We start from the raw sequence: 944,333 nt of genomic DNA, 5'->3' as shown, positions 1-944,333 counted from the left end.
TGAGTTACCTAATATTTTGCGCAAACAAATCATCCAGCCATCATCTGGGAATATTGTAATTTCTAAAAAAACTAGGCTTTATAATTGTCTATTCCCTCTACACTACCGCACGGGTTACCTAGACCCTCTCTGAGCCTCCACCGATCTTGACCCACAACGGAAATGCCCTTACTCGTAAAAGGAATATAAATAAATTGAAAAGATGGACATGGAAGTATTTAGCAAAGTCTATAGCAATTGGATTCTGTTGGATCATTTCTCGCAATGGTCTCCGTTGTAGTACAGAAAATTTGTACCAAGATGTTTAACATATTCTTTATAGACAATGAGGGAAATTAGCAGTTCTTTAATAACACTGAGGAAAATGAGCAGTCTTAGCATAAAGTTAAGTATCTGCGAATTCACTTTATGAATATCTTACGAGGTTGTGCAAAGAAAAGCTTATTTTATTGCAAATACATAGGTACTTGTAGGTACAGTGCACACCTATCGTTATAGCCCAATTTCCGTGCTTTCACCATTGTCGATAATGTTTATAAATAGAAAACTTTCGTATATTTGTTACTCTACCTATCTATATCTTTCATTATCTCCCATCTAAATAGTAATGAACTCTTATACAACTTGTCACAGCCTTTTTAATTTTGTTAGTTAAAAACTTGGGCTTTAAATTTTACCGAAATGAGAATGATACAAATCAGCTAAAAAGGAACCCCTAATGAAACCAAATTCTACATTATCTCTCGTGAAATTAACCCTGACAAAATTTCATTTGATCAGCATTTTTCAAAGCACCTATTGCCTAACAAACGCAAAAATGTCACAAAACTAGGGAAACGCATTAAGAGCAAACTGTCCAACTCCAAATTCATCTTCTAGGTACACTCTTGTATAGCAGATAATTTCAGCTTTCATTCGTTTTCGTCGTTGTCTTCATCTTCATTTTCGTCTTACTCTTCATCCTCGGTCTTGTTTTCGTCTTCGTCTTCGTCCTCGTCCTCGTCCTCGTCTTCATCTTCGTCCTCGTCTTGTCTCGTCTTCGTCTCGTCTTTGTCTTCATCTTCATCTCAATAGTTATCCTAGTCTTCAGCTTATCTTTTATTGTCCGTTTCTACTTTGTCCTTTTTTCGTTATTGCTTTCGTCTCTGTCTTCTTCCTCATCGTAATCGTCATTTTAGCTGCCAGTGGCGGCGCCAAGGTGTGGTATTGTGGGGGTAATTACCCCTCCCTACTTTTCTGAAAACATGGTCCATACATTTCTTCTAAGAACAGATTGAAAAGCGCTGGGTAGGGGTAGATCAATTTCACAAAGGAAAGTTAGCCTGGTACAAAGCACTGAAACGAGCCACGCCCATTACCTTCCCACTCTGTAATAGCTGGCGCCGCCACTGGTAGCTGCTAACACCACCACTGTCTTTTGACTTAACATCGACTTCAAAAACCAGCTATTTTGGCAGACTTTCTATGGGAGGAAATCTATGATAAAAACAATATCTATGATGCATCGCATCAAATGAAACTACAAAACTGCCGAAGTGAAAGCCCTATTAAATGTGGAGTTTATTTTCTCATTGCAGTCTTCAAAATTCTAGCTTTTGATTCGATGTTAAATGTCTCAACCGATTCTAGAGATTCTCTTTTGGCAAGTAATTTCTCTTTTTGCCTATTAATTGAAATAAACCTTATCCCAAATAGTAGATCGAGCTTTTTGTAGTTTTTGGCCCGAGTTCACAACACCGGAATGGTTTTCACAATGGGTTGTTTTCAAGGACCGAGATACAACTTTTTGTTTGGGGGGGCCAGCAGGGCCGGCATGAAAGGGGGCGCGAGGGGTGTGTTGAAAAGACCTTTGGCGACCTGCAATGTTCGCTCGTTCTCCTATTTCCGGAACGGAGAGAGTATCGTTATGTTTTAATTTTTCTTGCATGTAACCATCAACTCCAGTTTGATGTTTCTCATTTTTCTCTTTCACTAGGCCAAGGCCTAAGACGCTATTGCGTGTAGAAACTGCAATTATATTTCCATCTCCCGGATCCTTACTAGATTTGTTTAGTCCATTGTTATCTTGATTATTTGATAACTTGCTGGAAACAGCAGTTCTTTCTCGCTGCTTTACGAAAAAAATAGTTCAAAGTTCCTTTCCCTAACTTTGACGTGGTGGCCATTTAGGCAACGATTTGGAAAGGGAAGTGATTTTCCGCCAAAATACGGTAAATAGCAACAGCAAGAAAACTTTGGTTCATGCAGGGCCAAGTAATACATGTTGACAATTATCCTGCAGACTTAAAGTGTCAGAGACGCAGGTACACTAAAGGAGGACCTGCTTAGATAGGGTCAAGCTTGTGTAGAGGGTAAAAAATGAACTTGAATCTTAACTATTTCTCAAAGTACTAAATAGTAATACAAAAGTGTTTTACTTATGGCACTAAAATTTTTGGGGAGGCCAGGGCCCCCCCGGCCCCCCCCTATATCTCGGTCCTTGGTTGTTTTCATTTTTGACTGCTCATTCAAAATTCACCTACTTCAGTCACTACCTCACCCCTCCATGAATAAAGCCTGACTATGTTTTACCAACAGTATTTCAAGGTCACAATGTGCCTATAAGGCAATGGCCAATTTGCCACAAGGCTCAACAAGAAGAAATTATGGAATCCGCAAGGCAAGAAGGTACAATGTCAATGTTGCATAACGGGTTGAATTTTCCGAGAGAAGTGCCAATTTGCTAGAACTTCTTAAGGAAAAGCTTACGAACATTATTAGATATGCAGATTGTTTGGATAGCAACTGGCATGAACTGGGGCAAAAGACCATTATGCAGGTCAGAAGGTGCTTTTTTGACAAAAGTAAACTCTTGGGTAGTAAGGATGTGTCTCCACAGTAATGGCATTGACCATGCTGCACCACTGCAATACGGCCTTCCCTGTTACTTTTATTTAAATATAATTTTACCAGCACCATGAATCATGTCAGTTTTATGAGCATATCAAGTTTCTTTGTTGTCCTAACAGAAGGATTTACGTTTAAAACATCAAGCTTGTGTATAAAATGGTTATCAAACCATAAGACAATTATTTTTCTTATCATTCTTTATTTTTTGTTTCAAACAAATGCAAAATTAAGTTCAATGTAAATAATTTGATGTCTCGTTGATTTTGTTTTTGACGAATGGGGCCTGAAAGGCCCCCCTCCCCATAGCTCAACACTAACACAATTGCACTGCTCACACCCTAAACAATCCAGCCTCAAACTTTTTGAAAAAAATTAGATGAAATTAATCCATTTCAAAAATTTTATGAATAAATTTTTGTAATCCAGTATCAATTTTTTGCTGTTTTGCTTGCTTTGTAAGAAGACTACCTTTGAAATTTTAAGCTAATAGTACTCTTCGAACGGTCGCTATATTCTTTCGCAAGATTTGCAGTTAACTCGGATAAGATTTTTTTGCTAATGTAAATTAACTTCGAATTCGTGAGAAAAAATTTGCCTTGCGTGAAAAATTCCTCTCGTGTAAATAAGTTTTTATCGATTCCCAAATCTCGCTAACAAATAATGACATTTCTCGCTTTCCCGAAAAGCATATTGTTGAGTACCCTCTTGCTGCTTCATGTAGCTTCTATCAACTTGTAAGGTCGTTTACACGATAAAATTCTGTGATCACATGTAAAATGTAAAGTAAAATGATGGGAGTTTTCTTGAATATGATCTTGAATATGACCAATGAAGCTCTTTTGAATTGAAATTTTAAAATTGCCGCCATTCTAGAGCAATGACGCTTCTCTCCCCAGATCTTCTTTGAGGTGCGCAACATAAACATTCTTTGAGGGGCGACTTGAATTTTCAGGGTCGTTTCGATGAAACTTTGTGGTGAGTTTTGGAAATGAAATGAAATAAACTCCAAAGATGTCAAGACCTTCGTTATTTCATAAATCTTGTTGGAATTTGAAAATCTAGGCACACGAGAAAATATTTTGTTCGTTTGTGCAGTGGATGTATAAGTCAGCATTGACTCAGCCGAACTGCCTGCAGGCGTGTGCACCACATCGAACTTAGGCCGGTTGTTGCCGATTTGCTGGTTTGAAGAGGCATTTGGAACTTGCTCCGCATACAAGAGTTCCGCTTTAGAGGTTTCGCTCTCAAATCATATAATGCAAACTTTTGTTGCTTTCGTTTATGTGTGAATGTCTGTTTAAAAACTGTCGAGTTCTACGGTCTGCGTCTGCTGAAAATTATTTTGATTGTACTTGAAATGAAACAAATTTATTCCGATTGCTACTGAAGTCTTAAATTCCAGATTGAAATGATGTTTATCACTGTTTCTACGTAAAGCAAGTTTATTCGCTTCTTTTCAAAAGAGGATCTGGTTCTTTGCATTTACCCTGTAAATCAAAGGTAGTCAAACATGGATTCTCCCGAAGCAGTCCTGCAGGACTTGCACATGTTGCAAAGAATGATCGATATGAGGATTACATCACTTGAAGGTCTCCGGAGAGAAGAGTCTTCTGCTTCAAGTCTCATACAGCACGAAATAAGAACTGTTGAGGTGTGTTCCAATTTTGATTTGTTTTCATTCGGCAATTAGGCTACCCGCTCATAACGTGCAAATACCATTCGATGTGGTAGACGCTTATCCACAGCCTAATTGCCTGCTCACTCTTGATTTTATAAAAATGCAGCAAATGGTGGATGCTGTGGCAAAGTTCGTGTGCAGTTGTTTTTTTTTTTAAATTAAATTTCGTTTACAGCTACATCAAAACGCTCTGATCAGGGTTTTGAAATCGAGCACGAATAGTTTCATTGATGAACTAAATACAAAAGTCAGAATTGTCCCTATTCTATTGACTATGACTAAACACATGTATTAATTATTGGCCTTTGGGAAGCTTTTGTTCTCTTGAAGATTTGGATACATTTTGAATTTAATCTTCTGACATTTTGACTTTAACTTGAGTATAAATGACTCAAGAAATAACTCATTTTCGAAAATGAATTTTTGCAGAATTATAATCATTGGATACAGTATCTGTTATTCCAAGTTTTACATTAATTTCAGCTTACTAAATTGATTCAGATTTTCAATTTTAGTAAAAAAAATGGAGCCATGAACCTTATTTAGAAGCCCTTGAATTCTATTACAAGGCTAAAAGAGATAAGGAAACAAAGAACAAGCTTTCTACCCATAAACTCATTTTATATCACATCAAGCAAAAATTATTAACAGCTTTTAAGCTGGGCAGGTGCTGTAGAAGTTACCTGTAAACTATTAAAGAATTCTCAATATTCATAGGATTATTGTTAAAATCTTAACCCAGCAGACAAATATTATCTTTACCATTGCTCAAGGTAGCAGGTGCATGTAAATTCTAGAAGTATTTAAAATTTCAATAGGGCATGGTGTCTAGAGGGTTCAGTGGGAAAAGGCACCTGTCTCATTAGGACTTTGTGTTTTCCTTTGTAAAGCCTGGCAACAGAGTTATAGAAACAAAAATTAGCTTTGATATCACTTTATTTGCAATAAATGGCAATGTAAAGATATATCTGTGATGATGAATTGACAGGCAATAGAGTACCAAAGTGTGACATCATCAAAAATCTATTTTTAAAATTTCTTAAATTTGGCCACATAATCTGATAGAACGGCATAAAATACCTTTCATTATGCAAAATTAGTTAGATATGTTCCAAATTAGGTGAGATATGGCCAATGAAAGATTTCATGTTTGCTAAGGGATTACTGTTATTTTGGCCTGGTTCACAAAGTTTGAACCAAGACCAAAATTAGAGAGGTTTGATCAGGAAAGGGCCTGTGCTCAACTGGTCATATCTCAGCCAATTCGCAATGCCTTTAAATGATTTTTGCATATGTAATGGTATGTCTTGATGCTCTTTCAGGTTCTTGGATCAAAATTAAGAAATTCTAAAAATAGATTTTTATGATGTCATCACTTTGGTACTCTATTAAAAAGGACCAAGCAACTTTGTGCAACTTCAAGCAACTTGTAAGGCTGTGATTACAATAACATTTTGTGATCAAATGAAAAACGTGAAGTAAATATGATGGAAATTTTACCTGAATATGATCCTGTAAACTGACTTTTACAGCGGTTGCAAACAAAAGTCTTTTAACTTGAATTTTTAATATTGCTGCCACTGTAGAGCAATGATGTTAGAGGAATGCATACAGAAAGTGACAAGTAATTTAATGTTAGAACACCTCTATTTTCTTACTTAAAACATCTGCCTTAGTAATTTGTAATTTGATCATGATAAAATATATTCTTAAAACATTCCAGGGAAAATTGATGAAACTGTTTTCTAAGCAGTTGTCCACAATTTATAAGAATCATGATGCCTTGAGCTCATCCAAAGAAGATGTTTCAAAATATTCAAAATTGGACCAATTTCTACAAGTTGTTGATGTAGAGTGTGATGTTAAAGAGGTATGTATATACATATTTTGAATTATTCTGAAAAGGACATACTTTTTTAGAGTATTACATGACCCAGTCTTTGTAATATGCGATTGCATGCCTCCACACACGCCCAAATTGTCCAAGGCATGCAAATCATCACATACGCAAAACAAAGTATTTGCCATAAAACATTGCTTATGTTTGGAAGACTTTTAAAGCAGCAGTAAGTCAAAGCCACCAAATTCAAAGACATTCCCGTCGTTTTCCAAGGTGTTGTTAAAGCACTCCCATACCGGATTTAGCAATGGCATCACAAAGTAGTTACGACAAGGTCCTATAACATAACGGTTATTTAACCAAGGGGGTGCCAAGGGGAAGCAATCTGCAATCAACACCTGGTGCTTCATTAACACTCAAAACTCAGCGATTTATAGGTTTGATCCAAGAGTTGCCTTCACTGCTCACCTGATTAGTCTGTTCTTTGGTGATCATGGTGAAGGAAACGAAGTTGAGCTGGTGACATATATTGGTTGGGGAAAGAACGGAATTATCAGACAACTACGAATGCCATACAGTTTTATGGAGATGCGACTTCGTATTGCAATCAATGATAATATATGGACTGACAAAAAAGATAAAATATCTTGAAAAAGGCAACAGTGCTCGATCTTTCAAAGAGCAGAAAGCAAAAGCTTGATAATGTTATCAGTATATCGAAGAAACCTAAGCTAGAGAAAGAGGAGGGAACTAAAGAAAGCTCTGAGGAAGGAGAGGCGATGACTACTGTTTTTTAATTTTTTTAACCGTTATCGAACAATTTTTAAGATTAAGAGCTGTAAAATCATGTTTTTGCATTCAAAGAAAGTGTGTTTATTTCGACCTTTGTGCCACTCCTCTACCCATTCCTTCTCATTTGATTGTCCACTGAATTCCATATAATCGTGAAAGTTACACCAATCAAGTGGTAAAATATTTTTTGAGAATATCCGTTATGATATCCGCTACGTTAACGATGATACTGAAGTCTGTGATGTTGATGGTAATTTCTGGACAATGCATGATAATTTCTATGAGTAATTGAATTTTTTTTTCAACCTTCATACCACCAAAGGACTTTTTGCATATCTTTGAATGATTACAAAAATATTCTATGATTACTTTCTAGAAAACTTTTAAATAATTTAATTTAACATTTTTAAAGAAAAACAAGAACAATTTCTCCACCAATTTCTTTGGTTTCTGTTCTGTTTGCAACACAAATTGTCTCCTTGAAAGCAGCACCCTATAGTTCTTGACAACAGGAAAGAGAAACGATGGATAAAAAGCAGTCCACATCGCACGTCATGGCATGGGTAAAGTAGTCAAGACGTGCGGAACTCTGCATGCGACCTATTTCCATATTACAAAGACTGATGACCCTAGGCTTTTGCTTTGCATGTCATTTACTTGCACGATAAAATGCAAGCATATATTTTGTTTGTTGGCAAAAATGTCACTTGTTAGAGTATTGCACTTGAAAAGTTTTTTATTGGTTGGTTCTATGCACAAATAGCTTTAATTTAGCAGGTTATTTTTAGAATTATTTGTTTCTAAAAAACTCCAAGAGCAGTTGCTAAAAATGGCAACTCAAACAGCTAATTAAGACTTGTATGTTTTTTTTAGTTTTATTCAAAGAACATTCAGTATAGAGGGTCATGGTCATGACATTATGTTATCTAATTTGATTAACATTTTTCACGTTTCCATTAACTAGTAGCCAGACCTATCTTAAATTACCAGATTTTCTTGAAAATGGTTAGAAGCTACCCTTGAATAGAAGCCCAAAGGCGTTTAAAACTCCACATCTTCACACACTAATTTGGGCAGTATTTTTAAAAGGGTTAGAGCATTTTTAAGCAAGGTGCGAGGAAGACTCAGTTGTTAGAGATGCTGACTACAGATCCAAGGGTCTGTGGTTTGAGTCCCTGGCATGACCAAACTTTCACCCAGAGTGAGGAGAGTCGCCAGCTCTCTGTAATTCCAGGCGTAGGAATCACGAGGTGTGGTCACATCGAGAGGAAGGACCAGGACACTGCTTGATAAGCATAAGCTTCTCAGTGTCCTAAAAACTACCTTCGGATGCTAGGTAGAAACAAATACAAATTTTTAAGCATGTAGCCTGCAAAAAGTGTGCAAAAATATTGATATTTCATACAAATACAAACATTCCAATCAATCCTCATCTAAAGATTTTAAATAAGTATGTACAATGTTCTAGAACATTTTCTATTAATCATAGAGATCAAGGCCTCTCACTTATTTCAAGAAAAGCAGATCTCTTTGTCCCATACTTTAAATTCTCTTTTAAGTGCTCAGGGTTTTGTTTTTCAGCACTTTGAAGGGGGCTTATAAGAGAGAGGGGGCTTAATTGAGAGTGGGGCTTCAAAGAGAATTTTCAGTACATACATTAACCTATTTGACAAAATGTCGATGAGTAACCTATAATTACATAAAGGCAGTTTCAATATCTTAGAGTCACATCACAAAGAATACTTTGCTAAAATATTACCCCTACCCAATTCAAGTAAAATACAAACCAGTCCAATTCAAAATTGATAATAGGGGTGCTAGCTTGGGAGGTTGCTTATTGATTCTTTGACTGTTCAATTGGTGCTCATTTGGCATGATTATTCAATGAGAACGCTAATCCAAGGATTTCTTTGTTATCAAATGTTTCAACTAAGCCACAGTGTCATTACCATTTCTCTTATAGCGTTATTAAAAGGAAAAAGGGTGTTAGCCATTAAGGATGGTGCTTTTTAACCAATTTTTATTTGAAAAATGTTTAACAGCTTGAAAACTAATGTCCATTTTAATTAAAATAGCACCAATGTATCACAAATGTAATGTATTACAAAATATTAGTAGCACCAACGTGTCTGCCCCTGTAGCAAAAGGGCTGAGATGTTTGACTTTCTTCTCACCTTAGCGAATTTGTTATAGTGTTTTCATGAGATTTGCTTGTTTTTGCTAAAATGTATTATTGGTATGCAAAATTCTGCTTGCTGGATAGTCGCCTGTCTCAATTTCATAGACCAGTTGTTTCTAAGGGTATCCTTACACCTTTTGTTGTTAAGCTTGTCAAGTAAATGTGGATTTGTTCTTTTTATTTGATAATTGTGATATATTTTTCAATAGAAAATCCTTGAATCGTGTGACAGCCTTCCCGATTTGTGTGCCTTGCCAGATGAAAGAATCAGACGCTTCTTCAAGGGTCTGATTTTTGATGATGATTATGATGATGATAATGATGACGAAGATGAGGATGATGAGGAAGGTGAAATCTTGACAGAAAGTCAATACAGTGCTGCCAAACGGCTAACAGCTGCCTTGAAAATTCTAAGAACATATTCAGGTAATGTTCCGTGTGGTAAAATTTTGAGACAGATTTGATTTTATTGAACAGACTTAAGGCATATGAATAGTGAACAAAAAAATTGACCGTATGTTCTATCGGTTCTGTTTTTTTCCAGAAAAAAGCATGGATTTAATTCCTACATGATTTGCTAAAATATTGATTCCTAACTTTATGAAATTTGTTGATAAGGACTAAAAAAATTCTTTGCTCCATGACTAGTGGCATAACTGTGGCAGCTGGGGTGCCAATTATAAGCAGTTGTGAAGCTGTGTAAACATTACCTGAGATTCTAATCAGCAGACTTTCCATCCGTTTAGACTGAGATATCATGCAGGCTCAGGCCTCCTTAACTCGTTTATCACATACAGAATACCAGCTTCACAGTATAATACCAAAGAATACATTGTTGCTTGGGGCCCTTAAGGTTGGGGACACTTAGTTTACTTAACCAATGGTAACTTTGGTTCGTTAAGCCACTGTCCGTCACCCTTTTGCTGTTTCAGTATGGAGCCAATGTTGCTTTTATATAGCATTACATCAAGTCTGATTCATACAACTAAAGACTGTTTCAACCGCTATTGTAAAGTGTCACCTTTCACAAACTCTTACTATATTTGAAGATAGTTTTTGTCACAGCTTCTGTAGTATTGAAAGCAGAGGGAAATAATTATTTGGCTAGTTCATTTCTAATAGCAAGGAAAACCATTTCGACAACCTTTTAATGTTGTACAGTATTTTAAATGAAAAGATTAAATGGCTATTGAAGTATTTAAGCTGGTTTATTAGAAGATTTATAATGAAAGGTGTTTCCTAGTTTTTGTTTTTAGTCGTGCACCTGTAACAGTTGCTAAGCAAACATTTCCATAAGATTTAATGGCTTTTAAGCTACTCGCATATCCTAATGGATTTTTCAAGAATACTTTGAACTTGCAAGAACTGTATCCAAAGAAAGATGATAGCCCTTGTTTGAAATGTAAATCTTAAGAATTTTTATAATAGTCACGTTAGTGTTTGTAATCTTGAACAACCATGCTAGACCAAACGCTTTGAGTTCAACTCAGAAGAGTGTAACATTAAAATTGAAAAATTTCCAACACTATTTAACTTTTGCAGGTTGAATTTCTTCGATTTGGTTTTTTTTATAAAAAAGTGTTTATTAATTGACAATTGTAAATGGTGTCATTTGTGTATAGATCGTCTCAGAAATGGAGAAAAAGCCAACGATCTTGTTTGGGAATCGTGGGGCACAACTGCCTCAGAATCAGATGGCCTCGGTCGAGAAAGTGATATCTATGGAGGTGGTTATGATGATGAAGTGATACACAAAAACAAAGCCCTTAGTCTGCCAAGTAGCATGCGTTATGGAAGCCTATCGATTCCTCCAAGTCCAGTACTTTTTGCAACAAATGATGTGTCAATTACTAGAAGCAAATCTGATGAAGCAAATATAGGTAGGGTATTAATTTACTTAAGTTTTGTTAAAGTTTTCTAAGGATAACGTCAAGTTTTTAGAAAATTATTAAAAATTCATTGTACGACTTGTTTAGAACTCACATTATGATTTTCACCCATATTTTTAAGCTGGATAAAACTTTTTATGTTTTGTGCCTGTATTGCAAATGTTTTGACCATACAAGGTTTGAAAACTTTGGAAAGGATAAAAACTCAAACATTGTTCCCAGAAAAACATTTCTTTCCTCCCTTTCTTTGGGGAAGTTTTGAAAACGAAACTCTTATCCAATGAATTTTTTATGTTTGAAAGGAATTATCTTTCTTGCTAGATACTTTTGAAGATAACACAATAGTCTGATCGACCTCCGTTTTAATAGTTTGATTTTATTGGTGCAAGAAAATAAATGCATTATCAGAAATGATTCATCTGAGTTTTTTGGAATGTAAAAACAGTAATGGTAATGTTTAAGCGGTGACCTTCTGGAAAAAAGAAAATATACAGCCAAGACTCAAGCCGTTTTGTGATCCTAGTAATTTTGCCAGGCATTGCAGTATCTTTTGCCGCATAAACGATGAGAAATGGAAGCTTTATTTGCGACTTTTGGTTTTCCAATTGCACATGTATTCTGACATATGGTAGTTCTTGTTTGGGATCTATCTCATATTAATGATTCACAGCGCAGTTGTAGAAAAGCTTTTACTAGCATGAAATTAGCCAAATTAATGTTTGTCGGTTGATCGATTTCATTCATAGACTATGTTGTGCTACACGATTCTGCCGTCAGAGATGAGAATAAGACATACGGCAATAAAGTAACTGCCTGTCCGTAAAGATACCGCCCTGCAGCAGTTCTCGTTTACCGAAGTGGATGCATTGCTCAATATATCTTCTTTAAAGGAACCTTTTCCGTTTTGCCGCATAATCTTTGAGAAGTTTGAAAGTTTTCTCTGTTTCTGGTTATCTTTGTGTATTATGCTACACCGAAATCTTGCGAAAAATGTTGTTCGAAAGTAGAAAGATTAAATCTAGCAAATTAATGTTTTTTATTGTAGGATTTAGATATTGATAGCTGCAGGAAAACAACATTCTAGCTATGCATTTTCATAGTTTTTCATTCTTTCACTTGGCCAAATTTTTCATCTTAACATAAATCAAGGCCTTAGTAGAAGGGTTGTTAATGGGTCCTTACACCTATGAAGTCATAGTGACTCATTTAAAATTCAGAGTATCTATGACGTCACTTTGCTAGGCAAACGCATTTCCTTATACTAAAAGAAAGCTAAACAAAATTGTATCTTTACGCAACAGTCTTCATTCTCATCTTGTAACTTTGATCAAAATTGCTTGAAAATGTAGCAAATATTATAAAATTTTCTTCCAGGCTCATCCAGATTGAATTAGCTTTGAAGTTTGTTTTCGCCTAGGTTAAAACTTTCTACTTTGTAAGACTCCTTAATCGGTTTTTTGTCAAACTTACAGTACATGCGACAGGAAATTCGTTGCTTACCTTCAAAATAAACGGGTACGATGAATTTTTACAAATATTTCCACGAGGATTGTCTTTTATATTGTATTTCTTTTAGTAAAATCTCATACAGAGTCTCGTGTCAATCTCATATACGATTCGTTCCAGGTCAGAGGGTGCATTTGGATAGCTGCAGTAGTAGTGGTAGTGGTCATACGATTGGATCAACTGGCAAAGGACCAGGATCAAAGCCCAGACCATTGAATTTGACAGTGACAAATACGAATGGGTTCGAGTCTTCATCTAGGGATTATGACTGCCCATCGAGCTCTCGTAAGTAAACCCAAGCTTCATACTATCGTACATTTTTTGACAATTTGGTAGGCCCTTTATCGCGTGAAGAGGTTAAGTTCCCTATTCCAAAAAGCTGGGCATAAAAAGAGTCAAATCATTCAAGGTCACAATCAAATAGGCAATTTGATGTGGTAATATGCGTGTTTATTAGAGTGATGTTTCTGTCGACTCTTTTGGCATCTTGTTATCTTTGATGATAACCTTTCACAAAGAAAGAAAAAACCAGAAAGTTAGTTTCCATTTAGACAGTATGTATTTTTATAAAAAATCAGTAATTTTTTTCAAACTTATGGCGAGGTCATTAGCTAGCAAATTTATTTTGTTGATAGTTTTTTCCACCCACTGTATACCCTTTCCATGTCCTTTGCTTCATACATCACATGCATTTAAAGTCCTAATCCACCCCTACAATTGATCTGTGTTTAGTGAAACTTGGTTTTACATTAACTACATGAATTTGTAATGTTTGTAAGTAAAACAAGAGAATAAATAGTTTTAATCTCCCCTCCCCCCTCTTCAAGTATCAATTGCTTTGATCACCCCTCCCCCTTTTCGAGTATCAATCGCTTTGATCACCCCTCCCCCTCTTCAAGTATCAATTGCTTTTATCACCCCTCCCCCTTTTCCAGTATCAATCGCTTTAATCACCCCTCTCACCTTCTCCGCCATTTTTGTGGTGTCCACTAAAACAACGACCACTGAGCTTGGTTCCCAAAAGTGGCCACTGTTAGAGGTTCCACTTTGCATAAAAATACCCAAGGTCTTATTATCTTAATGGTAACCCTCAGCGTTTGTTATTCACGAACAGATGGCCAGCAGAGTTGTTGATGTCTTGCTTTGATATCTGAATTTCCACTTGCAAAAAATTTCATTCGGACTTATTTGATTTCTAGATTCTGTTTCTCAGTCACCACGAACACCTACACGACTACTTCCTCGCTATGGAATGGGGCATTCAATCAAGCATTTGTTTTCTGCAAAAACCTTCTTAATCTCACTGACATGCGAATACTGTCATCGTTTGATGTTCGTTGGTGTCAAATGCAAAGAATGCGGGTATGCTTTTCCAACCAGTTCGTAATTTTTTTACTATAGATGACTAATATTCCTTTAGAGCTAAGTCTTCAGGAATTTAAGTCTTTACAAGATTTTTTCGGGATTTTACAGGATTTGTGTGGTTTTTACAAGATATTACCGCTTTATAATGCAGTATGATTAGCCTCTCTATGTTTAAAAGATAAAAACCGGCTGTAGATTTCAGAGAAAATGTTTTAAGCTATGATGTTGTTAGCCAGCCAGCAAAGCAGCTTTTTGATCCAATGAGCATAAAAAGCCAAATGGGTCTCGTATCAAACATTTCTCTTATCAATTTTTAACTTGTGTGGTGTATTTTTAAGTTTTGTTTCTTAAACGTTTCATAACTATTAATTAACATAGTTTCAAATTTCCTTATAGATTTAAATGTCACAAGAAATGCTCTCGCAAAGCACCTCCGTCTTGTGGTCTCCCCCCTGCTTTAGAGAAAATCTTTATCGATGCATTGCGTGATTCTGGTGGTGATGGTGAGTCTAAAGCAGTGGCGATTGTCTATTATATTAAATGTTTAATTGTATTATTAAATTTATATAACCTTCCGTACTGCTATCGCTTATATGATCCAAGCAGCTGCAGTATTTTGCCGGAATCCGTAAGAAACAGCCAATGCACTACCCCAAAATAACGTGACGTGACTTGGCAGGACCGGATCTAAATTTGCCTAACAGCCGGGCCTTAAGGGACATGAAATGAATGCCATTCTGACATGACATGACGTGACGTGACATGACATGACATGACATGACATGACATGACATGACATGACATGACATGACATGACATGACATGACATGACATGACATGACATGACATGACATGACATGACATGACATGACATGACATGACATGACATGACATGACATGACATGACATGACATGACATGATGAAGTATGAATCGGGATAACAAAGTATGAAATAGCAAGACGAGACGAGACATAATTTGACATGACACAACGTGATAAAACCTAGGTAAACTGAAATCATTCTTATAGCACATTGCTTAAACTTAGCACCACATAACCAATGACCAAAATTTAAGTTTCGAAATAGCAAATTTCAAACAAGTTATAATCCTCGACGGAAAAGTTTGAGATTTGGCACACCGTCCCCCGGTTCACTATTGATATCTCTGGCATTGAAATGCATATTTTGATTGGGGATGGAGGAAAGAGATTGATTTTGGACAACTTATGCAAGAGTTTGGAGGTCTAAGTTATCAAGGTTGTAGGTACTTTTCAAGTTTCAAAACGTAAATCAAACTTGACGATGGGTCCTTTGTATCTTTTAGCATTCAAGTTTCACACCCTTCCTAACATGAAAAGGACAGTATCAGATCCATCCAGCATCCTTCTCCAGGTCGACAAGGATACCCCAAGACGCCTTACCCCCAATCGTAGTCATGGTGATTTGGCCACCCATGCAGTCGACCAGAGGAACAGGATCTACAGTGACAAATATTACACCACCAGTAATATGTCTCATTCTGGTGATTCATGCTCTACAACCTCGTCTGCATCGTCTGATCCATCGTCTCCCGCAGTGACCGACTCACCTAGTGACACAGCAAATATGCATAATGTCCCATATTACATGACACCTTCAGCGACCAATGAAAATTTCTTTTTTCCAGGTAATTACTTTTATTTGCAACTCATATTCCTTGATATGCAATGTTATTATCATTGTCATGATATTCATTGTTGGACTGATCTTATGTTCTTTAATCTTAATGTTATTGGACTGAATTTGATCCTATATTAAGCGGCAAACGAAACAGTCAGTTTTTGGAAAGAAATTAGTGGTGTAACAGAGCAGTTGTTGATTTTAGAGAAAGTTGACGTATGATCCCCTTAGCCTTTCAACAAGTAATTTCAGTCGTTTCAGTGACTGTATTACTTGAGTTTAGATTTTGTTGATCCTTGGTGTCAAATGACATTTTTACTCTCAGTTGTGTTTTGTGCCTGTTTGTAGCGATAATCGTTCTTCATTTTATGTTTGGAAGCTCGTTAGAGGCTCTAGGCGTTTGCGACAGTTATGGGTTGCTTAATTTATTTGCGTTGTTTTTGCCAGTAACCCAAGAAAGGATCTCCCCGTTTCTAAATCTGGAACAAAATGATTGCGATAGCTTATGTTATTTTTCGCTAAACTTTTGCTCATTTTGTCAAGCTGGATATCTGTTTTTTACCATCATGCAAATGTACCTACCTCAAAGTCCAGTTGAATTTTAATTATGTGCTGCATATATCGGGCAGATACATTGATCTAAATTTGACTATTTGTTTACATCCGAAGGTCCCTTTTCGAATCACACTGCAGTTAGTTAGTTTTATCAATCATGTATCAATCAGCATGAGGGCAAATTGTCATGGAATTAGAGCATTTTATTGAGGAGCTGAAAGCTACGGAAATACAACCCTGGCTCGATCTTTGTATGATTCAGATACTCACTTGCTGCCTTACTACAAATCCTCGTCTCAACGTCCATGGCATTTGTTGCCATTAACACGCACTTCCCCTACGTTGTCGTCCATATCGTCCATAGGACTCTACTTTATCAGTTTATCGTCTGTAAAATTGGTTATAATACCCATAAAAAGATGGTTTTCGTCCTTTTCATTTTTCATTTCGTCGATTCTTCCATATCAATCTAGCTTCTTTTTTACACAGGAGATGACACTCCAGAGATTGACTTGATCAACAGCACAACAGAAACTGAAACAAGCACACTAACAGGAACAATGAGAAGGTAGATATGATCTTTTCTAAGAATTCAGTAGAAATAACTCTTGTTTTCTCAACGGAAATCACATTGATGTCAATAGATATACCCTATGTCTTAATGGGCCTCTCCAGCAAAAAATTGTTTCCATTTTTACTTACTTAGAAGATATTCTGTTGCGTGTCATATAGTCAAATAATTTTTCTTGCTGAATTCTAGTTATCCGTTAAGTTATTAGGCCTTAAATTTGCTACTTCCCGAGAAAAAAACTTAACAAAGATTGGTCAATTTGATGACACTGCTATGTTGCCTTGAATTGCTTGCTCGAAATAACTTTGAGCTAGAGTGTCCTTGAAATAACTTCCGAAATCAACCACTTCGTCTTAAACCATAAAATAACCTTGTTAAGTTGAAAATAATTCAAATTAATTTCATGATTCACAGTCTCTTAGTTTTATTTGAACATTTGGATCGCAATTGTGTCTTGGTAAGCCGGACGCTATACATTGACTTTTGTCTAGGCCTTGCAGCTTTTCTTTAAAGTATTTTGGCTCAAACTGATTGACAGTTTTAATTGACCATCTTAAACTGCCATGCTTTGCCTTTCCGTGCCACTTTTTATTACGCTACAGTTGAATAATGTTTTTCTTTTACCTACTTAGCAACATGTCAATGGATACAATGGTACAAACAGAAGGCAGTTCATATTCCAAGTCTAGCAGTGGTACAAAGAGCACTGAATCGGTGAATACTTAGTTTATCTTCCTGCCCTTTATAGTCTATTTCACAAGGTTTTTATCCTTTGATGGTTTAAGTTTGGGGTCCAGATTCTCTCTCATCATATGTTATTCTACCCTGCCAAATAACCACAAACTTTACTTGTTGAAAATACTACTAGCCGAGCTTTAATTTACTTTGGTTCTTTGGTTTTAGCTTTCGATGTATATTCTTGTATTTTTTCAGTTCTGCTAGTGCAGTTTTCGTCTATAATCCTGTTTGCAAAACTGCCATATCACTAATGTGGAATATTATGAACCAGGATTTCTAATTATAAGAGAATAATACTTTCCCAGTTGCTATAGGAAAGATATTTTTTTCATGTTGTATTTTGTTGATATTTCTAAATGCTAAGCAATATTTACTAAAGAATATAGCACAAAGCAGGATGAGGCAGACACCTACAGAATGTAGCATCTTCCAATGCAAACTCATTCCTTTTTTATCTTCAGACAATATCCGAGACAGATGATTTTGCCATTGATAACTTAGATAGTCAGATATCGGATATAATTCCACATAGAATCAGACCACGAGGGGTATGTTTTATGCCACAATTTAATACTGGATCGTTATCATTGTTTTATCTTTAATTTGTTAATGTTTTATCTTTAATGGCTGCTGAAATCATAAAGAGATTTGCCGATTATTGTTATGATTCTTTAATCATACAACTTCTAAAGCAATTATTTTGTTATAATTTGTAACTTCAATGTTTTCTTGTTTTTCAATGTAAAATCAATCTTGGCTCTAAAGACCCTACCAAGTTGCGTATCATTATTAAAAGTTTCATTATTAATGGCCAGATTGAAAAGCTAAACCCTATTATAAATTGAAAACAATGTATGTATTGGATTCATACGAATTGATAAGATATCGCGTCTCATTATCAACACTGGATGGTCTTGATCAAAATATGTGTCCCCATAAAATCAGGTTTATTGAAAATAATCTGAATATCATTATTAACTGTTATGCTGTTAAATATATAAAAGTTTAATGAGAAATTTCAACTTTGTCGATAGAATTCAATGCTTTCAAAGTTATAAAGTGATTTTAGTTGACAGTTTAAAAAAGGAATGTAAAATTTATGCAATGTAAGCAATGCTTATAGATAAAATAGATAAGAGATAACAAAGTTAATAATGTGATCACTGTTTAGTGTTTGAACTACGCCGGAGATTAAGACTGAACAGTGAACCAAAAATACCTAGGCAGGTGTTAATCAAAAATTTGAGTGTTGAAAGAAATATAGCAGATTTTATCATCTGATTTTCAAGCAAAATTAGTTGTAAATATTGAAAACAAAACATTTGTTGCCCCGGGACATATCTACACTGTTTTTTAAAACGTCTTTTAAAATTCTCTGAGATAGTTTGTGATATTAAAAATATGATGCCCAAAAAATCCTCAGGTGTTTGAGGAATCTTTGATATTCTGAAAAGAGACTTTTGCTAAGGACCGCAAAGTATAATTGCAAGAGTGTTGCTGTTTTAACTTACACTGCATTAAAGCTAAGCCTCTTTTGCTTCAACGACAGATCCACGCAATAGAAATGCTATGAGGCCATATCATAAAAATAGTAAATGTTTATTAAATTATGTAAATGGAACTTAAATCTTTAAATGCGTAAACTAAAGCAAATTTGCAATCTGAATACCATTGACAGGATGAGCCTTTAACAAAGGAAGAAAAATTGGATATGCTTATGAATATGCACGTAAGTATTAAGAAAAGCAATATTCATTAAATGATGTGACAATTATTAAACAACATAATTCACCTTTTTACAAAAAATTATTAAATAACCTTGTCGAGTTCACACGAACTCTTGTCTCCAACTCATCCTTTCTTCTCAGATCTTATAGATTTTAGAACGCTCTTCCTGTTTCCAAGAATATAATAGACTGTCTTTTTTCAAAAATAAAATCAACAAGCTTAATCTTACATCCCCCTGTTGCTAAAACCCTATTTATCTCTTGTTGGGGTTTCGCTTTAGGCCCTAAGGCCCATCTCTAACATAACCACCTAGAAAAACCATCCAAATATTTTAAAAAGTGTTATGTTTTTCATCTGTATCTTAATTGGAAACCAAATAGATTCTAACTATAGTCGATATGTATGAAGATAAATTAATCATAGTCACTGCTAGCCTTCTTGGGAACGATGACAGCTATCTTGGATGTAAAAAGGCAACCCCCCCCCTCCCATTTTGCCAACGGAATGCCATTTTTGTGTTTAAATTCAACTCCGACTTTTTGCTTCTTGTGGTCTATGCAAAGTAAAATTTCTGTTTATTTTTGCTGTTTTTGTATTCAAGACTGTCATTGCTCCTTTGTGAAGTTAAAAGTTAATTAAGTTCCATTCGTTTTCAATCCTAAATAGCAATTTAATTTCAATCCGTCACGCTGATCAAATTTGACACCTCGATGTCCAAATATTCTTTCAACTTAGTTTCAAACCTAATTGGTATGATTTTATTCATGTTTAAACCAAAAATTCTTACAGTTAATATTAAACATGCTTTAGCTTTCAAAATAACAGTAATTTTGAAAGAAATAAAAGCAAATGACCTGCTGATAATTCTTTCACCAACGGTAAGTAGCTTTGTTATTTCTACAACTCAGGCTATTACAGTTTTTTACAATGGATCATTGATATGAGATCGTTTTTATGAGAAACCTAGCACGCTCTCGCACAACATGTTCCCTAACGGCAATACAGATTTCACCCTGTTATTTACAGGATCTGTTTCAATGCCCTGCCCTTTTCTGGCCTAGTGTGACATTATAGAGACCTTGTCTTGACTGTGTTGCACAGCGCGATGTAGCTATGCACCTCATCGCCTTAAGCACTGCTACGCTGCAGTTTATGACAATCCAATATGTCAATCGCAATTTCTTTCAATGTTGGTTATGCTTCTGCGTAACATCGTTGCATTTTATTAAATGAAACTTGTATTGCACTGTGTCATCGTTAATTTGTACTTTTTGCATTGCAAAAGGACTGATTCCCGAAAGGGGTATTCCCATCCAGGCCTGATAGGGGTACCCCCTAGACAGTTAGAAGTACCCCTTAAGGTAGTGACTACTTAAATTAGAGGAAGTGTTAAATGGCCTATCTAGATTAGGCCATTTGGTAGCAATTTGGTACGACCCTCAAACCTGCCGGACCCCCCCCCCGGGAGGGGACTGATTGCGCATTAAGTGAAATAGGTATATTAGTTACTTTGATTCATTTGTATATGGTTATCTATTCAAATAACGTTATAAAGCAATGTTGTGTAAAATAAGAAAGTGAACTTAAAGCATAGAAACCTTGGAACAATCTTTCTAGTGGTAGACATTCTTGTAGCTCTCTGTTTTTCACGAATGTGCGAGTTTCAAATCAACCTGAAACGTTTAGTGCACAAATTCCAGGTGAAAAAATTGCCGACGTGTTTCAAGGAGATCCCACTTTGATTTAAGTTAGATATAATTTTTGCTTATATTCACAAGTTGAAAAGGGTGCAACATTTCTTTGTACCATTTTTACTCGGCTTTTAAGCTCTTTATTCCAGGGGGGGGGGGGTGGGGGTGGGATTAGGGCTCAATCATCGCAAACATACCATCGCACTTTTTTGCGTACAATGTATTAGTTTATGTAATCTGTATTTTTTAGGAACGTGGTAGTCTTATGTCAGAATGGGTAATCCCCTTTTCTGATATCGAGCTTGAAGAACTTATCGGAAGAGGAAGGATGGGAGAAGTCTACAAGTAAGACAACTGAAGAAGCTCTTTCTGCCTTGTCATTTTTGCAGGATTTGGAAAGAAGCATCCGTTATTATCGCATTCCTTATCATAATTTTCTGAATCAATCCAAAACTTACTCAAATACACTACTCGCCTAAAAGAATTTTGCATGAATTCAATCAGAGCATATCATTTCACATGTTATCAAAAATCTTTCAGGAAGGAAATTTGAATCTTGTACTGGAAAGCATAATATGCTATGTCTTTTTGTTGTGTTTTTAAGAAGAAATTTTGCCTTATGTTGCAATGGTTAATTCAAATATCAAAAATGTCTTCCCAAGTGCCTAACCCATCGGCTTCTAGCCAACGGATATGTTTGATTTCGAGAATTTGCTATAAGTGTCATTGTTTTGAATACAAGATTAGACAAGGGCAGATAGAAAAAAAATGGTTCTTTTTGAGGATGAAAGGAAATATTGAAGTTTTAAAGATGCTTCGAAAAATTCAGCCTTCGATTATTTTAACCTATGGATTTGAATGCTTAGAGGAATTATAGGTGTTCTTGCTTTTATAACTGTATTTATACTCTTCTTGTATATTTATTTGTAGAGCGCGCTGGCATGGCGAAGTAGCTGTAAAAATCCTATATGTGGAAAACCCAAGCGAAAAAGAAAAATCAGCATTCAAGTACAAGGTAGACGCACTTTTAGCTATATTGCAGATGATGCATCACAGTTGTGCACCCCTCCTTCACTAATTGCGTAACGTCGAACCAAAGAAAATATGCATTGTTTTGGGCGTGAGCAAACGGAAATTTTCAGCAATGTATTTTCGAGACTCGATACTTCCAAAGGTTTTTTTATAAAGACATGACTTTGACCAAACGTTGCTCTGGCTTGTTTAGATGCCACGTCTTTGCTTTCAAAATGATGTTAACTTTTTCAGAAATTTGTCAAATGCTGTCTTTTCCCTAAATCGCAAATCGAACCCTCGAACGCTGGAGGAGAGGTTCTGTAATCATGCTGCTGTTTTGTCAAAAAAATTGATTTTAGGCAGTTCTTTTTGAAAAATTCTTTCTTTGTAATGATGCTTTGTCGTCTGATTTACTTGTTTACTGCTTTTAAGGACCTCAAAGTTCGTCGTTTCTTATAAATCATTTATATGAATAAGTCTTTGCATTACATTTTTGAATCAAAATGCGTCCAAATTTCTTATGTAGACTCAAACAGCTGGGAAAACTTTTTGGAAGAACCGAATTTATATGCATGTAGTAGTTTTTTCAGACTTGCTAGCTGGAAGAATGCTAGCAGGAGACCAGCAGTTTCTGCATGCTTTTTTTGGTAATGCAACGAGGTAGAAGTTATATCGGATTTCTCTTGTTTAACATAATTGGCTTAGTTACGTACAGGAGGTTTTAAGACAGTCTAATCGCTTTACAGCTGTGAATGGCATGATATAATACAATATTACTTGCAGTATTTACCCATAACAAGTATTACTGGAAAGCGACATTACCCTTGTAAGAAACTTCTGCTTGAATCAACCAAAATAAACGAATTAACGGCAATTGGGTCCGCAAAAGTTCGTGAAAAATTTCAGGCTTGAGCAATTTATTCAAATTATTCCAGAGAAATTAGAGGTTTGTTATTAAAGAATCGAACGTCAGTCTTTTTGGGTATGTTGTTGGTTGGTTTTAAGCTGTCAATGTGCCAAGGTTTTATCGCAATAAAAAGTCAATAAACGAACATCTCTTTCATCAGAACACGAGGTATCTCAGTTATATTTCCAAAAAGGCAAACAACTATTACAATTTCCATTGCTGTCCCTACATAATCCATTGATATCATTTATCCACATTTATTGGTGCCTTTTTGGTATAAATCTTTGTTGCTCTTATTTTTTTGCGAATAATGCTGTTTTGTTTCCTCTAGGTATTTTTTACTTGTTTTATTAATAATTTTTAATTAAAATATCGATTGTTTTATTAAAAAATTCATTCTTTATTATAAAATTCGTTTCCAGGTACAAACATTTAGAAAAACACGACATGAAAATCTAATTCTTTTTATGGGAGCTTGCATGGAGCCTCCTACATTGGCAATAGTTACAAGGTGTGTTGAAATAACACGAATGAGTAATAACAGTACTTATACACTTGATATTTTTGGCAAGCCTTTAAATTTATGACGACATCTCCAAATAATGAGTTGTGAGATACGATCCACTAACTTTTTTGATGACATTGTAGATGCGGTCTGTCTTTGTGGCACGGCTTAGAGTCTACGATACTTGTGTTAGAAAAAGAAGGTCTTTGTGCAGTAGATAATTCAAGAAAGTTTATTTTTTCTTATCGTTTGTCCAATAGTACAGCCATCCTTTTTGTGCCAAGGTGAATACCTATTTTTGCTTCGCGGCATCTGAGATACAAAATTTCTAAAATTTTATATGCAAAAGACTGTTTTTAATCTTTTCTCTTTGAATTTAAACCACAGATATTTCTATGAAGTTTTCACAAGATTTTATCAAGTTCTCGAAGTCATTTGGCCGCCAAAGAATTCTTTATAAATAGCAATGTGGTGTTTTCGATGACTGATCTGACGTCATTTTTTGTTGTAGCTTATGCAAGGGTTTAACTCTACACCAACATATACACGAGCAAAACAATACTTTTGACAATAACAGGATAATCACAATCATTACTCAAGTAGCACAGGTGGGATATACTGTTTGCTTTTAAATTTTTTTATCGTTTATCTGTAGCTGTATCAGAGAAAGCTTTGACTTTTGAAAGACCAATAAATGATCTCCTCTTTAATGCTTTCCTAAAAATTTTAAAGAAGGTTGGTAAAAAAATTAAAAAACAAACTCGGCTCTCTTGCCATTTAATGACTTTTATGTTAGAGCAGTAGAGGGGGAAAGACCTATAATCTGTAAAGGGGTACAATAATATCAAACTTATTTTATAATAAGCTCATTTAAATGTATCTGTGTATGAATTATACAAAGATTAAGATCACTGTTAGCGAAAGTACTGTATTTATTTGTAATGCTCATCGTGTTTTCTAAACATTGCTCTTCAGGGAATGGGCTACCTACACGCTCGAGGCATTGTACACAAAGACTTAAATTCAAAGAATATTTTCGTAGAGAAGCATCGTATCGTGATTACTGACTTTGGTCTTCTTAATGTAGCTGACACAAGATCCCCGCTTGAACGGTAGGTGTTCAATGTTTTCTTACTTTCTATAATGTAATCATAAGCCTGTATATCGATATCCATGTTTGCTGGCCTTCTCGAGTTTGAAAAGTGTATTTACTCATGAAAATTTATTGCCAAATATTCACAAGATTGCTAAGAAAGAATATTATGTGTTTTTTTAAACAGGCTCCATTTTCCGTATCTAAGCAGAATCTGATGTAGTTTTGTTGGGGGTGGGGCTGGGGGGTTCTAACTACGTCGTACGTCCCACGGATTTGTATTAGGTATTTGATATTTTCAACGAGTCGAAAAGATTTCAATGACAGTTAAATATCGGATTTGCAAACAACAAAGAGACTTTTAATAGCTGCTCGAAAAATTTGGAATTCATAAAACGAAGCACCTTCTGTTTTTGCAATCACTAACGTCAACGAAGAAATAAGAAAGTCGCAAATTCATTATTGAAAAAATTGTTTTAATCTCTCGAAAAATCGATCAATCAAGTCAAAACATTTCTGGTCCTGTTCGCTAACGATGTGTTCTTGTTGAAAACTCTATCAGTTAGAACAATTTTTTTTCTCTTTATTGGGAAATTCCACCTTTCATCAGAGTACGAAACATTGATTAGTGTCAAATATATGACGTAGCATTATCAATACTGTGTGTAATCTTGCCTATTGCTTCAATTTTGTCATGTTGTATTCTTGTTTTGTAAGGAATTTTATAAAGAAGCATTTTACTAGTCCTTGTTGACCTTCAGTTTTCGTAATAAATGAAGAGCGTAAGACATGATTAAATTCATCACTGGTGTTGCAAAGGTGTGAAAATGTTGCTCAAAATAGTGCTATATAGAATCAAAGGCCCAAAGCCTACAAATTTCTCAGGCAAAGCCTCTGGGCTAAGCGGCCTTGGTGACGAGACCCGTCGGCAAGAAAATATATGCCATTTCAATAGTTTGATGGAAGTAATTTGAAGGATTATTTTAGTGTTTTGAGAAAGAAATTCATGGAAACTATGCGCCAATGCTCCAGAAAAGTTCAGGAATCAATTATTGAAGGATTCATTGAAAATGTGATAAAATGAAGTTGATTTTCAAGAAGCATAAGACTCTTTAGAAAAACTTATTAAGTGATTTTTTGCTCTGATTATGAATATATGTACATTTATGTATTTTTGAGCAGATCCTTTGATCTGAGATCTCAGCAGTAGGTTATCAATAGCGGTACAAGGTGAACAAATTCAAAAACTTTTGTTTAGTGATCAAAATAATCTGTTGCTTATCTAAGTAGCCAGTTTTGGTTTAGATACTTCTATTAATTAATTGCAAAGGAATAGGGAAGATAAAACTAGTCAATTTTTTTAATTGTTACAAGTTTTTGTAATAAGAATATCATAATTTTAATGAACTTTACTGAAGTATTTATGGTCAAATGTCAAGCGCCTCACCTGGTGTCAATATTTAATGTGTTGATTTCTACAAAAAGGGTCTTCTCGGTAATTATTTTTTCACCAGAAAAATTTGTTTGCTTCAAATTTCAAGATAAAATTCATCACCCTACTTCATAAAAAGGGAAATTTTATTGTTATTGAATCCTTTAAAGATTTTGTTGAAACAGTGCTTTAAAGTTTCGCTGAGTATTGACTCAAAATGGCAAACTTATCAATTAATTACGTTTTTAACCGACCCCTAAAATGGCGAATGCATTTTCCCGCCATGTGTTATCGTTTCGAAGTAGCCTCGCATCGTTATTCTCTTTTGAAATTTGTTGGTTAAGGTCCTTGACGACTACAAACCGCCAGTTACGCCTATCTTTCCCATTCTTTTGCGACCTCTTTATACATTTGCCGCTTTAATGACCATGACTATATTAGTAGATATGGGTCGTCATTAACGGGGCATATTTTGATATTTAAGGTCTACTCTGTTTGTTTAGAGCCGATGCAGTGGTGTTTACGTGGTATAAGAGTGTGAGAAAATCCACGAAGAAGAGAAGCTAGATACTAATGCGCCCTAGAGAGCGTGCATGGTAGTTTTTATATGTACGTTGTTTTGCCTGTTTTAGACCGGAAACGTAACCCTGGTACGGTACTAAGGTACTACTAGTACCTTTTGTAAGTAATGGCACAACGTTATTTTGTAATTGCTGTCTGAAAGATTATCTTACTTGATGTATCATTTATTTTATTGTAGTCCTGGCTGGCTGTTGATAATGAGCAATTGGTTATGCTACCAAGCCCCGGAAATCGTCCGGGCTTTAGATCCTTTGCACCCGGGAACGGAGTTAGACTTGTACACAAAGGAAACGGATGTCTATGCCTTCGGGTAAGTTGTATAATTTCAAGTCAGTACCATTATTGAAAATAAGTGTAAAATTTGACGAAAATGACAACAACTGGTTACCGGGCTCAATCGACAGTCCAAAGATTCATTTCGAATTCAAGGCAGGCGCTGAGTTACCTTCTGGAAATTGTCCATTTTCCGTTTTCTATTGAATGTACTTCTGATTTTCATTTATAAATGCAACTGCCGTACGAGTTACTGGTGAAATCATTGTTAACAAAAGTTCTTGGTTGCTCCAACTTTTAACTTGAATGTTTTGGCTCGTAGCACAAATGGTTAAAGTCCCTCAATGCAGGCTATTGACTATCATAGATTCTTGAATAACAACGACAAATTTTCATTTGCCAAAAATTGTTAATAATATTAATAATAATAATAATAATAATAATAATAATAATAATAATAATAATAATAATAATAATAATAATAATAATAATAATAATAATAATAATAATAATAATAATAATAATAATAAATTCGTATTTGCCCTAGTGTCCGAGCTAAAAGCTCAGTTAACATAAAAGGTATGTCTACTAGGCTTGTGTTATCCACCACATACATAATCACTTCATATAAACTGTGAGACACAAGATTTAGAAGTCATTCAATGTGAAAATGTAATATAGAACTTATTGTATCTGATCATACGCAAGGGCCGAGAGAAAATAGATTCACATGAATAACTTCTTAACCCTGTGTCTCCATATATAGTTGGCCATTATCAAATTTGATACCGAGCACCACTGTAATGTGCTCTTTACAATCAACTTATCTACTGACAATGATCTCATAACAGTCCAAACATCCTTTTTGATGCAACCAAGTGAGCCAAAGCAAAGCACTTTCAAATCCACCTCCCAACCTAACGACTGCAGCAGACTGCACAGCGGCTGATACCGTTTCTCTTTGGTGTTCAGTGCTTGCTCAAAATACAGATCGTAGCAGACAGTCACCTCTAAGATAATGCATTTACGTGACTGATTGTCAATGATAATGATGTCAGGTTTACGATGCGTAATACGCTGTAATTCATCACCATATTCCGTTATTATTGATTCTGCAAGTTTGTTTGCATGAAACTGGAAACCACTTATACTTCCTGAGATCACCTCAAATATTTTGTCAGCAATTCGATTGTGACGTCGACTATAAAAGTTGTGAAACTCTCTACATCCATTCATCAGATGTGCGACACTTTCCGTGTGCTGATGGCAAAAGGGGCAAGAAGGGTCATTATCACGATTCCATACATGCTTTGTGAAGTTTGTTGGAAGTAGACTCAACCGTGCTTTTATTGCAAACTTCACCAGTAAATCACTTACTTTCCAGTTGTAAAAAATTGAATGGGAGGATTTCAACTGAACATCAGTCATGCAGAGAAAGGGGCCTTGAACTGACAATTGCTTTGCTTTTTGCAAATCTCGATTAACTGTCTGTTTGAATAGCAACTTCTGAAGTGGAGCACCTTCATCAAAAAATTCACCATTAATAATTACTCCAGCCTTTCCTTGCCTGAACTCAATGGAAACATCTAGCTTTCTAGCATATCTCAGAAGATCTGGCCAATCTGATTGACACCCAAATTTGGTACGACTATTCAGGTAGCCGTCTTCACTAATCTCAAACCCAAGGAAGTTCATATCATTATCTGTTGAAGCAACTTTCCGTTTTTCCATATCCAAATTAAGGGATTGACGTGCAATGTTCTTGAACTGTAATTGGGGATGATTCAACATCTTAATGAGAAATGCAACCCTTGTTGACCTATACACATCTGACACACGCTTAACTCCAATCCCTCCGTGCTCGCGTGGTAAGAAGATGATGAGCTGTGTTGTTGTTTCATACAAATCGTACATATTTCGAACTGCCTTCACCAAGGACTTTTCCATGAGTTCCAACTGCTCCTCTGTAAACCTTGTATTGTAAAAATGGTGGAGAATCTTCGCGAGAGCCAAGTTATTTAAAGCACTAGCCTTTAGAGCAAGGGGCAATTTGCAGCTTGTTATTTTTTCCAATAAATCTTTATAACTTTCTATAACTTCATACACTTGCACAGCATCTTCGCCGGAAAGTGAGAGAGACTTTCCAAGATACTTATAGGACTTGTCACGGGGATAAACTTCGATGACATTTCCTTGAATTGACACAGTTGGCTTTTTATCTGCCTTGCCTTTGTACCAGTTATTCCCAGACCTCCTTGCATACATAACTGCACATTTACTGGGTTTCACTTCTAAACCTGCTATCTTCATGGCAACTTGTCCGATATCAAACATCTCATTTATAATCGTTACGTCATAACTGACAACAACAACATCATCCGCAAAAGCTTGCAATGGACATGGATTAATCCTTCTTTCATCTTCGATACCCTGCCTGATAACAGCCTCTCTTACCATAGGCTTGCATACTCTGTCAATCACCAATATGAATAAAAGTGCACTCAAAGGGTCACCTGTCTTTGTTCCTCTGATTATATTGAACTCTTTACTCAATTCAAACCCACAAATCACAGAAAACGAAGAGTAACGGTATAGATCTTCGACCAAGCAACAATAAATCAAAGGAATGTCAAATTCCCGGAGAGTTTCAAAAAGGAAACTATGCTCAATGCTCCCAAACGCATCCGCAAAATCCACAAAAACTGCACAAAACTTTGTACTTAAGTGTCTGAAATCATCCATTGCGGCTTTCAAACTAAAAATCAATTCCTGTCTGTCACGATCGGGCAGGAAGGCACGCTGCCAAAAAGCAATCTCATTGGATATGTGTGGGGTGATTCGTTTACAGATTGCTTTCGAAAACACCTTGTAACAAGTGGGTAAAAGAGATACATCCCTAAGCGTTGTCAAATCATTGATACTAAAATTCTTCTTGGGGATTCGCTGAACAATTGACTTTTTCCATGATGTTGGTATTCGCAAATTTACAAGCACAACGTTCAAGATATTCACAAAAACATACCCATTTTCACTAAACATTTCCTTCATGTCCTCGTAAGTAACCCCATCGGCACCACAACTCTTCCCACTGGGGCAGCCTTTCACAGTAGATTCAATCTCATCATAGCTGAAAAAATGACCATAATTCACAGATGCCAATGCCTCCTCACGATCAAAGAATTGAGGTACAACACCTTCAAAGCCATTAGAATCAGCACATTTGCTCGACTGAGCGTAATAATCCTCATTCCGTTGCACTGAAATTATAGCATTCTCGATGTTAGGCCAATAGCCGTTGTTCCTTATTACAGCTATCGCCTTCTTCCTTCGCTGTAACCACAAACAGGTCAGCTTTTCCTTTGATACTTCGTCGCTATTGTTATTCCCTCTTCTTTTTGACGAAAAGAATGGTATGATTGTATTGTTAATGTATTTCAATTGTTTACTTATGTACTCAATTCTATCCACAGCGTTATTTATGCAATAATTGTCATCCCTTGGGAACAGTCGCAAACCACGGCAAACAAATTTCAAAAAGTTCACGCTCCACTGCGACCCATTCACCCTCTTGGCCAAGAACTTGTTGTTTTGGTAAAATATCCCCGATAATATCTTTGCAACTTTAATCCAGTCACCAATAATTCCACTACAAATAAAGTCTCCGTGGTTCGTCCTTTTCGAAGCAAAAAGCGCTCTGAATTTTCGTTCCCTGTCCTGAAAAGCTCCCCACTCGTCTCCATTCAATAACCTGATATCATCATAGATTTCCTCGCAATCAAAATTTGAGTCGAACTTGGTTCCAACAAAAAATATCTTTCCACCTCTTATGGCTGATTTAATTGCTCTTTTTAGCTTGACAATCATGAATATTAACTTGATGTAGTGAATAACAGCATTAACGACGGCAGTTACGACGGATTACGTGGAATTTTTAAACTTCAGACAGACGCACCATTAGGCCCGACTGCCCTCCAAATAATAATAATAATAATAATAATAATAATAATAATAATAATAATAATAATAATGGAAACATTTCATTTTCAATTCAACTTAAACTACAACTACAAATCTCACTATTACAAGGTAATTTGCAATTGGCTAGCCTGGTTTTACAAGAAAAAACTATAACAATCGTAAGGTAAAAGGAAAAACTGAGAAAAATGAAATAAAATAAAACAACTAAAGTTAAAAAGGATGTAATTCCGGATTTGTCCATGGCTTATTTTTGCAACAAAATATGTAGTACGTAGTACGGATGGCAATGTTGGAAAGTTTAGAAATGAGATACTGTTTTTGTTGCTGATCGATGGAGAGAGAGTCACACATTTTGAAGAATGAATTGCAGGAATTGCCGAAGATGCCAAGAGAGCTCATAGAAAGATTAACAAAGGAGACACATTTGAACTGCTGCTGTAAACCAGATAAGAGAGGAGCATACTTGCTGTGTTTTCTTGTAGCATTTGTCTCAAGATTGGATTCGAAGCCAACAGTTAGCTCTAAAATGTAGAGGTAATTGTTGTTAGTCCTCAAGAGAAGATCAGGGCGAAGGTTTTCTCCAGTTATGATTGATGGTGAAAGAAAGCCAGGTATATCAGCGTAGATGGTAGATTCATTGACAGCTTTTAGTGACGTAGCTAGAAAGTTTAGGATAGAGTTATGTCGCCAGGTGTATCGGCCTTGTTCCAGATATGTTTTGCAGCCAGCAACAACATGAAGGAGTGTTTCTGGCAGAAAACAGAAAGAACAGTCAGAGGTCTGGCTCAAGTTCCATTTTTTCAGGTTTTTCTGTGTGGCAAGGGTATTGTTCAGGTACCTTATGGTGAAATTGAAAATATTCTGAGGCATGCTACTTTGCACCTTTGACCAAAGTTTGTTTATTTGTGGAAGATTCTGGTTAAAGAGATGTGATAATAAAGATCCTTGGGAGGTTAGGATGTTTTGCAGACGATCTTTATGCTCATGCTGGACAGCCTTTAATGCTTCTTTGGTGTTCCTATATATATCATATTGTATATTTGTGCCACTGCTGGTATTTTTCCATAAAGAGCGAATGTTATCGTTTGGTGAAGATTTCAATGCGTTTCGTAAAACTGTTTGACACTGTAGGAATTTGGTGGATGGTAAAGTTAGGCTGAGTCCAAACTGGTTTTTAGAAAGAATAATGCTACTCAAGGTAGCACTTATTGGGAGGTCGAGCCACTGGCGGATGTATTTGGATACAAGGTTGTCAAGATTCTCGACAACCCACGTCTTTGAAAGATCTGCTACAGTAAGGTTCCAGGAAATTTTAGAAAGAACGAAGTTGTGATAAAGACGTAGCTTATTTTTTGCATGAAGAGGCTGGGAATCGATTTGTTTAAGCATGTTTGACAGTGATGATAAAAGGTCAGATTTATGTTCTTGGTTTGTCATTTCAAAGTCAAAATGACGACCGAGGTACTTGAAAGAGTTTCCATTCGAGACAGATGGGATAGGTTTGTTGTTTATGAAAAGCTTAGGTTGATACTGAAGAGAACGTGTGGAAAATTTCTTTATTCCAAAAGTGATGCATTTATCGACACGTATGATCATGTTAGCCCATTGGCACCAGCGAGTGAAACAATTCAGTAGAAGTTGGTTTTCTTTCTCATTGCTGGTGATAACGGCAGCATCGTCTGCGAATTGAAACCAATGGACATCTACCATATTTATACAGGATAGCCTTTTCAGTAAAGATAATACTGCTATCACTAAGGGTCCTGTTAAAATAAAAGTTTGTAAAGTAAAAGGTTCAAAATTATAAGAGATTGAAGTTAAAGCTTCAAAAAAATTTAAAAGGTTAAAAAAAATTACACTACAGAAGTTAAAAAAGTTACACTAAAAAGTTACAGTTAAGTTTTTTTCTCAAAATATCTTGAAACTAAGGTGATGATGTTCACGTTCAATAGCTGTGAGGAATCCAAGACATAAGGTTTTTGAAAACCAGATGTTTTGGGGGAGTTTGGCATTAGTTTGCATCTTTGTACAAAAAGTGTAGAAATTTTCTTTAAGTATCATCGTAATCCTGTTATCTGTTTCTTGTATGCAGATATCCTAGGAAATAATACTGCAAAAATGTTGTTGACACCTGAAATTTTTCATCATATTCTTTGGCTGTAGTTCCAAAAAAAACACTTTTCGTCTTTATCGTGCTGTGTTTGTAGAGAAAACTTTGAAAAATAGATCCTTGGTTGTCATGAAAAAGTCAAGAAAGATGACTTTTCTCGAAATGTTTTTTAATCCAATTAAACAAACGCTCTCTATAACAAACTTCTTGATACAACGAACGAGAGATATCATCGCTGCAATGCTGCTTATAAATTAGATTTGTTTAACGAATGCTCAGTTTAACAAACTTCTGATAAAAAGCTTTTTTGTGATTCCCTTTACCGTTTGTTATATCGGTATTCCTCTGCCCCGTTAAGCTAATAATAAGTTTTCAGTGAGAGCAGTCCATGGTAGTTGAAGATGCAAAAAGCATTGAAATCTTTCTGCGATCATTTTGGCTAGTAAGCGAGATCTTTTTATATGCTCCGAACTATGTATGTACCTAGAGATGCAGCCTGATTGATACGCACGAAAAACAGTCTGTCCTGAATGAAGCTGGTATAAGGTGGTGATTGAGACGTTCTCGGTATTTCTGCAGCGATTCAGTTATATATACTTTTCTCTATCTCCCTTACTTTCTTGCTGCTCAAGAACCTGATTTCAGCCATTACCCTAGATCCGATTTACTTTTGACGGTCTCGGGTTTCCCTAGACCCGAGAAGCTTTGCTTGTCGAACAGTGCTTATGGAACAGTGCCCTTTTTTGATGTGACCACAGCTCGTGATCCCTACGCCTTGAATTACAGAAAGCTGGCGACATTCATGAAAGTTAGTTCATGCCTGGGAAAGTTGCTTCATGCCTTTATGTTCAGCTCGCGACCAAATTTCAGAAATGCAGTCTCCAACAGATCAATGCAGTTTTCCGGATCCGTTGTCCGTATCCGGACTGCTGGCTTTGTTTTAGGCTTGAACTGCTTTTATGCTAGATTTTGTAAGGCCATCTTGGGAAAATCCCAATTTTAGGAAGTTTTAGACCACTTTTTCTCTAATACTTATTTTCACTTCTGTTGACCCAGTTGTGTTTGAACCAGCTGTTGCAAAGAAAGTTGACTCGGATCTAATTTAAAGTTGTATTCTCTCTAATCGCAGGCCAAATTTAGTTCTCTGTAAACATAAGTTGGGTCGTTTGGGTCAGTTGCCGACGTTGAATGATGAATATTCATATAAGCGCCATGCCACTTCAGTTTCAAACGCCATATATACATAAATATACTAAAATGCGTGCGGGGGAATATGATGAATAAATAACGATCAATGTAAGTAAATTGTACCAGGAAAATTTTTTAAAATAATTAACGACGTTTCGAGCATAGCCCGTTTAGACATATATACATACATACATACATACATACACACATACATACATACATACGTACATACAGACAGACATACATACCTCCTAGATGAGTTTGTTTCGAACGCCATTGCTGGAGGCGATTGTCATGTGGACGATTGGTAGGGAAAATGATAACTTATGACGTATGCCCTCTACGTCGCAGTGGCTAAATGCCGTTCGGAATGAATATACCTAAGCGATCTCTCTATGATCCAATGACCGCATTTACTTTTGCCTACTGACGCGACAGGAGGGTCAAGAAGGGGGAATGATTTGTGTATAAAAACCCCAAGACCCGATCCCAAATGGGCCCGTGAAAACACCAATCCCTATAGAGCATGATTCATATCTGGTATCTATCTCAGGTTTTACCCTGGGACCCTGTTTGGCTCCCGGTGCCCCCGGATACGAAATGAAACACCTCTATAAGCTTTATGACCTGGGCTCACCTGCCTCTTATTTTCTTCAGCTGCAAATGTTGAACAGCTCTAAAAACCTTTCCCCATAATTGAATGATTTTGCAAATTTACCATTAGGCCAGTTAGGTCATGATTGAAATTCTATTTGTGAACCTGCTTCAAGCAATCTAAACTCTTGTTTATTTTGTTATCTGACAAATTATGTCTGTCTGCAGGAATAAGGGTTTCATCAACTCAGCTGTTCAAGTCAGAAATTGATTACATTTGACCATGTGGAATCCTTGATTGTTCGTTGACGTGGCCTTTACAGGCGGCGTCATTCGTCATTAAGTTTTATTCATTCTGCTTGTGAAGAGAGCTTTCACGTTTCACTAACTACACTTCATAACACTTAAGATGCGACTCCCTTTATAGTAATAGAAAATTTTGTTTTGCAACATTTTTATCGGTATAAAATCTCTTTTATCAGCTGTTGTTTCTTTGAAGCCGAAAAACAGGCGCTTTGGTGACGAGAAGATAGATCAGTGGCGAATGAAAATGAGTGTCTTGAACTGCAGAACAGATCAATCCAATATTTATTCTTACATATGCATGTGCATCTTAAACTTATATTGCAAAGAATAATGTAGCTCCGGGATTTTATTATTCACCTTAATCTTTGGTTTGATCTACAGCCTTCTTAGACAAGGATTTCCTTGTTTGATATGCCGCACATCGATAGGCACTTGATTCTAATTCATCTCATTGAAAAGTTAATTTCTACTTTAATTAAAACGAAAATCCGTCTCTTGTTGTATCAAGGAATTCTTCTCTTTTATCCGAAACTGTCAGTATCCTCTCACTGGGAGTTGATTTCACCATTGCAGGATAGTGTTTGTTGGTCCTAATAAAAAGGGCGAATTTCATCGGCATACAATAGAAATTTGCATAAGAGAAACTTGATTTTTAAGAACCTAATTTTGAAGTTTTGAGTCTCGTACCGCACAGATAAGAACATTTTTGCTTTGAAGAAGTTAATATTCGTACTACCAAAGATAGTTTGCGGAGAAAAGAAACAATTATTTGAAAGTCATAAATCACGTTTCTTTTAGCTTTATCAATTCCTGGCGCCTCAATTTTTTTTAAATCACAGGCCTTAAAGGAAAATCAGACTTATAACTGCACTGAAATTCCAGTTATTTTTCCGATTTCACACTTAATGCACTTCAAGTTTGAATGCACCTGTTCAAGATATTGCCTGTTTCCAAATAATTTATAGTCAATGTGTTGAAAAGGCTAGGCGAAAATTTATAAAGACAGCTTTTTTTGCAAAACTGTTTGAAAACACTGGATGTCTGATGACATCAGATGGCATCGCTTGATTGCAAAATACAGCAACAAGGACTTAGAAACTATGAATTATGATGTGTGCTTTGTTGTGGTTTAAGTTACAGCTCCTCATCAGTTTCATATCAGTTTCATCAGTTGCATATAATTTTTTAAATTCTTAACATACAATTTATATATCATTAATACAAAGAAATTATTAAACTAAACTACATAATAGTATAAATACAAATACAGGACAAAATAAATTGTATGAAGGGAATTCTTAAAGGAGGAGATCTCTCAATAGGTAAACTAATCGAGGAGAGACCCCCCCCCCCCACCTACTATTCCAGGACAATAATGGAGCAGTTTTTGATGAGTTTCAATACAAAGTAATTGGCTAAAATGCACATACTCTTTTCACATAAAAATGGGGACTTTCCAACTATTTGAAATAAACTGGAAAAACTCAGAACGGGAATTTAGCAGTTATACTATCTTACTGGTTGATCTTGTTCAGGTCAACATTGATCTGGTTGATCTTGCTCTTAGTTTCATGCTTGGTGTATCAAGGAATTGTTGATCTAGCTCCATATGACAGCAGTAACATTCAGGAGTTATTTGTATGTGTATGAATATATTAGCCTAGCTTTATAAACCTATCAAAATTAAAACTCTGGGCTTAAGAACCACGCCTGCTGCAAAGAACGCGAAATTCTGACTTTACCGCCAAGAACATAAAAATCAAGACTTGGAAAAGCCATGTTTTTATATGCGGGTTTTATAGCTACTTGTGGAAACGTGAAATTTCAAAGAACGTTCATTTTTATCAATAGACCTCGGAGAACCTCTATCTTGACCCTATCTTGTGTTTTGTTTTCGTTTGCTGCGCATGCTACCGTACATTTCGAGCTCAGAATTATTCCAATAAGTGATTGCGAAAAACATCTTTCTCTTGAAAAGTTTCTTCTTTGTAATATCTTATTTGTGCTAAATTTAATGTTATCTGGGTTGTGGTATCTTCCATTTCTCTCTGCGGCATCATTCTTCTTTTGTTCCTGGTAAAAGGTTTTGCGAGCGATCAACTGCAACACGTTAAATCATTGTTGTGTTTTATTCCAATTTCCTCTTGACACTTCTTCTGATTTCCATTTAGAACTGTATGGTATGAGCTTCTTTCAAAAAGATGGCCGTTTGACGACCAACCAGTTGATGCAACAATCTGGCAGATTGGAAAAGGCTTCAAGCAGTCATTGAGCAAACTTGAAGTTTCAAGAGATGCCAAGGTATACTATATCGTCTTCTTTCTGGACTAAATTCGCCTTTTGTTCTACAAAATTTTAAGACATCACGAAAAAAGAAGAAATATGGCGAACAGTTCTGACGTACTTTTCGTCGTAGCAGCTTAGCATCATGTGTCGTTTACTGTTGTTTTGTTCCTTTGTGGACAATTTTCTTATTTGATGACGAAGATCTGGCATTTGATACTTCAAGAGCAGGGGCGAGAATAATATTTAGAGAACACAACATGCATTTTGGAAAAATGTGTCGACGTTCCGGAAAAGAGCACAGCAACAGTGTCGGCATTTTGTTTAACTTTTTGTCGGAACTGAGAATTAGAAAGAATTTTTGATAGGTTTTATAGGTCTTAATAAGAATAATGCTTGGAAATGCTACAGCATGTCAACTAGTCAAAAAACAGCGATTTTGTCTGAACAGATTGAGTCTAAAGTATATTCTGGGTTTCTTTAATAGTACGCCTTGAAATTTTGCATCATAAACCTGTGCTTATCGGAGATGTCTGTGTGTCTTTCCTATCCAAAGCAGGCCGTGTTCTTTCTTTAGTTTCTGCATTACAAAGTCATTTCGCTGTTGCACTGTCCATTGAGCTTTAGTTTTACGGCTGATGTCTGTGTTGATTCATACAAACCATCTGCTTTTCAGGACATTCTTTCCATGTGCTGGGCCTACAACTCCGAAAACAGGCCGCAATTTTTCATGCTCACCAAAGCCTTTGAGAGACTACCTAAGAAGAAATTGATTCGAAGCCCTTCGCAGCCTATGTACCCAATGTCTCGATCAGCTGATGCCCTTGTTTTATTCTGATGATGCAGATTTTCTTGTAGCAATTTCATGGCAAGGAAAACCCGGCAAGCAGTGCTGCATGGTTTGTCGCCTATACATAAACATTTTAGAAAAGTATGCAGCACATATGCGTTATGCGATATTAATTTTTTATGCCAATTCTGTCATAGCTTATTTTCATCAAATCGTTCCACCAAGGGTTTCCGAATAAGATAATGACCCTACCCTAAAATGGGGCTCATTGCATATTATATTGGTTTGTAAAAAGTATGTATGTCTTTATATAAAATTATATGTATGCATATTAGTAGCATTCGTCGAAAGTAAAGAATTGTTATTTTCCTGTATAATAATGACAATGACATGAAAGTATTTAGCGGAATTGGTGTGTTGCTTCTAGTGCAGCAATCCATTTCAACGTTGGTGTACTTCCCATAATCACGTTGTGTTGCAGCTTCGTGTTTCGTTGATGTAGCATGTTCAGTTACGATCATGTTGTCGAAACGATTCATCGAAATCATCATATACTTTTGTTTTCGGGTACATTTTCGTTTTCCGTGAGCTCCACATATTAATTCTACTACAAAGTTAATATCTTTTGGACTGGGAACCAATCGCACTGGAAAATGCTGATTTAGTTAAATCTAATTTGCTGTTATAAACTATTACACACAATTACTGCAAATTATTTTTCAATGATTATTTTTATTCTACATATGCGTAATCTAATACAGACTCGTTGTTTGGGTAGAACTAGGAATCGCAGAAATAATTGTATCAATATGAGTATAGTCCAAACAATTAAAACAGACATCGGAAACTTCCTTAGTAATGTTCAGAAGATTAACTTGCCTAATTATAGAATTGGACAAATTTTCCCTTCGTTTGCCTCTAAGTATTATGCAATTTTGGGCGGAGGGGTTAAAGTTTTTGAAACAGTCTATTGATACTTACTTTTCCATATGAGTGTAGGCTTTTGTGGAACCACTGTTACATAGCTTTTTCTATATAAGTCTGCTGTCTATTTAAAGAAAGTCAACAATTATTTTTTGTATTATCGGTTGTTTACACACATTTGATTGTAATAAAAGTAGAGGAATATAAACTGCATGAAGCTACCCTGTGCTACGTTCTAATGATAATCGTATCATATCTTTTAAATGATGCTCTACCCAAGAGTATAGGCTTGTTACCCCCCACCCCCCTCCCGCTTACTTTAACATGATTCTGTGCGAGTAGAACTCTCTTCTGTAACATTAATTTGCGTCCTCCTTTTACCCACTGATATGCTCACAAGACCCTCTATGTTTCTTCTAACCTTCTTTTGTTTCTCTATTCTGTTTTCATATAACTTTTGTTTTGTTTCCCTTTTTTGTTTTTGTGACACTTTGTTGTTTCTCTGTTCTCTGTTGACATCTGCCAATTTTGTTTCTCTATTCTGCGTGCACGTGACCTTTTTCTTCCTCTATTCTCTGTTCACATGATCTTAGTTTGTTGCCTTGTTCAGTTTTCACATGACTCTCTTGTTTACTATTTAGTGATAATGTGACTCTATCCTGTCCTTTTATTTCCACGTGACCCTTATTTGTTTCCCTGTTCTGCGTTCAATTTACACTTGTTTCATGATTCTGTGTTCACATGACCTTCTTTTGTTTCCTTACCCTTTTTTGCCTTGAATCTATTGTTTCAATGCCTTATTTCCATAATGTTTCCTCTTCATTTGACCATGTTGTCATGTGCAGTATCTTATTGTATACTAAGAACCTTTTACACAGTTCCTGGAAAGAAAATATTTATTAAATACCGTCATATGATGACTTTAGCTGAAGGTAATTGTATGAATTTCGTTAAAATTTATCTGTTTTGCTTAAATGCAAATAGGCATCTTTTGTTCCAGTAGACAGTTACGCTGCATGAGCATCAAATATAATTAATTCAGCTAATTGATCCGGACTAAAATTTGCTAAGTTAAGCCAGCTTTCTTTCAGTTTCTATGATGTTTTCTTCCCTATTAACAATTTTATAAAGTAAACATAATTATTCTGACAATATATATAACGTTAGGTTTTTAATTTTATTTTGTTAACTGGAAGGAATAGAGTCAAAAGCGCCTAGTTCCCCAACATGGCACAGCTGGTACTCAGGCTTGACGCAAATATATCCAACGTGCTAAAGTTGTGGTACAATAAGACAGTTATGGTACCCTTGTTAAGATCATGACCCCTTCATGACGTTAAGGTCACATCACTGCCTGTTAATCACTAAAATCGTAGGTTGGGAAGGAGTATTTGTAAAGATCAAAAGATTGATTACCCCTTTCCTACTTACCCCAAAATCCTTTTAAAATATCCTTCAAATGAACTAGCAATCGGGTCACTCTCCTCGTGATTGGGCGTTGCCTTTGAGTCTGCTTTCAATCATTCCCTGTAATTGCAACCCCCCTCCCCCCCCCGCAACAATTATCCCAGGGACATGTACCAACACAAGCCCTTCAAATAGTTATCGTGTAAGCTGCACAAGAGAACAGTTGATATGTCATTACAGGCAGCTTCATTAGAGCCAAGTCATATTGTTTTTGCCGAATGGTGTATTTCTAACTGACAAAATTTTGCTATAATGCGCCTAAGTAACGTAGAAGCGGAAATGTTTATGGTTTAGTTGTAATCACAATTACATGAATAATTTTGTAAGATAAGAGTGTATTGTCGGTCTTAACATCCAAATTTATTTTTAGTTTGGGAATGCATAACATTTTATGAGTTTTGAGTTTAATGCGTGAATTGAAAGTCCTGTAGTGATATCTGGTAGTTAGTAATAACTTTTTTGCGTGTATCTAATTAATCCATTCATTTTTGCAAGTAGGTGTTTAATTAATTGTGTAGATAACCAGGTGTTGGCATTATATCTAACCGAACCAAAGGTGCAAGCGAAGATATTGCAAATTAAAGATTGACACACTGTTAACAGGAGTTTTCAGCTTCCCGGAACATCCAACGCTTTAGGTTTCCGCTGATGATTTTGGAGGAAATGTAAATTCAAAACATGGATTTATCTGCTAAGAAAGACAGGTGCAACTCTTATTAAGATTAGTTTTTAATAAGCCTAGCGGAAAATACCAGTTGAAGTGTGATTTTCAGTTTCATTGACAACACCTTCTATTAAGCGGCATTTTATCAATCAACTTCGCTTTACCTTACAATAACTTGATCAGCGTAATTTAAAACTGATCATAGCCTGAAATAATAAACAGCGCGTATTTCCTTTTGTATTCTTCTCTTCTTATAAGAAAATACAATAAAATACGGCAGAAAAGGCCAAACGATTTCAAGCTCTGATGTTGACTGTCAGTTTTAAAAGAAGAGACAAGGGCACAAGAGAAATCAGCCGCATTCCTGTCATGAAGAAACCGAATTCTGTATTTTCTCGAATTTTGCCCTGAATTTGCAAGTCTACTGCACCGCAAAACAAATCTATTTTGTTTTTACTTCTGAGCCTGGCAGAAACAATTGCTATGCAACAGTTTTAGAGAATAGTATCGAAAGCCAAGTGGGAAAAGAAGAAGTTAGAACAAGCTTTAAGAAAAGAGTCGTGATGGGTTAAGGTTTTGTTGTTTTAAAGTTAGTGTCTTACTACCCTAAACCTGCACCTATCTGTTATGTTGAAATGGGTCTAGAAGGAGTAGATGTCGCATTGCTGATGACTCGTTGCGTCAGTCGGTCAACAAAAAGATCTTTATGGGCTCTTGCATTGAAGTTTTTAGTGCCTGTTGACCTGTACTTTGTGTAAATTTTGCCTCTTCCACTCGAAATCGTCCTCGTTACCAAATCGGTATTGATTCCTCGTTTATTGATCCCTAAGGTTTCAGGTAATAATAATTTTATCTTGAATATCAGGCTTACTGGGAAATTTACTTTGGGGACCCATTGAGAGGTGCAATAAATTTGAAGTTCACCTGGCTGATGACAAATGGAAAGTTAGAAAACATGATTGCTCTTTTGTTGCACCAATTTCGTCGTAAGGTTTTGAGAGTATCAGGGTTTCGGCCTGACAATGGGTTAACGAATTTCAAGACTCAACCCACTGATCTGATCTAAGTTTTGTTGAAATGATTGCTAAAAACTAAAATCACAGTTAATTAGGTTATGCATAAATTCTGATAAGTGGCTGGCTGCTCAAGTCTTTTAAATGTTTTATTTCTCATAGGATGTACGGAGTCAGCATACCATTTCTGCCAAAACACCAAATACGTTTGAAACACCTTGTTCATGGTCCTTTGTAGCAATTGCAAAAGTTCTTTGTTGTGTTTTATGTTGACGACAATTTACTCAGAGCAACTGTGGTAGCACAGATGAGGTGCAATAAGACAGGATAGGCGCCTGACATGGAATATTAATAGTTGGTATGTATCGGATTACCCCCTTCCTTTTCTCAAAAACTGCAACATGTTTGAACCACAGCTTATGACAATGTGTAAGTTGTTTGCTTTGTTGATATGTTGAAGAAATCTTAACAAGGGGGGCTGCAATTGCATAGAACAAATGAAAAACATAAACGAGAGTTCTTGTGTAGGGAATGATGTGATCAGCAAATCTCGTTCTGTCAAGTTTTAACTAAAGTTTTGGTCCTTATGTAATAATGAAGACACTGAAAAATTCTGTTTTGAAAACCTGTATTCTGTCAAGTGCAGCTGCAATAGCATGAATAAATGTAATTGATGAGCACACTATAGATGTCATTCATTATCACAAGAGAGAGTTCTTTTCTCGAGAAACGACGAAGCCAATTTATTTTAATCCTACTTCTATCAACCCTAGGTGAAAAGATTATTTTCACTTGCAAGATAAAAAGAATCTCGACAGATATTATCTGTTAAATACTTGCAACAGTGCTTGCTCAGAAAATCAATTCGATTTCGACAATTAGTTTGCAACTGAGAGTTAACCATTGCTATCCATAACCTGTAATGAATTATTTTGTAGTTGTTTTCAGAAGTCAAGCCGAAACAGTACCAAAATAAGATGATTTTGATAATGTGCTACACATTATGTTTCTAGTTTTCTTCTCAGTTTCCCCCTTAACTAATATAGAACGGTGATTATCCCAACAATGGCTCTGTTTCCAACTCGCGTAAGAAATCGATGCATTTTTCATGAGTACAGGGCATTTGCAGGTTTTGAGGCAGTCAATAAATAATGGGCCATCTACAAAAGCTATTTAAGTCGCTCTTGATATTTTCAATTCAAATGAACAAAGATCATTTTATGCTTTACGAATTATGTAACAAAATGAACGAGTATGTTCAGGTTTGAAACGAACTGAAACAAAATTGCTTTTCAGTCAATTAATTTGGCTGCGATGCGATGTGGGTTTTTCCCCACTTAAAGCATCAAGGTCTGTTTTTTATCTATATTCAACTATAGAATTGAGCTTGGCAAGAGAAATTGTGAGGTAAGATGAAGAAGTGCTGTTTTAGGAAGATTCAGTTAGATATTTTTTATTTTACAATGATAGTGTATTGTTTAACACAGCAAGCTCACCCGTGATAGCCTGGTTGCAAGGTAAATGACTAGCCTCCTAGTAATAAACGAAATTGAAAGAGATTATAAACGACCTTCCATAAATAACAATTTCGAAGATAACATAATTCTTATGGATACTTGCACGATCGCAAAATGTTACGTGCATTTATCGTTACAAGTAAAGCACTTTAATGAGCAGTTCCTAAAATGATGTACAGGCTTTTTTGAGCATCTATGCATGACGTTACACTCACTCTCTCGTGAATTATTAAGGCTTTTTCACAAGGGAATGGTCCATTTTTTCCACAAGTGAATGGTACAAGACGGGTTGGCCTGGTCCCAAAGTTTACGTTATTTAACATCCCTTTAATTACAGGAATAGGGTCTGCACGCAATCTTTGAAAACTGTTGTGAATTTAAATTCTGGTATTTCGCGTGCAATTAAGAGAATAGTAGCACGTGGTAAGTGCAAAGGTCATTTTGCCATATAAGGTTATAACGAAAACACACATATGGGCGTAGTAGGTACTGCAGCAAGAATTGTAGTCAGTTACGAGAAGGAGCTTCAGTAGAAAGGATATATATTAGAGACAGCCACTACCTGGCGTAGGCTAGTGGAGTGGTAAGGAGTAACTCACGTGGATTTGTCAAGTAATCATCAACCGGTTAGTCATAATTAGGCCTTAGTAAATATTGCATATAAATATAAAACGTCATCGTGGTGTCTTCATCATCTCTGCCCTGAGAATCCAGAAAGATACATAAAATCTTTACAACAAAAACGAAGAATGCATCTTTTCATTGAATTTCAATCTCTTTTATCTATTTATCTATCCGACATAATATTCACTATATTAAAGAGCAACTAAAGTTGTTGAGCAAGGGTTTAAAGACTAGAGCAATTGATTACAACCACCAATTAATTACAACATAACGTGATATGCAAAATCTGTTTCTTGTTTCATGTCTAGTTACCCTGGAAATGAAAAGTTCACACCAGCTAACATGGAAGTTTTGGACAAAATACGATAGAGTTTCCAGTCATTCCAAAGTATTTGACAACTCCTAAAAACACATAAGTAAACACAAATATTTGTTTGTGTCAAATCTCCCGTCATTATTTCCTTTTTCCTAGACAGCAGCAACGTTTGTTAAGACAACGGGCAAAGGCTCTAAATTGTATTCCCTTGAATTATTCCGTCGTAAAATGCTAGAGAAGAACTTTTCTCTGATACAGCCGGAACACAAAACAAGAGCCCCTGTTTTAGTTCCTACACCGAACACAAGCATAACCATCAGAATAATTTCACTAGCTATTGATGGTTCGCTAGTTAGGTCCAAAGCTTTCAGCAACTGGAACCATACCCAAGGCAAAGACGTCAGTATGAATATACAACTTGAGACGACAAGTCCTTCGTACGTCTGAAATTCTTCTATCAAGCTTTTATGGATATGTGGTGGCTCGTTCGTTGAATTCGCTTGATGGAAAGCTTTCTTTCTCATTTTAGCATCACGCACTGTTTTTATAAGAGAGATCGCTGTAATTAGCACGGGCATCATGTACAAAATAACAACTGCATGGGCGCAATATGTCATGTTCTTTTCGAAAGTAAATGTCATCGGCACAATAGCTGAAGCATTTCGCATCACTATATAAGGAAGAGCTGAGATTAGAGATAAGACCCATATGAAAGCAAGATTAACTGCGTTTCTTTTAAGATTCCCAAATGTCTCGGGGTACAGCCTTCTCTGGACAAGCAGGCAATGCCGATCCATACTATAAACAAATGTCGAGGCAGTTGCACTCCATAAAAGTGCTAGGAACAAACAGTCTAGAAACGTACACACAACTGTGTCGATGTTCCAGGATTGTTGAGTCATTAATATGCATAAAACTGGCCCGAAGACACAGGTGATAACAGTTTCTGAAATGCACGAGCTTAACAAGTACGGCGAAAGGTGTAGAAAAGCTCTCCCATCCTTTAGTCTTCTTGCTATAAGCCAAGCTAAACGAGTATTGAACAGCAGACAGCATAGTATCGAAAAACCGAGTGCAATCGTCAAGAACACAGATAGCTGGGTGCTTATAAATTGCTCTGAAGAATTCTTCATTTCAGCGTGGCTTTGTCTAATTATGATTTGCAGTAGAAATTTGCAGTATGATTTGAAGTTGAGTAGAAATTGAAGAGGATGCAATACAAGCAATGCAGTCCAAAATTGTTTGATTCAAAAACTTTTCACGGAGCTGATGACCATGCTTAGATAATTTCCAACCATTGCATGTTGCGTCCGTATCATCTGCATGACTGCACTGAGTCTTTGCTTGTGTGTAAAACAGCTGTCGTTATTATGCAACAGGCCACTTGCAATCACAGTCAGCTTTTAGCATAGTTTGATTGTTAACTGCGAAAAATTGTAGAACCGAGAGACAATGTGAAACCGCTTCTTGAAATGGGTCTGAAAAATAAAAAAAGTTAGGTGTGATTGGCAGCAGATTAGAGCCAAATTTTCAACTTTAATCGTCCACAGGGCAGGACAGATTAATTTGGTATTTTGTTAAACTTTCAAATTATTTAAATTTTTAGCACTGTGCAACAACAAACAAACTGTTTTCATCAATCTAGATAACTGATATTAAAAGTAGGTAATTCCCATCATTTCCTTGTGTTAACAGTATGCAATGTTTCATCATAACATTAATATATCTATGGCAAGAATCTTTCATGCATTATATAATTTATAACTAGCTAATAGTATAAGTGCACTATGTAATATCAGTTATTAGTAATAGCTACGACTAGTGCACTATATAATATTAAATCTAGTGACAAAGTGCGACTAGTGACAAATCAGTGCACTATATAATATTAATGAATAGCATTTACATTGATAGATATTGTCGGTTCACTTTATAATATCTATGATTAGCAATAACTTTGGCTTGAAATATCTATTTGCTATGTTAAATCTATGACTAACAATATTTACTATCAGTAATATCTTTACACTGTATAATATCAGTGATTAGTTATAGCTCTACCTAGAAATATTGGTCAACTGTATTATGTCTATGATTAACAATAACTATGAATAGTAATATTTTTTTACTGTGTACACTATCTATTGTTGGGAACACATTTGACAAGATAAGTAATTTCATCATTATATTTCATCATAACAATTCCTCATAACAGATCCAGAAATATTTTTGACTGTCGCACAAGAGGGCGTGGTCAGAAACCCTATGAACCACGTTATTATTTGTTTAGAAAAGAAAGTTCCAAAATTACGGATGTTTACAAAAATACAAGACAACAAGACTTTTTTACTGCAAATTTTCAAGACTGAGTAGAAAAACCAAACACGTAGCAGCATGGAGTTTAGATTTGAAATATCAGCGACTTGAAAGTTTAGTTACATACGTAGCTTCATTGTGATTGCAGCATTAAAACACAAAGCCATTGATGGGTTACTTTTCACAGAAAAGTACCTGCGAGTAGCACATTTGCTTGTAATGCTCAAAATAAGCCTTTAATATAGATATTTCATAACCCTCCCCTCCAATCTTTGAAATCTTTTAATTGCAATTAGTTGGAATTGTGAGTGTGGCCTAAAAGTCTAAGTCAAGATTCCAATGCTTATTTACGTCCTTGTGTATTGCAGAATGCAGCAGGTATTGATTGTATTCAATTTCTCTGTCGTTGAAATTAATGGAAGAGCTTCTTGCCTTCCTGTTTGCGCTTTAAACACAATTCAAGCACTGGAACCCAACCTTGTTCTACTGCCTGCGTAATCCCTGGTTTGGCAACTGAAGCTGTTGTAGTGTTTACTTTGCCGACCTGCTTAAGAACTCTGCTCTGTACCTTTTAACGTAATAAGCAAAGAACATTTAATTCTGACAAAATCAACAGTGCGAAAGGTGGTTGCAAAAGCTCCGAGCTTCAACAATATGCGAATGATCAAACAAAAGTCAGTTTGAACAAAGAGTTTCCCTTTAAAGAAACCCCATCATCATTAATCTTGGCTATAAATATTTCCACTCCTGTATTCTCGGCAAATTTGATAGCAAACAAAATCGGCTGTTATTTTTAGTGAAATGAATTAAATAATTTAGTGAAGACAAAAACATACTTGCAAAGGAAAACTTTGGTCATTTGGATGATTATGTAAATCACTGTTTACATAGAGAATACAAACATATATTTCATATTGGCCAATTCTGTTTGTTTTTTCAGTTTGGCTGGCTTGTGTGCATTTCTTATCGCCTTGCGTGTTAATACAATGCGCTCGCTTTAAAACACGCTGAACAGGACTCGAATAAAAGGGTAGAGGAAATGTTTATCAGCTGTCCTAACAGTCTCACTCTCTCCATCCTCGCTTATCTTAAAGTAATAGTTAATAAGTGTGTCAGAAGGTGTATCTAGTAATCAGAAAGTGTGTTTTGTCGAATTACTTCTATGATATTTTAAAAAGCGGCTTTTAGAAAGATAAAGAGCATATATATTTTGTTTCTTGAGAATGTCATTCTCGTTTCTTGCGAAGTATTCGTGGAAAAGCTGACAAATGTGTGCTTATTTTCACAGCTTGACTTGTCTGCATAGCAAACCATGCTCGACTTGCTTTTATACCCGACGCTATTTCAGTGCTTTGAGTCCGACGGAATAAGTGTGCTTGAATGATCTCCAGCTGGTAAAGCAAGCTGAACAAATGGCGTAAGTCATGAATTATTTTCATAGAAAGTTATCCTAATGTACTAAATTTCTGACGAAGGAGCAATGAAGGTAACATTTATTCCACACGTGCTCATTAAATATGAATTATTTCCGGCAAAAAAATTTGGAACAGCTGCATTGTTTCTTCCGAAAAGTTGTTATGTAATGAAGACGGCATTTGCTGTTCGTCTATTATGGATCAACTTTGTAGCAAAAAATGCCTTAAATGTTTTATATTTTGAAAAAAGTCGTAGCATTCATTCATGTAGCCATAAATATGCAGACAAAAGTGCAATTCTTGAGCAATTTCGATGTGTATAATACATCAAAAGACAAATTTCTTATACATCTAACTATTTTTAAATGTTTCTGGAAAAATTGCAGGACATTCCTGCTTAGAAAATGCCTAGTGTTCATTTAATAAAAACAAAAAGGAAAATTGAAAATTATTTAGTTTGTAATTACGCATTTGCCTTCATCAATGTATCTTATGCTTGTTTGTAGAAATTTTCAAGTTAAAGAAATACAAAATAAAACTTTGAAGAGCATAATTCCTTTCACGCTTGTTGATTTATAAATATAATTCAGGATAGGATCGGAAAAAGAGTTACCTTCGCTCGTGATAATACAACTAATTTGTCAAGAATTGAAAATCTATTGCCTTATCCGTTTTTTGATGGTGTTTTTAACAAACTCGAAGAAGTTTCCTGCCCTGCTGCTACATTTGCTTTCAATCCATCAGAAGAATTGAAGCACATTTCATAAGATGTCTTACTGCTCTAAGACAACCATATTTGAGATGTCTGACTGGCGTAGGAGCTTAATACATTTAATGTCTGACTATCGTAAGTGCACCAAAACATTAACTGTCTAACTGTCGTAGATGAAAAAAACATTGAATGTCTGACTGTCGTAGGTGCACAAAACATGAAAGTCTGACTGTCGTAACTGCACCCAAACATTAATTGTCTAACTGGCGTAGGAGCACAGAACATTAAATGTCTGACTGGCGTAAGCGCACAAAACATTATATGTCTGACTGTCGTAGGTGCACAAAACATGAAAGTCTGACTGTCGTAACTGCACCAAAACATCAATTGTCTAACTGGCGTAGGAGCACAGAACATTAAATGTCTGACTGGCGTAAGCGCACAAAACATTGAATGTCTGACTGTCGTAGGTGCACAAAACATGAAAGTCTGACTGTCGTAACTGCACCAAAACATCAATTGTCTAACTGGCGTAGGAGCACAGAACATTAAATGTCTGACTGGCGTAAGCGCACAAAACATTGAATGTCTGACTGTCGTAGGTGCACAAAACATGAAAGTCTGACTGTCGTAACTGCACCAAAACATCAATTGTCTAACTGGCGTAGGAGCACAGAACATTAAATGTCTGACTGGCGTAAGCGCACAAAACATTATATCTCTGACTGTCGTAGGTGCACAAAACATGAAAGTCTGACTGTCGTAACTGCACCAAAACATCAATTGTCTAACTGGCGTAGGAGCACAGAACATTAAATGTCTGACTGGCGTAAGCGCACAAAACATTATATCTCTGACTGTCGTAACTGCACAAAACATGAAAGTCTGACTGTCGTAACTGCACCAAAACATCAATTGTCTAACTGGCGTAGGAGCACAGAACATTAAATGTCTGACTGGCGTAAGCGCACAAAACATAATATCTCTGACTGTCGTAGGTGCACAAAACATGAAAGTCTGACTGTCGTAGAGGCACAAAACATTAGTCATTGTGTTAGTTAGTCATTGGAACGATTTAAAGAACCCATAAAACTGCCTTGTTACGCAATTCAAAGATTTTGCTTTGAGTTATAACTTCCAGGCATGAAAACTTTCTGCTCTGATTTTTATCGATTTGAAATTACCTACCCAAAATATGTAGCATACATTTTGCTTTATATCGTACCAGAAAGTGGTTGAAGACCCTTCTCATGCGATTAATGCTCTAAATGATTGATGGCTGGCAATAATACCTGTGAATAATTGGGTATCCAGCCTGTTTGATTTAATACATTCCCACCCCTGGCGCTTTGAAACCACAAGAAAGCATCGCAAGTGAACAGAGAAGTTTGCCTCTCAGAGATGTTGTTCTTCAAGACAATCAAATTGATGTGCGCAACATGCATTTGTATCAATCTGTTCAATTGATATCAAGAAAGGCGAAATATGCAAGTCAAAAATAGGTAATAAGAAATCCGAAATAGGTAATAAGTTTGAAAATAAGTGAGTTGCAGCTAAATCTTTATAAGTTGCACAAGTTAACCTCTTGTCTGTTTTTTAGGCGACATCCCCATCGCCCTATCAAATTGGCTCTTTTAAATATAGTTTTCTTCGTTGAGCTAAGATCAAGATTAATTGATCTTTTTTCAACGTGATCTTCCTAGGAGAAGAAATTTTATCGCAAGATCAAGCATTGATAGCCTACTAGCAGAAGAAAAATAGTGCGAATTCTGATCAATCGAGGCCATGTCGTTGGCCTCAATATAATAAAAATTAGCAGGCAACGCAAATTTTGAAGCTAAGAGATGAGCAAAGAGTCCAAGAAACCGGACGAGCAAATTCCTGTGCTCTGTTTTAGCACTGGGATTATTCCTATTCCTGCAGTAAATCTATTGCGCATGGTCAACATTAGAAAACCAAATCCACGTGGAACCTTAAGATAAGTAATCTCGAAAATTCTTAATCTAGAACATTTGATTAGTTCTACAGAATAAATGATTTTATAGTGATATGCTGCGATTTCAGTCTGACAAGCTAGCTGGAATCCTTTTTCTATAACAAAGTATTGGTTAAAGAGGATGTTCTCAGAAGATTTTGTCGAGTAGCTTATCTTTTTGCAAGAAAGAAGAGGGCATGATTCCCTACCCCCTTTTCGTTGAGGCCTTTCATTAAGGTCTTCGTTGGCAAGTTTGAAATAGCTCGTTGCTGTATCACTCCAAGATATTGATCTTCGGAGACTATTTGAAGTTGCTAATTCACGTAAAAGACACGGGCTTTGTATATGCACAATTTTTTGTAACAAAAACTCTTTAATTGTATCAAAAAAGTTATTTTGACTAGATATGCCGCTAAACAGGTACACGGTATAATAAGTCTTGATTGCTAATTGAGATTTGTTCGTTAGTTTCAAGACAGAAATCTTTTCAGTTGTTTACAAGGGCTTGTTTGAGCGTTTTCACAACTGAGTAATTCTTTTAGCATAACATAATTGAAAAGAACACCTAAATGGCTTGCAATTTCATTGCAAGATTCCTGGTGAGTTCTAACGGTCACCTGCAAATGACCAGCTTATAATTTGTATTGCTATGGAGAACATACTCTGTTTTGAAAGGGAGAAAGTTTGGTGTGAGAATTTAACACAGCAATGTTATTGCCAAGAAAGTGAGATTTTCTTAGCTTTCTAGCGATCTAAGCTGAGGAATTCAATAAAAATTGATTTTGGATTGTTTTGAAGATTCATCAGTTTTTGCCAGAAAGCAGATCTGATTTCAACTAGATCTTTTTCTTGATTCCTATTTGACAGAAGCATATTTCTGATGAACACCAGCGTTTGAATAAGTAAATTTCAGAGATCGAATTCATAAAGTAATAATACACAATTGCAGACGCTGAACTTCTATAAATGCTTACAACATAGGACGAACCCCTCGAATAGGCATGGTCCATCGTCTTTCGAACAGGGAACTACTTGCGGGCGAACATGGAACGAGTCCCATATTATCTCAAGTTTCCTTATTGCTACCTCTTAGCTACATATACTATCTAGCCATGGTTGGCTTGAGATGAAAATTAATTCGTTTCTACATGAAAGAAGTAAAGATTACTTCAAGATATACTATATAGATTATAAAAATCGCTTGAGATCTTGATATATGTTTCTGAATACCATAATGCAGAGCAATTGCTACTAGAATTGTGTATTTATCTATGATAGGAAGCATGTAGGAGGAGCGGGGGCGGGGCGGGGTGTGGTTAACCAAATAAAAAAGGATTGATGATGGTCCATGTATCAATCTTTTACGTTTTTGACAAAAAGTGGAGGCATGACCCAAAAGCCTCCATCAACACAATTGAAAGGATTTCTAGGTTCTATGCAAAACTGCAGGTTATCATGTTCTCTTATCAAAGCGAAAATAAATCTGTAACTTCACAAGAAGACGACAATTTCACAAATCTACTGTCTTTTCGTTGTTTCTATAGGTTACACACTTTTTCTATGATCAGAAAACAAGCTTCAACAAAGCAAAAAGTATTATTGCCACAAATAACAAAATAATAGAAATGCTGTAAAAAAAGTCTCGAAACAAAGCATTTTAAGAGGAGAGTTGTTTCAACTTGAGTAAGAACAACGTTGAATGTTTAACAAAGAGAATGAATGATTATACGAAAACAATATCAGCAAGAAAAAAGGCGGCCAGCGAGAAAGTCTAACGTTATTAGGACCGACTCTCGTGCAGTTTAGTTCTGATTCGGACGAAATGTTTCAATCTTTTTTGGGGCTTGCTAAAACTCAACCTCCTACTAATAATTTGTGGTAATGGTTGTAACAGCCTTCAGGAAAAGAATCAAAAACTAAATGCTAGTACTATGTACCGATGATCAAATGCAGATTGTGTGTGAGTTTTATCTTAGTAGCAACAGAATCCGTATCAAGTTTTCAATATAAAAAAATCACAACAAAGGCAGAAGAAAAAGAATTTAACTCTGATGATTTGCAAGAATACTAGCATTTTTTTACGAAAATTTGTTGTATGTCGATAACAATGCAAAATTGTTTTTTTCAAAGTGTTTGGAATCAGGGTTTGACAAAAGAACGCGTGCGTAGTTAACAGATCTTACCATCGAGTGATGTCATCATTTCATGTAGCTTTTCTTTGCTGTTCAAATAGCAACGCTGTATTTGTTGACATAGTATTTAGGAGGTCAGAACAACAACTCTAAAAAGTCGTGAATCTTCAGAAAAATCATTCAGACTAAAAGGTCTTAGCAGTAGCTTGCTGTAGAAAACATTTGTGATCTGACGTAGACATTTTGTGGCTGACGGGTTGGGAAAGCCCTCAACCTCCTTATGTGATTGTATATTTTGCAGGACTGGACAGTGCTCTAAGCTTCGTCAGTTTTGTAACTCAAAATATATGCAATTTCTAAGTTATGTAGGCAATCCACAGAAGCGCCTTAAGCTTTCAATGATAAGTTTTCTTTCAGTTTAACAATCCTTATGGTTATCTTTGGCCTTGGTGATAGTAAGAAAATTGCTAGCACATTTGCAAAACAATCATAAACATAACTTGTTATCAAGCAATTTAGTTGAATCTCCAAAGCATTCTCCATAGTTGATTCTCTGTGATGTCGAACTATCTCTTTCTGATTATGCAATAATTCTCAGTAACTTGTGCTGGATGTGGAGATAATGGTTGAATCAGAAACAATCCCAGATTTGTAAAAATTTATTAAGTGCTCTTACCTTTGACTTGATGACTCTTGCTCCGGATGGCGATACTACTGATCTAGAAAGGTAGATTATCGCGTCAACAACTAGATCTGTACAAATCTTGCTTTCATTATTTGCAACGCCGAACGTATTGTATGCTTCTGAAAACTGGTACTCTGTTATCTTCTTGTTTTGAATTAAAAGCCAGCTACCACGTGAAAACACAATGTCTTCCTTCGCAAATCGCGAAAAGGTCTACAGAAAGCCAACAGGTAGCGTTAAGCAAATAATTTCGATTTAGATTAAGCCATTGAAGTTTCTTCTTATCTGTCAAGTCTTTTATAGATTTTACTCACTTGAAATCAACCTTTCCAATAAACTGCCTGAAACCAATATCGTCTGGGTTTCATGGGCTGCATCTATTACTGTTGATCATATCCGTCGTATTCATCTCAACAGCACACATGCCAAGTTGACGGGGTCCACCAGCCGGTATCACGGGGGGACCTCAAAAATCTTTGGTTCATAAATGTTGTTTGATTCTCTCTCCAATTTTCCACTTGCATCGAATTTCCTGCCAACGAAGCAACGCCGACTTAAGTTCTGTATGTGGAATATATGTTCGGAGGAGGCAAAGTTCGGTCTGGTACTACATATAAAGCTTGATCACCATGCGATGAAGATTCTGAGAAGATATTTTGTAAACACATGCCAATCAGCATTCTCGTTTTTATTCTATTTCGTCTACTGGTCCCAATTTTCCAACAGTAGGATCTATAGCCTTGAAATCATCGATTTTGCATGCCATTTTTCAACTGCACAATAACAATGTCTGAATTTACCATGCTAAACGAATTTTTTGCAAGCTATTCATATTTCCGTAATAACGATCAATGTTAGAAAATTGTCCCAGGAAATTTTTTTTTAAAATAAATAAGAAGAATTTATATGGCATATATAAACATACACATAAATGCCGTATTTGTGTATATGTATGTATATATATATATTATTTTTAGCTCTTTCTATATGTTTCTTTTCTATGCTCTTATATTCGTCTTCCTATTTCATTTGTCGAATTCCATATTCCTTTAACGTTTTTTAGTTCTATCATCGCTTTTCAATTTTACTTGATAACGGGCTATGCTCGAAACCTCGTTATTTATTTAAAAAAAATTTCCCTGGTACAATTTACTTACATTGATCGCTATTATAGCATTATATTGTACCGCACGCAATCTAGTATATTCATATTTCCAATTGCTTGAAATTTCAAATAACTGTTTTTAGTAAAAGTTTCAAAAAATTTGCATATGACGTTAAGTAACTGAGTTATGAATAACCCATTTGATTTTTTAAAGAAGGGAGCAATCTTTTGGTGGTACAAAAATTACAAATCGCTCTGAAAAAACAAACATTTGAGTATACTGAAGCTTTTCGTCTGACACTCTTCAGAGTATAAAACACCAGAACATAGACCGAAAACTCCATGTTAGGAAATATAAATACCCAGATGTGGATCGAAATAGGCCAATCAGAAACGTGAGCACATGACTGTTGAGGTTGCCCAATCAGTTTAGCTTAAATTTTTGGTGCCAAAGTTTTAGATACTTGCAAAATTATCTTCATTCAATTTTCTAATTCTTTTGGGCATAAGATTCTTCTTGCACTCTCAGGAATCAAAACAATAACTTATATTTTTAAAAATATTTATCTAATACTTCTGACTGATTCAATTTAATAATAAACATTTTCAGAATGCACAGATATCAAACTTTTGTAGTTAGGTATCAAGCAACGGCCTGAGACATGTTTATCATAATATCAAAATTGAAATTGCGCGTGAAGTAGGCATGACTGTTTGGCTTGTAAGTTGACGCAAGTAGAACTTGTAGCATTGTAGCTAAGATTCTCTGATATAGAAAATCATAACTACTTACTTTTTACAAATGGATCGATTACATTTGTCGAAAAATCTATCAAATTTATGTGTTATAGAGTCTTCAAGGGATGGGAATATTTACAATTATGCAAAAAGAATTAACGCTAGATAGACATCAAGATTTCCATCCAAATAGCGTATTGTAAGTTGGAACTTCGCAAAAACTCGTATAATTATTTTTGTTTTTTTTTCAAAATGTTATCTAGAAAACATCTATCTAAGGTATGACAAAAACTCTGGATTATACAGCCAGAAAGAGTTCATTTTAACACTCGAATGTTTCAATCACATGAGGATTAAGCCACCTCTGATTGCTCAAACTAAAAGAGCTAATCAAATGCTGCTTTCCTCTCTGTCGTATTTTGCCATCCACAATTGGATATACCAGCAGGATCGGCGGACAAAATAGCTTTTTCGTTTCATCTTAAACTGTTTTTTTCTTTCTGAAGAATTTTGAATTCTGACACAAGTGGAGATAAACATTATCTTTCAAAATTCAGCTCACAAAACCATCCGAAAATTATGATACAAGGAAAACAGCGGATCCCATGAAAATTTAATTACACTCTAGTCTTTGATGCTTTACAGAAATAAATCTAATTAAGCAATTAATACCTTATACAGTGACGATTCTGCAAATAGATTTAACTCTACTTAAAAAAGAAAACTTTAAATCTCTATGTTTTGAAAGAGTTCTAAATCAACAAAAAATTAGAAGGCTGATCCCTTTTGTGCCTCACATGAAAGCATGGCTTTGTGAAGTGTATGTTTGAAAGCAACCTAAACTCTTGTTGACACCACTGCAATGAAACTTTAAAATAACGAAGAAATCGCTTGTCTTTTTCAATTGACTCATTGGGAAAAATCCTAATTATTCACCATTGGTATGTAGATTTTGAAAATGTAACATCGAAGGCATATTTCAAGTTTCCATAATTTGTTCAAAGTAATAATAGAAATACTAGGTTTAGTATTCCGTTACTTGTAAAAAAATAAAAATCACCTGTGTAGCATTGAAAAACATTGATCCTTTGAACATTCACAATTAGCGTTATAACTGTTTTAAGTTGTGTTCCGAGTATGCTAGAGTTACGGCTGAGCCAAGCAGCCATAAGGTAAATTGGAAACAGAGGCAACGAAATTTCCTATAATATCAATGCCTGCATCCTTTTCAGTGCTTCAAATTTTGTCTAAAGATGATTAACTTTTATGTTTCTTTTGGTGTGCTTTTTCCTTTTGGTGTGTGTTCTGTCTGTCAACATCAATCAAGAATAGCGTAGAAATTTCAACTTAGTTTCCTGATGGCTCTTTTGTCCAGCAGATGATGTCACGAATTGTGAGACATTTGCAGATTTGAGTAGGAGCGTTTTGCTTTCATCTCACAAATTTGCAGTTAAGAGAGCTTTGCAGTCAAAACAATAAACATTAATAAACAAGATATAGGGTTAAAAATAAGAAACTCACTTTATTTGCACTTTCAGAGGAATGGAATTTCTTGTTCATATTGAATAAAAGAACCATTTCTCAAAAGATACAAAGGAATCTCTAGAAGAAGGACAGAAATACAATAAATAAAATGTAATGAACGACAGCACTCTCAACAGAAGCAAGAAAGTCGATCGTATCAACATCAAGAATCGTTCCTTTAGATAATCAGAAGAAAATGTTTTGAACAAAGTATCAAATAGGGAAACGAGTATGTAATGCCTAGACAACTTGTGCCAAGTGGCAGTTTAGCGAAGTCTGACTCACCAGCGACGGAATTCATTTGGGTGAGTCCAAAATTGAACTTGATGTTTATTGATATCTTCAGAGATCTCTGTCAGCTTCTGCTGGCCCCTCTCCTATTTTATTGAACCAACATCCGAGGATGTCTTCAGGAAGTATGAGGCCAAAATCATTTGATCATTACTTTCAGAACTTCTTTTGGTTCCGGTTGTCATTGCCTGAAACTATGCATCATGTCCTGGGAAGCTCTTCTGTTCCTTTTATGAGATGCATTACGCATCTTGCTTTGACTTTCTGAAGGTAATTTTCTTGTAGCTGGAGGCTGTCTTTACTGTTCAAAAATGCAAATCAATAATCAATTCAAGCCAGCCGCATTACATTCTTTCAGTCTTAATAACTGAATAAAACATTTAGAGATTTCTTCTCGAGCTTCTTTTGACTTGCAATACGTTGTAGAAGTGAATGGTAAAACTGAGGACGATTTGCACCAAGTCAAACACCATCTGCATTAGAGAGCTCAAAGTGCTTCATCAATGCTTTCTCTTGAAATATCTTTTAGGATACCTCCTAGAAACGCCAACAAATTATTTTCTTCGATCTTGACACATTCCTGAAGGCTGTAAAGTAGTGTAATATTTCTCCTGGTAACTGTTTGGCTTTTACATCTTATCAATTTAATAGCGTTTCAGTTGCATGTGAAAGTCACCCGTTGTGTTAGTAAATACCCTTTCATGGCAAAGTGTTTGTCTGTCAACATGTAGTATGACGTTTTTGTTAGATAATTTCCCTTTTATTTACTTTGTTTGTTGACCACGGGTTTAGGTTATTCTTTCCGCTTTGATAACAGCAATAACATCAACAGAGGAGTTTTTCAATATGCTTTTTATCTGGGGCCTAGGTCCATTGGCTTAGGCCACCCGTTCACTGACTTATCGATATTCGCTGTCGTAAAAAAATACCAGGAATGCTAAACTTGACTACAACCTGCCAATTGACATCATATTTGGAGTGCATCATATTGATCTGTTATCCTTCTGATACATTCCTGTCGACTCATATATCTTGTTGCACTTAACTGGAAGAAATTAATTGGGCTTTCGTTGACGATGGTTTCATGAAGTTCCTTGTATTATGAGAGTCACTTATGGGCAAACCAGCTTTACAATTCACTCACCATGATGTTTATATATGCGTCAGCTGCATTGCTAGCTGCCAGTTGTAGGCTATAGCACACACATTTGAAAATCGTCATTTCTGTATTCAAGTCTTAAAAATACGTTAAAACGCTAAAGTGTATCAACAGCATTGCACTGGATCTGTCAACACCAATACCATTGCAATATTAAAACCACATTTTGCAAAGGCACATTTTATGGTAGAAGATCCAAGATTGATCATTTTAAGGAAAGTATTCATGTTTCACTAAGTTGGTGTGCTATACTAGGGAGACAAAAAACAAGCGTCTATCTCTGATTCACATTAGTAAACGTGACAATAATTAAATTAAAGAAATTATTACCGACTTTCTCTTTGAAATCTTCCAGCAGGCACGGGAAAATGTGGTTGAAGATGGGATCAGTACACTTTGCTCGATACATTCATTTGCTGCGATGATTGAATCAAGTAAGATTGATGGTAAAACAAGACTAAGGAAATCAATTGCAACAAGTTTTGTGTGCTTGGGAGCAAAGACAGTTGTATGTTTGATTAATCGGTCTGTAAAGGTCAGTAATGAACATTTATTTTTTTCTGTTGATTATTATTTCATCACCAGAAAACTCTGACTAACAGATTCTGATTATGTCTTTAATGACTTATTTGCCAATTCTAAACCAAAAATATTGTCAGGAATTTTGGACATCAAACAGTGTATACAAAATGTTGAATAATTACAACAGGATCTATAAATCTTGTCATTTGAACATATTTTTCATGAAACTGAAGCATGTTCTTAAATAAAAGGTGCAAAACTAAGAAAAATACTGGGTACTTATTTTAATAGGTTCGTATATGGGAGAATTGACTGTGTTGAATTTTTACAAAACTTAAAAGAATAATCGTACTGTTAACGTACATCAAGACAAAGATTTTTTGAAAAAAATCATCTGCTGTCTGCTTGCAGAAAGCCAAATTATAATCGTGGAAACAGAATTTGTGCACGGGCGAAACAACAGCTATACTCGTTGCTCTATTCCTAATCTAGATCTTAGCTTTTTTCAGAATTCAGGAAATACGTTATTTTCAAATTGGATGAAATTGTTGATACTAATACTTTTCAAAATTTGGTGGGAAAATAAGCATTACTTCCAAGTGTCCAATTATGGCCTGCGACACCGACAGTAAAAATCGTAGGTTACAGTCCGTTGAAACATGAAAAATGTCTTAACTTAGACAAGCACATGTTTGTTTTTGAGAATTTCTCTACCATCGACGCATGAAGGATGTGAAAGCCATTAATGGTAAGTGGGCGGTTTTTTAGTTTGCGCTCAAGACAGTTGCGTCGCCAGCTCGAGGTTGACGGCCACATCCTTCAGACTCTTGGAAAATATGAGATTTTTGGACAAGCAACTTTCTCAAGCAGCATTTTTGGTAACATTTTTGCCAGTATAAAAATCGATCTGAAAAGCCCAGCTCTCCCCCTCCCAAAGGTTTTCAGCGGATTTCGAGAAATGAGGAAATCGACTTTTGCGAAAACTGGGGTGGACGTGGACGTGGACAGGTGAAAGGCATGTGCCAAGAACGAGGCCACTGGCTCAAGAGCATGTGCCAGGGTGCAGCCACAGAACAGTGATCGTAACAACAGCTCTTGCTCAAGTGTGCCCACCTCAACAGCTACGTGAGTTGTGTCCAACCTGTGAACGAGGGACAAAAGACCAAGGAAAGTAAAATACCTTTCAAAGGTCCAGATTTTGGCACAAGTATACAGAAGAAGTACTTCCATGTTTGGCAATTCCAAGTCATATGAATTTCCTTAAGACATAGCATAATTAAGACACTGTTATAGAATCTAAGAGTAAAGTCACAAAATTTTTGTATCTGTTGCAATCTTTAATGGACTACTGTGAAGAAACAGGAACAAAATCTCGTACATTAAAAACTGCACCAGCTCATAAGGAGCAGTGAGATATAGTCGCAATAACGTAGAGAGGTAGCTTTGTGCCTGTGTAGGTTGCAAAGAGTGCCACCCGATGAACTGACTCAAATTAAAAGTTAACTTGATCAATACATTGTACAACACGAAACAACTTATCTGAATGTGAACTCTATCAAAGCTCCTCTTCAAAGCAAAAGGAAATTTATTATGTTGCCAGGTGTTTTTTCTGACTAGAAATATTCCTTTATTGATTATCTGATAGATAAGCTAAAAGGATGAATTGATTGAATTGAAAAGAAACTGAGAATCATGAGCTTCCAACTCTTTGGCTAAAATGTTGAGAATTTTTTCCTGGGAAACTTCTAAAGATCTGTAGATAATGGTAAATAAAAATCAGATTGATTCTTTACAAAAGATCTAATTGACAATTAAAAGTTCTTTGAATACTGTCGAGAGCCGATGCACTTGTCGCAATTGTAGCTACGATTGAATTAGCGTGGATGCAAAAAAAATGAGTTTTGGAGAATTACGTCATGATATAGTGCTTCATTGTCAGTTTGTAATTATAGGAGTGGCTGCATTGGATTAATTTTGTCCTCCCACCTTTGAAGAGATAGACCAATTCGACTTACGGCCTCATTTTGGAAATTTCTCCAAATTTAATTATTACGACTTTTTTAAGCTCAGATTTGGTTTTATCACAATAGATTCAGGCTGGATACAATTTTTCATTTTGTTTGTGCTTGTAATTTAGATTTTATAGAGAAATGAAGTTTGAAAACTTGCAAGGGATTTGACCACAAAAATCATTCTGGGTGAAACTTTACCCCCTTAGTCGCCAATCACAGCCAAATCTCTTATAAAATTTTTATCTTTATGTCGTCATAAAATCAATATCTTGAGTAATACCATAATGAAACTTTTCAAGTAGATTTAAAATCATTGCTTGAAAATGGCTTTGAAAAAAGCAAACATTTAGTAAACTAAAGCTTTTTGTCTGACACTCTTCAGAGTTTGAAACGTCAGAACATAGACCAAAACTCTACGCTAGGAAATATATATACCCAGTTGTAGATCGAAATAGGCCAATCAGAAACACGAACACATGACTGTTGAGGTTGACCAATCAGTGCCGCTTGCCTATTGAGAATGTTACCAAAAATCATTGCTCTTAATCCAAATCTGAGGTTAATAATTTTGTACAAAAGAATTTGAAGATTTTTTCAAAACGAGGCTGTTAGTCGAATTGATCTATGGCTTGCAGACTGAAATGTTTGTATCACTGGAACATACTGACCATATCCAACTGAAAACAAGACTTCCCTATGCTTGGGTGACTATTCATGTAGTTGTTAAAGCATTCTATATACAAGATTGCTTCTTTTTGGAGATCTTCTTTAACATGAGTGTGTATAGTTGTCCTCTTCTCTGTCGTTTTGTTATTCACAATCCCGCAGCTGCTACCTAGATCAAAATCAAATCCAAATCCTTGTCTTTGTAATGCAAGTGGATCTATTTTTTGATGATGCAAATTACTTATCTAGCTTATAAACATGAATTTTTGTATCTATGTTTATACTTTATATTCGTTTTATATGATCTCTTTCGCTACTTTTCAAGAGACGACAACGAATAAAATTCGTCACACCAAGAAGAAAAGATTCAAACAAAAATAACTGCAATTACATTTCTAGGAATGGTAATTTATAGCCAAATTAATGTAGCCTAATTGACAAAGTAAAATAATATTTTGAATATCATTACACTTTATTTATCAAATATAATTTTAAATACACTTTTTGAATAACAAACGTTTCTCAACTTCCATCCATAGCAGCTGGCTTCCGTTACTGGTCTATGCTCATACTTTCAATAGTTTGTGGGAATTTGCTATGTTGCTATTGAATCTTTAAAGGATGGACACACTAGAAATTTGAAATCTTTTTAAGAGTGAAAGTAAAACGAAATCCCACAACAGATAACCTATAAAGCAGACAGATATGAAGCGGACACTCGGTAAAGCAGATACGCCAACAATGTTGGACCTCATTTCTTTATGTACAGCATTAATTGAGAAATCTTTTACTGCTGAATGGTTAAACGCAGATTTTAGAATCTTTGCTTTAAAAGAATTTAAAGTAACAATGCATTTGAAGCAAAGCAATAAAAAATGGAAACAAATATTTCCAGCACAAATTTAGTCGCCTTTTTCATTGCTACTATCCTATCGCCAGAACACTGTAGATAGTCAAACATACTTATTACTTTCTTGGTATTTTGAATAAATGATGTCCACTTTATAGAGGTTCCATTGGACCTTATAACATGAATCAATAGATAGTAGTTCTTGTATAATAGTTTATTGCTACATGAAAAATTGAATTTTCAGCATCAGTATCCTTTACAACTTGATGTTGCACTTTAGCCAGACCCAATTATGTGCTGTTTGAGACATCAATAAATACTTTGCTATTGTTAATTATATTTGGACATTATAAACATCACCATTTGAGTCCGAATCATTCCTATTATGACTTGGTAAATGTTTCATGATGGTACCAGTTCATATTTGGGAAAATTACCCAGCACCTTACAATCAACACGCCATTATGTAAAGAAATTTGCTTTCTTTATTGAATTAGTCTCGGCTCGAAGAACTCATAAAAATATTGTATTCATACGGAGAATGCAACATATATTATGTATCCCCTTTTTGTTACATATTCAATTTATGGCGCCAGAATTTTGACTTTCGAGTTTGATTTAACTTTCCAGTGAATGTGGCTCCCAGAGAGGTCTACTTTATACACTGACTACCCGGGGATGTGCCTGCCAATAGCCTCTCACTTTTGGCTGAAAATTCCGGGACAGTATTGTGCTTTTTGTCACTTTTTTCAAGAACAGTTATGCTCATTGAAGATACTTTTTCCGGATAAAGTAAGACTTCTTAGAAAAATGAAAGTGTTGCCCTCTTCATAGAGACTTACCAAGCTAAATTACTTGTTAAAAACTTGCAAAATGAGGAATTTCATACGTAAAAATAGACTTACAGATCGTCAAGACAGAATGGTCTACAGACAGAATAGTCTCTCCCAAGAAAGACTTTTTTGGTCTACAAACAGACTCTCACCAGCCAAAGCAAAAGCTTGCGTCACACTTCTGTGCTCATTATTCCGTGCGGCCATGGTTTGGTTGCTCTCTTTTAGAAACTTCTTATAAAATAGCGGAATCCTATGACAAGTGCCGGGGCTCATTGCAAAGCAAACACTTGGAAACGATAAAAGACTGTTCGTCCCGTCATTTTATGTATTTTGCTGGAAACAGTATGTTAGTTAAGTCGAATTTGCTTCAGATCCCTTTTTGGTTTTTAATTGATAAGACCGCGCGAGATATCTCGCGGCATGCCTTTCGCGGGAGCTTCATTCAACGTTACCCTAAGGCACTGTGCAGATAACACGTTATCAGCGTTTCTTTTTTTGACAAACTTCCCGTTTTTGAGAAAGACTCAACTTTTCAAACAGAAGTAGCTGCTTACTGAGCAGCTGTGGGAAATGGCAAACAATTCACGAAATACACAAAAAAACGAAAGGCCAGCATTCACAGTTGCTCACTTTTAGTAGCTGTTGTTAGGTGTGGTTGTATCATGAACGTACTGTTGAGTTAAGTGCTGTTAAAGAAAGAGAAAAGTGACGACAATTTTGCTATCAATTGTCATCAATTGATAACATTTGATGACAATCAGCAACTCTTTCTACGCTAAGTGATATCATAAGATAAAATTTCGATTAGGCAAGGACCCAGGATTTTATTTCTAAAGCAAACTATAATGTTTTTCAAGCTTCTTAACAGAATTAAGCGAAGGCTAACCTATTGCAGGAAGCTGAGCTGATCTAGCTGTGAAAGTAACGAAATCTCTAGCTACGATACCAAGTTACCGAAATTAATACTGCCCGTTTTTGAATGACTCGTTTTTAGCATACCAGAAGCGGATTCACCACTGGTAGCTTGACGTTCAGCAAGAAGTGACAAAAGTATTCTTAAACCGAAGGGCAATGCTAGTCAGAACTTTATTGTTCCAAGACTGGGGCAAATTAATAGAAGGGAACGTTTCCATAACTTTTTTAATCATTTAAGACACTGAATCGTGATAAAAGAAGAGGGTATACCCAAATACGACGAGTCTTGGTTTTGGAGCTGCAATGCTATTGTTGAGCCTGACACTGATAGTATGAACTCAACTGGTACTTATTAACAAAACAGTTTCTGTCGATAGGAAATTTTAAAAAACGGATGCCGATATCACATGAAACCACTGTGATCACACCGAAAGTGAAATACCCACTTTAGAGAAAGCTTTATTACCTTCAGCATGGGCTCCGACAAAGGTTGAAAAGTGGGGGGGAGGCCAAGGGAAAATTCAACATCCACTGCAAAATATTTTGAAAAAAACTCTATTGTTTTGCAAAAATCAGGGGGGCCAAGTCGTCGGAGGTCGTTCTTCGGAGGCCCTGATTCAATTAATTCATTCAATTTTAAAATTCCATTGGAAGCAAAGTCATAAAAAAGTTAGCCAATCAGAAATTATGAAACATGTTGGTCTAAAAAGGAGTGATCCTACTAAGGGACGAATTTCTCCCTTAACGATAAAGAAATAACTTAGGAAAAAGGTAAGAAGAAGTAAAACTAAAAGGCGAATTTGTTGTGCTGAACTTTGAATTAGCATAAAACATGATATGTTTCTATGTCTCTACCATTTCGTAATTTGCTTCAGAAACATCACCTTCTCTAGCTAACGCAAAAAGATAAATTGAGCACAGAGTTTGAGCAGGCCCTTATTATGTGTTCGTCTCAAAACGATCTTGAATGGGCAGGATTTTCCTCAATAAGCACAAAATTCTGTTTTTGATTTGGCAAGAATAATCAAAGCCAGACTTTTTCGTCATAGAGTGCTAATTATTCTAACTTATAGAGGATTATAACGATTAATTTGATGTCTTTTCCAGGTGCATGCACAGTTCCAATATATTCGTAATGAAATTTTTTTACAGTCCGCTTTTTAGCGGCGTTTTTACGTAGGAATGCCAAAGCATTTCAGCACAACTGAATTTTTCAATGTTTTAATGTTAAAGATAACTGTCATAATCCTCATGTTGAGTAGTTTCGTTAATGATCATTAGCGTATTGAAAGAATTTCATGGTTAAAAGAAATTTTTAGCCTGATTGTTAACTCTCTGAGATGAGCATTTTTCTTAAGCTTATGTAGCCTTACTTTTTGAGCCAACATCAGACTGCTATCATAAACTTTTTTCAGCGTGCTAACTTGTTATATCATAACATCAAGATAAAATAAGGAACTTCCCTACCTATCTTTTCCTACTTTCCAACCATTCTTTTTTGCTGCGAAAATTTTCGCCTTGTAAAATAAACCAATCAGAACAGCATTTGAAGACACCTGACTTCTGTTTTGGTTTCAAATGGCCTACGTCTTTCCGCATTCTTTTTCTCAAATGCTCTAGCCTTTAAAACGTCAATAAAATAGGTTGGTAATTATTTATTTCCTGTTCCTCGTACACAATCCATCTAAGTTGATTTATATCAGACTATTATTCAATCAATTGAATTTCAAAATGACGAAAACTGGCTTGAAAGTTTCATTGCTCTACCAATAAGGCAGAAATAAAAAAAAATTGGCAAGAATTTCTTCAAATCGTTTAATTGCTGGCTGCTTATTGGCCTGCTCAACAGCAACAGTTTCAAGCAGATGCACTAACAGGATCTCGTATGCTTGTGCAAGCTTCGATAGCGACCTTTGAAAGTGTTTGAAGAAGTTATACTGGTCTTATAAATGTAAACGTAAACCTCTCTTACCGAAAGATGGAATTCTCCCTTCTGAAGAAGTCCTGAATTATTTTTTCTAATCCAGTATCGCTTTTTTGAAAAATTTGATACTCTACTTTACTTATGCGCATGGACTACCATGATATTCAACCGAAAATCAAATCAACCGAAAATCATTATAAATTTGATACCAACTTTAAAACAATTTGGACTCATTTTAAGGAGAATTCTAAAAGCAAGCTACAGAAAAGAGGCTAGCTAGGATGGGACAGGTTTTGTCTGAAAAATTGTCAAAAACCATTTAAAAATACAGCTCCAAGGTTGTAAAACACTTTGATTACACAAATCATCAGCATCTTCTTCTAAAATGAATTGTTGCTACCCTTTAAGTAAGCTTGATAGTAATGCTATACGCTCTTTGAAATGTGAGCTTTTGATCGATAACCTTTGCACTTCAAAAGTGGTCAAAAGAGACTTAACTTTGAAATATATGGTTTATGATCTCGTAAAAATGATTAGGAAGCACTTTTAGGTAATATTTTCAAAATTATGTCCGTTCTTTTCTTTGGTCAATAGGAAACATCCATATCCTAAAGGAAACTGTCAATTTTCGATAAAAATATTTTTGGCTAAAATGTCTTTAGCACTACTCCAAACACGTAGTAATATACTCAACAAAGTTTTAGAAACAATCTTCACATACTCGTTTAAATATTTTAAGAAAATTTTCTCATACTTTTTGATGAAAATTTAAAGTTACAAGCTTTGGAAAATTGTCAGTTATTGTTGAAACAATTATAAGCTATTAATGTCTGAAGACCATTCAAAGTATACAGTTACATACTTTATTAAGTTTTACAAACAATCCACTCAACTTCAAGGCAATCTTATCAAAAGTACTTTCCTGGAACTATTTGGAGAGAATTTTAAGGCTATAGGCTTAGGAAAACCCTTTCCTTTACTGAAAAATGATCTTTCTAAGTAGTAAGTACAAAACATTAATATATCAAGTTATATGGTTCATAATCATTTGAACTTTGATCTTCAGTTATACTTTATATTTATAAGCATTTTAACAGTATTTTAAAAAATCCTTACACTTTTTGGTAAAAAAAACTATGATATAGGAAACATTTCTATGATTTCAAAATTATTTTTAAGTTAAAAATTTATGAAAGCCTTTCAAAACATACAGAAATACTGTCTTCGAAATCAAACTGCAAACATATTAAACTGTATTTTAAAATATGTCATGGCATCTTTTCCACCAAAGGTAAGGTTATAGGCTTGCAAAAATGTCCCAATCGTTTTAAAAACTTTGAAAACCATATATTATAACAATAAATAAAGCGTAAGAAACCATATTCACACATCTTTCTGTTCTGTCAAAAACAAATTACTGACAATTTTTGGTCAAAATTTAAGGCTATAGGCTTTGTAGAAAATACATTTTTTTATGAAACTTTTTACGTTCAAAATGTGTTCTAAATACGTCATTATATGAAGCAATACACTTAGAAGTGGCATAGAATGATCTTTACACATTCAAGCTGCTAAAAAAGATTTTTTACATATTTTTTATTAGTTCTGTTAAAAATAGATTCCTCTGGAAAATTCTACTTTTGATGAAGTAATTTACGGTCAAAATATCTTTAAAATCCGTCAAAGTATAGAGCAATGCGCCTGCTAAAGGCCCAGAAGTTATCTTCATGCATTTTAAGCAGTATTTATAAAGAAATTTCCTTTCAATTTTTGCACATGAAGTAAGGCTATAGGCTTAGAAAAAGTGCCAATTTTTGACGAAAGTGTTTTTCCAAAAATTTTAAAGCATACATGGATACAAGTAGTAAAGTTGAAAAACCTTTTTTGTATATTTTTAGCAGAACTTTCAAGAAATAGTCATAAAGAAAAGCAATAGGATAAAAAATGCAAATTTTGAAGGAAAATTTTCTGCTAAAAATTTATTGAATACTTTTTAAAACGTACAGCGATGTAAACAATAAGTCTCAGAAAAATTTCCAAATATTTTTAGCAGTTCTTTTAAAAAAGTTTCTTACACGTTTTGATAAAAATGCTTTAGGCCTAGGAAACATTTATTTGATTTTAGCATCATTCTTAGGTCGAATATCTATTAAAAGCATTTCAAAGCAGACATTGATATAGTTTTGAAGGTCTTCGGGAAACCTTCGAACTGGTCAAACTGTACTTTACAAAATATTTTGACTTTTTTACCAAAGCTAAGGCTATAACCTTACAAAAATGTGAATTGTTTTTTACCTCTGTCTGCTTTGAAAAATGTGAATTATTAAATGTCTTCAAACAAATCTTCAGATATTTTATCAGGGTTTTTAAAAAATTCCCTGACAGATATTTAGACAACAAGACAGACTTTGCACAAAATATTTTTTGTTGAAACAATTTACGGTCAAAATGTCTTTAAAATCCGTAAAAATGTAGAGTTATACGGTCAATAAAGGATCAATTTGATCTTCACACATTTTAAGCAGTGTATTTATAGCAACTTTTGCACATTTTGTCAAAAAGTAAGGCTGTAGGCTTAGAAAAATGTCAAAATCCTTATGAAACAATTAATGGTCAAAAAACCTTTCAAACCATACAGCAATACACTTAAGTGTATTATACAGTAATAAAAGGTCTCAGATTTTCACACATTTTCATCAAAAGTAAAAGAAAATATTTACACAGATTTGGTAACAAATTAAGGCAGTAGGTTTGGAAATAGTAATTTTTGGTTGAAAGTGTTTTCTTTCAAAAGTTCCTTGAACGCTTTCCAGAACAAACAGTAACACAAATAAGTAGTTCTCAGAAACGATCGTCACACATTTTTAGCAGTGTTTTCAAATAAATTTATCTTACACTTATTGTTTAACAAGCAAGACTTTTTAGGTAATGTAAAAAAATTTAAAAAAATGTAAAGTTTTTATGAATCAATATAAACAATCAATATACTGTATATACAAGTAAAAATTTTCTTTAAAACCCTTCAATTCATACAATAACGCATTTTAAAAAGTCTCAGAAACAATTTTCAAATATTTTCGGCAATACTTTAAAACATATTTATTAGACGTATTGGATCAGAAGTAGAGCTGCTTGCTTAAGGAAGATTTTAAACCTGCCATAAAACAGTTTTTAGTCAAAACGGTTTCGGGAAGCCCTTCAAACATTACAGTTACACACTTATTGCAGTTTCAGAAACGATATTCACACATAATTGTCAGTACCATCGCAATAAACCCGTTTTTTAAGAAGAAAACAAGAAATTATAAATATTTTCAAAATTTGTCATGAAAGTTTTTAAAAGCATAGAATAAGACAGAAAAGGAAGTCATGAAAAAGAACTTTACATTATTTCATCATTACTGTCAAAGAGATTTCTGGCAATTTTTTGGTCCAAAAGTAAGGCAATAGGCTTAAGGAATCAGTAAGCATACAGAGATTTACCATAGAGAACAAAGTTCTATACACGTTTTTTTAAAATCTGATACGGATAAAAGCTTACATTTCAATTATTATTCTTGAAGCAGCATACATTAACATCCTAAAGAAGGATCTAGAAATTGTTTTCACATAATTTTTTCAGTTTTATCAATAAGATTTCCGACAATTTTAGGTCAAAAAGTATGGCTATAGACGTAAGAAAAATATAAGGTTTTGGTGAGACAGTCAACGGTCAAAATTTCTTGATAACCTTTTAAAACATACACTGATACACTCTAGAAATATTTAGGAACCATCTTCAAATATTTTCATCATTGTTTCAAAATAGTTTTCCTAAACATTTTTCATCAAAAAAGTTATAGGCTTGAAAAAACTCAATTTTTGATGAAGAAACCTTCGGTTTAAAATTTCTTGAAGCCCTCCCAACACAAACTTACACAGAATTAGGCCTCAAAACGATCTACCCAAATTTTTATCAGTATTGTCAAAACAATTCTTGGCAAAATTGTGAGACAAGAAGTAAGGGTATAGGATTGGGAAAAAATACAATTTTTGATGAAAGAAATTTCTGTCAAGATCAAGAATGCTTAAAAAACAGTCTAGAGCAGCCATTCTTAAAATCTGGCCCGCAGCAAAGTTTCATCCGGCCCGCCGAATGCTTTTGACCTCGAAAATATTTTTTGCCAACATTTCCAAAATTTGGAATTCGATTTATCTTTGGTTTTCTTTTGTCTCCTCTGATTTTTTTCTCTGTAGTAAATATTAAATGCGTTCTATTGACAGTTATTAGTCCAGAAGGGAGTACCGAAATAGGAAATGCTTTATTTAATCATTTTATCGTTTTAAAGCGTTTCCTTTTTGATTTCAACAGATGAAACTATGGAACCTAGTTATGAAAACTTTAAGAATATTGCCTTGAATTTTCTCTCGTTAAAATCTACTTGAGGTGTTGTTTCTGGCCATTCCTAGATTAATATAACCTAAAATGTTTCTTGCCGCCAACCATGGTGGTGGCCTTGACTAAAGACATCCACAAACATGAGATTTGGGCCTTTCTTTGAAATACGCTGTGCAGTCCCTCGACCTGACTTCAGGCGCTTCTAGCCTAAAAATAGCATAGAACGATCTTCTGACTCACTTCTGACTCACTTCTGACTCAGGTTACAAACCTTTGTGAAAACTATTTTTTGGGTTTATGCGAAGATAGGCATGCACGAAATAAAAGGCCTATCTATCTTAACACTAACTTAGCCTGGTAAAAATGAGATCTGAGTTTCATTTTGAGCAGCCTACACAAGGTATGTAAAAGTTGAAAACTAATTGGCCCTCGAAGAAAATCTATATGTTTTTCTGGCCCGGCATTTGAAATAATTAAGAACCCCTGGTCTAAAGTATACAGCAATACATTTACCAATCCTAAAAGTGATTTGAAAATGGTTTCACCAGATTTGAAAAAATTCTAACAATTCAAGGTCAGGAAGTAAAGGTTATTGGCTTAGGAAAAACGCCTTTTGGGTCAAAAAGGAAAAATAACTTTTGGGTCAAAAGTCTTAAGTCCACTGGACCTCAGATTTGGAATAGTTTACCTAGTGAACTAAAATCAGCAGAAAATCTGAAAAGTTTCAAGATTTTGATCAAAAAATGGGATGGTCGCAACTGCAAATGTAGTGCCTGTACCTGTCTAACAACTTTAACAATTAATTCAGAACTTAGAACTTGTAAATTTGGAAAACGTTGTTTATTTATTTTTTCTTTGCTTTGTATATTCGATTTTCATTAGTTGACTTGTATAGATTTAAATAATGTATATATTGTTAGCAGTTGTTGTATATTGAATGAAAATAAAGTAACACACACATACACTTACACACACACACACACACACCAATTTGTGAAGAAGCAATCTTCTCTCAATAGTGTCTTTAATTTTCTTTTAAGCATAGAGTAACACTATAACACTATAAGACCTTGAAACGGTATATTCAAATTTTTGGCAGTATATTCAAGAAATTTGACAATTTTGTCAAAAGGTATGGATACAGGTATAGGACAAATGTAAATATTTTATGGAAAAGTTCGTCGCCTTAAATAAAATTATTTTGTTGATAATATTCTAATGTGTTGATAAAATTATCTTTTTGCAAGTTACAACAATTCTAAGTTTGAATGAAATAAAAGGACACATTTTCCTTTGGAATCAGTCCTTTTATAAGGGAACATTGACAAGATGATGTTTAGTTTAGGAGCCTCAATTTTGACCAAGTAAATGCTCTATATGTTGACTGTTGACGTAACACTTGTTTTGCAAGAAATTTCTTTGAAACGACAGAAATATGACAATGCTGCTTCAGAATAATGGTACTTGTTTGTCAACAAAAAAATATTTTTAGCATCTGTGCCCGAGAATAATGCTTTATCTGGATAGGAGAGGTCCAGTATTACAACTTTCAATTCTCAATTAATTATTGCAACAACTAATTCTAAAAATTCATGACATCCCCCCATATCACAAAAGAGCAGTTCTGAAAACACTGGATTGCTTTTCAATATTCTAATTCTGTCCCTCTCTGTCAGGAATGCAAGGTCGTAATCAAATATTATGTTTTTTTTTTGAAAAATGCATTCAAACTGCTTTCCCACTATTTCAGTATTGCATTCAAAAATATAAAAATACAGATACATGAAAATTCATAATGATGAATCAATTTGATTGATGCCTTGCTTAAATAATAAATTTCTTTGCCACAAGGACATGTTGAGATATTATATCTAAGAGTGACATGGAAAACATGGAAAACAACACAGCAGCACTGCAGTCTGTAGAAAATTTAAAAAGGAATTCTAAATATGTTTAATCAAAATGTGTTGTTAACAACGATTGTAAAATTATGCAAGATTACACAATTAGGTAAGATATGATGTGCAATAGCAATTTGCAATACTATAATCAGTGCTTGTCAAAGTAGATTTAACAGAAATGATGATGCAAATTTGAGCAGCAAATGGTTCTCATATTTGTAAAATAGAGTCAAAAGTTAAATACAAAAATAGACTGTCCAATAAAAGTCAAGAAGAAGTTACAAGTAAAATGTTATTGAGTTCCAGCTGAACTTCCTCATCATTCTACCTCTAATCAAAATTGCCCTTTACAACCTAGTTTTTATAAGGACTTCCTTGCTATCTTTATTATTGCATAAAAAGCTCTACAACATTGATACTTCAACAAGCTGTTCAGAAAATAAATTTGCAAGTTCGAAAAAACAGAATAAGAAAACCTGAAAGGGCCTGGGAACACAGGCCACTGTAGTGAGTAAAGCAATAAAAAAACCTATTTACATGGATGCTACTGTTCAAGAATTAAAATTACTCAAAATTAACCCACTCTGTTTAATACTATATTTGTTTTTCAGGACATTAGGGAAAATGATTTGCAAACAAAAGTCAGCTTTCAATGGGATTCCATCTAAGAATGATTCAGTAGAACTCAAGTAACATTTAACTAGTAATAAAAATTAAGTTCATTTAGGGCTACAAACAAGATGACATGGTTTTGATGATGTTTTTTTCAAGAGTTCACCCAGCTAAATCATCCATTCCTTCGATGTCTGCAATTTCCTTTTCAATATTTTGCCTCTTTGTTATCCAGGCGCTTCTCTCATTTTCAGTTTCCATAATGACTCTTTCCAAGTTTTGCACTTGCCTATCAGCAGCCTCAAGACGAACTTCAGCTTCCTTCATTTGACCCTCTAAGAATGCAATCTTTTCTTCATTCAAAGCCTCTTTGTCAGAAGATTCAAGTTCCCGCTCCTCAAGGCTGCAAAGATACTCGGTAGTTGACTTGATAGTTTGCTCCAGCACATTCACCCTTTCCTCGTGACTTGAAGCCTTCTCTTGGACTCTCTCAATGTCGTGGTTCATAACTACAACCTTCCTATTGACTTCCACAAGTTTTACCTCATTCTCTTCAAGAAGGTGTCTAGCCTGAAATTGAATTTGATCATAGATTAATTCATACAAAAAGTATAGTCAAATTTCAAGCAGATTTACAAGCTTTTAACAATTGAATGCCTTTTCAACATCCAACAAGCACAATGCAAATTACAGTTTCATAGATCACCATTAAAAGCAAGTTAAATACAAAACTTAACAATCAATGATCATCCAATTTTTTACTGAAATTTGGTGAGGGTTTGACATTAAAAATAATAGCCAGCAAGACACAAGGAAAAGACTTTTTGACAAACAGGTTAATAACACTTCCACAGAAAAATTATAGTGAAGCAACAAAGTAGCAAAGTATATGTATATTTGAATCATTCTTCCAAACATTGGTTAACCTTTTTTGGTTCAAAGTAGGAGATCATTGAAAATATAAATGTAAAACAAGGCTCAGAAAAAAGTGTGGTTAGAGACCATACTTGAATCCAGATTTTCTATTTTTCAATGGCACAGGAAACTATATGTTCTTGATAATTTAAAGTTGCCCAAATAAAGAGGAATTGAGTTTTTAGGTGGCTTGTCATGACCAAAAAACTATAATTTGTTTTAGAACATAATTTGTTTTGAATTTGTTTTACATAGAAAAAACAAAAAACTAAAAGTTTTGGAATACACCATCTCTATTAAATATTTTTTTCAGAAAGTTAAATAACAATATGGGTTGAAATGTCAAATAAAGTGGTCAAAGTCAAGAAGTTTTTTGTTTGCAGTATGAATACCTTTGACAATAACTGGCTACCCTGACCTTGTAACATTGGATAAACAATGGTTATGAGCATGCTATCTGTACAGCTAGAGCATGCTATCTGTACAGTTAGATTGTCTCCCCTAACCAAGAAGCATGCCATTCAAAGACAGCCCTAAACCTTCAGCATTCTGAATCCCCTCAATACCTATGTTGTTAAACTGGCTAAAATCTTAAGATAATTTTATAAACACATCAGATATTTGTAATTTAAAAATAAATCTAGCTGGTGTAAATCTATTTTTTATTCAATTTAGGCCTTGTTGGTATAATTTAACATGCAGCATACTAGAAGGAAGGACATCAAAAAGTGAGCTAAAGTTTAACACCCAAGGTCTGTATTCGCGAATAAACTGAATTTTACATAAGAAAACTGCCAGCTTGACAGAAAAATAGTTTCATTTTTTCATTTAAAAAATATAGGTCAGAATTATACCTGCAAGTTTAGTATGTTAAAACAACATGATAACATGTTCAATCACCCACGGTAATAACAAGTGAAGAAAATAAAATTTTATTACTGGTGTTGTTCTTCACCTGTTCTGATGTTGTAATATATCAAGCAGATCCACTAAACCTGTGTCTTCGATGTTCTGCATTCAAATAGGCAATCATACTCGACAGAAAGCTGAATCCTTGAATAAAGGTAAGTTGAACGATTTTCAGGACGGGGAGCAAAACCCTTAGGCCCTGCAGATTTTTAAGACATTTTTTATAAAATCGATTACAAATTGCAAATATACAGTGAGTATCGAGCTTGTACGAGAAAGGCAGCGGAATATTTACTTACTTCTTTAACCTTTTCTTCTGTGTCTTGAAGACGCTCGTCCCCTTCCATCTCATTCTCTTCGAGTTCCCTGCGCTTGGTTTCTATTCCTTCGGAATCGGTCACAACCTTGTCAAGCTTTGAAGCAACATCTTCGTACCTTTCGGTAATGGCCTGCAATTCAGCTTCTAGCAGCTTGATTCGTCGTTGATGTGTGCCCAACTCTCCTTCAGTTTTCTCTAGCCTAGTCTGGGCTTCGCGGATTTCATGTTTGGCAGTGACGGTTCTGTTATCTGCTTCATCGATATCCTCTTGGAACTTAGCTAGACGAGATTTGACGTTTGCAAGAGCCATGCCGACTTTGTTTCTGTGTGTTTGTAAATCTTTTAAAAGCGTTGACTTTAACTTGAAGGCAGAAATCTAGCCAACTAAATGAAATCCGTGAGCACTCACTGGAATGTCTGTCACCCTCTCCAAGCTTCCGAGGTATGTTTTGCAAAGTAAATTGGGAAACCAATGGGGATCGTCAGGAGGGCGTGGATATCATTGTTTAATTACAATGCGATCAAAGGAAGCCATAACAAAGATCATTTAAACAATAGATTGAAACACTTTGAATTGAATGCTAAATAACAATATAAATTGTACTCTGTCCAATCAACATCATGGGGGTACAGAATACAATGCACAATAATAGACCAAGTGTCTATTGCTGACAATAGAGGATTCTTAACAAGCACAATTAGGACAAAGAATAGGCGAGCAATGGGTGTGAAACAATGCGGATTTGATAAACAGAACAAATTCTCTTATGGTCGACAGCTATTATTACCTACAACGAATCAAATCGTGAGTTGTGAATTGTGTTGGGTGTGTTGTTTGAGACAATGATGGGCGAACAATTGTCGGAGATCACACCAGTTCCACAGTCACTTCATTGAAAATATTGCCGCAAAGACTGGCCATATATGGTAAGATAATGTTGTGGCCTTGTGTTCAAGGCTGTTATTGCTCGTTCAGGAATTTTGTGCAAACCTCCGCGGGTTCTGTATTTGGTGGTAGCCATTTGTTTCCTGAATTTAATCCTGAACAGGGTTTTACCTCCAAAAAACTTTCCAACAGTACTTTGCAGATGTATTTGTGAACTAAGAAGCGATCAGTTATGAAATTTTTGCTTGAAAATATGAGATATAACAAAATCAAGTCATATTGCCTAGAAATGAGAAAATTTTCCCGGGGGCAGGCATCAAAAGTTTGACATGAAGCGGATCCTCTGATTTCTCACGATATTAACCGAGTGTCTATCCCAGTCTATACAGTGTTAATGTGTTACACTATACATGCTCTCGTAATTTGGAGGTTTTGCTCTCATGCTTTTATCTATATCCTTTTCCTAAAAAGTATAACTTTCATTGGTTCGGAATAAAGGATGTGATGAAATATTTAGGACGAGGAGAAGATGCCCATATATAAAGGGGGGTTATCAGGGTCCCATGGAAGAGGCGAAATGTGTCCAAGAGCAGGGTACGAGAAGGTAGCAAAATTCAATACACTCTTTTGTTCAGCATATTTAAGTTCAGGCTGACTGTTTTTATTTTTTTCAAAAATCTGAGGCTGGATTGTTCTTAAATTAACAGGGTGTGAGCAGTTCGATTGCTAGCTTTTTCGCTCTGGGAGACGTTTCAGGCCTCATTTGCCGACAAGTTTGAATATTCGCCTAAAAAGCACCTTGGCTAAAATCCCTCGTTTTTGAGATAAAATGTTTTGCATTTACAGTAGTGCAGACTCAGGTTTTCTTAATATTGAGGCTCGTGTTCTTGTAAAATTGTTCTCATAAAAAGTGTAAAAGGACAGAATTTCGTTAAGGAAACTTTTGCTTGTTTGCTGTTTGAATTTCATTTGCGTGCTTGACTTTTGTTAGCACCTTGGCCAATTTCCATGTAACAGCCTGTCTTGTGATCAGCTCCTTTGTTCTGTTTTGTATAACTGTCCTAATTATCTTAATTGCTGTTGAGTAAAATATTCGTTGGCTTTTGTGAGTAATTCAGTCGTTTAATTTAGTCGCTAAGGTTTAGACGTGATTTCAGATGTTCGGATAGCCGTTGTTATTTCGAGAAGTTTAAAGCATACCAGTTTTGCCGAAGTGACCCGTTTAGTTGTTGTTGAATAAGATGAAACTATAAGAACCGTCGAGCCAAGAAATCAGAACACGCTTATTGAATTTTGTACTTTCTTTTACTGCCGAATCTGCGAACACAAGCCTGTAAAACCCTCGTAAACTCAGTGGTTTTACATTGGTGACCACGACGTGACGGGAGAAATTGGTAAAAAAAGAAAGCTGGTATTTTAGAAGAAATATGTCGAATTTTAATCGTAGAAATGACTTGCTATATTTGCGTGCAACAGACGGTCGTCCTGTCTGCAACTACTGTAAAATGGTTGGACATGTTGTCAAGTACTGTCGCAGTCGCCCGTTTATTCATCCACCAAAAGCTTATCGCACGAATGGATTTCCTCGTTGGTTTTCTACAAAATTTAGCCGATATAACGACGCACAATTTGAGGAAGAATTCCAGCACATCTGCAAACTAATTGAAAACTTGAAATGTATTTTACGTCAAGTAGAAGAGATAATGCACAGAAAAAGGGAAAATGTTGCGAGACAAGATAGGGGACAAAAAAGGTTTGAATTTGAAAATAATGAAATCGCACCCAATGAACAGGAAGATTGTGTCATGCCAGAACAGTCAATTTATAAAGGAGATGCAAATAGGGGAGGCAGCTATTACCAAAGAGCAGGGGAAGCAAACAACATCGTCAGGAAACATAGCACGCCAAGCGGTACCAAACAATTTTGGAATGGAGTCACTTGAAGCAAGCGAGGACGCTTGTCCTTGAAGGGGAGAGTTATGTAAAAGGACAGAATTTCGTTAAGGAAACTTTTGCTTGTTTGCTGTTTGAATTTCATTTGCGTGCTTGACTTTTGTTAGCACCTTGGCCAATTTCCATGTAACAGCCTGTCTTGTGATCAGCTCCTTTGTTCTGTTTTGTATAACTGTCCTAATTATCTTAATTGCTGTTGAGTAAAATATTCGTTGGCTTTTGTGAGTAATTCAGTCGTTTAATTTAGTCGCTAAGGTTTAGACGTGATTTCAGATGTTCGGATAGCCGTTGTTATTTCGAGAAGTTTAAAGCATACCAGTTTTGCCGAAGTGACCCGTTTAGTTGTTGTTGAATAAGATGAAACTATAAGAACCGTCGAGCCAAGAAATCAGAACACGCTTATTGAATTTTGTACTTTCTTTTACTGCCGAATCTGCGAACACAAGCCTGTAAAACCCTCGTAAATTCAGTAGTTTTACATTGGTGCCCCCGAGAGAAGAACTCACGGCCTTCTGTTGGAGAGAGTTGGAGAACATGGTGTCGTTGGAACAATTTAAAGTGCTGGTGTTGGATATGGTGAGCACAATGTGTGCTGAAATGGCTGAAAGAGTACGGTTGGCCGAGGAAAAAGCCAGCAACCCCTTTGTCAACCGCACCAACGTGTACCGAGCAGAGGATGGGAGGCCAATCTGCTACTGTTGCCTGCGAGTTGGCCATGTTGCAAAATACTGTTGGGACAGAAAGTACACATGCGTCACTGATCAGACGGTAGAACCTCGCTATGACAGAATCGCTACGAAAGACGTCGCTCCGTCACCACAAGATTTTGAGGTGCTTGATGCGAAGATACAAGAATTGCAATCAATCGCCCAAGAACTGCAACAACGAGTAACGCCTCGACTGGTGCGGCCTGTAAATGTGATAGTAGATCATGTGGCAGATGGCTTGCCAAGTAAAATAATCGGCCCAAGAAATGTAATTGTTTCGCAACAGAAGACACAGAGCATGCTTGAGGAGAGCTTGCTACCACACAGAGCAGCAATTTTTCAAGAGCGGGAGAGAGATTCTTCAAGAAGCGTACGAGAACATTCTTATTGGAACTATTTCGAAGTAACCTAATATTTCCTAAATTTATTTTCTAGTTTCTCTTCCGTTTGAGAGTGCAAGCCAGGAGGCTTGTCTTTCAAAGGGGGGAGTTATGTTATGCAATAAGTTTTATGTTTTATTTAGTTTCGTGATATTCAGTTGCCGGTTCTTTTGATGTTCTTGATAGTTCCGTTGTTTGTCACCTTGCCATCAACATTCCGTGTTATTGCATCATTCCATCGCCACTATTGTTGTCATCAGTCCTTTGTTGTTTGAAGTAATTATTTTGTTATCCTAATTTAGGTGTGTTGTCATGTGATTTTTATGCAGTGCCCTTGTTTGTGAATTCAGTCGTTATGTGAAGCCGTGGAGTTGAGTCGAGTCGTATCGTTCAGTCGAAGTCGCTTATATTCGCATTTAAAGTTGCCGTTAAATGAAAGTCGATTAGTTATTGGAAGCTTGGTTGAAACCGCAGTCGTTTGATAATCAAAGAAAACTTTTGTATATATTTTGTTGTCCTTCTTTGTCTACGTTCATCTGTAAAACCTTATAGTTTTACAAAAGGTGTTTAACAAACAACAGAACCTCTGATGCCATCTAGGGATCAAGAAGAAATCTTTGCCACAATTGATACTTTGATCTCGTTAAGATTTTTTAATCGTAAAACGTCGTTTGGAAACTACATAAAACAGCAAAACGCTCCTCCCATCCCTAGAAAAAGGGTAATGCTTCGATTAGATGACAATTGAGCTCCTTGCTACCACTAAATGGCGTGGCAAGATAAACATAATAACCTTTCTGAACCCGATAGGATGTGTAGACAATTTTAATTGTTACTGACTGCGTTTTCTCTCTCTTTACCACTTGTGAAAAGGCGTGGTCCTTAATCGTTCAAGATCTGTTCATCTTCTGATTCTGTGATTACTCCCTGCGCTCTAGAACTGAAAACAAAAGATGAACCGTTTAATCCTTGAATGGAACCATGATAAATAATAATAGTATGTCATTACTTGCTATATTGCGAAAGTAGGGAAGACAAGTAACTTGTCAGAAAGTCCTGACTGGAGATATTTCATTTTTAGAACTTATGGATACAGGGGCGCCGTAAGCATTTCGGAATGGTGGGGGCAGCTGCTCAAAAAGGGTACATCTTCAATGAGTAGTATCTGTAAACAAAAATGAGGTTTTTTGTTAGGATTTTGAAGTGCTACACTTTGTGTACTTTTCCATTCTTTGTGAGGATTCATTTTAATTTGTAACTTATGTTGCTCTAAATCTTCACCCTTAAAAGACGATCAATTTTTCCTGTAGTTTATTTTTACGGTTGATAAGGCAAAGTTATTGTTTTTGGCAATTTTGGGTTCCTATTTTAAAGAAGTTACATAACACCTGTTTATAATTGGTTTTTCATGTCATGGGTAGATTTTGCACATTCTATATAAAGCAGTCGTGTAAGTTCTAAAAATAAGGGACCTGAAATCTTTGAACCAAACCAAATCAACAGTAATTCATAAGAAAACATCAAATGGATGTATGGCATATAATATGCAACAGATTTAACTGGTTTTGCACAGAGAGATATCTTAATGTATTCTTTCTGATCGTGCGTTCAAAATCAAAGATTTGAAAAAAATTTATGATGATGTCATCATTTTCTGACGCTATTGTTCGAGTCTTGTTCTATCTTCAAGAGAATCAAGTCACATAGCTTGTCTTGGCCAGTAGTAGAAGGAACAATGTTTGATACAATTAAATTTTGCGCACATTGCATATTTATGAATATATTTTCTGTGCACAATTCAAAGTTTTCAAACTGGTGCCAAAGATGCTACTTCTGCCTCCATTTCAGTGATGCCATCATTATGGCTCAAAAAATGTACCTTGTATAGCGCGGGGTCCTAAAACCGCAGGGCCCTGGCGATGGCCTCGTTGGCCTTTGGGTTAATCCGGCCCTGCGCGTACCCCCCAGCCTCTACACGATTCATTTGCTCTTTCATTCTACGTGTTTTCCACCAGACGTGAGAGTCATTTCATCAATAGATGGTAGACTGTGACGTGGGTCAAAGAAGAAGCCCTCACATATTTTCACAAATCCAATATCAAACATAAAGCTACATGTCATGTGATTAATATAATTGATGGCACATAAGCGATCACGCGAAACATGATTGCAAAGTCAACCCAGCATAAATTCCAATACATACAAATAAAGACATACAAATAACAGGATTCTTAAATCTATGGGTAAATGGTTGCACTAGAAGCATAAAGGAAACCAGAGGCTCAAAAATATCATGGAAAAATGACAGTGTGGAGATTGATAGTCATAATCATGTATGCACACAAAAAAGATTCTTCAGAGAAGCAAGAAGAAATAAAGTCGGCGTCAGCTCACATTTCCTAGCCTGTGATCCAGTCGCAAAAAGAGGGATATTCAGATTCAGTTATTTTTATAAGAAAATATCTAAATTCTTGTACTTGAGAATCCTTATTTTCACCGGATTTTGATACCTGATATATATTTTACAACAAAGATCTTAACAGTCGAAAATTGTTTTCGTAGGTTAGAGAGGAGTCATCTCTCGGACAGTTTCAAGAGACAACAGATCGTTTGGCTTTTCATGCGCAAGTATAGTCGAATCATCGGCATACTGAAAGCAGGGTAGTTTGATTTTGTCTTGGAGGTCGGTAACATACAAGTTGAGCAGGAGAGGACCTAGAATAGATCCTTGTGGCACTCCAAATTTCGTCAATTCAAGTTCTGATATTCTATCATTTACCTGAACAAACTGGTAACGATTGTCCAAGTAGCTTAGTAACCACTTAAGAAAACTGTTGAAGAAACAAAGTGCATGCATCTTTTGTATCAAAGTTTTAAAATTGATGGTATGAAATGCTTTCGAGAAGTCCGCAACCTTTTCCCATAGCTTGCATGATCATATCTTTTGTTCCAAGTAGTGCTGTAATTGTGGAATGTCCTTTTCTGTACCCACATACTTATTCATACATAAGTTGTTCTTTATTGATGAAGCTCACGATTTGTTTCATAATTACACGTTCAAAGATTTTTGACAAAACCGGTAAAATTGAAACAGGCCTATAGCCATCACTGCTTTTAGGGTTATTGATTTTAGGAATAGGAGAAATGCGAGCTGTCTTCCACAGTGACGGGAAGGTTGACTTTGTGATGCAGGAATTGATAATGTGACACATTGGGGAAGCGAGATATTCTGCGATTGGTCTGATGAATTTAACAGGGATTTGATCTGGTCCCGATGAGCAATCGCTTCGTATAGATTTCAGTTCAGCTAAAAGTTCCAGACCTCTTTTGATGGTCTCGATGACAAAGCTGATTCTAAAAACTTGTGTTTTGTCTATTTCATTGTTGTTTCAAGCTGGTTCCTGACTTTTCGGAAAGCTTCCCAGACTTCATTTGATTTTGTTCTGTGTGCTTTATACCTAAGCTGATCTCGTTGTTGTTGAAGAGATGATATATTTATATCCTTCAACCAAGGGGCTGGAGGACGCGTTGCTTTGGTTCTTTTTAAAGGAGCATGCTTGTCTATACACTCTTTGAGTAAATAAGGCTGAACGGCAAGCAGGAGAAATCACTGATGTATGATGCAATAGAAAACCTCTCTTCATTTCTTATATATTTGAACCTTGGCACATATCTGTTCACTCTTATATTAAGGCATTACTGCATGGAAGCACATCTGTAAAGGTGACCCGCGAAGGGCTGTTCGATATTATATGGTCGATTAGAGTGCTCGAGTTTCTAGTTGTTCTATCTAGTTGGCTTTATAACATGCTGTTCCAGGTTAAATGCCTTCAACATACCAGTATATTGCATTTGGAGTGATTCCTCCCTTTTTAGTAAGTCAATGTTCATGTCGCCTGTGACCACTAAAAGACCATTCCATTGGTTACGATTTTGCTCAGGACGCTTTCAGTCTTATCCATCCATTCATTTGCTTGTAATAATCTATTTGAGCGATAAACAACTCTGAATAGTAAATTACCATTTTTATTACGACCAGAAATTTTTAACGATATGGTCTCTAACTCTGGTTCAAGATCATCCAGGTCCTTTCTGCGCTTAAACTTTATTCTATCCTTTATGTAAACACCTACCCCTCCCTCTCTCTGTTTCTAAACTGGGGTGGGTAGCCTGGAATCCTTACATGTTCGAGTAACAATGGATTCTTAATTTCACCATGTTTCACTCATTGCGAGAACCTCAAAAGGATATCGATCTATGGTGTACAATAGCTGGTCGAACGTGGAAACCATGGATTGAGTTTTAATGTGCATAAATCTCAATTGCTTGGCACGGGCAGTTAGAGCCTGCAAATGGCTATCAGTGTGAACCTCTGCAGAATTGTTAGGTTCTTCGTCGATTTCAGATATATCGAGAATTTGATAGTCACCGCATGTTGAGAAGGGCAGTACATAATAAGCACAAAGGTTCTTTGGTTGTCTAAAACGTCGAAAATTCTGAAGCATTAAAATTGGAAGAGGATGAATAAAAGCATATAATCTAATTTTCAAAAACACATTAATGGCATTTGATGTTTCTCGCTTTTTCAGTCCATACACTCTATATATTTTTGTAAGAGCTGCCAGGTAATTTTTGCCGAGGCACGATATTTTATTTGGATAATTGAGATTTGAGAAACGAGTATTGTTCTAATTTCAAATTCATTTTTTAGAACTACATGTTTTAACTTGTTTGTAAGACCCCTAATTAACAGTTTGCATTGCAATTTTTGCAGGATAGCTCATGTGGTGACAAAACTTTTGAAATTCTCTTCCATCGAGAGTTATGACTTTCGAAACATTTACACTCTTTTTTTATAAGAAATATTTTTATAAGTACACGAGCCTCAAATGCTGATGCTAAGCTATTGTAAAATGCAATTTTGAACGTTCTATCTCAAAAAGAGGATTTTAGGCCATGTGTTGGTGCTTTTCCGGTGAATATTCCAAATGAAAAGCAAATGAATTTTGGCGGCAAATGAAAGCCGTCTCACTCACTTGGTTGGCAACTGAGGCCTGAACACCTCCCTAAAGCTAAAAAGTTAGTAATCACACTGCTTGCACCCTAAAAATTTAAGAGCTAATTAGGAACAATCCAGCCTCCGATTTTCGAAAAAATTAAGAACAGTCAGCCTGGAACTGAACTTACAGGTTCTTATAAAAGTGTGTTATCTTTTTGAAAAGCGTTTCAAAACATATTATTCTATACTAACTCTTAAAAATCAACAAGATACTTTCAGATCCCCTTTCTATTGGACAATAAATATTGTCAAGCGCAAAGAAAAAATAAGTTTTCAGTTCGTGGTGCGCTATAAAAGTTTTGATCTATCATTACAATTATAGCCCAAAAAAATTTCTGCTTTGTTCTTTAACATGCGAGTGAAATTTCATAAACATTATAGCATGTGTTTCAAGAAGTGCCCTTTTAATGTTTACCAGGTGATTGGCATTAAAGTGGCCTCCTTTTCCTTTGAAATGACCCTCTTTACTGACAAGATAGGAGCAAGTAAATATAAGTTGTTCTTTAGCATTTTCTTTAAGGCACCTGCATGTTAACTGCAAGAAACTTTTTCTCAAATTATCAAAATTTACCAAAATACCTCATCCTAATTTGCCTTTAAAGTTTAAAAGTTCAAGTCTAAAGTTTTATTTAAATAAATTTTAAAAACTGAATATGCCAGCAACTAAAAGATTTGACAAGAATGCAGACTTATCTCTATAATTTGATTTTCAAGTGCACTTTGAATGCTTTAACCCCTTTTGGTTCAGTACATTTTTGTGATACTCCTTTTCTCTGGATCCATTTAAATTTTTGAATGAAGAATTGTTTCTTAGCAGTAATTAAAGGGTTTAGGTGATCGAATAAGCACTGAAAACATTCAAATGAGTAATATCAAAATCAGTTGCCATGGCTGATAGGGCTACTAAAAGGATTAAAAGTCTCCTTTGATGAAGGGTCTTTCCTGCCTGTGTCAACTAATCATGCTATGTAACATGTCACTTAAAACTTAAGAAGCGTCTTTGATTTCATTCTACTACATGTAGCTTCTGTATTAAATCTTGTTTAAATAAATATATAGGCAAAGACAGAAAAAACAAAGAAAAGAGACATATCTTTTGTACAGTATTTTCATATAAAGAATTCCCTTGATTGACTTTTTATATGATACCAATCTGAAAAGGAAATCAAGAATGGACTTCACTGCTTTTGTAAGAAAATAAAACAAAATTGTGAAATTAAATGGAAAAAACTATAAAAAAACAGCTCATCAGTTGGAAGGCAGCATAGGTATTCAAATCATTATTATATCATTTGTAAATTCCTATGTGCTTCATCACTTGGGCTGTCAAAAAATACACTCAAATTAAAAAAAAAAAAAACCAATCAAAGAAACTTAAAATTTTAAACTATTTTTTCAAACCTATAAACAAGCTAAAAAATAATTGTTCCCAATAGAAGAAAATATTTATGTTCTCGCAAGAAAATTTTATTTTGCTGATCAGCATCAAGAAGTTCTGAAGAAACACTAGCAATAGTTGTTTGATAAATTACAGTTGCTTGCAGACACTTCATCCCATTTGTCTGTACAAACATCTTTTTATACTTTTGTCCCATATTTCATACCCCCAGCCAAAAATGCCTCTAAAAGGGTTTACCGTATTTCGTCTAAAGAATGCCACAGCCTTTATTACAAAATCCAAATTTTGGGTGTAGCATTCAATGGACAGTAGCGTTTATCAGAGAGCAGTGTTTAGTAGAAAATGAGGAGGTTTTTAAAAAAAAATGACAAGAAAAGTGCGTTGAAAAAAGATGAAAACAGACTTTAACAATGTTTTCTTTACCAAAAATGAAGATAGTGTGAAATATTTTTAAAGTTCACAAAAGATGTGTGTTCATTAGAGGAAATACGGTATACTTTGTTGAAGTGTTCTAACAAATTCGGTAAGCATTGTACCATATGCTATCCATATTGAGGTAGAGAGAAATTGCTATTCATAAAGCGCTATACATGAGATAAGAGCAATTGGGGGCCATTTGTAACAGAACAACAAATGTGTTAGATATAACACAAACATAAAGTGATGCTTACTTTGTTTGCTACATCAAGAGCATCATAATCTGATGCCAGTCGGACATATGCTTTCTTTTGCCCATCAGGTCTAGAAAAAAATAACTCATGATAATCTAAATCTACAAAATAGAATAAGTAAAACTGCAAAAACCCAATTCAATGCAAACTGAAGCTAGAAAATTCCCTTGGCCACTTCTATACATAACCTACGCAATTGCCTTGCATTTCAAGCAAACTTCCAAAACCACTTACAAGGACAAAATTTAACTAAAAACAAACATTAACTAAAAACAAACATTAATACCCACAACCAAATAATTAAGACAAACCAAAGGCATAAATAAATCAATTTGAACATTTTTGGCATTTTAAAAAGATTAACACATTATTTACAACTTCCAAAAAACCTTGAAATGATTAGCTCTCCCACCGAATGTTAGTGCTCCTTCCCAAAAACTTACAGGTAAGAAATACTATATATATAAATAGACAAAGCCTTTGCCTTTTGATTATATATCAATGGTTGACATGGCTCTGATGGGGGCATAAAGCCAAAACAGAATAAACAGCTGCCTTGGCTATGGTGTTGGCTTTGGAGATTCTTCCCTTGTTTCATTGAGTTGTTTGACTCAGTGAAATGAGCACTGGTCTTTTTGAAGCAGCAAACTAAAATTTGTTTCCAGCCAAATAATGTTTAATACCATTGGGCAAAACCTTGGCGGAAATAATTTTCCTCATGTAAGCCTTTGCCTTGCGAGTATATACACACACAAATATATAAATCAGGTCTTGAAAACATTTGAAAACATGGGAAAGTAAACTAACCAACTGGCCAATTTTACACATATATATATATATATATATATATATATATATATATAAATATTTGATGATGTCTATAATTATACATAATACAGTTTACAAGGAAGAGTCAGATTGCTACCGCAACTTTGCAAGTTCATCAGTTGGAAGGCAGCATAGATGCTATCAACAAATAGATAATTCAGATAAGTGAATTCTATGTGTTTCATCATCTGAACTTGCATGTCTGCAGTATAGTAACTTATTAAAGATATGACTGAAAAAGACGATAGTGAAAGACCAAAAGAATAACAGACGCAAAGCTGCAAAACGCCAAAGTTCAATACATATTATCTATACATAAAGGCTTGAAAACAGAAAATGCCAGTAAAATAATTTGACATCACTTACCTGACAAGAGTATTTACTTTTGCAACATCAATATCATACAATTTTTTCACAGCCAGCTTTATCTGTGGTTTATTTGCCCTAATATCAACAATGAACACCAATGTGTTGTTGTCTTCTATTTTTTTCATGGCAGATTCTGTTGTAAGGGGGTGCTTGATGATTGCAAACTGGTCCAATTTGTTAACCCTGGGAGCTGACCTTCTTGGGAACATAGGCTTTCTTCGAAGCCTTAGGGTTTTTGGTCGATGGAAGTGAACAGTTGTTCTGATCTTTTTTTTTGTTTTAGCATGAGGTCCTTTTAAGACAGTTTTTTTGGCCTTCAAGGCAGAGGCCTTGGCCTTGTCTTTGGCTTTGCTAGCTAGAATGCAATTATAAGTTTTGAGAAAAGGAGTTGCTCAAGTGGAAACTTTTTAAGCTATTTATATGATCACAAAAAATACAAATTAATTAATACCCAAAAGCTCATCAGTTGGAAGGCAGCATAGGTGATCTCAGCATCATAACTAAGCAACAAGTTCCTATGTGCTTCATCACATGAGCAAAATGTTTGACATTTTCAAAAAGTAACAAAACTAGAAAGATGTAAGCCGAATGCATTCATGGGTTGACATTAAGTACCCAAGTTCTTTGTACTGTTGAAAATTTCAGTGCTCATTCTTTTCAGTCTTGATTTCAGTGTCAACAATTTTAACATTGAAGTCCTGTATGAAGCTTCTCATGCTCGGAAAAGGTTTCAATTTCATTATCATAGAAACTATTTTTTTTGAAGTTGGTTTTTCAATTTTTCTCAAAAAACAGAACAAAAACAGTATAGTATATACCACTTATGAAGTACCACTGTTGCAAGAACAACTTGGTTTTCAAATGCTTGTGACATTTCTGTCATGAAAGCCCACTTGTGTTTTAAAATTGTATGTTGAAGTAAAAATCTCCACTGTGTATATCTGGAGCAAACCTGGGCAACTTATCGCCAATCCAGATTGGAAACTTTGAAAGATGCGCAGGGGACCTGTTTCATGTCCATGAAAATTGCACATTTACAAAATAGCACAGATACAAAATGTGTGCGGCTGAGACTAAATTACCATAAAAATACAATATGTAGCATTTGGTTATACATTTCAGAGAAAAACAGCTGGATGAATCATTGCGACTGGTGTATAATTTTAATAAAAATTGCATGGCTGCAACTGCGGCTGATAGTTGCAATGTGCAGGGGGTTTTATCCCCCGCACAAGGCAAAAATTCCGATCTGATCGCCCATGGTCGACACCAGGCCCTTCAGACGTTTTCTGTGCAGCCTGCGTCTGGCAAATCAGAACGTGAATGGAAAATATTATAGGATTCTTGTTTTGATGTTCATGCTATAAAATTCTGTTTATATATTTTGAAAATCATGCATTTTGTTCTTCATATTTACATCTAAACCTCTTGCCTTGTGACAAGACATTATTATTCATTACAATAAAATTTGGACCATGTAATATGAAGTATTAAATTTCGTAACATGTATAGCTGTCACTAGAACAATGATTGAGGTGGGGCCTACGTAAAGATAAATAACTTACAATCATACCAAAGAAGTTAAAACATCTAATTTAATTAGACGGGGGAAATAATAAATAAATGTAGCTCAGACTGTTAACTTCAATTTTCGACTGGAAAAACCGTATCATGATTGTTCTGACAATATTCTTCAGTTTTGCCAACTTGTAGTGATTCATGTAGCGAAGATCTTAACAAAGCTAAATTTAATGAAACCTTAAGAAAAGGGTTGCCAAAACTCCACTGGCCATGCCATGTTTTACGGAAAAGTAGGCCCTCGGCTCGGTGTCGGTGGAAGAGAGTCTTCAGTTTCATTATTAAAGTATTAAAAGCTTTTGTCAACCTTAACGTACAATCATCAGTCATCAAACTATGCTTTTTGTCATTTACTAGTTCTAAAATGCAGTAACGTTGCTAATAATAATGCCTAACCTTTCGCTGCGCCTTTAGGTGCCATGTTTAACTTTACAAAGTTGGAAAGGCACCTTTCAACGTGCAGGCCTGGTAAGTACTGCGCAGACGCAATAGATTGTGGGGTCCAGTCTCCAATACAAAGTGTACGTCACAAAAAACAGGCTTCAGTGTTCAGGCTCGGACTCCGCGCCGCGTCCGACCTCATGCTATGGCCCCTAGGCCAAACATATTTTGCGGGACTAAAAGAGTGGCAATATGTTGACGTCATAAAATTATATTTCAGAATTTTTGGATTTTGAACAAATGAAATGAAAGAGCATAATGAAAAAATTGCAAAGTCAGCTAGGGATGTTAAAGTTGGAAAGTTGGTTGTGCTTTGGCCACATGAGTATAGGCTTTCCGCTATCAAACCAAATTTCTTAGGCCCTGGTTCTAAAATTCATAAAATTTAAATTTCATTTATTCCATAATGGTAATTACAATGAAAACACTTACAAGAAATGCCAGAAGATGACATTTATATCATCTTTTCAACTAACAGTGATGTTGTAAAGGACACCGAGAATTGCCTAGAGGACACTGAAGTGTATAAGACTCTGCTCAGGTCCTTGGTGTTTTAGTCATGAGTGATCTGGGTCACTTTGCAATTTAAGATCTTACCGAATAAGTTATTTAAAAAGATACAAATAAATAAAAAGATTAAGCAAATAAGAATAAAGGATAAAGACGACACAATATGTTTGTTTTTATTGTATAGTAAGGTCGAAGAAGACAAGAAAGGACGTCTTACTAGAAGTTTGGAGTGCTTTTTGTAGTTATCCAATATATACCATTTACAGCAGTATATTCTTGTGCTAAGCAACACTTTTTCAAGAATGAAGGATTTTGAGGAATTGCCTGATAAATAACCTCTTTGATATTTTTCACTACCTGAAATTGTTTTGCTTTATAATTATCTTTCAGTCTTTGTATCTCATAAAATTTTTCTATTGCTGATTACTCTACTTTTGTCTGTATTTTGGAAAAATATTATTTTTCAAGGGCCCTGGACTTCGAACTTTTCCGATACGCCGCACGCCGCTGCAGTTACCAATGAATTAATGTATGTACTGGTACTGGTTCAGGGGATTGGTTTTGCTGTATGATCCGTCATCTAGACGTAATTTGGTGAATGAAGCAAGGAGGTTCCTTTTTACAAAAAAATCGAGGACAGTTGAGCCATGCCACCAACTGAAGATTCTTTGCATTAGCGGCATTTCGGTCGGAATTTCAAAGAGGGTAAGATAAGATACCAGTTTCTGAGCTCACTAGTGACCAATTGCTACGTGCGTGCTTAGAAAACGTATCAAGTTTTTGCATTGTATCAAAACTTTGCAAAAAGTAGGCCTATTTTTGGACGGCCACTTCTCCCAAAATTTTCATGTTATTTAGCACATCAAATTACGCCAATGAACTAAGGATTGTAGCTTAAATACTTTAAAGGTACGGGAGATGACCCAAAAGAGAATAGGTACCAAAAGTCTAATAATAGCTTTGGGGATGTTTTTTTATGATTTAGGCGGATCTGTATCCATTTAATTAAGCATGTCAAATTTGCCAGAAAACAGAGTTTCAGGTTAACGACTTGCATATTTCAAAGATATTGAGGAAGACCCAAGTAAGGACTGGGTACAGTGTTTTGTACCAAGTTTCATACTTGTTTCATCAGTTAACACTAAAACAAAACCATAGGATTCTGTTCCCACATGATTCGGTTCATGAGACTTCGTCTTCCGAGGTCGGTAAGTGAGTACCAGTGGAAATGATGGGGCTAGCGACTGCATGGGCTCCGACACAGGTTTGAAAGCGGAGGGGGGTAAGGGAAAATAGTAATTGTGGTACACAACAACAAGAAATGTTGTTGTTGTTGTGTAGCTTGAAAATTGGCGGTTAAACTGTTTCGGAAAAAAGTAATTATGGGGTTTTGATTTATTGTTTATCGCGAAATTCATCTCAGAACAGAGAGTTTTGCTATTTGGCAGAAATAGAAATGCCTACATCTAAAGGAAGAAAGCAGCGCCTAATTGCTAGACAACAGGAGAGGCAGAAAATTGCAATCGAGAAGAAGTCCAAAGTAGGCCTAAAAAGAAAAGATCGTCATCACCACTTTCAAACAGTTTCAAGTAATTCTGGAGCCTTATGGGCATTGCTAGGTCACACGAAATGCAACTTATCAAACGAAAAGAGTGAAAAGCCTGGAGATGCATATAAAGTACTCGAAAGTATGCACAAGACAGACCAAGAAGAAGATTCAAACAAAACGAAGGGCGAGATGGCTCTCGTTGTCAAAACAGCACTCCCTGGCACCGAAATGGAAGAGACGACAGCAGAAACTACTTCTAATAATCTACTTGAAATGAGTATTGATCGTTTCAACGCGGGTGTCGATACTGAATCTCATCATGGAGGTTCTAGAAAGTTTGAAAGAGGTCTTCATACACAACTGTCCGATATAATCTTCAGTGCTGGAGCAATGCCATTCAGGCTATGGAAAAAGTTAAAGCAGGTGCATGCAAGTTGAATATAGTATAGTAGCAGTGGCGGACACTTGGGGGGGCGAGGGGGGGCGATCGCCCCCCCAATACTTTAGAGATCAATGATCTTTTGTTCTAAAACAATGGGAAATGTGACGTCATCTTATTAAAACAATAGGCTTGCCCCCCCCAATATTTGACCAAGTGTCCGCCCCTGTATAGTAGGCTGCACATAGGCTCAACAATGAGTAAAAGCCCTTTGCGTCTGTGTGCAGAAAATAAGTGAATATTAAGATAATTTACAGCTGTACAGGCACAAGTGTGTTTAAGTTTTTTTATGTTGAAATACTTTGAATTCCAATTAAAGTCAGAGCATCAAGCTGGAAAACTTGCATATGCTTGCAGCAATGCTAGACTTCTTGCGCTTGCACCTCTAATGACCCAAGATATAATACTATAGTAACAGTATAGTAGTAATTTATATATGGGCATTGTTGCTAGCAACTCAAATTCTTCTGCTCACAAGTTGCAGCTGATAATTTGCTGTTGGTCACATTGATGCTTCCGCAACGTTTTCCAACCTGGTCAGAGTGAGTCAGAATTTTCAATTCAAGTGAGAGTGAGTTCTGAGTCCTAACCTACCAGACTGGATGCTTGCAGCTTACCTGACCCACAATAAAATTAGATTATGTATATATATGTGAATTTAATTGATTGCAGCTCAAATGCTTTCACTTGCAGGTCACAGCTGATAGTGTGCTGTTAGTCTCAGCTATGCATAGCCAAAATCTCATATGTTTTCCAACCTGGTGTTGAAATTTAAGAAGATCATAGTTGAAGAATATTAGACTCTCAAAAATTTTGGGTAGAATTTTGTTGCACACAAGTGCTTTAGTTTCATTTTCTTTTGTTTTTAAGCTATAATGTTGGCTAACCTCTCCTCTGCATCTCTACTTATTTTGCACTGTTTTTCTTCAGTCCTTCTTTAGCGAGTCACCAGGCTAAAAACTTTACTTTCTGTTCTGGAATGATTTGTTCTGCATTTTGTGCCCTGATTTCCAAACTGTCTGGCCTTTGCTTTAAACTACGAGTCAAGTATATTTCATGGGCAGTACAAAGTTTCCAGGATGTGAGTCAAGCCACATTTTCACATTCTTTGTTAAGTACCAACATCGGAAATATTAATGATGTCTTTCATAGTCTTGACAAGAGGTCAAAAACAGCCTTGAGGAGCCAAAATATAATGAAGCAATGGGCAATAATGTAATTTTAGCAGTAACCTAATGATATCTAGAAACTTTGATCTTTTTTGTCAAAAGCAACATCAATTGCCATATAAAACTAATGATTTTTCATTAAAACTATTGTGCCAGTTATTCATTGACAGTACTGTATGATTTATGCTTTAATTATATTGCAGGTCTTTTATATTATGGTGAAATGCTCATCATCAGATGACATTGAAGAGCTCAAAGCTAGAGTTTCATTGCTGGAACAGGAAGTGCAGAATCTTAGACAGTCATTCTTATTAAAGGTATTTATCAAAACTACTTTCTTGCTTTAACACATTTTCAAGCCAGCACAATAACATTCTAAAATACTATTAAGATTAAATGCACCAGTCTTTATTTTTTAACTGTTAGAAACTAAATTTGTTCTTCATTTTCAAGAGAAATGACGGTACTGTCAAAGACCATGGAGTACCTTCACAGATGATTCCAGTTCCATGCATGGAACCACCCATTCCAACAGCAGCATTTGCACCACCACCACCACCTCCTCCTCCTCCACCACCTCCTCCTCCACCACCTCCTCCACTGCCTCTTCCAGCAGCTTTGAAGAAAGTTCAGCTTATCAAACCCAATGTGGTATGTATGCCAACTCTTCCATGTTTTAACATTGTTTTATTTTTCTAAGTATCTGTGTAGGAATCATATTACGAATAAATAGATTTCCCATTTCTTCCTAAAAGTTTTTCTTCCTAACCCTTGCTCACATCTTTCAATTTTTTGTAAAAAGCCAGACCCTTTCTTTGTTACTACAGGTCATACTAGGTATGAATTTGCAGAAGTGCAGTGAATCGCATTCCTTGGAAAACCAAAGGATACATGGGGTGCTAATTCTATTTTTGCATAATGAAGTACAGTGGAATCCCAATTTAACGAAGTATTTTCTGGTTCCCTTAAGAGCTTGTTATCTCAGGATTTCGCTGTATTTATGAACATTTATTGAAATGTTGTGCATTTTCTGTTTCAAAGCTATTTTGCAAATAGAATTAAAAATTCTATTATAAAAAAAGCGACACAAAAACGGAGGTTTTCGGAATGCTATCAAAAGTTGATATCCACAAAAATAGAGGTTTTGCAAACTCACTGGTTCAATGTTTACGCAAAGAAACAGAGGTTTTTAAAAACGCTGCAAACAAATTTAGAAAAGTGTGAACGGTTAAAACCACAAAACGGGTATTTTTACTCCGTTTCTGTGAACATTGTAAACACACAAAAACAGGGATTTTTAAAAACACTCAAAACCAATTTAGAAAAAGGGAAACAGTATGAACAGTAACAACGACGAAAACGTACATTTTCACTTAAGAGATTGATTTATCGGTATTCCGCTGTATATAACAAATAAACGCAGTGCAAACGTGAAAACGGAGCAGTGAATGGGGCCCTGTTTGCACCATACTGTTTTCATTTTATATCAATTGGTTTCGTACTGGATTGGTCTTTATTTTACACAAAAACTATCTAATCTGATATGGTTCAAAATGTTTTTGCCCTTCAAAATGAAAACGCTGTTATGTGGGATGAAACCAATCCGATACATCTCTTTTCTCGTGTAAACTGTTGAATCCAATGCCAAATGAAAACGCTGCTGTGCAGATATCACAAACAAAGGCAAACCCCCCACAGTATAGCGTTCTGGGCACTTTAGCATTCTCATATCAACAGAGCCCAAAATCGAAGAAGAAATGAAAACGGTAACGGTAAATGAAAACAGGCAAAAAATTATGGTTGAATTGAGAAACTAAATACGATATGAAATGAAAACGTTGTTGCTTAAACAGGGCCTAAGATGTTTACTGTAAAGGTGGTAACTCATAGCCAGAGTAAGGCATGCAATAAACCGCATTTCTTGGGGAAACGAGGTGGGTGCCGCATTTCTGCGATCGCACGCCTCTCCGAGGATGGCCTGTTACTAGGTGCATTTTACTGGATGATGGTGTCAAGGTCTCTGTTTGAGCATTTTTAAAACTCTTATGGTATTTAAGATGATGAATGCATTTTTCATGAATGAAACCTACTTTAAGGGAAGAAACTTTCATGGGGCGCCTAAAATCGCGAAAGTCTGATCCGCGAAACGTCTTGAAATATGAAAGTCACAAAAATTGATTTCTTGCTTAGTTGGTAGTAAATGGTGTAAAAATAATGGGGAAATCTCAGTGGAATTAAATTCATGGTTGAAAGTTTAACATCGCCAAAGATCATATTTTTCTACTTTTGCGAAAGAAGATTAAAAAAATTTGCGCTTTTCTCAATTTACGAAGCTTTTTCCCTTAAAGTAACTGGAAGCTTCAGTGACGTGTCTGTTTCAAGGGTTTTAATAAAAGCAAAAATAGGGAAACGGAAATAGCATAACATGGCATCTTTTTATAGAAACAGCAGCAAACTTGTGCAAAAAATCAGCTAGGAAGCTCTGATGCTGGTGGAATGAAAATAACTAACGACCAACTTCGCAATGTAAAACTAAAAAAGGTGAGCTTCATGCCTAGTTCTGGAGCACAGACACCTGCGAAAGGACTTCAGCTGGTCACATTAAAAGACCTGAGTAGTGTAAAGCTTAGAAAAACTTCTTCTGTCTGCGATGGCAAGGAAAACACTTGCACATTTGATACCAACACACCGCTGAGAGAGCTGAGTAACTTGCTATCTGAAGAGAATATTGGAAAACGTGATTCAATTTCCACAAGAAGGTTTGTAGTAATTTTGTTGCTAATGGTTCAGTTACTCGTTGATTGTAAAAAACGATTTTAGATAAGCAAATTTACAGCTTGCATTGTAAAAAAGAGAATTTTTGAAAACGTTGTTGTCTTCCATGTATGGTATATCTTGCCTTTTCAATCTCCCTTAAACAATGATTATTAGCGAAGCTGTGAATGCGAGAATATATTTGTGACGTCACATTTTCCCTTCAGGACACCCTTCAACGGATATAACTTACGCAAAACTTTACGCAAAGTGAACCTCAAGCGTAGTCCTGGTGGGACACCTTTGGTTAAATCAAAGCAAGAAACTGGTGCCGGATTGACCCCTATGTTAACTGCTGCACTCAGGAGAAAATTCAAGGTAACAATTTGTGGATGTCATATGTCCCAAGCATTTACTCTTTACAATGAATCCCTCTTTCCAGCTAAAACCTGAATTATCAAAGATTCCAAAGGTGATTCAGTTTTTAAAGTAAATCTTCTTGCTAAAATAGAACAAGTAGATGGTTATTCGATCAAATTCAGTTCATTTACTTGATTTAAATAAATTGACAGGCAACTCATATGTCCTACTAATATCATTTAACATAGATAATTTACCAAAGTTCAATTTTAGCCAAACCCTTTCAATTCTGCTGTTTATTCAAAATCATATTTATTCTTTTTAAGACCTTGAAACTTCTTTCACCCATTACTTCTTTAAACATTTTTTCGGGATGCAAGGAGCTGTAAATGATACACTTTCTCCATAAACACCGGTAAATGAACTTTCTACATATTTTTTTGTATTTGTATTTGTATTCTCCACAAATCAGCTTTTTAACACATGATTTTCATTTTTAGAGTGTCAAACAGCCGTCGCTAGAGAGCAGTCCAGACTTTTTCAACAACGAAAATTAAATGAATAGAATTTGCTATTAATAATTGAAATATTGTAAACATTTAAAAGTTTAGTTAAAACTGGGTAGCAACAAAATCTACCGTATTTCTTCTAGTAATCATATATATTTCCGTACGTCTGGGAGAAAATCTGGGCCTTGAAGCTATGATATTTTTCTTGAACTTATGTTCAAATTCATCTTCAGGAGAAATTGTCAGGTGTACAAACATATAATTTAGTATTGAATATTTGTTTCAGTGGCAGGTTATCGACTGCCTGTAAAAGGAAATTGGATTTGTATTTGAAACTTTCCAATGTTATTGCAGAAGGAGAAATTCAATGTAAAAAGGTTGCACAAGCTAGCTCCAGATTCCTTTTCGTGAGGTCACTTCCCCAGCTATCGTCCTCGCTAGATTCATTGTTTCATTTTCGCCTGAGGAACCTCAACCCCGAATCTCATCCTATTTCAGATCTTATCGTATCAGATTTTCTCTCTAAATCGGACACTCAGTAAGAAGGCGTCCCTCTGACTTTTGATTAGAAAAAGACAATCATTATTGAAGGAAGGGTGTGGGGGAGGGGAGGGGGGGGTGTTATTTTTTTTAGACGAAAATAATTATTTATTAGAAGAAATACGGCACAAGCAAATTAAAAATGTATTAAGAAAAACACGAAATATATGTTACAATATACGTTACAATTTCATTTTTACCCATTAGCGTTTTAATACTTATGTACTTTCAGATGGTTTATTTGCTATATCATCTTCTTACTTTCAGAAAAGGTACCTTTGTTATAACGAATTACATTCAGTAACCTAAGTTGTTTTTTATAATATTTTTATACGCGGTTCCTAATTCTTTGAAAAACGTTTTATAGGATAGTTACGTTTTTATCCACCTATCTTATTATACACAATGAATCTGGCAAGTAGAAGTAACTAGAAATAGTCGATTAAAAAATTTAATCATTAGGTATTTCTGACGTATAAAGAATTTATTCGGCTTGTTGAAATACTTATCAAATTACGTCTTATATTTTTGGTGGCTTGCAGAGAAGGTTGGTAAATTGTACACAAAGAAAGGATATAAATGGCATTGAAGGCTAAAAATATTTTTGGTAAAACGTCTTCCATAACCTTTAGTGTAAAACTTATAAAAAGTAAAATAAACCCCGGGTAAAATTTAGGACATTCTTCGATTCATGTAAGAAATTAAATGATTGAATGTGAAGGCATACCTTGTTTTTAACCTATCAGTATCTTAACGTAACTAAATAATTTCTATTTAGTATTTGTTTTTGTATTCAATTGAAATTTTATTCAACGGATTGCTATTATCTACTTTGATTTGTTTTCATTGACTGACATCATCAATTTGGATTTTAGAATTTAGCAAGATCTGGTGAACACTTATTTTGACAACAAGCATGTCAAACATGTGTTTCAATATTAGTTTCTTGGCAGCAACAAGATTAGTTAAGTTACAATACTTTTTGGTAGATGAGGAGGGGCTGGTTTTTTTTGAAGGATTATTAAGGTTACTGATTGGATGGCAACATTGAATAACGAATTTGCTCTGACGCCTCGAGGCTGAAAATCGTCATCACCTTGACTCGTTTGTTTCTCTCATGGCAGTTGGTGACAAAGTCGTGTTTCTCTTTTTCAAACTTGGTCGTTTCATGTCACTGACAGATATTCGTCGCCCCAATCTACTCTCGTTCTCCATTCTCGGATCAGCAGTGAAAAAGTCGAAAGCAAGTCTCGCTGGCTGTGCTGGTAGGTAGGTCACACAATTTTGATGCGCTCTTAAAGCTAGCATCCAACGCAAATCCGAGTGCCAGGACCGTTTAGGATTACCCTTCAGATCAGGACATAGTTCAAACACGTCCTCGTAGGTTATCTTCGGCTTAGAGGGTTCCTCTGTAGCCAAAGGCTTTTGCATAAACTCGGCCTCAGTGTGAATTTGAAGCCCATGGTAGGCAGACCCAGGCCGGGATCTTGGCATTCGCACTGGATCGTTAAAGTAAACAGATAAATTTGATGTACTTCGTCTTGTGACACACGGTGTAGCGGGCTTTTCAAGCACCATTTTGCGAAGAAGGCCGCCTGAAATCGTCGATTCTCTGAAAAGCTCTGCATTTCTTGATTCACCTCGGTTTTCATCCCCTGATCCACTGTAGGCGTCTCTGAATTCGCCAAGCTGCAATTTCCGCTTCCAGCTCGGTGCTTTACTTGAAAGGCGACTTTGCCAAATGCTCTTAGATTTTGAAACCAAATCTTCGAAATTAACAATGTCATTGTTTTCTGAATCTCTTTCGTCTGAGACTGAAATCTGTGGCTTGGAATTAGAATAACTTTTTTCAGCATTGGTCTCGTTTGAGAAACCCACTGGTCTTTGCTCGTCATTTTGAACAGTATGTTTTATTTCTTTAAACGTACTTTTTGTCTCGTCTTCTTTCATCGCGTCAACAATTATCTTATTGCTCTTGAGTTCTCTAGGTTCATTTACCTTTGTTTCGTCATCATTCGTTATGTCTACTACAGCCTCAGCATTTTTTATGTTCACATGCAAAGCCCGATCGATAATTTTCTTTTCGCTACTTATATTTTCCCGTTTACTCTTCACTTCAAAGTTAGTTAAATCTCCTTCTTCTTTTGACAAGTTACATCGCGCTGCTTCACGAGTTTTGTGAAATTCTCCTTGTCGCTTATGCTCAAGTGCACTTTTCACGGGCCTGTTTCTTCTGATAGGTTTCTTGTTCTTTCTGTCAACGTGCAACACACTTTGTTCTCTGGTGCTTTTACTAGCGTGGCTTTTATTCCAAACATCGTTGTTTGCCTGTGTGCCTTCACTGTACTCATCAAATACTAATGGAAATATTTGGAGTGTCTGACAAGCACGCCCGAGACTCTTCAATACGTTGCAAATTTCTTCGTAGCCAAGTTTTTTTGCTTCCAGGTACGGTGTAATGTCATTGTTATTTCGTACATCAACGTCAATATTGAGTTTCTGCATAATGGTAACAAGAAGGCGAACCAGATTATGGTTGCTTGTTCGAACAGCGTGCATCAGGGGTGTATCTCCGTTTTGATCTTGAGTATTGAAGTTTATATCAAGAGATGCTCTGTTGACCAGCGTCTTAACAACCTGAAAGTTGTCTTCTTTACATGCGTTTGCCAGAACTGTCATTCCTCTGGGGTCACCAATGTTTGGATCTGCACCTGAAACATCAACCAAACATCTCTGTTTGTTGGATTCTGTACCAGACTTGCGGTGTGTGATATTTCAAGATATTTAGCTAAACTACTTATATTTTTAGAGGGAGAGTGGGAAGGATGAATATTCAGGTGGTGATACTTAGGAAAAGAAAAAAGGAATTTTATTTTTCGCAGCAGCTAGAGGCTGATCGTTAGCTAACAGCAAAATGCCCCAGCTTAATTTTTTTAACTTGATTATGGCATGGACAGAAAAGAATGAAGGAAAAATGGAAATTGTTTTATGCTTCCACCATTTTCTTTAATAATAAACTTCCCTCCACGTAAAAATAAGTGTCTACCGTCTCCATACTTTTAAGAGTATTACAATTTCTACTAATTAAAATCAGATCACCGTAAAGTGCCGAAAAGCTTTAATCAACTGGCAAGTAGCAGATTTAAGCTAGAGCAGGTTTCAGGGCCTGTTACTCCTGTGGGCTCCATGACAAGTAAATGCAACGAAGTGCATTCCAACCTCTACTCAATATCAAAGATACGTTATAGATGCGCAAATACCGATCAGGGAGCATATAAAGTCGCTTTTCCTTCCAAACTAACACTGCAAATTTTATAACATTAGTGTCAGAAATAATGTCTAACTGAATCAAACCCAAACCTTTTTTGAGAAGCACACGTATAATGTTTTCCCGTGTTTTTGCTTTTTCTTCGTCGAGGCAGCAGGCATGCATCAATGGTGTGAGTTGATTTTCGTCAAAGCAGTTCACATCCACTTCGCAGGCTTCGTCATCCAGCATCAAACGAAGCTTGTAAAGACGCCCTGTTGCTATACATTCAAACAAGCGTTGCTTCTGCAGCTCAGCTAGGCCTTTAGGAGATTGAGAATGCATCGCTCTTTAGACTTCCGGCTAGCTATTGCTAAAGTTATAACATCGCATATTAACTGTTAGTTCTTGCTGTTTACCATCGTTCAAAAATCCTGCAAACAAAAAAGCAGTTCACTTTAGCCATAGATAGACCGACCCTTCCTCTCTGTCGGCCATATTCATATCTGATTTTCCATTGCAGATTATGACATCTGGCTTAATCATATGCGACTGGCTGCGAAGTTATCGTATTAAAACCCACAATAATGATGTTCAGTTTCTGAAAAGTTATCCCATTGCATACACAAGACCATAGTTGAAATGCTAAACACTAAATGCTGCTGTTTAACCATTGTCTAAAGAACTGACTCCGAAATGTATCAAATTGCAGGGGAATACACTTTTTTATAAGAACCATTATATAAGAATACGAGCCACAAAATTGCTCAAAAATTAAGAACAAATTAAAAACAAGCTGAGGCTGAGCTACTGTAAAAGATGACTTTGAGCAATACTGTGAAAGCCCTTTAAAAAATTTCATCTCAAAACAAGGAGTTTCTGCCATCTAGAGGTACTTTTGGGTAAATTTTCAAACTTGTCGGCAAGTAAAGGATGTCTTACTCACTTTGTTGCAAACAAGCCCTGAACACCCCCTACATCGCAATAGCTAGCAATTACACTGCTTACGAACTAATCAATCAAGAACAAATCAAGAACAACCTGAACTTCAATTTAATGGTTGTTGTAAAAAGAGTGATTGACAGTGTAAACCTGTGATTGAAATCTTTTCCCTTTACAACGAAAAGGAAAGACTAGGGAGGGGGGAGTTTTCCATTCGAAACCCTGAAGCATAATAACATAACTTATCCTAGGTCTTACGTTTAACAAACTGTGGTTTGAGAGTAATGATTGAGAAAATTGGAAGGCTTGGACACTGTTGTTTATTTCTTTCCCTTCTATACTACTGTTTACGAAATACAGGTGATCACAGAAGCAAATAGCAATGAATGATACGAGGAGGGCGTAGTCGTTTGGGTCGTGGACTACAGATCCAATGGTCTCTGTGAGGTTCGTGTCACTGAGATGACCAGACTTCACTTCGAGGGGAAGGGCAACTGCTCGATAAGCATACACGTCTTTTTTCTTACAAGAAACTTATATCAGCACTAAGTTCTAAAAGTTTTACAAGTTGACATCCAAATTTTGACGTTTTAGTACTAAAAGTTTCTTAGTTGGTTTCTTATTTTCGGTACCTAAAATTGCCTTATTGTTTTTGGTTGAAAAATTTGGAAGAATATAAACGTAGATCATCGCGAAAACCCATGCAGATCAAAATCCAAAGTATGCTGCTATGTTCTCAAAAATAAAATCAACAAACTGAAACTGTTTGACTCTTTTTTTAAAAATGGAAATTTTACAATTTCTTAATTTTTCTTGAGCCTAGTTTCTTATAGGCCAACCTAGTACTAGTTTCCTATGAAGCAGTTTCTTATAAATAAAAAATGTTTTCAAACTCAATAACGACTTTGGTAACTGCAATGCCTGCCAAAAGTACTTGAACAGTTGTTGGAACACCCAGCAATTTACGCTGCATTTGATATCTTTCATTCGTTTCATGAAAAAAAAATTGCTCCTTCCGCCCCCTTCCCCCTAAAACAATGTTGATGATTTAGAGAAATATCATAAAAAGAAGCGCAAAAGAAAGTGCTTCCTAAAATCCTAACCCGTTGGATAGTAAACCAACATTGTTCTGTAGGGGAGAGGGGGATGAATGATTTTGACCTTGGAAATTGATGTCAGTGTTCCAAGACTTTTGGCAGGCACATTGTGGGTATCTGGTTTTGCTATGGAGTCACCTTATTTAGCTTTATCAAGTTTGTACAATCTCATCATGTGGTATTTTGTAGAGTAGTTTGTACAAAACCCATTTTGAGGGTGGACTGGAAGAAAAGCAATTGCCACTTCTCATACAGTACTTTGCTGTTAGGTTCATATCAAAAATTTCGGAAATTATTAAGAGGTACCACCCCTATCCCCTCCCGCTTCCGACGACCCTCTTATGCTACACTTGTTGTCATATAAGTGCATATTGGGTCGCTACGTTGTTTCACAAGGACATTGGACCAATTGATTCTCGTAACAACAGAGTTCCTCTACCAGTCGTGAGCATAAAAGTCAAAGGTTATCAATTAACCTCGAAGGCACACGGATATTTTGAATTCTTTCTCATGAATGTGTTGTGTTATCAGTTATGGGTTATAATCAAGTTACAGTTGTTTTAAAAACGAAAGCATTCATATTTACCTTGTCAATTAGTTACAAGTCAGTTAAGCATTGTTTCCTTGAGGCTTGCTATCAGAAAAACCAACCCACAGCATTGAGTAGCAGTCGAGTAATGGGTCTGTAGGCGCGCAGGAAAATCGAAGATGTAGATCCAGACTTTGGATACACCAACCTTTATTTCATCACTTTAATGCCGTCTGCTGAAAGATTCACCGAAATTCTAAATTTTCATAGTCAATGCGCAATCTTTGGTACCAAACTTTAAATCAAAGCAAAACATAATCAGGTGCCTTTGAAATGGCAACGCATTCCAGTAATCTGTGTACGTAATCTGTTTGCTGACTTTATTGTAAATTCAATACAAAATCTCTTGTATATGATCTAAACGCAAATACCTCATTTGCTTTGCGTATGAACAAACTAGTCCATTTGTTAGCGGAAGCGGTTCTGTTGCCATGGTTTTCCAGTGTTTCGAAACGATCAGCAACAAAGCATCCGCCATTGTATTTTCTATGGCAATTAGCAAATAAACGGTTGGAGCGTTTCTTTGTCTCATGATTCAAAACTTCAACAATCAGCACAAAGAAATTAACTTGAAAATATGTTCACATTGAAATTGATACCCACATATTGCGGTTGACAAAGTCCGGGCATAGTCCGGGGATGACTGTTTATTAGGAACTCGAAGCAAAAAAATTGAGAAACTATTAAAATGTGATAAAACTGAGAACAACGAAATTTTGTAAAATCCAAGTACAAGATTGCCCTGTTGGCCTAGAACTTAAGACACATAGGATAAAAATATACTTCCCACATTTAAATACAGCATCGGAACGGAAGCGAATCTCTTGACGGGATAAAGGTCACGAACATTTCATAACATCATTCATGACATCATAATTAAGAAACTCTTAAGAAACAATGAGTATTGAAATTTCCAGAACATTAAGAAACTGGAGTACTCAACATCGATTTTTGTTTCTTATAAAAAAAATGAGTGTAGTCTGATTCAGAACAGCTGAAGAAGTGAAGAAATCGTTATATTTAGCTTTTAAATCTTTCCTCTCAAAATGTAACACGTAGATAAAAACAGAAAATCATGCTTAATTTCCGAAAAAAATAGCAGTTTAGTATCACAAGGGGTATCCTCTTCGGTAAAAGGTCGTCAGTTATGTTGAGAAATTGGGATGGAAAATTTCTGCAGCAAAAGGTCTACACTCTTTTTTTATAAGAACCAGTAAATTTAAGTTCAGGCTTGTGAAATTTAAGTTCAGACTGTTCTTAATTTTTTCGAAAATCTGAGGCTGGATTGTTCTTAATTTGTTCTTAAATTAAGTGGGTGTAAGCAGTGCTTTTGCTAGCTTCCTCGCTCTAAGGAGGTGTTCGGGCCTCATTTGCCAACAAAGTGAGTGGGACAGCCTTAATTTGCTGACAAATTTGAATATTCAACGAAAAAGCACCCACACATCGCTAAAAATCCTCGATTTTGAGAAAAAACGTTGTTCAAAATTGCATTTTGCAGAAGCTCAGCCTCAGCTTGTTTTAATTTGTTCTTAACTTTTGACCTATTTTGAGGCTCGTGTTCTTATAAAATTGTTCTTATAAAAAAAGAGTGTATATCGGAAACTTGAAACAGAAAGTGATAATGAAAGAGTTGGGTGTAGAGTGCGGTGCTCGTAGTCGTAGCTGTCTCTATCCATTGTTTCCCTGTGATAAAAAAGCAACCACAACCAGTGATCCTGGACAAGATTCAAAATTTCTGAGATTAGAATGGCAACTCATGGTAAAAAGAGGACATTAACAATAGCAATTTTGTAAATTGACTTGTTTGTCGAAAGTTTGCACGCTTATTGCTACATCCTTGTTGGAATTTTCAGACCCAAGTATTTCTGGCAGAAGTGTTAGTGAATGAAGAATGGCTTCCTTGTTTAGGCCAAGGGGCAGGTCACAGCTTTCATACTGCATATCATTTCTTCGACATTACGCGCAAACTAAAATTAGGAAACCGAGTTTACCAAAACTTGTCAAGCTGGATGACAGGAGAGTTATTCGAATCAAAGGTCAAGACAGTGCTAAATTTTTGCAAGGAATGATAACAAACGATCTAGCACAACTGGAAAATGAAGACTGTAATATTATGTTTTCTATGTTCCTGAATTCTCAAGGAAGGGTGCTTTATGATGCCCTTCTTTACTCTGTTCCTAATGAAAATAGCGAATATTTTTTGGAAGTTGGCAGTGCGGCTGTTGAAGGCATTGTTAAGGTTTTGAAGATGTATAAATTGCGTGCGAAAGTAGAATTCGTTGATGCCAGCAGTGAAGTTGATGTTTGGGCAATGTTCTCTGAAAGTGGTTTGATTGAAACAGACATTCAAAGTGACCAAAAGGTTGTTGCTTACAAAGATCCAAGGCTTGATGCGTTGGGGATAAGGATGCTTGTACCCTGGAATCAGTCACCTGTTGACTTGTTAAATATTGGACCACATATTACAGTTGGCCCAGCTGTCTATGATGAGCATCGTTATAAGCTGGGTGTAGCAGAGGGTATTGATGAAATTCCACAAGGCAATGCACTTCCATTAGAATATAATCTTGCCTGGATCAACGGAGGTTTGCACAGATATATCGTAACTGCGCCAGTTTTTAAGCTTTTATCTGTGTATCCAAATTCATTTTATAGTTTTTGGTACACAAGTTTTGTGTACAAAAGTTTCCGGTCCATGCTCCCCATTGAGGCCCAGAACCCATTAATCATACCATATCAGCCTCTTTATGCTAGCAGCAGTATACCCTGGTAAAGTGATGCCAGTCTGCACCTGGCATTATATTTATCTATAAATATATCTGCAAATTTGCAATATTTATATCATACATTAACCTCAACTCAAGGCATGTTATTTCCATATGTTTTGATGTTTTCAGTTAGATTGTACAACATTGTACACTATGAGGTAATTACTAGCTTAATATATTCTTTCTTCTTGCAGTGAATTTTTCAAAAGGCTGCTACATTGGCCAAGAGCTGACAGCAAGGACACACCATGTTGGCCAAATACGCAAAAGAATAATGCCCATACAGTTGTTACCTCAGGAGAAGATTAAGGAATACCCACAGCTGGCTCCCCAAACTCCAGTTAAAACAGATACAGGAAAAGGGGCTGGCAAAATTTGTGTAATGACTGGACAATATGGACTGGGGCTTTTAAGAATAAAGGAAGTATCCGAATCAAAAAGCTTAGTAGTTTCTGATTTGAATGGCAATGAAGTTTATCTTACTGCCTCAGCACCTTATTGGTGGCCAAGCCAAAGATAATCACCAATTTGTATACTTGTAAATTTTTGTAGTCAATGCTAATTTTTGTCTTTTCTTAATTTATCTGTTAAAAATGTGAGAATGAATTTTATGAATGTTTTTTGTATGATGGTTCTTTTCCATTTGCACCTAGCTGTAACCAATAAGGCTAGATTTGTCCTAACAGAATAGGTAATGCAATGCAAAGCAAAACAATGCAGCAAAATATATCAAATAAATGCAAAACAGAGTAAGAGAGTAAAAGCAAAATAAACTTAAGCAATACAATCATTCTTAATTAACCCTGTCAAGCTTTTGTAAAAGTGATAAACTTTGAGAAGTTATTGCTTTAAGAGTAGATTTCTACCTAAATTAGAATATGAATTATAATTAATCAGAATTTGACTACATCAGGGCCTCTTCAACATACTAATATAGAGCAATGGCCTTTCCAGTCCCAGTGACTTTCCATTATCTTGAACAGTAGATTATTGTCTTCCACTTCATAAAAAAAGGCTTGCCCCACAGCTAACTTCCCATCAAATAGGCTATGGAATACAAAAGATTTAGCTCAGCACCTGAGCATATGAATATGAAGCAGGGAAATGCTTTGTTATTTTTGTCAAAAATTATCCACCTCATTCTCCTAACAGTCCATTTAAAATTTAAACAGGTGGGTTATAATTTGCAAAATTAGAAAAAGGCGATTTAAAAAAACATAATGTTTAAAACTCACTTGCAAAAAATTCCGTTCTGAAACAAGTTTTTTGCCAACTGGGGAACTTCGTCAAAAATTTTGAAACTTGTTGATAAAAAAGGGGTAGCCACCTCATCAGCAAAACCCCCTGGATGTAGTTTATGTCACTGTGTAAGAAATTTTCAGTGTCTTTAAGGTGTTTGGAAAATTTTCAACCAAACATTTTGCAAGTCAAAAGACCTACATTTTGACGCAAAGTAACAAGGCTTCAATCTACAATCTTGCTTGTATGTAACAATTCTTATCCCACGTAACATGTAAAAGCAGTTAAAAGCTATATTTTTCAAAACGGGATAGGCCTTTCAACTTTCCTTGTTTTTAGAATGTTAAACAAATCCACAATAAATAGGTTCACATCCCTTATGATGTTCAATAAAACCCTTTAAAATATGCTTTTGAATAAAGTTTCTACTTTTTATTTTGTTCTGGGCTTACCTTTGAACGAGAAGATTATTTTTTAGAACTTTTTTGATTTTTTTCAAACTCCCAGTTATGGCGAAACAAATCCTGGCTTCAAAAATTCAGCCTAAAATTGCAATTAGCACAAGTCATCATCATTATCGTTTTAAAATGATCATTATAATTAATTTTAAAAATGATAATTACAAAGTCTTGCAAAATTTACAAGATTAGGCTGAAAATTTGAAGCCATAATACGTATCGAAATATTCGAAAGAGCTAAAGTAACGTTTCTCTTCTCATTTTGATAAATAGATTTGACAGATTTTCAGCAGGTCAAACTTGTCATATTTCGCTGAGATGACAATAGCTTTTCATAACGCTTATCATTACTGACGCCCTTACAGACAATAGAAAGATTATGTTTTTTCTTAAAATTTCTAGGATAAACATAAAGCCAAAAATATACATGTGCAGTGGTTGCAAGAACATTGAGAGGAGGCAAAAACTTTTTCTCAAAGGGTAGTTTCTATGTTTTTTGGAAAGGGGGAAAGTAGACCTTTGCTTGCAAAAATTAGTGTTGCTCGGACGTAAATTAAATCGACGAAATGAAGAATAAAAAAAGAGAAGCAAAGCATGAAACAAAAGCCAGATCTTTCCCTAAGCAAAAGGGATCAATTGACAGAGATTCAATCAAACCAAACTGAAGGAATTCGCACAGAAAATTAAATATAATTACTCTCAAAACATTTTTTCGTAAAAAATATAAATACATTGATAAAATTTGTTTAAACTGCGTAAAAATTTGTACATGCGTGTTTCAACATTATTAGCAAAACAAAAATTCTTAAATACAAAGTCACACTTTTAAAATTGGTTAAATCTCTTATCTTTACTATCATGAAAGATTGAAAATGTTGTTGAAATATATCGGGTATGAGAAAGATAGTAGAGATAATGTTCCTCCATATAATGAAATTAATACTATTATAACTATGATACAATATTTGATGATATAAATACCATAAGAAATCTTACCAATCTTCCCAATGGCAAAAAATATCAAATTCAATACTTTTTATACTGTTGTGTACTGTAATGAAAAAAAACAAAGGCCCAAATTTTATGCAACGCGTAAAGACGTAATACTAACATATCTATAAATCGACAGATTGATGTGGGGCATCCTGCTTGAAAATTCAAAATTGAATGTTTTCGGTATTCAACAAAATCATGTTTTCGGTATTCAACTACACACGTTTCTTTTTATAAGGAAATTTCTATAAGAAACGAGTACAAGAAAGCCAAGAATCTTCAATACTCGAAGCAAAAAAACAAAGAACCAACTAAAGTTTCAACTAAAAAGGCATAACTCCAAAACTTTAGATCTTTGTGATTGGCTGGTTCGGATAAAACTTTAGATACCAGCAATACAAAGTTTTTGTGTCTCTAAAATTTCTCACAAAACCAACTTCATGGGCTTGTTATTCTGCGTAAAAGTTTCTAGTACTAAATAAAACTTTCTCAGCATGCAAAATTATAGTAGTGTTCAAGGAACACCGCAACGCGACGAGAATGAACAACAACAAACACACAAATAAGTGATGGCTAATATTTCGCACCGGCATATGGGGCTTCATCAGTTTCACTTTGCCTAGTACTTATCCTCAGAGAAAGTAGAAAAATGATATTGGGTCGACTAAAGGTACAGTTGAAACACAAGACAGTGCAAACGTAACCGAAAAGCCACTGACATTGCCAAGTCTATGGTGTTTGAAGATCTAAAAGTCACAGTTATCTGCTTTCTTTTTTAAATATATAGAAATCACGCTTGAAACATTTTTGGAAAAGTAAGAGGGGGATGGGAGGGAGATGTCAATATAAATTTGCAATCGATATTGGACAAGTATTCCAGCTCTATACCTAAAATAACAAACTTATGCATGGATGGACCTCTTAAAAATATGGCGATATTATAATCTGATTGGACATGATAACTGTGGACTTCTAAGATGAGCGACATTTTTTAAACAGATGACCGCAAAGGCGAAAGTGACTGACAATGGTTAGAGAGAGTTGGTGTCACTGCAACTTTTATGTTTCCCCAAAAGATTTCGAAAGTGCTGACGGCGGTGGTAGATTTGCCAACCTATTTTGAGCAGGTGCCGTCCGGTTCATTAGCTCATTTACGAGGACGGTCAACTCGTCCAGTTTTCGGTCCACTTGCCGCATCTTTCGCTCCTGCTTTTTAGATGCGTCACTAACCATCTCCTTCATTGCCTGGAACTCCGCTTCGACAGACCGCCTCAAGCCTCCGTCCTGAAATGCCGCTTTTATGTCGTCATCAATACCATCAACAACTTCTTTAATCTGAAACGTCATTTTCTCAAGCTCTCCTCCATCTTCTGTGTCATCGTCATCATAATAGTCTTGCTGCAATTAAAAGATACAATATTCGATATGGTATTTCATATCATTTACAGTACTAAGACAGGTAGTGATCTGATATACTATTAATGTATCATCGGCAAAAATTAACATACCAATGGACAGCAATGTGTGTGAATGAACCTTCTGAACCAATCCCTTTTCTTTTTGCTGAGTTGTTGCTCTACATCAAAAATTGCGGAGGCGCGTTCCATCACGGCATTGGCTTTGGCGTTGTCATAAACACGTTGAAACGTGTCAGACATCAAGGCAATGAATAAGTTTATCATAACGATACCAGAAAGGGCAATAAATGTCCCAACAAGCAACTGTGACGTCAGTCGATCAACTGCAGCAATCGAATCGAAAGCGAAATCCCCTAAAAAATGTATAAATCGGTCTAAACTTGAGAGTCTAATTCAACTTTCTACTTAAATTTCACTATATTGCCACTGTAATGTACGAGAGTTTTCAAAGTATACTGTAACGCATGCCACCATAAAGCCCCGCTCAAACGCATCCAACATTTCACCCAACATTTCACCCAACATTTGCGAACTCATGACGGATGAAGTTTGATCACGGTCAAAAACAAATTTTGGTTTTCAATGTTCGATGAAATGCTGGATGCTTTTGACCACTCCATATAAAACAATACTTTTAGTGACATCTGGTAGAATGCAATAAAATGCAAAAGTCCTTTTATATAAAAAAGGAATAAAGAAATCCGGAGCAAAGTATCTCGAGTGTGAAATTTAAAGTCACTCACCTACGACAGTTATTTGACTAACAGTATAGACAAGGTCATTAAATTTTTCCCAAGATGTCACTGGCTGAGAAGCTGCCTTCATAATAGCTGAGTTGCTTTTCCCACCAAATATTATCCAAAAAGCACAAACGTACGGAATGAACAAGAGGCAATAGACAAACAGAAACTTGAGTGTATCGTCCACAATATGACCGATCATAACAATGAAAGGACCTGGAAATCAAAGGAATTATTGTTCATTTCGTTCATTTCATACTGCCTAACAGAGTCGAATCAAGGGTATTTAGAAATGGAGAAGACAATATTCTCTGCAGGCTTGTTCATAAAGACAACGATCAATATATTCGTGGATGTAAATCTAAATGTCAGGTCATTGAATGTCAAACTTTAGTGACAAGAGAAACTTCATACCTAGAGCCTGAAATATCCGCAGCACTTTCATCAGCCTTAACCATATGAATATAAGGGCAATTGCCATGAACCTGGTATGGAGTGACTTGGCTTGACTCTCTGGCCAAGCAACAGCAACCACCCTCGACAATATCACGCTGAGAATCCAGCCATATGTCATCCAGTCAAAATAATTCCAAGCATCCTTGAAATAGGAAATTTTTGACCTTTCTACTTCATCAATTTCCTGTAATATATATTTTCGCTCCTCTGGCCATCTTGGATGGCAAAACTGCATGTCTTTTTCAAGTTCACCCTTTCTCCATTTCTTCCATTTGGCATTAGCAGCTGAAGACGCCCTGTATTCCCATAGTTCCTAATGCAACAAAAGAACTGGGTAAACACATTGTGTATAAGTATAAATATATATAACGCTATCAGCATTGCTAAAGGTGAGCGCAAATACCTATAAGCCTGCTTCTAAACTCTAAGCTTTATCAGTTCTAGTCAATCATTTTATCTCATAACCATACCCTATCTGAATTTTCTGTTGTAGCGTCCGTAAAGGGAGGAAGTAGCGAAAAACAGGCTCATGGAGTAAGTCTATACCAGACTCACAAAAAGGAGTCGAGTTAAAGAGTAAAATCAAACAGTTAAAGATCATAAAATGAAAGAAAGCGAGGAAAGAGGTTCCTCCCCTCCCATCTTACAGCTTTCCACTATTTGACTAAACTTACTGTCAAACCCAACTCTTTCACTGTGACTCTGGTAGCCCGGATAGAGGTTGAAATTAACAATTTATTCATTGTAGAAATCTGCCAACCTACCAAAAATATGAAATAAAACGTCCATAGCACTGCAATGCTTTCTAGAGTGACATTCCACCATCGCTCGGACATTGGCTTGTAGTAGCTATAATCTCTAGGTAATGACACACCAACGGTTGTCCATATGATAACAAACAACACTTGAAAGGCGACTTGCAACAAGCATCTGGTTTTAGCAAATTTTCGCCATTTCACTTCAATGAGTTTTAAAAAAACCGGGTGCATTATAAGGTCCAAGTGCTTGAATTCTAGAGTACACTAAAATAGAAAAAAAGGATTGGTATGCAAGAATATCAAGCAATGGGTACCGTACCAAAATCGTCGCAACCGTATCGTGCAAATATGATGTGATGTCAGGTTGAAGACTGTCTGTTCTGCCTATTACTTCAAGTGATGTAAACGACTTCTATACACTTAGAAGGAAAGATGTACTGAAACAGTATGGATAATGTTTATTGGTTAATCTTTTGGATTGGAAACATTTTTAACAGTGATAACGTCTTCAGTTTAAAAAGAGGCCAGTCCGACACAAGTACATGCTTTACTAGGGCATAACTGATGTTTATTTAAAGCCTCGCTAAACGCATTTTAAATCTGACTGTAGATTATTCAACATTTGTAGAGCGATGTTTAACCCCAGCGTTGGGGCTACAGCATTTACTAGAAAATCTAGATAGTGCAAAAAACCTATAATGGCGACATGTTTCGGATTGTTGGCAAAGCCCGATCGTCGTTCCATCTAGCAGTTTTAGAATCTATCTACATAAACATGAAAAAACCGCTTTTGTGTAGACAGAAAGGGTTCGTTTTCACCTTAGGACTTCATTGGTAAAATGTTCTATAGGCAAGCAGCACTGATTGGGAAACCTCAACAGTCATGTGCTCGCGTTTTCTGATTGGCTTATTTCGATCCGCAACTGGTTATAAACACTTACGTTCGGAAAGTATTGCACCACTTCGACGAACGAGTAATGGCGACGGCAAGTTTTTAAACAATATGACCGTCAAACTTCAAACCACTTTTGTGAAGCCATTAGATTGGCAACAGCCATTTCAAATTCAATTCAAACTAAATCATACCACAGTAAGAACTTATTTGAAGCTTGTACCAATGTTATCTACTAAAGTTGAAAAATACTATCAAAATATCATTGTCATCTAACAAAGTATCAAAATAAATACTATCAAAGTAGCATCGACGACAACTAATCCAGAAATAACAAAGGGCAGGTTATGATACCTCCATTGGTAATTTTGCGTAACTGGTGTCTTGTCTAGGTAACTTTGTCTCTAAATAATTCAGGTAGAAGCATTGTTTCCGGTTAGCTCGATCTGTTGAATGGAACTGGCCTATTGCTTTCTTTGCAACGAGAGGCATCTTCTGAATCATCAGTGTCATGGCTGGCAGTCCACTTGAATCACATACTCCTGCAGGGACACCTTGCTCTACCAAATACATTGCTGTTTCTGATCGATCTAGATAGTATATAAAAAAAGATTAAATCAATACAGTATTAATACAGTAACTGTTAACTGACATCACTCAGTCTAATCATAAATAAAAGTCTATATTTCTGCATGAATATTTATGCATAAACCCCTTCTGTTGAAACAAAAATCAATCACATTATCAAGAAGCATAAAAATATAATTATTAAGTTTAAAGAAACAAACGACTTTTGACTAAATATCTCCAAAAATCTAAAACAAAAAGCTATTTTAAGCTTCAGGGAAATCTGTTTAGAATCTACACTGATTACAAAAGAAAGATATATGAAAAAAATAACAACCCAAATAATATTGCTTCAAAAAAAGCTAGTACAAAGAAATATACCAAATATTCTTTCTTTAATGAAAAGCACTTGTTGGAATTGCTAGATCTTTTTAACTATCTACACAAATATATATGTAGGAAAGGTATTTGACATGGTGCACTTCCACAAATACCATCTCGTTAATTTTAAATTCCTCCACTCAGTGGAGCCTTCCTGTTACGCATTTCAAGATAGAAGCATCAAACTGCAAGTAGATTTTGCAACTCTGATTTCTGCAATTTATAATTTCTAAAAAAATCAGGAATTATATATTTACCTAACTCTGCAGCTAATTGGAGTGGTGTTCTGTTCTTGAAATCCCTATCACTCACATTTGCATTTAGTTTCAACAGCATTTTCAATGAGTTGACAGCATCATTTTTGGCAGCATAATGCACTGGTGTTTGGTTCTCATGAAGGGTTTTCGAAGTTAAATCACCTTGAAAAGACAATAAATGATTTATCAAATTGCAATGCAAATAAGTTTTTATCAACAAAAGGGCCTCATTTATGGTCAGTTTTGTATATTATTCATTTTCTTGCAATCGTTTCAAACAGCTTACAAATAAAACTTAGAAATCATCAGTTATAAATATTAGTTTTTCACTCATGATATACAATTGCTGCAAATCAAACCACCCTATTTCTTTTTCAAAATGCTCATCAGCTATATAGAGGGGAGAAAATACATCTTAAAAACATCGAAAGGGGCTAGATGAGAAACGAAGAAGCACATAAATATAGGTATTTTTGCACTTTGTCTCCTCTGTTGCAAGTATCTACAGGGTGGGCATAAAATTTAAACAAACAAGAAAGTCTTTTGGTTTTCTGCGAGCTGGGTAGATGATAGCCAAACAAAGGTGTTCTGCTTTCCAGTGCTGGCTAGACAGATATGATAATATATCATTTATAGATCATTTTAATATGCATCTAAACACAATAAATAAAAGGAATTAACTCACCACTTGACTGATCAATACAAGATGAGTGTTTTTTCATAAGGAACACCAACAAAGTATCTACTATTGCTCATTTTAATTTCTTACTTAAATCAACTGAATGTCCTGATCATAAAATCCAAAACTGTTACTTTATCAAAATTGAATTTGCAATTAGGAACAACGAACAGTACTGTCTTGATAGGTTGAAAAACTTGCTAGCCTGCGTGGACAATAAATGGAGCTGGAAATGCATATTTACAAAATTCTAAAGAATATCTTAGGCAGGGTACATAGGGAGAATAAAAAATGAGAGTTGTACAGAGTGAATACAGAGAAGGAAACTGATAAAAATTGGCAGAATGATATTAATAAGGCAGCACGTGACCTCAGTGTTAAAATAAAAATAGGTGAAAGGAAAGTTAGAGAGGCCATCAGCAAGTCAAGATGATGATGATGATGATGACAATGAAGAAAAATTATTCACCACATGTTTAATAATTCACTTCAAACCTACCTCCATTCTTACACAAAAATTCAACCATTTCTGGATAATTAACAGCGCTGGCAACATGGAGAGGAGTACGCCCAAATCTGTCAGCTTTATTAATATCAGCATTTTTATGAATAAGGAACTTTGCAACATCAACATGCCAAGCTCTTGCAACTTCATGGAACACAGTTTGCCCATGAGTGTCAGTGGCATTTACATCTGCGCCATTTTCTATCAATCCATCTACAAAGTCAAGATCTATCACATCTTCTGCACTACAGCTCCCTGCCAGTTTTGAAAAGTAGATAATAAGTGCCCGACTGTTAGCTGATGTGGCTTTTTTTCTAGAAGCTGGCCTCTCTCCAAGACTGCCTGTTAATTCTGTAGTGAATGAGCTTTTGAAATCATCAAAGTCTTCATCTTCACCAATATCAGAATCAATTCCTTTATGTGTAGAATTCAATGTCTCAAAAGTACCTTGCGTTTTAACAACACCTTTTGGTGCAGGACCTTCCCTATGTTCACCAATCATTTTGGCAAGTTTTTTACTATGTATTCTCCTTCTGGAAGATACATACTTTTGCCATTTTGATACAACATCGACTTGTGTTGTCAGTTGTTGCCATTGGGCAGTACTTTCTTTTTTCAGCTTTTTCATTTTTGGAGAAAAAGAGTCATTCAATTTAGCATAAGGAGTGTTGCTCTTTTCTTCCACTATCTAAGAGAAATAGGAACATGTGCTTGTAATTATTTGAATAGAAAGTTTCAGTTATAAATTGTCAACTTAAGAGAATTAGTTTACCAACTTACAAACCTACTTGAAGCAGTGCTTCTGCTCTAAACAAATTTTAATGTCAAAATAAAATACAACATTTCTCTCTTTCATCTGCTGCAATGCTCTGACTGTCATAGTTCTCTATGTACAATGACCTGGGGGATCGATACATTCCTGTCTGCAGAGTATGGCAGTTCTTGACGAGATCCCGCGCGTGCAGTACTCATTCACGCCATGTTTTCTGCGTGCAAACCTTTCTTTATTAATAATTTTGCGTGCAAATCTAAGTTTTTTTAATAGTCTTATAGTAAATTTGGTGTTCAATCAGAACATTTTGGCGTGCCTCGAGCGTGCGTCAGCCACACTCTGCAGACTGGGACACATTCTTTCATTGTTTTTCAAGAAACTGCTTTAAAAAGATAAAATCTGAACAGAGTGAAATTTACTTATAATTAAACAAAAATCTCCAATAAAGAGCTGCATGCATACCTGTTTCATATCGACGCTATCCTGGACTCGATTTTTACGAGGCATCGTGTGCACATTTTACGAGACTTTTCTAATATGCAGAACAGTAAGCAGATCCAAAGAAAATATTTGCTGTTTTACAGCTGCCTTGCATATTACATTTCAACCCTGTGCTTACGATGCCAGAGTAACTAATGACCCTAGTACTAAAACTCTGTTGTCATGGTGGGAGGCCGTCGCACTTCGCTAACGAAACGACACCTTCGCTCAGACACTAAATTAAACGTCAAGTGTAAAAATGCGACAACGAATTGACCAAGAATAAGCAGGACTCATTAGGTGCTTCCAAAACCTCAGCAACAACACGAGGACGTCCTTTTCAGCTTCTAGCTGGCTTCATGTGGTAACTCGATGTTCTTTTTTACAGCAGTCGGCAAATAAACTACTCCCAATGTATTTAGGCGGTTCAAAACTGTAGCATCAAATCCGTATTTTCATGCAAGTAAAGTAATTAATATTTTAATGAAAGTATATATGCTGTGCGGCTGACAAAGCCAAGAGAAGTACGTGATCCCTGATCTGCTGGAGAAGCATGAAGATCCAGCGATTGTTGCCTTGGCGACATAGAAACTGTTGTTGAAGTTGTGATCATGATTGCCATGATTCTTCCTCAGGATTCCTGGCATAAAAATTAGCGTGATGCTGGCAGTGAAGGAGGGATGGGGAGAGATGGGGGGGGGGGGGGGGGGCAGGGAAAGACTGGGAGAGAGGGGCGGGGAGGGAGGGACTGGCGATTCTTCTTTGTAGCTCTTATTTTTATCGCAGTGGAAAAGGCGAGTAAGCTTTAGGGATGCCGCAAACTAAAGAAAAATTAACTTTTTATGGTAGTCCCCAAATCAGTGGTGGCGCTAGGTTTCCTCCGACAAAGGGGCTAGCACTTCCGACGGAGGGGCTAATTTTTTTAGAGAACGATAGGGCTAGGGGGCGACAAGGAATTGTAAGGGTACTGGAGACCGAAGGCGAGCGTTGCGAGCCGAAAATTCGGGGGGTCCGGGGGTACTCCCCCGGGAAAATTTTGGTGGCTACACCCATTAGATTGGCTAAAAATGCTATCAAAATGGTGTAATCGTGTTTTTTACTACGTTTTTTGACATATTACTAAGGGCACGTTTGCCCCCTCCCTTGCCCCTCCTAGCAAAGGGCAGGAGGGGCGCTTGCCCCCCCGCGCCCCCCTTCTCCGGCGTCCCTGGAAATTTTTTTTGAAAGCTGCCTCTAGATAAGCTTAAAACTACTCTAAATCTTTACAACTCATCAAACGTTGCCAATTCAAGTAGGGCCTATCTTTGGAAAGTATGAATTTAAATAAAAAGCAACCAACTGAACTTAAGGAAAACTGGAACACAACGTAACTTTATAGGAACAGACCTAAGCGGTGGAATACGCACTTCTACATATCGAAAATTCAAGTCCAAGAATCAAAATTGTTTCACAGAGCAATTCTACTCTTCGGGAACTTAGCCTTAAATCTGTCTTTTTTCTAATTTCCGCCAAAACTTAAAAAATTCGCTCCGACAAAAAAAATTCAAGCATAATTTATCTTCCGACGGAGGGGCTAGCCTCCTCCGACGGGGGGGCTGTAGCCCCCCCTGCCCCCCCTCTGGCGCCACCACTGCCCCAAATACACTCTATTTATATAAGAACCAGTAACCTTAAGTTCAGGCTGACTGTTCTTAATTTCTTTGTTTAAAATCTGATGCTGGATAGTTCTTAATTTGTTCTTAAATTAATAGGGTGTAAGCAGTGCGATTGCTAGCTCTTTCGCTCTAGCGTGTTCAGGCCTCATTTGCCAACACAGTGAGTCAGGCAACCTTCATTTGCCGACAAGTTTGAATACTCACCGAAAAAACACCGACACATGGCTAAAAAACTTAGTTTTCGAGAAAAAACGTTGTTCAAAATTGTATTTTACAGTAGCTCAGCTTAAGCTTGTTCTTATTTTGTTCTTAACTTTTGACCAATTTTGAATCTCGCGTTCTTATAAATTGTTCTTATAAATAAAGAGTGCAATTCCTGACTGAAGACTTAAGAATATGTTAGGTTAGCAAAAGCATGAGGCTTTGTCACACTACCCACCCTCAGCAGCTGACTTTGTTTGAACAACGATGAAAACTGAAAAGGCATGCTAATGCTTTGCGTAGAATCGTCAGTGACTTGAAATAAAATGCAATTTTAGGGGGAAAAATTAAACGGTTTCACCGATTTCTAACTTTAAATTTTGCAAGAATTGAAGGCAGCCAGGCACTGTGTTTTCAACACTTTAACCCAAATTTGATATAGAACACAGAGGTTCAAGGGGAACAAAAATAATAGAAAATTTCCATTTCTAAGTACCAGGATATATTAAAATATCAAGTTTGTTCGTCATTGGACCAACTTTTGACATAATTCAGTTTAAAAACAAAAGTCCTGGAAACGTTCTACATCGTCAGGAAAGAACTAAAGAAACATTTGTTTTGACAATTTTTTTCCCGTTTTATACAATAAAAATACTCATCCCCACTGCAAGAACATGATTGACTACAAATCACTTATAATTGGTTTGAGAGATAGGTGACAACCCCACCCCGCCCCCCCACAGATTCAAACTCTGTAGGTAAATCTTTGAAAATGGAAGTTTTGTAGGCAAACTCTTGAAAGTTGTGAACCCATAGATGTAAGGAGAAGTTGTTTTCAGTTTATTGGGTTCCTTACAGTTCATGAGCTGCGTACCAGATAGATTGACAAGATGAAAAATCGTGCAAGTTGCGAGAAAAGCATAGAACGTGAAGAAAATGCACAATTTGACATGCGTAATATTTCAGTTCAGTTCAGTTTTATATTTTAAAATCCCTCTACATACAGCATCTTTTTATTCAACATTACAAATAATTACATACAATGTTAACACATTACTAATAACAATAAATAGCGATTACATAAGATGTTGTTTGTAGAGGAATTTCTTTAGGAGGAGCTCTCTCAGTAGATAAACTAATCAAGGAGAGAGCACCCCCTTTCCTAGGGTAGTTTTAAAGTAATTGATCATTTACATGAATGACAAAACTATAAATTTTGCTTTAAAATCAAATTTGATAGTTCTTGTTGAATAAAAAGGTTTTAAGCTTTTGAGAAAAACTGACAACAGACAATGATCTTTTTATATCCACTGGGATATTGTTCCAAGATTTAGCACCAAGGAAACGTACAGACTTGATACCATATTGTAGAGTATTTTTCCGTATTAAGAAAATGTCATTTTTTGTGGCTTACCGTGTAGCATATTGATGAGTATTTGACACAGATTCAAAGAAGTTGTGAAAGAAGGTTGAAATCGCCTAAAAGAAATATTTATTTGCTTGTGACAGCTGCATTAGAAAGAATTTCTAGCAAATAGGTAGTGAGGTTATCAGGGTTAGAGTTTGGATGGCGATACAAGCAGCAAAATAATAAGTGTTTTTCCTTTTCTATTTTCAACCTCAACCCAGACAGCTTCATAATCTGCAGTGGTATTGTTCAAGTCAATCTGTCAATTGGGGAAAGACCAGCTTTTACATAAATACAAACACCATCATTCTGATTGTGTGATTGGCCAGAGAAAAAGCTGTAACCAGGAATCTCAACATTGGTTTTCATTGGATTTTCAAAAGAATCCTAAGTTTCAGAAACTCCAAAAACATCAAATTTAATAGACAGACTCACAAAAGTAGAAACAAGCTCACCATAGTGACAAGACAGACTTCTGATATTCATATGTAGCAGAGAAAAATCATTTTGGGAATGCTCATGATTAGAAAGGTCCTGTAATGTGTGATAAGAGGAGTTAGTATTGACAGGTAAACGCTCAGCAACATCATAGTCTCCAAGGTTGGGCAAATTCATAAGATTTGAGGTGATCTGGAAAGATGGCGCTGATTTGAGAAAGGATGGGATATTCACTTCATACAAGTTTAATAATTCAACATCGTCAATTGTTCAAAAAGGAACAATTGATTCATTTTGTGCTATTGTGCATGTAAGGCAAAACCATGGAACTTTGTGAACTCTATTGATAATTGCTGTATACTCCGATAAAGAAATTTCCTTACATTTTATGTCGAAACAAGAATTGCAATAATGGCAGGAGAGAAAAGGCTTATCTGGTATGTTTTTGTGGCAAATGCCACACGGAGTTGTTATTTCAGGCATCTAAACTGATGAAAACATGATATTAATGAAGTAAAAACAACAATTCTGATCTTTCTTTAAAAGATCAACAAACACTGTAAGCAACACAACAGTTAGGTTCAGCAAATTAACCGAAGGATACTTCATGATCACTACTGTCATTTATAGAGCTTGCCCTATGAGAAACTGATAGGCCTAGGCTACTAGATTTTGATTTGGTCTACTTGATTTGGGTTACGATAGCTGTTGTTTCGCCGATTAACTCTATGACATCATCCCATGATTTCTCTGTGACCTTGTTTTCGCTAACACCGGTAATTCTGACATTGCTACGGCGGCTCTGATTATCCAGATACTCCAACTGATACTCAACTTGGTCAGCATGATCATTGATTTCATTCAGGTTCTCACTGTGCATGGCGATACTTTTTTCCACGAGTTGTATCTTCTAGTAGTCTAATAATGCTTAAGGAGTCTAATAAAATAGGAAATAGACCCCTTCTGACAAATGCCCTCTTGGGTTATTTTTAGACTAGGGAACATGTGCCGAGTCTACGGAACACATTGTTGTGCTATATTTCTTCTTGTTAGCTTTACAACCAACTTTGTAAACCTGCATTATTTGATAAACAGAAAAGCTCAAAGAGGTCCCTCAACTTGTAAATATGCTAATTTTAGACAAGGGGTACTTGTGCCCAGTCCTTGGAAGACATTATTGCTGTTAGTACCTTCCTGTTAGCTATAGTGGCACAAAATTTGGTAAAACTGTATAATTTGAGATGATAAAAAAGATAAAGTGGTTTCCTTACTCAGAAATACCCATAGCGCTATTAATAGACTAGAATACCTGTACCCAGTCCACGGAACACGTTATTGTAGCAACCTTCATACAGTTAGCTAAACACTCATGAAACTTGGTAAACCTTAACAGTTTGATATGCTGAAAAAGTTTAACATTATCCCGCAACCTAGAAATACCCTTTGCTTTTCTTAGACTAGGGTACTCTTGCCTAGTCCTCGGAAGACGTCATAAAAGTAACTTGCTTATAGTTAGCTTTATGATTATAATTTTTTAAACCTGAATAGTTTGATAGGCTGGAAAAAGAGATCTTCAAACTAAAATATCCCTTGTGCTGTTTTCAAAGCGAGGATTCTCATGTCTGGTATGCTAGTGCTTTCTAAAATTTCCTGTTAAAATAAGTAAAAACATACAGCGCAGTATCATGCTGTATTCTATCCATCTACGTTACACTCTGCAATACAGTTGCGAAGCTCTGTGCAAAGCGCTTGACTTTAGAGCACCCATGTTTGCTTTTGCAATGTTTCAGTTCACTAAGTGCTTTTGAAGCTTCATCTACCTTCGCCCAGGAAGGAGACAATTTCTTCAGCCGTTTTCCAACCCCAAAAAGAGACATCGGGAAGCGTTTGCCCCTTCTGGCAGCTTTGTCCCTAGACATACCTAGAAGTACAATGTTATAATGAATCACATAAAAAAGGTTCTTAAGATAAAGTAAGTCCTCTTTCTGAAAAAGGTCCTCTCTCTTTTGCACACTTTCGTATGCTAGTTACCGAGCAAAAGGCTGATACCATTTATTCAGGCATGCATAAATTTCACTAAGGAATCAGGCACGGAAATGATATGCCATCCTGTTTACCTTTCAAATATTAAAATGATCTGTCATATTGCAAACAATATTTAAAATGGGTTTTGCTTGATATGCAGTCCGTAGCGAGTGTTGGGGTAACGCGTCCATAGACGTTAGTGACACAAGATCAATTTCTCTAGACTTCTTGGTAAAAAGGAATCTTCTACATTCGTTGATATCTGTTAAGGAACTTGATCGGTAGTACATGAGGATTGCAAAGCGTTGTAAATGTGCAAGATCGTCGTCATTGATGCTGCCTGGTCTATTTAACAGTTGCTGAAAAACTTTAGCTTCATCAGAATATGCTTTCCAGCATTACCATGTAATTGCTTTTCCTTTCCCCGCAAAGGAGGCGGGCACCTTATCACAACAGGTAAACGCATAGCAAAATAACAGAGCAGAAGATTTGTCTTCTCCAGGTGAAGATACAATGGTATGGACAGGAAACAACCTTCTATTTTTCCCAGCTCTAAACTCTTTCCAAAGCTTGCCTAATACAAGGTGAATGAATCTTGAATTCGCGATTATGAAGACATCAGTATCGACCGTGTTTGTGAGGATTTATGAATATTCTCCTTGCAAACAATGCTTTGCATGCAAAAAAGCGATTTTATGATTGCTTCCTGGTGATTGTAAGGACCAAGCTCGTCAATCGGAACCAGTGGTTGGAACCTTTGCCATAGCTGTGCTCACGATAGTCTTCCCTGGTACGTTTAAGTTGACAATGACTTATCATAAGAAAGATCTCAAAGTCAGTTTTAAAAATTCTCTGACTTCGAATATGAAAAAATTGAAAATTGTCAATTTTTAAAAAATTGTATTGCTCGAGTCAACTCCAAAGCCTCAATTTACATTTCCAATATCATGTTAGGTGTTTTGGATAAAATTCAATCTCGAATTTGGAGAAGCGATCCAAGTCATTTTTTCAAAAATTCTCTGACTCTGAATATGCAAAAAAAATTAAAAAACCATCAAATTTGACAAAAAAAGTTTCCCTCGAAACAACCTCCAACGCCTTAGTTTACGTTTCCGACACCATTTTAGGTGTTTCGGATGTAATTCAAGATCAAATTTAGACAAAAAGGTTCTGAGTTATTTTTTCAAAAAATCTGACTCTGAATAAGAAAAAAAATATAAAAATCATCAATTTTAAAATTTTTTTTGCTCGAGACAATTTTAAATGCCTTAATTTACTACGTTCTCTACACCATTTAAGGCATTTCAGATAAAATTTAAAGCAATTTTTTGAGAAAATGATCCAAGTTATTTTTCAAAAAATCTCTGACTTCGGATATGCAAAAAATGTAAAAAATCAACTATCTTCGAAAAAATTCGCTCGAAACAACCTCAAATCCCTTAATAAACATTCCTGACACCATTCTAGTCGTTTCAAAAAAAATTTTGAATCGGATATGGAAAAAATTTAAAAAGACACTAATTTTTAAACAAATTTTATTTCGCTGATAAAATTGCAAATGCCTTAATTTACGTTCAAGACACCATTTGCGGTGTTTCAGATAGAATTCAAGCACCTATTTTGAAAAATACGACTTAAGTAATTTATTCAAAAAAATATCTGGAAACACAAAAAATTTAGAAACTTGTCAATCTTTATAAAGAATATTTTTTGTTAGAGACAATAATAACATTGAAAATATACCTTTTTAACAAAATTTCGAGACTTCTGTTTGAAATTCCAAATGGTATCTGAAAGAAACAGTTAATGCGACCTTTCAAAACTACACAATATCAAAAAGTTTAAATGCTTTAAATTATGTTCCGACCACATCAGGAGGGGTTTCGGTGAATTTCTCGGTCAGATTATGGAAAAATTACCATGTCATTATTGAAAAAATCTGTGACCCCTGAACTGTATAAAATTTTAAAAACAAAATATTTACAAAATTTATGAAATTTACAAAGTATGATACGTCAAAACAACCTGAAATGCTTGAAAAAACTTTTCGAACACAATAACAAGTGTTTTTAATGAATTTCTAGGCCATATTTGAAAAAGGAACTTAGTCATTTTTCACAAATTCTATGACCCCGAACCTGTGAAAAACTTCAAAAATCTGAAGATTTTGCAAAAATAGTTTTTCGCTGGAGACAACCTAAAATGCTTGAAAAAACGTTTGGAACACTATAAGAAGTGATTTCGATGAATTTCTAGATCATTTTTGAAAAAAGGAACTGAGTCATTTTTCACAAAATCTATGACCCCGGACCTGTGAAAAAACTTAATGAAATCTGAAAATTTTGCAAAAATAGTTTTTCACTGGAAATTACCTAAAATGCTTGAAAAAACGTTTGGAACACTATAAGAAGTGATTTCGATGAATTTCTAGATCATTTTTGAAACAAGGAACTAAGTCATTTTTCACAAAATCTATGACCCGGGACCTGTGAAAAAACTTCAAAAATCTGATAATTTTGCAAATATAGTTTTTCACTTCAAACAGCCTAAACTGCTTGGAAAAACGTTTGGAACACTTTAAGAAGTGATTTCGATGAATTTCTAGATCATTTTTGAAACAGGGAACTAAGTCTATTTTCACAAAATCTATGACTCCGGACCAGTGAAAAAACTTCAAAAATCTGAAAATTTTGCAAAAATAATTTTTCACTGGAAATAACCTAAAACACTTGAAAAAAGGTTTGGAACACTATAAGAAGTGATTTCGATGAATTTCTAGATCATTTTTGAAAAAAGGAACTAAGTCTATTTCACAAAATCTATGACCCCGGACCTGTGAAAAAACTTAATAAAATCTGAAAATTTTGCAAAAATAGTTTTTCACTGGAAATTACCTAAAATGCTTGAAAAAACGTTTGGAACACTATAAGAAGTGATTTCGATGAATTTCTAGATCATTTTTGAAACAAGGAACTAAGTCATTTTTCACAAAATTTATGACCCGGGACCTGTGAAAAAACTTCAAAAATCTGATAATTTTGCAAATATAGTTTTTCACTTCAAACAGCCTAAACTGCTTGGAAAAACGTTTGGAACACTTTAAGAAGTGATTTCGATGAATTTCTAGATCATTTTTGAAACAGGGAACTAAGTCTATTTTCACAAAATCTATGACCCCGGACCTGTGAAAAAAGTTCAAAAATCTTAAAATTTTGCAAAAATAGTTTTTCACTGGAAATGACCTAAAATGCTTAGAAAAACGTTAGGAACACTATAAGAAGTGATTTTGATGAATTTCTAGATCATTTTTGAAAAAAGGAACTAAGTCTATTTCACAAAATCTATGACCCCGGACCTGTGAAAAAACTTCAAAAATCTGAAAATTTTGCAAAAATAGTTTTTTCACTGGAAATTACCTAAACTGCTTGGAAAAACGTTTGGAACACTTTAAGAAGTGATTTCGATGAATTTCTAGATCATTTTTGAAACAGGGAACTAAGTCTATTTTCACAAAATCTATGACTCCGGACCAGTGAAAAAACTTCAAAAATCTGAAAATTTTGCAAAAATAATTTTTCACTGGAAATAACCTAAAACACTTGAAAAAAGGTTTGGAACACTATAAGAAGTGATTTCGATGAATTTCTAGATCATTTTTGAAAAAAGGAACTAAGTCTATTTCACAAAATCTATGACCCCGGACCTGTGAAAAAACTTAATAAAATCTGAAAATTTTGCAAAAATAGTTTTTCACTGGAAATTACCTAAAATGCTTGAAAAAACGTTTGGAACACTATAAGAAGTGATTTCGATGAATTTCTAGATCATTTTTGAAACAGGGAACTAAGTCTATTTTCACAAAATCTATGACCCCGGACCTGTGAAAAAAGTTCAAAAATCTTAAAATTTTGCAAAAATAGTTTTTCACTGGAAATGACCTAAAATGCTTAGAAAAACGTTAGGAACACTATAAGAAGTGATTTTGATGAATTTCTAGATCATTTTTGAAAAAAGGAACTAAGTCTATTTCACAAAATCTATGACCCCGGACCTGTGAAAAAACTTCAAAAATCTGAAAATTTTGCAAAAATAGTTTTTTCACTGGAAATTACCTAAACTGCTTGGAAAAACGTTTGGAACACTTTAAGAAGTGATTTCGATGAATTTCTAGATCATTTTTGAAACAGGGAACTAAGTCTATTTTCACAAAATCTATGACTCCGGACCAGTGAAAAAACTTCAAAAATCTTAAAATTTTGCAAAAATAATTTTTCACTGGAAATAACCTAAAACACTTGAAAAAAGGTTTGGAACACTATAAGAAGTGATTTCGATGAATTTCTAGATCATTTTTGAAAAAAGGAACTAAGTCTATTTCACAAAATCTATGACCCCAGACCTGTGAAAAAACTTAATAAAATCTGAAAATTTTGCAAAAATAGTTTTTCACTGGAAATTACCTAAAATGCTTGAAAAAACGTTTGGAACACTATAAGAAGTGATTTCGATGAATTTCTAGATCATTTTTGAAACAAGGAACTAAGTCATTTTTCACAAAATTTATGACCCGGGACCTGTGAAAAAACTTCAAAAATCTGATAATTTTGCAAATATAGTTTTTCACTTCAAACAGCCTAAACTGCTTGGAAAAACGTTTGGAACACTTTAAAAAGTGATTTCGATGAATTTCTAGATCATTTTTGAAACAGGGAACTAAGTCTATTTTCACAAAATCTATGACCCCGGACCTGTGAAAAAAGTTCAAAAATCTTAAAATTTTGCAAAAATAGTTTTTCACTGGAAATGACCTAAAATGCTTAGAAAAACGTTAGGAACACTATAAGAAGTGATTTTGATGAATTTCTAGATCATTTTTGAAAAAAGGAACTAAGTCTATTTCACAAAATCTATGACCCCGGACCTGTGAAAAAACTTCAAAAATCTGAAAATTTTGCAAAAATAGTTTTTTCACTGGAAATTACCTAAAATGCCTAGAAAAACGTTTGGAACACTATAAGAAGTGATTTCGATGAATTTCTAGATCATTTTTGAAAAAAGGAACTAAGTCCTTTTTCACAAAATCTATGACCCCGGACCTGTGAAAAAAGTTCAAAAATCTTAAAATTTTGCAAAAATAGTTTTTCACTGGAAATTACCTAAAATGCCTAGAAAAACGTTAGGAACACTATAAGAAGTGATTTCGATGAATTTCTAGATCATTTTTGAAACAAGGAACTAAGTCATTTTTCACAAAATCTATGACCCGGGACCTGTGAAAAAACTTCAAAAATCTGATAATTTTGCAAATATAGTTTTTCACTTGAATTGGCCTAAACTGCTTGGAAAAACGTTTGGAACACTTTAAGAAGTGATTTCGATGAATTTCTAGATCATTTTTGAAAAAAGTAACTAAGTCATTCTTGACAAAATCTATGACCCCGGACCTGTGAAAAAAGTTCAAAAATCTTAAAATTTTGCAAAAATAGTTTTTCACTGGACATTACCTAAAGTGCTTGGAAAAACGTTTGGAACACTATAAGAAGTGATTTCGATGAATTTCTAGATCATTTTTGAAAAAAGGAACTCAGTCATTTTTGACAAAATCTATGACCCCGGACCTGTGAAAAAAGTTCAAAAATCTTAAAATTTTGCAAAAATAGTTTTTCACTGGAAACAATCTAAAATGCTTGGAAAAACGTTTGGAACACTATAAGAAGTGATTTCGATGAATTTCTAGATCAATTTTGAAAAAAGGAACTCAGTCATTTTTGACAAAATCTATGACCCCGGACCTGTGAAAAAAGTTCAAAAATCTTAAAATTTTGCAAAAATAGTTTTTCACTGGAAACAATCTAAAATGCTTGGAAAAACGTTTGGAACACTATAAGAAGTGATTTCGATGAATTTCTAGATCATTTTTGAAAAAAGGAACTAAGTCATTTTTCACAAAATCTATGACCCCGGACCTGTGAAAAAAGTTCAAAAATCTTAAAATTTTGCAAAAATAGTTTTTCACTGGAAATTACCTAAAGTGCTTGGAAAAACGTTTGGAACACTATAAGAAGTGATTTCGATGAATTTCTAGATCATTTTTGAAAAAAGGAACTAAGTCATTTTTCACAAAATCTATGACCCCGGACCTGTGAAAAATATTCAAAAATCTTAAAGTTTTGCAAAAATAGTTTTTTCACTGGAAACATTCTAAAATGATTGGAAACACGTTTGGAACACTATAAGAAGTGATTTCGATGAATTTCTAGATCATTTTTGAAAAAAGGAACTCAGTCATTTTTGACAAAATCTATGACCCCGGACCTGTGAAAAAAGTTCAAAAATCTTAAAATTTTTCAAAAATAGTTTTTCACTGGAAATTACCTAAAATGCTTAGAAAAACGTTTGGAACACTATAAGAAGTGATTTCGATGAATTTCTAGATCATTTTTGAAAAAAGGAACTAAGTCATTTCTCACAAAATCTATGACCCCGGACCTGTGAAAAAACTTAAAAAATCTGAAAATTTTGCAAAAATAATTTTTCACTACCTATAACACTTGAAAAAAGGTTTGGAACACTATAAGAAGTGATTTCGATGAATTTCTAGATCATTTTTGAAAAAAGGAACTAAGTCATTTCTCACAAAATCTATGACCCTGGACCTTTGAAAAAACTTAAAAAATCTGAAAATTTTGCAAAAATAATTTTTCACTGGAAATAACCTATAACACTTGAAAAAAGGTTTGGAACACTATAAGAAGTGATTTCGATGAATTTCTAGATCATTTTTGAAAAAAGGAAGTAAGTCATTTTTCACAAAATCTATGACCCCGGACCTGTGAAAAAACTTAAAAAATCTTAAAATTTTGCAAAAATAGTTTTTCACTGGAAACAATCTAAAGTGCTTGGAAAATCGTTTGGAACACTATAAGAAGTGATTTCGATGAATTTCTAGATCATTTTTGAAAAAAGGAACTAAGTCATTCTTCACAAAATCTATGACCCCGGACCTGTGAAAAAAGTTCAAAAATCTTAAAATTTTGCAAAAATAGTTTTTCACTGGAAATTACCTAAAGTGCTTGGAAAAACGTTTGGAACACTATAAGAAGTGATTTCGATGAATTTTTAGATCAATTTTGAAAAAAGGAACTCAGTCATTTTTGACAAAATCTATGACCCCGGACCTGTGAAAAAAGTTCAAAAATCTTAAAATTTTGCAAAAATAGTTTTTCACTGGAAACAATCTAAAATGCTTGGAAAAACGTTTGGAACACTATAAGAAGTGATTTCGATGAATTTCTAGATCATTTTTGAAAAAAGGAACTAAGTCATTTTTCACAAAATCTATGACCCCGGACCTGTGAAAAAAGTTCAAAAATCTTAAAATTTTGCAAAAATAGTTTTTCACTGGAAATTACCTAAAGTGCTTGGAAAAACGTTTGGAACACTATAAGAAGTGATTTCGATGAATTTCTAGATCATTTTTGAAAAAAGGAACTAAGTCATTTTTCACAAAATCTATGACCCCGGACCTGTGAAAAATATTCAAAAATCTTAAAGTTTTGCAAAAATAGTTTTTTCACTGGAAACATTCTAAAATGATTGGAAACACGTTTGGAACACTATAAGAAGTGATTTCGATGAATTTCTAGATCATTTTTGAAAAAAGGAACTCAGTCATTTTTGACAAAATCTATGACCCCGGACCTGTGAAAAAAGTTCAAAAATCTTAAAATTTTTCAAAAATAGTTTTTCACTGGAAATTACCTAAAATGCTTAGAAAAACGTTTGGAACACTATAAGAAGTGATTTCGATGAATTTCTAGATCATTTTTGAAAAAAGGAACTAAGTCATTTCTCACAAAATCTATGACCCCGGACCTGTGAAAAAACTTAAAAAATCTGAAAATTTTGCAAAAATAATTTTTCACTACCTATAACACTTGAAAAAAGGTTTGGAACACTATAAGAAGTGATTTCGATGAATTTCTAGATCATTTTTGAAAAAAGGAACTAAGTCATTTCTCACAAAATCTATGACCCTGGACCTTTGAAAAAACTTAAAAAATCTGAAAATTTTGCAAAAATAATTTTTCACTGGAAATAACCTATAACACTTGAAAAAAGGTTTGGAACACTATAAGAAGTGATTTCGATGAATTTCTAGATCATTTTTGAAAAAAGGAAGTAAGTCATTTTTCACAAAATCTATGACCCCGGACCTGTGAAAAAACTTAAAAAATCTTAAAATTTTGCAAAAATAGTTTTTCACTGGAAACAATCTAAAGTGCTTGGAAAATCGTTTGGAACACTATAAGAAGTGATTTCGATGAATTTCTAGATCATTTTTGAAAAAAGGAACTAAGTCATTCTTCACAAAATCTATGACCCCGGACCTGTGAAAAAAGTTCAAAAATCTTAAAATTTTGCAAAAATAGTTTTTCACTGGAAATTACCTAAAGTGCTTGGAAAAACGTTTGGAACACTATAAGAAGTGATTTCGATGAATTTTTAGATCATTCTTGAAAAAAGGAACTCAGTCATTTTTGACAAAATCTATGACCCCGGACCTGTGAAAAAAGTTCAAAAATCTTAAAATTTTGCAAAAATAGTTTTTCACTGGAAACAATCTAAAGTGCTTGGAAAATCGTTTGGAACACTATAAGAAGTGATTTCGATGAATTTCTAGATCATTTTTGAAAAAAGGAACTAAGTCATTCTTCACAAAATCTATGACCCCGGACCTGTGAAAAAAGTTCAAAAATCTTAAAATTTTGCAAAAATAGTTTTTCACTGGAAATTACCTAAAGTGCTTGGAAAAACGTTTGGAACACTATAAGACGTGATTTCGATGAATTTTTAGATCATTCTTGAAAAAAGGAACTCAGTCATTTTTGACAAAATCTATGACCCCGGACCTGTGAAAAAAGTTCAAAAATCTTAAAATTTTGCAAAAATAGTTTTTCACTGGAAACAATCTAAAGTGCTTGGAAAAACGTTTGGAACACTATAAGAAGTGATTTCGATGAATTTCTAGATCATTTTTGAAAAAAGGAACTGAGTCATTTTTCACAAAATCTATGACCCCGGACCTGTGAAAAAAGTTCAAAAATCTTAAAATTTTGCAAAAATAGTTTTTCACTGGAAATTACCTAAAATGCTCGAAAAAACGTTTGGAACACTATAAGAAGTGATTTCGATGAATTTCTAGATCATTTTTGAAACAAGGAACTAAGTCATTTTTCACAAAATCTATGACCCAGGACCTGTGAAAAAACTTCAAAAATCTGATAATTTTGCAAATATAGTTTTTCACTTCAAACAGCCTAAACTGCTTGGAAAAACGTTTGGAACACTTTAAGAAGTGATTTCGATGAATTTCTAGATCATTTTTGAAACAGGGAACTAAGTCTATTTTCACAAAATCTATGACCCCGGACCTGTGAAAAAAGTTCAAAAATCTTAAAATTTTGCAAAAATAGTTTTTCACTGGAAATGACCTAAAATGCTTAGAAAAACGTTAGGAACACTATAAGAAGTGATTTTGATGAATTTCTAGATCATTTTTGAAAAAAGGAACTAAGTCTATTTCACAAAATCTATGACCCCGGACCTGTGAAAAAACTTCAAAAATCTGAAAATTTTGCAAAAATAGTTTTTTCACTGGAAATTACCTAAATTGCTTGGAAAAACGTTTGGAACACTTTAAGAAGTGATTTCGATGAATTTCTAGATCATTTTTGAAACAGGGAACTAAGTCTATTTTCACAAAATCTATGACTCCGGACCAGTGAAAAAACTTCAAAAATCTGAAAATTTTGCAAAAATAATTTTTCACTGGAAATAACCTAAAACACTTGAAAAAAGGTTTGGAACACTATAAGAAGTGATTTCGATGAATTTCTAGATCATTTTTGAAAAAAGGAACTAAGTCTATTTCACAAAATCTATGACCCCGGACCTGTGAAAAAACTTAATAAAATCTGAAAATTTTGCAAAAATAGTTTTTCACTGGAAATTACCTAAAATGCTTGAAAAAACGTTTGGAACACTATAAGAAGTGATTTCGATGAATTTCTAGATCATTTTTGAAACAGGGAACTAAGTCTATTTTCACAAAATCTATGACCCCGGACCTGTGAAAAAAGTTCAAAAATCTTAAAATTTTGCAAAAATAGTTTTTCACTGGAAATGACCTAAAATGCTTAGAAAAACGTTAGGAACACTATAAGAAGTGATTTTGATGAATTTCTAGATCATTTTTGAAAAAAGGAACTAAGTCTATTTCACAAAATCTATGACCCCGGACCTGTGAAAAAACTTCAAAAATCTGAAAATTTTGCAAAAATAGTTTTTTCACTGGAAATTACCTAAACTGCTTGGAAAAACGTTTGGAACACTTTAAGAAGTGATTTCGATGAATTTCTAGATCATTTTTGAAACAGGGAACTAAGTCTATTTTCACAAAATCTATGACTCCGGACCAGTGAAAAAACTTCAAAAATCTTAAAATTTTGCAAAAATAATTTTTCACTGGAAATAACCTAAAACACTTGAAAAAAGGTTTGGAACACTATAAGAAGTGATTTCGATGAATTTCTAGATCATTTTTGAAAAAAGGAACTAAGTCTATTTCACAAAATCTATGACCCCAGACCTGTGAAAAAACTTAATAAAATCTGAAAATTTTGCAAAAATAGTTTTTCACTGGAAATTACCTAAAATGCTTGAAAAAACGTTTGGAACACTATAAGAAGTGATTTCGATGAATTTCTAGATCATTTTTGAAACAAGGAACTAAGTCATTTTTCACAAAATTTATGACCCGGGACCTGTGAAAAAACTTCAAAAATCTGATAATTTTGCAAATATAGTTTTTCACTTCAAACAGCCTAAACTGCTTGGAAAAACGTTTGGAACACTTTAAAAAGTGATTTCGATGAATTTCTAGATCATTTTTGAAACAGGGAACTAAGTCTATTTTCACAAAATCTATGACCCCGGACCTGTGAAAAAAGTTCAAAAATCTTAAAATTTTGCAAAAATAGTTTTTCACTGGAAATGACCTAAAATGCTTAGAAAAACGTTAGGAACACTATAAGAAGTGATTTTGATGAATTTCTAGATCATTTTTGAAAAAAGGAACTAAGTCTATTTCACAAAATCTATGACCCCGGACCTGTGAAAAAACTTCAAGAATCTGAAAATTTTACAAAAATAGTTTTTTCACTGGAAATTACCTAAAATGCCTAGAAAAACGTTTGGAACACTATAAGAAGTGATTTCGATGAATTTCTAGATCATTTTTGAAAAAAGGAACTAAGTCCTTTTTCACAAAATCTATGACCCCGGACCTGTGAAAAAAGTTCAAAAATCTTAAAATTTTGCAAAAATAGTTTTTCACTGGAAATTACCTAAAATGCCTAGAAAAACGTTAGGAACACTATAAGAAGTGATTTCGATGAATTTCTAGATCATTTTTGAAACAAGGAACTAAGTCATTTTTCACAAAATCTATGACCCGGGACCTGTGAAAAAACTTCAAAAATCTGATAATTTTGCAAATATAGTTTTTCACTTGAATTGGCCTAAACTGCTTGGAAAAACGTTTGGAACACTTTAAGAAGTGATTTCGATGAATTTCTAGATCATTTTTGAAAAAAGTAACTAAGTCATTCTTGACAAAATCTATGACCCCGGACCTGTGAAAAAAGTTCAAAAATCTTAAAATTTTGCAAAAATAGTTTTTCACTGGAAATTACCTAAAGTGCTTGGAAAAACGTTTGGAACACTATAAGAAGTGATTTCGATGAATTTCTAGATCATTTTTGAAAAAAGGAACTCAGTCATTTTTGACAAAATCTATGACCCCGGACCTGTGAAAAAAGTTCAAAAATCTTAAAATTTTGCAAAAATAGTTTTTCACTGGAAACAATCTAAAATGCTTGGAAAAACGTTTGGAACACTATAAGAAGTGATTTCGATGAATTTCTAGATCAATTTTGAAAAAAGGAACTCAGTCATTTTTGACAAAATCTATGACCCCGGACCTGTGAAAAAACTTAAAAAATCTGAAAATTTTGCAAAAATAATTTTTCACTACCTATAACACTTGAAAAAAGGTTTGGAACACTATAAGAAGTGATTTCGATGAATTTCTAGATCATTTTTGAAAAAAGGAACTAAGTCATTTCTCACAAAATCTATGACCCTGGACCTTTGAAAAAACTTAAAAAATCTGAAAATTTTGCAAAAATAATTTTTCACTGGAAATAACCTATAACACTTGAAAAAAGGTTTGGAACACTATAAGAAGTGATTTCGATGAATTTCTAGATCATTTTTGAAAAAAGGAAGTAAGTCATTTTTCACAAAATCTATGACCCCGGACCTGTGAAAAAACTTAAAAAATCTTAAAATTTTGCAAAAATAGTTTTTCACTGGAAACAATCTAAAGTGCTTGGAAAATCGTTTGGAACACTATAAGAAGTGATTTCGATGAATTTCTAGATCATTTTTGAAAAAAGGAACTAAGTCATTCTTCACAAAATCTATGACCCCGGACCTGTGAAAAAAGTTCAAAAATCTTAAAATTTTGCAAAAATAGTTTTTCACTGGAAATTACCTAAAGTGCTTGGAAAAACGTTTGGAACACTATAAGAAGTGACTTCGATGAATTTTTAGATCATTCTTGAAAAAAGGAACTCAGTCATTTTTGACAAAATCTATGACCCCAGACCTGTGAAAAAAGTTCAAAAATCTTAAAATTTTGCAAAAATAGTTTTTCACTGGAAACAATCTAAAGTGCTTGGAAAATCGTTTGGAACACTATAAGAAGTGATTTCGATGAATTTCTAGATCATTCTTGAAAAAAGGAACTCAGTCATTTTTGACAAAATCTATGACCCCGGACCTGTGAAAAAAGTTCAAAAATCTTAAAATTTTGCAAAAATAGTTTTTCACTGGAAACAATCTAAAGTGCTTGGAAAAACGTTTGGAACACTATAAGAAGTGATTTCGATGAATTTCTAGATCATTTTTGAAAAAAGGAACTGAGTCATTTTTCACAAAATCTATGACCCCGGACCTGTGAAAAAAGTTCAAAAATCTTAAAATTTTGCAAAAATAGTTTTTCACTGGAAATTACCTAAAATGCTCGAAAAAACGTTTGGAACACTATAAGAAGTGATTTCGATGAATTTCTAGATCATTTTTGAAACAAGGAACTAAGTCATTTTTCACAAAATCTATGACCCAGGACCTGTGAAAAAACTTCAAAAATCTGATAATTTTGCAAATATAGTTTTTCACTTCAAACAGCCTAAACTGCTTGGAAAAACGTTTGGAACACTTTAAGAAGTGATTTCGATGAATTTCTAGATCATTTTTGTAACAGGGAACTAAGTCTATTTTCACAAAATTTATGACTCCGGACCAGTGAAAAAACTTCAAAAATCTGAAAATTTTGCAAAAATAATTTTTCACTGGAAATAACCTAAAACACTTGAAAAAAGGTTTGGAACACTATAAGAAGTGATTTCGATGAATTTCTAGATCATTTTTGAAAAAAGGAACTAAGTCTATTTCACAAAATCTATGACCCCGGCCGGACCTGTGAAAAAACTTCAAAAATCTGAAAATTTTGCAAAAATAGTTTTTTCACTGGAAATTACCTAAAATGCTTAGAAAAACGTTTGGAACACTATAAGAAGTGATTTCGATGAATTTCTAGATCATTTTTGAAAAAAGGAACTAAGTCCTTTTTCACAAAATCTATGACCCCGGACCTGTGAAAAAAGTTCAAAAATCTTAAAATTTTGCAAAAATAGTTTTTCACTGGAAATGACCCAAAATGCTTAGAAAAACGTTAGGAACACTATAAGAAGTGATTTCGATGAATTTCTAGATCATTTTTGAAAAATGGAACTGAGTCATTTTTCACAAAATCTATGACCCCGGACCTGTGAAAAAACTTAATAAAATCTGAAAATTTTGCAAAAATAGTTTTTCACTGGAAATTACCTAAAATGCTTGAAAAAACGTTTGGAACACTATAAGAAGTGATTTCGATGAATTTCTAGATCATTTTTGAAAAAAGGAACTAAGTCTATTTCACAAAATCTATGACCCCGGCCGGACCTGTGAAAAAACTTCAAAAATCTGAAAATTTTGCAAAAATAGTTTTTTCACTGGAAATTACCTAAAATGCTTAGAAAAACGTTTGGAACACTATAAGAAGTGATTTCGATGAATTTCTAGATCATTTTTGAAAAAAGGAACTAAGTCCTTTTTCACAAAATCTATGACCCCGGACCTGTGAAAAAAGTTCAAAAATCTTAAAATTTTGCAAAAATAGTTTTTCACTGGAAATGACCCAAAATGCTTAGAAAAACGTTAGGAACACTATAAGAAGTGATTTCGATGAATTTCTAGATCATTTTTGAAAAAAGGAACTAAGTCTATTTCACAAAATCTATGACCCCAGACCTGTGAAAAAACTTAATAAAATCTGAAAATTTTGCAAAAATAGTTTTTCACTGGAAATTACCTAAAATGCTTGAAAAAACGTTTGGAACACTATAAGAAGTGATTTCGATGAATTTCTAGATCATTTTTGAAACAAGGAACTAAGTCATTTTTCACAAAATTTATGACCCGGGACCTGTGAAAAAACTTCAAAAATCTGATAATTTTGCAAATATAGTTTTCCACTTCAAACAGCCTAAACTGCTTGGAAAAACGTTTGGAACACTTTAAGAAGTGATTTCGATGAATTTCTAGATCATTTTTGAAACAGGGAACTAAGTCTATTTTCACAAAATCTATGACCCCGGACCTGTGAAAAAAGTTCAAAAATCTTAAAATTTTGCAAAAATAGTTTTTCACTGGAAATGACCTAAAATGCTTAGAAAAACGTTAGGAACACTATAAGAAGTGATTTTGATGAATTTCTAGATCATTTTTGAAAAAGGGAACTAAGTCTATTTCACAAAATCTATGACCCCGGACCTGTGAAAAAACTTCAAAAATCTGAAAATTTTGCAAAAATAGTTTTTTCACTGGAAATTACCTAAAATGCCTAGAAAAACGTTTGGAACACTATAAGAAGTGATTTCGATGAATTTCTAGATCATTTTTGAAAAAAGGAACTAAGTCCTTTTTCACAAAATCTATGACCCCGGACCTGTGAAAAAAGTTCAAAAATCTTAAAATTTTGCAAAAATAGTTTTTCACTGGAAATTACCTAAAATGCCTAGAAAAACGTTAGGAACACTATAAGAAGTGATTTCGATGAATTTCTAGATCATTTTTGAAACAAGGAACTAAGTCATTTTTCACAAAATCTATGACCCGGGACCTGTGAAAAAACTTCAAAAATCTGATAATTTTGCAAATATAGTTTTTCACTTGAATTGGCCTAAACTGCTTGGAAAAACGTTTGGAACACTTTAAGAAGTGATTTCGATGAATTTCTAGATCATTTTTGAAAAAAGTAACTAAGTCATTCTTGACAAAATCTATGACCCCGGACCTGTGAAAAAAGTTCAAAAATCTTAAAATTTTGCAAAAATAGTTTTTCACTGGAAATTACCTAAAGTGCTTGGAAAAACGTTTGGAACACTATAAGAAGTGATTTCGATGAATTTCTAGATCATTTTTGAAAAAAGGAACTCAGTCATTTTTGACAAAATCTATGACCCCGGACCTGTGAAAAAAGTTCAAAAATCTTAAAATTTTGCAAAAATAGTTTTTCACTGGAAACAATCTAAAATGCTTGGAAAAACGTTTGGAACACTATAAGAAGTGATTTCGATGAATTTCTAGATCAATTTTGAAAAAAGGAACTCAGTCATTTTTGACAAAATCTATGACCCCGGACCTGTGAAAAAAGTTCAAAAATCTTAAAATTTTGCAAAAATAGTTTTTCACTGGAAACAATCTAAAATGCTTGGAAAAACGTTTGGAACACTATAAGAAGTGATTTCGATGAATTTCTAGATCATTTTTGAAAAAAGGAACTAAGTCATTTTTCACAAAATCTATGACCCCGGACCTGTGAAAAAAGTTCAAAAATCTTAAAATTTTGCAAAAATAGTTTTTCACTGGAAATTACCTAAAGTGCTTGGAAAAACGTTTGGAACACTATAAGAAGTGATTTCGATGAATTTCTAGATCATTTTTGAAAAAAGGAACTAAGTCATTTTTCACAAAATCTATGACCCCGGACCTGTGAAAAATATTCAAAAATCTTAAAGTTTTGCAAAAATAGTTTTTTCACTGGAAACATTCTAAAATGATTGGAAACACGTTTGGAACACTATAAGAAGTGATTTCGATGAATTTCTAGATCATTTTTGAAAAAAGGAACTCAGTCATTTTTGACAAAATCTATGACCCCGGACCTGTGAAAAAAGTTCAAAAATCTTAAAATTTTTCAAAAATAGTTTTTCACTGGAAATTACCTAAAATGCTTAGAAAAACGTTTGGAACACTATAAGAAGTGATTTCGATGAATTTCTAGATCATTTTTGAAAAAAGGAACTAAGTCATTTCTCACAAAATCTATGACCCCGGACCTGTGAAAAAACTTAAAAAATCTGAAAATTTTGCAAAAATAATTTTTCACTACCTATAACACTTGAAAAAAGGTTTGGAACACTATAAGAAGTGATTTCGATGAATTTCTAGATCATTTTTGAAAAAAGGAACTAAGTCATTTCTCACAAAATCTATGACCCTGGACCTTTGAAAAAACTTAAAAAATCTGAAAATTTTGCAAAAATAATTTTTCACTGGAAATAACCTATAACACTTGAAAAAAGGTTTGGAACACTATAAGAAGTGATTTCGATGAATTTCTAGATCAATTTTGAAAAAAGGAACTCAGTCATTTTTGACAAAATCTATGACCCCGGACCTGTGAAAAAAGTTCAAAAATCTTAAAATTTTGCAAAAATAGTTTTTCACTGGAAACAATCTAAAATGCTTGGAAAAACGTTTGGAACACTATAAGAAGTGATTTCGATGAATTTCTAGATCATTTTTGAAAAAAGGAACTAAGTCCTTTTTCACAAAATCTATGACCCCGGACCTGTGAAAAAAGTTCAAAAATCTTAAAATTTTGCAAAAATAGTTTTTCACTGGAAATTACCTAAAGTGCTTGGAAAAACGTTTGGAACACTATAAGAAGTGATTTCGATGAATTTCTAGATCATTTTTGAAAAAAGGAACTAAGTCATTTTTCACAAAATCTATGACCCCGGACCTGTGAAAAATATTCAAAAATCTTAAAGTTTTGCAAAAATAGTTTTTTCACTGGAAACATTCTAAAATGATTGGAAACACGTTTGGAACACTATAAGAAGTGATTTCGATGAATTTCTAGATCATTTTTGAAAAAAGGAACTCAGTCATTTTTCACAAAATCTATGACCCCGGACCTGTGAAAAATATTCAAAAATCTTAAAGTTTTGCAAAAATAGTTTTTTCACTGGAAACATTCTAAAATGATTGGAAACACGTTTGGAACACTATAAGAAGTGATTTCGATGAATTTCTAGATCATTTTTGAAAAAAGGAACTCAGTCATTTTTGACAAAATCTATGACCCCGGACCTGTGAAAAAAGTTCAAAAATCTTAAAATTTTTCAAAAATAGTTTTTCACTGGAAATTACCTAAAATGCTTAGAAAAACGTTTGGAACACTATAAGAAGTGATTTCGATGAATTTCTAGATCATTTTTGAAAAAAGGAACTAAGTCATTTCTCACAAAATCTATGACCCCGGACCTGTGAAAAAACTTAAAAAATCTGAAAATTTTGCAAAAATAATTTTTCACTACCTATAACACTTGAAAAAAGGTTTGGAACACTATAAGAAGTGATTTCGATGAATTTCTAGATCATTTTTGAAAAAAGGAACTAAGTCATTTCTCACAAAATCTATGACCCTGGACCTTTGAAAAAACTTAAAAAATCTGAAAATTTTGCAAAAATAATTTTTCACTGGAAATAACCTATAACACTTGAAAAAAGGTTTGGAACACTATAAGAAGTGATTTCGATGAATTTCTAGATCATTTTTGAAAAAAGGAAGTAAGTCATTTTTCACAAAATCTATGACCCCGGACCTGTGAAAAAACTTAAAAAATCTTAAAATTTTGCAAAAATAGTTTTTCACTGGAAACAATCTAAAGTGCTTGGAAAATCGTTTGGAACACTATAAGAAGTGATTTCGATGAATTTCTAGATCATTTTTGAAAAAAGGAACTAAGTCATTCTTCACAAAATCTATGACCCCGGACCTGTGAAAAAAGTTCAAAAATCTTAAAATTTTGCAAAAATAGTTTTTCACTGGAAATTACCTAAAGTGCTTGGAAAAACGTTTGGAACACTATAAGAAGTGATTTCGATGAATTTTTAGATCATTCTTGAAAAAAGGAACTCAGTCATTTTTGACAAAATCTATGACCCGGGACCTGTGAAAAAAGTTCAAAAATCTTAAAATTTTGCAAAAATAGTTTTTCACTGGAAACAATCTAAAGTGCTTGGAAAATCGTTTGGAACACTATAAGAAGTGATTTCGATGAATTTCTAGATCATTTTTGAAAAAAGGAACTAAGTCATTCTTCACAAAATCTATGACCCCGGACCTGTGAAAAAAGTTCAAAAATCTTAAAATTTTGCAAAAATAGTTTTTCACTGGAAATTACCTAAAGTGCTTGGAAAAACGTTTGGAACACTATCAGAAGTGATTTCGATGAATTTTTAGATCATTCTTGAAAAAAGGAACTCAGTCATTTTTGACAAAATCTATGACCCCGGACCTGTGAAAAAAGTTCAAAAATCTTAAAATTTTGCAAAAATAGTTTTTCACTGGAAACAATCTAAAGTGCTTGGAAAAACGTTTGGAACACTATAAGAAGTGATTTCGATGAATTTCTAGATCATTTTTGAAAAAAGGAACTGAGTCATTTTTCACAAAATCTATGACCCCGGACCTGTGAAAAAAGTTCAAAAATCTTAAAATTTTGCAAAAATAGTTTTTCACTGGAAATTACCTAAAATGCTCGAAAAAACGTTTGGAACACTATAAGAAGTGATTTCGATGAATTTCTAGATCATTTTTGAAACAAGGAACTAAGTCATTTTTCACAAAATCTATGACCCAGGACCTGTGAAAAAACTTCAAAAATCTGATAATTTTGCAAATATAGTTTTTCACTTCAAACAGCCTAAACTGCTTGGAAAAACGTTTGGAACACTTTAAGAAGTGATTTCGATGAATTTCTAGATCATTTTTGTAACAGGGAACTAAGTCTATTTTCACAAAATTTATGACTCCGGACCAGTGAAAAAACTTCAAAAATCTGAAAATTTTGCAAAAATAATTTTTCACTGGAAATAACCTAAAACACTTGAAAAAAGGTTTGGAACACTATAAGAAGTGATTTCGATGAATTTCTAGATCATTTTTGAAAAAAGGAACTAAGTCTATTTCACAAAATCTATGACCCCGGCCGGACCTGTGAAAAAACTTCAAAAATCTGAAAATTTTGCAAAAATAGTTTTTTCACTGGAAATTACCTAAAATGCTTAGAAAAACGTTTGGAACACTATAAGAAGTGATTTCGATGAATTTCTAGATCATTTTTGAAAAAAGGAACTAAGTCCTTTTTCACAAAATCTATGACCCCGGACCTGTGAAAAAAGTTCAAAAATCTTAAAATTTTGCAAAAATAGTTTTTCACTGGAAATGACCCAAAATGCTTAGAAAAACGTTAGGAACACTATAAGAAGTGATTTCGATGAATTTCTAGATCATTTTTGAAAAATGGAACTGAGTCATTTTTCACAAAATCTATGACCCCGGACCTGTGAAAAAACTTAATAAAATCTGAAAATTTTGCAAAAATAGTTTTTCACTGGAAATTACCTAAAATGCTTGAAAAAACGTTTGGAACACTATAAGAAGTGATTTCGATGAATTTCTAGATCATTTTTGAAAAAAGGAACTACGTCATTTTTCACAAAATCTATGACCCCGGACCTGTGAAAAAAGTTCAAAAATCTTAAAATTTTGCAAAAATAGCTTTTCACTGGAAATTACCTAAAATGCTTGGAAAAACGTTTGGAACACTATAAGAAGTGATTTCGATGAATTTCTAGATCATTTTTGAAAAAAGGAACTAAGTCATTTTTGACAAAATCTATGACCCCGGACCTGTGAAAAAAGTTCAAAAATCTTAAAATTTTGCAAAAAAAGTTTTTCACTGGAAACAATCTAAAGTGCTTGGAAAAACGTTTGGAAAACTATAAGAAGTGATTTCGATGAATTTCTAGATCATTTTTGAAAAAAGGAACTCAGTCATTTTTGACAAAATCTATGACCCTGGACCTGTGAAAAAAGTTCAAAAATCTTAAAATTTTGCAAAAATAGTTTTTCACTGGAAATTACCTAAAGTGCTTGGAAAAACGTTTGGAACACTATAAGAAGTGATTTCGATGAATTTCTAGATCATTTTTGAAAAAAGGAACTAAGTCATTTTTCACAAAATCTATGACCCCGGACCTGTGAAAAAACTTAAAAAATCTGAAAATTTTGCAAAAATAATTTTTCACTACCTATAACACTTGAAAAAAGGTTTGGAACACTATAAGAAGTGATTTCGATGAATTTCTAGATCATTTTTGAAAAAAGGAACTAAGTCATTTCTCACAAAATCTATGACCCTGGACCTTTGAAAAAACTTAAAAAATCTGAAAATTTTGCAAAAATAATTTTTCACTGGAAATAACCTATAACACTTGAAAAAAGGTTTGGAACACTATAAGAAGTGATTTCGATGAATTTCTAGATCATTTTTGAAAAAAGGAAGTAAGTCATTTTTCACAAAATCTATGACCCCGGACCTGTGAAAAAACTTAAAAAATCTTAAAATTTTGCAAAAATAGTTTTTCACTGGAAACAATCTAAAGTGCTTGGAAAATCGTTTGGAACACTATAAGAAGTGATTTCGATGAATTTCTAGATCATTTTTGAAAAAAGGAACTAAGTCATTCTTCACAAAATCTATGACCCCGGACCTGTGAAAAAAGTTCAAAAATCTTAAAATTTTGCAAAAATAGTTTTTCACTGGAAATTACCTAAAGTGCTTGGAAAAACGTTTGGAACACTATAAGAAGTGATTTCGATGAATTTTTAGATCATTCTTGAAAAAAGGAACTCAGTCATTTTTGACAAAATCTATGACCCGGGACCTGTGAAAAAAGTTCAAAAATCTTAAAATTTTGCAAAAATAGTTTTTCACTGGAAACAATCTAAAGTGCTTGGAAAATCGTTTGGAACACTATAAGAAGTGATTTCGATGAATTTCTAGATCATTTTTGAAAAAAGGAACTAAGTCATTCTTCACAAAATCTATGACCCCGGACCTGTGAAAAAAGTTCAAAAATCTTAAAATTTTGCAAAAATAGTTTTTCACTGGAAATTACCTAAAGTGCTTGGAAAAACGTTTGGAACACTATCAGAAGTGATTTCGATGAATTTTTAGATCATTCTTGAAAAAAGGAACTCAGTCATTTTTGACAAAATCTATGACCCCGGACCTGTGAAAAAAGTTCAAAAATCTTAAAATTTTGCAAAAATAGTTTTTCACTGGAAACAATCTAAAGTGCTTGGAAAAACGTTTGGAACACTATAAGAAGTGATTTCGATGAATTTCTAGATCATTTTTGAAAAAAGGAACTGAGTCATTTTTCACAAAATCTATGACCCCGGACCTGTGAAAAAAGTTCAAAAATCTTAAAATTTTGCAAAAATAGTTTTTCACTGGAAATTACCTAAAATGCTCGAAAAAACGTTTGGAACACTATAAGAAGTGATTTCGATGAATTTCTAGATCATTTTTGAAACAAGGAACTAAGTCATTTTTCACAAAATCTATGACCCAGGACCTGTGAAAAAACTTCAAAAATCTGATAATTTTGCAAATATAGTTTTTCACTTCAAACAGCCTAAACTGCTTGGAAAAACGTTTGGAACACTTTAAGAAGTGATTTCGATGAATTTCTAGATCATTTTTGTAACAGGGAACTAAGTCTATTTTCACAAAATTTATGACTCCGGACCAGTGAAAAAACTTCAAAAATCTGAAAATTTTGCAAAAATAATTTTTCACTGGAAATAACCTAAAACACTTGAAAAAAGGTTTGGAACACTATAAGAAGTGATTTCGATGAATTTCTAGATCATTTTTGAAAAAAGGAACTAAGTCTATTTCACAAAATCTATGACCCCGGCCGGACCTGTGAAAAAACTTCAAAAATCTGAAAATTTTGCAAAAATAGTTTTTTCACTGGAAATTACCTAAAATGCTTAGAAAAACGTTTGGAACACTATAAGAAGTGATTTCGATGAATTTCTAGATCATTTTTGAAAAAAGGAACTAAGTCCTTTTTCACAAAATCTATGACCCCGGACCTGTGAAAAAAGTTCAAAAATCTTAAAATTTTGCAAAAATAGTTTTTCACTGGAAATGACCCAAAATGCTTAGAAAAACGTTAGGAACACTATAAGAAGTGATTTCGATGAATTTCTAGATCATTTTTGAAAAATGGAACTGAGTCATTTTTCACAAAATCTATGACCCCGGACCTGTGAAAAAACTTAATAAAATCTGAAAATTTTGCAAAAATAGTTTTTCACTGGAAATTACCTAAAATGCTTGAAAAAACGTTTGGAACACTATAAGAAGTGATTTCGATGAATTTCTAGATCATTTTTGAAAAAAGGAACTACGTCATTTTTCACAAAATCTATGACCCCGGACCTGTGAAAAAAGTTCAAAAATCTTAAAATTTTGCAAAAATAGCTTTTCACTGGAAATTACCTAAAATGCTTGGAAAAACGTTTGGAACACTATAAGAAGTGATTTCGATGAATTTCTAGATCATTTTTGAAAAAAGGAACTAAGTCATTTTTGACAAAATCTATGACCCCGGACCTGTGAAAAAAGTTCAAAAATCTTAAAATTTTGCAAAAAAAGTTTTTCACTGGAAACAATCTAAAGTGCTTGGAAAAACGTTTGGAAAACTATAAGAAGTGATTTCGATGAATTTCTAGATCATTTTTGAAAAAAGGAACTCAGTCATTTTTGACAAAATCTATGACCCTGGACCTGTGAAAAAAGTTCAAAAATCTTAAAATTTTGCAAAAATAGTTTTTCACTGGAAATTACCTAAAGTGCTTGGAAAAACGTTTGGAACACTATAAGAAGTGATTTCGATGAATTTCTAGATCATTTTTGAAAAAAGGAACTAAGTCATTTTTCACAAAATCTATGACCAGGACCTGTGAAAAAGCTTCAAAAATCTGAAAATTTTGCAAAAATAGTTTTTTTACTAGAAACATTCTAAAATGATTGGAAACACGTTTGGAACACTATAAGAAGTGATTTCGATGAATTTCTAGATAATTTTTGAAAAAAGGAACTAAGTCTATTTCACAAAATCTATGACCCCAGACCTGTGAAAAAATTTCAAAAATCTGAAAATTTTGCAAAAATAGTTTTTTCACAGGAAACATTCTAAAATGATTGGAAACACGTTTGGAACACTATAAGAAGTGATTTCGATGAATTTCTAGATCATTTTTGAAAAAAGGAACTAAGTCATTTTTCACAAAATCTATGACCCCGGACCTGTGAAAAAAGTTCAAAAATCTTAAAATTTTGCAAAAATAGTTTTTCACTGGAAACAATCTAAAGTGCTTGGAAAATCGTTTGGAACACTATAAGAAGTGATTTCGATGAATTTCTAGATCATTTTTGAAAAAAGGAACTAAGTCATTCTTCACAAAATCTATGACCCCAGACCTGTGAAAAAAGTTCAATAATCTTAAAATTTTGCAAAAATAGTTTTTCACTGGAAATTACCTAAAGTGCTTGGAAAAACGTTTGGAACACTATAAGAAGTGATTTCGATGAATTTCTAGATCATTTTGAAAAAAGGAACTCAGTCATTTTTGACAAAATCTATGACCCCGGACCTGTGAAAAAGCTTCAAAAATCTGAAAATTTTGCAAAAATAGTTTTTTCACTGGAAACATTCTAAAATGATTGGAAACACGTTTGGAACACTATAAGAAGTGATTTCGATGAATTTCTAGATCATTTTTGAAAAAAGGAACTAAGTCATTTTTCACAAAATCTATGACCCCGGACCTGTGAAAAAAGTTCAATAATCTTAAAATTTTGCAAAAATAGTTTTTCACTGGAAATTACCTAAAGTGCTTGGAAAAACGTTTGGAACACTATAAGAAGTGATTTCGATGAATTTCTAAATCATTATTGAAAAAAGGAACTCAGTCTATTTTCACAAAATCTATGACCCCGGACCTGTGAAAAAAGTTCAAAAATCTTAAAATTTTGCAAAAATAATTTTTCACTGGAAACAATCTAAAGTGCTTGGAAAAACGTTTGGAACACTATAAGAAGTGATTTCGATGAATTTCTAGATCATTTTTGAAAAAAGGAACTAAGTCATTTTTCACAAAATCTATGACCCCGGACCTGTGAAAAAAGTTCAAAAATCTTAAAATTTTGCAAAAATAGTTTTTCACTGGAAACAATCTAAAGTGCTTGGAAAAACGTTTGGAACACTATAAGAAGTGATTTCGATGAATTTCTAGATCATTTTTGAAAAAAGGAACTCAGTCATTTTTGACAAAATCTATGACCCCGGACCTGTGAAAAAAGTTCAAAAATCTTAAAATTTTTCAAAGATAGTTTTTCACTGGAAACAATCTAAAGTGCTTGGAAAAACGTTTGGAACACTATAAGAAATGATTTCGATGAATTTCTAGATCATATTTGAAAAAAGGAACTAAGTCATTTTTCACAAAATCTATGACCCCGGACCTGTGAAAAAAGTTCAATAATCTTAAAATTTTGCAAAAATAGTTTTTCACTGGAAATTACCTAAAGTGCTTGGAAAAACGTTTGGAACACTATAAGAAGTGATTTCGATGAATTTCTAGATCATTTTTGAAAAAAGGAACTCAGTCTATTTTCACAAAATCTATGACCCCGGACCTGTGAAAAAAGTTCAAAAATCTTAAAATTTTGCAAAAATAATTTTTCACTGGAAACAATCTAAAGTGCTTGGAAAAACGTTTGGAACACTATAAGAAGTGATTTCGATGAATTTCTAGATCATTTTTGAAAAAAGGAACTAAGTCATTTTTCACAAAATCTATGACCCCGGACCTGTGAAAAAAGTTCAAAAATCTTAAAATTTTGCAAAAATAGTTTTTCACTGGAAACAATCTAAAGTGCTTGGAAAAACGTTTGTAACACTATAAGAAGTGATTTCGATGAATTTCTAGATCATTTTTGAAAAAAGGAACTAAGTCATTTTTCACAAAATCTATGACCCCGGACCTGTGAAAAAACTTCAAAAATCTTAAAATTTTGCAAAAATAGTTTTTCACTGGAAATTACCTAAAGTGCTTGGAAAAACGTTTGGAACACTATAAGAAGTGATTTCGATGAATTTCTAGATCATTTTGGAAAAAAGGAACTAAGTCATTCTTCACAAAATCTACTGTATGACCCCTGACCTATAAAAAAAGTTCAAAAATCTTAAAATTTTGCAAAAATAGTTTTTCACTGGAAACAATCTAAAGTGCTTGGAAAAACGTTTGGAACACTATAAGAAGTGATTTCGATGAATTTCTAGATCATTTTTGAAAAAAGGAACTAAGTCATTTTTGACAAAATCTATGACCCCGGACCTGTGAAAAAACTTCAAAAATCTGATAATTTTGCAAATATAGTTTTTCACTTCAAACAGCCTAAACTGCTTGGAAAAACGTTTGGAACACTTTAAGAAGTGATTTCGATGAATTTCTAGATCATTTTTGAAACAGGGAACTAAGTCTATTTTCACAAAATCTATGACCCCGGACCTGTGAAAAAAGTTCAAAAATCTTAAAATTTTGCAAAAATAGTTTTTCACTGGAAATGACCTAAAATGCTTAGAAAAACGTTAGGAACACTATAAGAAGTGATTTTGATGAATTTCTAGATCATTTTTGAAAAAAGGAACTAAGTCTATTTCACAAAATCTATGACCCCGGACCTGTGAAAAAACTTCAAAAATCTGAAAATTTTGCAAAAATAGTTTTTTCACTGGAAATTACCTAAAATGCCTAGAAAAACGTTTGGAACACTATAAGAAGTGATTTCGATGAATTTCTAGATCATTTTTGAAAAAAGGAACTAAGTCCTTTTTCACAAAATCTATGACCCCGGACCTGTGAAAAAAGTTCAAAAATCTTAAAATTTTGCAAAAATAGTTTTTCACTGGAAACAATCTAAAGTGCTTGGAAAAACGTTTGGAACACTATAAGAAGTGATTTCGATGAATTTCTAGATCATTTTTGAAAAAAGGAACTCAGTCATTTTTGACAAAATCTATGACCCCGGACCTGTGAAAAAAGTTCAAAAATCTTAAAATTTTTCAAAGATAGTTTTTCACTGGAAACAATCTAAAGTGCTTGGAAAAACGTTTGGAACACTATAAGAAATGATTTCGATGAATTTCTAGATCATATTTGAAAAAAGGAACTAAGTCATTTTTCACAAAATCTATGACCCCGGACCTGTGAAAAAAGTTCATTAATCTTAAAATTTTGCAAAAATAGTTTTTCACTGGAAATTACCTAAAGTGCTTGGAAAAACGTTTGTAACACTATAAGAAGTGATTTCGATGAATTTCTAGATCATTTTTGAAAAAAGGAACTCAGTCTATTTTCACAAAATCTATGACCCCGGACCTGTGAAAAAAGTTCAAAAATCTTAAAATTTTGCAAAAATAATTTTTCACTGGAAACAATCTAAAGTGCTTGGGAAAACGTTTTGAACACTATAAGAAGTGATTTCGATGAATTTCTAGATCATTTTTGAAAAAAGGAACTAAGTCATTTTTCACAAAATCTATGACCCCGGACCTGTGAAAAAAGTTCAAAAATCTTAAAATTTTGCAAAAATAGTTTTTCACTGGAAACAATCTAAAGTGCTTGGAAAAACGTTTGGAACACTATAAGAAGTGATTTCGATGAATTTCTAGATCATTTTTGAAAAAAGGAACTAAGTCATTTTTCACAAAATCTATGACCCCGGACCTGTGAAAAAAGTTCAAAAATCTTAAAATTTTGCAAAAATAGTTTTTCACTGGAAACAATCTAAAGTGCTTGGAAAAACGTTTGGAACACTATAAGAAGTGATTTCGATGAATTTCTAGATCATTTTTGAAAAAAGGAACTCAGTCATTTTTGACAAAATCTATGACCCCGGACCTGTGAAAAAAGTTCAAAAATCTTAAAATTTTTCAAAGATAGTTTTTCACTGGAAACAATCTAAAGTGCTTGGAAAAACGTTTGGAACACTATAAGAAATGATTTCGATGAATTTCTAGATCATATTTGAAAAAAGGAACTAAGTCATTTTTCACAAAATCTATGACCCCGGACCTGTGAAAAAAGTTCATTAATCTTAAAATTTTGCAAAAATAGTTTTTCACTGGAAATTACCTAAAGTGCTTGGAAAAACGTTTGGAACACTATAAGAAGTGATTTCGATGAATTTCTAGATCATTTTTGAAAAAAGGAACTCAGTCTATTTTCACAAAATCTATGACCCCGGACCTGTGAAAAAAGTTCAAAAATCTTAAAATTTTGCAAAAATAATTTTTCACTGGAAACAATCTAAAGTGCTTGGGAAAACGTTTTGAACACTATAAGAAGTGATTTCGATGAATTTCTAGATCATTTTTGAAAAAAGGAACTAAGTCATTTTTCACAAAATCTATGACCCCGGACCTGTGAAAAAAGTTCAAAAATCTTAAAATTTTGCAAAAATAGTTTTTCACTGGAAACAATCTAAAGTGCTTGGAAAAACGTTTGGAACACTATAAGAAGTGATTTCGATGAATTTCTAGATCATTTTTGAAAAAAGGAACTAAGTCATTTTTCACAAAATCTATGACCCCGGACCTGTGAAAAAAGTTCAAAAATCTTAAAATTTTGCAAAAATAGTTTTTCACTGGAAACAATCTAAAGTGCTTGGAAAAACGTTTGGAACACTATAAGAAGTGATTTCGATGAATTTCTAGATCATTTTTGAAAAAAGGAACTAAGTCATTTTTGACAAAATCTATGACACCGGACCTGTGAAAAAAGTTCAAAAATCTTAAAATTTTGCAAAAATTGTTTTTCACTGGAAATTACCTAAAATGCTTGGAAAAACGTTTGGAACACTATAAGAAGTGATTTCGATGAATTTCTAGATCATTTTTGAAAAAAGGAACTAAGTCATTTTTCACAAAATCTATGACCGGGACCTGTGAAAAAGCTTCAAAAATCTGAAAATTTTGCAAAAATAGTTTTTTCACTGGAAACATTCTAAAATGATTGGAAACACGTTTGGAACACTATAAGAAGTGATTTCGATGAATTTCTAGATCATTTTTGAAAAAATGAATTAAGTCATTTTTCACAAAATCTATGACCCCGGACCTGTGAAAAAAGTTCAAAAATCTTAAAATTTTGCAAAAATAGTTTTTCACTGGAAACAACCTAAAATGCTTCGAAAATGCTTGCAAATATGTTTGGAACACCATTAGCAGTTTTTTTGAATAAATTGGTGACCCGGGACCTTTAAATAATGCTAAAATATGAAAACTTTGCAAAAAAGCTACTTGGCATGAAATGAAGAAAAAAACTTTCAAATACCTTCCTTCAGTCGTTCTAACAGATTTTTGAGAGCTTGAAAGATTGATCTAAAAGACAAAAATGATGGACAATATAAGAACTTTGACAACAGATATTAAAACAAATTCAAAAATATAAAAATATTGCAAAGCTTAAATTCAGTCGAAACAAACTTTATTGCTTGACAATAGGTTCCAAACAGCATCAGCAATGTTTTCGATGAGTTTTTAGTTCATATTTTCGAGAAGAAGAAAAATCCAGACCCCAGACATGTTAAAAATTTCAAAAATACTCCTAGCAACCTTAGATGTTTGAAAATAAATTCAAAACATCATTAAAAGTGCTTTGGACCATTTTTTGGTTATGTTTTGGAAAAAAGAACTAAGTAATTTTTGAAAAAATTTGTGACCCTGGACCTGTAAAAAATTTCAGAAATATCAAAATTTTGCAAAAAATATTTTTCACTAAAATTATTCTTAAATACTAAAAAATATGCCATGAACACCATTAGCAGTGTTTTTGATGAATTTTAGATTATATTTCTGACAAAAGAACCAACTTTTTTTTGAAAAATTTTTTAACCCCGGAACAGAAAGAAATTCCAAAAATATGAAACTTCCAAAATAATTCGCATTTTTAAAATTTTTTTGCTTGAAATATTTTCTAAATGCCTTAGTTTATGTTACCGCACCATTTTTGGTATTTTGGATAAAATGTAAGCCACCTTTTTGACAAAAATATCTAAGTATTTTTTCAAAATACTCTGAGTCTGGATATGCAAAAAAATAAAAAAAACGGATCAATTTTTAAAAAATTGTTTTCGCTCAAAACAACCTAAAATGCGTTAATTTACATTGCCGACATCACTTTAGGTGTTTTGGATTAAATTCAAGAGCAAATATTTTGAAAAAGATTACAGTCATTTTTCATAAAAAAAATTTTTTAAATGATATTATTCTTACAGAGAACATAAAATTGAAAAGCAAACTGTGAAATTTAGACAAAAATTCACTCAAGGCAACCTTAGAGGCCTTTCCTGACATCATTTAATGTGCTTCAGATGAAATTTAAGCTCAGATTTTGAAAAAATCTGTGACTACAGATATGCAAAACATCTGAAGAAAATCATCAATTTTAAAAAAGAATCTTTTATGCTCAATACAACCTCAAATGCTTTAATTTGAGTTTAAGACACATTTTAGGTGTTTCGGATGAATTCAAGCTTACGTTTTGAGAAGAAGATCGATGCAAGTCATTTTTCAAAAAATCTCTGGCTGCAGATATGCAAAAATCTAATAACATCATGGATTTTATTAAACAAATTTTTTCCCCGGAATAGCCTCAAATGATTTGATTTACGTTCCAATACCATTTTATGACCCGAAACTACATTATATCAAGAATTTAAAAAACTGAGCACACTGTTGAAATAAGCCAAAAAAATTTTCGCTGGAAACAATATAAAATGCCTTAATTTACGTTTGGATTGCTTTAATGACATTACTTAATTTAGGAGTGCTTTAATGACATTTCTTTCTTCTTCCATCTTGTTTTCTCAGACAAAGAACTCAAGTGGTTATGCGCATGCGACACTACAGTTTGGCGCGACCAACTTTTTGTCTTTATAAAATGGAGGTGAATCACAGTCGAACCTCAGTCGAACCAAAAGGCTGCTAGTTCGGCGTGGCACGGCGCGGCACGGCGTGGTCCGCCCTTCACGGCGCGGCACGACTGGGGAAAAATGGAAGTCAAAAAAGACCCAGAGTATGGACATGGCGTGAATCAGAGTGTAATTGACATCATAAAGGAAAATGATCTTACACAAGTTGTAAAAGAACCAACAGGATTAGCAGAATTGCTTGATATTGTCTTTACTACTAACCCAGACCTTGTGAAAAGCATTGAAACACATGAAGGGATCAATGATCATAGAATATTTATCACAGAAATCAACATGAAAGTCTCACTTGCTAAGAAAAAGCCTCGAAATGTTTATAAAATAGGAGATATGGGCAGCAAAAAAGCAGACCTAAAGAGTATTCAGCAGGAAATTGAACTAGATTCAAGAACAAAGACAGTTGAAACTTTGTGGTCAACATTGACCTAAAAACTCTCCGATTCGATACGAAAACATATACCAATGAAGGCATTATCTGAACGATGGAATATACCATGGATGAACAATAGCATTAGGAGACAAATAAGAAAAAAGCAGAGAGCCTATCAAAAAGCAAAAAGAACACAAAAGGAGTCGGACTGGAAACATTTTAAAGACTTAACAAAGGAAATAAAAAAAATTAATAAATGCTCACAATGAATATGTCCTCAGCCTACTAGATTTCAAAGAACGAAAGGAAGAAATCCTTAGCACATTTTCTATTTCTAAAACGTTTTGGCGTTATGTAAGATCGATGAAAAAAGAAAACATTGGAGTTCCTGCTTTAAATGAAAATGGCAAAGATGTCACAAATGCAAAGGGAAAGGCAGAAATATTAAGCCAACATGATGAATCCATCTTCACTGAAGAATCAACAAGTGAAGCACCTGAAATTATATCATCAAATATTGAAAGCATCAAACAAATGGAGATAACATGCAAGGGAATAGAAAAGTTACTCTCCAATCTGGACTGAAAAAAGGCAAATGTCCCAGACAAACTGCCAACAAGAGTACTAAAAGAAACATGTGCAAAGATTGCTTAAGTGTTCAAGGTGACATTCGAAAGATCATTAGCCTCAGGAGAAATACCATCTATCTGAAAAACAGGTATTGTTGTACCAATATACAGGGGCAAAGGACCTAAGCACGAGGCAGTAAACTACCGGCCTGTTGCTCTAACTTCAGTACCATGGAAGATTCTTGAACACATCATTTTTAAACACCTCATGGTGCACTGTGAACACCATGGAATCCTAATAAACGAGGAACATGGCTTTCGTGAAAAAGATCGTGTGAAACACAGTTTCTTTTAACGATGGAAGATATCGCTCGTCGTAGAGACAAAGGGAAAGTCGTTGATATGCTTATCCTTGACTTCAGCAAAACCCTCGATACTGTTCCCCACCATAGATTGCTTATGAAGTTGGAAAACTATGGTATTGGAGTTGAAACGTCTGTTGGGAGATGGATAAGAGCGTGGCTGTTGGTTAGAACCCAAAAGGTGATTATAGAGGGGGAAAGCTCAGAAACCGTAAGAGTGAAGTCGGGCGTTCCACAAGGTACAGTGCTTGAACCACTATTGTTTTTTGCTGTTTGTGAATGATATAAGCAAGAACGTTGAGTCCTCAATTCGCTTATTTGCAGATGACTGTTTGTTGTATAATGAAATTAAAAACCAGGGTAATGAAGATCGACTGCAAAATGACTTATATAAACTGGAAAAATGGGCACAAACATGGAATATGACTTTCAATGTAACAAAATGCCACCAATTAAGAATCGTAGGGAAGAAATCCAATCAGACATACGTCTACCGGCTAAATGGTGAAGACCTAGAATATGTGGGCCATCATACATATTTAGGTGTTGAAATTGATAAGAATTTGAGGTGGAAAAACCAAGTTAGAAGAGTAACTACCAAGGCAAACAGATCGCTTGGCTTCATCAAACGTAACCTATATATGTGCTCTTCAAATGTGAAAAGTGCTACTTACTACACGTTGGTACGACCTCAGTTGGAGTATGCCTCGATCGTGTGGGACCCCTAATTGAAAAAACACAAGGATGAAATTGAAAAAATTCAACGACGAGCAGCTCGGTTTGTAAGCAAAAATTATTCAAGGGAGGAAGGATCAATGACTGGATTATTAAACGAGTTTGACTGGCCTACGTTAGAAACAAGAAGACAATATTTACGCCTTTCAATGTTCAGCAAGATTTTGAATAATACGGTTGAAGTCGTAATACTATCTTATGTGAAAGAACAGAGCCGTCAAACGAGAAGTACAACAATCAATGCAAATAAATTTATACCTCTTCCAGTATCAAAAGATTTCTACAAATTCTCGTTTCTTCCCAGGGCCATAACAGATGTGAATTCACTTCCAGGAAATGTAAGATTAGCAAACAATAGCAGTGTATTAAAAGATTTTCTACTTTAGATAATTTAGACTTTATGTTTAGTAGCAGTATGTTGTACTGGTATTAAAGGTGTTATTAAAATGTCACTGTCTTGTGCTGCATAGGGCCTTTCCATTGTCCGCAAGAGTCGCTCTTTCAATTTTGGTGACCGTCTCTTTCAAGTCCAAATTTTTTCACTTGCCTCATGTCCTTGCTTTGGCCATGACACATGACACATCAAATACAAAGCCCTTTCTATCCACAGTACATACCCATATTTACATACCCTAATGTATTCAATTCAGGACAACGGATGTATCATCTACAGAAGCAAATATATTGAAAGAATAGACCAAGAAAGATGAAATAATGACTGAACAGTTCTGTCCGAACTCATATAAAGTGACAATTGGTTCATCATCTGTGCCCTTAAACCGTTAGCCCTTACTGTTTGATTGTTTTTGTGATTCGATTTGTGAATAGTTTTGTGATTGTTTGAGTTGTAGTTGTAATGGTGTTATCGTTTTGAATTTGTTGGATGTTTTGTTGGGGAGTTACACACTTTCGTTGGTTTTATATCGAGTTGTTTGATTTTTGGAGTCTTTGGCTTGACATGTTATGCACTGCCAAGGATATTAGATCAATACAGGAGAACGGTTTCAATGTTCACACATTCCAGAAGATGTCAGGACATTGTTGAAGAGAAGAATGAACAACTTTGATGCTGATGTCATCAGATTATACATATTGTTCCTCAGAACCATCACGACTTAGGAAAACACTTTTCAAGAGGGGAAGAATGCTTGAGATTAAAAAATATTATAAATGCTTATTAATCTTATTGTATCATTCAATAAATTAAGCCCATTTTTGTCTTTTTACTGTATCTTTGATGTACCTTAAGTTTTTTTGTTGCTTTGCTTAAATTCTTATGATCCACATTCTAATAAACTTCAAAAAATATTTAACTGTTGACAGATACAAAAAACATTGGTGAAAAACGCAAACATTTCACAACATACTAACATAAATCCGTTTTCTTCTGACACTCCTCAGAGTATAAAATGTCAGAATTAGGGTCCAAAACAACAAGATGGAAAATATATACCCAGTTGTATATCGAAAAAGGCCAATGAGCTTTGCAATCAATCCCAAGGCTCCTGTTCTTAATGTCAAGGTATAACAAGTTTACTCATTCCTTGCTATGGTCTTAAACCAAAATGTAATCTGATTGGTAAATATGCCTCAGCAAAGTAATGTGATAGCAACCAATCAAGCACAGAAAAGTCAGTTCTGATCACTGTAAACAAACCATATTTGTGTATCTCAAGCAGGAATTTTCGTTTGACATGAGGGATCACTGGCCATCACAACAGCACTGGTGCAAACCCAACCACATGATCTTTGATCACTCTCACAAAACAGTAGATTGTAAGGAATAGATTTTTTTTCAATAAACATATCAAATCATCTTTTCTCATCCTCTGAAAGTAAGTTAAACAAAGGGTACAAAACCTGTATATCAAAACATAGAAAACATAAGCAAGGTGAATTACCCACATCTTGACAGAAAATGCAACTGAATATCAAATCCTCCATGAATGTTTGGGGATACCATAGGCAGTACTTGAACTACATTAGCCCTGGAAAATTTAAACGCTTGGTACAACAGGCTTATCGTAGGGGATCATCCTACAATAACCCTCTATGTGTTATTCACAAAAAACTTACAAGCAAAACTCATGCATATTGCATTTTTTCTTTGCATAATCATTCTTTGAATGCATCAAACATCACTTTTTAACAGTTTTTTTCCTTTGATGTTACCTTATACCAAGGTACCTAAAGGATACTTTAGGTTTTTTATAAAAATTAAAGTCGCTTTTAGCCTCATTGACTTTCATTATAAACACTGCTTTCCAAAGTTGGTTTATAAACAATTTTTTCTAAAATTATGGATCATCTGAAATCATTTATTAGGAAAACACATTTAGAAAGCGCATTTATTCATTTTGGAATGAAAATTGATTTAATGGCCTTCTTTACCTGTAGCCTTCGCTTGCACAAGAAAAAACAAGCCAGCACTGGGCCACTCATGTGGGATTTTCTTATTAAAAGCCTGGTCAAGTGCTGTTCTGCAAGGGCTTGTCAAGAGGGTTGCCTGTTGCTAACTAGATGTCAATTTGAAAATAAAGATTTTTTGGGAATCTACAGTTTCTGAGAAATGCCCAAGCATCACTGACAATGTTCTAGACCTGCTTCTGTGATTTTGGTTATTTTCTATGACAAGCAAGATTTTCATAAGGTGCAAGTAAAAAGATTGGGATAAGTCTTTTGAGACAGCTTATCATAATAGAATACTTAACATTTCACTCCAAAAGCTCATTTTGCAGACTGCATTGCATTAAACTCAGCCAAGTAATTGAAATCTTATGGGGGTTACATCCTCACATGTGCCTTGTTGCAATCTACTTAGAAATGCTGACAGTTGAAAATTGCTTCTGCAAGATATGAAAAAAGGAACTCTAAGTACAAGGTGTAAGGGGTCGAAACAGTCAATTTCAGGTATCCAAACAAAATGTGGCCCAAGCTAATCTATAACCTGAAGTCAAAATTTTGGGAAATGATTCAAAGTGATGTGGTAGAAACAGTGACAGATTTAAGGGGGCAACAAGGGGCAGTTGCCCATCCCTCACCGAGTTGAAGCAAATATCCGCCCCTGGGTAAAATAAATTCTTTGCACATATAGCCATATTGTGAGAGCCATCATCAGGCTGCAAATTGTCCATTAACAGCTTGCTGCACATATTTGACCAAAACTCCTGCGCACATGCACACTTTTATTTGCTCTTTCACGCACAATATAAAGAAAAACCATGCCCTGCAGTCAGGGGAAATTTGATGTTCCCAAACAACCTTGCAACCTTTGTGTTCTGGCGTGATGACAATAAAATAATTCAACCAAATTGGTTAAGTGTGCAAAACTCCAAAAACAAGAGTCGGACTGGTCCATGCCATACTTTCCATACTGGCATGGACCAGCCCCACACAAGTAACAAACTGTTAGATCAATGTTAAATTTGGTATCTATAATCGGAAAAGGAAAATTTGCAAAAGTTTTGCATAGAATTTGCACAAATTCTTACCATAAACAAGAAATCTCTCCACACAGGCATAGCATTCGCACCCTAATCGTCAATGGGACCAACCACTCCATTGGCTTCACGTTTGCCGCCATTCATCCCATCAAAGTCAACTCGAGGCAGGGCCCTCAGATTGCTTCATGTAAACATCCTTTGTCCCCTCATCAAATCAATCAAATCAAATTCTTTTCATCAGCAACAAATTTTAATAACACTTTCTGAAGTATATGAATGATAACTAACAATGATAAGTTTTATTTTAGGGTTGAAATTTTGCCAAGGAGATTGAGACAAGCCCAGAGGTTTTCTGGACCAGTGTCTTTTTATTGAATAGATGATACAATGAACACAGGAACACTAAAGTTAAAACGAATTGTGATGTATATTTGTAATTGAAAAATACCAAGATAACGAGCAAAATTTTACAAATCTTGATTTACAATGAACTCAAGGCAGGCACATAAATACTGGAGAGTGTGACACAGCGCAGTACATTTCCCATGACTTAAAGAACTTACAGCTCTTACTACTTCTATATCAGTAGCAAAGAATGAAAGAGCATTTAGTCGCTCGAAAATTGTCAAGAACTGATTCTTACTTCGAATAAACATTTTGGACAACGTAAGTTTAGATAAGATAGTGGAGCAATGGGAAAGTCGTAGAAGGAGAAAAATTACGATCTGATTTTTGGACTACGTATGTATTGATGCACTAATTAAACTAACAGTTTTTATGCTCGATCTTCCAAATTTACGAAATCTAGAAACTTTATCATACAGCTGAATAATTATTTACGACACAATTTATAAGGTTTTGTTGGTAAAAAACTATTAAAGTTTAGGCCCTCATACAAAATTAGAATTGACCTTTGTCAGTCGGAAATTTTGGGCCCTTCACTCCCCCTCCCCAAATATCTGCCAATTAACATCCTTGACTCAAGGTCCTTCGCATTAGTATGAGAAAAAAAGATGCCTGTGTCATCAGCAAAAAGATGAAAACTAAGAATTCTGGAGCAAGAGGGTAGCTCATTAATGTAAAGAAGAGGACTTTTGGGTAATCCGTGTGTTATAATTTGGGGTTTAGACAAAGTGCCGTTAATGTAAACTTGTTGAATTCGACTTTATAGGTATGACCTTAACCAATTTAAAGCAGGACCTTTCATACTATAGTGACCGAGTTTATATGTTAAAATTTTGTGGTCAACCGTGTCAAAAGCCTTAGCAAAGTATACAAATGTACAAGAAGGTGTTTCTTTACCAAGAGCGTTTGTTAGTTGATTGCAAAGGTCTAGAATTGCAGATTTTTTCAAACTAGGGTTGTAGAATTCAGCAGCCGGCAGCAAGTAAGGAGTTCTTAGTCAAATTGCACACTTTTGACGAGTATTGAAATAGTGTGTCTTAGTGTACAGTGCCTATTTTGAGCTTTTTTTCCAAGACCACCGCAGAAAAAACTGATAAAACGCTGTTAAACTTGTGTTAAACTTCCTAAAATTTTACGACTACACCACTACATGCAGCTGCAAGTTTACTTGCAAACACATCTGGAAATGAAATAGCAATGTACAGAGAGAAAATTTCACTGATCAATGAAGATCCGCATCAAGGCATCAAGGTTATCTATCAATATATAACTTTATAGCGAGGCGCTTTGCCTGCAAGAATTTCTACGGACGGTAAATGTGCCCAGGTACGCATTGGGCGTGGGTCTTACGATAATTTTAGTTTCCGATCCAGGTGAACGAGAAGCAAAGCTGAATTCATAGTGAAAACCTCATTCTTGCCGCTCAGCAAATAATTATTGTGTTTCGGGGAACAGCGACGCCGCGACGCCGCGACGCCGCGACGCCAACACATTTATTTTGTGTTTGGGCAGCATGTTTATTGTTCTTTACAAAATTACCGAGCTTGTCCATCTGAAACACCTGTACCTTCTGCTCAAATGAAGAAAGAAAGAATAGATGTAATTTAGTGGATTCTTGTAATGGCTCCTAGGGTGTTTAATTGGTCATTTTGAAAGTTACGCAGAAATGGTCGTTCTATCAAGAAAATTAGCAGAGGCAAAAGTAGCGACCTCCATCGATATAGAACCAATCCAAATAAAACTGTTTCTTGTCAACAGACATTCCATACAGTCATGTCCTTGGATAAAAGTGAATCCTTTGCAAAATTGGTGACATTTGAAGTTTATTTCAACGAACTAGAGCTTATACCAATTAATTCTTTTGAAAGGTATCTAATAAAATGTAGTTTCACAGCTGATATTTTTCAAGGACCGGTGTAAAATTCGTGTAATGATAGCTTCTAAGTAAATCAGCCCCGTTTGACTGGAGTTTCTTTAAGCAACTTTTACTTCAAGAGCGTCGAACTCATGGCCATTTAAGAATCAAATTCATTCTCAATAAATTCACTTTCTATGCATTCCATTGCAAGCAGTTAACTAAACGACCGGCCAAGCCGCTTTCAAAACAGTTTCAAAGACAATTTACATTCAGAATACCTAGATTTAGGAAGATACTTGACACGACATAAATTCTAACTGATTAAAAATGTAACTTCCACCTATCTAGCCCGTTTTAGGACTGCAAATTTGAATGAAAATCTGATTTATTTTTCAAGAATGCTTTGACTTTTTTGGTTTGGACGCAAAATCTGAATTTTGGAAAAGTCATCGTAAACGAAGAAGATGAGAGGTGAACTTCTAGGGATGAAATTCAAAGAAGATGTTTTGTCATCAAATTCTCTGTTTGAACAGCGTCCATGGCCACCCCTTGCAAAAAATGCTGGTGTTCGTGATCGTGAACAAAGTGCTGCTTTTTAGTGGTTCTGTACTGGATTGGGATTCAGAAAGTTCATAAAGATTTCCCTGTTCATCAATATTCCTTTGCAGCTTCCTCCTGAAATTTATTGCTTTAAATCACCTTGTATCACGACTTTCCAAAGCTGGAAAGAATCGATTTATATCCAGACCGGATACAATAAAAAGTTTCTTTGAAGTCTTGCTGGGGGTGTAAAAGTAAATGGTTTCATGGCAGGCTGATCCTTGCTGAGCTCTTTTTAGCGCAGAACGTGGACTTCCTGTAGATCTGATTGCACACCTGTCATTTCAAGCATATAAGAGAGGCAGAGACCATTCTGCAGGCACAGATCAGAGGACAGAACATACGCTGGACAGAGCGAACAAGGTGCGTTCAAATAAATATTTGCTTAAGCAAATTAAATACGATTTTCCTAGATGCTTTTTTTTATTTAGTCTCAGCAAAGTAAAAATGCTTTGTAAAAAGCCTACCTTACGCTATTATATTGCGATTTAAGTAGTTATCAAAGTATCAATCCATCTTTAATGTTATGTAAAGCATGAATCAGAATATGGCTGCTTGGCAATAGTGTTTTATCCAAGCGAGATAAGTGTAGCAAAATCATCGTTGAATTTAGATATAGTAACCTTGAGCTCATCTTTTACACGAACAAGGATTTTAACAACAACAAAATTAACCCTTTTTACTATATTCATTGAAATTAAATTCATTCAGCAGATGATCTATATTTTCAGATCTTTGACTGATATTTTCGCATAAGTTGATCCGCTTGTCTGTATTGCCATGAAAGCGTTTATCCGAAACAATAAACTGCTGCGATTAAAATGTACGTAACATTTATCCTCTTTCTAACTCGGCATTGTGAGCTTTTTTGCATCTGTGTGGTTCCCTACTAAACATGCCCATTTCACACGTTAATAAGCTACACGCTACAAAAATCTTTACTGGCAGTACTCACACTTGAAAAATAATAGCTTTAACGAGGATAATATCCTTTCTAAACACACCCAAGCGCGTTTGGCAAATGTAGGTTTCACATGTGGTTCGCGCAATTAGGTAATCATCTAATTTCTGACTCTAAAGCAATTATCCCTGCAGGCGATTCATTAGGTCATTGAAATCTTCCATTGGCGAGGTTCTTCTATACAGAGGTGTTGTGGCGGTAGAGCGCTGGGCTGGTTTGACAAACAAGGTTTCTCGGGGATCGTTTCCTAAAAAGTTGATTCCTATGTCAGTATTCATTAGATATAAGAAGGTATTAGCTTTCGCGAAAGGAACTCCTTGTCTAATTGCCAGTGCAGCTGAGCCGCAAATCCATTGTTGGTGTGTATTCCAATTTTCCTATATCATCCTTCTTATCTTCATAGTTCTTCCAACTTATCCTAATTGGTTTGCATTCGGCTTTAATACTGTACAATCTCTTTAGAAATTTGCAAATAAAATCTGAATTTAATTTTCTAGATTTTTCCTGTTGTCTGTTGCCAACTGAGCTGATTCGAAAAAGATGAATTCTTATCTGGTTGTCCTGTTATCGGTCATATTATATTCAGTCCATTCAATGCGCCAAATGGTATGAGTTTGAATTTTTAAATTAATTTCTATATATTTATATCAAAATATTATACGTTCGTTTGAGCATTGACCAGCATTTTAATACCAACAGTAAAGAGTATCTAACAAGGGCTTTATATTATCAAACAACGAAAATGAAATGAAATGACTTCGAGTGTAGTTACGAAAGTCCTTTTGTGAAACGTAGTTTCAATTTTGTTGCAACCCAAATAGCAGGCTCTCTCGAAAATGTTGAAAATGAAGAAATGGAGAAAATGTTGCTTTAAAGGAAAGAAGGATACAATTTTCTTTCCTAACCAGAAAAGAAGCAGGTTTTTGATATAGTTTCCTGCACTGACATTTATCTTCCGTCTAAATTCATACAGTCATATCTTCGTCTCAGTTTCACATCACCTTGAGAATCGAATTTAAAATTGTAAAAATCACCCCAAAGTTCACCCAATATCAAAGAGCAAATCGTTTAAATGTCTCAGCTAAGATAACAAATGGCCGTATAAAAAACTTTAAGATTCTTAAAGTGAATTATGAATGACGAGATTGTAGAATCAGTATGTCATAATCAACCTTTCATAACTTTATTTGTGCCGTTCTTCCATGATTGCCTATAAATAAACTATTTATATGAGAACTTAGATAATTCTTCGTCCCTCTTTTCTACCCCGACTACATGAAATTGGAAAGAATCGCCAGTTTTCAAGAGAATTCTCAGAAAGTCTGAGCCGTTAACATAAAATGCTTTAGGCAGGTTATTTTTTATATCTAAGCTCTATTAATGTTTCTTGTATGATTCAGGTGAAAAATTGCAGTATAACTAATAACATATGTACGAAATGTCTCAAGGTAACAATCATACCTTCCTAAACTATATACAGTAAATGTATAATGATTATTAAGAACGATCCTTTGTGCATTCTTGCAAATAAAAATTAAAAGTGCAACGTGAATGAAAAAACACGTATTGAAGCAAGATCTTAACATGCTTTGTGTTGCTTTATTCTACAGAATAATTTTCCAGTAGAAGCAAACTGCCCACAGTACCACAGACAATGCTCATCGCATAAAGATTGCGAAGGTTGCAAAAGTGCCAAATTGTTCTGCCGTAAGCAGGTGAAAAATCTTATGATGCCCAAGTTTATCTGCAAGTCAAAATCTGAAGATGATCCACACAAAAAACGCGAACCTGGCATAGAATCGTCACAGTTGTTTGAGAAGATTAGACGCCAGGATTTTGTGGAAGGAAGAAGAACCAGTTCTTTACGCAAATCGAATAACTATCATATTAATGCCCTTTTGTTGACGAAGATTTCATTCCGGCTCAGCCGAAATCTTGTATTGCCCGTCCGAAGCACTCGACAGGTTCGAAAATCAAAGGAGATGAAAGAGAAAAGAAGTCCAAGATATAAGAAACTTTTGGAAGCAAAAGATATATATATTATTCATAAATGATTTCAAGTTTGCTGTTTATAATAGAATAATGGGGCTCAACAATTCAGATTGACTGTAGTGAATTATCTTTTAAAAATGAAACAGGTACATGTTCAAACAGTTTACTAGCAATTAAACAAAATTAGATGGGAATAACGAATCAAACGATGATATTTACTTTTTGTTGTTTTGAATCGTTGGTTTCTAGTTGTTTGTTTTTCTCAAGGAAACAAGACAAAATTAAGGCATCATCATGAAAATAGAATATGGCGTAACACTGTCTATTCACATTATCTGCTTCTTTTAAAACACAGGGCTACACGGGGGTAAATAGTAAATGAAACCTTATCGTCAATGAAACTTTTGGTTGAGATTACTTTAAGAAATACAGTAGCAATATTTGCCAAACTTCATCAGATTCCAGAATGGAATCCAGAAATACAGCTGAGAAGTGGAAGCTTTCTTGAAAATTCCAAATTATGAAATTAGTAATAATGTATTGGTTGATAGCTGCAGCCTGGTTCAGGATCTTCCTATCCAGCTTTAGGAAGATCCAGCGTTCAGTTCATTTCATTTTAAACTCCACAACATATATGAAAACACTCTAATTTCAGCAACTCAAAACAATCCAACTAGCTACATGCAGAGGCGTAACTACCTCTTTTGCTTTGAGAGGGGGTGTCATAGCTTTTGTCCAACATTTTAAAAAAAGGCCCGACAAAAATCTTTTGAGCATGAATTCGGGGTAATCGGATGGATACTTGATGAAAATGCTCCTGCCAGTTTTCGGGATCTGTTATTGGCCTACATGCAAATACAAGCTGTTATTCATTTGAAAATCTTCCATTCCTGTTTTGTTTTATGCAAAATCGACTAAAATTTGGGGTCTGTGAAAGAGAGCAAGTTATCTTCTAGGTTGACAAGCATTTGAAGAGACAGAACAAAACTTAAGAGTCCTCTGTAGTGACATGAGATCAGAAATAATGGTTACGATTGGTGCCTTGTAAAAACAGTCATGAATCATAAAGTTAGCTAAACAATTAAAGATTTGAAGATGAAGTCAATTTAAGAAGAATCGCAAATACCCAGTACTGAAAATGATCAAGGTGTAGTATCAACAAACTGCCAGCTTTCTATTAATGAGTCTATTTTCATGATTGTTTCAAAATTTATTTAAGTAATTTTCCTCATATGCGTTTTTAAATACCTAGAATGCTGACTTTATTGGTCATTTCAGTCAAGTTTGGTTCACCGCTCTGCATTGACCAATGATAGATCGCTTATATATCACTGGCAAGGACCTTCTGGTTTCTCCATTCATTGCAACAATTGTATCGCAATGAGGTGAAAGGAATAGTGTCCCAGAGCCCCATTATTAGAGCAGTCTAAACAAATATTTTCCTCCATCTATCAAATCATCTTCCAGTATAAAAGGTAGCATGACCTTCCATTCTTCACAGAAAACGCAAATAATATATAAACGTTTTGTACATTCAGTCATGACAATTATAATCCATCTTCTGCAACAGGGGTGTAAAGTTGAGAATAATTTGGTTGAGAAAAAAGTTGAGAATAAAATGGCTTTGAAAAAAGCAAAAAATTCAAAAAACTTTCAAAATAGCTTTGTAAGACGAAAATGCTTTTAATATGGTGTTAAATGTTGGCTCTATCAAAGGCATTTTGAAGTTGAGTATGGTTTTTTATTGAGTATGGTTTGAGTAAAGGTTTTCATAGATAGTGATCTTTCATATTCATTCATAAAAAGGGCGATTAATCTGACAAGGGTATTAATCTTTTCACCTGCTTCTTTACAAAGGATTTTAATATGTTGTTCAAAGTTACGTTTGCTGTCTAGAGTTATTCCAAGTAGTTGGCTCTTCAATAGCGGCATTTTCTATTTTAATATTTGCTTTTCCGGTTCTATTTTTTTATATTCAAATATAATAAAGTTACATCTATCTTCATTTAGTAACAATGAATCATCCTTAAGCCATTTATTTACAGTTGCTACTTCTGTTTCACATTTATATATCATATCATCAACATTCATACCTACTGTTCATATTGTATCGTCATCGGCGCAGTTACAAAGATTTTCTGTAGTCACGAAATAGAAAATATTATTTAGAAATATGTTAAAAAATAGGGGGCCTAGAACTGATCCCTGTGGGACTCCTTGTGTAATATTTTTCCACATGCTTGTTTGAGAATTAATTTTCACTCTTTGTGTCCTCTCCTTTAGCCAATTTTTGTAATAGCATCATATATCGTTTGCTGAATACATACGCATGTAGCTTAGCAATTATGAGGTCGTATGGCAGGCAATCAAATGGTTTTGATAAATCCATCATTATTATATCTGTTTTTTTCTTATCGTCTAGATACATTATCGTCTAAAGCTTTCAACTACTCTATTAAGTTCTGTAAAAGCTCTATTAAGTCTCCCTTTCTTTAAAGCCCCCTCTCCATTAAGCCCCCCTCATCAAGCAAAAACTATTAAGCTCTCCTCTTAAGCTCCTGATGTGAAACCAAGAAAACATGTGCATTGAGTGGGTCTGTTGACGGGTGTGATGACGATAAGATTGTGTGCATTAATTACAGGCCATGTAAATATTTACTTATGAGCCTTAGAAGTCAGTCGAAATTTGTTTAGAAGATGTCCCAGGGGATATCAATTGATCTTGGTGACTCTGAGGAAGATAAGGCAGATATTTTATAATTGATTGATTTTTATAAAACTTTCGAAGCTGCTAGCAAAGTTTTTGAGAACATTTGTATAACATTTGCAAAATACAAAATAATTAATAAGGGCATTTTATAACATTTTAACATTAAATTATTGATAAGTCCCCTTCTCTAAAAAGTTCCCGCTCTTTTAAGCCCCCCTCTAGGACTGAAAAATATAAAAAGGCCCCCGGGGGCCTAATAGGGCTTTTACGGTAAGCGTATCAATGCATGCTGTGTACCATATTTTCTCGGAATCCACATAAAGAGGGCATAATTGTATTTTAATGAATGAAGATATCTGATTATACATTATTCTTTCATGTATCTTAGACAGTGAAAGAAGAACACTTACTGGCCTGTAGTTCCTTTTATCTTTGGGTTTTCTTTCTTCAACGCTGGTTATATATGCCTGTTTTATTGCATTCGGAAATTACTAGTTTTGACAAAGTTGTTAAATAAAATTTGTAATGATTCAGAAAGTTCTTCCACTGATGCTTCGATAACTATGGATGGTATACCAACAGGTCCAGTTGCCTTCTTCGAATCTTATTTTTTGACCTATTGTTTTATAAGCATTTAAACATTCGCTGGATAAAAAAACCAGCATTAAAAGCAAGCTGAACTTTGAATTGGTACACGAAAAGAACCAACAAGATATGTTGGAACTAGAGAAAACTGATGAATTTACGATTTTTACTTCTCTGTTTCAAATCTCACTGAAAAAACAATTAAGTCAAAAAGTTTCTGATCGCAGATAGTCGAAGGCAATTATCGGTTATTTTGATCTTATTAAATGTACTTTTATCCTTTCTAACGGTCATCGAGGCTTTATAAAGCAATTTCACCTGCCATGTATTCAGCTGCCTCTGCCCCAAAAAAATTCTCGTTTATTAAGTTTTGTATCTACTTTGACTTATTTTTTTGCTGATTTATGGTTTCTTCAATCTGAAAAGTTATCAAGAATTTCGCTTTGGGGAAAAACTCCGATAGCCCTGATGGGCTTTAACATGCATAACCAAGAAACAATTATTTATTGTAATGGAATAATGGCTAGTAGCCTATTTTTTAAATCTAATATCGTAATTATTTCCTGATTTCGCATGTATTTTCATTAATTTGTCGATACTGAAAAAATATTTGGGCTTGGTTTCCAGTTTCACAAGTTCCCTTTAGCCTTTTAACGCTTCAGAATAAGCGGAAAATCAACAGCTTGAGTCGCTTGAATCAATTGCTCATGAATAACGTGGGCATCGGGCAGGTATGAGAGATTGATGAAGGTCACGAGATAAAGTCAGTAAAAGGCAAAAAAGCGCGCACTTCATTGAGCAGAAGCTTTTAGCACAAGCGAGAAAACAGGAACATGATATAAATACTAGCCCATTGCTTTATTTTAAGCTACTGTTACCCAAAAACACACCGCAAATATCTAAGCCTCTGACTACACGCTAAATCAAAAATACAATTCATAACAAGTTAAATAAGGATACCATAAATATACTAGATTGCGTGCGGTACAGTATGATACTATAATAACGATTAATGTAAGTAAATTGTACCAGGAAAATTTTTTTTAAAATAAATAACGAAGTTTCGAGCATAACCCGTTATCAAGTGGTGATAACTAGCTATGCTCGAAACGTGATAACGGGCTATGCTCGAGACGTCGTTATTTATTTTAAAAAAAATTTTCCTGGTACAATTTACTTACATTGATCGTTATTATAAAATAAGGATACACGATATTGTAGGGGTTTTATGAAGAGGAATTCTTGTCGAAAACTCAGCAAGTCTAATCAACGACATAGCATCCTAGATAGTAATGTTAACAGTATTTTGCTGATATCAATAAAGAAATTACGGATGAATTGTGAACAAATCCAATACACTTTTAAAAGTTATTTTGAAAAGAAGTAGGTGTTTATTCTTTTGACATGCATAGTTCCAGCATTTGGCTCCATGCAAATGTACTGATCCGAGACAAAATTGACTGGGTTTTTTTTGAGTTAGAAAATATCGCCTTTGCGAGAAAAACTATAAGTAGAATGTGAAAGAAAGTTTCAAAATAAATTGTTCTTGTAAACCTTTTTTTGGAATAAGAACACTTGATTAATGTCAAATTCTATATTGCAGGAAGGGTAAAAGTAGAGGATTGAAAAGACAGTTTAAAATATCAAATGGTAGAAAGCAACTTACTTTGAAGAAACATGCCTCAACATACCTCATATTGTTTTCTATCCGAGAGAGGACATAGACGAATCAAAAAAAGACCCTTTAACTCCATGATGCTCGAATTTAATCAAAAGGAAATCAAGATTCACGGTGTCAATACATTCTGTAAATCAATAAATACCCCATGACCGAATTTCCTATTGTATAATGTGATGTTGATGGGTTTTGTTAAAATAACTAGGGTATGATTAATAGAATGAAAAAATCAAATAAAAAGTATATAGTATTTCATGACTTTCCAGAAAATTATAAAGGTGTTCTTATATGATCTTTCCAGTGACTTAATGACACATGATATTATAAACAACATTTGAAATGATGATAAAAATCATTGTGTGTTCAGCAGATAGACAACATAGACAAATCTTCCTATATAAACATAAAGATGACCCAAGCTCAAGAATCAACAAAACATCAAAGCGAAGTAGATTTTAATTTTACTCGCAAGAATGTCACGCGCTGAGATTTCTATAAGCATCCATGTCTTGATATACGATGGCTTAAATCGATAAGCTGCTTGAGCTCTACTTCTTTGAATTTCGACACGAGGGATGAGCCCCTGTGCACCCTCATTATTGCTTCTACCTAAGCAAATTTGAAGATTTGGAAATAAGAAATGACTGTCTAAATGTTCCGACTTTCTATCTCAAACAATGCATGTGGGATCAATTTAATTTCACAACAACCTTTACATCGTGTCCTTCTTTGTTAGTCGCATTATAGTTTATTGAATTTCACGTTCCATTTTGTTGCATGCCTGTTTATCCTGTCTAGAGAAACAAGTAAAAGATAACTTAATATCAAATTTGATCGAATCGCTTTGTGGAAATAGGATTTCTAATATAGGACGTAGTTTTTAAACTTTGAAATAAATTATGGTCTGGAACGGGTTGTGCGTTATGTTTGGCAGCCCTTAAAGTTATTTGGTCACAGCCATGAACGATTCTACAAACGCGAATAGTTGGAAATGCAGGATTACCATTAACATTTAAAAACAGAAAACAGTAATTAGACAAAAATTAGACAGAAAAATTCCAACCAGATACACATTTATTTGCGTTACTTTTCTTCAGTGAACTTTGAATATCTTCTGACACGCTGCAAACAATATTGAATCACTTTATTGCAGCCTGTTTTCATTAATGCTAGGCCAATTTTCAGTCAAAGTTATGCTGCTTCTCAAATTTGGTCAAAGTTAAATGCAAATAAGTGCAAAGTTCGAGTTTCTCATTGTCTACGTCATTTCAAAAAACAGTCTAGTCTGATTGCCAATCTGTTTGAAATGTCACTCCTTCTATTTTGCATGCTAGCAAAAAAGATTGCAGTTTAACAAATAATCATAAAAGCTTAATACTTTAAGACGCATATTTCCGTCAACTGAGCATCCTATATCGTCACAATAACATCAGAAATTTTTGTTGCACAAGTTGTGTGGATTGTTTAACACAGTCAAGGAAGGAAAGAACATGAATGGTTACGCCTTATGCAGAGCGTTCAAAGTATTTTGTTGGTTTCTAAATCTCCTAATTCAGGTCTTGAGACTACATCTCGGTTTAAAACGCAATTTTGTCTTTTAAGAAAGAACTTATTTTTCCTTTGATATGAGAACTTAATGGATTTCCTCACTGTTATTGAACTTATCTCTACCATTAACAGTGGCTTTCAAATTTGTCGGACATATGATAATTGAATGTACGTTCATAGTGTTTTCATAGTGTTGTATAGAATGCAAACTCGCCAGATTGGTGCTCTGTACCAGAATCCGCTTAAAGCCTGGTCAAACGAAGTGAACATTTAATTGAACAACATCCAATATGTCCGCTCAACGAGAAGGAGATTTACCTTAACATGTTTGAAGGGACGGGGTGTGCCATTATTTAGGATGACCTTTTTTCTGAAAATGCGGAAACATCGGTATCAGTTTTTGAAATATGTGCGGAACTTGAAGAAACATGCATAATTATAAATACCATTTTTCGAAAATATTGCAAGATTATTAGGGGGAAAATTTGGCATTAACAAATTGAATGACCAGTTAGAAAAGAAAATATGATATATGTGTTATATTGAGATTTAAAGGCAAAGAACAAGCAAAATTTGTATGATACATTTGTTGTGCTTTAAGATTTTTACTTGCTTTGCGGAACTATGGGTTTTAGTTTTCATCATGTTTGCGGAATTATGGGTCACTTTAAATCATTCAACCAAAAGGACACGTCCCCGTTCAAAACTAGGCTTAGTTACTCCCACCCCCCCCCCCCAACCGATTGATCATCTTTATCTGACATAGCTGCTTCTAATTTTAGCGGTAAATTACTAAAATATGCGCCGCCAACAGGTGATAAAAACCTTGGACTCAGAAGACATTTTGCTTCTTCGTCGCTTCGCAAAAAATAATTTCATGCTGTTATGTAACCTAGGAAGATGACGCATTCGAAGATGTATAATGTGGAAAAAGTATTCCACGTGCGCTTGGACATAATGGGCAAAGTCCCAATGTTAAGGAACGACTTTGCTGCTGTACTGTACTTGTTTTGCACAATTTTTATCACCCAGATCTTCTTTCGTCATAAACCATTTTTAGTGCAGTCGTTGAGGTGATGAAGCAAGAAAAAATTAGTAGAAAAACAAACGTACATCATTTCACGTATAATTTTTTCCTCTATTACATATCCAAAATTGCCTAAAATCCAATTTGGGGAAAAAGTTTTATGGAAATTCTAAAAACACGAGCTTTTTGACCATATGCACAATATTGTGCAAGTGGATGGACATTACCAACTGCCGAAAGATTCTGGTATTTAAGTGGACAATTGAGAAATAAGGTTTAGAAATAAAAAATAAGAACAATAGCAAAGTAAGTCTCGTTGCTAACCAGCTAAGATTATTGAAAATTCTTCATTATAAACGAGAGTAATAATTTTCAACAATTTCACTGATAGATAAATTCTGTTTTTTAAGGACCCCTGGTATTTGCAATCGTTTGCCTTATATGAAACGCGAAAAGCAGTTTTCGTGATATATAGCTCCTGTTGCTACAAGATCAATGCATCCTTGAAGGCGAGGTTATACATTTGCAGTCCACGAATCTGCTCTAATGGCGCATCCTTTCCAAGCTTATCTTGTATTGCTATCGTTGTTACAGTTTGGCTAACGCCGCTGCTAGGCGGGACGGACAGTTCACAACGCCATGACAAAATTCTTTCATTCGATCGCTAGTTTAAATCGTGGATAGAGGCTGTTCTTCCATTATCTTTTTGGTCAGAAAACCTCTTTAGAAAAGAAAAATTACTTTTAGAATGAAAACCCAACTCTCGTCGTTTAACAATTGACTTTGTTTGAGCTACAGAAGAATTTACAAATATCGATGATATAGGCCGCCTTTGTATATAAGAAAATAGCATTAAATCTGAACCAAACCTCTTTTAACATGTGCAAGGATATTTCCTTTGCCATTCCAAGTATTGTATTAACCAGTAAATCTTGTTGGAGAGACGAGTATGAATTCCCATTTTTTGATGTGCATCACATGGGCATGCGCATTAGGCCGAAGGAAAAATATACATTTCATGGTGTTTTACAGCATTTAATCAACCTCATTATATATCATAGTTGCATCATATAAACCAGAGTTTCATTTCACTCTTCGCTTGACTCTCTTTCGTCTTTTTATTCGAAACTGGCTTGTTTCCATAAGTGCCACGAATTTTCTTACTATATGATATATTATGCGGTGTGAAAACAATAAAATTGACTTTAACTGCGCTATGCAAATGGCGCAAAATTTTGAAAACCAACCGACCTTCAGGCAAATGCTGGTTCGTCTCCCCACCAAAATCCGACTTCAACTTGAAGTGTTTGTGACACGATTCTTGTATTGCCTCTAACATCTCAAATAATCTTTTGCAAGTGTGTGGATCAACGTAGATCACTATCACTGCCATCCAAGCTTCCCTCTTTACTAGCATTTAAATCGTCGAAAAAGTCGCTCATTTTGGTGTAACGATATCTCCTCAATCTAATCCTCTTGAATGATGGACTCGAGGATGGAAAAGCTTCATCCTGTGACGTCACGGATCTAACCTTAATGTGAGTTTATCTCAGTGTCCTAGGCAACACTCACGGACTTTCTTTCTATAATCTCTGAATTCTTCTTTATGCTTATGACAATAAGTAAATAGATCTTTAATATACACGCTTTAAGAAAGTTGCTTAATGAAATGAAATTTGACTTGGAATTGGACTAAAGTGGGAATAAATGTCAAGAAGTGCGTTTTTTACCAAAAAATGGAAAAAATAACGCCAGATTCGAAAATATCAAGTGTGGCTAGTATGAAGATCATGTCACAGGCATTTTAAATTGCTCACTATAGCAGACCCTCCAGCAAACAGTAGATTTATGGTCGCTATTATTCATGTCTTATACTCAGAGAGATCTAACCCTATACTATACATCAATCTGCAAAAAATATCTAACAGGGAAACAAAAAACAAGGGTTTGAGACAGATTACTTTCAAAATAGGTAAAAGACATTTTCTTTTGCACATCTTGCCGCAGAAGCCTGTAAAATCTGTTGATTAGAGATGCAGGCCTACAATGCCTGCCAAAAGTCTTGGAACACTGACGTCAATTTCCAAGGTCAAAATCAATTACCCCCCTCTCCCCTACAGAACAATGATGGCTTACTATAAAAAGGGTTAGGATTTTAGTAAGCACTTTCTTTTGCGCTTCTTTTATGATATTTCTCTAAATTATCAACATTGTTTTAGGGGGAAGGGGGCGGAAGTAGTAATTTGTTTTTCATGAAAGGAATGAAAGATATCAAATGCAGCGTAAGTAGCCGGGTGTTCCAAATATTGTAGGTCGGTATCGGACTGAATACTAACATCGAAAATGGAAGTAAAATTACGTCAGCCCTGAAGCAAAAGGGATATCGCCCGGATACCGGGAGAAGAAAATCACGAGGCGAAAAATGATCCTATCGCAAACCGCCAAGCCAAAAGATCGCTTAAAGGCATTGAGTCATGATAAAATGGATTGGGTATACCTTAAGTGCCAAAATCCGCTGAGTCGTGATTTTCATGTTGACCTTTACCTGATCACATGAATACACCTCGTACTGATTGACAAAACAACTTTCATCAATAGCAAATTTTCAACTACGGGTGCAAATACCATATGAAACAGCAGCGATCACGCCGAAACCAAATGACCCCCTAAAGAGAAGGCATATTTACCATGACTCAATGCCTTTAATAATTTGGTAAATGTAAAGGACTTGCTCAGTATTCAAGAGACAGGAAAGAGCGTCTCACAGCTAGTGCAGCCGTGTAGGGTTGAAATCAAGGTCAACCGGAAAAAAAATTGTTGGAAAGCAAAATTTCTACCACTCAGTGCAGAACTTTTTCCTCTATAACATACTCCAAATCACCTATTCAATGATGGCTAACTGAATGACTTAGCTGTGCTGAGGTATTGTCAATGACGTAGCTAAAAATATTGACTTTGTAATGTTATCGATGCTTCAGACTTAAGAAAGAGGACAGACGTGGCGCCAGAAATCTTCCGACAGAGGGGTTGGAGCTTCCGACAGGGGGGCTAAAATGACTAAAATAAGCAGTTTTCGTACGTTATTTTGTCAAATTTGCTCCGACAATAACCTAAAATTTCCTCCGATGGGGGGGGGCTAGATGCTTCTGACGGACGGGCTGTAGCCCCCCTAGCCCTCCCCTGGCACCACCACTGGAAGAGGGTACTGTAAAGGCTTTGAAAATTAATGGGCAACAATTTGAATAAAATATGTCGGAGAGATTCGCTTTTAATTGCCAGGTAGCTAATTTTTTGTCTGGATTTGTAGCACCGCACTCATACCTACTTTATATAAACAGCACCCCAGGCCAGAGGTTCGCGAAAAGATTTTAGAAAAGATAAAAATTTTACCCACCCTAAAAAGCAACATATAAAGGCCATTTTAGCCTTCAATTATTCAGAAAAAGTGACCAAATTTACTTTTTTGACCTACTATTTCTCCATAGAAAATTTATTAACAATGAAATGGTTTGTCATATACACACTTAATGAAAACAAAATAAGAGCAAATAATGGCATGAAAGTATAAGGAAATTAAGTTTGCAGAAACTAATATTTCTAGATTGCGCGTTTTTGGGTGAATCCATGAGCATTTTTTGCGAAAAACAAATTTAAGGTTAATCTGCAAAAATGAACTACAGCTTCTTTTAAGCTCCTCATAACAACAATTTCAGTTTATCAAATTCCCTCTTATCTACAAGAATTTTATATAAGGCTTTGCATGGCTAAATGGCTGGGGCCACGTAAAGGTTTCAATAATTTTCCCTAAAAATCATTTTCCTTATGGCAAATAATTGTTCTCAGTGTAGTGTTGTGACATATGTAATGTCCATCCGCTTGCCAATGGTCATATTGTGCATATGGTCGAAAAGCTCATTTTTTCAAAATTTCCATAAAATTTTTCCCCAAATTAGATTTTAGGCGATTTTGGATATATAATAGAGGAAAATGTTTTACGTAAAATGATGTACGTTATTCTTTTCCATTAGTTTTTTCCTGGTTCATCACCTCAACGACCGCACTAAGCTTAAGGGTAAAATTAAAAGTCACACAGGAAGAATTTCAACATGTTTGCTAGCAAATTAATAATCAATCAATTTTACGTCATCATTTCCAAATTTCAGGACTAACTAGCATCAGTTCATTATCAGTTATTGACATCTCATTCTTTCAATACCGTACTTTCTTGGGCGATGGGAATTCAACAACCTTTATCTACCGGAATTCCAAAACCTGAATTCTCCGAGGCAAAAACAGTTCAAAAATTCAGAAACAAGCCAAAACAAGTGAGAAAATACAGCAATACCTCCACACAAGCAGCTAAAAAGAAATCAACGTGTTACAGCTGTGGATTTGATTTCCCACACACAACTGGGCCATGCCCCGCTCGAGCAAAAACCTGCGGTTCATGCAAACGCAAGAATCACTTCACTCGATGTTGCAAGTCAAAAAATGCCAGGAAAACACATCAAAATCCTCAGACAGTGCGGAAAATCGAGGCTGATCAACACACCTCAGCATCGTAAGAATCAAGTGCAAATGACTACGTATTTTACATCGATGGACGCAACAAAAAATGAAAGCTTGAAGTTTCTGTTAAAAAAAATCAAGAGGTTATAAAATTTCTTCTCGACACCGGTGCAAGCATCAACATCATCGACGAAAATTCGTGGAAGCAAATAAATTCAAGAAAAAACATTCAACTCCAACCCACCGATGTCAAAGTATACGCTTACGGAGCATCGAAATCCTTAAAAATTCTGGGACAATTTCAAAACACCGTCGAAACCGATCAGTAAATCACATTAGCACACTTTCACGTAGCTAAGAATGTAACAGGAAACCTTATGACATGCAAAACCGCTGAAGAATTAAATTTCATCAAAGTGAATGCCTGACGCGAAGTTGGATGAGATGCTCTCCTTTTCCAAACAGTTTCTGGCGATAGGTGATAATCATGGTCATCGTCCCTTCACCGACATCTATTGGGGGACGGCTGGACAAACTAACAGCTGCCGTAGAGGAGCTAAAAATGAACAATAGTTCGTACGTAGCCACTGTTCAAAAAAAAGAACCGACCTCCCAATTTGCTGGACGTCAACAGCCAGTACGCCGTGTGACATGTTTCATTTTGCTCTAAAGAGGGTCACATAGCAAGAAATTGCCCCCAAAACTCACAAGCAGGGAACAAAGAACCCAGTGATGGTTCGTTCAAATGCCAGATGTGCAATGGCTCGGGACATATTGCTTCGCAATGTGCGAATAACTGGGTTGTTGACAATCCGAATATTAAAGTGTAATCGTGTTGCTAATGCAAATAATATCCATCTCTGTCACCAATTTGTTATGACCGGGCAGAAACGGACAACAGAAACAGACGTGTCTCTAGTGCATATTCTAATTCTCTAATCGTCGAACAATCACGGTTTTCCAATTTATTGATAAACATGACATGTCATCACATGACGAGCGCAAGCAATACGTCATTTATTAGCATTGCCTAATGACACCATTAGAAAACTCATGATTCTACAGATGTGCCTTCGAACATGACATCACATGCACACTGTCAGTTCTCTACGTTACAGACAAAATCGACAAAGAATCACTAGAATATGTCACACATTTAAAAGATAAATACAAAGATGTTTTCCAAGGTTTAGGTAACCTCAAAGATTGTGAAGTTGTGTTCATGAAGATCCTGAAGTCGAACCAGTTATTCAACCGACGAATTCCGTTTCATGTGAGAGAAAAGGTTGCAAAGGAATTAGAAAAGCTGGAAGTCGCTGGCATCATTGAACCAGTGAAGGGCCCCACAAACTGGGTGAGCCCTATTGTCATTGTTCCAAAAAAGGACACAGATGACATACGCATTTGTGTAGATATGCGCCAACCAAACACAGCCATTCTCAGAACAAGACACCCAATGCCAACAACTGATGATTTTAATAACAGAATTGAATGGAGCAGCGATATTCTCAAAGCTCGACCTGAAACAGGGATATCAACAGCTTACTCTTGCTCCAAATCCCATCTGACAACATTCTCCACACACAAAGGGTTGAGACAATACAAACATCTATGCTTTGGGGTCAGCAGTGCTGCTGAAATTTTTCAGAACACTATCACTCAGGCACTACAGGGTATTCAAAATCAGGGAAACATGTCTGATGACATCATCATTTGGGGGGAAACGCAAAAAAAACACAACATGGCCCTGGAAAATGTGTTACAGAGATTGAAAGACAAGAACATTACTCTGAATGAATCAAAGTGCAAATTTAACAAATCTAGATTAGCATTCTTTGGATTGATCTTCCAAAAAGAAAGAGTTAGCCCGGATCCAAGGCTGGTTGAAGATTTTAATAATTTCGAAACACCAAGGTCTGTTGGTGAAGTAAGAAGTCTGCTAGGAATGGCACAGTACTTATTCATTGCGAAATTTATTCAGGATTATTCAACAATCACTGAACCACTCCGTACTTTAACACACAAAAACACTACTTTCAAATGGGACACTCCACAACAAACTGCATTTGATACACTAAAGAAAGTCCTATGTACACATCCAGTGATGTCGTATTTTGATGTCAAGAAACACACAGAAATTCCAACAAACCGCCTGCTAGAATAGAACGCTGGCAGCTGAGACTGCAAAATTACAATTTTACAGTGAAATATCGTAAAGGCTCTGACAACCCATCCGACTATCTATCCAGACATCCAAATCAGAGTATTACAGCCAAAGATCATATAGCAGAAGACTACGTACGATTCATCAGTTCACATGCTGTACCCAACGCTATGACCATTAAGGAAATTGAGCTAGCAACATCATAGGACCCCACACTGCAAAAAGTTATCGAACTGCACAAAAATAATCAATGGCATACAATAAAAACAATTGCAGATCCAGAAATTAACAAAGATGAACTGAAAATCTTCTATTCCATAAAGCAAACTTTGACAGTGAAAGGAAACCTTTTATTGAAAAACAACCAAATCATTATTCCGGGAACATTGCGCAAGAAAGCCATAGAATTAGCACATCAAGGACACATGGGCATTACAAAAACAAAGATGTTAATTAGAGAGAAAATATGGTTCCCATTCATTGACAAATTCACTTAAGAGCAAATGGAACATTGCCTCCCATGTCAAGCAACAGGCAAAGCATCAAGTAACAAACCAATGACATCAAGTACACTGCCACCACGCCCATGACACACCTTAAAAACTGACTTTAAAGGACCTTTACCATTAGGAGGACATCTGCTTGTCGTCTATGACTGTTATTCACGTTTCCAAGAGGTGGAATGTGTAAAATCTACTTCTGCAGTTGCTGTCATTCCCAAATTTGATAGAATATTTTCTACTCATGGAATACATGAAAAGCTGATTAGCGACAATGAACAGATTAATGAACAGAACCAGGAAGAATAACAACCTCAATTTAGATATCCAGTACTAAACAGGATGATGACAAACTTTTACGGAACAGTTGTATCTCATTAAGTACTTATCATATTCAATATAATCACATAATATTTGTTTTTTTGCTTATATTTCATCCCGAGAAGAGACATTTCGAAGAAAGGGAGAGATGTTATATTGTGATATTGACATCCTATGACTGCTTATTAGCGACATGTTAGTTATGTAAATAATTAGTTGAATTTTGAGTATCGACTCGAGAACATGGCGTTTCTTTAAGCACTTATATAAACAGAGTGAAAAAAAACAAGGATTAGGAAGCTTTTTGAAAACAGTTAACAGTATTCAATGAACAGTTTGAAATGTTACTGCCCTACAAGCAATATAACAAATACCGATAAAATACAAGCATAAATTCTTAAATGAAGATGCCTTTGATCATCATTAAAGGTAGTGTCGTCTGTCAATCAAAAAGTGGCCAATCAATATGCGTGTTACCACTCAGGGACTTCTTGATTGGCTAATAGTTGACTGACAAGTGGCTTGAGCCACTTAAGTATCTGCTGATTGCCTTTACACTGTACCGGTCTTCAAAAAAGCTCTAGGAACATCGTTTGCAATAAATCGTAAACAAAGAAAGATTTGGAAAGATAATTTAACTGAACCTCGGTTATAAGCAGCGAAAGAGACCAGGATCACATGGGTATTCAGTAACGGGATCTTCGCATTTATCTTACGGTCCATTTTCGTCATCTGTATCTTCTGCAAGCACTGTTTCGTGAAGTTTGCGCTGCAAAGAAGGGCAACTAGCATTTAGAAACGACAGGAAAGAATGAACTTAGAGCAAAGAAGGACAATTAAAATTAAGAGAGGATGCGCATCACCTTTACCATCATTCAATTATTTACAGTAGGCTAAAAATATAGGTAATCTACAATTAAACAAGGCCTAACATCAAGACATTTTTCATATTAGAATCTGATTAGATATAGAAATATAAAATGGACATTTCAATTAACAAGATAAATTTTACACGATAAAAGTAAAGGTCGGTCCTGTTAAAACGTGACTATCTGAATTACATATTTAAAGAATAAAATTTTTTAAGTCTTAATAAATTTATTGACACACATTAATGTTTCCTCGTATATTTTATTCCTATTATTACATAAACGAAGCAAGCCTGTTTTCTACTTTCAATTATTTTGAATCAAAGCCTGGCCATCTGCCGACATGATCTAAAACGGTTCGTGGTATCTATGATTGACAAATTTTTCACATATGAAAGAACTAACCCATAAACATAGAACTAAAATTTTGTCCATAAAGCATTTGTTGTCCAAAACCTTCCTCCGAACCAGATTTACAGGTTTTTTGGGTTTTTGCATCTTTGTTTTGTCAGAGAAAGATAGTGGTATCGGTGCAGTGCTTGAGCTCCCCTTTCAATCTTCTTTTCCCCTTCAACTATTCCTATCTCCCTTAACTCTTCCTTTCCCCTTTCAATCTTCTTTTCCCCTTCAACTATTCCTATCTCCCTTAACTCTTCCTTTCCCCTTTCAATCTTCTTTTCCCCTTCAACTATTCCTATCTCCCTTAACTCTTCCTTTCCCCTTTCAATCTTCTTTTCCCCTTCAACTATTCCTATCTCCCTCAACTCTTCCTTTTCCCTTCCACACTCCTTTTTTCCCCTTCAACTCTTTCTTTCCCCTTCAACTATTCCTATCTCCCTTAACTCTTCCTTTCTCCTTCAACTCTTCTTTTCCCTTTCAACTATTCCTATCTCCCTCAACTCTTCCTTTCCCCTTCAACTCTTCTTTTCCCCTTCAACACTTCCTTTTCCCTTCAGCTCTTCTTATCTCCTTAAACTTTTCATGGCCCCGTCAACTCCTTCCAAGGAACTTAATAACTCTGAGATGTTTTAAACTAGTTATTTGGTGACAAAGCAGTTTCATGGCATTAAGAGCTCCGAACTTATAACTGAAGCCATACATTCTCAAAAGATAACTGGCTGGACGTATTTCAATTATCAGAAAATTTAAAAAATACCCTTTTTCGTATTTCCGCAGGAGAAGTCACTGTTCCAAAAAAGATCGACTTGAACTGGAAAGAAAGAATTAGATGACTCTGAATGCATTGTTGCCTAATAAAGTTTGTAGATTGATTTCCTATTGCTTAAATAACCTGCCTATATGCAAATTTACAAGCAACAGTTAATATCAAGATTGCATTCTGAGCATCATAATAATAACCAAATTGGAATAATATCTTAATTTACTTTTCGTTTTAACAAGCATCTACTAATGCGTTTAATTTGTAACAAGTATTTTACCTTCACATTTTCCTTTTTTTGAGCAATCAACTTTCTATAAACAAATAAAAGTGTAACGCACACCTCAGACAGCAGTTTCACAAAAGAGCGTTTTCAAGTCTTGAAAAGCCTTTCATTTTGGCATTTACCCTTCTCTAAAATGCTAAAATGAATAGATTACGACCAGAGTAACATGTATAGATTACGACCCTTGGTCTAATTTGGAATTTGACAAACCTTCTTGCTTGGTGGTGTAGAGGGCAACACATCATCGCAAACATCAAAATTCGTCTTCGGCATTTCATTTTGAGGAGTTACACTGTTACCAACGAAGGGCTAGAATAGTATCAAGTATTAAAACCATTAACGCTTAGTGAAGATAAGCGACTGAGAACCTGGTTTCATAAAACAGAACTCTTTCTCGATGTTTTTTATAACAGATGTGAAAATAAGTGAGTTGGTGAGAATTTTTCTTAAAATCATGGCTTTTGAAGAAACCTGAAAAGAAGCAAAAAAGGATATGCTAATATATGAAAATATTGTTATTTGGACACTTCTTGGCAGGTAAATGGATAGAGGTTTTTAGGAGCTTTATAGTTATTTGGTACCATTAACTCAAGACATTTGGTAGTTTGTTGATTGCAACGAGAACATGTTGTAAAGAGGGAATTAATTTTTGCGTCCACGTTGTATGAAAGATCGGATATTAACAAAAAGGTTGATAGAAGTTATAAGCTCCTTGTTTTGACCAATCAGCTAACATCGACACCTTCAAATTGTCTTAGTTTCCAAGTGTCAAAAACTCTTGTTTGCACAAGTACAAAACGCAAAAATGAAAAAGAAAACCTTTTATGCAAGCCAAATAATTTGGCATGTTAGCTGATTACCTAACTTGGTATGAAAGCTTGGTATGAAAAATAAAATTGAATTTTTGAATATTTTACCTATGATAAGTCCCTCTACAACCAAGTTTGTGCTGGGGAACGGGGGTGCTGTGTCGGTCTTTCTACTGGAAACAGTAATTTTTTCAAAAACAACACTTTAATATCTGGTTGTTCCGAGAACTTTTTGCAAGGATATTTTAAAATTGTTGTCACGGCATATCTTGATACATCCTGGATATTCGAGTCAAGAGCCCAGCTTTTTCCCAATGGTCGTTAAAACGCATTTTTCTATCATATCCACTAATCTCTCGAGCCTTATTGACGTCATCAGCAATAAAAATAAAAATCTACACAATGATACAGAATACGAGCATAAAATGTTGTACGTAGACCTACCAAAGAAACGTCTGCTGAAAGCACTGATTTATTCTGCGAGTCAACATAACCTTTTACTTGCAAAACAGGGTCTTCTCCATATCCAGATTGACTTTGTGGGTTAGGATTTATAATATAATTCTTGGAGCGAAAATGTTCACTACACTACAACAGCAAATGCGAATAAGAATGGAAAGGTCTCATTTTTACAAAAACCACTGCTTGTGAGAACTCTTTGCTCGAACAAGTACAATCGCTGCCAAAAGTCTTGGAACACTAACGTAGGTTTTCAAAGGCAAATTCAGCCATCCCCCTCTCCCCCTAGGAACAATGTTGATTTACTATAGAAAAAAGAAAAGGGTTATGGGGTACGCTTTCTCTTGTGGATTGTTTGATATTTTTCTATACTTTCAACATTGTTTGTGGGGGAAAGGGGGGCGGAAGTGGTAGTATTCCAGAAAACAAATGAAAAGTAGAAAAGCACAGCGCAAAATGTTAGGTGTTCCAAGTAATTTTGGCAGTGATTGTAGCTTCCGAATGGTGTTACCGTAAATTCTCGATTTAGCATCTTGATCCCTCTATTTATACTTCTTATTTTTAAATTCCTCTTTAATTCTATATTGCATACATTTTGCAGTTCGATATCAAAATTTTATACTTAAAGGGGGCGCTTCTTCAGAGAGAGAAGGGGGGCCTTCTTCATGTTATAACTTCAAAACTTAGCACTAATTCAAGGTGAAAGGGCGATTAATCAAGCGTTTACCGTAATTTGAACCCGTTTCCTTGTGTCCCTGCATCGAAGTTCCTGTCTTATCATTCATATTAAATATTGTTCTTATAATGTAAGAAAGTTATATTTTCGAAACTGTCCAAGATCAGTGATAAGGTCATTCTTAGGTAACTTCACATGATATTAATTACAATCGAAGGTTTCTTTATTCTACATCTAACTGTGATTGAGTCCGGTTGATGTCAAGTCGCTCAAACGAGAATATGGAAAACAGATGCTCTGGAACAGATTTGGCTTATAAAATAATTACTTAAAATTTTCAAAAATCAATTTTATAAAGATTAGCGGCGCTAACGAGCGATAAATGCAACCAGATCATTGGAGACATCTACCCTTTCCATACCAATTTTCAAGATATTTTTTCACGACATTTCACGACATCGCTGCAACTAGGAATTGTCAATTTTTAAAGGATACTGCTCAGAGGCTTCACTTGAATGTGCTTTGTTCTTTTTCAGCATGTCTACAGATAAAAGAAGAAGTTTGCTATAAAGGGTGTTAGTTAAATCACCGAATTATCATGCTGGATTGTCCTATAAACAGCGGGTTTTGTTCGACTTCGAGTTCAAACCTCACTTTAAAAACGTTTTCAAATACTTCTGTAAAAAATTTTTGACCTCAGTTTCGGATAGAGAGCAAGAAATTTGGTCTACTTGAAAGATTTTATCATGTTGTTGTTAATGATAATGATTTTATGACGACATAAAGATAAAATTCTAAATGTATTTAACCGTCATCAGCGACTAGGGGGGGGGGGGGTAAGGTTTCGATTTTTGTACCCTGGGTTCCAAAGCGTCAAGTGTAGCAAGTGGGGTCTATTTCCTCGACGCCCCACTTGTTACACTTGGCGCTCTGGAACCCAGAATACGATTTTTGCGGACAAATCCCTTACAAGTTTTCAAACTTCGTTTCTCCGTAAAATCTAAAATACAAGCACAAACAACATGGAAAAGTGCATCCGGCCTAAAATTATGGCGATAAAAGCAAATCTGACCGTAAAAGGTCGTACAATAAAGTTTGGAAAAATTTCAAAATAAGGCCGTAAATTGCATTGATGTATTCAATCCGACTGTTAAAATAATTTTCACCAACGATTAACGGGTCGCAAAGTTTCTGTATGTAATTTTCACACAAAATTGCGCAAATGGCACTGTAATGCACCTGATGCACGCAATGCATGCCGGTCAGTCTTTAAGTAAGGGCTTTTCTGTCTTGAGCTTTGAAGGGCCCTAATAATAATAATGATCACTTTGTTTACAGTTGGTTTGAGCTATAGTTAATATACAAAGATAATTATGGGAAACTAATTAATACCCACTATTTATATTTGTTAAATATAGGTATAATTCTACTGATTCAAACTGATGAAAGGCTATACCTTTATATGGAAAAGATTCACTAAAGAAATCATCTTCTTCGTTTCCATGTGATCTAGATTTCGAAAAAAAAGCTGATCAAACCTCCTTGTGACTACACAATTTATAAAATGTAATTTTACATTTTACAGATAGTTCGTCGCTTATGGCACACAGCAAATCGTTTTAAAAAAGTTATTATTTTTCTTGAAGTTTTTATTCATAAATAAACCGAAGAAGTCATTGCAAATAAAACTACACTGGTAGTTACGGGCATTTCTTCGGTGCCCGTAAAACAACCTTTGAAAATCTTGGTCAGCGGTAAGAAAAGGGCTGCACTTGATTAAAAGCTAAAAACCACCACAGACTATGACACAAACAACAAGCAGCTGACTCAGTGTAATTTCGACAATCATGAAACTAAGACACAAAATAAGATTAACTTATTCTGTGAATCAGTTGAAATTAAAGGCACACTGTCGAGCTGTTTATTGGTCTACAAAAACAACTGTATTGGTCTACCGAAACAAAATGTTAATCCTTCTGATGCAAGTTTTAAAACAGCACACAGAAAAATGACTCATAGATGGCTCACTCTGTATTGTGCTCTGACCCTTTCCTAGCTGTTTTATTGGCATTATATGGCGGCGTGGACAACGATCTTAGGTCAACTGCATTTAGAGCATCTTCATCGCAGGTAACTTCCACAGGAATATCGCTTTCTTCAAGAGCCTGAAAACGCATCAAGTAAATAAAAAAGCAGTTACTTGAAACGTTTCTTTGAAAACCAGCGAGTGTTCTCAACAAACAGGTTGAAATTGCACTGAAATATGGCTCATAGTGAGATCTTGCATCTGATTGGTATTATCTACAAGCTATAGATTTCTACTCTTAAACAGACTACCTCAATGCCTCGTATAAATAAAAGCCCTTCTTTTAGGTGTACTTCCACGAAGAAGCATGTAAAAGAAATATTACAACTAGGAAAATGGAAATCTTTAGTTTTTTGTAAGAGATAGGCTTTCTGTGAAAGTTGGGGTTTTCTGTTAGATATTGCTTATGTTAAATAAAATCTATCAGGTATATGTAATTCTTTCATGAATAAGTTAAAGTCCATATTTACTTGAATGGTAAATTATCGGTTTTAATAGGGTAGAAAGGCAAAGAAGGGTAAATATGAAAGCAATACATCAGGCAGAACAAATGAATGAAGCTCGTCATTTTTAACGCATCAGATTGACATCCTTTGAAAATCACAATAAGTTCTGGTTTCGTATCTGTGGTTAAAATTCGGTGTGGTTATAAAGCATTTCTATCAAGTATAGTCAAAGCTAAGAATAAAGAATTACTTTGAGGTAAAATAAAACAAAAAATAAAAATTATAAAGTATTACTAGAGGATATTTTTAAATCTAAGGATAATGATTATGTATAGATACCAAGAAACGTTCCAACTTAGAATAATTATGAAGTATTATAATAAGGAATTACTGAAACTAAGAGTTTTTCCAGGCTGGAAATAAGAAATGAGCATGAATAAAAAATTTTTTAGGGCTATGAGCTTGCGAGGTAATTACCTTCTTTGCATCTTTGCTGCTCTTGTGTGAACCGGCACCTTTCTTAATTTTTGTAGGCCTAAGAACAAGAAAATAGCTACAAAATTTGCAATAGAGTAAAAAACTCGAGTTTATTTATCACTAATATCACTATGCTCTCAGTTCATAGTAATATCCATTTAATTGATCGACATGGAAGTTTGAAACAAAAATAACAGTATCCACATACCCTTATGGAGAGAGGACTTATTTACCTACCGGAAATTATTTAGAAAAAATTGTAACCTTAAAAAGTCGGATAATCAACTAGCTGAATGAAAAGGGCCTCAATTAAACTATAATACACGTTTAATTAAGTTCATTTATTATGAACAAAAATATCAAAAATAGGGTCTAGCCAATAGAGTGCTTCTTGAGAATCTGACCGCACACAAGCATGGGAGATTTTCAAAAAGGTGTTTAATACCTAGTGAAAACATTACCGTGGTTTGATCGTATTTGCTGCCCGTTCCATGGTTGCCTCGGCAGGTTGGCTTCCCTGTGAGGATATGGAATGTTCCATTAATGTTGCCAGAACAAAGTCAGCCAAGTATAGGCTATCTCCATCCAATGAAAACACAACTGGCCTGTGAAAAACAAAAAGCAACATCAAAGAGATGAAATATGAAAGGATGTCCAGAAGGAATTTAAAGAAATACGTCACTAATTATCATGCAATGAGAAACACGATGATAGAAAGCAAAACAGAACAAAAATTCAAAGTTGTGTTTCTACTGAAACGTGTTGGCAACTGGCAGATGCATCAAGAAACATTAATGAGTGAGCATATAGTCAAATCTAACCAGTTAGCTCATGAAGCAGAAAGACCTCTCTTTAGAGTTATGGTGTTCTTAGATTAAAATCCGTTCAACGCAAATTCCATCACTGCTATTGAAGCATCTAGTAAGCATCGAATCGACGACAAGTTATATAGAGTCCGCGAATTTTAGTGTTAATTACATACGAAAGCTGATTTTTTTAAAATGAGCTCCTTGAATGCTTGTATTAGAGGCGTTGCAGATGTATCTTATATACATTGCGATTTTTGCTGCCTCAATTTGTACCTTAAAGCCTGCTAATGATAGATTTGCTGGGCAAACCCACATTGAGTAGTGATCTGGCCCAACAATGTCACTTAAATTTGGCCCAACAATGTCACTGTAGATGTTGCCATGCAATCAAAGCTGGCCTCAGTATCTTTTTGAGCATTTGATATGTCCAGCTACATAAAGTCAATAAACAGATACTAAAGTGGTTTTTGAACTCTGCCAATCATTCATTGGTCAATCAATAAGCGTGCCAATTGCATTACGTTTTTTGATTGGTCAATTCTGACTGACAGATAGCTTAAGCCACTTTTTTATTGCCCTTAGGTCCCAGATTTCTGTTACAACTGCTTGCCCTAATTAAGGCGAATATATATTTGAATCCCAACGATATTCAATATGATTAACGCCCTTAATCGGTAGATTTACCCATCATAAAAGTTGACTGGTCATTAGGAAAGTTTTCGATCTTGAGAAAATTTCGAAATGATTAATAACAAGAGCCTGTGTTCTAACAACATTTAGATTCCAGTTACAATATACCGGATTGCTAAGCTGCACCTTGATATACAACAACATGGCTGGCTTGATATAAAACAAATGGTATACTTTGAAAAAAGGAAAAGCTGTTCACAAGTCACTGCACAGTCAATTCCCTGATTATCTGTAAGGTCTGCTTACAAGGATCTCTGAGAGATACGACAGGAAATTACGGAACTCCAATTAGATTTGAACCTTACTCTGTTGAAAATACACTTGGGACAAAAAAGCTTTTCATTCAAGGGAGCCAAACTTTGGAACAAATTGGGCCAAAGCAACAAATAGCCCCGATTGGAAAAATCGTTAAAATTAGCACTTTCCCACTTTATATTGGTTGACAAGGTAAGCTGTAAAGCAGCATTTAATATTGACGTTTCTACCTTGTAATTCAGAATGAAAAGGGATGAAACCAATCAAGGACAAATCGCATATATTAACCGCGTGGAAATCATGAGCTGATACAAAAATCACTCAGTAGTGATTCCTTAACAGAGAAATTTAGTACAATGCACGGAGGGGCGGGGGTTGATGGTTCTTAGCTTGATCCGAGAGCACATCCAGAGTGGTAGACTGTTGGCTAGACTTTTTTTACAAAGTGGTTCCCTTGGATAGTCTGATTCCTACAAATATGATACCCTTGTTGGCGTAGTCAAATATTGAAAAAATGCTACTATTGGAAAGATTCACTTCCAAGCAGTTCGAGCAGTTAGCATATATCTTAACATTGTTGGTTTGAACTCACTAATGTAAAAGCGAAGAAACCTGGCTGAATTAAGGTGCCAGATTTCAAAAGCGCGCTGTAGTGCAGACCAGGAATGATGAAGAATAATGCCGTAGGAACACTTCGAAGTTTCAGTTACTTCGCTTCTACAGCAATCAGTGTAACTCTAGCCTAAAAGGACGTTTTCTGCCTAGTAGCAATTCTTTCTTCTTTGTTAGTTTATTGCTCAGGTTAATTTGCCAGCTCAATTGATTTTTTCGATTTAAGAGAAAAGCTAGCTTAATCTGCCTAGCATTGAGAAGACAACTTACGATTTATTGCTATTAATGTTATGACATGTCTCGAAAATTGAATATCCAATTGTTATTGCAGCAGATTCTTCGCATAATCCTAGCATGTAACATGGTAATCCCTCCCATTTTTCTAACATTGAAGCTTCTTTCATCTACCGTGGCATCTGGAAACAGAACAAAAATCACTCCACCTATTTCCTGACTCTTCTATCAATGATCAAAGATATCGGATTCGCTCTAGCTTAATCACAGTGGTGTATCGGAAACAACATAAATGGTCTTCGCTTGCAAAACAATTTTCTCATCACCTGTCCACATACGTCAGTCAAAAAAAATATACCCAGATATAACCTTCCAAGTGAAAAAGAAAAGTTGTGTTTCGCGTCTTGTATACGGCTTCAGATAAAAGAAAAAGACAGAAATAACTGCCTCATGTCATAATCATCACACAACGTCCACGTTCTTTGTACATAAAAATGCTCCTGACGTTGGTTTTTTTCAATTTAAGGATGATGTTATGAAATCGTGGCTGTATTGCCTCTGACATTGCAATGATTGTAATCGAAACTGCAATCGATTCTCATATCTTTTATGTCGACGATTCTCAAAATGAAAAAATATCAAATGCCAGAAGTAAAACACTTAAAGGTGTCGAGCGAAAGCAGATGAAAATAAAAATACCAAATATGTACGAAAGAATTAGTAGAAACCAGGAATAATTATTCATATGCGCTTTTCCCTAAAGCCTGCAAATGGCCGCTGTGCTGTTCTGGCGATCCTGGATATAATAACAGCCACCAAAATCATATTGTGGCCATGGGATGGTATTCGGTAGAAAACTGATAATGCGCCAAAGCGTAAATGACGTTATATATTTGATAATAAAATTGTTTCGAAAGAAAAAGTTTGATTTCTTAATACGAATTTGCAGGCAGGTAAGAGAGAGGAGACTAGAAGTGAGAGGAAACTGGTGACCAAGAAAAAGGTATCAGGGAGTGGGGGCGGATTTTTCCCTATTGGCTTAAGCCCTGTTTATAAAATATATTGAATTTGAAAGAAAGCTATTCTCTTTAAATCCGGTCTGAAACAACCCATCTAGGAAATAAGTTGAATCCGGGTTGAAGATGAAGCCAAGAGAGGCTTTTCAAAGTTATGTGTGAAGACGATAGAGGGACGAGCCAAGGCTCATTGACTATCACAAATTGAGCATTTTATCCTTTCTAGGTTTGAATCATGATATTAAGAAAAAAAAAGGAACCTCGATTCAAGCAACCCATTTTCATGTTTAGGTTGCTCCTTAGATTAATGTAAACACGCCCATGTTCCACCCGGGATAAGTATAGGTAAGTTCAGTAGTGCAGTAAGGGCTTAATTTTGATCAAACACAGAAAGAAAATCAAGGAGCATTCAAAATTTTATGGCCTGATGACTGATTCGCCATTGCGAATTTCCTTTTGGTTTTACTGCCCCAGGATTGACTGACAAAATACAGACCTTTTGAATACTTAACCTTTGAAACCAGTTATGTGAACTTTAATGAGCATTGTTATGAAAATAATCTGACTTACTTGCCAGGTGCAGCGAAGTGGATGTTTACTGGCTGCGCAGCAAAGTCAGAAAATGCAAGAATAGCCTAGAATAAGAATTGTCTCTAGAACTCTACTGTCTTGTGAAAGATAGACTGTTACTATGCCAATGCAATTAAGAATTTTAGCAAATTAAAGGCATTGAGTGATTTTAAATAGCGGTTCTCCGCGAGGGGGTCTGTCTGTTTTCATGTGATAAATTTGTTTTCATGTGATCAGACATCAATGGCACAAATACGAGGCTATTTGGCTTCTTTCCCTTGGATTTAGACTACAGCAGTTGGGAAAGATTCGATAAAGACAGATCCTTGTCTAAAATTAAACCTGCAAGAAAATTTTCATTACAAAACTCTTTGTAAATACGATAAAATTGGTTAGGCAGTGGTAGAATACAAACCCTGGCTTCCTTCAGACAGAAAGTAATGTCTGCATCCACACCAATTCGGTAATTTTCAAACTCTCCAGGATGAAGCCTCATTTCAGTGTGAACAATCTTACTGGGATCTGAAGTTAAATATTTTCAATAAAGATTAGATAAAAATATCTCCCAGGGACGGCAATTAAAATTTTACTATACAGGGGGGTTCATTTGATAATTATGAGTAAGAATTTTCCTTGTAATCTGATAGTTTTGGGTAACTGATTTAATAATACACCTTTTTAATACTTTTCGATCAACCTAACGCATAAAAATATCAAAAACAGCAACAAAAGAACAGACGTGTTTAAACTGATAATTATTGTAAACAGTTCAAATTACTATAACTAGTGGTATTTTTTTGCTCAACAACAAGATTTTGTATTTTGATATTTTTTGGTCTTATCAACACTTTTTAGCTGACAATTTTGGTTCTGTCAAATATGTTCTCGATATTTTAGGTGAATTTTCATTTTACTCATTTTAAAGGAGGGGGGGTTCACTTGTATTTAAAAAGGTTTAAGTGACTCTCTTGGGGAATATCTTTGCTTAAGCTTGGTTGTCATTAAATTGAAAAGTGATCGTAAAGGGGTCAGTTACAGTCAACGATCATCTGCTTTCTAACGATGATTTTGTCGGCAGTCGCTGATAGCGAGTACCAGGGCAGGTGAGCTGTGTTCAATTTTATCAACCCTCGTCAGGACTTTCCCGATATAACGGAAACACATATCGTAGCCAATCGGTAGTCATCACAGATACTGTTTTGTTTAGCTATAATCATGTGGGTTTGATCAGCCAATCGGTGATCAGCTTTTTCCAATCGGTCTATTGGTCTATTTGAAAAGGATTATGTTATCGACAATCGCAGACTGTCGCGGGTGTATCGAAACAGAAATCTATAATCCCGGAAAAATGGTTGAGACTGAAATTGTTTCAAGGAAAGCTGATATTTTCTCTTTCCTTTGAAAATAACTTCCCCCCTCCCCCACTTCAATGTTTAATGCATGATCTTGAAGGAGAAATGATAAATTTACGGGGCAACGTAAAGTAGAAAATTGCAAAAATTGCATTTTGTTTCAACAATTTTGTCCGAGATTGCAGAAATGGAAGGAGAATAAGGCGACGATCACAGATTAGTGCTGATCCGCTCCGACTGCGTTGCGTTGTAATGGAAACTGGACTTTAACTAAATAAAACTTCTGTATCAGACATTCTAGTAATGTTTTAGACTTTCTTTATTTTCAATAAAATGATGTGAAAAAATTTCGAAAAACGTTTGATGTTTTAAAATGAGTTGAGAAACCATGGCAAGTTAATTTTCACCAGTGACCAAATTCAATATAGGGAACCTTTATTATGAAAATCGACAGAAAACATGTTAAACTCAAAGTTCAGTTTAGTTCATAAAAACAGGAATCATTATTTCAATCTGAATTTTGAATAAAAATATAAGCAAACTTAGAGTCCTTTAAAAGTGAGTCTCTGATTAAGTTTCCTCCCCTCAGCTTATATAAACCGTACCAATTGGCAACATCATCTTCACGCCACTTTTGCATATAGAATTCATCATGTTATGCTTACAAATCAAGATTATTGATTTACTTTGTGATACCGTAGAACTATTTGCTAACAAAAAGGTACCTTGGCATATACTTGTAGGAAGATTAAGAAGAAAATCAGGACTTTTAAAAACTTTAAAATTTAGTTTAGTAATTCTTTTATAAGGTTTTCCCGTTTTCCTTGAACATCAATATGCTAAAAAACTTTTTCCTAAGCATAATGGCTTAATGTGTGAGAAGGAAGAACCGCAGGATAGGCTGTCCGCCGGTTTCTGTGGATCTTGCAATGAGTGTTGTTACGTTCGTTTCATTTACTCTGATGAAGCCCTGTATGCCGGGGCTAAATATTAGCATATTCTTTAAATTTAATTATTTTGAAAATTTTATCTCGTGACATTGGATTCTCGTCGTCGTATTGCTTTGTTCCTGTATATCTTTCATAATGGCTTAAGCCACTGAACTCTGGATATTCTTCAACCAATCACATATCTGCATTTCTAATAAATAACACATCTACTTTTCTTCCAGATACTCAGGTAGTGACATTGGTACTTGAAATCAAGGGAGAGTATAAAGTAAAAGAATACAAACATAACACCTGGCTCATCTTCAATGTAATTTTTAATTGTGAGTGACTCCGGTGTGCAGCAGAATGTCACCTCTTCGCAGCTATTTGGAAAATTTGCTGCTGTATCAATAAGTACCCTGAAATAAATAAAAGTAAACTTTTAAGAACATACTTCAGCTTTTCACCGGACACACTTCAGAGTATAAAATGTCAGAACATAGATCGAAAACTCTACACTAGGAAATATAAACACCCAGGTTTTGATTGACCTATTTTGATCCACAACTGGGTGTATATATATTTCCTAGCATGATTGTTTGATCTTTTTGACCATTGTATGAATATAGTGCTTGACATTTTAATATTAATTGTTTTCCTTATTATTGATCCACAACTGGGTATATATGTTTTCTAGCATAGCGTTTTTAATCTATGTTATGTATGTTCTAAAATGCTTCCTTTTCTCAAAGCCATTTGCAAATTTCGATTTTATAGGCAATTGCACAATTAAGAAATTACAAGGAGGGTTATACAAGACATAAGTATGGACAAGAAGCCTGTAAATTAGCAATTTTCTTGTTTAGAATTTGGAAAAATGTCTTGAACAAAATTTGGTAAAATTTAGGATTGTAGGGAAACTCAAAGTACTTTCTTGCAATTTGTAATTTTGGTAGAAAAAATTCTTCATATGTTAAAGTAAATTTTTGGGGTCATATAATTGCAGCTAGGTTTTCTAGAGAATATACTATACAAACTAGAGAAAATTGGAAAAGAAAATTTGGTTTATAGACTAAGATGAGAAACAGCAAGAGTCATAATTGGTATAAACAGTACGGAAAATATATATGGCATTAATATTTATGATAAAAAATACTTTTTTGGTTTAACACTTTGCAAACCACCTCAACCTGAATGCCCCTGACCTAAATACAACAGAACATCCCTTTGGCCTGATTCTTTGGTCAGGTAAGTGAGGTCAAAAATTAAGAACCTACTTTGCTGAAGTTATGATAAGATTTGGGCAAAGATCTTTTGAAAACACGGCCTGGAGACTTTCACTTTCTTGGAAAGTTAGATTATGAGTTTTCACTATTCCTATAAGAAAGAAATAATTCAAATTATAAAATCTGAATTGAACATTACTGGAAAAAACAAATCCAAAAAATTCTAATTAAGGAACTCAATCAAATATTTCTAGTATTTCCACTCCAGTATCTAATATTTTAAGCTACCTATTTATGGTATAACTATAGTCAAGGAAATCTGCACTATAAAACCCTGAAACTGAACTCAACAATAACACAATGACAACTATTGATAAAAGTATTTTTTGCAACAATAAAAGAGGATTAAAAAAATTTCTACAAAATTTGCTACTAATTAACAAAGTAAACAAATAACCAAATAGAAAATTTCAATTTGTGTTCAGAAAAGAAAAAGCTTAAAAATATAGTGCACAAGAAAGAGCCAATGAAAGGAATGGTACTGTACCATGTTTACAGAATAACTGGAAAACAATCCTAGAGTTTTTTTCATCATATTCCAGTCTGCAAGTATCCACATTTTTTTCTATTGTGTTCAATGATTTAAAGACTCCAAGGCAAGACTGAAATGACGAGATAAACAAAAATAAAAACTAACAATGAAACTTGTTGCTTCTTATGATTCCAACAATACTGTAATGCCTAGAATAAGCGCCCGGGGCTTATTTAATTTTTCTGGTTACAGGGTGGGCGCTTATAAAAGGGAGGCGCTTAATCGAGGGGGGCGCTTATTTAAAAAGTAGATTTGGGTGCAAATTGTATTCTTCATTAATCTTTCGTGTTGAATTGCTTTCCAATTATGTTTTCGTTGGAAATTCAAATAAGCGCCCATTTCTGAAGGTTGAAGGATGGGTGCTTATTTGAGGGGTGGGCGCTTATTTGAGGGGTGGGTGCTTATTTGAGGGGTGGGCACTTATTCGATGGGAGCACTTATTCAATAACTTTACCTCCAGGGTGGGCGCTTATTCGAGGGGGGCTCTTATTTGAGGGGGGCGCTTGTTCGAGGCATTACGGTATTACTTTTGTGTTTCATGCTAGCGTTACATATCTATTCTTAGATTACAGCGAGATTTGTGCTTTGGACAAATGATAAAATTTGACAAACAAGGGGAAAATTTTATAAGAAAGGTGTGAAAATAATTGACAGTCAAACTTGGATGTCGAACTGGCTTAAGTCAGATATTTCTTAACCCTGACAAAAATGCTTGGTCTCAGTCCATTTTGTATAAAAGCATTCAATTTTCATTGCATAATTCATATTTTTTAAGTCAGATATTTGCATACTTCAGACATTTTTTTGAAATCATTTCTGAAATTAACTTGCAAAAGTTGATTTTTGCAACAAAAACAGAATATTATCTGCAAACAAAATATGATTATGATTATGCATAGGGGCAGCACTCTGCGGCCATCTACCTGTGCAAGCAAACAGGTGGCAAATTTAATACGCCATAGCCAACCATGCATCTGCAGGTGAGATGATGGCATTGACTTTTTAGGCTTTCGCTGTCATTTTAAGCCAAGTCATTTTAGGCCAAATCATTTGCATCAGGAAAAAATCAGTGACTGTTTTAGATGCTGATAAGTATTGTACATGTGTAGTCATACTTATTATTTACTTCATACTTCAGCTGTGATGCTTCATACAGTTTATCGAGTTCAAATTTTTCAAAGTTCACACAAGCTGGAAAATATGACTTAATAAATGTAAACCAGACTTTGCATAAACTGGACTGTTATGTATTGTCCAAGGAGATCCGATTTATGCAAGTTTGGCTGTATCAACAAGGCAATCACAATTAGATCTTGTAAAATACTAAAAGAGTTTCGACCAAATTTCTTCTTGACTGAGAAAACTCTAAACAACAAGAAGCTAGGGATGCGGTCAAGCTAGAGGGGTGTCTAAAACAAATAGAGAATCAATACCTATGCATATGTCATAACAAGAGTGCTTTATAAACAACACACATAAAGGTGGGTAACATCACATGATTAAAAAATATCCTCAAAAGGAAAAAGTCAAAACCAATTCATAGACAAACCTTCATAGAAATTTTGAACCTTTCAACTTCTCCATCTTCTTTTGATCCATTGCTATTGCTGATTTTAATGTTGAACTCGTGAAAGAAACTTTCATTGAAGAGAAAACAACCAAATGCTGATCTTGAAGAGTTAACAGTTCGAAGTGCAAGCTAAAGCAAAATAATCAATTCAACTGTAAACAAGTTAAGACTTTGGTATAAAAGGGTCAAAGGACACAAGATAGACTGAAAATTTGATGATAGGATGAAGCAACTGTTTTCAACAGACAATTACAATCACAAACAAAACATTTGAAATTGACCTGAAAGTTTCATTATAAACATTTTGTATTTGTATATAATTTTTTCCCATTTTTCTGACTGCACAGAACTTACTTTTCATAACAAAATTTCTAAGCTATATTCTTACTGTTGTTGTTTAGACATGGCAAGCATAATCAAGTTTTTCGTCCTTCTATTGTCACAACATTGGTTTAAAAAAGAATTCTTCAAAGATGCTGTGGGTGAAGAACTAGGTCTGAAAACATAGGTAGTTTAGACAATTTTTCAAGGGTATTAATCTCACTAATTGTAAGAAAGAATTTTAAATAGCTTAATGAATCATCGAAAGTTCTTTGAACTGGAGGAAATACATGCAAAAGCTTGCAGCAACAAAGAAAAGAAGTTTAAGAGATACTTTTCTCACCCCATCTTCAGATGCTTCGAGGTACAATTCATCACCAATTTTCGAAAGACAGTGTATTGCTCTTCCAAATACTACAATTTGAATCAAACATCATAGTTATATTGATTACCAAAATTCTAGCTGTATTTGGTTTTGGGTTACATGGGATGTAAACAAAATTTGTTTTAGGTAAGTGTATCAAGCTGGCTTGGTCCATTTTGTTTCATATTTAACACCACTTATGGTATACATAGAAGTCATCCGAGATCTATGGTAACCTAAAGACTACAGTTTTGAGTTCAGTATGTAAATGAGATTATGTTACTTAGCAAATTATTACCAATTTGCATAAAGACATTTCTTAGAGTCTCTGGAAAGAAGGTCTGATACAAACAGACCTACATCTCTCCCAATTGTGATGGGACGCTCCAAGTTTTGGTCCAAGATGAGCATATCCAGATGTAATGCCACTGAACATTGTATTGATTTGACAATAAAATAAGGCAGTCTTTAAAATCTCCAGTTTTTTTATTGAATCTCTAACATTTTGAGGTCAGCCTCAGTAATGAGAACTCTGAAGCTTTGGCAGATCTGTACAGGGATAATTAATTTAATACAACTACATTCATCCTTTGTTAGGTGTAGAAAACTGACATTCTCTAAAAAGTGAAATGGAAAGTATGAAAAACTGCTTATCAACTCACATTTTACAAACCTTCCTGGTATTAGACACTTCATGGTCTGCGTTAAAGAGCTTGAAAAGAAAATAATTGTGTTATATTTGTCTGTCTCAGAAGATGCTTCGTGGTTAATGGAAGATTACATAGACTACATAGGTGCTAATGCATTAACAAACCTCTTGGGCACAAATCTAACCCAACATTTTTCAAAATGTATGGCATTATTGTACGAGTCGAATGTTCTGAGAGGTAGGTTAGTGCATGCCAACAAGATATACATGTTTTCTATTTCATAGTAAACCTGCATCAGCACTAAACACTACCAATTTTTTTGATTTGGCACCTTTTTTTATGTTGTAGAGTACCAAAAGTTTCTTAGCTGGTTTCCTATTGTGGGACCTAAAATTGCCTTATCATTTTGAAGTTGAGAATTTTTGGAAGAATATAAACGCATATTATCAAGAAAAAACACATACAGATCCAAATTGTATCTTTTAAAAATATCAACAGAATAAAAACTTTTGGATCAACAAAATAAATTCAATTGTTTAAAACGTTGTACAAATTTTAGGCAAAATTTTGTTATCTCTTAATGATTATTTTCCTAAGCTGTTTTTCTACCCCTCCCCCTCCCCTCTTCAACTATTACATGAATAGCTTATATTTGATTTAAATGAATCCAAGAAACTTGTCTCATAGAAAATTGCTCTTTTAGGTCTCCTCTAGAATTCATTGCCCACAACATCCTTGGAAATAAAGTATATTTAAACCCCATCAATTTTTCTCCTCTTTTGTAGCCTGTTTCGAAGTGAAAAAAGCTCTGTCACCAAAACAAGGCCTTCATGGAACAGTGCAGGCCTTTACAAGGCTTTACAATGTGTTTTGTATTATGGTTTCTTGCAGCTTTTCCTTGGCCAACTCAAGCCAATTTAGTGTTTTGGATACCTTTTTAAAAGGCACATTGTTCAATTACAGTCTTGCTTTGGACAAAAAAATTTCCACCGAGAAGCAGACAACAAAAGCGGAGGAAAATTGAGGGACTTTAGCAGGGCCGTTGTGAGGCAAGCCTTGTTGGGGGATGTGAACTACAAATTTACCTGATTACAAAATGTTTGCCTGAAATTCTTTAGTTCTTGTCACATACCTTTGCAATACATTTTGTCAATCTAAGGCAGTATATGGTTTGCAACTTTCATTTTTACATGATACTTGCGACTTTTCCTAATATTTTTTTCAAATCTCTATATTGGGATGGGCAAAGGAAATAGTTACTACCTGAAGGCAGCACTAAGGTTGCCGCCAAAGGAGCAGGAAATTTTCGAATTTTGATGCTTCTAGTTCCCTGGAAAACAGGGGCGGATACAGAATAAAAGTTGACGGTCGCACATTAATACTGCCTAGCAGGCGGCCCAGGGGGCCTCCCTCATGGTCAAGGACGGAGCCAGAACCAGAGCAATTAGGACTGGGGCCCTGAAACGTTCAAATTGTTCAGTCAAACATTTTTCCCTTTAAAAGGTTTTCCAAATTTTCCAGCAAATCCAACACACAGTTGAAACAAAATATCTTGAGATTCAGAAGTGTTCTCTTCCTGTGCACCTCTTCCGTATAGATAAAGAAAATTGGGACTCTTCCCTTTCACAACTTACAACCGCAGCCACTTTCTTCCCTTGCCAGCAGTTGTGCGGCACAGTAATCTAACATAGTGTTAACAGACTTTTCGTGCCGCACAAATATCTGAAAACTTGAATTTTGATTGGTGAGATTTGGTAAAATATTTGCATAACAAAGAGCCCTGCATATTTGTGCGGCACAGGCGACATGCTTAAAAATCATACTGTTTAAGGTCTAGGATGGTAATGGAATTTTTTCTATATTGAATTAAATCGTAGCATTGTGTGTGAGATCGACCAAGTTCGGTCCTATGTTTATTGTGTAAAGAGAGCAAAATGTATTATCTTTAAGGAGGAAAATAAAAGATTGTGGTAAACATGATTGCTATATTTCAATGACTGAAGAATAAAACTAAATTCTGAAAATCTGACGGTCTTCCATGCGACCTGTGCGACACCCTGAATCCGCCCCTGCTGGAAAATGCACTCTTTTAAGCACATTTCACTGAAGCAATCCTCCTAGTCCTGTTGAATTTTTTGCAAACAAATTGAAGAGCAGATAAAAACAGCTAGTACAATTACGCTGTGGTCTTGAAAAATACCATGTTTTCAGTTACTTAGCTAGGTAACAAGCAGCACAGGTTGTCAATTTAGATCCCTCTTTCCATCTTAGTATGCCTTTTGAATGTTATAAACAAATCTGGAGCTCATAGTGAATTGAATGAAGTTAACGCTTCTACCGAGAAACTTCAGGGGAAATTGACATAAGACACAATTTTACTTAAAGAGGGCCTGGATTTTTAGATTAAGTGCCAACAAGAAATCTTCAAATCTTCAAATCATCAGTTTGTTTACCTTCATCAATATCAAGGAATACCATAAACCAAGCAACTACTTCTGCTTGATCCTTTATTAATTTTATGACATGGATGTCTCTGAAATACCTAAAGCGTTTCTTCCACCGAGCAGATTTTGCCTGAAATTTACTATTGAGATACTATTGGGGAGGGGGGGGGGGGGTCGCGAAGCCCCTGGACTTTAGTTAGACTAACTCCGTACCTTAATTGTGGAGTTTGAAAGGCTTGGACTTTTCTCCGAAAGTCGGACAATCTCGAAGTCCAAAACAAAATAACGACATTATTAAACTTAAATTCTTCAATAAAACAATTTTCCAATTGCTTAAATATCGTAAACGAGCCCACCTGTTGCCTAAACATTCTAAAATGGAATTCTTTCAAGATGTATCCAACGCCATGACCGTCCCAAGATCCCCAGATTTTCTCCCGCCATTTCATAACCTCCTTTTATTTTATGGAAACGAGGCCCATTTTCAGGAAAATAAAACTCACATGGCCTAACAAAAGTAGATGTGGCTTTAGATCTTAGCTAATTTTTGTTCGAATTGACTTTTGGGTTGCAGCTTGTCAAACGAGTCGTTCGTATTCTTTGAATCAATTTCAAAATGAAAACTCTTAAAGGAAAACCAAAATCTGGAAGACTTTGGAAATCAGAGAAGAAAAGGTATTGAAAGGTTTAATATTGAAAGGTTTCCGATTCAATATTAAAGTTTATATCAAAGTTTTAGCTGTCTTTGTTATTTCTTGTCATGGTAATTCAAAGCTACATACTTGTTTTAGTGATCCAGGTTTGGTGATTTTAGCTAAGTCTTTAAAGGGATTTAAATTTAATCGAATATTGAACACTCTTTTTTCCAGGAAATGCGAAATGATAAACGTCAAGGCATTACATTCAACCTGGGCAAAACGACAAAAGAAACGCGCTGAAGAAAGCTCCATCAGGGCATTCGAAAAAGAACTTAAAGATGCAGCTATACAAGCAAAAGAGGAAAAAAGGAAAAAGATGGAAGAAAGAAAGAAAAGGCGAGAAGAAAATATTAAAAAAGCCGAAATAGTTCAAGAGGTAATTTAGGCAAATGTGGCCCTGACTGAGTTTACCTGGAAAGTTATGTCTACATTGCGTCAAATAATTTAAAAAAAATTGATAAGAACCTTGGGGAGAAAAGCTGATAACCGAAAAGCACAATATTGCTTTTTTATGTTATTTACTTAAAGTAATAAAATGTTGCATGTTACATGAAGATTCAACAAGTCAACATGTTTAGAATGACTCTCAGCCAAATATTTTACAGTTGACGGTCAAAGTTGGCCAGCCAAACAAAATATACTAAAAAGCTACATGTTGGCTGATTCCAAGTTTTCCAAACTATCATTGAAAGATTTTAGTTGAAGTCTTAAAATTCAATCCCAATACCCGACCTGTTAATCCAATCCTTATTCCTTTTTACCTTTGTGTAAAGTGACGTTTTAGCAAATTTACCAACTGTTTTTTGTAACTGTAAAGGGACAGTAACATAGCAACCGATTCAATTCATTAATGAGGCTTCCCACAATCCTGACAAAATCATGTTTTGGTCAAATGACTGGAACAGAAAAGGAGGTCAAGTTGAGCAATAGGACTACCTAACTATTATAGTTTTATTTTTAAAATTTACCAAAACTTGGCTAGATTTGATACTAAGCTAAGCTATATAGACTTTAGTCTTTTAACCTTATCCAGATATTTGTTTGTGTGACTGGCACAAAAATTTGCTGTATCTTCTTTCCTATTAGCTTCTTTCCTATTAGCTGACAGTAACTATTTTCCTTCTTAGATCAAGAATACATCAAAGCTAAAGCGATTGAAGAAGAAGCAGCTCAGACTAATTGAAAAACGATAAATAGTGGACGAATTGCTATATGGACATATTAGACATTTTAGGAAAATGGAAACACCAAAGGTCAATGCAATTCAAAGGAAGAAAGTTGTAAAATTTGTAAATGCAGTGCAATTCAGAAAACTCATTTTATAAGTAAACTTTATTCTTAGAGAAAACTGGGTTATAATGGACAGGTATTTTCTAACTTCTTAAGTAACATAACAAGATGATCTTTAGAAGCTGAAATACATAAAATATACATTTTCATGGTATTTACAAGAATTTTTCACACAAGACAATGTAATAAGCATCTAGAAAGCAAGTGGTATTAGTTTTCCTGCATATAGCAAATCTTAAAATATGACATTTTAAAGCGTTTTCTTTTTTTCTAATATTTTACCAATATCAGCTCAAGTTCTTTGGAACCTGCTTTAAACTTTAAACACAATCGAATACTTGTCTCTATCTTAGACAACCAGGAGATTAACAATGTTTTATATATATGGATTCTTCTTAACTCTTACCAATATGAAGTTATGAAATATTGGTAATGGCACAAATTGATAATATAAAAATGGAACACACCAAGTGAACTCTTACATTAAATCTGATAAATTTTAATAGCATTAAACATCCATTAGAGCTAGCCATAAGGGATAACTAGGCATTGAACTTCTAAAAAATTCTTAGGTGCTGAATTGGGAAGAATGCAGCAAAGAACTTTAAGTTTTTGTTGGGATTCTATGATCTATTTGAAACAGTCTGTATTGATCAATCATAGAACAACTTATTAAATGAAACCAAATTAAAATTGAGGTTGCTAAATGCTATGCATGAAATAAAATTTGTTGGAAATAACATGGGGCCTTTAAATGTCTTTTTTGAAATGACGCTGGAGTTATCTTACTTTCTTAATATCTATACCACACAGTCATAAAGAGTTCACTGCCTATAAGTGACAGTTGTGGTTGGTCTAAACCAGCAAGTGCCATCTTCAGTATCAATATGTGTAGGGTTAGGTTGAGAGGCTTCAGGGGACATCACTGACAGACTCAGAAACTGCACTGTCATTTTTAAGGAATTCGTCAGCATAGATCTCATCTATGTAATCATCACAAAACATGTTTAGTTCTTTTTCAACTCCAAGAACAAGTTCATTAACAATTTCATCACTAATCCTGCAAGAAAATTCCAGGTTATATGGTTATACTAATTAATTATTAATTTATTATTATTAAAAATTTTTTCCAGGTTATATGGTTATACTAATTTATTACCAAAGAGTGACTTTATTTAGTCAGCTTCCTTTAAATGGATACTGAGAAGGTACTACAAATAAAATATTAGGGAAGAATTATCACAATAAATTGTAGGTACTGGCTATCGAGTTGTTTATCACTATGCTGATGGTATGACAGGGAAAAAGACAGACTTTCAAAAGGTTAAGGGAATAAGTACAGGATACAGAAAATAATTACAAGCACAGAAGAAAGTCTTTTTGTATGATTTAACAGGCCTGGCCATTTGAGGAGAGCGATAGCTTGTGCTCACCTCCATGCTCCCCTCGCAACCTAAGGTGAGCTGTTAATTGCCCTCCTCAACATACTCATTTGCCCTTTTCGTATTCACAGAACCCTGAAAAACCTACAAGGGTTAATTGGTTAATTTTTGTAACAGCGATTTCTCCCGTCATTGCATTTTTTTGCAATAAATTTTTTGCCTGTCGGCTGGTTTTTCAAAGCCATTTTTAAATCTACACAACAAAAAGATTGTTTGGTGAGAGAATTGTTACTTTTGTGTTGTGCAAGCATCACACAAACCTGAAAGAGTTCATTCTTTTAAATCCTTTAAGCAAAGAGGGTGTCTGGGCTACGTTCAAAGCATATATAAATTGAAAGAAGTAAAACAGCATACTCCTTGATTTCAAGACTATTTAAAAGCAATCAACAGATACTAAAGGGGATTGCCTTTAAAGTTCATTCTATGTGTTACTGATTTAGCTCGCCTCAGCAAATGAGATAAGCGATTCACAGCTCACCTACCAGAATAAAAACGGCGAGGCCTGGATTTAAGTTACACCCTATCGTTTTTAACACCAAAGTGACTTACTTCTCCACAATCGTCCATGGATTGAATTTATCCAGTTCCTCGGAGACTGTCCGTTTCAAGTAGCTGTCATGTCGACGACAGTAAGACAAAATACTTGCTCTCATATGTGTTGGGATAAACTCAGTATTTTCGGGAATTGGAATAGTTGCATTCTTAGGTTCATCTGTACCTGGATATAGTAAAAATTATAAGGTAACTTTGGAAATTGAAATTGATACCTTTTTTGAATCAATTGGATGAACTGCCTTTATCTATTAATGATAAAGCAATCGTTGAGCATTGGTTGGAGGGAGGCTTTTTAATCAATCGAGTAACTCTATTCAGCGCAAGACGCGTTCTTGGAAGGGGATGGAGGGTGTATGCTAAGCTATCCAGCTCAAGACTGCTTAGCATTCACTTGTCAGAAAATCTGCGTTTTGTTTTGTGAGTCACAAACCATATTCGTGCTTTTTGTGAATAATTGGTGCCTTTAAACATTTCCAATATACCAAAGACTTCTGTTTATGAAAAACAAGGTTATAAGTTTATGTTAAATATTCAGAGTCGCTGTGAGGGCGCTTAGGCCCTGGTACAAAACTGAAAGACAATTTCCCTGTAAGCGAAGGGAGCAGGAAATTTTTGCGACCACTCCCGTTAAATTAGCTCAAAATACATACTAGAATATTTCTTGCAGTTATTTTCTTGCAATCTTTTAAAACGCTTTATTATTTTTAAGGCATGTTACCTTGATTAATTACTTTATTAGAATGGAATTCATTACTTTATGAAGTGCCTCTAGACCTCGAAGCCCTAGGAAAACTTGCTCCTGCCCCTCTCGGTAGCCTTGTAAATATTGCATAAAGAAAAAGTTGAGTTTAAAGGGTCTGTGATTCTGATAGTTCTGTATAAATCTCTATGAAGTTTCATGGGTTTATTTTTATATTTATGTATTGCTATTAAGAGGATGTTGCAAATCCAGTAGCTTGCAGTAACAGCTGCGATTCACTTACATTGTGATGTTCTTTTCAATCTGGATTCGTTGTTTTCCTCGATAGCAGCAGTGAATATGATTGGCCTAGCTTTGTGCAAGCTGCTTCCAGATCGCTCCACATTTGATATGCCTGTGACGCAAAAATGGGCAACATTTAGTACCTTGCTAATGACAGTACAGTAATTGTATCAATCGCTAATCACGATAAATTTGAATCATCAGGAACAAAAAATTATTCATAAATGCATCGAAGTCCCGAAATCTGTCAGTTTCTTTCAAATTTAAGGCCTGATTTAAGGTTAAGAAATTTTCTATTTTTGATGCTGACTATCACAAGATACTTGCCAATATCTTTCTCTCTGGACAATTACCTTACTTGGACACTATTATAGACCTCACTGCAAACACCAGTTTTAGCTTCTTTTTCGTCGTTGGTTTTTTTATTTTCTTCATGCATTATTCAGATTGTGACTCTGAGTGGCGCACATAGAAATACTATATCTATGTGGCGCATTACTCAAATCACACTGCATTGAGAGGAATGATTCAAAATCACAAGAGAGGAGTAAGGATTTGCTAATTAAAACGTTCTTTTGTCATCAATTTATTTTAACTTTCATATAGCAGCAAAGAAAAGGTCACTTAGTATTACCAGTTTCTTTCATGCTTGTTTCATCATAAAAATACGTTTTTAACTCGTTTATTGAACATTTTCTACGGTAAAAGACAAAATGCGCACAGTGGCTAGCTCTGGTCGATGTTTTAGATCTGCAAGACTGAGAAAGCTCTTCTCGCAGGAGGGGGAATTCGTTTTTGATCGGGAGCTGGATGCTTTTTCATTTGATTCCCCAATTGTTAGGTTGTACGTCTTACGTAGATGTGGGAACGCAATAATATGCATTACCGTAATGCCTCGAATAAGCGCCCGGGTGCTTATTTAATTTTTGAGGCTCCAGGGTGGGCCCTTATTCGAGGGAGGCGCTTAATCGAGGGGGCGCTTATTTAAAAAGTAAATTCGGGTGCAAATTGTGTTGTTCGTTAATCTTTCTTGTTGAATAACCTTCCAGTTATGTTTTGGTTGAAAATTCGAATAAGCGCCCGTTTCTGAAGGTTGAAGGATTATTCGAAGGGGGCGCTTATTCGATAACTTCGAGGGGGCCTCTTATTTGAGGGGGGGGGAATAAAAAGATGCATAAAAATTCAGATCCTTATTTCCATTGATATGGATATTCAAGTTGAATATGAAGAAGCAGATTGATCAAGGGGGTCCATCGAATTTTAAGAACAGGAATATCCTTCCCAATAACTCATTAACTTAATCTCAATAACTCTTATTTCTTTTATCCAATGGCCCCAAAATTTTCTCAACGCAAATTTGCACTCGTTTTACATTATAGTCCAGCTCGTCCCCTTAAAAATTATGTCCTTTTCATTCCATAATTTTACCTGTAACTTCTACATTCAAAAGTTTAAAGTTTTTTTAAGATACTCTTGTCTGAAAGGTTCACTGCTTTAGATGTGAGTTAGCTACAATGCTCCCAAGTCCCGCTGAATCATCCCAAGCGCAATCGGTCTCTGCAAGCCAGAAGCGGGAATTCCCTATCTACTTAACATTTACCTTTTTTTTCCTGATCAACATCCAGCTCACTGTAATGAAGCTTTTTCCATCGACGACGTATTTGCTCTTCTTCTTTCTGGAAAAAAGGAAAGAATCTGCAATTTTGTATAAGCATTGCCTTATTCAGGAAACCCCATTGATGATACGAGAACAGAGAAGATTCGATCGCTACATCGTGACAAAGCTGAGTTAAAAGTGCAAGTCAGAATGGTAGGGCTTGGTTACTTTTTCTTTGTTATATAATATCATTAATATAACAAGGAAACCATACCACAACAAGCCCAGACTATGTTAGTCTAGAAAGTCTATCCGGTCTTAACAGTCTAAATAATTGAGGAAGCAAACAGCTGCGTATTTAAATCTGTAGTCTAGCTCTTTTAGTAATGTTGCGAACAAAACCTGACAAAACAACTTTTGCAAACACAGGAAAGAGAATAGCCACAAAATGTGTACTGCGCATGCGCCAATATTTATCCCACAATGAGTACGGGTGGTGGTTGAACCATGTTGGTAAAGGCGCCCTTTCTTATTTACATCAGTAGGTGTAATCCTTACCTGTTGCCCTTCGGGGCAATAGAAAAGGACGAATGATGAATGGTGTGTATGATAACCGTGAGTTAAAAATCGCGGGCACAGAGGAACAACACCCTCTGTGTACCACCTTCTGACCACATCTCTGATGTCACCCTATCCCGAAAAATTAAATTATTCAAGCCTATAACTCCAGAAATGCTTTGAAAGAATCTACATAATTGGCATGTGGGGCTACGCGATTGCTCTAGTTTGCAGTATCAGAGCTCTGATGTCGCTATCTACTATAAGATCTGATTCAAATGCCTGCTTTGCTGCCCAAAGCAAGTCAACCGTTTGTCACACTAAATATGACATCAATCGCATAATTTTTGGAGACAACCAACCCTTCTAGATATCTCGCAAGCTGTAGTTTTAATTATGTCATGGCAAATTTCTGATATCCTGCACATGGATATTGATTGATCTCCTGATTCTTGACAGGTATGATGTGCCATACAGTGGGCAACTCATTATCATTTTGCACGGTTTATTTAGTCAGGAGTACAGTAAACCTAAAAGAAACTACAATATTGAAAACAAAAACAAATAATGCTGGGCTGATTTGACATCAAAATGCAATATATTCCCATGTGTTTTAAGGGCCATGCATAGAAAGGAGGTGAGGTGAAAGTCAAATTCCAGCTGCTTGTGAAAAGTAAAGTGCTTTAGCAGCTACTTGAAGATAGGCAGTTATCAGTGCACGCCCAAAATGCTCTGGGTACTAAATCTTTTAAAAAAGCTTTTTAACTTAATCGCTAGCGCAGAAGGATCAGAGATAATAAAGTTTCTCTTACCTCAAAATCAGTTATTTTTTCGGCAATTTCTTTAACAGTTGGCTTCATCAGTTCAAGGGCAGCATTAGCCTCGCTTATTTCTTCGTTTTCTAATCTAAACAATTTAAAACTTCTTAAAACATCAGAAGCACTCTTTCTCGACACGAAAAACGAAATATCAAGAGGTAAATAGCTAACTTTAGTTCTTCAATAAATACCAGGTTATCGAAAAGGCACCTGAGAAGACTAAGTACCAAAGAAACTTGACATTAATAAAAAAATTACCTGTAAAGTTCTCTGACAGTTTCGTTGAGCAAGTCATCTAAGATAAGGTCAGCGAGAATATCACCTCTTGATACTGCCTAAAGATGATATCAATTTTTAAAAACTCCTGCTAACGGCTGTAGGCACGATTGGACTCTGAGTAAAAACGATAATTGGAAATCAAACAGACATGTTCTTAAGACTCAATTTTGTCATTACAGTGTACCATGTACTGTCTAGGGAAAATAAGAGTACAGAGTTTTCTCCTTATCTGTGCATATTTGATTGAGCAAACTCTGCAAAAGTGTTAACACAAACTTGTTTCATTATGTATGTGTTAAACTTAGGTTAAATTTATAAATGTTGGCCTTTTTGCCCCTTTAAGCAGAAATTTTGATGACATTCCCTTGTTCTATATAAACTTGAACAACACATATTGACAAAAAGTCAATGAAATTCGAGCCTTATTACTGCTCTTAATTCTTAGATTTCATTAATTGCGATTCTTAAACATTCTTACAAAAATTTCTTGTACAAAATGTGTACTTTTGTTGTTCTACTATCCATATTCCCTGCATTGTCCTACAGAGAGACGTTAAAAGTGGTTGTTAAAATGGGCAGGGGCCGTAAGTGCATGATTTACCACATCTGGATTATTACCACTTTTGTAAATTAAAAACATAATGATTTGGTTGAGCTCCTTAATGACTTAGTTTATGCTCTTTGATAGATGAGAGTTTTTAATAAAACAATTCTCATTGCTACTTAGTCACTACCGTTTGCAGTGACACATAGTGATACAAAGTGATTCTTGATCGCAGCCTGACAGAGTCATGCATAATATCAACATTATAATTTCGAGAACATAAAAAAGTGGTACGTACTGTGTCGGAAACCAAATCAGCCAATTTCCTTTTAACGGACATCTTGTATTGTTCTTCCTTCGATCTTTCTTGTAGGGATAGCAGCTAGTATAGATTGGGGTCGCGAAATTAAATAATCGTGCAAGGTGAGAATGGCCAATATCTTAATGAATGCTTATATATAAAATGTTATTTATTAGTCTATCTAAATGAATATCCAGTGTACATTTAATCGTTAAACCTGACTCCAAGAAGGATTGGCACCAGAAACTACGCGGCGAAACGGCAGACAACTTTGGCAAGGAGGCATCTGCATAACGGAAATTGCGGACATAGCTGCTTTCCCCTGTGAGGGAGGTGAACTAAAACTTTTGACGAGGGTGGTTTGTTATAGCTCCCAGGCGGCGCTTCTCCGGTGCCACCTCTGGATTCGGATAAATATTTCTAACAGGTTTTTAAAGGACCCTCCAACAATCTCGGGCAACAACCCTAATACTAAAAACGAGAAAATGGGGCACACTAGGTGCGGCTCTCACTATTTTTCTTGTGTCATATATACTGCCGGTTGTCAATAGAGAAACTTCCAATTCAGAAAGATTCAGGCTATTTTGAGTTATGAGATACGAGAAACTTATGTAAACTATCAGATATCAATAAATATAAAACTGCCAGGTTTAGAAGTTTTCAACGTACAAAACTCGTGCAGGTATTGCATATAATATAATTTTGAAGCATAAACTTGTGCACAGAATGTGAAAGCAAAGATTTAGACAGAATTGGTCGAAAAATTGGACAACTCTTAAGAGAGTGAAATGTGAGAGAGACTTGCCTCTGCCTTTTCCAGCAATGGCTGCAATCTCTCTCTAATTTTCTTTTCCGCGTCTGCTACAATTGCTGTTGTGTTCATATATCCACTTCTGTAATTTAAAGGAAAGTATACGGATGTCACAAGAAGGTTGGAAATCTATCTCCATTTAACAATTGCAAAAAATCCCTTGTAAAAAAATACTTTGTAAACATCATAAACATTTATGAGATTTAGAAAACAAAACATGATGTAAATAACTATGTCTTTATCCTTTTTCATATAATTTTCATACACTTTACACTTCAATACCATTCTGTTCTACTTGAGAGGGGATTATAGGGGGTGGCGCTTAATCGAAGACTTAAGGTACTCGTTTTTAGTTGAAGATCAACTTGTGTTCGCGAAGAATGACACAACGAAACACAAAAGCAAGTATAACCCAAAATTCAAGCAGTAAGCTTGAATAATAGAATGTTTCTTTAAATGTAAAAGAGAGGTAAAGTTGCTTGATCCTGAATCACAGGAATGGACGGGGATGTTCCTTGGCAATTACCACTGCTACCCTTACGAAATTGACTACCCCTGAGATTGCTGTGGTTCGACCTCTTTGCAGGCATTCTCAAGCATAGCAGTACTTTTGGGACACGATGAAACAACTATCTATGAGACGGAAAGCCAACGTTATCCTATGGGCTTATTCTATGATATCTTGTGTTTTCACAATACACAGATGCCCTTTCAGTTATTTAGTACCTTAATTCGCCGATTCTTTCCTCCTCTGTTTTCCTTAAACTCTGCAGCCTTTGCATCTGTAGAAGTTAAAAAGCTCAAGCAATACTAAATGATCTTGAAGCGATATGAATGAAATTATCTGACAAATGATTTTTGATGCACTGGTGAAAATTTAGTCATAAATGACATCTCTATTGTCATCTAACTACAGTGTCTATTGTAGTTAAATGAATCAAACTGTAGTCGTGCAGACAATGGTGATAATGACTTAAGTGTATTTGGTACAAATATAAGAATATTAATTGGATGAAGAGTTGATTACCTCTCGTGTTCCTTCCACATCGAGCCAAACTTGTCTGGCTGCTTCTTTCTCAGTCAGAGCTCTTAATTTTTCACGATAATCATGGTCAACGAAATCAGAAGGACGAGAGACATCATTTTGTTGAATGCCAGAATTTTGATGTAGCCTACGTGGCGATGTAGTTGCCTTCCTCAACTACATTCACGAAAACAACAAGATATTTTTGTTAGCCAAGCGCACATCATAAACATTTTTTTCACAGAGCCAGCAAAGTCTTTAAAAAAGAAACGACACAAGGAAAAAGTGAACATATTTGAAATGGATAGGAATGATTAAAAGATACATTAAAAGATACATTAACATTTAAAGATATAATGTAGGTATTGGTTACAATTGAAATATTATTTAAAATATTGGCAAAAAGTGGAAATGATAAGAAGGAGAAGACATGAAGATTCAGTTTGGAGCAAGTGATCTGAATGAAAAACAAGTTGACTACTTACAATATCTGCATCTCTTTGTCTAGGTGACTGGTGGGTGACATAAACGTCATCTGGTACGTGGCTTCTTGTTGGTGACCTAGGTCTTGTCTTTCTTTGTTCGTAATTTACTTCAGGATGTGACTTCAACACAGATGACACTGTCTGTTTCGCAAAATGCATTCCATGGGCAGCTTTACGATTTGAAGTTAAATGGTGATCTTTATTCAGATCAGAAGCCAAAGTTCTGCGCTGTCGTTGCTTCTAAAAAGAGAACAGTGATTTTAATGTTTCTTTGCTATATATAGCTTTGAAATTCTATAAGATTACATTGCTGTTATCAACGCCTTTATTTATTATAAGCGACAATAGTTATCTAATAATGACGCTGAATGTATAGAAATCAATGTTTAAACCTGATACTGTTTGCGATTAAATGATTGCAGCTAATTGATTGTTATGACTAAGATTATTGTAGTTTTTTAAACAAACGTGAAAATATTTAGAAACAAACGTGAAAATATTTAGGAACAAACGTGAAAATGTTTAAAACAAACGAGAAAAAGAGGAATATGTGCAAAGGTATTTAATTTCAGTAATATAAGTGATAAACTTTAGAAATAGGATTACGATGAAAAAAAGACTCAATTACTAAGCACAGATTCTTTGGTTTTCAACGTGCCAGTTTGCATCAAAAACTCCACTTCCTCATCTTCAGAAATATTTATCTTCAGTTATTTTCAAAAGACATTATGAAGAATGTTTTCATTCTGAATTTCACAGAAAGAGCAGGAAATACATACATAGATCACAACAAAACGATTTTTTGATCAGCTTGCTTATGGCATAGACACGGTCACTCACAAGTATTTGTATGATTTGCTTTTGCAAGATATCCTAAACCTTTCTATTCTGTCAAAACATCTCAGTTTCGTAAGTTCAAAAAGCAAATTACATGATCTCATGATAAAATCACACGATTAACAATTTATTCATAGATCAATAATGTATAGAAAATTGATCTTAAAAGCAGTTAAATAGAACCTTTATCCGGTGGGGAAACAACACAGATTTCTTATCCTTGATGGCTCTTCTGTGACTTTTGGTAACCTTTACATCCTCGTTTTCCACATTCTAAAACAAAAACCGCAACTTCAAAAAGTAAAAATCAATATCATATTTCTTGAATTGTTTATTCAATAATTCCTACATCAAAGGAAAAATATTCCGACTTGTGTAGAAAGAAAGATAATTTTCTCCCTTAGACTCTTGAGCTGGATGAGGGATGAGTTTCATTCACAGTACTCTCGCTCCGCTTTCAAGGTACTCTATAGTTATTATCCGACGTTCATACTCTGAAATGTATCGGGCAAAAATCACTAAGTATGCTATGTTGAGGCTTATCTGTGTTATCTTTAAATGCTCTTACAGGCAGTCCGTACAATAAGAATGCTTCTATGAAGCAGTAGCTTGGTATAAACCAACGAAGGAACGGATAGCTTGTCAATCAAGCAAACAAAATGGCTGAATGTATGCCAGTATTTTGTCAGCGGTTTTAACAATCGTACATGATACTGCAATCTATTTGGACACAATGGCTATAATCAAAGAAACCCTCGTATGCACAGCAGGTCTTCATTATCGCACGTCTTCATAATCACAGGTCTTCATAATCACAGGTATTCATAATCGTAGGTTTTCATAATCGCAAGTCTTCATAATCGCAGGTTCACAAGTAAATATAGTATGCATTTAACAATCAATTCATTATAGTAGATAACAGCTATGAAACTTAAAATTGCACACAATATATCTTAATCGCATAAGGCGTGGGTCCAACAACTTCAAAGGATTCTTTTTATAATCAGTAACATATCAACATTGAAGTGTGTTAAAATATTTCGTAATGATTTCAAGTTTCTTTCTTCTTGCAGCACATAATAAAAGCTTGATTGATAATTCTCTGAATAAAGACATGATCGATACAAAATTACATGAAGAATAGATATTGTGGAATCAAATATTACACAAATCACTTGTTAACGAAAGTACCTAAGGATAGTGGTTGAAAAATTTCACAAATTTGTAATGGTCTGGAAATAAAGTTAAATCAAAGCAATAACAAAATAGAAAAACATACGGTTGTCAGGAAAGACACTGAGTCTCTCGCTCGTTCAAGTGCATCTTCGCTTGCTTGCAAAATTGCCTGTCTTTCTGGTGTTGGTTCTGAAGCGAACAAAAACATTTTAGAGAAACATGTGAGACACATTCAAAAGAAAAAAACATTCTGCTGCAGATTAAAAAAACTGATTCTGGTACCATATTAACACCAACATGCAAAATCATAAAAAGAGGCTAGTGAACATAAAAATATAAGAGATAAAGAATTTTCATAAAACACTGAATCATCTTTTGGGTGGATGAAACACATGTAAAATCGTCAAACAAAAGATTCACAAACGCCCTTCAAAACGGTCACAAAGTTTTTCATGGTATACCAAGGGCTTATTTAGCAGCTACCTCTTAGAACTACCAGAAGAAGAATTTAAGGAATGTCCAAAAAAAGGGAAAAGGACATTGCAACAAAATGTTTTAAATTTCATTTCAATATTTCATGCAAAAATACCATCGGCAGTTTGGAACCCAATCCCCTTTGCCTTTTTTATCATCCAGCCCTTGTTCTTTTCAAGAAAGAGATCTTTGCTGTGCTGATCAAAAATCCTGGCGGTACTGTCTTTTGCCTTCTGGGTAGGCTGCAATTGTTTTCCGTCAATGGCATTTTTGTCTTGAGGGTCCCAGGATGAAATGAGTTTCTACAAAATGCATAATAACAGTTTAATCAGACAATTTCTATAAATTCAAAATCTTAAAGACTTCAAATTAACATGTAGCTTACTAAATATAGAAACAAAAATTGCGCCGTTTGGAAAAACTTGGTTCAAAATAAATAGTTTTCATCTTTCTTCTAGAGGAAAAGCTGCTTTTGATGAAGCTCTCTATATTTCTGAATATAAAATGCATGTATCCAAGGCAGGATAAAGAATATCATAAAAAATCAACTTCAAGGACAGTAGCCTGTAAACTCTTTCTAACTGAACTTGGTTAGCTTTTGTTGATTAGAAAATGCAGAGAAGCAATAAAGGAAGAGAGATGCACAGGAGAAATTAAGGCAGGGAGAGAGAGACCTCTCTCTCTCCAGTCTTTATCTCTGTAACAGGTGTGTTGCTGGCACGACAGAGTTGATTTCTGTTTTGCATTTAAAGACATTTAAAAATGTCAGTGACCATATGACATTAAGTTTTCTTCACATGAAAGTTAAGAGATAGACGATTTTTCAAAGAAAGAAATAGAGTACCTTAGTCTTTGGGAGCAAGTCCAAATCAAAGCGAGGCATGTCTTTCCCGCTCTCATAATGAGATGATAGAAATGACAGCTGTTGTATGAGAAGCCCTAGCTCCTTATACATGGAAGGTAAACCATTGTTAAGCTCATGATATGCAGGAGCATGATTAACAAACATCTGCAAGGCACGAACTGCTGAACGATGAGCTGCTGCCAGCCGTGAAAGAGAATGGCTCTGAAAATTGAATAAATTTTATTTATTTTCTGAAAAAATGTGACCCCCACAAGGCAGTATCTGTTTGGAAAGCAAAACCAAAGGCTACATAGCAAATTAAATAAAATATTCTTCTCGTTAAACTGTCATGTTACCCTTTTATGGACAAGACAAAATTCCTAAAAAACTGGGATTTCGGAAGCACATGTAGATTTCTGATCAACATGTTTCTTTAAAATTCACTATCATCTAATGAAAATGATGGCTGAGAAATCATATCATGGAAAAAGATCAAATCAAGCTTTTCGCAGAAATAAATACAAAAATCAAAACCTTTTTTGTGTGCCTCATTGAATTTTCTTTCGATTGTAGTTCATCCTGAATTTCTTGCACCTGTTTAGTTTAGAAGCAAAACGACATAAAATTGGATGACAGACAGGCATTATCAAAATGACATTATTAAACTGGCATAACTAAATAATTAGCTATAAAAGTCTTTCAGTGGTTCCAGGGGCAGCACCATGGCGTGGACTTACACCCCACTTTTTTTAAGATCAATATTCTACTTTTTCCAAAATTGGATTTCAAAAATAAGGTGGGGTATAAGTTTTCTTCTCTGAGATTGGAACTTTTTTCATTTCAATTGTCAGTTACGGTTATTCTTCAGATCTTAGCTGACACAGAGTACAGTATGTTGGATGAGTTCTGTAAATAGTGAGAAACTATAATGAGGATGATCTATAAAACACAGCTCTATAGTGCTAAACAGTTGGTTCTTAAAATGTGGCCTTTGCCTTCCTTCCAAGTTAAAGGTTTTTGGCAAATATTAACTTTGAAACTTGTACCCAAACACTTTTTAAGCTTTAAGGATAGTATAGTTGCAGCACCAGTTGTCACAGCCGCATCACAATTACCTTTGAGCCTTAATGTCAGACGAAAGGTTGGAAAACCTTGTTAAAATTAGCATAAAGCAAAATATGGCAGATAAAAAGACATGGAAAGCCTCATTAAAAAGTTTAAAACTACTGCTAGCTAAATATAGCACTCTGATGGAATTTTTTTAGTTTTTATTTGTGTAAACCTTTGCCTATGAAATTTAACACTTCTACTCAATGAAATCGAATTCTTCTATTGAGGATTACAAAATATGTCAAACTTGGTTACCAATAAGAGCACAGTCTCTCATCTGGTGTGGCACTGATTTCTCACCCTGACCCCTTTATCAGCTCTGCCCCTTCACTGTCCACCCCAATATTTTTGGGGCTGGCACCACCCCTGAGTGTTTCTATCAAATTGTCAAATACCATTCATTATTGTAGAAATTACATGTAGAAGCATATTTTCATCCAACTCAAAAAAAGACACTTTCTTCCACACATTCCCTACAATATTGGTAACAACTGAACCACAAAATGTAAATCAAAACATAACAAATAATGAAATTGAATAGAGTCTTTTCAAAAGGAAATCATACTGAACAATTATTTGAATAAGAGCATTCATCAGACCTGGCCGTTTGTATTTTTATAGGTGAGCTATGAATCGCTCTCCTCATTTGCTGAGGCAAGCTAAATCAGTAACACATAGAATGTACTTTAAAGACAATTGACAGGTGACTTAAGCCCCTTCAGTATCAGTCGGTTGCCTTTAATATCCTCAGTCAGGAGTATGCTGTTTTACTTCTTTCAATTTGTATTTGCTTTAACCGTGACTTAAGCACCCCCTTTACTTAAAGTATTTAAAAGAACAGACTCTTTCAGTTTCATGTCAAGCTGGCACAACACAAAAACAACATTTCTCTTGCCAAACAGTCTTTTTGTTGTACAGAATTTGAAAATGGCTTTGAAAAACAAATTTTGAAACAAACTTTTACTCTTCAGAGTATAAAACGTCAGAACATAGATGGAAAACTTTACGCTAAAATACCCAGTTTTGGATCAAAATAGGCCAATCAGAAAACGTGAGCACATTTAGGTTGTCCAATCAGTGCCGCTTTCCTATTGAAAATGTTACCAACAGAGTCCTAAGGTGAAAACGAACTCCTTCTGTCTACACAAAAGCGGTCTGTCATGTTTATATAGTAGATAGATTCACAAACTGCTAGATGGAACGATGATCATGCTTTGACAATAATGCGAAACATGTCGCCGTTATAGTTTTTCACCCAATCTGGGTTTTTTCAGTAAATGCCGCTGGATAATGGAATTCCATGTTTTGGTTGTTGTTTTTGATCTGCAAGACAGAGTACCCTGTTCTCTTTGAGGGGTTGTTTTGTTTCTATTGCTGGAAGGGACCTGGTGTTTTATTATATCCCCCAATCTACAGTTCCTACCAATTTCTTCGACTTTCCTTCCAAAAATATGCCTGTTTTATTAAGATTGAAAGGTTCTAATCGCTACAATGTACCTTTCGCTTAACCATCCTTTTCCAAATAGATCGAAGTTCATGCCTATCATAGCAAAAACTGCCCAACAAGCAAAAAGTTATTTGCAAAAAATACAATGACGGAAGAAATCGCTGTTACAAAAATAAACCAATTAACCCCTGTACTTTTTCAGGGCAAATGAATGGAAATTTTAGGAGAGCGATTCTCCCTTCATGTTCTGTTTAGGAGAGCAATTCATAGCATGCCTCAGGTTGCGAGGGGAGCGTGGAGGCAAGCGGGAGCTATTGCTCGCCTCAAACCGCCAGGCCTGCATTCATGAATGTTTTACATTCTTACTGGTAACATACATCAAATGATTCAAACCTTTCTCTGTAGCATGTATAAGATCCTAGCTGACCTAGCAGCTTGTTCTGCAGCTCTGTTCTTTTTCTTAGCTAGCTCAATTTCTTGCTCATTTGTGCTTCCTTTTCCATTACCTGTCCAACCAACTCTCTTACTATCCTTCTGCTCTAAAATTGCATCCAGTCGCATCATGTACTTTTGTAGCTCTTTTTGCAATCTCTTTATGTCTGTTGAGTCCTTATCTTTTGACTGAACTAATTTTAGCTGTGCTGTCTCTTCCTTGCTATGTTCCCCTATCTTTTTCTTGTCTACCTCATCCCCTTCAGAATCAAAGAATCTTAAATGCGTTTTTTTTGTTTTGTTACTCATAGATTCACAATTACCTGAAACAACTTTCCCAATGCTTGGTTTCTTTGCTTTACTGACTTCATTGCCTGCAAATTTCAGCTGCTTTTGTTGTTGCCTATTGTCAATGGCTTTATCTTCAAGTTGTCCTTTGTGAAAATCCCTAATATCATTTTGCTGCTCTTGGCTAGAAATGTACTTTGACAAATCTACATGCTGACCATCAAGCATTGATCTTAGCTTTTTTACATCTCTTTTTGCTAGTTTCATGGCCAGATCCAGGCGATGATTTGTTAAAGAGGAAATGCTTGATTTGACATCTGATGACAATGTATGACAAGCTGTAACATCTTCAGATTTTGGCAATTTTTCTATAATAAGGGGCTTTGGCTTTTCAAATGTTGTTTGCAAATTTTCCACTTTTGAAGTTTTTTGTAAATTGAATTGCAACTGATTTGTGTATTTGGCAGCAGGGAACACATGCTCTTTAACAAATGATTCAGGCATAGCAGTATTTATATACCCCTGTGATCCAGAAATCATACATTAAGACACAAGTTAGAAGGAGAGATTTGCATTCATTTAAAGTATATTTCCATATCATGTATCAATACTTAGTTTGAAAATATATGTCAGATACTTACACACAAATTTATAAATTTCATAATATTGACAAAGTACTTCTGTATAACTTGCGAAGTGTAAAATATTGCTGGAAACAAGAAACTTTAGTGGGCTGATTAATGGTTAGAAAAGTTTGCTCTCACTACTGATCTTTAGCAAAGTTAGATTAATGAATAATACAATATTGAACCTGACTTTTTTAAAAAATTTCTAGAAATAACTTTCGTAAAGTTATGAGATGGTAAAGTAAGTTTATTTTCAAACCCTTTATGCCTAAGAAGATCACGAAGACGCAAAGGTGTGTGCTTCAGGAGTGGCGGCATGGGGGGGCAAGGGGGGGCTTTAGCCCCCCCTAGATTTTTGTTAGCCCCCCCGTCGGCAGCCAATCAATTTTTGCTTTCTCAATACCGTCGGCACTTGATGGATGTCACCCGGTTTACATGTTGTTTGAATGACATAAATAATCGAGGAGAAAACTGCACTGGCTGGTTTATGGTTTTCTCAATGGCTTTTCTTCGGCAATTTTTCTATCATAGTGGCATTATATCCTGTCGTTTCCGTGAAAGCTGTGACTTAATTTCATGGTGCTCCTTTGCATGACCCACAATACCATCGTGCTCCTCTCGGTTGAAATCCCTGTTGCTGCTTGGAATTCATGCGAAACGTGCAGAGATGCTTGATTTGGATCATGTTTTGGATCGTTTCAAGGAAATTTCAGCAAAATCACGCTGTCATAAATAAAGTCTTTTATGAATTTTCTTCTTAAGAGATTCTCTTTTCGTTTCAAGACATTATTATTGCCAAAGAAAACATTTCGATCATGAGCACATTTTGCGTAATAAATTTTTCAAAAAGCACTTCTTGTCCTTTTTCATCAACTATTTTTCAGAAGCATTGTTCACCGCATAGCTCGCGACAAACAAATGGTTTAGAGAAAACCGTCGATTAACTTCTTCCAACATAGATAGGAAGAAATATTCAACAATAGGCAATATTTGCGCATTAAGTTTCTTACAAGGCACAAATTGCCGAGAAAATCTCGTGGACTCCGACACAGGTTGGAAAGTGGGGGCGGGGAGGGGGAATTTTGAAAGGGAGAATTTTGCACCCACAACAAACGATTTTGGAAAAATGCTCTATTTTCATTGGAGGTGCTGCTCAGGGGCGTCGCGACTGGGAGGTTGTCACACCCACCCCAATACTATCTCAATAGGAAATTTCAGGTAAAATCCGCTCGGTGGAAGAAACGCTTTAGGTATTTCAGAGAACTTCCTGTCATAAAATCAATAAAGGATCAAGCAATCTTAGGTAAAATTGTGCCTCGTGTCCATTTCTCCTAAAGTTTCTCAGTAGAAGCGTCAACTGCAATTCACTATGAGCTCCAAATTTTTCTTAACATTCATAAGGCATGCTAAGATGGAGAGAGGGATCTAAATTTAAAAGTAACTGACAACCTGGTATTTTTCAAGACCACGGCGAAATTGTTGTTTTTATCTGCTGTAAAATAATTTTGCAAAAAGGCAATAATTTTCAATAGGATTAGGAGGATTGCTTTAGTGAAATCTGCTTAAAAGGGTGCATTTTCCAGGGAACTAGAAGCATCACAATTCGAAAATTTCCTGTCCCTTCGGCGGCAACCATGGTGCCGCCTCAGGTAGAAACTATATATTTTGCCCGTCCCGATATAGAGATTTGACAAGACTATTAGAAAAGTCGGTTATTATCATACAGAGTTAGATTGACAAAATGTATTGCAGAGGTTTGTGACACCAGCTAAAAAGTTTCAGGCAATAATTTTTAATCAGGTAAATTTGCATTCCACACCCCCCCCCCAAACGAGGCTTGCCTCGCGACGGCCCTGCCTGCTATATGGGGCAAATCGAATTTTTTTTCTGTCGGCAATTTGACACATCCAGCGTCGGCAGTTACGGAGAATATAAACTTCGGCACCTTGAAGGTTTGTCTCTAGCGCCACCCCTGGTGTGCTTCCCCTCTTGTTTTCTTCCTTCTTTTTTCTCCCTTCACTTTTGAATTTATTTATTTATTAGGATATCTGTACTTGCGTCTCGTATAATAATCATTGAACTTTTGTAAAAAATTCCATGAACTTACCTAGTAACTAACAAGCTTCACAAATATCGGTGGTTAACGATTTACTCTAGATCTAGACGGCAGCTAAGGGATCGGGTTCGCGAATTGTGTCATGGTTTATCTATGTGTTCCAGACAACATGTTTATTTTCATCCAACAAACTTGATGTAGCTTGTACTAATTATTGTTGCATATTGAACTTAATTTCAAGACCAAGACGAAAGTATATGTAGGCTACCAACCTGGACTTCGTTGCTTTCCTAGAGATATCAAATAACAGGTTTGAAGAACTTATTGAAGGTTAATAAGTATCAATTGAAGTATCAATTCTTACCTCCTTATTTTCTCTGAAGATAAACTTATAAAACACGAAATGCCCTTCTGCTATTAGGCTGTTTATTTTCGCGCCTTCTCGTCACAATCATGTCTTTATGTCTAGGTGTTGCTGTTGTTGTTTCTGTTGTTGTGCTTGACGACCTTCAGGTTTAGTTCAGATTTAGGGCCGATTTCCATTTGACATTTTTTGTGTGCGCGCGGGCGAAGCGCCCAAATCTGAGCTTGCGTAGTTAAAATCAAGATGGGCATATTTAAAATATTACCCAAAATTATCGGAAGGACCCCATCCCCCTAAATAAAAATTTCAAGTGATTCCCCTGGGACCGAAGTGCGATTTGCGTGACTAAAATTTACATATAATAAATATAAAGATATAATATAAAGATATAATGTATGCCAATATTGTGCGGCTAAGTTCGCGGTCGGGAAATCGGCCGTGCATGACAAAATTTCCAATCTGGGCGTTTTACCTGTGCTCACTTGTTCAATAGAGGCTTTTGGTATAAAATAGTTATTCATTGAAAAAGGGGGAATTATAATAGGCAGAGAATTTTCCTCCACAATCTGAACTTCAACCTAACTCTGAATTTTATTTCACAACAATAGCAATTCGACCATGCTGATTCCAAATCCGAGATGAGCTCTTTGAAATTTCGACCGGAAGTGTGGTTTTTTGATGACGTCACAGAGGGACATTTTTTGCCAGTAAAACACTCGTAGCGGGGCAAAAATACGCGTAAATTGAGTGAAAACGGTCTCAATCGATAGTTCTCGATGTAGTCAGGGCTGTTAGCCAAAATGTTGTGCAAAATCGCATACCAGCATGAAACTTCGTCCACAAGGGTAGTTTTGGGCGCTGAACAAGATAGGATGCAGACCCCAGCTGAGAAATGCCCCAAAATGCTATTTTTAGATTGTTGTACTTGTTCCCAGGCCCCAAAAGTGTTTTTTGTAAAAATACTGCTGCTAGTTGTGATACCAGCATGAAAATTAGAAGAAATGGGGCAGTTTGGTATGCTTAAAAAGATAGGATGCATACCCCAGCTGAGAAATGCCCCCAAATGCTATTTTTAGACTGTGATACTTGGTCCCAGGCCTCAAAAGCGTTTGGGGCCTGGGACCAAGTACAACAGTCTAAAAATAGCAATTGGGGGCATTTCTCAGCTGGGGTCTGCATCCTATTTTTTCGAGCATATCAAACTGCCTTTTTCTTCTAACTTTCATGATGTTATCACAACTAGCGGCAGTATTTTTACAATTAACGCTTTTGGGGCCTGGGACCAAGTACAACAGTCTAAAAATAGCAATTGGGGGCATTTCTCAGCTGAGGTTTGCATCCTATCTTTTCGAGCATATCAAACTGCCTTTTTCTTCTAACTTTCATGTTGTTATCACAACTAGCGGCAGTATTTTTACAATTAACGCTTTTGGGGCCTGGGACCAAGTACAACAGTCTAAAAATAGCATTTTGGGGCATTTCTCAGCTGGGGTCTGCATCTTATCTTGTTCAGCGCCCAAAACTACCCTTGTGGACGAAGTTTCATGCTGGTATGCGATTTTGCATAACTCTCTCAAAATCTGAGGCTAACAGCCCTGACTAATGTTATGATTTGAATGGTGTATATTTCTCAGAGTTTTAGAGATGTCAGCAAAAAAATTGATGACGTCATCATTTGGCAACACAGTAAAGCATAGCACGAATAGAGGGTAAGCGAATGCTATTGATTACAATATTTTCTTAATGTTAACTAATTCTTGATCACAAGGTATCTTTTTAACTAAATCATGGTAGCCAATCAGATCTGTCAGAATCATCATTATCGCTTTCGTCACTTGACAAATATCCAAAAAATATATACTCCAACTCTTCTGTTTCTTCACATATTTTTTCGTTGTTAACCTTGAATTCAGGTGCATATCTAGCACGTTTTTGGTAACTTACAAGGAATGGTTTCAGTCACCCTAGTTTTTGCTCTTGGCTGAGATATTGCCACATTAGCACAGGCTCTTGTCCCATCAAACCTCCGTAATTTGGTCTTGGTTCATAACTTTATCAACCAGGCCAGAATAACAGTAATCCGTTAGCAAACTTGAAATCTTTCATTGGCCATATCTCGCCCAATTTGGGACATTTCTAGCTAATTTTGCACATTGAGAAGTATTTTATGTCGTTCTTTCAGATTATATGGCCAAATTTAAGAAATTCTAAAAATAGATTTTTGATGACGTCACACGTCGGTACTTTATAAGAACAATTCAATACTCAACAAAGCATGGAATCACATCAAAGACAATATTTAAGAAATTTCAAGTTGGATAATTTCATCATCTGCATCGTCTTCCATGAATAACTCCATTGGAATGCAAGAAGATACGTGCACGTTCCTTGCCTTTTGTGACCAGCTACAAAGAAAATTCAGAGAAATGAGCTTGCAAAACAGGCAGCTGAAATGAGAAAAGATAGAAAGGGATAACACAGAAAACAAAAGCTTGGTTTTGAACCAGAGCTATAGCTCAACAATTTTCAAACAGCATATTCATTCAAACCAAAACTGTACAAAAATGAAATAACCCCCAATCGTTGAAATAACAAAAAATGCCATTCTCTTCCATAAGCAAGTTGACTCGTAATTAGTGTTCAAAGTTGCTGAGCACAATTTTATATACATGAAGACAAGTGTCTATAAGAAAAATGGCGTCACAAAAATCAGTTTTTACAGTTGCTGAAATTGAATTCTATAAATCCTGAACGAGAATCTTGAAATATTTCTAAATGTGCAGAATCAGTTACAGCTACACGATTACAGGCTCTTTTGCTTTCAAATCACAGAATTTTAGTCTTTGTTTTAAGCTTTATGAATCAAGATAAAATTACAGTGCTCCGTCAGCAAATTTCAAATCTCTAATTAGACATATTTTACCCAATTTTTAACACATTTCACATAAATAGCTTTGAAAAAAGCAAACATTTAGTAAACTAAAGCTTTTCGTCTGACACTCTTCAGAGTTTAAAACGTCAGAACATAGATCGAAAACTCTACGCTAAGAAATATATATACCCAGTTGTGGATCGAAATAGGCCAATCAGAAACACGAGCACATGACTGTAAAGGTTGACCAATCAGTGCCGCTTGCCTATTAGAATGTTACCAATGGAGTCCTAAGGTGAAAACGAACTCCTTTTGTCTACACAGTAGCGGTTTTTTCGTGCTTATGTAGATAGATTCTAAAACTGCTAGGTGGAACGACGATCGGGCTTTACCAATAATCCGAAACATGTCGCCATTATAGTTTTTTGCACAATCTGGGTTTTCTAGCAAATGCTGCCCGATAGCAGAATCGCAGGTCTTATTAGTAATTTTGGATTTGCAAGACCGAGGTGGCTGTTCTCTTTGAGGATGTGTTTTGTTTCTAATATTAGATGGAACGTGTTGTTTTATCCTATCCTCCAATCTTTGGGTGGTGCGTCCTACGTAGCCAGAATCACACTGGCACGTGAATTCATACACAACAGAACTTTTTTTGTGTGGCAGGAACGCAGTCCTTTGATCAAAACGCTCACACATAGGGCACTGATGATTTGTTCCAAGTCTAAACTCGACTCGGAACTTGAAAAACTAACTAAGATTTTTATGGAGAACGGCTATCCAGAACATGTTATTTCAGTTTACATTAAGGAGAAGATAGGAAATTTCTCGGCTGACGTAAAATTTGGTCCTCAAAAGTGCCCGGTCTATCTAAAACTACCCTGGATCGGTAACAGCTCCCTACGTTTTGAAAGCCAAATAAAACAGGCCATAACAAATTGTTTCTTCGCGGTTAACCCACGTGTTGTTTATAGTACAAAAAAGGCCCTTCCGTCCATTCAAAAGGACTGCGTTCCTGCCACAAAAAAAGTTCTGTTGTGTATGAATTCACGTGCCAGTGTGATTCTGGCTACGTAGGACGCACCACCCAAAGATTGGAGGATAGGATAAAACAACACGTTCCATCTAATATTAGAAACAAAACACATCCCCAAAGAGAACAGCCACCTCGGTCTTGCAAATCCAAAATTACTAATAAGACCTGCGATTCTGCTATCGGGCAGCATTTGCTAGAAAACCCAGATTGTGCAAAAAACTATAATGGCGACATGTTTCGGATTATTGGTAAAGCCCGATCGTCGTTCAACCTAGCAGTTTTAGAATCTATCTACATAAGCACGAAAAAACCGCTACTGTGTAGACAAAAGGAGTTCGTTTTCACCTTAGGACTCCATTGGTAACATTCTAATAGGCAAGCGGCACTGATTGGTCAACCTTTACAGTCATGTGCTCGTGTTTCTGATTGGCCTATTTCGATCCACAACTGGGTATATATATTTCTTAGCGTAGAGTTTTCGATCTATGTTCTGACGTTTTAAACTCTGAAAAGTGTCAGACGAAAAGCTTTAGTTTACTAAATGTTTGCTTTTTTCAAAGCTATTTACAAGTTTTGTACCACCAAAAGATTGTTTACATTTCACATACTTGGCAAATTCAGAGATTTTTCATGGTGTCATTTTTAAAGATTTAGGATGCCAAGTTAAAAATTCTAAAAAATAATTTCTAAGAAGTCACACCTTAGCACTCTAAACCCACAAATTATGAAAACCTTACTCAGAAAAACAAAGAAAACAATTGGGTTTAGGTTATGGAAAAGCTTTCCTTTTCCCTTTGACCTTGATCGGCTACCGCCATGTTTGCTTGGTTCTAGTAAATCTTTGCTTTGAAAAACACACTTGGGTATTTCGGTAACTCGCAATAGGAGTTTCGGATTTTGCGAAACGCTACCAGAAAAAGCAACAATTTTATGGCATAGCAACCATTTTGAGGTGATGCAAACATTATGAGGTGATCCAATTATTTTGAGGTGATTATTTTGAGGAGATGCAAAGGGTAAATTCAAATGTTTATCATCTTCAATGTTTTTTAGATTTGATAAATAAATTCGTTACAACTCGATGTAAAACATTTTTCTTGAGTATCGTTTGACCATGATCGACTAAGACAGCCAAATTACAGGAAGGGTCCCTGGTTTTAATATACACTCTTTTTTATAAAAGAAAATTGCTGCAAGAAAAGAGCATGGGTTTTCCAAAAAAATTGAGTAATTTCTGTACACAAAAGAAAAAACTAAGAATTTTGAAAAAAGAAAAACACTAAAATTGAGTGAAATTCCATTATTTAGTCTCACAAATTCTTCACAGCCAGGTTTAAAAGGCTATTATCTTCCGTAATCAATCAAAATACTAAAATTTACCTTTCCCTAGCATTTAAAGCTACACATAGTACGCCGAATCGTAAAATGAATGGCACTGAAATTAAGAAATCCTTAAGAACCAGTAAATGCTGGAAATTTTTATGGCGTTAAGAGCCTGGAGAACTCAATTTCGACCTTTATTTCTTTAATCTTTGGTTTTGCTTAAGTGTCATCACAGATTGAACCTGTAAAAGAAATCATGGTGGGTGGAAGGAAGTAGAGAGAAGACTTACTTTAAAGGAAACTCCATCAAGCATATCGAACAGTGATTCAAAATACTGCTTCCGTTGTTGCTGTTGTTATTGCTTCTGATGTTTGTTAAGCGAGAAGAAGAACTATTTTTTGTCTTGCAGCGTGAATTTGAAGTCGCAGGAAGTGGAAAACATGATTTGGTTTCGTGGGTTCTTTCATTGGTTATGTTTTCTTTTGTTCCTCTTGGTATACTGGGTAATTCTTCTAACACCATAACGCCATCATTCGCATCATCATGCTGTCTATTAACTTTCTTAGTTCCTGGGTGACTGGTATAAACGTCGTTTGAAGACATTGAAGAGCCATCCATTTTCAAAATACTTCTTTGATTGCTGCTGGCATGTCTTTCGCGAAGCTCATCCGTACATGAAAAGGAAGTTGGTGAGCCGTGACTTTCCATTTTTCTCGAATCCTTTTTCCTGGCAGGAGTTTCAATTGCGCCTTTTGCCTGCGGCGTTTTCCATTGGGAACATTTTCTAACATTGCTGTCCTTCCCTCTATAAATTGTTTTTGAATGTGCAACTCTTGATATATCTGTAGAAGTCTTACGAACACAGCGTTCTGACAAATCGAATCCAATCACCTTTTCAGCTTCGATTGCAAAACTGACTGCAGAGCGACGGACACCGTTGGCAGGGGAATCATCAAACTGCTTTCTACCTGATACAGCTAACCCACAATTCTTAGTGCTTACGCGTGTAGGGTTACTCGTATCTTTCTCAGTTTTCTTATGGTACGATTCTTTTAAACTTTCTTGGTCAAAGCAGCTGTTTCTTCGAGAAATACTTCTGGATGTTATTAGCAATGAGTTTTGTTTCGGTACAGAATCAACAGAACAAACTGTCATGTGATTCTTTTCCAAAACACTTTTTTCAACTTCCTTAGCGGGATACCTTGCAATGTCCTTGGAAACGGCTTTAGGATTAAAAAGTTCATGTATTTGATTCCAAACGAACAGCGATTGCAATCGCTGAAGTCTGCAATGATAACACGACACTGGCAGATTTTGGTATAAAGAGCTTGAATCTTCTGTCTAGAAAAAAAATCGTTCACGCTCTAAACACACGTAACAATATAAGTGCGCTATCAGTCCCCATAAATGCGATAGGGCCCAGAAACCATTATGCATTGGAATAATCAAAAGAGATTACTTTCTTTAAGAAATTGAAGGAGATAACCATTCTTATAATTTTTCTCGTTGATAATTCTTATCATCAGGTGGAAGGAACCACCAAGTAGGGGCTTTATTCTTTCTCGAACAAACAAAACTTTTTCTCAATATGGGATTGGTTCCTTTCAAAGAGATCATCAACATAGAACTCTTAGGAAAGCTTGCAAGCACATTCCAGCTCCAGGAAAAAACATGTAAAAATTCCAACTTTCTATATTTGGGAAGAGAAAATCCTGTTTACTTTCACGAAAAATAGATACAACAAATGGCAAAAATGTAGGTTTTTATCAGTACAGGAAGACAACCCCAGACTTCATATGAAAATCAACATCCTCGCGCACTTTGGGACATTAGCTTAGAGTAGCTAAAACCAGACAACATCAAACACTTTAAATTGATAACGAAATATGTTTTACTAGTTAGATAATTGAAATTTGATTTTTCAGCCTTGGTACACTTTAAATTTTGCTAGATTTGCTAGAGTAGTGCGTGGAACAACTCATGGACAAGAATTGAAAATACATCTGTATATTCGCTATCTATATTTAAGGTGAGGCTATTTATATTTATGGTATGTTAGTTCGATCCACATCTATAGATGATTGTTAGAATAAGCAGAGTTTGTGGTAGGTATAAAAAACGGGATGGGTGGATTTATTTCTCAAAATAGATAAGCAGGGTGGGTGATATTTTGCCCTGGCCTGAAATAAGTGAATGGCATGTACTAAAGAAAATCAATATGAAGAAAAACCTATTATATTGCCATTTTTTTCAAGCACTCAGAATGGTTTTTTCTGGGAAAGGCGACCTTAATAAAAGAGGTAAATGCAAATTTTTCTCAACTTGAAAGTAATCAATATGTTATGGCTAAATTTTTCTACAAAATAAATTAGTGCGAGCAAGGATTATCCCGGAGAACAAAACTCATTCCAGAATATTCCTTTGTTGAAATTTTGGCCTCATCAAGCAGTCTCAATTCTCTTAACTTGTTTTTAGGCTACTATCAATTAAAAATCACAAGAGGAAAATTTGGTACCTGTTATTCATACCTTCTTTGTTAGACCAGTGGACATTATAGGTTAAAAGAAACGAGATCCCGCTAAGCTGATTATTTTACCTTTTTCGTGGCTAGCATCAAATGTTTGTATTCAGTGCTTCTTCTGGAGCTTCTAGCTGCCAATGTATGCAAGAGTCTGATTGAAAAAAAACATACATTAGCCAATTAAATGACTGAAAATTAAACAAAACAAAACTAATATGAAGCAACTAAAAATCAATACAAATAAACTCATTGTGAAAAGCAAATCGAAGCATATGACAATCATATGAAACCGACAAACAGAGACATGTTCTAAAGAGCTGTTCCTTTCACTTTGCTTCAAAATTAAAAAGTTTTCATTATCATGTTTTTCTCACTGTCCTTTTTATTAGGAGTTCAAATACATATTAATATGAAAATATTTCTGAAGGGTTCACATTTACTTTGAAGTACAAAAAGTTTTTCCCAGATGGACATAAATATCTTGGACCCAATGAACATGATGAATTGCTCTTTACAGTTAGGACATGTTCTAATTATATAAAATACGAAACTTTATATTTCCATGAAAATTAAATGCAACAAAATCAGTGAAAATAACATGCCGTTTACATTTTTCCACTGGTTCACTTGTCCTTCTGCTCTTCTCCAACAAATTTCCTTGATCTATCAATGATTTTGTTGACATTACAATGTTAGTGTGATGATCATCTATGGTTTCATTTCCTTCTATATGCCCCAAAGACCCCTTGATTGCCATGTCAATTGTTCTCTTGTTCACACTAAGTTTTTTCTTTCCTTCAATTGTCACTCTTGCCTTTTAGATAATAGAGAGACACTGTCGTTTATTAGGTAGGAGAATCATACACTGGTTCAAGGTAAACAGTATTAGAGTTGGAAAATTTTATTTGGAAAGTTATATTTTCCTATGTCTCTAGTGCATAAAGTGTTTATCACATCATTTGCTGGTTAACCAGCCTTTGAGGTTACAATGTGCTAGTAGTTACAATGCACTGGTGTAGTGCTGGGGTGCTCAGGGGGTCAAGCTCCCTTGTCTAGCTAAAAAGTAGCCAATTTCTACTTCGTCTACCGTTTTCATCATGCATTCTCAGAAATCTTTATCATTCTTAAGAGCAAAGTTCAAATCTTTGCTACTGTCTTTGTTCATCACAAAAACGTTGTAGAAAATTGAACTTACTAGCACAATAAAAAATTTAAAAGTGCTCTCAAAACTTTTTGCATGAAAGTCAAATTTTTTGTTTGCTTCAGATCTTTGTTCTGAACTTCAGAAAGCAAAATGATGTATTATTTTCAGGTTTGTGACAATTTTCAAGGAAAATTTTTTAATGACTGTTTGATATATCTTCATCAAAGACAATTTTTAAAAACATTCTTTCTTGCTCAAGTCTACAAATTTGTAAGATCTTGCCAGAGAGGCCAGATGAAATGCCATTATAATTTTTTGAAATATGACATATCTCACCTAGCAGTGCCATCGGAACAAAATTCAAATGGGGGTGGAGGGGCTGACCATTGTATTGCCTCCTAATTAGTACACTATCATAAAGAAAACATAGTTTTAAAACATTGGGGGCTACAACTCTAAAGCCCCACACTACATTGCAAAGACATACATGGATTAAATGCAATTTGGCCTTCATGGCCGGATAAACCAAAAGGCAAACTAGGCCATGGCCTGTGGTTTTCAGGGGCCCAGGCTGACAAAGTAAAGCTTTTGAGCCATAATGATAGTATATGAACGATGTTATGAAGCAAGAACTGATGTGATTCCTATCCTGTTTCCGCTAAATTTCCATCGTTCATGCTACTTTGAGTCTTATTTACTATGCTGAGAACACAGAGCCAGTGAGAGAGACAGAATTTTGCCTGTATAGCTCTGATCTGAACTGAACTGACTGACTAAAATTACTTACAAATTAAGATAGCTATATACCAATCAGGGGTGGCTTACAGCATTATTAGTGTTATTAGTCTAATAACAGTTTTTTTCCAAAGCTATAGGCTTGTTGTTGCCATCATTGTCTATTTTCATACACAATGATTTGTGCTCAAGGCTCCGCATGTCAATAGACTTCTATTGAAATTTTTCCGCCTTCAAGCTCCCTTTGAAAATGTCAACAATAGCCCTTGCTAACATCTCCGTTATTAGGATTGTGTTTCTAATAACGCGAATCACCATTTCCTTTGTTTTTACTCTCTGAATGTGACGTATCGTCATAGAAAACAGGACATGAAGACATTGTGTTTTAATCACATGTTACTAGCCTCCTCGTTTGAATAACGCATTCCGGGATATCGGCTGCTTACTTCATGAAACAAAATCACAAACAAAATAACTACCATAATTCAAACAGGCTCTGTACACTGGGTTGTTTCTCAAGTTTTTTCCGCATTTTCAACTGGTAAAAGTCTAATGCATGAACAACTCTTTCGCTTATAACGATGGCCTACCCAAAGACTTCTCTTTTCTAATAAAGATTTTAACGAGGCATCCCATGGATTTGCGGGGAAGAAATAAAAAAATACTTATTTTTGTTGCCCGGGTCTTGTGCTGGGAGATTTTCAGAAGGAAAAATCATCAAGTCTTTTTTCCATATCCAGGATGGTCTGTTTTTCCATAGTTTACAATGGCCCCGTTATTAGAAAGCCATTTCTAATAACGCAGTAGCCGGAATGTTGCTGGGGCCCCATTGTTAAAACGCACGAGGCATCAAAAGTCAGCTGTGCCCTTAGAACGCATTGCTGTAGCAGCCCATTCCCGTGTAATCGAGATGCTGTCTTTGAGGTCGGCTACAAATAAATTGGGGATTGGAGTTTCGAATTAAATGCCACAAGTCTACATTGTTTTCCTTTCTTAACAAGAAAACAGACTAAACATATTAGGGGTTTGAAAGCCCAAATTCCCAAACGAAAATGGGGGGAGCCCTCCATGCCCCCCCCCCCGTAATTTATGCCACTGCTTGGCTGACTAATAACAGTTTATTTTTGGTGCCAGCCGCCCCTCATACCAATAAATGTACTGAGTAAGGATGTGTTATGTAATGATAATGCAATGGAGAAGAAAGATCTAGGCTTGGGAAGAAGTCAGCATGAAATAGATGTGTGAAGCTGTGAACAATGGAAAACGGCACAACTTAAGTTGCAAAGAATATTTAAATGTCTTCTTCTAGTATTTCTTGTATATTTTTGTAATTAATGTTGTGCAATCAATAAAATTCAAATCTGAACTAGATACATTTGAGAACCAGGACTGAAGAACAGTCCTTTGATAGGGGAAACCTTTAGTGTCATTTGGGGTCAAAACATTTCCAACCTGTAACAACAGATCTGGCTAACTTTGTAAATTTTGAATGTTTTTATGATGCACTTGATGTCGTTTTTTCAAATCCCAAGATTGATTTTTATGACATCATCACATTGATACTCTCACAGGGCCCACAAAATATTTCTTGGCCTAGGACCTCTCAGACTCACAGTGCCTTAATACGGTCTTGGTGACCTTGTCCTGTATAGACAAAAAATCCACTGTACCTAATGGAATTCCCTAAAACAAAAAGTAAAACATAGAAAATTCACCATTTTATCTTCACCGATCTCGTGTTGCATGTTCTACGTAAATATTCAAACAACTTGATTTTCGTTGGAGCCATGTTGAAAAGCCAGTCTTTGCCACCGTGGTCTTTGCCAATCAGCAACAACAGCAACAATTGACTGCCAGGAGATTATCCTCTCCTCTTTTGTCTTTTTTGTCCCCTCCACCAACTTTTCTGTCGAGTTTCATGTGAGTGGGTGAGTCCTAGCCTAGGTTAAGTGCTCTTACCACCTAGCTTACAACTTTCTACGCACTTGATTTACATCAAAAGAAACAATTTTAGATTCTAATATAAATCGAAATCCAACAATTCTGGTTACTTTTTACGTTTTCTGGCATTTCATGCTCCTTCGTATATATTCTCAGCATTATTGAATTTAACTACTGTAACAGATGTTAAGGTTACGGTAAACCTTTTGGACACACTTTTTGGTTTTCTCTCCCTAAAAGTTCTGTCACTCAAACTTGAACGAAACCATTTCAGTAGAGTCCTTCTTCTAATATCGTAAAGTTCTAGTTTACTATCGATAATCTGGTAATTGACCGTGTTTGAATGGCTTCCCAAAATAAAGGAAGATTGATATTGGGATATAGGATATTTCATTTGTGAAGAATGCAAGAAAGCGCGAGTATACCAGTTTTTCAAATGTATTATCAAAGATGGGCAATAAGGATATTGGACGGTAGATTGTTACCTTTTATGTGCAGTATACTTTGAAAATCGGCAGAACTTTGGCATATTTTTTAAATTTGAGATAATGACCAGAATCAAAAAATAAATTCATAAGTATATTCAGTGGCTCAGTTAAATAATAATTGTCGATCGTCTTGCAATGGATAATTTGTATCAACATAAATATAAACGAGACTGACAACTTATCAGCGAATATGAGTAATGAATTCAACGTTACATTAACAAGATACATAACTAGAGAACAAAATAATTTTCACAAGAAGACACGATTCAAAATTAGCTTTTCTTAAACAGTTTGATTGTTACGGTTATTTAGAAAAATATATTCTAAGACTGTTTGTACTTAATGCCTTTTTGGTTGTAACACCACATTCTAATTGCAAATTGATGAGGGAAAACACCTCTTATTTACAAAAACCTGTGTAATCGACTAACTTCTCCTAATAGCTTTTGAGGTACCCTTCGAGGAAATGCAAAGGAAAAGAATAACCGTAACATATTTAACCTTCACGAACCTATTTACAATGCATACCAGAAGAGGTTTCTGAGAAAAAATTGGCCCGTATTTTTTATTTTAGTAGCGGTATAGAAATTTCTAGCCATTTAAGAAACTTAGTTTCTGGTAAAAGTATGTTGGAATAAACTAGATTTCACTATAACCAGTTTCTACACTTAGAAGTGACTCTAGGGAGTCCACTTTCTATAATCACTATTCAGAAACCTGCCCCATACAGTACTGTAAGGGTGACAAAATACAGTTCTTTTCCCCTGATTGTCTACCATTGGCCTCTTTTCATTAGCCCACTTGAATATACTCCCCTCAAGATTGTATACTGTAACACTGCTTGGATCCTCCAACTCCTTTGCCAAATTAACTTGTATCAGTTCTGCCATTTTCGCTGAGCGATAACCAAGGGAGCAGAAACACACAATGTCAACTGATCCATAAGGGGAAGCTAAAAACAAATTTTAACAGATTCAGCTAACCAAATAGAACTTGTTCTAAATATTTGAAAAAACAGTAATAAATTACGCAATGGGTAACACGATAATGGGCTCCGACACAGGTTGGGGATATGGGGGGCCAAGCGATAATTTAACACTCATAACGAAAAATTTTGAAAAAAGATTGTATTATTTTCCAGAAAAGTGGGGGGGCATGGCCCCTGGCCCCTCTCTTTGTCGGAGGCCCTGACGATAGCATTGCCTATTAATACAACAAGTGCTACAATTCTAACAAGACAAACATAGGCATGATTCTTGGGAAATACAGTTCCTTTTAATAACTATAAACGAAGACGACAATTAAATAAAATGTATATCCAAAAATATTAGTAAAACACGGTGACGGACAACAGATAGACTTATTACTTTTTTTTAAAGAGGGCAAGAGGACTCAGGTTACCTTTCAGAAACATGATTGTTTCAAACAATCAAGTCAGCTTGTGAGGTGATTGGCATGTATGTACAAACAGAGCCGTCGCTACGTTGGAGGGTGTGAGGTGTGTGTGATACTCCCCCTTGGAAAAAATTCCGTTGCGAAAAAGAGGAGTCTTTTGCCATGTAGGGGTACTTCGTCGGCAAATTTTCAGAGGTTCCGGCAAATAAAGGATGGTTCGCAAATAGGGCCTTCTGAGCAACCTTCTGAACACGATAGCTAAAAACGACCGTTGTTACAAATGTTGGTTTAACCCACAATCCGGGACAAAAATAGTTGAGACTTTTCAAGAAAACTCTATGTTTTCTCTTTCTTTTGAAAAATAGCTCCCCCCCTCCCACAATTCAATGTTGAATGCATGATTTTGAAGGAGAAATGATAGAACTACAAATTCAACATTGATTCAGGGGGAGAGGGGGATTTAAATTTACAGGGGCAAGATAAAGTAGAAAATTACAAAAATTGCATTTTGTCTGGGATGGGTGTTTTTTTATGTTTTGTTTTTTTAGTTTAAATCTATAATGTCTTTGTTTTTTATTTTGTTTATACCTTCTTATTAAGGTCATATTATAAAAAAATGAGTCAGTTCCAATCAAGTACCCAGGGCCGGTTCCATGGGGGGGGTGGTGGGGTGTATGTAACACCCCCCCCCCCCCAAGAATAGGCATTTGTGTTTTAGTCAATAAAATTTGGTTTTTAGTCGGTAAAATTTGGATTTTGACGGGTAGATCAACTTTTTTTGTAGAAAATTGTACTTCATGTAATTTTTAAAAGCATTCAAAGATATTAAAAAGTTCTGCAGTTCAGTTTTTCTGTTGATCCAGAAGAGAATTTTCAGGAACATCACAGAAGAAGATCAATCCCAAGATATTTGACGAAAACAGAGACAATTTCAGTCTGGGAGATGCATTTCTAGCCATCCTAGAAGGCTTAATTTCAAAAAATTTCTTTCGCGTCTGACCCAAGCATGGTGGGGCCTCCTATGTCACTAAACTTTATTCTTAGCCCCCTGGGCTCAGTTTTGTTGCCCTGTCTCTGAAACTGCGAAGCACAATGCACCAGGTCGTCTACATCTCTTTACGCTAGTTTTGTGCCAGAAATACATTTCACAGAACTTATCTGTTATTAGTTAAGGAAAAAACAAATGGAGGATAAAAGAAACTACAATTGATTTCGGTTGATAATGTCTTAACAAGATAGAAGATAAACAGCAAATAACAGGCTAAAAAAATAAGAAGTCATCAAATTTCAACATCATCTTCTACCTAGATAATGTTAAAGGCTGGAACAGCTTCTGCTAATTCTCTTTCAGAGTTGTTGAAAAGGTTCTATTCAATTTCCTTGTTTTGTGACAGGAGCATTAGTTTCTGAAGGGTTTGTCCATGTTCTGGGCATTCATTAACAGCAAGTCCAAAAGTGCATGATCCCACTCAAGATGAAACTGCTTCATGAGTAAAGCCATGATTTGATTTCATCGCCAATTCCACAGCCAGTGAATATTTTACATTTTAGCCTTATGAAATGACAGATGAGAGAGGTTTTTGAAAGAAGGGTCTTCTAAAACTAAAACAGTAGTATTTTTATTTAGTACTTACTCCCTTTCATTTCAGACACCTTTTCTAGAACTTTCTGAACATCAGTACCATCTGGATTTATGCAAATAGCTCCTTCCAGGGTGCTTATATCATACTCATCAAATCCTCTCACATCCTGAAAATGATGAGATCTATGACACTTTCAGAGATCAAAATTATAAAAGATAGCTCTTTAGTAGAAGAGAAGAAGAATAAAGATCTTCAAAAAATACATGCTCAAAAACTGTTTACATATGGATACTGAAGTGCTTGTGAAAGTCTCATTATCTTATTGTGTGGAAGGCTCATCATCTTATTGTGCTGATCCCAATGATCATAAAAAACAGAAATTTACACTATTGTGACAATACCGAACTGTGTCAAAATGTAAACATAAAAAGTTCCTTAGAAGAATCATCATGCATAATATTGAAACTTGCAGTGTAAAGTTGGTTGAAATACTTTTAAAAAGTTGGAAGCAAACCCAAGTGGGTTAAGGGCCATTTTCAGTCCCATAGAGTATAATTGTTTGGCAGTGCTCCCCTGTACTTTGTAGACCTCCTCAAATCTTATCATAAATTGTGATGATAAAAGCTGATGAGAAGCCACAAAACATTGATCAAAGAAGCCCCAGCAGAAGTATTTGATCAAAGAAGAGTGTTTTATCTTACAAATTGGACACATTATGCATTTGCCCTTAGATCACCCTGTTCAGTTGCAAAAAACAAAGGACATTTAGCCCTCTGAAAATTTTTAAAAAATTTCCTTCGATCAAGAACAAAGGATGAAATGCCCAATTCCTTGATGCTACTATATTGTGAAAAATATATTCTATCTAAAACTGATCTGCAGCAAATAGCTTTAAGATGGACAAAGCAGAAAAAGAACAAAATCGCTGTTTATTGACTTGAAAGAATATTTCTATTTATCATTAAATATATCTAAGATCTAATACTTGTATGGCTTTGATGTTGCTTTACTTTTTATGAAAAGATTAAATGTTTGTGTTACATTAATCAAAATTAAGAGATTTCCTTTATCTTCTTTAGTGCTTTTAAGCTTAAGACTAGTTATTAGTTATTATGAGTAAAAAGTTTGTAATTATACAGAAACTAGAAAACTGGAATAAGGCCTTAATGGGTCAATGGAAAATTCCTCAGGTAAAGTTGGAATTTTCATCCTTCCAAGGTCTAAAATTTCCAAAAGTAATTTTTTTGTCTCTCAGACCTTTCAACGAATTCACTGGTCCATCAACATCTCAACAACTTTCTCTGTACAAATGTCATTTATACAGTGTTTGTGCAAATTGTTGTTTAGGCTGTTGCTGGGGGAGGGGTACCTCAACATGTTTGAAGGAACCTGGATGTGCCATTTTTAGAGGTAACTCTTTTCTGAAAAGTGCGGAATTATCAGTGTCAGTTTTTGAAATATGTGCGGAACTATGAATACCATTTTTGGAACATGTTGCAAAATAATTAGGAGGGAGATTAAGCATTAGCAAAATGAATGTTCAGTTAGAATTGAAAGTATGAAATATGTGTAATATTGAGATTTTTGGCAAAGGACATGCAAAAATTGTGTGATGATTTTGCTGTGCTTTAAAAATGTTATTGGCTTTGCAGAGTTATGTGTAAAGTTTTCATCATAATTGCAAAATTATGGGTCACATTTTTTCAGACATGTGCATAATTATGGGCCCACATTTTCACGGATGAAAGTGCAAATAAATTGTACAATTGCAATAACTTGTGTAGCTCTGGCAGGCATTCTTTATGCCATTCAATTGAAGTCATGATTAAACAAACAGTTTCCATCCTTGTTACCTTCTTTTTGGTGCTACATTCTTTTTTGGTATGGCAACTTATCTAATTAAAAATTCTGATGACTTTGCTAAAGTTCACCTCATTTTCAAAAGCTTTTAGATTACTTCAATTGAAGCTTCTACTAGTTAACTTGGATTGGTGTTAGGTATTATTGCATCATCAGTGTTTGACATGCTCTACTGCAGTCTGTTAATAGGGGCCCCATCTCAGTTTTCCCTTAGGGCCCAAGATGCCTCCATTACGCCACTAAACTTATTCTACAGTAATTTTTCTACATTTCAGAGTGTTGTCTAAAGAAATAGCATTATTGCAGACAAGTTCTTAGCAATGACACCCAATATTATAATTGCTTCCTTTTTGTACCTAACTGCACAAATGTGTTCTTAATGGCCTTACCATGGTGGCTTTGCCACATGTTTTGTTCTTTTCTGTGTCATGACTTGCCAAACATGAAAAATGTCTCAATACAAAGAGTACATCAACATCTGAATGAGTTTCAGATGAACCCTGTTGCACTAGAAAATTTATGCTAAGGTTCTTTTAGAGGCATAAGCCCATAAAATCTTAGCCAAACAATATTTATTCATTTTGTAAATCTTGGTCTTCCTTTCTTGATCTTTTTGAAAGACAGATTTTGTTATTACAAAAGAAACAGCGATTGTTTGAGGTTGGTTCACTTAATTGAAACAGTTCACCAAATAGTTCTCTGCTTTATACAAAAACATACTAAGCAAAATATCAGAAGTCATTGTTTCTGGTATAATTGAACAAATTTTCTCTATTATCAAAGAATGATGTGGCTAAATTGTTAATTTATAGGTATGTGGTAAAAACTTATTGATGGACTATAGCTTATGAACTGCAAGTGCTCATAATATGTGATTTGCTCCACTTCCTAAAGGCATTGTCCACATATTTGAGCTAGCATTTTACAGCTGCAAATCACACCTGCTGCAGAGAATACAAAGTTGTTATGTTGTATTTTTTAGGCTGAAATGAAACAGCCAATATTTTGCTCACACACACAAGTTAACAATTTTTTTTGTTTATGATGTTCAAAATTTTTCTATAAAGTTTTAGACAACATATTTCTTTTCTAGAATAAAGATGAACTCTCAAAGAACCTAATGTATCAGATATAGATTCTGTTACTTGTCTTGTATTATTATTCTAAGAACATTTTGAAACCGGCCCATGATCATAGACAAGTTGGCACGAGCTCCAAAGAGAAAGCAGCGATCACTACCAACTTTTTGCACAGGAAGCAGTCGGTGGATTTCACAGATTTCAAAGCAAAAAACAAAAAAAATTCTACTCACAAGAAGAAGCACCGTTTTCTTCCTGTTTTCATCCTCTAACCAGGCCGCTAAAGAACTAGTTCTCAGTTGTTCAGCCTGAGGGAACGTCTTTCTGATAGTGCCCAGCAACATTCTCCAAGCAAATCCCAGGGAGCTACTTTGCCTTGCACCCACATCACTTTCCTCGCAAACTATTGTTGTTCCTTTTCCAGTAAATTGGTTCATTCTGGATAAATATCACTATCCTCTTCTGTTGTGGTATCAAATTTTAAAAACATAGCAGACAACAACAACAACAGCAGCAACAACAAGTTATTGATTCATTGATTCTGCCATGTTTTTAAAATTTTTGAATATGAGTCAAGCAATCATACCAAACCAATCAATCATACCACTACAATCAATCAATTTCATTTAACAACAACAATTACTTACAAATTACAATATAATACCAATGAGGTAGCTGGATATATGCTAATTAAGAATATGATTTCAGCAATGAATTTTGATTGCAACAGTATTTTTTAATAATATAAAGATATAATATGTAGGGCCGGCGAAATGTATTTGAAAGTGGAGGGGTCAAAATATCATGTCTCATAAGGGTTTAAGAAAGGCTGCCACCATGGTTGGCGGCAAGAAAATAAAAAATATATGGTATTTTAGGCAGGGGCGGTCTGGCATCAAAATCGCAGGGTGTTTAGCAAACTCAAAGGGCCCGGTTTAGGGCGTTGCGAAAAATTGAGCCACACCCACTAAAAATGTAGCCTTAAAATACCGTTAATTTAATAAAAATTGATAAAAAACAATGTGCTAAATAGCAGCAGTATATCGTTTTCAATTCGTAAATTCGGACCCAATTGAATCCATACATTTCCTCTTGTGTAAACAGGGTTTAAAATCTCATATAGAGTTTTCCGTAATTTTTTACAAGAAACTTGGGTGCACCCGTGCAGCTAAGTGTCATCCATCACACATTTATACGCATTGTAGAGGGAAGGGTATGCTGCCTTGTGCATGTTGTATTCACGCTTCTTTTTAGACGAACCAGTAAATTTAGGTTCAGGCTGACTGTTCTTAATTTTTGCAAAAATCTGAGGCTGGATTGTTTTTAAATTATTAGGGTGTTAGCAATGTGATTGCTACCTTTTTCGCTCTAGGGAAGTGTTCAGTTCTTATTTGCCAAAAAAGTGAGTGAGACAACCTTCATTGGCTGACAGGTTTAAATATTCACCGAAAAAGCACCCACATATGGTTTAAAATCCTTGTTTTTGAGATAAAACGTTGTTCAAAATTTCATTTTACAGTAGCTCAGCCGCAGCTTGTTCTTAATTTGTTCTTAACTTTTGACCAGTTTTGAGGCTCATGTTCTATTAAAATTGTTCTTATAAAAAAAGTGTATATTACAGAATGAGTACATTCGATATGTTTTGTTTCGCATTATGAGTGTTAAAGCATAGTCTATGGTTAAAGGGAAATTCCCATGGCCAGAGGAAAGGGAGTTTCCGACGAATGGTTCAGCAGGCCAAGGGGATTTCCCTAAGTTTTACTCCCCCACACGACCTAGGTTAATCATTGAAAAAAATCTGTTTCAAGCTCTCACCCTACGTTGCGTAAATATAATCGGGTAAAACTTTTCTTCCATGTTTCCAGGGATATCAAGTTTACCTGGGCTCCGTCACAGATTGAAAAGTGGGGGGGGGGGAGGGAAAAATTTAACACCAAAAACAAAAGATTTCGTAGAAAGCTGAGAAAGAAAGATTTTGGCTCCCGGCCCCCCTTCGTCAGAGGCCCTGTTTAGGAATCAATAGGTTTAAAACGTTGTGCAACATTTGGGTATAATTTTGTTATCTCTTACTTATTGCTTTCTTAAACTGGAAACCTCTAGGGGCCTCCTGATCCTAAAGGCCCTAGAGCAGTTTGCCATCACCCCCACCTTTTGGTGGCCCTAGTTGCGAGTTTGTAGTTTTTGTGTTTCTAAAAGCAGATCGCATAGAAACATTTTAGATTATGGTCCTTAAAGGTCAGCCCAATTCTCTGTGCTCATTTCCTATAGCAAGTTGGTATTTAAAAGGCAATTTTTGGTTATTTAGTTGGCAAAAAGGGGCTATTTGGTAAGCTGCAAAGGGGAATTTCACCTGAAGTTTTGAAAAGTGGGGGGCACGTGCCCCCTGTGCCTTCTGTGCCCACGTCTACGAGGAAGGACGACGGAACCTTTCAAGAATTAGGCAAAGTTGGCAAATCCATTGTTAAAACACATTAGGGATTTTGTCATGTTTCAGGTGTTAGTGTACCCGGGCCCCATTTCACCAAAACACCGCATTGATATATTTCCCAGCACATTTGCGTAATGTTCGTTCTTCTGAAAGGGTCGTAAATGGTTGTGGAAGTCGGGGGGCCTGGTGGTTCAGCTCTATCAGAAAGGTCAGGTCGAAAGCCTAAAACAACAAGCCTAAACCCAGAGTTTCTTGCTTCTCGTATAATTACGTGAAACTTTGTAGGAAACGTTGTGTGGAAATTCGAAAGCATTTGAAAAAGTATTCCTGGTCAAGTAAGCATAAATTTTTACCGAAAAAATCAAACCACCCTAATGAAGACGTTCTTAATAATTTTTTTTGACCTCGTATCGCTTTTTAGCTTTTTTTACTTGCCTTTTCAATTAAATTTACTTTTAAATTATAGGCTTTTCTGATAACAGCAATTTTCGAACAACGAATTCACATTTATTAAAACTCAAACTTCTAAATTATGGCAATTAAACTTTGAATTCGAGAAACCTGCGTTTTACACCTGCCAATAAATTCTCAGGCAAAAAATTCGTGGCGAAAAATCCACTTCGCGCAAATAAATTCTCCCAGTGGAGAACAGGCTTAAGAAACAAAGGTATAAATTGTTGGTCCTGTTATGTATATTATAGTTACAGAATAAGAATAACACAGAATAATTCTTTTTCTGTGTTATGGTTACTGCCAGATTTAGAACTTTGTTTCCATGGTCTCCATGGTCATACCCTATTCTGTGGTCATAGCTTAGTATGCGATGTTATTTCTTAGAATCACAGTTCCTGATAGTTCCGTTTTGCTACGGCGTCTTCCCCATGTATCTAAGCCGTTCGTACACATGCTATATGCTATACAGACATGTTACGCGCATTTAAACAAGCAAAATGAGTTATTTTCTTTATTGAAGATATTAAATGATACTTTAATTTGATCAAGAATTGGGGACATTTGAAGGAAATACCTTTCCTTTATGGAGGGGGAGTCCTTTGACTATCGTCAAACCATTGTCAAGTTTGCGGAGGGAATGTCCCTTCTAATAATTCTTTATATAAACCTGGGAATCAATTATATATCTATATCATTGCTGGGAATTGACGAATTACAGTCGCATTTCCATTTGCCAAATCCTGGAGCTCATCGTCGTAGAAAATGGCGCTGTTTAAAGACATTTTTTACCCTGGCAATCCTGAACGACGACGCAGAGTAGAGCGTCTGTACCAAGAGATAATTGACTGCATGAAGGACAACTTTTACGCGACCAACAAGCTTGTCGGCTACCTAAAGCAAAATTTTTCGGTGTCAAGCGGCGTTGGCAAAATTGTCCATGGGATCGACAAGTTGGAAATCAGAGAGAGAAAAACGATAAAGGAAAACTGTGACATATTCTTAGCAGCAACAACAAAACTTCAAGACGCTGTTCGCTTGGTAAGATTAAAAACATCAAAATTTTGCCATTAGAACTAAGAGACTGTTTAGTGCCCACCATATGTTCAGGATTTCACAATTTTGACAACATATCCGAATTCTGAAGGAACAATATATACATGGGTGAAAACAGTTGGGGAATTTATATCATGTAGGTTTTTGTAAGTTTTGCAATGTAAGCGAAAATTATTTGCAGGTTGCCAGGTTTTGTAGAACTGTCTTATTAAAATTCCCCTTTTTGTTAGGCACGCAACGTCCCTCAAATCTTGATAACGTAATTGATAGAACTGGGTTTGGTAAACTTACCGCGTCGTAAATCGTCTCACCGTTATTCAAGACCCAAGGTAATTTGTTTTGTAATTTAGTTATTTCTTTAGATTTGACCGGAATTTGCTGCTGCAGTGAAAAATTTCACTATAGCAACAAATTCCATTGAAATGTATAGGAAAAGCTAAATCTTGAAAATGTATAGGAAAAGCTAAATCTTGAAAATGGGTTAAATCGCTGTTTGATGGCCCACACAACTTGAAATTTTCAGCACAGACTAATGTCAACATGAAGATTCCAATTCTTTGATCCATTCTTGCCAAATGTGAAGGTAAAAATTGCCCGGATCAGAAAATACACCTTTTTGATACCTATGGGTGTCCAACTAACATATAACATTATCAACAACACGAATAAAGGAAAAATTGCGAATAAAAGAGAACAGTTTAAATTACAGTGACTAGTGGTATCATATGTATTCAACAACAAGATCTTGTATTTTGATAATTTTGGGTCTTATCAACACTTTTTAGCAGATAATTTTAGGTCTGTAAAATTTCTTATCGATACTTTGAGGTGAATTTTGGTAAATCCGGATGAACCCGTGTATAAAACGTTTGAGTGACTTCCCTGGGATTTAGACATTCGAAGTCTGCTAAAAATATTTTGATCGAGCAAATTGTCCGCTGGCGTCTTGAAAACAAACTGGCCCCGAAATTATAAAATTCAAGATTGTTCCCGGCGGGCACAGTCAGTTGGTGCAATGTATATCGTGTGTGTTCCTGAAAGTAGAAACTGGAGCCCTATCTCTGATTATGGGTTAAGTAAAATGTACCCTATTCTGTGACTTTGCCAAAATTGTGAAACACTTTTCACTGAGATTATTCAAGCTTGAAGCAGGAATTTTTTTATACCAATTCATGTTAGAACCATCCCTTTTCTTAAACTTATGTCTAGGCAAGTTAAAAAGCAGAGTTCACTAAAATTTATTTTAACAACAATCCCTTATGGTTCTTAGTATATATTAACAAAATCAGACATCTCAGCTGTAAAACTATAACTGCAACCAACATATTTCTTACTTCACAACATTGTGTTAAATGTTTTTATGAAGGCATGAAAGAGTTGTGTCCCTGCAATGAGTACATGCTAGCAGTAAAGGGTCCTTAAACAAAGACCTTAATTTCTTACCTAGGATTAGAACAACATACAAGACTAGATGCTTGCACTTTAACATAATTCCTGCCCTTTTGTGTTTCCTCTGACTGATTAAAAATGCAATCCTATTTTCAAGGTTCTATGTCCCAGAATTCTAGTTTTCAGACCACCCTTACTCAGAGTTTTTCGGAACTCGCATGTAATACGTTTGCCCAACTGACTGAGCCCGCCGGGAGATTGTCATTATATCATATGCCCATGCTTATGTTTACGTTCGATATTTGGTTCTTTCTTTTAGCACGGTTACTATTGTCAAAAAAGACGATTTCCCTTTACAAATATAGGTCCTCAGTCAAGGAAAACGGGTCATGGGCACAGTTGTAGAGACCGTTGAAGGGGCTCTGGTTTCTATCCTATCCCCATTTCTATCATGAAGATAAACAGAAGTCACAATCTTCGAAAACCATAATCTTTCTACTGAAGTGCGCTTAATCGCTTTTCTACAGAATTGCATGTCCTTAAGTTTTAGGGTATCATTTTTAAAAGTAAATTCACATATTTTCATTCACTTGATTGAGTTGCTGGGTTTTTGCAGATTTGAATTAGATTTAAAGGGTATGCATTTCATATTGTATCCAACTTTTGGGGTAGGGTTTCTTGGAAAATTTAAAAAAATTTGGGCACGTTTTCATTTTTTCGAAACGGCACATCCCTGTCGTCTGCCTATTGAAGTTATCCCCCATTCCCTGGAGCAAAAGTGGTTTGAATTTTCGATCCTCGTGTTGTTTACAATGTCGAGGGCCTCTCAGGGGTCTTCGGGAACAATATCCTGGGTACCAGAGCCTCATAAATCCGGGGATAAAGTATTGTAAACAATAGAGACCTTGGAACCCAGGGTTCGGAAACACGGGAACATGGCAAATGGGGGTACGGAAACACGGGAACAACTTGAATTTTCCACTGGGAACATTATATCTTGTTTTACTGAACAAGGGAACATTCATTTTCAATTGAATCTAATAGGTTTCATAAAACTTGCAAAAACTTATGAAAATATCTCCCTGTAAATTTATCCCAGCCATCGTAGTCGTTGCTAGAGAGGTACCCTGGGTACCAGACTCACTATATATAAAATAAAATAGAGAGTCTGGTATTTATTTTATATATAATCTCTATTTTGTTTTATATATAGAGAGTCTGGTAACCAAGGTACTAGAGAGGTAAACTCACGAGAATTAAGCTCCTGCTAGCTCTCTTTGCTTCGGGAGACCAAATTTTCGCGCGAAAAGCAAGGAATGAAAAGAAAGTCTAATTAAAAAGAATAGGGCCCACATGACTCCAGATCCGAAAGTATTTCTACCAATAACTACTGCAATCTATCACAATGGAGTTTAAATTATCACACTCATTACTGTACCAGTACCAATATACATAGCAAAACAATTCCTCTTGAATTGAAAAGAAGAATGTTCCTACTATTTCACTTCAGAAACAAAACAAGCACGTTGAGCGCCATTTTCTCAAACGATAGATTCCAAAAATTTAATTTTGGTGAAGCTGCACTCTGGAAAAGAGCTTGAAACGAAATAAAATTCAAAGGAAATCGATAGCCACAGGGGTACGACTTAATTCCTTTGTTGCAATATCATCTAGCAAGCCGGTCTCCAGAAAGCTCTGCAGAACTTACAAATTATTAATTTATGAAATGATCAAAGTTTTAATACAAGTTTATATCTTTCACAGCTTAACGAAAATTTGGCCAGGGAGTTAGAGCCTTCTGCGTACAGAGCCCTTAAGGATACAGGATTAGGCTTTGTGGAAACAATCAGGCAGTTATCCCAGTGGTCATCGGTAATAACAATGACAGGGGCTTCGGTAGCGGCTGTGATAATTATTTGCCGCATAACTTCTGGGGCCATTCTTGGAGCAATGGTTGCAGAAATAGGCATGATTGCATCATGCAGTATTGCTGGTGTTGTTGTTGTTGCCATAGGACTTGGAGTGGACGCCATCCTTTCTGCCATTTTTGGGGCAATAGAGAGGGAAAAATTGGAAAATGCGATAAAAGAACTTGAGACAACCAAATCAACTTTCGAACCAGCCACTAGAGAGTATACTCAAACAATTTATGAAATACTTGGAGCTATCAAGCACATGTGATAACCAAACGGAAGAATCTTCTGGACTGTTTCTGGACTTTGCTGCACAAGAAAAACGCAAATGTTTTGTTTTGCTGCAGTTGTTTGCGTATTGTAATTCTAATTTGAAATTTGAATGCGTATTGTTCTTTTTTTCTGGAGAATTATTTGCTTTAATAGAAATACTTGGCCTTCTTTTCACAGTTTTGTCTTGTTTGTTTTAGTTTTACTTTGTTTTGTCACTCTATTTTAATTCAATTCTAGCCTACAAAAGAAATCAACTTAAATCGAATATTTAAGTACATACATATTCATTGACAAGGTATATAAAATACGTGTTTCAGTTGTTAATTGCAGACACTAAAACTGACAGTTTCCGCTCCATTCCTTAATAATTTCTAGTGATCACCTGAGATCCTTCCCCCAAAAAAATAAAAGTCATCCAAAATACGTATTATAGACTTGGTCCGTAACATAGCAATAGTCCATCAACTTGTCATCGAAGATAAAATGAAACACAACCGAACGCAAATGACAGGAATTTAAACTTCGCAACGGCGCGGTCCCGCAACAGGGTGTGGCTGACTGAAACTTCGCAACGAATTGGTCTCACGAGGAGGTGTGGCTGATTGAAACTTCGCAACGGCTCTGTCCCACGAGAAGGCGTGGCTAACTGAAAATTCGCAATGGCTTGGTGCCGCGAGAAGGTGTGGCTGATTGAAACTTCGCAACGGCTTTGTCCCACGAGAAGGCGTGGCTAACTGAAACTTCGCAACGAATTGGTCTCACGAGGAGGTGTGGCTGATTGAAACTTCGCAACGGCTCTGACCCACGAGGAGGCGTGGCTAACTGAAACTTCGCAATGGCTTGGTGCCGCGAGAAGGTGTGGCTGATTGAAACTTCGCAACGGCTCTGTCCCACAAGAGGGCGTGGCTAACTGAAACTTCGCAATGGCTTGGTGTCGCGAGGAGGTGTGGCTGATTGAAACTTCGCAACGGCTCTGTCCCACGAGAAGGCGTGGCTAACTGAAACTTCGCAATGGCTTGGTGCCGCGAGAAGGTGTGGCTGATTGAAATTTCGCAACGGCTCTGTTCCAAGAGAGGGCGTGGCTAACTGAAACTTCGCAATGGCTTGGTGCCGCGAGAAGGTGTGGCTGACTGAAACTTTGCAACGGCTCGGTCCCCCGAGAAGGTGTGGCTGACTGAAACTTTGCAACGGCTCGGTCCCCCGAGAAGGTGTGGCGGACTGAAACTTCGCAACGGCTCGCTCCCGCGAGAAGGTGTGGCTGACTGAAACTTCGCAACCGCTCGGTCCTGCGAGAAGGTGTGGCTGATGGAAGCTTCGCAACGACTCCAAGAAGTGAAAACCGTATTGCATTGAAGGGGGTCTCTTATTCTCGCATATTTATGGGAACATTATATCGATATAAGATTACTTGCGCCATGACCTCGATACATAGAGAGCACTAACGACAACAAGAACAAGTGCCAGGGCCATTCCTGTGGCGTCGTATATTCCAACAAGATCATTTGATGCAACATTTGCTTGGTAAGAGTTTCTTAGTGGATAGAACATCTCCGCCAGGCATGAGTCATATTTACAGTTGCCGGAAACATCTACTGATCTAAAAGAGACATCGAGAATATAATAGTGCTGGAAGGGAAAAACATCAAAATGTCAAAAGCTTGAATGAATGGTCCATCAAAGCAAGCATATATATATAATGTTATCAAAATGTCTTGGTGCAATACAGAACAATTTTACATATCGTTAAGCAATCCCTTTCCCTCCTGAAACCATGTTGACAAGCAACAATTCCAGAGCTTAGACTATAAAATGGAAGTAGAATGGATAAATGACAATCCTTGAAAATTGTGTTTCGAATTTTTTTTTAAAAATTGACATGAAAAAAATTACTGCAAAGCTCAAGCAGAACAAAACTCCAAATAAGATTTCATTTTGATTTGGGAAAATGATCGAACGCGATAACTCTTTTGGGTCAATTTTCAGTTCTGTAGTTTTGTTCATTGGATGGATTCCCAGTCTCCTGTTATTTCAAAACACGAAACAAAATTATTATGTCCAGACCGTAGGCTAAGAGGGGTAACTTTTAAGATAGAATTGTTAAGCTGAAGGAGCGGAACATCATGGTGATATCTATAGTAAGTATCCCACACGCGATTGGACAGAAGTAGTCAATATGAACAGAAAATTGGAAAGCAAAGTGCAAGACAAGAAATGTGGTAATAAATCCAGTTTTATCCGAATGCTACCTCAACAATTGAAAAACAGCGTGCTGATTAAACGAGTGACCAGTGTAAAAGGCACTAAGCAACTAATCTTTTAAAAACATCCTCAGAGGGTCGACTTTACGTTCTGTGGTAGAATCTAGTTAATTAAATATTGCAAGGGAAACATCAGATAACCCTAAAATACTATACTCGTAAGCCTGTGTGACTTGGTACAAAACCTTGCTAAATGAAATTGACCACCAACCTCTTCACTCTAGGTGGCTCAGCAGACGGGATCTGAATAAATGTGACAGAACTTGACACAAAAAAGGACTTGAGTCTAGGATAAGTTGATCTTGATGCTGCATCAGTGCTGTTGAAACATCGTGATTGGGCACCCGATGCACAAGCAATGGACCAGGTTTCGGTAACATACCTAAGGGGGAAATGGTTGAATATTTAAGTTATCAACCAGCACATACAGACAAAACCATATTTAATACTATGGAAAGATTTTCTCAACTAAACAATCTGATAAAACTTAATTAGTTTTGAAGCGACAAATTATTGAAGGATGAAGCGTGTAAATTTATATGGATAGAATTCAGGCCAACAAGGTTGCAAAAAATACCCAGGATTTAGATCTGTGTTTTGTTTTGACAAGCAAATCACAGCGGCCGTCAACCAAGCATTTTCGCTTTAGCTAACCTATTTAGTTAATAAACTAACTAAAGCGGTGAGAATTCGGCATCAGCTGACAAAGAAGCCTTTTAGTTCTGGGGTAACTTTGTTTAACTTCAAGTTTATAATGCAACTTCTTTGTTCCAAAAGCCAATAATTTTTTTCACAGTGACAAATTCTTGCATGGGCTCCACTGGTTGTACCTTACCTGCTACCAAAGACAGATAGAGAGAGTTTGAAAGGAAGACATAAGGATACAAGGGAGCTAGCTATAATGTTTCATCAATGACCGACTAGAATGTCATATTACCGGCATGTCATGGAATATCACGCGTAACTCTTTGCAAACTTCCATTCCTTGCAATTTTTATTAAAACTTACAGAGACACAAAACATACAATTTTGGCGCTGCTTATGAAATTCACCTGATTTTGAAACCGCTTATTTCAAATTGAGGCTCGCCATACGACATTCCAGCCTCTGAAAAGAGAATCTGGATTACAAGATGAGATGGTATATCACTGCAGATGCCTTTTCTGGATTTATTCGGAGATTGAGATATCAGCGGCTCGATTCTAAGACAAAAATTGATAAATTAGGCATTTTCAACAATATAAGTTCAATTTTTTAACATTAAATTATAAGCTAATTTACATTGATCAATTGAAGTTGACAGGTACGTGCAATAGTACCTTGGGTACCAGAGCCACAGTGAAAAAGTGCACGGAACAGTGGAGGGCCTTCAGTAAATTGATGTGAAATGTCTTTGGTTAAAGCTGTTCAAGCATTTTCCTTCATGATCGAATCTCCAGCTTCAGCATATTTATCAGAACATTCAGATAAATATTCAACTCAGATATATAAATCTGAGAAATGATAAGCATAAGTTGAATATAATTACCTTAATATATCTAACCAGTCATCACTGTTATTCGCTACAGGGTTACCTCGTTTTGCTACTTTATATCCACGGACAAGGAGATCTTGATGACGCTCCACCAACAGTCTGAGACTCGTGCAGTTTTCAAACCGATCCAATCCAACGCGGACAATGCACCCAGAGACACTGTTCTTACCGAACTGCAGTGGTACAGTGCTTGCGTCAGCGCACAAACCATCGTTTTTTGATTTCCATATTAGAAAGCCTCTTGTTGTGAAATTGTCCAGCTGTGTATTTGAGGCAAAATAGGAAAGCAAAATAAATTTGTATATGCTAAAAATATAGCCGAAAAAATTGAAGCGAATATAATGCAATAAAACATAACAAAATATGATTGATAAAATATGATAAATATGATAAAATATAACATCACAGAACATAACATACCATAAAACAACATGAAATATAATTAAAACAACGTTTATTATAATATAATAAAATAAAACATGATATAAAATAATTTAATATAACATAATACAACAAAATGTGATGTAAGATTAGTAGAAGGTTGAAAATCTGATTTATAAAATAAAACATTATATAAACTGTAACTTCCGCTCCGTTTTTGAAATCAGACTCACTGTTCAAGTTTAAGACGTTTGCCTAAGCATTGTATAAAATAATAAAGCGACTAACCGTAGAGCTGGTCTTTGACAGCAAGGGTTTTCCAAGAACATACCCTGGATTTCCAGAGCGGTAAAACACCTTCTTACTTGTCACATTTACTGCTGGGGACATGGAAGCATTGATTGAAGTGGTTGGCTGGTAGCGGAAGGAAACTGTGAATTTCTGCTTAACATACGGTACGATGCTAGCATTCCTAATAACGACGGTCGAAGTTTTAACTGTAATGGTGATCAAGCTAGGGGATGGTGAAAGAATACCACTTGAAGCCAGTATCTTCTGAGTCGCCATCATCATAGTCAACAAGCTGGAGTCTTGCGTAACAGCACTTGGTAGACTCAATGACGTTGCTAGAAAACTGGCTCCTGTCGAAGTCAAGTCAATAACAACACGAATCAATTAACAATGACAATAGACGATACCACGTATTCCACTGGATTTGAAGAAAAGGCAATTTAAAAGGTAATGAAATGATTAGGATGATCAGGGTTCCCAGTAGCTTTTTCATTCTCCCTTCCTGCCTGAGACAAGGTATCTAAAATGATCATCATTTATTCGTCAATATCTCATTTATTCTAGTTTTTTTATTTTCAGTTGAAATCATTGAATGCAAATAAATTGTTTATTTTCTGTTTTATTTCGATTGTGCCGCTATAGGGGATAATTCATTGTCTGCTAAAAGTGCTTCTAACATTCAAATTTAAGATAAGAGCGGTACCTAAATCAATCTGGATGAAGCCTAACGATCGAACGCATGTTACAATCGATCTTCTATCCACAAAGGTTGCGAAGAATAAAAGCACAGTTGACTGCCCGGATGACGTAAACAGCCTAATACCTTCACTTGCAAGCCGCAACTGAGAATGAGGTGGATTTTGTGACATTTAAAGCTTAGCTCAGGCTTTTTTCACATCGGAGGCAACAGCCACCGGAGTCACACACTTCACACTGATAGACGTTGAGATAGGTCAGCCGAAGACGGGGGCAAGGGACAAAACATTAGAATTTGAGTAACCTCGTCCATACTTCTAGTCGTTCTCGTTTTCATAGTTTCTTCAGAGGAAGATTTTACAAATGTTGGTTTGATGGCCGTAAGAAAGATGAACTATTCTTTGGGCTTCGTTTATACTGTAAGCTACCCTGGGTACCACAGCTTCTATGGAGTCGAGTCGAACAGCAGAGGAAATCAAATGAAAGAGCGAGATGTAAAGAGGGTAACTGCCAGCCTGATGCCAATATCTTACCTCTTTTAATACTGGAATTGCCTGCCGGCTGAAAGGACGAATGTAGAGTGTTTGAAACCGCCGGCCTGGTTGTTGATGATGGCGACCTTGTGACGATAGACGAAGCCATGATCTGTGTTGCATTTACCACTTTTTGAGTAAAATACGTGTATGTCACAGTTGTTTTGGTTACAGGGTTGACTGGAAAATTTCCAATGGTGACTTTGGCGGTAATCTGATTCAACTGTCTGCCGTTCCATAACAGCTCATAGTTGACATCGAGTACAGCATTTTGACAGGTACCAGTAGCATTGTCTATGGAGGGCAAATTCGGCCTAGTTTTAGAATCGTCAAAAGCACACCGAGAAATAGCTCTTGCGCTGCCAGAAGATTGAAAAAGTGATTCACTGTTATTATCAGTGGCAGTACTGTTTGTAAGAAAACGCAGGTAGTCAGAGGCAGTTGAAAGGCAGTAGTACTCCACAGTCTTCAAGGCTAGTGAGTTGCTCGTCACACCACTCAGCACTTCTGGCACATTGCAAGCAGGGAGATTTGACCCAGTTGGAAGAAGAAAATTCATGGCGTTGAACGACGGCTGAGAACATGATTGAGCAGAAGCTTCGTGTTCACAAGAAGATTCACGATCTGCTTGGAAGTGCACGGATGTGAAGGAGCAAAAGCCACCCTCAGTCCACACAGGCACTGCTAGGTATCCAATGTTTGTTCGAATCGGCACATCAAAATCGTAATCTACAAATAAAATCAAGCCATTAGTTATGATATGCTATAATTACAAACATCCTGGCTATAACAATATTGAGAAAGCCTAGCCCCTTGTTTTGTCAGACAGTACGTCATCGTAACTTTGAATGAGGTTTTATTATTACCGAAGATCGTCGAATGCTGTGATTTGAAAATCGACCGAATTCAGTTGATGTTAAGAAGAAATGAAAATGGGTCTTCCTCAGATACATCCTTGGTTTCATAACAACCATGCTCTTTAACAAATTATGTTTCTCAACATTTCTTAGAGATAGTTTAGTTATAAAAACAGGTTTGAACTTGTTGAAGGTAAAACCTGAATGACAAGAATTTATTTTTGGGAAAATGCAAATGACATAAAAAGAAAGGAATGAAAGGAGTAACAACTACCTCTTAGCTAAAACCTCACGCTTAGTAAGAGAATGGTGGAAGATTAGTAAGAGAAAGTCGCTTTAATGAAGGTACCACTTGAAGAAGGCAGAGAAAACGTGATGGTTCCATTAGCACAGCAGATAAAATAGTCGTTTTAGAAATGTTTTCGTTCAATGAAGACACAAATTTAACTGAATGAAATACTTTTAAAAAAATAAACTTTCTTACCGGTAACACTTGAAGTTGCGAAGCTATTTCTTATCTCAGTTTCTTCATATGTGAATTCAGTCTTGCCAGAAAGGAAAGTTTGAAAATTTGCTGTGGTTGTGGCCATAGCTGGCATCGTGTATTTTGAGAAAAATCCAAGGAACGGACTGTTGTTTGTAACTACACACAACAACGGAGTCCAATCCTTCCTATCAGGCCACATTGCATCGCAGTCAAACTCAAAAAAGGTTTTCTCGCGTCCACCAAAAGCTCCTTCCATGCAGACAAATCGCTGTAACTCCACGGAAGCACAATCCTTTCATTAAGGATAGAAAGAAGATAAAGGTCCGAAAAGGTGACATCAACAATCTATTTTTAGACTTTTTTTTAAATTGGATCACATAACGTGAAAAGCATACTTCTAAATCAGTGAAACAGCTAAATCTGTTTGACACTGGCTGAGATATGGATGAGACATGAGCACAAGCTCCCCCCCCCCCTCCCCCCAAACGCCTGAAATTTGATCTCTTTTCATAACCATATGAACCAGCCAAAATAACAGCAAAATTTTTCATTGACCGCATCTCAAACAATCATTGAAATATTGAACTGATTTTCGATATTTAGAGGTATTTCATGGTGTTCATTAAGATTATGTGGTCAAAAGAAAAAAGTTTAGCGTTGACTTTTAGGACGTCACATTTCAGAACTATTTTACTATGTGGTGTGAAAAAACTGGTCATGATCATGAAAAGTAATCGATTTTAACTGAAAAACTTCGGCTACTGTAGAACATACAATGTTAATATGTATCAACGTCTGAACAACGGTTTGCTCTTTTGCCTTCCTATCTTAGCAAATGCACACTGTAGCTAGATTTACATTTCGCATACTTGCCGTCAAACTTGTGTTCTGTACTCTATGCAATCAGTGGGAAAAATGCTGTTTCCTTACGTGCTATCAACTTCGCTATCAATGCTTGTAAAAAATACTAAAAACTATAGGAGGAAAATCACGATGAATTATCGTAAGTAGCTTTCCTTGCCTGCAATGAAAGAAAAGTGCTCCGAACGAACGCGGGCTTACTAAATGCCAGGTGTACTAATACCTTAGAAAGGTATGATAAAATGTGCTTCCTTGGCAAGGGCTAGTTTTGTTAATACAACCACTAACATGTTACGTCGTTAATATATAAGCCAAAATGTTGCAACAAAATATTTTTCAGTTAGCACCGGATAAATGTAAGAACCATTGAACTACCTTGTCACAACAGCAGTTTAAATCACAAAGACCTTCATCCAGATTACAGGGACACGATGAATCCAGGTTTTCAACGGCAGTCATTTTTCTCTGCATCGTCTCTGTAAAAATATGAAAAACAAGTCTCTTTTAAATGAGCTTCAATGAAAATCTAATGGATTTATATCAATGGTTCGTATAATTTCGAGGCCAGTTAAAAAAAACTGTGTGGGAAAAAGGAAATCATAGTTTTGAAAAAAACAACTTTCAGTATGCAGGCGTTCTTAACGTCTTTGAATTCTTCCGCGATTGTGACTGATTGTCGAAGAATGGTAGATGTCGTTCTGGACCCTACCGCTTGAGGTGCTTTTCAAAGATTCAAGCGTTACATCAAATCAAATGCAAACAAGTTTTGAAAATGAGAAATCATACTTAAGAAAACGTCTGCCAATTTGGCAAGCAGCAGAAAGTTCATTGGAAAAAGCATGCTTTTTAAAGGATCCGATGAAAAAGACGAGCGGTACCTACGTCTCCTTATTGTCTCAAAACAAAACCCAGTTGAAACATCGAGGCAGTATATTTTACAACTTCTATAAACATTCCTCGATCTCAGCTTTGTAGGGTTGAGGCGTATTTTTAATTAGAAAATGGAAGAAGGAAATCTATAAACCGATTAAATGGAACGCAGAAGGCTTGCTCATTTGCAAATCCAAGAGATAGAACAGTCTTTCAAACAGCAGGATTTATCACAGCAACAAGAGAATTAATGGAGGCCTGCTTGAAACGCCCATATGTGAATTTAACGATTATAGCAAAATGTAGCTAGAATGAAACAAGACAGCCACTTTAGCACATTGCTAGTTCAGAAAAAGAGCGTTTCTGTTTTGGAGAGGCTGTTGTTTACTTAGAGCATGTTAAAAAGACCGTTGAAAACAAACCTGCCATGTCTTGCCAATTGAACGGAAACGTCCCTTTTCCATCTATCCATAATAGTATTGAAACAGACTTTCCAATGTATTTCTGGTTCGACGATGGTGCGCAGCAGTAAGCATGAAAAAGCTGTGCAGCAGTCCCGTTCCCTGTGCTTACTATTTCGACAGTCAGATTTTTAAACAGTTCGTTTGGCTATCAAGAAAATGTTTCAAGGTAAACTTATGAAAGAGAATGAACTTCCAAATGCTTGATTACATATTTGCCACCCTCGTATTTTGCCACCCAATACTATTGCACAAAGAAGCATAAACATTTCGCAGCTAGGAAAAGCATATTTTTTGATCGACAGTCCTCAGGATATCTTACATTGAAACTTAAAACCATTCTTCCACATCTCCTTTAAAAATAAAACAAAGGCTATTTGATATGATATTAATTATTATCATAATTTTCAGATTTGAATAAATACAATTTTACTCCTAAAGTACATATCAATTATTTCGCATCCCAACACAACTTCTAAATTACACTTTGTAACCCCAAAAACGTTCTAGCACATACCTTGTATGTTATTCTGGATGCCAGCAGCCGCATGCTGATCTCACTTACAACGACGTCAGATGCACCTCCGATTGGTGTTCCATCTGCTGAACACACAGTTTGTTCTATCTGATCAAGGTCTATTGCCCTAATTCTGCATTGTAAGTCCAAATTCAGTGTTCCTTCGAGAGGCTTATCCAGGGCAATATAAGAAATGTGCTGTCTAAGATTTTTCAGATCACTGAATGAAGGATAGGAAGCGATCGATATTTCCTCAAGAAGAAACTCTACAGCAGCGCCTGCAAATAAATAATTGTTGCTTGTTGTCAGGTGTTATAAGTAAGTTTATGAAAATAATTTTTTGGTGGCACAAAACTTGAAAATGGCTTTGAAAAAAGCAAACATTTGAGTAAACTATGAGTAAAGTATGTTTATGTGATTTGTAATTATTGTATGTAATTAGTTGTAATGTAGTTGAAGTAAGATATTGTAAGTAGAGGAATTTTGAAAAATAAAAAACTGAACTGAACTAAATAAATAAACATGTAAATCACAGAGTGATTCCATAAAAAGAAGGACAGGCATGACACCCACCATTTCAGATTTTAAAATACTTACATAGATAATTGTCTTTCATCTTTTCATTTTTGTTTGCCGCTTCTCAAAAAATGGCAAGGTACCAATTTTCGCGACAAGTGACCGTGAAATTTGGGATATATAGCTTTTTTATTTGGAGAGGTGAAATCCAAAATGATGCTACCGAGGAAATTTGGGGAATTTTTAAAGGCCATAACTTTGGAGTTGGCGTTTGGAAAATTGGAGTTGGGACCTGAAAGTTGGCATTTTTTCCACTCTTTCAGTACGGACTAAGTGATTTAAATTTGGTGAATACCACAAAATGTGAGTGTCAAAATTCTTCCCAATTTTTCCCCCAATTTTATATTATTTTTGTCAACAATCACAAAACATCAAGTTTTGTTGAATAGGCAAATGTCAAGCTGAAGTGTGCGGTTCTATGGAGATTATCCGTTACGTAACGAATTGCTTAAAGCTCCTTGCTGAACAAGGTTTTTATAAAATATGGTTTCTTGCTTATGGGCGCTAAGAGTAGGGGCTGATGCAGTAAAATCAAGAGGCCAACTTTGAAAAATTGTGGTCCAGTGGCGAATGAACTAGGAAAATAAACCATGGTGTATCGTAATACAAAGGTGTTTTAATGAAATCGAAAGTAAGCATAGTGCTGGAAAAAATGCTGAAAGAGTGCTGGAAAAAATGCTATACATGCTTCAAGTCAACAGCCAGATGGTGAAGACCCACCCCCTTGAACCTAGGCACCTACTTTAAATAGCGGTAAGGTCGCACAGAAACGATGAGCGAAAAAATACCAAAAACTACCCCGAGGCTCAAGCCATCTGTTATCAAACTATTGGCCAATCATTAAGCGCCTGATTGATATCACGCTGAATGGTATTATTGATTGGCCAATTGTTGATTGAAAGATGGCTCAAGCCATTTTAGTATCTATCTATTGCCTACAACATACCTCCTGACGTGCTGAATAAGAACTGGCAAGTTGCATTGACTGAAGTTGGAGTATGAGTTGGCACTGGGGTGGGTGCAGCTGAAGACGTCACTAGATGTCTTGAGAGGCGACTCGTCCCGTTCAGGCTACTTGTCACAGCAAACGAAATCAAAGACATATTTGAAATCAGATTTTTAAGGGCCGAACTGCGAATCTCTGATACAGACAGGTTTGTCAAAGTGACGGACGAATTGGTCTTGTTAGCAGCAATGGAAGATGCATTTGCGTACACTGCACTAGTAGATATAGGAGCTGCTGTTGTCATGTTTTCAGAGGCTGACACACTGGCAGCATTCAACACATTTGTGTCTGGAACTGGCGATGAGGCCATACTTAGACTATAAGATACTGCCGATACAGAGGTTTTTCCTGTGGCAGATGTCACAACGAAGGTCACATAACTTGAGTTTGAAACTGAGGAAGGCGATGAAACAGCTGAAATATTGGTGACTGGAGATGCAGGCACACAAGATTCGGATTGTGCACGGCACATGACACGTACAGATCCCCCGACATTTAGAACACGAAACTGGACCTTCAAAAGGAAGAGATCTTCACTGAAATATGTTTCGTAGATGTAAGATAATGCAGCACGAGTATTTCAGGTTATTTGGCATATCACACATACAAAGGCAAAGTGTCAGAGTCGTCGATCTCTAAATGAAACTTAACGAGTAATCAACAAAAAAGTAAATACTGTAATAAATTAAAACGAGAATGGAATGTTCTAGAAAAAACAAGTCCCTTTTAGCACTTCTCTCAAACGCTGAATAGCGTCTCTCTGAGAATCTTGATAAAATCTCGGAGGGTTTACTTAACAATCTGACTACCTGGGGATATGCTTGCAAACAGGCTCTAATTTTCGGCTGAAAATTCCGAAAATTCCCGAAAAGGGTTAGAAACTTTGTCTCTTTCTTCCAGCGCAAGTATGCCTATTGTAGATACGTTTACAAGAAAAGGTCAGATTTTTCATGAAAATGAAAGTGATGTCCGCTTATAGAGTTATTCACTTGAATCTCAAATTTGGAATCAACTTTTCACAAAAAGAGTTATCAGTCAATCATCAGTGAATTATATGTATCTTATTCAAGGACAGGTTTAATGTTTTTTAAGAATTTATTCCCGGACCGGTATAAATTTTTTACAGAATTCTATCCCTGGATAGGTTTATAAAATACTTTCTGGCAGGTAGATCCATATAATTTTTCTCCAAGTTAAACAAGCCCCCCCCCTCCCACCCCCAAGGATGAAATATTGCACTTACAAAGAATGAATGCAACACTTACCGCCCCTTGGGTCTGTTGTCGTAGAATCCTTGCTTCTATAAATTCTAGCTTCATCTTTGTAGAATCATACAATGATTCATTAGTAACAGAGCATTGGACAACAACTGTGCTCAAGGCTGATTCACTAGGGAAGAAGTGTATCTATGAAATTAGAAAAGGATAGCAGGGAGACAGAACAATCCTTGACACAGTTTGGGATTGTCTAAACAAAAAATGACTAAAAACAGGGCGACTATGTTTTTTGCTTGAAATAAAGCTATGTTTTAACTCTGAAGCAACCTTGGAGAAAAAAAACCAACGGGAAATTCTCTGTGGGTGAGTTTTTGATAATAAAGCAACAAGACACAGAACTTGGATATATTATTTAAGCTGACCCATTCACTTTGAAGACTTTAGATAAAAATGAAATCCAGAGATTTATTTCATACCATATGCACAGATGGCGTTTAACCTCATCCATTACAGAATTGGCAATTCCTATTGCAACATTGATTTGGATGGGAGATTGTAGATGATGTAGCTAGGTTGGATTTAAGTCAGTATCTCAACAATTTCAGCCTGGATCATAGTTCCTCAAATTGATTCTTTTAAAACAAAATATAATGTCTTTGTTCATATAAATACAAAATATCACAATCGTTTATTTACAGTAGACTGATAACTGCTGGCCTTGTGACAAATTAGATAAATGAGAAAACAAGTTGATATGACCCATATATACCTTAGATGGACAACAAATGATTGAAATGTTTTCACATAACCCTTGACAAAAATTGTACCGTCGCAAATACTGACAACTGGAGCCTTGGTGACCAGTACTCTCCTGTAAATGAAAGGTTGTTACATATAAAAAATATATTGGTGCAGGATATCAACATGCAAATGAATGACTGATGATGAATTAAGTTGCAGTAGAATGTGGTTTAAATCTGTTAACATTGTAAAAGATTTTTAAAAAAGGGAATAAAAATTGTAAAGATGGTATGTATTTCAGAAAATAAATATTGGCTGAGAAGCAAAAAGATTTGAAGGAAAATGTATAAATCATTGGAATTTCATGCTACACTTCATGCTCAACTGCAGGAAAATCCTGACTTTAATTGAGGATTAAAGATAGAATAATTCTAAACTTTGCGGTACTCAGTCAGATATCATATAGCAATGTCATAAACAAGGCTTGCGATAAGCATCCTACATTTCTGAAGTGCAAAAAAAACTTCTCTGATGCAATTCCTGCAGCACTTATTGAATATTAAAGATAAATTTAAAGATAATTATATAAAATATGTCTGCCAAAATCAGTTATGGGTTATTGATGTTTACAAAATATAAAAATAGGTAAGATAAATCATGGCACTGATATACATAATGAATTCAACAAAATCTGTCAATTACCCTAGCTTTCCTGTTGAATTATTGGCAAAGTATTGGCTACCATTATTAGCACTAAAACCAGAACAGGCAACATCAACTGCATCACCATGGGACAAAATTCTATAAACGGAACAGGAGAATGATTTAAAAAACAGTTTTCCATAAGGCTATATACAGAGTATCATAGCAGCTTATCACAAAATATTTTTCTTTTTTCGGTACAGTAGTTCTTAGACTATGAAAATATTTGAATACAGTATTTGTATGGCTCAAAGATGTGTATCAGAACAAATTTCACGTAGCCAAAATTTCGGTGGAATGGGCGTTGCCGAGGCGAATGAGACGTTGCTCTTATATTTCTGACATGTATTAGTTCGGTTTCCAGCCACTTTTCCTTTGCCAACTTTCGTGTTTTGTATGGTTTTGTATGCCCTTTGCGATAACACGAGGGTTTTTTCACTCATACAGCTGTGTCATGGCATTTGCTCTAAATTATCCTACAGCTTTCCCTCAAGAATTCTAGAGTCTTTGTAATATGAGGTGTGCTATAGCATGTTTATGCCTCCAAACACACCCAAATGAAAAAATTCTGAGGAAAATTTCTTAAAATTCAATAACCTGGAAGTGCCTATAGTATTCATAAACATATGCGGTGGAATTGATTTTTCTGTTGAGATGTGTTTATTCAGTTTACTTATGTTTCCTGTATTTTGATACTCTAACTTTGTATCGTGTTTCACTTGCTTGGGTTACACAAAAGATGACTGGAAATGTGTTAATTGATGAAATATTCCTCACAATTTATCATTTTGTGGGCATGATGAATTGCTTGTGTGGCTGAGTTTACCTGAGTGCTGTTGTGATCACAAGTGATCACTCATGTCAAACAAAAGGGCTTGGAAAGGTTGCCTGATCAAATGGTAAAATATTTTTTGACAAACAGTGAACATTTTTCAATTCAGATATTTTCAAGTGATTGCAAAAATATTCCATAATTACGTCCTGGAAATTTATTAGTTAATTCAATTTAACATTTTAAAAAAAACAAGGATAGTTTCTTCTTCAATTTCCTTTGCTTCTGTTCAGTTTATGAAGCAGAATGAACACTATACTTCCTGATAACAGAAATGAAAAATGCCAGATTTCATCACACACCATCCCACATGCAAAATAATCAAGGCATGCAAAATGCAGTCTGTAGCCTATTTTCATCTAAACAAAGACTGATTCATTGTTTGTAATATATTGCATTTGTAGAAAGAACCTAATAACATACAATATGGTCTGGTATAACTTATAAACCTTTTGCAATAATTGTACTGTGTCATAATATTTTGTCCAAGCTTCTTTTAAACCAAACTTACCTGAAAAAAACATTCCCAATTCTGCTCCCAACAGGAATTGTAACAGAACTAAAATTCAATTTTGTTGCTCTAACACCAAACTGCAACTGAATACAGCTGACATGTACCTAGAAATGGAATAGAAAATCAATGCACAGCATAGATAAATCAATTACCAAGAACAAGAACACTGAGCAGTAATAACAAATAAAACCTAATCTAAAAATAGCTGTTTATATCATATACTACATTAAAGGAAAGTTTTTTTTCTTTGTGCATTGGGTAATTATTTGGAATGGGCCAAAAGATGAGGAAAATCATTACAAGGCTTGGCCTGAAATTCATCTTCTTTGTGGCTTTTCAAGACCTCATTGTGTGATTTGAATTACATTATCTGTTGTTCTTTCTATGAGATAGTTACAATAAAAAGACATATAGACATGATATGTTCACTAGTTTTATCAAAGCAGCCTTCCTTCGCAGCATTTACTGCCTGCCTTCCAAAGTTCTTATGGTGAGTTCTGTATTAGTGCATCTAAAGCTTTTACCAGGCCTGTTCAAATAAACTCTATTCTGGAATTTGAATCTAGCCTAGAAACAAAAGTCACTCATGAATTAGAGTTTGTTTGGGATACCATGTGTGATAAAGATAGAAATTAAGCTTTCAACACAGAGCTCAGAACTGATTGCAAACAAAAATGATAGCTTCAGTTGTTTGTTGTTTGAAGCTTTGGCAAAAACAAAGGAAGGATAAAATACTAGAAAAAACAGCAAGGTGAAAAGAGATTAAGGATGAAAAGGCATTAAGTAATATTTTGCAATGTTATAATGTGCCTCGATATATGCATTAAAGATAAATGAAAAATTACATCTAACTGGTCTGTCATAAAATGTTTGATGCCTTATAGGCAGAGCTCAGAGGTGGACACTTGATCAAATATTGGGGGGGGGGGGGGCAAGCCTATTGTTTCAATAAGATGATGTCACATTTCCCATTGTTTTAGAACAAGAGACAAGTATACACAATTCAGTGTTAAGAACAGGAAGATTCTAAGTTGCTACTCAGAGTTTCATTCTTGATGTCATCAGGCAATTGTATGACAGATTACGTCAAAATTACAGAGTGTTAAAATCTAGGAAGAGAGATCATGCTGAAATTCATCAGAGCTCATCATGTCCCCTATGGTTAATCAATATTGGGAATTACCCAGCCTGTTAAAGTTCTAGCACAAGGGTTTAAAATGGACAGGGTTTTGAAATTAATCAAAAGTTTACAACAAAACTACTTAAGGCTATGAAGGAAACTGAAAAGGTTGCACAATGGTATGTCTCTCAATTTTTACAATAGATAATGCAGCCAAATTTGACATTAATAAACATGAACATTTTCTGAAAAACATACAGGCAATTTTGGGGCAAGCATTAAGATGTAGAACTTTTGGTTTCAGGTCTACATGGATTTCACCCTGGAAATCATACAAAATTTCAATCAGTAATAACTCCTGTCAGCCAACCACAGTGTAGATAATGCATGAAACATACCCTGTTAGCTTGAGCTAAAACTGAAAGTTGAACTTGCAAAGATCCATTGAGTTGATTTTCAGGTAAAGTCATCAGATCCAGAGTCACATCAACTTTTCCTGTAAGAAAAACATGTTTTTACTAAAATAATGCCAAAGCTGACACCTATTCCTTATAATGTCCATGCCCCATTTTAAAGAGTGCACTATCAAATTTCGAAAAATCTCGCATTGCAAACTTACCCTAAAGATCAGCACCTCTGGTATGTTTTTAGCCAAAAACACAACCTTTCACAACTGTTTATGGCACAATCGAAAATGAAGGTTGTCGCAATTTAAAACAAAATACTAAAACATTTACAATTATCTTAATTTAACTTAGCATAATTACCTCCTAGACAAAAACAAATCGCATTGAAAGTACCAAGAATCTTTGCCAACAAGATTACCCGCATTTTCTGAATATAGGTAATGTTGGAGGTAATTTCTTTTCGATTAATTTTCGAGCTTTCGATGCATGGTTGGCATTGATTTCTTAAACTGCAACAAAACGTATCTCAGAAGTTTTCTTCAGACTTCTCTCTTGAAAATGTATATGCCTCTTGTTGTAACGGCGCGAATCACACAACATACTGCAGCAACTGCAGCAAGCAGAAAGCAAAACACAAACTTTGAAAAATAAACCGAGGCTTTGCCAGAGCGAGGCCTGTTTCGCAAAAAATTCGCGAAATAAACCTTGAGTTTCATGTAACTCACTTTACCGCAAAAGAACGCAAATTTTGTCAAATGCGCTGACTGTCCCGCACTTATGGCTGCAGAAGAGTCGTAAAATTGGAAAATGCAGCAGAACAAAGTCACGTCCGACGATAGCTGGAATATATCAGCCAGTGAAGACGAAGAAGAAGCTTTCACATCTGCAAGAAATAGTACTAAAGTTGATCAAGGTAACTTGTAATGTTTTAAAACATGCAGGCCAGCTGCCTAGGCTCAATTCTAAAGGAGACAACTAATTTCGACATTAAAGGACTCTCCCCTCAGTCTGTGCCAATATTTTTCTTTGCACATGATGTTGGGGCCATGATAGAAGGGTGGAATACACTCATGTCACACATAGGGAATAGGCTGCAAAGTTTGTCTTTTCTTGTTGACGGAATATGACATTGACAGTGTGTATGATGGATTTTTACTTCCCCTCCAATTTAGGCTCTATCTTTCTCAGCTAAGCCTGGCTGATATACATGTATAATTTTGCCGATGCGTCACTGCGACCAATGGCACATTATCAGCTGTGACCTGATAACAGAAGCATTTGGGCTGCGAGCAATGATGCCCCTCTATACTTAACTATAGTATAATCTATGAATTCCTTGACTTTCCTTGACACTAGAGGCCAGACTGTAAAGTATTTTTCTGCGCGATCGCTGACTTAGTGAAAGTAGCAGATTTGCAAATTATTTGATAAAAGAAGCAGATTTGCAGATTTCGCTATTCCCCTACAGCCCCCTTCTTAGATTTTGCTATGCTTTTAATCTAACTTTTGGCAACATTTAATTTAATGAAAAATGGCCCACCAGTGAGGTAAATGAAATAGCTGTCATGCTTGATAACCGAGGGTCCTTGGGGCACGGATTTACATGCAAAAACAGTCATTACAACCAGATGTGCGCCAAGCCTTCAATGATTCTACTAAGGATTCATTTTTGAAGCTGATGAAAATTTCTCATGATATTTAAACATTTGAAGTGCCGTTTTTCGCTGATGTATTAAATAAGTTCATGAAAATTGCTTTGACAAAAGCAAACATTTTATAACATATTGACTAAAAGCTTTTTCTTTTGACACTCCTCAAATCATAAAACGTTAGAATAAGGGTCCAAAAGAACATGATGAAAAATATGTATGTACCCAGTTTATACTTCTGTAGAAGCTTGCTCAAGTCTTCAGAAAAAACATGTTTTTGTTAAAATTTACATTTTTTCATTAAATTTGTTTGTTTATCAATTTTCTATTGCTCAAAATTTTACAGCAAGTTTATTGCTGCAATCATTGTTGTCTTGGCAATTTCTGTATAGACATGTTATGATTAACAATAGATTTTTGCGAAAAAATGTCACTCGCCATCACACGCCTGGATATTTTCAGGTGTGCGGTGCTTAGCACAACTGCTCTGTTTTTCCCAGGAATCAGAGCACGACTGCTCTGATTCCTGGATAGATTGCCTTTGTATGCATGATTGTTAGATAAAGATGAATTGCTGACATAAATTCAGCACTTCTTCAATTTGACTGAATTATTCCTAGCTACAACTCCTCAAATAATGCTGATTATAAGAACACATTGCCTCTAAATTACCACTGATGCCCATTGGTCCCCATCCATTGACAAATTTATAATTTTTTAAGCAAATCTTTCTTCCCCTTCTCAAACAGTATAAAACCTTTTTAAAGCCTTTAATCAATAAAGTTTCATTTGTCAAATTTTTTTCTCAGTTTTGCACACATTCTATATTCCAGAACTGAAAAGAAAAAAGAAAAAGTTATACAATCTTGAGGGCCAGCAGCCTATTTCAAAGCATATTGCACTCTTGTACAAAGACATAGAAAAAAATGGGTGGATAGAGTTGACTTGTAAATGTCCACGAAGAGGTCAAACTAAGAAGGAATCTCAACCACAAACTTCACAGTCATCAACCAACTCTGTTGTAACAAAATTAGATAGCTATCACTTACCAATTGGACAGTCACCATCAAAATCTAAAAGTAGGTAAGTAAAATAATTTTGCCTTAGGCTGAATTCACATTGATTGCCTGTTAAAGTATTCAAGTTTTTGCTTGCTTGCTCATGCATTTAGAGAAGAGCTGTTATACAGTTGGGTTAGTAACCTAATAAGTATGACAAAAATTTGCTTTTATAATGTATCTTATAATAAGTAGTCTTAAATGTCAGATTTAAAATTCGTAGTTATCTTGACTCTTAGGCCTGAGTATCAAGCATTTGATTACAAAGAAGATGAAGAACGACCATATGTAGCAAAAAGCTCCTCTGCTAAAAAGACACCTGTTTCTGGTATGATTATAATAATTCTTTGTAATTAAAAATTTTGTACCTTGAAGCTATGTTTCCTTTAAATGATACATTGTGTCTAAAACATTGATATATCAGTGATACAATGATATAACTAATGAATAGGCAGTGGTGTTTAAACAGTTGCATAGACCAGCCTACATAAAGTCGTCTGCTAGAATCCTACATAAAGTTTGTTTCCTTCTTTTTTCTCCGAAAAACTCAAATTTCCTTTTTCAAGACCTTTTCTTCCAAGTGGAAGCCCTGATAAGGTTAGAGTTTAGCTGAATACTACTCTCTAATGAAAAGGGACAGTTTGTATGCAAAGTTAACAGTTTGTCTTGAAAACCTTTCCTGGTTGAGTCACTTTGTAAGCTTTGTTAATTCTAAAGTTGGGACGTTTGTTTGGTCATTGCAAATTAAGTTACCTTTATTCTCTTCATCTTTTAAAATGCATTGCAGTTAACCTTTTTTGCAATGTTTAACAAGGCTGTTTAGATATGGCAAAGTGGCAATGATTTAGAGAATCTGGAAATTGTGGAAGTAATTCTAATGAATATTTTGCCAGTAACAAAATGATTCTCTGTAGGGAAGAGACCCAAAAAGATAGCTTCAATGACAAATGTAGTCAATGAGCTAAAGAGACATAAATTGCTTGATGACATGGAAAATGCAACATTAGAGGTAGCTATTAATTGATTTTGTTTGGGGTGATTGATTTTGTGTCTTGGTAATTCCGTCTCTGTGTCTCACACTTTGCAAAGTATAAAACATCAGAAGATGGACTGAAAACATTATGCTAGGAAATTAAACCAATTGTAAATCAATAAAGAGCAATAATAACCATTGACACGTAAAAGTTGCCCGACCAACTGAAATATTACCAATCGAGTCCTAGAATCACAACAGCCTTTTTGTCTACACAATAGCGGTTTTTTTCAATTTTATAAAGAGGAGGATGTTCTTTTTAGATGAAAGTTTCTTTTTTTAATTTGTAGCCTGTTTATATCTTTTGCAGAAAGAACAGAAGAAACTTAAGACAGAAGAGAAAGATTCAAGAGTTACTGTAGATTTTGATTCTCAAGACAGGTACCTATTGCTAAGTCTTTGCATTTTCAGGTTTTAGCCTTTTCAAGGAATATATATAAGTGTAAAATTCAAGCAGAATAATTCTAAAGAGTGAAATCTTTTTAAACATCCCTTTTGTAGAATGCTTTTTGTTTTCTTATATCTGTTTCAAAAGTGAAATTTTGTAAGTCTAGTCTTATAAAATTATTAAGGATATTATATTACAGTAGCTCAGATCAAACAGTTTTGATGCACATTATGCCAGTGATTTTGGGCTCTTAAGTTTACCACCTTTTTTCAAATTGTATTTTCTGATCTATTGCTAGCTTAAAGACCTGCCAGTGCCAGTATTTTTGCTAATAAAAGTTAGCAAATAGTGAATTTTTGTTGAAACCACATCAGGTTATGAATTTATGCTTTGATAGATAACAAGGTTGATTTTATTTCAAAAGCAAAAGCTGCTTTTATTTGTTTTACAAACTTTTTAAGCATCAACTGAGGCTAATTTTTCCTTTCAGCATACCAGATATAAAAGAAGGGGTGGCTTCACAAATTAACAGAGTTGGTAGGAATAAGCAAGATTTTCCGCTTATAAAAAGTTAAAGCTTTCCATTCTGAGCCAAATGTTTGTCTCTTTGTGTATTATAATGAAAAATCTAAGAACACTCAGAATTGATGTCTCTTTTCAATGTCATGAAAAGAAGAAGTTGCTGGGTTTACAAGCATGAAGATAATATGTATATTCCACCAATTTCAGGCAACATAAATGTTGGTGCCTTGATGTGAAATCCTTTTGCATCAACCCTAAGGTTTCAAAGTGATTTTCATCAGTATAACGTCAAATGTTCTGTTCCCATTCCTTTTGCAGATGTTTAATAATTTTTCTTATCTTATCTCGTTACTTGATTTAGAGATTTAGATATTTATTTTCAATTTTTTTAGAAACAATGCTAGATGCTAAAGAAAACAAAAAGGTGAAGGGAAAAGAAAAATAGAAATGCGAACAAAGTTCTGAACATCGAAATGTAAATAAATTTCTTCTTGAATATAACTTGGTAACTAGTTTTTATCTGTATAATCCCTCGATAAATTTAAATATTCAGTCGTCATTAAAACTATCGTGTATGATTCGTTTAGTGTGTAAGAGTAGCTTTTGGCATTTAAAATTATTTGTTACTGGTATTCGACAAGTATTCGCATTTGGTGCATTTTTCTTTGTGCATTTGCCTTTGAAATTTTATGTGTCTTAATTAATGGACGATTGTTTTTTTGCTTTTAGTACTCTTTGATTTCATCTTTATTTGTTTTAATTGTCGAATTTTTTTTTCGAAAATAAGGCCGATAATAGAGAAGGGCATTTCTAAAATTGAAACCTTCTAATTTGACATAAAAATCTTTAATGTTAATGCAATTATATAATATAATATACCCAAGGAAAGACGGATTTTTTTTAAATCATTTTATTTCCAACGTTACCTTAGCACGATGAATCGCTCAACTCAAACTTATCTCCGTATGATAATTCTATAAATGATCTTTGATACGAACTTCGCATCGAGGTAACTTAAATGGGAATGCTACTTTAGGTCTTATTTTTCTGAGTAAATAATTTTTAATCTGAGTCTTAGTTAAATGATAACTTGGTAACTTAAGTTTTTATTTTTTTTGTAACTTGAACAACTCCTGCTCTGCTTACAGAAACTACTTGACTACTTATTCTCTTTCTGGGCGCCTACCATCTCTATGGTGCCATGGTGCCTACTTGCTTAATTTTTATGACAGGTACCGTCAATCTTGTGAATCTGGCTTTTCACCCTCTAGTCTTCCTTGCACGCACTGCTCTTTCAAGTTGAGCCTGGTTGTTTCTGGTCGTTTAAACTACCACGCGAGACGCGAGACGGCCCTTTTTATACCAAATTGGAAAAGATGCCAGACTGGTTCTTATAACATATGTACGTTGCGTGCTTGCTAACTATATTATCGTTATTTTGGTTCTTATAAACGCAATTCACCGATGAACGCACCAATGAACTTGTCTTGTCGCAACGCTTATTGCGTGAGATAAAGAAAAGAATTATTTCTCGCAAAAATTTTAATGTTATTTGACGTGAGTAGCTGCATCTTACGTCAAATTAGTGGAAGGCTTTGCTATTAAAAGAATGCACTCATTAATAGAGCTAAAAGTTTCGATTTGCAGTCAATAGAAGAGCTTCAAGATGTTTTCCAAGTTGAGTTTTCATTCTTATAGAGGACGATACGCAAATAAGACTGTAGAAAATGGTTGGTCTTTGCAAAAATGTTTTGGCGGTGCCACCAAGTAAAGGCTTGACGGAAAAAGAAGAAAGTTGTAATCTGGCTGCAGATCGATATTCAAGTTGTCCACGTTGTGAACTACTTACCTTTGCCAGTCTCGAAAACTGCAGTTTTCTAGGAATAATGAATCAACAAGAAATGTTAACAGAAAGCTGCAAAGAAGCAAATAACGAAGCAGACCGAATTGACCGTTCATTAGGCGCTTTTTGCAGGGAAAAAGAACACAAGGAATTCTCAGAGACACCAGAAAATATCAACGCTGGATCGAATGTTGAAAATCCCTCGAATGATTTTAGCAACGGTATTACTGTGACAACTAGTGTAGCAGCGTTTAACGGCAATATTGAGAGAACTTGCTGTTCCAATTGTCATACAAACACGAGCGTATATCACCTCGAAGATTCAGCGCAAAACAAGGGATCTATTAGCGCAAATGCTACAGTAACAATACCGGTTTCTTACTATAATGCATTGAGAGCTGCAGATTCAGCGAAAAGAACTTTATTGCACTGTGAACATTGCTGTAGTGACACTGAGGTTTCGTATATAGAGAAGAAAATGCCAAGGAATACATCCATTAAAGGTGACGGAGTTTGTGTAGCGACTCACCTGCTATGGCCTAAGCCTCTTGAAAAGATGCATTATGATTCAACTGGGGTTACGGAGAATGAATTAGTTGATGTTTCGAATGAAGGAAGAGGCGATGATAATATTAATACTGTTTTCGGAATGGAACTTGACAGCAAAAGCGAACAGAATGTTTATTTTACACCGAAGGTCGCAGGAGGGAATGGCAGAAAGAATAGGTTTAAAGATGGACAATGTTCCACGAACAATTTAGTTAAAGATGAATCGTCGAAATATCAGAGTTTTGGAAAAATGTTTCGAGGTTGCCCGGTTATAAGTTATAACGTTTATAATGATCAGGTTTGGAAAGAGCCGTATTACTTCTCCTCCGAAAAGCAATTGGCAACTGTCGACGTCAAAAAAGGCTCGCATATTAAGTATACTCCTTTGAGAAGTGATATTTCGTTTCAAACTTCTTGTGGTAAAATGTTTCCAGTCATCGATCAGACTCAGAAATATTATAATCTTGGTCAGTCTCCGAGTGAAAAACGGTCAGAAATGGATAACATAGATAATAACGCCCAGCTCAATCAAAGATTCGCCGATTATAGAATGGATGTTGGAGAAGCGGAAGAAAAAGAAAAAATACCTTGTTTTGGTCCTATGAATTGTATAACCGGAATGGAGTTGGATCCAGCTGTTGAATGTTCAGGTAAGTTTAAAACAAATAGATTAAATATTGACGAAGTTGACGCCAATAAAGAAAATTATGAACATTCTTATTCGGATTATACATTTGGAATTAGCTCAACTGATACCACGTGTAGAAGCTACCGAAGTTCAATTTCTGCTGAGGTAGACATAAAAGAAGATGAAAGGGGGGATGTTACTATGGAATCAGAAGCAGAAAATTCGACGCAAAAGCCAGGTATTACAGCGAATGGAGTGTTAGAATATTTGGGAATGTCGGAAGGTGATTTTTCGTATAAGAATCTCTGCGACATTCCTCAAGAACGTCTCCATATGTTGCTGACAAAGTTACAGCAGCAGAAAGCTGAAATAAGAATCAGTGCGAGAGAGAATTGTTTTCAGCAGTTACAAGATATCTTGAACAGAATTTCTTTAGAGGATGACAAGCGATTAGCCGACAAGGGCGTCGAGAAGTTGATCGAGGTTGCACGGGCTTATGTCGCAACGTTCAACGAAAAACCTGAAAGTGATCACGATTATAACCTCAGCACTACATCTCAGGTGTTTAGCGAAATGACTGGTGCGAGAGAAGCGGTGTCTGCCAGCTGTCGTGAAAGGAAGCCTTGTCTGTGTGAAGAGAACAATCGCCCTAGTAGCTCGAATGGAACTGGGATTTTAGCAGCAAATGCATTCATCCGTAAATTCAGATTTGATTATGTAGCAGAAGGAAAGACACGCGTGGATTCTTTAACTGTGGATGGGCGTGGTATAGACTTTAATGGAGTTAATAGAAATGAATTTGAAGTGACAGACAGAGAATGTACGGAATCAATTACATGTAGCAGCTGTTTTATTGGGGAAAAGGCGAAGAATAATAATGATGAAACGCATGGCAAGAATCGAAAAATTCATTATGCCGATAGGTCTAGTTTGAATTCTTCTTTTGACACTCAGGTCGAGTCTTTAACCGGTCATAGTCATGTACAATGCAATCAAAACGTCTCAATTTTGTCAGAAAACGGTAAAAGACCACTTGAAATTAGCAGCTCAGATGGGATCGTTGATGGCAGAAATGGGACAACTAGAGCTGTTGAAGAATGCAGTAAATTAATTGGGAATTGTAGATGCGAAGACAGTCTAGGTGAAGAGAAGGCTTTCGAAACAGGTATGAACATTTCCCAGGGGGGGGGGGTACTCCCATTATGGCCTGAAAAGGGGGTCCGTTCAGTGTCAAATAGGGCCAACGCTAAAATTTTAGAAAATTACCCTCAAATGGTATTACTTTTTGAAAAAAACCCTCAAACGGTAGCATAAAAACTGAAATTATTTCCTTAGTAGCATCCATTTCTTTGTGCTCTCCTGGCCCTTTTTTGACAAATTTCTTCATAATTGATAGTTGTTGTTTCGGGAAAGATAAATTTTGTTCATTATCTGTAACAAATCGCAAGCTAAACTGAGCAGTTCAGTCATTATCGAAAATGGGCCATTTGGTAGCCATTTGGTAGGACCCTCAAACGGACTGGAACCCCTGTCAGGCCTTAATGGGAGTACCCCCCTCCCCCGGGGGGGGGGGACAATTACCGAATTCAGTCTCAAGTAATATTCCAATGTTCACACAGCAAACTCAAGCAGCAATTACTTAGTTTATTTCAGGCAACATGCATTATTTTTGGGTTCACATGGTGTTAATGGCGTCCTTAAATCTAACGACACCATCTTTTCACACTGTATCTTTAAAATCCTTCAAGTGTAAGGTTAAAGATAATTTTTTCAGAGTTCATTGTTTTCAATCCTATTACTTAAAAGAACAACGTGAACTATCTCTGCAAGTGCAAGATCAGCTACATATATTATATAATATACATATACAGATACATATATTATAAATTGTTCATGAAAATATGACCATTGAAAAGTCCAGGCTTGCTTTATAAAGTTTTGAACAAATCACGGTGTTTGTAAGGGTATAACCTTGTAATCGTGTGGCATATATCTGCCCTAATTCTCCTTCAGGTCCAAATTTAAACATTCTGAAAAATATATACTTATAACTGAAGAACTTTATTAAAACTTGTATCTTTGCAATGAACTCTGACTGCATTTTCCGTTTTATCAGACAAGCCACAGGAAGATTGTTCACAAGACATGGAACTAGTGGCGGATGCATTATTGAGCCTCAGCGAATGCTTGCCTTCAAGCAGCAACGAAGGAAACACTATTGAGTCTTTTCGACCTGTTGTGAGAGAATTCTATCAGATTGAAGAAGCCAAGATATATAGAAGACGTTTATGCGACTTGATCGAGAAAGAAAGGAAGTCAAAAGGAAACGCGAATAAAGAGCGGCTACAAGTTTTCAGAGAGAAAAAGTTGGAGGAAATTGAAAAAAAAATCGGTGCGATAGTAAAGGAGAAAAAGACAGAAATTGATCTCAAATTTTCTTTCGAGATTAGTTTAATGAGTGAAAGTTTTAGACAAGAATTGTGGTTGAGAATTCAGGTATGTTGATTCTTGAAGAAGCGTTTTAGTGAAACAAACCTTTCTATAGCTGCAATGACAGTTATAAAGACATGAACATAAGTTCCTTTTTGTAATTTCACGCTCTTCATTTCTACAGCAAATAGCTCAAACTGAATTTTATTTTGTTGAGTATCTAGTCCCATTAGAATTTTAACAATATTTGAATTAAAGCCAATTTTAAAGTTGTTCCTCTCTACCATAACCGAGAAAGGGGAAGATTCCTGGTTGAGAAAAAGGTCATGATCAGTTATGTAACCTCCATGATAGTTACCTCTTTATAGTCAATTCACAGTCTGCTTAATTCCGACACCTTATCTTACATTTTTGTCTTTGTCTTTAAATGAGCTTAAAAGAAAATTTGTGTGAAAAGTATTTTGAATTTTAAAATACTTAATCTGTGTTTTAATCCTTTGAAGTACCAAGAAAACCTTTGATGCGAACTCTGTAAGGAATCTATGTCACAGGAAACAGTAACCAGTGTTTTCATGTCTTTATCAACAGAAATGCATTTGTGGAAAAGTTGGTCAGCTTTCTTGTTGCAGTCAATGTCGAAATGTATTTTATTGTAGCAAGAGATGTCAAGTTGTTGATAGCGATGAGCACGAACAAGTTTGTAGTCAAAGAAGAAAATTATAAATTTGTAAACAAATGGCATTTGTACATCACTATGTATGTTTGGGAATTAAGTTTTTTCTATTTCATCTTTGTCTCTGTTATCTAAAGTCTTTGTTGATACACAGTTGCATGTAAGCATGTTAGCTTCATGAAGTCTCTGGTGAACGAAATATAGACACATAATGATAAGAAAATTTGAATCAAATTGTGTAATATGTATCATTTTTATGAGCAAGTGCCTTAAAAGGCTAGCAAATCAACCATTGGCTTGTAAAGAACAAAACAGGCCACTGAAAACCCACCTCTTTTATTTAATCTCAGTGTCCTAAACAAAATTGAAAAGGCTTTGCTTTCCATGTTGAAGCAATTTGGGAATTTGGGAGTTTGGAATTGAAAACAAGGGCAAAGCATGCTGCTTGGGGAGGGGTACAATGGTTTTCATGGCAGAGAAATAGCACAAGGGTAGTACTCAAAGACATTTCTCAAAGAATTTTGTAAGCAAAAACGACATCCCTCGTTAGAGCTAATTTGCATTTTGCGAAAGATGGCGGGTCTGACAGCAAAGGACACGTAAGTCTCTTATTTCTATGGACATTTGAAGAACCAATTTATTTCAGAGATTTTCTCTGCTCGAACATTTTCGTAGATAAATACACTGATTTCTTTTTGTTAACACTGATATTTCTGATGTCGCTTTTGGCAGTGCTGAACAGTCTTTTGATAGTGTAAAGATTCCTTCTTTCTCGCTGTGACGGAACTCGTAATTCTCTCCGCAATTATCATGATGAAGTTTTTGTCACCGACTAGTTAGTATGCCTGGAAGATAATGGAATTACTATGATTTGAATTATTTACTTTCCAACTCTTCACACAACAGATGCAATGCGCTTGAAATAAATTCTTAAAGGAAATCTGTCTCGTTGTGGATTGGTTAACGAGAACAATAGCTAGAACAATAGCCTAAACACACTTCCAGCGCTCCGCCATATTTTTTACAATAGCTTTCTTTCATTTTGCTCAATACATCTTTATTGCATTTATTTAACAAGCTAGGAGCCCTGACATGTATTTTGGTTTGTAATCAAAGAGAAAATTAAAAAATTTTGATTCTTTTCTGAAGTTATTAGAAAAATTTCATTCTTGACAACCATTCTTGATACACAAGATATCACAAGATAACACTTTGATTTGGGTGGGATGTGCATGGTACGCCCAAACCAAGCTTCTCTGCATTTTATTCGAAAAACCTCTTCGCTTAGAGAAAGGCCCCTCTAATGGAGAAACGTGGCCCCCGGTTATCCCCTTGGATTTTTAAGGCTAGATTCACCACTGCATACCTCGAGTGAAGTATTAGTACTGATAATACTAGTCACTAGTATTAGTATTAGTATATAGTACTAGTCACAGATGAAGTATTAGTACTGATAATACTATTAGTATCAATCAACGCTTATCATTATTCTATTCAAAGGCGATCGTACAATCAGTGACAATGCAGACTTAGGCAGTGACAAATACTAGTTAAAGATCAATAACAGAAGTCTTTAATATGGAATTCAACATAAGGAATAGCGACCAAAAAGGAATTTGGTGTTTTACAGAACTATCTTGTATCGCAAATAAAGCATTTCTAATTGTCTTTCAGTATTATGGGTAATATAGTACTAAAAAAATTCTTTTCATTTGCCTACACATAAACTGAGAAATTGAACTGCCTTTACTTTAATCTTTGGAAATGCTGATCTGTAGCAAAAAACACCCGTAAGCGCCCACAAAGTAGATACCTTTAGGATTGATTATTTAGAAAAAATTATTGCTCTGTCTTTGTGAATATTGGTCGCTCTTATCTTTGCTATGTTTCAATTGCCGACGTAACTCTGTCATGAAATTTTGAAAAGCTTTCCATGATCTTTTTGACGAAATTTTACCTTCTAAGGCTCATAACCTGGATCCCGTTTTTTCATTATTTAGCGTTTACGAAGGAATAATAAAGAATAATAGTGTAAAAGGAATAATTACTTAAATATAAACAAATATTTTTTCTAAGTTTCTGGATCTATGAAAACATATACAATTACACACAATTGATTGGGAGTCAAATTGTATAACATATATAGATACATTTAATTGATAGTCCTTGCAAAGGGATTCCCCCATACTCCCTTCTTCTCTCCCAAAGCGATACTTAACATGGGGTGTGCCTTAGACATTAGCATAGGATAGGCTGGTTGAAGGTAGAGGGTAGGTAAAAAATGAAACTTCATTCGTACCCCTCCAATTTTAGCTTGGATACATTCTTTTTGTAGGAACACACTTTCGAAGAATATCGAGGCTCGATTTGCAACATAAGAATGTGCCCAGTCTCCGATGAATAATTAGAATAGATAAGAATAGAATAGAAAATTTTATCAGTCAATAAACCGTGCTACAAAAACTTTCATGCAAAACTGGTTTTCAGGGTTTGAGAAACATTTTATAATGTGTTGTTGTAGAAAAATCAATTAAGAAAACCTGAGCCTCAAAATATTCAAGAAACAAGAACACGGAGCATCGCTCAAGATATATGGTTCTTCCTAAAAGGAGTTTGTTTAGACTGAAACTTAATAAAAATTCAAGATTGCTAAGCCAACTGCAATATTGAGCAAACATCGCTGAAACAAACAGTAGTTTTTTCCCTTACTTGGCCACCACCATTCGAGGAAAACTACATCATGCATAATGGATGCCCTATCAAAGTGGATGCCCATTTATCGCGCATTATTTATGATGTAACTTCTAACATTTAAACAGTCAGAGTAAAAAAGTTTCTGTCATTGTGTTTCTTAATTAGAAAACTGTTGCGTAGACACAGCCCAGCATTACATGAGGTTCTACAAAACGTTAAAGAAAGAGAAGTCAATAAAATGAGTCAAGTTTGCTAATCATATATTAGTTTCAGGAAAGTTTTTTGAAAAACTCTAGTTATTTCTGCTTGAATTTGCCACAGTATGTTTTGTGAATCCATTTGTGTTTTTCGTAGCAGGCTTTGCGACAATAGAAGGCATTCAAGCATTCACATGCAAAACTAGCTTCAAGATTGCCACATTGCAAGCAGATCTGCGATGGAAATGAAAAACCACAATTAATATAGCTTCAGTAGTGATCTAAAGTAAAAAATTGGAAACAACATGATGACAATTTAATGAAGTCTGGCTGTATGTAAATTTAGCTCTGTCTCAACTTTTCTTCAAAAATTGCCCATTTATTCGGAGTATCTTTCCCAGTCAAATGCTCTAGTTGGTATGTCAACAGTTACTTTTACGTTAAAAAATATGCAATATTCTCAAGTGCGTATGGATTTGAAGGAAGTTTTCAGAGGGGAGAGGGAACCTTAATAGGTTGGAGGTAGAGGACGTTCCATTATTTAGGGGTACCTTTTCTCTGAGAAGTGGGGAATTATCGATGTCAATTTTTAAAATATGTGCAGAGTTATGGGTGTAATTTGTAGAAACACGAGATTTATCAGTGTCATTTAGGGAAATATTGCAAAATTTTAAGGAGGGAAATTTGGCATGAACAAAATGAATGTTTAGTTAGAAATGAAAGTATGAAATAAGCGAAAAATTGAATTTTGGGCCAAGGACATGCATAATTTGATGGATGATTTCGTTGTGTTTTAAGAAATGTTATTTGCTTTGCGGAAATTTGGGTATAGACTTCATCATGTTGGCGTTATTATGAGTCACATTTTTTCAGACATGTGTGGAATTATGGGCCCCAATTTTGGTCAAGAATGGCACGTCCCTGTCCAAAACTACGCTTAGTTACCCTCTCGAGAGGTATTTTGGCATCATCCCCAGCTGAATGTAATATCCTTAAAAAAACAGAAAATCTTCTTATGACCGTTAATGTCAGTAGAGAGAGTTTCTGTGGCGACACTGAGCAACAACTAGGATCCTTCTCAAGAAGAGAAAGGTGTAATGTCCGGAGCAAGCCTAAGCATAGAACTTTCACCAAGCCGATCTTGATAACCTTAGGTTATCAACCGTACTCAACATAGTTACAGTGAGGAATAAGTATAATTCGACTTTTCCCCAAAAGCCTAGATAGTTTCTTAAAAATTGTTGCCAAAAGCAAAGGGTAATTGACAGTGAAATTAAGTATCGATAAGTGAATGACATGACGTTAGAATAGCGTGATTGTGAAATTACGTCTTTGATGTATCGGAAATCACCATTGCTACGGTTGACGGTAATAGAGTCCAAAGGTCAGTTTGCTATCCAGACTTTATCGCGGACGTTACCCGGGAATGGTTTATGATCTCAGGTAGGAAAGTGGTCTGGTCTCTATCTGACTTCAATGGTCTCTTTCTGATTTCAATGGTCTCTTTCTGATTTCAATGGTCTCTTTCTGATTTCAATGGTCTCTTACATTTTAGGTAGAAAATTGAGAGAATGGTATCTATACTATTCCTCAGTTTTCCTACTTAGTTTCCCTGCTCTTTTAAAGAGAGGATCCAAGATTCAAATCGTTCGCTATTAGAAATTGAATTGGCTTATTTTTAAGAAGACCTTTCATCATCATATTTAATTTTAGGCCTATATAGCGGTTCACAGTTTATTTCTCATATTTTACTAATGATAAAACCCCAAGGGTTGTGGTTCTTTTTTGCTATATGATGTTTTTAAGGGTTACGATCTTTGAACTGCTTTTGATATTGATGCAAATCTTTGTTAGTTTCACACGGCCGGAAAATTGCTATGGGGAATTTCGATTAACTGGATCTAAACTTAATGTTCGAAGCAAACCACTCATTGTTATCTCGTTTTGCAAAGCATTGATAAGTTATTCCATGTAAGAGGCACATGAACTTGCTGGACAGAGCCATCTGTTAACTTTCAAATCAACTCATTAACTCGATTTTGTTTAAGGCCAGTTTTTTTGTTCCAGGGCAATCCAGTAGCTACAAACTACTCATCCGTTTAAATTCACCAAAGGTTACAGGATACCGGACTGCTTTTCATACCGTTTAAGCCCCGTTTACACGATACTGGTTTCACTCAAGACCGGATTCGTTTCATGACAGATGGGCATTCTGTTTACACGACGAGGACTCAATGCGATATGGTTCCGCTCAAATTTTACTGCTGAGTAACTTCATTCTGCAAAAGTGTAAATGCAACCTCAATCCAATATGAAAAGTAATTCGATATGTGAAAAGGTACATGTGTATCTCTTTAAGCCAGCATTGTAGCAGTCTTATTTAAACAGTAAAAACGTTAACACTGCAAGATATTAATTAAATGTTTCATCCAAGTGGTCACATTCATTAATGCTTTCCAAATGGAATATGAATTGAACTGCGAACTTGCTCAAAACCATATTTTCATATATTTCGACACATGCTATGTTATTTTCAATTTGGACGCCAATCGAGGTTAATAGTCAAGAAAGAGGCTGCAGCTTATTACGTTTGTTTTACCAATATATTGCATGCTGTCGAGTTAAATTTTGTGTCTTTTGTCAGCCCACTGGCTGCATCTTGAATCACATTTGGGTAGCTGGTTTAAGTAAGGAGCACGCTGCTCAAAGATGAGACTAGCCTTAGATTTCACATTTTTTACTGATGTACTCTTATGCTGGTTTAGAGAGTAACTTCATATTAGAGAGTAATTCAAGTTACAGTTAATGGGTTAATCGAATTACACAACGTGTTTGAAGGCTGCTTTTTGAAAATAACTAGAACATACCGTATGCAACCGTATGTACATGCATTCAGTGGTGTAGTGGAGGGGTAAAGCGGCATAACGCCGTTACGCTCGCTAAAATGTATGAGCTGCAGCGTTTTACTACCTACCCAAGCCTTAAGCTTCTTAAATATCAGTATCATACTAGATATCAGTACGAATAGCCAATTTTTTGATTAGACGGTATGTCAAATTAATTGTTAGAGGCGCTGACTACAGACCCAAGGGTCCGTGGTTCGAGACCCAAGGCATGGCAAAACTTTGGCCAGCTCCTTGCATTTCCAGGCATAGGAATCACGAGGTGTTGTTATTTCGAGAGGAAGGACCAGGGCATTGCTCGATAAGCACAAGCATCTCAGTGTCCTAAAAACTACCTTCGGATGCTAGGTAGAAACAAATACAACAAATAGAACAAATGAATTGTTTAGGCTTTCAATGCTTGTCTCAACCAAGATTCGAATGAGTATGAAAGTGATTAAAGTCACATGTATATATTGCAATTGCATTTTGGACATTGCTTATGTAAATTGGACATGTAAAGTTCGAGGATCTGTTTGTTTGTGATTGTAGCCAGTACCGTAGGAAGGATATTGTTCATTGGTCAAAATAGAAAGAAAGATCATAGAAGTAAATGATTATGGTTACCTAGGTCATTTACTAATACCTGAAAATTAAACAAATACGAAAATTGACAGAAGAATAGATACAGGAGGGCAAAGATTTGGGTAATATGTTGATTAATGAGAAAAAATCAATACTTTGAATTTGTAGAAAAGAGAGTAACGAATGGAGTCATACTACTAGCAAAAACATGTGGTGTGAAAACATGGACACTGGTACGGATTGGATGTGGCACGGAGAAGCATGGAAAAAGCCATGTTTAACATCAAATGCCTGAACAAGTAGAAAAATTAAAGTTTAAGATCAAAAATCAAATAGTTTGACGTTGTAGAACACGCAGAAAAGTGTGAGTTGCAAATGAGCAAGCCATGTAGCCAACTGGACACAAAAGATGGGCAGAGAAGATACCAAATTTAATAAAGAGGGTGCAAAAGACAACAAAATGGGACTTAAAGATGATTTACTGAACATTGTATATATCACTAGGATGAGGTATAACTCAAACAGTTAGATGTTCAATGCGGAGATGTCTTAAAAAGCACAACATACGGTATTCTTCTGAAAAGAGCTAATGAAACGCTAATTTTGTTTTTTAACTTTGGCGTTCATAAGAATTTACGTCAATACATCACTTCATGCATTGTAGATACCGAAGTAAACAATGCTGCTAAAAATCATAATATTTAAAACATCTGTGACTCCTGAGAATTCAATTGGTGAGTAGTATCAGAAAACGCCATAGTTAATTACCAGACGAAATGACACGTCTTAAACTTGAGTACAGCTTGTTTCCAGATTGACAACTGCTCGATAAATTAGAAAAAAGCTTATCTTGATAAAGATAATTCTAGGCGCCGGTTTTTTGATAACTGCGGAGATATAAGGTGAAAATAAATCTCAGAAGCATTCCAACAGATTCAGGCATACTGAATTTCAACAAAATGTATTATTGTGGAAATTCGTGTCCAACTTGAAGAATTATTCTAATTAATGATTATTTGGTTCTTCAAGAACCATTTAAATCATGGATCGTAATGTTTTTCATAATAAGCCAAATATTTTCAACGATGTGAAAATTTGAATTTGATGGACGTTATAGAAAAACTTGAATTCTTCTTGTTTGGAAATAGATTGTTGTAAAAATTGTTCCCTTTTTTGTATTTGTGTAAGACAATCATTTTTTTTTGTCTGGAAGGATTTTTAGCTATAAAACCTTGCTCAGCCATAAGTTTCGTGTCCTTTAATGTCCCTAAGTGTAAAGGCTGTGAAGTGAAACAGACAAATTCTTTCCCCTCTAACATCAATTTTTTTACACGTCCACTGCTTGGCATCTTTGCTACTTAAAACACTCTCGAGAAAACATTTTTAAATTCTCAAAGCTGTTCCGTGGCTATATCTAAGTTGCTCGACAATTTTTTCGAAAATTAAAGTCCTCTTTTTCATAAATATCGTATAGCGACTCGCCTCTCATTTGACATTTTTTCTCCTTTAGGCATTAGGCATGTTCTATACTTCTACAAACAAGATCTTTTCTGCGTAATTTTTAAGATTTGGTCTTCTATGGCATTAGCAAGGTTTTTAAGATTTTCCCGCCAAAATTTGCTACAAAGTACGCCTATTTCACCGAACTTATGCATTCAAATTTGTTTGGTATGGTTGAAAAGTTGACAAGAAGTTCCGCCATTTTGAACATAGTGGTGCAATTCTTTTGCAAGGGAAGTGTAATAACTGGCTATGCACCGATTTTAACCCATAAGCCGCCCGCGCCATCTTTGACCCATATAGCCGTCCGCGCCGCCTTAAGCCAATTTAGCCGTCCGCGCCGCCTTTAACCAGTCTAGCCACCTGGCAATCTTTAACTTATCTAGCCGTCCATAAAAAGTCTAGCAGTCCGCGTTACCTTGAACTTCAAGCAACAAGCAAATATGGTTTGTTAAAAAGAAAGCCAGAAGATATATGCTTTTGCGAGAGCCTCAGCATATATCCCCAAGAAAAAGTTAAGAGCGTCACAGGAAGGGTATTAATTTTAGCGTGTTTACTGTCAAGACAGAACCATGACTATTGAAATTATGAAAGAAATCTATAGTTGCTAGGCACTAAAATTTAACAAACAAGGATGCATTTAGATCCTTACTTTATGAAAGATAGTGGTATATTACAACTTGAGAGTTACTGACAACATCAATGCACGAAAACCTAAAAGTACAGCCGTTGGATTAGAAAACGTAAGCTTCCCATAACAAAATCCCTGGCGAGAATATCAAAATTTAAACAACGCAAAGAAAGTTCTTAAAGTGATAGTGAGCATGCAACTGAAGATAATGCAGAACTTTAATTGCAATTTAGAGTATTGTTTTATTTCAATTATTGTATTTGTTTCAACAATCGTTTGCATTGATTAGTAAAATGCTTCACAATGCCAACCTTAAACAGCCCGTCCTCTACTCTACCCGTTGGCATCGCACTTAAACCTATCAATACATTACGCTTTAAGCTTCCATGCAATCACAATAAGACATGCTTCAGCTTCGATTTGCAAGCTGGTACCAGAAATTATCAAGGATTTTCAAAACATTTAATCTACTTTAAGTATAGATGTGTTGTATTCTTGATTCAAATAGCTTTGAAGTCATTGGTATCAGATTCATAATATTGTTTGTTCAATTGTGCAAGTATCTTTCTGTTTTACCCGACGTTCTTCTTTGCGCATTTATAATTCATCAAAAACGCATACACATTGCAGCTGTGGTTCCACGATAAATAAAATCGTAACAATTTATTGCAATTTTATCCTTATGTAGATGAAAAGAATTGTAGTTTACTTTCTTCACAAGATGCAACAGCTGTGCTAAGCAGATGTGATTTGCGGTTTCGTCAGAGAGAAACACGCCTAATTGAACAAAAATGTAACATTGTCAGTCAATTTTTACCATCATCATTGAACATATCTATTTTTGCATAAATTTCCGGTTGCAAACGTTAGGTTTTTCTCATTAATTTTCATGCCGAACACAAAATTGATGCAATTTGGTAAAAGATGCAGAATTTTACGGGGATAACGGCCCTGGACACTGGACCATTTGGATTGTGTTCAGTGTCAAGTGGTCCTAAGATTTAAATCTCTACTGAACATTTCGCTGAGCATTCGAATGAATTACCTGAGAAGTTCTAGATCCTTTACAAGCCATTTTCGTTACCAATCTGTGCAGAGTCTCGGACTTATTTCTGCTTTACGTTTGTTGTTGATTGGCTCATAGATTGGCCTAATGACTCATAGCAAACATTTTCTAAGAAATGCTCAGTGGTTGAGCAAGTTGGGCAGATGAATGGGATTTTTCACTGTACTTTCTTGTTGGCTATTGTTCAGTGAAATGTTAAGTTCAATTTTCCAAGACCTTAGAAACATCAAAGAAAGAATTTTTAGAATCAACGTTGCATACCTTGCTTCCCTCTAATTTTGCTTTGATTATTTCACATTTGATCTTTGCATATGCTTTTTTGCACTCAAAATCCTTTCGCCTTTCAGCATATTTCATTTCCCTGTTGATGGACTTTTTTATTTCATCCTCCATAATTTGTTCTAGATCCAATTCAATTTTTCTCTTATTATCTTCAAATTGTCTCTCAAACGAATCATTTAACCTGTTAATAAGTACTTGCTTTTCTTGTTCAACTGCTTCTTGCAATTGGGCTTTTATGTCCACCAGTTCTTCATTTTTGAGCTCCTTGTGTTCGTTAGGGTATTCGGCAAGCAGCTGCTTGTTGATTGCTTCTATTTCAGTCATTCTGTCTGAATCCTCTCCCCATATCCACAGCATGCTGTCAATCTCACCTAAAGATGAAAGCACTCTTACTTAACCGAGTGGTTGAGTATCAAGTTGATTTTTGTATCATATTTTTATCAAAATTCATAGTATTTTACCAAATATTGTGGAAAATAAACACACGCGCTGTGTAAGAAAAGCATACTTGTATACTTGTATACTTCTTGTGTTTGTTTAGAAAGTAATAAATCGAAAAGAAAATTTTGACAGAAATACTCACAGTTTTCTTCTTTTTTCGGTGCCTTCTTTGCAGGGACATATTCGGTAATACTAAAATCTTTGCTTTCCATTTTTAACCTGTGATGTTTATGAAAGCGTTTCACCTGCCCAGCTTCCATCATTTTTAAAAGAAAGAAACGAACTGGGAATTCTAACAATTGTCCTGAAATTCGACTGAAAAATTCGAACCTTCTGCCAGATTACTGCGTGGCTGTAATCTCAAAAAAATTTGCATGGAAATCGCTCAAACGTTTTTTATAAAATTTATTATAACGCTAAAATAATTCAACCACATTTTTATCCACAAAAATTGAGCGCAAATTCAGATATCATAACTTCGTTAAGATATCAAAAGCACGAAAAGAGAAATCATAACATAATTAGGAGCTTTTCGTCCAACAAGCCTAAGAACATAAACTTCAGATACTAAAAAAAGCAGATACGTATCGAAAGTAAATATTGCGGAGGAATGGTGCGTTTGGCTGGTTCCATCAGCAACCGCTAACCTCTTACCCAGTTGAAGAATCCGAATTCTTTCAGTCTACACAAGTTAGGATCCTTTGTTCTGCTGTAGATGGACTCCAAATTGCCTAAATGCAAATAGGATCTTGCTTGTGCAATATGATTTTATGATTCTCGTCACTATAATTTAATCTGGTAAATCCGGATTTTTGAGCAATTGTGAACATATGATATATTTTGTGGCATATAGTACAAAGTATATAGCATAAATAGTGTATGATATACAGTACATAGTTTTTAGCATAAACCATGTAAGACTTGTTTTGCAATGCAATGCAATGATAATGTTTTTGTGAGGTACAACATACCACGGTGTGCAGATTAAATCAGGGCAAAACGGGGCTGAACCTTTCATCGCTTTTCTTTTGTTTATGACCAAATTTCAAAAACGGGGCGAAAAAGTTTTAGATCTACTCATTGACTAGGCGCAATTGCATCAACCTCTTTGAAAATGAAAATGTTTCCATTCAGCGTTAACTTTTTGTGGCAGCGGTTTTTCCCCACACCTTTATATAGAAGATTCGAGCGTTACTGTTGCGTCTTATCAGATGCTATTTTCTCTTCAGGTTTCCATTGTCTTTTACGCATTACCATTGACTGTTTGAAAATGTAAACAAACAATTTGATTGGCTTAAAACATTTTTCATCCTTGTTGTATGTAATACATAGCATATGGTACATAGCATATAGCATATAGTTTATAGTATTTAAAATATAGTATACAGTATATAGTATAAAGTATATAGTATATAGTATATAGTATAAAGTATATAGTATATAGTATATAGTATATAGTATATAGTATATAGTATATAGTATATAGTAATATAGTATATAGTATATAGTATATAGTATATAGTATATAGTATAAAGTATATAGTATATAGTATATAGTATATAGTATATAGTATATAGTATATAGTATATAGTATATAGTAATATAGTATATAGTATATAGTATATAGTATATAGTATATAGTATAAAGTATATAGTATATAGTATATAGTATATAGTATATAGTATAAAGTATATAGTATATAGTATATAGTATATAGTATATAGTATATAGTATATAGTATATAGTATATAGTATATAGTATATAGTATATAGTATATAGTATATAGTATATAGTATATAGTATATAGTATATAGTATATAGTATATAGTTTATAGTATATAGTATATAGTATATAATATATAGTATATAGTTTATAACATATAGTATATAGTATATATTATATAGTATAAAGTATATAGTATTTAGTATCTAGTATATAGTATATAGTATATAGTAGATAGTATAAAGTATATAGTATATAGTATATAGTAAAGAATATATAGTATATAGAATAGAGTATATAGTACATAGTTTATAGTATATAATATTAAGTATATGGTTTATTGTGTTATTGTGTATTACATAATATTGACATCATCGACTGCTTTTACTTTCTGATTGTGTGGAACGGCTAGGAACGGCAAGTGCAACGAGCCTTGCACAAAAAGTGATCAAATCCTCCTGTTCTGGTAAAGCTTATTCGATTGTGAATGGCTACATACATTCCTTATGTACGTACATTCTTCAGATCCTTATTAATGGATTCAGCTGTGATTAAAACATTTCAATATTAGCATACGTTTAAGAGGGTTTTGGAACAATTTGTTGAGGGTCGTTAGCTCTGGTGCTGAAATACTTTCGCATACTCTCAAATGATGAAATGATCTTTTTGCCTGAGAAACTTGGCCCAAAATATAGCCAATTCTAGGCTCAAAGAAGATCTACAAAGAAATAGTCTTACTCCATCTAGCTACTTTTATTTTAATCTGCTGATGCTAACAAGCTTCACAATGCTATTTACAAAAAGCTATATGCTATATATATAATGAATGCTATATACAAGGAATTGTACCGACACCTTTATGTATACACCATTAAGATAACAGTACCATCTAAAAAACACTGTGACATCAGTGTTCGAGACTATAGGGAGCTGAGAGGGGAGGAAGGGTGGTTGGCTTGTCCAATTTGAGACTCCAGCCCAGAAATACAAATCAAAGCCACATAGGCTGGGGTAGACTACCTAGAACTTCAAAATCCTTCTTGCGATTTTATTGTTGTTTAAGCAAATGGAAAGCTATGAAATATATGTGAGCAGTGGCCTTTAAATGCTAGTTGTAAGTATAATATCTTCAGATTCTGTAGGTTGAAGCTTATACTGTTAACTGGAATAATTGCTGCTATATAGTAAGTAATTAAGTACTCTATCATCAATGCATACAATTTTTTTTAAAATACCGTCACCCATCCCACAAGTTTTTTAAAGTTCTTTCATGCAGCGTCAAGACAAATTTGATATTTTCATCTAAAGGCTTGTTCTTTTGTTCTGAAATTTTAGCACAGTAATTTACAGATCAACATTGCAAGGAAATGAAACAACAGCACACCGTACGTGCCTTTGCTATAACATTTTAGTTTTTCTACAAGTACCGTTTAGTTCCAAAGCCGTAACCATGTGATTAAACCACTTAAAAACTGCTATGTTTCCCAGTTATATTTACTAAAGCGTGCTTAAATATCTACAGTCTAATGCCATTGACATGGTGGTCTACGTGTTTCCATTTTAGTCATTGGTTAGTCTAAAAGCTTTCCTGGGTTGCTCCGTTGATTGCTCGCATTCTAACAGCCTCTGGTTGTGTAGGCTTGTAGTTGAATAGCATCTTGACATCGTCTCTGAAACTCCTGTCCATGATGCTGTAGATGACAGGGTTGACGGCAGTGTGGAGATAAACGAATGCGGCAAAGATCTCTAAGATCGCTAGGTTGTAGTTTTGTTTCTCCGATCTATCACTGAACTCATACCATAAATACCAAATGTGATTGGGAAGCGTGAGCAAGGCAAAGAGGGTGACAATGACAACAAGGATCTTTACCATCTTCCTCTTCTTCTGGTTAGCTCTGCTTGGTTGTTTATTGCATTGGTTTTGTGTCGAAGGCGTGTGGTATGTGCTTCGTTTGATTGTTCTTCGATGACTGATAACTTTGATCACCATTCCAAAATGGAAGACAATGATGAAGATAAGTGGCACCAACCAATTAGAGAAAAACTGAAAAAGGGTGTACCACTTGACAAACTGGGGACTAGGATAATGATTATCCGAACATCTTTCTTCCTCTACATCCAGAGCTCTAGCATATGGGATGAAGTTGGCATAGCTGTAAATCCATATGACTATGGCAAGGACGGTGACCTACAAAAATGATCTCATACGGTCAACTTTAAAGTAAATATAAGCTGACACTACTCCAGGCTCGTTATTAAATCAACATTAAAATCAACAAGTGTAGTCTAAGTGTCAAAGAGGAAAATTTCTTTTTAATGTCGCCACTGTTGGTCAGCCCAAGCTCTTCTTGGTCAAATTTTAAGTATTAACTTCATGGGGTTGTACAATTATTTTGTCATCAATTTGAGTTATACTACAATTATCAATTATACTTTGGCAGAACTTCTATGTATGGTTAGCCCACTTGTTAATACCATATGAAGTAAGATGGTGGTCAGCTTCTACTGAAATATGTGAATACACAGAACATTACTTTGACAAAATTGTAAAATGTGATCATCTTTAACAATTTATATGTAGACAGATTTTGTTACGAAAAACAAGAAATTTGTGCTAAATGCGATCATCAAAAAATTCTTAATGACTAAAAATAGATATTAAATGTTTAAAAATTTAAAATAAACATCAAAGGTTAACAACTACCTTCTTTGTTGACCAGTGATGTGCCAAAGGGTTGGATATGCCTTGATACCTTTCAAATGCCATGGCTGTCAGGATGCATATTGATGCTGTCAATGACGCTGACAGTGATGTCTGGATGAATTTACATGTATGACTGTGCTGAAGCCAATCCTTCTTGTTGATCTTCAAATAAATGTCAAGAGGTATTGCCATTGCGCAGACTATATCTGCCACTGAGAGATGACATATCAGTTGTTTATATGCTGATAGGCCATGGCTTTTAAACTTCCTTACCCTAACTAGAATGACAAGCAAATTGCCAAATGCTGCCACGAGTAGGAAAGGAATATACATTGTGATAAGAACAACCTCAACGTGGCTTAATCCACTCTCGCTACTCATTGTTTCATTCGGCTTCGGTGTTCCAATTGTATGTTCAACATAGCTGCCATTAAGAGACATTTCTTCTTTGGTCATGTTATATGTATTGGTCATTGTCTTTTTCAGAACTGTAAGCAATCTGCCGGTGATATTCTTTTAGCCATGGAGCATCGACCAAATATGTATGGCGTTCCTGGAAAATAGATTTATAAATTAATCAACTGATGATTGACCAAATTACGCAGGCTTTTAACTCGATATGTAAATACAACTATACAACTGCAAAAAGATTGGATGCTTTTTCAATCGTTAAACATGCTGTTTAATCAGCCAACAAAATTTTACTTGACGTAAATGTTAATTCGCCAAGTCATCACCAAAATGTAAATATTCTTATTCAGTATAATTAAAATGATTTTATTGCCTTTTGCAGCTAATCAACTAAATTTGCAATCTGATCATGTTACACATTTGGATGGCTTGCCTTGGAATCCTAAATCAATTTAGTTTCTCACTATAGTGAAATCGACGTTTGTAAAATGTTTCCCTAACTCTATGCAAAGTCTCATTGATTTCTTTATAACACAGTCAATTAAACAAAGCAAAAATAGCATGGACCTTGGCGAGCTGCACCACATTTATCATTTTCATCGAACAAGTCTTGGCAAAATGAGCTGCAGCGCCATGGCATATACTATCATTTTTAACTATTTCAAAGGTTGCTTTGTCTACACAGATAAAAACTTTACCAAATATGAATTAAAAACTGTTAACCAACACTGTTAAGAGAACAAGTGGGATTGGGGGGAGGTGTGCGGTGTTAATAGTTGGGTGGGCCAGAGAAGTAAACTGAGCACTGTAATGCGTATTTTCCAGAGATTATGGCAACGATTCGAGACACATAACGGTTAATGATTTAAAACATACAATCAAAACAATTGTTTGGGCATGTCAAAATTGTTTCCTTTTGATGAGCCAAAACGAGCCACTTCTCCGTAATGTATTAAATATCAAATTCACTTTTTGACCAATATAGCTTTGGCTCAATTTGCGTTAGTTGTAAATTCGTCGTAACCAAAATTTTGCGACATCATCGCATCAATGTAGCGTAGTGTCATTTTTTAATTCTAATCATACTTTATTCATCCGCATTATACTTATACTCAGGCTCCACTCGAGTTACAAGGGGGTCCTTTGCCAGAATAGGCACGACGGACAATCCTTCATTTGATGTTGTAATCTGGCCTGACAAAAAGCTTAAGAATGTAACTAGTGAGAGCAAAATAAAACAAACCAACACTAGTAAATACATATTTTCTTTGTCCTACACAAAATTGTTGATTTTAAATCAAGCAGATGTAGGATAAGTCCTTTTTACATTTGTATAAACCCATTGATGGCTCTACTCGGATGGGCCCTACAGTTTTAAGACCTTTTTAGAACAGGTAGAATGACAAAAGATGAATACAAAATCAGTTTTCACAATGCTTAGTGCTCTAAAACTGGTGATAAAAATCAAAACGGTATTCATGAAGGGCTTTTTATCTATAATATTTCAACTAACAGTAAAATTTCAAATTTGCTATGTTAAAACTTTTTGCAACTAATCGTCGACATAAGTGTCAAATAAAAAGATCATCGACGTAAAACGGAAAGCTCTACCGGTGATTATGTTAGGTTCTTATCAGGTTTCATAAATTTGATTGCGGCTATACCATTGAGTTCAAAATGGAGCTATTCTTGAAATTTATGTCTTGAAAAACAACTTACGTCATGAGCCAATGAATTCATAAGCAATTTCCAGCACTTGTCTTTTAGTCTTGAATATCAAATAACATAAGAACCGAGTTGCACGGTGATCGTGTTGCATGAACTAGTTGCAGACTTTGAATGTTGATCTTACTAATTTTCTTGAATTCATTAACCTTTGCATCTCACCTAAATACTTAATCAAATCAATCAACTAATGGGATGAACATCCATCAATTTCTTGAATATCCATTGAATAGCTAGATCATTTATTTTCACAAAGATTCGGTCACTGCATGCAATGCGTAATCATTTCAGCTTTGCCACCATCAATTGAAATTTCAATGTTGATTGTTTTGGTATTCGGATATCTTTTTGCATGAATGTTATTCACTTTAGCTTGTCTGAATCTAGTAAAATATGTCGCCTTCTGCAAAGACCGTCAGAACTTTTGCATGAGATCAACAATAATTCTTTTGAAATGTCCTGTTGTGTTTGATTTGAGATTTCATTCCATTCAGAGGAAAATCAACATTGTTTGTTTTCTTAAAAGAAATATTTGATTTGAAGTTTCAAAGCTAGATGCCAATAAGCTGAACTCGAAAGTAAAGTAAGTGTCAACATGGCATTCCTGCATCAGCCAAGCAAATTGATGATCTTTCCATCTGTTCATCCTCTTTGCATTAAACCAGCGACAAATCTTGGCATACAATGCATAGTTGGGATATCGGCAATGTGATAGCAATTGATATAAACTTCAGCAGAAAATTATGTCTTTTGTCTGACATCGAAAGCGACAATAGAAGCGACACGCCAAAATAGTATTTTTCTGAACAAGAAAACCATTCATACACTTGAAATATCGTATTCTTAAAATGTTGTTATCTACAAAGCTTTCAATCTTCGACGTCCGAAAGCCATTTATGAACTTTCCGCTAAGTCTAAAATCGGTTTTAATATAGACAAGTAACAAAAATGCAATAATTTTCTACGTCAATACTCAACTTTTTTTGTAATTCTTTGAATGGTTTTTCTTTACCAACCGAGCGAATACGCTGAGTTTAGACACCTATAAATCTATTAACGGTGAAAAGACTGATGAGAGTATTTTTATACAAGAGATAGTTTGCCGCATCAAAAAAAGTTCTATTACGTTTGGAATGAATAACTCAGTTTCCACACCGTTACACGGATTTGTTTAGTCTCGTTGTACTTTCTTCGCCGAAACAGAAAAAAGTTCTGAACTACCTCCATTGTCAACATGTGACTTTGGCCTAATATAAGTAAGAATTGCGACAATAACAAAAAATTAAGGGTTTCAAAAAATGATTTTCGATAAAATGAAGTAGGATTTGTCATAGCTTTTAACAGTTGAAATGTAATTGGAATAAAGAACGATTTTCTCCACAACTAGATATATATTTTTATGCTTGATATTTCAACCCTGATTCTGACGTTTATTCTCTGAGTAGTGCCATACGAAAACTTTAAGTATCTTTTAAAATATTTGATTTTTCAAAGCCATTTCAAACTCAGTAAATGTAACTTGCTGTCTATCTAACACTTAGGCTTATAATTGTGCAAGCAATCAAAGCATTTTAGCGATTCACAACTGAAAGTTTTGCTTTACGAAAGCCTGTCATTGGGGATGTTTCGCTATATCAACCTAGGAGAATGAAACTTAGAAGTGACACTCAACTGCCTTCCATTTTTTTTGTTGAGTGTTAAAAAGCACGAAAGTCTAAATTTGGATATTTTAGGCAAATGTTACTTTTAAAGTAGGTGTTTCCTCTACGTAAATTCCTTCAGTTCAAAACATTAGACAATATAATAAAAAATTTTCCGGAAAATTTGATAGCTTGGAATCTCACAATGTCATGAGTTTAAAAACTAATTTTGCATATTTTTTCCTTAGCAACCCACTTTGGTAAATAATAATATAGTGAGCAAATGAATTGAGTACCAGAATGAAATCATTTAGTTTCGATAGATAAAAACACAAAAAATGTCGTTTCGAGAATGTACTTGTTATCAAGTGACTAGAAAAGAAAAGAGCCAAGCAAAGAGAAGGCAAGATTCGAGAAATAGGAAAGAATACGAGAAGCGACGTAACCAAAACAAGACTAGTTAAACTTTTTAAACATTTTAATTTCCTACAATAGGTTCCTTTCCTATCTATTTTCTACTATGTATATTCATATATTCCTTCTTCATATTCCCTATCCTGGTTTCGGTTACGTAGCATCTCGCATTCTTCCCTATTCGTCGAATCTCGCCTTCTCTTTGCTCGGAACGTTTCTTTTCTAGCTGCTTGATAATGAGTACATGCTCGAAACGCCGTGTTTTCAACTATCAAAACAAATTTATTTCATTCTGGTGCTCAATTTATTTGCTAACTATATTATCGTTTCTAGGATAAAATACCATACGCACCATGTATATTTAATTGCATTCTTGAGAATCATTAGATATAAAATCTTGGCATGATGTTAAGCAACTTTCTGTATTGCTAGTTTTATTAACATTCAGGGAAATTGTAGTATCTTGCAACACTGGTTGAATAGACTGAGCCCTTTTAAGAATTTTTGTATTTTTTAAATACTGTAATCTTGCGGCATAAACTCTTTCTCACGGAACGGAGAGATATCCAAGAATGGTTGATGCAGGAAGCAACGGCTGTGTAATGAAAGCAGCTGCAAATGTTTTGAACGAAAAACCACTTTAAGTTTCAAGAAAAGCCTATTAAAGTAATTCTCGTTTTTAAAACTCGATTCTCTAATATTTTAAAAAAAAATCCCATGCCTGCTGTCCGTTGACCGGTCACTGGGAATCAGAATAATCTATTAATGAATATCTTCTATGAAAAATCTGCTCTAAGTTGTTGTTTTCCTTTACGATTCTAAAAATGGATGCTTAAGACTGTTTTGAATTGGAGGTGAAAACAAAAAGCCATGTATTGATAAGTACAATAATCAAAGTCAATCTTGTGTACTGTTATATATAACTGTAAGCTCTTGTTGTCGCTATGTAGCCAACACCAGCATTTAGATTTACTTAGCCAGCAAACTGTAACATAAGTGCAGCTGGCTCGATTCACACATTTGCTTATGGAAGGCGATTAACTGTTCCTAGAAAATTTATAAGGAAAATTAGAAGACACATCGTTAAGTTCTGAAATGATGTCTCAAAAGAAAGCTTTAAAATGCAGCTAAGAAGCGTAATTTTTAACAAGATCCAGCCCAGCGTAAACTGGACAATAACCTTTACTGACATGCAGGTTTCTTCTAATGAAAAGAATGTTGAGGAAACTTTTCAATATTGAGCTTATCCTGGCTAATAGTAACAATATTTTAGGCTAGAAGATAGCATTTTTCTTAAAAATTCCTTTTCTGAAGACCTATTCAATGCTACGCTGTTTCAAAATCGCTCCAAGTAGACATTGTTGATGTCATAAAATGTCCCACTCTTAAAAAAGTCCCAAGGTTTTATTATTACTCACTTTTACTTCTTTGAATTCTCTACAGCAACTTTATATACGAACATGAAAGCAGGCTTGACTTTATTGTCTTTATTACCCTTTGAGCTACATGTATGAACTCCATACAATCACCAATCCAATGCATAAAGTCTTTGCTAGTGCATTATACCCGGTAGAAAGCTTTGCTGATCTTGTTTATTCTAAATTATGAATTTTTATTTTAATAATTTTGACGAAGATTGACAGCGCTTTTCAGCAAGTATAAACAAAACGGAATCAAGTTATCAAATGGAATATTTTCAATTTTTCAAAATCGCAATGTTGAACAATAACTGAAAACAATGACAGCTTTCCGGTGAAGAAGGCTGATTAAAATTTTCAAACCGCAGTATCTTGCGGAAAAGAACTTTCGGTTTTGACACTTTGAATGTATTCGCCGGCCATACATTCTAGGTAAGCCATCGTAGTACTGAAGTGACTGATACAAGACAAAATTCACGGAAATCATTGACCAAGAATATAAAACTCAATAAAACATAAGCACAATGATGAACAACAAAATACAAAGATAAAATGCCTCCTCACCTTTCCTCTATATAGATCTTTGAAACGTTTCTTGGGTGAGAAACATCTGCAAAGCAGAAACCTTAAACTGCGCTTTAGTATATACTGCATAAATAATTGATTGGAATACTCTAATCTCCAATCATTGGGTGTTGTCTTTCTATTTGAATTTGCTGGTTACATGTACTAGAAACGACTTCGTCTTTTATGAAGGTTAAGGTAAAAGATTGTAACGACCCTGGCAGTGGAATTTTTCTAAACAGAACTTAGATCAGTTAGAGCTTTAGTCATCCAGAGTTGTGAGAAAATAGGTACAGCCATTTTGTTCATGTAGACATTTCTCTGTCTCTTATTCTTGAAAATGTCTTTAAAGAAAGCAAACATTCTATAACATATTGGCTAAAAGCTTTTTCGTCTGACACTCATCTGAGTATAAAACTTCAGAATAAAATTCCGCAAGAAAACGATGAAAAATATATACCCAGTTGTGGATCGAAATAGACCAATCAGAAAAACGCAAGCACAAGACCGGCATAGTTGACCAATCAGTGGCGCGTGCCTAAAGAAAAATTACCACTGGAGCCCAAGAGAGAAAACGAACTCCTTCTGTCTACACAATGGTGGCTTTTTCGTTAACTGAAACCATCATTTCTCTATATTTTACTTTTCAGCTCTCCTCCTAATCTACTTATTAGGATTACAGCATAGAAACGAAGATTATAAGATAAAGAAAATAATGTAGTGTATCAGTAATTAGGACCTTTAGTGATCAAAGAACACGGTGAAATTAAACAGGTCAAGGCACCTTGTCTCTGCAGAACGCCATTAGATTCTATCCTGTTCAGTTTTGCAGATCGTATGGGCGAAAGAGAAGTAAAATATCTAAATATTCAGATTTTACACACCTGGCAAGTCTTAACTTATCATATGCAATGGAAATTCTCAACTTTGACTTTGGGCGCACCAAACAAGATTAAACAAATACTTATTTTTCAGTGCGGCCACCCAAATTGCAACTGAAGCAAATTCACTAACCCCTCAAAGGTTCCGTCGTCATGCCCCAGAGTAGGACGAGCTCTGTAAAACGGAAATAATTAGCAATTAACTCATTTTTTCTGGCACCATACAATCGGCTTATCTTTTTCAAACTTGAAAAAGTATTCTCGATTTTCCATTTTGACAAAGATTAATGAGTTTTATTTCAAAAATCTTTCCTTCAGGGCCTTAAAGTTTGAAGTTGAATTTTTTGAAGTATCAAAATATTTAGGTCAGGAGCACAGTATAAATATGAAATCTAAAAGAAAGGTTTAGAGAATAAAATCCTGTCCTAGTTAAGAGGATAAAGACACGTTTGATTAAAGTTTTAATGATATCATCTGTAGCAACAGCCTTTTAAGCATTGCGCACATAAACGATTGTAAGCCCAATACTGTGAAGCATGAATGAAGATATCACATGCTTATAATCCCTCTAGATAGGTCATCTGGATGTCTTAAATCACACTTTTCCCAAAAGAGTGTGTGCAATGTCCTAAATATGTCGTTCGCCTAACAAGAATGTTCGAATACCTGATGCAAAAATGACGTCAAAAAAGTCATTTTTTGGCATTTTGCTTTTGACCATAAAAACTTGAAGCATATCATGAAATGCTTCTAATTATGCAAAACCAATTAATTTTTCTAAAGCTTGAGTGCAATATGGCCAATGAATGATTTGAATTTCATTAACAAATCACTGTTATCTAGATTTGTTCATTATTGGAAGTCATTCTAATGTTTTCCAATATTTTATGTTTAGATACATGATAAAAAACAATTCTCAAACATAACCAATCCTGACATAACTCCATACAGAATAATTCTTATAGAAAAGTATTTGGTACTGTTATTTACAATTAGAGTGACTTCATTCGAGTGATTTACGGTAACAAAATTACAGAGATCCGTTGGGGAAAGTTCCTGTGCCCTCTTGGCCATATCAGCCAGTTTTTGCAATGTCAAAGGTTTTTCAATTATTGTGAAGAGAGAAGAAGAATTATGCCAATTCATTCATTTTCTACATTGTGAGAACTCAGATGCAACATTTTCCAACTTGAATTGCATTGATATTATTGGTTACATTGGTTGCATGATATTTTTGGTTATAGATTATCAATCTTAAAAATTGAAGTCTTATTAACATATTTGTTAATATTACCTAATTCATTAGTGTTCCCTTTAATGCTGGTATAACTCAAGCACCTATTCTAATCGCAACAAATTTCCCGATAAAAATATTTAGAGGATCGACCCCCCTCAACCCCTCATAAGTCTACTTACAGCATTTCACAGGATAAACTACTGCTGACGTTACACTTTGAGCAATTTTAAAACCCTGAACGGAAAAAAAATCTGAGCAATGGCTTGGAGGGCAGATGGTTTGATTGATTACATTGATAAAATCATGCAGCAAAAAAACAACAGCGTGAACAATCTATTTTGCCTTGCTAAAGCTGCTAGCTTTTATGGCAAATAATTGAATTCTGCGATACATGCAAAATACAGATGTTGAAGGAAGTCTTTGACTGGCAGATAATCGATGTAAGGCGTCCTAAAAAAAGATGCAAAGGAAAAAGATTTGTTTTGGATTTGAGTATGATGCTGGCAAAACACGTGTTGTTTAATACGAATTCCTGCATGGTGTTTCCTGGTTCTTAGACCTGTTGGTGTGCTTTTTTCTGTACTATACATTCCCTGAATATTTTATCAACATAAATAAAATGTATCTGATTTTGATACATCGAAGATGCACTTAGTTGTCATTGGGCCTTAGTTGTCAATGGCTGCATTGAATAATAAGGTACCCTTATCCAGGAGTACCTCTAACTTTGATATGATAAATTTTCGACTTGGTGGCAATGTCTTGCAATACAATACTTCTAGATTGGTTGAATAATAGTTTTGTTTCATGACTGACCCATCGCGAGGATTGCTCATATCAGACCATCCTTAATTCAATTTCCAATGTGTAAAGGCACGTTTACACCATGATATCTGAATCATATTTTTTTATTTTGATCATACTTCTTGGGTCATCATATTTCCACTTTAAAAATATATCATGGAAACGCTCTTAAATTTATTGGATTGTGATTAAAAAAGCTTTATCATATTTCCACCATATAAATGTTTTTCTTGCTGTGAGTCAGAAAAATTGCACAGCCATCCAGGATCCTCAAAGGTGAGTTTTTCGAACCAGTCGTTTGATACGATAAATTTTTCATTGAGTATTGGTAGTGCACAGGTAAATTAAATACTAAGTCGTTGATTCGTTTGCTTTTGTACTTGTTACAGTATCCAGCGAAATTCGTATCAAATACTTTTGGTGAGTTAGCTACATTGTTTGACAAGAAACAATTTTATACGAACATACTTTGAGAGAATCTTTCTCAATCCTGACCGTTCAGAAAAGGCTCTTGGATATTGTCATCACTTCTCAGTTCTGCAAATTTGTGCTTTTTAGGTTGGACAGGAACTGTATCAAAACTGTCAACAATGGCCACGCCAGAGATTTAGCCACCACGGGTATTTTCAACATACTTCACTCATTGAAGTATTAACCAATCATTTTGAAATTCTTACATCCAGCTATTAGAGATATCTGTATTTCAAAAGTAAATTCGACAAACTTGTCATTAGAAGAAGAAGCAACCTCTTTTTACACACCAAAAGTAACATGTTTGGCTCGGTAATAGAACAAAAGAAGCTAATCTAGAGGGAGCCTCAACCCCCCCTTTTTCGGCGACACCCCTCCTAGCGATAGTCACAAGACGCAGCCATTCCATTTGACATCAATGTTAGGGGTTTTTTTGTCTTTCCGAGGCTAATATTACTATTCTCTAAATAGGCGTGATGTTTTAGGGTGCTCGCGCAGCGCGCTTTACTTGGGCTATTCTCTTCTATTTTATGACGATAAAAATGATTTATAAAACCAAGAGCGAGAATTTTGAAATTAAGTATGTTTGGGATTCCCATAGACATGCCACAAATGGTCAGGGATGTAGGAGATTTGAAGCGCTTTCATCAGCACTGCTAACAGACACGGCACATAAAGTAAAGGAATATAGTTAACAATAATCAAAGCAGACATTACCAAAATTGCAATTTTGTTAATAATGAATCACAAATCTGAGATCGAGCGGACTGCGGATGTCCATTGAAAAAGGTTTTGTCAGTTGATTTTTTATCGGATGGTCTTTATCGTGTTGTTTTCACTATAAAAATTCCGGAAAGGTCGACTTTAATCAGACGCACTGATCTAATCTTTCACTAAGTCGGAGAAAGAAGCTTTTAAAAATCAGGCTGTCCATCTACAAATGTACTTTGTTAAATATATAAATTCCGTAAAAAACTAAAACAAGATTGCTCTTTTTAATCTAATACCAGAAATTTTCTGGAAAGACTGGGATTTCTGGAAAGCCTTGCCCAAGTGTAGAACAAACTAAGCATACATTTCAAAATGGGTCTTTTGCTTTGGTTTTTGAAGTTACCTTAAACCAGTACATCCAAAATACTTGGATAATGACAAAATGAGTCATTTTTAGAAACCTCATTTAACCAAGTAGGATACTTTCTATCTTAGCCAGATTTGCCATAACAGCAGTCCCCCTCAGCATCCTCGCTGACAAGAGAAAACTTCGTACGTCTTTGTAAACTGACACTTACAGGTTTGATATCTTAAACCAAAATTAAACAAAATAAAAAATTTGTGCACCAATGAGCCAAACAAAGGGTGACAGCATATCGCAGCCCAGTCCTGGAGCCTGTCGTCGGAGTAACTCTGATCGATTCAAGTCTTGCTGGGTGACACCATTTTGGGTGTCACTATTATAGGTGCCACCATTTTGGGTGTCACTATTATGGGTGCCATGAATATGGGTGCCAATGTAATGGGTGCCACCATAATTGGTGCCACTATTTCTGGTGCCACCATTAGGAGTGCCACCATTATGGGTGTCACCATTTTGAATATCACCATTATCCGTACTACTAACACTCTTGCCAAGATCATAAGATCGTTCCATGTCTTTTTGGTCAACTGCTTGAATAGATATCACAAGCTATTAAACGTAGCTATTATAAGTCGTACTTATGGATCTATTTACCTTATCGCTGTGCAAAGAAAGAAGAAAGCTCACAATAAAAACATAGTTCCTATGTTTTGTTGACTTAAGTTCATCGTGAAAGACAAAAGGGGCAAATACTTCTCACTGGATACAAATCTTCTAGGTTCGTTTGGCTTAAAAAGTGAATTTATGGTTAACAATCAATTTCATGCTAAAGACCTTTCATAATAAACACCCAGGTTTGCTCAATTTCTAGCCATTTTTGTTGTGATTTTGACAACAACCTGCTTGATTTTAAGAATATTTGTAACAGCAGGAGAATACTGGAACATAACTGTTATGAATCTCTCATCAACTGTAAAAACCATCAAATAATGAAATGTCCAACTGAGGATTGATAAGATCCTCAAAAGCCATGCACAATGATTTAATTTTAGTGCATTTATCAATAAAGCATCTGGTGATGAATTAGCATTATCAAAGTTTCATTTTTCTTTCTTTATTTTAAGTTGGTACAATTTCTAGCTATGCATACCCAAGCTAGTAAAAACCAACTAATTTGAATTACCAACGCTAAATATAATGTAAATCAAAAATAACCGATGTTGCTAACGTATTCCTTGCAAAGATTACCAGTACAATTAAACGATGTAAATTTTGTAACTGTTATGTTAATGGCTAGTATTATTTTGAAAATGAAAAATCAAGGATTATGTTTCTTGAAAAGAGTATTTTACCTGGCTGTTTTGATAAAAATGTCTTTACCACCATGTATACACTTGCAGTAGTCAAAATGATCCAGCCAATGTTTAATTTTCAAACGAGGTGTCCAAACTAGAACAGTTTAGGTTGTATACTATTCTTGATATTTCTTTTGATAAATTCAACTAAGTTTATATTTTTCAGAATCTTCTGCAAACATTTTTACCTTGGACTATAATCAATTTTATATCAAGATTAATAATTTAGTTTCTGCTATTTGTTCAGTTGTGTAAATATCGTAGCATGGCTTTGTGTAAGGACTGGTTGCTGTACTCAACTATTCAATAAGAGATCAAGTTACTCATAAACTCTTGAACGTAACAAACAAAGATATAATTGAATTTGCTTTTTATAGAAACTTTCAATTGTATCTGAATTTAAAAAGAAGCCGACGAGAATTTCTTGTGACATTTACCCGGTCGTTTTGCAATGTTAATTCTTTTTCTCGACCTTAACGTTGATGGATAGGATAAGCAATGCGACCCTTTTTATCGTCATTAATTTTTTCCGCTCTACCATTAGCATCATATCATTATTTGCATCTGCAAAATTTAAGGTTTCAGTCTAGATGTCGAATGTTTCCCTTTTCCTTACGTTTGAGTTCAAATGTCATTAAACTTTTATGCTTCTAGAAAGAAAGAATGCTGTTATAATGCATTTCTGAGGATGATATGCCATGTTGGTATATATATCTTCGATGCATTTTGAGACCTTTCATCTACCGAAAAAGTTACAAAAATATTTCTTAGTATGATTGTATTCTTAGATATGTACTGCACAAGTTTAAAAGGCTTTTGATGCCTTTAACTCTATTACTTAACAATGGAGTCATCTAAATACAAACTCTTGTACCAATATCTTTCTAAGTTGCATTTTATAAACAAAGTCACTCGTTAGCAAAAGATGGCGTCTTCAGAAAGCGGACAGGCAACAAATGGTTTACACACTTCTTTAGACAGGCTTCAATTTAGCATGTCTACAGAAGTGTGTAAACTGTTATACATAGAGACTTTAATACTTTAAAGGAAAGAGGCCTGCAAAAGTAGTTTAATATTGGTGAACAAAGACTTGTCTTTTGCCAGTAGATTATACGATAAAGATCTGAATAGAAACGTTTTGCAAGTAAAAAGTTATGAAAATTAAAATAATGTATCATTCCATCTAGCTAATTCATCAAGCATAAGTATGTATCAACAAATATCAAACTATCCAATGTCATCAAACCAAAGTGATACTTTTTGACTAAAAAACAGTTAATTTTTTCAGAGATGTTAGTTTATTCAGTTTGCCTTTTGAGAGCTTCACGGTAGTTTTATCACAAGAACTTAGAACACCTGCCATACAATCCCTTAGTTTCATTAGGATTCCGTTAAAAATTAGCGTACTCTTTGATTGTCGGTATTTTAAAGGAACGTGTCAGTTATTGCTGTATACTTAACATCCATGGCAACTAGTCTTCCTTTAAATGCTCTTAAAATTTTTGCTGTCGACTCAAAAAGCTTCATTCAACAATTTCACCAAACATTTTTACAAGCACTCATGAATGGCTTGATGGACGTAAGATTCACCTAGCATTCGGACAATTAAGTAAAGCTTGAAATATGCTTATGAATATCTTTTTTGCTTATATTCCCAAAGAATAATGCTTTCAAAGCAACAGTAAGGCATTATTTATGCAATATTGTTGTTGCTTAGGAAAGCTGGCCAAACCCGTCCCGACAGGAGAGTTTTAGTGGCCCTTGCACCAGAATGGAATTGTACCCTGATATCGATCAGCTTTAGTGTGAGCTCAAACTATTATGATCCGTGCTGACCCGCCAGGACACCAAATATCTTAAGTTTGGCTCCGGTTTTAGTATACCGTTTGGTCATCAGCAATTAAATGCTTTTTTCAGTATTGCTCTTCCAATACTTTGATTCAACCATTTTTTGGAAGGGGTTTGGGGCGGTGGTTTCTTTCGAGACAATATAATTGTACTTTAGATCTGCTACGCAAAACGAGTAAGTTTTGATAAATCTTCGTGCAAACTCAAGGGGAAGGAGAAGAAGAAGGGGAAGAAGGGGAAGAAGGGGAAGAAGGGGAAGAAGGGGAAGAAGGGGAAGAAGGGGAAGAAGGGGAAGGAGAAGCAAATCGAGAATATAAAGCTATATGAAAAGAGGATGAAGGGAGAAGAGAAGAAGAAGTGAAACTAAAGGAAGGGCAGGAAGACGAAGGATAAGCAGAAGAGGAAGAAGAAAAAAGGTTGAAAGGCAGAAAAAGGAAAGAAAATGGAAAAAGAAGGATAAAGAGTAGATGATGGAGATTATAAAGCACAACGAGGAGAAGAGCAGCGAGAAAAAGACTAATTAGATGCTGAAGGATAGAGTAAGGCTAGATAAGCAAAGGAGGAAGCAACTGGAGATGAAAAGAGAAAAGAAGAACAAGGAAAGGAAGGAGCAGAATGCCAGGAAGAAAAGGAAAAAAGAAGCAGACAAAGCAGAAAAAGGCAAAAGAAGAGAAGAAAAACAACATGAGGAAGCTGAGCAAGAGGAAGGAGGATGAAGAGAGAGAAGGAGAGAGAGAAGGACAAAAACGAGAAGGAGCAGAATATGAGAAGGAAGAGGAAGTAAAAGAAGCAGTTGAAAGAAAGTTTGCCTTAGGAGAAAAAGAAGGAATAGGATAGAAAAATAAAAAATCAAAGCAAGATGAAGAAGGATGAAAAAAAGGAAAGAAGAAGAGCAGGAAGTTTGTTTTTATGACACCTGATGCCTGTTTTTGCATTGATTAAAAGTTGAGAGCTTGAATCCATCGAAACCGTTATTGCGAAAACCTTGATCGATTTTCTTCACAACTTTTCTTTATTTCGCGCTTATCTAATTCATTCGCTAGAAAATTTTGAATAGGATTGCAAAATTCACTAGAATTACTCTGTTTACAGTATTCACAATGCGGCAAATACTCTAAATTTTCGACTAGTCTAGCTTTACTACATTGGCTGTAGCACTATACAGAAGCAAGGCACGGCTATAGTGCACTTGGCCCAATAACTGCCACCCTACGTTGATGTGAAAACAGGAAAAGCACGTCCTGGAAACTGATAACTTTATGCTTTTTGTTTATTGAGTGGGAGTTGAGTTGTTTCTTCCATGCATGCATATACGTTTCAATGAATGAAGACTTCTCTTACACCAGCCTGTCATAAAGTGATCGATAATGTGTACAAAACACAAACTTCAGGAAGATATTGTCGCATCTAATTGCACTTTTATGACAGCAGAATTGCACTAATTGCACTTCTAATCCCTGCGGCAGAAATGCGGCGTATGAACTGGGCCTATTCTGCTCTTGTTTCTTTATTGTTACAGCTTTGATTAAGATTGCCATGAAAGTTTTCTATAGAACGCTGATTGGAGGAACAGCTAGACAAAGAACTATTAGCTTTGATTAATCTTGTGTGAATATAGCCTTAGTTCTCTTCTTCTTAGTTCGCCGATGTTTGCTGATAATGAAATTGTCTTCACAGTATCCTTGTTGCTTTACGGAAGACTTTGTACTCCAGAAGCAGATGTTTCTACTGTAGATTATTTCCTGCCGATTTGCAGAAGAATTAATAGCATTTGAGCGCAAAAATCATGTAAACGCTTGTTGCCAATTGCCCTTTTAGGCAGATACAAATCTGATAAAAACAGTGTTTTTTACAAAATACTTTTTCGATGGTAGCCGCTCGAAACATTTGAAATGTATTTGTTTGAAAACAGAGAGGCGACATTTGCTTTTCATCTCTAAAGACAAGTATCTTAATATAGATGCACATTTAGAGGAATGAAGATTAGTCTAGTGAAAGAATTCAATTTAACTTATGTTAATTAAATTTGTAGCCGTAGTTAGAAAAGGAGAAAAACTGGTTCCTTGCAGCAGTTTAGCCGTTTGTTTGAAAATGGGACTGTTTCAGGAGTGTTTAATCATTTCTGTAACACGACTAAAGATCCAATCTCCCTTAAGTATTTATAAAGGCATATTTCAGAAATCTAGCCTTTCCTTGCTCAATTCACTTTTATCAACCTTAAAAATAATAAGATAGACAGTGTTCAGTGTTGATATCACTGCCGAATTTGCTTAGCAGAGTGAAATTTTCCCTACATTTGCAATTACGTTGTTATTGTGTTCAAGGTTGCAGATTTTGGACTTCTACGTAATGTGCCTGCAGATGGTCCTAACCTTTTGACAATTACTACATATTTGGGTTTAAAATGCATGCAATTAGTCGATAATGCATATAGAAAGGAGGAGGGGCGATCGCCTACTCATTGAGTAGGAGCAAGAAAAAAACGGGAATGTATGGGAGATTCAAAAATCGATCCTCACCATTGTCTTCAACACATGACACTCTATGTTGAAATCTGACATATCTTCACTTCAGTTTTGAGGTAATTTAGACAATGTTGATGATGATAATTTGATGATGATAAATAAAAAAAAATCAAGATATTTTCTATAACTAAGATATCTTTCGAGAATAGGGAAAGGTAGAAGAAGAAGAGCAAGTAATATCACAATTCGATTTATCTGTCCTTGGTTAAACTAGTTTTGTCGATCTGGCATACGATAATTTTCTTCAAGGTAAATAAGATAGCAATTAATTGTTGCAAAATAAAAGAGTAATTCGACTCATCAATAATTGTAACCACACGACGTCTTATCAACCTCGATCTCTAAATTTATATATACTTTACAACGGACATTGCTCTCAGAAGATCATAGATATTGTCCCCAGTCCCCCTGAGACATGTTCTTACTACCAGATACTCTTCCAGTCCTCACCCTTTCCAAGTCTAGGCAAAAATCATAAACTCTGTCCCAAAACTCATCTTTCCTTCTTAGATCTTGTAAACTTTAAAACAACCTACCCACTTTCAGTTTGCCACACTCTTATAATGTGCCTTTATTCAAAACTAAAATTAAAAAGCTCGATCTTTTCTCCCTTTCTTCCAAACCTTTCTCTCCTTTCCTTTGCCAGGGCTATAGACACCCGGGCCTTTCCTTAACATCACCAGTTAAAAGAATTGTAGATACCTGTCTTCAAATTGATAATGTTTACGGGCTTTGGAGTTTGACGATGTAAATCTTGAGCTTATCAATAAGTAACATAATGTATCACAGCAGAAGTAAAATCTTACCTTTTCGTAAAACTGAAGTCGGATGCGAATGTTTTCCGTTGGGATGTTTGCTTCTGTTTAAACCACGTTTGCTCATTTTTTGCCTTATCATAACTTTGAAATGCAAATTAGTCTACTAAATCTTTATTCAAATTTCATAGAACGCCAGCTGCATAAATCTTTGATACGCAGAAGGAGGCTTTATGCAATAACACGGAGAAACAGTGGCGTCGCCAGCTCAAAAAACCTTGGGTGGACAAAACAACCTTTTTCGGCCACGCCTTTATCTTTTGTAATTGATTGAACAACTTTTGACCATCTGTTAAAAACAGTTTTATCTCCTTATCGGTTCGCTGTATCTCTTCGATTTGTCCTTTGCCAGTTGCAAACGAGAGCGTAGCATGGAGGCTTTGGTTTAAGGGTAGAGACTTAATAGCCAAACCATACATATTACTCGATGGATTTTGATATGCTCCTCCCAGCAACACGTTACAACCGTGACCGATCTTCTTCTTCTCCTTTGTCTCCGTTTCTTATATCACGAAAGGCAGAGAGTAATTTTTAGCCTAAAAGAACTATTAAACAAGACGGAATTGGCGGGGAGTACCACTTTTGAGTGGGGAAATTTTGATTACCATTTTCGAGTTCTATATCAACTGGGGATAATGAATTGTGATGGTAAATGGGGATTTGCCGCTGTTTTGGGGTAACATGGGGGTTAAATCAGGAGAAATTCCTTTTTATCCTCTGCGAAGAAGGAACATGGCTGGAATGACGTTTTGAACAAAATAGATCTGATCTAGGCAGTGAAACATGAAGAATAATTTACCTTTCTCGGTAGAAGTACGTTTAAAGTAGTAAAATGAGCTTTAATTAGTCGCGTGACGTCAACTAACCCGAATGTCCTTGTATGGATATCTTATTGAAAATGGGCAAAGTCAAATCATCTTTTTATATCAGAAATTCAGCTTCGCATGCAATGGACTATTAAAACTTATGTATTACTATGGTCATACATTTAAGATGAACGTGGAATATAACTGAGGTGATCAAGGGCAAGAGCTGCAAGCATGAATGATAGATAGGAACTGGACAAACAACGAGAAGCAATCCAATACAAATGAATACAATATGACAAACCAAAATTTACGAATAACTCATAATTTTGCTAGGACTTAATTTAATAATTGTCTTTCTTGACACGTAAGGAAAATAAATTTGTTTTTTGAAGTCAACAACTGAAATAGCTTGCGCTATTTATTTAGCATACAGGGGAAGGATCATTGTACAATGAAACTCAACTGCAACATGGTTACAAAATATATTTTACAGAAAGAATTGACAGATTCGTGTTCAAACTCATGGAAACCCTGAAAGTAATACTAGAAACAAGAACAAGCCCCATACATATTCATTATCTAAAGGACGTAAAAATTTGATGACACTTAGGCCTTGTTTTAGGCTTAGACTATATTTAAACTTAGCTCGCATTTCATATATATATATATATATATATATATTTCATAACTTATACATATTTATACAGGGTGCAAATTCAATAAAGTTTACTGTTTTACAATATGGCCCTGTTAACATTAAAGTTGCTAATAAAGTAAATACAAATAAATAAACAAATAAATTTACAAATATAAAACATTAGTTACAAATAGAAACTGAAGGATATGGAAAAAGACCAAACCCTAGAGAAGAAGACACTGTGCGATTGCAACCTAGATTCCCTGCCAGTCCGCCATTGATTGTAAGCTAACAATCTTTTGGTTGTACAAAACTTAAAAATTGCTTTTCAAAAACGCAAACATTTGATTATACTAAAGCTTTTCGTTTGGCACTCTTCAGAGTATAAAACGTCAGAACATTCATAGATCGAAAACTCCACGCTAGGAAATATATTTACCCAGTTGTGGATCGAAATAGGCCAATCAGAAACACGAGCACATGACTGTTAGCAATGGAGTCCTAAGGTGAAAACGGACTCCTTTTGTCTACACAATAGTGGTTTTTTGTCCTTATGTAGATAGATTCCAAAACTACTAAATTATTCCAAAAGTAAGGCAGGATACAATTGGTAAATATAAAATACCGGTGCAATACTTTTCGAACTTAAGTGTATTTTCAACTAGAGCAATACTGTTCTACATACTGAAGTGTAAGTGAACAGGTGGTATACAGTAGTTTTCAAAATGTTTAAAGCACTATAGGCTTTCCGTTCTGTAGTGTAAGCTGCAATGGGTTCTGTACTATATAAAGCAACCAGAGACGATGCAATAATAATAGGATGTCTCTCTACCTGATGAAAGCTTGATTAAATAACCAACCAACAGAGAATGTTCTGCAGGTTAAACTAGATTGTGAACATACGAGGGATATTGTTTGAAAAGTGCACGAGAAATGCAAAATGTTACCAGTAAAATTGATAGGAAATGTCCACAACAGAAATGACAAGTCATCCTATGTTTGTTATTGTTTGAAGTCAGTTGATGTTGTTGGATGATGGAAGTATACAGATTACAGCCCACTTTCCGCGAAACAGCTGCTTGGCGATCTCGGAAAATTTAACCATATTAATTTTTGGATAGACCTATGCTTTCAAAATAACGGTTTTCAAATCTCTAAATTGATTGACCACTAATAGTTTGCAAAAAGTTTATAGTTAGTTAATATGCCTTTGACCTCAATTGGAAAGGGCCTAATTTGAAGTGGTTTTCACCATTAATACTGGCCTCAAGAACTCATCAAGCGGTTTTTAATGCAAAGTTAGTTGAATCAAATGCTTTGATGCAAAATCCATGTTGTTAAAGTTTAACCAATAGTTCTAAAGATTTATGATTAGCCTAGAACGGAGCTCGAGAAGTGTCAATAGAATATTTCTGGAATATCTAAGTAGCCGTAACAGTGTATGCTGGAAGTGTTCAGTGCTCCCACTCAACGTTTGCTATTTTCCGCTACGGCGCATGCGTTTTTCCCCTACATTTCCCTACGGCTAATTCCTTGTTTTCCCCTACTTTTCCCTACACGTTTACTTTTCCCCCTACAATCCCTACAAAAATATATACAGAAAATATTTGAAAAAAACGCATCATGTAGACAAATTTTGCTATAAACATTGAAATATTAGATAGTACTTCTCAAATACTATATCAATTTCAATATGATCAAGCTCCTTCTTAGTACACCTTTGTACTACTGCAGAGTGGGAGGGTAATGAGCTTGGCCTGTGAGACAACGCCTTTTTGCCTCATTTCAGTGCTTTGTACCAAGTTAATTTTTTGACAAAAGTAATTACCCCTCCCCATACCGCCCTTGGCACCGCCCCTGCTTTGCACTATGAATTTATAGCATTTCCATTGTAAACGAACATGATGCTCATCAATGTCAAAATTGGCTGTAAATTTTTCACTGACTTTTACAATTGACTGACTTTAATGTTTTACAGCAAGACATTTTCGTTTTGTTTATATTCATGTACAAAATTGTTCTTTCGATCGCTGCCGTAATTTGTGGTAGTCCAGATCTGTTCAGCATGAAAAGTGCCAGACTTTCGTATTCTTGAAGCTGTTTCATAGCCTCAAGAATTCATTAAGGCTTTGGTTTTCCCACCCACCATTCTTTACAGCACTTTTTTTCTATCGGGACAGGTGAGTAACAAGGGCTTCTACTGCTGTCTGTGTAGCTTTACAGACCCTTCGTAACGTGTAATGTCTTTCATGGCAACGAAAATATCGAAAAAGCTCATTTGCCCTACAAAAAACGAAATTTCCCCTACATCTGCCCATTTTCCCCGTAGGTTTTCCCTACTCCCTACACAGTTCAATTTTCCCCTACTGTAGGGAAATTTCCCTACGTGTGGGAGCTCTGGAAGTGTTGCGGTGTTGCTAAGTAAAAAGACCATTTCATTGTTCTTGACATTTGGTTGTCGAAAAAAGGCAGAAACCGCGGAAGCGGATGGGGGGCTACGGAGGCTTTAGCCTCCTAATAATTTCCGAAATGTACTAAAAACTTTACAAAAATTGCCTTCTCTTGGCTTTTAGCATAAAATGTTTTAGCCCTTTCAACCTCTGTAATTTGCCCCACAGTCCTTGGAAAGCGGATTAAATATGTACGTTGCGTGTGGTGCTTCATCCAGAATAACGATAATACAGTTAGCAAATAAATTTAGTACCAGAATGAAAATATAATAGTTTGATTCTTAAAAACACGACGTTTGGAGCATGTACTTGTTATCAAGTCAAACGAGTACATGCTCGTTTATCAGTATCTTGATAACGAGTACATGCTGGAAACGTCGTGTTTTTAACAATCAAACTATTATATTTTCATTCTGGTACTAAATTTATTTGCTAACTGTATTATCGTCATTCTTGAAAAGTGGATATGTTATAAACGTATCAGGGATGGAATGGCAGGATTCAGCGTTAACCTCTAATTTGAAATTAGTTGTACAAGGAAAGAAAAAACGAAGAAATATATCGTAGCAGGAGCAAGAAAAAGAATGGTGTTGAGGGGAAAGGAGGGGGAGAGGGGCAAATCGCAACCTTAACTTGGTTTCTAAGGTAGGGTGTGACTGTTGGCAATAACACGTGGTCAAAATGCTTCCCCCGCACCCACTTTTAGCTACGCCCCTTTCTCGTTATGAAAATCTAGAATAGGTTCAAGTTAAGAAAAGCCAGGACACCTATTTGTAGCTGCAAAGATACTGGAGAAATAAGCCATAGCGGTACTTACGCAGCTAGCTGAATGATGACCTAATACATTCAAAGAAACTTGAGATCATCCGAGTTCGGAATACTCTTTAAATAAAGATAAGCAGATCGGTACATTTCTTAGTTTTTTTGAAAGGAGAAAATTATGCTGTAATTTATCTTTCTCCAAAGATCTTTTCTGCGTAAAACAGCTGCCAAGAATGGGCGTGTTCCTGTTCAAAATTCCCCAGGTAGGTCCAAGCCAATAGCTATCGAAACTCGAATGTTTATAACCTTGAATGAAACAAAAGAAAAAGGCCACTCATACTTGAAAAATTCCCTGAACTTGCTCGACCAAGCAAACAGCTTTGCTGACGCAATGCGCTCTTTTTAGTGGAAGTTTAACCCTTTCAGGAATCCTACTAGAGCCCGAAAAGGGCCTACGAGTTGCTAAAAAAGATCCTTTGAAGAAGTTTGGATGATATCTGTAGCGTCTCTTTACGCGATGCACACTTGCTTCAATAATGTATGTTCCCGAAAATTCGAAGCACCAAAGCATAAAAAAAATGGTTCGAGTAATAAGGGGTTCGAGCATGCCTGGGGACGGTTTAAAGGGAATGCAAACATAGATGGAATGAAGTGAGCCCTTGGAATCCGATCTGTTTGGAACTGAGAAGAAGCGGAATTTCATTAAAAAACAACGTTTTCAGTACAATCAACACAATTTCAGCAAACACAACGATAAAAAAATAGTTGATAGATACAAAGGGCAAGATTTACGATAATCGTAACTGCAATGGTTCAAAAGATTATCTACAAAATCATGTCCAAAGTTTCATCAAAATAGGGAAGAAAACAACTGGTTAGTAATAAGAACAAAAAATGTGTGATGTAGAAACAATTTATTATAAAGAACCCAAAGTATCTCTGAGTGATTGGTATACATTTTAAAAACATACATTTGCATTATCATTTAGAGAAGAACTCAATTTTAAAAAATTATCATATACTTTTTTAAAAAGATTCAGTAAGGAGTCATATACATTCATTGTTGATGACATTTGCAAATTTTCAAATCCTTTCCCTCTTGTCCACAGTACGAAGTTTAAAAAACATTTCATCTCCATAAGATGCTATTACTGTATGAAAAAGGATTATTTTGCCTGGCCATTACTTATCATACATACAAACTACTGGACAATCAATGAGCTGGCTAGTAAAGATTTCAAATACTCTACCAAAAACTGTTATACAGATTTCCTCATTTTGTATAAAATCTGGTAATACTAAAAGGGGGTAGAGAAATTTTGGGGACCAAAATCACTTGCTACTTTGAAAATATAGGGCCATACTAAAGTCATTGAGAAAGGTAAAACATTACTTTAATCATACTTTCAGTCAGGGGTGCAGTGGCTGGGGGTAAGGGATACAGTTCCTTGGCACCAAAACTGTTGGAAGTTTGCTTTGTGGTCTGGTCATTTTAAAAATATTATGGATTATCTAGAGGACCCCTGGCTGACAATGTACAACATGCAAATATAAAACAGCCCTTTGCTAAAATTATGGCATTTGTTGCATAGAAGACAAGCTTTCAGATTGACAATGTATGGTTGCCATTCCATCAGTATATAATAAAGTATATATATATTTGTTCTAAAATCATCCAAGTGTATATATTTTCATTTTGGGGGAAACAGTACTTTAAATGTTACATCATTTGATGTTACATCTCACAAAAAAGCCAATGAGCTGATACATGGACAGTTTTAAGGGTGGCAAGGATTACTTGTCAAGGATCCTACACACATTTTGAACATACCAATTCAAACACATACATTCCTTAGAATAAAAATTTTTTGTCAATGGAGTCAACCATTATGTGTTGCAAAGTCTACTAATTATAGAGCAAAGTCTTTGCAACTATCAAGCATTCATACTTTGTTCTCAGATAAAAGTTGTGCTGATATTTGTTGCTCTTCATTGGCAGGCTGGTCCTCATCTTCATTTTTCCTGTCTTTCAAGTTCCCAAGTTTTCCGTGCTTCTTTCTTTCAAGAATATGCAAGATCATGAAAACTGTCCACACACCACAAATTATGGCATACCCTCTGAAAAGTTTGCGACCACCAAAATGCTTATACAGGATCCCACCAATTAAGCTTGAGGATCCACCAGCAATACCAAAGAAAATGCCATTCATGATTCCTAAGAGGGTTGCTTTCATTCCCTTAGGAGCTAGATCAGAAGTATGATACACTGTTGCATTCCAAAAGAGAGCAAAACAGATACTGTGAAGAAGCTGTAAGAGAAGAATGTACCAGGCATTCTGGAGAACAGAGAACCCTAAAAAGCGTACAGTATACATCGCAAAGGACAGAGCAATAGCAATTAAGTTTCCTCTAAGAAGTTTAATAACAGAATTTGAAATTGGAAACATTATGACTTCTGTTGAGCAAGCTACCAAAATACTCAGGCCCATGATGATCTTTGATCCTTTGAGGTCCTGAATATACAGAAACATAAAGCCATATAACAAACCATTAGCAATACCCATGATTAAAACAGTAAGGAAGAAGAATGACACATTGAACTTTTTGAAGGTCTTGATCAAGCCCTTTGTGAGGTTTGGCTTCTTCTCTCTCTCCTTGTTGAGCAAATTGCTTTTATGCTGGTGACCACTCATGTCCAAAAAACAGCAACTTATAAACAATGAAACATTGCTACCCAAGAAAATGTAAAACATTGTAAAATAGTTTGGTCCTTTGCTTCCTGAAAGTTCAATGCCGACTCCAGAGGCAAAAGCTGCCAATCCAAATCCAACAGCTCCCCAAAGCCTTTGCTTACCAAAATCTGACGACTTCACTTTCTCAATAGTGTCTATAACAGAATTGTCAATGAGTATAGGGATGCCACCATCAAAAGCACCAATCAAGGCAAACCATATGATCATAAGTGTAAACAACTTATCTGTACTTGCTTTGCAGCGGGAATCGGAGCCCCCGCCATCGTTAACTTTGTTTGTTTTTATCTTTGTTTGTTGTTGGGATGATAAAGAGATATTCGGGTACTCCGTGGTCATCGAGTTGTTGGTGAGATCTATTCCTCTGGGAACCGCATCTGTCGTCTTTACCGCTTCTGCATTACGGTCTTCGGTCATCGGCACTGACAGATTACCAAATTTCGTAGTAGGTTGTATGAATAATGGAGTCGTTACCACCAAAGAAGGCATTGTTGCAATTACCGTGCTGTTGTCATGTGCTTTTGAAATTACACCACAAGAGGTCTTTGGAATAGCCATGGGCACAAATGGCGCCGTAAAAGTTAGAATACTACTGATAACAATCTGGAGAAGTAGCACTAACTTGTATTTGCGAGTCTTGTCGGCAATAGCTCCCCACAACGGTCCGCTGATGAACTGAGAAAATAAACGTGCGCCTAGAACGAAGCCTGCTTGTTCAGCGTTCAGGCCATAGGCTGTTATAAATACGGGTATGTATGGCGTGACGCTGGAGTAAGAAAAATAAAAGAAGAAGTAGGCTGCTTTTGCTGGCAACAAGGCCTTGTTGATCGGTATCCTCTTCATTTTTCTCTTTGGTTGCTGCACAGTACAAATAGGCGAGAAGAACCAACCAACAACTGCAGTGCCTGACTTTGCAACCTGCAAAATTTTCAGGGTTCCTTTATATCAACGTCACGTGGAAAACGAATGGCAGTTGTGGGCAAAGTCCAGGAGGGGCATGAAAGGACACCGCCACGTATCATTCAGAAACTGACCCCCTGAAGGCTACTGTTACTTTCATAAGCCATGTGATTTGTTCTCCTTTTCACTCTATTATATTAGAACTTAAAACCAGTATTTTATGTTCAGACAGGCTGTCCTCTATGATTCTAAAATTTATAATGCTGAATTTTTCGCACTCTAAATTAATTCGTAAAATTTCGTAAAATCTCGTAAAATTTCCAACTTGTAAAACTTTTAAGCTTAATGCAAAGAGTGTTAATTTTTATATTTATACTTCAACAGATCCCAGAGTGATCACACCATTATGACCGGAATCTGATGCCCTGTACAAATAAGGTACTGTTATTATTTTTTGTGGTGTAAATAAAAACAAGTATAGTACCCTCACGAGATGAAGGGAAATCATTTCATTTTTCCATATATAACTTGAACAAATACAGTAAATCCTCGAATTGCCCCCCCCCCCTTGAAAAAGCCCTCCCTCGAATAAGCCCCAACCCTAGAACTACAAATTGTCAATAAGCCCCCACCCTCAAATAAGCCCCCGCTGCTACCGTAAATTCTCGAATTGGACCCCTCAATTTGATGATTTTTGCCATCTGATGTTGCCTATGGCGTTTTAATGAATTACCAAAACAAATTCATACTTTTGGTATTAATTGATTAAATGCTCATAAAGAAATTCCTACTTAAATAAACGAGGTCTTTTAATTTTGTCTTCTTAATGTCTACAATAATTTTATAAGCCCCCACACTCGTATAATCACCTTCCCCCTCGAATAAGCCCTATCCAAAAATATAAAAAATAAGCACCCAGGGGGATAATTCGAGGATTTACGGTATTCGTATTCATCACTTCATTAAGACTCCAAAATCCGACAAAACATCAAGTACCAGTTCAAGACATTTCTATGATTGCTGCTCATGGAGTAAAATTTGTTCAATATGTCCCCTGATTCCCAAATTACGTTTTAACCCGGTTTCTTGGCTAAAATTTGCCAATTGCCGATTCAAAAAAATGATGATTCCTGTTTCCCCGAAAAAATATTGGGTACCCTCAGAATAGGGGGCCAGGAAGTACGTGGTGCTTTCACATTTTTGGTGAATGGTTCCCCTTCACCATGTTGGAACATGCGCCCACGCCCTGCGTACTGGCTGCTGGTAGAACCTTATTCATACGCCGACTTACGTACAATGCTGTTGTAGCTTATTGTATGCTTTAACACAGGGCCTATTTTAAGGATTTTTTTAATACTGCACAATTATAACTACATTTTTTATAGGAAATTTTGTTGTTGCAATTTTTGGAAATTTCTAGTCATTTCGTTTTGTTTCTTTTCATAAGAGAGTCTTTCCGATGGTCATACGAGATTTGCATTACATAACCTCTATATCGAACTGACGCGGAAAATTCACATTTTTGAACAAAGCAGGAATCTGGGATAGCGGCAATTAGACATTTTCACAAATCCCAAAATTCAATACTGCACATTTTCGAAATCAATACTGCACATTTTTAAATTAATACTGCACATTTTCAAATCAATACCGCACAAAGTGTGTAATACTGCACACTAAAACAGGCCCTGCTGTAACATAATGTTTTTTGAGGCTTCTTATATGTTAATGCGTAGATTAAACGCCAAATATCTCGACTGAAATTTTTACAGTCTGATTTTTTGTTACTGTCCAAAATTTTTTTACAGGCCGAAATTTTTTGCGCTATAGAAAAGGTACAGCTATGATTCTTGCTAATAGAAAATAGTATGTCTTGCTCACAAACATTTAGCATATAAAATTGTATTTCACTCGAAGCTGAAGATTTCTCAATATTTCTGTCTTATGAAGGCCTATATCTCAACCTTACAAAGGGAACTTGTTGTCAAAGCTGGCTATCAAGTGAAATTTCATCAAAAAACCTCCTCATCGTCCTCAGCAAGTGTTAAATAGTCCCCTTTCATACTTCTATTCTTGTATATTTTTAAATAGACAGAACTTCAGTTTAAAACGTTGGAAGCTTTCTGTTCGAAAACGTTTTGTCCCAAATTTATTCGTCCAAAATTTTTGACGTTTAATGTATGTTTGAAAGTGACTAGGATCACTACATGTCGAGTCATGAATGGAAATTTCCTTTTTTGGGATTGGTTATTCAGCGTTGACATAGGACCTTTAGTGATCACATGAAAACAGAGTCTCGGCCGATCCAATACACGTTTAAAGTGATCACATGATAAGTCACGCTTTTACCTTATTGCCATTTGACCCACTGGGTACAATCATACAAAGTGTTGAAAAATGATTCAGACAGGGCCATATTTGTGTTGTTTCCGCCACAGGGGGTTGCCCTCAAAGAGGGGGAGCGCAGCTTGCAAATTTTCCAACAACGGATTTAAATAAAGATTGTGACGTCATCAAGCGCATGCGCAGTTTTTTCAATGCAGAAGGACATGGTAAACAGTAAGCATTTTTGTAGTATCACTTTTACTAATTTCAATAAATAGGTCAGAGAAAAACCATCACCCGTTTTCGAAAATTGGATGATTATAATCATCCGTATCAGTGTCTTGAACAATCTAAAGAAACGAACTGAACGATTTTCGGTACATGAGAAGTCTCCTTAACAATGGTGTGTCAGCAAACCTTCCGATTGCTTCACAATAACTGAATGTCAAATAAGTCAAGCTCAACATTTATTTAACCTCTCTTGTCCTGTTTTTTAACACTTGAGCTTTAAAAAAGTGCACTCATATATAGTGGTACCAGTTGGAAAGCTTGCTATTTCCCATACAAATATACAGATTTGGATGGGCAGACTGTAGAATAAATAGCAACGAGTTTTATCTTCCTTCTTAAACTGATTAGTTCCTTTGAACTGAGAACTACAAATACTTTTTTGTCGAACAGATACGAAACTGCCCCCCTCCTGCGCGTGCCCCCTACCATTCCCCCAACTACAAAGCCCCTAAACCAATTCTGATCATTTCAGTATATGACATTGTCGAAATAACCCTTCTAACACTTGAGTTCACAAGAAATTTCGCTTGCAAACCTATTACGGACATTTTCCAGAATTGACCCCCGAGTAAAATAGTTTTGGGAAAGGTTCAAGAAAACCACATTTGGAAATCACATGAAATTAGAATGAGGCAAAAAATGGACCATCTGCAAGAATCCCAGCCTTAAGATGACCAAAATTAAAAAACCATAGAATTTATCGTCCTCCATCTTAAGGAGTTTAAAATCCGAATTTAAGTATAGGATGCAAATGATTCACCTATTTCCTGACATAGATAGATAATAGGAAGCAGGACACCTTGCGACTGATTAGGTGTTCTGTTTCATGTTATCAGGTGTTATGTCTTCGCATTTTTAAAAGGTGTGCGCAGTGCGCTCAGAGCATAAGTTACTTTCAGCACTAAATTCAACACAAAATTAAGATGCAGTGTACTTATCCAAACCTAGGCTAAGTTTCTCATTAAAATTGCGTATAATATAAACGAATTCAGAAAGACTTTGTCAGGGCCAAAGCTACGAAATTGAAACTTGGGGGCCAAGGCAAAAAAGTAGGGGGCATGCTCGGCCCCCGGTGGCATGGGCCTGTTCCCAGTCAAGAAGAGCTGCTACTACATAGGATCCTGAGGACTAAACTCTCTAAAAATGTTCCAACCCATTATTGTAAAGGGGAAGGGGGGAGGGTCTACAGCCTCTGCTGGCCCAATAGCTGCGCAGTGCCTGAATTAATAAGGATTCTATTATGGGTACCAGATGTGAAAGTGAATTCAAGTACTTCTGCTACCCTGTTGCCTTTCCCCATACGTGTCTTTGCTACGAAGGGGAACACTTCAAACAATATTTTTGAGAGGTTAATTGCAGATCTGAAGCGCAAAAAGGGGCTATATACCTTTGTAATTTTACAACTAAAAAGACAAAAAAGTGTTAAAATGAAATAATGAAATTACTTTAAGCTTAAAAAAATATTTTTGGAAATTTTAATAACCACTTTGTTTTTACCTTAGTTTTAAAAGCAATTTTTCTTAATAAATTGATGAAAAATAATTCAAATTTCCACTTTTTCAATGAAGGTATCTGCAGTGAAGCACAGTTGACACTTAATTGAGCAAGTCAAAAACAAGGATTGCCGATCTAAAATGACGACATGCAAGACAAATGTTCAAACAAACAATTAATTACTTATTTTACCCTTAAATACCATAAATTACAGAAAGGTACGTAATTTGAATTTGAATAAGAGCCAACCTATGCATCCACTACGACCTTTTTCGAAAGTAGCAATAAGAATCATTTTTAGCTGCAGGCTACTGCCATTAATTTACTTACTGCTAGATTCACGTCTATCCAATTAACTATTTAAGGGTTATAGCGTAAATTAGTAAGATTAAATTGTGGGTCACATCGGCCTATATCAAGTGATAAATGCCAAGGAAACATAGCTGGGAATAAGATGCTTCCAGACACATTTTTCTAACCAAAAGAATCATTTTGGACAAACTAAGTGGCAGTTTTCAGCAAAGAGCTCTATTCATTCGACGGCACTATAGTTTTAGCATTGTGGAAAAGGGGTAGGGAGCAAATGCAAGAGTGACGCTAAAAAAGTTTCTTTTAGGGGAATATCCTGTGCATGGCCGTTGCGAGGCAAGCCTTGTTGGGAGGTGGGGGGGGGGGGGGTGTGTAGACTTCAAATTTACCCGATTAAACACACATAGCCTGAAATTCTTTAGTTGCTGTCACAAACCACTGCAATACATTTTGTCAATCTTACTCTGTATATAATTCGCAACTTGGATTTTCATAAAATAATAACGGGCTTTCTTAATAGTTTTGTCAAACGTGTATATCGGGACGGGCAACCATGGTTGCCCCCGAAGAAATAGAAACTTTCGAATTTTGATGCTTCCAGCTCCCTGGAAAATGCACTCTTTTAAGCAAACTTCACTAAAGCAATCTTTTTGCGGTACAGAATTTGGAAATGGCTTTGAAAAAAGCAAACATTTTACAACATACTAAAAGCTTTTTCGTCTGACACTTCTCAGAGCATAAAACGTCAGAATAAGGGTCCGAAAGAACAAGATGAAAAAAATTTACCCAGTTGTGGATCGAAATAGGCCAATCAGAAAAACGCAAGCACAAGACCGGTATAGTTGACCAATCAGGGCCGCGAGCCTGAAGAAAAATTACCACTGGAGTCCAAGAGAGAAAACGAACTCCTTATGTCTACACAATGGCGGCTTTTTCGTTTTTATAAAGATCGACTCCAAAACTGCTCGATGGAAGGACGACCGGGCTCTGCCAATTATCCGAAACATTTGGTTATTATAGAGTTTTGCACAAGCTGGGTTTTTCTAAAAGATGTTGACCGATGGAAAAAGCTTTTAGTATGTTGTAGAATGTTTGCTTTTTTCAAAGCACTTTTTAATGCAATCTTCCTAATCCTATTGAAAATCCTACAAGGCACAATTTTACCTAAAGAGGGCCTGGATTTTTTGATCGCGATATCAACCTGGCACGATTTTTGTGTGTCAGGTTGATATCTCAACTCATGGTGACTACTAATATGGACGGATTGAGGGAGGGGCAACTGTGTACGCAAATAGATTGATCTCCCAACTGCGTACTTATTGCACTGCGTATTTGAAAGGATAGACCGCCACCGATTGGCGGCAAAAAATTTATAATTATGGTATCTTAGGAATGGTCAGACACTGTATCCAAAATGGATTTTGACTGAAGGAAGGAAAACCCAAGGCAATATGTCTAAGCTTTTTGAATTAACATGTCTCGTCTATTGTAATTTTGACTTAAAATAGAAAAGGTCTTGCAAAGTTTCAGAATATCCTTAATATAACATAACTCGTAATTAAACTCCTTGATAGATTTTAAAAGTACCCAAAAAAGATGGAGGAGAAAAATAAATAAAACATGGTTAACATAAAAACATTAACATTGAAACATCAAAAGAAGATATATCAACTAAAGATAAAAGATTAAGCAATTTTGTACAGTTGGGGTATCATTTTGTAACATTCGATCTTAAATTTGTCGAAAGTTAGGTGCTTTAGCAAAAAATACGTATGGCCATGAGCCTGTCTTTCGATAAACTTTTATTTTCATATTACAAGAGCAACCTTTATACATCATTTTGCCAAACTCAACTATTGTCATTTGCCATGGGTAAATGATGAAAATAAGACCCACCCGTATTAATTATACTTTGCATTCTTTTTAGATCTGCAATTTGAGATAACATTTCTTTATTTTGCAAAAATTAGCATTGTTCTTCAAAGATACTTTCCAAGAAAGAAAGAATTGGACTAGCTTTACAGAAAACAGAATAAAATAAAAATGCGTCATTGAAAAGTACCTAACAATATCAATTGCATTATGTACATGTGACAAGCCTTTTAGACTGAAAAGCTATTTACATCTGCAAATTTACAACAATGGTTTTAACTCTAATACTATAAAACAAGTCTGGGTGTAAAATGATGTTAAATAAGTAACACAAAATGCTTATTACTGTTAATGTAGGATAATATGAGAAACGAGAAGAAAACTCTATCTTGGGGCTTTTTTGACCAGTATACACCTAGTGTTCACAAAACAGGAAAAAAAGATTAAAACACTAGTTTGGGCTGGAGCTAGATATGTTGCTATTTTTGGCAGGGATCTGAATACTGTAAGTCATACTTCGCTGTAGGTTTAAAACGAACTGCAAATGGGTACAAAATGCATTCCTGGATATCTAATGACACTGTTTCAAAAGACTTCCTTATTGAACTTAGAACCGAAAAAGTAGCCTGCACATTTGTGGCCTGGGGCACAGGCAGTGGCGGACACTTGGGGGGCGAGGGGGGCGATCGCCCCCCCAATACTTTAGAGAACAATGGTCTTTTGTTCTAAAACAATGGGAAATGTGACGTCATCTTATTAAAACAATAGGCTTGCCCCCCCAATATTTGACCAAGTGTCCGCCCCTGGGCACAGGCTAGAAAGGAGAGATTACTTAGAAGATTACAGGGTGAAAAAATGGAAATGTCTTCGAGTCTTTAAACAGTTTGCTTGGTTTAAAGCAAATAGGAGCATTTAACATTGTTATGGTTAGATACTCTTAGGCTTAATTTGCATCTCATATCTCACTTTTACTTGTAGCTAGTGAGAAAAACAACACAGCCAATGGGATTGCATAGCCTTCCTACAACACTAATATATCTTTTAATATTAACACTGATATACAATTTCAGGAAATATCATACATACCAGGAACAGTTAATCTAGAAAATGTTATATCATACAGATAAATCTAAGAAGCATATTGGACCTAAACAAAAACAGCTCTATCCCCAGGCATAAAACCTGCCTACAACCTATAAAGTGTTATGAACAATTGAAAAAGTCTGTGAAGATATCAACTACATAATGAATTTTCCCTCATCGGCTTGAGCCTGCACAATCAATTTTAAAACAGATGCAATTAATGGTCTCTGGAGTTTCACATTGGCACTGGCAATCACAGAGTTGTCCAAACTAAAAAAAATAATGAACTTTTGCTTAAAAGCTCAAAGCTGTACTGACAAATGGGTTGACTTGAAATCATCCTGTCCACATATTAAAAATATTCACACAGCTTGAATAAAGTAAACAAGATTGATCTTGATTAAACCGCATATATATTATGATTTTGCATAATTTAGATGATAAATGTGATTTGCATAATTTTGAGGTATATTTGGTGTTTAATCTAATGGCTCTTTTTTCATTTACACCCCATGATTTCATACAATTTTGATTCCAAGGGAGGGACCTCCCTTGCCAAAATCAAACTTTACATGCATGCTGAGCAGCCTTTACATTAAAACTGAGTAAAGACAGCATAATTAACTTGAAATCAATAGACATCAGTGAACATATTTTTAATTTTGTCATAAAAACATCAAACTATCCTCCAATAAAGAAAAATGCAGACTCACCCCACACTCTGGACCTTGACAATCTTCACAGCATTTTCCACCTGGTTGTGCACTCATGCAGCAACAAAATGTTTGATCACACCATTCTTTGGATGGGCAAACACTTTCCAAGACAACCTTTCTGTTAGGACAATTGAAGTTACAAGTCTCTGCACAACTTTGCAAAATTCCTCCTTCATTACTTCCACAACTACAGCTGCATGCGCAACATTCAGTCATCCATGGTGGAAAAATGCTCACACTTTTAGCCTTCAGGGAGACAAAGCCAAATGTGATAATGAAGTAAAGAATTTATGCTTTAGGTTTAATGAAGCATGACAAGCATAATAATAACATAAGGTAAAAATTAATGAATCTGAATTTTTCACAAGGAAATGAAGGCAGAAAAAATACAAAACCTGTTATTTTTCTTCTGAAAATAAGGTACATTATAGGCACAGAATATTTTTAATAAGGCTACCCAGTGACAAGAAACTAGTTATTGAATGACGGAATTTAAATTTGCCTTTTTTGTAGATAGAGCATGATTCACCATGAACTACTGGTTAAAGTATTATATTTTTGCCAGTTGTCAAGAAATAGATGATAAAGAGATGATAAGCAATTACAAAGTTACATTTTATACCATTAAGTATATCAACATCATGTGGTGCATACATACCAGAAGGCACTGCCTGACAAGAATCACTATGCAAAAGATTAAGAGATAGCCCCCAATACAAATGGCCACAATTGCAACAACTGGAAATGATTCATTTGCTGTAACTATTGCACCTGTTGTTGGCTGAAATATAAGAGAGGAATTTTACAGAAAAGCAAAAATGCTAAGGCATAACAAAGGGCATTCTGCTATGCAGGTTTCAGCTAGGCAGGCCATCCTGGTCAAGTAGGCTTGCTTAATGTGCAAGTGTTGCATAAAACACCCCTTCATTAAATAGAAAAGAAAAAAGCTAGGCAAGCAAGGAATTAAGCATGCGAGAAGGAACAGACAACCAAACAGGCATACACATCAGAAAGAAACAGGCAAGCAGGCAAGCAGGCAAGCAGGCAAGCAAACAAGTGGGAAGCGAACAAGTGGGAAGTGAACAAGTGGAGAGCAAGCAAGTAGACAAACAGGCACGCAAAAAAAAGCAAACAAGAGCTTATGGCTCTAATAGACCTTCAACTTGTGCCCTCTCCTTCTCTAGATGAATATTCTAAAGCAATTACCCTGGGTACTAACCACTAAAGGATGGACAGCTAGATGGCAGTAGGTCAGACTTTCAAGTTTGGTCTTTGCTGAGAACATGTTCCCCATGTAACAACTTTCCTCTTCATTTTGCCTGTGCATTGTTAAGAATTTGCATGAAGTCTGTGCATAATAATTGTTTTCTGGTTATGTTACCTAAGATCATCCTACCATTTAACACTTTTTGCTTCTGATAAAAAGAAAAAACCAAGAACAAGATTATTTCCAATGTATTTGCTACAACATCTGCACACAATCTTTCATGGAACTTTCATTATATGAAAATTTGAATTTTATGGTTCTGGCATTCTCTGTGCAGAAAAAATAGCTTTACAGTCTGGGCAGCGGGCATGATGAATATAATAACTTAGTAGGGCACTTAAAAATGCACACAGTACTATGAGTCTAGTTTGCATCCCTTTATTTTCCTTGGTAGTATATTCAAAAGTGTTTGAGGCGCACTAGTCCAAAGAAAAAATACTTGAACAAAGAAAATGCTGAGTGCTACACCCCTTGGCAACACTTGCAGAATCTGCTAAAAATTAGTTTCTGCTAAAAATCTCAGTTTATATCTGAAATAAACTAAGATTTTTAGCAGAAACTAATAAGGCTGCATGCTGTACCTTAGAGATTATTTAGTTAGACATGCTGGTTTAAGCAGGGCTCGTAGTTCGTTTAAATCGGTTTTGATGAATTGGTTCTAGGCCAGCCTTGAATTTAGTCGCGGAGGCTTTGACCTGAACCACTCTTAAAGCATATGAACAGCTCTTACGATAAAAAATTGTCATAATTTTATGACACAAGTATAGTTTAGCAATCATGTTTCATATTGTAAGCAACACTCGATCGATTGCGCTTCACAAAGCAGTTCATTTGTTGACTGTGGTGTTTGATGAACACTTACAATTAATGTTGGCGCCATGATGAAAATTTACATTCGCACGGTCCATAACACTTTGAATAAATATAACATCCCGCTGGACAAAAACTTGTTCTGCAGCAAATCAACGATATTCTTGGCTTTTAAATTCCAGTACCCTGATGCCAAAAACAACTCAAACTTGATGCATTGCAGCATTGTGGAGCCATAGCAATAGCAATAGCTACTTGCAATTCGAAGTCTCCTTCTGAGATCGAGTTTGAAAGACGATCTCAAGAAAAGATGGCGGCAACAACAAATTTGACAACAACGCTTTGCAAGTCCTTCAAATACCCGATTATTGTAATTCTTGGAAGTACTGGAGTAGGAAAAACAAAGCTAAGTATAGAACTTGCTAAGAAAGTTGATGGGGAGATAATAAGTGCAGATTCCATGCAGGTTTACAAAGGTTTAGACGTTGTCACTGCTAAAGCTACCCAGGCAGAGAGAGCAGAAATCAAACACCATATGATCGATATGGTAAACCCACTAGACAGTTTTAGTGTTGTAGAGTTTCGAAATATGGCCTTGCCAATCATCAGTGACATATCGTCAAAAGGAAAAGTGCCAATCATTGTTGGTGGAACAAACTATTACATCGAATCTCTTTTATGGAACATTTTGGTTACGGAGGATTCAGGGAATCAAAAATCATTAGCCAGTGATTTGGAAGACACTAGTCCAAATCTCTCCAAAATTGACTTTGAAGTTTTGAAAGACCAGTCAATTTACAAGTTTCTTCAAAGTATTGATCCTGTTGCTGCATCCAAAGTTCATCCAAATGACAGTAGGAAAGTGAAAAGAAAACTGGAAATATGGAAGGCAACTGGAAAAAAGCCAAGTGATATAATTGTTGAACAACAGTCTTTAGATGGAGGCGACCATCTTGGAGGGCCTTTGAGGTTCACAAATTCACTTGTTTTCTGGCTATCATGCGAACAAACAGCCCTTGACAAAAGAATATGTGACAGAGTTGAAAGCATGCTAGCCAATGGTCTAGTTGAGGAAATTTCAGGATTCTATGATGATTATAATTCAAAATTTTTAACCAAGACACCAGGCTTTATTCCATACAAAGAAGGTATTTTTCAAGCCATAGGTTTTAAAGAATTTCATAACTTTTTGACAAGTAAATTTGATAATGACAACAAGAAAGAGGAATTGTTTAAAGAAAGCATTGAAACTTTGAAGAGGGTAACTATAAGATATTCCAAAAAACAAAATACTTGGATAAGGAACAGGTTTTTAAAGCGTCCAAGCCATTCATCACCCAACGTCTACAAGCTTGATGCTAGTGTAATTGAACAATGGAATGAAACAGCATTGCAACCAGCCTTGGAAGCAGCAACTTTGTTTTTATCAGGAAAGAAAATCCAGCTGTCACCAATGCCACGGCTATTTAAAGACCAAGCAGAAGATCAACATAAGCAGTATTTTTGTGAAACTTGTAATGGAAAGCTTATTGTTGGAGACAGTGTATGGAAACAGCACTGTCAATCAAGAAAACACAAGAAGAGATCTGCTAAGAGGAAAAAGCTTGAAGCCTTAGATGTAAAAACTGTTTAATTTCACCATTGGTGATTAATTTCTTGTTTGATACTGCACTCAAGTCTCTTAATGATGTTCGAATAAGGGTACTCATGAAGTCCCAATATCAAATAAAAAGAGATTCCAATATTGACAAATCATTATATAGGCAGAGCCCTTTTTACACTACGAAAAATATTTATAGGTTCGCCCAGAGTAAGTTTACTATTGTTAAAACCACCATAGAAAAGGAAACTGGGAGCTCCACTGGCATGTGGCTTCCAATGTTCAGAAACAGAGGTTAAGTGACCTATTTGTTGCAGCTTGAGAAGTACCCCTTTTTGGCCTCCACCAGCCCCTACTTTTATAACGCTACCTAAATTGTTCATTTAACACAGTGGCCCTTACCCTACACAAATTCCAAGAGGGGTGTAAATGAGAAAGTGGGTAACATTCGCTTTTTCACTGAAACCAGTTAAGATAAAGAAGAATTCATCATCAGTAAACCAGGCTCAGACCATTTTAACATTTACATTACAATTAACAATCTTATGCATGTTCCACCCTCTTTCAGAAATAGGTTATCTTAACCTGTGTCCAACTAGGATAGGTTGTGTATACAAAAGTTCTTCTGGGTAGGCTAATTAGCGCAGTGTGCACAGGGCTTAGAAAGTCATTGTTTGTAGGGTTTTGACAATGATATTTTCCAAATGCTGATGGTCCTTCTTAATTGGCCTTCAATAGTGAAATTCTTCTGAAACACCACTACCATCATCAGTTTCAGTTATGCTTTATTTTCTAGTCTACCAACAATAGCCCATGTCTGAATGTTAAACTGTTTTCAATCTTGTATGATTTTCTGAACGATTTCCCTTATCAGACATTGTCTAAAAACAAAGACATCCCCACTCTTTTGCATCTCAAAAGCTCAGAAGCAGAAATTTTTCTCCTCTTTTTCCTGTTCTTGTATCTTTGTTAATTGCCAAGTTATTATTTTTAGCAGAAGAGAGGTTGTGTATCAAATAAAAAATCAAAATTTTAGATGGTTGCTTCATCGTCAGTTTGAGTTCAGCAAGTTCTTTGTCTCCTCCCCCTCGTCACATTTTCATCGACATCATCTCTTTCTAAAAATGTCCTTTTAAGGCAGGAGTTCTGGGGTAATAACTTTGGCATTTACAGGTATTATGTTTTTTAGACAAAGTCAAAGAGAAGAAAAGCGTCTTGATACAATTTTCATTCATGAATCAAGTCTAAAAGATCATGAATTCAACAGCCCCAATACCCGTTAATTGCTATTTACCCCCTGCGACACTTTTCGTCACGCAATAGCTTCAGGGCTTCGAAGATTGAAGATGAGAACGCTAGATAGATTCTTTCTGAAATGAATTATAAAGCCACAAATGCGTTGCATTGTTTCTAGTGCAACTGCAACGAAGCATGCAAGAATGGAAGCAAATAAAAACGATAATTCAGTTTCTCTTCTTTTTCGATGTTCCCCTAATCAACTTTATAACCTCTTCTACTTCCTATGAAACCTATATCTCTGCTCTCTAATTACACCAACAATGACTCTCGTTCCAGTCCCTCATTACTCACTTCCTCACACAACCAAAGCTTGTCGTCTTTCTTCAATCAATGAGTTATAGGTTTATTTGAACAAGCTTTGCTTCTGGTCTTGTTAAGCCTGATTTACACGAGACGAATTTTTTCGTGCGAAGCGAATTTTTCGCCGCGAATGCGCGAAAAATATGCGCAGAAGTGGAGATTAGAAAATTCGCAGCGAATTCGCAGCGAATTCGCAGCGAATAATTCGCTGCGAAAAAGTAGAAACCATTCCTACTTTTTCGCTGCGAATTTTTTCGCCATGTAAAATAAACCAATCAGAACAGCAATTGAAGACATCTGACACGAACCCAAAGGAAGGGCTAGGCCGAATGGTGCTACGCAATGTAAACATATCTAAATCGAAAGTAAGCAAAACGACAGAAAACTACGCAATGGTTCAAACAACAACATGGGTAAAGAATGAGTAACCTATGACTAGGCCTAAACAATGCTGGGAAAATCCCGCACCTATAACATAAACAATGGAATAGGACGTTTCTAGCAACAGGCGTCTTTGGTGCAATAAACGATAAAAGCTCCTCATATGTAGTTGGCGACATTCGAAAGTAATTATTCCTGACAATGTAAGCGTAAGTCACTTACCAAAAGATGAAACTCCCCCTTCTGCAGACGTTCTGAATAAATTTTCCGAACCAAGTACCCATTTATTTGCTTTTTTGCTCGCTTTTTTACAATAACAACAATCTTCGAACAGACGCCATTTTCTTTGGCATTATTCGCGGCGAATTCGCAAAAGAAATCCTGCCATTGGAAATTAAACTTCGAATTCGCAGCGAATTCGCAGGAGAAAAATTCGTGGCGAAAAATTCGCTTCGCGCGAAAAATTCGTCTCGTGTAAATCAGGCTTTAGACCTGGACCTTCGGGGAGGTTTTAATTCTGAACAACATTTTTGACTGAATTTACAAATCGCAACAGCACGGTTTATGTAGTCAGTGGAGCGTTTGAAACAACCCGCAGTTAAAACATTGCAGGTAGGTAGCAGGCAGATTTATCATTATTATTGATTGCTGGGCATACAATAAAGCTTGTAAGCCGCCTGGATTTGCTATTTTTGGGGTTATCATGGAATTAAACCGCCAAATAAGAACTTCTAAGCATGCAAGCAGCCCTTCAAAATACGTCACAGCAAGTTCAACATTTTGGTTACTGTGGGTGCTTTTGAAGATTATCTTTATACTGGTTTTTTATGAATAATTCATGTTAAAGCTCAACTAACGAAGCCTTTTGGACTCTTTTGAACATAACCAGTTTTTGACCTTGAATGATCTAGCAGCCTATTAAAATAGCTTAATCTTTGTATTTAATTTTTTTTCCTTTGGTTGAGATTCTCAACGACTTCTTAGCACTTTGTGGTGCTCTGATTATCTTCATTCGTAAGCCGTTTTTTGACAAAGATGTGTAGGTTTGGATAGAATCTGCTTTGTTAGGATATTTGCAGAGGGCTCGGCCTACTTACCAGTTATTTAGTTCGTATGAGTTGATTGAATTGAAAAAACGTTTCAATAGATTAGAAATCACAAATTGTTGAAATCGTACGCCTGTGGTCTGTTCGTATAAGAAAGGATCGTACCTAAAAGAGTTTCTTGCCTTGCTAAGCCAAAAGCTATAAGGTATTAAACAGGAAAGCTTGGCACCAGTGATGAAGGCCCTTTGTTAGCAGTTGAATGAACTTGCCATTTCTGTCTTTTTGAAAGTTGCTACATTAGTTACATAACCCTCTTTTTGAAATTTGCCAAACAACCACAGATTTCTGAATTATTGTTCGTATCATTTTGCTAAGAAAAATTTACCTTTCTAATCGACGATTCATTATTTCCATACATAACTAATTTTTTTCCTCGACAGTGAACTATCAGACAATCGTAGTAAATCTTAGTAAGTAGCAATATGAAGCCATCGTTTTAAATCTCGCCATTAATTAAAGATGGGCTTTTGACAAGAATATTCTTCCTCTTTTCGCAGCTCAGCAGTGAAGACATTACGTTTTACTCTTTCTACTGATCTTATGATAATAATATTACTTGGATTGGCAATGCAACAGTTTATGCAAGCATCAACCACAACAGCAAATATCGAAAAACGAGATGTTACTGCGGATGATGCGGAGATATACGAACACGCCGCTGTGGCAGCTGATACAGTAACCTGCTCAGAAATAGGTCAGGATTAGTCCGTTTAATTTGGTCTCGCTCTTGAGGCGTCATGAGTCAGAATGATTGTATGACAAAGCGACCTGAATCCCGCGATAGAAACTTTTAAAGATAATACCAAAAAGACACATGATATATGCAGCTTTCTTTCTCATCAATCCTCTTCTTCTTGACTATTTAGCTCTGAAGAATCTTTTATACAAGCACTACTTCTTAATACATCTCTGTCTCCATTGCTGTTACTTTCTCTCGTGTTTTTTACCATCTCTATCAACATGTGATTACGTAACTATGTTCCAGCTCTCTCACATCTCCACAATTGCTCAGTTAACTATGGGAATCGAAGGCAACCAACGCACAAAATGGCAGTGGTTGATAAAACCTCTAAATACTGATGAATTGTCCACTGAACCAATGATTAAAACTTTCCAGTTCTGTGACTGAACAATGTGCCTGTTGCTTCTTCTCTTTGCCGTCCTTTTGCTGACTGTCTCCACAAAAACTACCATCAAACCAATGAATCTGAAGGAAAATTACGATATTGTTACTGAAAGACTGCATAGGATTTTAAAAACGTAATGATTACATTAAAAGCCAAAAACGTTTACCGTTCGAAACATTTTGGACCTTAGAAAAGACACAGAAAATTTTTTCAAAGACAGCAAAATGCTCGCAAACATTTAGCATATAAAGGGAGCGTGTTGTTAATACTAGCTCTAAATTGAAACAGTATCTTGACAAACAAATTTATTCAACAAAAACAAAACATCTTCTTCGTCATCAACAATTATCATATCGTCATCTTTCATACTTTCATGGTAGTCAACATCGACATCTTTTCTTTGCTCATTTTCTCCATTCGTTCGCTTGTTATTCCCTAGAATGAGTGTTGCAGGATGGGCAAGCTAGATTAATTCCGATTTATCAGATGGTATTGGCTTTGGCCCGTTTATCAAGTTTAATATTTACCTTATTTGAATCTATTGTTAATCGGATGAGCCTCAAACCCAGAGATATCGTTGCTTGTATGTCCAACGAATCGAGATTGCAAGGCTTAACTTGATTCTATTGTTTTCTTTGAAGGAGTGGAAATCCTTCAACGCAATGGTTCAGTAGTGGATTCGGCAGTGGCATCCTGTTTCTGTTTAAGCGTTATCAATATGCATTCATCAGGACCGGGTGGTGGAGGTGTAATGCTTGTGTACATAAGAGAAAATAAAACTTTTGAGACTTTCAGTTACAGAGAACGTGCACCGCTTTCAGCTACTGAAGAACTCCTAAAATCAAGGTCAAACGAAACACTTAGAGGTAAAATAAAATGGTCTGATATTTCCTCAAATCATTGCTAGAGTATTTGCTTACTTTTCCATACTCTCTTCTCCTTTCCTCATCTAGTTGCTTGCTTTTCATTTATCTTCTTTCTACAGTGGCGGCCTGGCAGGGGGCAGGGGGCAGGGGGGCCAGGGCTCCCTTAGCTGACTTTTTTGTAGGGGCGCCAAAGCTTGTATAGGGCGCTGAAAACTTGATAGACGTTTGATACGAGCGACTGGTTTGGTTATCAGGTCTCTAGTAGGTCAGCAGAGACAAATAAGATGCCTTAAAATTCTAAACTTTCTTGGGGTGCATGCCCCCATAGCCCCTCGAACACTCTCACTTCAGGACACGTCTTTGAGCCCCTTAAATACTGTATTATCCAGACAAAACATTTGTACTGTTCGCATCGGCGCAAAAATTAATCAACTTTTTAGAGGAGTGTCAGGAAACTTACTGTTAAATTCTTTTGTGTAGAAGGCACAACACTCATGGGGCATACAGACATACTCCGAAGACAGTCTGTGTTTAGGGTGTCCGGACTCATGCCCCACCCCATTCTAGGAAAATTTTTAATTCCAATGAGTCTCTTTGGCTCTGCTGTCCTTCAGAGACCAAATTAACAGACAATTCGGGCGTCGCTGATGTTGCTAACGAGTAGGTACTTGAGGTTTCTTTTTCAAGGGCCATGCATTGTTTTTGACAAGAAAGTTGGGTCTGGCCGAATTTTCTTAGTAGTTGCGTTTTGTTTGGTCTTTAATAATATTTCTTTAAAGTTCGATGAAATATTTACTTCATTTTGTATCAAATGATTAAATGATTTCAAAGATGTGTTAGAAATCGCATTTTCTAGCCTTATGAGTAACTGGAATAGAGCCGACTCTTTCCATTATTTGTTACCCCGACACCTCCCTAATTTGCCCCCTGACTGTAAGTTGTGTTATATGTATGTTTTGATCTTGTTTAGGTGCCCCCAAAGTACGGGTTTAGCAATACAAATGTAACCATTCTATCTGGCGCTTTAAATTCCTCTCCAAGGTGCCAAATGAACACAACAGTTACAAAGAGAACAAAACCCTCATTTTACCACATCGTAGAGGTAACTCTTGGAATTTCCCCAAACATGTTCTTGACACATTTTCATTTAGTTTTATCTACTTGGATTGGTTTTCCTTCGAAGAGACAGTCAATTTCGTACGTGAGTCGGTCCAACTTGTCCTGACAGCCCCATGAAAACACTTTTTTTAGGACCCTGTGCTCACGTGGGGGTCAGTCTATCCTTGACATACAAGATTAAAAAATATAAGAGCATTACCAGACGGCCAATCTTTTCAGGAAAAGACAACAATGTTAGTTATGAATGGCGCCATTTTGCTGCTGGCCCCTCCTGGCGAAAAATGCCAGGCCGCCACTGATTTTCTACTTCCCTTGTTATGTGTATTTTTACTTCCCTTTTTCCTTATTATTTTGCTAACAAACTTGCTTTCTCTTACACTCTGCAGGTGCCCTTTCAGTTGCTGTACCTGGAGAAATTCGCGGGTTACACGCTGCATGGAAAAAGTATGGAAAACTACCATGGCGTGATCTCATTCAACCGACCATTGATATGACAGAAAATGGCTTTAGAATTCAACTTAGGCTTTATGAAGCAGCCAATACATTTAGAGAGATAATTGAAGCAGACGAAGGATTCAGGTTATTTTCAGTATTAGTTGAAGTTAGATTTGCTTTTAATGTTGCTCGTTTAAAATCTATTTTGATTGCATCTTCATGTCGCTACTTAACTTTTCTTGTCTCAGAGTAGTTCTTTTATTTTTTGAGTGAATCTCAAAGAAAATGTCTATAATTTTGTTCGTGTTCTTTTTTCGTAGTAAATTGATGATACGGAATGGAACATTGAAGAACCTTGGAGAAAAACTGACAATGCCAGACTATACGAAGATGTTGAGAAAAATCCAAGAAGACCCTGAAGATTTCTATCAAGGTTCTATTGCACGTGAGGTTGTTGAAGATGTTCAAAGTCATGGTGGGATTATCACTTTAGAAGACTTGAAAAATTACAAAGTTCAGACCCCAGACGTTCTATCACATCGAATAGGAAACTATACCTTCAACACAGCCACGTCTCCCTTTGGGGGACCTATAGTCATTCATGTCCTTAACATTCTGAGTGGTAAGCATGTGTGTTTTCCATACAGATTCTGAATTTTTGCTTTCAGAAAGTTCTTCTGAGAAGTACATCGTGTCAAGTGTCGTAATGAATTGAATGTCGACTAGAGCGAAAGTTTAATTTCGCTCGAATCGAAGACGATTGTCCTGGTCCTGAGAAATCAGACGTTTCTTTGCTGTTTTTCTTCGCTTAAAGGTAAGCCCCTCCGTAACCCAATAAAAGTGATGGAAAAAGAATTGAGTGAAAAAAAAACAAATTAATGACGTAGTCAAGCCATTCATTTTTTTCAGCGTTTTAGTATTATTCAAAGACAATAGATACCCGCCAGCTTGTCCCATACTTGCCCCACACACCATGCATTAATAAATACTCTTATACCAATCCAGTTCAAATATCAATTTTATCATTAGATTATTATTGTGCTTTCTTTTTGCTAGGATATAATTTCACCAAGGATGACTTTTCGAGTGACGAGAAATCACTCCAAACATACCAGCGAATTGCAGAGGCCTTTAAGTTTGCGTACGCGCAAAGAACACAGGAAGGCGACCCTGATTTTCTAGAGGCAGAGCTCGTAAAAAAGGTAGCATGACCAAATGATTAACCTGAAAACATTTATTTATGTATTGTAAGATATTTGCAGGTACGACCATTTGTGAAAATTGAATTATTCTGTCTTTTATTATGCTATCAATTGTTTTGGAAAAAGGCCAGTTTAAAAAAAACTGCGAGAATATTGCAATTATTAATGTACGATATAATACCTGTGCATCCAGTGATCCTATTTTTTCTACAAGCAATCTTTTGTGAAAGTTAAAGGCATTTGCTTTACAGTTTCTTCAAAACGTTACCTCAGATGAAATAAGCAAATATGTGAGGAGCATGATTACTGAAAATTCGACTCACCCTGTTGATTACTACGGCCCAGTAATGGCACAGCCTTTGGAAGAAGGAACAACTCACGTAAGCATCATAGGCCCCAATGGAGATGCTGTTTCAGTAACTGGAACTATAAACGAGTGGTATGTTTCTTTAATGCACTCGTTACATTTGATAAAACGAGGGCATCGATACCATTTTTTCACTTTTTTATTCACTTTTTCACGCATTTTTCTACGGCTCAGTTGTTTTGATATCGAGAATTTTCTTCAAGTTCTGATATGACCATAGGCTATTTTTGATGAACTGAACATATTTGAAAATTTACTATTTCTTGATTTTTGTAATCCTGTTCTATTTTCCAAACTGCCACCCTAATCATAGCTACAAATAATGGTAATTTTTGTCTGAGGCTTTCTCCAAACTGATTTTTAATGGAAAGTAAAAAGAACTCACAGATAATAACCAAAAATTCGCTTCAGCATGAAGCACAATGATTCCCGAACAATGAATAAATATAGTACACTTACGTGACAAAAGTATTTGCACGATCGCCTTAAAGAAAACATGGTTAACCCTATGAACATAACGAGATTGCTGGTTTAGATTTTCGATTGTAATTTTACTCAATTGTAAAAACAAGCATAAATTTAATAAATTGTAAAAATAAACATTTCAAACAAGTACAATTTGCTTTGTTTTATATTTTGTCGGGTGACTTACAGGGATCTAGGCAACCACTATTTGCACTGGAACTTGCTGAAATAATTTTGCAACAAAATATCTCCGGATACTGGAAGAAATCTCAAGAAAATTTTAAAAGAACCCATTTTTGGTCTTAGAAGATTCCATTTCTTGGATTTTTTTATGAAAGCCAGTTGTTTTCAATAATTATTTCATTTAAAATTTCAATAAGGCTTTGACTTTGACGGGGCTATTGAAAGACCATGATGTTAATAACTTGGAAATTTTTGTCTCAATTCCAACATAAATAGATTTGTCTTACTTAATAATAAATGTTCTTTACAAAGCATCATTTATTGTTTCTGTACCTGCCTGGGGGCTTTCCACAAATAATTGGACAAAATATTCAGCGTTGATTGACATCGCACACAATGCAAGCCTGCCGACGTCATTAGGACCAACCTATAGTCAGCCTGCCCTGGCCTACCATTCTTTGAAATTTAGTCGGCCTTGTTAACTTATTGTTCCTGTAAATAACATGTTTTATAGACTTGCTGCAAACAATTTTTCTTACAGTTTCAGCAAACGAATGACACGCTAGACCAAAATTTTTATTGTTTCTCACTCTCTTTCTGGTCGTTTCTATGTTTTCAGGATTGAAACTAAAACATTGATATTTTCCATTTCCCCTATGCCATTTTCTTACCTTTCTATCATAGAAAAGTAGGAAATAAATTGAATCTGCTAAGGATTGCATTTTTGCTAATGCACTTCTAGAATCCCGCGAAAACAGCAAGATTTGTTCAATCAATGTTAGAGTGCTAGTTTTGGAGCCACCATTTTGTTATTCATCGTCCTTATACTTATGTCACGTTGTCTCTCAAGTGAAGTACAATTTTATCTTGCTTGGTAACCTTTTGTATATTATTGTTTTTCAAACTTTGCACCTTTGCAGTACCTCCTTTTATCTTTATTTCTTGAAGACCGAAAGGTGTAAGAATTAGGCAGGCCCCTCTTTCCGGGCGTTTGAAGGTCATTAATCTGTTGCCTTTGTCTGTTGACTTCTTCTAAACAAACTGTGGAATAATTTTCAACCTTTTCTTCGGATTTACAAAATTTTAACCTTTTTACTTGTTGGTTAGGTTTGGAGGTGGTTTTAGATCGAAAACAAATGGAATAATTTACAATAATGAAATGGCTGATTTTGGCCTGCCTGGACACAGCGGGCATGAATTCCCAGCAGCCCCTGCAAACGCCCTGAAACCAGGAAAAATACCTTTGTCTGCTAGTACTCCAATGATCGTGACAGATGACAATGGAGATGTGAAAATGGTCCTTGGTGCGTCTGGTGGTCCGAGAATCATCACAGCTGTTACTTGGGTGAGTTATGCTGTTTTGTTGAAATTTGCTTGCTGTTTCAGCATTTAACTTCCTCGTAGTTTCTTTAGGTTTTTGGGCCATTCATTGTGCTGAACGTCAATTTTATCCACAAGCAGCTGTTTTTAGGGAAACAAAAAAAGTTAATTCTGTTTGGCAAAAAGCACCTGTAACAGATCCGAGATAGACTAAGATAGATTAAGGATTATCATTGCATCAGTTTCCGAATTTACAGAGCATCATATGAATGGAAATCTTAATTATGAATTCTATTATCAATTTTGCGTAAGAAACTAAATTTTTGATGTATCATGGTGGCTCGATATGAATTGACTAATCCAAAATTCATGTTTTAAATCACGATATTGAAAAAAAGCGACTCAAAAAAGTGCAAAAATGCTGCTTTCCCAACCACTCAAAACACATATTTCACCATCGTCTCTGTTTTGAAAACCTTTTTCGAATGGAATTTATAACCTAAAGGATAACGGCAATGAAGTAAGCAGCTCTTTAGGTAGAGATATATCTATTTTTTAAAGTAATTTTCCTACATCCAGATACATATCTTTCTTAACGTTATACCGCATTTTGGCAGAAATGTATTCTAGTAATTCTCTTACACGAAAACCTGATTTGTCACTCCCAGTCATGATAAAGCTTCATTTAGCATTTTGTGAATCGACAGGTAAAGAAAACTACAACATTTGTGGCAGGAACAAATGAATTAGAACTAGTGATAGAAATAAAATTAGAAAATAAATTATAATAGCAAAATTAAAATAAAAAAATGTTTCCGCTTGATTTGCAAAAGTTTATAAATGATCTTTGAAAAATAGACTGTTTTCATCTTCCCTATTTTTGGCACACAACGGAAGTTACAATATTAATAGTCAAAATTAACATCAAAAGTTTAACTGTTTTTCAGTTATTTTGCCTAGAAAGATATTGTATTAAATTTTGTTAAATTAAGAATTTTGGCCTAGATTTTTTTACAGAGGGTACCCCATATAAAACAATTCAGATATTTAGCATTAGAATTAACAATAACCTTAACTCTTATTGTTTTTGAATTGTTACTTTTGCAAATATCTCAATTTTTCATCCTTTTGGATTTGATGGAAAGCATTGAAAAGCATCATGTAAACAAAGCAGTGTGGAGGGAGTCTTGTATTGATCTTTTCTGTTAGGTAATATTGAACAAATTATGGTTTGGTGACGAGCTAGGACATGCTGTGAGTAAGCCAAGGTTTTATCATCAATTGATTCCAAATCACGTAACGATGGAGGAGAAAATACCAATGTCACAGAAAGTGATTGATGGACTCAGGAGGCTTGGACACGAGATTGACTTCAACGATCGTCCTGAATTTTCTTCAGTGCAGGCTATTTATGTGGAAAATAAAACGCGAATTTTCGCAAAATCCGACCCAAGGAAGTATGGGCATACAGCGGGATTTTAGTTCGTTAATTTGGTAAAATGTCTGAATAGAATATGAAGTAATATGACACCCTTCCCTGATCCATCCACGGTATATAAAGTTTCTATTCTGTGGAAAAAAGAAAGTTTGGAGCAGAATCTAAGGAGAAAAGAAGGAGGGAAATGAGTCCGTAAAGTCAGCACGCATACTCAGGGTATGGGGATCGTACGTGAAAAGGCATACATCATGGGCCACCAAGGATACTACACGATGTTAAATCGTATGGCTGAATGAACGCGTTGATATCACCTGACAGTTGATGCAAACAAAAGCTTTATTGCTATAGATATTAACTGAAAAAAGTATGGAATATTAGTTGATTAATCACATTAAAAAGATCTAGTCAACAAAGCCACTCTTTTAAAATTATCAGTTTATGGTAGTATTTTTTAATACTTAGGCGGTTTATTAAAGTTTTCATATATAACCCTTTTAATTAAAATGATATCAATATCTTTGAATTATATGATATATACCCTTGTTGTTTGCAGATTATGACACACATATCAATCTATGATAAATATTAATCTGTTTTCTTTCAAATTTTCAATTTAAGACCTAAATGTATTCTTAAACCATTCTAATCCACGCAATTGGCAAGTTGTCTTAGGGAAATGGAAAAGAGAATGTAAGACCAGAGTCCTCGTTTTAGTGTGGTTAAGACACATTCAAATATAAAATTTATGGTGTTGAATTACTGTAATTTTCTTATATCATTGACGTTCAAAACATGTAAGAACAACACAAATGAAAACATTTCATTAAGTTTTCTCATTAAGAATTCTTGATCTTATCTGAATTTTTGCAAGATTTGAGCTTCAGTATACGTAAGAAATGTGTTAATTCGCTATAAGATTATAAATTGTTTACAAGATTATTAGATCATTGTATCACATGGTATCACATACCAGTTAGTTTGGTATACCAAAATACTAAGTATTTATTATGGAGCAATCAAAATGGAAATGTTTTTCTCCGTCTACCTTCGTTTATGATTATTTGTTTTCGTACAATAATTTGCTGGCTGAAATGGCTAAGGATCCTGTGTGACTGTTCATCTAAATTTTGTTCTAAATGTGAAAACGCAGTGAAGCTTGACAGACTTGGTTAAAGAGGTTTTACAATGCCATTCTAAATGAATCTAATTTTCTAATGAGCTGGCTAAGTCTTATCTCAAATAGTCACTCGGGGGAATAGCCACCAAACCATCAACGGACTGGCAAAGAAATTTTTCAAACATTACAATCTTTGCTATTAAGCGCGGACTTCTTCGGGACCTTTAACATCGCGAGCGGTGGCCTCTCTTGTTACTAGAGTTAATGCAGCTCAGCCAGTATTTCCTAGATAGAACAGTTACTCAAGTTCTTTCCTAAATACAGTAGCCCTCGACGTGAAGTATGAACAGCTTTGATCTTTCAGAATGATTAAAGCCAGTATCTTTGTCATCTTATAAGTTGCATCCCACGAAATTCTTCAAGTATGCAGTTCTCAGGTGGAAGAATGCAAATATTCCTGCGCGATTCCAAGAGGGACCGAAGTGCATGCTGGGTGGAGATTGTCCTTTTAAAGTCATTCATGCTCATAATTTTGAACTGTCAAACTGCATCAGCGTCAAGTTTTTCAATTGAAATACCTGCTACCGTTGCCCCGCAAAAGCCGGGTTGGAAGAACTGGATGCGAATAAGAAAGGTTTTCACTTAATTTCATATTTTCCTAAACAGTTACTGTTTTTCCTTGAACAGTAAAACATTTATAGTGGAGAAAGCGGGAAATCGAAAGCTCTGTCTTTGGTAAGTGTTTGGTATTTGCTTTTGTTCTTCATAAAAATTGCAATATTCCTTATGCCTAAGCGCCTATCCAGAAATCTCTTTACATAGAACAAGGAAAACAAGATAGCAAATCGATTTGATTTTTGATAGTTATCTTCGACATGTGATTGCTTTTTCCAGAAGACCTTTAGCGAACCCTAATAAATCAGACATTGATGAGTGCTTTCGTGAAGCATGTAGGATGATCTTTTGATCACTAGATAATAAGAACATGTAATATTGCTTGTTTTATGCTCATCGCAAGACACATTTCTTTCTTGAAAGGAAATCAAAATATCATGCTTCCTTATGCCTTGTTCTTTTGAATTTTTAAGAATCCCGAAAATGAGACCTCGAACGTCAAAGTTTAGAAGCAATTGCAGTTATTTGAAACGAAAATATAATCTTGCCTTATTTTCAAGTGTATTCCAATTGTCTACCTATACAAGTGACAATTGATTTAATTTTTGTATGCAAACTTCTTCTTTCAGCCTTCAAAGGTAGAAAAAACTCATCGTTGAAAATGACAGTATAAGGGAATGCAAAAGATTAATTCGTAAAAATGAAGCCGGGGGATGATGGCATGAAAAAAATTTCAGATCAATATGAAAGTAAAAAGGCGAAGAGAAAAGTAGTGTGAGTTTTGAAATGTTATGAAAGCATAATAACTCTTTACCAGATTGTTCTTTATTAGGTTCTTTGGTATGCTTTTTCCCGGTAGAATAATATTTCTTAAAACAACATTGAATCTTTTCTGCCTTAAGTCCTATTTGAAAAATATTTAAAAAAATAACTATCTATTTCAAATAACAGATTTATCTGGAAATTATACTAAATATTTCATCAAAAGATCAGGCGTATAGCACAATTAAAGTTTGTATTACAGCTTTGCTTGACAAGGTTTTGATTTTGAATTCATCATAAACATGAAGCATTTTTCTTGCAACTTCAAACGCTCTTTTGCTCTAGCAAGATCAAAGGAATGTATAAAGAATTTACGTAACAGTACTCTTGTTTTATGGACACTAGCTATAACTGAATCTGAGCAGTTCTCTTATATTTTGTAGCGTCAGCAAAAAGCAGTTCGTGCTTATTTCACTGACAACTTTGACTGTTCTCGCTGCCATTGCTGTAGCTGTTGCAATTACGCTCTACTGCTTTGGACACAAAAGGCATCACCATGGTGTGCCGCGGTCTCCTGATGCAGCTGAGCTGTACCACAATGGTGCAGTTGCTGCGGATTCCGTTACCTGCTCCGAGATAGGTAAGGCGCGATAAATTATTTTACTCACTGAAAGTAACACATTTTAAAAGCAGTTGTGTTCATATCGCTGTCTGTAACTAATGATAAAGACAGCGTGTTTATGAAAATTTCGAGACGAATCGCGCTTCTCAAGGTTTTAAGAACTATTGCGTTCCTCCGTTTAATACTTCTTCAAAAATTTGGACGAATAATAGGCCCTGCATAGCCAAAGGCCTGGGGATGCGCGGTGCTTATTCCTCTGTACGAGTGTAGCATTGTGACTTGATAAAAATTGGAAGTGATAAAATTATAGGAAATGATAAAAATGGCAGAAGCAGAACGCTTATAACTAAAGTCATTTTTTTCGGACAACACATATCTCAGCCTATTGAACGTTGGGTGATGAAACAAAATAAACGGAAATTTAAGGCTTATTTTAAATAATTTCTTTATCTTTAGGTCGCGATATATTGAAACAAAATGGCAGTGCAGTTGACTCAGCCGTGGCGACATTATTCTGCCTGGGTTTGTACAGTATGCATTCAACTGGCATTGGCGGGGGTGGCTTTATGCTTGTGTACACACGAAAAGGTAGAACTGTTGAAGCATTTGATTACAAACCAACAGCTCCAGGAAAGGCTCGAGAAGATATGTTTATGAATGAAGGGAACAGATCTTCTGTGGGTAAGATCAAGGCTTGTTTTTTCTCTTGATTTAGAAATCAGCAAAACATTGCAAGGTTGCCAAGTCTCGCAGTTTGGCCGTGAGACTCACAGACATTCACCTCTTCTCACAGTCTTACGACGGGAGTTACTTTTCTCACGGATTTCTTCCTGGGCTTCATTCTTCTTTCAATTCAGATCATACGCCTCAGTGGTTGCTGAACACATCCCATTCCACTAACTTGTTTATGACAGTCACTTGCCCAGATATGTTGCATGAATGATTGTCAAACACGTAAATGTATCAGTATTACACATTATTATTGTTCATTGCTTCAATTGTATATTCTTACGTTTAAAAGCCTCTGTGTTTTTCTGGAATGTTTTTAATGTGAAATAAACAAATGTTTAGGCACTCCATTCGAGCACTCCAGAATCTACAGAGCACCCTAACTCTGGACCCCAGGTCCATTATTTTCCAAAACTTGGCAACCTTGCATTGTAACAATCCAAACTTGTTTGTTTTGTTCTAGTCAACCATCATCTTAAAACACAGCATTTAACATCCTATTTGCAAACTGATAAATGTTACGACATTGCTTAAATATTCAATTTAGACATATGTAAAGCGTCTTAATAGATCTTAAGGCAAGCAATTGTTCAGGAAAGTGGAAAACGATAGTCATATTTTCGAAAATGCTGATAGAGGTTTATGCTGTTGCAAATACAGTTGCAGTTATCACTGTTTCTGCTATAATTTACCTCAGCATCTCATGCAAAATAAAAAATTTAATGGAAATATTTTAACACGACTACTGCGCTCTTAACTGAAGATGTCTTAGTTTAATTTTTTTTAGCCTTATCGGGAAGGTTTTTGAATGAATTTTTTAAGCTCAATCAACATTAGCAAATATTCGCATAATCTGCCTGTGTCAACAAATTTACCTGCAATGGGCTACTAATCTATTAGTCCCCACTTTTTTAAACCATATAGCAGATGATTATTACCATTTGCCTACATTTTGTGAGGCTGAAAGTACAAAATCATACAAAGGCTCTGTCTTTTAAAAATACATCCCGTGATTTAGCAAATATCTCATTTTAGCTCACAATGTAAGTTTGAATGAGCTCTTGTCATTGGAGATTTGTCTGAATCCAGCTTCTGTGTAACAAAGCTTTGGAACATACACAAATATCCTTATGCAGCTAGCAGATAACTGACCACTAGAAGCACTGGTCTAGTGACATAGCCAGAATCTGCTGGAAGATATGTAAAAGTTGAATTGAAATAGTGTTGAGAAACAGCAAAGGAGGCTTTGGTGTTGCAATGCTATAAGGCTCATAATGTAGCCAGAGGGCATGACCGGTAATGTTTATCATAGAATTAGAAGAGAGAGGTTGAGATGGTGTGCAGAGCTTTTCTCGCCAGAAAATCATTCCATTATGCTTATGCATTAGCAGATTACAATTTCAAGGTGGTTTTTCACACCCAGGCTTCTCGCTGCCAATACCACTATACCAAGATTAGACATTGCTTGCTAATTTTTCAATGCTAGTATTGAAATTGATGAATTATCAATGTTGATCTAAGGTGGTTTAGCAATAGCTGTACCTGGGGAAGTTCGTGGTATGTACGAGGCTTGGAAAAAGCATGGGAAACTGCCATGGAAAGACTTGGTACAGCCAACTATCAACATGACCCAGCGAGGGTTCCAGGTGCCTCAAAGAATGCACCAGGCAGCTCATATTTTACGATACCATGTTGAGTCAGACCCTGGTTTGAGGTAGGGACACGTTCTTAACCACGCTGTACAATTTTTTGTAATAGCTTTAAAAAGCAAAAGTAAACCTTAAGACAGTAGACCCTCTTTTAGTCATTTCAAGATTTTTATAGAACATTAAGCCTTTTATATCTATGGGAGCAAAAATTTCTAGAATTTCAAAATATCACATTAATCTTACAGACTTACAAAATCTTGCTTGACGGTTTAGGTTTAAGTCAAGCTTGACTGTTTACGACGTAGTCGAGTATATAAGATTGCCCTCATTGTATTTCATTTACCATATGAAGCAGACGTGTATGTACTGTTAACGAAAACACTAAATCAAAACAAGCATAGATTCTCTTTTAGCTTTTATACTTGTATTGTATTATTTTATATACAGAAAACTGCTTTTCAAAAATGGCAAAATTGTTGAACTGGGTGCAATCATAAAGGATCCTGCTCTTGAAAAGACTTTAGAGAGAATAAGGGACAATCCTGAAGATTTCTATACTGGAGCTCTGGCAGAGGACATTGTTAAAGATATCCAAGACGCAGGGGGCATTATAACATTAGATGACTTAGCAAATTACAAAGTTATAAACAGAAAGGCTCTTACTGATGAGATCGGAGATTTGACACTATACACTGTTCCTACTCCATCGGGCGGACCAGCTGTTACTTATATTCTTAATATTTTGAAAGGTAAGAGTAATGATGTCTTTATTTGCTAGAAATACATCTGACCTGGGTGGAAAAGGGATAGAACACCCTCCTTAATTATTGTGTGTTGGTCTTAGAATCCACAAATCAGTTAAGTCAAATTGGAACAAAAATATTCTTTATCCATGTTCTTGTAGATGAATTTTACTTTTCAAGATCCCCCGAAAGTCTTACAAATCAAGGTACTGTCTGTGTGCAGAGACGCCTTCAAGAGGAGCGGGTAGGCCTCTCATGAAAGTTTGACGTTGGCCTTCTTAAATTTCACGAACAGAGTTTGCGACTGTAGTGCCATATTTAATCAGTAAGGGTTGTTTTCATAACGACAATGTTTATGACAATTTTTTCCATATGCCAAAGGCTGGCCCATTCTAATATAACAAAAAAACCCAATAACATGCGCCAGAATGTTTTCTATCTGGTTCGTGGTAGTTTTAGTCATTGGTGAGAAATTTGACCATAAAGAGGTATTTTCAATAGAAACAGTAAACAGAATGGTTCTTCTTATTCAAGACGATCAAGAATACTTGTGAAACATCAAAAATTTATTTGAATCAGCAAAGGCATGATATATTACATGTAAACCTAGATGCAATATGTTTGAAAATCATATATGTGTTTTTGTTTAAATTCTTGGTAATGTGAATGTTCATAGCTTTTATTTGCTCTCTATTTCAGGATATGGTTTTTCCCAAGAAGACCTCAAGGAAAACAAAAAAGCTATTCTGTTATATCACCGTCTTGTCGAGGCAATGAAGTTTGGATTCGCACAATATTCAAAACTTGGGGATCCAGATTTTATGGAAGAGGAAGCTGTCAATAAGGTAAGGTTAGAACTTAGCTACCGCCGTAAAAATCTCCTAGTAGAGTGATCTAGATTCTAGCACATGATACTTCAAATTAGTATCTTCAATCTTCAGGATTTGAAGTATGAACTGGTTTCTATCATTTAACTTAATTTTTAAGTCATTTATTTTCATTTAATTTTAAAATTGAGGAGTTATACAAAAGCAAATCATGGCAATAAAACTCCCAAGACTGATTTAAATCCGTTTCTTTATATCAAGCGATGTATGTTAATCTAATATTTCACACTGGAGTGATGTCATTGCTTAAAGAAGGAAATTTCACTTCATTTTCAAACTGTCAGAAGCGTTACGGTAGAAGATTATTACCTTGAAACAATGAATGACCAGTGCGTCCATTGAATGTTAAGAAGCTCCACTGTTTAGTATCTGATCGTCACACTATTTAAATCAAATCTCACCATCCTAAGGTGTTGGAGACTGTTGATATTGTGTATTTATTACATTTTTTATTTGCTTTCAGCTAATGGATGATATGACAAGCCCGAAAGTAGGTCACACAATAAGAGAAAAAATAACCGACGAGTCTACACACGATGCGTCTTATTATGGCATTGACGTAGCTCTTTCGACAGATAAGGGTACAACACATGTTTCGATTTTGGCAGAAAACGGGGACGCGGTCTCAGCAACACACAGTATCAATTCGTGGTATGACAAATCAGTCTTAAGCTCCCTGTTTATGAGAAATTTGAAAGCGTGGTGAATTTGATCATATGTTTAGCCTATTTCCCCAGAAAACCACTCTCCTTCGTACAATCGTCTACATGGGAAATCTTAAAGTGTTCAACCTGCTTTTGGAAATTAGATCCAGAATTGAAAAGAACAGAAATCTAAATGTTAATGGTAATTTTTTCAACCTGCAACAAATCTAGGAATTCACAATGGTTTAAAAAGGAGAAGCAAGGGCTCTGAGACCGAAAATCAGGAAAGCGGAAACACTGTCCTGCTTGAAATCTAAGTTAGCCGTGAAACTCAACCTGGTTGATTCATCTCATGGAATGATCACTTTTGAAAATTGATTTTGTATGCCAATCTATACCATGTGTCTAAGAAGTAATGGTATCATGGTGCTTAATATTAATCATTGTGTTGATAGAACCATAAAACCTTTTTAGTGTTTCAATTGCAGAATGGGTTGATTTAAGTTGGGATAAATCGAGTTTTTGCTTGCACGATTGAATTGTTAGCTGACTAATTTTGCATTTTATCTACACAATGGTCTCCTCCTTTGTCTGGGAAACATCAGTAAGACCACTAATTGATATGAATTTAGCGCTATCTATTGTTACTATCCTGCTTGGCAGGTGAAGCTAAGCCAGTTTAGATCCACAACTTGTTTACAAATCTTTACATGTCTTTTACTTATCACTTTGATTCTGATTTTTTCGATGTATTTCTTTGTCTGACTGCTTTTGAGAGTAACGATTTCAAACTTTTAATTTTTAATGACATATCAAAGTTACTTTTTCTAGGTATGGTTCCTTCTTCAAATCGCCAACGACAGGAATCCTGTATAACAATGACATGGATGACTTTAGTACACAGGATACCCCCAGTAGGTTTGGGTTCCCTCCATCACCAACGAACTATATAAAGCCTGGCAAAAGACCAATATCTGCTATGGCACCATTTATACTCGTTGATAAGTACGGTCGAGTTAAAATGGTCTTGGGCTGCTCTGGGGGGCCTAGAATCATCACTGCTTCTGTCTCGGTAAGTCAGTCTCTTGTATTCACACACCTTGTTACTTTGGTATCAAGTATACAGGTCACCATGATTGCTGCGTCATTATCAGCCTAGCAGTTCAGTTTTCTTCAAACGGTGTTTGCCAATCAACTCATTTTCAACATTATACCTGCAACATTGTCACATTAGAAGATTTCTCGATATTTCTTGATGACGTCATGAATTGAATTTAGATAAGAGTGCAAGAAAATACTACTAAATGGATTTTTTTTCGAAAAAGAAGGACTGCTTATCAAACTTCTATCTCATATCTTTTCTACAAGATATCTATAACAAAGAAAGGCTGTTTCATAGCGTATAAGACGTTTTTAACCGTTGTCGATTTTATATCCCATTCCTCATAATTGTTTTAGTGTCCATTTGATGTCTTGGGAATATAAACAAAGGGTGAAAAGTATGACCATCCCTTAAATAAAAAGCATATTGCTGCAATATTTAAATCTGCTAGAAAGTTTTGCTTGCATGGCATTGATGTACTTTTATGCATTCAGTTGCAATAAATCACAACTAAGAGAAATGGTAAACAAGACTGATTTCAAAAATTTGTTCTCAGGTTTTGATGCATAAATTCTGGTTTGGAGAAGAGCTAGGTCATGCAATTACAAAACCGAGAATTCACCATCAATTGTTGCCAAACACAGTATGGGTGGAAACACACAGAGAAATACCAGAGTATATAGAAGAAGGACTGAAAAAGAAAGGACATAATTTTACACATCTCGAAAAAGAGGAAATGTCTGCATGTCAAGCGGTGTACTTTGAGGCAACGGGAGAAGTTTATTCTAAATCTGACCCTAGGAAATTTGGCCATTCGGCTGGTTATTAACTCGTTAACTATTTTCTAACAGTATAAGCGTCTTGCTTATCAGCATTATCTACTAAAATGCTGCATTTTTGTCACTAAATACTGCTGATCTAGAACGTTTTACGTAAGAACACTTTTGAAAGTAATTTTGAATTCTGCATAACAAAATGGCTGATGTTGCAAAGATGTAGATAGCATTTGATTTCACCTTTAGATAACGACAGAGTATTGATTATTCACATCTTATAGAGAGACCTATAGAAAATGTTCGATACATCGAGGATTAAATATTAAATGAACCAAAACACAAACTGGGATGTTTTGAAAATATTTTCTCTTAAAACGTCATGCACCGAGTCGCACTGTTATAAATCTTTATACTACATTATAAACAGAACGACTTTTAAAATGCCACAATGTTAAAGAAAATGCTTAATTTAAAATGTAATAGCAAGTTTATCAGGAGATAGAAGCTCCTGTTAAATTCGTGTTATCTACAAAAAAACCTACCCATTAAACTCCTGTTAACGTATTTTTTAAGTAAAAGCATGCTAAATAACAAACCTTCACACATTTACTTACTTTCATAGATAATCTTTATAAGCTTTTTTCAATATTTACCTTCTGTTTGATTGCATCGGCTGCCTGAGATTTACTTTTTACCAGGCTGCCTTCTTAAGTCATTGTACCATTTATTACCATAATCATTGTACCATAATCACTGTACCATTTATTACTAAATTCTTTGCAAACTGGCAAGATGGAAATCGTTCTTTTTAGATTAAAGTCATCTTAATAATCAAGACTTTTCTACCTCACGACTTTTGAGTTTGTTCAACCTTTTAAAGCACAGATGCAAAGTTCATTATAATATATCAAGAACAGATTAAAAAAGCTATATTAAAGTTGTTTTGTCAGCTTTTCCTTTGAATCCAAGCCCAAGTACTGGGCTGTGAATTTCTGAGTTGTGAATTTGCTTTGTGCTTCATTTCCAAACACGGCTGCTTTATTTGGATTCAGCGTTTTTGCATGAATCATTAGAAGGTTTTGTATCTTACTTGTGGAATTATGAGCTATGCTCTTATATTTGCTGAATGTGCAAAGCCACCTAGAGTGAGGTCGAGCCTCAGGGCAACCAATGAGTGTAGGCCCTTGCTTGACAACGAATACAGATTCCAGAATATGACATTTCGGGTTTCTGGGCACTTGTCCCGCCTACAACCCCCCCCCCCCCTCTGTCGGTGGTCCTGTGAATTTGACTGTGATTATTTTTTTTTGTATCTCTTATTACCAATCACTTGCAAAGGACAATATTTTGTTTTTCGTCGTGTGAAACTCAAATGCATCTAAAAATAACACTTCAGAGCCACGAGGACTGATTAACCATTGAAAAGGTAAAGGTGCTGCCTCCTTTAGACCTCATACTTTCTGCATATTTTCTTGAACTTTAAGTTAAGGAAATTCTGATTTAAGGAATGCTCTGTTCGAAATTGTGTAAGACTATTACAAGCAGCTGGTTTGTCAAGTTACTTCTGGTATCGATGAGTCATTGGACCTCGATACAGAGGCGTCTTGGTTTGGGGCTATCATCGAACATTCGGCGGAAATTTTATATCTGTTCGGCAAAAATATTTGTAGTTCATAGAAATACAAGAAAGTTAAAATGAACTAATCAGTATAAGAAGGAAGGTAAAAACATAAAAAGACAGTAACTCTTCTGGTTATTTATTTGACAGTTTCTCATCCAAATCTGTACATTTGTACAGGAAATGGCAAGCTTGCCAATTAGTTAAAGTGATGCTGCAAAAGATGTATATTGTTTGCCATGTCTTTCTGCATTTAGAAAAATGTACATGCGCTTGGTGATGTCATAATTCTAATTTAAACCCGTTGTCGGAAAATTTGCAGACTGTGCCCCCCTTCCTAAGAGTCACTACCCACGACGCTCCAGAAATTTAGAAATATTCTATAGCTTCTTGTAATGCAACACTAATAATAGGCGAGGCTATAGTTGAAGAGCTTTTGCTTCATATCTTGATTTTGTCGTGCGTGCCTTCCAATTTTTGGGACCTGAATATCATAACAACGGTGCAGGGTTTCTTGTCGGGGTACCAGGTTGAAATCTTTGAAAGATGTGCAGGGGATCTGTTTCATGTTCATGAAAATTGCGTTTTTGCAAAAAGCACAGATAAAGATTTTGTGCGACTGAGACTAATTACCATAAAAATACAGAATGTAACGTTTGGTTATACATTTCAGATAAAAACAGCTGGATGAATCATTGCAGCTGGATGAATCATTTTAATAAAAACTGCGCGGCTGCAACCGTGGCCGATAGTTGATGTGTGTGGAGGATTTATCCCCCACGCAAGGTAAAAATTCCAATCTGGGTGGCATGCAGATGGCTATTTTCTGCCTCCCCTCTTTCCCAGGATATTCATACTAAAATTCAGGCTTTATAAAAATTGAATGATCTAAAAAGAGCTCCTATTTCCAGCAAGTCACTACAGTGATGGCTTTTACCATAGAAATAGCAGCGCTACAATGGCCTCTCTGAACACATCACGTAAGCGAGGCTGATTCATGATGCCAATGTTTTGAAAGAACATAGAGGCAGATGTTCATTATCAGGAGGAGCAGCCAGGTGATAATTGATGACAAATGTGTTTGTAGGTCGTTATCCTTTAAGACCAGGTTAGTATTTCTCAGGATTCTTAACTTTATATTTCATAAGATCTCTGCTGTCTCATAGTTGTAACGTAATCCTTTCTTTTACGCGAATTACTAGCTGAAGCTTGATGTTTACAGCCTTGTCTGTTAAGTAAAATAAAATAAAAAAGAAGAAAAAAATTACGTTTATGTAGGAGAGTCCATTTATTTCCTAAAAAAGAGTTACTTCTAAGGAAAAATTGAAATTTACAATGATAACAACATATTCATGTTTATCTTATTTTATAAGTGTAAGTATCAACGAAAAACTAAACTACATTGTCCAGTTAAGTTTTGTATAATTGTGACGCTTCAGTATTGGTTGTTAAACTTTCCCTCTCTCAGCGCATTTTCTTATGCACTTGCGAAATCCCATTTTTAATAGTTCTTCTGGGTTATATAGTTGACACAGCTAAAACTGGTGCATGGACCCTTAAAACACACCTTTAAATAACTGCATGTGCCTACTTTTTGCTTGCAAAATTTGCCACTTATTTCAATCCACCTCTAATGCATTACCATAAAAGATCAATAGGTATATCGTTGAATATTTAATGATGTTTATTATAAGCTATATGAACATTAAATTTGAAGTATTGATGTTTTGGGTTCAATAATGTGGAATGATCCTCCTGAAGCATATATTTTTGGAAACTTTTCATAAAAGTATATTCAAAGTTCCTTATCACCCAATTTCTGATTCTTGGTAAGGAATAATAACACTGTGATGATAAATAAGTTCATAAAATGCAGCATTATAGCACTCTGTGAAATAACCCATAAAGCCTTCAGCCCCCGGGGTGGTTTCCTCTACTTGTCCTTGCACTACTATGATTGTTCCTCTGTTCCTAAATTCCACAGCATTTTCTGTCACAGCAAAATAATATGCTTATGGTACCTTTTTTCTTTTGAAATGTAATTGTAATAGTAAAATTGTGAAAAAAATGAAAATTACTGTTTTACTTGTCTGTCATGTAGTGCTCTAAGGAGTAGTTTATTTTTGTAAGAATATATTTAAGTTAGAGTTGTATTTGATGTGAAAAAGGGTTTTATTGTAGAGTCATTATTAGATGGAGGACAAGGAAGAAAGATTTGATAAAATTGTTGAGCAATTAGTAAAAAGAATATTTATTGATGCTTACCTGGATATTATAAGCAAAAAATTGGTTCAGAAGATATCAGAAGACTTAGAAAAGCAGTACCTTGAAGATGTTAAGTCGCAAGGCAAGCAGAGTCTTAAAGAACAAAATGATCCCATGAGCAAGCAAGTAGATGAGAGCAACAATAGTATTATGACTAAACAATCACTCAAAGAATTAAAGGAAAACAGTTTAATTTATGAAATACAAAGCCCAGATGTAGATTTTAACAGCACTGCTGAAAATGTAAAGAAAGATGAATTAATATTAGATGGCAAAGTTCAAGACAATGTTAATACAGTGTATGAGAATCAAAATAGGGATGAGCAGACAAGAGCAGAAAAAGAAGAAAAATTCTCTAGTGAAGATGAAAATTTGAAAGAGAAAGGTAATAAATTTGCATTTGATTTCTTCATAATCACATCCTATTATGCCAAGCTTTGGCAGACATTTGTTTTTATGAAATAAGAAATAGTCTCATTGAGTTCTCAGATATCTTCAAAGAAGGGCTAGAAAGAATGGCTACAGATCATTATCCCCCTCACATCTTACAAAAACGGTATGACCCTGTCATCACCATTTGTCAGCTCAATATAAGCTCAAAATAAAATCGTTTTGTTATTTACCTCCCTATTAAAATCAGCCTTCTTCTAAGTTGTTCCAAATTGATTAGAGGCTAGTTTAGGATTTATATTATATACACAGTATATGGCACAGGCGGCGCCAGATGGGGGGCTAGGGGATTCCAGCCCTACCCCCACTTTTTTGCCAAAATGTGTTTTTAAGAGAATAAAAAGAATAGAAAATATAGAAATAGAAGAGAAGAATAGTTTGATAAATCCTTTTACAGCATTCCTTAATTTTCAAGGAATAAGCAGGGGTCTATAGTGCTCATAAAGTAACAAATGCCATTTTAAGACTGGAATTAATTAAACATAAAAACAACGCCTTAGAAATAGCAAAATGTTTGCAAAAAACTTATCGCAAACAATATTCTGTGATGTATTTTTAGCTGATCTAGAGGGCATGGTTGTAAAAATTCTCTGCTTGCTTTGCTTGCAAGGAAGCCTCATCTTTGGACATACCTAAGGACTTTGACAACCTCTCATCCGCTATCCAATGTACCGCTAGCATAGCGAGTGCCCCCATAAATCATAGGCATGAACATTGTGAATGCCTATGATAACATATTGCGTTTTTCAAAAGTTGATTTTTCATGAGTCAAAAGTTCTTGATGCCAGATGACGTATGCTTTGATTTGTAGAACATGAATGCTTTGCCATATTCCTTATGACTGATATGATGTGTCCATTTAGGCTTTGCTATTTGGGACAGGGTGAGATGAAGCTGGAACCATGAGTTTCATTGTTAATGCTGTCACCAGGCAATGATTTATGAAGCTCAGGATTGCAACTTAGAAACCATCCTGTCCTATAAAAAAACATGGAAAGTTCTGTCTGCATGAATTTTAGCACTAACTAGAGGGTAGTCTAACATTCATTGTTATTTGAGACGTTTTGTATATGTTTGTACTTGAAAGCCTTATCACTCAAATACCCTTGTTACAGAGCTTATTCATTTGGAAAATGATGATGATCATCCTAAAGAAATCCACAATAAAGTAAAAGTTGTCTGCTCTACTCCAGTGAAGAAGAGTACGACCAATGTCCAAGAAGTGCAGAAAGATGGGAATACATCCTTGAATCCAAACTTATCATCCAATTTGGCTGTAATGATTGGTGATCTGAGTAGCATTGGCAATGACATATATGCTGAAAGCATTTCACTGCTGAGTCTGCCAAGGCATGACAGAATGGAGGTTGACAAAGACGATGGTTCCAACACACCAAGGCCATCAACACTGTCCCTTTCTGACTTGGATAACGCATCTCTGGATTCTTATAAACGCATTTCTAGTCACCATGATACAGTGTTAGCAAGGTACTTATTGGGAGTAAATTGTATAGATATTTGCTAGAGTTGAATCTGAAAATTTATAGATCAAAACACAGGACAAAATAAATCTCAAAAGTTTGATTGAAGATCTGTTAAAATCCTATATGTCATTTTGATCAAAGTCTGCTTTTTCAAACCTCTATTCGAAAAACTTACTCCTCCTAATTGAATTTTTATATGGCTCCAGAGAATTGGTCCAGAGAATTTTAAAAGGATTGGGTCCAGAGAAAAAATATCTACTTTTGTCACAAGTGTTTTGAGATTTTCAGTTTTTCCCATACGTTAGATTATGTTCTTACGTTTTTTCTCGTGTTTCTCTTATTTTGGTGCCAGATGAAAGAATCCTCTGATAGGTGTTAGATAAAAGAAAGCTTTATGTGTCTATGCAAAAAATCTGCGCTTTGTCATTGGAATAATCTACTTATGCTCTTCATGCAATTCCGCTTTAGCTGCAATCAAACGATATTTTACTAATATTTAGATTACAAATTTTATAGTTTGGTTAACGATCAGACAATCACTAGTGAACACGATGAAGCTGTTAATCAATTACAAAAATGGTATGAAAAAGAAATTCGACGGCTCCAGTTTGAGAAGCAGGAGATTGTTGCGTTAACAAGATCTCCAAAAAGCAGTGTCTCTTTGATGAGGATGAAGTATTTAGAAGAGATTAAGGTTGATTTAGAGGAAAGATGCCACCAGGCGGAGAGACGGAATAAGCAGCTTACATTAGAGGTTGATCGACTAAGCCGATCCTGTTTTGAACTGGAGAGGAAAGTAGAGCTCTTGGAAGCCGACAAAGCTATGCTTCAAGAACGCAGTTTTAAGATAAGCCAGGACAGGCAAAAATCGATTAACGAAATAACGATTCTGCAGGATCGATTGGGGGAATCAATCAGGTTTGTGTGATTGTATTGATAAGTCGTTTAAATGATAGATTTTGTTTGGATATATCTATTCAGATCAGTTAGGCACTATTTATTTCAGACAGGGGGGATCGGTTTTGCTTCGTTTTTGAATTTTTTTTAGTATTTAGAATGTTCAGCCAATATTGAAGGGCCCAAAATTCTTTTTACAAATATGTAGAAATGACTCGTACAGAGGTATTGTACAAACATGTACAAACTAACACAGTCATGGGAAAGAGGCAGCCTGTAATCATTTTCAAACTCCGTACATCTACACACTGCAATTTACATATAACGAATATTTGTTCCTTGATCTGCAAACGTTTTGGTTGGAAGACCCTCTAGAGATTTAAAACCGGGCCCCCCTGCCCCATTTACCTAACTCCTGGTTATATATCTTTGCCAAGTGACATGATAAGAGCTGATAAAGCAACCAGCTTTTTTATTCTATGCCAGTTAATTTTGCAATAAAATGTTCCAGTTACTGTTTTTAGACGAACGTTTTCGATACCCATTCATCATTATACCGAATTTCCTGTCTCCAAGCTTTTCCTCCTCTATAACACTATTATTAAAACTCCTACAGTGCGTGATAACTGTACATGAATCTTTTAAATGGTGAATTGGTGGCAACTATGCCAAGCCAGCATTAGAGATATGCTTTTTTGTTGTAAAAAGCAATTGCTTTTTCAAGTTTCAATGTTAAAAATACTTACCTTATTGACTTGCAGTTCTCGAAGGCTGCTTGAAGATGAGATTATCCGCCTTAAGCAAAAGGAGGTTTGTTGGTGTTACCAGTTTGTTTATCCTTTGGAAAGATTGTTCCCTGTTGTTTCAGATAGTGAATTGTGGATGTTCCTAGAAGAGCAAATTGTGAGCTACTGGTATTTTCCTGGACTTTTTCGAGAAAGAAAGTGATCTTTGTAGTACACACACAGTACACACTAAATCATCCTAAACCAACGCCAAAGGTTCTAATATGAATAAAGCTGTTCTCCTAGAACGTCTGATACATTTGATTAGTTAAAGCAAACGTTTGCTGGTTCATATGTTAGTATAGCTGTAAGAATTGAATCCAAAATATTTTTGCTTATAGTGAGAAATGTTAGTGAACATTTAACTAACATTTAAGAATATAGGGGATATAAAGCTTAGAGAGGCTAGGCCACCAACACATTGGAACAGATCGTCTGAGGAGAGAAGAGACTAGTGAAGGATAATGCGCTATACAGGAAATATGGAGGTGGAGGATCGAGAGGGGGAGCACCGAAGAACACGCTGGCACTAGCTGGTATTCTACTATGAGTAGGCCTTTTAATGTTGATGACGATTAAAGCCTATTCTCAAAAGCTCTCTCGACGCTGTAAAAACAAGCTCAAGCTAGTCCTAGGTTTGCTGGACTTTGGGTTTGATGGTATCTCAGTTTTAATCGTAGTTTGGTCAAGGCTTTTGTCCGCACTCCCAAAAAGGCCTTAAGATTTTGTCTTTTTATTGAATTATTGTTTCTTTTTGCAGTTTTCTGCGAGTTCAAGGCTTGATGACAGTGACACAATGATTAGCGAGCTTCGAGAGGATTTACAAAGCAGCAAGAAGGACTGTGCTGATAAGGAAAAGATTATTCTGAACATATCATCTCAAAAAAAGGAAATCCAGCAGAATTTGAACGAAGCTTTGGAGCAGGTGTGAAGCAGTTTATTACATTAAATACAGGATCTACCTTCCTAATTTCATGGAAAAATGATATTAGCTCGTGTTCTAAACAACAGCTTTAACTGTACATGAAGTGAATCAATGGAGACTATTTTCTAAAAGATTTTTTGGTTTTTACTTGTTTTCTAAAATATTTTCAGTGCTCGAAATGACTATGATTTTCTGTTATTAAATTGACCGGAAAAACGTCTGACAAACGAAATTCCTATTGTTCATAGACATAAGAGATTAAGCTTGTTAGTAAACAAATGCTGAATTTCCAGTGCGCCCACCCAAATTGCTACTGAACCAAACTCACTAATCCCTCAAAGGCTCCAACGAACTCTGGAAAACGGAAATCGTTAGCAATTAACGCATTTTTCTCGCACCAAACAAAACCCAAAGTCAAATCGTTATTTGTTTTAAACCACTTTACATTGGACAAACTGCAAACAACTACTCCACACACGAACGGCAGTGCGCTCTAATTTCCAAGCGGAAATCGGATTATCTTTTCAAACTTGAAAAAGTATTCTCGATTTTCCACTTTGACAAAGATAATGAGAAACCATTGCGCCCAAGGCCTAGTAATAACGTGAAAAAAACACTTTTATAATGCTTAAGTGCCACAAACCCGATTTCGTTGGTAGAAGGCTACTTATGATAGCTGCAGTTTGACTAAGATATGAGGTTTAAAAGGCTATGGCTTTAACTTTATTGCTTTCTTTGTCTGCGAATATGTTTATCCATCAAGCCCCGTTCTACAGTTCTATACCAATCTTGCAATTTTTTACTTACACTTAATCCACCAATCTTCTTTTGCAATGCAATCGTGACATGTGAGCCTTTTCTGTCTTGTAGATCAGCCGACTTGAAGATGCATCATCTCAACGTGCAAGGGAAAAGAATCTTTTTCATAAGGTAAATGGATCTCAATCAAATCTTCATACTTCATTGCGAAATATTTCATTTGAAACTTAAGTTATTTTCTGATGGGTATATCTGACAGCCAGTTTTTGTATTCATGCAGTACTGACTGTGAACTGCATCTTCATTAACTGCATTTTTATTAGTTCCTTTCTTATCATTATGTTTTATAATTTTCAGCTTTTAGAGGAGTACGAAATTCTCTACAACCAGCATCGCAGAATTAGGGTAAGTAATCACAACGTCGTTTATTTTCGACATTTTCTAAGATATCTTTTTCGTTTTGAATACTATTGATAGAGATTCCAAACATACATTTCTCTCAATTTGATATGTTCCAATCTCATTTGCTTAACGTTTTGACTTTTTAGGACTTGTATAATGAGGCGCTGCAGAAGCTGGATGAAAATATTGAAGATGACAATTTCAAGAGAGGGTTAGCAAATTTTCATAGCTCCAATCCGCAATACAGAAGTGTTACAAAGCTTTTAGTTAATTCGTTTTTGAGATACTACAGGAGTAAAAAAATGTTTTGAACTTATTTCATTTTACCTCATTTTTCATAATTGATAATCCAGCCTCGAGGTTTGTTTACAAGAACACTACCACAAAAAACACATCAATGATGAAAAATGTTACCGAAAATAAATACTGAAATTAATGCTAGACTTGAACTAGGTAGCAAAAATATAAGTAGATTCTCAGAAGCAATAAATGCGTACCTCATACCGTCGACATAAGAAACAATTCCTCACTGCAAACTTATCATAAAAATCATGGTTAGGCATTTTACGCCGTTGTGTAATTTTTTGAGCATTTTTGTTTTGCCTTCACGTGTTTCTTGTTTTGCTTATCATTTGTGTTTACAAGTAAGAGGTATTTGAATAAATCATTTAGGCCTAGAGATTTACCAATTTCATCAATACAGGCAACTTTTTGTAAAACATGCCCAACTTCTATAATGCCGAGTAGCTTGACTATGGCTTTGATTCTTTCGATGTTTTATATTTTTTATCTTTAGCACGCCAAAAAGCGGCTTATCGCTTAAAATTCCGTCGCGAAACAGTTCTTTAAGAAAAAAATGGACCATGTCGCCAACATCACCATCAATTAGAGAACAAGATGACAGTCAAAGTTCTCCTAAAAAAAGTAATTTTTGAATTTATTTATGTCTGTGATAGATGTGTGGTTTTTCCCTTTCAGTTGTTAATGATCACTGCATTATTCATTTGCTCATTTTATGCAACTGCTAATTTTGACAATATCAGAAACTATGTGACAGGTACCAGTTATTTTTTAGTTGGTTTCTTCCAATCTCAAAATTGTACCCTGCTTGTGATGAAGATTGCATTTGCTTTTGGAGCTTATTTCTAGTTGCTTAAGATTTTATAGGCTGAAATTCACACCATTTAGACAATAATTATACTTGCATTCAGATACCGATGTGTCAAGAAATCACAGGCATGATAATAGCCTTCTTGAGAACCATCACACGAACCGGCACAGTACTGGAAGCATACTTGCCTGGGAGACAGCTAGTGACTACAACAACAACAATAGTACACTTCAAAATGATAATGGCAGTGAAAGAGATTCTAGACTAGGAAATTCATCACATACGAGATGGTTTGAAAAGCGTCTCTCTTACAATGAAAAGAGCACCGAGCGGCAACACGATGATGAAACAAATCGGATTGTCCATAGCAATGAGACACATGGAAGTTCCAGGAAGCAAAGGGATTGGGTTGTTCAAAATATGAATGGTATTACAAGATTCGATGTGGTATTTTCACCAACTAAATCGCGTTACCAAGAAGCTGAGAGGGAGTATACTCAAGGTAATCTTTCCAAATCTTGCATTTACTTATATAGATCTGATCTTTTATAAGCTGGTATGGAGTCGCTGAATTCTCTCAGTTACCAGTACATAACCATACTGCATGTATTTTCTTCTCAAATATCTTTGGAAAATGTGGACACCTCATTAATACTATTTACTCTGTAGGGCGTGGGTCGTCGAGGAATGAAAGCGAGCAAGCTCATGTCAACAAAGAACACGATCTGGTAAGTTAAAGGTTGCTTTAATCAACAATATTTTCAGAAACCCTGTGCTAAAAGATGAAAAGTCTTTGTTTACTGATTTTTTAGTTTACTACTTTGCAGGGAAAAAGAGATGATAGAGTTGTAGATTCCTCAGCAGAGATATACGACCTTGAAAATGATCTGAAAAAGCTTTCAGCAGAAAAGAACGAGGTTTGTTATGATATGACTTGTGATAATGAACTGAAATATAAGCCAGTTTGTTTTTGTTTTGGTATTTAAATGTTGATTTTGCTGTTAATGTTGCTTTTAAAGCTGTAAACTATAGGTGGATGAAACTGTATAACAGCTATCAACCAAATCCGCTACCGTTTTCACACTGAATCTCTAAATCAATTTATAATGACGATTAAAATTTGAATTAAAAGTTACCTTAAATAATTCATGTTTTCTTTATCTGCTTTTTAAAGCAGGATTAATTTTTCAAATTTTCTTAGTTTTGTAACTATTTTTGCTTCCAAGGTTTTGTTGATTTGTTTGGATATTTCAATTCTTGTTTTATCCAACACTCTTCAAAGAATGATGTTTTGATCAGTGCACGTTTTTTATATAAGAGACAAGCATATAAGAAACATGAGGCTCAGATTGCCGAAAAATTAAGAGGCTTTTGAGAAACATAACCAGGCTTAAATCAAGCACTAAATAGTTTTTGTACCATGCGATAAAACCTTAGATCAAATACAGTGACAAAATAAAATTGATAGTTGTAAAGAACAATTAAGAAACAGATACTGGCATTGGGGATAAGTTTAGAGACACCGAAGCTGAATACGTGGAGCATGTTTCTTTAATGAAATGAAGTAATGGTGTCGTGTAAAAATATTTAAAATGCAACCCTGCAGTTGGAAAGCGTAGTATACATTCAACCAGGTTTGTGCTTAGAGTAAAACTTATTTCCATTGCAGATTGAATCACAATTAAATAGAATGCCAAGAAATGGTTCCGGTAGAGCACGGCGTTCAAATGCAGAGAAGCAGGTTTGCTCCTCTTTCACTGATGTATTTCTTTTTCATATCATTAGCTGTCTAAAGTCTTCTTTTTGTTCAATAGTCATGGCTTTCCATTTTTTTTTATAATTTTGTGAGCGCTGGTAGTGGAAACTTTAGATCCAATGTAGGTCTTGCACACAAGCCTTTATTACCTTGATTATAAACTTTTTGCAGCATGTTATTGTTTGAATGGTTGTTGACCTTGCAATGCCTAGCTCCTATTACAGCTAATGCCCCGTACCTACCAGTGTACGACAAAATTATAGATATCTGAACGGCTTTTTTGCTTTGCATGCTTTTCCTAAAATATTTTTGCTGATGAATTACTTTAAGTGTGTTTAAGGGATTCTCTTCCTTTTATGCTCTAGGAACTTCTTGAGGAAAGGCTAGACGAAGTTAATAAATATATTGGAAATATAAAAATGGCACTAAGGCGACACAAAGCACTCTAGATTCTCAGTTTATATAATCGAGTAAATTATTCTTTATCAATATATTGATGCCATCGTAGCTTAGAGTGTATTTATTATGATGCTATGGCAAAGGAAAAATTTATAAAGAGAGTTTTCTTTGTAGCAGTGATGTATATTAGGTTATGAAAACTTAGTTAACTTTTAGGTTATCAGAATCGAAACTATAATGTTTTTTGCCAAATGTGAACACCTGAAAATGTGAATTGATCTAATTGGCTAACTGACAGTTTGCTGTTTCTGAATAATAATAGAGTGACATCCCTATTGGCTACTAGGGTATTTTATTGATATTTAAACGATATACATTAATTCAATCATGCTAGTTTTCATATTGTAACAATATCTAGTTAAATTTGTGCATTCTTCGCACTACACAGTCTATTTTTCTTTAGATGGCCACACCCTATATCCAATACTTCTGTACGAAAATATACCTTGAAAGGTACTTTATCACACAAGGTACCGAAAATAATCGGTTTCTTATTCATTTCTAATAATACTTACTTTATCGTACAACTGATCATCCAAAAAATTAGTATTAAAGATTTCCATTTAGCTGAGAGTAAATTTTACATTAAAGTTTATCTATAAACTTTGTTTAATATTTTCCGAAATGATACTTTTAATTTCAAGTATTTATTGACCATACTAATTATAAACTTGGTTTTTATATAATTCCAAATGGAAGGTTTTAACTATTCAGCACAATATTTGTTTTGTATATTTTGGTATGGTTACACCAGAGGACGCATCAATAGTTTTAAAGACATAAAGTGAAACGGCTAGAATTATATTTTTATGTTTCTTTAATGCACGCAGTATGTTTTTAAGTATTTTACATTTAAGTATCTTGCCTTGGCACTTTATTGGATTCTTTAATTGAATTCGAGTGTATTGTGGATTTATCAATGAAGATTGGGTCTATTTCCTTACCAATATAACTGTATTTTTTTCGACCATAATAAACTATGTGCAAACAATGGTATCGTTAGCCACTCGTGCATACGCTATTTATAGTCATTTGCAACGATCAAAATGTGTAACATGGTATCACACACGAAGGGGTGGATTGACTTGTGGGTGCCCTACGTAATCCCCGATCTTGGTGCCCGCATTCAACAATGCCCTATTCCTTTAACATTGTTGGCCTGCTGCAGTATTTCAGAAAATATGCACGCCTGTATGTTTTCATATCAAATGTATGTATATTTTCAAAATATGGGTGGTGGAATGAGCTGCAGAAGCTGCAGCACGGTCAACTTTTGACAAAGCAAACACTATCCTATTTCATTGATTAATCAAAATGTCTCAATGGCAGTCCCCCAATCGTAAGTTCCTCCCACGGATACAGTACAAACAAGCCACGATATGGTAAGACTTAGGCCACCAAAATGCATTCCAACATCTAATCTAATAGTTCAAAATTTATGTGTTTCCAATATCCTTGACCTGGAATGCATTTTTCTACACTTCATTCTCGCAAAGTCACCTTTATCGTCCTGGAAATCAATACTTCTCGGAGTGTATGCTTCAACTGCTATTAAACACAATGAGCGGAGCCTTTCTTGAAGTAAAACTGATCTATGTATTTTGGGTTTGCACACGTTCCATTTGCTAAAATGACATCACAGTCGTGCAGTTGATGATAATTTATGCGTTAAAAATGTTCTCATGACCATTTCAAAATTTTGAAAAGCAATTTCTAGTTTCTCTTCTGTAGTTGTATTATATACTCCAATGTGAGTATTATATACTCCAATGTGTTATTAGTTTTTTTAAATCTATGAAAGACATGGTGGATCTTAAGATATTGACAGATGCAATCGAAAGCATAACGTTGCATTCAAGAAATATCACACAAGTAGTATTATGAAGATAAAATGAATAACTTTATCTAACCAAGTTCTTTATTCTATCTTGGTATTATGAAGCACAATAAACGTCAAATTTTATTTAGCAAGGGCTTAGGCCAAAGTGAATAAAGTTGAGGCAAGGTCAAATTAAATACTCCAATCAAATGATTTCACAAAAAACTTTATGATATTGCAAAAATAGAGACCATGCCCATTGGAACTTCTTTCAACTCCCTTATCTGAGGACCTGTGTAGTAACCCAATCTTTTTCACTTTGAGAGAATTTGTCATCAGACAAGTTTGCCTTAGGCTGCAAAAGAAGTAAGTCTATAAACAATTGAGTTATCATCTAACGGCAGAGCAAATCGATAGAGCTTTCTCATGATTAGTCTGTACTTGTTTGATCTTTTTGCACAAGTCTTCATTTTTTCCATGTTTCTAAACTTTGTAGTGCCCCATTTTGACCGTGATGGCAATTGTATTAGAATTCTTCTATTTTGTAAAGTCTGCACGAAGGCTAGTTGAATTTATTTTGTCCTTTTAGTGGTGCAATTAAATCCGCGCACAAAAACCTGGATTTTAAAAACCAGTTAGGCTAAAATTTCAAATTTAGGTTTCCTCTACCTAAGAACCTATCCAGGCTCAAATTTCAAGTTAGGTTCTTACCAGTGAAGCTGCTGTAAAGTGTGGTTTCTAGGTGAAAAATGTTCAACAAAGTATCTGCGTATATCTAAATATAAATGGCAAGACAATTTTTCTTTGAAGCCAAGAGACAAAAATGTGTCTATTGTTTCCATCATTTCAAAAAGTTCTCTTTTTGCAATGAACAAAATTTAACATTTCCAAAGAACAAAATTTCAATTTTCATTTATTCCAGGTTTTCCACATGCATAAACCTTGTCTTTTAACTGACATTTTTACGAGTTTGTTTGAGTATATATTTGTTTTGTTAGATCTGTGCTTTCTTTAAGTATTATCAGAGATAATTTTAAGGAATTTTTATCACTGCACATATTCAAAATTTTTGAAAATTTGGGTGTCACCTTTAGAAAATTTCATGACCACACCCATCAAACTAACTTGATTATGAAAAATCTCGATAGGTTTTAGATAATGAACAAATTTCAAAGAGAATTCATAGATTATGATCACTGTTACTGTTATGTTCTCGTTTTTGATATTGTAATGCTCTTTTATTAGCTATATGTGTCTACTGGCAGTTGCTTCAATTTTGCTTTTTCAATGCCAAATCTCTTTTTTTTAGATTTATCACTGCACAATAATGATTCATCACTGCACCAATTGGGTATCACTGCACGTTAAAATAAACCCTGGGTATTATATTTCTGCATGATATGGAAAGTATGATTTGCCACAGTAATAAAAGAACCTATTTTAAAAGCCTTGGTAGCCTAAATTAACTGTAAGTCTAAGTACCATTCATATAAGAATCTTTCTAGTTTTATTGAAAAAAACTAGGATCTTATAAGCGGGTTTTTACTGCATTTAACAGCGGCGTCCCATCAACTTAGAAGGCTAAAATTAAAATAATCTATAACTTCCAAAAAAATCCCTAGAAAAAATTATTGGAATTTTCAAAATCGATAAATGTATTATCACGTTTTTCACATTTACTCTCAACCTCCCAAAGAATAACTCACTTATCCGTGTTGGAATCGAGGTGTCTTCAGAAGCTATTTTGGAAATGAGGCTAATCAACTTCGCGGGAAAGAAAATTGTAGAGAATGGTGAAAGAACATATTTTTGGAATATTTCCTTGTCTAGGAGCTCTCCAAGCAAACAAGCGGAAGATATACAAATTGATAACGAAAGATGCGTTTCTAAAAAAGTCAATTTTGTCAAAGTAAGCTAGCTAAGCACAATTTTTTTTCTAACATTCTTTTTTTATTTGATAAGCTAGGCGGTCAAAATCTCTTATACGATTTGAGTTGAATGAAGTAAAATTAAGTTGTTAGAATTTAAACTGAGAACTGTTGCCCCGTCCTGATCTACTATCATTTTTCTGCAGAACTCCACAATTCTTCAGAAGCTGATATTTGTTCCACTCTATTGCCACCCATTTTCATCAACAGAATTAGGCTAATGAGGAGAATATCAAACCCACAAGGCTTTAGCTTCTCAGAAAATCTAGAAAAAATTACAGTGTAGTCTTAGTGTTGTTGTACCATCACACCACAATTAGTTTTGTTCATTGGCATGATTTTAAATTAAATATTTGAATGCTTTTGATAAACAAGAAGTTGTGACATCATTGATGATTCTCACAACATGGAATTGCTTCATGTGTTGGTGAAATGTTTAATACTTTTTTGGAATTTTCATCTTTTATAGATCAGATAAAATAGCATTTATGATAGATGTAGCAAAAGAAAGAGATTTGAAGGTTGACTTCAAAGAAAAAGCCTACATTGATAAACTTGTCGGTAGCAGGCCACATCAGGTAGCAGCATTTTGTAGTTTGTGTAATATCTGAATTTTTTGTATTGTGTAAATATCCATTAGGATGGACTATTATTTTAGCATGTTTATTGTGTTTGAATATTTGCGACATTTTTCAGTTGAAAATATAAAATGAATGTTTTTTTCTTTTTATGAAAATACCTTTGCAAAAAAAATTAGCATGATTGAAATACAATGATTGTGTGTGTGAATGTGAAGTTAATCAATCTAAGACTAAAAAAGACAGGAATGCTAAGATTCTTCATCCATTTTATAATAAAAAATTTGTCTAAATCATTTGTTTAATAGTTATTTTTGACATTAAGATCCATAAGGTTTTGAAAATAAATTTCAACCAGCTCCATTCTATACTGGAATTCAATCTGAATTTAAAAAATACAACAATTTTATATGCTTAATTTTGGCTCAATAAATGATGTGTGAAAAATAACAAGTGGTATTTTCTTTATTTGTAGAATATTGTTATGCAAGTGTCACATCTTACCCATGAAAAGTTAGATATCAACAAAATGAAAAATACTTCAAATGAATGGTTTGTAGAAAGACACACACACAAGATAATTTTGACTTTTGAAACTACATGAAATAATTTCTTTCAACTTTTTGATATCAAGTCTTTACTAGTTTGTTGCTTTTTCTTCCAAATATATTGATTTATCTCAAGGATTCCAGATTGAAGTTCTTCAGCATCTTTCTTGTTCTCTTCTGTAAATAATATTTTTTTTATTTCTTGCTTAAAGCAAGGGTCTTGCAGTTGTTCTAAATTTGGAGGCTGGAGGTTCCTAATTTTTTTTAATTTCATGATCTGGGACAGAAGGAGACCCAGGACTAGCCTCCCTAAAAGTTCATGTTCTGAACTGAAAGCTACTGCTAGAAGGGCCAAGATTCTGGTGAAAACATGTCTGATTGTAACTTTTCACAGCTTTTTATTTCAAGGCTTATAAGAAGGATTATACATTTACACAGGAGCGGGCAACCCTTGGCACTTTTGAAATTTGTCCCAGGCTATTACCCAAGAACAATTTTTGTGGCTTGCAAGGCATCATTAAAATCAGATTATAATTTTTTCTGAGGCATGATTTTTCAGTGTGGTTGCAAATATTGAAAAAAGCATATCAGTTCAAAATGAGATTATCTTTGTCAAACCTTGGAATCACAGAAAGCAAAAAAAGATTTTTGTTTTCATCATCCTGTTTTAAGGCAGGATGACTAAGCTTCGAAGAATAAGATTAAAGTCAACAAACCACTGCAGTTAAAGACCTTTGTTGGGGTTATGAACTAGCATTTGTTTCGAAGTTTGATTGGCTTTCAAAATTTTGCACCATATGCGCATCTGCAGCCTGAATCAATGATATTTACCCCACATGTTATTTACTTAACAATTAATTCACATTTTGACTTGTTACTGGGTTTTTCTGCTTGTTTGTGGGCTATTCCTGAGCTGTTACTGGGTTTTTTCCGCTTGTTATTGGGTTGTTCCTCTTGTTCCCTGCTTTAGAATTGGCAGTTGCTTTTCTCAGTTCCTCTTTTTGCACTTATGATTATTATACCCCTATCTTGCTAACCTATTATAGACAGTTGCAAAAAACCTACCTGTCTTTATGATTATTTTGTTGATGTAAGACAATGTTATTTGTTTGTCTTATCAACTTTGGCCCACTTGAAATAAGGTCTGGAGGATCTGGCTCACTCTCCAAAAAGGTTGCTCAACCATGCATTAAAAAATGTCAGAGTCTCATTATGAGAAAGACTTGTCAATCTGTTTTATTCCAAAGAGAAAAAAAGCTATGATTTTGGTAACTTTTGTTTTTGTGTTAAATGTCTTCTGATCAATATAATATTTTTATCCATTTTTGATATATAAAAAAGTAATCATTAACAACTTTGTTAGTTTGCCATAAACATGAAATATGTTTCAGGATGGAAGACAAGCATTTTCAAAAGCAGTTATGGATTGCATTGGATCAAGTACAGGTTTAAAGTATATTTAGTTTGTTGATATTCTCAGTTTAGAATTTTTTTATTTGATAGGTGTTTGCCAGTTTGTGTCTTTTAAAGTGTAATGAATTGTATTTATCTGAACTGTATAAAAATGCAATATGACAAAAATATATAAATAATTTGGGGTTGTGCCATTGATTACTTTCAAAAGGAATTACTTTCAAATGTCAGCTCTTCTGGAAGGCGGTGACCCTTTCTCACAACTTTTCATCTCAACCATTTCTTGAATCTAGGACCCAATGAATTTTGGTGCTGTTCTTCGATCTGCTGCTTATTTTGGTGTTGAGGGTATCATTGCAACTGCCAAGAACTCGTATGTCATTTTCTATTGTCTACCTATTTACATTTAAAAAATGTTGAGTCTGAATTGAACAGTTTGTTGACTAAGTGTATACACAGAATTATTGGTATACACAAGTCCATATTACAAATTTCTTAATCAAGATAAAGTTTTAAGGATAATTTAGAAGTTTCTGGCCGTTTGAAAGAGTTTGATAATCAAATTTGCCTCTAATGATATTTGAGTCAGTTTTGAAGGCCACAAAACATTCTTGGAAATGCATATACGAACAGGCCCGAGGCCTTAGGGGAGCTGGAAAGGCTAAGCCCCGAGGCCATAGACGAGCAGGACAGGCTAAGCCCCTAAATCCGATAAATATCCCCTCCAATCAGAATCCACCCCCTACACAATTTCTTCTTACGTTCCCCTCCCAAAAAGAACAAAACGATTTTCTGTTAACAATACAGAATTTTGTATGAAATGTTTAAAAAATTGGAATGTGGACGTGTGTGTGACAGGCTGTGCTCCTTCACAGAGACACACTATGCCCTTGAAATGCAATAAGTTATCTGTAAGTACAAAACTTTCTCGCATCTTGGTAAAAAAATTGCGATCCATAAGCAACAAGTGACGTTTTTTCAAATTTTTTTCTTTGCCATTATAATAGATTGCTGCATTTCCCGCTGAATACCTTGTCTTATAAAAGTAAACATAATGAAAAGCAGTTTATGGTTTCACCTGTACTTTACTTTTCACTTCCATAAGAAGTTAAAACACTTTTGGTTCAAATTTATTTAGCATTCAAAGAGTCGTTCAATTTTTTTCTAAAGCGAACTTCTCATTTCATTTGAAAATTGTTTTGATTGGATGCATTAAAAATGTAAAAGCTGCATTCTTTACAACTAAAATTTTTTAAATCAGATTGTTTTACAAAGTAATGCCCCCAACTTTTTTTCCATCAAAATTTATTTAAGGTGCAGTTTCTTGCTCTCTAAAATATTTTATTTTTAAAATTTTTCTTTGGCCAACCATAGGGCCGGTTTTTGCTATATACATCCACAGTGCGAACTAATCTTTGGCCTTATTTACTTTGCGACAGTTTGTGTCTTTAGCCCCCTCCCCATAGAGTTATTCGTGGTCTCGGATCCGTATAAGAATCAATTTCTGAAGAAACTGTGATATTGTTTCAGGTGTCGTCTTAGTCCAACAGTCAGCAAGGCAAGTGCTGGGGCCATGGAATGGATGAAGATTCATTCTTCAGAAAACTTATCAGCTAATCTCAAAGTAAGTGTCCCGTAATGTCAGCTTTTTCTCATAAACATACTTTGGAAGCGCTGGGCCCTTTAAGATATTTTATCATATTATTTAAGATAAAATTCAGGAACAAAGCAAAACAGCGACGAGAATCCAATATAATTGAAAATAAATTGAATAAAACGTATATTAATATTTCGCCTCGGTATACAGGGCTTCATTAGAGTGTTATTTAAGCATTGGTTCTTTGCCAGTCTGTTACTTTGTTTTTAACTATGACAGGTCATCAAGTATTTTTGATACAGTATGTGACTACTTGACAGTGTTCGATAGCTCATTGATAATTTTTTGATAATTATTTTACCTGTTGAATGCCTGGTTTTTAATTTTTGAAGGTAGAGTGAAAATTGACTACTAACACTTAATGGAGTAGAAGCCACGAGCTATGGTGAAGCGCTTGAATAAATAAAGGTGTAAGACAGGGAATGTTTTTCTTTTTGTTTAGCAGTTCCAGTTCAAATTGAGGTAAAAATAATAGTACAATCTAGTGCTTGAACTTTTTACCGATCTAACTAAATTGGGTGGTTGAAGAATTATACTAGATTGCGTGCGGTACAATATAATGCTATAATAACGATCAATGTAAGTAAATTGTACCAGGAAAATTTTTTTTAAAATACCTTGATTGGTTGAAGAATTGGCTGGTTATTCGAAACCAAAGCATGGTATCACAACAAGGATGGGTATCGTAATAGCCTGGAAGAATGGGAACGAGCTTGACGTCATGACGTGTCAGTGTACATTATTGTTTGAATAATTTCCTACAACCTAGAATCATTATACCGTCACTACTTTAAGCCAGTTTTTATGTGCTTTCTTTGCTTCTCTAATTCTCTAGGAACTAGCATGTAATGGTTGGGATGTTATTGGAACTACCATGCCATGCAAAGAGTACACTGATAGCTCCGATGTGATGCCATGTGCCCAGTTAGTCTTAGAAAAGCCCACCGTCCTTGTACTAGGTTCGTGTTTGAAATTTCTATTAATAAAGCACTCCCTGCTTCAAACATGATTTACTGTTTCTATTTAGTGCGAAATTATTGCTGGATGATTTATGGCAAACATTCAATATATTGTCAAGCAGAACTTCAAAATTACCATTCACTCTGAAACGGTGTCAGGTCTTTATGTAATTTCTGTTAAATGGCACATTATTCGGGATTTCCTTTGAATATGACAAATTTTAAAGCAAGGGATAATCTTTCATAACGGGAAAAGTTGTCAAGTTTGAGTATTGACTTTATCTTATCTTAGGTAATGAAGGGTATGGTGTTAGTGGTGACGTCATCGATGCATGCACTAAACTGACCACTATTGACTCCACTGCAAGTATTAATGACATGGACTCTCTCAATGTTGCGGTGGCTGCAGGTTTTTTCCATTTTTTCCTTTCTTCTTAATCACGTCTTGCCAGAAAATTGTGTTGAAATTCACAATTTTATCAGTTAGAAATCTCAGCAACCCCGTGCTGTTAATCGTAGCTGAGGATTTTTGCAATTTTGGTTAAAATATCAGACTCGATTCTTTTTGTTTCGTCAATAGAAAGGCCAAGAAAGTTTCTTTGTTAATGAATGATCTACAAGTTACCTGCTATTTCATTCAAAAGTCGTTTCGCATATGGCTCTGAGAATCATGCTGAAAAATAGCAAAGGAGAAAGCAAGGATGCTCTCTAGAGTGTAGTTGGTTGTCACAGAATATTGAAAATTGCCATTTTACCCTTTCAGGGTAGTTTTTTCAATTTGAAAGTAATATGTCCTAACTTGAAAAATAAACTTATTTCTTGATCAACAAATCGCACTGAAGTTGAAGTTATTTTTTCCGTAGGCATCCTGATAAACCGTTTGATGACGAATGATCAAAATGCATTCACCAAAGGTCGATAATTTTGATTGAGAATACACACACCGCTTGAAGCACGCGTCTGTACATTCGGTAACGCCGTTCAGTGGACGCGTTGAGCAAGCAGGTTTGTTGTGAGGTATTGATGCGCTGTTTGCTGCTCTTTCGTCATCGAATGGTAATTTCGGCTACTACTTAGGCGCAGGTACGTTCACAACGTTCTGTGGAAGAGCAACTTTAATCTGTAAATATGTTTTGATTTTTGGATGAATTAACAAAATCTATATTTGAATGGTATTTCTTATAATGAGTGGCAATGAGTGACTGTTATGTATTGGTAGTCGTAGTTTCATTTCGTTTGATAAGCATCATTTCATTTTATAATATAAACTTTTTCAATTCTGCACACGAAAGATTTCCACCAAATGTGTAAAATTCGTGCTTATTCGCGGAATGTGAATCACCTATAGGCACCAACTATGTACGTAGGAACTTTTGGGCCCAAGCCTCTCCCCCAAAGGAAGTTTCGCAAAAACGATCAGCCACTGCTGTCGGACAACAACAATGTAGGAGTATATTTGCTCCGTTTAAGTACTATAGATCTAAAAGTTGCTTATAGAAGTCTAGATTCTCTATTAAAAGAACCAACAGTACTTTGCGGATGGTATAAACCATTTTTATAACAATTTTTGATTTCAAATTTTGCGCAATCCATTGGGAAATTTAAAGTTGGTACCAACGGAAAAGTCCAAATAAATACTGTACTACAAAATAGTAAGAAAATACAAACTGCCAATGCACGGAACAGAAACACTGCCAACATATTTTGATAGAGCTAGTTAAAATGGAAATGTCGCATCATGCAGTGTCGTGTAATGTAATGATATCCAGACGATCATGTCCATTTTACTTATCAAATGCTCTTGCTGGTACAGAGCCTTAAATTTGGAAAAGGTATTCTACTCTTCTACCGAAATCATATATAATGTCAAATCATTGAATACCTTACCCTATATCGAAAAACAGAATGAGAAACTCACTTTTCACTCTTACAAGCCATCTTTACTCTTCTATATCCTTTCATACTTCTTTCTGCCCACAAAAAGAGATTAGCTATTTGGCAAACCTTTTCCTCAAGTTCCAAAATGAAAGTCTTGAAATTGAAAGCTTCTGCTTTTAATACAAAGTTTACAGTTTGTTTGAGTTTTGCCAAAGGTTTTTGGTAACAGAAAGACAGAGAGACACACTTTATTATAGTAACAAAATTCATCTCCAAATTCATTACAGCATTAACTAAAATGACAATCATAATAAGATTTGCAATCTATGAAAATCTTTGGATAAGTCTACAAGCTGCGTTTCGAATTCATAAAAGCTACTCCTTATGATCAAGAATACAAATACTACGTTCCTTTGCCTTCATCTGTCTATGACACTATTTCGTTTGTTTTGACATTATTGTGTGAAAGGAATTTATATGTTTATCTTTATCGCACAAAACTGTGTGAACCCTAATGACCCTAATGACAGGACCCTAATGACAACAGTACATATTGTACATGAACAGGACCCTAATGACAACAGTACATATTGTACTGATAGGTTATCCTGTTAAAATATTCGATTTATTAAAATATTCGATTTATAACTATTTTTTTCAAATTTGACGGGAATTTGTCGCTCATTTGGAAAACAAAGGATTTGACAAATTGACTTGCAGAGAAACGATGCTCTTTCGCATATATTAAGTTACACAATGATTTATCTGATACGTTATCTATTGGCTATATACAGCGAATAAGAGGATGTGTGTAGAAAATAAAATAGAAATTATACAAATATCAATTCTAGATAAAGTATAAAAAATTACGTATATTACGTATATAGTTCCATCAAGAAAAACAATTTTAATCCTTGTGCTAAAGTCCGACTTGATCGTCCATGGGTTGATCATATTGAAGTCAGAGTTTAGGTACTTCCTTTCCAAAACGAGCCAAATCTACATCGAGAAGAAAATATACCTAATGATGCTCGATTTATTAGATGCTGAATAAAGTATACGATCGACAATCAGTTACAAGATGAATAGAATCATAAATTAAGATTGTTTGCTTTGCCCCCTTTTCGAGAGAGCTATCCGAACTTTTCAAAGATTTCTAGCGCAATCTTTGATAAGCACACAAACACCATCGAAAGAGGCTTAGCGTTAAAAATCGCTGAACGCTCAAATGATATATGTGATCTTGAAGGGATTTTCACTAGGAAGAAACACCCAACCAACCACATCACCTTTCTCCAGAAAATAGTGATAAGCTATTTTATCCATTTTATCTTACACAAAGATGCTGCACTCACTTAGAGATTTCGAAATTTCAAAAATATCAAAGTACGAAAATATTCTGCTGAAATTGAGAAAAAGCTAAGTCACTTACATTCCACGAACTTTTGGCTCTTTCTTGGGTGTCTCCTTTCCTTTCTTCGCTCCAGTTTCCCTACGCTTCTTATAGCCTTCGTCGTTCTTGTCTAATGTCGAGGACCGGACTGGCCTGAAATGCAACAGAAACACTGTCAAAAAGACCCTGGAAGCAACCCGGTGATTTTTGGCATAAAATGTGTTGACTACAGTCGATAACGTATAACTCAGGCCAATCTGTGACTTTGTTCGACTTTTCCGAAAATACGAGATAGACAATAAAGTTAGTAAAGAATTGCTCATCGGCTTGAGATTGTTTTAGTCTTTGAGAACAACAAACTGTTCACTGTCGAATGTAATGTATTTATCAAATTTACTTAAACTTTTAAACACTATCCAATCAATAATTATGACGACCAGTAATAGATATTAATTTTAGAACATAGCGTAATTATCAAATTTACTTTAACTTCTAAACACTTTCCAATCAATAATTATGACGACTAGTAATAGATATCAATTTTAGAACGCTATATATATATATGAATTAATAAAGGTGGTTTCCTTTTGGAACACAAAATTTCAACGATGAAACGTTGAAGTGAAAGCTTAAAAGACTCAAGTAGATACAACAGGGATTATTGTGCCCTGAAACATCACTGAATATTTCATATAAATATGCATTCTATTGTAAACATCCCGCGCAAAAGATCTGATCAGATGATGATAAGAGTAATTTGATTATCTCGAAAGCAATCCATTCTACGAGAACAGCATCCACATGCTTGAATAGGCAATCTTGGCAGAAGCAAAAAACAGGACAAAACTCACCCTGGCACATAAGCTGCCAAAACATCTTCCAACACACTAACTCTTTCCTTGAACCTGTTCCTTTCTTCCAAAACTTGCTGCATTTCTGCTAAAGTATATCTCGGTCGATTTGGATCCTTTTTGATCGGTTTCTCGTTCTCGTCTTCTTTCTTCGGGGATTCTGCTTCATTCTTTGGTGTATTTTTCTCTTCACTTGAAACTTCTTCTTTTTTCACACTTTTCACAGTTTTTCTACGGTCAATAAATGTTTTCTTCTTATTGTTTGCTTCGCTGTCATTATGAGGAACTAAAACAAACCCATCGCTATCCTCAGCTTCATTCTTTACCGGTTCTGCGGTTGGACCTAATTCAGGAGGAGTGGGCCCTTTTGTATTTACAAGCTCTTCCTTCATGTCTTCTTCGATTGAAGTTGCTACATCGCCATCTTTCTTTACTGTTGCCTGTGCAACATTTTGGTTTTCTCTCAAGCTCCCTCTCCCACCTGCTGAGCGAACTTTGGTTTCTTTTGCAATTTTAACATTTTCCTTATCTTCATCTTCCTTAACAATTTTTGCTGATGCGAGAGTTGCTTCTGCTTGCACCTTGTGTTCGATTGTCTCTGCTAAGCGGTCTTGTAGTTTTGAATTATAGATACGAAGTTTTTCATTCATGTCTGTAAGACGGTTTGTCTGTTCATTCAGCTAAACAAAGATATATATATATATATATCAAGAAAAAGAAAAAACAATACGAAAATTAAAAAATATTTAAATTTATACAGTGAAACCTGTCTAAAGCATACATCTGTGCCAGGCTAGGTATCTTTACCACTAAAAAACAACAATGAAGGGGCGTTTATACTTTTTTAAATAAACATTTTATGCATATTACTGGGGCTCCCAACTGAAAAATTCATAAGGGCCAAGCTGCCTCCGTTATGCCACTTGGTACAGCGTGCATTGTAACTCTCCTGTTTCTATGGCAGAAATATTTGGGCCCAGGCTTTGTGTCTCTTTGTGGCATCCTAATTGCAAGGTGGCTAGCAAACCAAAAGGGCCCGGTTCAGGGTGTGACAGATAAACTTTTTTGAGCTACACCCACTAATAAGAGCATAGCCTAAAATACACTCAGTATCAGTTATTGTCACCTGGGCCATACCGTCCCTGGTGTCTCTATCTCTAAACTAAATTACAATGATGATCAGGGATGTCCCTTATTAATTTGAGGGTAGTTCTAGGATTGGTAAAACCCCCTTAATAAAAAAACGTGCCATAAACTTATTGAAATATCTAGTTCGTTCTTGTGTAATATTTCAAATTAAAACATGACAAGGTTGAAGTTATTCTGAACAGTGGTTGAGCAAAAACAGGCTTTGTTTGGATGAGCAGCAGCGGAGATGTGAACATCAGTATCATTGACATACTCAAAGCGATGGAGCAGGGCATTGCAAGCTTATTAAAGGGTTTGATCAAGGGTAAAATCTTGCATATAATTATAGAATATTTCAGTAGAATCACTTTTTAAGGAAGCATGTGTCAAGCACAGTGATTATTACTGAATTTGATTTTTGATAACGGTAATATTTTATATTAATGTAAGAACATTGGACATCAGGGAACACACACAGAAATGTAAAATTTTATTGCTGTGGAAGATAGGCTTCAAGCCTGGCAATAAGACTTTTAGCAGGGGATAGTAAACCGCCCTCCTTCAGTAATTTCCAGGTGAGCCCTTTATACATAAATAAGAATAGAAACAAGGAAAATTGATACAAGGACATCAATTTGCTTTTTAAAAGCAATTCAGGAGAGACATCTGTAGCTTCCCTCCAGCATTTGTGGAGAGCCTGGAGGAGAGCAAGAGCTATTATGGCTCTTCTCAAATGGCCAGGGCCGAGGCCTCCTTAAGAGTTTATGCTTTGTATTGGTCCAATTTAATTTAGGTGGACAACAAGCAAATATGATTCTTTTAACTTGTTACTAGCAAGACAAAATTTCAAAATTTGGTCAAGAGTACTTTAATAACTGAAACTTACAGCATCAATTTCAGATTTATGCCGCTCGTTTTCTTGATTAAGTTCTCTTATTTCATCCTTTTGTGAGTCAATTGCCATTCTCATTTTGACAATCAAATCAACATTGCTTGGTCGAGCTTTAGTAAAGATAAGAAAGGTAAAATTAATAAACAAGTTATCAAGCAAAATTTCAACCCAGCTCACTTTATTGCTCTTCCTTTGCAAAACTGAAGAGTAGAATTTCCTATAATGTTCAGAACACAAATTCAACTAAGGAAATCTCCCAAGTCTCTGGCACTAAAGAACAGAAGAAACAAAAAAAATAGAAACAATAGTTAAGGTTGAACAATATATATTATGCATTTAGGGACATATATATGACATGTGTGCTAAGGCATATAAAACATCTCTTTCAAGATATTCCCATGACTTCCTAAAATTACACCTTTCACTACCTTCTTTGCAAGTAATCATCTGACAATTGAAAATATTCTTGCTAGAAAAGAACATGAGTACTGTAAATTTTCAAAAAAGCCCCCACCCCTTCAAAAAGCCTTGTTTACCAAGGTTTGGTTGGGGCTTATTGAAAAGGGGGCTTCAAAAAGTGAGTCTTTAAAAAATTGTCTTCTATTTGCCACACACACAACTGCTTTTTCAGCTTTTTCACATTTCAAGAGCTCATTACATTTGCAAATTTCCTTGATAAATTATTCTACATTTTCCCCTCCCACAACATTTTACCTGATCTTAGATTGAATAAAAAATTGATCCTGTCATGAACGGGGAGGATGTGTCCCCCCCCCCCCCAATTCCCATCCAGACATTTGCATATTAGGTTGGGGCTTATTACCACTTCCTTCTTCCAGCGTGAGGGCTTATATGAGGGGGCCTTATATCAGGGGTAATTTGAGGGTTTAATCTGTACCCTGTTTTTTATCTTTGTTTTTAACTTATCCCATTTTTATCTTTTTGATATAATGTGAAAATCCTTTTCTTGCAACAAATTATATTTTTTTGGTAATTCTAAGCTTACCTTGATCTCTTTGTGTAGTAACCTCTTCGTCTAGCTCCTCAACTTCAGATTTGAGAAATTCATTTTCTTTCCTCAGGACGTTAATGGTATGTTGCATACTTTTTGTGTCATCATTCATCATATTCTCTAGATATTCAACTTTCTAAAATTAAAATCAGGAATGAAACTGACTTTAGGCTCAGACTAGTGAGGCAAGCTGCTAATAAGGTCTTGTTTAGGAATTAATGATGCTCATAACAAAGCTATTAAAAAACTCTGTTGATGTTTTGTATATACAAGAAAAGCAACTATAATAATAAAAATAATAATTCATCAAGTAAGGGAGTATGAGGCTTGCGGCTTTTAAAGCTCGTAAAGTTATATTTGTGTTTGTAACTGAAGCTGCTTGTAATGTTTGTAATGATTAAGTTTTTCAAAATTCAATACTGTTGAGATGTTGAATCATATATCACATTCGTTTAAAGGAATAAATCTTATAAATTTATAAAAAATTTAATTGGTGTTTTCGATTATTTCTCAAACTTTGTGATGGTAACACAAATTTCATATTTTCAGCATTATTTTTCAAGACACCTTTGCAAAAATTGAATAGCATCAATAGCAATATTTAGAGCTAATAATATAAGATAGAAAAATTGTGAAATATTAACTTTTTTCCCACAAAATCTGCAAAATTTTTTGGAGTCACTGATGATCCAACATTACAATGATTGTTGGCATAATGTTAAAAGCCTACAAATGAATCTTAGTATTAATAATTCATAGAGTGTTACTTTCCCAAAGATGAGGCTAACGTTGAATTTTACTGGCAACCTACTGACAGGGACTGTTGACTTTATACCAGAAAAGATCATTTCAGCTCTTATATTTCACATCTACAATCAAATTTACGTGTTTCACCACAAAACTGCAAAGGACATAAATATTGATATAGGAGATCCCACTTAAAATTAAATATTTATTCCAATTACCAAAAACCTAAGTTTCCATTATAATGCAAAAACCGTTTCAGCGCATTTGTAACTAAACGAGTCTGAATTTGTATCATGTTTGTAATTAATGTTAGCATTGCTCTTTTATTCATTAGAGTTGGGATGATATGTTGTAAATTTGGCATGCCTCCCTTTTAACAGGTGCAGTTAATATTGATTTGATTCCAAAAACGACTGCAGGTCGAAAGTTGTCTCAGGCTTAGGCCTCAAATAGTATAGAGAAATATTATATGAATTTGTTACAAGTTGATTCATCGCTTTTTGTCATCAGTGGATCTATGTAGCATAAAGTCAGCTATTTGGAAATTTGGGTTAAACGAAGCAGGATAGAAATGTTCGTTACTAAACTTTGGTAATAATTGTAAGAACAGGAGTTACAGGATGCAGATTGAATTGAACAATCCAGTAATGTAAAACAAATTGTTTTTATTGCGCAACCTCTTCTGTCTGCCTTCTGATTAAAGCCTCCCTTTTGCATTCAATTAATAGTCTCTCTTTCTCTGCGTTAAGGACGTCGATGGCCGAAGTATCTTTGTGCCTTCTTTCTGCAAGCCCTTCGAGTTGTTCCAAAGTAAAAACGATCTTCGGCATTAAATCTTCCACCGAACTCTCCCCATAATCCCGTATCAATCTCTCTATATCTTGGCCAATTTTAGCCGCATGCTCGTATACATCAGCTACTGTAAAATCGTCCATCCTTGATTTAAAATCTGTCACAAGACATTCAAGTCACATTGCTCTTCTCTTTCGCAGTTCATCTGTGGTGCTTTATTGACAGTGGCAGCAAATGGGGAAGTAAAGCTATCACATGATTTGTGCTGTGCAGCGTCCAATATCCTCGCGCAGGGACAAGGAATTTATCACCAATGTTGGGACGGACTTAATTTTTCCGGTCACATTTTTGCGGCTCTGGCACCAAGGGTAGAGATGGCAGTGACACTCTAAAAAGACATCTTGATACAAGAAACTAGTCAATCTGTAAATATGCCTTTCCTAGTTTTTTACTCAGAATATCAGAATACAGCTATATCATAAATTTCAAGCTTTTTTGAAATTTTTTTCCTCAAAACGAATAAATTGCTAGATTTTGGTCATAATATAAAGGGGTTTGGACCTAGTTCTGATAATAAGCTCATTTATTTAAAAAAGGACTTTTTGAAATTGTCAGATTTTATTTCAAAGTAAGGCTTTAAGCTTTATCAAATTTTTTTGAAAAATATTTCTTCTCATTATCATTTAATTTGCTTCTATTTGATCAGAGAAACACAATTTGAAGCTAGATCTCAAAGAAAAAATAATTCTCCTCGAACAAAACCATCTTTTGAATTGGCCAATTTTTGATTAAAATTTAAAGCTATAGCCTTAGAAATATTGTCAAATATTTTCGAAAAATGTTTCTTCTCATTACCACTTAGTTTGCTTCTATTTGATCAGAGAAACAGGATTTGAAGTTAGATATAAAAGAAAAATAGTTCTCCTCGAACAAAACCATCTTTTGAATTGGCCAATTTTTATCAAAATGTAAGACTATAGGCTTAGAAAATTGTCAAATATTTTCGAAAAATGTTTCTTCTCATTACCACTTAGTTTCCTTCTATTTGATCTGAGAAACAGGATTTGAAGTTAGATCTAAAAGAAAAATAATTCTCCTCGAACAAAACCATCTTTTGAATTGGCCAATTTTTGATTAAAATGTAAGGCTATAGGCTTAGAAATATAGTCAAATATTTTCGAAAAATGTTTCTTCTCATTACCACTTAATTTGTTTCTATTTGATCAGAGAAACAGGATTTGAAGTTAGATCTAAAAGAAAAATAATTCTCCTCGAACAGAACCATCTTTTGAATTGGCCAATTTTTGATTAAAATGTAAGGCTATAGACTTAGAAATATAGTCAAATATTTTCGAAAAATGTTTCTTCTCATTATCATTTAATTTGCTTCTATTTCTCAGAGAAACAGGATTTGAAGTTAGATCTAAAAGAATAATTATTCTCCTCGAACAAAACCATCTTTTGAATTGGCCAATTTTTTATTAAAATGTAAGGCTATAGGCTTAGAAATATAGTCAAATATTTTCGAAAAATGTTTCTTCTCATTATCATTTAATTTGCTTCTATTTGCTCAGAGAAACAGGATTTGAAGTTAGATCTAAAAGAAAAATAATTCTCCTCGAACAAAACCATCTTTTGAATTGGCCAATTTTTGATTAAAATGTAAGACTATAGGCTTAGAAAATTGTCAAATATTTTCGAAAAATGTTTCTTCTCATTATCATTTAATTTGCTTCTATTTGCTCAGAGAAACAGGATTTGAAGTTAGATCTAAAAGAATAATTATTCTCCTCGAACAAAACCATCTTTTGAATTGGCCAATTTTTGATTAAAATGTAAGGCTATAGGCTTAGAAATATAGTCAAATATTTTCGAAAAATGTTTCTTCTCATTATCATTTAATTTGCTTCTATTTCTCAGAGAAACAGGATTTGAAGTTAGATCTAAAAGAATAATTATTCTCCTCGAACAAAACCATCTTTTGAATTGGCCAATTTTTTATTAAAATGTAAGGCTATAGGCTTAGAAATATAGTCAAATATTTTCGAAAAATGTTTCTTCTCATTATCATTTAATTTGCTTCTATTTGCTCAGAGAAACAGGATTTGAAGTTAGATCTAAAAGAATAATTATTCTCCTCGAACAAAACCATCTTTTGAATTGGCCAATTTTTGATTAAAATGTAAGACTATAGGCTTAGAAAATTGTCAAATATTTTCGAAAAATGTTTCTTCTCATTACCACTTAATTTGTTTCTATTTGATCAGAGAAACAGGATTTGAAGTTAGATCTAAAAGAAAAATAATTCTCCTCGAACAAAACAATCTTTTGAATTGGCCAATTTTTGATTAAAATGTAAGACTATAGGCTTAGAAAATTGTCAAATATTTTCGAAAAATGTTTCTTCTCATTACCACTTAATTTGCTTCTATTTGATCAGAGAAAAAGGATTTGAAGTTAGATCTAAAAGAAAAATAATTCTCCTCGAACAGAACCATCTTTTGAATTGGCCAATTTTTGATTAAAATGTAAGACTATAGGCTTAGAAAATTGTCAAATATTTTCGAAAAATGTTTCTTCTCATTACCAATTAATTTGCTTCTATTTCTCAGAGAAAAAGGATTTGAAGTTAGATCTAAAAGAAAAATAATTCTCCTCGAACAAAACCATCTTTTGAATTGGCCAATTTTTGATTAAAATGTAAGACTATATATAGGCTTAGAAAATTGTCAAATATTTTCGAAAAATGTTTCTTCTCATTACCATTTAATTTGCTTCTATTTCTCAGAGAAAAAGGATTTGAAGTTAGATCTAAAAGAAAAATAATTCTCCTCGAACAGAACCATCTTTTCAATTGGCCAATTTTTGATTAAAATGTAAGGCTATAGGCTTAGAAAATTGTCAAATATTTTCGAAAAATGTTTCTTCTCATTACCACTTAATTTGTTTCTATTTGATCAGAGAAACAGGATTTGAAGTTAGATCTAAAAGAAAAATAATTCTCCTCGAACAGAACCATCTTTTGAATTGGCCAATTTTTGATTAAAATGTAAGACTATAGGCTTAGAAAATTGTCAAATATTTTCGAAAAATGTTTCTTCGCATTACCAATTAATTTGCTTCTATTTCTCAGAGAAAAAGGATTTGAAGTTAGATCTAAAAGAAAAATAATTCTCCTCGAACAAAACCATCTTTTGAATTGGCCAATTTTTGATTAAAATGTAAGACTATAGGCTTAGAAAATTGTCAAATATTTTCGAAAAATGTTTCTTCTCATTACCATTTAATTTGCTTCTATTTCTCAGAGAAAAAGGATTTGAAGTTAGATCTAAAAGAAAAATAATTCTCCTCGAACAGAACCATCTTTTCAATTGGCCAATTTTTGATTAAAATGTAAGGCTATAGGCTTAGAAAATTGTCAAATATTTTCGAAAAATGTTTCTTCTCATTACCACTTAATTTGTTTCTATTTGATCAGAGAAACAGGATTTGAAGTTAGATCTAAAAGAAAAATAATTCTCCTCGAACAGAACCATCTTTTGAATTGGCCAATTTTTGATTAAAATGTAAGGCTATAGGCTTAGAAAATTGTCAAATATTTTCGAAAAATGTTTCTTCTCATTACCAATTAATTTGCTTCTATTTCTCAGAGAAAAAGGATTTGAAGTTAGATCTAAAAGAAAAATAATTCTCCTCGAACAAAACCATCTTTTGAATTGGCCAATTTTTGATTAAAATGTAAGACTATAGGCTTAGAAAATTGTCAAATATTTTCGAAAAATGTTTCTTCTCATTATCATTTAATTTGCTTCTATTTGCTCAGAGAAACAGGATTTGAAGTTAGATCTAAAAGAATAATTATTCTCCTCGAACAAAACCATCTTTTGAATTGGCCAATTTTTGATTAAAATGTAAGGCTATAGGCTTAGAAATATAGTCAAATATTTTCGAAAAATGTTTCTTCTCATTATCATTTAAATTGCTTCTATTTCTCAGAGAAACAGGATTTGAAGTTAGATCTAAAAGAATAATTATTCTCCTCGAACAAAACCATCTTTTGAATTGGCCAATTTTTTATTAAAATGTAAGGCTATAGGCTTAGAAATATAGTCAAATATTTTCGAAAAATGTTTCTTCTCATTATCATTTAATTTGCTTCTATTTGCTCAGAGAAACAGGATTTGAAGTTAGATCTAAAAGAATAATTATTCTCCTCGAACAAAACCATCTTTTGAATTGGCCAATTTTTGATTAAAATGTAAGACTATAGGCTTAGAAAATTGTCAAATATTTTCGAAAAATGTTTCTTCTCATTACCACTTAATTTGTTTCTATTTGATCAGAGAAACAGGATTTGAAGTTAGATCTAAAAGAAAAATAATTCTCCTCGAACAAAACAATCTTTTGAATTGGCCAATTTTTGATTAAAATGTAAGACTATAGGCTTAGAAAATTGTCAAATATTTTCGAAAAATGTTTCTTCTCATTACCACTTAATTTGCTTCTATTTGATCAGAGAAAAAGGATTTGAAGTTAGATCTAAAAGAAAAATAATTCTCCTCGAACAGAACCATCTTTTCAATTGGCCAATTTTTGATTAAAATGTAAGGCTATAGGCTTAGAAAATTGTCAAATATTTTCGAAAAATGTTTCTTCTCATTACCACTTAATTTGTTTCTATTTGATCAGAGAAACAGGATTTGAAGTTAGATCTAAAAGAAAAATAATTCTCCTCGAACAGAACCATCTTTTGAATTGGCCAATTTTTTATTAAAATGTAAGACTATAGGCTTAGAAAATTGTCAAATATTTTCGAAAAATGTTTCTTCTCATTACCAATTAATTTGCTTCTATTTCTCAGAGAAAAAGGATTTGAAGTTAGATCTAAAAGAAAAATAATTCTCCTCGAACAAAACCATCTTTTGAATTGGCCAATTTTTGATTAAAATGTAAGACTATAGGCTTAGAAAATTGTCAAATATTTTCGAAAAATGTTTCTTCTCATTACCATTTAATTTGCTTCTATTTCTCAGAGAAAAAGGATTTGAAGTTAGATCTAAAAGAAAAATAATTCTCCTCGAACAGAACCATCTTTTCAATTGGCCAATTTTTGATTAAAATGTAAGGCTATAGGCTTAGAAAATTGTCAAATATTTTCGAAAAATGTTTCTTCTCATTACCACTTAATTTGTTTCTATTTGATCAGAGAAACAGGATTTGAAGTTAGATCTAAAAGAAAAATAATTCTCCTCGAACAGAACCATCTTTTGAATTGGCCAATTTTTGATTAAAATGTAAGACTATAGGCTTAGAAAATTGTCAAATATTTTCGAAAAATGTTTCTTCTCATTACCAATTAATTTGCTTCTATTTCTCAGAGAAAAAGGATTTGAAGTTAGATCTAAAAGAAAAATAATTCTCCTCGAACAAAACCATCTTTTGAATTGGCCAATTTTTGATTAAAATGTAAGACTATAGGCTTAGAAAATTGTCAAATATTTTCGAAAAATGTTTCTTCTCATTACCATTTAATTTGCTTCTATTTCTCAGAGAAAAAGGATTTGAAGTTAGATCTAAAAGAAAAATAATTCTCCTCGAACAGAACCATCTTTTCAATTGGCCAATTTTTGATTAAAATGTAAGGCTATAGGCTTAGAAAATTGTCAAATATTTTCGATAAATGTTTCTTCTCATTACCACTTAATTTGTTTCTATTTGATCAGAGAAACAGGATTTGAAGTTAGATCTAAAAGAAAAATAATTCTCCTCGAACAGAACCATCTTTTGAATTGGCCAATTTTTGATTAAAATGTAAGACTATAGGCTTAGAAAATTGTCAAATATTTTCGAAAAATGTTTCTTCTCATTACCAATTAATTTGCTTCTATTTCTCAGAGAAAAAGGATTTGAAGTTAGATCTAAAAGAAAAATAATTCTCCTCGAACAAAACCATCTTTTGAATTGGCCAATTTTTGATTAAAATGTAAGACTATAGGCTTAGAAAATTGTCAAATATTTTCGAAAAATGTTTCTTCTCATTACCAATTAATTTGCTTCTATTTCTCAGAGAAAAAGGATTTGAAGTTAGATCTAAAAGAAAAATAATTCTCCTCGAACAAAACCATCTTTTGAATTGGCCAATTTTTGATTAAAATGTAAGACTATAGGCTTAGAAAATTGTCAAATATTTTCGAAAAATGTTTCTTCTCATTACCATTTAATTTGCTTCTATTTCTCAGAGAAAAAGGATTTGAAGTTAGATCTAAAAGAAAAATAATTCTCCTCGAACAAAACCATCTTTTCAATTGGCCAATTTTTGATTAAAATGTAAGGCTATAGGCTTAGAAAATTGTCAAATATTTTCGAAAAATGTTTCTTCTCATTACCACTTAATTTGTTTCTATTTGATCAGAGAAACAGGATTTGAAGTTAGATCTAAAAGAAAAATAATTCTCCTCGAACAGAACCATCTTTTCAATTGGCCAATTTTTGATTAAAATGTAAGACTATAGGCTTAGAAAATTGTCAAATATTTTCGAAAAATGTTTCTTCTCATTACCACTTAATTTGTTTCCATTTGATCAGAGAAACAGGATTTGAAGTTAGATCTAAAAGAATAATTATTCTCCTCGAACAAAACCATCTTTTGAATTGGCCAATTTTTGATTAAAATGTAAGGCTATAGGCTTAGAAATATAGTCAAATATTTTCGAAAAATGTTTCTTCTCATTATCATTTAAATTGCTTCTATTTCTCAGAGAAAAAGGATTTGAAGTTAGATCTAAAAGAATAATTATTCTCCTCGAACAAAACCATCTTTTGAATTGGCCAATTTTTTATTAAAATGTAAGGCTATAGGCTTAGAAATATAGTCAAATATTTTCGAAAAATGTTTCTTCTCATTATCATTTAATTTGCTTCTATTTGCTCAGAGAAACAGGATTTGAAGTTAGATCTAAAAGAATAATTATTCTCCTCGAACAAAACCATCTTTTGAATTGGCCAATTTTTGATTAAAATGTAAGACTATAGGCTTAGAAAATTGTCAAATATTTTCGAAAAATGTTTCTTCTCATTACCACTTAATTTGTTTCTATTTGATCAGAGAAACAGGATTTGAAGTTAGATCTAAAAGAAAAATAATTCTCCTCGAACAAAACAATCTTTTGAATTGGCCAATTTTTGATTAAAATGTAAGACTATAGGCTTAGAAAATTGTCAAATATTTTCGAAAAATGTTTCTTCTCATTACCACTTAATTTGCTTCTATTTGATCAGAGAAAAAGGATTTGAAGTTAGATCTAAAAGAAAAATAATTCTCCTCGAACAGAACCATCTTTTCAATTGGCCAATTTTTGATTAAAATGTAAGGCTATAGGCTTAGAAAATTGTCAAATATTTTCGAAAAATGTTTCTTCTCATTACCACTTAATTTGTTTCTATTTGATCAGAGAAACAGGATTTGAAGTTAGATCTAAAAGAAAAATAATTCTCCTCGAACAGAACCATCTTTTGAATTGGCCAATTTTTGATTAAAATGTAAGACTATAGGCTTAGAAAATTGTCAAATATTTTCGAAAAATGTTTCTTCTCATTACCAATTAATTTGCTTCTATTTCTCAGAGAAAAAGGATTTGAAGTTAGATCTAAAAGAAAAATAATTCTCCTCGAACAAAACCATCTTTTGAATTGGCCAATTTTTGATTAAAATGTAAGACTATAGGCTTAGAAAATTGTCAAATATTTTCGAAAAATGTTTCTTCTCATTACCATTTAATTTGCTTCTATTTCTCAGAGAAAAAGGATTTGAAGTTAGATCTAAAAGAAAAATAATTCTCCTCGAACAAAACCATCTTTTCAATTGGCCAATTTTTGATTAAAATGTAAGGCTATAGGCTTAGAAAATTGTCAAATATTTTCGAAAAATGTTTCTTCTCATTACCACTTAATTTGTTTCTATTTGATCAGAGAAACAGGATTTGAAGTTAGATCTAAAAGAAAAATAATTCTCCTCGAACAGAACCATCTTTTCAATTGGCCAATTTTTGATTAAAATGTAAGACTATAGGCTTAGAAAATTGTCAAATATTTTCGAAAAATGTTTCTTCTCATTACCACTTAATTTGTTTCCATTTGATCAGAGAAACAGGATTTGAAGTTAGGTCTAAAAGAAAAACAATTCTCCTCGAACAAAACCATCTTTTGAATTGGCCAATTTTTGATTAAAATGTAAGGCTATAAGCTTAGAAAATTGTCAAATATTTTCGAAAAATGTTTCTTCTCATTACCATTTAATTTGCTTCTATTTCTCAGAGAAAAAGGATTTGAAGTTAGATCTAAAAGAAAAATAATTCTCCTCGAACAGAACCATCTTTTCAATTGGCCAATTTTTGATTAAAATGTAAGGCTATAGGCTTAGAAAATTGTCAAATATTTTCGAAAAATGTTTCTTCTCATTACCACTTAATTTGTTTCTTTATGATCAGAGAAACAGGATTTGAAGTTAGATCTAAAAGAAAAATAATTCTCCTCGAACAAAACCATCTTTTGAATTGGCCAATTTTTAATTAAAATGCAAGGCTATAGGGTCAGAAAATTGTCAAATATTTTCGAAAAATGTTTCTTCTCATTACCACTTAATTTGCTTCTATCTGATCAGAGAAACAGGATTTGAAGTTAGATCTAAAAGAAAAATAATTCTCCTCGAACAAAACCATCTTTTGAATTGGCCAATTTTTAATTAAAATGCAAGGCTATAGGGTCAGAAAATTGTCAAATATTTTCGAAAAATGTTTCTTCTCATTACCATTTAATTTGCTTCTATTTGATCAGAAAAACAGGATTTGAAGTTAGATTGAAAAGAAAAATAATTCTCCTCGAAAATGGTCAAATTTTTTCCAAAAGTTCTTCTTCTCAAAACTTTTCTATTGCTCGCTTGAATTCCTTATTGTTCGGAAAATCAATCTATAAATATTGTCAGATTTTGATCAAAATTTTCGTCTAAAAACCAGAAAATTTGCTTCCTTTTGATCATGATAAACAAGATTTGTATTTAGATCGAAAAGAAAAGTGATTTGATTTGAACAAGAATTAATTGTCAATTTTTGATCAAAAGTAAGGAATTCTATAAGCTTAGAAAATATTTCAAATCTTTTGATTTGCCAAAAGTACCCTTCTTCAAGAAAATAAGGGATTTTATCAAACCAACAAGGTTTTTTATTGCTCAAAATATTTTTAATGCACTTAAAAATTTTTATTCCAAAACCCAAACTTTTGCATTAGCCTATTGCATTACATTTTTCGAAAAATTGATATGCCAAAAAGCATATTATTTTATCATATCGGGACATATGTAGAGTTTGGAAGAACCTTCAATGTTGTGTGGGCATATATTGGTGGTTTATATCCAGGAATGAAATATGCCAAGAAAGAAGTAAATAATACATGCGAGTGGTAACTTTGACTCAACAAGGGATAAGTCTAAAAGATCAAGTAAGAACATTTTCAGAAAATTAGGTTAGTACAAAGAGCAAAAGAGAAAAATTTAACAGGTATTATTGGCTCATCGCAAGAGATTGTCTAAGTAGAATGAGAGTTTTAGCGAATACAGATAAAATGTGTTGTTCATACGGATTTCTGTGAGGTTTCCTCTCACTGAAAGCAAGGCTAACACATTGAAATGAAGACCCCGTGTAAACCATTTCCCGAAAGCTGAATTAAGAGTAGGGGAAAAGGTATGAAGCTGAGAATAATGATGTGGATTTTAATTAATTCCAATTCAATGTGAAACGCATGATTTTGAAGGAGAAATTATAGAACTACAAATCCAACATTGCTTCAGGGGGGAGGGGGGGTGGAGGGTGATTCGTATTTACAGGGGCAATGTAAAGTAGAAAATTACAAAAATTGCATTTTGTCTCAACATTTTTGTCCGGGATTGTAGATCGTAATTAGAAGCTTCAATGTATAGCTTTTATAAAAATTTGAAGGCAGGTCTATGACATGATTATTTCTCAACTGATCAACAACAACATAACGAAGCTTTTGCTATTGTAACTTCACACGGATTTTGATACTTTTGGTTTTATTGAGTTGAAATCATGAATTTTGCTGGTATTCATACCATCACTTCTTTCCAGCTCCTACTGGCGCGTGGATTAAGGAAAGAAGCAAAGACACGCATAATGCAGCCATAGGGTCAAAACTTAGATCCTTGATAGCCAAGAAAACTTTAAGAAGATATATAACGTTTTTATAGGCACAGATAATCATAGGCAATGGGTCGTGATAAAATAATCTTTCACTGTCATCTGCTTTCAGCATTACCACTTTAGTTTGGCAGCAGTTGTTTTCAACTTGCTATAGTCGGAAACTTTTTCAAGCCAGCGTCAAAGGTCAAGCCAGCCAGCAGTAGGTAAATCACGACATGGCGAACCAGGGTATACATATCCTCGCTTTTATCACGACTCATTCCCTATTATTATGTTAAAATTATTTTAATCTATCTGCTGTGTCAAATCAAACAGGCGTATGAATGTACAGATGATGTCTACTAACGCGATCTCAAGATCACAATTTAATTTGTCATTATTTGATATGGAGAAGTCAAGGCAAAACATAAATTTCACTCGCATTTGCTGCCCTCTGCTGACAGGCTTGATGCAAAGATTGAAATGGCAAAATGGAGCAAACTGGCAGAAGGTGATGGGGCTTCAAAGTGGGGGGAGGGCCAGCTGCTGGGGGTAAAATGCCCTGAAAGACGGGTTCCTAAGGGGTCGGTGAAATTTTATATACTGCTAAAGGATAGTGCGTGTCTAGCTTGTATCTCAAGATTCACAACGGCCTAGCAGTGGTATCAACAGTTCATATTTGCGATCTGAAAAAAAAAGTTTCTAAATAGTTTGGCCTAGCAAAATGACAGTTAAATAATCTATAAAACAGTGTCAGCTACACTAGGTTAGATTCAAATTACACATACGATTAAAATCTAATGATATTGAAAACACAGAAAAATGTGTCAGTTGGGTGGGCTTTTAGAAATAAGCGCGAAGTTTGAAATTTGTATTATACATATGGTATAAATAAATAAAATTATATAAAAACGAAAATGTAAGACTCAGAATTATAATCTGCTAAATCCTAAACGAATCTCTTGGCCCGTTTATGTGACCCAGTTTTAGATAAACGTCAGTACCCAACCCATACAAAGTGTAGACTTCAAGTGTTCCCCCAAGGAAACTAGCATATGCCCTTGTCGTTGGAAGTCCAAAGCCATACCCAGACATGGCGCCACCAACAGCAGCAACATGAGCTGCCTTCACAAGGCTATCAAGGCCCCCCTTGTCACCATCAGTGGCCTCTTCTTCTTTCGTTGTTGTAAAAGCATAGTCAAAAATGCGCTGCATCTTGCTGTCGTGAATACCGCCGCCACTATCACTAAACCTAAAAAAGAATCATCGGACTCTCAAGGCTTCGATTGACAATAAATGTGCATCAACATGATTATTTACGATGTGTTGAGGTTTCTCAAAGTCAGAGAGGATTAGTCTTGCAATAGCTAATAAACAAAAACACGCGAAATAAATCAAATTAAGGAACATTGAAGGTGATCATTAAATTATCGCTTCAAATCATTTTTCTTAATTATGGCGATCTCCGCTTGCTATCTAATTTTTTCAAGGAACAAGGTGTTTTTGATAGAAGTATTTAAGCTTCTTCACCAGTCAACCATCAGAACCTTTCTCAAGCACAAAGCACCTTGTTGAAAATGAATGACCAACATTGCCTATGTTAGACGTACAGGAAATAACTAAAATATTCGTTCCCTATTGAAGTATGAAAAATATCAAGAAACTAAATTTGCAAAAAACAAAAGTTTACAAAAAAACATAAACTGGATATGGCAAAAAGTTTCAATAAAAGAATGCGTACTTTAATATGAAATGTGAATCGTTGTTGCAAATGGTTACTTTGACTGGTGGAATCTCATACCATGCCTTTACTTTGTCACGATGATGTAAAACTGTTGCTCTAAAATCGAAATTAAATGTATCATTAGCTTTGAGATTTTGAACAGTAAATTAGCAATGTTTATAATTGAGGGTTTAATTGTGGCAATAATGCCAATTTTAGGGGCTAGTTACTTATTGAAAAATAACTGAATCACAAGTTTGAATGGGTTTGTTTGAGAAATTTAAGATAATTCATAAAATCATGAGTCATCTATTTGTGTATCAGCGGAAAACCCATAGTTCTCTCAAGTAGAAATGAATAACAGATGTTAAACAAGGGCCTTGTAAATAATGCTTTTGCCAATAAAGTGTATAACTCACTCACTTCATGGCATTTTTCAACAGCTCTTGAATCATGTATTCTAGTGGAGGTGGTAGATACGGAAAAGTCGCTTTCACGTGCCCATTGATTGCAACAGATGGTGCAATTCCATAGTTGTGCTGGCACATCTCCCTATAGAAATGAGATTTACACATTAACTCTTAACTGATATTATATTGCAAAAAATACTACAGTTGAATCAGCTTATATACAATCACTACACTTAAAGGCACGCCAACATTTACAGTCAGATAAAATTTATACTCAGATACGAAAAATTATTAAATTACAGTACAGTGATAATGGGCTAAAGTCAAGGAAGTGTTGCGGGGAGCCAGAGAAAGGGGGTTAATCTCTAGGAAAAATTGTGAAGCCACTCCATTCAGCAATCAAGAATGCCAATATGCAATATACACCAATCAAATATGCAATAGCACCAATCAAATAAGTTGGAATGGCCACACAATTCTAAACTGGGCTGAGCAAGTTTTGTTGGTACTGCTACATCCAAAGTTCACTTTGTTCAACCAGGGGTAACTATACAGAGTATTGTGTTCAAATAGAAAAGATACAAACTTCCAGACAAGTTTCAAAAGTGAAGAAACAAGCAAAAAAGTCATACAGGTATCACTGTTTAATTTGCACTGATCAATTATATTAAAAGGAGACCTTTTTGAAGTAGGGGTGTATTCCATTCAATACCAGAGCTGCTTATCCAAAAATGGCTCATTCAATGGTAACAAGTTTAGGAATAAACAGAGATTTTGTAGCAAATAATTCAAATTAAAACATACCTGCAATAAAATACACATTTTTCTATCAAGTTTCTTACGGACATGTGCGTGCAGATAATACCAATATAATTTTCCTGTGAATAAAGAGAATGATATTGCGCAAAGCAGACCTCAAGAAACAAGCACTAAAAAGTAAACATCTATCTGCATTTCAAGGAGCTTATGTGCGAAAATTAAGCTTCATAATATAAAACTGACAATGTCTAAGCACTATCTTGCCATATCTTGGAGATAGATACAGAAAAATAAGGCAATATAGCAACAGAAAAATAATAGCAACAGAGGAGTATTCATTTCAGATAGATAATATATGTAGGCTCATGGAGGCAAAACTAAAACAAACAAAAGTTTCATTCCTCCTAAATTCAAAACAATAGTGATATACACACTACACACCCTTTCATTTCTAAGCCCAATGTGATGCTCTGCTAGTATCCTAATGCCAAGACGTGATGTTAAAATCCTCTCCACCATCTTTGACATCTCCTCATACTAAAAGAAATTATTCTTTCAGGTAATGTTTCTTTAAGCCCAAATATATAAACACCTCCTTGTCAAATAGCTACCGTGCAGAGGACATTAATATTTCATAAAACTTAAAAAATGCCAACAAATAAATATGAATGTTGTTCCAATATATTAATTGAATTGCATGCATCAATTAATGGGTTAGAAGCATTTAAACCTATAGGAGTTTTTTTAGAGATCCATGTAGTTCTAACTTAGAGAAGATAAATTGGATTTACTGCAGACCAGAAGTATTTCACCCTTGTGCCTTCTCTTCTACTCAGTAAAATGGGGAACTTCTATCTAAACAGAAGAGGACCCTCCAACAATATCAAAAAAATTCACTACAACAACACAAAATCAATAAAATTTTACCTCTTTGATCAAGAGACTTTGTTGAACTGACATTGTCATTTAGACTTGGCTGGAGCTGGTTCTATCCTGAACCCAAAACCTTACTGGTATATAACTCTCAAATTCCTTTCATGAAAAATCTTATTGTATCTATATTATTCAAAAATTGTTATTCAAAAACATAACTTTTCACACTAAGTCTGTTTATGTGGTGGACTTAATTTTGCCTTTATTTTCCATCACTGCAGGTTATTTTTCTTTTTCATAGAATGTAGATAAAGCAGACCTGTCAACCTAAAATTTTCAAAACCTGGAGATTTCAGATTTTTTGCTGAGAAAAACAGGGAGATTTGGCCAAAACAGGGAGATCCCTGGATTTTGTTGAATTTATAAACAACATACCTGTCAAAAGAAGTCATGTTGGAAAAACATTTAATGACAACAATTATCATGGGTAGCTTCTTCCTAATGGTTTTAACATTTTTGTTAATTTGTAAACACCATCGAGAAACATTGTCACAAAGAAAGTCATTTCAATAATTTTTGTTAAAAGAAAACCTCTGCTGTAAGACAAGAAAAAACAGGAAGAAAATTATAAAAACTGGGAGATCGAGAGTAAGCAAGCAAAACCTGAAGTCTCCTGGCAAAACTGGGAGAGTTGACAGGTCTGTAAAGCTACCATTTGACACCAAATAATCTAAATACTAGCCCTCACAAAAAGATCAAATACCTGGATTTGTGATTTGACTTGATTCACTGCTTTTGCTAATGAGGTCACAACATCTTTGTGGTCATCTAACAACTTTTGAACCAGGTTACTATATTGCAGTTCTTCATCCAAATTTTCAATCGGCTTATATGAGGATAGCTTATAAAATGCCCGCAAGTATAGTTCATACTAAAAACAATAATATCATGTTTTATACAAAATTGCTGTTGTGGGTCAATTCAAAAGAATACCTATAGAATATCTTAGAAGATATATTTTAATAGAATTTAATAAAATAAATTTAAACTAGCAGCAAGAAATAACACTTATTGTAAGATGGAAACAGATACCAATGGTAACATCAGGCCTCTCCGTGAGCATTTTAGCGGGCGTGTGCTAAAATGCGCGCCTCGCCTTGCTAAGGTGCGCGTTTTATCAAAAAAATATATTAACGTCAAAGTAGGCAAAAGCGGCATGTTTTCGCATGTAAATACTTTTTATCTAGAAATATCTAAACAAACTACTTAATAGAGCACTAAAAGCAAAAAAAACACATTATTGTTGCAGTTTGTCAATGTCCAGCTCAAATTCCGATGAAGAATCGGAGTCAGAAGAAGTGGAAGAATCAAAATTTGTTCCATTGACGTACGATTCAATTGCTTTCCTGCCACTTCCTTTACAAAGAGGATTTGATAAAATAACGCTTTTGTGTTTTGAGCAAACTTTACACCAAATCGAAACCATCATTGTCTTCCCATTTCATTTTTCGGTCTTTGATCCGCTAACTTCATCCTTGCAATACTTGCGAAAGCAGATAGCTCTATGGCTTGACCCTTTGAATTACTGGCCATTTAAAAAACTTATAACAATCAGGACTCACAATGACAATCACTTATAACAATCAGAAATATATTCAAGAGGTGTTTGATTTAATTTGGCAATAACAATTTCCTTGAAAGAGGGATTAAAAGAAGCAACCGTTTATTTAGATATCAATCGATTTCAAATCTGCAAGGCTCTTTGTATAATAATTGTTCAAAACCAAAACACAAGTAGCGCGATTTAAAGAGTTCTTATAAACCAGGCGCGTGATTTATTGCGCGTCTCGGCAACAACAGGAGCGTGCCAAGGTGCGCGTGTGATCGCGCGCCTTAAACGGAGAGGCCTGTAACATGTGATAAAAATGCACCCCAGAAACCTTAAAATGTGAAATTGCTTACTGCAAGAAATAGACTGCTTCCTTTGTACTTCTAAAGACTAATAATGTGAATCCAAACAGCTACAGAAATTACTTTATTTCCAGAATATCACAATTGAATTCTAACCTTTAAAACTTAAAACACACAAAGAAAAAAAATTGGTCGCTGCAACTTACCACTTCCTGCATAGTTGGGTTTATGGCTACTACATATGGGAGATTTTGGAGATCTTTGACTCTTCTAGCTACTCTTTTGGGTAATTCTTTATGTAAATACTGTGCACTTTTCTGAAAACATCAAAAACAACAAATATTTATTACTACAACAGTTGCATTAATTTTTATTAGAGGATACTAGATTGAATCAATGTCAAAATAAAATTACATACAGCAAAAGCTTCTACACCCTAAAATAAAAAACCATTAAAGCTTCTTTTTATTAGGTTTTATCCCTTTTCTTAACATTGACTTCTTAGGTTTTAGCTCATTTTTATAGCCCCCACTTTTCTTAACATTGACAGTGCCTGATTTTGGATATTTAAATATTTAAGAACTTTAATGTTTTGCCTCAAATGCTAAAAATATTTACCAAAGCGAATCTCTTTGGACTGAATAGAAGAAAATTAATAATTATAACTTACAATGAGGTGTGACCCATTGCTTGACTTGCCTGCATAAAGCATCTGATGTGGTGTCAATTTAGTCAGTGCCTTTGATGATGAAAAATATAATCAAAATTAATATTGAAAATTAGCCTAAAAATAGTTATGTTAGGAAAATTAAAGTTTAAATGAGAATCAATATAGCTAAGAAATTTCAAAGACATGCACATAAACTTTCAGTTAATTCTATAGGATGATATAAACAATTGTGATATAATAAGACCCTCTCTCAGCAACAGGTTTCTTTAAAACATTTGGTTTGCTAACTTGGAAAAAGATTACAATTTGTTTCCGTTTTTACTATCTTCCTTTTCCATTATTTGCTCACAAGTTTATAGATCCATTTTTCAATATTTCATCTAGTTTGTATCTGTTCTTTTCTTCTTGTCCTTATTTTTTCCCTTTGTTCTCAAACCCTGACTTTAAGTTTACCAACCCTCTGTAATTTTTACTCTTTCTATTTCATTTAAATGTCCTACAATATTTCATCTTTACCATTTGGTGGATGACAGATATAGAGCATTTCACGAATAATATATTATTTTTAATACGATACAATAAACAATCTATGTCTGGAGAAGTACAGGCTTCAATATCTGTATATCTGTACATCAACATTATTCATAACCCTTAACCAGACCACTCTCCAAGTCACGCCAGCAGACCCAAGGTTTTGGTTGCTTTTGGTCTCCCAATTTTTGAAATTTTCTCCCGGTCTCCTAATTTTTTAAAATTTTCTCCTTGCCTCTTCTGTATCTTTTAGCAGATAAATTTTTATAGCAAAAATGAATCACGACAACATTTTTGTTAATGTTTACAAAATAATAAAAAACTCTGAAAAACCATTATGAAAAAGATTCCTATTATATATTTAGTCATTAACTGTTTGCCCAGCATGACTTTTTACAGATGTGTCAATCAGAAATTTAACCTAATAATTATTTTATTATTTCATCCTGATTCAACAAATTAGGCTGACATATTTTGATTTGCTAGAATTGGCATCTGCCCTTGGGCATTAAACATTTTTCGTAAAGGAAACCCATAACCTGTTTTGTAAAAAAGAAAAATTGGGTTGAGGAGCAAGAAAGTGGAGATAGTATACAAAAAGAAACTCACTTTGGAAGAGAAATTGTCAATTGCTGACTGGTTGTAGTAGGCCCATTTCTTTTCAAGTCCGTATTCTGTTCCAGGAGGTGATGCATATTTTCTTGATGGTATAATAACACAGCTGGAGCATATGACACGCAACTTGTCATTCAACCCTCCTCTTCTTCTCACAGATCTTGGCAACCAAGCCATAGCCTTTCTTCATCCAAGCTAGCTGATACTAAAATTTATTATTCAAAAGCAAACACTATAAATATTATGAGACTCCAATATTACTCAATAAAACATTAACAATTAATCTAGCACCAGTACATTGGGTTACCAATTTTAGATAGGGCCAACAGGTATCAGCAAGTTTTTTAATAGCACCTGCTTCAAGCATTCACCTGCAAATGCCTTACACAAGGGAAAACACCATATATGGCTTGATAGATAACTATATAAGAATTTTGAAAATATAATTGAAAAGAAAAGACAGTGACTTTGGAAACATAAAGATTAAAAAAATTATCAACAGAAATATTTATCAAAAAATCAGATTGAGTGGTACATAAAAATTGGAGTGAAATGGGGATGATTTCGACTAAAACTTTATGGTTAATGCCGCTTTCATCGCCTTGGGCACGCCAAAATTTGCCGATAAACCTGTTCAGCGTGAACTTGCGAGAAACTGGAACAAAAGTTTCAGTGCATGTTTAAGGCCGCCAACGAATACTAATTTTGTACAAATGAATATCAATCGTCAAAACCGGTTTTTCGCGACATATGAAAAGCAATAAACGTCCTTGTATTTATTCTGAAAATATTATTACACAAAATAAAAAGGAAGCGTTAAGTTGAGTCAATAACATTCTTTCCTTTGGTTCTCAGCTTTTAGGTGAAGCTGCTGACCGTTTCTCGATCGATGATGAGCTGTATTAACTTGAAAAGCAAACAATTTTCTACAACAGGTCCTTCTCAAATACACGTTTTCAGTTTCATTTTGTTAACACAGAATTCTTGCATTTGAGAATCGCCGAATCCTCATGATGTCATTGCCCGTCGTAGATCCGATGAGGGCTTATATGTTATAACAAAATGGTCCTCCATTGAAAGGCCTAAGTGCAAGTAATTCTTAATATTACATATAACAAAAAAATTAAAGTTCGACTACAGTAAGGCTAGGAATTCAATAAGTATGTATGAACTACAGCTAAGATCTAAATATATACCTTGAACCTTGGTCGACAGGAAGGCTTGTTGGCCAAAGATTGTAAAAGAAACGTGAGGTTTGGTCGGCTTCAAGTTTTGTTTACGAGGTCTGACCGAGACTCATGGGACCATCACGTGATCTAGTGGACAATAGGGCTATCTTTCCTCATAATAAAAAATCCTCATAGGGTGTTCAACGGATTATCATGTCTTGCGATACACTCTTTTTTTATAAGAACAATTTTATAAGAACACGAGCTTCAAAACTGGTCAAAAGTTAGGAACAAATTAAGAACAAGCTGAGGCTGAGCTTCTGCAAAATGTAATTTTGAACAACGTTTTTTCTCAAAATCGAGGATTTTAGCGATGTGTGGGTGCTTTTTCGGTGAATATTCAAATTTGTCAGCAAATTAAGGCTGTCTCACTCACTTTGTTGGCAAATGAGGCCTGAACACCCCCTTAGAGCGAAAAACCTAACAATAGCACTGCTTACACCCTCTTAATTTAAGAACAGATTAAGAACAATCCAGTCTCAGATTTTCGAAAAAATCAAGAACAGTCAGCCTGAACTTAAATTTACTGGTTCTTATAAAAAAGAGTGTAATTGTAAATATAATTTACAGTAATACTCGCATATTTCCAATCTCGGATATTTTCTGCCTGCTAGATTGATGACTGATGATGGTCCCTTCGCAATTTACATCAAGAGCTCTAGCAGTATCGACAAAAAGACAAACATTTTCTTGCATATTATAATATTTCTAATTTCAATAATATTTATAATTTTTATAATAAATTAATTAAACACACGGAAAGTTTTTGGTTGCAACACACATAAAGCTTTAGTTACATTCTTTTGATTCGTATTGGAAAATGAAACTAACATCTTGTAGACAGCTTGCCAGAACTTGGTCCTAAATAGAATAGAAATAATCAGTAAACGGTGTCAAGACAAAATAAAAACCCAGCTATTTTCTAAAATTTTCTTTCTTCTTAATTTTTGGATTCTTTTAAGCTACATAGATTATGTAATAAAGTTTTGCATTCAAATATTCGAAGCTATTTGTATATGACACTGCTATTAACATACAAATTTTCCAAATTTTAACTGCCATGAAAAATCAGATGAAATAGGCCCCAGTAGCAGCATTGCCGAAAAAGGAGCTAATTTTTTGTCATTCCAACAGAAATCGAAAAAAAACCTGCAGATAAATCGCAAACCTTCGGATACGTGTAATATTACTGAGGGCACTATAATATACACAAACCTTGTTGGAAAAGTGAAAGAAAGTATCAATGTCATTGAATTGAATTGCAAATCGTTTTTGCCGATAAAAAGGAATTTGTAGATGCATCCTTCACTGTGGGCTGTTTTGCACAAGCATCTGATTGGGTATGACACAAACTACAGTAAAAACCCACGTATAAGAACCTCGTTTTCTTATTTAAGCCTAAACAGGTTCGTATATCAATGGTACGTACAGTGAATTTAGAGTACTTAAAATAGCTTCTTATATTTATGTAGCAAAATCAGAATTTTCATATCATGCAGTAATACAGTACAGACAGTACAAACTTACAGACTTAAACGCAGTACAGATTTACAGGCCTAAAGAAAGTACAGACTTAAACAAAACAAATATATACTAAAACAAACTCATAGAAAAAACTCTAAAATGTCATTTAAAAGATAAAGTTTATATGTGGAAAACTTGGAACAAATTAAAATTAAAATTTTGTGCTTGTCAAATGCTGAATGTGCTTGTCAGAAGGTTTATTGGAACGATAGAATTAAAAGACACAGTATTGTTCTTTGGCTTTGAAAAAAAATTGTTTCGGCAACTTAAATTTAGATTTAAGCAGATAATGATACTTTAGTCAACAGTTCTCACCCATAAACTTTACAGCAGCTCCACTGGAAAGAACTCAAATTAAAATTTTCTCTGAAAAGGTTCTTTTGTGGAGGAGGCCTAAATTCAAAATTTTAGCGAAACAGGTTCTTCAAATTTTAGCGAAACGGGAATAATTCAAAAGCTCTTTCCTTTATTTGTACAATGCCCATATAATTTACGTGAAACATCTAATGGCTTGTTTTTATGGGTTGAAACATCTCATACATGAGCAGACTATCTAGCAAACTGAGAACAGTTGCAGGATGATGGCATTTATAAGCGTGAACATCGTGCGAGGCGCAGCCTAACGGCGTTAAGCAATGCATGACCGTACATGCACACATTATAATTTCTTGATTGCTACATTTACAGTTCCACCTTTTTGGTCGGAAAAATACTGATCGTTAGGGCAGATTCGGGCAATCCAAGTCTTTCTTATTTGCATTTGCACCTTTTTTTAAACGGAGAGGGAATGGTTTACGAACATCCTCAGACGAGGACAGACAAAAAATTCATTGAATCCGATCTTGTAAATTGAAACCAGTGTATCACAACATTTGGCGATGGTTTAAACTTCTGTTCTGATAAAAGGCAAAGCGCCAGGCTAACAGAATATTCACCATAAGGTGCTACTCATAAAATAGGAGTACTGCAAGGATCGATACCTTCAACTTTTCTGTGCAAGGTGGCTCGATATGCGTCCAAGACATTAACTCAGCCATTGAACTTTGTTTCTAGATGCAAAAGGATAGCAATATTTAATATAAAAATGTACTTGCATCTGTATATAATATTTCATAATTCTTTTCTAAATAATTTCCTGTATTGAATCCCATTTCAACTTGTTCAAAATAAACCCTAACGAAGTTAAAATAGACTATGAGGAGGAAGCAAGATTATCGATCCAATTAGTATTTCCTCCGTTAAATGGCGTAAAAAGAGGAAACCAGCCTATGAGCCTTAGCGAAATTTATGCAGTAGCATTCAAACACAAGACAATAAGTGGTAATAAGAAGGGCAAGAAAAAGTACGAAGATAATGCACTTTTTCAGTCTTTTTTGGATTGATTCCAAGCTGACTTGATCGTGTAGTTTCGGCCGTTGTCGATTCTACGGGCACCTCGTACTCCTAGGAATATTAAAGTTATAGAATGTTATTTCTTATATATTAAAAATAAATTCTTAAAGCGCATGTGTCGTGAACATGATTGGCTAATGCAATACAATTATCTTCTTTGTCTAGTACAAAGCATGGAATCGAAGGTGAACTTTTACGGCAGCAAAAATTCAAGAAGAAGAAATCAAAAGTCACGAAACAATGGAAATCCATTCCAAACGCTTTTGTTTTATTAGCCAACTGTTAATGCGACATATGTCCTTTGAAAATCTTGACCAAAATAAATCAATTTAAAAGCAAACGTTGCAAGCCTAAAGGAATCATCGACATTGAGATTCTTTAGAAAACGACCCCTTCCTGAAAATATTTATCGAAAAACTGAAAATGCACAAAAAGATATTTAATGAGTGCATACCTTTTTAATTGCAGAAAAAACTACTTAGAATTGACAAAAGGCATCTTGTCCCGTCAGTCAACAGTAACAAGTTAGCAATGGATGTTGCAGCGTGTTTAAAATCGAGAAAACATTAAAGATTAGCCGATAGGCTCCGTAACAATAGGTCTGTTATATAGTCTAACAAATGGATATTTAAATGGCCAGCGAAATGCATCGGGATAAAGTGCCTTTAAGCATGCAAGAAAGAAATAATCAAAGTACTTTACTATTAAAGAAATTACCAAATATCGGCAATTGCAGCTCAAAAGCTCATGGGTGCTGCAAGTTGTTGATTCATGGAGAGTAAACAGATCCTAAAAAGGAACATCTGATAAGACCTGATGCCACTGTATTTATATACGATGTTGCAGCGTGTTTAAAATCGAGAAAACATTGAAGATCAGCCGATCGGGGTATCCTACATAGAGGTATCCTACATAGAAAACTTGTACATTTTTACTTGCATAGGTAGCAAAATATCTTCAGGCTGCCTTAAAAAAGCAATCCAAGAGGTAAAATTAATACATACTTGTGTAAAGAATGTCATTTTCGTTTTTTTGGGCATTAAATACATTCTTTGGTTGGGGCATCAGGAGATCATAATGCTTTTAGGAGATCATAATGTAACTGACCTAGCTAACTAATCCATCCTTTGCATAAACAAGTCTGGATGGATAAAATTAGAAGCTGGGGTGTTATGCGATAAATAGGTCAAGACCAAAACTTTTTGATAATTCCTTCATAAAGCTCTTGAGTGAGCCATTCGCAGAAAAATGACAAAGAGAGAGGAATAAAATTTTATGAAATATAATGTATAAAGGTTTTTCGGGTCTCAATCCAACATATAACATCTAGTGGTAAAGAACAACTTACAAATTACTGGCGCCACTGATATTTGGTTTGTCTATCAGATATATTGTCTTACCCATTTTAGGCAACTGTACATGTACTCGAGTCATAATGGTATCTTGCAACAATCGTAAAAATGGAACATTGCACCTTGTTGTAACTTAGATAACGGGAAGGGTTACATTTTTGATTAATGTGGTAAAGAAGAAGACAACTATATAGAGAAAATTTACTGTTATTATAAAATGTTAATCAAAATATGTGAATATTCAAAATATCAGCTATTTTTGGTTTTCGAGACAAAAATGTTTAGGTAAGTATTTTTAGGGTATTTATAAGCATTTATCTTTAGTTTTCATTAGATTCAAAAAGTTGATATTTATCATATAATTCAAGAGTGTGCTACCTACTAAGATGTCTAACTAAATTGTATCCAGCACCATCAGCACAAATAAATAAGCTTTCTATTGAGTTTTAACAAATGAATCAGGAGGGTAATAAGCAATCGTGGAAGATGCTAAGTTTCAAAATAAAAAATGATGCGTCATAATGCAACATACAACAAACAAATATAAAATGCCAAAGTTATGAAAATTACCTTAATGTCTTCGTGAGAAAAATTAGCTTTGCTGGAACCTGAATCAACAACCGATCCACTCAAACTTTGCTTTTTCACTTGACGTTGAAAAATTTTCTCTTCAATAGTCCCCTGTGGAAGTTTTTGAATCTACGTTACAAAAGCATTTACGCTCCATGAATCTCAAAGTGCATATAATCGGAAGAAAAAGCGCGGAATATTATCCTACATAAAAAAATGACATTTTTCCACAAGAAGATTAAAAAATGGTTCATCATTATTGCTTTAGAATTCATCTGTAACAATTTTACTCACAGTAGTAAGAAGTCGGTAAATATGGACTTTCTTCTTCTGCCCATCGCGCCATATCCTAGCCATCGCCTAAAGAAAAAGAGGAAGACTTAAATCTAGTGAATATCGCATACCTGTATTTAGCCCTTGATGCGATGGCCAGTTTCTCAAAAACGAATAGAATATTACATGTCTTGTTAACGGTGTATCTATTCGAGTAAAGCAAAATCAACCAAAATGCATCGTAGACAAAAATAAGAGAGCGTTGTTGTTAAATCAACGCGAAGAAGGAACATACAGTATATCTATAATAAAGTACCAAGAACAGACCTGAAGATCATTGGCAGGGTTCCAATCAATGTCATACAATACCAGTCTTGATGCTCCAATCAAATTCAAACCTGTTCCACCGGCTTTGGAGCTAAGCATGAAGACGTCTACAAGCAGATTGGGAGGCGAATGAGAATATGTTTAAATATGCACTAAAAACTCAAAATCACGCGCCGCGAGCCGCCGCGAGCGAAAACAAAATCACGAGTACGAGCCGCGAGAGTGCACAAAATTGGGTTCGTGTTTATGATGTTACGAAAAGTAGCATAATGAAATACAAAATTTCCAAACTATCTTATAGTGTTATTGTTTTTTGGCAAGGAAATGTTTTTCGGCCAACGCTACGTTTCTACCAACATTTAATGATCAATGCTATTACAAAACAGTTGGGAAAGTTTAAATGTAAGGTAAGGAAATATCTCTCATGGGTACTTTTAGGTACAAACTTTTACTATCTATAAAGCACAAATGATAAGAATTAGTATCTGCTTTAACATTGGATTCTCCTCGTCACTTTGCTTTGTTCCTGACTATTATCTTATCCTGCCTGTCCTGCTTTAAACAATAAAGTACATAGAATTTCCATTTTTATAGGCAATCTGGTCATTATTTACATTTTGTATGTAATTGGTGTAGTTGAAAAAACCTTTTAATATCAAAGTAAAAATAGGCCTATGCATACAGCAGATTTCTGGCATTCGTGCATGGCAGCTCAACATACCTAACCGATACTCTTGCTTTTACGTTAACTGGCAGAATATTGAACATCTACATATAAATCTTACTGACACAGATAAAGGGGCTTACACATATATCTCGTTTGTATATCTATAGATTGCTTCTTAAAAGACAACCAGCTATAATCCATTGATAAAAGTGGAGAATGTCAATTTGTAAGTATAGGTTTGGAAAATACATAGGCACATATATAATAAAATAATATATATAGGCACACATATACATTTATAAAATAAGTTATGCTTTGTTGTGGAGGGCAAATTGCTAGATACAGTTGCTAGATACAGTCATGTGCTAAAGTTTAAGAAAACGAAATTATTTAAAAACATCATGTACATTTATAGATTTATACTGCTTTATATATCTATACATAAACGTTAAAGATATTTATGTTAGACACTTTGCTTTAAAATTCCAGTAAAGTGCATTGGAATAGTATTTGTAAACAGGAAACCTAATTTTGGTGTAAACATAGAAAAATGGGTGAAAGTGGCACGTAGTTTTGAACTTATGCACTTTTCACTGTATTATAATAAAGTTTTAACGCCATCTACAATTACAGCAATTCCTATAAACTAATTTCTTAGAAGAGAAAAGTGTAGCTGTTATTGTAGTTAGGTGTTATACAACTGAGGATACTTGAGTAGCAAAAAAAGGTACTCACCAATATCAGAAAAATTACTGTTAAAGCGATCAACTAGTTTCATCCGGTCACTCATCGATGTTTGTCCATCCAACCGTAAGTATGTTTGGGCCTTTGTTTTCAGGAGCGACTCAATAACATCCAAAGTCTTGGTAGAATTCGAAACGATGACAACTTTTTCGTGCTGGTCTTTAAATGCACATAGCAGACGGTCTAAGACTTTTAGCTTTCCAGAATCTGCTGCTTCATAGCAGCTTTCGTAAGCATTTGGAAATACAGTGTAGAGATCATCATAAAGACAGTCCTGTACGAAGTGAAGATTGAAACAGTTTTCAAGATATATCATAATTTCCTAGGTTCAGAATTATAATAATCGTCCAGTTTAATTAGCTAAATATAAGGTTTTTCTATCACGCAAGAAAGTAAGGGGGAGACTGTTTCTTTCTACTACTATGCTAGATCATGTGTTTTGGTTATGTCGAGAACTGGGATGTAATTTCGGATTTAAAGTAACATTGGCTTAAATGAGTTTCTCCTGACCATCTTATGGACGTTCTTTGTATAGTTCTTTTCGTTACATCTTGCTGAAAATTCAAAATCGGGAATTCTGCTATTATTTTTTAACTATTTTATTGCTTCATAACAAAATAATAAACATAGATGTTGTCTATATAGATGTTGTCATTTGATTAAAAAAATTAAAGATTGTATAAGTAGCAAGACAAAATTGAGACAGGAATAGTTACCTCGTCTTCAAGAAGGATATCGTCCTCATCTTCCCCACTTTTATAACGACTTGCAGGGTTGGTGTTCTTCCTAGTTGCATTGAGAAGCAGAACTGGATGATTGCATAGCTTCTTCAAGGCCGAAATACAAATAAGATGCTGTGAACCTCTGTAATATGACGACAAGCAGGAGCGAACCATTCTTGACCTTATCGCAGCTTGATAAAGTCTCTTTTGTAGTGATGATGTATTACAAAACACAACAAGCTCAACTAAGACAGATTGATTGTAAAATAAAATGAATGTCCTTGTAAAGATAAGAGAACGGAAGACAAGCTTCATGACCTGACATAAATGCAAACTTTAAAGATAATATAATTTGAAAAATTGGAAATATCGAATTGCCCCCTTCGCAAAAAACATTGTACGAGCACCGTAATTTGATGCACACACTTTTTTTAAAATTTAGATCAGGTTACGTAGCTTTCAATTCGTGATACTTATTATCTTCTATAAGAAAAGTTTTATTTTTCAAGGGACTGGGGATATCCAAGAAAATTCGGCAGGCTTATAGCGACTTACCAGAGGGAAGGGGTGCATTGTGTAGAATCATAAAGGAACTGCACTGTGTAAAGCAAAAAGAAGGGGAAGACTTCCAGAAAACGTTATCACAATAATGATCATTGACTAGAATGGGTTCAATGGGCACAAACCTTTAGCTGGGAGATAACTGCTGTTGATTTCTGCCGTTCTTCGCAACACAAATGAAGCAGCTAACCTCTTGAGCTATAACAAAAAAACATTCAAATAGAGAAAATGAGCAGGACTGCCCTTGTCTTGACTTGGGTGAATATAATTGGTTTCATAGTACGTCCATCGTTGAAAACAATTTGATTTAGGTGTGCTGTAATGTTCTAACATCAGCGATTGTTTGATAACAAGGGATTTGCGTATCAATGAGATAATGTCGTAAATACGCAGTTTAATTGCTACAAAATAGGAACGATGTCGACTATCTGTCCGCCCATCTGACTGTCCGCCAGTGAGCGAGTAAGTGAGCAAGTGAGTGAGTGAGTGAGTCAGACGGTCAGTCAGTGGGTTAGTGGGAAAGTGGGTTAGTGAGCGAGTCAGTGAGTCTGTCAGTCAGTCGGCCAGTGAGTGAGTGAGTGAGTGAGCAAGTGAGTGAGTGAGTGAGTGAGTGAGTGAGTCAGACGGTCAGTCAGTGGGTTAGTGGGAAAGTGGGTTAGTGAGCGAGTCAGTGAGTCTGCCAGTCAGTCGGTCAGTGAGTCTGTCAGTCAGTCGGTCAGTGAGTCTGCCAGTCAGTCGGTCAGTGGGTCTGTCAGTCAGTCGGCCAGTGAGTGAGTCAGTGAGTGAGTCAGACGGTCAGTCAGTGGGTTAGTGGGTTAGTGAGTGAGTCAGTGAGTCTGTCTGTCAGTTAGTCAGCCAGTGAGTGAGTGAGTGAGCAAGTGAGTGAGTGAGTAAGACAGTCAGTCAGTGGTTAAGTGGGTTAGTGAGTGACTCAGTGAGTCTGTCAGTCAGTCGGCCAGTGAGTGAGTGAGTGAGTGAGTGAGTGAGTGAGTCAGAGGGTCAGTCAGTGGGTTAGTGGGAAAGTGGCTTAGTGAGTGACTCAGTGAGTCTGTCAGTCAGTCGGCCAGTGAGTGATCGAGTGAGTGAGTGAGTGAGTCAGACGGTCAGTCAGTGGGTTAGTGGGAAAGTGGGTTAGTGAGCGAGTCAGTGAGTCTGTCAGTCAGTCGGCCAGTGAGTGAGTGAGTGAGTGAGCAAGTGAGTGAGTGAGTGAGTCAGACAGTCAGTCAGTGGGTTAGTGGGAAAGTGGGTTAGTGAGCGAGTCAGTGAGTCTGCCAGTCAGTCGGTCAGTGAGTCTGTCAGTCAGTCGGTCAGTGAGTCTGCCAGTCAGTCGGTCAGTGAGTCTGTCAGTCAGTCGGCCAGTGAGTGAGTGAGTGAGTCAGACGGTCAGTCAGTGGGTTAGTGGGTTAGTGAGTGAGTCAGTGAGTCTGTCTGTCAGTTAGTCAGCCAGTGAGTGAGTGAGTGAGTGAGCAAGTGAGTGAGTGAGTAAGACGGTCAGTCAGTGGTTAAGTGGGTTAGTGAGTGACTCAGTGAGTCTGTCAGTCAGTCGGCCAGTGAGTGAGTGAGTGAGTGAGTCAGACGGTCAGTCAGTGGGTTAGTGGGAAAGTGGCTTAGTGAGTGAGTCAGTGAGTCTGTCAGTCAGTCGGCCAGTGAGTGAATGAGTGAGTGAGTCAGACGGTCAGTCAGTGGGTTAGTGGGAAAGTGGGTTAGTGAGCGAGTCATTGAGTCTGTCAGTCAGTCGACCAGTGAGTGAGTGAGTGAGTGAGTGAGCAAGTGAGTGAGTGAGTGAGTCAGACGGTCAGTCAGTGGGTTAGTGGGTTAGTGAGTGAGTCAGTGAGTCTGTCTGTCAGTTAGTCAGCCAGTGAGTCAGTGAGTGAGCGAGTGAGCAAGTGAGTGAGTGAGTAAGACGGTCAGTCAGTGGTTAAGTGGGTTAGTGAGTGACTCCGTGAGTCTGTCAGTCAGTCGGCCAGTGAGTGAGTGAGTGAATGAGTGAGTGAGTGAGTGAATGAGCGAGTGAGTCTGTCTGCCTGTCTACACGTCTGCTAGTCTGGAAGTAACAGTTATAACGTGAATTCAAAAAAAGCACAAAAAATATCTAACTTATGTTTTAGATAAAATAGATAACCACAATTAAAACTGACTGCATTTTGATTACAAAACAGCAAATCTCGTTATGTATGCAATACATGAAAGTTGTTACATGATACAGAAACTGTACCTCAACATTGATATCGGAGGCAGAAATAGACTTAAACATCCTAGAATCGAAATGGACAGCTCATTAAGACCCGTTTTACACTGTAGCGGATAAAGTTTATCCGCATAAAACTTGTTCGCATTAGTTTGCGTTTACACTGTGCGGCACAAATTTTGTCCACTTTGCCCTCCCGTTTACACTGTGCCGGATAACTGCAGTCACATGACCTAAATCATGCACATAACACCCAAAATGAAGTCTTCTCTGGGCAACAAAATAACAACAATTCCCGTAAACGCAAAAAGACTTCATTCTTTCTTCAGAATCATCTGCTTCTCTTTTAGACCAAGTCCAAAGATATTGTCAATACAAATTAGGCCTAGTTTCTTTCAATAGTTTGTTCTTGAAACAAAATGACACTGAACTAGCAACGAAAGCAGGGAAAGCTGACAAGGATGCCAATTTTACATGGACTGGCAGGATACTGCACTTTTAACACGAGTATTTATCGACAACAAGGCAGCCAAGATGGCGAAAGGTCTTGATTGGGAGACAGTGAAAACTAAATTGGATGAAATAGCCTATCGCTTTCGAACAAGATACGATGTGGATAAAATTTATCCGGATAAAAACTTTTACACTGTACCACGTAGCTATCCGAACTAATTTAATCCACTTTCCTAGGTGAACTAATTTTGTTCGGATAGCGTGGGTCTAGTGTAAACGCGACGCCTATCTGAACTAATTTTGATGCGGATAAAAGTTATCCGGCACGGTGTAAACGATGTTATAAGCTCGCAGCACGCAGACTAAAACTACTGGTAAAAATCTTCGGTCCAGGCTTTAGATCGCACGATAATTCGCCTGACCTTATCCAAAGCGATCCAAAGTCTCTTTGACATGATCGTAATGACGAAATTTTAGCTTAACGATGTTGACGTGTACCAACATTCCCATTCATTCCATCACATTCTCACATCGCTGCACAGGCATTCTCTACGTCACCCTCATTTCACGCTTTCAATAATCCCTAATGTTCGCATAATCTTTGTCAAGCTATTAAATCTACCCACCATCTCGACTTGGCCTTCTTTTTTTTGTTTTTCTCGCATGATTCGTGTTAATTTTAGATATTCATTTCTGTATATAAGTATGTTAATTTTTATGAAAGTTTTGTTCAGTCAGAATCAAGAAACGCAATAGGCACATCGTCTTTTCTCTGGCTCGGTGTTCTCCACACGTTAAATAGGACTGCACCGGGTTGGAAACCATACGTAAATCGATGGATGGATTTATTTAGCGCTTAAATTGATCGCCGTTACGTTGCATGCTAAACATTCAAAGTTTTCCGTTGAAAATCTGATTGGTAAGATGCACGACAGGAGGACTGACATACAATGAGCCAAAATCACACTTAAAATGCCAGGAAAGACATTCTATAAACTATGATGATATGTTCATTTCAACCCTACTCTGCATGATTATACCGCATACAAATGATTATACCATGTTCATTTTGATACTGTATACATTATGATATTGTTCACTATGGTACTGTATACTGTGATACTGTTTATTATGATACTGTATTTATTACATTACGATACTCTGCACTATTATAATGTATACTTTGATATTGTGTACACTTAGTCCTACACTGTGTTCTATCATGAAGCTCTAATTTTATACTGAAATGATACCAAAAGGAGTAGTGAAATTTCTGCATATTTGCAATAAATAAAACAAGCGTTTGTGCTTTTGTGTTGGGCTCGTTCTTTTGTGGATTGACGGAAAGAGGATTTATGCTTGCAAAAGTTTGATATATCAGAGTATTTGATCATCACTTCTGTCAATCTTGACTTTTTAAACGTGATAATCATTGCAACTAGCATCTTCAGCGTAATTAAATTAGTTTGTGCACACAATGCTGAATAGTTAGTTGTGTGTATAAAAATACAATGAAAACAAATAGATAAAGGCGTTTCATGAAGAAAATAAATTACAAATTTCAAATAAATGGTATTGATTTAAATCTAAACAAATCAGTTTTCAATGCTGATGTCTGCAAATGCGATTGGATCAGTGCCAACGTCTCGATGGGAGACACGATTGTCTTGAACAATATCGTTTTTCATGGCTTGGTGGATTGTGTCAACTGCACTCCTGACAACAGTGTTAAACTGACTAGAAGATGGCGTGATCTGGTTAGCTGACTGCCTGTGCACGATAACTTTCCATACCAATGGGAAGAATATTCCAACCAACTGAACAATACCAAACAACACAAAAATTGATGCTACAAGAAATGTTACTGTGAAAGCATTTCTTTGCTTATATTCGAAGAGAAAGAGCAATGGAACAAAAATTGCCCACAAAAAACAGCTGACGTACAGTGTAATTCTGATGCTGAACGACTCATTGAAATTCGACGGAAAGTTTCGAATTTTATAGCCGTAATAGGTACAGGCCATCATAAATATAAGATTTGGAAGAAAAGTTAAGATAACAAATGTTGGTCTCAATTGGCAGGCAACAGTTACATAACTCGTGTCTGCGTTCATCTTAAATTTCACTGATGGCTTCTTCAGTATCAGCAAAATGACGTCATAAATAAGGAAAACCGACACCAACAATAGAGACAGTAACACTTGGGATTTAGGACTGACAAGTGCTGGCTTCTTAACAGATTTCTTAGACTGTGAAAATATGCGATACAGTCGCACGATTTTTAGCAGCAGCGGTGCGTAAAATGCATTTAAACTGGTGCTTGTTGCCAAGCTGAGAGCTCCGCAAACAAAGCTAGTCGGTTGCAAGAGGAACAGAGAACTGGAAGCAAAGCATAGGTAGAGAGATATGATCATGATGAGACTGAGTTCTCTGCTGGCCGCTTTCACGACGCGGCTTTCTTTGTTCCGTATTCCAAAAGCAACAATAGCTGTGTTGAGAAAGATTCCAGCAAGAGTACCCGCCAGGAGAACCGCGGTATAAAGATTCTCACTATCCATGAAACGTCTTGGAAGCATTCTGCACATGCGTCTGTCATCTGTAGGTACATGATAGTCTGGGCATTTAATACACATATTGTTTTCTATAAAATAATTACGGTTGCACTTACGGCAGACGTAACAGCAAGCTGAACTATCGCAACCTCGGTCTTTAATCTCATCTTTGTCGCAGCTTTGGTAACAGGAAGATTTTGGGATTGTGTCGTTTTTCCATGCAATATCTTTGACTGCAAGCGCGAATAAACGCAAATCACGAGAATAGTTCCAATACCCTACTTCGTTGTATTGAGATCCATTAAAGTTTAAAATAACAAGGTTTCGTTCATAATAACCATTGTCATTGAATTTCACAGCATTACTCAGCGAACAATTAGGCGTTCTAAAGTTATTAAAAACTTCACGCTGGATAGGTGTCGTATATATATAGGCCCTTCTAAGGCAATTGGTTTTTTGACAATTGAAAGAGTTCCAAAGAGCGCAAGCCAACGATTCAATCGCATTCAAAACTGGCTTCACCAAAAAATATTTTAAGTCGATATGGTCTGTAGTAAGAGTCTCATTTCCAGTGCACTCCTTTGAATCGGTCATGTTATCATTCCATACCCGGCTCGTTATGTACGAAGCAGATAAACTACAATTGAAAACATGTCTCCAGAATTCTTTAAACCATGTATAAGAATTTGTTGCAAGTTTCAAACTCATGAAATAACTGGCAAATTCCTCGTCATAAGTGTCTGCCTGTTGCAAAATGAGCAACCCTTTGGTTACGTCATTTAGGGAACGCAGCTCCCTGACTTTTGTTTGCAGCCTTGATTTGCTACCGGATATAAAAGTCAATCTTCTTGCGTATATCCCACTTTTCATAAGGCACATTGTCTCTCGATAACTCGTGAATAATATGACAACGTTTGCTCTTTTATCTTTTCTCAAATCATCGAGAATCTTTCTACATTCCGGCTCACTTGGGCTTTTAGATATCCAAACTTTTATGAACAGGCATACATCTCGCTGCAAAGACCAATCAACGAAGGTTTCTACCGTATTTTGTGTTTCTAGATCATTTGAACCTACGACAGAAATGTACGTTAAGTTCAGTTTAATTAGAATGTCAACGATTGCTTTTATCTCCATTTGCTCAGGTGGGACGGTGGCATAAAAATTTGCTCTCAGAATATCAATCATTTTTTTTATCGCAATTTTTCCTTGTTGGCCACCAGAATTGAGATCGTTACTGTCCATAAAAGCAGATTTAGATAAGTTGAAGTTTCCTTCTGTCCCCCAAGATTCAACATTCATAAATGGCAAAGGTGTCGTCACTAGCTGGTGTTGATACTGCAAATACCTTATGGCTTGCCAAGAGTAAAGACCGCTCACAAATGGATATGCAGACAAGACCATAGGAGGAGACGAATCAATGCAATCAAAAATATAGTAACCGATTTCGATTCCGGTAAGGCGCTGTATTCTTTGGAGTGCAAAACGCATGGCCTCCAACATCACGATCCCTTCACGATAATTAGGGTATTCAGCATCAAGTGACCTGATGTTGAAAAATCCATTGATGAGATAAGAATATGACCAACGGTTTCTTACGATATATAGGGTATTTCTATAGACTGCAATGAAAAAAAATTGATATTAGCGAACTGAAATTATTTCAAGTTTGGGAAAAAAATTCACAGACTGGAAACAGTTAAACCCCTTAGGAATTATGTTTGATAAATTTATAAACATGTAAAGAACTAAGTGCATCAAAAAAGTGTTTAAAGTATAAGATAAAATGCAATTGCATTGTAAATTCGTACGCTTTGAAGGTCAATGAAGCAACAAAACCACAATTTTCCTTAGACTCTGCCGCACTCAACACCACAGCGGTCAGATAGCCTTTACGTCAATTTCCTCGCGACTACAGCAAAGTATGCTGAACTAACTAGTACAAATTATTGCGTCAGAATGATATGTGGTGTAGCTGGTTCTTTTTCGAAGATTGCAAAGAAACATAATGAATCAATTTTAACTAGCATTCTAGATTAATAAGAAATAGAACGTACCATACTCTAGAGGAACAGTGGCTCCAATGAAAGGTACCAATTGATGGCAAAAAATGAAAGGTACCAAAAAGGAAAGCCTCATTCTTTTAATCTTTCAACCTAAAATTGAAGTAATTTTGTACTCAAGTTTTGTCAAATTTGATGAAATTGTATTAAAACTAAAAAATTTATAAAGATATGGACCAATTTTGATAAAAAGATGTGACGTCATTAAAGCAGAATGAGCGGCTATTAATGATGGTATAGCTCTACCTGATGAAAAACATGCAAAATTACCTTGTTTTTTTCCTGACCAGATCCTCACTTCCTGCTCCTAACAACCTGAATGACAATGAATCAAGACACGACGAGTTTTATGCTCGATTTGAAAACAAGAAGGTACAGCTGCTGAAAACGGCTTTCGTAAAAAGAAATTTACTTTTTGGATACGAGTATGTGAAACTAAATTTAAATAACAGTTTTTAGCACAAACTGGCGAATTTTTCAAAACCTGGCTTTTGAAAATTTCACCTGGGTTGAATAAGGATTAGCATTATTGCAAAAAGTTCTAATTTTCCACCAACTGTTCTTGGTAGATATCAAAACATTTTTCAACAGCTGATAGTGGATAAAAAGCCACAAATAATCGTCGGCAATTTCAGATGGATCACCTGCAATAAATCTATTCATTTTCAAATCATTGATAAGCATATGTCGGCAAGTTTTCGTTGCGTTTAGTTAATTTAAATAAAACTATCGATAAGTATGTTTATTGCAAAATGTTACTTGAAAACGTTCTAAAATCATGGCTATTCTTTTAGAGGTCGCTAACAGGCTAAATTGTTTTATTTCGTCGTTAAATGACAAACAAGGTATATCTTGTTGCTGATCAGTGGCGGATTTAAGGGGGGGGGGTAACTAGGGGCATTTGCTCCTCCCTGGACGAGTTGAAGCAAGTATGGCGCCCCTTTTTGGAAATTGTGCGCCCCTTTTGAAGAATGAGAATCAGGTGAAAAAGTTTTTGGGACCAATAGGTTAATTTGCTTCAAGGATTACTTCAAAGTTATGTTGTTTATTCCGAAAATGGATTTGAAATTGTTGTATACAGCGTTCTCTCGTCATCAATTTTTGAAAATTTTTCAGCGCCCCCACTACCAACTGCCCCTCTTTCAAGTTTGCTCTGGATCCGCCCCTGTTGCTGATGGGTATTTTAAAGACCCGCCATATAGTTTGCTGAATTTTTTGTTCACAGAAAACCATATGAAAATATGGCAGTCATTGTTAGTAGCAGGCCAAACATAATATCAACATGAAATGCATTTGGTTTATTAAATACCTCCTGTTTTTTTAATGCAAACTCACTAGTAATAAATATTCGATACAAGTTTGGGGCCATGAAACAATGCCGGTGGATTTTCACATTTGTAGAGTTGTTGGTCAAGACGGATACATGTTGTAACCGTAGTAACCCTTAGACCCTGTTTGCACGGGGAAAATGGGATTGATCCAGTCCCACACGAGATCGATCCCAAAACCTCACAATTATTCATAGGGGACTGATCCTAAGTAATATTGTGTTTACATGGGTTCGATCCCAAATATCAACCTACTGCTTTCTGGGTTCATTTTAAAGGAATACTCATGCGTAAATTGCTTATGCTATCAACTTGTAGAAAGATTGAGAAGAAAACGGCTTCGAATTTGAAACTTACCAACAAAGTGTTTATTTGAAGCTATGAAGAGACAGCCCTAATCCTGAAGATCACACTAGAGTACAAAGCAAATCATTTTCTTTGGAGCCTGTTGTTTGAGCCTGTTCGCTAAATTTATCGAAATACTCATGAAAAATGAAAACTTTCAACATCTTGTTTTTTTCTCATCTTGTGGTCGAACAAGGCGCGCAAAATCTGACAAAGAAAAGGTCGAAGCACAACGCTAAATCAACTCAAATTATATAGTACATCAGCCTCGCCTTCTGTCCGTGCCAATTTCAGGCCAATTTGGGATTGGTCCCACCTTTTTCAGGTCCCACCGTTTACACGAGACGGGATCCCAAGGTGGGATGCTCTCCAAAGCGAATCAAAATTAGTACAGATAGCATATCGATTCCGAGCATTCCCATGTAAACGAAAGGCTGATCCGTATTAGTCTGGGGTCGAGCCTGGCATTGATCAGATTCACTTAACAGGTGCCAGCTCAAATGCGACCATCTGACTAGTCCAACTAATGCGACCACCTGATTAAGTTGGATATTATTTCGTATTGCTTGTATGGTCACTTTGGCACTTTGAAACATTTTGATGGTAAATGGTTGTCACGTAACCGATGATGCATTTAATCGCCTGTAAGTGAGAAAATAATGTCACAAAATTTGGATTTCAATTACACTACGCAAAGGAACGTGAAGAATGGAGCAAAACGTTTCACAGCACCATTTAAATTTAACAATTAGCTTCAAAACTACGCAAACTCTCTATTTATTTTCTCAGCCCTTGGACTCTAACAAAGAAGAAGAAGAAAAAGCACATTTGAAACTAAACTTTCTTGCCAAAGAGAAAAGCAGCATCCGCGGACGTGTGCTTCTTCACGAGTAGCTAACAGCATAAAGTCGTATAAAAATGTTTCAAAAAGCAAAAACAACCAAAAACTAGAAAGTACCAGGGCGCAGCTTTGGCTTACTTGCTACCTGACGCCACTTTCAGAACAGAAAAAAGAAATTGTTATTGTCACTGTCACTGGCGGACTGACATTTTCACGAAAAGTAAAAAGTTATCGAAACATCCGAATGGTGACAAAAAGAAACATACATTAGTATAACAGAGTTCTTGGACTATAAATATTCTCATTGTCTGACATTTGCACTATCTACAATTTTGTTTACAACATGTGCAATATACATTATAAAGCATATAATTCAGTATTAAAGTTTAGAGTTGAAGAAAAAAATAGATGGCGCATTGAAAAGCAGAAATAAGCAATGATAGTTTGCAGCATGCATTTCGAGTTAAACCTCTAAGCTCCTTTCTGCTATTCAAAGTTGAGAAGGACGGAGGGGGTCAAATCGAAATGAAAGGGGGTGTAGGTGTTAAGATATCAGAATTAAAAGGGAGAAGGTGCGATATCTTAACACTAACTGTACAAGTTGTATTGTATTCTAGGATGATATTTTGCAATTTTGATAAATAATATGTTAATTTTAAACCTTTTTTAATGAGTGGGAGTGAAAAGAACAAGATCAAAAGCAAAAAATTTTAAAATAAACGTGCTATATGCCTTTATTTGGTTTGGACGTATCTGTTGTGCTATGTAGTCAAGGTTTTACGTAACCATGCAATAATCAGTGCAAACAGAGAATAAGATTTCGAATGTTATCTGTTTGTTCTGAAAGCCACACGCCGAAATATAAAATAGGCTAATTCAACTTTAACATACAATCAATAGCGAACAGAAAATGTATGTTTACCATAACTTTGCAATTGCTTTGAGGCAATTAGTGAACGAATTCACTCTATGGTGCAGTGTTTTACAAGGTTTTTCGTAAGAACAATAAATAATACAGCTAAAAGCCGACTAAATGTACACAGCTGCTGGAGAAAGAAGGAGTCTGCCTCCATGGGAAACAGAAGTGCAAGCCTAACACCACTTTGATTGCAAAAACACGAATATCTTAGCTCTATTAGTAAAACCCTAAACTAAAATTTCAATGTACAGCCAAGTTCCATCTCAGTAACAAAATAGGATCACCTCAACGCATATTCGATTTAAGTGCGCAAAAAGAGAAATTAATGTCGAACGAAGATCAGCTTTCGTTAAGATACTCTTCATAAAAACTTTGGAAAGGCGTTGCACTAACAAGACTTAATTGCTGTTTCGTTGCATGGTTCTTTTTAGACCTATTTATCGTTTATCTGAAATCACTGAATAGAATAAGCATACCATTGACTCAAATGACAGCGGGAGTTGAATAATTGCACCACAATGCAAAAAAAACCAAAACAAATTAATACACATAAACCTCTACGGTTAAGAACAATAGGATATATGTTGCTGGAAATGATTTTCAGCAAAAACCATCTTGTAAAAATTATATGTTGGCAAAATTCACGACGATATGTTCTCTCTTGCGTTTCCGGAATCAGCTTGTTAGCAAAAACCCCGGAATGTTCTTGAAACAAATGACCTCAACTAGAAACTGTTTAACCTATTTCTGGGTATATAAGTTTTGGAGTAAATAAGCCTTTTTCTGGCGTCTTCTTCCAGAAGAAAACTCGGAAAAACTTCAATAGGGTCGGTTCCAACGTCCTTCATTCTTCGAACGGAATGGCTAGAGGACTTGTCAGGGGCGCAAATATTACTGAAGGTACTGCCAGCAAAACTGCTCTCATTCCCGCTGTGAAAAAATTGACCTGTCTGCGGTGTAGAGTCTTTATGAACATACAATTTCCACAACGTAGTTCCGAAAATACCAGTCAGCATAACCAAACCAAGAATTATCATAAAATACGAGGTGAGAAAAGCTGTAACAAATGCATTGTCTCTTTTCAAGTCGAAGAGAAACAGCAATGGGATAAACATTGACCAGAGGAAACAGCTGATATACATTGTGATGGTAATGCTGAATGCCTCGTTGAAGTTTGAAGGGAAATTGCGAGTCTTGTATCCAAAAAAGGTACATGCACCCATCACCACAACGCATGGAAGAAGATTCAGAGCCGCGTTGGCTGGGTCAGATCTGCAAAGAACACTAAGCTGATTCCCCTTTGAACTAACTTCCAAACGAACCTTTGGCCTATCTCCAGCTACCCAAACGATACCAAGCAATAACTGTATACATATTATGAAAATGCATATCAAAAGCTGCGATTTTGTACTAACAAAACTAGGCTTTAAAACAAGAGATTTAGAAGCCTTGAAAATGCGGTAGATACGGCTTGTTTTCAAAAGCAGAGGAATGTAGCTAGCATTGAGGCTCAGACTCATGATGAATCGCTGAATTCCACACACAATAACAGATGGTCTTAGGACAAAGACAAACGGACAAACGAAGCAGAGGTACAAAGCTACAAGTATAAACAGGCTAAGCTCTACTCCAGTTGCCTTGATTACTTTTCGCTCTCTGAACCAAACAAACGTACCAATCGTCACCGTGTTTAAAACAATACCCATAGTGCTTCCAATTATAAGTATTAATCGGTAACCATACTGAGAATCGACGAAAATTGACGGCAATTTGTCACAACTGGTTCTCGACCAGTTTGGAACTTCATATAAAGGGCATGTAACACACGTGTCATTAGAGACAATGTCATTTTTGCCGCATTTCGAGCAAGTAAAGCAACAGATAACTCCTGCTGAGCCACGGTCCTTAACAAAACCATTAGGACAGGGCTTGTAGCAAGTTGACAAAGGCATAACATCATTGCTCCATACCACATCCTCTCTGGATAGATTCAACGAACTTTTTCGACTGGTTACATTATAGGTCCACTTACCAACCTCTTTGTACATCAAGCCGTTAAAGTTCAAAATTAGGAAATCTTTGTAGTTAAAGCCTTGTTCATTCACTGCAATCGAATCAGATAGTTTGCATTTCCTTTTCCCAAAGAATTTGACAGAGTTTTTCATAATAGTTTCTCTACAAGTTCTGCTTGTAACTGAGCAGTTAGCATGTGCCTCGCTTTCTTTCAAAGCACATCCAAATGAATCCACAGCATTCAAAATTGGCTTGACTAAAGAATACTTTAAATCTACAGCCACCTCATGAAGATCTTCCATGCCAGTACAACGAGGTCTCTTGTCACTTAAACTGCTACTAAGTGACTTGTATCTATACGGAATGCTACAATTGAAAAGCATGCTCCAGAATTCTCCAAACCAGCGATACTTGTTGGAGCCGAACTTTAAATTCATAAAATATTGCTCAAAGCCTTTATCGTAGGTATCTGCATGTTGCAAATGTAGCAAGCCTTTCACTGATTCTTTCTTAACTCTCAAATCGTGCAAATTTGCGCGGAAGCCAGTGCCAGCAATAAAAGTCAAATTTCCATCATTATTATTAACCGCATTTAGAACTCCCATCGCTTCATGCAACATTGTGACAAGCACCACAATTTTGGCTGAGTCTCCCCTTGTTAACTTGATTGCAGCATCAACGTATTCGTTTCTACTCGGCTTGTCTGAAATCCAGATGGTCTGTGAAATACAGATTCCTCTTTGGTACGCAAGAGCTGCAAAGTTCTCCACTGTTTGCTGTGTGCGCAAATCATTGGAACTGACAACGGAAATGTAGGTCCAATTCAGTCTTTCTAAAATATCAACAATAGCCTCGTTCTCCAAGGCATCAGATGGGACAGTACGAAACACATTACGATGTATCTCATCCATTTTGAATTTCCTTGACACTTCTGGCTTCATGACATGATCAAATGCTTCACTAGACGCCAGCACATTCGCCATCGGCGCAGTTGCCACCGTATTCGTAATCAAATAGTATGTCGTTTGCCATGACGTCAGTCCGTTTAAAACCAAGATGTCTTGATAGGTTGAAAAAGGTGCACGGGATTCTCTGCAATCAGTTGTTTGAAACGACAGTGGCAGCCTAAGGAAGCCAAGCATGTTTACCCGATTAATTGCATATCGTGTGGCTTCTACAAGGATAACACCATCTCCAACATTCAGATGTTTTGATCTCCAACGAAAGTCTTTTTCGAGTGACTGAACATTAAGCAAAGCAAGCAGATTGTAATGCCTGTAGTCACCGCCTAAAATTGTCTGCCATGCAGATGGATATTGTCCCATGTCTAGAAACATAAAAACAGAGCGTTTAAGAGATAGAGAATGAGGCATGCTTTATTTTATTTTTACAAGGAAATAAAATTCATTTGTTAGAAGCGATGAATATGATATTTTAAAAAATTTAACATTTATGAACGTTAATGAACGGAAACTACCAAAAAATAAACTCAAAGATACTTATTATTACTTATAGGAACAATAACGGCACCCTTGCAAGTCATATTGCGAGTCAGTCACTATAAGCAATATAGGACAGTAGTAAACAACAATTGGTGAATGCAACCTGAATCAACAGTGGTTATTCAAGCAAATATATCTTATCGAAGGAACGTCGTCAAATTGCCTTATTCATTTTACTTTCACTGTTTTGACAACATACTTTGAGAGCAAAGGTTAGTTTCACGTGGCATTCTTATAAGAGGTAGGCCGGTATATAAATGTACTGAATAGCTGAAGCTGAAGCTGATGTGTAAAGATGACACAATTATCAAAGTTTTAACAAACAAAAAACAACACACTAATATTATAGTTCTACGTCCCTAAATAAAATAATCCTTCGTTCAAAACTTTTAATATATTGCTTTCCAAAACTGCAGCTGCAAGATAAATCATTCCTTGATAATCTTTTTTGAATTCGCTAGACGAAAGGATATTACAAAATTAAAAATAAAATTGTTTTCGCTTCTGGCAGCGGTAAATTTTTCTGAAAATATCTTCTAGCATGCAGTCAAATGCGCTCCTGTCTCAAAACAAAATCAAACCAATGGTCAGAGTGATTCCGTTTGGACTCAAGATTTAATAACTCAACTATCAAAAAAAGTCTTTCGTGCTGTGTGTGTTAGATTATTGAGAAGTGATACACTTTGTATCAGTCTCGTTAGAAAAAGTTGCCACTTGCAATAAAGATCAGTGACGAAAGTTGCCGAGCACACAGTCTTATACTGTAAAATGTGATTTATGTTGAGTTTGAAGCTAAAAATTAGATTTTTGGCTGCAATGAAAAAATCTCTTCTCTATGTACACACAGCTTTATATTCGTCTTGCTCCATTGTCTTATTCGTTCTGCAGCATTACTGCAGTTACTAAAGTCTTCAATTTGCAGCTGTACATTGAATCTTATAACAAGATGAAACTCTTAGAAATATCACAATATACTGCTCTCCAGACAAGCGATATCTTCTTGATACTTATGGAAAAAGTATTGAGTTACAAAATCAATTTTCTTGTTCAGCATCAATTTATTAACCAGAATAACAGTGCTAGCTCTGACGATTTAATAACTAGGATAAAAGTATTAGCCAGCATCAGCGTTTGAAACAATACAAAATTTAATGAATAAAGATCTTAATCTACGCTACAGCTTCAATTCTTAAAGAACAGGCAAAAGCTGAAAAAACTGTAAGATGAAATTTATCCTGTTCATGCTTTTTTGGACATAAAAAGACAATATCACGATTACACCTCATATAACGAACACTCGAATACAGCTGTTAAGTCAAAGAGTTTGTTTATGAAATGTAGACAAAAGATACATACTTGTGTCCCATACCACTGAAAAACCGTGAATTTGAATTATAGCAGTAAATGTGAAGGACCAAAATACTTGGGTCACCATCCTAAAGGATAAGAAAAAAGGTTTTTACCATACTAAAATACACACATATCATAATTCTTGGCTGAATTACACAGGAGACCAGTATGATCAAAACAAAAAGTATAAATGAGAGATAATATAATCTATGACTAACAAGAAGATAAGATTTTTTAAAAAATAAATAAATTAGAATTTGCATTAATAATTGTCAAGAGAATAGCTTTCAAAATCGATCTCAACCGTAAAAAAATAAGAAGCTAACCTGATTGGTAATGTCCAAAATTCATCTGACGTAACCCAGTCGTCATTTAGCATTAATATGAATAGCGACAGGTGTGGATCATCCGCTGACAGTTAACAAACGTATACATGGCGAGTGTCTGATTGCATTTCTGGTGGTCCGTTTACGTTAATAGAAAAAGCTTTAGGTAAGCTGAGAAAACAACCAATTTCAAGCAGCATGTCAACTGTATTGCAAAGAGATACTATTCGCCGTTGTCTAAGCCACATATGAAGATAAAACATGTATATTGACCAGAATGCTTTAACGCAGCAGTGAATGTAAACAGCACGGGTCAAAATCAGAGGAAAAATCTCATTTCTTCAAACAATGAGACACATGTCAATTTGATTTAACATGCGTCTAGGAAGCAAATGTTCTTATCGATAAGCACCAACGTTGAACAACCTTTTAAGGTATCTAAGAAAATATTTGCGAACAGATTAAGTTGTCAGCAAAGCAAATATCGCATAAGCATTTCATGTCCGTTTCTTGATAAATCTCCTGCGCAGTATCACTCTTGGCTAGCAATGAACTGTGTTCTGCCAAGAGATCAGTCGTGTGCGCTGTAAAGACTCTTGCAAGCAAGATAACAGTTAGATAGAATATTACTGAGGAGAAATTTACCGAATATTGCAGCAATATTGTGTCATTCAAAACCGACTTTACGAAAATTTTACATATATACGCTTTCTCATTCGACATTCTTTCTAACTTAGAACACAAAATACGCGTAGGAAGTATGATGTTACTGGTGGCAACTAAACCATAAAGTAATCAGAAAGCCAGCTGAGTAAATTATATCTTAGATTCTGATTTGAGATATTCAAAACAAAAAACAATCTAAATCCAACATTTATGAAAAACATTTTTACTGAGAGAGATATTCTATACAATCTAAGAGGTGAAAATCATTTGCAGTTGCCAAAAGTGAAGACAACATGTGCCGACAGAGAACATACGGAATAGAGAATATTCAGTACAGAGGTCACCATTTGTGGTCCTCATTACCACGGGAAATTAAAGATTCCAACACACTAGTTGAGTTCAAACGAAAAATAAAATTATGGCATGGAAAAACTTGCATCTACAGATTGTGCGAAATTTTCATTAATGATCTAGAGATTTTTGTAGGTTTTGGTATGGACATTGTAAAGTAGGTTTTAAAATATTTTGTTGGCGTTAATTAGCTTATTAGCTATATTTATTTGTTGTTCTTTCTTGCCAACGTAAAAGAAATTGTTAATAATAATAATAATAACAATAATTAATTTTAAACCAGTTGTCATTTCATTTTGAAAAACATAACACTTACAAACCTCACTATTACAAGGTAGTTTGTATGTGGCACATTTACATTGAAAATAACTATTACAAGTGCAAAGAAAAAAGCGGTTGTACACAGCATAAATATAAGCATGATGATGTAATGATGGTGACGATGTTGATAATGCTTATGAGGATGACAAAAGTAGCGACGATGTTGATGATGGCAATATTGATTGTAGTGATGGTGATATAGGTAGAGATACAATACTAGATGGAAAGAAGCTCTGGGTTAGGCCAAGGTTTGTTTCTACGACAGAATATAAAGCAGTTGCATCGAATTATGACCTTTGATAAACCAAGATAGATGTAGCGACGAAGAAAATTTTCAACACCAAGATCGTCCAGCATATCTGTAAAAGTAGAGCATGATTGCCCAAAGATGCAAAGAGAACTAAATGAGAGGTTAACAAATTTAACGGACTTGGACGAACTGCTAAGAGTTTTAAAAAGAGATTTATACTAATCTTTTTTGCGAGAACTATCAACATTAAGATTTGTCTCAAAGCCGACTGTAAGTTCAATGATGTAAATGATTTTCCTTGAAGCAATCAGTAGCAGCTCAGGTCGCAAAGAATCACCTGTTATAATGGATGGGGTAAGCTGAGAGGGAAGATTAGCATATAAAAATGTGTTGGAGTGATGCTGTATGTTTTTGACCAGAAAGTTTAGTGCGGAGTCATGTCTCCAGATGTAGCGTCCATCTTCAAGGTATGTCTTACAGCTAGCTACGACATAAAGCAGCGTTTCTGGAAGGAGGCAAAAAGAACAACTGGAAGTTTCAGATAAGTTCCATTTAAAGAGATTATTCCTAGTGGCAAGCGTGTTGTTGAGGTATCTTATCGAGAAGTTAAATATGTTTTTAGGCAAAGAGCTTTGTGCAGTCGACCAGAGGCTATTGAAATGTTTCAGAGAATTCCCTAGCAGAAAGAAGATTATAGTTCCTTGGCTCGCGAGCTGGTTTTATTACTTTGTCTTCGTGCTGGCTTCTTATTTCTCTCAAAACTACTTTCGTGTTTATGTATTGATCATGTTGGATATTCTTTCCGTATGAGGTGTTTTGCCAAAGATGTTTGATTTGGTCATGTTTCGAGTGCTTTAGAGACCGTCGATAGGTGACTTGGCACTAAAGGAATTTGCAAGATGGAAGCTGAAAGTTGAGACTAAAACTGCTTTTAGGGAGAATGATACCACTGATTGTAGAACCAATTGGAAGGATCAAGCCATTGCCTGACATATTTTGTAACAAGATGGTCAAGGTTTTCAACAATCCATGTTTTTGGCAAGCCAGTTATGGTCAGATGCCATGATAATTTAGAAAATATTAAAAATAATGATAATAATAAAAATATAAATAATAATAATAATAATAATAATAATAATAATAATAATAATAATAATAAAAAGAGGAGAAGTTGACTGTATTTTGTATTTTAATGCAGTATGGTATAAGACCGGTTTTATAGTCGCAAAGCATGCCGGCAGCGCAAGAGCCTTTAAAGGCTTGGGTACATTTTTGTGTAACAAAATATGTCATGCGTTTTTGTAACCGGACCGAAATGCATGCTAAACTCCACCATTCGTTTTTGTTCCCAATTGTTTAAAGGCTTGGGTACGTTTTTGCATAACCAAAATTACCACACGTTTTTTGTACCTGGGCCGTTTTGCACAAGGTTACCGCAACGCATATCACACCTGCATGGTACCGACTTCGTGTAGACGGAGGACCCCGTTTATACGGGAGCAGATACGATCCAGCTCCGAAAGGCTATGCGTTTACATGGGAACTGGTGGATTCGTATACTTTTGGATCTGCTATCCGAACACTCTTGGGATAGGTTTCAGAAGTGATCCGTATGGATCCGATCTGGACCGGTTCCCGAGTAATAATTGTCAATTCGAGATACTTTGAATATGTATTGCGTTGTGTGGCAACAGATAGCCATTGAAAGTTTGGTGCCAAGCAAACATTGATATCACTTTTCAGCAATCACCAAGCAACGCAAATGATACCGATCAGACCAATCAGACTGAACATGATCAAGCATGAATATCAATGAGCACCAAATGAGCCATGACATTTAGTGCCCACCATCTGGATCCGATCTCGTGTAAACGCAAATGCTTATGGATCGAATCCTGTGTGAATCCCTGGTCTCGTGTAAACAGGGTCATAGAAGCAAAATATATCACAAGGAGTCATTAAATGCCGGTTTGGTACCGATATCAGGCAAGCGAGGTCTTACTAAACACGAATTATTTCAAGAATCTATTTCCTAAGGGCGCACTTATAAACCACACTTCAATGCTACACACAGCTGCTTCAGAAGCAAGCGCTTACTTTCGACTAAACTCCATAAACACACACATTTTACAAGAACAATTTTACATGAACAATTGTTTTGAGTTTCTTTTAGTATGAACCTGATGGGTAAAAGAAAGCATATGTCCGACTGGCATCAGATTATGATGCTCTTGATGTAGCAAACAAAGTAAGCATCACTTTATGTTTGTGTTATATCTAACACATTTGTTGTTCTGTTACAAATGACCCCCATTGCTCTTATCTCATGTATAGCGCTTTATGAATAGCAATTTCTCTCTACCTCAATATGAATAGCATATGGTACAATGCTTGCCAAAATTGTTAGAGCACTTCAACAAAGTATAAGCCTATTTAGATAAATTTTTGGCTGGAGGTATGAAATTGGCAACAGAAATGTTCAAAGAGTTGGGATTAATTGTCTGCAAGCAACTGTAATACATTGTAACGGTTTGGCTTTTATATGTAATCAGTTTAGTAATGTTCCCGTTGCGTGTTAAAGTCACATGGTCAGATAAGTCCTGTTGTGCTAACGAACGCCTTTTTATGGCAATGTGATTGTTTGTCAACATGTAGTGTGACGTCCGTATTGTCCTGTTAATTAGCTTCCGTTTATGTTATTAGTGTGGATTGATCACGTTATAAGGTAATCTTTCTGTTGAATCATTAGAGATAACATCAAAGAAGTATTACTATAGTATAACATCAAGAAACTATTGATAGAATTCTTCCTAAAATTTATTGACGCTGATAAGCAACACCAAAGGTCTCTTCATAAAAATTGAAGGATATAATGCATATCAAGTCGATTGATAAAATCACAAACGTGGAAATCTAGCTTGGACGTAAACTTAGAAATAACTGAGCTTGGGCGCAGATAAAAATAAACTAAGTTTGAATGCAGATCAAAGTAAGAACAAAAAAAACTAAGTTTGAAGGCAGATAAAGCGAATTTAAAGTTATAGGCCAAACAGAGCAGCAAAATAATCGAAAGGGGTTCAGGAGCCAATACCTCCAGGGACATAACAACTAGATATTATAAAATTTGATCATGAAACTCGGAGTATCAACTCTAAACCGTCATATTCTATACACCAAAATCGTTAAGACCCTGCACAACAAATATGCGACAGATATCGAATAGACAATATCATACTACAATTTCTAGATAAATAAGAAGCTTTTCTTAACATTAGAAACTACTACATCTTTTCCTGTTATTGTTTATATTGCACTGAACATTTTTTCCATTAAAATTATCCTTGTAAAAAACAGGAGCAAGTTCTACAAAATCTGTTTCAGTCTTCGCTAATCTAGCCACATCACTACTTGTTTGCCTGCCAGTCTTTCCAACATTCCATAGGAACATTTGGCCTTGTTCCGGTGTAAAATCTTTGCTCATGTAAATTTTCAGTATCCTAGTTCCAAAAATACCAGCCAGCATAACCAAACCAAGAATTATCATAAAATACGAGGTGAGAAAAGCTGTAACAAATGCATTGTCTCTTTTCAAGTCGAAGAGAAACAGCAATGGGATAAACATTAACCAGAGGAAACAGCTGATATACATTGTGATGGAAATGCTGAATGCCTCGTTGAAATTTGAAGGGAAATTGCGAGTCTTGTATCCAAAAAAGGTACATGCACCCATCACCACAACGCATGGAAGAAGATTCAGAGCCGCATTGGCTGGGTCAGATCTGCAAAGAACACTAAGCTGATTCCCCTTTGAACTAACTTCCAAACGAACCTTTGGCCTATCTCCAGCTACCCAAACGATGCCAAGCAATAACTGTATGCATATTATGAAAATGCATATCAAAAGCTGCGATTTTGTACTAACAAAACTAGGCTTTAAAACAAGAGATTTAGAAGCCTTGAAAATGCGGTAGATACGGCTTGTTTTCAAAAGCAGAGGAATGTAGCTAGCATTGAGGCTCAGACTCATGATGAATCGCTGAATTCCACACACAATAACAGATGGTCTTAGGACAAAGACAAACGGACAAACGAAGCAGAGGTACAAAGCTACAAGTATAAAAAGGCTGAGCTCCACTGCAGCTGCCTTGATTATTTTCCGATCTCTGAACCAAACAAACGTACCAATCGTCACAGTGTTCAAAACAATACCCATAGTGCTTCCAATTATAAGTATTAATCGGTAACCATACTGAGAATCGACGAAAATTGACGGCAATTTGTCACAACTGGTTTTCGACCAGTTTGGAACTTCATATAAAGGGCATGTAACACACGTGTCATTAGAGACAATGTCATTTTTGCCGCATTTCGAGCAAGTAAAGCAACAGATAACTCCTGCTGAGCCACGGTCCTTAACAAAACCATTAGGACAGGGCTTGTAGCAAGTTGACAAAGGCATAACATCATTGCTCCATACCACATCCTCTCTGGATAGATTCAACGAACTTTTTCGACTGGTTACATTATAGGTCCATTTACCAACTTCTTTGTACATCAAGCCGTTAAAGTTCAAAATTAGGAAATCTTTGTAGTTAAAGCCTTGTTCATTCACTGCAATCGAATCAGATAGTTTGCATTTTCTTTTCCCAAAGAATTTGACAGAGTTTTTCATAATAGTTTCTCTACAAGTTCTGTTTGTAACTGAGCAGTTAGCATGTGCCTCGCTTTCTTTCAAAGCACATCCAAATGAATCCACAGCATTCAAAATTGGCTTGACTAATGAATACTTCAAATCTACAGCCACCTCATGAAGATCTTCCATGCCAGTACAACGAGGTCTCTTGTCACTAAAACTGCTACTAAGTGACTTATATCTATACGGAATGCTACAATTGAAAAGCATGCTCCAGAATTCTCCAAACCAACGATACTTGTTGGTGCCGAACTTTAAATTCATAAAATATTGCTCAAAGCCTTTATCGTAGGTATCTGCATTTTGCAAATGTAGCAAGCCTTTCACTGATTCTTTCTTAACTCTCAAATCATGCAAATTTGCGCGAAAGCCAGTGCCAGCAATAAAAGTCAAATTTCCATCATTATTAACCGCATTTAGAACTCCCATCGCTTCATGCAACATGGTGAAAAGCACCACAATCTTTGCCGAGTCTCCCCTTGCTAACTTGATTGCAGCATCAACGTATTCATTTCTACTCGGCTTGTCTGAAATCCAGATGGTCTGTGAAATACAGATTCCTCTTTGGTACGCAAGAGCCGCAAAGTTCTCCACTGTTTGCTGTGTGCGCAAATCGTTGGAACTGACAACGGAAATGTAGGTCCAATTCAGTCTTTCTAAAATATCAACAATAGCCTCGTTCTCCAAGGCATCAGATGGGATAGTACGAAACACGTTACGATGTATCTCATCCATTTTGAATTTCCTTGACACTTCTGGCTTCATGACATGATCAAATGCTTCACTAGACGCCAGCACATTGGCCATCGGTGCAGTTGCCACCGTATTCGTAATCAAATAGTATGTCGTTTGCCATGATGTCAGTCCGTTTAAAACCAAGATGTCTTGATAGGTTGAAAATGGTGCACGGGATTCTCTGCAATCAGTTATTTGAAACGACAGTGGCAGTCTAAGGAAGCCAAGCATGTTTACCCGATTAATTGCATATCGTGTGGCTTCTACAAGGATAACACCATCTCCAACATTCAAATGTTCTGATCTCCAACGAAAGTCTTTTTCAAGTGACTGAATATTAAGTAATGCAAGCAGACTGTAAGTCTCGTAGCTACCGCCTACAACTACCTGCCATGCAGATGGATATTTTCCCATATCTAGGAACATAAAAACAGAGCGTTTAAGAGTAAGAGAATGAAGTATGCTTTACTTTTTCTGCAGGAAAATATAATTCATTTGTAAGAAGCGATAATAATATTTCATTTATGAATGGAAACTACCAAAACATAAATTCAAAGGTACTTATTATTACTAATAAGAACAATAACGGCACTGGTGACAGAAGTAAACAAAAATTGGTGAGTGCAACCTGAATTAACAGTGGATATTCAAAAAAATATATCTTATCGAAGGAACATTGTCAACTTGACTTATTCATTTATAATTTGTGCGTATAATTTGCTGTTTTGACAACAGAATCGCTACTTGGAGACCAAAGCTTAGTTTCGCATCGTATGGAATATCGTTAAATTAAGAAAGCAAATCGCGTGTTCAAAGAACACCAGTGCAGTTGCGTGCATTTAAAATCTACCCTAAGTGTCACTGACATGAAAGCTAAAAAACCATATTTTACAATTAAATAACCGTGGCCAAAGAAAATGTCAGAAAATTGTGAAGTAATCTGTTGTATTATTGCACCAGTGTTCTTTAAAGGATGGCAGACATCGGACAAAGCAAAAACGACCTCAATGAAAACATTGTTTTGCTGGTACTGGCTGTTTGAATAACAGTCACAGTCCCGGATACAACTGCATACGTACCCAAAAGATAAAAAAGTGTCGTACGTTGGTACAGCTCGTAAGAAAACACGGGACCGGCTAAAATTCGTCGTATCTGTCCACCTTGTGGCCTTTAACTCCATTTTGACAATAAAAATTCTCAAACGATTCAGAAGACTTTCAGAAACTGCTATGGGGCGTGGTTCAGGTATTCGCAAAAAACAGAAAAATACATATGACCCCAAAAACATGTTGAGTAAGTTAATTCTGGCAACCCTACAAAGTTTCAAACGTTTCAGAACAGTTTACGAAAACAATTTAAGGAGATTCTTGGCGAGAAGATCGCGCATTTGCGGCTAGGCCTAATTTCACGCGGTTTGCGGCTTTGACCATCCTATAACTGCACCCTTATCTCCTCCTCAAGAAGCGAGGGAAATGCAGCCGGCATTTTTACACTTACCTTTATTGGCAGAAAAAGCAATAAGTAGCAAAGCAATTTCGGATTTGATGACACTCATACGAACATTTGCATCTGTTCCCGAAACTTTTGAAGTTGATTTTATGATTTTGCTCACCAAAAATGAAAACAAGACAAGGATGGAACAGCACATAGATTCCATCCCATCGCACTTTTGTTTCCAGATCTAAGTAGTACACAGAAGAAGCCGAAACGAAAGCAATTCTACTTGCAATTTATGTATTACCAAGAAGTGAAATAGGAATTGTTATTATTTGCTCCCAATCCGAGGACTTTGATAAAGTGATGATTACATTTTCCAGCGTTTTCTATTAAGCTGATAAAATTCGATTAGTCGTATTCGTTTTTCCCCAGTAATGCATATGAAAATATGTGCTTATGACACAGGCATAATACTTTATAAAATATCAGTGGTCTGAATGCCAAACGTGTCCTGCTTTGGTGAAAGGAATTGCTACAGGGAAATAAACGTCATAAAATGTCATAAAGACACAAGCTTTGGTTTTAGGTTCTTTTCCAGACCTAAAATGGCCGGGAATGAATAAAAGCCTCATCACTTGCTTTTGATGGCGTTGAATTGACATTGTTAATAATTCAAAATATTTAGAGTCGCACTTGATTAAAAATCTCGCCTGAGATCAGCACGCGAAATTAAAGATAAAATACAAAAACAAATGGTAAATAAACAATGATTTAAGATTTATGCTCAAACATTTGTCCCCAAAGATACTGTAATCAAAATGGTCCATGGCATCGAAGAGCAGGTATAATAAGGTTTCTACCGAAGTATAGATAAATTGTACGTACTTTTGTCAACAATCCGTAACCCGAATGCCCACAACACTTGCTGCAGTACAAGTGGTAACGTGAATGCCAACCAAACTCGGGATGCCATGCTAAAAGATAAACTGAGCCCTCAACAAAAAGGCCAAACGAGATTCCAAACTGATTTTTAAATATCATACTGCCCATAGTGGATTAAGCCTTCTGCTATACCCGGTGTAAGACATCTCTATTCTGTGCAACCATATTTACCCTCTTTCTTCAGGCTTTAGGGCATTATACCGACCAACATAAGGTTTTAACAATCAACGTTAAGCAGTGGCTAGCATTCTTCTGAGCCAGAAACACCCTATTGATAATGAAGATTCAATCACCCTACCTTACAGTACAAAGTCAAATTAAAAGCAAAATTAAAAGATGAAAATATTTTAAGAATTTTGAAAAGAAACTGAAGTGTTAACTTTTACCCAGTTCTTTCGCATTCAAAGCTAAAAAATACTTCTTTATTAGCAAAAGCTTGTTTGCTTTGAAGAGACAAACATCGAAAGAACCAGCAGAAAATTGTTTACCCTATTACATCTCTACAATCAGACCAAAATACACATCTTCGTGTACTAAAAATATAGTCGGGAGCAACTTTCTTCCAACAATTTTTCCTTTTATCCCTGAATTTTCTTCAAAGTTCTATCAGAAATGACTTTTTGCCCCCACTTCTATAAATTAAAAAATTTTAATTACCTTTGAATCATGTTATTCAAAAAGATATCGCTGTCAATATGCTCGCGAAATATCGTTTATTTTAAATTATCATATTTCGACTGAACGAATCTTCCTAATGTCATGGCTTCGTAAATTAAATATGTTTGAACAGAACAAAAAATTGGCAGGTAATCTTTCTGTTCCTGTGTGGAATGTTTGTTTACTTGTTTAAAAAGTTGGAACGCTATTGGAACGGTATGCAATCATTCCCGTGTGAACGGGGCCTAAACTATACTTACTGGATAAACCAAAAAAACTCACCTGTCCTTAAGTCTAAAGTTGGTCTGATCACATCATCAGCTGACACCAATTTGATTCTACAGTGCCAGTCGCTACTTGAATAACAGCATCGCCAACAAATGGTTATTGTTTCATAACTTTTCCGGGTTTCATAACCATGTGGAAAATGTGGAATGACCGCAACGCGCGGAGAACAAACAACAATAATAGTAGCAATATTTCTTTTTACACGATTCAACCTATCAGCTACCCTAACACAATATCAATTAAGTATAAATACATTTGTTCAATTAAAAAAATAATAATTTCAATCTAAAATACTGTTCTACCAGGGGGTCGTGTTTAAATAGACAATCTGTCAGCTCTTCAAGTACTCCTTTAGTTGTTTTTTAAAGCGACAAATAGTCGGGAGATCTCTAATATCAATTGGAACGTCGTTCCAGGCTTTAAGAGCAGAGTGGTTAAAACTTTTTTTCACATGCTCTTTATTTATTCTAGGAATATTCAGAACCCTACAGTACCTTGTTGCATAGTTTGATTACGAGGATCTTTGCTGAAATTTATGCCAAAGGCTTTCTGGGCTTAATTTCTTCATAATCTTATACGTCATGACCGATCGATCGAATCGAATGAGATTTTCAACGCTCAACCAGTTACATGTCCAGTTTTCCTTTAATTTGGCGCTTTCAATTATTGATAGAGCGCGGTCCTGCAAGTTGGAGGGTATCAAGTTTAGTTTTTCGGAGGCTGCCCCAAATAACGTTAGCATACTGTAGGTGACTTTCGACAGTGGAGTAGTAGACACTGCAAAGTTCTTTATGGGGAATTATATTTTTTAACATTTTTAGTGACCTAAGTCCTCCACAAACGTTTCTTTTTACAACTTTGTGTTGCTCATCCCACTTTAGGTTTTATCTACAATTAATCCTAGAGATTTAGTCTTCGTGACACGCTAAATATCAGCTTGAGCTTGAGCGCACTCGAGATATTTAACACATTTACTTTACGAGAATGACCTATTATCATATATTCAGTCTTTTCAAGGTTAGGACTTATTTACTCTCATCCACTCCGAGAGGTTTAGTAATTCCTGCTGTGCCTCGAAGACCAGCTCTTCAACATCATTTGATACGATCATGACATTTGTATCATCAGCATAGATACTAGCTTGTGAATATTTCAAACATTGCTCAAGGTCACTCAGGTATACTAGAAAAAGAAGAGGGCCTAAGCAGGAGCCCTGAGGTATACCACACATAACCTCGCTTGTCATTGATCTCTGACCGTTAACTGAACAAAATTGTTTCCGTTGATCTAAGTAGGATTGAAACCAATTCCAAGCTGTGTTTCTTATACCGTATCTCCCCAATTTTTTTAACATTATTGAGTGGTCAACAGCATCAAATGCTTTTCTTAGGTCAAGAAAGATGGTCAAGGTCAATTTTTGGAATCGATATTTTCATACCAATAATTGGTACTGCATATCAAAGATGTTATTGTTGAGTACAGTTTACGAAAAACCGACTGATTCTTGGTGATAACATTATTTTCAAGAAGGAAGTCAAATAACTGATCGTCAACTATCCCCTCCAGAATCCTAGGAAAAATTGAAATAACTGAAATTGGCCTATAATTCTTGATATCTTTTTTGGAACTCGATTTAAATATAGGACTTACTCTTGCAAGTTCCCAAATGTCTGGGAATTTCAGGGGCGCATCTAGCAAAAAACCAGGCCAAGGCTAGGGACTTTCAGATAATGCATTGATCATTGTGCATAAGACAACATTATTATTCATATTTATGCATTTTGGTACCATGAGGGGGGGAGGGGGGTGGTAGGTACTATCTACTCACAAAATCTAGATTCTAGACTTCTTTCCGACAAAAAACAGTGCCTCTGTGAAAATTTTTCAACCCTCTCCCTTTCTCAATACCCTTTGTTTGTTTTGGATGCCACGGCAAAGTTTTCTCTTTTGTTTTGCTCGCAATTTGTTGTTTTGCCTCTGTAGACACCAGTCTATTCATCAAAATATGATGTTCCGTTTGAGCATAGGTTTTCCGTGCCATCAAAGACCGCAATTTAAAGCAAAGGTAGTTGACACTCCTGGAAAATTAACGATATCTCCTGGTTTTATCTCAAATGCTTAGAAATCTGCTAGAATGCTGCGATGGTCGTGAGTATAAGACATCTGCAGTCGCCATTTCGAATTCAGTGTTTTGCAGTTTCACAATAGAACAGAAACAATAGGTAGCCAATCAACTACGGGCCATTATACAGCTCTCTTACAAGTATGGTCTCATTTCCGAGTTCCAGATGCTGTTTTGACTGAGTTCCATCCGTGTTCCAAGCAAAAGTTTATTGTTTCAATTCATTCATTTCCGAGGCACAAAACGTTTATTTCCGAGTTCTAGGATTGACTGCTGTTGTCCTCCACAGCGTCTGGAAAATCGTTTCCAAATCACGACAGAGAAGAAACTAGAATTTTTAGATTCTAGTTTTTTTAATTTAAATATTACTTGTTTCAGGCAACACTATTTTCAGCTGTATGTTGGAAAACTGGCTGAGTTCTGTGCAAATTTGGACCAACTGAAACAAAAAGCTTATTTAGTGCCTCTAGGATATCTTTGTCTCGAGAGAGATATTTACCATCCACTTCGACACTGGAAAGTTTTACTGAATGCTGACTTTCGTCAAGTACTTTGTTCATGGTATTCCACATTTTCTTTGGATTTCCTACATTTTCATTGATTAGGCCGTGATAATAATCTGTTTTTGCGCTGCGCTCTCTTTGCTACTTGATTATGCAATCTCTTATAAGCAGACCCTTTTTCAGGTGATTTCTCATCCCTTTTTATCATTAGATTTTTGAGAGAAACGGAGAACAAGGGAGCAAATTGGCTACGAACCCTCTTCTTCCTTACATGGAGATTTAGGATCGATTCGAAAATCTCATGAAACGTAGCTGCAATACTAACTGGATCATTATCAAGTGGACTAAGGATATTTGCCCAGTCAATCTGGTCTAGGTCCTTACGGAATAGCATTTTACCATATTTTTTCATGTTGCGAGACTCGACAACTTCTGCTTATTTCTTTTGCGCCTCCAAGGATTTATTTTCCGTAAACCATAAATCAGATAGTGGCCAACCACCCCGGTCTTTACTGCCTCTAGAATATATATTGGACAGGAGGAAGAGAAATGGTCAATGAGCGTCTTAGTTACGATTTGCTCGCCAGATTCAGTGATTGTCATAGCAACCCGTGTAAAACTCTTAATAAGTTGTTCGAGTTGGTACTCAGAGTAAATCAGCCTAAGCTTTTTAGCATTCGCATTTTTTGCGCATTTCAAGTCACAGTTGGTGTCACCAATCAAAATTATTTCTTTTTCAACTTTATCTAGAACTTTAAGAATCCCCATCAACTTTTCAAAAGTAGTATGATCTACAATAGGAATCTGAATATGTAATGACTCCATTCATTCTAATTTGTCTTCATCTATCGCCATACATTTTCACTTTTTTATTTTGCCTACAGGAAATTTTTTACATCACTACCTCATCACTGCACTTTACGAACATATCACTATGTCAAAATTTCCTGTCTTGTTTAGGCCCTAATTAATCCTACAAATCTACATACACCTCAATTCATAAAATATTCACAATTGGCCTAGCCTTTCCTTTCCTACGCCACCTTATTTGTTAAACGTAACTAACCATCGGATATGTATATAATTTTCCATTAGATTTTTAATTAGTTAGTTTTCATTTCGCTGAAGTAAAAACGCACAAAAACACAGCAGATTTGTTTTCATTGTGTCGATGGTCTTAGGCAGCTTAAACCAAAATCAAGAAAATAAAGATAAGGATTGGTGAGATCGTACAATTACAATTATCTTATTAATAGCTCATTATTCGTGCACAGCCACAATTTGAGCTATTAAAAATACAAGCAAATTAATGGCAGCTTATATCAGAGCAAAAGTGATTATAACTATACCGGTTTTCTGGCGCCATAATTCATGAAACATACGATCAGTTAAGATGATCAGAACTCGAGAGAAAGTAAGGGGATATGAGATTTTCTGTCAAATTCCACTCGAAAAAAGACAATTTTACGCCACTTCGCTACCACTACTACCGCTCTCTGTTTTTAAGCTAAAAAGAAAAGCTGAGCGCAAAGGAAAGATGTAGATGATGTCAGAGTATAAACCTTAGCAGAATAAATATGCATCTATTTCAAATGAAAATGGGGTAAAATACTTAAAAATCACTAATATAAAAATGATTAAATTTACCTCAGCAGCTCTCTGTTTGCCAAGCTCATCATCATCAACCGAGCAGTTTGGTTGTTGACTTTTGTTGATTGGATTTTCAAACACTTGACGAAATGATGATGAGGTACCTGAGAATAAATATACAAAAATCTAACAAAATAAAAATGAGCCTAGAACGACAATAAACCAGAATGTGCACACGACATGTTTTATTGATAGATTTACCGTGAGTACAATAAAAAGCTTAGAAAGGCTTAGAAAAGGAAGGCTAGGGGTGCAAACAATCAACCCCAAAAAAATCATTTCTAGCATGAACACTGGTCCGAAAATGTTTTTCTAACCCTCCTCAAAAATGAATTCAAAAAGTAATTCTACCATTGACTGACCTGGAAGAATAATTTTGGCACAAATCCTTGATCCAAAAAAGACCCTGAGCTCTATTATTCTAAAAATATATTAGTACCCTTGTCAATCCCCCCCCCCTTGGGTGACCATGCGAAAATTCAATTGGTAATATACACAAAACACAACTTGTAATTTAGAAGACATAAAAACATCGATAGATGCATAAAAATTCCAAGGCACACCTAAATAAAGATATGCAAAGTATGTAAATTGTTTTTCTAAACTTAGAGAATGAAGAAATCGTAAGTTCAAGAATTAAGACATAAAAAAGCGCCCCAGTGTTTAAAAGAAGCTTTAGGAAAGGCTTTCTCACAACAAAAGAGAGAAAAGATAAAAGTCAAGAAGATTTTGGAATTGATCGCAAAAAATAATGCACTAGCAAGGGGGCATGACTGAGAAAGGATGAAAATGGAACTGAACATCTGGAGATTTTGCATTCAGCAGGAGAGGCTGCAACTGATCAATAACAGACATTATATTACCCAAACTAACAAAATCCTACCAACAGCGGATATATTTTTGGAAAACATTTTATGTAAAACAGTTCCTTAATGCGATAACGCGATAGGATCATGGCTGAGGCAGAGCCACGTGACCTTAAAAATAAAAAATACAGCAACATCAGACCTCAGCCAATTTTGAACTTGTTTATTTAATTCTGAATACCTCTAATTTCGAGGAATTCTTGGTTCTGTTGAAGAATGTATGGCTCAAACTAAAACTTATAGCTACATTCAGCTAGAAAATTACCAAATATTCCTGGATTGCAAAGCTGCGCCAGAGTGAAGAACTCCTTTAGATCATTCTAAAACGGAAGAAAAGGCCGTGAGTTAGAGAAATCTGGAAATTAAAAATGCATGGCCTCAGATTTGACATCCTAAAACCGAATTCTCTGAATATAACATTTGAGCTCTGAAATTTCCCATACTTAGAATTCATCCTCTTTACTTTCACACACAATAAACTTACACACCATAACCCTGAACTTGTGATCTCGAACTTTACACTTTAAAAATTCCTGCTTTGAAACTTCAAAAAATTTTATGGTAAAAAGCCTGTCAATTGAGAATTCATACATTTTCAAATTCTGTGAACCAAATCTTGCTTTGTCAACTCAAAACTCTAAAACTTCACACTCTTGTTTCATATTTCATATTCTTCAAAAGTTAAAAAGTAATTGTGGAATTTTATATTTGTAGCTTGTGGACTGCCATCTTTGAGAAAAGGATATCTTAAAAAGCTTCAATCTGCTTCACTTTATCTTATGCTGGGATTGTAAGATCTTTGAATCTTTGTTGAACAAGTGGAACAGAAAAGTTTATAATGTTCATGAAGTGTCATATAAACAAGCAAACAGCTTGCTTCACAAAGCATGAAACAAAGAAGCAAAATTGACGTTCTATGAAATTTAATTCATAATGTTCAATGTTTTAGTTTAATTAGATTCCAGGTGATCAGATGGCTCTAATGGTCAGTCCAGATATCTCCCCTGTAATGTAGAATGGTTTAAATACAAAGAAAACTCGCAAAATGTTATATTTCATCGCAAAGTTTGTTTCAATACCGAAAAAACAAATTGATTGTCTCAATAGATGTTTTGCAATATCAAATAATTTTGTGGCAGAGAAGGGCCAATGCTCGTTTGAATTTAGAACTCACAATATCAGTTTTGAATCCTAATTTGAATTTTAAGATTACAAAAATTTTAAAAGGTTGAGAAGCGGATTTGAAAACTACAAAAATTTCAAAAGGTCGAGAAGCGAATCCAGCATAAAGCCCCGGCAAAACGACTGGACATTTGCACTGGTCATGCACTGGACATTGCTCACTTTGCCCAGTTTGTGGACATCCAGAAATTCTTGGTGGTGGCAAAACGACTGAACATTGTCCAGTGTACTTTTGCGCTTTGGTAGAATGTGCGCGGGAATACTGCGGATGAAGAAGAGCTAGGCCTGCTAGGTTCATCACAATCACCATACTCGTGCTCTCTGTCATCGTTTTCCTTATCGGAACTAAAGCTAATCGCTTCAGAGAAGACTCGTTGTTACTAATGAAATGCCTTTTCCTGTTCTTCGTCGAATTGGATGTTAATATTGAATTTGAATATGGTAAATAAATTCGCGCTAAATCCAATCCATTACATCAATTGCACGTGCGCGGACTGGACAATGTTCAGTGGAGTGGCAAAACACTGAACATTTCTCTACAACATCTATGAATAAAATAAATTTAATCCTGTCCACTGAACATTTTGACTGCTTTCAAAATCGACTGAACAAACTCAACATCGCTGAACAAGACTGGACAAGGTGGCAAAACGACGCAACATTTACGCTGGATATTTTTCCAGTACATGTTCAGTGAAAATGTCCAGTCGTTTTCCCGGGGCTTAAGGCAGATAATAGACAGGGTGGGTAAAATGAAGAATTACCTGAATTGGCGTCCCCGTCAGCAAAATAATACGCTCAATACAAAGACTGGTTATCGCCTAAAATGTATAGTCATTGTTAGATCTTAAATTGATCGAAATAGAGTTCGAAAGAGATGACGTCACAAAATCCTATTTCAATTTTTTTTAACTTGGATCACATAATCTAAAAAAGCATCACGGAAAACGTCTGACTGTGCACAGCCAGCTAAATGTTTTGCAGATTGGCCGAGATATGATCACTGTCCTAATCGCATCACTGCCATGTGGTCTAGTTCATTTGTTCAGGCCAGAATAACAGTAACCCGTTACAAATCTCAAATCGTTCGTCAGCCACATCTTGCCAAATTATGAACATACTTAAGTTCTTAAAGTTGCGCGGCCAAGGTGAAAATCTGAAAAATTGACTTTTTTATAGACGCAACACTTTTTAGAGGTCTATAGCAAGTTCGCTGTAATGAAAATGGATTCTTCAAACCAGTTGCTTCCTTCCATAAAATATCTTTAACAAGCGAGGAAACAAATATCTGTGATTGCAGTGTGATGTCTGTTATTACAGTGTGCTCTATAAAAATCAGTAGGTCCCTCTTCATTTAAATATATCAACTGAAATTCAAATTAGCTAATATAATACGCTGACATACAGCTGACGTCTTAATACTGAAATTCTTCAGTCTGTGTGCTTCATCACAAACTAACAGATCGAATCCAAAGCATTTTACTTTTGATATGTAGCGAAGCAGCATTTCGTAACTCACAACCATCACTGGGTGAATTAGTGACTTCCCAAATTCCTAAATGAGAAGTAGAGTTGCATTTAGGAAGAAAAGGGCTAAAACAAAGAAATATAGGAAGTAAAAGAAAATAAACATGCATAAAAATATTTACATCACGAAGAGCCAACGGATTTCATTGAGAAAAAATTTGGATGTCAAGATTGGAAAAATTTCATTGATAAAAACACTTTTTGACATAAGCTTAGTATGTTCAAATTTAAGAAATGATAATGTTTGCAATATTCATATAGAATGCAAACCACAACGGAACATTTAATATGACGTATCTCCGTATTGTGTCATTTTGGACCTCCAGACCTATCATTACTTTATATCCTTAAAATTTTTGATAAAGTACCCCTATCGTTACGCCACGTAGCAATGAAATGGCAGCGAAGGAGGCACCTTGATCAAACTTTAGCATATCAACAGTTAACAGGTCAACTCTGAAACTAGGACTGAACTTGCATCAAAACATGTAAGGCAGGATGCCAAAAAGGCAAATTGTCCAATCACTTTTTACTATAACTCTTCTTACCTCAGAGGCAATCGAAAAATGCATAATCAGATAACCAATATTAGCCAATCATTACGCGTGCGAGTGGTATCAAGCTCACTGATTGGTCAATTGTTGATTGACACATAGCTAAAGCATCTTTTGTACATTTCGATTGTCTTTAAAGACGGCCATATTTGATTACCGCTTACCAAGCACATTTTTGAATAAACATCACCCACCATCATTATTGTCGCTGCAGCGTTCTTTCACAAGCACTATTAACAATCTCTTTCATAATCAAAATGATACTTGTGCTAGTAAGCACATGTCAAAGAATGTCTCATCAAATCGACAATTAATCGTAGTAAAAGGGCTTATATTAAAAAATGGTAACCTACCTCTATATGTTTTGCAGAGCTTACAGCAAGCACTCTGACCCTCTCACTTCCAAGCCACTTTTTAAATTCTGTGTACCAGTTCTTAAAGATATAAAGACAACGTGAGAGAAAAAAAGAAGGCATAATCAAACAAATACATGCACTCGATCGTCTTTTAAAACATCTAAATACATATTTACAATTAATTTACACATTTTTGAAAAGGACAATCTCCTATGGGTTCCTGACTTTTTGTCTATATCATTTTATCTGTGTTTTATCTAACAAATCCAGCATTGAGTAGACTTCAGCAAATAACACTATACAAGCACCGAGGACCAGGGGGCTGGGGGGCCGAAATTCAATCATAAGCACGCGCTTTCCACAAAAAGGGCGTTTTGGGATAGAAGATAATTTATGCATTGAGTTTGGTATCGGTTTATATAAGCATCGGTATGCAAGTGACGAAAACTGGCGTTCATGAACAAGCAAACACCCCCGGTTTTTTTGTCAAGCAGCGGTGGAGGAGTTACCTTCACAAGACTTCCTGGCGTGACCACCAAAGCTCTTTTAATTACCGGTTTCGAGGAATACGGACCTTGCTTCAGCAGCGTCCTGAAAGGTAAACGTTGTCTTATACACTTTCTATCCCTCCCTATCTGGCCGGCAATAAAGACGTCATAAAAGGTGATTGTATATAGATTGATAAACGCCTTTTTGTTCTTTGGTCATAAATACAAAGGTTAGAATAAAGAGTTATGGCTTGAGAAGTATTGTGTGCTCAAGAAGACATAAAAAGAGCTAGAGGAACTTGGAAATTCTGTGATGTTTCATGGTTTACCAAAAATTGAAGGTATTAAGGAAGGGGAAAAGATGAAACAAATGCTGAATTGCATTTTAGTCAGGCAATATTTCGTGTACGGCAAAGTTGATGGTCGGGAGTGGGCATTCCTTTCATAAAGTCGCATATAAACAATTCTTGACATAGACCTTTTCTATTTTATCAAAGGCAGCAAGATTCATCTATCGCCCGAGAACATGCTTAAACAACGAGCAGTGCAACAATATTGATGACTTTATCTAAATAGGCATAAATACTAACATTGAAATTTTATCCCTCAAAAGTATCTTCATCAGGTTCCTTCAGAATCTAAGACAGGCAGACTAATGTTTTTTCCGTGACACAAATATATCTTAAACGGCCTTTATCTAGCAAGGAATTGTCTTCACATCCGGACCTACTCATGAATCATACCAATCAATCCATACGGTGGAATATTAAAAACCGCTAAGTTTCCTTTACCTATTCGAGGGAAGGGAAGGTTTTACAGCTGTACCAAGTTACGTAAACTAAAGAGTAATTATTCTGTCAGTGTTTTTGCAGCTCTGTTGGTTATATTTTGAAATGGTATATTGCAACCTAGGAAATAAAAAATAGAAGGTCTCGAAATGGCCTAACAGAATTGCTACACAAAGTTTATTATCATGTGAACAGGAAATAAAAAATAAAATACCTATAAAAACATACCATATTAAGGAAATGCATTGGAGGGTCTTACCAAGACCCATTTCATCGCTGAAATTCAAATTCATTTGAAAATTGTTTATTTGAAGTCATATTCGAATCAGCAGTGCAAATTGAGCTTCTAGAGTCGAGGAGCAGGGGATGAAATTCTTCAAATCAGTTGATACATCGACCTTTTATTTTACCTATTCCCTCGGTACTTCGGTTCTTGAGGTAAATTTACCCAGATATATCGAGTTGTGAGGCAAAAATAGCGAGATACTTGAATATGCATAACTTTTCTTTAAACGTTGTGAGGCAAAAATAGCGAGATACTTGAATATGCATAACTTTTCTTTAAATATGCAAAACTTTTTTTTTTCTAAATGTCATAACTCTGTAGTCAAACTCTTGCCCAATACTAAAATCAGAATATATAAACCACCAACAAATAAGCAAATGTTGGGAAAGATCAATAAGCAACTCGATAGCTCTCAAATACAGCAGCAGACAGGACCTTTGTAACATACAAACTACGTTGGCAATGGCATCTCTAGCCCCAATGACTTTCCATTGTTTCAAACAATTGGCTATTGTCCTTCTCTTCATACAAACAAAGGCTTACTCCTGCAGCTAATTTCCCTTCGAAATGGCCATAGCAGCATAATATGATAAGAAGGGTTAACTCTAAGGTACGAAGCAACCTTCCAAAAGAGACTTGATCTTACGCAAGAATGGCTCCATTGCCATTGAATTCTCCCATTCCCATAATGCATTTGTACAAGAATATGACGCCATCCTTTTGATGTGGACGTAAGTGCGATGATATGACTGGGTCAACTACTACATCCACTATAGGACAGCCCTGCTTATTTTGCTTCCACTGAAACAAATTCAGCAAAAATTAGAAGGAAGCAATGCTTGAAAACTAATCAACAACTGGGGAGATAGTTAAAGGTAGGTGCGTGGCAGATACAAACAAAAGGGTGATAAAAGAAAATCTTCAAAATCTTGCTAAGTTGAATGGGGAGTTTTTCTATTTCCTCAAATCTCAATTTCAAAGAATGAGATAAAAGACACGTATACTCTCTAGTTTAAGATAAGCTTTTTCAAAAAATCTGAATCATACCAAAGCAATTGTTTAAACGATGCTCCGAAACGGAGACAAGGAAGGAATAACCTTTCAGCGATTTAAAAGTGCTTGATCGTCAAATATATCTGGGGTGATTGTTTTTCTAAAAGAATGGTGGTAAATTGGCTAAATTCTCGTTCTGGGGAAATTAGTCTACCTTCTACTGAAATGGCGGTTGACTAGTTGAGAAACAGATCACGTGACTTACAATAGGCTTTAAGCCAATCGACGCGTAAGCCAGTCGAGAAACGGAGCTACTCGGCGTACAAAAAAGTGGAAAAAGCATTTAAAATTACCTGAAGGTTAGAATTAGGCCTGGGTAGTACTACAGCACCATCTGCTTCAGGGTTGTGTCTTGGTCTAATGGTTTTCGGCTATTTGGATCAGAAAGACAAGCAAGGTCTTCGTGAGGACAAAAAAACAATGCGAAAAACGATACAAGATACTCGAAATAAAAGTCTGAACGCCGTACACCTTTGATATTAGCTACCTTAGCATCTAGGGCAAGAAGTCTGTTTGTATTTAGCGTTGCATCTTTTATTCTGTCCTTATGATATTTCTTTAAAGAGACGTGATGTTGTCACACCCTGATTTGGTAGTGCCCCAATATGGCTATAAATCTAATTTTCACACATTTCCTATGCATTTGAACTATGCATTTCAAATTTCACCAGCCCTCGTGATATTTCAATTTCAACGAAAATTTCCTGTTCTTTCAAGAACATTGATATGATGTAAAGCGACAACTATAGCTTTCGTCCCAACAGTTGTGCTATTAAAAGATTTAATATTGGTTTACATAGCTTTTATGAGACAACACTGATCGGTATGGATAAAAGGCATATCGGCATTAGTTCTGACATTGCTAAACTATTTTTGACCTCAATATGGACCTTTTCTTTGCTTGAAAGATTATGCTCTCTTCAATCGAAATTTTCAGTGGTCCATCAAAAAACGGGTAGCTTTATGTTTATCTGCATTCTACCCAAGTTTATCTTAGAGATATATCTTAGCATTCTCTTAAAGTTTCCTTGCATCACATTTGCAAGCTGTTAAAAGTGAATGGACATTTCAATAAAGTTTGCCTTTTGTATAAAACTATAAGTAAGAAAAATACATTGAATTCTCAAAATGTGACGCAAAAGAAATCATAGAGTAAAGCAGCAATGAAGATGTAATGCAGCCGTTTGCTGAAACATACCTTAGCTAACTTAGATAAGCAAGAACTTCGAGGAAGTGCAGAGTGGGAAAGAGAAAATGGTGCATTGTAGGTCAGCATCGTTTTTCCTAAAAAGATCATAGAAGATTGTTGTCATCATAGAAAAATAAATTTAAGAACAGATGTTACGTAATTTAAATTAAAGGAGCTATCCTCTAATGACTCTTCAATTCGACCAACATTTAGCATCGATCATCTGTTCAAACTTGACCGTTCTGATGTTTAAGACAATCAACAAGAAATGTCCCGAGAGTCTGCATGATAAATTTACTAAAAAGATTACAATAAGCAAGTATGATACAAGAAATAAGACTGATCTCCAAGTCCCAAGGCTGAATTTAGACTACCGTAAAAAGACTTTTCCGTACACTGGTCTGAATGGAAAACTCATGGAAAAATAGAAATGAGTTTATAATTTGTTCATATTATTTTCTATATCTTTATTACCCTTATTTGTATTAAGAATTGACATTTATGGGTATCGTACAAAAATAACTTGAAATAGAATAAAAAAATTGTTAAATATCCAATCGAATTGTTCAGTCATAAATGCCCTGCAGTGCCTGAACAGTTGGCAGACGCAACATATTGCCTAAATTTGAGATTGAGTCAAATTAAAGAATTTGAGCCGGTGTCATAAGAGACTGTAATGAAATTTCGTCTTGATGTTACTAATCTTGTATAGTAATAAAGCATTACATGTTACTAATCTTGTATAAGGGAAAAGATATCTTGCAGAATGTAAGAAAAGCATGCACAAGCCAATCGGAACAGGTCTTGAGACCTTTCAAATGCAGGCCATGTGCAAAATATGTAAGTGAAGTACCTACCGGCAGGCAAATTGGTTTCTTCAATTGTTTGGCTGAAACATCGCCCACTTTTATAAGAATCCTCCGATAATTCGTTCAAAATCTTTTAAAATAAAAATCAGTAGGTTTTAAGAAAATTTTCCCAATAATAGCAGATCATATGACGAGAGTCCAGGTAATGAAAATTATTATTTACTGGTCAGTTGCATACAGCCTTATACCCTATATTATAGGCAGAGCCATCTCCTTCATTAAATGTTGCAACTTAATATTGTCTTGATCTATATGATTTGCCTTCATATCCTGGCATTCATTATAAATTAATTTGAATATTCCTTGCGAAATAAAAAAACAGAAATTCCATGCCACTTTAATGAATGAGTGTAAGGATTACCTCTACATCTTTGCCACCAATAGACAAGGTGGAGCCTTCACACAGGGACTCGAGTTCTGATGACTTCAAGCCTGAAGTTCGTCCAATGCTTAGGATGCAAAATAAAGTAATTTCTTACGATCAAATGGAATCCATCATAGTAAAATGGCTATAAGCAAAAGATAAAGGAAAAGGCATCAATGGGGAAGAAGAATTCAATAACCAGTATCTGAATTACATACTCCTTGCCCTCCAAGTCTTTCAATGTAGCAAATCTGCCATTCACAATAAGGATACCTGAAAAGAAATGTATAATCAAATTCAATGTTAACAAAGAAACAACAAAAACAAACTGGAAAAAATAAAAAAATTCCATTTCATAATCATCACTATTTCATAATCATCACTATTTTGACAAACTTGTTTACAATCCATATAATTTTTGCTTTTTTGTAGCAGATGTTTACTGCAGTCCAAAATAACAGATAAAGAAAAGCCATGCTTTATTTCAATCTAATGTTTCCACATTAAGACAGCAGTTGTAAACAAACAACATAGCCAATGGTTGGAAAGATAACATACAATAAAGAATCATTGTTTTTGGAACCTAAAGCTTAATTTCCTTCATTTTAAACCATTGAAAAAGCTTGTGTCAGTTGTCACTTGTCTCAGCAAGGATCAAATAAAACATTAATCAAGCCAGGGTGCTTTCCTCTTTAAAGTCTTCTTTGAATCTACTTCAAATTGTCAACAAAAACGAAAAACTTTATCTTGGTAGCAGTTTTTGGATAATATGAAAAATACATTCAATATTGTGCAAGGCATTAATTCTGTGTCTAAATATGCATGTTGAAATTGAAAGTACATATTTTCATTTATGAATAAAGCAATAAAAAATGATTGGGTTGAAAAGAAAGGAAACTTTACCATCATTGTCCCAGGTCTTGTGCTAAAAACAGTTCAGTCCATTATTTTTAAACCAGAAGCATGAAATTTTGTAACATTCAATGAAATGATAAAGACAGATGAAAGAGAATGACCTTTGCAGACAGTTTTTGTATTAAAGTTTTGAATATAGCCTGAAACATTCACTTAGATTTCAACCTTTCTGTTTTTCTTTACAAATAAACATACCAGAATTGACTGACATTCTTAGCATTCTCTCTATTGTATTTTATTGTATTTATTGTTTTCAAATTGTGCCATTTTCAAATCTGCTGTTTTCAAAACTGCTTTCATATCCCTTTTGATGAGACATTTTTTAAAGTTGGGGTAAAAATATCAACATTTTTAAAGGGTTTCGTGAAGACTGCTACCATTGTTGGTGGCAAAAGGGATTGCTGGGAACTGCACCTAAAACATTTTGAGCATCAAATTTGGTAAGATCCCTGGCTATACTCCTAAGCTTTCCTTTATCATTATGCCACCAGAAATATTCATTGTTAAAGTTGTGTGAAAACTGAAGAAATGATTTAAGAATGCGTGTTTTTAAGGCTCCATATACTGCATTGAAATCATGTTTTCGCATCAGACAAGGAGAGACAGATATTTACTTACTTTCTTCCTTGATGCCTTGCACCTAGGAAATCAAAAAAAAATAATTCACAGAACAGTTTCATAGAACATGAGTTCAAATTTAATGCAGATGCAAATCAAAGTAACAACTTCATCAGTAAAGAGAGAAGTAACTTAGAGATAAAAATCCAAAAAAAGGCTTGCAGGAGCTTAGTATCATTCAATGCAAATGAATGCAAGCTGGAAGAAGCAATAAAAAGCAAATAACATTAATACTTGCCAGACGACATTGAAATATCTTTTAACATCTTCATTAGAGATGGCAGTCTGAACATCTAAAAAATTCGATAAAAAAAATATTAGGACTGTTAAGAGGTCAGTTTGAAAAGCAACTTTTTCAGAAAAAGTTAGCATCAGGTCTAGGATTAAATTTTCCAATGGTAATATCATTTGAGCATACTTTTGCGACCAGAACAACAGTTTTTCAAAGAGCTTCTGTATCAACATAATTTAATAAAAGAGCTGGCATACATCTATTAGCAAGCCTTCCTGTTTCTGTCAGTAGGGGCAGCAGTAGTTAGGGTGTATATTTTAAAACAATTTGCACCAGTTTTAATCTAATCTATTTGTTATATATATGTTCACTTTTTAAAATTGTGATTCTGCATCTCCATAGGGCAGAAACAGCTTCATAACCAGTCTTTCTTGAATCAACATGAAAGGCAAGTTACTGCCACAAACCAACAACAACACAAGTGTATGTTTATAACTTTCGAACAATTAAAAATATTTGATCTATCGAGGCCATGGCAAATCAGCCTAAATAGACAAAAAAGGTGCCAATATGGGTCAAAATAGTAAAAACTTCTCATGGCTGATTTCATTACCTTGCATCTAAGGTTACCTGCCATCAACATTGTTAAATCAAAGGCAATATTATGATAAATCAAAAATTCCCTTCAGACATTCTAACCCCAAACTTTTGAATATGCTTGATGTGTGTTTCTGCAAAGAAGTAATTGTACTTGAACAATTCAGGGGATATACACATAAAAAAGGGACACTACTTAAGTGTTGTTGGTTACATTACTGTGGATACATAGACGATGGAAGATGATAATAACAGTGACAAAATTGAGGACCTGATTACGGTTTGACAATGGTCATTACACTATGTTCCCAAGCATACCAGGCATTGAAATTTCCCATTAGTTGGACTACACAAAGACTTATCGTTACCTATCCAATTAGCTAATTTGCACTGTTTTTGTGATCAAAAACACATCACAAATTCTATAGTTAACTCTGAATAGTTGACTGATTGACATATGCCTTTAATTGTGGATGTGTTAGATCTTTAGTTAGTCTGCAGTGGTAAACAATTTTGCACCAGATCTGGATGGAGCACAAACCTTCAAAAACTTGCCAATTTTGTTTTGGTGAGTTCTATTTGCAGTTACACCTAGCTGATGTGTATATAAATACAAAATCTAGCAGTAATTTGAACAAAATTCTTAGAGCAATTAGTTAACATTCATGGAAGTAAAGATGGATGGTAGGGCAACATAACTAGTTAAAAACACATTTGAAGATTTCAGGGGACTTGTTTTTTTTAAACTTTGGCTACCAGTTCTTTTTGCAAGCCATCATTTCCTGAGTAACTAATGACTAGAATTTTTAACAAGCAAAAATCACAGAATACGTACAGGATCCAACCCTTTAAATATCACAAACATTTCCGTACATTTTGTACAAAAATTTCAAATACGATTTGAAATTGTAGAGATGTCAATTTTATCCAAATTTGGTGTAAAGTATCATATGTTTGGTTTATGAAAAAAATAAAACGTTTCAATTAATTTTTATGATTTGCTCTACTTCACTGCTTTAAATTTGTTACCCTGTGTAGCACCAACGAATCCAGACAACGTGCCGCATATTTATGTGATTTTAAAGAATGTTTTTAATAAAAGGTAGGCATAAATTAGAAAAGCAAGAGGTAGGCCTAGCCCTAGGCCGCCTAATCGGAAATGCCTGATCAAAAAAGTTAACTTTGCTGCATAAAGTGGCTACTACGGGAAGAAGTATAGCATCTCTGCTGATGAGTTTATGATAACTTTTTAAAGTCAGGCATCGCCTCACCTTGGCTTTTGCTATCATAAAAGAGTTTTACGGAATCGCCAATTTGCACATTCTCCTTATCACCCGCCCTACAACTCCCAGTTGCAGTGATTGTAGCGTCTTTGAATGGCGTTGCAAATTTTCCTATCTTCGTAGATTTGATCGAGTGCTCGAGAGCCACAGAAGGTGCTGCCGACCGCTTCATTTCTGAAAATTCTCAATCCAAACAAAACTATGTCGACTTCCAAGCACGATTTACATTAACGCCATCCATCGTGCTGGAGAAACTTTCGCGCCATCTCATCACAGGGATAAAAGAGGCGGAGTGGTAGAAAATACTTATGACTCCTTCGTAAAAAGTTTTCTTGATTTTGGGGACTCAGCCCTCCCCCGCCTTAAATACTGCAGTGATCTTGCTTCGAAGTATTCCCTTGTTCTTAGAAGTCAAGAAATGCTTTATTTGCAAATATGTTGAGGTAGGGTGCAGACAGATTGTTTATATTCTTATCTCTGGCGACTTTTGAATACTGTCTATTCCTTTGAAGTTACAGAACATTTTTATATTGGTAAATTTGCATTAAACCTGATCGTTTATTTATCGTTCAAATATTAATCGTTCAAAAGTTGAGCTCAAAGGTAAATTAAAAAGGCCACCCCTTTTGTCACCTTTGTTAGCTTTTCTGGTTGAATTTTTACAAGAATTGATATCCATTTGGTAGAGACTTGATTCAACAAAAACATACCGTAGAAACAGAATCATTTGCAAAATCTAAAAACAAATAAAACTGTAAAAATTACATCAGTAAAAATTTGAAAGTCGTTGGACACAAATCATTAAAAAAATTCGATCAATGTTTACCTAAGAAGAAACCATGTCCGTTAGAAACGCCATCAATTGGGAAATTCAGACAGAAAAAAAAATCTTATAAGTTATCACACTAGAGTTTCTTCCACTCTCTGCTTGGTAATCCTTGTTCCATATGGGACCTTTGCTGACTTTTCTCCGCAGATAATCTTTTCGTACAAAATTTGCTACAGGGCTGTCGCACAACTGATTAATGAATTTTTGATTCGGACATTTATTGAAGATTCTTATCAAACCGGCCAAACTTTATATAAAACTTGTACTTTGAATTTCTGAGTATTCTAAGCAGAGTCCAGAACAGTTGTTAACCTTCCTCCAGACAAAAACATCCCAGAAGGCAAACCTCCCTCACAAAACAATAGAAAGTGGGCGTGGCTTAGGTGTGTCATAGGAGCTTCTATTATTTTTCGTGGACCTTCCTCCGGTCAGTGGCCGTGCGACCGTAATGTTTTCCTGATTCTGATTCTAAGGTTGATTATTGGTGCAGCCAACTCGGGCAGAGAGAACAGAAAGAAGAAAACAATTCAGCTAAAATCTAAAAATCATATACAATTAATGCTGAGTAAATATTCAAATCATTTAACATTGTAATAAAAGTAATTTAACACTCTAAATACACCAATTTGATACAGCCTGCTAATAAAACAATAAATATTCATTGACGTCACGAAGATTGTCCGGTATCCATGATGATATTCCCAGATTGGTCCTTTACGCGTATTCTCCCGGAAGAATACCGGGTCTCTTGCCTGCCATCTTGGTAAACTGTTTTCATCGTACCATCAGGATATTCTCGCCGCTGCAAAGAATAACAGGTCATTATAAAGATAACTAAGTGTAAAATGCGAAATGTGAAATGAATGTCATGTACGTTGTCAGATTTCATGAACATCAGACGTAATGAGTCGAAAAAACATCAAACGTAATGCAAAGAGTATAGCTCAAAAAGATGTAGCCGGAAAGCAAAAAAAACTATAACTCCTACAGGTAAGAGTTCATACAGAGTAGTCCAACCATAGAGTGCAACTCACGTGTCTCAGATCATAGAAAGGCCTTTCAGAACACAGATATGAGCGAATGTCAAATCTACTTGTGATAAAAGCTTGACTAAAAAAAGCCTGGCGAAGACTGATTTTCCTTTATGGAGAACAAGAATTAAAGTGCTGAGGGCATTCCCGTCTTCCGTTATGTAAAAGGAGAAAGGATATACTTTCTGATTTAAAGATCTGCAAATCAAATTCTCCCCGAAATATTACACATGGTAATATCCTTAGCATGGCAACTCTAGCAATTTTATCGGTTTTAAACTGGGTTTGGGGCACAAACTTGTTCAAACAAACCAGGAACAATTCCTGTTTATTCAGCGAGAAGGACCCTGTTTACACGAGAGAAGTTGGAACCGTTCCATTTGGGACCTGCAATCCGTTCTCTTTTTGCTCTGCTACAGAAGTAGTTCCATTTGGAACAGTTCCGCTTGGCTCCTGTGTTAACGGGCAGAAACGCTTGGAACCGAGCCAAATGAGAACGCTTAGGAAACGGGGCTATTATGCACTGGTATCGAGGCTAATAGAATATGGTCTCCTTGTTTCTTTATCAGTTTCAGTTTAGACCAAAACATTTGTAGGTTTATTGTTGCTTGTTACGCGCCAAAAAGAAGAAAATCAATGTCTGGTTTGATAGTTCACAATGGATCGAATAAAGAAAACCTCTGCCAAACATTTTGCCAAGTCTTTGTACTTTGTGCGAACAGTTTCCCCATCCTATCCTGCTGCAAATTTGACTGTCTTGTAGTCCAAGACGACTTTCAACAGAAACCAACTGCGCATGTTACTCCTCCCTTGTAACAATGCTGGGGCCCTGGAGCGGAGCCGTTTGGAAACGTCCTAAGGTTCTCGTGTAAACGCAAGCATGAAATATTTGGAACCGTTCCATTTTCTCTCGTGTAAAGAGGGTCTTATTCTCTGTAGAGTGTCGGGCGAAAAGTGCTAAATTATGAAGAATTTGCTCTGTTTCATGTCATCATCAAATTTTGCAATACTAAAACCTTGTTATATTTCACAGTGAGTCTCAATCTGGTAGTTGCATTCAAATGAGATGATAATATACAAGTTTTAGTTGACGGCATTCATTACAGCATAGATCCTTAAATTTACTATTAAAAGTTTCCATGTCTCTCTTCCCTGGTTTAACTAGAGGTAACTTGAGGTCAAATTTGAAACAACACACCCCAGGTCCCGAGGACGTCTCGAGAGGACAGGTGGAACTTTTTGAGAGAATCTTCCTACTATATTGGTCTATATTGTTTCTTTTTCAAATCAAATCAAGTTAAAGTATGATAACATATACATAAAGAGATTACCATACTCATTCTAAATCTTAACCAATAACAATAATTGCTAATAGAAAAACAGGAATGCGATGAATTGCTTTGTTGAATTTAATTGTTTTGTGGTCCTTTTGAATTGTTAACGCAGCGGGCAGCAGTAAGACAGGGTTAGAGTGGCACCACCAAGTAGTTTATTCAGGACGCCCTAAAAATATTTTGATAAAAAACATCTTGAAAAAAAATCATTTCCTGGTCGAAAATGAATTAGACCAACCTTGAAACTTTCAGTGTGAATTTCCCGCTGTCCATTTGGAAATGAAATAGTTCTTTCACCATTAACGTCAACATTTTGAATAGTTCCATCCGAAAAAACAGTCTCTTCGGCTCCATTTGTAAAAATGCATTTGGCGGTTTGATCGTTAAAAGTGATAACTTTTCTTCCATCTGTGAAATGTTTCTCCGATTGACCGCTTGGGGGAGATATTACAAAACGATTACAACATGATTACGAAATGTTGCTGAATATACTAATTTGGCAAACGAGAACATTTAGCAATTTAAACTGAAATTCATATCGAAGCATTGTAGTATTTCACTGAAATTTTTTTAAAAATCTGTTTCAAAACAAAATTCAGATTTTGTAGACAGAAAAGTGCATTTCAAATGGACTTTTTAACAGCGTGAGAAGTTATAGGTCCCTTTTGGTTAAAAACAAAAAACTATTTGAAAATGCCATTCACCCTTTCTGGCAATTTCCCCCAATATGTGGCTACAAATTTCCGATAGACAATTTTCATTATAAGACGTTTTAAAATTGTGTCCTTTTTGAACGAGAAGCACTTTAGGAAAAATTCACAATGCTTTTTCTTTCTCGCATAGTCTTGAAACATTAAATTTCTTGACTGTTAAAGCCCTGTTAAAGCCAAACTAATGGACTGTGCCGAACGCAACAGAAAGTATCATTTTCCCGCAAGGCAATACAGAACTGCAAAAGAACAAGACAAAATCCTCAAGAGTGGCGATTCGATGCAAAACTAAGCGAAAAATAAAACACAAACGTACGGATACAAAATTAAAGAAAAAGCTAGCTTACTTTGAAAATTCAAACACTTCTGTTCCATCTTTGTACGAGGTATGAGTGGTTTTTGATTCGGCGTAGAAATAGATCTTAAATCAAAACAAAAAAGTGGCAATTTAAAATGATTTGATCACATGACGGAACTTCGTTGAATGGTTTATTATAACAATAGGTCTGCAGCACGTTCAGAATATTAGAGAGAATATACTTAAACATTCACAAATTAATGAAAGATAAATTTCCTTTTACCTGATGAAGATTTATGCTAAATAGGTCACAAAATTTGTCAACTTTCATGTACAAAGTCGTATTTAGTTATATAAAATTGAGTTTTCAATAAAGGATAGGCCGGAAGAAAGTTTGATGTGCATTTAATGCTTCCCGAAACGCTAATTATACAAATTTGACCTTCGTGCAACTTCCATGATGGAAGGATCCATGGGCTGGCCGTTTTCCCTTTCTCAACCATGTCCCACTTGTTGCTCTGTGTTTTGTGTTGTCTTTAATCTCCACCAAGATACAAAATCAACTTAAATCCCATATTGCGGCAAAATCTCAGGATTTTAAAAACTACAACAGTAAATCATGGCCGCCAGTTACTTTCCAGAGAGGTTTCAAGCAATAAACCTGAACGTGAAGGAAAAAGAAAAAAGTTTTTCTCACAGTTCTGCCATCAGGGAACATCTGCTTCACGTCACCATTGAAAAAGGAAACAACTACGTTTTGAGTAACAAGGTCAATTGTTTTCTTGGTTCCGTTGGGGAATTCGATTTCTCTTGAACCATCACTAAGAACTCGCTCAACCTGCAAAAGAAGTCCCAATTGTTTAAAGAAATATGTTAGTTGGCAAAATTTACCATAAATACCTAATTTCTGCATTTCTGGACAGATTTATATTTGAATGTAGCCATATAGTTTTGCCAAATTTACAGCCAAATTTACAGAAAGTGGATTAGGCACCGAGACGTCAAACTGTTTTCTTCTTCTTCCCTCCGAAAATGTTGCCACATCTATAGCTTAAACTTAATCGTAAAATTTTATTTCATTATCATCGCAAAAACTGCACTGAGCAACTTCGCGCAAAAGCTAAATAATATGCATGTGCATATGTCAAACGAATTGGATTGTTTGGTGAAATGTTTGGCAAGGTGGAAAGACGAATAAAACATTTTACCGAACACTGAGAACATTTGACAAGTTCGGAGAAGTTTTTGAACTCCATTAAACAATGTCTAGAAATATCAAACAAGAACTTGTTCGCCGAGCAAAGTTGTCAAACGCATTAAACTTTATAAGAGCACAAGTTTCGAAGATTCTTTTTGTCATAAGGTCACAATTTGTTGAAAAACGGAAATGCTGACACGTAATGTTATGACATACCTTTCCGTCATGATGCTTGATCTGGGAATCATTTTGCTTCGATATTTCGCTGCTTGTGAATTGTCTTTCAGGGGTAAGAGATAAACGATTTTTGAAATCGTCGTGAATCAGTTTGGGTAAAGTTTTCTCCGAAAACCTTTCAAAAGAAAACAAAATACTTACCAACTGCAATTAAAGATCATGCAGAATATTTAAGAGATGTAAGAGATTTACAATTTACAATTAAAGTTAGTAACACAAAGATATTTATTTAAAATAACACTAGAATTGTGGTAGTGTTTATCCACTAGCTGTTTATCCAAAAACACTTGAGATCGTCATCCATCAGCAAAATACTTTCACAAGACGTAATTTCCCCACGTTGGGCGCCATTTGTTGTGTACTACTAGATTGCACACGCAGATGTTTCATAACGGCATAAGAGAGACACTCAATTTACTTCGAGAAAAATACTGGATACTGCGGGGGAGAGAAAAGGTGAAAAATATCGTTCATCATTGCGTACTTTGTAAGAAAATCGAAGGTTTATCGTACAAGCCTGTATTCAGTACAAATCTGAACACACAAGACACAAGACAAGATAATCAACAGTAAAATAACTAAGAACGACGTTTCATATAGAGCAGGAGTCTGTTTTTAAGAGATCTAGGGGTTTGTTATGGCTTGAAAGATTTTATACCCAAAAATATGAAGCTAAAATGTCTATTGCATAAGACCATGTTTTGGAGGCTATGATAATCTTGATTGCATATACATTACGAAGCTTCGAAAAGAGCTTCTTTCGACGTGTTTATTTGCAAGGAACCAAAAAGACTTAGATAGATTGTTTAGAATTTCATTCAGTCGAGGACCCAAGCGAGCAAAAGATGTGAGAACATTTGCACTTCTACCTAAAAATTAGAAACAAGTGTACATTGCTTAGACCCCGTCCTGTTCTATACACCAAATAGTCCGACTGGGCCTATATATATTTCCTGACTTTGAGTATACGATCAATATTTTGACGTTTTAAACTCTGAAGAGTGTTCTGTGTTAAACTCTGAATCCCAACTAGAAACAGCGATCTTAAGATGACCTTATACCGAAGTATGCACTTCTGAATTTCATTCGGTTAGATGTCACTAGGAAGAAAATTGCTATGCATGTGTATTCATAACAAGTAAATAAGGTGTTTATACTTTGCAGCATCTGGGTGCATATAAGGCGAAATATCTTTTCTTGGAATTCCTTCTACTTTGCGATTAGGTTGGCCACTTTCACTTCCGCTTCCGGGACTTCCATTTCTCTTTAATATAGATTTGACTTTTCTTGGAACACTAAAAATGCAAAAAGTTTGATTAGCTGATGATTGCTAACATTCATTGTTTATTTGAGAGGTTAATAAAAGAAAGGGAGTTAAAATCGAGCGCTGTATTATAATTAGACAAGCATCGAAACAAAAATACAAAAGAAAATACTATTGACAACGATATGGTAAGAGGAGCGAAAATGACAAAGAACAAAAAAAAGATAAAGAGGAATGATCTGATGCGAAAAGATGAAGTAGAAATTAAACCATTTGTAATACGGATTACAGGGCTTTATTAGAGTGCTACACAGTGGCATACATTGGATTGTTCCATGTCGTTATTTGCTGTTCTTAATTAAAGTTCTTGGTCACTAGACTATGAGAATAGAACGAATGCCTTATTAAACCCGCTTTCCACTGTACCATTATCGAAATAAAGGCACCCAACGCGAAGAACTTTTCGTTGCAATCACGAAAAATACAATTGTTAACAGGAAGACATCTTAATTAATCGCGACTAATCGCTATGTTTGTTTCGCTTTCCTTAATCGCGATAATGATGTAGATTCCACCGACTACACTTGTCCCAGAGGCTCTCAAGCAAATGCTATTTAGCATGTCAAAATCGATCGATCAAGACAGGGTAACCGATTAACCTTAAGCCCATTGGTATAGGGGTCCATTAATCTAGTTTTTTCTATAATAAAAAATGCCCTGTTAGGCGACTTAGATACTGCCAATTGCGATGTCAATTGTCGTCACTTGCGAGTAAAACAGATGCTGTCAGTAGCGATGGAGAAGCATGACGATCCGACATACATACTTTTGCTGCAATGGTTTTGTATTGACGTGTGTTTCTTGCTTAATCATCTCCTTTTTGGGCTCTACAAAACAAAAAGTTGTAATTTTCAAACTTAAGCCAATAGAATCTATATGGCTTACCATATTAGTGTGGTTAAAATAAACTTTAAAAAACAAAGCAGATAAAAAGAGCTTAAAGATCGAGTGTGATGCTGAAAGCTGCAGATAGTGGCCGGGATGTTATGGTAATAACTCCCATGAAGGCTATGATTTATGGAAAATGGACCATCAACTATTTGTCTTCACTAGTCCTCACCTTAAAGACAAAAACTCAGGCACAGATTTAGCAGACTTACACAACGTGGTGGCTATTAAGAACTACCTCTCTACCAATATTTAGCCCACGTCGTAGACCCCCCTTCCAAAGGGAGGGTCTACGGTGTAGACTACCAATATTGGGCTAAAAGATTAACGGATTCATACATATGAAACCACAGAACGACAGCATCAAATATAATGCACGTGTTTTTTTCAAACTTCAATCTGTGCGAGATAAAAAAATCGACACGAACCTTCAGGGGGCTTTAAAGGAGCATCTTCTCTCAAAGAATCTTTCTGTAAAGAAGTAACAAAAGATTGAAAATATGATAAATACATGAAAGAAGGTGTGAGGATAGTTCGAGTCCAAAACTGCATATCCCTCTTAAAGATCACCTTAGCAGGATATGATAGCATTTTAATCAGTTAAAAAGAAGATCATATACAGAGCACAAATGATTCATCTAAATGTGCTGAATTCACCAACATACAGAAACTAATAGAAAAAGACAATCCAAAGGTTAGAAAAGCTGCAAAATTTTCATACATGCTGATCTTCTTTAAACCATCTTTGCAAACGCTCTTGCTCCAAAAGAGCTAGATTTTCCTTCAGCTCAAAATTCTGATTTTCTAATTCTTGAATCCTGTTTCGAAATCTATTTGCAGCTGCATTCCATTTATTTTCACGGCGTTTTATGTCTTCTTGAATCTCAGCCAGCTAGATTTTGCGGAAGAAGTATCTCTTTAGAATGAAAATCTTAGATTTTTACCACTGATTACTACCTAATGATCATATCATTGATTAAGATTAAAAAAGGAAGCGAAAACGCTAAAAGTACTACAGACAGAGTTGTACTATAACTTCTGTACAGCGTTTAATTCTAAAAAATTGGAATGATACCATCCCTTTCTAACAAGTGCAAGAAACCAAGATAGCTTATATCCTTGCAAGTTGAAATTCTAAAGCTTAGGGATACCGAAAGCCTAGCTTTTAATATGGGCACAAATTCTCGTTGACAAAGGCAATGAAGAAATACAAAAATCGTTCAAGAGCACACGAGGACAGTGCCCAAACAGAGACAAGGACTTACATCACTGCTAAGACTACACATTGAAATACAGTGCTTTAAAATATGTAGAATAAAGATAACCTGCAATTTCAATGCTTCTATTTCATCCCGTTCTTTCTTGCTGGGTGCAGATCGAACTGACTTCTGATATTTTTCAAACAACTTTTTCTCACGCCTGCAGGAAATAAAGAGCTTTCATAATTTTGCAAAAAATCGTGAAAAATTGCCCAATAGCCTGGTCCAAGAAATTTCTTGATTTAACTCGGTTTCTAAGTCAAAATCAAATAAAAATTGACTAGGCCTGACTGGGACACTTTGATGGAATATTTGCTAGTTTTGAAAAGCAAAGATTAAAGAAAGCAAAACGTTAACAACTGAGCATTATGGACAGGGCCATCGCTACGGGGGTGGGTGGGGGATGGCACCCCCTTGGAAAAAATTCATTTTAAAAGTGAAGAGTTTTTTACCATCTAGAGGGGTTACGTTGGCAAATTTTCAGATTCATCGACAAATAAAGTATGTTTCACCAACTTTGTCGGTAAATGGGATTGGAACGCCCTACCCCCTCCCTAGGGCACAATAGCTAACGACGGCCCTGGTTGTAGAAAACTGATAGTAAATTCTGCAAATTTAAAACACAGCCATTCACTAAAGGTATACATTAAAAGGAAAACCTACTCAAGTTTCTTACATAATCACGAATTTCAACTTACTTCAGTTTTTGAATTTCTTCTGTTCTAAATCTTTCAATTCGTTCGAGCTCGTCTGACCTTTTTTTCTTAAACTCCTCGACTTCTTCTTGCAAGTTTTTCAGTTCCTTTTTAAAGAATGGTACTATAATTTCACACCTAAGCATAGTTCTTGTCAAAAAAGGACGGTCTGTGACAATCAAGACTTAACTTAATTAACGCAATAAGCAAGATAGAAGTAAGAAATACAAAAATACCGCAAAGCATTGTTGCCAGGCTTGTTTAATTATTACCTCACCCAGGGAATCACCACATTGAAAAAATTAGGTTTGGAGTCAATAATTTAAAATTGAGCTCCATGTACGATAAAAAGTAAGATTTCAGTTTTAAATTAGATTAGAGTCTTTAAACATTAGCATCAGTAAAAATATTAAAGTCTGCTGGAGATACAAGCAGCAAATAAACATGCTGTGGATATGCACATATCTTACTTGTATGTTTTCATTGCAAAAAATACATTTTTTGTAACACTCAGAGCCCCCTCAACTGTCCTGTTGCACCCACCTTTTCTCTATCAATACGAAGCTTTTCCAGCTGAAGATTTTCGCTTTTGAATCGTGAAATTTCTGTATCTAACTCTGAGAGTTTCGTCTTCAGAAGATCATGCTGTGTCAGAGGTGGGCTGTTTTCCTTTTCATTGAGCACCTGTGTGTTGCCTCTCTCTGAGAGTCCTCTCCTTGCACTGGCCTCTTTTGCTGGCATTTTCATTTGTTTCGATGCCTGAAATGCTCAACAATTATAGTTAGAGGTGTACCACGATCCTCCTGACTTGTAAGGCATATGGCCAAATCTAGCCACATAAATATAGAAATACTTACTTTCAATTGAAAGTACTTACTCAATACTCTTGGATTCTGCCAACCAAACGATAAAAAAAGGTGGAAGGGGTGCCGTACAAATCAAAGGAAAACTTACATAAAAATGATTAAATTATGTATGAAACCACTCATTAATTAAGCTCTCTACTGGAAAATTCCCATAAGAAAGCCCCCTATTGAAAAACAATCATAAGGTTAGCTCTCACCATAAAGTAAGCTTCTCATACCAAAAGACCACTCTAAAAATTAAGTTTTTGCTTAAAATTACTAAATTGGTCCATCAAGTTCCATTGATATCGGAGAACATGAGATTTTCTAACTGTGTTGATTTCATATGTAACGACCATTTATAAATTCAAAATAAACTTTACAAATTCGAAATAATCTATACAAAAATAAAAATAAACTAAACAATATACAAAATAAATTATACCTCGCTTTCTTTCAGCTGCGGAAAGAATGCCTTCATAAGTTTTGATGTCGGAGGGGAAGAATGCAAATTCTGGAACATATCTTTCTCCTGCTCGATAATAGTCACGTCCTCTGTTAATGTTGAGTTTTCTTCATCAGCGTGGTCAGTGTTTTGATCTGTCCACTCCGTATCGTCACCAAATCCATCCTTCATGACATCATTTTCATCTGTAAAAAACATTTTCACTTTTCAAAATCATGACACAAATTAAAGTAGAACTACAATTTCAGAATCTCCCCAGATTGAAACAAGCACAACAAACCTTCAAAATACGACTCGTTATTTGGTACTACTGTTCTGGTATTGGCGTCTCCGCCAAATGACGAATAACTGTCACTATCTGCAGTGTCATTCGCGTCCTCTTCGGAAATGTCGGTGAAAGATGCACTTCTCTGAGGCTGTACGGTTTTCTCCTTTCTAGATGCTAGAACTAAAGGACAGGGATATTCAAAGTGTTTATATAGATTTTGTTATTTATCATATGTTTAAAAAAATGGAGTTTCTATTTCTAGCAGCTTCTTTGTGTACAAAGCGGACACAGTAAGAGTTTGCGTGTAAGAAGCCACTTTTTTCAGAGTTTGGCAAGACAGGTTTTTGTATCATGGGGTACCTATTGACAGTTAAATGGGTTCTTAGTTAGATTTTTAATTCCTACAGAGTATATATATTGTTTTTGATTATCAGAAAATGGTATCAAATCTGGTATGTCCTTCATTCTGAATATTTATTAGTGTACCAGCATTGCCAAAAGCCCTCCACAATTGATTAATTATACAGTATTGTATGTAAAATAGTAGCAATATTTTTTAATTTAACATACATTGTGCATCTTGAGTTTCACTTTAACAATTCAATTTGTTGTCAACATTTTGGATTTTTATAGAAACAGTATATAAATCAAAAAGCTGAACCAAACATATAAGAACTGATTGGAAGTTGTTTGGCCACACAGGTTCTTATATTTTGGCGTATTAAAAAAACAAATTTCTGTCAGAAGATCCTTAAATCCTTAGGTTCTTACACGCGGGTTTTTACTACAGTTGCCTGATGATGACTGGGAATTGAGATCGTCCTGTGCTATACACCAAAGCGTGCACAGCTCTACCTCTAAAGCAGGATGATGACTGCGAATTGAGATCGTCCTGTGCTATACACCAAAGCGTGCACAGCTCTACCTCTACAGCAGGGAGCGCTTTCTAATTAACCAGTAAACAGTAATCTTGATTATGATGCGAGTTGTGAATAAAGAACTAAACCTATCGACGGTCACTGACAACACGATCCTCTTGTATTGTCGTGTTATCTTGTAAGAACAAAACACATCGCGTTTTCTAATAAAATACATAGTAACGCCTACCATGATGGTCTGTTCCTTTGTGAACAGGGCTGGAAGTGATATTTTTGGCACTAGCCGACTTCTGCGAGACGCGACGAAGCATTGATGATGCGTTAGAAGAAAGGGACGTGTCCAGTGCCACTTGTTCAAGCAGTTCGAACTCTGCTAACTCTTCTTCTGCAATCTGAACAAAACAGCAATGGTGTGAACAGTAACAGTAAAAGTGATAAGAAAGGGAATGCTAATTACATACAAGTGATAGATAAGCAACAAGATTGCAAAGGAAATGAGCGATTTATAGCTTTTTTATTAGCTTCCATTGATCAAATGATAATAATCGATAATATTTTCGTCCCATGAGAAGGCTTCTATTTAATGGACTATGCTATCGTGAAATTGGGTAGTTATATTAAGTTATCCTGTTTCTCGTAATTATGTACCTATACGCCTCTACTGAAGTCTTCTTTAACGTCTGTAATCCTAGTAATATATCCACTTATTATTTCGTACATGGAGATAAAGATCTTTAAAAAGTATGTCCACTTGCAACAAAATGCTATTAAAACGGTCACACGAAATTGCCTCTACAGGAGGACCTGGGTCCAGGCTATACCACTCTGGCAGCAATAATATTAAATGGGTGAATAGAAAAGCATAGTAAACTTTAGTATGATCTAGGTACCGCATTTTTTCAAAGTCTTCAAGTTCAAAGATTGCAGGATGAGAACTGAAACAGCACAAGCCATGTTGGTTGTAAAATCGTTATTTCTACGTCATCAGTTTAAACAATGCCTACCATTTCTTCGGCGTCTTTAGCTTCTATCAACTTCTGAAACGAAGCTTCAATACTTGAATCGATTGTTTTCACGTCCTGCGTTTGCGGTCTTGCAAAAGCCTTTCTGCAAAAGGAAAAACTGTAATGCAAACAAAGAATACATTTTAAGAAGCAGCGCAATTATGGGGAAGCTACATGTCATTAACAAACTTCAATGAGTTACAAGGTGAATTTAAACTATAAAATAAGTGTGTTTTATCAAGCAGTCACAGAGAAGATGTACAAGTTTTCTAGCCTACAGTATCTATGCTTTCATACAAAAAGTAATATGAAATTAAAAGGAATTTAAAGCTTCAATTGTACTACACATTGCTAATCTGGTAACAATTAATGTGGTTTTTAAAACCTAAGGGTATATTTTTATATAAAGAGTGTTAATTTTCTGAAGTTGGCCAAATAACTGTTTTCACAACTATAGAGGATAGCCGGTATCATTAATTAATCAGCAAAAAACCAAAAACTGTTGGCAGAGATGGTACCCATCATTTATAAAAAAGGTTTCCCTCACTTTGAATCTAAAGGTCCATTTGATTTTCCAGTATGAAAAGCATTGGAAGTAATCATCCTTTCCTTAGCTCTACCCTGAACTCGACTCTCTGGTGACACTGCTTGAATCTCTTTTTCATTTGTTTCCTCTTGTAAATCTGTATACTGGAAAAGTAGAATATTCAATCTGATTTACAATATGGTAATTAGGTAAGGTGCTTTTTATATGTAAAACCCAAGTCTTTATGTTCGAGAAATCAAGATCTTACTTAAAAGATCGAGATAAAATACCGTAATGCCTCGAATAAGCACCCGGGCGCTTATTTAATTTTTGAGGCTCCAGGGTGGGCGCTTATTCGTGGGAGGCGCTTATTTAAAAAGTAGATTTGGGTGCAAAATGTGTTGTTTGTTAATCTTTCTTGTTGAATTGCCTTCCAATAATGGTTTCGTTGAAAATTTGAGGGGAGCGCTTATTCAACAACTTATTAATGGGTGCTTATTCAAGGGGGGCTCTAATTTGAGGGGGGCGCTTGTTTGAGGCATTACGGTATGTGTTGAATATTGAGCCAAGATGTCATGAAAAGTAGAATTTAGATTCAAGTAATTAAGATAAAGATCTGAGAAACTGCAGTATAATGCTCATCAGAATGCTGAAGTTGCTGCTGGTTCAGGTTTATAAAATTCTAAATCTGCAATGTCAAAACAAAAAGGCGCAGACTTGCAGGGTATTTGTGGTAGGATGATGAGCCAGGGACATCTTTCAAATTCTGAAACCTTGCTTATAAACATAAACCCCCTGGAAAGGCAACACTCATTCTGATGCAAATTTGACAAAACACATTCTGATGCAAAAACATTGCTTTATTTTTTATTTAAGATCAATTGTAAAAGAACTTAGGTAAAATATTTGCTAAAAGTTAGTTGCAAAGCCTGCTAATTGGCAGGTACAGGTCTTAATTTATAGGAATAATGGGAATTTTATCAGACTCTAGAAGCAAGCAGTATGGTAAAAATAATCTGAAAAAAGACAGCCAAGGAGGAATAGATTGATTGAATGCAATCAACATTAGAAAATTTAGTGTTTATTCTTCAACCATCTCGCACCTGATCCACGCTGCATATAAGCAAAATCTAGAAGTTGCTTCTTAGACAAGGAAAACATTGCAACATGACTTCAAAGAAAGCTACCAAAGAATCTAAAGTTGTTTGCTAACCAGTAATACCTGAAGGCAAAGTATCTTAAAACTAAATTTTCCCTCTTTCACATTTGGTACTTTAAACAAATATAATCTATTTCACCTCCTTCTCTGATGATAATGTTGATTTCTGAGTAACAGCTCGTTTATCCTGTTTGAGTTTCAGTGCTGACTTTGGTACAGTAGCTGTTTTCTTGCCTTTTTCAACAAGTGGATACTGGTTTCCAAGTGAAGTGATTGTCTTAAATCTTGCTGTGCCTTCACCTTTCTTTAAAAAAGTTTTTTTACTTCCATGACTGGGCAAAATCAAATTTTCCTGCGGCTTGGCCTTGAACTTCTCATTTTCAGCCTTCAGTTGTCTGTCTATCAAATCTTCAAACGTTATTGCATCATCAGTACCTGTATAAAATAAAATACATTTAAATATGATCCGTGAACATCACATTCCAAACCACAAAAGGTCATTATCAAACCTTAAAAAAATTGAAGGTACGGTGCTTGCCTGATCTCCTAGCTTGATCCCAGAAACACTGGGTGACTGGATAGAATTTCAAAAAAGAGGTTTTTTCTTCTCACTAGCAAAGTCTTTTCAATCAAGAGTGTTTGTACAAAGTTGGCTACAAAAATTGCCATGTTGTATCTAGGCATTGTACTATCAGGCTATGTTTACAATATTTAATTTTAGGTTTGGTCTATTTTTTTCAACCAATTTTTAAAATGCATCCTAAATTTGAAATGTAGGCTCATTGCAGGGGCGGCGTGGGGTGGTATTAAAGGTATTAGTCTAATACCATTTTATTTTCAAAGGAAGGCGACTTTGGGTCTCTGAGATTGCAGGAAATTTATTTTGCTTTTTGTACGCTGCCACTTTTTCACAACAATTTTATCGATGCGACCAGCTCTATTCATATAGCCAAGCAATATTCGCTTTTCTGTTCGTTGAATGAAAGCTTTCCTAATCCTCATTGAAATCTTTGAAAAGTGTAATCAATGCCGTAATCAGCAGCCCTGGCCATGGTATTAGCCTCCAAAAACTAATACACTGCCCCAAAATTTCTTTTGTCTGTTGTGGTCTGCATGACGTGAATTTCTCTTGTTGAGCCATGGTCGAAGAATGGGTGAACAGCAGTAAGGTATTAGTTTTTCATTTCTAATACTACGACAGCCACTGTCAGTGGAAGGGACGGTGGAAAGAGCCCCAGCTCTATTCTAAGGCCTCAGCTTATAGAAAAAATATTTCTGGAAATTAACTTTATGAATTTACAAAATGTAGCTGTACTTTTGCTAGCAATGCCTTTGGATGGATAATTTGATTGACAAAATTTAGACACTGAATATAAAGAGCAACAGTCATGAAATAATTTGTTTAAGCTAAAGGCAGTTGTAAAAGTTGTTTTGTATGAACTGTATGTTTTGTAAAACTTCGATTCTATATGATTGTAGAGTCATAGGCAACATTCTCACATTATTTCTCTCGGTTTCTCAAATCAAATGATACATCTTACGTTTTTTTGCTGCATTACTCTAAAGTAAATCGCTCGCTTTATCGTAATAGAATCTCATTCCCGGGCCAAAAGCCTCATGGTATTAGAATTAATGGGCTAATACCTTGGGGCTCCATTACTGGGCAGCAAACCGCTGTATCAAAACACGATTTCGCTCGAGTAATTTGCCGCAGCCATAATTCATTTGTATTTCGTAGGACCGATCCTTCACCCAAAACTAGTAGGATGAACTACATTTCCACAGGGTCATCAGTGTCTGGGGGGAGACAACGGGGGCCAGTGCCTTCAAATAATTTTGTAAGATATGGTATTGCCAAAAGCTATTTTAAACCATCATATCGAAAAGGTCATTTTGCCCACCTTCTTAAATAAGAACATATAAGCTCCACCCCTGTTAAATAGTTTCAGGACCTTGCAGGGGGACCTTCTTATGTCTTAATTTCGGAGGCTAATACCAATACTTTTCTACTCCCAGCTGCCCCTGGCTCATTGTATTCTGATATATACTATATTTTTCTGGAAATGAGTATTTGATTGGCAATACAAACCTAGTTTTGATTGAATTGGTTGCTCTTCAAAAGGAATCCTCCTAGAGTCCTACAAAATAAAAAATAAAAATGTGATCCATTTTATTGTTTGCTACCTGGCTTCCAAAAATTGTTCCAAGACACTGAAAAGCTATGCTTATCAAGCAGTGTACTGGTGCTTCCTCTCATCGTGACCACACATTGTGATCTGAAATCATCTAGAGCTTGTGACTTTCCTCAATTTGAGAAAAGGTTTGGTTATGCAGGGACTGAAACCACAAACTCTTGGGTCTGTAGTCAGCAACCCCAACCACTGAGCCATTATCACACCTGATGGTGAGTAGATGCCAAGGTAATGAGAACACAAGGCAAGACAAAAAATAGTTTTTGCTTAATTCAAGAAGCATTGGTTTGGAATATTGGTGATTTAGTTCATCTTTGATACTGTCTTCAAAAAGTAGGCAAAAATTGACTTATTTCAGGTACATGATTATTATGTACATGATTATTAGCAGTATTTTGTAAACCGCTTATTATTTTCAGTGATATTTGTATTATTTTAAAATGGTTAACATAACCTTTTTATCGATCATTGTGTTAGACTAAGTAGATTATAGCATGCTCTGTGTATAGGAGTTGTTCAAGGCAAAAGGACAACACCACCCAGAAAGGTCTCTGAAATTAACATACATGGTTCCTATCCTTAGAACTCACCTTGTTAAGCCAATATTGAGAAAATGAGGTTTTCATAAACAACTCACAATATTTTGATGGGGATATTCAAGATCTTCTTGGCTTTCATCTGTATAGACATCAACTTCAGCACTTTTTTCTGAAAAATTATCTTCTGAATAACTTATTGGATAAAATCCATCCATTTCATTTTGTTCATCTTCCTGTCCTGATTCAATATCTGAAGATAGCAAGTCTTGGCAAAAAGATTGGTCAATTTTAGGTTTGAAAATTGCAGTCTTTAGCAAGCTTGTCTCTAGGTTATCTTGAAAATAGTTAGCACCAATATCATCCTCATTGTCATTTTCATCATTAAAATTATCATCAACAACAACATCAACACGATTATCATCTTCATTGTTTTCCTCATTCCTACTCTTATCATCATCACAATCGTTGTAACCCATTGATTTTGTACTTATGCTGTGGTTAGTAGAATTTGCATCGTTTAGATTTTCATTTTCAGGTCCGAGCTGATTCATAGCAAGTAACAGAGCTTGCTGCAATGAATTTGAAGTCATTCTTTGGAGGAATCTTGAATCGTTTAGATTAGAATTTCCCTTCAGTTCAACTGACGAAAGTTCTTCATAACTCTGACTTCTGTTCGGATCATCCCCAGTATTATCATCATCGTCTTGTACATAGCTATTATCAACTGAATTTGCTGTTCTCTGAAAAATGGCGGCATCTTCCTGGGTCTTTTTTCTAAACTCATCCTGCTGTTGCATTTGCCACTGCCGAAGCAACTTGAACTTTTCGCGTAGGCTCGACTGTGCCATGACTATGCCTTGGACATCTATTACGTCAAAGAAACATATCTACGAACATAGGCATTTCTTTACAACTACAAAAGAGCACATTCCAGTTTAGGTTGACGCGATTTAGGTTGACACTCTGTTACCCTCTTCTATTGAGTTATGAGAGGTTTCTGTGACATACATTGACTGAATGAAGAGAGAGATCAGAACTTATGTTATTTGTCAGATTTAATCATAGGATACCAAGTCGACCATTTCGACCTCTTCGTTGAGTCTTGCACTATTTCCCGCCATAATTGAAAGTCGAGAAGAAGTTTACCGTGAAGCATTCTGGGTGATAAATTCAAAACGAGACAAGGTGTATCATTTTCTCGTGAAATATGACAATCATCTTTGTTTGCAGCTGCGACAAAAATATTCTTTTCCAAAATTCCCTAGTGTAAAAATTTAAATATAAGACTTCAAATGTTAAGAATTAATGGCAGCATAGTATTGGAATTCGCCACAGCGTCAAGAAACTACAGTACTTAAAGTCGACCCTGGTTTCCTCACAGTCTCTGAATGGTAAATGTAATGTAAAAGTTCTAGGGTCATAGAAAAAAACCTTTTTTTGTCAAAAATATTTTTATTCATCATAGGTACTTAATGTTTGATAAAAGGTTTATTATAACACACAATGATTGAAATGTACCTTATTACTTCTATTTGATGCCTGATATAAAAAATACCAAATTTTATATGAAGCTGGCATAGAAAGGGATTATCTTTTATTTGAAAACCTTGTATAAAAACCTCTACAAATTATAGACATTGTTGTACAACACTTTTTGCTTTTGTCTGTTACCTAAAATGTTTATATTTTTGATATCCTTAAGATTCACTTTTTGTACTTTTTGGCTTGCAACCAAACAGCTCATATCGGAGTACTTGATCGAAAGCACAATATTTCTAATAAGAAACACACGCTGATTTGAAGTTGATCTTATTTAATAAGAAACGCATCAGATCTGAAACTGAAAAATTTGTTTCCTACATGATGGACAATACTTATTTCTTGCAATAGTGCAACACAATCTCAAAACTTCACAATGCAACAAAGATAGCTTGAAGCGGAAGGAGTGCAAATTTTTGTCATTAAATGCTTACAATATGAAATTTTTTTGTAAAAACTGCTCTGAATTGCAACAAAAACAGAATCATGATTCTTATGAAATTAATGTGACATTAGGAAAATCTTTTACTCGTGCATAGAAAGTAAAACTTATTTAGAAAACAAACGCCTGCTAGTATCAGTCTGCATAGACAATTTTTTCCTCGTTTGCATACATATTGCAGGATGTGATACATCTGCTATGAAAAGCATGATTTTCAACAGATACCTAGTAACATCAGTAATAACATATCTTTTTGAACTGCTCGGTAATTCGGAATGTTGCTTCTCTCGGAATCAGAATACTGTTTTCATAACATCTAACCATTCGGGTAAATTTCATTGATTCATATAGTTTTCTACTGTTAAAAAAATATGATATCAAAGCAAATTTAATTTCAAGAAGTTCAACAGCGAAAAAAATTGATGTATGATTAAGTTTAGGCCAAGGATCCCATCGGATCCCAAGCTGGCAGTACTATAGGATCTTGCTTAAGTAGTTCGATGACGTCATCTGAAAGATACTTTTTGTCTACGACCACTTCTAGCAAATGCTCATCAAACCATTCATCCGTCATTACGTAATAGCCTTTGTTTCCAGACTCCTCTCCCCACGAGTTTTCCACTCTCCACCTTGAGACTTTGCATGGTGCTTCACTTATCTCTTCTTTTCTCTCCTCTGATTCCTCCTACAGCATGGAAAGAAGAATTATAACCAAAATCAGAAAACTTTATGAAATGTTTCATTTTAGAGGCCATTTGAAATTGGTGCAACAGGCATGGAACGGTGCCACAGTCATTGGCATAGCGAATACAAACTGCTTGGGGGGAATTCAGACAGAATTGCCATAATGGGTGATATAATTTGCCTGGTAAGGGGGAGGAGGGAGCTGCAGCTCTCCTACGCCTATGGCAACGGCTTAGACTGAGGCGGAAATGCCAATCACAATTTTATTGGACCATTTCTCTAATTCATCAAATCCGATGGAAAATGTAAAAGGTAAGGGTGTGCTAGAATCATTTCACTTCAGAACCACTTTGAAGCTTATTTTTACATTCAACCGAAAAAAATCTGGGAACAGGTCATGTCCTTGACTTTACACTGACACCGCTCTAGTACAAAACTATCGATGCTTCCAAATGAGTACGCCACGAACCTCTATATGCACACCACTAAACACCATAGCATGCGTCATCATGGTTGCACCAGCGAGAAGTCTTTCTCCTTTGCTAAGACCGAGCATTGAGAAGCCGAACACCAAATCGTGATCATGCCTGGAATCATATTATTATATATTTAATATTGAAACAAGACGCCGAGTCAACATAAACGGAGTCAAAAAGTAAGTACGTAAACTTTGCAAGTAACCTTACAACATAAAATGGGAGATTGCAAAGTTAACATCCCTTAGATTTTTCAGCAGGAGCGGTATTTGAAAGACGTTAATAAATACATAAACAAAAGCTGTTCAAGACTTTTTATAAATAATGCAATAGAAGTAGGGTAGCTCACAACAGTAAGGGGGAGTGTTCATCTACTCAAAGCTATTTTTTCCTTCTTACCAATCAAACATATTACGTTGTTTAGGTCTTTTCTTGCTGATAAATAGCTTGGTATGCAGGAAGCACAGAACAGGAACATGAGTCTATACTGCCAATCAATCAAAGAAAAATCCAGCAAAAACCAAAGCCGTTACACAGGTTTCGGAAAAGTGCTTTTTCTTTTAAGAAACACAGTTAATGCGAATAATAATTACTTCATCTATGTGTCATTGGCTTTGGTTTGTGTCATTGCCCTTCTTAACTCTTTTCTTCTCCTGGTATTATTTTCAATGTATCGCCAATACAATTCGTCATTGCATTACTTTTTCCACTGTTACTGGTACGATAGATTAAAGTGCCTGCTCAGTCCTTTAGAATATTGGTTAGGTTCGGGGGTAGACTGGCTTCCCATTAAAGGAACCACAACTACAATTTAGTGTTCATTTGACAGGGAGCTCAATCAAAGGTCTTTTTAACTGGAAGTAGATTTCAAAAACACATAAGGCTCTTACACACTCAAATCCATTGCACCTTTTTTGTTTACAAGGTTCTTGCCAACATCACAACCAAACCAAACAGGCTAAAACACATCAAATTTCATAAAAGTCTTTGATAGCACTATCAATATTTTGCAAAAATTGAATATAACATCAAGTTTAAATCGATAGTTTGCTTGACCTGGCTTGTTAGGTAAGCGCCTGACCGCTTGTCTCGTTCAAAAGGGTTTATAACAGTTATTGAAAGAAACGAGAAACCGTGGCAGCAGAAATGCTGGGCAAAAGTTGAGATGCGAGACTACCAAATTCAAGGTACTTGCTATGTACGCTGCAAAGCGCAGTTGGTAGATAGGAGCCTCGAAGCTACAGCAAAACCCGACAAGACGCTTTTTCACCTCATTTGTATATTGTAGAAACGTAATTCATTTATCAATAACATATCTATAGAAAAGGTATTTGACATACCTCGTCGTTTTTCAATGATCGTATAGCAGCAGTTCGCAGTACCTCTATAGGCTGGTTTATATACACGACCGGTCTGCCAGCAACCATGTTATTGAGGTAATCTACAGTGTAAACTTTACCAAATTGATGTTCTGGCCTTGGATCGTTTACAAGACAAATCTGAACAAAACGAATGATGTTAACTTCAATATGGAAACAAAACACAAAATCCTGAAGCTTCTATTTATCATTTATAAATATTGGAAATATTGATGCTACGCAAAGCATGCCGGATATGCATTAGCCTTGAGAATCTCCTGCATCGTTGGACTATTGCACTTACAGTGGGTTATTATTTAATTATGTTAGGAAAAGGATCCCAGAAATTTTGACTCAAAGCAGCTCAGTGTTAAAAACATTCCAGATACATGCCTGTGGAATCCCTATAGCGCCCCAATGCCCCCAGTCTGTCTCATGTCACTGTACACCACTGAATTCTAATTTTCTGTGTGCATGATATATTTCCCCCTACGTAATAAAAATTTTCGCTTCCATTCATCTGATGCCCTTTGACATCCTCGATAGAACCACATCATCTATTTGTGAAACGATTGCAAGGTGAAACGTTGTTCTTTAACTTGCATGTTGTTCAAAATCATCTTAATTCGAACACCAAATTCGAAACTGTTTCCTAAGAAAAACAACCACGAATAATAAACCACATCTGAATAGCACCGCAGCCCAATTTTTCCATCAGGTATCGACATTTAAATGTTTTGAGAAATAGAATTGTAGACAGAGCCCAGACAACAAGGGGGTGATTATGCAAAAATCTATTAAAAAAGAAAACAAAACTCAACGCTCAAACTACGCCATGTTTCGTTTAAAACTTTAGAGTATCCTCAGGAGAGAAGATGAACACTTTTTCGGACACTGTCGCAATGAAAAGAAGCAAAAGCTTTACCTTATCCTCAAGATTGAAAACTGGCTTGATGTGCTTATGATAAAAGGTGTAGGGAGATATGTCCTTGAGGCAGTGGTATTTTTTGTCTTTGTCGTAATATTCCCAAGTGAAAGTAGTCGGTGGCAGTCCAAGACAAATTGCAGATGCTCTGTATATCTACGTGAAAAAGTAGGAACATAAAAAAGTCTTCAGATGAAACAGTGTTTAGAATATGAGAATCAAGAAAACACAAAGCAACACGCTATTTACTCTGACGTGCCTATATATTATCATATAATTGAATTATTTTAAAAAAATTTTCCTGGTACAATTTACTTACATTGATCGTTATTTATTCATCATATTGTACCGCACGCATTTTAGTATATTTATTGTGCCTATATAAAAACAACATAAACGTGTCTATGAGGCTTAGGGACGGGTCCAGGATGCTGCAGCTGCTGTTTTGGGCAAATAAAATGAGGGAAATTTTTTCTGCTTTGGCAAAGACAAAATGAATAATTGGCGCACATTCGGCGTAAAGCTTAGCCCTCAAACCCCTTCCCTCTAAAATTTACTTAATCTTCATACAAAAATCATCTTGCTATTGATAATTAGCATGTTGAGCACAACAAAAAGACCCTTGTATACATGGAATGACACCTAGATAACATGGAATATAACCTAGGCGTGATAAGGGCAAAAACTTTAAAACTGCGGGTTTTTTTATCGAAATGTATCTTGTCAAGCAAAGGGGGCAATCAAACAACAACAATTTTGTTGACAATCATAAACTGATGTAAAAGTGAGACACAAATATACAAGCGTATGCTTAGCATTATTCTTATAATTATTTAAAATTGGATGATTCTAGGCCTGAATATTCTAATAAAAATTATTCTGTAAAAAATACTTGATAGCCTATTCAACACAAAGTGTTGTTAAGAATTTTTCAACCAGTTGCGTTTTAAATGTTGCATTTGCATTTGTGAAAGGCCAAAAAATTACACACAGAAACAGGGCACCCAAATAGCTTTAAGATTAAGGGGCAGTTCACTCTTGTAAAAAGCCTACAAGATTTTCAAGAAAAAAATAATTTCAAGAGATTTTCAGATGAAACAATAGTATTCCCACATAAGATGTATGATATTTTCATGGAGTGATTTGCCCCTCGGATGTGGCAAAGGTAACATAAAAGCAAACATTATTTGCATATCGGAAAACTACTATAATGGACCCATGCTTGCACATGGCACATGGAATGCTTTTTTGAAGAGTTTTATTAGCAATGTATATGAAACAAGAGTTTCCCTGGGTCAAAGGCTTACTTTTAATTGTTATATTTGGCTTTATCTATTTCATGCTGTTGATAAAAAATTTGGAAATGGCTTTATGAGTTGAGATTGACCCATTTGAGCTTCATTCATTGCCATATTATTTGCAAGGAAATTGAAATGTAAATAATGATGTGCATAGAGCTGAAAATTTTTGCTTTCATTAAATGCTCAAAATCCTTCTACAGACAATAAAAAAAGCCCACCTCCTGCATCATGGAATCAATTTTCCCATCAATGTACACATCTGATTTTCCTGCCACTACCATCTCTTTCAATCTGTAGCAAAACTCTCTTAACTAAAAAAGGAAAATGTGATTCAAAAATAATTGATTATAGTGCTTCAATAAATATCTTGTCTGAACATGAGTAGTGCTACTGGCTATATACATCAACTCAGTTGACAATTTGGGTTATGTATTTCAATAGAAGGGTACAGCCTTGGCCAAACATAGCCACTGTACTTCTTAACAGGAAACCACTAAAAAGAAAACCACTCTGAAGAAAGCCACTTTATAGGAAGCCACCTTACAGGAACTAAGACAGGAAACTTTACACAAAATAGGAAACATTACAAGAAGCAATTTAACAGAAAGCATCCTTTCAGGAGGTGACTTAGCAGGAAGCCACTTTATTTACAGGAAACACTTTTACAAGAAGCACCTTTACAAGAAGCAATCAAAGAGAAAGCCACCTAACAGGAAGAAACAACACAGCAAGCCAATTTACCAGTGGCACAGCATCAAGGTATGCTAGTAATGTGCATCAAGGTATGCTAGTAACTAGAGGGACTGGCACTCAAGTAGGGATGGTATGGGGGTCTGCCTTTTCAGGGTACCCATTCACCTTGAAAAAGTTTATCAAATATTCATATATTTGGCAACATTAAATTGTTATAAAGGATCCAGGATTGTTTCTTATTTCTGAGATTGAACTCTAATATGATGCTTTCTATAACACAGTTATTAAGTTCTTAAATAATCTAGGCTGAAAAGCTTGCATATGCTTGCAGCTATGCTAGACTTATTGGGCTCGCACCTCAGACCTTTTTGACATGAATATCAATGAAGTCATGCATATTATACTATAGTTACATATGTAATATAGGCATCATTCTCGCAGCTCAAATGCTTCTGCTCACAGGTAACAGCTGATAATGTGCCTTTGGTTGCAATCAGACTTCCGTTGGCAAAATCATAAGTTAAAAACACATCCTGAGCTGCAGTACAAGTAGATTATGCTTACCACCAATAACTTATCGCAGGGACTCATAGCACAATTTACAACGCTTAGCAGTTTCTAACAGCAAGGTGGAAAAAACACAAATTGAGGCCCAAACCCCCCAAACCCCCAAACCCTTCTCTTGCCCTTAGCCTTGGCTCTAGGTATTAAACAAATGTATATATTTCATCTATTTGATAACATACATAACATGATGACTCAGTCAGACTGTTAAACAAATATCTTCATTATTATTAAATTTATTTAGGATTGTGATGTAGGTGTTCATTTTTGAAATGGTAGAAATTCCTGTATCTTAAAAACAGATGTCCTTGAAAAGCTGTAGCTTTCAGGGGTTAACCCCTGGTCTCCAACAGGGGTGTTGTCTGTTGACCAGCCCCAACACAGCATAACCACTTCAACACATCACACTAGGCCACTGCAATTTACAAGAAGTTGCATTCAATGAATCCACGAAAAAGGAAGCAACTTTAAAACAAGCTGCCATATCATTTAGGCATTCATTTAGAGATATGACATATATTGCCTTGTGATTATTTTTAAATCATTTTATGGAGCAACTCCACTTTGCTTAGAGCAAGGCTTTAATAAATGCCAACAAAGGTCTATGTTCTTACCTTGTTATTCAACATTGAAACAAAGGCTCTACTGTTTGTTGAACTGTATGCATCTGAAAAACACCCCTTTGGCATAATTCCATACTTCTCAACAAGGTTTACCAACATACTCCACTGTCCGCCATCTTCAAGAGGATTTGATAATAAAAACATCAAGAGTCTGCCATCAAGCTCTTCACCCACTTTAGCAAGGTCTGCATATGTCTTGAGCAGAAAATGAGACCTCTCAATCTTGTCAAAGAAGAAAAGATGTGTTTGGCTAAACTCCAGCTCTTCAACATTGAAGATACATTGACTTTGTTGTCTGATAACATTTAGCAAAGCAAATATCCAGCATCTACCAGATGATTTTTGATTTGTCACTGGCTTCACCTCAGGCACCTGTGAAAATTAAAAGCTCTTCAAAGATTGGAATTAAGAAGGAACTTTTGGCGGATATAAAATTAGCTGACATAGAACTTGCTTACTAGTGCTAATTTGGATGGGAACTGTTATTCAATCTATGTATTCAAAAGGAGATAAATATAATATAAAATTCTTATATATGTATCACTTGATATCATATACTATTGTATAATAGTAAGATGCTACGATGACAATGCCGACTTTGACCAACCTTGTGATTGAATATATGACTAACACGCTCGTTGTTTTTCCGACAATGCAATATTTCTTCAGGACCATATTTCACACAGGAATTGAGTGCAAGGTGGTTTTTCTTATCTTCAAGAAAGTGAGCGCGTAAATTGTCAAGAGTTTTGACAGGTAAGCCCGCTGCCATCTTTGTTGTCACCTCAGAAAAAGACAAGTCTCGATATCAAAACGAGACTTAACATAAGAAAATGTCTGCCGCAGCCGCAGTTGGCTCAATGCAGTACTGCAATAGAAAGAATGCTCCCTGATGCTTTTATTGCCAAAAGAATTAAATGCAGTGGCAATCGGACAATGTGTAGTTCGAATCTTTCAAGATTTCAATGCAATTTGAGTAATAATCTTCAATGCTGTAACGTTTTGGTTGCAACATAATTATTTCATAAACGTGAAGAAATAAGGGTGTCTACACATGCAATGCATAAAAGTAAAGAAGAAACCAGAACTGCAGCACAGCATATAGAATGGCACGAGCTGGATAAGAGAAAGTTTTATGTCATTGGTCCATCACTGTTCTTCTTTGTGCGTATGGTTGTATACCCTCCTGTTCTGATCAAAACACGATTGCAGTTACAAAAGAATAGGTCTCTTTACCGCGGAACTTTTGATGCCTTTAGAAAGATATACAGGTATGAAGGAATTCGTGGCTTTTACAAGGGATTCATAACGAATTCATTTACAATTGTTTCCGGTCAGATTTATGCAACATCCTATGAAATTATTCGATCGATGACTGCAGATTATGGGAACTTTACTCGTGGCCTTATTGCTGGAGGCTGTGCATCCTTTGCAGCTCAAACAATCACTGTTCCAGTAGACATCATCTCTCAAAAGCAAATGATTCAAGGGCAGGATGCATCATTGCAGGAAACTCTTGATATGAGTGGTAAAGCAGCTAAAAACAAATTTAAAGGCCCAGTTCAAATTATCCGAATCATATGGAGAGAGAGTGGTGTAAAGGGATTTTACCGAGGGTATCTTGCTTCTCTTTTGACGTATGCACCAAGTTCCAGTATCTGGTGGGCTTCTTATGGTGCGTATACAGGCATTCTTACAGAAATGACACCAAGTGACATGCCAAAAATTGCCATCCAAGCCTTGTCTGGCCCATTAGCTGGTATAACTGCAGCAGTTTTTACAAATCCATTAGATATTGTGAGGACAAGACTTCAGGTATGAAATATTATCCAGTCTGCAAAGTATGGCAGCTCTAAATAAAGCTTTTGATTTTCACAGCCACTTTAGTTGCAGAAAAGGTGCCAATAATGCTATACTTTTGTATCCTATACATTACCCTTTAAGATATGAAAGAAAGAATCTTATAGGAACTTAATAACATCTTACACAGTATCCTGTTAAGAAAAAATTGCATTGTTGCAAGTTTTTAACTAGATCTCAAGTATTTCCAAGAACTTAGTGATAATTAATCTTGCTGGTTCCTGCATAAGATCCATAGGGCCTTATACCAGTCCCTGAACAAGATCTTATAGGATTATATGATTTATTGGTCTAATGAGAAAAACCCTGACAAGATCCTAATGGAACCTTTTGATAAATCCTAATGGGGTCCATTGCAGTAACACCAGGCCTGCTATGAGGGAGGACTGCCTACACCAGGGGGGGGGGAGGCATTGAAGCCACCACATTTGGAAAGAGTTCCAAGGAATAACTCAATCACTTACTCAGTTGTGTCACTTGCTCATGTTTTCTTTTAGCACACTTGAATCCTGTTTGTTCACTAACAGATCAAATTGTTTCTCTCATGATTGCTATCACTCTTGATTTTGCTTTTGTTGTTACTTTTCTGATTTTATCAGAGTAAACTATTGTTATTAAATAACAAACAATCCAGTGCATGAGTCTTTTATTGTATTCTGAGATATTTGCCACCAAATTTGTTTATTGCTCTGTTTTTCTTTAGATTGAAGGAGGTACATCAATACTGCTTGCTGCCAGAGTATTGTACGCTGAAGAAGGTGTCAGAGCTGTTTTTAAAGGTCTTTCAGCCAGAATTTTATCAACAGTGCCAACCAGTCTCATTATAATTGTTGGATATGAAACTGTTAAAAGACTCAGTTTGAAAGAAAGTGATTCAGTGAGCTAGCACCACTCTAATTAGACATGTTTTATCTTGTTATTTTTTAACAAGGCCTTTTATTAAACATTGGTGATTAATATCTCAACATTAATTGAGTATCCTTGCTTTGATTAAGGCAAGAGAGTCATGCAGTGAAAAATTTTTTAATTATTTTAATAAATTTTTCTTTTCATACCTGTTGGAAATGTGATGCAGACATTTAGGCACCATGATTGATGAAATCTTTATTCAGGATCCATCATAGAAAATTTGTTACTCATTTTACTGTTGAGAATATGTATCTGTGTGTTTTTTCTTTTGTGCAAGACATAAAAATACATACACTATTTCTTATTTCTAACCAATACTTTTTGTTTGCTTACAGTAGGACTTTGGCTTTGAATTGTGTGGCTAAATATACCTTCTTTATTTTTTTTAATAAATTCCTGCATTCTTATGTAGAAAGCAATTAACTTGCAGATTCTTAATGTCTTTTTGTGTGGCTTATTGTCATTTTTATTGTTGAAAGCAGAATGATTGTGCATACATATACATTTGTGCATGTCTTCTCAATTTTTCGTGTTTAGACCTGTTCACTATGATGTGCACTGCCAAAAAATCTAGTTGATAAATTGAGGAAGGTAATTACTATGGATTGCATAGGGTGTTGCAACTTTTGAAAATTCAAATTGGCAGTGCTAAATTTCAGTTCAAAATCCCTTTCAGCGAGTATATGTAGATTATTTACCTATTCCTAGCCCAAAAATTGAAGGAATCTTTTCACTTGTCCAGAGATGACTGAGGTATCAAAGAACAAAGAAAATTTGGAAACAATCCGAAGGAAAAATTTAACAGTATCAAGTAGCAGTTAACTTCAAATATAATTATATTCAGACATTTCTACAATACTCTTTATGAATAATTCAAAGTTTCTTTTAATTAAATTGTATTAACAAAGTGTGACAACATGATAGTGATAAATTATAATTTTCAGAAACGAATATATAAACTAACTAAAGGTGACCTACCTTACTTTGCTAATACTTGCTGTGTATCAAATTAGATTTGTTTTCATGTTTCTTACTATTGTCCTTTTGTATTTTCAAGTGCGAAAAAATTTTAGCACATTTTTCGAACTTTAAAGCTCTTGGAAATGTTACCATTGAAAGTTATTAATGCACCATGGAAATGTTAACTGGTTTTCCCCGATTGGGTACGTAGTATAATAACTTGTTAAGGTTGCTGTTAAGTAAATGCAGGATAAGTGGAGAGATTGTGTTTACAGAAATACCACATCGCCTGCAAAGTCGATATTTTCAGAGCTACCCTGTTACTCGCAGTACATTAGCCACTTCACGCTTCTCTAGGGTTTGACCAATTTATGTTTCTTTTTCACCTTGCATAAAATTATTGCACTAGCACATTCCAATTAACTGGCACAGTTACGATTGGCTAGCACTTTAATTAAATAGCAAAACCAATAAAATTATAATTTTTATAAACCCATTCAAGTGAATAAATTTTCAGGAATACGAAAGGTAATTGCTACTACTCTTAAAATGGTAAGTCAATTCCCAACGTCAAGTGTACGCAATTATTTGTTCGTGCAAAGGCGTTGTTGAAGAGCGTTCGGAGGGGAGACAATGCATGTCGGCCTTTGTCCGATACTTTTTGCTAATCTTCACTGGGAGGCTTCCTCTAAGTCTAATATCATTTTATTACAGTTTAAACCCCTAGATATTTCTAATTTTCACTTTCTATTAGAGACGAGTAAAAATAGTCAGAGCGTGTGACCTGTGAGAGGGACGACTTCAAAACCTCGATGTCTCTCTGTCCTTACGATCACTGCAGTGTGTGTGAAATCACACGAACATGTCTTCACTAACAGCCTTTTGCATCGGGGGCTTTGGTAAAACTCGTGGTGGTGTTCTTGATGGTGGGGGTGTTCTGGAAGAAATGTTGTCTCTCTTCTCGGCAGTGGTTTTTGTTGGCGTTGGGGGCTCAGGCCATGAATCCATTTGTTGCCTTTTCAATTTGATTTCTCTATCGGGGACAGTTTCGTAAGCTTGATGGGATGAGAAGCTTCTGTCACTTTTCGCTTTCTTTACAGCCTCCATCGGGCTTGATACGACTTCAATATCGGATGTTGTCAATGAACGCTAAATTGATGATCGGAATATCAGAATGTTACATTACATTAGCACTAAATCACTACTGTTTATAACCATTGTCAAAGGTGCAAGTCTTTCACGAAAACACGTTTCAGGAGCAGACGGCCCGGATCGGTAGGTGAAGATTTCTTGGTGGGCAGGGCCTTCTTAAGACGAACAAGCAAATTTAAAAATGCTTTAAAATTTGTTTGATATCATAGATCTATTTCTGGCGTATAGTGGCCTTTTAAAACCTCCCCGATAAAGAGCTACCCTTTCATTCAATTATCAGAAACAGAAACAAACACTTGTGTAACCGTGTTTTTAATATTGCGGTTTTTTATTTTCTAGTATTTTAATTATATATTGTAATTAGTTTTCTATTGGAGGGCCCCTTGAAAAACAACTTCTGTTGAAGGGCAACCCTCCCTAAACAAATCAAATATGAAATATGAAATAAAATAAAAGTGGAGGTTGTATCCAAGGACATTGTCCGTAGTTCCATAGAGGCCAGCTCAAAATTTTAACATGAGAAACATTTTCTTAAAATTAAATTTGCAAAGCCATATCTTGTTCAGCCTGCCTGTACCCTAGCCTATATGGAGTTCATGACCTGTACGAAAATAATGATCTAATACAAACAAGAACAAGCACAGATGTAGATCAGAAAAGAGTTGCACTGCAAAAACATCTGACATGACAAAAGATGCTAGTAACAAAATAAATTGCAATTACATTAAAGTTGGTTTGTTAGTAATTAATACCTTTTCCGATTGCTCTTTCATACTTTTCGATGATCCATTGTTTGAGAAATTTCCATTTCCATTTTTGACATCATCAGAATCGTCATACTTGGTTGGAATTCTGAAAGTGCAATCGCTTAAAGTTAGTATAAAAGTAATTTACAAAGTATAACAATTAACGCCTCACATTCGTAGTTCTGACTATTGTAATTAAAGCATCAACCACCAGCCAGCAACACTCCATCAACAATACAGGTAACATCATGGATGCAGGGCCGCCGCTAGCTTTTGTGCCAAAGGGGTGGGGGTTGCTCAGGTCCCATTTGTCGACAAAGAGGGTGAGCAATACTTAATTTGCTGACAACTCTGAGCATTTGCCGACCAAGCACCCTTACATGGCAAAACTTTTTGCAAGTGGGTGTAAGACCCACACATTCCAGTAACTCCCGACGCCCCACTGTAGCGCAGCCTTGCTTGGATGCTTTAACAATTTCCACCTCGAATAAACTCTGTAAGATACATTCTTCAGTAGAAGCTAAATATGATAAATACGGAACAAATGGTAATAAATCTAGAACGCACCTTCTTCTCTTGCTGTGATCTGTTGAAAAAAAGGAAACATAAATCGTTTATCCACACGTTTGTCAATAACTAACTGCGAGACTGGTTTTTTGTGTATAGAACAGAACGGTTCTAAGTTGCAACTCCGAGCTCTCGCCGTCCTATTAATTCTGTTCCTACACCAGATTCTGCTCAATACACCAAATAGCGAGTTACAGTTTTTATTGTTGTTGTTGTTGTTGTAAATTTATTTTAATTCGGTATAAAAACAATAGCTAACAATATATACATAAATATACCAAGTTAACTAATCAAAATCGAACATAGCTACCAATTAGCATACTAAAGTAATTATAGATACTAAGTTAAAGAGTAATTTGCGTTTACTGGCAGACTCTCTATTCTGTGACTACATTTGCAAATCGGTCCGTCCCATTGTTTTATTAGATTCTTAAAACTATGGGTAAACGTTGGGTAAGGCATTCCAAATCTGTGGCCCGATTGACATAAGACTTTTGGATCCAAATGTTGTTTGATTAGGTCTAACATGGGCTAGATTATTTGGATTTCTTAATGAATAATTTGACGGACGTAATTTAAAAATACTCTGCATAAAAGGTGGGATCAACTATTTTACTGTTTTGAATATTTCAATGCACAGAATTTCAGAGCTCTGCCTATACGGCATCGAGCACTTCATGACATACAAGTAAACAGTAATTTTCATAACTGAGAGATTGAATATAGCTTGTTTCGGAAATTTATACATTGTGATACCAAATATGGTTATCGCATATTGCATTGGATTTTTAGCAAAAATATAGTTGGTTGGATCTATAGACACATGTAGATTTTAGCTATTATAAAGTAGCAAAGCGATGGTTGGATGCAATTTGAAATAACCTAAAAACGTGAAAACGTTTAAATGTGCAAAAACAGGGAAAACATGGCCACGTCATGAGTACATGCTCTTTCATTATCAAGTTAATGCTCTTAAAAACATATCAGCCAAGCAATAACAAAAATTTCTTCGCCTTTTTTTAATAAGCAACCAGGCCTGAGACCTCAGATATTTTATGCAACTTTGGGGGCAGACTCCGAATCTAGCTGCTTTCATTAGACATATGTCAGCACATTCGCAGCAGATTCAGATGATTTCGCGCTCTTAATAGAAAATTATGGTGTTCTTTCAGATTCAAAATCAAAAATTATAAATATAAAAATGTTTTTTGTATTCGCAATATAGCTATTCCCAAGATATGAAAAAAGAGAGGTGCTTCATCTAATTATGATGGATTCCATGGAGAAATAGCTATGGCAAGAAATTTAGAAGTAGCGACATTATGAGAATATTTTGAACAAAGAACTGTGGCGTTTACGGTGACTGGGTCGAAACTGTGGTTCGTGATATGGACTTGATAAACTGAGAACAGGAAGAATTAACATAACATCTGCTAAGGTTAACTTAAAAGATCAAACATTTAGCTTAACGTTTCAGGAGTTGATTACAACCAACAGAGAAAAACATTTGCCCATGGGTATGATTATAATTAATGTGAACCACAAATACTTTGCATATCAAAATATGCTCGTCAGGACCAACAAAATTTCAGGTTTTGTGCGAAAATAATCTAAGAAGTAAGTATAGTTATCCGAGGGTTTACAATATTTTTCTACTGAAAATGTAAATAAGATTTGGATCAAAAACAGTTGTTTGCAGCGATACATTTACCCATGTGCCCACTGGGTCCGGGCCCATAGTTTTTGGCTCAATTTGCCATACAGAGGTGCTTCCGGTGAAAAATGTTTCACCGCGCTGAACAGGGTAAAGAAAAAGATTGAACTGAGGTCCACAACGTCACAGTAACGCGTTGTTGCCTTATGTTTATGGCAGCAGATTTTGATGTGCTTGGAATTTTGAACCCCAATAAAATCATCGAAATATTTCAGCAGTTAAGTAAAGACGAACGACATTAGCGTCATGAACCAAAGGGTAGATTTATTGGAAATTTACTGATATGTGAAATGTATACAAGTTTATTCGTGTCTTATAGTTTTTAACTATCAAACTATTTAGTGAATATTAACCTGGTTGGTTATGACTATGTTTAGCCAAGTACTGTGGACGTGACACGTTGTTTTGAGTAAATTTTAAGGGCCCCCAATCAACTTTGGGCCCAGGGCATCAACAGACGTAAATGCGGCCCTGGTTGCTTGATTCTATCGACAAATGACAATTTCAATTCAAATTCTCTCCATATAAAAATTATTCTAAGAATTCTTGAAACAACCATATACAAATTAAAAACCGCTTTGATCACGTAGTACAGCGATTTTCCTTGTGCAAAAATGCCAGATATATGTCTCTTTTGTTTTTTGATAAAGATTTAGTGAAGAAGTTTATAATCGCCATAACGATAGATAAAAGCCCAGCAATACGAATCCTTTTTGCGTTTAATTTTAAGTGGATATCATATTATATTGTGTCTCCGTTATACAGGGCAGAGAGGCTTTAATCTCTTTGATTTGAAGCCGTCAATTTAAGATATTAATAGTATATTTATGTAAGAAACCGTTCCACAAACCTCGCCTTTTGAAGAAAAAGAAAGCAAACAGAGCCACAACTAGAACCACAACAACAACGATGATTGCAATAATGGTTGTTCTTGTGGAAGATGACATGCCACTTCGTTCGTCGCTCTTTGGTCCTAAATGAAAACATTAAACCTTTATACTATAATGAAGATCATAGTTTATCAGTCTGCGACATAACAAGCAATGCCGTATGCAGTGGCGGCAATTAATTTTTCCGTTGGGGGGGGGGGGGGTTGAGAGTATTCCTTTTTCAGCAAATTTGCAGACAAAAGCATGTTTGAACCGACAATTTAGCAAGAAAAGGGGAAGCATTTGCCTTCTCCCCACACCCCCCCCAATTTCCGCCACTGCCGTATGGAAAGAGCTGTTCTTGCTTTGGTGTTGCTATGATTTTCTATTGTCTCGTGAACACTCCCTATCTAACCAGCCCGGGGAGCGTTTTTTAAACGTGTGATACCAGGTAAATATGGCAAGGGCAGCAAATTTGGTCTTGGGGTGGCAGAGGAAGAAATGGCCAAAGAGGGAGCAGGAATTCAAGACTGACTGGGGGGCAAAAAATTTAGCTTGCAGGAGACGTTGAGAAATAGAAAAATGATCTGGTCATTCGATATCAAAGGAAGTTTAATCAGGCTTATTCCAAAGGAGAGTTCAGGGTTCAGGATAACATTTAGCTTAATGCTAGAACCATTTCTCGATGAAAGATGTATACATATTGCCGTGCCCCCTTCTCCTTCTCCCAATGCAGGACTCCGGACAAGGGTCATGTTACCCCAACCCTACAACATGGCAAGCATGTATGTAAAAATCAAACCTCCAATCGAAAGATAGGAATCCGGGGATCGGACTGTCACAGTTCTGAATTGCTGGCTGTCGTATACTTTCATGATACAGAAGTATATACCAGTGTCCTCTGCACGCAAATTCGTCAAAACAAGAGCACTGTCTTTTATGTATGCTCTGTTTTCAAACCTCGTTCCTGCCACTGTAGTTCTTGGCTGATTTTCGGATGGAAGCTGTTCCATCAACTTTGTCATTTGTCTCGATGCGTTCAAGTATCCACACTCAAGTCTGACCAGTTCGCTTGGTCGGTAAATTGTATGCTTCCACCGCAAAGCAACATTGTCCCCCAACGCTTTAGTTATTCTTGCACCTGGATTTTCGGTGAATCTTGATGCATGTACGATCACAAAAGCTGAAACATTGATCATTTCATTTCATGCATGCAAATTCTAAGCAATGAAAAAGTACAATAGATACATCGATAAAACACAAAATTTCAGGACTAATGGCGTAGCCGAGACCCTTAGGAGAGACTGGGCCTGTATTAACGCATGGACCACATTAAAGGCATTCATATAATTTCATCTATTTGTTCATCAATGCAGATAAATTTTATTCAAAATATTCAAGGCTGCAATCCTCCATTAATTGCCACCTTCCCCCATGATCGATATCTTTTATCAAGTCAAATCAATTCTACACTTTTTCGTCCTTTTGCGGTGGACAGAAGTTTTTCCTTTTTGAATTGATTCTTTTAAAGAGTCTTTGGCCTGGGTACCAATTAAAACATCGATAGGATAAATACGGAGTTTCATATCTAATCATATGCTTAACTCTGATGCTTATTAGCGATTTGTATCATTGCAAAATGCACAGTTGAAGCTCTATTTGTTATTACTCTTGGGCAAAGAGATTAACTGGTGCCATTTCTGCGACAGCAACCATACTAGAACGGAGCGTGAAGCATTTTATTCAAAATGGATTTAAATCCGATGCGAAAGCCACAAGATGTGTATCTTACCTTGTGCTATCCAGAGAAACGCAATCATTCTTCGTTTTTCTGACGTACCTTTCCTTGCTTTATTTGAGTCACAATTTTGTCGTTAACCTTGAGCTATCACATTAGAACTGAAAATAATTCGGCTAGTTGACGCAGCAATAAGGTGGGATATTGAGTTGAGATACGGGGCGTAACAGTTTGTAAAATATCTGAAAGACTTGAGGACAATATCATGGGAAAGTTTCTAAAGAAAGTTTATTGCATTACTAATCACGGTAATGATGAGTAACCGCAATTATACGGTTTTCTAGCATCGTAATTAATGTCCTTCGTATCTAATAATTTCTTCCATTCGTTTCCGCTGTTTAATTCGACGAAATTCGCATCCCCATTCAGCTCCTGCCTTACTTGGCAAGAAAAGGTCTCGTTTGCAAAAGTAGAAAATAACTTTTTGTTGGCTTATAATTTGAGGATGTCAGGATTAAGGCATTCGGGCCGAACTAGGTCACAGAACGACTGCCAAGAGATTTCATCACTGCATTTTAATGCTTGAAATTCAACTCTTGAGGTCAAAAATTTAATCTAAAACTAAAACCGGCAGATGGATCAGGCCTTATTTGCCTGACATTAGCCGACCATTCTCTCAAGACTATCGACAGCCAACTACCGAGCTTTAAAAAATTATTATAAAGCTTGAAAATTAGTATTTCGACAGATATTCCCTGGGAAGAGGAAATATAAAAAGTGCTTTCCTGCAAAGTATTCGGGAGCCATCTCCCAGATTTCTATTGTTTTTCCCTCTCCTTTAACTTTAATATTTTCCTTTAACTGGAGATTCAGTAGATCGTCCGACTTCTTTCATCAATATTGGACGGAATCATACTGGAAAGAGATTCCCAAACGGCCTTCATAAATTTTTTCACCCTAGTACCTGAAAGGCTTCTGGCTGTGCAAAGCGAGGGGCAAATCACTCTACACAAATCTCGTATACCTTTCGTGAAAATCCTATTGTTTTAGCTGAAAATCCCCAGAAATCCTTTTGTTTTTAGGAAAATCTCGTACGCTATTTGCAAGAGTGAATTGTCCCTCGGTGCAAAGAGGACCGATATCGGTGTTGCAGCCTAGAGGCAAATTCTGACTTTATGATTAGTGTAGTGGAATTAGATATAAAAACGGTCCAACCCGGATAAAAATAAGATAAAGCTGTAATTTGGCACAGATGTTCTATACTAAGTTGGAAATGACCAGAAAAAAAGCCCCATCAATTGGACATTGGGAATTCCTTTTTTGGGCAAATACCATAATGGCGCACTGATCAGTAGTGGTTCAAAATTTTAATGTTGCTAAAACCACATAGTATGTACATCTTTTGAAAGATAATTTCATGCTGAATAACTTTTATTTAACATACGTACCCTTTAACATATGCAAATTTACTGGTGATTGAGCAGAAACAAAGTGGGACGAGTGAATATTGAAAAGCGCGCGGAAAAAATGGCTGATCCTTTTGCTGAATATTTTCATTTTATATCGCAAATTCTATCGATGCAAAATCATTAAGTGTGTGAATAAGATAAAGTATGATAATACCCACTCAGCCCGGGCTGACTTAAACCGGGCAGAAATTTCAAAATGTTTAGCGGCATTCTTAACCTGCTCCTTGTTGGATAATATATAAGTTGTTCATAAATAAACTTATATACATTCAGAGATGGCGCCAGAAATCTTCCGACAGAGGGGTTGCAGTTGCAGTTGACTATAATATGCAGTTTTTGTACGTTATTTTGTCAAATTTGCTCCGACAATAACCTAAAATTTTCTTCCGATAGGGGGGCTAGATGCTTCCGATGAAGGGACTGTAGCGCCCCAGCCCTCCCCTGGCGCCACCACTGTATACATTCTATTGCCCAGTTGCCCCTTATCTGCTATTTTTGACCAGAAAGTACTTATTTCCACATTGTAAGAGCGTGTGTTGAATAAAAGTTGTTCAGCATGAAACTGTCTTTCAGAATATGTACATATAATGTGGTTTTAGCGACATCAAAATTTGAACCCCTGCTGATCAGTGCGCCATATGAGATTTTGCCCAAATAAGGAATTCCCAATGACCAATTGATAGGGCTTTTTTCTGGTTATTCCCAGTATTGTATGGAACCTTTGTGCCAAATTACAGCTTTTTATTATTTTTGTCTGGGTAAAATCGTAATTTTACAGACAACAGGATTTCGAAGATAATTATATTTTCCCGCACTCTCTATTAATTAAAATCGTAATTCCACCACACTAGATATATTGCTTCGCTTTGGCCCAAACCTTGTGAAAGAGATGAATTATCCTTATTACCTTCTATTTTCTAATGAATTTCTGCTACAGGGTCGTGTTACCGCGTCACTTTTTATGAGGTAAAATTTACCCACTCTGATCAAGCTTTAATTACCTCCCACGGAAAATGACATATTGAAAACAAAATGACCATTGACCGTGGGAAATACCAAATTAATTACAGTAATATTGAGATGAGCAACTTGCCTTTGTTTTGAGCAGCGGAAATAGACTCAAACGTAAGCAAGTTTTTGTTTATTGGTTTCCATAGGTCACACTGTGCAGAGCAGAAGTCACAAGATTTTGCCATCTAAGGGTACAAAGCCAGAAAAATTTTAAACTTGTCTGCAAATAAGGGATGCTTCACCTATTTCTTCGGCAAATGGGACCCAAAAGCCCTCCTTAGAGGGGCAATTTTCTTCCCCTAGCTTTGCTCCAGGACATTCGGTCCTGGCTACGGCCTTTCGGAGAGTGTAAGCATACTGGAAAGTATTATATATTCCTCTTGTAGTTCTTTACAGATGTAATTGTCTTGCATTTTTTAAGTACCTTACTTACTTTGTTTCATATTTTTCATTACGCTACGCAGCGGGGTCAATTTATTGATCTCTTACACATACTAATGATTAAAAAATCTTTATTGAGATTTTTTATTGTTTTCTTGTTCTTTTATAAATTTTGCATTTGCTATATGTTGCTGAAATGAGATTAAGTGCCATCTCGGAGTTATAACTGAATATCTAACATACTTGGTTGTGACCAAATTAAAGTGCCGTTGCAACAAAGTACTATTTGAAGAGTTTTCAAAATGAAGATTACTGAATTCTCCTTTTTAACTTGCCTCTCTCAACCCATTCCCTTTACGGATACTCAAATAGTTACGTCACATTCAGGCTCATAAATGTCAGTGACGAAAACCGGTTTTAATTCAACAATTTCTCCAAGTCTTATTCATTTCGGTTCTTTGTCACGCTTGAACTCATTAAAGCAAAACTCTCACGCATTAAAATTGTCAATTTCCTCTTAACTCTTTAGCAGAAATTGTACTTAACATAAGCCCTGATTGACAGTCAACAATTATTACGTAGCCAATTTTGTATCGTTTAAAAATGTTAGACGAACCAACATCTATCCCTTTTTCGAAACAAATGGTTTAATGACGTTTAGACAGTGAGATAAGAGAGAAGAGAGGAAATAAGATTCACCTGCACTGTGACGGAAGAAGCCTGAGAGTTTTGAAAGGTTCTAGTTTGAATCAATACAAAAGAGCTGATTCATTAGGAGAAAATTGGGATTGCGAGCAACCCTCTCCAAGAATATATCCTTTTTATATAAAACCCAATAAATTAAGGTTCAGGACGCCTGTAGGCTACGAATTTTTTCACGATCCATTTGTCAATATAATTATGTTTTCTTTTGTCACTCTTCTTATAAGATCCAGTAAATTGGGGTTCAGGCAGGCTATTCTTTATAATTCCAAAATCTAACTGAATAAAGCTGAATTGTTATCAATTTTTCTTAATTTATTAAGTTTTAAAGAAGTTATGAAAAAAGGCAACACTTTTTATTTAACGAGTTTCGAGTAAGCATTTTTTCTTCTTCATATATTTCTTCATATCACGTGACGTTAATTCATGGTTGAAATTTCATGCTTTTTGGACAGTCAGGCCACAAATCGGGTCATTTCGAAAATTTAGCTTTTCCTGTACACTTCACTACAGCAGCAAATTGCCTGGACAATTTCCTTTCAAATTCTTAGTGATATTGTAACGAAGCATGCAAGAAGGAAAACAAATATAAACAATATTTCAGTTTCTCTTCTTCTTCAATATTCTCCAACTTAACTTTACCACATTTTTTGCTACCTATCCAGCCTATATCTCCACTTCAATTTCCGTCTTTTCTCTCTCGCTCACTAGTCACAACAACAATAACTCTCGTTCCAGTCTCCCATTACTCACATCTCACAATATCTAAATATCCAAAGCGTAGTAAGTCGTGACCGAGCAGGCCTCGACGCGCTCCCAAAATTTTGCAGCCTTGCTCGCATTTGTTTGTGGCTGACGTAGATTGATCCATTGTTACATGCAGCCATCTCATTTTCCACAAAGGAAAATCTATTGACCATCTCTTGAATGCACTTTAAGCGGTGCACTTACTTTCTTTTTGGGAAATTTGAGTTGTCGAGATGCAATGTAATTTACTACGTTCTTTGCAGATACTGACCTTGCAGAAAGAATCATCTAAAAAAATTGCTAGCATCGTAAAAGAAAATTTCATTAGGAAATTCATCTCTGATTTATCTCAGACTTACGACTTACAGTTTTAGTTGAATTTTATGTCAGCTTATCGTCTGGCTATAGAAGCTATAATGGCCATAGATTTTATAAAACAGATTATAGCTGAGTAAATGGTTTCTATGTTTAAACCTATTTAGATCAACGAGGCTTGCAAGCTTACATGAATGAGACTTGTCTCATATTTTACAACCAAATCAACATTTTTTAGAATACATCTATAATAGCAACTGAAAACACAGAGGGATGGTGTTAATTAGCTGTTTTTTAGCTATTATTTTGTAAACCAACATCAAATAAAGTGAATAAAAAAATGGCACTAGAGATAAAAATTCAAGGCGCCAAACGACTGTCGACAAAGAATGCATCAAATTGCAGTGTCATTCCTCTTTTTGGATCAGCACTGAAAATACTTCCCATGCAGTAATACCTGATTAAAGGAAAGCTCAAAGTGGCAAAAAGTAGCCAAGAGATTGACTGTCTATCCAAGTTTGATGATACATTTGAGAATGGGGAAATTTAATGCGACTGTCCTCATCCATTTTACGAAGAGCAGTTTACTACATCGCTGTCACATTCTACGAGGTCAGCTTTAAATGATGCTGAGAAGATTTTTAGTGATCTGAAGCAATCGTACGGGAATCAATCTACCTTTGGTGACAACTGGAACAAAGACAAGCTCTACCAAAGTATCCTAAGAGTGAACATCTATTATCAGGACTTTGAAGTTGAAACAATTAGGCAAAGGGAAGCCTACTCTTGTAACGATTTTGTTTGTGATTTGGGTGGAAATATCAGCCTTTGGGCTGGAGCTTCAGTTTTCTCTGTTATTGAGCTAGAAACTTTCATTGAAAATGCCATTCTTTGGTCTGTGCTTCCTAGAAAGCAAATTGAGGCTGATTCAGCCACTAAAGAGGACTCAAAGGAAGATACAAAATAAAATGCAAGACTTGTTATATACTAATTACTGTTTTAAGTTGTCCTCGATATTGCATGATTTCGAAGATAATGTTGGGCAAAACTCGAAGTGCAAGGTATGCAACTAAACGTAACAAGACGTAGCTTTTAACTTAGAAAATACTTACGGAGGAAAAGGTAAATTCTGGATCTATTAATTAATATAATCTGTTTATTGACGTCTGATTATTTTTAATAGAATGACTCTTGTATAAACCGAGAGAAGTCATGATTAAAAACTATTGACACAATTGTGTGTCGTTGAGACAAAGGAGGCTACAAAATTAAAACCATATCATGGTTTATTCACATTCAGAACCTGGGTGTCAGCTGCAGTCCATTTTAGAAAATGTACGAAGCTGACACCCAGTGCAAAAATGCTGACAAACATTTGCAAAAGAGAGTTTCGCATAGCAGAGCTGCACTGCTACAATTCATACAGATAACCATATTGATGTTGAGCTGTAAATTAAATGTTTAGAAAAAAGACACTCAAGTAGCCTTTAATGCTCTCAAAACGTAATGTTTTACAGGAGCTCAATTGATAGATTTTATAAGGTGCAACTGCTCATAAAATTTTATTTAATTTCCCCTAGAGTTAGCCAGCCAGTTAGGCTGTTACCTTAATACGATCACGAGCACAGAAAATGTTGATTCAAAAGGAAAGACATTTTGTCATAGGATCTATTCCTTGTTAAGGAACTTTGGTAAATCAATGTTTTTGCCAGTCTTTGTGACAGTGCAGATTTTCAATTTCTGCATGCTTCTTAAAGTATCCAAACCTATCTATATAAAAATTAACCTGCCAAAATGAGTCCATCACGAATTTGTAGTTAATGAAATCAAATGATTCTTTTGATAATTCTCCTATCTAATTGAACTATAATTCTCCTATATAAAAGTTTTTATTCTCCAAAATCCCTTTCCTGGATAAATTCGAATTTGCAAAATGTACACGTATATACGCGTACAAAAAGCATACTTTTTATCAATATCAATAGCATTATCAATACCTTTTCTTGATGTGATACTGTCAACCTCAATTGAACCAAAAAACTAGCTTTCTCGTGGTTTAATTATACTTGGATAAACAGGCTCAAAGAGTTATAAATGGTGAAACTGTAAGCAACCTGCATATAAACTTTTTAATACCACAGGGATGCATACTTGGACTTTATATTTATTCCTGGGCTTTATGCTTTATATTTATTCCAATAAACTTATATTTAAATCCAGAAAGTTCAAACTTTATTAGGCAAACGACTAACTTTTAGATAGCAAATGCCCGAAAGTAACTGAATAGTTATTAGCCAAGCTTAATTCCTATTGACTTCGGAAATATAATCAGATCTTGGAAAAAGTGACAATTTAAGAAAATATTTTTATGATATTTTAGAGTCTTGATAAATGACAAATCAAAATTGAAGCAACATATTAAACTATCTATCTAAACTGTCTATTTAAACGAAAACGATTTGCTATGTTGAAAATGTTGTGCATTTTTCATGAAAGCAAGGCTCCATCGTGAATTTAGTCAGAATAAAATGGCAATTATACAATGGCGTAGACACTAACAGAAGACACAAGCAAAAAAGAAAAAAACGCAAAACTTGTTTCTCTTAATTGCAATTCATATTTACAATTACACATTTATGTTAATGCAGAAAAATTATAAGAAAAATTGCGGCCAACAAGTCATTACTAAGTGCTACATTGTCACCAACAAGATTTCTATAGGCTACAAATAATTTCTTGTCTGTTGCGTGCTTTATTACTGATGCCTGTAATAGCCTAATGTAGAAATATAATCTTGTAACAAAAATTTATATGCATCATTTCCAATAGGATCTTTCTACTATCCAAAGAGTATATTACGAATGCCAAAAAGGAGGAATAAATACGTTCTAAATCATACATTGCGAATTATACTTCTATCTAAACATTGTGAATTGGTGGCAGCTGCGTTTCACGGGCAGCCGTAGCAAATGATAAAGACCGTGAAAATAAATGAAGGACTTTACCCGAGTTTTTGCATCGTATACCGACCGATATACAAAATTTAATTTCTCGTGAAGCAGGACCGGAAGCTCTTTGCTTTTATTGAGCTCGTGATAAGTCTAATGGTACCTTGTGGACATGCGATAGTTGGCTACATCACAGGGCATTTTTTAAGAATTTTCCAGTGGTGGGGCATTTGAGAAAAGGGCATATAGATAAAGGAAGAATTTACAGATAAACAGGTTTTCAAAAATAGACTTTGTGAATTAGAAGGGGAATCACATATAGAAGCAGCAGTTCCAGGGGAAAATGAATTGAGATTTGAAACCTGTTCAATGAAGATTTCATCCACAAATATCTCAAACAAAGTAAAAAGTAAAAAAGTCACCGAATCATAGGGGCACTTAAGTGGTGGGGCAAACATATTCCACTGGTGGGGCAATGAAAGAGGCTGGTGGGGAATTTCCCCACTACTTTATATGTTAGAAAATGCCCTGCTACATCATACCGTCAAACCATTGATATTCGGCATAAATTACAAACACGAGAAGAGTTTTCCACTAAGACTAAGACCAACAAGATAATGTATATTTAGTATAAAGAAGATAACCAAAATGTAACGGAAGCATCCTGGACCATTAGAGTTTTCGTCAGTTCAGGGCTCCTGGTTATAAGACTTAAATACCATGAAGGCTTGGAGCCCTGTAGTCGTTTTTTACATTAGCATTAAATAAGAGGATTAAATAGACATTTTTCTTTAGAGCCAATAAAGTTTGGAGACCCTACAGTGGTTCGTTACGCCACTGTAGAGAACACATTTGAGATTGATGATAAGAATATGATATTTTTGTCAGCATATTTTTATAGAATTTTTTATCTCAACATGTAGTTATCAGCACATTGCAGGACAAGACATTGCATACCCACATCATACTCTCGTCCCAATGTTGCAGCACTTACACCACAGTAGAAATCTATTCTGCTTTGCTCCTGTAGGGGTTGCACTAGATGAGGTTTAAATGGCAGTGATCTTCTACTCAGATAGGTTTTAATTTGTCAATATCTTCTTCAAATTTTTGACTTTCCCACTTGCAATTTTAATGTGCAGTTTTTTTCATTAGAGCAGAGAGGCCTTTACTGTATGATGTTAACATTTCTTATTTGTAATGAAAGCTCTCCAGATGCTTTTTAGGGTATTAGTAAAAGAGTAATTGCCCCTCCAGGCAAAGTGGATTTTTTTCAAATCTGGCCTTTGACCCCTCTTTTGGAGTGAAGGCTCATGAAGTTTTTATGACTAGATTTTGTGTTTTGTTCTATTCATGATATCATAATCATTAAAGCCATAATGATTTGGTAAGTCTTGCGCACAGAAGTAAATGGTTAGACATGCAAACCGTTGGTCTCCTAAGGCATTTTAGAGACATTCATATCTTCAACTAATATCAAATTACTTGTTGCTTGAGCATGGTCGTCTTCAAATCAAAGGGAAACGACCACGCGCAAAATGTTTTATTTCTGTGTGAAAGAAACATATGTTTGCAAGCATACAGATGAAATCATAGTTTATAAGTCTCTATTTCGCCTCAGACTCCCAGTTAAACTGACAGCAAAAGAGCTCTAAAGACGCGTCTCACTGTCATCCTCTCTGTCCTTTTTTATTAGGTTCACCTGTACTGAATCTTCCTCTGCGTATTTTTCTTCATTTTCTTGGTCACTTTCTGCAATAATCGTATTAATGCTTTTTTCTTCAGCCAGAGCGTCCTCGGGGCGATTTTCAGGTTGTTTTGATAATTTCTCTTCGTTGTGCTCAATATTCGCTTGTCCGTTGGTATTAGACGTGACACTGAATTTTCGAACAATACTTGGCAGTCTCCTGAATTTATGAAAAATTGATTTCTCTTCCCCGGCTAGTGAAGAGTGAGCAGGTGAATTTGCAGGAAAGAAGTGAGGCTCTACTTTTGGTTCGCTTCTTTTCCTCTCTTTTTCCTCGAGCCTTGCTTGTCTGGCTTTCTCCTACAAGAACAAAATAACATAATTTATGCTTTATATGGCAGGGCTCACGCCGCGAATTTCAAGTTTGAGGGGCCAAATTCTATAAGTCGAGCTTGGATTTAGCGCTTCAAAACAGGGCCTCTCTGGAAATGATTTCGCTTACCAAAAGTGTAGTGGGCCATGGTCCCTCCGGCCCAGTAGCCCCTCTCCCCCCCCCCCCCGCTAGTGGCGTGAGCCCAGAATGGTACTTGATTTTTGCACAAAACCAAGCTTGCCTATTTACATTATTTATTGAAGAGATATGTATAAGCATATCTTGTTGCTAGCTTTAAACCTTAGCTATAAAACGGATTTAGTTGACAATGTAGCATGTCTGCCATGCTTCAATTTGTATTTGAACCACGCTCCTTAGTTCAGTCTAGCTCTCTGACATTTCTGGTTTTTCAAAGTTTCACAAGTGGCTTCGATTATAGAATTTTAATCTAAAAGGGATAACATTGAAAAGTTAAATCTTTTTGGTTAAAACTGTTTTTTTCTAAGAGGCATTTCCCTAACAGTAAACTCACCTCTTTGTAATAATGTTCAAAATTGCTAACTATAACAGGCACTGGCAAGGCAATTACAAGCACACCAGAAATGGCACACATTGCTCCAACAAGTTTTCCAATGAAAGTAACAGGTGTGATATCGCCATAACCCACGGTTGTCATGGTTACTACAGCCCACCAAAATGCATGCGGAATGCTGGGAAAATCTTTCGACAGGACTTGTGATTCAGCATAGTAAACGGCGCTTGAGAAGAGGATTACTCCAATAAACAAAAACAAAGCAAGCATGGCGAGTTCATGTAAACTTGCGTGTATGGTGTTGCCAAGAATATGAAGGCCACGAGAGTGCCTTGTCAGCTTGAATATACGAACGACGCGGATGACCCTGATCACACGCAGGACGTCGATGCCCCCTCCTTCATCAATTATAAGAGACAGGTAGAACGGAATGATTGACATTAGATCGATGACATTTATTGTTGATCTTATAAACTTTAGTTTGTGCTCTGCGGCTATCAGTCTTAGGAGATATTCCAGAGTGAACCAAACGTTGCAAAAGGTGTTTATGATATTCCATGTCAATGTCACCTTGGCTTTACGCTCTTTTGATTCAATTTGATTTGGGTCGAGCTGCGGCAAAGTTTCGATGCAAAATACTACGATCGAAATTAATATGACGAGAACCGAGAAAACAGCAATGCATTTTGCAATTATTGAAGAGTTTGGATGTTCAAACAATATCCAGATTTTTCTCAAAATTTTATTCTTAGGCAGTTCTTCCTCCTCGACTTTCTCAAGGCCGTTCTCATCTTCCTCGATGCCAAGAAGACTCTCTCCCAATTCAAAGAACAAGACTTCTTTTGTAAATAAACTTTCTGACACTTTTGCTGGACATTCTAATATCCCATTGCTTTGGTAATAGTACAATATTCCGCTGAACGCTGATCTGTTTCGATCAAAAAAATACTCCCCTGTCTTAGGATTGAGAAATGGCCTTCGTTTCGTTGGGTCACCCAAAAGCGTATCAGGAAATCTGGCCAACGTGTCTTCGAAGGTCTCGAATTTTTTACCGGCCACATTGATTACAACAAGGTTGCTTGACTGGGAAGCTCCTGTTTCTTTTGACATAGTATCTTCTTTTGTCAAATTTGACATTCTCGGGCGCTTGCATTTCAGATCCCTCAAATTTATGGATGACCTTCCAGTGATAAAAGCCATCTGATCGTTAGGTTTGCTAGACGAAAAATAAAAAAATGACTTTTATACAACTAATAAATTTGTAAACAAAAAATTAAAATTCCTTTCCAGTTTGATTTGAACATAAATATTAATGCCATACATTTCAACTTAGAACCACTGAATACTAATTACAATGTCTCTCTGTCAGTGCAAAATTAATTGTAATACTAGAATGCATTTTAATGGCGGTCTCTAAAGAAGTGCAAGTTGAAGTGTAATGAGACTGTGAGATTTGTCCCCTTTTTGCCCAATCAAATAAAATTGTCTACCTGTTAGCGCTCTCATTTTCTCAGTCGTATTGAAAATTTTAGCTAAACAAACTTTATAGCTCTTTCTCTTGATAAATAGGTTTGCATTTCAAGTACATGTATTACTATAATGACCTACGTATTACTAAAGCCTCTATAATGACCAGTGTTCTCGCTGATCTAGGAAAAGTGTATGATTTGCAATCCAGATAAAAAAGCAGGCTCGCCCTATTTTTTGAGAAATGCATTTTTTTTAATCAAGCCAAGGAAAAGGTTTATTATCAAATCCATGATCCCGTTGTATAAAGGCTGGTTTTCATGAAACGTATTTTGAAGGATTACGTCGAATCTATCGTATTTTACATTTCTATTTAGTATATTTTAAAGGGTTCATCGCATTCAAACTTATTTGTTTGGCTGCAGTTATTTTTGACTAATGAGAATCAAGTACTTGATAAGCGAGTATTATTCTTCGTCGCAATTTATCTCATTTTATCGCGATTCGTCCCATAGAATAGAAATTTCAAAAAGCTAATCAACTGACGAATAAAAATTGTGAGAACCCATTAATCTATATTCTCTTCACTAGTGAAGTTTATAGAAGGTATAGGATATAGAAAACTGGCCAATTTTACCCATCGCATAAAACAAATAAAATTGATCTTTCGCTCAAATCACGATAAACATATTTTCCAACCAATTTTTAAGGGTATAAGACCCTACATAAATTCCCTTGAAATCCTCTGCAACGACCACGCTAAAACACAAAGAAAAATTTGAGTAGATTGATCAGGTGATATCTATTCATCCTACCTCGCCCTATCTTATTGAAAATGCTTTAGAGAGTTAAGGATTCTATTAAGATATGCAAAATACGAAGGCCATACATTTTGTAAGGGGTCTGGCCAAGGGCTGCCTAGAATTCCAGTGTTAGTGATTTTGGTTGTAAAACCAATTAAATCTCTTTCATTGCAATGCTGATCAAGCTTGTTGAATAATATCTTATGGAGCAGGTGTGTTTACCACAGACATAGAACACTGCAAACGAAACTGTAACATAAGCCAGCTTTTTGGCTGCAGCATGATATACACACAATTCTGAAATGACTTTAGGATAAATGAGAACAAAAACGGACCAGCAACAGCATGGAGTATGACTGACTAGGCAAAGCAAGGCCACGAAAATTTTGTTCAATTTCCCCTTTTTTGATTTACTCTGAAAATTTTATTTCAGATTTTGATTATTTTATTTTTTACTTTTCAGTAATTTGATTTTTGGCTTTATATCTATAAAACTTTGTTCATATTGTTGCTTTTCAAGCTGTATATATGGAAGAAACTTGAACGCAGAGGAAGAAAGGTTTTTAAAGACATTGAAGTTAAGAACTGAAAAGAGCAAAATATTCTATAAAAAGCTTGGATTATATCAATTTCAATCAATTATTCAATATCAGAATATCAGAATGTTCCACTGACTGGAAAGTAAAATTCTTTTTCAGGAAAATGTAAGCTCTACATTCATATAAAATGTGAAGAAATATAGCGGGAAAGAAATCTTTATCTTGGTTTTCTCAAAATCACGGTTAAGATGCTGAAAGTGCCGTTTATCTTTTAATTTTTATATTTCATAAAAAATATTTGCTTTCTACAGGCCAGCTAAGAGTTACTCAGAAATAGAAAAACCAGGGGTGCTAGACACTGTTTGAAACTCGTGTCCTTAGTTAATTAGATTTTCATATCAGAAAGGCATAAACAGTTTTTTTATTCCCTTTAAACAAAGCTTCATTCCCAATTAAATTTTCTCTCAAATCAGAATAAACAATGAAGACCAAATCATGATGAATACAGCTTCTCGTAAGTCGTCACTTTCACTTTTTTGTGACTAAGAGTCAGGTCTCAGTGCACAGACGATAAAGAATTACCCTCCATCTTTGCCAAGGATCCGTATAAACTACGATTTCATTCACAAGAACGTTGATATTTATTAAAATGATGCGTAAAATTATGTGAGACTTTTGATCGTGTGTTCTACCATTGTGCTTTGCTTTATTCTCTGCCAGTGGTTCAAATGGTTCTTTTAACAAAAATGGAATTCAGATGTGATTTCTTACACCCTTTTTGCATCATACATAATTGAAAGCTGAGATAGATCATTCTTAAATTGATCTTTGACATGATCAATAATTCATAATTTTTTGAATTTTAATTAAAACCTTATTATCTTGGCCTATTTTGTCTTGTTTTTCGAAATTCAATTTTTCAAAAGGGGGATGTTCGAAATATTTTTGAAGTAAAAAGGTCCGAGAAGCCGATAAATATGAATAGACGTGGAATTTATCTCTGAATTTTCTTAAATGCAGAATAAATGGTTCATTAATATATTTAAAACTTACAATTTTATATAGGTCTCCATTCCGTGAGTTAAAGGTATTTATGGTGCTCTAATTGTTCTCAATTTTCTATGCTATTTTTGTGCATACTTATTATTCAAGCAATGTATTTCATAAAGTTCAATCAATACTCAATATAAACTATATATTTTACGCTTTGGGTAGAGAAGGACGGTTGCAAGTTGCAACTCTCACAGGACAGTTCTAAGTTGCAACTCTCGCAGAACGGTTCTAAGTTGCAACTCTCGCGCTTTACGCAGGACGGTTCTAAGTTGCAACTCTCGCGCTTTACGCAGGACGGTTCTAAGTTGCAACTCTCGCAAAACGGTTCTAAGTTGCAACTCTCGCGCTTTACGCAGGACGGATCTAAGTTGCAACTCTCGCAGAACGGTTCTAAGTTGCAACTCTCGCAAAACGGTTCTAAGTTGCAACTCTCACGCTTTACCCAGGACGGTTCTAAGTTGTAACTCTCGCAGAACGGTTCTTAGTTACAACTCTCAGTTTCAAGCTTAATGTGATCATTAGAAACTTTGCTATACGGAATTGAGCACTATATGATGCTGAGCACCAACAGTAAAACAGTATTGTTTAAAACCAGAGTGTTATTACATGTATGTCATGAAAAGCTTTTTAAAAATAACATATAGGTAGAATTCATTGCGTCAAAACTAGCTTCCAATCTAGCACGTTAAATAACTATAGCAACAATTTTTATCAATATATTTGTTTATTTACTTTAAAAACAAAGCCTGAAAAATTGTTTTGTTATCTTTTTCTTTGTATTTTGCTTTTCTTTTTAAACCTGATTTATTTATTTGCATTCAAAATTACCTATGTTAGCTCGTGTATCAAATTATTTGACAAACGAAGGTTGTTGCTTTCTTTCTAGCTAACTTTTTAAGATTAAACTTAAAAACAAAGAAATGTTACTACAGCAGGTATTAATTTGTATAATTTCTCTAAACAATTATTTGGCAAAATCCTCCAAGTTTAAAATATCGAATTCATATCAATGATCGTGCAAACTAATTTTTATTTGTAAGAGTTTATATTTGTAAATTGATACTGACACTGAATTAAGTATTACCAAAATATCTTCAAGTATTAAAACATTTAGCAATATTTACTCTATGTTTCCAGGAGTATTGCAAATTTGCAATTTTCCGCATGATTTTGAGGAATGCATTGCACATGAAAAAGCTAACTATACGCAAGTTGTCTTTAGATTCCAACAACTACATCTTGTAAATACATATATTTAATATGAACATCTACTACTTTCGATAAGATACCTTGAATCTGTTGCCGTCATGTTTAACTTAGCGTACTTAACATTGCTGTGATTGATCCCTTCACAAGTATCTTTATCCATTTTGCAGGACGAGTGATTTGATGACTCGTTTTTGGTATTCCACTTGATTTTCCAATCTTTCGTGCAAATCTTTTCTAAATATACGTGATATCTGCTTACTTGATTCCCTAGACCAAATCACTGCTATTCTTTTTCGTTTGAAGACACGTGTTTATCTAAATCACGACCTTATTTATCAAATCTGCAAGCTCTTTCTTCATGAATAAATTCATGAGCCTTTACCATAGATCAAAACTGTGCTGGGGGTCTACCTGTGTGTCTGCAGTTTCATTCAGAATCGCAATTGAATTCATGGCCAAGGGAAAATTTTTAATGGCTCTTTCAATCGACGGGCTTCCGAGATACAAAAGTCAAGAAATGACATTATCAAAATCCTGAAAATCTATCCGTTAAATTTTGAACTTTATAATTTTGGTCATTTGAAAATGTTCTGCACGGAGACACTCGAACAGCTATCAAGGTTCTATTTTCTATTTGATATCAAAACTTTTAATCTAAATGGAGTTAAAGCAACCGACTTCATGCATCCAATAAAAAGGCATGATTTGTTTTTTATTAAAACTGTAATCAATTTTTTTTTGTAATGAAAAGTCTGATTTACTTGTAGCTCACTTGTAAACAAAAAGAAAACTCTATTTTCTGCTGTTGTTACACCCTGTTTGATAAACAAAGCACGTGTTGCTTTAAGCGAGATAAGAATAAAGAATAACAATTGAGCGCAAATAGAAGGACTAAAGGAAAGCGGGTACAGTACTTGTAAAATTTTTCGACCCAACGTTTATCCGGACTTCAATTATCCGGTCCGTAAAGAATGTGAAAAACTATATGAAGGCTTGGAGCGTTTTCCTTGTTTTCCTTTTGAAATATTTTATGAGTATTAAGTAAATTAGCTTGCAATATTTGCTTATTAGAAAAAAACTTTCAAAACACTCATCTTGCTTATTAATCTTGGTTTCTGCCGTTCTTCGTTTATTTCCAATTATCTAGAATTTCGGATTATCCACGCGCATTTTGAAATCCCACACCTTGAGAAGGTCGGATAATTGAAAAAGTACTGTAACAGTAATCTGACCATAGTGTTGAAAATAACCGCCAAAGTAAAAAAGATGACGAATGGCTCAAACCCATATACATCTTGGGTTTGAATTTTTTTCTGGGCCATGTGTGTCTATGTGGGTCCCGCGTTTTTCTTTGGCACAATTAGACCCCCACATGATCTAATTACATTACATTGAGTTTCCGAGGAGGTTTTTGTTAACAAAAAGAGCGACGGGTTAACAATGTTCTGTTTTCGTGAAACAACGGGCTAGGTTTTCTGACACAGTAATGCCAGCAACGGCACAAAGCAAACAGTGCTGAAGTCACTAGCACATATAGGATGGTGCTTGTGAAAGATGGCAAATCAGATTCTCGAATATTGTGTAAATCAGAAACCAGCTTCAGGGTCTTCAGCTTATGAGTTTTACATAACATGACTTGCTACCTTTCTTATCACGTATTGATATAACCCTGTCATGCACTGCACTCATAGTCAGGATCGTTGGCAACGATCTCAACGATCAGTGGGGCCAATTTAAAAGCACCCTACACGTCATACGACCGTTCAGAGTTAACAATATGCTTCGCAGAGCGTTTATGTTCGAGAAAACATTGCAATTGAGCCTTACGTTGCCAATCGGGTACGTAATAATAGGTCCACTGAGTAGTCCAACCGACGGGAAAATTAAATGGCCTGCGAAATGCGTCAGGGCAAAGTGCCTTTAAGCAGCTCTATAGGTTAATTAGGTTATGTTGTGGGTGGAAACTCAATTGAAAAATACAGACCATAGCTCTATAGAATACATTGTAAATGTATTGTCGTTATATCTTGTTGTGATCAAGTTATCTATGTATCTTATTATCAATTATTATACCTATATTTGTGAGGAAATAACGGAAACCTGATTGAAAAATACTCTTGCACCAAGTGAAAAATTTCTTTATATTCCTTCTTTAATATGAGGCTTTTCTCAATGTTTGCACGAAACGCCATTTAACGACCTAAATTGCCACTTTTTGCGACTTCTTACCCTTTAAGTTTCTTAACCTCCTTTTAAAAAGAAAAAGTTATGCGGAATGGAGGTTCAAGAAGAAAACACTGCCTAAAGGCATTCCCCGTTTCACTGATAAGATGTGATGATTAGCAGGCTTAATGGCTAAAGATTTTCGTAAATAATTGCAGAGATTTGAACAAAATGACCATTTCAGCTGTCAATTATTTACAAATTAAAATTTAATCACCATAGTAGGCTGCAGAAGTCATGCAGTCATATGTTGGATAAAGCACGATTTGACCAAAGCTCATTAGCATAAGAATCTTTGTTAGAAATACCTACTATAAATTAAATTTATGGAAAAATACTGATATGGGAATGTAAATCATCTGTGACTTCTCGCAAATAAGTTATATGTTTGCATAGATTTTTTATGCTCAAAAACATTGTTGTCTCTTTTTCCATTTTGTCTACCGATCAATGCGTTACAATTTTTAAAGGCCTTTAATGCTGTTTGACACAGCTTAAGTCTTATCTCCAGGGAAGCTCCAGCACATTTTGGAGTGGAGAGGTGGCTCTAGAAGAGTTGGAAAACATCTATGATCGTTTGCTGCTCTAAGCCTTAAAAAACTATGAGGGGGATATCCTACTGTCTCCATCCAGCGAATTTTATCACATTCAAAAATATATCTAAGCGTTTTGTGCGTTGAATAGGGGCACACAGGCATAAGAACAAAAAACAGTAGGGGGCTATAGCCCCTAACAAACACAATTTGTTGGAATGTTTTGAAACTTTTTGCGACGTTGTCAGAATTTTTAGAAAGATGTAGCCTTTAGCCCACCCTCCAAAAATTAGAATCAACCGACACTGCGTCCTCGACGTCAAATACAATTCAATGCAATTAAATTTCTATGCAATTTGCACGAGGAAAATGTTGTTCATATTTGATAATATTTCTTAGCATGTGACCCTGCGACGTTCTTTAATAGAGCATTACAGCAAGGCATCATTGTAGTTGGAAAACCAAACTAGCTTCGCATCAACACAGTGTTGAGTCTTATTAACCACACAGTAAAATGAAACAATAAACGATCATGTTGTACATAAGCAAATATTATTATGGAAGGAACCCAAGAATATTCATTGACTAGGCTTTTGTTCAGTATATTACAGCATGTAGTATTCAGTATGTGCCTCATTCAACATAAAAACTGTATATGTTTCCATGTCTCCCTAACCTCACAAGTACATCACGCGTTTTGAATTTTTCGCTTTATTCCTTTACACACATCAGGCTGCTTTCTTATCAATTGAAAATCAAATATTACTATAAAACTTTTTCAGGACGCACTTTGCCTCATTCTTTGTCAAAATTCAAAGCGAATTGTAATTGAAAAATTTCATCGAATAAAGGGTAACTCACAAGCATCACATTTGCCTTTGTTCAGATCACTTTGAAATTTCATATGACGGCGATGCTTGATGTTTCACTTGATGAATATGACAATGAAGCATTTTTATATAAGACTGGGCAGCAGGCATTAAAGATTTATTAAACCATCTGTAGCCTTGGTTAATAATCAAGGTTCTTTTCTACGTTAATTCAGGCTGCGGTACGATTTACTAAGCTAAGACCCTGAGAGGCTCAATCCAATGAATTCGAACACACCAGGCTGTTACTTGGTATCGTACATTTTGTCACTCGTTGCTGTATGCTCCTGGTCACGGGAGCAGTTTTCGCAAGGAACATGTTTTCAAAACCTTTTGAAACTATATAGTGTTTGCAGAATCTGGACATTGTACTGAAAAGTTGATGAAAACAGCGTTACAAGACAAACCAACTAAAAAGAGTTTTGACATATATCAAAATTCATAATCACAACTTTGAGTCGTGAATTTTTTGCGAGCAAGTCACCAGGGGCACTATGTTATCCGAAAAATACAAGATAAGGGCAGAAGAATATACATCGAGTTTTATGATCTAATTGCCATTTAAAAGCTTCACAGCCTACGAGATAGTTATGCCAAGCATAAGATCATCAATGTAGCCTTGCGGCTCTTCTAGTTTCTGGCACACGTGACTTCAAATCCTTAATATCCAGGAATTTTTATCAGTTTTGCTGATTTTTTAACAGCCTCATTAGGCCATCCGCTGTTAAATCTGTAAAAACTAAAACCTTGTTCTAATCTAAAGGATGGCGGGCAAAGCACCTGAAGAACGTAATAAGGAGCAATGTGCTCCGCTTACTCTTCAGAATGACAACTATCTTTTAAATTTCTCCCAATATCCCATTCCCTCACCGTCTAAAATCGTTTTTTTAGATTTCGTAGTTCAAACGGAAACTGAGTTCTACTCCCCTAGAACGGTAAGGTTGAACAATAGTAATAGCAGTTTAGATCGAACAATAAGTTTAAAATCTTCTTTAAAGAATGGAAAAGTACGTCTTACAGTACTTGCTGTTATAGCTTGATTGATGGTACACAGTCACCTAATGAAAGAATCCTGACATTTAAGGGTATTTTCCGAACTTGTGACGTCTGAATCGTTGTTTTCGTGTTGCAGCATCTTCTGGACTATCTGTCCCTTAGAGATTTTCAGAACATTTCGTATTTCCCATGGCCATAGTTACCAGAACAGATACATTTAAGCCAAATCTTCAGACGCAGGAAGACATCTAGCAGCATCCTGTCAGGGACTTGTTTGACTCCTATTTAATTCTCTCCTATTTAATTTGTCTTTCATTGTTCTTGTTTTGTTTCGTCAATGTAGTTTGTCCTTGTTTTTGTTTTAACATCCAAATTGTAAATGTCTTAAATTATTAGTAATCTGTAACATGTAATTTGCAACATTTAATGCAACCTTAATTTGAATCAAAAATGTTTAATGTAATGGCCACAGGGTTGCTATGTATTTCCATGCTCCCTGTGGTATCGTCTTGTAGTTGTCTGTTTTGTAAAATTTTATGAGAATATAAAAAAAAAAAAAAAAAACTTGTTTGATTCAATCACAGAAATAAAACAGGAATGAACTGCAAACTTTCTCATGATCCTATCAGCCAAAATTACAATACTTTGCTCAAATCTTGCTTTCATTGAAGATCGAACAATGTTTAGAAAAACATTTAGCCGTAAACTAAAAAAGTGGTTAGTTGTTTGTTGCAAGACAAATTATTTTCATCTACAAAGACCATGAGTTTATAATTCATTTGAAAATACGAACTTGCAATCATGCTAAACCACTGTTACGGAAGGGCGATTAATTGCTGCTGAGTACAACGAGATAACAACTACACACGATTAAGGCCGTTAATTTGCTTAGGTTTGCAGCCTCTATTTGTTGTCCTACCCATAAAGTATTAATGCGATGACTTTTAGGAAAAAGCTCGACTTTCTTTTGCATAAATTTTGCATCCAGCTAGAAAGCGAGCTTTAGGAAAAGTATTTCCAAATATAGGTATCCTATTCTAGATACCCTTGATTGTCAAATAGGTCTTGCTACATAGTATTGAATTACGTTGGGCATCCATAAAACAAATTTTATTGGGCAGGGCAACAGATTCATGACAAATTCTGTAAATATCTTAAAAAGCTGTAAATATGCAAATGTCCTTACAAGTCTAAGTTATTTTCGTTCAAACCAATAAAGCAGATGTGCGCAATTGACATTTTATCTACATCAAAACCATTGCAAAAGATAAGGCCTTCAGAAATAGCTGTTTACATGATACTAAGTTGTTTTTAGAAGAGATCAGTTTTATGAACAGTGTCCTTCAGTTGCTGTTACACTGAATAAGTAAATTATTACAACAAAAAGCCTTTGCAAGAAGCAATATCTCGAGAAAAAATGTACTCAATTTTTTCAAATGCTTGCTAAAAAGCTTTGCAAAAATTGTGAGCGGTAGAGCTAGCATTTACCGAAACAACACGTCATTTTTCATAAATTAAAAGTTTCTAAAAGAAGTGTTTCGTAAAAAACTAGATAAATTTGAATTGCACAGTATTCATACCCGTTGTAATTCCACTAAATCAGGAAGAAACTATTGCATAATACTGTTTCGTAAATCCAGATTTTCCTTTCTGTATCAAAACATCACCTCGACTTTTTAAACAATCTCGGCGTTGCACACGATAAATCTAGGACCTGTCCCCAAGCTTCATTCTCGAGAGCTTTTCAACGCTGTTGCGCCTATGCAATTTGATAGAGCGAAGGCAGCTGTAAACTTCAAAATACGCTGCTCTTTCTTGAAAAATATGCCGACGTTCGTTGACCCAAAATGTAATTTCGCACCACAGCCTAAAAACACACAAGACCACCTGATTCAATGACCTAGCAAAGCCACCAACTTGGAACTAGAGGCTTCAAATGCAACTATTGCAATTTGAACGACTGATATTTTCTAGGCAAAAACAGCTGATGTAATCAGACATCTTCGTTCGTCCTTGCTTTGTTTTGCCACTTAATAAGCAAAGACATCGCATACTGCTTCATTTAGCTTATCACAACCTTAAATAAACATGGAGAGATAAGATTAAAATAACAAAGGTAGGCAACGGGTATCAGTGATGATAACATCCAAAACTTTAGAGATTTGTCTTTGGTGATACATTTTTCCTCTAACAGATATCTTTAAGCTTGTTTTATAAATGTACTGATTAGTTTCAGTGATACAGCATTATGAACTCCACAAAGGATCTTCTTTTTTGTTAGTCTTAGAATTTGCTCTTCTTGATTCCTGCTGAAGTGTGTTTCGCCATTGAAAATCTTTAATTTTAATGAATAGATATGCTTTTAAGGCAGCGTTTAACACAGATGTGTTGCGATGCTGATGTACTCATCGAACCCTGTGTATAGTACGCCAAAACAGCTAAGCTGGTTTTTATTAATGGCATGAGCAGATATTTCAATTTTTATGACGTAATGTAAATGTTCAGGCTGCCATGTAAATGCAGCAATATTTTACACAGGGTTTCGATGCTTGAAGTATAAATAAAGACATTCGTGCTAAGGCCAAATCGTTTCTAAGCACTAAAGTCAGTGCACATTTATATACGAATAATGAACGTCCTTGTGTAGCTCGTTTGCTTAACAATTCCAACTTTTTCTCACACACAAAAAGTAAAGAGATTGACACATATCATAGGGATTTATGCAGAGCTATCAGTTTAAGGAGAGTCGTTTATGATTTCTGTTAATGGTAAAAATTTCACTTCTTACTGTTGATTTACTGTGAAAATTCGATCCTCGGCTAAAAAACTACTGAGCTTACCATTAAACATCTATGGCTAAGAACTGGAACTGTGATCGCTATTGGGCCGGGACGGTGTGTTTTCCGGAAGTTTAACAAAGAAGCTTTCTTTAATTGAACGATCTTCTTGGTCTCCATCATACATGAAATTTCTACTAGGCCCTTCTTTGCTATAGATTGATTCTGAAGTCAGAGTCTTTTATATAAGTGATCTACTAGTCCTGGTTTTCGTCCTCGTTGACACTTCTCTGCTACATCCAAGTTGAAATATGTTTTTTTCAGCCGATAATATCAAGGAGTAAGAGATAATCTTAGGGAGTAAGAGGTAAAGATTAGTAAAGAGAGGATAAGATCAAGGTTGTTGATTTTTTTTTGCATTAAGACAAATTATGAGAATCTGAGAAGCAGGGAAAGGGTATAGCAATCTGAAATTTACAAGATCTTGGTAGGAAGGATGAGTTGTGGGGCAGAGTTTGTGAATTTTAGAAAGAGGCTTGGGAAGGGTGAGCATTGAAAGAGTATCTGTTATTACATACATATCTCAGGGAACCAAGGACCGTATCTCTGACATTCTTGGATCAATGTCTGTGGGATCATTAAAACGATTTCAATGCAACAAAGAAACATAAAAGAAGCTTTTGCGGCAAAAATTCACAACTGCCTTCCTGCGCCTGCACGCACGCGCACGCTGAACTTCCTTCAACATTTGGCAGAACGGATTAAAAATGCCCGGCAACATCTGAGTATCAAGGAATATAATTTTGAAATTTCCTCTGACATTTCCTGACAAAGGCCAAACCGCGTTGAGGTTATAAATGAATAAGATTCCTCAGATTGCAAAATGTACATGCTTTATGTTGCTATCCTAATTCAAGAAATACTACTGGTACCGAATGGATCAAAACGTATTGCGCTGACCATTTGAATTTCCTATTGGTTGGATTACACAATAGACCTATTGTTACGTACCCAATCGGCTAATTCCCAATGTTTTCTCGATTATAAACGCGCACGAAACCATTTGTTATCTCTGAATGGTCGACTCACGGGACATAGCGTCTTTAACTCTAAAGGGCTGCATTTTTAAACAAAGAATGAGGCAGAGTATGTAATAACACTGAATGTTCTTACAATGTTTTCTTCAGTTTTGTAATGATCAGATAACATTGTACTCCAAAACAGATGCAGCTAAGGCCAACTTTGGCCTTGGTTTAAATTTCGTTTCGTGTACCTGCAAACCATTGCTGATGTTTTTCTTGTGTTATCTGCTGTTGTAAACATTGTTCTATGATGGAAATTTTTATATCTTGTAGCTAAATTTAGCTTAACAAAATTAATTCATGCTAAGCCCAGGTTTCAATGAAAGTTTGAATTGTTTGGTCGATCAAATTGCGGCAAAAACTAAAAGCACAACTTCTTTGCAAATACCGCACCATTTTTGTGAAGCACCATTTTGGTGTTAAGCTGAATCAAATAAATGTTCTTCTTCGAAATTGTCATACGCAAATTTAAGTTGTGGAACGATTCTTTTAGTCACGAATTCAGTAATAAATGCCTTGTATATTGTGATCCTTCTATTCAACTGCTAACTACCTGGTTTTGTCTGACAAAATACTTTGCTTTGGAAAATTAACTAGGGCTGATATATTTAGAGACCTTAATAATTGCAGAAAATATCTGCCTTATAATTTGGTAAGCAGACATCACCTCTCAAACTTAGCGTTTACTGACAATTTTACTTTTTGTTAGTCACTTAAATGTTGCAGGTCATTTTGAAACAGTAAACAATGTACCATGCTTCGGCATTGATCAAATCATAAATCAAATTATCGATAAATTTGCAAGATTATTGATTATAAATTGGCAATCCATGGAAGAAGTTCGTATTTTTGGCTGCATTAGTACATGTATAAAATTTTGAAGAAGAAAATTCTTCTCACCAAAGGATTAATTCTTCTCCATCTTTTGAAGAGTTCATAGTGTGTTCATCTTTTTACAGAATGTTTTTTATTCAGCATTATCTTACAGAAAGTTTTAGCGATATCGTCATCATACCGTTATAACCAAGAGAAAGTTGCAATTGATAAACACATATGTGACTCTTACATTAAGCAATTATAAGAGAAAATGAAAAAATAATTACCAACGGACAAACTGAAGAATGTTTCTTATAAGATAGAAACGTTCCTAGAGGATGTTTCTAGTGTCTAATAAGATACAAATCATAAGAAACTTAACCGAAATGTGGGATATACATCATTGACTCAAAAGAAATCCCGAAGAGCATCAAGTTGTACTTGCTTTTTTAAAGAAAACATCATCAACGTATCAGTATTACCAATGTTTTGATATCAATATTTTTGGAAGAAAATCTTATAGCAAAATAGGTTTGTTGACAATTATCTACCTTATATGGCCTAAACCAGCTAGATAAACGAACAATAACGTTTGAATATCAATATTTTTGGAAGAATATTTGATAGTAAAATGGGTTTGTTGGCAATATTTTTATATGCCCTAAACCAGCTGGGATTAAGAAAGAAATACACTCAATTATAGTTTCCAAACTAGTGGAGAATTGAAAATATTTGCTTACGTCTTTCGTGCGATATTCTGCAGCATCTCAAAGAGCTACCTTGCAAGTACTTTCTATCGTCCTTTCTTCTCTATCGCGAAAATTTTCTATCGTCCTTTCTGCTTTGGGTTGCTTTGTCATCATAGCTGCTTTCAATTGTGGTTTTCTTCAATTAATCCGTGAAATGCTAAGCGTCAAAATTCGCTAATACTAATCAAGGCAATAATGCTCTATAACATTCTTGCATAGCTTTGAAAACCCTTAAAAGCTGAAATCGCATACTCTTCTGAAAATTTGGGCTCTTTATTTTTACAAGTATTGTTGTTACTGACATAAAACCTTTATTTTCATGTTTTGTTGATATTCCATGTGTATTTTCTCATTTCATGTCAATTTTCTTGTAAACGTGTGCATACCTCTTTTAGTTATGATTTTTTTTCTGAAGCGATTGTTTCAAGACAATCATTTTGAAATTATTTGGTAGACATAGCGTTTAATGTTTGAATAGAAATTCACCTTGTTTCCCTTTCTCGCAGTTCTTTCGTGAGCAATTTTTCAAAAAGAGTTTCTTTGCTCTTCTTGCAAGGACAAATTAACATAGAAAACATTTGCAGAATAACCACAGTTGTTTATAATAACGCAGTATTGTTGCTTAGCAGGATGCTTAGAAATGTTGTTTTTCAGAGCTATCGATTGGTGACGAGGCAGAATTCAATGTAAGAAAATCCTAGGTAATGAGTGAAGAGGACAAGAGACGTTTGCAGATAAAATCGAGTCCTAGATGTTTAAATGCAGTCAGTTCGCAACAGTGGAAAGACATTCACTTCATTTGATATTTCATAGTGATGTTAGTGTCTGAGTTGGGTCTTTCTTTAGGAAAAGACGACAGCTGTTGCCTTGAGTTCAAATACATAGAAACACTCTTTGTGTTCCAGATTTGAGATCCCATCTACATATTGCTGTACAATGATGGAAAAGTACACTTTGAAATGGTATTTCATAAAGCCAGATAAGCCAATTCCCAAGATTAGTATAAACATATATAAAGAGTTTAAAAATGAATTATTTTTATGTTGGTTTTGCTCATTAAATCAGAAGCAAAGTAGGTTCTCAATATGTGTGTACTTGAGAACTTAGCTGATCTAATGTTTTGTAGTTATTAGACAACGATCAACTTTTTGATTATGTCAGTTCAGTACTAGCCCTGGCAAACAGATGACAGTTCTTAAAATAATTATCAAATAAAATGCATAAGTAGATCAAAAGCGGGAAGCAAAGCAAGTTTATTTGTATCGAATATAATTTGGCAAATTTCCATGATTTCGAAATTGAAGTTTAAATAGTATTTCTCAAAATTTCTATTTATTTCCATTTATAATTCTTAAAGAAACTAAAATCTCATTTGGTATCATTGCATTGGCAAATAATTTCTGAACCCATTGTAAACACATTCGACTACCACATCTAAAGGCTGGATTCAAACACTATTGACTGGTATGATCAGAACATTTGCAGTATGTTAGACGTATGATTTATTCTTCCTTTAACTATACAATATGCCTTGTTATTAATCATATCTCTAATTGCTTCTTTTCACCTTTAAGCGCCCATGCAATGGAAGTAGAATTGGTAGCCTCTATATAATTTCAGTACCTTTTGTATCATTAACTACGAAGAAGATAGCTCAAAATGATACCAGCAATTCTTCTTTCTGGATATTTTGAATCAATGTTATTACTATAAGCCAGACCGGTAAACCGTTATTTTCAAGCTTTATGTATGGTTTTATTCGGCGTAAATTATTCTCTTAAGATTTTCAATCGTTGATCATTTTTAGTGGGCACCTTGATTTGCTGAATAGCTCACTATAATCAAATTTCACTTATAAACGGAGTTGGAAACATAATTCTGCATGAGAGAGCCGTCATAATATTCAAGACGCAATGCCAGGAAAATTAGCAGTTTCCTTGACATGAAAATTTAAACCTTTGTAAAGGGTTGTTCCATGGACATATGCATGAGCTTTTTAAACAGTGCAAGATACTCGTATAATTTTATCTAAGTAAACAAAAATAAAACAGGTTTCCTAAATGATCATGGTTTCCTGAACGAAAATGCGATATGAGATAATGAAAGCACCTAGCTTTGAGATATTAATTGTATTATGGCTTAAATCTTTTGCATTCTTAAATTTGCCGCCAAGCGAAAGAACTTGTTTACCTCTGAACAATTGATGTTACATCGCTCGTTGTCACAGTAACTTTACAAAGCTATTTAAGCTTTTGAACCGAATCCTTTGACCATTGTGTTCAAGACTAGCTATGTATGATGAAATTTAATAACAGCTTCAGGTTTTTCTACCTGCGCTCGTAAAAATTGCAGTAGCTGGAGTTTTGATTTATAAAAAAAACAAAGAATGCTTTGCTAGATCCAAGCAAATACGTTATCTTTACAGCTATAGTCAACGGCTTTTATTGATATTCAGATCAGACTGAAGCCGCTTTCTTTCTTATAAATAGACATGTTTTACGTAAAGAATTTTGTAGTTTATGTTCATATTTTGAAGTTTTTTGTATATTAGATCTTAAGATTCCGAGTGTTTTGAAGCCTGAAAACTCACGCATTATTGTGACAATCGCTTAATTAATGAGCCTTGTCACAATACAGTTTGATAGAGGTGAGCTAATACAGTTACAAGGAAATGACTTTAGCTGCATGTTTTTAAATGCAAATTGCTTTGTTTAAAACCAAGCTGCATGTCCATTGATGCTCACATATTTCATTTACTTCAATACATAATTTCTTTGCAAGTATATTTATTCTATAAAAAACCTCCGACATTTCGATCTTTTTGTATTTGATTTAATGTAGCTTACATTATCGAATTCATTATAATATCTCAATTCACTTTTGCTGCTTTTTGCAGATTTACTTACATTTAAATACCATTGCCTGACACAAGTATTTCATGTCAAACTCGTGAGCTTTTCTGAAAAATACTTACCTCCCATTTTGAGAAAACTTCCCGTCTCGGCTGCAGTCATACCTTGAATGTTCTTCAGCAGGTTTTCGTTTCCTATATAAAAGAAATCTCTAGGACGGATCTCAGCACTTTGACAGAGTAACTATAAGTTCAAAAACATAGCGTAAAAGTGCCTGCTGAAAATTAATTTTTCACGCTTAATCCTGGCTTTGCAAACTGACTCAGTTATCAGTTAATGCTTTGCATTCGAATACGGTGACTGGTGTCTTCCAGCCTAAAACATCTATCCCTTTAATTAGACAGTTCATTGTCTCAACTAGTGCAGGTGCATGCAGTACAATAGTAGAACAATTTCACAGCAGTTTACGTGAAACTCAATTTGCTAAGTTATGCCTCTCTATTCATGTCATATATGTTTTCAAAATTCCATCCGAATTTCATAACCAATTTTCAGCAAGACGAGAACACATCAATTAAAGAACAATGCATGCTTTTAAAGTCAATTGCAGCTGTAGCCTGCAAGATCTTTCGACAACTGATCTGCATTACAATCGATGAGGTTGTGATTGAGACGAATTAAAAACTGGATTCTTGGAGACAAGAAGTTCTAATCTAACATACGATGTTTTCTGCTAATGAAGCCTGAAAGTGTGTTGATTAAAACTGGTCACGTGACATTCGGTTAATCTTGCATTGAACCTATACAATATCATATATCATATGCGAAATGATATATTGATTTTAGATAGAAATTTCAGTATTGAAGAAGGATATTAATTTGCAATTCTTTAAATGAAATTATTTGACTTCTGATTTAGTTGAAGTGCTCTGTGATTAATTCAACACCAAAAGCTGCATTTGAATGGCTGTTTTTAGATTTCAAATATTGCAATTGGGTTTGTACGTTTACGGGTAAGGTAAATTTATAAAGTTATGTGTTATATGAAACCAAAACGATAATGAGTATATATCAAGTCAGTGATTTGATTGCAAAGCTTCACAGCATCTGCTAAATCATTTTGACAAACCGCACCTTGCGGAATCATCACGGTTGTTTTGCTCAGGTCAAGTTGAAGTTCAAGGTAGAATATAATGAAACACAGCACTAAGCTCGATGGGCAACATAGCAGAGACATTATATTTCATAAAAAGAATGTTTAAGCTTGATCAGCTGCTGTCTCCATTGTCAGCGTTTCTTGGTCTAGGTACACTGGATATCTATTTCAATCTAAGGCTTTCAAATGAAGGGCGAATAACGAAACAGTCATGTTATTAGCCATCAATGCATGACGTCCTCCAACACCTCTAATTTAATACTCACAATAACGTTGACAACGAAAAGCGAAAAAAACAGGCATCGTTTGCAATTTAGAATCTCCCTGTTTTTCACACTAAAGCGTTCTATATTCTGGTTATCCGGCATCCAACATCATAAAACATGGTGATAAATGGTTAGTTTTACGTGAATTGAATTCACATTAGCGTTTTTTTTACTTCTTTGAGGGAGTTGCGGTGTTCTTATTTCGAATATTGCATAGAAGGCTTGCCACCCAAACCATTTAATATATTTGGAGCCAGAGAAGCTATAACTGCCTTTTTATGACCACCTACTTCACTATTCTTTTCAATTCAACTTTCAATCAAAGTTAACTGTTCACAAGTGTAAATACTGATGTGATAATAGTCCTTAACAATTGTTGGCTCCAAGCAAACTGAAGCCAATCAAAGAAGCACTCTTCTTGAGTTAGCGTAGAAATGCATAGAATGTATTTTAGTACCTTTTTATGCAAAATTTTTTGCAAACAAGTCAAATTTACAGTATGTCCATTTTGAAGGCATGATGCAAAATAAATACCCCCTAAAGGCAAAATAGATACCCCCTAAAGCAAGCAGGAATGGAAAATAGCAATATTCAATTTTATGTCGATGACTCTATATGTGGTTCTTAAATAGAAACGTTGTTAAGGAGCTTAGGGGCCCATAAGTCTGGTGAAACGACGAAGAATGTTCCAGTTTAAACATATTTCAAGTAAGAAATCAGTTTAAGTGACACTGACAAAAGAAAAACTAATTAGAACTGTCGCTGGCAATTCTAAGACACAATCGAAAAATGCTTGCAAACGAGTTAAGGTTCGTCATATTTCGTCAAAGAGGTAAACAACATGAATAGAAACTGATGAGGACAATGAACAAATATTTGGAAATGAGCTTAAAACAATATAAAACAATTCCAAGTGCATAGGGACCGAATTGAAATGACTGGAACAAGGAGGGAAAACTAAGAACAAAGCGTGGAAATGAATAGATTGAAGAAAGACAGAAGAAAGTAAAGGGTAACAATATCGAACATCGTATAGAGCTGAGAAGCTGGCTGTCGTGCAAAATGGCCCCGTTCACAAGGGAGCAATAACTTGCTGTTCTAATAGCATTCCAAACTTCGGAAGGAAAAAAGCCGGTTCACAAGGGAACAAAACGATTACGACCACGATTACGACCACATTATAACGGAACGGTTCCACGATTTTTGCGCAAAGTTTTCTTCAAGTTTGAGTTTCATATAAATAAAATCTTGGGATGTTGCTTATTACGGAATTGATGGAATATGGCAGCATAATCTGGGTCTTTAAATGGGCAGAAAATTTCAACGTATTGTCAGCGGTAGACGGGAGATTTAATCTCGGGTGTCAATCACCTAAAATGATAGCAAGAAGAGACAAGAGAAGAGCTCGTGGCCACAACCTCTATTTAATTGATGAACCGGGCATTGAAATTAAATATTATTTTAAGTAGTGTAAGCAGTGGCGGCGCCAGCTATTACAAAGTGGGAGGGTACTGGGCGTGGCCAGTGTGACCACGCCCCTTTTGTCTCGTTCCAGTGATTCGTCCCTTTCCTTGGGAAATTTGATCTACTCCTACCCAGCGCTTTTTAATCCATTTTGAGAAGAAACATATAGATCATATTTTCAGAAAAGTGGGGAGGTAATTACCCCCCATACCACCTCTTGGCGTCGCCATTGAGTGTAAGAATACCATGAAACTGAGAGCCGTTAAAACAGCGAGCATTTTTTCTGATAGTCTTTATTTAGTAAAGAAAATATTAGTTTAATTGACAATGTCCAAATTGAAAAGTTTTTCAAGTCATGAACTGACTTTCGCTGGTTTCTTTGGTTGTGGATACAAAAATAAAAAGGATTCTTTTATAGAAAATTCATTAACAGTAGCATGGGAGCAGGAAATTTTGCTTGTACCGAGAAAGGAAAGAATAGGGCGGGCAGTGAAATTCATTTTACGAATTAATGACATATTATCTTAATATTGATCTCTCTAAAAGCAAACAAGTTTCTCATCTCTTTTAATTGAAAGCTCAAGCATATTAAGAATAAAATTTTATAATATCAGGGAGGAGATCACCAGCCTTTTAAGTAAAAGCGGTTGAGAAAAACACAGCAATCTTCTTTGTCAAACAGAATGATGACAATATCTCTGTTTTAGGATAGGTTTCTGAACGCAGACGGTTGAGCTTCACAGACCTGAATGACATGAAAGGGGTAATAAGTTAAAAGTAAAACCAAAGAAAGATTAGGAAGCCATGATTTTCAGGTAGGTTTTTGCACAGATGGATTTAACATTAGCTATAGGTCTAGCTTTAATGAAGCAGGCTAAGGGGCAAGGAAGAGTAAGTTCCAGACCATGTGAGAAGACGGATAAGTTCTTGCTTAGTATTCAGATTATCTTATAATCTATTTTTCTTTATCCTTATCCTTGAGTATTTGTTTATGTTACTTTATCTGTAAAAGTTTTTTGTACCGCAAAATTTGCAAATGAGACGAAATAGCGGAAACTTAGCAAACAGTATTTCTCGGCCGACATAGCGGAAAAACAGTATTACAGAATTTAATGAAAATTACCGTTTACCGGTCTGTCATCAAGTGCCCGATACCGTATAGAAAGGGTTGTACACTTTTTTTGATGTGTAGAATAAGACGGTTCTAAGCTGCTACTCCGAATCCCATGCTTACTCAAACATATTGATTGATGCTCATATGCTATAATTGTTAAGGACGATGTTTTTATCGATGCGTCAAACACGTTATGCAATGGAATTTCCTAAGCAGATTCGCTTGAAAAATTTATACACAACGGCATTAACTTCTAAAATTGTTAACCTTCTAATTTGTCTGAAAAAATTTTCAATTAGAAATTTAGAACTTCCTTTAAATGAGGTCTGTAGATAACACAATGGTGTACACGTCAAAAGTCTGTTGAATTTTCAATTACATCTAAAAATTGGTTTTTCAAGTTCAGCATCTTACAAAGGAACAAGTTAACCTGAGCTAGTTTAAATTGTAGGATTATGTAACTGCGATAAGGCACCTGAAGTAAATTTGGGTTCGAGCAGCTGTTAGTTATCGTTATCAGTTTAATTTCCAGAATTTATAATTTGGTCAACGAAAGCTTATTCTTAAAGAAGGAGTAATTTAAAAGAAAATCTCCTTTCAATGATTTCGATCCAATGAGAACTAGATTTAATCATTTGGTTTAATTGAAACCAACCACCCGGCTCATTGGGTGTATTTAAACTTCATTATTAGATATATTATAATGTTACCCTCACTTTATTAAAAACAACTGCTGAATTTGATGAAATTAAAGTCAAAAAATATCTATTAGTTTCCTTGCAGGTAAACATATCAAAATAAATTCCCAACTTTGTTACATTAACAAGTCTGTGTCAAATATAGTCACTTAGTCTAATTAAGTTGAGTTGAAACTATATAGTTGAGTTGCGTTCAGTGGCAGAAATTGCAGGGGTATTGGGGTGAATGCCCCCAAGTTTTGACACGTTTCTGACAAAAATAATGTTATTTGTTGGCAAATTTGCTTGTTTTTGTGGGCATTGCCTGCTTCCCACCTGGAAAATGAATTTCTGCCAATGGTTGAGTTGGAATGAGTTGAGTTAAATATGTATTTTTTCTCAATATTTTGTGTTCATCTTTCCTTTTGCCTCTAACTGTAATGCTAATGCTGAGCATTGTGCTAAAACTTTAAATAAAATTTAGTAAAAAAAATAAAATTTAGTAAAAAAAATAAAATTTAGTAAAAAACAAACTACAATGTTTTTGTGAAGTTTGCCAATGTTTTATTGTGATGCATCACTTGCATTTACATAAATTGGGATGAGTAAGGAGGATAGAAAGTGACTATAAAAATCTTTAATATAAAGATAAGATCAAAATGCTTTCTTATATGGCAATTCTAAGTCTGCTAAAAAATTGGTTCTTCAATATCATTTATAAAATTACTGGAAGAGTTCTCCTTACATTGTTCTAATCTGTTGAGAAGTTCTTCCTTACTATACTGCAGGAGAAACTTTTGACATGACTTCATTGTGCCTAGAAAGTAAGAAATAGCTTTCACAAAAGTTATTGTTTGGATGAACATAGCATACAAAATTACAGTTGAAATTTTATATAATGAACTCTAGGGAATTAATGAAACCACGAATACATTATATAGCTGCCTGACTTTAAGCAGAATTGATCACAATAGAATACAGAGGCACTTGAGTTCCATACTAGCAGACTGCAAGAAAGTTCTTGTTGTGAAAACGTGCTGAAGTGGTGCAAAGCCTTAATAACATAGATATAAAAAATCTCGGTTATAATCGGGGGTCCTTAGTTATAAAGCCAAGGTGCCCTAAACTATGTTACGCCATTGATTGGACAGATCATTCAGAATTAATAGTTACCATTCTGCAAGGTTCTGTCATATCAAAATATAGCATAAAAGTTTTAATATTACCTGCAATATACAGTGTTTGTAAACTAAATGGCCTTGAATCTATTGATTTGACTAATGTTGCTGCATGCATCAGGTTCCTGTGTGGATCTCTGTTGCATTGAATAAAAATCATTTTTGTCTTCTGGTCATAGTACTTAACTAAAAGAGGAAAACACACATAAAATTACAAGTTACATTGACAAGAAATACCTAACTGAAAAACATCTGGATTTAAAAAGAAATAAAAAAGGCATTTAAAATATTTAGTCAATTGATAATATCAATGCTGTTATCAAGGGCCCCAATATGTGTGTAATAAACAAAAGTTAATTCTGAGCATGATTACAAAGATAGATGTATCTCAATTATTCAAACCTCAAAAAACCTGCAATCATGTCACTATTACAAACAAGCATTACTGCAAAGAGATGCTAAGAAGCATACCTCCAAATGACCCTAGATGTGCAATACCAAAATCACCATAAAGTTCATGATAGATCCTTTTTATTGCTTGATAGATTGATGTTCCTGATGCTACATGGTTTGTGTCTTCCTCACAATGTATTTTAAGTACGATATACCTGGCAATAAAAAAGGTAACAATGCACAAGAATAAGTAAAATGTTATAAATAGAATGAATAAAATGGAATCTGTTCATAAAAAATGTTCATGCTAAATAAAACAGAGAGAGAATAAAATAAAAAAATTAACATTGCTAAAACGAGGAACTAGCAGAACGTGCGCGGAACTAGAGAAAATGACTGCTGAACCAGCGGAACAACCAAGGAATGACTGTGAAACAACCCACTGATCTCTATAAAAGACTTTTTGAGGGCAATGGGAACAACAACGGAACAAATGGAACTAGCTGAACTAGCAGCATTCAGGAATGAACATGCAGGTAAGCCCAATAGTGACCTACAAATTAAATTGAGTAAAGATAATTCTTCAGGATATCTGGGATACAGTCAGTAGTTTCTAAATTTTTGACTTTTAGAAATTAAGTAAAATTGTGTCTTCAAAATGGAGGAGCTCAAAAAATAGCTAAAGGAATTTATTTACTTAGCATCAAAGAGCCAAAGGTTCCTTATTTGTTGATTTAGAAGTTTTTTTGCTTTCTTGTGATGCCACCTTTCAACATTTCCAGATGGAATGATATTCAGACCTTTTGTTCGCACATTTTCTTTTATAAATTCTTTGGTGTTACTTTTTCCCTCTTCATTCACCTTGGATTTTGTAAGTTTTATTTACATAATGCACTGAGAGCTCGATGATGTCTTTTTTTCATTTGTATGGTGTATGTAGTTGCATGATCATGGTTTTGAATGAATGGTGATAAAAGATATCAACCTAACCTCATTCTTTTTAAACAGTCAGACTGCAGAGTATGACAATTTCCAACAAGATCTTGGGTGTGCAAGAATAGAATTTCAAGTCTGCTTAACTGTGTACTTTGGTAAAGTGTGCACTTCAATTGTGTACAATTAATACACACAACTATGTTAGATCCCAAGAATATCAATTGGGTAAGGGAATATGAGAGAAGTAAGAAATTTAGGTGGTTGAAAGTTATTTGTTTTCAAGCCAATGCGAGATTGTGTCAATCTAGAAGAAACTCAAAGTCTTTATTTGCCCTAAGCAGTAGGTCATACCCATGTCACGCCCAGATTTCAAAGTGCCACACCAGAGTAAAGTTCAAAGTGCCACACCCTTCGCCAGGTGTGCAGGGGGGATTTTTAGAAAAAATATCTCGGCAGTCTGGTCAAACAGGGTACAATTTAGAGTTGCTGAATAACCTAGCTAGACTAGGGGTAGATATGACAAAAATCGTGGCAACGTTTTCCCTTAGGATAGGAAGGTCCATTCTATAGTCAAGCCCTAGTATAAGGTGCAATTAATGCTCTTTAAGGCTGAAAGTGTACGTAAGAGAACTGTTTCCCCACGATCAATACAAAAAGTCAAAAAATTAAAATTCCTTTGCAACAACAAGGTCAAAGTACCAGTATTGTCTCAACCAGCGAGGTCTCAAACTCCTGCTGAAATCCATCATCGAAAACTAAAATTGCACCATCAACTGCTAAAATTACATTATTAGTAATCAATGCAGTACTTTTTCAAACAAACAATTACCTTTTCTTCACACGCACCATATTTTACCAAACCCTAGTGATATTACAGACTGTTACCACGTGATTATAACCAAAACAAATTTTCAAAGAGCTACACAAAGAACGAGGCTGCATGCAACAGCAACAACGATAAACAAGGATCTTGCTGGTTGTCGCGAAGTGCAGAGAGTACTCAAAGGCTTCGTGTCTAAACTTCTCCAAATTAATGGATAACAAAACGATATCAGGAAATTATCATGTATTGGAGCTTATCGGAGAAGGCTCTTTTGGCAAAGTGTATCGCGGAAGGAGGGTTTATACTGGAGAGGTATGTCAGATTCATTTTTTGATGCAGCAGCTTAAAACCGTTCAATTAAAAAAGGACGTAGATTTGGAATAACTGATTATAGTTTTGCTTCAGATGGGTCTAGGACCTGTGCATCTTAGCCTACAGAGAATCTAGCAAACAACAGATTTGTTGGCAAGGGGTTAAGCAGGTGGTTTCAGCTTTCAGTTACTGCATTCCCTGAGAAGGAAAATCGATACAAATACAAACTGGATAAATGTGAGAAAAAACATGCAAGCACTCAAATGTCACTGTGAAATTTAGTGCAAACTCAAATTTAATAACTTGTGCACTCCCACGATCTCATAAAAAAATCTAGACCATTAAATTTTGTTCTTTTGTAATTCAAGGTGGTTGCCATGAAATTCATCCCAAAAGCAAACAGGCTAGAGAAGGAACTCAAGAGCCTTCAAAGGGAGATTGATATCATGCGAAGATTGAAGCATAAAAACATTGTATCCTTACTAGATTCCTTTGAGACTGCTAAAGAGGTGAGTACGTTAATATTTTCTATTAACATAACATAACATAACAAATGCTGTAATGTAGGCTATAAGCCTGTTACAGATCGCTTCTAATCTAATTGTTGTTGTTGGTAGGGGATGCTCCTGAAAAACATGCAAGTTAAAAAAATATATTCAGGAATGCCCTTGAACACCTTGTGACTGGTGACCGCTGGCCCCTTCAGAAAACAGAAAGGATTAAGAAATATCTATATCCACCGCCAGAACAATATCAAGGGTCAGGAAATGAACAATATTTTTTAAAGCTCCTTCCCCCGCTTTCTAATAGCATTATAAACGCAAAAATAAAATTTTATTTGGATTTTCATTTTGAAACATATTTAAAGAATTTGTTTGAAAAAAAGTTGGTATTCATGAATACCTTGAATACCCCCAGTGTGCTGGCCATGATTGCAACCACGGTCATGACTAAGGTCACAATCCCAAGTCAGTCCTGAGGTGCTCCTTGACTATTGGTGCCAATCCATTACTTTTTCAATCATTTTAAACTTCAATGAACAATTTCGCAAAAATTAACATGCCATAATCAAATGAAATATAATTGGATCTTCAATACACTTTAAAAATTGTATTGTTGGTTTCATAATAGTTTTCACTTGCACTGGAGTTTCATCATATGCTTCATCCTTAGTTGCTACTTGAAGTCCAACATCCTTGGTTAATTTTGCATGAAAAAACTCCCAACTTCTATTCATTACTTGTGTTGTTGACCTAATTTTAGATAAGGACTGATGTCTGTTCTAACCCCTTTGTGCGAATATGGTGGAAACCTAAAACAATTGTTTTGAACGACAGGTTTAACCTGGCTCTCATCGACCTCTATGACCTGAGTTTATACCTTCCAGTGTTCTTACATAATGTCCTAAGTATGCTGCTACAAAATTTCTCCTTGAAGTTTATTCCCTAATCCCATGTCACTAGATCCATTATTTAGTCAGATAAGATTTGCATCCTACTTTCCTTCTGCCTTTTTAAGTCTCTTGTAAAGTTATACCACAATTCCTCTAACAAATGCCACTGTTAATTGCCATTGATTCTTGTTAATGGCCGTTTTCTGTTCCTTTCAAGGTTTGTGTGGTCATAGAATATGCAGAAGGGGAATTGTTCCAGATTTTAGAAGATGATGGGAAGTTATCTTTAGAGCAGGTAATTATTTTGCTTTTTCCCTTTTCTCTATTGCAATGATTGTATGTAGAGATTAATGCATCCCTTTAACTTTTAGGGTATAAAAGGAAATGTGAAGTACATAACATACATAATTTAATTAATTTGTTCCATTTTTTTGTATTTATTTGCTTTACTGCTTCTCAGTCATTTCATTAGCAAAAAACAAATTCTTTCTCTTCACATTTAGTTGTTAAAAAATATTAGATATATATGTAGATTTCTTGCAATGAAGTTAAAATTACTTAATTCAACTTTTCACTGTTATGCAGAAATTGTATTTCTACAAGAATTACATTTCTACTTAAATTCAAATGAATGTGTCGCTATTAATGAAGAGATTGCAAGCAACATTTAACATGTTTTAGGTACACAGTGTGGCTTGCCAGCTTGTTGAAGCTTTATACTACCTCCATGCCAATCGAATTCTACACAGAGATATGAAACCTCAAAATATCTTGTTGACGAAAGATGGGACAGTAAAGCTATGTGATTTTGGGTGAGATTGAAACTTCTTGATTAACTGAGAATGATGATTGTTGAAAACATGATCATTTTGATGTTTTGATTTTTATGCCAATGTTTTATATCTATGTGATACTTTGCATTGTCTGTCTCAGTTAAATCCAGAGAAAAGGAAAAATATGTATCCTTTTTACTGAATTTATTCTGTATATATTTGTAAAACTGTTGACTCGATGTTTTAGGTTTGCAAGAGCAATGAGTTTTCAGACAGTAGTACTTACATCCATCAAGGTAAAGATATTTTGCTTCTTTTTAATTTTTGAAATAAAAGGCTATTAAAAACAGTGTTTATTCAAAATTTTATTGTTATTGGTGGTTCTTTATTTTAATGCTGAGTTCAGGAGGGAATAATTTGATATCTTTTGTATGGCGTCAGTTGCTCTCTTTGAATTATTGTTAACGATGAATATTTTACTGTGACAATTTTTAATGAATTTTGATTTCTAGGGAACACCACTGTATATGTCACCTGAACTTGTAGAAGAAAAACCCTATGATCATACTGCTGATCTATGGTCTGTTCGCTTTTAACCTCTTTTTACCAAAATGCATGATGTTATAATTTACATTGTGATTAAATCTCATCTTGTTTAGAGTTTCTTTCAATTTATTTTATTTCAATGCATAAAAATGTTTATTGACAAACTTTGAGTAACTGCATATTTTATGACACATAAATCTATCAAAATAATAGTTTGTAATTCTAAATTATAATGCTGCTAAGCATAAAAATGTGAGGATTTCCAAAATTTTTCTTAATAGTAGCAAGTCTTGTTAACTTGTAGGGTGTTGCCATTCAAGTACATAGTTATGTATCCAACAAATCTTTGAACTGTTCTTCTATTGAACAATTTTCTTGTAAAAATATTTCTATTTGTTTATTCCTTAAATTCAATTACTCATACTGTTGTGAAAAAACTTAAATTTGCAAAAATCTGTGCTGTCCTGCTAGATAAAAAATCAAGTTTTTAAGGCAAGTCTATGAATGATCTAGGTGGCTATTTTAGAATGTATTTGTGTATTCTGTTGATTTTGTGCCATTGGAATAAATGTTTATTCACTACTAGGTCACTTGGTTGTATTTTATACGAACTCTACTTTGGTTTTCCACCGTTCTACACAAACAGTATATTTCAGCTGGTTAGCCTTATTCGAAAGGTAAGACTATCCGAAAAAAACTTTTGGAGCAACAAATTCTTTGTATATTTTTGCTTTTTTTCTTAATATAATGTGCCCTTTAAGACGATGAAATTTTGTATAGAAATATCGCTGAGAAAATCTTTATAGCAGATGTGATCAATAACCTGATTGTTTGATTTTTCATTCTACAGGATCCAGTTAAATGGCCCGAAGGAATAGATGACAGTTTCAAGGTTTAAACCCTTTATTTTTCGCTACTTTTTCTAATAAACGGAGAATGCACGAACAATATTTGATATCATACCTTTTTCTGGAGTTTGGGTATCTGCTGTTTCACTAATAAAGATCCCTTGGTTAGCTTTCAACGCTTAATGGTCGCACTTTGGTATAAATTGCTTTATGTTCCCATTCCAGAGTTTCCTTCAAGGATTGCTGACTAAAGACCCAAACAACAGACTATCATGGCCGGAGCTTCTTTATCACCCATTCATTGCAGACTCTATCGATGGTAAACAGGCTTTTCACTCCCTACTTTATATATACACTTGATTAATTCCTCTAATAATAAGTCCTGTTAACTTTTATGTGGACCATGCGAAATTGTAACAGATATAGATTGATCAGCCGGAATTCGAAAGCAAACTTCCATTCACACTTCTTCTGCACCGCCCGTATTTGAGTTGTTTGTTGATTAATGAGCTCCCAAAATTTACTTTTGCTATCTAATGAAAAGTGGAACGTTTACTGAATTCTCTTGAATTATAATTGTATGCTAAAATTCAACTCCTTGCATATTCTTTTTTTTACTGCAGCCGAGAAGTTAGAAAAGAGTGAATTTCCGCCGACAATATTCACAGAAAGGAAAAAGGAAATCAGCAATGCAAGAAATAAAACTGTATGTTCTATGACTAAGTTTGCATGCGTTGTTGTGATAATGAACGTACTTTGTTACTGTTAGTGAATAAGTCAAGTTCAAATTTCCTTTAGATCTTGAATGAGAAAGTTTTCCTCTACATCGAAACTTAGAGATTGTAAAAGTTCGGGAAACTCATTTGTTATTTTGAAAGATTTATACCTTGTCTTCAAATATGTAATGTTTTCTTGGTGTTTTGTGTTTTATTTCTGAAATGTTTATCCTAATAAACAAGGATATACAAATCTACATTTTTTATCATGCTAAACATTCATTGCCACGATTTTTCAAATTTTCCTCTCTGTAAGCAACATTTATCAGAACGGTTGTCGTTTTAGTATTTCTATTATTGCCATGTGGGTTGTCACTCTTTTCCAATACTGCGAACAGGTGAAGAAGCGATCAAAAGGAAAGAGCTGGGTTGATCGACTGCATGAGCAGCAAGAAAAGGCCAAAGGAAAAGATGGAAAGGAGAAGGATGTAACACCACAGAAACAAGCTAATAAAAATTTACCAAAGGAAGCAGGTAAATGCAGCAAGGTTTTTAAAAGGCAAGATATGTTTATTTCATTTATTACCGAACTGGTGCTAACGGAAACTTGGTAACTTTTTTATATTTACTCGCTTCGAAACTTCCCTCTGCTCAGCTGAATAGAATATAATGGATATTTTGCCCTGGCATACGGGGTCTCATTAGAATGAATGTTACAGATTTCAAGTGATATGCTATTTTATTTGACAGAAACTATCCAGACGTCAGAAGAAAACAGCAAACTGGAAATTAGCAAGCACTCCATCAGTCGTGACTTCGACAAAGAGGAAACTTTGACCGAGCAAGCACACAGATTAACCAACACAAAAGGAGGAAAACATATTCATCAAGAGGTCTTACTTTTGCTTTTATTATCACGTTATTGCTCCACTAACGGAACAAGCACAAGCCTTGAATTAGTTGTCTACTGGTAACTTTGTCGCAAGTATTTTCTTATACCACAGGCATAGAATACCGCCTTTGTAATGTTTGCAACTGGGAATTAATACTTTACTTAGCTCTGCAAAGGCTTCTTGTATTTCTCTATGGTCCTAAACAATGGCTGCTTCCCGAGTTCTGATGACAGAATGGTATTTTGAAATTTAATGTATGGTAGGATATACCCGTCAAGTTGTTTAAGTCTTCACAGAACTCATTCATTTGATTTTCACGAAAAATTCACGAGTAATTAAGGGTAGCTAAAAGTTTGTCATAAAAGCATCCAGCTCGAAATCGCTTTCTTAAATTAGGTAAATTTGCTAAATTTGCGATTCTTAAATCTACAGGAAATATGCGAAGTCGATCAACTCAGCAGCTGGCTTTCTGAGACTCAAGATTTTAAAAGATGTTTGAATTCAAAATCATCTGATAAATTCATGTCAGGAACACGCCAAGTGAAGGTGCTTCGGAATGCCCTAGAAACTTCACTTAAAGATGCTTGCGCTGGGGTGCTAGAGGGAGGGTCGCAGTTCAGAACTGCCATTCAAATTTGTAGGAATTGCTTTGAATCGAAAAGGTATAGTGTTCCAAAATTCTTCATTTGTCTACCTTTGTCAGCTACGCATGCACAGATAATTCCTTGGTTTAGAGTCGACCTTGAGAATCTTGAGAAATTGTATCATCTGTGAATAGTGAACCAGTGGCGGCTCGTGAGGTTAATTTTTTGGTGGGGCTGATGACGTAATATTCGAAATCTAAAGCCATAGACACGGAACGCCAAGAAAGATAAATAACCTTTCCCTTTCCATTCTTTACTCTTTCCATGTCTTTACCTCTAATCAACAAGGCTGTCATCATTTTGAAAGTTTTGATTGAAAAAACAAGTGCCACGTTAAATTATGTATAATTTGTAACAAGCAAAGTAATAAACTTTGTGAAATGTTGGTATGCTCGACATGATTTATTTAAGTCCGCTGAACCGTTTCTCTCTTCACAAAAAGCGAGATGTGTTCGTGGGTGATGTCCATAAAAACATAGACAACTTGAATATGGCCAACCCGTAGACGATATCCTTTGCATTGCATATCATGGCAATTAAAAAATTGTCAAAGAACAAAAAGTTCAAACTGTTAATTGATTAATTTTCATATGACGTGAAGCTAAAATTTTTCAAGTTGAAAGCCTGCATTGTAGATATGCTTTATGCCATTAGAAGGCCTGCGGCTTAGCCTTCTCATTTTGTGCATATTTCAGGATCGGCAAAATAAATTCTGATATAAAGATCCAAATTTTATGTTTTATTTCACGTTTTTAAAGCTGAAATTGCAAGTCAACGAATACACGCAACTCTGCTGCCTTGAAAGATCAACCTTGCCTATCACAACAACAAAAATTCAGCTACTCGAGACTCGAAGCAAAGAAATTAGCAAACAGTGCTACATTAATAATGGGCGTTAATTTTATTTACGTTTATAAATTTAAAACTTATTTTTGGAAAACTTTGGTGGGGCTGAGCCCCACTAGCCCCAATACACGACCCGCCACTGTTAAGTGAACCATCAAATTGATTATCATTATTTATCATTAATTAGCAGTTGGTTAATGAATGGTAGCCACATGTTACTATAAACTACTATTATGTTTACGTTTAATCGAATTTTTATCAACAGCAGTTTCCATATTCAGAGTTTTCTTGGTATCTTGTTTACTCTTTGAAAATTTTGTACACGCACATCAATCTTTTATTTTCATCAATATTTACCAGTTCTTAATTTCTGTTTATTATTTCTTTCATCAATTCTATATGTTGTGTGTTGAGATCCTTTGAATAGTATTGGTCTATAATTAACTATTTCGAATGTTGATATGTTTGTTCATTTTTGCTTTTTCGTCATTTCTCTACAGCACCGTGGAAGGGAAACTGAAATTTTGGATCAGCATTGAGCTGCACCGTGTCGTACCCGAGTTCGTTGTTAGTGCATCTAGTACCAAAATCGCTAAACAGGAAGTATGAATTGTTTGCAAAAACCTGTTATTCAAAAATTTGCAGAGTTTAATGAGTTCTTGCAGTTTCAATTTTTAATTTTCTATTTTAATATATTTTTATCTTAAATTAGTGAAAAAAGTTTCCTTTATACATTAGGTTATTTTTGTTAATTAATGTTAAAACCTTCCTCAGTGTTTATTGCAACTTCAATTTCTTCTACCGAGCTTGCAATTGATTATCGAGATCAGAATTGGATTACCTGTGCATTGTAACAGGGGACAGCCTATCCCTTTTTCTTTATTCTTTTGACCTTGCATAATTTATTCTTGCTGTAGCCTTGGCTATTTGCGTGCCTAATCGATGCTTTGGATTTGAATCTCATTGTTGCGGAAAGATTCATGACACAGGAAGAGGCAAAGCAGTTCGAGTATGTTCACGGCTTTATTCCAACTTTATTCTTTAAGTCCGGACAATACTTTTATTTCTGGAAACCTTCCTTATGAAAGGAGATGAATGGATTAAGAATTCATTGGGCGTGGTACTTCAATTGAATTTGTTGGCCTCCTTTACTTTGTTGGGAGTTTGACCCTTTTGTTTTTAAGCCTATAAATTTTCTATTAAGATAAGTAACTTGTATCTGATCTCAGTATCAAGAAGTAAGTTGAAAGCAAAGGTTTCCATTACACCCTGTTCACGTTGAGTTGTTCCGTTGATCCGTTGATCCTTTGTTTCGTTGTTTCGTTTTTCTGTTGTTCTGTCTTCAGTTACTATTACGTTTTTATTAAATCAAATCTTAATCAGTAGCAGTCTCAATACTCGTTCAATGCATGCTTTTAAGTCTACGTTGAAATGCTTGTATATTGAAATGCATGCAGATTGAAATGCATAAAATTCTATTAATGAATTTGCTTCAGAATTAAGATTTTAATTATTCATGTCTTTTCAAAATCGGCGGTGAAATTCCTTTTTTTTCCATCTTAGAAAATATTTTTTGGAAGAAAGCTCTAAGATGATACCCTCGTGTGAGTTATGTTTGTTTCACCCAGAGGATAAGCATCACAAATTGAAGCAGAGTCTTTTACAGGTATGGTTGAAACTTATCTATCATGCTGCAGACTCTTGACAAACTCAGGTCAATTTTTTTTTAATTTTTTCCTTGCAAACTAGTAAGCATTTCAATCCGAGGCTCTCAATCTCCTTTTGCAAGTAATATGATCCCATGGAAAATCATTTCGAGTTTGAAATGTTGGTAGCGTTCTGGCAACATTTTGCAACTTGCCTGCAAGAATACTCTGCAGTTCCCTTCCTGTTTATGATTTTGCCTTAGGCCTCTAGGTCGTATAACTGCAATGTACATGGAAGTGCAAAATCAATCTGCACGATGATACATGTAGCTGTCTTAGAAATTGTCTTAGAAAGGAGCAGATCGAGCTCAAGATTATATCTACAATAACTGAAACAGCAAAACTTTAATGCAAAGGAGTTTTATTGATACGTGTAGAAAGTTCTGTATTTTCCAACAGCTATAGCTTTATTGAATTTAATGGATTTTTTAGATATTAGTTTTGGTATCTGTAGCCTTTGAAATCATTTTCTCTTTTACCTGGATGCAGAACCTAGGACAGATCCTGCAGCTGGGATGCTCCAACTTGTCCGTTTTGGAGTTGGCAAGAAATGGCAGCCTCGTCACGGGGGTTCTGCGCTGCGGATGTGCCTACCAACGATTGCAGTTTATTTCAGGTAGACCATTTTATCCTCCGTATTGTTTTTCCCTCCGCATTCTGTTTATGAAAGCCTTGCTTGATAAATTGAAAATTTAATAAACTGTTGATATCCAACATTATTTTTTAAACGGTAGGGTGGCAAAATATAGAGATCAGCACCTGATCTGTTATGTCAGATTCTCAGAAGTCAGTTGTGAAATGTAATATATCTTCTGGTAATCTGCAACATTTTAGGCTGTAGACATTCTATGCTCAATTAAATTCATAACCAAGCAGTTCTGATACTCGTAAACGTGAGTCAAATGTAAGCCATACATAATCCAATTGATTTTGCAGTACTATGTTTAGAGGTCTTAGCAGCAGTATTCACGGCATCCGGTGGAAATTCGTCCCTGACCAAAGAGTTTAGCTGCCAGATCGCTGACTATATCAAAACACACAGGGAATCAGCTGATTGGTTGATGGGCCGTCTTGTTCGTGATTTCGGTACCAAGGAACACCTAAAAGATTTGATTAAGGTGAATTTCTTTTGTGTTCTTATGTTTTTTAGTTCTTTTGTGTTTTTCACCAGTTTATGTTGAAGCTATTTGTTAAACTGTTAGTTTATGTTAAACTCCCATTTCTAGCAAGAGTCCTTTTAGTTTAAACTTAAACAAACCCGTGATTAATATCAATTTCCTTTGATTCGTTAGCACTTGTATTTCGAACGTTCGTTAAAAATCAGTCTGTTGGCATATCTTTACTTTCCAAAGAATCTAAAACTTCTATTCTGCCGGGTTTTTTCTGTGTTGAAAACTATGTAATTCATCGGCCTTAGTGTGAGGCTTTCTTGAACTGGTTCGCCCTCTGTATAACCCGCTGCATTTTGGCATCGAGCACTTCCAGGAGGGATACACCTAGATTTACTCCATGAACCTCTGTTTCACTACTGCCTCACTTTACTGTACCAGAATACGCTTAAGTGTATATTTCTTTAATTCAGAGAAACGTTAAAAATTTCATATCAAATATTTCTGTTAGGTGCTCTTGGCAATGAGTCAATGCTCAGAAAATGTTGATGTTAGTTCCTGGAAGGGCTTTATTGGACTCGTACCTGCTCTTTTATCGAAAAAGGATGACAACTTAGAAGATCTGCTATTTATTCTTATCAACATTATTGGAAGAAGTGCAGATTCAATCGAGAGGTACCAGATACTTCGTTATCAAGCTAATTAGTTGGTAACTTTTAATATCACCGAAGTTGATGTCAGCTCTCCCTGTAAAATATAGCGCGGTTTAATAAGAATGTAAAACTACTCCCAAAGTATAATTTATTATTCAAATTACGCTTGTACTGCTCTGCCAATACCGCCCCGAGCACTTCGTGACAGACCGGTAAATAGTAATTTTCATTAATTATTCAAATTAAGTATTATTCTTTTAAATTAAAGATTAATCTGTTTTAATCGCAACAATAAAGTTAGGTGTTATGATATTTTAGAATTCGGTGTTTTCACGAAGTAGGCCAGCTTTACCGATAAGCTTTTTTCGAAGATTTGCTTGTATTTGTGTATGATGTAAGAAACCAAGGTTGAAATAATACATTTCATTTTCAGAAGCCTACAGCTGAACAGTACACTCAAGGTTTTGTTTATTGAAGTAGCAAATCACGTAAGAGACATGGTAGCACTCCTCCTTTCCATGACTGCAATCGAGACTGAACATGAAGACACGTTGATAGAACAGCAATTTGAAGACTCTTTCTTTGCAGCCTGTGAAAGTTATGAAGGTATAAGTGACATGGTAAGACATGACTTAACCAATGAGCGGTAATGCTTAACAGCTAGAACGATAGTTTTTAATTATTTTCAAGACCTTAAACAGCTTTGATTATATACCATTCCTTTCTTTATTTTGAATATACTTTACTGTTCTTGAAAGATATTTAGTTCGTTCTTACTCTTTGGAAACTCAGTGAATGTTTTTCATTATCAATTTATCTGTATTTTGACCTGGTGCTCCTTCCTTGAAAATCTACTTGGGCTCATTATTTTGAAAGTAATGGACGCCCATAGGTTTGAAGTCTGAAGAACTGAGACCTGAAGCTACCCTCTCCCCATACCATAGGTCTTTGTCAAGGAACAAAATGAATTATAAGCACAATAGATTATTAAACGTAAATAACTTTGAAAACGGCTGAGCAAACAACAAACATTATAAGACGTATCAAAGCTTCCTATGTGACACTCTTCAGAGTATAATGACATCAGTTTTTTGTGACGTAGTTATCAACTTGGTTGGTTATAGAAAACAGTTTTTTGCAAAACAGATATGAGTTTCGTTTGACTAACCTTTCAATATGACATTTGGCTTGATTTTCTCCGCTGTTACACAATCCAGATGTATGCACGCTCAAGCATTTTCTGTACGCAATATCTGCTGCTTTTTGTTAGTAGCTGACCAAGATATCTGTTTCCTCGTTCTTACTTGCGTTTGACCTCTTTTCCATTATAGTCATCTTTTGCTTCGCTACCATTGGGGCATGGAGTCTTTGATGGTTATGTTGGTATTCTAGCTGATACCGCAATACAGGTAGTTGAAAATTAAATTTTTCTGTGATCTGTTGAATAGCCAGAGAGACGACAGGCTGCATTTTTTGCCATTGTTGCAGTTTTATAATTATATGATTTCTTTAGACGTTGTCGACACAGCCCTCCTTCTATCCCTTCTTGTTCCATTTCCCTGTGCTCAATTTCTTTATTAAGTTCTTATATACTCTCTAAGACTTGCTACTTTTTTCTAAAACTAGGTTGCTTTTTAACGATAAGTTTTGAATTTAAGCCTGTGATAGTTAATTGCTATTTCTCGCACAGGAAAAAAATTGGCAAAACAGAATTGATATGCTGAGAATCTGCCAGTTTCTACGCAATATTTTGTCAAAGTTTTTTGCCGAACAGTCAACGTAAGTCTTTATCTTGATGTTTATTATTGTTATGCATTGTTGTTTTTAATTTCAGATTTGCCCTTTCTTTTTCCGAGATGTTATTTATCAGTGTGTTTAAACTTGTAATTTTATGTCATTTGCCATGATTTGATATCTAGGCATGGCTCCAAATATTTCATTCATACATTCATCCTACCCCCTTATACTTGTGATGAATTCCAAATTTGTTGACCTTGAGACTATTTGTCACCCCCCCCCCCTCTCTCTTGCCTAGATATCGTTTCACACAACCATTAGGAATTACTTCTTGGTTTTAGAAATGAAAGAAAACTAAAAGATGAAAGATTTGACTGGAAAATAATATCACCGTACGGCCTCTCCGTTTGTTTGAAAGTGTATTATGAGCTCTGCAGTACAGTAAGTTCAATAAATTTTATTATATTTGTTGTAGCTTTATATTTCTGTATATTGGTATCTCCTTCGGATAGTCCTTATTTGAATTGTAATAATTTCATATATTTTCTCCTATAATTATGTAGATGCTGCAAACGAATTGGTAGGACTGCCTTTTTCGTTTGCGTAAATAATTATTTTTATTTGTAGATATGTAAGTCATGTTTCACTCACTATAGGGGCCACTTTGCTATTTTAAATCTTTGGAAACATATCTCCATACTTCAATTGTGTTTGTCTTGTTTTAGAGCGCGGGATCTGCGTTTCACGACGCAAATTTCTGCGTTGACTTTAATTTGCTGACAGGCATCTGCTCTTTGGTTAGTGAAGATTTCAAAGCCTTTTACGAAAAAGCGTAAGCATAAATTCCTTTGATGTTTCCTTTTGTGTTTTGCATCGATTATTTTATTGAAACTAGGTTTTTTGTAAATTTTTAATTTTAAGAATTATTGGATGGATATCAAATGCTGCTGCAGCAATAGCTTTGACCAACGTTTAAGAGATTTATAATGAAGCTTGACGATTTGACATGAAAATATAAGCACTGTACTTTTCTTGGATCTTCCGGGTTTATGCTTTTTACTTAACCGTTTGTCGTATTGCTAAGCTTATTATCTTCTTTCCATCAGTATCTGTGTTCTTGAATCACTATCTCGCATGTGTTTTAACTATCAACTATTAGGACCAACCACACGACAGAAGCTAGAAAAGGTTATGATATGACTAAACTCTAATGGCCCCTTGACCATTGCACGAGAAACATTTCAATCTTTAATCAATGATCACCACATTTTGTCTGCACAGAAAAACCGAGTTCCAGAATAACCACTTATGTTTCTATATCAGTCGTCACAGTGAAATTGTTTTGGATGTTACAAAAGTAAGCAAATCATTTTGCTTTTTATAGATACCTCATTTCTAAAATATTTCAAATTTGAATGATATCTTTAAGATCTTTTAGATGTTTCATATATGTAAGGTGTTTAAAATTATGTAAAGCATGTAATTATGTATATATCTTTATATCTTGTGATTCCAAATACTGAGAATTTGAACGTACCAATTTCAAAGTTGTTGATGCTGAAGGTAGATGCGAATGCCTCTTGAGCAATCTTCACTTTATCAAATCAAATTTTATGTTATCATTTAAAGAGACAGTACCGAAGGAGTTATTTTGATAATTGTAATTGTTAATTGATAGTTCAAATGATGATAAAGTTGAAAATTTCTATTTTTCTTTGCTACAGATCCTTTGTCTGCCGTTTGCAGTCGATTCATTCCAAACTCAACTAGACACAGTTCTAAGGTATTTTTTCACATTTAATAACTTTATGAATCATGAAATTTAAGCTATTTGTCCAGACTTGAAACAAACAGGTCGAAAATTTTTTTGTATCAATTTTACTCATCTCTTTACCATCGATATTAAAGTTTGAATTTTTTTATGTTTCTTTTCCATTAAATGAAACTCACACTTAGGCCTGTTCTTGAAGATCACTTTTCTCTGATTATTAGAGGAATGCTCCGAGAATGGACCTAAAACACAACCCCCTGGCTTTAAGTTTGTGTATAATTCCGGTTTCCAAAAGAGCCAAGATGTAGATTAAAATATTGCTCAGGGAAATGCAGGAAGCTACTTTATATTCGTTGCTATATCTTGTAACTGTGAAGGCTTGTTTAAGGGACATGTCACAATGTGTTATTGAATGCTAGATTGCAATGTTTTCTTGTCGTAGAAGAAAAAATTGGATAGTTGCCATCGAAATCTTGAAGTTTCAACAGACTTCTCATTATGGGGACATATACCCGCTTTAAATTATCTGTTATTGCTTTAAACAATGTTATGCATTATTTGATGTCCCTAGCTGTTTGCAGACCAGTCAGCTTGTAGCCAATCTGGCATCTCAGTTAGCTCTCTTCAAGGAAAACGAAGAGTATGCAAGTATTTTAGTAGGTAAGTTTTGGTTTACGTATTAAATTATTTTAGTATTGCTTTTAAATGTTTGCACTTGCCTTCTTTTTGCAAAACAGACTTTTTGATTTTGCCTTCACGTTTCAAACTTCATATGGTGAATTTCTGATGATTTTCAATTTTGCTTTCGTCCTAAATGCCTGAAAGAATCACAAGACGGCTGCATGTCGCACTAAAGGGTTTCTTGTGTGACCTCGGGGCACTATTGTCTTCAACTTGATCGTAGGATACCTACAGAAAATAAATAGATGTTTCCATCATTGGACCGAAAATGTTTGCATCATTGGACCACATTGTTCTGGCTTTGCCAAAGTTATTGGGCCCATGTTATAAAGATATCCACATAATCCCTGCTTTTTCTGTCAGAAATAGAATCATTCTCGTTTGAAAGGACTACCTTTTCCTCTTTGTTACTGGTGGCTTTTTTGATAATAGCAGCTGCTCAAGGCCACGATGCTAGAGAAGTTTTACTATCATTTTATTTCCTTTGTGGCAACGTATCATCATCAATTCCCAACCAGGGCGTATGGCCATACACCAGCCTGTGTGGATTCGTGATGCACCGAAATCTAAAATCAATTAAGAAAGTTGTATTAGAGAAATATACAGAGTTTTTAATCGTTTCAGGCTTAATGTGCCGCTTGATATTATCTGAAGAAGATCTCGTACCACAGCTGTCAGATACACTCAGAAAGAATCAACAGGCAAGTTTAGCTAATTGATAAAAGTAAATACCTACAAGTTTGGTTTTGCATCATTCTAAATAGAAAGAACCTCAAGGCATTGCTCATTTCAATATCCTCTGTAAGATGAAATAATGTAACAGCTTTTTCTTCTGAAACTCAGCAATTAAATTCTCTATTGATATAACATTAAAAACTGCCTTTTCCAAGCTAGCGAATTCTGCGGTGCATATCAAGTTCTTCTTTGTTCATCACAGTTTGATAATCGACTTTTATTTTCTGATTATAGCTGCAGCGATTTTTCAGTGAAATTCTCAGCAACAGTGATACGATGATTTACCTGCTACTTGATGCTCTCACTCTGATGTCACACATACCTCGTTTTTCATCTGAAAATGCGTCACTTGTTTTATCAATACTCAAAGAAAGCGAAGGTACTGTTTCAATTCATCAATCTAAGGTCGTTGACATGAAAGTGAACATGGCTAGAACAGGCATTCACAAAGCATCTCTCGGTTCAATAGATTTAGGGGCAGCATCTGTTTCAATGTTCTAAGATTTGTACCTCAAATGTCTTTAACATTTTCATTCCCTGCTATCTAAATACTTAAGAATGATATTTCTCAGCTACTGTATCCAATTTTCTTGTAATTAATTTTTATTCAAACTGAGGTTTCTACTGATTATCTTGCATATAATAATAGAAACTGTTTTGTGCTTATTTTTTTGTTTCTAAGCACGTAGACCTTCCTAGTATCGAACCCGATTCTAATTTATTTTTCTTTCGCTGCGAGGATCGAGCCGTGGACTCGAACCGGTTAATATCTTCTCACTATGGCCAGATGCATTGTAACCTCTACGCCATAGAAGTGCCAAGCTTATCAGTTTCTAACCCAACAACAACTTTTCAGAGGGCGGTGCAACTTTCCTCGAGCTGCTAAACAGTGGCCACTGCAGTGTTCGATCAAGATCGTGTAGTCTTCTTGGGAATCTCCTCAAGCATTCTGATGAGTTATACGCCCAACTCACAAGGTTTGTTTTACAATTGCTTTTGTGAATACTATATTAAACACTGCTATGTGTAAGCGATTTCTTTAGCGTTGATACACTTCTTCCGTTTCTAGAAACTCTAACAGCAGTGAATCTCTTTGTAACTTTAAGGATTGTCTTTGTAGGCCGATCATTCAACGCATTTTCAACATAGCTTCCAGCACCGATGTTAGCGAGAAAAAGGTAAACATCGATATTTTACTTGTAATTTCTCTGCTTTGTGTAAAAACGTTACTTTTTTCATATAAATCTTATAAATCTTAACTGGTCACGATAAAAACAAGTGAAGTTAATCATTCAAAAAGAATTGCACTTGTTTCTTATAGGCTGGAACATTCACAATTGGAAACATGGCATATCATAATGACACATTATATAACGACCTTAAACAGGCGGTGCCATTGTTAAACAAGCATTTGTATGATCCAATATCAAAGGTCCGATATAATGCAATAGGTAAGAAGTAAAAAGTATTGCTTGATCTCTTTCGAATTATTTTTATGTCGTAGATTCTGATTCTTGTCTTATTCTTTATACTAATGGTGATGTTTTGTGCCCATTGAATTCTGTACAGGAATTAAAGAGAACTGCATTGCAAAACAGTCGATTTCTGTTTTCATATCCTTCATTGATTTCTCATCTTTTGCTCTGAGATGGATTAGGGGATTAGCTGGCTGGGCTGCAGCCAATAGCGACAAATTGAATTTGCGAGATGTTTATAGCATTTACACAAGTCTCACAGATGATATAGAATGAGCGTTCTGTGACAAGGAGGATGTAGAAATGTTCGATTTAGAGCCGGGCAAATAGATCTGCCTTTCGAGTGTATCTACCTGCGTGTAACATGCATACAAATTGCAATTGTGTGAGTGTGAAGGATAATGACATGAAAATACCTGCTTTCACTTCAGTGAATTTTTCAGCCAGAGCCTCATGCATACTTAGTACAGCCCTTTCTTGAGCTAGTGTCATAAAACAACTGTAAACATCATAAAATGTCATCGCTGTTCTGGCCTTGCCAATTTACTAGTTCTTTTCAGCTGCTGTTGAAGTACTAAAGTTGGTGTTAGATAAGTTTATTCATCTTGCGTTGAATATTTGACATTTTGTCTCTTTTAGCTGCCTTTGGGAATTTGATGAAGCATTCATCTGCCCTAGCCTCCGAAATAATTGAAGCAAAGGCACCAGAAAGGTATGTGTAGGTGTCATTGCCGGGACTGTTCATCAAATCGCTCTTTGATGCTTCTTTTTATGTCGCTACATTTCTTCTTGACTCCATTTTGTTTTCTTGATTTGTTTAAATCCCAACTCTTTTCATTTGTTTTCTTTTAGCTTACTCTTTTTCTCTTTCTTTTGCTCTTGCCATTTTTCAATCTCTACATCTTCTTGAGAAGTTAAAGCACTTTTATTGCATCCTTATTGTCAGTGTTTATTACTGCATTGTTTTCAAGAATTATCTTGTTAGTTTAATCTTGAAAACAAGAAAATTTTGTTGCTGTTGCTGCACGACCTTCTAAAAAGGAGTCACAGCTAGACAGCCGTTAATCGATACGGCATTTGAAAGTAACTTTCAGAGCGAAAATTAGCTCAACAACTAAGATATTTTTCTATGCAATGAATACAGAGAGGCAGACAGACAGATATCTGCTTTCTTATTTAACAACAACAAAGTTGGTCTTCAGATCAACAACACAGTATTTACATAGCACAGAGAAGGAGTGATAGCAAGATGTAATAAATTTCTGTTATTCTATCTTGGTAATAGGTTTGGCAGTAATGCCTGAATACTTGAAATCTATTCTAACTCCTTCTGTCTTTGGTTTATCGTCAAAATCTTTCTTATCATCAGCCAAAGTAAAATCTTAACAATAACAGCTTATCTGTGTCATGTGCAATGGAAAAAGGCATGAATTCTTCCTGTCTCAACTGCCTATGACACTCGGGGGACAAAAATTGTACATTCTCAAAGGAACTACTACTAATTTTAATGTTTTTGCCAATTCTAAAGATTCTTTCTAATTGTCTTAGGTTTAGGTTGCAAAAGCGTCCACATCTTGATGAGTTTCTCTTTTACTTAGGCTTTTAGAGATGGCAACAAAAGATGCAGAACACGATGTGAAAGAAATTGCTGTCTGGGCATTAAGAATATTTATCCAGAATCCAAAATGCAGAAAGGTTTGACTATGTTTTCATTGGTTCACAATGTAAACTATAATTTAACAAAATATTTACGTAAACAGTTGCCTAATGATCGCATTAAGAATAATATTTCTCTCTGGCTCTTATAAATCATAAATATATATCGTTAAAGTCGAAACAGAAGAAACAACTGCCTTTGCTACCGTGAAATTATCCAGAGGTAGCTTCAGAAGGCTAATGATCATTTCATTTCATGCATATTTTATATAAATTATAATCTATTACAGAAAATTCTAAATTATCGTTGTTAAGTGAACATTTTTCGATTGACCCTATCCTTGAAAGACCTTTGATGTCTCTTTGCAAAGTTATTTGCAATAATTGCACCTTCTTTTTCGGTATTGGAAATATCTTCACTTTCTTTCAGTTGTCTTCAGCAATGTAGGCAAAACCATTCTTTGAGTAATAATTTAAATTCTTAATTCTTTCCAGCTATTAATCTCTTTGAACATAAAGGATAAGCTAGAGGCTCTGCGTCACAGTGAAATGGACCTTGGTGCATCTTATCAATCGAGAAAGTCTTCTGCCCGCAGCACTTCTAGCGACCATGCCATTCATAACTGTATCTGGATTTTAGATAAAATCAAAACATGATTTAGCATTTAATGCTTCCAAGAAGCAACATTACAATCGATATTTTATAGCCATGAAATCGTTTGGGGCTGTTTGTTTGTAAATTTTTGAAGTTGTATTTATGTAAAGCATGGACTAAGCTTTTTTTCTTAATCGTCGGTCTCCGCTTATCGTTTTTCGGGTATTGCCCGGTGTCAGGATGATTTTCGTAATTAATGTCGACCACCAAGTTTGACAATTAAGCAGTAAATAATGCAGAATCTGCCAAGTAAGGGGCAACATCTTGGCTCTTCAAAGGTTTTGCACTTTCCTAATGGCAATGTTCCTGGATGTTAGAGGTTGCTGATTAGTCAAAAACAAGAAGCAAGCCAAAATTGTCCTTCTTCTACTTGCATTGCTTTAGATCAGCACCTGCATAAATTTGTTTGTTTATTCTCGGTCATTATTCGATGTTAATACATTATACGATGCTAGCCCTTTCTGATTTCGAAAGCTTACTTGCTCCAGATGACAGTACACGTTTTTAAGAAAAGTCACAAAAGTCATGATATTTTAAAATTGTGCAGATTTTGTTGCATAATCTCATTTTTTATTCGGAAAACATACCCAATCGCGGTCTTTTCAAAAATGATCTTTTGAAATATATATCAGAAGAGTTTGAAGGATTTTGTCAATGCCAAGTTTTATGTCTAAGTCTACGCGAAATAGAAAAATTTTAACTTGCATCTATGTATACTCAATCAGGGTGATGTGACCCTATACCCAAATAACAGTACGTTGTTAAAAGTTACAAAATGACTTTTGACTTTTGGTTCTATTCGAATCGAGGACTCTATTGATACGAGGCAGCTCGAATGAAAAACCTCCCAGAACCCTTTTCGAGCCTTTCCCGCATTGCGAGATCACAGTTTACAGAAAGAAGTGCAGAGCGTCGAGCAAAATGTCGAGATACTCACCAAGTAGAAGAGAGAAAACTGTACCACGACTTTACGTTGGAAGGCTACCAAGCCGAGCCAGTGAACGAGATATCGAAAGATTATTTAAGGGCTATGGTCGTCTGAGGGAAATCAACCTAAAAAGTGGATATGGATTCGTGGTAAGTAGGCCCGGACGCGTGCGCGTTTTTTCACTTTGGTTACACAAAGGGTAATGTTTCATAGCTGTATCTCACCCAGATATGGGTTATCTACAAATAATTTCGATTGGGAAATGCTGTTAGCTGTTTTTTATCAAAAAACGTTAATACGAAATGAATGAATTCTTGAATAATGACGGCGATGGCAGAAGCAGTCAAAGCGTTGGTTTGGTGTCAAGTTTCCACGGTTTAGAAATCAAAACGACGCGTAAACAATCAAGTTTCTATGTCATGTTCATCTTACCTGCTTGAAGAAAACGAAGTTGTGATAGTTTACTTATCGTTATCAATTTTAATTAAATAACAATTATAGCAGTACAAAAAATTCCTAAAAGGGAAGCGAGCCCTCCTAAGTCTAAGGCAATAGAAGAGGAGGATGGAAAGCACCATAGTGCAATTTGATAGAGCAGTTGGTTTTGAACATCTCTTAAGAGCTGTAAGATAACTGTAAAATTAAAAAAGAAGTTTGAAAATAAGCATAACTACAGATAGAAAGACCAAAACTGTTTAAGTTAAAATCTGTCTCAAGAGCTGCTTTGTGTCAAAACCTATAGGAGAGAAAGTATTAATTTATAACTGATTACAACTTCCCTCCTCATTACATATATACATGAGCTAAAATATGTATTATCTTAATCCCTATGTCATTCAAAAACCTTTGTTATCCTTTCTCTCTCTTCCACCCAAAGCTAATTTTCTAGACTTTGTTAAGCCATAAATCTTACAACATTAACTGATTTAAGTTTATGCTGAATGGCTGTTTGACATTTATTTTCAAGTTCCTTTCTCATTTATCTTCGTGCACACCAATCTCCATGTTAAAAAAATTGTATTGCTTAAGGAAAAATAACAGAGATTTGAGTTATTGATTCAGTAGATGAGTACCTTGGACTCTCAAAAATTCATATTTTTTCACCTGACGGTTAATTGTAACACTTTATCTAAAATATTGAAATTTTCCATAGCAAATATGAATTAAGTGACAGTTTAGATTTGTCTTTGGCTTTAAGGATTTTGAAGATTACAGAGATGCAGATGATGCTGTTTATGATCTGAATGGAAAGGAGTTCATGGGTGAAAGGTAAATAATAACATTTGCATCATAAAGATTTTGTATATTGCATCATCGTTTATCATACCTATGTGAAATAAGATTTTCAAATGGTCTAAAATTCAGTTTGTTTGGACATAAATCCAAGATTTAGGACAAGTTTAGCATAATCAAGACATAACATCTACAATATATGTGTATCATAAATATATATATATATATAGTTCATAGACTTAGTGAGCAAAATTAGTGCACAGGCTGAGACAGAAATGGTGACACTGCAGCAAAATTTCTTTGCAAACAAATTCAAATGGCCACAGCAAGTTCATAAAAGTTATAAAATGATTTTTTAGTTGGGAAATACTGTAATTTATCAAGGTTTGATACTGAAACTTTATGTGCATCACAAAGGTCATAAAGACGTTCTTTACGGATGATCGAAAAATGTTGTTCCATACTTTTTCAAAAATGCTTCAACTGCCCAGAAAATATTCCAAGTGCTATTGTAGTTCAAATACCAAGTACCCAAAGTATTCCTAAACATTCACGGTAGAATTGATTTCCAAATGCATTTTTTCATTGAGATGTGGTTAAGTCAGCTTACTTATATTTCCTGTGTTTTGATATACCAGCTTTGTATTGTCTATGTCACTTGCTTGGTTCACAAAAGATACAATTTACCATTTTTCACGAGCGATCAAACACTCGCGTGGTTGGGTTTGCGCGAGTGCTGAGGCGATCGCGAGTCCCTGACAAGGTGTTAAGCCTTTTTGAAATGGCACAAAGTAATAGTACCAAAGAAAGATTTACATTTAAACCCATCTCGAAAAACCAACAAAACCAATCATTGATAGAGAATTTTGCACTCAGAATAAAAGAAGGCGTGCGATATTTTGCACTCCTCGAAAGCAGTAGGTGTGCGCCAGGGCGTGCGCGTGCGATCGCACGCCTTTCCGACGAAAGCCTATATATGTTGAGATAACTGTGAACAATTTTTGGCTGTACAAAATTGAAAATGGCTTTGATAAAAGCAAACAACATACTGAAAGCTTTTGATTCTGACAACCCACGGAGTATAAAGCATCAAAATAAGGGTCAGAAAAACAAGAACAATAATTACCCAGTTATGGATTGAAATAGGCCAATTAGAAAAATGCAAGCATACGATCAGTATAGTTGTCCAATCAGTACAGTGTTCCTGTTGAAAAAATTACCCATGATTTCCTTCTGTCAAAAAAGGTACTGTTTAGACAAGAGCATTTTGATAGAGATCAAACTTGTGTAAATGGAATGCCTGATGCCTTCCTAACTTGGTATGCTATTACAGGCAAGGAATGTTCAAAGTTTGACTCCAATTTTCACTATTTGAGTCATCTATCTCTCTTTCATCCAGGGTAATTATTGAGCATGCCAGAGGTACTGAGCGGGGTCGTGGTGGAGCTTTCACAAATGTTGTGAAGAGCAGAAAACAAAGAGCATTAGAAAGGTACCTTTAATGTTTTTGCGAGTTATCAAGAAATTTTCTAATTGTCTTAGGTCTATATTTTAAAAGCATCCATCCAGAATTCTAAAGGCAAACACAAATGCCAATGATCTTTTTTGTGAATGGGCGAATGAGGAATTTTTGATTTGTCATTTACAAATCTATCATTTTTTGCTCTAGCTTTAAATCCAACTTGCAATTCTAATACCTTGTTGATCAAAGCTTCATTGCTAGGGCGAGAATAATTTTCTGCTCCTTTCTCAATGCTCCTAATATGTTTGTTTCTATTAATGTATCTTTATTAACTAATAGGGTATGACAGGAGGATAATTCTTTCCACAAGGGTACATGTAAATTTATATACTATATATTTTTGAAGTTTGTTTTGTTTTTAGGTATGGTCCTCCATTGAAAACAACCAATAAACTAATTGTAGAAAATCTGTCCACCAGAGTCAGCTGGCAGGTGGGTTTTTATATCTTCTTGTGATATGCTATTTGGTAATATGAATATAAAATATTTTAACCTTTTATGTCTAATATTGCTAGAGTTTGATTACTCTATTGTCTTCTTTCATTGTTTTAAGTGATTATTGTGATTGGCCATGTTGTATATATATACATAACATATCAAAAAGCAACATCAAAGTATGCTACACTGGAACTAGTTTCTAAAACATAGCTATTTTTATATTGTTTTACTCTAAGAATATATTCAGAAATTTTCAGACTATATAAATATATAAAGATACATAATAGCCTGTTGCTTGTAGCAGATTTCAGATATATATATTATTTCAAGTGTCTGAATTTTGTAAGTTCTTTCTCAAGAAATCAAATAATTTTGTGCAACACAGTGCATGTTTGCTTGTCTGTCTCCATAAATGCAAACAATTTTTTTTAATAAATTCATGTTAAGTGTTTTTATGAAGAATAATGGTAATTTTCGAAATCAAGCCACACATTTAAAACTGTAAATTTTTATTTGGGTGTAAATAATTGTATTCTTGAAGAATGTATTGTTTAAAAGGCATGGGCTTTGTCAGTTCTTTTTAAATAATGACAGAACAAAAAGGAAGGTTTTTTCTCATAAAAATGGTAGAGTCATTGAGTTTGAATTACTTATAAATGATCCTTCCCAATTTCAGTGTGACTGATGCCAAGGGCTGCATGAGGCCTGTGGCACTGAGATGCAATAGATGTGAGGCTATCATTTGAAGTTCTGATGCTCTGAACATACTCAGCCATTGATGTTAGATGTGCTGTTAGATGTGCTGTTAGATGTGATGATTATCGTCTCTAAGATGTGACGTTTCAAACCTCTAAGATCTGATCAGATGATGTGCCGTCAATTTAAAAGATGCGATGCTCTCATAGCTCTAAACACCCCCACTTGTGACTCGATGAAGCAATTTTGTGTATCAATGCACTGCTAAAATTGAGGGATGTGAAAAATGATTTTCAACTGAGATATCGCTCCCTCAGTTGGAAGAAAAGATGTGATTATCTTCTACTGATGGTGTTTTTTCAAAAGTTTTTGCTCAAAGAACTTTTTTCTTTATTTTCATATTAAAAATAGTAATAAATTTATTAACCTTTACATTTTATACAGCAAGATGGCGCCAGGAAAACATCAATGATCTAATCTAATTGATCTCTTAAGGACTAACTAGTTTTTTGTTGCCTATTTTGCGAGACTGGCTCATCATTTTTTATTAAAAGGAAATGATAGCCCCTAAACAATAAAAAAAGCACTCTGTAGTTATATATTGTTGGTACCTTTGAATTGTCACAAGATGGCTTCTGCTAGGTAAGAAGGATCATGAATCAGCTCTTGAAGTCATATCTTTGTGTGGCATAGCTATAGAATTTTGGTAAGTATCACCATTTTAATGTATTTTGTTATATTTCTTATCAATTTGGATCTGTATCTTTCTGCTCAAAGGATCTAAAGGACTACTGCAGACAAGCTGGGGAAGTTACTTACGCTGATGCTCACAAACACAAGCGTGGTGAAGCGTAAGTGTGATTCACTTGATTTACAGTCTCAAGAATGTTGATAATTGTAATACGGTCTTTTATGCTTTATAATCATTTGCAATTTTAGCTTATAAGAGAGTGATTAGTTTATCATCTTGCAATTGTTTAATAATGTAACCTTAGACTATACAAACCTGCAAAGGAAAGAGACCTTGGCCATTTGAGCTGATGTGAATATTTAATGGGCTGGATCATGTAACTGTAAACAAACATTTTGTGCGGAGTGTCTGACAAAATGGTAGACCATGAAATCTTTATATTTTCAGCAATGCTGCCAAATGTGAAACATTTGTAAACTGTCGCTTTCAGCATTGTTTACTGTTTGTGAACCTGGGCTTACACAGACAGATGTCTCTGTGCTGTCCATTTGGCCAAACAGCCCGTCAGGACAATAACTTTTTGTGTTTCCGCTGCAGCACAAATGGCTCCTTTTTGTGGACTGATCAATGATATAATGTTGAACTATACGTATAAAATCAATCTTAAAACTATAGCAATTAAAGAAATAATTGTTTGTAACAAGTGATGCCACAATCTTCTTGATGCGCTGTGATTCTCTATTCTACCAAATTTCAATTCAGTTGCTGTGGTGGATTCACCCCCCCCCCCCATCCACAAGCATCAACATAACAACATTGTTTGGCAGTCTTACACGTGATCCAGCCCCCTTAAGAAATTAAAGTTCTGCCTGCAGTTTTACATCTCTATTCAACTTTTTTTCAATTTGATGGAGATTGAGAATGGTTTTTTGACAATTCCTTTTTGCCCAACAGAGTCATATGCTTTGCTTCTTACGAAGATATGAAGAATGTTATCAGAAAGCTTGATGGCACAGAGTTGAATGGAAAACGTATACGAATGGTAGAGGTATGGTTCTATTGTTAGGTTACAGTTTTATTGCAATTAAACTTCATGAAGCTAAATTATATATGTTGTCAAAATAGACCATGTCCTATGTTTGTTATTCACATGCATTTGATTTCACTGCTTCTAAACATTCAGCGAAGTTATTAAAACGTAAAATATAAAAGATGCTAAAAGCAATTTTAATAAAGGCAGCATCATAGTTGTCTCATGTATTTTCAGGCATGATCTATCCTCTAGATTTGCATTGCCAATTTATTTATCCACATCTCTGTTGACCATATCAGTGAGTTTAGTTATGTTATTTGGTTAAATATCACCAGTGCCATAGGCGTGAGATTGTTTTTTATGTTGAGAATCTTTTTCAGTGTTTTTCCCTATTGTTGTCATTTTTTCTACTCTCCACCTTTTCTTAGTCAGCTTTATCCCCCTTTTCCTCCTTCCCCCCTTCCCCTTTTCCCAATTAAACCAACCAATTTCTGTCACATCAATTTGTATAGCTTCTGTTTTGATCCATGAGTTTTGCAATGTCTTCTAATTCTGTCCTTAGACTGAAAGAAGGTCGCGTTCTCGTTCAAGGAGTTATTCAAGGTAGGATTTAATTACTTTTCCAACAAATCGATTACTTGAACATGTCTTAATTTAGAATTGGTTTGTGGCATTCCAGCTTATCTGTAAAGGTTACCCAATGTTCTAGAAAATTTTTCAGGAAGGATCTTTTGATTCAAGTTTGCAATTTTCAGTCCTTATGCTTTTTGTTTCATTTCATCTCATCTCATCTCATCTCCGACCAAATTACATATTTTTGTAAATGGTTTATTTCATTTATGAAACATATCCACTTTCAGGGGCAGAAGATCTCGTTCAAGGTCCAGGTCCCGATCCAGATCAAGGCACCGCTCTTACTCACGGTCTCGATCTCGATCCAGTCAACGCAAGTCCGCCTCCCGCAGCCCACGCAAGTCAAGATCTAGAAGCTCTCGACGCTCCGCCTCACGCAGTCCACGAAGGTCGCGATCTCGTTCGCGTTCCCGCTCTAGATCCGCATCCCGATCTAAGTCACGCTCACGTTCCCGATCCAAAAGCCGTTCTGCGTCACCACAAAGGGATGATGCCGACGATAATTAATGCTTCTTAGTAAGCAGAAACTCTGTTAGTGACTGTGACTGTGAGGTTTGAAGATGGAAACTAAACAACAGACATACCCCTTACCCTTTTCTTCTACTTCTAGACAAGACAAACTCTCGTCACTGCTTTAGGGCTATGTTTTAGCTAGCTGTTTGATTGTCAATGAAGCGTACAAATCTATGTGACAAACTTGTTTATATCGCTTTAGAGACCGGTGTAGCTTTGCATTTAGGGAATGTATTAGTCCTCTTTGTCCATTATGTGATATGATAGTAAACGGTTTTGGTGCACGCGATTTTCGCCCACCAATGACTTTTTATCAGAGACCGTTAGAGAAAGGTTTTTCATTTTTACTTGTAGTTTCTTTGATTAATGATTGTGTATCATTATGTTTAAAAATAATTTTCATAACAGCATTGACTTTCATTTTTCACTGCCTCTTTGAAAATACAGTGCTAGTTGGCTGCAAAGAAGTTTGTTAGTTTAGATACATTGCATCTGCCCTACAAGTTATATGGGTCAAAGATAAATTTCAAATGCGATAAATGAACTTTGATATCGTTTTTTAACTTCAAGACAGTATTTAGGCAATCAACTTTGTTCGTCTCTAAGAAATGGTACTCTTAGGACCCCAATTTGTGAAAAATTGCTGATGCAATGCCCTGATCCAAACCATAGTTAATATAAAAGCCGTCGGGAACTGATGCCCAACATTTTAAGATCTGAGGATGAAGATCTCTAGAAATAAGTGAATCCAAGTGGTTCTTAAAGTGTTTATTTTCCCAAAAGCAAATGGATTGTTTCTGCCTTTATGAACTTGTAACGAAGGACTTACAATGCAGCTACTTTGCCTTGAATTGGTTGTACGGTCGATTCCACTTAAAGTAACACTAGCCGTTACAGTCACATAAAATTTCGACCCAAACACGCAAGCTTTTCAATTGAGTTCTGTTTACTTTACGCATTGAGTTCAATACGCTTACAATTAAGTTTTAAGGCAACTTTTGGTGAGGCTTTAACCGGAGTCTACTGTAGATTTTAATAGGCGTAGAAGATAAGGTAGTTGGGAGGGCTGCAGCCCATCTCAACAAGCAAAATTTAATTAGCACCATCTACGTCTACGTCCATGTAAAGTTTATATTCGTCGTTCCGGATCTATGTCACCGATTTTGCATTTCGCTATCTACACACATTTCTCAAAAATGGACCTCGGATTTGAAATCTTCATCTTGAAATTATTATCCTTATTGTTATGTTGTTTGAACTGTTCTATTGCGAGTTACTTCATTTTGAATGTTTAGATATTTCTAAACATCAACAAATTCCATAGAAATGTAACAAACAGCTAAATTTTGAAAACTGCGTTATTCACGGCCGTGATGGGGCACTGAATTTTATCAAAAACATTTTCAATATCCAAAAAGGTGTATGTTGAAATGGGGGTACAAGGTATTTTGAAGTGATTGCGTGATCGGAGTATTCTCGATGCGCGATATCGTGAAACGAAATTTTATTTTGCGTGAATGCATGAGTAGACGACATTCGCGCGTGACCTGTAAATTAGCATTAGGGCATGATTGCGTAAAAATATGGCTGCATGTGAATTTCGAAATGGAGTGCTTTCGTTTTTACAAGCAGCAAGTCTTTGTTTCCTGTAACAGACCAGATAAACATCTTCAATATTCAAAGAATCAAATGCCGATGGCTCTGCAAACAAGAAGCTATATGCAGAATATTGTCATGACCTGACCGAAGACCTAATAGTAAAAATAATTTTGTTAAAAATTTAAGGAATGGTACGTACTAGATAGCTATTCAATGTTTCCCAACGGACCAGCAATATAGTACAAATATTGCCACCAACCTTTTGCATTTTAATTTATATTTTATTTCTCGTTGTTTTATATAAACATTAACAATATTTGGTTATTATTAAACTTTCCCAAAATGAAATACCATTCCTAGCATATTGACATTTTATCTTATTTATTTATTATGCTATTAATTTGTAACTTTGATGTTCTGTTTTATTAGATACAAATACGACAAAGGCTCGATAACTGTTCAGAATTTTTCGTGTGAGGCTAGTGAACGCTAGAGAGTAGTAGTGTATCGCGAATAGTGAATCGCGAAATTTAATTCTCGGTGCCGTGAAAGCGTGATTTGCATTTTTTACGCATTTTTGCGTGATTCAGCATTGATACCTGGTACTTCCTATAAATTCCTGGATTTCCACTAAATTTTTTTGGAGAAAGTGTAGAATTCTTGTTTTGAGCAGCAGCAACAACCACAGTAAGCTTCCCGTTACACTTGTTGACGAAGTTTGAAAATGAATGATGATAAACTGGAGACAAAGATCGAAGACGAATTAGACCATGTTTTCTTAAATATATCATCAAAACAACACCAACATGTTTTATGTAGTTTAAAGAAACTATGCAAGCTGCTAAAGCAAGAAAGAGCAAAGAATGCTATAGTAACAAAGGGTGGAATTAGTCGCCTTTTTTCGCTGATGCTGAATGAGTTAGGCCACAGTGTACCACGTGATCATTCCTCCACAGTGGACAATAACAATCCCGCTGTTATCGAGTTATCATTATGGTGTCTTCAAAGGCTGTCTAAAGAAACCAAAATATTCAAAGAAGAGGTTTTGATAACAATAGTTTTTTTATATTCTGATTAATTATTGATTTGGTTTACGATGAGTTTAAAACATCAAGTCCAGCAGTCTAGGAACTCCGAGTTATTTAGGCTGCTGGTCTGCAAAAGCATCGAACCTGGGAATTAAGCTCCTAGATAAATTTTAGTGTTGAGACAAACAAGTTTTCGGAGAGAAAAAAAATGTTCAACTAATTTAAAACTCAAAACAAATAAAAAATTTCCAAATATTATGTTATTTGTAAAAAGAAGTTTGCATGAACCATTATTAGCATTAAGAACTCCCAAGGACAGAGATACCACTTTTTTGGGGGGGGGGGGCAGCAGGGCTGGCATGAAAGGGAGCGTGAGGGGTGTGGAAACCCTTGAAAAAATCATATTTCAAAAGTGTAGAGTGTTCGCCATCAAGGGATGCATGGTCGGCAAATTTTCAAACCTGTTGGCAAATAAATGATTTTTTTTTGGCAAATTTGACGGTCTGGGGGGATCCCTGCTGAATATATATCAAAATAGCTGTCACCGGCAGTGCCAAACCAAATAAATTTTGGTCGTGAGAAAAATTTTATTACTGAAAAAATTTTTATTCTAAAGAGGTTAAATGATCACACATTTTAGGATCATTAAATGTGACAAACTAAGGCAGCAACAACTTGATTCCTTACCTGCAAACCAAAAAATCTATAAAACATTAATATTATTAATATCTGCTTAACTATGTAGTAATCTTTTCAACAAAACAACAAAAAGATTGATGATTAATAAGTAACCTCACCGGCTTCCAACAAAACAAAATTTAACAAACAACAATTTTTTTAAAAATATGTGGCAAAACAGCTATTTCTTATAAAAAAGCTACATAATTTTATCTGTACTGAGAGTTTCTAAGAAATATCAGATCTTAAATAAAGATGTACCATTAGATTTCTTAGACTAAAAGATCTACGACAAAAAGTCTCTAAAATGATTTATTCTTAGTATTGGAGTTTATAAGTGGTTTCTTACAAAAATATAGGTATCAAAACGATGTTGCAACCGGTAAGGTGGACCTCGATAAGTGGAACTTTTGCAGTATTCATGGGAATTTATTCCTTTGAAATGTGCAAATGATAATTCCGCAAATTTTTTATGGTACTAAATTATGGTACTGATTACTTATGGTACTAAAATATTTGGGCAGGTCAGGGCCCCCCCGGTCCCCCCTATATCTCGGTCCTTGAGAACTCCCATGTTATTAAAATTTTTAAGGGTAACCTAACATTTGATTTAGCATCTATTGCAAATATTTTCAATAATTTTTTCCTAAATGTAGCTGATGGTGTTACAAAGAGTCTACCCAGGTCCCAAAAGTCTCCCTTAGATTATCTCGATAAAAATAATCCACAGTCTTTTTTCATATCTCCTGCAGCCTCATACAAAATATCAGATGTAATGTATTTGTTTAAGGCTGGTAAATCAATAGGTCCAAATAGTATACCTATCAAATTATTAAAAATTCTTTCTCTTCACCTTTCCTCCCCTCTCTCTCAAATCATTAATGAGTCTTTCCAGTCTGGTATATTTCCTGAAAAATGGAACAAGACAAGGTCATCCCTTTATTCAAGAAGGGCTGCCCCCTAACAACTTCAAACTACAGACCAATATCTCTCCTGTCTTTCTTCAGCAAATTCATAGAGAAATTAATGTATAAAAAGTTATTTAGTTTTCTGAAAGTATATAAAATCTTGTATAATCTCCAGTTTGGCTTTCGAGCTGATCATTTGATTAACAATGCATTAATCAGTTTGACAGAATCAATCAAGAATTCTTTGGATAATAAAATATTTGGATATGGAATCTTCCTTGACCTACAAAAAGCTTTTGATACTGTAAATCATCAGATTCTCCTTAACAAACTTCACCATTATGGCATTCGAGGCACAGCTTTAGCGTGGTTTACTTCTTATCTCAGTAACAGAAGTCAGTATGTTTCAGTAAATGGCTACAACTCCAGTCATCACAATATTACCTGTGGTGTACCACAGGGCTATGTCCTTGGCCCACTTCTGTTTCTAATTTACGCAAATGATCTTCCCAGTTCATCTTTCGAACTATCTTTCTATCTCTTTGCTGATGATCAAATACTACTTCGAATCAGACAGCCTAAATACTCTTCAAAAAGTGGTCAACAAGGAGCTTAGACATGTCAAAAATGGCTAGATGCTAATAAACTTGCCTTGAAGGTAGATAGAACAAATGTTGTCATTTTTCACTCAGCTCATAACCCTTTGCATGACAGTATCAATTTAAAAATTGGTAATAAGTATAATAAACTGGCTAAATATGTCAAATTCCTTGGTCTCCTTTTGGATGAAAATTTAAGTTTAGATGAAAATATTTTATAAGTGAACTTTCCAAGGAGCTATCAAGAACTTGTGGTATATTTTTTAAAGTGAGGCATCTTTTACCTACTAGTGTTTTAATCTCTTTATATATATAGCTCTTTATTTTCTTCATTTCTCCAGTATGGAGTCATTGTCTGGGGTCTTACTTATAGAGTGCATACAAAGCCAATCTTCTAAGGTTCTAAATGAAACATTCTTAACAAATTAAGATTCTTCTAAGTGAAACATTCTGAACAAATTTAACAAGTTTTTGCTATTATGATATATATCATATAGTTGGTCAGTTAGAGATCTTAAAAATGAGGAATTTAGGGGTAGGGCAGAGGTGTGGTGCTATCAAAATAAGAAGGGGGGGGGGGGGTATTGTGGCAAAACTATGAAAAGTAGAAATTGGCTGAATTTTGACATAGACAAGGGGTGCTTAGCCCTCCCTGAGCCCCCTAGCACTACACTCTGGGATGAGGTGGTGGTAGACAAGTGTCTTGGGTGGTTGATCAAGGTGGAAGTCTAAAGGGGCAGTTACTCCTTACAGTTTGAAAGCCACATTTTTTTTAACAAAGAACTGGTTCTAGCCCCACCCTCCTGACCTTTCAGTTGAAATAACATACCTGCTGTTCATTTTCTTATAAGTTGTTGGTAAGTTATTTCTAGCATTGTATTTATTCATAATAGAAATTAAACAATGATAATTATTTTTGTTTTCATTGCAGTTTGAAAGAGTCAATGGGTCTAAAGTCATTGGTAAGTTGTGGTATTTTTTACGATCTAGAAAGAAAAATTACAAAAGATTAATAACTACCCGGATCTGAGTATATTTATCATGGTTTTTGCAAGAAAATCCTAGTATTTTTGGCAATAGGTTACTGTACTGGAATACTGTTTTTTAAGAAACATTCTCTGATGGTTATTTTGTTTTGATGTTAGGACCTTTTCCTTGGGGTTTTCAAAAGCCATGTAAGGCCTCAGACTGATTCATGAAATCAGACCTTGATTGGACGTAGGGCCATAGCTGCAAAGATAATTTTTTATCACACCCTTTAAAGTCCCAGAGAAATGTTGAAACACCTCTTTTCATGTTCTATGCCAAGTTATTGTACCCTATTACCCTGCTTTATAGCTCATTGGGCTATATGCCATTATTTTACAATTTTGCAATTTAAAAAACACATCCATATATAGATGTAAAATATATTCCCCAGAAGTTCAGCAATTGGGACCAAAATATAAATTCATTCTTGTACAAATGTTACCATTGATTGGTGAGCTGCTTTTGATTGCCTTTTAGAAAACTTGCTGTTACAAAAACAGAGCGAATCTATCATCAAAAGAGTTTGCACTTTGCTAGTTTCAGTATATGAAGCTGAAGAAGCTGGTCAGGGAATTCTAATTTCCCTCGTCAATCTGCTGCCTCTGTATGAGTCGCACATCTGCTCAGTAACAATTCACAGAACTCTATGGTCGATTTGTAAGAATGCCACGTTAGTCGAGTGTGCAGTCTCAGCTGATGGTTTTCAATCACTTATAAAAACATTAGAGTCAGATCTAGGAAAGATACTTAAATCAACTCTGAAAGTTTTGCATAGATTTTTTAGAATCACAAACGGTTCAGAGAATATATGCCTGCGTGTACTGGCTTTTAATGGCCTGCCCTTACTATTATCATTAATGCAAAAGAATATACCAGAGGAGGAGCTTCGAATGGTATCCGACTGTTTGCATTATATGATTGTCGTTCCACGAGTTAGAGTATCTATATGCGGTACAAACTTTATTGAGGTTTGCGTGGAAGAACTTTCGAAAGAAGGTGACTCTCAGAGATTCAAGAATGCATTTTCATCACTTTGTCTCTGTGCCATGGAGGCAATGAATAGAAGTAGAATGCGGGGATCAGGGGCGCTACAAAAACTGGTTAAACTTCTAGGCGAGTCAAAATATTCCAAGTTTCATTTCCAAATCGTCAGTACGTTCGTCTGCTTTGTATTTGACGATCCCAGCCTTGATACCATGTTACGGGCAGGCCTTTTGACAAGTCTTCATATTTATTTAGAGCGGATATTGAATCTAAGTCTGAAAAGTCAACTGGACGAACAACCTGAAGATTATATTGCCAGGAGTTTCGTTGTTAAGTCTACGGAAGGCAGCCCAGTGCTCCCGAGTGCTGATGGCTCATTGACTAATATTCATGGACACAGAGGCCCATTTCAAGATGTGCTGCTTATACTTGCAAAGTTGTCTCAAACTAGGGCCATTCGTTTCATGGTCACCAAAGCCTGTATTAGCCCATTATTAAAATACATGAATATGAAAGACCCTTATGACACGAGATCTGAGAGAATTCTCAACAGAATCACCCAAAATCCATTATTTTTTGAAATACTTCTCAAGCTAGGCCTTGTTCAGTCAATCTTTTTTCAGCTACACACTGGATATAGTGTCGATGATCTGGAAAATTTATTTAATTGCACAATGTCTAGTTGCGATGGAAACAAAGAAGTTTTGCTAGACCGGAATGCCATGTCTTTTCGAGAACTGGCTCAGCTTTTTCAAAAACCAAAATGCGAAGGAAAAGTTAATACCGTTGGTTTTACTGAGAACCTGTCTCAATGCAACGCTAGTAACAGCAAAGCGGAAGAAATTTCCCCTGTAACAACCAGACAACGCAAGAAAGGAGAAGTGACATCATCATTACAAAGTAAGAAGTGCGGAAAATCACTTTTATTGAACTTGACACGACACGCTGAATCTCTTTTTGGTCAAGGGGTGTTAGCACATGGTCTTCTTTCGGATTCTTGTGAGGTTAAAGAAGCTTTTGTAACTGGATTCTGTTACATCTGCAGGTTGGTTTTCTTGCAAATTCATATTCTTCTTCGTTGATAACATCTATCGATGAGGAAAATACCTAGATATGTAATAGAAATCTGTGCAAATTTTTTTTCTTTCGATGGAATATTTTCAGTTCTTGTGTAATCTCCCGTCCCTACGTTCCTTTTAATCTCTTTTGACAGTTGATACTAGGTGTTGAGTAGGGCTATTGTCTATTTTTATTAAAGAAAATCTGGGAATACTCCGTCGTTAATGCATACATTCATGAAATTAGTTCAAAGACTAGCTAAGGCACTGGGTCAAGTCGGTCAAGCTAAAAATAGCTTTCTGTATAATGCAACCAATGGCGGTTTAGTAACCTCCAAAATTCAATGGGACATGTTATTTTTACATACTTACAACTAATGTTTTGCTTTTTCATGATTTTATAATTGTGATTAACTTCTAATTTTACATTTTAGATCCCCTGCCACCATCAAGAAGATATTCGTTGATCTGAAAGGACTAAAGATGATAGGGAATATGTTATCAAACCAGCCCAGCAACTACACAAGACTGTGCAATGCAGTTCTAGCTTGTAAAGGATTAGCAGATTCATTGCAGATAGTATCTTGTTCAAGGAACACAACCGATCTCAATGATAAGTACGAACGAGCTGTAAATAGGAACGGTCTGCGCAGGAGTCGTCATAAAGATGAAGTATGTGACGTCACAAGAAAGAAACCGAGGGTTGAAAAATGCAGTGAAGATGACAGGAGACATGCTTGCTGCGTCTTGTCGTTGTTATTTTGCAGGTATGAAGCGCCAGAAATGTGTATGCAAAGTCCAGAAACAAGTCTTGATTATGCCATAGAGAATGACAAATCAAAGTTTGAAATCGCTTGTTTCTCTTTGGAAGGACATGTAAGAATTTATGTTGACAAGGAAGTAATATGTAACGTGTCGCCTGTATTCGCTGCCATGCTTTCAAGTAATTTTGTCGACTCTTCTCTGCCATACGTAGAGTTACAAGACGTCTATGCGACAAGTTTTGTTATTCTCTTGCACAATGTTTATGGTTGCGACATAGACTTTGAAACATTGCAGTGTCGCGGTAATTGCCATTTTTGTGGGAAAATTCATATCTCAGAACATGATGTCAAAACAATGCCTGGTTGTACCATCGTGGATTCGCAACTCAAAATGCAAGGTGGTGAAGCTGACTGCATTGATTCTATAGAATGTGACAATGATAAAATTTATAGCAAAATATCTGGTCATCTTTTAAAGGACAAGGATCGCAAATCGGTGGAGAAATTTCACTGTTTTGCCCAGCATTTTACAGGGAAGCAGAAGCTATTTCTGATCGCAGACGTGCTTCGATTGAGTGACCGGTTTATGATAGACGCCCTTCGAGACGACTGTGAAAGTCATTTAACGAGCTCCATATCTAATAAAAATGTGGCAGGACTTTACATTGAGGCAGTGTCCTGCCAAGCAAGACGTTTGGCAACTTGCTGTGTCAGCTTCATGCTTTCGAAAATAAACGACCCCAAAGATTTCCTAACCACTGCGGCTAATGTATTTAAATCCGCTGAAGCCGATCGATTTAAAGACGATTTACAGAATGAGTTACTGTCACGTATACAAACATATAGCTAGTGAGTTTTGAAAGGTTTTAATCAATTGAAGTGTTCCATTCTTGTTACAGGCAACGGATAGATACTAAGGTGGCTTAAGCGGTCTGTCAGTCTACAAATGGCCAATATATAACCTTGTAGTAGCTTAAGCCACTCTATTACCTGTGAACTGCCTTTATTATGGCGATTATTGCACTGATTTGCGATAAAAAAGGATTAACCGTAAATATGCGACAATGTTAAGACGACTATTTTATATAAAAAGACACTCGCAAAGAGTTCACCCTCGGTGTTTATAAAATTTTTGCCAGTCTCGACTTCAAATGACACTGATTTGTTTTAATAAGATGTTTAGATTACGCAAGAGAAAGTTTAATTTCAAATATCCTATGCTGTAAGTAAGCGGTTCATTTCTGTTCGTATTTCGTGCTTTATTGCTTATAGGAAAGTTTATGACAAAGTTTTTATCGCATTGTACAAAATGTTTAGTCCTTTATACGAGCCTTAAAATGTTTCTTAATTTTCGGGCACTCTGAGCCTCGTGTTTCTTATATTTGGGCACTCTGAGCCTCATGCATTGTTTTTTATTCTGAATCTTTCCGTAATGCCATAAGTGCAGTGTTCAATTCTGTCAATGTTTCTGTAAAGTAAATGTCCCAGTTCAGAAAATATTGTTGTAATGTCATTGTCCCCATAGTGCCGATGTCTATTTAATGTCCCCCAGTATCGAGATACTTCAGAAAAAGCGACTTGATGTGATAAAGCCTCATCTTAGGTCTTCCCGTGTTGTCAAAGTAATGCCCTCGTAAAGAACATATCTCGGTACGATTTGTCGTAATCGAATCGAAACGTCCATATTCCCGTAACGATATCTTTGTTGCTATCGATTATATTCACCTAATAATATCGCTAATAGAAACTTACATTCCTTTGCTCAAAATTACGGTTCCTTGAAACGTTTCTTTTGCTATGTATTTTTTGCTTCTTACATTAGATAAGGAAATCTGAATGCATGCATTTTTCGTGGTTATGGTTTTAAATTGAGAGTTACTTGCAAATATTCAATATGCCTTCATAACACTAGATAGTTCATATCACAATATCAGGAGTGTAAAATGACATATTCATTGTTAGTGTATTTCGTCTCTTAGTCTGTTTAAGCCAAATATTTTTAGACTGAAACAGAGAGGCAACCCAGTCAAGTTCACAGCGAATTCTGAGGCCCTGCCGCCGGAAATCTTTTCGATCTTCCAATTATTTCACGCCAAAGTTTTTAGCTGAGATGATATTGGTTTTATGGTGTGGTGGCACTACTGTCTTTGCTCAGAAACTCAATCATCAATTTAATTTTAACCTTATTCTGTACTGTCAAAACATAAGGTTTATGAAGATTTAGGTTTGGATCAAACAAACACAAACATGTAAGCAGATCAGTAAAACCCAACTAAAAAGATTGAAATTACTAAAAATAGAAACTTCGTGAATGATTCACTACAATAATGTGGAAGAATTCCAAAAGGCATGATCGAGTTGGGAGTTTTCTTGGAAAATCTTTGTCAAATAATTATTTTTCATAAAACAAGGCAAGGTGTACGTTTTCCTGAAGAGCTCAGTTCAAAATGGTGTTGGCCTGTAATCATACCATGCCCCATATGCCTGGAGGGAATATCTGACGGAGAGAAAAATGGAATATATTATGGGTCATAACTAGGGTTTTTGCCACTTCATAAGTTTTTCAGGAAACAAAATTATACAGCTAGCTATGTGTTAGTTTGACACGGTCCATCGTCACAACCAACGACATTTTTCCATGCAAACCACTGTGTTCTAACGCGAGAGTGCCCAGCTTTATTTGTCAAGAAATTCCTTACTAATCGTAGTTTAGAGAGAGTGGAGAGTTTTAATATCTTGGGTGAGTCGATATGGAATCTTGACCTTTTCTACACTATCATGTTCAAGCATGGTTCAACTAATGAAAATTAAAAGAAAGGCCATTTGAAAAGCCGCTAGAAAAAAAGCTGATATATCTATGGCATATTATATTTTACATATTGCATATTTTACTGATTTGTATGTTTCATATATTCTTCTGATTGGTATGAGAACAGTTTATTAGTATTGTTCTGATTTATGTGAACAATATTATTGCATATCATATTCATTTGATATATAATAGCGTTACATGCATCTGTATAGCGTTATATAAATGTATAAGTTATAGTGTTACATGTTTTTAAGCCTACAGTAGTAGCCTGTCAGCTCAAAAGCTTACTTGCCATACGCACGAAGGAACGTATATTTAATAAAATCCCGATATAACGAACTCTGAAGGGAACCAGAAAATAGTTCGTTATATCGGGAGTTCGCTAAACTGGGAGAAAACGTTTTCTGGGTTTTTTCGCAGTTCCCGCCAAAAAACCTGCCGTGGGTTGTTTAGGCTTCAATATTCAACTTCTGTGCACACTTTACTCCAAAAAACAAGCTGAATTAAAATATTACTAATGTTTAGTCATCGAAAATAAAGATCTTTATGCTCCTCTTACAATTTGGTACCCAGACATTGGCAAAGCTGACGTTGACGGTTGAATGACGTCTCCGATTAACTCACATTTTGTTTTGTTTTCTTCTGCTAATCTGGGTCTCTCAATAAAATTTTGTCGTCGTTTATTAATTTTTACCTGACCCTCTAGTGACTTCTAAAAATTTGGGAACTCTGATGAAGGGTGTAGCTGTTAACTATTTGACTTGATTTCTCTACAAGAAGTACCGATCCCTCCAAATTACCTCTATGCCCCCCGCATTGATGATATAGTTGTTGTTGTAGTTCTCACGTTCGACTTCTGCTTATCAGATACACGTGAGTGCGGTGGCCTACTAACAAGTTGCTGATCAAAATGGGACAGAAAAAGAGAAAGGTTGTTTTTTAGCTTGATTCATAATCAGTTGACTTTTTCTGATTTGTTTAACTATATCCACAACTAAACAATGGAATTTACAGTTGAAACGACAACTTAGGCCAACGCGTTCAACGCTGTCGGTCAATAATAAATCTTGCCAATGGAGAAAGCTCTTCTCCCATCATTACTTTCATGTAAATTCTCAACTTTAACAACGTTAATCAAGCTTTAACGAAAGGTAATAATCTGATAAATTAATACAGAATTTGTACAATAGGGTAAGTCAAATATAAAAGTTGAAGAGGACACATGAAAAGAACTCTGGAAGAGCTTTCGAGCCCTTTCCCCTCGTTTACAACAATATGATATCTTTTGAATATTCATGATATTATTTATAATAATCAACAGAATTTTTTAAGTATACTTTAAATGGTAATAGCCAATTTTAGCTGGAAGAGTTCTTCAAGTCAAAGAAAATAGGTGCAGATGGTGAAGTAAAATGTTCAAAGGATATTGTTTAAAGAACCCTTTTCTGTATTAGAAAAACTTAATGGGTAAATCATATTTAAGGAAAAATAAAAAATGAAATTTTAGAGACAAATCAAAATGTTGATTAGTAAATCAAAATGTTGAAAGTTCTGTTAATATATGAATAAATTAAGCATTTACAACATTGGAACCTTGGGACTCCCAAAAAGATAGCTTAGAAGTAATCATTTCAAGAACTATGAATTGCAAAAAATATGCTAACCAACAACAATCAATCAAAAGATGATAAACTACTGTTGTAATCCAAACCACAATTTTTTGCGTTTTTAGCATGTTTGAGATGTTTTCAGACAAATCATTTCAGACCCATTTTTTTTATCAAAAGTTTGAACACAATCACGAGACACCATCAGGGATATTTCAAACTTTGTACTCCACAGTATGATGTATCACAGACAATTGTTTCTCAGATTGTTGAAGGCAATTTGAAAGTTTACAAATTCAAGACCTCCCATAAGACAATTGCTGTGAAAGTGAAACAAGGAATTAAGTAAATTGCAGCATCCAAATTCCATTATATCTAAGGAATAAGCCACTTATTTTGTTACTTACAAAGGTGATGCTCATAAATTAGTGCTATGCTATGCCAGCATTTGTGAATATATGTGTCTTTTAGTAATAGGTATCGCCTGTTTTTTAGGGAGAGAGGGGAGCTGTGACAAATTACGTATCAAGGAATCAAGCACTAAAAAAACTGCAGCTGAGTTTACCTGATTTTAGGTGAGTTGAAAAATTTCTGTATCATTTGTCCCTTTTCAAACATTACTGTAAAAATTGCTTGGATTTCTTCCTCCTTTTGTGGGATTTTGTTTTCTTTGAAATCCTCTTTCTCATGTACAATAGATTGTATTAGCATCTATTATATTGTGTTTGCATGCTAACCTTTTTTTAATATTGCAATTTTCACAGACGCCTCTGCATTTTAAAAGGCATATATCCAAGGGAACCAAAGAACAAAAAGAAGGTGAACAAGGGAAGTACTGCAAACAAAACCTATTATTATGTGAAGGATATTCAGTATTTGTTACATGAACCTGTTTTGGACAAATTCAGAGAGTTCAAAGTTTTTATAAGAAAGCTAAAAAAGGCATTAGGGAGAGATGAAACCAGCAGAGCTGCAAAGTTAGAAGAAAACAAACCAGTTTACTCCCTCGATCACATTGTAAAGGAAAGGTGAGCAATTCATTGCTTTTTGCAACAATGTTATTATTAAACCAAACAAGCAAAGATCAGTTTTAAGAGATACCATTGGAAACAGAAGAAAGCTTATGGCTCTCTCTTTCTTATTTTGCTGTGTATAAGACACACCATTGCATAAGACGTACCCTTAATTTCATGTTTGAATTCTGAAAAACTTGTTTTTACTGTGTCTTGCCGTGTGTAAGACGCACCCCCTTTTCTCAGTTCTTGTAAAGCATGTTTATTTCAGTGGAAGAATAAATTTGAGAATACCATAGACACTAACTCTGCGGAGAAAATTTCGTCCAAATTGCAATGTTTCAAATATTACGTTACTATTACGTTCAAGATCTTCAAGTAGAAAGTTTAACATATTGAAATAATCGAAATCATCATTAATGTTTACAGGTTTTAAAATCCATAAAATTCTTGTTCTTCATCCATTGCATTCACAACATTCACAATGATTACAGGGATGTGCCCTCCAGTTAAGAGAATGCAGGGTACAACCCTTTCATTTAGGAGTAAAAGGGCTTTTGTCAGATTTTTTTCTATCACGGCTAGAGAATTTCAAAGTTTTTACTAATTTTCTGGAATAAATATTTTGTCTATAAAATGCCTTCAAAAGAAAATGATGGGGCCATCAATGTTACCATGTATAAGAGGCACCCTCAAACACACCAATAATAATTCTAAAAAAGGTGCGTCTTATGCACAACAAAATATGACACTCTGTAAGGAAGACATGGCTCTTCTTGGAGATTCATGTTAAGGCTCTTTAACAAGGTGATATGTGAACCAATTTTGTTCAAAACTGATGATTTAATGTTGATACTTACTTTGACCAAGCCCAACAACCTAAGTAGACAAAAAAAGCCAAACTTGCGTTAGAGCTCAAGCAATGATATCCTCTGGTTATTTTTTAACAACTTAAAGGTGTTACATTGCAAGTTTAGTTGTATCAAAGACTGATTCTAGGTTGTGTAAAGCCTGTTTTGGTTTTTATCCTGCTTCCACTTTTTTCTTTAGGTACCCCACGTTTATAGATGCAGTTAGAGATTTGGATGATGTTTTGTCAATGGTTTGCCTTTTTGCTATGTTGCCACAGACTTATAAGATTAAGGTACTTACTTTCCTATTTATTTAAGTATGATTTTATAGATTATCATATCCAACAATTTGCCTCCATTTTTTTCAAAATATAGATAGTATATACTCTAGAGTCTGGAGACAGACAGGGGTCTGGATTAAACGAAGTGTGTGAAAAATTTCCCAAATAATAATAAAGGGGATGAATGGTTAGCAATCCCTTCATATTGGAAACATGCACATGAGGGTGGATTCTCAGGATTGAAAAATTGTTTATTACATAATATACAACTGTATAAAATATACTTTCTCTGCAATGAGCTCTGTTGCTTACACCTTGTGGTTCAAAAATGACTTTGCAAAAAGCAAACATTTCACAATATACTACTAAAAGCTTTCTTGTCTGACACTGTTCAGAGTATAAAACATCAGAATAAGGGTCCGAAAGAGCACAATGGAAAATATATACCCGTGCAAGCATATATATACCCACAATGGACAAGTGCAAGCACATGACCGGCATAGTTGTCCAATCAGTGATGCATGCCTATAGAGGAATTACCACTGGATACACCAGACTGGAACCTTATAGTTTCTTGATACACAAGGCTGGAGAGCAAAAAGGGTGTGTCGAATAAGGATGCCCTGGGTGTTTTTTATATTCATAAGTAGTGATAAAGTTACAAAATTTAGCAGTATGCATTTAAATTTTGAAGATGGTTTTAACTTGAATTTAACTTTCATGTGTAAAATAAAACAGCTGTTGTGTATTGACCATTTTTATGTATTAAAATTCATTTTTGATTGATATATTTATTATTTCCCTGTGTAGACAAATATGATAAAGATGTGCAGGAGATTGTCAGGTTTGTTGTAGTTTCAAATCTCTATGAATCATTCTCCTTAGAGTCTTGGATAATGTTAAAATATATAAACATGTTACCCAATTTCATTATTATTCATTATGGATTTGTTTAATTTTTATCATGTTGGATAGCTTGTACTCTTTTAAATTTGTATCATTTGATCTTTAAATCAAGTTTTGCAATTGATTGGATGGGTATAAGGTATGCGGTCATTGTTTTAAGATTTTTAGGTGGCATGTAGTTTGTAAATTTCACAGACATATCATGCCACCTTGCAAAGAGCAAAGTATATATTCATTAACATGCTGAAAGTATTTTAAAATAAAGCTTTGTTCAAGAACATCCCTAATTTGCAATAATAAAATTTTTTCAAACTAGAGGCTTAGACTTGAACACTGAATAAGAGGAATTTATAGTCAAAAGTTGGCTTTCTTAAACCTTTCCACGATTGAGTTGTTGTTGTTTTCATATCACACGATCCTTAGGGTTATGGTAATTAATCATGTTATTGCACTAGCTATTTGTACCAAATGCTTTGAATCATTGCTCAAAAATAAGTGAATGGAGTCTTACTCCAACATTGATCAAAATAATGTTGAAATTACTCATTTATTTTACACAATGATTGAAACTTTGTTGATGAACAAAAAGGAGCAACAATCTTTTTAATGATGCAAGCTTTGAATCACTACTATGATAAAAGCAATTCTTCTTGCTGGAAATTGTGTGCCTACTCATCCTGATGATTATCATATTTTGCAGCTGAATTTCAGAATTATGTCATTGCTTCAAAATCTCTAAGAAAGGTAATTTCGCTCAATCTGATTTTGTTTTATACTTAATAATGGAAACCTCTTAATATTTGTTTTTTCTCAGAAACCTCTGCTATTTGTACATCAGCTTGTTTACTTGTTATCTGATTGAATATGGGATACTTTTTTATTTGTGTAAGATTTTAGAGAATGTTTGTTAACTTTGATGTTACCTAATGTGTTTTATGCCAACAACCTGCAGAAAGGCCATGGAACAGATGCTGCAGTTTTGGTTTGGCTCTATGCAACCCTGGGGAAAAGTCAATTCACCCTTATTTTAGAAGGCTGACTGCATTTATATGACTTTTTGTGCATAACTATTCAGCGCATAGTTCTCAGGCCTTTTCGTTTTACGCGGGCGATCGCCCCCACCTACACCCTCACCAAATTATTGGCGCAGGCTATTGACAGCAAAAACATGTTATGGGACAAGGGACAGGAAATACGTTTACGGTGAAGTTTGTTCCTGTAAATGACAATTTTCCTGAATGAATGCTATCCATGTTTCAACAAATAGTTTTTTTAATATTGGTGGTGATCACGCATTTAGAAAATCAAAGGGTCGGGCTCCGGCGCTGGAGGACCTCTCCTTAAAAAATTATTGTTGGACGGGTGATCGCCCTTCTAAGCTCCTCCACATGGGCAGTTCCTCACCTCTGTGGAAATTTCTTAAAGAAAAGGCCTGATAGTTTTGGTAAGAAAGAGTTGGGGGCAACTAAATATCAGTGCATGTTGAGGTTTATGTTCCAGCCTGTGATATGAAAGTAAATTTCTGTGATATGATATGTGATATGTAGTTCCAACCTGTGATATAAAATTAATGAACGTTCATCCTGTTTAAGGTGTTCATATCAATCAAAGGGATATACTACCAAGTTGAAATTCAAGGCCAGCCTGTGACATGGATTGTTCCTCACCAATATACATATGAAGTTAGTTATTTTTGTTAGAAAAAGTTGATATTCATATTTTATATTGGTTGTATCTATTTTCTAGCCATACAGTCTTTCCAAATATTGTTTATAAAGCTGCTTCCTTTTTAATTTTTTACATTTACGTTTTTGTGGTAAGAAATGAAAAATTGGGCTGAAGAAGTATACAGTCGTTGTATTGGGAGGGTCTTGGGTTTTACTCTGTTTTGCCACCATTTTCGCCTCGTCTTAATAACTGTTGGCCAATGTTATAGCTATAGCACTTCCGTAACTTTCACGAAACAATCTTTATGCAGATTGTCTAATTTTCGACAAAGTAGCAAAGTATTTTTTTGCCTTTTTTGTTTAAGTCCTTTTTATCAATCACCACCCTAGACAACATAAACAAAGCAGTTTATAAAAAAGTTCAAAATATCCGACAATGTACTTTTTAGAATATTTTTATTTTTGTCCCATGAAAAATGAACCATGATCTGCATGATTGTATTGCGAAAGTGTTTCCTCTATTTTAGCCGCCCTCAGATGTTGACTTCAGAGTAATGCTCACATTCCTAGAGTTTTACACGACCCTTCTTGGCTTCATTAATTTTCACCTCTACCACTCGATGAATATTCATTACCCACCAAAGGTTAGCTTCTCCTTTTTGTTTCTGTTCTTAGTAAATGTATTTCAATTGACTTCTATGTATTTTTAGTATACTTTGTTAAAATTTCTTAATGTCACATAGACCACATTAAAATGACTCTAGTAATGTAAAATATGCTGTCGATTGGTTTGCAAAGTAGAGAAGAAAGAGAATTAAAATGTGATTGGTCAACGATTTATTTTGAAAGCTAATGAAGAATTTGGCTCCAAGTGAAGTTTAAAGGAAGCTATTTAGAATAAGTGGAGAAATTCCTGTATGGAAAATCGTTTAGAATGGAGGATTGATGTCTTCTAGCATGATAATATCTTGAGGCTATTGGCTTTGTCGTAACCTATAGGAATAGTTGTGTTTCCTGATTGCATCCCTATACAATCCATTTCCTTCGAAACAAAATTAACTCGTGTTTACGATTCTGGCGAAGTTCACAAGGTCAATCATTTTCGAGATGATTTTACAATTTCGTTTCGAGTAATTTTACACTTCCTGCGTGTCTTTTTAATGCTTTTGATATTGATTCCAAATGAAAGTTAAAAAAGAAACGAAAAATTGTGATTTCTGCTTGAAGGTTCCTATTACATTTCCTTTTCCTGAGAAATTTTTGTTTTTCAGCTGGTAGTCAATCCAAATTTGGCTGAAGATACAGGATTCTGTGATGATGTTGAAATGGAAGATGAAGTAAGTTGAGTTTGTCACCAATCATTATTATCTTATTCATTTTTCATTATTCGTTATTCATTACTTATTGTTCATCGTTATCAATCATCAATCATTGGAAAAATGACTTTAAGAACTCTCCTTGTTTCAAATAATTTTCTCACTTCCTTGCTTAATTTTAATTGCTAAAACCCCAGTTTCACGAGGTCTGGATTTCCAGTTCTCTTTTTTGGTTAGGTTTAGACCATAAGTCTAAAGAAAAACTTTGATGTCATTAGATGTCATTTTTTGAGTTTGGTCTTACTTGTTTTGAAAACATAACAGTACTTAATTAATATTGTTCATATCCACAGAAACTCGCTGCTTTAACAAACACATTGGCAACTCTCGCACAAGGTAAATCCTCAGTTGTATGCGTTTGCTAAAGGGTGAACCACAGTACTAGGCTGCACCTTTCAGAGTTGAGGAGCAAAAAGACAACAGTTTTTTCATGAATTTGCAACGCAATAAATCTTACGCTTAAAAGTGCAGGAGCCCTGCCTCTTGCCCTCCCCACCCTTTGGTGCCGTCTTCCAGTGAAATCAAGTGTGCGAAATTTCAATCTGTTCTCTAACGATTCCATTATTTATAACTGTTTGATCCTTGATTTACTACAATATGCTACAGTTTCAAATATAGTTAGTTTGAAAAGATCTTTTCTAAGATGTAACCAAATCGATTTGATTTTAATGATTTTAATGAGCACAAACTGCGCGTTTTAAGACCTTAGCATTTCTTAAGGTTTCTTAAAATTGAGCTCTACTTCGTGATTATTCTCAACAGCTCTAAGGGATCAAGATCATATGTTTCAAAATCAATAGAAAAATTGAAGAAATCTTCAGTTATTGGCTTGCAAGAGCAACTAAGCCATCTACCTTCCCTCACCTTCTCCAAACATAGCATTTAATTCAATGATTTTGCTCTTTGCTTCTGCTCATCTTATTCTTTCTTTTTCGAATGGTTTAGATCACGAAGACGAGGCAACGATCGACGAGTTTACATCCGAGGCAGGTGTAAGTAAGAATTTTTTTTTTTGATAAGCCTTTTTAGTTTCTCTGAGAATCGTTGCAGAAAATTTGCTTGTCAAGGTCAATACTCGGAAGGGGAGAGTTAGTAGGATTATTGCGGGGACGTGCCGCCCGTAAGAGCTTACTTCTGATCATTTCTAGACATGTGTTTTTCAAAGTCTTGCCTTAAATTCAGGTATAGAAAGTGGCCTGATTATACGGAAACTGGCCTAATACCTTTACCTTTGAAAAAATTAAACATAAGTGGTCTCAGCTCACAGTTTCAATAGTTCTCGTACTAGAAATTTTTATACACCCTTCCCTATATAATAGGTCGATAAAGTGGCTTGGTGACGAAGTTTTTTGAAATTTCGTGGATTGGCACCATAACTGAAAAACCCCATATGTGTACAATCGGTTAAATCTAAATGTGTACAATCAGTTAAATCTGCCACCAAGTAGTTGCAATATTGCCAAAGAGACACATTAATTTTCTTAAATCGACTTGGTTTATATGATTTGGAGCCAAGGCCAAAGTGCTCTGGTTTGATGAGATGATTTGATCAACTGTTTTCTCTCAAGTATATATAAAATATTTAAATGTTCTTTCAGATTATATTGGTAAATATTATAAATTATGAAAATAGATTTTATAACGTCATCACCAAGCCTTTGATATATGAGAGCTGTCATCGTGGTGGATGAAAATAAAGACGAATTGCTACCTCCCCTCAAGCTTTTTAATGATCGAAAGGCTTTCTGTTTGGTTTCACCTTTCATTTAAACAGTGTTGGTCTTTTATCCTACACTAAGTAAGCCTAATTGAATTTTCGTTTCTTATTTTGGATGTTGGTTGCAATTCCCGTCATTCATCGTTTAATTTAATTTAGGATACAATTTTAAGGTCATTCCAGGCTGTTTCAAAGTAAACTGGCCTAGATGATTTTAAATTTTCATTGATGCTGATTTTGTAATGCTTAGCTTCAGTTTCCTTTTATTTCCTGTGTATAAATTCTTTTGCAACTACTCGTTAACGTTTTGAACGAATAATAACTTGTGTAGCGTTAAGATATATCATGTACATGTCATGATGTGTCGAACTCAAATTTAATATTTTCCTCAAAGCCGTCTTTCATCATGGTGTGAAATAAATCGACCTATTAAAATTAATGCCGAATTTAATGTGTCAAAATTCATTCATTACAAAACTGGTAAACTGATTTTTGAGTATTTGATCAAGCCTGTATCTTTGTTCTGATGGTCATAAATGTATGACTATTTCCTGACGAAACCAGCTAGGTTTCCACAAACCCTGTTAAGACAAACAGGTTTTCAAAATTTCGAGTTCATTGGTACCAGTTTTGAACATGGGTTTATTTTTAAAAATGTTATTTATAAAGAGTAATTTTGCAAGAGGTGTTTGTCTCGTGTTGAAACCGAGTGTCTCAAAGGTCGTTTAGTATCAGATTCCTACGTAATTACTTGCTTTGCAGAGGTGGATTCTATGGAGTGAACTTTTCGCACGTGTTGATATGCTATGTTCGTGAATAGAAATAATAACAGAAGGTTGTGGCAGCTTGAGCTTGTCCATTATCAGACGTTTTAACTTTGAAGAAGAAGCATTTCAATGTGATGCGATTTCAATGTCATTTCATTTTATCGCACCATCACCAAACCTTTTTTTAATTTGAAGTATGGCGATAAAGATGATTTTATTAATTTCCAGTTTTTAAACTGAACTACAATGCAAATTTTGATATAACTGTTCTGGTAACTGACGATTCAGAATTTCGTTGATCAGTTGTCTTTTAGAATAGTAAGATTTTATTGAAGTAAAATGTTTGCTTCAGGCGAGTTTGTAAATTAAAGAATTTGCTGTTTGTATATAACAGACGTTTAATATTTCACGGTCATTAAAATTTCATGATTTGCTGTTGTTCTTATCAAAACTTCCGAACGGGTCCACTAGTTTTTAAGATATTAGATATTGTTTACGTTTTTGATAAAACTCTGCAATTGTACTCTGACATTTTGAAATACGTATTTCTGTGATTGAGGTATAGTTTATCGCCTTGGCAACAAGGAGTTATTGAATTGGAAATAGTGTCTTCAAAGCGCAGAACCGTATCTGAAATATATCCAAAAACATGTATTTATCAATGTAGGAGTATTCATGTATGTGGTGTGAAACCCCAATCGTATTTAACCAAGCTATTTCGTGTAAAATTGCATCTTGATAGTTATTCATGTTATAGGCTTTTATTGTAGAAGTCAGAATCAAGCTGCCTTAAACGTGTCTTGAATTGTCAAATTCTTCTGAAGTACACTTACGTTCGAAAAATACTGAGACACCTTGGAAATTTTGAAGATAATGCAAAGAATTTTGAAAGACTCTTTTTAATCCTTTCTAATTAATGACGAACGGGACATATTTCCACAAAATTTTCCAAAGATATTGATTATGTGCTGAAAGGCCAGATTCAATGGTTCTCACATTCTAGCAAAGAGTAGTGAGCGAACGATTACTTGATTGGTCCATTGGAAATGGCTGATCACATGGTGTATTGATTGATTGTAATATTTTGTAATTGTGATTTTGTAAACGTGGTGATTAGTTTGTTTAGGTAGTTGGACTGGAGTATTTCATGTATTGATGAATTTTATTAAAAATTGCTCTGTAGGAAATTTATTACATCAATCGTAATCATATTCAGCTTCTGATGTTAATTTTATTCATTTTTTTCAGTCGAAAGAAGCGGAGCAAGAACAGGCATTCAGAAAGGAGAGAGAGGAGCTGGAAGCATTTAACAATTTGTTTTCTGACCAGAAAATTTTCATTTCGAGAGAAGTCCCTCGCGAGCCACTCACTTTTATAGTCAGGTAATTTTGGTTACAAATCCAATTAAAAACTGCTTCAGATTTCTGATTTTCGAGCTACGTTTTCAAAGTGTTGTTATATATCGGAAAAGAGAGTTGAAAAAACCCAAAAGCATTGGCCTTTCCATGATTTTTTCATTGTATCTTTTAACTGTTTTTACAAACCTCTTTCATATTGGAGGTTATCTACTAAACATTAAGATACAGGAAGTATTGTGAGCTTCTTTGTACTTGCCTTTGAAGGTTTATAAACGAATGCCTTTTCCCCCACGGTTGTATACGTACGTTATAAGTGCCGATATTAAAAGATTATGCCCCAAAAGCAGAGGGTACAAGCCAGTGGCGGACACCTGGGGGGCAAGGGGGGGGGGGCGACCGCCCCCCTTATACTTTAGAGGACAATGGTTTTTCATTCCAAAACAATGGGAAATATGACGTCATCTTATTAAAACAATAGGCTTGCCCCCCTCCCAATATTTGACCAAGTTTCCGCCCCTGGGTACAACGTATGACGAAAAAGTGAATATTTCCCCAAAAGGAGCAAGAGTTTGGCCCATGTGTGTTCGTTATAGCGGACGTCGAATCTATATAACCATTCTAACTATATCGTTAGCATTATTCCTCTTGTTGATATTATGATTATTATGGCTTTTGTATTTCACCTTTTGACTTGCACGTTTTGCTTCTTGTCCAAAACCGCACCAACCACCGTTTTTCTTGTTCTTCATTGATAGAAATCGCCAACTGTCAACACTTCAGATATTTATACGCATTATGATTTAAGTTTGCCTTGTTGTTCACGCTGAGATAATTTATTTTTTGTGTTTCTTTTCCTACCTCAAACATTCGCGGTGACCATCAACTAACCAACTGTTATTAATTGGTGACCGTAGCTTGTAACACTTTTTCCCAAAGCAAACCATATTTGCCATAATTTCATTCTGTGAACGTTATCTTATATGACTCATGTCCATTCTACAACAATTCACAATAAGCAAGACGTTTTTCTTTTAATCTATCAGAATCTATGAACGTTTTTCTTTCGCTGCAAATTTTCCCTGTCTTGTTTTGTTGGTCATTTTGCATTTCAGAAGTATTTGGTCCCTGTCACAGAGATACCCAAACTGGGAAATTGCTGATCCATCTTTTGAGTAAAAGGCTCTGTAAAATGATAAGTGTTGAGCTAACCACTTTTGCATTGGACTTATGCAAGCCAAAGCGTATGGATATTTTGTTGTTTCAATTTGCCCAAAAAGTTTTTCTCAGTTTGCATGCTATTATCTCGCTGCATATGAATCTTTTGCAGACAAATCTGTTTGCATTTCTATTTTAGCAGCAAATATTACCTTAGTTTCCATCTCTATGAATGTTGATATTTGTAATTTTCGCTATCAATTTTTAGGTCATTTGGCGGAGAAGTTTCATGGGATCCTATTTCTGGCCACGGTGCTCCATATAAGGAAGGCGATCAGTCAATCACTATGCAGATAATGGACAGGCCTTTGCCAAAAAAGACATACTTGTCCAGGTAAGTGACATTTGTATCCAGGATGTCATCAAGAATGTCAGACCAGATCAATCAGCTGTCACTCTCCGATCGTCTTCAATTTTTTAATCGTCTTAATGAGTCAAATTCTGTCCTGTTTAGTCAAGAAATCTCGTTATGTAAAGAAACGTAACATGCTAATGCGGCCGAGAATTTTATCTTGCTTTCGAAGGAAACGCTTACTTCCTTGTGAAGGGTAAAACACTGACAGCCCTCAAATCAGCGCATGTTTTTAATGTATTCAAGGACACAAATGATTTGGAAAAAGAGCTTTTAGTACTTTTACCTGGTACACTGTACGCTTGCAACAAAGTAGGTTTGAACGAAATTACACAGTGATTCAAATTTACTTAATCAAAGAACTGAAACTGAGGAAACCTTAAGTAATGAGGAAAGAGGTAATCTTCTAACGGAAAGTGACAATGTGTTAACGAGAAAAATTGTTTGTTAAGAATATTTCTCCTTGGTCTTGCTGTTTGTTTTATTTTCTTTAGGGAATCGAAAAATTAGCATCTTTGTGGCATATTTATAAAGAGCTGGAACCACTGTGAGATGGCGATAAACGCCTTATAAGATTTTGGTTAACATACAAACCGTTGCTTCAATTATCTGTCTGGTTTTTATTTAATATTTTGTCAGGTCGTTTTCAGGTAATTGGGACGTAAAGATTTTTTGCCATTGCAAATGTATATTTTGCGAAGTTACTTTTGTAAGCCACAAGTTACTACTCACGCCTATTTGATTTTTTTGTTTAGCATTTTTCAGTTCAACATTGAAAGTAACTTCTTGGGGAAAAGCTTACCCAAAGGAGTTTGCATCTTAATGAATGACTCAGACGATCTTGAGTCATGCTTGTTTTGTTATGGGATTTTATGCTATGGTAACACCTTCAGTCTATCCAACTTCATTGAGTTAATTTTCAATAACGGAGTACTTGTTGAGCTGAGCCCCTATGAAGCGTATTAACTATAGGAGCTTACACGTTGTCTGCACTCCAAGTTTGTCGAAAATACTTTTCGTTAGGAAAATACCTTTTTGTTAGAACAAAGGTTTGCTCACCAATTGCAAAGTAAGGAGTACACAGAATCCTTTCTTTTCGAACCTCGCTCACAAGCTTAAAATTATCTGTGATAGGAAAGCAATCTTTTATTTGAAGAAGCCAAAAGCGTATTGGTGACAAATACGTTTTCATCTTGCCTTGCCCGTAGACAGTTGCAGCATAGTTAAATATGTGCTTCAAAACATTCCTGTTTACGTATAACATTTAGGTCGGCTCTCTTCCTACAACTTTCTTCCTCAAAGCTGGTCCAGCATTTTTCTCAAAATCTGCAGTACTTGACGGTGAAAGTGCTTGGGATGATATTGTTTGTGTCATTTCGTTAGTTACATTTCTCGCGTTAAGCATTCATGTATAAATCGAAGAGATCAATGGTGCTTCATGCTGTGTCATTGAAGGAAAAATTCCTATTTTGCAATTGACTTTAGTGCTATAAATTTCATGTTTTTGCTTGCCATGTGGTAAGATCATATACATTCGCAAGACTTCCTTCCCACTATAATGAAATCTGGCTTGTTGAAATCTGGACTTTTTAGAAACTGGAGTATTTTTCGTGGCAGTTATATTCTTTTTCCAGGCACTCTTTTCGTTGCAACTTTGTTAATATGGAACAAAATAAGAAAGTAGTCTCTACGTCTTCGTGGCAACATTATCATCTGACACAAAAGATGACTTTGAATATAAATACCTTTAAAAATCAATTTCCATATCATTTTGTTCTGCATCACAAAAAATATCCAGCAAAACGCATTTTTGTTTCGAATTGTTAGACAACTTGTCACTCTTTCTCGGTCACTATTCATCAAGACACGAATGAAGTGAAACTATTCTTCATTACTCACAAATCTTGTGTACAAGCATTAGGATCTGAATCAATATTTTTGTTTAAAGGCATTACGTACAGCCGCAGTGGGTTTTTGATTGTGTTAATGCAAGAAAGATTCTTCCGATCGATGACTACATGCCTGGATCGACGCTTCCACCTCATCTCTCACCGTTCGTAGAGGAAACCGAGGAAGATTATGTCCCACCGGAAAGGCAAGAAGTGATTGCTATGGAAAAGCAAATTCTTCGCGAAGAAAATGCCAAAAGCGGAAAGAAGAATGACGAAGGTAGCAAACCATTGTGTGCATATGAACTTTAATATTGAAAATCAGCGTTAAAGGAACTGAAATAACAAGAAATTTCAATTTTTTTAGATGCTTGCTATCAGAAATAAAGTTTTAACTCTTTCATTGTTATGCTTCTGTTTGTCACCGGAAATTCTAATGATCATCCAATTTTCTATTTTTTTTGACTTAGGTATTAAAATTCGTCTTTATTTTAAAATCTTAATTTCTGCCTCATATTTTTGCAACAGTTTACTCAATTTCTTTTGATAGAAAATTAATCAAATTAGTTTCTTCTACGGCCACATAATAACCTAACGCCCTCCTGATTTGCAGAGGAAAAACCATTTAAACGCAAAGGGGACGACATGACGTCAGAAGAGAAGAAGTTGGCCGTAATGATGATGCCAACGAAAAAGAGAAAGCTGTACGATAAGATTTTATATTCCAAAAAACAGAAAGCCAAAGAGGTTGGTTTTTTTTAATTTTTTGTCTCAATCTCTCAACCCTCATTAACTTTGCCCTCAGCTCATCATTTTGTCATTTCATTTTATAATATTTATACAGGTTAAAGGTTCATACATATATATGTTTTTCAACCTGACCTATTTAAAAGATTAAAATAAGCACTAATACTAATAACAAAAAAAAATTCCTAACCTAACCTAATTTACAATATAAAAAGAGAACGTAAAGATGAAATAAAAGTTGTCCCCGACTATAGCTGTTCTTTGAAGGTTTTCAGGAAGGGGTCCAATTTAGTAGCCCTTTCTAGACCGTTCCACAGTTTTGGACTGCGATAAGAAAAAGCCTTTTGGCCATTTATCGTTTTTAGCAGCGGTATCTTAAGATCAGTTTCTGATGAACGCAGAAACCGTTCTCTATCATCCGAACATTTTACGAATAATTTTCGCAAGCATTAAGACCTGAATCAATATTTTTATTTAAAGGCAGCCGCAGTGGGTTTTTGATTGTGTTTGATTGTGTTTTGATTTTCTCATGATTGGATAGATGATATTATCAATGGGAAACTTGCTTGCTATTGAGGGTTACCGAGCAAAAAACTTTCTTTTAACTTTGGTTAGAAATGGATCGTATGTAAGGTCTCCATACCCCTCTGTAGAATTTTTAAAGATCCTTATTGCCGTCTCAAGTTTCAAGTCAAGCCTATACCTTATATTCAATGTATTGAATATAGCATGCACGTATAAGGTCAGAAGTGTATTCGTTTATGAAAACAGCATCTTTTACTGCTTTGTAATTAGCTTCCTGTGTCCCGTGACCACGTCCTTATTAAATACGACAAAAGTAGAAATTATCAGCATGACACCTGGTCATTACATCAGGATTTAAATTTGGCTTCAATTCACCTCATTTAATAAATTCGTATTAAGATATTCCCTTTTTTTTGAAAGGAGCATTTTCGGACACATAACCAAATTCTCGATTAATCAATCGAGAAATATCCAACAAACTAACGAATTAAATTTTCAGGCAGGCACTTTTTTGTATATGTTTCCCAAGCAGTATAGTTGGGCTGTAGGTAAAAACGTCCACAAAAACAATAAATCGGATAATTGTTTCATTTTGCTTCTGTTACAGTGTCATTTATACTTATTTCATGATGACGTAAACTGGACAGATTCACTTGAGCAGATTAAGGCATTACTCATCCGACTGAAAATAGCCAAAATATCCTCGTTACGTGCAGATCGATATGTTTGATTTGTTTCTTTTTTCATGGGCTTCTAGAGTTTCAGACTACAGGCTCTTAAGATACCATGTACTTTTACGAATGTTTATACTATATGATGACAAATCGGTATAATGAAAAAAATTATCACGGAATCGTTCCATTTCGTTGATAAATTGAAAATGTTGCTCTTCTTCAACCGGTACACCAGTAGCACAATTTGTAGATACAATAATTTCCAACAAAATTATGAATTACCACTATTATTTGGATATCGGAATAAAATGAGATGTACTTCAAGAGCCAAGGATGTCTTTGTTCTATTCCTTTTACGTAGTTACCTAATCAGCCTGACGCTGAATTCAAATTGTCTGTACAGTTTTAACTATATGCTTTGCAAAATTTTGAGTTTGAATTTTTGTAAAATTCATTAAATTGATGTATTAATAATAGATGATCATCACTCGATGTCGGAATTCCACATGTACATGAACTTAATGTTTTGACAACGAAAATTTACCTCTGTTTGACCTTTTGAAATCCCCAGAGGTCAAGCGACCTTTTCATTAATTTACCATCTCCACTGGAACGATGTTCGTGATCGTGCGCCTTCGCATTGTTTCGTTTAAAGAGTATTCCCCAGGTTTCTTTTGAAGTAGATTGGCTAAAACTGAATTTCCCAATTTCCGAAATGACCCACCATTACATTAACCTTGCAATAAGAATTATAGAAGCCATCCTTTCAGAACAGTTTTTTTATCAACATTTACAATCCAAATATAAGATTTGAAGCCCATTGTGTTTTTGTGTTTTGCAGAAATCGAAGTTAAAGAAGAAGAGAGAAGATTTTGAACAGAAGAAGAAATCGAAGCAAACTGCACCCTAGCCTAAATTTCTTACCCAGCAATAATGTATGATCAAGGACATCATACAATATGGATATTGGAGTATTTTCAATTATTGTCAATTTTTACTACAGTAATAAATATATAATCGGACTCATTCCAGTTTCTCGCTGCTATTTTCTTTTCTTAAATTTTTGGAAAAACCTGACCCCCTTCTATCAGTGGCGGAAATCGCGGGGGTATGGGGGGAGTGTCCCAAGGTTTTTGTAGATTATCAGATAAGACACGCTTTTGTCGGTAAATTATGTCATTTGTCAGCAAATTTGCTGGTAGGCATTACAAAAGTAGGCATTGCACTCCCGCCTAAAAATGAATTTCCATCACTGCCTCCTAATGTCTAAGTTGCCGCGCAACTATTTGTAATAAAACTTGATCTTGTATTGTGAAAACAGGTGATTTGGCCTCTCTGTATGAATGGATATTATTATTTGTCCGATGCGTCTAATTTTTGGAGTTAGTTGCTCCTTTCCAAGTTTGTTTGTTAGGTAAAGCGAACAAAAAATTGACAAGTTTGTTGATAATTTTCCGCACATTTATGTGATGGCGATCACTCTTCGGGTGAACTCCTCGTGTATCAATCTTGAAACCCAGCTAGTAGTAATTCCCTCAGTTTGTGAGCCTTTGCCTAGTGAGTGCTGACTACCAGTAATGCTTTTTATGGTGTTTTCAGATATTTTGAAATTAAGCGCCAAGTTATACTCCCGTTAGCCATTGCTGATCTTCTGAAATTGTCGCTCCCTGAAAATCTCTGCCAAATTTGGCTCTTTTGTTCCCAAAGAACCTATTCCTTGGATTCACACATTTTGAGAATAACTTCTAAATTATCATTATGCTTTTTATCCTTTATCAAGGATGAGACATGTCCGGTATGCCATTCTATTGATTTTTTACTACAGGCATACCTTACAGCTGCTAGCATTAAACCTGTAGCATTTTTGAAAAGCTTTTCTTTTGATTCTTGCCATTGAGCAGGCATCCCAGACATTTTTCACTGACCTTCAACTGAAAATGAATTTTTCCAAGATTATGCCAAGCTTGTGGTTTTTTGTAATTCTTGCTTTTATCGCTAAGTGTTACATCGTCAGTTAGAATTTCCATTTCGTCACAGCTGGTAATGCAAATTGATAACGGGGTCTTTTAAACGATGGTGAGTGCACAGGATTGCAGCCCATAAATTCTTTCATTGTATTATTGTACTGAATTCTCACAGTGCTAAACGAGTCTGCTATTTTTTCAAAGAATTGGTATTTCCTTTGAAATAACTGCGTTAGTGTGTTCATGCCATGAACATATTGTCAGCGAATATAGCATCAATGGTGTAAATGTGAATGGAACAATCGAAGAGGATTTAAAGTGTTCTAAAATGTTGCGTTTATCACATCTCACTAAATTTTGACAATATCGTACCAGGTTTCACAGAGTGGGAGAAAAGTTTAGCGAAGTCATAAATGAACGCCACTTCTAGTGAAAAAAAATTAAAATTCGGCACCCTTCGGAAGAGTTTCACTCCCTCTGTGCCGCGGCACATTAGTGTGTTGTGCGGTATTGTCTGGTGTCCGGTGGAAATTCCTCTAATTTCACCTAATTGGTCTAAAAACTGTTGTGTGTTTATCAAAACAATCCTATGTTTAACACTGTGTGAACAAATATTGTATTATATTATAAAATACTTTTTATTTGTGTTTATTTGATTCCTATTCAAGATTATTCGATGAAGATATTTTTATTGTTAAGATATAGGCTAAAAAGTATAATTTTTAGCATTGTCTGTGGGTGGTGTGCCCCGTGGCTTTTCTTTGAAGAGTGTGCTGTGGATCAAGAAAGGTTGAAAAACACTGTCTTAGATAGTCCTGTAAATGACGATTGCGCCTAGACTTACTCCATGAGCCTCTGTTTCGCTACTGCCTCACTTGACGGACGCTACAACAGAGACTCTCATAATCCAAAGTACTCAAAAACTGGCAACTTCAATTTTGTCTCGTTCTCGATTTCTTTCCAAATATTTCCAAATCCACCCCCCTGATTTGCACATTTGCACAGCTTTTTCATTCGCGTGTAAAGATGTTAGTTTTTTCGTACGTATGGATGGTTTTTTCTTCTTTTCTCTGGGAATTGCATTTTCTCTGGTGTGGCAGTTACAGTGAAGACTTTGCAACAGTAAGTTATCCTTTTTGCAGTATTCTTCTGTAATTTTTTCAAAGAAGTCATGTAGAAAGATTTTTATAATTTATTTCACTTCTTTGCGTGAATTACTGTGCCTTGTGGCTGGCAACAAACACGTGGATAAGTTTGTTACCTCCATGATGATATCTTAAGTCAAATTAATGGAGATAGATAAGTAACTGAAGGAGAAAGGCTTGGTTCAGGAAGGTCAAAAACAAGGGCCGATTTTTTTCAAGGCGTTTATTCTACCGATAAATTTTCCAGACCAGTTCAATTTTGATGTCACTTTCAAGTATAGTAAGTTAAGCCAAATTTTGAACTAGGCCTTGTAGCTAGGACCGTGGCAAAAACTAGGATATTAAAATGGATAAAGTTGTGCCTCTTGTTATTGTGAGTAATTTGTTGTTATGTCTATGTTCTAGATGACAACTCAATGAAGACAGACAATTCTCCCAATAAAGTAAAATTTCATTGTGGACTTTTTCAAGAATATAATATGAACTCATTTATAGTATCATTTATAACTTCAGTTTTGTCAAAGTGACTTTTTGTCTTGACTGTTTATTATGTTGTAGTAAACATGCTTGCATCCAATTGAATTTGGTATATACTAATTATATTCACTGAGTTGTGGTGTTTATTGTCTGAACTTCTCCAATATCAGGGTGCATTCTCCATGTAGGTAGGCCCGAATTTATCTGGACTGGGATTAGAAAAATCCCTTAGGTGTATGAAGGAAAAGTCCTTTTACTCTACGCATCGTCGACAGGAAATCCCTAGGATCAATTAATTCTAACGGTTGTTGGTGTATCATTGACAGAATTATTATAAATTTGTATGGAAATACAAAATTATCTTATCCTGTTTAACAAAAGTTGTAATCATTATTTTTGATTAAATTTTAGCAGGTCTCACTATGGTTTCAAGGTTCTCCGATAAAAAAATCGACACTTCGATCTTTTAAAGTAATTTATCAAATATTTCATGAAAAGTGTTGCTAATTTTTTAAAGTTTTTTCTTTAAATTGGTTCTTGGCTATAAACTAGCGCCTAGTGGCTTCACAAAGGTGAAGTTCAAATTTCGCTGGTCAGGTTGTTTTCAACGCTGTCGTCATTTAATTCTTTTCGTCAAGCCAGCGCGATACTTCTGAGAGTGGAGTGTACTAAGGCATATCCTCGGGACAAAAAGTTCATACAAAAATGATACAAAGTGTTTCCATATGCAGTAGAGGGCGAACGCAAAAACGTGTTTTTCATTGTACGCTTTGCAATAGAATTCACTTTCAAAATCTTCGAAAACAGCCAACAGTTTTCTGCCATTTCTCGACAGTGATATTTTGTATCGCCAACAACACGGGGGTTAGGATGTTTTTAAAAAGATACCTCGTTATGAAAAAATTGAGGTGCCAGCCAATCAGAAAACCGTATTTTGAAAAGCTGCTCTGTGATTGGTAGGACAAAAAGTTGTCCTGAGCGCCAGTTTTTGAGTACTTTGGATTATGAGTCTCTGTTGTAGCGTCCGTCAAGTGAGGCAGTAGCGAAACAGAGGCTCACGGAGTAAGTCTAGATTGCGCCTTCAATTGCAGAGGCCTGGGGATGAATCTTGATTCGTGGCGCGAAAATTTTCTTTCTCTCGTCAGCAAGTTAGAGGCAACAAAACGGTTTCGAAAATGATTTTAAAAATGCCAGCTAAAGATACGAAATGCTGTGGAAAGTTATAAATATTTAGAATGCCTGACTTCTATTTTAAAGCCATTGCCTCAATAATCTTGGCGCGTGTTGAAAAAGGCGGAAAATGAAGCTTAGACTAGAAAGGGCATCCAAGGTTTGCTATTCTTTTTGCATTTCAACTTTAAAAATTAATTAGAACTTAGCTGGTTACTGGAACTCAGACTTTAGCTGAAACATAGCTTCCCATAACAGCTTTTATTCAGGTTTAAAGTACTGTCATTTCGAGTTCTGGCTTTTTTTTAAGTAATCTTCTGTTCAGCTAACAAGCGAAGATAAATCGCTTGGTCTTGTGGTTGTACTTGTCTACTGAATTATGTCATAAGATACTAAAATTTCAAAGCATTTCTTGTTTGTTCATGTTCATTTTTTCGCGGCAAACCACGAGTATAATTCTTTACATAAGGTTTGTGATATTAGAAACATTTACTCAACTTGTATTGGAACTACAGCTTATATTAAAAGTCTAGTTATGAATGAGCTGTTAACATCTGAGTTGCAAGGAAACCTTATGTTATAAAATTTATTTAGGAAGCGAATTTTTAAGCACATTATTCTAAAGTAACCGAATGTCTACGAAAGTTATTTGTAATAGAAGAAGTGCCAGTTGCAAGTTTCCAATAAGATAGTTTGAAAAAAACTATGTCAAACAAAATATTCATTTTACATTATAAGTGTTCCTTTGTCAGTTATTAGATCTCCATTTTGATTCTCCACAGGTTAAAACTTCATGGTTATTTTCTTCTTTCTGTCTATGTCTGCTTCTTCCCTCTCATGTAGAATAACGAAGTCGATGATTTGTCCATAAGCAAAGATGAACATGTCAGGCCTCGTGAAAGTTTCCAATAAGCACTCAGCTCACAGTCGAACGCTTTGACCTAAATCTAGGTAAGTGGCGAGAGCCTTTCTTGAATTATTTTTCATCAGTTCTTTTATAATTTTTCTTATCGAACTAAACCGTGTGAATGAAAAAATTGTGACCACACAGCAACTTTTGCCTTAAAAAATGACCGGTAGACCCTTAACGATATGCCGCATACCAAAAATGTCATTGCGCCTTCTACCCCCAATCTAAGCATGCATGCTGTGCCCCTGTTGAGCAGGAAAATTTGGCAACCAAGAATCTGCAGTAGCAAAGGATGTTCTCATCTGCGTATATATCTTACGCTTGCAAACCCTGTCGGGATATTGCGCAACCATTGCTCTTCATGTAAAAAACCACAGCCTCGGGTCAAACCTGTATAGCCGTTAAATATTACGTGTTTGCTGTTATTCTGGTTTATTGAGTATTTTGTTCCTGCAGTTAGAATATGCCTAAATGCGCTCCAGTTTATGATGTAATCCTGATAAGCTGTAGCTTTTTTATAGAAGTAAGTATATCTCTCCACAGATTCCCTTAACAGCACAGAATAGATCTTTCGCTCATCAGCTCATCTATTATTGATACTAGCTTTGGCATATTCAGCTGGGGATTCAAAAGTATTTAGGTTCGTCCAATCGCGATGAGCGCAATTTTAACAAAGTGAGGCAGCTGCACTTATCTTTTTTATCATATCCTTATTGTCAATATCAGACATAATCTTCGCGAAATTTGCATTTAGTCTGAATATGCTGCAGGGGAGGACAATTTCAGGCTGAAATGAATAAACTGTATTGTGAAACAGCTGACATTTCGCGGCAAAATGCTCTCTTTTTTTTGCTTCTTTTCTAAAGACCGTTTTTATCGTGTTGGAGTGCAGGTCATCAAAAGAAATTTAGTTGGGTTTTGCTTTGAAGCTTCTGACAACATGCTTTGAAGCTTTGTGTAGCTGACTGCATTATCAACTCATTGAGGTTGACATCATTTCGTGGATTTCGTCTCTTTGGCGTAATAATACACGTCTCTTAGGGAATTTATACTGCGTCTGCAGCTTGGAGTGGACAAGCATTGTTCATTGTTTTTCAAACCCTATTGATATGATGCACGCTTTCGCCACGCTGTTGCCCACTTTGATGGATAAAGAGTTCGCACTTTCTCAACATTAGCACAAAATTCCATACTGGAAGTGTCAACAATAGTACAAAATTCCGTACTGAAAGTGTAGGAGAAACAAATCTGCAGCGCATTTTAGGCTGCTCTAGCGCCTGTATTTTGAAAGTCTACTTTTGAATGTTATCAAGTTCTTCGAAAGGTGTTACATTTGGAAAACAGAATTCATTGCTTTGCAATCTTCGATGTTATCGATTGGATGTGGTCTAGAAAATGACTTAACCTGCTGGATCACATGTGAAATTAGCCTTATAAAATATACATACTAAAAGGATTTCATAATCACCTGCCTACATCGAGGAAGGTTTGTCGTGCTTCGAAGGAATGATGTCTGTGGAAGAATTTTGTGTTTCCACCCAAGAAAAGGGATCTGCTATATCACGTGAAAGATCTGTGTCTCTTCCACTGTTTCAAGCAAAGGAAAAATCAAACTCGACATTCCAGGAAGAAGACACCAGGCCTCCACATTCTCAGAGTTATGATTCGCTTTTATCGCTTGATAAGAGCTCGTCTTTTAACCTCGATTCAAGCTCTCAAATGTCATTACCTGAACTGAATAATACATTGGTAGATTCAGAAGGCTATGCGAGCTTCCGTTCCAACCCTTCAAGCAGTTCATCACCGTGGTCTAGTAGTCAAAATAGCCCTACTGGAGAAAATGATCGGCTGGACAATTCATTAGAGAATGAGATTGAAGATAACTGTGGCAGTCTTACTAACCTAGAGCAAAGCAATGGAATATGTCATCACGAGAATGATGAAGAAGACGTCATTGGAACTCAGATAGACAAAACAAAATGTATTCCCGTTACAGACAGCCAGTTCTATTCAAAGCTAAGAAATCCTACGGAAATTGTATCTGCTGACAATGAAAAGACAACACCACTTTCTTTGGACATTGCTAAACGAATGTCAACAATCGTCGAAGATCATGAAGATACACCGTCACCAAGATCAATAATTGATATTGATAGGACGTTTTCGAATGTGTATAAAAACATTTGTGATAAAGAGAGGTTAGCTTATTTCAATGAAAATGAAACTGGGGTATCAAGTTCGATTGAAAATGACTTGGAAGAAGAAGAAAATTACGTGAAAGGTATTACCGATGATCAAATGAAAAGGCAAATCGTTGTAAAACGGCATAGTAATGCAGAAATTAAAATTGAGAGTGACGCGGCCGCTGTAAAGAGTGATAAAAGGGGTATGTTATCTAAAGGTGAAAGCCAGTCTTCTGCACCAAACGAGGAGTCAGAAACTGATAAAGACATTCCGGCAAGAGTGGTCGAATTTGATGCAAAGATAGACCCGTCAACACTAGGTGAACAAGCTTTTGATATTGACTTGGATCTTTATGACATACCTAAAGAGAAGAGGCAACCCCTTGAAACAAAGCTTCAAGAGCTAAGAACTTTTGTAGAACGAATAATCGATGACCGCAGAAGTTTGGAACAAGATCGGTTATCTTTGCAGAGAATTCTTGCTCTTATCAGATCCAAAGAGGGCACTGCATTTAAGGGGATTATGGCAGAACGAGGAGAAATGACTTTTACCTTTGATTCTGACTGCCAAGAAGAGCAGAGTGATGTTTACCAGAATTTCCTACATAATATAAACAGTAAAATATTAAGCAATGAACGATGTCAAGAATCGTGCATCGATGATGGCAGTTCTTATGCTAATAATATGCAACATAGCTGTACTGGTTTTTCACTGTGTCTGAAAGAAGGAAAAAGTGAAGTAGAAGATAAAACGGTTGAAGTGTCAAACGATGATGAGCTAGACTACGAAGAATTGCTGTCTAGCCTTGAAGATGCGTTAATGGAGAACATTGGTTTGAAAAACGAGAATCAGGATTTGAGCACTGTTAATAACGAGCTGAGGAAGCAAATAGAAGATTTACTAACACAAGAAGAGGAGCTCCGTTATAAAATAAATAGAACGACAATGAAGCTCATGGAGGATGTAGGAAGGCAAAAAGAGGAGAATGTTGTACTTAGAAGTAATTTTAACAAAGTTCTTAAAGACTATAATGAACTAGAAATAGAATTTGAAGAGTTAAAAGAGAATTACGAGGAGCTGATCTGTGAACGAGATGTGCTTGTTGATGAGATAGCAATTAAAAACGAAGACTATAACATCTGCAGAAATGATTGTGAACAATTGGCAGAGGAGCTTGATGCAGCCAAGAAACAGCTGGAGCAGTATGATATGGCGCAGGAAAAGGTATGGACAAGAGAAGACTGGGAAAACTTGACTGTGCTGCAGACAAAGGTCTCAATTACTGAAAAGGCGCTACTTGATGCAAGAAAGCAAAAGGCACTGCTCATTGGGGACTTGAAAACAATGAGGAAAAAGTTGGAGATGGAAGGCCAAAGGATTCATGAGGCTGAAGCTGCTATGGACAACTTGGAAATTAATCTAAGGCAAGCTTATGAAAAGAACAAGAGTCTTAGGCGAGAAAATGACGAGCTTCGGTGGTCTATTTTGGTGTATGAAGCCAAGTTGACAGAGCTAAGCAAAAATGAAGGGGTGCAAAGTGACAGAGCAGCGCCATTCGATAGGTTTGCTGAAGAACATAGTCCATTGGAAGGCAGTAGAATGACAGCTGAGGGACTATCCCCTAAAACTGATGTCAAGGATAGTAGCGCCGACAATCCACCTAAAGAGACAGCCCCAACCAACAATGAAATTAGCAACAATGCCAAGACGGCAAATGAGAACTCCGTCGTTCTTCGTAAAGATTCAAAGTCTAATAGTTTCAGAAGAGCCCGAACATTCCCTATAAATGAAATGGAAAGTCTTGCTCTTCGCTTCTGTCAAGAGACACAGCCAGATTTTTACGCTGGTAGCCATTACCAAAATGCTTTCCAAGAGATTGTTGACTTACATGAGGAGGAAGATGACGATAAGGATGACAATTCTGATGGGCCTTTAACAATCAAAGTATCGGCAAGATGTGATAACAATCATTTAGAGGAAAAGAGACTCTGCAGTCCAGATCTTGTACAGGAAGGTCCACCAACAGGATGTATTTCGTCAGAAGATCTGAACAGAAAATTGCCACATCGATATACCTGCTTACCGCTAAGGCTTGTGTTGCCAACTTTGATGCAAAGTTTGCTTCATTCAAAGTCAAAGAGAGGAAAACATCCTGAACCTTCTGATTAACCTAGCTGTCGTTTTTTTATTTTTTTTTAATATTTGGTGACATTGCTAGACTGTTTATTTATGTCAATAGTTGTTTGTTTACTTATGTGAATTGTTAGTTTTCTTTGAAATTTTGTGTCAGAGAGCAGTATGTTTTGAGTAACACATTCATTTAGATTTAATCAAAACGAATTGAGTTCCTTCATTAATTACAAAGGTAGGCAGAAGCATTGCAATTATTATTTGATATTCAAAATAGACATTCATTAACAAACACACGTTTTTTTCACAAATATTTCCTCTTTGAGTTTAAAGTTTTTCAAACATATGTGCTCAACCACTTTCTTGCATTTGTTTTACATTATTTTCTAGGCCCTTTTGCCAATTTCTTTGTCTTGCCGATGATTGGCGACTTTCGTAAAGAGATGCAATACATAATATTTATTTGCGCAGCCTTCAGGTTATATATACTTTGCCTATAATTTTTCTGGCGTCAATCACAACATACATAATAGAAGAGTGCTTATTGGAAACTGTTAGCTTGCGTTTTGATCTTGTCAATTTGTAGTTTATTGTTTGTAGTTTTTTTAGTAAACTATTTGAGAAAAATGTAACTTTTAAGGTTTAAAATTTGATTCATCTTTAAATGAAGACCGAACTTTTGCATTCTTCTGTTACTTTCTGCTTCGGATTGTATTTCTATTAATATCTTATCAGTAATCCTCAGTGTTAGCCATTGAATTTGGCCGTGCAGCTTGTAGCAAAAACACTTTGGAGTCTTGAAATTTACATTAAGGAGTCTCGTTCTAAAAGGTTTTCACAAAACGATTTGTAAACCTGTATAGATTTCTCAACTAAGAGCAACAAAACTGCCTGGTCACATATTTTTGCTCTAATGAAGATACCAGTTATGACGCAATTGTTGCCTTTCATTAAACATACAACCTAAATTTCTCAGAAAAATCATCGGAAAAACTACACTACACTACACTGCACTGACTGCACTGCACTGCACTGCACTACACTACATTACACTACACTACACTGCACTGCACTGACTGCACTGCACTGCACTGCACTGCACTGCACTGCACTGCACTGCACTGCACTGCACTGCACTGCACTACACTGCACTGCACTGCACTGCACTGACTGCACTGCACTACACTACACTACACTACACTACACTGCACTGCACTGCACTGACTGCACTGACTGCACTGCACTGCACTGCACTACACTACACTGCACTGCACTGCACTGCACTGCACTACACTACATTACACTACACTGCACTGACTGCACTGACTGCACTGCACTGCACTGCACTGCACTGCACTACTGCACTGCACTACACTACACTGCACTGCACTGCACTGCACTGCACTGACTGCACTACACTACACTACACTACACTGCACTGCACTGACTGCACTGCACTGCACTGCACTGCACTGCACTGCACTGCACTGCACTGCACTACACTACACTGCACTGCACTGCACTGCACTGCACTGCACTGCACTACACTACACTGCACTGCACTGCACTGCACTGCACTGACTGCACTGCACTGCACTGCACTACACTACACTACACTACACTACACTACACTACACTACACTACACTACACTACACTACACTACACTACACTACACTACACTACACTACACTACACTACACTACACTACACTACACTACACTACACTACACTACACTACACTGCACTGACTACACTGCACTGCACTGCACTGCACTACACTACACTACACTGCACTGCACTGCACTGCACTGCACTGCACTGCACTGCACTGCACTGCACTGCACCGCACTGACTGCACTGCACTACACTACACTACACTACACTGCACTGCACTGCACTGCACTGCACTGCACTGACTGCACTGCACTGCACTGCACTACACTTACACGGCACTGCACTGCACTGCACTGCACTGCACTGACTGCACTGCACTGCACTGCACTGCACTGCACCGACTGCACTGCACTGCACTGCACTGCACTGCACTGCACTGCACTGCACTGCACTACACTGCACTGCACTACACTACTCTACACTACACTACACTACACTACACTACACTACACTACACTACACTACACTACACTACACTACACTACACTACACTACACTGCACTGACTGCACTGCACTGCACTGCACTTTTTACACTACACTTTTTACACTACACTTTTTACACTACACTTTTTACACTACACTTTTTACACTACACTTTTTACACTACACTTTTTACACTACACTTTTTACACTACATTACACTATGCATTAATCTTTCATCTAAACAATGCTGCTTTTTAGAGTTTACTGTTAAGACTGACAAGAATCAACTAAAAAAGATTAGAGCTTTGAAACGATGTAACTGCAGTGTTTTAGAGGGGGAGGGATATACTTTTGAAAATTCACAAAAATCAAACGTTGTGTACGGAGACTTCAGTAGAGATTGTAGCCTTCATTAAGCGTTGTGAAGACTCTACCGAAGTCTTCGTACACAACGCTTGATGTTACTTATATCCAGCCTGGAGGTGCAGAAAAACAGAGATAATAATAAAAATAATAATAATAATAATAATAATATTAATTATAAACAGAGATAATATCCTTGTAATAGTTCAAGAAAACTTCCTACATAATCAGTGATGGCATATGAAAGATAAGGAATTTGATGCATGGTAGATTGGTGAAGTACTTTCTAGAAACAAGGCGCTAGCGGTAGAGAAGCTCGTCTTTTACATTTAAGAGTATTGCTTGAAGGGAGAAGTTATTGATACTCTTCATATCAAATGATTTATTGCGTCACAAAATTTTCATGCTATTTATGAAATTTTTTGAATTAGTTGAATTGATTAAAATGCTAACATGAAGAATATTTCCTCAAATCGAACATTGTAAATAAATTGCCAAGCGTCAAATGTTTCTTGTTTGACGTTATCAGTTTGTCGAATGAAAATCTGCAGATAAGATGTTCCTCATAGTTCAGATTTCATCGAAATGATAATATGTCTAGATACAACATTCGCTTATTGGTGGCCTTGTTCTCTCAAAATGAGAAAAGAGCCGGCTTAGTTTCTATACAGACTAATTTGTGGATTCGACTCGCTGTCTTGAGGTTATAGTTTATTGAAACTATGAGGTCGTATCTACATGGATCTAGGAAGCCATTCAAAATTTTCCATTGTAGTTTTAAATGGTTTTAAGGATTCTGCCTTCAAATTTCCTGTTTTTTGGAGAGTTTTTATCAGAAGACTTCACGGCCGTCTTTAAAACGTGTGTTACTACGGGTCATTTGGTCGCAGGAATTAAAAATTAAAAAGTGCAGGGAATTAAAAAGCAGGGAATGCATTCACCATTCGTGGCTTCATTTCTTGGGGACTTTGTGACTATGCTGTACAAACATGCTCACTCGTGTAAGATTATCCTTATTTCTTTTCTATGTTTGTTTTGTAATATTTGTTCTATGTAATGGCTGCAGGGTTTCCCTGAAAGTAAAGTTTCTTTGTCAGCGCCAATATAAACTGAAATTTTGTAGGTAAACAAAAAAAGTTGGTATTTGAAAATTGATTTATAAATGAATTGTTTAATTATGTTGCTTTTCTTTCTGGACTACTTTTTATCCGGTTTCAGTTTCTAAGTATCAAGTTGTTTTCAGGTGTCTTAGGGTTTAGAGTACTACTTTAAGTGCTGTAGATGGCACAAACCTGTGAATTTGCCCCAAAAAAGGTCTTGAAAGGGTGATCAAGTATTTTTTTAATTACCGCATTCTCTTTTAAGCCCCCTCTCAATTAAGCCCCATTTCTTGTTAGCCCCCTTTTTAGAAGGAAAAAATTAAATAAACCCCCCTCTCAATTTAGCTTCTTCAAAATTTCACTGATGCCAAAATAAGTAAAATTGGCCAAAAACGGAGAATTTGATTTTATTTATTGGCCGTTCAATTTTTCTTATCAAAATCGACTATTTCGAATGCTCGATTTCAGAAGATGACATGGTCCAAAAAGATATTTTAGAATTAATAACTGATGGCGATGACAATATTATTGATTAAGAAGTCTGAATTTCTGTATTTTTTATTTCACAACTAACAAACAGTTATTCTTCTATTTTAAATGTTTTTTATTACAAAATATTCATAAAGCCCTTCTCTCAATTTAGCTCACCCTCTCTCATAGGCCCTTAAAAGTGCTGAAGAACAAAAAACCCTTAGGGGGGGGGGGGGGGGGTTAGCAGAGAATTTACTGTAATCGAGGATGTTATAATGGTACTGCTTACGCCACCACGTTTTGCTTGTTTGTCAATAATCAACTCATTAGTTGATCTCAACCATAGAAATGATCTCACCAATCAGTGATGTCAAAATTCATCTGATGCAATTTTCATTCAACTTTGGCTTAAATTTGATAAAGAGGAAGTAATGAAGAAGAAACAAATATTTGAAGAAATTTAGTTATTTACACAATTTTGTTTTCTTTACATTTCACGTTTCACATGAGTTCTCAATAAAGTACACTCCACGAGAGCTAGAGCAGTCGAAAAATGCTCAAGACCAAAGCTGCCTCAATATCCGCTTTTCGACTTGGCTCTTGATCTCTTCTAATGCTTAAAGGCTAGTTTCCACTTGATCCGCGCTGGTCGCGCGACTTCAGCGAATCGGCGAACGCGACCAGTCGCCCAGTAGTTCAACTGAGTTGAACTACTCAGCAAATGATCGCACATTCTCAGCGAATGAAGAAGTGCAATTTGCGCATGCCCCAATGTACATTCGCTCAGTCGCACGACCAGAGCGAATAAAGTGGAAACCCGCCTCAAAGCAACACGTGAATTTATTTGCTAAACAAATACTTTATTTTAAACCTTTCTATAGCTCTATAAAAATGAATAAATTAATAAATTAATGCGAGTGCTATGATAAATCAGAAGCAAAGTGATAATAGACTTAGAATACAGCCAAACCAACGCGTCTTAATTCCGTTTCAGTGTCGCTATTTATGATATTACTGATTCCAATAGCAATAAATTAAAACCTCTTGTTCATGCTTCTTAATTTTCTTTGCATTATTCTGCAACATTTGTGATTTCATTTACAAGGATTTTTTGTTATTTTTTTATTTTGTTATTTTGTTATTTATTGCTATTTTTGTTATAGGGTAGATTCTGGGTTGGATTAGACTCGGAAACTCCTTATAGGTTTGATTTTGAATTCTTCCAAATTCTTCCAAAAATTCGTTTGAAAAATGTTCGTCTCAAAATTCCATATAACTTAAATTGCTGTCAAACGTTGGCTAGAGAAGCAATCTAAAACTTTCTAAAATGTATCAAATTTAACAGTTGTGAACACTCATCAATTATAGATTATTTTTAAATACTTTCTGTAGTTACTTTCTGTTGTATTTTCGAGCACTGTATGGGTATGTTGCACAGAGATATGCAAAGTTCACTGCCATATCAATGCAGCTGTAAGATAATTCAGGATAAATGTGTTATTTATCCAATCATTTGCTGACTTTTTGCCTATTAGACAAGAAGAAGCAGTACTGCCTTGAGAACGAAGTCTTTGTGAGATCCCTACCGATCACCTATGAGCAGAATCCACATGTCTTTCTGCAAAATAACCTCATTCCTGCCGGGTTGTTATTGCATTCTCCCATTGATTTCCACTCATCGCAGAAAACACCAAAGGTATGATCGTCCTTGCATGTTCTTCCTATGATTAAGAGAAGAAGAATATTTCACATAAGCGTAGAAACACAAGATCCTTAATTCGCGATAAAGTGATATCTATCTGAACCACCAATAAATAATGCAAATTTTTGACAAAATCTTTGTATACTCTTGTGAATAAACTGTAATATACTCTTGTAATGTAAGCATTCGCACTGTTAGATCAAAATTGCACAAAAGGCATCAACATCATGCTAAAGCACTTTTCATCTCCAAAATTCTTTATGGAATGGTTATACACTTAACGCCTTTTTCGAAATTTTGAATTTTTTGTTTCTATGAAAATCTTGGAAGGTACTTTGGATTTTTTCTCAGCATAAAAATTGATAACGAAATCAGAGCAAATCGCAAGGAAGAACATACCATTACAGATACCACACGTCGCTGGACAGAAAAGCGCCATTTGCACCGACTGAATTCTGTCAAGATGTTGGCATTCTGGCTTGAATCGGTTACAAAATGTGTTCGAAAACTTGTCTCGGCAAACTGCAAGAAGGAAAAGCATCTCAAAAAAGAGCTATATATTAAGGATGAGAAGGGAATGTAATGCACTGGTGTCCTCTTTGAAGAGAATACGCATGTTAAAGTTGCACACATTCCAATACACTACACAGTGAAATCATCACACAATGGAGACGATGTTGGACCAAGACTCCTGTTCCTTAACGTGAGATACACGCTACCTGGTGGCCACTTCAACGAGGCTGCCCGTTATTTGGAAGTGACCAATGCTTAAAGGTTGCCATTATAAGGGGTTGTTTGGACGTCTCCACTCTTTGAAGTGTCCGATATGTGGAGGCATCCATTGTTTGAAGGTGTCTATTGTTTAGAGCTGTGGATTTAAGGTTAAATTTCAGGCTAATTGCGTACATAAACAGTTGCTTCGTACGCCTTTAACTTTATCTATAGCATGATATGTGTCTGCTTTATATTATCATCTGTGCTCAAAGGCAGCAACCACTACCCTATTTGCTTTGACCACACAAGCTCCTTGTCACACATTTTGTGGCAGAGTTCCCAGCATCAATACTTTCTATTGCACGTGACACCTATATATTCGTGTTGCTGCTTCAGGTCTATGTAATTAAAAATTCACTTTTTTGAAAATAAAATGAGAAAAATTAGATAAATTACCCGGGCAACCTTTACTGATTGGGGTCGCTTTGTCCCAACAACAACCAGTTTCGGCACATTTGGGCATTACATCTTTGAGTTTCGGGACATTGTCACCACATGTCTCGCAGGTGAGGGCGCAATTCTTCTGCATTGTAGACTGCAATTTCTTTATTCTACAGTAGCCATAACTTCCCAGCCTTTTGCAATATGAATCTGACAGTTTATTGTAACAGCCATTGACAATCTTCTTCCCACATAAGTTACACGACTCTGGACATAACCTTTCCATAGTTTTAAAATATGGTTTCATTTCACAAAATTTATTATCAGCGTAGAATTTGCAGTATCGCTTGTCGTAATCTTTGCAATTTTCTGTGAAGAAATTTCAAAATTGTTTGTATAATAAAGATCTAACTCATTGCTAAAAGCCTATATACCAAATTGCAAATCTTTAAGCCAGGAAATTAATGTATCTTATTATCCTGAACAGAGCTTTCTGTAGTTTTCGGAAGTACATTAATAACTCTCGTAGCCTATATAAATATATGAATTTAGTCTATATATAATTTTTAGGCCAAAGTCAAGGTTATTAAAACTGTTTGGTTTTAATTTTATTATCCTACTCTTATCGCCTTTTGAAAGAAGTATGTTGCAAATCCTAACACTTAGCATCTTGTTTCCACTATCAGAATTGATTTAACTATAAAGTGTTACATATCGCCCTTATGGTACTCAGGAGTCGTTAGAAATGGAGGAAATCTCCTCGAACAGTGAACACTATATTTGCTTAACTTTGTTGCTATCTAAACATATAAAGGTCTCCGTCCTCTTCCCCATAAAAGTCTGATTCTGGGAAGATTGTGTTGATACTGGCATTCAATAACTAGTGTAGAGATAAATAGACAAGTAGCTCTCACCAGGACACCCAAGGCCATTTTTTCCTTTGGCTGCTTGTATGCCATCAGCACAGCATCCAAACATTGTTAGGCGGCAGTCTACAGGCGCTGGTACTCGACTTTCTAAATCAGATAAAATGACGCTAGTGAAGAAGTGCGTTAAAGTATGCTGAATTCAAACTATGCTGCAATAGCCTTATCTATAAAGATGCAAACACAAAAGTTCCATTGTTATCCTTTTTCAAACAAGCTTCATGGCACAAAGATCGTAAAATGCACTTACTTATGCAGAACTTGCATGTTTTCGGACACCATTCTCTCATGAGATGAGAGGCTCTGCATCTCCCGGCAAATCGCAGCTTTTGGCAGTTTGCAAAAGGATTCTCTGTTGTGTCAGAGCAGAACGGCTCCAAAAGCACCTCTATGAAGACAAAAACCTGTTTTGTTAACTGATTATACACAGGGGAGAAAAGTCGTGAAATATTTCAAGTGTTTTCTGTCCTTGTCTGCTTTTGATTTTCAGAGCTCCGTACTTCGTATCAGAACGTATTGCCTCGTGTCAAAGAAGGGAATGAAATGAAAACTGCAGAGTCTTTATTTGTTGCCTATGTATGTCACTAGTCCATGTTATTATTAGATGAAAAAAATTCTCCCAAGAAGAGTGTGATGTCATGTCAGTTGGTAGATCTCTTCACGGCAGAATAGAAGTATTCTTGATGACGTCTGTGGTCGTAGCTTAAGAACGAGAGTAGACTTGCAGATATCAAGAAATGGAAAAAGCAGGGTAAGGAAATTGGTAGAATAGATAGAATTGGATGTCTAGGCCTGATTTTACAAGATTGCATCCTCGAAAAATGACAACCTCAAGGTAATTAGGAACAAATATCTGAATATGCAGAGTTTCAGACTCACAAGCTAGCATAAATGATTTAATCTTTGAACCAAAAATTGTAAAAGCTTAGCCAGTTTAATTAATATTATGTTTCAGGTTTGGCGTGACACAGATACGCGAGCCATATGTTCCATTGATTTAATCGATATGTGTTGTGGTTCCGAGCCCACATCAAAATCTCATCAACATAAGAACCAAGATCAACGTAAAGGCCAAGGTCCTGAGTTCAATTCAAGACGAATCATTTACCATATTTTTAAACGAGTAAGAAGTGTCTGTGTCTAAAGTTTTATTAACGCTTACAGAAATGCTGATGAAAGGAAAGTATCTTCTCTTTATCTAACTCTAACTAAAACCACCACCAAGGCTTGACCATCAAAAAGCAACATATTTTACTTCAAAATAATTGTAGCAAAAATTTATAATTTTTTCTGAGATCTGGCTACGCATAAGTACCAAGCTACAAGCACCCCCAAAACCATGCAGTGAGCTTCATAAATAAAGTAACATTGCCTGATCGTGCATTGAATCTGCAATCGTGCTCGTGTAAGTTGAATACAATCGACTCCGCTTATAGTCACACTACTGGTTACTGCCTGATCAAATTTAGACCCAAAAAAGCAAAACTATTCAATTTTGCTCCGTTTACAGTCACACTCCGTTTACAGTCACAAGTTTACAAGGGACATTTTTCAAGCAACCAGAGTCTACTGTACTCAAAAGTTCATTCATCCCGTCCTTGCACGTACTCTAGCCCACAAACTGATTACATCATATGCACGTCTTTCTACACACTGCACCAAACAAGGTGTAATTTAAGAACAAGACCAACTCAGTTAGCGTGCACTAATCTAACGACAAAAACTAATGGACAAACTTTAAGAATAAAATCGACTAATAAGAAATTTTAACATATCTCAGACAAGCAGCGACCCGGTTTTACAAGCTGTCTGACAAGAGCTTCATTGGTAACGAATCAAAAAAAAATTCTGTTTCCTGTAATTCCTGGGCAAAACCAACCAACTTCCTGCGTGAAGGCAAGAAAATTAGCAGCTTTTTTGCTTAAAAACTTAACCCGATGATGTGGATTGCAGATCGATGACTATAACTTTGTAATATTTAAGGTTTCAGGTTAACTGAAATGATAATTTCAAATGATGAAAAATTAATTTCAGCATGACATTGCCTGAAATTTTTTTTGAATCTTTGTTTGCTGGTTCTATTCTATATAAAGTCTTTGAATGTCATCTTAGTTATATGTTAAGTTAGAGACCAGATGATCCATTCATTATACGAGCGTTGTATTTTGCCCCTTGGATTTCCCAAACATCAATGCGGACAAAAGTTTGATTTGAGTTAGAGCTCATTAGCGGTGAATTAAGAAAACTGTCCAGAAAAAGATTCAAATCCGTCGAAGATTTCTTGTTAGGGATAATATTAAATTGGAATCGGTGCAAAAAAGAAATTGAACTGTTAATGAAATTGAAATAAACTATCCATTCATTCTACCTCCTTTTTAAGTCTCAATTATCATCGCTTGGCAGTTTCGATGACGCACCAATTTTATAACGCTATCTTGTTGCGAAGCAAATATTCTCCTGTAGTATATAGTGTACATAATCATTTTTCATAACAATTTCTTTTGAATAAGATTTTACTACCCCAAAATCGGCTACTACAACAGTGCGAACGTGTCAAATAATGCAGGAAGATTTTGACAAACGGAATACCTCGAGCTATTGGGGCATTTGATTGCCCACATTTACCAAAAAAAATTTCATAAACCTTATTTTTTATTGAAGAGTAATAAGCCGTCTTGTTTTTGTTACGATCTGAAACCTTCAGCTATTAAAGATAGTCCTAAAATCGCTAAATAATACCAATAAAACTTTTTATCTTCATTCGCAGCGAATCTTTTGATTGTAAGAAAAAGTGGTGCAGGCTCATAAAATGTACATATCTTCTTACCCTATCACACAACAGCGAAAAGCTAAAACTTGGGACCTTTCTGTGATTTATGCATGGATCAAAGGGAATAATTTCGTATATAGAAAGACAGAATCCGCATTCTTTTACAACAGAAAATGGAAATTGGATAAAAAATTCTTCCGGAAAACAGAGTCATTTTTGGCGTAGAAAACAAAAAAAAGAAATATTTGCCATTTGTTAAGCAGAAAAAAATTGTAACCCTCTGCATATCTACTACTCAGTGGAATACAGGTCGAGAACTTTTATTTTTATTTACGATCCGTGCATTCCTGATATCCAAATTCAGCGAGTTTTCAGGCTGCAGGACTAAAAAAAATTCTAACCTTAAACATCTTGCTTTTATTTCACATTTACTTTTCATTGATTTCACGCTTTCTTGAATATTTTTTTGGTAAAACGGAAAAAATATTAATGAAACTTAAAAACCGTCAATCTAATTTTTTATTGTCATTTGAATATAACCTTTCATTTTCCCAAAGCAGTATGTTACATGATTAATTAGTCTTTTAATTTAAAGTAGACTTAAATAAAAATTGGCTCACAAGCATCAGAATAACGTCAATTAAGTATATGCTAATTTTGTCTTAAATTTTGTAAGTTCTAGAAAACTTTGATATCATTATACAATTTTACATACCTTTTTCTTTCATATTTGCACGAACACATGTCAGTAAGACACTTGCGATTATTGACAAGAACATTGTGAAGGTTCGTTTGTATGTTAACACTGATCAAAGACTCTTAGCAAATTGTCTTGGTATCAGAATACTCGACTTTCCTCAGCCCAGTCGATCAACCTTGTACACTCTGTTTGACCTGAATGTAAGCTGACAAATGCAAGTGCCATCTTTGCTTTTATAGCAGTCGAACTATTTGCGGACTTCTGTCTGCTTCTTAGCCGACCAAATATTCTTGGTTCACAAACCACAAAAATCAACCGTCACTATGATAAATATATGGCTGAAAATTTTTTCAACATTCCTTGCGCAACTAAAAGGGTAAAGGTGACTTACGGCTTTTTCTGGTTTTTGCTCTTGGCTTTATCCAGAACAAATGACGTATTCAACCATTCATCTTAATATCTAGTCTACGAAACCAAACAGTTTTTTCCTTTTTAAAAACCCTGAATCAAACAGAGCTATAGTTTTGAATAGTCTCAAGTACTTTTTAGAGGTAGATTCTTTAGTACTTTTTCATTGCTATTCAAGAAAGTAAGTTATCTTATCTTATCTGAAGATTGAAAATCAAGATGATAAAATGTTTTCATATTATTGGTAAAAAGTGTATTATGAGTGGATTATATTGATTGCAATTGTTGACTAAGGGACCATATATACCTGTTTGTAAGCTCTTTATCCTTATCAAATACCTTGTTGGCTTGCTGGATATCTTATTTTTCATCTTCAAAGGCATTCTATGACCTTCGCATTTTCACAAAGCAATTCATTCTCCTATCCATGCACGTCCCCCCTCCCAGTTCTCAGCAGAATCGATTTTGTATTTCGTCTAAATTCGATGAGAAAATTTTGGGGGAGGGGTAATATTTTGACACCGTACTTTTTGTGATGTAATCCTATGATTTTCAAACTGCCAATTTTCAAACAAAATTTAGTCATAGGCGTTCCCTTCGGATAAAATTGGCGTTTCCTGTTGGTAAAAGGGCGTCTTCTGGTGGTTAAAAGGGCGTGGCTTAAATGTTTTTGGTCTGTCCCCCCAGAGCTTAGTGGCTGGCGCCGCCATTGTATCCATGTTACGCTTTTCAGCTAGATGATTGTAAGCCACTTGTTCATCATATAAGTTGCTGGTCAACATACAATAATATGTTGATGGACGTATTGTATGCCAACATTTTCTGAGAACTTTTTGCGTTTCTTTCTAGTACTATTTTATATCAGCTTAAATATTCAGTTCAGATGCTACAACACAAAAGTTCAGTTATTTTGATCCCAGTATTAAGAAGTAGTAAGAATATTAAGCCGATGAATAATGAGTAAAGGGGATGCATGAAATCCTCAAACGTTTAATTTTCGTTGAACCCAAAACCATCTGCACCATCTGCTTCTTCTAAAACCCACGATGCTCTAATGATACCAAAGGTGACCAACGTTTGAGGTTCTGCTATACGCTAAATTCTGCTGCTAGAAAGATGCTTTTGTAAAATTATTGTAAAATTTTCAACTTTTAACGATATTTGTCCAAAATATCTGTTCATCTGATAAACTCAGTCAAACTCATACCAATCCATCAGAGGGGAAGAACAATTAAACAATTATCTTGTTGGAAATTTTCTGATCTTGTTTGAAATATTACATAGTTGTCCTCGTATTTGTCCTTGATACCTTTGTGAGGTAAGGTTTGTGAGGTAAAAGTGAATATAACGATCTCTGCCGTTGTTCTGAATCAGACTGGAAATCTATTTCAATTAGGTATTGTAATGTAAATGCCTATTTTAGAGAAGAGGACTAGAAAATCTTCAAGTAGTACCGTGCCATCGGAACGAAATTCATATTGCGGGGGGGGGGGTGCCCATTGTTTTCTTTCTCAATCATTATACTGTTATAAAGGAAACATACTGCAGTTTGACAATTATGACTACGGTTCCGACGGGCCTGCTGTAATGTAATTTTGAAAAAATGTTAAGAGTTTATCTCCTGTTAAATTTCAATATCAATGTCGTTATATTTTGCTCAAATTTATGAAAAATTAGATGGCTATTAGATTTTTGTCGGAAAATATAAATTTTTTGCCCCTCTTACGAATTTTCTTATCTACGCTACTGTTAATAATGACACTCTACCAGTCTAATGCATATTGATTTTAGCAAGGGATTTTTCCAATGGATCCAAAACAAAACTCAGAATGTACCGAATGGGTCAAACACTTGTTGCATTGGCAGTAGGGCTTTCAGTCTCATTAACTTTGCTAACAGAAAATGATATGCAAACCTAAGAAGGTTACGTTATGAAGATACTATCATTGTAGCACAAAATATCAAATGATATGAAAAATTTTGCATACTGTAGCAACTATTCTCTTGATACTGCCATTCTGGAAGCTGACATCACGACGATGAAATGATTTGATACGTCAATCGTTATTCGCAATTAACATGTTTAATATTGATCCTTCACAACATCGGAAACAGCAAAGGTCAATTTAGTTAGGAAGAGATGAACTCGTACCAATAGCAGTTGAATATCATCAGTACCTTGGGTAGTTAGTCTACTTTTCTACTTTTCTAGCACAGGAGGCAAAATGCCGAGAATCTCTCTAAGAAATCAAAATGAATAGGACTTACTCCCCTAATTTTTTCTAAAATGGTTCACAATGAATGATCATATGTAGCTAGAAACTTTTGGAAACATTTTTGACCCATACTTTTTATTTGTGTATATTCATTTCTGTAAAATGTATGGTTTGGATTCAAGAAATGATGTTCCTTAAAATTTGATAATTTTGAAAATGTTGACTAATGTATATTGTTGGCACAATTTAACAACATCATGAAAGCTGAAATAATGACAATATTTGGTTAGGAAATGAAAAAGTATCCAGAAGCAATCCAAATACATCGGCATAAGGCTTAGATTCTGTATAGAGAACACCTTGTAGAGATATGCAGGTCATATTGGAAAGCAGACTTTCCTCTGATGGTACTAAATGCTACATATTAACTTCCATTTTCATTTTCTTTGAATTTTGTGCAACACTAGAAGTTAGATAGAAAAGCAAATAAGAAACTTCAACTAGACAACGTCTCTATGCCAAGGCAACCCAATTTCAGGTCACTTTTTGGTAAATAACTTTAAAATACATTTCAAAAGCAAGTCGGATTTGCATGTAAAACCATGAAGCAGAATGACCTAGTTATTCATGTCAGTAAGCTACGAAGCAAAGCTACATAAGAATGAAGCACTTATCTAGCTGATTATCAAAGACACCTCCCTCGTGGATGGATTCAGCATTTTTTCTTTAAGTGGATATTGGGCGCGGATTCCCAGCTGTCTAGACATGTTTACCATTCTGAAAATACCACTCATAGTTAAGTTTTATTTTTACGGAAATGAATTTTATAATGTCAAGCAAATAACAGGTCAATTATGTTTTTCAAAAATCCCACCCTGTAATAAAGGGTGCTTGGTATGCTTGCAGAAGAAGTAAGCCAATTATAAGTTTGTAAAGTCCAAAGTTTCACAAGATTTGCTGTTAGTGAACATTTTTCAATTAATTAGACTACGTGTAAAACAATTTTCAAAATAACGAATTGGATTCAGCTTTTTCAAAAAATTGTGGTAAGCATCAATGGTATGCATCAGAGATAAAATATAAAAAGGTCAAACCAAAACGAACAGAAGAGTCTTTTTACCTTTTTATGGATAAAAGGAGAACAACATGTCTGTATAGCTTCCAAAATGCAATATTTCAAGTAAATTTCCGAAAATCCATTGTTTTCCACATTCAAGAAAAACTTTGCTTCGTTTATATGAGATTCTTTGAAATCTTGAGTCTAGAAAATTGCTGTATTAAAATGCTTCTTTAAAGTTTAAGAGTTTATGTTTATGGATACACGAGTTTTTTTTCTTGTAATTCTTGGTTTTTGTCTTTGCTGTAAAAATCACGCCAAGTCAGCTCGTATGTTTTTTATTTACTGGATGATTCATTTAAAATTTATAGATTTTTGGAAGGATTATTTGTTTCAAGCCCTACGCAAATTTAATGGACAATAATATTGAGAATCAAGACCACCTACTTTAAATATTGTTAAACTTTCTACAAAATAGTTCAAATTGATCTATCTGGAATGATTCAAGGAGGAGATTAAAACAATTAGATTATTGTTTCAATTAGATGGGGGAACTTAAAGCATAAATTACAGAATAAACCTTCTCCTTTACACAATTTTGAGATGACTTGAACAATAGAACTTTACAAGATGGCAAATTGCTTGCAAGTAGTTGCATACAACCTTTTTTGAAAACCCTCGGAGTCTAAATCTCCACATAATTTTTTTCTATCACAATAAAAACAAATACAGAAAGACTCCAGTTGATCATTGTTGAGATGGAGGCAAAAAACATAACGTTATCGAGTTGCCTCCACAAACCAACATTACAGATATTCCAAAACTTTGCATAATACGCTATAAATACACAATACAGAACAACACAGCACAATACAGCACAATCCACATAAATCTTCTGATGATTATAGATATAAACGAATCTATGTATCTAGTTGTGGATCGAAAGTGACGCCAGTTTGAAACTAGTGTTGTAGTACTTCAAACCGGGCTCTGAGGAGCAATAGCTGAAATTACATTTATTGCTTGCGTGTGCGAGAAAATCCAATCTTGCAGTGCGTAAATGCGTGAAAAGTAAAAAAATTGTGCTTGAATGCGTGAATTACAACTACTATAGGGAGGCCCCTACGAGTTAAGTGCAGAGTCGTTCATTTTGATAAGCATTCTGGGCAGGTCGGTGTTTTCTTGAATGATTTTCGACCTATATACTACATGCTATTAATTAACGTTTAGCGCTAACCGTGATACAGTATGACTGCTTTGTTCAAGATAAGTCTAGACAAATACGAACCCTAAATTGGGATATCTTCAAAGCCACGCCTCAGAATTGTTATTCAGTCTTATGAATGACAATCTATGTCACTAAGGTAATGTAATTAGCATGAATGACGAATGTAGCCTTCACCGATATTTTTTTTGTTATCATCTGCGGAAAGGTGGAAGGTGGTTACATAATTGTAAGTTGAGTTTTTCAACGTAGCAGTTCGTCTCTTGTTGAAAACTTCCTAAAAGCCTTTTTATAAAGCTGCCTTGAGGGCAAGGTTGATATTTTAGGTCTCTATCGAGAACTCCCATACTGGCTGAATATAGGAATGTTTTTATGAATTGATCAATTAAGCTTTAGAAACGTTACTGTGCTAATTGCACGAACAGCAAAAGTTTTTTGCCTGTTCATCTGCTTAAACAATCTTTGGTTAACATGACTTTTTCATCTAAAGCATTTAAGAAACAAATTCTGAATGACTGCTTTATTTAACAAGAATCCAGAAAGTCATGCGAAAGACTGAACTTGGAACTTTTCAACTTTGTTCTTATCAGATAATTTGTTTCTGTGCCATTTTAAATTACCAAAAATATTTTTTTTGTAGCCTCACAAAAAATGTTTTTGCAAACGAAGAGCTATGTATGGGACCGTGATTCTGAACTTTCAACAAATTTCAAGAAGGAAAAGGTCTAATTGAATCTTGACCACTGCAACAATGACAAGCAAGGTAATCAACTTTAGTTAAGAATATTTCAAGATAGAGGAAATTAAATTGTGACGAAATGTGATGACTGAATATCTGGCTTGCAGCTCCAATCATAAGAATTATAAATATCTTCATTGTTACAAAAAATTTTTGGATTGGCACCTACGTTTACATTACGTCAAAACACAAGTAGAGTTTTTTCATATGAGTAGAAGTCGGGGTGCTTTAGAATGATGCTGCCCTCAAGCATTTAAAAATATTTAAAATTTGATGGCTTATTTTCAATAAAAAACAATATAAGCGACACTGATTTTTTATAACTTCTACCGCAGTTGTTACCTGCGCTAAAAAGTGGCTAAGCTATTCATTAGATGCCTTAAGGCTATTTGCTCTGCAAGCAATCTCTAAAGCCTGATTTAAGCCTGATAAACACGAGACGAATTTTTCGAGCGAAGCGAATTTTTCGCCCCGAATTTTTTAGCTGCGAATTTTTCTCTCGAATTTGAAGTTCAATTTACACTAGCGAAATTTTTATGCGAATTCGCTGCGAATATTACAAAAGAATATAGCGACTGTCTGAAGAGTGCTCTTATCAGCAAGTTTAAAATTTTAAATTTATCAAAAAAGCGATACTGGATTAGAAAAATTTATTCAGGACGCCTTCAGATAGGGAAATCCATCTTTCGGTAAGAGAGGTTTACGTTTACATTTATAAGACCAGTATAGACAGGGAATTTTGCATAACATTCTAGCAAACTGGGTAACCGAAGTTTTTAAAGTTTAAATCATAAGAGTAAAGGCCACTTATCATTTTAAGCCCTGGGAACATTCTGGCAAATGACCGGAAGTTGCGTTTCCGGAAGCATAAAAAATGCACGGTCAGCAAAATTTCAACTTTCGAATTTTTCAAATCTGATGATACTATCGGAAAGAACATGCAAAACTGAGCAAAAGATTTAAAAAAAAGCAATGTGATCTGACCTATAAGCAAAAAGTTATGGCTTTGGAAACTTTTCGTCAGACGCATAGCAGTAGAATTGTTCATGTTATGATAATAGCATGAAGTTTTGTACAAGTACACAATCCGATATGCTGAATAAAATGAAGTTCATATCAAGCTTAAAAAAGCCCCCAAAAGCTATTTTTGGACTGGGGTACTGGTACCCAGTCCTCTTTCTGGTATAGCACTACAACCTCCTTAACATTGCAAGTTATAAAGCTGAAACTTTTTTTGGCGTTATTTGACGTGCTGGATAAAATGATATGCAAAAAAGCTTTAAAAATTTCACAAAAGCAATTTTTAAACTATGGTTCTTGTACCCAGTCCTATATTGGGTCTTGCACTGTAAGTTTGTAACTATTCAAGTTGTCTAACTGAAACTTGGTTTCCTGACGTAATCTGAAGTGCTAGATAAAGTGAAATGTAGACCTAGTTTTAAAACGTCACCAAAGGCTTTATTTAGACTGAGGTACTTATGAGGCATTACTGGCTATCGCACAGAAACTCTATGATTACGTAAGTTGCTATCGAAGCTTGCAAGAGCATGCGAGATCCTGTTAGTGCATCTGCTTAAAACTGTTGCTGTTGAGCAGGCCAATAAGCAGCCAGCAATTAAACGATTTGAAGAAATTCTTGCCTATTTTTTTTTATTTCTGGCATATTGGTAGAACGATGAAACTTTCAAGCCAGTTTTCGTCAATTTGAAATTCAAATGTTTGAATAATAATCTGAAATAAATCAACTTAGACAAAATTGTTCCGTTTAGCCGTTCCGTTTACACTGTACCGGTACGACCTTAATTTAATGGTAGAACAATGTTTAGAAGAAGCTGTATTTAGTCAACCGAGGCTTTTATTTTGCCGTCGAAGTCAACAATCTAAATTTTATTGAGAGCTAAAATGGAGCGGAAGGACGATAATAACTTTACTTGGACGAACGACAAGGTGGCTTTAATTTTCAGTGTTATTTTAGACTACAAAACTGCAAAGTCCAATCAAGGCTTGGACTGGGAAACAATACAAGCCTTTTCTGTGGTCGTCTTTTCTTCAGAATTTCCTTTTCTTCAGAATTTGATAACGTAGTTGCGCCATTATCAAAGCCTCGATTACCTGAAACAGCCATACAAAAGACCTCTTTGTGAACCCGTGACAATATGACAATATCGTCTCGGATAGGTGTTTATACTGTCCGGTTCAAAACGGAACCCTGACCGTACAAAATTCGTTCGCTTTCAAAGCAGGGTCAAAAACTGTTCCGGATAGCAGAGCAAGATCGTCCCGGTTTCACAGTGCTAGTACGGAAGGGCAAACAGTGTTTTGGTTTCAGATGGCCTACGTCTTTCCGCATTCTTTTTCTCAAACACTCTCGCCTTTAAAACGTCAATAAAATAGGTTGGTAATTATTCATAACTCAAACGTTAAATAAAAAATGTATGAGTTAACGATTGATCGAGATATAGGAGGTTCGAAAGTATTGAAAAAGGCTGAAAGTGAATGGATAATAGTTCGAGTAATTGGGAGTTTGACGGCCCCACGTCCAGGGACTGGTGGAAGGTTGTAGAAAAAAATTTGAAACTTGAGGAAGTTGAAGAAATCTTATTACCTTTATTTTGAAAATAAAGTCAGATACTGATTTTTATTGTAAAATTATGGCATTAACTCTTTTACTTTATATATGTAAATTATGAGACATGGTTTTTAATTGATAAAAGCATGTAACTTTACATCTGTCCCAAAAATTGTCTATAATTGAAAACAAGCTACAATTTTTTAAAATAATTTTTGAAGAAACAGAGTTGCAAGTATAGGGGATCAAGACTAGTTGAGTACCCTCAATTTTCTGACTGCGCCCATTCAAACTCATTAAATATGAGGTTTTATAGTAAAATTTACTTGGCTTGAGGGAGGTTGACAACAATTCTGTAATCTGAATTCGAGTTACCAGGATGATTCTGTAGTTGGGCAATTGAATTGTAAAGATTACGATAATTTTGCATAACTAAAGTTATAAAAATCACTAGATTTTTAGGTTTATTTTTTGTACCATGGTTACACTATAGAACAGCCTTACTTTCACTTTTACTGCTAGCCGAACTTGTTCTATTAACAATTTGATCGTTATTAGCATTTGGTCAAATCAATTTGGTTTAGGTTATAGTTTTCTATAGATTCTTTTCAACATAAGTTTAGGTTATATTTCCCAATGGCTCTTGGAATTAATTCTGCAATCGGCGTGGCCACTAAGATTCAGTCCGGGGCTCGGTTATTATGTGCCAGATATTACCGATGCCGAGTTTCGGTATTATATGGCAGTAATGCCAATAATCAGATCAGAAAAAATGCAGATATTTTGTAAAGCAAAGTGCACATAAGTCAGTATTGTTCCGACGATCGAAATCCCACAGCTTCATAGCCAGGGTTGGGGAAATGAATCATACATAACTGTGGTAGGGGAAGTGGGTTTCTATATCTGAGTTGCTAAAAATGAGGATCCATCTCAGGTTTTCAACTTGGTTTTATTGACGTGGATCTTATCAAAAAAGTTTTGGTTTGCTAATAAAATAAAACTTAATGAACATGCCTTTAAAAGGTTAATAATCGAAGATCCAACATGCAGCTTTAAAAGATCCCAAAAACGAACATTTAGAGGCACATTTAATTAAGGGAAGCGGAAAGAAAATGAGGGAAAGCGAAGGTTTGCCGTTAGAAAATGATTGCATTGTTAATCAAAACGATTATTATGACAGCCTATAATGGGGCAATTCACCATCCGTCACCCGTGGTCCAAATGCATACCTCCTCCCTGGACAAACACGTCAGAGCTGATAGCTGAAGTCGATTTCATAAGACCACCTATGATTCTTACTCACTGAAATGCAAGACAGAAAATATCTACGATAGCATAATAACTGTTGCTATTCAACCTACAAGAATGACATTCTGATGGCAATTAAAGTTAATTTAAACAAACTCTATCTTCTTAAATTTTGGAAAGATCATATGGAAACACCCAGCAAAGACCTACCTTTTTTATTTTCAATAGATCACGAGCATTTATCTAGTCAATTCAACTTATTGTTCTTCAAAATAAGTCCTTTGTTTTTTTAAAAAGAATTCCAAGCAAAGTTTGGAAGCAGCTTCTGGTGTCATAAAATTTATTGAATATAGAAGCACTTGACAAATATCAATTAGCAAACTATTACTTTACTTGTTATGTTATTATTTGTAATGTTTTGGTCATGGAATAACAAAGGAATGCAAACGAAAGTAGAACGTGTAGCTAATTGATTCCTAAATGAAAAGTGTGAATGTTATAGAGAATAAAGTCTATAACAGAAAACTGAACACTTTTTATAAAAAGCCTTGAAGAAGAGTGAGTTGCTAACCTGAGTAACCTATGATTATGTCAATCATTAGTTTGAGTGTATCATTTTTTAAGGACATTTCTTTGCTTTGTTAATCTGAGCTAGCAAGATTTGCTTTACACTATTTATGTAAAGGGTTGCCACTAAAATGCACAATTTAGTATAAAAGTATAGTTTGTAAGAATATTGCGACTAAACTGCTTAGATTTAACGATATATTAAGATGAAAGTCAGGCTCCTAATCTCAAAAGTTATTCCCGTTATTATATATTTGAATGTTTTAACAATACTGTCTATATTATAGATTGCGTGCGGTACAACATAATAGAAAATAACTATAAATTTCGAATAACGACGTTTCGAGCATACCTCGTTATCAAGTCAATGATTAAATGACAAAAAATATTTATTGAGTCTTTGGAAACCGCAGCTTGTTAATGAACTTGATAATAAGAACCGCGACGAATAAAAATGCATATTGTTGAAATAGTCGACAACTTCTTGTTAAAAATCAGCTAATTAGATACATACCTCGAATGCCGGATATGTCTAACTAACTGGTTTTTAACAAGAAGTTGTCGACTATTTCAAAAATTATTTAATGACTTGAAGGTACAACAAACTGAATAATTAATATCTTGCGACAAAATGATGATGAAAATAATGAAAACAGAGCATTGCATTGAGTGTCATTTTCAGTAAACCTGATCTTGCCCGATGACATCAACAATGCTATCATCATCCGCACTTTCCTTCTCGGGAACTACATTTTTCCTTGTGAACTTTACCTTCTTTGGCTATCTCCTCGGGCGCTTTGAATGGTGAATCATGCATGAGGGATTACTGGGGAAGCGGGATTATTTTCGAAGCTATGAAATAGAGGCGGGATTACTAGAGAAGCGGGAATAAAAGCGAAAATAAATCTTATAGATTAGATGCATATTGGTTGTCAGCATAACAATTCACATAAAGTGTTTAGATGTATCCAACCAACATTCAAAACTATAAATAATAGCAAAAATAATAAGGTCTAGAATTAGAATCATTTCATTCAACAGATAGTAAAAAAAATGAAATAAATTTGATTGATAGTAGTCATTAAAAGACACGTAGAAGCAAGTGAATTGTTAAAAGTATAGTAAAAATTATGGTTATCAATGAATGGTTTTTAAAAATTTGAAAAGCTTGTAAAATTTCCTAAGTCACGAAAAGCTAAAGCTATAGAAGGATGACAGTCAGCCAACAATCTGGAAAATTCGAAAAAATCCTAAAATCATGTAATAAAATATTTATCAAGAATTCAGAAGTACTTTCGAAATCTTTGCAAATGTGAGAAATGATAGAAGACTTCAGATAGTCAATTTTTAGTTAATAGTCAGGTTATAACTGCAAGTTTTTAATGCAATAATAGATGAGAAAATAGAAGCAATAATCAATTGGTTATAAAAGTAAGGTGATCAGTGTAATTGTAAGAGTTACAAGCATTTCTTGGAAAGTTATTAAAAGAAGACATTTGAACATCTGTTAATCACAAAAGTTAAAACAATAGGAAACTTAAGTTGCCAGGTAGCTATTGAAATGATATCAAAATAACCAGAAGCCCTCAATAAAATCTTATGGAGAAAAAAAAGTAATTATCAATTAATGGCAAACTATTGAGAATTTTATGTATACAGTTTGCCGAAAAGTTTTTCGTCAGACGCTAATCAGTGTTTAAAACATCAAAACATTGATCGAAAACTTCAGTTTACATATTAGTTTATAATCAAGAAGTTAGGAAATAGTTATAAACATTTCATTTAATATAATAGCCTATAGTTCTGATATAAATAGTTATATCAATTAATAACTATATAAGAAATAATCAAATAAAGGAATAAACACAGGGACAAATCAACGCCTTTAATGGAATCAAATCAAAGCATGTAATAGTCAATTAATCTAAAAATGTAGAGTGATCTAGATAATTGATAATCAAGAAATTATGTGGACTTTTTGATGAAAAAGTCAAAGAATTGAATGTAATTGTAAAAAATCCCAAAAAATTGTTGAATGGATTTTGAGTGACTGGTGAATGATTTTTGTTGTAATTAAATAGTAAAAAATGGATTAGGGAAAGTTTATTAAGAATGATAATTAACTTACAGGTAGTAGAAAATGAATCGTTGAACTATTATGGACTCGCATGTAGTAATGAACTAAGCAGATACAAGAAAATAATGTTAAAAAAAGAAAATAGCTATAGAAGAATCAGAAGTATCTTATTAGAGAGAATTCAAGATAATATGCAATTAATCAAAATATAGAAAAACACAAAAAATCAATTCAAGTTTTTTTCAACTTTTGAAAAGCATATCACTTTACGATCGTGATATATTTGCTAATGAAGAAGTCAAATCAATTTGATAATTCTGATCAAATGGAACTTTTTTTGTTTGAATTTTCTTCGTTTCTAATCCCAGCTTCTATGTTACTTTTCCAATAACCTACGTCGTCTCGTCTCTCCCTGGCTATTGATAACGTTGTAGCAATTCTCAAATTTTTTGGTATGGTCTGAATTTTAATAGCTAACACAAGGCAACAATCAACTAGAAAATATAAAGGCTCCAGTTGATTAGGAGTCAGCATTAGCTTGCACAGAGAGTGCTTTTTAGACTGCACCAAATCAGCATATCAATAATTACAAAAAAAATCTTATTTTCGGTGATGATTTTAAAATTTTCCGCCTTTATGGGTAAAAATTATAAATTTTGACTTAATATCAAATATTAAATAGATTAAATAGAATGTGAAGTATTAGAATAATATGAGCTTATCAGGAATATATATTCCAAAACTCCCGAATATTATTAATTTAGCTTTTTTTGCCTAATTCTGAACCTTATACATGAATGTATTCACTTTTTTACTGTTGTACTTAGTTCATAGTAACTAGTTTTTATAAATCTTAACTCGGGAACACCGCAGGATGCCACTAATCCTAAGGACGTCAAGCCAAAGAACACATAAAAAAGTTTTCTTAAGGCAGGACTAAAACTTGCAATCAGGTGAGGTTTAAGGCAATTTTTAAACATGAAATAGATATCAGAGCTCGTTTTAAGTCTTGATGAATGTTTTTGAGCTAGATGGGAAGAATTAATCCAAAAAATAATCAACTTTGTTTGAATGAAAAACAATGCCAATGAATTTTCTTTTCGGATGATATGAACTGAGTGGCTTGTTCTTCCGTAAACGTTTGCAAAGAGCACTTCAAAATAACAGAAACAAGATAAAAAAGTTTAAGGTAAATCTCCAGAGAAACCCAGGGTTATTAGATTCAAATTCAATTGAAATAGCGAAGGTTGCTATAAATTAAAAAACTCGACCTAAGAATATACTTACGAATCTTCAATAACTCTGCTAAGATCCCAATATAAAGCACTTTGAAAAGATAGATTTGCTCGAGAAAAGTAGGATTAAAAAATGAAATAAACAGCTTTGAAATACTGGAAAAAATAAGTCAAGTAAGACAATCGCAAAGGCAGCGAATGGAATAAGGATCACACTGCCCTTAAAACGTAGTAAATGTTTCTGATAGAGTAATAAATATACTAGATTACGTGCGGTACAATATAATGCTATATTTACGAATCAATGTAAGTAAATTGTACCAGGAAATCTTTTTTTAAAATACCTTGATTGATTGAAGAATTGGCTGGTTATTCGAAACCAAAGCATGGTATCACAACAAGGATGGGTATCGTAATAGCTTGGAAGAATGGGAACGAGCTTGACGTCATGACGTGTCAGTGTACATTATTGTTTGAATAATTTCCTACAACCTAGAATCATTATACCATCACTACTTTAAGCCAGTTTTTATGTGCTTTCTTTGCTTCTCTAATTCTCTAGAAATATTTTCTTGAATAAATAACGAGGTGTCGGGCGTAGCCCGTGATTGACTTGATAACGGGCTACGCCCGAAACGTCGTTATTTATTTAAAGAAAAAGTAAATTTCCTGGTACAATTTACTTTAATTGATTCGTTATGATAGAGCAACTTATCCAATTGTAAGTTCTCTTATATTGTAACATAGGTACAGTGGCGTACCCAGGGCTGCAGGAGTGGGGGATTTTGGGGCGCAGGCCCTAGAAAACTTTTTAGGACCACGCCCTTGAAACATTCACAAATGCGAGGAAACGCCCTTTTTGCAAAATTTTCCCCCGTTATTTGATTCATGTTAGCTACAGTAAATAGCAAAGTATTTTACAATTGTTATTGAAACAAACATACAGTATACCACCCCCGTGAGTTTTCCATCATTTTTGGACAAATCAATAACATCAAGTTAAATCAAAAATGTATTTTATAGGTATCGAGGTATTCAATTTCTTTGTTTCGCAGTCAGGAGATATACCCTACCTAACTAAACACGTCATATTTCGCCAAATTCTTAGTTGTACAGGCTGCATACCGTAGAAGCTCTATTAAGCCCTCCTCCTCTCTTTTAAGCCCCCTCTCTGTTAAGCCCCCCTTTACCAAGCAAAAATTTAAAATTATACCTTCCTCTGTAGCCCCCAATGTTAAAAAGGGAATTATGTGCATTTAGTGGGCCTCGTAACGGCTATGCTGACGATCAGATCGTGTGCATTAAATAAGGCCCATGTAAAGATTTACTTGTGTGCCTTAGTCAGTCGAAATTTGTTTAGAAGCTGTCCCAATGGTTACCCTGGTGATTTTGAGGAAGATGAGAACATTATAATTGAAAAGAAACTTTTGAAGCTGCTAGCAAAGCTTTTTGTGAAAATTGGTATGTTTTCATAGCAAAAAAATGCATAAGGGCATATTTATAACATTTTTTACATTGATTTATTAATACGTCCTCCTCTCTAATAAACCCACTTCTCTTTTAAGCTTCTCTCTAGGACTGAAACAATAAATAAGCCTCCCTCCCCTAGGCTTAATAGAGCTTTTACGGTAGTTATTAAGTTTTAGTGCGATGTCCGACAGTCGACTGGGTATAAGCACCTCAATCTGAATTAAGCTTTTGGTGAAGATTTAAAACTCAGTCTGCCTCTCATTTTATCCATCACGTCAAATAACGCCAGCCAATAGCGCCATTTTTCATGCCTCCGAAAAAACGTGATTTCCGGCCATTTGCCATGTTGCTAGATGGCTAAAGCAAACATTTTTAACATACTAAAAGCCTTTTCGTCTGAACCTCGTCAGAATAAGGGCCAGAAAGAACAAGATGGGGAGTAACTACCAATTTTTGGATCGAATTTTCCATCTTGTTCTTTTGGATCCTTATTCTGACGTTATATGCTCTCAAGATTTTCAGACGAAAAAGATTTGAGTATCTTTAAAATTTTTGCTTTTTTCAAAGCCATTTTCAATACAAGATATGTTTTTTGCAAGATTTTCAAAAAATCTTGCAGAATTTGTTGATCAAAATTTCGTCTTTAATAAATTTTACAATAACAATGATCGGGAAACTAAACAGTTAATCTAAATATCGCTCAACTTAAAGGTAAAGCAACACTTTTTATGGAAATGTACTTTGGACAGGAGGTCAATTGATGATTGTAATCAATTTTAGTTTTGTTCGAAGATTAGTTCGAAGATTAGTTGAAAGCTGGAGACGAAAGCTGGAGTTGAAAGCTGGAGAAGATTAGTTTATTTCAATATGTTGATATATCTAGTTTCTATTCCGTGTTTTTCGAGTGCCTTGAAAGCTGCTTTGTGTTAAAGGGAGTCGAATCCCTTCTCATACTCAATAAAAGCCATATAAACTGGAATGTTGAAATCATTAGTTTTTCGAAGATTTGTACTACTGAATGTAGATGGTCAATGGTAGAGAATCCTTTTCTATAGGCAGCTTGTTCATGTGGTTGTTGCTCGTATAATGTTCTATATAGCCAGTATTTCAGAATTTGCATAACAAATTTGTATATTTAAGAGAGTAGGCTTATGGGTCTGTAGTTTGCAAGGTCTTTCTTGTCTCCATTTTCGAAAATTATCGCAATGATTGCATTTTCCCACTCTCATGGTAATTGTTCTTTTAAAAGTACTTTGTTGAATCGGTCCTTGAGTTTCGTCTTTGCTGCATTACTCCTGCATTTTCATTACTATTTGATCTTCTCCATCAGCTTTGTTGTTTTTCATACTATTCATTGCTTTTTCAATTTCACTGTCTAGGATAGGTGGCACTTCCTGTGATTCGATCTTGATGAAGTTTTCAGCAGTGTCTTTTATAAAGTTCTCATAGAACTCTGTGCATCTTTAAATGATTCTTTCTCTATCAGCAATTGATTGTTCCATCTTACTTACGATTGTTCCATCCAACAATGGTATCAGTGTTTAGTGACCTGATTTATTCATTATTTTACATAGACCTTTTCCTGATTCTTTGGGATTTTTCACTTCATATTGTTGTGTTTTCTAAGATCCTCTCTCATTTTCTTTCTGATGGTTTTGCACGTCGATTTGAGAAACGTCGGTCTTTGCTTGACATTACTCTTTGCTTGACATTACTCTTCGTTTCTTCAGAAGTTCTTTTGAATCTGCTTTTAATTTGTCATTCTTTTTCCTTTTGTCTTTTCCAGCAACCTCGAGTGCGCACTTTTTTATGGTTTCAATTGAGTTGAATCTCATCTATCCCTCCTTCATCAGACAGTGCCTCTATCCGGCTTTGTAGCTTTAGTTGAAACTCATCTTCTTTTTGCATAAGTGCTTGTATGTTAACTTTGGTTGTTTTTGGTCTTATCATATTGAACAATTCAAATTTAACATTCAGCTTGATAACACACCTCACCATTCTCTAGTCCCTACCTATGTTTACTTGTTGTATTACTTCTACATTTTGGACTATGTTTTTGTTTGTCAGTATCTAGTCAATTTCATTCTTAGTTTTTCCATTTAGGCTCTTTGATGTCCATCTTTTTGTTTTCCTTTTTCTTAACGTAGCTATCTTAAGGTTTTTTGATTTAGCAAACTGTACAAATCTCGTTCCGCTTTCATTACTTGTTCCGAAACCAAATTGTCTGACACTAATTCCACCATTCTACAGATGTTAACCAACTTTTGCATTGAAGTCACCCAATACGATCTAATGACTTTAATTCTTGTCAATTGTTCTTGCAATGTCATCATACAATTCTTCAACTTCACCATCTGCGTGGCTGGATGCATATACTTGTGCCAATTGTAGTTGGTACTTGTTATTCACTTTCAGTGTGAGTGACGCTACCCTATTGCTCTCATTTTCGTATTGGACAACTCGGTCTTTGATCATTTTATTGACTAGAAAACCAACGCTTCCAATAGAACTTTCATCTCATATTGTATACAGCACATACCCACTTGCTAGTTGCTCTAGTTGCTCTCCTTTTCCTCTTGTTTCTGCAAGTCCAGTGATATCCCATTTGTGGTTTGCTAGTTCTTGCTCAAGTTCTTCATCTCTTTCTTGATCTTTCAAAGTTACCACATTGTAAGTGCAGATGTAAAGGAGGTGTGTTGAGGAGACCGGAGATTCTTAGCCCCCTCTGCCTTTGGGCCTCCGGGGACTGACACCATCTCTAACCTTTCGTAAAATAATACCTTATGTCTGCAAGGCAACTGGTGGATTTGAATCCAGAGTTTCCTTCTCTTTGCCTTTGCCTGACGAGGCATACCCTGCAAGGCAGCAGGGGGATTTGGAAATCAGAGCAATTTTCTCCTATCACCTTGTCCTGGCTGGGCTAGGTACCACGGGAAGTACCACAGAAGACGGACGACCAGTTCTATCAGTAGGGAGGTGTCCTTTGGCCAAAAGAGCTCTTTCTGGGGTCTGGTGCTACCTCTCCGTCTTCTGTTAAGCAGTTAAGTGTCATACCCCAGGACATTTTCCATACTCCAAATTAATAAACAGGTCTTTGATATCTGCCGGCATCACTTTTTCTAACCATTTTGATTATACAGTAAACTTCCTGTATGAAAATTTCTATGTGCAAATACTGTATATTCGAAAATCTCTACTTAAGAAAAGATCCACGAAATTTGATATACGAGTAATTCCATTGAACTTTTGAATTGCCTTATAGCGTAGACTCTCGATATGTTTTTTTAAAACTCAATCTTTTGTGAAAAGTGAAGCCAAATAATTCTTCTGGTAATAACAATGATAATACCAATAATAGCACCATTTTTACTGTTAGTTTGACAATAGTGTGAACACTAATAACACTAACATGAAGCAATTTGAGAGATTGCATTATGGAAGTCACTGACTGCGAGCGTTACAGGCGCATTGCTTTTTGAAATACCAATCTTTTATTGGCTTAATTTCAAGAACTTTGAATTGACTTGCAAATCTTTGGACCCAAGAAGCTGATAGATTTTATACCATAACTTGTAATTTTACCCTTTGGAACAGATCGAGTATCCATTTTTCGAAGATTATAGCTATTGGGTTTTGGGGTGAAAGTAGTCTTTCATGAAGGCTGGATTCAAGTTGTGTAAAGTTTTTAACCTTTTTGTGCTAGCAGCCAAATGGAGTGAATGTGAATTGTAGTAGATTTAGCCTTGACTAGAAGTTTAGACTACGATGAACAGGGCCCCCGCCATGGATTTTAAAGTGGGGGGGGGGGAGCTAAAAATAGAATAATTTTCCTAAAAAATTAGAAATTTCCATTTTACTAATTATGAAATGTTGTGAAAAACGCAAATTGTCTAAGAGAATTTTGGTTATCTCTCGAATGTTATAACAAGGAAAGTGGTCCAGAAGTCTATATGGCACAGCCAGAAATCTGATAATGGAAACTATTTCTATTACGGTAACACAACTCGCTCAAAGAAGATTTACTGCATGCTCGCAAGTTGACACAGCCATAAAAAGTAATGTAAAAAACAATGGTTTTATAGGCATAGAAGGTAAAAACTAAAAAACCAATGTACAAATAAAAGTGTAAAATCCAAAATGGAAAAATGAGAAAAAAGGAGATAAAGAGTAGTCACTACCACCTGGTTACAGCCTCAAACTCAGATGGGGGGTGGTTGTGTGTGCCCTTTTCATTTTTAATTCAATTACCCTTTTAATTTTTAATTGCGTCATTTTTTTGCCAAGCAAAAAAGTCCGGGGGGGCTATAGCCCCCCAGCCCCCCCCCCCCCCTTTGGCGGAGGCCCTGCGATGAAGTGTAGTCTGATAGGGCTAATCGTAGGGCCTCTTGTTTACTTTCTCGAGTTTCTTTTGGCTTGCATTACTGCAGAATAACCAGATGAGGGGGCAGTAATTAAAGTGACAAAGAATAAATGAATTAACAATCACCACTCTTTCTTTGCTACCCATGAATCGAGCTAGTCTTTTGATTTCATTTAGCTGATAAGCACCAATTTTGCAGACTTAATCAATATGCGAGTCAAATTTTAGTTGTTCATCGATTTGAATTCCAAGTAGAATTACTTCGCTATTCACAATTATTTTGTAACCATCATTTATAGAAAATTCAATGGTTCAAGCATTGAGGCACTGGCACTCCTTGATTAAGTGGCCTCCATGAACTAAAATATCCACTGACTTTCACCATTTGTTTTCTGTCAGTGAGGTAACTCTGTGAAAGTTTGAGTGAATTTATACCGACTCCATAAGCAGCTAGTTTTGCAATAAGTAGAATTATGGGGAGGCTGTCAAAGGCTTTGGATAAATCTATAAGTACAGCTGCAGTGTGTTTCTTAGCTTCTAGACTAGTTTTACAATCCTTTATCAATCTTAATAAAGCATGCTGGGATAAAAAATGTTTTCTGTAGGCACATAAAAAGTCAGAGAAGTTCACATTGAGTCATGAAGACAGAGAATTCAAATCTGCCAGGTACCATTTCAAATTTTACTTCCGGTCACGTGACAAGGCAAAATTTCATTTTTCGGACAGAAAAAATTAAAAGTCATTTTTGTAAGTCTGAGGCAACCATTGGCAAAAGCATCAGAAGAGATGAAAAAGTCTATAAACACCAATCCTGTGACATTTATATTTTAAGAGATATGGACCGTTAAACTTTCGATGATGACGTCACCAAATATTTAACTTTGCCAAATTCCTAATGCGTAAAAAAAAACTTTTTGTTTAAAATTTATATACATATTTCAAAGCTCAAAGTCACTAAAAGAATCATCTGTTGTATCATCAAAAGAATCAAGCCAGGCCCAGGCACTACGTTGGTCAGACACGGATGTATTTGACCAGACGGAAATGGAGGGGAGTACCACTTTAGGGCGGAGAAATTTTGACTATCAGTTTCGAGTTCTTTATCAACTGGGGATTTTAATTGTGATGGTACTGGGGATTTGCTGCTGTTTTGGGGGGTAAGATGGGGGTTAAATCAGAAAAATTTCCTGCTTATCCTCTGCAAAAGAGAAACGTGGCTGGAATGACGTTTTTTACAAAAAAACCTGGTCTTAGCAGTGGAATATGAAGGATAGTTCATCTTTTTTGGTAGAAATACGTTTAAAGTAATAAAATGAGCTTTAAGCTTTAATATGTCACGTGACGTCTATTTACCCCGATGGCCTTATATGGATATCTTATTAAAAATGGGCAAAGCAGAATCATCCTTTGACATCGAAAATTCATTAGAAGGGACTGTTGTGGTACTCAAATTATAAAAAAGGACTTTTTGTCGTTTTTGTCAACCTACATTGATAGTATTGATTGGTCTTAAAGAGTGTTACTATGCTCATACAGATAAGATAAACGTGGAATCTTACTGAGGAAATCAAGAGCTAGAGCTACGATTATTATGAATGACGAAAATTTAGCAACAAATTATAATTTTAATAGGACTTAATGTACTTAATTGTCCTTCTTGACTCGTTAGGGTAAAAACTTATCTTTTTAAGTCAGCAACTGAAATAGCTTGCATTTTTTCTTCTGCATACAGTGGGCGGATTATTGTAGAATTAAACTCATCTGCGACATAGTTACCAAATTATACTTTACAGAACGTTTTGACAGATTCGTGTCTAACAGGCGCGCAACTACAGGGGGGTTCTGGGGGTCCAGTTCCCTGCCCTGTTCATAAAGTTATGAACAGAGACCAAAATACAGAGGTTTGATGGGGAGAGAGCCAATGAACATGTGGCCATATTTCTGCCAATTCGTAACAAACTTGCCTGGTTTTGCAGATTTAGAGGTATTTCATGATGCTCTTTCAAGTTATGGGATCCAAATTAAAAAATTCTAAAAATACATTTTTGTGACGTCATCACTTTAGAACTCTATATCATCGAGACCTGAATGGCATGTCTAGATAAAGGTGTCTTCAATATAGTTACCAAGTTTAGCTTTTTCTGATAAATAAGAACATGTAATTTATTAATGCACTGAACAAAGGAGCCCCTTAAACTGATCCTTGAGGAAGATCAAAATCAATTTCTCTCCAGTTGCAGAGTTAATTGTATATTTTCACTATTTGTTATATATTTGATTGAAGGCTCTGGATGAGCTACAGTGCATTAGACTAAGTTTATATGCATTGCAATGGAAAGGTCATTGTGTATACTATCAAACTCTTCTGACAGATCCATAAATATTGCCCATACAAAATCCTCCTTTTCCAATGTTGAATAAAACGTGTTTTGTATTGTAACTGCAAAAAGATAAATTCAAAAAATTGCTCGTAAACAATCCTTTAAAATGCTTCTGATGCTGCAGGATGGAGGCTTTTCGACCTGAAGACCTTTTTTCTTAATAATGTCGTCATTCTTAAACAAAGCAGAAAATTCAGCCATCTTCAGATCGTGGCCTCTCCTTAATTTGCACATCTTCAGATCATTTGGGAATTTTTTGCCTCGAAAAATTTCTGTAAATGGAAACCCTTTCCGAACCGGGCTTTTTGAGCTGCTAGAAGACTAAGGGGCTCATTCAGAACCCCCCCCCCCTCTAGCATTATTGATGTTGAAAAATATGCTGAAAAAATCACCATAGACATAGCAAAGGCTATGATGTATCATTTTTAAAAAAAGATGTCCAAAAATAGATATGACGTCACAATTATTCAAGACATAATGACAAGTGTACACCAAAAATACAGAAAAACATCCATTTTGATATTTAAATCATTTCTAAGATTGATTCATGAAACCAAATTATGTTAATCGAGGAACTGTTAGAAGGTCAAACTTTTGGCAAATATAAGATGGCGGGCAGACGGACTAAAAATCTTGTTTTTCTGAACAATGACACAAGCAGCACAAATAGAGCATTTCTCGATATACTAACAAGGAAATCTGTTCAAAGATATAAGCTTATATACTTTATGGGTCTTACATCCCCAGGCTAGATGTCCATAGCGTATTGATAAGAGAATTTATCTATTTTTTCTGTTGAAAACTTTTTGGAGAAATTCTATGCAGAAACGCTACTAACTAATTGCTGGTTGTTTCTTAAAAATGACGTCATAGTCAAAATCACGTTAACTTTTGTGCATCGATAACTTTATTGCATCGTTTTAAGTTTTATCATACAGATACAAGCTGTTATATATTCCTAGTGTAGCTCTTATTTACAGTAGCATGGAAAGACACGATCGATGCTGTCAGTGGCGTCGCCAGCTCGAAAAAGCTGGGGTGTACAAAAACAAATTTTCTCGGCCACGCCCTTCAGACTCTTGGAAAGTCCTTGTTTTATTTTTTTTATCTATTTTGAAATATTAGGAAAAGCAACATTTTCAAGCAGCATTTTTCGTAACGGTGGCTTTTTTTGCCAGTGCAAAAAACAACCTTACAACGACAATAAGTGATTGCACACAACGCATTGCCTAACTTAGTGACATTTTATGTATTGGATTTCCTTTAAAGAAAAATGAGAAAGATTGGCGGCTGTATTCATTTTTTGAGATGAATACAGCCACCAATATTGCTAGGATTAATTTTGAATCACACGTAGACTGTTTGTTGCTTCCTTTTTAGTGTTTATATAAGCCACCCAAAGTTTTCAATTATTTTACCAAAAAATTCAATCAGTGTTTTTGGAATGTTTCGTTCAATCGATCATTTCTGGATTTTGTTTGAAAATAATGGTATTACTTACTGTTTTCCAGAAAATATTTATCCTTGTTTTTGCGCAAAATCCCAACACATAAGTTCCATTTTCTTGTATAAGAAAGCCAATTTCTTGTATTAAAATCGTTAAAATCTAAAAAAGCTTGTTTGTCTATGTGTTAAATGTGGTTACAATCTCATTTCCTCTTAAAGCTCGCCTTCAATATCTTTCTAGACTGAAAATTATGCCGGTGCTGCTTTAATTTTATACAGTTTTATGTGATCACACATAAAATAGATAAGATTAGACAGAAATGGACCCTAAAACCAAAGCTTGCAAGTCTTCCTGTCCAAACATTAGTGCAGTCAACCATTTCATAATATTCTGGGAAGACGTTTAATTTAACAGCAAAAGTAGGTTCAAATCTACACGATGCCGTCCAATCATATATCATTGATGCCGTCCAACACGGGCTGAGAAGAGATTCATTGTGTTTTCGACATTGGTGGATATCTCACGCTTTATGATCATGATCGTCCAAAACACAATAGAAGACGTCCCACAATTCATCGCTTTTACTTCAACATCCCGAGCTGAAATTTTCTGTGTGCGAATTCTCCATTCCGGGTTGACGTCATTGATTTTGTATCTCGCCATCCATGAATCTTTCTCAAAAATAGACTGAAAAATTGAAATCTTCATCTTCAAATTAGTTTGTAATGAGAAAATCATATTGTTCGGACCATTCGGTCGCGAGTTACTTTGTTTTGAATATTTAGATATTTCTTTAGATTTGACCGGAATTTGCTGGTGCAGTGACAAAATTTCACTAGAGTCAGCCCTGGCTGAGTAGGACCGGGCTGAGTCAGCCCGGGCTGAGTGGGCCCGGGTTGAGTCAGCCTTGGCAGAGAGGGCCCGGATTGAGTCAGCCCGGGCTGAGTGGGTATTATCATACTTTATCTTATTCTCACACTTAATGATTTTGCATCGATAGAATTTGCGATATAAAATGAAAATATTCAGCAAGAGGATCAGCCATTTTTTCCGCGTGCCTTTCAATATTCACTTGTCCCACTTTATCTCTGCCCACTCACCATTTATTTGCATATTCTAAGGGTATGTATGTTAAACAAAAGTTTTTCAGCATGAAATTATCTTTCAAAAGATGTACATACTATGTGGTTTTAGCAACATTAAATTTTTGAACCACTACTGATCAGTGCGCCATTATGGTATTTGCCCAAATAAGGAATTCTCAATGTCCAATTGATGGGGCTTTTTTTCTGGTCATTTCCAACTTAGTATAGAACATCTGTGCCAAATTCCAGCTTTATGTTTTTTTGTCCGGGTTAGAACGTTTTTATATCTAATTCCATTACACTATAAATAACCTGAAAATTTTAGAACTCTTGCAAAACTTCTTTAATGATACAGTGGCTCTGTATCACCCTATTATCAATTGATTATAAAAGTGGCACATCAGAATAACGATTTTTGGAATTATTATGGGTAGCGGCTGAAGAAGCTACGATTTACACACAAGAACCAAATAATACTTAAGGCGGACACTGTAAAACAATCCACAATAAATTGTTTTAAAGAGAACAAGAATCATCTTGCAACATACCACCTCGTCTTTTTTGCAAACTTTGATGCGCTTAACAACGATCTTCAAACACTACTACCTCAAGATCTCACGCTAAATCTTAATGATTTTTGCACAAAGTAGATACCAAGGGCGTAACGAAGTAGGAGTTGAAGGATGTTTTTAAGGAAACCGGCGATAATCTTGGGCTTGGCGGTAAAAGTTCGGATTAGGCGCCATTTCATAAAATTATTGGGAGTGTGTAAAGAGTTTTGATTAACTGAAATGACAAGAAATGATAGGAAGAAAAAGCTGAGAGATTGTGTCCCAATCTGAAGAAAATTATTTTGCATAAGCTAAAACATTAAAAAAGGCACCAGAAAGTTGATTAAAACCATCAAATAGCTTTCAGTCTGTAGATTTTTATTTCAGAGAAAGCTTGCGTTATTGAAAATTGCTTCAAAAAGTGCATTTTCCAGCAAACTAGAAACATCAAAATTCGGAATTTTTTTCTTCGGCGGCAACCATAGTGCCGCCTCGGACAGTATAGTTATATCCTGGGCTTGCTCCGATATATAGATCTAAAGGATTGGAAGTTCCTGTATTATCATGTAAACAGATGTTGTGAATGGACACAATGTATTGCGGCAAATTTGTAGCGAACCCAAACAAGGCCTGCCTGGCGCCGGCCTTTGGGCCATATTTTGAAGAAGACTTAAGTGTATTGTCCAGGAACTTCCATGAGTCTACCCTGGGTACCAGACTCACTATATGTAAAATAAAATATTATTTTATATATTCTATTTTTTTATATATATAGTGAGTCTGGTACCCAGGGTACCATGAGTCTAGAGCGTTGTCGTAAATATTTGGATGCATTTTCCGACCATCTCTAGAAGGTCTTCTTTGCAATTTTTGGCCGCCAACCATGGTGACGACCTTCACTAAACTCCTGAACGATCTTACCGCCCCCTCCCTACTCCTAAGGTCCCTTAATAATGACGTCCCTGATTATCATTGTTGTGCAGTTTGATGATACGGCCCCTACAATGATAATCAAAATACTGCTAGGCATGACAAAGAATAACATACTCTATTTGATATTCTTTATCACGTCCTGTCAGTAATGACTACCCCATCGCCCCTCTTTTGAAAGTCAGTCTTTCAGTACGGCACAGATAGATCGATACAAATCTGCGTGCTCCCGAGCACTTGCTCTCTTCTGCACAGTTCCACGACTTTGAAGGAAAATTTTGAAGATAGCTAAATGAGGGGCGCCCTTTTGACCCTTTGGCCCCCACCTGCGATCTCATCCCCAGCACGCCACTGGGGACGAGCATGTTTGAAGGTAGCATAATAAAAGGGCCAAAGGAAATCCCCCCAAATGGCAAGGGCTGCGAAATGTACTGACTTCACAATACTTCAAGATATAAGAGTAAAAATAAAAAGAATTCGAGAATACATTTTTATGATGTCAAACTTCCGAACTATGTTATCTTAGACTTATCTTTTGTTGTTTTAGACATACAAGCAAACATTTGTACAACAAGGGAAAATTTGAGTTGCGAAGAAAACTGGTTAGTGGTCACTGGGACCGAAAAATTAAAGAAAGGGTTGGTGAGATTTTGCAACTCGGTAAGTCATTTTGCAGTATGTAAATTGCACGTATAGATTTAGCATAAAGGTAGACGTTTTACAAGTCAAATAATTAGCTTTTGACCCAAAAAGCTTTGTTTATCTCCCAAAAATGTCTTCTTTTGAGATTATTTTTCGGAATAAATGAGACTCTCATACCGAGACATTAGCTAGATATTTATTCTTTCGTGATTGTCCGCTTCAATATTGAATTCTTATGGAGTTTTGCGCCATATCAGGCGTGCTGCTATGATTTTGGTCATTTTGAATGCATCATTTGTTTGTAGTTGTTTGAAGCGTGCCTTTATGGTTTCGGTTAAAACTACAAAAGTAACCGTAGTTTGGTGTCAAATAACAATGATTTCAATGTTTAGAGGGCTGAATACTGAGGGGATCCATGTATTTAGCATGAAATTCATTGCAAAAATCTGTTAAAATTAGATTTACCTGCTTTCGTTTCTCTTCAAGAAAGACTTTCCGAGTGACTAGTCAAAAAATAACTTTCTTCATTTCTTGCGCAAATGGATTTAGTAAAGAAAACCATTATCTGATACATTTAAATGCAATAATTGCTTTGTCCATGGGTTATTGCCGAGACAGAAGCAACTACTGCTTTTGGTGCAATTAATATATCCAGGGAGTGGCCTTCTTTAGCTTTTCACAGAGGGAAAACCTATTTGGGGAACTTTTTAGTTATGGAGTATTTCATTCTACCTAACTAAACCAGGATACGTATTTCGCTTTACTAATAATCCCACACATTTATATAGGACTCTGACAATATGTACTGAATAGCAGCTTCGTTCCAAAGCCTTTAAATTTCCACTATCGTGTGTTTTGGCCACTACGTATTCAGAGATGATCCTTAGGGTGGGGAGGACTAAAGGAGCATTCAGATTTTTGTTTGAGGGTGCTAGCTCCTGTTTGAAGACAGCATTCAAACTTAATGTTGTAACTCTGAAGCAAAAATAATATTTTATGCATCCTGTCAAGTTAATGGTACAATATTTTATGTTCTTTTCTCTTTGAATCTGTATAGAATCAAAGGAGCATGATCTACGTATTGGCACAGAGCAGCCTCTCTGCACAAACGGTCGAGGTGTTTCAAATCTGTTTGCTCTGTACATAAAGCTCTTGGATGTCGATTATTATATCAACGCCCATATTTGGGCCTTTTGTCCCATCTAGAAGGAGAACATAGGTCGATTTTTGGAAAACTAACCCATTGGGCACTTTCAGAAAAAAGAATCTTGAACCATTCCAAAAATAAAAAACACAATAGGTTACTCAGTTGGCATTTTTGAAGAAGGATGTTGGCTCCAGCAAACACTTTTTTGCTTGAGAAGCCTTTTTAAACTTTAATGTGCCAACTTTTCATGCAAGTTACTTTTTTATGAAGAATCACACAGTATCAGAGTATCTTTCATAAAGCTGCAGTTCCATAATTTTGCAAAGCATTTTGATATAAAAGAAACCCAAAACTAAATAAAAAGTAATTGTTGATATTGTTCCTGAGCTCAAGTAGAAATAAAGTAACAACTCAGTCAACACTTAACACATTGCATCAATGCAACTAGTTGACAGCAATGCTTTTAACACAACAGTTGTGACGCGAGAGAAGTCTCCAGACAGATGTGAGAGATTTGCCAACTTTCCTGTATATTCTAGAAGAAAAATACAGCTTGTTAAGGCCACAATTCGGGTTTTTGTCGTTTACTAGGTAATATAGTACCATATCGAAGAAGGCCAATACTGCATGATATCATAACGTATTCATTAAAGATGATATCGTACCAGTTCAAAATTTTATGGCATTTTCTTGGTCTTAAGAACGTGAAAATCTGGTTTAAGCTTTAATTAGTTGAGTGGCACACAAAGGGGCAAATATAACTGTCAGTGAGTGTCAGTATATCTTTGTTAGTAGAAAAACATTGCACAAATGCTATTAACTTAGCTACTAACAAAGGTCTAGCCTCAAGCAAAATTTTCTTCATTGAAAGCAAAATAAAATACAAACAATCAAATTTGGTACGAAGTGTCTAGAGAAAAAAAATATCAAAACAAACCTTGAAAATTTTTGAGAGATAAAAAGTGTTGGCAATATTTTTTAGAATCGTGATAATTTGACACATGTGGTCATAATCTTAATACAACCGACAAAGGTGAATAATCGAACCTCTTGTTCACGCCAACCGCATAAAGATGTCCATCTTTCCCAAAGGATATGTCAGTTGTCCCTCCACTATATTTCAATGGTCCTTTCCAGTCTGGGTCAAAGCAACGCTTGACATACAACCTCCTGTTCATACCAATACCAATTATCCTGTCGTAGTTATCCACCGTAATACTGGTGACCGAGCCTCTCCTTGAAAGAGGAATCCATCTGCCATTTAAACCAATTTTTATCCAAAGCTTGTTTCTCATTCCTACACCGATGATGCGCCCATCCAGAAGCTGTGCTACCGACTTCACGCAACACGAACGAGGGACTTGACGCCAAGAGGAGCTGTCTATTGAAGATTTGATATACATTTTGCGATCAAATCCAATACCGAGAAGGTTTCCATTTCTTAGAACAACAATCTTTGTTAGCTATAAAGAAAATAATGGAAGTCGTTTAGATTCAATGGTATTTCAACTACATTTGAACGGAAAAGTTCTGGACACTTGGGGCCCACCCATATAAACCACGTAATTCGATTGATTTCCACTTTGATAGGTTTAAAAAATTTTCTGTAAATGTTTGTAATTTTCGTATCTTTTAATATCGTTTTCCCTTCCTAACAGCTAACTGGCCCTTTGCTAACTTTTCTTTAAAAAAAAATCCAGCTCTATGTGCAAGCTGAGAAAAAACATACATTATCTCTACCATTAAAAAGAAGAATACAGCAACTTGAAGGCAACGTTTAGCTGCTGCGCTACTTTGCATTCAGCAAATGCAGCGAATTCATAATTCCTTTCCAAAAATCTGGCCATCTCAGAACATTTAGGGGCCCTTGGCAGTGGGCAGAGCCCCATTGTGCCCTGTCGTCAATGCAGCGCTGATCTTATTCTATATGGATAAGTTTACGAAATTTTCAAATTTACGTCTCTATCATTCCTGCCATGAGTTCAGATTTATAAGAAACTAGAAAGGTTCTTGACGTCGGAGCCCTAAAATTCGAAACTGTCATAAATATGAATGTGAATAACTTACTTTTTTGATGTCAGAAACAGTGTACCATCCTGAGTTGAGCGACTCCTTGAAGACTAGTCTATTTTTGTTGTTAACTGCCAACACCTTGACGTTAACTGGTCTTTCTTTAACATGTACAGATTTTATGCAACATGTGTGTTTTCCTCGGAACTTCCAGATGACTTTCTTGGCATCTTTTAATGCAGTTGTGTAGAGCCTGTTGTCTGTCCCGACGGCTGTTTCAAAAAGTGCCAGTTTTAAGAATAATTAATATAATAATTTTTAATAATTAATAATATCTCTTACGCCTTTCAGAAATTACAAAAAAATAAGTCTCTTAAAAATTGTCGAAATTTCAAAGTCTTTAAAAAACCATAAAACCTAAGACATCTCACCAAAAACTTACAATCGTTCAAAAAATTTTGAAATCTCGATAAGAAATCTCAAGAATTTCTTACAGTGGCTGAAATATTTTGCCAAATCTTGGAATACCGAATATACTTGTATTATACACCTTTTCGGGAGTGATTCGCCCCTTACCTCAACAGGACGAAGAAATAAAACAAATAACCGTACTAATCGAAATCAAACTACTGGGAAATCCAACTTTAAAAGATGGATTGGAAATTATTCTGCTTGACAATTAGCACCTATTTCTGCTTCAGTTGATCTAGTACTAAGAAAACGAACTTCTTGAGAAAAAAATAGAAGGTCCATTTTATGTTTTTAGGCTACGTTTTTCTATTTCTAAAAAGTAGTCCTTGAGCCATTTCAATCTAAGAAAACTTTAAGTAACTTTCGTTAATACTAATCCCGTGCATGTGTAGCTTGATAAAATGTTAATGATTCTAAATAACACTCAGGGGACTTTGACTTTTTTACCGTTGTGACCATGAAAGCCTTACACAATGAAAGTAGATCATAAAAATGAAAAGTTTGATAATCTTACCATAAGTCAGATGCGTATATATATCATCCCGGACAAAGATGTCTTTGACGCAGCAAGAACCAGGAATTATTTTCCATCGACCCTTTAGGCCTGGTCTCTTGTATATATAATTGTTCATTCCGATTCCGTAGATTTGACCTGATACCCCTGCCACTGCCTTCACTGTTCCAGAATAGGCGTATGGTCCTACCCAGCGACTATTCAAAGTTTTCTTGGAATAAAGCCGGCCATTCATACCAACTCCAACAATGACCTCTCTACTGCACATCTTAGTCTTGAATGTTGTCACATCTTTCACACAGCAAGAGCTAGGTACATGGTGCCATTTTCCATTTAAAGACTTCTTTATGTAGAGATGCCTGTTGAGCGCAAGATATCATGGTTATTCAATCGCTGAATAGAACATAGTTAAGCCAATGATTAAATAGAAAAAGTGCGAAATTACCTGTTTGTTCCAACTGCAAGTATATGTCCGTTGCTTAGGATATGAATCTGCGTTACGCAGCAACTACCAGGAACTCTAATCCATTGAAAGCTTTTGGCTGTCCCTCTTCTCATCCAAAGGTAATTGTCAGTACCAACAGCCAAGATTTTTCCGTTCAGTCTTACCCCAACTGTTTTTGACTGCTCACTGTTGGAGATGCTTGAAGCAATCCAGAATAAAACGGCAGCGTAGAATAGCATTGTCCAATCTCCGCAAGTCTGCAAAGTCCAATCATGCAATCAGGGCTTAGACCCTTTTATCTTTCTTTAATTTTTCGTACATTAATAAATACCACTTACTGTACATAAATTCAGTAGGAACGCTAACCACCTTAGGAAACTAAATGTGCAATAAAACAGCTAGAATTGCAAAACCACGTCATTTACTGGTTCACACATTCCTTTTTAAAAAAGTTTTTGAACTCTTGAGGACCTTGAGAAACTGTTATTGTTAAGAGGATTTTAGTACCAAAATCGCTCAAATTCTTAGTTTTTTGTAGAGAATACATGAATTGAAACTGGGATCCTTCTCTTTTGAAGTCCTTTTTTAAGATAAAATTGTCTAATATACATGGAAGTGGGAAAAAATCATTAATTTTCTTGTAAACGTTCATATTTTTTGTTAATTTTGTGCTTGTTTTTGCTTTCACATTTAATTTCTTCAAAAGGTTTCTCTGATTCGTGTTAAAATCCTATAGCGTCCTCAATACCGGCCATTTTGGGCCGGTGTCCTATATTAAGAAGAAAGCGGCGAAGAGAACTTTTTGATAAACGATGAGAACGATCAATAATGGTATTTTTTGGACTGATATTTATAATAAGTTGAAAAAAGTCTGTTTTCAAAACTGCTGCAGACCTAATCATGTTTACAGTTTGTAACATTTCGTTTGGTTTTGTAATAGGAAAACAGGTTCAGAGAGCATTTGATTTCCGATGCTTCAGTCGATTCACATTGCGCAAGCGCAGTCTATACAAAACTCTTTTTGGCGTAACAAACTTTCGAACAAATCAAATTTTGGACAATCAATGCATGTGCGGCCTATGGATTTGGCATTGGGTTTTCTGCAGATGTCGGCTCAGCACAAGATCAACATTCAGTGTGAATTGGCAATGGTGAACGGCTTTTAGGATGTGGATGCATTTCCACAAAACTGTGCAACAAAATATATTGAAAAAGGTCTTGATCAAAGCGACAGCTTGTTGTGTAAAAGATTGTCGAATTTATTCTTCCTAAAGTGATAATTCTTTCGAAAACATAGAATCCTTCAGGGTTGGTGATAAAATGTTTATTCTAATCATGCTCCCTTGACGTTAACTCTCAGGGAATCTACAGAATTATCCTATCAAGCCTTTGGAAAATGAATTATTTTCCTCTTCTAAACGAACAAACCACAGGTGCCGCGGCGGCGGTAAAGGCGCTCGACTGCCATACCAGCACTCCGGGTTCGATCCCGGCTCGCGGACGGCCCTCAGTTCACTCAGCTGAAAATGAGGTAAAAGCGGCGTGGAAAGGAAGTGGCCACCCTACAACACAACGCCGTGGTCCAGGACGATGCGCCCTAACAGTGCATTCCCCAACGTTCGATATTGAATACAGGACCAAAAAGAAGAAAAAAACGAACAAATGTATCGAAGATATTTAAATAAATTTTTGCTGTATTCTTAGACAGCAAAGAATTCATTTAATTCGTAGAAGTAGTAGATAAAGAATTGGATGACGAAAATATTTCAGTTAAGTCTACCATGCATTTTCTAAGAACAAGACGGCAAAGTATTCAACAAAAGTAAGTTGGAAAGAACACCAAACACGAAACTGATTTGAAAATGAATGTAAAATCGGTAAACAGCTGTAGGTATATCAAGGGAAAGATGCAAGAAAACAGTAAAATGCAAAATAGAAAGGACAATTTCTACACTTTTCATTAATATCTAAATAACTACATAACGAGCCAGTCTTTGAATCTCTAAACACAAAAAAAACATATAAGTGGCTCAAAGTAACTGTTCCTGCACTTACCTCTTAAAACACAAGTTTCTTGTCTCGCGCTCATTCGAAAATGAACTGTGATGCTAGTACGGCTTCAATTTATACAGTTTTATGTGACAATAGCCGGACACCATTGTGTCGATAAGAGCCCTACATGCTAGATTGAAAGTGTTCCTGTCCACGTGAGTGTGCAGCGAACCATTTCAAAACATTCCAGGAAAAAATGTTTGTCTCAACAGCAAAAAAGAAGATTCAAAATTTTCACTCTTTTCTTTACAACCTCGAGATATTTTAACATCATAGGGGGGATTTTAAAAACTCCACATCGTTGCATTTTCCGCTAAATCTTCATCAGCAACATCTGCACTGTACTCTTAAATATTGACAAGCTGAAATTGTTGGCCTGCTTAGCGCTGGTTCAGTAAATCAGTTCATAAATTTCCAGGGAGACCTTGTTTGAACAGCTCAAATAGGCTCAGAATTCACATTCTTTGCAATTCAAAATTAAGACAAAATACTTCTAGGTGTCATTAGGGGAGGTGAATTTATATTCCGTTGTTGCCTTCTCCTTTTTTCCAAAACTTGGTTAAATGAAATTTCATCACGTTTTATATGTGACAGTGTACGCCTTTTCGTTGCCTCTTGGGCTTTTTTGGCACAGATTGCACGATTGTGAAGTTTGTATTTATTGTAGCAGTGCTCGAGTAAGCATTACATTGTGTCTTTTATACGGCTAAAGCAACAAGCGTGCAAGTGTGCATCGGCCTTGAGTATAGGAACTTTATGTTGGTGTGGTGAAACTAGCCTATTGACACTTTCCTTAGAAATAATTCCATAGATTGTGTTGACATTCAATAAAGAACACATCGTTATTGTGTTCAAACTTATTAGCGCATTGAAGCGTAGTTGTTGTTGTTTTTCTTACTAGTGGTTATGCGTTGGTTAGAGCCTAGATTAGGTTTAAACTACGTCTCATTACCTTTTCTATACCTCATAGCAAAGGTTTTTCTTTTGCGACCCTGCCCACCCAACCCATGTCTAGGTATTTTCAAGACAGGACTTTAGAAAGGACAATTTCTACACTTTTCATTATTATCTAAATAACTACATAACGAGCCAGTCTTTGAATCTCTAAACACACAAAAAAACATATAAGTGGGTCAAAGTAACTGTTGTAAAGTATTGCGTAGCGGGGTGCGCAGGACAACATTGTGTCGATAAGAGCCCTACATGCTATAACCCTAGATTGAAAGTGTTCCTGTCCACGTGAGTGTGCAGCGAACCATTTCAAAACATTCCAGGAAGATGTTTGTCTCATCAACAAAAACTAGGTTCAAAATTTTCACTCTTTTCTTTACAACCTCGAGATATTTTAACATCATAGGGGGGATTTTAAAAACTCCACATCGTTGCATTTCCCCCTAATTCTTCATCAGAAACCTCTGCATTGTACTCTTAAATGTTGTCAAGCTGAAATTGTTGGCCTGCTTAGCGATGGTTTAGTGATTCATTTCATAAATTTCCAGGGAGACCTTGTTTCAACAGCTCAAATAGGCTCAGAATTCACACTCTTTGCAATTCAAAATTGAGACCAAATACTTCTAGGTGTCATTAGGGGAGGTGAATTTATATTACGTTGTTGCCTTCTCCTTTTTTCCAAAACTTGATTAAATAAAATTTCATAACGTTTTATATGTTACAGGGTACGCCTTTTTGATGCCTCTTGGGCTTTTTTGGCACAGATTGCACGATTGTGGAGTTTGTATTTATTGTAGCAGTGCTCGAGTAAGCATTACATTGTGTCTTTTATACGGCTAAAGCAACAAGCGTGCAAGTGTGCATCAGCCTTGGGTATATAAACTTTATGTTGGTATAGCAAAGGCTTTTCTTTTGCGACCCTGCCCACCCAACCCATGTCTAGGTATTTTCAGGATTTAACATGCATCTTTATACTTCTTTTCTTTGTGCATTAGTTAATGGCCGTATGGCTTGCGACTTTTTGCATGAACAAGGTGTTGCTAGTCGGCGGAAAAATGCCATTGTTTCTTCTTCTCAATCCACTCAAAAATGGTTGGGATTTATTTATCTCCATCTTTGCGACTAGTGCACGGACATCCCAAAAATAAATGGTCAAAATGATGAGACAACGCCACCTTCAGTCTTATGATTGACAATGGTAAAATATTCTGAGGACCATCTTACCCTTCTTTGCTAACGGTTTTTGTTTGTTAGCCTGGAATAAATGTTAAATATATTTTCTTCTCTAAGAATTTTTCACAATACTCACTAAAATTATGATCAAGGTAAAATTGTCTGCTTCCATTTTCATTTTGATGTCTACTTCCTTCTGCGCAAAATTAGTTAAGTTTGTTTCATTTCAAAAGCCCAATCGAAATACAAACAAGCATCTTTGAACATTAATGCGTTGCAATTGGCAAAGAAGTGAAAATACAATTCATGGTTTGAGACTTTGAGGCTTTAAATATCAAGCTTTGGGGTTAAAGAAAAGGGCACTATCGACACATTTTCGTCCCTTTCTTATTCTACTTGCTTGCAAGCAATTAAATTAAATCACAACCAGTCACTTCAAGATGGAAACAAAGATTCCAAAGTGATTAACTTCCTTGTACCCTGGCTACCATACCCATTTTATATCAAATAAGAGATTCTGCTTCAGTGCGCCCGGACATCGTTCCAGTCGACTCATTTGAAAGAATTTTAGTTAATTTGACAGACTAGGCCTGTAAAACCAGACTGTCGGATGAATAACATAAATACTCAGTAGTCAGTGGAGATTTGGGAAATCTTTAAGCAAATGTATTCTATATAGTTCTGAAGAGTCAACATTATTGATACAGTAAAAATAGACTTTTCTGCCTAAAGATTCCAATCAAATCAGATGTAAAACGCCATTTGGCAACAAAAACATGTGCGAAGCATGAAATTAAAGTTAGCTCAATGCAGTTATAAAATGTTAATCGTTAATAAATTTCGTAAAAAACTTAAAATAAGTTTAAATTTTGTGTACTTTCAATGTCTACTTTCTCTTCTTTATCTTATATAGAGTGAGACTGGTACCAAGGTATAATTTTAACCTTTGATTAACCCTAGCAAACATTTTTGTAAAGTAGTTTTCCCTTTTTGTATATCATAACTTTTCCTTTTACTGAATGGATATCGTGTATAAACAAGGGGGGGGGGGCTCTCTCCTCGATTATTTTACCTATTGAGAGAGCTCCTCCTTTAAGTAATTCCCTGCATACAATTTTTACCCACTTTTGTCTTCTTATTTTGTATCATTGTATTAATCTCATTTGAACATTGTCTTACTTCCTTGTAGTCTTGTTGGTTATTATTAAATTGTATGTAGTGGAATTATTAATATATGAACTGAACAGTGCAAACGCTGTTTCACTAACGGACACAAGAACTGTCAATACATCGGACAAATAAGCAGACGACTGAAAGAAATCTGGTGTTGCAGAACACTTCTGTAGCCCAGAAACTCAACGACAAACGAGAGAGTGTCCGACGAGCCAAAGAGCAATACCTCATTGGCCTGGCAAACACTCTCACACCGAACGGCATGAACAGAACCACTGACCGTTAACCTTACAGCAACATTATCATTATTTCATATTAAAGTACTTCATCCCCATTACATTTTCATTCCACAACAACCAACCACCCTCTTTCATTCGCCACTCTTCCTTCCTCTACCACTGCGCTGCATTCACACCATTCCACATCAACCAATCCGACACCACCATCGCCTTTTTTAAATGTGTAAATTTTTAGCCCGTTAACTTTTGCTCTGATGAAGCCCCGTATGTCGGGGCGAAATATTAGCCTTTACTGATTTACGTGTATTTATTGTTGTTTATTCTCGGCGTATTGCGGTGTTTCATATTTGCTACATTGTTTTGGCCCACCCATTTAGGTGAAACATTTGTTGCAATGATAGACAGATCATCAGCAAAAAATACATAAACACCCTTCACAGAGGCTTTAAAAATATCATGTTGAAGAAAACAGGGAAGAGTATTTGTTCCTGTGGCAGGGTTGCCATTTGGCCTTACGCCTAAATTCCTCAATTTGGCCGTTTCTAAAACCCTTGGCGATCGAAAATTGATATGACGAAAAAACAAAAGTTTGCCAAATTTTTTCTACGTGTTGCAAACCACGAAGAAAGAAAGAAAACGAAAATTTGTACACACTTGTTATCTATCATTTTGCTAAAACATTTTCAAAGTTGCAAATGACGAGCCATAAGACATAGAAGTAAAAGACAGCAGCAAATTGAAGATAAAAGCAAGTGAAAGCTTTTGTAACATACAAATCCAATTTTGATTACACCTTCACCTCAACGCAATTAGCAAAAAAGTAGCTTTGTGTATATTTTGTGTGGCTGGCCGAATTTGGTCCACAACCGTATCTTATTTGACCGTAAACTATTCTAAAAATCTGGCAACCCTGATCTGTGGTTCAATATCTTACCACAGGTTAGGAGTTGTGATAGCCTTTCACATTGACACTTGATTTTGATAGTTTTTGAATTTGGGTCTCTTGAGCGAGAGAAACAAGAGATAAGAAATTCAGATGTAGTTAGCATTAAAACATTGATTTTTATTGATATTATTTAGAAATCAGTGTCTGTTCTGCCTCCGCGCTGCTTCCGTTCCACCAGGTTAACAAGACCAGATTTCCCCACAGCTCTCTTGGCTGCTTCAACCTTGTCCTTGAACTTGGTTGAGATGGGCAGCTTTAAACGCCGACAAAGATAGGATTGGACTCAACCTGAATAATGCCACCTTTGGCATGTGCTGTAGGAATATAGGTTAAGGGCCTGTTGAAATGAGCAAATTTAACCCAGCCCATAATCTGGCAGGTGGTATGAAATCATCAAATGTTTACATGCAGATTCTATCCCACCTTCAGCTGTATATGAAGAAAATCATACCACCTTCCAGGCTGTGTGCTGACATTCGGAACAAAATTTGATCGCGTTTATATGAACATTTCATCCAATCTTCCAGCTTTATCCCACCTTCCTGCATTTATAAGGAAAAAATTCATCCTACCTCAATGGGATCTCACCTCTCATGCAGTGGGATCCCACTAAACCGGGCTGGCTGCTTATTTGCCAAATAAACTCAAGTTGAAAAACACAAAGGATTTCATGGAAGAGTAGGATCTCACCTCTCAGCTCGCAGGCTGGAAGATGGGATGATTTTCTCCATATAAACAGGCCCTAAGAAAACAGTGTGTAAACAACTCATGGAAAAAATCAACCTTATTGACCATCCCGTCAACCCTTATTGAAATCACTATTGATTATCCATGCATATTTTTTAACAACAAGAATCTATCAAGGATGACTTCGCACAAACTGCTCGCATAAATTTCATTGTTGCTTAACGGCTTAAGTTTTTTGCACAGAAGTAGCTTGCGTACGGCTTGTATTTATGTTTTGCACTGCCAAAAAGTTTACAAAAAGTGCCGCCATTTTGAACAAGGTGTTCCATTACTTTTGATACCCTAGTGTATTTATGTAGCAAGCAATATTTAACGTTCAAGCATTGCATCATTTCCCTCCTCTTTAAGAGTTTGATGGACTTTCTCTGGCACTTGAAACACGACCTTCAGCAGGGGCGGGCAACAATGATTGCTGTACTTTTATGAATAGCTATGACCTCAGAAATCTGGTAAAGGAGCCAACCTGGTTCAAGGCTAACAATCCTCGGTGTATTTACCTAATCTTAACCAACAGATATAGGAGCTTCCAACATACCACCACTACCGAGACAGGTCTCTCTGACTTTCACAAAATGATAGTCACAGTTTTGAAAACGACGTACCAAAAAGCTGGACCTACTGTTATTAACTGTAGAGAATATAAGAAATTTTCGGAGCAGACTTTCAAACAAGAACTTAAGGAAGAGTTTGCTAGCATTAAAACGACTGATTTAGACTACAGTTCTTTTCAAAATTGCTTTGAGAAGGTACTTGATAAGCATGCACCGATGAAGAAAAAATAAGCGAGGGCCAATGATGGTCCCTTCATGAATCGAGTTCTTCGTAAAGCTACTATGCTGCGTTTTAGGTTGAAAAATAGATATAATAAAAGCCGCACAGCTGAACATTGGGAAGCATTTCGTCGACAGCGTGTTAAATTGTGTGTCAAATTATTTAGAACGGAAAAAAGAAATTTCTACAAAAATTTGAATACTTCTGATATTACTGACAACAAGAAATTTTGAAAAACTGTAAAACCTGTCCTTTCTGATAAAAGTCGATCGAACTCAAATATTACCCTTATCGATAATAATAGTATGATTTCCAATGATAAGGAAGTTGCGGAAGCCATGAACGATTATTTTATATCGATTACTGACTCATTAGGTCTGACAGGGAACAGGGAGGTTACCATAAGTACAAATGGTTTATCAGATCTTTTAGAAAAGGCTATAATGAAATATTCAAAACACCCAAGCATTAGGAAAATTCACAGTTTTGCTCAAATTAATGGCTACTTTAAATGCCAAGAGGCTACTTTGGAACAGATGCACTCTGAAATTGAGGGGCTTAATCCTAAAAAGGCAACAACCTTTGGAAATATACCCCCGAGAGTGCTGAAAAATAGCTCTGGCATTTGTTCCGAATCGTTGCAGCTTATATTCAATAACTGCATTCAAAATGGTGTCTTTCCGGAACTATTAAAACTAGCAGATGTCACTTCCCTCCACAAATCGGAGGAGAAAACCAGTAAGAAAAATTACAGACCGGTTAGAGTATTACCAACTGTTTCAAAGGTTTTTGAGAGACCAATTAGTGCCGCTTGCCTATTGAGAATGTTACCAATGGAGTCCTAAGGTGAAAACGAACTCCTTTTGTCTACACAGTAGCGGTTTTTTCGTGCTTATGTAGATAGATTCCAAAACTGCTAGGTGGAACGACGATCGGGCTTTACCAATAATCCCAAACATGTCGCCATTGTAGTTTTTTGCACAATCTGGGTTTTCTATACAGTCTTGCACAATCTTGGTCAACCTATACAATCATGTCCTCGTGTTTTCTGATTGGCCTATTTCGATCCACAATTGGGTATATATATTTCCTAGCGTAGAGTTTTCGATCTATGTTCTGACGTTTTAAACTCTGAAGAGTGTCAGACGAAAAGCTTTAGTTTACTAAATGTTTGTTTTTTTCAAAGCCATTTACAAGTTTTGTACCACCAAAAGACTGTTTGGATAAACTGATTATTGATTATATGCAATCTTATTTATCGTCACTTTTATGCGGTTTTCTTAATGTGCAGCACGCATTAGTTCGAATGCTTGAAAAATGGAAAGTAAGCTTAGACAGGGGTGAAAATGTTGGCGCAATCCTAATGGACCTCTCGAAAGCCTTCGATTGTATTAAACATGATATGACCTTCTTATAGCAAAACTAGATGCTTACGGATTCAGCCATGAAGCACTGTGTCTTGTTAAGAGCTACTTGGAAAATAGGCATCAGAGAGCTAAGATAAATGGATCATTCAGTACCTACAAACAACTGTTCCTTGGTGTTCCGCAAGGATCAATTCTTGGTCACCTCTTCTTCTACATAAATGACTTACTTCTCTCCTTAATGGATACGGATATCTGCAAATACGCGGATAATACAACTCTATATGCGTGCGATAAAAATCTCAATAATGTAATTGCAAGCATAGGCGTAAACTTAGGGGGGGGCTCTGGGGCTTCAGCCCCTCCTGAGGAAAACCAAGGGGGGCTGAGCCCCCCCCCTGGAAAATAAGGAAGTGCTTCACCAATTTTTAGATTAGTTTGTTATATTATTGGTTCCACGTTTAAACATTTTGTGTGCCTAAATAGAACTGATGATCTCAACCTAAAGAAACTGATTATGATTTAAAAATACACTTTCCATCATCTCATGTGTGTTTTATTTTCCTCGATAATGAAAAATGCACGAAAAAATCACCTTTAAGCCCTTAGCTAATCCATTTTCTATCCTGTGACACCAGCAGCTGCCATTAGGAATTGTCATTAATTTTTTGAGCACCCCCCCCCCCCCTGAAAAAAATGCAAGTCTACGCCTGTGATTGCAAGGCTAGAGAATGACTCAAGTATAACTATCCAATGGTTCGCTGATAACTTTATGAAATTGAATACAAACAAATGTCATTTACTTATTCTTGGCAAAAGTTCTAATCAGCAGGTCAAAGTTAATGTAGGAGATTCTATCATAGAAAACTCGGAAGAGGAAAGCTACTAGGTGTTGTCGTACGCCGGGCTGGGGATGCTGGTGGCTATAGACCCCAAGCGTTTTTGCTAAACTAAGATATTCAGGTAGTGGCGCCAATTTGCCTAGATAATACCCTCCCCTACTCCGAAATATGCTTCAATTTAGCGTCCCTGAAGCCTCAAAGTTCAGCAATTTTGAACATTCCCCTTCCATATAATACTGTTCTTCTAACATTGATTCTGATTGAAAGATTCAGGGTCTGGGACACAGGCTAGACAAGGCCTACTTCGAGGCTGTGACGTAATGATTTGATTTTATGTTTAGGGCTGAAAGAGGTTAGATCCCAAAACCACCGAAAATTCGTCACATTGGACTTTTCAAGTTGTTCTTTTCAGGGTTACGCTTGATAAAGTATCGAAAATGCAAAATTACGGTCATATGCCAATGCCGCAGCCTCCAGGAGGAGTTAGCTATCGGCCAAATGCAGGGAACTGGCAATCGTCTGGTCCTGGGCCTACTTCATCGTCGCAACCGCCTTACCTGCCGTATGGACCACCAACAAGCCAGCCTTATTCTTATGGTAGTATGCCAACAACGTACGGGACAACATCTTACACAACGAGTACACCTGCCCCTTCACAAGACTCTGTTTTGGACAACGATATGAGAACATTGATAAAAAATTTAAAATCTACACTTGAACATGCATCGATGGAGGAGCTCGATACGCTATTAAAAAATGAGGACAGACTCAATGGATTAATAGAAGAGACACAGCAGGTAATAAACAGGAGAAATTGGAAGGTCATAGTCAAATAAGTTGGGCATTTGAATTTGTTTAGCCATTTCCATCCCTCAAAACGGGTTTAATTTAAAATAAGAACCACTATAAAGGTGTCAAAATGCTATGGTGGTGCCAAGAGATCATATTGGAGGATTCTCCCACGTTTTTCAAAACATTATCCAGTTATTTCGTATAAACATGATAAAAATGCATTGGATAGACTATAGTCATTTCTTTTAAGGAGAAATACACCTGGTGTAAATCACTAAAATCAAGCCAAATTTGCTTGGTCATGGAGGTCTTGCTCAATTTTGTCTCTCTTTGTGGTCGCTGGCAGCATCACTAAGTGAAAGACTTATGTGTGTTTTCATTCTTCAAATTTACACCTATGGCAAAGTATCAAGTTTCTACAAGTGATGCTACAAATAAACAGAGGCTCAATCCTTTCACATATATATAAGAAATAAAAGGTTTCATAAGAGGAAAAATTTTCAAGTTGATAATCACTGAGTCAAAAGGTAAACACATCAACGAGCTTGGGCCCCAACTTTGCTAAGCAATGGAAACAGTTTGCAAGTTGCAATGAGGCAAGGTTTGTGGGACAGTGGAAACATTTTTGTTACTTTACATGAAGAATTTGTGCCAATACCCTGATAGATCTAAGGGTCATTCCTTGTCAATTCAACAAGACCTTGATACCTACCAGCTCAGATTTTCTTCATTTTCATTTTGCAAAAAAATCCTGTTTAGAAATATGGTTTTCCAAAGTTTCACACCAATAGCTTTTATATTGGCTAAAATATCGCAATTTCAAATTTAGTCATTTTTTAGGTAAAACCACTGATCGGCGGCCATTTTGAATTTGTAAAAAACCAAACAATATCTCTCTAATTTGTCTGGCACTCTTTGCATTATCATTCCCAAAATGTTCCTCCCACAATTTTCATACCTGCAGAATACAAAAAAATGCTAAAAACCTTGCAGGACTATTTCTTTCACAGCTATTGCATTTTTAGAGTAAGGAAAACCTGTTATTGCCAGTTTCAGCAAAATGCCATACAACCACTATATAACTGAAAAAATCTTTATGTGGGACAAGTCTGATCTTGATGAAATTTTGCGGGCTTGGTGCTTGTACATTAAGGTTTAACAGAGTGAAATATGAAGTTTGAGAATCATTGGCAGGCATATTTACAGACTGATAAGTACAAGGGTAGAAACCGGGGGGAATTTCATTGCCGCACTCCATTTTATGGATAGATGATGTGTCAACCAAACTAGATACACCAACTTACATTGGACAGCAAGTCAATTTTGTATCAAATATGAAGTCTTGATGGGTTTGCCTTGACATTTACAAGTAAAGTTGATGGTTGGTGTCAATTCCAACTTTTATCTGGTGAACTGACATGGAATGACCCCTAATTTAAAAAATGAAATTTGTGATAGATCATGCCCCTCAGATCATGCCCTCAAAATTTCCTCAAAAGGTAGATCATGCCCTCAAAATTTATCAGCCAAAAAATGATAAAAACAGGCCTTTTTGTTAATGTGAGCAATTACTAGCAATCTTGTCAGCACCCATGCAAACTCAGCCATGCAAGTGTTTGATCATTGCATAAAACTGTAACTGGTGAGGAATAAATGTTTCATGAATTCTAGTCATCTTTTGTAACCCAAGCAAGTAACATAAACGATACAAATATACATAGTGGAATCTCTTCTATGTATGACTGTGGGTAACAATTTCTAAACACCCTGTTACAGGCTATTTTTCATATTGCAATTCAATCAAGAATTCATAAGCATCAGGCACTGCAGAGTGATGGGAAAAGTGGGGGGTCTTAAAAAAGTGGGGGGCTAAAACCATATAAAAAGAGCCTTTACTGGTAGTTTATTACTTAATATTTGGCATTTTTTGTGAAAAGTTGGGGGGGGCTAAAGCCCTCTTAGCCCCCCTGCTCGGTGGTGCTTGAGCATGGATTGCTTTTGGTATCTGGGAGGTTAAATTAGTTATATACCAAAAAGTTATGTAACAAAATTTTCACTACCTAGAGTTAAAGATCTTGACAAGTAACTAATGGGGCCCTTCATTACCTGACTGATGATTTACAATACTTCCTCTCTTCTACATGATTTAGCTTGTTCTTTGAAGAACCTTTAAGAATTTACTATCTTTCACCTGATAAATAATTTTAGTAATGAAAACTTTTTATTCTTGTAATGTTCCTTCATTGACAATAAGAAAGAAAAGTAACTGAAAAGAAGTTTTGTCTTCTATTATCTATTTCACAAAATAAATCCAAAAATTTCTGTGAAAAGCAGCCAAGCCATAACAGTAGGTATGATGGAGCCTTATCATCTCTCCTACTTGATTGAGAGCTTTCAAGGTTCAGACTTGCAACGTTGTTAAATGTCTTTAATGTGCAGTACATCAGAGTTTGTAGCTCAAAATTTAGAAGGTGAGGTTTGACTCTCCTTTTGTAGCTTGATGCCATAATTGGGAATCATCTATTTAGCTTAACAATGAGAAAAGTATTCAAGGTGGCTGAAGCATGCTCAAAAATCGCATCAACTCCAATGTAACATTGTGAGGACTGGTACACAGTGAATAAGGGTTTTCACAATTAACTTAGATCTATTGCTGAGATTGTCTGTTGCATAGAAAGACATGTTTTTCTAGTGTTTTACACAAAAACATGTTTTCTTCTGAAATTCTTTGACAGAAAACAGCTGTTATTTGAGCAGGCAGAGCCCCCATGCTCATCCTTGGCTTTGTGCTTGGTCTCTTCCCACTAGTCATTTTTTATTACACTAAAGCTTGGAACAAAAGTGTCAAACTGAGTTATGCAGGTACACATTATTTTTGTTTAACTTATTTTGTGCAGAACGAACATCTAGAATTTCCTATTCCAAAAATGTTAGTTGTAACTGGCATATTATTTAATTGAAGATCAAAAACCTGAAGCAGAAGAGAAATGAACTCATTGACAACAATAAAGAGCAAGCAACATTCAATTTATCACTGCAGCCTCAGTTTGAGAGTCTTAAAGAAAAATTATCCGAAGCAGTATTGCTGCAATCTTCAAGAAAGGAAGAGTATGACATATTAAAGAGCAAATTAGGTATGTTTATTTCACATTGGCATTAACACTTTTTCACTGTATTTGCAATATCACTTTGGCATAGAGTCAAGTAGAAACATTGTAGAGCCTAATGATTGCTTTGTTATTTTCATTGATTTTACTGCAAAATTATATTTATAGTCTTTGGCATTGAAATATGCCATTTGTAATAATCTAATATGTTTCTGAAATTTCATAATACAACTAATAGGAACCATCCACAAAAGCAACTACATATTGCATGGTCATAAAAAGATGTTGACTAACACTATGCTTTCTTAGAAAACTATAATTGTTTCTCTTCTGTCAAACTGATCCCCTGTTGCAATTGATATAATTATTTTTCATATATAATCTAAGAGCCTCTAAGGACCAAGGTTCGCTAGAGGTAATTGGAATTGTAATAGAACTGGACCCTAATCTATAGAACAATAAGTGTGTTAATTTATGTTGCTTGTATTTTGTGGTGTGTATTGTTGTAATAGTACTATCTATGATGATTTTTTAGTTTTGAGTCTCAATACCAAGTTGCATTCTATTGTCTTTGCTCCTAACCGTTAACCACTACTCATCTGCCAGTTACAGCAACTTCTTATCTGCCAAAAAAACAGTTCAGTGGTTCTGTCGGAGATTCAGACATTTCATATTTAAAAACTGTAGATTTTAACTTTTGTCATGGGACCCCTTCTTATCAAAATCATTCTTTAGGTTGAGATTTCCAAACCTTAGGCTTGTCTTATATTAAATTTTAGAGAGCATTACTGGCAACTTTTCATTAGATGCAACTTTGGCACTCCTACAAACTTCAGCTGCTGAAAAGGATGGTGCATCTGAGGTGCCTATTTTTGAAATGATTTTACTGGTATAGCATGTGATTTAAACAACATTTGTTGCTTGGTTTCTATAGAAAATCTCAAAGCAACTTGGCAGTACAGAAAGAAGAGGATATTTGCCGGGCAATAATGCAAAATTGCCCTAAATCCTCGAATTGGCCCCCCTTGAAAAAGCCCCCCCCTCAAATAAGCCCCCACCCTAGAACTACAAATTGTCAGTAAGCCCCTTCGAATAAGCCCCCACTGCTACCGTTAACTCTCGAATTGGACCCCTCCATTTGATGATTGTTGCCATCTGAGGTTGCCTATATGGCGTTTCATTGAATTACCACAACAAATTCATACTTTTGGTAGTAATTAATTAAATGTTTATAAAGAAATTCCTACTAAAATAAACGAGGTCTTTAAATAATCCCTCCCTCGTATAAGCCCCCATCCCCTCGAATAGGCCCCCATCCAAAAATATAAAAAATAAATAAGTCCCCATGGGGCTAATTCGAGGATTTACGGTATAGACCATCTCTGTTTTTAAGAATTTTGTTGTCGCTTAAGCCGGAGCTTAAATATTCAAAATAACTTATGATGAGGAGCTTTTGGATACATGGCAAAAATGGATACATTAAATAGATATACTTTGACATGAAACTCTTAAATTCTGTGTAAGCCACATCATGTTTAAATCTGATTTTGAGTCCTTGGCTTTATTAGGGATGTAAGGGCTCACAATTTAAAGGAATACAACAAACCCTGCATTTGGTATGAAAACGTATTGATCTAGCCGGGTTAAAATTAAGGCAACCCTTATTATTTTGTAAAACGCAGCTAAATTAAGAAAATTTTTCTTTGCTGTCATTATTAACATTACAAGTAAAACCCTCCCATCCATTCAAAAGGATTGCATTCCTACTTCCCAAAAGAGTTTGATCTGTCATTTAAGAGTTAACATGTCAGTCTAATTCTGGCTACGCATGATGCACAACCTAAATATAGGGAGATAGAATAAAACAAAACATGAGATTCTGTCAACTGGCAACATTTACTACAAAACCGAGATTGTGCCAACTTGATCTAGAGGTGGAAATCGATCATTTTTATGTGGTACAATAATGTCAACTCAACATACAAAGCTTTTTCACTTGAGATTAGTCATACTGCGGTGTCAGAAGGGATAAGCCAAAAATCTTCTCAGAAAATTATGATTCAGAAGTCCAGGAACGAAATGGTTCCTTACGCTATGACAAGTCCTGACAAGAAATCAAAGTCACTAGCAATCATTGCTACTCAAACCAATATACCAAAAAACTCCCCTTTCATTATACTAAATGACAATCAACATCATAAAGGAGTCCTTGTCGGATCTTCATTCCAAAAGATGAAGAATGGCTACACAGATCAGACAAATCCTTATTGGCATTCGACGAGACAGAATTATCTTGTTAAATCAAAAGTCTGAAGCCAACATTGTATTATCCCTGTTGTCCGAAAGGGATATATTAACCACAAACAATTTCGTCATGACAATATTTCGGACAAATTGGCGCGATGAAAATTGTTGCTTTTAAGAGATTTTGAGAATTCGTATAAAAACTATTACACGAGGATGGAAATAAAATGTATGTATCCTTTTAATCAAGTCAGTGCAAATTCTTGCAAAATTCGATGCTTTCAACAAAAATTAGCTTCCAGGTGATCATGCTCCATTGATATTTACCGCTCTTGCTGACATTCAATTCATTTTGTCTCTTATTTGAAGTTATTCTGCACCATGAATTTGTTAAGTTCATTATGATGAAGAAATACTTTTACTCTTGTGAAGGCTCTTGCAAATCAACTGCTGGAATGCAAATTACCCATGGAGGAATTCCTTGAACAGTTCATTTGGGAAAGAACAAAGTATCATTTGCAAAAAATCAAAGCAGACAAGATGGCTGAAATTGTACGGCGAGGACCTGCTATGCAGCAACAAAACCCTCAGTATTACGGGTCAGGCTATGGTGGGTACTAACCCAAGTTATTATTCATTTAGGCTTAATCACTTTAAATTATGAATCTCATTTAACCGTGAAGTATTCTGTAAAACGTCATTACTGATTGATTATATAATAGCAGCATCTCCACAACCATCTACGCAATATCTGTAATAAAAGCCTTATTATCTATTTGCCTGAAGTTCGATTGAAGGAGGCTATTAATTTCAAGATTTTCGATGGTCAAGATACAGATTCTTCATAGGCAACAGTTTAAAGTAACAACTGTCAAAATTTACCTGCAATCAGTGACCACGGTTTGATATCACCTTATTACACGAATATAACACTGTACACCCATTAACATGTTAAGCAACAAATTTACGTTAGTTCCAAACACGAAAGTTCCTTGTGTTAGTTTCTGAAACCTCGTGCTTATTGCAACTATGCATTGAAAGAGAACGTCTTTTTTGATTAAAGTAAAGGTGATCACTTGTTACGGCTGCCTGTGCAAAATAAGAGCATGCCTTAAAAAACTTAAGTAGCTTTTTTCCAGTGAACGAAAGTTTCATGTAGAGATTACATCGTTCTACCCTATAATGATTTGTGCAAGTTTAATTTCTAAGTTTGATCAGTTTTTCCGTGATTTCTCTTTTGTTCACTTCAATGTCACATTTTTGGTGCATAAAGTAGGTTATGCCCAATTTTGATGATTTTGCGTTACTCTAATCTCGCGTAAACATTTTAACATCATATTTGGATTGATTTGAGATCTCCTAATTTCTTGTAATTAGGTGGATAGTCTGCATTATTAAATGTGACGACACTGTGTTAAAATAGTACTGTGAACTAACGTATCTAGGAAATCCCACTGTTCGATCATCTCTTTCACAGAGGCTGTGGTACCCGGGGTAAGGAAATTCCAACTCTCAGTGATGCCATCTTGAAGCCTTGTAATTTCTGGTAATTTTTGTAGTTAGTCAAAGTTATTTTTACCATGGGCAGAATTATATCATATTTAATAGCTTTGTTTGATATGGTGTTTTCCTCATTCGTTTCTGATAGGGTATAAAAGTGCACTGCAAATTTTCAAACGGACTTTTACCATGTCAATCAAAAATCTAAATTAAAAACGAATTCAAAAATGTTTCTGCTTAATTCTTGCTATTTAACTTTATTCTACAATTTTTCGGCGAATATACAAAACAATCTGAATCAACTCATTTCAAAAGAGAGCAAACTGTCAAAACCTTTCTATGCATAAACGTATTTCTAAAAGAAAAGGATGACAAGGAAAATCAAGGATTTTATCATGAGTTAAGTTTAATTCCATCTACATACAGTATTTCTGTCTCTTAAAATTCTACAACATTTGCACTTCATGTTATCAATCCCATTCAGTCGTGGTATTTGACTCCTGGAAACACACACAACATCTCAAATAACAAATTTGCTGCTGTCAGGGCCGTTGTTCCATTTCTGTCGTACGGAGGAGACACCTAGGGACAAAAAGCAAATGAAATGCCTCCACAGTCACCGCGCAGCTTTTGGGCTAGCAGGAGTTATAGTCCCTCTCCCATTTTTATGCAATGCTAGGTTAAAAAAAGTTTAGAGAACATACTCTTGAGCAACTTTGGAAAGTTAATTTTAACGGATTCGAAGAAGTAGCAGTTCTTTTTTACCATTGTTGTTTTATCTTGTTTAATGATATGTTGTAGTTTCTAGCTTGGTGTTAAAATATCCTCGAGCGAATTATATCTATTTTTTAGCAAGTGATGCCTGGTCTGAATCAGAATGTTAAAAAAATAAGGGAAATAAGCAAGTACTTCCTTAAAGGGATAATATTTGATGTTCTAAAGGCCGTAGCCTAAAAACGTTTTGGTCGCGCTCTTTTCAGCCCGCCCACTTTGCGGCGCTTGCGCCACCTATTCTTAGTCCATATTGAAAAAAATTTGATCAATGGTGACATTGTATCTACAATCTTTGACAGACCTGTTGTGACAAACCCGTAAACCCGCGCCCGGCAGCGTGCATGTTTATTCCAACCTCTACCCCCTCACCCATCCATAACTAAAGTGTACGCCCTTCAATAGCATTGAGCTGGGGGGGAGGGGGGTGGTTGGTCTGTCCAAGATTGTAGTTAAAGAAGTATATTTTATAAAAAATACAAACTGGAATATATTTCTAAGAAAAAGCCAAACTTTGGGAAATATTTTAGAAAAAGCTATACTTTTAGAAAAATGATTCAAAAAGGCACATTTGGGAAATTTTACAACCAGTTTTTGCTGACGAAACTTTTAAAGAAGATCGTGGCATGTTAGCAAACGGCTTTGTGTTTGTAGTTTCTACCGTATGTAGATCATCAACAGTGGTATAAGTATATTTCTATGTAAAAGGTGACTAAGGCTTGTTATCACGCTGTACGATGCAGAACCAAAGAAAGTACTGTTTATGACAATCTGCCTTAAAGTTTGCTAAGTTTATTCTTGTCATTGTGAAAACGGAAATGACATAAAAAATGGAAATGGAAGGGGATAAGAAGTTTGATAATATAACGGTGAAACTAGATTTCCAACACCTGTGTTAATATCTTAAAGTCCTTTTGGCCAGTTTCATGACAACTGCAACTTTCTTAAGATGTATGCAAACGAAATTGTAAATGCTAACAGTGTCAGTTAGTGTCTAACTAAACTTGGCGAAAGACCTACCTCAACAAGATCCCCACCAACGATATTCAGACCACGCAATCCTCTAATTATCTCCAGTGCCTGGATGATAGTCAAGCCTCCGATTTCAGGTGTTCCTAGAGCAAGAGTTAGCGCATATTACCAAGATTCACAAATGTCACATCCTTTTTAAACTCCGCTGTGAAGTAGTGGCAATTTTTTCGTGTATACCAACATATTTTATTATCCGCCTACACAATTTTTTCAAAGAGAATAAATTTTATAACAGGGATAGGCAACCTTTTTGGAGATTAGGCCAGATCTCTCAAGCCTTTTCTTTATGCGGGCCAAGTGTAATAAGGAAAACGAATACGATAGATTTGATACGATTGAAATAATTTTTAAACCAGTTTTCATTTGATTTTGCAAAAAAATATAACACTTACAAACCTCACTATTACAAGGTAGTTTGTAGGTGGCACACGTACATTGAACAAAAACTATTTTAATGATAATAATAAAAATAATAAGGAAAGTTTTCATTTCGATTCAATTACACTATAATAGCAGACCTTTCTATAACATATCTACTTTGCAACTGGCTAGCTTGGGTTTTCAAGATATAAATATTATACAGTCATGATAGCCTCTGCTCCAGACTTTCAACTCAGGGGTCTTGAACACAGGCTAAGTCGTAAGTGCAAAAGGAAGAACTAAAATCAAATTAGCCATGAAATTATTCAGGGTTTGGAGAAAACATTCTAGGGAGGAAATACAGAACTATCTACCAATCAGAGTTAAGCATTTCAGGCTATTCACTTTAATATTTGTAAACACTAAGTTATCCAGCAGCGCATAGTTGGCAATTGAGACAATTGATAAAATTGTGACAAATATGATCAAAATCTGATCGTCTTCTAATTATAGGATCTCAAAGAATACGTAACAACTGATAACGAAAAAAACCATTCCATTATTCCAAGGTTTAATGAAGATAACCTTATTTTAAGAAGATATGTTTCATTAAATATTTGCGAACGCTCAGGATATCATCCTTTCTGTGTCCTTGCCAACCGATAAAATATAAAATGACCCTATCATCACGTGAGCCACAAAAATTCTCTTCACGGGCCGGATTTTGGCCCGCGAGACGTAGGTTGCCCATCCCTGATTTATAAAAATATTGTGGCTTGAAGCTGGTGCAATAAAAGAGTTAACTAAAAATAATTACCAGCCTCAAGTTTCACGAAAGTTTTACTTTTTATTTATCTAAGTATTTTTAGCAAACAAGACAAGCCCGCTTTTCTCGCAAAAAGTCAAAGGTAAACTTATAATTATCCAGCTTGTATTTTTTCTGCTATTTTTCACTTCCGAAAATGTTTTCATGATAAGGAAAGACAGTCATAAAGACAGTAGGTACATCTTTCTCAAATTTAAACTTTTTGTCGCTTGAGAATGAAATAAGAATAGTTTCGAGCTCAGAATTAGAAATTTTTAAAAAATGTAGAGGTTCTGAGAGAATAATGGTATTCTTATAAGAAAACCTGTGTATTGTGTCCATCACAATCAAATCATACCCTCGCATTTACCTATTTTGTTCAGAAATGAGGGCAAAAATTTATCCTGCTCGATTAGTCATATACACACCTGTTCCTGGCGCATAAGCAGGATCCAATGAATCAATGTCGAAACTCACATACACTGGACCATCTCCCATTAGCTCTCGCACTTCTTCCATCAATGGTACCATCGATTTGTGCCAACATTCAGTAGCAGGAACAACTTTAAAACCCTATTAAGAAATAGGGTTTTAAAATATGTGAAACTTTAAGGAAAATATTCCTTGATTTGAATCGTTTTATCTAATTTCACAACTTTAAATTGAATAAAAAAGTCTAAAAATGAAAAGAAAATATAACTACCCACAGAGGAGGATTAAAGGCTTAGAACGTGTATAAAGACAATTAAAAGAGGCCAAAGGTCGGACGTCTTTAAAAAGGGTAAACTGAACTCTGCAAGTTGCAATTACACTTGCAATTACAGCAGGCAGCTGAAAACACTGGCAAACGAAGGTTCTTCTTATCTTCTGTGGAAATTTTTGTATTTGAGTGTTAAAGGAAAGGTTTACCAATTCAGATCGGAGTGTTGGAATCCACTGTATACTTTTTCAATAATCTCTGCTTTTTCGTCTATCACGTATTCCTCTCTTGTTTAGCTAAGATAATACACAAAAAAACATTTTTCATATTATTTGCAATTAGGAAATCTCCAGTACCAATTTTCTTGGTAGCTCATAGTCATCTTGGTATGTAGAGCCACGCAAGCCAATTTGTACAACTCGATTACAGTCCAACAAGCCCTCTTCTACAGCCATCAGAAACGGGTTGCCATGCTGGATTTTCTCACCATATAATTCTCCGTAAAGGTCTGTGTGTGCGTCGACGTGCACCAGCCCAAGCTTCCCATATTTTTCCTATGAATAGAAGGAAAATGTATCCTTGCCAGTGTGAAAAGATTTTAAATTTTTGCTACGTGCCATACTATTTGCTTAATGGTAAACATTTTGGATGCTTCCGTGTTGCCCACCATCAGCAAAGGAAACCCTAGGAAGGGTTCTTTAGAGGCCTATGGCAGCGAAGAAAGGAATCTCCAGCCATGCTTGACAAACGGGTTGTCAGTACTGTGTTTGTGTAAGGCGTGACTTCCAAATCTTTTTTAAATAAGAAAGTCTACGCATAAAACAAAACATGCCTTGAACACTTTGGAACAAGTTTGCTGGTCAGTCGATATTTTAATGACTCGTCAAATATTCTGATATTTTGATATTATTTTACATCAACATGAATTTCACAGTTCATCACTTACCAAAGATGGTAACGACTGTTGGTGGACTTTGTTATCATGCTATGGGCTGAAACACCATTAAAAACAAGACAACTGTAATTACGGCGTTGAAAAGAAACACATTTAGAGGCATGTTCTAGCCTTACTTTTTAACCTATTGAGATCCTTGGCTAGTTATATATATTTCGTTACTTCAAAATTCGATCATTATTCAGTTCGGGTGTTTGAAATTCTAAGAAGTGTCAGACAAAAATCTTGAGTATTTGTAAAAGTATAAGCTTCCTAATGCTATAACTTGATTATATATTGTTAAAAATTGTTAAGAAGGACAATTGTAGATGTATGTCTAACCTTTACAGCCTGGAGGAGAGGGTACGTTATCGTATGATCTCCACCCATTGCAAGCGTCTTGCAGCCATTCTCTATTAGTTTTGCCGTGTGTGTTTTTATCTGCTTCACTGCTGCAGGCAAATTGAACATGTTGACTCCAATATCTCCAACATCAGCAACCATGAGTGTTTCAAAAGGTGATGCCTCTGTTGAATAACGAATTTCTTTATGTTTTATGTCGATTCTGTTACAACGATGACAATTTGGTGTCGAATTACATTTTAAGTTAGTTTAATTTCAAATAGTCTAGAATCTTTCAGAAAAAATAAAGCTTTTTAACCGAAAATACTGAAAACCTTAAAACAAAATGCAAGTTGAGTAGAATAAACTTACCTTACATGAAATTTTATGCACCCCAAAGCTAGTTCATTATATGGAAAGTTTCAACCTACTTGTTGCAATGTTGTGTCTTCTTATCAGCACTGACTCTGTCCTAATCTGTCTTGGACCCATTCTTGTCCCTGAACGGTTTGTTGTCCCTGTGTCAAGAGGCACACCAACAAAGCAGACATCCAATCCTAAAGTGAGAGGTTTGTATCAACTTTATTAATTTTCATAGATATAAATTTCGTGTATAATAATGTAAAGAATAAACATGATTAAACTTAACAAAATTTCAACTACCTTAAATAAACAGCTTTTAACAGTTAAAACAGTTCTAAAGTTAGTTCTGGACTCAGTTCTTTGACTTTCGAAATTTCTTACACTTTTTTGGATTTCGACGTTTCTTCTATTTTGTTCCTTTTTCCTTTACAGGTCAATTCTCTATATGTTCTCTTCAATCCAGTTCTCTATATGTTCTTTATATCAAGCTTGTAAACTGTATAGATATTATGTATAACAACAATAATAAAAAGCTAAATAATAACTAGAGTTTCAAGCTTTCATTACGTAGTGATTACTTGGATTGGAGCCCAGTCTTCCTGGCCGCATTAACGCAATGCGGTGTCAGAATTGAGAATGTGGCCTATCACCTTTGACGGCCTTTAGACAATGGGATTTTCGAAGTCTTGCCAAATTTAAAAACTAACACGTTCTTCTTAAATCATGGACACATCTATGCCAGTGGTGGCGCCAGAGGGGGGGCAGGGGGGGCTACAGCCCCCCCGTCGGAGGAGGCTAGCCCCTCCGTCGGAAGATAAATTATGCTTGAATTTTTTTTGTCGGAGCGAATTTTTTAAGTTTTGGCGGAAATAGAAATTTCTAAAAGGACTGTTATCAGAATTCAGGAAGCTCATCCCAAAACAACTCATCGACACATCAATTTCATGGTAAATAATAATCTGTTATAAGAAGTTTGAATTGGTTGTTTAGATGTTCAGTACCAGGTGTTTTCCGCATGCTGTTAAATTTGATCTTATGTTATGGATAGTGCAGTTCGTCCAAATCTTGCTTGCTATAACCAACCTACAACATCGGAATATTTTTGTGCGATAGCGATATGGCAACAAATGTTACCCGTTTCAGTGTTAGATGTAGTATATGTAATGACGTATTTAACAATGATTACGCTGCCCGCCACACGAAGTCCAAGCACAAAGATTTGGCTGCAATGGGAAGGACTGCTCCTACGACGGCAATAGTTGAAACGGACTCGCAGCAGAGAAAAATAAAAACATTTTTTCAATCAAAAGGCGGTACTTTTCCAAAGAAACGAAAGGTTAATGATTTTGAAACTGAAAGAACAACAGAAGACCCCGAAGAACAAGAAGTTGAAATTTCGAAAATTCAAGACGAAGAGCAAATCGAACGTGGTATGTTATACGTTTTAATATTTAAGTCCTTTTAATACGAGGAAAAACACTTAGCAAAGGGCTTCAGCCATAAAAACAATCAAACTCATTTACGTAGTAGCTAAGCCATTTTACCCCATCCCAACCATACATATTTGTAGTGTTTTGCTTCTACGTACACGTTTTTTTATTTATAAGAAACTTGACTCAAGCCCAGAGTACTAATAGTTTCCAAATTTCTTATTTTTTACTATTTTTAAGGGAAACCATCTATTACTATTTACGATAAATCCTTCTAGTTTGAGCTGCACCGGCTTGTATCCATCGCATGCACTTTGCCAGTCTCTTCAGCCGAATGTGAACGCAGCTTCAGCTCTATGCGCCTCATCAAGAGTGATCTGCGCTCACTTATGAAGGACGAGCGTCTAGACAGTCTGATGATGCTAGGTATTCATCGTGCCCGTGGAAGTGCTCTTGACTTGGACTCAGTAGTAGACAGATTTAAGGCTAAGTTCCCGAAGAGTAGAATTGCTCTGTGAAACAATTTTGATTCTTGGACTTGAATTTTCGATATGTAGAAGTGCGTATTCCACCGCTTAGGTCTGTTCCTATAAAGTTACGTTGTGTTCCAGTTTTCCTTAAGTTCAGTTGGTTGCTTTTTATTTAAATTCATACTTTCCAAAGATAGGCCCTACTTGAATTGGCAACGTTTGATGAGTTGTAAAGATTTAGAGTAGTTTTAAGGTACTAGCCCCCTCTGTTTTTGAAGAAAAAAAAATTTCTATCGGAAAATTTTTTCCTAGAGGATCTAAAAGTTAAATTATTCATCTTCAAGATGGTATATAGACTTTGATAAATTTTGTGATATAGCTAGGAAATTTCGCCTTTTTTTAGAACCAGGTGTTTGAAATTTTCAAAAAATCTCCTTAGAAACGCCCTTAGCAACGAAATATCCAACTTTATAGCTCATTACACTGCTCCTAGAGCGTCCCAAAGGTGACTTTTTCTTCAAAGTAACATTGATAAGGCCTGCCATCTTTAAAACACCCAATAGAGGCGGTCAGCCTCTCTTTGAAAGCTTTTAACTTAGTGAAACCATCGTGAAACCATCGTGAAACCAAACTTGTTACCGAAAGTATTTTTCGAAATGGGAAAGAGCTCAACTAAAAAACGAACAAAAAGATCCTTTTGCGGAAATCAACATGTGATTGTTAAAAATGAAAGTAGCTTTAAACGTAAGCGTGCAGGTCGACCATCAAAGAGGAATTTATTGACTGTCCTACAGCAAGATTGTCCACCAGTTGCTGGGCCTAGTCATTCGTCAACGCAACATCCTGACGCCGATACACTTGTGTCCACCCCACTAGCTGGAAAGTCTGTTTCTTTTAAGAAACTTTTTGGTGCTAGGAGGGTCAAGCATGTTGAGCAACCTGAAAAACTAGCAACAGGATATCGCTTTTTTGACATTGGCATTCTTTCAGGCGTTTTTGACATGTTGGTTTGTCCTGACTGTATGACACAGTCACTGAGCCTTGATGATGACTTGCCAAGAAAGAATGGTTGTGCCAGTCGGCTGATGCTAGTTTGCAAAGAGTGTGAATGGTCACATATTTTTTTCACCTCAAAGCAAATAAATGGAGCATTTGAAGTAAACAAGCGCCTTGTATATGGCATGCGCAGCATAGGGATTGGTTACTCAGGTGCTAAAAAATTCTGTGCAGTTATGAATATCCCTACTTTGCCTACCAAGAACAATTTCAGCAAATTGAACAAGACACTTCTGTCAGCAGTATATGATGTTGCTAATGACAGTATGAAACAAGCAGGAGAAGAAGTAAAAAAGACACAAATTGGTGAAAACAGTGCTGATTGTGGGGTTTCTGTAGATGGATGCTGGCAAAAAAGGGGTTTTGTTTCGCTAAATGGCTGTGTTGCGGCTCTTTCAATAGACAACGGAAAGGTTTTGGATGTTGAGCCCATGTCGAGGCACTGTAAGCAATGCCAATTGCAGAGTAAGCTTGACAAGAGTTCCAAAGAGTACCAGGATTTTAAGGAGAAGCATATTGGATGTAAAGCAAGTTACAGGGGGTCTGCACCAGCAATGGAACCTGAAGGTGCAGTGCGTATGTTTAGCAGATCCATTGAAAAGCACGGCCTTCACTACACAAAGTTTTATGGAGATGGTGACAGCAAAAGCTATCTTTCTGTAAAAGATGTTTACGAGTCAGTTGGAAAGAAGGTAGAAAAGTTGGAGTGCATTGGACATGTTCAAAAAAGGATGGGTACTGCATTGAGGAAATTGAAAAAGGAAAAAAGAGAGTTAGGGGGAAAAGGCAAATTAACAGAAAAAATTATTGATAAAATTCAAAATTATTATGGAATAGCTATAAGAAGCAATGTTGGTAATTTGGAATCGATGAAGAAAGCAATATTAGCAACACTCTTCCATTCTGCATCATCAAAGGAAAACAATTATCACAGTTACTGTCCAGATGGGAAAGATTCATGGTGTGGTTTCAAGGTGGATATTGCTGAAAAGACCAAGAAATTTAAGCCAGGACCTGGACTGCCATTAAAAGTGGTTGCAGAAATGAAACCTGTGTTTGCACGTTTGAGTCAAGAAAGCTTGCTAAAAAAGTGTCTTCATGGAAAGACCCAAAATCAGAATGAGTCTTTTAATCGTGTAATTTGGGACAGAATTCCTAAGTCTACATATGTTGGCAGAGATGTTTTTGAGCTTGGGGTCTATGATGCTGTTGCTCATTTCAATGAGGGGTCCATAGCAACTTGTCTGGTTTTGGAAAGATTGGGATTGCCACGAGGTTTCTTTACTGATAAACTGTGCCATGAGTTGGATGTCAGTCGCATTTATGCTGCTGAGTATCAGGTAAAGAAAAGTACAAAATTATCCAGAAAGAAGCTGAGAAGCAGAAGAAAGTCAAGAAATGACAAGGATACACAGAAGGAAGGAGACAGTTATGGTGCTGGGGAGTTTTAGTGACATTATTTAACTTTGACATTAAGACTTATCTTTAAATGCGTTTTCTAAAAACTCGTCTTTCAGTACTCCTAACAATTTTAATTTTAAAACTACATATACCAGAGAGTTGACATTTTCAGGGTACATTTATCTTTGTTAGCAGAATAGTATGAAGCAGCCTTAAGAGCCTGTGAGCAAAGCTTGCATGTTTATGAGATATTTTCTGCTGAAAAATTTCATCGAAAATAAAAAATAATGAAAAATCATATTTTTATTACAGACACAGTGATGGCTGAGGTTCATTCTGTTCCTCTAAGTGTAATTGATCATCACAAAAAATTTCAGGTCTTTAGGTTGTGTCGTTTTTGTTTGAAAATTGTTTTAGTGCGGCACAATTTTTACACTTTTCGGGCTTGATATGGTTGCCATGGTAACATTTAAGCTACCATTTTGGTCTCTGTGACATGATAAAGTTTCATTCATGGTTTACTCAAAGATTTTGCATCAACAAAGTTGAATCTCCCAATATTTGTGTTCAGGGGGGGATAGTACCTTAAGCTTATCTAGAGGCAGCTTTCAAAAAAAATTTCCAGGGACGCCGGAGAAGGGGGGCGCGGGGGGGCAAGCGCCCCTCCTGCCCTTTGCTAGGAGGGGCAAGGGAGGGGGCAAACGTGCCCTTAGTAATATGTCAAAAAACGTAGTAAAAAACACGATTACACCATTTTGATAGCATTTTTAGCCAATCTAATGGGTGTAGCCACCAAAATTTTCCCGGGGGAGTACCCCCGGACCCCCCGAATTTTCGGCTCGCAACGCTCGCCTTCGGTCTCCAGTACCCTTACAATTCCTTGTCGCCCCCTAGCCCTATCGTTCTCTAAAAAAATTAGCCCCTCCGTCGGAAGTGCTAGCCCCTTTGTCGGAGGAAACCTAGCGCCACCACTGATCTATGCAGTGGTTGACTAGGTGCAGCTAGGGCTTCGTACTACTCTATCTGAAATTGAGTTTAGCTGCATATACGAAAGCTGACAATGCATTGCGATGGGCCAAACCGGTAAGTATCGGATTCTAATAAAAGTCACAGTTAAAGATTACAAATAATACAAACTTTGTTTGTAGCTAGAATTCTGTTCTCCGATCAGTTACCTTATACTTTTGGCGTAAAGCGTCCTTAGATGACAGGGAGATGCAGACCTACGATCAGTTTCCCAAGATGTCTCGGGTGTGCAAGGGCAAAAATTTAAGGGTGCAATTGCACGCTTTGGTATAGACTAATTATGCACTCCATTTGTGTATATAGTGCGCACAACATTGGCGAAGATCAGGAAATGAACATAATTAATAATTGTTAATTGTATCCAATGGTGTAGTGCTATCAAAATAAGGGGGGGGCTCTTGCCCAAAATGTTGCAAAAAACAATAGCAAAAGAAGCCAATTTTCCATATCAAAAGATTTGCCAATTTTTGGCATCAACAAGGGGGCACCCCCTGATTGTATCTATCAAACCAATGCCGCTTTTGTCGATCTTAGAAAACACATAAATTCTTCATTTGCCTTAAGCAATAGGTCACACCAAGATCTCTAAATGGCACACCCTTTACCAGATGTGCAGGGACATTTTTGAAAAAATATCTTGGTTGTGCTCTTGCAATACTCTGCCATCTGGGTGCCTACAACACTATTTAAATTTGTTCACCCTCAAAATTCTTGTGAACCTGTTTATATTCTTTAAGTATTCTTAATTCATTTTTAAATCTGATAGAAACAACTAATAGATCCACATTTTTGGAAAAGATGAGATATGTCAGTCATATAAATTCTTTGTTATAAACACAGCAAAACAGGCAACTGCAAAAAATAAGATGCAAATATGTGAGCCACTGAGCCTATTCTTATAATATTTTTGAAATTGAATGATTCTGAGCCTGAATATTCTAATAACCAATATTCTGATGTATAAAAAAGATGTAGATTTTAGAAATAAAGAGCTTGAAAACACCAAGTGAATTGAATGAAAGCAAAACTTCCAAGTTCCATTTTATTTTGTATATCTCAGTTTTTGAGTAATATAGCTTTTACTGAAAAACCTTTTGTGTAGCAATGAGAAGAGAATGCGAGAAAGGTGCATACTCATTTTCTTGTAAACTTGCAGTTTACATGCCTTTTTATGTTGGCAGTGACCCATGAATTGCTCACCAATTTGTTTAGGTATCACCTGGGCTATATCCTGAACAATTTTAACCCATATAAGAGAAAAAATATGACATAAGGGGTACTAGAAAACCTGTCATAACCTTACCCTTTTAATTGTCTTTGAAATGACTTTTTTTAGAAAGAAACAAATGTTGACTACCTTGTAAAATGATTAACAAAAAACATTTTCACAAAGAATTAATTTCTCTTGAATTATAAATAATCAACTTAACAAGAATTGGGGAGCAGAAGGGCCATTTCTATGGCTAGAAAAGCATGAGATAAACCAGATGAAGCAAAATTATGACCAAGCAAATTCAATAAATGTTTCAATCATACATCATTAAGCAAGTGCAGAAGTGTTTGTTAGAATAAGCTCACTAGAAAATATAAGTAACAATAATTATTAAAAAAACATAAAACAGGGCTAGAGCTTTTCAGTAACTTATTTTCAAAATAAATTGTATCTACTAAAACATGGAACCACCTAAAACCACCCACAACCACCTTCAACCTTCTACAACCAAAGCAACCATTGCTTTGTTTTCAAGATTTGCATTGAGGTTAGCTGCCATAAATGAAAATATCATAACAATCAGTTATCAGACTTGAGAAACAAATAAAACAAGCAAATTTGGGGCACACTGGGGTGCCCGATTGGGCACGAACGTAAAAACTAGCGAAAGTTTATCACAAATGGCAGCAAAAACAGGCTTTCAATGTATTATGAAAAAGTAAAACATTTTAGGAACATTTCTGCCAAAAATAGAAGAAAATTTAAGAAAAGCATATAAACATATAAAAATTAAGGGCACACCCATCCCCTTCCCTTGGCCTTTATCCCACTATATTTATCACCAGATTTCCTTTTTTGTGGGACTTCCGCAAACTCATTAGAACTACTTCAGGCCTATCGGGTCTCTCGAATCCCTTGTGTCTTGAATTAGGACCTAAGCTTTCTGCGACTTCTGTGTTCTTGGTTTGTCGAGATTGCGACATCATATGCCGGTAATACTCCTTCAACTTTGCTTTGAGTTGTTGTTCTTTGATAACTGTCTGGCTGAAACTTCATGCTTTAAAAGGCTGTTTGATACTCATACATTTCCACTCTTCCTCTTTTCCGCATGTTTCAATTGTTTTTTTCCACAGTCGAGAATATTTTTCTCAAAATTAAATATAAAGGCTAGATGTTCCTAAATATGAAATATCTTCTACATAATTGTGATGTAGTGATATGGCGCCTCACTGCAACAATAGAAACACAAACATGGCGGCTAACTTCAATGCAAATTCTGAAAACAATGTGATGGTTGTTGTGGTTTTGGATGGTTTCAGATCATTGTAGGTGGTTGTAGATGGTTGTAGGTGATTTTAGGTGGTTCCATGTTTTAGTAAGTACCCAAAATAAATTCAATATTCACAAAGAATAACTGTGATGATCTGTAACATTTAAAGATTAGAAAATGTCTAACAATATGCAACCAAAGAAATAAATGCAGAGCAAAATGATAATGGGCTAGGTAGCTGCATTTTGCATGCAGATTCTGTCACCTAGGAAAGAAAATAGACTTGCCTAGGTCAACATTAGCTGAAAATCTATGTTTTTCAAAACGCTCAGCCCTCTAAGAATAATAGCAGAAACATCTTTGGAGTTTGTATTACACAATTGAGAAATGGGATCTCTTGCAAAAATGGGATTCTTTTGTAATAGAACCCTATTCAAAGAAACCTACAAAACAGAAATATACTCAAGGAAGAAAATGATCAAATGCTTTGGTTCAATAGCAAGTTTCTAAGTTTTTAAGATTGACTAGTATTTATTTACCTAAGGAATACAAAATTAACACCACAGGAAATTGTAAAATACAAATTTAGTGGTAAAATGATAAAGTTTAATAGCTGGGGTCAGGCCTGGCCGTAAGACTTTTGACAGGGGAGCAGTGAACAGCTCTCCTAGCAGTATTCAGGTGAGCTATAAGAATAGAAAAACAAAGGAAAAATTGATTTCAAGGAGAGCAAATTTGCTTTTTTAGAACAATTTAGGAGAGCAATCTCTAGCTCCCCTCCAGCGTTTGAGGAGAGCCTGGAGGGGAGCAAGAGCTATGGCTCTCCTCAAATGGCCAGGCCTGTGGGGTATTTTAAACATGTTTTAGACAGGGTTTTCAAAGAGTTAAAAAGCTCTGAAAAAGTGCTTTTTTAGACAAGTGTCAGATAATTTTAAATAAAAAGGTTTAAGCACCCCACCCTTTCCCCAACCCTGTTTAAGCAACTCTCAAATTTGCCAAGAGATTATCAACACAAAGACAAGTAAAATATGGAAACATTATATACTGAATGATTTATTGATGGTGTTCTTTTTTATAAGCATGGTTTAATTCAGCAAAGAGTGAGATCAATGTTGGCATAAGATTTGGTATTGTTTGCAGTTTATGTGACTCTAACATTATCTTGAACATGTAATGCTGTGAATTAACTAGGATTCTTAACCCAGTTAATGTCCTTTCAGAGAGACTAAACTTGATTTTTGATTAAAAAAGTATAAACAAAACTAAAAAATAGTTTCAACATCATTTCACAATCAGTCTAAAAAAGTAAGAAACTAGACTCTTTCTCAGAGTTACAAACAGGAATTAGGATTATCAACCTTTGAGTTATTACCATCAAAAGACTATTGAAAAAGTTGAAAGCATCATCTCAGGGCTCCCCCCTACTAAAGTGTCATCCCCAATCCAAACGAGGGGCAAATCACTCTAAGAAAATCTTGTACACCTTTTGTGAAAATCCTATTGTTTTATCTGAAAATTCTTAGAAATCATCTTGTTTTAAGCAAAATCTTGTACACTATTTACAAGAGTGAATCGCCCCTGGAATCCAAACCCCCTTAAAATTTTGCCATCATTTTATTTCTATAAAAACATCATATTATGCTTTTGGTTTTGACACATCAGAGGCTGTGATGTATCAAAGACTGTATAAAAGCTGTTACATTTATGCGTTTTCATTGTATTGCCTTGTTCAAAATTCAATACCATGGCTTCCTATGATTTTATTGATGTTTTCTTTCTGCAGACATATTGGAATGGTAAATGCCACAAAAAGAGTTAAATTGAGAACATACCACAACTTCAAGGAGGCACTTATGGAAACTTTGATGGAGCAGGTTAACTTGAATTTGTTTCTAACTTTAATCCCTTGTCTATTTACAATGGCCGACAACCACACTCTTTTTAAATGTTTGATACAATTACTTAATATCAGGATAATATCCCCTTTCCAACATCAAAATCCCAAAATTTGAGACCTGCTATTGTTAGATTAATGTTAAGTAAGTTGCTATGAACTGTGACCATACAGTCTCTTGGGCTGGCTACTGATCTAGACAAATACAACCTCTTGAGTCCAGCAGCATGCCTTCACAATACCCCAAAGTTCAAATACCAATTTTCAGGAAATTTTTTTTGCATGTTTAGGTGAATCCATACTTTTATGAAAAGTGACTTTTTATATTCCAATTTTTTGAATTTTTTAAGAAGGCAAATTTCATCCCTAATGCAGAGTTTTTGAAACCACAGTTAGCTTAATAAGGATATGCTGTGCTTATAAATGCCTGATTTTTGCCCCCAATTTACTTTTGGTGCAGACAGTGCCAGTGAAAAATCACTGTCCTGTTCTGTATGAAAGAAAGGGGAACAATAATTTTCATTAGGTTTCCAGGGACCTCACACTCAATGGTTCTCTATTCTCCAGAGAATTATCATTGCTAATATGAATAAAAGGGAATGACACAAAATTTGCAAAACTGTCCTATTCGAAATCTGATAAAAATTTGCAGTGTATCTAAAAGGGCAGTAGCTGTCTATCTGCACATTAGAAATACAAACTGCCCCTCATCATTCTTATCAATTTTTTTGAAATTAAATTTAGAGGCCCAATAAATGATGATGAATATGAATTGTGTAGCCAGATCGAATAATTTTTGTTGCTTTTAACACTGCAACCTGGAATTTCATGACTGTTGCAGAAAACCTTTACAAAAGACATGATTGAAAAAATTCTCAAAAAATATTCAGGGCCGTCTAAGTATTAGCTGGGGCAATATAAACCAGAGCCAAAAATGGTATCAGGTCATCCAAATATTACATAAATAATGTTACAGTTGTGAAGCCTAGCAACATTTCTAATTTTTGCGTTCGCCACTTTAATATCTGCTTTTGGTAAGATATGCAGAGTTGGCACCAAAATACCAGAGGGAACATCCCATATCTATTTGCACAGGCTTCCTCACCACCTGCCTGCAACAACAATATAACAAATCTTGCGCACTGGGTGGCGCGTGGTAAATGCACTTAAGAACACATTACGCAATCTATTTAAAAGAATTACACTTAGCATAGCGCTAGGCATGAAATTGTTATGGTCTTTAACACAGTTTCAAAACGGCCTAAGTCACACACAGGCTCCATTGTTTCAATATCAGGAAATAATCCGCTGAAAACTTAATTCCTACTTTTTCACCAAATAAGGCAAATATATTTTTGTTTCAATAAAGAATATCATTTTTTTATACATACCCCAGAAATCTTTAATATCAACGGTAATATGGCACAAAGCCAATTGGATATCTGATACAGTTATCTCCCTGATAATCGCATTAACCGTAAAACTTGGAGTAGCAACTTTCGAAGTAAAACTGCCCTGTTCTATACACTTAAAGCGTGTACAACTTTGCCAATACGGCATCGAGGAGTTTATAAATCACTGGTAAACAGTAATTTTCATGTGATTCTGTTCTACTTCCTATTTCTCACCTTGGCTGGTTTTTTGAATCGGAAGCCTCATCATCGATGCAATACCAGCACATCGTGGAGCTTCTGCCTCACTCATCGGCTCATTAAATCGACGGGAAAGCTTAGAGCTTCCATGAAATAAACGAAGACACCTAGCTGAAGGTCTGAGACTCTTGGTTATTTGGGTCACTGTTTTCATTGTCTTCCTTTATAAACACTGACCGATGTAGTTCTTGGAATTACGAAGCCAGTTCGACCGTCAACAACTGCAGTGTGAATAGCATGTGTCGAGAACTTGCTCCTCCACATCAGGCAGAAAATTTGCTCCTCAAGTACACGTATTTGAAAATCTCCTGTCGAAATCTCTACCCTTTTTTCATTACAAAAGATGTATGCAATGGCGGTGACAGCAACTAGGTTCTGTGGTGGTGGGGGGGGGCAAACAAAACCAGAAAATGCCCTTATATCAACATGGAACGCCAATTTTACCTGAAAGAAAAGCCTACGACTAACGTTTAGTTTCGTAAAGGCAGTTTTAAAAGCATAGTATTACATCACAAAAAGAACGTTGCCAAAATATTTCCCGTCCCTTACCATTTTCTCATCGAATTTCAATGAAATAAAAAATTACCCTGCCGAGAACTGCGGAGGGGGGACGTGTCATCGCTACTGGATGTATGAGGCATGAGGCATGAGGCCTGGGGGGCTGCAGCCCCGCTAATCAGACAAAATTTATTCAGGCCCCATTCGGCCATCTTGAAGAACCAATTACTTTTGGGCAAGATTCCTTATAGTTTGGTGACCTCTACACCCGTGTTCATTACTTGCGACAATGTACGAGAAAACGTCATTGGCAGTGCTATTTAAAGTCCTTTCGTCCTAATACAGTTTCGTCCTTATAGACCAATTTTTGAAAGAGTAAAATTATTGGCGTTCCGAAAACTAATATATGAGAGGTCAAGTGGGCTCCTTACCCAAGAATCCGAGCCATGTTACCATTTTGAGCGATTATGTTTGTGGGGAAAGGGGTAGGGTCATGTCTCTACGTTTAATATTGTAGACATACTGTAACACAAAATTTTGATTGTCATGCTAGGTCCATCACATTTATTCATTTCAGTTAATTTCCTTTTGCGTGCTTTTTTCGCAGCTTCGCAAAAATCGAAGTACTTTCTTTAATCCTGTGCTTCACAACAATACACTTATCGTTTTGTTCTTCTCAGCTGTTTGTTACGGTCAGGGTTCTTCTTATGACGGTGAATAATTGGTATATAACTAGCCCGTTGGTGGAGCGATGGGCTAGGCCAAAGGGCCTAAGACCCGAACAAGTAACGCACAAAAGATACTCCTTCTTTGATCTTAAATCCAAACCGTTTCATGTTAATCGCATCTTCTATAATCCATTCTTCCATTTATTTTCGCCTACGACTCAAGTGCTAATTTGAGATTATTGTATAAATGCTTGTAAATCGTACGCATGAAGCAATGAGCCGGGGCCGCAAGTTGGAAAAGACAAAAAATCAGTAAAAAGACATAGAAAATTTCATATTTTTGTTTTACTAAAAGACTGAGTTAAGAGAATATTTCCAGATGCATTTCGCTGGCCATTTCAATTTCCTATTGGTTGGACTACACAATAGACGTAAGGCTAATTTGCAATGTTTTCTCAATCATAAATGCACCGCAAGCCTATTGATAACTATCAACGGTTAGTATTTTCCCCTCCCCCTGGTTTGATATTTTGATGAAAACAGCACCTGGCTAAAGCTAGAAACAATAGGGTAAAGAGCCCAATATGAGGTTTAACATTCAAACAGTTAACAAAACAAGAACTATGATATATAAAAAACAGAACAATTAGTACAATATAATACAATTTTGAGGCTCCTGCTCTTATAAAGTTGTTCTTATAAGGAATTCAGCTTGATGATGCTCAGCTCTGCCTGTCTGCATGTTCCGCTATGTTATGGCTGTCTTTTTCAAATAAAGATATATTCGCGAGGGTCATATCACTCCACAAAAATCTCCTACGCCTTTGACGAAAATCCCTTTTTAGAAATTTCTCCCAAATATCCTTAAAAATTCTATTATCCTTGAAACACCCCTCGTATTGCTGAATGGATGAGTCACTTCGCTGAAATTCGGCCCAGTTTTCGAAAAGCTTCGATTAAATTTGAAGGGTTCTTGTTTCTGAGTACACACGCTGTTTTAAAATCGAGCTAATAAAGCGTTAAGACCCAACAAGGTCATACAGAAAGCTACCGTAATTTCTTAAACAAGCCTCCGTAGGTTTATTTCACAAAAATGTTTTGGGGTGGGGGCTTATTCAAGGGAGGGGCTTATTCAAGGGAGGGGCTTATTCAAAGGCAGGGCTTATTTAGCAGCAGCCAAAAGTATTACCTGAGCAAAGTTTCCTAATCTATTTGAGGCTGGTCAATATGCTTAAAATGCAGATGCATTGGGACAATGACAAAGCCTCTTGTCGAAAATCTAATCGAAAAGATGGACAAATAAAATATATTTAAAATGAGATTGGGCAAGAATTTGTAACAGTTGTATCTTGTGAAATTGACCAATGAGTTGACTTATAAAAAATGAGAATAAGTCTTTTTTCAAGATAGATTAACCCCTAATGGGGTCTTATTCGAGGGTGGGGGCTTGGTGGGGCTTGATACAGTGTTGTATTTCAAGCTAACAGGAAACAAAATTGTTCAAAAGTACAATGTAATTTGAGGAGAATTAACAAGAATGAGTGAGGGCTGGGATCTGCACTAATCTTTGTCATCCAGGGATCCAGTTTCAATTTCTTTATTTCTTGGAAAATTCATCACATGCTTTCATACTTTCAATCCGATTGGCTGCCATGCCACTCGAATGCTGTCAATCAATTTGACCGACAGTAAGTTTATCCTTAGCGATCAACGAGTAGCAGAACGAGATTCGATATTCACACAGTGGAAGCTAAACCATTATCACATCATCAAATCCATATAAAAAGGCTGCGTCTGAGCTCAATTTAAAGCTATGCTTTGTATCATAACCGAAAAATTTCTGAGATTCGTGAATATATATTTTTCCATTATCTGTTTGCCTTTAAATATCAATGCCTTTTTAGTAGTTATTTGAAAACAAGTATTTTCTATGCATTGCGGAAAATTTCATTCTACATCATGTTCCGCAAATTGAAGGTTTCGAAAAGATTCAGCGGCTTTTCCAATGCCAAATTCAGCGGCACTAACGACATTTTCCAGTTGCACTTTGAAGTATGCAACACAAATGTCCTTTGCAGCTGGAGCAGAATCAGATATGTAGCATCTTTGCGGACTTATAGCCTACTACTAGGAATACAAAAAACTCCTCCTCCTCCCCCCCCCCCCCTAACTTCTATTTCTATTGATCAATTGGATTCATTTTTGGCTGAAACAAAGACAGAACTTGGTTCCTTGGCAAAATCCACGAGGAAACTTGGACAATAGCAGAGTTTCCTCAGAGCATCATATTACATTAACTCACAAAAACAGGCAAAATGCTTCCTACTCAGCGAATATGGTCCTTTCCCCGTATTGAATAATGTCATAGTAAGTGTTCTAATGCGTAAGTGCTGTCCTTTTCTAGAAATTTAGTCCCTTTTTGGCTTTATACACTTATTCATTCAAACAACTCGATTTGAAGAATCTTTTTGAAGAAACTTGAAACCTAGCCTAATTTCCACATAAATTTGACTATGGCATACCAAGCTATTTATGTTTATTTACAAAAGAAACGGTTGTCTTTCAAAGTCGGATCGTTTCTTAAACTTTTACGAAACTTGATGCCAATTTTTGACTGTTTGTGTGCACGTCTTGCACATTTTGGGGATATTTTGACATTTTGATGCACAAATAAAAGAAATTAGATCATAATATGCTATTTGGATCACTGTATGCAGAGGCTATATGTTAGTGCACAAAATGATATTTTTAGGAATTCAAGCTTGTTTGCAACTATCTTATTCCTTTTACAAACAAGTTAGTGATGCTCGAAGAGCATTTTGAGTGAAATTTTGTAACAATGTATTATTCTGCCTTCAAAGAAAAAAACTTTCGATTTCTTTGGAGTTTCGATTTCTTTGTCCCTATTAAGTGCAGCAATTCCACCCTTTTATTGACTATAAGCAAGCCCAATACTATAGCACGATTTATTCACTTATTCTACACAGGAATACTATGAAAGAAATTTAAAGTTTTGACTAATAAGTATTAAGAAACAGTACTACTAGGTCTGTGCTTAAAATCAGAATATCTAAAATAGTGCTTTCTTATAAATGGTTAGAAGAGTCATTTACAATTCACAGTACTACCAAACATACCTTCAGTTGTACTTTCAATTGGGAGCCGCATCATCGACGCAATCCCTGCACATCGCGGTGCTTCTGCCTCGCTCATCGGTTCATTAAAAGACCGCAAGATCTTACTGCTGCTTTGGAAAGAGCGATGGCAAACAGCGAATATTCTGATGCCTTTACTTCTTATAAAAGCTGCCGCCATTTTTTCTTTAGCTAATGGCAGTGGAACGATGAATAAGAGACCGATCTACAGCACAATGTCGGTGAGGCGGACACTTTTCTCGTCTGCCAAAAAATCACGGGTTGACTTATGTTTATGTGTTTCCACAAGCTCAAATGTCAGGTTCTTCTTAGAACAGAAATTCTGCCGTTTAATGATATTCCATTTAATAATGAAAGGATCAAACCTTTCTAATCTGTTCAAAGCTGATTGGCTGTCGAATTAGCTGCGTTACTCAGTACAAAGAAAACCACTTCGTTATTGTTTCCAAGTTCAATAGTTCTAAATTGTCCGGTTTCGTGAAATTCTTTGCTGGCTTTTTCAATTATTGTGTTTGTTTCGCAACCCATAATTAGATGTAATTTATATTTGTTGTTAAATTCAGTTTGCATTGAAACCAACCCATAGCAATGTTTATAAAGCGTTAACTGCCAGGGGCCTGGGCTTGTTTCTGATCAGAGAGAGAAACGGCAATCAGTCATGAGCTTGTTGCCAAACAATCCTTTTCGGTTGTTTTATCATTAAGCCCTAAATGAATTGTTTTGTCTACTTTATACCTCATGATCAAGCCTTCTACTTGCTTTAAGCTCTAGCTTCACCTTAAAGGCCCTCAGTCCTTTCAGTCAACTGTGCAATAGGCTATGCGGTGCAATAGGCATACAGAAAGCTACCGTAATTTCTTAAATAAGCCCCCGTAGGTTTATTTCACAAAAATGTTTTGGGGTGGGGGCTTATTCAAGGGAGAGGCTTATTCAAGGGAGGGGCTTGTTCAAAGGCAGGGCTTATTTAGCAGCAGCCAAAAGTATTACCTGAGCAAAGTTTCCTAATCTATTTAAGGCTGGTCAATATGCTTAAAATGCAGATGCATTGGGACAATGGCAAAGCCTCTTGTCGAAAATCTAATCGAAAAGATGGACAAATTAAAGAAATTTGAAATGAGATTGGGCAACAATTTGTAACAGTTGTATCTTGTGAAATTGACCAATGAGTTGAGTTATAAAAAATGAGAAAAAGTCTTTTTTCAAGATAGATTAACCCCTAATGGGGTCTTATTCGAGGGTGGGGGCTTGGTGGGGCTTGATACAGTGTTGTATTTCAAGCTAACAGGAAACAAAATTGTTCAAAAGTACAATGTAATTTGAGGAGAATTAACAAGAATGAGTGAGGGCTGGGATCTGCACTAATCTTTGTTATCCAGGGATCTATTTTCAAATTCTTTATTTCTTGGAAAATTCATCACATGCTTTCATACTTTCAATCCGATTGGCTGCCATGCCACTCGAATGCTGTCAATCAATTTGACCGACAGTAAGTTTATCCTTAGCGATCAACGAGTAGCAGAACGAGATTCGATATTCACACAGTGGAAGCTAAACCATTATCACATCATCAAATCCATATAAAAAGGCTGCGTCTGAGCTCAATTTAAAGCTATGCTTTGTATCATAACCGAAAAATTTCTGAGATTCGTGAATATATATTTTTCCATTATCTGTTTGCCTTTAAATATCAATGCCTTTTTAGTAGTTATTTGAAAACAAGTATTTTCTATGCATTGCGGAAATTTTCATTCTACATCATGTTCCGCAAATTGAAGGTTTCGAAAAGATTCAGCGGCTCTTCCAATGCCAAATTCAGCGGCACTAACGACATTTTCCAGTTGCACTTTGAAGTATGCAACACAAATGTCCTTTGCAGCTGGAGCAAATCAGATATGTAGCATCTATGCGGACCCTCCCCTAACTCCTATTTCTATTGATAAATTGGATTCATTTTTGGCTGAAACAAAGACAGAATTTGGTTCCTTGGCAAAATTCACGAGGAAACTTGGACAATAGCAGAGTTTCCTCAGAGCATCATATTACATTAACTCACAAAAACAGGCAAAATGCTTCGTACTCAGCGAATATGGTCCTTGTACCCGTATTGAATAATGTCATAGTAAGTGTTCTAATGCGTAAGTGCTGTCCTTTTCTAGAAATTTAGTCCCTTTTTGGCTTTATACACTTATTCATTCAAAAAACTCGATTTGAAGGATCTTTTTGAAGAAACTTGAAACCTAGCCTAATTTCCATATAAATTTGACTATGGCATATCAAGCTATTTATGTTTATTTACAAAAGAAACGGTTTTCTTTCAAAGTCGGATCGTTGCTTAAACTTTTACGAAACCTGATGCCAATTTTTGACTGTTTGTGTGCACGTCTTGCACATTTTGGGGATATTTTGACATTTTGATGCACAAATAAAAGAAATTAGATCATAATATGCTATTCGGATCACTGTATGCAGAGGCTATATGTTAGTGCACAAAATGATATTTTTAGGAATTCAAGCTTGTTTGCAACTATCTTATTCCTTTTACAAACAAGTTAGTGATGCTCGAAGAGCATTTTGAGTGTATTATTCTGCCTTCAAAGAAAAAAACTTTCGATTTCTTTGGAGTTTCGATTTCTTTGTCCCTATTAAGTGCAGCAATTCCACCCTTTTATTGACTATAAGCAAGCCCAATACTATAGCACGATTTATTCACTTATTCTACACAGGAATACTATGAAAGAAATTTAAAGTTTTGACTAATAAGTATTAAGAAACAGTACTACTAGGTCTGTGCTTAAAATCAGAATATCTAAAATAGTGCTTTCTTATAAATGGTTAGAAGAGTCATTTACAATTCACTGTACTACCAAACATACCTTCAGTTGTACTTTCAATTGGGAGCCGCATCATCGACGCAATCCCTGCACATCGCGGTGCTTCTGCCTCGCTCATCGGTTCATTAAAAGACCGCAAGATCTTACTGCTGCTTTGGAAAGAGCGATGGCAAACAGCGAATATTCTGATGCCTTTACTTCTTATAAAAGCTGCCGCCATTTTTTCTTTAGCTAATGGCAGTGGAACGATGAATAAGAGACGGATCTACAGCACAATGTCGGTGAGGCGGACACTTTTCTCGTCTGCCAAAAAATCACGGGTTGACTGATGTTTATGTGTTTCCACAAGCTCAAATGTCAGGTTCTTCTTGGAACAGAAATTCTGCCGTTTAATGATATTCCATTTAATAATGAAAGGATCAAACCTTTCTAATCTGTTCAAAGCTGATTGGCTGTCGAATTAGCTGCGTTACTCAGTACAAAGAAAACCACTTCGTTATTGTTTCCAAGTTCAATAGTTCTAAATTGTCCGGTTTCGTGAAATTCTTTGCTGGCTTTTTCAATTATTGTGTTTGTTTCGCAACCCATAATTAGATGTAATTTATATTTGTTGTTAAATTCAGTTTGCATTGAAACCAACCCATAGCAATGTTTATAAAGCGTTAACTGCCAGGGGCCTGGGCTTGTTTCTGATCAGAGAGAGAAACGGCAATCAGTCATGAGCTTGTTGCCAAACAATCCTTTTCGGTTGTTTTATCATTAAGCCCTAAATGAATTGTTTTGTCTACTTTATACCTCATGATCAAGCCTTCTACTTGCTTTAAGCTCTAGCTTCACCTTAAAGGCCCTCAGTCCTTTCAGTCAACTGTGCAATAGGCTATGCGGTGCAATAGGCATACAGAAAGCTACCGTAATTTCTTAAATAAGCCCCCGTAGGTTTATTTCACAAAAATGTTTTGGGGTGGGGGCTTATTCAAGGGAGAGGCTTATTCAAGGGAGGGGCTTGTTCAAAGGCAGGGCTTATTTAGCAGCAGCCAAAAGTATTACCTGAGCAAAGTTTCCTAATCTATTTAAGGCTGGTCAATATGCTTAAAATGCAGATGCATTGGGACAATGGCAAAGCCTCTTGTCGAAAATCTAATCGAAAAGATGGACAAATTAAAGAAATTTAAAATGAGATTGGGCAAGAATTTGTAACAGTTGTATCTTGTGAAATTGACCAATGAGTTGAGTTATAAAAAATGAGAATAAGTCTTTTTTGAAGATAGATTAACCCCCAATGGGGTCTTTTTCGAGGGTAGGGGCTTGGTGGGGCTTGATACAGTGTTGTATTTCAAGCTAACAGGAAATAAAATTGTTCAAAAGTACAATGTAATTTGAGGAGAATTAACAAGAATGAGTGAGGGCTGGGATCTGCACTAATCTTTGTCATCCAGGGATCCAGTTTCAATTTCTTTATTTCTTGGAAAATTCATCACATGCTTTCATACTTTCAATCCGATTGGCTGCCATGCCACTCGAATGCTGTCAATCAATTTGACCGACAGTAAGTTTATCCTTAGCGATCAACGAGTAGCAGAACGAGATTCGATATTCACACAGTGGAAGCCAAACCATTATCACATCATCAAATCCATATAAAAAGGCTGCGTCTGAGCTCAATTTAAAGCTATGCTTTGTATCATAACCGAAAAATTTCTGAGATTCGTGAATATATATTTTTCCATTATCTGTTTGCCTTCAAATATCAGTGCCTTTTTAGTAGTTATTTGAAAACAAGTATTTTCTATGCATTGCGGAAAATTTCATTCTACATCATGTTCCGCAAATTGAAGGTTTCGAAAAGATTCAGCGGCTCTTCCAATGCCAAATTCAGCGGCACTAACGACATTTTCCAGTTGCACTTTGAAGTATGCAACACAAATGTCCTTTGCAGCTGGAGCAGAATCAGATATGTAGCATCTTTGCGGACTTATAGCCTACTACTAGGAATACAAAAAACTCCTCCTCCCCCCCCCCTAACTCCTATTTCTATTGATAAATTGGATTCATTTTTGGCTAAAACAAAGACAGAACTTGGTTCCTTGGCAAAATTCACGAGGAAACTTGGACAATAGCAGAGTTTCCTCAGAGCATCATATTACATTAACTCACAAAAACAGGCAAAATGCTTCGTACGCAGCGAATATGGTCCTTGTACCCGTATTGAAGAATGTCATAGTAATTGTTCTAATGCATAAGTGCTGTCCTTTTATTGAAATTTAGTCAGTTCTTGTCTTAATACAGTCATTCATTCAACCAACTCGATTCAGGAACTTTTTTGGAGAAACTTGAAACCACCCCCCATTACATCACTGGTATACAGAGTACTCTCGTCCCAAATTTCAGAAAAATTTTCAGCACCTGCATTATCATTTACCCTCTGAGTAGGATTGGAGTAGGATTGATGTTGGTAGTCGTTTTAGAACTGTGAAGGATCCAGCACATTTAGACCCCGTTTACACTGTCCCGGGACAATTTTGTACCGTTACGGTTCGCAAGTGTTTACACTGTCGCGGTTCCAAATTGTTTCGTTTAGCCGTTCCGTTTACACTGTACCGGTACAGTGTAATGGCTTCAAAATTTAATGGCAGAACATTGTTTAGAAGAAGCTGTATTTAGTCAACCAAGGCTTTTATTTTGCCGTCGAAGTCAACAATCGAATTTTTATTGAGAGTTAAAATGGAGTGGAAGGCCGATAAAAACTTTACTTGGACGCGACAAGGTGGCTTTAATTTTCAGTGTTATTTTAGACTACAAAACTGCAAAGTCTAATCAAGGCTTGGACTGGGAAACACTACAAGCCTTTTCTGTGGTCGTCTTTTCTTCAGCATTTCCTTTTCTTCAGAATTTGACAACGTAGTTACGCCACAATCAAAGCCTCGATTACCTGAAACAGCCATACAAAAGACCTCTTTGTGAATCCGTGACAAAATCGTCTCGGATAGGTGTTTACACTGTCCCGTTCAAAAACGGAACCGTGATGGTACAAAATTCGTTCGCTTTCAAAGCAGGGTCCAAACTGTTCCGGATAGCAGAGCAAAATCGTCACGGTTCCACAGTGCTAGTGTAAACGGAAGGGCGAACCGCGACAGTTTTGTCACGGTTCCAAACTTGCACGGGACAGTGTAAACGGGGTCTTAGTTACAGAACCTATGTCTATCACCATCAGCAGTTCCTCTAGAATGGAAAGTCGCCTGATGTGTACCTTTCCTCAAGGATGAAGACGCAACAGACGCCAACAACAGAGAAGCAACAGAGAAATATGGGATTATCTTGGTGCTACTGGTTTTCACAAAAATCCTCGAAAGAGTTGTCTATTCTTAACTATACGGATATTTTGAAAACAACAAACTTTCGTTTCAAACCAGTTTGGATTGAAGAATTATCAGTCAACACCACGGGCAGTAGTTAACTCTATCAAGAAAAACATCTACATTGGCAAACTAACACGTGCTATTTCCACTAATCTCCGAGTAGAGCTCAATACAATAGACCATCAATCTTGAGTATAGTCAATAGAAAGGTCCTCCTTTATATCGGCTATTCGCTGAGTCAAGATGGGTCTAAAACTATTTCTCAAATTGATGTCAAATTTATCTGAAAACGTAAGCTTTGAAGGGGTTAAGTCAAAAGAGGAGCAAATATTGTTCGATGCGCCACAGACAACGATGTTAGGACCCTTGCTCTTCCTCATTCACGTTAATGATTTGGCAGATTAAGTTAAACGTCATTATATCATATACATGCAGATGACATTATCCTCTTCCCAACATTTCGAATGTATGACATCCTTTTCAAGCAAGCGTTTGAATGGCTACTCAAGGATTAAAGCGTTCAAAGCGTTCGATTAATTTGCATGACCAACAATCCTTTTTGAAAGATTGTGTAATCTATTAGAAATGAATCACAGACAATAGTTTTAAAATTCCTTATGTATCCGCACATCTATCAATATAGGCGGGACTTCTCCTGTAAGCAGCTTTTATTTTCAGTTCGTTGTTAATTCTTTGTGTAGTAACTCTGAAGCATTTCGTATTGTATAATTAAATGACAACAATATTTACTTCAGATTTTGTTTCTTTCTACAAATAATATCCATACAATATTTCCATAATTTGATTTCATTTTTAGAATTATCAACAATAAAAGTCCCCGTCTAGAGTTTCATGCTATATTTTATTCTAAGAAATTTTAGTTGTCCACTGTCCTTGTTACGCATGGTATTTTACTCCTGGAAGAACGCACAGCATTTCAAATAATAAATTTGCAGCAGTTAGGGCGGTTGTTCCATTTCTATCGTATGGAGGAGACACCTAGAGAAGAAAGAAGTAGAAACTCATTCAGGCCTGCAATTTGGTATTCTGTCACATATACCTCCAAAGAAAAGCTACTCACAAATTTTTTCTCAACTATCTTTTATGGCTTTGAAAAAATCAAATATTTTACAACATATTGGCTAAAAGGTTTTTCGTCTAACACTCCACAGAACATAAAACGTCAGAATAAGGGTCCGAGAGAACACGATGAAAAATATATACCCAGTTGTGGATCGAAATAGGCCAATCAGAAAAACGCAAGCACAACACCGGAATAGTTGACCAATCAGTGCAGCGTGCCTAAAGAAAAATTACCACTGGAGAAAACGAACTCCTTCTGTCTACACAATGGCGGTTTTTTCGTTTGTATGCAGGTCGATTCCAAAACTGCTAGATGGAAAGACGACCGGGCTCTGCCAGTTATCCGAGACATGTCGTCATTATAGAATTTTGCACAATCTGGGTTGTCTAAAAGATGTTGACCGATGGCAGAATCACTTGTTTTAACAGTGTTTCTAGACCTACAAGATCGAGGAGGCTGTTCTCTGCGAGGAGCAGTTTTGTTTCTTATGTTGGAAGGAACATGTTGTTTTATCCTATCCCCCAATCTTTGGATTGTCGGTCCTACGTAGCCAACTATTTATTAATCAGGTTACTTCTTAATTTTCTTTACTTCACAAGAATTATTTAAGTCTCCGAAAACTGGAAGCTGGGGGTCATGCTTCCAATTTTTGGAAAAAAGAGCTTTATTAATTCTTATATAATGAGGCTTTAATTCGCACTTGGCTCCTTCCATTTCCAAATATGCGCCGTCACTCTTTTTACTTTGATTCAAAGATGGTGCCAGAATTTGATTAATCAAAGTCAGGAAAAAGCAGGCTTATCCAAACTTTTTTGGTTTGCTATGTATTTCCAGAGCTCCTAAATCCCATAAAAAACCAAACTTTTCTTTCTTATGAAAAAAATTAATTTATTTTATGCAACTTTATCTTTCTTGTAGCGCCAATGCCCCCCCCCCCCCCCTACTCAAATCTTCCAATAAAATGAATAGCGAGGCATTACGTTTACTTTTAGAGATAGAAGAGTAGTTTCCAACTTAACATCCAAACTGACTGTTTAAATAGCTGATTGAAAAAAATGGATTGAATTACTAGGGGCTGAGTGAAGTATATATAAGAAGTATGGAAGTAAGTTTTTTTTCAGATGAGTCAGGGGCGAACAGACATCACCTTTCGAAGGATGCTGCCGCTGGGAAAAAGTTGGCCCACACGGTATAATTAATTATTTAAAGAATAGAACTAAGGGCCCCTGAAGGCAAGTTAAATGGTGGCCTGGGATGGGTTCGCACCCTAGCATCCCTTGCCAGTCTGTCATCGAGATTAGCATAAGGTCCATGCTTTGCTTCATTGTTGGCTTTTATTCATACTATAGACTTTGAAAAAGTGTCAGTATTTCACAGGGCACATTTATTGTGCTATCATTGCTTATCATTTTGTATGATTTATTTTCTTTCCTACATATAGAACTGCAATTAAGACTAGAGTGATCAAAACATATTTTTCTTTTAGGAGATTGGGCATCCAATGTTCCCTCTTGGCTTCACTTTACGCATTTTCTGTGTATGCTTCTAACCGCGCTTTTAACGTAGCCATCAACAAATCTAGCTATAAGTTTTTAACAAATGCGAGAGACTGCCTTCATATTCAGTTTCTTAAGAAATACTATTATTTAATCTAACATTTATGTCCTTAATAAATATATGGTAAAGATAGCTAGTAATTTTTTAAAGGTTATTGTCGATTTTGAAATCAAATTCAGTTCTCAAGAAGTTGCTTTTGTCGCAAACGGCAGTCCTACATCCTGGCAATTCCCGTGACACAATAAAGAAGTTTGGAAAGGGTGATGGGAGTAGTAGAATTATAAAGAAGTTATGGGGCTATAGCAATGGTTGTAGATTTTTTAACTTGCTTACCTCTACGAGATCTCCACCAATTATATTTAGTCCACGCAACCCTCTAATTATTTGCACAGCTTGAATAGTTGTTAGGCCGCAAATTTCTGGTGTGCCTAAAAATATAATGGCATAGGTCAATGGCAGGAACGGAAAAATCCAAATTAGGATATATTTGTTCATGCTCCACTGCGTCTTGCTCCTTTCTACTCCTATACTGGTAACTAGAACACCAACAACCTTCAAACAACTATTATTTAGCCACATAACACAAACTACACCAAGCTCTTAATTAACATGATACGCATACATACCAGTGCCGGGACAGTATCCTGGGTCAATTGCATCAATATCGAAACTTATATAAACAGGACCATCTCCAATTAATTGGCGGACTTCTTCCATAAGTGGCTCCATATGTTTGCCCCAACACTCTGTTGCAGGAACAACTTTAAATCCCTAGTGTTAAAAGAGATTTTGATACGGAAAAGAAATTTTATCAGGGAGAATCAAACAGTGTACCAGTTGGCGCCCTAATTTTCATTGTTTCAAATTACACAATGGTCCGGGCAAAGTCTGGTCCGGGTTTTTCTTCGTTCTTAGGGACGTTAAAAGTTGGAGGGGCACAGGTAGCGGAAACGTTTCTGAAAGTTATAGAGGCAGTTCTAAGAGAATGGACATTGTTTTAAAAAAATTTTAAAAAAATGTGCCTCTGGTTCCAACGTCTTTGTTCGTACCAAAAAATAAGGCATGAGAAATGGAGGATATCCTTATTTTAAGGGTTTGGTTCTTTTAAGGAATGTTTAATGGAATAGAAGCATTCCTTAATAAAGTCGCACCCGCAATTTCGTGTAGTGAGATATTAATAAAGGATACTTGAATAGACAGTACCAAGTTATAGGGTACTTGTGCCCGTATGAAAAATAATGGATAGCTTTTGATGCCAGGTTTTTAACGGTAAAACAAGATGAAATTAAAATGCATCGTGTAGAAACATTACTAGACAGATTTATGATGACCAAGCAAAAAACCATCCTATATTAGGCGGCGGTAGATTCGTTAGAAATTTTCGTTTTCTGGCCGAAAGCAGAACATCTTATCTTTTGGCACCCATGCCATTTTGCTTGCCGGGTGCGTCGGTGAAAGCAATTGTTGTTATGATTGTAAGCAAAAGGCGCATGCTCTCTTTCTTGCCTTATTGCCGTAGAAAATCTTCACTTAACAACCCCCCCTCCCCCCTCCAAAATTCACAATAGGATCTCCTTTCAGCAGACCTGCGTGACCAGATATACTGTTCATTGTTGGTGTTTGGTTCTTCTTTACGATCAAGTCAACAAAAAAATGATAAAAGAATTACTGTACCAGCTTTCGTGGAAGTGCGTAATCGTCTTCATACCCTGAGCCACGCAGTCCAATTTGTGCGACACGATTGCAGTCTATAAGACCTTCTTCAACAGCCAGCAAAAATGGATTTCCATGGTGAATTTTTGCACCTAACATTTCACCATACAGATCTGTATGGGCATCAACATGCACCAGACCAACTTTGCCATATTTCTCCTAGAAAAAATGGACATTTCATTTGACAAATGATTGTTACGTCAGTAATACTTCTATCATTCGGTCATTAAACAGTCGGCTTTTCCAGTCATTTGGCTAAGCAGTTATTTCAGCATGACATTTTAAGTTTAGTACGCAGAAATGCCCTTATTTCAAGGCTTTAAAAACGTTGTATCTCTTCTTCGCTTCACCGGCAAGATTATGGTTTCATTGTATACATTTAGATCAAATAGTTTTTTTTCCTTCTGTTTTAAAATGATAGATATCTAGGCCGAAATGGCCTTTAATCTACTACAAAAAAACAAACGACGTAAAATTTAAATGATTAAGTAAAAAAGCTAACATGTTAATTATTGGTTGAACATTTACAAGATTGAGTATAAAATCATTAATTTACAAGAACAATGCAAAGGTTGGAAAAGTACAGCATCTAGAATATACAGCGAGTAAAATGAGCAGCGCTTAATTTTTAAGAAGTATAAAATCAAATCCGTATCCACTTGGCTCATCATCCAAATAAAATTCAATGATAACGTTCCAATGCAAGCAACCCAAACAATTTTTTTAGAGAACCATATCAATCTAGGCATTCATAGCTTTCGTAACATTTTCTCGTGCTATGGTATACAGTATTTTGAAAAGTATTGCTTGCCTGAAAAGATACTGAAGACAGTTTGATTATCTGCAAGATGCTCAATAGGCCAGTTGAACACTTAGTCTAACTGCTGCAAAATATCTAAGCAGAAATAAATCATGTCATACTTGTAGAATTTTCAATATTTACTTCCGGATATTAGGATTTTAATTTTCTTTTAAAGATGAGTGTCATACATACTATAGCATGATCAATTATTCTTTTACAATTTTTGCATTGTTCGGTTTCTAAAAAAGGAATCAAACCTAATAACAATTTCAAACCAATCAAACTAGAAGAGCAAAGAAGATTATGATAACTGATAACAGCATCGAAGATTCAGATTGTCCTTATTACATCTTTAGTTTAATCTTTTTTTGAAAACTTTGCAGAAAAAAGCATCTTTTATGTGAATTGCTAGATAGCTACAGAACGGAAGTTAAAGCCTTACTTAGCGGAAGTTAAAGATCTGTTTCAGTCCTTCCAAAAGCTTGATTTCTGGAATTGGCTGCTTGATTTTCATTTTACGACAAAGTAATATGTCATTCATGCCATACTTTATAAGAAGGCATTCCCTGATTTTGTCAAAGAACTGATTTATCGGCCCGGAACCAACTTATTGCCCGGTTGCCAACTTATTGCCCGGTTGCCCAGTTGCCAGCCATAACCAGGTAACAGTGGAACATTAAAAGCATTTTGAATTGAACAAAGTGGAAAAAAGTTCTCTCAATAATACCTTCATTGCTTGTAACAAAGGATAAGAGATTGTGTGATCTCCTCCCATAACCAATGGCTTGCACCCATTTTTAATCAGCTCTGACGCTCGCTCTTTGATTTGTTTCACTGCTTCTGGTAGGTTGAACATATTAAAGGCCACGTCACCAACATCAGCAACCATCAGAGACTCAAATGGTGATGCCTCTTGCAAAGAATACAAGGTTGTAAAATCTTAACTGTAGCAACACAAAACTTGCTTACATTCGTGTAAAAGGAACGGAGCAAATTCGAACTAAATAAAATGTTTTATGCAGTTTGTTATATCGTGATTCGTTTTGAAATTGCAACCCATTTATTGTTTATTTTCAGGGCCCGCACCATGAATTTTAAAATAGGGGGGCCAAGGCTTCTTACCTCTTTTACTGCAGCTTTTAAACTACTTGCTTCGCAAAAAACTGGGGGGGCATGGCCACCACCCCCGGTGACGCGGGCCCTGATTTTGGTGTTACTCGGATTAATATTTCTTACATGCATGGCGTAAAGTGTAAAGAAGAGTTAGAAAATCTTAGTGTGACTGGCAAGATCAACGGAAAGAGAAGCAGAGGAAGGCAAAACCTAACATACATCACCAGCATTAGTAGATGGATGAGGATAACGGAAGAAGAAATATTTAAGACCACAAAAGACGGAAAGAGTTGGAAGTCCATGATCGCTAACGTCCTTACGGGACAGGGTACTTAGACGACGACATGCATGGCCCTGGTTTTGTGGAATTTAATAACCGTTGCGCACATAGTTACTCCTCGGTATATTCATTTTTAAAGGGTTTTCCCTGCCATTTATTTTAGCTGCTAATTTCATTTAATAATTCCCATGCTCAATTTTGAGAAATATAGATAAGCTAAAATTTGTTTTCCTTTCCATATTTTAGACCATCTTGTACTTTTTACAAAAAATATTTGACGTCGAGAAATTTCTGCCCCCTCCCCTCCCCTTATCCTAAAAACCTTAGCATCTGGCTCTGTTTTCGTTAATGGCGATTTTACCCAAGTAAATTTTAATGGTAAATTTTTCCATTTAAATAGATTTCTTACAAACTTGTACTCAAAAGAATTTGTACTCATAATCAAACAGACTTACTTGTCGCATTGTTGAATCGCCGGATTTGCACTGATTCTGTCCTGATTTGTCTTGGGCCCATTCTTGTTCCCGATCGGTTTGTTGTTCCAGCGTCAAGTGGTACTCCAACGAAGCAAACATCAAGACCTGGAAAGAACTGGCACATCTGAATTCATATTCAAAGGGTTTATGCCCCATAAAAAGGAGCCAGCCTCTGAGCACGAGCCACCGAATTGATTACATAGACACAATGGAGGCTCTAAAAGTGGCTGCTATGCCCTGAACAGAGGTGGAGAAAACAAAGAAAGTGGGTGCTAGGAGCGTGTCGAGGTAGGGGTCTGGGTTTATCACACCCCCTCTTTTTAAGGAGGCCTGTCAGTAACTCTAGGGGTCTTAGCTTGGCGGTTATCATCACCAGGAACGTCATTTCATCAAATTATTTGGAGAGTGCAACGAGTTCTTCTCTGCACAAATATGCTTTGCACGGTCACAAAAGCAGGGGCTGCAGCTTTTGTCCGTAGATGTTTGTTTGAAAACGAAATCTTCTCAGGATGCCTCACGGCCTCGATGCCAGGGGGCACATAAAGTAATGATTTCGATTAAAGATACTGTAAATCGATTCCGATAAATTGATTGAAAATGACAGATTTATGCCTAAAAATAGTAAAACTTTTAAACAATTGCTAGAGAATTGACGAATTTAAGCTAATTTAAGGTTATGGGGGCAAATATTTTCTGCTCGCGTAGGGCCTCGTCTTTCGGTTTTACCCCAGGACCTCTAAAACCTCTCGTTAACCCTGTACATGCGTAGTGTTTAGGCTCCTAGACCTTGGGGGCCTGGGGCAATTTGCCTCTTCTGCCCCACTCTCTCCGGCCCTGTAGGGATCTTAACATCGTAGTGATCTCAAACTGAACGTTGTCATAAGATCATGAAAAAATACAAGCTGAAGAGAGTATAGTTCCGCTAGAAAAAATACCAGATAAAGTTCCGCTTGGAAATGCGTGTTTACAATACTTGAAAGCGGACAAAGTTTCGCTCTCGATATTTCGGTTTTCGAAGAGCTGCACGTGTCCTGGCACGTGCGTGGTATTTTGCAAGCGAAAAACCACAAAGGCCTGCGAGCGAAACATTAGGCCTAGACATTAGTAACACAGCTGAAGAAATTGGCTATTTAAGTAGGTCTAAATTTATGATCACTTTGGGATGATCGATAAGGTTACTGCGAAGGTCGTGTGTGAACAATTTATTTCATGAACTCTAGAATACGAACAGCTTTCAATAAGTAGAAATGGAAACCAACCTTCTGTTGTTTCCTGCACGGGCAACCTCATCATAGTGGCAATACCCCCAGGTCTCGGTGCTTGAAGAGCACTTAATGGCTCGTTGAATTTCGAAGGAACTGGTATTTTTCTTGTCATTAGGCTTGTATGGAAACATCTTCGAACAAAACGAGTGATCCTGTTCGATGCTGCCATTTTGCCTTTTCGCAAATGTTTTGAACATCAGAAAGAAGTGTGTGACCTGCGCAGACTCAACTGGTTTTCCCAGCGACGAATTTAGTTGAATGGAAATTTCGCACTTCAGCGTTAATATTTGAAAAAAGATAAGAGAGAGGAATCCTAGATAAAAACGTTTTTCTATCATTGATATGAATTTTACACGATAATAGATAACCATCGTATATTTTTTTGGCGAAAAATATGGCGCGAATATGACTCTAATTTGATCGTGTAATCCTAGACAGGAATACAGGGAAGAATTAGAGGCGGGGGGGGGGGGGGGGGGAGCTTGTGTAACCTCCATGTACAGTAGTTAAAAAGCCTAACGGGTATAATGAAATTAATCTGTGTGAAATTTTCAAAAAGTGTGAGAGGAAATTTGAGCTGTAGCTGTTCTATTATACTTTCCCGAAGTCTTTTTTGTTAAGGCATTCGTACTACTACGGGGAAAAATCTAAGCCGCGAAGGAGATGGCAAAGGAAAAATTTTTATAACGATAGTTTGGAGTTTAATTAGTACATACTATACTTCATTTTTTATGACCTAGGTTCTTTGAAACAAGATTTCATAATTTCTGAACAATTCTATGTTTTCGATGGTTATTCAGATTCTATGTAAAGTTTCATATTTTGAAGGAAATTAAAGAATAAATTCGCGTGTGGCGCACCGAATTGGTCAACGTACTTACCTTCACATACTTCTCTTCAAAACTTTCACAATTCTTTGAAGGAAAATATTAATACCGTTAATTCTCGAATTAGCCTGGGGGCTTATTTGTTTTTTATATTTTTTGGATGGGGGCTTATTCGAGGGAGGCTTATTAGAGGGGGGGGGGGCTTATAAAATTATTGTAGACATTAAGAAGACATTATTAAAAGACCTCGTTTATTTAAGTAGGAATTTCTTTATGAGCATTGAATTAATTACTACCAAAAGTATGAATTTGTTGTGGTAATTCAATTAAACGCCTTGGCAACATCAGATGGCAAAAATCATCCAATGGAGGGGTCCAATTTGAGAATTTACGGTAGCAGTGAGGGCTTATTCGAGGATTCGAGGGGGGGCTTATTGACAATTTGTAGTTCTAGGCTGGAGACTTATTCGAGAGAGGGGGGTTCGAGGTGGGCCAATTCGAGGATTTACGGTACTTCTTTTTTAAGTAAGTATAATTTCAAATAAGATCTTTTAATGTTGCACTATTAAAAAACAAAGATTAAATACTTCTGAAAGATTTTCGTACTTTAAAAAATACACATAGGTCTACAAATTACGTATAATCCTAAAAAAGTATTCTCTTCGACTCCGATTGAGGCTTGGTATTTTTGCACTAATTTTTCGTAATCTCATTTCAAAATCATCAAAATGCAACATTTCATTAAAGCGTCAATAACACCCAAAAGAGATACATTATCTTCAGGTCAATAGGAAGCATCTTAAACTTTCTTTGAGGGGGGGGGCACGATGCTTTGAAGGCACCCTTTAGATATTAACCTACTTGATTTATTTGCGATACACGACTTAATAATGTAAATTTTCAAAACTGGAATCATTCAAAGACAGTTGCTTAACCAGGAGGGTGGGGCATTGTGCCTGCAGTCTGCTTAACTCGTTGTTTCAGGGGAAATGAGACTAAAATGGTACTTTTTGGTTACATCAAGATTTTTGGGAGGCAAATGCCCCCGTGACGCCCCAGCTCGTACGTCTTCTTTTATCGTAACAATATATCATAATCACCAGAATACAACATATGATAAAAAGTTCAATAACAACAAAGAGTAATGTATCATATTAATCTGCATATTACTAACGTTCTCTTTGTTTTACTTTATTAAATTTTAGGAGCAAAATTTAAGGAATTGTAGATGTAATAGTGTTATAACAATCTGAGCAATGTTCTTTCAAAATTCTTAATATTTTGATAATTTCTGCCTGAATGTTCTTTTCAAAATCATTTCTATAAAAACTGAATGTAAAAGTAAAAAGTCTCTTTGAAAGACAATTGTATGCATTACCTTCGTTGTATTAATGATTTACTAAGATTTATAATGTAATAGTTGTATAATGTAAGATTTGATGTTCCATTGTATACGAAATCTATTTCCTGGTGTTGGACTATTTCTTTCTCAATGAACTTATAAATGTGATGCTAATGATAAAAACGTGTTTATAGCCTTTTTTAGGTCTCGAAAACTTAATGACAAGGTATTTGAAAATTTTACAAACCTGAAAAGGCGCTATGGTCAATGCAAATGCCGTTGAGGGCACAGATCTTTGAAGGCTTTGAGGTAACATTTGTTGGTATCCCGATTTTTGATAAGAAATAAGTCTTCTGACTGTATTGTAATATAGGAAGCAATTTGGTGAATCTCAGCGTTTCTTGCCAAATCATTTCTTGACTGAAGTGGGTTTGCACCGACCGTATTTCCTCTTTAGGACGCGGCATTTTCTTTAAAATCCAACTTTTGTATGCGGCGTTTAATAGAGGGCAGCGTTTATCAAAAGGTGGCGTTTAATACAAAATGAATAAAAGATAAAAACACTCTTAAAACCATTTTTTCTTTTCCTCAGAAACGCGTAATAAAGATTGAGTGAAAATTTTCACATAAAAGTTCAAGAAAATGTCAATAGTCCTGACTTTGTCTGAGTCCTCAACTCATGACATAACAACTTTCATGACTTTCGAATAGAAAGCGTAGCTATAAACTATTCGTTACTTCATTTTTGGTGTTTTTTCTAATGAGCACCGCATTTCAAGATGCAGCGTTTAAAAGAGGACGGCGTTTATAAGAGAGCAGCGTTTAAAAGAGGACGGCGTTTCTTACAAATAGTTGGCTGAAGGTGCGGCGTTCAATAGAGGGCGGCGTTTATCAGAGGGTGGCATTCGTTAAAGGAAATACGGTATGCATCCTGTCTGGCTAAGTCAATGAGCTGACACTGATCTTCTTCAACGCCGCTCTTGGGGTCTAGGTAAACAGACACCTTGAAACATTATGTACACCCATGATACTCAAAATCATAGTGCAACGCCCTTTTGAATATATTGGAACTAAAGTCCTTTCTATGTAGAGTAATATCAAAAATCTTTCAATGCAAGGGATCTTTTAAGAACTTTATATGCAAGTGATCGTGTGGGGCTTTATTTGAAAAGAGTCATTTCTTACTGTGACCAAATTGAGAGCAAACGTAGAAACAGCCAGTACGCACCAATGATCACAATAGCTGACGTCACAAATAAGTATGCATTGAATGCAACACAGATGAACAATTAATATAAATCAATTCAATACTTTTGAAAATAATCTTGTGCAAGGCCACTTACTAAGGGGAAACCGTGGGACATTGAAACAGGGGATCTCTTCACATACAAACTAGTGGAGAATTTCCCAACTAGACCCCTAGCCCTACCTCAGACAATTTCTTTCAGTCATTTTTCCCGTAAGGTGCAATGATAGCACTAAACTATGCGTTGCCATCAATTGAAGTCTTGCAGCAATACACAAAAACCAATATTACTTTTTTTGAGCCAATTATTAGTATCTATTCCATTCCTAATTTATTAGCATCTATATCCCCTTAAAAGAAAAGACAGGATCCTTGTTCGTATTACAACAATGTTACTGGCTAGCTTTGTTTTCACAAGAAGAATAATCTAGGCCCTTACCCTATATCACAAGAATTCAGTCATCTTCGAATCCTTCTCATTTACATACATAAGACAAATTTGCAACTTCACATATCGTATAATTCATTTCCACAAGGTAGCTTTTTGTTGTTAAAATTGGAAGATTTAATGCCTTCTACCGGTCAAAATGTAGCATCGTATCAAAAAAATTGCATCGGATAGATCGTGAATCGTCGTTCAAAGGGTTTCTAGTCTAAACTGAAACGTCTCAAATTTGTCAAGGCCTTTTGAATTTTAGTGTAGTTAGCCAACTACCTGTTAAAGCCTCATTTTATGATGTTTATGTACTGTTTTTTACTTTAAGGTTACCAGCCTACCCCCACTTCCATCATTTTCAAGTTAAAGGAGAGGCCACCAGTTTAATACATGTATCCAAGCTTAAACAAAGAGACTTGGGTATTGACAAAATCTACTTCGTCCTTTCCCTGTCCTTAGACGGGAATCCCATGAGCAGCAAAATCTTTGTAAATTCCTTTGAGACCTTCTAAGACCCTGTTAAGCTGCGATTTACGCAATGATCCATTTTGAAGAAAAAGGCGATGATATGGTTTTTTTGGCTTGGCTGCCTTCCTTGTGATGACTGAAGTGATAAAAGTTTCATGCATCCAGCTGCTTGTCGTTACCATCTGAGACTGGTAACGAAAAAAGAAAAAACTTAGCAAAGTGCTTCTTTCACCCAAGTTCTGGCATTGTCTCAACCACATATACGCAATGTTCAAATATCAAAAAGCCGACTTCAAATATTGCCAAGGCTTTTTAATGGAATTATTTGTTTATTTGAATTAAAAGGATTTTAAAGTCTCTAGAAGAAAACACGAGCACAGACAGATTCACTTGGCAATGCAGCTGGCTGGTGTGGTATGCGGAAGAGAGAGATGGTAGCAACATTTTCAAATTTGAAATTGGGTTGCTGACAACTTTAAGGTAGATGAATACATTGAAAATTTTGGAATTTTGATCAAATATCCAATTTTTCTTTCTTGTATCTTTCTTACTCAAAATTTATTGTAGAATTCACTTTTGATGATAATTTTCCCATCCATCTTCTCCATTTTTGATTATTTAGATTTTTCTAGAAAGTACCAGTTTTTTTACCCATAGCAACACAAAATCGGTTGGTTGCTATGGGACCCTTTGCCCCGGACAACTTGCTTTCTGCAGTTTTTGGGGTGATTTGTCACCTCCTTTCATTAAGGATGTGAAGGAGCAAGTTAGAGCCTCTTTTTCAAAACCTGCATCTTTTTTCAAAATGGAGTCCGAATGTGTTGAAAGTAACCCTCAAACTGGAGATCGCCGAAAATTTCGTTCAAAAAGAAGAAAAAAGAGGAAAGGTTTTATGGGGAAAACTAAAAAAGAAGTCTTAGAAGGACAAGAAAAGACCAAAGATATATTTGAACCTGGAAATTTGGCCACAGAAATAGAACAAACAGGAACGGACGACATTCGGAACATAGGCCCAAACACATCAGCTGATTCTCATGACACGCTGAATGTCTCACAAACAAAACTAACTGATGGTTCACTCTACTGCATTAGTAAAAGAGCTATAACAAGGTCATATGCTGAGAAAGTTGGACTTAAGAGGGAGAAAAGAAACAGTTCAACATCAGGAAACGGTATAATGGACAAGGAGTTGTTAATTAACTGCATTAATAAAGCAACAATTTGTAGACACTGTAAGAGTATGAAAACTTCATTCAGTTTAAAAAGGGCTGGCAGTGATGGCCTTGCAGAGCATTTAATCCTTGTTTGCAGCAACTGCCAAGCAGAAACAGAGCTAGAATCTAGTGGAAAGTGTCATTCTTCCGACAGAGTTGATAAGAAGGGAGGACGTACTGCATACGAGGTAAATCGCAGATCTGTTTTGGCCACAATTGGTTATGGACTGACTGGATTGGAGAATTTCTGCGCTTTGATGAATCTACCAGAACCAATAGCTAAAAGGGCCTATAATAATAGCATGAAAACCATTGAAAGAGGGTGCATTGGTGTAACAGAATCTCACATGAGTAATGCAGCAAATGAATTGAGAAGAATAACTGAAGAGGAAAACAAGGATCAGATAGAGCAAGATAAAGACCACAGGAAAATTGCAAAAGTTGCAATTACAATAGATGGAACATGGCAGAAACGAGGATATACATCCAAGAATGGCATTGTTTGTGTTATATCTGTAAGGACAGGTAAAGTTCTTGACTATGAAGTTTTGTCAGTTGTTTGTTTTGAATGTCGTGCTCATGAAGCTGAGAAAAAAGACACAGACAGGTACATGTCCTGGTGGCAGAAACATAAGGATCTATGTCCAATTAATCACACAGGGGCAAGTGGGGAGATGGAATCAAAAGGAGCAATCAGAATGTTTCTTAGATCAATTGAAAAACGTAGGTTGAAATACACCACAATGGTTGGTGATGGTGATACTGGTTGCTACAGTCATGTTTGTGAAGCACTTAAAAGAGCATATGACACAAGTTACATTGTTTCTAAAGAAGAATGTGTTGGTCATGTTCAAAAAAGAATGGGCACATGTTTGAGAGAGTTAAAGAGAAAATCAAGGGGAAAGAAGATTTCAGATGGTAAAGGAATAGGGGGAATAGGAAGGTTGACTGATAAAAAGATTGATAGCATTCAGAACTATTATGGTCAGGCAATCAGACAAAACAGTGGAAATCTCCTGCCCATGAAATCAGCAATTATGGCTATTTTGAAGCACATGGTAAGAGACAATAATGCATCACTTGAGGATCAGCATAGCTTTTGCCCTCAAGATACCACAACTTGGTGCAACTATGTTAAGGACAAACAAAATAGTACTGCCACATATGATGATAGCAAGAGGCTTCCAAATGCTTTTCTTACAGAGCTGAAACCAATCTTTGAAAGACTGTCAGCAGATACATTGCTGAAGAGATGTCTTTTGGGTATTACCCAAAATCAGAATGAAGCCCTTCATGGGGTTCTTTGGCACATTTGCCCAAAAACAACGTTTTGTGGAAAAAGACGACTAACCATATGTCTTTGTTTGGCAATTTCAAAGTTTAATGTTGGACAGTCTAGTATTGCTGATATAATGGAGTCATGCAACATGTTACCAGGACAGAAAACCTTATTTGCATTGAGAAAGTTTGACGCAAAAAGACTCACAGATACAGCTACAAAAGTTTCAGCAAAATATAAGAACCGCCGTCGACTGCTTCGTGCAAAGAGGTTAAAAAAAACTGATGATAAAAGGAGTTATGTTTCAGGTGGATATGGTTTGACCTCAACACCAGAGTTTTCAAAGACTAAGAAGAGGAAAGGAAATTCAGAAAGTTTGGTCTCTAAGAAGAAGCCTAGAAAAGATAATGCCGTTGATGGAAAACACATAACTGCTGAAAAAACTGATCTATTAACTGATACATGTCATTTTGAAAAAGAACCAGACATTATTTTTGCTTTACCTTTAGAGGAATTCACATGAGCATGGTCTCAGGGAGGCAGGAACTTGTAATATCTAGATTTTCTCTAGAATCTCGTTTCTAAATACCTGTAACATTTAAAACAAACTTTAACTGCGATTTTCTCAAATTTAGAATTTACGGAGTGTTGTTGAGTTGTGGCTACTGTAATTTCTCCCTAGATTAACATATACTGACCAAATTTTGAGGTCCTGTACAGTTTTAAATGCTCTATGCAATGAGTGATTGAAAATTTGCATTTGAGGCAAAAATTTTTTTTTTTGATCAGAATGAATGTTTTTTGGCAATTTTTATTTTCAATTGTGCAAAATGAAAAGTTTAATCACTCATTGCAGAGAACTATCTTTGTTATATATTCTGTGCAAAAACTGGAATGATTGGTCAATTACTTTTTCCAAACTATTTGCCAAAAGAACTCTAGTCGTCGCCATGTTTAAAGGGTTTCCATAGAAACTAAAAGACCACACCCAAATTTCAATTAATATTTTTATGTGTAAGCTATTATTCATTGCTTGTATAAAGTTTCAAGCTAGTATCCCTTGTTGTTATAATCTTTTTGGACATTTTCCAAAATTGTTTCATCAATGTATACATCCACCTTAACTTTGTTGAACTTTTGTGCTGGTTTTCTGATTGGTAAGTGCCGTTTGAATAGTAGATTTATGCCTGATTGTAAGTATAGCTTCTGTTTTCGTCTCAAATACACAAGATCATGCCTGAAAAATGTTTACAAAACATTTCCCTAAAATTTTTTGTTACACTGGGGCAAATAATTATCTAAACAAACTTCTTCGGCTGCTTATGTTTCCATTGTTTGTAGATACACACATTTTGGTATAAAAAATTTACCCTCACTACTGGCAATTCTTAATTCTTTATATAAGTTTTCATAGTCAATAAAAGTTTTTTGAGATTTTGGTGACAATTTACGTTATAGAGGCGCAGTAAATATACTTTAATATGATCTGCTATACAAGGACAGCCTATATGAACAAAAAATGAAGTCATAGTTTTTTAGGTTGAAGCTTGAAGAAATCACAGCAAACAGCAGGTTCTTTATTCAATTCTCTGACAATATGTGAACATTTACTTGATGATTTCTGAGCCAAAAATAAGAGATTTTTGACTATTTCGCAGCCTCAGTACTGTGTTTTCCATCGTGCGTAGTCATCGAAACTTAGAAGAGGAATAATTTAAACGAGATATGCAACTTAAAAGTTTCTTTAGAAAGTCAATACTGAGGTAGATAGAAAGGCAATATTGGAAGGAAGCCTTTCTTTGTGATGAAGTAGCTAGTAGTTACTCCAGATAGCTGAAAACAAGGTAAAAGCTTTATTAAAACTTAAATTTTGCTTAATTTTGCTCAGGAAAACTAACGCAAACCATGACATTATAGTTGAATCAGTATAATGCAGTTCTTATTTTATTAAAATGTTATAATTTATTTTGTAAATCTTAAACAATGAATCTAAAACTGTGTGTAATCGAGGCTGCATGTTCATTGAAAAGTAGAAAAGCAGCTGAAAAAATGTTTTTGAATCTTTGTACCTGTAAACTATGATAAACAGTTCCTTTTGATTTCCTTGCCTTGTTTGTCATATAATTAAGAGTTGTGTCGTGTTCTTCACATTCCAGCTTCTTTTTTGTATTTAAATTTGTATGTTGTGTCACAGCTAATTGATCACTGCAAAATCTTTTATTTATCGTTATGCACATTTTGGATTTATCGCGGCATAGATTGGTTATCACTGAACCTTGGAATTAGGCCTGGCCTTATGAAAATAAGCTGAAGGGCTTTTGTCTACTTATTTTTATGTTTATAAAGATAAAGCTGTTACTTAACGTAAGTGCTAGAAATTTTGATATCCTAACGCTTGAGAATAATGGCGACAGATTGTCTATCGAAGTTATGAAACAAAATTGTATTGTGGTAGGATTGTCAATGGCGTTTCTCAAAAACCAGAGTTTCACTTTTGTCTTGATAACCATAAGCTAAAAATTCATTTCACAGCTGTACTGCATAATTGTGATGTTTATTACAAAATTTGTTAAGTATGATTGCAAATATTTCGAAGGAGTAGTGGTTGAAGTTCTGCCTTCAAAACTTATCTTCCATTTTGCAGGGAGATTTGCCTCCAAAAAGAACTTCAATTGAATAGGAGATTCTTTTGTAAAAGATAAATGTTTATCTTCTTTTGGATAGATAAGTAAATTTAGAAATAAAGTAGGATTCTCTTAGTTAGTTGTTCGAAAGGTCAATATTTAAACACTTTTTTCCCGAAAACTTTTTTCGTTTTGATTATATCTCCAGAATTTGGAAAGGCGTGCATCGGTAAGTTATCTCAAGTCAGAGTCATTCTTCTGACAAAATTATGCGTCTATTTTCAGGACATCTTTCCTGAAAAGGAAAATATTGCTGAGGCCAGAGTGACCTCACAAACGCCGCAGCAAAAAGTGATAAAGCCTTAAACACTTCCTTGGAATAAGGATAGAAACATGGCGGTTGCGGTTGACCATGTGACCTCCATACTCTCTAGGCTCCGTTTTGTGGTTGCTTTTACCAAAGTCTTCACTCCGCAGACTGGTGTGTCCCTTTGAGAAAATTCTCAAAATAATTCATAGAGTGACAGATCATCAGTATCCAACAAAGGGATGTGAAAATTACAAAAAATTTATAAAATCCTCCAGTTCCTATAAGTAGAACGGATAGTCTTTCTTTTTATTCTTTTTATGATTGCATTTCGATCTTTATATTCATTCTTTCCTTTGTTATTTCGTCATTCATTGAGTTTGGCTCTTCGATAAAAATTCCACGTCAGTTATACATTGAATACAACACAAATCTAATTGAAAAGAGTTCCCTTGTGTCTTCCTATTGACATTTTTACAATTTAACTTTCTAAACAGCTTCGAGTTTCTTTTTTGAGGCAATGTCTCCTGACTCCGGTTTATTTTCGTGTGTATCTCTTGTAGAGGGTCTGAGGTGACAAATTAACAATGAAAGAAGTGTATTCGCAAGAACAAGGGCCTGATTCATGCAGCAATTAGAATCATAAGGCCAATCATCATTTTGAGAATCACTATCGAAGTAAGCTTGCCAGAACAAAGAAATTCGGCTTTGGGTCAAGCCAAGACGGCGTCCTGAGTGAAGGATTTACCATGTGTACGCAATATGTGTTTTTTCGTGCTCTTTCCACCGATCGTTGATACGAGTGTAGACAGTGATACGAGTTTAAATAGTTCATAATATTCCTTTAAAACGACGACACATCAGCTAGCTGTTCACTATGGAATCGACCCATGTAAAGAAGGATGTTTTTCAAGTACCAGGTAAGATGTGTTTTTTATTTGGGGTTTTATTTCCTTTCAATCGAACAATAATCATTTCTTTGGGAATCGTAACAATTTATCTTTTGGGAACAATCAAAACCGCGAATTTTAAAGTTCTTCGAGTTCTATTAAATCCTCTCAATATGTTGCAAATTAAAATTGAATTAATGAGATGGAGCACTCCGGTACTGGTCTGTTGGATTGCTTCTATACTTCTAAACATGCAGACATTAATGACAGTCTACATATAATAAAACACAGGAGGTGAATCATATATCTGCTCTGGGCACACCGATAAAGAAACGTCAAGTTTCTCACAGCTTCTCAACACTTCACTTCTCACTCCACAAAATTCAAAGCGGCAAAAACATTTTTTGACAGCCAAACGTGCAATTTTCTCAGATAAATATTCATGTGAGATTACACAGCAAAAACTCAACGTTTTCGCTTTTTGTTGGTGCATGCTTCTTGCATTGGCAACCCTTCACCCCAAATCACATCGAAGTCTAATTAAATGTATCAGGAATCATTAAGCTGCATCTTCTGTGCTTCTTCTTTGACTCTTTTCAAAAAACATCAGAAGGTTCGACGAGTATCATTTGTGTTGCGATACAAGAATCGGTTATCGTCCATTTTTCCAAAGGCCTGGATGATTTCTTTAGCTAATGTAACGATTTTTTTATATTCAATATACTTTTACAATTACAAGCTATTCACTATGCTGCGTAGAATCTTCTTGACTACACTACAAGGACGATGCCACGATGCATAGACTGAGGGGGGGGGGGCAGCCCTGATAAATAAAAGTAACAACAACCACATTTTGCAAGAAAAAAGCTATAACTTATAGTATGCTACTGGTAGTATTTACTTATGGAGCACGAGGGCGGATCCCGGAGCAAATTTGGAGTGGGGGGGGGGGGGGGGCACTGGTGGCTCTTTGTCACAGATATCTTTGATGTCATAACCTTGATACCATACTTCAGCAAAAATAGAGGTTTACAGCCTCCCCTGGCCCCACAGCTCAAGTGTACCTCTCAGTGGTGGCCCATGGGGAGGGCTAGGGGTGGGCTACAGCCCCCACGTCGGAAGCATCTAGCCCCCCATCGGAGGTTATTGTCGGAGCAAATTTGACAGAATAACGTACGAAAACTGCTTATTTTTGTCATTTTAGCCCCCCTGTCGGAAGCTCCAACCCCTCTGTCGGAAGATTTCTGGCGCCACCACTGGTACCTCTTTTGAATATATCTCTAATACACCTCATTGGTATCTGCTTATCCATACGGAGCGTTCTCCTACTTATATGATCACGTTGTGAAAAACTGCTCTTCATTTGAACATGTGTCTCCTAGGTAAAGAGCAATATTATACACTTTCTCGAATGTACTTAGTATATTCCTACAAACTAATATGATCAGAAGCACTCTTAAATTGTAAAGTAAGGCTGCTTCACTGAGGAATATTTCCCAAAGGGTTATGAGATTCCAGTTTCTGCCAGCTTTTTATAACCTTTCACTTTCAGCAATGGATAGATGAAACGCATATCCGCCCATTTCTCCCTCTTCGCCTGTCTGCCCCGTCTGCCCTCTCCTTCGTTTCAAACGAGGCCGAGGTGTACCAAATAAAAACAATTGTGTTAAGACAGTTGGAGCTTCTAAGTAATCTCGAAGAAATGTCTGGCTTAGAAGGGGCTTAAACATAGAGGAATTTGGAAGATGAATCATAACCTCCGCTTTAAAATTATCAGGTCAATGTTGAAGGTATGTTATAAAGCATAGTTAATAGCCAAACAGCCATTTCGACGGAGCAGATGTGTCTGCTTGTGTATGTGCCACAACAAGCGAGCGTAGGCCAGAAACAAGCACCGAACGCCTCAATCTGGTCCTAAAGCGAATATTTAGTTTTTTATTGTTTGTTTATGCTAAGTAAATTTGACTTGTTTGAGATTTTGTGGAATCTGAATTGCCACAAGTAAGCCGGGCTAATACATTTTTTTAAATACAAGGAAGCCAGAGCGAAGAAAATTTGACACTTTATCCTATCAAAGGTGTGGTGTTTGGATAAAATTAGTTTTCCTCTTTGTGTTGATTGACATTATGAGATGTATGAATTATTATTTATGAAGATTATTGGGTGGTTCAGCTTGATAAGTTCCCCAAGGCTTTCTTTCAAAGGTGTGGCTGTCATGTGTTATCCTAAAGTTTCAGAGTTTATTCTGTATGCTGAATATATGTTTGATAAATTGCTAAACCATCGGTCGGTCATGTTTCATGTTAAATATGAGTGCATTCGACGAATGCAAAGATGAAGGAAAGAAAAAAGGCAGCCAATAAATTATGGAGTTAGTTGGCTTAGGCCATTCAGCTATGTTTTCTTTGAGTGTTGATAGACTCAGCATGTGATCAGTATCAAATCATGCAGACATTGTTCTTTGATTACACAGAGGGATTAATGGTCTTCTGTTGTGTGTAGGGGAATGTGCATTTAACTTTAAATTCATTGCAAATATGCAGGTATTTTTTGCTGTGTGTTAATTGAACAACCCATTGTTTATATTCAAACTTCTCATTAAAATATGAATGCATCTATTTTCAGTGTACAGGTTAAAGCAAGTGACTGGTAGATAAGTGCATACCAAAAACCTATTTTTAAACAGGTATTGGAAAACCTCAAAACATTTTTTCAAAATGCAGAAGAAAAAATGCTCATTGATAAAAATACTTATTGTCATATTGGGTCTTGTTTCAAAAATAGTAATCTTGAATAGGTATAACTGAAGACCCATGTATTAATGTTTCATTTATCAGGAGACCAATGTATTAATGTTTCAAAAGTAAAAGTGTTCAAAAAAGTATTTTTTTGATGATACTTAGACAAGGTTAATGAACAGACAGCTCACATCTGGACAACTTTCGATTGGGAGACTTAGCCAAATACAATGCCATTTTATTTTATCATGTGCCTCAATACGTTTTGTAAATGAACTTATTTTGAATTCAATGTTTTCTATGGTGTTGGGTCTCACTGCAAGATAGTAAATATAATCATGCTTCATTTTAGCTCTTAAACTAGATTAATGGAAAACTAGTCAGAAATATAGTGAGAAACATTTGGAAGCAATTGCCAATCCTTTTCTCTATACTTTGAAGTTTTTTATTAACAATCACAAAATTAGATAGTTCCCTCCGTTTGAATTCAAAAAATTTTTGATACATAAATACTCAATTTATCAATAGTCCAATTTATTTTTACTTAAATAAGTTAATCAAAGTATGCAGTATGCAGATACAGCATATTATGAAACAGTATGCAGTTGTTACCATTAGCTGATGAGATGTATTAGGCCCCATTTACACTGCTACGGATCACTTTTTGATCCATATCAAAAGTGAAACTGATTCATCTTCCATAAAAACCCAGTGTAAAGAGGGCAATCCTTATCACTTTTGATACGGATTAACGATAAGCACACGAGCTAGACCATTTTGTATCAACAGATATGACTGGACTCAATTTTGGGGATGCCTGGTAGGTTGGATATTGGTAAGATAACTTTATCAATAATGCTGTAACACAAGAGGAATGGGTTGAGAATTTTTGAAGGTTGAAGGAGGATCTAGCAAATCTATGTTATGAGTGATGTCAAACAGTCATTGTATAGGGCAGATGATTGGCAATATTTTTGCACCTCACAGATAAGGACTTTGAATCATTATAGGAGCTTTACTATAATGCATACAAATTGTAGCATGCACTCACATATCTGTACTGGTGTAAACGGAAAGGCCAGCGGTAGCACATCTGGTGTAGTGTAAACATAATCTATCTGTATCACTTTTGCTTCTATCAAAAATGATCTGTATCAGTATAAATGGGGCCTAAAGGCATTGATTCGAATCTTCTGACAATAGTTATATCCTATTGGTTGATTGCATACTATGATTTTTGTAAGTCAGTTTAGATATTGAAGCTCCATGTCTTTTCATGCAGTGCATCCAAAAATGATATTTTTCTTTCATGGCTTTCTTAGCAATCAGTATCTGTGTATTTTTCCTTTTGTACCCAAAAACTGAACGTCTTCTCGATTTTCTGGTTGCTGTTTACCTTAAAAAGGCACAGAAGCATTGAATCTTTTCTAGTAACTTTTTGAAAGAAATAAACGCCTTTTGTTTTGAGGATGCTGTTTTGAGGAAGCAGGGATGTGGAGCTTGATACATATCATATTTAATTGAATATTGTTTTGATGATCTGTTTTAACTGCCTCCTCTAGTTCACTTGGATTATACTTCCCAAGTGCCAGAACCTAGTCTTTCCAATTTCCCAAAATTGATGTTTAGTAGGGACAGAAATATTTTGTCTACATCCCCCATTAATAATAAATGTCATTTTCTATCTTCAACTTTGAATCTTAACCTTACCATTAAGCCTCTGGAATAATTGAAGCTTGGATTTGTAAATTCATGAAAAACTCTTGATGTGAAAAGAAATCCCTCAAGGAGCTTCAAACATGTTTTTCCTGTGTTCCTGAAAAGTAATTTTAAATATTGTTAACTAAATGTAAACTACCTTGAATAAATCAGTGAAGAAGTCAAAAGTGCTATTTATCCTGCCCAGGAGAACCAAAATTCTCTCTTCAAAGTTCAAGGAAATTTAATACAAAATTACCCTTTTTCTGCTAGCTAATACAGGCATTTCTTGCTAATTTTAAGGCTCTGTTCTATAGTACAGAACACTGCATTTTGACATACAGTGATTTTCTTGTTAAGTATTAGATATTGTGAATACATTGAACTGGATATCTTTCCACTGCTAAAAAGTTAGAAAGCCAAGAAAAGCTGGAACTCTTTGGAAATCCCCCTAGTGCAGCAAAATTATTAAATTTCAATTTTTCAACCCAGGCCTTTAGAATCGTATTTTAAAAAAAAAGTAAAATATATTACAGAACTATCAGTAGGTAAATGGTGATGTCTTAAAGAAGTCTTAGAGAAGAATTAAAATGATGCTGCAGATTGATTTGGACCATGTCTGCATACCACCTCGCAATGTCTTCTTAGAAAGGAAATCTTTTTTCCCCAGTTCATGTGTGATGTTTTTCATCATGAATAGAGAAGCCAACAAGAGAAGAAAAAGCTTTATTCAGTCTGCTTTTTTTTAGTAGTCGATGCTTTTTTAGTTACTTTGGGTGTGGAAGGATTCAAGGGAGAGTATAACCCTCATCTGCACTAAACTGAGGAAGGAACAATGGAACAATGAGTGCTTATCTGAACACATTCAAATACCTGTTTCAAAAAATTTATTGTCAGCTTTATAAGAATCAGGTCGCTAGCCAGGATTTGCTATGTGTGGGGAGGGGGGCACTCATGCGGATAGAGATTTTCAATGCTACTGTTACGTTTTATAAATTTCTCGCTTGAGTCTAAAAGGGGTCGTCTGCACTCACTGTTCCTTTGTTGATGTTGTCCCTTGTTGCTGCTATAAATGCCTAATGTAAATTATGAGCTAAAAGGGTCTCGTGATGGCTCTCTGCTAATAGACTGGCTTCACATATTGCTAAATCTAATAAATAAAATGATAAAAGTAGCGTGTCTTTTCCCTTTGATTAATTTTTGAGTATATATCAAATAGGCCACTGAGTTTGATAACACTTATAATTTTTCTCAGTGTCCTAGACAACATACTGTTTCCTATGAATGTACTCTACCTAAAAAACAGATGTAGTAATCTTCTGTTTCTTTCATGATATTAGTAATATTTTTGTAAATCTCTGTTGTTGAATATAAATGAATTCGAATTTGCCTAAACCCGTTTCAGTCTTTCAGTGCGCAAGTTTTGTTTATTTGGGCTGTGTAATGTTTTCTTTTCACTTTCCAGTTATTGTGAAATCACCAGGCCAGGGGTGTAAGAATCTTGCAGCTGAGGCGAGTAAAGGCAAGGACTCGTTTCGTATTTGCAAAATCACCGTAGTTCGACCCAACAATCTGCTCATTCCATCACTTGTGACAAAAAACGAGACCTCTGATGAAAATGAAGATACGGCAGGAGAAGATTTGCATTCGAGTTTGAGAACCAAAGTTAAAGTAGAAGCTAAGATTGGGAAGGATAGTATTGTCCAAAAAGTGGTTTCACTTATGGATCCAGTTCGACGCCTTCCCCGCTCCAGCGAGTTAATTCGCATGGAAAAGCAAAAATCTCAGTCAAGAGAAAACATGAGCAGCTCCACAGATAGTTTGAACGAAGGAAACCAAAAGAAAGCCAGACTGAAGATTCCAAAGCCTTCAAAATTGGTTGGAACCAAATCACGGGGTGATGAGAAGGACAAAAGACGAAAAGAAGATACAAACAATAACAATGGTAAGCAACGGTTTTGAGGGAATTATAAGATAACAATAATTAAATCCATTTTCATTAGGTTTAAGTCTTGCATCATCATCCTTGAACTGTCTAAATCACTATCAATATTTTGATTTACTCGTAATGGCAGGGTTCGCATTCCCTAAATCAAAACTCAGCTGCTATAACTGGATTTGTTGTAACTAGGCCAGAATTCCCTGTTCGCTAGATACTAGTATACACCGTTATTGACTATCATGGATCAAAGTACTTCGTTTGCATATGGTAATGTCTAGCTTAGATATGCAATCCTTGCCTGGTTGTATAATTGCGTCACAGTTGCTTGTATCTGTAAATAACATGGCTAAGAGAACATGGTACCCACTTTAGCAGTCACAGGCATAGCCTTGTTGCTGGGCCCGCCTGTTCTTTTCTCCAATTGAATGCCTTGTAAAAATCAGTCCTTGTAGAAGAAGCATGTAAGGGATAAGTGTTTATCAAAGTCGTTTGATTAATCAGTTTTCCATCGTGGTGTTTCGAAGTAGGTCTCAACAGAAAGCAACTGAGATGTCGCGAGCCATAAGTGGAAAGCTACGTCACTCCGATAAAAATTATTTTTGATTGTTTCTGTTCTTAAAAGAGCGATATCTCGAGTATTGTATCTCATGACACATTTATTTTTTGCTGTGTTATGCTGGCCGTTTATTGTATATTGCTCAAAAAGCTAACAAGTCTGCCATTTATTAGAAGATGGCTGTCTAGATGTTTCAGAGTGAAAAGATATTTCCATTCCGTGAAATCTTGCTCGAATTATGTATTTTATTTCTTAGCTCCAAAGAAAACGGGTGATTCGCTCGAGCGGATCAGGTCGAGAAAAAGTGGAATGAGGCGGCAGTCATCAAAAGACTCCGGCCTGATAGGACCAGACCCCACCAAGTCACCAGTCCCTTCTCATAAGCATGATTCAAAGGAGCATGGGTAAGCAAAAAAGCTGTGTCAGAGACTATACAGGGAAGGGTGAACTGTTTATATTCTGTCGATAGGATGGATTTTGTATGAGATTTGATTTTTTGGTAAAAGTTTTTTCATGAAGGAGACTTGAAAGCATGATAAGTTCGTTGTTTTGAAGAAAGAAATGTCACTGAGGCTTGAAGAGCATTTACATTTTTAGATACTTCATTGATAAGTGGTCGAAGTGTTTGTTATTCGTTCGTTAAAATTGACTTGGTGGAAGAGTAGCAAGTTTATCTCTTGTACAGCTCATCAAGCAAATTCTTGACACGAGAAACTTTTTTGTAGGAGAGGCACCACAACTGATTCTCCAGCTAAAGAGAGGTCTGGTGAGTAAGATTTTGTGCCTTTCAGATCTCTTCTTTGGTTTTCTTGAGTTCATACGGATAATCATGTTCTTGCAATAGCCCAAAGAGGGTATAGATAAAGTTGCATTCAATTTTGTCTAATTCAGGATAAAAGCCTAAATTAATACGTACCTTCCCCTGCTCAGCTCATTACGGATAGTTTGTACATGGTTTCACAGTAACAGTATTGTCTTGTTTGTGACCCAGGTTATAATCTTGACTATGCATTGTTGCAGGAAACTTTCGAGCTCGCAGTCAGGTGAGACAAGTCTCTTTTGACGAGGGCCAAAGACGAAAGTCTTCTCCGTCATCGCCGAGCGCAATTCAAACAACTGTCTCTGAGCCGGTGAAAATGAGGCCACGCCGCAACACTGAGCGCGTTATGCGAGATTACAGGCTTTCGTTCCTTGACGTCAAAGCTTTGAAGTGTCTTCTCGAAAAGGTTGATCTCTTCGATTCGGAGGTTCGAGATGCCGTAACGCCGTTGCTTAAGGACGCTGCTCTACCACAAGAAAAAACTCAAGGAGAGCCCACGGAAGGAGATCATCTGTCCGAAAAAGTAATCATCGACTCGGAAAAAGAGAGCCTGAAAGAGAAGCTTTTTCTCAGCAGAAAAGAGCTCGACTCCTATATCTCATTCTGTAAAAAAATGGAACGGGAGAAGCGTCAGACTATTTCAGAAAAAGAGGATTTGAACACCAAAGTTCAATGGCTGGACAAACGTTTGACCTTGGTAGAAAGTGAAAACAAGGCTTTGAAAATAGAGCGGGCTGAACTGTTGAATCAAATATACAAACTCCGTTGTCCAGCGAACGTTCCTGGCGGCGAAAGAGCGCGGACAAATACAAAAACATCCAAGGAAAGTGATGAATCTCAGGCTGAAGTCGAGGTATCCAAACAACGATTATTGTACGAGGCAGATGCCTTCGCACAGGAGAGGTCAAAGATGATTAAAGAAAGGCAAAGGCTTGACGAGGAGATCAGGAAAGTGCAAATACGTTGCGTATCGTTGCTTGCGCAGTTACAGCATTCGGAGAAGACGGTAGATGAACTGCAAAGAGAGAATGAAGAGATGAAAGTCAAACTTGAATCCACGACAACAAGGTATGTAATATTTTATAGCTCTTCCCTCTTTCTGATTGTGTTATGGAAAGTTCGCCGGTCGAGTAAGTGCAAAGGATCTTTTTTCTTGGACTGTTAAGTTTACGACGCAAATAAGTCGAGTTTGGTAATAAATACTTGTGAATAATGATTGTTCCACGGAGATGAGTTTGGATGCTAAACGTGTTAAAGAGTGAAGTACCATTTCAGCTTTTGTGCATTCTGTTTTGGGCCTGACTTGACATATTTTTGGTTCAATGAGATTTTCCCAAATTAATGATGAATGGCTTTGGAATTATTGCTTAATGCCCAATTAGCGCTCTTTGCTACTGCAACTATTGCCTACTTTTACTAAGTCTATTAATGGTCATTACTTTCTGGATATTTTTCCTTCTCCGACCAGATCTCTTAACATAAAGAAGTAGCTACTTTGTGCACTTTTTACTTGCCCCAAAAATCGCTTATACGGTTTCTCAATGCTGTAAAATGATCTGAATCGAGCGCAAAGACAATCTGGTTTTCTCATGATTAATCACAATTTATCGTGTGGGCCTTGTAAACAAATTTCGTCACCAACAATTGTGCGCGAGTTATCTGTTAGCATTTTGTACTCCTTACTTTTTTACTGCTACTTAGCTCTGCTCACTTAAGTTTAGCTACATTATAGGAGACTTATCTCCTGGAATATTTTCTAGATTACTTGACGATCAACGTTTGTTGCAAGAAAAAATAAAGGACGTTCAAGATATTATCGGAGAAGAAGGAGAGAAGGGTCTCGACAGGCGAATGTCACAATTGCTTACACGTGTTAAGCAAACAGAGGATGAAAAATACAATTTAAGCCAAGAGACTTCGACCTTAACCCGAAAAATTGATGATGTAACTCGAGACAATCGGTTTCTGACGGAGGAAAAACTTAATTTAGAATGTGAAGTTATGTCTCTTCGAGATTCACTTAAAGCGGACCAAAAAGCCAAAAATGAATGCGAGGTACTGTCACAGAACACATAGCTTCATTGAATGATTCTAGCTTACAATTTTAAGCTTTAACGATAGCTCTCTTAACGATTGCTCTTCTGTGGATGCCTTACACACTCCTCAGGATAATCTCGAAATATTCAATTTTGGAAAACAAAATAAGATTTAAAAATTGATTGTTAAGGATTTTTTGCAATTCATTTCTACATGTGATATCTACAAGCTGACATTCAAAGTCCTAGCATTTAATTCAGGATTTGAGCTCGATGAAATTTTTTCCTCACACATTGTCTTCTGCATGAAGCATCTAATAAGAAGCTTATATTTTTTAAGTCAATATTCATTTATAATTGATTATCACGTAGGTAAAACTTGCAGAGGTTGATACAAAACTACATCACGTCCAAGCGGAGCTTAGATTGGCCAAAGACAACTTAAAGACATCGGAAAAGCAGCATGATGAATTAGCCTCACAGCTGGATGAAACGAATGCCAAAATGATTGATATGAAACGCAGGGAGGTAGAGCTTGAATCTGAAAAAGTCGCATTTCAGAAATTCATTGAGATGCTTTCACTTGAAATGGAAGAAAGATTGGGTGAAGAGATTGTTTCAACCGACGCAGAGGCAAACTCCTTGCAGGAAAAGGCAGATCTCCTCGGCAAGCAAATATCAGCACATTTGACACCGAGCAGAAAGATTCAAGAAAATGTTCAGGATTTGAAGGAGGAGGTTAGTGGTCCGAAAGCGGCAAATCTAGCCTACATCAACGATAGTGTTTTCATCATTAAACAAAGTTTTGAGTATTTAAACTTCTGTTTGCTAGGAGTCTCGTTTTCATCACAAAAATGCTACGAATTATTCCTGGAGTCGAGTCGAAAAAGAACTTTTTGACCTTTTAACATGTTAATATTTCTCAAAATTAATATTAAATACTTTATCGTTTCCTTTATAGCTCGAGGAAATAAAACAAGAGAACAAGGCATTGAAATACGCTATGTCGTGTCGACTTGAAATCCAAAACATGCAAGTTACCCAAACCTGTAACTGTAGCAGTGAAAAGGAAATGATGAAGCGTGAACTTGACGAAGCTGCATCCCTCATCAATCATCTTGAGGATGAAGTAAAGCGGCTGCATGAAGACAAGCAAAGCCTCTTAATGAGTTTTTTGAATCTGCAGGCAGCCTCGCGGTCTCGCGAGCCGTCCCGCAACGGTACAGATGGTTCTTCACAAGATGAAGATAGCGGCGATTTATCAGACACTGAAGATGATGAAACTTACGAAGATGAACACGACAATGGAGCCGGTTCTGAAAGTGAACTAACCGACGAAGAAGATGAGGTAGCTGCAATATTTCTATGTCAATGATGATTCCAACCTTTTCATACTTTTTCATACTCAATTATACAGTGAAATCTCACTATTTCGAATTCTGTAGGGACTACATGAAAAGTTCGAAATAGCGGTAGTTTGCTCGATTTACATAAATTATTTACAGAAGAATAGTATGTCACAATCCAAGGGACTGGATTTTAGCTCGTCATAGCAAGAAATTCGTAATAGTGCTCGTATTAGCGAGATTCGACTGTATATTCATTTCATCGTAAATGTTTGTCGCTTTATGACATCCAAGTTTCCAATTTGCAGATAAGTGATGACTATCAAAGTGACCGAAAAGGAGAAAATGGCCAGAACCGCCCCTCCCTCAGAAAGGCTCTCTCACTTCCTTCGGAAGCTCTTAGACGGAAGGTTGAGCCCCCTGCAAAACCGAGCACGCCTGAAGAAATCATTGCAAATTTAGAGAGCAAACTGGAAGAAATGAAGAGGACAAAGGAGGTTTTGGAAGACGAGAGGGTCTCTCTCCTGGATACTTTGTGTAAACAAGATAAGCAGGTAAAGTTGATGTCTGAATGTTTGAAATCTGAATATTGCATGGGAGAATGGCTGTTTATTTTTATCTCTGACTAGGCTGTTTCATTGTCTTGTCAATCGCCTTGTCTTGTCTTGTTTCCTTTCAAAACCAATATATTTAGATATTTTGAATTCATTAGTTTAATGCCTTATTACAATTTACAGTATTACAACTTGTTTCTGTTAGGTAACCTACTTTAGCATACAATTTCTTTCAGTGAAAAGGTCGCCAATTGTTTGTTTTGTTTAGATTTTATCAATGTTTTGTTTAGATTATCTTATCAAAGCTAGCGTAGTACCGCTTTTCTCCAAGACAGTATTGGCTTTGTCACCGCGATTGGACCCATCAATAGCTTGTATAATGGTCGCTATATTCGTTAACCACAGTTACAGATTAATTTTATTTGTTTGCAAGTACAGCTTCATCAGAAAAGTATGCAGTTGAAGTTATCCTCTTTTTGTCTATTCAGGTCTCAGAATTGAAAGACGAAATTGAGCATCTTGAAGATGAATTAGATCAGTGTCAACCTGCAGATACATCCGCAAGTCAGGGAGAAACCTGCGGAAACTGTATTAAGTCATCTAATGAAATAAGACAGTACTTGAGCATCATACAAACACTGACAGAAGACAAACTCAGTTTAGAAAAGTCGCTCTCTGACATTCGCCGAGATAAGGAACAGTTGCTTACTGATATCGAGACAGTAACCAAAGAGAGGTTCGAAGCACGCTCAGAGCTTTCCTCTCTAAAGACTGATGCAGACGAACTGTCAACAAAGTATCAAAAGGAAATGGAAAGCCTGTTACAAAATATGGAAAGTTTAGAACAGGAGAATAAGACATTAGAAGAACACTTGCAGAATATGCGACAGAATAAAATGGATCTGCTAGAAGATTTGAAAGTTGCCGAGCAAGATAGACTAGGATTGGTTAAGTCGCTTCAGGCGTTGACAATGGATAAGGGAAACTCAGATCGTAAGTGATTTTCATCTCGGATTTAAACTTTGTGCATCTTCAAATACCTAGATACATGGCTGCTATTAATATACTTGACGAATTCCGACTGGTTTTGTAGTTTTACCTCAGTCAGCTTCTCGTCTTTCTAAGCCTTATAAAGGGCCGCTTACAGTCACTTTCACCCATTCGAGTATTACTTCACTACTGAAACGTCTAATATAAACTTTCTCTTCATATAGCATTTTTACAAATATTTTTACATTCTTTATATGATTAATTTTGATATATGGGAAATTTTTTTAACCTTGCCTGCAAATGTCAATGTTGATGTAACAATTCTTTGGATGTTGCTTTCTGTATCAAAAACCATCTTTTGTCGCCATTAGAATTGTTCAGCAGCACATGGTTCAGACATAGAATGTTCGTGTCCCTCTGATTTCCTTCGCATTTAAGTCTCTTCAACAATGTCTCTGATAACTTTTGGACATGTCAGTTGTAGCGACACTGTGATATGCCCCAAAATACTGCCCGGGGGTCTTACAGTAAGATTTCTTAACTTCCGTTTCGACTTGTTTTAGCTTAGAAACTTGATTTGCTAAATAAAATGAGTTATTTTCGAAAGAGGTTCTCAGCTCTATCTTGGAATTTTGAGACCTTTGCAAATTTTCATTCAATGCGGTTTGCTGTAAGATAACAGTTCTGTTCTTATAAAGTACTTACTAAGAAGCTTTTTATTATTCTGTATACAACTGTGACCTAATTTTGATTTGCAAATCTTTAAACTAAAGCATGTTACGAATCCATTTGTCCTTTACTTTGAGCTTTCTATTAGAGTCCCCTGCTACTGAACCCCTTTGTTAATCAGTTAATATATGCCCCGGTTATTATTTGCCTTTGGTTTTATTCAATGAAAACCTTGGCAACACCAATTCGAATGCGATAGTGACGACTGTGCTTTGCTTGTGAATTGAACTATTAAAGTTTTAGCAGAGCAAAGGATTTGATACAAATTGCTATTCAACAGCAGTCCTTTCAAGTTTGTTTACATATGATTTTAATCTTGTCTGTTTGGTTTTCTGGGCGCATGCTTTTCCTGAAAATATTGCTTGTATTCTAAGAATTAATTTAGGCTACGTTAATCCGTAAACATCACGTTCCTCTTTTTGAAATGTTTATATTGTTTGCAGGGCCTCAGCTCTAGCTTTGCGTGCTCAAAATGACCTTATGTTAACAAATATTATATATAGAAATTGTAAGACTACTAACTATACTAACATTAATATTCTACCACATGCATAGGGTGAATAACCGACTGATAACCGCTGACCAACATTGACACAGCTATGATTCGCATTGTTCTTGTCTGGTTCTTGCTTAGCCGGTGATGTTGCAGCAAAGCCAATCATTGTCGAAGACTATATTGACAGCACCACCGACCCTTATAGCTATGCACATTATAACCCCAAAAGGCGCACTCGACGTAGTTTTAGCACTGGGGACAAGCACGGGAATACCCAAGGGGACGACCCAAAACAGATAATCGACGAAATGCAAATAGAGATGGTGGATCTTAGAAGACTACTTGACCACAGCAGAAAGGAGAACATGGAGTTGAGAAAAGGGCTTGAGAGGGTAGAAGCACTACTGCAAATGGAACAGAAGAGCAACCGACAGTTGGAGAAAGAAAATATGCTTGCCAACGAAGAAATATTATGTTTGCAAAATGAATTAGAAACATTGCAGGGAGCCGGAAAGACTTTTGTTAGACTCGCAGATGACATGGCCAGAAAGACTCCGGTTATACTCGCAGATGACATGACATTCGATGAAAGCGAGGAAAGGAATGAGGATTTTGGGAACCCATTTGTTAGGCATTCTTCGTGGTCTAATCTAGCGATTCCAACTTCTGAGCCGGTAAAAAAGCCACGAATGAGGAAGATCAGCGCACCCTGTGGGCCTTCAACGCCCCATCTGGCTCGCAGTCCATCGGTTTCAAAAGCAAAGACACTTTGCTTTCAAATTTCTTTTAATGGTATGACACTTATGGAAAAAACTGACTTTGGGAATATTTAATTTGGGTGGGAAGAGTAGAAACAATTTTTAACGGATGTTTTTTGCCCAAACTGTTACTTCATGATTTGACGTTTGCATGTTAAAAATGACGTAATTCAAATAATGTCAAATGACTGTTGAAAGTTATCTGCAAAAATGCCTCCTAAGTATAAGTTTGGTGCTTAAACCTCCTGCAGACGGAGCCCTGCACCTTTTTATTTAACCACAAACTCCTTAAGAATTCGAAAGGTGCCTGAAACTTCCAAGTAAAATGACGTAAAAAAGGTCGAATGGCAGGGGGTGGTGATAATATGTAAAAAGTACGTACATTCAAGGGCAGTTTCGTACTAGATGCAAACTGACCACAAGAGTGGCCTTCATAACAGAAAGCCTTACATTTCATAACTGTTTTCTAATGTTCATATAAATCAAGAGCTTTACATCAACGCTATAGGCCATGCTGGCTAGCCATTTTGATTTCATCGATTTACTACTGCTATATTTACAGGTCAACCGAAACCTAATTTCTAAGCTTTGCTTGACTCAAAAATCATATTTCTGCATGCATTCTTCTAATTATTTTATACATAAATTTGTACACGAGATATTAGATCATAAAATCGTCCCATTTGTAGAAATTTGATGGAATACCATAATGAGAGCACCTTTAGCAAACGATGGTAGTCGTAATTAACCGTCATTTTCCCAACATCTTGTCTAAATTTTTTAAAACACAACCATGTAACTCTTGCATTTCAGTCTGGTATTTACTGCTTAAAATATGTAAAAACACGTTATAACCTTGTATTTATCAATTTTTCTATTTGATATATTTGTAAAGCGATTGGAGAAATTCTAGAAATTGTTCCAAATCACTATTAAATCTTGCGTTAATTTACAAGAATTAAAGCTTACTGAAAATGTTGTGTTTGATTATTAAATATTTCTCAGTGCCATGATGCGAAAAATTATTGTGTCTCAGATTCTATCTTGTAGTTTTTTGCTGAGATTACTTGCATTTAGCCTGTAATTCCCCATGAATTTGAGATATTTGCTATTTATGAATATTAATATGTTTTTTATCAACTTGAAATATTATGAATAGGAATTTGTGACCCTGCATTTGTTTTCGGAATTCTGGCTTGCATATTTAAAATAATGAAATAGCCGTTTTTTGAAAAATAATGAAATAGCCCTCTACAATCCTTGCCAAAATTGTTAAAAAAAATTTCACTTGATCTGCATGTTGGAACGTCTACGGTTTTTGGAGGTTGCTTCCCCTCCAACACAAAAATGTTGCTTTAAATCAATACACTACTGTAATGAGGGGGGGGGGGATATAGCAACAGCTTTGACTTAGAGAGGAAGTAAAATCCTGGAGTTGTCAATCTCTAAAAGTGAATATTGTGATGCTCCAACTATTTTAGGTAAAGATTGTAGATTTTTACATTTGAATAAATTCATCGAAGGTTTTAATACCTGGGTAAAATACAACTGCAAGATTCATAAATTAATTTTTAAATTCCAATCTGATCGCATGAATATTTTAATTAAAGCAGAACATCCGAAAATCAAAATATCGACCGTAAATATCTTTGTGATGTTGTCATAACGAAGTCTGTTCATACAAGACGCTTCATTTCTCGAAATAGTTTCAAGACATTAATTTTCGATAGTGAGGCCTTTTAACAACTAGCCGGCGTGAATGGGGGCCAAGATGTTAGCTTATTTTTGAATTATTACTAAGTTATCTTTAATTCTGAAATATAAAACTATTCATCACTTCATTTAATTATTTCATTTAGTTATCATAAATCTAGCCAATGATATTTCAAACATGAATCAAAACCGTGGCCTATAATCAGTTATAGTTTAATCTAATCTGCTATATTCACTTACAAAGCTGCTAGCAAACATGCCATGAATACCATGGATAGGTACCGTATTTCCTCTAAAATAGATCTTTGATGGTATGGAGGGGCGCTTTTAGAGGGTGCTTGCTAAATTTTGTATCATTTCACTAAGTTAGTTTGTCATAAAAAAACTGTGTGCAAGTCCAATAGGGAAGTGTAAGCATCAAGCTGGCTTTTCTCCAGGAAGGTTTAAAGCTATGATGATTGATGGTGGACAAGCAAACGTTTCAAATAATGAACTACCAAAAACCAAAAACAAAATACACGCATTTTGAATTTACATATAAAATCATTTGAACCTGAAGCGCCGTACTTTATTTCGACATTTCATCAATCAAGAATTTTTTAAGAATGTCAGATGTTAAGTTTAGGGAAGGGGGCAGTTTTTCGGAGGGAGGGGGGGGGGATTTTTAGAGTGGGTGCTTGTTAGAGGAAATACGGTGTACGATTGTATAATTTTTTTTCTCGCTTTATTAAACCTACTAAAATAAACCTGTAGGGGATATCTTGATCAGTCCGTCTTGCAAGACAGAGCTTAGAATATTCGGCTCGTTGTATTTGCTGTTGTTAGTAATGTCGCAATTGTAGTGCCAACCAGGGACTTGCCCGGATTGCATTCATCTGTAGAATCACCAGACGAGGCCCATGCTGGAAACTTGTTTAGTCCATAGTAGCCCAACCCCAATGTGTTGATGGAAATTGTCACCACAATTATTCCTATTATATTCATGCCAAAGCCAGCTTTCATCTAAAACAGGAAGATCGAACGTTCAAGATTGATTCGACAAACGTATAAGCGTGCGGTGATCGTAGTACATTACATTGTTTTCTGTTATATTTTTCTCAGGTAGAGCACTGAGCTTCAATATTATGGTGAGCAAGTTCACATAAAGGTAACTTTTCATAAAATCTCTGCTTTTTTACAAAAGCAATTGAGGGGTGAACTGATAGTGCCATAATTCTTGAGTTGCTGCACAACGATTGGCCGAATTGAATTTCTGTTGAAGTTTGTAACTGAAGAGGTTTTTCATAACACAACGTTTGAAAATAACACAAAAATGCGTCGAATAAAAAGGCGGAGATTTATATCCACGTGATCGATCATAACATAAGGTCAAAAATGGCGCATTTCATTGATTTCTTGTATGCGCCAAATCAACGATCGCTAAACTTGTGCGAAGTTGAAGTTTTCTACACGAATCAGGATTGAGCATATATAAATATAAATTTTGATACCATGTCCGGGATTGTCAGTCTGCCAGTTGCAAAGACAATAGCATTCGGTGGTGTTGCCACTGGCAGCATGAACGCAAAAGAAGAGCAGATTGTTGCTGGTATCATCAGGTAAAACGGATGCACATTGATACTTTGGGCCTGCAAACAAGAATTAATTACGTACACTGGTACTTTGAGACGTCTTGTTAGAGAGACGATGAAATGAGTTCCCCATTTTGACTAAGCTCAATCATTATTGCGCACGCTCTTTGACTATAGACAGGTGAAAGCTCATTTGTTGACAAATTTTCAATTATTTCCCTAGTAGATTAGAAGTCATAGTTGTGAAGCCAAATAGTTAAACTAAAAATGAGTTCTTGCAGAAAAGTCATTTTAAGCGAGCGTTGTTCGAAATATTTGCAAAAACAACAACTTGCAACAGGCAGTAATAATACAGGATGAATCAAAGCTAAAATATTTTGACATTTGTTTACTTTTGACATTTAACTTTTTTTACCCATTTTTATATATATTCCCGCTTCCCGTTGATCATACAAAGAAAAAGACATATTTAAAGGGTCTCGCGCAACCGGCATGCTTAGCGGCTCTTGAGAAATTCACTGTGTTTGTATTTTCATGCAGAACGATAATAGGCCGGTTTTTGAATTATGTCGAAAAGCATGTTGGTTGCGCAAGAGCCTTAATGACGCTTTGATTACCAGTGACGCGAGAATGGGAAGAATAATCGTTGCTGTTGCTGTGTTGGACGTGAATTCTGTGAGGAAGGTAATAAGAACGCTAATGCACAGTGCGATGGCAAAATTGGGAATGGAACCCAGAACAGTCAGCTGACAGCCAATCCATAGCGATAAACCAGACTTCTGCAAAAAGAAACATCCACAACCTTATAAAAATATGAAATAAAGATCACCTTCAGTGTTCGTAACTTTTCATTAAGAATCGTGTTATTATTAGTTATAAAGGAAATAAAATGCAAATAAAGGTGAATAAAATGAATAAAAGTGAAAAGGCTTGTTAGTAGTCTAAAAGAATTGTTTTGAAATGGAAAAGAGCAGTTGGATGGATCTAAACTAGCTATATCATCGAAAGAGATGGCTCCTGAGAGGGCGCCTTCTCAACAAACTCCCGTGCATATTTCAAATTCACGTAATTTATTTTTTTAACATATATAATTGATATAATGAAAATGTATAATTGATATATAATGAATGCTTATTATAATTGATATAATTGTTTTATGATGATAAATTGCAGTTATTCGAATTTTTCTCTTTGTTTGGGTTTAGTTATGTTTTGTATATAGTGAAAATTTAAAATGTACATTATTGAACTGTGACAAACATTGGTACCTCGCATGCATGAGCAAGTGCAAAACCACTGCCAAGAAGAAGGATAATGTTCCAGGGGAATTTTCTCTGCGTTGGTTTCCATTCTAGCAGTGGGATATGGGGTTCTGGAACAAAACGGACAAAGTTATCCTTGAAACTCGGGTTCTTATTCATAAGAAAGTCCTGATTGGCAATATCTTAATCTTGAAACAAGGCCTGGTTTTACATCGGGAATAATTTCAGATCCTAAATCATTGTTATTGTGATTACAGTTGGCAGGATTGTCAAGTCCGTGATTCCTAAAACTCTGCAGCATCTAAGTCATTCTAGAGAAAAGGAAAACCATGATATAATCCCATGCTAGTTATCATTTCAATTTTGTACCTGCGCTTCTCGGACCGCCGAATAACTCTGGTCGGACTGAAGGGAAGAGAAACATCGAAAAGGCAATGAAAATCGCAGCAGTCGCATCTGTGACATAACTTTTACCACCACTAAAAGACACGAAGAAAATGTTTATCAAAACCCATTGAATTCTTGTTTGAAAAGACCCTGCCATAGAAAGATATTTGTAACAATTGAAGAGAGAGCGACGATTATTTGTTTGAAACTGTAAATTTTAATCATTTGGAGAACGAAACATATTTTACATCACATCACTCAATTTTATTAAATTGCCTTTCTCTGGCAGCATCAAAAATCGTTTTCAGTATGTATTGATAGACGAGGTATCAGTGCATGGAAGGTGCGTAAAAATATGCAACATGTGTAAAGCTGCCAGGCAGCAGAGGAACAGGTTTCAAAAACTACGAACGCTGTTTGAAACTACTTCCTATCTTATGCTGATTTCACTCTGTAGCCATTGTTCCATTTCTTTGTTATTTAGCTGTTTAACAATGTCATATAACAATGTCTATCCCATGAACCCCTGAAAAGCACTGCATTTGCAAAGTGGTTCGCTTTGAATCTATACGTGAGTTGAACCAAAGCAAGAGACGTCCTCACACTTGACAGCAGGTTCGTTTAATTTTTTCATTCTTCTTTTTGGCTGTATTGCAAATGGCTCTATGGACCTTTCTATTTACGAACTGTATGTTTATTAATTTAAAGCTTTCGCACACATTATGTTTACTCTACAGAACGTTTACTCGGATGTATCATGTTTCTGTCTTGAAAAACGGGGTTCTCTTCCTAGGCTATTTCATCGTCTTGCATACTTTCAGTACGCGCTGTCACTTCAATATATCCAAGACCATGCTTCGAATAAAATCTGGCCTAAATTTCACAAATGCCCGCTTAGTTTGTACTTACACTTCAAACAAAGAGCCCCATCCAGGAATGAATTTCGGGTCCCTTAGAATCCAGCACAGGACCAACAAAAGAAAATGTACAAGGACAGCCTTTTCTGCAAAACTGAAAATAACAACAGAATATTATATCATGGATCTAAAGATAAATATGTTTTTGAAACAATTGAAATTCCTCAACCTGCGAGGCAAAATTATGGAACATGATGCCACATGACAGAACTGATGAGCTGTGATCCCCTAAGTGATATGGAGTTATTATAACCAAAATTATATTGAACGTTTAGCCAAATAAGGATCAGTTGGTCTCCTCTTCTATGTAGCACCATTCTCTTGGACCATGAAAGCTACGTGTTTTCCATCCAGTTTTCAAATTTAATACTGACACAAAGCTTACGATAAAGCTTATCTAAGCACAAGGAAAAGGGAAACGTTGATTAGTAAACAACACTTAACTCTTTTGTGAAATTGTTTTCTTAAAGTATTTGATTTTAATTGTCATATCGCTCTGCAGTTCTCCACACTTTCAGACTAAGAGCTCTAACCACGCCACTCTTTCTTACTGCATATAAATACTAAACCGCCAAAAACAGGTTGGATATAGCAAAAATTAGCATATAATAACAGAAACTGTAGATTGATAGGCTTCAATAAAAGAAACACTATGTAAGGATATAGCAGCGCCTGCAACAGGGAATTCTAGGTTTTATGCGGGTTTTACTGTTTACGATAGACCGCAGCTACGGATATCTAAATCTAACCTCATTTATAAAATTGATTCGCCAATTTCTTAGTCATAGAGTTCTGGCTATATAGTACAAACATTATGCGCAATCTATTTCACTTAAGAAATGCTTAGTTTATAAGCTGAGGACAGAGGACAAGTGTTTAGCGTTATTATTTTTCCCCAACCCACCCTGCGTATGATTGCATCTGATAAATTTTTGTGTGACTTTGACACTTTAACAGAAAATTCTTCAATGAGAGCATAACCGAACACGGTTCAAAGGACGTTAAATTAAAAATCTAACTCACAGAAATTTAGAACTTCGCTTTAAAAGCAAACTATTTAACTGACTTTCAATCATTATATCAACAATCAACACCCAATATTTTTCTTCTACGTGTATCCTAAATGTATTTATACAGGGCTTCGAGTGATAATGCGCATGTGGAATGACCCTGAAACGGGGGCTAGTGTATGCCTGGAAGACGGGCATGATTCATCTCCCGAACAAGTTAGTGCTTTTAATGTTCGCTATACCAAGTTATCTTGGCTCAAATTTTTTTTTCAAAAAATTATATGTAAGACTCCAGTACCCTAGCATTATTTAGAGCTGCTATGTTAGAACATACGAGGGTAGGGTTATGAAAGTCGCTAGCAATTTCCTTTAGTGTTACAAATGCATGCTTGCATATATTCAACTATGATGAATACACAGATTGCACAGTGGGTGAAGCGAGAACAAACGTGGTCAGTTCTAACCAGGGTCCGTTAAAACTTCATAATTTTCCTAGAAAAAGATGCAAATTAAAAGAAACGCATCTATCATGCTTAACATGTCATTGCAACTGTAGGCTTCGCGATCTTTCTTTCCAAGATTCTTTGTTGGAATGCCTTTTGAAAGAAAATTATCAGACAATTTATCTTACCTAGTAGGTCCCAGATCCTGGTATTGCTGTTTGATTAAAGCATTGATTTTTGCACCTTTGGATTTGTTGCGCTTGTCGCCACGAAAGCAAAAGCAGAGGTGCTTCCACCTTCAAAATAAATTTGTCAAAATATCAGGTCTAAAAGTGTTTTGAAATTTTCAATCGTTCATAAATTAAATTACTTTTGAAAATTACTTATAGGTTGTATATGCTGTAAAATGTTGTTACATGTAAAACACGCATTTAAATTTTCAAAAATTATGACAAACACACTATGTTTTATTTTGAATTGAAAATGAAAAAACGCAATTATACCACATAGGCTCAAATGACCTTCAAACTGCCGTTGCGGGGGGGAAATAAATATCCCAAATTGGCAAAGACTGTTTGCAATAAAATACTGTCTGAGAACTTAAACTACCCATCAAAGAATACACAAGGTGAGCTCTAATTCCCAAACTCCCAAACCCTGAAACCCCGAAGGAGTTGACATGTATTGTAGAGGGTTCTTTGGGCTCTTTCCCTTAATTAGTCGCATTTGAGAATCACGTGGTACTCACCCTATGCCGAAAAACATGAACTGTAAGTAGAGCCATGCTATTATCAGGAAAAACAACATTTCTGGGAACGCATAAACAAACCAGTCGAGAAAAGAGATTCCTGGACCGTTCTTGAAAACACTGAAAAGCAATTTATAAAGTACAATTATTAACACCTGTGTATATAATCATCATCTCTTGTTTTATCATTAGAAGAGTTCAGAAAAATTCATAAACATTTTCATATAAATCGAAATCTGTGAATGCTGGTGTCCCTTTCTTCATCAACTTTTCTTGCTTGTATAAGCCAATTGCACCATTAATCTTATTCATAATTGATGTTCTATAGATAGACTTTATAACCAGTTTTTCTTGATAAAGGACTTGTATATGAGAAAAATCGCCCCTCTACACCAATGTAACTGTCACGAAAGCAAACAGTACCAACATACCGACAGTGACGCATTTACCCATGGGCCCCCTAAAATTCTTCGATTTTGGGAGCCCCGTGCAAAATTTTAAAAGCCTTTAAAGTGCTCTTGATTTCAATCTTGTGTTTGAATGGAGTTTGGGGGCCTCGTAAAGTAATGAATTCCATTTTAAGAATGAAATAAAGGACGTGGTCACAAGCATTTTCAGCCCGCTCTGCTTGCAAGGGGTTTTGTTTTTACCCCAGGGCTTTTGAAACTTTCGTTTGTCCTGGTTGGAGCTTCTCTAAATGCAATGACTGCACTTAGTTTATTGCTCAATTTGTCATACAAAGATTTCTCCGGTGGAAAAATTTTCATCATGCTGAAAAGGGTAAATAAAAAGAGTGTGACCTAAGGTTCACAATGTCACAGTAGCGCGTTGAATCCTTATGTTTAATGGCAGCAGATTTTGATGTTCTGGGAGTTTTAAACCCCAATAAAATAATCAAAAAGTTTTCAGCAGTTGGGTAGTTTTATTGGAAGTGTACTGAAATGCGAAATGAATACAAGTTTATTCGTGGCTTATAGTTAGTTGATTATTTTTGATTATGTTTAGCCAAGTACTGTGCACGTGACACAAATTGTTTGGTATATTTTAAGGGGCCCCAATCAACTTTTGGCCCAGGGCCCCAACAGACATAAATGCGGCCCTGCATACCGAACATAATAAAGGAGCTTGTGCCAGCAACACCAGCTTTAATTAATTACGCCATGCAAGAATTAATGAATCGAATTAAACTTACTTTCTTAACTGTCCTGCCAAAACTAGTTGTGGCGCAGTCCCCGTCAGAGTTCCCGTCCCTCCAATATTAGCAGCATAGCAAATTGAGAGCATCATGGCTTTGCACATTTTGAGGTAACGCTCTTTCTTTGGGTCTTTCTGCTACGATTCAAATTTGAGGTAAGGTAAAAAAATAAAAGTAAATCAAGTAAAATCAAAGATAAGAAAATGAAGTAAAAAATGTTGTTATACAAGGAGCCTAAGTGACGCCCATTGTGAGGGTCTAGGTTTATTATCTTAGCCAGCTGTAAAACGAATACCAAAGAAATACACCCCTGTGTACAGTGAGCTAAATCTGCAAACGTTCCACAGGATCTTTGTTCAAAATCATTTTGGATAAATTTTGCTTGATACCAAAAAGTGTAACATTTAGCTGGATATTTAAGACCCAACCAAAACATTTCTTACCAATGCTGTAAACAACAAACATAGTGCAGAACGGTCGATGTGTGTAATATTGACAGTAATCAGAAATACTTGAAAAACAGCAATGAGAATACTGAACAAAAAAACCCTTGCTTGAAACTATTTATTCCTATATTAAGCTTAAAACTGTGTTATTGATTATATTGTTACCTGTTTCATGTCTCGTAATGTGGACGCCAGATAAGCGAAGAATTGATGAAACTTAAGTATGAAAACAGCATGAAAAAGCAGAAACATGCCATACTAAAGTGCTTTTGGTATTCAGCGTAAGAGGAAGAATAGCCCTTTTTCCCTCTCACATTTCTTTCGATCCACATCTGGATATAAAGTTTATGCTTTCCTTTGCACTTTCTTCGACGTATATCCCTTGAAGAGATCGGAACTTACCTCTGTTGTTTTGACGGGATCATCTAAATTCTCCATCGGCCTATAACATAAACAGATCAAAAAGGATAACGACGGTTTGGTTATAGTAACTAAGATTCCAGAAATGATCATTTTACGAAAGACTTGGATGCATATCAACCAGTCTTAAAAAAAAATATACGATAAACCAAGAACACATACTCGATGACAAGCTTCCTGGTACTGGAGCTTCTCGATGGGGCTTCGCTTAGCCCAAGCTCTTTTAATTCAACCGCATCATTCGTTATTCCTATTTCTTTCTTTTTATCTATGATGTTGATATCGACGCCCTTTTCCAGGTTGCCATCACTTGCATTGTCATTTCCTTCATCTTCGTCTTCATCAGATTCGCCTAGGTATTCTTTATCGAGTTCTTTAAGCACTGCCTCCATGATTGGCGTCATCATTGCTGTCGTTGCAGTGTTAGTTATCCACATGGAAATGAATGCGGTCGTCAGCATAAAGCCAAGCATTAACCTATAAAAGTTTTATTCATTTTAAGCATGGGACCTAGCCAAAAAGTTTAACATGACAATGGTTCATCAAATGAAATTCTAGTTGGACGTTTTCCTTGCAAAACAGACAAAGGACGGATTGTTGTTTTACTCCTTGCATGGTCAATATAGAAATACCAGAATTGAAAATTGAAATTTGTCTTCTATGATAATAACTGCAAGTTATAGAGTTTAATAGCAAGTTCAAGAGTTTAATTTCCTTTCTGTAAAATAGTTTACTGATCCATGGAACCTCCTCCAACTAGATGGTACATGCCTTCATTGTCGTGCAAGTGTGCAGTGCCTTTCTCAAAAGGACACGAAAACCTGATACAATACAGAAATCCTAATTGGCGGAGACAATTCGAGCCCCTCGCAGCATCGAGGTCATTGTGCAGAGCAGTTCATTGCGTTCTGATGAGAGATGTAATTTGCTCTGCACAGCGAGCCTCGAAGCAGAGAAGAGGCGATGAAGAAGCAATACGCACCTTCTTGGCTGAGCACCTACAATAAGAAGCACTTTGAGAGCAATACGTTTATGCACATTCCATCGTTCTATAGCAACTGCCATTAGCAATCCACCCAATAGAAGAATGTTTGTGTCTGCAAAGTATTTTGGTGCTATCTCCTTTGCTGATACGACTTTTAAGACGGGGAATAAAAGCAAAGGGAGGAGCGAAGTCACAGCCAAGTCAGTAACTTCTGTGCACCAATAGACGCCCATCAACAGGATCGCAAAGCCAGTTCTAGCTTCCTGAAATGTTAACAGTAGTTTGTTATTATAATCGTACTAGATACTTTACAAAACATAGCAACAGTAGAAACCAAGAAACTAATAAATGAAGCCGGTAGTAACACTTTTAAAAAGGGTTTCATGGCATCTTTGTAGCACGCCTGACCTTGCTTAAACGGAATGCAACCTCCAATAGAATCTAGTCGCAAACTCAAAGAAACTGAAATCCATATTCAATCAATAAGAATTATAGCACTTGAAGTATATAAAACTCCTACCAAACTAAATCATATTTTTATGAAGGACAATTTTTGCCAAAATTAACGAATCACAACCTTCGTGTACAAAATTCCTATTTTATACCAAAGGTGATGAAATCAGATCGCTCAGTGGCCAAGGGTAAAAAACTGAAATTCTGAAATCTGATTCAAGCTTGATTCCATGAAAATTAGTGCACGTGTTCTTTCTGCAGTAAATTAGCTGCCTTATGCAATCCTTGAAATTGCTTCATGATTGTCTGAATAAGTGTTTTTCCACTATTGTAAAAATAAACATTAAATAAATCATATATATATATATCATATATATATATATACATACACATATACATAGGTCTGTCTCAATAAATTATGGGACAACATTGGGGCTTAAATGGAAGTATTCTTGATACGCACATCAAAATATTACGACAATGAAGAAATCAAATGAGGAGATGCTCATTTCCAATGAGGGAATTTCAAAAATGAGCAAAATCTTATAAAGAACTAGAATTGAAGTCTGGCCGTCTACTGGCATGGTTTTGAAATGTTTTGCGTTGGTTTACGTACTTCTAAACAAATACACAATGGCTCCATTGTGTAGACAGAAGGAGTTTATTCGTTTTCTCTCTTGGACTCCAGTGGTATTTTTTTAGGCATTCAGCACTGATTGAATAACTATACAGGTCTTGTGCTTGCGTTTCCTGACTGGCCTATTTCGATTTCCTTCTTCTTTAAAATGCAAAAATTAGCATGAAATTAGATGGAGGGGGGGGGGGTGCAAATCTGAGATTTACAGTATCTCAGTTGCATGAAATGTAACTACAACTGAGGGCAGTTCACTCTTACAAATAGCATAGGAGATTTTCGCGAAAACAAAGAGATTTCCAGAGATATACAGACAAGACAATATGATTTCCACCAAAAGTGTACGAGATTTTCATTTAGTGGTTCGCCCCTAGACTACAATCAAACTATAAGACCATACAATAAGCGATTACCCCTTAAACATTTGGTAGGACTCTGGCACTCGTGTCTTTCTCATTTACCCCCAAGTGCCACGGGATAACTACGCCCTTTGACGATAACAGCTCCTTAGTGCTTCTGGCAGTGCTCCTTCTGTATAAAAATAAGATTGTTTTGGAAAACTTCCTGAATATATAAAAGTATCAAACATTGCCATTGTGACTAGAGCTAGTCTGCGTGCAGACTCAGGAAAAAATCCAGAGGTCGAGGACTATTTCTCCTCCGTAGCGTCTCCACGCAGGCCAGACTAGAGCCCTTTCTTTGAAGAAAAAGCCTTGGCAGTCGGATTTGCACGCAATATTATTGATCTTTTTCACACCCATATTATTTGCAGTTGACTTTGGGTCAACAGCGTTTGTGAATGGAAATGTTTGAACGTGGATTTATGGATCTTAAGATAGAATCATGGATACGATTTTGAATCAGTACTCTAGTTCCTTGCGGTTCTTGGGTGGTATCAAATTCTGCTACAGGATATCACTGGCGTATCGTGCACATTTCAATTTGAGATTTGTTTCAACATTTCCGAAAAACTTCGAGTAAGTGTACTCAATCAAATGTTGTTCAAATTAAAAGTTAGAAACTCTCAACACCGCGACAGTAATCTCATTTCTGAGGTGCATATTGGGGGAAACTGTCTTGCGAAGAAGACCCCTTCAGAATAAGAGAACATCAGAAAGAAACTTCTTGACCAAGGAGAACGGGAAGTACTAAATCTCTATCTTCCTATTGCATTTCACCTCCTATAAAAAGACTGGGTCATTTCAAAATGCAAACCACATAAAACATGGGGGCATAGGGGAGATTGGAACCCCCCAATCGCGTTCTTTTTAGAAACAATGGCTTTGGCCGGATATTTGACTACCATTTAACGCACATCCAAGACATTGTCTTTCCGGAAAATAATGGGCCTGAGGCAACACTAACACCCAAATGAAATTAAGAATTTCCACCACTGTACCTAATTGCACTTTTTCCATCAATTTGAAATGTGCAGACAAAATACGCTTCATTATATCGCGTGGGAGCGCTACTTGTCACTGCTTTGCATCTGTTTTGTCGCTGTTACAATATAAACAGACGGAATTAATAATTTCGCGAGGGTAAAAATTCCACTATTAATCTCAGGCCAAAATCTTCTTTACTGGTAAAATTTTAGATTTTACTACGAATCTAGGAGGCCGGTATTGGAGACCCGTGTTGCTGCGTCAGACCTGCGGCAAGCACGAACCTTTATAACAACTAGTTTTATTTTGGCCAGATTTACCTGCAGGTACGCCAGGTTGTTGTGTTAATAGCGATGAAATTAAGCAATGATTTGGAAAAGATAAAGTTGCTAAAACAGCCCCGTAACATCAATCGTATTAAATAATATTTGGCCCAAGGTGGTTATCTAAAAGGCGTACAGATGAGAAACATAAAGGTGGCCTGCTTGATGTTTAGGTCTTTCTTGTTTTGTACTGCGTGCTTGTTTAAGTGAACAGGTTTGAAAACTTATGCACCAGTTCTATTGGCGAGAGTCCCGTTTTAAAGGATAAATTTTGGCTGAAACCTGTGGCTAGCAAAAATCCCAGTATGATACTGGATAATGGACAGCAATAAAATTCTAAAATCGCCATACCTTTGTCTCGATTACCAGCGGGATGGGGCACAACAACAGTGGAGTCAGGAAGATTATCAAAAACCTCTTCCATTCTGCAAGCCTTTTCAAAGCAGCTGCAACTGTTGCTGTAAACTGTTGCATAATGAGCGACTTAGAAAGCTCTTGCACTTAGCAGATCTCTGGGATCCCGTAAAACTCTTCAGCTTCTGTCCTATGTTGAAGGTGCGCTGTTGTGGATCAGAATCAGGTAATGATGGTATTTTGTCGTCATCTGTCGTGCACACAGTTTGTCCGCGTGGTCATGCTGTCTTGAAGATCCCCCCCGTCTGCAATCTACTTCCTTTTAATACTTTTGCCAATGTCCCTTTCTCTATTCAGTGGTTATTTTTCGATGATTTCTACTGTAAAATAATCAGCATTGACCTGTTATTCAAGTAGAACGTTCTTAAAAGAACATTCAATTGTGGGTCATTTTAAAAACGGAGTTGGATCAGGCTCGTAGCCAAGGGGAGGCAATGCCACCCTGGATCAAGAGCATACTAGCTGTTTGCCACCCCAATAATTTTGTCTCTAAATTTTTTAATGGCGTTTTTCGTCGTCATCATTGGATTGCCATGACAATTTGAGTCAAGCTAATAATGACAAAAGGAAAATTGTTTATTTTGAAAAGGAATATTGCTGAAACGTCTGCCTGCAACAGATTTGGGTCCTTTGCCACCCCTACCCAATAGGCCTGACTATGGGCTTGGGTTGGATCCTGGTCTTTCACCTCGGGATGCAAAGGAAAGACTTCAGAGAGTATTAAGGATTGCAATTTTTGACCTCGCCCAATCTGTTCAACACACATCCATTTTATAAAATGTGCAATGATAATTTCTTGAAAAAAACATCCCGGTCATCCAGCTGCCACACTTTCCATATTAGGAGTACAATATTTCCCATTTGTGTTAAGTCATAATGCGAATTCATTGAAATCGTCCATTCAGAAAATTGATAAAAGTAGTAGAATCTTCAAGGAAATTCAAAGAAACGAAGATTTTTAGCCATGTTTGGGCGCTCTTTCGGGGAATATTCAAACTTGGCGGCAAATGGAGGTTGTCTCTTTGTTGGCAAATGAGGACTGAACACCTCCCTAGAGCCAAAAAGCTAGCAATCGCACTGCTTACACCCTATTAAGGTCTATTAAATTAAGAACAAATTAAGAACAATCCAGCCTCAGATTTTTGAAAAAATTAAGCCTGAACTTAAATTTACTGGTTCTTATAAGCGTAAAAGCGGCACAGTCTATGAATATAGATCCTATGAATATAATTAGAAAGGTATTGTTAAACGTAACGAACATTGTAAATGTTTTATATTTGAATAAAAAAAATAAGAAAAAAAAGATCCTTGCAAACTCCGAGGTACCTTTCATTTACCGACCGATATATCCAATGGATACACACTTTTTCATACGGATGAGTAAATTGAAGTTCAAGCTCTCAGTATTTCGAAAATTTGAGGCTGGATTGTTCTTAGTTTTCTCTTAAATAATAAGGGTGCAAGCAGTGCAATTACTAGCTAGTGTGCTCTAGGGGGGAGGGGGGTTGTTCGGGCTTTTTTGCCAACAAGGTGCATGAGCAATTCTTCATTTGCCAACAAGTTTGAAAAACCCCCGAAAAAGCACTTCTAGGTGAAAAAAACTTCTCGTTTTTTGGGATAAAATTTCCTAAGCAAGTTGTTCAAAATTTTACAGTAGTTCAGTCTTACCTCGTCAGGGCCTAAAATAAGCGTGGATCTGACTCACTTTGTGGAATTGTACATTGATATTGTAGATCTGTAATCGTAGAAAATGTTGATTGGTAAAAAGTGCATTTTTTTTAAAAGTGCAGCATATAATACCAATCTAAACGCTTAGAATTAAAGCATAAGAATTAAAAACAAGAGCGAATGCGCAATCCCAGCCTTATGTAATGCACTCTCTTTTGTTAGAAATTTGCTTTATAAGAAGTGAGTATTGGACAAAAAGAAAGGGCTAAGAAACTTCAGAAATGGAAGCCTCAGAACATGCGGAGGAAAATCAATTGTCCTTAATGAGATTGTCACGCTATTTTGAAGTAAGATAGATACAAGATATCAAATTCAATTAGTGTGCATTTATGATTTACTTATGTGTGCATTTTGAAAGAATGGTCTATTGCATTTGGAGCTTACTTTTTTAATTCAACTTAAATGCACTGGGCCTAAAGACAAAAGTTTTTTGGAAATCTCCGAGACTATGATTTCCTGCCCATCACATCTTTTAAAGTTTATGTGACATCTTTGTTCAGTAGATTTCAGAAAAAGTTGCAAGGCGGTTTAGATAAAGTTTTCGGTATTGGAGAAGCATAGCGAAAGGTGGTAGCTGGGAGGAACATTTAGCTGGGGAAATATAACATATCAGGAGCTCTACCTCCCCCCCTCCCTAACTCACTTGTTTGCAATAACAGGTTAGAAATTTGCAATAATAAAAGATTTATGCTAACGCAACCCATTATTCATTTTTTAATATTTCATCTTGTTCCATGATATGCTGGATTTCTAAGCCGGATATTTTTAAAAAGAAATATATTCTTTACTGAATTGTAATGTTGATAAGGACGGAAAGTAGCATATATGTTCTGAAAGGGGCGTTTTCCAGCATTCTAAAGGCCGCAACTCATCAGCAAGCCCCCAGCCTTCAGTAGAGGCCCCCTACTTTTAGACTAGTACACGTTACAAACTAGATGGGATAAAGATCTATTTTCAAACTACGCGAAAAAAGCAGAAGTAGAAACTACCCCAATTTGTACATCAGTGAGAGAAGACATCATTTTCCATCCGTTACCAGGCTCTAGTTAGTATAAAAACTTTTTAAAGCAAAGTTTTGATGACAATAAAAATGCTGGGTTGAATGCAATAAGAACTTGCCATCAGCAAAAAGAGACTTCAGCTTTTGAACCGGGTAAAAACTTGGCTGATTTAGCATGATTGAATTATTTATGCTTGATCACGCAAGGTTCAGATTCCGTTCAGCTACAGAGATATGGCTCCAAAAACCTTAATCATTCTGCTCAAAAATCTGATAATTAAGATTGTTTTATAGGGGTTTTGAAGGTGCAAGGAAGAAAAAAACAACTTTGACGGAGATCCAAAAAATGGTTTTAAAAAGGTTTCTTTTCGATACCTTTTTGCTGACAAATTAGGACATAGCTAATTTTTTTAACACAATCCAGATGTTGTAAAAAAATCGGCTTTTGTTACTAATACTTCAGGTTTAGGATCATGGCTAGGCCAATCAATTAGGATATGTTATTGGTACTAAGTTGGCCGTATCTGTTTTGCCACGCCCATCATTTCATTCCCAACCAAATACAACGCCCAATTTTTATAAAAATACGTGAATTTGTAAAAAAAATTCTTATTTTAGGCACTGTACCTTGTTCTTTATGGTTCTCGACCCTTGACCACCAGCCCCCCCCCCCCCTCCTCCCAACCGAAATTTCCTGTCAAATTCTTTCTTCTGTAAGAAAATCGTTACTAAATTTAGCATTATTTATTTTTAGGTTTGCATGAACATTTTCAAAGTGATAACTTATTTTATAATGCATCTCATACCGTGCTATTATTATTGAAATGTACTTGAAACAAAAGTAGCAATATAGTCAGCAAAAAGCAATCAATCAAAGCGATTGTCTGGTTTTGGGGCAAAAAAAGAAGAATAAGAAGAGGCCTTAAAACTCAATGCATGCCAATTCTTCCGTTTACGAACCAGCACGTTTACCTTTTTTATGTGAATTTTACCTACAGGAAAATAATCTGTGTAGAAAGAGAACTGAAACGTTTTTTAAAGCATAGTTTATGAAAACCTCAGCACCACAAAATAACCCACATAGGACAGTCTGTATTACCTTACAAATTCTGTCATAATTGTCCGTTTTACAATAATGTCTTTATCTATCTGCAAGTTCCTTTAAGCGAAAGGCCATTACGTCGCCGCAAAATTCAGGACAACTGCTTGTTCGGTCTTCAAGTCGATGTTTAAATTTAAAATAAGACTTTCTATGAAATTTCTTGCTGGTCTCAGAAAAGCTATTGTATGATAATTGAAAGCAAAACTTTTATCTCCTAAGTCAAATTTCTAGGCCTTAAATAAAGTATAAGAGGTTTCGTTCTTGCTGTGTTTGAAAAGACATGGTAGATTTATCACAAAAAGTGCTGATAAAACCTATGTCACAGTAGCACCATATATCTATTTAATTTGATACACTCATCATAAGAGTGAAGCCGAAGTCATATTCGTCATCGCTAGACCCTACTGGTTGTTCCTTGCTAGAATGGCATCGCAGCCACTATTACCGGGGAAATAAAGCAAAGTTTTTGAAGTAAAAGAGAGTGTGAACTTTCATGGTACTGAATTTAACAGGTTTTAGTTTATGTTGGTTGAATCGTTCACAAGAAAGTTTGGGAAATGTAATGACAAGGCCTTGAAAGAGGCTTGCAAATTTTACGTAGAAAAAATCTTGTTCCAGAATATGTCATTTTTCAAACGAATCCCATCAAAATGCTCTTGCTTCCTACAGGACCATTAGTGGGAGCTCCACAAGAAAAAATAGACCCAACAATGCATGACAGCAGCTTGAGAAGACAAATAGTCATGATGATTTTTCAAAATCTGCTTAACCAAAGATATACTAAAAAGACAAGACACTGCAAGGTATGTTTTCCTATAGCTTTCATAATACAATAAAATCAAGCAACTATTCAAGCAACATCACCCAAGGGCTAAAAAAGTGATGCATTTAAAACTGATGAAGTGAATGGCATCGTTGTTGCATTGGCACTCAAAGTTGGTGCAAATGTGGTCGGTATAACAGGGCCACACTGCACTTTGTTAACAGCACTTGAAGCCCAGTCAGGATAGCTAGTCAAGTCGAAGAATGCTTTGCCATACGTATTTATGGATAAGTTCACGATTATTATACCAATAATATTCATCCCAAAACCAGCTTTCATCTGGAATGAAAAGAAATTTTTTACTTGAATTATTTATCAAAGCTTTCTAGGCAGATTTTATTTTAAAGTTTATTTGGCTGTCTCTTTCTTGCTGCCAAAATAACTAACAGTACTGCGATAGATCAGCTATAATAGAACTGAGAAAAGTTACAGAGTTGACTTCAGTCTAACTTAGAAGTACGCATATAATCTGATGTATCAAAACAAAGAACAAGAAATTTTTTTTATTCTAACGTTGAATGCTTCAAGCCATCAAATGAAGGGTGGTAAAAAACATTTCTCTCTCGCCTCCTCTTCGCATCGAGATGCACTGTGTAAGCACAGGTTAATTTACTAATCAATAAAGAAGACTGGATCGAGCTTCTATTGTGGCAAGAGTGTTGCCATCCGAGAAGAAAGCCCCAGAACAGCCCATGCGAAGAGACGGCCTTCACTGGCACTCCTAGCAATGTTTTCAGCTGCTCTGGCCTTTTCTTTTTCAGCAATCATACACACAGCATTGCAGCTCTCGCGTAGCCATATCGTTTAAGTATTGGTTTTGCGGAATGGCTCCCCGCTATTGTCTGGGGCCCTCTTACTTTTGAAATTTAACGGGTTTCGAATTTTGGTGTTTCAAGACAATAGGAAGCTCGATCCAGTCTTTTTTATAGATCAGTGGGTTAATTCAATCTACTTGAAAATAGGACCTGATTGGCTGTCTCTTTCCGCTGAGCTAACACAGTGACCTTGATGCTACGAGGAGTCTCAAAGAACTTAAATCAGAGCTCGCCGAGGCTCTTATGCATTTATGGCTCCAATATTTATTTATCCCTTCCTTTTTGAAAATCATATACCATACCATATCAAATATCGTGATCCTTCCCGTTGAAAACACAATGGCATTTGAAGGTCCAGCGATTGGAAGCATAAATGCAAACGATGCACACACTGCTGCAGGAACCATGAGATAGTATGGATGGACCTTGATGCTTTGCGCCTACATATGGAAAATGAGTTATGAAAACATATTTGTCTAAAATACTGATCAAGATGGTAGGAAAACAGGAGTTGGGAAAATATACAGAGAGAAATGGAGCGAGTGACATCGTAAGAACTAAAAACCACGACTAGCGACACACCACGTCGCTCTTCTTTCAACTGAGCTGATTGAAGATCCCAGGACCGTACCCACTTTAAAAAGTTTGCAAGAGAGCCTTCGCAGAAACCATCGCAGAAACCACCGCAGCATCAAATGCAATGCACATTTGACCTGCTGATCATGCGCAGCAAAAATTCTTTTGGAAGGCGTGGCAAGGCAAATTTAGATTGCAGCTTGGTGCTTATTGTAATGTTATGAAATGATTTTCTTCATACTGCAAGCCTTTTGATATGATTGTTGGCTTACTTATGCAACATTACAGCATTACGAGTAGGAATAACGGCTGTACCCACCAATGAAGCAAGTACTGGCAAAAGGATGGTTGCTGTTGCAGTGTTTGATGTGAATTCAGTGAGAAACGTCAGCAAGATAGATATGACCAGAACAATAACAAAATTTGGGACTGAGCTCAGTGCTGCTAATTGACAACCAAGCCACATTGAAAGGCCAGATTCCTGTGGAGAGATTGATAAAAGCATAAGTTTTTGCCCGGTATCAATTTGGTGTAAAAACTGACAACTGCTAAGCTGTTCTCTTGCAAGACTATAAAGGATAAAGGTTTACTGACAAGTTGAAATTATTTATTCTGAAATCTTCTTCATTAATTTTGTACATATTTCATTCTTGCACACTGCTCTTATCTCCACAGGAGCGTTCTCTGACTTTGCCTATTTTAATTATTTCGTAAGTTGTCATACAGCTTTTTTTATATAGGAATAAAGTCTATAAGAATATTTAGGCTCAAAATCGCTTAAATTTAAGAATAATTTAAGAACAATGGAAGTCTCAAGCTTTATCAAGAATCAAATGGTTTGCTTATTTCAGTTTTTCTGAAAACAAAAAAAGCGAGTTTCGCGCGATATGTCTTAAAGTAGAGAAATCCGGCCTTGAAGTAATTAAAACTATAATGCAATCCGGTTATACCTTATGTCGCTTAAGAATAATGTAAAAATAATCTTAGGTTCAAAATCTTACAAAATTTTAGAATATTTAGTCTCAGCAAAAATTGGGTATTCTTGTAAAAACGTGTGTATCAAAATAAAATATGCATAACAGCAGGGGTTTTGTTATAATATCAAGGGCTCTGGGCATCTCCCTCTTGCTCATGTCAAAATTGACAAATGCCTATCTTGTGATATTGCTGTGATATATTCTAGTGACTCAGGTACTCTAATGAGCAGTCTGGCCCGGCCATGGGGGAGGGGGTCCTTTGCTAGATTTTGGGTAGGGGTCTTCCGCGAGCATATTCAAAGTGGTACCGTTGGCTAGACTAATATTCCCAAAATTGGCACTCTTCTTGGCTAGACACATATTAAAGTCATTCAAGTTAGCAGATATCTCAAAATTGTTGGTTTAAACTCTGAAATGTCAAAGGTTGATTTGTTTCATTTAATAGTTTATTTTCAACAAAAGCGTATCTAGAAGAGCCCGATTAAACTGTTTCTAAATACCAAACAAAATGTAAGGCACTGACCTCACAAGCTTTTGCTATTGCAAAACCAGATCCTAGCAGCAGTGTCACATTCCAAGGAAATTTGTACTGTGCAAATTTCCATTCTAGTAGTGTCGTGTGTGGCTCTTTGAAAAACAAAAACATTTGTTAAGTTTTGTGATGGAACAAACAATAGCAACATTAATAACACTGCTCGATCGTCGATTTCAATATTTTTCTGGGTTTATTTCATATATATTTGCACACAAACCAAATTTAACTTTCCACTCAAAGTTGTCAGTCCTTGACAAGAGGTCAAGAGAGCTCGATTCAGACCAGATACAGTGTAAAGATCTTCATTTAATGACCTTTTTGCGACCAGACCGGGTTCCTTTTCAACTTTCAAAGGAAACCATCCCTATAGGAACTATTTTTTTCTGATTGGCCTATTTCGATCCACAACTGGGTATATATTTTCCATCGTGTTCTTTCGGAACCTTATTCTGACGCTTTATGCTCTGAGGAGTGTCAGACGAAAAAGCTTTTAGTATGTCGTAAAATGTTTGCTTTTTTCAAAGCCATTTACAAAGGCTACAGTGACTTCATTGCATTCGGTAAAAGACTGAATACAACCCCCACCCCCTCTTGTACTAGATATCTATTAGAGAAACTGCTATTTAACAACACCGTTATGCTAACCTAAGCTAATTCTTTAGCTAGACCTTGATATTTTGTGTCAGATTTTATACTGAGGTCGTTTTTCTTTGGTTTCCATAGTTGGGAATGTTATTCGTTTTTTTGTATCAAGTATCAACCTATTTTTGAAGTTATAAATGTTTCTTTGATACTTTTTCATGAAAAACTGTACATCAGATTCAATAAAATCTAATTTTTTGCATATCGTTAATTCTGTTTTAAGCCCGAGAGTGGCATTATTAGACATCATGGGGGGGGGAGGGGGATGTGGCACAATAGAGAGGAAGAGTAACTTAACAACGCATTGATTTTTCAAAAGCGTCTCTAAATTGTTCACTCACTCCTTCTGCGTGGCCCTCCTAATATCTCCGGTCTTTCAGATGGGAAAACAAACATGGAAAAACTAATTATGACACCAGCTGTTGAATCACTGACGTAGCTCTTTTTGCTGAAAAAAATTAAAGCATGATAGGTTAGCAACTTTTAAAATCAGATAACACGAGCAGGAATATTTCTGAAAGTACATGTAATTCTAAAATCAGATCGGTTTCCTGGTCTCTTATGGATTTGTTTTAACACTGTCGATACACGAGCTGCTCTCACATAAGCTTTCTACATTTTTAACTGTTAGTCTTGTAATCATCCGTCATCCGGTAACTAGCATAGAATTAAGCCTTGCTCCTACAAGCAAAGACAATAATGTCAATGTTAGCATTAACGATGGGCATGCCTTAATTCACTTTCTTATCTTTGTTGAAAAAGAGGTCAAGGGGACTTTTATGAAATTTGAAACAGGGTGTTTTATAAAAGTTGAAACCAAAGAAAATATTTTTTGTTGTGCAAACCTTGAAATGACCACAAAAGGACTTCATGAGATTCATTGAAAATATAACTCAATATTGATTACAATTACATTACAATACAGGAATCCTTAACTTTTTAATGAGAAAATAGATTTTAAACTTTCAATCAATGCTAGAAATGCATTGGGCTTAATATATAGACAATTGTTAAGGAAACTACGTTGATAGCGCAACCTAGCAGGTTTTGCAGATTTACAATGTCTTACCCCAGAGGAAACAACGCACCCCATCCAGGAATGAATTTAGGGTCTCTAAGAATCCAGCTTAATACCAGAGCAAGGAAATGGCCAAACACGGCGTACTCAGCGAACCTGGAGAATAAAAACAGAGAGTAAATAGAGTGACACGAGAAAGGTATACTATCTAAAATTAGATTAACAGTAGATGCATCTCATGAAAGGCTGAAGGTAAAAACATTTTACGATTTCACATTTTACGAAAGAGTGCAAATATATCACGGAAGAAAAACTTTGAACGCCCATCATGTTAAAAACCATTCTCTATGAGAGTGATTAAAATTTTGAAAACGATCAGACAAAGTACTTTAATGTTTTTTTAAGCTGGAAATATGTTCCAAGTCTTCTGACAGAATTAAAACAGATATCCGAGGAAGGCAGTCAGGTTTCAAATCGGCAAGACACGAAATAACATAAGCTGCCATTTCCAAGCTCTTGAATGGAAATATTAATTTTCGCCCTGCATTGTAAGATTTCTTTCAACGGTCTTTTGAAGTGGTTGGTTTGTTGGCTGGTTTAAATGATGTGATACGTTGGTTGGTTTGAATCCCTACCAGGCCACTTCAAGATATTTAAACAGAGAGCTATATTTAAACACTAGGTCTTTCAGATTTGTTACTATAAATTCGCTTGCTGCGAATGACGTGATTGGAGACATAATCTAACTAGTGCCAATAGCTGCTAGAACCACCTGGTAGCCTAAGCCTTACGTGATTGGTCCAAGCTCTGCGTATTGTTGCTTCATCAAAGCATACACTTCTTTTCCTTTAGTCTTATTTCGCTTTTTTCCTCGAAAACAGCAACATAGATGCTTCCAACTAAAATGAAAAAAATAAAAAGCTTCAATAATTTTTATTTACATTTCAGCCACTGCAAACATTTGTTTCTCCTTTCAACCAACAAAATTTCTGCGCGATCACCATTTCAGCAAAGTCATTCTTGAAATGATGACTCGACAATACTGTCAAACCACATAACATTCAAACACAGCTAGTTTTTTTAAATCATTTGTTTAAAGAACAGGAATAATTTTTCCGCTCGTAACAGACATTAAAAATTTTGCACTCTATTGACAAATTCTTAATTAGAGAACAACTAACCAACGACATTAAGAAATATGTAAAATAGATAATACATTGTTTGCAATTTTCAAGTAACTCTACTCCAGTATGTCTTGCATGATCATTTTGTGGCGTGGTTTTGTAAATAATTGCCGGTATTCTGCTGATGCATGTCTTTAAGAAACTTGAAAAAAAAACTATAAACTATAAGTAATATTATTTCAGAGAAGAAAATCGATAGTGCATCCAAACCACTTTCATAAAAAAAAGTTCCAAGTATTTCACTAATGGGGAGTTGAAAATGTCAGGGCATTAGCTAAAATGTCGTCAAAATGATCAAAAAAGCATCGTATAAGATTGTTAGATAATTTAGATGCCTACCTGATCCCAAAGAACATTGCTTGCAGGTAGATCCATGCAATAATGAGGAAAATTACCATTTCAGGAAACGCGTATGTGCCCCATGAAAGAAATGACATTCCTGGTGAATCCTTGAAAACACTGAAAAGGTATGATGTTACGCAAAATTGTTTGTATAGATCATTATTGTAGAATAACATAACCATTAAGGCATTTTCGAATGATACTGTATTTCAAATGAAAACTATAGATACCCTTAATTCTTAACATTTTAAGCCATTTTTAAGCTTTTTCACAAAAACTAGGGCTACACGCAGTACATACACTGGCACTAGAAACAAACGCGCATAGTAGGGCAACGAACAAATTTAACTATTTGAAGATACTCAATCAAACTTTAATAGATCACCAAATGTTCTTTAATAGTTCGAGATCACCAAGTGTAACCTTATTCCTTAATACTTAAGTTTGATATTTGATTCCTCTGTGGTCATCTAGAAATAGTGCTAAACCTACTCAGTAAGTTGTCCTGCCAGAATCTGTTGCGGTGTGGTGCCAGTCAGAGACCCTGTTCCACCAATATTGGCAGCATAACAAATGCATAGTGTCATGGCAACGCACAATGTCTTGTGTTGTTTTACTCGTCGCTCCTCCTATCGAATGAAGCAATGGTATTAATTCTGGGTCGAGGGAAGCACTTGACGAATGGAGGTGCATGACCGTAAAATGCATTGATTTAGGACCGAGAGCAACGACCTATTCGGAAAAGTGAGCTTTGGAGAATCTTGTCATAGCCATTGGCAATTACATATGGTAACAAACAAATGGAACCTTTTGCATGTTTGCTGATTAATTTAGTTGCACATGCCCTTCCACCTTCGTTCCTTCAGCCATGCATCATTTTGGGCAGGCTCTTTTGGTTGTTTAGGGCTATTGCCTGATTACGTTGTATGAATACGACCTACTACTTGTATTGATAGAAACTCAGTCACGAAGCAAATTTAGTAGTTGGTTTTGTCAGGGAGCTATCCAATCTCTCAGTTAATTACAAAATAACTCAATTACTTTCTAACTGCTTCCCTTTGTGTGTCCAGCTAAAGCAAACAACTCTGCAGGGGCTTTCAGAAACATGTGCTTTTTCATGTCATCATCCCAACCACTACGATCGTTCTGTTTATCTACTGTGTTATAAACTTTGAACCGTGGACCGGGCTACGCAGAGAATAAAGAGAGAAAACACCCCTTGCATATTATCAACAAAACCTATTTATATATATATCTGCAATCACTTTACAACACCGCGTGTTCCTACTCCCTACTCCAATCTAATCTAATCACCGCCGACGTGCTGAGCTGCAATCCGCTGCGCACGCCGCTACGCAGTACTTTACAACATCTACCTATCTGCAAGGTTAGCTTTTTATGTGAGCAGTTTAGCATCGCAAGAATACTGACCAACCACAAGCCGTTATTTTGATGGATGGCATTGCAAATTGGGTATACGCAATCCTTTTATATGGACACATTACCTTTAAAAGGGCAGTAGTAGTGTTTTATTTACTTCAAGAAATGTCTTCTTTACCCTTTTTAGATAGAGTGACAATTGATCTGAAATACCTACATCTTCTTGGGAGCTTTCTTGTATCACAATGCGTACGTCATCGCTTGCTCTAAAAATGATATTGTATTGCTTCGTATTATTTCAATTGCATTCCCCTTTACAGGCAACAGTATAACATTGCAGACTTTTCATTTCAACTTCCATTCACTGGCATCTTAAAATATCCAATGATTAGGATTTTATTTTGGATGATAAGGTTGGTTGCCTGACTAATAGAACTCTGGTATCACGTCTAAATCACGTATTTGAATTTTTTTCATTCTGGCACGTGGTACCACCCTTCGCAGGGCTATACTACTTCCTTCTAAAAAATATTTTCGTAATTTTCTTTTACTCACCCATCAATGTCACCTGAATCTTGTCGATAGGTCTTAAATGGTGATGCCATCTCAATCATTTCTTCCTCTCCACGTTCGGCTTCTAAATGAGTTTCTTCGGTCGCATCAGATGGGCTTGATCTGGTTTCATCTCCAGTTTTTGGAGGTTCATTGCTTGTGATTACTGCTAGACTATCAAGATTGCTAGACTTATTTTGGGTTTCGAGCTCTTCGTCCAGTTTCTTGAGAACAGCTTCCATAATTGGGGTCATCATAGCAGTGGTTGCAGTGTTTGTGATCCACATCGAAATAAAGGCAGTAACGATCATGAACCCTAACATCAATCTTTGGAAGAAATGGAGTTGCTTTGAGTTCGATCTCGCGAACAATGCAAGGATTGAGAAACTATTCATTAATCTTTCCTTGGCATTTCTTCCTATCTAAGCATAGAAAGTGGTTTAGCTATTGGTCAATTTGAAAGCAATAATAAAAAAGATTTAATAGAAATCAAGCTGATCTTGTAAATTGTTGATACAAACAAACACTTTGTAGGTAGGGCAAATAGGAAAGAGAAGTCTACAACAACAAGTCTAAATCAAGTCTTTTCGACATGGTTTCGATAAAGTTTGTTTACCGAATAAAACAGAGAAGAAACCCCTGTGTTCATAAAACTTAATGCATAAAGGAGCCACCTTTGGAGACTGTAGAGAAAGTAAGAAATTACTCCTTTTTTAACTCAGCGACTAGTTACGGCTTTATATTCGATAAATATAAGTCACTAAGGAGCAAACTTTGTCTTCAACAAATTGTATAACCTTGTTCTCTATTAAGCATTTATACCTTCTTGGCGAGGTTCCTATCAGTAAGAGGACTTTCAATGAAATTCTTTTATGCAGGTTCCATCTCTCGATCGCAACTGCCATCATCAAGCCTCCCAATACCAGAATGTTTGTATCCTTAAAGTACGGAGGAGCTATGTCCTTCGCAGGCAACACTCGAAGAACAGGGAAGAGAAACAGGGGCAGCAAGGCAGTTACTGTAAGGTTAGTAACTTCAGTGCACCAGTATATGCCCATTATAAGAATTGCATATGCAGTCCTTGCTTCCTGGAAACAAAATACAAAACTTAAGAGGAAACGCTGATGCGATCGGAAAAAACATGTGGTAAACCCCAGAACATATTCACTAACATGGGCCTTCAAAATATGACTACTCTACTAGGAAGTCATTTCACTCGCAGTTGGAAGGAAAATGTTTATAGCGTGACCTAACCCTGGGATTCTTCGATAATGGTTTTAAAGCATTTTGAAAGGTTTACTTCTTAAAATTAAATTGATGGCGTCCGGGATATGCCTGATGGTAGGTTACGCAACCAGATGAAGATAAATTTAATTGGAAAAGGGAACTATTTGATTGTCAAAATACATTCAATCTTTGAAGGAAAAAAGAACTGCAATAACACAAGCAGGGCATTTAGGTTCTCCATATCAAAGTGTCTCCAAATGATTGCATCCAAAAAACGACCCTAAAGAAAACGAGCACACTTATGCTAATCATAAGTAAGGTTTTTAGTAAGGTTACGCAAAGGGGCTGAAAGTTTTCGCTTTATTTCGATCACTCTCTTTTTCTGACCAACTCCAAATCATTTGAGCCCTGCTGCCCGCGATAACCCGGGTACGCATACCGAGTTCAAGGGTCACCAATGATGAGCGGCGATTTAATTTCACCATTGAAATATCTCTTCATAACGCAGTGTTCCATGACTTTGCGCAAATTGAAAACGATGTGTGTCTCAAAGGCCATCATTACCTTTCACTCTTGTAAAGATGTAATAACGTAAACAATTGTAATTATTAAATGATTTCCACGGAGGTCGGTCTATGTAGGAATTCCTCACAAAACAATGGAAAGTGGGCGTGGCTTTGGTTGTGCCATAGGAGCTTCTATTGTTTCTCGTGGACCTTCCTCCGATCAGTGGCCGTGCTATCGTTATGTTTTCCTGACTCTGCTCACCTCCCAAATTTTTCTTAGCCCACCACTCCAAGCTTCAATTTTGTGACGCAGTCTCCTCTGGTTGGGCTGAAAAAGCCATATCAGCCAAACATTTTTCAAAATGCATGTACATTTGGGCAAGGCAAACCCCCCTCCAATTGTGTTGCTCGTACTTCTATGAATTTGCATTGTTATTCTGGCCATCAAATACATTTGTTTGTATTGATTTTGCAAACAATGCAGTCTTCTTCAAGATTGTTTGTAGCTTGCCCTATTGTGAAAACCTTGAAAAGAAGTCGAAATCACAGCGAGAGCCTTCTAATTTTTTTTGCACTAAGGCTTGTAGGCTGAAATGGCCCATCGCCAACACAATTACCATACTTACAAGTCAACATAGTTACAAATTAACAATAAATATGGCTCCAAAGAATGCAACAATATAAAAACATGTGTTCCTAGGTTTTCCAGATTCAAAGCCAGTTTTGGTTTTGCAAACACGTGCTGCATATAGAGTCATACCTACCTTTGTTGTCACTATTAACGGTAGCGGACTCAAAACGAGTGGTGTCAAGAATATTATGAGGAGTGTTCGCCATTCTCGCAGTCTCTTCAAACTTCTGCAGCTAATCGAAGTCATTTTCTTGCTTTATTTCTTCTCCAACACATTCATGAGTGGCCTTGATTGCTGCGACTTGCTTGCGCACCAGCACCACTTTGTTTCACGTTGTGTTACCGAACGTTGTTGATTCCAGCTGAGCCACACCGAGAAAAACAGCGACACCAACTCTCAATAATCAGCACTGTATAATCATGTTTGCGCTTGAGACCGGGGGAACAATACAAAGGACAATTGAATGAAACGATCAAAAGTAATATGTTAAAACAATAGATTTGACGCAATTAAAGAATGTAAACTTGGCAGGCAGTGGCGCAGATAGAGGGGTGTCATATAAGGCGAAAACCCCTCTGTAAAGCCAAGGCCGCCAATAGGAGGGCAAGGAGGGCAAAGTGCCCCAGGGCCTCGAGGTCCAAGGGGCCTCATAAAGTAACGAAATCCATTTTGGGAATGGAATTGATCGAACGTTGCAAAAGTATGACTTAAATGGTATAAATGTTTTGAACGATTGCAAGAAAATGACTTAGGGATTATCCTGTAATGCAAACATTTTCTGCTCGCACCACCCGCAGGGTGCCTCACCTTTCTTTCGGTTTTGCTTCAGGGCCTCTGAAACCTCTCGGTAGCTCTGTGTAAAGCCATAACTTCCAATCTTTTTGGAAATATAACAGTACAGGGCCGGCGAAACGTATTTGAAAGTGGAGGGGCGAAAATATCAAAGTCTTGAAAGGGCTTAGGAAAGGCCGCCACCATGGTTGGTGGCAAAAACAATTCAGAATAATGGTGTCTTAGGGATGGCCAGAAATTGTATCTAAAATCAATTGTGACTGAAGGCGTCACATAGTCGCGTCTATTGTGATGTTGCTTGAGACAAAAAAGTTTTGCAAAGTTTTAGAATAACCACTATCATATGGCTCGTAATGAACACTTTTGTTAGATTTTAAAAGCACACGAAATAAAACGGGAAAGAAAAATAAATGAAACACGGATTAATAAAAAACATTAACGTCGAAATATCAACAGAAGAACTATCAACTAAAAATAAATAGGTTAAGAAGTTTTGTACAGTTAAGATATAACTTTGTAAAATCTGATCTTAACTTTTTCGGAAATTAAGTTTTTCGGAAAAATTTGAAAAACCTTCAAACTGGGCTTGTCAAATGAGTTTAAATAGAATTTATAATTGCGTCGATATTTTCTCTTTCTTAGTAGGAATGGATTATAAAGACGATCACTCTGAAGTTTTCTTGATGATCTGCCCATACTTTATTTCTCATATCCTCAGAAAAGTTCTTTCCAGCTGTTTCTTTTCCTTCAACAGCTGATTTCTATATTTTTGTAATATTTCTGAGAAATTTAATATTCGTTAACAACTAGACCTTGTGTGGCAAGTTTAGGCAATGGAAAAAACGAAACTCCGTCAATTTGTGCTGGCACTAAGTTATTCTGGACTAGGTTTCTCGATCTATTTGCTGTTACTGTTACTCGATACAAGCTGTTACTCGTTGTAAAACTTAGGCAATGGCCGATTTCTTCGATTTCTAATTCCTATATTCAATTTTATGTATGTCTTCTATGGTAAAGACATAGCAACCAAGGTAAAACTAAGGACACATATAAGAGAATACTAGGCAAAGTTACTTTCAGAATCATATACTACATTTATTTTCTCTTTTGCCTAAAATTGTTCTTTAGTTCTGCAGAAAAGTGGTGAACTTTATTCTTAGCCCCCCCCCCCCGTCCCCCCCCCCCGGCCCCCCGGTTTCGCCGGCCCTGAGTTAGCAATCTTTTAAGGGCAATCTGTCACGACGTTGATTGGTTATAAGAACAAAGGGATTTTTATTGTTTCCAGTCCCCCTTTAATTTATCGTATTGTAAAAAATATTGCTGAGCGCTGGAATCGTGTTTAGGCTATTGTTCCAGCTATTGTTCTCGTTAACCAATCAACAACGAGACAGATTGCCTTTAAGTCAGATATAGAACTTAAAAATGTTTTTTTCGAATGGAGAAGACCAAAAAATTTCTAAGTAGTACGATTTGACACTCAACATGGAATAAATGTGTATCTTCCGTTACGTTCAAATTTGCGAACAAATATAAACGCTTATAACAATACTGTTAAATATAAACGATAAAAAATTAAAGTAAATGACCCGAGCCAAAGCCGATGCTAAATATAGCTCACAGCTCACTTCAATTCAGGCATGCGCTCATTCACTGTGTTGTGAAATCGAAACAGTGAAATTTTATTGGTTTGTTATAATCGACAAAACGAAACGAAATAGAGCGAAATATAAAAAGTAAGGTAAAAACAACATAGTGTGCAAAAAGAAAAGAATCATAAATATTCACTTCCGATCAATTGTCCTTGGTCAGAAAGCAAACCTTCAGCGATGCAAGGACATCGGCCAAAAGGGGTTTTATTGAAGTCTAGTTGAAAAACATTGACCAGTCGTGGGAAGTTTGAGCTTTCCAGTGGACGGGATGAATAATAACAGAAACTTCTTCAAACAAGACTGGAATTTAACTCAATTTCCCAAGAAAATCCCCTTTGAAACGTAAATACTTTACCATTATAACAAATTTGAATGTTAAAAACCACAGAGGGATTCGGCTTTTTATAATATTCTGGAAAAGACATTTGTGATTAAGATTTCTTCTCCATAAAATCTGAAGTATTTTAAAGATACATACAAAACCAGTAAGTCGAAGACTCAAAAAGCAGTACGGATCATCTCGACAAATGTATTATTATGGAGACAAATATTTCATGAGATAAATACCTAATGCTTTTAAAACCATATCTACCAGACACTTCTCATATCTGCCAAAACAGTAACAGCTATTTTATTATATAAATGGTTAATAACTTAATAACCATTGAGCGTATTTGTGTTATTCAAGCCAATAAGGTTTGTTTCCAAGTTAAAATTATTTGGAAATGCATACCATTTCTAACCGGGAAAATCTTCTTAAATTTAATTCAAAATGTCAAGCCTGTGTGTCAAGGACCGCGGAGCATAGTACAGATTGAAGGATTGAAGTACACATTTTGAAAATTATCGGGTTGGGGACCAAAGCCCCCTCAGCCCCCTCCCCCCCGGTTCCGCGGTCCCTGTGTGTGGGTATAAGATATTTCAAGGTATTGTGACATGAATTATTCTTACCTCCTTGCTGTAAAACCCTTCAGAAAATCACGCACAAAAGATGTCAAAGACAACCGCTTTGCAATATTCCTAGTTTCTAATGTCATAGTTTTTAAAGAAAAAATTGCCCAGTTCATCGTTAAATTAATCTTGCATTTCTAGTCCCATTCTCCTGTAGGATATGCCATTCCGAATGTTTTACCTCTCCTCAAAGTTCAGATATTTAAAACAGATTTTTCCACAATGATTTCTAAAGGAACTTACGAAATTAGATTAGAAGGACACACGTTAATCTATTTACAAGTAAACAGAACTTGACTGTATAGCTAAAAGACATTCTCATTAGTCTGTGTATGTGGCAAAGCAGTTCTTAAGAGTAATGATAAAAAGCATGGCTGGTATACTGTTTATGGATTTCAGGTTCAACGACTGCATTGAATACTGCTATGCAAGAGAAGTCGAAACGTTTTTCTATCTGGTTGCATTTGTTGCAGCAGTGGTTAAATTCTTTGCGATGGTTGTTAGGAGTGCACCAGCAGTAGTTGCAATAGAAGTAGACGCTGCACTGGCTACAGTGGGTGCTGCAGAAGTCATGGACGACAAGGTTGTAGATGCGTTTACAGCTAGCGTAGTCAGGTTCGTTGCCAGGGTAGTCGGTATGGAGAGTCCACAGCGCTTCCCATTAGCAGCTCCTTCAGCCCATGCGGGAAATTTGTCCAATCCAAAGTAGGCCATTCCAAAAGTATTTATTGAAAGGGTGACGACGAGAATCCCGATGAGATTCATTCCAAAACCAGCTTTCATCTGTAAGCATAGTGCAATCACTTTTTTGACTTACTTTGTAAAAATTATTAGCAATTACATTAATTCGAAAATATAATAACTTGAAATCAGATAGAGCTAAGGGATGCTCATTTTCTCGTTTTGAATGGCAATCTCCTGTATTCGTCATCTTAAGGGTTAGTGATTACAAGCGAGAAGCTTCTGGCACTTCTAAAGACTTTTGCATGCTTAGAAAATGGCAAACCTAAGAAAAAGTTCCACTTAAACTCTATCTACATCTTGCCCTACAATCCTTAGGGAGGAGATTTCTCACATTTGTACAAGAGTAAATTTTATTAGAATATTGAGACTAAATGGGTGACATTTAAGAAACAATTGAGAACAATAGCCAGCCTGGCATTTCATCGAAAAGTTTTTATCTAAGTAAGTTTTTTGAGCAAAAGCGTGACCGTCAGGGGAAAACGATTGAGGAATACTCATCAAGCTTGCATATGCTACAATTTATCATATCCTTGAATTTTTTCGTGATCAAGAAAGACAGTAACAAAAATTGAAACTTTTGTTCTTAAGAATGATTTTAGAATAATTATAGTCTCAAAATCACAAATTCTAAAAATCATTGAAGCTCAGTAAAAATAAAGATATTCATATGAAAATTGTGTACTATCGTTGTAGATGTGCCGCTACACTGAAATTTTATTATTAGAATTCCGAAACCAGTCTATGCAAAAGCGGAATAGTCTGCTACGGGCTACTGATGTTGACCAGAAAGACAATTTTCAATGAATTTTACACAATGTTATCTTGGACTAAGATAGAAAGATCATTGCTAAGTTTGGAGATTTCTTTCAAAAATGATACTCTAGGAATAAATAATAGGTTCCCTACCATGTCTGGGATGGTCAACCTCCCTGTAGCAAATACGATAGCATTAGGTGGTGTTGCTACTGGCAACATGAACGCAAACGAAGAGCAGATTGTCGCTGGAACCATCAAGTAAAATGGATGTACTCGTATACTTTGTGCCTGCAAAAAAAATTATTAAAAGTAAACTGCGATGATGCCAAGTAATCAACCGAAGAAGCACTGGATTACTCAGTTCGAAAGTAATAAGAAGCTGGTCTGTTCTTATTATTAGAACACCTGATTTGGAAAAACTTTATAAAACACTCTTTTTTTCTCTCTCTAGCGACTTCTGTCCTATGATTTGTCTAAGATGGCGTATCACTAACAGCTACCAAAAATCTTATAATATGTACTACATTACATTTACATTACATTTAGAACTGTTAATCATTTACTTTCATGTTTAAAGGACTACCATATCATTATGATTTACTTTATTTTTGCTTAAACAGCGAACCAATTATTACGATTAAAAAGAATGCCAGAGTTACATTCGCTGCGTGCTTAATGGGTTCCTTTTCGGATTTTTGGGTACCTCTCCGTAACAGACTTGCTGTGAAGCGGTAAGTTTGATGGAATCTAAAAATTATATGGAGTTTTTATAGATAGTCATGGGTAATGGCCCAATATTTCCCGTCTAGACCTTATCATCATTTTGTGGTTGGCTGTTATTTCAAGCTTCATACATTTCATTTTATATTTCATTCACTGTTCGTCTTTTGGCTATGTTACTGCATCATTCCAAATTGTTGAGTCATCATCATTATCATAATTATCTATTAAGTACACTGTACCCTTAAGAAGTACTAATACATCTTATTAAGTAGAGACATGAAATCAGTTTTATTTGGCATCCTTTGTTGAGTTTATCCTTTAGCGATGTTAATTCCTTTTTCAAATCTTAACCAACTTGTACGTGCATATTTTTTGATCAACTATGAAGAGTGTTAACATAACTACCTTCATAACAAATTAACAATAAATCTCAAACTACAGCAAGCGGCTATTGCCAGATAAGAAAATGTGAACATGATTATAAGCTATACAGTAAACGTTACATAGATATGCATATAGAAAACTACCCAAAAGATTCCCGTGATTCGAAAGCCATGGATATAAAATTAGCTATTAAAATCAGACAATTCCAATCTTCTAGACTCAACAACCAGATAAACTTATCACAAAGGTCAAGGGATGAGATTCTGGGAAATTTTGAATAAATCATAGATAAGATCCTAGCAGACACGTAAAGGGGACAAACTAATAAGAGATGAATTTCGTCCTCCACAGCCGTTATGTTTAAAGATTGACAATAGGGACATTTTCTGCCAGCCCTAGGAATAGGATTTTTCCCATATCCACCTGTTTCGATCCCGAACTTGTTTTGCAAAGGTAGTTCTTTTCTTTTTGCTAGGTACCGAGTCTAAGTAATTCTCAAACTCATAAACAGTTTTGAAAGATGCATATGTACAGAGCTTTTTATTGAGAATAATTTGCTCCTTTAGATTTTCCATAAATTTTGACCTAAACTGGGAAGACACTTTCGATTTCACGGTAGAATTTTTATCGGTTGCATGTATAAAGGGTCATCAAGGAAGGGGCAATACTGACCCAATTTTAAAACACCGGAATCAGCATCTGAAGCATTATAAGCATTTGAAGAGCTCTGTTCGCATATCTTGAAGAATCAAGATTAATCAAACAAATATAAAACTTTGAAATATTAATAGGTCTATGTTCGAGCAACGAACAACGACCTAGCTCCGCATAATCCCCAAGAGACATTGTAGAGCTTTTCACACCTAGGATTGACTTGCAAGCCATAAGATGAGATTTTTCAAGGCATTTTCAAGTGCCAGATCCCCATACTTCAGTGGCATAATTGGGGATAGGAAGTATAGTACTGTCAAATAAAAATAAGAAGAGTCTTGAGTTGAAACCATCCCATTCATTGCTTTTGGACGAGGGGGAAAAGTTGGATTTTTGAGCTTTTTGCTTAATTATATCAACATGAGCACTGTAGGAACCATTAGATTTGAAAGTGACACCAAGGTATTTGTACTCATTGCATACTTTGATCTCTTTATCACCGAATTCCCAAGTTTTGCATACCTTGGACTTTTTCTTATTTTTCTGACAGCCATTACCTTAGTTTTGGAAGTATTTATCTCCATATTTGCAGACATGCAATATCGGTTTAGCACGTTTAGCTGGGATTGCAGACCTTCAACAGGATTAGCCAATAAAACCAGGTCATCAGCATATAGAAGGGAGCAGATATTTATGTTACCTAATCTTACACCGGTAGAAACATCATTGATCTTTTAGTCTAAGTCATTAAGAAACAAGGTGAACAGCAATGGACTCAACAAAAAACCTTGCCTTACACCACGATGGCATGAAGATAGATTAGTTAGGCTGTCTTGACCCATTACACAAGACACAACTTCCGTATACAGGTACTTAATCACATGTAACACTTTACCTTAAGACGTCATTTTATCAATGAGTCCACAGAATCAAAAGCTTTTTTAAAATCCACAAAGCAAAAATAAAGAGTTTTCTTACTAGAGAATGTGTTCTCAATTATAGGATGAAGTGTAAAAATATGATCGGAGGTTCGATATGATTTTCTATATTCAATGTACTGGAGATGTTGATATTGACAAAAATTAGGGATGCTTGAGGTCTTTGTCATCATTCTTAGATGGTCATTGCTAAAGACCAATCCAGATCATTGCGATTTACTGTGTCTACCTTTGCTTGGATTTGGACATTTCTAGATTTGGATTTTTTGGATATCTTCCTAGGTGAAAGGCATTTAAAGATCCTAAAACTATAAAGTAGAGCCCTATGTCGTGATAATTTATCCCAGTCTGGCGATGGATAATATGTATGTCGATCTTTTGGTGAATAAGTATATGTCATCATAGCTATGATTCCTTGCATTTTTTTCTTCTTAAGTTACGAACACACATTCCAGAATTGTGAATGTCTACCATGAAAGATACCAGTCATCTACACTTCCAGTGCAGTGTATCTACTTTTGTCTGAATAACACTAGAATCATGACTAGCAGAGTTATAGCTAATGACTTCATCAAGGTGATTTTAATGCTTATTATGATCTGACCATTATTGTTTGACTTACCAAAGATGCAAGTACAGGCAGCAAAATAGTTGCGGTTGCAGTGTTAGATGTGAACTCGGTGAGGAAGGTAAGCAGGATTGATATGACCAAGGCTATGACGAAATTTGGCACTGAGTTCAAGGCTGTTAGCTGACATCCAAGCCACATCGAAAGTCCAGATTTCTAAAGGAAAAGAACAACGCTCGTCATAATGCAATTAAGGCCACGATATAGCAAAATGCAAGCAAACCGTCGATGTTTGTTGTCAGATACAAGCAGCTCTAAATGTCCGTAGAGTAAGAAGATATTTGCATTGATTGAAGAACAACTTGCATTCAGCTAGATCAAAAAATTTGTTTAGCTCACAAAATATTTGAGAAGAGGAGAATTAAAGATTCGAAATACTGCTCGTAGTTGAAATAATCTTGATCAAAGAAAATAATACAATAACACGGGACAAATGGAAATGTTTTGGAAAATAAACACAAAAATGAGAAATGACAGGCACTCACTTCACAAGCTCTTGCAAGAGCGAAACCGCTTCCGAGTAAAAGCGTTACATTCCATGGAAACTTGAGTTGGGTTGCTTTCCATTCAAGAATAGTTTTATGGGGCCCTATCAAAAGAAGTAAACTTTAGTGGAAAATCAAAGCCAGAAATTTGCTGTCATAGGGTCAATGAAAACTTTGCCGTAGAGTCGGCCAGTGAAAAGAAAAGAAACTTAGGTACCGTACCAAAACTTTGCTTCTTTCGTTGTTTTCAGAGAAAGGATTTTAGACCTTAAGGGCATGATCGGGTCTTATCTACGACGAGGGTTATACATTGAAAAATATTTTCTTTTTAATATTGAAGATCGCATTCAGCGGTAGCATGTAGCAAAAAGAGGTAGCTACCAAAATCAATGTATAATATAACTTACTCTTTCTACGTGGCCCTCCAAACATTTCTGGTCGCTCTGCTGGGAAAACAAACATCGAGAAGCAGATGATAACTGCTGCTGTTGAATCACTGACATAACTTTTCTTCCTGCAAATAATATAAAGAAAAGTTCATAGATATAACAAGGTAAAGTAAAGAAAATGTCAAAAAGCGTCTTCTTTGGTTCTCGTCCTTAGACCCAACTATCTCTCTCTCTCCTTTTCCCTGCATTCTTTGCCTAGCTCAGCTTAGAAATTTGATGGTAAGTCATTATATCTTATCATTTTCACTATTTTCAAGATTCAGTCTCGAGTTCTCACATCATTTGAACTTTCAAGGTTGGCTGGTCGTCGTGTACACCATCATCCCTGTATAGTCACTCCATCATTTCTCTGTCACCCTATCCCCCCAACATTCAATGTCTTTAGCAGTAGAGGTACCAATGTCAAGTGTGCTTCAGCAGTGGTGGTACCAACAGTGATCTGGGAGATGCAGAATAAATCAATACCATCCATTCCAAGTCGTAGGAAAAAACTTGTAAAGGTATTCAGGAATAAACTGTATAAATACAAACCCCATTGGAAAAAGCGATCCCCAGCCTGGAATGAACTTGGGGTCACGAAGCATCCAACAGAGGACCAAAGCAAGAAAATGGAACAAAACGACGTATTCAGCAAATCTGCGTGAGTAAAATGACACAATAACTTGAAAGCAGGCCCGTTCAAATAAACGATTATCTGATAAGACTAGAAGAAGCGGTATCATATCTTGGAGGTGAATTTATGGACAGACCTTGAAAAATAGGAGTTACAGCAGTTTTATTACTTACTTTTCAATTCAAATAACAAATCCAAAGTAAGTTGAACACTGCTCAAACATTTGCTTTCTTCTAGTATCCTTCTGCGTATACTAGAAAACTGGTTTCCACCAACTATGTCTGAGCAAAACTACTTCAAATGTCACAGTCTACTTTATTAAAAAATTTGAGTTTTATAAAAAATCGCTACATTGAATTTTTTTCTTCAATTGCCTTAGGTCTCAACTTACGTCACCGGGCCTAGCTCTGCATATTGCTTCTCCATCAATGAATACACTTCTTTGCCCTTTGATTTATTTCGCTTTTTCCAACGAAAGCAACAGCATAAATGTTTCCAACTGAGAAAGAATTTACAATTATTACCACCATTTCAACTTTATTTTCATTGCACACATAGACGTAGGAAGTATTTCACAAGGGGGAGGGGGCACGTGCAGACACAAAAGGGGCGCTACCTGTGAGCTAACAATAGGTACTTTTCTACTATTTCTGATAGTGACGGCATGTGCCCCTGCACCCACAGCTCCTACCTCTTTCAAACCTACAGTCCCCCAATTTTAAACATTTCAAAAAGTTTAAATAGCATAAATTATAAATAACATGTACTACAGACATGCTAACTTAGCTTTCAAAGGTACTTGATAAATATTATGTCTGGAATACCATCATTTAAACCATGCTACAAGAATTTCTGCTTTTAACCTTGTGTGCAACAGCTATACACGTAAAGTTCATGTACTAGTTAATGAGTATGTCCATGGTGTTAATGAAACACATCATATACTCTTTAGTCAAATCAAACAATGATCCCAAAAATTAATAGTAAATCCCAAAACGTAATTTGGAATAAGCTGGATTACAATGTTAGTTACAGTTTTGCTTTGCATGCCTACCTTATACCAAAGAAGATAGCTTGCAAATAGATCCATGCAACTATCAGAAAAATGAGCATTTCGGGAAATGCATAAATGAACCATGCCAAGAATGATATGCCAGGCCCAGATTTGAAGACACTGAAAATAGATAATTGGACATTACAATCATTTGTTTTGAAATTTTGTCTGGAAATGAATGCCTTAAAAGGAAATTGTTCAACCATTGTTAAAATGTATGTGCACAGCAATCTCAGGGCTGTTTGGGGGGGGGTGGTGTTCGTTTATCATTGCTGCCTACACCAAACATGAACAAAATATACCAGAATCAGGTTGCAGCTTCTTATTGAATACACAAGGATTCTCAGATTATCCATAAATGAAACACCCAATAACATAACAAGCTGTGATCATCAAAAAGAATGTTAGATCTAAAATATGTAAATAAATGTTATCAGTAACAGGCTTCTTACTCAGTTAACTGTCCAGCTAAAACAAGTTGTGGTGCAGTTCCAGTCAATGTACCAGTGCCACCAATATTGGCTGAATAGCAAATTGACAGCATCATTGCCTTACACAGCAGCTTGTATTTTCTAGTCTGCTCATCCTCTGGCTTTAAAAGTCAATGGAAATGAACATGATTTGTGGTGGCTTCTCGTAATTATTTTGAAAAACAAAAAATCCATCATTATTTAATTTATAAAAGTCAAAGTTTGCTCAAAGATGTTTACACAATTTCTTTATTTTGTTTTCCTTTATACAAGTCAGTACTCTTACAGGTAAAATTCTTGTCCAAGATTTTCTATTGAAGTCTAATGAATTCTACTGTTTGTCTCTATTCGTTTCAATTAAAGATCCTAGTCTCAAAATTTTTAACAAAGAAAACAGTGTGTCTGAATGTGATCAGCAGAAATGAAGCATAATTTTTAATGTCATGTTTACTGTACAAATATAGTAATAAAAATTACACAGCATGCAACCATCCAGTTGCATCTAACAAAAAAAATTTCCCTTACTTTCTCGGAGTCATCATCAACACTAACTGTGACATCATTTTCATCCCTACAGAAAATAAGAAGAAGGAAATTCTGAGACCCCTTGATTCCGTAACTTGCTCAAAGGATTATCAACCACAAAATGAAAATAAATTAAATCAAAATGATCTACAAGAAAAGCAAAGATTCCTTTCTATCTCATTTCAAATTGTTTATTCTCATTTAGCCTTAGAAGGAAACCCTTTTCTTTACACAGATTTCGCATTAGTTCTGCCATTCAAAAAAGGCAATATCTAGAACATGCATATATAGAAAAATACAAAAATACTTTTGGAATTAAAATAGAGTCATATTTCTGTATAATGGGGAGTTATGTTCACTATTAGACAATTAGAAACAGAAAGGATTTTTTTTCGAACAACAGATTGAGTAAATAGTTCAAAATTTTAATTTACTTTTTTAGTAATTTTCTCCTACTGGTGTTCCTTGGATGAATTGGGGCTGCTAACTCTACCATTTCTTGCCCATCATCTGTCTGAGAATTTACAATTTCACTGTTGTCTTGGCTCTTCTGTTCATCAGTGTTACTATTATTTGCCCCATTTTCCTCTCCTACAGTTACAGTTTGCTCATCTTCTTCACATTCAAAGTCTTTCTTTGGCATGTATTCTTTGTCTAATTGCTTTAATACAGCTTCCATGATAGGTGTCATCATTGCTGTTGTTGCAGTGTTTGTTATCCACATAGAAATGAACGCAGTAACCAGCATGAAGCCTAACATAAGCCTAAAATTGTGAAAAATGAGAGTTGCAAACCATTTTCAAAATTGTGATGAAACCTGCTACATCAAAACACAGGAAATTTAAGTAAGCTGACTTAATCAGATCTTAGTGAAAAAATGCATTTGATTCCACAGCGAATGTCTAGCAGTACTTTAGGTACTTAGAATTTGAACTACAATATCACTTAGGACCTTTTCTGGGCAGTGAAAGGGTTTTTAAAAAGGTATGGAACAACATTTTGTGATCATCTGGCATTTTGGGATCATCCAGCATTTGCGATCATCCTGGAATGACCTTCGTTGTGTACATAAAGTTTATAAACAAAGCACATTTATATTGGGTATTTAATCTTTCTTAGAGTACAATAAAGGTCATCGTAATAGGTCTCTTTCATTTGATGTTACCTCAAACAAAAGGGTAATAAGAACAGTTTTTAACACCTTATAACAGGAACACTTTTTTCATTATCAGAGCGATCACACAAGAGAAATAATGCGAGTGACGGGCCATTTTTCTTACAAAAAGGCCTGACTAGCCTTGCAACCTTGAACCATAAGGGCAATCTGCCACCCTGGTGAATATGTCTTCAGGAAACGGCCTGCTAACACATCATTTTACTTGAAAATAAAAATTGTCCTATATCCATAAAACCGAAAGATATTTGTGATAAAGTAACAAATAATTATATAACTAAGCTACTAAAATTGCTCCCAATCATTCATACCAATAAAAAAGATCAAAAGTTGTTAAATCTAAAGTTGTCCCGTCACTGTTGTACATCCAAAGAATCAACAGCAAAGCATCATAAATATATATAGTTATAAATTTGCAGTATTTTTTGAATTAGGTGTTACTCTAGCAAATTTTACCTTGTGTGGTTTTTGTTGAAGACTAGCTAAATCTGGCATTATTCTATAGAAACTTCAATTGAATGATAAAGAAATTTTGGCAAGGCATTTCAAGAGGTCTTACCTCCTTGGCTGTGCACCAACCAATAACAGCACCTTCAATGCAATCCTTTTATGTACATTCCATCTCTCTATGGCAACTGCCATTATTAACCCACCAAGGACTAGGACATTGGTGTCTTTGAAGTAAGGTGGTGCAACTTCTTTTGCAGGCATCACACTCAAAACAGGGAATAAAAACAAGGGCAATAGAGCAGTTACCGCCAAGTCGGTGACCTCTGTGCACCAATATGTTCCCATAATCAATATTGCATATCCAGTTCTGGCTTCCTGCAAAATCAAGATTTTTGTCCTAAAGACACAGAAAATACTTTATGGAAAAGATTTTCCTTAAGGTGCACACAAGGGTATGTTTCTTTTTTCACTTCAAAATTTGAAATTAAGCAAAATGGTAATATTGTGGGAAAATTCTCTTTATATCACATGCTTCATAAAAAAGATTTCCAAATTTAGCATATCTGGCTAAATCTCTTATGCATGAGTCATCAGATCAAAATATATTTTTATCCCATCAAACAAATGAAATGAAAATTGGCAATTTTTGTTCCAAAGTGAGCTAAATACTTTGAACAGGAAAATTCTGGCTGACTGTAAGTACTAAGCCTTTCCTTCAATCCAAATATTTACCCTAACTTTATACTGGTCGAAACCTAAAATACATATGCAAATAATTTATATTCTTACAATTTACATATGCAAAATTTGCAATACACTCTTTTTTTTATAAGAACAATTTTATAAGAACACAAGCCTCAAAATGGGTCAAAAGTTAAGAACAAATTAAGAACAAGCTGAGGCTGAGCTTCTACAAAATGCAATTTTAAACAACGTTTTTTCTCAAAATCGAGGATTTTTAGCAATGTGTGGGTGCTTTTTCGTCGAATATTCAAACTTTTCGGCAAATGAAGGTTGTCTCACTCACTTTGTTGGCAAATGAGGCCTGAACACCTCCCTAGAGTGAAAAAGCTAGCACTGGCACTGCTTACACTCTATTAGATTAAGAACAAATTAAGAACAATCCAGCCTAAGATTTTCGAAAAAATTTAGAACAGTCAGCCTGAACTCAAATTTACTGGTTCTTATAAAAAAAGAGTGTATTGCATGCAAGCTTGGCCATTTAAGGAGAGCCATAGCCCTTGCTCCCCCCCCCCCCCACCCCCAGGCACTCTTTGAAGGTTGGTGGGGGGTAGCTACAGATTGATCGTAATTTGAATTTTTTTAAAAAGCACATTGGTCTTCTTCAAATCAATTATCCTTTGTTTCTATTCTACCTTCGAATAGCTCACATGGAAATTACTAGGAGAGCAGTTTACTGTTCCCTGTTTAAGTTCTTCTGACCAGGCCTGTGGATGTTAGGGGAGTTTCTGAATCAATGATTTTCTGTTTGAACATTTTACATCGATGTTGACACTTTAAGCAGCTAAATATAAAAAAGCTGTGTCTTATTTGAGAAACATAGCTGCCCAAATCATTTAGATAATCCGCGAAAAGCTCGTTAAAAATGCGTGTGGATTTCCTGTTACTTGCAGCATTTTGTCTTTTCGTAGCGTTGATCGCTGAAAGGAAAATGCCGGTGAATGAAGTCTGTAACAGGAAAAGAAATGTTGAATACGAGGATAAATATCGCGCGGGCACTTTCTGCACGAACAGTATTTGCCTCAATATACAAGCATCGATTGCATCTCGAAATCTGGACTCCAAGTAACGCATGGACGCTTCTAAACAAGAGCTTCCATTCACAAAAATGAGGAACGACTTTGTGAATGGAAAGACCAGAGATATCACCATCACCTTTCACCTTTGCCTCCTTTTAACGGACGATGCGATTTGTTCTGCCAGAAATGTATTTTGCATGTTCTGGTTGTGTGTTTTGTACGGTCTAGCTGTACTATGCTTGCCCGAACACTTAATCAATCTAACTCCGTTCTTAGCTGGCATTTTTATAGGGTTTAGGCCCGTTTTAAAAAGTGTAGTTGGAAATCCGATAGCTAGACTGTGAGCTAATATTTGGAATCTGATAAGAGATAATTGCATAACTAAAGCAAAATCGGCAATCATAGCCTACCTTTGTTTGGACCACTAATGGCAAGGGGCTGAGAATCAATGGTGTCAGGAAAATAATCATAAATCTTTTCCATTCCTTCAGTCGTCTCAAGAATCCCATGACACTGGAGCAAGAAACAGCCATGTTGGAGTAAAGATATCTTCAGTCAGATTATCGCGCAAGGAACTCTCTAGAGAGAACCGTTTACACCGTTTATAAACAGCTGCTACGTCAATATATCGCCACGCTTCCAACCATTTCTCTGTCAGTTATGATTTCATGCAGCAACCAGATTTGCCAGCTTTCATGCTTGACTGCACGTTTTGAAAAATTGATAATGGCCCTGCGATTTTCTAATGTGTTATTTATCACGTAGAACCCGCACAAAGATCGCGTTACGTGCAATAGAAGTGAAGCGAGAAGGGCTTAATTAACACTGCATGAGCGCTGTTTCGAGTTATTGAAATAGATAAAACCGGGAACAAAGGAATCATGGATCTGGGAATATCAAGCACAATCTTCTCGGGTATTTTTTTAATTTTTCATGCTCATTAGCGCGTTCTACGGATCGGGATTTCTTGAAAATGTTTTCAAAAGCTTTAATTTGCTTTCATCTTCAATTTTCACCTGTCTTTTACTTTGTTTGCAATGTTGAGATTACTCTACCAAAATGACGAATATTGTCTTTGCGAAAACTATCGTTCCGTTGAATTTTCATGGTTTTCAACTTTTGCTTCTTGGGCCAATCAATTTTCGGCGTCGAATGGTTTTGAGAAATAGCCAAAATGAATGAATTTTTCTGTTTTGACGGCAACTTTTAAAGGTCTAGTTTATTCAACTGGGCTTGCAAACAACATCGGAAACTAAAGCTAGATAAACACCTCATGAACCCAAGAAGCATAAAGTTATCCAGATCGTTAACGGGTGAGTAGCATAGGACTCAACAAACAACCCTGCCTTACAGCTTTTAAATCATTTCTTTGATCCAACATAAACATGCGCGAGTTCTAAATAACAAGCAGACTTAGGGCCTTGGTTAGAAGAACTCAAACGAAGACACGTCTCGTCTACAGCTTTCGTCGAGGAACAACGAAAAGTGGGAAGTCCAATACTCTTATCTTGCACTTCATACCACCTTGACACCTTAGCGTGTCAAGTTCCCCCACCACTATTCTGGCGGAAATGTTTTTGGATTGTCGAATAAACCACAAATTATGTTTCTGCTCTCTTTGAAGTCCATGTTAGCAAGACAACGAAATGCCTTTACTTTTAACCTCTAAAAGAAATAAATTATCAGCAGAGTATGATAATGTTGACTCATGACTAGTACTTAGGTTTCTAATGGGTCTTGGGCTTCGCAGTCTCGACCATATGCCAGACTACAGCTAGTGGATTTTGCGATTTTTACGGCAGATAGCGGTCTTAAATTATCAAGTTGCGTCCCTCTTTAAAATGAAATTTCGAGCGGTTTCGATAGTGCGGCTATTGATTCGATAATTATAAGGACGGTGATTCATAGATTGAAGTTACCGCACAAGTCTGTCAACAGTTATTTTTTGTTAAGAGAATCTTAACAAATAACGCCGCGATTCTTGATCTCAATTTAAGATTAGCATTTGATTGCGGTTTTTATTCCTTTTCACGACTGTGGGACTTTTGACATCTTCAAGGTCACTGTGGAGGGGGTAGAGAGGACTTCCAACAAAAGAGAACATAAGAAATCTTATTTAATGACAACAAAACCAAAATGACAATTCATTCCAAAAATGAGAAAAATATACAAGCACCAAGAGTCCCGTAAAGACTTTAAAAAAGATTTAAAAACAAAATAGATAGGAGAAAAACCCCGTATTATAAAACTGCAGGGCCTGCCAATTCGAATTCAATAAATGAAAATACGTACGAATGATTGATTTATGTATCATTGAGAAAAATGTATCTTGGCAAGCTTCTTTCTTAATTCACATATATTCAAAGCCATATTGTTACATTTTTACGATATTGGCGGCTTATGTCGACTTCAGTGACAATCACCTTTGCGATACAATAAAAAGGAATTAAAACTGACTATACCTTGAACTATACTCTACGTTCACCTGTTTTAAGTCGTTCTGCTTGCTTTTGCTAGATTCTGAGAATGTCATCCGAACCCAGCTCTTTTAGGCTATAGTTTCTATACCCAGGGTATACACTCTCTTTAAGAATAATTTTATAAGAACACAAGCCTCAAAATTGGTCAAAAGTTAAGAACAAATTAAGAATAAACAGAGACTGAGCTATTGTAAAATGCAATTTTGAACAATTTTTTAACTCATAAATGAAGATTTTTAGCCATGTGTGGGTGCTTTTTCGGTGAATATTCAAACTTGGCGGCAAATGAAGGTTGTCTCTTTGTTAGCAAATGAGGCCAAAACACCTCCCTAGAGATAAAAAGCCAGCAATCGCACTGCTTACGCCCTGTTAAATTAAGAACATATCAAGAACAATCCAGTGTCTGAGAAAATTAAGAACAGTCAGCCTGAACTTGAATTTGTTCTTATAAAAAAGAATGTAAAACTATCATTCAATAATAACATAGATTTTCAGAAAGAGGTTTTTATATTGAGATAAGAGTTTTCAAAAGATAGGGGAATCCTTGTGCAAAAATAAAAAAAACACATCTTCCTGGAAATGCTTCCTGGAAAGTATAAATAAAACGTTTTTAAAAGAAACTGAACCGAGGGATTTCAAGTCTAAAAGCTACTTTGAAATTTTCAGGGGAAGAAAAACCGGAAATGAATTATTAATATTTTTTTAGATAGAATGAAATTGATCCTATAATATTTATTGGATCCAGAAACTTACTTTTTATTTCCTTTCTTAAGCAAAATCTACTCTGGCTACTAGAACATATCAAATAAAAATATTTCTGTGACCATTTTATAACTATTTTTTCTGAGACTAAATAGTGGAAACTCTGGCACCCAGGCAAAAAATCTAGCAAAAAATCGTAAGATGACAAGCTTCAGATTTGAAAGATTCAGAAACTTTGACGAAAAAAACTTTTCTCCATAGAGTTTCGAAAATTGTAAGAATTTTCAGATTGAACTGCAACAAGAAAAATGTTTCCAGTCTAAACAGTACTTCAATTTTTTAGGATATGACACAATACCATAGTTTGGCTTACAAATCTCAGACATAAATTCGACATGAGGCTTTGGACAATCCAGAAATTTGGAAGTAATCCTTCCTTTCAAATAAAGTCAAGATTGTCCCCGATCACATCGGTCAAAGATAATTCAACCTAGAAAAAAATTTCAAGCAGAAAAGTTCTTCCATTTTGAAAAAAGTATGAGACTATAGGATTAGAAAAATTCCATAATTTTGATGGAAAAACTTTTCTCACTAATAGTATAATAATTATCTATGACTGACCATGAACCTCTGTTTCGCTACAGGCACACTTGATGGGCGCTTCAACCGAGCAGTAGAGAAGTGTATTATAAATTTTGTATACACTTAAATTGTCTCAGGAAATATAGCAAGAAGAAAAAGCTCGTTGGAAAGTTCGAGCGTCGCACTGTAATAACTACGCCAGAGAGTTGCAACTCCCGAAGAAGAAGTAAAAAGTTCCATACATATACGAGGAAAGTTGTATCTGAATTTGTGAAAAAAGGGTTGTGCAAATATGCAAATCAGGGGTGTGAGCTTGACAATTTTGGAGAAAAAATCGAGAATGAAAAAGAAATAGAGGTTGCAAGTTTTCGAGTCTTCTAGATTAATAGTCTCTGTTGCTTTGTCCATAAAATGAGGCTGTAGCAAAGCAGAGGCACATAGAGTAACTCCTGAATTCTGCCACCCTGGGTAACAGACTCACTATATAAAAACATTTTATAAAATAAAAAAAATAAAATAAAAATAAAATAAAAAATAACAAAATAGCAATTCAGCTATATGAAAAAAAAAGCAATTCAGCTAATTGCGGGATTTTCAACTAAATGTCTTTAACGATGATAATTGAAGGACATTTTTTGGCTTTTCCATCGTACATTTACATACAATGATAGTTTTGCTTCTCTTTGATTTCCAAACAGAGCTCTCTAATAAGAGTTCTTATATTATGGCAAAGGTTTACATTGGACACTAATCTTTCTTGTTATTTCTTTAAGCTCTCGAAGATTCAGATATTTTGAAAGAAATTGCTTACTTCTTACAGGAATCAGTTTTCCATGTCTTTCAAAAATACCATTAAAACAGTTTTTCAATAAGAATCGATCCCAAAAAGAAACCATTGCGGACAAGAAGATACTTTCCGATTTTTTGAAAAATGTAAGATTATATGCATTGTAAAATTTATGAAATATTATTGAAACTCTTTTTCATAGAAAGGGCAAGATTTAGAAAAATTATGCAAATAAAGTGGTTTTTGGAAGTAAAAGGTTTCGAAAGTTTCTAATGTATTGACTTTCTCTAAGAACTATGTCCAACTTATGTTGGTTACAATCAAAAGTAAGCAATTTAAGTGGTTTTGAAAATAAGAAGTTTTTGAAAAAGATTTGACAATTTTTCTTAGCTTATAGCCTTACTTCTTGATCAAAATCTGACCAATAGAAAATGTGCTTTCAGTAATAAAATGACCACCTATAAGAACTAAAACCAAATCATGTTGATTAACATCAAAGCAAGCAGAACTGGTTTCGAGAAGAAAACGTTTTTGAAAAAAATTGACAATTTTTTTAAGCCTATAGCTTTACTTTTTGATCAAAACCTGACCAATTCAAAAGGTTGCTTTTCAAATAAAATGACTTCCATTTCAGAACTCAGACAAACTTTTCGCTTTTATGATCAAAGGCTAGCCAATTGAGTGGTTTTGGGAAAAAAGTTTTTAAAACAATTTGCACTTTCTAAGCCTATAGCTTTACTTTTTCAAAATCTTGATCAAAATCTGACCAATTCAAAAGGCTATTTTTTCCAAATAAAATGACTTCCGTTCAGAGCAAAGTCTCAATTCTCTGTCTTAGGAAGAAATGAAAGCAATTAAAGTGGTTCTGGGTAGAACAATTTTTATAAAAATATTCGACAATTTTTGTAAGCCTTTAGCCTTACTATTTGATCAAAATCTGACCAGTAAAAAGGTATAATTTGATTAAGGTAATGACTGTCTCTAATAACCTTGTCCAAATTATGTTGGTTGCTATCAAAAGTTAGCGATTTATATGGTTTTGAAAAGAAGAAAAGAAGAAGATTTATCTAAGACTAGAGCCTTACTTTTTCATCAAAATCTGACCAATCCTAAAGGCTATTTTTTCTAGATGAAATGACTTTCAATTCAAAAATGAATCCCAATCCTCTGTTTTAGGAACAATGGAAAGCATTTTAAGTGGTTCTCAGCAGAAAAACTTTTCAAACAAATTTCACAATTTCTCTAAGCCTATAGCCTTACTTTTTGATCAAAATCTGACCAATTCAAAAGGTTGCTTTTCCAAATAAAATGACTTCCATTTCAAAACTAAGTCACAATCCTCTGCTTTAGGCATGAAAGTAAGCAACCTCAGAGGTTTTGCGAGGAACGATATAAAGTAAGTTTATAGCCTTACTTTTGGATCAAGATCTGACCAGTAAGAATTTAGTCTTTTTTCAAATATAATAATTTCCATTTCAGGACTCAGAAAATACTCTTCGCTATTATGATAAAAAGCAAGCAAATGAAGTGGTTTTGGAAAGAAAAGTTTTCGAAATAAATTGAGCATTTTTCTTAACTTATAGCCATATTTTTGATCAAAATCTGCCCAATAGATAAAGTGGGGTTTCTTCGAATATAATGGCTTATTTTAAAAACTTACTCCTAATCATGTTTATTACCATCAAAAGCAAGCATGTTAAATGGTTTTGAGAAGTAAATTTTATGAAAATTTTGACAATTTTTTTAAGCCTATAGCTTTACTGACTTTGATCAAAAAGTAAGGCTATAGACTTGGAGAAATTGTGAATTTCTTTCGAAAAGCTTTTCTTCTCAGAGTCATTTTATTTGGAAAAGCAGCCCTTTTGGATGGGTCAGACTTTGATCAGAAAGTAAGGCTATAGGCTTGGAGAAATTGTGAAATTTTTTTCGAAAAGCTTTTCTTCTCAGAATCATTTTATTTGGAAAAGCAGCCTTTTTGGATGGGTCAGACTTTGATCAGAAAGTAAGGCTATAGGCTTGGAGAAATTGTGAAATTTGTTTCGAAAAGCTTTGCTTCTCAGAGTCATTTTATTTGGAAAAGCAGCTTTTTGGATGGGTCAGACTTTGATCAGAAAGTAAGGCTATAGGCTTGGAGAAATTGTGAAATCTTTTTCGAAAAGCTTTTCTTCTCAGAGTCATTTTAATTGGAAAAGCAGCCCTTTTGGATAGGTCAGACTTTGATCAGAAAGTAAGGCTATAGGCTTGGAGAAATTTTGAATTTTTTTTCGAAAAGCTTTTCTTCTCAGAGCCATTTTATTTGGAAAAGCAGCCCTTTTGGATGGGTCAGACTTTGATCAGAGTGTAAGGCTATAGGCTTGGAGAAATTGTCAATTTTTTTCGAAAAGCTTTTCTTCTCAGAGTCATTTTAATTGGAAAAGCAGCCCTTTTGAATGGGTCAGACTTTGATCAGAAAGTAAGGCTATAAGCTTGGAGAAATTGAGAATTTTTTTCGAATAGCTTTTCTTCTCAGAGTCATTTTAATTGGAAAAGCAGCCTTTTTGGATGGGTCAGACTTTGATCAGAAAGTAAGGCTATAGGCTTGGAGAAATTGTGAAATTTGTTTCGAAAAGCTTTTCTTCTCAGAGTCATTTTATTTAGAAAAGCAGCCTTTTTTGATGGGTCAGACTTTGTTCAGAAAGTAAGGCTATAGGCTTGGAGAAATTGTGAAATTTGTTTCGAAAAGCTTTACTTCTCAGAGTCATTTTATTTGGAAAAGCAGCCTTTTGGATGGGTCAGACTTTGATCAGAGTGTAAGGCTATAGGCTTAGAGAAATTGTTAATTTTTTTCGAAAAGCTTTTCTTCTCAGAATAATTTTATTTCGAAAAGCAGCTTTTTTGGATGGGTCAGACTTTGATCAGAAAGTAAGGCTACAGGCTTGGAGAAATTGTGAAATTTGTTTCGAAAAGTTTTACTTCTCAGAGTCATTTTATTTGGAAAAGCAGCCTTTTGGATGGGTCAGACTTTGATCAGAGTGTAAGGCTATAGGCTGAGAGAGATTGTTAATTTTTTTCGAAAAGCTTTTCTTCTCAGAGTCATTTTATTTGGAAAAGCAGCCTTTTTGGATGGGTCAGACTTTGATCATAAAGTAAGGCTATAGCTTGGAGAATTTGTCAATCTTTTTCGAAAAGCTTTTCTTCTCAGAGTCATTTTAATTGGAAAAGCAGCTTTTTTGGATGGTTCAGACTTTGATCAGAAAGTAAGGCTACAGGCTTCGAGAAATTGTGAAATTTTTTTCGAAAAGCTTTTCTTCTCAGAGTCATTTTAATTGGAAAAGCAGCCTTTTTGAATGGGTCAGACTATGTTCAGAAAGTAAGGCTATAGGCTTGGAAAAATTGTGAAATTTGTTTCGAAAAGCTTTTCTTCTCAGAATCATTTTATATGGAAAAGCAGCCTTTTTGGATGGGTCAGACTTTGATCAGAAAGTAAGGCTACAGGCTTGGAGAAATTGTGAAATTTTTTTCGAAAAGCTTTTCTTCTCAGAGTCATTTTAATTGGAAAAGCAGCCTTTTTGGATGGGTCAGACTTTGTTCAGAAAGTAAGGCTATAGGCTTGGAGAAATTGAGAATTTTTTTCGAATAGCTTTTCTTCTCAGAGTCATTTTAATTGGAAAAGCAGCCTTTTTGGATGGGTCAGACTTTGATCAGAAAGTAAGGCTACAGGCTTGGAGAAATTGTGAAATTTGTTTCGAAAAGTTTTACTTCTCAGAGTCATTTTATTTGGAAAAGCAGCCTTTTGGATGGGTCAGACTTTGATCAGAGTGTAAGGCTATAGGCTGAGAGAAATTGTTAATTTTTTTCGAAAAGCTTTTCTTCTCAGAGTCATTTTATTTGGAAAAGCAGCCTTTTTGGATGGGTCAGACTTTGATCATAAAGTAAGGCTATAGGCTTGGAGAAATTGTCAATCTTTTTCGAAAAGCCTTTCTTCTCAGAGTCATTTTAATTGGAAAAGCAGCTTTTTTGGATGGTTCAGACTTTGATCAGAAAGTAAGGCTACAGGCTTGGAGAAATTGTGAAATTTTTTTCGAAAAGCTTTTCTTCTCAGAGTCATTTTAATTGGAAAAGCAGCCTTTTTGAATGGGTCAGACTATGTTCAGAAAGTAAGGCTATAGGCTTGGAGAAATTGTGAAATTTGTTTCGAAAAGCTTTTCTTCTCAGAATCATTTTATATGGAAAAGCAGCCTTTTTGGATGGGTCAGACTTTGATCAGAAAGTAAGGCTACAGGCTTGGAGAAATTGTGAAATTTTTTTCGAAAAGCTTTTCTTCTCAGAGTCATTTTAATTGGAAAAGCAGCCTTTTTGGATGGGTCAGACTTTGTTCAGAAAGTAAGGCTATAGGCTTGGAGAAATTGAGAATTTTTTTCGAATAGCTTTTCTTCTCAGAGTCATTTTAATTGGAAAAGCAGCCTTTTTGGATGGGTCAGACTTTGATCAGAAAGTAAGGCTACAGGCTTGGAGAAATTGTGAAATTTGTTTCGAAAAGTTTTACTTCTCAGAGTCATTTTATTTGGAAAAGCAGCCTTTTGGATGGGTCAGACTTTGATCAGAGTGTAAGGCTATAGGCTGAGAGAAATTGTTAATTTTTTTCGAAAAGCTTTTCTTCTCAGAGTCATTTTATTTGGAAAAGCAGCCTTTTTGGATGGGTTAGACTTTGATCATAAAGTAAGGCTATAGGCTTGGAGAAATTGTCAATCTTTTTCGAAAAGCTTTTCTTCTCAGAGTCATTTTAATTGGAAAAGCAGCTTTTTTGGATGGTTCAGACTTTGATCAGAAAGTAAGGCTACAGGCTTGGAGAAATTGTGAAATTTTTTTCGAAAAGCTTTTCTTCTCAGAGTCATTTTAATTGGAAAAGCAGCCTTTTTGAATGGGTCAGACTATGTTCAGAAAGTAAGGCTATAGGCTTGGAGAAATTGTGAAATTTGTTTCGAAAAGCTTTTCTTCTCAGAATCATTTTATATGGAAAAGCAGCCTTTTTGGATGGGTCAGACTTTGATCAGAAAGTAAGGCTACAGGCTTGGAGAAATTGTGAAATTTTTTTCGAAAAGCTTTTCTTCTCAGAGTCATTTTAATTGGAAAAGCAGCCTTTTTGAATGGGTCAGACTATGTTCAGAAAGTAAGGCTATAGGCTTGGAGAAATTGTGAAATTTGTTTCGAAAAGCTTTACTTCTCAGAGTCATTTTATTTGGAAAAGCAGCCTTTTGGATGGGTCAGACTATGATCAGAGTGTAAGGCTATAGGCTTAGAGAAATTGTCAATCTTTTTCGAAAAGCTTTTCTTCTCAGAGTCATTTTATTTGGAAAAGCAGCCTTTTTGGATGGGTCAGACTTTGATCAGAAAGTAAGGCTATAGGCTTGGAGAAATTTTGAAATTTTTTTCGAAAAGCTTTTCTTCTCAGAATAATTTTATTTGGAAAAGCAGCCTTTTTGGATAGGTCAGACTTTGATTAGAAAGTAAGGCTATAGGCTTGGAGAAATTGTGAAATTTTTTCGAGAAGCTTTTCTTCTCAGAATCATTTTATATGGAAAAGCAGCCTTTTTGGATGGGTCAGACTTTCATCAGAAAGTAAGGCTACAGGCTTGGAGAAATTGTGAAATTTTTTTCGAAAAGCTTTTCTTCTCAGAGTCATTTTATTTGGAAAAGCAGCCTTTTTGGATGGGTCAGACTTTGATCAGAAAGTAAGGCTATAGGCTTGGAGAAATTTTGAAATTTTTTTCGAAAAGCTTTTCTTCTCAGAATAATTTTATTTGGAAAAGCAGCCTTTTTGGATAGGTCAGACTTTGATTAGAAAGTAAGGCTATAGGCTTGGAGAAATTGTGAAATTTTTTCGAGAAGCTTTTCTTCTCAGAATCATTTTATATGGAAAAGCAGCCTTTTTGGATGGGTCAGACTTTCATCAGAAAGTAAGGCTACAGGCTTGGAGAAATTGTGAAATTTTTTTCGAAAAGCTTTTCTTCTCAGAGTCATTTCATTTGGAAAAGCAGCCCTTTTGGATGGGTCAGACTTTGATCAGAAAGTAAGGCTATAGGCTTGGAGAGATTTTGAAATTTTTTTCGAAAAGCTTTTCTTCTCAGAATAATTTTATTTGGAAAAGCAGCCTTTTCGGATGGGTCAGACTTTGATCAGAAAGTAAGGCTATAGGCTTGGAGAAATTGTGAAATTTGTTTCGAAAAGCTTTACTTCTCAGAGTCATTTTATTTGGAAAAGCAGCCTTTTGGATGGGTCAGACTTTGATCAGAGTGTAAGGCTATAGACTTAGAGAAATTGTTAATTTTTTTCGAAAAGCTTTCTTCTCAGAGTCATTTTATTTGGAAAAGCAGCCTTTTTGGATGGGTCAGACTTTGATCAGAAAGTAAGGCTAGATGCTTGGAGAAATTTTGAAATTTTTTTCGAAAAGCTTTTCTTCTCAGAATAATTTTATTTGGAAAAGCAGCCTTTTGGATGGGTCAGACTTTGATCAGAGTGTAAGGCTATAGGCTTAGAGAAATTGTTAATTTTTTTCGAAAAGCTTTTCTTCTCAGAGCCATTTTATTTGGAAAAGCAGCCCTTTTGGATGGGTCAGACTTTGATCAGAGTGTAAGGCTATAGGCTTGGAGAAATTGTCAATCTTTTTCGAAAAGCTTTTCTTCTCAGAGTCATTTTAATTGGAAAAGCAGCTTTTTTGGATGGGTCAGACTTTGATCAGAAAGTAAGGCTATAGGCTTGGAGAAATTGTGAAATTTGTTTCGAAAAGCTTTTCTTCTCAGAGTCATTTTATTTGGAAAAGCAGCCTTTTTGGATGGGTCAGACTTTGTTCAGAAAGTAAGGCTATAGGCTTGGAGAAATTGTGAAATTTGTTTCGAAAAGCTTTACTTCTCAGAGTCATTTTATTTGGAAAAGCAGCCTTTTGGATGGGTCAGACTATGATCAGAGTGTAAGGCTATAGGCTTAGAGAAATTGTCAATCTTTTTCGAAAAGCTTTTCTTCTCAGAGTCATTTTATTTGGAAAAGCAGCCTTTTTGGATGGGTCAGACTTTGATCAGAAAGTAAGGCTATAGGCTTGGAGAAATTTTGAAATTTTTTTCGAAAAGCTTTTCTTCTCAGAATAATTTTATTTGGAAAAGCAGCCTTTTTGGATAGGTCAGACTTTGATTAGAAAGTAAGGCTATAGGCTTGGAGAAATTGTGAAATTTTTTCGAGAAGCTTTTCTTCTCAGAATCATTTTATATGGAAAAGCAGCCTTTTTGGATGGGTCAGACTTTCATCAGAAAGTAAGGCTACAGGCTTGGAGAAATTGTGAAATTTTTTTCGAAAAGCTTTTCTTCTCAGAGTCATTTTATTTGGAAAAGCAGCCTTTTTGGATGGGTCAGACTTTGATCAGAAAGTAAGGCTATAGGCTTGGAGAAATTTTGAAATTTTTTTCGAAAAGCTTTTCTTCTCAGAATAATTTTATTTGGAAAAGCAGCCTTTTTGGATAGGTCAGACTTTGATTAGAAAGTAAGGCTATAGGCTTGGAGAAATTGTGAAATTTTTTCGAGAAGCTTTTCTTCTCAGAATCATTTTATATGGAAAAGCAGCCTTTTTGGATGGGTCAGACTTTCATCAGAAAGTAAGGCTACAGGCTTGGAGAAATTGTGAAATTTTTTTCGAAAAGCTTTTCTTCTCAGAGTCATTTCATTTGGAAAAGCAGCCCTTTTGGATGGGTCAGACTTTGATCAGAAAGTAAGGCTATAGGCTTGGAGAGATTTTGAAATTTTTTTCGAAAAGCTTTTCTTCTCAGAATAATTTTATTTGGAAAAGCAGCCTTTTCGGATGGGTCAGACTTTGATCAGAAAGTAAGGCTATAGGCTTGGAGAAATTGTGAAATTTGTTTCGAAAAGCTTTACTTCTCAGAGTCATTTTATTTGGAAAAGCAGCCTTTTGGATGGGTCAGACTTTGATCAGAGTGTAAGGCTATAGACTTAGAGAAATTGTTAATTTTTTTCGAAAAGCTTTCTTCTCAGAGTCATTTTATTTGGAAAAGCAGCCTTTTTGGATGGGTCAGACTTTGATCAGAAAGTAAGGCTAGATGCTTGGAGAAATTTTGAAATTTTTTTCGAAAAGCTTTTCTTCTCAGAATAATTTTATTTGGAAAAGCAGCCTTTTGGATGGGTCAGACTTTGATCAGAGTGTAAGGCTATAGGCTTAGAGAAATTGTTAATTTTTTTCGAAAAGCTTTTCTTCTCAGAGCCATTTTATTTGGAAAAGCAGCCCTTTTGGATGGGTCAGACTTTGATCAGAGTGTAAGGCTATAGGCTTGGAGAAATTGTCAATCTTTTTCGAAAAGCTTTTCTTCTCAGAGTCATTTTAATTGGAAAAGCAGCTTTTTTGGATGGGTCAGACTTTGATCAGAAAGTAAGGCTATAGGCTTGGAGAAATTGTGAAATTTGTTTCGAAAAGCTTTTCTTCTCAGAGTCATTTTATTTGGAAAAGCAGCCTTTTTGGATGGGTCAGACTTTGTTCAGAAAGTAAGGCTATAGGCTTGGAGAAATTGTGAAATTTGTTTCGAAAAGCTTTACTTCTCAGAGTCATTTTATTTGGAAAAGCAGCCTTTTGGATGGGTCAGACTTAGATCAGAGTGTAAGGCTATAGGCTTAGAGAAATTGTTAATTTTTTCGAAAAGCTTTTCTTCTCAGAATAATTTTATTTGGAAAAGCAGCTTTTTTGGATGGGTCAGACTTTGATCAGAAAGTAAGGCTACAGGCTTGGAGAAATTGTGGAATTTGTTTCGAAAGGTTTTACTTCTCAGAGTCATTTTATTTGGAAAAGCAGCCTTTTGGATGGGTCAGACTTTGATCAGAGTGTAAGGCTATAGGCTTAGAGAAATTGTTAATTTTTTTCAAAAAGCTTTTCTTCTCAGAGTCGTTTTATTTGGAAAAGCAGCCTTTTTGGATGGGTCAGACTTTGATCAGAGTGTAAGGTTATAGGCTTGGAGAAATTGTCAATTTTTTTCGAAAAGCTTTTCTTCTCAGAGTCATTTTAATTGGAAAAGCAGCTTTTTTGGATGGGTCAGACTTTGATCAGAAAGTAAGGCTATAGGCTTGGAGAAATTGTGAAATTTTTTTCGAAAAGCTTTTCTTCTCAGAGTCACTTTATTTGGAAAAGCAGCCTTTTTGGATGGGTCAGACTTTGTTCAGATAGTAAGGCTATAGGCTTGGAGAAATTGTGAAATTTGTTTCGAAAAGCTTTACTTCTCAGAGTCATTTTATTTGGAAAAGCAGCCTTTTGGATGGGTCAGACTTTGATCAGAGTGTAAGGCTATAGGCTTAGAGAAATTGTTAATTTTTTTCGAAAAGCTTTTCTTCTCAGAGTCGTTTTATTTGGAAAAGCAGCCTTTTTGGATGGGTCAGACTTTGATCTTAAAGTAAGGATATAGGCTTGGAGAAATTGTCAATCTTTTTCGAAAAGCTTTGCTTCTCAGAGTCACTTTTATTGGAAAAGCAGCTTTTTTGGATGGGTCAGACTTTGATCAGAAAGTAAGGCTATAGGCTTGGAGAAATTGTGAAATTTGTTTCGAAAAGCTTTTCTTCTCAGAGTCATTTTATTTGGAAAAGCAGCCTTTTTGGATGGGTCAGACTTTGTTCAGAAAGTAAGGCTATAGGCTTGGAGAAATTATGAAATTTGTTTCGAAAAGCTTTACTTCTCAGAGTCATTTTATTTGGAAAAGCAGCCTTTTGGATGGGTCAGACTTTGATCAGAGTGTAAGGCTATAGGCTTAGAGAAATTGTTAATTTTTTTCGAAAAGCTTTTCTTCTCAGAATAATTTTATTTGGAAAAGCAGCTTTTTTGGATGGGTCAGACTTTGTTCAGAAAGTAAGGCTATAGGCTTGGAGAAATTGTGAAATTTGTTTCGAAAAGCTTTACTTCTCAGAGTCATTTTATTTGGAAAAGCAGCCTTTTGGATGGGTCAGACTTTGATCCGAGTGTAAGGCTATAGGCTTAGAGAAATTGTTAATTTTTTTCGAAAAGCTTTTCTTCTCAGAGTCATTTTATTTGGAAAAGCAGCCTTTTTGGATGGGTCAGACTTTGATCAGAAAGTAAGGCTATAGGCTTGGAGAAATTTTGAAATTTTTTTCGAAAAGCTTTTCTTCTCAGAATAATTTTATTTGGAAAAGCAGCCTTTTTGGATAGGTCAGACTTTGATGAGAAAGTAAGGCTATAGGCTTGGAGAAATTGTGAAATTTTTTCGAAAAGCTTTTCTTCTCAGAATCATTTTATATGGAAAAGCAGCCTTTTTGGATGGGTCAGACTTTGATCAGAGTGTAAGGCTATAGGCTTAGAGAAATTGTTAATTTTTTTCGAAAAGCTTTTCTTCTCAGAGTCATTTTATTTGGAAAAGCAGCCTTTTTGGATGGGTCAGACTTTGATCAGAAAGTAAGGCTATAGGCTTGGAGAAATTTTGAAATTTTTTTCGAAAATATTTTCTTCTCAGAATAATTTTATTTGGAAAAGCAGCCTTTTTGGATAGGTCAGACTTTGATTAGAAAGTAAGGCTATAGGCTTGGAGAAATTTTGAATTTTTTTTCGAAAAGCTTTTCTTCTCAGAGCCATTTTATTTGGAAAAGCAGCCCTTTTGGATGGGTCAGACTTTGGTCAGAGTGTAAGGCTATAGGCTTGGAGAAATTGTGAAATTTTTTTCGAAAAGCTTTTCTTCTCAGAGTCATTTTATTTGGAAAAGCAGCCTTTTTGGATGGGTCAGACTTTGTTCAGAAAGTAAGGCTATAGGCTTGGAGAAATTGTGAAATTTGTTTCGAAAAGCTTTAATACTCAGAGTCATTTTATTTGGAAGAGCAGCCTTTTGGATGGGTCAGACTTTGATCAGAGTGTAAGGCTATAGGCTTAGAGAAATTGTTAATTTTTTTCGAAAAGCTTTTCTTCTCAGAGTCATTTTAATTGGAAAAGCAGCTTTTTTGGATGGGTCAGACTTTGATCAGAAAGTAAGGCTACAGGCTTGGAGAAATTGTGAAATTTTTTTCGAAAAGCTTTTCTTCTCAGAGTCATTTTATTTGGAAAAGCAGCCTTTTTCGATGGGTCAGACTTTGATCAGAAAGTAAGGCTATAGGCTTGGAGAAATTGTGAAATTTGTTTCGAAAAGCTTTTCTTCTCAGAATCATTTTATATGGAAAAGCAGCCTTTTTGGATGGGTCAGACTTTGATCAGAAAGTAAGGCTACAGGCTTGGAGAAATTGTGAAATTTTTTTCGAAAAGCTTTTCTTCTCAGAGTCATTTTAATTGGAAAAGCAGCCTTTTTGAATGGGTCAGACTATGTTCAGAAAGTAAGGCTATAGGCTTGGAGAAATTGTGAAATTTGTTTCGAAAAGCTTTACTTCTCAGAGTCATTTTATTTGGAAAAGCAGCCTTTTGGATGGGTCAGACTATGATCAGAGTGTAAGGCTATAGGCTTAGAGAAATTGTCAATCTTTTTCGAAAAGCTTTTCTTCTCAGAGTCATTTTATTTGGAAAAGCAGCCTTTTTGGATGGGTCAGACTTTGATCAGAAAGTAAGGCTATAGGCTTGGAGAAATTTTGAAATTTTTTTCGAAAAGCTTTTCTTCTCAGAATAATTTTATTTGGAAAAGCAGCCTTTTTGGATAGGTCAGACTTTGATTAGAAAGTAAGGCTATAGGCTTGGAGAAATTGTGAAATTTTTTCGAGAAGCTTTTCTTCTCAGAATCATTTTATATGGAAAAGCAGCCTTTTTGGATGGGTCAGACTTTCATCAGAAAGTAAGGCTACAGGCTTGGAGAAATTGTGAAATTTTTTTCGAAAAGCTTTTCTTCTCAGAGTCATTTTATTTGGAAAAGCAGCCTTTTTGGATGGGTCAGACTTTGATCAGAAAGTAAGGCTATAGGCTTGGAGAAATTTTGAAATTTTTTTCGAAAAGCTTTTCTTCTCAGAATAATTTTATTTGGAAAAGCAGCCTTTTTGGATAGGTCAGACTTTGATTAGAAAGTAAGGCTATAGGCTTGGAGAAATTGTGAAATTTTTTCGAGAAGCTTTTCTTCTCAGAATCATTTTATATGGAAAAGCAGCCTTTTTGGATGGGTCAGACTTTCATCAGAAAGTAAGGCTACAGGCTTGGAGAAATTGTGAAATTTTTTTCGAAAAGCTTTTCTTCTCAGAGTCATTTCATTTGGAAAAGCAGCCCTTTTGGATGGGTCAGACTTTGATCAGAAAGTAAGGCTATAGGCTTGGAGAGATTGTTAATTTTTTTCGAAAAGCTTTTCTTCTCAGAGTCATTTTATTTGGAAAAGCAGCCTTTTGGATGGGTCAGACTTAGATCAGAGTGTAAGGCTATAGGCTTAGAGAAATTGTTAATTTTTTCGAAAAGCTTTTCTTCTCAGAATAATTTTATTTGGAAAAGCAGCTTTTTTGGATGGGTCAGACTTTGATCAGAAAGTAAGGCTACAGGCTTGGAGAAATTGTTAATTTTTTTCAAAAAGCTTTTCTTCTCAGAGTCGTTTTATTTGGAAAAGCAGCCTTTTTGGATGGGTCAGACTTTGATCAGAGTGTAAGGTTATAGGCTTGGAGAAATTGTCAATTTTTTTCGAAAAGCTTTTCTTCTCAGAGTCATTTTAATTGGAAAAGCAGCTTTTTTGGATGGGTCAGACTTTGATCAGAAAGTAAGGCTACAGGCTTGGAGAAATGGTGAAATTTTTTTCGAAAAGCTTTTCTTCTCAGAGTCACTTTATTTGGAAAAGCAGCCTTTTTGGATGGGTCAGACTTTGTTCAGATAGTAAGGCTATAGGCTTGGAGAAATTGTGAAATTTGTTTCGAAAAGCTTTACTTCTCAGAGTCATTTTATTTGGAAAAGCAGCCTTTTGGATGGGTCAGACTTTGATCAGAGTGTAAGGCTATAGGCTTAGAGAAATTGTTATTTTTTTTTCGAAAAGCTTTTCTTCTCAGAGTCGTTTTATTTGGAAAAGCAGCCTTTTTGGATGGGTCAGACTTTGATCTTAAAGTAAGGATATAGGCTTGGAGAAATTGTCAATCTTTTTCGAAAAGCTTTGCTTCTCAGAGTCACTTTTATTGGAAAAGCAGCTTTTTTGGATGGGTCAGACTTTGATCAGAAAGTAAGGCTATAGGCTTGGAGAAATTGTGAAATTTGTTTCGAAAAGCTTTTCTTCTCAGAGTCATTTTATTTGGAAAAGCAGCCTTTTTGGATGGGTCAGACTTTGTTCAGAAAGTAAGGCTATAGGCTTGGAGAAATTATGAAATTTGTTTCGAAAAGCTTTACTTCTCAGAGTCATTTTATTTGGAAAAGCAGCCTTTTGGATGGGTCAGACTTTGATCAGAGTGTAAGGCTATAGGCTTAGAGAAATTGTTAATTTTTTTCGAAAAGCTTTTCTTCTCAGAATAATTTTATTTGGAAAAGCAGCTTTTTTGGATGGGTCAGACTTTGTTCAGAAAGTAAGGCTATAGGCTTGGAGAAATTGTGAAATTTGTTTCGAAAAGCTTTACTTCTCAGAGTCATTTTATTTGGAAAAGCAGCCTTTTGGATGGGTCAGACTTTGATCAGAGTGTAAGGCTATAGGCTTAGAGAAATTGTTAATTTTTTTCGAAAAGCTTTGCTTCTCAGAGTCACTTTTATTGGAAAAGCAGCTTTTTTGGATGGGTCAGACTTTGATCAGAAAGTAAGGCTATAGGCTTGGAGAAATTGTGAAATTTGTTTCGAAAAGCTTTTCTTCTCAGAGTCATTTTATTTGGAAAAGCAGCCTTTTTGGATGGGTCAGACTTTGTTCAGAAAGTAAGGCTATAGGCTTGGAGAAATTATGAAATTTGTTTCGAAAAGCTTTACTTCTCAGAGTCATTTTATTTGGAAAAGCAGCCTTTTGGATGGGTCAGACTTTGATCAGAGTGTAAGGCTATAGGCTTAGAGAAATTGTTAATTTTTTTCGAAAAGCTTTTCTTCTCAGAATAATTTTATTTGGAAAAGCAGCTTTTTTGGATGGGTCAGACTTTGTTCAGAAAGTAAGGCTATAGGCTTGGAGAAATTGTGAAATTTGTTTCGAAAAGCTTTACTTCTCAGAGTCATTTTATTTGGAAAAGCAGCCTTTTGGATGGGTCAGACTTTGATCAGAGTGTAAGGCTATAGGCTTAGAGAAATTGTTAATTTTTTTCGAAAAGCTTTTCTTCTCAGAGTCATTTTATTTGGAAAAGCAGCCTTTTTGGATGGGTCAGACTTTGATCAGAAAGTAAGGCTATAGGCTTGGAGAAATTTTGAAATTTTTTTCGAAAAGCTTTTCTTCTCAGAATAATTTTATTTGGAAAAGCAGCCTTTTTGGATAGGTCAGACTTTGATGAGAAAGTAAGGCTATAGGCTTGGAGAAATTGTGAAATTTTTTCGAAAAGCTTTTCTTCTCAGAATCATTTTATATGGAAAAGCAGCCTTTTTGGATGGGTCAGACTTTGATCAGAGTGTAAGGCTATAGGCTTAGAGAAATTGTTAATTTTTTTCGAAAAGCTTTTCTTCTCAGAGTCATTTTATTTGGAAAAGCAGCCTTTTTGGATGGGTCAGACTTTGATCAGAAAGTAAGGCTATAGGCTTGGAGAAATTTTGAAATTTTTTTCGAAAAGCTTTTCTTCTCAGAATAATTTTATTTGGAAAAGCAGCCTTTTTGGATAGGTCAGACTTTGATTAGAAAGTAAGGCTATAGGCTTGGAGAAATTTTGAATTTTTTTTCGAAAAGCTTTTCTTCTCAGAGCCATTTTATTTGGAAAAGCAGCCCTTTTGGATGGGTCAGACTTTGGTCAGAGTGTAAGGCTATAGGCTTGGAGAAATTGTGAAATTTTTTTCGAAAAGCTTTTCTTCTCAGAGTCATTTTATTTGGAAAAGCAGCCTTTTTGGATGGGTCAGACTTTGTTCAGAAAGTAAGGCTATAGGCTTGGAGAAATTGTGAAATTTGTTTCGAAAAGCTTTAATACTCAGAGTCATTTTATTTGGAAGAGCAGCCTTTTGGATGGGTCAGACTTTGATCAGAGTGTAAGGCTATAGGCTTAGAGAAATTGTTAATTTTTTTCGAAAAGCTTTTCTTCTCAGAGTCATTTTAATTGGAAAAGCAGCTTTTTTGGATGGGTCAGACTTTGATCAGAAAGTAAGGCTACAGGCTTGGAGAAATTGTGAAATTTTTTTCGAAAAGCTTTTCTTCTCAGAGTCATTTTATTTGGAAAAGCAGCCTTTTTCGATGGGTCAGACTTTGTTCAGAAAGTAAGGCTGTAGGCTTGGAGAAATTGTGAAATTTGTTTCGAAAAGCTTTTCTTCTCAGAGTCATTTTATTTGGAAAAGCAGCCTTTTGGATGGGTCAGACTTTGATCAGAGTGTAAGGCTATAGGCTTAGAGAAATTGTTAATTTTTTTCGAAAAGCTTTTCTTCTCAAAGTCGTTTTATTTGGAAAAGCAGCCTTTTTGGATGGGTCAGACTTTGATCTTAAAGTAAGGCTATAGGCTTGGAGAAATTGTGAAATTTTTTCGAAAAGCTTTTCTTCTCAGAATCATTTTATATGGAAAAGCAGCCTTTTTGGATGGGTCAGACTTTGATCAGAGTGTAAGGCTATAGGCTTAGAGAAATTGTTAATTTTTTTCGAAAAGCTTTTCTTCTCAGAGTCATTTTATTTGGAAAAGCAGCCTTTTTGGATGGGTCAGACTTTGATCAGAAAGTAAGGCTATAGGCTTGGAGAAATTTTGAAATTTTTTTCGAAAAGCTTTTCTTCTCAGAATAATTTTATTTGGAAAAGCAGCCTTTTTGGATAGGTCAGACTTTGATTAGAAAGTAAGGCTATAGGCTTGGAGAAATTTTGAATTTTTTTTCGAAAAGCTTTTCTTCTCAGAGCCATTTTATTTGGAAAAGCAGCCCTTTTGGATGGATCAGACTTTGATCAGAGTGTAAGGCTATAGGCTTGGAGAAATTGTGAAATTTTTTTCGAAAAGCTTTTCTTCTCAGAGTCATTTTATTTGGAAAAGCAGCCTTTTTGGATGGGTCAGACTTTGTTCAGAAAGTAAGGCTATAGGCTTGGGTAAATTGTGAAATTTGTTTCGAAAAGCTTTAATACTCAGAGTCATTTTATTTGGAAGAGCAGCCTTTTGGATGGGTCAGACTTTGATCAGAGTGTAAGGCTATAGGCTTAGAGAAATTGTTAATTTTTTTCGAAAAGCTTTTCTTCTCAGAGTCGTTTTATTTGGAAAAGCAGCCTTTTGGATGGGTCAGACTTTGATCAGAGTGTAAGGCTATAGGCTTAGAGAAATTGTTAATTTTTTTCGAAAAGCTTTTCTTCTCAGAGTCATTTTATTTGGAAAAGCAGCCTTTTTGGATGGGTCAGACTTTGATCAGAAAGTAAGGCTATAGGCTTGGAGAAATTTTGAAATTTTTTTCGAAAAGCTTTTCTTCTCAGAATAATTTTATTTGGAAAAGCAGCCTTTTTGGATAGGTCAGACTTTGATGAGAAAGTAAGGCTATAGGCTTGGAGAAATTGTGAAATTTTTTCGAAAAGCTTTTCTTCTCAGAATCATTTTATATGGAAAAGCAGCCTTTTTGGATGGGTAAGACTTTGATCAGAGTGTAAGGCTATAGGCTTAGAGAAATTGTTAATTTTTTTCGAAAAGCTTTTCTTCTCAGAGTCATTTTATTTGGAAAAGCAGCCTTTTTGGATGGGTCAGACTTTGATCAGAAAGTAAGGCTATAGGCTTGGAGAAATTTTGAAATTTTTTTCGAAAAGCTTTTCTTCTCAGAATAATTTTATTTGGAAAAGCAGCCTTTTTGGATAGGTCAGACTTTGATTAGAAAGTAAGGCTATAGGCTTGGAGAAATTTTGAATTTTTTTTCGAAAAGCTTTTCTTCTCAGAGCCATTTTATTTGGAAAAGCAGCCCTTTTGGATGGGTCAGACTTTGATCAGAGTGTAAGGCTATAGGCTTGGAGAAATTGTGAAATTTTTTTCGAAAAGCTTTTCTTCTCAGAGTCATTTTATTTGGAAAAGCAGCCTTTTTGGATGGGTCAGACTTTGTTCAGAAAGTAAGGCTATAGGCTTGGAGAAATTGTGAAATTTGTTTCGAAAAGCTTTAATACTCAGAGTCATTTTATTTGGAAGAGCAGCCTTTTGGATGGGTCAGACTTTGATCAGAGTGTAAGGCTATAGGCTTGGAGAAATTGTCAATTTTTTTCGAAAAGCTTTTCTTCTCAGAGTCATTTTAATTGGAAAAGCAGCTTTTTTGGATGGGTCAGACTTTGATCAGAAAGTAAGGCTACAGGCTTGGAGAAATTGTGAAATTTTTTTCGAAAAGCTTTTCTTCTCAGAGTCATTTTATTTGGAAAAGCAGCCTTTTTCGATGGGTCAGACTTTGTTCAGAAAGTAAGGCTATAGGCTTGGAGAAATTGTGAAATTTGTTTCGAAAAGCTTTACTTCTCAGAGTCATTTTATTTGGAAAAGCAGCCTTTTGGATGGGTCAGACTTTGATCAGAGTGTAAGGCTATAGGCTTGGAGAAATTGTCAATCTTTTTCGAAAAGCTTTTCTTCTCAGAGTCATTTTAATTGGAAAAGCAGCTTTTTTGGATGGGTCAGACTTTGATCAGAAAGTAAGGCTATAGGCTTGGAGAAATTGTGAAATTTGTTTCGAAAAGCTTTTCTTCTCAGAGTCATTTTATTTGGAAAAGCAGCCTTTTTGGATGGGTCAGACTTTGTTCAGAAAGTAAGGCTATAGGCTTGGAGAAATTGTGAAATTTGTTTCGAAAAGCTTTACTTCTCAGAGTCATTTTATTTGGAAAAGCAGCCTTTTGGATGGGTCAGACTTTGATCAGAGTGTAAGGCTATAGGCTTAGAGAAATTGTTAATTTTTTTCGAAAAGCTTTTCTTCTCAGAATAATTTTATTTGGAAAAGCAGCTTTTTTGGATGGGTCAGACTTTGATCAGAAAGTAAGGCTACAGGCTTGGAGAAATTGTGAAATTTGTTTCGAAAAGTTTTACTTTTCAGAGTCATTTTATTTGGAAAAGCAGCCTTTTGGATGGGTCAGACTTTGATCAGAGTGTAAGGCTATAGGCTTAGAGAAATTGTTAATTTTTTTCGAAAAGCTTTTCTTCTCAGAGTCATTTTATTTGGAAAAGCAGCCTTTTTGGATGGGTCAGACTTTGATCAGAAAGTAAGGCTATAGGCTTGGAGAAATTTTGAAATTTTTTTCGAAAAGCTTTTCTTCTCAGAATAATTTTATTTGGAAAAGCAGCCTTTTTGGATAGGTCAGACTTTGATTAGAAAGTAAGGCTATAGGCTTGGAGAAATTGTGAAATTTTTTCGAAAAGCTTTTCTTCTCAGAATCATTTTATATGGAAAAGCAGCCTTTTTGGATGGGTCAGACTTTGATCAGAGTGTAAGGCTATAGGCTTAGAGAAATTGTTAATTTTTTTCGAAAAGCTTTTCTTCTCAGAGTCATTTTATTTGGAAAAGCAGCCTTTTTGGATGGGCCAGACTTTGATCAGAAAGTAAGGCTATAGGCTTGGAGAAATTTTGAAAATTTTTTCGAAAAGCTTTTCTTCTCAGAATAATTTTATTTGGAAAAGCAGCCTTTTTGGATAGGTCAGACTTTGATTAGAAAGTAAGGCTATAGGCTTGGAGAAATTGTGAAATTTTTTCGAAAAGCTTTTCTTCTCAGAATCATTTTATATGGAAAAGCAGCCTTTTTGGATGGGTCAGACTTTGATCAGAAAGTAAGGCTACAGGCTTGGAAAAATTGTGAAATTTTTTTCGAAAAGCTTTTCTTCTCAGAGTCATTTCATTTGGAAAAGCAGCCCTTTTGGATGGGTCAGACTTTGATCAGAAAGTAAGGCTATAGGCTTGGAGAGATTTTGAAATTTTTTTCGAAAAGCTTTTCTTCTCAGAATAATTTTATTTGGAAAAGCAGCCTTTTTGGATAGGTCAGACTTTGATCAGAAAGTAAGGCTATAGGCTTGGAGAAATTGTGAAATTTGTTTCGAAAAGCTTTTCTTCTCAGAATAATTTTATTTGGAAAAGCAGCCTTTTTGGATAGGTCAGACTTTGATCAGAAAGTAAGGCTATAGGCTTGGAGAAATTGTGAAATTTGTTTCGAAAAGCTTTTCTTCTCAGAGTCATTTTATTTGGAAAAGCAGCCTTTTTGGATGGGTCAGACTTTGATCAGAAAGTAAGGCTATAGGCTTGGAGAAATTGTGAAATTTGTTTCGAAAAGCTTTTCTTCTCAGAGTCATTTTATTTGGAAAAGCAGCCTTTTTGAATGGGTCAGACTTTGATCAGAAAGTAAGGCTATAGGATTGGAGAAATTGTGAAATTTGTTTCGAAAAGCTTTTCTTCTCAGAATAATTTTAATTGGAAAAGCAGCAATTCCATGTCTGATTTATAGAGGCTTTCGTCTGGTTCATGTTAGCATTCAACTCATGCTAAATCGAGACAAAAATAAAAGTTGGAACTGCACTGCCTTTTTTAAATTCGGTATAAGAATGTCATGCACTACCACCTTATCAACGTCTTACCATTCTGCTGTCTGTTCAAGCTCAAACTTCAGTGCATAGCACTTTATACTCAAAGTCAATATCAAGGCAGTCGGTAGAAAATTTATTTCAAGATTGCGGAAAAGTTTATATACTATGCCAGGATTTTTTCTCAAGGTTAATCCAAAAACGAAAATAATTTATTCGGAAGCCTATACGATTAGGAGATTTTGTGACAGAATCACACTGTGGACCTGGTCACAATAGGGTTTTAGCTCTGATGCATGAATGGCCCAGTAAAATGTGTGGAGATTAGGAGAGGACAACGGCAGATAAAACTAATATTGAAACACCTGTTCAGAATGAAAACATCCAAATTATGTTATCAATATTATACCACATTCTATTCTATGAAAGTGACAATGCAACGCCGGTTAAAATCGTATGTTGGAAAGGAATATGTCTAAAAAATAAAAATGAATGGAGTATGAAATATTTGATCTATTGGAATTGCAGCCAATGCCTCTTTCGCCAAATGTCATCCAAAATCTTTCGGCCACCGTGTACGTCCTTTGAGCTCCTTGTATTGGTTTTGTGGAGGCTTAAAATTCATCATCATGGGTTTTTATTTGTAGAAGATAAAAGTGTACAAAATCACGTTTACGTCAGATTGAAGGATAAAATTATTCAAGAACAAGAGTATGAAAATGTAAAAGAAAACTGCTGGTTTTATATGTTATTTGCATGGCGTCTTAAAGAGGTACAATTAATGCGCCTAACGATAAAAGCACTCTGATCAAACGAGAGTCCATAAATGTGGAGCCTGGTAAAAGTAAGTGAACAAGATAAATTGTAATTGTGAGTCTTCTCTTAGGCCAATGAATGCACAAAGGTAATGAATATAACTAGCATATACCTTCATTGGCGAATTCTAACATGGCATGCGACAATTATCAATGATGGCTGTCCAAATGAAGCAAGTCTTTGTAATCCTGACAATGCATCACGTGCCCTCGTCTCGTCGATTGCTTTCACATGAAGAATATTATTGTCAAAGGCTAATCAGGGCCAACAAAAGACAGATAAGGAAGGCAAGAAGACGAAATTTGGGATAGAAGATTGTTTTGATGCAATTTTGATAGAGATTCAATGTACAAAATGCAATATATACCATGAAATCCTAAGAGATCTAAGAGAACAAGGCAGGAGATGGGTTGCCACTCCTAGGAATTGACAAAATTCATCAACGTCTTGAATACACTATTGGTGTGTACTTCCCGTTTTTGTCTCTCGTATACATACAATGTATTCAATAATCACTAAACAAGATTAGTTTTGAATTTCGCCATATAGGAAAAAATTACGAACACAAAAAATAAGCATTTCTATCAAAAAGAGTATCATAACATTGCAGATGAAGCAGCAGGTTGAAAACTTAAAATCAGATCAAACTTAAAGCATGTATACTGTATACAGGTACTAAGCTTGTTAGCTATTATACTAGATATTAAGATTTAAACTGTATACTAACTATTAAGCATTTGACCAACAATATTTTCATATAACCGCATTTTTGACAACACACTACCTCTTTCTTCGTGGAATCTAAAATTGTCATAAGAAAGTTATGCTTTTTATTCCTCGTAAACTCATTGCAACTATTCAAATTTGTATATTCGCATGGGCTGAAACCAATGTTGTTAGCAAAACTACAGTGGGGACATCGATTTTTCTTCCTTGAGATGAAAACGAACAGCAAAATCTTCAAAATCTTCAAATATTTACAGACAAATGCAACAAAGAAGCTTGACCTTCAGGAACCTGTAAAATTACCTTTATGGTAGCAATATCAGGAATAACTTCTACACATTCTCTTAAAAGTCAGGGACAAAAAATTCAAAGATTTGCTGCAGCCAGACTTTGATAGCAGCATCTTTGGTTCAATATTATTATCTCAATTGAATGAAAAGTCGCCTATTATTACAAGCTAAATAAAGACGCTGAGAATCAAACAAATACCTGCACATGACTGGAAAAGTTCTTTGAGCTTCACTGGACAATCTTCACGGTAAAATGCAATAAGCCCTCTCTTAAAAACTCAGATCTCTTCTTAATTTCTATCTATGTCAGTAGGGTAAAAACGACACTGCCTGTGTTTTCCAATGCTCGACAACAAAGCTCCCTCATGACTTTGGATTCAATCATCTTAATATACAAAAGCCAGAGCGCATGTCAAGCACGTGGAGTTATCAATTCACTGACCAAAGCAAGCGTTTGATTACAACACATCCTTGCTTCGTCCTGGCTAGCTCCCAAAGATGCAGACGTCAGGCTGCGATCAGCAAATTCCCTTGGTGATTGATAGAATCAATAATTTCATGATGGCGGATGACAACTAGCAGAGCAATTTATTATTTGCGAGACGCAGAGTGGACACGGGGTATGTCTGAGGATAAAATAAACGATGCGGGAAGCTAAAGAAACATTCAGGTTTTCAAATATCTGAATTCGCACTAAACACAAATTCAGTCAGTAGAGGACGAAGAAACGCAGGTTAACTGCTTTACAAGGAGCAGGCAAAGATATCTGAACATGGAAACTTCACTTCAAGACAAGCATTGACAATAAATACAAAAGGCTACAAAATATTCACACTAAAGGTAACTGGGAATAAGGCCTAAAACATGGGAAAATCTAAACGGACAAGTATTTCTAACAAAATATTAGACACTTGGTAAATGAAGCAATGTAGCAAGTCCAAGAATGGATAAGAATACAAAAACAATTTTTCAAACGTTTTGACATTTTGGCAAACAATCGGGCAGTCACTTATCATTCTCTTTTGATTCATAAAACCTTTAATTGCTCTTCAATTTGGAGACGAAGTATTACTCAGAATGCAACTCGAACGACTTTGATACATATTATGACAGTGCAACGGCTGAGAGTAGTTTTTCTGACTCGAAAGGGGTCGGTTCTTAAAATTATAGGTTCTTGGAAGACAAGCAGAAGCAATTAAGCAAAAAGCGTCACCGAACTTCACTTCCACATTTCATAAATATTCCTCATACTAAGCCATGTTATCAACACACGTAAAATGTCGTGGTTTTAGTGAGTATCAATGTCCTCTATTCCCATCTTTGACTGAGGTCATTGAACCTTAAAAATGGTTATTATCAAGTGACGCTCTGGACATACATCGTCCAAATAAATATATCTTGCCTGATGGTGGGTAAAAGTTAGATCTTCGCATTGTCCTTAAATAAATCATATCGTAGTCTTGCTGCCCAGCTATCAGTGAATCAGAATCTTTTTGCAAGATATTCCTTCAACAAAGGTTGTATTAAAGTCTAACGTTAAATGCAGGATGTGTCTTCCTCGAGTATGTAATAGTTCTTTGACAATGAAGCCAATCTGCTAACAGGGTGCCAAAATATTTGGCCAGAAACTTAGCTAAAACGGATTAATTTTGTTGTTAATTTTCCTACTTTACTGAGGTGGGCCAGATAGACTCATTTCATTGTTTGAATGAGCCCTTCGCTTGAAAAATAAGTAACATTTCTGACTTAAGGAATATTTTCAAACTTTCAGGAAAGGTGAAAGTAAAATGCTTTTCCCCAATGACAAGAGAATTCAAGAAAGTCCGATGTCGCACAATCGTAACAATTCTGAATAGCTAATCTTCCCTTTAGCTGGTAAATATTCACTTAGCTGGTAGAATTGTTCTCTGAACTCCAACCAAAACTTCGCCCCTAAAAGTATGTCATCGCGTTTTATACAGATTATTTGGCATAAAACTTGAAAATTTAGAGATCGAGGCCAGAATTAATAAAATCCAAAATAGATTCGATATCACCTTCAAAGAATTTATCCCCAGATTGCAAACTTGCTGTTGCAAGATATTGCCATGATTTTGGATTTGCTAAGCACTTGCTGCTGGATTGAAAATTCATGGAAGCATTAATTATGAATGAGGTATTAAGTTTGCATGCAAGGCATACTCCTTTGATGCAGAACAACCGAATGTTTATGCAGTAGGAAAAAGCGGAATACTGACGAAGAGAAAAGAAGCTTCGTTTGAATATCGATGAGACAAACAAGAAGGTTTCTTTAACACCCTAAAACTTGATTTAGGGGGTGCTAAAAAATAATGCAACCGAAAATACTATGAAAGTTATAACAGAAACATTGACGATGCACAGGAGCTTTGAATACCTGTCTAAAGTGGTTACAGTGTTCAACAAAAAAGGCCTGATAACGATCTTATAAAATAACAACAATATTTGGCCTAAAAAGACCTGACGATGTCATCCAAGTAAAATAATACAAAGGACGGTCGGCCTAACTCTTTCTCGCAAATTTAAACAAACTACCCCGAAAGGAAACCAGGTTCAAGAGCCTTTGACTGTCAAACAATATAAACGTGAACAACAAGGAGTAAGCGCTTACAGAACTCCACAGCAAATCAAACAACGACTAAAAGATAAATATTGTTTGACTTTAACGGAACCTTGTTTAATTTGTACAATAAGCAGTTTCTGTTATTGGGACGGACAGTGAGAAGAAATAAAAACACAGAGGAAAACAGACAGAGACCTGCTACAAATTAAATTATCACAGATTAGATTCTTTTAGTGTTTTATTCAAAAAAGATTGTCCATGCAGAACATTTATTTGCTAGATCCTTCTGGAAACGATGCCCGGAGCTATTTTATGACACATTCCTCTTCCACAAACCACAACACTAGATCTTTACAAGATTTAAAAAGATGAAACAGGCAGCATTTTCAATATCAAGTCATATTGAGCTTAGTGCTAACGCCCGACGTAACGCTGACGGAATATAAATAGGCCTAGCACGGTTACAAGGCAATTACACGGAGCTTTGGTTTATATAGTTTAGGACAAAATAAACCTTGAAAGCTTCAGCATTATATAAGTACAAATAATCAAATAGAAAGCAGATCAGAACTGCAAACACGAATTGGACACACATAAATCGAGTAATAACAATAATGAAACAAGAGATCTACCTGTAAAAATTACATACTACGAATTATTGTAAAGCATCATATAACATACAATACTTGACGTTAATATCCTGGTAGAAATATCTACCTTCATACAGACCCTTTTTGAATCAAAGAGCTCCACGAGGTAGAGATGCTAGAAAGGTGTTTCTTTTAACGGTACAAAATGGTCAAACAAGGCTGGTCTTTGGCAGTGTATTACAGCAGCTAAGCATTAGATGGTAATATCTAGCATGTAGAAATTGCCTTTGTTAAACATAATCTACGGCTATGGCAACCTCTATTGCAATATTCATGAGATATTCTTGCACTAGACGGTTTTGTGTGATTCTTGATATGGCAATTTCCGATGGAAGAATTGAAGAAAATCAGAGTATACTGTTGGTCAGTTAGACAATGGAAAGAACAATAATTGTCAACAAAAGGGCAACGATTGGCCAGTAAAAACAAAAACAAAAGAATAGAAACAATTGCCTGAAAACTAGATCATTCTCAATATGTTCAATAAAAGGAGAGCACCTGCTAAGGAAAACATGAACAGAAAACAGAACTGTGATCAGGTTTCTCTTTATTTTAAACTCTACTAGTTCGAAGATGCCTTGTTGTCAGCTAGTCAGGAAGTTTCTGAACAGAAGGATTAAACTCTGTTACATTACATCGAGGAAGGAGGGTTGAACCAAGCTTGGTATTAAACCTGTATCTCTCTGAAATTCTCGTGAATAAGCGAACTGGTTGTACTGGTTCGTGAACTGGTTGATAAAGGCAAGGGGGCTCCAACCAAGCCTAATTAAACACGCGCCAGAATGTAATGACTGCTGGATTTTCCGTTACAATGAATCAAAGAACACAGATCTAAACAAACGACAAACATCAGTGACAAATAGAAGGGAACTGTTCTTATAAACAAAGTTCTGATGGCAGTTAATGTTATGTTGAGAGCTAACCAAAGAACAATCTTTTGCAGGTGTCATGAAGGAGATGGGCCATAAGAAACAGAGTTAATTTTATTTAAAAAAGCTTTTAAAGAACGTGGCTAAAGAAAGAAAGGTATAAAAAGAATGCTAATATTTCAACATCATAACGAAATCGTCTATGTACAGTTAAATGTAAAATGAATAAAAACATTCAACGTGGTTCTGCTCAGCACTCCCATTGAATTTGCTTTACTTTCAACAGAAGTCACAAAAGATCATTGCAAGTGGCCCTTGCAAGCGTATCAAAAACTGATTTTATAAGCACAATCAAAATTCATATTGTGAAAAATAAATTTTACATTGCAAAATTGGCGATATGTGTACAGGTTGTGGCAGAGAACTTACTAGGACAACGGAACCTTTTGACAATGCAACGAGATATGAGGCCAACCGAAGCCAACAAACCAGCAAAAACATTATCACTTTGTGGAAGCAAAAAACATCAAGAAAGTTAGTGAAACCAAGATATATAAAGGCAATTAGACATGCAGTGCTAATTCAAAGATGGTTTAGAATATCGTATCTTTTATTAGAAATTATGCCAGAGTTGCCGGTTAGAGACAGTTTGCTTACATGTTGTAAGAAACTAAGCTTACATTGCTTCATTTTGGAATCATAATATATCAAAAGAAACCTAGCAGATTAATCTGTCAAAAGCTTAATGTCTGTTAGGAATGAACACAGACTATCCAGGCAGTGTTACAATATCTAGAGGTATATGCCATTGAACTTGCAATTAACGTGTTATCTGTTTCATTGTTTCAAAGCATTAAACACAAGATCCCAAATTTTGATATTAGAACTTTGTGCAAGTAAATTTGTTGAATAAATTGTCGTAATTTATGATTGTATTGATGTCATTGTAGCTTGACAAGAGCTTTTTAGCAAAGCTGGAGATATAGTTCTGTCGTTTATTCAAATTAATTACAAACATATGGCTTGATCCTGTTTGTTTTTTTAGTGTGATACTTCGTGTTCCTCAAACATAACTTCCATCATATAGAACTGACAAACAATCTTGCCCACACCAGGGCAATACTCTTCCAGCATGGCAAGATGAAAGGAGAAAATAGGGTGGTTAAGAAAGCTGACTCATGAGCCTCAGTTGACGTGCTTCCGTGTTCACCTCTGTGCTTGAGAAGGCGAAGGCATTATCGGGGATGCGGTTGAGGGCAAATTTAACTATTTAACACATACTCCCCATCGACTTTGAGGATATAATGTTCCTATACACAATTAATGTCATACATGTAAGACTAAAGAATTTCATAGCTTTATAAGCACAATTACAACGACTATTTACAGAAACTAATCACACGTACTTAGGCCTGAAGTTCGATTGGTACAATCAAAACTACATAGAGAGATTTCCTTGCAGGAATTAGAATACTACGTAGTACTACATCTAAACTGCATACGGGCTAAGCCCAATTACAATGATAAGTAATTATCAACAAGGATGTTTGAAGAACCTCCTTATTAGAAGGTAATTACATTACTACCCCAAACCAAACAATATAACTGAACAAAGCATCAAAAAGCAAAAAACTTCTGGTTGTCTACGTTAATAGGTGATTATGACAAATATTTTTCACCTGAAAAGAATGTCAATTTTCAACGAGTCAACAAAAAATGTTTACTTAATTTCCAAAACGGAAACAGGCAGGGCAGCTGATCCATCAAAAATTGCTTCATTAGTAACTAGATTCTAGCTGTACGTCATGAAAAAAAAACGATGATGAAACGTTGACATGCTCGAACGCAAGACATACCAGTAATTGTATGGGGATAGGATTTGGACCGGCTACTTGCAAAGCCTTGTTAATGGATATACGCTAAAATATGGAATGCCATGAAAATACAGACTTCAATTGCCAGTGACTCAACAGCACTTTTCTTTTGTCTTATTAGCAGTGGGTTGGTCTTTTTATATTGATTTGAAAAGGCATCGCCAATCTGAGCCAGTTGATGTGCAACACGGCTTGCACAAGAGTTGTCCAAAGAGCCCGCTGCAGATGCATTTGTGCTGTACTCGAAGCGAAGAATGTAGCTTACTTTCGAAGCCATCCTTTCATAGGGAAACTGACACATTTTAAGCTGGCAGTTTTTTTCTAGAAAAAAAAGCAAACCATGCTTTTGCTGCTAGTTCTCAGAAGGTGACTCTTCTGTAAAAAACAGCGTCATTCGTAGAAAGTAGGCCATATATTCAGGAGAAATCGAAGACATGAAGTCGAAATAGCAGCAAAACTAGCACAAAGTTTGCCACAAGACCAAAAAGGATATTTACTGTTGTCTAGAAGGATAAAATTAAAAAGTACACTTACAGATTCTGCCAATCGCTTTGAATAAGAACAGTTTGCACTTGAAAGCAAGAATTTAAGAACGGGAGAAGGAAAACAAGATGGTGCGTGCACAAATTCCCAGCTCGCTTCTCTTCTTCTGAAATGCGCTACGCAATAGCTTTGTTTATATCCTATGATAAGAACCCATGACCATGTGATGTCATGCGACATTTCGGCGCGCACTGATTGGTTAAAGATTCTGCAAGATGACGACGAGCTTTGTACTTTCCAGAGTATGCATCAATTAGGGCTAAAGATTCTGCCGGAAAATGGTTTCATTGTGTTCATACAACAATATAAACATTTCAAACAAAAGCTTCGACAAATGATCAACCCACAGTTTTTTATGCAGTTTGGACCTTATATACAAGAAAACGTAAATCTTACAATAAGATTGAAAGTTTCAGCATTCGCTTGAGTGATGGGATTGTAAACAAATTCTTCCTCACTAACCGGTACTGCCTGTACAACTAAAGCAGGGAAATAAAAAGCTGAAAGTACCATAATTAAACGCGGGAGGGATTTACTCGGGGATGAACAATAACAAAACGTGTAGCTAAAGAAGGAGTGTGCTTGATGAAAAATACTTCAACATATGCCAGTTTATTACAAAGGAAAATCGTAACTGGATGCAAATGCACAAGAAGGTAATCCCGTTTTGAAGAAATTTGAAGGCAAAGATCTACGGGCAAGATAAATGCAGAAAAATCCTAGGTTTACGAGCCTTTCAAAAAGGCACACGAGGCGTGGAAGGTCCTGTGTTAGCATTAACCGAGGCAAGGAAAACAGCGAGGCAAAGAATAAAATATAGGGCGAGTTGATTGCAAAGTGCCTTCTGAATGACGGCATAGAAAAATTCATGCTACGAACATCCAAAAACAGCAAAAAGGAGCTCTAACCGTGAAGGGAATATAGCAAAGTCGATGACAAAGTCAAGGCAATACTAATGTCATATGCTGAGTGTTTTATCAATTAAACTGCAAAGAAACATCGGTGAGGCCAGATACGAACTGAAATGACACAAGAACTAAAACAGGCAAGTGTCCAACTAAAAATCAAACTAAAGAAGACAGATTACGCTACGAGACGATGGATTTATACAAAACAAAGTATCCAAACTTTCAGTAGGTCATCGATTTTCTCAATGATCTAGTTAGAAAAGTCTTTGAATAAGTCTTAAAAGAAAATTGTTCCACGAATGTTTGGAATAGGGGAAAAATTGAAAAATGTTCCGTTTTGAGAAAAAAGTTGAGTTATGTTTTAACTGAATGAATAAAATATTGTAATGTTGTTTTTAGTTTAAAGAAGTTTTTGGAAATTTTTCAAGTCTTCGTTAATCCATTTCCACTACATTTAAACACTTTCTCAAGCACCATTCTCTGATGTACATGTAATAAAGATCAAAAGAAAATCAAATAGCAATTGAGAGACGATTCCATACATGACCGAGAAGCCGATGTCATTTTATAAGCTTAATTAAAGGTCATCGTTTTCATGCTATAGATTAAATTGAAACTACTTCAAATAAGAAAATATTTATGTATTCCCATGTAGCCAATTAATTCATATAAATTTTTCTTAGCTTTCCAACGACTAGGGCAAATTTCACTACACAGGAATTATCCTCCGATTTTGTTTCCTAGAGCTAAAAAATGTCGATTGCGTATTGCAACAAAAGAAAAGGTCTTTCTTGGCTGCTGCATAAAACGTACAGGCTTTTGAAATTTCAAAGAGATATTCCATACATCTGGCAAGGACAATGCCAGCAGCCGCTTCATTGACAGTACAAGTATTGACTTTGAAATGTGAATTAAACTGAAACAGGGGCGGACTGCAGAGATCTTGGGCGTTCGGCCCATGACCTGGAGGCCTCCGTGTGGATCACAAAAGGCTGAAAACAAAATAGAGCTAGGCCCTCTGTAGGTCAGTGCCTTGCCGGTCAGTCCGAACCAGAGTCTATCGTAAAACCAGTCAGCAGTCGGCAATCTTATTCAGTACCATGATATGATGCCACACCAGGAATTCAAAACCTCTTTAATACCAAAAACACGTTGAATCACTGTTTCGAATCTAATTTATCCTATGAATACGATTGAGCGTCAATCGGCAGATTATATCCCCCTGCAACTTTCAGTTCAACGTAGAGACTGTCGTGCAATCCTAGCCTGTTATCGCGTTCGTGCCCACCTTAAGATTTGTTTCCAACAATGATAAACACATTAAAGATGAACCTGGAAGTTTTGTGTTCGCATAGAGAAACTTAAAAGTGAGCAGCTACTGTTTTTGATCATATTTCATTGCAATTTTTAACTAAGATTTGAAGCTTTACCTTGGCTAATGCAGCAACATTTAACTGGTGTTAGTCGGCTAACTAACAATACATTGTTCTGATGATGTTTCCAATTATTGTCACATGTCCATCCAAGAAATATTTAAAGCCTATGCAGATCTTCTCAGGTACATTTATCGTCGAATCAGCCTCAAACTCTGAAAGGAAAATCAATTCTGATAGATAACGGCACACCAGAAGGGGGATAATTTTTAACGTCATCAGTCAGATTCTCCTTCAAACGGTGATTAAAAAAGACGCGTCTACTGCAAAGATTTCAAAATGAAAGGATGGCTCAGAGCTCCTTATTCTGAGAATTAAAAATGAAATCGTATGACCAGATACAATATAAAATGGCGTGTGTGGCATTCTATTCTCTATCATGGAAGCTTTGGCACACATCGTGTGATTGCGAAGTGGCGCAAATGGACGCCTTTAGAAACACAGGGGTACATATATTAAACCAGGAGAAAAAATTATAAGGTGAAAATGGGGGACAAAACGAGGTAGGATGATCTTTGTGCCATGCAGCTCACTAGCTTCTAGTTTCCTTAACCCAAATATAGAATCATATTAAAGTGCAGTTTGCAACTTTGTCACACTTCCTCGCAGATTTGGCTAATTTTTGTGTCTTTGGGAAAACAGAAATAGAAAATTTCGGGTGTAATCTAAGCAAGTTCTAAAAAAAGATGTTTGAGATTTCTTTGTAAAAACAAATTTTAAGTTGCGACCTCCATTTGCAATGTACCTCGATTGGGAAATTCTGCCTCCAGTAAACAATACTAAATAGCAGTTCAGATTGAACAGACAATGCTTTAAATTCAAAATGGCGGAAAAGTGATAAAAAGTTGGAGATTTCTATTGCTTTTAGTATTGGAACCAATTGTGATATTCACTTCAAAATTTTGAACTTCCCTTATTCAAAACTTCCCACTTACGGACCCATCTCACTGACAGAGATTTTCTACTGACGGACGCCATCAATTCACGGACAGATCCTACTAACGGACACCATTCATTGACGGACAACCCCTATTGGCGGACACGTCACTGTGAGGCACACCTCACTGATGGACACCTTCTTGACATACACTTTCCACTGACAGACGCCTCAAACACCTGTAACTTGCAAACACCTGTAACTAACGGACATCTTCTACTGGCGGTCACCTCTTAACGGTGGAAACCTCCTACTGAAGGAGACCTCTCAATGCCGAACACTTTCTACTGACAGTAGCATAGGTTCCACCCTTAGGTTCTTCAGTGTTTCAAAGCATTTTTGTGGCAGTATAACAAACAGCGATCTGTAGCCTGCACAATGTGATTATGAGAACTGAGTAAATTGCAAACCTTTTAACAATCTGGACGACATCTTCATCTTGAAGCACGTGTTCTTTGCCAACTTTTTGCGGATTGTGTTTTACCGAAGATCCCCATACCAAAGCACTAAGGAATAGGAGATAGAAAGCGATTTTTATAACCAGCGCGCTACAAGGGACCATTTCACAGATGCTAAGAGTGCCCGCAAACACAAAGCTTGAAAAGCTGATGACCATATTGTAATCGGTTCATTTCCTTGAAGATGCTAGTGTAAAGCTGCAAAAAAACAAGGATTTATAGACAAGGATAGCCTGTGTCAAGAAATGATCGAATTCAAAAATACGTTTAAAAGAGCGATTTGTTCGTCTTCGCTGTTCATGCCAATGCTGGCAGATGGCATTTACAAAGAACTCACTTTAATATTAAAAATGCGAATTTCAAAACATATAAAATTATTCTGTGCCTTTTAAATCAAAAGTTTTTAAAGCCAATTTGCACCATGAAAACACACAAAAATTTGTCTAATCAATAAAATCTTCAAATTTTTATTCTTCCAATGTTGGCTTTGATGTTAGCTTAGATGTACGAAAAAAATGGTTAATGGCATAAACTTCTTACTGCTTGAGAGCTAGATGTTTTAGGGAACTGTAGATACCGTTGGCAAGAAAACGGAAACGTGACGTCCGGGGAGAGGTTGAAATTGCACGGGGGCTTAAGGAATGGTGGTTACATGCCAAATGAAAACACTCACAGCAATCGTCATTGGTATGTTTGAAGCAAAACTGTGCATCTATACTAAGTAAATATCCATACACTAAAATGTGTGTTTATGAGGACTGAACAGGGTCAGCCTAAACTTGCAATCAACGGCTGCTACAAACTTAAGCTTAGTGAATGACTGAATGATCTTTCAACCATCAATGGCAAAGGCAAGGCCTGTTTTCACATATTGAGGTAGAGGTATAATTATAGGCTAAGGAGACCAAAAAGCATTCAGGAGTTTTATGTCAAAACCCGAGTGACTAGAGTATCTACTAAAAATGTTAGCTTTACTTTGTGAAGAAGAAAGTAGTGTAAAGCGATGCTCTATGGACAGGGTCCACCTAGAGGGGGCAGGGGGGAAAATTGCCCATGCGCCCGCAAATAAATAAGGGCCTGCTAATAATCGAAATGTCTCTATCTAAAATATGACTCATAAAAATGAGGAGCAGTAGTTGGGGTGTACCTTTGGAATCAATTTGCATCAGGTTGAATCTAATCTATTTGATGTATGTAGACATTGAACATTTTTTTTGAAAGAAAGTCATTGTTGGTCTGTAGAGGCCTTAAAATAAGATTCTACATAACCAGGGGGGGACATAACCGGGGGGGGGGGTAGGGTCAGAAATAGCCTCGAAATCAGATTTTTTATTTGAATCAATCATTGTGTATGTTGAAAACTTAGATATAAAAGAAAAACAATTTAAAAGTATCTGCCCTATCCGGGCGAGACCAAGTCAGCCCAAAAAGGTCAAAAAGCCTAAGATATGGGTAAAAATGGTGAAAGATTTTCACGACTTACGTTATTACCTTGCATCTCAGGTTAAATTCCATCAACAGTCTTAAATCAAGGGTTTTTTCATGATAAATCCAAAATTCCCTGAAGTTATTCTAAATCCAAATTATTGGAATATGGATGACGTATGTCATTAATAAAAGTCTTGATATCTCTATTTATATACTACAATGTATAAATACATAAAGAAATAAATCCGATACAACGATACGACTTAGAATACTCCTTGTTGTAGAACTTGTTAAAGCATTTCCTTTAATTAGCTGGCGCAATCTTCAATCATTGCCAAAAGTATTTGGAACAGAACAATATTCTAACTTGGAACACAACAGTATTGAAGTTTAAAAGTATAAAATCCCAGGATTCAACTACCGCGCTAAGCTATTCATTTCGGCACACGCCGGATTTGTGAGCAAATGCTGACCGACTAATGAATCAAATTTTATCTGGGCATTTTGGTTTTTGCAAATATGCAACGATCTTAATTGCCCCCAATTCTCGAGGCGTTGAATTTAGTTTCATTTTCAAAATGTACCAACAGTTAGATGAAGTTGCTATGGGTAGCCCTTTAGGTCTGGCACTAGCAAACACTTTAGCCGGTTTTCACAAAAACAGACCAGATCTAGTGACCCGAACCAGCGGTTTTTTTTCAGTATGTCGTCGACACGTTTGTCATTTTCAGCACAGAGCACAAAGGCGACTGCTTCCACCGTAAAACTTAATTGATTGCACCCAGCTATTAAATTCACGATTGAAAAGGAGCGAAGAACTCCCTGTACTTTCTTGATGCTTCTATTCACAAAATAGGAACTGGATATATAATCAGTGTTTATATGAAGCCAACTTTTTATAGGCAATATAATCGATGGGATTCCAAAAGAAAGGAAAATTGGTTTGATTAAATTTTGACTATTTTTAAGGGAAAAATTGCTGCTTGCTTGGCTCGCTTGGTCAAGAAAAGTGCCCTGAATAATTCAAAATGCTGTGAATTTGCAACGTTTCATCAGATTTTGAATGTCAAATAAAAATAGGCCATAACCAACTGTTTTTCCACTTTGAAGCCTCGTATGGTCTAAAATACTGAGGTCATGCTCCCGTTTATATCAAAGTGCCTTTGTACCGATGTGAAGCTCGGGATGTAGGTCGTGTTAGTCAGCGTTTCGTCGATAGAATAAAACATTATGTTTCCGTGAGCTTCAGGTAAAAAGCGGTTCCAGAAAAGAACATTCGTGGCTTATTTGCAACTACCAAGGTTCCCAAAATAAAATGTGATTCGACAATTGTCCAACATTCGTTCACAAGTCAAGAGTATGCCAAAAACAGTAAATATGGAAAAATTACAAACGAACAGGGAAACAAATATCCCAAAATTGTGTATACAATGTGTATGTTTACTAATTTTCGTGTATAAAATCAGAAAGCGCACGCAGATCAATAAAAACTGCAATTTTAACAAATAGATGACATTCAATGAGGAGCACAATAATAAAAAAATAAAGAATGTAGTTTCAAACATCAAACAAATCAAACAAAAACAACATAACAGAGAAAAAACCCAAACGAACCATAAAGAATCGAAATATGGAAATTACGAGTCGCTATTGAGACTTTCAAATTAGTCTCCCTTACAAGATAACCTCGATTCTCTGTGTAAACAAAAATGTTTTTCTTCAAAACTGTCGTAGCTAAGGCCAATTTTTAGAATTCTCTTGTTATTTAAAACGATCAAGCATTGATGTCCCTGGATGCTCGATGACGTAAAACCCATAAGATTTTTCCATTCTGCTAACCCGCAAAGTTTTACCATTTTTAGAGGCTACTGTTCCCTAATTCTGTCAACCAAAAGACAGGAACACGCTTACAAATACAAAACTGGAATACCCTCTCGTTTCCCCTTGATTTATTCCAAATGCTGGATTCTGAGGACGTATGCAATCGGGAATGATGACGTAATGTCTTGTCTCGCTGCATTCAGCTCAGCGAAATATATTACTAACTGTACTTTATTGCTAAAAAGTGTCCACAACCTTAACTTCAAAAATTCAATCGAATTCTGTGGCTGCAGCGCATGGAATATATAAACATAACCCGAAAACATTCTTCAAAAGTTGTGAAATTTCGCACTTTAATTCGATTTAAAAAACGATATCAACGAAATTTAAGGAAATAAACTAAACGCAGATCCTATATATAATTGAAACAAACACAGGCATCCACTTTAGGAAAACGGAGCGTTTCGAAAAGCGAGAAAGCGTGATGCCATGATAGCAGGACATTTGAGGCCTAACTGATGTATTACACTCCTGGTAGACATTCATATCAATAGAATATTCTTAAGAGGGGGAGAGCAGGTGTTTCTAGATTTTTATGTCAGCTGCAAGTTCTTCAGCGCATAAAGAAATGCTCCAATATGTATGTAGCAAATACTGAAATTATTAATAATATAAATAATTTTGAAGCGAATTGCCATGGCCTGACAAAAACCTGCAGCTTCAATATTTAATGCCAATTCAAGATTAAGGATTAAAAAGGCAATAGGACTTAAAGTAGATATAAATGAAGTATTAATGTACCTAGCCAAATTACTCTGTGTCAAATAAATCATGTATGCCAAATGACTTTTAAAAAGAAAAAATGTGGTTCACCGGTTTTTACAAATATAGACTCACTGAAGAAGAATTTTCACTTACTATTTAAACTCCTTCATAATACTTTTGTGCAAATTGTTGCAGAAATCTCCAACCGAAGTTCTCTCTCCATTCAGAACAACAGGGGCTTCGTAATCAGGTAGTTGTCCTTTTGGTTTGGTATATCTAGCAACAGAAAAGAACTTTAATGCACAGTTGTAAGTAGATTTTAAAGCAATAACATTTAGGCCTATCAGCTGAAGCATTGAGATAGAAAATCAAATAGACAAGATTAATTAGCCGTGTTCGCATTGCTAATTATTTCCTGCTGGTGGATTTGTCTCCAGTTCTTTGCAAACAGCTTCAGGATGGACAGTCATTTCAGAGCTACAGGTTTAAATGATTAAATGAAAGGGAATTAAATCCATAATTAGAAACATTCATCGCAAATAACCTGTAAATAAAGGCTAGGTTGTAGTCAAGTAATTTAAAGAATCTTAAGCATCTTAAAAGGCTAAAACTGACTGCGGTTTAATTGGTCACATTACTAAATAATACATTCTCTTTGATATAAGGAGAAAATGTCAAGTATCTTTGGAAAAACCCGGTCGGCTGGTGGGATACTAGAAGCACATCTGTTTATCGCCAACTTCATTATACACCTAAGCTGCCGGGTAACGAGCCTGCATTGCAAAAAGAATAGCAAAGCATACAGGAAAGAACAAACTACCCGACAATTTATCCAGGGAACCTAGAATTGCTAAGTTGAATTGGACAGATCAATGAGCTGAATTGGATGAAAACCTACTTCAACGGCGTCATTAATACTACTTAAAGGAACAGTGTCCCAATAAACAACACAACAAAACTGCTGAAGGGTAATGATGGGCTCTTGAGAGCACGAGACACCATATGCCATAAAAACAGCAAGCTATGTAACATGTGAGATTTATTCTGATCTTCCCATGAAAAACTTCTTCTACTACTAACTGAAACGTCACCACAGGTTGCTTATTGAGTTATGTCTCTTAAGGATAAGCTAATTTTACAAGCTTGATATAAGTACCATCTTCCTAGGCTACAGAGGTAAGTGCCCGAAGTGTTCCTCAAACTTATCAGCTGATTTAGATGTTAGAAGGCGTTTGAGAGAGAGCATCTAAATGGGCAATACCTACATCTAGATATTTTTCACTGAAATCACCCTCACAGGTAATTTAAATTATCAATACCTCTGGGATGCTGCGACAATTTAATACAAAAAGCTACAAAGAAATCATAGACTGCCTGAAGATCTTACTAAGCGTGAAACTCGTAGCACCAACTTGTAGCTGTTTGGTTCAACACAGAAAGTATTTGCCGTTTTGCTGTGTGGCATCATGTACCCCGCTAGAGGCCGTTTAATAGCAATATTTATTGTCAAATCACTGAACAAACAAAGCAACAGCCAGTTTAACAGCATGGCCAAAATGCAAACGGTTTACAAAAACCAATGAAAAACTTACATTCGGGATAAATTCAAATAGTCCCATATCTTTTCGAGGAGATCATCGAAATTCCATTTGTGGTGTGCAGATATAGGCACGCAGTGAGGGATCTTGTAGATTATATCCAGCTCCTGTTCAAAGGGAAGGTTAAGAGATCAGGATTTGTTCAGAGATAGAGTGAGTACGTTTTGATCCTAAACATAGGTAAAATGCTGGCTTATACCTATGTCAGCTTTTAAATGACACAACAGTTTCCAAAGAAATTTTGGTAACAAAGAACTGAATGGAAAAATGCTTTAGAAAAAGATTGCATGAGCAGCATGGAGGCATCAATAATCACGACAAAACATAAGTTACAATGAAAAAAATGGCAATAAATGTCATTCCAGGGATACTGTATATAAATTTCTCAATAGACAAACTTAGAAATTAAACCATAGTCATTTTTATCATGTTCGGAATTGGACAAAACTATCAGGAAAATGTCTTTTAGCTGAAGAGCAGAAAATGCACTTAAACTTCAAGAAATTTCTCTGTTCCTTATGGATACTAAAATATGCGTATATTTTACTGAAACCTCTTGAATAACTTTACCTGCAACTTCAAAATCCACAACATAAATACGATTAACTCTAGCTCACGCAAATCACGAAAGAGACTAGTTTTTGCAGCTTTGTAGTAAACCAAGGTTAAGCCGCTAACAACATTTTGGGCAAAACTAAATCATGTGGCTGATGCAAAGGTATGAATATTCCAACAATAAGTGCATTTAGGCAACCAGTGAGCCCGAGCAATCGTTTTCATAGACCGATACAGGGCTTATGTCCTCTAGGATGACACATCACAAAAACTTCATGATCATCCAATATAGTTTATAATCAATATTAAAGGCTGTCTTATGAGTGCGCAGGCATGAAACATTGGGAAACAACGAATAAGTCCTATCTTGTATTCGAATAAGTTTCTCTAATGTATCAATTTCCCTGTACCTCTGTGAATCGGGCACATGCTAGAGCAGACAACGCATACTTAAGAACTATCATCGGCATTTTCTTCGTCCATTTTCAGCACTTTCAAAAACGAAGAACACTCTTACTTGTCATTGATATAAAGAAGTGTTCGTTTTTGTGACAAACCCAGTATAAACAACTATTCAATTCAATTCGATTTTATTCGAATACTACAGAGGAGGAATATAACATTAATACTTTGATATACACGACTAGTTACTACACCTCAACTTCATGCTTTAATGTATGCAGAATAACAACGGAAAATGGAAATATAAGGTGCAAATTCGCCAAACAATTATTCATGTAGGAAGCTATAATATAAGCGCAGCGCAGAATGGATTGAAGAAATTGATGACAAATTAAACTAGTTTAAGCCTTATCACTTGTGATAATAAAAATGGAGAGTAAACAAAAGAGCATAAAATATTCATATAGAATGGAGTATCATACCTCGATTGAAATTTGATCAATTTTGTTTAGAACATAAATACACGGTATGTATACCCTGAAACCGAAATATTTGGAAGATTTAAAGACATTCAAACATTTTAATAAAGTAGGGATCGGATAGACTCACTCGACCAAATGCTAAGCTAAATGTTCGAATATTTAATAACATAACTAGTTACTATAACAACAAAGATCCATATGTGTAAGGTTGAATTTAAAGCAACTTATTCTTTTAAGCTTCCCTTCTTGTGCAAGCCTGAGGCAACGGAATAAGATTAAAACAACATAGGATGCCCCTTCTGCTAAGATCATTCACCAGAACTATTGAAATTGATATAATGCGATCAGTAAGTCAAGAACAGGCCTAAGAAATGTTAAAAAATGATATGTGTCAGTGCAACGATATTTCAAAGGCTCAGGTCTGAAGACTATGAACTGTGACCATGCTGCGCTGTGAATTGTTACTTGAAGATACACAAAGATGATGGGCAAATATAGAACAATCACAAAGCAAGCAGAGGATCAGAAGCGCAAAATTTGAAATATATGCAGCTCGTTCTGAAGAATCATTGAAATTGTTTTTGAATAAAATAATTATTGTTGCTTCATTACATATGGATTAAAGCTGAAAAGTAACGAAATAATTACCTATTTCCTTCAATGACGTCAATAAGATCATCTTCTGTAGCGTCTTCTCTTAATATGACATCTGCATTGGAAATCTTGTACTCAGACAAAATTGATTTGACATTGTCTAAATCTAAGTATGTTTGATGAACCTGACGAAAGCAACGAGACAATAAGATGTCAAGATTTGATAGCTAGGGAGATGGACAACCAAGTATGAAAGTCAATTCACTACTGATTGCCAAATAAAAGTTTTATTAGTCAACAAAAGACTGCTTATGCAATGAATAATTCTAGGCTTTCCTTCACGCATATTACATAATGCTCGAATCATAAGAAAACCATGCTACGTAATACATCATGCCAACAGTGTATTCCATTGGAATATTTCATAAGCATTGATATTCAGCTAAAGGCAAGTTTAATGCTTTCAAAAACAATTCGAAGCATGTTACATAAAACTTACAATATAGTTTCCCTTATTTCAAAGTATTATTTAATCAGAAATGTGAAACCAGTATCGATGCTGGCTGCAAAAAAGCTTAAAGACTCTTTAAACTCAACTAGAGACTGATTGAAAAGATATCCATTTTATTAGCATTTGCTGATAAACAACAACTACCTTTACGTCTAAAGAGAAGGAAACAAATCACGTGAAGGTTTTTGAAAAAATGGCGCATTTAAAGTAGTGTGCACTGTGAAAAAATGGCGCATCTAAAGGTGTTCACTTTGGTCTGTTTTCGGATATTCCTAGAGAACTAAAAGTCATCAACAGTCTGTGAACAGCTCCTTCAAAACACTAACTCGAGTACCATTGCTTGCACAATCATTACATATGTATTTTTTTTGTAGCAAACAACTAATTTATAGTGCAAATAAAAAAGCAGGTTCTGCATCTCACATTGCTAATCATCAGATTATTTTAGTTTCAAAGATGACTTAAATTACAAAATGCCTAGAAAAACGCAGTCGGGACTATAATATATATGCGAGATTACCGTTGATGTGAGGTTTATGCCACCCTTTTCTTTCTTTTTGACTGAAAGATTTGGTGGCTTCTTGTTCAGCCTACGAGACAAAACGAGAGCAATTGCTTAAGTTCTACACTAGATCAAAACAGGGGCAGGTCTTTACCAGGTTTCACCGAAGAGACAATTTTTCGAGGGAATGTAGAGTGAGATGGCCTTTATTTAAAATAGCGGTAGCTTAGCACCATAACTTGGTTTAATAAGGTACAAAAATTCCAGTTTCAATTACAAATCAGGGTGCAGGTAAAAAACGCAGTTAAAAATTTGCTTGCAAAACAACTTTGTTAGGATCAAAATAAACAGACATTTTTCAGAGGAATTGTGTTCACATTAGAATTTATAAATAAAAAATTAAGAAAAAGGTAGATAAGGAAAAGAAAGGAAACGTAAAAGCACACAAGGTAGAGCAAAAATGAGAAAAGGAAAAGTAAAATGAAGTAAGTTGAGCTAAACCTGGGTAAGAGAAAGTAAGATAAGATAAGCAAATGCAATGGAAGGTGAAGTAAATGAAAATGTGATGAGGTAAGGAACGGTGAGGTAAAACAAAGGGGGTTGATGTAAGGACAGGAGATAGAGTCGAGGTAAGGGAATGTCAGGTAAGAAAGGGGAAGTTGATGTAAGGACTGGAGGTAGGGCAGTTGACGTGAAGCAATGCAAATATAGAGCTTTGAATAGAAGGTAATTAAAGGAAACATGAGGTATAAGAAAGAAAGATGAGGTGAGGAAACGTTAGGTAAGAAAGGGGAAGTTGATGTAAGGACAAGAGGTAGGGCAGTTGACGTAAAGTAATGCAAATATAGATTTTGGGATAGAAGGTAATTAAAGGAAACATGAGGTAGAGGAAAGAAAGGCGAGGTAAGAGAAGGTCAGGCCAGAAAAAGGAAGCTGTTGAAAGGATAAGAGGAAAGGTAATGTTAGGGATTATGCGGTAAAGGATAAAGGCTTATTGATGGTTTAACGGGTTAAAATACAAAGTACCTTATGCCAAAGCCTTCGACTTCCTTTTCGAGGATTTTTTTATGGTGCAAGGGTTTGAGAACATCGAGAACTATCAGAATGAGACTGCAAGTTCTAGCAACTGTGGAAGAAAAAGTTAACAAGCTGAAAAAAGTCAAAACTGAAACTGAACTTAAATAAATAAGGGTAACAACCTGAAAAATATGCAATATTCAGATAAGCGAGGTTTAATTGCAGCAGAGAATCGATATCGGGGTTTATATATCGATTTTGCAGAAAAACACCTTTTTCTTCCTTTGGATTGTTAATTTTCTCTTTAGACCCCATGCACTTCTTTAACTGTTACTTTAATTTGGCATGTGGTTGAGATCGTTGCATGATGCGAAATTCTAGGAAAAGGGCTGGAGTTTAATAAATATGGCTAATATATACATTCTGCCTGCAAAAAGACCTATAAATGAAGAGAAAATCCTCTATAGGTGGACAAAGACGATTCCTAATGACCTAAGATAAAGAACTGAAGTCAATACTGACACTTATCCCTGGGCGCTTTAAGTCAAGATGGCAAGATTAAAAAAGGATGATTTACTTTCAGTATCAAGGTAGCAACATAACCCCAGGTATACATTCAGGAATTGGCAACATGGAATGACGTAATGGATACTAATTGCGAATTGCGTACAACCTGCATTTCCTGTGAGCGTTTATCCGACCCATTAAAAATCATCCTACGGCTTTTGCAATACAATTTACAATTATATTATCTTTATTGAATCGCTGACCGGTCCACGTACAGTCAGAATACTGCCGCCTTTCGGCCGACACACAGTAAAAGAACTCATTAAAAATCAGGAAATCTTGTTCCGATGGTTTAAACCGTCACTAAATAGCACCTCAAAAGAAAAATCTTCGGCAAAATGGAAAGTCGGTGACTTTCTTTGGAAACATGTTTGACGGACCTGCTATGACCTGCCTGCCTCTTCCTTTCCCATCTTTGGCTCCCTCGATAATTCCAGGAAGATCCAAGAGCTACAATAGAACAATGAAATCATATAACAGAGGGCCTGCTTTAATTTGCATTACAGTGGAGGTCTTAACTCATATTTGAAGAAAACGCACCCTTATTGTTACAAAAAACAGACTCTTATAATATTAAGCGCTTTGAAATTGGGCTATCAGGCAGATATCTAAATTGGCTTAACTTTGTGGTTATTTATCTCAAATAGCTAAGATTTTATCCAGAAAGGCGGAGACAATGAATTTGAATTTGGATTTAGTCGGTAGCCAAATTTACGAAACCCATCCAACTAACTACGTTGAAATTTTTCTGTAAAGCTTACTGAGAAGCTCAGGCTAGAGTAGTTTAAAACCAGAAATAGGCTGACAAAAGTTCTTGGAAAAGGAGTGTCAAAACAGAGAAAACAACAGCAGATGCTACACAGAGCTCAGTAGGAGGAGCATGGTCACTACAGTTCATGCTTAACTGGCGAATAGAAAGCGAGTAGACGACTAAATTCTTATTAGCACATGCCAACACTCATATAGCTCACTGTACTCTAAAAAAAGTTTGCATGTTTGCGTTAGATAATCGGTAGCTGGGCGAAAAAGCTGAAATAAAGGAAAATAATCCTGAAAAGGTTGTTAGGATTTTGCACTCACATTATAGCAAAACATACAAAAATATCCAGCATACTTAAGTGACCCGCATAAAAGAACTGCTATCTCTCCTAACCACTGTGGCAGATGTTCTACAACTTTACGCTGTAATAATTGCAAGATTTCCACAGTTTTACAACAGAAACAATACCAATTCCTCAAATGACGTTAAACAGGAGATAACACAAAAGATTAATACACTGCACAAGTATTCATCGTTATCGGCCACCGTGCAATAAAGCATGTCATAGCCATTCACAAATGCTGCGCCAAGAAGCGTGCTTCAAGCTATGCGTAACTGGAGCGATGTTATGTAAACAATATTTTATCACGTTGATGGTTGACGGAAAGATACGGTTATGATTAAAAGGAAAGTAGTTGTAACACCATAATTTCAAAGAAACATTGAATTTCATCAGCGACATGCAAACTATTCTACTTCGTTATTAGAAAGGCTACTTTTCATTGCTTGAAAATGCTGACGAAATGCAGGGTCACGTGGTTGCGCAGATATTCATTGCGCGTAACCATGGGAGTTTTGAATGTTTCTATGTTGGATTTCAAACGGCCCACTAGATATTGCAAAAATAATGTTAGATTTATAACAAAAAGAGCCAAAGAGCTACAAAACACAGTGGGAATTTAAATACGCCCACAGACGCTAAGTGGGTTGATGTGCAGCAATGATAATCATCTACTGTCCTTTCTGCATACTTCATATTACGAAATTAGAGCTATACATTTATTAACACAGTATATAACTCAGCACTGTGCCTGAAAAAATTGCGCTTTATCGAAAAAATTGCGATTAAAATCAAAATCAGGTGCAATTTTGATAACTGATTAGAAAGCGTCTTCGTCATTCATGTTCATTTATACTCGCGCAAATTTCCGCTGCGGTAAAAAGTACCTGTGTATGTGTAAAATGTATTTTCGTTCAACTTCGTGCAAAAAAATTGAATGCTTACTTAATAATCAAAAACAGAAACGGTGTCCTTTGTATTGAAACTCTATAATCTAAACTTTGGTTCGTGAGAGTTGCTCGACTTATAAAACGGAATGCCAACGGTTCGTTGCAAAAAATGTGGGCCTTTTGCATAGCTTCCATTTACTAGTCATACCTTGCTACTAAGAATGGGTCTATTCATTTATCTCTGATTGTAATTGTTTACCGATTTCTAGCTATTCATAATGTCAATTTTAAACAGTTTTTTCTGATTCTGTGCTGGCGAAGTAGTACACTGCATGCAAAATATGCCAGCTTCGTTGTAAAAACATGCCTGACAGAATCCCAATACCAATTCATTTCCTGTAGAAAGCTCCCTTATTGCTACAACTGCAGATTCCATAATGAAAACAAGTCACTATATCTTCAAATAAATGTAACATCCCAGACTTAAAGTACATTAGTTTGTCGGTACAAACAAGCTGTTTATCGGCAATCGTATCAATAATGTCAATCATAGTTTTAGTCTTGAAGTTCGAGTTATTTTTCTTGTCCTGAACTTATATTAATTAGTTTACAGAAAAAAGTGCTGCTAGCAAAGTTTTGGCTTTCTTCAGGTTACAGTCATTTCTGGTCATTATCTGTATCTTTAAGGTATTGATTTTTCTTTGAAAATCGTTCCAATGAATCTCAAGAAACTATGAATTTCATAATAACTTATTTTAGGCACAGAAGTTTGGTTAAAAATAAAACTTCCTATGAGAGAGAAACTAGCCTTGCTAGGAAACAGCTAAGGCTACTTAAACAAGTTGCCAGTGGTAGTACACAAATAATAAAAACCTGTACAAACATACCTGAATTTTCGCTCCTTTGTACCTGATGACACCTGAAATGTGAATTTGCTTAAGATGAAGAGATTAGGTGTATTGTAAGCAGTCCTCGAGAAAAATTCATCTTTTTTGTTCATTTAGCATTCTAATACATTTTGCTCTCTAATACGCTCTTTAAAGGGTACAGTTCAAAACAAAAAAGGTGTTGTGAATCGAAGAAGACCAAAGAGTCATCAGCGAAGGAATGAAAACCTATATAGGTGGAAGAGAGTAGATCATCGATGAAGATCATTTAAAAATCGATTTGCATTGTACTTATATGTCTCTATGAAAAAAATCTTAGGTTTAAGCCTGTAAAAGCTGGAAATTATAGCTATGTCTTCTTATTTTGTTGCATTCCTAACGCTATGTCTAGATAATGTGTCAAGAAAATGCCTGTCTAAAGTCTTTAGTTTACTGGGCAATGAATGATGGAAAGATTTCTTCCCAGGTAGTACCTAGGACAAATGTATCAAAACTTTCCAGCAGGCAGTTACTGTATCTTTTTGCAATTATCTTCTTTGGCAAAGATCTGCATCGAGGCACTGGTAGCACTTTTCTAATCTAATATTGTGAGACAATTTTTCTTCTTCAAATTTCATCTTTCTTCCTTATTGCTTTAGCTCCTTTAAAAAATGTATGTTCACAAAAGCTATATCAAGCCCCTGCTTAAACTTATTCTAGTTAGGTCGGGTCTGAGCCCCGGTTAAACGGTTTGTAGTGTAAAAAAAATCACACCTAGGTCAGACTGGGTTACCAAGTGTGGAACTTGAGTTCGTTTACAATCATTAATGCATAACCATGCTGTAGGCTCCTGTCTCTATATGTGCATACATACCCCGTTAAAATAACAACCCGGGTGAAAGAACAACCCGGGTGAAAGAACAATCCAGGTGAAAGAACAACCTGGGTGAAAGAACAACCCAGTTCCTTGCTCATACTGTTCCTGTGATTAAGTGCAGTAGAAACAGAGATTAAGAAGATTAGTGGTTTGTAAACAAAAACAATAAACAAGAAAGTGGACCAACCTGGCACAGTGGTCAGAGTGGTAAATTCATAAGCTGCAACTTCTGAGTAAACACCAGCCAAATTGCTTAGCAAAGTTGACTTGCCAACAGATGGAAATCCAACGAAACCAACACGAGCATCCCCAGTTTTGGCAACATCGAACCCTTAATGCAAACAGTCACATCAACCACAGGGGAAGTAGCTATTATTGGTCACAACTTAACAATCACATGAAACAATTAAACAGCAATCAAATGTTCGCTTTAAGATACCCATTTAATGAAAGTTTCCTTTAAGGTATGTATAAGCTCAGAACTTTCTCTATTCAATATTGTCAAAAGACTAACTGATGTGTCCTGAAATGTATGTCTTAGACCCTTTAGTATCTATATAATTTTTCTGTTTTAGCGGGCCATAAATTTCCATTGAAAACTCTCTTAAGGAGGCTGTAGATTTTACAGTCTGAATTTTCCATCGTCCTTTTGGATTTAGATTTGAAGGATTTTTCATCACTTTAATAAAGCAATTAAAAGTGTTAATAGATGTTTAAACTATACCATTATCTTTGCAAAGACGGTTTGAACCTCTGCTTCAAACCAACTACTGTCATTCTCCTTTCACATGATCTTTAAGAGTAGCATTTGTTTAAGCCACAAAACCTAGCTAGAACATGCTACAAATCCTTAAAGCATTCATCTAAAACGAAATGACTCATACCGACCCTCCCTTCTGACTTATGCTTTTTAACAGAGGTGGTCTCAGTTTGTATCTGACAAAGCAATGGCATACAAAGCAATGGCATAGCTCAGCCCCAGGGGTGATTTGTGGCCATGCCCTTCAGTCTCCAGGAGAACAAGGGAAATACCCTTTTTTAGGTACAATTGTTGATAAAGTTTTTTAATGATTTTTACAAGAATGTGCAAAATGAATCAAGGACATGTGGACATTTCTCTGTGATAAACTTACAGGTGTTGATTCCATATAGCTAAGTAGCTGAAATAGTAATTTGTAAACAGATCTTTCTACTTTATTACTGGCCCCATCGTAGCATGGGCCCGGGACCTTTTGCCCCTCCTAACCCCCCCTCTCAACGCCCTTGCCTTTGTTGACTAAAATGTCCAACAGCTAGGCAAAGGCTATAAAAGGGCCATAACAAAGAGTTTTTGGTCCTTTATTGGCCTAGTAAAAAGTTTAGAGAATTATGATAAACAACATAATTGGGACTTGCCTGTCCAACAAGTTAAACGAGCAACCTCAAAGAATAGGGATTTGCTCAATCTAATAGAGAGTCTAACTTAAGCAGCAACGAACGTGACACCACCATTGTGCCCTCTGCATATTTTAACAAGTGCAATAATTTACAGCAAAAAACCAGGTATCAATCATACAGTTTTCCAGTCTTCAAATAGGTGAGACCCTAAGTAAGACAAAAAATCATACATTAAAAGGAAGTTTTATCATTACCTTCTCCAGGCCCTCCTCCACCTCCCTTTGGTGTCAAAAGCTCTCTCCTCAATTTTGCCAATTTAGCCTTTAACATACCAAGATGGCTACTTGTTGCTTTGTTCTTTTGAGTTTTTGCCATCTAAAAATGGATAGTATTAAGTTGGATTTAAAGATTTTGAGCAATATTTGCAAAATAATTGCAATATAAATAATTAGATTAATTTGTGTCGCTGTATCAAATTATTGCACAATTTTTCAATTTCTTTGATGCTGAGAAATAGACCCCTAGGTTTGGTACCTTGACCCTTAACAGAACTAAGAGAAAAGCAAAAGTCAGATATTGCAGATAGAGTGACAAAATGATGTAAAAAAGTATATATTGTTAGTATTTTAGATCTGATCAAATTAGAACACCACAGAATACCTCAAAATGTGCAAAATCAACTGAGACATTGTGGTACAAATCTTTCCCCATCAAATATCGTAATTTGGTTCTAACCCAGGCTTGAACAACAGTAACCCATCAACAATACTCAGGTCTTACACTGGTTATATGTATTAATTTTGAACAGATTCAACTGCATTTGCATGGTTAAAGCTAACTTATGGTGTTCTTTTAGCTTATAGGACCACAATTTTAACTGGTATACTTTGCTTCTCTTGAGTGTGCTATCATTTCTTTATCTGATTTAATGAAAACCCAGAACCAGCAAGAGACGAAGTTGCATGACGAAGTGCATCTTGATGAATTTAATGACTAACTTGGTAAATCAGGCCATCCTCGGAAAGGTGAATGATGGCACATGCACACCTTGGCACATGCTTCGTTTCCCCAAGAAATGCGGTTTAATGCATGCCTTACTCTGGCTTTGAGTTACCACCTTTACAGTAAACATCTTAGGACCTGTTTAAACAATAACCTTTTCGTTTCATGATCATATCTAGTTTCCCAATTTTACACAAATTTTTTGCCTGTTCACATGTTACAGTTGTGTTTTCATTTTATCTTTGATTTAGGGCTCTGTTTACCTGAAAACACTGTTATGCACCAGAATGCTATACTGCGAGGGGGTTTGCCTGGTTTAAACGTTTTCATTAAAAGAGTTTTCATTTTGAAAAGGTGAAAACTGTATGAACCATAACAGATTGGATAGTTTTCATGTAAAATGATTGCCAATCCAGTACGAAACTAATTGATATGAAATGAAAACCGCATCATGCAAACAGGGCCCCATTAACTGCACCGTTTTTACTTTTACCTGTCTACAGAGAGGGAAATCTCCATTTTATGTTGGTACCATTTCTACTGCTACCATTTTTCTAAATTTGTTTGGAGAGTTTGTACTTAAGCATTGATCCAGTGAGTTTTATGACACTTTTTTGCGGAAAAACCTCTATTTTTGTGGATATCAACTTTTGGTATTTTGTGACACTTTTGTTCATATAATAAAAATTTTAATTCTGTTTGCAAAAAAGCTTTGAAAAATAAAAATGTATACTCTTGTGCCAAATAGAAAATTTAAAAATTGGTAAAAATTTCCATTTTTGTACTTTCAATAAATGTTAATAAATACAGCGAAATCCTGACATAGCAAACTCTTAAGGGAACCAGAAAATATTAGCCCTATTTCTAGAAAGAGAAGAAAGGTTTCCAGTTTAATATTGTTTTTGTAAGATAACAATGAATAATACGATTTTCCGATAGAATAGTGGCCTTTCTGTCAAAGCTCATTGTTGTTTAGCCTTAATTACACATGTTTTTAACTAATAAAGATGTTTATTGGGAAACTATAACCATCTCCCACCCTAGAATTAAACTCTGCCTTTATCCCTGGCCTTATTTCATATTCTTATCTAGATTGACAAAACTGTGTTATGATTAATCTGCCTGTCTGTCATTACCCATGGATGTCAAGCATTACCCACAGGGAGTGATTAGCGCTGATTTTTGAAAAACAACAAATCATGTTAATTTAACATAAAAAAATTAAATTAAAGGTGTTTGACATTACCCATGACTACCCTATGTTCTATGTAAAACAATTTTTAACAGAAACAAACCGAATCAGGGCATACAAAAATTTTGATACAAGATACTATGAAAAAAGTTGTTACATTCTAAATAAAACTATAAAGTAGATACTTTGACTACATTTTGACTAAGTTTTGACATGAGAATCAAAAAGTTAATTTTTTAAAATCTCATGTGATGTGTTATTTTCGGATGATCCTTTACGAACTGTGGACAACTTGATGACATCCTGGCCTAGTCTTTGGAAATTTCCAAATGTCTTGGCAATTCACGATCAATTTTGCTTGAAAACAGATATACGATATTTACCTCATTTTCGATATCTGCAATCTTTTGAAGAATTGTTGCCATTGTGATATTTTGTCTTTTAACGCTTCTTGAGAGTGTGTGAAAATTGAGAAAGAAAACTTTGTGTGAAATGAAAAGTGATATGCACCATGCGAAAATGTGAAGGCTGTTGCCTCATATCAGATAATACAAGCCATTTTCTAAACGAGGCGGAAATGGCTTGTTTGTGTCGTCGTGGCTTTGGCGGGAAAATTCCAGATTGTTAAAAATAAATAAACGAAGAAACGGAGTAACATGGAAGACATCGTAAGAAAAACTGCCACGCATTTGTTTAAATTCCTAAGGGAGGAAAAAGAAAAGCATGGCAAAGGTCTTTAATATCATAACTGACAATATTTTTAATGTTCCGGGCCACCACTGATTTAATATTTTGTCTGGTCTTTGTATTAATTAGAATTTTTTTGTTTTGAGCCTGAATATATGATTCTCTGGTATGAACATTGCAAAATAGGAAACTGCTTAAAATGAGACACAAATTCTTATAAGATGAAACGAGTCTCTATATTTAGCTAAGTGAATGTACAGAATGTCCTGGAAGGCAATGGCGGATTTAGAGGGGGGTGGCAACTAGGGGCGGCAGTTGTCCCTCCCTCATCAAACTGAAGCAAGTCTAGCGCCTTTTTAAGAAATTTTGCGCCCCTTTTGAAGAACGAGAATAAGGTGAAAAAGTTTCTGAGACTTCTAGGTTAATTTGCTTCAAATATTTCCTCAAAGTATACAACAATATTGTGAAAAATTTCCTTACAAAGTGAATTCGGCGTACACTCATCATCAATTTCTGAAAAATTTTCAGCGCCCCCACTACCAACTGCCCCTCCTTCAAATTTTCTCTGGATCTGCCCCTGCCTGGAGGCATCATAGTGCAGACAAGTAGGCCCTAAAGCTTGATGACGGAAAGAGCCTGTTGGGAGTTTCCACCTCAAGACTGAAAGTCTTTACGTTATTATTAGTGTCTTTAAAATTATTGTTGGTTCATAAACAAAAATTTCCATGCTCAATACTACCAAAAAGTTTTAACTTTTTGTTCATTTTATATTTTAGTTACTGATGAAGCACTTTCATTGTAAGTATACCTAAACCTCCCTTTTTAATCTACAATTAAGCTTTTTTAATCTACAATAAGTATATTTTTAAAAAGGAAACCATTTTGTGATTGCTTTCTAGACTAAACTGTCTTTTCCCCACAATGCTGGTACATTCACTTGATCTCGTTGACAGAAAATTTATTACCAAATTTCTTACTCCTGCCAAGCGTGAATTTTTCCAGGTAAGCTTTGACTTAATCTTTACCAGGCCCGTAGACACTGAGGGACAAGGGGCAATGCCCCTTCCCCCAATAATTTGCGAAAATTGTGTTTGAAGATCTTATAAGCGCAGCTTGATCTGACTGCATTTCCTAAGGCAGGTATAGAAAATCGAAAAGCTATATTCCTATCCATGCCCCCCCCCCCAATCCAGTTTAGCAGTCTACGGGCTTGATCTTTACCGAAGCATCTTCACTCTGTAACCACATTAAAGCAAATTTTCTTGAATTATGAATTTATTTATTTCTTGATTGGAATAATAAGTTCATCGTTCCAAATTTCTGAAATATCGTAAAGTAAGACACTTGGTATCGGGCAGTGATTTGCTATGCCTCACTATAATCCTTTGCTATAATCTACTGCTATGCCTCACTAGAAATCTTGGTACATTTGGCTTTTCTGGGCATCTTGATTTAAATCAGAAATTTTAGGCTGAGAATATATGTAGTGGGGCTTATTACAGCAAAATAAGATTTCTCTAGTTAGAAAAGAAGAAAAGCACACTTTTTATTGACTGCTAAGATTGCACCTGCATGTTAATGATTGCCTCGCACCACCATCGTAAAAGAAGTCTACCTTATTAACGTGCTTGTATTTGGAAGGAAGAGTGATTACCTAGAAATTGTGTACTTTGCTTAATGCCATAAAAATGCAAGATACCTTTAAAGTCCTTGTGTTTCTCAGCAGATTTGTGAGACTTTAAACTGTTTATTGTTCACCTGTTCTTTTGACAAATATTCAGATGAAGCCATTCTCATTCTGGTATTCTTTGCTCTATATGCTCTATATTTTAGGTAAAAGGTTCTTCTGGTATACCATACTGCTGTTTTCCATCTTGTTCTTACTGTTCATGCCCTTCTTATCTTTATACAGGTAAACTACAAACATTGTAATCTAAATGTCATTTAACAATAAAATGGGCCAGATATAGCAATCAATATTTAATATCACATACCAACTGCTCGATGATGTAAAACTTCTTTTCTTCAATGATATAGTCTTTGGTCTCAATGCACTAAAATGACTGGGCATGTGTAAGATCTTGTCGAAAATTGCAATACTCTGCAAAATGTAGCAAAGCCAGGTACCTTGGTTTGCATAAAAGCGTCAGGCATTAGTGGTGTTTTCTTGATTCTATATTGAAGTTTTCACCATTTCAAAATAGGATAACTTTACTCTAAGGAATTCACCCTACTCTACAAATATCTCAAATTATAGTTTAATTTTTATAGAGGTAATCTTTTTGCCTCTATCAAACATAACTTTTGAAATTGTTATCTTGATACAGAATATGAATAGTTCAAAATTCAATTTAAATACAAAATGATTATATATATTCATGTAAGTACAGATATAATTTTCCTCTGCAAATAAAATAAAATATTAAATACCTTTCTGTTTATTTTGCAGTTCTGTTAAAAAAGGAAGCAATGTTGGTGTGTATCACTATTCTGTAAAGTTTTTATAAAATGTCCAGTTTGAGCACATAATATACTTCAAAACATAAACTTAAAGTCTTTATCATGTTTTGACAGCTTTACAATATTGTTTTTAAGTCATGCTTTCACTGGAAAACACCATTTCATTAATATTTTTAGATCTTCTAAAGATTTTTAATTTTAAACATTAAAATCAAAAGACTTGACATGATCTAGGTTCTGATTTCCTATCTGTTTGTGTTAGATTTTAAATTGCAAAGGTGTTTATTTTATAGCTAAGCCATAATTTGTCACTGAATTGATGCATGAAAATTGTAAGATTCAATTTTAATCTTTTATACAGTGCAAGCATCTCCTTGCAATGGAAATAGCAATTGCTTTGGATGATTTCATAACAAGAGAAATCTCTGATGAAGAGTTTGTTGCCTATGTTGCTTATGAAACAGAATCTCCTGTCAAAAAAGAGGAGAAATCACGTAACTAAAGATGCCAGTCCAAAGATGCAGGTTACTTTTCAATATTCAAACAATACATATTTTTCAGTTACAGCATATGATTTATACTCAACTATAAAGTGAAAATCATTTTTTAAACAAATTTATAATGTATTGGTAAAAATGGCTTTACATTGATTGTCACATAGACTTAACAAGTGCACTCATCTTCTGTTCTATATCATCAAAAGAAATAATAAATGTCTTCTTCTTCACATAGCACTGTTGTTGGTAAGAAAATATCTGTATGATTTGTCCTTTTTTGTGCTAACTTCCAATGATTTTGTATATCTTTAAACCAAAAACCCACTCTGCTAATGTTCTGCAGATGGATGAAACTTTGGAATTCAATGCAAATTACACCCAATGCATAATTCTATTAAACCAAAACATCCACTAAACATAATGGATCTCTTGTTTAGAGATTCCTTTATGATATTCAACATTCAAACTTACTCTATTGGAATGATAAGAAAAAAATAAATAGTTTCAACGTTCTTTCAGTCCTTTTATTATCCTTCACGTATCACAGAACTCTTGGCATATGATCAGTTCAAAAGAAGCCCAATGCAAAATATGATCCCAACTGAGAATTGTTTTCCTGAGTGGTTTTTTTGTATTAATGGCTGCTGCAACCAAATAAAATGCCTTCAATATATTCAAGAAATGTTCAAACTTATTTATAAATTTTCACTTAATTTTCCTATATGCCTCTGCAGGTCAACCTAATGCCTTTGAGCTAAGCTAAGGTTCTGCCGTTTGTCCAAGGAAGCGTTCATTCCAGATCATTCAGCTTCAGCAGCAGCAATGTCTCTCACAGCTTGAAATGCAGCAATCAAAGAACTCAGTTGAATTTTCTCTGATGTTCCAGATGCCAGGCGATATCTGATGACAGAAATAATATTCATGCAGAATTTAAACATTTCTTAGTCAGTTATCAGCTAAAAAATTTGTAAAATATTCGCTTGTAAATAAACAAATGTAAGCAGGTTTTGATTTCTATAATTCTTTAGGGTTGTTAAAATTGCATGAGCAAAGTTAATAGTAGATCACTTACTCAATTTCTGCCATTTTCTTCAGCAATGTAATTCTGATTTGTGGAGGGAAATCAACTATCAAAAACAGAGAAAAAATAGATTAGAGTTCAATTTCTTTTACCAGCAAGTTCTAAAAAGGTGATAACCTTTCCATTCATCCATAAATATATTTTATCTATATAATTATGCATATGAATTATTTGGGAAAAGCATTGTTGTAAATGCTCACAGCAATGGTGTATGCATATGTGCTAGCACTCTATTTGTGATCACTGGAGTCTCTGGCAAGGACTGATTTTAATACTCACTGTAGTACATATTAATTGAAATAGCCAGCTGGTATTCATTCAGTAGTATACCTTGACATTCCTGATTGGTGGAGTATTTGATTAAAAATTGATTTTACTAGCCATCAGTTGACTGTATTGATTTTACTAGCCATCAGCTAACAGTCCTGGTTATATGAAATGTGCTGGTGTTAAGGCCTATGATGATGTGCAATCCATAAAATGTAGACCTTATTATGTTTATCAATAACTTGGAGAGCCTTTTAAATATAATAGATGCTCTTGTGAAACTGCTTGAGGGGTGTATCAATCTTTAAAAAAGCAATTTAGATATTTATAAATAAAAGATTTGTTAAGGAGTTTAAGAAGCCGTTTCTTGAAAACAATGTACTTTAACAAAAAGTTATTTAATTGATTATGTCTCCAAAAATGCTATCAAGGCAATGCACACAAAATAAATTAAAAAATCAATTCAAAGAGAACTAATAGGAAATTAACAGAAACAAAATAGAAGAAAGAATAGTCAGTCAAAATGTGCAATATAAAACACGTCTAGGGAGCTTTAGGCTTGTGTGGAGGGGTTTGTGGATGCATGCACCAGCCATCGCACACCTAATATTATCAGGACTGAGCTAACAATTTTGCTAATCAACTAACTTAACAAGGAATGAAATGATTGAATGTACTCTTCTCTGTGCATTGTCACCAGTTCCTATTGAAATTCATCATAATAAACAAATAATATTTACTTCTGTGTACATAGGAATGAACTTCATGCAGCATATCTTGCAGTGCCAAACCTTTCAGATTTTTCATTCGAGTAATATCTATAAAATATCAAGGATGCAAGTTCTTTTTTTATGTAATAGTTGAACCTCATCCTTAATGAATGTGACTGACAGAAATTGAACCTTTACAACTTTATCGCCTTTCTATAGTTTTCCCAACTACCCATTATTTCCAAAATTCCAGGTTTTGTAAGAAAAAATGTTCGAAGATACGGGAAGGTCTGGAAAATTAAAAAAATATGCTATGTTAAAAATGGAACTTCAAGGTTGTAGAAAAACTCAAAGAATAACTGCACCTTCTATTTGAACAGGATAAGACTTTTTAAGTAATTAACTTATGAATTTCCGAAACAAAAAATCACACTTTAGATCTAAAAACACAAGATACTAATAGAAAATGAAAAGATACTGTTATACGCTGTGGTAAAGTCTTCATTTAACATCCAGTTGACAATGCTATTAATATCACTTCTCAGAGGCTGCCCTGTTGTTGTGTACACATTATCTTCACTGACAATATCAAAAGCCAGAGATGCACACTATAGAAGAAAACAAATATAGCAAATCAATTACTGTACCTAAGCTATCTAAAGAAATTGACACAGGGGTGGGCAACCTAAAGCCCGCGGGCCAGAATCCGGCCCTGGAAAGAGGTTTTTTGTAGCCCGTGAGATGAAAACTTTTACTTTTTTGGTTCGCAAAGATAATTCTCCGAGGGGTCATAAACATCTAATGAAACACATCAATTCAAAATTGGCTTATCTGATATCTTCATCAAACCTGGGAATCATGGTAAAATTTGTTCAGTATCTGTTGTCACGAATTAATCCGAATCTTTGAGGAGAGCAGAATCTTTGAGGTAGTGAAGGACAGTTAACAAATACAGAAACAGCGAATCTTACTGAGTGCCCTCGTTGCAGTTGAGTAGGAACACGATGGTCCCTTTTTTCGTGTCTCAGTTGCTAGTGTGCTGCGGGCCTATATTGGATAGATTTGTGTTTACGTACTATATTTAAGTGAATGGTCTGAGCTACAAGGCCGATGCTCTGCGTCGATTGGTGCATAATTTTGCATTTCTTTTCTAGGATGTTGTCTCCCAAACCTGAATGTCATCCTTTTTAATTTTGATTGGTTTTTTCAGTTTTTCCTTTTGCACTTCCGATTGTAACAGTCTTATCTATCGTTGCAAAATATCTATGTAAACGAGAGGTTTGTAATTGTAGTAATTAGATTTAAATAAAAGTTTTTCATTATTATTATCATCTTATTAAAACAATTGTATCCGTTTTTCTTATTACCTTTGGCCCGTTTAAAAAAAGATCTGAAGGATCTGGCCCAGTCGCCAAAAAGGTTTCCCACCCCTGAATTAACACATGGTGCTGCTGGGACCATTTGTTCAGTTTGGTTCACAACACTTAATTGCAGAAGAATTGAAAATTCATGTTTCAGTGTCTCTAGACAATGCTCCAAAAAATTATCTTACTATTTATATCTTTTTACTACTTAAGAATAAGTAGCATACTCTTAGGGGGGCTATTACAGGTCTGCTAGTTCACAGCCTCGAACCTATTTTCGTGTGCGTCCTACAAATTTGACAATGGGTTTTCTGCGGATTGCGGCTTCAGCACAAGATGCGTCTTTCGTCTTTAGTGGCGTAAATTGCGTAAATTGGCAATGGCGTAAATGCGTAAATGTAATGGCGTAAATTGGCAACGGTTGAAGGTTTTTAGGATCTGAATGCAATTCCAAGAAATTTTACAATTAAGGTTTGGACCAACGCAACAGCTTGTTCTGTGAATCAGAGCAAGCACCATAATCGTTCCTGATCTCTGACCGCAATCAAAAGATTGTTCAAATTTTAATTGTAAAGTGAAAGTAGCACAAAGTAGCATCAAGTACCACACACTGCACCCTCTAATGCTTTGGCAGCTACTAACTAAAATTCTATCATGAATAATGTTTATATTAATCAACAGAACTATATTTTCCTCCTTTTGTCGGCGCATTAACGTCATTTCTCTCCTTACTAAACAGCGCTAGTGTAGACTTAATGAAACATAAAAGCAGTTTATCAGATATCTAACAGTGGCTGTTAGTGAGATCAAACCATTCGGCAACTTGCCGGAAGTCTAATTATCTCTCTCAAAACATCATGCGTTAAACGATTTTAGCGGCAAAAGCTGATACTCTACATACCGTGAGCTGTTTCTCGAAAAAGAATATAAAGACTTAAAGAATGATGAATATTATTTGAAGTTGTAAGCAAGGACCGAGACACCAGCCCCCCCCCCCAAAAAAAACTTAAGTTGCATAAGTTTAATACTTTTATTTTGTGTTGTGTCGCTGATTTATCAGGGCTGGATCCCCAAACAGAAAGTTGTATGTCGGTCTTTGATTGGAAGTTGTATGTCGGTCTTTCATAAGAAACGCCTTTTGCCCTGATTAAACAAATTGGTATGTGAAAAATAGCTACGCTGCTTTTTGAAAGTAGAATTTATAAGGGCAAGAGGCTCTATATACAGAATCGACAAAGGACAATATCAGGCAGAGATACAGTAAAACGCAATTTGAACAGCGCTTCTTTTCCCAAGCTTTTCAAATACACGTCCTTTTCAGAAGGTTGTGCCATTTTTTCAACCTAAGAAAACTTCAATCTCCGCACTTCCAGTTTGCTGAGTTTCCACCTTTCAGGCCAGGGTCATACAACTTGAGACTCTCGCGCACAAATGCTCAAAATTTGGCCAGAACTGCACGCTTTTCAAACACACACTTTCATAATATATTATTTGAATGGAACACCCTTAATGAAGAACTGAGAACTACTTCGACGCTCTCTGAGTTTAAGAGTTTGCTAATTGCGCGTGTAAGACCAGAGGGAAATCCTATTTATGGCATTGGTAACTTGCAGGGAATTCGATTATTAACGAAATGTCGTCTCGAATTTAGCTCCTTTAATGAACACAAATTTCGGCATAACTTTGATTGTCTCAACCCGCTTTGTAAATGTGGTATGGCTAAAGAAGATAACGAGCACTTCTGCCTACACTGCCCAATTTTACATCAGTTGCATCAGGATCTCCTTAGTCAGCTCTCTCTAATATTGAACAGAGATGTACTGAATTTAGATCCCAAAGAACTATGTCATCTAATGTTGTATGGAAGCCCATTCTTTTCAATGATAGATAATAGAATGATAATTGAAGCAACCATCCAATATACTGAGAACTCCAAACATTTTAAATAAAAGGGGGGTGTTTGTGGGGTGGTTTGATTGATTGTCTGTCTGACCTGGATCCGGTCGGATGGGCGGCTGATCGACCATTTTATCAAATATCCTCAATTCTGCTCAGCGATCAGGCTATTTGTTTGTTTTCTTTCATTGTATTTGTAATATTTCTTTCGAGTTTAATTCCCTAGTAAATTTTAAGTGTCATTCATTGTGGGAACTCGCTGACTACGTGTCCTTTCCTGCAATGAGTGGCACAGTAGCTGCATCATTTGTTATGTGTAGTTATGTTTTCATTTGATATGAAAAAAAATATACGTCTTAAAATCTAAACACAAGATGTGTATTTTATGACAGAAGAAAAGAATACTTTTTATTACAATGTCATTAAAATATTGACGCCAGTAAAATATAGTCTCCTGTTTTCTTTATTTACACCTAAACAAGTTCACAAATTAGGCAGCAGCGCCTTAAGCAACATTTTATTTAAATGTCATTATAATATATTATTTTAGATATGAAATTTTTGATGGTAATATATTTGCTGTAAACTTTTAAAAACTTTACACTCTTTTGTACATGCTTTTATAGGGTTTTGGCCGCTTTTCTTTTTACGTTAATCAGGAGACACATTAATAACAAAAGAAACATTAAAGTGCTTAATCCTGCATCAAAATTCTAGTTTTTATTATCAACATTATTATTACTTTTATTATATTGGAAACATTGCATAAATATGTGCCAAACCTGTAATATGTTGAGAGACTTCCTCATATCTCCACTGGCGAGTCTTATGATGCTGCTCAATCCATCTGGAGTAACATTGACACTAAAGAGAAAGGATAGATTTCAAAGAACTATCGCTTAACATTACAAAAATGATATGCAAAATCGCGAAGCAAGTATATAGCTAAGCATTCATAACGTCCAGCAAGATTACAAAATTACTTGTCATGGCACAATTTTTATGGGAATCCCTTCCACAAGATTATACAACACAATAATGGCTTCGAAAAAAGCAAATATTCTAAGATATGCTAAAGCTTTTTGTCTGATACTGTAGAAATGTAGAAGTGTTCCATGAAAAATTTCTAAAGGAAAAGCCTTGGAAATATAAGGGTGTCATGGAAATGTAGAATTGTGCCATGAATACAGAATTATATCATGGAAAAATAAAATCATTGCATCGCAGCCGTTGTGGGCCACCGTACTTTTGGGATGGGTGTAGTAAGTTTTAAATTTGATGTTTTGAGCATGTCGGCCTAAGGATGGGTGTCATTCCAACTACAATTCATAGATTATAATATTTTGGAAACAATTTAGTTCGCTAAATCAGGCTAACTTTGTGAGAGGTGGAGATATCACAGTGTAATGCTATCTCGGTGTAATTTAGTGTGATGAGAAAGATATGGTAAGATTTTACATCTGTTATCATAAAATGCTTCCGTTAATTCGGATGAAAACAGTAATAATACTAAACACTAATTCTACGATACGATTCATATTTTAACATGCGGACAATCAAAGCCAGTGCCTCTCTGTATGAGGAATGCCATACATTCCATGTTCTCTTACATTTATGTGAAACTCCTATTGTTCATTCTTATCAAAATTATATTCGAAATTTTCAAAGTGCCCATTTTCATTGCTTCGACATTTAAAGATTTTGTAAGGACATCTGTACCCATCATTCCATTAGCACCGCCTCTTCCGGTCTATAAATATGTTATTACTAGAGTCATCTATCGGGTTTTGAAGGCAAGCAAAATCCACGCTAAAGGTGGCGACCTTTAAGGAACTGGTGTACCAACTAGAAAGACAAATTTCACCTCGCATTACTAACCCTTCCTTTAGCTATATTTGGAAAACAAAAAATTGCACCTTGCCTTCTACCATTATCAATGAATTGTTTGAGGGCTTTCGACAAGGTCCAATTCTATACACTAAAGCATGTATAACTCTGCTAATACGGTATCTAACATTTTATGAAAGATGTAACCTATCCATTATCCACTCTAAAAATTTCTATGACTTTTACATCAAATCCATTAAATCCATTAAAAAAATCCATTCTTGATCAAGGTAAGTTCACATTGTCTTATCTATATGCAATATTTCCATATCTATATGCGTCATCGCCAATACCTTTACAGGTCAGCCAAAAAGCCAGATCGTATCGTTATTGCTATTTCTCATAGTATAATCAGGTTCATAGGCACTTTCATTTCTCTAAAGCAATCGCCTTATCATTATAAACAATGTTTTCTTGTCAGCAAAGAATACAGAATATATCTTTCATGTTCATCAGCAACAGTGACAATATATGTAGAATTCCCTTTTTTAATTTTTAAAACTAAGTTTTATAACTAAGTTGAACTATAACATTCATTCTTTAAATGTTATTATGAATCAAAATGGCAGATTCTTTGCTTATCAGTAAGCTCAAGCTAAAATATAATTTTGAGTAGGTCAATAAACGCTTCAAGCGAATTCTTGCTCAAACTTGTGAAACCCGACAATAATAAACTTGCAGATGAATATTCTTGGCCAATGCTCTTACATGGATGTGAATGTTTGAAAAGAAACAATGAAGCAACAGTGAGGTAGTTTTTTCGAACAATATTTAGGATCTTAGGACGCTCCATAAATGTAAGATCGGCATTTTGGGTGTTATATTTAGAAAAAGTGGTTTGGAAATGATCAGCTTTACAGGAAAAATCAACAGAATCACACATATCCCATGAAAGGAACCTATACTTAATACCGAAAAAAGGTGTATAAGACCTACATTTTTCGAATCATTATTGACTTTATTTGACTGTGCTTTTTTATATGGTAACACTATCTGTCCCATCATTTTTTTTAAGGCGAAGTGTCATTTCATAAACAAAATATCATTTTATTTGGAGCATCTGTTCTCTTAATTCGAATAATCGCAATTTTACCAGAAATTTCGTAAAAACTTCAAAATTCTTCTGCTGTAATAGAAAAATATCTGACAAAAGCTTTTTAATCCCAAATGGAGGGGTTGTAGCTACCCTGCATTCTCTTAATTGGAGGATACATCACCGTAATCGTTGTGAATGTTGTGAATAAAATGGACGAAGAACAAGAATTTTATGGATTTTAAAGCCTGTAAACATTAATGATGATTTTGATTATTTCAATATGTTAAACTTTCTACTTGAACGTAATATTTGAAACATTGCAATTTGGACGAAATTTTCTACGCAGACTTAGCGTCTGTGGTATTCTCGAATTTATTCTTCCACTGAAATAAACATGCTTGACAAGAACTGAGAAATGGGGATGCGTCTTACACACGGCAAGACACAGTGAAAACAAGTTTTTCAGAATTCAAACATGGAATTAAGGGTGCGTCTTATGCAATGATGTGTCTTATACACAGAAAAATACGGTAATTAAATTAAACTGCAAGCCCTTTTATCCCGATATAGTTAGTGCCTATGTTGCCAAGCTATGTGTCAATTCTAAAGTTCCAAAGAAAGAGGAAACTAATATCAATATTAGTACTTTTGATAGTAGTTAAAGATTTATAATAAAATTGTTATAAAAGAACATACTTTTCTGCTTTGATAACATGATCTAGACGTAACTGCATTTGCTCTGTTTCAAGTGGTCCAAATCTAAAACGTGTACATCTAGACTGTAGTGCTGGAATGATACCCGTAAGAAAATTGCAAATCAAACAGAATCGTGTGTTTTCTGTATATTTTTCCATAACTAAAATGAAAGAAAAAATTGTATATCATGTGAAGAGTAAGAATAAACAAAATATTAATGAAGTGTACACAATACAAGTATGATAATGCCTATTTATTTGGTGCCCAGTCCCCCCAAGTGAAGAACAATAAGGGACAAAAAGATGTGAAGGTTTTCAATGATTATTGTAGTTTTTATGTTTCATATGAAAGTGTTGCTTTATTATCGATATGATCTCCTTCTTTGATCCTTAGTCAACCTAGTGCTGGATCTGACACTTTACAGTTTGTAGCCCCTGAGTTCAATTAATAGAGCCAATACAAAGCAATGCTGTGCCTTGCACATAGCAATCTATGATCTTGAAAATATGGTGTCTTGGATTAACCACCACAACCCCCCCCCCCCTCCCCAAAAAAAATGACCAGTAAATTTTGACACCTCTGCTAAGAGGCTCCAAACTGACTGGAAAAGAAGTAGATCTGGGGTCACCAGGCAATCAAATTTTCATAGGGGCCTATTCGCTAGGTTCATGTACATTTGTTAGAAAACTTTAGCATAAACATATAGGAAACAGAAAAGAGTAGGCTCAAGCCTATGTTTTGCAAAATTTTTGTCAAAATTTTCTTATAAATGTGTGACAAATTCCATAGTAGAAGGTTCAAAGGGTCTAAAAATGCTATTATGATCACAAACTTGAGTTAACAGAATCACTTGGCCATTGTCAACAAAGCAACATGTATTACCTCTTCTTAGCGCATTTTGTGCATCATTGGTCATTGCATCAGCTTCATCAAGAATCACAAGTTTGAACTTGGATCTTAAATTCAAAGTCAGTTGTCAAAATAGATATCATAATAAGGTCAATTTGATATCAAACATTAATGTCAGCAAAATTAGTTTTGATCCCATTTAATAATACCTCACTATTGTAAAAAACAACAAAAACATATTGCTGTATTTCGGTGTACCAAATTTTGAAGTATGTACAATTTACCTATGAAAAAATTGTTTCATTGCAAAATAGGGAATAAGTCAAAGTTACATACAATTTAAAAGCTACCATTTGGGTTTTCAATAATACAGCCATTACACAGAAAAGCGACCAACTACAGTGGTAGCACCCTCTTTTCACTCCATGGCAACTCTGTTGCAAAATCAATAGAGCCCAACACTGTTTTAAATGATTATAGTGGTTGAAAATTTGAGACAAACATGTATAGGGGGAAGAATTAATTCTGGTTTCTGGACTTTAACTGCACTATGATATCTATTTCTTTCCTCGACTGTTGAACTCATTCTCAACAATAATAAAGTTTCAATAATGATACGCACTTGAAAATTGTTCTTGTGCTTGCAAATGTAAGAATTTGCTCTCTCACGATCCCAATGCCTCTATCATCAGATGCATTCAACTACAGGACACAACAGAAATCAACTTTAAAAAGGAAATGAACTAACTGAATAAACCTAAACTTAAAAGACAAATATCATAAGAACTATCAGTTAGATTGTCTTTCTATCTGAAGAATTTAAGAAATTTTGAACTTTATTGTCAAAGCAAAATGTAGCTACCTCCAAAACCATTGAGCTAAATTCTTTTTTGCTATAAATCTGTTTAGCAACAGCAAGGATGGTTGATGTTTTTCCAGTTCCAGCAGGGCCATAGAACAATAAATGAGGCAGCTTGTCTTCTTTTATAAACCTCTGAACTATACAAAAATAATATAATATTTTAAACAGAACGATAGCTCGAGGAAAGCTTCAAACACATAAAAGATAAAAATTTTCAAAAAGCGTAACCGAAAATATGTAAGTATCTAACTTTTCTTTTTGTAGTTTTGCATTTTGCCAAAAACTTTTTCACCATACGCTGATGATATCCTTCTTGTTAAAATTACATGATACAAAACAAAGCAAGCTAACAAACATAAAGACATTGCTACTAACTTGTGTTAACAATATCTTTATGTGAAATCAAATCTTCAAGTGAGCTTGGTCTATATTTTTCCACCCTGAAAAATAACAAACATTCTAAATTTACATTTAATCAGAATTTTCAAAAACATTATTGAGGCTTGCAATCAACAAGAGCACATTTTGTTCTAGACCAATCAACGGGTTTGTTTACAAAATTACATTAGCCAATCACCGGCCTCCATTTCGAGCTTGATTTTTGAATGTTTCAAACCAAAACACAGTTGCTGTGGAGAAAAACCTACCCACATACTTTTGCCCGGGAAAAAAATTTACGTTCTTTAACCTAGAAGATTTTTCAAACTTAGTTTCTAGAGTATTTGTTTCGTACAAATCTCGGAGCCCTAAGCAGAAACACAAACAGTGTCTAAAATATCTGCACTGAAACATCACCTATTTCCCACCAGAGACCTACCTCCAAAAATGACCAGCCCCTAATTTACTTTATACTTAGGTTTCGTTAATTAAACAAGGAAACATTCTAAGATTTAAGTTACCTGATAGTTTGCGCAAGCAAATCACCCAGCTATCACCTGGGAATAATGTATTTTCTTAAAAAAACTAGGCTTTATAATTGCCTATTCCCTCCTCTACACTACCGCACGGGATGCCTAGGCCCTTTCTGAACATTCCTCCTGAGCATCACAGTCAATGAAACTCAAACCACTTTTGTGAAGCCATTAGACATCAGTCTATAGTTTGAAGCCAAAAATGCCAAAATATTGGCAATACTTTCAATTCAATTTTTGAGAGATATCATCTTTTTAAAAAGTAACAAAGACCCACTTTTCCTGGACAGTCTCAAAGCCTTGAAACCTTACTGATACCTGCTAAAAATTTTTTAGAACAAGGCATGATAACTTTAGAAATATCTTTGCTTAATCACATTTAGTTGTTTGAGAACCAATATGATCAAATGCCTTGTTCGTGGTCACATGCTGTGCCATCGAAGGCAGAGCCAGAGAAGGCAGTGTGCCAAGGAGGGAAATGGCAAAAATGTCTCCCATGAAATATTTGTTAAACCAAAAGCAACTTATAGCAATGTAGTTTATGATAGGTTCTATCTAAATCTTGCATGAATCTGCCAGTAATGTCAAAATGTTGCAGTTATTATGAATCTCGTGATCTGTGCAAACGAAGGCCATGGAAGTTGTCATGGAGACTAATATTCTGACCTGTTCTGGATACCAACATACACAAAATTGGTAAATAAGAGCAGGGCCATAATCATGGCCATGCCAGCCAGTTGTTGGGGTTTTATTGGAAGGAAGGGTGAAATGCATAGGTTGTGATGGGGACAGGTTTATGAGCCAAGATTATATTCTCTTTAAACTTTAAGAGGGGGCCCTAGACAGGTTCTGGGGTGGGCTGAAAATTTTACATGTATATATAAAATTTACTATCTACCTTAGGTATAATGAAGTCTATTGAATTTATTTGAAATAAACATTTAAATTAGCTTTTTAAATCAAAACATCAATTTTGATATTGATATGTCAGCCTGCAGAGTGTGGCATTTGCACACACAAGATTTTTTGAGAGGCTTGTCTAATGCATACAAAAACATAGGGCCAACACAAAAACATGGGGAAATTTTAAGGACCAACCATTTTTGAAATGTTGCTTTCCTATCTTGGTTTAAACAACATTTTCTTTGAAATTTTGAAATGCTGATGGATTGGAATTTTAGTATTCATAAAACAACTTTAACTTGTGTTGGTAAGCATCAGAACTATCTGATTGTCATAGGTTGAAAAAGTTGCTGTCTATAACTAAATTAGAGAACATGTACCACTATTGCTATGTGCATTTTGTGAGCAGATTGAGTTTCTCTAGATGATACTCTCCTCCTGTTTTGAAAAGCTCTATGATGCAAATGCTTTGAAGGTAATATGAGGCACAGCTTTTCCTGATTGCTCAATGAAATCTCAAAGCTTTGTTAAGTTAGAAGAAGGGGGTTCTGGGGGTACAACCCCAGGAAAATTCTTAAAAGCCACACCCTATAGACTTTTAAAGGCCACCACAGAATGGCCCTGGAGTCATCTCAGTATTTTGATTCGATATTTTGAAATGACCTATGCTTGCCATAAATGATGCCCATAATTAAAAATCTACTGACCAGCATATTCCAATTCTCTGAGAAACTACTGTCTTAGGTTTACTCTGAATTTCCAAAATGAGGGCTGGTAAGAAGAGGCCTTGCTGTTGCTAACAAAGGGCATAAAAATGTCTGAATCAAAGAACGTAAGATTATTCAGGAAACTACAGTGTCTGACTTGTGCTCAAGCATGATTATAGGGTCAAGAATTTACTCTGTAGATTTCATTCTGTGGACTGAATTATGTTAAATTCAACTGACTGAATTATGTTCAATCCCACACCTCCACCTATATGTTTGACTAAGTACAAGGGAGGGGGTAAATATAATTGAAATTTGTCATACAAATTATATGATTGACCCCATGCTGAAATAAAATCTGCAGTCAAAATTTTGTTGAATGCTTGAAAGCGCTTTTGCAGGAATAATTGCTTTGCACGCATTGTGAGCCAAATTAACTGCCATGCTCTGCAGACTGGTTGATATGCAAAGCACAATTATGATTATCATTACGGGATTAAGCAAAAAACATTTTTGTTTTTTGTTCTTGACAGAGTAAATTGATAACATACCATGGGAGATGGCGATCGATTTGGTCGCTTGCAGTAGGCATTTTTCACTATTTGAATTTTAATCTCCTTTCAACCTTCCTGTGTGTGTTGTGGAATTGGCGCCAACCAAGTCTCGTCTTGGGACTGAGATTTTCACGTAAGAAGGTCACTGCGAGGTTGTAAAGTACTTGTCTTGTGGATATGGGCGACAAAGATGTTTGTAGAGGCTCAAGCTGTTAACAATAATTTACTTGCAACTTCGGCGTGGTTCTTTATAATTAGAACGTTGTTACTCGCAGCAAAACTGCAGTTTTCGTAAGTTGTCTTTTGAACTTATTATTTGAACTTTAATTATATGCCTTTTTGTCCAGTTGTGATTGATAAAATTGATCTGAATTGTTACACTTTTGGGTAGGCTATACAAGCAGAAATTTCTAAAGAAAACAGACCATGTACATTTTAAAATGCTTTACCAAGACCAAATAATTTACACAGTGAATGTAAAATTATCTTGCAGTCTTCTTAATTTAAATAATTGTCGCAGTATATGATATACTCAGGGACGTTGTGGTTAGTAACTTTTAGGGGGGGGGGCACATCTTGCAAATTTCTAGAAGCTGGTGGGCATCTACATTAGTTCCATACCAAAGTTGACAAAACAGCATATTACTAGCAAATTGCACTTTTTAATGTGTTTCTGTTTGGCTCTATTCACAGAAAGGCATTCTGTAAACAGTAAAAGATGGACTGGATAATATCTTGGTTGGATAGCTGGGCTGAAAATTCAAGCTTAAGAAACATCATCAAAATAATTTTGAGAAAACTTTCTGGCAAATGTGAATTGCAAAGAATATGTGAAAGTGCACCTGCAACTCCAGCTCAAATGAAAAAAATAGAGAATTCCCTGTATCATTCCAAATACCCAGAGATAAGAAGAATCATTGTATCTGATGACATGAAGGTCAAGTCTGCATTTGAAATTATTGTAAGGACAAAGCGTATAACGCTAGATGATCATCCAAATTTAATAAAAACAATGCCGATTTTCCTTGCCAAGATTTTGAGCTACAATAAACTGACAACAAAAGTTGATGAGATCAGATCTGAGCCTTTCAATGAGGAAAATGAAGTTCATGAAGAATTACTTTTGCAGCTTTGGGAAGCACTTAAGCCTAATGAGAAATTGGATAACAGATATTCAAAACAGTGGGGAGAAATTGGATTTCAGGGGAAGAATCCAGCTACAGATTTTAGAGGAATGGGAGTGCTTAGCTTGAAAAACCTCATATATTTCATTGAAAGTAAGACAGATGAAGCAAAAAGACTTTTTAGCTTATCACAGCATCCTAGATTTGGTTATCCTTTTGCTGTAGCTGGTATAAATTTGACTGGTGTTGCCTTTGATTTGCTGAGATCTGGGGAGCTTAAGGCATATTTTTATGCAGCTGCTGCCACAAAGTTTACGTTGGAAGATTTCCAGAGGTTATTTGTCCAAATGTTTTGTGCATTCAGTGACTTTTATATTTCATCTGAACCAGAAAATGTCATGGAATTTAATCAGCAGCTAAATAATTATAAGAAAATAATATCACAGAGACTCTGCAAAGGGGACATAAACTTGTTGGCAGATGGAACATTTTTGCAAGTATAACATTGAAAAAGATCAGCCTTTTAAATAAAATATCAATATATTCATGCTATGTAACCTAGACAACTGTATGGCATCAATTCCACTTGCCAGTCTTTTAGGTTTAATTTACAGATATGTTTACTTGTTTCATGTGTCTTTTGTTGGTCTTCACTTTGAAAATGCATATCTATTAACAGTCAAAGTATCCTTTAGATTGACAAGTCTGAATTTCTGGCTCCTCAAATACTCTAGCTCCACTCAATTATTAGCACAAATGTAATGTCAGTCACCAAACATATTAATACTGATGTTATCCACTCTAACCAGACCTCTGGAACCGAAGTTCTCAAGTAAGAAAAGGGCTAATGATAAAACCACCTTGCATTAAAACATTGTTTATGCATTGAAAATTTCAGATTTAGAATAAATATACCAAGTTTAAAGACCTAAAGATCAAATCACAATTGAAAAAACATGTATTTTTTGTTGCTTTCAAAATATGATGCAAATTTTATACTAACAGCATTGCATCAGCAAATTTTTTAAGCAATGCTTGCAAAACTAAAACTGAACTAAAATTTTAGTTTTCTATGCAGAGCCTCCGCAGGATCTAATAAATAAATAATAAATGAATTCTGAGACTCTTGGCACAATGATTTGATCAATTTGTGAGGATATATTATTAATTAAACTTGCTGGTAATAAAATAGGATTTGAAATATGACAACCACATGTTTGTTAATTTAAATGTATGCTTTCTTTTATGATATGAACTTCTTAGAAAAATATAAAAATGGTATATCATACATATTTTTGATTTACCTGTGCATCTTTGCTACAAAGATGAAAGCAACTAAACAAAACATGAGACATTTCAAAATCATGTCATCAGATTTGTGATTGGCCATAAGATGCAAGACATATGAGGAAAGAAACTGGTTCTCCTTTGAGGAGGTATCATCCTGTAATGGACATAATTTTCATGTTCTGGCCTTTTAAGAAAGTCAGACTGCAAAGTTTCCACAATATTATAATTCAGGGTTTCTGTATAAGAATTCCAAAAATTATTGGGACTTTCTACTCTTTAAAAGGTTTGTGGATCATAACAAAGGTTAAGGATACCACAAGGCAGCAAAACTCAAAAGCCTACATAAAAAATAAATACAAATTTCTCAAAACTCAAATGCAAACCTTTCAAGTTTTACACATTTTGCTATTCTCATACTTGCGTGTATCAAATTAGAATTCTCATACATTCTGTTAGAAAGTTTATTCAAATTTTGACTTTTTCAAATTCTCAGTTTTTTCAAGATCCTGGCAATTATTCCTCTTTCCTAACAAGGCCTACCTACGGAATAGCAAATGACTAGAAAACAGCAAATCAGCACAGGTTGAGTGATGCTGTTTATATCCTAGAGCTGAGTTCTGTACAATTGTTTTGAGCGTAGTAGAATTGCAGTTTAGCTCCATTAAGACTTTGACACCAAATCTATTTTCTGCAAATAAACTGGAGAAGGATAACTCCACCCCATCCCCACCCCCTCCCTTAGACAGTGTGAAAGAAAAATTGGAACCATTTAATAATGACTGATATCTGTAGAGTGTGTTTTCTTCAACTTAGCCTTTCTGAAAAACTACAGCAGATGGCATGGAACAGGAAAACAGTTTATGGGGGCACTGTGCCACCAGCACTTGCTTCTGTCCATGTGGCATTCAAGGGTCAATTCTGGATCTGCCCCCTGGCCTTGAGATCCCATAGCAGTCCAAAAATTTTCCTTACCTTTTCATAAAATTCAATTGACAAATTAATTTTGATAGGTCTGCAAATCATTACATTTTCTGAGAAACCAGGTTACTTTTCAATGCCAAGATAATTGGTAATCATGATAAATAGACATGTATTGAATTAATTAGGATTAAAAATATTCTTTTCCTGAAATAAAAAAGTTCAAGCAAACACAATTTGCTAAATAAATAAAGACCAAACTATTTAATTCAACTAAACTGCATTGATTTGTTATAAAATGTTGATGGTGTTAAATATATGGATCCATTTGTAGGCACCACTGTTGATATGTACTGTGCTGTTTTGGCCCACTCTGGGAAAGTCTTGAATTTGAAATAAAAACTTCCATACAAGTTGCTAAACATAAGAAGCACTGCTAAACATATAATATCCATCCCAATGCCAGCTTTCACCTACAATTAATAATACTAAATTTAAAAGCTTGTGATTTCTTGGACTTTGAATACAACATAAAGTCCACTCTACTTATAGTTCCATTTAAAAACACACAGCTGGCTACAGTCATGTGAATTTATGTCCAAATATGAAAAAGTATTCAATTTAGTCCACTTACACTACAGTCACATATAAGAAAATTCATTTAGGCACTATTACATAACAAGGTACGTTTGCAGTGCTTAGAGCCTTTCAATTTTATGAAAACGGGCATATTCTTGGCAGGAAAGTCGAAGAAATTGGTAGTAATTGTCGACTGGGGGATAAATAAAACAGCAGGTCCCTTCCAACATTAGAAACACAACTCTCCTTCAAAGAGAACAGCCTACTCTGTCTTGTAGATTAAAAACGACAACTAAAACATGCAATTCTACTATCAAGGGGCATTTACTGGAAAACCCAGATTGTGTGAAAAATTATAATGGTAACATGATGTTTCAAATTACTGGTAAAGCCTGATCGTGGTTCCATATAGAAATTTTGGAATCCATCTCCATAAACATGAAAAAGCTGGTATTGTCTAGGCAGAAGGAGCTTGTTTTCACCTTAAGGATTTGTTGATAACATTTTCAATAGGCAAGTGGCACTGATTGGGCAATCTCAACAGTCATGTGCTCACACTTCTGGTTGGCCTATTTCTATCCACAACTGGGTATTTATATTTCTTACCATAGAGTTTTCATTCTATGTTCTGGCGTACTATACTCTGAAGAGTGTCAGACAAAAAGCTTGTTTCAAAATGTGTTTTTCAAACACATTATTAAATTCTGTTCATCAAAAAGATTGTTTGGTAAGAGAATTGTTATTTTTGCGTTGTGTAAGCTTTACATGAAACTAAAGAGACTGTTCTTTAAATTCCTTTGATTCACAGCTCACCTACAAAAATACAAACAGCCAGGCCTGCTATGTCACAACTCTTCTTCTAGTTTCTAAAAAGTGCCCAGATTCCCTCACTACCCCCCTTCTTATTAAAACTAACTAAAACTTTGGGGAATGTTTACTTGGTAAAGCAGAATCCTTACTTGGCATTTTTGTTAAAATTCCGAAATATCAAGTGATATTAAGGGCGTCCAATATTGTAGCTAGAGACTTTTTTTCTGATTATTAAGCAATCAGATAAATGCCATTGAGTGTGGGTTTTGGCCACAAATAGAAATTGGTTGGATCTGGAGAATGGAAAAACACCTACAAGATACCAAAAGATACCCTGTCCCCTCACTGAAATTACAATAATTGCGCATCAAGTTTAATAGTATAAAATAACAGAACTTTTAAAAAAAATTACCATGTCCCACATCTTCAATCTTCCTGTTGAGTAAACAATAGCATTTGGGGGAGTTGAAACAGGAAACATGAAAGCAAATGAACAAGATATTGTTGCAGGGATCATCAGATACCATGGATGGATATGTGTACTTACAGCCTGTGAAACAGAAAGATGTATGTCAACTGAAGGAAGAAAAGAAAGTTGAATCCTTTTGAGAGGATCCGTCACTAAAACAGGGGTGGACAACCTTTTACGAAAGTGAGCCAGATTCTTGAAATCCTCTTCAAGCATGCCAAAAGTGTTAAGAAAAACAAATACAATCTTTTTCAATCGAAAACTTTTCAATTCATTCAGCTTGAATTATGATTACAAATCTTACTATTACAAAGGTTATTCCCATTGACTAACCTGGGTTTACAAAGAAAAAGACTATTGCAAGCACAAAAAAGGAATTTTAAAAAAAAATTTTTTTTCATTGTCTGTTTGGAAGTTGTCAATAGCAGAATCATTTCTATGGCAGAAAATGTAATAGGTAGTGTGGTTATTTTTGATAATTTAGAGATCATGGAACAGGCATATCAGCGAATTCACAAGAATTTATCTTACCAGAGAAGCCAAAACTGGCAAAAATATTGTTGCAGTGCCTGTATTTGAAAGTATTTCTGTAAAACCAGTAACTGCAAAACACACAATGGAAACAATAGCATAGTCTGGAACTCCTTTGAGACTTCTTAAATTTTCACTTATCAACTCGGAAAGTCCAGAGGCCTGCAAAAAAGGTGGCAAAATTATTTCTTTGGGCTTAACAAATGACACATCTGAAATCATTTATACTGACCTCAAATACATCAAAAATGTATTTTTGCTTTAGAAAAAATTGCCTACCAATACCACAAATGATAGCTTTTAGGCTGTGTGAAATAAACAATGAAGCTGAAAAATAATTAGCTCAAAAGTGATAAAAGAGAAAAGTATTGTAAATTTCAGCTGTTGATACTGATTGATTCTGTTCTAATTTCTATTTTAATTCAACTTTTTCTCACCTTTCACTGCCATGAGAATGGGCAGGGTCCATGTTAAAACTTAATATTTTATTTTTCTTTATAGATCTTTATCGAACTCGAAAAAGATGTTGAGAGAGTAAAGATGAAATCAATTTCAAACTCTTCTGGAGGCTCTTTGTGATTGCTTATGTTTTCACGAAATTATTCCCCTTGGACTCAATCTTTCAGATGATAAAATCCTTGTAAGCAATTCTGCTACAGTACACTATGCCTCCTCTGGCTAAGTGAGATGAAAAGAAGAATATTTGCATTTTCAAAAAGTGGTATTTTTGGAAGTCCCACTTTTATTAAGCATTTTCAAGAACATTTCCTGTTATAAGACAGTCTAATATTATTAGTTCACCTTCCTTAAGCAAAACTTGGAATGTACACCCCTTGGAAACCAGCTTCCACAGAGGGGTTGAATTTCAGGCCTTTCCCGAAGACGCGGGCTATAGCCCGCACCCACGCAAACCCCACGCAAAAAAGTTTTGCGAGGGCTTTTTTCCACCTACGCAGTTGTTTATAACAACGCTCTCATTGAATCCGCTTCGTCTCACTCTCTAATGTTTTAACTACCTACCGCTATTTATCAAAGTATTCATAAATAGCATCATGAATCAACTTAATCTTCTATTACCCTTTAAATAACATTGTCCTGCTCTTTTTTCTTTTTGAATAAAGATGAGTTTCGTTGGATACTACTCAATATAGCTGTGTTTCTACACAAGACGTTGCCACTTTGCAAGAAAACCAGATATCTCTTTTGTAATTTTAAGGAGTAATAATGCACACAAAACAACTGTCTTCTTAAGATAAATCATGTTAACAAGTAGATAAGGTAATTTATTTTGTGGCTTGTATATACTCAAATATAAATAGATAAACAACAAATTCTACAAGGGCTAAATAGCCCACGCAGCCAAACCAGCAGGGGTCTTTTTAGCCCACATGCTCTTTATTCCTGGAGAGGCCTAAGTTGAATGTCCTATTTTGGAAGAAAGCAAGGGAAGACAAAAATCTTTCCAATATCAACGGATTGGAAAACTTTTTTATGGTAGCTATAGGAACACCATAAACTCCAAATAAGTCATACTAAGCAAAAAGGTAATACTAAGTTTAGATCAAGTTTAATAGATAATCAGATTCAAATCCAATCAGTCTAACAACCAAAATAATATTTCATAACATTGAGAAGGAGTTCAAATATCTCAATAACTACTGACCTGACATGCAGCAGCAATTGCAAATCCACCACCTAATAAAACCAAGACGCTCCAACAAAGTTTTTCACTCACCATTTGCAAATCAAGCAGGGGTCTTGTAGAGAGTAAAGCTAAAATAAGCACAAAATTATAAACTAACATATGTTTCCAAAAACTATGTCAAGTTACAATAGAGAGAAATCAGAATAAGGCAATCCCAAGAATAAAAGGAAAAATTAGACATTATAATTAAAAAATATTCCAATGATAGTCTGCAAAATCATAATAAAGAAATGAATGGAAAGCCATATGTAATTTTGTGTGATACGGAATAACAGAGTTGAGAAGAACAAAGGGAAAATTTGCATGCTTTATCATCTCCTTGTTTAGACAAACCAATAACTAACAACATTATAGGTTATTAAAGAGTCTAAGTCAAAGAGAAAAAAAAGTGATGTCATGTGAATTCTAATTACTTGTGCAACAATTAAATTGTAAATTTTGCATCACGCAAAGCTCAACTTTACATTATAAAGTAGAATGGAAAAAATGATGGGAAGGGATTATAATTTCACATTGATATTATCACTTCATATTTTAGATGCTGAAATAACTTTCAGATATTTGGGTGACAGCTACTTCTTTACAGTGGCAGACATCGTGGGTGAGAATGGAATGGTTGCCCCCTAATATTTTTAGGACAATTGTTTTTTTGTTCTAAAACAATTGGAAAATGTGATGTCATCTTATCAAAACAATAGGCTTGCCCCCAATATTGTTTCCATCCCTGCTTCTTAAAAACTAAAGACAAAACTCATCACTTCAAGCTTAAGCAACTGCCAGAAGATTTAAAACTCTAATCAACATGCATTACTGCCTTCAAGAGCAACAGCCAGTAACCTTGATAACTGTAAAAAATCATTAGCATGCTTGTTTAGGGGTACTTCCTAAATGGCTGTAAAATGGATACCAATAAAGAAGTCACAGTTTTCCAAACCATTCAAAAGGTTTATTGTTCCTATCAATAAGCAGATCCTTCCAATATTTTGAGGTGAACAATTGTATACAATTTGATATGAAAGCAATTACCATGACAATACTTACAAAGGCGAGTTGTGTAAACACGAGCATGGTTTTCCCTCATGAGTGATGGAAATTGAAAAAGGGAGAAGGCTATCAATATGGCTACTGTGCCATCTGTCATATACCTGGGGGAAAACATGAAACTGAATGACCTAAAAAAGCAATTTTCTGTACCATAGTCAGGTGCAAAGCATGTTTAAAAAGACAAACTTGTTTCAAATGGCATCATAGTCAAGTCAACCATAAATAGCCATGTTAGCCAAAGCTATATGCACAAAAAAAACAAAAAGTAATATCGAACGAAGTTTGTGTGAATTTTGAAAAAGGAAATAGTTTGGGAACTTTTTTCCATGATTTTAACCGTTTTGCATGGAAAAATATTAAGAACAATTCTCTTAAGAAAGGTAAATATATTTCATACCCTTTTTTAAACAGCGAGTTCCAACCTGGTACAACTTGTGGATCTTTTGTTAACCAAAGGAGAATCAGGACAACAAGGTGACCTAAAACAGCTTTTTCTGCAAAGCTTTGAAAGGAAATATTATCAAACTTTACTTTGATCGATTTTATAATAAGTGAGATGCCAAATTATCTTAGTAATAGCTGGCAATTACGACAAAAATGTAGCAATTTACCTAATTAAATCAAAGTCTAATGTCGTCAACAGAGATCAGAGAAGTCTTAAAATAACTGTATGCTTTAATAAATAATATGTGACCTCAATAACTCAACTATACCATACATACAATACCAAAAATGTTAAGAAAACACAGTATCTTTGTAAAAAATTCCTCACAGTAATAAGATCATTATGTATTCCTTCTTCCTCAATTCCTAGAAGTTATTGAGGTTTTCTAAACAATTAGTTGACAATTACAAAATAGGCCACAATAAGCAAGCACCACAAACAGAAGCAAGTTCAATTAAAACTTCAAGATCAACTGAAAACATCCCAAGGGCTATAGTACATTCAAACCTTAAGGCGAAAAAGAAAAATTGCTCTTGGAAAAGATGAGAATTACCTAGTTTTTCCTAATAAGTTATATTCATGCTTAATGATTTCAAATATGGCATCACTGCTGTTGTCTTTATTCTTCCTGAAACAGCTGACAGCACTCCTTATAACAAAAGAAATTTATAAAAAAGAAGCTTTTTTCATGCCTAGACAAAAGGCATAGCTCCAAACAAAAGACAGTTGATATGGCCAGGTGAATAATACAGACAAGATGGAACCCACTGAATATTCAAAGCAGCAAAATTTTGCTTCAACAAAACAAACCAAGTGTTAATTTCAAAAAAGAAACCTGAATGAGTCCATTCTGAAAATGCCACTGAAAGGATTCATTCAAGGCTTTATTTTACGAATGGCAAAGGTAGTGGCAACTCTAAAAAATATTGCATTGAAAATTTAAGTGTGAAAAATAAACAAGAGCAAACTAATGAACAAACTTTTTAGCTGGAACGCAACAAAAACCCAAATAAATGACCAGAATTGGCTGAAATGTCTCATTGAATATTCTTATCAGATAATGAATCGAAGAAAAGTAATAAACTTCACATCTCATGTAATGGAAAAGTTACCATTAAAGCATTGATACAATTTTCAGAAAGAAAAATCTTAAACAATGATAGCTTACTTTGTCCCTAGAAAAAGAACCAGAAGGTAAACCCAGCCAACCAGTAACAAGACAACCATAAGAGGAAAGGCAAAACCAAACCAAGCTGCATAGGAAATACCACCACTTTTCGGGAAAAGCCTAAAAATTAAAATTAAAATGAGGGTAGAAATTTTGCTTCCATTCAAAACAGGGGCAGCTGGGAATTTTTTTCAGCATAGGCTTTCAAAACCTACTGGTCATAGATATTTAAAGTGAAACTGGAAAATCCCTGGCAAAAACAGTTTATTTGGATAGCTTACTGTTTTCCTGCCATTTTGCAATGATATGGCGTGATATGGCCATGGTAAAGCAAGCATAAGCAGCTACTCTTGAAACTGATTTGATCTTTTCAGAAAAAAACCTCCCTCCTGTGCTTGTTGCAATACTTATTGTGTCGCATTAATCTGAGAGCTGCAAACAAATACTACAGCCACAGTCATGAAATTTTGCTATTAGGTTTGTGAATCCTAAAAGCAACTTTCTTATCCACCTTTGTTTGTGTCTCCTTGTGTGACATTAAGTGGCCAATCATGCTGTTGTGAAAAACCCAATATATGTGGACTTGCTATAGTCGGGTCACTTCTAATAGCAAGATTCCTCTGTTTGCACTTTTATTCCTGTGGCATATTGCGTTTGAAATAAATCATATGGCCATTTCTAATTTATGTTGGGGGTTTTAACAACACACTGACAGACAATGCTTTCTTCACAACAACAATAAACACATTAACAGCGACTTCACTTAAATATATGAAAGATAGCGCTCTCTTATTATTTTTTGGTTTAGAGATATGTAGTTTATTCTCAAGCTTTTACATTAGTTTCATCGAAAATTCAAATCTGTTCTAAAATTAAATTGAAAAGTATGGTGGTTTGGTTTTGTATGTTAACAATGAGTATTTAACAGAAATATTTGTCTTTATTTAGGAGTATTTCAACATACTACACTTGCAGATATGATTTTGCTATTAAAAGAGGGCCGTAATTGCAACAAAAAAGAGGCTTTGGCTACGGACAAAGGGCCTTTTCACTGTATGCTGATGGCATTTATCTGCATGTCACAGGCCATCGAAGCAAAAGCCTACAGTCATAATTGAAAGACTGAATGTGTACACACAATAATATAGGCATGACTTCGGAACAGTAGATGTATTCCAATGAATGTCACTTAGTAAAAATTTTAAAAAAATGTCTCTGAATTTTATTTAGAACTAAGAAACGTATTGCAACTTTATAATATTTTTTAGATTAGTATCAAAATCAAAGTCTGATAAGTCTGACAATGGGCCATGTTGCTCTGGAGATGCAATATACCTCGAACCGTCGCCATACCCCCTCCCCTGATTTTTTGCTTTTCTCTTTACGATTATGAGATAGAAAGCATTAAAATATAAAATGGAGTCTTAGACTTGCGGCCAAGAAAATCAAGATATGACCATGAGGTAGTGCATAGAAAAAGCAATGCAATGTTGCAACAATTGAAGAGGGTGTGGTTGGAAGTAAAAACGGTGGCAGTTACGCCCTGATAACACAATTATCTCTAATAGCAGTTTAAAATCTCCCCAGCCAACCTTGATCCAAAACTTGGTATTGAAAAAGTTCAAGTGATAAGGCAAACTGAAATGCTATGGTATTGAAAAATGATAAGGCAAACTGAATTGCATACTTAGTTGCTTGTCCTGCAAATATCATATTTGTACCAGTCCCTGTCAAAGTTCCAATACCTCCAATATTTGCAGAAAAAGCTATTGCTAAAAGCAATGCCTTTCCAAACTGCTTTTGATCATCTTGCCTATAAGTTGATTAAACCAGAAAAGTCAGAAAATGTTTCCTAAAAGTTTTCTTTGCTACATACCATATAGAGCAGAAATTTTTGACAGGCTTCCTTCCACAGTGAAGATTAACAAAATATTTTTATGACAAGTTTACAAGTTGCTTGTTCTATAAATCAGTGGCAATCTACTGTATTCAACAAACATTTAAGAAGAAAAATTTTACAAAAGCCCAATTTAGGTATCAAAATGCAATGAGGCAAATTGGAAGTAAAAGTAACGAATTCAGCAATAGTTCAGCCTTCTAATGGTAAAGATTCAGTAGTGGTTAATAAGCTAAGGGTAGATATTACAAGTAACACAATATTAGACAACAAACTAACTTTTAAAACTAGGAGAACGTACCTAGAATATTCTTTAAGCACCTCCCTAGAACTATTTACATCTGAAATAGTGGCCTGTCTTGCAGGGTCTTCACTCGTAGAGGCAAACACAGTTTCCCTTTGCTGGAGGAAACTATCACTTGAGTTTTCCAAGTCTTCCCTCCCTTGGGCAGCGCTGTTCTGTCTTCTGTCACCAAGCTCAAGCTCAGCCAAAATAACTTTGACAATCTGGACCATCAGAGCAGTAGTTGCTGTGTTACTTAAGAACATGGAAATTCCAGCTGTTGTCAGCATGAAGCCAAATAATAAACTGCAAGCAAAGTAATATTTAAAAATGAATTAAAAAAACAATGAAAGTAAAACACTTTCAGTTACTGCACAAAATTCACGTTTTGATGTCCACGATGTCCATCAACAACACAGCCTCCACAAAAATATATTGCTTTGCTTCTTGAATGTTTCTTCTTCCAAACATATTTTATCTCTGTTCCCAAACTCCCTGTTACTTGGTTGTAAACACTTGCAATAATAATTGTAATTCTAACCTCAATCCTAAGTTAGTTTAAACATGGCTCCTCAACTAACCTTGATTCTAAAAATTTAGAAAGATTTGACATGTGTTTAATTGCCTGCAACCCCCTGCCTCTAAGGCGAGCCTTGATAGAAAGATAGGCATAGGCCATTTCTGTGGCCAAACGGCAATCACAACTGTCACTTATTTTGTGTTTCCCTGCACCAAGTTGATGCTTACTTAAATTCAAGTGTGTTTGGAAACTGATTAACTTTACATTAATTTTATTATTTCTAAAAATCTTATTATTTTAATTGGTGATTTGATACAGTTGACAGATAAAAAATTTGAAGAGAAACATTTTGGATAATCTCATACTAATAAACATACAAACCTACAAGTGAATAAACAGTGATAACAAGAAGTTGCTCATTTCTACCGTGCGTTCGTGCACCAGGTCTGGACATGGGCCGACGTACACAAGGTGCACATTTTGTCAGGCACCTGCTTCACAAAAAGTGGCAATATTGTGAGCCTCAGGTCTGGTCTGGAGGCCAGTAAAAACTACCCACTTAAATATAAATGACTGTTTATGTGTGCTAAAAGAGAATAAAAATCTACCAACATTGCAAAGACTTATATGTAGCAATAATCATTGTAAACCTCTTTATTGTTCTAAGAAGGATACTTCAATAAAATCAGAAGTGTATGCTGCTAATTATAGCTAGCTGGGAAAATATCTCCTTTAAAACCAGTACCATAGCAGCTCTATGGAAAAGGAAACATCACATCTAGTTACATATAAGAAAAACAGTTATAATTTCCATATGTAAGACAGCTACTCACTTCTGCTTGCGTGTGCCAAGAAGTAGAAGTATCTTCAATGCAATTCTTTTGTGTAGATTCCATTCTTCAAATGAAACAAAGACAAGCAATCCACCAAGAAACAAAACATTTGCATCTTGAAAGTAGGTAGCAGCAACAGCACTTGTACTGAGCACACCAAGCAGTGGAAATAGAACAATTGGCAAAAGTGCAGTCACTGCAAGTGGGCAAGTTTCTGTTACCCAGTAAATAACTATAATAAGAATACCATACCCAGCTCTGCTTTCCTGAAACAAAGATAGAAATACTCAAGTACTTTGCTTAAAAATAGAGCATCTCAAAACCATTTTCCAAGCTGCCTGTCAATTTATGAAATGAACACCAGAATTTAACTACCTCAATGCCTTCCTCCAGCTTTACAGTGTCTTACGTTAAGCATGGATAAAATTATAAACTGCTAGAGAAAACATGAAATAAGACAATTGGCAAAGTACATAAAGTCAAATCATAGATCTAAACAATATCAAATTACGCTGTTTTTCCATGAGAAACTTTTTTAAAATTCTTATAAATGAGTTTTTAACCCTCATACAAACAGATGTATTACAAGCTTTAGTTGAACCTCTTTTCTAGATTATCCCATACTCCCTAACTATCATTATGATAAGTTTTAAAGACTAAGAAATAAAAGATTAATCAGTTTTTAAGAGAGGTTGGAACTTTGTTGGTCTCTGGGGCAGATGCTTGGTCAAAAAATTGGAAGGGGGTGAGGTATATTGTTTTGATAACATTACATCACTTTTTCCCCTTGTTTCAGAACAAAAAACCATTGTCCTCCAAAATATCACATTGTTGTGGAATTAAAATAATCAAATATTGGAATAAAAGACTTTTGATTCCATTCAAATGGGTTAGGACATTTTCAAAGATACCCGCAGTACCATCACATGAATACAATGACATTAGTAGGTTGCTGCATCAAAAACAGCAGGCAAGGAACATGATTGATTGATTATTGGACAAAATTTTTATTGCTAGCTTGACTCAGTTCTTACATTTCTGATGAATAAGAACAAGATTTGGCAAATTTAGTCTCCATAGTAATTCCTTGCTGGCCAAACCACACACTGTCTTTGATCCACCAATCATTCTTTTCACTTTTTCAAAATATTAAACAGATAAGAGGTAGCATTTTACAAAGAATTATCTTTATTTCCTTACTCCAAACATGCACTCAGAAATCTTGTAGCTGCAAACGCTTCAGCATTGTATTTCTGGTTAATTTCTAATGCAGTTCTGTCAATGCTTTTCTAGCGCATATTTACCCTAGTTAGAAACAAGCTTTAGAAACTTGTTTCTCTTGATACAGTCTCAAGAGCTTTCCAATGATAACATTAAGTATGAAACTCAGATTGAAATTTAGAACCATCTTATTCTAAACATAAAAGCTTAAAGTACACACTCAAGTGAAATGAAATAACCAGCTCACCATGGTTGGTATTGTTATTAGCAGTGGACAAAGCAATATTGGGGTCAGAATCAGAACCAGATAACTTTTCCATGTTTTCCTACCAAGCGCAGGTTCCAGGGCAGCATCTATACCAACTTCTTCATTACTTCTTGCATCAGAAACATCACAAGATTCAACAGGCCTTCTGCTAATTTCTAGCTCAACATCCTGCAACAATTCAGCATTTATGTTGCTACCAGTAATAAGCCTTGTCCTTTCATTGGCATCACTCACTGTAAAATATGCACAACACATAAGATTGTTTTGAAAGCAGTCATTATACTTTTGAGTTACAACCTTTGCAGAGGAGGTGCAGTCATTTTTACTGTGTTTACCAGCCTTCATAGAAACATACTTTTACTTACTAGTTTTCACAGCATATATGCTTTAATATATATTTAAATATTATTGCATATTAGCCATGAAGCTTTAGCTTTCAACAATAGTGAACTGTCAGTTACATCAGTGACTTTTAATTACTTGATATTGTTCTAATCTACAGACTTGAAGGCTTTTTATCTTAACATTTTTTGTCTTTTTATGAGCCCACTGATCAGCCTCAGAAGGCATTCGAAAACTATCCTGCATCATTGGCTCTTGTGGCCGACCAATGTGTCAGTGACAGTAGATTACTGTGAGGTGAAACAAATGATTAAGGGGGTAAAGGCATTCAGACTTTTTTCAAAATACTATTGGCAAACATGTTGTATCATTTAGCTCCAACAGATAGTGAATCAAATATTATTGAATTGAATATTCTCTGTTCTGGGCAATTTTTTATCTTCGTATTCACCAAAAATGAATCACAGAATCGGAATCTTCATGTTCAACTTAGTCTATGCCAAAATTTTCATGTTGTTTGGGCCGTCAAACTGAGATTACCCTGTTTTCAAAATTTAGCTTAATTCTTTACATTTCAATGAAATTAGTTGCTGTAGTGACATTTTTTTCAGCGAATTCCAGTTAAATCTAAAGAAATATCAAAATATTCAAAACAAAGTAAATTGCAACCGAAAGGTCCAAGCAACACGAAGTTCCCAATATAAACTAATTTCAAGATGAAGATTTCAAATCTGCAGTCTATTTTTGAGAAAAATCTATTTTGAGAATAAACGGCGGATTGCTGGGATTAAATAAATCCTTTAGAATGTGATGCACTATTGTATGTGCATCAAAGAACAATAGAATTGCAATATTTCCTGTAAACTTTTTTATCAATTGCTTAGAGGAAAAAACAGCTTTTTTTTAAAACTTAAAGGAAAATTGATTGCTATTGGTTTTAGATCTTAAAATAAAAGGCACTGCATAGACGTTTAGCATGGTTATTTGCAGCCTTTACTGATTAACGTGTATTTATTGTTGTTTTTTCTCGGCGTATTGCGGTGTTTCATATTTGCTACATTATTAGAGAAGGTTAGCAGGTGACGCTTTCATGAAAGACTATCCTTTGATTGTGGCTTGCCGCTAACAGCAGAGTTTCCAAACATTTCTGAGAATTTCATCTTCTGATCATTCCCAAAGTGTAATTTCAATATTTTGGATTTTTGCCCCTCAAGTTTCACTGATTTCTAAAGGTGAGTTGAGGCATTGTTACCCTGGTGTTGCAAACCGCCTCTCTTCTACTCTAGAAAATTCTCTCCGGTTAGTAGATTAGAAAAGCAATCAACGAACTAATAATAACTAGGATGATGCACCAAAAAGAAAATTCACCAACTTTTAGCGAAGGTCCTTCACCAACAAAGTTGTTGATAAATCCACACACTGTTTCACCCTTTCAAATTTTCACATTTCGTTTCACATTTGCCAAGCCTTTTAACTCCACCACCTCCCTCTCCCAAACAATCAAGTTTGTGGTACGTTTGGAAACGAGGTCATGTTGAGTTTGACTTCGAGGCATGGAGATAGGAAAATGGTTTGAGAGAACATGTTATGTTCCCATATTTTACGAAGTTAAAGCCGAAAATTATCTAAACGCGAGTGTCTCAACGTTTATTCATTTCGTGTTAATTTCTGTGATGTGTTAATAATCAAAGCTATAGATTGTATATCCTTTTATAGAACTAGACTTCGATGTAGTTATTTTCAATGTGTTGTAATTTTTAACAAAGTTAATTTTATCGCAGATGACTGAAAACTTTGCTCAAAATTCGAGGCGGGGGGTATCTTACCATGTTTGAAGATCCGGGGATGTGCCATTAATTAGAGGTAATTAGGTAAAAGAGGTAAAAGGACGTTTCCCCGCATTTGCGAGTGTTTGAAGGGCGTGGTCCAAAAAAATTTCTCCAGACCCCCCCACTACTAGAGCACTGGGTACGCCACTGATTTCACGTTTTATAAACGATGGAAGAAAATTAATTGGGAGTGTTCGATCGCCAATCACAACGATGGGAATAGAAATCCTTATCGCTTGTTAGTTACAAATCGAGGCGGGCAAATTGAAGCCGCTCGTTAAAGGGGGGAACCCCAAAACGCTGGAGCGTTAAACCCCAAAACGAGGGGAAATTACTGAACATTGAAATTTTTTACGACGATGTCCTTGAGATTAGCTTAAAATACATTTGAGAATATCACCCCCACCGCTACGCTACTGAAAAGAAGATAAATACTGATGAAAAATAAATAAAGTAAAATCTTGGCGTTACTTTGTTACTACTGACTACCAACTAATGATTTTTAACAAATGAAACAAAATTTACCGAAGGATACAGAGCTATTGGGGGGTGTCGCACCGCCTACACCCCCGCTAAATCCGTCCCTGATAATTTATGTGGTTTTTAACTCAAATGAATGGAACTGGCTTTCTAATTCTTGATTGTTTGCAATGATAAAAATATTTAGTAATTAAAAGTACCTTAGGGATTTTGTCTTAAGTGCTAAAGGTTCTTTACTATTTCTGCCGTACATGTAGGTTCCTTGTGAAAACAGCGCGTAGGCTTTACCACGTGGGGTCAGCATTCCTCTACAAGCATGCTACAAGCGAACAAGTAACACTATTGCTACAGCCTCTGAACATGCTAACTATTTGATATATCAACCTAACCAGCAAACGTGCCATCATACTTGTGTCAAAATCAGAGTTGCCAAATTGGATTTACAAAAGAAAGCAAGACGGGTGAGCAACTCAGGCCAGAATGCTTATAAGTAGGGGCCCCCATAGTGGTTGTAATTCACGCATTCATGCATAATTTTTTGACTTTTCGCGCATTCACGCACTGCAAAATTGGATCTTCACGCTCACGCCAACAATAAATGTAATATCAGCTATTGCTCATCAGAGAACTGTTTGAAAGACTACAGCACTACTTTCAAACTTTGAATACTAATTTGAGATTTAACTATCATTGGTTTATTACGTACCAAATTGAGGCAATTTTTTAAATTGTCACTTGAAATTTCATTCAAGAACTCACGGATAGTTGAAGCTTTTTCCTAACATAACGCAAGGAGAACTCATGTTTCATGCTTCACGTAGGAAACTTAATTCACGAAATCGTGCATAAAAAATCGAGATTTCACGATTTCACGCACGAAAACATTGCCAATAACGCATCATGCAAAAATATGGAGGGCGGGGGGCATAAAAAGGCCAAATCAAATATTTCTCATAAAACATTGCGCAGGCGTTTTTTAAATTTCTACGCATGCGCTTTTTATAAAATTCTTTACTCTACTACTTACTCTGTTAATGTAGTAATTACTCTTTCAATTTAGAATTTCTGCGGAAAAAGGCCAAATTTGAGTAGTGGGCCTAAGACAAATTTTCCAGGAAATTTAACTATAAAAAAGGCCAAAATTAGACAAATCTGGCAACCCTGACTCAAAATAGGGGCAGGAACATAACTCCCTTTGGAAGTTCAAGGGGAGGTGTCGGTACTGCAAACTTTTCGTAGAGGCGGGGAACTTTTGAATATTGATGAAGAAAAGACAAAAAGGCCTTAGAAAATCGCATTGTCGAAATCTATAAATTAATCCACCATGGCAATTGTAAATAACTGTTGGAATTTTCTCGCTATAGGGAGATTTTTTCGATAACTTTTGTACCAAATGAAATCCTACGGTAGCCCCAAACCGTAACAAAATTGCTGTCCTTCTTGATATTCAATGTTCAAGCTTCAAATGGTTGGTCTACTTGAAGTAAATCAACTGCATTACATTCATACCTCTGTCCTATTAAAAATCGAAATTTCTGCCCAAATTAAAATTTTATGCACAATGGTGTATTTTCAGTCTTTTGGCATAAACGTTTTTTAAAGCCTCCTTAGAGATTTCTCCAGGCCAGGCAAGTCTTACCTTAATATTCTTCAAACCATCTCAGTTGTTTTTAGGAAAACAGTCCTGCTGCCATGTAAATTTTTGTTCCCTTATAGTGAGGTAAACATTCATCCTACTAGATTCTTTAATTAAAACTAACAAGTTTTCCTATTCCTTACTTTAAGAAAATTTTCCAAGAGGATTGGTCTTCCTGTTTTGGGAGGTTTGCTCAAGGGCTCTGCTCAGCCCATTAAAAGCCCAAGGCCCAAACTTCTTTTGTTTTACAATTTTTGCAATTTTCAAGCTATTCTTTGTTTACTGCTGATCTTCTAAGAAATGTACAGTCTTTCTACTTAGGCCAAACAAACTCCTGTAATTTTTAAGCAAACTCTATATCTTGAAAAGAAAGATAAAAACATCAATTTTCTAAACTACAGAAATAAAGGCAGAATTTCTGAATCCTTTGTTAATCAGATTTTTAAATGAGATCCTTTCTCATTCTACCAGAACAGCAGAATATCAAGTTGCAGTCTATTCAATCTTCTAATAAAAGACTATATTTATAAGAAAGTTCAAGGCATGTTAATCACTATGGATACTTTAAAACGTAGTTTACTTAGTCTTGTTTCAAAGTAAAATCCTACCCAACTGAAAATGATGTATATTTGGCACCCTTTATAAACTAACTGTACACATTTATCAACTTCTGTCAACAAAACTTAACTGGGACTATGTTCATGTCCAAAATTACTTTTTATTCTTTTGAAGCCAGTCCCATAGTCCTGTGACATCTCCATCATCAGTTACTTTGTGTGCACTTTTCATGAAATTCTTGAACTTCTCCACGGTTTTTGGGAGATTTGGTGATTTGAGTAACTTCTTTTTCACATCCTCTATACTAGCAGGTGCTGCTACAGGCGTTTTTGCATCTTTCTCCTTCTTTTTATCGCTTTTGGGTGTCTTCCCTTTTTTGTCTGTAACATCAGGTGTTTTTGGTTTATTTGGTGTTTTTTGTTCATCTTGCTGCTTCTTCACTGGTGTTTTTTGCTTGTCATCTTTGTGCCCATTTGTAAGGACCTTTGCCTTTTTTGCTTTTGGGGGTACTAGTTCCTCCTCTTCATCACTTTCTTCCTCTTCATCAGATAAATCATCATCACTTTCATCATCTTCATCGTCAAGGTCATCTTCATCGCTATCAAGTTCATCACCGTCATCATCCATGTTCATTTCTTCATCATCATCCTCATCGTCTTCAGAAGCTTCATCATCTAACAACCCTTTTTCACCTTCCTCATCATCACTGTCATCATCCTCATCATCATCATCTTCATCACTATCTGCATCTTCTTCTTTTTCAGGTTTCTTTTTGGAGTCCAACTTTGGCTCTGCTTTCTTTTTTGTCATTGGTTCGACTTTTGTTGTATCCTTTTTAGCTTCCGGGGCTTTATCTTTTTTTTCAGGTTTTTCATCTGAGACAGTTTCTTTCTTTTCGGCCGCCTTGACAAGATCTGGAACATCCTCCTCTTCACTTTCCTCGTCGCTATCACTTTCGTCATCTGACATGTCGCCAAGAGCATGCAAATATGCACCAGAAAGGTGAACAGGCCCATTACCCTTGACAAGTTTAAACGTCGATTTCTCTAAAAATCCTAGATTCAGGGCAACCATTTCAGTATGACCTATTTGTAGTGAAACAATCGTGTGAGTTACCTCCTTTCCATAGATATCAGCTGTTGTCACATCGACCACATTTCTCTCACCCTCTTTGGCGTCTGCTCCTAAACAGGCATGAGACAACTGTAATTTTACTTCAGTATTGTCCTCTACCTCTTCCGGACCTTTCCACTCGGCGGTCTTACATTTCTTGCTCAATTCGATGCCAAAGAAACCCTCAACTGAGTCCAACGCCATACTCGTGCAGCAAGTTTGACAGAAAGGAATCTCACATGGCAACCTCGGTTTGTGAAACACTGTTGTCAATCGAGGCTGCTCCATAATGGTAGAAGCAAAAAGGCAAGTGGAAAGCCGGTTGAAAATGGAGTGAGGTTTTACGAAGCAGTAAGTTTGGGAAAATAGACTCTGTCATTTTTTATATATTCACAAAAGCTGTTTAACAGTCATGTCGCTCTTTAGTGGAATTCCAAAAACTTTTATTTCTGTCCTATCAGCTCTCCAAAGGGGTGTGTTTGCCAATTCAAGGTTGGGCCTTCTAAATATTGTACAGAAACCCCAAACCGCAGTGGAGTTACCACTAGTGAATCAAGTAAGAGGAGTTCGATATGGAATGGAATATCAACCAAATAACTACCAAAGAAAGCGTAAGCATGGTTTTCTCAAGAGAAACAAGACTAGAGCAGGAAGATTAATATTGGAAAAAAGAAGAAAAAAAGGAAGGAAATTTTTATCACATTGACTCGACCTTTCTTAATTTCTTCTTCAGTGATTATGTACAAAATTAAGTGTGAATCTACTACTGATGATAAAAAGAAGCGTTTCTGTTTTATGGCCTATGACATAATATGAAGTATTTAACAATTTTGTGAAAATGGGACATATAGATTCCACGTTTAACTAAAAGTGCCTGTGAAGCAGCCCAAAAACTAAGAGAAGGCCAGGCTGGAAAACTTGCATATGCTTGTAGCGAAGGCTAGGCTGGAAAACTTGTTCTCGCACCTCTAGTGACCCAAAATCTCAAGGAATTCATATATTATACTATACTTTTGTATGAAATGGGCATGGTTGCTTCACAGCTCTAATGCATCTGCTGGCATCAGCTCGCAGCTGATAATGTGACGTTGGTTGCATTGATGCATCTGCAAAATCATACATGTTTTCCAACCTGCAGAGAAGGGGTTCATTAATGAAGCTCTATTGCACCAAGATAAAATAATAGAAATGGATAGTTTTTACTAAAACCCCTGGATTTACCTCCACTTTAGCCACAAGTTTCTTAATGAAACTTGTTGCTGTCTGGAACAAACCACCTTTGACAAGAGCAAGCCTCAACAAGGTGAATGAGCCTTTGCTTTTACATTTTTATCATGTTTAAGCAAGGGTGGAAAAGATTTTTTAGTGCTGCTGACCATCAATTTTTTTTTAAAAAATGCTTTTTGAAATGAGGTGCTTAAAAACCAACTTGAAAATATTAGCAACTATGTAAAACATGGCTTATAAATATTACATAAGAAGCTACAAGATGTAGGAAAAATGTGTATCGTCGTCCATCATGCAGTGTTTGGCATGCATCTGTTTTTTTGTGTAACCTGTTTTTATAATTTATTTGTGTTCACTTTTGAAGCCTGGGCCATTCGCTCACAACATTTGCATTTACAATGCTTGACTGTTTTATTCAATGGCTTTTGGCCACCTTGTGGAGTGTTATACGTATAGTATGTATAGACTCTTAAGACAAGTGTGTAGTGAGTTTGAGCACGGTCAAAAACATGGAGCTAATATCGTCTTTGTTAACCTAACGCATGAGCAGTTGCTTCACTAAAAATTAACAAGAACAAAAAACCCAGAACACTGCATCTGGCCTTGCAAGACAAGGATTCATTCCAGTAGGGTGGAGATGCGGGGATGGAAGCGGTGAATGAATTAGAATTTGATGCACATAGGGTCATTCCTGGCCCATAAAAGCTCATTATACAATTCAATTTCAAGGCACAGAGCAAAGGTTTTCTGTAGTGCCACTGGCAGATCAGCTTGCAAAATTGGCTATGCACTTTTTCCAGCTCTTTGTTTAAGTACAGTTTCTAGCAAATATCCTTGGACAACTTTCCTGTTTTTGTATGCCCTTTACAAAGATAAAGTTCTGACTTGGTCTAGTTTTGGCCTTGAATTCAAACATATTAAGCTATGAATATACTAAAATGCGTGCGGTACAATATGATGAATTTAAATAACGATCAATGTAGGTAAATTGTACCAGGAAAAATTTTTTAAATTCAAAATTTTTTAACAAATTTTTCCTGGTACAATTTACCTACATTGATTGTTATTTATATTAAGCTATGAATGTTGATAGAACCCAGTGTTTGAACATTTGAACAAAAGTAACAAAAATCAAAATGATAGAGGGTAGCAGCAAAAGAGAGTCAAAATTGTAATGTTGGACTCTTTAAAAAGTAAAATGATCTTGGTTTTTTCATTTCATTTTTTTTCCTAGTTTTGTTTTGTTTTTATTGAAAAGTATTAAAATGACAGAAATATTTCTTATTGCTTGGCTGGCGATAAAGGGTCTATGCCATAAAAAGCTAGAGTAAAATTGTCTTTGAGAAAAAATCTAAAACCCAACAAAGATCTACAAATGGGGCAAAGAATAAAATTCTGAGTTAACCTTATTCCAACAAACTGAGAAGAACATTCTCATTTTGAAAAAAGGAAATCTAATTCTATGGAGGTGCACAGGCATGATAAAAAAGATAATTAACTCAGAAAATTTAATGATTCTCGTTTTTCAAGATGAAACCTAACTCTATGGAGGTGCACAGGCATGATAAAAAAGATAATTAACTCAGAAAATTTAATGATTCTCGTTTTTCAAAATGAAATCTAATTATATGTAAGTGTACAGGCATGATAAACAAGTTAATTAACTCAGAAAATTTAATGATTCTCGTTTTTCAAAAGAAATCTAATTCTATGGAGGTGCACAGGCATGATAAAAAAGATAATTAACTCAGAAAATTTAATGATTCTCGTTTTTCAAAATGAAATCTAATTATATGTAAGTGTACAGGCATGATAAAGAAGTTAATTAACTCAGAAAATTTAATGATTCTCGTTTTTCAAAAGAAATCTAATTCTATGGAGGTGCACTGGCACGATAAAAATGATAATTAACTGAGAAAATTTAATGATTCTCATTTTTCAAAATGAAATCTAATTATATGGAGGTGCACAGGCATGATAAAAAAGATAATTAACTGAGAAAATTTTATGTATAAAAATGGATGATATTTCAATTTGCATGTCAAACTTCTGCCACATATTTCAGGCTTCTTGCCTTTTAATTTCTATGATTAAAAGGCCTTGATACAAATCAATCAAAAAAGGTCTTAGTCTCACACATTGTAATATTCACTTCATAAAGACCGGCTCAAAAAACTGTTTTACACAAGATAAAGAAATGATTAAATTAAAGCACCCAGTCACAGCTTTGCAAGTAAAAGGAAATGCAAAATCAAGTCTACATGACTGGATACCCATTTACAACAGTGCAATCTAATTTGATTTAAATATTCAAATAATACACATGAAAATCTGAATATAAAATACTTCTCAAAAAGTGACTCTTAAAGAGACATCAATGTAGTAAACAATAAGATTTTAAATTTAAATTTTGTAACTGTGGTGCCTTGGATAGGTTTTATGAACAGAAAGTCTAATGATAATGTCTATTCATTTTACTTTAAACTTACTCTTATGTAAGTCTCTGTTGGTTACCATCTACAATAATATAGGAGTGCCACTCAACTTTATAGAACTACTTCAATCATAAATTCATTCTATCTCATATTAGCTATTTTAAAGAGCTTGGCAAAAGCTTCATTGCTTTTGAGGGTATTGTTTTGTTTGAATCAATGTATGCGTTTCAAGTATGAACCTCTTAATAAACCAAATATTGAAACTGATAACAATCAATTATATCCAAACTAAATTCATTGGTTAAGCCATGTCAGAGAGAACAACTATAGCAAATGAATTTTCAAAAAATATTTCTACCAAATGTTACCAATCTTGAAGCTAGTGTCATTTGGAATCACAGAAAATGTTTACCTGCTGGCATAGGCAGGTTTACTCCAATTTGAGATTTAGCAGCATTCTCACCAATCATTAAAATCTGATTAAACTCTTATTTTTTCATTGACTTTATTTGCCTTCAAACACACAATCATTCCCATGATTGTACAAATTGTGAGAAGTTGAATTCATCAGGATGTCCCATTGGTGTTTTCCAGCCACTGGTGCTCCATTTAAAAACAGGTTGGTCATCATGTGTTGGCCCTGCTACAATCCAGGCTGATAACTGATTGGCCAATTTAAAGTTTGTTGCCTAAAAGTAAGAAATGTGAGCTTGATTGTGTTGGCATATGTTTACCATTAGTGCTTTCAAAAGTCATGGTAATATTTTTTTTCAGACCACTTTGTGACAGAAATAAAGCTTTTAAAACATTTAATTTGACAAATGAAAAAATTCTCAACAACTTGAGTTTGAGTAAATTTGTATAACCAGAAGTCTTTGTGGCCTGCTGCAAAGTGGACAAAAAATTACAAATTTTGCTAAGGTTCTGCGAAAAATATTGCTTATATGCTGTAAAAGTTTATAATTGGCAACAAAACACCACCAGGAAGTACAGCAAAATCAACAGAAAACATTTAGAGACAAAATTTATGGTGCAAAGATGGCAGAGTGGTTAGGGTTGTGGACTACAGTTCTAGGGTTAAAATCCCTGACATGACCCAACTTTTACCTGGAGTGAGAGGAGCTGTCAGTTCTCTGCTACTCCAGCTGTATGAATCGTATGTTGTGGTCTCATTGAGAGGAAGGACAAGGACACTGTCTAATAAGCAGAGTTTTTCAGTTCCTAGAAACTACCCTGGGATGCTTGGTTCCTAGTTCCTAGAAACTACATTGGGGAAAAAAATACAAGAATACAAAGCATTAGAAATTAAATGTCTTTAAACACCTCAGAAAAAAGTTATTTGAGCTTTTTCTTACTCAAAAAGAAACTTTTCCACATCAAATGAAAATTTTGACATTTTGATTATGGATATTTTTGTCTCGATAAATATAAGCTTCAACCTTTCAATTGTAAGTTTGAATCACAAGGCTTTTGCATACAAGTTGGATATCATCTATGCAATGACAGTAAAGATGTTTTTTGAGAGGACTGTAGAGGGTAGCAGAGAGTAGAAAAAACAACTAGAGAACCAAATAGCATTGATGTCTTGCAAAGTTTTACCTTACAGTCAGTGCCACCATGCCTTCTGTGTCCTAAGGCACTGATTGGATATTTGCCATCAGCTGGGTTGAGATCTGATCTTGCAGATATGGCATTCTCTGCACTGTATGGGGGATTACAGCCTTGACATTTTGACAACGGGTCTGTTTTAAACTTGTTGTACCTGAAAAGCAAACCAATATAATATGGATCTACAAAGTAAAACTGTTAAATGGTATCAGTTGGGGGAATTGTAAAGATATCTAGCCTTGATAACAGAAAGGAAACAACAGAAAATTTTTGTGCTACAGTTAAACAAGGACCCTAGACTGATCACATGATGTAAGTCCTTCCTTTTTCTGAAAACAAGTTTGCTTTGCCAGTTAAACACTGTAGAAATCAAAGGAGGCTATATTGATCATATCAAAAGGAAACAACCCCCTTCCAAGGATACATTTTTACTAAGAATTTGGCCTATAATCAAGAAAGCAATTTATTTGATTAATTTATTGAATAAACTCATCTTGATACTAATTTGCAAATAAAACAAATTATTTTAAAGGCTTCAAAGATACCGAAGCAACAGTAGATGAAGACCTGACTGTTTATGGGGAGCAATAGTTCTAATTACCGAAACATTTGCTAACTCAAGCTTTATTAATGCTCCTTTGGAGGTTTGAGTTATCAGGATGTCCCAAACATTTTTTAAATTGATCAATTTTGTATCTAACTTTAACGTAGTAGTCCTTTGCATGAATCAAATGCACCCATTGGGCCAGAGCCTTGTTCTTGAAAAGAAGGTTGTGCAAAAACCAGATCGAAACTATCCAAAAATACTGGCTCTATTTCAGAAGTAGATTTGGACTGCAATCCCTGTCCAGATTGCAAACAAATTATGATGCAGAGAATGTTTAGTATCCAGATATGGCATTCTCTGCACTGTATGGGGGATTACAGCCTTGACATTTTGACAACGGGTCTGTTTTAAACTTGTTGTACCTGAAAAGCAAACCAATATAATATGGATCTACAAAGTAAAACTGTTAAATGGTATCAGTTGGGGGAATTGTAAAGATATCTAGCCTTGATAACAGAAAGGAAACAACAGAAAATTTTTGTGCTACAGTTAAACAAGGACCCTAGACTGATCACATGATGTAAGTCCTTCCTTTTTCTGAAAACAAGTTTGCTTTGCCAGTTAAACACTGTAGAAATCAAAGGAGGCTATATTGATCATATCAAAAGGAAACAACCCCCTTCCAAGGATACATTTTTACTAAGAATTTGGCCTATAATCAAGAAAGCAATTTATTTGATTAATTTATTGAATAAACTCATCTTGATACTAATTTGCAAATAAAACAAATTATTTTAAAGGCTTCAAAGATACCGAAGCAACAGTAGATGAAGACCTGACTGTTTATGGGGAGCAATAGTTCTAATTACCGAAACATTTGCTAACTCAAGCTTTATTAATGCTCCTTTGGAGGTTTGAGTTATCAGGATGTCCCAAACATTTTTTAAATTGATCAATTTTGTATCTAACTTTAACGTAGTAGTCCTTTGCATGAATCAAATGCACCCATTGGGCCAGAGCCTTGTTCTTGAAAAGAAGGTTGTGCAAAAACCAGATCGAAACTATCCAAAAATACTGGCTCTATTTCAGAAGTAGATTTGGACTGCAATCCCTGTCCAGATTGCAAACAAATTATGATGCAGAGAATGTTTAGTATCCAGATATGGCATTCTCTGCACTGTATGGGGGATTACAGCCTTGACATTTTGACAACGGGTCTGTTTTAAACTTGTTGTACCTGAAAAGCAAACCAATATAATATGGATCTACAAAGTAAAACTGTTAAATGGTATCAGTTGGGGGAATTGTAAAGATATCTAGCCTTGATAACAGAAAGGAAACAACAGAAAATTTTTGTGCTACAGTTAAACAAGGACCCTAGACTGATCACATGATGTAAGTCCTTCCTTTTTCTGAAAACAAGTTTGCTTTGCCAGTTAAACACTGTAGAAATCAAAGGAGGCTATATTGATCATATCAAAAGGAAACAACCCCCTTCCAAGGATACATTTTTACTAAGAATTTGGCCTATAATCAAGAAAGCAATTTATTTGATTAATTTATTGAATAAACTCATCTTGATACTAATTTGCAAATAAAACAAATTATTTTAAAGGCTTCAAAGATACCGAAGCAACAGTAGATGAAGACCTGACTGTTTATGGGGAGCAATAGTTCTAATTACCGAAACATTTGCTAACTCAAGCTTTATTAATGCTCCTTTGGAGGTTTGAGTTATCAGGATGTCCCAAACATTTTTTAAATTGATCAATTTTGTATCTAACTTTAACGTAGTAGTCCTTTGCATGAATCAAATGCACCCATTGGGCCAGAGCCTTGTTCTTGAAAAGAAGGTTGTGCAAAAACCAGATCGAAACTATCCAAAAATACTGGCTCTATTTCAGAAGTAGATTTGGACTGCAATCCCTGTCCAGATTGCAAACAAATTATGATGCAGAGAATGTTTAGTATCCAAATTTCTCTCCATCCAGATGCAATGACAACCAAAGAAAAAACTTGAGAACTACTGGGCCAATTCTTGACAAAACATTTTCCTCTGAACCATCGCTTTTGTCATTTGAAGATGTGAAAATTTGTATCTCATGTGGAAGTAGGGGAGGATGAATCCGATTATTTGACCCTGCTTACTATACAGTGAGAAAAAGTTGATGTTGCCATACGTTATTATGAATTTGAGACAAAAATGTCAATGGCAATATCAACAATCAAATCATGATAGTGATCCTCTCTCACTTTAAGTTTGCTAAATGATCACAATCCTGATCTTACTGCTGTTAGCTCATGTAAAAGGGGGTCTCGTCTTTAATATGGAAAGAATTACTTCTTCCCTTGTGAAAAAAGACAATTGATTAGTTTTTCTTTGTTGTGTTTCAGAATTCTCCTGGACAGTTAGCACATTTTAAGTATGTAAAATGTATGGACAAAGCTCACAGAAAAAGGGAGCTATTTGCAGGCTTTGAGGAGCCCTGGGCTATTTTGTTTGGCCCCATTACATATTTATCATGGAATACAAAACTTTTCAACATGCATTACAACTGTAATACAAGAATTAAAAAAGGACAGTCTATGTATCGTGTATTATTTTGCAGTAGTCTAGAAGTCACTTGCGAGATAGATTATGCAACAGAGGATGTATGTGACAGACAGATAGGATATATCCAAAGACAAAAAGAGCATCCATGCTGGCAATTTTGATACATTTTGTAAAATAAATTATATCATAATCTGTTATGTAAAAGAAACCTGAAATTTTTGTAGCTTATGACAAAGGAGTTTTTTGGATTGCAGTGCACCTGTCTACTTCTACTCAGAGTGAATTTCATCAAATTTCCATGAGGAATTTATTCAGCTACCCAATTTTTCCCTATAGACCAGGTTAATTTTGAGGTAGGTACTACCTGAAAGCAGATAAATTGCTAGGGTTATTTTCAAGTACCCACTTATGTAGGGTTTCAGAAAAGTGATGATGAATGGCAATCTGCTTGGACCTAAGGGGTGAAAACTGGGGTGAAAAAGTTACCACTTATGAGTAATGCCTCTGCGGAGGAGAAAATGGAAAATTTCCATGATTTGGAACAGCACAAGTTATATTTTTCGCTTCACAACAGCAAGTAAGACCATTTCTTTAGAACATCCAGTTGAAAACATTCTCTTTTCGTAATTTTTAAGGGTCATCTGATCACAATTTACCCATGACCATGTTAGCAAATAATATACTCATAACAAAAAAATATTACTAATGCAGACTTTTTCTCCATCTATTAATAGATGGCTTGAAAGAAAATAATCAAAAAAGCTTAAATGGAAGGTAAATGCTTCAAATTAGACGACTGACAAAACGCTTATATGCAGCTGTTCAACTTATCTTCTATTTTTATATATATCATTAAATCTACGTGAATAATAATTAAAGCCCTTACTTGCTAAATGCAGCTCTTACGTTCTTTGACTAATACTATCAGTCTACTATCAAAAAATTACTTTGCTAAGCGCAAAAATCCTAAAAACCGCAGCCAAAAAGTCCAGGAAATATTTGGATTGGCAGCATAGTCTTGAAAATTACTAGGAGATAAGGATAATTTATCTTTGCATTGCAGTTGCATCTATATAGAATGCAAGTTATACAAATTTTTATACAAGTTATACAAAGCTTTGCTTATACAAATGATGCACACATTATGAAACAAGAAATAAACAAGAATTTGACGCACCTCATAACTGTAAACAGTGAATGCATATCAGTTATTTTTGAATGGTCACGTTTGAAAATCTGGGATCTTGGAGTGAGATCATAGTCAAAAAATGAACCCATTTTGGCCTTGGCCGATGCAAAACCACTCAGGTTGTATATGTACGGGAAGTACCTACAAAATAGAAAAAATATTAGTTGTTATCGCGTTTCAGAGTAAACATAAGACATTACCAAGATTACCAGAGCAAGCATGTAAGACACTCAAAGGCAGGCTAACAAAACTGGTTCAGTGTTTGCTCGGTTAAATGAGGTAGATGCAGGGCAGGAGACGTAGTCTGAGAATGTAGCCAACTTAGTTTAGATTTAGTCAAAGAATGTGTCAAATTTAGGTCTAGATGTAGTCTTTGTGGTTATACATTTCAGGGGCAGTTTCTGGAATTCTGGAAGAATAATTTTTCATTGCAAAAACTGACTTAAAACAAAAGTAAAAGAAGAAGAAACATGTGGCTGAACTTGCAAAAGTTGAATGCTTCAAATCAAAAGATAGTTGATTCTTTCAACCATGATTACCTCAAAAATCTTAACTCACTCAACTATAACCAGACAACATAACTATCGGTTTTAAAAAGAGTCCCGAAAATGGGTAAACATGCCAAGGGCAAACACTCTCTAACACAGCTTACGTGTTTGTCAAAAGATAAGCCCTGAACATAATTTGCAAAAATGTTATTCAAATCATGCATTGTATTATAGCTAGATTTGCTTTTGCTACCCCTGTTAGGCACATTTTTTCCAAGCTTCATTTGTAATGATGGTTTTTTTAACTTTTGCAACCTTACACAGCAACTGTAAACAGGCTTTTTACAAAAAATTATCATACTTTGTAAATCATTGTGTGATTTTCTTTATAGTTTATACATACGGTACGTTAAAACTCGCCCAATACGTCTGGTATTGCAATTTCATGCTCATGTCCCCCATGTGTATGGTGCCAGGAATTTGCTCAAGAATCCAAAGAGTGTTTGGTTGCAATGGTGACTCAGGCTTGAAGAGTTTGTAATCAACGACCATCCACTGAAAAAAAAATCTATATCTTAAATGGTTTAATAGGAACAAGTTTTATAAAAACATCAAAGATTTTCAGAAGACTTCACGAAATATTTTCTAGCAAGGGACTGAGTCAAAGCGAGACACTCCAGTACAAAATGTGTATCATCAAAACCAAAATCAAAACAAATTCAAGGAGATTACTCTGATTTTCTTCGTTTTTCTTAATTAGCATTTAACTGGATAGTTTTGCATCCATTTTTCTATACCTATAGGTTTCTAGGCTCAGTTAGAGCTTGAAGACTGATAAAGTTTTACTGGATACAAGAGGTACCAGGAACTACATTTTCATGAACTCTCTAAAAGGCATACTTAAAGTTATGATTTTGATTCTTGAGTGAATTTCTGCACAAATACTATTTTTCACATCTATTCATTCACTGTTTGACACAGTCTAAATTTACTAGATAGGCTACAGTTTTGCAGCAGCTACTGTGAAATAAGATGAACCAGTTTTGCCTTTAGCAGAAAGATACCAATCATTTTTCTGCGACAATCAACTTCAGATTTCTCAGAATTCTAGGAATTACGTATCCCACCTGGTTGTTATACCTGTTGATAGAAAAGAACTCAGGGTTAATATAAAACAATGGTGTTTGAGGGCCAGTAAACGATTAAATGACGGTATGCACAATGCAAAAAGACTGACTGCCTACACAGAGATGAGATCTTGTCATTGTGTATCATTAAAAGCCTTAGACAACTTGGGATTCACCAAGTTTTAAAACAGAAAAATCAACCTAACTCCAAGTTAAACATTTTATAGCAACATTTTACAGCTAGAGATTAACAAGATAGAGAAAGTCACAGGAACCAAGGTGCATGTCCCTCTTGTGCAGTAATACTACTTTCAGACTATCATCAGCCTTAATATTCAGGACAAACAGTGTACAGATTCCCAACACCTCTACTGAGTCTGATGTATATCTGTTCTAAATCGATACCCCTCAATTTTGAGCGGTTGCATGGACATCTGTTTGCTAATGCATGTATGTTACCCAGCATGTTCTTAGGGATCTGGTTTGAGAGCTATGCTAAAATTGCAGAGATAATGAATTATAGTAGTCAACTTAGAGAAAATCAAGGTTCTGTTAGTAATCAGTATACTGTTTGTGTAGACAACCTCCGAAAAAAATTGCTTTTTGTTTTCCCAAACATGTCTGCATAGTTTATTTAACTTATAACTGTCCCCCTATACACACCAATATGCAAAGAGCTTGCCAACACAACAACGAAACTTACAAAAAACTGGTTAACAGTAATGGTTGATCATGCTATATTCTAATACAGACAGTACAAGCTACTTAGATGCTACAGATTCTTACGTTCCACTGTTGTACTTCTCAAACATGTAGCACCATTGATCAGCTGAGGTTGCCAGTCTGTTTGCAACTATGGTACGTGCAAACTCCAGCAAAGAGTTTGGTGTGATAAACTTCCACAAATCAGCATTCATGTTCCCAATAGTTGTCTCTTGTGATACCTAAAACGACATGACATGTAACAATTTAAGATTCTCTACAGCAACTCTATATCAAAAGGTATTTTTAGTCATTTTCTTTGATTTATATGTGACATTCAACTTCAGGATCAGTTCCTTGTACTGAAATTTTAAGATGGCCGGGAAATTTATAGAGGGTGAAAATTTGTTACAAAAAATAAAACATTTTTCGGTTAACGGAAAATCCTAACCTATGAAATCGCTTGAATGGACGAGCAGCTGTACCAGAAATCTTACTAAGCTAGCAACAAATAAATTAAAACACAAGATGACACGACAGACAACAAGGATATTCATTGCCATCTGGTGGCTATTTCAACGACATAGTGTTGATACACAGCAAAGGAAATTGCACAGTTTCATTGCTGAATCATTCACAAAGTTAACTGACAATAAAGAACTGAAAAATAACGGAATTAAATTCAAATAGGTTTGCGTACCAAGCCACTACTAATTATGTGAAAATCATCTCCGCTGTAAAGCAAGCCAGGGTATGATGAGAAGCTAACATTGATGCCACTTATCAGTGGGCCTCGTTGTTGACCTGAAATAACCCAAAAGGAATAGGCTCGCAAATCACACTTAAAAATGTACTGAAAATAAAGGCTAAAAGTCTATGAATTAACAATAAATTAAGAGCTTTAAAGTAGCATTAAATGCATTCATAGTGTTGGTGGGTGTTCTATGTCTTTAAAGAACTATGTAAACCATGGAAAAACCATGCAGTATCACAAGATATACAAGATAATTGCACATATTAACTGCACTTTAAATACATTACTTGAAAATTAATCATGCTCAAATTTTGGTTCATGTATCATCATTCATGCAAAACCTAGGGAAACTTTGAAAAAACAACAGTCGAGGGGCAGGGGCCACAGTAGACTCTGAGACTCAACCCTTATAGAAGCGAGAGGTATATGGACACATTCTAATCCAGTGATGGGATAATGGGAGCTTAAATATGCGTTTTTCGAAAACACAGAGATACAAGGTTTCAAATTTATATGCAGCTTCTTTACAGTGTATTCTGAAAATAGCCCTCTGCAAACATAGAATCCTAAACTTATCTTTGAACAGTACTTTTAAATAAAGGTTTCTCAGGACTTCCTAATCAAAATAAACAAAGGATTACCATCAGTTTTATGAAAGCCGAGCTTGTAAAGTTTGAAAACTCGCAACATTGCATTATAGTCGTTCCAGGTTACTTGAGACACCATAAGATCAGCATTTTTTGGCAAAAGTTTTATGATTGCAGAACAATGTCCAGATCCTGTTGATCGTCTTAATTGTTTTTTGCCAAGAGCTACTTCAAGGTCTTCTAAATCTCCAAAAATCTGCAATAACCTGCAAGGAGATAATGAATTCGAAAGTAATTCCTTTATAATAGTTTAAATCCAACAAAAAATAACAAAAAATATTGCCCAAAGCTCACGCTTTTTTAATAAAGAAAGAAGGGAAATATTATTAGATTTATTAGAAGGCAAGCTTATTAAATTTGGATAAGTAAAGTACACTTATTTCAAGACTCAAGCAGGATAGAGAAGTGGCTTCTTTTGTATAAATGGCAGTATATCTTAAAAGGCAATAACTAAAAGGAAATGAAAGTTGGTATAAATAGGCAGGAATTTCAAATCACTGTTAATTCGAACAAGTCTAAATAGAGATTTGAACGTGAATTATTACTTAGGCTTGATGGTTTTCTAGCAACATCTTTTTGGTCAAACACTTTTCACAGTCTTTGACAGTCTTGAAATAAGTATTTAGCAACAAACATCTTATCCTAGAAAACCCTAACTTTGACTAAGCCAATTTGACTGATGCTGACTAAGTTCCCACCAGATTTTTCTACTTTATTCAAATCAGAGGCCATACCACCAGATAATTTGAACATTTGTTGAAGCCTGGTTATCATATATCATAATTCGTCTGCAATGATTCCCAGAGCATTGCCCGTGGTCTGTGACTATCCCAGATGGCTGGTAATGATTCCTGATGCTTTGTGACAATATTTTCAAAATTTCCCTGATAACACACTCAATGAAAATACCGATTACAGCCCATTTCTCCTATAGTAAAAACAGCTACTGCAAAGTATGCTGGTTGCACAATAGAGCCTTTCCTTAACTTCTTGAAGGTTCTAATTAACTGGATTCAACTATATAACCAATCATTATTGAAAAGCCATGATGTATATAATACCCTAATGCACAAGCCTTGAAGAGATATCTTACATGAATCCCATTTCGTCTATCTTTGGTTGTTTTGAAGCAGCATATCCTTCCTGCAACCCTTGTATCTGGGTATAAATTAAATCTACCTGAAAAAAAAAACAAAATACTATCAAAATCCCTCAAGAAGAACACTTTAAAAATTACATGAAACTAGTCTTGATTCATGAACTAAGGGTTTTGCAGAAGCAGAAATTTCACTTTGAACTCAATTTAGGTAAGATAATACAGGATTAAAATATTTCTACCACATGGATACAGGTGCAGCGTCAGCCCCAAAATAGTGGGGTGGACAATAAATGGGTGGAGCTAATAAAGGGGTCTGGGTGAGAAACTGGTGCAACACCATTCAAGAAATCATGCCTGTTATTGATAACCAAGTTTGACATATTTTGAAACACTCAATAGAAGAGTTATATAAATTTCATAGGGAAAGGTTCACACAGTTTGGGTACAAGTTTTAAAGTTGCCAAAAACCTTTAACAAGGAAGGAAGGCAAGAACCAACGATAAAGCTGTGTTTTAAAGATCATCTTCATTTTAGGTTATCACTATTTACAGAACTGATGATCCAACAAACCATACTCTATGTCAGCTAAAATCTGAAAGAACCGTAACTTGCAATCAAAATGAAAAAAGTTCCGATCGCAGAGAAGAAAACTAACAACCTTCCCCCCTCCTCCTTAAGTTTTTAGTCCAGTTATGGTTAAATTAGAAAGTCGATCTTAAAAGAGTAGGGTGGACACATCCACCCCAGTCCACCCCAGTCCACCCCGTGGTGCCGCCCCTGCATGGATACTCCTGTTTGTCTTTAGATACTATTGATATATTACTGTGACTTTTATATAAAAAGTTCCATTACCTGATGCCAGTAGCTCTTCTCTGTACTTTGAGAATCCTTGATTTTGTTATTTATCCATTCCTTATTATCACTTACAAATTTTGACAACTTTGTGCAAAAGTCTTTCTCATTTGTACAATAATCAGCCAAAGTGTTCATATAGTGCATGTAAATGAGTTCACTAGTGATGAAACCTTCAGCCATGCCAGCAGCACGTGCTTGCAGACTGTCAGCATAGGTTTCATTGGAAGTCAGTTTCAATGTTGTCCACCTGCAAGCACAATAAAAATTTTAATAATAAAAATAGCATCTGAAGAAGGATTAAAAAAAGATTTATTTCTTCATTGATGCTTTTGAATTTCCAGTTTACAATCTTTTGTACGCATATCAAACATCATGCCAAATTTATACAATTGCAGTAGTTCTTCCACAGTAGCCCAATAAGCTCTTCTTTCGCAGCATGCTCATTTTCTGCAAGAATTTGTTCAATGATGGTGCAAGATCATATAGGGCTCTCACTTGCAATAATGACTGAAGAGAAGATTCCACTGGCATTTAATTAAGTTAAGATGAGAATGTGAAACAATGTACTTGCAAAGCGGCAATGTCAAGAAATTTTGAGCACAAATTCATTATAGGAAATTGTTGCTGTTTGCCAGAAAATTTTTAACCTGAAATCTCCATTGCTTTATTTCAATATGAACATTGACCTTATGTTACTCTCTTTCTATGGAACACTGTTTTCTGTGATATATATACATAATATATAATTTCTGTTTTGCACTACAAAGATAAGCTCTTAAAATATACCAAATCTGGTATTATCAGAGTCTATTATACCAGATTTCCAGCAATTCGGGTATGTTTTTCAGCTAATAATTTAATTCAAGCAAGCTAAAACAAAGTTCATTTCTCTTTTCACATTAGCCATTCTAAATAAGTAAAAACATTTAAATACATCAAATCTTGTTTCGTCAATTGTGAACATGCCCCCAATGTGAACAAACTTGAAGGTGAACTTGCCCTAAAAACTGTGTGGATGTGTCCATTATTATCCATACTTTCTAGCGGCCTTTTCATCACTAGCTTAATAGAATGTAAGCGTTTTGGGCTTACATCTTTGCTTCTAGCACCAACCCTGATTTAAAACATTTATTTTAAACATTGAAAAATAAAATGGTATTCTTACATGTTGTATGAACTACTAGCTTTTGATGATAAAATTGAGCAACAAACATAAACCCAGGGCAAGGGATAGGATAGATCAATACTTCAATAGTATCTAGTTTGCTAGTATTGATATGAAATTAAATCAAAGTTATTATAGATTTTCAGCTCTACTAACTTTAACCTTGAAAACAAACTATGAGTATCATGTTTGATCACATTCTCCCTGATCATCTTATAAAGTATACACAAAATGATTGCTGTTTTGAATAGCTATGATAAAAAATCAAGGACCAACAATTATATAGTTCTTTTTTAGTATTACAGTTTATTTTTAGGACAAATGCTAAATAACCAAATCAAACAACTTAAAATATCACTTTCAGTGGCTGGAAACTTTGTCAAAGCTTTGCAGGAAATCTTGGATTGTTTGTTTTGCTGCCAGGAAGAAAATCTTTTTTCAAGGCCAGTTGCAAAAGATAACCTTACAACTGCAAAGTATCCTATATGATTTGTTCATTGCTTTCAAAGATAAAAATAATGTCTGTTGTTCTTTACAAAACAAACAATGAAGACTCCAAATTCCAAAATATTTTTAGAATTTCTGACCATGGGCTTTGTATCTGTAGAAAAGGGGTGGCAGAATCCTTTATGGGGGCATCATAAATGATTTGGCCACCCCCAGTAAATAGTCACCCACCATGCCACTGGGTGCACACAAGATATCCCTTTGTTTTCTAAGAACAGCCAATGATTTAGTTCAATTCAGTCTTAAGGGTCCTTGTGGATTAGTGCAAGGCACCAAACTATTCAGAATTACCGTAAAGGCTCTGTTAAACCCCTGGGGGCTTAAATCTTAAATTTTTTCAATCCCAAAGGGGGGCTTAAAAGAGAGGGGGTCTTATTAAAAATTTAAAGTAAAAAATGTTTTAAAAATGCCCTTTTCTGTTTTTTATTATAAAAATGTCATACAAATATTCTCAGAAAACTTTTTTAGCATCTTCAAAAGTCTAATTATTCAATTATAAGGTCCTTATCTTCACCAGAATCATCAGGATCAATTGATACCCAAGGACATCTTCTAAAAAATTTTGGCTGACTTTTTAGGCACACAAGTAAGTCTTTACATGCCAGGTTGGAAAACATGTATGGTTTTGCGGACGCGTTAATGCGACCAATGGCACATTATCAGCTGTGACCTGTAAGCAGAAGCATTTGAGCTGCGAGGAACAATGTCCATACACACATTACTATAACTATGGTTTATGAATTTCTTGATATTTTGGGTCACTAGAGGTGTGAGGTGCAAGCACAAGAAGTCTAGCGTCACTGCAAGCATATGCAAGTTTTCCAGCCTGGTTTACATGGGCCGTATTTAATGCACACAATCTTATTATCATCACACCTGTTAAGAGACTGATTAAATGCGCATGTTTTCCTTGTTTGACAATAAAGGCTAAAGAGGAGGGTTTAATAGAGAGTGGGGGGCTAATTTTAAGTTTTTGTTTGATAAGGAGGGGCTTAATAGAGTAGGGGGCTTAATAGAGTGGGGGGCTTAATAGAGTGGGGGGCTTAATAGAGTGGGGGGGCTTAATAGAGAGAGGGGGTTCAATAGAGCTTTTACGGTATGCATTTTCCCACAAAAATCTGCATTCCATACCGTGCTTTATGTATGAGAAAACACTTCCTTGGTCTGGTCCATTACCTATCAAGCCTTCTATGACAATAGGGTAAGAAATTACGCCCCCTTGCTTCAAAATTCGCGAAGTGGTGTCACTTTACTTCGTTGATCTGCTCTGTGTGTTTTTTTAAAAGCTTGAGGCTATGGGACAGGCGGGCTTAAAAATATTTACAAGCTTTACATTGAGGATACCGGAGATTAAAGAACAAAGGTTGGCAAGCAAAGAAAATGTACAAAACTTTGCAAACGAAAACTGGCATTGGCACGTTTGAAACTCAGTAATAAACTGAAGGTGCAAATCTGTGGTAGGCGCCAATGTGTGGTTAAAACCGATCCCATTTGACTTTAAAAATTGCATCATAGGTAAGGAGTCACATGATGTGAGAACAGGCTTCAAACATCCGAACTTTACTTAGGATATTCGCGAAGATAGTCCATCTTATAAATATAGGTAACTGATAACTGAAGTAAAATTCTAACACATAAATCATAATCAGAAGACCACCTGGGGAAAAGGTAGAATTTGAAACATACCCTGTTTTGTTGAAAGAATCACCAACAAAGACAGCTTGGGCAACGTAAGGCTCTTGCTTTCCGGAGACAACGTGTAAGGCCTTTGCTTTATCATCATAAATAACAGAGCAGACATTCTCTGCAGCATAAATAATTGCTGAATTAACGGCTACAAATAGAGAGACGAGGAATACCAAATGTGTAGCCATCCTTCTCACTTCCATTGCCCCGGACCAGTGTCCCTCTTCTTGATGTACATGCGCAGCTGCTGTGATGTTGCACTTATATAATCACGGAAGCCAGAAGCGATTTCCTTCCTATAACGACCCCCTGTTTCGTGACGACCTCGCTGGCTGACTGGACGCCCGGCTAGAATACTTTATTAAAAAGCTGCTTAAGCCCTAGGATGTTGCCCTCCCTAAAAATATTCCAAATGCGATATAAAATTTGATAAACACAATCTAGGTTTTGACATTTTTTAGAAAATTCACCTAGAGCATCTTTAGCCAAAAAATTTGACTTTTTCACCACTATCATGCGTTTTGTGCCAATTTTGGAAAGGGGTCCAGCGAAAAAACAAGAAGGAAAATAATGTAGCTTTTTTTATCAATAATGCACAATAAATTATTTTATCTTAGTCATTTTTCACAGATTTCAACTCTTTGTTGGCTAATTCTGTTTTATTGAAGTTCATTTGGAAAAATCTGGTAGACCTCTCATACATCTGGAAAAGCAGTGACGAGTTTTCAAAACCCCTTTTCAAAATTCTGTTTGTTAAGATTGGATCTCAACAGTGGTGCAATGGATGGGGGGAGATGGAAACAGCCCCCTTGTTAAAATTGGGAGAGACTTTGTTGAAAGATGCTCAGCCTCAGCAGAGAATCTTAACAAATGCAAGTATACAGGGTGAGGTCTTTGGTGTGGCTTTTACAGCATAGGTCCCCTTCCTTACTTTTTAGGATGGCACTCTGGCACTTTTTAATCTGCTTAAATAGTGTGAGAGAAAATACCCGCAAAAGAAAAGCCTAGGACGAAAAGCCTAGAAACACCAAAAACTGATTGGCGCAGCTAATTCCGCACTTTGCGCAAATGTTTCGTTTAAGCTATTTGTTCTACAATCCTTGACAAAAGTCCATGGAACACCCTGCGACCAATGAAAGATTTTGAAGAAATAAAGGTTTCCGGCCATAAGATACAGAAATATCCCCCCTCCCCCCAAAAACAATGTTGGTTGAAAAGCCTATTAGGGTAAGCCCTAACTGATAAAGTGACATTGGATGAATTTCAAGCTTTGAAACTGTTGTTCTTCAAAATTGTTTCAAGGGGGAGAGGAGGATGCTACTAAAGTTATGCAAAATTTTCAGCTTGGTGTACCAAGACTTTTAGCAAGGATTGTACCTTGGCACAAAGCAGGGCCACAAAGCAGACGATAGACAGTTCTCAGAAAACACGGTCTTATATTGTCAGAATTATCTCAATAATGGGCGATCACAACCGCTAATTACAATACAATTTTATCATCTAGTGTAATTTGCTCAGCTCTGAAATCGTAATATTAGATGAAACATCATTAATTTCCCATCCAATACAAAACTGCCTCAACATTTAAACAGAAAGGGATACCAAAGAGAACTCGTGCATAGTGCTTGGAGGAATACTGAAAGGCTTCTAACAAGAGGGTGCGACTTCTTCAATTCGCAACTGGTTAACCAGGATACCTATCTACCTGTGACAGTCAAATAAAAAGGTATATCCAATAGGCGTAAAATATCAATCAAGTTTAAAAAATATCAACCTTGCACAAGATATTTATGATCAACTTTATAGGAATCTCAAAAATCAACCTACGATCAATCAACTTAGCATTAAGTGTAGCATTGAGCCTAGTGGTAAAGACATAACATTATTGATTCAGCAAAATGCTGCAAGTAAAACACGTAACTGCCTAATACGCTTTAAGAGGCAAACGGGTTACAAGCAAATACGGAGACGATCGTTCCTCAAGGCACGTTTGTATATTTGAATCTATATATTAAAGATCGTGAAGAATTGTAGATATCTTTAAATCAATGGAAATTTGAAAAGCTGTCTAGCAGAATTGGCGTATAAAACAAAACTAGAGCACCGTAGCTGACTATCTAAAAATTGATAATGAAAATACCCAAAACTTCCCTCAGATTGTCTTTCAAGTATGACGTCATCAGGTTTCCAATGCGACATAAACATTGCATCTTGATGTGTACAAACAAGAAAGTTTTAGAAATCTCAGCGAAACTGTGACGTCACACAGGAAAGAAATCATCGCAGAATTTCAAGGTACGCTATAGGCAAGACATTTGGTCAAATGCCGTGTCTCATGTAACGCAGTCTATAACGTCCGTATAATACAATCTTTGAAAAACCCTTCAATAACATATGGGTATCAGCATCCGTCCCAGACATTCAACATGTAATTACATCCCGTACCCCGGTTGATAGCCGTAGCCGGGCATTGCTGCTTGCTGCGGTATTCCAGCCTGTTGTGGGATTCCCGGTTGCGGGGGCATTCCATAAACGCTTGCTGGTGGCATGCCTTGCATTGGACCGGAAGTTATCATCAGTTGGGGTTGATCTGCAAAGAGGAAGAGCATATGAAGCAAATTAATTGGCTGCATTTTACAGACAATCTACACAACAACGTTGGATCATTCATTAATAGACGCGGAACCGAACCGAACATATGGTTGATGTTTTCTTCCAAATTTCTCAAGTTCTGTTTTCAAATCTTTTATTTTCAAAGATTAATAATATAAAAGGTACTCCCCAATCCGAAAAGACAACAATAAGAGAAATAGATTAATGGTTACCAAATTTCGTTGTGACAAACGCGTTGGTCCTTTTAATTCATATCAACATATAAAACATATTTTACACAACTACACATGCTTTTGTTCTATACAACGCACAAGTGAAGGCATGCATCATCAAAAAATTCAGTGAGCTCATACCAAATACAATCGGCTGTTCTGGCTGACCTTCCTTTTCCTCGTCTCTTTTCGTTTCTGCATCAGCGAGTTTATCAACCTGACATAAAAATGTTGAAATGACGATACGATTATCTGGTTTATATTAAATCACAAAATCTTTCTCCTAAAATCACTACAAAACCAAACACAGCTTTAGGTGATACTTAAGCAGTTAGGTCTAAACTTCAACGCTTCAAAAGAGCGTGAAAATTTTAAAAAGATGGATACTTTTCAGTGCTATATATGTTTTATGAAAGACCAAATATACTTTGCTAACATTCTATAAGTATATATAGGAGAAATGAGGCCATTATCTAGGCCGGTCTAGGAATTCTAGTCTGCTCGAATGGTTGAAAAGAAGTCGAACTGACCTTGTGAATATACTCCCGCATCACCTGGATCATGTAAGGCATTGCAAAATCAATGAGATTGTGTTTCCACGCTAGCTCTAAGACGACATCCGGTTTCAGAAGATCATAACACATGAACAGCGTTGCTGCAAAGCATTCGTATTTTTTAATTTCTAAGAACCACTGAAGAACATCCTCCGCCAAGGCCGGGTCCCGAGATTCATTTGAAAATTGCATAACGTCCTAAAAAGGAACAAATTGAATGACAATTGCTGAACTGGATAAACAACTTGCTTTATGGGCAGCGCTGCCAGCAGCTTGGCTATCAGGATTTAAGTAAAAAAGACATAGTGCCAATTAATGACTTTAATCTAAAATTAGGTTTTTCAATGATACCAAGGGCTAGAAAACATCACTGTATCAGAACAAAATTAACAAGCTTCTCAAAATATTCATATTTCAATAATCCTCTGGGTATCGGCTAAATTATCGCTTGATCATGAACTAGAGCTTTACCATATTAAAACGAAACAAAGAAGAATGCCATCTACAAAACAAAAGCGACAATATAACTGGAGCACTGTAGGTATGTTTATACGTCACCAAAGCAAATAGGGTCAAAAATACTTCTGGATTACCTCATATTCCAAGTCTTATATCCAACAAAACGTTCAATAAACCCAGAATAATGAAGTTAATGTGAAAATTCTTGAATACTTACAGCAAAAAGATTGTCTCTTTTACATAAATCAACAGATTGCTTCCATCGATTATTTCCTTTGTAAAGATAGGCAGCTATTCTTCTAAACTCTATAAGTTCGTGTTTCTCTAACCTTTGGGCTAACGCGATGTTATCGAAATTATCGAATGCGTCAATCGATGCCCTGAGACCATTGTAATCTTCTTCATCGATCAGCAGCGAATTAAGAGCCTCGTTTATCGCTTTGTTATTGTGATTTTGGACAGAGCGAAGATATGGTTTAACTAGTGGTAACTGCTTGACCTTCTGGAAGAAGTTCACTGCACGCGTGTGATCCATTCTAGGCGTAAGAACAATGAGAAGATCGTTTAAGAAGAGCGGTTTGTGGTCCAGATAGAACTGTAAGGCTTTGTAATAGAGTTCTATATTGGCAACTTTGGTGATAACTTCCTTGAATAAGCCTTCCTTCCACGCAACCGTTGGGTGCTTCATCATCGTTACAACTGCGTTATCATACTCCTCATATTTGTCATAAAGGAAGACCAATTCAGCCCAGAGATGTGCTTGTTCACATGCTCGCAGTACCTAAAAGTGAAAATCAATTATGCAAATCTTTACTCCAAAAAAGTGAGGGGAATCGGGTACTTAAGTATGGTAGTGAATAGAAATTGTTCTTTTAAATTAGTGTAGAACATGCAAATAAAGAACTAGTTTGAAGTTCAAACTATGAGGAATAAGCAGGGCTGAACAAGAGTTTTTATAATAATAACAACAACAAATTTTCTACTCAGTATGATTTTGGAAAACACAATAGATAGGACAAACGTATAATAACGACTGGAAAACAAGCTGCTGTTCTAAACATACAAGAGACCTCGAAAAATTCTACAAAAGTCAGTGCCCTTTAGGGGGAAACACTCGTGCAACAAACTTCGTGCAACAAAGATGAAAATGTGAAGAGCCCGTGACAGCTGGCGTACCTTCGGAATGTTAACTCTTGACCAAAACAGCTCGAGATGTTCCTTCATCTTGATAGGCTTGTATTTTGAATAGAGAATAGCCAGCTCTGTGAACATTCCCATATGTGCTCGCTCCAGACCAAGTGCTGCTTCCATCAGAGCAATCAGCTCCTCGAAGTAGCCCCTGCTCTCATAATAACGAATCAGATCTTCAAGTTCGTCTGCGTGGACTACAATGTGAAGACCGCACATCTGGGCCATGCGGAACTCCTCGCCATCAACACATGCAAAACAGACCTGCACAAGTTGAAAGTGATAAATTGATCAAACAAAATAAAAGAGAAAAGATAATCTTTATCAATTTAATAATGAAAATTGATTAAGTATCCCTATACAGACAAACAAAAACTATTTATGTTTACGAATGCATCAAAAAATTCTTGAGTTATATGATTCAAGAGATAAAGGTTAGAACTAAGTGTTTGGACACTTTCACAGCAGAAGTCACTGAAATACACATCAAAGATGGCAACATTTGCTTTACAGCGCATAAGAATGGTATTCATTTGATCTTCCACCGGAAACAAGAGCAAATGTAAAGCTCTAGCTCTGTAAATGTGTGTAAGGTATGAGGCACTAGTAACAGTGCAATGTCATTACCTCCTTCCATGTTTTTGTACTATTAGCTTTTCTAGCTCCATCTACGGCTGCTTGGTATTCGCCTAAGTGGACAAGGGTTGAGGCCAAACGGGCAAAATTCGAGACGTTATTGAAGAGAATCTTGGCTGCCTCAAACATCTTCTGCTCAAAGCATCGCTCGCCTACTTGCCCAATGTTGGCATGGTTAGGCCCGGAGACAAACTCCTCCAACTCAGCAAGCCGCCCAGTTTTAGCAAAGGCAAAGATGAGCTCCGTGTCTATGTAGGATTCACGAGCCTTTTTACGTGCCATCTGAAGGAATTTCACTAGCTCCTCGAAGTTTTCTGTAAATAGAAGAGCTATCAGTTCATACCTTTAGCCAGGTAAAAAGTATTTTTTAGTCGCAATCATGCTACTCATCTATGATCTTGAAGATAACGGTTATGGTCCATCGGAAAAATATGAAAGAATACAATGCAGCCAATGCTGCCTTCAAGTTTAAGCCAAAGAAGGCGAGGAAAATTTGAAACTTCTGATTTGCTTTGCAAAATTATTAAGAAATAAAAGATAGTTGTCTGATATAGTTTGCCTGATAAATTACCTGAATTCTTAGCAGCGTCAACCACCTCCATATACGAAGATGGGTCATCAGCTTTGATGTAGGAGTCGATTGACTCTTTGACCATTCCTTGATCAAGCTGTGCTTTTGCGAGCAGACTCCACACTTGGGGATCGTTGCACCTCTCTGCAAATTCATAAGCCCGGTCGAGATTTTTAATATTATCGATCAAAACCTGAAAGAAAGCAGCATTTACGCCATGAATGTACTAGTTTATTTTCTCGAGTCAAAACAGGGGGACACAGGAAACCATTTTAATAGGATAGGGGCAGGCAAACAAATGGGATGACACAAAACTAATATTAAATAACGGGACAATTACAAGAGGAATGAAAAAAGACTTCTATCCACTAGGCTAGCAATGACACGGGGAAAGACCCTTCTTGCGGACGATAGCTGGTTTAAAATTATTACCTGTACAGCTGAAGTGTTAACGTCAAACTTCTTGAATATTGCAAAGGCCTCTTCAAAAAGTTCACTGCCAATAGCTATGCTTGCAATGTCGGGAGCATCGTAGTTATCAAGTCTTGTGATGTATTCCATAACACGAGTGCGATCGGCCTTAATTGCAGTCAAAATCAACAGGTTCTGCAAGTTCCTAGGGTGGAATGAAAGAGCATGAATGAGTGCTATAGGACAATTTACCGCATGCTTGCCGTTTCTAAACAAGGAGGCATACAACGTTCCTTTCAGGACAGTTACCATATATTGGGACAAGAAAAGGCAAAAAAGAAATTGATCCAGTGACGGTGTTGGTGCCTGGCATGGACTTTACTTGAAACAGATTTAGACTGATGAACGAGAACAATATACACAGTTCTACTATTTCACAGATCTTCCAAACTGGCATACCATAAATTCTCAAAACCCCTCCCCAAACACAATTCCCTCAAATCAGCTGCTTGCCCTGAAATAAAAATTGTTCATAAGCCTGATCTTTGAAAGAGCCCAAAGCAACTTCTATAAAAAGCTGATGATAAATCGCATATTCAACGGGAAACACTTGCTGACTTTTAAGATGACAGAACGTACCTATGATCGCTAAACACCGAGTTCTCAAGTACAATCTTTTCCAGCAGTTCAATAAGCTCGTTTGGCAAATCTGCAGTCATGAAAGCTTTGACAGTTGCAGATACATCTTCAGGATCTTGGGTTTCAGACAGGGCTGTTTGCACTACCTATCAGGAAAATATCAAATTGTTAAACTTCGCACAATCCCAATTAAATCACACAATCCCAAGCACATCTAAAGAGCTAGCAATGTGAAAATTAATTTCTTGGTCTATCTGTTAAGGAATCCTGTCCAATTAATGAAATGTAGAACCAAGGATTCTCGTTCTGAGCAAAGTTATGTTTCGAAAAGAAATGTCCTTGTCTCTAGTTCCTATTAATCAAAACTCTCTCGACAGTACCTATACACAATATCTTAAGCATATTTTTTTCCTGCGGTTCATAATGTTATTGTTAAGTTCGTTTTTTTTACAATTTTTCAATTATTTGCCTTTTCAAATGGTCCTTCCAGTAAAGCTTTGCATTTTCCGTGTCAAACAAAAAGCTCTTGCAGTAGATGACGTTTTTAGCAAATATTGTGGGCTGACTTTTTGTGACATAACTTATACTACGATAAAATAAACCATTAAAAATTTGCAGCGAAAATCAATAAATAAGAACTTATAACATATAGAATAACTTCCAGCATTAAAGAGCATGACGAAACAAATGATACATGTTTCAGACCCTGATCTTCTTGCATCATGAGCTACGAGCAAGAGTGAATTTAGCCTGAAGATTACTTTAGCAAGCATAAAAATTGAAGCAAGCCATTGGAAGGGCCTGACACAGAGTGTTAACTTGCATAATAGAGTTCTTAAGTGTGACGTCACAAAAAACTATTTTTAGATTTTTCGAATTTTGACCACATGACATAAAAGAACACCATAAAATACTCCCATATATGCAAAATCAGTTAGATTTGTCAAAAATCGGGTGAGCTATGGCAATATGAAGATCTGGAGTTTGCTGACAGATTACTGGTGTTCATAAAGTTATGAACTAAGACCAAATTATAAAGGTTTGATGGGGCTAGAGCTTGTACTCATCTGGACATATCTCAGCCAATTCGTGATGCATTTAACTGATTTTGCATATTAAGAGGTATTTCATGATGCTCTTTCAGGTTATGGGAAAAAAATTCAGGTTATGAAAGCTGTAGCGTATATTACGCAGCGGGAAGGGGGGACAACACATAATCGATCTTACCTGATCAATCAGCTGTCTTCTATACTTGTTTGTTTCCTCGAGGACAGATGCCCATAGCTCTGGGCTTCTTCTCCGTACAAGATATCGGGCTAAACTTTTGAACAGGGAGTTTTCATTGCAAACCTTGGAACAAAAATATAAACAATTTATAGTTAGTAGAAACGCTGAAAGAATTAGTTTGGAGAATTTTACAGCAAAGAAATTTGGACCAAAGTTGAAGAATTCAAAGACTTCGACCTCAAATCATTGAATAAATGATAATGGTGGTCCATAGTTGATGATGATGATGATGATGATGATGATGATGATGGTGACATTTCTACTTGAAAAAAAGGGAACTTACGTTAATCAGTTCCATATCACACTGTCCTCTTTCATAAGCCACGCAGGCAAGATGGGGGTCCCTCTTTTCACAATACTTTCCAACCACTCGGCTATCGTAGAATGGGTTCTCTCTGTGAATGGAAAATGCAATCAGTTATCGCCAAAAAGCAAGTAGCGTGAATTAAATGTCAGTTATGTAGAGACACACTTTGTATCAAAAGGAACCCGCACTTAAAGCATTGTAATCTTAACTAAATTCAAAATGCATATCTGAAGATGATAAACACCTGAGGAATCTCTCTGGGTTGTTATTTGCATCAATGTATATTTTGGCAAGAGCATTGTGAGTTGCCGGCTCTTCAGATCCATCGTGGATTCGTGTTTCCAGCCACGGCAGTAGCAATTTCAATCTATTTCGCTTTTCAACTTCTTCTACAAGCTCGTCTGTTGAAAATTGCCCTTTGACGGTCATGATCAAACTTTTGATGACGTCTTCGGCACAGTCAACATCTAACAAACCGCCAATTACGATAGGAAGACGAGATGGATTGACCTGTGAGGCAATTTTACGAAATATCAAAAAACTATTATAATAGTTAGACATTCACAAGGACTGTTAAAAGGCAGAACCACACTCAAGAGGGAATCACCTGAGTTGAAGTAGTGTAGTGGCCAAATCTCATCATTTATGATAAAAATATTGAATAATAACAGAAATATATACATAAAACATACATCGAAATCGACCTAAGCAAATATATTTTACAGAACGTTAAAAACACCCCCCGGTTCTTGAAATCCTACTCCACATGAAACATCTGGAAACATACTACCTACTTTACAGGGAATGGTAAGTCAAGTGGCAAAGGATTCAAACAACATACCTTTTGGACATAGATTTCGATATACTTCTGCAAGCTGTTTTTGTAGAGATACAGGACAAGATCATGGACAAAGTTGAATCGATCACAAACAATGATCAACGGAAGTTGATCCGTGAGTTTGGCTTCCTAAAACAGAAAGGAAAACTTGTCCATATACGACATCAAACGCTTACAATATAATAAATAACATCATCGGATGAAAAAAATTCTGTAAATGATCTTGGTTTTATGTTTATGTGTTTCCAACAGAATACATAAAAAACTTTGAACTACACCACTAACTTTATCATGACTTCAAAATACGGCAAATCTTCTAGAGAAAACTAGTTAAAGTCGTACCTTGAGGAAGTTCTTAACACGTTCCGGTTCATAGCAATTGCTTTCTCTGCAGATTCTTTCGACTTCTTTCATCTGACCTGTTTTGCAGGCAGCCTGGAAAAATATGCAATAAAATAAACATTTCTGTAGCTAAGATGCAGCTACGCGAATTGAAAATTTTCAAATGTGTCAAATCTTAATGATCCTCACTTCTCAGAAATCGAGGAGGAAAGAGAGATTTGAAAATAAATCTAGCAAGTATGAAATTGAGCTAGTTCACTGACAATAACTCGCCCAGAATGAGGACTTGCTGAAAAGACATTTCTAAGGAACGGGACAATCCGATGCATCTCCTGTGTGGTGGCATTTGACATACCATTTGGCATTTGACTTTTTTAAATAAGGCAACCAACAGTCACCAATTCAAACCAATTCAGATGGACAGCAAAATATAGTGAACACGCAGTATATATTCAAGAACAGTGCAATGTCTGCTCACTGTCGACGAGCTCGTACCTGGATATATTTGAAGTGCACGTCTGATTCTTGACTGAAGTTGACAATGGATCCAAGAAAAAAGAACAGACCTTCATAGCTCTTGAACGACTCAAAGAGATCAATCAACGCAGTGGTTGTGAGCTGTTCGTGGTATTTTGTGGCAACTTGCACGCAGATTTGCAAGTTCTGCCTTATGTTATGAGTCAACATGGCTTTGAGGCATTCTAGAGAGTCCTCCACTGACAAAGTACCAAAGTACCCAACAAGCCATTCTGGATTCAGCATGTGTGTATGGACAATTGCTCGCTTGATGTCATAGATGTCTGTATAGTGCTCCAGCGCTCTTTGTAGCAGTCCAGCCTGTTCGCATAACTGGGCTACATGTGCTCTGTCGTAATGGGTGAACATTTGGTTCCCAAGAATTGCATCTGCCACCTGAAAAATGCATGCACCAAAAACTGTAATGAATCTGGAAACATTTAATCACGAGATAAAAAGCTGAAGAGGTGTACTGTCGAACTCTGGGAATCTTTAAGAAAGAAACTGTGCTGTTGTTTGACAAACTGCATGTGCTGTATCGCCTACAGCAAATCCCAGCAAAGAATGACTTTAGTTTCAACCGCCTGGCCGTTCTTTGGTGTACAAGGAATTGAAGAGCCTAAGATTCTCACATTAACTTTTATCTAGAAGATACATATATCCTGAGCTGAGGATAAATAAAGTCAGTGTCTCCTAGTGACCAAAAATGGTTCAGAGCCTTTTCAAATGAAAACCCTTTGCTTTGGCGGTCTAAAATAAGTTTTTTAACCCAAGGAACATGCTGTAGGTTCTTCTTTTTTTGATGATTTGCTGTATATCAACTCATTTTCATTAGTTGGTGCCTATAAGTATTTAGTTTCAGCTCCGTGATATAAGAGATGGTAAATAGATTTTTATATATCACATTACTTTATCAATAGCGATATTGTTAATAAACTTTCATACCTGAGGGGCAGACATTAAATTCATTTCCAGGACTCGAGTTTGGAGAGCGGCTTCACTGGGTCGGTTGTTTTTCAATGCATCCAGCAGGAATGATGTACACTGCTTCACTAAGTTGAATTCCATGAATATGTCGACGATCTACGGACAATCGCACATATTAACTAAAAATCCACATTCAATGACTGTTCAAATCACCATATGGAGTTGATAGTACAATTTATAACATTAAACACCCAGGGTTTCTACCAAGGACCCTATTCACGTAGATACAACAGTTGGCGTATTTCAAATTAATCCCACCCTACGGATAATACGTAAAATTTCCTGTTACCCACAAAACCCCCAGTAAAAACCATCTTGGCAAAATGTTCACACTTCCCATTTAAAACCTGACTAAATGTTTCTGTTGAGACCGAGAACAATTCTATTTGACAAGGAAATAACTTTAACTTTTTTCAAATAACCAACAATGCAGTACCTGGTTAAGATCTGCAAGAGGTTCGTCATCCTGAAACAGCATAGATGCAAACTGCGCACCAGCGTCGGGGTTCACCCTCATGACATTGCGCAGGAGTGAGACGAAATCTGGCTCAAACCCAACCTTCTTTGCATACAACACTATCTTCTGAAATTGGCCTGTTTCGGCAAAGCACTGAATAACCTGTCGTACAAGAAATTCATTTACAACACTGCATCAATTATTAAGGTTTATTTATAGAACACACCTTTTTAGTAGTTAAAAAAGACATAGATATCCTGTAGGCTACGTGGTCATATATTTGCATGGAGTATTATAAATATTGCTGAAAATTGTGCCAAGAAAATTCAGCTATGGATAAACAAAAAAAATATTTTATTTAGTTTTATTTATATCTAATCATTAGTTTAAAATGAAGCGTTCATCACATTAGTATTACAGGATTTGTTTCGTAAGTTAAATTCTCTGATGAGTAAAATGTAAACGCAAATTGCTGAAAAAAGTTAAATATTACGCAGAAAAATTGTTCTTGGTAAGATTTAGTTTATTTGTATAATTTGATCGTGCGCAAACAAAAATTTAATTATCTGTTGTCTCAGAACGAGGAATTAATTGAGTATTTTTCACAGCAAATTAGCTCAAAAGGGAAATTCATCATAGACAACATAAATCTGGCACGCATTGATTACTCTGAAAAAAGCGAAACTTGCAGAAAACGGGGAATCGGCAAAATAACAAAGAAAATTACAATCAGGAAGCAAAACAAACTATGGCGTTTGGATTCTATGTTGCTGTACCAAACTATTTGTTGTACAATTGCGTTTGGATTCGTATATCTAGCTGTGAGCTTGCGATAGAGAGGGGAGCTAAAATGTAATACAAAAATGTTACCGAAATGAAAATTGAAATTGAACACAAAGAGACATACCTTGTTTGGAACGCTCGCCCTTAGGTATACAGAGAGGGCAAGGGTGCTATCAAACTGCTTGGCTAGGTCTCCAAGTTCTTCACTGCATTCAAGCTATAGCAAAGCAGTTGTTTATGTCATTTCGCACAAAGAAAAAATCAAATCAGATGTCATCATTGAACAAGAAGTGTCATCTCAGGATAAAAGATTACTTTTCATTGTACAATCGACTCAATCGAAAGATGGTGATGTTTTTTCATCATTGATGACAACATGGATAATCGATTCTCGCACGTCTCTATTATTTGTAAGGTTATTACTTCATCTACACTGACTTAGAGAGCACCCATCACCTATTCCAGCGAAGAAAGCTGGCTAGGTGTATTTGCACGCCTTTCATGAACAGAGAAAAGGAAAACCCTTTCAATTTTAGAAGCGAAAAAGTAAACACGTTTATTAGCTATAGACTGAAAGCAATATGTTTTGGAGAAACAATTAAGTAGATCATTATAAATATCTAACAAAAAATATCAATATAGGTCTTTAAATATACAAAGAATAACATAATATTATAAATGCAGAAGCGAAATGTTTTTGCCCTACCTTGTCTTCTTTGAGCCATTTCTCCATCAGCTGCTTCTTATTTTGCAAAAGCACAGGTCTGCAGAGCTCTACTGATTCATACTTATTCAGCTGCCCTTGGTCTAAGAGGATACCAAAATATTGCAAAAGAGGCGATGTCTGACCTTGCTGGGCAGGAACCTGCTGGAAACGCTGAATGGTCTGCTGAGTCCTGAGATGCCCCTATAAAAGAGAAGATTGTTGCCTTATAAGATTGCTATACTCAACAGGCATGGTATTCATAGACGAAAATTTCAGAATGTAAATCTTTTAGAGCATTTGAGATACAACTAATAGCGAGATATTTTTGTAAAAACGCAGGCAACCAGATGTTGTTTTGTTTTAGCATGCTTATGATAAACGCCCAACGACATGCAGCCAGGCGCCCTGCTGTAAAACATTTGCAGAGAGGCCTTTGTGCCTCCAGAAATGAAACATTTACAGCCTTGTGAAAGTCTCGTAAATAGATGCTAAATATTTTTCTTATGCTTCCGTCCACTTTAAGCCAAGAGCCATTTGCAGTAAAAACATTCCTGTTGACTCAGAACGAGGAATTATTGAGTTATTTCATAGTAAATTAACTCATTAGGGAGATTCATCATCGACAACAGAAATGGCATTATCAATATCTAAACATTTGCATGTAAATAAAAGAAATTTTGGTAATAACGAGATAGAATCATGATTGTGGTAACACCATATACAGCCAGCATGATTTCCTATATGTAACACAAACGATGAATTATGGGGCATTAAATTGCAAGAATCATATCTAAGCAACTAGGTTTTGATTAAATATATATTGTAGTATGTTTTAAGCGTAAAGTGGATTCAAACAGATACTCTAAAAAGCCAATTATACCTTTGGAGCCTTTGCAGCTATTTTAGCAGCTTCGGAAAACTGTCCTAGAGAAAATTCTTCGTTGAACATTAGCTCAAACAGTTTCTCAGCTCCAGGCAAATTACATCTCTCAGCGAGACGCCGCGGCAAATGACTCTCTCGTTTCACTTCTATAAGGTATGGCACAATCTTTTCTTCATCAATACTGACAGATAATACCTACGAAATGAAGCTGGATTGATGCAAAAGGTATGCATGTTGGAATCGGGAGGAAAATATGAAAATTAACTGCCACGAATGACAACAAACAAATTTACATATACATAAATACATATACAATATACAGATTGTGGACTTCAAATTTACCTGGCCAAAAAATAATTACCTGAATTTGTTTAGTTGCTGACACAAACCTCTGCAATGCATTTTGTCATTCTAACTATATGGCATTAATTTACAACTCCCATATATATTTTAATCTAACTATATGGCATGTAATTTATAACTTTCATTTATATGGTAATAACGGACCTTCCCAGACCTCTAGATCGGTCTTTTGTTCTAAAACAATGGGAAATGTGACGTCATCTTATTAAAATAATAGGCTTGCCCCCCCCCCCCAATATTTGACCAAGTGTCCGCCCCTGTCTGGAGCTCATTGTGAATTGTAATTGACGCTTCTCCTGAGAAACTGTAGGGAAAATTGACAGAAGGCATACCGAAGAGGACCTGGTTTCTTGGATTAAGTGCCAACAAAAAGTCTTTGAAACCATTAATGTCTAGTTTCGTTTACCTTCAAGAAAATATCAGAAGTAAGATACGGAGCAACTACCTTTGCCTCTCTGATCCTTTACTGATCTTATAACCTTAGGTCTTTGAATTACCTTAAACATTTCCTCAACTGTGCGGATTTTACCTAAAATTTCCTGTCAGGATACTAATGGTTGACACATCCCCCTGGTCACGACGCCCCTGACAATATAGCAGCCAGTCACTGGCTAACACATATTCATGTACAAATGTAGCCAGAGCTGCAAAATATATTTTTCTTTCTGGGAACCTGGGAAACAGGACAAAAACATTTCTGCTACGTGAAATAAGGAAACTAAAACAGCACTTTTCAACGCATATAAATTGCCTACTTCAGGTCTGCAGCTTTATCTGTTAAAAATGTCCTGGACAAGGAAGCTGAAGGTTGCTTCCAAGATTTACAATTTTTTGTGATATTTGACAAAGGAGTGATATTTGATAAGGAGTTTTGTGATATTTGATAAAAGTTTCAAAAATATATATATGTACAAACTTTTGTATAAACTTTTTATTTGCATAAACTTTGATCTGTTGTGAAAAGTCAGGAAAAATTTTTTGTTAATGCAAAAGACAGCTGTTTTTATCAAGTTTTGATGAAAATTTTCTGCCAAGCCAAAAATGTTTCTAGGAATCTAGTCCCCAGGTTCGCATACTTTTTGCAGCTCTGAATGTAGCTCTACATTTCAAACGAACAGATCCCCAATAAACATTTCTGGAACTATGGTCAATGTTGGTTGCTTGATTGGTCTACAAAAGTATTAAAAGTATGTATTCTACCATGTCTTGGCTTTTCTGATGAGTTCCTTTGGAAGTTTTTAGAAACAAATAACAAACAAACACAAATTAAGCAAGCAAAGCCTGAAAATTTCGAATCAAACAATGCATTTATATCAAAACTGAGTTTTTTCAGCTCTCACCTGTCCTTTACGATTGACTCCAATGATACCATCTGTTGCCTCATATGGAGCAGTAACAAAGATTGTCTCACCACTGATTCTGTTTGTGTATAGGCGAGATGCAGTTTCAACGTCATACAAATGAATGTAACCATATTTAGTGACAAGGAAGATGATCCCATACTTTTGGCTGGCCTAGAAAATACAACTCATAAATCTAAAAAACCAATCCCTAAGTGATATGGAATTAATAAAAAACAAGCAGAGTATAAAAGAACAACAGTTTGCTTCATCTGCATACCAAAATAATAGCCATTTGCATGATTTAAAAACTGTACTAGATCAATTTTATAGATACAATATTAGATCCAGAAGTAAGAGATTCATGCATTTGTTTCTACCTAGTAAACAAAGGTAGCTTTTAGAGCACCAAGAAGCTATCCTTATTAAGCAGTACCCTGGTCCTTTCTCTCAACTTGAACATACCCATGTCTAGAATCGCAGAAAGCTAATGACTCCCTCACTCTTGGTGAAAGTTTGGTCATTAGGGTTAAAATTTAGGGTTGTAGACTACAGACCATGACCCTGACAACAAACCAAATTCCAGATTTTGGGATAGTTGGAGGGTCATGGTAGCCATCTTCTGATAGAAGATGGTACCTGATGATGAAACTACAGACATTTTGATCCTTAGTTAGTCTACAAACTTATATACTGACTGAACCAATTCACTGTGAAATATTGCTATTTTGATAGAAAACAATTTTGTTGATATAAAAATTACCTGCATAGCAACTGGGAAATCTCGGTCGGCTTCTGGAGGAAAAAGAATGTTTTCTGCCTTTTTGGGGAATGGTTGGTTTCCAGTTGGTGGTGTTCCAACTTCAATAACATGGATCTACAAAAATGATATCAAGCATTAGTCTTGAGAATATGAGAAGCTTGGTCTTTCCTTTGATAGCTGATAGATAAATGGTGACACTTTTAAGCATAATTCCTAATGACTTTCATCACTTCATTACTAGATTCCATGCTGCTACTCAGCATGTACTAACAGTAGTCTATTCTGTCCAAAATGCGATTTCTTAGATGCTTCATGATAGTGTTAATTGGTTGTAGAATTAACTAACACAAAATAAGGTTGATGATGATTATGAAATCAGGGTGGTTTTGAAAATAGTTTTCATTGCCTAAGTTGCTTTCTGAATAACATTCATAATATACTTTACTCTACAAGTGTTCGTGAGTATCATGATTTTGTCATATTTGTTTATGTTTTAAAAGTCATTATTTCATATGCATTGTGTTACTAATAGTTGAAAGTTTATTTTACTTAATGCTTCTGAGTAGGTTGTCATAAACAAGGCCTGGTGTTTTATCTCATTGTCATCTTGGCACAACAAAATTTGTATATACTAACTACATTCAAATTAAGTTGAGCTAATATAAAAGTTGCAAAGTTTTTAACATACTCCAAAGTTATAATAGGAAACAAATGGCAAGCATATTGTATACCTTAGATGCTTGAGCACCTCTGACTGAAAACGTGAAAATATTGGATGGCTGTGGATTAGAATCCAATTTGAATTGCGTGAATGTGGCTGCATGACCTTCAATAGGTTGGCTGACTTTCCTTTCAACTGAATACAGCTGCATTGCACCCACAACTCTGCTTTGCTATTTTGAAGAATTAATTCAATTAGAAACAGGATTACAGAACCCAAAAGCATTTGCATCTCAAAAACAGTTTACTTGAGATAATGAGCTAATACTTTAGTTCAGAATGAAAACAGCAAGAAAGTTCTTGCTGTATTGATTGATTCAGACCAAAATAATGTTGCAGTACAGAATGAGATCCTGTTAGCCAGATGTTCCCACTTTTGCAAAGATATGGAATCTTTAAGTTAGAATGATTACAGGGGCAGCTTACAGCGTTATTAATGTTAATAGTCTAATAATAGGGGTCTTTTTCTAAAGCCATAGGTGTAGTGGGACTCAATTTTTGCTTTTGTCGACCCTTATTTTGGTCAGTCCCTGTGCATTTCTTTATGACATGATATATTCTTGCAATGATCATTTGTTTATGTTAAAATGACCAATAAAATGTTCTGTGAGTTTCACCACTAATTCTGCGAAGATTAGAAAATATGCAGAACTTTGAAAATTCAATGTAACAGTTTATAATGATAAAAAAGACAAAAGTTTTTTGAATAGTCAATTATACAAATTCATCCCTATTTTATCTCATAAGATTGATATAATAAACCTTGACTTTATGATGCGATCATAAAACAACCATTCTGACTCAGAAAATAATCACAAGTGAAAACCAAGCTCAGTTGGCAAAAAAGCACTCCATTCCAGTCCTAGCATTTCATATACATATGGTAAACAATTGAACTATTTTCTGCCATCCATACATTAACAATGACTGCTTATCGTATTTAATTCAAAATAACATACATGTACACATATATTTATCTAAAAACATACTTTTATTCTAAATCAATGCAACTATAAAAAAGTAAAAATTTGCATAATAATTTATCTCTTTCTTCTTTTGAATTGTGACACAAAATAATAGCAAACCTGTGCCGAAATTCCAACAAGAAGCAACCACATTCCAGTTGAATCTGTTTTGTAGTTGATAATTTGGCAATTGGCAAGAGACTGGTGTCTATCAAACATTTTCACTGGGCTTGAGTCACCTAAAGATAAGAGATTAAAAACCGTTGCAGCAGAAAAGATAGCAGATAAATTTCTCTTCGCAACAGAAGAAGCTATGAAACACAGTCAAGTTGATTGATGAAAACATTCTGAGCTGAATGTGAACATGTCTGAACGCCACTTGAATAGGATCAGCTATAAAATGTAAAGTTGTACAGTTACTCCCTATTTCTAGTACAGAAAACAGTTGGTCCCCATTTCCACATATGACTTTTAATAAACTGTCTAGCAATAATTATTGAGTCTACACACCCCCTTCCATTGACCAATGAAACACTCCTGTCTCTGTCACAAGCCCAATGGTGTTTAGATTAATCCATTTCCAAAATATAACATCTTCTGTCAGGTTATGTGATTTCATTTTGCTTTTCATTTCAATGTTGAAGATTTGAACTGTTTTGCTTGCTGCAATATAAAAATAAATAATAACAACTCAAAATTTCCATGTATGTCAAAAGTGTAGCATGAGAGGGACCTTCTATCTATCTGCATTTACTTACAATCTTCTTAAAATCCTTCCTAGCTTTTGCAAATGCAGAGAAATAAAATAATATTTTTTCCGTAATAAAATGGGTTGTCCATGTGTTGATGATTGATAAACAAATTGTTGCTTGAAAGTTATTTGAAAGCTTACTCATGCAAAGAATCATTTCTCCTGCTTTCTTGATGCCCAATTAACAATTTCTTTATTATTACTGAGTAATACTATCTCCTGCAACCGACTCCATCAACTACAAAACTACAAAACCACCAAATTTTGATCATATCTTTCCTTTTTTGTTTTTACCCAAGGAAAGGCAAATGAGTTTTTCAGTTTTCCTATGCAAACCATTCAATTCATAACCATATGTTTATTCTGTTTATATATACATAATTATTTCATTGCTATTTTTACTTGGCACAAAATACCACCAAGGGCTTTTCTAGTTATTACTATAACCTCAGTTTTGCCATTGTGGATTGTTGAATGACTTTCTTCAAACAATTTCGAGCTTGGACCTCTCTGTCTATGTCTGCCTTATTTTTCTGTCTTTATGGATGTAAAAAAATGTATAAAGGTGTTTCTGTTAGAAAAAACAAACCTTTCAATGCAATGACTTTTGAAGCTGGATTCATGATGGCAGAATCAGCAGAAATTGGTCTTCTTGTTGGGTTGGTAGGGTCTGCCATGTCCACAATCACCACCTGGGCAGTGTCACCAACCTTCTCCCTTACACATATGTACTTGTCTGACTCCATGGTCAAAGTTGCAAAGCCAATACTGGCTGAGTTGATTCCAATGTTTTGGAGCTGCAAATATAATGAAGAAGCATTTACATAGATCAAATAAAAATAACAACAAACTGTTATTTAGAGGAACCAAAATAATTAACACCCTAAAAGTGATTTTTCTATACAAAAAACAGTTCTTTCCAACTAACTGACAAAAAGTTATCCCTACTCCTTTTTTACTTTGTATCTTCCTCAAAGCATCTATTGATTTGCCAAAATTCATTTTTTTGACTCAATTGATTGTTTATGTTAGTAGGGATTTATATAGGTGTAAATATTGAAAAGTCAAAACTAGTATTCAAGAAGGTGATAAATAGGTAACATATATTTATATATAATAGATCAATTTGACTTGGGTATACATCTGTATAGAAACAAAAAAGCTGCTTTGGAGGCTAATTCATGTATAAATACATAAAGCTGTTTTGATGGGGATTTCTAAAACCAGATAATTATCTTATTCCAAACGTAGCTTATTTTACTGGTTCTAAAATCAGAAAAATAATCTTTTGGTTTATGATTTCACAGTTTACCTGTTAAAACTGAAAGGAAGAAACACTTTTGAAAAAACAAACAAAAACCCATGTTGAATTATACACAATTTTCAACTACTGCAAGTAAAATGCAGAAATAAGGCAGCAACAAAAGCGTCCAGAATACATTCATACATGTACAAGTTATAATATATGCAACAGCAAATAAAAGCTGCAACAAGGTTTTTCAAAATTTAAAAGAAAACAATCAAAATATATATATATAATTTTGCAATGTTTGAAAATATTTGCAAGGATTGTTTTACAGGTGCAAACCTTCTTTTCAAGATGATGGCTACACCAAAGATAGAAAATAATTTTCAGCATTTATATAAAGGGAGATATGCAAAAGTTGACTGACCACAAGCAAATGCTCCAGTTACTGTTCAGGTGACATTTAATGACTCTATATATACATTTACTGGCCAAATTTACTTTAAAAAAGGGGCCACAATATTAGCTGGTTTCATTTGTAATGTAACTCACACAATTTTTGTTACATATGAATTCGTCATTATCATTTAGCCTAAAATCATTCATTCAATCATTCTAGGACTTAATTTCAGAACAAAGGTACTTAACCAAAAAATGTGCTTTCTATTCATCCTATACTTAAATAAATGCTTAATATGGACATTTAGTGGCAACTAACACACAGATATTGTCACATTTGTTTATAGAATATTGTGGCTTAAATGCCTGTGCTGAGGACATGGATACTGATTAGAGCAGAATGTCTACCCATCTCAAAGGGTTATTGACAATTATATTTGCAGTGATGATTAAAACATAATCCAGTGCAATAAATAGGTTATCTTCCCTTAATTTCCCCACATTCAGAAAGCTTTCAACAACAGTGACCTCAAAATGACCACAGAAAGATACCTCTGTTCCAATGTGGACAACAAGCAGTACCAATTTTAGCTTGCAAAAAACAAACCTGTGTGAATTCCACCCACATTTTAAGCTTGCAAACTTTACATGAATGCAGAAACTAACACCTTAATGGATAGCATATAACAATCCATCTTGAAAGTTGGTAATAAGTATACAAGAAAAACTTTTTATACTATAAAAGTATACAATTTTTATACTATAAAAGTATACAATTTTTATACTATAAAAGCTTGAGCAAACAAACATGTATGCACTTCTTTAATAACAAGATGAATATCTTTATAAATAGCAAAACTTGTAAGCAATTTTGTGAAAATCAACACAAATGAATCACAACATCATAATAAAAGTACATATATTTTCAAGCTTAAAGTTTAATAATGTAGAAAGACCAGTCATATAAATAATTATAAGATCTTGATAAATAGAAATGAAATTATGCTGGTTACTGAGTGAATTTGATTTAAAAAATTTAAATTAAAAGGAAATGTCTCTTTTTGATTCCTCATCAAAATTGTTGAACCAAAAAAAGATTGGTGAAATAAAAAGAATAAGATTTTAAGGTTGCTTTGATTTTAGAATTGACCGAAGTCATGAAACATGTGTCCATTTATATCTCCAAACATTGTATAAGGAACAAATGATAAAAATCACAAAAAATATCTTTTGCTAGGTAGCAAATATATATATATATATAAATAATATTCTTAAATGATCTAGATACGCAATTCATCTACAGTTTCTTTAGCCCTAGTACCTATAGGTTTTAGTTTCCAAGACAAAACTAGAGAAAGTACTTAAATACAAAACTGGAGTTCGTTATTTAGTGTAAAACTTGATGCCCCTCTGGTGCAAACAGTCTCGAGTCGTGTTATACAAATGTTTCATTGTAAAAGTTGACAAATGCCAGGTGATTGGTGAAATTTGCTTTTCATTTTCAGCGTTCCAATATTATGATCCTGGGCTAACCAAGAGACCCTCACTCCTTTGGATCCCTTAAACAACTAGTTGCCGTGAAATGCCCACTTCGTCAGTGCTTCCGCTTTACAGTCTATATTCGTGTCAAATTACATCCTGAAAATTCCGGGCAGAAAAGACATTGCACCGTAGATTTTTATGTTAGTCTCGGTTTTTTAATCAAAAATAAGCGAAACGAGGGATTGTCGAAACTTTGCAAACCACTTCTCGTAAATCTTTAAAACTTTCAAAGTCAAAAGTACAATACCATCCATAGACAGGCGAGATACCTTCCCCTTCACAACCTTTAAACCCTTCAAATTGAGTTTCACGATTTACATCGATTGTGCGAGAACAGATATATTCATCGCATTTGATTCTAACATGGGTCAACTAAATTAAGTGAGCCTGACTAACAACTCAGATGTTTTAAAATACTAAAATTGCACAACAAAGTCGGGACAGGAAAAGGTTGCTTCTCGGTTTGAGATGGACTAGCCTAATCTGGTCACATGCCACGCAACGTTTCGTTAAACCTCCATGGCACAACTCGAATAAAACTACAAAACATACCTGTACATGCTCCTGAAATCGTATTGGCAACAACTGTGCCATGTCTGCAGATTTTTAACCACGTATTCCAATCACTCTGTTGTGTTTTATTGCCAAATTTCGGCCACTTTCATAAACCCTATTCAGGCCCTTCTTCGCTCTACAGACCTTGAGCAAGAGGCCTTGCCGCAGCAGAATTCGATTCTCAAGTCTGAGCTTGAAACAGAGACAGATCACGTGTTTAACTTTTTGTTAAACAGCCAATTAGATTGTCGTATCCCATGACCTCACTTTCAAGCTATAATTGCCACGCCTGTTGTAGTTAGAATAAATTGATGGAATGGAATGTGCAAAATTTTGCACCCGTTAACGCTGAAGGCCGACAAACCAATCAGACCAGGAAATGATAGTGTAGCAAAAACCTTGATTATTTTGTTTGAAAACTTTCATCCGATTTTGATACATTCACTTTAACTTTGAAAATCAACTTCCTTTTTGGTCTTTTTGGTGTTTCAAAGCTGCAAATTAAACGGACCCCGTATTCTATCTGGTAACAAACCTTTGGAGAGCCTGGGTAACTGCGAGGGGCGATTCACTCTTGCAAATAGCGTACGAGATTTTGCCTAAAACAAAAGGATTTTAGGGGATTTTCAGATAAAACAATAGGATTTTCACGAAAGGTGTACGAGATTTTTATAGAGTGATTTGCCCCTCTGGTAACTGACTGTCTCCTTGAAAGTTAACATCAACATTTCAAACAACCCTGCTGGGCACTCTTATTAAGGCTAGTTTACGCTGAGTTACATCAAGTTGCTGGTTGCTGCAACCTGCAACTTGTTGCAACGTACTCGTGCTGCTTACACATAGAAAAAGATGCAACCTCCAGCGAGATCCGGTAACAGAAACGCGCAACAAGTTGCAGTACTTTTTGGGTAAATCCTGGAGACCCAATAAAAAATAAAGCAAAATGGAAGCAGACGCTGGCTGTGTAGCAGCTTCAATGTTATCGATTCTGCTGCACAAATGACACGACAATTTAGAAGGAAGCAAATAAAATAAGACTTTGGATGAAGCAGTGGTTCGCCAGGCGCAATAACTTAGGGGCTTACCATTCCCTTCTCAGAGAATTGGCATTGGATAATGTATCGTGTTACAAATATTACTTGCGAATGGATGCTGCCACGTTTGAGGATCTGTTGCAAAGATTTTTATAGAGGCACAGGTACCTCTCGAGAGTTTCAACCAACGTGTTTTCTGCCTTGGATGACCATTAGAACTTGATCGACTTCGCCATTTTTAACTGAGTCGTCACCAGGAAACACACGATCACAACACAGAATAAAAAATCACATGATATTTTGCAGTATCCTCATTGTCCAGTGACCTGCAACCTAATGCAACTTCACCTGAAAAAAGGATTTTGATCCTGAATTAGTCGCAAGTTGCAGTAGGTTGCAAAATGAAAGTTGCAGTAAGTCGCACGTTCGTTTACACGTTTAACTTTTCAGTCTCATCATGTTTGTAAGACAAGTTGCATATGAAAAGTTGCATGTGCTTCAACCAACAGGAAAAAGACGATCGCAACAGCTCTTTAACCAGATAAATAAAGCAGCTACTTTTTCCAAGCGCCCTCCAGCCAGGGGGTGGTCTAAGTCAACATTCCTCCTCCCATACGGAAAGAATCCCGTTTCCCACCCAAGGACTAAAGCCTGCTTTGACTCGTTCTAAAAGCATTTATACCAATATGATTCTAATATTGAAATTAAGCAGTTTGAAATGTTCTGTAAACAATGTGATGTAAGATCAAAACTAAAGAGCAAGAGAAAAGTCTGTAAAAAAATGTAAATTCTCAAGTTGCCCCCTCTCCTATACCCTGAGTACCAGACTCACTATATATAAAATAAAATATTTTATATAGTGAATCTGGTATCCAGGGTACCTCTCCTATAATCTTCCTCGAATATCTTAAATTTACCCCAACCCTCGAATAAGCCCGCATCGTAAAATGCTAATTTTTGCATTTAAATAAGCCATGGGGGCTTACTCGAGATAAAACAAAAAGATACACTATTTCAATCCAAGAATGATAACCCACCAAAGTTCAAGATACCAACAAAGACAATGTAGATATCAATTTATTGGTCTAAAATACTTTTTAGAGCTTTGATTTATACTTTTGTATAATATCTTAGAAAAGTAAGAGTACAATTGAAGTGAGCATGTAAATCACGAAAAAACTCTGAAACGAGCATGTATTTGTATGACAACTTGTAGGATTATTTCGTAAGCTCCCCACCCCTCTCTAATAATCCTCTAACTATTGAACCTCAAACTCCATACATTGGTAGTAAGCTATGTTCTCTCAAACTTGAATCATCTTCCTCTTTTCTGCATTCTCTAACAAAAGTCGAAAACTGCGAAAAAGAGCACTGCAACTTTGCGAAATCATAATTTTTAACTAAAGAAGTGCTTTCTCACCGATTAGTCTACCGATTCCCTGTATACAGTCTTGCTTAAACATCTAATGTTGTTAAATTTGTATTTCATCGAATTTATCAAAAAGAACTTGTATCTTTGTGCAATGTAGTTATTTTTAGTGTAGTAGTAAATCTAGTACCCTGGATACCAGAGCCAAAAAATTTCTTGCGCTGAAATGGAAAACCAAGCGGTGCTCCTCCGCTTCTATCTCCTATATCCTTGCTCGAAATTGTTTGGCTCTGGTACCCAGGGTATAAATCTAGTTGAATTTGCATATGATGAATTTTAAAAATAAAACGAACCTCATAAATCGAGATGTATGACCCAATTCGTAGCCTTGGCCATCGTTTTGTGCAAGGTCATGATTCAAAATAGCCAGAAATTTTCCCATTTTCACATGAATTTCTCTACAGTAACTGAGTAAAGAACCAAATAAAATAGGAGGAAGGCATCAGAATAAAATAGGCAAAAGCCAGCAATACGCAAACTAGACAACCTCTGGAAATCAAGTCTTCCTCGTAAGCTTAAGATCAATAGCACCCTACTCTACTGCGCTCAATGGCTTATTAAAACGCCTGCTGTTGCAACTGGAGGCAACAAATCACAAACGAATCACTCTATGGTGATCTTCCAGGAATCCGAGACAAAAATAAAAGAACACGCAGACAGAACTACGCTACCGTCCTTTCAGAATATCCCGGACTCAGCCTCTGATTCGCGGAACTGGGTATATTGATGAGCAACAGAGAGTGTTCGCCAACTGTCGTCTCGGATTCGAGTGCGCCGGCAAATGATGAAGATGATGAAATGATATAGATAAAAAATTGCGAAGGAACGAAATTCATTTTTTCACTATTTCTTATTTTCACTTATATAAGTGAAATTAGGACCGCAAAATTTGAAGATCACTGACTCTAGATTCATGAACAAATGTTGACCATAATACCTATGTAAGCTATGTTTCCGGTTTTTCATGCTATCTCTAGGTAAAGAGGCCTTAAAGTGAAACAATAGCCGAGTTAATGCTGCTGTAAATCCAACATTGCAACTAACAAACTATGATTTCTAAAACTTTGCTTTGAATTTCTAAAGGGAAGACAATTCTAAAGCTACCTCGTTTCTGCGAGTAGCTCTCATCCGCAGGGGTGTCGTCCTTAAGAGTTAGGAAGGGGGGCTGTGCTGTAGGGAGCGTCTAGAAGCCACAAGCAAAGCCACACCCATGGCAACACCCTGTATATTTGCATTTGTGTTAAAAGTTGTGGATATGAAACTATTCAAACTATTAACCGACTCTAAAAGGCTAGTAGAAATTGCTCATTCAAAAAATTCAATTTTGCACATTTCTGTCACTTTCTCCAAAGTAAAACCCTCCGTGTTAAAACTCACAGTTTTTAGTAACCCTACAGCTGTAAAATTTCCAAATACTTTTAAATTTGTCATTGATCAGCCTTTTTTCTTTACTAGTCATTACGTCGCCATTTTCTCCAACGTTGGCAAGAAGCTTTTCAAGAATACCGAAAAACGCACGCCCCGTCCAAGATTCTGTCTGGTCGATTTACAATGTTAGAGTCTATGTGGTTTACGACTTGAATAAACATTTTTTCTTTCTCCCAACCTGTACATCCTAATATAATTTCCTGTGACTGGAAACTGTACAGTGACTGACCAAACAACAGAGAAAGTTCAGCTTCGTTGAAATAGGAATTGCATCTTCGATCAACGCTGAAGCACTAATCCTGCAACGGCTGCAAAAGCATATTATTGCTAACAATGAGCCATAGCGCTACGCAAGTATCCCATAATGCATTTTTAGACAGCCCAGTCTAAAACATTATTTATTCATTCATTCGTTAGACATTCTTTAACTGCAACCCAGTCACTAACGTCCACTGCAACACTGCGAGAGACTAGAATCTTGTTTTCCTTAACCTTACGTGTCCAGCCTCAAGATTTTTCCAGTTACATTTCCCAGTTGACAAATATATTTCGAGCTAAAAAATGCCCGGGTGAGTGTGATAGACGTAAAACTTTTGCTGTTGTCGTTAAATACGTATCTGGAATCGTTCAGCTTTGTAATACAGGGAAAATGCACCTTTGCGTATGACATCTACTGACGATTCGTCTGGAGAAAGGAAGTCATGGTAAATTTGGCTGGACATGATTAGGGTTTGCAAAAGGAATCAACGAAACACTGACAATAAAAAAGGCTGTAGATTTAATGTAGCTTTCAAAAATGCTTCTAATGCATTAAGATTATGACATGAGAAGGACCATCCTACACGATTCAAATACTCAAATCTCCAAAATATCGAATAAATCAGCGAATAAATACAGCATCAATTAATAACGAAACTGGACGATGCCAAATGGCTTACTTGAATTGGATTTCTACAGCATAAATAACTATAAACGTTGTACAAGTTTATGAATGAATTTGTGTGCTTTCATCTAAGATTAACTTGAAAAGCCGTATGAAGGTAAACAATCACTAAAAGATCAGCCTATAATTTCTAAAAACTGGATCGGTTCAAGGCACTTAGCGTTTCCAAGGGATTGGGCATTTCCAAAATAACCTTGATTTTGCCATTGAATTCAAAATAACTGACATCAACTATTTTAACGTACTACTACATTTCCGTTAAGATATAAGTGACACTTTATCTCAAAGACGCAGTGTTTGAGTGATACTTTAACTCAAAGACGCTTTTCTCTTTCTTTACTTTAAAAGTCTTTGGAGACGGGATTTAAATCTCTTATTTTCGGTTGCTATAATACGAGACGTTGATCGAATCCATTTTTTTGCCAATGTTACTTTGGCGCTGAAAACAATTTATCCTGACCATGCTGGTATGCAAACTCTGTACCTAAAAGCGGTGTGATAAAATGTCGTAAAAATAATCCGTAACTATATATTTTCATGCCTTTAATCATCCCCAAAATGAAGTGAATTATTTAGTATGACTGCCGTTTTCTTGGATGTTATGATTTAAAATAGATTTTTATACCTGGATATTTTGAAAGTTTGAATAGACTTGAAAATAATATTGGGATTTGCATACATTTTGGTACAGATTTCAAACAAATCCTCTTTACTAAACAGAAAGAAAATTATCCGAACCAGAATAATTGTGTGTGCGAATATCGATACTAAAATTGAAATTCGTACATGTTTAAATATCTTATAAGTTTAGAATAGAAAGCCCAATGGATGACCAATTACCATGCGTTTACTCTGGAGGTTTTAGATGAATGGTTATTTCAATGGGCTCAACATCAAAATTCATTTGTACACATTGCGAATCTGTTTCTTGAAGGTTTTTGTCTTCGTTAGTGCCACTAAAGGCCGGTGCAAAGCTTTTCAATGTCGCCGATTTTTCATCAGCAACGCTGTCTTGTACAGATGTCGTCATAGTATCGCTTTTGATATCCCTCGCTCTTAACTCATAATGACCAGTTTTAGCGACCAATCCTTTACGCGAATCATCAGAAGCTGTTGAAACGGGGCTCTTTTGTTTTTGATATCCACCAGTTAAACTTGATTTTCCATCGTCCTTGGAACGACATCCAAAAACATTTCTCCATTCATTGTGGGCATCTTTGTTGCGCAGACAATAGAAAATGAAAATGAAGAAGCCTTGCAGGGAGTTTAGAATGCAAAATATGACTTGAATTGGAATTGTTAGCACATCCACAGCAAACAAACCTATAATCCACGTACTGCCCATAAGCACGGAGCAAGCAGCGATTATTCGCGCCATTGCAATGTCGGTCATTTTCCGATCCTTGCTAACACGTGAGCTGGCGCGAAGTGACCTGATCAGGAATACCATCACAACGAGGTTACCAACAACAATCAAGATTATTGGAGCCAGGTAGCTGACGTAAAACGCAGTTCCAGTCACCATACACCTTGAGAAGAATGACAATAGAAAATTCGAGCAAATGTTGGGATATGAAAGTAAAAAAGATATAACTAATAACAGCAAAGCATGAAAAGCTCATAAAAGTGAAACTTCTAGAATCTTTGGGTCGCAAAATGAATTAAAAATTAGTTTTCTATCTACCCGCAATAAAACCTGCTAACGGTAAGTCAGCTGGAGATATAAATCAGAAGTCAAAAGACGGACACAAATCATTTACGAAATTATCGTAAAGCTGCGTTCAAATTTCCATCATCACATGAAGTCTCTCACCTAGTTTCTCAAATATTTTGAAGCGAATGGTTTTTATTTGAAAACTGAATACGAGAAGAAAATTATTCATGACCATATAAAACAATTAATGACTTACAGCCACTCGTCCCCATTCTTCTTTCCGTACGCATCTAGTTTCGTACTCCCAGCAGTAATTATCACTATTGCTAATGGTAGTCCTGAAATAAAAAATGCGATCAAAAAGTGCAGCGCAGACAGAGACTTCAAAAATCAACTTGATATTGTGTCATTTCCACTATCATTTACTTTAGGGTCACTTGTCACGAAATTCATCTTCCAGTGCAAAGCATTTAACTAAAATTTAATCGTTCAGAATTGTGACGGAAAGAAATTCAATTCTTAAAGTAAAACTGCTTTACGTAATAGGAATTTTCCAAAAAGCCTAATCGGCTTTTATATAAAAACCGAAAGAATTCGTAAGAAATAGAGAAGTTTTGTATTAGAATAAAGCAACTGTCGAATAGAGGCACAAAGGTGTCCAAGAAATTTCCAAAAAGCCACGAAATTTTCCAGAAAGCCTGATCAGCTTTTTTAAAAAGCCAAAAATATTCATAAGACACGGAGTATTTTTGTATTAAACTAAAGTAGCTGCCGAAGAAAGGCACAAAGGTTTTCAAGAATAAAAACAACAATACTCTGAACAGCACATACCCCATGCAAATAGGCTTGCCTTCACGATGAAATAAGGTATGCTGCTGGGAACAATTTTTACAAAGCTGAGGTAAAGATTAAAACCCTCCACTGCCATCCACATGAATGATGCCAAAACAGAAAAGTGAATAAGGAGAGCGACTGTCTGACAGCCTTTTAGATCTTTAGCCGATATTCCAGCCAAGAAAATGATCAAAGTAAGCATCAGGGCCACACACAGACACATTAGAATCCTCGGGGGTCTCTTTGAACGAAGTTTCCTACAAAGCAAGAGAAAGTCAATCAATATTTTTTGTATGAATACTGTTTCTCTAAGATCGAAATGAATAACAATAAACCATCTGTCTCTTTGAACGCAATTCCATGACAACAAAACTTGTTGTAGGTTTTGTATTCGAACTGCATGAAAAGTGGAGGCTGCCATTTATTATTCCGAAATTCGTACAATGTCTTCAGCTCCAAGAACTACAAAAGGATCATGATGCTGTAACTTTTTCCCGCGTTACATGAGTATTATTAATTTTTAAAAACTTTGCTTAGTCCCAAGCAGAGTTTTGTGTTACTACTTCAGGTTTTTTTCCATTCCGTACATTTTCGTAAGTTTTTTCTATTTTATTATAGATGCCTAAAAAGATGTGTATTATAGATGCCTAACAAGGTCTTATAAAGTATCTACCACATCAATGTATGTAAAAATATTTGATAGGTATTTACGTAAAAGAATATGTTGCTTTGGCTGCCTTCACATACACTCTATCTAACCAAGTCAAATCATGCCAGGAAACAAAGTTTCAGTTTCACAACTCGCATAGTTATAAATTATAATACAATAGCAAACAGTTGACTGGGTACAGGTACCCCAGTCCAAGAACTGCTTTTGGGGTTGTTTCGAAAGCCAAATAAGCATCTAATTGTATTCAGCATATCGGATTGTCTACTTGTGTCGAACGTCATGGTTTTATCATGAAATGCACAACCCAACTGTTAAGCAACTGCATTATCATTAAACTTCGGAGAAGCAAGTTTCAGTGACAAAAAGGAAAGGTTCAACAGCCATAACTCTTTGCTTGTAGGTCAGATCACATTGATGCTTGCTTCTTTTCTAATCAGTTTTGCAAGCACTTTCTGACGGTTTTCATCAGATTTGAAAAGTTTGAAGATCTAAAATGGCTGGCCGGGCATTATTGATTTTTATTCACGCCTCCTGAAACGTGACTTCAGGTCATTTGCCAGAATATTCCAAAGGCTTAAAATGATCAGTGGCCTTTTTGACAAAAAATATAAATATATCGGTTAGGCAGGTTGCTAGATAGTTGTGCAAAAATCCCTGTCTAACAGGATTGCTCCGTTATCATGTGACAGAAAATACCATACAGTCCAAAACTATACTGCAATACTTGAAATCTCCATAGCTAGGTCCTTCAGAAATAAACAATATATGTTTAACAAATCTGAATAAACATCATTTCTATTTCTTGCACTGCCACTAAAATGTCTAGAACGAACCTTACCTGAAAATGGCGAATGTTACAAATGTAATCAGCAAGAAGACCAAGGAAATTGCACAGCCAATGTAGGAGATGATGCTGAGGGCGAGGGCTGCTTCACTTGGAGTGCCTTTCCCAGTGACATCAAGAAGGATGGCAAAATTTGTAAGGTGATTGCAACGACACTTGTCCATAGAATTCTCAGCTCCATCATGCCTGCAGCCATTAGGAGACCAGGCACCAAATCCATCTAAAACAGAAAAAGTTTTGTCGTAAAGATGTCATAGATCTGTAGTGGGTATAAAGAGACAGGCCTTATGATCAAATTTGGCTGAAAACGTTGAGCTGCTTGACTACCAAATACACCGAAGCAATTTTTTTTCAATAAACATATGTATGGCTGTTAATTTGGTTATTGGCAAAGAAAACATACATGTGCGTATTGCAGTGTACCATGGCCGAGTTAGCCAGTGGTCAGTGGATTCTTGATTGCAAGTTACCAAGTTCAATCAACGTTTCAAACTGGAGCGGGTTTTGTGATTGCGAAGCAGAATATATGTATCAACTCAAATAAATCTCGTGAGGTAAACAACTCTCAAAGGTTTCTCTTATGACCAAAATGCGAAGTAAATCAGCAAAAATAGCAATCTATTAGAAATCGAAATAAAAAAGCATATAGTTTTTGGTCTAGCGGTTAAATTGATAATTGTTATTTATTTGCTCTGCACGTATGACAGCACTGATACATCATATGTTGCAGATCCGCTTCAGTAACATTGTAAACATGTGCTACTACATTAACTGCAATTATTAACAAACATTTACCTTGAAATTTCGCATCCCAGAATACGCAAACAGTCTTGCCAGTCTGACCTGAAAGAGGCGTAAACCGACCTCTCATTTCTTCATCATAGCTAAGGTTTCTTAACTTTATATTTCCAATAGAGGCTGAGAGAACGCGGCTGTTTACTTTTCTAGTTAAGTTCTTCTGACCAAGGGCCTGGAGCGATGCTTTAGATAGAAACAAAATATCATTGTCGTACAAGTAGCTGTAAACGCGTCTGTTGACTCCCGGTTTCAATATTGCTGACTTCTGTAACATTGCTTTGGGTAAGACGATCTCGGCTGACGTCATAATATATGAACCTTCAGCCCTGTCTCTCTGTATGTTCACCTCATTGTACTTAGACACACGACTACGCCCAGCATTGATTATTACGTCAGTTTTGACCTGGGAGATGAGTTGCACTGCCAATGCAATGTTTTTGCTTACAGCACGAACAGAAGCGTTGCTTGTAACTGGAATATCGTTTGCAAGAGTGTCCAAAGAATCAAGCACTCTATAAACGAATAAGACAGGGATTATAGGCAGTGGTGGTTTTAAGGGGGATCCAGGTGGGCCATGGCCCAGGCCCCGCGCTTATGGTAGCCAAGAGGGGCCCCACACCTAAGAAAAAAGATAGAAATGGTAAAGAACAAGGGCCCCGCAGATGTTTTTGGCCCCGGGCTTCGCAGTCCCTAAAACCTCTGCTGATTATAGGCATATCCTGTTTTTACGAATAGAAATATTCTTAAAAATACTGTTATGTTACTTACTTAGATTGTATGATAACTTTAGCCAGGTGATGTACATTGATACTGAACTATACTTCATGATCGCTAACATTTGCATTGAGCAATTGACAATAGACCCTATATAATAATCTGATTGCTAGAAAGCTTAGCTTGAACTCATTTTTGGACATTAATAATAAGCACATGGTTCTAGTTGGTAAAGAATAATCCACAGGAAGCTGTCAATAAACTACTTGGTCATTGAATGCATCAGTTTCACTTCATACCGAGAGGAAGACTTGTATTGCAGCTGCGATTCGACAACGTATGCTTTATTGAAGTCCATCATATTGCTTGTTGCATTGACAATGTTATTCGTAATCTGCAAATAACGAGGTTAACAAGCTTGAAAAGGAAGAACGGAACTAAAAACTGTAAGGCTTGAATTGACAAAAACCATGATCTGTCTGCGAATAAAAGCGTAAGTTGGTCTGTGTCCACTTCAATATTCGGTAAAATTCAAAAATCGGAGAGTTCAGTTGGAGAGGTCAGAATCAAAATGGCCGCAAATTTTGCCACATAATTGGCAAAATCTCGTGGTAAAATTGTTTTGTATTGTATTTAGGGCTATGGCCCATGGGTCCCCAGTGGATCCAATCCTTGTGTCGAACGTTCAGAAAAACACCATAATCAAGATTTAAAGGCCTAAGGTTTTGCGTCAAAGAAAACGTCTACGAAACTGCAACATAAAATCTTCACTTTTTACACCCTTGACCTTGATGTGTTCATCAAAATTATAATTGACCTCACCTTAGGTAATTGTTTTTTACTGAAAACCAAGTTATGAATAGTGTCAGCAGTAAACTTGACATCAAGGCGATTTGTGATGTCATTGTTTGAGTCTGTGAGTGAATTTAGCTCCAATGAAACAGCTTCAGCATTGTCATCCGTAATGTTTATCTGGAAAAATGTCATGATGTAAATACAGCATAAATTTGATCGAAGACATACGAGTACTTGAAACAATTAAAAAATAATATTGCTTCGTACAGAGTTCCCCACGCTCCAATGGTCACTGATCTTTGGGTATTCGTAAAGTTGCAAAGAACAAAGTGGAGCCAAGACATGCTGACCACCAACATCAGTGGCATAGATAAAAGAGGGTCAGAGGGGTGAAAAACCCCCATGTAACACTAAACTGGTGTTTTGTCGGAAAATTTCCGATCTTGTCGGAAATTTAACATGGTTGTCATTTGAGAGAATATATTTTAAAGCTGAATATGTTGATGTGTCCTGTTGTTCCGGATTAGGTTGGCAATCTTGTTCTATAAGGTATAGAACTTAAAAATGCCTTTTTTAGAGGAAAAGACAAGAAAAATCTTCGAGCAGTATGATCTATGACACGTGACTTGCGTGACGTTATGTCAAAATTTTTGAAAAAAAAGCTTTTATAACATTTTTGTCGGAAAATCCAAAGTTCTCGCCCCTCCTATGAATCTACACCCCTCCTATGAATCTACACCCCTCCTATGAATCTACCCCCCTCCTATGAATCTACACCCCTCCTATGAATCTACACCCCTCCCATGAATCTACATCCCCCCTTTGAATCTACGCCCCTCCTATAAATCTACGCTTTTGGAGGATTGCGAATCGCAGCTTAGTAACAAATATAAATGAATCGAGACCCTGAGGTGGGATTGAGGCTGATAATCTTCTTGGTATTTTACATAGCATTGAAATACAGATCGTGCTTACAGTGGCTCTTACATTAGTTAACCAAAAGATCTGCGATTCATATTATGTTATTCATTATGCTATTTTATAGAACTACGCATATGATTCTTCCTGTATCATGCAAATGGTCATTCGTTTGAGAATATAACGGGGACTTACTCTTGAAATATTCTCCAGTTTAAAAGTAGTTATTGTCTTGTAGGCACAGTCAGTTGTGTTAGGCATCTCCCATTCAGCGCCAGTGCGAAAGTTTGGTAAACAAAATCTCCATGCGCGCCCATGAGCAGTTATGTTTCCTGATGACGTAGGAAATCGATACGGACATCTTTTGTTATCAAATTCATTTGCAATAGTTGTATTCCAATAAATTACCCCTTTGATGTTTACTTCTCCAGTCGGGCTTGCGTAGCAACAATCTGGAGAGGAATTAAACTCTTAGATAGAAATTCAGGCACAGATATCTTCCCTAGAAGTTGCAAAATAGCTTCTCAAACGTTAAAGGTTTTTCAGTTGTAGTGAAAATCTTTTCAAAAACAATCGAAAAGCAAAAAGAGAAAAGAAAATGCTGTTGAATCTAGTTAAGTCGGACCATCGGAGGTAAGAAAATGGTCTGACTTGGTCCGGTTTACGGCATTTGATTAGGATGACCGGTCTGACTTAGCGAATGCCCGACTTGTCTAGTGTACGGCATTTGATTAGGATGACCGGTCTGACTTAGCGAATGCCCGACTTGTCTAGTGTACGGCATTTGATTAGGATGACCGGTCTGACTTAGCGAATGCCCGACTTGTCTAGTGTACGGCATTTGATTAGGATGACCGGTCTGACTTAGCGAATGCCCGACTTGTCTAGTGTACGGCATTTGATTAGGATGATCGGTCTGACTAAGTGAGTGCCCGACTTGTCTAGTGTACGGCATTTGATTAGGATGACCGGTCTGACTTAGCGAATGCCCGACTTGTCTAGTGTACGGCATTTGATTGGGATGACCGGTCTGACTTAGCGAATGCCCGACTTGTCTAGTGTACGGCATTTGATTAGGATGACCGGTCTGACTTAGCGAATGCCCGACTTGTCTAGTGTACGGCATTTGATTAGGATGATCGGTCTGACTAAGTGAGTGCCCGACTTGTCTAGTGAACGGCATTTGATTAGGATGACCGGTCTGACTTAGCGAATGCCCGACTTGTCTAGTGTACGGCATTTGATTAGGATGATCGGTCTGACTTAGTGAGTGCCCGACTTGTCTAGTGTACGGCATTTGACTAGGATGATCGGTCTGACTTAGTGAAAGTCCGAGTTATCCGGGGTGCGACCTAACAGATTCAACTAACATGCATAGAAGTTTAATGTTAGCTAAGCATTAGAGGTTTTCCTGGTAGCTTCAGGCTCTAATATGCTATGAGTGAGGATGAAATGAAGAAATTATCTTCATATGAGTTACTTTCCTATAAATTTTTAGAATATAGTTGAAATATCATTCTGGTTAAGTTGAGAGAATTTAAAAAACAGCATATAGTTCTGTAACTTGATGTTCTGGCCTGTGTTATGATAAAAAACGTGCTTTTTAAATATCTTAAAATAGTTTACATTTCCCGGCTTTGTTGAATTATGCCCAGGAATATTCTAAAGCTTTAAACATCCCTTTGAACAGTCTAAACTGTGTTGTGATTTTATATAAACTGTGTAAACAAAGTTATATAACAACAGTTGATGGAGCAATACATACCATAAGATACAGGCTCGATTGACGATATCTCTAAACCGGAGCTGACACCACTTGAAGTGAAATTCTGAAGCTGTGGGCATAGATCTCCTCTGCTCGTCTTTGTGACATTCATGAAATACACGTTTGTGTCCACTATTACGCTTCCGGGTCTGTTCAAAATGCCAGAAAATTCTATATTACTATTAGATCAACATTGCTAGCAAGAAATTAGGAATATTTCCTGCCGTATTTCGAGCCTTGATAAATCTGTATAAAGCTAAATGAAACAACAGACGTTGGTCTTACCGAAAACCTTTGATTACAATTCGTCTTTCCTTGTGCATCCCGCTTTTGTCAAATAGTGCATGGAGCTGAAATTAGCAAACTCAAAAGGTCACGCATTAACAAAGAAAAATAACAAAAGCAATCATATGAGGAGGGGGCAGGAATTGCTTTTTTCTACTTCTCATTGGTTACATGTATTCTATAACTGCGATATTGGTGCATCTTGCAAAAAGGACACGTATTGGGTAAAAGAGGTAGGGAATATGTCTAACTGGAGATTTCTTGATCAAGTTAAACAGGTCTTATCAATAAATGAATAAAAAAATACGTTATACCCTTGATAATGATAATAATAACAAACATTACAAAATAAAATCAATATCCTTGCAAAAAGAGAATGAAAAAGAGCTAAAAGCACCTCTAAGATAAACGATTTGTTTACTCTCCCCTAAGCGTTAGAAGGCAAAAGATATGAAAAAACTGGGAAGCAAAATTACAGTAAGGAAACTAGAAATGAGAGCGACATAGCTTTATGGGTGACCATACAGCTTGCGAAATAGGGTAACCCAGCACCGAAGACAATACATGGGACAATACATACAATACAATATATGGAGTACAAATATATGGTGAATTCTTCAATATACGTTTCTAACTTACTGCTCGTTGAACAGAACCTGAAAGCTGGGCATAATCGTCTGACTTCGCGTTTTTTAATGAATCGGTGAAAGTCCGTTTTAATTTCAATGTCATTCTTGTCGATGAAATATCTGAAAGAAGAGAAAATCTTTTACATTTGACAGGAAGCTGAAAACTAGCAGGTGACATATCCCTTTCTCAAAATATTACAGCGAAGAACGTTTGCTCAATTTCAACCATAACTAGAGAAAACCAATATCCTTGCAAAAAGAGAAAGAAAAAGAGCTCCAGCATTATAACCCCTTCCCCACACTTTTGTCAAAACTTGGTCCACATTATTCTTCTGAAAGCTCGTGAAAATACACTGGGTAGGGGCAAGTCATGATTTTAAACATTTGCATAAAATAGAAGTATTGTAAATTCACTGACGGAGATATTCTTGTGGTCTCAAATGATTTCCTTGGCTACGCCCATTACCCGAAACTGTGGCCAAGATTGTATATTAACAGCTATACCCAAGTTTTCTGATAGGTCGCACATCCTGTCCTCCCTCTCCCCACTAGGCAGGGGCAGAGAGCGCTCGCCCCCGTCGCTTTGGTCGTACACGTATCCTTTGAGAAAAGTATGAGAAAAGAAAAGCAAAAGTGTCAAAGCACGAATGTGCTTCCGTTTTTTTCCTAGAATTGTAAGCTACTCATACCATTGAAGTATATCAAAGACGGCTTTGATTCAACTGTATGGTTTAATCCATCCGTGACTCTACAGGAGTAATATCCTTGAAACTCAGGATTCGATCCAGCAAACCGAAGGTTCTCGGCTTTACTAACAGTAGATGTAATCCTCTGCTCAGCAAATGACAACTCTCTTACAGGCAAAGATGATGGCAAAGATGGTGGCCTAAACAGCTGTCCATCTTTCACCCACTGGAATGTGACATTGGTGTAGTTGCGGAAGCTGCATGACAGTGAGATCAGCGACGAAAAATTCAAGCTCAAGTTTTGTGGATGAGATTGGAAAACTGGAGGATCTGTGAAGGAAAGAAAACAAAGAGTTGATATGATTGCCCTAACTAAAGATCTCATTTAACCCAACAAGGAATCGGCAGATTTCCTTTGGATCATTGACAACGTTGGATCATTAAATCGAAAATATCAAACATGCTTCACTCTTCTTTTAAAAGAACCAGTAAATTTAAGTTCAGGCTGACTGTTCTTGATTTTTTCAAAAATCTGAGGCTGGATTGTTCTTAATTTGTTCTCAAATTAATAGAGTGTAAGCAGTGCGATTGCTAACTTTTTCGCTGTAGGGAGGTTTTCAGGCCTCATTTGCCAACAAAGTGAGTGAGACAACCTTTATTTGCCGACAAGTTTGAATATTCACCAAAAAAGCACCAAAAAATCCTCGTTTCTGAGATACAAGGTTGTTGGAAATCTAATTTGTTCCTAACTTTTGACCAATTTTGAGGCTTTTGTTCTTATAAAATTGTTCTTATAAAAAAGAGCGTATTTCAAATCTTATTTTATACAAACTTTAAGATTCTAAAAATTTCCCGCACTGTTACTCAACCTGGCTAATACTACATTTTGTCGCAATTTCAAACCCATTCTGACTTTTTGGACTTGATTATATATAAGATAGTTTCATACTAGGGTGTAAATTGTAACAAAACAAGGTAGAAATTAAATGCCTACTTAAACAAATCTTGTATAAATGATGCAGCTGCAATTGATCTGCTTTGCATGACTCCACCTTGGTCTCTTTTGCAGCACTGTCCCACGCCCGATACAATTGGACACAATGCAGGGAGCCGCAGCTGTCTTTCAAACTCTGCACGTACAGCCTCACACCGGCTCCATTCAAAAGTATACTACGCTGTTGAAATTTTGTTGACGATGTTACAGTCTCTCCAGACAAAGCTAGTCTTCTCTTCCTTGCCCTGGCACCTGTCGTGTTAGAAGAAGCTGTTGATATTGCTGACGGTAAGGTGGTAGTTGTTGTTATTGTTGTGGCTGTTGTTGCTCCCGAAGAAATGCTTTTTAGATAGGCCGTTGCTGTCACTTCGACTCGTTTGATGTTAGTCAGTGAAAGTTGAAGAGGAAGCCTAAGAACTGTGCTTCTATCTGTTTTCAAAGCAGTGTTATTCAATGTAACATTTACCATGTCTCCATACGAATAAACTGGCTCAAACGACGTTACCTGTCTCATAGAAAATACAGTGTGTAGAGTTTCATTAGGGAAGGTCAACTGCTTCGTATCCACTTCTAAAAACACAATTCTGTCGAAATACACACTATTAAATTCTAACGCTGTTCCTGTACTTCTAGTTGACAAAATATTTCCAGGGCCAAGCGCACAACTTTGTGACAGTGTTGCATAATGACGTTTAGCTCTCTCGCAAGGATCGTACACAGTTATATTGAAAAATGTGCTGCCGAGTCTCCTAGGCATCCCACTGTCAACTACATAGGCCTTTACAGTCAAAACCTCCCCAAATGTATGGACAAATTTTGAAGTAGTTTTTATCTCCCCAGTACTCTGAACAATACAGATATAATTAAGAGGAGCCTGAAATTTCTCTATTTCAGTACATGACTGTCCAGTGTACTGCTGAGGTTGAACTGTACCATTGCTTTTGAGCACAGCTGAATGCACCCACTCAACACCGTATGTCATGGCTTTGCCTTCCCTGTCCGTTCCAAGTAACTTCCCGATAACACTTCCAGCAGGAAGTGGCGTAGATATCTTTACTTGCAAACCTGATACGGTCAGCGATGGCGGGACGTTTGCTGTACAAAAAAGAAGAAGAAAGCCTTAACAAATATTTACTGATGGCACTTTGAAAAGCTCTGAGAGGCAGCAGTAAGCATCAGCAGACTAGTGCAATTAGCAAATTCAATTCGAAGAAAAATCATACTGAACATATCAAAAGCAATTAAATAGAGATAAGATGAATGACAGCATCTGTAATGTTTATGATGACTTTAATTTGCATTTACAAAAAGGAATAGGGGGTACCTAGACAAAGCTGCCACCAAAGAAAGTAACACAAAACGTGAGTTTTTTGTTTTAAGAAAGCTCTAAACGATTCCTTATAAAAAGTGTATTTCGAAAACTTTGTCTTCCAAGTTTTTGAAAAATGGTTGGAATAGAGAGAAACCTTTAAAACCTTTGGGCCATTGTGGTTCCAACTGATTACACCAACCTAGATTGTAGTTCGGTAGTACAGCAAAAGATGTCTGCATTTTTTCAGATTGTTCATTGTCGAGTTGATAATTTCGCATGGAAACTCCCATCGATTGGCTGGTTTCCGGAAGAATGGCTGTGATAGTGGTGCATCATGTCTTTCACCAATTAAAAAACAGGTCCCCATAGTACTGTAGTTAATCGCAGTCCTAAAAGTCCTATGAATTTTTTCTTTGGCGCCAACCGAGAATTATGAAATCTTAATTGGACAGCCAAGTCACGTAAAAAAATGAAATAAAATTGATGCAGTTCAGCCAGCCATTTCATTTCATGGTTTAAAACATTCATACAGGTTGAAAAAGTTTCCGAATAATATCTGGTTTTCAAACTAACCTGTTCAAAAGTTTGAGTTACAAAAAGCAAACTAGTAACAATGATTTATCAGAGCAAATTTTTGAACGCACCTAGATCAATTAAATTCAACTCATTCGATATTGCCGCAACCAGCTGCACTTAAACGTTTCTATTACAAAATTTGTTGACAATGCCGTAAAAGCTGAAAAAATTATATCAATCGAACGTTTCTGTCTTTGCTACACTCATTTGTTATCAGTTGCAAGCAAGGCAAAACGAGCGTTTTCAATTTTTGGTTGTCGACAGGACGCAGCACTATAGTAAGGATCCTTCCGGCTTTTATGATTATATGGTAACGAGGCTTAACAAGTTTATCAAGAATATCAAAAGTGAGCAGATAGCCACAGAGGAATATAGTTGCAACTCCATCTCTAGATGAAGTATTAATCAAATATATCTGTTAACATGGTGAAAAGATGAAACTTACCAGAACAAAAGCCATACTTTGCACTGAAGAATTTGTCATCGGACGATCTGCAAGGGAAACTAGGCCGCCAACCAGCAAAGGTTTTTAAGAGTCTTGTATAATTTGCAAGACATCGAGTAAGGCAATAATCTTTTACTGGTATAGAGTTGATGACTATATTTCCGAGATTAGAACTTCCTGTTATTAAAAACTCTGGCTGAAGAAAAACAGTAACTGCATCTCCTTTAGCAAGTAGCATAGGCCTGTTGTAAAAACTGAAATTTAAGTGGGAGTAATCAATAGCGAATGTAAACGGGATTATCAGAGTTTTTGTTAAACTAGCAATCTTGTGACCAGCTCTCGCAATTCTAAATGTTATCTTATCTCCAACTCTGGCATTGGATAATAGAGATAATGCTAGACCGATTTCAGCCAAAAGAGATGTCGATGAAACAGTGAACCTATACTCAAGCAGAGAGGTATTTCTTGGGATGACAGGAGCATTCAAAGATCCATCACAGTTCCCATAAAATGTCATTAGATCTGCAGACCAAGCAGCGCATTCAGCTTTGTCATAATTTACCAACAAATTCAATGTCATTGTAATATTCGTCTTTGGGTTTTCGCTGTCACTGGCAAGAATACTTATCTTGAATCGGGGAATAGCTTTCAATCTATAAGCAAATTTAGACGTTGTTAGCACAAAACCTGTCGCGTTAACGCAGAAGAGGTTTCTTGGAAACGGATAACTCTCAGATTTGAAGCAAGGTTTTTCAGCATCTGATTTCGTTTTAATCACCCAAGACGATGAATTCGCACTTCTGTAATCAGCTCCCGTATCATCAGGCCACATGCTAACTTTTGTTATAGAGTAGAATACACCGTTGTTTCCTAAGGTCCTCATTGCAGCAATAACCGTTCCGTTTGGTGAATTCCCCGGTGGCTCAGCATTACGCATTGTCACATTGCCTCTTGGAACTGTAATTGAAAAAGCATAGAAGAATATAGCCATAGATTCGACACAAACTGGTACATGCTGGTACTGGATGTCCGAGAATTTGAGACTTAAATGAAAAAAAATGAATGAAGATGCAAACAAATTACAAATGAAAGGTCTTCAAAGTCCAAATAAAGAACAAATGAAACACGAAAAAGAATACAAAAACAAAGAAAACTATTCCAGGAAGTAAATTAACAACAACAAAAACAGCAACATAAACAGCAACAATAAAAGAAGCAAAAACAACAACCATAAAATCATTATTGTTCAAAGTCCAGCGCTAGTTTCCATCTTTGTAACTACTAGAGAAGGTCCAGGACATTGTATGAAAATTAATAAACTGATGTCACCAATATGAATATTAATAAATGTAAGCTTACCAATGCCACATGACTTATATTTCGCGTCAAGTAAATATATAATATCGCTTTGAAGGCACTCGATCTGATTCTGGTTACGAAGAGTAGCTCTTACAGAATTGTAGAAATCGCGGCACTCAACATCAAAGCAACTGGGTTTAATGCTAAGTCCATAGATCGTAAAAGGCGACAATTCGGAATTGGATTTTAATTTTATTGCACCAGTCGTAGACCCTAAAGGCAGCATTTCAAATGAGACATAAAATGAACCATTGGCAATGACATTGGTACCAAGATCAATAAGCAGACGGCGTTCTTTTATCGTGTTCTGCAACAGATGCTGTCTTTTCTCTAGCAGCAGCTTGGTAGATTTAAATTTGGTGATTTTTGTGACAAGAGTAGCAGGACCGTTCACTTGCGAGCGAACGAGACTGCCAAAATCCAAATTTAACTTGTGTAAGCTGACGTACTTTGAATTTTGCACAAGGAAAGTATCTGTTTGCAAAAAAGATCGATAGGTTAGTTGCTCCAGTCCTACTTTACACTTTGACATTTCTAGGTTTATTTGTGGACAATAAGGTAAAGTGCGTAGGTAGAGCAGTCCCTGTGTGCTTAGCTGAGGCGAACCATCGTCAAAAACTGCAATTTCAATGACGATCAGTGAATTAAAATGTGGGTTCAACGAGTTGTACACTCCTGTTGTCTTTATTGTGTTTTCTTTATGTTCTATGCAAAAAAGATTTCTCGGGGATGGAAGTGACTCAGCCAGTTTGCACTTTGTGCTGTTGTTAGTCCAATTGTCAGATTTAACTGCCCAGCTAGGATCACGCGCCTTGATTGGCACACCGGATTCATTGGCGTAATACGTCACTCCAATGATAGAGTAGAACAGCTTCTGGGGAACTGTGTCCGTAGCATTTACAGAGAAAATTGCAGTGCCCGGGCGCAAGCTTCTAGGAATAGTAGCAAAATTGTTGTTGGAATTCAACCACACAGGAGCTTTGTTAACAACTATAAGAAAGAAAGGACATTATGGTCACTTCTGGACGATGAAAAAAGGCAAACAGCACATAGTTGCTTAAGGCAGGTTTCTACAAGGCGAACTGATCAAAGAAAAAACTAAGAATAAAAGTTTTTCTTTTAAATGGAAAGTTTTCGATACCAAGTCGATTTAAAGGGTCTGATGCCATCTTGCCCTGCACTCTTTTCAAAATGAGGGGAAATTCACTAAGCTCTGACCAGCTTGAAAAATTCGTCATGAAAAAGTAAAATTCATATCATCGCCAGTAAAAACTGTTGATGCCCGAATTCGGTTCTTTGTGAATTCCGGATGGTTAGTTAAAATCATGGAATGCCACCTTATAGCAAATACTTTTATTGAAATTGTGAAGTTTTTGTAAGTTTATAAAATATGAAACCAGTGGGATGTTAATTTACAAATGCACTAAGAGGTAGTAGCATTGGGCATCCTATGAACAACTAGATAGGGTTCTCTCACTTTCGCTTGGGGAAAAACATCTACCTAAAAATATATAGAAATATCAAATAAAGAGAATCATATAGGTTTTTAAGAAATCATAGTTAGAGTCGACATAAAAGCAATTTAAAGATGTAGAGGACTCTTCGCGTGAGTTAAAATAAATGTGTAGCCATACCTATCATCAAGCGAACTCGAATTCAATTTTTATTTACAATGTGACGTGCATGGTCATTCAAAAAATAAGTACGCTCTGGAGGGGTGCAGTTTTTGTTTTGTACAACTGTTTATGCAGGTTTAATTTTCATTTTAATACAAATTGTTCTCACTTTTCTATGTCATGCGTATGGAGGCCAAGGTAATACGTTTACTGCACTTTTTACAAGTCTGTCTACATCTCTTTAGGGAGAGCATACAAAACAAGATTTTGTGTTCAGGAAAATGCTGCAGAATAGGGTCGATTTAATGCAATGGGTTAGGTTCAGACTGGATTTTAGGCTTGAAATTCGAGGAAAATCAGCGGAGGGGTAGACTGTCCATGTAAAGTTGTGTCATAAAGGTTGCAAAATTTGAATGCTTTAATTATCTTTGATTTTATGCTTCCTGAAAGGTTTACTATTTGATAATTCTTGAAAGTGTTTGAGGATATTCTCTCATGTTTGTCCTCCTCCTCCAAATGGAAACAAAATTTGATTTACAAGGGAGGGGTGGTATTCAAGTAACTAATGCACAAAAAACAAACGAGAACAGGGTCAGTAAAAAAATGAACAAAAGCAAATAAATGTGAGAGGGCTTAAAAAGTGAATTTGCAGCGTAAGAAATTGATAATGATTCCCAGGATGAGGCCTTCGGGTGACTTAAGGATAAGAAAAACTCCACAAACCTTTGCACAAATCATATTTTGTTATAACAACTGAAGGATCTTGTCTGGCACATTCGGGTTTGCCACCAGCCTTAGCCGATGTAGCAGATACAGCCGAATATAAACGTAAACATTCTTCATTTTGACAATAATTTTTGCTGTTGTCAAGAAGAGTTAGTGTCACTGCTTTTTCACCTCCACTCAACTGGCCACTCTTCCCGGTCGAAATTAAAAGATGAACAGTCACATTGGCCTTGTTTGCACTTATGTTTATTGGTTTCCAGAGGAAGATATTTACCAATGGCTCGACCGTTGTATTGACCAAAAGTCTTCTCTCTACAACGCTGTTCTGATTGGAAACACCATCACTATAACGAAACGAATAGTTTATGCTCTCTGCTATTCCTTTGTAAAGAAACATCCTCTTAAAATCGATTGTTATTCTGGAAATCTTCGTATCATTCGGAACAATGAACATGAAGCCATCTTCAGAGGGGATGCTTTCCCGTATAATATTCTCTCTTGCATCTGGGCAGTTCTGCATCAGATTCGTGTATTCTCTAGTACTGTCATTACAAATCTCCTTCACACGGAAATAGAAATCAGTTGTCAGATTCTGAACAGGCACACCATTATCAGCTACAAACACCGTAACTGCAAATAAGGAAAAGTCCTTCTTCTGGAAAGTGTTGTATTTGGTTGTCGTCTTTATTGCATTGCTGCCTGGCTCCATACAAAAAAGATTTCTTGGAAAAGGATACGATTCCGCTAAACTACACTGAGTAACTCTAGTTAATGGTCTTTTCGTAAGAGCCCAAGACAAATCAAAGGCTGCAGTAGGTGAAGTTGTGTCATTTCCACAGTAAGTAACGCCAAATATCGAAAATGTCATAGTGCCATTCTCGGGGTCATTAGCAAGAACACTTTTCAGTACTGAGCCTGATGTTATCTGCTGTTCTATGATTGCATAGTTAACATTTGTTGTGTCAAGAAACGGTGCCAGATTGCTTTGAAGACCTAAATTATAAAAAATAGCGCTTAAATTAAACATATGTCAAAATTAGAATAAAAATTACAAAATTTTTGTGTTTCTCCAAGTAGTTTCACAACTTACTATATGATCAAATAATTTAAATTTAATTATTACCTGTCAATTGAAAGAAAAACTATGAAAGGGTATCATTGGGGTCGAATTCTGGAAGACTGGGGCAAAGAGACGATTTTTTAATAAAAACAGCTACCTTAGCATAAAGATTTCTATTTAGCATAAGGAGAGCGAAAGAAAAATGGGCATGTGCTGGCCGAACGTTTTCACAAATGTTTCCCAAATATTTCCCGACTAATCTGACAAAGTGCAAAATAATGGCATACCCCACGGGCTTTCTAAGTTATCAAATTAAAATACTTTTGTTTTCAACATTGAAGCCATTGCAGCTAAATTATAGATGTTGCTTTAAAGTTTGCTATTTCTTTCGAAATCTATTGACCAAGCCGAGATAATTGGAGGTAACCAGCTGTGCAGGCCTAAAAATCATCCACGGTTAGTGATTTGGAAAGTCAAATGCCATAATTCGAGGCGTGTGTATTCATGGTCTTGAGCAATTCTTATGATATTTTACGACTCCCTTTAGAATAAAGGTAAGAATGTTCGAGGAACTGCGTTGGAGATTTCTGCTTTACGTGCTCAACGTTACGATGCTTGTATAGACGAATATTCGTGTGGATATCACGAGCCCGGTAACAGGATACATGTCAATCCGCACAAAGATTGGTACAGTTATGCGTTCAATTCTGATCCATCCTCAAGCACCCACTTGTTTACCCTGGGTACCAGAGCCGCAAAAATTTAACTGCAGCGCAGCAATAAAAGCGAGGCAAAAAAACAATGCCGTTTGCGGCTCTGGTACCCAGGGTAGCACTTGTTTGGAAATAAGCCGCATGATTTTCCGTACGACTTTTAGCGCGGATCCTTTTAGCGCTGATCCTTTTAGCGCTTATCCTTTTCTTTCTTTTGTAAAAATGGTCTTGTCATATTTAGGACGTCTTAAAAACGATGATGATATTTAACGATGATATTTTCATTTTTGTCTCTTAAAACATGGGAGGTTTTAGACAAATGGTTAAACGTTGTAAACAATTGCAAGAAATCCTCTGATATGTATACTAAGCTAATCTAAAGGGCGTGGCCGCGACAAAATCATCTATAACCTGCAACAGCTGTTTTAGGAACAAATGTTCGAATTTAGGGGCTTGGCCCTTCTGCACCGAAATGCCTCAGGTGTTCGCGTCAGCAAGTAGTTAAAATATAACAACCTACAATAACATCATAAGACTACAAGTATTCTATGTACACATTGACAGGTCACCTAATTTTATTTTGATGCGTCAGTAACCTCCAGATTTTCTGAGTTTGGGCAAAATCTTCTTTTAGTATCAATGAACGGGAAGGGGAATATGTTAGATTGTGTTGTGTGCTACTCCTGCCCCTAAAAAAAGCTTTGTGGAAGATGGGAAAACTTAGAAAAAAACATATTGGAACAATATTAGGCCTGTATCTTCAGTTTAGGCGTCGCTTCAATACAAGCTGCTAGTAACAACTAGCCACAAGATGTCGATTTTCTTGCCAGCCACTCCCCCTTCTCTCTAAAGAACTATCTTGAGTTGCCATTCTTGTAATGCAGTGATCTGTATCTTTACCTTTGTTCTGATTTCTATCTAAACCAATTATTGCTGATTGTTTTATGTGAATATAAGGATCCACATTCTTTCAACCAGTGAGCCTATTATAGCTTAAAATATGTTTGCCATAAAAATCCTCGAATAAGCTCCCGGGGGCTTATTTGCAAAAATGAATCTTTTTGGGGGGCTTATTCGATGGGGGCTCATTCGAGGGCGGCTTATTTCAAAGTTTAGTATTTTCCTCAAACGTCGGCATAAAAATGACATGATTTTCTCAATGAAATAAATTGAAAAATTACAAAAAGGCTTTAACAGTCAATAATGATTTCTGATATCATTAAAAAAGTTACAAAGTGCTGTGTGAAGATTTAACAATTATTGTAATTTTTTATCATCGTAAAAGTCGCTTTTTTGCTTTTTGGTCTCTAGTCAAAGGAAGTAATACTGTATAGCTATTGTCCTGTGGGGGCTTTTTTGAAATAAGATATTATTCTGAAATTATGCTTCCCTCGAATAAGCCCCCTCTCTCGAATAAGCCTCAGATGATTTTTTAGGTGGAAGGGGGGCTTATTCGAGCGTGGGGATTTATTCGAAGATTTACGGTAATGCAGTTTGTGCTTACTTCAAACTACCCTGCCTGGGTACCAGAGCTCTCATATTTTTTTGCTGCCGTTATATTTTTGCGGCTCTGGTACCCAGGGTAACTTTAAACAAAAAAGATCTATAAATCTGCTGGTTGCAATTTCTGACATAACCTCAATAGTTATAAAATTATTCGACCGTATAAAAACATCGTTTTCTGTAGATATTCTCTTTGACGAAGAAAGCCAATACCAAACAATCGATTCTTTTGTCCGTGCATTGCCAAACATGAGAAAATGTTGCTTCATACTCTTCTTAGGCACCTAATAAAATTAAATTTCATAATAGGCGGGGGATGGTTTGGGAATCTCAGAGGTGCCAGAAGAAGGGTGTAGCATGGGTGCGATTTCCGTGCCTTTGTAATACAACCAGAGGCGTCGTGGCGAATGAATTCTAGAGGGGGCCAGAAAGAAAAATTTTCCGACAAAATTCCTTGATTTATTTAAATCAAATAGAAGTAAGGGGGGATGGGTCAAAGAACTTATAAATATTGCCTTAGCTGGAATGATATTTAAAATGCACTTTTTATATTGGGTGTGTTTCTGTCGTACTTTACAATGAACATCAGTGGCATCCAGGGGCGCCTACACAAGGGGGGCTGGAGGGGCAGCCGTTGTTATTTCAAGAAGTTTGAAGCATACCAGTTTTGCCGAAGTGACCCGTTTAGTCGTTGTTGAATTAGATGAAACTATAGGAACCGTCGAGCCAAGAAATCAGAACACGCTTATTGAATTTTGTACTTTCTTTTACTGCCGAATCTGCGAACACAAGCCTGTAAAACCCTCGTAAACTCGTGGTTTTACAAAAGGGAGAGTGGCAAAGATAATAAATGATAAACAAAAGATGCGTACCCTTAGAAGAACTCCAGGAACCTAAGGAGGATGGGTAAATCAGTATAAAAACTTAGCGGGCAATCAAAATTTTACAACCAACCCATTTATAACAGCCATGATTTTTATAAAACCAAGTATTGTGAATAGTGAGTGACAAGGCCATTTAATAACCATTTTCATTTATGGATAATTTCGTCAACATTTTCTTTATGTTTAGAATCTTTGATGGTAAAAAACCAAGCTGTATGGGTGGCATATATTCAAGTTAATATTTTATTATATTACCCTACCCTCGCCCCCCTCCCATCTAGGAAAAATTCAACGATTTGCCTTTGGCACCAACACTGCCCCTCCTGCCCTAATCTTGTGCAGGCGTCCCTGGTGGCATCCGTAGATGAGGACAAGGGCAGAATTAAGTGACTACCTGAGTATCTGTAAGAATCCTTACAGATTCTTAGTATTACTTGTGAATTTTGTATTCATTGAACCGCCAATAAACTGGTATATAGGTAATCAAAAAAGGAGCATCAGAAAATACCTCTTAATATGCAAAATCAGTTAAAGGCATTACGAATTGGTTGAGATATGGCCACTTGAGCACAGGCTCTTGCCCCATCAAACCTCTGTAATTTGATCTTGGCTCATAACTTTATGAACCAGGCCAGAATAACAGGACCCTGGGTACCCAGTAATGCGTTAGCAAACTTGAAATCTTTCATTGGCCATATCTCGCCCACTTTTGAACATATCTAACTAATTTTGCATATTGAGAGGTATTTTATGCTGTTCTTTCAGATTATGTGGCCAAATTTAAGAAATTCTAAAAATAGATTTTTGATGACGCCACATTTCGGTACTCTATTGTAATTATCTTGGATCATCTTATTTTCTAGACAAATTTCCCCCAAATGAAGCTAGTTCCAGCGGATCAGCGGTCTGGGGGAAGAGGAGAAGGCGTGTTTTAAAAATTTCCTTTTCAAAGGCTTAAGAAACGTTCTTAAAAGTCAGTTTCGAAACAATACCAAATTTTGTTGTTTAAAGACCACGAAAAACCATTGATCCAGCTAATAAACAAGATACGGGATACAAAATTCCTCCCGTTTCTCGCATAGGTGATATTTAAGGAAGCAGCGGCTTATCAGAAATGCGCCAATTTTAGTGTGACATAGGAAGAAGCTAGTATAAAGCCCATGCTGCGAATAACAGCACCGAAGTCTCTCCTGAAGGTAATTACCGAGAGAAGTAAGAACATGTTTAGGCCTATGTTCAAATTCTAGTTTATCTAGTGCTTCATGGAAAGAATGTAACAGGCTACCAACAAAAAATTACTACGAACCTGGATAGATGAAACCAATTTGGAAAAATAGTATGAATATGAGTTGAGTCTTCATCTTTCACGTTTTTTATCCGCAGCGCATTGTAGAAACTTCAATGCTATCGTGATCTATCTCTCTCTGCTCTGCTATCCCGCCCCTCACAATACGCACCAGTGCAAAGCGGATGTTTCCTAATTCTAAATGAGGTAATTGAATGAGTTACGTACTCGTTTTATGCCCACGAGATCGTAATAGGTATGCAATGCAATGAATCCATCTTGACAAAAGCAGCACAATAGACGGGGGTCGGGTCGATGCAACAAGACATTGTGAGTTTGAGAGAGGCCTTTAAAGTGCCTATGAAATGAAATTTCACATGTAGTTTTTTGTAAGAAATTGAAACTTCTACATGTTGTTGCAATATAAAACGAAAATTAACTAGAAAATTTGCACGGGAAAGTTTCTTTTTGGGGTTTTAAAAACAATGAGTGCGAGTGACAAAGCATAAGAATCAGTGACGTCACAAGGTTTGCAGTTGGTTCCGTCTTCACAGTAAACACACCATACCACTTTGTCAGGCCTGTAAGTCAAACAATTCTGCAAATTGTGATACCAGCATGAAATTTTGCAAAAAGGTGTAGTTTGATACGCTGAAAAAGATAGGATATGGAACCCAATTGAAAATTGTCCCCTTTAGCTATTTTAAGACAGATGTTCTTTGCCCCAAGCCCCTAACGGCGTTACTACTATATCTTTCCTGAAAGTAGGTATAGAACGACCCTTGCATATTAAAACAAAGGACATTTAGCCCTTTCCAATTCCTTGATGCTTCTATATTGTTAAAAAGATATTTTATATAAAACTGAACTGCAGCAAATAGCTTTATAATGGGCAAAGCAGAAAATGAACAGAATTGCTGTTACTTGACTTTGATGTTGCTTTATATCTTACGAAAAGATTAAATGTTCGTGCTACGTTAATCAAAATTTAGAGATTTCCTTTATCTTCTTTAGTGTTTTTATGCTCAAGACTAATCATTATAATAAAATTTTGGTAATTATACAGAATCTAAAAATCTGGAATGAGGCCATTTCCAAATCAATTTAGTAGGTACAGAAGATTAACAGGTCGAAAGAAAAAATTCATCAGGTAAAGTTGGATTTTTCAACCTTCCACGACCCCCCAAAATTAGCCACTTGTTTACGTCCCTGATATTGCAGGACACGCTGAGCCAAAAAATTTAAAAAGCGGGTGGTTCTTATAAGAGCAGCGTAATTCTAAAATGCGCAGGATAAAAAGCGGCTGTCTGGCCGCCATTGTTGTTATTGTCGCTAGATTCGGGGGTCTTCCACAAGCTCTGATTGGCTTTTACACCATTTGAGAGCAAAAAGCTGATTGGCTGTAACATTTTTCGCTCTTGTTGGATCAGATTTATCTGGACCAAGGACCAAGTTTCAAAACTCTATCAACAGAAAATACATTTATAACAAAAATAAAGCTAAAATGAAAAACCGATTCCACTATTTTGAATTTCCAAGACCACATTTTGGATTTCCAAGACCACAAAATGTGGGAAAAACCACACTAAAATAGGCCCTGCTTGAACACACGAACTTTGAAAAAATTAGTTTATTTTATCTGTTTTTGAGCTTTTCCCTTGTTTAGTTTCGAATATTTTAGAAAATTGGAGACATTTAGTTTTGGTGAGTAGCGAAAATAGCGTTCTTAAATGTTACGTCTTAGAATATATACCTCTAGATATGCAAAGTCAATTCAATATGTTACAAACTGGGCGAGATATGCCTAATGAACAACACCATTAAATTTTGGAATTTTGCTACATTTTTTCTGCTGTTTTGGCATGGTTCATAAAGTTTAGAGCAGAGACAACATTACTATGATTTGACGGAGGCAGAGCTTGTCCTCATGTTGCCACATTTAAAGATCTTTCAGGTTCTGTGATCTAAATTCAAAAATTTAAAAACAGCTCTTAGTAATGTCATAACAACTACGAAAGTTATTAAAGGACAAGTGACACACTTTTCACCCTATCTTGTTTTTCATTAACTTATAGATCATCATTTAGAAGTAAGTTTGTCCTGGTTTAGAACAAAAATTCTAATCAGGGGACGCAGGGGGCGCGATTTTGCTTTTTATCACGTGACCCAATGACGTACCTTGTAAACGTTAATATTGCACTGTATACCAGTAGCAGCAATAACAAATTATCACAATCTACGTCACGGTGTCACGTGATTCATTTCCCGCCATAATTTGAAAAGGGTTTTTAAGTAGGAAAATGAAATCAGAAAGGAAAAATATTTCAACAACACTCCCATACAGCATTTTACTTTAAGTTAAAAGAAAAAAATTTGGCGCCAAAAGCGTGTCATGTCACTTGTCCAAAAGCATGTTGAGGAGAATCCATTGTCATTTCTTCCAATTCTTAATTTAAAGTTGGTGTCTACAGAATAGCTACAGACAAAAGGCAAATTGAAACCATTCAACTAAACTAAAACAACATAACGCTGTTTACATTTACCAAACAGTTTACGGTTTTCTGTATTCTCTGTTTTTGAATAAAACGCATTTCAACAATTTCCTTTCAATTTCTTAGAAAATCCTTCCAAATTCCTTCTAATTTAAAATTCCTTTTTTTCCTTCCAGTCGGTCAAATTGCTCTGATGAAGCCCTGTATGCCGGGGCGAAATGTAAGTACTCGTTGGATTGAATTCATCTTAAAATTTTATCCTGAATCTCTATTTGTAACAAAAATCCCATCTCAAATTTATTTGTGGATAGAATAGTTCTTGATGTTTGAATGGATTTCTCAATGCTCAAAGCATTAGTGAGTGTCAAACGTTTTCGAGCACCTCATTACGTTGCACTAGAGTGGTAACCTGCCTCAACTCAATGGTAGACAAGATATGGCCATGGCCCCTTTTGTTGTATTTGGTAGTTTTTCTTCAAAATAACTTTATTATTACTATATTTGCCCTCTAAAATAATGCTGAAAATACTTCCTACGCTCTTTTCTCTGGCCAGGCCACTGATGGTTTTGAATCTCTGTTTGAATTTTGTTTATCTGGAAGTAATTGGTAAACAGTATCTCAAGACAAAGGCAAATTCTGAAAAGGTAGACACAAATTTGCGACCTGAGCAACATTCTAATAGTATTTTTAATAATTGGATAATTCTGAGCGCAAATTTTCTTAAACAATATTCTTTAAAAAAGCTAGTGATGTATCACTCCCGTACACCCTGCCAAACATCCGCAAAAATCCACCCAATTACCTTCAAAAATCCAGTAGAAATTTCCAATAAATCCGGTAGCATCTTGCTGCTTTGCACCGAAATTTTATGATAAGATGGCATCTCAATTTACTCACAAAATTTTAGCCACACATGCAGATGTAAAGTGTTTGAATACAGTTACGATAGACAGCAGATTACTTTTCAATGGAAACAATGACTTTTTAACAAAATATTAGAACTATGCCTGAATTATGCTAAATTATGCCAATTTTTTTGCTAAATGACGATTTATGACCAAAATTATGCTAAATAATTATATCATGCTAGATCTGGTCGCACTGTCTCTGCCTGTAAGCCATCTTTGGTCACACGAGTTCTCGTTCCAGTCCTTTCATTTTCGTGCACCAACAATTCCTTGCTTGACAAAAGAAAACGAGAAAAGAGCAACCAATCCATGTTTTTTCAACAACCTATCTCGGCACCTACATTAATTAACGCAAATAGAAAATCCCGCCTTAATTAAAACCCCGTCCCCTCACTTTTTTGCAAAACAATAGAGCTTTTTTCAAAAACTTTTGTTATGATTGTTATATTCTCTCTTGGCCCCTCCACTTTTCAACCTGCGTCGGAGCCCATTTGATACCATTACTGGAGTCTCCAATAAACCTTTACTTGAAGATTTTTGTGATTTTTGCTTTCTTCTGTACTGAATTTGAATGTATTTCAGTCAGTGGCCTAGCGTGAGCGCAGAACTTAGGCATGCGGTAACATATAATATACGGTTATGTTGAATGAATCAAATCGTAATTTCAACTTCTTAAAAATACAAGCGGTAATTAATGATAATCGTGATGATAAATTTTGATTTCGAAAATAACAAATTATTTCCACAGTAATTCTAATCAATCAAGGTGTCTATTCTCTGCATCTGAGGCTCCAACACAGGGTAGAAAGTGGAGGGGGGCCAAGGGAAAAATTATCGTCCATGCGAAAAGTTTTTGAAAGAAGCTCAATTGTTTTGCAAAAATTTTCAGAATAACTTCTAGTGCTTAAACTTTTTCGCTCTTATACATATTCACGCGAGTATCTTATACATATTCATATTCTTCAAGAAAAGGCATCACCTAATGCCCACCTAATATAATAATTTTTTGATGTTATAATGCATCTGGGGATTCCCGCAATGAGAAGCTCTCAAAATTGCGAAATTAACACATTACAGAGCCTAAACGAACAGGAACAAAAGTCTCTGCTCATTTTCTACCCTCATAGTTAACAAGGATGACAATAATGAGCCTTGTTCTTAGAAGTTGTTAGAATTGAAGGTGGTTTCATGTGTCAGGCCCGTCGGAACCGGGGGGGGGGGGGGGGGCTCCAGCCCTCCAATAATTGTCAAACTGTAGTATGTTTCCTTTATAACAGTGTACTGAATGAGAAGGAAAACAATGGGCAGCCCCCCCTCCCATATAAATTTCGTTCCGACGGCACTGTGTGTAATGGTTTCAGAAAGTTGTTCCCTGCAAATCATCAACTATTTGACAAGGCTTGCGCTCAGGTCAGGTCTACCGCATGCCCCGGTCCGTAAATTCTGACTTTACTGGAAAGCCTTTGAATCATGGTTGACTTGAATCATGACAAATAGACTTTGACGAAAAATTTTCTCTTTTTAACAGTCACAAAAGTAAAGAAAGGAAAATAATTAGATTTGAAATGCTGTATCACACAAAGAATTTTTGCAAAAAGCAGCTTATAGGCAGAAGAATGCTGTGGATTATCAAGTATTTGGGAACGCTTGTGCTAAGGCCGAGACTTCTCACTTCTCTCAGAAGCTTCTATAGAGCTGCACTAAAGCTGCGCTGGAGCATCGCATGTTTCTCATATGGGCCTAATCATATGGGCTTGGTTAACCGGGCTAGCCCGTTTTGCCGAGATCTCACCTTTGCAGTCAAATGCTGTTAAAAAGTAGCATGTTATCTATCATATGACAAGTGGGCTAGCCCGGAAAACCGGGATCTCACTTTCTTCAGCCGAGATCCCGGCAAAGTGGGCTACGATTTTGCAATGCGATAGCATCAGCCCGGTTTGCCGGGGTAAATGCAAAAGCAATAGATATTATCTTCCTCTCCGTCATTTGATTCATTTACCCGCTATTTCTGATTCTTAGAATATCACGTGACCAAAGAACTGCAGAGATGCTGGGTAAGACTTTCAAATGATAGCGAGCTGATTCTAGCCCGGTAAAACGGGCTAGCCCGGTTAACCGAGCCCATATGATTAGGTCCAAAAATAATGATTTGGAGGGGCTTTAGTTTTTCAGATTTTTCGAATTTCACAATTTTTAGCGATCTGTTTACTTGGAAAAATAGCCAATTGGCATACTTGCGCTGAAAATGTTATGCATTGACTTTAACATTACAATGTATTTATTACTGGTAGAAGTATTGCAAGAGTTTTAGAATTTTTCTACAAATTTTTACGCTTGCGCCGCAAGCGTAGCATACATAGACGCTGCCCCACTGATTTCAGTTCAAAAGGTTTTGCTGACATTAAAAAATTCGCCTTAATTCAATACCATTTGATTATTTGAGTTTTTTTATCCGCGTTAATTAACAAAAGTTTTGAAATCCAATCTCACTGTAAATTGGTTTCTAAATACGGCAGGTTCTGAGCTAAATGTTCGGCAAAACTTCAGAATGACACAACAAATAAACACAGATATAGTTTTCTCAAACGTATATCGTTGTACGACTTGTACCACTAAGCCTTTCACAAGAGCTAAGTGTACGTGCTCACAATGCTAGCTCTAACTCTTAACTAACTCAGGATTCGTAGAGAACGATATATATATGTTAAACTAGTTCCTTGTACAAATAAAAGATGTAAATGTGCTAATCTTAGGTGTCTACATAAGAGGAAAAACAAGCTAGAAAAACAATAGGAATGTGTCTAGATACGTATGTATAAGCTGAGTCAATCCATAGTGTAGTTCTTAAAATAATACTATAATAGAGGGTGGGTTTCCTCAGTGAAAGTGTTCCTACTGGTATACGCAATGCAACAAAGAGTGCGATGCAAAGTTGACGCAAAAGAGTATGCACAAACAAGTATGACTAACGCTGGGAGAGTGGATGAATGGGGCGAAGGAAATGCGCAAACGAGGCAGGTAAGAGCGAGGCTTAGCGCTTGGTGTAGCGGAACGTCGATTGTATCAATGCCAAAAAAGCAGTATCGCAGATTTGAAGCGGAAATTTCAGCGGCTAAAGCGACTACAATTTAATGATGAAGAAACATCTGATTATCAACTGCCAGTACACATCATATTTGGTGCAGCAGATTATCAAAGGATACGCACAACAGAACAACCTGTAGTGGGAGCGAATCCAGATACGGATCCCGGAGCCGAGTTTACGATGTTAGGATGGATGCTGTTCGGAAGGCAAGCACTGGATTCATCGGATGTTGAAAAGGGATTCTTCCTGAAATCAAGTAAAAACGACTTTGAACAACTTTGCAGTCTCGATGTTCAGTTCAGTTCAGTTTCATATTTTAAATTCTCCACATACAATTTATCATAACAAAACTAATTAATACAAACAATTTACTAAACTACAATAATAACAATAATGCACCTAAAATTAATACAACATACAAATACCGAACAAAGAACAAGATAAATTGCATGGGGGGAATTACTTAAAGGAGGAGCTCTCTCAGTAGTTAAACTAATCGAGGAGAGAGCACCCCCTGTTTCAAAAATTTCTCATACAGATTCGATTATTTTAGGCATAAAAGAAACTATGGGCAGATGGTGAATTTATATATCAATAAGTTTACAATCAACTTTGGTAATGGTTTTGAAAGAAGAAGGCTTTGAGTTTCTGTTGAAAAATATTACCAGAGGGTGATTTCTTTATTTCCACAGGAATGTCGTTCCAGCATTTAGCTCCGCAATAGCGCACTGACCTGATACCATATTGCAGGGTATTTTTTTGGGTTAGAAAAATATCATTTTTGGTGACTTGTCGTGTACCATATCGATGAACGGATTCAACTAAGTCAAAGAAAGAATGAAAACAAGAAGGAGAGATCCTATTCACACAATCATATACAAAACTAAGCAGTTTCAATTGGAAGAGATCATAGAGTTTTAAAATCTTTAAGTCAGAAAAAATAGGTGTAGAAGGTGAAGTAAAATTTGCAAATGAAATTGCTTTAACAACTCTTTTCTGCAACAAGAATACTGGATTGATATATGTCTCGTAGGTGAGACCCCAAACCAAAATTCCATATTGCAGGAAAGGTGAAAACAAAGAATTATAAAGACAGATCAAAACATTGATTGGTAGGAAATGTCTCACTTTGAAAAACATACCACAAGTTCTAGCAAGTTTTTTAGACAGCTCAGTTAGGTGATATTTCCATGACAGGTTTTCATCCAAAAGAACACCAAGAAATTTGACATAACAAGTCTGCTTTACAGGAAGGTTTCCAAATTTGATGCTGACAGTTTCGGGAGAAGAATGTTGAGGAGACTTGAAAATTATAAAATTGGTTTTATCAATATTGAGTGACAGCTTGTTGACATCAAGCCACATTTTCACTTTTTTCAATTCCCTGTTAACCACACTCTGCAATTGAGCAAGACTTTCAGCTTCATAATAGATGTTAGTATCATCAGCAAATAAGTAAAAGGCTAGTTTTGAAGATGCATGAGGTAAATCATTAATGTAAATTAAGAAGAGGAGAGGACCAAGAACAGAACCCTGTGGAACCCCACAAGTAACATTTAGATAGCTGGAATTAGATCCATTTAATGAAACATACTGTTTCCTGTCTGAAAGATACGATTTAAACCAATCTCGAGCAGTTCCTCTAATTCCATAATGTTCTAGTTTCATTGAAAGAATATCATGATTCACTGTGTCAAAAGCCTTTTGCAAGTCTATAAATATTCCACAACCAAATTTTCTATTGTCTAATGAACTTTTGATTGCTTCTGTTAGACTAACCAGTGCATGGCTAATGGAATGGCTAGCCCGAAAACCAAATTGTAATGAATATAAGATTTCATGCTTTTCTAGGAATTTATAGAGACGTTCATACATGACCTTTTCTGTAATTTTGCTGAAGACAGAGAGAAGAGAGATGGGTCGATAATTTGATGCTGTTAGTGGACAGCCTTTCTTAAAAAGTGGGATTACTTTAGCCAGCTTCATCTTGTCAGGGAATATTCCAGATTTAAATGATTCATTTATGATTTGAGAAAGTGGAGAGGAGATCAATGGGGAAAGACATTTTAAAATCTTCATGGGAATGCTGTTTGGACCAAGAGATTTTCCAGATTTTAGGGCAGATATTATATCAGATATTTCGAAGGGAACTGAAGGGGCAGTGAAAAAAGAATTTCCAACTCTATCACCCATGGAATCCACTGGGGACTTGTTGGATCTTGGTATATTTTTGGTGATATCATGAGAAACATTAACAAAGAATTTATTGAATACGTTTCCAATGACCACGGGATCTGATGTAATGTTACCATTTGAGTTCTTAAGCTTATTTATCACATTTATATTACTTGATCTTTTGACATCAATAACTGATTTAATTCCTGACCATAATTGTTTCATGTTGTTACTGTTCTTTTGAAAGTAGTTATAGAAGTAGCTAGCCTTACTTTCTTTCAAGGAGACCAAAACCCGATTTCTAAACTTTTTGTAAAGATTGATAAGAGCTTGGTTGTTGTTCTTTTTAAGCTTTTTAAGTATCTGATCTCTGATGCGCATCATTTTTTGAATCTTGCCATTTATCCATGGTTTGTTCCTGAACTTTGTGTCTTTCTTTGTAAGTTTTCTCAAGGGAGCATGGGTTTTGACCAATTCATCAAGGCTTGATAGGAGTCTATTGAACTTTGAATTTACATCTGAAGCACTATCATTTAAATATGAAATGTCAAGGTTTGCAAAATCATTTAGGAGGTTTTCTTCATTGAAGTGAGAAAAATCATGTTGGAAATATGACAGATTCTTATAGGTGATGCCAGCATGTTTGACAATTAAAAATTGAGGGAAATGATCTGTTATTTGCGTCAAAATATTGCCACTTATGGTTTCAGTATCTGTGATGTTTGAGAAAATATTGTCAATAAGAGAAGAAGAATGTGCAGATACTCTAGATGGATGAATGATGTATGGTAGGAATTGTTTAGAGAAAAGGAAATTAACATAATTTGTGATAGGTGTACTAGAGTTATAATTCAGAAGGTTGATGTTGAAGTCTCCAAGGATAAAAACATGCTTATTAAATACAGCAGGGCTGGACAGAGTTTCTTGCAGATATTCACTAAAGGTATCAAAAGTTGAACCTGGATGACGATAAACACAACAGAACAGATAGTTTTTACCATTTTTATTTTCAACTTCAACCCAGACCGACTCAAAATCAATACTGTCCTTACCTAGATCTGGTCTAGGAATCAAGTAAGTTCTGATTTCACATAAATGGCAACACCACCATTTTGGGTATGTGACTGGGATGGAAAATAATTGTAACCAGGAATTTCCACATTTGTTTTAATAGGATTTTCAAAAGAATTCCAAGTTTCAGAAACACCAATAACATCAAAGTTTATTTTTAAGTTTGAGAGAGTTGAAACAAGTTCATCAAAATGAAGTGAGAGGCTCCTGATATTCGCATGAAATAAGGAAAGATCCTTTACTGAAGTATCCAGTGTAGATAAGTCCTGGGGCGTATGATAACTAGAGTTGACATTAAAAGGTAAATGTTCATCAATATCGTAATCACCTAAATTAGGCAAGTTGGTAAGACCAGAAGTTATTTCAAAGGATGGAATTGAATCTACAAAAGATGGAAAGTCTAATTCATTCAGGTTAGATAATTCTTCATTGTCCAATGAACCAAAGGGAAACATATCTGCTGTACAATTCAAACAAAACCAAGGCACATCATCAGGCTCCTTTTGCAGCTCTTTATACTCAGAATTAGAGATATCATTACATCTTATATGGACCCAAAATTTGCAGTGATTACAAAATATTGACTTGCCACGAGCAAGTATCTTTTTGTGGCAAATGCCACACGGAGGGGTATCAGTTTCTACCATTGATATGTCTTGGGCCTAAAATAAAACATTGGACCATAACAAAAATAATTGACCACAATGAATGAACTGAGTCAACACAAAAGTTTGTATCAAACACAATATAGGTAGTCCTCTTACGACTCCGTGAAGGAAATTTTACTGTCATTGGATATGAAACTCTTGTTGTTCTTTTCAGGAGGTTCTCGAATTATCAATCGGTCCATGACAAAATAGGCTATTTTGCCATCTTCCCATGCCTTTTTCAAATCAACCTTTTGCTCATCACGTCTGTTGAGTATTCGCTGTGAAAAATCTTGGACAAACATCAATCCATCAGGCTTTTTCTTCCTTGCAGCCGCTAAGATTCTTTCCTTCTGCTTCCAGTTGGACAGCTTGGCAACAACAGCACGTGGACCGAGAGGACGGCCATCTTGGCCAACTGCGTTAGGCCTACGGGGTTTCCCAATGCGATGAGCTCTCTCTATTTCGACATTTTCTTCAACGCCAAGGGTGTCTTTGATTGTCGACTTGATAACCTCCTCGGTGTCATCCCAAGTGCGTTCCTCTTTCCTCTCTGCTAGCCCAAGTATCTTGATATTATTACGTCTCGATTGATTCTCTAGGTAGTCAACTTGGTTTGAGATTCCTTCGCATTCTCCGTCAATATGCTCCAGAGCAATGTGTTGCGAATTTACTTTGGCATCAATAGATGTTACCTTGGAATTCAGCTTACCTTGGATGTTTTAGGCTTGATTGATCCACCAAGCAACGATTCAGAGTTCCATGAAGTTTACGCAACACTTACTGAAGAAGGAGGAAGGTTACTACGAAACACGGTTACCTTGGAAACCTGACCACCCTGCTTTGCCAAAAAATAAAGTGCTAGCAACAGCAAGGCTATGGAGTACAACCAAAAGACTGGAAATCATTGGGAAGTTGAAGGATTATAATGAGGTCATGCAAGAGCAAATTCAAGAAGGGATAATAGAGAAGATTCCTCAGAGGCCATCAGGAGAATCAGTTCATTACATTCCACACCAAGCAGTTATTCGAGAAGATGCAGAATCAACAAAGCTAAGGATTGTGTATGACTGTTCAGCAAAACCAAACCCTCAGCTACCGTCAATCAACGACAGTCTTGAAACAGGACCAGCCCTGCAACCTTTGCTATTTGACATCATTCTCAGAAATCGAATGAAAAATTACTGCATAACTGGTGATATCAAGAAAGCTTTTCTGCAGATCAGAATCGCCGAACAAGATCGTGACGCACAAAGGATACTTTGGTATGATAATCTAAAGGATAGAAACATCATTGAGTACAGATTCACGAGGGTCATATTTGAAGCCGGGCCTAGTCCTTATATACTAGGAGCTACACTACAGAAGCACGTATTGAATTATAAACGAAGCTACCCTGGCACTGTGAACGCCCTACTGAAGGACACTTACGTGGATGACATACAATATGGGGGAGATTCATTGGAAGAGCTTGTGAGATTTAAGGAACAGGCTACAAAAATCATGAAGGAAGGGGGATTTACGCTACACAAATGGCATAGCAACATCGCGTCATTAGAATCTACTGCAGCTGAAAAGGGAAGACAGAAAGAAGAAGATGACATCAGAGAACAAATGAATCAACATGAAGAGTTGAGAAATACTTCCAAGATTCTTGGAATTCAATGGGACAAGTACAAGGATCTACTTCAAATAAACTTTGAGTCTTGTCACCAAACAAACCAGCCTGTAACCAAGAGGAAGATGTTGGCAGTCATCAATAGTATCTTCGACTTGCTTGGATGGGTTTCACCTGTGACAATAACTGCAAAGATCTTATTCAGTGAGCTGTGCCTAAGGAAAGTCACTTCGGATGAAAGCTTGCCTGAAGATATACAACGACGTTGGAATTTATGGATCAAAGGACTGAAATTATGTCCCACTATCACGATTCCCAGAAGTGTTAAGAGCCCCAGAGAAGAAAAGTTGTCAGTTCATGGATTTGCAGATGCCAGCAAGCAAGCAGTATGTGCAGCTGTGTATTTATTGGTGACATATCCCAATGGAACAGTGGATAAAAACTTGCTCGTTGCCAAGTCTCGCATTTCGCCAAGGGATTTATCAATACCTCGTCTAGAACTGGTGGCAGCTCACACACTTGCGAAGCTGATAAAGTCATGTTATGGGAACACTGAGCTCGTTTGAAATCAACGATGTCCATTTATGGTCTGACAGCACAACTGCTCTCTTCTGGTTGGCAAGCAAAGGAACATGGTCACAGTATGTCAGAAACCGAGTGAAAGCAATACACGACTTGGGGAAGTGGCAATGGCGCTACGTACCAACCGATCAGAACCCTAGTGATTTGGGAACAAGAGGTGTGCTACCAGCAAAACTGGATGACTTTTGGTTCAAGGGACCACAATGGCTAACAGACAGGCACTCCTGGCCAGTCCAACCGGAAATTACAGAAACGGAGGAAGCTGCCAGAGAATCTTTGCCACGGAAGAAGGAACACGTCTTTGTGGAGCAGGAAACGGGAAATCGTGATATACACGAATGGAGAAGTTCACTGATGCAGAAGTTCAGCTATTGGAAACTACTTCGAGTAACATCATGGGTTAAGAGATTTGCTGATAACGGCAGAGTCAAAGAAAAATGCAAAGGGCCTATCACAACTAAAGAGATCAATTCAACAGAGAATTTTTGGCTAAAGGTTGCCCAAGGAGGTCAAGAGCTTAATAGCCCAATGGAACTGAGAAAGGACGACGCAGGAGTGTGGAGATGTTTTGGAAGAGTACCAGGATACCACCCAGCCTTCATTCCTAGGAAGAGCCTACTTGCAGTAAAGATCATACAGCATTGTCACAAAGGAACATTGCATGGGGGAGTACAGTCAACAATGGGTAAGGTCAGAGAGAGATTTTGGATTCCACAGTTGAGACAAATGGTAAAAGCGGCTCGTTTTAAGTGCAATGGATGCAAGAAACAAAGGGTGAAGGGTATGTCATCACAAGGGGTTGCAGTTTTGCCAAGATTTAGAGCGGAATTTGCTGAACCGTTCACGACAACTGGCGTTGATTTCACCGGTCCCTTATACTACAAGGCAAACAAGAGGGAAGTCAAGAAGGCTTACATTGTGCTGTTTACATGTTCAAGCACCCGAGCTGTGCATCTTACCCTGTGCAAGGATATGACTGCAGAAGAATTCAAAAGAACTCCAAAGTGGTTCGTTGCAAGAAGAGGCAAACCACACCTCATGGTTAGTGACAACGCAAAGACTTTCCAGGCAACAAAGAAATGATTGGAGAGCTTGCAGAACAATGAAGAAATTAATGGTTACCTAGCATCACAATCAATCAAGTGGGTATTCAACCTGTCACGGGCTCCGTGGTGGGGCGGGTTTTTTGAGCGCCTAATTGGAATTATGAAATCAGCACTTTCAAAGGTTATTGGAAATGCATTACTAACATTTGCAGAGCTCGAAGAAACCTTACTAGATGTTGAGTGCTTCATGAACAATAGGCCACTTACATATCTTGGTGAAGAATTTGACATGCAAGTAATAACACCAAACATTATCCTACGTGGAGAACCAGCAACTCTCTTGGAAGACAACGTAGAGACACTTGAAGACCAAGAAGATGTTGCAAGGCGGCTGAGGTACATAAAACGCTGTAAAGAGCAGCTACGGAGACGATGGATCGGCGAGTACTTGCGTGCACTGGAGGAGAGGAAAAGAACACAAGTTGCACCTGGAGAGAACAAACTCAGCACTGGCAGAGTTGTCCTGATCAAGGATTCAACAAAAGGCAAGGGTCAGTGGAAGATCGGAAGATTTGTTCTTAAAATTGTTAGTTTTTAGTTCTTAGTGTTGTAATGTATCTTAGTTGTAGGGTTTTGTGTATGAATTGTATTTGGGATTGATTGATAATGAATGAAATGAAATGAAATGAAAATGGTAGAGTTGAAAATGAAATCATTGGTAGGGATGGAGTTGTCCGAGGGTATAAAATACGCACAGGAGATGGCTACGTCGTCGAGCGACCATTACAGCTTATTGCAGATCTGGAGATTGGTGGTGACGTTCTAGAGGAGAACAAAGACCAACGAGGGAGCGACCTGAACCCAGCAGCAGAAGAGTTTGTGCCACAAGGTCGAAGCCGAAGAGCCGCCAAAGAAACTGCATTGAACAGAATAGTTGGTGTTCAACTGAATGAAGACAAGGAAGAATAAGGACTGATATTAAAGCTGCAGGCGCACTTTAATAGGGGGAGTGTGTGGTGAACTGGACCTTTCTAGTAAATTCTAAATAATGCTAAATAAGTAGAACACGCTAGACAAGTTGACTAATAATAAAATAATTCCAGAGCCTTCTAGAGTTAGCCTTACGTAAGATGCTGTAACTTGCTTATTCAAGATTGTATTCCTCCACACGTGATATTGTACGAGTTTATTCTAGAAATTTCTTGTTGAAGAGTATATAAGGGTAACGTAGCTTGCTGTAGGGATTCAGTTTTTAGTTGAGGATTCGATGGATACATAAACACGACACATTGTTTATATCTTTGGAGAATAACTATACGGGCCTAAGCTGGAAAACGTACCTTATCATAGCGTTGAAAGAGACGCACTTTTGTGAATCTATTCAGTGTGTCACAGGGAATAAAAATTTATACCAACGCGGCCTTGGATTCCACACAGTATTACATCACAATTCACGTTACCCTGTGATCGCATTAATTTGTTCCGCGTAATTTGGTGTATTGCATTATTTTCGTGAAATAAAGTACCGTAAATCCTCGAATAAACCCCCACGCTCGAATGAGCCCCCCTTGAATAAGCCCCCACCTAAAAACATTTTTGCAAATAAGCCCCTGGGGGTTTATTCGAGGATTCGAGCCCCGCAAGTCGTTGGATAGTTTAATTTTCGAATAGTTCAATAAATGGGCAAGACAGTATGTAACAGGGGTTAGTCTAACGTGGTTTTGTCACCCTTTTGTGGTATTGTAAATTTGTTTTGTGGTGTTGTGATTTCAATATTGTGGTGTTGTAAACAAATTGACCATCTGGAATAATTTTTCGCAGAATGTAGGAATCGTCGTTCCGCTCAAGTTTTCCTTAGCAGGGCCGCCGGACGCAGATTTGAGCAGGGGGGCCAATAGGAATTAAAAGGGCACAAACATATATATTTTTAGTACCATTGGTTATTGCCAAAATAGGACAGCTTTCATGGGAATTCAGAAGTTTAGAAAAAAATAACACAGCGTAAATGGCTATGTGCTTCATTTAGGAGTCATGCACTCTTGGGCATACTTAATTGTATAATTCCTCATGGACGTTGAAGTTTTTCGTTTGTTTAAATCTTTCATCAACGTATGATTCATATTTTCTTTAAAATTCGATTTACCCTATTTGTTTTTTATTTTTAATATTGTAAGCGGAGATCGCGGCAGGCACACATCATTCTCCCGTACTTATGGTAGGTGCATTATATTCGACAAATATTTTGATCAATTACAACATACCTAAAAACAATAATCCCACATTAATGCAATCAAGTAACAAAAACTTACAAGTTAAACCAAAAACAGTGTTCAAAATTGAAAGGTATAATCGAATTTTTAGGCTCTATCTATTTCAAAGTAAATTTTCAGACTTTATATATTTCAAAGCAAGTTTTCAGTCTTAATCTTTTCCAAATTTTAGCAAGATAAAAAATAAACAGCTAAATTGTAATCTTTAGGCCAATTGAATTCTCCGAGATCATATATAATGCATAGTAGTACGCTGGTCGACCTACCGTATTCTCTCTAATGAGCGCCCTCTCTCTAATGAGCGCTCCCTATTTGAGCAAAATCTCCAATGAGCGCTCATTAGAGATGGTATTGGAAATTCAGATATTCAAGATGCTACGCCAGTGTTTATGCAAATCGACGAGGGTTCCAACTCGGAAGAAATTGGCATCTTGCAATTCTTTTTGCTTTAACAAGTGTGATGCAAATTCAATATCAATTTTTGAAAAAACAATGTTCGTTTGAATTTCAAAGCTCAGTTTTTTACCGGTGGATATCCATCTATCTTCAATGAGCGCCCCTCTTCAATGAGCACCCGTCTCTAATGAGCGCCCCCTCTCTAAGGCCAAAGAATAAAATGAGTTTCCCCGGCGTTCATTAGAGAAAATACCGGCTGAGAAACAACTGGCGACACACCGAGGAAACTTTTCTCGCAGTAGATGTTGTTAGAAATTGAGAATCACTGGGGCAACGCCTTGATTTAAGTTCTTTTACTTGGCGTCTAAAGGAAAAATATCTGGCTTTGAAAAAAGTACACGCAATATTTTTTTTCAAAAAGGGCACTTTGCGCACTTTTTCCAAACAGGAGGGTCCTGTGCCCCCGTGCCCCCCCCCCTCCCCCGGCTCCGGCGGCCCTGCTTCGTCAAGGCTTTTTTTAAACCAGTGGTTCTCACATCCCCGTTGTTTGTTGCAATTGCTCTTGTCAAGAATAGAATTATAAAACTTAATAAGAAAAATTACCAGCACTTGAATTTGTGGTGTAAATTTTTCTTAGAATAACCCCTGGTATGTAATCAAAACGGTCAAGTAAGGAGGTATAATAGCTTCCATTTCTTGAAGACTTTTTCCACGCAGGAATATACGAAAGTCTGAAAATTTATCAAAAATCTAAAAATATCCGCAAATCCGGACCCAAAATCGTAGGATTTTTAAATCTGAAAAAGACCTGTACGCCTTTTCCCTCGATAAAATGAGTGCAGCTCATGAAATTGCCGACGCAACGAATACAGACACCTCATTGCAGTAACCTGCATTAAAATTTATTATAATTTATTATAATTTATGCATGACGTCTTGCATGATGAGGTGACAGTCATCAATATTTCTATAAATTGTATGACAGGCAACAGGGAAAGAAACCAAGTAGAAGTTTGTTTACGAAGAAGACCGAGGAGAGATGAGAGTCCAAGTGGTTCTCCTTTTCAGCATCATTGCTGTCAGCTGTGGTAAGCTTATAGGTTGTTTACTTTTTGTAGCTCCGCTCAAGCACCGCTATTTTCCATTGCATTCCATCACATTCCCTTGCCAACATCGCATCGCGAAAAGGGCCTAAATGCTTTGGAACTTGGCATTTTTCTTAAATTCCTTCCTATAATATGATCAGATAAGAAAAATTTATAATTTATGGAAACCCGCGATTTTTTCCATAAGGACTGGCAAATGGTAACTGGCTGTCAGATATCATTAAAGGCGTTTCGGAAGGAATGCAAGATGCATACAAGAAGGGCAAAAACGAAACAAAGCTGAAAGAAATCAAAGAGCATCTTGAAAAACGAATTGGTAAGTTTGATTTCAGATAGCAACTCTGTAAGGATGCCTTTTCATATTAAACTTTGCTGAGTAATTGTTAGAGCACTTTTGATAAACAGTAAATATCCCATCACACGGGCCTACGGAATTCCGGCGATATCTCACATGATGTCACAGACGATTGAAAAACCATTGTATGAAAATTTTATATCCTTTTAACTGCATTTCTTTGAATATAGATAATGCCCTATTGAGATTTAAAAGACCTCACGCAATTAGCATTTCAAAGGGATCAATATGCGCATTGGAGTAAATGCAGGTGGCGGGATGGAATTACTGGTGTTGTCGTGCTAAGAAAGGACACTAATTGCTGGATAATTTGAAAGCAAATGCAAAATATTTGTCAGGGTTCCTTTCGTAAACACCTAGTGAGGTTTCTGCCATGGCCACATGGCTGCGGCGATTTACCCAAAACAGGCTACGGTCAATTTAATGTCAATGAACACAACCTGGATATGTCAGATCAGGCAGCACACTTGAATAACTAAACGTTTTTATCACACTTGGATAACTAAACGTTTTTAGAGTTTCATTATACTAAAACAATGATTTTTTATGTCGCTGTCTTTTTTCCATCCTCTTCCCAATAGTTTTAGAGTAAAGTGAGGTAACTGAAAATTTGTTGGAATTTGTGGCCTTGCAAAAACACAATTTAATCTGAAAATGAGGAAACTTTGGTAAAGAGCTCATTAAGAGTAATTCTTTTGCAACAAATATTTGATAACAGAAATGATAAATATACTGAAAAAATAAGAAAATAACTCCCTTTTTAATATTTAAGGTAGCAAGTATTGAGTTAATTAAAATATAACAATTTTATAGATGCGGGGCAGAGCCCAAGGCAGTTTTAAATTGATTAGTTGATTATCATTAAACCTTTTTAAAAGTCAGGCAGGCAGCAGTTAATATTAAACTTGATTATATGAAATTTAATTTCATTTAATATGTGACAGGGTATGCCTTTATGGTGCCTTGGGCTTTTGTTTATGGCCATCTTTTCATTTGGTGCACTGACAGCCTAAAAATAATTGGCCCAAATGATGAGAGAATGCCACCTTCAGTGTTGTGATTGATAGTGGTCAAATATTCTGTGGACCATCTTAGCTTTATTTGCTAAAGGTTTTGTATGGTAACCTGGAGCAAATATTTAGATATTGACGCACATGCCTAAGTTTTTATGCTCTGTGTTTGGCCCTGAAAAACTCTCAGATCCTCCCTTTTTCTTCATACCCTTATAAAAAATTCCACCAACTTCTTTTGACTTTCTTTGTCTAAAGAGCAGTAGGGAAAGTATTTAAAGATATTTCTTCCAAGTTATCATGGGATCCACATAACATTTCAATTTCATTTTATAAGATTTCATTTTGTAACATTTCATTCCCTTGAAATCTTTAAGAACTATTTTTATGCTATTTTTTCTTAATATATAACAGAATAATTTTATCAAAATTATTTAAGCTCTCTCCAAATCTAAGCCTGATGGGACGTTAAAATAAAAATACAAAATGCAAAAAGATTTGAGGTGGCATCAAAAAAGATACAGTTGCTGCTAAAAGACTAATTTGAGGCGCTTATTCATAGAATCTACCTTTTTCATTTAATCGTGATAAATTTGGATTGCTTTCTTCTGTTCAAAGCAAAAATGTGATTTCAAGCCCATCTTATTTACCAATGATTCATGAATTTTTGTTTTTTGCTTTTTCCAATCTTGCTGTCAAATTTGTCCTAGCCAAATCTTGTCCTATTACCAACTCTAGGCATACCAATATTCAATTTTGCTTATTAACTGTAGAGTATTTTGAGAGTTTTAAGTTACTTGAAAAAAAGGGCTGCATTTAATTTATGTTATCAAAAATGCAGGATGCACTCGTTTTTTTTATCAAAGCATCTATTCATCGCATCAAGGTTCTATTGATTTTTTCCCTCTCCATACTATAGATAACATTATTTTGATTTTTAGCTAAAATTATTTATATTCAAATTACAGCTGAGCATCCAAAGTTCAAACACCATAAGGAAGATTTGCACAATGTTATCAAAAAAGCAGAAAAACACTTAAAGAAGCTCCACAGGAAATTTGAAAAGCTGTACCAAACTGGTGATGCAAAAAAAGCCAAAGATAAGCAGATGAAAGCAATCAAAAAATGGATGTCATCTTTGACAAAGATAAACACAGATGGGTAAGCTTCTTCAAATAGGAATAAAATCAATGACATGATTACTTATGATTATAAGCATGATTAAAAGTAAAAAACTGATGGGAATGATTTTAAAAATGTCTTCCTGTTAACAGATGTTTTCAATAGTGCTTAATAACCTCAATAGTTCATGAGTAAAGTCCATCACCGAAATATTTTAGCCCTACTGATGTCATTCAGCTACATAGAAATGTTGAACCACAGTTAAGAAAGAGAGAGGAAATCCTAGGCCTGTGGTAAAGGCTACCATATTATCAGGCTATAATTTCTGCTGAATTTTTGGCAGTGTTACAAAACAAATCAGGTCTGACCCTGCCTCTAACTGGTTGCAAAAATCATTGTGACAATGTGTATCATGGTTAAAAACCTGGGACAAACATGGATTGATTGAATAAAATTTTGAAACAAAGGGATTTTTTTATATATGATAAAGTTGAAGTAATAGATATGAACAGGAGAAAAGTTGAACAAATATATTGACAAGGCTGTGTCAAAATTTAAAGACAAATGGCAATTCATATTGGCTGTCAAAAAGACTGAATTTTGATTTTTCAACATTTTAAAGATCACTTTCAACTGAGAATCCTTTTGAAGTGAAAATTGAACATGGTTGTGGTCATGAAAATTACTGTTTACCTGTCTGTCATAAATTGCTCAAAGACGTATATGGTATCATATGAGACTATTGTTGATACGAGCAAAACAAATTCGATGCTTCTTTGGGCTGTGACAGTTTGGTGAAAAGAATTTCTAACAGAAAAAAATTAATGACACTGGCCTTGAAAATTTGGAAGGAAAATCTATTGAAAAGAGAAAACTTTAGAAACTTCACAAAATCAACAAAGTTAAATTAACAGCAATAGTCCAGTGGCTGGAAGGGGAGCATTACCACCTAGAAGGAAACTTTACCTGAACCACTTTTTCCAGGGTAGTTTTTGGTGTAGATTTCAAATCTGAATGTTGATAAGGCCGTTTGGGGGGCTTTACCAAGATAAAGGGGGTTTAAGTCTTTTTAGGGTGGTGTCTTTGGATAATGATATACTTTGTTTTTAGAGCACAAACAGTGCTAAAAACAAGCGTATATCAATGAAGCCTACAAAAACCAATTTTTTTTCATCATTTGAGCCAATTCCCATTATTGCGAAGAGAGCTTACACAAAAATCTATTGTTTAGTGTGCTGTTATCAAATCAGTTATTGCGTGCATAAATTATGCAAAGTCTTTAGTGCAAAAACCCTTCTGTAGCTGTTTCTTGTAGTATTCAAGATATTTTAAAAGGTCCTAATTATATGAAATATCCAGACGGTATAATCCTCTGTTTCACAGGAAAGAGTAGCTTGTTGACTTCATTTGTTTGACAGTGTTTCCATGTGCTACCACATGATATCTTGACCTACTTTGTTGTTTTGGGATATTGCTAGACTCTCTCTTACAGTTCTGTTTATATTTCACGTTGAATAACATTGATTGGAAGATTTGATTGTGGACCCCTTAAAATAAGGTTCTGTTCTTTAGAACCTATTTTTTTGTTAGACTTTCATCAAAGTTTCTACTTCAAGAATGTGTTTTGAAGACCATAAAATATCTTAGCTGATGCTAATTACAAACCATACACGATGCTTCCCTTTCATATCTATCTCGGGATGTGAAAGAATCACATAAATATGGCAGAAAGAAGTGAGAAATGTTTGTTATTCACTATGGGTATTTGGAATTTGTAAATAAGAACTTAACGCCCCCCCCCCCCCCCCCCCTGACATCAAAAACCTATGATAGGATCTTGAAAAGCAGAGATGCGAGAATCAAACCCTTAGGACCCCATCATCATGAAAAGCAGATTAGAAGAATGCTAGAACAGTTGCCTCTAGGAGAGCACTTTGTTCATAGGTCTTGCTACCAGAACTTAACAAAACCCATTGTAGTGAAAAAAAACAAAGGTAAAAAAGATCGCAAAAAGATTTGCCCTTTAAAAAGGGAGAGTATGTGCACTTGAAGCCTCTTACTGAAACTTTCCAAAAAGGGCCCTTCTGCAAATTGGTTTCTTTGCAATGCAAAGAAAAAGAGGGACTCTTGGAAGTAATTAAGGAGGTTTGGGTGGCAGAAAACGCAGCTCTTGTTATCTCAAGAACTGTTTTTCCCCTCCAAATTTGCTACACAAGAACTCATAGAGGAGGAACGTCACCATGTCCTCCCCTAGTTTGAAAAATTGCAACAACAAAAATTATATTTCTCACTGGAATACGTAGAACGGACGTGATGCCATCTCGGAAATTTTCGGCCTTCTATTGCCCAAAGAATTAAAATTGCCCCATATGGCAACAATCAAGTCTCTTCATTTTTTTACTGATATATAAGTGCTTTTATATTGCTTACAGGTCATAAAAACAAATTTTACAGTAAAATAGAAGAAACCATCCTAAAATAGACTGAAACCCCCCGTATCTCGGAAAAGCCCCCCAAACAGCCCGATCAACACTCAGGCTCGAAATCTACACCGAAAACTACTTTAGAAAAAGTAGGTCTCGTAAAGTCTCCTTCTAGGTGGTAATGCTCCTCCTCCAGCCACTGGTCTACAATGCATATGTTGGAAAAGTTTATTTTATCAAGGAATGATAGTTTAATTTTAAAAAAATAGTAATGATAATAATAAGATATTGTAAGAAACATTGCCCTGAATACATCTATGTGCTTTAATTTGCAGCTTTTTTGTATTTAAATGACTTCAAATAAAGAGCATGTAAATTTTATTTCGACTTGCTCCAGAATAAGATGGCTTTACGATTCTCAGATTAACATAGCTCTTTCTTCTTATTTGTCTTATTCATATCTTGAATAATTTGAAGCTTAAAATTTCTATGGCTGAGATTATCAATTTGTTAACTGTGACAATAAAATGAATATTTTGGTTCTTTTTGTAGGGAAGTTGAGCATGGTATTCCATTCATCCCAAAAATCCTTACCCATAAGGATCTTTCAAAGGAGCATAGAGAAAAGAAAGCAGAGCAAATATTTAAGAGTTTGGCAAAAATGTGGGAAGAAAAAGCAAAGGAAACTGCTCAGGGTGAAGAAAAAGCCTCAGTTGATGTTGACCAAAAGAAAAAGCCTCTTTTTGGAAAGGATGAGAAGATTATCCAGCCTAAATTTGTCAATACTGACTTTGAGAAGCTCAATATGTTTGGCAAAGATGCAAAAGAAATCATCCCGGAATTCGTTAAGGAAGAGTTTGATAAAGAGACAGAAAGAAAAATGGAGGACAAAGATGAATTAAAGAAGCTACATAAAATTGATATTTTGGGAAAGGATGAAAAGGACATTATGCCAGATTTTGTGAAAAAGGAATTTGAAAATATGAAGAAAAAGGAAATGCTTGTTTTGAGGGAAGAACTTCAGAAGGGACCTGTGTTCACCGGAGATGAAAAAAACGTACAGTTTTTAGGTGAAAGTGACAAAGAAAAGACCGACCATCTTTTTAAGACTGAAAAGATGAAAAAAGAGATCAACAAGGAATCAGAAGATTTGGAGAAAACAGTAGAGGAATTGATCCCATTTCTTGGCAAGGAAAAGAATAAGAATGTTCCAGAAAACCCCATAAAGGAGAAAGCTGAGATTAAAAAGCCTGCAAGTGGGATGAAGACACCCGAGAAGCACATGTTAACAACATTTGTTGATAGGTTGAAAGTCGTAAAAGTTGATCCAGCAAATTCAAAGTCGCTAGATGAAGTGCGAGGAGAAGAAGATGAATCCGAGGTTGATGAAAAAGAGGAAGAAATGATGAGCACAAAGGAACAATTTGCGAAAGAGGCTAACAAGAGGCTTAAAGATGCTGAAGACAGAATCATAGCTGAAGAAAAAGAGTTTGCAGAAGCTGAGAAGAAATGGGAAGAAGAAATAAGGAAGAAGGCAGCAGAAGAAATTCAAAAGGAGAAAGAAAAAGAAAGCAAAACAACAACAGAAGAAGAGGAAATTGAGGAAGATCTTCATGAGCAAACTGATACTACTTTTACACCCCCTGACGACGTGCTAACAACGACTGAGCCTTTGGTTCAACAGGAAGCTGAGAAGCCGTTACTTACTTTCGATTTTGATGACAAAAAAGAGTATCCTTCTGACAAACAAGGTATAGAAAAAGAGCAAATCTTCCCTTTGCCTAGAAGAGTTCTTGAGCCTGCAAGTATTTTTGCCACTAACGAAAATAAAGGCAGTGCCTTTGAAGAGATGAGTGAGGATGTCAAGCCATTTTTTCAGAAGCTAGATGATTCCGATTTCCGTCAAAAATTTTTGAATGAAGAGAAACAGTGGATGGCAATTGAAAAATGGGCTGTGAACCGCCTGTATGGCAAGAAGGGAGAAAAGTTGGTCAAGTGAAATCGTGACTGATCGTAAAAAGCTTTTGATATAGTGGAGAAGCTCCTAAAGTATTTTGCACCAATTTTCTTTATTTTATACTTTTTAGCACACTTGCACGAATTGATCTATTAGATCTTCTAGCTACATAGACCTATCCCGCAAAACTGTTGATGATAATTACACCATATACATCCTGCCCCGGTCATCTTTATTAGAAGAACGAACTTCAAGTATCAAGAGCTGAAATTTCAAATCATAGAAAGAGGAGAAAATCGCTATCCTAGTTTATCATAGAAAAACCTTTTGTTTGTTATTGAGTAGTAAATAGCAATATACAACTGGTGTCTGAGTTTGTATCCCATTGAGCTGTATCATTTTTAAGTATTTAAGTGAATTTTCAGGAAATAATTTTGTACCCAAAGCATATTTGTACCTACGTCTTTGTAAGAAGCAGTAATTTGCCGCACCGTTTTTTAAAGATCAATGCCAAACATATATTTCAGTAATTTATGGAAGTTGGTTGATTTTTTTCATATTTGAAAGTTACCAGTTTTGATAATGCTTTGTAGTTTCTAGTATTGCATATTAAAGGAAAAAGCCCAATCATGTTTGCATCTTTGTCTTGGAAATGGCATTGATTCTCATAATGGCGCTAATTAACTTTTGTGGGAAAAGGTTGGTTTTTTTAAAATAGAAGTGACAAGACAACAGGAACCAGCCTTTGAGCTGCGGATTTACCCAGCATAATTGTTTTGCTATTCAAGGGACCCCCGTTATGCGGAGAAGTTATATGTACAAGGCTTACAAGAAGCCCTCTTTTATCTTAATTATTGTATTGCACCTTTGAATGACCATAGGCCCGTAAGAAAAAATATACGTGCGCCTTTTCATACTTTCTACCCAGGCCAGGCTTTGGCAATCATTGGCGAAAATCCACAGAACACGTTGATTGAATTTGGCAGAACACGAATTCGACTTATAAATTTTGAGAAACGAAGAACGTGAAGCTTCTGAATATATAAATGCGCTTGAAATTCAGATAACTTCAGAAGCAGTCTAAGAAAATATAACGAACATTGACAAACATATCAACAATCTTGCCAAAATCGTAAAAGAAATCACAGAAAAATTGTGTGTTTTAAATGCAGAACGCTATAAAAACTGACATGCGTGAAATATTATGACCGTCATGCGTACGAAAAAATTGGGAAATAAGAATAGAAGCAAAAAGTTGAATATCGAACAGAATTAGTTGGGTTACGTGAAGCATATATTTAGTCTTTCCTTAGTCTATACTTAGTCTTTCCTGATATTGATATTGATAAAAACTGCGGAGGAGAAGAGCTCATCGTGCGGATTGTTTACTTGAAGTAGGGCCTTGACTTAAAGCAAGGAATATTTTGAGCGCCATGGTGCAGCACGGGCAAGGTTAAATACCTATGTTTACTCGCAAGCAGCTCGCAGTCTAGGAAAACAATATGCTTATGCAGATACTTCATTATTAATACCTTTGTCTACTCAATTCATTGAGAATCCCAACATGTTCTTGTTATGTCAAGTTCAAAGACCATTCATAATATGGGAAAGTTTTCTTTTAGTATTTTAGTTCTTCTATCGATAAAGGCTGCTCAAAACATTTTGAAGTTTGTAACAACAGGTCAAAACTACTAACGTAATAAAAAACTTGGGTTAAGGTCTAAAAAATCGATTTGCTCTAAATGACTGATATAGTATTAAAAATTGGCGTCAGTGTATGAATCTTGGAGGTTATTATAAGCTAGGGCGGTTTGAGATGCTGTTTTCCTTGTTATGTCATGTAGATAAGAACAAATCTTTTTTCTATTGAATGGAAAACTATCTGTTCATCGCATATTTTAGATTGCTACTCCTAACAACCTGGAGATTAAGATTCAAGCTTCCATTTGATCTTGAGGGACACAAGATAAGACCGCAATTGATGGCTGAACTTTGAAAGACTGTAAATCATTTCCGTGCATGAGATATCTATGAAAGAAAAGCTCAATCGCCTTTCCAAGTATCGTACTGTGAGCGATTAGATAAAGATTCACGTAGAACATGTTTCACTTTCTAAAAATATCATTGCGTCTAAAAGAAAGATTTCAGAGGCTGTTTTACAATCACTTAATTTTATAACAAGCCGAGTCCCAAGTTGATCAACAAATTAAGGAACAAGAACAATCGCACTGATCGCCCTCAGCCTAAAGAAACCGTTCGAAAATCCTTCTTTTCAAAGTAGAGTTGAAATTATTCTTTCCGACGATTAGGCACCTATTTCCTGTTCCAATGATATTGTTATAGGAAGAAGAGCTCCTTGTGACTTATTAAGTGCTCTATTTCCATGTTATGTTTTTGTGTTTCTAAAAAAGTAATTCTTTAGCATTTAGTAACTGATGAACCTTTAAGAAACTTTTAGCACCGAAATCACCAAAAAATTTAGAAACTGAGTGCTAATCATCAGCCTGAAGGAAATTATACAATATTTAATCATTTGCTAAGACCACACGAGCTTGAATGTATGCGATGAAATAGAAGAATAAATGATCCAGAAAAGGGATAAAAGAGGGGGGCATTATAGCAAGTACCCTTGTCATAAAAACAGTTTGTACGAGATGGGAGGTACTCTTCTCTTGATTGGACGTTAGGGGCATAGCCCGAGGTATATATTTTCGTTAGAAGAGGGTTGAGGAGGATCCTCGACACATTTCACAAATAAAAAAAGGAGCATTTACGAAGTCCGTGTGAAGCTTTGGAATGATGATGTACTGAAGTTGAAATTTCCTCTTAGGCAAACATTTTTTTTCCGACTATTGGCGCCAGTTTTCACAGTCACATGCGTCGTTTTACTCAAATCCTCACTTATCAATTACACTCGATTGCTTATTCACATAACTCGACAAATCATTTTTTACTTCATGTTGCATCGATCGTAATACTTCCCATCTTGTTTTGTGTGCCTAATTGCACCTCCCAGCCTGAAAACACTTTTGACAACTCCAAAACCAAATGGCACCTCCAAAAACAGATGAATTAGCCTAGGTATTATATGTCTTATCATGAAAATGAAAATCCCTTGCAAGACTGGATTTGTCTTTTTTAATTGAAACTCAAGATTTTGTCTGCATTGTACATGAATCAGACAATGATTTGCCATAGTCACTTAACTAACTTGAATTGATGAATCACATACTTGGTATATGTACCCATAAAATATCTGTATGTGAAACGGCATTCATGTGAATTTTCAACAAACCTTTCAAAATCTATCTTGAAGAATAGCTGTAAGCAGCAAGGATTTTACCATTTTTAACAAATATGATTAGGCTTTTTTCAAGAATATTCGACATGAATCAAAAGCTCGAATGGGAAGATTTCATTGCAGATTTATTCATCTGTGCCTAGATGGAAGAAAACAAAAAAATAGCTTCTTAAAAAGCTTTTGAAACATAGTAAAATTTATTTAAAGAAACAAGAAATCGTTTTACATTTCTAACTATGCTTTCCTCTAGCTCTCGTGAAAAATTCCTCCCAGAATGGATCTTAAACAGCAAGTAATGGAAAGGCATACCGCCTAAATGTGCTGTAAGATTGTTCAAGCTGTAGTATAGGAAAACGGAATTCCGCCCGCTAAAAACGACCAGTACTTTGACCGGACCCGTCAAAAGGATATTGCCTGTGTCATTATCTAAAAGCAAAGTTTTTCGCTTTCAAAAGTCCTTTGAAGGTATTTAGGGGCTATATATCAAGGTTTCTAGGACGGATAACAGCTTAGCTTGGCTCTTGATGGATGGCCTGTGCTTATGACCTGGCATCTTATTGTCACATCGGCCTGGAAGAAGCGGCGCTTTTCGCAACTTGTAAAAACCAGAAATTCGACGGCTTTGCGGCTTGGAGAATTGGAAATATGTCAGATGGCTCAACGGCAGACTTTAGATGTGTTTTTGGAATCAAGACCCGACGCCATTTCAAGTTAATGTTTGTTTGAATTACGGGTTATCTCAACGAGAAAATCTTTTATCGCAAAAGGTCCTTACAGCGGAGAAGGAAAGAAAGACACGAGTTTGTCAAAGGAATCCCTAAAAAGGAAAAAAAGAAATTTTGCTACCACGTTTTCTGTGAGTTCTCTTTGAAGATCGGGTACTACACGACAAAACCGAAATATAAGGTGCCAGATAGGCAGAACTTAAGACATTGCACCTCTTGATCAGTGAATTCTTCAAAAAATGTACGACGAAACTCATTGGAAAAAATTAGCTATCCTCAACTAGCCTGTGTTCCAGACCCCTTACTTGAATGTACATAACTTCTGAGGGTAGCCAATGAAAATAAATTATATTTTGCTGAAAAAGTCAACATTTCCTGAATTTTTGTTTTGTATTCTATCAAATTTGAATCTGCCTTGCCTTCTTCTGAAATGTTTCTTCTTGTTATATCCCAAAACGGAAATCTATTAAGCGCACACGCTGCGTTGTAAAAACCATTATATTGCTTGCTGACTTAAAAGTCTAAAGCCCAATCTCCAGTGAAAAAAAATCAGCGAAATGCGAAAAAGTTCGCGCGAAATACGTCTTAGGCATGCGCAGTGATCTTTTGCTGGGACTTCTCGCGAAGAATTTCTCTGCGAAAAAAAGTTTAAATGAGTTTGAAGCCCAATCTCCAGTGAGAAAAAGTCTTGCGAAATTTCGCTGCGAAATACTTCACGCGACAAATTCCGTTGAATGCTTTTGTTGACCTCACGACATTGGAATGTAAAGTTTGGAAACGTTACAAAGGGATACGGAATATGATTGGCTGCTGAAGGATTTCGCAAGCGAAAAGCGAAAAAAGTTAAACAGAAATACTTCGCGAGAAATCCCAGCAAAAGATCTCTGCGCATGCCTAAGACGTATTTCGCGCAAATTTTTTTGCATTTCGCTGATTTTTTTCTCACTGGAGATTGGGCTTAACTTTTTTCGCTTTTCGCTTGCGAAATCCTTCAACAGCCAATCATATTCCGTATTCCTTTATCACGCTTCCAAACTTTACATTCCAATGTCGTTAGGTCAACAAAAGCATTCAAATGCATTTGTCCCGTGAAGTATTTGGCGAGACTTTTTCTCACTGGAGATTGGGCTTAAGTGATTCATAAAGGAACAAACTGTTATGAATGAATGGTTTTCACCCTTTTTGGATTAAGCTTTTTCGAGAATTCTGGGATCAAGGGGGGGGAGGCTTTTTAGCTACTCCTGAATGGTAAGCATGGTAAGCGATAGTAGACTAAGATTTGGAAATTATCTTGTTCTTCTTCTAAAATGACGATTTGAAAAGTTTCATGTCAATCAAATCAATAATGGCGTCATAGTGACATCAAATTTTTTAATTTGTCAAAAATTCTTCAAGATTCACTTTAATGAACATAGAAACGTTGTTTTATGTAGGTTTACATAGAAAGAAAGGTTATCACAATGTATGACGACATCAACAAATAACTTATTTTGCGCATGCGCTTTAAAAAAGCCATTTTTTCTAATGAAAATATTCAAATGTGGTCAAATTCTAGCTGTATGCTTCATAGCTTCCGACATCAAAGTCGAAAAACAAAGGATGAGTCAAAACAAGCATAGCATTTACTGAAGCAAGGCAAAATTTGCTGACGTTAGCGATTTTTAAAAACAGTATCGAAACTATTTTTAACAACAGCAAAATATATCTTACAATTCACATTATATATGGAAGAAGTTTCTTTAAATAATTATGTTTGAGATGGAAGCTAAAGAGCATTTTATATTGTCTAAAAAGAAAGCTAAATTAGCTCCCCCCCTTCCCCCTTGGTTCAGGTAGGGTTAAACTTTTTCAACGTTTTTCATAATGGTGGTAGACATCTATTATTATATTTTGGTCCATTATTATAGTCAATTCTGATCTTCTATATTCATAGGACGGTTTTGAGCGGCAAGGATTGGGGGGGGGTGCTGATTACGGTTATTACGGTTGGATTTAGGTGCCATATGTTGCAGGTAAACGCCCATATTAGAAATCCAGCTTTTAACGTCAAGGTTATAAAGACAAGAAGATAAATAAAATAAATTCTTGCATTGTTTTGTTACTAATGGCCACTTGAAAT

General features: G+C 35.7%; 66 protein-coding genes, 2 long non-coding RNA genes and 1 other non-coding gene across 106 annotated transcripts; 29 read left to right on the top strand and 40 right to left on the bottom strand.

Moving 5' to 3' along the window:
- The first annotated feature begins 3,793 nt into the window (after positions 1–3,793).
- LOC135683126 (kinase suppressor of Ras 2) lies at positions 3,794–39,277 on the top strand. 2 transcript variants are annotated; one of them, XM_065198297.2, is made up of 20 exons: positions 3,794–4,540; positions 6,291–6,437; positions 9,588–9,804; positions 11,001–11,258; positions 12,894–13,058; positions 13,973–14,135; positions 14,535–14,641; positions 15,464–15,805; positions 16,843–16,921; positions 17,557–17,638; positions 18,124–18,210; positions 19,341–19,391; positions 21,332–21,426; positions 22,012–22,096; positions 23,425–23,513; positions 24,019–24,115; positions 24,483–24,619; positions 26,793–26,924; positions 37,235–37,364; positions 38,023–39,277. In XM_065198297.2, the coding sequence occupies exons 1-20, from the start codon at positions 4,400–4,402 to the stop codon at positions 38,182–38,184; spliced, it is 2,766 nt and encodes a 921-aa protein (XP_065054369.1). In that variant the 5' UTR covers positions 3,794–4,399; the 3' UTR covers positions 38,185–39,277. The 2 variants fall into 2 exon arrangements, with proteins under 2 accessions (XP_065054369.1, XP_065054370.1); XM_065198298.2 differs by lacking the exon at positions 19,341–19,391.
- A 1,474-nt stretch (positions 39,278–40,751) lies between these two features.
- Positions 40,752–54,640, bottom strand: LOC148959935 (uncharacterized). 2 transcript variants are annotated; one of them, XM_089109105.1, is made up of 3 exons: positions 54,211–54,640; positions 53,888–53,930; positions 40,752–46,139 (listed from the first exon to the last, which is right to left on the bottom strand). In XM_089109105.1, the coding sequence occupies exon 3, from the start codon at positions 45,792–45,794 to the stop codon at positions 44,814–44,816; it is 981 nt and encodes a 326-aa protein (XP_088965231.1). In that variant the 5' UTR covers positions 45,795–46,139; positions 53,888–53,930; positions 54,211–54,640; the 3' UTR covers positions 40,752–44,813. The 2 variants fall into 2 exon arrangements, with proteins under 2 accessions (XP_088965231.1, XP_088965230.1); XM_089109104.1 differs by having other exon boundaries at positions 53,888–54,640.
- Positions 54,641–72,729: 18,089 nt separating this feature from the next.
- LOC135683162 (uncharacterized) lies at positions 72,730–75,927 on the bottom strand. Its single transcript, XM_065198343.2, has 2 exons — positions 75,453–75,927; positions 72,730–73,899 (listed from the first exon to the last, which is right to left on the bottom strand). The coding sequence occupies exons 1-2, from the start codon at positions 75,780–75,782 to the stop codon at positions 73,492–73,494; spliced, it is 738 nt and encodes a 245-aa protein (XP_065054415.1). The 5' UTR covers positions 75,783–75,927; the 3' UTR covers positions 72,730–73,491.
- A 9,622-nt stretch (positions 75,928–85,549) lies between these two features.
- Positions 85,550–89,851, bottom strand: LOC135683163 (large ribosomal subunit protein uL23). Its single transcript, XM_065198344.2, has 4 exons — positions 89,699–89,851; positions 87,722–88,079; positions 86,528–86,597; positions 85,550–85,610 (listed from the first exon to the last, which is right to left on the bottom strand). The coding sequence occupies exons 1-4, from the start codon at positions 89,721–89,723 to the stop codon at positions 85,596–85,598; spliced, it is 468 nt and encodes a 155-aa protein (XP_065054416.1). The 5' UTR covers positions 89,724–89,851; the 3' UTR covers positions 85,550–85,595.
- Positions 89,852–91,566: 1,715 nt separating this feature from the next.
- LOC135683160 (uncharacterized) lies at positions 91,567–98,399 on the top strand. The gene is made up of 6 exons (XM_065198341.2): positions 91,567–92,225; positions 93,614–93,727; positions 93,864–94,061; positions 95,853–96,169; positions 96,392–96,542; positions 97,025–98,399. The coding sequence occupies exons 1-6, from the start codon at positions 91,710–91,712 to the stop codon at positions 97,079–97,081; spliced, it is 1,353 nt and encodes a 450-aa protein (XP_065054413.2). The 5' UTR covers positions 91,567–91,709; the 3' UTR covers positions 97,082–98,399.
- Positions 97,083–104,024, bottom strand: LOC135683159 (uncharacterized). The gene is made up of 3 exons (XM_065198340.2): positions 103,446–104,024; positions 100,934–101,254; positions 97,083–100,284 (listed from the first exon to the last, which is right to left on the bottom strand). The coding sequence occupies exons 2-3, from the start codon at positions 101,163–101,165 to the stop codon at positions 98,666–98,668; spliced, it is 1,851 nt and encodes a 616-aa protein (XP_065054412.2). The 5' UTR covers positions 101,166–101,254; positions 103,446–104,024; the 3' UTR covers positions 97,083–98,665.
- A 1,108-nt stretch (positions 104,025–105,132) lies between these two features.
- LOC135683161 (iron-sulfur cluster assembly factor IBA57, mitochondrial) lies at positions 105,133–106,838 on the top strand. Its single transcript, XM_065198342.2, has 2 exons — positions 105,133–106,033; positions 106,411–106,838. The coding sequence occupies exons 1-2, from the start codon at positions 105,340–105,342 to the stop codon at positions 106,734–106,736; spliced, it is 1,020 nt and encodes a 339-aa protein (XP_065054414.2). The 5' UTR covers positions 105,133–105,339; the 3' UTR covers positions 106,737–106,838.
- Positions 106,839–108,667: 1,829 nt separating this feature from the next.
- LOC135683013 (uncharacterized) lies at positions 108,668–117,395 on the bottom strand. Its single transcript, XM_065198139.2, has 9 exons — positions 116,794–117,395; positions 115,554–116,247; positions 114,376–114,537; positions 113,525–113,760; positions 112,285–112,542; positions 111,479–111,833; positions 111,068–111,280; positions 110,415–110,677; positions 108,668–110,304 (listed from the first exon to the last, which is right to left on the bottom strand). The coding sequence occupies exons 1-9, from the start codon at positions 116,836–116,838 to the stop codon at positions 109,966–109,968; spliced, it is 2,565 nt and encodes an 854-aa protein (XP_065054211.1). The 5' UTR covers positions 116,839–117,395; the 3' UTR covers positions 108,668–109,965.
- Positions 117,396–119,453: 2,058 nt separating this feature from the next.
- Positions 119,454–159,021, bottom strand: LOC135683017 (uncharacterized). Of its 4 annotated transcripts, none has more exons than XR_016143877.1 (5): positions 158,512–159,021; positions 154,960–155,009; positions 151,328–151,374; positions 124,282–124,328; positions 119,454–122,434 (listed from the first exon to the last, which is right to left on the bottom strand). It is a non-coding gene; the product is annotated as an uncharacterized LOC135683017 (long non-coding RNA). The 4 variants fall into 4 exon arrangements; XR_016143879.1 differs by having other exon boundaries at positions 154,960–157,866; positions 158,512–158,599; XR_010515747.2 differs by lacking the exon at positions 154,960–155,009 and having other exon boundaries at positions 158,512–159,000.
- A 2,636-nt stretch (positions 159,022–161,657) lies between these two features.
- On the top strand, positions 161,658–164,514 carry LOC135683018 (uncharacterized). The gene is made up of 3 exons (XM_089109438.1): positions 161,658–161,689; positions 162,785–162,893; positions 163,898–164,514. Exons 2-3 carry the CDS (start codon positions 162,828–162,830, stop codon positions 164,339–164,341), a joined length of 510 nt encoding a protein of 169 aa, XP_088965564.1. The 5' UTR covers positions 161,658–161,689; positions 162,785–162,827; the 3' UTR covers positions 164,342–164,514.
- A 15,108-nt stretch (positions 164,515–179,622) lies between these two features.
- Positions 179,623–200,694, bottom strand: LOC135683014 (cell cycle checkpoint control protein RAD9A). The gene is made up of 18 exons (XM_065198140.2): positions 200,579–200,694; positions 197,791–197,840; positions 197,108–197,178; positions 196,423–196,572; positions 194,829–194,943; positions 194,333–194,432; positions 193,368–193,474; positions 191,190–191,296; positions 190,775–190,839; positions 187,050–187,193; positions 186,589–186,646; positions 185,608–185,744; positions 185,036–185,088; positions 184,075–184,120; positions 182,889–182,979; positions 181,846–181,944; positions 181,347–181,400; positions 179,623–180,090 (listed from the first exon to the last, which is right to left on the bottom strand). Exons 2-18 carry the CDS (start codon positions 197,822–197,824, stop codon positions 180,034–180,036), a joined length of 1,488 nt encoding a protein of 495 aa, XP_065054212.2. The 5' UTR covers positions 197,825–197,840; positions 200,579–200,694; the 3' UTR covers positions 179,623–180,033.
- An 11-nt stretch (positions 200,695–200,705) lies between these two features.
- LOC135683016 (coiled-coil domain-containing protein 86) lies at positions 200,706–202,465 on the top strand. Its single transcript, XM_065198142.2, has 3 exons — positions 200,706–200,897; positions 201,092–201,296; positions 202,048–202,465. The coding sequence occupies exons 1-3, from the start codon at positions 200,839–200,841 to the stop codon at positions 202,111–202,113; spliced, it is 330 nt and encodes a 109-aa protein (XP_065054214.1). The 5' UTR covers positions 200,706–200,838; the 3' UTR covers positions 202,114–202,465.
- A 135-nt stretch (positions 202,466–202,600) lies between these two features.
- On the bottom strand, positions 202,601–222,848 carry LOC135683012 (protein moonraker). Of its 2 annotated transcripts, none has more exons than XM_065198138.2 (18): positions 221,169–222,848; positions 217,888–218,736; positions 215,472–215,531; positions 214,938–215,159; positions 214,209–214,395; positions 213,723–213,808; positions 212,627–212,716; positions 211,607–211,846; positions 211,125–211,298; positions 210,824–210,879; positions 210,092–210,179; positions 209,284–209,367; positions 208,421–208,497; positions 208,157–208,250; positions 206,790–206,865; positions 205,191–205,301; positions 204,202–204,370; positions 202,601–203,270 (listed from the first exon to the last, which is right to left on the bottom strand). In XM_065198138.2, exons 2-18 carry the CDS (start codon positions 218,716–218,718, stop codon positions 203,123–203,125), a joined length of 2,793 nt encoding a protein of 930 aa, XP_065054210.2. In that variant the 5' UTR covers positions 218,719–218,736; positions 221,169–222,848; the 3' UTR covers positions 202,601–203,122. The 2 variants fall into 2 exon arrangements, with proteins under 2 accessions (XP_065054210.2, XP_065054208.2); XM_065198136.2 differs by having other exon boundaries at positions 221,261–222,848.
- LOC135684061 (U8 small nucleolar RNA) lies at positions 207,322–207,458 on the top strand. Its single transcript, XR_010515849.1, has one exon. It is a non-coding gene; the product is annotated as a U8 small nucleolar RNA (small nucleolar RNA).
- A 130-nt stretch (positions 222,849–222,978) lies between the features above and the next one.
- On the bottom strand, positions 222,979–232,782 carry LOC135683042 (uncharacterized). 4 transcript variants are annotated; one of them, XM_065198173.2, is made up of 5 exons: positions 232,605–232,782; positions 229,613–229,824; positions 229,086–229,161; positions 226,779–227,830; positions 222,979–223,665 (listed from the first exon to the last, which is right to left on the bottom strand). In XM_065198173.2, the coding sequence occupies exons 1-5, from the start codon at positions 232,632–232,634 to the stop codon at positions 223,560–223,562; spliced, it is 1,476 nt and encodes a 491-aa protein (XP_065054245.2). In that variant the 5' UTR covers positions 232,635–232,782; the 3' UTR covers positions 222,979–223,559. The 4 variants fall into 4 exon arrangements, with proteins under 4 accessions (XP_065054245.2, XP_065054244.2, XP_088965560.1 ...); XM_065198172.2 differs by lacking the exon at positions 222,979–223,665 and adding an exon at positions 223,672–226,072; XM_089109434.1 differs by lacking the exons at positions 222,979–223,665; positions 229,613–229,824 and adding an exon at positions 223,672–226,072 and having other exon boundaries at positions 232,605–232,715.
- Positions 232,783–233,421: 639 nt separating this feature from the next.
- On the bottom strand, positions 233,422–239,745 carry LOC148959934 (uncharacterized). Its single transcript, XM_089109435.1, has 3 exons — positions 239,469–239,745; positions 236,348–236,462; positions 233,422–234,270 (listed from the first exon to the last, which is right to left on the bottom strand). The coding sequence occupies exons 1-3, from the start codon at positions 239,670–239,672 to the stop codon at positions 233,999–234,001; spliced, it is 591 nt and encodes a 196-aa protein (XP_088965561.1). The 5' UTR covers positions 239,673–239,745; the 3' UTR covers positions 233,422–233,998.
- A 3,050-nt stretch (positions 239,746–242,795) lies between these two features.
- LOC135683040 (single-pass membrane and coiled-coil domain-containing protein 3) lies at positions 242,796–246,918 on the top strand. The gene is made up of 2 exons (XM_065198170.2): positions 242,796–243,154; positions 246,323–246,918. The coding sequence occupies exons 1-2, from the start codon at positions 242,879–242,881 to the stop codon at positions 246,737–246,739; spliced, it is 693 nt and encodes a 230-aa protein (XP_065054242.1). The 5' UTR covers positions 242,796–242,878; the 3' UTR covers positions 246,740–246,918.
- LOC135683037 (uncharacterized) lies at positions 246,617–264,250 on the bottom strand. The gene is made up of 17 exons (XM_065198166.2): positions 263,966–264,250; positions 263,597–263,694; positions 262,076–262,182; positions 260,733–260,831; positions 260,059–260,160; positions 259,338–259,461; positions 258,013–258,586; positions 256,491–256,768; positions 255,935–256,121; positions 255,018–255,118; positions 253,779–254,073; positions 252,438–253,166; positions 251,206–251,558; positions 250,531–250,796; positions 250,055–250,204; positions 249,214–249,384; positions 246,617–248,341 (listed from the first exon to the last, which is right to left on the bottom strand). Exons 1-17 carry the CDS (start codon positions 264,027–264,029, stop codon positions 248,149–248,151), a joined length of 3,891 nt encoding a protein of 1,296 aa, XP_065054238.2. The 5' UTR covers positions 264,030–264,250; the 3' UTR covers positions 246,617–248,148.
- A 91-nt stretch (positions 264,251–264,341) lies between these two features.
- Positions 264,342–268,904, top strand: LOC135683039 (uncharacterized). Its single transcript, XM_065198168.2, has 7 exons — positions 264,342–264,518; positions 266,088–266,337; positions 266,552–266,640; positions 267,227–267,321; positions 267,656–267,726; positions 268,224–268,270; positions 268,648–268,904. Exons 1-7 carry the CDS (start codon positions 264,413–264,415, stop codon positions 268,698–268,700), a joined length of 711 nt encoding a protein of 236 aa, XP_065054240.1. The 5' UTR covers positions 264,342–264,412; the 3' UTR covers positions 268,701–268,904.
- Positions 268,905–269,056: 152 nt separating this feature from the next.
- LOC135683038 (uncharacterized) lies at positions 269,057–278,251 on the top strand. The gene is made up of 4 exons (XM_065198167.2): positions 269,057–272,440; positions 273,392–273,771; positions 274,294–274,977; positions 277,430–278,251. The coding sequence occupies exons 1-3, from the start codon at positions 269,983–269,985 to the stop codon at positions 274,426–274,428; spliced, it is 2,973 nt and encodes a 990-aa protein (XP_065054239.2). The 5' UTR covers positions 269,057–269,982; the 3' UTR covers positions 274,429–274,977; positions 277,430–278,251.
- LOC135683041 (uncharacterized) lies at positions 275,923–285,940 on the bottom strand. Its single transcript, XM_089109437.1, has 2 exons — positions 284,195–285,940; positions 275,923–277,503 (listed from the first exon to the last, which is right to left on the bottom strand). Exons 1-2 carry the CDS (start codon positions 284,570–284,572, stop codon positions 277,369–277,371), a joined length of 513 nt encoding a protein of 170 aa, XP_088965563.1. The 5' UTR covers positions 284,573–285,940; the 3' UTR covers positions 275,923–277,368.
- Positions 285,941–287,614: 1,674 nt separating this feature from the next.
- Positions 287,615–306,485, bottom strand: LOC135683096 (pyroglutamylated RF-amide peptide receptor). 5 transcript variants are annotated; one of them, XM_065198255.2, is made up of 3 exons: positions 306,261–306,485; positions 289,087–289,639; positions 287,615–288,570 (listed from the first exon to the last, which is right to left on the bottom strand). In XM_065198255.2, the coding sequence occupies exons 2-3, from the start codon at positions 289,558–289,560 to the stop codon at positions 287,959–287,961; spliced, it is 1,086 nt and encodes a 361-aa protein (XP_065054327.1). In that variant the 5' UTR covers positions 289,561–289,639; positions 306,261–306,485; the 3' UTR covers positions 287,615–287,958. The 5 variants fall into 5 exon arrangements, with proteins under 5 accessions (XP_065054327.1, XP_065054324.1, XP_065054328.1 ...); XM_065198252.2 differs by lacking the exon at positions 306,261–306,485 and adding an exon at positions 301,079–301,702; XM_065198256.2 differs by lacking the exon at positions 306,261–306,485 and adding an exon at positions 295,259–296,249.
- A 3,090-nt stretch (positions 306,486–309,575) lies between these two features.
- LOC135683094 (major facilitator superfamily domain-containing protein 6) lies at positions 309,576–314,666 on the bottom strand. The gene has a single exon (XM_065198250.2). It carries the CDS (start codon positions 314,518–314,520, stop codon positions 312,871–312,873), a length of 1,650 nt encoding a protein of 549 aa, XP_065054322.2. The 5' UTR covers positions 314,521–314,666; the 3' UTR covers positions 309,576–312,870.
- Positions 314,667–314,957: 291 nt separating this feature from the next.
- On the top strand, positions 314,958–339,456 carry LOC135683092 (glutathione hydrolase 1 proenzyme). Of its 2 annotated transcripts, none has more exons than XM_089109543.1 (9): positions 314,958–315,015; positions 329,928–330,124; positions 331,199–331,423; positions 332,929–333,121; positions 333,298–333,599; positions 334,034–334,179; positions 334,431–334,618; positions 336,302–336,539; positions 337,724–339,456. In XM_089109543.1, the coding sequence occupies exons 2-9, from the start codon at positions 329,971–329,973 to the stop codon at positions 337,994–337,996; spliced, it is 1,719 nt and encodes a 572-aa protein (XP_088965669.1). In that variant the 5' UTR covers positions 314,958–315,015; positions 329,928–329,970; the 3' UTR covers positions 337,997–339,456. The 2 variants fall into 2 exon arrangements, with proteins under 2 accessions (XP_088965669.1, XP_065054321.1); XM_065198249.2 differs by lacking the exon at positions 314,958–315,015 and adding an exon at positions 328,835–329,113.
- LOC135683097 (uncharacterized) lies at positions 321,048–324,937 on the bottom strand. The gene is made up of 4 exons (XM_089109545.1): positions 324,797–324,937; positions 323,326–323,448; positions 322,665–322,913; positions 321,048–322,221 (listed from the first exon to the last, which is right to left on the bottom strand). The coding sequence occupies exons 1-4, from the start codon at positions 324,812–324,814 to the stop codon at positions 322,126–322,128; spliced, it is 486 nt and encodes a 161-aa protein (XP_088965671.1). The 5' UTR covers positions 324,815–324,937; the 3' UTR covers positions 321,048–322,125.
- LOC135683095 (tRNA dimethylallyltransferase-like) lies at positions 325,055–327,068 on the top strand. The gene has a single exon (XM_065198251.2). The coding sequence runs from the start codon at positions 325,055–325,057 to the stop codon at positions 326,375–326,377; it is 1,323 nt and encodes a 440-aa protein (XP_065054323.2). The 3' UTR covers positions 326,378–327,068.
- A 195-nt stretch (positions 339,457–339,651) lies between the features above and the next one.
- On the top strand, positions 339,652–348,443 carry LOC135683091 (glutathione hydrolase 1 proenzyme). 2 transcript variants are annotated; one of them, XM_065198248.2, is made up of 10 exons: positions 339,652–339,804; positions 340,314–340,458; positions 340,890–341,086; positions 341,525–341,749; positions 343,319–343,511; positions 343,894–344,195; positions 344,889–345,034; positions 345,540–345,727; positions 346,552–346,792; positions 347,379–348,443. In XM_065198248.2, exons 2-10 carry the CDS (start codon positions 340,385–340,387, stop codon positions 347,649–347,651), a joined length of 1,839 nt encoding a protein of 612 aa, XP_065054320.1. In that variant the 5' UTR covers positions 339,652–339,804; positions 340,314–340,384; the 3' UTR covers positions 347,652–348,443. The 2 variants fall into 2 exon arrangements, with proteins under 2 accessions (XP_065054320.1, XP_065054319.1); XM_065198247.2 differs by having other exon boundaries at positions 340,872–341,086.
- Positions 348,444–350,205: 1,762 nt separating this feature from the next.
- LOC135683348 (uncharacterized) lies at positions 350,206–361,457 on the top strand. Its single transcript, XM_065198582.2, has 15 exons — positions 350,206–350,324; positions 351,398–351,866; positions 353,047–353,419; positions 353,932–354,333; positions 355,074–355,122; positions 355,858–356,022; positions 356,893–356,952; positions 357,139–357,186; positions 357,330–357,394; positions 357,980–358,107; positions 358,395–358,796; positions 358,964–359,022; positions 359,122–359,211; positions 359,964–360,035; positions 360,416–361,457. Exons 2-15 carry the CDS (start codon positions 351,410–351,412, stop codon positions 360,497–360,499), a joined length of 2,454 nt encoding a protein of 817 aa, XP_065054654.2. The 5' UTR covers positions 350,206–350,324; positions 351,398–351,409; the 3' UTR covers positions 360,500–361,457.
- A 142-nt stretch (positions 361,458–361,599) lies between these two features.
- LOC135683351 (rRNA methyltransferase 1, mitochondrial) lies at positions 361,600–378,656 on the top strand. 2 transcript variants are annotated; one of them, XR_010515771.2, is made up of 10 exons: positions 361,600–364,237; positions 364,726–364,834; positions 365,310–365,386; positions 366,774–366,828; positions 367,089–367,168; positions 368,326–368,419; positions 369,288–369,411; positions 369,704–369,820; positions 370,275–370,494; positions 378,305–378,656. XR_010515771.2 is itself a non-coding variant. In XM_065198584.2 (9 exons), exons 1-9 carry the CDS (start codon positions 364,119–364,121, stop codon positions 370,331–370,333), a joined length of 834 nt encoding a protein of 277 aa, XP_065054656.2. In that variant the 5' UTR covers positions 361,600–364,118; the 3' UTR covers positions 370,334–378,244. The 2 variants fall into 2 exon arrangements, 1 of the variants encoding a protein (XP_065054656.2); XM_065198584.2 differs by lacking the exon at positions 378,305–378,656 and having other exon boundaries at positions 370,275–378,244.
- LOC135683350 (RILP-like protein 1) lies at positions 372,013–378,378 on the bottom strand. Of its 2 annotated transcripts, none has more exons than XM_065198583.2 (6): positions 377,990–378,378; positions 376,560–376,701; positions 375,548–375,663; positions 373,534–374,213; positions 372,722–372,835; positions 372,013–372,288 (listed from the first exon to the last, which is right to left on the bottom strand). In XM_065198583.2, exons 1-6 carry the CDS (start codon positions 378,245–378,247, stop codon positions 372,258–372,260), a joined length of 1,341 nt encoding a protein of 446 aa, XP_065054655.2. In that variant the 5' UTR covers positions 378,248–378,378; the 3' UTR covers positions 372,013–372,257. The 2 variants fall into 2 exon arrangements, with proteins under 2 accessions (XP_065054655.2, XP_088965670.1); XM_089109544.1 differs by having other exon boundaries at positions 377,930–378,037.
- Positions 378,657–388,146: 9,490 nt separating the features above from the next.
- Positions 388,147–397,127, bottom strand: LOC135683974 (branched-chain alpha-ketoacid dehydrogenase kinase). 3 transcript variants are annotated; one of them, XM_065199394.2, is made up of 10 exons: positions 396,983–397,127; positions 395,781–395,985; positions 394,641–394,709; positions 394,177–394,287; positions 392,823–392,990; positions 391,628–391,723; positions 391,232–391,305; positions 390,441–390,569; positions 390,036–390,134; positions 388,147–389,546 (listed from the first exon to the last, which is right to left on the bottom strand). In XM_065199394.2, the coding sequence occupies exons 2-10, from the start codon at positions 395,961–395,963 to the stop codon at positions 389,237–389,239; spliced, it is 1,239 nt and encodes a 412-aa protein (XP_065055466.1). In that variant the 5' UTR covers positions 395,964–395,985; positions 396,983–397,127; the 3' UTR covers positions 388,147–389,236. The 3 variants fall into 3 exon arrangements, with proteins under 3 accessions (XP_065055466.1, XP_065055465.1, XP_065055468.1); XM_065199393.2 differs by having other exon boundaries at positions 395,781–395,991; positions 396,983–397,107; XM_065199396.2 differs by having other exon boundaries at positions 390,096–390,134; positions 395,781–395,991; positions 396,983–397,107.
- A 556-nt stretch (positions 397,128–397,683) lies between these two features.
- On the bottom strand, positions 397,684–449,163 carry LOC135683972 (DNA repair and recombination protein RAD54B). Of its 5 annotated transcripts, XM_089109526.1 has the most exons (27): positions 448,798–449,163; positions 446,936–446,990; positions 446,698–446,719; positions 446,068–446,089; positions 445,383–445,437; positions 445,162–445,249; positions 444,789–444,870; positions 443,941–444,026; positions 443,036–443,113; positions 442,336–442,490; positions 441,632–441,679; positions 440,637–440,718; positions 440,125–440,205; positions 439,096–439,245; positions 438,455–438,511; positions 436,774–436,828; positions 435,640–435,746; positions 405,273–405,345; positions 404,581–404,831; positions 403,856–404,138; positions 402,454–402,560; positions 402,148–402,213; positions 401,854–401,964; positions 400,649–400,720; positions 399,899–399,982; positions 399,520–399,588; positions 397,684–397,876 (listed from the first exon to the last, which is right to left on the bottom strand). In XM_089109526.1, exons 1-27 carry the CDS (start codon positions 448,979–448,981, stop codon positions 397,805–397,807), a joined length of 2,595 nt encoding a protein of 864 aa, XP_088965652.1. In that variant the 5' UTR covers positions 448,982–449,163; the 3' UTR covers positions 397,684–397,804. The 5 variants fall into 5 exon arrangements, with proteins under 5 accessions (XP_088965652.1, XP_088965651.1, XP_088965653.1 ...); XM_089109522.1 differs by lacking the exons at positions 397,684–397,876; positions 399,520–399,588; positions 399,899–399,982; ... (19 more) ...; positions 446,936–446,990; positions 448,798–449,163 and adding exons at positions 424,862–428,459; positions 430,366–430,454; XM_089109525.1 differs by lacking the exons at positions 397,684–397,876; positions 399,520–399,588; positions 399,899–399,982; ... (21 more) ...; positions 446,936–446,990; positions 448,798–449,163 and adding exons at positions 405,362–411,962; positions 412,398–412,496; positions 412,674–412,718 and having other exon boundaries at positions 435,640–435,695.
- Positions 412,749–423,687, bottom strand: LOC135683975 (metabotropic glutamate receptor 8-like). Its single transcript, XM_065199397.2, has 3 exons — positions 421,028–423,687; positions 420,708–420,787; positions 412,749–419,176 (listed from the first exon to the last, which is right to left on the bottom strand). Exons 1-3 carry the CDS (start codon positions 421,078–421,080, stop codon positions 416,562–416,564), a joined length of 2,748 nt encoding a protein of 915 aa, XP_065055469.2. The 5' UTR covers positions 421,081–423,687; the 3' UTR covers positions 412,749–416,561.
- A 1,001-nt stretch (positions 449,164–450,164) lies between the features above and the next one.
- On the bottom strand, positions 450,165–468,454 carry LOC135683968 (uncharacterized). Of its 2 annotated transcripts, none has more exons than XM_065199385.2 (20): positions 466,588–468,454; positions 465,848–465,896; positions 463,898–464,193; positions 462,621–462,763; positions 462,074–462,191; positions 461,299–461,461; positions 460,204–460,371; positions 459,903–460,108; positions 459,156–459,371; positions 458,616–458,719; positions 457,984–458,077; positions 457,380–457,550; positions 457,087–457,129; positions 456,537–456,597; positions 455,604–455,741; positions 454,426–454,561; positions 453,709–453,849; positions 453,061–453,134; positions 452,242–452,437; positions 450,165–450,440 (listed from the first exon to the last, which is right to left on the bottom strand). In XM_065199385.2, the coding sequence occupies exons 1-20, from the start codon at positions 467,335–467,337 to the stop codon at positions 450,306–450,308; spliced, it is 3,402 nt and encodes a 1,133-aa protein (XP_065055457.2). In that variant the 5' UTR covers positions 467,338–468,454; the 3' UTR covers positions 450,165–450,305. The 2 variants fall into 2 exon arrangements, with proteins under 2 accessions (XP_065055457.2, XP_065055458.2); XM_065199386.2 differs by having other exon boundaries at positions 462,074–462,176.
- LOC148959933 (uncharacterized) lies at positions 460,788–461,289 on the bottom strand. The gene is made up of 2 exons (XR_016143896.1): positions 461,117–461,289; positions 460,788–461,046 (listed from the first exon to the last, which is right to left on the bottom strand). It is a non-coding gene; the product is annotated as an uncharacterized LOC148959933 (long non-coding RNA).
- A 339-nt stretch (positions 468,455–468,793) lies between the features above and the next one.
- LOC135683973 (bleomycin hydrolase) lies at positions 468,794–475,896 on the bottom strand. The gene is made up of 8 exons (XM_065199392.2): positions 475,702–475,896; positions 475,086–475,466; positions 473,433–473,525; positions 471,914–472,069; positions 470,971–471,129; positions 470,521–470,588; positions 469,624–469,741; positions 468,794–469,155 (listed from the first exon to the last, which is right to left on the bottom strand). Exons 1-8 carry the CDS (start codon positions 475,864–475,866, stop codon positions 468,907–468,909), a joined length of 1,389 nt encoding a protein of 462 aa, XP_065055464.2. The 5' UTR covers positions 475,867–475,896; the 3' UTR covers positions 468,794–468,906.
- A 35-nt stretch (positions 475,897–475,931) lies between these two features.
- LOC135683517 (solute carrier family 25 member 44) lies at positions 475,932–478,365 on the top strand. The gene is made up of 2 exons (XM_065198783.2): positions 475,932–476,909; positions 477,658–478,365. Exons 1-2 carry the CDS (start codon positions 476,154–476,156, stop codon positions 477,838–477,840), a joined length of 939 nt encoding a protein of 312 aa, XP_065054855.2. The 5' UTR covers positions 475,932–476,153; the 3' UTR covers positions 477,841–478,365.
- Positions 478,366–478,951: 586 nt separating this feature from the next.
- On the bottom strand, positions 478,952–486,071 carry LOC135683516 (uncharacterized). The gene is made up of 6 exons (XM_065198782.2): positions 485,664–486,071; positions 484,674–485,054; positions 483,853–483,975; positions 481,289–481,307; positions 480,728–480,827; positions 478,952–479,972 (listed from the first exon to the last, which is right to left on the bottom strand). Exons 1-6 carry the CDS (start codon positions 485,689–485,691, stop codon positions 479,676–479,678), a joined length of 948 nt encoding a protein of 315 aa, XP_065054854.2. The 5' UTR covers positions 485,692–486,071; the 3' UTR covers positions 478,952–479,675.
- A 6,756-nt stretch (positions 486,072–492,827) lies between these two features.
- Positions 492,828–514,099, bottom strand: LOC135683060 (shaker-related potassium channel tsha2). Of its 5 annotated transcripts, none has more exons than XM_065198198.2 (3): positions 513,865–514,099; positions 495,775–496,990; positions 492,828–495,229 (listed from the first exon to the last, which is right to left on the bottom strand). In XM_065198198.2, the coding sequence occupies exons 2-3, from the start codon at positions 496,972–496,974 to the stop codon at positions 494,834–494,836; spliced, it is 1,596 nt and encodes a 531-aa protein (XP_065054270.1). In that variant the 5' UTR covers positions 496,975–496,990; positions 513,865–514,099; the 3' UTR covers positions 492,828–494,833. The 5 variants fall into 5 exon arrangements, with proteins under 5 accessions (XP_065054270.1, XP_065054269.1, XP_065054271.1 ...); XM_065198197.2 differs by lacking the exon at positions 513,865–514,099 and adding an exon at positions 510,882–513,853; XM_065198199.2 differs by lacking the exon at positions 513,865–514,099 and adding an exon at positions 507,047–510,785.
- A 403-nt stretch (positions 514,100–514,502) lies between these two features.
- On the bottom strand, positions 514,503–521,851 carry LOC135683058 (uncharacterized). Of its 2 annotated transcripts, none has more exons than XM_065198195.2 (4): positions 521,756–521,851; positions 520,069–520,205; positions 519,646–519,783; positions 514,503–519,236 (listed from the first exon to the last, which is right to left on the bottom strand). In XM_065198195.2, exons 1-4 carry the CDS (start codon positions 521,773–521,775, stop codon positions 519,109–519,111), a joined length of 423 nt encoding a protein of 140 aa, XP_065054267.2. In that variant the 5' UTR covers positions 521,776–521,851; the 3' UTR covers positions 514,503–519,108. The 2 variants fall into 2 exon arrangements, with proteins under 2 accessions (XP_065054267.2, XP_065054266.2); XM_065198194.2 differs by lacking the exon at positions 521,756–521,851 and adding an exon at positions 521,626–521,749.
- A 27-nt stretch (positions 521,852–521,878) lies between these two features.
- On the top strand, positions 521,879–541,014 carry LOC135683045 (serine/threonine-protein kinase 36). Its single transcript, XM_065198178.2, has 35 exons — positions 521,879–522,061; positions 522,430–522,570; positions 523,672–523,749; positions 524,136–524,266; positions 524,475–524,523; positions 524,740–524,807; positions 525,360–525,450; positions 525,624–525,665; positions 525,847–525,940; positions 526,245–526,327; positions 526,736–526,871; positions 527,088–527,230; positions 527,663–527,892; positions 529,221–529,323; positions 529,638–529,729; positions 530,284–530,386; positions 530,916–531,042; positions 531,363–531,544; positions 532,047–532,210; positions 532,622–532,808; positions 533,520–533,597; positions 533,879–533,967; positions 534,267–534,366; positions 534,651–534,757; positions 535,207–535,282; positions 535,650–535,708; positions 536,268–536,356; positions 537,002–537,078; positions 537,347–537,491; positions 537,969–538,089; positions 538,233–538,290; positions 538,434–538,563; positions 539,227–539,299; positions 540,186–540,282; positions 540,739–541,014. The coding sequence occupies exons 1-35, from the start codon at positions 521,960–521,962 to the stop codon at positions 540,898–540,900; spliced, it is 3,807 nt and encodes a 1,268-aa protein (XP_065054250.2). The 5' UTR covers positions 521,879–521,959; the 3' UTR covers positions 540,901–541,014.
- A 741-nt stretch (positions 541,015–541,755) lies between these two features.
- LOC135683056 (serine/arginine-rich splicing factor 5) lies at positions 541,756–548,992 on the top strand. Of its 2 annotated transcripts, XM_065198191.2 has the most exons (8): positions 541,757–541,975; positions 543,025–543,095; positions 544,459–544,551; positions 544,944–545,013; positions 546,493–546,566; positions 547,361–547,454; positions 548,002–548,042; positions 548,300–548,992. In XM_065198191.2, exons 1-8 carry the CDS (start codon positions 541,820–541,822, stop codon positions 548,577–548,579), a joined length of 879 nt encoding a protein of 292 aa, XP_065054263.1. In that variant the 5' UTR covers positions 541,757–541,819; the 3' UTR covers positions 548,580–548,992. The 2 variants fall into 2 exon arrangements, with proteins under 2 accessions (XP_088965655.1, XP_065054263.1); XM_089109529.1 differs by lacking the exon at positions 547,361–547,454 and having other exon boundaries at positions 541,756–541,975.
- A 127-nt stretch (positions 548,993–549,119) lies between these two features.
- On the top strand, positions 549,120–560,607 carry LOC135683046 (uncharacterized). Its single transcript, XM_065198179.2, has 4 exons — positions 549,120–551,226; positions 554,329–554,359; positions 554,904–556,455; positions 556,903–560,607. Exons 1-4 carry the CDS (start codon positions 550,909–550,911, stop codon positions 558,080–558,082), a joined length of 3,081 nt encoding a protein of 1,026 aa, XP_065054251.2. The 5' UTR covers positions 549,120–550,908; the 3' UTR covers positions 558,083–560,607.
- Positions 560,608–560,828: 221 nt separating this feature from the next.
- LOC135683051 (pescadillo homolog) lies at positions 560,829–578,015 on the top strand. Its single transcript, XM_065198187.2, has 16 exons — positions 560,829–560,975; positions 562,147–562,226; positions 562,416–562,679; positions 563,715–563,808; positions 564,607–564,640; positions 565,403–565,446; positions 566,295–566,384; positions 566,897–567,013; positions 567,641–567,706; positions 568,039–568,081; positions 568,691–568,737; positions 571,478–571,611; positions 573,011–573,136; positions 575,103–575,323; positions 575,657–575,790; positions 577,831–578,015. Exons 1-16 carry the CDS (start codon positions 560,955–560,957, stop codon positions 577,897–577,899), a joined length of 1,584 nt encoding a protein of 527 aa, XP_065054259.2. The 5' UTR covers positions 560,829–560,954; the 3' UTR covers positions 577,900–578,015.
- Positions 578,016–581,676: 3,661 nt separating this feature from the next.
- Positions 581,677–587,849, top strand: LOC148959932 (uncharacterized). The gene is made up of 2 exons (XM_089109528.1): positions 581,677–581,905; positions 582,589–587,849. Exon 2 carries the CDS (start codon positions 584,162–584,164, stop codon positions 587,006–587,008), a length of 2,847 nt encoding a protein of 948 aa, XP_088965654.1. The 5' UTR covers positions 581,677–581,905; positions 582,589–584,161; the 3' UTR covers positions 587,009–587,849.
- A 2,490-nt stretch (positions 587,850–590,339) lies between these two features.
- LOC135683047 (uncharacterized) lies at positions 590,340–627,893 on the top strand. 3 transcript variants are annotated; one of them, XM_089109226.1, is made up of 5 exons: positions 590,340–590,433; positions 603,803–603,925; positions 618,033–618,094; positions 624,370–624,482; positions 625,522–627,893. In XM_089109226.1, the coding sequence occupies exons 2-5, from the start codon at positions 603,914–603,916 to the stop codon at positions 625,668–625,670; spliced, it is 336 nt and encodes a 111-aa protein (XP_088965352.1). In that variant the 5' UTR covers positions 590,340–590,433; positions 603,803–603,913; the 3' UTR covers positions 625,671–627,893. The 3 variants fall into 3 exon arrangements, 2 of the variants coding, with proteins under 2 accessions (XP_088965352.1, XP_088965353.1); XM_089109227.1 differs by lacking the exon at positions 590,340–590,433 and adding an exon at positions 602,212–603,391; XR_016143873.1 differs by lacking the exons at positions 590,340–590,433; positions 618,033–618,094; positions 625,522–627,893 and adding an exon at positions 603,377–603,391 and having other exon boundaries at positions 624,370–624,481.
- LOC135683055 (uncharacterized) lies at positions 592,131–598,554 on the bottom strand. The gene is made up of 6 exons (XM_065198190.2): positions 598,272–598,554; positions 595,037–595,174; positions 594,775–594,876; positions 593,876–594,229; positions 593,105–593,227; positions 592,131–592,724 (listed from the first exon to the last, which is right to left on the bottom strand). Exons 1-6 carry the CDS (start codon positions 598,333–598,335, stop codon positions 592,597–592,599), a joined length of 909 nt encoding a protein of 302 aa, XP_065054262.2. The 5' UTR covers positions 598,336–598,554; the 3' UTR covers positions 592,131–592,596.
- Positions 625,925–631,262, bottom strand: LOC135683052 (uncharacterized). The gene is made up of 6 exons (XM_065198188.2): positions 631,107–631,262; positions 629,052–629,308; positions 628,607–628,965; positions 627,679–627,893; positions 626,659–627,074; positions 625,925–626,146 (listed from the first exon to the last, which is right to left on the bottom strand). Exons 2-6 carry the CDS (start codon positions 629,288–629,290, stop codon positions 626,056–626,058), a joined length of 1,320 nt encoding a protein of 439 aa, XP_065054260.1. The 5' UTR covers positions 629,291–629,308; positions 631,107–631,262; the 3' UTR covers positions 625,925–626,055.
- Positions 631,263–639,618: 8,356 nt separating this feature from the next.
- Positions 639,619–647,070, top strand: LOC135683057 (vacuolar protein sorting-associated protein 37B). Its single transcript, XM_065198192.2, has 4 exons — positions 639,619–640,106; positions 643,064–643,235; positions 643,988–644,070; positions 645,885–647,070. Exons 1-4 carry the CDS (start codon positions 639,747–639,749, stop codon positions 646,071–646,073), a joined length of 804 nt encoding a protein of 267 aa, XP_065054264.1. The 5' UTR covers positions 639,619–639,746; the 3' UTR covers positions 646,074–647,070.
- A 270-nt stretch (positions 647,071–647,340) lies between these two features.
- LOC135683426 (agmatinase, mitochondrial-like) lies at positions 647,341–668,261 on the bottom strand. Of its 2 annotated transcripts, none has more exons than XM_089109122.1 (7): positions 667,975–668,261; positions 652,328–652,453; positions 651,897–652,081; positions 650,977–651,174; positions 650,349–650,493; positions 648,744–648,838; positions 647,341–647,534 (listed from the first exon to the last, which is right to left on the bottom strand). In XM_089109122.1, exons 1-7 carry the CDS (start codon positions 668,150–668,152, stop codon positions 647,433–647,435), a joined length of 1,029 nt encoding a protein of 342 aa, XP_088965248.1. In that variant the 5' UTR covers positions 668,153–668,261; the 3' UTR covers positions 647,341–647,432. The 2 variants fall into 2 exon arrangements, with proteins under 2 accessions (XP_088965248.1, XP_088965247.1); XM_089109121.1 differs by lacking the exon at positions 667,975–668,261 and adding an exon at positions 663,648–663,918.
- Positions 652,449–677,158, top strand: LOC148959930 (uncharacterized). Of its 2 annotated transcripts, XM_089109123.1 has the most exons (5): positions 652,449–653,000; positions 657,601–657,699; positions 661,909–661,999; positions 676,385–676,452; positions 676,750–677,158. In XM_089109123.1, the coding sequence occupies exons 2-5, from the start codon at positions 657,677–657,679 to the stop codon at positions 676,916–676,918; spliced, it is 351 nt and encodes a 116-aa protein (XP_088965249.1). In that variant the 5' UTR covers positions 652,449–653,000; positions 657,601–657,676; the 3' UTR covers positions 676,919–677,158. The 2 variants fall into 2 exon arrangements, with proteins under 2 accessions (XP_088965249.1, XP_088965250.1); XM_089109124.1 differs by lacking the exon at positions 676,385–676,452.
- LOC148959931 (uncharacterized) lies at positions 654,436–657,210 on the top strand. Its single transcript, XM_089109120.1, has one exon. It carries the CDS (start codon positions 654,816–654,818, stop codon positions 656,664–656,666), a length of 1,851 nt encoding a protein of 616 aa, XP_088965246.1. The 5' UTR covers positions 654,436–654,815; the 3' UTR covers positions 656,667–657,210.
- Positions 674,925–682,693, bottom strand: LOC135683053 (uncharacterized). Its single transcript, XM_065198189.2, has 7 exons — positions 682,464–682,693; positions 681,184–681,309; positions 680,063–680,247; positions 678,495–678,692; positions 677,447–677,591; positions 677,154–677,248; positions 674,925–675,178 (listed from the first exon to the last, which is right to left on the bottom strand). The coding sequence occupies exons 1-7, from the start codon at positions 682,636–682,638 to the stop codon at positions 675,077–675,079; spliced, it is 1,026 nt and encodes a 341-aa protein (XP_065054261.1). The 5' UTR covers positions 682,639–682,693; the 3' UTR covers positions 674,925–675,076.
- A 7,728-nt stretch (positions 682,694–690,421) lies between these two features.
- Positions 690,422–708,775, top strand: LOC135683043 (uncharacterized). 3 transcript variants are annotated; one of them, XM_065198175.2, is made up of 12 exons: positions 690,422–690,438; positions 692,776–693,132; positions 699,004–699,483; positions 700,293–700,440; positions 700,762–700,802; positions 701,057–701,924; positions 702,617–702,911; positions 703,265–703,630; positions 703,854–704,240; positions 704,547–704,792; positions 705,281–705,785; positions 707,146–708,775. In XM_065198175.2, the coding sequence occupies exons 2-12, from the start codon at positions 693,090–693,092 to the stop codon at positions 707,838–707,840; spliced, it is 4,074 nt and encodes a 1,357-aa protein (XP_065054247.2). In that variant the 5' UTR covers positions 690,422–690,438; positions 692,776–693,089; the 3' UTR covers positions 707,841–708,775. The 3 variants fall into 3 exon arrangements, with proteins under 3 accessions (XP_065054247.2, XP_065054249.2, XP_065054248.2); XM_065198177.2 differs by lacking the exon at positions 690,422–690,438 and having other exon boundaries at positions 692,798–693,132; positions 707,067–707,288; XM_065198176.2 differs by lacking the exons at positions 690,422–690,438; positions 692,776–693,132 and adding an exon at positions 694,673–694,892.
- LOC135683050 (Na(+)/citrate cotransporter) lies at positions 708,439–722,284 on the bottom strand. The gene is made up of 13 exons (XM_065198186.2): positions 722,009–722,284; positions 718,860–719,125; positions 718,040–718,354; positions 717,860–717,899; positions 717,009–717,148; positions 715,817–715,936; positions 715,257–715,364; positions 713,608–713,709; positions 712,681–712,790; positions 712,318–712,421; positions 711,667–711,828; positions 710,969–711,106; positions 708,439–710,480 (listed from the first exon to the last, which is right to left on the bottom strand). Exons 1-13 carry the CDS (start codon positions 722,129–722,131, stop codon positions 710,268–710,270), a joined length of 1,941 nt encoding a protein of 646 aa, XP_065054258.2. The 5' UTR covers positions 722,132–722,284; the 3' UTR covers positions 708,439–710,267.
- A 4,287-nt stretch (positions 722,285–726,571) lies between these two features.
- Positions 726,572–737,701, bottom strand: LOC135683049 (Na(+)/citrate cotransporter). The gene is made up of 13 exons (XM_065198185.2): positions 737,243–737,701; positions 735,568–735,833; positions 734,749–735,072; positions 734,411–734,459; positions 733,306–733,442; positions 732,811–732,930; positions 732,079–732,186; positions 731,339–731,443; positions 730,611–730,717; positions 729,616–729,719; positions 728,435–728,596; positions 727,842–727,979; positions 726,572–727,003 (listed from the first exon to the last, which is right to left on the bottom strand). Exons 1-13 carry the CDS (start codon positions 737,354–737,356, stop codon positions 726,773–726,775), a joined length of 1,965 nt encoding a protein of 654 aa, XP_065054257.2. The 5' UTR covers positions 737,357–737,701; the 3' UTR covers positions 726,572–726,772.
- A 2,365-nt stretch (positions 737,702–740,066) lies between these two features.
- On the bottom strand, positions 740,067–752,852 carry LOC135683048 (Na(+)/citrate cotransporter). The gene is made up of 13 exons (XM_065198184.2): positions 752,717–752,852; positions 750,656–750,921; positions 749,357–749,686; positions 748,923–748,968; positions 748,380–748,519; positions 747,928–748,047; positions 747,265–747,372; positions 746,792–746,896; positions 746,219–746,325; positions 745,812–745,915; positions 745,321–745,482; positions 742,153–742,290; positions 740,067–741,285 (listed from the first exon to the last, which is right to left on the bottom strand). The coding sequence occupies exons 1-13, from the start codon at positions 752,837–752,839 to the stop codon at positions 740,953–740,955; spliced, it is 2,082 nt and encodes a 693-aa protein (XP_065054256.2). The 5' UTR covers positions 752,840–752,852; the 3' UTR covers positions 740,067–740,952.
- A 34,114-nt stretch (positions 752,853–786,966) lies between these two features.
- On the bottom strand, positions 786,967–806,488 carry LOC135683603 (developmentally-regulated GTP-binding protein 1). Its single transcript, XM_065198909.2, has 13 exons — positions 806,356–806,488; positions 804,033–804,153; positions 802,589–802,732; positions 801,546–801,577; positions 799,049–799,118; positions 798,111–798,210; positions 797,103–797,172; positions 796,126–796,256; positions 795,478–795,532; positions 794,033–794,145; positions 792,594–792,716; positions 788,379–788,474; positions 786,967–787,186 (listed from the first exon to the last, which is right to left on the bottom strand). Exons 1-13 carry the CDS (start codon positions 806,395–806,397, stop codon positions 787,180–787,182), a joined length of 1,104 nt encoding a protein of 367 aa, XP_065054981.1. The 5' UTR covers positions 806,398–806,488; the 3' UTR covers positions 786,967–787,179.
- Positions 806,489–806,565: 77 nt separating this feature from the next.
- On the top strand, positions 806,566–809,621 carry LOC135683606 (zinc finger SWIM domain-containing protein 7). Its single transcript, XM_065198912.2, has 6 exons — positions 806,566–806,704; positions 807,436–807,457; positions 807,559–807,661; positions 808,493–808,571; positions 809,109–809,134; positions 809,481–809,621. Exons 1-6 carry the CDS (start codon positions 806,629–806,631, stop codon positions 809,619–809,621), a joined length of 447 nt encoding a protein of 148 aa, XP_065054984.2. The 5' UTR covers positions 806,566–806,628.
- Positions 809,622–809,648: 27 nt separating this feature from the next.
- Positions 809,649–823,470, bottom strand: LOC135683604 (replication factor C subunit 5). Its single transcript, XM_065198910.2, has 11 exons — positions 823,337–823,470; positions 820,640–820,704; positions 820,265–820,401; positions 820,025–820,104; positions 819,436–819,509; positions 818,554–818,713; positions 815,717–815,798; positions 812,153–812,282; positions 811,705–811,782; positions 810,689–810,743; positions 809,649–810,516 (listed from the first exon to the last, which is right to left on the bottom strand). The coding sequence occupies exons 1-11, from the start codon at positions 823,375–823,377 to the stop codon at positions 810,417–810,419; spliced, it is 1,002 nt and encodes a 333-aa protein (XP_065054982.2). The 5' UTR covers positions 823,378–823,470; the 3' UTR covers positions 809,649–810,416.
- A 9-nt stretch (positions 823,471–823,479) lies between these two features.
- On the top strand, positions 823,480–825,157 carry LOC135683605 (ELMO domain-containing protein 1). The gene is made up of 2 exons (XM_065198911.2): positions 823,480–823,630; positions 824,033–825,157. Exon 2 carries the CDS (start codon positions 824,058–824,060, stop codon positions 824,964–824,966), a length of 909 nt encoding a protein of 302 aa, XP_065054983.2. The 5' UTR covers positions 823,480–823,630; positions 824,033–824,057; the 3' UTR covers positions 824,967–825,157.
- Positions 825,158–826,092: 935 nt separating this feature from the next.
- Positions 826,093–840,314, bottom strand: LOC135683601 (solute carrier family 13 member 2). The gene is made up of 13 exons (XM_065198907.2): positions 840,159–840,314; positions 838,424–838,677; positions 836,956–837,221; positions 835,621–835,908; positions 835,110–835,235; positions 833,423–833,542; positions 832,808–832,903; positions 832,207–832,311; positions 831,807–831,910; positions 830,724–830,833; positions 829,061–829,222; positions 828,473–828,610; positions 826,093–827,144 (listed from the first exon to the last, which is right to left on the bottom strand). Coding segments are annotated over exons 1-13 (1,974 nt in total). The 5' UTR covers positions 840,160–840,314; the 3' UTR covers positions 826,093–826,940.
- Positions 840,315–843,254: 2,940 nt separating this feature from the next.
- LOC135683602 (uncharacterized) lies at positions 843,255–844,642 on the bottom strand. Its single transcript, XM_065198908.2, has one exon. It carries the CDS (start codon positions 844,604–844,606, stop codon positions 843,443–843,445), a length of 1,164 nt encoding a protein of 387 aa, XP_065054980.2. The 5' UTR covers positions 844,607–844,642; the 3' UTR covers positions 843,255–843,442.
- A 2,573-nt stretch (positions 844,643–847,215) lies between these two features.
- Positions 847,216–863,257, bottom strand: LOC135683424 (putative phospholipase B-like 2). 2 transcript variants are annotated; one of them, XM_089109348.1, is made up of 11 exons: positions 862,993–863,257; positions 859,632–859,881; positions 858,774–858,859; positions 857,675–857,886; positions 856,980–857,083; positions 856,364–856,521; positions 855,578–855,590; positions 854,854–855,005; positions 853,951–854,103; positions 849,664–849,826; positions 847,216–848,753 (listed from the first exon to the last, which is right to left on the bottom strand). In XM_089109348.1, the coding sequence occupies exons 1-11, from the start codon at positions 863,193–863,195 to the stop codon at positions 848,592–848,594; spliced, it is 1,656 nt and encodes a 551-aa protein (XP_088965474.1). In that variant the 5' UTR covers positions 863,196–863,257; the 3' UTR covers positions 847,216–848,591. The 2 variants fall into 2 exon arrangements, with proteins under 2 accessions (XP_088965474.1, XP_088965475.1); XM_089109349.1 differs by lacking the exons at positions 847,216–848,753; positions 849,664–849,826 and adding an exon at positions 849,852–851,456.
- Positions 863,258–864,408: 1,151 nt separating this feature from the next.
- Positions 864,409–886,200, bottom strand: LOC135683600 (clathrin heavy chain 1). Its single transcript, XM_065198906.2, has 27 exons — positions 886,023–886,200; positions 882,873–883,080; positions 882,043–882,195; positions 881,653–881,771; positions 880,579–880,740; positions 879,848–879,961; positions 879,085–879,258; positions 877,379–877,576; positions 876,499–876,699; positions 875,917–876,009; positions 874,989–875,171; positions 874,511–874,648; positions 873,545–873,961; positions 873,050–873,142; positions 872,711–872,836; positions 872,114–872,379; positions 871,846–871,957; positions 871,503–871,625; positions 870,276–870,421; positions 869,658–869,841; positions 869,226–869,418; positions 868,646–868,968; positions 868,007–868,282; positions 867,048–867,611; positions 866,348–866,569; positions 865,959–866,034; positions 864,409–865,582 (listed from the first exon to the last, which is right to left on the bottom strand). Exons 1-27 carry the CDS (start codon positions 886,062–886,064, stop codon positions 865,425–865,427), a joined length of 5,064 nt encoding a protein of 1,687 aa, XP_065054978.1. The 5' UTR covers positions 886,065–886,200; the 3' UTR covers positions 864,409–865,424.
- A 4,471-nt stretch (positions 886,201–890,671) lies between these two features.
- LOC135683355 (uncharacterized) lies at positions 890,672–914,166 on the bottom strand. Its single transcript, XM_065198587.2, has 17 exons — positions 913,946–914,166; positions 908,477–909,472; positions 906,138–907,127; positions 904,779–905,735; positions 902,446–903,540; positions 901,455–901,781; positions 900,776–900,885; positions 900,137–900,201; positions 899,852–900,000; positions 898,282–898,538; positions 897,196–897,345; positions 896,673–896,767; positions 895,657–896,171; positions 894,856–895,081; positions 893,345–893,604; positions 892,770–892,851; positions 890,672–892,388 (listed from the first exon to the last, which is right to left on the bottom strand). Exons 1-17 carry the CDS (start codon positions 913,998–914,000, stop codon positions 891,707–891,709), a joined length of 7,011 nt encoding a protein of 2,336 aa, XP_065054659.2. The 5' UTR covers positions 914,001–914,166; the 3' UTR covers positions 890,672–891,706.
- Positions 914,167–920,701: 6,535 nt separating this feature from the next.
- Positions 920,702–925,025, bottom strand: LOC135683423 (uncharacterized; the record flags this gene model as incomplete). The annotated part of the gene is made up of 1 exon (XM_089109267.1): positions 920,702–925,025. A coding segment is annotated over one exon (609 nt), but the record flags the coding sequence as incomplete, so codon positions are not given.
- Positions 925,026–925,065: 40 nt separating this feature from the next.
- On the top strand, positions 925,066–927,586 carry LOC135683421 (uncharacterized). Its single transcript, XM_089109266.1, has 2 exons — positions 925,066–926,378; positions 926,518–927,586. The coding sequence occupies exons 1-2, from the start codon at positions 925,066–925,068 to the stop codon at positions 927,584–927,586; spliced, it is 2,382 nt and encodes a 793-aa protein (XP_088965392.1).
- A 3,577-nt stretch (positions 927,587–931,163) lies between these two features.
- Positions 931,164–938,815, top strand: LOC135683773 (uncharacterized). Its single transcript, XM_065199125.2, has 4 exons — positions 931,164–931,303; positions 931,509–931,637; positions 933,655–933,847; positions 936,784–938,815. Exons 1-4 carry the CDS (start codon positions 931,255–931,257, stop codon positions 938,228–938,230), a joined length of 1,818 nt encoding a protein of 605 aa, XP_065055197.2. The 5' UTR covers positions 931,164–931,254; the 3' UTR covers positions 938,231–938,815.
- Positions 938,816–944,333: the final 5,518 nt, after the last annotated feature.

Source organism: Rhopilema esculentum, chromosome 7 (assembly GCF_057945365.1).
Source record: "Rhopilema esculentum isolate cy_ngs chromosome 7, ASM5794536v1, whole genome shotgun sequence".
Lineage (NCBI taxonomy): Eukaryota > Metazoa > Cnidaria > Scyphozoa > Rhizostomeae > Rhizostomatidae > Rhopilema > Rhopilema esculentum.
This window is presented reverse-complemented; position numbering and strand designations above follow the sequence as displayed.

Excerpts from the sequence above, each read along its gene's own strand:
- LOC135683126 (XM_065198297.2), top strand. The coding sequence starts at position 4,400 with ATGGATTCTCCCGAAGCAGTCCTGCAGGACTTGCACATGTTGCAAAGA. Across the intron at positions 16,922-17,556 it reads CTAACAGGAACAATGAGAAG|CAACATGTCAATGGATACAA; the intron begins GTAGATATGATC and ends TTACCTACTTAG. Across the intron at positions 18,211-19,340 it reads ATAGAATCAGACCACGAGGG|GATGAGCCTTTAACAAAGGA; the intron begins GTATGTTTTATG and ends TACCATTGACAG.
- LOC148959935 (XM_089109104.1), bottom strand. The coding sequence starts at position 45,794 with ATGAAGAATTCTTCAGAGCAATTTATAAGCACCCAGCTATCTGTGTTC.
- LOC135683162 (XM_065198343.2), bottom strand. The coding sequence starts at position 75,782 with ATGGCTCTTGCAAACGTCAAATCTCGTCTAGCTAAGTTCCAAGAGGAT. Across the intron at positions 73,900-75,452 it reads CAGAAGAAAAGGTTAAAGAA|GCTAGACACCTTCTTGAAGA; the intron begins GTAAGTAAATAT and ends ATTCAATTTCAG.
- LOC135683163 (XM_065198344.2), bottom strand. The coding sequence starts at position 89,723 with ATGGCACCTAAAGGCGCAGCGAAAG. Across the intron at positions 88,080-89,698 it reads ACCTAAAGGCGCAGCGAAAG|CTAGCAAAGCCAAAGACAAG; the intron begins GTTAGGCATTAT and ends ATTGCATTCTAG. Across the intron at positions 86,598-87,721 it reads AAAGTAAATACTCTTGTCAG|ACCTGATGGGCAAAAGAAAG; the intron begins GTAAGTGATGTC and ends ATTTTTTTCTAG.
- LOC135683160 (XM_065198341.2), top strand. The coding sequence starts at position 91,710 with ATGCCTACATCTAAAGGAAGAAAGCAGCGCCTAATTGCTAGACAACAG. Across the intron at positions 92,226-93,613 it reads TATGGAAAAAGTTAAAGCAG|GTCTTTTATATTATGGTGAA; the intron begins GTGCATGCAAGT and ends ATTATATTGCAG. Across the intron at positions 93,728-93,863 it reads GACAGTCATTCTTATTAAAG|AGAAATGACGGTACTGTCAA; the intron begins GTATTTATCAAA and ends TTCATTTTCAAG.
- LOC135683159 (XM_065198340.2), bottom strand. The coding sequence starts at position 101,165 with ATGCATTCTCAATCTCCTAAAGGCCTAGCTGAGCTGCAGAAGCAACGC. Across the intron at positions 100,285-100,933 it reads ACGTGTGCTTCTCAAAAAAG|GTGCAGATCCAAACATTGGT; the intron begins GTTTGGGTTTGA and ends TTGATGTTTCAG.
- LOC135683161 (XM_065198342.2), top strand. The coding sequence starts at position 105,340 with ATGGCTTCCTTGTTTAGGCCAAGGGGCAGGTCACAGCTTTCATACTGC. Across the intron at positions 106,034-106,410 it reads TCTTGCCTGGATCAACGGAG|TGAATTTTTCAAAAGGCTGC; the intron begins GTTTGCACAGAT and ends TTCTTCTTGCAG.
- LOC135683013 (XM_065198139.2), bottom strand. The coding sequence starts at position 116,838 with ATGCCTCGTAAAAATCGAGTCCAGGATAGCGTCGATATGAAACAG. Across the intron at positions 116,248-116,793 it reads ATAGCGTCGATATGAAACAG|ATAGTGGAAGAAAAGAGCAA; the intron begins GTATGCATGCAG and ends TATTTCTCTTAG. Across the intron at positions 112,543-113,524 it reads ACGCAAAATTACCAATGGAG|TGTACTCTAGAATTCAAGCA; the intron begins GTATCATAACCT and ends TTTCTATTTTAG.
- LOC135683018 (XM_089109438.1), top strand. The coding sequence starts at position 162,828 with ATGAATTCTTATCTGGTTGTCCTGTTATCGGTCATATTATATTCAGTC. Across the intron at positions 162,894-163,897 it reads TCCATTCAATGCGCCAAATG|AATAATTTTCCAGTAGAAGC; the intron begins GTATGAGTTTGA and ends TTTATTCTACAG.
- LOC135683014 (XM_065198140.2), bottom strand. The coding sequence starts at position 197,824 with ATGAAGTGTCTAATACCAGGAAGGTTTGTAAAAT. Across the intron at positions 191,297-193,367 it reads TTACATTGAAGATGAGCCAG|ATCCCAGTAAGATTGTTCAC; the intron begins GTGTTATGTTTG and ends ATTTAACTTCAG. Across the intron at positions 186,647-187,049 it reads GCAAATACGATCAAACCACG|GCCTACAAAAATTAAGAAAG; the intron begins GTAATGTTTTCA and ends TCTTGTTCTTAG.
- LOC135683016 (XM_065198142.2), top strand. The coding sequence starts at position 200,839 with ATGAAAACTCTTAAAGGAAAACCAAAATCTGGAAGACTTTGGAAATCA. Across the intron at positions 200,898-201,091 it reads TGGAAATCAGAGAAGAAAAG|GAAATGCGAAATGATAAACG; the intron begins GTATTGAAAGGT and ends TCTTTTTTCCAG. Across the intron at positions 201,297-202,047 it reads AAGCCGAAATAGTTCAAGAG|ATCAAGAATACATCAAAGCT; the intron begins GTAATTTAGGCA and ends TTTCCTTCTTAG.
- LOC135683012 (XM_065198138.2), bottom strand. The coding sequence starts at position 218,718 with ATGCCTGAATCATTTGTTAAAGAGCATGTGTTCCCTGCTGCCAAATAC. Across the intron at positions 214,396-214,937 it reads ACTTGCTCCCAAAGACTAAG|AAACTCATTTCATCCTGGGA; the intron begins GTACTCTATTTC and ends TGCATTTTGTAG. Across the intron at positions 213,809-214,208 it reads TGGGTTCCAAACTGCCGATG|AACCAACACCAGAAAGACAG; the intron begins GTATTTTTGCAT and ends TGTTCGCTTCAG.
- LOC135683042 (XM_065198172.2), bottom strand. The coding sequence starts at position 232,634 with ATGCAACACGAGATCGGTGAAGATAAAATG. Across the intron at positions 229,825-232,604 it reads AGATCGGTGAAGATAAAATG|GCAAGAGTGACAATTGAAGG; the intron begins GTGAATTTTCTA and ends ATTATCTAAAAG. Across the intron at positions 226,073-226,778 it reads TTGATGGAGTTTCCTTTAAA|CGTTTCGCAAAATCCGAAAC; the intron begins GTAAGTCTTCTC and ends TTTTTCTGGTAG.
- LOC148959934 (XM_089109435.1), bottom strand. The coding sequence starts at position 239,672 with ATGAACCAATTTACTGGAAAAGGAACAACAATAGTTTGCGAGGAAAGT. Across the intron at positions 236,463-239,468 it reads AGAAAACGGTGCTTCTTCTT|GATGTGAGAGGATTTGATGA; the intron begins GTGAGTAGAATT and ends CATCATTTTCAG. Across the intron at positions 234,271-236,347 it reads GGTGTCTGAAATGAAAGGGA|CTTCCCCTTATGGATCAGTT; the intron begins GTAAGTACTAAA and ends ATTTGTTTTTAG.
- LOC135683040 (XM_065198170.2), top strand. The coding sequence starts at position 242,879 with ATGGCGCTGTTTAAAGACATTTTTTACCCTGGCAATCCTGAACGACGA. Across the intron at positions 243,155-246,322 it reads TTCAAGACGCTGTTCGCTTG|CTTAACGAAAATTTGGCCAG; the intron begins GTAAGATTAAAA and ends TATCTTTCACAG.
- LOC135683037 (XM_065198166.2), bottom strand. The coding sequence starts at position 264,029 with ATGCGGGTAATCTTGTTGGCAAAGATTCTTGGTACTTTCAATGCGATT. Across the intron at positions 260,161-260,732 it reads AATTCAACAGGAAAGCTAGG|GAGAGTACTGGTCACCAAGG; the intron begins GTAATTGACAGA and ends TTTCATTTACAG. Across the intron at positions 250,797-251,205 it reads TGTCAAAGACCAGCTCTACG|CTGGACAATTTCACAACAAG; the intron begins GTTAGTCGCTTT and ends TCAAATACACAG.
- LOC135683039 (XM_065198168.2), top strand. The coding sequence starts at position 264,413 with ATGCAGCAGAACAAAGTCACGTCCGACGATAGCTGGAATATATCAGCC. Across the intron at positions 264,519-266,087 it reads TAGTACTAAAGTTGATCAAG|AACTGAAAAGAAAAAAGAAA; the intron begins GTAACTTGTAAT and ends TCTATATTCCAG. Across the intron at positions 267,322-267,655 it reads TGGAAAATGCAACATTAGAG|AAAGAACAGAAGAAACTTAA; the intron begins GTAGCTATTAAT and ends TATCTTTTGCAG.
- LOC135683038 (XM_065198167.2), top strand. The coding sequence starts at position 269,983 with ATGGTTGGTCTTTGCAAAAATGTTTTGGCGGTGCCACCAAGTAAAGGC. Across the intron at positions 272,441-273,391 it reads AGAGAAGGCTTTCGAAACAG|ACAAGCCACAGGAAGATTGT; the intron begins GTATGAACATTT and ends CCGTTTTATCAG. Across the intron at positions 273,772-274,293 it reads AATTGTGGTTGAGAATTCAG|AAATGCATTTGTGGAAAAGT; the intron begins GTATGTTGATTC and ends CTTTATCAACAG.
- LOC135683041 (XM_089109437.1), bottom strand. The coding sequence starts at position 284,572 with ATGCTGTGGATATGGGGAGAGGATTCAGACAGAATGACTGAAATAGAA. Across the intron at positions 277,504-284,194 it reads CAAAATTAGAGGGAAGCAAG|ATCTGCTTGCAATGTGGCAA; the intron begins GTATGCAACGTT and ends TTTCCATCGCAG.
- LOC135683096 (XM_065198255.2), bottom strand. The coding sequence starts at position 289,560 with ATGACCAATACATATAACATGACCAAAGAAGAAATGTCTCTTAATGGC. Across the intron at positions 288,571-289,086 it reads ATCACTGGTCAACAAAGAAG|GTCACCGTCCTTGCCATAGT; the intron begins GTAGTTGTTAAC and ends TCATTTTTGTAG.
- LOC135683094 (XM_065198250.2), bottom strand. The coding sequence starts at position 314,520 with ATGAAGAGGATACCGATCAACAAGGCCTTGTTGCCAGCAAAAGCAGCC.
- LOC135683097 (XM_089109545.1), bottom strand. Across the intron at positions 322,914-323,325 it reads TTGTCAGGCAGTGCCTTCTG|GCTAAAAGTGTGAGCATTTT; the intron begins GTATGTATGCAC and ends GTCTCCCTGAAG. Across the intron at positions 322,222-322,664 it reads GTCAAGGTCCAGAGTGTGGG|TTTGGACAACTCTGTGATTG; the intron begins GTGAGTCTGCAT and ends TATTTTTTTTAG.
- LOC135683095 (XM_065198251.2), top strand. The coding sequence starts at position 325,055 with ATGGCGGCAACAACAAATTTGACAACAACGCTTTGCAAGTCCTTCAAA.
- LOC135683092 (XM_065198249.2), top strand. The coding sequence starts at position 329,028 with ATGGAATTAAACCGCCAAATAAGAACTTCTAAGCATGCAAGCAGCCCT. Across the intron at positions 331,424-332,928 it reads GTCAAACGAAACACTTAGAG|GTGCCCTTTCAGTTGCTGTA; the intron begins GTAAAATAAAAT and ends TACACTCTGCAG. Across the intron at positions 333,600-334,033 it reads TGTCCTTAACATTCTGAGTG|GATATAATTTCACCAAGGAT; the intron begins GTAAGCATGTGT and ends TCTTTTTGCTAG.
- LOC135683091 (XM_065198247.2), top strand. The coding sequence starts at position 340,385 with ATGAAGCCGGGGGATGATGGCATGAAAAAAATTTCAGATCAATATGAA. Across the intron at positions 341,750-343,318 it reads AGGGAACAGATCTTCTGTGG|GTGGTTTAGCAATAGCTGTA; the intron begins GTAAGATCAAGG and ends TGTTGATCTAAG. Across the intron at positions 343,512-343,893 it reads GAGTCAGACCCTGGTTTGAG|AAAACTGCTTTTCAAAAATG; the intron begins GTAGGGACACGT and ends TTTTATATACAG.
- LOC135683348 (XM_065198582.2), top strand. The coding sequence starts at position 351,410 with ATGGAGGACAAGGAAGAAAGATTTGATAAAATTGTTGAGCAATTAGTA. Across the intron at positions 351,867-353,046 it reads TGAAAATTTGAAAGAGAAAG|AGCTTATTCATTTGGAAAAT; the intron begins GTAATAAATTTG and ends CCCTTGTTACAG. Across the intron at positions 356,953-357,138 it reads AAAAGAATCTTTTTCATAAG|CTTTTAGAGGAGTACGAAAT; the intron begins GTAAATGGATCT and ends TATAATTTTCAG.
- LOC135683351 (XM_065198584.2), top strand. The coding sequence starts at position 364,119 with ATGGTGAAAGAACATATTTTTGGAATATTTCCTTGTCTAGGAGCTCTC. Across the intron at positions 364,835-365,309 it reads TCGGTAGCAGGCCACATCAG|AATATTGTTATGCAAGTGTC; the intron begins GTAGCAGCATTT and ends CTTTATTTGTAG. Across the intron at positions 369,821-370,274 it reads CAATGTTGCGGTGGCTGCAG|GCATCCTGATAAACCGTTTG; the intron begins GTTTTTTCCATT and ends TTTTTTCCGTAG.
- LOC135683350 (XM_065198583.2), bottom strand. The coding sequence starts at position 378,247 with ATGGACGATTTTACAGTAGCTGATGTATACGAGCATGCGGCTAAAATT. Across the intron at positions 376,702-377,989 it reads TCAGAAGGCAGACAGAAGAG|AAAGTTGAATATCTAGAGAA; the intron begins GTTGCGCAATAA and ends TTTTAATTTTAG. Across the intron at positions 372,289-372,721 it reads GAGCCAAAAGTTCGTGGAAT|ATTTGGCTCGTTTTGGAAAG; the intron begins GTAAGTGACTTA and ends TTCTCGATGTAG.
- LOC135683974 (XM_065199394.2), bottom strand. The coding sequence starts at position 395,963 with ATGGCTTGGTTGCCAAGATCTGTGAGAAGAAGAGGAGGGTTGAATGAC. Across the intron at positions 394,288-394,640 it reads GCAATGGGTCACACCTCATT|AAAAGTGCACAGTATTTACA; the intron begins GTAAGTTATAAT and ends TGATGTTTTCAG. Across the intron at positions 392,991-394,176 it reads ACCCAACTATGCAGGAAGTG|TATGAACTATACTTGCGGGC; the intron begins GTAAGTTGCAGC and ends TATTGTTTTTAG.
- LOC135683975 (XM_065199397.2), bottom strand. The coding sequence starts at position 421,080 with ATGCTAAATGACGACTGGGTTACGTCAGATGAATTTTGGACATTACCA. Across the intron at positions 420,788-421,027 it reads TTTTGGACATTACCAATCAG|GATGGTGACCCAAGTATTTT; the intron begins GTTAGCTTCTTA and ends CTTATCCTTTAG. Across the intron at positions 419,177-420,707 it reads TTCAGTGGTATGGGACACAA|ACATGGGACAATATCCATCT; the intron begins GTATGTATCTTT and ends TTATGTTTCTAG.
- LOC135683972 (XM_089109522.1), bottom strand. The coding sequence starts at position 435,674 with ATGATGATGAGCTTGGCAAACAGAGAGCTGCTGAG. Across the intron at positions 430,455-435,639 it reads GCAAACAGAGAGCTGCTGAG|CATGGCATCCCGAGTTTGGT; the intron begins GTAAATTTAATC and ends TTTATCTTTTAG. Across the intron at positions 428,460-430,365 it reads GTTACGGATTGTTGACAAAA|ATATGGGAAAATATCCATCT; the intron begins GTACGTACAATT and ends TTATGTTCCTAG.
- LOC135683968 (XM_065199385.2), bottom strand. The coding sequence starts at position 467,337 with ATGGCACAGTCGAGCCTACGCGAAAAGTTCAAGTTGCTTCGGCAGTGG. Across the intron at positions 460,372-461,298 it reads CAAAGGAACAGACCATCATG|TTCTAGCATCTAGAAAGGAG; the intron begins GTAGGCGTTACT and ends CCTGTCCTTTAG. Across the intron at positions 454,562-455,603 it reads ATGCACCCAGATGCTGCAAA|GTTTTCGGAGAAAACTTTAC; the intron begins GTATAAACACCT and ends TTCTTTTGAAAG.
- LOC135683973 (XM_065199392.2), bottom strand. The coding sequence starts at position 475,866 with ATGGCAGCGGGCTTACCTGTCAAAACTCTTGACAATTTACGCGCTCAC. Across the intron at positions 473,526-475,085 it reads TTTCAATGTTGAATAACAAG|TTAAGAGAGTTTTGCTACAG; the intron begins GTAAGAACATAG and ends TTCCTTTTTTAG. Across the intron at positions 471,130-471,913 it reads TTTTCAATCTTGAGGATAAG|ATTTGTCTTGTAAACGATCC; the intron begins GTAAAGCTTTTG and ends CGTTTTGTTCAG.
- LOC135683517 (XM_065198783.2), top strand. The coding sequence starts at position 476,154 with ATGCATAAAAGTAAAGAAGAAACCAGAACTGCAGCACAGCATATAGAA. Across the intron at positions 476,910-477,657 it reads TTGTGAGGACAAGACTTCAG|ATTGAAGGAGGTACATCAAT; the intron begins GTATGAAATATT and ends GTTTTTCTTTAG.
- LOC135683516 (XM_065198782.2), bottom strand. The coding sequence starts at position 485,691 with ATGATTGCGTTTCTCTGGATAGCACAAG. Across the intron at positions 485,055-485,663 it reads GTTTCTCTGGATAGCACAAG|CTTTTGTGATCGTACATGCA; the intron begins GTAAGATACACA and ends TCAATGTTTCAG. Across the intron at positions 479,973-480,727 it reads TGAAAGAGCAATCGGAAAAG|CGTTCATTGACAACATCCGA; the intron begins GTATTAATTACT and ends TCATCAATTTAG.
- LOC135683060 (XM_065198196.2), bottom strand. The coding sequence starts at position 501,005 with ATGGATAAAGATACTTGTGAAGGGATCAATCACAGCAATGTTAAGTAC. Across the intron at positions 496,991-500,925 it reads ATGACGGCAACAGATTCAAG|CAAACCTAACGATCAGATGG; the intron begins GTATCTTATCGA and ends TTTTTCGTCTAG. Across the intron at positions 495,230-495,774 it reads TTGAACATTATTACAAAGAG|GAGAAAGCCAGACAAGCAAG; the intron begins GTGAGTTTACTG and ends TTGTTCTTGTAG.
- LOC135683058 (XM_065198194.2), bottom strand. The coding sequence starts at position 521,675 with ATGATGGATTTCAGCAGGAGTTTGAGACCTCGCTGGTTGAGACAATAC. Across the intron at positions 520,206-521,625 it reads CGCTGGTTGAGACAATACTG|GTATATCGTACTTAAAATAC; the intron begins GTACTTTGACCT and ends TTTTATTGCCAG. Across the intron at positions 519,237-519,645 it reads ACAAACACTGTATATTGCAG|GCACAATGAAGTCATGTCAA; the intron begins GTAATATTAAAA and ends CTTACTTTCTAG.
- LOC135683045 (XM_065198178.2), top strand. The coding sequence starts at position 521,960 with ATGGATAACAAAACGATATCAGGAAATTATCATGTATTGGAGCTTATC. Across the intron at positions 533,598-533,878 it reads TAGCTGATACCGCAATACAG|GAAAAAAATTGGCAAAACAG; the intron begins GTAGTTGAAAAT and ends TTTCTCGCACAG. Across the intron at positions 537,492-537,968 it reads AATACTCAAAGAAAGCGAAG|AGGGCGGTGCAACTTTCCTC; the intron begins GTACTGTTTCAA and ends ACAACTTTTCAG.
- LOC135683056 (XM_065198191.2), top strand. The coding sequence starts at position 541,820 with ATGTCGAGATACTCACCAAGTAGAAGAGAGAAAACTGTACCACGACTT. Across the intron at positions 543,096-544,458 it reads AAGGAGTTCATGGGTGAAAG|GGTAATTATTGAGCATGCCA; the intron begins GTAAATAATAAC and ends TCTTTCATCCAG. Across the intron at positions 544,552-544,943 it reads AAACAAAGAGCATTAGAAAG|GTATGGTCCTCCATTGAAAA; the intron begins GTACCTTTAATG and ends TTTTGTTTTTAG.
- LOC135683046 (XM_065198179.2), top strand. The coding sequence starts at position 550,909 with ATGAATGATGATAAACTGGAGACAAAGATCGAAGACGAATTAGACCAT. Across the intron at positions 554,360-554,903 it reads CAATGGGTCTAAAGTCATTG|AAAACTTGCTGTTACAAAAA; the intron begins GTAAGTTGTGGT and ends ATTGCCTTTTAG. Across the intron at positions 556,456-556,902 it reads GGATTCTGTTACATCTGCAG|ATCCCCTGCCACCATCAAGA; the intron begins GTTGGTTTTCTT and ends TTTACATTTTAG.
- LOC135683051 (XM_065198187.2), top strand. The coding sequence starts at position 560,955 with ATGGGACAGAAAAAGAGAAAG. Across the intron at positions 568,738-571,477 it reads AGTTTACATCCGAGGCAGGT|TCGAAAGAAGCGGAGCAAGA; the intron begins GTAAGTAAGAAT and ends CATTTTTTTCAG. Across the intron at positions 573,137-575,102 it reads AAAAAGACATACTTGTCCAG|GCATTACGTACAGCCGCAGT; the intron begins GTAAGTGACATT and ends TTTTGTTTAAAG.
- LOC148959932 (XM_089109528.1), top strand. The coding sequence starts at position 584,162 with ATGATGTCTGTGGAAGAATTTTGTGTTTCCACCCAAGAAAAGGGATCT.
- LOC135683055 (XM_065198190.2), bottom strand. The coding sequence starts at position 598,335 with ATGTTCTTGTCAATAATCGCAAGTGTCTTACTGACATGTGTTCGTGCA. Across the intron at positions 594,877-595,036 it reads AACATGCAAGTTCTGCATAA|AAAGTCGAGTACCAGCGCCT; the intron begins GTAAGTGCATTT and ends TATCTGATTTAG. Across the intron at positions 594,230-594,774 it reads AAATGGCCTTGGGTGTCCTG|AAAATTGCAAAGATTACGAC; the intron begins GTGAGAGCTACT and ends ATTTCTTCACAG.
- LOC135683047 (XM_089109226.1), top strand. Across the intron at positions 618,095-624,369 it reads AGAGAATTCAAATCTGCCAG|ACATACAAGCAAACATTTGT; the intron begins GTACCATTTCAA and ends TTGTTGTTTTAG. Across the intron at positions 624,483-625,521 it reads TGGTGAGATTTTGCAACTCG|AATCAAAGGAGCATGATCTA; the intron begins GTAAGTCATTTT and ends GAATCTGTATAG.
- LOC135683052 (XM_065198188.2), bottom strand. The coding sequence starts at position 629,290 with ATGCTATTCTACGCTGCCGTTTTATTCTGGATTGCTTCAAGCATCTCC. Across the intron at positions 628,966-629,051 it reads CTTGCAGTTGGAACAAACAG|GCATCTCTACATAAAGAAGT; the intron begins GTAATTTCGCAC and ends TGCGCTCAACAG. Across the intron at positions 627,075-627,678 it reads CTGTTTCTGACATCAAAAAA|CTAACAAAGATTGTTGTTCT; the intron begins GTAAGTTATTCA and ends TTTTCTTTATAG.
- LOC135683057 (XM_065198192.2), top strand. The coding sequence starts at position 639,747 with ATGCAAAATTACGGTCATATGCCAATGCCGCAGCCTCCAGGAGGAGTT. Across the intron at positions 643,236-643,987 it reads CATATTAAAGAGCAAATTAG|AGAGCATTACTGGCAACTTT; the intron begins GTATGTTTATTT and ends ATTAAATTTTAG. Across the intron at positions 644,071-645,884 it reads AAAAGGATGGTGCATCTGAG|GCTCTTGCAAATCAACTGCT; the intron begins GTGCCTATTTTT and ends ACTCTTGTGAAG.
- LOC148959931 (XM_089109120.1), top strand. The coding sequence starts at position 654,816 with ATGGGAAAGAGCTCAACTAAAAAACGAACAAAAAGATCCTTTTGCGGA.
- LOC148959930 (XM_089109123.1), top strand. The coding sequence starts at position 657,677 with ATGCATTGCGATGGGCCAAACCG. Across the intron at positions 662,000-676,384 it reads TGGAAACTTTGATGGAGCAG|ATGAGTCAGGGGCGAACAGA; the intron begins GTTAACTTGAAT and ends GTTTTTTTTCAG. Across the intron at positions 676,453-676,749 it reads GGAAAAAGTTGGCCCACACG|GAGATTGGGCATCCAATGTT; the intron begins GTATAATTAATT and ends TTTTTCTTTTAG.
- LOC135683426 (XM_089109122.1), bottom strand. The coding sequence starts at position 668,152 with ATGGCGGCAGCTTTTATAAGAAGTAAAGGCATCAGAATATTCGCTGTT. Across the intron at positions 651,175-651,896 it reads CTCTCCTCCAGGCTGTAAAG|GAAAAATATGGGAAGCTTGG; the intron begins GTTAGACATACA and ends TTCTATTCATAG. Across the intron at positions 647,535-648,743 it reads TTGGTGGGGATCTTGTTGAG|GTGTCTCCTCCGTACGACAG; the intron begins GTAGGTCTTTCG and ends TTTTGTCCCTAG.
- LOC135683053 (XM_065198189.2), bottom strand. The coding sequence starts at position 682,638 with ATGGCAGCATCGAACAGGATCACTCGTTTTGTTCGAAGATGTTTCCAT. Across the intron at positions 678,693-680,062 it reads CTTTGTTACAAGCAATGAAG|GAGAAATATGGCAAAGTTGG; the intron begins GTATTATTGAGA and ends CATTTTTTCTAG. Across the intron at positions 675,179-677,153 it reads TTGGTGGAGATCTCGTAGAG|GTGTCTCCTCCATACGATAG; the intron begins GTAAGCAAGTTA and ends TTTCTTCTCTAG.
- LOC135683043 (XM_065198175.2), top strand. The coding sequence starts at position 693,090 with ATGGAATCGACCCATGTAAAGAAGGATGTTTTTCAAGTACCAG. Across the intron at positions 702,912-703,264 it reads AAGCCAAAAATGAATGCGAG|GTAAAACTTGCAGAGGTTGA; the intron begins GTACTGTCACAG and ends ATTATCACGTAG. Across the intron at positions 705,786-707,145 it reads GGATAAGGGAAACTCAGATC|CCGGTGATGTTGCAGCAAAG; the intron begins GTAAGTGATTTT and ends GTTCTTGCTTAG.
- LOC135683050 (XM_065198186.2), bottom strand. The coding sequence starts at position 722,131 with ATGCAACAGTTTACAGCAACAGTTGCAGCTGCTTTGAAAAGGCTTGCA. Across the intron at positions 717,900-718,039 it reads ACCAGGAAGCTTGTCATCGA|GCCGATGGAGAATTTAGATG; the intron begins GTATGTGTTCTT and ends TTTATGTTATAG. Across the intron at positions 713,710-715,256 it reads CAGGATCTGGGACCTACTAG|TTTTGCAGAAAAGGCTGTCC; the intron begins GTAAGATAAATT and ends TGTTATTTTCAG.
- LOC135683049 (XM_065198185.2), bottom strand. The coding sequence starts at position 737,356 with ATGACTTCGATTAGCTGCAGAAGTTTGAAGAGACTGCGAGAATGGCGA. Across the intron at positions 734,460-734,748 it reads GATTCAGGTGACATTGATGG|AGCAAGCGATGACGTACGCA; the intron begins GTGAGTAAAAGA and ends TATCATTTTTAG. Across the intron at positions 732,187-732,810 it reads GCAATGTTCTTTGGGATCAG|TTGGAAGCATCTATGTTGCT; the intron begins GTAGGCATCTAA and ends TTTTCATTTTAG.
- LOC135683048 (XM_065198184.2), bottom strand. The coding sequence starts at position 752,839 with ATGGCTGTTTCTTGCTCCAGTGTCATGGGATTCTTGAGACGACTGAAG. Across the intron at positions 748,969-749,356 it reads AGGAGAAAATTACTAAAAAA|GGATGAAAATGATGTCACAG; the intron begins GTAAATTAAAAT and ends TATTTTCTGTAG. Across the intron at positions 745,483-745,811 it reads CTCTTGCAAGAGCTTGTGAA|AAATCTGGACTTTCGATGTG; the intron begins GTGAGTGCCTGT and ends CTTTTCCTTTAG.
- LOC135683603 (XM_065198909.2), bottom strand. The coding sequence starts at position 806,397 with ATGGCAACAATTCTTCAAAAGATTGCAGATATCGAAAATGAG. Across the intron at positions 802,733-804,032 it reads TGGAGGAGGGCCTGGAGAAG|GGTTCGATGTTGCCAAAACT; the intron begins GTAATGATAAAA and ends GTTTGCATTAAG. Across the intron at positions 798,211-799,048 it reads AGGCAGGCAGGTCATAGCAG|TTGCTAGAACTTGCAGTCTC; the intron begins GTCCGTCAAACA and ends TTTCTTCCACAG.
- LOC135683606 (XM_065198912.2), top strand. The coding sequence starts at position 806,629 with ATGGAAGACATCGTAAGAAAAACTGCCACGCATTTGTTTAAATTCCTA. Across the intron at positions 807,662-808,492 it reads CCAAGCGTGAATTTTTCCAG|GTAAAAGGTTCTTCTGGTAT; the intron begins GTAAGCTTTGAC and ends TCTATATTTTAG. Across the intron at positions 809,135-809,480 it reads TAAAAAAGGAAGCAATGTTG|TGCAAGCATCTCCTTGCAAT; the intron begins GTGTGTATCACT and ends TCTTTTATACAG.
- LOC135683604 (XM_065198910.2), bottom strand. The coding sequence starts at position 823,377 with ATGCCTACTGCAAGCGACCAAATCGATCGCCATCTCCCATG. Across the intron at positions 818,714-819,435 it reads ACAAAATGCGCTAAGAAGAG|TTATGGAAAAATATACAGAA; the intron begins GTAATACATGTT and ends CTTTCATTTTAG. Across the intron at positions 810,517-810,688 it reads AAGAAAATGGCAGAAATTGA|ATATCGCCTGGCATCTGGAA; the intron begins GTAAGTGATCTA and ends TTCTGTCATCAG.
- LOC135683605 (XM_065198911.2), top strand. The coding sequence starts at position 824,058 with ATGGACTGGATAATATCTTGGTTGGATAGCTGGGCTGAAAATTCAAGC.
- LOC135683601 (XM_065198907.2), bottom strand. Across the intron at positions 837,222-838,423 it reads TAATAACAATACCAACCATG|GAAAGCAGAGCTGGGTATGG; the intron begins GTGAGCTGGTTA and ends TCTTTGTTTCAG. Across the intron at positions 835,909-836,955 it reads CTTGGCACACGCAAGCAGAA|TTTATTATTTGGCTTCATGC; the intron begins GTGAGTAGCTGT and ends CTTTGCTTGCAG.
- LOC135683602 (XM_065198908.2), bottom strand. The coding sequence starts at position 844,606 with ATGGCGTTGGACTCAGTTGAGGGTTTCTTTGGCATCGAATTGAGCAAG.
- LOC135683424 (XM_089109348.1), bottom strand. The coding sequence starts at position 863,195 with ATGGAAGTGAGAAGGATGGCTACACATTTGGTATTCCTCGTCTCTCTA. Across the intron at positions 859,882-862,992 it reads GATTCTTTCAACAAAACAGG|GTGGACAACATTGAAACTGA; the intron begins GTATGTTTCAAA and ends TTGTGCTTGCAG. Across the intron at positions 849,827-853,950 it reads TCACTGTTTACAGTTATGAG|GTACAACAAGTTTAAAACAG; the intron begins GTGCGTCAAATT and ends TTTGCTTTTCAG.
- LOC135683600 (XM_065198906.2), bottom strand. The coding sequence starts at position 886,064 with ATGGCACAGTTGTTGCCAATACGATTTCAGGAGCATGTACAG. Across the intron at positions 875,172-875,916 it reads GGGCGAGCGTTCCAAACAAG|GTTATTCAGTGCTTTGCCGA; the intron begins GTATGTCTCTTT and ends CTTGTACGACAG. Across the intron at positions 872,837-873,049 it reads GTGTTAAGAACTTCCTCAAG|GAAGCCAAACTCACGGATCA; the intron begins GTACGACTTTAA and ends TTTCTGTTTTAG.
- LOC135683355 (XM_065198587.2), bottom strand. The coding sequence starts at position 914,000 with ATGAAGACTCAACTCATATTCATACTATTTTTCCAAATTGGTTTCATC. Across the intron at positions 905,736-906,137 it reads ATATAAGTCATGTGGCATTG|TTCCAAGAGGCAATGTGACA; the intron begins GTAAGCTTACAT and ends TTTCAATTACAG. Across the intron at positions 896,768-897,195 it reads GTAAAAAACAATTACCTAAG|ATTACGAATAACATTGTCAA; the intron begins GTGAGGTCAATT and ends CGTTATTTGCAG.
- LOC135683421 (XM_089109266.1), top strand. The coding sequence starts at position 925,066 with ATGAAGTTTACGCAACACTTACTGAAGAAGGAGGAAGGTTACTACGAA. Across the intron at positions 926,379-926,517 it reads AAAAACTTGCTCGTTGCCAA|CACAACTGCTCTCTTCTGGT; the intron begins GTCTCGCATTTC and ends ATGGTCTGACAG.
- LOC135683773 (XM_065199125.2), top strand. The coding sequence starts at position 931,255 with ATGAGAGTCCAAGTGGTTCTCCTTTTCAGCATCATTGCTGTCAGCTGT. Across the intron at positions 931,304-931,508 it reads CATCATTGCTGTCAGCTGTG|GACTGGCAAATGGTAACTGG; the intron begins GTAAGCTTATAG and ends TTTTTCCATAAG. Across the intron at positions 933,848-936,783 it reads ACAAAGATAAACACAGATGG|GGAAGTTGAGCATGGTATTC; the intron begins GTAAGCTTCTTC and ends TTCTTTTTGTAG.